The sequence below is a fragment of the Falco rusticolus genome, chromosome 7, assembly GCF_015220075.1.
Source record: "Falco rusticolus isolate bFalRus1 chromosome 7, bFalRus1.pri, whole genome shotgun sequence".
Taxonomy (NCBI): domain Eukaryota; kingdom Metazoa; phylum Chordata; class Aves; order Falconiformes; family Falconidae; genus Falco; species Falco rusticolus.
Window position 1 is genome coordinate 7,500,340 of NC_051193.1, and position 1,153,433 is coordinate 8,653,772.

General features: G+C 41.2%; 5 protein-coding genes and 6 long non-coding RNA genes across 21 annotated transcripts in view; 6 read left to right on the top strand and 5 right to left on the bottom strand.

The window, feature by feature from the left end:
- The first annotated feature begins 34,455 nt into the window (after positions 1–34,455).
- Positions 34,456–230,139, top strand: IGF1R (insulin like growth factor 1 receptor). Its single transcript, XM_037393380.1, is given in 22 exon segments — positions 34,456–35,386; positions 67,328–67,873; positions 178,538–178,850; positions 181,452–181,597; positions 183,422–183,566; positions 189,925–190,139; positions 192,133–192,259; positions 193,456–193,694; positions 194,173–194,340; positions 194,548–194,752; positions 198,945–199,231; positions 200,725–200,738; positions 200,740–200,847; positions 201,195–201,354; positions 202,386–202,488; positions 203,918–203,988; positions 206,230–206,459; positions 206,734–206,844; positions 208,916–209,075; positions 211,335–211,464; positions 216,023–216,157; positions 222,435–230,139. Coding segments are annotated over 22 exon segments (4,074 nt in total). The 5' UTR covers positions 34,456–35,292; the 3' UTR covers positions 222,802–230,139.
- Positions 224,781–247,461, bottom strand: PGPEP1L (pyroglutamyl-peptidase I like). Of its 2 annotated transcripts, XM_037393378.1 has the most exons (6): positions 246,780–247,461; positions 243,076–243,231; positions 240,533–240,585; positions 233,764–233,880; positions 233,042–233,271; positions 224,781–232,087 (listed from the first exon to the last, which is right to left on the bottom strand). In XM_037393378.1, exons 2-6 carry the CDS (start codon positions 243,107–243,109, stop codon positions 231,919–231,921), a joined length of 603 nt encoding a protein of 200 aa, XP_037249275.1. In that variant the 5' UTR covers positions 243,110–243,231; positions 246,780–247,461; the 3' UTR covers positions 224,781–231,918. The 2 variants fall into 2 exon arrangements, with proteins under 2 accessions (XP_037249275.1, XP_037249276.1); XM_037393379.1 differs by lacking the exons at positions 240,533–240,585; positions 243,076–243,231; positions 246,780–247,461 and having other exon boundaries at positions 233,042–233,396; positions 233,764–233,855.
- A 606-nt stretch (positions 247,462–248,067) lies between these two features.
- Positions 248,068–288,371, top strand: FAM169B (family with sequence similarity 169 member B). Of its 2 annotated transcripts, none has more exons than XM_037393377.1 (8): positions 248,068–248,256; positions 260,938–261,071; positions 263,822–263,921; positions 271,464–271,549; positions 273,160–273,334; positions 280,904–281,086; positions 283,465–283,593; positions 287,982–288,371. In XM_037393377.1, exons 1-8 carry the CDS (start codon positions 248,223–248,225, stop codon positions 287,987–287,989), a joined length of 849 nt encoding a protein of 282 aa, XP_037249274.1. In that variant the 5' UTR covers positions 248,068–248,222; the 3' UTR covers positions 287,990–288,371. The 2 variants fall into 2 exon arrangements, with proteins under 2 accessions (XP_037249274.1, XP_037249273.1); XM_037393376.1 differs by lacking the exon at positions 248,068–248,256 and adding an exon at positions 259,546–259,777 and having other exon boundaries at positions 287,982–288,223.
- A 16,065-nt stretch (positions 288,372–304,436) lies between these two features.
- On the top strand, positions 304,437–377,133 carry LOC119151868. The gene is made up of 5 exons (XR_005105589.1): positions 304,437–304,635; positions 318,304–318,425; positions 322,114–322,265; positions 376,454–376,567; positions 377,034–377,133. It is a non-coding gene; the product is annotated as an uncharacterized LOC119151868 (long non-coding RNA).
- A 5,521-nt stretch (positions 377,134–382,654) lies between these two features.
- LOC119151016 lies at positions 382,655–470,231 on the top strand. 2 transcript variants are annotated; one of them, XR_005105276.1, is made up of 4 exons: positions 382,655–382,814; positions 383,677–383,782; positions 465,383–465,576; positions 470,126–470,231. It is a non-coding gene; the product is annotated as an uncharacterized LOC119151016 (long non-coding RNA). The 2 variants fall into 2 exon arrangements; XR_005105275.1 differs by lacking the exon at positions 470,126–470,231 and adding an exon at positions 465,673–465,984.
- On the bottom strand, positions 466,424–475,544 carry ARRDC4 (arrestin domain containing 4). Its single transcript, XM_037394300.1, has 8 exons — positions 474,961–475,544; positions 473,614–473,680; positions 473,173–473,320; positions 471,263–471,365; positions 470,289–470,545; positions 469,547–469,709; positions 468,856–469,010; positions 466,424–468,737 (listed from the first exon to the last, which is right to left on the bottom strand). The coding sequence occupies exons 1-8, from the start codon at positions 475,304–475,306 to the stop codon at positions 468,681–468,683; spliced, it is 1,296 nt and encodes a 431-aa protein (XP_037250197.1). The 5' UTR covers positions 475,307–475,544; the 3' UTR covers positions 466,424–468,680.
- LOC119151015 lies at positions 471,336–523,999 on the top strand. The gene is made up of 5 exons (XR_005105274.1): positions 471,336–471,763; positions 473,241–473,349; positions 499,734–499,868; positions 519,217–520,944; positions 522,679–523,999. It is a non-coding gene; the product is annotated as an uncharacterized LOC119151015 (long non-coding RNA).
- A 384,232-nt stretch (positions 524,000–908,231) lies between these two features.
- LOC119151872 lies at positions 908,232–964,182 on the bottom strand. Of its 2 annotated transcripts, XR_005105591.1 has the most exons (6): positions 964,113–964,182; positions 962,333–962,932; positions 954,938–955,006; positions 946,869–946,939; positions 943,776–943,879; positions 908,232–908,352 (listed from the first exon to the last, which is right to left on the bottom strand). It is a non-coding gene; the product is annotated as an uncharacterized LOC119151872 (long non-coding RNA). The 2 variants fall into 2 exon arrangements; XR_005105590.1 differs by lacking the exon at positions 908,232–908,352 and having other exon boundaries at positions 943,288–943,879.
- A 129,443-nt stretch (positions 964,183–1,093,625) lies between these two features.
- LOC119151876 lies at positions 1,093,626–1,117,151 on the bottom strand. The gene is made up of 3 exons (XR_005105592.1): positions 1,117,054–1,117,151; positions 1,097,749–1,097,810; positions 1,093,626–1,097,651 (listed from the first exon to the last, which is right to left on the bottom strand). It is a non-coding gene; the product is annotated as an uncharacterized LOC119151876 (long non-coding RNA).
- A 22,359-nt stretch (positions 1,117,152–1,139,510) lies between these two features.
- On the bottom strand, positions 1,139,511–1,153,122 carry NR2F2 (nuclear receptor subfamily 2 group F member 2). 4 transcript variants are annotated; one of them, XM_037393626.1, is made up of 3 exons: positions 1,146,601–1,148,044; positions 1,144,226–1,144,774; positions 1,139,511–1,141,112 (listed from the first exon to the last, which is right to left on the bottom strand). In XM_037393626.1, exons 1-3 carry the CDS (start codon positions 1,147,028–1,147,030, stop codon positions 1,140,838–1,140,840), a joined length of 1,254 nt encoding a protein of 417 aa, XP_037249523.1. In that variant the 5' UTR covers positions 1,147,031–1,148,044; the 3' UTR covers positions 1,139,511–1,140,837. The 4 variants fall into 4 exon arrangements, with proteins under 4 accessions (XP_037249523.1, XP_037249526.1, XP_037249524.1 ...); XM_037393629.1 differs by lacking the exon at positions 1,146,601–1,148,044 and adding an exon at positions 1,152,614–1,153,122 and having other exon boundaries at positions 1,140,823–1,141,112; positions 1,144,226–1,144,753; XM_037393627.1 differs by having other exon boundaries at positions 1,140,823–1,141,112; positions 1,144,226–1,144,753; positions 1,146,601–1,148,043.
- LOC119150782 overlaps positions 1,148,856–1,153,433 on the top strand; it is a 32,458-nt gene continuing 27,880 nt past the window's right edge. For 2 of the 4 annotated variants that reach the window (XR_005105203.1, XR_005105202.1), the window contains exon 1: positions 1,148,872–1,151,964. This is a non-coding gene — a long non-coding RNA (uncharacterized LOC119150782). Of the gene's footprint in view, positions 1,151,965–1,153,433 lie in introns of all 4 variants that reach the window. The other 2 variants (XR_005105200.1, XR_005105201.1) reach the window with 2 other exon arrangements.

The following is a 1,153,433-nucleotide window of genomic DNA, read 5'->3' on the forward strand; positions in this document are numbered from 1 at the left end:
GCACACTCCGTTCACTCCTCTGCATTGCTCTTCCAGCAGATATTTATTTGAAGGGTTTCATTAGAGTATCGCACCAACATCAGTTGGTACACAACTACAAATTAATTTAGCCAGTTTGCATTTTGGCTGACCTAATATTCATTATATTCCAGTCAAGTGGATGTGTTTTCTATTTGACGGTTTGTTTCCCGATAAGATACGTGGTCCAAAGTACTATACTTAGAAATAAAGGTAATATTTACAGACACTCCATGCAAATACTGCAATTACCTGATTAATTATAGCCCTTACATTTGGTTCTGCAGATTACACTCTTACCCCTCCTTTCTCCCCACCTTTCCCTGTTGCCATATTTGTATATAGTAGATGGGAATAGTCTTTAGATCCCTATAAACAAAGCAAGCCTGGCTGGTTTTAAAGCCTAAACACGATGCGATCACTCAGAGCCCCCAGCTCCCCAGCGCTGTGCTTGCCTGCAGTGGTTTGTTATGGCTGGGCTGCATGGAGCATTACCAGTGCTGCATTTTAATAACAATCTCAGTCCAGGAGATTGGAAATCGGAGTCTAAACATAGCCCTGAAGAAGGATGAAAAGGGAAGTCAAGAGGGACTTTGAAATGGTGTTAAACGTGCAGGAGTGCTGTAACTGCGGTTCCCCTTAACTGCAGAAAATAAGCGAGCTGCAGACCGTGCTCTGGGGATTGACAGACAGCTGTACCAGGGAATGTTACACTTATACAGCACTTCTCATCCTGGGATCAAAAAGCACTTTTAAAACTGTGCAACTGAACAAAATGCAGCTGCTGAAGTCAACTGCTGCTGAGGTGAGGTGCCGCCGGCAGCTGGACCAGTCCCGTGCACGGTAACAGCTCGTTCCTTGGCCCATTCCTTCTTTTTTTTTTTTTTTTCTTTTTTTTTTTTTGATTTTAATTAGAGGGAAGGATTCAGGCATGAATATTTTTCTTCACTCTCGTCTGACGCTGTGTTTGGCCCTTCTAATGTCAGTGAAGTCATTCCTGATTTACACCAGTTTAGGAGGGGCCTGCAGGTGGGTTTTGTCACTGGCTGGGAGGTGCCCCGTGGCTCAGGGTGCAGGGTGGTGTTACCCCACTGTGTGCCATGGGGCAGCCCGGGGCAGGGGCGACCCTCACGGCAGCACAAGTTTGACCCCGGTGGAGGGAACCAAAGCAGAGCAGTAGCTGGAGTCTGCTGCGAGCAGATGGCTGCCAGTACGGCGCTTGGCACATCACCACCCCAGCCAAACCGCATGTCGCTCAGAGCCGTAACCGCTCCGACACAGCAGCGTTCCCCACCCGCTCCTCCCCGGAGCAAAATGTGATGCCGGGGCAGGGTGGAGGAGAACCGTGCCACCAGTTTGGCCACGTTTCAAAAACTGCACGTTGTGGAGCCGCGGCACCTCTGTCCACTTAATGCAAAAGATGTGTGTGTGGGAAGCAAAGGCAGAGGGCTGGAAAGTGGTCCCAGCTTGATGGCAACGGTGCATGACTGGGATTTGCTTATGAGACCTCAGTATGAAAAAGGAAGCAACAGAAAGGAGCATGTGAGCTTGAATTGGCGCCATTACCCAGCTCATCCTTTCTGTCTTATGTAGGGTTGCTTCATCCTCCCTCTGCCATTTCACCCTCCCCTGGCCCAGCGGGGGACTGTGCAGCGTCAGCATCTGCTGTTTCTCACCTGCTTGCAGGTACAACCTTCCTGCTACCTCTTCCCATAATCCCTGCCAAATGCCAGGCTTCCAGCCCCCTGCCAGGAGGTTTCCTAGGGGCTTCCTTTTGTGCTTAAGCACCTTGCAGTCAGGGACCCTACAGCAATGCAGTTTCATTATCTGCATGCCAAATCCATCAATGAGCGGATCTCCAAGGTGAAATAAAAACATGCATTACAAATGAAATGCTCTATTGCTCTCCTTTGCCTCCTGCCACCACCGGAGATCTTTGCGGTTAGTGTGCAAGACAGCTCTTCCCTACTAATTAACATTTAAAAGTCTTTCTCTCTCACCCTGCCACCATGACACAGGGGTTGCTATAGCCCAGGTTGTTCCCTGAAATAATTAATCACTTGAGAAACATCAGAGGGCTCCTTGTAACCCCACAGACCTGGCCTAAAACGAAATCTGTCCTCCTGCATCCAATGCAATCGTCTCTGCAAACACTGGCTCAGGACTTGAAACAGATTTAATTCTTAGAAAACACTTTTCTAAACAAGCAGGATTTTGTTTTTCACATCAGTAAATAGTCTGAGCAAAGAAAACACTCTGTTGAGTGTCACCTGTGAAAAATCACTCAATATACCCATGTTTCCAGTTTCCTGTTGAAATCCCACCCTTTCTTTGTACAGATCATAAGTAGCTGCAAAGAGATACTCTCCTTCCCTTTGCATATTTGCAGTGCTTAGTACGAGAGCCCAGCTCCTCATAGCTTTTCTGTTGTCCTCCAAAACTCATAATCCACCTACATCCACACCTTCCCATACAGGAGCAGAGCAACTCCCGGGATGAAGTGACTTGCAGAGTTCCCATTTGCGCGGGCTTGTGCTGTGGCTGTCATCTCATGGCGTGCATTGCAGAAGTGGCTTCATGTCCCCCCGGGCATCGACATCAGGGGTGCACTCACCCTGCGCCCATCCTGGCACCAAGCCTGCAAAATCGGGGAAATCCTGCTCAGTCCAACTCACCTTCCCTGTCCTCAGGGTCTCAACCATGGCAACAGAGATGCTCCCGTTCATGGACCCTCGCAGCAGCAACGAACTTCGGAGGTCTTAACAGTTCTGGTGCTGTTTCTTTCTTTTTCTTCAAGTGGTATTTCCATTGCCAGGTGGAAAAGAGATTGGTTTCCAGTGTAACCCAACCATTACCCCCCAAACGCTCCTGCCACAGAGCCTGGGTGTGCTCAGCCTTTCTGCAAATGCTTCTCAGGCTTTTGTTAGCATCACCACTGGGTTTTGTACTCAGATCCGTGGTTCATATAGGCAGGGGAGAAAGCAAAAGAGTGCATCTACTCATCAATGGATCAGCTTTGGAAGGTGCAGGAAAAATATTAAACTGATGACTGTTAACCCATCTGGTCTAAAACAGCAGTTCCCAAACTCATTTTGCCCAGGGATTATTGACATGACAGCAGGAGCGCGCTGGGGCTCACTCTGACCGTGGATCTCGGTGGATTTGCCACAGGATGGGGGCTTGGCAGGCAGGACCACGTACTGCTCTGAGGGAGTGTCTGTGCCAAAAGTAGGGAACCGTCACCCCAGAAACAGGGCTGGAAAGCAAGCCTCTCTCACTTTTGTTTTTGATATTCTTCAGTCTGGTTATTGGTCTTGCAGCGCTGACATACAGCAAAATCCCCCTTGAAGACTATTGGAAATAGTGTCATAAATAGAGCGCGACGCCCTGGGAATGTCTGTCTGGCTCCGCTCAGGCACAGCAAGTCCCACAGCCGCTTTCACGAGATGTGTGGCTTGGACTGAAAGGCCTCTCTGAGAAGTGGAATGAATTACCCATCACACAAGCCTGCTTAGAGCTAGTCCCAGCATCTCAGCCCAACACTAAACTGTGCCTTGGAGACGGTCAGGTCAGGCTTTTTTGTTATTTCACATAAATCCCTGTACACCTGACAGCAGCAGGTTGCCACCCTGCAAGCTGGGCACCTACCAAACCCATGCAAAACCCCACAGGGATTATCGTGACCCCCTTTCATCCCGCTCCCTTTGCTCTCTCCCTCCATCTTTCACACACGGGCTTGAGTTTGCAAATTACGGGAGCCAGCTCCAGGGAATGCTGCCCTGTCTGCAGTTTGGAACCTGTAGATAGAGGCAGTGGTGAAGATGAAGCTGCGCGGGCCCAGGGATGCGGAGCAGCGCTGTGCTGCTTCTGCCAAGTGGATCTGCCCCGATAAGGACCAGGAAGCAAACGGGTGAGTCACTGCTGGGGCTGTTGTAAAAACTCTTCTCTGCTTTGATGTTGCTGGGTACGTGTTTGGCAACAGAGGAGGAGGAAGCACAGTGCCTTGCTTTTTTGCTAACGGATAAAGACCTGGTTCCAACACCCTCACAAGCAGCAAACTCCAGTTGCTTTGCAGCACAACGTACCAGGAGACACTGGGGGAGCACCAGCACCATCTGCTTTATCAGACTGAGGAGCAGGAGATGTGTGACCCAAGAGCTCCCTAGCAGGAGGGTGTCTTTGCTGGATTATAATTTCAAAACTGCTATATAAGTGGGTGTTTTGGTGTTGGTTTTTTTTTTCAATAAAGCCCATATTCTCAAGCATTAAAATGATGTGGTTTAGGTTCAGAGGGGTACAGAGGTACTTCAAAATGATTCTTGCTTCTCCAGGGCATTTTTGCCAATGTGTAATGCAGGTGAGCTTTCCTCACCAGTTTCACTGGTTGTCATTGGCATTCGTTAGTGGGCAGTCATGGTTTGTCTGTAGACCCTGAACATTTCATCTAATAAAAGTAACACTTATGTGTTCTTTAATGTTTTGTTAATTCAAGCAGCTCTGCAAATTCTCTGCCAGCCCAATATTTGGATGGTAATGTAGCATTTTCTATCTCTGCATGCTGTGTCCTTATTTACTGAGGTACTTCTTTCCCCTAAAATGCCTTTCTTATTTTACCTGCGGTACAAAGCCTTCAGGGGACACCCACTGATAAGAAAGAAGCTGGGATACAGTCCAAGCCGCACTGTCTCCCCTGTTTCTCTGTCTAGCTTGCCTGTCTAATAATTTCTTGAGTGCCCATCACTTTTGCATCTACACGTGCTGTACAAGAGCGAAAACCTGGAATCTCCCACCAGGAGCTGCCTCTGGCTGCTCCTTAGTGCACCGGGGAGTCGGGTTTAATCCAAACTAGCTGCATCTGTAAAGATTCTGTTCGTGATCTAAGATGCGAAGAGCCCGGTCTTGATCATTACTCGTGTCTCTGGGAATGTAAGTGTTGGAGAAAGACTCACAGTTTTGGGAGCGGACGATGGCAGAACGGTACATTACATAACCTCCCGTAAATGACGCCCGTCTGTAGCCCAATTACCAGTCCCAGCAGCCCCATGCTGTTGATTGCAGGATTATATAAAGGGCTTTTCATTAGTCAGAGAGCCACAAAGGGAGCTCTTTCCAAGTCCTCCTTAGGATTACTTAACCATCACTACGGACAAGACCAGCAGGGCATTATTTGGATGTGTCAGAACAATATCCACCAACCTTTCCTCAAGCATGTCCGCTCCACTCCAGCATCTTCCCCAGCAGGGTACAGGGAGGTGGATGGTCTGTCTGTCTCCTGCACAAGACAGGGTTGCCCATGCACTGTGTCCCAGGATGGAGGGAGGTCTGCTGTGCCTCTGCCAGGGCCAGACATCTCCAGGTTGGAGCAGATGGCTACCAGCACCCTGGAACACTGATGTGGGCTGAGCAAGGCCATTGGAAACCCTCTCTGCACCCCCAAAAAAGTCTCACAAGCATTAGGGAGCTGGTGGGGCGCCTGTACTGTCACAGCTTAACAACTGAAGCTGCAGTATGTAGCAGGTATCCTTCTTTTTCTCCTGAAAACTAGGGATAAACGGGCTTTTCCAGTTTCCCCTGACCTGGTGTATTTATTTATTTATATATATATATATATATATATATATATATAAAGCAAAGACACAGAGCACTTGTGACGGTGGCACTGCAGTCGTGATGTTGCCACCAACCAGAGAACGTGGCCAAGGAAGCAGGTCCTAATCACGTCCTTACCGCTGCCTGGTGATGTGACCTTAAAGAAATTGCCTAATATAGCTCGTTTGCGTTTCCCTTTCCCCGTGGCAGAGATAATAACAGGTCATGGGTCTCGCGGAACTTCATTCATTCACGTTTGTTTCTGGTACCTCAGATTATCAAAGAGTAGCCAGGAGGAAGACCAGCAAAGACCAAGCTCCTATTCCCTTGTCAGTTAGAAGCAGTAACCTATTTTAGATTAAAAAAAGGGGGGGGAAAAATTAATCCTGAGCATGGCTGTCCCCTGGCTTTTGCTGCTGCTCATTTTAAAATCTCCCCCAGCCTCCGCCCCGCGATCGCCTGGATGAAATGTTGACCATTTCACAGCGCACCAAATTGGTGTCTTCCCTCCCCTGGCAGGAATGACAATGCAAACAAAAATAGATAATGCATTTAAAAAATCTACAGTGGATCGTCATGGCGATAAATAATTGTAGCATGTTGCCATAGTAACTCTAGCTGTAATAAAGAGAGGCCTATCTGCAGCTTAGCTAAATTTAGTTGTTCCAAACTATTAAAAATATTTTCAAATACTCTGGTAACTCTTTTTAACGTTTTCTAGGGTTGGAAAAAAGAGTTAATCTTCATTCATGCTTTTGTGTTGTCTCCATCTTCCAAATATACTTCATCACTAAAATAATCAATGCCATTCCATTTAGAAGTTGTTAAACCAACGAAATTGCTGAGGATTTTTTCGTTTCCCACCTCATTGAGCCTTTTCACCTGGAAGTGTAAAATCTGCCCGTGGGAGATTTGTTTTCTGCTGGGCTTGGTGGGAACCCCCCACCCCCCAGAGCCCAGGATCGGGCCCCCTGCCCACACCGCGGGGGCTGGGGAGCCAAGCGGGGCTGGCTGCGGGAGGGGGCTGGTGCATGGGGGGGTTTGGAGCAGAGAGATCGGGGGGCTGAGCCCCTGGTGAGCATGGTTAGTGTGAGGGTGCTGCGCAAAGCTTGTGGGGCATCTCCAGTTCCAAACTGGGCTGAGTCTAACTTTCCCGGTTACCTGTTCGCTTTAAAACAAAGCCACGTCTAATGAGATTCAAACACTGCTCAGGTGTCCCAGATCCCTCCCTGCCTCCCTCAGCCTGCCTGAATGGGCAGCTATGTCCTGCCTGGAAACCTTCCTCTGCCAAACTGCCTTTATTTTTCTGGAAGGAAGCCTTAACTCCCACGATTCCCGATTTTTCTTTTTCAAATTATGACATAAGATGGTCTCTTTTAGCTACGTCTCACTGGAAGGAGGCATGAAAACACACTGCAGGGGATATTAATTTTATTAATTTTCTTGGTAGTGCTACCTGGAGGCTGAAAAATCCCGAGCTACCCCCCAGCTGGTGCCCTCAGCTAAGCAGGAGCGTGGTGCTTCTGATCCTCCTCGGCGGAAAGAAGCTTCGTCGTTTGTCTCTAGAGACAGGGCTTCCAGATTGCAGGCTCTCAAAAAGCACTTACTGCCTGTCTGATTTGGAAACCTTGGCTTCACGTTTCTGAGCTGATCTGGCTCTATGACAACAAAACTTCTGGAACTGGAGATTTTCATGTGAACACTCCATAACCAGCTCTCCGTTTTTCCAAATTTTTTTTTGGAAAAAAATCAGCTGGAAAAAAATGAAAAAAGCTATCAGCTTTTAAAAACACTTGTGCCCAACAACGATGGCAGGTGACGGTGCCTCCTCCCCACCTTCCCCCAGGGACCCTTGACTGGAGTTTTTTGCGGGGTCAGGTTGCTGGAGTTAGGTGAGATTCCTTCGCTCCTGCCATGCCAAGGTGGTTTCCACCTGCTCTGTAGAGCATGAATTTAAGCCTCGTGCCTGAGCCACCTTCAGCGTGACCAGGGAGGCCATGCCACGCGCCGGGCTCCGTCCCGCGGGCGGGTTGGCAGCACCATCCTGGTGGGACCTGCTGGGCTGCCCAGGACGTCGTTCCGTCCGCTCCAGGAAAAGCAGGATCAACTGCTATTGCCTTGTCGGAATTTTCTAAGGCAGACAGGCTAAAGGACACACTTTTAATAAACTCAAGTTGCAAAATAATTTACTGAATGTTTTCTCATGGCTGTTTTTTTTGCTATCAGCCCATGCCACCGTCTTAATGGCACAATGAATTATAGTTGCTGGAGGACAGGGTAACAAGTTAATAGCCCTCTTCTACAGCAAAGCTGCGTTTCTAAAAGGCGCTTTTCAGCTGCTATAATGTTCTGTGTCTGAAAAGAAACAAAAGCAAGTAATTTTATTGTTTTCTCATTGAAAAGAGACTGCAGCCTATGGCTCACGAGCAACATGGCATAAAACCTGAACATACAGCTCTGTAGGCAGAAATACCTAAACTCCAAATAGGCGCATGAATTAGAGAAAAAAGAAACTATACCTTCTTGCTCCAGCGCAAAACCAGAGGAAAGCACTTGGAGTGCTCTTTAACACATCAGGGCCTGTAATTATGGAAGTTTTACTCTCTGTGTGCCCTAAAAATCTATCGAAGTCAAGGAGAGGACAGGACACGCGGCCGCAAGCTCAACACAGGGAGAAGAGCCAGGTGGTTATGGCGCTGAGCACAGCCTCAGAGGTCTGCTCAACTTTTGTCTTGGATTTTTAGTAGGACCTTGGGGAAAATCACTGGCAAACATTCTGCCGCCGCTGTTTCCAAACTGCAAAACAAGACTAATGCATTTACCTCTCACCCTTTGATCTTGCTGGGAAGCTCTTCACAGCAAGGGATCGTGTTCTGCTGGTGCATTTGCTCAGCACCCAGCGCATTGCAGCTCAAACTTCAGCTGAGCCTTGAACACACCGCTAAGGTCCAATTAATGATAACTCTTTGGTCCTGCTTTCCTCCAGCTCGACAGCAGCATTGCTCTCCCTGTTAGGTTCCTGCTCACCTACAGCTCCGAACAGCAGCGTGTTTTGGTGTAATTGGTGGGGGGACCTTTCTAAGTGCTTGTGTGAAGGTTCCCGCCATCAAACAGCAAACTACACTGGGCAGCCCTGGGTTTGGAGCCTTCGCTTCTCGGCAGATGTTGTCCGTTCCCTTGTCCCCCGGCCCTGGGTGAGCACCCTGGCAGAGGAGGCTGCATCCTTCCCAGCATGAGCTTTCTGTCGTCTCTTCCCCGTTTCTCTTTCTGTGCTTGTGTGTGATGCTGATGGCCCAGCCGCCGATGTCCCACCTCCCCGTGGCACCGGTGGGAGGTCCCCAGGGCTGGACCCCAAGACCCCCAAGTGGCTGCACAGTAGCAAGAAGGGATGCAGTGCCTTTTCCTTGGGACGATTTCAAGTTTTAGGAACAAACCAGAACGTGGCACGAGGGTGTAAAGGCTCTGCCCTGGCCAGGGCAGGAAAATCTGTTGCTGTGAGAATCGTTGGGCATGACACAATGAAAACCACCTGCAAAGTGGGAAGATGCAGGCGCGCAGCTCCCTCTCGCTCAGCCCCTGCACCGCGGGGCTCCCGGCGGGCGCCCTCAGTTACATCTAGAACCACGAAGAGGAGAGCATAGTCCTGTCTCATTCGTGGTCTGTTGTGAGCTGATATTTTGGATACCGGGTCTAAATTAGGTTTTAAAAATAGACCAGTGGTCTTTTTTTTTTCTTTTTTTCTTTTTTTTTTTTTTCCCTTGTTATAAACAGAAATTATTATCTCATGGAAACATTTAACCTCAAATGGAACCTCATCTAATTTTTGCTGTGTTTATTATAGCCTGTGAAATATGAATGAGCATCACTGATATAACTCTATATGATTATTGAGCTGTGATGGGCCAGCTGGAAAAGGCTCAGCTGTTTGGATAAAGAACCGAGAGTTCTGATATCATGCTGATCTTTATTTGAATGATCCCAACCTCTGGGGCAGATAACATCGGCTCAGAAGGCTCTGGGAATTGTCCTTTCTCATTGAATTTTATTGTTCCTGACCTTGGTCAAGGCTGCAATCAGGAAACACAGGAGACAGTGGGAAAAATGCATATCACATTGAAAAGTTACTAATTTACTTGGAAAAAAAAAAGTTAATTAAACCCCATTAGTTTTACACTTTTTTTTTTATTTTTCAGATTATTAAAAATTTCTGTAATGCAGAACATTAGTATTTATATTTACCATTTTGATGCAAGTCTAAATAATATGTTTATTAAATGATATATAATAAATACAATATATTAAACATAGTATATATAATATATATATATAAAATATATACAACAAAACTGTGATGGGAAAATTTTGAGTGACTCTACAGAAGGGTGTGATTTTGTTTTAATTTCATTTGAGCCAGTAGTTTTGCCATTACAAATTTTAAATCCAAATAATATTTTAAAGCAAATCCTACCGATCCTGCAAACAGTTCCTGAAAACCACTGTGATTTATTTAGGTTGGGGAATTCAAGGATTATCTTTTTGGCTCTGAGTCTGTGCAGCTTCTGGGACACTGGCATCACGTTTCATAGCTGGGTTTTCCAGACATTATTCTAATAATCCCAATGATGACTGTTCATGCCGTGGAAGGACTGTACGCAGGTATCAGAAGGGAAGCTTTTAAGACTCCTCACTTATACATACGGCTCAATTTATGCAATTAAAAAAAAAAAAGCATGCTAATAAAACTATACAGACTAAGTCTGCCACATCTGCCTTTATTTTTTTAAGTGGAAGAGGCGTAGGCTTGGCCCCAGGATTGGATGCTCCGGGGATAGGGCAGACCCCTGCCGCCAGGAAAGCCATGACTGCTCTTTAACAACTGGTATTTTGGTGACTCCTCGTAACACATGTTCAGAATTACTCAGATTTTTTTATCATGGCCCTGGTTACTGGTTACCCCTGTGGTGGATACAGAGGGCCAGAATTTGTTCTCCTTAAAAACTGTTTGCTGCCACCGCGTCGACTGGCACTGGGTATCTTTATAAGCAAGTAACTGGGGCGTCTTTTCTTGTAAATGAAAACTAGAGTGTAGAATAGGAATTAGGAGTTCAACTCCAGGGAAGTATTTTACACATGCTGAAATCCAAACACAGTCCCTAAAGGGAGGTTTAAACCACGTTAACCCCGCAGCCTGCACCCAGCCCACACAGCACCAGGATGAGCATCAGCAACATCCCCACCACCGCTGCGGAGGGTGAAAACGCATCAGGGCTGGATGCTGGTTGAGAATTCGGGGGCTGAACATAGCAGGAAGCTCTGGGCTTTAGAAATAAAGGGGTACAAGTTCAAGGCAGTTAAAGATTATCAGAGAAAATCAGTTTTACAAGTTGGATTCCTGTTTAAGAAAATAGCTGCGTTTCTGAAGCACTCACCTTGTAGCTTTTCTCTCAGTGATTTTACACAGGTACAACTCCACTGAGTGCAGCAGAGTTACACCCAATTTACTCTTGTAGTACTGAGGCAGAAACCAGCTCTGTCTCAAAGCAAAGCCTCATGCCTATTTTCAGACAAATTCCTGTTACACTCAATGGAAAACGAACTTTGTGAACAGCCTGGGTATGGGACCATTTTTCACAAAGCCTCTGCAGAAGTCTCTTGGAAAACGTAGTATGTTTAATTCCACTTACTGGCTATTCCCTTAAAAATCCTAAATTGCAAAAGCCTGTTCTTTTTCTAGAGGAAACAAAGAAAATACCAACATATTCTGTTAGTCTGAAAAAAAAGAATTACCTGTATGGTTCTCTAGTCAATTGATGGGCGTGTCATGCTTTAACTACAGCAATTGATGGTCTAGGTAAGCGTTACATTAAATAAGTGCTTAAAAATAATTTATTTTTTAAAAGAAAATATTAAAATACTTGCTGAGGAACTAGTTACAATTAATGGCTCTTCATGAAATGGACGGACACATATTTCTATTGAAAATGGTAAAACTGTTCCAAAGAATAAACCAAATGTTGCAAAAAGAAGACCAGTTCTACTGCTCTCTTCCTATTACAGTTTTCATACTTCTACATATGATGCTTTTGGGGTAGAAATAATGTTACTTAATTTCACCAATGCAATAAAAAAAAGTTTGAATTCATTTGTGGGCAAGGATTTTTAATATGGAAATAACTAAATAAAATTCTGGGGGGTTTTTCCCCAACAAGAAAACAAAATAGATGAATAATCAAAAGTGCATCTAAGAGCTACATATGATGGAAACAGAGATAATTCTGTGGGATATCCTTATTATTAGTTATGTTCTTTAATAATTTTATTCCTTTTTAGGAGTTCAGCATTTAATTTTTGAGTGGTATATTCTCTGCTTAGCTAAACAGAGATTAATTTATATTCTGCAATAAAATGTTATCTGGTATCTTGGGGTTTTTTATTGTCTATTCAAAACCACCCAGAAATGAGAAAGCGTTCAGTGCCTTGTGTTAATTTATTTAACCGAACATATAATTTAAAATACATGCAGAGCCTGAGTTCTCTTTGTAGGTTCCCAAATATCCAATACTCATGATTAACTTGAAGTAACAAAAAAAGCTCTGCCATCGAGCCATTTTGACACCAGCGTCTCCCTGCGAGTGAAATGATGTTCCCTGCCTGTGGGGCATGATGGGGAGGGGAGCAGCGTGTCGAGGTGACACCCACCCCTGGTGTCTCGGAGCAATCTCCAATGTCTTTTTCCTCCTGGAATCTTGAACCTTCATCGCGATAGTCCCGTATTGCCACATGGGAGGCACGTGTTTTGTGCTCTCTCTCGTGAAGCTGTCACAGAGTTATCGGGGCATTAGAAAAAGCCGGTTAAGGAGCAGGGCTGATAAGCCATGAATGGGGCATGTTGCTGGTCCGTGGTCTGTAAGGGTGAAGCAGCCGCGCTTACAAGGAAGGAGAGAAAATAGGTGCAAATCAGGAGGGCGGAAAGAGCTGTGAAGCCCATGCTGGAAAGGACAAACTGCTCCCAGCAGGGTTTGGCTTCACTTTTTGAAAGGCTGGGACATGGCATCCCCTTGGGGGAGGATGATGCTGGGCAAAGACAAGTCCCTCATGCTCTGGGCACTAAGGAGGGAGCAGCTGTTCCGTGGGGGGGATGTGGGGAGTTTCCATCACGGGTCCCCTGGCCCATCTCCTGCGGTGCCACACAGGTTCAGCAGGACCAAGAAGTCACTGTTGCCTCTCTGGTGAGTGGGGGAGGGTGCCACAGTTTTTACCTACAGATAAAACAGGAAAGGGTTAATAGTGAGAAGTATGCGTTTCACTCTTACTGTCCTCAGAGTTAAAAAAAAAACCAACTTAAAAAGTAATAAACAGAGGTTTATGACCAATTAAATGCTGCTCAGAGATGCCAGGCCCTTGTGGCTTGTACCAGGGAGAGGGTGAGCACATTTTGAGAAGGGAATAAAGATTGCTAGAACTAAATTTAAAGCACCCACATAATGCGCAACTGGCCTGCGCCATGGTAATAATATACATTTAATTTTCTGAGCATCCCAGGCTGCAGAGTTGAGTGATGTATTGAGGAGCAGAGCTGAGGGAGCGTGTTAGAGGGCATAGAGCTGGTGCTCAGGAAAGACTTCTTCTACCCCAACTGATTTCCATTCACACCAGAAGACAGCCAGAGCAGCTTTAACATGCATGGTGCTTCCTGGGCTCCTGGAAAGTTGCCAGCGTTTGTCTTGATGTCAAAAAGCGTGAGTGCTTCATCATAAAAATAATGTAGGAAGTGATCCAGCCAAAGTAAAATACAAAAAGAGAGAATGGTTTTCAGATTTCCCTTTTTTTTTTCTCCCTTTTTTTTTCATCAGCAGCCTGATGTAGAAAACTTTCAGAAACAACCAAATTCTGCATCATCCTGAGAGATGGTTCCAGATGACAGAAAAGATCTGCACCGAGCACAAGTGTGAGTTCTGGCTGATGGTATCTATGTGAAAGAGGTGAGAAGGAATACTGGGAGTGAGCTGCTTGCTTCTTCTGTGCTAGTCAATGGCTTGGTACCCGCCTGGCCGCCGAGTGAGAAATCGCGCATCGCTGGTCCCCAGGTCCAGTCTGGGAGGATCCTCCACCGGCAGCATAGTGCTCAGCGGCAGAGGGAACCTGCTTCCCAGCAGTGTCAGTATGATTATTCACACTACGATGCTGATTGCCCAGTATTTAAACATTTCATTGATGGTCTTTTAATTAACCAGGAGAAGGTGGCTGGAGCCCAGCGTGGAGGCTGGGCTGCCCCAAGCTTGGAGTCCTGGGCTCTTCCCTTCATTTGCCAAGCACTTAAGCATTTGCTGACTCAGAGTTAAGAAAGGTGGAGGCACCAAAAGAGCCTTATTGACTCATGATATTTTCCAGCCTGGCTTGTTTGTTTTCATTGTGCACACAAGTCCTGTTTACCTGGATCAAAGATGGCAAAATCAACAACAACACTATGCAGACAGGGACTTGCAAAATTCCTACCAAAGGCACGACTGTGCCCAGACCTGTACCTCCTGCTCTTCCCCCCATCCTCTTTCTGTCTGCCATTGCACATCATTTCTGCCTTACACAACCCGTCCCGCGCCCTGTCTGCCGGGAAGCACCCTCAGCCTCCAGTTGCTTTTCTCTAGAGTGGCAAAGTGAAATCCAACTTTCCCTGGCAGGGCCGGCAGCAGGAGGTGGGAGGAAGGAGGCACACGGGCTCCGCAAGCTCCTCTTGCCCTGCACGTGGTGCGACTGCTGCACCCGCTCCTGTGCATCCCTCTGGACACGGCAGCCGTCATCTGATTTTCAGTCTTGCACCAATACCTCCTTGTCAGGATTTCTGGAAAGACGTGGCCGTTTGAGTGTATTCTCTGCTAACGGGCTTCTCTGGCAGAAAAGCCAGATGTGCAGCCTGCGTTCACTCTGTCAGGGTCTGCTCGGCCTTGGAGGGTTAGGGAGAAGCAGAAAGACATTAGGACAGTCCTGAAATTCCCCGAGTATACAGGAGGCCCCCAGCGAGTTCCTGCACAGCCCCAGGGCACAAGCCCTGCAGTTCCAGCACCACGGAGATTAAGATCTGTCTGCTCCAGCCTCTGGAAAGCTTCTGAACATGCACTCCTCTGAGGAGCCACTGCAGACATCCAGAGCGTGCCTAACAACAGAAGGAAAACTGGAGAGTTATGCAAAATCCATCTGCAGTTCACGGGCGTGATGCAATGGTCCAGCCTAGAGCAGCTCTTGCACAGGTTTTTGTGGTAGTTGCAATACCAAGGACCCAACCTTAAGCCACGTCAGGGGGCCCTGAGCAGCCCTGTCAGCCCTCAGAGATGAGACAAAAGGCAATAGAAATGCCGGTTTCTTTTAGAATTTCTTTCCTCCCTAGGTCTGATTTTAATAGTTGGGATTTAAAAGGCCAACCGATTCTTTGGTTTAGGTTTCCTCTGTCCAGCTGAAGCCTGCGGCAGCTTCTCTATCTGATCACAAGGGCAATTTTGTATGGGAAAGGCACTGCATTACATTTTGCTCGTGCTAAGGAAGACTTTGTCAACAGGATGCCCACCTGCGGTCTGGTCGCAAGGACTCCAAATAACATGAAGAAGCCACTCTTTCGGAGTGATCCCCCTTAACACCCCACACCTTTCATTTCCTCCTTCCTCAGCATCCCAGCTTGGAAGATTTTATCAGCCAATAATTCCACATATCAAAGCAAAACAAAGGAACCAAGGCAAAGCCCGCTGGCACCAGCACAGGTAGCCAAGGCAGAGATAGCCCGCACCCGGAGAAATCTGCTTCGCGATCCGGTGGTGCGGTGCGGTAAATTGGTGTAAAATAAACAGCATCTATTTATAGCGGAGCAGAGCCTGCCTGCAGGCATTGCAGCTGGGTTGGGTTGGGTTTTCTTTTTCCTCCCTTTGCTCCGGATGAATGAGGGTTTTTCAATGAGGATCCAGGTTTCCTGAAGCAAAGTCCACCCCACCTCTTGGCGTGAACCCCCAGCCAGTCCATATGTCATGAGCAAAGTATGCGGCGACCTAAAAACCGGAGTGGAGTCTTGCTCGAGTGGGATCGGGACCTGGAGGGAGACCCATGGGTGCTGGGCACCACGGGCAGCCCTAGGGCGAGCAGCTGGGGAAAGCCACCCGGGTGGTCCCCACCACCACCAACTCCCATGGGATGTGGGCAGCACCGGGCACCTCCCGGCAGCCCCTGAGCCATCCCCGGCCGGCTGAGGACCAGCCACGGGTCGGTGGCTTGGCCTTGGCTTTGGTGCCCCAAAACTGAGCCTGGCTCTGGTAGCTCTGGGGTTGCACGCTCACACACACGCACACCCGCAAGCGAAATGATTTCCATGCCTCCACGGCTCCCATCGGATGTGGGTGGTCTCAGCGAGAGGAATGCGAGCGATCGGATTCATGTATCATCTCGCTGCTGCTCAGCGCGGCGCTGGAGACCTCCAGGGATTTTTCTGTAGGCGATTGACCCCGGGAGCATCCCAGCTCCGGCGCGTTCTCCACGTGCCTCTGATCGTAACCACAAAGAAGAAATTGATTTCTCCCAAAGTAAACGTCCCTGAAATGACAAAAGGTTTTTCTTGCCACCCCCACAACAGCAAAAAAGGCGGAAAGAATAAAGTGTCGCTAAACCCCCCCGGTGCCTCACCACGACACAGATTTACATCTCTGAGTCAGATCTTTGCAGCTCCCTGCATATGGTCCGCATGATATGCAGTTCCTGGCTAGTGACTCACTCAACGCCAATATAAAGGAACCGTTTCAGACCGAGCAAGGAACAGCCTGAGTTCGCCGCCACCCGGGGCTCCTGGGGACGAGGGACACATCCTGACCCGGCCCAGCCTGGCTTGGCTCTCGCTGGGCTGAACTGCCAGCAGCTCCACTGCAGCCCTCCCGCATTTTTTTCTAAAAGCTTCTTAAAATTACCTTTCTGTCTGATTTTTGCTGTGGTCGAAAAGAACATCTAAGATGACTAAAATGGAAAGAGATGAGAAGAATGGGTTTATCTCTTTCTTTCGAGGTTGTTTGCTTGGTCTGTGTGGTATCACTTTGCGGACAGGGTGTTTGGTTTCAGTGTTTCCACTGTGCAGTCACTTAGGTAGTTTCCTTTTGTTCTTGGGGGGGGGGGGGTGGTGTTCATAATGATGTAAAGAGAGTGAGAAGGGAAAACCTTCGAAAATATGTTGGTTAAAGTCACAGAAACTGGCAGGTGGACTCATGCATGTCAATTCACAGAAACCAAATCCAATCAGCTACTCATTAATAAAAGAATTTATTGTGGAATTGATTAAATTTCCAGTGGATGTTCTGCTAGATGAGCTCGCAGTCAGATCTGTGGTGTCAAGTTTGCGTGACATTTAGTTTGCATTTTATTTTTGGGGGTAGTTTTTACATTTTTAAATCACCTTAAATACAGTGAGTAACAAATTCAGCTGCCATTACAGAAGAAAAATTCATGGCAGGGAAAGCTGCTGAAATCACATCTAGAATTTTTCACAAAAATGGTTATCAGAAGCCCTGTAGAAATATTGCTCTCGGTTCTGTGGGCTGAGCTGGTTCCAGCACTTTTATCTCTGTACGTTCAGAATTCAGAACCTGGAAATACTTCTCCTCTTTAACTGAGCAAACAGACTTAAAAAAATCTCAGGAATCCCAGAATTTATTGAAATGGCTATCTTTAACCTCCCTTTTTAAAATTTAAAATAGTAATATGAAATCCAAAGCCATGTAATTGATTAGAAATTGTTACACTTAAGCATGTGCAAAAGAATGATCAAAAGGGATGCTACAGCCATTAAAAAAATGGCAATACCATTAAGTAAGTGATTAGTATGTGCAATAAATGGCTAGACTGTGTTAATGAAATCTCTCATATATCCTAAGTCAGGTCTGATCTTTTGCACAGGGAAGATCACCTAGTGTTGTTGATTCTCTCCTGAGGGATAAGAACACTTCTTTTCCTTTTCCAGGACATCTCCTACACGCACAACGCCTTCTATCCAGCCTCAAGTACCTGCACTCGTGTTCTCAGCAGTCCTCTGCCTAGGGAAGACTTCCAGAAAGTTCTGGGGAATTCTGACTGGGGAGAAAATCAGGATCCTTTTTTCCTTAGAGTTCTCAGGGATGAAGCACTACCATATTCCCTGACAGTATAGCTGGTGGCCATGTGATTTCTGCCTTCAAGTACCAAGCCATTGACTAATATCGGAGAGGGAAGCAGCTCAGAACATACTCACCTCATGGCTCTTCCATAGACGTATGTAGGAAAATCTGGAGGAATAACGGGTGCTGACATAAGCAAGTGCGATAGACTAAGTGAATAAAAGAACATAAAAAAGAGCTGAAAAGCACAAGCTTATTTTGACCATAGATAAGATCTGTGGAAGAGTTCCTGGCAGTGTTGAGAGAAGGATGCTTCAAATGGTACCCAGATTTTACAGTCCTGACATCTCCTCAGACATGTCACCATGTGCCTGTATTACTTTGAGCTGCAGCAGTGCCTCAGATGCCCTGGCTCCTGTACAGATAAGGACACCTGGAGAGCCTCGGGACCAGGAAAATAAAATTTACAGAGTCTGAGCAAGGGCAGAAGTGTCTTGGCCAAGGTTGCCAAACAGGTCAAAAGCAAGCTTAACAGAAAATGCCAGGACTCTGAAATCCTCCTCTGGAGATGGTTCCTTGGACCACGCTTCTTTCCATATGAGCAACCCCATCGACAGGATAAATGTCAGGTTTTCTCATTAAAGCACCTGGACCCCTCAGTCGTGCAGGCACAGCTGCTGCAGTGTCAGGCAAAACGTCTCCTTTTCTGCTTACCACTAAAAAAGTCCCCAGGAAAAGAGATTCAAAAGTGACCCAACTCCTTTTACAAATGATTTCTTGATCTTGACTGCTTACAGTCTACCACCCTGGCTCTGGAAAAGTTATTCCGGGCTATGCACATTCCTGGGAGTGGATCCCACCAGACAATGTAACACTCTAATTAGGTAGTACCAAGGCAACTGTTTACAAGTCTGTTCCAAATGCCTCCCTTGCGTTTGCACCCTCCTACTGCAATGGCAATATTTAGTAGAAGCGTCCTAGGTATAATTCTCCTGGGGCTTATTCAAATGTCAGTCAGCTCAACAGAAGTACACTGTGAAAACGGATGAAAACAAAAGAGGATGAGTTTCTGTCTTTCTTGGGAAGCAGCCTGTTTGTCAGGAGAAGGTTTTGGGTACATCAGTGAATGTTCTCCAGCAGGGTTTGCCACAAATAAAACATGAGCCCGCTGTGTGAAGGGCTGCCCTGAAGCCTGTTGTTCATTGCCCAGGGCATATTCACAGTGAAAATTGATCTGAGAGCCTGTGGCTTTGGTGGGACAGAGGCCCTCACATCCCTGTGCCACCAGTCCCTCCCGAAATCAATAGCAGCTTCCCACCGGGGTACCTTGTGTAACATCGCCTAAGAGAGGATGGGAAAACTCAGCCACCCTCATTAATGTTTCCCCTGCAGCCATAATGTACCGGCATTTCTTGCTCTTGGAAAGGGAACGGGTTCTGCTGAGCTGGGCTTGAAATGAAGCAGAGGATCTGATGTCTGAGCTGCTTGGGGGACACTGTGAGTGCTGCTGTCACTGAGCATCCTGGCAAGGAGGAGTCGGCTTGTGATGGAGAGACACAAAAACTGTGCTATGGGAGGTTCAGAGTATGACAGCTGAGGTTCTGCTGTGGCTGTCTGTAACGTTGTCCTTTTTATCCACCTCACATCATATGCTCTTGGCAAAATAGCTGTAATATAAAGGAATCACTTCACTTCCATTGAAATGCAGCTGCGTTAGACTACTCAGCTGTAATCAATGAAAGAAAAATACTCGGTGCCTTTTAAGCTGTAAGAGGAATTTACAGAGGCATAATGAAATTATTCAGTGTGAATTCAGCTGGGCTGCACGAATGGGCAAGACCTTCCCCTCCAAAATTGTGAAGCAGACCTTCCCCCAGAAGTTACTTTAGTTTTTTGTGCTCACCAGAAGAAAAATGACTGAAAAAGGTCATGGATATTTCTCAGCTGATATGACTAGGTCTGACTCAGACCAGTGGAAATTACAGGATATTGTCTCGGAGGGCTCTTGTGAGTTAATAAAAAGTTTCCTGGAATGATTTACAAATCTGAATTGCACAAAGGAATACAATGAAGGGAAAACTCAGGTTACACAAAGCATTGCAGAGCATTTGTGAAAGTAATTTTCTAGTGGTCATGAGGTCTATGAGTCTCTGGGATTTTGTACACTGCTATGTACTTATTTGCCTTAATATGCCACATTTCAGCTACTAAAATAAGTAGTTTCAACTTTCTGGGTTTTGTTTTGTTTTGGTTTTTTTTGGAGTTTTGTAAAAAACTTTCTTGAGTGCGTTTTCTACTGAACCAGTTTGCACTTCATAGCCAGGCTGGTGCATCCTTTTATAGGAGAAGAAGGTTGGACTAAAACTGCACGCTTGCCTTGAAAATAAGTTGACCCTTTAAACACTTGTGTGGGTAAGCCATGGAAGAGCTGAGGAAATAGCAGTGAGCTGGAAGAAAAGAATAGTTGGTACAATCGTCAAGGAACAACAGAATAACGATCTTAACAGCTGGCCTGTAACTCTAATGCAAATAGCACAACAATAAAACATGCTATTAAGTTTTTACAATAGAATATCCAGGAAGATCATCAGCCAGGTGACTTCAATGGATCTCTGATAGCTTATGCCAGCTGTGGATCTTCTCTTATGCGTGACTCGGAGGGGGGTTTATGACGATACCATGCAAGTGTGGGTGATGTGGAGAAAACCCAGCTGGAGTGAAGAGCAGGGGGCAATAAGAGTATACCTCTGTGTGTATGGTGTAGGAAGGAGGTGGTTAGCATTTCTCTCCACGGCCAAAATAGGAGAAGCACAGAGGATGTCCAAGGTGGCGATTCTTGGTTTGTTGTGAATGTGAGCGGCAGCTGAGCGCCCGGAGGAGACCCGGGCTGACAAGGATGGGCTAGAGTGGCTGCTGGGACATGGCTGGTGTGACACGTAAGGCTGGACCTTTCCCCCTGACACATGTCTGCAACGATTTTGTTTTCCTTCCCACATGAGGGGCCATCGCTCAGCTTGGCGTCTGGCCCCTGGCAAGCTGCCGCTAGCAGGAAGGTGTTACTGGGGTGAGCTGGGCTCCTGGAGTTCCCCATGGCTGGAAATGTCGTGGAAACTCCTGCTGCAGATCCCGTTTTTTAAAGAGCCTATGTCAGCCACTCACCAAATCTCTACAGAAGACTTATGTGTAATATGTATTTTCTTCTCCTTTCCTAATCACTCAAATTCAAACAATAATTAGATAATAACTGTAAAATATTAACCTGTTATACAACATGTTTTGTGGAAGTAAGCCCTGGTATGAAGGCAATTTCTCCAGTGTTACATGCTGGTGAGAAATGACAGGCTTACAATTAAAAAAAAAAAGACTGAAAGAATGGAGTGATGCAGCTGGATATTCCCCTTTTTATTTAGAAGCAGGCAGCTACCATTGGACTATTCAGGATTCTGGTATTACTATAGAAAAGCCCTAATCAATATGCATAAAAGTTTTTTTTTTTTCATGGGTTTGTGGTGACAAATTTATATAAGTTTATCTGGAAGATTTCTAAAACTAATAGCATTTTTCGTATGAATATTATACAATTAATGTCTAGCTGAAATACCAGCAGTCTACTATTAATTTTAACATAAGAATGGGAACATTAACATTATCTGAATTCCAATTACTGTGGGAAGGAGCAAAATACCACTAATGGGGAAAAAAACTGTTCTCTACTATTCTGTTCTGTCCTGTACTCGTTGCCCAGGTGCTGGGACGTGTTTGCTGCAGAGGAGTTGTTTTAAGGCATTGGGAACCCAAAATGAAAGAGATTTTCTGAACAAGATGCTCTCAATTTGAAAATGTGATGACATTTGGTGTATCACAGACTTAATTTGTGTTAGCCTTGCATATGTGATAGTTTATTACCAGAAACCAAATTTTCTGAAGTGGCAATGCATTAAACACTGCTACTGTGGTTTTCCACTGCTGTTCACATACCTCTTACTGATGGCAAATAAGGGACGCATTGCAGGCACAATGCTGCTTCTTGCTCAGTCATCCTTCCAAAAAAAAAAAAAAAAAAAAAAAAAGGGAAAGAAAGAAGAGTCATTTAAAACTGACTTTTCATAAGTACAGTAGCACCCTATAAAACAGCTTGCATTGCCCGTGCAGAGCTTGGTCCTGCCCTCCAACAGCAATCTTGAAAATCTTCTCCAGCAGATTTTTTGGGGTTATTTGGTTTTGGGTGTTTCTCAGTTCGGGTGGTGTTTTTTTTTTTTTTAGGTTGGTTTTTTTTTTTTTTGCGTACTATAGACATCTTCATGTGGAATCTCAGAAAAGATTTCAGGCACACAAACCCATGATCAGCTGCTAAGGCTTGTGTAGCACCAGGCACGATGCTCCTGTGACTCCTACAGAGAGGCAAAGTAAACCCCAAAGGCAAGGCAGTCTTTAACCTTAATTTCCAGCTATTTTCAGAGAGCAGATGGGAAGATGGAGACATGTTCTGCTCTCTGGACCCTCACAAAAATCCAGAGGCTGCACAAGTGCCGAATGGCAGAGCTGAGAGGAGCATGATCGACATCTACGCTGGGTGGGAAAAGGGCTGTTGGCTACACTGCAGTGCTCAATACATCACTACCCAGCAATATAGCCCTGCGTGGACATGGACAAGCTGAGCGAGCGCTCGGGAGCACTCCAGGAGTGCTCTCATCGGGGCAGAAGGGAAAGAAGTTCTCAAAACTGCTGATTCTATCTGGGAGGCTGGGTAGGATGCCCAAAGCCTTGCTCAGACTGCAGGGACGTGTCAGGTCACACTGTGCAATGCTGGAGATGCTTTGCGTCCTGACTCGGGGTTAAAGCAGGGAGGAGAGCCAGTTCTTAAAAGAAAAAATCCTGGAGAAGTCCCATGAGCAAAGAAAACTTATTCTGCAGTTGAAAATGTCTCTTCTACTGCAATTTAGGTAATCTCTAGGCAGAAAAAAGCCAAATTCCTATCTTTGGTTACAGCAGCATCAGTGCAGAAAACTCCCCTTCAGTCACAGTGACACCACTGCAATCCTGAGCAGCATTGCCCAGCACAAACTAAGCATCTCCACAGTAGAGAGGATAACATTTTTACTAGGGACTAGAAGTGCTGGAAATCACCCTCTGGTGTGCCAGAATTCAAGAGTAGCAGCACTGCTCATTATATGATTTTAATAGTGTGATTTAGAGAGGCCGCTGCTGCATTTGGGCTCTGAAGTTATATAGCACCATAAGCTACTAAACACATAAAAACATATTACCCTTTAAGATCTTGATTGTCTTCAGTTTACTATGCCTACTCAAGAGTGCTATGCTTTACAAGGGACAATATTACAGTACATGTGATAAAACTACTGTATCATTAGTACAGCCAGAGTGGCTCATGCTGTGCTCTGTGGGGACACGGCCACGTGGGGAAGCCAGGAAGGAGGCTTCAGTGTTTAAATGCCAGGATTAATGCACGGGATCAGGAAAAAAAAAGTGACTATACAGGTCCGCTCTTGTTCTTCAGGAGCAATGACATCCTCTGGAAGGCTAATATTCTTCAAAGCTTCTTCTTGAGGTACTTCAGACCTGGTAAGATCAGAAGATGCCTCTCACAGTGATTTATAAAATACTTTTTTCCTCATGCCAGGCTCTGCACAAATATCTCTAGTGAGAAAAACCTTTGGCGTGAACTGATGCAGAATGGTGTTTAGGACCACCAGCAGAAAAAGTTTGAAAAGAAAAAGGCTCCTTTACGAACCACGTCTTCTAGCATTGCCTGCTCCATCTTTTGACTCAGAAAACTCATAACTTTTTTTCCTGGGCATTTTGCTCATGGTTCTTCTGGCTTTGTCTAAGAAGTTACTAGTGGGTTTTTTTGTTTGGTTTTGTTGGTTTTTTTTTAATATATTTTATCAGTTAAATGGTGTATTTAAGGTGCATGATGCACTGAGTGGCACTGCTGCCGTCTGGCTCCTTGAAGGAAGGCACTTTGTAGAAATCCTCCCTCCTGCTCAAGGCAGTCAGTCCTCTGCTGTGGTTTCCCCTCAACACACCAGACAGGGGTGCATCTTCTACGCATTTGTTCTTGATTCTTGAGACTGCAGAGCTAGTATGTTACACCAGAAAGCTGCTCTCAGGAGTACTCCTACAAAAGACAATAACCTGGATTAAGAGCAATTTAGAAGATCCCACAATTATGGCATGATTTTGTTTGATTTGTGACTAATAGCTGCTACTATGAGTGTTGGGAGTGGAGCAAAGGAAAAGCCACCACCTAGAAAGAAGGGCAGGGAGAAAATAGCTCGCATCTCCCCAGCAGCCCTGCTGCGCAGCTTGCTTACTCACCAGGACGGCTCTCCTGGATGGAGCTGCCCCTGCTGCCTCCTCGGGAAAATTCCTGCAGTTTTGTGTGTTGGAAAGTGAAAATGACATTTCATAAACAGACACGGGCAGATTTATGCCAACTGGAAGCATACGAGGGGATTTTTCAAAGGCATGTTTGACAGTGAATATGGTGCAGCTAAATGATTGGAGGAACCTTTTTGATGACTCAACTTGAGCAGGTAACAGCGTGGCCTCAGCTCAGTTATTTCCATCTGGATTGAGAAGGTGGAGAAAGTAGCCAGACATCCTCCTATCTCACTCGGCAGTTTATCTTGAATTTACATAAACTAATCTATGCCAAACTCTTGTGAGAGCAGCCCTCTCTGATAAGATACTGCCCCTGCGATGATCGACATCCGCCCGAAAAATCTGCTCTCACCAGATTTTGCTGACGAATTGGAACCTCATGCCTTAACCCACACATCATTTTGCCTGGAGATTATAATGCTATTTTAATTTTTCTACACTTACTGTAGCAAATACTACAAAATGCAAATCCTCTGCTACGAAGATACGGTTATGTAAGACCTCATTCAAAAGTGTCTTATTTAAGAATGCACTTAAGCATATGTTCAGTTTCAGCGACACATCCTAAAGACCGAGGGTCTTACAAATGTACTTGAGAGTTCTTCCCCTCTCAGGGATGTAAGTAAAATATTATCTAATGCAACTGAGCATTTTTCTCTGTAAGACTTAGCAGAAAACGCATTTCTTCAGACAAAATCAGGTTCCTTTTCAGGAGAGGTTCTTTCTTAAATTATTTGCGTTAGAAGGTTTTTTCAGTGACGTTTAAAAATCATTGCATAACAAACACTGCGTCATGGGGAGGAAAAGGAGACTAAATGAATTCTTCCTTTTAAGCCTCAAAAGAAAAGGTGATCTTGGAAGGACAATCTTCAAACAAGGGGAGGCATGAGTTCATGAGAACATTTCAGGGAGTCACACTGGGGTACAATGGCAAAAGCAGATTTGCGAGACTAGCAGGTATTTTTTTTCCCTACAACCTCTTGAAAAGACAGACTGATTCTTTTCCTAGGGACAGCAGAGAAGTGTATTAAGCTTTGGTTCATTCCCTGCATTCAGTGAAGAGAGTTTTTGGGAAGCATGCCCAGATACTATGGACCAAGTTCAGCTCCAGCGTAAGCAGACAGAATTCCCACTGAAATCAATGGGAGTTGCACCTGCTGACTTTGGAGTTGAATATGGCCCAATATGTGGATACTATAAAGGTTCTGTTTCCAAAGTTTCTTCTGGCTTGTTTTATGGGAACGCAGACCTGGCGCCAGGAACGTCAGAAGACCAATAAATTCACTATGGGAACTTCCAGGCAAATGACAACTCTCTCCCACAAAACAAATCCAGAAGCTCGTACGATGCTGAAGGACAAATTCTCTGTGTTCCCCCAGTTCATTTGCATGAATACCAGCTTCAGAAATGCTTTGAGAGAAGAAAATGTGGAGTGTGAGGCTGGGAGAGATGCTAAGGAAAATGCCTTGATTGGTTTGTCCAAATTATTGGGGTAAATATTTTAATTATCCCAGATATTATTTATCTTGCAGCAATAGTGGTCCTAAGTCACTAAGGAAGGTATACTATATATATACAAGCTATTTGATGGCTAGTCTCAAGAGCTGCTACGCTACGTCTTCCCAATTTGGACTGAATTTTAGCTGTGACTGTCTCCAGGGGCAGAATAAAAGTGCAGACAGGGCTAGAGGAGTCCATCCAGAAAAAAACAGTAGCTTGAACATATCCACGTGGCGTTGAATACAGAGGAGTTAACAAAAGCATTATGTAAAGGAGACAGTTTGTCTCTGTTGGGGTTGTAATTGGCTGGTAACTGGGATTTAAACAACTGAGATGAAAAGTCCATTTTTTAAGTACTTTCTCTATTATGGAACCAGTCTCCTCACACAGCACATGCATTCTTGGCAAGTTGTTTGTAGGTAGTGGTAGTACAGCAAAAGAAAACTAAGACTACAATGCAAGAAAGAATCTTGGAGCCCCGACATTAAAAAAAAAAAAAAAAAAGAAAGCAAAGACAGTTTTAATTCTTTTGACATTCTAAACAAAACCAACATTAGATCCTATATTCTGATTTGGCCTGAAGTTTGAAAAGATTTGAAGTTGGTATTTCTGGTTCAAGCGCATTTCGTTAATACTGAAGCAAGGGCTTTCTATACCTTCAACTTACTTGTTTAGATGCAGTAGTTTTCTAAGCAACATATTGAGAAGGACATATTCAGTCCATAGCATGGGCATTGCGCCCGCTCGGAATGCTCATATGTAGTATAAAGAATAAAGGTAGAGAAACGGAGTGAAGGCAGTGAGTACCCAGGTGCTGACGGAAAGCCATCTTTCAAAGGAATATTGTAATTTCTTGTATTTGGCATGCTCTGGAAAAGACACTTCAGAAATTTCTTTTCCAAGCTGCTTATGATTAACAACCTTCTTTCCACGTCCTTCACCACTAGACCAATATTCCTTCTGCTGCCACTGAACCTATATGAGTCACCCATTTTGAAATATGTGGTGGTCGTACAGTATGCTAACGTGCGCGCGCGCACACACACAGCCAGAGTAAATTAGGGGAAAATTGATGTCAAGACCTATCGAGTATGAAGGGCCTTTTAAAACCAACCTTCAGAATGTGCTAATATTTACACATTCCCAAACCACCTGGAAATATGTTCCAACTGCTTTAAAACATTTTCAGTATCATTTAAATATATATGCAGCCATTCACAGTTGTACGTTAATTTACCCTAAAATCTAACGACAATTTGATCTCTTTGAAAAAACATCTGGCCCAATCCTGGTTTTTATAGGAAGTCAAAAATCCTATTTCAACCAAGAAGGAGTCAGGGGTTTTATTTCAACAATTTTCAGAAACATTTTTTTGCTTTTAATGCTGGAGGTCCAAATTATTAGTTTTAAGGCTGTGCTTTTCCATAATCTTCTTGAATAAACATTTTTTTTCCTCCTTGCAAATGCAAGATAGTTTGGATTTCATTATGTTTCAAGGAGTTTTGATGCTAGCATGTTATTGTGCTGACGGAAACATGAATAAGTGAAAACATATATATTGTATCGTGCACATCTAATGTTTAGGTCTTTTTATTCTGTATAGAATGCTATCAAAGGTTTGGTATAAATGGATAACTACAGTCCATAATTTAACCCACTACTGACTTTATTTTAGGTTCCATTTATATGTTCTGTCAAACTAGAGCAAATAATCTTAATTTTCATATATCCATCTAATCTGGAGCCAACTGCAAATACAGAAAGAAACAAGAAGTTTATGTTGAGATCTGTTTTAATGATTGGATACCTGAGGTTTAAAAAAACTCCAAAACACAACCCCCAAAAGCCTGGAAGCATTCCTGGTCCTTTTAATTCTCCTGCAGGTAAAAGGGGTGAGCTCAAAGTCACTAGAGTCAATCTGCACCTGTGTTTCTTTCTTCCCAGTGGCAATAATTATCCTCCTTACGAATGAACTGTGAGACTTAATTGCCTATAAACACATTTTAAGATCTGGGGATGGATGTTACTATTCGATTGGAAAACACAGCAAGTTTCTCCCACGTGTTGGTATGATTCCAGCATGTGCCCCTCGCTGCCGTGGGTCAGCATCGCATCACCCCAGGGGGCACCCGGGTGGGCCCAGCTTACGCTCAGTGGGATTTGTGCACATGCAAAGCTTAAGAGGTGAAAATCCAAAGTGCTCAACGCAAACATCATATAATATAGCAGGGACAGATCCTTTCTGCCCACTACATGGGGTAAAAGTCTGATCCCTCTCCCAGTTAGATTGGTGGAATTCTTGCTGGTAAATACTACATAGTAAAGTTGAAAGAGATTTTGTTTTGAAAGAGTTAATAATGCAAGATTAATAACTGTTATAAGCATGCTGCAGACATCAGGAGTTTGTGTGTTATAAAATGTAATACGCACATCAACAGATGGTCTGGTAGATGCTTATAAGCCATGGTTACAAGCACACAATTGACCTGTTGGACTCTGTAACAATCTCCACAACTGACTAGCCATGTATTCTAACACCTCTCAGTCATTCATTAACCCTTTGCAAACTATTTACGCACACGCCATTAATATACAGCGTGATCACGTTGCCACCGTCTGCAACAGGAGCAGGATAGAGCCCTAATTACTTGCAACAGTTTATTAATTCAATACATTAACGGTAGGCACGTTTTGACAGCCGCGGTGCTGGAGCGGGGAAGCCAACAGACTGCTGGAAGCAGGCGGCAGCTGTTCCCCTGCACCTATCGCTCACTCACGCCGCTGCACTCACCTTCGAGGTGTCTTTCTCGACCAATTTGTCACATTCAGAAACACGAAAGGGAAGACAAACACGAGAACGCGGAGGTTTGGTAGGGAAGTGAAATTGCCGTTGCTGTGCCGCGCCACGGCGGCTCGGCGCGATTGCAGAGTGCACTGACAGCCTTTTAAAATGCTGTCAAAAAGGCACAAACATCAGCATAATTTATCGGTGGCTATTTTAGGCAGGTGCACGGGAACTCTAAATATATGGCATTCACCACTTGCTGCAGTTGCTATGGATATGATATCTCAGGCCTGTAACTAGGGTTATAAATGCTGTTGTGTGCTTATTATTGTTGTTGTTATTAAAACATGAATTTTATAGTTATTCCTGCTCAGCTGCTGCCCCTAAATCGTCCATGTAACTGCATACTTCTTTGTTTGAAGGAGGGACGTGTATGGGAAAAAAGTCATAAACAATACCCTTTCTTCCCTTCTGCTTTTTATTTGCTCCAGAAGGGACCAATCTTGAGCCAGGGTTTCCAGTAATATTAGGGCCAGGAGAATTAGAAATCACTCAGAGCCAAAGACGTGTACTTCATTTGGGTCTATCTGATTATTACTCTGGTATTTAAGTCTTGCACATCTCAAACATGTCCAATCTTTTTTTTTTTTTTTTTTTTTTCTGCCTCCACTTGTCTGAATAGGTTGGTCTCCTGCAGCTGCAGGGATTCTGCTCAGCCCTCTCGCTGTTACGGCAAGGTGGTGACTTCTACCCAGATCCTGTCCAGCGCTGCAGACCTGGGAAAGAAAAGACAGCCGGTGGATGGGGAGGCTCTACAGACACCTTGACCACTGCAGAGGAATTAACGGCGACCTGCCCACCCAGCATCCATCCCAGTGTGTGCTGTGCTCCTGTCCCCTTGCCAAGAGGAGACCGAGCATTTTCCTGCGTTCGGGAGCCCATGAAGGTCATTGGTATGTGATGCAGTTCACAGCAGAGCAAAAAGTGGCAAAACGTGGAAGATACGGTACAAATGGGCAACCCACATCTTGTCTAATGCTGAAGGGCTTGTTATGAGCCGACAAAACGCAGTTTGTAAGTGGAGATTTTTGGGGGAAAGGATTTGTATGTGCCCTTCAGGTGTACAAATCACTCTGAACCAAGTTGTGTAAAAGACGTATCGGTCGCCCAAACATGGTCCCTACCCAGCACACTTACCTACCCACACTACCTGCAACAAAAATGTTCAGCCTGAACCACAGCCTGAACAAGGTGAGCTGGCAGCGTCAGGAGCCCCTGGAGAAGAGGAGGTGGCTATGGAGGGTGCTCTCTGCTGCGGCGAGCCTGGCAAAGGCCATGCAAGGAGCTGCAGAGACCTCCGAAGCAGCAGCACCTCAGCAGCTACAAGCAACGCTCTGTGACGGCTGACCTTCGTCCGGGGGAGCTGACATGGCTGGAGAAGGCAGGAGAATAAAGTTCAACTACTTCCTTACGCCAGTAATACAAAATGTTCAGATCCTTAAAGGTTATGACAAGCTAGCGTCTGCTAAAGAGGTCAGTCTGCCCTGAAAGCATTGCAGAAGCCAAAATAAAGTCTAGTCAAGCCTATGCGGAGTACGAGCACTGAGGCAGGGAAAATAGTGAGGCCTCTTTCTCCCCAGTGGTGGCCCCAGAAAGCAGCGGTAAAGGCTGCTGTTAAAATTAAAATATGGCTGAGTATTAGGATATTTGCCTTGGGCAGATATATGTTTTGAGAGACTGGGGTCAGTGGCTGTTTTAACCGCGTTGTTTCATCCCTACTGCCACACTTCCTGAATTTTCCACTTAAGCGGCATTTTAAACAGGACGCAGGTATGCTGGTGGCATTCGGCATCACACTCTAGAGGGTAAGATGTGTGTGTGTACCTATTCATGTGTTTCTTTCTGTCCATCTGTCTATCTCAAGGACCATAAACCAGCAGTGGACAAAGGGGAGGAGGCATGAAGCCCAGTGCAAACAGAGAGGAGCAACGATTGTAGAACCAACAGGACGGAGAAGAAATTTTCTATCATCAGGGAAGATTAAGTCATGACAAAATGATTTTTTACACTAATGAAAATTACAGTTTAAGACTTAACATGCAAAAAGAAAGGAGGGGAAAACTTTGCACAAATCTAGACACACAATATACATCAAACATTGCACACCTTAGTTTAAAAAAAAGTTTTATTTATTACTGGTGGCCTTGTACAGGAGACATTGTCAAGGACTGGGACCCCAGTGAATTGCTAGGTAGTAACAGAGGAACAGTGACCGCTGCAGTTGGGCAAGATGAAGTGGGCAGAAAATGGGGAAATGAAGTGTAAGTCAGTGGGAGAATGACCTGAGAAAATAAGTTAGAAAAAAATGGAGTGATGGTTTTCCCAAATCTCAGCAAAGACTGCAAACGGCCACAACTCGGGAAGCCTTCTAACACATCCTTGATGTATTCAGATGGACTTGGGGAGGCTATGATCTACAGGAATTTTGCATTTTGACCACCTCATTTAATCCACTGGCTGAAGCATTTCCCTTTAGGGTTGGGTATTTTTATATGCACTCATACGTCCTGTGACGAAGTTCCAACAAAACATTTTTAATCACTCCTTGATTCAAAGAAAGGCTTAAGCTATTCAAGCTGCTTTTAGGATCTGGGTGGTGTTCAGCCATAGGATGCCATATCTGGGTTCCCCGTAAATGAAAACTTCTCACCATTCGCATCAACCACTTTTGCCCAGGTCTATAGATAAAAGCAGAGGCAGACATTGTTGACAAGGAAACAGATTTCATTATGAAGCACCTCTGCACATTATCATGAAAATTAACTTAAATTTGTCCAAATTATAACTCTTCGATTTCACACATGGTGCACATAGTACAGTTTGCTTGAGGTTTTCATCGTCACCACGCTGTGGTTGTACATGTTGAAAGATCCGGACTTAAATGTTTCCACTGAAAATAACTGGACCACTCCCAGAGAAAGATGCGAACATACAGGAGCTGAATCTGATTAAGTGTGCACTGCAGCTGCGCACATGAATGCGCACGGCTGGCTCTGAATGCTGCTGAACATGTCAAAGGTGAGGAAAGGTGAACACTGCGCACAGCTCTCCTCTTAACCTCTTAAGAGTACAGAGCTATGGGTGCCTCAGCATTTACAGAAAAAGCACTTCTTCCTGTGTATTCCATAGCACAAAAGGCAAAGACATCCCAGCAGAATCCAGCCAGGTAATTCCAAATTCTGAATTTCACATTGGTACCTCGGGAGGATGGAAAGCACTGCGAATGCCTCCAGTTCAACACTGTGCTGTTGGCATAATCTTTTTTTTTTTTTCTTTCCCTTTTAAAGGAACCTGATGGATTCTAGAAACGAACTTCGCTACAACACCTGTAGGACTGTGTCTGTGTGAGACTGTGAGCTCTTTGGGGGCACAGCAGATTTTTTGTTCTCTGTTTGTACAGCATCCAGTACAACGCGCTTGTCCACGACTTACCCTATTCTTCAAAGTAATGAAAGAAAGGCTATTTTACAATAATAAAAGTTCTTTATGACAGCAGCATGATAAATGATAGACGCCCAGCTCTCACTTCAGCTCTGTCTTTAGACAACAATACATTAATTTGTAAATAACACGTTACAATTTATACTGCATCAACACCATAGTACGCACAGAAAGGACACTTGTTCTGCTCAGTATCCAGGACTAGTAATACGCACAGCTGTACACAGCAATAGGAAAAATTTACTGGACACGAAGGTCTTTCTGGTCCCATTTAAGTGAAGCCTTGAAAGCCTGTGTCCAGTTGATAAAGTCTACGGCAGACACACACATGGCAGTCCAGGAGAGTTTCATATGTAAACGCCTGATTCTCCTGCACTGAACCTCGAGAGGGTTGTGCTACACCCAGAAGGACGTGTGCCTGTGCTTTGACTTACTGTTGGGATGCTGACACAGTCCTGGGTACACGTGCCTGTGTGGCAATTCTGCCCCTGCTGTATTCAGTGATGATTTTCCCCCTAAGTGCTGTGACGCAGAGTAAAGCCTTTCCATCTTTCCTAAGGGGTATGAGAGCTAATGTGTAACTAAGACAGGAATACCGGACCGTTCTGATGGGGCAAATGGTATGAAAATGGATGGAGAAACTACCAGAAGAGAAGCTTGTATAAGGTTGTGGAAAATGATGCAGTAATGTAAGCGAAGGGTATTGCAATACAAAATGTTCAAGAATTTAAATGCAAAAACTTAATTTTGACATTTCCATTAATAATGTAACATTAGCGGAGTTCTTAATGTAGCTTTTAAAAAACCCCGCAACACCAGTGTAGCTAATGCTCACAGATGTCTGCTTTCTTATACTTCAGCATCATTTTGGTATCTCCCCCTGCCAAAGTATTGCAACAAATCTGTGATTACCCAGGACATCCATATGCCGTGCAGCATGGCTACTATGAGCTTCGGTGCAACAGTGGGAACACGGCCCACGGTTCCCGATTCTGAGAAGCCCGAACCTCCGCCGCTTCAGCTGGGCCTGTCCCCCCCACCTGGGGCCTGGGTGACGGTGTCACTGCCCCGGAGTCCCCCCCACCTGGGGCCTGGGTGACGGTGCCCCTGCGCCTGCCCAGCGCACGGCGGGGAAGCGCCGTGGCACAGGCAGCATAGGAGCAGCGGCCGCAGGCTGCGGGTGCGGGTGCGTGGCCCCCGCAGGTGAGCCCAGCCGCGCACGCTGCGCCCCGGGAGCAGCGCGCCTCGGCGCGGCCCTCCGCCTGCGCCCGCCGGTGTCCGGCCCGAGCAGCGCCTGCGGTTGCATGCGGCAGATAAATAAACGCACCATGTGCAGATCAGCGCTGCGCGTTTCACTCCCCCGAGCGCGGTCCCTTTTCACATACACGTGCACCCATATTTTTTTTTTTTCCTTTCCGAAGAACACGGAGGCGCTCCCACTAGCCGGGGCCGCCCGCCGCCTCCCCCGCCGAACCTCCCCCCTGCGCCCGCAAGATGCTCGGAGCAGCCGCCAGGGCGCCGCCGCCCGCTCCCCCGTCCCCGTTAGGGGGACGCCGGCGCAGAGGCAGGAGCGGGACCGAGCGGCGGGGCCCTGCGCGGCGGCCGCCGCTGCCCGCCGCCGCCCGGGCTGCAGCCGCCCCGCTCCGCTCCGCGCGCGCCCGCTCCGGCTTTTGCCTCGCGCCCGCTCGCGCCCCGCCGCCGCCGCCGCCGCCTCCGCGCGCGCCGCTGCCGCCGCCGCCGCCGCCGCCGCCGCCTGGGCGAGGGGGAGCCCGCTGGGGGGGGGACGTGAGCGCGCGCCTCTGTGAGAGAGAGGGCGCGTGCGCGCGCGCGCGGGAGAGGGAGGGCGGGCGCGAGCCCCGTCCCCGTGCGGCCGCAGAGAGGAGAAGCAGCGGCGGCGGCAGGCGCGGCGGAGCGACGCCGGGGCTCTTGTTTACCAGCGCTCACTCTCCGTCGTGCGAAGGGAGCCAGCGCGGAGGAGGAGACGGGGGAGACGCGGCGGCAGAGCGCCGCGAACCCTGCTGCGAGCGAGCGGCGAATTAATTGGGAGGAGCAGCAGACCCTTCCCCCCCTCCCCTTCCCTCCCCGGAGGAATTACAGACCCTTCGCAACAAGCTCCTGGGCTTTGACCTTCAGCAAACCGGATCGCCTTCCTCGTCCCCCCGCCGCCCCCCCGGCTTACACACGCGCACACACCCACCCCCCCACACCTCTTCCCCGCTCCCCCTCCCCCTGCCTTGGGCTGGGCAGCGCGAGGGGAAGGTTTGCAGCGCGCGCACACCCAGAGGAGGAGGGAAAAAAAAAAAAAAAAAAGGAAAAGGATTTACAAATTCGCTGGGTGGTTTTTGTTGTTGTTGTTGTTGTTGTTGTCGTCGTCGTCCCCCCCCCGCCCCCGCCGCGATGGCAAGGCGGCTCGGAGGGATGCGAGGAGGAGAGCTGCGGGGGGAGGAGGCGGGGTGCTGAGCTGCTCCGCTCGCCCTGCTGCTGCTTTGTGTGTGTGTCCTGGATTTCTTTTTTTTTTTTTTTTTTTTTTTTTTTTTTTTTTTGAGAAGGAGCCTGTGGCAGCGGCGCCGAGGAGAGGAAGAGGAGGAGTAGGGGGGGAGCTTTTTTAATTCATTTTCGTTCCAAATTCTGCATTTCGAGCCTCTGCAGCCAGCCGGACTTGTGGCGTTGTTGTTGTTGTGGGTGGTGGTTTTGCGTGGGGTGTTCCCCCCCCTCTCCCCTCCTCGCCGAGCGGGGAGAGGAGCCGCGGGGATCCCGCCAGGGCAGCCCCGTCCCCGCGCGGGGGGGACGAAGAAGCTGTTGTTGTTTTGTAATAAGATTGTCTGGGTCGCCCCCCCCCCCCCCCCGCCCTTTTTCCCCCGCAGCCCTCCCAGTTTTTGTGTCTGTGTGTGCTCGCTGCCTCTGTGTGCGGTGTTTGAAAATGGAGGTTGAAGATGCAGACTGCCAGCCCCGATGTGCCTCATGTTTGCGACTCCTGTACACGATGTACCACTGCAGCCAGCGCTGAGGGGAGACGGCGGCGCCCCCCGCCCCGGAGCCCGCCCCGCCGCCCCGGAGACAGCGTCGCCCCGGGGCTTTCATGCCTTGTTGTTGTTGCCGTTAATACATCTTGAGTATCTGTGTATTTTTGGTGTGGTTGCTCCGGAAGATCAACACCCAGGGACCTCAAAAACCCTCCGGTTTACCAGTCCGAAGGGTCTTGTTTTTTTCATTTCTTCAGGCAACGTGGATTTATTTATCCTGCCCCGCTTCTCGTCCGCCTTTTGCCTCCTTCGTTATTTTTAGAGGAGGGGGAGAGAAAAGAAAGCGAACAATTTCGGACTTTTTTTTTTTTTTCCTTGTTTTCGGAAAAGGGGATTTTGTCCAATTAAAAAAAGAGGAATGAAGTCTGGCGCTGGAGGAGGGTCCCTCGCCGTCTTCTGGGGGTTCCTGCTCGTCTTCGCCGCACTTTGTCTGTGGCCAACAAATGGGGAAAGTGAGTACGGTGCGTGTCGGCGGGGGGGGCGGCGAGGGGCCCCCGGGGGTGCCCGGTGTGAGGGGCTGCCTGCGAGGGCGTCGGCTGCCTCTGTGCGTGCGTGTGTGAGGGGGGGTCCCTGCCTGAATAGGTGTGAGGAGGGGCTGCCGTAGGGGGGGGTGTGTGTGAGGGGCTCCTGGCGTTGTGCGTGAGGGGCGGCGGGGGGCTGCGGCGGGGTGTGCGGGGGGGGCCGTGAGGGGCCGTTTCCCGCCGCGGTGAGCGGGTTCGCCCCTGCCCGCGGGGATGTGTGTGTTTTCCTCCTGTTACGCGTCTGCTCCTCCGGCACGTTGAACAACCCGGGGCTGCACGTCTCCTTCCTCCCTCCCATCCCTTCCTTCCCCCGGGGGTGCCCGGCTGGTTTTACACGCGGGGTCGGCGGAGCCGCAGCCCCCGAGCCGGAGGAGGGGGTCGTGATGCCCATCCCACCCCTCCTTTGTGTTTCCCCCCACCTGACCCGCGTTACTACTCCTGACCCCCTCCGGAGCCCGGTGCAGTGTTTAGACCTCTGCAGCCAGGGCTGCGAGCTGCGTAGTAAACACTTGCAGGCAGGGAAGAGCCGTGCTTGCTTTCCCCGCATGGAAAGAGCTTGATCTTTGGCAGTGTTTAGAGGCTGTATGCAATAACCTGCCATAGCGAGTGAAGAATTCCTGGAAATAAGCGCCTTGCCTTTTATTGCCGCTTTACTCCCGAGGAAGGGTTTCACTCGCTGTGCTCGGGGTGCAAAATTAAGGTGGCATCCCGCAATCTAAAGGTCACAGTCTGCTCTTGGTTTGGTGTTTGGTTATTTTTTTTTTATTATTTAAATTAGCGTCTAGGTTGATACTTCACGTTTGCGCATAAACGCCTGACGGCCGGATGGGCTGTATTCTTAAAGGTGATTTTCTTACTGTTTTTTTTTTTCTTCCAAGCAGCTGTGTTGCGTTTAGCATTAAGGTTTGTGCAGTTGACTTGGCAGCGTGCGAGCTGCTTCCTCCGTGTGTGCGAGTGCTGCACCGAGAAAAACGTGGTTCATTGTGCGTGACCGCGCTGCCAGCAGCCGGGTCCCCAGCGCACCGAGATGTCTGGATCCCTCCCTCGTTTATCGTCTGCGGATCGCCCTGTCTGTCTGTCTTGCTTGGGAGTTGCAAAAGCCCCGGCTTTGTTTTTGTGCGTTTCAAACCTGTGATTATATTGCAGTGCCCGCCCCCTTCGGGCGCAGGGGAAATAAAGGGGGCAGGGATGGATGGCTGGCGCTGCAATTGATTAGACTGCAATCATCACCATATTAATCCCGGTGCTGATGGGTTTTCTTCTGGTATGTCGGGCTCACGCTGGATTGAGGTTCTCTTGCATGGAATTAGCCATCCCTTGTTTTCTGGAGTATCTCTGTAGACAGGGAGATGGTGAATGTGTCTTGGAGCCCAACCATTTTAAAAACTGCTCCTTCTCCTTCGGTGTCTGCAGAAACGGGCATGTTCCTTTACTGCATCTTGATGCTTCAGTTTCTTCCGCTGTGTGTTTTTCAGCGTGCTCCATGAGCCGTTGTTGTGTGCCTCTCGCTTTCAAAAAGATATGCCGTTGTCGGAGGGAAGGAACGGAGAGATCAATTTTCTCCATTTTAAATGTAAAGGGAAGGAATTCAGGAGCCTGGAGAGGCTTCTCTAAAAGTAGTAGTTTCAGGTTGAAAAGAAAGGCAAGTTCTTTGGGTGCACTGACAGTGAGACTAACTACAAACAAACAAAAAAAGAGGCGAGCAAGAAGGCATAGATGGAGTCTGTAATGCATGTTGAGTAATATTGTGTTTCATTAGCCAGCGAATGCCAATTAACTCCTTGCAAATTAAGGCCCAGCTCTGGCTGTTGCGTTGTAGTGGCAGGGCCAGCTAGAGCTGGAGAGCTGCAGACTTACTTCCACGAGTTGAACTTTTTGGCTAGAGCTGTTGTCAAGAGGGAAGATTAATTTGTTAAGTTTAAAAACAAAACCCCAGTACCCTTCTTTGGGGAAGGGCTTACAAAGGATGGAGTAGTGTGGAGAAACAGGGGAGGAGGAGGGAGGAGATCTGGTGTATCCTTAAACTACTAGGATACACACTTAGAATTTTTTCTTTTTCTTGTCTTACCTGGTACAGAACACCTTCAAATAAAAATGCTTGCCCAGCTCTGTCAATAAAACAATGCAGGAACAGTATCTTAGGATTTTAGGTTCCAGTCCTCTGAAGTGTTTGCGGTTGCCAATTAGCTAAAATGACCCGATTAAAAACCTCCCAAATGAAATATCTTCTGAAGAAGATGATCTAGGCATTTAAATGTGGGAAGATAGGCTGAAAAACTTGTCTTAGCTGAATACTGCCTCTAATCGATCGTCTTTGTAGTTTACAGTTTAATAGCCTTTGTTTTCACGAGTTATTGCTGAAAGAATTTTGCTGTTAGGGGGAAAAATGATCTCCAGAGCAGATGTTTTGCATCTCTTCATATTCTTCTCTCTCCCCACAATAGTGGAAGGAAGATTAATCTTAATTTTTATTTGTTTTTCATATATACTGTGTCATAGCTAAAAGGCACTTCCATTTTCGGTCAAACAAGCAAGGCATTCCTAAATAGGAATACAAAGGAGTTACAACTGGAGGGGAGAGACCCATCCCTTTAATGCTAAATCATATAAAATCTGTTCGTGCTCTGTGACAGAAACCTCTTTAAAATACAGGTAGCTTCCGTGGAAAGCTTCTGATTTAAAAAAAAAAAAAAAAAAAAAAGCCTTTTAAATTTCTGAGATTTCCCTGAGATTTTGTTAGAACACCACGAAAATAAAAAAAGACCCTTCATTAAGATAAAGTGTATGCTGGTGTAACAGTGCATTTGATGTGTAGAACTACAGCTGTTGGAGGCTATTTCATCATAGGGGTGGGTTAAAGATGAAGCATAAACGTGATGTTTTCTTCCTTTTCTACTTTGAACGTGGTGGGGTTCCGATTTTCACCCTCATGTACATTTAGAAAGGGAATGGGTTAAACATTCAGTATAAAAATTATGTTTTTATGTCTGATAATACTTGAGACTGATAGATATCTTGATGGATCTGTTCATGTTAGCTCCAAGCTTTTGTTTGTCTATCCAGGCTATATTTTATGTTTCTGATGTTAATAAACAGTAGCTCGTGCTGTATGTTTAATCTCTCTCCCAGGTTGCTTAGTAAAAACCCTTATGACCTCCTGAGTGCCAGTGTTAAGCACACCTAGCTTTAACATCAGCGTTTTCATATACGCCTAGTGGTTAGTGAATGTTGTTAAATGAGAGTTGGATAATTCCTTCTCTAATTGAGGCTGTGAATAGAAAATGCCAGAGCGTTTAAGGAATTGGTGTCAGTCTGGCTCACCAGAAAGAGGAGAGGAGGAAAGTGTTCAGGGGAGTGATGGGGATTGGGGTCCATGGGAAGGAGCGGTGAGCCAGGCAGTACTTTGAGTTTTTTGATTGTGTTAGATTGTACTTTCAAAGTGTTCCCATACCAGAATTGGAGCAAAGGCTTGCATGACTCAGAAACTGAAAGGGTTAGGAAATGGTAGTGACTTAGCTAATAACAGGCAAAATGTGTTGAGAACATGAGAAAGCAGAGGAATGGGTGTGGAAAGATGATGTGTGTTAGAAGCTTCAGTGCTGAACCAACATTTGAGAGAGAGAAATATTCTGTGTGTAAAGTGAAGGACATTTACCTTGGTTCTTAAGTAGGTTGTGAGAAGTGGGGTGAGGAAGGGGCTGCAGAGAGCGAGAAGACAGATAAATTAGTTTAAATTCAGTACAACAGAAGGCATGATTTATTTGATTCAATAAGGAAATCGCTCAGATTTGATAAACTATTTTGTTAATTTTTATGTCAGTTTTTCCCTGACCAGTTGTTCCTTCAGCCTGATTCTAGAGTATAGCTAAAGCGCAACTGCCGTAATGCTGAAGTAGTTGTCATCTTGAAATACATGTTCAAAATCTAGTGTTGAGCAGTTACCATACGGTGATTTTTGAGTCTGTCTTCGTTGGTGAATAATTAATTTATATCAATATATGTTACCTTGGGAAAAGTTGTTTCAAACGCTGTTTAATTTTCTGCTAAACTGACATTTACTAAGAAGATACTGGAAGAAAATGTCTTCAGTGAGAATTTATTTTTTTTTTAAGCATCTAACATTTAGAATTAAAATACATTTTAGAGCTGAAACTCTTAGCTTTAAAGGACAATTTCAATTCATGTTTAACTGAAGCTTTTTTTTCTCTTCTCAAATAATTTTTTTTTTCCTTTTTACTTTGTGGTAGATTTTACCAGTGATCACTGGAACTATTAAGTCGGTGAGACCAGAAGAGGCAGTTTTGTTAAATGATTAATTATATTGTGTGTATATTCAATCTGCGTGAATTGTGAGCTACCACAGACTTCATTGTAGAGAAGTTTGTTTATGGTCCTGGACTTTGAGAGAGAGGAAATAATGTATGCAGGAAACCTGTTTTTCTCACACTGGAAGTTAACTTTGTGATCCCACACAGAAAACAACTTATCTACCTCATCATCTGTAAGTAATGGCCCTGAAGATCAGAACTTACAAAATGTACTGAATTAAATTAATAATTTAAATAAGGAGTATTTATCTAGATTACCTGTAGTTAAATTATTACAGTTGGTGAGCATTATTTTGTTTTCTTGAAAAGGTGATGACTGACAAGCAATGACGACTTTCTGAATGTTGATTTCTGGAATGAAATACATTCTTATTTGGGTTTTAGTCTAAAGCTTTCACATTTGGCTTTGTGATGTTATCAAGTATCAGCTGTATTTTATTTATATGTGTGAGTGTGCACATAGGAATGGGTAATCTGCAGTTTATTATTAAACTATTGTGTATGCTAAATTTTTAAAAAAGCTGCAGTTTGAGTAATTGTCTCAAGAGTCTCATAATTAAAGTTGTTGCAGATTTGTAGTTTCAGTTTATTTCAGATCTTTTTGACAAAGTTGAGCATTTAAGGTTCCTGGGCTTAGGTGGTAATGGAACATGCTGCTTTTAAGAGTTTTGTGTTTGGGAATGCAATTATGTGTTTGAAAGGTAGAAATACTGTTTTAGTATTTTGATATATTTGACATGTATAATTTTTCTATCACTGTAAATTGTATAGACAGCTTCTTTGTGTAGGTTAGTTGGATTAGTTTTTATGATTTATGAAAGCCACTTTAAAAAGAATAGTTTCAAAAATTTTTTTATTGTACAAAAGCAGAACTCAACAAACAGTAGTTGATGAAGACATGTTTGTGGTTGTTAGCCAGCCTGTCTTGTGTGTGGTTTCTTTGCGTTGTTTTTTTTTTCCCTCTTAGCCAAGCCATGACAGGTACAGTCTGGACTGATTTCTGTTGTAATATATTTGTCTTTTTTTTGTGTCCTGAACCGTCTGAGACAAACTTCGAGGACCAGCAAATGATGAGCAGCACACAGTGTTCATTCGTATAGTTCTGTGCTTGCAAACAGAGCTGGACCAAGTCCTCAGGCTCAAAAATAGGCTCTAGTTCTTTTAGGCAGGACTACTTGTTTTTGCTAAATAAGTTTGATAATAGTTTGGCATATTCATTAATTAAGGAGATGCATTCTGGCAAAACCAGTGTTAGCATGGTGGTGTATTCTGAAGGTTTAGCTTGCATTTATTACTGAAAATTTTTCTTTTTAACCTTTGCAAATGCTAAATATGAACAGTTCCCTTAGGGATATCTTTCAAGACACCAATTAACTTCTTCAGTGTTGATATCCTCAAGAAGTTGCTGTTGTGGCACAAGATTATTTAAAATGTGCTGAAAAACAAAATTGTTGTTTATTTACAGATTGATTTGCATATGACTTGTAAGCTTTAATGTAATAAAATTTTGTTTATTAATTTTGGAATATCCAGATGTGTGCATTTCCTACCACAATGTTCCTTTTGTGGTAAACTTGGTGGTATGAGCAGAAATAAGCACTTTGTATGTTTGAGTGCCTCCCCAGATAGTTCTTCAAGGACGCTTGTCATCTTTGACCTACCTGGGGAGAAGGAACCTCACACCCCACTGAAGTGCAAAGTTTGTTTCTCTAGAGGAACAAATCCACTAGTAAATACTTTGGTAAAACAGCACATGTATGCTTTTGTAGCAACACAAAGTCATTTTAATAATAACTGGGAGCAGTAATTCACGTGAAGATTGACACTGAAGAGAAGTGCTAACCAAGTTGTGCTTCAAGAACTTCATGCTATGCAGTTGACTTAAAAAGAAGTGTGCGCTATACAAATAAGAAACTTTTTAAGCAGGAAATGGTTGAACGGCACATGTATGTGCTTTATTGTAATAGTTTAAAATACATGTGTGTCCTGCTTTTGTGACTACTTCGTTTGTGAAAATGTGTGTTTGGGCAAGTCCAGTGACCTAATGAGTTTGTTTGCTGTGTGTTGCCAGTGAGGCACATGCTACTGAAATAGCTCTGTGACCAGTCCGAACGAATGTTATCTGCAAACCTCTTATTGGTGCCATTACATGCTGTAAAGATAGTTCTGTTTACCTGGAAGCGTGAGCATCACCTCTGATCAAAACACTTTCTCTTAACAGGTGGGCTGTTTTGGAGTTTTTTGCTGCACATCCTTTCTCTCTGTGGAGGGGAGCAGTGTCTAAATGTGACAACATCAGGGACGTGCAGAGAGCATTGGATTTCTTAATGATGGAGGCAAACTTCACATGTGTGTGGTTTTTTTTCCTCCTGTTGAATGGGTTGGCGGGTCACTTTTACTGATGGTTTCCAGAAACTTTCTAGTTTTTTTCCTTCAATATGAACAGTTCACAAATTAGTACACTACTCATTTAAGTCAGCTACTTATACAATACAGTTCAAATAGCAGAGGATTTGATTGGAGGCAGGAAAGAAGAATTTTTTGAAGTTCAGAATGCATGAAATGAATACATGCTGAAGTAGTCAAAGATCCCTTGTACTTTATCAGAGAGCAGTCTGCTTGAATGAAAGGTACTGTACCTGCTGTTAAGTTTATAAACTTGGTTTATACAGATTACTTTTTAAATTATTCATGATGCTACATTACAAGTATATCTGACAGGTTTAAAATAAATGGCTTGATGGTAAGAGGGAGCATGCATAAATTAGAGCTGGGATAATGTGCTCTTTGAAGTACCTCTTCCATTTGTTACTACTGGAATACAGTAGGTAGCTGCAGCTGAATGTGTGATTCTCAAGTATGGAGTACATCATTATCTTCAAACTGTGTTATAGTGGCAGTTCTTAGATAAGATGGATGAGATGAAGTAGCAGGGCGGACTGAGGTGTTCACTCTGTATTTAGTTATATACACATTTCTGCTGAAACCTGGAGAGTATTGATGGGATGAAACTTCCCTAAGCACAGCAGTTGAAAGGGTCTGCTAGTAACTGTGTGTTAGCAAGGTTAGGATGGCATCACATAGTTAGTTTTGTGTTTTTTTTGTTAGGGTGCTGTGGGTTTGTAAGAAGTGTTTCAGCAAGGTGGTAGGAGATTTTCCCTTATATTTACTGGGACACTATCTGGTTTGCTTATGGATCATGGTACTCTGCTTGAGAAGTCTTCCTGATATATATGCAGAGGGAAACTTCGCAAGAGCTAAAGTGTTGTGTTTGGAAAAGGTTATTGGTGGGGAACGAGAATTCCAGATCTCCTGGATGCAAAAGCAGCTTCCCCAACCATAAATTGACATGGTGCTGGTTTTCCTGATCTTGTAGACAGGCAGCTTGTTATATTTGAGAAGCAAGCTCCCGAAGTAGTTTATAATGTAGAAAAGACCCTAAAATGGTGTGTGGTAGAGCAGCCCTCAAAAATAATCAGAAGTTTTTCTGAAAGTGGAAGGTCATCTTATGAAGATGGATAGTTCAAATCTTGAGTCTTAACCAAGTGGATACAGCATTCTGGAGAAAGGTCTGGTGACAGCTGCTCCTGGAAACCATCTGTAACCAAACTTTTAAAAGGGAATTGGCTTGTGCTGTGGAAGGGCTTTACCCCTGGATCGATCTCACTAGGGTGGTTTCCTCATTATTTACATGGGCTTCAGTTTAGAGTTGCCTCCACATTTTGTCCTTCTACACATGGTACGTGTTGCTTCCCTGCCGCTCCTGTCACATTCCTTTGGGTCCATCTGTAGTAGTACGAACCTTGAAGGGCTTAAAAGCACGTTGCAGACCTCTTGTGTGTGGAGTGACACTGCGTTGTAGGAACAAGCATGTATTTGCACTGCTCAGCTGATCTGAAGTAACATCTGGCTGTGGTGTTCTTGTTGAAGTTGCAGTGGAAGTACCTTGTTTGTCCCGTCCCCTGTGCTCTTCCCAGGTGCAGAAATTAGTTTTATTGCCATGTTTTTGTTGCTTTCTCCTGGGGCCTTTGATGTTTAGTTACATTGTTACTGTTGCCTTCTCTAGTCAAATTTCATGTATCTCACTGGGGATGTGATTTGTTCTCCAAGATACTGATGGGGTTAAATAATGTGGAAGGTTCTTGTTTTCAGGTGGCTTTACCTTTCTTTTAGCTGAGAACCAGCGTTAAGAGAGACACCTTAACATGATGATGTCGAAAACTGTGTTAAGAGTTCACGGACCCATTGGGGTGGAGTGGGGAGCCTACCGGAATTGCGATGGTTTCTGGTCCCACAATGGGATTTTTAGCTACTGCTTCTCTCTGGTGGTTCTGTGTCCGCAGCAGGTGGAAGCAGCTTGTGGTTCTGTATTGATTGCAGTTAACATTTTTCCAGTTTGTTGTGGCTGAAGTGTGTTTTTTTGGATGTTTTGTTGTTGTTTTGTTGTTGTTTTGTTTGGTTTTTGTTGTTTTTTTTTTCAGATGGATGTACATTTTATTGGCCCATTGCCAGTGTCATGCCTCCTGGAAAGGCTGGAGAGAGTGAACACCCAGCTGTGTAAAGATGCTGTTACTGTGTGTACTTTGCTCCTCTTTCTCAGACCTGAGAAGTACTGAGACTGGGGGAAGGAAAGTTGCAAACCAATAGGATGTCTGACCATTTTTGTGGAGGAGGATGCCGGAAGGGTCTGTTAGTCCTGTTGCTCCTGCACCTTGAATTTGTTTTATTAAGTTACATTGATATTCCCGTGCAGTTCTTCCAGTGGCTACACCCATGATGGGGGCTGAGTCTATGCAGTTGTCACTGTACAAAAGCGCAAAAAGGGGACGTAAGGAAAGCACATTTGTTCTTGCAAACTTGAGACTTGGCTTGGTTTGAGACTCTGATTTGAGCCTGCCTGGATGCTGTCTAGGAGTGACTGAAGGTTTTGATTGTTGGATTTCTTGTGTGTGTGCTTTAAAATGTTAGTATTTTTGTCACGTTCGAGTAAGGTGATTATGTGGGTAAATACTTTCATTGATACTGTGTCTCAACAATAGGCATGCAATATGTATTTAATACTTAGATCATGAGAGTCCTTCTTAAAATTTGAGCTTGTATATGCTTTGATGGGCTGTGGTTCTAAAATGTGGCTAGCGTTACCAGTGAATGAACCAGGGTCGTTTCAAGTTGGTTTTGTTGTTATCCTACAGAAATCAGGCACAGAGAGAGAAAAATGCATTCGAGTGTGTGTGTATGCGGTGGTGGTTCTGGACTTCAGCAGAAACACATGTGAAATGGACATCTGTTTTTACATGGTTTGTGTTTTGTGTATCTCTTTTGGTAGTTCATTGTTTAAATAAACATGTTGCATTAGCAGTAAGGCTTCAGTGCCAAATGCCTGCTGATGAGATGTGTTAGGGTTTTGTTGTTCCCAAGCCATACTGAGAAACAACAGCTTTACAATTCAATACATTTGAGGAAGATTACAAAAAGAATTTGGGGTGGATCGCAATCAGCACTTCAAAAGCAATAGCTTTGGAGTAACTCCACTATAACACAGCACAGCCCATGGAAAAACACTGTCATCTTAACAGATGCAGTGTTATTTTGGAGATTCCACTGTATAAATACATGGACTGTGGTTAAATTGTGATGGCAACAGATGCAATCTCAGTTCTCTATTCTTTCATCTCTTTAATATTTAAAAATACCCCACAAAGTAAAAGAAAAAAAACAACATCAAGGCTGAAAATACACCTCCTGTAAATTGTTGGGGCTGTATGTTTTCGGCCTTGTTTCATTTCAGATACGTCAGTACAGATTAGATTTGGGCAGAATAAATGCTCATCTCTGCGAGGGAGTCTCTGCAAGTGCTGCTACTGGCGGCTTACTGTACAATTTGCATATGAATGGAATTATTCAGCTGTACTTTTCTTGTCAGTGAGATTGAAGTCAGAGTTGGTTAACCTGGCAAAAAGATATTTCCAGTATTTTTCATGAAAGAAACTGATAGTGTGAAGACAGGAATTACACATTCCACTAGCTAAGCCAGCATTGTCTGAGGATTTTCTTGGTGTTTTTGTAGTTGAGATCAGTGACTTTATTTTTACATTTGTCCACAATACCTTGCAGTGTTAGAGAGCAAGAGAATTGGAATGTGGGAATCAGATGTTGTATCATAATGCCACACAGTTGTGTTCGCATTTGTTTTTCTTTCCAGATTGGGTTTTGTTTGAATACTGATTTGACAAGTATAAATTGAGATCAAAGGTCACCCCCATTTTTTTATTTTTTATTTTTAATGAACAGCAAGTAAAGCAGAGCAAGATGCTGCTATCACTGTATTCACCTGTATCCATCCCCTAGCTGGGTAGAAAAGCCTGAAGTTAAATATTACAACTGGATTTTAAAAAAGACCGGATAATTTTTGTGAGCAACAGCATTAGTAGTCATGCATGCTAAAATAGGGAGTGATCACGTCTCTTGTTGCAGAAGCTGACAGTATACAAGGGTTGGGAAGAAACTGTATTCCTCCTCCGGGTGTTTGTATGCTCCTCCCCACTGGTAAAATACAGAGAAATGCTATCCTTGAGGGTTGGTTTTGGTTTTCTAGAACACTGATGTGACTTCAGATGCTCATGTGACTTTGTCATCCAGGTGAAGGCACTTTCACTGGGAGGCTGTGCATTGTCAGGTGTTAGAAGAAGTTAGCAGAAGTATAGGGGTGGAGGTGTTGGAATCAGCTGGCTGATAAGGAGACAGTATATTACACTAAAAATAAACCCTGGATCTTCACAGGTGACTGTTGAAGAATACCTGGTGTCACATGTAGCTAGAAAAGAACAAAACTTGGTGTTGGTTGAGCGTGGTTTGGCCACCCTATGAGGACGTACGTGCTGGGATGTTCTCTGTTTGTTCTGTAGGACTGCTCTTCATTCTTCAGGAGCAACTGGCCACAGAAGTATGCAGCTACTCAGTGTCTTGCTTGTTGCATGGGTGGCCCTGGGCCTTGTTTACTGCAGTATCAAAATACTGTTCTGTCCTCAGGGTGACTGTCACTGTCCATAGTGTCTCATGCCTCGAGTTAGTCTTCAACACCCTCGCGGCTTCCCTCAGACCTGATGAGATGATGTGAATCCTGTTTAACAGGGGGAAGTGGGTGAGGAACAAGTGAAGAGCAGAGGGGCTGAGGACATAATTGTCATGTCCACTGATTTTTGCAGGGGAGGGAGGAATGTTCTGTTTAAGACATCTACATACCTTCATTGGGTGTGTCCCCTTCTGTTCTCCCTCTTGATCAATACTCAGCCTTTTGATGGTATCACATGCTCGCTTTGTGGTTCCTTGATGATTTAGTTGAAGAAGACCATGACTGCAGGGCTGGTTTTGGTGTGGAGCCTGGTGCCTAGGAAGTGACGAATATAGTTTTAGGCTGTGGGTTGGTGGGATGCTGCGTGTGATCACAACTGCTGAGATGGTCCGAGAGTTCATTTTCCTCTCAGCTGATGCGAGTTACGGCGGCTCTGGTGGAAGGGTTCGATAAGAGCCTGAGGGGGTGGCATCATGTGGTTGAGAACGGGTTAAAGCAGAAACAAAACAAATGGTGTAGTGCAGTTCTCCAGCGAGCAGTACTCTGCGTTTCTGTGTCTGTAGCGTGAGAGCTGGGTTTTGGTGGCTTAGCCCTTCATCGTGGGCTCTGGGACTGGAAGGGGAAATGCTTCCTCTGAGTTGGGGAGTGTTTGGGGGACAGGTGAAAGTCTCTGCAGTGCAGCGTTGCAGTCCACCCTCGCTGCCCAGGGGCAGCTGCTGGCAAAGGCAGGGGCCGATTATTGAAATGGCTGTGAATCTAAATGTGAGGATCAGTGTGTCACCATCCAGCCGTCTTCTCGAAGCAGCTGAATCCTTTTTATTGGAATATGGGGAGTTGGTTTAGCAAAGGTATGCTTTGGTGGGAGATGTAGACTTGAGTGCTTGATGAATCTAATAGTTTTACATAACTAAAACCAATTCTGATGCTTCCACTGGGCACTGCAACTCTGTGTAGCTTTGTAACAGTGGTGGAAATGTGAATTTTGGTCCAATTTGTCCTTCAGAGCTTGTTTTCTCTTTAGTGTGAAGGCCTTAGAGCACTACTAGCATATTACAATTTTTTTCTTTTATTGAGATTGAGTGATTTTCATAGTGACTTAAAACAGCAAGCTGGGAGAGCTTGCTTTAAGTACACAGTTTTTAGTCTAGCTAAAAATATGCAAAATGAGATTTTGGATTTTTTTTTTTAATTGGCTGACAGCTGTTAGAACACCTTGATTCACAAATACAACCTTTTTGGAAAATACAAGCTTTTTTGCTAATGAGTAGTGTTTGCCCTTTTCTACACATTCATGTAAATAATTAGATGCCTTGGATACATTTACTTGGATCCTTAATTTTTCACATTTATTTTCTGGTAGATTACTTCTCATTTGGGTTACTTTTTTGTTTGGATGAAAAATGGAGTTTTAATTGAAATGCAGATCATCTGTATTTTGAGACAATTTAAAACTTAAAATATGATGGATGGACAGGCATGATCTAAAAAAAACCCCAAACATCAGCAGAAAAAAATAGTTTGTTGTTGTTTCTCAGAAGTTCAGAGCTAATAGATCTTGCTCAGAGTGTTTCTCAAGTTTCTATGCAGGAGTCGCTTTTAATTTGGGATTAAGTGCTTGTTGAACTGAACCATTTGAGTAAACTGAAATGAGGCACTTGCAGAAGTAGCTGTTGAATGTAAAAGCTATCTTAGCATTTCAACAAAGGGTGGCTCCAAGAGAGCACTGAACAGTAAATTCACCAGTCCAAACGTTCTTTGTGTAAATTACATGCTTACTATTTTTATTTAAATTACGGTAGGCATTTGCCCTAATATATGCTGTTATAATTTCATGTTAGATTTGTAATTAAGTTTATTTTTAGAAGAATGCATTAAATGGTTTATATAAAATGATTTTCTATTTTTATAAATGAAATAATTGTTTTTTATTGACTTTTAATTTCATGCAATTTCTTTTTTTGCTTGGAGGTTATGTAAGCAGAAAGATATTAATGATAAAGAATAGGAGATTAATTGTCATTAGCTAGGGACACTGGTAGGCAGAGTTAACTTACTTAGACATGTTCAAACTGAGTGATGGATGTTACAGAATGTGGTACAATGAGTTTATATAATAAATTTTATTAATTGATTATTCTTCCTGGTTAAGCTAAGAAAGCCAAATTGTAACTGCATTTGGAATCTGACAAGGAGATAAGAAAGATGGTCATAATGTGGCGATATCTCAAGATGCCTGAATATGTTACAATCGTGGCATATCTGATGGACAAGTGAGTGTTAATTGCGTGCAAGCCAGATTAGCTATTTTTAATTTGGCCTCGCTATCATGTCTCTTCGCAGATGATTTTGAAGGCTAAGGGAAGTTGAATGATGAGTCATTATTGAGTTAGTAAAATCACAATTGATCTCCATTTCCTGTTGATTCCAAAATTACTGAAGTGTGAAAGCCGAGAGTGACTGATGACTTCTTGGAGGGGAGTTTGAGGGTGGAATGTGGAAGTGACTCTATCTGAAGTAATTCAATGCTGCCCTGGGTGTTAGTACAAAAATGTCTATAGTGAGAACAGGTGTGTGTCTGAGATGGGAGGCTTTGAAGTGTGATGGTCTGGCTAGCTCATTTGCCTAGGAGTAATGATAGTCTGGGCACTAAAATATGCTTTTCAGCAAGGTAAGGGGGGGAAGAGGCTTCTTAAGTGGCTACTGATAGAAGCGTAATCTTAAACTTTTCATTAGTCTCCTCAGTACTGGAGATCTCTTCTGGTTGACCTGTGTTTCTGTGACTTGGTTCAGAAGATTCTATTCTGAAATCCCTTTGCTCCCAGGTACTTGTGAAAGTCTCCTGCGCTTTGCAGCGTGACTGCAGAATGCATGTCAGACTGCACAGTGACAGAGAATGGGATGTAGGGACATCAGTGTCGCGGGAGCGAGAAAACCTTGCATTTCTCCGTTATTATTTATAATTATCTTTTGATGATTCCTTGATCTTGTCATTCTGCAGCTTTGTTCTTATTATGGGTTGTATGGGGTTAATGCTCTTTCAGAGATACTAATTGCAAACTGGTAATGTGCAAGTGAGATTTAAAATCTTATTTTTTTATTTCCTCCTTCCTAGAACTTACTGTTAGCAAAAAAAAAGAATATTATTCTTTTTTTCTTGTTAGGGACTGTTAACTCACATTACTAGACTCTGCCCACACTGCATATGTGAGAATAAATTCTGCTGAAAGAGTATTTGTTGGAAGAAGTTAAAGGGAGGATATATACTGTTCTGAGTTACATTTGAAAGCAAGCTACAAAGAAGTCTTGAAGTATCACTTCAGGATGAGAAAACTGAGTTTAGTTCCTTGGAGGAATAAGAGGAGGTGGGAGGTAAGACTGTCCCTTCTCCTCTGTTTATTGCATCCCTCACAAAATTTTGATACTTCAAGAATTTTTCTGAAGTGGTGTTTTGGAAGGCAAAATAACAGTCTGTGTTCTGTCTTACGACTATTTGGAAGGTCTTTGAACCATTGGAACTTGCCATGGATGTACAGTCTGATACACTGTATGAAAACGAAATGAAGAACTAGGAGAAGGAGAAATATACTTTTCCCTTGGAAAGTGTATAGAAGGTTTTTCCAATGTTGCCATATTTAGGATTGTAGAAAGCTGAGAAGGGGGGGGAAGAGATAGTTAATCTTGCTGTCTGGGAGCAGTTTGGTTTTCAAATTTATAAACAAAACAGGAAAAAAAATTTCCAGACTTCTTGACAAGCCAGGTGTGTGGTTTTCACATTCAGAAAAACACATTCACGTTGGTTTGGCGTTTGCAAGGTGACAACTAAAGAAATAAATCGCTCTGAGAGGGTGTAAAGAACTTTCCTCTAGGAAAAAGTTGGGCAAACATGGAGCACTGAGTTGAGTGGTTGAAATTTGGTGAAGTGTGGAAAGACACCAGTTTTCAGAGAAGTATGATGTTTCTTCAGGGCGTTGTGAATTCAGAAGTGAGAGTTGCTGCACTTAAAAGACATGTCTGTCTTGAGGTTATAGTAGCGGCAGGAGAGCTTTGTCGGGAGTGATCATGGCAGTTCTCAAAGCTGTTTCTTGTAGAGAATCTTCAAATACTTAAAGCCACACCTTGATACCTTATACCTTGTCTTACAGGGTCTGTGTTGATACGTCCCAGTACAAAAGTGCTTTGTTAAACCAGTTAAATGCGTAATATTTTTATAATACTTGTGTTTTGGAAAAATCAATACGGCCAGTTTCTCTTTGAAATGACAAGAAGCCTGTTGTGCTGACGAAGTAGAATGCATTAGGAAGTGGTGCTTTGTATCCTCTCAAGAGTAATGTGCTCTTGTTTTTTCTTAATCAGCAGGATGTACTCCTGTATGTCAGATGTCTTAGTTGTTTTCGTGATCTCTATCAGAGAAGAGCAAGGGGAAAAAAAGTGTCAGAGAAACAGAATAGGTTTAAATGCTTTATAGCAGCGGAAAGCCCGCAGTCTTGTATTTCTTTTAGTAAAACTGGTAATCACCACCTTAGTGTTGGACACATTGTGTTTTTGTTGTTGTTTTAAACAATAAACAAAAGAACAAGTTGCCCTTCAGAAGAACATAATGCGTAGCCTGCTGAAATACTCTGGAGCATAAGGGATATAATTAACCCTTTTCACTTGAGCTTGGTTATGCTTCAGAAAGTAATGCAAGATGTGTAAAATAACTGAAATTGCTTATTTACCAGTTCACTGAAGTAAGGATTTTTCAGGTTGTCTAAAAATCAAACCCTCTTCTTCCTCTCTCTGTTGCCTTCCCTTCCTTCTCTGTTTCCTGATCTGCAGTTCCCAGTTTTGTAGTAGTCTAGTGCTGATTGCGGTGGGTTTTTTTTTTTTTTTTTGGTTTTTTTTTTGTTTTGTTTTTTAAAAACCTTAAAAGCAGCCATTGAAGAGAGAAGTTTATTTCCTGTCGCTCTTGCTCAAGGCTATAGAGAACAGATCTTGGAAGTTTAGGCACTTGTTCAGGCCTTTCAGAGGAATTTTTTAAAGATGCTTTGCCTTTGATGGAATGAGGGAAGGGCAACGACTTGAAAGGACTGACAGCGAAGCCAGGGCTTGGCTTATTGCATGAACAAAAAGTCTTGCTGTGATCCTGAAGTGTGTTGTTTTACTGACCAGGTGTTCAAGTAGGACAGATAGGTTCTGAACTGTTGAGAGAGTTTTGGTACAGTTCAGTGAAAATCGGCTGAAAGGAGACAGAACCTGATACACTTCCAACGTTTTTTCCCCATCTTGACTCTCCTTGAAGAATGTGAATTAGTGTGAGAAAGTGTCTGTAGCTCCCACGGGGTCAAATAGAGGTTGAGATAAAAATACATATCTCTGTGTGTATTGTAATATTGATCGTCATGTGGTGCGTAATTCCTTGGCAGCAGGATTACAAAGTCTGATGTTTTACATTTCATTTGCAAGTTTTGGTGCGGTCTTGCTGCTGGCTCTATGCTCAGACCTACTTTTTGTTCTTTGATGGATATCTTGTTCATTACTTCCTTTTGACTGGCCTTTTCTTTCAGTCAAAATGTCATCCTTTGGACTGGTTAGTGTGACTGGAGCTCACTTGATCTGTTAGTTCACTACTCTAGTTTTATTTTGACGTTGTAATAAGTTAACAGCTTTCGCAAAGATCCATTCCTTGTCTCTCACCTCACCCAGCATGGTTGTTTCCATATTCTCACACACAAAAAATTACTTCCCAGTCTCTCACTGAATTGCTTGTTTTATCTTTTCCATTATAAACTTCTTTCAGTAGAGTCTGTTCCATGTGTTGCATTTTGAAGAGGAACACTGACTGGTGTGTTACTTCAGATGACCTCTTTTTTTTCCCCTTTTTTCGCCTTTTCCCTTTTCCTGCACAAGTCTTAGTTGTGTTTTTTTGGTGTTTTTTTTTTTTTTTATTATTAATTCGGTATGGAATATCAAAATATGACCTGGGTTGGGAGTTAGATCATTCAGACCTTGGCAAGCGTAACTTCAGGGACTCCACTTTGGCACTTAAAAGTTCCATTGTGATTGATCTGTGCTATCTTTTTTTTTCGTTTTTGGTTTAACTCGACTTTGGGTATCTGAATTGAGATTAAAGCATGGCTCTTCAGCGTGGTTTACAGAATACTGTCTTCCTGTGTCCTCTACAGCTTGGAAATACATTGGTATGCTGACTTCGTAATTTGCGGCTTTGTCTCAACTGAGGTGGCTAATAGGTATGGGCTTTTGCAAAGATGCTGTGTGAAACCAGGGCAGCTGGCACACTAGTATGTGTGACTGTCAGCCCTGATGCAGTGGTGCAAAAAATCACTTTTACGTGTCGCAGCTGTTGGCTCTGTCAGGGTGAGCTGGTGTCTTGGTCAAGTAGAGAGGAAAAAGAGTGTGAGAAGGAAGGGCAGGTAGATCTCTTCTGTCAGTCTGAGTACGGGAAGGGGAGATGATGTGGGGGCAAGTCTGCATTTGTTGTTCACAGAGTTCACCAGAGATGACTGTGGCTGTGGTGCCACCCGACACAGTCCTGCCTGTCACCGGGAGACCCCCTTTTTTGTGTGTCTGCCTTTTCCAAATCAGAATAGAAAATTTTCCCTTCAAGGTGGTGTGTGACCTTTCATGGCCCTGGGGCCAGTTCAGGAGTTCAGGACTTTCTCTGCGTCGTGAATTGCTGGTTAACTGGAGGAAATAGGGAGACTAAGTCCTGGTTTCTGAATCTGAAGTTGAAGGAAGCTGGCATGTGGTAAAGCAAAGCACAGTCCGCTCAGATGTGTTTTCTTAACATGGAACCAACTAGCCTTGGACAAATACCGTGGTTTTCTTTCACAACAACAGCGAGAGGCTAGTGGAGCTGTCAGACACGTGAGGACAGGCCAGGGGCTGTCCATCAGCCCTGCTCTCCCCATGATTTTTTGCCTTCAAGCTGGCAGTTGGAAAGAAGGGTTTTTGGTGTTGTCTTGTTCAGTTCATATTTACCTAAGCTCTTTTTTCTTCTGTTCATTTATGTTTTTCTTTTTCGGATCAGACTTAGTTGAAAGCTTTGCAATATAGCTGTGTGTAAGCGCATATGTGGCACTGTTACCCAATGTAGTTATGCCATCGAACACCCACCCCGTAGGTGCAGTTTATGTTGGCAGGAGCTGTTTGGCTGGTGTGGCTTAATGTTGTTGGGACAGAACAACTTTTTTTTTTTTTCTCCCCATTTCTCTTTTTTTAAAAATTTTTTTTCATTTTTTTTATTGTGGTGGCTGTAGTGGCACATCCTTTGCAGTGAAGATTAGATTCTTTTAGCTTACAGGATTGGCAGCTGATTTTACTATACATTGGCAGGGGAGGATGCGGGATGCTATAATTAGTTCCGGGATTTTGGAGCTTGGTGAAACCTGGTGTCCAAAGGAAGCTGTCTTGCCAACACTTCGTTGAATATAAAGTAGTCTGGATCCAGAGAGAGATTTACTTTGACACAATCCTGTAGCCTAATTCTGAAGTCTTGAGAGCAGCTTCTACCCATACGATAGTTCCCTTCTTGTGAAGGGATTTGCAGAATTACCTCTGCTGATGGTCCCTTCGTTTGAGAGGTGGTAGTTATTGAACATCAGGTAATACTTATTGTCTATCTTGCACAGTACAACGTGGCTGTATAATTACTCATGATAAAAGTGTTTCAGAAATCAGTGAAACAAAAGAACATGTCATTTAGATTTATAAATTTAAGAGGGTATTACAGGGTTCATGTGGTTTCTTTTCATTCCCTTTTCTTGTCTAGCTCCTTATTTGTTGCAGTGGATGAAGTTGATTATTTAAGGTTATGTTTTAAGTTCTCTAAGGAAGGCTTTCTTATCATAGGTTAATTATAGAAATACTGTAATAATTTAAATAAAAGTAGAACACACTTGTTAACAAAGACGCATTGCTGAAGAAACACACTTGCTCAGCAGGCTGTGGTTCCAGGTGTTCTAGTGTTAAACCAGCTTTGGCAGCAGTAGCCCACTTCACAAGTTTCCAGGAGGGACATTTTTCTTTTAATTCGGTCAGCCAGGTCATGTTGGTTGGTAAGTTCTATTTCAGTTCTGAAAAATTGAGTCTGGAGAGATTGTCCGTGTTGTGTCCTGTCTGTTCCCCCCCCACATCCCCATCCCCCCCTTCCCGATGAAAACTGACTTTTGTGAGGAGGACATCTTTTAAGATCATGATCTTTGCAATAATTGTGCTTTTCAAGAATCAGTTCAGGTTAAACCTAGTAACGCATGTTTAGATCCACTTTTTCCTAGTTAATGCAACAAGTTAAGTTTAAAGGTGACCTTAAGGTTGTTTTTCCAAGCTAAGATCTTGTTTTGTATATTTCTCTTTGTAAATATCCACTGTAAAAAGAAACTGAAACCTGCTTTAAAAAATGTCCTGCATTCCCTTCTTCTGATCAGATTTCTAATTTTGTGTTGTTCTCAATAAATGTATAGCTGTAGAATTCGACAAATATGTTAGTACTAAGTAAGTATACTACTAATCTTTTGGTTTAGCAGAAGTACCAAGTGAACAAAGAATCTATTTTTAGTGAAAAATTGGCATCATTTAATAGTTACTAAATCCCAATAAACTTAAAAACTGCCAACCAGTGTGCGCACCCCACCCACCCCCCCATAAATGCAAAGTAAAATAGTTAACTTTGGTGTCAAATGATTATGCTTATTTATTTAAAAAACTGTAACTTAATTATTGAGTTGTTTTGGTTAGAGCTAGTCCACTGTTATGCTCTTTCACTTGGTTGTTTTTCTCTCCTTGAAGTTATCAGTCTTTTCTTTCTGGCTCAAATATCTTCAGATTTCTTATGTTGTCATCTTGATGACCAGAAAAAATAGTGAAATAATACCAGGGAGTTAGGAAAATTCAGCTTAGGTACATGTTCTCCAGCTGCACCTTCAGCTAGGACTGGTTTGTATATGCAAGTAAGAAGGTAAAAATGATGATGAAGACTGAGATCTCCATCCCTGCCTTGCCTTGGTGTGCCTTCTGGAGTAAGTGTGTGCAGCTGCAGATCCCAGTGGAGGGAGGTGCCTGAAGCTGGGAGTGCCTCAGGCATCCAGGTTTGATATTGCTGTTTGGTTTGCCTCTAAGTCCCATCTGTAACTTCTTGCATCCCTTTCTTCCAGCACTCCCTATTTTTGGCTAGAAGAGGAGCAGAATAGCCAAACCCTGGTGATGAGCTGCTGAATGAAATGTGCTGTGGCTGTATTTCTCTCACCCAGTTAGACCCACCTCTTTCTCATGGGTAGATTTATTAGAAATGCATTAGGGTAACCTTTTGCACCCCAGGTTCTCCAGAAGTACCTGTCAGAGGATGAATAGTAATCCTCCTGCTTGCTCTGCCATTCCAGTCCTCTTATAACAAAAGTGGATATGGTGACAATAATTGCAGTTGCCAAGCAATAGCAGTCAGTACAGCTAGGCTGATTAAATACCTAAACTGTTTTGTTAACCAGAATTATAACACTGTGCATCACCCACAGTGCTTATACGCAGTGTCTAAAAAATGGTATATAGGGTTGGAAATCCAATGCCTTGGGTAGTATATAAATGTAAAATGGAGATCATAGGCTGAAATGTCACCTTGAACCTAAAAGCCAAGGGTGAGCAAGTGACTTGGAGTAAACCATTGTGGCACTTTTTTTTTAATGAGGTATATATTTAGTTTTCATGTGGTTGTTGTTTTGTTGGGGGTTTTTTGTGTGTGGCTTTGTTTTTTTTTTTTAATTTTCACTATTTTACAGTGAAGGTCAATTAATTGCTGAACAGAAGATCTGCATAGATAGGTTGAAAATCCTATACTTAGGATTGGAAGCCTTTCTTTATCTTCAGTGAAAAGAAAACCTTGAAGTTGTGGTGGTTGACTGTGCCTGGGAGGGCTCTAGTTGTCCATGCTTAACCCTGTTTATCTGGGTGCTTCTCACTTGTGTGCTTTAAGGGTGCTTTGTGACAAGACTCGCCTTGACTGGTATCACAGAGGTGGTTTTCCTCCCTACTCCCTGGTTTTTGTGTTGTGATGCCTCAGATAATAAACACCCTGTGTGAATGTTGCTTCTAGCATAAAGGACACTTTCCTTGGTTGGGCTGTGCTTGTGATGCTAAAAGTGAGTCAAATGCATCCACTCACAGAAGAGTGAGTTCATTCCTACTGGCGTAGCTACTTTGGTTTGTATTTGCCTTAAATTGTGTTCTGGAGGAACTGTTTTTGGTGGATAAGACCTGAACTACTAGTCACCTTCTCTCTGGTGCCAACCCACGTGTTTTACCTTGTATTTGGAGAGGAAGGTTCTTTTTTCAATCTAGTTAGCTCATGACTGGAAAACCCCACAGCACCTGCATATATGTAATTTAATACTTTTAAAGCCCTTTTTGGGGATTGCAAGCTGGTAGTATTTCAACTGCCTTGAGAAAGCAGGTTACAGCACGACTTATGTGATCTTAAGCTGCGTAGCTGCTGTGTGAAGGGGGGGGTAGGAGAGCTCCCTGTTCTGTTAAATCAAGTTTGACAGCACTATCTTTTTCTTTTGTGGATTGAGATGATTTTTTTTTTTTTTTTGCACTATCTTAAATCTCTCTTCAGGTGGAAATACAGGATTAATGCAAGTCTTAGTTCAGTTTGTTAGAATAGAAACATTACTGTGGAAAGCCAGAGAATGCTGTGTAGGATTTCTGTGTTTCGTCACATGGTTAGCACAGGATAGTAGGGACACGTGTTGCATATTGTTAAGAGTAATTGCATCAGACTTCTAATTTTTCTGTATATCCAAGTAGAATTTCTTGATGACTCTATTAAATCCTTTCGCTGACCATTATGGATGTGATTATATCTTACGATACTGTTTTGTCGGTTTGGTCTAATGAAGCTTAAATAATCTGGCCTGGTTGGCAAGTCTTCCCCCTCCCCCCCCCCCCAAAAAAAAAAAAAAAAGTTTCCTAGATGACTGCAGGATGGCAACTCAGCAGGCAGCTAAAAGCGTAGTAAAGCCTCCTTAAATATGAGTTGCTGAGCCCAGCCACATACATGATGAATTTTCATTCTGAAAGAATTGGCTGCTTATCCCGGCTACCTAAATGTATATCCCATAGGTTTCTGTCAGCCAGTTGCTGAGTCACTTGGGATTTGTAGACAACTGTTTTAAAAATAAATAAATAAAATCATGCACTCAACTTTTTTTTTTTTTAAAGGTGGAGAAGAACAGTCCCCAGGAGAGACAATTTCTGTTAAGCTCTATTGTCATCACAGATTGTGAAACATAAATTCATGTTATAAACAGCTTGTAATTTTAGTCTTCCATTTTTGCTTTAGCAGGCATTAGACTGAAGCTGCTGGCATAGGGGTTTAAACATTATTATCACAGTTAAAAAAATGTTTTACTCTCAAATGTTATTGATCATAACACGCCACCTACTCACTTCTATGTTACGTATTTTGTATAGAACGGCATGCTCTTAATTTGTGACGCTATCAGAAAAGTGATAATGCAGGATGAGAAAGAATGCAGAGGTTTGAAATCTGCCCTCCTGTGAGGATGGGGCTCATCTTCAGTGATTTAGACATTACTTGCTTTCTTCTGCAGGTTTTTTTCATTTGACTTCAGTAATTTTCTTGCAGGCTGGCAAACTTGACCATACTGTGGCTCTGAAGTGTTGCAGTGTAGTTGGTGGAATTACTTTGGCATTGCATTCAGCTGGTGCTTCAAACAGCTTTCCCTTCCTTGTAAATACACAGGAGCATCTTGCCAGAGATTGGAGCATCCAGCTGCAACCGTAATGTTCAAACAGTGGCTTTCAATGTCTGATGTATACTGGGCATTAATGGGTGAGGAATTTACTGTAGGTTTGATCTTTCTGTTAGCTTTTTGTCTCTTTTAGCTTGTTCTTCGGTTGAGCGGCAGAGAATCTTGCAGGCTTTGTCCATACAGATCAGGGTTAAAAATTTAGTGCTACTTTTACTTGGTTAGGTAGCCAGGGTTTCTGGAGTGATCATGCAAGCTCAGCCACATGGATTTTATTAGCTCTATAATACATTCCTCCATTTTTGCCCTGTGTACCCACGAGGACAAACAAATTCATGCCAACTGAGCCACTCATGTTATGCTATTTCAGTAGTAGTAGGTAACAGATGTGGCTTCAGAGGAACCCTTGAAGCTGGGTCAGTGCAGTCTTGGTGAGGGAGGATTAATTTGGGGATGACTTTGTCATGAGGATGCTTTCACGTGAGCTAGGCTAAATCTAGACCCACTTGCTCTGGTGAGCTGTGCAGAGAAGGCATCAATCAATATTATTAAAGGGATGCAGTTCATTTTGTTGGCTCCATTTTTGCTAAGCTGCTGTTCCTGTTGACATTCAAAGTAAAATGTTGGCAGAGAGAAAGCAAGTGAGATGAGGGACAGAAATGTGATTTATTCTGAAATTTTTTTAATGTAAACTTATGGGGAAGTTAGAGGAAGTTCATGGAAAGCAGCAATGCCAGAGATATCTTTAGCCAATGACAGCTGAAATTGCAAGAGCAAAAAGGCAGAGACAGTTTTGAGTTTGTGATGTGGGTCGCGGTCCTTCTGTATGTTATTTTTGTGAATGTTTTGTTCTGGTCAGCCTGGTAACACAGTGGCTCTTGGATCTGGAATATATAGTTAGTGAGCGGTAGAAGAGAAAGTTAAAATAGGATGTGTGTATTTTCCTAATGGCTATGGGAGAGAACGAGAACATCTGTGGAGAAAGGGAATCTGGTCGCTTTTTGAGGTATTTGCACGAGATTTGGTTGGCCTCTTGTGACACCACTTTTTCTTTCCAAATCTGGGAGAGAATAATTTGGTAAAAGGTTGTTTGGATTGATGAGTGACACAAGGTACGTTAATGATAATAGACTGTATTTCTCAGAAATGACAAGCTACTTTGTAATATAATCTCCAGTCCCTTGAGTGTTTAGAAGATCATAGTGGTCTGGCTTTCTCCTCCAAAGTTTAACTTCTAATTAAATGAAGAAAAACCCCAAGCCCTCTTCCTGGGCCTTAGATGTATAAACAAGAATGTTCTCAAGACTTACATTTAAATGGAAGGGGTTTTTTTTGTTTGGGTTTGAGTATTCCCTTCCATGTTTTGCAAGCCAAAGATGGCAGCGTTGTGCTAGGAACACAGAAGTTGAAAATCAGCTTGCTTAGCAAAAGTGAAAATGTTTGGTGTTCTCTGGATTGTGGGGTGCCTGTTATCTTTTATACCCCCAGCAGAGAGGTGTAACATCATGAAATCTTGGTAAATGTAATGAGGTTTATGTAGTATGTTTGATGATGAGTAGTAGTTGAGTGGTTAGGGAGACAGCTTGGCTTGTGGGGTGTAGATTTAGTTCTCTCCTTGTTACTGGTTCTGACATCCCAAGAGGTAATACAGAAGCTGGCTTCCCTGGGAAGAGATCTAGTGATTGATGTGACGCATGCAGGATAGGTGAGCTTAGATAGTACAGAAATTTTGTGGGAGGTTGTGTAAGTACATTAAAGACACTAAAATATATATTTCATTCATAGTGTCACTACGAAGGCAAAACCAAGAGCTCAGTGGGTGGTGGAATCCTGTGTTAATGTAAAGTGTCATAAGCAATCTCTCCAACCACTGATTTCTGTGAACTCCACATTTAATTTCTTCTTTGCATAGTATGCAATTAAAGAATCCTTAGACTTCTGTAGTAATTTTTTTTTCCCTGTGTCTGCAGATGGTGCAACTATTCTGAAATTTTTCACAGGCTTGAAGGGAAATTGTGGTTGCTAATCTGTTCCTTCTCAGTCTTTCTACCTCTGCCTTCCAAGTCTTGGAGTGAAACTGCAGGAGCAAATTAGGCTTAAGACCAGGCCATGGACTGCAGTACCTCCCTGTTCACTGATGACTGAATAAGAATGCTTAAAGACTTTTCTTCTTCAGGGCTGTATGACAGTCCTGATGTTTTTTTTCAAACGAGCATAATACTTAGCAGTAAGAATGAAGAGAGAGGTTAAGGTCAAGTTTTACTTTTCGCTGTATATAATCTGTATAGGAGTAACATTTTCAGACTATTCTCTCTCTGGCCACTGATGTGTCCTTCTGCTTTTCTTCTGAGCAGCTGCAGTTGTGTAGAAAAGAGGTTCCTTTTAAGTCTGCTGATGGGTTTTATCATATGTTTAGTTCCTTTTTCCTAATTCGATTCAAACCAGTTTTTCAGATAACACGGAGACTAGGATGCTGTCATCAGCCAATGTTGTTCTTTAACCTTCAAGCATCTGCAAGGATTTGGGGGTTTTTGAGCCATTGGGTTTTTTCCAGTGTGCCAGACAGCCCTTCTATTGAGTTGATCCAGTATATATAGTAAACATGTCAATATGCAGGCCATTATACATTATGCAGATCTAAATCCACCCAATGCAATAAACCTACTCTTTATCATTATTAGAGAGGGATGGTAACTCTGGGGATGCTTGCTTCACAAAGGGTGTTGCATGCTGTGGATCTGGGATGAGGGCTGCTGGACTTCAGCCCCACTCAGGAGCTGCTTTGGACCCTTCTTATGTATAAGGACCTGCCATAGATAAAAACTAAAAAACACATGATGAAAAGTGAGTGGCTTTGTTGGGAATAATCAACAACGGTGTTTAGAAGATGTGCTGGTCTCCCACTAAGACCCACAGCTCTGAGCTGACATTGCTGTAGGGTGATGTTGTCAAGCCTCTGTCATTAGAGGAGTTTGGGAGAGAGCAGCGTTGCTGTGTTCAGTAACAGCAGCTCTTGGCTGACCAGAGAGTGGCTAGCAGTAGCTGTCTGGGAAAGCAGACCTCTCACTGGAGTGTGCTCAGAGAAAGCCATTACTGGCCAAGTGAGGTTTTTCTTGTGGTGGTGGTAGTGTGAGCAAGCTACTCTAAAAGTAGAACTAGCCACAATTGTGTTTTGTATTAAGCCTTGTAGTTCCTTCTTTGTGTAGGAAATCATCCAGCGCTGGTGGTAACATACTGTACATGTTACCACTGTGCAGAATTTCAGGGTGAAAGTTGATGAGAAGATGAGCAATCTCATGCCCTCCCTTAAAAGAACCCTTTTGAACCTTGTGGATCACAGACTTTGTCCTCAGAATGGGTGTTTTGACCCCTGGCCAGGAAGACAATGTGGAATTAGAACAATTTCTGCACCTACTTTCAGCAACCGGTGTAAGGGGATAACTTTTTTTTTTAAAATGGAAAAGTGGAAGGTGTCCAGGCTCCTCATTTAAGATAAACATTGCATCTCTCCTCTGAAGTAAAGGAAGCAATTTTCACCAGAGGGAAGTGAGAAGAGGGGAAATTAAGGGAAATAGTAACTTCAGTAGCAGTTGGTGAGTATACAAACCAGGAGAAAGGTGAATGGGAGCTGATTTCAAGATTGCTACTTACATGTTGGCGGCAAGCAGTCTATGCTGTTTGTCGTTTCAGAAATGTAAATGACTGCACAGGCTGAACAGGTCTCTGTTGCTGGGGAAAGCCTGACCCAGCTGGAGCAGACTCAGGTTGAAAAGGCCTTAAACTTGCGAAAGGGTTGTGCTGGGTTGACTTGATGACTCAAAGAGTGTTGCTTTTGTCCAAGACTTTTTGCTGTTGGGAGAGCCAGATAGTGATGGTTGCTCTGTCTTTAACCTTTGGCTAGTTGAGAGGATACTGAGACCACCCAGTGCAGTACAGCCCTTTAACACTACACCCCACACCCCCCTGCAAAAGTGTCAAAGGCAAGGCTTAAAATGTGCAGGTGTGTATTTTTTCAAGCAAAACTTGAACAGTTGTGTTCCTTTAGAACTTCTAAATGGAGTCATTGGGAGGAATACAAAATTTGGAAGCAAGAACTACACCATGATTAAATGATTTCTTGTAGGAAATTATTTCAGTTATTAAAAACAGTGAATGTGTGAATTGTCAGTCCTACCCTCTTTAACACCTTGGTACAGATAACAAATTAGCTGCTATGAATTACAGCTGTGCATAAGTTATATTAGAGGCTGAATGTTGAACAGCAGACTTTCTGCTGATTTGTGTTTTGTAGCATGCCATTTTGTAAAAAGAATGGTTCCTGTGAAACACTGAAGGGCAACAGGCAAGTCCTTTTAGGAATAGCTAGTGACTTGAAATAACTAGTGGATATATAAAAAGAATAAAGACTTGCTGCATGGAGAAAATGATGATTTGATGATAGATGATGATTAAATGGCAGGTGTTTCTCAAGGTGGCAAGGTTCTTCTCCAGGTCAAAATGTTTGTAATTGTCAAAGTGAGCATTAGCAAATCATACTTAAGGGTGAGGAGAAACTACTGGATCACTGTACTCTGAGTTCTTAGCATCACACGCAGCTTTGCATTAATCTGCGCATCTGTGTGCGCTCAGTAGTGTGAACTCACTGTGTGCTGTGCAGCGTGTGTGTTCGTTCACAGCCTCTGTGCTGCTCCTTGGTGCCACAGCCTGGAGCAGCACTTAGAAAGGAGACTTGCCAGGAGATTCTGCCAGAGCAAGGAATAGGCTGCAGGTCGCATTAATTACTCTCATCGTATGAACCTGTTACGTGCAATCATTTTTCCTGGTAGTTCATTGACCCTGTCTCAGTTACATGATCAGGCTTGGATCTGTCTTCTGACTAGGAATGTGCTGTAGGTCCTCAGGAAGACTGTAGCGTGGAGTGTGTTTTTCTGTTATCTTTGGAAGTTTCTGTGCCCTGCAGCTTGCCCATGGGATGCTCTCAGAAAAAAAAAAAAAAAAAAAAAAAAAGCACAGGTGGGCTTCTTGTTGGATAGTAGGTGAAGCTTAGGACTTCTGGACTGAAGTGCTACTTCCAGGGAGGCATTTGTGTTCATCTAGGTAGAGAACGCATTGCTGCTTTTCAGTATTTTACTGTGTTGGGGAGTTACCTGTTAAACAAATAAATACGTATTTCTTTAAAGAACTAATTTCTTGCTGAGAATAAGGTGCTTAGTTTACAATAAATCTGAGAAATGATAGGCAGTTGAAGGAAATGCTTGGAAATCTGTAAGCAGCTGAATGACCACAGCATGAGTCAGACTACTGATAATTATCCTGGGTGTTTATAAACTACCCAAAAGTACTGGACAGGTTAATAAACAGATGTTGCATTTTATTTTCTGTTACCAAAATAAATACATACTAGTTATTTTCCAGTTCTGAATTGAACATGAAACAGAGGTGAGTTGCACTAGTCACATTAAAAAAGCCCTATAAGGTTGAATATCAGAAACTGTTAAATGGAATATAAATGCTCCAAAGAGCATTTTATGTGCACTTTATTGTGTCTGACAGACCAGTTTATATTGTAAGTCCATATATGCTTTCTCTAAAATGGGATCCAAAGAAAACATAGCACAGCCAAATGGAAACTGTAGTTGACTTTGAGCTCTGATTAATTTGTTTTTCATATAATCCTTTTCTGGGCAGCAAGAAAAACGTGAGAAGAAGATGATGCATTGTGGTGCAGTTAACTTCTGTGAACGATATGAACTTTAAAGAAAATTATTTTAAAAAACCCCAACCACCCACCCAAACAAAACATCTACTTTAATTGGAACTGTTTTTTCCAAATGTTAGTATGGACCAAGGTGCTTGCCCTATTTCATGTTTGAGTCTCTGCAGTTCTCATTATATGCGTGAAGTTCTGCAAAGCATAACTCAGTAGATGAATTAATAAGTTCTTAAATAAAAAATGTCAACAGCATGCTCATCTGTAATCAATTTCTAATATTGGAGCCCACTGGACTTTATCCTTTTCCATATTAAGGGGATGATGTTTCATAATTGAGGCAAGTGAGTGCATACTTTCGCCATAAAGTTCTAGAAATCTCATTGATTTATAAAAGCATTAAACATGTAAAATTAAGTAACTTTCAAGCTGAAACAAACATAAAGCTAAAAGCAATATGACTTTTAAAGCCCAGCCTCAGAAGAGATGCATGAACAGATATATAATGCTTTAGTTAACGGTTGCTGCCATTTCTCTTACAAATTGTTCTTTAGGGTATTGTAACTCAGCTGTTTTTAAACCCATCACTCTGGAACCTTGCCTACAAAATGTCAGCACAAGTGCAAATTTTATTTCTTTAACAAAATAAAGGGCTTGGAGCAGTTAGGCTTTCTAAAGTTTTATGGCAGTAAAATAAATTTTGCTACTTTTGCTTTGCCATAACAAGAACCATACTGTTCACCTTGTCCTACCAGCAGGTAGAGACAGAAACCAAAACAGTTTAATTGGAAAAAGACTGTGTGTTGTAACTTGTCTTTTTAAAAGTTGAATGTCGAAGTGTAAATATACTCGTTTTATTGTTGGGCTGTGCTTTGGGCAGAGGACACAGCCCCTTGAGGGTGGATGGAGGGATGGTTGCTCTAGAAGAAAATTTCAGAAGCTGAAAGCAAGACATGGGTGCCAGCTTACTAAAGGAATTTGATCTGAGTTGAGGTTCTCTTTCCTGCAGAGTCAGGAGAGAAGCCCACACGTCGGCTGCATGCAGCCAGTGTGTCTCTTACCAGATCCTGCTACCTTGGAGTTCTTTTACCGTTTCCTCTCTCCCATCTGGCTTTTAAAGCTGGGTAATGCCAACCCATTCACCTTTTCTAATGTTTTCCTGAAGTTAGCCTTGACACGTACTCCAGGCAGTAATACACAGTTTTTCTGTAGTCAGTATATACTAAAATGGGGATTTTCCTGTCGTGATGGCCATGTGTTACTGTTGGTATGTTAGTTTTGGTGGTGTGTATTTTACTTTTTTTTTTTTTTTTTTTTTTTTTTTTTTTAAAGCTTTAGGGAATGAACTTTCTTGCACATAGCTGCTTCTAGTTCAGCAAGTCACATTTAGGCTCTGCTTTCAGCTTGGAACTTCACAGAAGGAAGATTAGGTAATAGTTTGTGTGGAAAACATCTGTTTCTTAACAAAGATCTCGCCTGTTGTTTTTTTACGTTGTCCCTCTAACAACAAAGTCCTTTAGTCTTTTAAAGACTTAAAAGTCTTTAAGTCCTTGTCGGGCATTGGAGTTGCTGTGGTTTTAGCATGCTCATGTTCTGGATCCTTTGTTAGCTTAAGTTATTAGCCTTAGATAAGTGTTGTGGGATGGAAGAGCTGCTTGGTGGTGTCAGTGCAATTTCTGAATCTCTGGACAATTTGTCTGGGTTAGAATTTAAGTTTTTTGGCTCCAGTGTTTGTTTAGACCTTTTCCTTGTCTGAGGAAAAAACGTTGTTAAAATAATTAAGCCTAGCATGCATAAAAAGAGAACCTTTCCACAAAATTGAATTGCTTGGGGTTTATTTAAGTTTTGGGTTGCTTAAATGGGCATTTTACTGTTTTTGCTTACAAGCAACTTACTGTCTATTCCAGGGAATCTTTTTTCCATGTTTTCCACAGAAGACCGGTTCTGAGGTTTTCCAAGTACAACAGCTTTCTACATTCCGTAGTACTTTGTTTTACATTAAAATGCATTTTATGTGTCTTATTATTACATTATTAGTACACTTTTCTTCCAGCTCCTTTAAAATTTTTATTTTGTGTATATGTCTAGTATGAAAAACCTAATACACAGATTTATTAGGGAATAATCCTTTTGGTCATTCTTTTCTTGAGTGCATTGAGTTCAGTCTGCTGCTTACAAGGGAAATTCCTCACTATGATGCTGTATGTTCTTGTAAATAAATGTATCCTGTGTTTCTTAGAACTCAAGAAGTTTTTTTTTTTTTAGTCTTGGTGTCAAAATCAGCGAAACTTGGTTCCCTGGAACATGCAAACTGGAATTTTGTGCATTAGCTACAAGTCCAAGCACTTCCTTTTCTTCCCAGTCACAGTGTGTGAAGTGCTGACCAGCTTTCTATGCATTTTGTGTTGTTGCTAATCTATTGCGAGACTAGCATTCAAGAATTAGGGCTAGTTTGGCTTGTGACCTTGGGAAGAAAGACTGATTTGAGAAATATGTTGTTATTTTCCGGAAAGTGTTCCCCTTTATGTGCGTGTATCTTAGAGGGAGTGGGGGGATATTAGTAGTGTAACGAGCAGTGGATCACTCTGCTGCCGAACTTGTTTGAAGTCACGTGGCTGAACCCCTGGTGTGGTCATACATGTCACGATGTTACTTGAAGCAGGGTGTGCAAATGCATTAGGTTTATCTTTTATCTTTACGTTCTTCAGTCTAATGCAGCTCTTTTCAACAGCAACAATAAAACATTTCTCCGTCTGTTGCAGAATATAGATAGCTTACATCTCTGCGCTGGTCCTGGTAGTGTTTATAGTGATAGGTTAAATGAGATGAATATTCAACGTAGGTGTAAATCAAGTACTCAATTCCTATTTTAACATTGCATCCTCATTAAGAAGTTAAAAAAAAAATTATGGCCATCAGAATAACCTACTTGCATTCCAATTTCATAAGCTTTCAATGGCCTCATTTACTAACTTTTCTTTCTCCTTTTACATTTTTCAGTTTGCGGGCCAAATGTTGACATTCGCAATGATATCCATGAGCTGAAACGCCTGGAGAACTGTACGGTAATTGAGGGTTTCCTTCAAATTCTGCTCATCTCTAAAGCAGAGGATTACCGCAACTTCCGCTTCCCAAAGCTCACTGTCATAACTGACTATTTGCTGCTGTTCCGTGTGGCAGGCTTGGAAAGCCTCAGTGATCTCTTCCCCAACCTCACAGTCATTCGTGGGAGGAACCTCTTCTACAATTATGCCTTGGTTATCTTTGAAATGACAAATCTTAAAGAGATTGGGCTTCACAACTTGAGGAACATAACCCGCGGGGCCATACGGATTGAGAAGAACTCTGACCTGTGTTACCTCTCCACAGTGGACTGGTCTCTCATCCTAGATGCAGTGTCCAATAACTACATCGTTGGGAATAAACCTCCCAAGGAATGTGGGGACTTGTGCCCAGGCACGATGGAAGAGAAGCCATTGTGTGAGAAGACATCTATTAACAATGAGTACAACTACCGCTGCTGGACCACGAACCACTGCCAGAAAAGTAAGATTTGAGTAGATAGTGTGTTTTTGTCACCTCTTGCTGAAGTAAAGGTTTAATTTTCTGATTATTTTAAATTCTTTAGCAACTTAAACTTCTATTGTAGTTGTATGTAGTCCACGTAATGAGGTATCCAGTTACCCCACAAATAGATTCCCTCTTAACCAGTATAGGATCATCTCACTTCATTAAAAAAAAAAAACACAAAAAACCACAACAACAACCAAACCCACCACCAAAACAAAACCCCCAAAACTTTCTGGGTTACTTCCCTATGGAAAAGATGCAAAGGAAGTGTAAAACTAAACCCATTATAGCAAAGCTGGAACCAGTTTTACCTTCCTTGAGGACTTTGGCAGGAGGTGGCTGTTGAATGCTGTCTCCTCCTTGCTGAAGTGACATTATGTGTGTGCCAGTCATTGCTGTACTGAAGCTGTTAACCAGACTTTGACTTTTTTCTTTCCTTCCCTTGGCATGCACCTTCAGAAATTCCTGTTCTGGTAAATTGTGTATGTAAGAACTTTTTTACTGAAGTCAATTTTTACGTTACAGTCTGTAGTGTCAGAGAGTCAATGGATATCTTGACTCAGTGAAATTATCCTTGCCCGTTTTGTTCTTACCTGGCATGACAGGGTTTATGTCTTTCTGATAGTAAGTATTAGCAAAAGCAAAACCTGATCTCTTCTCACTTTTTAAAAATAAACAAATACATAGTTTACTCAAATAACATGATTATATGGCAGGCTTTTTGAGTTCATCCTGTAACTTTACGAAAGCTGAGCCCTGCAGTATCAGTAGGGCTTAATTACAAGCACTCATCACTGGGAGGAACAGTCCCTAAATTCTGCATGCAGTCTTGACCAAAACTGCTATAATGGTAGGAAACACCACGGTGTGAGAGAAAACAGGACCAGGGCTATGTTCAGGTTACCTTCATTTAGGGACACGTGAAGCCCTCATGTTTAATTAGAACTGAAATTGAAGCACCCTGTCGAGCAGTTTCAGTCAACACATGCCAAAAATACCTCTGAATAAAGGCATTTGTGGGGCTGTGCTTTTGCAGATACTTTTAATAGGAAATAAAGTTTGTTTTTAAACAAAGAAAAGAAGACTCCTCAGCCTGTTACTGGGAGACTTTGTGATTTAAAAGAGTGTAACTCCGTTGTCTACAGAGGGTGACCGATGTGATTCCTGTGCAACCTCATTGCCTTCAGTAGTTTGAATGGATGTAACTAGAGTGTATTTAATGACCTGTAACAACTTACTTGTTTTCTGTTGTGTGCTTTGGCTATTTGGAGTAGGCAAAAATAATGTGCAGAAAAGCTTGTTGACTTCTAGGGGAGTGTTAAAATAATTTGGATCCCAAATGAACATGAGAAGAGATTTTTTAAGTAAAATGAGATCAGTTATACTGTGGTGGCAGCATGTTTAAGGCAGGGGTGTAGATAGTGTTTTTCTTTTCCTATATGCTTTCATCTTCCTTTCGTGGGCGATTGTGAAGAAGAAAGGTATTGGAAAAGAGCCTTGAAAGGTTTAAGAGCGTTACACTGTGGAAAAACAACGAAGGTTTAGAGTATTTCAGGATGCAGAGTGTGTATAGAAATGATCAAGTTCTAATCAATTAAAAGGGTGAGCAAATTGGACCTATTTAATCTGTTTGCTGTGATAAGCCATTGACTTCAAGGAAGAAGACTTTAAATTTGCCAGCCATTCATCTAAAAAAAAGAAAACAAACACAAAACCCAGAAGTACTTCTGTTCTGAAGAAACACAAGGGAGGTATAAACGTGCGGTTGTTCAAAAGGAAGCTTTTTGTCTCTCCTGCAACATTTCTTGGACGCTTTGGCAATGAACTCCTTCCTGATCTGGAGAGGGCTCTTGCAGTACAAAATGACACAAGACATGAAAAAGAATAGGAGCAAGGACTGTTAAGTTATTGAGTGTTTCAGTCAGCATTTTCATACCAGTAGAGAGATGACACCTATGTTATTTCCCAGGGAATATTTTCGTAGTGTACTATTTAATTTAACCCTGACATTCTCCTTGTGTGTCCCAGTAATGTTAAACTGAAAATGCTGTCTATCACTCAGGGTTCCTTTATGCCTTTTTAGTTTTCTTCGCTCTGGATGTGTGGAGGAGTGTATATTAAATCTCTTTTGTCCTTGTTTAGGTTTTAGGCTGAAAGATCTGAAGTTGGTGGGTAAATGTTGTGTGGGAACACTTAGTACTTTAAGTAGTCTGGCTTCTGTTTAGTTTTGCTGTTGAGTGGAAGTTGTTTTTTTCCTTCTTTTTCTTGCTCACAAACAAAGGAAGAACCCTGTGCTTCCTTCAATATAACTTGTGCAGGAACAATGTTGAGGGTGGAGGGAGGAGAGAGGGAAGGATATGCTGCGTTTGACAGAATAATCCATTGACATTTCTATAGCAGAACAAGCTACAAAGAAGCTGTAACTTATTTTATTTTTTTAAGGATCAGCATCAAGCGTCAGCAGCTTTTCTGCCAGTTTCTTGCCCTGGTTTCTGCGTAGTATTCATTCCTTTACCTTTAAGTGCCCCAAGGCAGCAGCCTTACTAGTTTGCACACTGGAGCTGTGGCATCCTGTGTTGGGTTTGGCGTGCTATCATCTCTCTGACTTGCACCTACTTTTCTTTTGCCTTATCAAATGCCAGCTGTACTTCACTGGGGTTGCGGGGCCACCTGGAAGAATCTTCCAAGATAGAAGGAGAGTACTGAAGTTGTTGGCATCAGTGGTTGTGCTTTGGGGCACAGGTGGAGTTGGAAAAGATAAAACCTGAGTGTCCAGACATACAAATAAGATTATGGCCTTTTGTGTTGTGTTTTGTTTGGTTTTTTTTTCTCCTTCTTTTTTTTTTTTTTTTTTTTTCCCCCCCCCCCCTCCTGGCAGTTGTGACTGCTGGACATGTTTATAGAAGCTGCCTGCATCTTGCTCAGCGATTGATGTGATGGTTCATCACACAGAAAAACGGTTCCTGCTGTACCTATTGAAAGGCTAGTCTCTGACATGCTTGCTTTGCCTGTCCATTGATCTACTGGAAAGAAAACTTTCATTGTTTTCTGTATTCCTTTTGCTGATAATTAATTTTTGAGGTCTGCTGCCTTAGTCACTAGGCCTTTGTAAGCCTGCAGAAATCAAATGTAAATTAAAACCTTGAAAGCCTGCCTGCAGGATCCCTTGTCTACCCTAACCCTTGTGTTGTTTTTCAGACAAGTCCAGCTAACCCTTCATAAGACACTTTTGCCTTTGCTGGGGCCATGAGAAATGAACTAATCCAAGTGTTTATGTGGGAATAATAGCAAAACTAGCAGTGATCCATGTATATGTAGTGTATGGGTGGGGTTTTTTTCTTTCTTTTTAACTTCATCCTAATTATTCTTCTGCTCTCCATCCACCCCCCAGTTAAATTAGAGATGCTCTCTGTCAGGTATTAGCAGAAACCCTTCCTTTCCTACTTGGATAAAAGAAAGACTAGGGGTCTGGTTACCGGGAGGGCAGAGTGTTAATACTCGCTATAAGGGGTAATGTCCTCTGGCACAGAAGCTGCAGTTGAAGCTAAGAGTGCAGTTTGGAAGTCTCGGTCCAGAGCAAGTTACAGTGCCACACAAAAGGGGTGAAATAACCGTGCTTCCCATAAAAACAGTGGAGGTGAGTATCTGAAGTGCATGAGGGATCTCCAAGATTAGATTTGCCACTGGCATAAAAGAATGTGGGTTTAAATTGGCATTGTAGAGAGAACATGGGTTAGGGTCATAAGCATTAAAAACTTGTTTTGAAAGAGGCAAATTTGATGTGAAAAACAATAGCTCCCATAGACTGTGCTTTGCAGTAACAACAGAAGAAAACTTTCAGCTTCTGAATGTGTGAAACTGAGGACCATGGAAAAGACATGTGAGGATTTGGAGGCTGATAAAGAAGCAGATGGCGGCTAAGCACAAAATGTTTTTAATGAAAATGTATCCTTATTCCTTTTTGAATTGGTTTGACAGTGGCCTGAAAAGATATGGTCTATGTGGGGAATGAGGAATGGGAGGGAGAGAATGACAGTGAGTGGGAAGAGTGGTCCATATGTAACTTCTACTAAAATGTTTAAACATATGGAGACAGTAACATGATGTATTCTCACAAATATTCAGAATCTGCTCCTGTTTGTTTACACGGAGCTCAAAAGATAATGCAGTTGAGTGGTGTCATTTGACATAGCTTCATTGACTTGTGCATTACTTACCAGTGTACGCCATCTGGGAATCTGCTCCCTGTTGATTTCAGCAGAGTAGCGGTGAAAACCATGTTTTGGAATTTTTCCCCCCACTTCTCTCCTTGTTTTTCCCTCTCTGAGCAGTATTCACTACATTCTCCAGTCCTTCAGAAATTGCACAAACTGTGTAGACATGCAGAGAGAGGAAAAAGTTGGGAGCCGGAGGTACTGAATCAGATTACACTTATTGTGCTTTTACTTACATCAGCATGCTTTTTTCTGTTTGCTTCATTTAAGGTTTTCTGTGTTGGTTGTTGTTTTTTTTTTTTTAAACTCTGAAACATAGTAGAAATTTTACATATCAGCAGAGGCCAAGATGCTTTAAAAGTTTTACTCTTCTAGCAAATGAATTTGATGTGGTATAATGTTAAGCAAAGCTAGTATGTGTATTGCCAATCCTACCTCTGTTGTGTTAAAAAATAAAAGTACCATATAAACCTGAACTTACTTTGAAATGGACAGGTTGTTTGTCCATTTGGTTGGTAAGCAAACTCTCTAGCAAATAAATATCTGCTGAAAGGAATAAACAAGAAGGGTAGAAAAAAATACTTGTAAGAGGCACTAACACAGTGACTGGTGTCACTGAGTTAGAAAAATCTGGAGCATGTTAAAAAAATTTGTTAGTGTTTTTGTTCTGAATGAAGTTTTTTGCCTGACTTTTGCTCCCCTCCTGCAAAACCTGCTCTTCAGCCCAGAGGTTTCCCAGAATTTTTGTTATGGCTGTGAGTGCATGTTTAATTAGTAAGCTGGAATGGCCGCAGAGCAGTTGAGGCCAATCTGCAGTTAATTACTGTAGCAGTGGTTTATATTCTGAGAAAAGGACTAAAATTAAACAAATATATACTTGCCATTTTTCTTTGTTCTGGTGCACAATGCCATAACCTGGGTAGAATATCTTGAATCTTGCAGCCTGCCCTAGTCACCAAAAATTAGGTGCTAATGTTGAATACTCACCTTGGCTTCCTAGTTCCTTTTGGCACAAAGATGTGTGGTGTTTTTGAGATTACTTCACATTTCAGAATTTTGTTTTCCAGTATTGAAAGACTTGATGTAATTAACTAGGTCCATCAATGACACTTTGCTGTAGGTTAAAAAAACCCCAACTTTTAAAAAGCCTTAAAAACCTTAGACCTTTTCCCCACTTTCTGGAATAAAGAATAAAAAAAAGTTAGTGTTCTACATTGTATTTCACACTTCCTTTGACTTGCTTTGTCAGTCCAGAGGTGTGTTTATGTTCACCAGGTGATGTGTAGACATACTGTAGTGACTGTCTATGCTGTTGGAGAAATTTATTTCTTTTTGTATTGTTTCTGATAATGTGGAGGGGTAGTCAATGTGCTGCAGAATGATACAGTAAATGTTGCCATGATTTCAGTGGAATGCAGTACCTTGTAAGTGGTAGTCACTGTGGTTAAATGTATATGCCCATTTATTCTGAGTAGTATTAAATCTGTTTTGCATAGACACCGTACTGATTTAGGAAAAATGAAGATCAGCGGTGCTAAAGTTAATCCCACAACAAACTTGCTGGAGCTAGGAAGCAGAGGCAATTTTTTGTGCTTTATGTAAACGCACCATATACTTCTAATTGAACAAGAGTGTGCTGTGGTTGAAACCTGGCCGGACAGAAAGACCTTCTGGATCCATACTGTGCCTGTCATTCCATGGCTTCAGATTTTTGCCTCATGAAACTTTGAAATCCTGAGTAATCTTTATTGCTACTACAATATGGACTTGCTTGAATTATCTCATGCCAAGCAACTGCTTCACTGTCAGAAAAACAACTATAAAAATATAATTGGAGATCACTTACAGGAAACAGCCATTCCTTGGTTTTATGGGTTGCATGTATGTTAATTTCTCAGTTCAGTTTCTCTGATGCTCTGTGGTAAAGGGTGGGGAAGACAAACAATGCCAGTCCTTCTTAGAAGAAGATACAAAAGCATCACTAGATTGTCACGCATACAGTGTTCAGTCTTTTAATGTGTAGTGCTTGAAAAGAAGTCCTGGTCTAACCTTTCATTATATGGGGGCTCATGGGAAAAGGGAACGGGCTTCCTAGCTCAGTGGGCCTGAGGCTGTGGAGCAAAGGGAGATAGGTAAATGATGTCTACAGTCATATTCAGTGAGGGTTTCTAAGATGTTACTTGTTTATTCCAAACGAACAAAAAAGAGCTTAAAAACCTCAGTACCGTTCTAAAGGTACTTAGTGATGTTTCTCAAGTCTGATAATCTTGTGCTAGGTGGGATTGGAACCAGAATGCTTTTGGTTTTAATTGAAATCTACTGTTCTTAGCAACTTGCTTTCATCCTACAGGAGACTGAGGATAAGTTTAGAGAATTATTTTTTATTATTTTTTGCTTTACCTTCCTATGCAGCAGTACCATTTTAAATCTATGAAATTAAATATGCATCTGAACGTGAACTGAATCTTTGATTAACCTGCTTAATGTGGACTTCCAGGGCCCATTGATACATATTAGACAAATGTTTGTTAATGGAATAGACAGTTGTATTGGATAGTTAATTACATGTAATGTAAGACTTTATTTTTATGATGAATTTGCAAAACAACTGAGAGCTGGGAATAGCTAGTGGCATTATAGGGAAAATGTCAGGGAAATGTCAAGTGTAAAACCAGCAGAAAGCTGTGTTTTTGCTGTGTTCTTGCAAATGTCGCAGGGACAAGGCAAACTCAGCGTGGCTTAGTATTTTCTGCAGTTCTGTCTGTGGCTCTTATCCATGCAAGGACTTAGCTTTTCTGGAGATTTCTGTTTTGACAGTTAATGTTTGTATGCATGTCTAACGAGGGGTGAACTTGAGCTGTAGTCTTTTATCTTTTTGGGGCCCTAAAGAGAGCTGTCCTCCACCCAGCTGTCCACTTCCATGGATTGTGTAGAAAATACATCCTTTGTGATGACTTACCTGCAATTGAATTTGGCTGAAATGGGCAGAAGGAGGCTTGGAGGTGGACAGGCATGTGAGCAAACTTACTGAATTTGCCAGCCTACTTTTCATAAGGCGTAAAGGTAACATTGAGGTTCAACTCTGGATAGAAACCATGCCCTCTAAAAATTTTGATTTGTAGGCACCATTTTCCTGTTTTTCCTTCCCCAAACACCCATGAATGCAGGAATGAATTGTCCTTAAGCATTTTAATAAATTGTTTTCATGTGGCAAACAAGTTTTTCAGTGTTAAACAGTGATGAAACAGCCTTTGTTTAGCCTTCCTTCCCACTAATAGTGTGATTTCCTTCTCAAGACTGTTTATGGCTCTGAGAATTAACTTGTAATAAAGAAGATGCTTGGATAATAGTATGTTAATACAGATTGTTCAATTGCCTCTTTCTTCTAAGGTGAGCTCAGCCTGTTCTGCTGTTGACTGACTCTTCCCCCCCCTCCCCAGCAAAGTTTTCAGCATTTGGGATGGAATGTGCATGTGCTATCAGCCGAGTGCTAAAAATGATTTAGCAAGTAGTTTGCCCACCATAAAATAGTAAGGGTCTGAGGTGCCCATAACCTGAGTTTTCAAAACTGGAAACCATATGCCATTCTCTGTGTTTTGGGTTTTTTTGTTTACTGTTTCTTGCTGGACAAAGTGAACTTGTAGTTACCTGCCCAAAGTGTAGTTCTGGATGCCCTGGTGAATTATTAAGTGCATTTGTATAGCCCTTGACAGTGCAGGCGAGGTTGAATTGAGCACATGACTTGAGGATCCCTCTTGGGAAGGCTGGAGTATTTTGGAATTTGGTTGCTGATTTGCATCTTCAGCGGGATTTGAGAGTCAACTCAAAAGTTCTTGTTTTGCTAGTTAAAGTTCAGCTTATGCTCTTAGGTGGATCAGACTCCTACTTTGTACACCAGTGTGACCTTCCTGATGTGTTTTTTTCCTTGTTGCAACATTATTGGGTTTATAGGCGCTTAGCCGTTCTCTTCTTTATAAACAGTGCTCTATAGCTGCCGAGACTCATCTCTTCCCAGCACACTCATCGTCCCTCCATTAATGGCTTCTCTTAAGTTTTTACTAGCGTCTGTTTCTCCTATTTTGGTTTTTTTTTTCCGGTTGATATGTGAGTGATATATATGGATGATTGAAGGTTATAGTTTTGGGAAATGATGCCATTTAGGAAGCATGTTTGAAGTGTTGAGCGCGCAGAGAGAAGTCTTTTATATCAATGCAGGCCTTGGGAGGAGGAGATGTTTTTCTATGTATAGAAACTTCCCGTATAGGATGGCAAGAGAAGGTTGCAGGGGGACTGCCTGTCTCTTTAAGTGGGTTTATAATTGGCTAGGAATTTTTGTCAGCTTAGTCACTGCAGCATTCAGCGGATGAGGGGGAAAAAAACCACAGGCCCCAACCGTTACAGGCCGTGGATAGGCTCTGTCATCCCAAAGGAATGCATGTGAACAAAACACTTTGTGCGGTGCAACCGTTGGCCTAAACAGTATTGCATTCTTAAAGCAGGCTCTGAGTCACATGGAGCAGATGGATTGTTTCACTAAAATGGAAGTTATGTATCACTGAGCACTTGGATCCAGCTTTTAAGTGTGGTTCAAATAGGTCACAATATGCAAGTGTGGTGAAGGGGTGTAAAGGTTAAAAAAAAAAAAAAAAAGCCAAACCAAAAACAAAAACACAAACCCAAAAACCTGCTCCTTGTTCTGTGGTTGAAATAGCTTCTGTGGCATTAAAAAGGTGGGAAAGTGTTTTGCTGTGTTAATTGCTGGGCTGGCACAGCGGTCTAGAGATTTCTCTCTACATTTCAGACAAGCATGGTCTTAATTTTGAGGCACTTTGCGTTCGTGCGGTAAGCTTCATGCTGCCCTAACTCATCCAGAGAAACCCCTGTGTTGTAGGGGAGGGGGTGGAGAAGGAAGAACAGTGCACCAAACTCCAACCTCCTGGTTTTTCTCACAATGAAACCAGCTGCTCAGCCCCGCTGCTCCCACTCTGCCCAGCCTTCTGCCCCAAAACCTGTCTTCAGGCTGTTCCCTCCAGTGCGCAGGAGAGCGGGTCTGTGTCTGTGGGTGGCGTTACCCTTTATTTGGCTTTATCTCTTCCCTGTGAGGGGTTTGAAAGGATCTGATAGGAGCTTTGCCAGTCTCCAGCCTTCAAAGTGTGCAGAGGAGGAGCTGTGACTTCTGGCTAAACAAATTCAGAGCTGTCAAGTGTGTTTTTCTTTATTTTTTTTTTTTAACGAAATTCTTTTTTTCCTCCTCCTGTTTTGCAGGGAATCCTCTTTAAAAAGTGGTCTAGGATGTAACGGAAAACCCAGCCTCCAGTTGGTTGATATTGACAACTGCTGTCATTTGGCAGGCTGTTGCTGTTCGGAGTGGAGCAAGTTTGGAGGTCTTAATCCGGTTATCACGAAGGCAGGTGTTTCAGAATTAGCGCCTCCCCATGTAGTATTAATTGAATCTTAAATCATTACAACACAAAGGGGAAACATTGAGTAAATTCCCTTCCATCTCTGGAGCTTTTCTCATGAAGGCAGCAGATGAATAGGAATTCTCTCTTAGAGAAGATGGTTTACTTTTAAGTGCTTAATGAAGTCTGCTTGGCAGAATCAGAATTGACTGGTCCACGTGAAACACTACATGCAGAACTGAAATTGCAGTGAGTCACTGTCTGCTCTGTCTTTTGTGATCAGAGAGTCTGGGATAAAATACTGCAGTGGGTGTTAAAGATAAAACCCAGTATGCAAATCCTTAATTCAGAGATCAAGCGCTCTTCCTCTTCTACTCTCTGCAGTTGTTCGTGTGCATCCATTTCTCTTCTGTGGAACAGAAAGTAAAATAATCAGTAATACCTTGCTCCAGTAAAGGAAGAGAGTGGTGGCACGGAAAAAAAATACCCCTTCCAGCAAACCAGCTGTAGAGTTTTTTAAATTCAAGGGCTGGTTTAGGATCAATTGGTTTACAGGAGAATATAAGTAATTTAATATATCTTACAGACTGAAAAATTCATATTCTTCCTGGGCAAAGATTTTATTCTTTTCTACCCTTAGGAAGCTTTTTCACATGATTAGAATTGTCTGCACGTGGCAGATGATCTTTTTAGGAGAGAAGTGAAATACATGTAAGAAAGAGTGGGGGGTGTGCGTGTGTGCACATGCACATTTGTGGAGTGGGGAATGCTGCAGAAATCTTTCAGTAGGGCAATGCCTAGAGAAAGTGGCAGGCCACTGAAATCTGTGGTGATCGTGGGTCCCAGCCTCTATCTTCTTGTGACTTGAGAACTGGGCTGCCTGGTCTAAAAGGAACATTCTGCTCTGTGAACCAGTGGCTGTAGCGTGGCACTGTTTTACTTGCACTCAAATCAGTGTGCTGTTAGGGCTCTGGATACAGTGTCCATATGCTTCCCAGTTAGGTAAATTCAACATCATGCATGTAGTATCTGAAAACTTCAAGCTGTGAAGCTTTCTTGTTTTTCTTGTCTACTTATTAAATATTTATTAAAATCGTAGCCAGCCTGGGATGAGGGAGGAGGAGGAAGTGTTATTGAACAACACAGGGCTTACCAGTCACCATAAATGGTGCAAAGCTCTGCGCAGATCCTCTCAAGAGATTGTACTTTGTTTACGTTCAGCAAGCTTAATAAACAGTATCTGTAATAAGGTTACTTCAATGAAATTACATAGCAAGAAGTAAACACATTTCCTTTTCTGTATCTGCTGAGTGGGCTGCATGATCTGACCTGTACGCGAGTGTGCTGTCTGGACAAAGAATGTCGTGAGCAAGTGGACAGCTATTCTGCAATGTTACCCTGCTCATTCTTCAAGTAACCAGGAGACATTGGAATTGGTGCGTCTAACTCTGTGCCGTGCCTGGTTAAACACGAAGCCTTAAAGCAGGAGTTAGAAAAAAACCCCAAAAAAACCAACCGCCACCAACCTACAGTGATGACATCCCCCACCCCCAAATCTTACTAGTAAATGCTTCAAGGGAAAGGAGAGTTTCTTCCTAGCTTGTATTCCCAGCAACAGTGGCAAGTGCGGCAGTAACTTGCCTGGGTTCTTGCAAGCCCTGCTCCTGTCTTCCTTAAAGACCTCTGCCTTTTCTGTCCTCCCCTTACCATACGTGTTTGAGAAACTGGGGGCCTTCCCTTTGCCTGCCTGGTCCTTATTGCTGTTCTTTGCAGCAGTACAGAAATGATGTGCCTGTCTGTTTCATTCTGCTGCTGCTTGGTAAACTAATGAGCAGAGGCTCTGCAGCTGCCAGGAGGAATTCCTTTCCAGCAGTTTTGCGAGAAAAGTCAGCAGGATTAGGGCCTGGTTAAAACTTGATGTTTCAGCAAATCTGCTATGCAAACCATTTGGGTGAGGGAGAGAGCAACCAGAGTGGCAACCAACTTTGCTTGAGGCAGAAACGAACTGTGGGAACAAGGAGGAGACTGTCTTATTCTTCATAAACCATAGTGCTGCTTAGAGCATTTTGGTGTGCTTGAATACGTACAGATATATATATGTGTGTGTATTTGTATACTCACACACACGCTTTTCTGCAACAACACCCCAAGTTACTGTCTGTCCTGGCTTAGAGGAAGCAATTATTTCAAAAGCCTTTCTTAATAGTTTTCTTAATAGCCTTTTTAGCTGCTCTGATGTTTTGCTGTTTGGATGTGCCTGCCTGTGCCAGATCGTGCACTGGATCTCACTGTTCTGGAGCACCTACTTGGTTATCTACCCAGGCAAGGAGCTTTGGGGCGCCTCCCAAGTATTTAAAAATAGAAATAAACATTTCATGCTTGCTCTTCCTTCCTTGATTAAATTTATAGGGTTTATGTTGGGCTTGTTTTGGTTTGTGTGGGTGAGTGGGTGTGTCTCGTGGATGAAAAAGTAATTGCAGGAGAGCTAGAGTCAGAGGAAGATGTTTCTGTGTCAGTTTGGAAGCGTGAGGGCTTTGGTCATTTTACTTTCAGGAGTCAGTTTACATGAAAGTTCTGCTTTTTATGCTTTTAAGGTTTGTTCTTTTTTTTTTTTTTTTTTTTTTTTTTTTTGTGGTTCCCAGTGACTGTCTAGTAAAAATGCAGCTGCTGTGGGAGGTTGCAGTCAGAGAGCAATGAGAGGTAATCTCTCGGGTAGGTTGGGCTGTTGTCATGAAGCATTTCAAGTATCTAGAGAGACCTTGAACCGAGAGGAGTGGATACAGAAGGTAGATGTTGTCGTACTTTTGGAAAGACAGTCTGCAAACAATAGCTTTCTAGGTTATGATAATTGAAGAAGTGTAGTGATTGCAGTAACCACTACAGGAAGAGTTTACAGATGTGATTATAGTAATGTGTTATTGAGTAAAATTAGGGGAAGCAGGTATTGAACTATTTTTGTTATTTTCTTAAGTTCTTTGTTGTGTTAGTAATTTTTCCATTCTTGTGGAGTGGGTGTGGCTTAACCTACCTATATATTGCAGTAATGAACAGTTAGACTGTTTTATATAACATGTGGAAAATAAGATTAGCAGAAATAATAAAAGCACAGTGTTTTTGCTGCTGCAGATGCGAGAGCTAATAGGACACCCAGAGGCAAGTGATGAACCAGTTAAACAGGGCCCAGGCACTCTGGTTTAGCAAGCCATTCTATTCTGATCACAAGCAATGGATACAAGTCAGACAGTGATTGCAGACTTGTTTGTTTGACTTTGCCTCAGTGCTTCCTGAGACAAGCTGCCTTAATAATATGAGGGAATTGCTTCTTAAAGTGACTTCTAGATAAATCATTATCTGTACTTGAATGACACTGATACCTGTAGCAGTTCTGTGTCCAGGTGAGGAGAGTATTCCTGAAGGTCTGTTCTATATGCATTTCCTTTGGAAGAGCTCTATTGACATGTTTTAGTCTGTTTTCTCATTACCTATTGTATGGGACTAGGCAAGAAAATAGTAATTGGAGAGAAAAATATCTGGGCCAGATGGCCTGCTTTGTAGCACATTACAGAGGGCTGTTAGATTTGTCTTCAGCACTGTGTTTTTTGAATTGGAGCTGTAGAAAGCCTCCAGAGTAGAGTAATGGTTCAAAACCTTTGCATTCTATAGTGTGGAATAACTGAAATGACACATCACTGACAAACTTGTTGCTTCCTGTCAAAACAAATGAAATGCTGATCTCCAGTTCACTGGTGTGAAAGGCCTTTGCAGATATTGATAAAACACGAAGAGTGCAAGCAATCTTCAGAAAGGTTGCATCTGTGGGCTACTGCCTGACTAAAATGACAGAGAAAGAGTGTTTAATATTATTTTGCACAAGCCTTCTTGTACATCCCTGATTGCTGCTGTTTTGGGCTGTGCCGTGGATGGACAAACTGGCAGCTTGAGTCAGGATGGCGTGCTTATCAGCAGCTTCAGGTAAAGCGTAGATGGAGATGAGTTTGTAGAGGTCTGTCCTCATCAAGGAAACCTTCATTACAGAAGCATCTCTTGCTCGTGTCATGTTGTTATGCTCTGGGCAGTCTGCCAAAACCAGTTCGCAAACCTGGGCTTCTAAACCCATGCAAAGTTATGTCTCTGTGAATGCATTGTGTTGCGTCTTGCTCCATCCCAGGACAATATTGATAAAATAAAAGGCATCTTTCAATCTATAGGAAAGATTTTTGTATATATCAGCTTTATATCATTGACAGAAATGTGCCGCAGCCTTGCCACTGATTTCTTACCTCCTTTCCCACTCCTGGTGTCATCAGTGGGGTTTGTTTTATGTATGAAGCAGTGGTGTCATACTGTAATGTAACATTTGGGTTCTCGTTTTTTATGATTCATGTGTGTTACGAACATTTCCTGGAGGAGAGGCTCAGCTCTTTCTGCATATGGTAATTAAAAAAGAAAGTGGCAAAGTTTGGGTTTTTCAGTGAGATATCCTGATTGATTGATTTTTGTTTTATATTGAGAAGTGTTCTGGTCCACAGATCTCTGATGGGCAGGGTGACAGCTCAAATGTAAGGTGCCTGAAACCGGTAGTCCTGTTTGAAAATCTAGGCCAGGGGATTTTGCCAAGTGTAAACATTGTCTCGTGTGAAAAGGAACCAAACAATTTTAGTTCATTAATATAATTTACTTGAAGATAGACAATGCGTTTGACATGGCTATTTATACCCAGGCTTTTATGCCATTTGTATATCTGATTTTTAAATTGGTTGGTTTAGAGCAGGCCAACCAAAAGGGGCTTATTTAATCTATAGTAGTAACTCCTAGATTGCTGATTTACACTGGATTTATTTATTTAAGCAGGCACCTTAAAACTAATCTTCCAGTTGACTTCAACAGGAGTTTTATTGGGCCTTTCCATTCCTTCTTTCCTGTTTATTTTTTGTGTGTTTTTTTTCCTTTGTTTGTTTTGTTTTTATTAAACCTGGAAGGCATAGACCTTTTGATTATTGTGGCTTTTTCTGAAGGTAGCTGGGGAAAATAACCCAAACAGCCTAACTGAGGAATTGAGTCCCATTCAACTCCCACTGGAGCCTGCCGGTGGGTATACACTGTGATTTCACTGTTTCAGTGATGGAAGCTCCAAAACCAGCATCTGCGTCTTGATCTGCCCTGGAAGTGGAGAGAGACTGCAAAGATGCTGCACTCGGATCCCAGTGTGGAGCAATCCCGTCAGAAATGCTGCTGCTGTTTTTAGAAGCATACCTGCCAGAGTTGCTCCCCCTCCAGCAGCCAGAATAATTCAGTTTTGGGGGAAGTTAGGAGTTAGTACAGCCCTCTTGTAGCAGCTGATGCCTCTTGTCAGTGTGACAGGAGAGCTTTTCCTCTCCCCCCTTGCCTTTGCTTCCACCTCCCGCATCTACCTGGTTAGAGTCAGCACCTGTGCAGGCTCTGTCTTGTTCTGCCTTTCACCAATATGTGATGAAAACGGAGAGGCAGGCTGTGCTCTGTCCCCATGTGTAAAGTCCCCTCCGATTTTGTAGGTTTGAGAGAAGTTTCACCCTGTGCATGGGTCAGGTGGCTGTAATTGGGTTTGTGGAATCTCCCCAGTCCTGTGCGTTCCCCAGGGTTTGTTGTTGTCAGACCTTATTTTACCCCCCACGCCCTTCATCCTCTTTTGTTAATCCATGAGTTTTGGGAATGTCTGAATAGTGTTTATTGCTTTTATTGTTTGGGTGGGAAAATGGCCATGGAGCTTTGATTGTTTTATGGCAGGAGAAAGGCCTTGTGGAACCTCAGGCACTACTTGTTTTTTCTTTTCAAACCCCAACAAGGAGTGCAGAAAAGTAACCAGTAATTTAATTCCAAGTGAAAAATCTCTTGCTGGTTATAGCCTAGGGACATGTTTTATTTGAGTCCAAAAATCAACCAGAAAATAAATTTAATTACTTTCTAATATGTCTTGTTAAAGCATGGGTCCGTCTGTACTGCAGATGAGTTTTGGAGGTGCTGGTGAGAGAGACCGTAGAGTTCAGTTTTGATGGTAGATTAAATGTTGGATGTCAGCGCTTTCTCTGATAACAATGTTGTTGAGAACCGCACTGGCACAACAGATTCCCCTGCGTGCCTGTAGCTTGCTGTGAAAGTTAACTCAGGACTTCGTCTTGTTTTGTCATGCCTCATTTGGAAAGTTTTGATTTGGGAAGGGGGAAAATAATGCTGCCTGCTTTTAAGCATCTAAAACAAAAGTGCAGAGAGCTGGAGTGGCTAATCTTGAAGTTTGTGAAAGAAGCCTTATATACTTTTCTTCAAAGAATAACTTAGTTTTATCTTGTTACATCTTTCAAAAGCTTGATCGTTAGATGATTGGTATCATTAAAATATCAACAGACACAACTGATGAATGTTTAGTCTTGCCTTGCCATATTTTTTATTTGGTTGGTTTTTTGAAAGATACTTTTCTGCAAGAGTAAGCCCTTTCTCCCAGCACATTTGATGTGTATTAAATGTATTAGTTTTAGAAAGATGCTGAGCAATGCTCCTGGTGCTCTATATTCTTGCATTTTTCCTGTGTGTAAAAAGAAAAATACTTAATTTACTGTGTTCCCAACAGTTTAAAATAAATGTTTGTCAATGCTTTGTGTCTGTGTTAATTTATATGCTAAATACTGTTGATAATGATTTGAAACATGTCAGCTTGTTTGATATTTAATGTTTTCTGTATACAGAAATTTACATAGCTATGGGTTTTAAATCCCTGGTAAAAGAAGTAAGCTAATTTATTACTATTGTTCACTACATAAAATACTTTGGATAATGCCCAAACTAATTTTTTTTTAATTCCCTTTTCTACTATTTTAAAATCATTAATTATATCACAGTATTTAGATTAATCTGAACTTGCTGTCACGTGTCTGCATTTTGAAGGTCTTTGCCAATCTTCTGGTTGATGTGTTGTATCTGTTGGTTCTGTGTATGGGTGGCTGTTTAAAATGATCTTGCACTTTAAGATGTTAGACTGGGCTCAGTTTATATCTGTCCCCTATGCTTGCTTTACGGGAAAGTCACTTAAGTTGGAGTGTTCCATCTGTCCAATAAGGAGGATAATCTTATTTAATGTGAGTATTGTGGTGCACCAATTAATGTTTGTGAGTGGTTGTACATGCTTTTTACATACAACGTAAAGGCTTGATGAGCATCTTGCTTGGAAATTTTATTGTTAAATTCATTTTTGTTACTATATAACCTTATTTCCTTATATTGCACCGGACCAGTGATGTGCAGGACTATATTACAGTTATGAAGCTTTCTGCTTGTGGAAAATAAATCTGTTTGGGTGGGTATGCTAGAGGTTTTTTGGAAACACATGTAAAGCACATTTAAGCGAAAGAGACTTACATTCATCACTTGAGCATAAATGCCCAGCAGGACAGCTTACAGATTTTTCTTCCAGCATACTTCTTAAAGAGTTGAGGTATTGTAGAGGAAGGAAATATACACAAGAAGGAACACTTGCTTCTCTGTTAGTTTTTTTTAACTCCCTGTTTTCTTTCATGTGGCTACTTGTATACCTAAGGCAAGAACAGAATACACTTAAGTTTTTTGGAGTAAGGGAACACAAATAGCCTTTTCAGATAATATTATGATTACCTTAATTTTTATCATATTAATGCATATTGCTCTATCACTGCCAGTGGAGAAATAGCTAATGTGAATGAACTGTATTTGCTCTGGTAAATCTGAAATCCCTAAAATTTTTTTTAGGGTTTTTGCAGGGTTTTTTGTTTGCTTTTTAAAAATGCGTCTCAGCAAGAGAGGCTAATGTTACCTGATAGCAGCTTGAATGAAACGCTGTATGAATAAAACTCCATCTCTTCTAAAAGGTTGAAAATAAGTAAAGCATCTTATTTTATAATTCATTCATGATCCAGCTCTATTAGGAAATGATCTGTTTTACTTAATGCTGTCTGCATTAAAAATGAGACAATTTTCAGACTCTTTTCTCATCTCTAAGCCCAGTCTAGTAGTTAGGAGTAAAAAGTATGTAAGCAATGTTAATCTAGAATTGAATGGTCAAGGTGAATGGGAAGGTGAAGTCAATTATCTGCTAAAATGCAGGTATGTCTTTGGGGACATGAACTGTTGTTCTGGTATTTGCTAAGAAGCTTGCAATGTGTATGCGTCCTGACACTGCTTTTTCCTCATTGTGAGGGGGAATAGATGTTTAATAAAATAACACCTGACATGACTGCCAAAAAAGAACCACAAATGAACTCTCTTTTTGTTGAATGTGTAGCCAAAATGTCCCTGTTCTTTCAGTTTTATTAAGTGGTATAAAAACTTTGTTTCCTTTTAGTGTATTTATCAAACCAAGTTCAATTATGAAGGAGTAACTTATATTTGGCCTAGGAAAATAGGTCAGTTCTGTACATAAAGTCTGTCTTTCAGTGGTAGTTAGTGGGTACCCTGCAGAAAGGAAGAGTGACTGACTTCTGTTTTTTCATAAACATGTCAGCCTTGCCGCAGTCCTGCATCCTGCAATGTCTGACTTGCTGTCTGATCTGCCATCGGTCATCAAGAGGCCACTCCAGACAGTGCAGAAAAAGCCCCATTTGACACGAGAGGAGAAATTTGGTCAGATTCATTTGATGCAGATATCACTCAGGAATATATTATGAATAAGGTTTTGATGCATATTTATTTCAATTTTAAAGAAACAAAACAATGCTGCTGATATGTTTTTATTTTTTATAGTCTGCTCTAGTCACCTGGTATCTAGAAGCATCCTTTTGTAGTCTTCTAGGAGCATGACTATTCTTTGGAGCATAGAAGAGTTGGGAAGGGTTTTCCTGTAATAAGCCTTTAGCAAGCAAAAATTTTCTTTAGAGGGGATTTTGTTTGTTTTCAGTGGAACAATTTCTGTTGGGAATAACAGGATTGTGGGTAGCAAATACAGAAATTTGAATGTTGTGGTGGAAGAACATTGGAAAGACTGAGGTCTATGTACATTCTAGGAGTGAACGTTACCAAAGTTCTTCCTGTAGGACCCATTTTCAGAAAATACTGTATAGCTCAAAAAGGTGAAGGTCAAGTCAATTAGAATGAGTGAGTCTTAATCTACGCATTGGGGAAAAGATAATGATTTTGCAAAGTATTTGGCTGTGAGTTAATGCCATTGGAGGGACAGGGGGAAATTTGTGCTTGTGTATAGGGAGAATGAGATACAAAATACTTAAGTGACTTGATCAGATTCACATGCCTAAGAAAGTAATAGCGGAAGGAGAATCACATGCTGCTTGTCTGGTAATCCAGCTAGAAGGTTGTGCTTTGCCAGTTTAGTAGCAATGACAAGGACGTGGCTTTCTGTGAGTTCCCTCTGTGAACGTGTTATACCTGTGGATTTTTAAACTAAAAAAACCTTTGTTGTGCATCTGTTTCAAATGTAACTGTAATCTACACACTAATGTGAGACGGTGGCAGGGTTTGCTTCTCCTGCTCCTTTATTCACTTGCTAAAATTGGGGATTTACCAAAGTGTGCGCAGATAGCGAGCATGTCATTTGAAACTAGAAGAAAGAAGCAGAAACTTTAATTCTAAAGAAGCTTAAGTCTGTCAAATTCTCTGGGGAGTCATCTTTGTGTACTGCATTGACTGAAAAAGATTGACTTGGTCAGGTTACATTTGTAGAAACAAACATGTTTTCCAAGGCCCTAGTTGGAATTCATAATGCTTTGTTTATAAAGGCTCTTTTCCCTGCGAGTTGGCTGGAGCACTGTAAGTGGTCTCTTTGCTCTGTTTGGATTCCCCGTAGCTGGGTTTGTATGGCTGCAAAGCACATCGCTTTTGTGTGGCTTGTAATCCACTGTCTGAGCATCATCCTTTAGTTTACTCACAAAGAAAGCCTACGTTAGCTATGCAGCAGATGAGTTCAGCCGGCAAAATTTTTATCAATGCAATGAAAGTGAATCCAAACAAATGGAGGAAACAATGGGCTGTTTTTGCAGCTCGCAGGTGGTGAAGAGTTAGTTCTCTGTTTTGCTGTGGCTTGCAGATGAGGCATCAGGATTGCTGTTTCTGGGCTGTAGCTTGGTGTTTTCTTCTTATCTGACACACATGGACTAAGCTCTTCGGGCTGGCGTGGCTGCTTTGCCAAAGTCTAAGGCTGGGCAGTATTGAACCTGTGACTGGCAGAAGTTTACTTAGTAATCTTCCTTGTCCCTGTTTTACATGGAGATCTCTCCTGGAAATGCCTAGGGGAAAAAAAGAGGGGTTGGAGGTGGCTGGTTGTTGAAAGCAGTTAAGCTTTACTAAAACTGGGCCAATTTGAGTATTACTGGCACAGTTCTGTGAATTTATTCATTTCATTTGGCTTGATTTGCTTTTTGGATGAGACTTACAGGAAAGGAAGACTGTGGATAGTGAGGAAGAAACTATTTTACTATTTTAATTGCTCCTCCTTCCTCTGAATTGGGTAGTGTTATTGTTTCCATGCACCAGCAAGGTGAAGGTTGCAAACTTCAGACAACACTTGCAGAACTGTAAGCAAGATTACTAAATTCCCTTCATATTCCTGCCAAAAATAGTAAACCTTTAAAAATATGCAAAGCATTCCAAAGCTTGTGAGTACCAGTGTGCTGAGCTACAAAGTTTTTTGCATTTTAAGAGTTCCATTTTAGATGTGCTGTGGGCATATTTGTGTTCTTCTACTGCAGGCGTGCTACCTTGGGCTGCTACCTTGTCAGATCTTGTAAGCAAAGGAGGGTCAGGCTTGCTCAGTACTGGAAGGGAGAACTTCAAAGAAAGCTTAAACTTGACTGGTTGAAATTGGTATTCTATTTTTAATTACTGATGCTGCAGCTTGGTACTGGAGGCATTGTTGTGCTCCAAATGGTATCTTTTTGGCTGAGTATTATTCAGTGGAGATCTTCACTGCTTGAATCAGCACTTAATGAAGGTACTTTTTTTATTTTTTTAGAGTTTTAGAAGCTGTAAGCGTAAGTAGTTCAGAGTATGCGACTATTTCACGTTTTCCTTACTTTTTCAATTAAGTAGTGTCATCGTGGCTTTGTAGACTTAACTGTGATGTACTATTAATCACTTCAAGTGCAGCTGCTGTGTTGCTCTCAAGAAGTGAGTGAAAACAGTGATATTGTTTGCAGAGCATATTGGGACATTCTGAAACGCAAAGCTCTTAAACATTTAGATCAGACAGTCTTTTTGTGAAGGATTTGATCCATGTGCTACAAAATGATGTTCTGAGACATGAAATTAGGATTAGAATGGTAGTTTTGTGTTTAAAAAAGAAAGTATCCCCATCACATAAAACCCAACAATGTAATGTTTGAGAATGCTTGTATGTGAGGATCATGTTAATATTCTGCAAGAGATTACCTTTGCATATTGCCTAATCTGAAGCCCTAAAATGCTTGAAGTTCCATTTGTGATGTTTATTTTAAAAAAAAGTCATTGCAAATCAAGCAAGTAAAAAGAAAAAAAATACCCATGCTTATATGTGCTTAAGTAGATGGTGTGAGGTATTGGGATTTCAGATTTGCAGGAAAACAATGCATTCTTTCAAACAATTAAATATTTTACAAATTAGTCATACTTAACCTGGCAATTTTTTGAAGTAACCATAAAGGCATTTATTGAGCTAAAAGACTCTTTTGTTGCTTCAGCTCTAATCCACATTAGTTTTTCTGACTCATCTGCCCATAGCTGCCTTTAAAATTTCTTGAACTTTGAAATGCAAAAAATAAGTTTCATCCTTGTAGTTGGGAGCAATTTTATTTTAAAAAAAACCACCCAAAACACAAACCAAACCCCATTGTTTTTTCAAGTTTGCCACACCCACCACAAGATAAATTCCTTTATTTTGTGCTGGGTTGCAGCATAATCACAGGGAAACGTGCTCCAGCAGCTGCATGCATTCAGTTGCTGTTTGTGACCACACCTATGTAAATCAGTGTTGAATGTTAGTTTTTGGGATTGTGTTGGAAGTAACAAAACTTCATCTGGGGGATTATCTTTGTTTGTAATGCATGCTGAAATGGTGAAAACTCCAAACCTGTCTTGCAATGTGCAAATCTACTTTTGAAGTACCAGTGGAGTGAGGTACAAGATTAGAAATATTAAAAAAGGCAGAGCACTTTGAGTTTGTAAGAGTAAAGACACTGTTACATCTGTATTTGAAGACTCATGTCCTGATCTTCTTTATAAGTATCAAATTACAAAGGAAAATATGCTTTCTTTGTGTGTGTCCCATCAGCACCTGCAAAGAGAAGACTTCCTTTAAAACAAAACAATCTCTAGCAAAAAGGCTGATTGCTGCTGCTCAGTGTTAATTTAGGGTACAGACATAGTTCTCTACTGGTATAAGTTTGAAACAGTAGTGAAAATATTTTAGGCCTGTGACTACTTAAATTTGGTATCAAAGCGAAGGCCATACTGGCTCACTGTGTCTCCATTGAAGCTGATGCTCCTCCACACAGCTGGGCAGGAGGACATGAGCTTATGCTTCCCAGCATGGGGCTGGGGGGTGGGGGGTTTTGCCTGTTGCACAGAGTCAGGCTGACATACCAAAAATCCTTTCGCTGTTACCACTGCGACGAAAACCTTCAGAAAAGAAGAGACAGTGTGGAAACTAAAACCTGTGGAGTTGGAAATAAGTCTTGATGTATGGGTGGTTTTTTTTTGACTTGTGGGTTTTTTTTGCGTTTGTGTTTATTTGCCCCCATTCTCCCCCCTTGACCCCTGGTTTGAATTCTAGGGACCTTGTCTTAAATGGAGCCATAGTCGTTAATGGTCACAGAAGAGGGAAGAGTTGGTAGAACATCTGATGACTTTCTTGTAGGAACTGAGAATATAAGAATTGCATGAGGGTTACTGCAGTGGCAATGAAATTGATATTTCATTGGTATTAAAGGAAGATACCTTGAAGATGCCAATCATCAATCCCAAGTACAGTGGTACAGAAAGAGCTTGTATTTCCCTCCCTCATTTTTTCAATTTTCATTCTCTCAGTAGCATGACTGGCTTAAATGCTTCCCAGCCCTGTACCAACCTCTGTGGTGGTACAATTGTTTATGGGCTCAAGCAGTGACTAGGAGCAGAGAACTCCATCTGGGTTAAAAATAACTTGATCCCAAAAAATAAACTGTATTTTTAACCTGGATCAAGTTTCCTGATCCAGAACACTGTGCAGCCCTGCAGACACTTGTAGTGACACAAGTGTGAAGGTGCTGCAGGGGTCCTTGGGTGCAACTGGGGCGCTTTAAGCCGGGTTTTGTGCTATACCCCAAGTGCAGTAGGCTTGGCGAGCAGATAAGGAAATAAATTTCTCCTCTTTACCCAGCTTGCAGCAGAGGAATACGCTTTGTGGATGTTTGGGGCTTCTTTGAGGGCTAAGTATTCTGTTAACGAAGTAGCATGTTTTATATTGTCGTATTTAAGCAGTAAGGCCTATTTTTCAGCAATAATAATTGTGAAAACAAAAGTCTTATCTTCTTTAATAGGGAGGTATTTTCGTGGAATGGCTTTGGGAGCATCTGGTGCACGACGGGAGGGAGAAATGCTAAAATCCGGAGGCTCGCGAAGTAGTTGTACGTGTTGCATTCTTCTCCGGTACTTAGTGGGTCTCTGCTGAAGAGGTAGGATGGTTTTCAAGGCCTGTCAAGCGGGGACAGAATACCATACCTTTTAGAGATGTCGAAGGGCTGCCAGTGAACTGTGTGTCACTCAGTGGAGACCTTTGGTGTAAGTGCGTGTCATCCACTTGATCGGATGTGCCGGTTCATGAGTTGCCTGTCTGTTGTCTCCTGTCACCCACCCTAGGTGGCCTTTTTCACATGTCTTTCGCTCCCTAGAAAAAAATGTGCTGAGCCATCTCCTAGCCCCAGCAGTATTACAGAAACAATCCGGGTCTGTTGGACTTGCTTTTAGCAGGTGAAAATTGGATTTTTTTCTAAAGGAAAAAATGCCTCATTTTCAGTTCTAGCACAAAGAAGAGCCCTGCTTCCCATACACTTGAGGGGAAAAAAGAAACTAACATGTAGTTGGTAAGGAGTGAGCCACATCTTGCCTTTCACATGTAAATTCTGCAAGAGGGCTCTTATGAATGTGGATATTAATTTCAGGCTTCTCTGTGGTACAGCTTAAATCATTATCCTGTTTCAGGGTGTGGGGAGGAGGGTGAAGGTGTGCACCGTGGGCTTGTAGGATTTTGCTTTCATGGTCTTGAAAATCCGTCTGGTTGAGACAACTGAGTCTGCCTTGGGTCAGTTGGGAGGGAGAGCTGAATGTCACCTCCCAGCTCAGCCGTCAGCACTTTAGAAACAGTGAGTCCATTTAGGATGTAGGGTTGGGTTTGGGGTAGGGGGAAAGTTGGTATATGTGAGGGGGTGTTCTTTGTTTTTTGTTTTGTTGGTTTTTTTGGTTTGTTTTTTTTTCTTTAAGCGATGTGATTTAAAATGTTAGAAGTGGAAAGCGGAGTGAAACAATTTCCCTTTTGTGTTTCACAAAACTCTTGTAGCATGGCAAAATCTCCTTTTAGTTCAGTTAGGGTCTAGCAATGGGATGCCTCGGTTCCTAATATGGCAGATACTACATCTGCTTCCTGTATGTTATCAGACGTGTTTTTTAGGTCTGGTTTGTAATCTGCAAAGCTCTTGTGGAACTGGCCCTGGTTATTTTGGAGGCAGTTTCAGTCTGTGGTCTGGAATGAAACAGTAATCAGGGGCTCCAAGCGGACAGGACTTAAAGAGATACTATCTAGGGGTGATGAGCTTTCTTGGCAGCACTTAGCTTGGAACTCTGTTTTGTATGATATGAGCCTGAGCCTGGATTTTACAGTTTTTAGGATGAAACAATGAGAAAGTTGGTTTTACAGAAGGTTTATCTGCACTGCTACTAGTAGAATACTCCAAGTGAGGGGACTTTATAAAGAGAGTTTCTTTGTCCCAATACCTGAATATTATCTGATTCTTCAGGGCTTCAGTTTTTTTCACGTAACTATCATGTTTTTCTATGTCTGATTTTTTTTTTCTCCTGTTAAGAAATATATTTATCCTGTTTTGCTGTAGTCAAAATTATCTGTCGTCTTGCCTCTGTCATCAGCATAACTTTTAAGTAGTCGCTTGTAAGAAGTGCTGACTAGCTGCTGGCTTGGTAGATGTGTATGGTTTTCAGAGGTATCCCGATTTCACACTCCCTTCCATTTCTCAGGTGAGAATAAATAAACCTAAGTTCCTGAAAGCTCTCATGGATAAAAATTGAAACTACTTGTGGATGTGTGCTACCAAAAGAAAAATGTGTGTTGCATATTAGAGACTAACATGTTTGACAAAAAACTTCAGAGTAGCAGCAGTGGAGGAGGTGGAGAGAACAATGTTTGTTTGAAGATCAGTGCACCCTGGAGAAGAAATTTATTATGACAGTATCAGAGTAAATAAAGTCCTTCTCTAGTGTAGTTTTGTTTGTGTCTTTCTAATTAGTATGGTTGGTTCCTCGGGGGCTAGTTTCTGCTGGAGATTGACCTGCATGGGTTTATAATAAGGGTGCACAATAATTTTTTTTTTTTTTAAACTTAGCAGGTTTTGTTGTTTACTTTACGGTTGATGTATGTAGCGCTTTGGTTACCAGTAACAAGGAGAGAATTCCTTCCTAATCATTCTGTTCCTAGTGTGGGGGAATTATCCTTGATTTAGCACTTCATTTGAAAACAGTTCAGATTGTTTGCTTTCTTCCTTAAGTTTGTCCTGTACCTGCACTTTGATGCTTGCCCATGTTTCTTAACAGGAGCACACTCTTACGTGTCACTGTTGGAGGCTCCTTTTCAACCTGTGCTCTTTGGTTTCGTGGTTGGGCTTGCAACCTGTTTCAAAACTTTGGACTGTTGTTGTAATGTAGGAGCTGGTTATTAGGGCCATCTGTGTAATTTCAAAATGCTGATTTCAGAAATATGCTGGTTTGTTGTTTTGGTTTGGTTTGTTGTTTTTTTTTAAATACACATATTAGGCCACATTGCCTTCCAAGTTCAAGAGGGTCTTTCCTTGAATACTTAGGAAAAAGAGATTAGATGAGTGGTTCTTAGTCTTTGACTCTTTGATCAGGTGTCTGCCCTAAATTGTTTACCTGACCAAACTGGGCAATATTGTTTATAGTATCCAAGTGAGAAATTTTGTGTGGTGACATTGATGTGGTGGGTTTCCTAAGAACCTAACATGTAAGGTCTCAGTTTGGGTATGAAATAGAGAGGGACAGTAGTAGCAAGCATCAAATGGGTTTTGGTGGAGTAATAGAATGCAAGTTTCAGTGGGATGGATAAAAAGAGGCAATGCTAGCAGTTCAGAAGAAACCGTTGACTTTGGGCCATGGCTTCTGAGTGAAAGCTGTAGAAATAGTTACTCAAGGCCATCCTTTTCTATCTAAACTCTTTGATGGCAGCTGCCCTGGTTTTTCTCTGTAGTCTTTACTAGGAACAGTCTTTGCAGAGTTAACTCTGGATCCTACTCATATTTTGGTATTCCTTTGGGGATTACGCCTAGTATGGATCTGCATTCACATTTACTGCTGGCCTGACCCGAGTCAGAGCTGAAAACCAGCAGGGTCCTCACTTGAAGTGAAAATCTGTTTGCTTGGGGTTACCTCAGACTGTGCTTCTCAAGCCTTTGTTGTGCCTTTCTGCAGTTCTCCTTCTGCAGCCATCAGGATGAGTGTTTTCCAATGTTTCCCTGGCCAAACTCTGCTTCATTGCAGTGCCAAAACATGGATGATACTAGTCTGAAGTCTTGGAGTGCCTCTGGGCATCTCCGGCACAGGATGGGTGCAACAGTTTGAGGATAGCTTTGCAGCTGGGACAGGCAAACGCTGCAAGTAGCTGTGATTTTAAGTTGAAATGAAGAGTGTGCCTCCGGCTTTGTTTCCCAAAGGCCATCACGCTGCTGACAGAGCTGGTTCGTAGGGTACTTTGTCGTTTGAGGGCTAGGGGGTGATTTGGGCAGACTGCACCTTGCTGATTTCTCCTAGTGCTGTGCCAGATCTGGCAAGCTAGTGAGTCACACTACCTAAGCAAAGAAGAACAGCGAGGCTAAAGTTTATGAAGTTTGTAAAATCTGTTACCTTTTCTGCAAAGGCTTTGAACAGTGAGTGTTCTGTAACGGGGCCATCTTGAGTTCTGGGAGGCAAATGCTGTGCGAATCTGTGCCCTTGCTGGAGTGAGTTTGTGTCCTAGTTCAGTTCATACGGGTTTTTTCTCATACTCATTATTGATGCTGAGAAGTGATTATGGTAACTAGAAAAATCCAAGTGCTAGAAGCTGTTGTGTCCCATTTGTTTGGGGAATGTGATCTCAGTTTGTCCCAGAAATAAATTCCAATTTTGGCTTTAATTGTAGGGATATGGGGGTAGTGTGATAGCTTTTGCTCAGTGTATTGTGTCTAGGTTTGTGGACTGGATTAGGGTAACAGGTTGCCATTTATAGGACACTCTGATTGTCATAAAGACACTGCATTTTCCAGGTTTTTTTGCGTTGATTTCATATTAAAAAGAGAAAAGGCAATAAACAAAAACTCCAGTTAAGAGTTCCATTTTGTTCTTTGTCATGCATCTCTGAGACCAGCATCGACTTGCCCCGTCAATAAAATGGGACTGGTAGCAGACTTTCTTGGTTTGGGCAGTTATTTTACATTAGGAGAAATTTTATGTTGGGAATGGAGTGTAATTGGCACTGCAGATGAAAGGCATAGCACCCTGATAAATGCTTATTCTGACTTATGAGATGAATAAAGCTACAATCTGTGAACTTTGAGTATATATATATTTTTTTTTTTTATTGAGAAACATGTGTCACTGTTCTGTGCAGTGGAGTTTCTTCCACTTGACTGGCTGCAACTGCTGATCGTTGCCTTGCCTTGTTGTGCATGAACCTTGTAATCACTCCTGGAGTTACCCAGGTCTGAGAAGCTGCTTTAAATGTTGCCAGGGTAGATGACTACTGCCCAGGGCTGTGAGCTGATCTTTTTGCATCCTTACTCCCTCTTCCAGGCACAGGGGACATTGAACATTGCTCCTCTGAGTAGATGGGGCTCCCTGCATCGCCTGCTGTACTGCAGTGCTCGGTGCTGCCTGCCACCGTGCCAGCCAGGAAATCAGCCTTGCTGCTTGTGCTGCCTTTCCTTCCCCAGCCTAGATTTATAGGGATAGACTCTACACCAATTAAATTAGTCTACTGATGTATTTTTATGAAGAATTGAATCAAAGTGCTTTCCCACTCATGCATTTACAGATAGAAGAGTAGTTTTTCACATTAATCCATGAATTATTGATTGTTCTGGGCTTCCTTTCCATCTCAGATCCTGCTGCTTTCGTTGAATGCAAAGTCAGAGATGTCCCTGCTCTCTGCAGCATCACTGAGATCTGTGTGGTGGGGAGGAGGGAGTCTCCATCAAGTTCAGTGAACTAAGAGTGTAGCTAGCAAGAGCCCTGTTGGACACAGTGACAGTTTAGCACTGATAATCACCATTTTTAAAAAATGTTTATGTGGTTAGGAGCAGATGTGCAGTAACTCCAGGTCACTGTGACATTTAATTATTTTTTTTTTTACCTTGCAGAAAGCAGTGTGGTTGGCGAGCTGTGTAGCATGTATGTGTGTATTCTCATGTCCCCATCCCTGTGGTGTCAGGTTAAAAGAGACTCATATTGCAATAAGAAAAGGTTTCTAAAGCTTCCAGTATTTGTCTTGTATTTTTTACTGATAAGGGATAAAAAAAAATCCGATGGTATTGGCATTATGTACTTAGCTTAGGAAATAGTGTGTTGTGGTTTACCTGGGCAGCAGGATTTAGAGCAGAGACATGGAATTTTATGTCTTGGAATAGATGATGAGCTTGTTCTGTGTGCTGCTCTGTCTGAAACATAACCATTTTATCTGTGAGCTGAGGGTGTGTATTTTTTTTCCTCATGTATAAGAACTGAACTTTGCTTGACTCCCGTGCCTGTAGCTGACATTGCAGTGGTTTGGTTTTTTCCTTTTTTTTTTTTTTTTTTTTTTTCCCCTGATGATGTTCTCTCTTGTACAGAAATCCACTCCTGTTGTGTAGCATGTGGCATGTTCTCCGGTGGTAGCCACATTTCAGTTAGCATGCAGATGCTGGGGTGCCTCTCTTGGTGGAGAGGCTGTAGAAATACCCATGATGTTGCTGCTGCTCGGAATCCTGCCCTTGAAAGCAAGAACGTTTATGGAATCTTGGTCATATTCTTTAGTTCTTGCATTCCTCAGTAAATAACAGTATTTGACTGTAAAATACTGTTTGGGGTTTGAGTAAGGAAATGCGTGAGAGGCCCAAATGCAGGAGTCACGGTGCTTGCTTTCTGTGTAGCAGCTGCTTCTGCTTTCTGTGCAGGGAGGCGAGCAGGCTGTGAAGTCCGTTTGTGAGGTTGTACTTCAGCTCTTTGTTGCATATCAAGCGCTTGAAATTTACATTGTCTTCCCACTTCTCTGCCCTGGAGAAGAAACACCCCTCTGTCCTTTTCATGCAGAATGAAATGAAGTAGGTCTGGGGGTTTTATCAGCTGGGCTAGATGCTCGGTGTTCTGCTACATAGTGCTGCCTGTAACAAAATATGCTGAAGTTGATCCTTTGTCCCCTCTGACAGTAATGAGGGGGGTGACTTGAGGCAGGAAGCCTCTCCCCATCCTTCTCTGATAATCTGGTCTGCTTGGAAAAGCTTTATCACCGTGGCCTGGTTAGAAGTGTTTGCTGTGTGCGGGCAGGGAGGAACTGCAACACTTATCAACTCTCCTGTTTTTCCTGTCTTTAGAAGGTTAAAACTGTCACTCCTCAGGAATTCCTCATGCTGCAAATCCCCATTCCTCTTCTGTGCTTGTGTTTCCTAAATGACCCTTATCTGTAGTGACAGGGCTTTAGTGACCAGTCGATCTGGATCTGGGTGGCCACTCTCTCTTACCTTGCCACACTGACTTGATTTTGAGAGCAAATTTTGCTGGTCATAAATGGAAATTACTGCAGTTCTTGCTGACTTTCTGTCTGTTTGAATCCTGCTTTAGAAGGAGGATAACAGTTTTTAGATAAGAACGCTTGGGGAAAAAAAAAAAAAAGGATTTGGGTCTTTTAGACTACATGCCTTTCTGGTGGTTGAATATGGGGGCGGTAAACATCTCTGTCATTACTAGTAATATAAATTCAAGCAAATCCAGTACCTGTGGTGGTTGGGCTGATATAAATTCTGTTGGTGCGGAGGACACAGTTAACTGATGATGGTGTGATTCAGTTGCCTTGTTTAGCTTTGTTCACCACCACCCCTTTAATCACATAAAATTCCAAAGGTGGCACATTTATAAGTTTTGGGTTAGAAGTTAAGTGTTGGTTTTGGTGTGGGGTATTGGTTTTGTTTTTTTATTTATTTTTTTTTTTAATTGATAGGCTAGGTGGAACCTGTATGGAGAATGTCCAGCTTGTAAGGTCAGGCACCGAGGCCTCGGTGTCCTGTGGCTGGGTTTGGTGACTGTCCCTATCACTTCGTGAGGAACGAGAAAACCTGGTGTTAAGTGGTTTTGTAAATCCATCAGCAAAGGACTCAGTCTGCTCTCTGACTTATACCAGAGTCTTCTGGGGAGGGAGAGGGAAAACAGAGAACACACCAGTGGTGGTGGGGTTTTTTTTTGTTGTTTGGGGTTTTTTTTGGGTTTTTTTTTTTTTGTCGTTGTTGGAAAATGTCACTGTGTTTGAAGGCTCCGGTTGCACAAACTCAAAAGGGAGAGTGAGGCTTTGCCAGCAACTCTTTGTCCCTGTGGATCTTAAGAGTTTTAAGTTAGTATCACGTCAGTGTCAAATGTGTTTGAAAAGCTTATAGCTTACGTTGAAGTCCACGTCAGTAGTTTTCCACATTAGAAGGGATCCTTCTGATTCAAACTGGATGCATGTGTCAGGACAGTTCAGTAGACAATAGTTGCCTGTGCCTGCCAGGCTGTTAGGTCAAACAGATAGCAGGAAGCTGTGGTTTTCCATGCCCATAGGTCTGATTTTTTTAACCCATTGAGGCCCAGAACTGTTGCCTTCTCTTCCCAGTTCAGCATGGATGTACAGCATATGTATGTAACACTGAGGCTTCCCTCACTTCTCGGATGATCTTAAAAGGCTTCTGTCAAGGATTTTTGGTATTAAAAGATACATGGCTATAGGTCAGCATCTTTCATATGAGCAGTATACCACCCAAGCTTAAAACTATATACCATGGTGTTCAGGAGAGCCCAGTATGCACAGTTACTCCATAAATGCCTTCACAGGCCATACATGGTAGCTCAGAACCCTCTTCAGCGTGTGTTGCTTACCAGAATAAAATCTTCTTGAGCAGTCCAGTAGATGCAGTAAGTAGCTGCAGATAGGAAACTACATAAACAGAGGAGAATGTTACTGGCTCTTGCAGGGACCTCAGTGATATCATTTTTCTCTATCTTAATGAAGCATTACAGTTAGTTTACATAGTGATAAATATAATAATTATTGTAGCGATGGCTGTGTGCCCAAGATGCCTAGAAAGCTGAACATGAAATCTTTTTAATGGCATCATAATGGTCTTTGTAAGTGTTACAGATTTCCTAGTGTTACGTATAATAAATAATGCACATTATTTTCCAGTGGACTTGTACAACTCAACAGTGTATAGACAGAGAAAAGACTTCATCTTGAGAAACTGAATTTTTTCTGTGGCAATTTTCTCTGGTTAGACAGTGTTTGGCATTGGCTGCTGGGGAGCAAATGTGCGTTTGTGGGAGTGGGGGGAGATGAGATGAAAAACATACTGGGCTTTGGAGAGTAAGCTTGGGTGCCTTCCTGTCATTGCTAATATATTTTTGTTTATTAATTTCTATTTTGTAAATAATAAGTTTCATAAGAATACACAGACTTAACGCAGTATGGCTTCCGTCCCTTCGCTGTCTTAAATCTCTCAAAGGAAACAATGTGTAGCCAGTGTGAGATGCTTGTTTGTGGATTCTGCTTCACTTGGCAAACTATGACTCTTTTCACTTTGGGTCCCATTCCTGGCAAGGGTCAAACATTTAACTACAGAAATCAGCAGGAAGCTGTTGGACCAAGATGCATCAGGCAAGAGAAAAGCTGTTTGTATGGGGATTTTTTCATTCTTTGCTTCTTCCGGCAGATTTGAATTAAAAGTATGTGGAAAAGTGTTAGGTCCTTAAATTTTTAATATTAAAGTGTACTCCTTCCTCATGTTTAAAATTCTACACCAAGAGTATCTGCACCACAGTAATTTGTTGAAGATGAACAACGAATTTTCGGAGTTAATGCTGAATCCTGTATGGTCCCACCTTCCCGTATGCTTAATGATGATGGTTTCCAGCATCTCCACATTCTTAGGATGCATGAGTCAAGTAAGACTAAAAAGTCAGACTGTTGCATCTGAGTAGAACAAAATCCTGTATCCATAGCAACTACAAATGAGAACAATATTAAGATCAGTGATTTAAAAAAATTCTTTCTCATGCCATATTTGTTTTGTTCTGTGAAAAGTAAGAGGGGGACAAGTAATAAGATGAGAAAACACTTATCTCTCTGGTGACTTTGAGAGCTGTTATTTCTTTATTACTTTGACCCATCTCAATAATTTGGATTATCACTTGTAAAGAGCATAGTATCTCAAAAGCATCTGGTATGGTGGTGGTGTGCAGATGACTACTTGATGAAACTTGGTATTGGGGAATTATTTTTCCTGTGATTTTGATGCTTTGGCAGGAAGGGAATGAAAAAGAAATGAGAGAAAAAGGGTGGCTAGTGAATAAAATATGTAGCTTTTTTGTTTAGGCATACAACATACATGGTCTTGTCTCCCGAGCAAGGTTTTTAAAGTCTTTGTATCTGTGAGTTCAAGCAGAAATAAGAGTCTTTTAAATATCTGGTTGCATGATGAATCTTGTCCAGCAGAACCTTTCCAGCATATCAGAGTGCTTCATTGACCTGTGTGTTTGTATTATTACAGTACTCCCTTCGAACAGGGGCTTCAGGGTGTATGTCTCCCATTGCATCTGTAGCTGAGGTACTCCCCTGACAGCCTTAGAGGGAAGAACAACATTATCAGGCGAGCAGCAAAAGTTGACATCTTGTTTTAATGTACAACGTTTTCTTTTTGTAGGCCCAATGCAACCTTCTAAGCATGAAGAATTTTGACATACCTTGTGGAGCTCACCAGACTGTTACATTCATGTTCTTGAATGTACCGTACTGCGTGTAGGAGAGGTTTGTGTGATACATGCAGACATCTTTGTTTTGTATTTTTGAAAAACAAAACAAAAACCATATAATATGCACACAACATGGTTTTGTCATGTGCATGGTGATTGATCTAGTGAATCCTTTGTATTTTAATTATTCTCTGTCACCCTAAAGACTGTCAGTTTACATGGCTGAGTAATTCCAAGCTAGTAGTCATTGATCACGTCTGATGTTACTTTAATTGTTGCTTATACTTTATTTCTAATCTTAACCAGGGACTTGTCTGGTCAGCCCATAGTGCCCAGATGTCGTTTAGTTGCACTGGTCAGTATCTTGAAATACTGTGGTAGATGTGGAGGTCTCTTGTCTTTTCCAAGGTGACTGGAAAAGCTGGTTATATATCGAATCATACTATGCCAAGTGCTGCTCCAGATTATGAGCTCTTTCATCCTCCTTGCATACTAGAAATGAATGGTTTTGCTTTGCCCTTTTGGACTCCTGCTGCAAGCTGGTGTGCTATGAGATGCTGCCAATACCTCTTTGTCCTAATGGTTTAAAAAACCCCATGAAGTCGGCTTGCTTGGTGGAAATGTCAGTGAGTTCCTTCAGACCAAGTTAAGTGGTCTCGCTGATGTTTCCTCGTTTCTCTCCTTTGACTACTGTGTGGCTGCTGGTGGGACAGGGGGGCTGGCAGGGAGGGGTTGCTGCCTTAGGGGCCAGTGCATGGTGAAAAAAATTTGCTTTGAGGAGGAGAGGGTGTCTCGCTGGCTGTGGAAAGCCAATTAGTGTGGGGCTGCGTAGTTTTAGAGCTAAGCGTAGCTCTGTGCTCTGTGTTGAGGGGGACTGTGCAGCTGTGTGGCTCTTTCTCAGAGCATGCGTTGGCCCGCGTAATAGTAACAGAGGCAGCCACAGCCCCTAAATCTGCTGTGCTGAAGCGCGGAGGCAGGTATGCATGAGTATCGGTGGTGCTGAGAGGGGGAGCGGGAAAGGAGGTCTTCGGTTGCTAGAGCAGCTTGCACGCAAAAAGCCGGAGTGGTCTGCTGGTTCAAGCTCAGGGCTGGAGGTTAGTGCATCCAAAGCTCAAATTTGGGATAGACAATATACTTCCTGTGACCTCAAGTCAATCGCTTAATCTGAGTAATCTTACTTTGTGGTTTGCTTTCCTGTTTAAGCAAGGAGTGATAGTGTTAGCTGCTGCTCTCTTTCTCAGGTGTGTTAGGATTAGTGGGTTAAATTTAGTAAAGACGTGTCAGGCAGAAGTAGGAGATAAGTGTAGTAAAAATGTTGCCGATACTGAAATACCATCTAGGAGTAATCTTCTTGCTAATGGTTCCAAAGCACAAGTCTGCTGTAGAGAGGGAATTTCAAAGTTTGAACCGTTGAGTGCAGAACAGGTACCATGATATTGGACTGCTGCTAAGTCATACTGAGGTCTGATTATTATTGTCATGTTTTTCCTCGTGATCAGTAAGAAGGCTTGTTTACAAACAGGTGAGTTAGATATATCAAATGAATCTGTCACTCTTAGTAAAAATAGCGATTATATTGTGGGGGTCAAGTAGGTATATTGGTAAAAAGGATGACAGATTGCAGCTGAGCTGGAGGAAATTGAAGTTGTCTCCTCTTCTGCACAGAGTTCTCACTAAGACAGGTTGTATGCCCCGCTTGGATTACCTCTTTGCCACTCCTGCTGTCTGGCACAGATACCTTTCCCTCCAAATGCTGTCTCGGTGAGGGTTAACTGTCAGTGGAAATTCTGACTGCCTGAACTGGCTGCTTCTGACTTTTCTGAGCAAGATACTGGGTTACCTCTCCCTGATGTAATAGTTTATGGGTTCTTTTAAGGCTTTTAAATAAGTCCTCCTTAAGAAGCAGTATAGAGGGAATTGCAACTCTTTTTTTTTTTTACCTCCTTGTTTTTTTCTTTTTTTCCCCCCCCTCCCTCTCTCTCTTTTTTTTTTTTTTTTTTTTTTCCTTCCCTTGGAGAAACCCTAAACCTGTGTAGAGTCTGTAAGGGGATTTTTGGGGGTTGGGTGAGATGAGCTGCAGAAGGGGAGGGTGTTTGATGTTTTCCTTCTCCCTCGCCTGGAATGCTTGAGATTGAGTAACCAGGGTATCATCTGGCATAGCTGAGGCCAGTGCTAAAGCTTACAAAAGAGCTTAAGTCATTTTAGTAAATGAATTTAGCTGTTGTCCATCTACATCCTGTGCTTGTTGAGACTTTGCTGATTCCCAGCTGTTTTCTATTGCTCCTGTGTCAGCAGTTGCTCCACCTCCTCTCCAGAGCTGGTGGAATAATCTGAGTGCTAACTTCCTCCAGGCAAAATCAGTCAGGTTTCCCTAAACCTCCTAAGTGATGGCAAGAGTGGGGCTGGCTCAGGCTTCTGCAGTGGGTTGGGAGTGCTCCTGCAGCTCCTCCTTCGTCTTTGCAGTTGGGGTGGCAGTGGCTTCTGTCGTTGCCATTAACTGCATTTAGAGAAAGGATTTTTATATCCTTGGGAGCCTTTTTTTTTTTTTTTTTAAATACACTGAAATGCACCAGTGTTCGAGTGCTCTAGCAGCTTGCTGTAGTAGAGGAGGAGGGAAACAGTAGGAATGCTTTCTACAAATTGCTCAGATTTCCTGGAGGCAGTAAGAGACAAGAATGTCATGGTAATACTTAAACCTGTGTGAAACAGGGCTTTTGCATGTTGTGGTAGGAAGACTGTTGTTAGTAAAAGAGTAGGAGCTTAAACAGGTGTTTATCCCAGAGGGTGCAAATTTCCAGAAAAGAGAAAAGATGAGTTGAGGTTTCTGTTCTTTTCGATGTGCTGGTTGTACTGTCCAGGTTAAAGGTTCTCTGTCCCATGATGTCTATAAAGGAGGATGATTTGGGCTTTGTAAAGATCAGTCGATAATCTTGGTGATGACTTCTGTATTCAAATCAGTCCTACAGGACTGGTATACTACAGAATGTATTCTATGTCTTTTTCAAAGAGTGAAGAAAAAAAAATCTGCATTTCCCACAGATTACTTGTCATGGACTGAAAAGCCAATCTTTCTTTTTAGTTATTTTGTCCCTCTTTTAGTAAAAATCTTCTGATGGAGTCTTTGTGAAGACAGAATGTCTTTATTAATTTGGAGTTAGTCAAAGTACAGGGACAAAATCCCTAGGAATTTTGTTTAGCGCTCTGTTTTTTAGCAAACACAACCTTAGGAAACTCTTAAGTATCTAAGGGATTATTATGATTTGGTTTGAAACACAAGGATTTGAGAGGCAGGGCTGAAACCTGGTCCGTGGCTCTGAGTGTTTGGAGATCTTAAGCTGTTTTTATGTGACCTTTTTGTCTGGAGTACAGGGAAGCCTCTAAGTCTGTGTTCAGTTAGCGTTGGCTGGGTGATGGGAACATGGAATAGACTTGTAGTTGTAACCTGGAAATGGTTTTAAATGGAGAAAGTGATCCAAATTTGTGCTCTCGTTACTGAAATGTAGCCAGCTCTAGAGCATCTCTATCCATCGGTCTGTATTAGTCATGAAATACTATAGGTTCAGCTGGAATGAGAGTAGGCATAAAAGTAGAAGTATTAGTCAGAAATCTCTCAGAATCCTGGAGTTTTTTTGAGTCCTCAAGGAAAAACAGAGAAGAATTTAATTTTTTAGGATTCTTTCCCTCTCTAAAGAAATCTTCCTTCCCAATCAGCTATAATTTCAGTAACACAGGTTAAGACTGGTGCCATTGATTGCAGTGTAGCTTCTGCCACTCTGTGGACAGAGGAGCTAGTTGTGTGTGGTCTGTCTTCTCTCCCCTCCTTCTTGCTCTCTTTTCCTCTGCTTGTGCTGTAATACTGAAATTCTGCAGTTCTTCAGTTGTAGTAGCTACTCAGTGGGCGTGTGAGAACTTGTGATGTAAAGCTCAGTTCTCACTTGTGAACTTCTTAGTAATTGATACAGGAAAATAGACCATTGCTGAAGTACACGAAGACTAGCACCCTTTGGCTAGTCAATAAAATGTAGTTACAGAATTCTTCAAAATAAGAAAAAGAAATAATCTATAATTTTCTTCATTCTGGCAGTCTTGCTCTTGGGGCATCTCTGAGCTCTGTAAATGCTCTTACTCCTAAATTAAAAAAAACCCCAAGCTATTATTTATTAAGCTTTGACTAAGGGGGAAGCTTTAACAAAACTTTATCAGTATTTACTGAAAAAAAAAACCACCCTAAGGTGAAGTGGCTGAAATACTTTTTATAGGTTAATAGATGTGACTAGTATGAACTTGATACCTAAAATTAGAGGCTGCTTTTTGCATTGGTCTATCTTCTTGCATATATTTAATTCTCAGTTATGAAGGTTATGTTTTCTAAGCAGGGTTTAGGGACATGGAACAAGTTACGGATACTTAACTTGGCAAATAAATCTGTCCACACCTTATTTTCTTTTTGGGAGATTTGCTGAGAGTGAGGTGGTATGAAGGCAAGAAAGGAAGATGTGGAACTTGTGGGGAAGTCGAAGACTGTGTAAGATGACTCCATGAAAACAGCATCCTGTGATGCTATATAAATAATGAAATCTGAAAAGGGTATGAATGGGCTGATCAGGGTGGCAGGGTGTTTTGTTGGTTTCAGGTGAACAGGTGGAGTTGTTTTTACATGCATTGAGAAGGCTGGATTGGTATCATTGGCTGAGATACATTTATGTAAAGCTGTTGGAGTTTGGGGGCTTGGTGATTCTAATTTTCCAGATGCAAACAAAAGGCATTGCTTTCGGAGGCTTGCCCTTTTCTGTGTGATAGCAAGAGCAAAAGTAAAGACCATGACAAAGCCTATATGGTTAACATTCAAGTGCAGGAAATAATCTAGTGTTGTTTTTATCCAAAGACTCTGTTTCATCAAAGTTGCTCAGTCAGAGATGCTTTTTCTGAAAGCTGTTGGTGTCAGTTTGGGGATAATGAAGGGGGAAGAGGATTTGGGATTAAAATTACTTGCTGCCTGGTATGTGCTATAGATAGCTGTGAAATAGTGCAGTTTGTTCGGGGACAGCTTTGCTACCTGGAAATAGAAAATAATCCCAGACTGAAGCTGTGTTCTGCCACACAAATTTTGTAAATAAAGGAACCTTGTCTGGAATGACATGTGAATCCACCAAAGTACAGAGCAGCCTTTTCCCTCTGTGTGTTGTCAGAGGCTTGTAATCACAGCCCTGTTTTTAAGACTAGTGTTTTCTGCACTTCTGTGGTTAAAAAGAAATTGAAATTGTGGATTGACTGGGGGTGGTGGTGGTGGTGTCAAACAACATTGTGTATTTGATAAATGATCTTTAAACTCGTTTCTGATAATCTGACGGCTCCGATCTACATAGAGCAAAGGGGCTGAAACAAATCCCAGTAAGAATTAAGTACCTCTCTGCTGGTGTGCTGAGAGCTGAACAGCAGTGACATTCTGTGGTTAACTGGGATGCTGAATAATATTTTTCCATCACTGAAACCTACAGTTTGCTTTTGAACTTATGGATGTTTTTTTTCTGAAAAAAGTATGTTTGCCTTGCCTTGTGTTCCTGATAAAGATGTGGAGTTAAAACCACAATAGTTTATTTAAATTTGGTTTTGTAATGAAATACTAATTTACTTCTCCAATGGTCAGTTGGCCAGAATCTAAACTTTGAACTGGCACTGGACGGTAAGGCATTTTAAGTACTGTTATTATAACAAGGTCACTGTCAATTTAGTTTTAGCTCTAAAGTCCTGTTTACTTAAAAAGTAAGAAAAGAAAGAAGGCAGTAGAATTGCTTGATAGGAGTAAGAATGTTTTCTATTTTAATTAAAAAGTGTTGGTTTATGTTCTCATACATGGAGGGATCAGCCCCAGCTAAGCAGCACTGATCTGGAATGCTTTTGCAATCTGAAAGGTGAAACTGCTAAGTGTGACTTTTTGAGGTGGGGAAAGTTTAACTTTACTGAAAAGCAGTAGAAAAAAAGTAGTGATGAAGGAAAGAGGCAAAATGCATTTCAAGGTGATTTCAGTTATCATGGTTGACTAAAAGTAGGGGAACAATTAGGAACAACAGTTTGTAAAACTAGCTTTAAAAAATGTAGTGTTTTATAGGCACAAGCTTTGCATATTTTCATTCTCTTTGGATAATGTGTGAATTTGAGTGAAGGAAAAAAACCCAGTATCTACAGTATGATTTATCCAATAAACACTCCTTTCTTAGAGTAACCCCTTGCTTTTGAAAGGAGAATCTAAAACTTTTAGCATCACAACACCTCCTTGCATGTTGAAGTACCTTAATATCTGGTGAAGTGACTCGTTCAAGGTCACAGCCCTTGGCATCGCTTGAAATAGACGTCCAATGGCAGACTCGCTGTCCTCTGACATAACCACCAGACACATTTTTCCCCAGTGCATTCTAGAGCAGTGATGACTGCTCCTAACTTGAGAACATGAGAAAGCTGCATGGAGAAGTAATGATGGAAGTTTCACCAGCCACAGTTTTAGTTAAGCACAGAGCATGTTTTGAGTATGAAAGGCCTTATACAGTCAGGTGAAGGTATAGGTGTTACAGGATGTAATGGAGAACGTGGTCCGCCTGATAAAACAGGGTGAGGAATTGGCAGTTTTCTTGAAGTCAGCCAGTTTGCTTAATGTAGTACAGCAGTTGCAAAAAAAAAAAAAAAAAAAAAAAAAAAAAAAAAGGCTTAAAAAAAAGTTAATGTAAACAGTTAAATGTTTCTGTTACTGTTTTACTTGAGTTTTGATCTATCAAGCAGGTATTCCTCAAATTCTTTCTGCTCTTGATGAATTACTTGAACGAATGTAGACTTTGTCAAGGATTTATTTTGGTGTCCGGTTGTCTGCACTCTGCCTGCTGTTTTTCCTTATTGAGGTATAGCAAAGCTTTTTCCCTCTTGGCTAAAACTAAAATCTTCAACTGCAGAAATAATTTGTAGAGTTTGAATACAAGAAATGAAAAATATTGACTTGCAATGCATAGATATGTTTTCCACTGAGTCTAAAAGTCAGCATAGATTTCAAAGCATCAAAGGTGCTGCTACCAGAATTTTATTATTTTGCTAGGAGTTAAGGTTAACGGGTAAATTTTTGTTGCTATATGGACAGCTTGTAACAGAGCTTGTGAAAAGCTAATGCATGAGATGAATACAACCCTTTTTTTTTCTTTTCTTTTTTTTTTTTTTTTTTCCCTTGTTCTTGGGTGTCCAGTAGATTTGCGGCTTGTTCTGGGAAAAGGACGCAGTGAGAGGAAAGGAGGAGGAGGGATTCAGCTGCAGTTTTAGAGGTTCACAGACATGCTTGTACTTTGGGCAGTTTGGTAACCCAGTGGAGTGATGTAAAATACCGTGCATTCAGAGGCTGGGTTGTGGGCATGGCACAGCTTCCTGTGGTGGTCTTGCTTCTGGAGTTTTTTCCCTTCAAGAATTGTAGTTTGCATTGTGGCTGTATTAGAAGCAGAGCCTGTGCCACATGTATTCAGCTATCAAATAATCTCAGTACTTGTCTTTTAGTCTTATGTGTTGCTGATCTATACTAATTTTGATGTACTGTTCTTGAAATTCCCCAAATGCCAACACAACAAGCAGCAGTGTAGTGTATTGTGATACTACTTTATTGCCAGGGTAGACAAAAAATGGGTGATTTGAAAAAAAAAAAAAACACCACCAAAACACCACCAACAAAGTTGTGTCACTTATTTACAAATTTATTGTAGAAGTTTTGCTTGGTGTGTGTGCATGTGTGGTGGGTGTTTTTATGTGGCTGTTATCTGGCATAGGCATTTTGTTTTATTATGACTAATCAACTGTCTTTTAAGCACACTCTTGACTCGGATGGGTTTTGTTCCTATGGCGATTTCACTTCAAGCTCTCGAAGGGAGCAGTGGAAGGAGAGTGTTTTTCCCTTGAGTATCTCATAGCTCTAAGGAGTTTGTCCTGAGTTGTGCAAACATCTATATCGCCCTTTTCTTCAGTTTCTGGAATTCTAGAATCACTATATATTTTGAAAGCCTCTTGGAACACTGCAACAGGATATGAGTCAAAAAGCCTTCGCAACTCTCCCAGTCACTTAAGTTAGGTAAACTTAATCTGCAGATTTGACTCCCTTTGGTGTCCAACAGCTCCCTGTAAGATGGCCTTGGAGAGAGGGCACAGCATCTATTTTCCCCAAAGCAAATTTGCTAGTCAAAGGGTGCTGTGTATGTGCCAAGGATTTTCGCTTTGTACAAATTGTGAAGAGTAGGTGAATTGCTTTTCATAGAATCACAGAACGGTTTGGGCTGGAAAGGTCCTCAAAAACCATCTCATTCCACCTCCCGCTGGCCCAGGCTGCTCCCAGCCCCATCCAGCCTGGCGCTGAGCACTGCCAGGGACGGGGCACCCACAGCTGCTCTGGGCAGCCTGTGCCAGCGCCTCGCCGCACTCAGAAAAGAATTTCCTCCTGATATCTAACCTAAACCTGCCCTCTTCCAGCTCAGCGCCACCCCCCTTGTCCTGTCACCCATGCCCCTTAAGAAGCCCCTCTTCAGCTCTCTTGCCGGCCCCTTCACGTGCTGGAAGGTGCTGGAAGGTCTTCCCAGAGCCTTCTCTTTTCCAGGCTGCACAACCCCAACTCTCTCTTCAGAGAGGTGTTTCATCCATCCGTGGTGTCCTCTGGACTTGCTCCAGCAAATCCATGTCCTTCTTACGCTGGGGCCCCCAGAGCTGAATGCAGTACTCTAGGTGGGGTCTCATGAGAGCAGGAGAGAGGGTGAGAAACTCCTCTGCTAACCTGCTGGCCATGCGTCTTGTGATGCAGCCCAGGATACAGTTTTAATATGTACCTATGCATTTCAGTATTTCTGAATTTATTAAGGAATCGATGATGTGTGTGTACACATCAATAAAAAAAAGTTTTGAAAATGGCCTTGAGTGTTTTAAAAATACAGGTGTTCTTGCAATTAGAGTTTTTCAAGCTGGAGGACCTGTAACACAGCTCTTCCCTTTTTGTCTACAAAATGTTGCTGAGACCACTTTCCTTCTGTGCTTTGTTCACTGGTGTCCTGATTCCACATGGGTGTATGAAATCCAGTGCTTTGCGTTTAGAGTAGCAGCATTGGTTGGTTTCATTTCCTGAGCCTGGTAAATGTCTCTAAATGTGTCAGATGCCATTTCAGTGCTTTGCCAGAGCAGCAGTTGGAGCAACAGTTGGTAACGCTTGGAAGCATACCTGATGGCTTTAGTCATCTGAACGTTGCATTTTTGTCTGGTGCTAGAGAGGTGAGCAGAGGATTTGGATGGCTCGCAAGCCATACAGTACCTGAACAGTGGTTTTGCATTTCCCCTAAGGCAATAGAAGACTTCTGAAATCCATACAACAGAAGATACTAATGTTTTGTGCACTCTGTTGAAAGCATTTGCTTGTTGTTGGAATAAGCAGTGTCTCATGTTATAGAAAGAGATGGAAATAGACTGTAAATGTGTTATTTTCTTTTTTTTACTCAAGTTTAATTCCTTTGTATGTTGGCTAAGGTTCTTGTCAGTAATCAGTGGCAGGTTTTTGCACTTGGCCAAATCAGCCTGTTGAGAGAGGATGGAGTACATCCCACATGGTAAAGCCTCTTTATTGCTCCCTGGAGGGAAGGAGGCTTCAGATCTACCACCTGGACCCCTGCCCCTCCCTTCTTAGACCTCACTTGGCTGCTGGATCTCTCCTGGCAGCCACGGCTGGCTTTGGAAGCCTTTCATTGCTTCCTGGACTACTTCCTGAAAAGTCTTTAGGGGCTCAGTGAGATAAACCTGCTCGTTTCCTCTACGGTTTCCTGATGACTGGTCCACAGGACAACTATTCCTGTTTCTAAGGGGGGCGGAGGGTGGAGAGTTTTTCTTCTCCACACACTTCACTGGCCAGTCGCAGTTATGGGGTGCTGGTTTGTCCATCCTTTTGCTGTTTTACTTTTCTCATGTTACTGGTGTTTTTTTCTCATCCAGACAGTTTAATATGTTTAAATTTTGCCAAACTTCTGATGGCCATAGGACTATTTGCACATGCTTCGAAGTGGGGTCAAACAGAACTGGTAAGTCCTTTCCTTCCATTGCAAAGCAATGTTGCAGGTTGTAACTTTTCCTGACCTTGAATCTACCTAATAAGCTATTTTGTAGAAACCATTTCAACTTCTGTTGTCCAGGGAAAGATACTTCCCCTCCCCTCTAGCAGAATTCTCTCTTTGGGATCTCTCACTGCTACAGTAGTTGGCATTTGGACTCTTCAGCCTTTAATCTCAGTACTTCTCTAATTGTTCAGACTTTTCAGTTCTGTGTTGCATTTAGTAGAGTTACTGATAATTTGTGATCAGAGCTTTCCCCTCAATGGGGTGAAAATAACCCCCTCTTTGGCTGTTCCATTGTGGCTGTTAGGTGCTGCTGACCAGTTCAAAATATAAGGTATTCAAATGCATTAATTCAATTTACAGATGGAATATATTGTGATCCTGTATGAGTATATAGTGGCTCCTGTGCCTGTGTGCAGTCTTACATATAAATGAATAATGCGTTTATTCTTGGTAAGTAGTTTGTTTCTAGGTCTTTATTTTAGAAAAGAGAAAAAAGTTCTGCTTTGTCTGGTTGCAGTCTGTATCATCTGCTTTTCTTATTGTTTAGTTATCATACAGTGAAGTGGCATTTTAAGTGCAACTCCCAACTGATTTATGGTAGTTATTTTTAACAATAAAAATAACTTCTGCTAATTTATATTAGGCAAATGTAGTCAGTGAATTCAGAATATAAACGGGAACTTTGTTTTGGGTAGTGGAAGAGCCAAAACAGAGTAGAAGTTAACTTGCAGTGGTGGCTTAAGTTGTAATTAGATCTAGGAAACACTGCAGTTAATAGTACTTCCCGTATTTCAGGCTTCTAAATTTCCAGAGCTTTGAAGTGAAGGACAATGAAGTATAGCATGTGGAAAAAATTTTCAGGTCAGTCAATCTATTACTTGTGAATGACTGTTTTATTTTATTTTATTTTATTTTATTTTTTGAAAAAGGGGGGGGAGTGGGGAGGAAAAAAAGTATTGTCACAGCTGACAACAGTCTAGATGGTAGCTCAAGAACTACCTAACCCCCTAGCTCTGGCACCGCCTACTTGAGGAGGTGCAGAGCTAACTGCATCTTTAGCCTAACTGGCTGCAGGAAATAATCTTAAAATTTTAACTGCGTTATTCTTTTGAATAAGAGTTAATAATCCCCCAAGGAAGCTCTTTAACATTAGCAATTACTTCTTACTGAAAAGTCTTGATGGTTCTTGTATTCAAAGTAATTGTTTTATGGAGGGTTTTGTTTTCATTGTGCAATTAGAGTTAACAAAACACATTGTGAAGATTTCCATGTTTAAAATTTAAGTTCTTATCGTGGCTTCAAACACCTGAACTTCCTGACTTACCCAGTCTGTCCTTAGTTTTGGTAGCAACAGATAATGGTGTGGCATGTTGAACGGTACCCTTCTTACAGAAGGGGTATGTAATACGTAGTGTGTATCTGCTGCTTAACTAACTGCTCAGCTGTGTGGAATTGAGAGACTGGGCTTGGAAAACTGATGAAATGGGGACTGGTTGGTTTTGGTTGTGTCTCTTTTGGTTTTTCTTTTTTTCTTTTTCCTCTGGCTGTAAAGGATGTGAAGACCGAAGTGTTGCTTTTTTTATCTGTCTGTAAGAGCCTGGATGATTTTGTGGTGATGAATTAAATGCACAGATGAGGCCAAATAGAAATTTGGGGAAATAATATGGGGGAGATTTGAAGACTTGATTTGCAGTGCAGGACTTGCTGGCTTTGATTGCTAAGCTGCTTTGTTTTCAGTTACTGAGGGCAGTTTCATTTCACATGCCCACCCTTGCATGAGCCTGCATTAGGAATGCCATCTTTCCAGAGTGGTCAGTGGTCTAATTTATCTTTTTAATTTAACTTAGGGATTGTTGATGGTACAGGAGCAACCTGTATTACTACATATAAAGCCGCAGACAGCAATGCCTGTGTGATCAGATAGCAGTGCTGGTATTTTGGGTATAGGATCAATGTGTTTTCCTACCTGTTAGGCAAGTTACTGATTCCTGTCTCTTTGTTGTACACAGAAGCACCTTTGAAAGGCTGAGACCTGAGCTCTGTATGTCCTCAGCTTTTGAGAAGCTTGAGCTTGAACACGTGGCTGGGTGTCTTGGAGCCACCAATTGCTCAGAACTTATATCGCTCTCTATTAGTTCCCTTTTCTATGAACAAGTTCTTTCTGTAGCTGAAATGAGCAGGTAGTCTGATATTTTATATTATCTGGTGATGACACCATTTTCTCTAGCTTTCAGTAGTCCATACAAGTCTGTACTGGTAAGAACTTGGGGCAGGAGAGGAGGGGAAGAGGAGTGGAGTAGATGGCAGTTTGTCAGTTAATATTTATTTTTTCCCCTAGTAGTATTGTATTAATTTGGGGGGGGGGGGGGGGGGGGAACTGAAACTGCTTTTCATAATCTCAGCATCACTGAGTAGCAGCAAGCCTAACAGCTGTAAGCGTCTGCTCAGTGGGGACCTACTGCTGCCAGAAATTGAGCTGATAATGATGAGCAGCTCAGTAGTGTAATTAAGGTCATAATAACTCCAACAGCTCCTTCTACCTTGAACACGAAAATCCAGGAAATCCACCATGCAGGAGAGCAGGCCGGGAGTGGGTGCTGTTAGGTAGAGAGCTCTGAATGGTTGTGTTGAGGGGGGAGGGGGGGGGGGGAGTCAGGGGGTGGGGCTGGGAATTCAGAGAAATCTAAGTTGATCTTAGTGGAATATTTGATACAAATATCTTACGGTTTCAGGACATCTTTTCACATCACATTGCTGGAAATAGTTCTTCAGCAACTCATCCGCAGTATGCACAGCTCTGTGCTGTACTGGAGGATTCCTAATAGTAGCTAGAAAGGTTCTGTTGCTTCTGAAACTGGAGGAAGGTGGTGTATAAGCTGTGATCTAGCCCATGCTGTGGTGGGGAGAGTGGGTGAGGGTAAGGCTTAGAGATCCAGGAGATCCCTTCCAGCCTTGGCGTTTTTCCCTGAATTCTGAGTGTGATTTGGGAAACATCTGAAAAATAGTTGTCAGTAAATGCTGACAACGTTAATTATGTCATTCAGAGGAAAGTAATGCTCTGTTCAAAATCAGGGAGGTGTTTGAGGAATGAAGAAATAGGTACTTGAAGTAAAACTGCATATGGCATAGGTGTACTGTAAGTATGCTCATTTGTTTCTTTTTTGCTAGCTGCTATGACATCTTTGGAGGAACTATTGTCTTTTAATCTACTTCCCAAATGTCAGATATGGTTACTCTTCTGCATTGAGTTTATGACCTGTAAAAAAGATAACATCATTGTAATTTTAAGCTGTCCCCAAAGCTTCTCTTGTACTTGACATAAGTTAAATGACAGATCTTTAAACCAAAGATTTTTGGTTAAAAATACTTCTGGGCTAAGACTTAAGAGTAACTTACAGCCCAAAGGAAGTCCTGTGAAAGCTAAGCAGTAAACTACTTAGAATAGGTTTCATAATGCAAGTTTTTAACTGTAGTAGCATTAGTGGTGGTTGTTAAACTAAAATGCAGTTTTGGAAATCGTGTCTTAGTAATAGGCAAATTGGTTAAGTTGGACTTCTTTATTCTGAAAATAGCTGGTTTCCCTGATACTGTGCTTTGGCTGAAAGAACTTAACCACATTTCAAAGTGTGGAAGAAAGTGCTTAAGATAGTGCGTTGGTGGTAACATGCAACCTTGGGCTGCTGAAATAAGTTAGTTATTGTGGCTTGGGAGCTAAGTAAGGATCCGCCCAAGTGGACGGCTTATGGCAGCCTGACAGAGTGTCTCATTGTCTTGCAAGGGCAAAATGACAAGTTCCTCTATGCAAATCCTGCTTGTGTAGCCCCTGGGCAGAGGGCTGTGCTGCTTACACCTCTCTATAGTGATCTAAATGTAGCTATAACTAGCAGTACTACATTTTCCAGTGGTTATTAAAATCCGTGAAATTGGAAGAGTAGCCAAGTGGGGTTGAAATGGATTTGCACCCCATACAGAAATAGTGTGCTGCTGTTTTATTTGGTGTGTGGATTTTAAAGCACTGCAAAGTCAAAAGTGCTAGGAAAAGTAAGTTTCTACTGACTTTCAGAAGTATAAAAGCGTCGATGGCGAGTAGGTCTTCATCATTGTCATTTGTAATGGGTCCCGTAATGAGATGGTCGGTTCAAAGGCTTGTGTGTCTGGTATACAGCATTGCAGGGAACGGTCAGCAGCCCGAGGAATGGGTCTGGTGTGATGGGAGCATCAGAGCCTTGTGGGGTGCTTTTCCTGAGTCTAATCAATAATTAAAGCAACAGTTGGAAACCTTGGTAATACACTTCGGGTTTAATGCATGAGGTTAGAGTGAGGGAGTGATGAGACAAAGTCTGAACTGTTTGTCTTCCCTGCTTGTTTTGATGGCTTGGAAATTGTGTGGTACCATAGGGGAAAATGGAAACATAGATACGCCTTCTGAAATGAAAAGTGGCCATCTTGGAGTGTTTTGAAATCTTGTACACAGAAAATGCTTTTGTATCCTCAGAAAAAGCTGTGTTCTGTGCTTCATTTGCCGTCTTGATTCCTTAGAAAGTAAATGTTGTTGACTGAAAGTCAGTTTAATGCTTCAGAGAGCAGGTTTCTGTGATTGTATTTCTGGTGTGATTTTTTTTTTTTTTTTCTCCTTCCTTGCACTTTTATGAGAGATCAGAGTTTCTTTTGCGTAAAGATTGTTGAGTGTCTCCTCTAAAAGGCTTGTGATGTCTCTCCAGAGTTGCTGCTTTCACACATACCTGGGGAGGATTCCTGCTCCGTGTTACTGGGAGGCTGGAAGTGGGATTTCTGCTCCAGGTGGCTGACTGCGCAGTCAGGTTCTCTGTGCTGCTGCTGTCTGGGTAGAGGTGGTGTTTTCCTGTACTCCTGTACCAGAGGATTTTTATGTGCCAAGGATGTGTTATTCAAAGAAATGCATGCATGTAAATAAGTCTGTGTTTATGATTTATTTTTTTTTTAAATTCAGGGTGTGGTTGTAGCAGGCTGGCTCTTTCTGTACTGGAAGTCAAGAAAACAGCAACAACAAAAGGGGTGCAGCAGATGAAGCACTGAGGAGACCAAGGGAGTGTGTGTTTTTATAAGTGGTGATTAGGGAGGGTAACTGGGTGCCTCCTTCTCCCGCCTGTGCGAGGCCCTGTGTCTGTTTTAAGCTGCTCCAGGCACTGCAACCGGGCCTCAGCAAGCGTGTCGGTGTGAGGCACCTCGAAAGGGGGGAAGGAGAAGGGTGGCCTGTTTCTGCCCTTTGTGTGTGTGTGTGTGTGTGCGTGCGTGAAGAGGAATGACATGGAGTTTGGCCTTCCACACAGCTTTTTAAACCCGTAGCCTCCCCAGGCTTGAACTGAGGATGCTTGTTTGCCATTAGACCAGAGGTTTTATTGTTGCTTGCATCCCAGAAAGAGGTTTCTCCTGGCTCTATTTATACGCCAGTGCTGTTTGAGCTGGCTGTGATTGGGAGGAAGGAGGGAGGAATGAATATTGTGCCCTCTTGTTTTTCTCTTGTACAGGAAGAAGAAAGCTGAGGAGCCTGTCCTCCTTCTCTGAGTCAGCTGTGGTTACGGTTTGCTGAGTAGGCGTGCATGTTTTGAAAGGAAAAGCAGCTTCAAATTAAGTCAGCTAAATACTGTGCCCAAATAAGTTTGGGGAAGTTCCCCCGCCTTGGACATACTGTTTGTTAAGAGCTGACAGTTTGGGGCAAAACTGGTTTATGGTAATTGCTAAAACTATTGTATGCATTGGGTAATTCTTGAGCTAAATAGGAAAATTCCACTTTGATAGCTGTTGTTGCCGCAGCAAGTTGAGGTACTGAGCTGCAGGGAGAAAGCAGGATTAAGTATTACAGCAGTCATATGATCTCCCTCCTTGTAGGTACATCCAAATCTTGCTAGTATAGCAGTGGTGAGCTATCTGCATGCGTACCGTGCATGGTACGTTGGGTGACTCGTGCTCAACATGAAAAACAAGGGTCTGGAAGAGAACTTCCTAAAAATCGGAAGATAACTGGTGAGTCAGGAGGGAGAGTCTTCCATGTGGTGGAATAGAAGGAAAAAGGATGCCCAGGGAGTTCCTGTAGGAGTATGACAGCACAAAAAAAATGATCTGAAATTGATAGGTAAATGTAATCATATTATGAAGCAGCTCTCTAACAGTATCAGAACATGACACACACACAGAGAAAGCCAGTTCCCCTGCTGTTCCATCTGGCCTGTTGTGGCCATACACAGCAAAATCATTTACTTGAGAGTTTCAGTTAGAAAAAGAAACTGGTATGTGAACGTTTGTCTTAAGCAAACGCTTTAAGAATGTACTACACTTCAAATTTGTGAGTAGTCCTGTTGATACCAGTTTAGTGCTCCAGGGATGTGAGAACTAACTTCATTTGGCACTGGTTCTTTCCATACAAAAACAAACGTGTGCTCTGTAAGGTGTCCAGCTTCTCTTTTCTGGTATCAGTTGTGGAAAGTACTGGGATGCTCCAGTGGATTTTTGAGTGAGCTGCACACAGATGCTTGTAGATAAAGTGGTGATGCCTGCAGTCCCAGTTATCAGTACAGTGTTGAAATATTAACTATAGGTGATGATGAGTGGACTGACAGGTGACTGAAAAGATTGGAAGTACAAGAATATCGGTGTCCGAGTAGCAATAAAATGGGTGACCTGTTGCTGAGATAAAATGGAGGTAAGTGAAGTTCCTGTTCCAGCTGTGACTCGAGCACTGTGCTCAAGAGTTCAGTGTTTGGACACGGGAAGCAGCTGATACTGCTTGATTCTTGCATGTGATCTCTCCAGTATTTTGCAGAAAAGTCTGGCTCCTAACTGTACACCTTCTGACGCTACCGGTTGTTGTCAGTGTGACAGGAAATGTTAATTCCTTACTTCTGTCTTTAGCTGCTCTATCTTTGCTAACAGAAAGCAAAGTTCTTATTTCTTGATAGAGATGGAAACTTATTTGCTTTCCTGTTTTTGTGTATCATATCCTTTTTTTTTTCCTTCTGTCAAAATGAACATAATATGGTTTGTGGTGGTTACTTTTTGGAGAAACTGGTCTGAAGTGAAATGTAAATGGTATCGTGTTTTGCCAGCACAAACTGGAGTTCTAAGTGTACATCCTGTCTGTCATTTTCTTTTGCTGTTTAGTGAGGACTTTGATCATGGTGAAGTTCCAAGGAGGTACATAATGATGTTTAAGTGGAAGAAGAATGTGTCGAAGCTGGTTTACTAGTCAGAAGCCAGTGCTCAGCCGATGTAAGAGACTTTGAGCTGACACCCCCAGGAAAAAAAAAATAGAAAAATATGTGGGCTTTCTGGCTGGATGCAAAACTTAATATTTTTGATGACTACTAAATACTAAGCTGGCTTCTCGAGAGTTTCTGGTTCAAGGTGAACAAGTTATTTCTGTTGCTAAATGTTGTCTTGAGTCTTGGTAGATTGCTGAGATTTGAGACCAGGTTTCCTTTTGCAAGATATAATCACTGACACTTGCAGTTTGTGGCTTCTAGTTTTTGTACTAGAAGTTTTCAGTTCGCTATCAGGTGTTTGGGAGTGGTTTGTGGCTGGTGATGTTTGGGTACATGTGATGTGGCTATCCTGTGGACCTTCCAGGACAAAAAGCGTATCTCTGTGCAGCTTGAAGTTGTGAAGGACTGAGGTTAAGACAGAGAGTGACTCTTTCAGATTGTCATACTTTCCATACCGAAATTATCTGATTCATGAGCTAGAGGAAGAACTGTGATTTATAGGTTACAAAAACAACCAAATGTATTGTTTATCTGAAAAGTTTGATCTGCTTTTGGTACTAAAGAGCAGGGTATTGCAGAGGTTTAAAGGTTACCATACTCCAAAGTTTGATTTGGTTTTTGTTTGTGTGTGGTTGGGGTGTTTTGGGGTTTTTTTGGTATGTTTTATTTTGTTTTTTGTTTTTTTGTTTCTGGTTTCTCTTGGGGGATGGGGTGGGGTGGTGAGGAGTGTTGTGATTTGAACAGGCTGCTTCACTTACCTCTGAGGCTCTCCAGAGATTTTTCTCTCATCGCATAATACCTCTGCCAAAGCACTTACTTTGGGGGCAGATGCACAAAATTTCAGGAAAATCAAGCAACTTCTCTGACTAGGTTTTGTCCTAAAACGTGTGCTATGCAGCAATGATCATGGGTTTATGTACAAAAAAGCTTCAAGGCAGTGCTATGAAAAAGGTTGATCAGTGTTGCATTTTTCTCATAAAAGTGGTTCTTCTTTTATATATATATACATATATATAGTGAGTGTATATATGTATTATGTGTGTATATATACATACACATACAAAAATAAAATATTAGTGCTAACTTTAGTTGGCACTTTAAAAATGTGGTTACTGCACAATAGCTTAGCTCAAGGCATGTGGCCTTGGGCATTGAGAAAGTGTAACTGTTTGGTGTGTGTGTCTTGGCCAAACAAAAAAATCAGTCTAGACAAATCAGGCCAAACAAGCAGCTGAATGGGTGCTACCCCCTGATTTATCTCTTATTCTGTTTAAAGTAATGATACAGGAATGTGTTCTGCTTAGCGAGTTATGCATGGAGGTTTTTTTCCTTCTTGCTGTTGAAGTGCCCTGTACTTCAGGAGGCACAGGTGATGTACCCACATGTTCAGTATTACAGTTCTACTCTAAGAATTTTCTGTCTGTGTGAGTCCTGTTTTAATTAAAACATAAATATAAATGGAAAACATGTCCATAGAAAATTGGTGCTGGAGTATTCATCAAGAAATGTTCTCCTGCAGAGCTTGTGGGTTCAACCATTTATTCTGGACTATAAAAATCCTTGGTGATCACACCTGTGGGGAACAACAGTTGCAAATGGTTTCCATCAAATACCAGTGGGAATTTCACCCCAGAAGTATGCTTTAGACTTATATAGGCAACTCTCAAAATATTTTACAAATAGTTTTTTTTGGGAGAGATGCCAGCTGTGGTTTATGTATTTGGATCTCATAACAATATGTCTGCTATTCAGAGGCCATGACTATGGGTAAAAAAAGTCTTCCAGATTTCATGGGTGTGTGACAAGAAAGAATTGAACCTGGGAGGTGATAAGAGGTGGGAGTGGTGGAGACAGCTCCTGCATTTTTTGGGTGCCTTTTTGTGACTCTGAGCTGATGGATATGTACATGGAGTAAACAGTCATGTCTCTGGAGACTTACTGCCTCTTTTTGGTAACTGAATACATCCAGGTGGGTCAGATGTGGTAATGGTTATCTGGCTGAAGGTTTGGAAACCCTGCTTTTTTTTGAAATGCCTGCGAGATGATGGATCACTGCTTAGGCTCTTGCATCATCTCAAAGTATTCTGTGGGCACTTTTATGAAATGTTGACAATGAAATACCTGCACCTTTAATCCATTTGATTCAAGTTTGAACTTGTGATACTTCAAGGCCCCCTGCCCCAGTCTAAAGAGAAGATTGTTTTGCTGATAAAGGTTGTAGGGATCTGGGATTAGTTCTGCAATACCTACTTTCCCACTAGTGTAAATGTGATCCTTACTTTTTTCTATATTTAAAATGAACAAATTTACAGGGCAGACCTTCTTTTCCTGCTTGTGAGTCGGTCAGGTGCCTGCTCTCAGTGGCATGCTGTTCGGGCTGGGGGCCCCTCTGGAGGTTTAGCAAAACGGAAGAGAGATATCATTTGTCATTTTCTACATTGTCAAATTATTCAAAATTTGGAATAAGGAACTGTTTTCTTAAGGGAATTACTTACCTTCCTGGAAAGTTGGCTGTAAAAGTAAGTCTGTTGTTAAATAGCTTTGTAAAAAGTGGATTAAAACTCCTGATTTACTGTTTAGCAGGAGAATTGTTCATTGTTCAGCAGGAATTTATATTTGTTTAGCAGGAGAATCAGGAATTAATAACTCATGCTGATGGTGACAATTTCAATAAGTTAATTCATTTTCTGGTAATGAAATAAGGTCCTTGGTTAGGCCTTGCCCTCCTATACCATCTATCATTAGTTACCCAAGTTTTGGGCAACGCTTATAGAAGTTTTTGTTATCATTCCTACATCTGTGTAAATCCTAAGCATAAAAGGTAGGTTCTTTACCTTCCTTTTGCGTCTTCCTCGCTCCTGTGCACATTTTCTGTTGTTTTTTGGTTTTTTTTTTAACATTTTGGAAATTCCCCATTGTAACTACAAACAGGATACTGTATTACTTAAGATTTATTAGTACTGATATTGTTATGACACGTTTGAGGCTTGTTCTACCGATTTAAAATGTTCTGATGGAATTCTGAGCTGCAAACACCAAGACAAACGTAAGGAGTGATAAGAGCTATACGTGCATGCGGGATGGAGATGCATAGGAAAGCTTTTTCATTGCCTTTAAGCTAGCAACATGCGAGGTGATGATTTCTTCTTGAAGTCTCGTCTTGTGTCTCTATATACATCACATCTATCTAAAGGTTCTTTTCTTAGCAACCCCGTACACAGAGCGAGGAGAAAGGCAAGCTTTGAGGAGTCAGGCTGGCAGGGGCTGAGCCTGCTGCCATTCCTCTGGTCCGGTGCGCGGGCACCTCCATCGCCGGGTGCCAGCCCTAAAGCTGCGCTTGCTAGAAGCTTGCGAAGGCTTCCCACCGCCCTGGATTCCAGGTTGAGGAAGGTGCCTGAGAGAGGAGAGGGAGAGGGAACGACTGTGGAAAAGTAACTGAATGCTGCTTAACGCGAGTTTGGTCCCTGCGGCTGGGTGACAGCGAGGGGCACGCGTGGCTGCGTGTGCGCACCGGTACCGGGAGCGCCCGAGCAGCCATTTATGAATGAGGCACCAGAGGGGGGAGGAGGGGATTTCAGCTACAGTAACAGCCTGCTACTAGGTTTCATTCACTCCTTGCAATCTCAGTGTAAACTGACGCTGTATTTTAATAATGGCCGTGCCCCGTTTTTCTTCAAACAAAACGCATTCCTCCTTTTTTTTCTCACTGAATCTGTGGTGTGATTTACTTTTCTTCCATGTTGTTGCCTTCCTGTGTGTCTTTCCCTTTCCGCCCTGGAGCCCACCCATATGCTAAAGGTCATGGCTTCGGGTTTGCTTTTAACACAAATCAACAAACCGCACAGCTACTCCATTTCTCGTTTCCCGCCGTTAGGAAGTGTGGGGCAGAGCTGCACACCTATGGTTCAGCTCTCCTCCCTGTGCCCCCCCCCCCAGCAGCGCCCTGCGTCTGCCCTGCATCACCACCCCTGACAACGGTTCTTGCCAGAGGAAGCATCGGTCTGGGAGGTGCTGGCTGCAGGGGGACTGTGCTAGTGCAGAGCTCCCCCTCCTTCCTCCTTCGAGCTACTTTAGGTAGCCCATTATTTCAGCACTTCAGACCCCTTTGTTGTGACTGAATTGAAGCCGGGTGACAATGGCACACCTTGCTTCCTATTCACAGCAAAATGAAGAGACAGGCCATGTCCTGAGCATAATTGAGCCTCTATCAAAACAAAAACACAAAGAGATGGGCAACTCAGTTAAGATGCTTGTTTGAGCTGTAACAGTGGAGGCTGTTCAGGACTAGAAACCTAATTACCAGCAGTAAGCTTTTAAAGCCAGTGCAGCATCCCTCTTTAATTTAAGGCCTGCAAGTTAATTAATTATTGTTTTTTTTTAAAATACTGAATGTTACTTACAAGTACTGATATCACTGATGCCAACTCACAAACCACCTACTTACCACATTCTGTTTTATTTTTTTACAACCCAAGCCAGTCCATAAGAGATGAACAAGTTACAACATCAAGGGTATCTCCTCAGCTTTGACAGCTAGCCAATGGTTTGAAAAAATACTGAGGCCAGCGCTTGGTTGGTTTATATTGTCTTGCAGTTTTCATTTGCCCCAATAAAGCTGTGGTGTTAGCTGTTGTTCTTCCTGTCTTTTGAAGTCTCAAAACATAATTAGTCATCTTCCACTTATAGTATATTAAGTGCAGTGTTTTTCTGTAACCAGTCTCTTAAGAACCGCCATAAAGCGGCCAAAAATACTCCAGATGTAAGTTCATCCGCCTAGCCTAGATGGGAAGCTTTACAGGTAATTCCACTGCAGTGGTCAATTTATCAGCTGTAGGGGAGTGAACGTGTTTGTGCCAGTTACTGGCAAGTTGATGCTGCTGCTCGTCGTCCCCCTGACTAACAGCTCAGTCTCTTTTCTGACCATACTGAAGTAAAGGGTAGCGTATGCTGCATTAAAACAATAAACAAAACCCTTTTATTGTCATTTCCGAAGAAGTTTGCATTTTGAAGACATCTGAGGATGTGCTAGGATTAATCCAATTAACCTTGTGTTAAGTAAATGGTAATTTCCAGGAGATATTTAAAACTGTACGTATTCTGGTGTGCCTAATATGTAGGGGGGCAGTATTCCAGTAAGGAAAATCTCGGTGAAGGGCAGGGATCTCCAGGCTCGCATGTGAGTTCAGAAAGACACTTTAAAAACGGCTTATATTTGTCTGGGTATAGAAAACTGATGAAAAGGTTGGGAAGTGTGGTGAAGGGAACTAACTTCCTGGTTTTTGTACGTGATCCTTTGGGAATTGTATCTAGTGGGAATAAATTGTCCCCGGGGTAGGGGGAAAAGATCATCTTGCTTTCCTCCTGTTAGTACTAGGATTGTGAAAGTATTTTTAAAACCGGTTAATACATTTTACATTTTGAAGACAAGTGCTGAACTGTTGGTTGAAGGCGTTGAGCAGCTCTGATGGCTGATGGCAGTTGTTGCCGAGCGAGGGGAAGGTGGAAACACCACCGTTGGTTGTGGCAGACAGGGCTGAAATGAGCTCCTCTTCTCAGAGCAAAATCTGGCCAGGCCACTTCTCATTCTGGTGATAGCAAAGCAAGCGGTGATAAACTTCTAGTGATGCAAAATGAAGTAATCTGGTTCCCAGAGATCCATATCCTTTTTGGTACTGGAGTTAAGGGCTTCTTTGTGACTCACATCCATTAATGTAGACACAAATCTCTGTCTGAAGAAAAGCCTTGCGGGATGAGTAAGCTGAGATGACTTGAGAGGCTTGTGGGCTATGAAAGGCTGGCTAATAGCAACTGGAACGAGACTTCAAGTTGCTACAAAAGATGTCTGCAGATTATATTAGTTTTTTGATGATGAGCAATACACAAATAATGGAACATAGTGCAGAAATCAGCTTCCATGTAAAGAATTAGGTACTTGGGGCATAGTGTGAACACAGGAGTTGCACCTTCAAGACCCAGCAGACTGAAAGCTTTTGAGTTGTAGAACCAGGCAGACTTGGCTGTTCTTACACCCCAGCCTGCATATAGTGTTATTTGCATTTTTTTTTTTCCCCTGAGAGTCAACCAAATTGACACGTTGTTAACCGTGTGAATGTAGGCTGCAGAAGTATTTAATATGATCCCACCAAAGTGCTGCAGAGTCATGTGCAAAATCCTGCTCTGAATGTTTCAGGGAGTTTGTTGGGGCCAGTTTTTAGTTAAGTTTTCTATAAACAAGGAAGATAGCGGAATGTTTTGGGTTTCTTTTCTGGAAGGACCTTCTCAGTCTGTCTCTCAGCAGTTTTGTATCATTTATGTTGGTAGGATGCTCAACCAAGCACATGCTTCTTAAGTATTTTGTGAGGCTTGGCTTATCGGGTTTGGTTCAGGAGATATTCTTGATGCAGGAACCTTGTGATCTCCTGCGGACCTGGCTCAGAAAAAAACACAGTTTGGGAGGTAGATGGTTTGTGTCGTTAGCGATACCGCTGCTTGTAAATTCTTGCCTAGCTATTTTTAATATTTGGAAGTGTGCAAAGCCTGTCAGTATGCCACTTTTATAAAACTGATGAAGAAAGTGTAGGAAAGGGCTCATCTTGCACCGCGTAAGTGAGCTCTTCCTGTGGAGGTTAAGTAAGCGGGCTCTGAACTCCGCCGATCAAAGGCAGGCACACTTAGCCAAAGAGTAACTTTAGAGGTTTAGCTCCAGGCAATGTTCAGTGGTTGCCCTCCAATTGTGAGCCCTCTGCTAATAAAACTCCTTTCTCCTTCTCTGAGATTTACCTAGCTGCACGTTAGGGACTAGGATTTGGGAAGGGAAGTGGGGAGGGATGTGTTTGTGGCTTTGCAGTTTCAGACATGTTCTTTGGGGGTTTTATAAGCTATGTAGTGAAACTGAGCTGAAACAAAGAAGGAAAATACCTCTTAGTTTCCTCATATTATATATTATTAAACAAACAAACCCATAACAATTGTCAGTTATTTTGTTATGTGGAAAATACATATTATTTTATTTTGTGGTTATTTTTTCTTGAAATTAAATTCATTGTTGCCAGTGGTAGACTAAATGAAGACTAAAAGGTCATAGGGGAAATCCTGGATTTTCTAACCTTTATCTAGTATGAGCTAAGCCTCTATTCTGTTGTTAGGTGATTTCCATTTGAGCAGCTTGAACATAACAAAATTAAAGATTCAAAATGATCCCGTGGGGTAAACTGATGAACTATTCAAATTTTTCAGAGAGAAACCATGTGGAGAGGGCCAAGGCTGGCCGCTTGTGCAGTCTGTGTAGGTATGTGGAGCTGTGACCTTGCTGCACAAACTGCTGGCTTGCATACAGTTCTCAGTTCACACGTTTCAGAAGAAACTCAGTCCTCGGGTATCTTCAGTGCACCTGGTTTTAAAATATCCCTGTGATCTCTATGTGAATTCTTTTTTCTGTAGCATACACGCTTACTGCAATGCTTCCAGACCAGTTTGTTGTTTTGAACATAAAAAAACATGTTATCTGTATCTCTGCTTGTCTCACAGATTTCTTTCATTGCAGAGGTTTTCTTGCATGACGTATATTTGCCCTCGCTTATTTATGTCTGGGGCAGAATTTTTTTATCTGTGGTTCGGCAGCAGTGGGCTGATAAATAAGGTGATATTGTACGGTGGTATTATGGATTGTTCTGGGGTTTCATTGATTCTAAGCTAGTGCAGGAATTTTTAAATTGCCACTGACTTGAGCACTTCTAAAAACTAATTAAAAAAACAAACCAAACCAAAACCTACCACCAAAGCAAAACATGGCCCTTCTGTGTTTTTGTGTGCTGGAATCTTTGCCTTGGAGGTAATTAAAAGTGTAACTGTTCTCCTTAATGGGATTTCTACACAGCTGTATTTTCTACTAAGCATGTCTGGGTGCAGCTGGGTGAACAGAAACATAATAAACACGAGAAATGGCTGGCATTGTACTAAAAGGTTCTTAAATATATGTATGTATTTAAGAGCAGATCCTGTACAGCAGCTTAAGCTATGCCAGGTAGCCTAGAGAGCTTTTTGAAGTGACCTTGGAAGGGACAAGTGCAGTTAGGGAGGTGCTGGCTTGGCTTGGTAAGTGCATCTGTGCTCTGTGGTCACGTGGACGCGTAGACTGTGTTGCAGTTGCTGGAGCGGGGTTGAGTATTATTTGTTTGTGTGGTGTTTGGTTGTTTCCCCACCCCCCCACCTTTTTTTTTTTGTTTTGTTTTGTTTTTTTTAGATTACTGTTACTTGTCTCCGTGCTCATGTGTTCTCCACAAATGAAAAGATGAGCTTGGGTGTGGGTCAGAACTGCAATTGCTTACAATTGGGAGTGACTTGCTTTGGTTAAAACTGGCCCCATCTACAATAACCTTGCAGTTTGTCTTTCTCAAATCATCATAACTGTACTGGGGACTTGACGTGTCACGGCCAAGGATGAGGGTCTTTTATCAAAATTTGAAAACCCTGACTTCACTGAAAGACTAAACTCTGTGAAGCAGGCTTGTGGGAAGGGCAGCACAAAACGCTATGGCAGCCTTGGATTGTACAGTTCACATAGTTTTTCAGTGCTGTTTAGGAATTTGCTCCTGTAACACGGTCTTGAAGGAGTTCTGTTCAGAACTAAATGAATTTCGTTTTCAGCAAAAGTTTATGGCAGTTTTGTCTCCCTTGCGTGTCTCTTTCCTCCACAGCCCAAACACATGCAGCTCGCAGCTTTGCCTCTTGTGTGTGTGTTGGTATCCCTGCTATGTGGATGCAAAATATCTTCTTGTTTCAGTTCTCCAGGTACAGGTTCGGACCTATTCCATTTTTCTTCTGTAGCGCTGTAATACTGATGCAGGGATCAAGATGTGCTTTTTGTTTTTTGTCTTTGCTCGCTGCTGCTTTTCAGGGTAGACACTCATGTGCCTCTAGCTCTGGAATTAACAACCATGGGGGCCCAGGAATAGAGGTTGTCAGTGCCTGCCATGACAGACTGACTTCTTCCTTTGGGTGGACCAGGATAAACTGGTTAGGCAGAAGTAGCTGTGTTTTTCAGTAGTGTTTCTAGCAGGGCAGTGAGGCTGGTAATGTAAAGAAAAACGCAGGATCTCCAGCCTTTACCTCAACGGCAGTGTATTGCCTATGAAAGCCTCGACTTGTAGCCTGGGAAATTAAAGCAAACAAAAAGTGATGATTGTGGAGATGGCAGAGAAGGGTGTTGACCAGTGATATTTTGGTTGCTTGGCAGGACTAGGAGAATGTCTGCTGCTTCTCCAAAAACACAGAGCTCTGAAATGCAGCCTTGGAAAAAACAAAACAACAAAACCCCCAGCAAAATCCCACAACCAACCAACCAACCCCACAACAGAAACAAAAAGAGTTCAACGCTGGACGTTTGCAAGCAGTACGTTACTAGCTTAGATGCCTCTCACTGAAGGCATAGCTTTTGTTTGCATGGGTTCTGTGTGGGATGAGGAGCCCAGGATGGTGGCAAGGTGGTGTTGAGGCAGAGCTGCTCAAAGTCTCTTCTTACAGGACCTTACCTATCAGGAAGGCCCTGTTTGGTGGGTAATTGCCTGAGCCAACTGGCTTACAAACTGTTACCCCCTACCTCCATGTGGTTGAACGGTTTGTGAAATAATAAACTATTTGGATAGATTCCGGAAACATGAAAGTAAATGCAAGTTTAGTAGGCATTGGCCTTTTGTGCGTTATCTGGCAGCTGAGAGGGGGGAATTAGGGTGAAGCTTAAACTCTAAACACACAGTGTGTGAAATCTTAAACCAACACAGTATACAGCATTTCCTTCCTGCTGGTTGTTTGTCTCCATCTCTGTCACTTGAAGTGGTACCTCTTCCAGCAGGCGTTGGGATGCTGCCTCTTTATAAACAATAATCAAGGTCTGGAAGACGGGAACTGAATAATACGCTTCTCTGTGCTAAAACAGAGACGGGTAGATACAAAACTACATATTATGCGATGAGCCCTTGATCATGTTACTGTTCATGAATAGGGAACCAAGCAACATGTACGTGGAAGTTGTCTCTGGATTTCTTCTAATGTACTAGAGTACTGAATGTACCGTATCAAGTTATTAAATGCTGTTTTCCTTCCATTGCCATCTGTTATCTCTCTTCTGGACCATATCTTTAACTCTGCAAATCCTCATAGAAATTTCTTGAAAATACTGAGAGGGGAAGCTGGCTCTTAGGTAATGCTTTTATTCATGGAACATTTGTTTTTATTTGCACCACCTCTTTATTTCATCGTGGTATCTTTCTATATATTTTGGGTGCGAGACAAGTGTGATCTAACTTGTTGACTCCAGTAGTATCATGTAATTTAAGAACAAAGTGCTGGAAATTTTAAGTTCTGTAAGCTCATCCCTTCACCAAAGTAAAAAATAAGTAGTATTAGATGCACAAGCGTTTTCCATCTGACAAACGTCCAATGTATAAGCAAACTTTTTTTTGATGCTCACGGAAACATTTCCTCCCTAGTCTCAAATGCTAGAAACCCCAAGACTGAGCATGACTACACATAATACCTGAAAACATCCAGATAGTGGTCACCATGTTACTCTGTTTAATGTGTCAATTGGTAAGATAATGCCACGTGTTATTGTAGGGATTTAGTTTGAACTTGGAAGGGCAGTGTGAGTTTCCAGGATGCTCTCCATGTATGATACTAATGCTCCTCAATTAGTGTTCTGATATGCTCGCAGTAAAGTCTTTGATCTAACGAATAAGGGGCAATAAGAAGAATACAGGGAATAAGATGCTAATGAAGCTTATGACATTTGGGGTGTGAAGACAAGGAGAATTAATGTTAAGAGCATTCAGTTATGTGCATTGATTTGTTTTTAGGATAAGAAACTACTATCTTGAAATGCAAGTCCTTATGGCTGCAGAGCTGCTTTCGAGTGTTGAGAAATTTCAAAATGGGGTAACAGAAGGATTGTTCTGTTTGTGAGGGTGGGAAAGGACATCCCCCCCTTCTTTTGGCAATTCAAAATTCTTTTGGTTTACTTGCTCTCAAAGTGAAGGCAGTCATAAGTGATAGTTGAATATGATACTGTTTGTTCCATTTATATAAATTTTGCTTTGAGTTCAGTTCTGGCAGCTTTGCTGAGTGGGAAGCTGATATGTTTGGCCTCTGTAATGGCTGTGTGGGCTGTCATTAGGAGGTGTTTTGCAGAAGCTGCTGTATCTTACCTTCTCACTTCGTTATAAAGCTTAAACATGCGATCTGCCCTCTCCCAGCTGGCACTGTATTTGTGGGTCTGAAGTGGTTTATAAAAACCTTGGGTTGCCAGGCTTGCACAGAGTGGAGCTTGTATTGCAGATTGGCTACGAGCTGCTGCACAGTCTTTCTGGTTTTGTACCCCAAGTGTTTTTGTTAGCAAGGTACCTGCCTCTGAAGGAGAGCACCTCGCTATGTAATTACGAACTACTACCTTGCATTGCAAAACAGCGTTTCCACATTCAGATAGGCCTAAGCACATGGTCCTAACCCAGGCTAAATACTCTATCTTGCTGTTGGACATCGAGAGTTGTATTAGTAAGGCAACATGTTAAGAGCTGGAAAAACACCGGGATCACGAGCGAAAGAAAGTTACCAGGTCAAACATGCTACCTAAGGGGCTGTGCTTGATTGAGAAAGGTGAGAAGCTTCTTGCTGTGGTAAGTAGTTCACCCTACAAGATCACGGAAATAAAGCATGCCAAGAAATTAGCTCTTAAGTAGTCGAACTAAAAAAATTAAGTTACAAGAGAAAGTTACGTCTTTTTCTGGCAATTTGTGCATGCAAGTTAAGGGCAAACTTAATGGAGACCATAACACTGGTCATGCACAGAGATGTAGGAGGTTCTTGTCAGTGTTGTCAAAGGGCTGCACCACATGTAAATAAGGGAGATGTAGTTTCTACATTCTCCGGAGAAACACTGGAGATTTCCTTCTACATTTTCTTTATGTGTGGAGGTATTTTAACTTGCATAACCACGATGTTTTCTTTAGAGTTAGGCAGACATTCATTGTGAAGGCCTACAAAACATCAAGGCAGAAATGAACAGAAGAGCAGCTAGCAGATAAGCATTGCAAATGCTCAGATACTTATCTATATCTTTTTGGTTTAGAAATTGGATTGGAGAATCTTGAGAGAACCTGTCCTCACAATAAGATGCCTTGTAAAGCCCAGACTCCCACTAGTCAAGAACAGCACACGTGTAGCCTTTCTTTTAAAGGATTCAATCCCTGTGCTGAACAGAGGTGGTATAAGGTGTGCCTTGCATCTAAATATTAGTTAGGATCTCTGGATAAAGGTTTTTAGGAAGTACAGAATTTGGTGTTAGAAATGAAATGTTTTGTTAACTAAATGCTTTTCTTAAAGTGCTCGTGAGTTTCCTGAATGTATTTTAAAGTGTAGTGAACATGTAAAAAAAGCAAAAAGCAGTAGGAGTAGGCAGAAATCTGCTTCATTATTCATTTGGATGGTTGGTTTTTTTTTGTTAGCTATTGGAAGTGGAGTCAGTCTTTTTCCAACACACTCTTAGAAATATTAGAAATACATAAAAATTTTCCATGCACACCTGTATCTTTTGATTTAACTCGTAGCTGAGACCCCTGCAGTAGGAAGTATTTATACCTTGCACATTTTCCTCAGAATGTTAAGGTAACGCTTGCACTGAAACCTTTTAACTTCTAGTGATGTTTTGAGATGGTATGTTTGGTAAATGAGGATACCACTTGTGATGTAACTTTTTTAAACTGGTAATAATACTTAAAAAAACACAAAAAACCCAAACAAACCACCAAAAAAGAACAGAAGAGACCACCAATAGATGCTGAACATTCATGTTGAGATCTGGATAATGGCTTTCATTTTTTTCATGGAAAATTGTAATCTTTTCCATTGAAAATCCAGGGGATCAGTAGTGCCTAGGTTTTATGAATCATGAGCAACCATTGGCAGGTGTTAATTCTAACTCATATTTTGTTTTGTCTTTGTTTCTGCCGATAACTTGCCTACCTGTGCGTATGAGAGTTTGTGTTCCAGGTGTCATGTCAGAAGCAGAGAAGTGCATTACAAAATTCTGATACAAGATTCAATTTTTTGGGAGCTATAATGAAGAGTCTCTAACAAAAATCTTTATTACTACTAAGCATGGTGTTAATTCGAAAAGTAAGTGCTTCTCCCAAGCTCAGTAAAGTTTTATGCCCAAATTTGTAGGATTGCAGACCTCTGTCCAAGAAGCTGTTTTGGTGAAGGCTGGCTTTGGAGATGGAGAGTGTTTCTGTCTCCTTCACGCTGCGTTGGTGGGAGGTGTGACTGCACTGTGTGACTGCCTTACCCTAACTCTCCCAGGCACCACGAGCAGAACAAGACAGGAGGATGGGCTGGGCTGTTGTGATTTCTAACTGTGCTTAGGGTTTTGTGATGTCCAGATAACCTTTTGAACTTGGGCAATGCAAGTATGGAAAGTCCCGTGTGAAGGTGCCCTTTGTTCTACTCACACTTCTATGTTGCAGTGCTTGCTTACTATCTGATGAGTTAATGCATTGTAATGCAGGCCATTGCATATTGTCAAATCACTCTATTTATTAAATTAGAAAAGGAAGGCAGCCTTGCTAAATTCATAGTTTTAAAACATTTTTTTTGTTTAAATTGTATTTTATATAATTTTATTGTTTAAAATAAATACTAATTGGCTCTTTACTAAGCCTGAATTAGGGGCAGGGGATTTACTTGAGCCCAGGCTGGAGCTTGTCATGACAGGGGTTGTTTGAAGTAGTTTGTTAAATGAAACTCGGAAGCAGTTTTTGATTAATTTGGTTACCTGTAGAGGCCATTGAGGAACACTGTTTTTATCCAACTTGTCTTTCACTCTAATATATACATGATATTACTATATCTGTCAAATATACCTGTAAAAGTTCCAGCTTCACCCAGAACCTTCTGTTACCTGAGAAGAGGGAAACGGGTAGAATCACTGTGCTCCCAAACTAAGCTCTTAAATATGTGTACTGTGGAAACATGTTAGTACTTGGTTCATGGGTGGTGGTTTAAATCTCTCTGCAAATTACCAGTAATGAGTCTGAAGTTAAAAATAGAAATACATGTGTAGAGAGCTGGGAAGATAGTTCTGACCGAAAAAACGCAATCGTGCTTTCATAGAGAACTGTTGTTGTTTGTGGTTTGTCTTTTTTTTAAATGCCTTAGTGAAGTTTGGTTGAGTCTCTACTAGTTTACTTGGTATGGGCATCCAAACTTCCAACATGTTGTAAGGGTTAATGTCATCAAGTGGACAGGAACTGGGGTTGAAGTATCTCCAGGGTGATGGTGGGTACCGAGGAGCCAATGCTGCCTTGCTGGGGCTGGCAGAGGTGAAGCCAGACAGCCCTGATGTGGGGCAAGGAGGGACATGTCAGCCTTCAGATGCTCAAGGGTGCTCTGTGGTTATGGAGTGACTTAAAGAAATTCTTCTCTTGTAGAAGAGGAGAACGTTTTTCAAATACACCGTCATGTCTCAAAGCATGTTTTTAAAAGCATGACCAGATAAGGTCAGTGATAAGGTGGTTTTGCTCCATTAGCTTTTCCCATTTTCTGTATGCCTCTTTATGCCTTAGCTTATAGAAAACCAGGCACTGTCTCCATTCGTAGATGCAGCTTGGCAAGTTTTCTGACCATGTTTTTTTATTGTATATTCTGTTTTTTCTGTGAGTTTTGAAGCAGGCATTTTGTGCAAGTTCGGGTTAATTGCTGTTGGCTAGCACCTGTTGTTTTCTTTATGCCTAGTGTGGTGGGTGTTTGGAAGTATAGTTCAGATCAGTTTACCTGCACCGGTGCATTTATTGCAGTCTTTCTGATGCGCTTCAAAAAGCAAACAAAATAACCTGATTTAATGCAAACTTGGCGTAACTATCTGTGCTCTTACAACTGGCCGTGTGTACTCTGCTTTCATTTGTTATAAAGAGCAGTCTATTTGCTGTCATAGCTGACTTAATGCTATTATGTTTGGTTTACACAGAGTAATATTCTATGTTGTATATAAATAGTGTACTATGGTAAACATTTAGCTTTGGGGAGATTACAGTGCTGAGACAGGGCTAGCATGGGCTGCTAGTGCTAAGTAGAATTAATGCATATTGCAGGCAGGCAGGGTTGGGCACTCCTCTTACTTCGGCTTGGTCTTTCCCCAGCCTGCGTACTTCCTGATGCAGTTGACATATACATATATATGTATGTATGTATACATTTTGAACGTGCTTATCTACGAGGTGGGGTAGCCAGCTGAGTAATCTGTTTGGAAGAAGTGATTTGGCTGGAGCCCCGGGACGGTTAGACCTGTAGCTGGGGTTTGGGTTCCTCACTAGCTGTGTCCTGGCAGCACTGTCTGCGACGTGAAGCAGGCGGGAGTGCCTGTGGTGGCTGGCTGGGTACTGGGGAGCACTGGTGCTCCTTTGATGTTGCTGGGGCAGGTTGTTTTCTAATTGCTAATGTGAAGGAGGTAGGTGAATCAGTACGGGAATTACAGCTCTCAGGTTTCCCATCTCAAATGGGTGACTCTTTCAAAACACCTTATAGGCAGAAAAGGTCTTTCATTGTTTTCTTTTAATATCCATGGAACAGCCCTGCCTGGCCTGTAGTGGCTGCCCGTAGACAGCTTTTATCTTAAAAAAAAAAAAAAAAAAAAAAAAAAAAAAAAGCAAGAGGCTGTGCTCGTTCAGGAGCTGCTTGTCCAGCCGGGAGAGCAGCATGGCGGGGCAGACATGCAAAAGTGGGTGCGTGCCAATGGCTGTTTTAGGTCACCAGCACCCCCACGGTAGGGTGCCCTTCTGGGGAAATAGGAAATGTTGCTCTGTGTGAGGTCTGTGGCAGGGCCTGAGGGGTTTTATGACAAGCTTTTGTTTGTTTGTTTTTCTGCCCCCCTTCTTTTTTTTTTTTTTTTTTTTTGTAGCAGAAGCCTGAGATGGCTGCCACTTCAAAGTCGCAGCAGAGGGATGCCATGGGAAGGCGAAGGAATAGGAAGGGAGCAACGCTGATGGAGCAGGAGCGAGAGGCCCCAAGCCCTGAAAGCCGGCCTTTGTGTCCCCCTCCCCCCAGGCCCTGCCTAGGGCAAAACATTACACAATCTAGCTATTGTTTGCTTGGAAAAGTCTACGGCATCCTATTGCAATTATTTATGAAAGAAAATATTTGATGTTTTTGTGGAAGTGGGTGGGGGAGACTGAATTTACCTCTCTTCTTATTTGGAAGTTAGTATTTTTTCCTTTTGTTCTTCCTGTCCAGTTGTTCCAAAACTTTTCTAAAGAGCAAAGGGTGCCCCTGCCTGTAGCCTGTGCTACGGTGAAAGTCTTGCTATTAAAACAAATGCGCACACCCCAGTTCTACAGAACTTCATTTGGTATTGTAAATAGAGCTACCCACAAGCCCCTTCTAGGGGTTTCGTTCATGTCCTTTATGCTTTTGTCTAGTATGGTTTACAGTGGTAGCATTTGGAAATGTTAGATCTTACAGAATCAGAGTCATAGAGGTTGGAAAAGACCTTTAAGATAACCAGGTCCAACCATTAACCCAGCAGTCGAAGTGCACCGCTAAACCATGTCTCTATGCGCTGCATCGTGATCTTCGTTGGTTTTCCTTGTAGGTGTAGTGAGAGAAGGAAGGAGCTAGGGAGGATCCAGAAGATGATCCTGATGGAGAGGGTCTAAATAAATGACAAAATTTGAACACGTTTTTCTCAGCTTGAGTCCCTCTTTGCAGGTGACATAGAAGATGTGCAGGTTAAAAGTGATACTAATAATTACAAGTCTTTACACACTTGCAAAAGAGAACTAAACTATAAAACATTAAAGTAGGGAGTAAATGCCCAGCGCTTCCAATACCTTTCACTTTGTGGCAGTACTGTGCAAAACAAGTCTCAGAACCATTTTCCTAAAGGCCAAGTGGTCCTTCTAGTTTTTTTTTTTTTTTAATTGAAATCAAAAAACTCAGTTACAGATGACTGATGGGCTGCTATGGCATGGTTTCCAAAAGAAACCTACCTGAGACTGATGTTCGCCGGTATAACTTCATCACATAAATTGTGGGAGCTTGCTTCATGTGTACTTTGTGGAGAAACTACATTTTAGCTGGTGGATTTGCAAACTTCCGTGCTTGTGGTGTTTGACCTCTCTATAGGACCTGGCTCATGATGCCTTGTCTTGCCTGTTCCTGCCTCTGGCATGTGATGGAGGAGTCCTCCTGCAGCTGTGACTCCTCCAGTCCTCCTCCTTGAATCACTTTTAGGCTGACACTTGTAATTGATCGGCTGTGGGAATGTCATGAAGGCTCATCGTAAATTGTGGTGGTTAGTAGGAAAGGTTTGGAAACATGTACAGCCTTATAGCCAAAATCAAAGCGAGAGCAACTCAACTTCATAATTCTTTGAAAATAATTATATCAGATCATGAAGCAAACATTTTCCCATTGCCAAAGGAGCTAAAGAAGTGCCGTTGCACTGGAAACTGTAGAACAGCTCTCCAAGGCCGTTCCTGCTACAGGGTGTGCTCAGGTGCAGCGCTGGATGTTGCTGGGGTTGCTCTTTGTGAGACGTGTGGGGGAAGAATGTGTGTTTTTGTGAGTGATGAAAATGCATTGCTTTGTGCAAAATGGACCACTTAGACTTCTAGAGCATTCTGGAAAGTGTGTGATAAATGAAGAGGTTGTTATGTTTCAGGTCCTGCTTAATGTTTGCAGCCTGTTTTGCTGAAGTCAGGAAAAGCCTGCCGAGCCAGAAGGCTCGCTGCGGTGCTCTGTGACCCTACTCCCTTGCGGTAGTAGCAAAGAGTGTATCTATCTTCTGGCAGCTGTCTGGTGTCGGCTGCAGAAGATCAGACAGACTGAGCTGTACCTGTGTTGTCCCTGATGCATGTGGAGTTTACCCTGTTAACCCCTACTGACATGCATTGATGAGAACAGATTCTGCGTTTGCAAGTCATTTCTCACATGGCAGCAAGGAAACTTTGATTTCTGAGGTCACAGTTGGTGGAAAATAACCCTATGAGCTACCATATTCCAAACCACACAAGGTAAACAGAAGATCTCACTTCTGTATTTGTTTAATTTCACCAGCGTTTTTCCCCCCACCTTGTGACTGGCTGGAAGTTTAAGGCAGAATAGTTTTATAGCATTGTTATTTCATTTGCAGATAAAAGCATTCAGTTTCCTTGCCGTTAAGGAGGGCTGAATTACTGTCCTGGTAAAATGCGCTGAGGTAGGAAGCAGTATGTATTAAAACTTAAACTATTAGGACACAGTCTTAAAAGTAGTTCTGGGGTTTTGGGGCTACTTCTTAAAATAAAACCAAACACATTAATTTAGTGTCTTGAAATATACTCTCTTAATGTAGAAGAAATAGTGGCATCATAATGTGAAAATGATTAGGCTAGTGATTCTGTGCATGAATTTAGGTAGAACTAAAGTTACGTTGGCTCGAATTTATATAGTGGCATATCGTACTACCTTTCATGTGTAAGCAGTTCTCTGAAAGCTTTTCTTCATAGGATGTGTTAGGATAGCAGTGCAGCCTGTCTGAAAGTTACGCTCCCGTGTGGCATGATGCTGGCCTGTCTGACCTGCATGGGAATAGGTCATAGGCTCAGGATTTGTAGACTGGCTGGCCTTTAGGGTTGCACTCTTTCCACAGGACACATGGATTGCATGCTTTACGGGAAATACATTTCGAATGCATGGTGCTAGAAGTGTGCAGAAAATGCATTTTGTAAATCCAGGAGCTACTGGGAGCACGATTGTATTTGCTTAATCATTTTTGCTTAAAGTGTTCATAAAACATGTTTAAATTGTGGGTGTTGTCTAAACATTTTAATACATTATTAAGCAAGTACAGTAAGCTGTGTCTGAGATGACTTGCTCTCCATGCCGTGTTATGAACTCAAGCTCAGCGTTAACATATTTTTGTACTGTGCCTCATTGATCTGTGTTCATGTGCACATGAATAATTCATACATATATGCATTTGTATATATGCATGCACCCACATCCTAGTGCGTGTGTGTGCTAAATAGAAAACATACGGTTTAGTAGGTACACAGAGGCAGAGCAGCCCATTTTTCAGTTTATTTTTCCAAAGCTTTGTTGTAGACCAGATATATTTTCCTATGGTTGTATGTGCTATAAAATAATATTTTTCAAGATGGGGAAAATATCGAGTTACTTTCATTCTGTGCTTTTATAAAATCACTTGAGAAATTAACATTCTTTTGTATCAGGTTACAGGCATCGGAGTTCAGAAGGGGCGAGCGGGTAGGGGGAAGCAGGATGTTCAGTCGGAACAAAGGCAGCCTGGCTTGCGGAGGGGTAAACAGGAGGTGGGACTGCTTCGTGTTAGATCCCTTAGGGATGCTGAGAGCAGGGTGGATACTGGGGTGCTCTTGAGCAGTCTGCCGGAACTCGCCCTGCTTGTACGCTCCTCACACATGTTGCGTATCTGCGTATAATTCCGCATGTGCATGGGTGTTGTTAACGGGGTCTCCGTTGTTACGTTGCGTATGGTTTCCATTTTCCACTCGAGGTCTTTTTCTGCAACAAATACCTTCAAGAGTTTTGCTTTAACTCTTGCTGCCTTGCTATGAGCTGGTGACCCCTGGTCAGCCTTCCAGCGCTATCCCTCTTTCTCCAGTTCAGAAAACCAGTGTAACAGAAGCAGCAGGCCCCTCCGTGTTGCTGCGGCTTTTGTGCGGGGAAGCCCCAAGGTGGGGAGGGCAGGTCCGGGCTCTGGTGTGCTGCTTGGGGCATGCTGCCTGGCTCCTCTCGGCTTGGCAGAGCGGTGGGAGGTCTGGAGGTCCCCGAAAGGGGGAAGCTCAAATGCAGACACCAGGCGGAATAATAAAATGATGTCACTGGCAGCCAATGGCAGCCCCCGTGCCCGCAGGACAAGAGCAGCAGCCCCTTCCCACCAGTTGTCCCTTTCTCACCACCAGGAACTGCTGAGGATCAAACCTTTTGAAGTTTATTATTTGGGAGTTAAGTGCACATAAAACGTGATTCATCACTGCTGCAGTTCAAGAGATTCAGAAGTTTCCCAGACTGTGGAGCTGTGTGGGAGCTCTTACAGCTCTTTCATGAAACACATGATGAGCAGGCAAACTAATTATTTTTTTTTTCCAGCGCTTGCTCTTCTGCACTTTGCATGCTGGGTAGGATATATGTTTCCTACCTTTGGTATGTATGGTGCACTATTCTTATTTCCTTATTTATTTTGTGCTAGACGTTTGAGTTTTATTTTTTCGTTAGCAAATCCGATAGATGAGCTCTGCGTTATTCACAGGATTTCTGTTTCCACCTATGTTAGCGGAGGTTGAATTGAACATCTTGGCGGTTCAAGCTGTTGGAGGCTCTAAGAGATGTTTATTGAGTGAAATGTAATAGGTTTTCAAATCAGAGAGCTGAGGCACCCTTTCTGATACTCCAAACAATCATTGTATGTACAATTTGAGGTAGGCTAAAAAAAAAATAAGAAAATACTATACTGTGTGAGGGCACTGCTGGCACCAGCCAGAGCAGAAAGATGTGGGCAAACAGACCTAGAACAAAAAGTTAGTCTTAGAGGGTAGGTAGGGTCCTGTGTTGTTGTTTCTGCTACTCCTATTTTTTTTCTTTTTCCCTGCAGAAATGTAAACAGTGAGAAGGAGGAAGGAAGGCTATAGGTTTTGTCATATAGGTGTTGTCTGCATTTGGGATAAGGAGAAGTAGTGTTGAGGGCATTGATAGTTCCAGGTTTTCAGGGGTAAGATGATCTTCTCCAGTCCAGGTACTGGAGTCTCTTTCCTATTTTAGTCTAGATTGGATTTCACGTGGCGTGTACAGGAGATGTTTGATCAGCTTTATGGATGGACATGCAACCCAATTTGGGATACCTAAAACTGTTGTTGGAATGAGAGTTAAGCGTGAGGCCTGGGAAACAGTACAAAGGTGGTATTAAGGGTTGTGCTTCAGATGACTTTTGTGAGGAGTGAGAAGATAAAAAGAGACGTATTGTCTTTAGAAACAGAAATTGCAAGGTGAAAGGCTGTGAGCAGCTGATTTCTCCTGACCTGTGGCAAGTGGCTGGTAAGTCAGAGTTGCTGCAGGCAGGAAGCGAAGCCGGGAAGCAGCCTGCATGTCCTCTGGTGGGCGTGGAAAACCATTCATGTCATGACCCAAATTAAAGGTTTTTGTTTTCATAGTGCAATATAAAAGTGATTTAATGGTTTGTAATTGTTTTCTTGGAGGAAAAAAGAAGAGATTTATGTGAGCTTCAGTTAAAGATGCAGCTACTGTAATTCATCTGTGAAGAAGTTGGACTATTTTTTAAATGTATGCAACAGCTTAGGATAGCTGTATTATTAAGAAACCACACTGGACCTGTAAATCAAAAGGCACCTCTGAATTTATTTTTTAATTCGCTGCCAGGTGTATGGACATCTCCTGTATCGTTAGGCTAACAGGAGAGAAGATTTAAGGTTTTGGTCCTTTTCATAGTTTTCTTCTTTGTTGTAAAGAATCCTGCTGTAATGACAAGTACTGACATCAGAATAAAATGCTTTAGAAAAATAATTAAAATAACGTGATGCGTTTAAGTTCATCTTGGGTGGTTTAGCAGCATTGTTGCTGAGGGTAGGAAGTAGTTTACCGTATTTTACAACTGTCAAACTATCAACTATGTACCAAAACAGCTCAAAACACTTAAAAAGACTGTGAAATATTCCAGCTGTTGGTGTGAATACTTGTATGTAAGTGTGTGTGTCTATAGAGACACGGAGCATGGATTTCACATTCCTAGGAAAATGAAATGAGCCAAAGGCACAGGAAGTGTTTCACGTGGGATAAGCAGGGGAAGATGCTTTGAGAGGAACCATTACTACTGTGCTGTTGGCTGTTTCCTCTGCTTGTGGCAAGCTTAGATGGATGCTTTAGGGCTTCTGTAACAAGCAAGGTGAAGCCCAAACAGATCTCGAGTCTCCTTTAAACAGAGGAGCTAGGGCATTGTTGAAAATCAACAACTGGTTGGTTTTTAAATCTTAATTTATAGGGTATCTCTTACGGTTTCCTGGAGGAACACTTGTTAGTTGAAAGCAAAACCAATACATTTTAAGTGTTTCCCTTTTTAGCCTATCTAATTCTGGGAAAGTCTTACATAGCTGAGTTGAAAACCGAAGACTAGACATAGTGATCTTTTTGCTACGCGCAACTGTGACTCAAAGTCATTCCTGAAGCATTAAAATGGTAATTTTTGTGTTGTAACACAAATTGGCGATGTTGTGGGTCTGAGTTTGCCAACACAAAGACTGTAGATAAGGGTATTTGAAAAGGCACCATAGAAAGTTGCACCATCCAGTGTGGCACAAGCGCGGTGGCTAAGTGCATGTGCGTCCTTGCTCCTTATTTGTATTTGGCGATTGTAAGCAGTCAACAGTTTTCCTGATTGTGGTAATAGAATTAATAATCTGACATAGGAAATGGCTTATTTGTGAAGTAAAACTGTTGAAATGTTAATATGCTGAACTTTTGCAAAACTGAGTTTTGAGGTTCTTTAATCCAGTTTTATGTTACTGTGTTGGATTTGTGAGTGGCATGAATTGGAAAGCGTGTCAGCAGTGCTCTTAAGTCCACGTTTGAATGCTGGTTCTGCTTTTTGGGTTGTGCGTCAGGAATTTTTGAACTATTACTGATGTGTTTTACTTTGCTCATGTGCTTGATGGCCTGGTTCTCTTTTAATAGTTAAATGTGGTGATTTGTGGAGTGAAGATTTCCTGCTGTAGCATCGGGGTTAGGCGATGCGGTGATCACCCAAATGGTAGGTGGAGATGACTCCGGTTTTGCCAGATGGTTTGGACATCCATACTACTTTCAGCTTGTGCACTACACCTTGAGCAGACCCTTCTTTTCACAGCAAGGGTGCTTCAGTAGAAGAACGGGGTGGTAGTGAGGTTATTCTCCTTGTAAGACATGGGCTGGCATTGTTTAAGAGGGCATATAAAGGAGCTGGGGATCTTAACTGTAGGCAGTTGGTTAGAAAACATAGGCTGACGCTAGTGTGGGAGTTGAAACCATACGGCTTCTGTTTCCATCAGAGTCTTCTAACATTCTGCATGAGCTTTAATTTAAATGTCAGTAATTTGACCAAAGCTGTATTCTGAGGTTGGACTTCACTTTTGAGTAAGCTGATACTAAATTTAAATTGATAGACAGAGTTACTAAAAGGGCTTGGATCTATTTGTGCTTTCTGTTCTCTCCTTCCTCATTTCCACTTCACTGTGGTTGGCAGCTGAAGCGGAGGTGTCTGCAGAGCTGTCACAAGTGGCACAGCTGGCGGTTCCCCAAGCGCTCGATGTCTTAGCTGAGTGCTACAAGATAGCTTGGCTACGCTCTCACTAAAGTTTGCCTTTCCCTGGGGTATATAAATGCTCTGCAGGAAGCCTTGCGGTCTCAGAATAAGTTCTGATTGCTTCAAAACAGATGGGAAGAGCAGTGAGCAAGGTAGGACACAGGACATGCAGCTTATGTGGTCCAGGGTTCAAATCCGTAGTGGATGCTTACTTGGAAGCAGCCTGAGCATCCTTCCTGTTGGTGTTGCTGCCTGACACCGCTGCGTGATGGGAGAAGTTTTTTAAATGGCTATCTGTGAGGTGCTGGTTGTTGATTCCCACTCTGCCTTTCCTGCCCTCCCCCGAAATACTTTTAATTCTTTCAGTGCTGTGCAAAAACATAATTAATGCAAATCCTTCAGTGCGGATGAGAGACAGGCAGTTCCTTTTGAAAGTGTGTACTCCTTTCTAGCCTGCATTTCATTCTTTGTTGCACTTTGAGATGCTTGCCTGTAGAGGGACGATGACTGCTTTAATTAATTTTGTTTCTCTAGTAAGTAGACTCTGAAGAATATTGGAAGTTTTTCTTTTTTGTCCCAAGAGAGCATTGTCCTAGTGGCTTCAGGCTGTTTGGGAACACGCTATAGCTTTTAAATCTCATGTGTACCAATTATGGTCCTGAAGGAGGGTGATTGTGTTGGCATTAGTCTATTGGAAATTTTTTCCTAGATATGTTCGTGCTGGAGACAGAAATTATTTCAAATGGACAAGAAATGACATCAGGCCACTTAACATCATAGTATGGCTCAGTGAGGCTCCATGTTGATATTTGTTTTCACCCTATTTTTGGTGGAAAGGTTGGTGGTTCTTGTTTTAATAGAGGCTTTTGGTGTTTTCACAGTGCTGAGACTTCCAGCCATCTCATTTCTGACTATACCTTCTGGAGAAAAGAGTCACAGCTGATGCCCTTCCTTTACATCCAAATGAGTCTTCCAAGTACTGAGACTAACAAAATACTCTAGAAAGTTATTAAACTAATATCAAAACATAATGAAAATAGCATTTTAATGAGTTAAGAAAGTGACTGACCTGTACTCAGAATTTCCTAATGCGTTTTGTACATGGACCTTCGTCAGGAGCGTGATCTGCCCTTGGATGATGGGTTCTCACTCTGGGACATGATTCTGGGACATGATTTCTGTGTGGGTTTTTTTGTGGGTGGTTTTGGTTTTGTTTTTTTTTTCCCCCCTGGCACTAGAAGCTGTTGAGTGTAGAGTGAAATCTGCTTTTATAAACTCCAATGTGAGCGTAAACTCCTGTGGCCAGTTTTGGACTGGTGAGATTTTTGTTACACACAGCTGTCTCATACAGTGTTTAGTAGCAATACACTAGATGCAATGAGGCATCAGGAGGGTGTCTTTGAAAGGAATAAATTGTAAAGGCTAACCTCCATTTAGAGGTACCCACAGTGTACAAGTCCACCCAGTTTATACAAACCTACTGTGAAAATTTGAAATCCATTAATAGTCACATGGAGTAGGAGTGTTATCTATTTTTATTAAGAAATAATAACTCCAGGTTTCCCTGAAATGTCATGTGTTGCATCTTAGCTTAGAATCTTTTGGATTGAGTTATGAACTGTTGAGGAAAATGAGTTATTAATGGGAACACAAAAAGCTAACGCCAATATGGTGAGAAGTGGAGGTGTATGTCTCTCTGAAGAGAAAATGGCAGTGTCTGAAGGTAGAAAAGCAATTTTTTTTGAAGAAGGCACTATTTCAAAGGCTGAGGCTTTTTGAAAACATTTTGGTGCCAAAACCTTAACCTGTTTTTCATAAACATGGTTGCTAGTTGGAGCCAAAACAAACAATGAAGGTCCTTAAATGAACTGAAGTGAGGAATCATAGCTACCCTAGCAGACTGCTAAAAACTGTAAGTGCAGCTAAGTGTGAGTTGGGAAGTTCAGGAGTGGGGACTTGGGTGGTGTTCAGGGTTTCCTGGTCACTGACTTCTCAGTGTTACTTTTCTTGGAGGTGTATAAGAAAGGTGCTTTAGCAGTGAGATTTAAAGGTGGTCTGCTCTAGTCTAGAAACCAAGGTAGCTGTAACTTGACAGAAGTAGAAAGGTGGCCAATATAGACTGTTGCATGTGAGCCAAACATACCACTGTGGTGGATATTTTTATTTGCTGTCTTTACTATCTCTCCCTTTTTTCTTCTGCAACACCCCCTGTCAAAGGCGGCTCTTCTGTACGTGCAGCATGTGTGTCTCAGGTCAGCGTCCTGGCCTCTGTCCGGTTGGGTTGAGACCCGTTAAGCCTTGTAGGAAAATGTCACTGTTATTGGTGACCTTTGGAGTCAAACAGATATTTGTTGAGGAATGCCTCTAAGATGCTGAGGGCTACCTGGAAACTTTTGCTTGTAAAGGGTTATCAGTAAAGGCAGGGAGGACCTTGCTGTGTCTTTACTCTGAGCACTTAATGGCTGCAAGATAGAATCAGAACACATCATTTTCAGTACTTTTAAAAGCAACCCTCCCATATCACCTTCCAGAATATTAATGATACTGTATAGAAGAGGATATGGTTGTTTCTGTCTTTTCTTCCTCTCGTGAGACTCAGTCTGAGGCTTCTCAAGGTTTGTCATAAGTCGCGTTCCCTTGTTCTACCTTGCTTTGTGTTTTTGATTTCCGCATGCTCTGTGAGCTTAGGGTGGCTCTATTAGATGGTAGAAGATTAAGTGAAACTTCAGACAGTTAAAAGATACCCTGTCTGCTGAAGGCATGGCCCACATGTGGTTTATAGTCAGTTTTTTGGGACCCTGCAGACATTCTGTGGAATGGATGCAAGGCATTGGGAAGACCATGGGGACTGTGGGGATCTTGGTCAAGTCCCTCTATTTTGGTGCTTCAATTTCCTTTTCTAAACCACCGTTATAAAGATCTGCTGGAAAAGTCAATGTGTTTTTCTTGACTATAGAATTGCAGATATTAGTTGAAAAATGCACTGGATGGTCTTCAAATGGCCTCAGCTATCTAAAAGACTCAAACAACTTCTTGAGAGATACCGTAGCTAACCATTGTAGCAACTGAGTTTAAACTACTCCAGAAAGTAGAGGGCTGAATTGTAAGCAAAATCCCTTTCTCGTGGACAAATATTCTGAATTTGAGAAACACTGTGTAGTCTAATAATTTCATTTACCTGTGTGTTCCTTTCTTGGTAGATTAGAGAAGCTGGCGATGAAGCTTAAGCTCTAGGAATAGTTTCCTCATGTGTCTTCCTTTATAGTCGCAAGTATGGAAAGGACAGACAGAAGTGAGGATTATTCACAACCATAAAATGAAATGGAGTTAGAATTTAATTTTAAAATTACCTATATAAACAAACCACTGGTGGTAGGGTTTTTTTTTTTACTGTGTCTGTGAGAGAAGTGTCAAACTTCACATTATTTATGAGCTGTTGCAGATACTGGACTTCTGCATGACATCTTCACCTCATTAAATGCCTTGCTGGAGAAAGAAGAATAGCTGGCGTGTTTCATTTTCCAATCCGCCAACTCCCTGGTTATCTGACTTGACTGTGTGGCAGTGTTTGGCAGTCTGGAGACTTTTGCCCAGTGAACTTGCAGGAAGTACTCTTGAGACAGATCAGCTGGAGCTGTGCTCAGTTAGCTATAAACAAAATACTTGTCTTTAAATGTAAACCAAAAAGGAAATGAAGCAAGGAAATGTTAGTAATCCCCCTTAAGGAGTGTAAGTAACAATGTCAGTGTTGATTCTTTAAAAAATACACCATGACATCTGTTAAAATGTTGTTTTTCTGGTGGACGTAGAGTTTTCGTGAACGTGGCAGAACGTGATGCCTGCTGATCGTTGGTATGGCATTGCTTTGGAATTTTTAAAATGGGCCCTTTCCTCAAAATTTAGGACCTAAATCACAGCTTCAGGATCTACACATCGCTGAGAAATTGCTTGAAGAGCAGGTAAAGCATGCTTGGAAAGTGATACAAGCACAGCCTTTTGACACTGTGAGGCTCAGGTAGCTTTGTGAAACTTTATGGACAGCAACTGTATACCCTGTGCCTCCTTGCTCCCTCCTTTAATTGCCAAAACCTCTGGACTTGTATCTGTTACTGGAGGTTAACAGGCAGTTGGGAAGCCATGCCTTGTGTCAGTCAACTCTGCGCAGGAGCTGCTCTGCTCTGGTGCACGGGCACCTGCTGATGGAAGTATTTCCCCTCGTGAGCTTGCGGCACTAGGAGAAAGCAGCTGGATTCTGTTGTATGGAGGACAGAATGAGGAACCACAGTGAAAAATGGTTTTATCAGCAGCAAACCCAGTAACGTCTGCGTATGGGACAGTGCTAAGCCCCTGACTTTCTTGTACTGCAGATCCTTTTGTCAAACATACAGTGAATTCAGCATTGGTCTGTCCTCTAATGTGTTTACTTTGTTTCCTACACATGTGCAAGGATAATAGCCAAACAGCTTTTCTAGGCAGGGAAGGATCTTGTGTTCTGTTGAAACAATTGATGTTATATGCTGGGTTCTATTTCCTTACATAGCGTAAGCACAGCTTCTGTAGTAAACTGTGTTGTAGGTCTGTTACTGTTGTCTGTGTGAAATGGGGACTACCTTATCATATTAATAGTTGGTTCAGTACAGGGACAGTCCAGGTGGGGTATCCCAAGCAAGAACCTCTTCCGTCCTCCATCTCCCCACATTTCCTTCTCTGACTGGTTTGGCATTCAAAGCAGTAAAGGAGACTGTATCAGCAAGGGGTAGGTTTCTCTTCAGTTACTTTACATCTTACAAGCACATTATCTATTATGCGTTTTCCCTTAGACTGTCATTACCGATTATGGCACTGGGCACATTCACCCAAACACCTGTGGAGGATCTGGGATGCTGTATGGGATACTAAATGGGATTTGTGCAGTGTTGCCTGAGAGCTGCACGCTGCTGGTGCCCAGCTCCTGCGCGGCTGCAGGGGTGTCCTGAGCAAGACTCAAAAATTCTGGCCCGACCCCCTCGGGTGGTTCGTGGAGGTTCCCTTAGGCGCAGGTGGAGATGTTCCTGGTGAGCTGCAAGCTTCTATTAAACTTTGTAGTTGTTAGAACATGCTACCTTGGACTGGCATGGGGATTTCAGCGAACATTGGAGCCCCGCTGGTGAGGCAGCCTCTGTGCGCATTTGTAGTACTGGGTTTTTCTATGCGTATTTTCTTACTGGCAATCAACAGGATTTTTTTTACTGAAATCAGTAAGATAGCAAACCTTCTTTTGTAAATATTCCCAGTTGCAATAGCCAAATGACAGAACCTCTTTTAATAGTTTTAGTAGGGAGAAATCAGATGTCAGAACTACTGAGAGCAGTGATTTAGTAAGTTCTTAAACCTAAAGGAGAATAAACCTTGATTAGTGGAGACAAATCTCAAATACTTAAAGGCACTTGGACAGAACTTTTAACTAGCTGTTGCATGAGTAAATACTACGCAGGCAGAAGCTGAAATTAATATCAATGTGAATTTCATGTTGGGCAGCTTCTGCAGTTACTGCGAAATCACAAACTATCCAGTTCCCTTCTCTTGTCAGCCCACAACCAACAGATGTTGCCCTGGTTGCAGCGGTAGAGCCCTGTGAGGAGCAGACTGGTAATTGGCAGAGCACAAGAAAATTCTTGGAATACTTGAGAACTTCTTTGGAAAGCAGATTTGACTGTTTGTTATCGCTTTGTTTCCGAAATAAATGTTGGGCTCTTCAGCAGACAAAACCAAATGAACCTGATGCTGGACTTTTTGCAGCTATGGCTATAGTAGGTGGAGATTTTTTTTCTACTTGAAAGGAGGGGCTTCTCTCCTCATTTTTGGCTTTTGGCACATGTTACCAAAATATTTGCAGTGTAGTAACGTGTATTTTTTCATCTTGAAAGTGGGAAAAAAACCGTATTTGTTCCTATATGTAAATACTCTTTTCCCACAAAAAAATGTTTGCTTTGTAAATCCAGTCTGGTTTTCTCCTGGTAGCGTGAATTCCTGTGAGCTCCCTTTCGGAGGCAGTGCACGTGCACTTCCAGGTTATCGTGGTGCCGAAATAAAGTGGGCTCCCAGCTCTCCCCCACATATTTGTAAGAACAGGTGAGACTTCTTAAGGGAAGGACCCCAGTGTAGTGGTTAAAATGACCTTCTTAGGAAATGCCATTCGTGCCAGAGCACATAACCTTCCTCCCCATCTCTTCCCCTGCATAGGAGCGGCTGTGGGATACAAAGGAGCCTGGGAAAGGGAGCACACATTCTTCTGTACAAAGGAAGCTCAGAATCCCCTGGTATACATGGGTCTCTCTGTCTTCCGCCTTAAAAATGTTTTTCTTTACCCTGTAATCAGAGAATTTTTTTCCGTATTAATTTTACTTTGGGTGGAGAAAAGAGGGAAGGATCTATTGTTTGAAGTTGCTGCCGGGGGCGACAATTGGGCTATTCTTGGGCTGTAATTCTAGTCTGGGGCTCCAAGGGAGGTGAAAAGGAAGATGATGATGAACAAACCAAAGTATTAACTCTGTAATAAGCTCCCATTGTTTACCTGAACAAGCCAGAGGTTTAGTCTTTTCTCCCCCCTCCCCAAGGCTAATGAAACACAGTGTTATTACAAATGGTGATGCCTCTCTCCTGTGAGCATCTGGGAAAGGGGGAAGGAGGGAACTTTTTTTCCTCTCCCGCTGAGGACATGCAGTTATTTTTCTGAAGCCAAAATCAAAACTGTTAGTTGAAGGCAGAAACAGGCCTCAGAAGCTGCCATTTCTTCTGACAGAAGAGACAAAGATCCTTGTTCTTTAGACCAGCCTTTGTATAATTCAGAACAATAATAATTTTTTTAAAAAGTCTGATAAAGAACAAGTACTCATTATCATAATGTGTTAACACAGCTATAATTAAGATTGTTCTTGTCACTTTTTTAATATACCATCTTCTTCTGGGAGATCTTAATTATTGAAAAAAAAATTACCGTGTACTTACATTTGGCAAAAAGAGGCTTGGGGACTGAATGTTTTAAAGCAGCACCATTGGCTTTCCTGGACTCTTAAATCAATATGAGAGAGAGAAATTGAGAAAGGATTGAAAAGATCCTGTGGATTAACTCAAGTGTTGCTCAGGCTCCATCCAGAAGTGGAAGGGACCGTTTGACTACTAGCTTCTTAAAAATTTTCTGCTCACCCATTGCTTTTGGATCACCCCAAATATGCCAGATTGCTTTGGGATCACACGTGTGTGCACACACGCCCCCCTGCATCCCTCCCGAGGGCGTGCTGACAAGGCATTTAAACCACCAAGTAGTATATATGCTTCTGCTTTGAAGGAGAGCGCCTCCTTTTGAGGTTAAATAGTCTCTTATTATTTTGATTACGATTAGAAGTGTTCATTTTTCTTGGGTATTTTTTCATACACAGTATTGATCTTGAATGCTGACTGCTTCTAAATGCTGATGCTTCCCTGATTCTTTGAGTCTCCTGATGGAGAAGTCACATGCACTCCAATGAAGGCTTTAATACTCCGTTTTCATTTCAAGTGACTCCATTCTTGGTGAGGCATCGAATTTTAATGCTGTTTTTACATGTGACCCTGTCAGGTGATGGTGCTGGGGATGGAGGCAGCTGAAGGTACCTCAGGCTTGTTCACCTTCAACTTGACGGCTGGTTGCCTGCCAGGAATAGGGAAGGCTGTCATTGATGCTTTTAATTTTTATGAGCGCTTGAGATTTAAAATGTTTACTCCATGTTTTCAGCGGTAGAGTCTTTGTATTGAAAATAAATAACCTTGTTTTAAATTAGTGTTTCCCAGAGGAAGCTATGGCTATTGTAAAGTGTTCTGTCAACAGTACTTTATCCTCATAGCAGCAGAAGAGGAAGGATCTAGTGTTGTCACCCAGAGCTAGAGAGAGCTGACACAGAAGACATTCCCATGAACAGGGCTTTGCTTCCCTGCATTTTTCTTTTTTTCACAGATGAGTCTCTTTGGTTTTGATTAAACATTAATCAAAAATCAATTATGACTCTGTGTAAGTGGTATTGGATAATTCTCCTTTTATCCATGGTAAATAAAAACATTGTTCAAACATGAACAAACAACAGTATTGGCTTGGTTTGAGTTTAAAAGTAGATTGGAAGAGAAAATTGTAATTAAAATTGCAGATTTCATAGTTGAATGTGTTCTTATTTTATGAGAATATTTAGTTTAACTGTAGCAGGATAAAAATCTTAATGGAACTGAACATCTACATGTTATGCAAAAGAGCATAAAAATAAGACTTGAGAGACTTTTCAATAGAAAAAAATCCTCTTGTTTTGTGAGTGAGGAGGAGATAGGACTGAGTATGTGAAGTGTAACCTTGAGGATGATGGACAGTTTGGTCAGGCCACAGGATTTTGGGTCTGAATGCTCTGATTCTCACTTCAAAGGTGAACTGAACACCTACCCTTGAGAACTCTAACAAACAAATACAAATTAATTTCAAGTACAGCTGCTGGCTTGAGGGTAGCTGGGGAGGCTGTTTTCCTGTTAGACTGAATTGCCAAACCAGTTTTGCCAGTGGTTGCTTATTATGGAAGTACTAATACTTTGGTGGTCATTACAATACCAAACGCAATCTCTTGATGTTTGAGGCTGAAGTACAGAGCAGTGAGATACCGAACTGTAAGCCTGCAATAAGAGCCAGTATGGAGTGGTTGTTTCAAGGCTGGGCAGAGAGAGCAGCTGCATCTCGGGTTCATTCAGCTTCTCAGAGCAGAGGGGAGCGTAAGTGGCAGTGACTGCACCTTCCAACGTGTTTGTGTGTCCCCCTGTTATTCAGAGTCCAGCTCCAGATGACATTAGGAAACGGGAAAAGAAATGCTGCTGTTGAGTATTGTACAGGATTATTAAAAGCTAGTCAGTGTAATGATGTACCTGCTGGGCTTTGCTTCTGACTTGGATTCCTTTTTCATGTTTTAGTCTGGTTTTGTAGGGAAAAAGGGATTGAGATACCAGAGTTGCCATTTGGATCTAGATGCCCGTTAGACTGTAAGGGTAATGCTGCTAAATTTTACAGTGGGAAAGCTGATGTGCCGTTCATTATGTGTACAGTTAAAAGCTCACTGCTGTGTGAAGCAGTGAGTTCTGCCGTCCCAATTGCAGCATACCTGCTGGTTGTGTGATAAAGCTGAAGTGAAATGCTGATCTGTATATTAATCAAACGCAGTGTTTAAATGGTAATAAAGACAGCTGGCTTATAAGAACATTGATTAATATAATTGTATTACTTTTATTTGAAACGAGCCATGCAACAATTTTAGGGCCTTCCATGCTATGAATGTTGCCTTACAGCTTTCTTGTAAGCTTTTGGGAGCTGTAGTTGATTCTGGTACAGTGATGTGAATTTACACCACTTGCCAATAGGACTTGTCAGGAGACCTGTTGGCTCTCAGACTTCATTTTTACTCAAAGCTGGCATAGAAAAAAAACAAAACAAAACAAACCCCAAAAAACCAAACCCACCCCCCCACCCCCCAAACAAACAAACAAAACAACAAAAAACCCTAAACACAAAACTGGAGTATGGTATGCTTTCTTTTCCCCCCTTGGTCTAGAAAATAATACGTTTTGGAAAAGCTTATAAAAAGCAAAATTAATTTCTGTACGCTAACAGTATCTCTGGGCAGTAGAAGGAATTGTGGAGCTACAGTCCGGTTATTCCTAAGAATTAAATGTGCGTTTAAGCATTTTACTTGCAATTAGTCTGTCAGTAATTGTGAATTTTAATTCTCTTTGCCTTTTTTCTTCAGGCTGAAGTACTGAAGAAAAAGTCTTTGTTTTCATGCAAACAGTTTGGGGTCTTTGTTATGTTTCTTTGTACCCTTTCTAGTTTTATTCCATCCGTTTTTGAGCTGAAGGGATCAGAGTTGCAGTCTGTATTTGAGATATGAGCAACCTGCACATTTAGTGTTATAATTGAATTTCTTTTCCCACTGTTTCAACAAATTTTTTAGTAGTGTCTGCAATGCAAAGTCCTCACTGGTGTGGATTTTGGTGAGGTCACACCTCTGGGTCCCAAAGGTAGGATGCAACTGTGGTAAGAATAAAGATACGTATTCTGGTGGGCTCGGGCACTGTGGCTTTCTGTTATGTGATAAAAAATGCTGGACCATTTGTTGTGCACAAATGATGTAGTAGTAGTTGAGAAAACTTTTTGGCCAGCTTTGACTTGTTCTGTTTGTTAGTTTTGTTTGCACCCAGAGTGCAGGGAAGAGGATTGAATTAAGCTTTAGCATCCGCTCAGTTTTTGGGCCAAATGCCGCTACTTTTGCTGCCAATAAAGCCTACAGAAGATGTGTAGGCATGAGGAGTGTGGGAGTTTCAGAATACACAGCATCTTTTAATTGACACGGGATTTGTGAAGTGCAGCTTGTGTAACTGGTGATAGCTAATCTCTCTTGTCCTTCCAAAAGGCACACTGATGATCCATATGCTTGATGGAGGTGTTTCTTTGTTTAAGGGAGGTAAGAATTGCATAGTTAATCAGAGGTGTCTTGCCTCTGATTTGCCTGCAGGCTTACAAATTTAAGCCATAAATTCAGAATATTCTCTTGCTAGATGAAGGTCTAATGTTTTAATTTCTTTTTAAAAAGTTTTCCTCTTACAAAAGGAGACTTACCTTCCTTCATCCCCCCTGTTCACCCCTTTTTTGAGGAGTGAAAGAAGGAAGTGTGGGAATGAGGGGACCGCAGTGTTTGGTGTGAGATGGATAATGGAAGGTTACACCATAAAGTCAGGTGCTGTATGTTGCTGCTCTCCTCGCGACTAGGTGGATGCATGAAATACGGCTTTGCAGGTATTTTGTTACTTGATATAGTGTCATTCCTTCCGAGTAGCTCGGCATGTCTAACCTTGCCTGATCCCCAGAGATTATCATACCACTTTCCCAAGCTTCCTTGTCAAAGAACCTGTTAGGACAGCGGTTACAATAGCTTTGGCCTTTGGGGATGGAAGGCAACAGCTCACACAGGCAGTGTTGTGTGGGGACTCAGGAGAGCGTCTCTAGGAAGCAGGTGATACCAGAGTCATGGAATCATTTAGGTTGGAAAAGACCTTTAAAGATCATAGAGTCCAACTGTAAACTGTAAACTCAGGCTTAAGTAGCTGAAAGAGTAAGTTTTGAGAGGCTATGTATGTCCAGGAGAGCAAAGGGAATTGGGAGAGGGAGGAAAGGAGAATGATTTATAAATGTTTTATTATCGGATACAGAAACAAGGTATGCTGACATCTGTTTCTCTTTCCCAGTGCGGTTGTTGCAGTGCATGTGGAATAGCTTCAGCCTTCTTTGTGGCACTGTCCTCCTTAAAAAAACAAAACAAACACAAAACCCCCACAAAACAGTGGAAGTGCAAACTTCACTAAGCCTACAGACAATAAGCTTACTTTTGTTAACTGTTACGTTCTTAAGACTTTATTTTTCCCTGGAGCCTGTGCAGCCCAGGTTGAGGTTCCCTGCTCTGGGGGGTTTTAGGCATCAGCTGGTGGTGAGCGCAGCAGGCCTGGTGGCTTGGGCTCTTGTTTGCCAAGGTCCTGAAGTGACTTCTTAATTTTAAGCACAAGTAATGCCGTGAGATGTAATAGAGGTTCTTTGTAGCCTTGAAGTCGGTCAGGGGTTTTCTGGTCTTCACTGTATCAGGAATTTATTGGGCAAGATTTCAACCTAGTACTTACTCACTTTAATTTCAGTCCCTACTTACTTTGCAGGTGCTTTACAGCAGGTTTCTTCAGACCTCCTTGTAAGCCCTTCTGTTTTGAATCTCGGGGAGATGTGGGGATTGTCAGGATGCTGTCTAACACTGTGTATTTGAACAAAAGAATAGGTAGTGAGGGAGTTAGGGACAAACTTGAGAGCACCTTTTTCTCCTTTCCCGCACACACCCACACCTTTTTTTAAGTACACTGATTTTGAGTGTTACAAAAGTGTGCTTCTCTGTTTTGAGACGATGGAAGTGAAATGTCAATGATGTTTCATTTAGATTTGTGTTTAATTTAGTGTTTCTTGATGTGTGATATGTAGGCAGTGGTGGTAGTGATGTCTGCATACAGCTGTGCAAAAATTAGGAAATGCTGTGTTCTTTTAGAGCACTTGAGGAATAAATTGAGGCCAAATTTGTGCTCCCTTATGATACTCTGTGTGTTGCCATCGACTTCAGAACAGCTAGGCTTTTTTGCCTTAGTATAGTTGTGTAGTGGTATAAGGGAGGACAGCATTTTTCTTGGTGATCTGATTTTTTGAAACTATTTATTTATTTTCAGGCTGCCACTGGTGGACTTCTTCCTTTTTTTTTTTTTTTTTTTTCCCTTATTCAACATTTCCTACAATGCAAATTGGTCTTAAAACATGATATGGACGCTATTCACGTCTAAAACATTCCAGATGTTTTCAAAGCTAGCTACTTGGAGCACCAACGCTCACAACGCTGTGCTTCCCAGAAATAGTCACCTGGAGTGGAACGCAGAGGATGAAACGGAGCTGCTGGGTTTCGGGCTGCCCTGCTGGGCTGTCTCCCCACAGGGGCTGCGCTTGCATTCCTCCAGCCGGGGCCCGGGCCTCTTGAAAGCAACCTTTCAGGCTCATGAAGCTGCATTGTGTAAACATCTTCAGCAATAATTTATTCTCTTGAAAGAGGCCAAACTAATCCTCCCATCCTGGTTAGAGCTGCTTTAGATGTTAGTCTGAGCAGCACATTTTCTGTCTTGCAACAAGCGTGACATCACACAAATATAGCAACATAATGTGGTCAAATACCATTTTAAACAAATTTTAAAATCCTCCCCTGTGGGGTGGATTTGTTGGGAATGTTCTTCCTTCATCTGTATGTTATCAAGCTAAATACCACGTCTTGGTTTTGCTAGAATGTTTCTATATACATAGAAAAAACCCCACTGCTGATTTCATTGTGTTGATATTTTTCCTCCCCTCTTTTCTTTCTCAGAACAAAAGCAAATGCTGTTGGTAAGATGGGAGAGTAAGATCTTTCTAAAAATTTACCTGCATGGAAAATAAGTTAAATTACTTTCTGAATTTCAGAGTGTTTGTGAACATAGTTTGTTGTAAACAAATTCATAAAGTCCTTCTGGAGAAACAGATTACTTGGATATTATTTTTTTTTTCCCTCTTAAGGGAGCAGCATTCTTAACTTTTGCCTTACAATTTTTTAGCACAGCCTCAGAAAAGCTCGGTGTTGTATTTGTCCTGTAATAACACTCGCCTGAGCAAGGACATGACATCTTTGGGGTTTACCTCTGTCTCCAGCCCCTAGGAGGTTGTTTACTGCCTTCTGCCTGGAATAACAGGCGAGTCCCAGGGATCCTCCCTGAGGAGCAGGATTATTGGCTTCTCCCAAAATACCACCTCTGTGCCGGGCCTGGCTGCCGGCTGGTGGTGGCAGGGTGCTGCCCTTGGGATGTTGTTGAGGGGGTAGCGGGATGCTGGGCATGGGTCTGGTGCTCATGGGGCAGCAGGATGTTGCCCACCGGGACGCTGCCAGTGGGATGCGGGATGCTGCTGAGCAGCAGGGGAAGCAGAGCCCCGGCAGTGTGAGTTCAGCCCGCATCTCCTCTCGGGGGCGGGCGAGGGGGGAGAAAACAGTGAGACCCTTTTCAGGAGTGAGGTGTGTTTAAGCCTATATTTGGATGTTGCGCCTCTTCTAAATTTGGTTTCTCCTCATTAATACAGGAGCTTGTTTTAATCGCCCTGTAGGGAAAAACATGGGCTTGCTGTAGGGTGGGTTATTTTGGGTGGTTTTTTTCCACCTTTTATAAAAGGCCAAGGTCTGTTTTAGAGGACTGGAGGCGAGGGAAAGGGTGGAGGCTGGGAGGGAGGGTCTGCTCTTCTGAGCTCCTTTGTGTGGCACAGAGCCCCGTGCGTCCCTTCACCTCCCCTCTGCCTGCCGAGGGGGGCATGGAACGGGGGGCAGCTCCTCTGCTCACTGGTAAAGGTGTTGAGGCAGAGATGGCTGCAGAGACGTGAGGAATGGCGGTGTGGTGGGAGGGGGATCTGTACCTTGGTATCTCTGTCTCCCCTTCCCAGGGCAAAGGCAGCCTTGGGGCTTTCCGCAGGGAAGCGATTGTCCCCGCACCGGCGGAGCGTCGGGAAGGAAGCGTGGCGGCGTCATGTTAAAATAATTTTTTACCTTTTTGAAGAAGGTTTTACCGTTTGCCATGGCCTGAATCGGGTTTCCCCCTTTGCAGCAGCGTGATGTGCTTGCAGTGGGTGTGATGGAGGGGAGCAGTGGACACGAATTCCTTGCGTCGGGGCGGTTGGGAACGTGTGGAGTGGAGCTGTGCCGTGCTCTGTTGCGCTGCTTTTGCTGGGTTCAGTGCTCAAATAGATTTCGAGTGCCAGGGGTGTGTTTCTAAATCGGCTCACTTCTGTGGCAGGGTTACACTTGGGATACGGGTGGCAGCGGAGCGGGTTTGAACATTGCTGTACCCATCGGGGAGGCTGAAGGGCCTGGTGGTTTCATCTGCTGGTGGTGTCCTAGTGACCTGGGCTGCTGCACACATCCAGCTTTGATGTAATGACCGGCAGAGACCTTTGCATCTGTGCAACTGATGATTTGCAGTAATTACTTCCAGTTACAGCAGCATATGGAGCATGGCTGGATCCTTTAGGTACCTCTGTGCAGGTCCTCATGGAAGTAAAGTTTCAGAGAAAATGCTAATAAATACAAACAATGTGAAAGAGATTTAGGCAAAAAAAAAAAAAAAAAAAAAAAAAAAAAAGTAAAAATATGAGTCCATTAGGGTATTGCAGTAAAAGCATAAAGGACTTTGGGTACTAGGCTTAAAAATCCAGACACCCTAAGGAAATACAGAAAATTGAATTAGTTGCAGGAATTAATTCATTTTTGCTAACTCCTGCTATTAATAATTTAAATTATCTGAGATGGAAATTACAATTATAATAGTTACTTTTTGCTGTATTTCAGGATACTCTCCCCTCCAGTAATTTGACCTAGTTTACTGGTGTTTTAATTCCACTGTCATTTTGAACACCTTCTTCTTGTTACCAGTTTTGTCAAGTCCTCTAAATATTTTACTCTGCTCCATTCCAGGGTCAAATGGGACAAGCGTTATCTTCTGGCTAAAGAGAAACTGTGCTGAAAACCAGTACCAGTGAAATCCCTTAATAGAACAGATGCATCTGACCTGAAAAATTACTTGTATGTTCCAAAATTTACTTCCCCTCACCACCACAACTTCTCCAACAGCATCTGATAAAAGATTTTTCTGTTGTAAAAATTCCTTGCTTATGTCATTAGACCATTCCAGTTACTAAACCCTACAGCTTAGCTACCCTTCTGTCCTTATATGCTGAAATAAGTGGGGATTTTTTTCTGTTTTCATTTCTAGTAGCTTTCTGTAGTGAAGGTTAGCTTCGTTACTAGGATTTGCTTTTCATAAAACTTACTTGCCTTTTGTGAAACTTCTGTGGAGTTTTTGCAGGAATTATTTGTTCGATATGAATTTCAGTGTGTTGCATAAATGATGCACGTGTTCCAGAGGAAGCAGCAGATTCCGGAGGCAATATGTGTATGGAAGAATCTTGCTCTGTTGTGATAGCACTCGTTTCTAGGACAGATGTACTTAACTAATTTTTAATTAAATGCAAATTATTGATAGTGACAGGTGGTAGTTTACCAGTGGCTTTTGAAATGTGTTTTTCTGTGAGAAGTGAAACGTGCTGCTTTGAGCCCCAGAGTATGAGGAGTTACTTCACATATTTATCAATGAACAAACCTGACAGGTCTTTAGGTAGAAGCTGAAGAATTATGTTAGTGTTTATCCCTTTGACTTGTGGTCTAATATTTTGTAGCAGCCCTCCTAAAATGTGTGGAGTATTGTGGATCCGATAAAATCACTTGTAAGGAATTAGGCCCAACTTCTGGGAAGTTAAGATCTGTATGACTAGGGTAGCAGTTAATATTTCTACTTAGTGAATTTTTCAAGCAGTATTAAATCACTGAGGTTACTCTCCTAACTTTTTTTTGTTACCCACAAACACACACACACACACACCCCTCTTTTCTAGGTAAAAATTACAGGTATGTCATTTCTTCTTTTACAAGAAAAAAAATGTTTTTCGTGTACTGTATGGTGCATGTATGTAAAGTATCGCATCTTTGCATTGATAGTGAAGGGACACAAATAGTATTTGTCTGTGATCATATTTCTGGCTTTCAAAATAATCAGCAAAAATTCTTCAGAAAATAATTTCTACTCCATTCCTATTCTTCATGCTGTGCAAGACTAGACAGAGCATTTCTACCCCAGGTGATCATCCTAATCATCATGTTTTCAGTATCAAACTGTATTGACTTTTGAGAAGTCATGAATTAAGTACTGCTTTAAAAAAAAAAGTTTAACCTCCCCCCCCCCCCCCCCCCCGAAAAACCTTAAAAATGTTTTCTGCCTTGTGTTACTAAATTTCTGCCAGTATTTAATAAGATACGTACTTTTCATTTGGACTTGTCCAGGTTATGTAAAATTTAGATAAGTGAAAGCCTTGGCAATGTGGTTTTTGTTACAATTAATTGATCTCCCACCTTGTGGGCCAGCACTATTTCTGTGGTATTTCAAAAATGTGATAGGTGGATTCTTAAAAAGCTTTTAAATGTGAGTATATGCTACTAACTGGTCTCCTTTCTGTAATTCCCCCTCAAATTGTACCACTCGAGGCTATGTGATGTAAAGTGGAGCGAATCGCTGGTGTGAAGCTCTCCGTGTGGTGTGTCTCCCTGCCCCTTGTCCGCACTGGGCATCGCCTCTGTGGCAGTTTCCTATGCTTGACTTGTGTGACTGTACCCAATGCCACTTTGCCTTTGTGTTGGGGTGCTCCAGGCAATGTGGGCTGATGGGCTTCGCGTTGCGTTCAGAGCTCAGCAGACATGGGTTTCTGCGAGCAGTGTTTTGTTAAGCTTTCATTTGGAAAGGAGTCCCTGCTCCTGTGAAGGCTCCAGGCTGTGACCTGTATCTTCAAGGTTGTCATTTCCTCACTGCGTCAGAAAGGGATAAAGTCCTATCAGTCTTCCAGCTAATGTGTACATTTCTAGGTGATGAGACAACCCAAGTAAAACAAATGCAGACATCAAAAGTACTGGAGCGGGTTCTGTCTGGGTCTCATCTGGTTCTTGTCTGGCTTTTCTAACCCAGAGCAGGAGGCCATGGTGCCCAATGCTCCTGCATCGCTCACCTGGCTTAGAGAGGGACCTGGCCTCCTTGGATGTTGTAAAAAAACAAAGCCAAAGCCTTGAAGTCCATCACCACAACATCAGCCCTGAAAAGCATTGGTGTAAATTGTTGTTCAGTGCACTTAAAATAAGAGTGCATCTAAAGCCCGCTGGGTTTGCTACCTGGATCTCTGGATTCATTGGATGACTTCTCAGAGAAAGAGAAATATCTGCTGAGAGTTGATGGATGGTTGATGGCCTTTGCAGCAAATGAAAACAGGGTGGAAAATGAGGGGTGGATAGCATATGGCTGATAAGTAGCACTTACGGTAAGGAGCTTTAAAAAAAGGAATAACCTGAGAGTGGCTGTAACTTGCAGGAATTCAGGATATCTCACTTGTGGCTGTACTGAAATCTCTATTGCAGCTGCTCTTTTTATATCCTTTGTCCTTTGAAATGCCTTGCTGTTAGGGTTGGGCTCTTATTTATTTATTTCTTCCTCTCGGCAGCTGCAGTGCTCAGACTAGTAGGCTTAGAAGCTAACAATGCACTGCCTGCTGCCAAGAAAGGAGGTATTTGCATTCATTTTCACTTTCTTATTCTGAATACAAAAAACAAATACCCCCCCTACAGCCCCACTGAGTCCTGCCTCCCCTGAAATGTAAATACATGTGCCGATACATGATTTAGAGTATTTACTAGTGATGTGTTACATGCATCAGCTCACCAGAACGGTGTAACAGGTAACAGAAGTGTCCCTATTCTGAAAAACAATGCAGTTTTCCAGTAATCTGGAACAGCCATATTAAAACCAAACCAAACCAAAAATCAACCCCCCAACAACCAACCAACCAACCTCCCCCCCCCCCCAAAAAAAACCCCAAACCACCCCCCATCCCCAGTAATAGATTTCATAGCAGTTACTTAACAGATTATGTCTGATACTTTAGTCATGTAGGTTTATTTGAATTGTTTTATTTTTTTCTCAAAATTGCAAATTCATACTGATTGTATCAGGAGGTGTCTGTGTACCAAAGAGGCGAATGCTTCACATTTTTCATCCTTTTAAGTGATTCTGACGACAATGCAAGAAAGAGGAATGAGAAGCTTGTTTGACTTTCCTACAAGTGCAGCCTTTTGTGGTGCGGAGCTGGGTAGTGGGGTGACTCCTGCGTGGATCTGGAGAGTTTGGGGTGCATGTGGAGGCTGTGCTACGCTGTGCACTCCCTCTTGCTGGCAATCTTAGAATGGGAAACAAACGGGATCATAACCTTTCTGAATGTGGAGCTTGGGACTGGATTATGAAGGCAGCAATTTAACTAAAGGGACATAATTTAGGGATGGGGGAAGGAATCAGAGAATCCCAGAGACTGAAACTCTAGGGGTTTTATGTTGTAACATACTGACTAAAACAGATAAAAAATAAACCTATTACTGTGACACTTGGTTTTGTGTGTGCTCAGTTTTTGGTAAGCCTCTCGTTGTTATTCAGAGCACTGCACAGAACTCCGCTGTGCCATCTTTTTTTAATGCATTAAATGATCTACAGTGTGTTTCTTTTGTGGTGAAACCTCATTGCTTCAGCATGAGGAGCGCACAGCGTACATGTGCCTTTGTTTAATTCAGCATGTTTCCCTCTTTCAGTACTGGAAATAGGACATTTTAGTTCTTCAGCCACCACTGCAGCAAAGCGCTGCATTTCTGAGAGCGCGCGGGGCGATAGGAAAGGGCAGGAAAGGCACACGGTGCATTGCTCACAGGTGCGCCTTTTGCATCTCTTACACACGCAAAGCCCCTTAGCTTTTTGTGAGCAGCTCTCACAGCTAGGTGCGTCTTGAAGAAATCACACCCAAGGAAGCTGATTTCTGCAGTTTTGAACCGGCCCTCTCTTCTGTACAGTTTGTGGTTGGTTTTTCATTGCCTCCTGAAACGTCAGTGTAAAGAGTGGGAGGGCTAAAGAGAGAAAAAAAAATAATAATCTGCTGGTACTTGTTTAGAAATAGCAAATAATCTCCAGTTGGAATTTTTATCTTGCTGCCTTTGTGGTGAGAGAGGTAAAGACACTCGAAAGCCTACAACAGCATAGCCTGTAGGAGCTTTACAGATTGATTCAGATGTTCCATTCAGAGCAGAGATTTGATACAGGGTAATGAAATCAAATGGCTTAAAAGAATCTTTTATTGATTTTTTTTATGGAGAGAAATCTGTACCTGCAGAATCTAACTGAAGTTATGGTAAGATTTGCCTTTAAATTTTGCTTTGTTTTGTGCATGTGTGCTTTTTAAAAGCACTTCCCCCCCCCCCCCCCCCCCCCCCCCCCCAGTGCCTTGAATGGCTGCTTCTGCTTCCTTTTCATTTTAAGTCCGAAATCAAGAAATGTGTGCTGAAAAGTTAACACTATAAAAACGTTCCATCCTATGTAATAATGTACTGGGTAGATGCGCCAAGTTTTGAATGGATATTTTTAATGAAGATCTGCTGTGCCACCTTGGTTTGATTTGGTGTGGGGGCGGTGGCTGTCCCCTGCCCGCAGAGCAGGTCCCCGTGGGGTGCAGCAGGGATGTGCCTCATGTGATGCTGCTTCAGACTCATAAACAAACCATCACGTGGCTGCACAGCCCTGCAGAGCGGCGTGCGGGCAGGGATAGACAGCGAGAGCATTATCCTTATTGGATTTCCTCTCCGAGCTGGTGCTGATTTGAATGTTTTGGACAGAGCGGTGAATGAAACAACACAAGGTGCCTCCTCCTCCCAGCCTTTTCCTGGTTTTTTTTTTCCTTTTCTTTTTATTTTCCCTTCTCACTTGTGGGGTTTAGGATGCGCAAAGAGTCACTGAACCTGTAAGAAGCTTCTTAAATGCAGGTACTTGCACTGCAGCCTGCTTTTCTTTTGTGACAAAAATACGTTAGCATGAGCAAGCACTGTACGCTTACAGTCACATGGGGTAGTATGCAGGTGCACATGAAATAGTTATTATACTTGAGATTTTAAAGAGTTTTGTTCCATGCGTCTCATTTTTTTTCTTCCTATTTAACCCATTTCTTTCGCATTAGCAGAGGTTTTATTAAAAATGGATTTCTCTGTTTGCTGGCATGTGGTTCATTAGACCTGCTGTCTACTTGGTGGAAGCCGCAGCACTCTGGGTGCGAGGTGATTCTTTGGACCAGTCTGCTAACCTTTGTCTGTGAAGGATTGGACTTCACAAGCATTTATCTGAAAATGTAATTATAGCTCAGTTTCTGTGTGAAGTCTTATGATTTACATATTACAAATGAGTAGCATACTGCCCATAAAACAATATAGGCTGTAGTAATTCACTGAGAGCGTAACTTAGATCATGAGATCAGACTTACAGCTGAATACTTCTTAGTTGTAAACTTCATCTTTAGATACTGGAGCTCAGCAATCCTTTAGTTTATTGGATGTGTGTCAACATTGCTGATCGGCCAAGCTAAGCCTGATCTAAACCAGCAAAAACTAGATGCGCACTTGTGTGAACTTTGTAGCTTCTGGTTATTGATAGGGTTGCCAGTAGACTGCATTGACATTTGGGAAGTACCAGGTTCACTTTATTAGTGGTTTGTAGGGAATAACTCATGAGGTTGGATTTTTAGGCGTCTGGAGTAGGGAGGAGGCTTGAGGAGTGATTTAAGAGCTCAAGGAAGAGACTGCAAAGTGTACAAGCTCCTGAAGGATAATTTAGGCCAACAGGGGAGCAGGGGAAAAGCTCATGTACAGCAGGAGATGGTGGAGTAAACAGCATACGGTCCTCATTTATCCAGAGATGAGACAGATGTGAGCAAAGCTATACACTGCTGCACAAACAAGATGAAATCTGAGGGAATGAGAAGCTGTCCAAGGGGCTTGTGGACTTGGAGGTTTCTTTCAAGTTTAGCTTGGCAGATTTCACACTACATTTAAAAAGATTTTGGTTTCCAGAGACATTGCTATGAAGTTATTTGTGCTGAGCCTATTCTTTTTTTGTTATCCGTTGCACCAAGAACCAGAAGATGCTTTTTAAAATTGTCTTTTCTCGGAGGTACTTAATGCTCAGGAACACATTGACCTGGTAGTGTCATTCCCTAAATGATAATTTTCAAGCCAGATACATTCGTTAATCTTAAAAAAGGCTGTTTGGAGAAATCTTCCCAGTTAATGATGCAGATGGTTTGGACTGTGTCCAAAGCTGTGCAGCTGTGGGCAGGTCACATAGAATCCAGGTTCCTTATTTGTGCCGTGGGTGAAATCCTGTCACTTCACCACTAGTGTGTAGAGTAAGGCAGACGAATCTGCCAGTGACTGCGGGGTACTTTAATGCCGTGGCTGAGAAAATCTGATAGTGATTGACACTGGTTGTGTAGTAGAGGTTGTATCAGACATTGATCAGCGGAGTTAAGTGGGGACCAGAGGTAAAAGGATGGGACTGAGATGATGGGAGTCATGTGTGTCTGAAGGTGGCTAAACTAACGCTGTGCATACGTGTGTCCATCCCACGATGGAAGAGGCCACCATCTCTCTCCAGTGAGCACAAAAAGCAGGATTAGATTAACCTTTTTTTTTTTCCCCAAGTGCCGAATTCGGCAGCGATACCTCTTAAAAACAATTATTGGCATGAAGTTAATTTGAAGACACTCTATGGGGTAAGCATGTAAACTTGCCCAGGTGGCATCATCTGCATCAATGACTTAAACCAGGAGAACAAAACAAATGAAACAATGTTGTTCAAAAAGTGAAAATAAGTTGTTAAGCCATTTGGCTTACTATATAAAAAACCCTCCAAAACCCAAAAGCCCTTGAGTCAAAATATCAAAGATAGAAACTTTTGGAAGAGATACCTTGTGTACATTTTCTTATAAGAATCCCAAGATTCTGTTTTACATCCCTTTCACTAATGCAGTTTATAATACTCCTTCCAGCGAAATCTCACAGTTAAGTGGCATGGTGCTGGCTTGTATGGATCTGTCATGTATCACTGTAAAGCCGTTGGCTCAGTACTGTTTTGTCAGACAAGTGTCACTTCTTTCCATGCTGAAGATGTTGATAATTTGTTGTCACCCTTTAAAGTCTGTGGAAGCTTCACTGGAATATCTTAATAGTTTGTCACAGAGGACCCAACTCCGATACTGTAAAGGTATTTTACGTATCAGGCTAGGCTGTGGTCCACTGTTGGTAGTTACTGCCGTATCCACTGGTAGATTTTTTTTTTTGCAAATATCCCCCAAACAAGCCGATTTTGAAAACAATTTTTAAAAGGTAATCTGACTTCTGCTTTGTCTTTTGTCTGTTATGTACTAACAGCCTGGCAAGGAAATATGTGAGCCCCTGGCCCCCTGAATAGTGTTCTATAATCATGTACTGAAGTCTGTAATTCAGGACTTGTTATATTTTAAAAGAAAATTATTACAGTCATGTAGTGTCAGGGGCTTTTGCATATTAAGACTTAACAGCTGCCTGTGTTACTAAATCTTTTGCTGTAGCTTTGAGTAACTGGTCATTTTTTACTGCATCTGTTTCCCCCCTGCTTTAAAATGGGTGTCGAAAACAACCACTCTATTAGATTTCATGCTTTGTAAAGCATTTTGAGAACTGCTGATTAACAAACACCGTACAAATGTGAAGTATATGTTTTTCTGTCACTATGCATTTGTGAAGTTTAATTTTTAGGAACCACAGCCAAGAAGCTGGTATTAGTAGGTAGGAGCTATTTAAAACCTAGGAAGGGGAAATGGAAGGTTTGTCAAAGGAACTATTGGTTGAAAAGCACTTCCCAGGAAAGGTATAAATGGATTAAAAGTTTCCCTTGTGGGGAAAGACATGATGTGGGGAGGAGGGAGTAATTAGTCAGTTTGGAGATCCATCTGTAGCAGTTAATCCTCCAGCGCCAGCGTGGCCACCAGCTGATACTACATCCTTAGGGATGATCTCTGAGAAGCTGCTTTACTTTCTATCACTTTAACAAGCTGCAGTGCCAAGTGCATCAAATGAATCTGAGAAATATTTAAGCTGAAATATGTACTAAGGGTAGTAGCTAGCCCGACCCCCTTATTTTTCCCCATGTCATTCCTAATTCATAAAAACTAAACCACTGAAAACCCTTGAACTTTGTGCAATTATCTGTTGCTCTATAATTTGCAATTTAAATGATATTTCTATGGATTTGACTGCAGGCAAAATCGGCTGTTCTATTCCCATCCAATGTAACGCTTTTAGTTTTGGGGTGTGTGTGGGGGACATCCTGGAATACTAATTATTTTTCCCCCTCCCTCTTTCTTGTTTCATAACTATCAACAAGCAGGATTTGCTATTATTTGGTACTTCCCTTTTACTGTTTTTTCAATGAAGATTCTGTCTGTAAATTTGGATTTCTGTGATTTTTATTTTTTTTATATCAGTGTGATTTGTAAAGTTTGTTCAGGTTAGTGTTTGCATAATTACAGAAAACTTAGTATGTAATGCGTATGGAAGTTTAGGCTCATATAACGGCAGAGGGGGCAGAGTCTTCCCTGCCTGAAGTAGACACAGATGCATTGTTTCATTTTGCAGTTGTAAACATTGAAAGAGAAATCTTTTTTTCTTAATGATAATTTGAGAAACAATTTCCAATTCCGAGTGTGATCTGATGGCAATACTGCGTTGTCCCCCCGCGGCTGCCCAAACCCAGCCACTGCTGGGCTCGTTCTGTAACAACAAGTATCTGGACCAGAGGTGGCAGTTAACTTTGTCACAATACTTTTCAGTGTTAGCGTTAAATGTTTCTGGGATGATACCGTATTGATAACTCTTAGCACAGCCAGAAATATTTTGTTCTTGGTCTGCTTTGTGTGTTGTAAGTATACATCTAGAGAGCTTACTGAATGGCATGGCTGGTGTGTTCAGAATAGTTCGGTAAAAGGAGAAGGATGCACTTTTGTGTAGTAAAAAGACAGCGTAGCATCATGAGCAGTTTGAAGATGGAAAGGATGATGCTGCTTTCACCCACTTGACCTCTATAACCAGAGATATCTGCAGATATTGGCTCAAGGAGACCCGTAACTGGAAGAAAAGGTAATTGCCATCTAGTTTATTGCAGTATTATTGAGAAATAAAGCTTAAATTCGTTAAATTTTCTGTGTGTAGGTGTCCTATAAATCTAATAATTTCTAGGGTAAATGAGGTTGTGAGAAGTCTTTACAGTCTGTTTGGAGTCTGCACATTCTGCACGAAGAAGCTGTAAGAACTTTCATTACTGAATTGTATAGTACATATTTGTTTTGGGAACTCTAGAAAAGGGTCAGTCAAATTTGAATGCTTTTGTGGAAGAACATCTGTACTTTAATTACTGGAACATAAACGTTATTTTTTAAAAAAAGTATAAATATTTGGAACCTGTTTTTCTCACAATTTCAGAAGATAATACTAAGCTTTACTGTATTTAGTTCTTCAAAGACCTTTTTATAATTTTCCTCCCAGATTTTGATTGAAGAAAAAATATTCCATATTTAAATCCTTCCCTCAAAGTGAAGTGAACTTTAGCTTCTTGGGATAAATTTAGATCATTTTTCTTCTTGTAAAGTAGGAGGACTTTTTAATAGCTTTTAAAAGTTTGTCTTGTGTTACGGGTATGCAAAGTGACGGAAAGCAATTACACCAGTAGCATTACTGTTTAGATGGTGAGAGTATGGATTATGTTTTTTTCTTTGAACATCTGACTCACCAGAGTTGTCCGTTAATCTTGACAGCTTTATTGCAAAGCAAAGAAAGCGGCTGAATAAACTGGGAAAAAAATTGCAGCACTACTGCCTACCTGCAGCAAAGATTGTGACTCTGGGATAAGAGGGAAGGAGAGGCGGGTGTTCCCATTACGTGCCTTTGAGAACTGGATTTGCAAATGGTGCCACTTCGGGAGGCTGGGGCATTTGCCGAGATGACTTCCGCCGCAGCATGTTGTTTCGGGTTGTTGTAATTGTTTGCAAAATGTGTTTGGCGGCTCTCCCCATGCCAGCACTTGTTCTGAGCATAGGTATAATGTGCAAACAAACCAGACACCGCGTGCCATGAGGGTTTAAGGTAATGTTTCCATGTTGCAAGTATCTGTGTCTTCAGGTGCGGTGTGTTACTCTGCTGAGCTTTCAAAGCAGCAGCTATTTTGGCTGAACCAAAATGTCTCTTTGTTGACCTGTGCCATTTTTTTTTTTCTTTTGAAATCTCATTTTACTTTATAGGGTGATTTAGGTGACTTGTCTCTCTCTCACCTAGAATTTTCTAAAGACAAATTCATTTTGCTAGAGCAAAACTTTTTCAGTTGAGTTGAATAAATTTAGCCATTGTGGCCACTTGTTTCCTGGCAATGTTTTTTTTTTGGTTAGTAGGTATGGAGGCTTTATCATCTTACACATAATTCAGACCTTTCTACGCTTCTGTATGTGATGTGCGGAGATTCCCAGATGCATTGTCCTGAACTTGAATGTGGTCTGACTCCCACTCTGCACTGGGCGAGGGGGTTGTGGAAATGACCTGAGTTGTTAGGTGGAGGCTAGAGTACAAGGCAATGATATGGAAAGAGAAAAATGTTCTCCGTGCTTCCTTTCCCTTTCAGTGCTGGCCAGTACTCTTTCTGCTTTCTTTCAATTCCTGGTTTGACAGAGTCTCTGGACTTTGCAAAGCTTCATAGGAAGAGTTGTGGCTTTTTTGATATTTTTTTTTCCCTGATTTTTATAGCTCAAATACCGTAATTAATCTGACTCCATGAGAGTTAGACCCTAATCCCAGCCACCACAACATACTCTGAATTTGAAAAAATCTGCCTATGTCTATCTGCTTTCTGTATGAATATTTATTTATATTGAACATACCTAGGACCTGCAAATGAGAAAGAGTTTCTGTGCCTCACAGGTGCCCAGCACATCTTAAAAATCCATTGATTACAAGGTGCCTCTTATTATGACGAAGTCTTAGACTTTTCTTTACTACCCGGTGAGGCATTTTTGTTTAGAAGTTGAGATGTAGTTGTGTGATTCTTGGGCAGACCTTAAGATATCCATACAAATTATAAGTGTCACCCAGCCCTCGTTTGTATGAAATCCATCTTTTTCCTCATTTTGCTGCATTTGTAGATACCTGATATGGTCTCTTTCTCTGCTGCCCGTTTGAGGCCTGTGGTGTACCAGCATCACTGAACACTGCGTGGTCTCGGGTGGATTTTGTATAAAGTTTGAGGGTTTTGTCTCCTTTTGTTTTTGAGAGAGCGACGAACGATCTGTTGGACTTTGCTGCAGTGGTTTGGGTTTGCCTGGTACTTCTGGTGTGTCTGTAACGTAGGTGACTGATGGAGCTACTCAGCTAAGCATCCAAGTGCCTTGGCTTGCGGGCACTGCTGAAATAAATAGGGTGTGTAGCAGTAGCTGTACGGTTTGGGCTGTAAATGGACCTGGGCTGTAGATGGTGTATCAGGAGCATCGATACACAATCCGGTGCCAGTTAGGCATGTAATTGCGCAGAAATGGCCTCTAATACCAGTTTCAAGAAGAGCTGCCAAAACCACAGCGCTCAAGGCCTCTCCCTCTGAGTTCGGCCAATGCCGGAGCAAAACAGCCCCCAGCTTGTTCCTCCGGGACACAGGCCTGCCTTGTTAGGAAATCGGTGAAGTTTGGGAACCCACAATACCTCACATAGCTCTGTGTACAGTAACGGAGGGTGGAAATAGGGCCATAGGCATGAGCAACCAGACGAGTTATAAATATAGAATACTCTCTCAATTCCAGTTTCGTTAGTCATGGGAGGACAGTGAGAGTTTTATAAACTTATAAGGAATATACAAACAGTTCTGAATTTAAAATAACTCTGTATAATTTTTTTAGTGTGTGAAAAGAATATTCTTTTTTGAGACCATCCATGTAAGTATCTGCTATACACAGAGTGTAAGGATCTGTGTATTTATATGTTCATGTGAATGTGACTTGAGATGACAAAAAAAGGTACCGGAGGAGAAAAGTGTAGCTCAAACGTGCCAAACTCTAGCAGAAACAGAGTGGGAAGCAGCGTGCTTTCCACTTTGTGCCAGTATCACAAACGTGTATCCCCTCTTTTTCTTTAATAAGTGCCATCTGATGCCGTCTCCAACTTCAGAGCAGCTGGGCAGTATTGCTGAGCTGGTTTTGCTGCAGGCTGGAGCCCATCGGATCCAGTGATACAGCTCACCTTGACTGTCCTTCCTATAAATAAATAAATAAATAAATAAAAATGCCTGATACTCCCTAATCTGATCACAAATCCTTACTATGGGAAAGGATTTAGAAAGTTCGCAGCAATGTTGTTATTTTTTTCCCAGTCATACTAACAGGAATTCCTCAAAAGCATGTGTATGAGCAGAGACAATTCACGTATCTAACTATTAACTCCGTGTGTTTGAGTACATGGCCAGCAGTGATGTCTATGCCATTTGTCCCCCGAGTATATCGTGCTGTGTGCAGTTTCTGGGAGGTGGCATAGTCAAGCATGGTTTTCCTCGTTCAGTTTATTTTATAAATGTGTTGGAAGAACTGAAATAGTTCCGTCTCATAAAGGAGGATGTTTGTAAAGACAGTGGACTAAGTGCAGTCTGGACAACATAGTATCATCCACTGAGGTTAGAAGAAAGTACTGAGCAAGCCTATGTCCTTTTCCCATCAAGTGCATCTCACTGACCCAAGTCACTTCTTTCCAGTGTCTTCTACTTCAGTTGCTCCAGTCAGTCCTTTGCTTGGCTTGAGCGAGCTGAGGATTCGGAGCTGCTGGATGTGCAGCAGTTCACTTGGGGCTTTCATTGGGGCTGCAGAAATGTCCAGTGCCTTCGGAGCAGGAGCATCCTCGTGACTTTCAAAGCAGGCTCTGCGACTCGGCTCAGCCTTTTCTAGCCACAGAGCTGTTCAGTAACCCACAAGCAAACAGGCAGCCATTGCAGCAGTTCTTGTTTGTTGGAGATTGAACCGTTTAGGATGGAGTTACAAATTCCTGTACAGGCAGTTGATGATTTACAGACTATGAAAGCAATTTGCATCGAGTCTGAAAAGATACTCGATGTTTTCCCGTGTCCCTCTGAAACACTTCCATCCACAGTTGTGTTGTATGAGTAGAAACTAATTGTAATACAGATTTCAGGTCAGTTGCATTCCTTCTGCTGTCCGTGTTGCCTGTAAATTTGTTAAAATGCATTAAGAGGTGGATTAATGCGCAATCTTCCAGTCTGCTTTTGGGTCCTCCAAACTCAGGCACCTGTATTCCCTCTGTGTTTATAATTAAGGAATGATTTAGAATGAAAAAATTATTTCATGATTATGAAAACCAAGGAAAGAGCTCACCTTTTGTTGTGGATCTGAAGAGCACAACCTTCAGTAGCTGTCAGATTTGTTTACAGTCTCTTGTATTTCTGGAAGTCATGAAGGAAATACTTTGTTTAATTGTTTTGAACATAATTGCCTGAATATTGTTTGAGGTGATGTTGATCTTAGCAGGATGCCTTCACTTGCAATGTGCAAACATCGTAAGTGATGACGTACTCCCAGACTTACTAGTCTGTAATTTAAAAAAAATGCACCCAGGTGTGACTGGTAACTGTCCAAACCATCAGTGTTCTGGTATCTTGTTTTGCCCTTCCATTGTAATTCTTTTCTTTTCTCAGGTTCCTGGGTATGTAGATCTTAATCTTTTTTTTTAGTGGGCTATCCCACTAGCAGGTGAACAGCTTGAAAAAAACTTACTCTGTAGTGAAATATTTTCCATGTTCTTGTTCTCTCTGGCTGTTCCCTTCAGTTTTAATCATTTTGATGATGAAAACTTAACAGGTTTTGTTGTTTGTTGTTAACAGGGGTATCCTAGTTGGAGATGAGCAAAATCTTTTTACATTTTCCCTACTGTATATATTGTAAACAGTAGTTTTACCAAAGTGCTTCCAGCCCCTCTTCTCTCTTCATTTTTAGAGTAATTAGCCTTCGGCTGGAGCAGTGTTGATGTCTGCCTCTAAGACGAGCATTATGTTTCATTGCTTGTGCCAGCATGGTTAAGCCTATTGATGGGCTTAATGCATAAATGCAAAGGGCATTCCTGAAGTGAAGCAGGAGTTGAATCCCTCTGAACTGCGGAATGTTTTTTTGCCCAAGATTAAACTGCTGTTATTCTTCAGCATTAAGAGAACTACGGAATTTAGGCCAGCACGATAAATGTTATCAAACTGTCTTCCTCCTTCAGAATAAATCTGGAAATGTGAACAGTATTCTTCCTCCAGCTGGAGTTTTGCCAGGAGATGACTGACCAGCACTCCTTGCTTGCAGTATATTAATTAAATCCTCTAAAGCTTATTTCCTTACACTTGCAGCACTTGGAAGACAGGTAGATTAAATCTAGCTTTAAGCGACAAGCAGCAAAGCCCCAATATATTGCTCATAATCTGAAGCAAAAAGAAAAGTCATTTGCTTCAGAGCTATTCTGCAGCAGCTCTTTTCTTTCCTTGGGTGTTACTGAAGAGTTCAGGAACTTTACTTGCCCTTTCAGAAATGTGAACAAATTTGTGAGCGTTCGTGGTGGGTCAGTGCAGTGGATGGGGAGCAGCTTTCACTGCTGTGGGGTCACCCTTGCATTCCTGCTTTCACCCCCACTGGCATCGACATTACTGTTCTGATTTGCAACTTCCAGTGGGAAATTTCCCTTTTTGTAGAGGAAATATTTCTAGAACAGTGCAGTACTGATGGTAAAACATTCCCAACTGGTTTGTTTACCTAGCGTTGAAGATAGAGTAAAACTGGCCTGAAGGCCTGATAGATGCTTGTGTATATGCCTCAGTTGGGTTTGTTTATGTACTGAATTCATACTGGTGGGGAAGGGACAAAATGGACTTGTTTTTTTCCTCTTTCTCTCCAGTGCCAGCTGCAATGATGCCAGTCTGGGTTGTGCTGAGCAATAAACTGCTTTGAAAGAGAATGCAATTTGTGCTGCCTAGGTTTGTCAATAAGTCATGTTTATTTGCACCTTGCTGGTCGTTAGTATTACGCATTTTGGAGCAAATGGAGTAACTGTGCTATCTATCGGTTCCTGTTGACTGTGGTCTTAAGGTAGTTGTTTTCTTCACTTGGGTTTCCATTTGCTCTAATTTTGGTGCAATGTGAATAGCTGTAACGCTGCTGGAGCTTTTAGCAGGGTTGATTGCTTCAGTTGCAGAAAACCTGAAGGGATGGGAGGTTATACAGTGCCAAATAGTGTCCCCACGTCCTCTAGTTACTCTCAAGAAAATGGTTTTAGTACACACGTTGTTATCTGTCTCATCTGGGAAGCCCGGAAGCTGTTTTGAGGTAACTTCTAGGGGAAGGAATGAACGATAGGTGGCCAAAAGAGGGGGGGTTGTGTGATCAAACTCCCGTGTATCCAACTGAAACATGCTTTGGGTTGCTTTCATCCATGTTTTAATGGGCTGTTCTGTTGTTTTCAGTAGGGAAGGAGAGCTGCAGGTATGTTACGCTGAGGCATTTGTGTGTTTGAGGGGTTACAAACCATGCCACGGGCTCTGGCTCCTCGGGGCTGTGCTGATGGGTGTGCTAGTCTGAAATGCGTTATGTACTGAAACTGTTATGAGGGGAAGGGAAAATAGTAACGGAGAAGGAAAGAAATTGTAAAACTGGAGGGCATGGAGTACCTCACCACGACGTATGTCCTAGCAAAGTGTTTCGTTGAACGATGAACGATTTCTCTCCGTTGCGTAGACCGTACCACATCTGGTGGCATCTTGAGGGTCTCCAGGTACTGAGAGGTGCTGGGCTTTCTTCTCCTAACCTGCCTCCCCTCCTTTCTTCTGCTTCCTTTGCTCGGGACTCATCTACAGGTGCTTCGATCTGAGCAGTTTGATCCAACTGCTGCACAGCTCACTATGCAGGCATTTAGTGCGGTGGTGTTTTTCAGTCATAAAGTCCTGAAGAAAGAGATGCAAGAGTAGATTCCTTTATCGATTTTTCATAAGTTGAGCAGTTAGTGGACTGATGTCAGGTTGGGCAAATCTTCTGAGGTTTTTTTGAGGCTGTGGGTGTTCCATCACACCTACCCCTTCACTTATGGGATGTGGTGTACGGTATCTGTGACAAACTGAAATACCAGGAAGCAAAAGGCCAAAGAGCTTTCTGTGGAAGCCAACCACATACAGTTAAACTTCAGCTGTATTTGTATTGTGGCAAGAAAGTAATTCACAAAACAATTTCGGAATAATTTCAAGGTCCTTGGAAAGATCTGCCAGACAAAAATGGGATGGTAGTGATTAGGATGTAAACACAGAAACACGTGACTAGTGCGATGATCTCAAGTCAGAAGTAGCTTGTAGGCTGTAGACTTCATGCCGCCTTCTTGCTTCTTGGTGGAAGTTTGTATAGACCTGTCCAAACAATTCACTGGTGGGCATGGTTGTTACGTACTAGGGGTTTAAAGAGGAAGGAGATGATCACTTCCAGGTCCTAGTATCGGTGCTGGGTTGGACTGAACCTTTGAGATCTGGCAGTTAATCTCAAAATCTCCCAAAGTTTATGCATAAACTACTAGAAAGCAGTTCGATACAGCGGTGGTTTTTTTCCTTCAGAATTTCACTGAATGTGAGAGACCAAGTTTGAGTGCTGGGGGGAAACAGAAAAGGCAAGAAATGTACAGTTGTTACTATGTAGCTAATGTGTGTTTCTGTGGCAATATAAAGATTTTATACAACTGCTTTAAGTGGTCCTCTTCAGTTCTTTGGAGATTATTTGTACCCACATTTCTGTGATTGGAACACATTTCTGCATGTATTTAATACATATATTACCTTATTGCAGCTTTTATTCTGTAGTTACTCGATTCCAGTCCTGGCCATGAATCACTGGAACTGGATTTTCTAAGTAACGTATCTGCAGTCTCCCTGTTCTCACAGTACACTGGGCAAAAGAGATCGGGTCCTGTACAGGCTGTTTGAGCATTTGAAGTCAGCTGTTTGAAGGATCGTACCAAAGTTTAGGCCGTTGAAATGCAATATTTTTAAAATTCTGTCCTGTAGAGGGATTAACATTCCAAAAATGACCTTTTTTTTCTGTCTTTGTGGATAAATTTAGACAGCTGATTGTTTTGGTAGTTGGCTAGGAGAAAACACTCCCTTCCTCCCCTGGTTTCTGCTCAAAACTAGGCTTTTCTTCCCCCCTTTTCTTTCTGAAACATTATTTTATGTGAAGGATGCTCTAAAAAAGCAGAAACAGTATAAAAAAAGGAAGGATCAAATATCGTTTTACAAGGAGAGAAAGTATTTTTAAAAAATATTTATCCCACACTTGGCAACCTTTTGCTTGCCCGCATGTGACTGGCACAGTGCCATCCTTGGCAGCGGCTGGTGCCTCAGCTTGCCAGAAGTCTTCCTCTTCTGGCTGCGTTTTCACTCCCTGTGACTGATTGTTTATTCACCTGATTTTTCTGTTTCAGCATTGCTGAAGTCATGGCATCTTGGAGATAAGAACACTTGGTCTGTCCAAACTGTACAGTAGCCGTGATGTCAATGCAGAGTGTTTGCAGCAAGCTTTAGCTTTGTGCGCATTTCCAATAGCAGGGAGGTATTAGATGTCAGATGAACTGCCACCTCCTTAGTGCGAGGCTGTCCAAAAAGGAACTGCCGTCAATACAAAGAGATGATTTGTTTCTAGCTTTTTTTTTTTTTGGAGAGTTGCGTTTGAGGGTGTCCCAACCTTGCTTTGTGTTTGCAATTTTGGTTTAGCATCTTGGGGATTTTAATTGAGAATAATGAGTTTCTGAGTCAGATTCTCTTGGAGCTCCTCTTGTTTGTAAGATCTTTACATTTGGTTTTAAAGTATCTCCTTTCTGTGTGTGAGGTCTGAATCTAATTTGCTAAGTAAGTGGGCACCTTGGAATGAAATGTGTTGCCTTTTTTTGTGTGTGATCATAGTCTTTTAATAATATTTGGAATATCTGAATTTTGTTGATGAGGCAAGCTTATTTGAAGGAATCAGAAGGTGAAGCACGGATGATCAAAGAAACTACTGCTGCTGGTGTTGCTCCAGTAAATTGGATTTTTTTAGCCACTGCTACTCTTGTAATGTCCTTCTCTGAAGATCTGATGATTTTTCAGTACTTTCACTGCCTAAATGTAAGTGGACACTCAGGTCTAGTCAAGCCTCTATCATCTCTTTATTAAAGTCATGAAGCTGCTTTAGGTCTGCCCTTCTCCAGGTCTTGCTTTGACTTCTTCCATGGCTGCCCTCCAGGGTCTCTGAAATTTTCCATTATCTTGGTTAGCTCCATGTGATGACAATTAAGCATTTTTTGCCCTTGTACTTGTCAGCAAGGATTTGTTCAGGGGGTTGGGGTATTTTTTGTATGCAGTCATCAGCCTTCATGATCCAGGGCACTGTTGTACCTGGCTGATAATTTCTGTCCCCAAATGTCAGCCCACTGTTTGCTCATGTTTGTGTCTCTAATGTTCTTGTGGACTAAAGTCAACAAGTTACCGAGCGTATTTCAGGGTTTTCTTTGGCAACAGTGTTTTGGAACATGGATTTGAAATGCTTTGGTACAAATCTAGCAGCCCAAGTAGCACAGGCTGGGAGAGTGGATGGGGCCCATGGGATTGTAGGGCCCAGCCAGTGGTGTTTAGTAAGATTTTTGTGACGGGAATATCTGAGGAAAGCTGGGTGTAAGGCAGGTGAGACTTTTTGTTGTTCACAACGTATCCTACATGCACAAAAGTTCTTGTTCTGCCTCTTCAAAGAAACGGGATACCCGTATTGTCTCCAGGCTGAAAACTATGCCAACGTTAGCAAGAACAGGCAAAAAAGAGGACTGAGAGAAAAGCAAGGTTTGCTGAGCTTTTAAAAAATTATCTTTAAAAAGTTTTCAACAGTTCTTTTTAAAATGGTTGTGATTAAAATATCACTGTGGTTTGGAAAACCTGTTCACTGATTGCCTTTTTCTTGTGAACCTGTGTATCCTTCTGTACTTCAATTTATATTACTGTAGACGAGAGTCAGCAGATTTACCAGGAGATGCAGGGAATCCTATTTATGTAGCGGACTGTACATGAATGGCAGAGACTTCAAGGGAATACAAAAGTTTTTTCTAAGAATGAAATAAACTCAGTCTTTTTCTACTGTATTTATCTCAATACTTAGTGTAGCAGCATTTGTTTTTTAGCACATTGTCTAGACGAAAACAAAAAAATTATGTCATTAATCAATGCATCTAGCAATGAACTTTGTGGAGGCATCAGGGATGTGTTTGTATTATTTTTCTTAGGGCTTTGAACTGGGAATGTAGCTACCATGTGAAATCCGAGTTCTGGCACCCACTCAGAACACCAGTCCATCTGCTAGCAAGGCACACTGATTTATTTATTTTATTTTTAATCCCTTTGTAGTCGCAAATGCAAGTAGTACTGTATATCTTAAGGTGAAAGGCAATTGATGAAGCCTTACTAAGGTGCATTGGGGCAGGCTTTGCTCCATTGCAGGTTACCATTGAGAAAAGATTATTCACTTAACATGCTTGTTTGTTCTCGGGTAACAGTTTGGTGCATATGTTGTTTTCATTTTCATGAAAAAAAAAATGCAGCATCTTTACACAATCATTATTTAGCAGTGATTTCCTCTGCATTCCTGCTCTCAGTAGTCTTAGAAGTAACTGGGTCTGCAAAAATTCTCTTTAATTTGGCCTGCATGTGATACATGTGCTACCTGGGCAAACCTCAGCCATCCTCATGCTGCCACCTTCTTGTTTCCATAGTCTCCCCCCTCCGCCCCTCTGTGCTATTCTGCCTGGTTTCACTCTGAAAAAATGACTGTACAGGTACGGAGCAGTAGTGGTAAGAGCACAGCTGTTGGGTTATAATAGCAGTATGTGCAAGGAGAGGGCTGCAGGGATAAGTAATGGTTCTTGTCTAGTTGGAAAAGACAGATGAGCTCTTGGGCAACTTCAGTAGTATCTTCTCACGCAGTAGACCTGCTGCATTCAATCCAGTGTATCCAAGCTGTCTTTAATGCAAGCCTCTTGTGTTAGCGATGTGCAGCTACATATATACAAGTAATAGCACTGTCAGATGTTGTAAGCAGGTCTGCTGACGGTACTTCATAGCTACCTGCTAATGCAGGCTCTTGGGTTACTTGGAGACTGTGTGCAGGTGGAATTTCTTCCACAAAGCTTTTCTTAGCCTTGGTTGTGTAAGGAGAACCCAGCTTCCTACCCAGAAGCTTAAACTTGCAAGGTTGGCAGTTAGGGTTTTAAAAAAAAACAAAACCGAAATGAATAAAATTAAGCAAGATTAATGTAGAACCATTTTGATGGGAGAGGGTCAAACTTCTCCGATGGCAGTTTTACGAGTCCTTTTCAACATGGGCACTACCTTAAAGCTGGCAGAAAATGGCTTCTTACAATCAAAACGTGGTGTAGGATGTCTAGGTCCTGACGCAGAGCAGAGTTTGGGGGTTTTGTGTTATTTTTTTAAATTACTACTTAATAGCACTGTCAGGCTTTTTTGGTCCTGTCTCATGATTGTGGTGCTCTGCTCAACAGCGCTGTAAAAACATACTGGAAAGCCTAGATCTTAGTTATGGGAAGAGGAGGGGTTCAAGATTTTAGGGTGTTTAGCCCTGCGTTAGAACGACACTGTAGTTAGTTGCAAACTGAGCGATAAATTGCAGTGCAGAACTTTTCATAAACATTGTCTTTCTCTACAGGCTGGGCTCTGCTGCTTCTGTGTTCATTTTGGGCTATTAACTTCTTTGCTGCAATGTTAACTTCTTTGCTGGTTGTATGCTTTTTGCTCAAATTGTTCAGTTTAAATGTCTTGTGGTGCTTTGCTTGGATCTCACTATAGTTGTACTACTGAAATTTTGTTTTATGCTGTTATTACTGGTACTGTGTTTTAGCTAAGTAAGAAAGTGGAAAACAGTTACTTAATGCAAACCAGATTTCCTATCTGTGTTTGTTTACAGAGCCTCTGGCACACAAACTCACATGGCTAAAAGGCCATACAATGCTGTAATCAAAATGTTGTTGTTACATAAATATAATGCTGCCACTTCTTTTGATGTAGTGGTGGTTAGCTTGTCTGCTGACAGTTCTGCTCTTTGTTCATGTCTTCCAAGCTGAAATGCTTTCACGTGAAACGAATGTCTCCATAAGTTTGCACCCCATTTTTTTTTTTTCTTCCTTTCATATTTTGTTCTCTGAACCCAGAAACTGGGGATAAGGCAGAATTCTGTTACACTCTTCAAGGGAAAATAGTAGCTCCATGATTCCACAGTATTTGATGTGTACCATCTGTACTTTGTTAAACCTCATTTTGCATACTTAAGCAACATTGGGATGCTACATTGGGGTCAACCTAACCATGTGTGCTACAGTATAGCAGTGCTTTATTGTACAAGTGTAATTAAGTAGTTTAAAGGGAGCTTGTTTTCTTGCCAGTAAAAGACCAATTTGAAGTACAAATAGGAAAGACAAGAAATGCTTAGAAAGACAGTAAGTCAGCACTAAAAACAAAAAAAACCCAACCAAAAAAAAAAAACCCCAAAAAACCCACCCACAAAAAATCCCACCAAAAACCAGCCACCAACCCAAACAAAAAAACCTCCCATAATACTAGGGCTATGGAGAAGATTCCAGTACTTGCCTGTTTCCATTATCCTTATGTTGGTCTTGCTTCCAGCAGTTTTCCTTATTATTTAATTGTTTTATGTTATAAATTTGATTTGAGGAAAAATTATTTTCAGGCTACTAAAACTGAGAAAAAGAGAATTTAATTTGTCATTTTTACAGGAGCTGTTCTTTTGCAGAGATACTCTAGAGCCCAGGGAATGAAAGCATAGAGTTGTATGGGTCAGGGTGTTCGCTTTAATGCCGTTCACTTTGTTTAATAGCTGTTGTTCATGCTACCTTGCCTTCTGTCTTGTAGTGTGCCCCAGCTCATGTGGCAAGCGAGCCTGCACAGACCAAAATGAGTGTTGCCATCCCGAATGCTTGGGGAGCTGCACGGCACCCGACAACAACACCGCTTGCGTGGCCTGCCGCAATTACTACTACGAAGGAGTCTGCATGCCCACCTGCCCTCCCAACACCTACAAGTTCGAGGGCTGGCGCTGCGTGACTAAAGAGTTTTGCTCCAAAGTCCCTGCCACCGAAACAAGTGAATATGAGAGATTTGTGATTCACAACGATGAGTGCATGGCAGAATGCCCCTCCGGATTCATACGCAATGGGAGCCAAAGGTAATGCAGCTTCTGGAAAGTCCATTGGGTTTTGGGAAAGTTGTCACGTTTGGGTTTTTCCACCCCTTGTTCTGTGGCAGCTTATGATGCAAATTATTGCGTAGATATGAGAACATATGATGGAGAATTGCATGATTTCCTGGTAAAGGCTTACTTAGGCGAATTCACTGTTGAAAGGTCTGATTGCGTGTGGTCCTGTGCGTTAGCAGTTGCCCCTGATTCTTCTGAAGGACTTGCGAAGGTCAGTGCAATGCGGAACCAGATCTTCAAGTAGACAATAGCAAAATCACGGCGAAAGCCCAGGAACACAAGGTTGGAGGTTGGCTGATGACCATTATCACACAGAACAAACCATAAGGAGTTATCTAGCTTCGCATATTATTTGTTTTATGTGTGCTTGCATTTTAGACACATCTATTCTTCAGCGTATTTAATTTTACTTCCCTTTTCTCACTGTTTTCAGAAGATAACAATGCTGTTTTAAAAGGGAGCAATCATGTAGATGGTGACAAAAATAATGCAGCAGCTGACAACATTATACAGCATAATTTCTTGTGAGACTGTCACTCATCTGCTCTTAATTCTAGCAGTTGGAGTGATGCATGCTTATGATTTTCTTCTTTTGTCAGTGGTTTAAGCAAGCAGCCTTAGTTGCCTATTGACCCTTGGAAGTCATAGACTTTGAGTAAAGGGTAGTGTGCTAAGATTCACAGTGCTTCAGTACTGCGCTAAAAAGATGTCTTTGTAGGCTGTTCTAAGATGCTGGGGTTTTTTGGATAGGCCGTTGTGATGATAACCAGCACCGCTTGTGTGTCATCAGTCATTTTGGTCAAATAGTAAGGCAATCTCTGGTGGATATTTGAATGTAAGCACCTTAACATTGCCTTTGCTCAAACGCAGATATTCACCTGAGGAATTTTTCTGTTGTCATCTACTTGAGGTTGTAGTACCAGCTGTTTGAACCGCTTACGCTGAAACGCATGGCCATCCTGTCTCGGTGGTGTTGTGTGCTCTGCTGCAAAGATTGAAAGGAGCTGTAACTCAAGGGCAGTGAATGTTTTGTTCCCAGAGGTGATGCTAACAAATAGTTGTGAATGGAAAGCATTTCCAGCATTCTTTGTACATTTAGCTGAATGCCTTTTGCTTGTGTCTGCAGCTTTTAGTGGTTTATGGCACGTTATAGTGCAGGATTTTGAAATAGGAGCTTACTACTAAGAAAAGGAGGCATCTTTCTTGTATTGTTTATGCATTAAAAACTTGTTATCAATTTACATGTTTCTTTAAGCCTCAGAAGAAAGTGGGTTCAGTTTCTTTTTAAAAGAATAAATATTAAGTCCATGTTCATTACTGTTGTCTTTGGAGCTGGGTTTGGGTTGTTTTCTTTTTCATTTCTCCCCTCTGAAGTGATAAGGTGGAGTAAGTAATAATGAAATACAAAGGACAGTACTAGAATAAATTGAAAAATAAAAGTTATCTTAAATCGGGAAAGACATCTACCAGGAGGGGTGATCAGAGGGCATGTTTTGTGCACACATGAAGTGTACAGTTTTGAGGTGGGTATGCAGACAGTATAATATTGAGCCTTTAAAAACGTGTTGTAGCCCAAGTCTAGGCTGGCTTGAGTTCTTGTTCCTTAGGTTTGACCATTAAAAAATACTTAGGAATGCTTGTAAGTATAGAAGCAGGGGAAGTGATCCTGTGCTTCAGTGTTTCCTTCCAGCTTCTGGCGATCTGATTTCCGAGTTCGGGGCTGTGTCTGTCGTCGTGTTTTGTAGTCACTAGTGGACATGTTCTCTTGCTGCCATCTGTATAATCCATTTTGAACCTGCTTAGACTTCCAGCCTGTTTCTCCCAATTCCTGTTGAAAATTACTTTTGCCTTGCTTCAAGATGCATCCTTCTGTTTGTTTAAACTTGCTGCTTTAATACCTTTTAAGTTATAAGAAATAGTGACTAAATCACTGCTCCCTTTTTCCACGTCATTCATGAATGAACGTGTTGTGCTCCCACAGTTTTCTTTCCCAAGTTAAAATGACCAGGAGTATGGAATTCCCTTGTGCTGAGCTTCAGATGTTGGTTTAAGGGCACGGAGACAAGCGTCATAAGAACTTGAAGAGTATTTTCCCATCTCCGATTCCTGGCTGGCCTGTTTTTTGGAGACTGAGCCTGGATTAGCACGAAATTTCGCAGCACTCTGAGGCTGTCTGTATAAATGAAAATGAGAAGGGAGGTCTTTCTGGGTATAATGAAGTTAGAGTAAATGCACAGATGCAAAGGTGCTGGGTTTTACCTGAAGTGCCTTCAACTTTGGAAGGACCACAGAGCCTTTCAGAAGCTGGCAGATGGTGGGTATGGGTCCATTCGTTCACTCCTGTGGTGCTGTAAACAGGAGCTGTGATGCACCAGCCTCTCTGGAGTCGATCAGCCACGTGTACTATGTTACCTGCAGCCCTCTGGAGAAGTATGGTAACTTTAATTCTAGCTTGAAGGATTTGTCTTAAGGTTTAGAGGGAAATGTCTTTCAAAATTTAACTCAAAGCAGTCTGTGGACTTAGAGTTGGATATCATTGCATATTTTCAGTCTCCCTTTTTCTCCTAACAGCATGTTCTGCAGCCCTTGTGAGGGGCCTTGCCCCAAAATATGTGAGGATGGGAAAACAAAGACGATTGACTCCGTCACGTCAGCACAAATGTTGCAGGGATGCACAATTCTGAAGGGAAATCTGCTGATTAACATCCGTCGTGGAAGTAAGTGGTTACCCTCTCTTTATGAACCTCTGATAAGGCTGCTTTTAATATTTTTCTTTTTGTCTGTCAGCATAGTGATAAGAACATTAAAAACTCAGCAAACTGCTGTCCAGCCCCATGCAGTACTCCTGTTTGGTTTGGCCCGCTGACTGTAGCACCATTCTCCAACGTGCGGATGGAATAGGTATTCAGCTACCAAGTTATAAGGCAGTGAAAGTATTTTTGTTGGGAGTTTTGGCAGGACAGGGAACCAGGATTAGGCAGTGAGATGAGCAGTAGTCCCAAAGGAATAATAAAGGCCTAAGAAGGTGGAAAAGTTGCAAATCCTTGCATCTGGGTAGGTAAATAACTCGGCTGCAAGTAGGGCAGGGCACTGTAAGACTGCATATCCTCCCCTTCCAAGGCAAGGTGCGGTGTCTTGCTAAAACATGGAATCCAGAGTGTTGAGAGCTCATATAAAGCCTAGCACTGTGCCTCTGGATGGTCATCGTTGGCGAGCAGGCTACCTTTGTCACATGTCTTGAACAAGCTCTGGATTAAATTTGTCAGAGTAGTGATTCATCAGTCAGGGAAGTGTTGACAGCTGATGAGCTCTTAAAAGCAGAGTGAAAATCACTGTTAGTTTTTATTGGAAATGTATCTCCCTATGGAACGTCCCTTTTGGTTTCATGAATAAGGTTGAAAGATTGAGATATATTTGATTCCTTTTCTCCTGCTGAATGAAAATTTCAGGGTTTAGAAACAGCAGCACGTGGATTATTTCACTCATGGTCCCACTGCTACAGGTACAGTCTCCCCTTATGAGAGATGTTCAGTTACCTGGGGCAAGTGTGGGATATTTTTTATTAATTTTTGAAGTGTTACCTTAGACTACTGAAGAGCATCAGCTTCCTCCCAGCTTATTTGGTACAGGCACCAACCACTGGCATTCGGTAATGGGGCTTCCCAGCCATCAGTTAGGACCCCGGGGGTTTTATGGCAGCATACCCCCATAGCAGCTTCTCCCATCCCGAGTGCTTAAAAACGTACCCTCACAACTGCCGTGTAACCTCACAGGAGAATGACACCAGGCAGTGGGCATGGGCCAGGGTTTGCTGGGTGCTAAAGACTGCAAAGCTTGAGCCTTGTGAAGGATGGGGTGTTGCAGACCTAGGCAGGAACAGAACAGTTCCTACGGAGGGGGCAGCATTAAAAAGTAGAGCTTGGTCTGCAGTTGTTATAATAATTTATTATAGAAGGTCACCTTTAGCGAGCTATGTGGAACATGCTCCATGGCTTGAGGACATCCTTTCGGTTTTATCTTTGCTGTTTGATCAAGAGTCCCTCGGTTTTGTAGCCAAAGCTTTTTAAGGGTCACTGAAAGCGATGCTTTATGTCCCAGAGAAGAGCGGTAGTATACTTCCACCTCTTCATCTTCAGTCTCCATCTCTGTTTTCCAATGGAACTTTCTGCCTGAGCTTTGCTCTGTAGCCGAAGAGCAATTCCAGTCTCATGGATGTGTACACTTATACAAGGGTCTTTTCATCCCTGCCAGAACGCTGGCTCAACATTTGGTGCTGGCTTCAAAGTGCAATGTCCATGGAAAAAGCAGGTATACCAGTATGGAAAAGCAAGACTGGTTTTCCACTGTTGCTCTGTGGCTTTAGTTTGCCCTCCAACCATCTGTCCACACAGGCAACTGTTACTGGGGGAGGGAATACCAGTGTCTCACGTTTTCAAAAGCAACAAATAAATTTTCTCTTACTGAGCTAATACTGCATTAATCAGAACAGCAGCTAAAGCTGTGAATTCTACAATAATAAAATTGTGTTTTTCTTGCTGTAGATAACATCGCCTCAGAACTGGAGAATTTTATGGGTCTGATTGAGACAGTAACAGGGTATGTGAAAATTCGTCATTCCCATGCATTAGTCTCCCTGTCTTTCTTGAAGAACCTGCGGTATATTCTGGGAGAGGAACAGGTGGACGGGTAAGTGTTCAGACATTTGTAGAGGCAATTTCACTTTAATAGAAAGCCAGAGAGAATAAGTCTCCTAAAAAATATTCACATACCATTTATAGAATCTTTTCTTCTACTAATATGCAGTGTTTTTCTCCTAATGAATACCATTGTGCAGTCATCGCTCATTTGGATTACTATCCAAATTAAAATGTTAAATTCAGTATGTTAAAAGTATTTTTGTGGAAACTTTGCTGTTGCTTTTCACTTTAGGTTTTTCTAGAAAGCATCTTTCTATCGTTTGTTCTTTTTGCTCTGTTTGCGAAAAGAGTTTGTTCAGAAACTGTTGGATTTCCTTGCAGTTTTTTACTGTTGGCTTTTATCAGAGTTTTATGGAGAATGTCTGCTGGAAGGAAACTTGAACTTTACTTACCAGGGAGTGCAACTGGAAGTAGCCCAATAGTTTACAAGTTGCAATTGTTTGCAGCTCCTTGAAATGCTGATATTAAATGAATTATCTGTCAAGCAGAAAAAAGACTGGTCAGGAAAAGTAAAGTTGATCTGTGGGTTATATGTTCGTATAATTACAGTGTGTGATATGTTTTGCTGTATCTAACTCCTGTTTTCCTATGATGCTAGGAGATAGTAGGGACAAAAGTTCTTATCTCTGCAAAACTTGCAGTGCTTAGGTGTGGTGATGATCCTCCAGCAAACTGCCTTGCTCTTCCTCTTCCTGAATCAAATAGTCATCCCAGGTTTAAACCAGTGTTCTCTGGGAGAATTAAGCCTCCCTCAGTAATGACAGAACTGTTAAATGAACAATTTGGGGCAATCTTGTAAGAAAAAGTGGTGGGAGGGTCCTGGGAAAGGCTACTTGTTGTCTGATTTATCTGCCCTGACAGGGTAAAGTTACAGCGCGAGGGATTCTTCACAACCTCTGTCGTTCTCTCAGGCTGGTCTTTGGTCAGCCTTAAATTCTTCAAATTCCACCATCTGACAGAGCAAGTCAAAGGGCAGCTCTTCATCCTGCACTTGAACAGCACGCTGTCTTTTTCAGTAAGAACACTGGCTCTGCAGAAAAGCTTGTTTTCTATTTGCAAATCCTAGAGGCTTGTCGCTGCCGAGCACAAGGCTCATTCAGCCCACTTAGGATGCGGCATGCTCTCACAGATACTCCAGTTACCGATTTGTCTTTTATTCTCTCCCCCTCTCTCCTTTGCTCTCTTCAAATTGGAGTTTAGCTTTGTGTTTCAAGTAGTAATTACATTTATGGTACCTTGTATGTCAGCAGGCAGAGCTGATATGAAGGGAAGTGGCAAGTTCTTTGGTCAGATTCCCAAATAGAGAAGTAAATAGGTGCAGCTTTGACAAGGGAAGCAGGGCGGGCTGCGGGAGGTAAAATAGATTATACTAAAGAGCTACTTGTGCTGAAATTCACCCATGCTAGGGAATTACTGCAGTTGCATATTTTGGGTCGGGGGCAGTCTTTTTACTTGGAAAATGCCTAATGTGATTTAGGCATTGCCACGGTCTAAACAGAGTTTCCAAAAATACTAGGTGGAAGTAGGCACCTGGCAAGGAAGGACTGAGCTTGAACAGTTCCGTTGGCAGAGTTATGAACCACAGGGAGGGGGTCTTAACCTGGGAAGTACTGGGCTGCTGGAATAGTAGCTGTTTATGCCAGCATTGCCTTGGGGATGAGAGGGAGTTTAACTTAAGGTCCATTATGATAGTTGTTCATTACACGACTGACCCCACCACCACTGTCCTTTTTTCTTTTTTTTTTTTTTTTTTTTTTTTTAATTGAACTGGGCTAACAAAACAGTTTCTTCCTTCCTTATTCAGCTGCTGGTGCCTGTCTTGGTTATCACAGAAAATGGAAAATTTAGAGGGGATTTACTTTGTTTTCAGAGTGTTCATCGCCTCTTTTGAACACCCTGTCTGTAGTGCATGTGCTCTCGCAACAAGGAAAAAAATTCTCTCTGCGGTAGGGAACCAGAAATGGAGATGTGCTGGAGGGGTCTCAGTGTCTGATGGAGGAGTTTGGTTCCTAGTCTGGCATTCATGCTGCTGGATTCCTCTGTCCTCTGCTGGGCTGCTGTGTGTGCATTGCTGTCATCAACTGTGGCTGCTGTGAGGCACTTCTCAAAGCATCTCCAGGTTGGGTATCTGGAAAATGAGTAATTTGTGGCCTTCAAGAGCAAGTGAGGTGATGGTGACTGTGGAAGAGTTCCTGTTGTGACACTGACCAGCTGCTGATGTTGTGTTTCAAGTTCTGCAGCAAATTTGGGACAGTCTCAAACACACACCACCCCCCCACCCATTTTCTACATCATTTTGAAGCAGAGGCATCAGTAGCTGTCAGGCTTGTGGGAAGGTGTGAGTAGGTTCTGTAGCTGTTGTATGGCTCCTCACTGAAGACTTCACGGTTTGTTTTCCTGATTATGGTGGATTCAGACAGTCAGCACGAGAACAGCAAGGCTTGTTCTAGCCGCAGCATTTCAACAAAGCAGTCACCCTGTGTGTGAGAGTGTTTTAGGAACGAGTGACGCCCTCTGGGCTGGTAGTAAATGTGGTGGAAGGTATGTGTGCAGTGGCAGGGTCCCAGGGGGAATGCTCCTTGTCTTTGTTTCTGTTTTACAGGAGGCTGTGTAGACACTTTCTCACCTGTCGATGTGTATGTGAAGTTTCAAAAAGGGAATTGGGAAGTTTGCACACTGCGGTGTGAGGCTGGGTTTGTGTGGGGGTTTAAGAAACTTGTCAGTTTACCTTTTCGAACTGGACAAGAAAACACAGAACTTCAGTAAGGGGCATTGCTTCCAAATCCATGGGTTAATATAAAAGCCTCTAGTTTCCTACCCATTTATTTGCTGGTGGAGATGGTGATCCTTGGCCAAAACCAGCTGTTTCTAAGTTGCTTAAAATTTACATTAGCAGGGTGTGCGTATGTATCTGTTAGAGACAGGTATTTTGTTAGTAACCTCAGTGGTTCTGTTTGAAGTGCTGGTGGGCAAGCACAAGCAAAAGAATATACCACCATTATTAAAACATCCGCAATGTTTTGGAAATTTGATAAATTTCAGGCTTATGGAGAAATGCTGAAGAACAGACCTGTTTTAGAGAGACCTTGAAATGGAGCGTTTTGTTCACGTATTGTCCTCTGCACTGTTCTCCATTGTGGTGGTGTGTTCTATATGTTTGATTCTGTTGTCACGTCCTCGTGAAGGATCAGGGTCACCCCGTGATGCAGGTGTAGAACATGTGCCATGTTAATAGACAGTTTCTAGCCAACATGTGGCATGTTGCATGTATGTAAAGCAATAAGGGTTTTCCTTTTCTCCTGTCCCTTACTGATAGATGTCCCAGCTCTTCACTCTAGTGGGATGTTCTGTCTTTCTCATCACTGTGGCACTGAGAGGCGAACATTTTCTGGTCTGTGTGTCCTGTAGGGTTGCTCATCTTGTCCCACAGTGGTCAGTCCGCCATAAACTTCTACTGCCTGGTCATCTTCTGTAGCCAGCTTATCCACCACTCTCATTCACAGTCCTCTGTCAGTTCTCATTCCCTTTTTGGTGCAAGTCACTTGTCTTTACACATTGCTCTCTTGCTAACAGTGTACCTACCTGGTCATTACCCCTTTCAGGAGCTTTTTGTGTCCTGTACACTGTGGAGGGGGATAAGGGATGATTGAAAGCTTGTTGAAGTGTTTTCATCACCTAGATCTCCTTTTGGTTTGGCTCTCATGTTCTGCCTCATAGCTTTACAGTGGGTGAACGTGCACAGGTGTAGCATCGTGTGCAGATACAGTGTGAGCAGGTTTTTAATGTATCCAGTCAGTAATGAAGTCACTGCGGGTGTTGTGCAGTGGGGGATACGCGTCGTGTTGTGGGAATTCTCTCCTGTGGGCGCACATGGGTTATGCAGGTTGCCTTGAGGCTTTTTATGGCAAGCCTGGGACCAGATGTGCCTCCTGTTCCTGCTCAGAGGTTTAGCCCGTCCTTCAGGCCATAATCTCCAGTCATTGCCTTAGTTACTGTCTCCAGGGTTTGATTGGCAGCGCTTTGTTTTCCTACAGTGAATCTTTTATTCTTTCCATGCTATCTTCCTTGGCATCCTGATTTTTTCCGCAGCTGTTAGAGCCGAAGTCTGATATAATCTTTATTTATAACCTAAGCCCTAAGTGCACTCCAGTTGCCCTTTGCTCCACCTTTCAAGCCATGCAGCGCTGCACCTCTCCTGTGACTGAGACTGTGTATAGCCCTCTAAATGTGGTTTCCCTGGTGCTTTGAATGGTGCTAGAATAACTTCCACTAATTGATATTTTCAGTGTATATATGAAGCCTTAGGACCTGTTTTCTTTGTCTCAGATGGCTGCTCAGACTTGTGTAGATGGCTTTAAAGTATGAGCTGCAGCAGCTCCCAACTCTGGCCCACTTGTGTAAATCGCTACCGTGCTTCATTTGCCTCGTTTATTCACACTCTTGAAAGCTTAGTCACATTGCTTAAATATAAGATTTATCTCTACTGTCTAAAGCATAATTGCCACAGTTGTGAGCAGGAGACAGGCTAGGCTGTCAGTAAACATCTGAGGTGGTTTTTATACACACCTCTGTTTATTGTGTTCAATCTGAGTCCAGCTTTTTGGGTCTTCCCTGGAAAGCTTAGTTGCCATCGCTTAATCATGCAGTTAATTATGGTGAAGTGTCATCTTTTCAGCAGTGCACAGGGAGCTGCAGGGATTTTAGTCAGCTGTAACAAGAGTAGTATGTGTCTCAAACACAGGTTTTGGTGATGTCTGTCAAATTCCACATGCAGTTTAGCATCCTTGTTCTCTCCTGGCAAGATGCATTTAAAGCACAAGTATGCGTGTGCTCCCTTGTCAGCTGTGAGCATGTTATTCTCAGCATCCATCTGAAGCAGTACCAGGTATATCAACTTCATTAGCAATCAAGTCCCAGATAGTTAGGGGACAGTTAGAAATAGAAAAAAAAAAATCTTTTTCACACTATTCTGAAAACACAGTCAACATTTTGGTATGTTCTGAGAAGCTGCAACTATGTCTACACAGATTGCAACCAGAATGTACAATTTTCACTTGAGGTTGGGTGAGGGAGGAATTAATGAAAAATTTCAAATCAAGTAGTTGAAGGAAAATGATAAATGAGTAGTATGTCAGCTTCTTTTGAGCCTCATGGGTTTTCCAACATGTTACGCAGTAACTGTAGTTAAAAGGATTTGTAGAAAGCCTAGTTTAACTATGTTGATGTGGGCTTACCAATGCAAAGTGGCTTGCAGAAGTTGCAAGGCTTTATTGTGTTAATAATGGTTTTTATGTTGATGTGCTTAACGTTGGTGGGACTTTCTACAAAAGTATAATAAATGCTGTGTGATGGGTTGGTTTGATTTAGATTCATCAGCTGCACAGACCTTTAACTCATTTTGCAATTGTGCATTCCTGTTCCTACTATTCCAAAATTGAAGTGTCTTTGTAGGTGTTGCCTTGCTGCTGATACAGAGCTTATAATCTTCTGCTGCACCTGCTGTTTTTTGGTTGTGGGTTGTTTGGTTTTTGTTGGTTGGTGGTTTTTTTTTTTTTTTCTAATTCAGCACAATTGAGTGGTACCAGGAATTTCTTCTTAATATATACTAGGATTACACACATAACTTTGCATTTAGTATCTGTGGAAATAGAGGATGTTCGTGTTATTCCACTGTTGTGCTTAGGGACTGGGCTCAGCACATGCTGCTGCCTGCGCTGTTAGTTCTGTACTTTGAAGCGTGGATCCTGTGCTGTGCAGTCAGCGCAACTGTTTACTGTCAGGTTTTGATGTGTAGGTGCAATTGTACTTGACACATTGTAGGAAATTTTCATTGAGCCAAGAGGTAAGCTAAGACAGGCAAAGAAATGTCACTATGCAAACTCGTATAGTTGCTTTTGTAAATGTAAGCAAGACAGCTGTGTTCACAATTGTATTTGCAGAACTGCACCATTTGTTTCCTCCCATAAGGTATGTGAGGTTATTGTTTCCCGTTTGCCACAACATGGAAAATCCAGTGTAGAGATCTGCTGTTCAGAGGACATGAATTTATATTTCTCATAGTAGCTTCTATACAATTATTAAAACGCATGTTGGAGCGGGCTTTACATGGTGTGGTGCCAGCCTTGGAGTCCTGTGTTACAGTCATTTCCCTGCGCTCTGACCAAAGTAAGCACTCAGGGAAAACTTGCTACATGGGAGAAGAAAATCCTGTATTCTGCTAAACACTGATTTAACTCTTGGTTATTAAGAGGAAACAGTGTTTTAAAATTTTCTTATTTTAAGGTATTCTTCATTGGAATTTGCTATGAATTAAAACCAGTATTTTTTCTTCAAAAATTTCCTTCTAGGAATTATTCTTTCTATGTGCTTGACAACCACAATCTTCAGCAGCTGTGGGACTGGAACCATCATAACTTGACGATCAAGGAGGGGAAAATGTACTTTGCATTTAATCCTAAACTGTGTGTTTCTGAGATTTACCGTATGGAGGAAGTTTCAGGAACCAAGGGACGACAAAGCAAAGGAGATATAAATCCAAGGAACAATGGAGAGAGAGCATCTTGTAAGTAAAAAAACCAAAAAAAAAAAAAAATCTCAAGGTTAACTGCATAGGAGGGTGTCACAAAAAAACACCCAAACACACTGCCATGTTGCTGACCATTGCAATAGTTAAAGTTTAGAAATTACAGTAGACTTTCAGTTGTTCTACTTTTTCAGTTTTTAAAATGTAGCTGTGAGAGTCTGTTTGCATGCGTGAAAATGAGGTGGTTACGTAGTCACCAATTCATCTATAAAAAACATTCAATGAAGATGACTGCTTTCCAAACACCTTTTTTTTTTGTGGCAGCAGCATCCTATAACAACAGGAACATACCTGGGAAACGAGAAATAAAATCTAGTGTTTTGGTATATCCAAGGAGGAACAGTTTCTCAGTTTCCATCACAAATGTACATCATTATAGCTATTTTACTCTCTGATATCTACTGTTTCTTGATACTAATGAGGGTGCTGAATAACGATTGCATAGACACCAAAACAAACTGTTTGTTATGTTCAAGCTTAATTTCAGCTCCTGCCAAATATTGTACCTGATTGCTAGAAATGCTTGTAAACTGTTTTCTGTGCTTTATTTTCAAATTATTTGCTTTTGAATTGGTAACACTTTTTAGTGCTCTGCACTATTCCTAAACTTCGGTGTCTCTGCATTTAATTTTGGATTCTGCAATGGTTAAAGCTATTGGAAAGTCCTCTTTTGGCTTTGGTGGTCTGCACATCAGGTCTCCAGGTGTAACCAACACATTTAAAAGCAGTCGCTCATCTAGGAATTAAGATGACAGAATGCTTACAAACTTGACCTCATGATCAAACTGTTAGAACTGACGGTGCATTTTTCTTTGGTCTATTTGTGGTGTTCTTGGAGCCGAGTAAATTAAAATGGGTCTTGTGTATAAGTCAAGTCCCCTTGTCCTGGATGGTGTTTACAAAACTAGGACACGTACTCTGCTGAATGTCTCTTTAGGCATGATGCATAAATGCAGATGGCATGGATCCTTGTTGTAAGCACACTCCATTCTTTGCACATTCAATAGAGCAAAGGCTTGCAGTCCTGGAGGAGTTACAGACACAGCCAGTCCTTACTATCACTGAGGCTAGTGCCAGCCGCTGCCTGTTTTTTTTTAAAAAACCATTACAGAAAGCTTTCTGACTCTGAGAAGGGGAAAAGAATCAACAAAAGCTAAACTGCCTTTGAAAAGATAGCACCAATAGTGCCAGTGTACATGAGGGTGAAAACCCCTTTATTTTCAGAGGTTTCTGTGGAACATAAGAAACTAACTCACAGTTGACACTTAGAACACTATTTCTTCATCCAAGAATTAGTTTTTAAAATGCTATTTTGTTTTGAATTGGAAAGCTCAGTGAGTTGGTAGTGGGAAGCCATTCATTTCAAAGCTTGCCGGCTTCCATCCAGCTCTGTTCAGAAGAGTAGCTGGAAGCTGCTGCCATCAAATGGTTGTGCCGTATATGAACTGAGTTTTGGAGTTCTTGGTCCGGCCTCATGAGTGGGAATGTGAACTCCTTTGTCCTTTCCATGTTGTCCATTCCCCAGCAAAACAAATTGTAGTTGTCAAAAGTTGTCCCGGAAAGTGAGAATGTAGAGGCCAGGTACAGTTCTGCATGTGCCTTGGAGTTCAGTGATGAATTCAGTGCTTTTAAATCAGTCGTGTGAATATACAGGACTTCCACTCCTCACTCGGGGAGAGTCTGAAGTAGTTTTCAAGAGCTTTCTGATGATGCATTGAAAGAAAATCTACTTCAGAGAAAGTAACAAGTAGCTCCAGCACATTCTGAAATGATTGCCCAGGTCACTGCTTACCCTTAAGCACTCAAATGTAGTAGGATGAAATATGAAGCTCTACAGAGACAAAGGCTGCTGTATACTGTGGTATCACAGGCGTTACTGGAAAGGCTAATTAGCTAAAACTGATACCTAAGAAACAGGAAAAACTGACGGGTGATGTGATGCTCTGTCCTGTCCTGTCCTTCTGTATTGCAGGTGAAAGCCACATTCTGCGTTTCGTTTCCAACACTACGCTCAAGAATCGGATTAAACTAACATGGGAACGGTATCGCCCTCCAGATTATAGAGATCTCATTAGTTTCACTGTTTACTACAAAGAAGCGTAAGTAGACGTCGTCAGAGGCTAACTGGGGCAGTCTGAGAGGTAGTAGACAGTTCTGTTCTGACTGTTGGATAGCTCGTCCAGTTTGCATATTTCACCCTCAAGTCCTGCTTTTGTTCAAGTGCTTTTCTTGGTGGAGCAAGAGAGGATGGCTTTGATTGAAGCTTACAAATGGATTCCAAATCCAGGGGTCTAATGCGGAGCTCTTCTAAGTCATGTTCACTGAGATATTTCCTTCTCAAGTTGTAGTACTGACTAGAGAGTACCACAGGTCAGGAGTTTGCCCGATCATCTTGACGACATGTCTGCTCAGGGTTTGGGGTTATTTAGATTATCTAGCTTTGGTAGTTTTCTGTATTACTGTCTCTTGATAATGAAGGAGCGAGGTGGTTAATGGAGAGAGCCCGATTTCTTGGGAGGTGTCTCTCTGCCTTTGCACATGCTCGTAGTGTCTCAAATTTCAAGTAGTAAAAAATAAAAATGAGCACACTAATACTCTCCAAGCAGTATGGAGGTGTGAAAAGGGAGGTTCAGAATGCTGGTAATGACATACGGAGCAAGGCTGCGAGACACAGAAGCACAGATCGTTACGTCCAGCGTGGCTTGAAAAAGAATGTCATTGTGATGGTGTACTGTGGTGCAGTAAACTTAGTGCTGATGAGTCTATAGTAACTAATGACAAGAATAGTACTTTATGTCCTCTTGCAGCAGTGTTGCAAGGTAGGAAAAGCAGGACTGCATGACTACTATAATGTGCTTGTATTGTGTGGAAATAAAAGGGGGGGAAAAAAGCCTGTTGGATGGACTAGTCAAGTCCAGTCATGGAAGTTAGCGTTGTTTATGGTAAAAAGCTCACCCACCATCAATAACTGTTCTGAGCTGCTTCTGTTTCATATATGCTTAGCTGAAGTCTAAATATGTCTGAAGCGTTTCACTGTCTGTTTGGATAAAAAAAGGTAAATTCAGTCTTTTCATGGAGAACTTTACCTTATTGCAATAAGCAGCTAAAGCTGAACTCTGATTTTGTATTGCCTGGAAATAAATACAGATTTTATTCTGTTTTATTCTGCTATGGAAGGCTAGTAAGCTTTATTTGTTTTATTGAGCAACATTGTAGTGAGGCACACTTAAAAATATATGACAATTTTAAAGAAAAAATAAATATCTTGTACTATTTTTTACCTTTAATGTTTCAGACCATTCAAAAATGTGACAGAGTACGATGGGCAAGATGCGTGTGGCTCTAATAGCTGGAACATGGTCGATGTTGACCTGCCACCAAACAAAGAGAACAACCCTGGAATTCTACTGCAGGGATTGAAACCTTGGACTCAATATGCCATTTATGTCAAGGCTGTTACCCTCACAATGATGGAAAACCACCATATTCATGGAGCAAAAAGTGAAATTGTATATATCCGAACCAATGCTGCAGGTGAGATCTTGGGCTCTTGGGTAAGAGGTTGGTAATGCTGCAAGTTTGCTTATTGTATTATTATGCAAGTTCTATTGTTAATACAGAAGTTTAATTTATGTGCAGATGACATGCATAATGCTAGAAGGTTTCAGTAATTATGAAAGCAGCATTAAGATTTGAATTAGAACTGTGGTGGTTTATACTTTATTTTCATTGGGAACTGTGTGAGTGTTTTGGAGTTAGGATTCCAGACTTTGTTCTGCTGGTCAAGGTAAACTGAAGTACGGCTTGGGATTGCAGCTGTATGTGGTTGCAGTCGAACCCTTAGTAAGTGTTGTTAGTGGGTCATAAGTAGAAAATCTTTTCTTTGAAATAGGATAGTGTTTTTTTTCTTGCAGTCTAGAAATGGATTGGGATTCACTTCAAAAGCTTGCATCGAAATACACTGGAGATGCCGTAGATGTAAATACTTCCCTTTTTCTTTTTCGTCCTCCAGTGCCCTCCATTCCCTTGGATGTTATTTCAGCATCCAACTCCTCATCCCAACTGATTGTGAAATGGAATCCTCCCTCTCTTCCCAATGGCAACCTTTCATACTACATCGTGCGATGGCAGCAGCAGCCTCAGGACAGTTACCTTTACAGACACAATTACTGCTCCAAAGGTAGGAAAACAAAACACGCTTGTGTTGAAATGCCTGTGACTCAGCCTGCCGGTGCGCTTTTACTGACCAGAGCTAAAGCCTGTACCCTGCTTTGCAACTCTTTTGTGCGTAACAGCAAGTAGAAAGGAATGGGTAAACATGGGATTGTTGCTGTATTTGTAATACAGAGAGAAAAGAAACGAGCTGCCTCTGTTCTTCTCTTTTAAGATAAAGTCCCAATTCGAAGATATGCTGATGGGACCATTGATACAGAAGAAGCTACTGAACCCACCAAGCCAGAGGGATGTGGTGGAGAAAAAGGACCTTGTTGTGCTTGTCCCAAGACAGAGGCAGAAAAGCAAGCTGAGAAGGAAGAAGCAGAGTACCGGAAAGTCTTTGAGAACTTCCTTCACAACTCCATCTTTGTCCCCAGGTAATGGACTTTGGACACTTTCTCTTTGCAAGTGGGGCTAATAATGAGAACTTCCTAGAGCTGAGGCTTCCTGGACATGAAAGTATACATAGATAACACCTGAAACACATAGACATCACCTTTCCTTTTATGCGATACAATCCGCAGCCTTACTTGGCAGTTTCTTTTATTATTTTTGTATCTTTCTCAGTTTTAGCTAATAGTGAGTGTTCTTAGCTGTGTCATTGAAGGACTTTAGTGATGCTTTCTTTTCCAAGTCAAGAGTCACTTGAGGAGCTCTTTGTCTATAAGGATTTCGGAGGTGAGCAACATGTGGCAGACAAAAGGTTTCAAATGTGATCTTTCTCTGAATAGCCATTTAAGTGCTTGTGTTCCTAATCTGAAGATTTATTTGGCTTTGAAATGGAGGGCATAGTCACCTCACAGAATTGAAACTGGTCTTCCTTTCTCACTGCACTAATTGCAAAGGGCGTATTGGTTTCCTGGGTCTGTGCTGCAGAGAAGTATTAAATACGCCCACTCCTCCATGATAAACACGACCGCTTACACATTAAGTGGAATAGTAATGATTTTATGCTGCAACATAGAGTAGTTACTACTGAATTAATTGGCGATTTTGATCCTTGAGTTTCCAATTTATCCTTCATGTAAGCTGTTCTTGCTTTAGATAATTGGATCCTGGGGCCTAGCACACAGTGCGTAGCTGTTATGTTACAGTCTATAAGCAATCAGATTTTAGTCGTGTATGTTATCTTGTTGTCTTTGTTGGCAGGTGAAGTGTATGGTGTAGTGTTGTGTTTGAGAACTCGAAAGTGTATGGTTGCTGCTCATTAAAAATGGTTGATGCTACACTCTGTTGTGGTTTTTTGGACCTTTATTCAAGGATGTGTTGGGTTGACTTGTTTGGGGTCGGGACTGTGATATGTGCAGTGCTTCTTAGCATTATCCAGAAAATTAGGAACTAAGTACTGTCTCTCTTTGGAAGTGGTACGTGTTCTGTCTGAGCTGGGTTTGAGTCACACGTAGCATTTGTGGTTGAACTTCTGCAGCGTTTCCCTACTGATGTTGAGAACCAGCAGCAAAGATGAGGTACAGAGAAGTAACAGCCACCGTAACTGGCCAGGGTGTAATTCCTGAGCAAAGTGAAAAGTTTGTAAATGTGATCTGATTTTGAACTTCATGAAATAGCACTGCAAGGAGTTTTGAAAGGCACATATTGGGTCTAAACTATTTGCAAGTCTGTTGCAAAGGAATTTTTCTATTTCACCAAAGCTTTGTCATTTAAAATGTTACCTACGCTCAAATTCTCTTGCATTCCCCCCCTCCCAAAGGAAATTCATAGAACCTTGAACTCGGTAACAAACAAACTGTCCAATTCACAAAGAATTTCCTGATAACTTGTCTGTTTCCCTTTTTTCTTAACTTACTGTCATAAGGGTATGTTTTGTCAAGAGCAAGGGCAGATAAGGAAGGTACAATGCTGAGAAAATAGCTGCATAGCCAAGCAACTTTAAAGAGGCTGTATGTCAGGGAAATTAAAGATTATGAGCTAGTGAGACATCTCCATGGGACAAATCTAAGCAGTTCATTACTTGCTGATGCCTTTTCTTTTTTTTCTGTTCTTTTCACTTTCTTTCCCAAGGGAGATTGTAATTAATGTGTTAATGCAAGCCTCAATAGTGGTATTTGTTTCCAGTGTTGTACCTGTCTCCAGGAAATTATGAAAGAGATGCAGCATATAATACAGCATGAAAATATTTGACTGAATGGCTTTGAGGTTGTTCAAAAAACCTGTTGATCTAATCTTGTGTGCAACTTCTGGATGACCCCAAGTGTATTACTGCAGTGGTGAGGTAGCTTTCAAACATTAGGACTGGTTAGTCTTGAAAATTCACAACCACAGGAGGAGGAGTTATTCTTCAAGTTTTTTGGTTCTCTAATGAGCAGGATGAGACGGCCTCTGTGTGTAGCAGAAGGTATTTGAGAAGTAACGTAAAAATTGCCATAAAGTATGAGAAGACCTAGTTTTATGTTAATGACCCACCTTTTTTTTTTAATTTGATTTTGTTTTTTATAGTGTTATTTTTAGTTTTTGTCTTGCATTTCTCTTCCTTCCTCTCCCTTAACAGTATAGATGAATTTTCATGTTTTTATCTCTAGACTTTTTCTTATTTCCTTGGATGCTTGTTTTTTGTCTTTATCTGTGCCTTTCATGAAAGCAGGAAGCTGCTTGACCAAAAAGCAGTGGTGTCAAATCTCTTGATGTTTTAATCATGTTTGCCTTGTGGTTATCCTGCAGGTCTTTTTTTCTTTCTGATAGAACTGTAGTTTTCTCAGCAAGTTTTGTGTTGCTTTATCTTTTCCCCCAAAGGCAAGGTAGGCCTGTAATACTTCTGGGTTTTTTTCCTCTTCCACCCAGATACCACCAAAGAGTTGAAACTTCATGCATCCCATAAAAGCAGTAATAGGTTAAGTCATGCTTTTTGGGTTCTCGCATTGGCATATGCTTTTGTTGTTGGCATCCCATGCGCTTTTAGTGGTTCAGAAGTTCTTTTTCGCTGAGTTAAAGCAGTAAATGAATACTCATCTTCAGCAAGGTGAATAGGTTTAGTAATGTCCATAAATACCAGTGTAAAGGAGGTGCAAGTGCTTACCTCTCCTATGAAATTCCCCCATACCCCACAGACAAGTTAAGACATTTGCTTGTATGTTGCTAAAAAACAATTTCTTCGTAACTTAGGAAGCTTTTTTTCCTTCTCTTCGTTTATTTCTGTGCTGTGGTTTACATGGCATCTGAGAGTGTCAAAACGACTACTGAAGACATAGTAAAAGGATTTTGGAAAATTTTGTAGTGAAGTCCTAAAAAAAAATTTCATCCAACCTCTGCCAGAAGATTTCAAAACCAAGTCAGCCTGGTTTTGGCTCTCTCTGCAGCATGCTGTTTTGCGGCTGAGTGTACTAAGACAGTATATTTGACAGTGAATGAACTTCTCCTGTTGAGTCATCTTCCTGTTGTGTGAGGGAGGCCCTAGCTGCCTGGTTTGTAACTCGCTCTCTCATAGAAATGTGTTAGACTTCACCTCTGTCCCTGATAACCTTGCACTGACCTGGTGCTACAGGGGCACTGGCTAAGGGATTTCAGGTGGGCTAGGATTCAAGCCAGAGCTGTTTTTGTAGTGTGACTCTTACATTCTTCTTTAACTCCCCAGGTGCATTGCTTTCCAGGTGTGAGCAGTCCTGCAGACCACGGAGACTGAAAGAGCAGGAGCTGGAGAAGCCAGCTTGCCCTCTGTAGTTAGTGCCCCTGTGCAAAACAGCCTTGGATCTGACACAAGACCAAGTGACAAGTCAAACGTGTGGCAGTCATGTGTTGGTTAGCTAATACCATCCAGATGATTGTAAGAGTATTTTCATATTGACGCTTGCGCTGATCGTCAGGCCTGTCCACTGCAACAGTTTCTTAGAATGACAAAGTAGTAGTGTTGCTGTAAATCCTCAAATTTTTAACTCTGCCTAAATTTCATACGGATGCCAGTAAAGCAAAGCAAACTGCTCGGTGAACTCTTTGCTATACACAGTATTAGTGCTGTATTTTCTCATATAAGAAGATTGTTCCTTTGCAGAGCTTTTGGGTGAGAGAAGTAGATACAGATTACCACACGTTAGCAGTGGTTAACATTCGCAGTCTTCAGCCGCCTTCCAAAGTTTCGTTTCTCAGCACAATACATTCAAAGGTCTGTAATTTCATTGCAACTGAAAAGAAAGTTCAACCTATTGAGAGTTAGCTTTGCTCGTCCAGCAAACCTCAAATCAATTTTTTCTTCAAACCTTTTCAACCTTTAGCATCAACATAACTGTCATTAAATACTAATCTAGGCAACAGTGAAGCTGTTTTTGCTATCTGGTTTATTGTGTGAGGTCAGAAGTTTGTGTGTGAATCTTGGGGCACAGTGTGAGCTTCAGAGTTTTGGTTGGTTTCTGACCAGACGAGAGGGTAATGGGATGTACTGACGTCCTGCAGGTTCAGGTTGAGAGAAAGCTTTCATCTTCTTTTGCAGTTTCCTTTATTTATCTTTTTTAATAGCAGAGTTACCCGTTTTACCGGGTCTTTTTGCACAGTTTCCCTGGAGCTGGCGAAAAACCAGATTCTCTCTAAAGAGACCTTTTCTGTACCTACCTGTCTGCTTCACAGACCCGATCGGAAGCGGAGGGACGTGTTCCGAATCGCAAATGCCACTTTGGCTGCTCGAAACAGGAATGCGACTGGGACAGATCACTTCACCAACGCTTCTGACACAGAGGAGAGTGAGGTGGAATACCCGTTCTTTGAGACCAAAGTGGATGGCAAGGAGAGAACTGTGATCTCCCATCTCCAGCCTTTTACTCTTTACCGCATTGATATTCACAGCTGCAACCATGAAGCTGACACGCTTGGTTGTAGTGCTTCCAACTTTGTCTTTGCAAGAACCATGCCTTCAGGTACGCTCTCACAAGTATACAGCTTCGTTTTATTTTCTGGGGAGAGATCCATCTCGGGGAGGATGTACTGTACGAAAACATTGGGGTATAATAAAAAAATTCTTTGCAAGAAGATAAACTGGAACTATATAAAACTTTGTTACAGTAGTTTAATGTCCTTGACTGGTCTCTTGTGTGTACTGAGCGAGACATACTGAGCCTGTCCTGTGATCGGGAGAAGGGTAGAAGTGCGTGCGTTGACTACTGAGACAATTATGAGAGAATCTGTTTCCCAGATATACAGGTGAGACCCACAGACATGGTGGGTTCAAAGGTTTTATCCTGCAGTTCCCTGTACGCTGAATGGAGACAGGGGAACATTTCTCAGCTAATGTTTAGTTTTGCTGTGTTCACTCTGAACTGTTTGCAGATGTTAGTTTTGCTGGTGGGAATGTTTGCCAAATGTTTCTTCCGTCACAGAATGACCATGCATTTGTCCAGCCTGGAAACAGGAGGGCTACTGTGTTGCTTTGTGCCCAATCGCTGGCATCTAGAGTATTTCAAATAGGAGGCATTGAATGCTCTACTCGTGTTTGGGACTTCTACAGATTGTACTTCTTCTGAGAAGAATAGAGATGATTTTAGTGTAAGCTCATTGCATCCAGCAAAGAGCTTCTGACTCTAGCAGATGTCTGGGAATATTTGATGCAGAATGGTAGCAATTTTGTTTTGTTTCTGGAAGGAAAGAGTATCATAATCCAGATCCAGCTGTGTCTGTAAAAAAGCAAAAAGTATTGCTTATTTCAAGGAAATAAGGAAATCTGTGAGATCAGGGAAAAGGAAATAAGTGTTCCCAGATTTTTAGCGCATGGCTCTGAAAATTAAAGGCTAAACAATTCTGTTTTCTTCTAAACTTATCAACTGTATTTTTTAAGAATTGGTCTTTTTTTCTTAGACTGAAATGGTCTTTATATTTCTGTTAAATTTTGAATAAACCACATAAAATTATCAGGAATTAAATAGGGATAAAGCAGTTCCTGAATTGCGATGAGACTTGGCTTCAAGCTGTGCTAAGTTTCCTAAGATGGAGTGTTTTAGGAAAGGGATGTCAGTGGGGCAGACCTGGCGCGTTCATAGCTGCTTGCAGACAGGTTCCCACATTTGGTGGGAACGGCCACCAGCACCGTTTTGGTGTGGTGCAAAGTTTGGAAGAAAGAATCAGATGCTGATAAACAGGGGTTTTTTGGCACCCTGAGCGCAGTGACTAACACAGAGCCCATACCTGGTGAAGCTGTGTAGCTGCGCTGTTTTCTGGCCACCAGCAGTTCAGGGACGGCTAATCTCTCCATGGGCCCTAGCCCCATGTGTTTTGTTCTCTGCATCTTTGAATAGTGCCCACTGCAATGCTTTGATGCCTACAGAGTACTAAGAACCTCTTATTTCCTCAGCTGTTGCCGAAGTTCCTGGTTTCAGACATAGGGTATTCTTCTCACATTGCTTGTAAATATTTACAGAGGGAGCAGATAACAATTCCAGGAACAGTAGCATGGGAAGCAAAAGAAGAAAACACTGTCTACCTGAAGTGGTTAGAGCCTGTTGAATCCAATGGGCTGATACTAATGTATGAAATCAAATAGGTCAGCATGGAGAGGTGAGGATTTGACATGTGTCTGTTAAGAGTTACGTCTTGTAACTCATAATTTATGCACAAGGTGGGATCTTTCTTAACATGCTTCTGTGCAGTGCAGCAGACCAAAGATAGAAACTGTGATTTCAAACACCCAGCACCAACCAGCGTGCCCTTCATTTTGTTTATTTTGATGGTTTTTTAATTCCACTTACCTCCTTAAGGTGCGTGAAGAACAGCTAATCAGATGGGGCTTTACTTAGAAAAACTAGCTTAGCCTGCAGCTGTATTGTTTTCTCAAGAGTGAAGGAATGTGAAGATACTAACATGAACTGTAAACTGCTTTTTTTGTTTTAGGAAAAGCGGGAATGTGTTTCCAGGCAGGAATACAAGAAGCTTGGAGGAGCTAAACTCACTCATCTGAACCCTGGAAACTATTCTGCTAGAGTTCAGGCCACTTCGTTGGCTGGAAATGGGTCATGGACTGAGCCAGTCTCTTTCTATGTGCAACCCAAATGTAAGACAAAAATGGGTTTTGGCTGTGTCAAACTGGGGGACTACTGTCTTTTTTTAATAATTCCTGATGTTTACGTATGTAGCTGGGTGCATGAGCCTCTTGCCTATACTCGGAATACTCCTCTTATTTACTGATGGTTCTTTGGGAACTCTTTCCTGTTCCATTTTTTTTGGCAAGTGTTGACAATCCAGGAGGTGTATCTGAGGTGTGGTCCTTTTCTTTTGTGCAAAATGCATGCATTTCCACACTGTTGTAGCTTCCTGTGATGTGCAGCTATGTTGGGAATGTAATGTTAGCCATAACATGGAGCTGGATTGTACAAAACCCTGGCAATAAGGCACACCTGCTTTAAATTGCAAAATAATTCAAGAAGCAAATCATTTGTTTAGATTTTTGGCTGGCAGATTTTTTTTGAATATCAAAACGCTTTTTCATATGACCTACTCCGAGTGATGTTACATAAAGATAACATCCTGATGCTGGTCCTGGCAGTGGGAATGGTTTATACTTTGGAAGAACACCACCGTAGTGTCCACAGAGACCCCATCAAGAACTTCCGTATTTAGTTGTAGAGCAGATGTACCCACAGAAAACTGAAACCCCCATCTTCTGTTCCTTTTTGGATTTCGAATTGCTGGACTTGGAAGAACTTGAAGTAAAGAGCAGTGTGTGTATATTCTGAATATAAGTATCAGTGTTTGCAAGTTGAACAAAAGGTGGAAAAAAGGTGAATATGCAAGTAAATAATTACATATTGTTCACTGAGGAATCTAAGTCCTTAAGCATAACTTGTGAAACCCCAGACAGATGCTGTTCTGTACAAAATTGATGCTTTTTACTGTCTGTTTCCTTGTTCTACTCATCTGCAGTCAGGGAGCGTTTCTGAGTACATTTTTCCACATCAGACAAGGAAATGAGTACTTTGATTTCTTCCCTGTATGGAAATACACTGAGTGGGTTTTGAATGTTTCTTTGTTAATGGGGATTTTATACAAACCCTAATACAATTGTTTTCTTGTTGGTTGCAGCAGCAAACTATGGGAACTTCCTGCACTTGATAATAGTGCTCCCTATTGCTTTCCTGCTCATCATTGGGGGACTGCTGATAATGCTGTATGTCTTTAACAAAAAGAGGTGAGTTGTATATGCTCTACATTACAACTGCAGGAGAGGAATGCTTATTTTCAAATCTGTGCTCGTAGAGCAAGTTACAAATTAAAAAGAGAAATGGCATTCAGAGGACTCGAGAAGCTGAAGTAGATTCTGCCTTGTTGGTGTGTAAAAGGGGGTGGTTTAGAGTTACCAGTGAGCATCTGGCTGCTGCTTGAGATATGAAGAGGCTTTTTATTACAGTATCATGTTTGAGAGGGAAGAGGAGGGCTTGTCAGGAACATATCTACTGGGACAATGATGGCAGACACTGAACCTATATCATCAGAAGATTTGACTGAAGTATGAGTCAGTATAAATCACAGAAACTTAGTTCTGTTTAGGCTAATTTGATTTCTTGCAAATTCTAGAGGTTTTTGGAAGTCTTTATATCCACTTGAAAAATTACTTTCTGGACAGAGCAGTCTTGGGAGCAGTTCTATTAATCTGTTTTCCTCAGTTTTCTTTTTTGTAACTAGTTTGTTTCTTTTTTAATCTATTTAATTGAAATAAATAATGATAACTTAATAGAAGTCAGTGCAAATGTTCAGCCTCGCAACTTTATAGGTATGGAGATTTTTTATTACACTCATAAATTATGCTCATTGAGTATCCTGTTATTTCCAGCTTTAAGTCACTTGTAGTATCGCAGACAGTAGTACCAGTTCTTCTCAAGTACTCTAGAAAGGGCTTTATATCTAGTGAAGTACAATAGCTGCTTGGCCTTCCCTTGGGCTCTCCTAGGTGAAATGCCTGATAACTACTTCTTCAAACTGTTGTTCTAACCCACAAGAAAGTTTTGTCTTTGATTTTTTGACAGCTGGTTGATAATGTGATTTCTACAGCCTGCCTTCTGCAAGAGCTCTCACACTGAATAAATAAATCTTATTCTGAAAATCACCCCGCATCACCCCAGTAAAACTGGGCGGGGAAGGACACAGCTAGGGACAGTATGCGTGGTGTTTGTAAATAAAATAGAACACTTATAAAATAGTTGAATGGGATTTCACATTGAAACAGCCTTGCACTTCGCTAGATCACCTCTCTCCCACAGTAGAGGCAGATGATGTCAAAGTGTGTTCGCAGCCCCAAGTCTCCTGGGTTGTATTACTGTACAGCAGCCTTTCTTAAAACGAAGTTTACTCAGCAGCTCAAGTACCTTGTGTTTTACGTTTTTCTGGTACTGGTTGGCGTAGAGAAGGCTGCAGTTTTCGTGGGAAAGCTATTCTGGGATGTTTTCCCATTGATTATGTGAGGTAAAATAAGAAATCGGGTTGTCCCCTTTGTCTGAAAAGCTCTCCACATACAGTACATAATACTCTGTGGTTGAGCAAATGGTGGAAAAGCTGTAGAAGAGGTGGTCTGAAATTTACTTAGGCTTAAAGATTAAAAAAGAAAAAATATATTTCAACAGGAACAGTGACAGACTGGGCAATGGAGTACTTTATGCTTCTGTGAACCCCGAGTACTTCAGCGCTTCAGATGGTAAGTGTGGCCGTACGCTTGTGATGCTTTTCCTTTCACGTAGTCTGTATCTGACTTTGAAAGGTATGAAGCTCTGAAAGGGATGTTGTAAAACACCTTTCTCTCTTTGTTTTATTAGCATAGCCATGGAATCCATCACTGATAATAAGTGAATGTCACCTGTCTATTGAAACTGGGGAGTTTCTGAGGGTTTTTTTTCTGTAGATTATTCAGCTGAGGCTAATTTGGATGCATTAGTTTCACTGTCAGATTATCTACTCGTCCAGTGGTGTTTTCACTGGAGTGAAGGAGGAATTCATGAATTAATCTTTAATGTTTGCCCTTTTAAGCCCTGTTTTGACCTATTGGAACAAACCCGCTGCTTGTTTCTGGGTACTTCTCATGTGGAAAAGGGTAGCGCTTAAAAAATACTTTCTCCTTACTTCCCATGTCAATAAAGCTCTCCAACAACCTTTCACAGTTAGAGAAAGAGAAAAGCAATATTCTGGGCTTCTAGACACACCACATGCAGAAATTTTGTCGTAAAATGAACTCGGATGTTTAGTGTAATTCATATTTGTTTCTCTTATCTGGAGTATAGTGTCTCTAGCTGGCAAACTGTTTTCTTTAAAGCTAGTTTCAGACTGCCCTAATGTATTTGTGACTGATGTATATATTTGGCAATGACAGTATTCAGAGGTTTTAGACTGTGGCAGTGTTTAGATCCCAGCTGGTGTATTGGTGCTGAGTGCTCCGCTAAAAGAGCGAAATAACTGTAGTTCTAAAATCAGATGTGGGGGTTTGGGGGGCATCTTTAATTTCTTAAAGTTTTCTGTGAGAGACACAATGTGGATCATGCTCAAGTGTTTAAAACCATCCAGGAAATAAAAATTCTTTAAAGCAAAATTGCTGTTCCTAGAACAGTGTGCTTTCTTAGTTTTGCTTTCCGTATGTCTGTGTTACTTTCCTGTACTTCACCACTGCAGGAAGCTGTGCCTGCTGATGGTGTAGATGAGCTTGCCAGTTCTTGTCTTGCTGTCCCTGAGCAGCAGCAGGACCTGAATAGCTTGGCAGTCCAGGGATCCTCGGCGTCTCCAGAAAGCCCTTGTGCTGTGATTGTTGTAGAATGGAGAACTCTGGACATTCAGCTTTCTGGCTAAATGAATGAAGTAAAAAAATAATACAAAAAGCAACTGTGTTCTTACTGGAACCCTTGCTTGTTAGATAATTAATCCCCACCCCCACCTTGAGGTGTGGTTGTCTGTAATGAGCATGGGCCTGTACTGTATGGATTATGTACCTGTGGAGCTCTTCGAGCGCAGGAGGAAATTGGAATATTAGATTAATTTCCTTGAGGCGTCATTTCTTCTGCTTATGGTTTAGTTTGGTGCTACTGCTGTAGGCTTCTTGCCAGAACAGTGTTTCCAAAAGCCCCCAGGAGGCTCATGGGTTGAGCTGGAGTAGCAGTGGAAGACTTTATGGTTATTTTTTTATAGCAGCACCGTTAGGGTTAAAGGTCTGTCAGTGTTCATGCTATAATCCTCTATTTTTGCATCCTGTCATTTCACCCATCCAGAGCATGTGACACAACTGTCCCCTCCTTCAGTGACTGATAGGCAGCAGCATCAGTGACTACTCGGATGTCTTCTTGCCTGAGGCAGTCCTCCCTCGTGGCAGTCACCTTCTGAGATCTCTCTTCTGCCTCAGATCAAAGACTTGCAGCGGCAGCAAGTTCTGCCTTTACTGGTGCAACAGTGTGTGTGCAAGTGATTAGAATAGTTTCATGCGAAGAGCCTACTAGATCAGAGAGTCTGTTTCCCTCTAGTCATAAAATCAATCTGTTTAATGGAGAATACAGCAGGCACTGAACTGATACAGATGATCAAGTATCTTTGATGCTGTCTGGAGGAATTAGAAAATCAAGGATCCCAAGAAAAGCTCAGGCCTGAAGTATTGATTCAGGCCTCTTTCCCACCCTTGTTTTGTGCTTTGAGGTTCCTTATTTTTGTCCCCTTGCATCAGTAGCCTAGTGAGGCCACTTCAGGTCCATCTACACATTTCTTCAAGATTGTTGGCGTGCCAAGCATCTACTTACCTATGTCTGGGAAAGACCACGGACTATTTACATGTATGGTGCAAGGTCTCAGCATTGTGCGTAGTGTTTTTTACAGTAAAATTGTTTGGGCAGTTGGTATCGTAAAGCAGTGAGTGGTCGCACCACTTGCAGAAGTGGAACACGTGGCCTGTTTTTTCTCTCCTTAGTGTATGTTCCAGATGAATGGGAGGTGCCCCGTGAGAAGATCACCATGTGTCGGGAGCTTGGGCAGGGCTCCTTTGGAATGGTGTACGAGGGGATAGCCAAGGGAGTGGTGAAGGACGAGCCGGAGACCCGGGTGGCCATCAAGACCGTCAATGAGTCCGCAAGCATGCGTGAGAGGATAGAGTTCTTAAACGAGGCCTCGGTAATGAAGGAGTTCAACTGTCACCACGTGGTAAGTCATGAAAATGTAACGAGGCTGTGGTGCTTATTGGCGTGAGGGCGGCCAGGGCATGTCTTCGCTCACTGAAGTGGGAACTTGGAATTCTAGCTTCAGCTCTGCGCTACTTGATAATATTGTGAAACAGGAGTCAGAAGGTGGAATCGAATCTACTTTCAAACCTTTCCCACAGGTTCACAGGTATTTGGGGCTACATATCAACATGAGTAACGATTACTGCAGTTTAATTAGCTGTATTTGTAACTGAACATTTGTTTTTCTCTTCCAGGTTCGGCTGCTTGGCGTTGTTTCTCAGGGCCAGCCTACGCTGGTTATTATGGAGCTGATGACACGTGGAGACCTCAAAAGTTACTTGAGATCATTGAGGCCAGACACAGAGGTGAGTCGTGAGCCGCTGGATGTTTTTTTCTTTCTTCAGTTAGAATCGTCTTGAATGAAACAGCATCACGTTGGAAGCAGCAGGCAATTACCCTTTCTTGTCCTTCTCCTTAAGCTTTAATAACAAAGCATGGGCTGCTCTGATTTGCAACACCTTTGTTTCATGAGGTAGCCATTGCAAACAGTCATGTACTGCATGGAGTAGGTCCCTTCCTGTGTTACTGCGTCCTGTTTTCCAGATTTGGATTAAGTCTCTTGTCTAATTTAATTTCTTGTCAAGATGTTAAACAAAAAATTGGCTATATGAAGGGTGCATGTTTGGGTAGTTGTTTCATGTTGTATACCCTGCCTACTGTCTCTGCTGGAAAGTAAAAATCTAGTATCTTAGCTAATATGTCTAGTCTAACACATTGACCATCAGTGTAACAGCTACAATTGCCACATATGATACAGGGTCTGAAGAATATAGATGACACATAGGTCACTTGCCACTGAAATCATAGTGTAGACTATATAGGAAATTAGCTCAGCAGCTTTTGTCCTTGGTCTAGAAATTCTGATGTGAGTAACTTAAAGGAACAGAACACGAGCATTATATGTGCACAAGAGAATGAGGGCACTGCACGTAGCAAGAACAGTTGCTTGAGAGATTGGATACAGAAAATAACCATACTGAGTACAGGATTCAGAAAATGCCAAAGTAAACAACTAGCATTTATTATTATTAATGTTTCAGCTTATACGAAATAGTTTTGGTTGAATTCAACAAAGTTGATAAAAAAGACAGTGGTATTATATAGAAATTACCAAAACGAAGAGCTCTGTACCTGGCTTTTCTGTCTTGTATGCTGATGCTCTCCAAAGCAGTCTGAATTTAGGCCTGTGCCTAAATTCCCTGCCTTCCTTGATATGCATGTAAAGCATGGAATAAAGTCATCTGAGGACCTGTATGAGGAGGAAGGCAGGATGCTTCGACAAGGTGTGGATGGAGGACTTGCCTGACCGCTGGCATTACTGATAATTTAACCATGCAGCTTCCATACCTATGCCCCCTGGGGATTCAACTCATGGTGGTCCATCTGGGCTTTCTTGGTTGGATCTTCTGGGCTCCCATGAGGTATGTTGCACTCAGCTCTTGGGAGCCTGGAAGTAGTGGGTATGTCTCGTTATCGCAACACAAAGTAGCACAGTTTGAAAGTGGTTGCGGGACTGGACACGAACACTTTCCGTGGAAGGCTGGGTAAGGGACTGTTTAATCTCTGGGTGGGAATGTGAAGAAGTTCAGTGACTCGATCTGTGCGCTTTAGGATCTTTGTCATTAGCAGCATTTAGTATGTAACGCCATGGTTGCGGTTTACTCCGTCAGCGATAGTTATTCAGAGGGTGTAAGGCTTAGGCAAATTCATACTGGTAAGGATGGTGGGACTTAACTGATTGCGTATAAGTACCTGAACTCCTTCATCCATGAGATGAGAATGGCAGAAGCCATGTATCCATGGTACTAAAGAGCGAATTGGCTTCAGAAGAAATTATCCCATAAGCTTTTTCTCCTATTTACAAATAGAAACAATTCAAGAGACATCTGGTTATGGAGAAATGGGGAGCAAGTAATGAAATCATTTAACATTATCTGGTTGTTTGTGAAGATGGTAGAACAGCAGAAGTCTCTAAAATAAGCCCTCTGCTTTGTGTCTCAGAACTTGTGTGGCAGAAGGACGGACATTTCATAGGCGTAAGATAACATCCTTATACCAAAAAGTCTTTCTGGCTTGTATTCCCTGAAACAGAATGTCCTGTAATAAAATAGCTGTTTAGGAGTTCAGTTTGTAACCCAGCTTGGTATGGCCAGTTTTCCCACTAAGCAGATGCTATAGTGTATGTAATCATGAGTTTCTCTTCAGCCTGGATCATGGCAGGCTGAATTGTGATAATGTGAATTTTTTTTTTTTTTTTTGCAAGGGGGGTAAGGGTAAGTAAAAATTTTAAAAAATAATACGTTACAGTTTGATGTAGAAATAGTATAGTCACTTTTTCTTTCACCCCACCTGTTTTATCTTCTTAATCTTGCTCAGAATAATCCTGGCCAGACACCTCCAACTCTGAAGAAGATGATTCAGATGGCAGGAGAGATTGCTGATGGGATGGCATACCTCAACGCCAACAAATTTGTTCACAGAGACCTTGCTGCGAGAAACTGCATGGTGGCAGAAGACTTCACAGTGAAAATTGGAGGTGGGCTTTGGTGACTTTTACGCAAACTAAAAGCATCATCCTGAAAAATCAGTATCTTAGAAGGCATTTTAATTTTTTGAAAGCTGCTTGAAAGAGCTTTTACAACTTAGCTCTATTTCAAATTTCTGCAGAACGAAATGTGTTCCTTATGAAGGGTTGCTGTGATTTAAGACCTGTGAGCAGTCAACACTGAGTTGAAGCTCTTGGAATACCTCTACGTTCCAGTGAGGAAGTAGTATAGTGTGGGGGTTTAAAAAGAGCTAGTGCAGCAGTGATTTGAGGTGCAGATGCTGCAGACATCTGGGTGGATGGCGTAGTTGCCACTGGTGTGTCATTTGCTTTTTTTTGTTTGTGTGCAAAAATAATTCCACCTCCTGTTTGTTGATACAGGAATAAGAATTTTAGGAGTATTTTAAAGCATATCTGATTTGGAAGTGGAATGTAAGGCTTGACTTCAGCTGGGTGCTTTCCAGTCTGAACTGGAAGTTCTGCTTTCCGGGCAACAGAATGGCTTTTCTTCTGCTCTGCTGTTAGAACACCACTTTTTTTTCCCTTCACCACCCCTCCAAAATAGTGTCAGATGAGTTTTTTCAGAATTCTCTCCAGAGAGGGTGATTTTAAGCTTTTGGCTGTTTTCGAGTTGTGCATATTAAAATAACATGTATAGCAACAGCCTTCTGCTGTAGGAAACTAATTCTTTTTCTCTAAGCTTAACTCAGCTATTTTGATAATTTGTGTAAGTAATCCTGTCATTTGGGAAAAAGAAAAAATGATTTCATTTTGAGTCAGTTAATTAGGAAATAAGGTCTTTGGGGGATTTTGTGCATTTTCTGCAGGTTTGAGGGAAGTCAGCCTGAATCCTTCCCATTCCACTCCTCCCCTCCCCAGCATGTTTTACAATTCTTCGAACTGAAGATGGTGTATTTCTTCCCTTTAACATGGTACATGGTTACCCCGAAAGCATTTCATGAAATATGCTGCACTGCTCTCATTTGTGTACTAGGATTGAAAATCCCTTCGTATAGAAACAGTTTAGCAGCATCTTGACTAGAACACGCCAACTCAGAGTGTTTCTATCTCAGAAGAGGAGCTTTATGCTACACTATCCTATGCTCGTTGTGTATCTTTTTCTTATTTGCATTACATTTTTAAAGAATTTTCCATTCAGCCAGGATAGTCACCCTGGTATGTGGGAGTGATGGAATAGCTGCACAGATGGGCTTTTTAGTCATAATCACTGAGGGTACCGGTGTCCGTAGCAGACCAGGAATGAGGAGGATCAATGTTGGATCACTCATCCAAGCCTGGTAACAATGACATCCATGCAGTGGTAATAATGACTGAGAACTGGAGGGGTCCTGTCCTCTTTCCACTCCACTTTTCCCAGGAAAAAAACGGGCACCTACAGGTCTATTGATAAAATGAATTTTGCCCTAGCTCTGTTATGTTAGCACACAGCATTTAATATTAGCAAGAGATGTGATGCCACCTGATTTATTAACTTTTTCATTCGTGTCCAAAAACTTAGTAACTGGTTTCAATAAGCTAGTCCAAGACCCAGCAGTTACGTGTGCATCAAACTGATTGTACAGACAGAAAATGCTGGAATGAGTCTGTTACCATCAGGAGATGAGCATTGTTACATCCAAGTCTTGCAAATGCTTATGCATTTACAGATAAGGACATGCTTATAACCCGAAGTATGTCTTTAATAATCGTCTGTGTTAGTCACGAATGAATAGCCTAATCCTCTGTAGTATTTGGAACGGTGTATTACATGGGAACTGGAAATTACCTTTGGGGAGAGGAAAAAAATGGGAGAGAAGCATTTACTACTTTAGGTGAGATTCTTCAGTTAGAGACAATAGTATTAAGTGCTAAAGGAGCTCTTTACACTCTTCGAAAAGGAGAGTCAGTCACTGAATGTTGGGAACAGAGTAGTGAATTACATGGCCTTCAGAAGATTTAGCTTACTGCAAAGCTTGAGCATAAATCCTGGAACTTTTAATATTAATACATTTATGTCGTTCCAACTTCTCACCCCCTGAAGTCAGCGGTAAAAACATCTGTTGGTTTTGTTGGGAGGGAAGCTAACCAGCCCTAAGGCAGCATCTAAAGTGCCTGCAAAGTAAAGTGTTGTGGTAACGGATTGCAGATTGTTTGCACAAAATTGTGATTCTCTGCTGGCCACAGTGGCTTGTAATAAGCGGAAATGTTCATCGTGTTATTATGCAAACTCAAAACATTTATACCTTCTAGATTTTGGCATGACAAGAGATATCTACGAGACAGATTATTATCGTAAAGGAGGGAAAGGTTTGCTGCCTGTCCGCTGGATGTCCCCTGAATCACTGAAAGATGGAGTCTTCACAACGCACTCCGATGTCTGGTAACAAAAAAAGGGCCTCGAAAAACTGTTTTAGTCCCTCTTCTTTCTAGCCTCTTCTCTTGTTTTAGTAGACTTAACTATACTGCTTCTCCTGTCTCTTCAAAGGTAACTTTTTTCCACTGTGAAGCTTTCTGCTTTATATCTTGTGTTTACATTGCAAAAATCAAAAACTTGTGAGGTTAAATTCTGCTCTCGGAGAGAGCAGAATTACATGGATTTCCAAAACTGGAAGTGGCGGCCTGTTTCCTGCTGTGGGTTGTAAAATCAGTTGTGCAGTGAAAAACATTACCTTCACCTGGAAGAGCAAGTTGTCATTTTTTCAAATTGCCCTCCTTCAAGAAAAGCATTAAAAGTTGCCAAGAATATAGAAAGGTTCATAGTGCTGACCTGCTTTTCTATCAAAACCTTCTGTGTAAATAACTCCGCTTTCCCGCAGATGGTTTGTGTACACTAGCAGGTTTTTTCTTGGGAGTTCTCCCTTGCGTATATCCATTTGGAGCTTTGTTTGCTTGTTTTATATACCGCAAAATGCAGAAATTGGTTTTTTTCTTTAAAAGCACATTGCCTAGTTGCTGTATTTGTGAAGTTATTAATAGAGGCATTCAGGAGCTTTCAAAATATTCTTCTTAGAAGAAATAATACTCTGGAACAATTCCCCCTCCACACACACCCCCAAAATTCTGCAGATAGGTAGGGAGAACTTGGCAGAAGATGAACGTGTACTGGCAAAACCTCTGCTCTGTCTTTTATGGTTTCTCTGCCTTCCTAACAAGATCTTTTTACTGCTGATCTGTTACAGAATTGGCAGCTGATTGCCTCCAAATGGCTAGAAGTCAGTAGGAATGGTATTTTAGTAGTAAACTGCATTTTCTTTAACAGCTGGAGGATTTGGGAGTCAGTGGACTGTCATCCACAGCACTAGCTTCAAGTGAAAGGGTCATAAGAGGAATTAATATAGCACATGAAAAAACACAGCACCAGAACATTACTTTAATTTTTTTGTGTACGGCTAGTAACTTATTTATGAATCCAGTAACCCTCAAACTTGGAAATAGATGAAAATAACCACTTGGAGTTGAAGGGGGGAAGCCCTGTATCGGCCATTTATCTAATGGAACAGTGCAGGCATGCTTTTGGCAGTCCCCCTGCAGTAGAAGAATTTTGGGACTTGTAATGGCTTCACAAAGCAGACGTAAATTTGGAATATATTGCTAGAAAATCTGCAGATGTAAAGCTGAGTGAGCCTGGAGTTGAAGAGCTGGCAGTCCTGCCCGTTCTTACCGCACAACCATAACTTTTCAAGTCCAGCCGTCATCTCCAGCCATTGTATCAAAAGTGGGACTGCAGCGGGTCAGGTGTTCAGCTTTGACATACTGCACTTGTTCCATACATGCTTTCCTTTTAACCTCTAAATATTAAGTGACGTTATTGTTTAAACATAACTCAAATTCTAGACACACACACACACACACCCAGATATGATGCCAAATCAAGCATCAGGAGTTAAATTAGTGCTTTAGCTGTTGCAGGAAGTACATGAGCTCTCCTTGCAGTGCGAACAAGATTTGGCATTCATCGGTCCAAAGCAGGGTTGAGCAAACAGTATGGCAGTTTATCAGTGGGACAGTCTGCGCGAAATATTCTAGCCAGATTCACACCAAGGAAAGTAGCTTACTGATTATAAGGCTGGAAAACTTAGGAGGAGGAGGAGTAAAATCTGACTTGAAAGCACCGAGAGGAAGAAAATGTTCTATGGAGACTAGCTCCACAGCTCTCATCAGTATTTCAGACAGCTACCCCTTGGGATGGTTTGTCAGCTTAATTGTTGGAAGTGACTTATTCTGAAATTTGGTTTACATAGGTGTAGTATCTTAAGGTACAAAAAAACCCTGGTTCAGCGTGAGGAATATGCTGCTTGTTTAGAACACAAATACATCTGCGTTTGCCGTGGGTATCTACAGCTATAGATTCAGAGTTTTCCATCTGAATTTGAAATGTAATGGAGCTTGACTCATCACTCTCATGAAGTAGTGTCTATTTACCTGATTTGCTTATGCCCAAAGCGATCATTCCAGTTTACTTCTCGATAACTTTTTGACCAAACACTGTACCTTGAAGGTCTCTTCGTGCCAGGAAAAATCACCTGACTACTGGTATTGGTTCAGGTTTTGAAGCTGCTTCATGTAAACTGTGTAGCTTGGCCGTTTTGGGGGCCATTTTTTTTCATCAAACAGTAAAAAAATGTTGAGATTGTTTTTTCCTGCCTTTTTGGTAGGTTATTTTGACATCTGGTTCTATGTTCTTCAAGATCAGTTTTAGGAAACAGAATGTCAAAAAGACAAAACTGTGCGAGTGGTCAGAGCCCGGTATTTACTAGCCGTAAGGTGAAAATGCAAACTGCAAAAGGAATATCTGGAGGTTTTGAATGGTGGAACTTTATTTTAGCAATTCATTCTTTTGTTGCTTTTCAGACTGAAGAATGAGGTAATTAAACAAGACTGTTTCTGTTGTAGTTAGGGAGGGAGAACATTTTAAAATTAAGGTAATACTGTTCAGGGTGAGGGTGTATTTCTATAAGTCTTCAGCGCCTTGCATTCTTTCAGGGCTGGTAGTTATCTTGAAGGAGCAACATGTTTGTTTGTTATGATAATATGACTAGTAGGTGTGCAAGGCTTGGTCTCATTATTCCTGCAGTGATCAAAGCAGCTTCAAAGGCACCAGAATGTTGAGTTGACCCTCTGTCCCTCCCTCCCCTGGAAGGCAAACAATTGCAAGCCTGTCTGTGGCTTCTGGCTCCAAATACAAACCATTTTAGATACAGTGGATAACTGAAAGATAAAACCACTCTACCGTAACTGCCAGCTAATAATACTGGACTCCTGTTTTCATAACAATACCCCATTGAAACTACGCTTTTTTTTTCTCTAAACTTGACTCAGCATTTTAGCCACAGAAGGCAAGACTGCATCTAGATTTTCTTTGCACTCGCAGCAGCTCTAAAAGTAGATGACTCTTCAGTGCAGGACAGACAATTTGAGCCATGTCTGCTCAATAAACTAATTTTAAATGGAGATATTTTTAGAAAGTGTCAATACGTAAGTTCAAACTACCCAATTACATAACTGTGTTTATCTTTCTTCACCAGTAATCAATTGCTATTATTAGACAAGCTTCTTTTTTCACTTCTGCGGTCCTTTGTAGTTAGTGGAAGGAGCCAGAAGGCTCCCTTTCAGGAGCAGTTACATACATGTTGCAAAAGGGATAACTGAGTTTCTCCTGGAGGCTTACATGTTTTGCTGCTGAAGCAGCAAATTTAGGCCCTTGGTACAAGAAGCCAGAGAACGTTCACATTTCTTCCATGTGTTTTTCAAAAATTGGCTTTGTTGCTTGCTGCTGTGCCAAATGCCTTGATCCTTACTTTGCACCTTTGACTTAGAGTGTGGAAGAAACCAAAGCAGAGGGATAAGTGGAAAGTATTACCCAAGGAAGTGGGTTTGTGTCTGGGGAGCAGAGGTTGGTTGGTTTGCTTGCTTTTAGTGGCCAGGGCGGCGGGATGCACAGGTGTGTGGCGTGCATTTGCTGTCTAGCTCTCGGCTTGCTTGAGCGGTAGGGGAAAAGACGCAGCTTTCAAATCGGATTTGTGTGACTCAAGTATTTCGGATGAAAAGCAGCTTCCACTGGAATGAGAGCTTACAGTTCTGTGTTTATTGCCTTCTCAACGGCTATCAGGAGTACCTGAGATATGTTACATGAAGATTTTGAGTTTAGGTTTTTTAATATATTGATTTTTTTCTTGCTATCTCTGGGCTTGGGGGAGCAGGGCTTGTTGAGCTACCTTTCAATAACCAGTCTTTGCAGCTTCTCCACCTGCTTGGAAGGTTTGATTCCCTGCACCCAGCCACACAGGGATCTTTTTGCGGACTTTAACAATCAGATGTCTATCCAGTCTGAGGTCCTCTGTACAGGAAGCACAGAGATAGGAACAGAGGTTTTAAATTCTTTTTCTTCGCCCCATACCTGCATTTTTCCTTTTCCCCTCTCCACTGTTCTTCCCACCTCGCGGTATGCCTGAAGTCTGAACTCAAAGCCATGGGAGAGGGAGGCGAGATGCAAGCTGATTCTTGTCAAGCTCACAGCTTAAACCTCCTCTGGGTTAGGAGGCTTCTGGTCAGTGCAGTGAGCTGTTTTCAGGGATTGACCTGTACAGAACCAGTGTAACCAAATGGTGTTGGACCACTGAGCGATCGTAATCATGGCCAGCTCTGAGCTGTATGGTGTGAAAAATGGAGATATAGTATTACCAGTCTTTTCTTACAGAGGTCATTCTGAAGAGTCATTCAGAACTGGAAGCCTGTTTCTCACCATCAGCTAGAGGTGTTTGAAGTCAACAGTCTCTTACGCTAGGTGATGTGGCTGTCGCCATAGTTGCATATTTTTGAGCAGTTGGAATTTTTTGGTAAAAGAAAATACCCATGGACACCTACTTGCTCAGCATCATCTAGGAAAAATATCCTTGTAAAGATTGCTTGGCTTTCTAAAGGTCTGATTTGTTTTCCAGGTCTTTCGGTGTTGTACTTTGGGAGATCGCAACGTTAGCGGAGCAGCCGTACCAAGGCATGACCAATGAACAAGTGCTCCGCTTTGTGATGGAAGGAGGTCTGCTGGAAAAGCCAGACAATTGCCCTGATATGCTGTAAGTGTCACCAGTTACTGCTGTGCTCAGTGCCGTTTGTTCTTCCTGATCCCTTCGATGTCCTCTTCTGCCCTGTCTACCACAGGAGGGGTTATTGAAGAGTGATCATAATGTGAGGTGCTGCTTGAACAGTCTCCGTCAATCTAGTACTTTATAGTAGTTAGACATACTGGCAAACAATTTTGCTTGTGGCCAGAATCTCACTTTGGGCTATCTCCTCTAATAAGGAAACAAAACCTAATTTTTATGTTCCTGAATAAAATTAGACTTAATACAAGTTCATAAGCGACGTTTGCACAGCAGAAGACTTTGTGTCTCAATCTTGTCTCTTCTGCTTAAAGTAATTCTGTCAAGTGTGAAGAGAAAAAAGAGCATAGGACAAGGGGAATGCATTGTGCATAAATGCTGTGGAATTCAACTTTTTAGTTCAGCACACAGATAAATGAATGTATCGTTCCTTTGTCTGAAGCAGCGCTGGATCTGCTATTTCAGTCACAGTGCTCATCACATGGAGATAAACAAATCTCCCCTGGTAACAGTTCCCTTTCCCGTAAACGCAGAGAGCAGCGCACAGAAAAACCTTTGCCTGCCCCTGGAATCGATAGAAAGCCTTGCGGCCGGGGAGGGGTGTGATGCAGCGGGCTTCGGTTTTTAGCTTTACATTGTTGAAATACTTCTGCTGGCTTTTGTGTACAGCCGTTTTGGTTGTTCAGACTTTATTACTTTGATATACTTCCCAAACTGGCTTTTGGGGAGGAAATACTGCGTCTTGCAGTTATTGAAATTTGTTGGAGGCCCACAGAAGGGATACAATCACTTAAGGGCCTCAGCTGCTTGGGATTCTTAGGAAAAGAGCTTTTTTGGCTGGAGCGCTGGCTTTGGTTTCAGATGACAGGCAGCGTTGTTTTGTTGTTTGAGGGGGGTGGGTGGTATATGCAGGGGGAGGTGTAGCTGCCATGTGATTCCTCAGTTTCACATTCTTTCCCTTCCACTACGCTGTGGAGAATTTCTGGCAGTCGGATTGACTGGGGATTGTTTAACACAGAGCGGTGTAGTGGAGGGGGGGAGCAGGCAGAAATGGGGGAACAACAGGGGGTGTGAAGGGGGTCAGCTCCCCGAGCCCGCAGGAAAAAACACACAAGTCTACGGTGAGAACGAACTCAGCAAGAGATTCAGCGTTAGAAATTCCCCGTTAACCTGGGGGGTGTGTGGTATGAGCAGGGCGACGGCGGGGAGTCACCGCGAGAAGCTCTCTTTACTGCAGCCCACCGGCCGCTCTCTTTCCTCCTCAGAGACACCCCCCTGCCCGCTGGGTGTTGCTTCTGGACGAACCCACTTCCAGGGAAACCGGCTTGCAAGCGGGAGAATTTGGTTAATGTCTGGCAGGGCAAATCTTTGCACCAGTGTTTAAGAGCAAAGGCCTTTTTTGTGCTGATTTTAATGAAGAAGCTCTTCACATGTTAGTTGTGTCTACCAAGACGTTACCCTGACATTGCAGAGATACAGAGTAAAAAAAATAGAATCTTCCTTTGGATTTAGCCACTTCTTTCCATCAGAGCAAGGAACAGTGCTGAATTCGGAACTAAGGCACATCCAGTGGCGTGTGGCATCTTTCTTTGGTGATATAGCTGTGTATAAAATGTCCTGACTCTGTCAAAAATGCAAAAAAAAGAAAAACAAAACAAAAACATTTGAACATATTGAGCTTAGAAGCTTATTGCGACTTGCTTTAGCTCCCTTTCAGCTTGTTTGGTCTTATGTATTAGGACAGACCCCTAAGCCTGCTGAAATTCAAATAGGCAGTTGTAGGAATAACAGTAGGGAGCTCCAGGAATAATCTTCACCTTTGTTCTATGCACATGCATTCGGCACTCAAAGAACGGCTTTTGCGTTACTATGGTGCTTTTTTCTTTGCATGTTTTTGCCTCTTTCCCTGTCTTCCATCCCGTTTTCCCAAGATGCTGTTAAGATGCTGTGCAACACTCGGTAACCTGACAACTGCTGCCAGTCTTGAGCCTGGCGCGTGTCGCTGCTGGCAGGCCCGGAGACCTGGTCTGTAGGCAGAGTTCCTCTCCAGCTGTCTGATAACCGGCTTCTCAGCACCTCAGGTAACAGGAAAACTACTGAACAGACAGAAGGGTGCTTGGAACAGAGTTGCCAAGAGCCCTGAAATGGCGTGTGGATCTTGCCGTGCATCCCCAGCATGTTTCAGGCAACGGCTTTGTCAAGCACTTATGAAACCCTTCGTAAAATAGGGGGTCCTCTTGGTGGGGTTTTTTTTGGAGGCTGCTAAAAAATTCTGTTGAAAGACAGGTTTCTTGGGCATGTCTGTGCCAGTGGAAGGTATTTCTTAGCACAGATCCTTACTGTTGGAGGCTGACTGGTCTGTGATAGTTCATTAATTCAGGAAAGCGAAGCCCACCTGCTGCAGGGAAGTCAGTATGCTTCTTGTGCTTGGTACTGTGTGCAAGCAAGTGAGAAAGGGGGCCAGGAGCCGCAATTCCAAATATCTCATGTGGTAGGCTACAAATGTAGAGATTATTTTTTTCTTTAAATCGGTTTGCCTGGGAAACAACTAAAATTAGGGGCAGAACACAAATTTACCTTTCTGTAGAGAGGGGGGTACACTGACAGACAAAAACCTCCAGAGCGGTTGGAGGAGGTGGGCTGCTGTGGGGAAGCGTAGATGAGAACGGAGAGATGAGAGAGAGAACAATCTACTGGTTTTAACCTCGACGATCACATGAGTGGGGACACAGCCGTGCACGCTCCATCCAGCGCAGCGGTTTTCGTACGGGCCTCGTGTTGCCCCCCCCCACCCACCCCACCCCCCCACGTAACTGCTAGGTGGTGCAAGCAGTCTTGGATGTTCCATCTCTCCTAGGACTGCGATGTTAGTAACGCTTGTTAGCGGCTGTGCTTTCCTAGCCCCTGGCAGCAGCGCGTCGGTAGCTTCTAGCTGGATTAGAGACCAAGGAACTTGAAGAACTGGAGGGGTTCCGTTCTGCAGCCTGGTTGTATCGGGGGCTTGTGCAAAGGGGGATTTTACGGCACAATTGTCTCGCAGTTCAGAGAGGTGGTAAATCCCTGTCAAAGGGCTAAGCACAGGGGGGACGGTATTTCGAGAGGCTTTTTATTCTTGCACAGGGTGAAACAAGACTCAGTTCTGTTTATGCTACACCCTCTTGGCATAGTTTGCATGGTTTTACAGACAGAACCATGCAGTAAGACAGATGGTTCAATAAGACAGTGCCAGGAGAAGCTTTGCTGTTTTTCTTCTCTTCCTGTGTAATAAATTCTGTTTTTATGTACTACCATTGTTATGGCAGTGTTCATCAGGTGATGGCTGTGTGGCAAGAAGGTTTGTTACAGCTGAAGCTCTCAGACAGTGTGTTCCCATGGGGCTTTTAAAAGTTGTGGAGGCTGGAATTCCACTCTGTTTTTGAAGCAAAAATTGCTTCCCCCACATGTATTGTAGATGACTAGACTATTTACGCATTGCTGATTTTTCCCTTTGTTCTGGTGAGCACTCTGTTAGAAAGCAGGGTCTGCTGTGCAGAGGTAATGTCAGCATGTAGCAACAGCAGAATGGGAGAGATCCTTTCACTTTCCCCCGCCAAATTGGTTCTGATGCAAAGTACGAACACCACACTCAAATGGAATGCAGCTTCTATAGTAACTTTGCATTTTCTGTTTTTTTGTTTTCTCGGTACAAAAAGTAACTCTGTTTCTGCTCAGTTCTTTGAGCAAAAGATGCATGAGAGAGACCCTGGCTATTCCTGTATCTCATGATGATGCTTCCAGCTTCCTTGAGCTCGCTTGCCACCAGTCAGAAACATACTTGTTAAAACTGCTCAGGTCGTATTAACAGCCTGTAAATTCTTCCATTGTCTACTGGAAAGTTGGGGTTTTTTTTGTTTAAGATAACGTAAACAAGGCCTTTGAACCCACTGAGTTAGAAAGAAAAAAAAAATCCTTTTATGGGAACTCTGTAGGGTTTTTAAATCTGGAATGGCTTACAAGAAACATCACGTGTCCTTGTTTGTGCTGATGTCACATGCATTACTCCGCTGCTTGTGGTATCTCCTTAGCATTGCCCTTAGGCCTCAGGGCGAAGCGCCAGCGAATACCCAGTGTTCTTGGCTCCCGCTAAGGCTTCTATTCAGGGACGCAGCAGTCAGCTGGAAAGGAAACAGCCATGAAGTAACAGAAATGGATTTTATATATTTACGTCTCGAGCTTTCCTCCTCGTTTGTGGGTGAGGGTATAGTGCGGTTTTATAGTTCGGCTTCACTTTCGCTATGAAAGACTTATTAAAGACTCAAAAACAAGCGGTTGGTTTAGCAGTGTTTACGTGTCTACGTGCCTGTTACAATACAGGATTGAGTACCTGGGGAGTTCGCCCAGCACAGACTGGTTTTGCCAGCTTCTTTTTTGGTGACACAAGGCTGTGCTCAGGTGGCTGACTTTTGTTCATGCACAGTTGTGCCAGCTGAGCTCCAACAGGAATATTTGTGACTTTAAATGCACTTCAAATGAGATTGCCTTTGTTTTGGTTACGGGCTCTCAGCAGTGTTTGCATCCCGAATGCAGCAGCTGAGAACAGTGCACCCTGTGAGGAAATGCAACGCTATTGCCCAAGGAGTGAGTTTCTGGCGGGAGGGGATTGTTTTCCTTTGGGTTTTTTTCAGGCCAGGGTTCCCAGACGCTCCGGACCCACTGTGGGTGGGCAGTGGTGCACAGCAGCAGGCTTCAGAGTCCAGGGTTTTCCAGCTCGATGACAGTTCTGTCAAAAGGTTTGTTCTAGAGCAGGGACTGTGGAGACTGTGTAAGACGTTACTCTGTGGTGGACTGAAGTGTTACTCAAAAAAAGGAGTGATTTTTTTGTTCATTTGTTTTTGTCTTTTTATTAAGAAATAAAACCATTCCGTGCACTGATGCAGAGATCTAGTAAACTGCTGCTGGGGCATAAGGCAGTGAGGGATAATGAAAGTATAAAATCGAATTGCTTGCTTGCTTTATGAAAATCTGTGGCAGGTAGGAAAATGGTATTGTTGTTTTATAGAATCAAACTTAAAGGCTTAGGTGACCCTGGGTAACCTTAGACGGGAAGGCTGGCAGGGATGGGGAAAGGCACCCAGGCTGGCCGCTGGACCAGGCTGCTGGCCAGGCAAGGAAAGGGGCTGTACTGGGACTGCAGGTCGCAGTGCTGGAGGGTACGTGAAAGATTCTCCAGTACATTCCCTTAACTGAAAGAGTTGTCTTCGGTGGTTTTTTTCAGAGCCTTTCTTATTCTACTACAGAAGGTAGTAGTTTTGGCCAGTGGCGACTTCCTACACACGGCATGTTCCTCTGAGTACTGTTTACACAGAGGATTGGCTTGAAGAATTAATGTTAATCTTCCTTTTCTTATTTAAATTTGTCTTATTACTTGTGCTGCCTTATACAGAAGTCATCCTTATTCCACCTTCACAAACAGTGAAATCCTTTCTTGTGTTGTGTTCAAAGCTCAGGGTGATCTCTCAGGAATATCCAATTTTGCTGTGTCATGAAAATGCTGTTTTCATTATGTATGTATTACTGTTTCATTTTGTGGTTTTGTTTTGCCAGCATGGGACGTTGTACTGATCTAATCATGGATGTGCTTAAACAGATGATCTCACACTCCCTAAAATATTAATGCATCCCTGGCCATAAATGAAAACAACATAATTTTCAAATAAAAGATTAGAGAATGTCTTTGAGATTGGCAAATGTCTTTTGGGGATTACAATTAAGTTTAATGTAATTTTTTGTTCTTCAGGAGGAAAAAAAGCAGTGCTTTACTTTGTGTGTTTCCTATTTTAATTCTCTCCAAGACAACACTGATAGGAGAGGGACTGGTAGTTTGAAAAAGATACTCTGAGAGGCACTCTCATGTAGCTGTATGGCTGAGTAAGCACAGGATATTTTGGAGGAAAAAGAGAGAAATGTCAATTCAGAATAAAAGTACAAAATGCTTCTGGATGTCAGGCACCCACAAGACTGTTCATGGGCGAGCGTGTGGACGGGAGCAGAGGAGGTTGCGCTAGGAGCTATAGAAGTAAATCAGTGATTGGAAAGGAGGTCGAGATGTGACACAGGGATCTCAGCCTGTAAAAATTCTGTCACTTCGTCTTCCATCAGAATTGAACAATTTTCTAAAGCGCGTGGTCCGATTGGGTCACGGATGGTTAGGCTCCAGCCAGGGCTCGTAAAACACCTCAGTAACGGGCTTTGCTGTGTGTTTCCTGTGCAGGTTTGAACTGATGCGCATGTGCTGGCAGTACAATCCGAAGATGAGGCCCTCCTTCCTGGAGATCATCGGTAGCATTAAAGACGAGCTGGATCCAGCATTCAAAGAGGTCTCCTTCTTCTACAGTGAAGAGAACAAGCCTCCGGATACAGAGGAGCTTGACCTGGAGACTGAAAACATGGAGAGCATTCCTTTAGATCCCTCCTCCACCCTCCAACCCACTGACAAGCACTCAGGACACAAAGCCGAGAACGGCCCAGGTGTGGTGGTCCTTCGGGCCAGCTTCGAGGAGAGACAGCCGTACGCACACATGAACGGGGGACGCAAGAATGAGAGGGCCTTACCGTTGCCCCAGTCTTCGGCCTGCTGATCCTTAGAACCAGAATCTCACAGAAATAAAACACAGAAAAACACGTGCATTGGGGGAAGAAAGAAAGAAAAATACAATATATTCAAAAGCCTACTGTACCTCAGTGGATCTTCAGAACTGCCATAGCTGCACTTGGGAGAACCCTTTTTTTCAGTAAACAAGTTATCGTATTTTTCTTTTTTCAATATGCAAGCAGATGTTTGTTTCAGTAAAGGACTCCATTCATGGGGCGCACAGTTGGCCTTTTAAAACTCTAATGTTAACACTTAATAGCAACAGAAAACTTGAGATCTGATGTCTCTCTCTCCTCTCTCTTCTTTCTCTTTCTTTCTCTCTCTCTCTCTCTTTGCTTCGTAATGGGAAACATATCTGCGTGCAAGTTCAACCGTACAGCACTTTTATCAGATCAAAGATATCGCAGGCCAGGTGGCTCCCTGGTACCCTTGCAAGCACCTGCCTAACACTGTAGGTCTTTATAAAAAAAAAAAAAAAAAAAAAAAAAAAAAAACCAAACAAAAAAAAATACAAAAAAAAAGAAAAAAACCCACCACAAACTAAAAAAGACTGGATTTTTAATGTTGCTCTTTAATCTTTTTAGGAACATGTAAAAGAATAAAAAGGGCCATCATTCGTCCAAGGTTGTTAACATTTTCAACGCTGCCAAATTTTGCCAAAAAACTGAACTCTTTGGGTTTTTTGTTGTTTTTTTTGTTGTTGTTTTTTTTTTTTTTTGTAGGCATAGAAGGAGCACAGTAATCAACTGCTCTGTTTAAAAGAGATCCTGACCAATACATTCTATTCAATCATACACTGGTATTTAAAAAAAAAAAAAAATCAAATTGTCTAAATCTTTTTTCTAAACTGGACAAAATGTGATTATTTTTTTTTCTTGTGATGGAGAAGATAAAAGGGATGGGGTTAAGAAACAGCCCTCCCTCCACTCCTGTCCCCATCCCAATGAATTCTGGACAAAACTGGCAGTGGTGAGCTAAATAAACATGTACATTTCCTACAAAAAAAAAAAATTAACTGCACGCCAAAAATGAAACACGAAAATAACCGGCAGAGATCTCCATCGTTGCAGCCTGCCTTCCTTCACAGGCTTGCAAGGAAAAAAACACCTAGAAACATAAATTGGAGAAGACAAAAAAAGCAGTAACCGGATTCAAGTATATGATGCTTTGTTGACCTTTTCTCTTTATTATTAAGACTTCTCGAAGGGTCTTGCAGTTCTATGTTAGACCATGGATCATTTGCATACACATTGTCTTTTGTGTCACTTTTATAACTTTTTTACGGTTCAGATACTCATCTATATGTCTGTACAGAAAAAAGCTGCTATTTTTTTTGTTCTTTATCTTTGTGGATTTAATCTATGAAAACCTTCAGGTCTGCCCTCCTTCCCTTCCCTCCCACTTCAACAAATTTTCTTATGCTTTGTTACTATAGTGTGTAACTTTTACTTCCTCCTTCCCAGTAACTGATACCTTTCATATGATTTGCCATGAACTGTTTAATGCCTTTTTATAAATATATTTCCTCTTCCCCACCCCACCCCCCCCTTAGTTGTTTTACAACATCTTGGCTGTGTGGGCTACAGGGCTTTTGAGGGGGACATGGAGAAAGAAGGGACACCCCACGCAGAAACACAAGCTGTGCTGTGCTGTGGTGTTTTTAAACCCTGGTTTTCCTTCCTTCCCACTAACCTCTGCCCAGACAGCATGCGAGTCTCTTACAGTGCAAGGCATGATACAAACTCAGGTCAGAAAAAAAAAGGTTAAATATTTAGTACATTCTTGTTCAGTGTTTATATTCATTGTTGTACAAGGGTCCTACCCCTCCTTCCCTCCCCGCTTGTTTTGGTTGTGGCACACATCCACCCACCCATCCACACACACACTCCCCACACAGACACACACACACAAGTATATGTTGTTTGTTGTTGGTTTTTTTTTTTTGTTGGTTTTTTTTTAAAAAAAAAATTTGTTGGGTACAACAGCAGACACCAGGCTTTTGGGTCATTGATTTTTTTCAGAAGACTATTTTAACCCTTCCACCCTGTGGACAAGAGCTATACCAGTTGCAGCTGGTGATGCCAGGCATTCTTAGGGTGGCCATTGAACGCTTGGCTCCAGAAAACCCAGCTCCTCACCTTCCTAATGAGGAAGCCCTCACGGAGGGCACCCTGGGCTGCACTTCATGCCCTTGGTGACAAAAACAAGCCACCAAAATAAACCCGCCACCAAAACCAAACCAAACCCACCATGCCATTTCCATGGGGCTGGGTAGAAAGCATGGAGCTGGGGCCAGTGGCTTGGCTGGCAAACGGTTAAGTGTTGGCAGCTATGGAAACCTGTACAAGTGCAAGCTCGTTGCTTAAATCATAGACCAAACCTCAGAACAAAAGAAAATGAGTAAGCTTGTTTGTTCAGTTGCAGAAGCCTTGGTGAAAGGGGAAGGAGGGGGCCATCAGACAGTCTACAACCAAGGAGCCATACCAGTTGCTCATCTTACGTTAGTTACAGCATCGAAGCCTTTGTTTAGCACTGATCCAACCAAATGATGGCAGTGAAGAGGTGGTTCTGGGATGGAAATGTTTAAATCTTTTGAGTAAGAACAAAGAATTAAAATATACTGATTGCTAGTTTTGACTGGAGATTTTAAAAAGTTTGTAGTGCTTTTTGCTTGTGTAGTTTAGGTCCCATTATCTTCTCTTGCCTCTGTCCCGTAGTTATTTTTCCCTTTTAAAAATGAAAAAGACAAAAAAGTTAATTAAGAAGGTATTCTATGTAGGATTTCTTATTTATTTTGTGATATCAGTTTAAATCACTGTAGAGATGCCCCATAATAAATCTAAATACTGAGATAAGGGTTTTTGAGTATGACAGGGGACAGTTTTTGATTTTTTTTCAAACATTTATCTACCTCACTCTTATTTTTTTTATATGTGTGTATATAAAAAAAATACATCTCACATCTCTCAGCAGCCAATAAATGCCGTTGATACTGGTAACCTCTCACTCCATATACCACATGCTCTAGGTTCTGGAGGGGAACAGTCACTGCCTGTCACAAAGGGTCACTTCAGGATATTTGCCTCAATTCCAAGGAGTTTCTCCCAACTTTTTGGTTCAGATTCATCATTGTGTGGAGAAATCCAAGAGCTGTCTGACTTAGGGTGACCATTCTGTTAAGGAAACACGAAGGCTTTTTAATGTGCTGTCACGGCAGTCCTCAGGTCAGCAACAAAATGCTGTGTGTTTAGATGAGCCGGAGGCGTAGCTGACCTGATAAGAGGACTTCAGATCGTTTGATGAAATCTTTTACAGAAATCTATTGTTTACAATGTTTGAAGGTCCAGAAGAAGTACTGGAGTAAAGGGAATGGTCTTCCTGTTTGGCCTGTAGAATGGGCTAAGTCATTCTTGCCAGTTTTTCCTCAGATGCCACAAGCACCAAAAAGACATTTGGCTGAATCAGCACCTAAAAATAAATTGGCTCGTACAGCAACAGCATTGCTTTCCTGACCGAAAAAACAGTGAAAAAACCTGTCACAGGCTGCCTGTTGATACTACTACATCGAGTTTACAGCTTTGGATCTTTGCTGCTTCTGTTTGATGAGAGCACTGATTTTTTTTTTTTTTTTCCACAACTAACATTGAATTGATTTCTTTTAACGTGCCAGTAAAAATCCAGTTCCCTTTTCTTCCCCCGTTTATATGCTTCATAACTGTGGATTCTGATGGACCAGCCATCGCATTTTAACTGCCCTCTGACAGCGTGTAACTGGTTTACAAGCACACAGGACTAACACGAGCTTGCCATCAACTTGATGTATAATGTTTCTCTTTTTCCAGCTCTGGCAGCTGTTCGTGCAGGTGTTGCTTGTGGTATCTGAATAATGCGGTGCTTGGCTACTTCGGGTTGTATGAGGCCTCGTGCATGCACAGTGCTGTGGTTAAGGACTACAGAGTTTTCAGAGGGAGCATTTCTCTCCAGCCCCGAGAACCCGGCAAAATTTAAAGTTTTTCCTAGGTTGTTTTGGTTTGCCATGTTATATTAAGTTCCGGTGACCCTTTGGTGCAGTGGCTCTTCCCCTCTCTTGCACATACTGATTACCACAACTGGAGATCCTCAGATCTTTCAGCTGGCTAGGAGGGTTTTGTTAAAACTGTCCGAGTTACTGGTTTTTATAATTGTATGTAGGTGGTTTTAAAATGCATTAGGAAGAAACACTAATGACTTAGCACCCATCATGATAAACTTTTCAAAAAGCACTTCAGTAGAAGACAGTCACGTGGCATCACATACGCACGCGTGATGGCAGTCAGCTCTCCTGGACCAAACCACCTTCATGATACCATTGCGTTCTGTGTTTGCAATTCAAGCTTAATTCCTTTTTTGTTCTGTTTGTTTCCATAGCTTTTTTTTGTCGTCGTTGTTGTGTTTTGTGCATTTTGAATAGCTTTATTCACATGGGTTTTTCATGCAGCCTTCCCTTGGACAGTAAATCAAGTTGTTTGTGCATGTGAACAACTGAGAATTAATGTTGGCTTGATAGAGTCATAATATGGTTTGTAATGTTGTTCTTCCCTGAGACCACTGGCTTGTCTGGTATGGAAAATTTATTTAGAACTTCAGCTATGTTTGAATAAAGTTAAAGTAATCCAGTTTGTTTGTAAATTGAAAACAAAAGCCCACCCAGCCCTGAAAACCAGCATTGTGACAAATGGTACCAAGATGTTTTAATGAAGTAGGATAACAAATTGGCGTCACTGCGGGGAGCAGGCAGCTTTGGGTTTAGTGCTCGGCCATTGCTTTCACCTGACTCGCATTTAAAAGCTGCTCGGTGGCACAGAAGGTAGTTTGGTTGCAAAGGAATGTGGCTCCCATGTAAACACAGAAGTGTCAGCTGCGTGGTACTAAATAAGGTGCTCTTTTGGGGGAGCGCTAAACTAGACACACAAGCCGAGCGCGATGGAAAGCGAGGCCAGCCCATGGGCACCAAGCCTTTCTCGGCGTGATGCCTCTGCTCTTTAAAGCTGGTTCTAAGTGATGGATGATTCTAGGCCTGTTCGCACTGATGCTCCTCTTGGCCTTTAAAAACAAAGGAAAGCAAGCCCAGTATGCCCAGGACAACTGGTCACCAGGTGGAACTGCTGCCGGGTCCTTGGGAACTGCTGAGGGGTGTTCGGTACAAGCTGAGTCTAAGTGAATGACACTCCTATTGTTGGTATAACTCCATACATATATATCTATATATACATATATATATCTGCATATGTATATCTATAATATAGATATATATTGAAACCCTTTTCATTCCATTAGGATAAGTAACACTTGTTTCCTGTTATTCTTATGTTGTTTGTCAACCATGTATTTAATCACTGGGCTGAACAACAGTGGAGGAAGGTGCAAGGGATCCACTCCTTACTAACCAGTGATAAAAGCCAGATGTTGCAACTTAACCCATGAGTAGCTGTGCAGACAAGAATTTAAGAATGATGTGTAGAAACAACACTAGTGGCCAGGGGTGCTGAAGATACAGAACTGTAAATAGGTAGGAGGGCTTTGAAGGATGCCTCAGTTCAGGCGCTGGGTGCTCAGGGCCGGTGGATGGCCCCTGAAATAGGGCCCAGCCAGGTAAATCAGAATTGAGAAGTGTTTGCGTGGAGACACGCGAACACAAAGAGATGGAGATGGGTATTTACAGAGACACAGGGCTTGGCAGGAGTTGGAGGTAGTTTCCTGAGCTTAATATGTGGGACAGTGTCAGAGCTCAGGTATCACAATTCTGATCGTTGGTACTTGTAAATAAACCTCTGACTTCCCAGCTGGAGCGCTGAATTCATTACCAGGAGTGTGATGGTTGTTGCCATCAGTCTGTATGAAGCGGTCTCGACTTGCAGTTGGTCTGTTTTGCAAGTACCTTAAGACTATCACTAGTTTGTGTAGTTTGTGTGTGTGCATATGCGTGTGTGCTCATCTTTTCTTTTTTTTTTTTTTTTGTTGTTGTATGCGTTTCGTTGATTAGTAATCCATTAGCATTTTCAATAGGGCTTTAAGTCCAGTAGATTACGGGTAGTCAGTTGACGAAGATCTGGTTTACAAGAACTAATTAAATGTTTCATTGCATTTTGTAAGTACGTAGAATAATTTTATAAAATGTTTGTAGTTTATAAATGCCTAAAATATAATTTAAGGGCACTTTTCTGTGTCTGTGTATGGGTGTGTCTGTCTGTTATCAGGTTTTTTTTCATGGTACCAGTTTACTAGCTAGCTTTACAATATGCCAAAAAGGATCGCTAACTTGTCCAATTCATGGCTTGTCCTTCTCCCCCTACCCGCCCAAGCTTTGTGTCCCAGTATACAGCGAACGAATATAAAGGAGTTGGGGAAATGTTCTGTATCTTCAGTATCCTGGTCTTCCAGAGCCCTCTGGTTGGGGTGGGATCATCTTAACTGGTCATTTCACTTTACTGTCTAGGGCAGTTAACTTAATGGATTACAAGAACCTCACTGGTCAGGGAAACAGAACGGGGTTTGCTGCTACCCAGTCTCACTTGTGCTGTTCAGCACCTGCTTCACGGTGGCCATGTGGTTTGAAGGATGTGACTGCATAAGAGAAAGAGGGAAGACAGTTTTCATAATTACTATTGAAGAACTATTTGCAGGTATCACTTTAAGAGTTTGTGTGCAGCCTCTAAAGATGTTGAGCACCATTTGAAGCTCTGTTGAAATGAGCAGGGCAGGGTCCCTATTTATTTTTATTTAAGAATATTGAAGATCCCTTCACCTTCACCCTCCCAAATTTGACTAACCACATTGCTGAAGGGTTCTGATGATTTAGATACTGTTTAAAAATCAGCTCTTCTGTTTTCTGAACCAGTGAGGTTTGAGATGAAAGGATTGGCCAGAGTTGTCTACCTCTGGGACAAAAACAAAACTAGAAAGTGCTAAGGAATGGATGCAGTTGCAAATACATTTTCCGATTTTTCTTGTTTAAATTTTTTTAAGAGAAAATTAAACAATAACATGGCCAATTTATTACATGAAAAGACTTGCTGTGTATAAATTATTCCTAAAGAAATTCCTGTGTTTATATTAAAATGAATCAGTAGATAAAAAAAAAATTTCAAAATGTTTTTGTATATTCTGTTGTAAGAATTTATTCCTGTTATTGCGATATACTCGGGATTCTTTACATTATGAAAAGAAGAAACTTTGTCTATTTTGAATGGCTGAAGCTAAGGCTCCTTTAGTTTCTCTTACTCTGCTTTTTTCTAGTAGTTTCAGTACTACATGATTTAAGTTAAATAAAAGAATTCTGTATGCATTTGCCCGTTTCTGAATTTGTTGCTCCTTAACCAAAGCAAGTACAGGTTAGAAAATTCAGAGTAAATCTTCTCTGGTTTTCTTCTACCCTTTCTAGTTACATTTAATTGAGCTACTCTGAATAAATCTTGTAGAGGTCAGTACTTCCATTATGTTGTGTTGAAATCAAAAGTATTTTTGTCCAGTGAGACCAAGCTTGTGGGCGCTTTTTCCATGGGACTTGGAGTAGTGTTTTGCAGTAGGTACTTCCCTTTGATAAGGTAAGCATTTGCATTATTTTTTATTTATTTGAAGAAAACCTATTTATTTACCCTTACAGCAATCCCTAGATGAGGCATTCAGCCATCCAGCATGTGGTTGTCAGCTTTCTGTAACAGTCATTGGAAAAGGCAAGTGGCAAGAAAATGAGCATTATCTTGGCGTTTCTGGTTCCTCTGACTCTTGCCATCAAAGTGTTGACTGAAATAAGGTACAGTGGTAGCCCAGAGCTTCATCAGCTGTCGGCGCTGTCGGGTTTGTTGGTTGTCCGTTTTGCTGACATGATGCCTGAGGAACGGGCTTTTGTTTCCCTGGAGAAATCCCAGGTGTCCAGATCAAGCTGCTGCTGTCCTGTTGCAGTGACCGTTTTTGAAAATTACCTGCCCATTTTATCTCGTCCTTGCCTTGTCACGGTGCTAGCAAGATCAGCAAAGAGAGCGTGCGTTGACATTCCCGGTGCACCGAAGGGGCGGTGCAGCACTCCTGTGCCGTGCCCAGCTTCCAGGGCGCGGGGCTCCTGTTCAGAGCTGTGCGTGGGCAGGGAGGAGCCCGGCCTGGCGCGGGAGGCACAGCAGTGGTCTGTCCCTGACCCGTTCCACGTCTTACAATTTGAGGTCTCATGTGGTTCCTGTTTTGTCAGTAGCATTGCATGCCGTAACGCTTCCCACAGCACCGGCCTTCAGCAGTTGCCTTTCCTGGGAGAAGGTAGCTTTCCGATTTTGACGCGCAGGTCCATGAATAGCCATGACCCGTTCTCCTGAAAGACTTGTCTTTGTGCTGTGCTCTGTGGAAGGACGATGGTGTTCTCCTTTCGGACAGGCACTGAGAATTTGGGGTAAGTGGTGTTTTCAAGCAGTTGAAGCCCGAGTTACTAATAGCTTTTTAGCTTTTACCGGGTTCCAGCTTTTTCTTTACTTTTTTTTTTTTTTTTTAAGTTGCCCTGGGTTCCCAGCCCGTTTTTGATGCGGAAACAAGCATTTACAGCAGGTCACGAAGATAACTGTAAAACTTCATAAGAGGATCCCTACATGTGTTTTGTTTTCCCCCATATTTAAGTTTTTTTTTTTAATGTAGGCACTTCATATGGCTGGCCTGTGTCTCTGGATTTGGACAGGGGCTGAGGGGAACCTCTGTTCCATCCATCCGGTGCTGAAGGTCCTTACGGCTGTAAGTAGCCAGCTTGGTTCAGCAGGTCTTTAATAATGTTTCTATCAGAACTGGGATTAAGCATCTAAAATGTTTTCAATCCAGTTTCACGCTATCTTAAATCTGAAGCAACTTTACCATTGTTAGCAATACAGACCGCTAATCATTTGCTTTTTCTCTCAAGCTTTTTACACCAGCAAGAGCTGTAAGCACTTGTTTGGTTTTTGTAAGGAAATTTCACTGAAAATAACACAGAATGTAAAATCCTTGATGTAGGGGTTTACAAAATTTTGGGATTCACTTCATTTAAAAGGTAAGGAATTGCATTCTAAGAAATCTTTCGGGGTTTTGTTCTTTCTTTCTTACATCATCCATCTTACTCTCTTTCTTCTGCACACTGTTTTAACATCTCTAAGATAATTGTCTGTAATGCTTTTCCTAGAAAGTCTGCTGTTACTGATCTGGATAATGGAGGCACATGGATGAAAGCTGCTCTTCCATTGCCATAATACAGGGAAGTGTAGTAGGTGTAATCACAGATATACCTGCAATATTATGAACAAAACAAAACCAGAAACCTGAATTAAGGAACAGTAAACTTTGATTAAATTTAAATATTCATTAAGTAGCCAAATCAGATCTGGTTTATTAAATTACTAAAAACATGCAAATAAAAGAAATGCTGAAATAAACCTTGTTTGAGAAACAAATGTTCCTTATCTGATGGTTTGGTTTCTCAGACACCCACCCAGAAGGAACTTTAAATAAAAAAATCACAAGACATCCATTCTTTTACAAGCTTCTGTAAGCTATGTGAGATGGGAAAGGTAACACAGCCCACTGGAAACTACAGCCTAGTAATACAGTTTTTTGTGTAAGTCATACAGTCTCACCATCTGGAGGGTTTTTTTCTTATCACCCTACCTTCTAACTAGCAGGTGCAAATCCTGAAATTAAGGGCTGAGATTTAGCTGATTTTTTTAAATGAGATCACTTACTGTTTTCTTTGTTTTCCTTTTAAATGAAGGCCAGCATAATAGAAAATTGCCTCAGTACTACTGAAACACATAATGAGATCACAGACATCGTTCTAAAGGTGCATGTAATTGCTCTGTTCTTCAGTGTATGTATTTACATTTGGTATCCCTCCCAGTTGGGAAAAATAGATTAAAATCTGCTACTAGTCAGTATTGCTTTCAGACTTTCTTAATAGCTCAGGCTTACTGGGGTTGTTAATCACAGGGTATGCTGTGTTGAAACTTGTTTCTTTTGGAATTTACAAATCCATGGAAAAATAATCTACTGGCTGTAGTTTTTCATGAAGGCTGCTTTACATAACATTTAAATGTATCCCAATTTCATACTTTTACCTTTCTGAAGACCTTGCTTTCAAAGTGATTTTGGTTGGAGGAAAAGTCATTGCAAAGATTCTTTGAGGTTAAATGGGCTGATCGAGTTACTTCTGCTTTTACTGTGAGACCCCGATACGCAAGGTTTACCTTCCCGCATCTCTGGAAAAGGTGATATCAATGCCTTCCACTGAAATGTTTTTCCAGAGAGTCTTCATATTAATTGTAGATTCAATCTTTTCTGGGCCATCTACCATGCAACAGGCACCTTCTGGGTGAAAACCACAAGCATCTCTCTCTTGGTAGCCTTTGTTCTTCCCACACTGCTCAAGGATGATGAGTGCTTTGGCAGATGAAGCCAGCCCAACGTGAACAGTAAGCTGTTTTTTTCCCACCAGAGTGAATAACAGGAAATTAAAAATGAGACCTGTTTTTAAAAACATGTAATGCAATAGTGCCAAGCTTCAAGGTAGGGAGTCTTGCTGTAGCTGATGCCTAAAGAAATCTTCGATAAGAGATTATAAATGAGAACAAAATTATGCTGTAGTTTGTTTTTGTTGTGTCTAGTCAGCTCAGGACTTCAGAGCTGCGGTATTGTTTTTGCAGTTTACGGTGGATTCCCCCCCCCCCCCCCCCCCCCCTGTTTTCAGCATGTGGTTATGTTGTTTAAATGGCATGGGGTTAAACCAGCATGCTAATTATTGTGTGCTCCAAATTTCAGTTTGAAACCTTTATCACAGTTTTAATAGTTGCTTTTCAGAGTTGTCTGATGCACATACTGTGCAGTACTCTCTCGGAGATCTTTTTAAAGATCCACAGAGAACAGTAATGCTCATGAAGGGAACAATTTCTGTAACTTTCCAATTACTTACCAGTGGCTGAAGAGTTGTCCATATCTTGAAGACTTGCTCCTTTGCTTTTTGGTAAACCACCGGTAGCTGCATGATATGGAGACTGATGTTTTTACCAAGGCCTCTCTTGGACAGCTCCTGTGTTTACAAAAAAGCCACCATGGACTTACAGGAGCATTGGATTTCTCAGACTGTGGTAAAGAAATGAGGCTGATCCAACTGAGAAAACATCTGAAAGAGCAATGTAATGTTGTCTAAACCTGTGCTTCTAAACATTGGTCTGCAGTGAGAGTCATTTGTTTTGTGCTAGCTCCCCCTTTTTTAGCTGGAAGAGACTAAAATATGCAAAACAATTTCCTAATGTTATATCCATGTGGAGCCATTGTTGTGTTTTCCAAAGGGATACTTGGTCTCCAATGGGTGGGAGTGGTATTGCCTGGGGAGCCATGAAATACCAAATCTCTCAGAAAAGGTCCATGCTTGAAAGCATCTAAATAGGCTTTGATACAGGTATGAGATGTTCCTCTGAAAGTTCTAGTAGGTAAACCTGCACTATCAAGAGACGAAGGAGCTGTCTGCTCCAGTGACACGTGACCTGCTGGCTTGAACTGGTTCAGGTAAGCTGTGCTGGCGGTGACTTGCCAAGGAGAGTCATATTTAGAATGAGTTTAATTTCTTTTTTGGTCTAGAATATGTTTCTCTAGTAAAAGGAAATGTTACGTACTGGGATGTTATTTCTCTGTCATTTTCTTTTTCTTTGTCATTTTCCTAAAGAAAACAAAAAATTATGCCCAGAATTGAAGTGAAAGGAACTAAGGCACCCTTCAGAGCAGCAGACTGCCCACATTGTTGGAAGATGTTCTGAAGAATAAATGTCATGTGGAAATGACTTGGAATTTATTTTGTTGGTGGAACAGGGCTAACAAGGCATAAGCCTCTAAATAGAAGACAGGCAGCTGCAATGTCAGGATGCAGAAGGAATGCATCTGAGGTAGAAAGCTTGGTCCCACAGAACTAAAATGATGGCTGAAAATCCCAGTTGCGTTTGAGTAGATCACTACCAAAGGAGGGTACAGATGAAGTTTCTGAGGGGGGTGTAGGCAAAACGTCAGCAGCAGAGGTACCTGGTTAGCCCAAGAAACCTGTAACTTCTCACTGAACGTTGTTGTTGTCTTCAGTTTTCATGACTCACTATGGATACTCATGTGGATGAGGCCCACAGTTCTAAGCTGTGCTAACTGGGAAATTTGCCCTTCAACACTGGCTTCCTATATAAACTGTTCCAATGTTCTTGTCAGCGGAAGCATTGATTAGCTATGCTCAATACACTATTTGACACAAGCAAGGAAACAATGCCTGCAGGGAAGTAAACACATTTAGAGAACAGTGCCAGCCTTTTTTCCTCTGGGCGCTGACAGTCTTTAAGAGACCATTGCATCATCTTGCCTAAGAATGATGTACTGTGTCTTAGCATCCAAAAAAGAAAACCCCAGCTGGCTCACAATTAGCATTTTCTTTTCTAAAGCATCTTTAATTTTAATGAGATTCTTAAAATTAATTTTAATGAGATTCTTCCTTTTTAAATGTAAGGCCTAGAGGACTCGACTACCCATAACTTTGGTACAGAATGTGGAGAGCTGCAGTAAGTTGTTAGGATGTTCTCCTCGTGCTCTCTGGACTCAGGTTCTCTTGTCACCGTTTGTCATGGGAGAAACATGCAGAAATACTTCTGTGCAGGACAAAACCAGAAGCTGGCTAATAGCAAAGGGCTGAGAATTTATGTCAAAGGAAGATAGTTCACTATGTCCTAAGCGCTTTCAGCATGTTGCCAGTAATGTGTATTACTTTGTTGTCTAAGAATCCTAACTATGGGCTTACACCCCATTAAACCAGATGTTGTGCAAATGTAGAAGAAAAAACAAGGGTTGTTCCTTGACTTGGCCAAGTCTCAGCCTTAACCAAAACCATTTTTGTGTTTAAGGTGAGAGACTGGAGATGGTTAAAGGAGAATAACTGCATCTGGAAATGAGAACTGGTCAGTTAGTTCAGTAAACCAGTGCTTGTCTTGTAGTTGAAACAGCAAAGGAAACTTCAAAGGAGGACAAAAGTTTTGGAGGACCTTTTTGTATGAAAAGTGGTTCAAAAGAAAGCATGAAGATTCTTCGGTAATTTCTTCTAAAAGGGAAATCAAATCCAGCATTATCAGCTGATGACCTTGAGTTGCTGCTGAGTTGTGGTCATAGGCTCAGTTTACTGGACTTCTGGCCCACGTTGTTACACGGCCCTCCCCAAAGAGAAGTGATTTGCACAGAACAGTGCTCAGATGCAGTGGGTTTGTGTCACACAGGGCGTTAGAAGCAACTTCAACTTCTAGAAAATTTTACTGAGTTTGCCTGAGTTTTCATCAGTTTGGGTTGCTGGGGAGGGGCGCAGGGGGCTGCCTGTGTTAATTTTGTGAACCTCATTCAAAAAGGCTTGCCTTGGTGCAGAAAGAAAACCGGAAGTTACCAGTTGACCCAGTCAGTCTGCAAGTATGTTGCTAACAAAGTTTCTTTGTTTGTTTGTTCAGTGGTTTTATTCCCTTTTTTTGTTTTCTTTCTTTTTTTTTTTTTAATCCTGCAGAAACCTTTTTTTAAAGCTTTAGGGATGTCAGACAGTTCCAGAACAGAAATGAAGGCACTAAATAGCAATGTCTCCTTAGTTTCACAGGTGATGAAACTAAAGCGGAGAGGGAGAGACAGACAGATTAAATGACAAATCTCCAAAGACCACATGGTTAGTGGCAGGATGAAAAACTGCACTCAGAGATCTGATCCTCATCTCCCGATAGCAAACACAGTTCCCAGAAGCAGTTGGAAATGTGACCTGTTCTTTGCACTAACAGTTTAATTACTATGAATGTTGTCACTCAACTTACATTTGTGCCCTATTAACTGGGGACTCTGACCTTGATGGTAGGCTGCCCTGATAGGTTATGTAGCTGCCAAGTCACAGACAGGAGTTTCTGCAGGCTACACAGAAGCAGGGTCAGATCAAGGGTTATTAGATGACCCCATCAATGTGGAATGTGGAATAAATAATTCGGGGGATGTGGGATTCTGAGGGTCCCGTATGGTGCTGAAGAACTAACGCATCATGGTAACTCAATGTGATCTGTCAGCAAAAGTGAAGTAAATACTTGGTGGTGTTTTCGTTTAAGAGAGAATGTCCTGCACTTCCACAGTTAAGGCTGCTGGTGGTGGAGCCTTCCTGCGTGTTTTAGGAGATGAATGGAGTTTGAGAACCATGAAGAACTTAGTGAGACAGGTTTCTGAAGGAGAAGCTGTCTTACTAGTGCTAGACAACCATATTGGGCCATGTGACAGTGTCTATAAAAGCTCTGAAGCTTTTCTCGATCACCCTGAACTGACACGTTCACCTGTACTTTCAGAGCCATCGGACTATCCTCTTTTCCCTGAACACTGGAGGGGTACTTGCTGAGGAATGAGGACTCCAACTCCGTGGATGCCATGCTCGTGAATGCCTTGTGTGTACTGGGTGGTGCTGTGATGAGAACTTGGGTTCATGCAAAACCAGGGTGCTCCTCACGTTCTTGGACAATTATTTTTTCATATGATAAAACGGGCAATGTGGGACAATGCACTGCTACACAGTATTGGTAAGAAATCCAAGAATGCAGAACAAATACGCTGTCTAAAACAACAGAAATAGAGATTAACATTTATCATCTGATTCCCGGGGATTTCAGAAAATGGAAATTGGCTTATTCACCAAAAACAGTAGTAGTGAATAGTTACTTTGTAAGAGAAATAATATCACACAAGTATTTTTCTGAGCGCCCAAGGAGGTCATAGAAGGGACGCAACCATTGGAATGGTCTGTGTGCTCTCTGGATCGACCTCTGATCCTCCCTATGGCAAGAAAAGAGGTTCAGGAAAACAGCTGATCCATAGGCAAGGCAGAGTGCCACAGCATCTTGCAGGGAAGCTGCTAATGGGGATTTTAAAGAAGCAGTTGTGCATTAAGTGTTGCTCACAGAAGGGAAGCTATTGCTCTTTGGCAAAGGCTGCAAAAAACCACGGGAAGCAAGGCTATGCTTTGAGAATTAGGGCCCGGGAACTCCTGTTACATGTATTTTTACAGGGTTTTGGATGTTTCTGGTATGACCCTTCTGGGATGTGAACCCTTGAATTACATGTATCAGCGTTACAACATCACTGAGTGTGCCACAGTATCCAAGCTTTTGATAAGGAACCAGTTCATTTTGAGGTTCTAATTAAGATAGCTCTGGGTAATGCTACAAAGGCATTAAGCCTGAGCAATCATGTTTAGTAGCTGAGCTCTGGCTGCTCAGTACTTTCTCAAGGATGAGTCTGAGTGCACTTTTGCTTGGTTCTCAGAAAAGATCCTCGGCAGGAGGGCTTTATGTCAATTTAGTGATCCATGCAGGAACCCCAAGCCAAGACAGGATTACTTCCAGCTGTAAATACTAAATTTTGCTATCTTTAATAGATGTGCATAAGCTTCCCAAAGACCATAGGGCTACTCTTATGAACAAGGCCAATGGAACAATACCGTGAGATTGCTGTTTAGCGTGGGGAAGCCTATCAAAATTCAAAGTACTTCCAGATTTGCAGCAAATTTCTCTGAATTGTCTGGATTAACCACCTTTGCCAGGGAATAGGAAACTAAAGCAGAATCTCTAGTATGAATGCAACTTAATTCCACACAGAGGGTATCGCATCAGAGGGAAAAGGGTTTGTTCTCCTCCGTACGCAAGGACTGACATCTGTGTCGTTATGGAATGCTGTAGCCCTTGATATTTAACTTCCTGGTGTAGCCAGCACATGGCATTGTTACAGAAAACTCATCTCATCCTGTGTTTTCACTTTAGGCTGTTTTGCTTGCAGATAAAGAATGATTTTTATTTTCAGCCGGAAGAGGATGATCTTGCACCCAAAATTAAAACCAATAGGGATCAGGAAATAATGAGTGAGAACATTGTCAACTGACAAATATTTGCGGTTTAGGGCACGTGTTAAGTTGGAGTTAAGATAATTTATGGGTCTCCTGTGATGACTGGGGTATGGAAAGGTATCACAGAAGTATTTTTGTTTCTTGTTAGCCTGCAAAGATAACGTCCCTCATGACTTTGAGTGGGTAATAGATTTCTTCTACCAAACACCAAGTTGCACGCAGTGGTCTTCACCCAACAAAATTAGAATCAAAAATACGTATGGTTTGGTAGAGTTGCTATAGCTTTGGTCTTTGGAAAAATGTACTAGCTCCTTGTTTTTCAATCTTCTTGCTGTGACTGCACTTAATTTTCAAGACAGATCTTCAGTAGCTGTCACCAAAACTTGTAATATGATTATCTTTCTATCACTATTAATGCTTTCTTACAGCTACCTTTTTCGTTTCAGTGTCCAGAAGAATTTAAATATTTATGGGCTAATTTCAGTCTCTGTAATAGAACATAGTCCCCTCAGTTTGTTTTAAATGTCTTACTTTCCATTTTTACCAGTAGTATCTATTGTTTCTTGCAGATATTGGACCAATGTTCTAATTCAGTTTTACTATCTTGACTACTCTGCAACTAGTTTCAGATTTCATTGTGTTAACCTTCTTCCTACCTTGGAATTGCTGAGAACTTGTGTGAAAGACCCTCTCAAAATAACTCTGTTCATAAATACCTTATGAGAGTAACTGAACTCAAGGAAAGGCCATTGTCTGGGCTAGGGAGAATGAATTAACCTTACATGTGACTTGTATGCATACTCAGCAAATCTCTGCAGCTCTTCCTAACTGTCTGAACATACATGCAATGATATGACCTTTCGTACTTTATATTGAGCTAGAGTACTAAAATAGCAAACTAGTAAACTATTTAATTGCAGCAGACATACTCTTACGTACAATGGTTGTATGTATTATTTTGTGAGACATATTTAAAGACAGAAGTTACGTTACTGTTAAAACTTAGATAATACTTTAAAAGACAAGTAACGTTGTTCCTGAAAAATCCATCTATCTATAGAAACTTCTGGTGTGTCCCACAAAATGTGGGTTCACACAAAGAATAATTTAAAAATAAACAATTCTATACAGAAAAGTTTATGCTGAAAGCCAAGTATCCAAGCCACGTCTTTGTATCACCCAGCTAAATTTGTTCTAATACATATATTTAGGAAATACACAGGAACTTTCAAGACTCTTAGACCTGTAACTGCTTTTCAAGCTGTATGGAGGGGGAAGGAATCCAAATCACCTTGTTTTCAGTTTTAACTACAGACTTCACTGTCATTTGAAAGTGGAAGACTACACGGAAATGTGAACACATACTTAGAATTGTCATGCTTTAGGTTTTGTGTTCCTGAAGTAGGCAGTAAGAACTCAATAGGTTACACTTGTATGAGAAAGAAATCACCTTGCACAGGCATGATACAATGCGTTGTGGTATGAGATGATGTGTTTACTAAAGAGAGAGATAACCTGTGGCATATGCATTAACTGCAGAGAAGGCACCCGGGTTAAAAAAATACCCTTTTTTTAAAAATCAAAGATAATATTTTGAAAAGTGCTTAAATAGCACAAAAAAAAAAATCTTGCAAATAAAATTACATTTCACTTCTTAATTATCCTTTTTCTTCCATGTTGGGAGTGTTCTCCATAAGGCACAATTCTGTTTAACGAGTCATGAAAATTGACTTTTTTGAAGGAAATGGAAAGCCTGAAAACAGTTTGCATTGGGATCTTCATGAAATCCCTCCCTCCGCTTTTTTATGCTTACCTTCACAGCTTCCCAGCTAGAATTAACCAGGTATTGTCTAAATGGACCAAAACCTGAAAAGAAAGAAAGGTGATTTTAACCCATGTGTGCTTTGCAATTGTAGCTTAGGTGCCGGCATGTATGCACACACATATTTGTTCTTTATCTTCGTATTTTTTGGTTATGGAGATGGAGTGATTTAGCCTTTATAACACTTCAGGGAATAGTATTTTCATTTTTTATATGCGCTAACATAAGAACTAATCCTGCAATCTTCATTCATGTCAAGGCTTTCTTATGAGATAACCTTAACTGAAGCTGGCAAATACACTGGAGCCAATAGGACAGACCATGTAAATGATTATTTTGGGCAAGGATAATCATCCATAGAAATACTGCTACCAAAAGATCTGGTGTTAAATACTCCCAGATCACAGTCAATGTACCATTCTTATTGTTAAAGCTCATGAAGATGAAGATATGCATATTTAATGAAGATTTCTGAAAGAGTAAAATACTATTTCGTTTGTGATTTTTTTTTTTTTTTTTAACCCCAAGTAATGGAAACTTAACTTTTCTGTCAGGGAAAATGGGCTTTTTGTGGTGCGGGGCAAAATCTCTTCCTTCACTTTTTTCCCACAGGAAAAGAGAGGAGGAAAGGTAAAAGGACTCTTTGAGTCCAAAGTACTACACTTAATTTTATGCATTCTTTTGTTTTTGGTGAAATGCTTTTTTTAAATAAAAAGGCAAAACATCTCATTTAGAGCTAGATGGGTATTTTGTCATGAAAAAGTTTGATGGTAATCTCCCACTATCTTTATTAATCTCTATGACTGTTCTTAATGCAGAGTATTGCCAAGGCTGGGTGGCAGGAAAATTAATGCTAGGCTTTAAGCATTTCTCAATTTGTTAATACTTATATCATAACTGCTCAGTCTTTTCTTTTTTTATATTATGAAAAGCCTGATGGTGCTGATATTTTTGACGGTGTTTTCCCCAGGTTCGAGTTGGTACTATGGAGAGGGAATCGGGGAAACAAGACTCATTTCACATTAACAGGGAACACAAAACCTCACAACCTCACTGGTCCCACTCTGCTTTCAGCGCAAAATGAGGGTGATGCCTACTCCATTTTGAAGCTGTAGTTGTTGTGTGTGTTTCTGTACCTGTGTGTGCAGAACTGTAGAATTATAACAATAAAGGTCACAATTAAACACATGCATCTCACTGGTGGCCGTAAGAAACTACTGCTTAGGATAAAATTGTTCTATGAAAAGAAATTACTAAATGTAAGAGTTTTACAGTACTGAAATACCTGCAACAACTTGGAGACCTAATTGAGTGAACAGTATCAGGCACTATATAAAAAACTGGGCTCACTGCCAGCAGGTTTATATTATGGGCAGGTGAAAATGTGACAAGAGGCATGCTGTGATGATCTCTGTAATTAATCTCGTAAAGATGCACCTGTGTCTTTAATGGAACACACTAGTCTACAATTATTTGAACAAGTATATTTCTGCACCTAAATCACTATCTAAGGGGGGGAAAAAACTAATAGGATGCTAAGAAGTGTGCACATCAAGGGTACGTGCCGTAAATATCATGGGATAGAACCAGATTATCAGCCTTTTAAGAGGTTAGCAAATACCTCTTGCTGTCTCCTGCACTCCCATTCAGCTCAATGCCAGTTATGTCTAGAGCAAGCCAAACTAGTTCTGCCCATCTTGCAGCTATTAAAAAAAAAAAAAAGTGTTTAATTGAAAACAGCAAGATGCGAATCTCTTTGATGTAGCTTCAACCTCATTCCTATGTCCTCAGATGACCTGCAGTGGAAAATTATCCAGCAACTCACATGTCAAGAAATGTGTAATGATTGCTTTTAGATGAGCCAGTGGCAACAAGAGGAACAGCGAGTTGCAGCATTCCTTAAGAGCTTTAACATTTTAAAGCTCAGAAGTTTCTAGCTGGTGGTTCTGCCACTGTGATTCAGCACTAGTTATAGCCAGCAAGAGAAATGCCAAATCTGGTCCCTTGTGTGTGTGCTGCATGTTCAGGCATGCTCCTTCGGTATATTTAAATTTAATGATCTAGCAGTGATGAGGCAGCATCTCCTGTTTAAAACTGCCTTACCTTGCCATGAAACTGAGACCCTGAAACTTGCCATGTGTTGCTCTAATTCTGGACACTGACTATGTGACTTTGTGATGCAACCCGGTTTTCTTGCTTCAGAGCTCCTTTTGGGTAAGCTTTATCTAATACTAGCCTGCACTGCCTTGAGCTATGTGGTTTGGATCAGAGAGAATGTCAACAAAGATTAAAACATGGGGAGAATGAACAACAAACCAAACTGGATGGCAGTAAAGAGGGCAGACTGCAGTCTGTTTCCTCTGACATGCATCTGATTTTTCTGAGGAAGGCACAGCAGCAAGTTATTTTCCATTTGGAGTTGTTAGTATGACCATTTGCTACTGTTTTTCCCTCCAGGGAACTGTTTACAACAAAGTTCAAGCATGTGTGCATACTGTAGCTAGCTAAAAGATGAATAAAAATAAAAATCTTACCAGTTACAACCACAGTGCTGGAATTTGAATCCATTAAATCTATGCTTCAGAAGGTGAAATCTTGTTGTCTTTCAGTTCCAAACAGTATTATAATTCATGTGTCTGTGGCAAACTTCTTCATTTGGGGCACCTTGTTTTCTCCAAGCTGTGATGTGTCTGGATTCAAATGAAAGGGCTGATTTCTGATTCATGTAACTTTCAAAGCAAAAATTGTTACGGCTCTGTATTAAAGATAGAAGGCTGACTGACTGGCTGACTGACTGGGACTGCCCCAAACTTCTTTTCCTTTCTTCAGGCATGCAACTGTATTTAGCAAGAGGAGGAAAGGCTTAAAGAAACTTCTTGCAAAATATTCAGCAATATTTTTCATTAGAAACCTATTTATGTACAAGTAAACAGAAAATTGAATCAATTTTATTATATCTCTGTGGATATTCTATTTTTAACACAGTTGTAATTCACTTTAATAATGAGGAATGACAACTACAAAAACATATCTGTCTATTTGCACTGTTCTTAAACTTTTTATTACTTAAAAAACTCAGGGGTAACTTTGCTGTTCGTTCTTATACCAGTTATCTAATTTACTAATCTTGATCTTTATCTTATGCTTTTTGTAAAAGAGTTCTAGCACCTTACACTTTTAAAACCAAACACCAATAGGAAAACATGTATATTTGCTAAACCAAAATATTTACTTGGTAATATCCTTGAATAAGCTATGTGTTCAAAAATCTCACAAGGTCAAAGGAACTCCAGAAGCTGGGTTATAGCTTGCTGAAACTAGCGAGTTTAATAGCTGGTCTGTCTTCATTAAACTGAAGCATGAGAACCAATGGGGGGGGCTGAAATCAAAACATATGCACATTGTCACTGCCCAAAACAAAAGCATATGAAAGTTCTCTTGGGAATTATAACTATGTGGGCAGAGGGTTTCGCTGGGTCTTGTTTTGAGTAGGAAGTGTATGTGTGTGCATGTGAGAGAGAGAGAGAGGGAAGGGAAGCTAAGAATAGAAAGCCACTATATAATCTCAAGAGAGCTGGTAATTGTGAGACCTTAGGAAAGAGAAAAAAAAAAAAAAAATCTCTGAAGAAACCTCTGGGATTGATTGGTGGCTGAATGAGGTTTGGAGCTATGAGCTGTGGGTCATTTAAATCCTCCTATTCTGAGACACAAAGGAACTGGTGTATTCTTTTAAATATAAAGACCCTGATTCCTCCATCCATTTCTTTCCCTGACTAACACAAGTTGCAAAATTAACTTTTGCTAGCTACTGAGGCTGAAGGAGCAGCTAATACAATAAACACAGACTCTTCTGCAGTTTTAAATAAGGCAAAATCTGCCACTGACATCTGTGAATTACATCTAAAAATTCATCTTTCATTCTCCCGTGTCAGTTTTTACCAAATAATTTTTCTGTGTGACCAGTTAGTAGAACTCTTCCTGTGACACTGAACAGGACAATGACATACCAGTCTTCTCCTAGTTATTTCTGATTTGTGCTGCCTTTTTTTTTTTTTTTCGGTGATTAAATCTAAGTACAGGGTGGTCTAATGAACAAAGCACATGCAAGGAATAAAGCAAGATTTAAGGTCTATAGTTGCTTAATTAATTTCCTGCATGAGAAATTATGTGGTTTGCTTGGGACATTATAGCTGCTTTGTAGATATATATGAAGGGTATTGCTTGAATGCTGTAAAGTACTAGGTATTTTATTAGATACTTTTGTGTAGCATAGATATGTCCATTAGATCCATGCACTCTGAAACAACTGTTATCTACTCTAAAGAGACTAGAAAAAATAGAAACCAAGGAAGATTATTTCAGTAATCCTTCATGAAGAAGCTGATAGCAGAAAATTGGGGGGACATCCACACACCCCCCCACACACCCTGACACTTTAATGACTTTCATTTAAGCATTGTCTTCCAACAGTTTAGTCCCTTTCCAAAATTAGAGGTTTGGTGATATGGTAGTAGAGATTCCAAGACCTTTCCAGTGTTGTTATATACTTGTTGAAATGTGGGAGGAATGCTGGTGGTTTGAGTAAACCAGGAATTTGACAGAGTGCACTGAAATTAGTTTTTGCACTGATTTAATTGATTGCTTTGTTCTCATGCTTTATGTGCATGGTAGTATACTTGGAGGAATAATGCATGTATTGCAGCTGCATTAAATTTCTGTAGCAAGCAGAAAATAAAGGATATGGTAGTTCAAAAAAGAATTTAAAAATCTTATGGTTAGGCCTAAGTTCTACCGAGAATTTTATTCAGAAATTAAACCTTTTTTTGCTTTACCATTTCTTCAGCTGAAGTCAAAGCTATGCTTGAAATTTTTGTGAAAGTATGATTGTAGCTTTAATACTAGCAGTCATATGCATATATTGACTGTAACAATAGTTACCCAGGTCACTGGATATTTGAGGTCTGTGCGAATTCATCTCCCCATCCATAATTAAGAAACCAAGCCCTGGGTATTTGAAGGCAAGTCAGAGACACAGCTGACTCAGCTGAACACTGGTTGTTTTTCTTCTTGCTATAGACAAATGTGATTGGCAAGGCACTCATCTTGAGGTAAAGAAGAAATGGAAGCAACTCAACTATGAAAGCCCTGGTTATCACCTTGAGTATTTTTCTGTACAGCTGTCTGATACATTTAAAAATTATTTCAACTGCCGAGTAAGAGAAAGACGTATTTTCTGCAAATGCATTCTGACCACATTGCAGACCTGCCAGAATACTGCTTGAAGAGCTTTTTAGTGCTGATGGTAACAGGAACTGAATATGGCCTTTCATTTAGAAACAGCTCTTTAATTTTTATCTCTTTTATTATTACTTACGTATAGATTGTTTAATTTCTTGTTATTGACAGGCACTGACCAGTGTTTCAAACTGTTAAGTGGGAGTGTTTAATATATTCCAATTTTTATCTCAGCTGCTCAACATTTAATGAGAGGAGGGAGAGGCTATTTAACATTATACTGTAATGGGACTTTAAATAGAGTTTTTGGGATCTAACATCCTATATTTCTTTTCTAATAAAAATAAATGATCCTCAGGAAAGACTAAAGCTGGTCTTTAGGTAGATGGAATGCAATGTCACAAAAAGAGAGAGGAGACAGGATTTTTGTGTAAAACTTGCTATTCCCTGTGGACCAATGCCTCTTCTATAACAAACTCTATGTGAATGAAAAAATGTAATGGCACTTTCGTTTACCTTTTTTTTTTGGATAGAAAATGTTATATATTTTATGTTGTTGCCTTATTTGTATTAGTTCTTCTGCAATTGATACCATTGGTGTATACCCAGTGCTTAGCAATAATGAAAAATTTGAAATTGTATATCATTTCATTGTAGTCAAGCTGTTGGGTGACTGTTATAATTTCTATTCTGGTCTTCTTGCAGTATTAGCAAAAACTAACTGCTGTGCATGAACAGACTTTTACATTTTATTTTTAATTGTTTATAATAGTTTAATGCAGGGAGAAAGTACATTAGCAAGAGAGCATGCAACTCACGATCAATGGGTAGCTTTTGTTCAGGTGTCATTTATCATGCACAAAGAGACTCTGCAAGCAGGATACACACAATTTAAGTAATTATTTATCAGCCAATATGCAAAATAGATAGCTAGGGCTAACAGATTACTGGGCCAAACAGTAATATGTTTACCATTCTTGCTAAGAAAACTGATGAGTCTTACCTGGCCAGGAAGTTTCCAATACACTGGGGAAAGCTGGTCTCTGCCATTTGTTGGTATGAGCTGATCCTCAGCATTACTGAGCTATCTTAGCATTTCTGCTTTTCTTTCCTTATATATCTTTTCTCTTGAATCTTTCACCAGCTAATTACTGTCATCCCAACAACAGCACTTCTGTGTCTTTAGCTTCTTATCTTTCATGACTTTAGCTTGGATACTTTCTCATAGCTTAAGAATTTTCTCAGTAAAACACTGGCAAGGTCACACAGCAGTGCTGCATCAGACTAGGCCCTGGAGCATGGTACAGCCAGACCTCTGGTCTGTGTGTGACATGGGGAGTCGGGGAAAGTGCACAGCTTCAGCTGATCGTGACAATGTGCTGAAATCCAATGATGTGCAGTGCGGTTGTGTGACATCTGCATTTTGGGAGTCTCATTGTATGGGCTGAGATCACTTTGTCCTGTTGAGTAAAGAAAGTACAAATCTACTTTAGTATGTGTTTAAAACCATTCGAAAGGAGAGGCAACCTTATGGAGTTTTTGGTGGCTGTGCTGACAGGCAATGGAGCGCCTACTTACGTGAGGCACTGGGGACGCTCTCTTCAAACCCTGTCACCACGTCGCAGCCATGTTCCCAGCTGACTGAAGTGCAAAGGTCAGTCTGTTTCTTTGCAAACATCCTGTCATTTCCATGTACTTTTCACCTCTTTGACTTTGATACTTGTATCTCCTTTTTTAAAAATAATTAAGCCCTGGAACACTTAGGATAGGAAGGCTCCCAGGAGTCAACACCTGGGTTCTACTTTCTAATTTGGGCAACTGTGTGTTCGTTTTAATCTCTGCACTTCAATTTTACCATTTGTAGTAATGAACGGCAGGCTGCTCACCTAGGTTTTCCAAAAGCCTCTTTCACATTTACAGCGATCACTGAAGTATGTGGCTGAACGATGCTATAAAAATGCCATTTTTGGACTTGCTTTCCCTCACAGACCTTTTGCCTTGTGCCACCCGAGTTAAAAGACACTGGCTTCAGCTCTATGATTTGTTATTCTGTGACAAACATAGATTGTTTGTCACAATCTATGTTTTCTATGTCTCCAGATTTCTGAAGAACCTGGAACTGGTGGTGGGAGTTCTCTAAGTTAAGCACCTGCCGACGGCTGGGCCCCGGTGGCGGCAGGCGCGGGCCGCCCCTCAGCCTGCCGCCGCCCTCCCTCGCCCTCCGGCCTTCGCCCCCACGGAAACTTCGCCAGACTTCACCAGCGCCTCCCCCGTCCTTTGGTTTCCCTAGCCGGCCCCCGACCGCCATCCCGGCCTTCCGACGGCCACTTTTCCAGTCAACCGAGCCCCGGCCCGCCCTCAGCGGCTGCCCCGGGCCCGGGCCCCACCGCCAGCCCGTCCGGGCGGGGGCGGGCCGCGGCGGCGGGAGCCCGCCTCAGAGGAAGTGATGGAGACCGAGGGAGGAGGAAGAGCCGCCGCTGGTAAGAGGGGAAGGAGCGCGCTCGGGAGCTCTCCCGCGGCCCGGCCTCCTCTTCTCCCCCCGCGCCGGCCCTGCCCCGTCTCTCTCCTCACGGCGGTCGCTTCGCCTCCCTCCTGCTCCGGCCCTCACGCCGGGCCGCCCGCCTGCCCGCAGAGGTTGGACACGCTGCTGGGCTGACGCACCGCCCGCCCGGGCTGTCCGGGGGCGCCTCCTGTGCCCGCCCGCCGCCCCGAAATGGCGGGCTCCCCGCCGCCGGGCTTGCCAGGGGCGGCCAGGACGCCGCAGCATGCTCGGGCCCTTCCAGGAGAACTTTGCTCGGTGGCTTGCGGCGCTGAGCGGGCTCTGCACTGCCGTGCTCCCAGCGCCCTGCTTTCATGGGGTCGCCAGGGGCAGACGGTCTAGCCCCGACCCCCTGCACAAGGCAGGGTCAACCAGAGCTGGCCGCCACCGGGGTTTTTGCATTCTTCCCAAGGCACACTACGGGTAACTTTCCCAGATTTTAGACTAGTCCAAACCTGTCCTGAAGTAGAGGGGGCCTGGCCTGATGATTTCCATCAGCTTTGGCTCAGCAGGTGATGCCGGTGAAAGGCCTATCTCGGAGTGCCCGCTACCAGGGCATCTTCAGAGGTCTCACAGCACAGGTGCACAGCTTTGGCACTTTAATGGCCAAGTACTTGAGAACGACTAATGAGCTGAGGCAATACTGTGTAAAAGAATTTTTTTTTTTTTTTTAAAGGCTACCATCTCAGGCAGTGTCGGCGAGTGTTTACCCAAACTGAGCAAGAACGTGGTTTGACGAAAGCAGCGTAGTTTAACGGGCAGAAGCAGTAAACGTTGCTTCTTTACCACAGACAAATAATTAGTTGGATTATTGTGGTGTACAGATGAGATGTAAAAGACTTTTTATACTACCCTTTCTTTAAAAAGCATTCAGTAAAATTTGTTGATCATGAGCTGACTGCGGAACAGGGAAATACATGGTCTTCAGTGATGAATTTTTTGGGAAAGAAGCCACTCGCTCCTCATCTCCTTTCGGCAGAAGTTAGTTTGCTGGTGTTTCTGACAGTAGGCAAAGGGCTGCTCTGCCCAGCAGAGGCCAATAAAGAGAGCTCAGCCATTCAGTAAGTGCTGGACTTACACTGCTTTGAAATGAGCAAATGTTGTTAGTTTCCCAAATGGCAACACTCTTAGTGCTTGGGAAGGGAGCTGATTTTAAGACAGGTGGATCTTCTGCACATGCTCCGCCATGGATTTCCAAGGGAGTCTGGCGTGTGTAGTGTTCCTGGTTTATATTTGACTAGGAGCACTTCCAAGAATCTCTTGTTCACGCACTTGTTTGGATAAGGGCCCATTGCATCACCTCAGTTAGCTTTTGCACGGCTTTCCCTCCTGCTCTGTTTTTATACTCTTCTTTCTTAATTTGTCACGCTAGCAGGTAAATGGAGAGAAAGTGAATTTATCTTCTGAAACACATTTCAAGTTGCTGCCATTTATCTAAAGCACCTACTTCATCCCCTTCAGTAAAATAATGATGTTGTTCATTAGTTCCTCTAGCTGCTCATGGCTAAATGTGCCATAGTCAGATTGCTCTATTTTTGCCTTCCTATCAGCCACTTTGGAAAGTCAAACATTTGTAATAATGCTATTGGATTTTTTTTGGAAGACTCTGAATTCTGCTGATGTTTTTAAATAAAATATCTCTAGATGAATGGGCCTTGGTTTTTCATGTCCAAGCAAATGTTGTACTGTTGGGCACTTCAGTTAATGTCTGTGGTTTTCCCCTGAGTTTTTCATTACTCTGACATTGAATGTTTAGGACAGTTCTTCTATCCCCTTCCTCTTTTAGGACAGCTGCTGTTGTTTTTAGGTATTGTCCAAGTTTTGGCTTAGTTGTTTAATTGTATATACTTATGTTTAAAATAATTATGGAACAGTTGGCAAAAGGCTGAGTATACACCACACTTTAAGAGCATATGAGTGTCCACCATTAGCTCTTCTTGTGCAAATGATGCTTTTCAGTTTATGTTGTAATTGAGATCTACAACTAGATCTTGAGGTCTTTTCCTGTAACTGTTTCTCACAGGGCAAGATTGCTTATACTTCCAGGTTTCTAAGCCCCTTAATAGGCCTAGGCAAATGTTACCATTAAGAAGCAGGCCAGCTGTTGACCTAGAACTTGAGGTTCTTGTTTTCAATTCCACCTTGTCACAAGTTCTTTTTCTCTTAAGTCTTTCTCTGAAAGTCAGATTTGTATGTGAAGGACGTTCAGTGAGTAACAACGTATGTGTGACTTCTGGAGCCTGAGAAATAGTTACCAGATGAGAAACCTGTATGTCTAGTTTAAAAATTGCATTAATGAAGCCTTAAATTTCCATCTGTCTCTCTAGGAAGATGGAAATCTCCCTGCCCTCTGTGGAATCCATGTTAAATCAATTTACAGGCATGGGGTCAGCAGCCTGGAAGGTAGAACCACAAAATTCAGGTAGCATGTAGGAGCTATGTATCATGAATATGGTCCCCACATCTGGAAAAGCTACTCATCTGAGATGGGGCTTATCAACAAGCATACTGCTTCAGTATAACTAAAATATCCTGTATGGAACAGGTAGAATTTTACTCACGCTGAGGAGTTATAACCTCCTTGCTTTCCATGTTCCAGGTAAGGCAAGTTATTGAAACCTTGCTTTTTTTAACATAAGTAGTTAGGTTCTAGAAGGAAAGAAAACAGGAAACAAAATCCTAACTACTTCCCTCAAAGGAAAAATACAGTCCAAAACCCAGCAAACAAACCTGAGTCTTTTTGCATAACAGCATTGCAGTGAATACACTCCTTCCCTTGGGGGAAAGTACGAGAAAACAAACACCACAAGAGAAAGTCTAGCCAGTTTAAATTTGCAAGTGGGAGGTGTGCAGACATTATGCTTGTATGTTATAAGAACCTATATAGAGCAGCCTGGTATGTATTTTCCACGTTGTATAATGGTTGCATACTGAGAGACTCCCGAACGCTTTGCACGGCAATTCACAATTCTGGTGTGTTGTCTTTGCAAAGTGATTGGCAGACCCTCAGGTTGCACGTATCTGAAGTAAACCATGTCCTGCTCAGCTACTGAGAGGTCTGTGGATGCTTAAAAACGTTGTGTTCGTAACCTTTGAAACTGCTGTCTGGTGGCTGGTCTTTATAGTATTACTGACAACAGATGGCAAATGGCTCCGCTGATGTAATTCTTGCTAGTGTTTCATTCCTGTGAAGTTGCAGAGTTTCAAAATCTCAGAAGGTGCCTCCATATTTTTTCTGCATAATGATTTCAAGCCAAACTAAATAAAAACATTTTATATTATTCAAATTCCCATGGTGTCATGTGACATTTTTGTAATGATTGCCTTGCAGCAGTTTTAGATAAGTGCACGTTTGGTAGCAATTTAAGGCCTGTGTCCTTTAAGTAATGCTTATTAGTACGTAACAGATGCCGTTTAGAAACATTATGCCTTTTAATAGGTTCTGCTTTTAGACTGCATGTTCTCATTCCAGGCAGACTGTGGATCAGGCAAGCTTGGAGGTATGCTGTCGTTTATGCAAAGCCTAAGTCAATTTTCTGCTCTGAAGTCAAGCCATGTGTTTTTCCTTGTTTCTTCCATTCTGGTCATAGCTGCCTTGCTGTGTTTTTCTCCCTGGTCAAATCTTTGGCTGATTGTCAAGCCATTACAATCAAAATCTTTTGCATTTTTAACCACCACCAGTGGTTTCTTTTGTCCTTACAGAAGAACCTGTGTAAGCTGAATTTGAACACTCTCAGCTCTTACTGTCAAGAGCACAACAAGCAAAGAGTTAGTCTTCTGTTGCCAGCCTGTCCTTCCTTCTCTGCTTCTTCTTTCTCCCCAAAGGAGAAAAAGGGAAAAGCAAAGCCATGCTGATTTTGGAGCACCCTCAAAGACATGTAGAATAGCTGACACAACAGCACAAACAAGAGATGTTTACATACTTCCTCCACTACTTGCAGCCTTTTATTAAAGTGAGGTCTGAGACAGGCTAAGAGACTTCTGATAGCTAGTGCAGGTGATGTATTAATTTGCAGCCACATAATAAACTTAGCAAAGTTGAAATTACTGGGGGAAGGGATTTTTTTGTTGTTGTTTCTTTTTTTTCCTTTTTTTTCTCAAACTAGTTGCTTTATTTGGAGATTATTCTGGCTGTACAAATTGCTTCTTGCAAGTAATTTGGAGAAAGGCTGCTGGGCTTTTTTAGGCAGACTTATGCACTCTGCTGGTGGGAGCATTTGCAACTCAAATTATGTGGTATCTGAAACTGGTATCCCTGAAAATCTAGACAGTTGTCTCGTATTTTCATCACTACTTCATTTGTCTGGGGAATATTGTCTTTTCTGGCAGGAAACCAGGGCTTTCAGGTACTCTTGGTATGCCACACACTGCTGTAGTTTGTATGACATGAAGATAAAGGCCGTGTTTAGTGCGGCCTTAGGTTTCTCCACCTTTTGAATATGGTAGTAACAAGGAAATGTATTTCTTGTGGTACTTAAATACTGGCCCTGGTGCCAGATTGTGACAGCGGATGTTTCAGTAATAATTTCAAATGCTCCTTGATCTTAAAATACAGCTGTTTTCTGAAACTGTCCTGTCAGTCTGTCTGGCTTCTTCCTATGGAGTGAAATCATCTTTATGCTAGACCATTTGCCAAACTCAGTTGTCATTTCCTGCCATTTCACTATTCCTTGTCTGTTGCTGTGAGAGATATTGTCTTCCTCTTTTCCCTTAAGTTGTAGGATGACTTCTGACCAGTGCATCCTCCTTTCTGTCTTCCGTCTTTATAAAGGATTGAATTACCACTATCTGCATTTGAACTTGTGATTTGTAAAAGCTCAGCTGCTGTTCACAGAATCTTTTCTGTCATTTTCCTTTCAAATCAGTCTCTTTGAATAATGAGAAACTTCTGTGATGTATTTCAGTGTCATTCAGGGCCTCCCATTTCTTCTTTGCTTAAATTTGAAGAGTCAGACTTTAATTTGAGGTCGCACCTGGACTATGAACTTCTTCTGGCATAGCTATTTTGGCTATGGATATGATGAAGTGAGATGTAGCACTGACATAACTAACTGTTGGAAAAAGCCCCTGATATGGACACAGTTGTTCTGGAAAACTTGCATATTTCTCTTGTATATTTTATTTTGTTTAGGGGGTAGACAAATAATTAAGCTGTCAAATTTAGATTTTTGTCTTACCTAATCAAGAAAATCCTTACCACTGCCTCCAGTAGTTGATGTTGGACTTTTCCAGGAACATTTCTACCCATTTCTTGGTTGTATGAAAACCAGTACACGTTAAGAACTCAATTCTGATGTTCACAGGTTCAGAGGTAATAGCAGCAATCCCCCTGAATCAATGGAATTTCTTTGATGAAAACCTGATGTGAACAGGAACCTTAAAGCCTTAATTAATTACAAACCTGAATATCCCTTTTCTTTAGGACTGTATCTTCTCTTAATTATGGTGTAAGTGTCCTCCTTTTTTATATCTAAGCTCTGTGAAAAAGAGGGTTAAATGTGCGGAAGTATGAATTCCTGGTATGTCATAGTTACAGCTGGTAGCACTTCCATGGTTTAACAGTATGCTACAGTTTTTATTTATAAAGTCTGTTTCCGGGCCATAATACCTCAGCTTTTTTCAATTACATTAGATTAGAACTTTGCAAAGTTCTATGCAAAACATGCCAGTCCAGATGTGCGTTCTGTGTATAATAGGACAGGGGATAGCCTGTTTACACTGATGTATTTTAATTTATCTGTACTATGAGTTGGGTGTGGCTTTATTTTTGTAAGTGACGGAGGCAAAGTGGGTATAGTTGGAACCTGTTTGCTGAAACTTTCAGTACAGGAGTACTGCAGGATAGAGTGGGGGAAATATCCCTTCAATATGCACTTGCCATTATGTGATTCTTTCAATATGCACTTGCTTTTCTAGCTTTGAAAACACTTTAAATAATGTGGTTTCATCTAGGTATTTTTCCAAAAAGAGCTAAATCATTAAATAAATTAACTCCCATTTTTGTTTTACTTCCCCCCCCCCATTTCATAAGGTGTGGATTATTTTAAGTTTTGGAAAACAAGTAACGTGTTTTATAGACCCTGGTCATAGGAGATTCTGAGGGCCTTCAGAGCTCATTGAAGCAAGTGGAAATTGAAGGTGTTTGACATTTTTCAGAGTTAGGCTTGTCTAGTCTCTGCCTTTGCTCATCTATGTTCTTCTAAATATATACGTATACCTCAAGCTTTTTTCTTCCCTTTTCTGAAATGAGTAGAAAAAATGTGTTAGGGGGAATGGGATGGCTAATATGGTAGCATCCTGCATTTGAGATGCCTGACATTTGGTCTGCCCTTCATTCGAGTGACAGAATTTGTAGTGATGACATGTATAGCTACAGCTAAACTCATCTGTTTAATCTGTTTGATTTCTTAATTGGGAATGGGATTAGGATTATTTATTTGCCTTCTGCCTTCATTTATTGATTCCACAGCAGAAAATTATTTACAGGCAGAAACTTGTATTTAGTTTGTCTTCTAAAACTCTTATTGCCGTTTGAATTGTGATAGTATAAGTGATAGATAGAATAGTAAATGGTACACAAATGGCATCTTTGGATTGAAACGTAGAAACCTGTTAACACTAATGCATTGTTTTTGTCCTTTATTTCAAGAGTGATTGCTCTATTAGTAATGGTGAAAAGCAATGCAGTGGGGAAGAACATTGTTTTCATTAATGTTGTACAGCTTGTGGTTAAGAGCTGCCTTGTTGCGTTGGACAGACACCACACCACAGCATTTGCCCACTAGTTCCATTGCCACCACACATTATGATACTGAAGTTTCACTTACACTAGAACTTGGGGTTTTAACATGTACTTGCTCAATTAAATTCAGGACATGAGAGACGGGTTCTGCATGTACTCCCAGGAACGTGCCAAAGACCTCTTCCTTCCTTTGAAAGGTTAAACAAATATGGTTGCCTAATGATAACCACATGCATAGAGTTGTTCAAGCTCATTGGAAGGAAAGAAGAGTTGATGTAAAGCACTGCTGTTAAACACAGAGCTTCCATTCCTGTGAGAGGGTAATGGAAAGCACTTTTGTTGTATGTGCACGATTTAGAAGGGCAGAAGAAGTTGTCTTTAGATCCTAGGCACTGTCGTGGTTGTGCTGCCGTAGTGTGGCAGTGAATTCCACAGGGGAACAGAGAACGATTCGTGTTTTATGACTTCTTTGTCTTTTTATGTTGTGACTTCAGAGGCACTGATAAGGAAAAAAACATCACACCCTTTTGAAGTGGTAGATAAGGCATGCGCTTAACTGATAAGAAACCAGACAGAAGATGAAGTGATTTGTTGGGAGCCACAAAAGCACACCTGTGTTGAGAATAAATCTTAGGAGTTCTGGTCTCAGTTGCCTGGTTTGGTTACAAAAATGCTCCTTCCTAAATATTGACATGATATACCGTCATTTTGTTTTGGTACCTGCTTGTCTCATATTGCAAAGTGGGTTTTGATTTAAAAAAAAAAAGGGGGGGGGGGCGGGGGGGAAGGGGAGTAGTTCTTGGACAAAAAACCCCACAATGCTGTAAGAAACACTTAAAACCTGCTGAAATTTTGTTTGTTTGTTTTAAATTGTGAAATATATTGGCATGAAAATAAAGTAAATAAAACTAGTACTGCTATTTGCAAGCATTAGAAATGGCAAAACAATAAGAAGTAATGAAATTTGAAAGTTAGAAATGTTAATTTCTTTTTATCTACCTTGTTTCTGGACCACTAGAAATCAGGCTTAAGTATTTTTCATATTTTTACATGTAAAATTATACACAGATTTACACAAATGTACAACGATACACATTCCAGATACAAATCCTGTGGTGACTGATGTCTCTTCTGTAAACATACAATTCTTAATGGATGTGTGTAGTATCATTCTCTGTGTTTGTAGAACATGAAAAAGTAGTTGTAGGATAAATGATTAATTCACTTCAGACGTAACACTTTTCATGCTTCATCTGTGGTGAGGTTGATGTATTTTGCTTTGCAATCTGGCTGCATTCTAAACGCCCTTACAAATCTCTGAAATGGGCTTTTCAACAAGTCTTTCCTGGGAGTACCAGGAATACCTCAATGCATCTTAATCAACCCAGTGGTGTATCTAGTCTGAAAAAACTGCATCACCAACTTTGATGGCTAAAGGAAATAGTATTAATAAGCTACACATGAATGCAGGAATAGAAAATCTTGACAGTGAAAGCAGGTATCACTTGTTTAATAAATTGTGCATTGGCTTCATGGTCATAAAGAACTTAAGTATATTGGCGGTACATACTCATTTGAAACTTAAATGAGCATTTAAACCATCTTTACAAAGAGACAGAGTTGATTGTCCCAGGTTGTAACTGGTTTGTTAGATAATGGCAAAATAGTAAAACTAATACATAGGTACTAAAATGATTAGTCTAGTGAAAGAGAGCTGGGGGGGATATAATGACTATTTGAATTGCTGTAGCATTATATTAATAAGTGTGGCTATCCATAAGCTGGTAAATTATTTCTGTTATGGCACAGGGTTTAGTTGCAGAGGCTATAGAAAGATCACCAAAAAGAACCTTCAGAATATCTGATTAGATTGAAGCATGTCGTTTGCCTTTGGCCTTTACAGCAGTCTGTAGTTTCACTTGTGGAATTTCACATACAAGTGTGTCCACCATGTGTTTTCTGTTGTATTGAGAATAAATTCTTTTGCCCACAGAAAAATATTTCCTGCTCGCTATAACTGATAGAATGAAATTCTTGCTGAATCTGTAATGATGTGGGTCTGTCTCTAATCTACAAAAATTAGTTTCTAGTTTAAGGTAGAATATTGTCTTCTATTTTGTGATTGCATTTGTTCTTTATCTACCTGATGCAGAACATAAGTATGTTAATCAGATCTATCTGGATTCCCACATACTGATCTTTTTGGACCTTAAGTGAAGTGAACTTTGTCTGACTTTTACCTCTCAAGAGGAATATTTGTCCACTTCATGAAACCACCATAAAACTCATCTCTCTCTTCTAGAGAAGATCAGAAGTGGAATAGCAGTGGGTTTAAAAAAAGCTGACTTTAGGGATCTGGACTGACACAGGGGCCTTGGTGTATGCCTTCTTGGCAGAGCTGCGTGATGTTCTATGAGGTACCTATAGGTGCTGGAGGGTAGTACCTCATAAAGATGACTGAATTGTATGGGCAGTGGCTGCTTGTTTGTATAGCTAGTTTTAGCTGTCACATTTCATTTGAGAAATCAGATTCTTAGTGCAAATTGATGACAGATCACGAGAGTGAGAGGAGACGCACTAACACATCCTTGCTTGAGAATGTGGCCCAGACTGCTCCATGGAAACAAAAGAGAGGAGAAGCAGAAGCAGTGTTAGTTTTTGCTTTAAAATCTATTCTCTATGCTTGAAATAGAAATATGCCCAGTAAGATTTCTCCTTTATTTATCTCTAGGTAAGTTTTTTTCACTGGAATTGCATACAAATCCTCCTCCTTTGCCCTGGATGCTGGTGCCCAGTGAAAGACCTTCTGGTGCCTGTCTTCATTGTCACTGCTGCTGTAGAATCCACCTAGATGATGTCTTGACCTTGTTTCCCAGCTTTGGCTATTTAAGATGTCAGCCACTTCAGCACGAATGTCAGGAATCCCTCTAATGCAGTAGGCCTCCCGTTCTAAATTTACTCTCCTTAGGGTTTATGGCCCCTCCTCTGTGGCTGCAGCAAGAGGCCCCCTTTTTATGACTCCCCCCTCCTGCTCCCCTTTGCTCCCACCCTCCCTCCCTCCCTCCCGCAGACGGTAACCCTTTGTGCACATCGCCTGTTTGAAAGAAGTGCTCGCTGGGTGTCTAGCAGATTGGCTGCCACAATGTGCTCTTTTGTTGCCGCTAGGTAAGATGAAATTTGAATGAAATGCTGTAATTCAAATGAGGTTAAAAGGCTGTTCTTGAAAGTTTGCAGTTTTGGTATCACAAGATGCTGACAGGGGCCTCGGACTACAGCACTCACAGAAGAATAGCACTGCTTGTCTTTTAAAGTGAAGTTAACAGATTATTTTGCATTTGATTTTGGAACCTTTAAAACATCCTGTTAGCCAGCAATAATTATCATTGTAGTCAAATGCCTAGTAACAATAGTTACGGGTAGACTTTGTCGAGGGGTTTGTTTGTTTGTTTGTTTCTGTATACACAAAAAAGATAAAAGGGCATATACAGGAGGGCAAATATAATTTCGTCACTTTGTACTGGGGAAAACTCGGAAACATATTAGTTAACGTCAAAAAAATTTCGAAGTGATTTTTCTCCTGCTTATGGCAGCAGAACAGTATTAGTCTTACGTGCATGTGGGTGCAAGTTTTGGAGGGATGTTCCCAAAAGCTAGCCTTAGCACAACTGACTTCTTGAGGACACTCCAGGACACCTAAAGTTAGGCTTCTTCTCTGTATTGTCCCTAAAAGAACCTCACTCTCACACTTTTCCCCGCCTCCCTTATGTATAGAAGCCAAGACAGGTTTGGGATATGTGCTCCTAGCTCACATTTCAGAGTGTTACACAGGAAAAACAAGTTAACTGAAAGTCTAAAAGCATTTTGTAGAGAAAAAATTACTTCTGTGGAAAGCTGTATTAATGGAAAGTTGATCAGAAGTTTTCTCTTAATGGTTCTTTATTTAATCTGTAATGTTATTTCATCCTTCAAATGGTCACTGTTACCTGAGAAGACAAGCATATTATGTACCAGAAAGTTAGTGTAACTTTGAAGGCACTAGTTGTTTTGTTCAGTGAGGAGAAAACATGATTGTGCTTATTAAGTTGCTTTGGCTTAACAGTGGCAGGATGCAGCCTTGTAAGCAGCCTTGTAAACAGCCATCTCATGAATAGTATTTATTAGCATGGCAAATGTTTTTCTTTGTGCTAAACTTAAGTCTTACATGCTGCTCTTTTGCAAAGAATTAATTTACTAGTAAATTTACTGCAGTAAACTACTGAAGTTTTTAATAATAATCTTTACTTTCTTTCCCTTATATGGCTTCTTTGCTTGGTGGTGTTACACAGCACGCTCGGGAAGGCTGCTGCAGAAGAAAACTGCCACTGCTAAGTACTGGCTGGGATTTTATTGTGTGACTCAACTTGCCAGTGTTGCAATGCTGTTTTCTCTCCCATTTTGTCACATGCAAACACACTATGAAAACCATTTAGAGAGTAACTTCTGTTCAGCATTCTGAGTACATAGCTTTGCTGTCAAGCCTCAGGATGTGAGCTGATTGCCTGCAAAGGGCAGGAAAAGAGTGTTTAAAGCATTTTAAGCAGTGCTGGGTGGTGGTGAATTATCAGTTCTAGTTTCTTACCCTTTTGCTGAGGAATCAGATACCGATCACAGCCAGAGAAATGGTGGCACCGTGGGTGAATATTCTGACCTGGTACTGCAAATCCCATGCTACTTTTACATGGTAAGGTATCATTTTCAATATGGTACTTTTATGATTCATAGTTTCTGAATCTTAATACAGACAGTTCTTGAAATGGCCCTCATAGGACTGTTCATTGTCTCAGCTGTTTACTTGGCACTTAGTATCAATGCAGTTATCTCACATTAAACTTGGGTCACAGGAGCAGCCATGTGAGAGCAAGCTATGATTAAAAATTGAGCATTCAGAATAAGATTCCAACTGTAGCAATGTGGTAGCAGATTTAGTCCTCAGTTCCGGCCTCACAAGAGTTCCAAGTGTAGCTTGTTGATTGAAAGCCTCTTAAATTGAAACTGTTTCCTTCCTATGATAGAAGACTGGCAGAAGCGTATTTAGACTGTGAACCCATTTCTTCTGATGTTCTTTACCTTGAGCTGGTGATGAACCACCAATGAATCTGGGTTGTTATATCGGAAGGAGGTTGCTTGGTTCCTCATGAGCACCAAGTTGGACTTTGCGTTTAGGTAACAGGCATCAGATGTATGTAATTTTTGTTTCCATGCAATTAACAAATAGCTTGCGTGAATACCCTTCAGCATAGAGTCACATGGATTAAAAGTTAGGTTGCATAAAAGATGATGATTACTATTTTGGGAACTCTTATGTAGGTAAATATTTTAATATTTTTTGTATTATTTCATTGTTTTGAAAGTGCCCAATTGAAGTTACTTAAAAAAGAAAAAGAAAAAACTAATGATATACAACAGATCGCGGACTGACCCATAAAAGGGCAGTCTTCCAAGTAAGAGTGGAAGCTTTGGAATTCTTTTCCTGTTATGTTTCTGGACAGTACTAAAACTCGGGCTCTGTTTTGAAGAAGCATTTTTACTCTTGCAGCTTTAAAGCAATTTACTTACACCTAAAGAAATTTGAGACTGTCCTTGTTCAATTCGAAGGACACAAATGTGATTTGATGTTGTCATGGTTCTACTTTGTAAAATTGCATTGCAAGAGGTAAATAACATATAGATGACTTTTTAGCAGCCTTACTATTTTAAACTAGGATTATACAAAAGGATCTAATGGGAACAATAAGGGCCCAACTACACCAAGCATCTGCTGGGGAAATAGAGGTTTTAAAGCTTATGTTTTCTTAGTTCATTCAAAAAGTAAATCTATCTTGTGTTTTGTTTTAACTACAGGTTGCCTTTACTTGGTAGATACGTTAGCGGGAGATCCAGAGGTTCTGCAAGTAGATGCTGAAACGTACTATGAAAAACTCTTGAAGAAATCATTGTCCATTCCTGATGTTTTTTTGAGCCCTGGAGGAGAAAAGGTAGTAGGCTGATGTTTTTCATACCGCAAGTTAGATACTTGCCAACTAGTTTGTTGGTTGTGTTCATAAGTCTGTCTGTGAATAGGGGTAAACTGGTGTGGCCAGATTAGAAATCTCCTAAAATCAGCAAATTCTGCATTATTTCCAATAGTTTGCATTCTACAAATGAGAGATAAGCTTAAACTACAAGTCTAAAACCTTCTGAGTGTGGATGAGGGTTTGAAGTACTTAGCTGAACTTCGCATCTTGATCTGCTTCCTTATAGGACTGGATCAAGAATGAATTTGATAGACCTTTATACCATGGTGCAGCTCTATATTCTGCCTCTACTGCACAGTTTACACACAGGTATTATGATATAGTTTATCTTTTGTTTCCATTCTTTCCAATACTTATGCTGACAATTTTGAATATGGGTTCTCCCAAAGGAATTCTGATCAGATGTGATTAATAGATGGTATAGATACTGTAGGTGCCAAAGCTTTAGTATCCATTCCTAAGCCACCTGGGTGGAATGCATTGGAGATGACTGAGCAGGCCTATTAAAAATTCTAACTTCAGTCAACCAATGAAACTTTGCATTCTGGGCATTTTCTAGATCATAAAACGTGTACTGGGCTAACTGTTACTGTACTATCAAACCAGTAAGTTAATTAGTTGGAATATGGTGGCTTTTCTACAATTTAGGAAAATAATATGCAGTAGTTTCCAGAAAAATGCTGTTTCAGGTGGGTAGCTTAATCTTTGAGCCATGAATGTAACCAGCTTTAAATACTCTTTTAATGCCCTCTAGTGGGCCAGGTAGGGTTAAATACGAACAAACCTGAAAATGCAGAGGTCCCCCCAGTTTAGGGCTTCTGTGCCCTTACCTCAGCCTTTCATGCTTGGTTGTACTTTTAGAGGCTCATTTACTGTTCCATTAGAAGGGAGAGTAAGTTAAAATCCCAAGCAGTCCTATGCGTATTTCTGCAATAGCTAGACATAGTGAGATCAGTTCAAGGTGGACTTCTGCCTTTTGATTCAGAACTGTCTTTTGTGGCTTGTCATCAGACCTTAAATATATCACATGACTGATTTGAGTCTCATAGCAACACGTTTCCCTTTGCATTCATTTAATTCAGGGCTAATCTAATCTGCAGTCAGACAGCTAGTCAAGGACATAAGTAATGGTAATGTTCTTGCTGTATTGTTTTTTTCCTTATGCTCTATAATAAGTAGTTCAAAGAATGTTGATATTTTGTAATTAAAAATAAAATAAGATAGAGCTCCCATCCACAGTGAACATCTCAGCTAATAATCTCTATTGTATGCCCACAACCTGAAGGATGAGGATTCTGGTGTTTGAATAACCGCTGTGGTTACCAGGCTTTTTTTTTTTTTTTTCCTCTGTGCATCTGAATTAAAGGAGGTTTCAAGTGGCAGGATCAGCAGCCGTGAATAATTATTTAGCAAGTGTTAAGTGGCTGTCATCCCACTTGCTCCAGTCACAGAACTTCTTCTTGGTCAAGCCTTCAGTACACAAATAGCAAGGATTATTGCAAGTCGGGATGGAAGCACATTGGCAGCATTCATACACAGAAAGCTATACTTGGCTTGTTGTTAGCACCTGTGAAAGTGCACATTACCTTATAAAACAAAGTAACAACCATAGCAGTATTGGAAATAGTACTGCCCTTTTCATTACAGTAATGCTCCCAGGTGACGTGATGACATCAGTGCTGTTATATTTGAAGCATGCAAAGAATGACTGGATCCCTAGAACATACTGAGATTTCGGAAAGCTCATGAATACAGATTTCAGGCAGTTTTCAGCTTTTTTTCCTGCAGTCCAGTGTTTGCATAGATGATCCCAGGATTCTGGCACTCAAACTAGTGAACACTGTTTTCAACTTAAAGTTGTTATCTTGTATAATCCATATTCATACTACTCCTTCCATGCACCAAGAAATATTAAATGTATCACATGACTGATTTGAGTTTCATAGCAAACTGACAAATGGGTGCAATTAGAGAGAGAGGCACACCCACACATATACAATGGACCAGATTTTTGAAAGTACAGTACATACTGTGCTAAATTATGCACGCTCTTTGCCTGTACCTAAACTTACATGAGAGCATTTGCAATATTCATATGGAAATCGTAATCTCTATGCATATAGAACTGTTTGAGCACAGTAATTTTGTGTTTATGTGTCACATCATTTAGAAGTTTAGTCTAAGACAGAGCATGAGAGCTGCATTTTGATTTTAGCTTTGCCTTCAACATTAACCACCTTGTGCCAATTATCTACCCTCCCTGTGCCTCACAGATAAACTGCCCAGGCACTGCCCTAATGCTTTGATACTCCCTGTACCCTGAGGCTTAATTCATTGTTTGCAAAACACCACAAGTACTCAGCTGGACAATGCTGTAAGAAGTGCAAGTTGTATTTGTTTTTATTTGATGTGTCTCCTCTTTCGTAACACCATTTGTCTGCGTGTAACAGTGTTCAAAGCTAGGTTATGTACTAATCATAGTAAGTTGGCATTAAGGTCTTCACTACGGTAGCTTGATTTCTTTTAAAATAACATTACTTACTGATAATATTAGAATATTAGGTATGTTTCAGTGCCTCAAAGTCCAGGACTGAGAGGGTGTTGTGCTAAGCTTACACCATGTATGTTAGTAAAACACATCATAAGTGCATGTAATACATGAAATACTTCTCATGTGCTCTGCAGTACAAAACAGCTTATTTGTTTTCTAGGTTAAACTTGAAGATTCCTGTGTGTGTTTTGTCCCCCTCTACCGAAATAATCCTACTCGCAAACTGTTGCTGTTAACTGATCCAAAGGATAAGAAGACAGGTTAGAATTGATCAAAACATTTTGAAATTTGAGTAGTTGTACTTTGTTTACTTTTAAGATGGTCTGCTTGTTTGTATTTAAATATTTTGGGTTTTGTATTGAGTATGAAGTGGATTCAGTTTACCTGTCAGGATTTGTGTTGGTGGGTTACTGATTGGAAGGGAGGATCGACAATCAGGGCTTTTAAATTCTGTGCATAATTCTCTGCTGGTAGCTGAAAAATCACCTTGGGTAAATCAGCTATTCTTTCTGAGTTTGTTCAATGGGGTAGTATTTTGCTAGTTCGGGATGATGAGAAATTTAATGCATTATAATTTGGACAGAATTCTGAAATCCTTAAACAAGAGGAAATATATATGTGAAATTGTATTAGGTCTTACTGATTCTTATTCATATTATTTTTACTTTTTGATATCTTCTTCAGTCCCAGGTTTAGTTGCCTCCTATTTCCAGTACTGGTGTGTGAGGGGTAAATTTGGAGTGATACCCTACCCAGCAATTGAGTTAAATCCATTTTATTTGGCAGTTTTCCCAATATATTCTTTAAACTCCACCAGCTTTGCCTTGCTTACTGCTAGTAATGCTGGTTTTTTCCTATTACAGCCTTGTGTCAGCCTGACAGGGATACACTACAATTGTGTTACTGGCAGTAGAAGTCAGCATGTGCTTACTTTTGTTTCTGTTTCACGAGTCATTGCTTAGAGTATCAACACGTTTTAAAGATTTGATCAATAATTGTGCCTAAGTTTTATCTTACTGCTATCAATCAGGATCTTCAGACACAGCCTGATTTCTTCCTACTTACACTCTTAGGCAAAGACTCTTCCAGTGTCTTTGACTATGGAATGTGAAAAAATGCAATGTAAAACAAGTAACAACTCTTGATAGCGCTGTCATTGACAGGAGACTTGACTCCATGTTGCATAGTACTAAAAGCCCACATTGTGACCCACCTAAATTCAGTGAGGTGTGTTGGAACTGTTGTGAAGCAATGAGTTACAGAATTTTTGGAACATCTATGACAAAGACATGAACCTATGCATTGACCCGTTGTGTCAGGGAATACAGAATACACAAAACCTTTTAAACTTTCAGCTTCCAAATGAGGCAGCAAATTAATGACATCTGTCATTAAAAACTTAATTTCTTTTTTTAAAGGATAAGCTATAAATTATGCCTGAAAGGCTTTAATAGCCAATATTATTAACAATACAACAAAGGCAAGGAAAGAAGTTTAGCACTCTGTGTTTGGTTCTAAAGTGTGTCAGGTACCGATGTTACACTCCTAGTGTAAGTAATGTTCATTGTTCAGTACAAACCCTGTAATGAGGCAATTTCTTTTGAGAACAAAAAACAGATTAAAATAATCTGTGGTTAGAGGTGAACTCTGCGGTTTTCCAGCTCCTTTTACATACAGTTTCAATTGGATGTTTGTTAGCGGGTTGTGATTCACATAGTTGAAGGTAGGAGACCTTTCCAAGTTACAAGTGTAGTCAAGACTTTCTGGTCTGTCTAAAACTATTAATGTAGCATTACTTTCCTGACATTAATTTATATATTCCATTAACATTTTTTCTGAAGAGAGATAGGTACAGTGTGATAAAGGAGGGAAGTGTCTATGAATGCAGTTGTATGTTCACAGGAATGTAGTGGAAAACTGCATTTAGTTTAGACTGCGCAAGAGGAATGGGGATCTGCAGCAACTTCAAAATGCAAATGCAAAAATTAAGAATTATTAAATAAATGCAGGTGAAAGTGCATTTAGCACAAATCTTCAGTTAAATGATCTAATAGTATTAGGAACAACAAGTATTAATGAGATACATGTTCACAAGGAGAAAATGATTTCCCACAGGAACAAGTCAAACAAGTCCACATTGGAGCCTAAATTATATGATAGCTATCTACATTAAAAGCTTAAAGCTAGCAGAATAAACAACTTATTATATTATAAATAATATAATTTATATTATAACAGACTGACTGACTACTGTGACCCCCTCGCAAAACTTCAGCTTGAGTCACCAGCTCATAGTCACAGAAACAGTCTCACAGAGATCAGTAAATCTAGTTATTTAAGTAAGGCCTACATCCACTGGCTTTTAGTATTTCCTTTAAAAAGCATGATTTAAAAGATTTTACTAAAAGTTCTTTGTTTGTGGATTTTATATGCTATAAACATGTGGCCAGCCTTCCTACACACATCAAATTTGACTGATGTGATTTTTTTCTTTAGATCTAGAGTTTTAATAAATTTTCATTACTTATCTAAAGTCTGCTGGTGTGTATACATACCTATACATATGGGCATATACGTTTGAAGTATTTTGTCCAAATATTTTTCCCACAGATTTGGAATTGACTCTTAAGGCAGGAGACTGTTAATGTGGCAAAGTCCATGTGGATTTGCTTGCCTATATGACCTTTTGTTCTGACCAGTAAACAGATCAAATTGTTTCAAAACTAATTCCTTCACAGAAAAGCAGTATTTATTAACTCAGTCATTGTTACTCAAGGACATGGGCAGAAAGTTGAAACACTAAGCAGGTTGCATGACTTCTTTTTTTTTTTTTTTCTTCCCTTGAGCTTTACACTTTTCTTGTGAACTTGAGTTTCATTCATATGGGACAGGCAAACAGTCTTGCTATAGCTGATCTCTTCTCTTTCTCGTGTGCTGTCCGATGTGTCTGCATTTTAGTTTTACTTCACACCAGGAGTGCTCTTAGAAGCAGATTTCCCAGTTGTCCCTTGTACTGTGCTTTATTTCATATCAAGGGGCTGTCTCAGAGTGCATGAACTGGGTTACTTTTGGCTGAAATGGAATGAGAGGATGCATTCCAGAAGCACACTGATGGGCTTTTAGTTTCCAGCATTAGGGTAGAATTTGTGAACATCAGGTTCTCTGCACCAAATTATTTTGCTCTGTGAATTCAGTCTTGCTAATGCAGACATGGCCCACTGATTTTTTCCTCTTGCGATGCATTTGGACATTTCCAAAGTCCAGTGGGGGAATGCAGCCAAGGGTGTCCCAGGATATGCTGGGGCAGATGTGCTTTACTGAGAAGCTATTGGAAACAGAGTAGAAGGTGCAGCTAGTGAGGGTGTAGGGCATGTTTAGTTGTATATTTCTCAGGTCCTAGTGTGGATAGTGAAGCAGCAACAAGTGTTAGAATCCTCATTGCTTTGTTCTGCCACAGCTCACATGATGCTCTAAGACCATATCATATTGCTCCTGTGAACCACAACCTTCCTCTGCTCCAGTGGTTCTGCTGACTGGTGACTGCCAAAACCCTGGTGGCCTTTTTTGATTTAGTTCTCCTCTCTAGCTGTATCCCTGACACCATCAGTTCCTTCAGCTTTGTTTCTGGTAGCTCCCCACCATCCCTCACCCCCCTAAAATGAACTTTTACAATGCCTTGACAGTTGCTGGGGGTAGCCACACACCTAGGTAGTACTGTAATCTCCCTGAGAAAGCTGTATACCTTCTATGTCTTAAGTTCATATGTGATGGGATTTCCTCTTTAGCTTCATATGTGTTTACCTCTATAATGGTTAAGCATTGCATAGATAAAATGATGTATATAATTCTTATTTTGCAGTGGATATTATTTCATACTTATTTCCCCCCAGTTCCCAAAGAAAATATTGTAAGTCTAATAATTTATGTTTGAAAAATAATATAGACTCAGGAAAAATACCGGGTTTAGCAGTCTAGCTATAAGTTTGCCTGTGAAGAGCTGTAAAGTTTGATGGCGTTTAATTCTTGAACGTAAGTTAAAGAGGGTTGATTCCAACAACACCTTGATCAGATGGGTTGTCCAGAAGTGATGCATAGCTTGTGGTCTGAAATGACCTGCATATTTCAAAGAGAAGATGGGTATGGCAGCTTTTCCACAGGACTTGGTCTTGGTTGGGAGCATTTTTAATTTATTTTTGATGGGCTGAGTGTTCTGTTCTGTTAGTATATCTGCACAGATATTTTTATGAGAATGTAAATTGTGTTGTAAGGGCTTCCAGAGCATAGCATGGGTGATTAACATCTTTATAACACTAAATAAACATACCCTATTGTGGCATTTTCTGTATGCTGTATATAATAATTTACAATAACTGTTAGATGCCATGGAACATTTATCACAAGACATTTGCAACAAATCACTGAGTAAAGCTCAAATTATAGAAGGAAATGTAATTGGTTGCAGGAAAGATATCTATCTTAGATACTTGAATGGCTGCAATTACTGCAGCATCTGCATGCCTCCCAAGATGTAATGTATTTATTTTGATAAGACTCTTAGGAAAAGAGAGAGAAATGCTCTTATTCCATCTTAAAGACAGGGAACTGAGGGACACAGCTATTCAGGGTATGTCAGTGTTGCAGGATGCTGTTTAATATAGGATCTCTGAGCTTGCTGCAGTATCAGAGCTGACTTAGGCTTGGTTGCATGCAACTACTTTTTGGGGTAGTTTACCATTCTCCTTCCAAGGTGGAAGTTTGGCAAAAACAGCCTCTGTAAGGGTGTCATTAATCTGAAATACTGCCAAAATTAAAGTCAAGATGACTTTAAGATAAAGAACTGGTACATTCTATTTTTATTAAACAAACTCAAATTACATCTCAGATAGAGCATTGCCTTTAATTTAGTTTGTGACCGAGGAATGCATTTCAGCAATTCAGATGAAGGCTGGGGAAAAAGAAGTACCAAGCTGGATGTTGCTTTAATTTTTCTGCTTTACTTTGTGTGTAGAGTCCTGGGATGTGCACATTTCATTCAAATACTTGCACACCAGTGTGGGAACATTTGGCCAGCATAGCCTAGAAAGTAAAAATATAATCCAGACCTGGATTGGGAAGGGATCCATGTTTGCCTAGCAAAAGGAGCCATTTCATACATTTTATAATCACAATTGCATTTTGCTTAGTGCCTAATTCAACTCAGTGTTTTTCAGTACTGTATTCCAGATACCCGTAGTGGTGTGGAATTGTGTGCTTCACGGGCTCTCAGCTTCTTGCAACACTCTGAATATGTTTGTTTGACTGCAAGTGATGAAAGTACTGAGGTTTAGCAAGCTAGTGCTTACAGGGCAAGCCACCTAAGTGAGCATGTATATACTCCATTAATAGTGAACTGAAATGATTGGGCTTAATCCATTTCACCTAGCCTTGCAATTGCAAGATCAAGCACATCAAGTCTTGCAATTGCAAGATCATTGTAATCGTATGCATCACGATTCACAGGGTTCCGCTGATGTGTGTTATCTTACTGTTCACAATAGCTTGATCTCTTATGATCAAGTGAACATAACCAAATGTCTTGGAAAGAACAGCAAGACTGGGAGAGGAGAGTGAAGGAACATGTGGTCTCACAAAACATGTTTGCATTTGAAATAGTGTTCCTCAAAGTTGATTATAAAATGAAAATGAGAATATGGGGAAGCATGGATGGATTTAACAGCAGACCAGATGTTGACTTGAAAAATGATAACAAAAAGCAAAGTACATATCTTTGTGTGAAATCTGGAGAAATGTTTTTCCTTCAAGGAAGGCATCCATATAGATAAGGTTGCTCAAGTAATGTGATGTGACAGTTGCTATGTCAACTAGTGTTCCCTTTCACACATTTAAATTATTGAATAGCAGAGTAAATGTTCATAAAAGTAGCTCCTTATAACACGGTTATTTATCTTTCTGTTTTCCTCAAAGCTTTTATAAACTTTTCTGACCTTTGCTGTGTGTGTTGTATGTGTCTGAACTATGTGCCAAACCTCTGTGCAGCTCCCATTAAAGTCAGCATTTGGCGCATTATGTCCCCTTTGTCTGACTCAGCTCCCCTTGTAGCTGCATGTTTCATGGGTATGTAATGGAGCAGTGGCTGCTTGCATTTGAAAGCAGAGTGAAGGGACTGAGGGAACAGACTGAATCCATCATAGAAGGAGTATGAAACTCCCATGCAAGTAAGTGCATAATATTTAATGAATTGAATCTGGTGCTATAAACAGGCATCTGCCCTTGCGTGTAATACTTGCTCCATTGTTAACCCAGTATACAAATTGTAATGCTTTTTGGCATATGCTTTAATAATTTATTTTAAATATAAGTTAGCTAAGCAGAATGTCCACCCTTAAAGCCAGTGGGAACTGGTGGAGGCTGAAGCAAAAAGGGAAGCTAACCTGTGTGCATCAGTGTGATTTGTATAACCTGAGGCTAAAACAGGTAAATCCTGTTAAAGTGATTTCACTTCCTTGTGTTTGAATTTGTCTCTCACTCATAGCTGGTTTTAAAATTTTCTTTTGTTTGTCCCTAGTTGGGTAGCTTAGAAAACCAGTAGACAGCACGCTCTTTTAGGACTCAAGAGATGTGAACTCCATGCTGTTCCTTGCAACATAATTCCTATATAATAATTTATCTTTTTGTCTAAAAATAGGGATGCTAGCTGTCCTGTTGGAAGATAGTAAAGATAGTGGTGTTCTTGAGCAGTCCTGGAATTGTGGCCATGTACTTTCTTTAGTTGGATTTCACCACTGTATAGATAATAAAAGCTCTTTTTGCTGAAATATTTGCTGCTTGATGTGTTCGTGGTCATAAATTATCATATTTCTGTGATTATTCTAAAATGTGATGTGAACTCTTCAAATCTCGTCTATATGCTTTGAAATGACCCTGTGTTAAACCTTTTCTTTCTGAACAGGGCTTGGGAGCAATTTCAGTGTCACTGTTGCTACTTCAGTCTTTCTCTTGTAAATCTAACGGCAGGCAATGAATTCTGTAGATGAACACATAGAAGTAGGGTTTAAATACTTATTTCTGCATATGTGAAAAGTTCAGGAAGGATGGGAAGAAGTGGGGTGCAAGTTTTGTATAACATCCACACAAGGACTTGACTTACGTGTAGGTTGGTCATACACTTTTGCTTCAGGGCAAAGTGTATCTTTCTTACATGTATATGTCTGTCTTGTGGTGATAGAAACCTCTCTATATGATTTGAACTTCTGTGAATATTTATCTATGCAGAGATTTAGGAGTCTGTACTGTAAAGGTACAGGTATATAGAAATCCAATCACATAGGCAGCTGAAAAGCTATTTGATAAAGCACATATGAAAACTTTTGCGTTTGACTTGTGTGGGTACAAATACGGGCATGTATGCATGTGGACAGGGGAAAGTCTGAAAAAAACTTCAAAAATGTAACCTTTGAGTAGGTACTCCCTCTGTCCTAAATGCCACTCAAGTTACTGTGCTACTGAACAGGTGTTACGCAGGAAATGCTTTATTCATATGGCACACAGGTTGTCACAGCAAAGTCACATCAATTCATGAGAAAAGTTACCTTTACTTGATGCCTTGTGCAGTACTGAAAATTGGATGTCAAGGGACGTGGAGATGAAATTGAAATACAATTGTTGTTCTGCTGTCTTGCAGCACATCAAACTGGAGTCAGCTGTGGGGAGAAGTAGATCTGAGGCTGCTTGTGGAGAGGTTCAGAACCAACTTTGTATTTATTTGCTGGTAACATGTTCCTTTGTCTTTTTCTTTTTTGTAGTTTTGGCAGTTTATTTGAACCAGTGTTGGTGGCCTGTTGAAGAAGTAGTCAAGACAGCTGATCCTTCTAGAGATGGGCTGATTTTGGTAAGGATGCTATTTTAAATAGTTGCCTTTATCCTGGAACTTCCCAGCTAGAACAATTGTATGTAGTTGTCTGTGGTCTCCTACAGCAAATGCTTTATAACCTGTGGGATTTGGGCTATGTGGTTCACCAAGTACTTCAGGTCTCCCGTTGCACAGTGACATGCGCATTAACCCTCTCCAAACAATTTTCTGCATGCAGTTTGATTAATCTGTGGGATTGATTTTGCTTTGGTTTTAGTTTACCCTTACTGCTTAATAAAGGAATAATCAGAAAAACTGAATGAACTACATTAGTAATAACTCTTCATGTCAGTGTTGCTTACTGACTGATGGGAGATGTTACTACCCCTTGGAACAATGTCTTACTAGCTAGTTATGATTTCTTTTACAATTTCTTTTTTTGCCTTGGATAATGTTTATGCTGTGTTAATTTTATGAAATGGTTGTTATTTAACAGTTTCTATATCTGTAATCCTTTTCCCAAATAAATTATCTTAGTAGGATACAACTACTTTTTCATAATTTGAGAGATTTGGGTAGCCTATAGTCTGTTTTCAACTAAGAAGTCTGATGCCTATTGCATGTGAGCTTTTTGTTGCCATGACAATATTAAGTCAGTTCTGTTTCCTATCCAACCCTCTGTGTCCAGCTTTGGTCCTTAACGACTCTGTTCCTTTATCATCTTTCCCTAGTATCTGCCATACATAAAGTTTAATTATTCACAGAATTAAGTAGGCTTTTTTGTGGGTAACTGAACTGGAGGGATTTTGAGATACAAATCCTTGCAAGATAGAACTTAGGAGCAGAAACACAGGCCTTCAGGCGTTCAAGCATCTGCTGAATCAACAGAGAATGAAAAAATATCTGAAAATAGACAACTTGCCCCTTCTAGCTCATTGCCAAGATGTAGGTTATCATTATTTGTAGAAACACATTTTCTTTTTCAGCATTCATATAAAGCATGTTGGCACTACTTTTAACCTTGATTATCTATACAATCTTGTTCCTTTATATTTCTTCATCTCCCTGTCTTGTTGGTTGTCTAGTAAGAAGCATGGCATAAAAACTAATTGTTCATGTTACACCTAGATTCTAAGCTGTTTGGGACAGCCTGTATTTATTCTGTTTTGTATAGTGTCTACCTCAGTAAGGTCCTGGCCCACTAAAGTTCTTTGATGCTGTGGCAAGACAGGTAGTAGGGGAGAGGTGACCAGGGTAGCACAGTGAATCCTGTCTTTGTTTCACATTTGGGTAGGATTAGATTGCCTTGATCCTGTTTCAAAATCTGTGACTAGTTCACTGTGACTACAGTCGAGATACTTCTTTTCCTGCTGCTTTAGAATTCCTCTCTGTGACAAGAAGATATATGTCAAGCTTTATAAATTGTTACTAAATTATTCTATGCCCTCTGGATATAGGGTGGAACACTGGGAGAAACTGTTTTTGCTATTCCATCTGAACCAGTTCATGAGGTATTTTCACCACATTAAGTGCACATGTTTACTGACCTCCTCATTCCCAGCCCCTTTTAATTTTAAAGCCTTTTATGAAACACAAAATACTATTCTCTGCTTCATTTTTCCTTGCTCTGTTTTTGTTTTTTCTCTAAGGTCCAGACATTTGGAGAAAGGATTGTCCTCTTTGTTCTGAACTACATTATTTTTGGAATGCTGGAAGGGAGTTCGGCTAATGATGCATTCTTTCTACCTCACTCTGCCACTGAGTGTGCCAAGATACTCTGGAGAAATGGCGAGGCTGTTGCATTTTACTCGGTCAAGATGAAAGGTAAGGTCATTTTAGAGACACGTTTCCATTGGTTCCTAATAGCTAGAAATGTAATCCTTTTGTTTATCTTTCACTATAAATAACCCTGGCTCTCATTTACATTTTTATATCAAATCTCTCTCAGAATGAATCTGGGGAACAAACCTTCCCAGAATTTGGAATCCATCCATATTACTTTCATTTAAACACTATGGTTCCAAACTCTATTCTCAGTTACACTGAGTGATCTGAGGTACTAGCTTATTCCAATGAAATACGCTTTAATGCAGCCAAACAGAAGGTTGTACATCTAGGAACAAAGAATGTAGGGCCTACCCACAGAAAGGAGGGCTGCATCCTGGAAAGAATGATATCTGAAGAAAGGAGTACAGTTCACAGTGGAAAACCAGTGTATCAGGAATGGATGGTGTCAAAAAGTAGCAATGTCCTTGGATGCATAAGGGGCAGTGGCTGGGATGTGTAAAGGAAGGTGGTGTATGCACTAGTTCCATCCTGGAATGCTTTGTTCAGTTGTGGTACTCCCAGTTTAAAGGATGTTTAATTGATTTAATCATTAATTGATGAACTAGCATAGAAAAGAAACAAAATGCATTTGATTTTTAGGGATACTTGCACCGGTATAAGCTTTAGTGAAAGTCTTTTATCAAATAGCGTTTGTTTTAATGCAGGTACATTGCTATTAACTCTAAGTCTAGAGTGGAAAATGTTTCATTAGAATAACTCCAGGTATGCAGCTGAGTATGTATCCCCATGTAGGAGCTGGTTACCCGTCTGTGTTTAAGATTCATGGGTGTCACCTTGATACCATCAGCTTAAACCTAAAGAAGTTGGTATCTTTGGAGATAAATGTATTGTTCAATCAGCAATCAGTAGCTATCTGTCCAAAAGAGGAGAGTAAGAAACAGCTGGACACCTGTACAAATATGGATTGCTTTGGATTCCAGAGGACAGTCTGAAGGTGCCTTGTCTGATGGAGTCTCAAAGGCCAGCAACAATAAGAGATGCTCTACTCTTACTCTGCCTTGGGATGTGCAAAATACTTAGACTGAGGTGTAGCTTGTACACCACTGTGCAGGTACAGCACTACCGTAGTATCAGTGATGACTCAAGTCACAGGCTATGATAAAGGAATCTTGTATGTATCTGTGAATATGCTGATTAACTGGTTTGTAATTGGCAAACACTTCAATTGCCATAGTACATTTTCCTTTAAGTCCATAAATATTTCTGAGCAAAGCTTTTGGAAAGAAACACTTGTATAGGCTGTAATGATTCATGCTCCAGTAAAATAAATTTGCACAGTAGTCTGTTATGGGTGGAGTATTAGCCAAGTTGAAACCATTTCTGAGTAAGCTGAGAGTCACAGTTTGGTTTTAAACCAGGTCCACATAAAATACAAATTCTTCAAGTCCAGCTTTGTCAGCATCTGTCTTTTGTTGCCAGTGTGTTTTGTTTTTTTTTCTCTGGGCAGCTATATTTGTTAGTTTTTGGCCTGTTTCACAAATTACTGCAGTCTTTTGCCAAAGCCTTTTCGGGAAGCTTGAAACCAATTGGTTTTGCCCCTTTTTGCTATTTGCTGTATGCATTTAGAAAATAATTCCGCTTTCTGAAGTTCTGTGATTTCAATTTCATACCAGCCATGCTCTGGCTGATCCTATTCTCTCTACTTTCTAGAAGAGCCATGGATTTATTAGGTCCAAAACAGGCTAAGATAAATATACTGTCTTAGAAGTTGTATTTCACATGGTTGTTTTAGATATTATCTTTTTAACTTGTCCTTTTTTTTTATTATAATGTAAGATCTTTTTCCTTTTACTGTCCTGGTCAGAACATTTAGTAGGGGCAGCTTTAAGTGCAGGACTTCATGTTGTGCTGGACCTCTGTTACAGCTTCTGGTCTGACAAAGAAATTTTTTTCCTGTGTGCCCACCATGTGATTCTGGTTCCCTTTATTTCCATACTCTGCAATTACCTGGCCATTCTTTATAGTTATATTTCCTTCATTAGGTAATTGAGACTCTCATGCTGATGTTATATTCAACTGTATTTCTCATCTGTGAATTTTCCATTACCTACAGTATGACAAAAAACATGCATCAGTGGAGTCAAAAAAGCCAGAACAGAGCTGTAGAGCATGGCTCTTTCAAACCTAAGTCATCTGCGTGAATCATAGAATTGGTGACCAAGGAGGAGGGAGTCTGTTCTGTCTTTGCTACAGATTTAGTATGCTGCTATGCAAACCAAATTTTCAATGTACTTCAGTGACTCCAATTAACTGTCTTGGCAATATTGTAAAGTCATTTCCATGTGCCAGTTCCTAGGTGGCCTGTGCAAAGTGAACTTGGTAATTTTGGTCCAGTTCCACACATCCATCCATCTTATAAACATCCTTAACTGGATCTCTTTTGATAGTCTAGCTGAAGAGGGACAGATGGTCTTGAGCACCCGCCTTGCTCAGAGACACAGTAACTGCAAGTCAAGGTTTTGAGACAATTTGGCAACTACTGACACTGGCCGTCCTGCACCTGTTGTGTAGATAAACAGAAGACTCATTCTTCAAGGCTATCGCTTTTCGTGAGCATTAAACACCTTTATTAAAACAAAATTTATTCATGACTACACAGATCATCAACCTAGCTTCTCTGGTATGTGCCTATTCCTGTCCAATGACAGGCATGCAGCATTTACCACTGGGTGTACTAAAGATTGATGAGACGTACTAAGCCACTAATGAGGCTGATAAGACACTTTGTCACGTGCCAAGATAAATGTCTCCAATTTTATCGATGTCAGCAGCTTCCATATTAGACAGCTGAGGAGTTAGACCTCACCAAATGTAACTACTTAAAGGTACAATGGGAAATGATATTTCCCTGTCCCAGTGCATTTCTTTGCAGACAGCAACATGAAAATGAAATATTTTGCAGCAAGCCTTCATATAGATTCTTTGGTTTTGAGATCTGTTTTATATTCTTTTAATTATTTCTTTCAGATTTTTTTTTCTTGGCATGCCCTAAATCTGTGTGAAAACCTCAGAAAGAATGTGTTTTGTGTAGTGATGTAGGATTAATGACCATGGTTACTGACACTATTTTTTTTTGTGTAATGAGACCATATAACTCCCTGAAAGTTTTTTATTTTTTATTTACTGAGGACTAGTAATTACTGAAAATGGGCTTTTACCACCTTCACATAAATGTCAGGAGAATGTAGAAGATTCATAACACAAATAAATCAGTAAGGAAGTTGGAGGATACCATGAGCCAGGAGTGTCTTAGTCCCTTCAAGAACAAAACAGAACAAACCCCCTTTTTTATGTACAGCTTTTTTCCTACTATTATGTATTACTGTTTCTATAACACAGAGGAGCTGCCCAGTTGCAGACCAAGCTGCCTGCGGTACAAAAAGCAAAGGAGTCAGGTTGTCAAAGCTTGTCCCTTCCCAGGCTCGCAAGCTTGCTGTGTCCCTTTTGTCAAACCTTAGTAGTAAAACTGTGGAGAAAAATGGTGTTCTCTGTGATGTGAGTCAAACCAGCCTTAAAAAATTTGGTCCTCTGAGAAGACTGTAAAACATGCAGTTGAATCAAGAGTAAATGCATTGTTGGCTTACCATTCATTCCTCAGAGATGCTCCACAAATCACAGTTTGGGAACACCTGACTGCAGAAGCTCTAAGATGATACAAAGTAGGCAGCAAAGCAACCCTGGCCCAGTCTCTGTTTTTTCCTACCCCAAAGCCTTAGAGATGGTCTTTGGAAGTGGCTACCAAAGCTAACAACTTTCTTCATACATGTCTTCACAAATTTCTTTTAATACTTTGGTGGCCCAGGTGGTATTCTCTAGAAATAGATCCCTAAAAAGAAAATAGAGTATTTTTTTTTCACTGATTACATACATTTCTTTTAGGGGGGGGGAAAATGAAATCAAAATTAAAGTTAACCTGACAATTAGCTGAAATCTTGTTGGATAATTGCTTTTGTCTCCCTCTGTTTTCTAGCAATAATATTTTTAATGTGCATTTCTGAGACAGACTGAAGGTCCTGGCTGTAATAAAAATTAAATGACTACATACCAGTCAAGACATGAATTAATTTAATTTTATTGAAGCCAGAACCTTTGTTCCCCTTCTCACATACAAACTCACACAATGGGTTGACCTTGAGTTCTATTCAGCAGAAATATTCCCCACCCTTTACACAAGCACTCAGCTTGCTTAAGGCCTGTCCAAACATGTGTGTGCCAAGCCAACTTGTTCAGCAGGGAAATAGTCAGTATGCACAACCTTGTTTTGTTTGGGTCTGTTGGATGTGGGGACTGGATTGGGTTTTTTCTAGTTTGTGGCTCTTTGGGAATGCTAATGGCTGTCTGCTTTCCTGCCCTTGTAATATCTGTTTACCATTTTGCTGGCTCATAAGTTGGTCGTTTGGCACCCGTGACCTAACCAAACAGATCAAAGGCTTTCAAAGGGCAGACTGTATGAATACTTCCATCTTCATTGCCAATGCCCTTATTTTCCCTGTCTCCTCCCTCACCCCAAAACTTAGTCTATTTGTGTGATTCAACAATGAAACAAACCTCTGAACCAAATGTTTGAGAACCTAGTGGTCACCTCTAGGCCACCATTAGCTTACGGTAACCTCTGTGCCATTGGATGGGAACTAGAGACAAAGTGACCTTTGTTCCAAAGGTTGGATGGTTTATTTTATTTCAAATGGCTGTGGGTTATGACTCTTCTAATATGTTTCCCAGAGACAAGGTGAAGAATGGCTTCATGGTTTCTTTATTTACAGTGCCTTTAGACATTGCAAGTTTTTGTCCTCAACACAAAATTAGGAGCGCAGACATAAATCACTCAGCTCCTGGGATTGCTGCACCGCAGTCTCATCAGGATTTATAGGAGACAGACTATATGAGATAATAATAAACTTATAAGGACCCTTAGAACATGCCGGAATTCTTAAAGCTGTTGACTTCATGAGGAAGAGTTTGTCCCTTTCTTAGAATGTATGGTGCAATACTGCTGGAATCCAACATCTTTGTTGGGCTGGCAGCTAACAATGGGACTGGGGATATACTCAATTTTTTGGCTCATGAAAAAAGAGTGACTACTCATCATGTGTTACAAATATTGAAAGGTTATAAACGCCACCACAAACCATCCTTTTCCAACAATGTGCTTGAACATGTGTTTGAAGTTAAGCATGCACTTTGATTAAGAGGGGTGGACCAAGCCTGGATGTGAATGGATTGGTTATGTAGCTACGTACTCTTGTTGTATGGCTGAGTATGTATGATGGTGGATTCTTGCTAAATGAAGAGCTACAGCCTTGACAAATCAGGGTCTAGAATTAAATATAGTCATGCATCCTTTGCTGAATCGGCATCCTAGAAAAGAAGTACTCAAAGTCAGGCCTGGTGACTATCAGCAAAAGGTGCTAAACACCAACTCAAGGAAGAGAAGTAGACCTTAGTTTAAGATAGCTATGGGGATGTGATAAAGAAAAAAAGGGATCTATTAAGTAAAAAGTTTATACTGGCATTTAGGAACAGCCATTCAATAGGAGATCTGTGACTTAATGAAGTGATGGAAGTTTCATGTCTCAAGACACTGAAAACTAGATTGAGTGGTACACTTGTAAGTGGTAAGAAAGAAAACTGAGGTGGTCTTGGTGAGATTTAAGCAACAAAGTAAGAAAATGTAAATTTTTTTGTTACAAAGGCATGATACCCGTTTCTGTTTAAACTGCCATGGACCCAGATAGAAGCAGTGTAAAATCTTTGTAAATATATTTTTTTCAAGTGAAAATAAATCAGTGAGATGTTTCTGTGGTGACCTTATCCTGTATGTAGGTAATTGGTGAACTGATGTTGGTCATTCATTTTAGGGTTGAATGGCTTAGGCTGTCAAGTAGTTTGAGGTTCTGTTTTTATGGTATTCTGCAATCAATGGAGGTTGAACAGTGAATTGCTAATGTATCTCTGCAATAGGACCCAAAGTTCTTTAGGGTGAACATTAAAATTGTGGACCCTGAATGTCTGTCTTTTATCTACTTTCTCTTGACTCCAGTTTGAGTTTACTATACATGATTGCAAAATAAATCCCTTGGTTCTAATTGGTTTTGACAGTTTTCGCTGAGAACTGAGTTTTAATAGTTTGGAGGCTTATACTGGACTCTGTATTTTGTCCCAATGTAGAGCATTATGTCATGTCCCCATGATTTCAAGTGACTGACTTAATATGTTTATTAGCAAGGACTGTCCTTGAGTGAAAACCCTAGTTTAACACTGAAAGTAGTAATTCAGGTGATGGACTAGAAGCACATGCATGTGTGATAAATTACTACTTGGTAGAAATCAAGTGACTTACAAAGGAGCACTTACAGTACTTTTTTACAATGCACCACTCAGTTGTTTATGGCTTTGTACCCAAATGCCTTGATTAGTGTCTGTACTCATCTTCCTACAGAGATGTGACTTTTGTGTGCTGCAGTGTAAGGTTGAACCTAAGCTGCTGCTGTGAGTTTAGCTGTCACTTGGATTCTACTTGCTGCTTTCTCAGACATGATTCTTCCTCTTTGGAAAGTCATTTGCCTTCCTGTTATGTCCTGGGTTGTTGGGGCTGCCTGGCCCCTGCTCTGTTTTCTGAAGGAGGCGAGTGATGGACTTCCCTTCTGGCCTGGAGTCACTGTGCGCATGAGCAGTTAGGGGTCTGTTTCCAGTTTCAGGTGGAGCAACCTCAATGCTTATTGTGTGGTTCTTTTACCAACAAAGGCTTGAAGACGACTCCTGGGTATGTGCTGACAGTTAACTGAAAGAGAGAAATATTCTTTTGCACGGAATTTAGTCAACTAGGACTGGATCAAAGACTGAATATGCAGTAAAGGGGTTGTATAACATTCTGACCCCTAAAAGTCAGAAAGAGATGTACATGATGGGGCTAGTCAAATTTCATACTTTAGGAGTATTATTATACCATTTGGGAAGACACAACAGCAATGTATGCAGAGGCCAAAAAGAGCCTCTCTTCCCTCCCTGCGGTCACTATAGCTTAAACAGTATTAGGAGTTTTTTCTGGAGGCCTTCTCCACTGTCCAGCTGCATCAGGCAGGATGGACCTTCTGAGCATTTAGATCATGCTGCATTGTGTGGTTCAGTGTATTTCATAAAAAGAGGGTTTGGGATGATTTACCAGAATAGCAAAAAGCTTAAGGAATATACTGAGTTTACATTCAGAATATTTATACCTCTTGGGCTGCAGCCCAGTTACATCTTTTTGGTGAACTTTCTTCTGTACGTTAGCTGTGTACCTAGATAGTCTGATTATGAAGAATCAGTCTGGAAAATACTAGGGTGAGACCTGTCAACCACGTGTTAAGCAGGCCTCTCAGTTTGATGGCACAAATCTTCCTCTTGGAAAGTGTTCTACTGTCTATGCAAATATACTTCAGTTAGGGTCCTCGTAGCCTCTGGAAAAGTATCAGAGCAATATTTGTGGCTAGAATCACACAGCAGTTAGTGTAGCAATACAGATTTTGATTTCAAATTCATGTGTTTTTTACTGCCTGCTTTCAGGGAGCCTATGTGATGGTACAACCCATCATTGTTACTTGCTGCCGGTTTTGGATACTATTTTTGTCCGGAGAAGGTACAGAAGAGGTGGCCTAGGGATGAAAATGCTGCATGATTTCTGTCAGTCTTTCGTGGCTGAGGATGCCTTGGGGATCAGCTGCCCTATTTCTGCTGCCATGTATCAAGGTAAATCATTTGATGTGGAAATGTTAGGTAAGGGTCATGTATAATGTATAAATTTCAATATGGTCTTGGGCAGGATTTTCTTAACTGTGTAAGAGTTCAGTGCACTTGTCTGAACTGAACTGAACTGTTGTTAGTGTGCAACTAGTTACTTTTCTTAAGACATCACGAATTTCCCGTAGGCCAATATTTGTGTAAAACAATGGGAAGCATAAAACTTATACTGCCTGTTTGACATTTTCATCTCACTTATCTCACTGTCTCTTAGAAATAGAACTGTGTCATTGCCCTAGACAGACGTACCCATTTTATTTGACACGAGGGAAAAGAATCGTAAGATGTTTGTCAAGCCTACACTGTGCACATAATGCTCTTGTAGATACTGCATTTATAAGAAATTAGATTTAATGAGCCATATACCTAGACTCTGCTCATTCATCTAGTCACATCAGTACTTGTTTTGTATTGACTGTCTTTGAACATTTGGTGCTTTTAAAAGATCACCGAGTAGTTATATATCTTCTCTGTGTTCAGGTTGAAGTTCTGGTTTTGCTAGTAAAATTTACACAAAATATCTGTGCTCACATTATTTATAAAACTGTTTTCTTCAGGAAAGCATTTTTTCCTAAAGTTGCTCTCTGTATGGTATACAGTCTTTACTATAACTTTCTGGGAGATGTTTCTCTTAACTTATGGCTTTACAGCCATTTCCTAGTAAGTGGCAACAACATTTTGACTGTATCTGTTCTTTCTCTTGGTCAGTATGTGCCATTGAATGCATACAAATGTACTCTAGGAGTTTCTTAGATACTGCTACTTCTAAATTCAGGAAGGAATAGTATTGACAACATTCTTTCTCTTCTCCCAGTAATGTTCATTTTTCCTACACCAGGCATTAATGATTCAGACACTATAGATGAGAAAGCTGCATTGTTCTTGTGTTAATGCTAGCCAATATACTGCAAGACTCTGCTTTCATCTCAATGAAGTTTAAAGCTAAGAGTGAATAAATTTCACTTGTATCGTGTTCTAATTAGATTTTCTGGGTCCTGCTTTTATACTAATGCTGTAAGTTAAATTTTGAGTATAGTGAAGTCACTGCCTGTTTTTAATTTCATTTGAACCACAACCTCATACTTTTAACAAACCTTTTAAGTGCAACCTTTTAGTCTAAATCTCTGTACTAAATACAGTTTTCACTAGTATCTTATTTAATGCACTACAGAGGCCTAAAAGGAAGTAAAAAGACATTTATCAGATATCTCTGTTTTGGTATATACGTTACTTTCAGTAGCTTCTATTGAAATGGTTACTATAGTTTGGATATCCTTGAATAAAATTAATGATGATCTGCTCATTACTGTAAGGCAAATGTTTACATACCAGAATTAGGGTTTTTGTTTCAATAACCCATTGTTAAAGTCAACGGAATGTTGAAGATAAATTACCCATTCTGTAGTATGATGAAATATAATGGACAGAAGAGAGCATGAAAATAATTCTGTTGTTTACAGATTGCTGTCTGAGTACAGTTGATGGAACTGATAGAATGGTGGTTAAGGAGTTTCAAAATGCCCTTTAAATTTTTTGAACTGTTTGTTCTACAACATATGCCTCCTCTTGGCTCTGCAGACATTCTAAAGAAACCTCTAAATAAGACAGATTTCAGTTTGACAACATAAGCAATCATAAATTTGATTGTTTATCCAAATTGTATTAGCATTAAGTGTGTACTGACAATGGTAGGAGTCTGTGGGTATATGGTTTCTAAAGGCAATTGTACATCTGATACAGGTACCCCTATTACTCCTCTGTCAGCTCTTCCTGTTTTCCACACCCAAAGAAGTAAGTGAACTTCAGCGATGGAGTACAGGGTAGAAGTAGTAAAATGGAGGGTGTTATTGGTCCAAGAACAAACCGATACAAAGCTTTTGTTTATAAATAGAAATTAGAGTAGCATTCTTAATGGTTAAAGCTGGAAGATACTGAAACACCTTTCATCGCAGAGTGGTGAGGGTGAAAAAACCTGCATTTCTGTTCGTCTAAAACCTAAGTGCCTGGAGATAGTTCTGTGATGCAATGCCAGAAGAAGGTGGATCAGTAAGTAATTTCAAGCCCTGTATTTCTGTGCTCACAAGGAAGCAATCTAGACTGAAGCAGATGGACAGGATTCACTTGTGCCTGTTTAGGTTGTTTCCACATAGACTTCTCCTAAAAACCCCAGCTAAAAGAAAGAAAAGGAAGGTGAGAAGAGAGAAGAAAAGATTTCCAAAGGAACTAATGAAAGTAGGTCTGAGAGCATTTCTGGGGTAGAATACACTCCCTCTTCAACTGTACTTTCCACTCATTCATGCTTTTACCCCTTTGTTTCTCCTATTCAGTTTGCCAGAAATTCTTGCAGACTTATCCTGAGGAGCAGAAGCGACTGTGGGAGGTGGAAGCACCAGGAGATTGGAGCCAACGAGTGAATATCTGGTTAAAAATTCAGATGGAGTCATCCCCTTCAGGAAGTGAGTAAAAATAAACAGTGTGAAATTGGCCATGTTAGTTATATAAAGATAAGAAAGAAAATCAAGGGTTAGGTAGCGATAATAGATAGGTGGTTTCTCTGTTGTTTGCACATGGCGGAACTACTGAGTGTGCAGTCTAGTTCACTGGTCTTTTCCCAGTAAACAGGACAATTCTTACAAATTTTGAAGTAATGAAATTGAACTACAGAGCATCTGAGAGGTACTGAACAAAGCACAGTCTTGGCATAAAGTGGCTGTAACTCCTATTGCAGTGCACTTACAGCAGGGTAGATGTTAGCCCAAAAAATTCCTGTTGCACAACACAATGTGTGGGTTATAGAGAGGGGTTTGTTTCTCCGAAATTGCTACAAAGAAGAAATTTGTATGGCCACCAGGCAATGTGTTTAATTACCTTCAATTTTCTGCCAATACCACTCTCGGATGGAAACACAAACATTTTCATTATGGCTTTTCGAAGATTCCAAGTACTCTTCTACAGGGTAATTCCTTCATGCTGGGAGAATTTTTTGCCTACTTCACAAAAGATAGTGACAGAGTGGGAAAACCATTTGACAGTTCATATGGGGATCTTGTTGATGTAATCTGTTCAGCTGACTCGGGCATCCAGACAGGCCCCTCTGCTGCATGCACACAAGCTGTGATAAACACTAGGTTCCAAAAGAAGGGCACACATTGTCTCTTTCTGGAAGTGCAGCAAGGAGTGCTGCAGAGCAAATTGCTCCCATGCCTTCCCACATCTATCCTGCTTTGTATTGGCATGGGGACCTTCAGTTGAGACATTGCGTTTCATCTTGTCTGCAGCACCCCACAGGAGAGTTAAGTCAGAATTTAGCCCTAGGCTGGGCTCCTCTGAAGCCATTATATTTATGTTCCTTCATGCTTTAAACCAACAAAAACTGGTGTTGCTCTTTCCTTTAATCCATCTTGCTAAGTTCAGTTTATTAATGGCAGTTGAAGAGAGCTATGATCAGATCAGCAAAGAGAAAGCAGCTCCTGGAGGACAGTATACTTTCTTTTTTTCTTTCTTCTTTTTGCTGTCTTCTACAAAAACAAATAAACAAACAAAGAGAAATGAGCCAAAACATGGGCAAATATAATTCCACCAGAGTGGCTGTCAGTAAAAAATAGGTGTAAGGCCTGGAGCTGCCTTAGCCAGTTATGCACGTAAATGAGATGTATCTACAAAAAGAGGAAGGAGGGAAAGTATAAACCAGAAGTGGGGGTGGGGTGGGGAGAGGTATGTTGTAGATATATTTATATGGATTGTGAATTACAATGTGATCTTTATAGTGGAAGGGAGCAGAAGCAAGTGAATTTGGCACTAAAATATGTAATAAAAATCTGTGTTTTAAATTATATTCTCCACTCTGGTGCACAGCTCACTGGGCATCACTTTCCTTTACACTGAATGTGCTGAACAGGCTTTATTTCATCTATCTTCAGTGGAAAATCAACCCACTGTATAAACAGTATTTAAACCAGTGTGTAATACGTTTACTATATATGTTTTACATATGAAATCTACTTGTGTTCTTCTTGTGCTTGTATTATCACAGTACCGTGCATATTATGCACCCAGGAAAATACCAAGGGAGAGTACGGGACAGAGAATGCCTGCTAAAACTAGGGGAGAGTTTCCCTGGTTTTGCTTTGTCCTAAAGGCAGGATTACTCCTGCGTAGCTCTGTCTGATAGCTGGTGAGGAAATAACAAGAGAATTTTCCAGGGCTTCATGCTGTCTCTTAATAGTAGATAAAGCAGAAGCATTTTCTGTGTGCAGGAATACTTTGTCACCTGACCTAGTGTGCTGCTTGTGCTTCCAGAGTTGTGGTATAGGGATGCAGAGAGGAAAGTGAGGTGGCATAGAATAGAAGCTACTGAGTTATATGCTTATGTGTTCCATACATGCACAGTCCTTTAGATCTTCTGCAAGTTTGCAGATGACACCAGGCTAAATGGTGCGGTTGACATACCTGAGGGATCTGGATAAGCTTAAGAAGAGGGCCTGTATGAGCCTCATGAGGTTCAAGAAGGCCAAGCGCAAGGTCCTGCGCTTGGGCTGGGGCAATGTCCTGTATCAATACAGGCAGGGGATGAAGGGACTGAGAGCAGCCCTGCTGAGAAGGGCTTGAGGATACTGGTGAATGAAAAGCTGGTCATGAGCCAGGGCCATGCCCAGAAGGCCAGCCATATCCTGGACTACTTCAAAAGAGTGTTGGTCAAAGGAGGTGATTCTTCCCCTCTACTCTGCGCTAGTGAGGCTCTGCCTGGAATACCACGTTCAGCTCTGGGGCCCTCAACATAAGAAGGACATGGACCTGTTGGAGCGATTCCAGAGGAGGCCACAAAAATGATCAGAGGGTTGGAGCACCTCTCCTATAACAAAAAGCTGAGAGAGTTGGGGTTGTCCAGCCTGGAGAAGACAAGGCTCTGGGGAGACCTTATTGTGGCCTTTCAGTACTTAAATGTGGCCGATAAGAATGATGGGGACAAACCCTGTAGCAGGGCCTGTTGCAATAGAACAAGGAATAATGGTTTTAAACTAAGAGAGGGTAGATTTAGACTAGATATAAGGGAAAAAAAATTACAGTTAGGGTGGTGAAACATTGGAACAGGTTGCCCAGATAGGTGGTAGATGCCCCATTCCTGGAAACATTCAAGGTCAGGTTGGACAAGGCTCTGAGCAACCTGATCTAGTTGAAAATTTCCCTGCTCATGGCAGGAGGGTTGGACTAGATGACCTTTAAAGGTCCCTTCCAACCCAAACTATTCTATGATTCTATGATTCTATCTTTAGGGGGTCACTTGGGAACATAGTGCTTCATTCCTACTTGCTCTGTTATGTAGAAAGCAAAACACAATGTAATTCAATATTGTCAGCTCCAATCTGGATCTATGGCAACAACCATGAAAACAGACGAGTCTTACTCTGCTCTGTTTCCTTAGATCTCCATCGACTTTTGCAATGCTATGCTTTGGAACAAAATTATTGAGAAGAAAAATTGAAAATTCTGATCATATTACATTTTTTCCCACCAGTACACAGGATTGAATATTATTAACGTTGTTGTAAGAATTCTGCAATCATAGATATTCCAAAAAAGTTTTCTATAACCCTGAGGTCAGAATTTTAAATTTTGCAAGGTTATGTGGCTGCATCTAGTGGCAGTACAGATAAACTGCAGCACTCTGTTTACTGCAACTGATAGTTCAATGTGGATGTGCACAGGTACATAGACATACATATACATACACGTATTTCTGCCTGCATGTATACATATATCTATAAAAAGAAAGCTCTTTAGCATGTTGTCACACAGAGCTGCAATAATTCATTCAAATTAATTCTTATTGTTTGAAAAATGAAGATATTTATTTACAGCAAATAGTCTCAGTAATAGGAACACAGTGATGTTTCTCTTCTGGGGTGAACTGGAGGAGCTGAAATCATTGAACATGATTTGATCCTAGTGGCTAAATCTACCAGGCAGTGGACTGAGGTGTTTAAAGTAGTTTAGTAATATACACAAAGCATGTAACTGTGAAGCTAATGCAAAAAATAAGCAGACTGAGCAAGAATTAAAATCAATTTCAAATGATTACTTATAATCCTGTATCTGAATTGGTCAGAGATCTGCATTTTCTGAAAGAGAGGAAGGGATATGGGTTTTTAGGATACGTATGCAATGGCTTTCTGAACAGAACTGTGATTTTTCCTGTGCCTGTACAGGGGCTTGAGTCTGACACCTTTAGAATGAGTAAGCCAAGCTCTTTACAGTCCTAATTATTTTATCTCGCTACTGAGCTGCAGATCTGACTATGGTTAGCTTTTTGCAGGACGGAGGCCTAAAACAGACTGAGAGGTTTGAATAAAGCTTAAACCTAGTTAGGGGTACATGTATGTGAGAAAACAAATCACAGTAATTAAGCTTTTTCAAGTAATAAAGAAAAAGGAGAGACGAGTGGAAGCAAAACAAAGAGCTGTAGGGGTTGTTTCCCCAGCACACTTCGGTTGCCACACAATTAAATCAGTTTGTTTTCTTCAGACATGGGTCTCCTGGGGGAACTATGACAGCACTGGCCCCTGTGGTGCACACTCTTGCGTTATGTGCTGTGGTCATGGCTGCGGAGCCCACCCAGCCAGATCAAGGCTCCGTGTATTCCCAGTTTTCTTTGTGCTGACACTTCTGGGAACTCAGGCAGAGCAGCAGGAATGAAGCTGTTCTATACAAGCAATGCAGCTAAGTTTCTTGCCTGGCATGTTTATGGTGGCCTTGGTTGACAGAGGCATTTTGTATTAGGATCAACACACTGTTTATGTTGTTTGTGTGTAATTTGGTGTTCCCTCTGTCTTGTTTCTAATTTCAGGGTGTTGAATACATTCCTGGTGATGCGCAAGTGGCAGGAGATGCCACAGAAAAATAAGATGACACAGCAGCAGCAAGGACTCTAAACTCACAGGATCCTGAACAAGAGGACTTGGAACAAGGTGCAGGCAATACTTAGCAATGCAAAGGATTCAGAAAATGAGCAGAGCAGACCCTGAGGGCTTAGCTGGAGACAAGGCCACCAAATAATTTAGAATTATGGCATAATTGCACTTTGAAAAATGAGAAAAATCTCAGTATAGTCTTAAGAATGTAATTGGCTGTTCATAATTTGTAACATTGGAGAGATTTCTTCAGGTAAGATACTTCTTTTTTTTTTGCAAGACACGTTCTCCATCTTGTGTTTTGTTTTAAATAAAGCTTTTCTTTGCTAATTGTCCTTTTCTTTTTCTTCTCACCAAGTAATTAAGTAGTAGTTGAGCCTAGTTATTTCCCTGCTCTGAAAATATTTTATTGGATTGCATGAGATGTCCAAAAGGGGATAATTGGAGGGCTTGTAGATACTGATATAAGAAGATATTTCTATGGAAACCAGATCTTGCATTATGGAAGAGAGATACCACAACACACATCGCTATCAGAATGACAGCTGTAACCTTCCTTTCAAAGTGAACATTTGATCCTGAATTGCTTTCATTTGATCTTTTCTAGCAGAAAAATCTGCCGTAAACCCTGTGGTGGACAGGATGGCATACAAACTCCATTAACGCAGAAAAAGTTTGGTGCAGAAAAAACAGTGAGCGAGCTACAGGCTTTAAACTGCCTTTAAATTCAGGCTCTGTGATCATGCTATGTGTAAGTTCAGAGTGTAGAACTTTGTGTAGATTACATATTACATGTTTTCTTTCCTGTAGGCTCTTTCCTAATGTTTTACATTTAATTCAATTGGAAGTATAACATATGTCACTAGGTTACTCATGTTATGGTTTGGTAAAGAAATTTTGTTCTGTCACCACAAGCTGTTTCTATATTAGCTATTTTTTTTACTTTTTTACTTTTTCAATGTTGTATTAATGATTACAGGTGAAGCTCTTAAGGATCAGATCGTTAGTCCAGTGGCAGAGAAGGCTTTGCAAAAAGGTGGGCTCAGTGGTGACCAGCGGTAGGGTCTTGATGAACCTGAGCAGATCCAGCAGCCTGTAATTCTTAAGCGGGTGACTTGAAACAGGGAGAGGTAGCTTCCCTCCCCCCAGGAAACTAATCCAGCATTTCCAGGGAGACAGTTCCGTGGGCAGGCATTATCGATACACTGTAGGGATGTGTATTTCCTCCCCCTGTATGGGATAGTCGCTCACACATAGCCCTGTCCCCCGGTTTTTGTTTAAGGTCGTGATTTAACATAGCATTTATTCGTGTATCCAAGTAACTCCTCCTTGGTTGAGCCGCTCAGTAAACCATATGCCTCAGACACGTCAAAATCAGACCTTTCTAGGCATCTTTTTTTTAAAAAAAATAATTAAAAAATGCTATAATTGGAACTTACAAGTTTTTGCCAAGAGAATTAAAACACTGAATTGTGTGCCAACCTTAATCGTGTTGCTATGGTTCTCTTGTCTCAAAGAGAATGCATTTAGGACTAAGTTTATAATCAGTTGATCTTCAGGTTGTTAATTCATCATGTTGCAAAGGGTGTGCTATAAAGACTGCTAAAAGCTGTGTGCCCTCCTGTGCAGCAGCCTATATTCTTACTTAATGTATGGTTAAGTATATACCTTTATATTTATTTATTTTTTAAATACAATGTTTGTGAAAAGCTGCAATACCAGTTGCTTCTACGTATGATTAGAAAATGATTACATCTCTTGTCATGAAAGCTCATTCTGGAGTTGCAGTAGCCTGGTTAACTAGCCTCATGTCTAGTTTGCACTTAACAGCCTGTATTATAATTGCCAGGGTGAAGTAAACTGGAGTTGTTCTAGCAAGTGGGCACTAAAGAAGTTTAATCTGGTTTAAGTCTTTCAAAAAAACTTTTTCTAAGAAGGCTCCGGGAAACTCTATATGAATTTGTAATAGAATAAAGAAGATGGATAGGGTACTGTGTGTGGAATGGGCAGACACCTAAGCAGATTAAATTCATTCTGTATCTGGGGACACTTTGAGCCACAGAAAAAACCAGCAATTTTTCAATATCCTCAAAATGAATTTCTTTTTCACCTCTCTTACCCAGTGATCCAGTGGCTGCTCCACAGTTACTTTACTGGCTGTTCTCACAGAAAAGTTGCTTCTTTCCTCTGTGCAACCATTGTCTTCCTTGATCATGTTTAGCTTTTTGTTTTCTAAGTAAAGCTTTTTCATCAAAAACTCTCATGATGGCAACTGGGCATATTATAGAAGTAAGCAAAGGTACATTTGATGAGGTGGTGTTGGCAGGTGGCTCAGTACTTTCTAATCAAAGAAAGTGATCACATCATCCTTCTAATCAAAACTTAAGACAGTTAGGGATGTTCTACATTCAGTTCACCTGCCCTCCCTGATAAATGAAACACACAGAGCAGAAGCAGTAGAGTAAGAGGTTACAGACATTTGCCCACTATCTATATCCAGTACAGAGCTAGACTCAGGAGTTCTGATGTCCTACCTAGTACTAAGCTCATGGGCTACATGAGGATACATGACTTGTTCCATATTATTTCAGTAATGCTGACTTACAGAACAATTAGACTGAATATTGATTTTGGGGTTTTTTTTTGTTTGTTTGATGTATTACTGATTTAAGGTATCTGATTAATTTAGAAGCTTAGACCTGCAACTTGTTCTTGGCAATCTGAAGCGCTTCTTAGTGAGATCACAAGAAGCCTAAGAGGGTCTGAAGCAGAAACAGACCCAGTATCTTCACTGTCTAATAGAACATAACAGAAAAAAACACCAACCCCACCCAAAAAACCAGCACAATCACCTTTTTCTCACAGGGGAAGTTTTTATTTAAAAGAAATCTGCATTGACTCAAGGATAGGATGGTTTCAGAGTGCTGGAAAAGTTGGCAAAGGCTTAAAAGAGCATTCCAGTGTTTGGAGTTAATTTTTCAAAACCTTGGATTTAATCCCTTTCTGAATCTACACTCAGATGGTTCTGGCTTGACGCAATGTTGTTTCTGCAGAGGAGACAAGGTAAGTGTGTGCGTGTGAGAGAGATGGCAGACCTGCTGAAAGGAAATTTGTACCTATTGTTCATATAAGCATAGACACTTAAGTGTGGCCTACAAGTAAGATGTTAGACATCAGCATTAGTGTTAGCCGTGATCTCTGTGTGTGTGTGTGCCAACTAAATGAGGTATTTAATTGCTCTCATGACAAGTAAACATACGGATTTTAAGGCCAGAAATTTCATTGCATTAATCTGTCATGATGTTTCACATAATGTAAGCCAGAAAATTTCATGTATGGCTGCTGTATCAAAAATCGTTGGTTTTGGTTGAAACAACCCATTTTTTAGAAAGATTATTTTGATTTGATAGTTTTGATTTTCAGGTGTTGAGCAGCGGGAAATCTGCCACATCCGTTGGCAAGTTGTTCTCAAGTTTTGTGTTTACAGGTGCACCTGATTTTTTCAGTCTGAATTTATTTTGGTTTAGTCTCCTAAGATGGATTTTGCTTTTCTGTTCAATGCTGAGCTATGGCTCTGGTACTACCAAGATTCTTTCAGTGTGGGGATGGATACCTTGTGGTCCATCATAGCATCAGTGAACAGCACTGGTTTTTGGATCTATCTCTGTGAGGCAGATTTTCCTGACCTTGATTAATTCTTCTTGTCCTCCAAGAGAGATTTTCAATTTTTCAAATTCCTCTTAGAAGCCTGGACATCATCAGAGACCAAATTCCATTTACAATCACGCTGGCCATTATGGTTTAGCACTTCCCAGCTGCTATGACCCGTGGTTGTAATCTTCATGGGATTCTTTTGACCTTGTGGGTGTCTTAATAGTGAGCATGCACTGTAAAACTTAGATGACGCGGAGGAATTAAGAGGTATCTATCTTAACGCGTTGTCTTTAGTGCCCACAATGGCTGCAGCATACTACTGAAAACGGTCTGTCCAGCGTCATCTTTATTGTTACCACGAGGTGGCACCATGACATAGCGTAACGTCGTTGTCATCTCTTGGGCGCTTGGGATGGTGCCCAAGATTTAAATACATCACTGGTTGGCTTGACTTCTTCAGAGAAAGGTTACCAGTTCAGAGAAAGCAAGGTGAGGTTGTGGTAAGGCTTGGCTTGTGTTTGCCATCCAGTCTCATTGTATGTGTGGAGTTTATCTCGGGTGGGCCTGGGTTGATGTTTTCAAATATTCATGAAGCCAAGATAAAGTCAAAGAGTAGCACAAAATGCAAACTGCTCCCAGGTTGTGTCCCTTTGTACTCTTGTCTCATCAGGAAGCCTGGGTGGGACTTTTCCATGTTGTATTTCATGGTTTCCTATCGCAAGATGGTTCTGTCTCAGTTGTTTGAAGGTTAAATTGAACATCTAATTTTCCAGTTCTGTCCCTTCTCTGTCTACTATGTACTTTGCATCAGAGTACCACTGAGCACTTTCTTTGACTTCTTTTCCTGTGACAGCAGCTACCATGTAATACGCTGTTAATATTCTCAGCATTAGAAAAGCAGGGGTGGTCTATATTTGCCCCTAAAGGCTAAGTGGTTTATATGTGACCATTTCAAAGGAGAGAAGAGCAGATTTAGTAAGCAGACAATTTAATCTAATTTTTCTTCTTAATTTTTTTGAAATGTTTAATGTTTCATTTCACTGATAAAATAAAAACTTCAGTGCAAAGATAAAATTGTACATTAAAGGCAGCTCTCCATCCTAATCAAAGATTGTAATGCAAACATTTCAAAGCAACTCGTTCTCTGTTCTTTCACTTGGTTCTAGAAAGTCCAATGCTAACTCTATTTTTGGGGTGATTTCCCAGTCTTCCAGGCTACAATATCACTCTCCATGATTAGTGTGGCATGATACATCTGTCTGCTGAATGGCAGCAGCACTGTGCAACTCATAAGAGTTCATCACATCAGTAACTTGGGCCAATATCCATCCCTCCCACCTCTGTGATGACATTAATGTATTATGGGATTTGTTTGGACACTCACGAACTGCTCCTCAAGGATCAGCTAGAAGTCAACTTATAGAAACTTCTGGTGCCTTCTTTCTGCTATGGTTTTTGTGGAAAATTTTTAGAGGTTTAGAAATACAAATTAAACACTCTAAAAAACCACTTTTCACTTGTATTGCTTGATTATGAGAGCTGGGCCATCCAGAAGGCTGCCTTATAAGTAGGTGCCAAAGGAGGAAAAAACAGCTAACGTGTCTGAACTCATTAGTTTGAAAACCAGACTAACTTGGCACCTTTGTGTTGACTGTGTCCAAACAAAGGCTCAGTGACGTCCTTAGAGCTGAGTGCCTAGCTGATATAATTGGGTTTGATTGAGTGACCCATGTTCCTAAAGAAAGCCTTGGCAGGTCAGTAAAACACAGCAGTTAATTTGGAGTCACAGGGGTGTTCAAATGCACATTTTAGTGTCCTTTCCTACAGATGAAGAAGGGAGGGAACAGGCTAAACTTCAGTACCTAGCGTGATACTTCTTAACATTTCCATATCAAGGGTGTTGCAGAAAAAAGGTGAAATTAACATGTCCAAATAGAATTTCTCTTTTGTTAATTTATTTCTCAATTGTATAAACAAAGAATGCATCCAGCTATAGTTAGTTGTTTAGTATTGATTTAGGCCTTCCTTTATATATTTCTTGTTACAGATGAGCATGCAATAAAGTTTAAGTACACAGGAGACAAAATTAGGAGTTTGTAATTAGCCTGGTTTTCAATTTGTTTCCTCTTGCAATCCAACTTGATGGTAAAGTCTCAGTTTAATCTTCTCTGTTTGCCTTAGACTTTATCCTTGCTTTATTGAATTTTTCTGGCTTGAAGGTTGTTGGTTTGTCTTTTTTTTGTGTGTGTGTTTTTGTTTTTTTTTTAAAGGAATCTTTTTGGTTTTAATTTAAACTGAAGGCTCCATTTTTGGAAGATCAATAAACTCCATCTGGAAGAATTCTTTTCTCCCAGCCACCTGACATTTAGATGAAGTTGGTTTTTTAATTTATTTTATTTTTAATTCTCAGGGGAGGAGATCAGAGGTTGCATTCACCATGATGAGTACATTTGGGGATGTCGGTATTCATTCACTAACATCTGATTTGTAAATTAATAGCTCAGACTCTCTGGGCTGTGGTATGTTAAAGGTCAGTGACCATGAGAGAAGAAACACTTCAGAGCTATGGGTGCCCTCTGGTCAACTGGAGTGGCCTTGGCTTAATGGAATTAATTTCATGCTGCTTTTAAAAGATACAGATGTGCAGCATACCTTCAGTCCTACCTGGAACAAGTAATCTCATCCCAGCTGTCTGCAAGGAGCTGGGGAGGGGGGAGAAGGGAAAAACCCTTCCTAAAAGGATTAGTTCAGCTGATTAATTTTCGAAGTTTCTCCTTGCTTGGCATGTCCCCTCTCCTCCAAGCCTTTCATAAGTATCTTAACTAAGATGCATTTTAGGTAAATGCTGTGTTCAAGCTGCATGATATAAAAGAGCCTTCTGATTCCCCCACCCTTTCCAGATCTTGGGGCTGGTTCAATCTTTTTTAAAGCTATTTCTCTTGTGCTGCATGCAGAGCCCATCTGCTGTAATACAGACTGAAATGCTGCTTTTATCCTTGTTTGCGTAGAAGGTTGGTGGGTAAATCAATTGGAGTGAAAGACATATTGTTCCTCTTTGCTCTATGTCACAAGCACAAATATCTTCCTTTTAAAGTGTCTCTTGGTAGAAGCCAAAGCCTTTGGCACAAGCCACCTCTGCTAGTTTGACCTCTTTTGTGCATCTGGAATGGAGGAGCAGCTCCGAGAAGCACAGAACAAAACCAGAAAAATAGCAAGAGAAAAGGTCAAGAAGGGGTCTTGCTCCCTGTAGACATCAGAAGTTTCTGCAAAATGATATTTAGCATGTCCTGCCTGAACAGTTAAGGCATCAAAGACACTAGCACTTCGATAGGTAATATCCTTGTGAGTCGTCAAATAGATCGCAAAGCACGTTGCTCGGCCATGCTGTGGATGGGAGGGAAGGACCTTACGTCTTTCTCTCATTGAGGTAACTGAGACTGAGAGCTTCAGAGAGCCTTTGCTTCCAACAGATGGATATACCATGCTGTGCGATGTCCTTGCCTGGCTTTTGACTTACAGGCCTAAGCTTACGGAGTGGTGCTGTGGTCGTGCAGAGGAATGGGAAGGCAGGTTTCTACCAAAAAGAGCTGATATCAGTTACAAGCAATGGCAGTGCTTGATTTTTGCTTCTGTATTTCTGCCTGGTCACAGCCTTCCAGTGGCTTACTCTCAGACCAGCCAGTCTCTTTGATGCAGTATAATTACAATGACAGAGATGATTCCCTGTCCCCTCCCATTCCAGCAATGGTATCTGGAGCAGGAGGTAAGACACACTCTGATAATTCACCTCTAAACTTAGCAGGGTCAGGACAAACAATATTGCCTGCCCTAGCCAAGGGAAAAAGCCACTGGTATTAGAAATCTGGGAGGCAGCCAGTATTCTGCTGCTGAGGACCTAGAAATGCAGGGAAATACAACCCTGGCAGCTTTGATGATAGAGTATTCTTTATATTTGTAGCAGTGGAGTGGTGTAACTGATCAGAAAGGATCATCTTTGACAAATCCCATAGTTGAACCCCTGCCCGGGACAATAAGCTCATATGGTGATGACATGGGCCGAGTTGTATTCTTCATTGTTGTTACAGATTTTTCACAGTCCCCTGGTTTCATCTGAAATTTTTCATGCACAGGCGCAGTTCTGCTTCTCTCCTCTTGTACCCTGCATGGAGTCTCAGATGAGTCTGCTTTCCCTCACAAAACCCTGCCAGTGTCTTCAATTGATTCAAAATGACTTACCCTGGATTCACTCATCCATCCTTAAAAATAGACATGAACTGCCAGGTTTTATATATAATGCCTGAAAATGAATACATCATCATAATAATAAAAAAGAAAGCGACCAAGCACAGAACAGAACAGTTGATACAGAGGCATTTATTTGGCAGTGCTGGGTTAATGGTTGGACTTGATATCTTAAAGGTCTTTTACAACCCAAACAATTCTATGATTCTATGATTCTACATGATATAATGCCGGTTTAGCAAAAATCTTTCCTGAATGCTACAACTCATCCAGGGTGAAACACAATCATATTGATGCACATCAGTCCTGCCTTTCTGACCACAGCTTCTGGGTAGTTTGGGCCCCACTGTGTCCTGATAGTGGATCTTCATGGGAGCCAGCGTCACATGCTGTGCACTGCCGCTAGTTTGAACCAAGGATGCTCAGACTAAAGTTAGTAGCTAACTAATAGCACTACTTGTTGAGAAATGCCATTTGAATCTGTGGCTTCTGGTGCTGAGAAGTGAATGCATTTTGAGCAAAAATTAGACAGGATATATTTTGGCCTTATTAAATTCCTTTAAAGATTTCCAAGTCATTTGCAAAAGCGCAGATGAGACCTTTCTTGACATGGTACATTAAGGAAGAGAATGCGACTATTGGTATGGAGAAAGGGAGTGATGAATTAAAGCGCCTTTGTGGAAGTAAGTCTCTTTCTGCATCAAACTGTAGTTGCAACCTTCCTAATTAATGTTGTTGGTTTTGTTCTTAGTGTAGTGCAAGGTGTCCTAGCCTGACCTATTGGTTCTCAAGACAGGGTTAGCTAATCAGAGTGGAGATCCCTCCTACTGTCTTATCCACATCTTTACTAGAAGTGTGATACCCATGAACACAAATAGAACAAAATATCTAACAGTTATGTATCTGGGAATTTAAAGGGGGGTGGGGGGGTAAAAAAAGCAAAAAAGTCCATGTTGCTTTGAGGTTATTTTAAAAACTGAAACTGAATAGGTCAATACTCCTTAAGAGTTTTGGTCTTTAATTCTCTTCCTGGTATGGCAGAAATCGTTAATTGTATTATTAAAAAAAGCTTTGAAGACTGCATTAATGTAACGTGACCTCGGATCAGTCAAGGTCACATTTTCATTATGATTAAAAGATTCCTTGTCCTGAAACATTGATCTCATCTTCAGCTGAATGTGTCAGACAGCGAGGGGCTGGTTCCAGGTCTGGGCAATAGATGGCAATATTGCATTTCATTCTGCAGTGTGCTCTGCTATAAATGCTCACCTCAGAAAGGGGCCATGAACTTTTTCCCTCAGCTTCCAAGAGTGGGTTTGCACTTACATAGTGTATTAAATATTCCAGAAGCAAAATAATTCGCAATTTCATTTTGAATCCAAATTTTTGCAGTGACTGGTGGCAGGTGCCTAAGTTACAAACTGCAGCATCAAACCGGTCCTGATCCTGCATGTCAGCTCTGAGAATGAGCATTTGCATGTTAGGGACCATCAGCATTGTCTGTCTCATAACAGGGATTCAATGAGGCAATGTATGACCCTTGGAAGTAACATTTGCCCCTTGGTTACTGTGATTTGTCCAGCTTTCTGGTGGATTTTCCATCTTTGCATCAAGAGACTGAAAGCTGTATCAACTAGTTCAGTTTATATCATGACTGAGGAAGTTCAGAAAGGTAGCTGGGTAACATGTTGTCTTTCTTTGTACTGTAATATTTGGACAGACCTTATAGCAGGTCCTGGAGAAGATGAGAAGAGATACTTTGCAAAGAGCCAGGAATCGGGAAGGTGTGTGTTACAGGTTCTTACACACATTGACTGTGCTGTGCCCTAATGTGCTATGCCGCTGAGTAGGTGGACAAGGATTTTAGAATGAAAGTGACATCTGAGGTCAGCCATTTATGAAAATGAAATATGCTGTGGCAGTTCGAAGATACGGTGTATGTAAAGTGCTAGTCCTTCGTTGTCCTGTGGGCATATGCCATGTGTCTCTACAGTTTTGTGAGGTACCAAGGTAATTGCCTTAAAACTCCTTGCTACACAGGGTGTTGCAGGATGCTAGCACACACACTAAGTGATGGGAAGCAGAGGGGTCTGCTGGCTGGTGTTAAAGCTTCAGTGCTGCTGACTTTTCTATAAATAACTGCTGTCTGCTGTAATTGGTCACATCACAGTCCATGGTGATCTTTTTTATATTATTGCCAGCTGCTGGAAAACTCCCAGAGGCGTAAAATAGATGGCAGGAAGATCCTGCACCCAGCAGTGTGTTTCCCCATGCAGCACAACAGGGTAAAACAGAAATAGTGTTTACCAGGAGCTGATGAAGAATTTTCTGCAGCAGGAAGGATGAAAAAAAAAGAAGAGATTGCACCTCTAAAATGGTAGCAGCAGGCCATCTCTCTTGCACAGGATATTGCTGGGTCTTGTGGAAAGAGAAAATCTTCATAGGGTTTCTAGTGGTGAACTGATTGGGGATTATTATTTGCCTCTAACTTACTTATGGGTATTTGTCAGCTCTCCATAAAATAACAGTGTCTTGCAAGGTATTGAAAACTGCAGGGGAAAAAAAAGGTAGGTTATTGGCTTGTGTAAGATGGGGGGTTGGGGGTGATGTGTAAAATGTGTAGTGTTCTCTATCCTGAAGGATTCAGAACACCTCACAGACCAAGAATGCTATGTGCCGCTCTCCCTTAAATGCAGCCAGCTTGAGGTGGAGCACAACACTGAGGTGAAGCTGCCCAGCATCAGAAATTGATGTTTTTATTAAGGGAGGGCAGAAAAGCACTGGAGTTAGATGTTCAGGAAAGGATTTGAGTGGAAAACATTGAATTGCCAGACTTTGCTCACTAACATTTGAAATAATTACTGTCCTGAGAACCAAGAGCTGTAGTGAGCTGCTGTAGAACTGTAGTGGTTTTAAGGCCATCAGGTGAGTGTGGGCTGTGTCCCCCTCACATGTTTCATTTCTGCCTCTGTCTTCAGCTGCACTTGCCCCTCCACAACAGACAGTGCGGTACACTACAACATTGCAGAATGCATGCTTCACTGGCCTAATAAAAACTTTGCTTATGTGAACAAAGGATTTATTAGAACTGAACTCTTTCCAGCATTACACAGAAGCTGGCATAGACAACAGGACTGTGGAGGGACTTGTCAACAGCCTCTCAATTGACTTTTGCTGACTGATATTTCAAGATTAGGTGCTATTGTAGGGCATTTAATGTAAGAAAGGATTGCTGTGAGATCTTAGCTTCTGTCCTGGTTATTTGCTATTGGTAGGAACTCTCATTCAAGCAGTTTGTTTTTCTGTGATTTGGAAGAAGCATTGAAAGTCCACATAGCTTTGGGTCAGAAACATATTTTCCTTCAAAATATGCCAGGGAATTGTCGATGTGACAGAAGTGAGGTAAAAGCTCTGCAGGAGGAGAACAGCAGGATGCGTCCTGTGGCCTCAGACAGTCTCAACAAGTGATTCCTGGGGCCTGGCTTGAAAGCAAGCTGTATTGCTTGCTATAAAAAGGTCAATAACTGTACAAAACCCATGGCTTGCTTATGAAAAAGTCTAGGCTATTCTGTCGTGGATTTGCCTATCCAGGAAAGAATTAAGTTGCCATGGTTGGGCAGGGTGCCTAGTTGTAGTAGGATGTTATCTGCTCTATACATTAAGTCTCCAAGGCTGTGAAGATTCTGGCCATCATCTGGCAGCACACTTCAGTAACATGAAACTATACTATGCCTGCTGATCTTCAGCCTTGATGTCAGCCCTGCTATATGGCAGTATCAGTTTCTGTGGGTGAGGGTGCATACCCAGAGCCATATCCAGACCACCTGATCATGTTATACTTTCCTGCTTTCCTGTCTTCCAGCAAGATCCACTAACTATATCATTAGTGCTCTCAATTGGTCATTGTGCTCATGAAGTTACATGCCTCCATTTATCTTAGGTGCCATCATATGCAGCCTGCATACGGCCTATGTGTATGGGCTGATCTTAAAATATTGCACAAGCAATAACTAATTTATAGCAATCACCCTATAGACAGTAAAGACCCAAACAAACTAGAAAAATTGCAGAGGTAATTGGCAATTGATAGAATAGACTGAAGAAAAGGGTGGTAAGGCTTCAATAATGTCTGAAAATCCAGATGGAGAGTTTCAGATGTTTGCCATTATTTGAATACTGCATAGATAGGAATTCAACACTGAGACTCCTCAAACTAAAAGTGAACAATGTTGAGAGAAGACAACATTCAGAAACAGCAAATAGTGACCTGCGAGAAGGAGGAAAGCTCTGGAGGTATAAAATCCCACCTAAAACCAATGCTGCAGTCAAGGAAATGAGCACATTTGTCATAGCATTTTGAGACTCGGCAGTAATCCTGAGTGACCACTTTGTATTGGGAGAAGACAACAATGAAACAAAGGATTATGTTTGGAGAAGACTGTGACCTGCAAACTGCAGTACAAAAGCTTTTCTCGCCATCTACCTATGAGGACTGTGCACCAGAAAAGAGCCCCTCCAGTCTTCTGAAGTCAGACTGGTGTTTTCCATGCTAGTCTGTGCTTCTCTGGCGCCTTTCAAAAAGATAAAGGTGAGCTGGTGAGACAGCTTCTGCCTCTTTCCCTTGTTTGAGCAGTTCTTTCTCCTTCAGATGACTAGTTCTCATTCCGAGTAACTAAATTTGGGAGGGAAGGGGAGTTTTAGCTCCTAGATTGCTGATGTAGAGTTAGATTTTTGTTTCACTGTTACTGTATTTTTGCTCTAATCTTCAGGTACCAGGAGAAGAAATGAGCAAACCCCTCTGACACCAGTTTTTGCCATGACAGTAATTTGAGTAGAAACAGCTTTGCCTCCAAATAAATAAATAAATATTATATGAAAAGCTTCGGATGGAGCTGCCATGTTCATTCTTGTTTCTAAAGCCCCCACAGGCCATGTCACATATGTGGGTCATGAGGTCTATCGATTATGTGTCAGACCCTTAGGTGTCAGTAATCAATAACACTAACCTGCAGAAAATGCAGCAGAGATTTGCTAAACCAACTCTTCACATTGTTCTTTTTCTTGTATTTAAGTTTTCTGTGCCTCACTAAAAATAACAGAATGCATACCAGCAAAGGCAGGGGAGGCAAGAACATCATTTGGCTGCCAACTCATTTACTGTCCATTTTCATCTGATGTTGTGTGGTTCTTGGTGAGAAGGCAGGATGAGGAGGGGCAAGACAGGAAAGGGTATTTCCAATTGAATGGCTTCTGAGAAGTAGAAATGTAAGTGATTGAGTTGGAAGGACCTAAACATTTTGACCCTGACAGCTTATTAATATTTAACAAGGTGCCAGATTTTTCTTTGACACTGGAAATTGTTGCGACTGTCTGTCTCCAGCAGACTGAGTCTGCTTTCTTAGTCCACCATATCTAATGTACCTGCTTCCAGTCATGAATAGTCCTTATTCACAAATGCTTTCCTTTATTTGATATTCTGAGAATAAAGAAGGTAGTTTGGCAGGTTAAGTTGTGAATTTTTTCATTCAAACTTCATATCTCTTCATGTTCTCAATGGGTCACTGAGCAGACTGTGGTTTTCTTGTGTTGATTGTGGTTTTTAGAATCATTCCTCAAATAACTTTTAACAAAACATTTATTTGCCTTTTTAGTTTGCACATTGCTTGTGAGCTGTTCACTGTGACAGTTATATCTTTTAAATGTAAGCAGCTCTGATGAGATAAATATAACAGTTTGGAATTTGCATTCTTATTTTTATTTGTATTAATGCAATACTTAAAGATGGTATATGAAATTGGGATCCTGTTGGGGGTGGGAGAAAAGTCTTATGCCATAAAGATAATGTAGCATCGAACGAGCAATACTCAATAGAGGAGATGAAGAGTAGAGGAAAATAGTATCTTTATGTATTATTTAGGTGGTCTGCATCCCCACTCTTTTGGTGCCTGTCTGTGTCTCTCCATTATCTATGTGGATTAGCTTCCTGATGTAGATGCATAGACCTAAATGACTTTTCCAAGGTCACACAGAAAGTCTGTGGCAGAGCTAGGTATTGAATTGGTTTACCAAATCTCGGTTCAGTGTTCTGAATATGTTTTTTTTTAAGAAAAGACTTTCAAACATCCATAAGCATTTATCTTTCCATACTCCCAATTAAATCAGTGAAGAATTAAAAAAATCCCTTTGCTAAGGAATTAGTTTTGTGTTAAATTGACGGTGAGATTCCCTGTATTAGGGAGCTGTTGGGTTTGGCTTTAGGAATTTCCAGTCAAGACCATGAATTCCCAGTGCTATTTTTGTGAGTGCTCTACAACATGGATGTAAACTTTGAGATCTCAATGTTTAAGTATTTAGTGTTTTCTCTTGGAGATAGTCATCCATCTACTTCGGTAATATTTTCATTGCACCCCAAGACTGATGTCAAGGAACTTCTGTCATTTTGGCGTGTTTGATGAGTAGTCCAGAATATCTTTAAAAATTTTACATTATTTTTTACTGCTCCAGCTGCTCTGTAAAGTCTGATTCTGGTAATTCATCTGTTCCCCTTAATACAACTAGGCAAACATTTGGCGATTTGAGTTTACAACGTGTATTTATGCCTTGCCACTGGGGAATCAGCTTCCATTTTTGCATTTAGAAAGTTTTAAAATGAAACCTGAAAATATTTTCCCTCTCTACAATGTTTAAATTGCAAAGCACCCTGTTGCTGCCTTGAGCTTTCTGCATTGTGTAAAATTAGTCATTTCAATGATAATCCACTTACAACTGTGCTCAATTACCCACTTGTGCTGTGAGTTGCGAAGTATTTGCCTAGTTGCAGAGGATAAAAACTATTTGGAAAAACTGGGTACAAAGTGGATGCCGGGAGGGGTAAACTTGGAGGGAAAGGCCACCGGGAAGGAGGAATGCTTGAAGCTGAGAACAGAGGCACTGGAAGAGAGGTGGGCGTATAGAAGAAACATAGTAAATCCTGAAAAGCAGAGAATTGTGAAAGAAAAAAAAAAATCAAAAAGAGAAAATATGAAAGTAGTGTGGCTTGGTGGATGAGGTCTGGTCTAGCAGATGGAAGAAAAGATTTATGCCCAGCTTTGCATGTGAACTTCTGGGTGACCATGGACCATTTGTATCACCTCCTTGTCCTCAGTTTCACCTTTTGTAAAATAGGTCCTGTGGTACTTACCCTCCTCTGCGATGCATGGATAGGAAAGGCTAGACAAGAGCTACAGTAACACTGGTTATTCTGATTTATTGTTTTTCCTTTGCTAAGCCAGCATTTAGCCAATGGCACTCTGCCCTTTCACTTGTAGGAGAACTAAAAACCTAAAGAGAAAGCCCCACACTGCTCCTTGGCTCTCTTTCGGGAAAGGAGAGAGGCTTTTAATTATTTAAGGCTCTCCTTTTCATGTAACTTCTGGTTTTTGAATCATTATTGTTATAATTGTTCAGGTTATAGGCTCTACATAAATTATTTAAATAAATAATAAGTCATATCATTAAGTAATACACTGGTATTATTTATGGGTGTAGGGAGAGAGTAAGAATACAGTGGATAAGATTGTGTTTAAAATTAAAAGAAGCTGGTGTTATGCACATCATTTTAAACACTGCCTTCTGGATTCAAGGCATTAGGTTTTGGAAATTGTCCTGGGAGGCGGATTGGCTCTGGAAGAGTTGCCCACCAAACTGACTGTCTCTGATTCTGCTGTCTGTTGGGCACATCACGTGTCCCACGCTGCAGCCCCTGCTGAACGCAGCCCTGTCTTGCAGACCTCTTGTTCCTCTTCTTGATTTTTCTCTCAAGAAGGACCAAAGTTTTGCATCAGGCAGCACTCAGCATTATGATGTTTTGAATCATTGATGGCAATGATGTCCTGGGCAGATGCTACAGTGTTGTCAGGCTTTACAACTGCTCAGGTCTACAGCAGCACACATAGAGCTTTGCCTCCAATTTAATCCTTTGCTTAAAAGGATGAAGGCCTGATATTTCCTGGGCTGCTCTGAAAGTCTGGTCTCAGCTTTATCACTGAAATCCTTTCTCCCTCAGTAAAAGCAGAACCAGTAATTTCAAGTTGGAATATATGTATATTTATAATGCTTATTTGTAAGCAAAGTTAGGAATGGATCAATTCAAAATCTTATTTCTGAAGCAAAATATCAAATAATTTAATTTTTAATGTATTATAGAGTGGTTTACTTAATTTTTATTTGTGTTATGAATTTTCGTTTGATTCTTTTTCCTTGACTGAATTTTCCACTTGATTTGAGTATGCGAAAGAAAAAATTTGTCCCAACTGGTCTTGCTTGTGGCTTATCATTGCCAAGTTCCTGGGCACACACCAGTTCTGTAATTTGGTAAAAATAAGCAAGGCCATTATAGAAGAGTTATCCGTGGGTGATGAGAAGTAGTATAATTTTATCAATAATTATATTGCTATGCAGGGTGATAAGTATCTTTATCAAACTGGCACCTATGTATGCTTAACTTTTTCAGGAGGACTTCTTAAATCCAGACGAGTCATATAGTCCTCGGAGCCTGCCCGGAACACAGCCATGCTGCCACGCGTGGGAAGACGAGATGGTGCGCTTCCACACCACACCAAAAGGTGAATGCAGTGAAACCTTGCAGTGCCTTGTGTGCAGCAGGACAAGACACAGAGCCAGTCAGCACCCCTGTGAGGCTGCTCAGTTGCATAGGTAAGACTTTGGGTGCCTTTTAGTCTTGAGGAACAAGAGCAGGTCCTATATAACTGAGGAGTATAGTTTTCCACTGGCAAGTCCTGCTTAAGGATGTATAAACACAGTTTCCTGGTCTTTGCCTTTGAAACATCTAGGTGGACCTGGCTCCAATGAGGTGGAAAAAGTCTGAAGTTTCTTTTCCCCTGGGGCAGGATCCATCCAACTCATTGCCAGTGAGAAATAACCACCAAGTCAGCATGACTAACATTCGGAAACTTACTGCTGCCCTTACCCTTAGCGCAAGTCCCCAGCTGAGACTTCAGCTCAGTGCAGCTGAAGGCAGAGGTTCAGTGCACTAGAGCAGTTAGTGCATTTAGCCAGCACACTTTCTGATCCCCTCACTCAGTCTCACCAATCACCGATGCAGTTTCCTCCTGCTTATTCTAAATTGGCTTTAATTTTCTTTTAAATAATTCTTAAGTGTGACTTTTTCAGTACAAGACTGGGAACTATGACTAATTATAAAATCATTACATGATTAAACTCAATTAACTTCAAATAACCCTTGAAATTTGCTTAATGTCAGCCCTTGGCCCTGCTTGAACCAATAAATATTGCTCACCTTTTGTAATGAGTACGAGAAGAGGTGGTTGCAGAGCATGATTGTTCAGAGTCAGCTGAGCCAGAGGACGGCCTCACAGAACAGGGTTAAACTGGTCCCAGAGAGTTGAATAATGCCACATCAAGAAGGGAAACAGTCTTCTGCTCCTAACTGGAATATTTTTTTCCCGCAATATTTTTCTCTCAAGTAGTAAATCTTTGAAAATTCTTTTCAGCATTCCATTTAGTGGTCCCAATCTGCTTCGCAAGTGTTAATAAGGATTAAACCTCACAAAACCAAGGCATGGGAGCATATTGTTATCCCCATTTAGACAAGTGAATTGCACAAAGATCAGTGGTGGGAGCAAAATCCCAAGAGTTCTGATGTCCTATTTTATATTTTAGCTAAAGCTTTTTCTCACATAATGCTGTAAGTTTCTTATTAGCTGCATGAGAGAAAGGGTCTCTCTTCTCAGTTATTTGGCACATCTGGTCGTTGGGTGCTTTTGGTGTTGGTCCCATCCCTGTCCCATCCCCCCTGCCTTTATGAAGCCATCTCTGGATCCAGTCTGCCTTACAGCTAGATCCTGGCAAGAGAGCTGGCAAAAATGTGCACAAGAATCGCAGCAGCTGTATTTCTGTGTTCAGTTCCTGTGAGGACAGAAGGGGATGTCATTATTGCTACTGTTCCTGGCAATCTGCTCTGACTGGGAAACTGGAGAGGACAGTAGCATTGTTCTCACGGAAGGTAGATGGTAGATGATGGATAGAGTTTTTCCAAGAGGTAATTAGATGGGCACAGTAACTATACAGTCATAAAGATGCCTGATCATCTACTCACAAACATCCCTCGTATGGTGTGCTGGCCATGAAATGTTCTCAGCATTTTATTGACTTCCAGCCCTTCTCCATGAAAAATCTCAGCATTCTTGCTGGGTCTCGCCTGAAAATGGATTTAGAGGCCCCTTGGGGAAAAGATTTCACTTCCCCTCCCCCCCAACTTTTTTTTTTTTTCTCCTCTATTTTCCTGGAGACAGCACATGGCTCTGCAGGTGCTATTGAAATAATAGTATTTGGGAACTGGCTCCTAAGGAAAGAGAACAATTGATTAATGCACCTGTGTAGAATAAGGCAGCGTAGTTGGTCTTCGGATTTTTGGACACTTAATTTTTTTGTCTGTTTATGATGAATGTGAGTGGATCATTGGTGTGGACTATTAACAGAGTCTCCTTTTTCTTTCGATTGCTTGAACTCGTGTAGCTCTTTACAGACTCTTGAAGAACATCACATGAGGTCTCAACCCATTTATTAAACAATAGAAGTAGTGAGAGAGAGAGAGAGAGGATGTAAACACTCATCTGTAAACATAAGCATTTATATCCCCAGCTTGCTGTTTGAGTCTGGTTTCATGACTGGGAGTGCCCTCGGGTCATCATTGAGCAGTTTGTTCCACTGTGACTTCTGAATGATGAATGTCTCCACTTAAGTTACAGATCAGTACCCCATAACAAAAATCACCACTATTATTGGCCTCCACAGGGGCACCAAAGGGCGAGTGGGCAGTGGTGGAAGGCTTCACCTGCCACAGCACTGCTCTCTCCCTGACAGTAAATGGAAATTTGTCAACAATCTGTCCTGTAGGACATGTGGTGGGGAAGTCTGGCTCAGCACTTATCATTCTGTCTTTTTATAGACGTAGTTTTCCTGTCTGTGGTACTGCCCGTCAGATTAGTTAGGGTCAAAAGCTGAATACTTGGATTTTTGACCCTTGAATGAACCTTGCAAAAAAGACAAGGAAATCAGTTCTACAGTGCTCTGTCCCATACTTGAGGATGGATTTGGACATCAAAGGATGGGTAGTTCAGAAAGACAGAGACACAGTTGTGTTCTTGAAATCAGAAGAGTGTATAAATTCCCCTTATCTCTTTTGGGGAAAAACCTCCCGCATGGGTCTAGCTCATGCTTGCTTTTTGTATTGTGTTGCTCCTTTTGCCGTGACAAGTCCTGCTAAAAACAATTTAAAAGAAACAAGTTGGAGTCCAAGATGGCTGGGAAGTGAAGGAATCATTATGTTTAATTACTTGCATTAAAATGGTTTGTAGACTGGAATTAGTTTGGGAATGTCTGTCCCCTTGTTTAGATGAACAAAAAGCTAGTTGTCATACCAGACTGCCTGTTCATTGTCTGCTTACCGAGGGCAAAGTGAAGTCCTGTTTCCCCTCAAAAATGAGCAAGTCTATCAGAAGCAGCGATGGTGGGCATGCAGTAAAAGTTTGGGCCATTCTGGAGTGTGCTGTAGCCAGTGCAGAGTTGAGGCAAACGCTAGGCAGCAATTTCCTCCCAGCAGCCTGCAGCCCTCCTCTTGTGTTGCTCTGTCAAGAGCCAGTCACAGTGGTAATACCTCCCACCTGCCCCCTGACAGATTGATTTTGACCCCTAACTTCCCCTTCCACCTGCTAATTACTTGATCACGTTCTCTTCCAATGCCCTTTTCACCTGGTGGTAACCTGGTTTTGTCATTCTTCCATTCTGCTGCTGCCCTCTCCACCTTTTGGCTATTTATTTTTAAAACCCTCTTCTCCTCGCTGCCTTCCTCTTCTTCCTGGCCATCCCAAAGTTCATCATTAATATCTGGATGTCCAAAATTTTTTTGGATTTTGCTGACTCCCAGCAATCTGGTCTCTAATACCTACTGGTTGGTGGGAGCAGGGGAGGGGGAGTGAAACTCAGGATTTTCCCTTTTAATTTGTGCTTTGTTGCTGCTGGTTTGACCTTTAATCAGGTGTCTGGCTGTTGTTTGCTTGCTGATGTTTTTTACAGAACCATCCCTTGTAAATATATACAGAAAGGGCGGGAGAGTAACTGGAGATTGTACACCACTCTTTTATTTCCTGGGAGCCTATTAAAGGCAGTTCCAGTTTATCCATCCATCTCTTTGTCAAGTTGCCTCCTGTGTCCATCCACTTGTGCATTTATTTAGTGGTAATATTAGCTACTGTATCATCCTCTAGGATTGTAACAGTGTATTTCAGAATAAAGCCAGAGATGCAAAGTGTGCTGAACCCATTATAAAGAAATAAAAGGGTTTTCCTTGATGGCATTTAGCTCAATAAACACAGTTTGTCAGAGATGTCTTTATCTCCTTACATTTAAGCGATTAAATGTTGCTAAAAATAGCTTCAGAAATAAAACATGAAGAGAGCTTCTGGCAAAGCCCTGTCCAGTTTAATTCATACATTAAATATTTGCTAGTAGGGTCAAAAGCTGAATGCTTAGATATTTTGCCCTTTGAGTGAACCTAGCTAAAATAAAGACAAGGAAATCAGTTTTGCAGAAGCTGTCTCCAGAATACTAGGATCAATTTAAACATCAAAGGATAGAGAGATCATACAGCCAGCCAGCCATATTATTCTGCACAATTAATACTCAGAGAGGTGTTTCCTGAATTCTGAATCTTGTGCAGGGAAGATAATATTAAAATTTCAGAGTTTTAATTATGTAAAAGACAGTCCTTGATCCTTAGCTCCTGAAAAACAGAGCAGTTTATTTTGCATTAATGAATGTAGGAAACATCCCCCAGTCTAAATCTCTGCATCGATGCGATCTTTTTACAGTTAAATTAGCATTTATATTTCTAAAGGTAATTTTTAGACAACACAATAAATAAATCATATGCTGGTAACCTCCAGATGGATAAAGTGGTGCTCATATGGCATTTGCAATGCAAATGGGCAGAAGATTACATAATGGTCGGCTCTGTTGGTCTTGGGCAGCCGTGAGGAGGGAGGGGAGAGTGGTGTCCTGGGTCTAGCGCTGGGCTCCTCGTGTCCCGGCAGGAACGACTCGCTCGCTCAGGGGTCAGCCCACAGAGCACAGCAAGTCTGCGTGGAGGGCAGGATCTCTTGTGGCTTTAGGTTTGCTAGCAGGATCTGTATCTCAGGCTGCTGCGTTCGAAATGCACTGTCAGTATGTGGTGTAGAGTTAAATTCTGGAAAAGCTTTTCTAAGTGGGAGCTTATTTATTTTAGGGTTGAGCTTTTTGATTCTGAGGTCCTGAGAAGAAGGGAGAGAGCAACGACCAATTGCTCTGAGCAACTGCAGCTGAAATTTGCCTGAAGTTTGTTGTAAGTCTGTACGTCTCCACATAGGCTGTGAGTCACACTTGCACTTGGTGTTTCAACAGTAGCTTTAATCTGGTTTAATAACTTCTGTATATGCTTTATTTTGATAAAATATTGACCAGAATTTCAGGATTGAGGTGAATGATTTTTGTAGTTCTGACGTATCATTTTAGTGTTCTTTTTTTGATGGCTACTAAAACTTCACCTCTAACTTGAACTTTCTTCAAGCACCTAAATAAGTGTCCTCATGTTTGCTATGTGATTTCAAGAGCTCCTGTGCTTAAAAGACCGTACCATGACTTAATATGTTACCGAACTTAAGTATCAGTCTTTTGAAAATCTTAGCTGTGATTATTTTCTCACTGTGTATGTCCAAAAATCTGTTGGTTTTTTTAAGTAGAGGACTGTATTGAGTCATGTGAATTTTACCATACTGTTCAGTTTTGGATAGTAAATGGTATTGAGAAGAGATTAACTAAAAGAAGGCCCAAGGTCCTGATCTTTGTCCACTGAAATAAAGGAGAACTTTGTCACTTACTTCCATTGGATCTATCGGAGAAATTCTGTGTGGTGCTGAGGTACACAGTATTTGCTTAGTTTGGCTCATGTGGTAGTCAACGGAGTGACTTGACTTCAGAAGCAGAGCGTTGCCTTCCTGTACATAATTAACATTACAGTGCTGTAGGTTCTGCATGTAAAAATCCAGGCTATTGTAAATTGTGGTTTCCTTGCCAACCATATCTCAGCTCTCGCACTTCTGTAGTTGTCTCTATGATGCTTTGTGCCGTATTATTATTATCCCTCACTTAATACTGGAGCTGGATGGATCTGCAAAATCTAGCTATTATTCTTTCCATTTGTAATACATTAATATGAAAATAAAAATAAAATTTAAGATGCTTCACTTCCTGAGTAATTTTATTCTGGAAACATTAAAATAAACAGACATGACATTGGGAATGTTTCAAAAGTATTTTTTTTTTTGGCAAATGTTCATAGCTAATGAATTTGTATTCACAAATGTAAGCATTTATATCAGAATTGTGATTAAAGCATTAAAATCGACTCATCTGCCAAACTGTAGGTCATATAGCTTGAATTTCATGTTTTGAAAATTTTATACTTGGAGTGAATTACTTGCCAGCAAATTATAGTCCAGGACTTATTCCCAAGAACTACTTTCTGGTGAAGTTCAAATAGTGAATATATGTTTGTGTCAGTGGAGAGGGAGAAAGCTAATTTCACTGGTAGTGTTTTTCACTGAACATTATTTGGGCAAATGGCCATTGAGAAAGCTTTCTTGAATTTCTTATTTTCTTTGATTTGTACCCAGAAGATATTGATCTAGCTGGATCTGCAGCTGTGGGCAGGGTTCATTGGTTCCCAACAAATTTTTGCACGTTCTTGGCAGCATTTTCTGAATTGGAGATATCTATTCAAAATGCTAGTAATAGCTGCAAGTAGTTTCAGAGTGAATGTACTTTTACTCCATTCTTAAGGTATAAGCAAGACCTTAGTCCTGCTCTTTCCTTGTTGAGACAATAGTTTGCATTACTTGTTTCCATGTTATTTTGTTCTAATGTGTAGATTGGGAGATAAATCTTGTTTATTCTTGATCAAGGTTACTTTGCCACGTGGAAGACCTCTCTAATCCAGTTTATGCCATTCCTGCATGATCCCCTATGATGTATGTGTGAGGGCATGCCTAGAAATGAGTGGAATACGGCAGTCATCCTCCCTCATGGTAACATGGTACCACATCAGGACTGTAGTGCAATTGCATGTTAAATCTCGGGGAAAGAGAGCAGCGCTGGCACAGCCCATCCCACGGCAGAAGCTACAATATTTTATTTCTATAAGTATCTGTACTGCTAAAAGGTAATGAGACCAGAACTACAACAGCTGTAATTTGCTGGCTTTGCTGTCTTCAGGGGAACAGTGCTGTGGGATCCTGCCCAGTGACCTCCACCTGGCCACGTGTCCTGTCTGTACCTGCTCTCGTGGTGTACATACTGAATATTTACATCCAGGCTAACTGCAGTGTCTAAGCTGGGATTTGATGCATTGCCTTTAGTTGCAAGACTGGGATGTTATTCTGCTTTCCTTGTCAAATTGGAGATTCTCTCTGTTCTTCTGATCCCTTCACAATCCAGACTTGTTAAGAAAGGGGGGTTGGCAAGCTTTTGAAGCCAGGTTAGTTCCAGGATTGTACTGCGGCACTTAGTCAAGAGGGTGCAAAGGAGGTGGCAGTGCGTTGTCCTGTGAGGACAGGGGCAGGGAGGAAGAAGCTGGAATACCTTAGGCTGCTGCTGCTGCCAAAAACAATGTATTGTCAAACTATGGCCTAATTTTCTTACCTAGGGTGTGTTTAAAGAGGGATGGGCATCAGGAACAGGCCATTAAGCAATTGAAGCTCTAATAGAAAAACATAACCTTATCACAGATTTTTTTTTAAAAACCCTCGGAAAATAGCTCAAATATAAGGTTAATTGGAGCCAGAAATGTCAAACTAATGTAGCAATTTACCCGGGGAGACTGCCCTGGCCTTTGAGTATAGCAATAGTACAGACTACTGAGTAGGATAGTGAAGAAATATAATAGGATTTTATGTAGTCCCCTGTCATATTAAACGTTCTTTGCAATTAATTTCTTGTTGCAATGTTATTTTCACTGACCTATTTTTTTTTGACCTCCTACAATCTTTAAGCTACCAAAGTAGGGCATACGGGAATTCACATTTCTTAAAAAAAAATAATAATAAAAAAATCTTAACTTAAAGCACTATCAATATACACACTGCAGTGCAGACTGATATTAACTCAGAGCAGTATCAGAATGCCATTGGCTCATTCTAGAATAGCATTTAGTCTATGAGCTGTGGTGATCCATTCAGGAAAATACTGCTTCTGAACTGCTCGTTCAGAAACAAGTGGGAGTTTTATTGGACTGACAGTTTGAGGATGTCTGCCCCTGTGAATGAAACACGATAGGTGGTCCTCTTCCTCCTTCTGGTTGCTGTCTCTGTTTCTTCTACTGTTAAATGGACATCAGGCTAAGATAGCTTGGTATTGGGATCTGGTCTGATTAATCCAAAACTGCTGGACTCAAAATTAACAATAATAAAATCCCAAAGTTGTGGAACAGCCAGAGAATCCTGGTATGTTCCAGCTGTTCCCATGCTAACTGAATCGCTTTCCACCTGGGCTGGATACATAATCCATTTTCATATTTTAATCTAACATTACTGGTGATTTTGCTCTCTGTTTTTATACAACTTCCACAGTTTACTACAGAAACTGTATTTCTCTGGAGACCTAATGTTTCCTGAAAGTATCTCTTTATCTGAAGGGGTAAGTGGGTAGGATAGTCAAATCCCCAAATAGATCACTCTGAGGGAGTATGAAACCTCCATCACAGAGACAGATAGATGTCTGCTAGAAATAATCAGGTAGTTTGGGAGGGAGGGGGAGCTACGTGATCTCTGGAAGTCCCCTTCCCTCTTGTTTTTCTATTTTCTATCATCCTTAAAGACAGAAAGTGGTACCCCAGGACAGTATACCTGGTGTCCAGGTTTGCAGTCAAGGTGATGAGCTCAAAGAAGAGAGAACAACACAGGCAATAAAACTTTCTGATCTTGAATAAGAACTCTTAACGTAAGCCCAAGTGTTTTCCAAGCAAGTGTCCTTCATGTTTTTCCCTGTGGTAGCAAGGAATTATTATTTTTTTTTTAATGAAGTGGAGCTGGAACCAAATATCATTGAATCAAAGAAAGCCAGCATTAATCAAAGCACATCAAAGAGGTTTCTCATCAGTTGCCTGGAGCAACAGAATCTACAGCGTGTCATCTCTCTTATGCTAAGCTGGAAGAATTCAGAGAAGAGAATTTTGTCTGCTCTCAAATGAACACAGAAATAGTATTTTTAAGGTTTCTTTAATAGTTCAGTGAGTTGGTCCATTCAGCCATTAGAATTTCTGAGTGCCAGACTTAGATTTCCCTGGACTGTTTTTTCATATGGAAAGCAATGAAACGAACCTTTAAAACTAAACAGGTGGTGGGTTGCCTCTCTCAACAAAGTTACAGAAGTGCTTCCAGCTCTTACATTGTCTCTTTCTGTTCCCTTTATCTCTCTGGGTTGTGAAAATGGCAACCCTGTGACCCCTCGTTGCCTCACTACAGATGCATTTCATTCTTAGCTAATAGTACTTAGAAGGAACAAGCAACCCAGCTGGATAATCAAACATGGCTCCCTGCTCAAGTAAGAAATCCTGCCCTTTGATCAATATTTTTTCTCGTGTTCCCCGATACAGAAATGAGGGGTGCTTGTATTTACTATTTCCAGAAGATCCAATTATTACCTAAAAACTTGTGGACACTCAGTACAACCAATTGTTATTATGCAGTCATAGAAAGGCCTGAATTTTAGATTTCACCTGGATTGATTCTTACACTTGCTTGAGCAGTTGATAAAATACCAGCAAAACCTCGTGGCCCAGCCTGGGGACTTTCAGGGCAGCTTTGACAGATACCCAGACCTTTCATGTTAATTGCATTTGCCAGAAATAAAATCCAGCAATGTGTGAGCTTTGTGATCAACTTGCAGTATCACTGAGGCTGGACCTATGTTTTTATGGTTTTCTAGGTCACGTGGTGTGCACCTCCTTACTAACGAGTCCCAGAGCATTTTGCAGAATGTGTACCCATGGGCTGAGTCCCGTACCCCAGCTCAGGGCTGGAACATGTTGGCATTTCAGCATGAGCAACACTTTGCTCTGGTTGTTAAAGCTGGAAGTGAAGAACAGAAGTTCCCCAACTGAGACTGCAGGGGGAAATTTAGTGCGGTAGAATGTAATTATCCAAACTGGAATATGGCCAGGATCCTGGAGTTAATAATACGCTCTGCTCTTGCAAAAAGTGCCATAGGATCTTTAATGACTGCTAGTGGTCAGCGGGCTTCACATCACATCTCAAAGATAGATATTAAACAGATCAGAAGTGTAGGTATTTCAGTCTTTTGTATAGCACAAATATTTCTGCATGGCCTCTGGCTGCAGCCTTCAGGTCCAGGAGGGAATTGAGTTAAACAGCCAGGGAGGAGACATGAGTCTTAATGAAAATGATCCCATTAAAGGCAAATGATACGCAATTGGTGAAAAACAACTGAGATGTACACTGAAGTGCCCATAAGGTAGTATTTGGGTGCAACAAATCACCTGCCATCTTTGGTGACCATCAGCATCATGTAGTTTGGAGGAATGGAATAAAAAAGTTAACAGCATCCTTTGTATAATAGGGTCAACTCCTGTGGAAATCTGGATTATGAATTTACCCTGAATTTTCTGTAATAGTGGAAGCTGTGTGCAAATGAGTTGGGAAATGGGTGTAAGTGGCAAGATTACATTGCGTTACTTAGTCTAGCACTGATGGACTGCACAAAGCCTTGGAGCTTCTACAGCAGGAAAGAGAGCGCATCACAGGCAATCCCTTTCGTTACAACTGACTTGTGCCATGGGACTTCAATTAAAATCCAGACGAAGCCACTTTTAATCATTCTAATAAGAAAATAGTCTTTTAAAACTAGTATTTTTTAAACTGTCTACTTTTCTATGGTGCAGCCCATCGTGATGGTGGATGAGGTGCTAATTATCTGTCTTGGCTGCTTTCTCTGAGCACAAGGTTTGTTAATCTGTACCGCACCAGGCACCATAGGCTCTGATGTTTGTGATCAGTGGGCATTACTACCAGCTGTAATAAAGAGTAGAAGGCAAATGATCCTTTATGTTGTTAAAATGAAGAAAGACTTGCACAGTTCTCCCCCTTGGTACATCCCAGTACATTGGTACTTACACCATAACAGTATTATCTCAGGGAATATGTCTGCTACAGGATATTGCCACTTTAACCGCCTGAACTGCCTTTTAGTTCCAGTTTCAACTCAGTGTCAAAAATATTACCCCTGTTTAAGATTAATTTGTGACAAAATGTCATATTAATACAGCTATATTTCCCAGGGGATAAATATGAACTTTTGAAGAGCAGCCATGGCAGAGTGCTATATAGGACTATAGAGAATTATCAACAGGCTTTTGCTTTAGCAAATGTCATGCTACCAGAAGAATGGTGCAGTTTGTGGGCAAGTATAGTGTACAGATTCTTTTATTGTAAGAGTGAGGTTATGATATTTTCTTCCTATTAATCCATATCTCATCCCTAATTATATTAGCACCTTTCAGTGACAACTGATTAAGAATCTGGGGAGGAAACTGTCAGTTACCTATAAATCCATCAGCTTTGTATCATGTTTATTTTTGGCCTCTCAGCTATTTTGGGAGGCTGATGTTTACCTCGAGGTTTGTGCATTGTTGGTAGAATTACTTCTGATTTACACCAATGGGTGTGCAGTCACAGTTGAGCCCTATGTGATGCTGAGGACTTTACTTGTAAAGGGCTAAATCCAGCACCAGTTGTAAGCAACTGTAATTCCAGTGAAACCAATAACAGCTGCACCTGCATGTGCTAAGGCTGACTTTGGAACAGTTTATCAGGTATTCTCTTTGTACTGAAGTAGAATAAACTTTGTATTTCATTGCACCTTCGGTACCGGTAGTACGCCTTGGATATGTCTGAGCTATTGAAACCAAACTTCTTAACAGCCCTCAGATGTAAAGAAAGGAAAGATGAAAAAAAGTCCTAAAACTAATCTCTTGCCTCACAGCATTCCACCAAGATGACTCAGAAAATGACAAGGGAACCAAACTGCAAATTAGGCTCTAGTGTTTGTCGAAGACATTTGCCACCGGTAAAAATGAGTTATTGAAACAGTAAAGCTGAGGACTTCAGAGAAACTTTGATTGACAACAATAATTACAGCTATTCTTGTTCCTATAAGAAATACAGTGCAGGCTAGGCATAATAAATGTATGAAAATGATATTCTAAACCTGAACAGAAGTAGATGTAGGTCCAAACAGTTTAAGTGTCTTCTGTAGGAATTTCTGTGCATTTTTATGTGTTAGAAGTAGCCGTAGTTACCAGGCAGGTGTGTAAATTTGCTTTACATGACTAGTCAGCTAATCACTGGATGTTTTCTGAATAAGCCTCTGTGAGTAAAGGCTGTCATGCATCAGTAGTGTTCAGTCCGGTGGAACACTTTGGGTTCCGTACTCCAGCCAGGCTTGCGTGGCAGTAGGGTCAGGCTGGGCATTCTGCAGAGCAGATGCTATTCATGGGACATTTCCATCTGACCTTTCTGTCCTGTCTGTGGAGGAGATGCCCAGTGACTGTTCAAGCCACATCCAGATGCTGGCAGAGTGGTCAAATGATTTCCTTTGTACCTGAGGGCAACCCTGTGCTCAGCCTGAGCTTCTACAATATTCCTCAGAGGCAAAGAGGAGATGGAGTTGAAGCACATGGTCTTCTGAATCCAAGTGCACCTTGGTGCCTCAGGTGGGGAACCACTGCAAAGTCCTAAAACTAGGAGCTCTTCTCTTGGCTAACCAGGCTTGCTCACATCTGATGCGTATGTGTTACCAAACATCAGACTTTTCTAGACGGTGCCTTAGAACAGGGATGCCTGCAAAAGGGTCAGGAGTACTCAAGCCTTAGATGTTCTTTCTTATGTGTCTGTATTTTCTAATGCTGTGGTGGACTAACACATGAGAATATAAAACAACGGTTGTTTTGTAGCCAGTAGCTTTTGCTTTTGTCTCCCTAACTCAATGTCTGCCTTCTCTTTCCTTCTCCTGCTGTTGCCATTTGTTACCACAAGACCCCGTATCCCTCCCAGCCCGCTCACACAGTGAAGGCAGGCTTGTAGCTGTACTCTGCTAGCAAGTGGCTCCGATTGCTCCACTAGATGTTTCTGCTATGAGAAGATCACTTTCCCTCTTCCCTGTCCTGATCTGAGGTCTGGATCCATTTTGTGACATCAGGCAGTGTGGAAGAAGGCAGCACTGTAGCTAACCCTTCTCACAAGGCCACAGCAGTGCCAAGAAAGTGGCTGTAGGCCAATGGTGGGTTTTATCGAACCTGTCAGATTATGTTGCTGGGAGTTGTTCAGTAGGGTTAACATTCACAGGGAAAAGGAAAATAAGTTAGTCAATCCACAAGTGCCAAGAAAGAGTTAAATTAATGGGGGAAAAGGAAAAAAAAATCTTAATGCTGGAGAAAGATTACACTGGCTTACTTATCAGGTTCATGCTGAGCCCAGTCGTAATTGGAATGTACCCTTTGTAAAGTTTATTGGGTCCTGGGGCAGCTTGTTACTGAACCGGTCAATTAATCCATTTTTTTTTTTAATGAGTTAGGGGATTTCCTTTTGTGGAAAATCACCAGGAAACCTGACCAAATGCCCACAGCTTGGGGAAAGTGTGGCCTTAACATATAGAAAACCCTTCCTCCACAATTAGGAGAGGAAATAGACACCTCCCCTTATGGGCAGCATATTTGACCAATCCAGGGATAAAATAGATGGGATTTCACCATTGACTTGCAGGTTGTCGAGGGAGGATCACCATGAAACAAGATTACTTGAATGCAGCTTGGTGTTGAAGGAAATAAAACTGTTGAGTCTCCCTGCTGAGAGACAAATGATTTCCATTTAAAAACCTGTTTGTTCCATGCTGTAACTCCCAATGTAGCAATAATTAATGATATCAGAAGGTTACGAAAGACATTCTGTTGTGCTTGCTCTGTTCTAGGCATGAAATTGGATTAACATGAAGATAAACTTAGACTTTAAATCTGTTGAGGAAATCAGTAATTATGTCAAAATTCACAAATATTAATCTGTTTAAGTGTGTCAGGATACTGTTCATCTATCAGCAAAACATCCTGCCTTGTCGGAATTGTGTTGAAAGGTTAATTTCTTAAAATACTTGGATTTCCAATAACAGAATATTGTGAAGATGCAGCTTACTGAATAAATGCAAACAATCTCACCTCTAGAAACATGGTTATTTCTATTTCAGTGGCATCCAGCCAGTACCCTCTCATGAGGAAGAATCAATTTGCAAGGTACTGAATAAACCCTTGGGCTCTGCTGTGGAGAGGTGACCACCCATGAAAACAACTGACATGAAAAAACCACAAGGTATGACAGTGCATACTTAATAAAAGTGCATCTTTGCTGCAAATGAGCACATGGAAACACGATTGGCTTTAAGGGCAAGCTATGAAGACAGTTACAAAGGCTCTGAAATTGTTAGGTAGAAATTCAGTGGGTGATTGGAAGGGGAAGGGACTCTGTACCTTACCTTCTCAAATATTTCATGAGTCCAATGCAGGCCCTGATTCTGCTGTGGCTAGTTTTAATGTGCCTGCTGTAAAAAACACAGAGGTGACACAGCTGTATGACTGTGTGTAGTGATACAGTCTGCAACAAAGGCTGCTCAGGTGTAGCTTTGTTGCTACTGGTACTTGTGAGGTGGAAGCTCAGCTTGGTATGCCTACATAAATTGCAGTCATACCTTCCCATTGCAATTTAAATTTACCCTGAGGGAACATGTTATCTTTGAATGCCCATTTAATTAAGTAGCCTGGTAGTGTTATTGTATTAGAATAGAAAAAATAACTCAGTGCTAGATTCCCTTCCCAGTGGAAATGGAGGTAGTGGGCACCTGTATAAATCTATTAGGAATGGTCCTCAATGCCATCTGCCACAAAAAGTGCATCTAAAACCACTTGAGACTTAGAAATCTGTCTAGTGCAAGAAAATTACAGGAGTTTCATTCTTCCTTCCTTCATTTAAAAATGCAGGCTGAACATACCTTACAGAAAAGAGGAGGTTTCAAATCAGGGACATGGTTAGGAGGCCAAGAAAGCTGTATCTATAGTCATGTGTTGTTGGGGCATCACAGAGATGGTATCATTCAAAAGGCTGGCAAGTCTTTTAGTAAAGTTAGTTTGCTTTTTTGTGCAATGCTGTCAAAAAGAGAAGGTATTTGTAGTGTCAAGTGTGTAGCATGTGAAAAAGTGAGTTTTGCAGCTGCTGAATGTTAGGAAAACCTAAGCTGAAGGCTGACTTCAGTATTTTGCTGAGTAGGTCTTAAAGGAGATGAGATACCACTATTCCAGAAAACTGGATTTTTGCACCCTTACAGAGAAAAAAGAAGTATAACAGGGAAATATTTTTACATATAATAACCATTTTTAATGTGTTCTCATAAATTTAAACCAAAAAAGCTTCATATATATATATATATATATATATGCTGGCCATGTCTAGCCTCTTCACAGAAGTCTGTGGTGAAAAATAGTATTCAACCTCCACAGGTATTGCTGGTAGCTGTGAAGTGGTTTCTCAACACATCTCTTATTCTGCCTAACTGCACAGAAAGCTATATCTTTTTTCTTCTAGTGTGGAACATCTGGTTGCTCTACTATAAAAAAGCCTTTCACTTTTTGGAAAACGTTTATCAAATCTCCTGCTTCTCTTCTGTTTTCTAGATGAGCTGTCATCTTAGTAAACATGAAGAAACAGGATATGAAGGCAGAGAGTGGCTCTGGATATATTTTCAACTCTGATGTAGGGATAGGCAGCACCCGTTCAGCAGGTCTGGTCTTTGCATTTAGCTCACCTGTGGACAGAACATGGCTTTTCTGTTTCCCAACTCAATGTGTTAAACCAACACAACTCTGTCCTGTGCTACGTGGCCTGTTAAGTTGGGTATTTCTGCACAGTGCTTGATGTAGACATGTACCTGATATCATTCAGGTGCTGTGTGGCTGGAAGGACAAGGAAGCCCTGGCTTGAACTTTGGTGACAAATACAAAACATTCCTTGCTGTTGTTGACTTTAGTGAGTCCTACAAAGTGTTTGTGTGGGGAAATTTAAGTCTCTAACATTTATAAAATATATTTATAAAACATCCAAACTGCTTTATATGAAATTCTATGGTTACCACGTCAAACATAAAGATATCTCATTATTTTTCATTTTATTATGTATTACTTCTCTTTACCAATTTCTTCTTCATTTTTCCCTATGCCCTAACTGTTTTCTTTATCATGGGCTGCTTGCATGGGCTCAGCCATAAAATCATCTCTCTCTGAAAGAAACATCCTTCTATTTGTGTCTATTTTTTATGATGACTTTTACTTTGAATTTATTTAACAATACTTCTTTCTTTTCACTACATTGTAACTGCTCTTTCCTGTGTCATTTGGAACTGGCCAAAGTTGGCAGATCTCGAATTTCTTTTTTTCACTTTGAAATGTACAGATTCTTTCTCCTTCAGTGATAATGGCCATTGTGTTTCTTTAGAAATATTTTTTGGGGCCTATTATTTCTCAGCCACTTCAGTTGGCAAACTGAAGGCTTGGAAACAAATTAGCTTGGATGGCAGCCCAAGCTGTCAAAATGAGCCTTCCATTCATTACTGAATCATCCACCTCCTACATTTAGATCTTCAGCCCCACTTTTCCAGTAAGCTTCTCAGTTGAGTTCTTGGAATTTTTTTTTTCCTGTCACTTTTGAACTCACTACTCCAGTCTACTTCACTTACGACCACACAGCAAAGCTACTTCCCCATTATCTGAAAGTAATGAAGTAATAACGCCAGTCTAGAGGGCACAGCTGGTCATCATTTTTGGTAGAAGACATTAAAATTATATTTTTCTCACATATTATTTCTCTGTGAGTTACCTGAGGCTGAGGCCTTGATCACTTTGTCAGGCAAGAAATTCCAGGTAGGAAAACTGATTCCTACATGGGTATCATTAAAATCGTATTATTAGTCTTGCTCTGAAATGTTCTGGGGATGAGGTAGGAAGGTCTCATATACCTTATATATTTATGTCCCTGAAGTATTCTCCCCCACGTCTTTCTGGGTTTTGGTTTTTTTTTGTGTGTGTTTTTTTGCTTTTTTTTTTTCCTCGCTGTCTTTTTCAACAAATATTTTCTCCGAGGAGTGTATCTCTTGGAAATACCACATAGCAGCTTTTTTTTCTCTTCTCACTTGATGTCAGTGTGGACTTTGTTAAGGAAATTTTCAAAATGAAATGTTTTGGTTTTGGACAAGAATATTTTTTTCCCTATTATTTTAGCCAACTTTTTTGTATTTCGATTTCAAACAGTATATTTAAAATGCATATTATTTATCTTTTTTATTAAAAGAAATATCCTGATAGTGAAAGGTAGCTAAGAGAAGTTAAGTAGTTTGAAGGTTCCAGGACTATGTGGAAATAAGCTGGACTGTGTTGGGGAATTTGTAGAGGAGAGCAGTATACTTGCGGAGCCATATCCTTGATGCTCTTTCTGTGGGGTAGGCAAGGAGAGCTGGTGCAGAGCTTGCTACATCTTATCCCATCAAGCTGACATGGTAACTCTGAGTTACTATCTACAGTATCTCTAAGCTGTCTTTCTAAGGAGAAATTGTGCAGGAAAGGCAAGCAAGAAGCCTTTAGATTTCTATGGAAAATTTCTCACAAGACCTATGAAATTACCCTTGGTTCTGCAGTGCAATGCTAACTGACTGAAATCTAGCAGAAGGGAGAGAGAAGCAAATTTCTTGGCCGAAACCCATGTTCTCAACATGTATAGTGTTAATATTAGAGACTATGGAGAAATTTCCACTGGTGATGTAGCTGTTGGGATGAGATGTACAGGAAGGAACAAGTGTCAAACCTTGTAAGGTTTTAGAAGATAAAATTAGAAAAAATGCATATGTATGACAGAACGTGAACTTTAGTCATTCAATACAGGGTTTGGGGCTGGTCCAGAAAAGGTCTTAGATTTCTTGATGGAAAAGGTCACAGCTTTCCTTCTCACTTATCTCTAGAATCACGCATGCCCCTCCAGTCTGAATATGGAACAGCACTAATTAGGACTTGGACAATAAAAGCCTTGGCCAAAGACCACAAGGACTTCACAGACCTGCAGAAATGGGGAGAGCTGGGGAAGATTACTAGGCTGTGTAACGGTCTAAAGAAGGTACCTATTTCCTTGGCCACCCCTATCTTGTTTTGCTCTCAGGCAGCTGCTTTGGAGCTGTACTCTTAATTCAGGCACTTGCTGATCTTCCTAAGCCCAGGCTGGGCCCATAACTCTAGCAATTCTACTTCTGCTATGGTTGTCAAGAGGGAAGTGAAACATAAGCTGGAAAACTGCTTTTAAGTTTTAGATTCACAGTTCAGTTGTAAATAACTGCTGCTGTACACAAAAAAATCAGCATCATAATGGCATGAGGTGAACTGAATAATGCGCAAAGTGTAATAAACCTTGATTTTTCAAATAACAGAATTCTTGACATATAGTAAAAGCAGATCATGAAGAAACAGCCTTTTCAACTATATCTAGCATGTGCGTCTTCACCAACCACATAGGAAGTAATTCTATCATGTGCAGGGATGGCACCCTTGAACCAAGAGCTGAAAGCACGAGGTGTTCAAGGACATCCACAGGCTTCTTACTGTCAATGGCAGTAGAGTTATTCACAATGTGGCCTGAAACAGGTACAGCATCAAGGCAGCAAGAGCTTGAGGTTTTTCTGATTCTGTCATCGGGTGAAAACAAGTGTATTGACGATCAAATTGACAGGGAGAAGAAAAGCACAGCAGGGCACACATGGGTTTTCTGTGATGTATTTTGTAAACTGCATTTTGTCATTTTCTAAGACATTCTCTACTATGCCCACATAAAGATGGATACCCCCACAACTGAGTTAGCAAGGAAAACTTGATTGCTGTTGCATTTACTGAGATGAAACTTTATCTTCTTTTTCCTTAACCAATTTTCTGGAATTCTGACACAATTATAATTCTGTTACAAAAATATTTAACTGGAAGATTTTATAGGATCGCACTTCTAAGCAAGGTAAGTCTATTTCCCTTTCTGGTATGTAAGAATGTTGCCTCCCAAATTAAATAGACATTTAGCATAAATACACTGTGGTGATTATTGCAATTCAGGGACTAACGATTTCCTTTTTCTCTGGCTTTCCTGGTATGCAGTTCGTTGTGTTTCCACACTTGTGGTGGTGAATTAACTCCCTGTGGATAATATAGCTTCACTTGCAGCAGATGTCAAGACTCTTAATCAGAATTTAAGTAGCCTCAATTACATTTACCTTAATTCACTTTGGAAGTGAAGTAAGTTAAATTGAATTAGGCTTACTTTAATTCTGAATAAGTATGTCCACACAGATATTCAATGTATCTTTTGCTAATCTGTTCAAAAAATTAATTCCGATTCTCTTTGCAATTGCTCTCTAAAGTACAGATATAGTCTGAGGATGCTGGAGACAATGAGTAGGCAGGGGATAGATGGTGCTGAGTATGAAAGCAATGGTTGAGAACATTTGGGTGTAAAGGGTTGAGTTTTAGCCAAAAAAGATGCTTGAATGAACATAAGACACTGTGCTTGGCTGGGGACTGCTGGTCAGGAGGTGGAGGCTAAGTATAGCTCTGATGAGTGCAGTTCTATAGCAAACAAGAAATTTATTTGGCCACAATGCACAAAAGTCTGGATCTTTTTGTGCCTCCTTAGAATGAAATGTATTCACATAGGAGCTGCCTTATGTCAGGGTTCACAAAGCAGTCGTCTCTACAGGATGCCACGGCGATTAAGATGGTTCAAATTATATATGTATAGACAGACATGCTAAATGAAACCAAAAATGTATCTGTTGCTTTATCTGTTAGCAACAGTGGCCAACAACAGAGCTTCTGAGGAGAGTAAAACTATGACACTAATTCCTTGGTGCATTCTGCTGGCATAAGTTAGCAGGGGCTCAGGATTTCCTGAGCCAGAAATGGAGTTTTAGTGCAATTATTAATTGTTCATAATGGAGTTTTCCCACGATCGCTGGGCACTTTAGCACTTTACTGAAACAGAAGTGTTTACTATTGCCTCTGTGGTTTCTGTCATTTGTATTACGTACCATCATTTGCATGTAGAATGCAGTTTTGGGATTAACCCCGCAGGTACGTGGCCAGTGTGACCATTTCCTATAAGTCACCATCAGCAAGCAGCAAGGACAGCTAACCTAGGTTGTTCTGGCAACCTGCATAAAAATTGGTTATGAGTGTCCACATTTTGTAGCCCTCTCTTGCGCAGTAGGCCCTGTACGAACTCATGATCAGAAAACAGCTTTACCCTGAAGAGCTTACAGCATAAACAGACACGAGAAGTGACCTGCCTGCAGCCAGAGAACAAAGGGGAAAATACAATGTTAGGTATGATTAAGTGAGAAGTAGACAGCAAAATAGAAAATGGTCTTATGAAACTTTCAAACTTATGATCCACCCGTGTCTTGAACAAGTTTACAGTCCTGATCATCCTCTCCAAAAAGGAATAGTAGTAAAAGAGAAGATACAGAGGAAAGCAGCAAGGTTAGTAGAGTTAGTAGAGTGAGCAGAGTTAGAAAATGATTTTCCTAGAAGAGATTAAATAAAATAGGGCAGTTCATCTTGGAAGAGAGACAAGTAATACAGGTGTGTGTAAAGTCATAAATGACATGGGAAAAGTGAATTGGAAATGACTATCCCTTGGTATAACACAAGACTAAAGGGGCAATGAAGGGAATTTTCAGGCAGCTACTTTAGACCAGAAAAAATAGAAGTGCTTTTTCACGCAGTGCATAATTCAGTTGTGGAACTTATTGCTGACAGATATAGATTCAAGAAGCAATTAGACAAATTCACGGAAAATAGGTCCAGCAGGGGCTATTAAACATGCTGATGCAGATGCAACCTCTGGCTCAGGAAATCCCTAAATGGCAGATTGCCAGAAGCTGGAAGGTGGAAGGAGGATCACTCTAGGCCTGACATGCTTTTCTGTTCTTTCTTGAGTAACCACTTTGGGTTGCTACATAGTGTGGGTTTTAGGCCTCGATGGAAGATTGTGTTTCTTGGGCTTTTATTTATCCTTTTTTGGACATTGCTCATATTCTATGTATTATGTCATTTAATTCCCTTTCCTTACAGGGCTGTGTTATATTTTTGGGATTTGATGTTTGACAGTAGTTGAATTGTACAGTATGAAGCATGAAGTATCAGCCTGCTTTTGTGACAGTACAGTAATGCATAAGCCACCATAAGTAACCCTGTGGCAAAACACACAGATTCCACATCCCCATCCCTGCCCAAATGGATGAATGGGGAAGATTAGCATTTCAGCACTTACAGAAAGTTACACATTCCAGGGTCTGGTAGAAAAAGGGAGGGAATGAATTCCAGAGTACCTGCCAGTAGACCTTCATCCTTTTAAACCACTTTCAGATTAACAGTCACTGGTGAGACTCTGACCAGTGTGTCTAGCACCATTATAAAGAAAGATTCTGCATTTCTAGACTGCTTTGCCTTGCATAATTTCCAATTGTAGAAACCTGTGGATTACTTCATTTCCATCTGTAGAGGCTGAATTAAGCCAGAGAGATTGGTTTGCTGGAATAATGTCTCTGAGCAATGGAGAATGGCAGGGAAGTGTGGCCCCTGCCACAGCTGTGAGATAAGAATAAGCAGCACCAGGTACAGTCACGGAGATACTGAGGCAACTGCCGCCTCAACACTTCTTGCACAACATCAAGCAAATCCTCTGTCCTTCTAACAAACTGGTTCCCAAGGTTGAATATACCTCTGTATGTTCAGCTGCAGAAGGGCCGCAGCTTCATCCCTTTTTCTGCCTTTTTATTTCTTTTGGGATAGGGCTTCACAGAGCTCCACAAAACCCACCGACTATAGACCAATCTACTTGGTACTCTTATTAATGCTGTATTCATGTTCTGATTCAGCCTTGAATGATACCCCACTGATTCAGGGGGGAAATCTTTGTCTTTTTCCTTCCGTGACTAAGAAATGGCTCATGTTGTATTGAGCTCACAGATTCTCTTTGACTGTAAGTATAACCTTTCAGTGTGAGGCTATTCGTGCAAGTGAAATCAAAAGGACTTCGTGAAAGTGTCTTAACAAGCCAGCAGCACGATCATGTGAGTTGTCACCTATCTTCCAGTCAGCCCGAGCTTGGCCAAGTACTTATATATTCCAGAAGGCTGCTTAAAAGGTGATTTCAGGCACACTGTGCTTTCCGATTATTTGCACAGAATAATTAAAACATTATTTTTGCACTTCTGGAGTGTTTGTCCCTAACACTGCCTAAACAGATGGCGTACCTTTTGGGTTTTTTTCTCCTTAATCCAAACGGGGTAGATTAGGAGTCACACTGTGATAATTCCTGATTACAATAAGTATGAAGAATTGTTAAAGACGTGTCATTGTAGCGAGTACCTCATAAGTGAGAGGCTGTGGGCAAACAGACCTCAGTCTGTGTAAAGACCACAACAAGTAACTTGTGTCTCAGCATTCCTAGTGCTGCTCAACATGAGTGCCAGCCTGCTTGTGCTGCCTCTGACTCATCCTGATGCTCACCTGGATTCCTGCTGCTGAAAGGGACCCTCTTTCTGTTCACGGCAGCATGTGTATTGCTCACCAAGGTGGTCTGCCATTGTCTGTATGCAAGTTACTTTTCCAAGGACTCAGGTGGTACTGCAGCCAGTTGAGGGGTTAACACACTGCCCTTGGAACTATTCTCCTGGACAAAGCTCTGCTTGTACTTCAGCCTGTCTTTCTGGAGCTTCATGAGCATTAATGTGTCAAATGCTGAGTCTGTCAAACTATCAAAGTGTGGGTTTCCCCCCCTGTCTCAACCCAATCAACAAAACTAATTTGGATCAAGAAAAGAAATGTCTTCAAATATTACAGAACTAAAGCAGCAGAGTAAGGATGAAGCTGTCCTGGAGAATGTATAGAATAAATAAATACAAATTCAGAGTGTTGTTTGCCTTTTTTTTTAAACCTTCTTTTTTAAAAAGCTCTCTAAAGCTTTATTTCTTTTGCTTATTATTATTTAATTAAAAAAAAAAAAAAAGGGCAAACCCCCTTCTCATCACAGCCTCCTGAAGAGAAAAACCACAAGTGCTCAACTGACTTTGCAAAATGAAAACAGTTGATGCCCGGGGCCTGCTCTAAGTGTGGGAGAATAAGAAAAACTAAATCCAGGATAGATAAAAGCCAGACACCTGCCATATGCATGAATCTGTTCCTCAGGGAGCCGGTACTTGCCACTCTATACCTGTGCCTGTATACATTGGCCTGCCTTCACCCCTGAATGCTGCCAACATTCACGTTTTTGTCATCTAAAAGCTGTTGTTCTTTTTGAGTTCTGTGGCTATAGCACTAAGGAAGAATTAAAAGCTTTTCAGTAACTATATAAATGCCTAAGCCAATCAATAAATATTGGTTTAAATGAGTGTTAGGTGCCACACAAGCGGTTGTGTTGTGAACTGGAAAGAAAAAGAGAAGGCTTGGGAGATGCAGGGCTCTTCCCCCAGGAGGTATCCAAGTGTACTTATTTTCCTATACTTTTAGCTTTTATAGTGTAAATAAGCACCTAAATTCCTTTAAAAAGCTGAGCTTGTATTAATGTAATAGGAAGAGATGCTAGTATCTGTATGAGGCTGCTGCTAGAACCTCGTTAATAACTGACCCTTTTCCAGCTAATCTCCCTGTTTTTCAGCGTTTCAAATAGTGATAGTGAGGGCCAGTGACTTTTCAGAGATCCCACAGTGGGTTAGTAGTAGGACTGTAGAAAGAACCCAGACCCATCAGTTCTGAGGTCAGAGCACCACATGCTGTTTCTTTTCAGGCTGGCTGTTGATTTGAAATACAATATTTACTAGTAACTAGGCAGTCTGAATGTGGCAACTTACAGGACAATGAGCTACGTAAAAGCAGTCTGTAATGCGTTCTGCCCAGTTCGAATGAATTCACTTTCTGTATTGTTTAGAGAACTGAGTATTTTCTGTCCTTACATGAACCCTGTCAGATCCCAAAGGGAGCTACTGAGAACAGGGAAGAGGGATTGAGCTATCAGACACAGGCTCTTTTGCAGTGTAGGGTGAAAAAGTAGCAGATATGTGTGGTGCGTGTACAGGAATGAAGGTGCCCATTAGATTAATTAAGGCCAAAAATGTATTGTTTTCCTGCCTTGGGAGAAAGTGCTTGGGGAAGGAGGCAAAGGAAAAAAGCTTGGTTCTCATGGGTGCTGCGGCACACTGAAGAGAGGAGGCATGGATCTCATGGTGAGACAGGGGTGACTCAGAGAAGGCTACCAGTAAAAGAATTTCCAGTTCTGAGGCTCTGTTCTCAACAATTCAGCTGGTTTGCACATTGCAATAATAATTATTGTTTATTAGGAGCCTATCCATCAACTGATGCCTCAGGTGCCTATTGCAATTAGGATATAAAACAAATTGGGCTGCTGCACTCAATAAAAAGATTTTTTAAAATCTGTTTCTTTCAGAGCAACTATGTGACATCAAAGTCATTCTAAGGTTAAGTGGGAAGGATTCCTGGGAACTGAGGTTGTAGAAGTGTATGTACAACAGTGTCTTTCTCCAAATACAGCCAGTTTGAGGCTTATCCCTGGGCTTATTAAGGCAGAAAGGTATGGAAAGTGTTTGAAGACTGGAAGCATATCTTAGTGCATGCCCATTAAATGCCTGAGATGTGAGAACCAACTTTTTAAACTCTACTTTCATGATCATCAAGTCTCTGACAGGTCAGTGTTTAGTCTATTATCTTATCAGCTAGTGGCTACATATTCATCGGAGAGAGATGAGCTGTCCATTATATGTATTTTGTACTTTTATGATGAAAGATAATTTGTGTAAAAGCATCCAGAGCGTAGGCATTTTGGGATGCTTTTAACATATCAAAAGAATCTGATCTGTATCTGTCTTTTTTTCCTCTAGCCAAATTATTCACCAAGAATACTGATTCTTTTATTTCCTTTCCATTCCCTTTCCACACAGCCTGTGTTAAACACCTACTTTTTTATGTTTTATATAAGGGTAGCAGAACAGGGAGTGGAGGGTAGGACACAAAACAAAGAAATAGAAATAAGTGCCTCTTGGATTATCTTTTTAAAATTTTATTCTGATTATTTCCTGCATTACAATAAGACATTTTTTCTTCCCTCTATAATTTTTTCCCTAATGTTCCCTCATATTTGCCAGACTGGGAAGATTTAAAGGAGCAAAACAAACAATCTGGAAGAGACTATGACTTCTTTATAAACCTCTACTTTGTTATTAGTCTTATTTTGAATGAATTAATCTTGGTATGTGTCTCTAGTTATGCAACAGAGAGGATGCTTCTTTAGCTACCAGATGGAAAGCTTGGAAGCAGTGTTATGTGGTCAAGCGGGCTAGGTCTTGGGGTTGCAAATCTCATTTTTCTGGAGATGTTTTTGAAACCAGAGCAGTTCAGAATGATGTTCAGCCTTTTGAATCATGTGGGATGTTGGACATGTGCTGCAATAAATTCTCTGACCAGAGAAAGGTGTTATTTGACTGGGAAGCTGTCTTCTACCCTTCCTTACTTTCCATGTGTGCAGTGGTCATACCCTGTTGCCATGGAGTTGTAGCAGGCTGGTCTACTTATTTTTGCAAGCCTCTCAAACTTTCAACCCTTTTCAATTTGCCAATCTTCCCCTCCCCCTTTTTCTTCTTGGACAGGAACTCTTGAATTTAACCCTTTTGACAGCTTTCTTGCCTTTTTTTTTTTTCTTTTTCTTTTTTTTTTTAAAGTTAGATTTCATAGATGTACTTCAAAGGGAGCCGTGGATGCTCAGGGCTCAGAAGACCAGAGATTAAAACCACCATATAAAAGATCTAGAAAGGTACAGAGCATATTAGTCTGGTAATGATTTTTTAATGGTTATTGTGTTTATTTTCAGATGTTTTACAGGGCATGTACAATATGTATAATATGTTGTCTTGAAACAGACAAGTGTCTTGCTCCCATCTACCATAGGTATGGCTGATATATGGCTTTACGTAGCAAGGGAATTCATAGAAGCAAGCTTCAAGTGTGTGTTTGTGTTCAGGGTCTTTGTGTTTTAAGAAAATGCTTCATGCTCTTATAGCACCTTTCACTTCCAAGGGCTTGCACCTGATCTATCAAGATGAGGAGTAACTACCCGATTATAGCCAGAGATTTATGACAGTATAAATCCATGGCAAGATCAGGCGCTGGCTCAAAGAGCTGAGTTTCCCCAACAACCTTTAACTGCAGTTTGCAGCAGCTGGTCAGGCAAAAGAAGTAGTTTCAGTGGAAATAAAGGAGAATACTGAACCTGCTCTACTCTAGGTCCTTCCCTGCTCTTTCCCCTCTGATTTGGGTTCACACGGTGTTTTTCCTCAGTCTCATCTTCCCACTGTGTCACTTTGCTTCATTTCTGAATTCTGCTGCTCCTATTTCTGCATTTCTTGACATTTGCCTTTGCAACTCAGTTTGCCTCATCCTTCTTCTCCCTTCATAAGTTTATCATTTCCCAAAGATGCAGTTGTGCTGCTTAGACTGCTACCTAGGCAGTGTTCACCCTTGCTCTCCCCCACTGATGTATTACTGTGTGAAGCCTAGGGTGTGTTACATAGCTTTTCCTATACCTCTTGTTGAATTCAATCTGTTAGTCATTGACCTTATGGGATTGTGTAAGGTTTTGGCCTGGCTTCTCCAATTAGTATCTTCTTTCAGAGAGCCATCCATCCATCAGCACAATTAAACCAGCTCTTCTTCCCATTCCAATCAGAAGGAAAGGTGTTCCTATCATCCAATAAATGCTTGCTTTACATGCAAAAGTGCATGTCTGCATTTTGCCTTCAGTAAATAGTGCTGCATTTTTAATGAGCTTGTCCCTAAGTAACAGATTGTGCCGCCAAATGATTTAAATTTCTGTCTTTTCAGATTCTAAAATAAGTTTTTGCTGACTTTTTGTTGGTAATGGCTGAAGGGGATGGTTTTCAAAATATGCATGGCTAGCACCAGCTGAAGATTGCTTTTTATTTTACCCATGCTGAGTGTGCTGGCTCTTTTCTCTCATTTATCCCAGGGAAGCTTGTTTAAATGTCCCTTGCATACTGTAATTGAATCCACTCTAGGAACTCACGCTTGTAGCATCTTTCTCTGGGCCTCTGGAACTTCCTGAGGGTGAAAATATGCGTTTAATGATGAACTTTGCAGTCTGAAGCCTTGTGTGAGAGACTACCCAAGGAGTAAGACAGAAAATATGTTGATATGCTCCATTTAAATTCAAGAGGTAAATGAGGGCACCATGGGTCATGGTGATAGGTGTCAGCTTCAGGCTGAAATGCTCAGCTCGTTGGCTCAGCAGTTTAAACAATGGCATATGCGGAGCCTCCACCTATTGCTTGTTCTGAACGGAGAAATTGGTATGAAGAGAAACATATTCTTTTTAGTTTCTGAAATAGATTTGGTAGTGTAAAATCCCAAGGGTGTAATGGTGCTTTTTGAATTAAACTCATAATCAGTGACTTGATTCTATTCACATATTAGGTTGTGTGTCCAACTTTCCAGCTGATGCTACTCAACACACTTTAATAAAGCCAGTTGTATTTCATGGATGTCAGCAAAGCCATACTGGCTTCTGCTTTTTAAGAATCCACTCCCACATCCCTCACAAATATTTCGTTGTAAGCCTCGTAATACGGAAAGATATTTTAAGATTTGGTTTCAAAATAGGGAGCTAGAATGGTTTGGGGTGAAATACGAGAAGAAATTGTTTTCAGGGAGACTGTGCACAGCTGTATAACCCTAATGTTATGCTCAAAAGATGTGAGGCCTCAGAAGAACAGCTTGTCATCTGAAGCCAGTGTGAATACATGAGGCTGGGATGTAACAGAAGGAAGCAGAAAAGTGTAGCATTAATTTTATGTTTCATGGTGGTAATGGCTAGTTCAGTTTCAAAGTGAGGAAGAACTGAACCTACTCATAGACACACAACATATGGATCTGACCTGGCAGAATACTGTAGCCTGATCAGGTTTCTGGCATATACGAGAAACTCTGGTATGAGATTGGAAGAAAGTCTTGAACAAGTTGCCTCCTGGGAGAGCTGAGGATGGCCAGAATGAAAGAGGGGGAAGTGGAGAGAAAAAGAAAAGTAGTTGTGCAAGGTGCTGAATGTGAAAACAATAAACTTTGATGTGATGAGCACTGGCTAGGAAGCAGAAGGATCTGAGGATGGCAGAGAAGGTAGGTGACTCTGGATAAATGGACTAGAGGGGATGAGGGCACAAGCCTGGAGGGGAGAAAGCTTCAGTGAGATGAGGCGTGAGATGACTAAGCCTTGGCTGAAAGGCTTCAGCATTATAAATTGGGCAGGAAGATTTAATGGCAGCTTTGACCTCTGGGAGAAGAGGGAGGAAGAGCTAAAAATGCCTCTAAGAGTAGAAGTCTGTGAGAAGGACTTCGCCACTGGCAATGTGGAAAGGAAGGAGAAAATGCATTAACTGCCCCTAAAGGCTAACAGTTCAGAGGCTGAAATTCTGAGCGCACACAAGCAGGTGGGGGGAGCAAGCACCGACTGCCCCATTAAGCCCCTCTGGATCTGGTGCAGCGCATGGGGGGTGCATAGCTTTTCCTGCAGCGGGAGGAAGGGGTCACACTTCTACCAATTCAGTGTGCCAGCTAGAGCTTGCTAGAGAGGTGGGAAGTAGGTATTTTAAGGCTAAAGTGAATTACTTCTCCCAGAGCAAAAGGGGATGTCAGGGAAATAATGTGGCTCTCCACGCTGCCAATTTACCGTGCGGTACACCTGAAGGATGTTGTCTTATCTATTGCCCTTATCTCATCCAAGGCTCTGCCCTGGAGCTCTTTCTAGCCTGGCTAGCTAGCGCCTGGTCACGTAGAAGCAGACTGCAGCCTTTCAGGGCTGGATGCAGCTGCGGTGTTTGTGGGGAAGCTGTGCCGAGGCACAGGCTTTCCTCTATTGTGTATGATACTGTGGTCCCTCCTTTCTTTTCTTTTCACCCCTTCTGGTTAAACCTGGTCCTAGTTTTAAAGCTCTAAATCTGCTCTGTGATTTGATATTTGAGAGGCATCCTCATCCCCATGCATTGCTGCATTGTGCTGTGCGGTGCGGCCCCAAGAGTGTGCATGTGGGAAAGATGTTCTCTGGAGAGGCCTTGGGAACTCTCTTCTCCCCTTATGGCACATGGCACCACCTGGAATTTCTGGCTTCTGGGGTCACTGCAAACCCTATCTTTTTTTTTTTTTTTAAAGGGTTTTGTGGCTCTTTAATAGACCACATGCAATGCATAGAATAGGATGGCAGATCTGAGGAGGAGACTAAGGTTGGCCTAAGGACCTTAAACTTTGTGTGCCTTTTTGGTATGGATATACCAGGCTGTGACTATAACAAAGCTATAGATCCCTTTTTCCTGATCCTTCTCCAGATCTGGTGTGTTTGCTCAGGTTCACATGGGCCAGGGGCTGCTCCTCACCTTCTTCCAAAATGCACCACAGCATCTGCATCTGTCCTGCCCAACCTGATACACCTCTGCAGGTGGTGCACCTGCAGCCTGGTATACCTCAGCACTAATTTTCAGTACACCCGTTGTCAGTCTAGGTCTTTTAAAGATCAAAAATTTGATACCCACAATTCATCAGTGCTTTCAAAATTCTTTGCCAGATGGCTTTATAAATGCAAGGAAATAAAATGATAAATGTCAATATGGCTATGGTGAAAATGTGGCTGTTGAGGGATATTAAAAGGATGGCATTTCACAGGAACTCTCTCACACTCCTTTTTTCTTTTCTAACAATGCCCATTTTTTTCAACAAGCCACTTTCAAATATGCAGACATTGAAAGATCCTGGGTTAAATTTATCCCTTCCACAACTCCACGGACTTCAACGGTGTTGCACCAACACTTCTCCCATCTTTTGTAGCTGATTAATTTATGTTCATTTCACTTCTCTGGTGCCAATGAAAGAATTTAATAGATGCTTATTGTTCCCTGCAGATACCCCCACTCTGTGTGGAGAGGCATCAAGCTCTTCTGGGGGTTGGCATTGTTGTTCTTTCTCTTTTTTATTTCCTTCATGTAACAGAAAGAGATTACACCAGGGGAGCTAACTGTGTACTTGGCTTTCCAGGGAATTCAATACACGCCTGCAATTAACCTGCATTGAACTGGCCATTGGATGTTGCTATTCCTCTACAATAAACACAGATGGTAGCCCGTTTTGACTGGGTATTTGTATACTGCAGGTTGGCACAGCTCAAGTCAAAATAAATACAATTTCCAGACGGCACAGATCTTTGCCTTTCCTTTCTGGTTTTTTGTCAAAGGAGGGGGAAAAATCTGAATAGCATCCAAAAAATCTTGGTTTTTGGCCCCCCATATAAGTATTTTGCCTAAAAGCTGAAGTTGATTTCAGATCTCAGCCCTATCAGTCTGTCAGGGAGACAGTAAAAGGGGAGAAAAATTTTAATCAGGATTTAGCAGGGAAAGTAATTCAGTGGGAGGGAAAGAACATTTTGAATTGCACTTAATATCACAAGCTCTTATCTTGCTAGTGCTTGGAACATCGCACAGCTTTACTCCTCTCATGGGCAGCTTGAGTTCTGTGGATTAAAATAAGATTTGGAGGTTTGTGGGTGAAAATACATCTTTATGTGTTTCTCAGTCTAGAAAGTGAACAGATTATGTTCCAACTGGAGCAGTTTTTTCTTTACTTGTTTGGGGAGGGAAGGCTGTGGGTTGGAATGAGCACCTCATTAGCTATTAATTATTTTCCTCATTCACAAAACCAAGAGGTTTCTTCTTTTGCCAGAAATGGGTTGTCTGTGGGAAAACTTCAGCTCTGGGAAGATTTAAAAAAATAAAATAATAATAAAAAAGCACTGTTGTTAAGTTTAAAGAAATTGAGCTAAGAATATAAAAAATCTGCCACCAGGGTCAAACTTGATGCCATGTGTATTTTTTTTTTTTTTTTCATTAAAGGAGTGCAGATTTTGAGCCCGAGCTATTATTTCAGGTGACTTGAGGCCCTCCGGGGGCAGCAGTGAAATGGAAAAGAGCACAGCAGCCTGCTCTTGGAACTGATGCTCACTGAATCTGAAAGGTCATGTCATGTTTTCTGGCAATTGACTCAATGGGTTTGGATTCTACAACATAAGGTCGGGCCGTTTTCACTCAGCACATGTTTACTGGGGAATGTGCCTTCCAGTTGTTTTCACATTGACCTTATTACCCTGCCACACTGATGAGCCTGGCACAAAAACTACTTTTTGTATTGCTGTATGCACCACACTCCCTCTCCCGCTCCCCACAATGTTGTTACTTTGGGCTGCAGATGGAGGATTTGGTGTACGCATTTCCCCCGCTCCTAACCCCCTGCTTTCTGTGCCTCGTTACAACAGAGCTGTGCAGAAGCCCATTGACTGCGCACTTTGGAAGGACAAGAGGGTGCAGTGGGATTGACTGACATTTGGTTCCCAGGTGTTGCGATAGGAGAGGAGGCACGGGCTCTGGACTGTAGAATCAAGCAGGAGGGTTTGCATCATTTGATGTACTAGCCCTTCTCAGTGCTTCTGCACTAGATGTGGCCGAGTTGGATGGTTGCTGGGAGGGCAGGACTCACAGCCCAGGGCTGGGATGTGCTCCGCACTGGGCAATGTTAAAATGGATGGAGACAGAAGTTCCCCCTCCTCGTGGTAAATCTGCTCCTACAGTGCAAAATCCAAGCTTTACAAGGATAAATAAAATACTGCTGCTATTTCTGCAAGCGCATTGGCAGCTCTCTCTCCTTGCAACCACAGTTCTTGTGCTGAGAACACAATATGCGTCTCTGCCACCTTTTCAGGCTTAAAAAAGTGTTTTGGGCTTCTGTCAGTTTTAAGAGTTAGAAATTAAAGACGAAGAGTTTATTATTACTTGGAACGCTCCCATGTTTTAAGCAGTCTGAGACAAAAAAGAGCTAAGATATTTACAAAAAGTCATTGATAAAGACAAGAAAATAAACCCATGAGTGCTTTCTTTTGTGACTGCACTGCTTAACCTTGTCCTGCCACCCGTTTGTCAGCCTTGTCTGCCCCAACAAGAAAAAAATATTGCACTGCTTTGTCATTGTTTGAATATTGCTCTTTCAATAAGGTCAGAGCAGACTTGCAGCAAACCCGCTAGTCAAAGAGTGAAGCACACCGTGATGTTCCACAGAAGTGTCGAGACCTCAGGTGATAAGAGTTTTGTTTCTGGCTTGGACTTCATTGGCTTGGACTTCACTGTCCGAGTTTGGCACTGGCAGGTTATTTTTGGAGACAACTTCACAGTCTGCTGAACAGAAGCAGTGTGTAAAACCTAGGGATCACTTCTTTACCTTGGGCATATTTCTGTCAATAAAATGAGAGCCTGCCTCAGAAGCTTCAGAGGAGTGCCTGTTACGTTCACCAGGATGAGGGCAGTGTCAGTGGTCTTTGCCACTGACCAGTTTGATTTAAAAAAAAAAAGAAAAAGGAAAAGAAAAAGAAAAAAGAAAAAGCATTGCAGTCAGTCATTATTTGCCATCAGGATAACTTTTGTCTGTGAGTTGCACTTTAGGAGGAAACTTGCAGGAAAACTGTGAAGGAGGCTTTCTTGATGCTATAGGGAATGTGCTGTGACTAGATTCCTACCCAGCTATCTCCTGTATCACAAGTTTGGTGCTGGTGGTCTGAATATCTTCTCAGGGTATAAAGTGCCATGGCAAAATGTTCCTGTTCCTCTGGAACAGGAACATAGAGCCATATCAGCCAGTTGGTGTGTCCAAGACCCACACACAGGCTAAAGGGGTGATAATTGCTGAGGAGGAGGCAGGTTAACAAGTTAACGTAGCTAAGGGAGTGCTGGTCATGCTATGTAGACATACCAGCCTGTTTGGCACCAGCTTCATTACCACATGACCAGTGGGGAGCGTGGAAAAGCATGTCGTGGCAGATTGTTCCCAAAGTCTCACCCAGAAGGTGGCTGCTCAAGCAATGTTTAGAACCTTAATTTTTGCAAGACATGCAATTTCATCTAATTTTGCATCTGTCTTGGGTAAACCACTGCCTGACTTAAACCCTGAAGTGAAGCTTTCTTGAACAAAATCCTGGCTTTTGTATTCACAGTGAACACTGTGCACTGAAAGGCATGGACTGTGAAAACTTAGCAGCTCTAGGAAATACTTCTAAAACTGTATTTGTTAAAATCTGAAAATTAATACTCTTCTCACCTGGAAGACAATGCAAGGCTTGAGAAACATTTGTCCTTTTTAACCTGAAATAGAGAGTCAGTGATACATTCGTTCTGTGTGAAATTCCCTTGTTTTACAGTCATATCAATGAGATTATTTGCTTTGATTCTTATAGTTTGAATCTGTTTTCCCAACAATTTTGAAGTGTCGCACATGCATTCACTTTGATTGGAATCCATTTTAATGGATCAGACTGCTGATTTCACAAGAGCCTGAAGGGTAAAACTCCTTGGAAGTATATTCAAAACTCAAGCAGTTTGTCTTGGAAGGAAAAATCCAGTTTAAACTGTGCGATACCCTTTCTTAACTAAGATTGCAAATGCCCTATGCCTGGCTGTTCTGTTCTCACTTTAGGTGACGGCTATGGATTAAGAGCCCGAGGCTTTGGCTAACATCTATAGGCAAGGCAATGCATCCCCAGGGTCTAATTCAAGGAAAGTTGTGCAGGTGTCATAATTAGCAGTTTCCTGTTAAAGCTCCACAAATAAGCTGTAATCCTCAAGGCACTAGTCTCCAAAACCCCTTGCAGATTTGTTTTCAGATGAAATAATATTCATCTGTAACCTTTTTTTTTTTTTTTTTAATTGCCCAAGCTGTACATTTAACTACCCTGGACCCACTGGCTTAGATTTTGGTGAAAATCAAATGTGAGCAGGGATTAATAGTTCCAGTTGCTCACACTACCTAGCCACCACGCCGAGCGCCCTTAAATGAGGCTGAGGTGCACAATAGTTGAGTCAGAGCTGAATGGAGGACTTTGGTTTCCTATGTTATCCCTCCTCGCCCTTCAAGGCCAATAACCATGTCATAAAGGGAGGAAAAAATGTGAAAAGTTAGGAAGCAAAACACAGCCCTTAATGGGCTCTACATGTGCTGCAGCCACCTTCAAGTGAAAGTTGAGGTACCAGATTTTTTAACACTTGGACAAAGAATGTCTCCCCCTCCTAAATGCAACGGCACGTGGACTCATAACCAAATGATTGGTCCAAATGTTCTTGGACCAAATAATGTTGGCAGCGTGTGCGTGTGTATACATCTGCAGCGAGGGAAAAAGAAAGAGAGGGAGGAGTGTGTTAATTGCGGTGTGAGTACATGTCAGGCCAATACAGGGAAGTTTCTCAGCTCGCATGATCAGCAGGGCATCTGAGGACTTTAATGTTTTTCACAGTACAATAAAACTACCAGTGCCAGCTGGAGTCTTCAGCCAAACTGTATGCCTTAGAGCTTATATGTTTCACATCACTGAAGGCTACATCATACTTTCAGCTGTCATTGCACTCCATTTGATATGTTTGGGGATGGAGATAGTCAGTTAGATAATCACATCGGCTGATGCGTTAGCTCAAACAATGGTTTCTTCCCCCTCTCTCCAAACACATTTTTGGGAGCATTAGTTTGGGAAGAGGGGCACAAAAGCCTTTCATCTCAGTTTTCTTGATCTGTTTCTTTCTTTGTTTAGCCTCTAAGTGTTGACAGGTTGTGATGATGTTACTTCTCTTGGCGTGAATTTTTGTGAGCCGAAAAGAAGGATCTGGTCAGGTTTTTCAAACAGATCAGAGAGAAGTCAGAGAGAAATGGAAGCTTCAAGGCTTGTTTATTCCAAAGGAGAGAATTTAGCCTTGGTGCTGGATAATGTGAGTTGCGGGGTTGAATAGGAAACCATTTAACATAAACTCAGTATGTGCTCTCTCTTCAAGTTGCAAATGAAAACCCCAGAAGTTATATACTTACAAAGCACATGGGAAAGGAATCACAATTTTACTATTTAAATGTAAATAATATATACTTTGGCCAGCCGGGAAAAATCCTTGGTCTTCAAAAGTTCCTTTAAACCATGAAAGCAGCTCCTGGGGTACTGAGGTGCTTGTGGAACTATCTGCCTGGTGGTGTGACTCTGTGCCAGATTTGACAGTGGTCGTACCATTGTCTAGTTGATCATAAGCTAACCAGAAATGGGGAGAGAACTGCTGCAGGGACATATGGCTAATCATAACAAGTAGTTCTGAGCATTTTCTTTACTAGAGCCTTTGTTGAAGTTTAAGATGCGTTTTTCAGTGATTCAAATATGCAAAATTGAAATGTTGGAGCTACTTATATATGGGTCTGTGGCTTTCAGCGTATGGGTCTAGAGGTTATAGATAGCATGGGAAAGCTAAAAATAACATAGACAACATTTTGGTCAGTATATTTTGGAAGGGAAGTCTGTATTATCAACCGGATTTTGGCGATAAGTCTGCTAGGGTTTGTTTGGAATGGTGATCTTGCACAGCAAAGATTTCTAGATCTGACAGAGGCTCTGAAGGGACTTTTGAATCAGCTTTGATAGCACGTGGAGCATCAGTGATGCAGCTGGTAGAAAAGTCCAAGGCTTGAAGAGGGCCATAGAAGCAAGGTTGAAGAAGACCTGGGTAACACAAAAAGGCCCAGCTGCATGCATCTGTGTGCCTTCTAGAAAGACAGTGAAGCACCTGACTTTACTCCAAAACAGGAGTTTTCACTAAATGCAAAGAACAACTATGACACAAATAGATTTTTTAACAAAAAAACCCCAGTCATGAGTGCTTTGAGGAATCTACCCCACCAGAACCTTAAAAGCGTGAGCAAATTGAAGCTTCTTCAGTAACTTCTAGGAAGACAGAAGAGTAATGCTGTTGGGATGTAATGAATCCCACTCCTGAGTTTCCAGATGCAAAACTGTTTAGCGTCCCAGGTTTTTTTTAGAGTTTACTGTGCTTGTCTGCATAGGTTCCTAAAGGCCTGATACCTTTCACTCCAGGTGATCTCAACCAGCAATTGTCTACCATAAAAAAAGAGTAGACAGTCCTTAACCTCATAACCTTATGTGTCACATACAGCAAGAAACCTGGGAGGATGAACAGGAACAGATTCCAGCTCAGCTGGGCAGCTGCAGGGCAAATGTAACACCTTGTGTTCATTTCCTCTTTATACCCTTTGGGAAGCAGCAGTATGAATGCTTGGGTGGTGGGGAAGTTTTTCGTATGGATGTAAAAGAAAAAGGATGAAGGCTAAGTTTAGGATTTAGGTACCTGGTTTCATTCTTGTAATGTGTGTTACAAATGAGTAGGTCAGAGATTGGCATCCCTTTTGTTGCTGCAATGCTAAAATTGTGGCATTTTGTCTGATTTAATTCCAGGACCAGAAACCACAAGGAGGGCAGGCTGTTAGGGTTTACTCTGTATGTGGTAATGCAGGAGGGAAAAGACACGTGAAATGGAATGCTCCCTCCACTCTCCTGCTTACCTGGAGGTGGAAAAGGGTTTCACATAATGGATTCCATCCTCCTGCATGGAGCCTTTGCTTTCAGAAGTACTGAACTACTTTATCATCTGCATCATTAGGATTGTCTAGCTGTGTCTTTTCTTTCTTCTGAAGTTTTCCTATTAGGATTTTCTAGGAACCTTGACAACCTATACAGATGATGTAAAAGAAACTAGCTAACTTGGCGCATTCTTGAACTTGCTTTCTGTTTATTTCTTTTGCATCTCCAGCCCTAAGTGTTGCTAAAACGCAAGTGGTAAGTGTGAACTTTTCCCTGACACAGAGAATTTTCTGACAAAATTTTGGCAAGGTGATGAAACCTCTGTTTTCCTCTGTCCTTGCTTTGTTGTACAGTACTGTGTGAGTACATGTAACTGACAATAATCTACTGCAATCTCTAAACCTATGTTATGCAAACAGTTCTACATCTTCCTGTTTCTTTTCTGTGCAGGAAATCACTTATAAACAAGCACAAATTGCTACTATAATACTGTGAAACACTGAGACTATTTACACTGCATGTAAATGATTAGGTTAGAAGGCCAGTTCCTCTTTGCTTCCTGCATAATCAATGGAGAAAGCTGAACTCCCTCTTAATATTGGGGTTTGAATCACTCTGCAGAAACCTCTCTCTTTCCACTGTTACATAATGAACGTGATCCCCCGAGTGAGACACCTTACATTCATGCTAAATTTAAGCAGTGTACATGCCCCTGTTGTTTTCAGTTGTACCTACCCCCTCTGCACCTGTCTGAAAGGACTGAAACTTTCATCTAATTATGAAGAAGAACCTGTGAAGAGAGTTAGGGGTTTCAATGAAGAAAGAGCATCGGGCTTTGTTTGAAGTTGTTAGGCTCTCACAGTGGCACGGCACAGCGGTGTGCTTCTCACCGTCTGCATTGCTGAGTACATTGTGTCAAATAATGAGGCCACCTTTGCACAGGCAATCACAAGCTCTGTGGAGCTGTAATGTATGACATGGTATTTAAGAAAAGCATTAAGAGTTATGCATGAAAGACAGGATCCTTCTTACTTCCTGGCAGCCCATCAAATCTTGACCTCATTCCAGGAAGAAAGCAACCTGTGAAAACATCAGCTCCTGTCAGCAGTTGCAACTTGGAGAGAGCAGCACATGCTCCATATGCTGAGGAGTTGTGGAAATCCGTAGAGCATCATGTACTTGTGCTTAAAAGCATCTGTCCTTATACCTCCGCTCTGATGCATGTACCCAGAAACGTAAGTGTTTACTTGGCATTCCCCATGTGGTCAATGTGGTCACTGTGAACGCCACAGGTGAAAGCTGGGTGTAAACTCTGGAGTGTTGCGGCTTCCTCACAAATTTTGATGGTTTTGCATACTATTGAAGACCTCATTCGAGGTAAATATTAAAGTGATCAATTCCTTCATTCATCTTACACCTGAAAGTTTACTGATACTGAAGGACAAAACTGGGAGATGAGTTGACAGGGTGGTGCTATATCACAGAGGTGTGAGCGGAGGACCTGAGGTCGTCTGGTATTGGGACTATCTTCTCCTTCAGACCTCAGCAACTTGTCACATTAGGCTATATTATGTCAAATTGTGTCACTGTAGAACCCTATAAGATGTCCTTTATTTTTTTTGCACTGACTGATTTGAAGGGGGTCAATCAATGAAATCAATGACAATGAATATGGGACAGAAAAAAAAAAAAAAGCTTTCTCATGCAGCACAGCAACTTGCTGTCACAGGAGGTTACAGAAGCAAATGGTGTGAATGAATATCAATACCTGAAATGTTTAATGAGATTGCTGATCTTTGGAAAAAGTTACACATATGGGAGTATCTCTGTCTCTTCTGCTGTTGCTTCTTGGTCCTGCCTTCTTTCTTAACACATTTTCTGTATTGTGTAGCACAATATATGTTAGGAGTAATTAATTTTGTTCTGAAACTTGAGGCATGGGTTACCCCGAGAGGCAGGTCAACAGGCTTCATGCCCCCCAGAGCACGAAGTGTAGGGAGTGTAATGTGCTGGTCCAAAACCTACTGGTGCTTCTTTAGTGAAAGAATATATTCCCCCTCCATCATCTGTACTAAATATCCCCTCTCTGCCCCTGCATTACTAAGAAATTCTGTGCAGCAAAAGGTAACTTTCAGTAATCAGTGCACAATGTTCCTATTGCAGCTACTAAAGTGAACAATAAGCCATTTTCCCTGAGCCCCATAATGAAATGGCCTTGTGAATTCCTAAATACTTGAAAATGTATGCTGTGTTGAGGAACTGTTGACAACTTCGAGTTATTCAGTACCTCTCTGCATCTAGTTTAGCTTTTCCAAAGTTCATGAAGCTATTGTGATAGAATGGAAGTTATCCTGCCATGACCTAAATGCTGTTTTGCTCCAGGCTCAGTATGCTCCTTGTTATTAATCCTATCATAGAAAGCCTTGAATAACCTGACTCGAGTCTCTCAGTGATGAGCAGTACTGGGTTATGCACCATTTTGATCATGAACTCTTGTACATGAAAATACCCTGGGAGTGTCTGCTTTGAGTGTGTGTATGTGCAGAATTACAAGACCCATAGTTTCTGCCTTCTGGATCTACAGGGATAAATCTTAAGTTTAGCAGAGAATTCTATGTATTTGTTATATTAACTGAATTATCTTCTAGCTAGTAAACAAGGGCTTTTATTAGAAACAGGCAATATTTTATGAGATCTTAGAATTCCTTCTCCCTAATGTTTGTGTGTTGCTATATAAACACGCTACCCCTGTGCACGTCACCAGTCTTGTGGCATTTCTGTAGGACTTGTTTCTAACTACCCTTCAATGAGATTTTCATTTCAGAGAAGAATTAACTTATCTCCCAGGTCATTTGTGTTTTACTTAAGCCTCCTTCTCATACTTGAATAACAGTAATCTACTCAAAGTTGCTGAAATCCATTTTGAAGTCCTTAATTATTGTAATGTATGAAGAGGTCACATACTAATATGAGTATTGAGGCTGCTATAAGACTCAAAAGCGAGAAGAGGAGGGATCTGTAACTGATACCTGTCCTTGATAACCACAGGCTTTGACATTTTGGGCAGTCAGGAGACACGGATACCATTTAAAAGTGAGAACAAGGAAAGCTATTATGAATCAGACGATACGCTACATACTGGGCAAAATGCACTGGCAGGCAGTAGATCTGAAGAGTCACAAAAAGAGGTGGATAAATTCAGAATCTCTGAACTTGGATCTTTTTTCCAGTCTTGGCCCAGCCTCCCTTTGAAGTCATGTGAATTCTTTGCATTCATAACACCTTTGGCAGAGTTCCAGGTTTGGCAGAGTTCCACATGGTGGGGAGTGTTGATCTGCTGGGGGGCAGGAGGCTCTGCAGAGGGGTCTGGGCAGGCTGGATCGATGGGCAGAGGCTGTTGTGTGAGGTTCAACAAGGCTCAGTGCCGGGTCCTGCACTTGGGTCACAACAACCCCACACAGCGTGGCAGGCTTGGGGAAGAGCTGCTGGAAAGCTGCCCTGTGAGAAAGGGCCTGGGGGTGCTGGCTGACAACTGGCTGAACACGAGCCAGCAGTGTGCCCAGGTGGCCAAGAAGACCAACAGCATCTGGCTTGTATCTGAAACAGTGTGGCCAGCAGGACCAGGGCAGTGACCGTCCCCCTGTCCTTGGCACTGGTGAGGTTTTGGGCCCCTCACTACAAGAGGGACGTTGAGGTGCTGGAGCACGTCCAGAGATGGGCAATGGAGCTGGTGAAGGGGCTGGAGCACAAGTGTTATAAGGAGGGAACTGGGGTTGTTTAGCCTGGAGAAAAGGAGGCTGAGGGGAGACCTTATCGCTCCCTACAGCTGCCTGACAGGAGGTTGTAGGCGGGTGGGGGTCAGTCTCTTCTCCCAAGTAACAAGTGACAGGACAGGAGAAATGGCCTCAAGGGATGTTTAGGTTAGATATTTGGAAAATTTTCTTCACCGAATGTGTGGTCAAGCATTGGAACAGGCTGCCTAAGGAAGTGGTGGAATCATCTTCCCTTGAAGTGTTTAACAAGCCTGTAGATGCAGTGCTTAGTGACATGGTTTAGTGGTGGACTTGGCAGTCCTGGGTTAATGGTTGGACTTGATGATCTTAAAGGTCTTTTCCAACCTAAATGATTCTACATCTGTTTTCTGTTACATGAAGAACAACCTCCTTTTGCTTGTTTGAACATAGCTTTCACAGGCTTTATCTAATGACCTCTCATTCTTATATTGGAGAAGATGAACAGTCCATTTCTGCCCAGCCCCTCCAGATTACTCAAGGTTTTATAGGCCCCTAAAATAATTTCTACATCAACTCTTTATGAAGTTGAAGTCCTAAAGAGTCTGTATGAGTCTTCCTCATACGAAATTTTTCCATGTTGTCTCCCTGAATCTTTTCCAATTCTAATAGACTCCTTTCTGACATGAATTGTCCTCATTGGGTAAAAAGCAGGATTAGAATCTGAATTTCCTTGTGGATTTTAGTTCTAAGGATGTATGTTGGTCCCATCTAATATCTGCATTTCAACATGGTTGTTCTGAAGAGTATACTGTGTTGGTGATGTGAGGGTGAACTGCCCCTTTCCCTCATTAGGTTATGCTTCATCAGTGTTTTAAGAAACAGGAAACCCAAAGGAAAATGGAGGCAAAAGCTCTAATTACATCATGATCACAAATCCTTGAAAATGAGTGGGGGCTGATGACGTTTTTCAATGTGGGATATACTAATGACCTTAGCAGGCTTCATCTCTGAGCCAGTTTTACGAGCATTCCCTTCTGAGCTGTTTCAGCAGGACCTGCTAACCAAGCAAACACCTGCAGTAGATATGCAATGCACTAGGTAAACTCAGTTTGTTTTCTGAAGTCGAGTTTCAACCATCTGCAGCCATTTATTTTGGTTCCATCAGTTTGCATGAAAAACATTGTCAAAATGCAAAAGCCTACAACTGGCACAATGTTATTTTTTTGCTGCCAGTACATCCCAGAATGTGGACTCAGTGCCCTGGGGTGGTTTGTTGTTTGTTGTTTTTTTTTTTCTATGGGAGACTTCATTCCATAGCAACCAAAACACAATTGGATCCCAAACAACATCCTAAATATTAAAAGACTCTGGCTTGTCTGCTACTAATGGAATCCCCAGCTCCTATGTTACTTGTTAAAACCCTTAAGCTAACAAGGCACTCATACAAACTCTGGCCTTGGGCTGACACATACAAAAAAATCATCCAAACCTGATCAAACTCAGTTTAAAAATTGAACAATTAAAAAAATAAATAGCTGAAGCTTAAAAATAAAGACACAGCCTAAGGTTATATTCATGATTTAAAAATTCTTTGAAACCCTCAAAGTTTTCATGGCAAAGACAGTTTTTTAGCTTTACTACTAGCACTGGAAGTTACTCTCACTGTTACTTGGCTGAATAAGAAGAATTGTATACTGGCATCTCCCGAATAATTTTAAGAAGCAACTGTGGCATTAAGGACCAATAAAACTTGGGGTTGTTTCCATTAATAAACTTCACTGATTAAATGAGAGAGATAAGGAATAAAGGGATTAAAAAATGGAGGTCATTGTAAACAGGCCATTTAGACTATCTTTTCTCTACTTCTGAATCTTCTTTGGAAGTATGAAATGTTATTACAGTTTTCACATTTACAGACAAAACATGAACAAACAATGGCCAAACCCGCTGCCTGCAATTCTAGTCACTGGGCTTACAGAAGGAATCTGACTCTTTTCTCACAGCTGACTTTTTTTCCAGTCTCGCTTGTGTTTGGGAACAATCCACAAATCGGTGATTTAGGCTGCTCTGTGAGCCACCTAATCTTGACTCGTCTTCTAAATTCTTTTCAGTGCTAGCTGGATAATACTTGCATTGAGTTATAGCAGCCACGTGTAACCCCTTTTCCACTTCACCGGGCATGGAGGTGTTTCAGTTCCCTCAAACATTCTTCAATCTCAGCCTGAGAGTGGAAAATGCATTGGCTGTCTCATTTGTTCTAAATGCTCTAAACATTGTGCTAAAATGATTGCCTATTATTAGAAGCTTTGTGAGGCGTAAGTCCCCAAAAGACTGTATTCAACTGTCCTTTTCAGTCTGTGCCTGCTCACAGGAGTGTCTGCTGCTTCAGAGCCCACCACTCTCAAATATCTCACCAGACGAGGTCTAAGCCGCTTCGTTGTTGCCCTCCTGTTGGATTGTATTTGCCTGTATCTTTTCACTACCCTCACCTTGCATCATAGTTATGTTTTCCCACTGCATCACTTCACTAACTTGACCAGCAATCCTTGCTGGGACATCTGTACCATGTATTCATTTCTGACCCCAAAAGCTTGGGGAAGATTAGGCTGCTCCATGACAATACTGGTGCAATCCTATTTCTGTAGAAATAATAACAGTAATAAAGTAATGTGTACTCTGCAGAGGCTTTGCCAGATGTAATGTTGTGACTGGCTATTTATCAGAGATAGAGACTATTTATTTATAATGTTATCCATACCATCTTTTTCTTTTTCCCCAGGAAAAGGACAATTCTATCAAAGGTTTCTTTTATTAAAACCCAAGTCTCCACAGAGCTCTTCCACTTCCAGACACCATGGGAAATTTCTAGGCAGTCTTACTTTTTTCTTTATATATTCCTGTAGACCTTATTTGCCTGCTAATATTTGTTGCTGTGTGTGATGTTTTAGTCCTACTTAGTTCAAATTATAATTAAGGCACTTGGGAGACAACCCAACTTTCAACTACCACCTTTGCCAGAAATTTTGAGTACGCTCAGTTCTTGACCTTGAAACTGGGAGACAAAACCACTTCCTTTGTCATCTGGTGAGATTAGAGCATAATTTCTCAAGGCTTTACAACTCCTGTATCTCATTATATGTGTGTGTGGTGCCAAATTTAACAGGATCTCTGTTGTTGGTACTTCTATGTGCTATCGTAACCTGAGCAATACTTACATAAGGTAGGACATGGTGTGTCTTCAGTAGAGGGTAAGATGGCTCTTACCTTTCCTTGAGACTTCCAATGATAAATGTTGACGGGCTTTTCACAGTTAGGATTCTTGCAATCTTCTTTCAAGTGTGGCGTAAATTAGATGCAAAAGAGGCCAATGCATTGCAGAGTCGATGGTAGGACGCTGGCAAGAAGTTTGGCATCCCAGTTTAATTTGTAGTATTTATTTCACTGCGAAGTAGTTTCGTGGCAAGTAGTTTCTTACTGTCAAAGGCACTTTCCATTCACTTCATAAATTACTATGAGCTTTGACAAGTCCTTCAAATTTGGTTTCCCCTTTCTGCGCCCCAGTGTGTTACAAAAATGGCTTGATGGATATTTTGGAAGTTGACAAGCCAGTAGATCTTTCTGAACTAAAATACATTCTAGGTTTAGCAGCATCAGAGAAGCCAAGAGGTAGAAAAGGGAGTAACGTGCAATTGTATTCAAGGATGTTTTCTTCTACAGCAATAAACCGTGAACTTTTGCACATGATCTTTGAAGAGAGGGGAAAGCTGGGTTTAAAAACAGTTCTTCCAATAATATTAGTCAAACTCTGTTGAAAATGTAACTTGTTCTGGCCTTTTTGTATATTTTTGGTTTATGACACTGTTTCATTTTATACATTTTTTATATATTTAAAACGGAGAGATTCTTATTCATTGTTTTTTACTGTTATTTCCCTGTTGCCTTGGAATAATTTCCAGTAGTGTGTGCTTACTAACCCTGACTGTTAAGAAATAGTGAGATTAGACTGACTTTTTGATTTTTGTAATCTCTGTCCTCCACTTGGTTTGTTTTTCTGGTTTTCTTTTTCAAATGTATCATTTATTTGGTTCATTGTTGTACATCAGGAAAGATGCCTTGATTTTTTTTCTTTTTTTCATCAAACCAGAGCACATGGTCGTCTTATGAATCTGTGCTTTGATGTCATTAAAATTGCATTTTTTCCTTAAAAAAAATTTTCTTAAAGTTACCATTTCTTTTGACATAAATTTAATACATTAGACATCAGTTTTATTAATTAAGCTGGATGCAACATATAATAAAATGCAGTGAGGTCAGTGCCTAGCAAAGACTTTTATGAGAGAAGGCATTTGAAATGTGATTTTTAAAAGTATCTATTTATTTCTTTATCAGTGTTTCTAAAACAAGTTTGGCCCAACTGACAAGCTTGAGTGGACTCCACAATTTAAATCTTAGTCCTAGTATATTATGGTGGTCTTTCAACTTCAGCTACTTTCCTGATGAAGGTACTGCTTGAACAGGTTCTGCTTGTGATAGTAAGCAGAAACGGGGCTTTTAGTAAGGTAATGAATCAGGTAAGGGCAAAGGGAGATCCTCAACATTTACTGGGTGGTTTTTGTCTGAACAGAATCTGAGTAGGAACATCAGGGTGTGCCCCATGATCCAGATGAATAATGTTAATAATGCTTTAGAGGAAACCAGCATCTATTTTATGGCTAATCACCATCTAGGATATAAAGCCCTGCTGTTTTCAGTATGCAGTATTGGTCAAGACTTTGTCCCCCATGCTTTGTGAAGAGGGTCCTGTGATCTTTAGTATCCATCTGGATCATCAAGAGAAATCCAGATCAGATGAGTGTTTAATTTCTCATTTGAAGGGTGTCATTTCCAGTTTCAGCCTCACTTTCCATAATGCTGCACAGTCTTCTGGAGCTCAGTTTGACAGGGGAGTAAGGAGTTACCAGTCAGCAATATCAAAACTTTGTTCCCAGATTTTCATTATTAGGTACTTAAAAAAAAAAATATTAATGTGTGGAAATGTGAATATGAAACATTACTTAGGTAAAAGGAGAAGCTTTTCTTAAAATTAGTGTTCTAGAATACCAGCAGATGGAGAACATAACCCAGTCCCAGATATATGCCTACTGAGAATCCAATCCATTTTGTCCTTTGCTACTGTTTTGCTCTATAAATCTAAATTGAGGCTTTTCTTGTTTTTTCTTTCTTGATTTCATTTGTTACCTTGGCACTGCAGATTGTGTGACTGTACATCTTTCATAAAGTGCCTTGAGACGTCTCATCCTGATAAGGTGCTAATTAAATGGAAGTTGTTGTTAAAGTGAGACAGTGAGTAAGAGTTCAGCACTACCTGGTTTATACACTAGTTTAGTTGATGACTATAGCGACACTAAACAGGAAAGCTTCAGAAACTTATGGAATCACAAAACTTATGCTAACTTATATTAGATAGCTCTCAAAAATGTATTGATTCAGTTTGGATGTATACTGAAATGCCAGGAATGGATCTTAGGTAAGATCTCTTGAGTCACTGACAGTGTGTAAAAAATACCCAGCAGTTCTAAGGTTTTGGGGATATAGCTAGTTCTTCCTGCCTTCAGCACAGTGAGAAATTTCATGAAAACTGTCCTCATCTGAAGTCTTCTCTTTTGTAGCTGCATTGCATGTTTTGTAGTGTTAAGACTCTTTATAACAAAAAAGGTCTTATGATTGGCTTTTACTGAGATCCAGCTGAAATTCTAAGGTCCAAGGAAGGTAATCATTTGACAAATTTATGTATATGTATCTATAATCTCCTAACAGTTCCTGGAATCATATTTCACATTTGGCCTGTACGGCTTTCTTTACATAACAATTTAAGGTCACTTAGAATGCATCATTAAATGTGACCTTCCTGAAATTGTAATTGCAATCAAAAAGGTGTTATTTGTTCTGAAAGCTCTAAGAAGACACAGTCACTTACATGTATCTAATGCTTTGTAAACAAAGCTTCACTCTTGGGATAGTCAACATAATGTCTTTAGATAAAAGTGACGGTAACAACTTACTAGGTAGTAACAGGATGAGGTAAACACCCTAAAATCTGAAGGATTTATGTGAGTAATTTTTTTTTAATAATTGTGTGTTTGTTAAAATTGGGTCTATAGCTTAATGCTAAGGTAAGTGGAGTAAGGAGACTAACTTCATAAATTGCTTGAGGGACAGAAATTTATTTTTTCACTGAGATGAAAAAAGAAAAAGAAAATGGTAAACAGATGACTTGTGATTTGTGTTTTGAATTTGGTTTAAACTCTGGAGGGATTTTGTCAGTTGTTCAATTAATTTTTGCCATGCTACATATAAAAAAATCCAAAAATGTAGTATTTGGTTCTGTATTTCAGCAGTATTGGGAGCACTGGTTTGTAACAGTCCCAGATTTGGCTGAACTAGGTCTGCTACATAAAGAAGACTGGAAAAGGTGAGGCAGCCCGTTTCCATGCTTAGATCTGAAGCTGGAGCTAGGAGACATGGAGAGACAGTCAGAAGTCAGAGACACACAAACCAGAACTGACATGAAGGGTCAAGTCAGGGACCTGAAAATTCACAAATCTCTTAGTCTTTTCTGGAATGAAAGGTGCTTCAGAAAGACTGCTCTCTCCAGTCTGTCTTGCTTCTCTTCCTTGGTTATGCATTGCAGAGGTGGTAGTAGCTGTGGCCTCAATGGCTGGACAAAGGTGACTTCACTTGCTGTGGCTTGAGAGTGGCTTGACCATTTGGTAAATGTATCTTCAGTAACGTTAGCTCAGAAGGGCCTCTTCCCTTTGTATCTGTCATCTAAGAACTAAGGATTTTTATTTTGGCATGTTAGAAAGATCAATGGAAGTGATAGTTGGAAAAGACACAGCCACAGCATGTCATAGCAAAATCCAAGAACAAAAATCAAATGGAAATTTGGGAGTTGGCTTTGAATCTGCTGCTGTTATCAGAGTTCAGGTCTTGCTTTAGTATTTTCTCTGCTCTCTACAGGACCTGCACCTTTCCATCATCTTGTCTTCTTAGTGATGGATATTGTATTTGCAAAAAGAAAAAAAAAATACATTATTGTGAGAGAAGGAGGCTCAGTCTAGTTTTTTCCTCAGCGCTGTTTTCAGGACCTGAAATCTTTTAGATACAGGGGCCCAGAGCTGTTACATGATGACAGGATCGATTCAGTCAATCAGAGGGAAAACCTACTGTCAGATTCTCAGACCTTTAACCTGCTCCTCAGAATTATTAGAACTCCCAAATCTCTTTGCAGGCCTTTTCTATTAGACAGATATTCCCATGTTTTGATTTTTTTCCTCCAGAAGTAATTTTTTTTATAATTACCTTCATTGAACTGCACTTACCATCTGTGAAGTGAGAGGCACTTAAATGATTTATTAGCCTGAGTTCCTAAAATGTGCTGAACAGCATGGGATTGATCTGGCTAGTGACAAATACAGTATACACGACAATGGATAGGTGGCCAGTGTTTGATGGAGCATTGTGCTGCTCTGGTGGGGGCTTGCTCTGCAGGAGTATGTTGGCTCTCTTCCAGTTGTACAGTAGATCAATAAAGGGCAGGTGTGCCTTGGCTCAGAAATACAAAGAAATATCTTGAAGCACAGTTCTCTTGAAAAAAATCATGGGGCCCTGTAGCTCTTGTTTCTGAAATAAGTCCCCATATAATTCTCTAAAAAGCAAAGAAAACCTTTCTAGAGTCCAAAAGTTGATTCAGATTCTTTCTTCTCTGTGCACTGACTGAAATCCTGAAGGCCGAGTTTGGGCCTCACTTTGTTTCTTCTCTTGCAGATAGTATCCGTGATATGTAAGATGCTTTCCACAAACCTTTCCCCAACACTGTACAACATTGTTCGTGTTCAGTGGGGTTCAGCAGAGGTAGCACAGTATGGAGCAGAAAGCTGAGCCATATGGATCTAGCGATGAACATAATTAGAAGTCAGCAAAAGGTTGTAGGTACAAGCACACTTAAGGAGGGAAATATGCTTTCTAGCTAAGCAGGATTGGGAAGGAGGAGTATCTGCCTTTCATGCAAACAAAATCTTGTCTGTGGTAATAATAGGCAAGGGCTCCTGACTTGCATCTCCAGCTGCATTCTCATCTGACGAGCAGAGGCTGTGAGACCCTGCTACTCACAAAGCTGCATTTTGTTTCCCCATGTAGCAGACACTCACAAATTCTGCTGACCTCAGAACTCAGCAGGAGCTGAGATGAAGCAGCTCAAGACCTTCACAGCCATGAGGTGCCACCAAGCAGCTGATCTCGCAGAAGCAAGTGAGCACAGGTGAACCAGAGCCTGCTCTGTGCAGGTAGCCTGGAGGATCTTCACAGGAACATTGGCAAGGAATAGAAGGTTGCAAAGCTAACTACTTCAGTGGTGTGCTCCTGATAGAGGTTAAGCATCTGCCTTCCCCCTTCTCTCAGCACAGACTGAGAGAGTAAAAACATCCAGTGCAGACACTGTGTTAATCTTTCTCTTCACCCCACAGTTTAATGTATGCAGAGAAACACGGGACTGAGCTTAGAAAGAATAACAGAAGGGATGTGCATGTGTTGGTTTAGTCCAAGCCATGGAATAGCTTGGACCAACACTGTGATTTAACAAGCTGGGTTCCAGATCTGGCTGTATGTTGCGATCGCAAATAGAAACTGTGCTGTAGCTGGCAGGGAAGATGATGTGCAGGACTCTCCGGGAATGGTTTGTAGTAGCTGATAGCTCTGTGGCTGAAATGATGCAAGTCGACAGGAATCAGCTTCAAACCCACCCGACGGCTTTTCTGTGGCGCCAGCACTCCCCTGCAGCCTTGGGCAATACAGACCAGATGCGTGGTGTCCTGCCTGGCAGGGGAGGCACTGGCATGGGGTGGGCACACAGCAAAATCAGGCAGCAGATGAGCCAAGCAGGAACTGAGAGGGAAAGGAGGTGGGAGGAGATGTTGGAGGGCTGCATGGAGAGGATGGAGTTGGTGGGGGAGTTCTTCCCATGTCTTGGATTCAGCGTTACATGTGTGAGATAGTTAATGGCCTGGAGGCAAGTAGGAGGAAAACCCCACCATGAGGAAGTTATGCAAGATGTAGGGTCTGATCTGGGCTCCTGAAATTTCTGGGATTCAGCTGTCATTCCAAGCTGTACAACCTAGCATAGCTGTCACTATGTTTGTGCTCAGATGACCTTGAGCTAAGTTTTGGAATCTGGTAGACACTCATGTCTACCTAGGTACTGGGTGCTTGTCTTCTACTTGTGATTGTTCTTAGCAGCCCAGTTGCATCACTTTTACTTGAATCACTATGCACTTCACCTGCCAGACCACAGCTGCTGATGAATTTGTTCCTCCGCTTTTTTGAGAGTTCTCTCTCTTAAAATAAAGTTCTCTTGTCTAACACTACCTGCACTGTAGCTGTTTCTCCTCTACCTGTTCTTTTTCTATCCCGTGCCCGGTTTTCAAGGTACCCACAATGAGGCACCAGTGCAATTGAATCAGGGCTACAATCTGGGCTGCCCTGAGCTTGGAGTTAGTTCAAACTCAGACCCATGTTTATGAGGGGGGAGGTCAGACTTGGTTACCTTCAGGAAACACAAAAAGTACCAGGAAAAGAAAACCTCGGGTAATGTTCCTCTTTACTGGCTGATTTATCCATATGCCCTGAAGAGCGGTATGTGGCCAAATGGAGCTGGTGAGAAGCAGAGACAGATGGCAACACGTGATATGGAAGGAACACAGGGTTTTGCACCCAGTCAGAGATGCAAAACCAGAGCCCTGAACACTCACAATTATTTTGGTGTAGTTGACACAGTCTGATTCATTATCCAAATATCAGGATTTAGGCCAGCCTCTATTCCAAGGGTTAATTTTGGTTTCCTCTTTATTTTGAATCTGGCCTTCTTCCATAAAATGCTATTCCTTCTGACCTCCAAATGAGTAGGTCCATTCATGGCAGACAAACAGCCCAGAGGAGCCAAGTGGTGAAGAGGACAGATCTTTGCAGGTGGCAGGCCAGGGCACAGAGCAGCAACATTATGCTGCACTGAAAACTTTAAGGGTCTTTCAGCCAAAACTCACATCTCGTCCCTTTCATTTCAGAGATCCTCTCCCGGCTCCTTCCGAAACTACACCCTGGGCTGTAGAAGCTGAGGTACCAGTGTAGGTGTGTTTGCTGGAGACACTGAGCTGTGTCAGCATCGAAGTCAGGTGAGAGGTGCAGGAGCCTTAACGAGCCCTTCCCTGGTGACTGCCCGAGCTCAGCAGGGCTGGCGTGGCAGGCTGGAGCCGGGGCTCTGCGCTGGCGGCAGGGTGAGCAGTGAGGCAGGATAGCTGCCAGCTTTGTTCAGAGTTCACTCGCGGTGCTTGCTGTCCTCGGATTCAGAGGGCTTGAGAGTTCAAGGGAGGAAAAAAAACCCAAACCACAAAGAAGTGAGAAAGGGTTAGAGAAAGAGAGCAAAATATTTTTAAAGCTCTGCAACGTCAGCCCATGAGAAATGAATCTACAGGGCACAATCCAGTTTAAACTGGCTTTGGGAAACTGAGGATAGCTCACTTATGCTTAATAATTAAAGGAATGATACGCTTTCCTACTCGCTGCACTAAAGATGAGTGAGGTTTTATCTCTGCACTGCTAACAGTGCCAGTGACATGTTCATAATGCTGTAACACGTTTCTCTGCACATACAGCGGAGGAGAGGGCTTGTGGCAATGGGCCAGAATCACTTAGATCACTTTACCAGGGGCACACCGGAGACCAGGGGACCCCATCAAGGAGGCGCTTTTTCCAGTCCGTAGCACCCCATGTTGTGACATTCCTTGCACTGTTGTCCCCCTGCATTACTTCTGACGACACAAAAAATGATTGTTGTCTTTAGATATAAAAATCAGTTTAACTCAAGCCAGGGTCAAACTGCTGTCAGTGTATTCAGATGTATGTTTCAACTTAGTTTTGTCACCCTGTGAGTTGGAAAATTGCAGCTCTGGGTGAGGTGAAATCAGGGTTATAAACTTTCCTTGTGAGCAATTGAGTATGAAACAAAATCTGATTTGCTCAGATACAGGTAACATTGGGTGGCTTTTTTTCTCTTCTTTAAAGTGCAATCCTGCTTCTCCATGTTGGCTTTAAATAATTCAGTTTGGCAAAGCAGGAGGGCTTGAGAAATTTCAGAAATAATGCATGCAAAAGCCTGGCTTTTATACTCCTGATGTCTACGGGATTCTGCAGCATCCTGGCGTGATGTGTGGGTGTGTGTGTACATGTGCTTTTTTTGTACTCGCATGCATACTCACACACCCGCTCTCTCTGTATGAATTGATTATGTTACCCAAATACCTCCTAGGGATCTCTCTCTCTTTCTGTGGCTCTGGTACAATTTGTTCTTGAAATTACTCTTGGAATTGTACAGTCCTGTGTAAAACACCCCCACACTGATACAGATACAGATTGGAAGTTGATAAGCATTAAAATGAAGTGGTGTTTAAGTAATTGCTTTTCTGCGGTCAGAATATTTTCTCCTGATCATTCATTTCTCAGGAGTGATGTAGGTCCTGTCTTGGGCCAGGAGGAAGAACTAGATGACCCCACATGAGGTCCCATAAAGCCTGTGAATCTGCAATTTTGAACACAGAAAAACTGGAGGTGTCCCAACAGAGGCCAGGTTATCACTCCCCAGTTCCACACCTCTGAGACACAGGCCAGTCTCCGCTCATGGCACAGGTGCCATAGTTGGTTATCATAGGCGTTCATGCAGAGTTTACAACATCTTATCCCAGGGGAACCAAACAGGGACAGCACAGGGCCAAAAGATGGGACCGCTGGACAGGAGGGATGCAGAAACCAAGGAAACAAAGTGGAGAAGCTCCTCAAAAGGCAACAATTTTTTTTGTCAGCATAAGGAGAGATGTAAAGACAAGCCTGTGCAGAGGGCTGAACTTGTGGACTCTCAGTTCTCTGTGTCAGTCACCATTTCAAGTATTGCTTCCTCATCTCCTGGGGCAGGACACCTGCTGACTGATTGAACCTTACAATAATATATTGCCCACCTTGGTATGTTAACTTCTCACCTAGCATATTATTTCTGGTTTATGGAATTAATCTTTCAAAAACTGTCAGTGTCTCTTCTCCAGCTCAAAACACTATTGCGTTTAGCCTTTGTTCTGCTGATAGCATAGACAGTGTGTTGTATTCAGCAGTGATAAACTGTACATGCTGAACATGACCTAAATGGTAGTTAAAGGTGGCAGCATCTCCCGAGGTACTGAGTGCACCCAGGCACAAACTCTGGTTTTGTACCTTAATGCTGCTGCCAGAACATTGCTGATGCCTCTAGCATGGAATAAATATTAGCCATTGGGTATTTCTCCCAGAATGTCTTCTCTTGTACATAGTGGAAATCACCCCATATTTATCTAACTTGTGCATAAATGTAGTGGGTGGTATGTGGGGAGAATCTCACAGGTCCTCCAAGTTTCTGAAATATGCCTTTAGTTGATGTCCTCGCCTAATGAAAACATTCCGGTTTTCTCACTTCAATTAGATTTCTGGTATTTTCTATCATTGTTTTGTTCTCATACTATTTTACACAAATGGCATCTATTCTGTTTGCCATCCTTCTGTCTGACTTGTTCTATTCCCTGCTGTGCCCTTTATGTGAGGATACATGATTTCCGTGGCTTTGTCCTTAAAGAAGCATCGGCCAAAGCTGTTTGTGCCTCTGTACCTGTTTGTTTTCCTGTGCTCTCCAGTTTAAAAGCCAGCTCACAACCTTCCTGATTTTAAATACCCACAAGACTATAGTGTGATGAGTCAGAGACATCTGCCCCTCTGGCATGGGCCCCCTCTCTTCCAGAAGCATCCCTGGTTCCTCGCAAATCTGCTCTTTCAACCGTCTTCTCAGCCAGGTATTAAAAGTTGGCTTTTCTGCCTCTCTTTCCAGTCCTGCATGGGGTTACTGGGAGTGTTTTCAGAGAATATTCATTGTTTGCACTTTACTTCCCCAGAGCCTAAATTTTGCTTCCAGAATCTTTCCTGCCCTTCTGTGTATAATTTGTGCCAAGATGGACTAGGCTTGTCCCCAGTACCTCCTGAAAGCCAATTCAGACTTGTGTGAGATCTGCTGCCTTAGTCTTGGCAGTCAAGTCGCCATGTAGTCCTCTCTGGGGTCGCAGCCCCACCTGCCTACTTGTTGATGGTAGGAATGAGCTTCAGGCCTGAATTATGGTTTTACAGAGGTGCCTTACTGCTGGCAGGAAACTGATGTCTTAGTATGCAAAGAGGCCAGGTTTCAGATGTGTGTTTTTGCTTGGCATTCCCTGTTGTGCCGGCTCTTGTGTCTCGCCATCAAGTCCTTGCTAATAGTGTGCAGACATGGACCCTTGCTTAATACTCTGCATTTCAGTCTCAAGCCTGGATAGGCCGATGGCTAAGTCCCTTTCTTGAGCGCTGGCCCAACTGATTTGGAACCAGAATCAAGATTTGGAAAGACTTCTGTATTGCTTCTGGCAATGAAGGCCATCCACTGTACGTTCTGACTTCTAGATGTCTGACAGCACTCCTGGAGCAGTAGCCCTTACTAAGTTGCTCTACAAGGAGAAACCTCCAGCAGATGGGCACTAGGATCTCATGCACAACCTCCACCTTGCATGCTCTTGGGAGGTGTCACAACTTCTCATCATCAGCTCTGCGTGGTTAATGCCTGGCACCTCCTGTGTAGCATGATTTGCAGCTGAGCTCTGAACTGAGCATGTGGACGTATCCAAGGCAGCTCATGCGTTCTGGTGGTCATTGGTTTGCCACATGATTCAGTTGTCCAGCACGTGTGCTGTAGGTTGAGTGTAGTACATGGGCTCTACCTGGTTTAGAATTTTTGACAATATCCCATAGGCGTGTATGGATGGTTTGTTTTTATAATGAGTTGATCTGTAGTCAGACATATCTAAATCAGAAGACCATTTTAATCAAGACTAATGTGGAATTTATGGTGTTCTGTAGTTTGCAGTCACTTCAAGGCCTGCAAGGTCTTCTTATTTTCTGTGACAAATCTATGTTGTGTGCAACTGCAGATTTTTACATTTTTTCTCCCTCCTTTAGCTGTACTCTGCTCCCTTCCTCCAAGCACCAGACTATGTACGAAGTACCTAGTAGAATCCTACCAGCTATGAAGACTCATTTGAATTCAGCACACCCCATTGTCCTGCTGAGTGTTCTATCAATGTGCCAACTTTGCTGTATTAACCCAGGAGCAAGGGAAACTGCAAGTCAGTCAATCCTTGGGCTACAACATGTTTATTTTATTTAATGAAGTTTGAGTCATTTTATGGAAGAACTGGGCTGCAGTTCCAGCTGAGCCCTTTTGAACCTGCGAATTCCTTTCTGCTGCACACCTCTGGGGTGTGCAGCCAAAAATGTAAATTAATTAAGACAAAGAGGAGAGATATTCCTGACATGGTTATTCTTCTGTCTTGTTAGGGCACTGATGCTCAGGCAATACTGGGAGAAGCTGCAATATTATCACTTCACTCATCACAATAACATTAGTCATTTTCTTGGGGAGATCTGTGGCAAGTAGCTGTTGACCACCTTAACAGTTTCTAGAATTTCTGCCTCTCAGCAAAATCACCCTTTCCTGCAGTACTTTGGTATGCAATATCATAAATTAACTAATGAGATTTTTTTTTTTCTTCTGGACATATCTAAAACATCAAAGGTATTTTTCTGGAAAAATAACTCAAGAAACAATGGGTCAAAATCGGAGAGGTGCACAACTGGCATATCCCTGTGATGACTGTGGCCCAACCACATTGCTTTTTTAACTTTGCCATCCTTCTCTGTCTCATGTAATCATAAATAAGTTAAGTGCTTTGCAATCTGTGGACTGTGTTTTTTCACATGACCACCATCTGAGCTGCTATTTCTCTGGCCTTTTGTACCTCTCTTTGTTGTTTGGTTACTGGTAGTTGTCTCTCTGGTGGTGTTTGATTTTAGTTTTCTCTCTTGATTCCACAACAAGTAACACCTAGAAACTTTCCCTAATTTTATCTTTGAGGTTTACACTTCTCTTAGCCCTAACAAACATATCTGAATTCTACAGTTTATTCTTGTCAATACACTGTATTTTGCATTTAACAAGTGAGTGCTAGTCTACAGGAGGAGATTTTAGTCAGGAATAACTCTGGATTATCACTCCACGGAAGCTCACATTTAGGGCTCATTGCTCTTTGGAAATGGATGCAGATTATTTGCACTGTTATTCCAGAATCTTTCTTGCCAGGGAGTCCTGAGGCATCCTTTAAGTTTCCCCCCTCCTATTTGAACTCAGTGTCCTGTGTTAAACAAGCTTTAATTTCAGCCACCATCAAACATGGTTTCATTTTCAGTTGACATTTCTTCTTGGTGCAATGGAGGTGTGTCGGAGACAGGTCTGTCAGACTGGTTGTGTGTTAAGTGCTTCCTGAAGTTGATGGAAACCACTCCAATGACTCCAAGGACTATTGGGCCAGTCCCTGAGAGCACTGAACCAAACAATAACCAGGCTACCACTTCCTTAACCCTTCTTTTATTGTATTCCTCATCCCTGTATATTACCAGAATATCTTTCTTTTATTTTTTTTTTTCTGAGTGGTGGGTTGTTTTTTTGGCTTTTGTGCTTCTGAGATGAGAACAGGTAATTTTGAACACAGAGTCACTCTCTCATGCCTAATTTACAACATTTTTACCCCCCAGCTGAGGACAGTGAGTTCTGAAGCTTCCTGCAGGCCTTGGTTCGGTGTGTATCAGTCTGATGTGCTGCTTCACTTGGCTTGCTCTGCTCATGGGTAATTTGCTAAGTGATAATCATGGCCTGCAAGGAATGCCAACCCTGTCGTTCATGCTGTTCCAGTTCATGGCTTCATTTCGTCTGGAAAAGCCACAGTGTCAGCTAGCTACTAGTGGACTTTCTAGCTTTCCCTGCTTAAAATAGGCACTTGTCTCTTCAACTCTTTTGTGTAAGTGAAAGACATTGTACGAGGTTTTTAAAATTGAATTTTTTAAAATTTTATGTATTAAATCTGAGGCGATACTCTCTTCATTCCGTGATCTGGGAGAAGATATGTGTATCACAGGTTGTTGTTGGTCTATGGAGCGTGGAAGCCTGCCCGTGAATTAGATTGTCAGAACTCAGAGTGGTTTGAGATGGGCTTATAGGTAAGGGTGAAAGAAAGAGAGAAAAACAAGTAGCTAAAAGCACAGAGGAATCAGAAATGCTAAGAAGCAGTAAATCCTGACTTCATTCCAGCAGTGAAAATCTGCTTATCTCAGCCCCCATCCATGTCAAAATACTTGCATTAATTTTCGTTACAAGGAAAACTGAAGCTTTAAAATTACATGATCACAGTAATAGCCAGTTTGGCAACATCCTGACCACTGCTCTCTAGCCCTTTCCTCTTCTCCTGCGAGCTTTTTGTACCTCTGTAATCCCACCCTTATACTAACTCTTCCCATTCCCATTTGCCTTTTGCCTTTCATCTACCATATGTGGCCTCATAGCCCCTCTCATCTCTAGTAACTTTCCACGTCCTTTAATTTTAATTCTCACCAAGGAAAGGGATCCACCAGTGCTGAAATGTGAAGTTCAGCTAATGCAGCTATGCAATGGCAACTTGTTTATAACTTGTTCAGCTTTTGCTAGTCTAGGCTGTTGCTTTAAGGGAAGGCATAGGGACACCATGAGACTGGAGAGGTGAAGTCTTACTGCACATCACTTAAAGGTAAGACTTGCACCCCTGGAGTATACAGGGCTTCTGGCTCTTCAGGCACCTCAACTGGCAGTGGTCTGAAGTGGACTTTAAAATACATCTTCTGGTCAACTCAGTGAGACCTGACTGAACTTTGCTTATATAACGTTATGCTATGTTGTACTTGCGACCCTACTGGAAAGATCTGGAGGGTGTGTCTGCAGTGTAGTTTTGACCCCTCTCCATGGATGGCCAATACGCATGGTTACTGGGGGCAGTCAGTGATGGATAAGCAGGAAATTCAAAACTATTATTTCTCTTCTAATCATGGCCCAAAGGAAGCTGTGGGGAAAAAGAAAATCTCTTGCTGCAGGAATGATTGTCAGATGGTGTCTGACAAACGAGGTTCACTTCCAGCATTTGTTACTGTGCAGTAGATTCAATAACAATTTTGGGGAGGGTTGCTTTGATTTAGCGTGCACAGTGCTCATGGAAAACCAGGCTTCAGAGGTGCCTTGTGTCTGTCCCAACCTGGCAGTGTGCTAGAGCTCCTGGGTTTCCAGACTGGAGCTGGGAAGATGTAGAAGTGAGTAACCTTTGGAGGATGGTGCTGGTTTAGTTCCTTGTTGAACAGCAGGTCTATTTAGTTGCTTACAGACACCTGGGCTCTGTAGAATATAGATTCAAACCTATGTTTGCTCAGTTCTCCCTCTTCTACCTTTCCACACTAACATTCATCAGGGTTCTAAAAACTCATTAAAACTTTTGTGTGCAATTAGTAAGAGCAACAGACTGCTTTCGTGAGTGGGGAAGCAAAAGACATAGGAAGGACCAAGGTCAACAGCATCAGGCTTTTGGGTGCTTCTCTCTTGCTGTTGTACAAAGTGCAGCACAGCTGGAAAAGCCTCCAGGAGGTATGTCATAATCTGGCTTAAACAAACAGGGCTCCTGTAACATCACTGGGAAGACACCAGTTTAGGCCAGCTGGGAAGCTGGTCGTAGCCCTTTGGACCCTGTGCATAATCTGAGCCTCTCTGCACAGCACAAGAGATTTTCTTTTGAAACTGTCTGCGGGAACATGAGATGCAGATACGTTCTGAGCCATGTTGTGCTGGAGCAGGAGTGAGGCTGGCTCACTGCTCCCAGGTGTGACCGTGCGCCCTGCGCCCTGGATGAAGAAATAAATAAAAAGGCAAAAGCCCCGGCTGCGGTGCAGGCAGGTGCGGGTGGGTGGGTGGCAGTGGTGCGCTGTGGGCCTGGTGCGATGCGGTGTGGGCTGGTGGCTGTGGTGCAATGCAGAGCAGTGGTGTGGTGCGGTGTGGCTGTGGTGTGATGCGGTGCATGCTGGTGGCTGTGGTGCAATGCAGAGCAGAGGTGTGGTGTGGTGCAGTTCGGACCCGGTGCGATGCGGTGTGGACTGGTGGCTGTGGTGCGATGCGGAGCAGCGGTGCGGTTTAGGACTGCTACAATGTGGTGCGGGCTGGTGGCTGCGGTGCAATGCGGTGCAGTGTGGACTGGTGGCTGTGGTGTGATGAGGAGCAGCGGTGCAGTGCGGGCTGGTGGCTGTGGTGCAATGCAGAGCAGCGGCGCGGTGCGGTGCAGTTCGGACCCGGTGCGATGCGGTGTGGACTGGTGGCTGTGGTGCGATGCGGAGCAGCGGCGTGGTGCGGTGTAGAACTGCTACAATGTGGTGCGGGCTGATGGCTGCGATGCGGGCGGGCTGGTGGCTGCGGTGCGATGCGGTGCAGTGTGGACTGGTGGCTGCGGTGCGATAAGGAGCAGCGGTGCGGTGCGGGCTGGTGGCTGTGGTGCAATGCAGAGCAGCAGTGTGGTGCAGTGTGGGCTGGTGGCTGTGCTGCAGTGCAGAGCAGTGGTGCGGTGCAGTGCGGTGCGGGCTGGTGGCTGTGGTGCAATGCAGAGCAGCGGTGTGGTGCGGTGTGGCTGTGGTGCGATGCGGTGCATGCTGGTGGCTGTGGTGCAATGCAGAGCAGTGGTGCGGTGCAGTGCGGTGCATGCTGGTGGCTGTGGTGCAATGCAGAGCAGCGGTGCGGTGCAGTGCGGTGCATGCTGGTGGCTGTGGTGCAATGCAGAGCAGCGGTGTGGTGCGGTGTGGCTGTGGTGCGATGCGGTGCATGCTGGTGGCTGTGGTGCAATGCAGAGCAGCGGTGCGGTGCAGTGCGGTGCATGCTGGTGGCTGTGGTGCAATGCAGAGCAGCGGTGCGGTGCAGTGCGGTGCATGCTGGTGGCTGTGGTGCAATGCAGAGCAGCGGTGCGGTGCAGTGCGGTGCATGCTGGTGGCTGCGGTGCAATGCAGAGCAGCGGCGCGGTGCGGTGCCGTTCGGACCCGGTGCGATGCGGTGTGGACTGGTGGCTGTGGTGCGATGCGGAGCGGAGCAGCGGCGCGGTGCGGTGCCGGCCTGCTACAATGCGGTGCGGGCTGGTGGCTGCGGTGCGACGCGGAGCAGCGGGGCGGGGCGGGCCCGGTGCGGCGGCAGCGAGCGCTGGGCGGCGGCGGGCGCGCGGCTGCCGGTAACACTAGAGGTCACTCTGTGACCAGGGATGGAGCCTGGCGTCCGGGGCCTCCGGGAGGTCAGCGGCTGCTAATCCGTATAAATTGCTGAACTACAAGCAAAATTTGTACCTAATTATGAAGCGCTTTGATGCGGCATTGCTTCTATCCTAACTTCAGAGTGCCGATTTCCGACCGGGGGAAAAACCCACCCCGAAGTGGCGGGCTGGGAAGAGCCCCCCGAGCAAGGCCGGGGTGTCGGGCACAGGCCGGGGACCGTCACAAGGGCCGGTGGGGACCGTGCGCCCCGCGGCCCTTCCGAGCGGGATCTACCTGCTCCCTCCTCCGCACCGCTGGCAGCTGCCTTATCGGCACGCTCAGGAATTCATTTAGCTGATACTGCCTAGCAAGCCTAGGGGTAAAGATGGATTTAACACAGTCACTAGACATCTGTGTGCTAAACTCACTGGCTGTGGAACCTATATCAAACGGATTTAATTTTATTCCCTAATAATCCCCTTTCTCTCAAACAGGTCAGACGAGAGAGGCTGCTGCTACTGCCGCAGCTCCCGGCTTCGCTGGTGGCGATGTTATTGGTTTCAGGGCTGGTCAGTCATGCAAGACATCTGTCTCATCTTGGTGAAAAGTTTTCCTTTTAATATTATTTTATTGAACTTGTTCACTTTGGCCACTCAAAAAAAGAAGGCATCTCTGCTTTTCAGTTCCCTGAAACACCTCTGTGAAAGTTATTCTGAGGGAAAGATTTCAATGATTTCTTCTCCTACCCCTGAAGAGACAGATAATTTTGGCTCAGCTGAACCTACCTGGAAGTTGGCTGCATAGTTATTAATTAATTCTGTTCGAAAAACAAGAATAAGAAAAACAGTTTAAAAAATTTTAACCTTTTCCGTTGCAAAATATACCTCATTTTGACCAATAAAGAAAGCATGTTCTCACCCTTCCCCCAGCCTCCCAAAGGATCAAAGGTGAAACACCTGATATAAGACTGAACAAAACATTTTAGTTGACCTAAAGCATTTTTCCTAAGTTTTTGGGTTCCCCCTCCCCTTCAGCCATAAAAGGCAAAGCCAGATATTTGCACAGCTTTATTCGTAAGCCTCCTCTTAGCTCCTGTGGAGGCCAGGTGTCTGCTGGCAGGGGAGGGAATATGCCCCACATCCTTTTTTCTCCATGGAACATACCATTAATGACCCAATTTCACTGGAGGTTTCTAATGCTCTCACAAGAGTTTCGTGGCATGAGGAGGCTTTGCACTTCCCCCATTAGGGCGGGTACCTGGTTGTGGCTGGATTCTAGGGTAGTGCAAACATCTCACAAATCTAGCCAGAAATAATTGGGATAACAGGGACTCCTTAGTCTTTGTTCACTCGGGGGTCACAGGACGTCAGATTTGGCTTTGCTATTGAAGTCGGCTAATGTACTGGAAATGCCTTCATTTTCTCCCTCTGGAGGCATGGGTTCAAATCTGCCATAAATTACAAGTGACACGGGTTCAGTAGTCTTAATTAAATCCCACGAGGTTATTTTTGTGTGTCAACACTCCCCTTCTCCTCCCTTCTGCACTGTTTGGAGGGATGGAAGGGCAAGGAGGACTCCAGCACCATAGGTGGAAGTTCTCAGTGCAGCATTTAAGTGCTGGAAGTAGCTCAGGGCTGCGGATATGCCCAGACTTTTATCTGGGTATCAGTCTTCCATTGAACTTGTAATGTAGTGTATATTCTTCGTACATTTAAAGCATTCAATTCTGTGCAAGATCGTTATTCCTTGTAGGGAGATAACTGGCTATAGAGGATTTCTGTTATCTACAGCATCTCTCCAGCCTGGAATTCATTGATTTCCGATCTATGTTCTAAAGGTGCAGAATAGGGGTGATCAATGCTACAGTGCTGATGTGAATAAAGCGTGCCCCCTAATCTGCATTATCAATGGCCCGCTTCCTGATATCTTGAGCTGACCTGGTCATGACTGTCTCTTGGATAAATACACTGACTGTTGCCAACATGTCTTGAAAGCCTTTAAAATAGGAACGAATCAGGTTCAGTGTAGCTTTTCCAGGGAGTGGCTAGGCTGATTCAAACCTCTTTTAAGCTAATGCTTGTGTAAAGGCACTGTATGTTGCTAGCATTTCTCTTAGGTTGGATTTAAATTAAAAACATCAGTTGGTCTCCTGATTTTCCTAGCAGCATACTTAAAAAAGAAAAAAAAAAAGAAAAAAAAAAAAAAGGAAAGTTAGCCTCCCTGCCCCAATCCCCAGAACATGCTTAGAGAAGAACTGTTTAGAGAGCAGGTTTTTATTTAATAAACAGTGATCAATTGAATTGATTAACCATGAACACATTACAGCAGTTTGTTGTTGCTGCTGCTGATAATTGCAGTTCATGTGCATGAGAATATTAAATGGCTGTTTGCAGGATCATTTTCATGCTCTTTTCATTTAACAGAATGGAGAAAACAACAACTGTTGACAGTGATTTTGGTTAAACTCAGGCGCTGCAGACTGTGCCCTCAGGATGCCTGTGCAATAACTCTATCAATTGTGGCCATTTACTCTGCACTTCCAGACATTTCTGCAAACCTTGCAGCTGTTTTTTTACTAATTTGCTTGGTAATTAGATCTTATCATGCTGGCTCCATGGCTTTACATAAACTCTAAGCATTTGGAGCTGCCATGTAAGACATTTTAGAGTTGTCTGTGTCGGTTTGTGCTGCACTGGAAAGACTGAGGTGCTCTCTAACAGCAGTAGAAACAGGGAAGCAGCTGTAACAAATGAGTTCCTGCTGATTTAAGGTTTCCATAGAGGAAAGGAGTTCCTTCACTTAACAACTGGAAGTGAAGCGGCATTGATGGGTTTCAGCCTGCTAGATGCTGAGCAGAAACCAGGACCTCTGTTTCTACCCTCTCTTTTACCCTCCAAATACGCATCTTTGTTTTCAGTAGGAATTCAGGGCTTCAGTAAAAGTATTTTACTATTTTAGATGTCTCATTGATGATAAGGAGAAGAATATCATGATCCTGTAAGCTCAGAGTCAAGAGTTGGTATCAGTCATGCCCAAACAATACGAATGGAAAGACAGTGAGCCCCTTTGTGGTAGCAAGTCACCTTGGAATGGCTTTATGCAGTGGTATGTGTAGTACAGTTTGGGAACTGTGGATCTAGATGCTGCTACTGGTGGAATGACCTTACTGACACAGACCTATTGATCTCCAAGGAGAAAGTGCTCTGCCAGTGACTGCTCAGCTGGGCCCTGTTCAAAGGCCATAGCATCTTATGATCTTCCTGTATCAAAAGGAAAGGATAAATAATTTCTGTGCAAGCTAACAATTTGAAGTGAAACAGATTTGTTCCATGGCTAAAGACATGGGGGCCTTTAAGATCTCTTCCAGTTTGATCTCTCCAGTATGGTGAGGCTGTAGAAGTTTCCCTATGACACTACACTGGTCCAGCCACACCGAACCTCAGGGCGGTGCAGATGGGGAAAAAATACTTCAGTAACTGGATGCAAGCAACCTCAGAGCCTGATGCAGTCTTCACCATGTAGAGCAATTCGGCTTGCCAGTCCTGGGCTAACATGGCTAAACACTGATAAACCTCATGGTTGGGGCCATGTGTGCTTACTGAGATATAGCCATCTCCTAGCAGTGGCCCTGCAGTATTCAGCTCCTGGTGCAGTGTGAAATGGTTGCAGGTCAGAAGAGTGTCACATGTGCCCCTGGTGACTGGCAGCTAGCTATGAACCCAAAAGATTTTTATTTTCAGATCACATCTTTGGTTCTGCCAGTTCTGTGCTGTGCCAGGGAGAGGCAGAATATGGTTTTGTTTCAGGGTTGTTTTTTGCTGTCTGTAGATCACTTCAGTCACAATATGGTTTTCTGTTTCATACTTGGTGTGCTTTGCACTTCTCCCAGGAGTATGAGCTAGGCTGCTTGTGCTGCAGAAAAGTGTCTTTGCTCTTATGAATTGAGAGACGTACCTTGTAACATCGGTGAAGGTCCCGTAAATGGTAACATTGCAAGGTTTGAAGCTCTGGAGTTCCACCTAGTTATGGATGAAACTTGATTAACAGGACCCCGAAGAGAGCCTGAATGTAACAGATGTCAGAGTAACGTGTAATTCCTAAGCTTTTTTGTGTTTAAACAAATCATTACCAAATTTTGCAAGAAAATCTCATGAAGGGTGCAAAAATATCACGGGAAGAGGCAGCTTTTCCAGATGGGCTTTGAGGGCTTTGGTGCTTGTGTCTGACAGGTGATACTGGCAGATGTCATCGTAAAGATATTTTTGTCACTTGTAAAGGCCGTAGTAGTAATGCAATAGCTGTGAAGGTCTAAAGAGGTATGTGAGGTGATGTCTACAGGGAGAAGGGATAAATTTTATTAGATAACTGATATAGTTGGGAAAAAACAGATATACTTTTGAGGACAGGAGCCCTACTTTCTGGAAGTTTTCTGGAGTTCTGGAAAGTTACAGCTCAAGGGCTATACAGGTCTTTTGGAATTCACCTTTGACTTTACAATGAGGCTTTCAAAAGGGTGCCATAGTTCTGGGCATTTTTTTGAGGCAGAACTCCTATACCCTTTGCTTAAATTGGTGCTTAAATTGGTACTCCAGTGGAGCTGATCTCTGAAGACTGACTAAGATCTGCCTGGGGCACAGTGGGAGAATGCCTTCGGGACCCTTAGGTCTGTTCCCTTCAGAGGAAGTTTTGCCCTGATTCCCTGCTTGCCACGAAGGATACTAGTAAAAATGGCAGACGTGGTTCCATTAGAAGCATTAGAAAAGTCTGCGCAGGTGATCTTTCCTCGTCCATTACTTCCAAAAAGTTTCTATAACATGTTATATGCAGTATCATCATCTCAGTGAAATCACAGCTATACCTTAGTTTGTACTTGTGCCAAAAATGATATTATGGGTCCTTGGGTGAATTCACTGAATTTACACTGTAAAATGTAGTAATTTCAGAGAAATCTGGACCAAATGAATCCGCTCTGCATACATTTGTGTTACAGACCTTGGTGTTTGCCAGCAGCCAATCCAATAATGCGTGCCCAGTATATATGCATTTTGTATCACATGGAGACCTTTCAGGCCCAGTGCAGTAGAAATCTAAATGTTTTTGCCACCTTAGATAAATGCAGTAACTGGAAAAATGAGTGTATACATAAATAGGTCTAGGTATATCAGGTATTTTAAGTTTCTTTCAGTAATAAACCCTTGGGAGAAGTTTAGCTTCAGTGTCAAGCTTTGATCCAAGAATATACAAAGTTTAGAAAAGTTTAGTTTGAAATCTTTAAATTAGTGCTACCATACCGAACAGATAAATCCTCCAACCCACTAATGGTTGATGTACTCATAAATTTCAGTGATGGTGGTGAAACAGGCACTGTAGGTAGATGGATCTCAGGACAACTGAACGATGACAGCAGCATATGCCGCTGGGATTTTAATAATAGCAGCAATAATAACAACAATAATACCTTTTTTTTTTTTTTCTTTTAATTTAAATAAGTGGGTTCAAACATCTGGGGTATGTCTGTTTTGCAGAATACAGAGATAGCTATCCTGGCTCTGAACAAATGGGGTTGAAAGCTGGATGCAGTATGGTCAGACCTGACCAGGAAGCAAATGCTTTAATTTGGAGGTAATGCTGTGCTAATACAGGACAAGGGCTGCTGTCAGTGCTGTGTAGATATCTCGGGTCATTTAAAGTGACCTGGGACATGTGTATGGGCCTGGACACGTTCCTGTGGATATCGTTCTTGGGCCCAAGCCTGGTACTTTAATCAGCTGGGCACACATCTCCCCTTTGCCGCACAGTACAGGCTGCAGTGGGGAGGGTGCTCTTTTTCCCATTATATGGGAGCATGTAGGGAGAGAATTTACTCCTCCGGTTCTGAAAGCTCTGTGTGAACTTCAATATGACAGTGCCAATTTTAATCAAAGAAATGTACTGTGGATGTCACCTGCATTTTTATCCAGTTCTCTTTGACAGAAATAGAATTTAGAGTTCTGCTAGAGATAGAAAGGGGAGAAAAAACCACTCCTAGACTCCTTGCTGTTATTCTGCTACCATAATTACCTCTAAACATAATTATGGACAAGACAAATGACATTTTTAGCTCTGGTCTTTAAAGACAAGAGTTAATTTCAGGCTTTGACCAGAACTATGTTAATTAGCCTCTACTCACTCTCTTTGTATGGAATTACATCACCCAGGACTTAGCATAGGTTGCCTTTCCTGTATCTTTGAGTAATGAAAGGACACGGCATGGCAACCAAATCAAGGGCTGCTGCATTAACAAGGCCACTTTTCTGCCCATTTATCATCTATTAAAGGTGCACTAGTTTGTAAAGTAACACCACCTTCAGCAGGGCTGCCAAGAACGGCTCCTCATTTATTTTCTGCATGGTTTAAGTTGGAGTTAGACCCACCTTGTAGCTCAGAGGTGACAGCCAGTAAGAAAAAGTACACTAATTGAGACATCTCAAGGGAGAAATAGAAGAAAACTGAAAAGGTAATTAGAATGAGAGGGTTTCAAGCTGGGTAAGTAAAATCGAATGGAGGTGCATATTAGGGGCTGTTACAGATGGGAAAGAAAGTAGTTGGAGAATAAAAAAAGAAAAATGAATATTAGAGAACAGAGAACCCTTTTCACACTTGAAGAATAGAGGAGAGAGATAAAAAATAATGTAACAGTGGAGATACAGGCTGGGAGAAAAAAAAGTGCTCCAGAAATATGAAGGACATATTTAAATGTAAGAGAGAAAGAATGAGGAAAAATAATAGAGAAGATCAATTACTAGAGCTGTAGCCAAGGAAGGAGAAACTGTCAAATGAATATTTCTGGAGCTGTGGAAAAGTCTTATTCCTTTGTAGGGGCTGTAGGGTGTGTTTGGTCTGTGTAGGAGGGGTTTCTTTTGGGGGCTACCTCAATATTTGAATTTGCTGCAGTGTCAGTAGCCCAAATGGAGTGTTGGTGTGAATGCCTGCCTGGGCAGAATTGTATTAATTAGGCTTTATTATTTGGCAGAGCTTACAGCTGATACCGGACCTTTTTCTACTGGTTGGAGTTTTAGCCCCTCAATGTTGCCTGTGTGTCTCTTTTTGCTTTAATATCAATAATAAGGGACATGTTAAGGTCCAATCCCAATTTTTCCCCTTTCAAGCCCTCCTTTACCTGCTGGAAAAGAATCACCTGGGTTACCCCCAGGTCATTTCCACCTCATACACAGGGAGGCTGAAGTTGCACTGCATTCCCTCAGGCAGATGCACACCCAATCCAAAGCAGTCACATGAAATGAAACACTTTCCTGGTTAAGAGTGGAAGATGGCCATGGCTTTCCATTGTGGTCACAGCTGATAAGGCAGGATTTCCCCTTTTGGCCCTTCTGGAGGCAGGAGGCTGGAAGTGAAGGTCATCTTCATGGGTAGGTAGGGGAAACGGAGCATGGCTTCCTCTGGCTGCAAGGCAGAAAGGTGGGACCCCAGAGCCAGAGCCATCGCAAGTGAATTATCCACCCTAAAACACCTGTGGTCTCAAGAGCCGGTGGGCTGGAAGGACCAAAGCATATCTGTGGATTGCAAGGTAGTGCTGCACAGAGGTATCTGAGCTAAGTCTAAACAAGAAAGTGGTGGTTGCACCCTCAAGTAGATCATTCAAGGGAAATTGATAGGAGTTATGTGTCTGGCTGTCTTTGTGGGGCTGGACCGGCAGTATTTGTTCTCATTAAAACTTGTTTGTACAATGTAATGTACAACAGCCAATACATTTAATGCTCTTCGTAGTTACTAAGTTGTATCCTTTAAATTAATGTTCACTTACTGTGGAAATGGAATTTCTGATCCAGGTACAGTATTTGTGGTTTTAATTGTTAGTCTTGCTACAGCATTCTTCCTATGCATTTTCTGTTAGATTTTTCAGCTTCACAGATAAAATTGTCAGAAAAGGATTTGTTGATTCATAGAAGTTGTACTCGCTTCTGCTGAGAACTTTGAAGCTGTTGATAACACACTGGCATTTTTTAGCCACTGAAAAGCACTTGATCAAAACCAATTTTCATGTTTTAATTTTTTGGTATTTAAGAAAATTTGCCTAGAAAGTGGAAACTATACAAGCTTTAATTACATTTCAGAGCCTGATTCTGTTCTTCCTGAGAAATAACTAAAAGCACTTGAAAATTTGCAAAATTGAAAGGGAAGATAAAACATCCCAAAACTTTAGAAAGTAAACCCCTCACAGACATTGCAAAGAGAAAATTGATCAGCAGTTTAAAACAAAACAGAAAACCAGTCCATGAAGGTAGACATACCTTGGCTATTTCCTGTTATTATAAAAGCCTTTTGTACGGCAGGAGTGTGCATAAACAGGTTTGCAGTATTTGGTACTGGATGCTGTCCAAAGAAAGAAAAAGAAAATTTAGATCTTCACCCCAAATTAATTACCTTAGTTATGGAAATTTTCTGACCATATACTCTCAGGATAACAAATGAATGTGTACTTTTCTCTTGCAAGACGTAGTCAGCCTTCTGCATAAGGCAACCGTGGCAAGTTCAGTGGAAAATGACGGTGCTCTTAGTACTAGACTTGCAAAGATCACAAACTCACTCTAAGGACTTGAAAAACAAACAAAACCCTATGACAGAGAATATTCTTCTTCATTCATCATTTTAAACCCTGCCTCTAAAAGTGTTAAGAACAAATTATTTTCAATATGAATTAGCCCCAGGGGATTTGATAAAAGAGGCTTTTATTTTCCAGCTGGCTAATGAAATGTGGTCTGCAGAAGACCTTAGTGACTTGGATGGCCATTCTGAGACTTCCCCAGACTTTTCTGGTCCAAGGAACCAAACAACAAAGGTGTGTCACAGGGCTGACTGAATATGGGAACTGGGTAGACAGAGCTCATTCATCAGCTCTGTAAGCCTGGAAAGCTCCTAGGGAAAGGTGGAAAACAAATTAATATCTCATCTCCAGGCTCCTGTAGGTTCTCTAGTACTGAGCTGTTCCAAATACAGAAAGCACCTTTCGTATTTGGGAGACATTTGTCTCGCTTCCACCCCAGACAGAGTAACACAGATAGTTTTCTCAAAAAGAGAACTAGTGAGCAGTTACAGTCTGTCTTTCTTAAGCAGATCCTATTTTACCAGAGCTAAATGAGCATTTACCAGAGCCTTCTGAAGCTGCTGTTGAAAATTTGGGATTTACAAAGTTGACCTTCCTTCCTTGGAAGGATATGCAGACCTTTTTTGTCACGTCCCTTAAGAAATGCCCTGTTCTATTCCTTGTGGACATTTCCTCCTAACACCAGCTGGTGATCTGCTTGCAAGCCAGAAGACTAATAGCTCTGAGGAAAGGCAGCAACCAGCAGGCCCATAAGTAACTGGTTTTCAAATGAAGGAGTCCTGAATGTAGGAATAGTTTTCTCTTATGTCATCAGTTTTGTTATTTACTTGCTTATGCTCTAGGGTGGTCCCTTGGATTATACGGCCAGTCCATGCATGGGATTCATTTGAATACACTTTCATTTCTTTCAGTATCAGTCCATGCAATTAAACCTCTACTTCCACTGTAGGTGGCCATAGTTATATACAGATATATTAAATTAGCTGTGTTATCGATGATGATCAATTCATGTGATTCCATCTTCAATAATCATTGCTTGGTTACACTCACAAAAAAACTGAAGTGGAGCAACATGTGACAGAATAGATCCAAAGTATTTCAAGATTCACTTGTGGTCCAATTTATATTTAATAATCGGGGAATTGCTAAACAAACTTATCTGTTCTTAGACTAGATGTCTGCCTGGCAGGGATTGCAACCCTGTCACCACACTGTCCCTGCTAACATTCACTTTGGGTGGAAGCTGTAAGCCACATTCCTCAAAAGTACCTTGTTTTTCCAGCTGCTTCTTGTTATCTTTCTGGCAAGAAATTTCATAAATTATTTCCCAATAGTTGAGTTCTGCTGTCTATTTGGGTTTTATTTCTTGTGTGCAAATGTGTATGGAATATGTATAAAATGAGTATGTATGTTTATGTATTTATTTTCTCCGTGCTGTGATATTATTGTCTCTGTCAGCATCCAGGTCTAGGCAGACAAATGGAAAGCAGTGCCATTGAATATCCCCAAAAGCTTCACCCAAATGTTCTAAACAGGTGGGGAGAACAGATAACACATGCCCTCCCTGACTTCACTGCTGGAGGGGGATACGTGCAATAGGAGTTTGCTGCCCTTCAGCAGATAATCTTGTGTTTTCTCATCACCTTGATGTTTTTTGAAATTCTGCTTGCCATTTTGAAAAGTTTAGCCTAAACGTCATCATTAACTGGGCTTTACAATCCAATAATAATTACTAATACTGGACACACTGCCTGTCAGCTTGTTTATTCCTAGATACCTGGCTGCCTTAGCTAGCTTTTCTGTGTCTGTCTTTTTCTTTTTTTTCTTTTTTTTTTTTTTCTTTAAGCAGTGGGAAAAACACCTGAATAATTCAGCAAGAACCTTTTACATTATGAAAAATATAATCAGCTGGCAATGGTGAGATATCTTATTTCTACAGGATGCTAACTCAAGTATTACAAGTCACTGCAAGATTAATGCCAAAACACAGTAGGTGTGGATACACATTTTCTTCATTGTTCAAGGCAGTCTCACCCTGCACGGAGAGCTGAGAAGGCAGTGTATTCCTCACCATGCCTACCTAATGCCATTTAATAATTTAAATCCATTAATCGGTTAAGATGAAGACTTAGTGTTGCTTGACTCGCCACCGCCAAACAGAGGGTTTTCCCAGGCTAAATAAAAGATCTTAAAATTTTGTCTTCTTGCAAGGGAACTATGAGTACCACAGCTTTCTTTGTAAGAGGCTTCAGTTTTTATGGGTGGGGTACTATGCCAAAAGTGCTTAAATAAACAATAATATCTGTACATCATAAGTAGATGTCTGAGAATATTAGCTGTTTATTTCACTGACGTACTCTGAAGAGTCTATGGGGGGCTCTTTCAAGAGTCAGGACCTCAATGTAATATACAAGCTTTGATTCTGATATTTCCCTTGATAACTGTGCTCTACCATATTGGGGTCGGAAGTCAGCAAAGGTTCATTGGCTGTTGTAATGCTCACTGTCACCAGTAATAAGTACAAAGGACTCGCTTTAAAAGCTGGCTTATAAAACTTTAAGGAAACTTGGATTGCTTAAGTGAACTTCCAAGGCTCTTCAGGGGCCAAGTGCACTTTGGTTGTCTACTTATATTAATTTCACAGAGTTTAAAGGGTCAAGCAATGCAGTTGGTGATGCTTATTAATTTATGAAACACAGACTCTTGCACTATCTTGCTTTGACCACTTAGCTCTCCTTTTAGAAAATTTAATATACATTAAAGCTTGCTAGACAAGGGCGCCCTAAAGGATTAAGCTCAAAGTTCACAGCTGGACTAAAAGGTTCAAAGACGTTGTATCTGCAACACTGATTTGATTCCAAGTGACGTTCAAACAATGGAACCAAACTGTAGATGTTTGAATGTGTAAGGAAACAGCAATTAGAGGAATACTATGGAATGGCAAAGGATTAGGATTTATTTTCCTTAAAATGGTAAACCTGATTACAGTCTTATTCTTTCTTTCATGGGGAGATGTATTTGATCACATCAGCTTTTGGGGTCAGTGGCTGTCAAAAACATATTTTGGTGTTACAATACAGCTTGCCGGGCTCTAAATGTTCGTGCAGTCCTAGTAAGTTTACAGAGTATATTTAATTGTTGTGGTGATGCTGAACTGAGTTCTGGGTAGGAAAATGTTAGCCAGAAGGGAAGAAGGAAGAGAGAAATGGATAGCTGCTGAAGTAACAGGATTAGGATTTAGAAACCTGACATAATCCTGTTCAGGGGTATTTCTGCATTCTGTTTACTTGCTTTTGAATTGCTTTGGTGTCTTGTCCAAGGGAGATAATTCCAGAAGTCATTCACACCCAGGCTGCAAATTCGATACTGCATTCAGGTGACAAATGGACTGTGATTGCAAAGCTACCCAGAAAATTGGAAATCAAATTGGCTGTGATGGTTGGTCTATGTGGTCTCCTTTTGGAATCAACAAGAGGGAGAAGTAAATGAAGGACAGGAAAATGAAGTGTGTCCTACTATACAGACGATGAGTTTATTTAGCTAGGGTTGGTAAAGGGGGAAGCAAATTTCACGTTATGTCAGCTCTGATTCCTGAAGCCTTAGGGAACACTCATCTTGAGGAAGCGGTTGTACTTCACTGGAAACTTGCTGTTCCAAGAGAGACTCTAAACGCTGTAGGGGAGTCCTGGTGGTGAAGACTGTTTACATTGCAGCTGGTCCCAAACAGCCTCAGATAAGATTGTGGGGCCCTGTGGTGCATCACATGCTGGGAGAAATTCTGTGGCTGGAGAGAATTCGTAGCTTTCATGAGTGAAAAAGGACAAAAATGTGGGGAGGCCGAACAGCTGGAAAGAATTTTGTGTGATCTGCGGCACTTTGTTTTCAGCCATAGAGCAGAACTCACATGCCCAGGACTTCAGCAACCTTACTTTTGCATTTTAAACCCTTTGGACAGAGAGAACAATGCAGAAAATCCCACAGGACACATGAGAAAGGGGGTTGTGCTGAATCCTTGTTATCATTTCTTTGCATTTATTTGGTAACAAAAAATATTTTTCTTATAGAATGACCTCTGAGATTTTATACTATGGGGTATTTGGTTTAAAATATACTGTAACCTTTTTTTTTTTTTAATTGATCAGATCAGCCTTGAACACTCAAAGGAAAATCTGCCTGCTCTGAATATTGCCTGAGGATCTAGAAGGGTCTTTCTTGGAAACAGAAGAACAAGATGAAACAATCATCTGTAAAGCATGGTAAGAGAGAAAAAGAATAAAGGAATGAGTTATGTTTGACTTGTCTTCTTCCAAGAGACAATTTTTTTTGTTTTGCTTTGTTTTGTTTTTTTATATAGAGTAGATTTTAGATATGGGAGATGTTGTGGGAGCTGCTCTGTACAATTTTAAGATGCAGATTTGTGGTGGCAGCTCTGCAGGCTCCGTAGCCTCTGCAGACCCATCTGTAGTCACGTGCACCTTGTGCCACATATAGGAGAGTCTGAGAGGATCTTGCCTTCCTCCTTACTGTCCTCCATTGGTTTTCATCAGAGAAAAAAGAGAGAGAAAGATCTAAGAGATGAACTGGAGCTGAGCTGACCATAGACTTTGTCCGAAGACTAGGTATATTTGGAGGTATAACTGCCTTCCTGGAGTTTCCACTAATGCTGATTGCTCTGGTATGTCAAGGAGCCCTGAAACACTATTTTTGCATTAATTCTTTTAGGAACTGAAAAGCTGGTTGTCTGAGACCAGAAATGAATGACTGCCAGGGGTTCTTATGCTGCTCGATGCATTTCCAGTGTCTTGCCAGAAGAACTTTCAAAACACAGGCAAGTTTTCTTCTGCTTGGCTAACTTGTAAACTAATTTTTATTTTTTTTTTAATTTTGGCAACTTGATTTGCAGTAAGACTGCATTATTTTGCCACTTGAGTTGTAAGAGAAACTTTCCTAATGACAGGTGTCAATCAAGTAAATCTTTGTTATCTTCCGCCTGAGCAGAGGCAACACTAAAATTTCAACTGTGTCATTAATAAACAAGGAGCCAATGGATGTGAAAGCAATGGAAAACTCTGTGATCACTTACTCTGAAAGGGATGATTGTCAGTCACACCTCGATGGCATCTGCTTGCAGGTATAATGAAGAAAGATTATCATTGCTGTAAGTGACTGCAGTGACTCTGGTCAGCAAATAATAAAGATATTGTTGCAGAGATCAGACCTGCCTCCCAGGTGCTAACAGCGTTAAGTAATATCTCAGTGGTATTTTGGGTCCTCATTTATGTGACTGCAATAGAAAACCAGAAGAAAAGCACCCTTCTCTTTTGTGACATTGTCCTGGTTTCAGCTGGGATAGAGTTAGTTTTCTTCTTAGTAGCTGGTGCAGTGCTGTGTTTTGGCTCTGATGTGAGAACAGTGTTGATAGGACACTGATGATTTTAGTTGTTGCTGGGTGATGTTTATACTAAATCAAGGACTTTTTGGTTTCTTGAGCTGGAGGGGCACGGGAAATTGGGCGAGGACACAGCCAGGACGGGTGATCCAAACTAGCCGAAGAGGTATTCCATACTATATGATGTCATGCTGAGTATATAAACTGGGGGAATAAGAAGGAAGGGGGAGACACCCAGCATTATGGCGTTTGTCTTCCCGAGTACCCATTACACGTGATGGAGCCGGCTTTCCTGGGGATGGCCGAACACCTGCCTGCCCATGGGAAGTGGTGAATGAATTCCTTGCTTTGCTTTGCTTGCTTGTGCGGCTTTTGCTTTACCTATTAAATTGTTCTTATCTCAACCCTTGAGTTTTGCATTCCTTTCCGATTCTCCTCCCCATCCCTCTGGGTGAGGGGGAGTGAGCAAGCGGCTGCTTGGTACTTGGTTGCCAGCCAGGGTTAAACCACGACAGACATAATTAATTTCATGCCAGTTGCTGAACTTCTAAACTGAAAACTCAGTTAGTTATGACCAAAGTCACCTTATTTGTGCACCGATGTCTCAGAGAAGAAGCAGTGAAAGATCTTTAAAGCAAAGAACTTGGTCTGGTATTGATACACCTACATAAAATGTCAGCTATATGTACGTTTCCTCCAGTGCCTCTTTTGGATCCTGATGAGAAGCAGGGGGAGAGTGATGCTAGCCATGAGTGTAGGGCATTAGTTATGTCCTGTGGAAATGTAGAAATAAAATATTCTTTTAGTATTCCAGCTCTTCCTGGGGTGCTAGCTGCTGTTGGGAATTGTGCAGAGTACACAGAATCCTTCCATGTCTGTCCTTTCTCACCTTAATTTGTAGCTTCAATTAAAGCTGTTTGAAAGGAGCTCAGATCTATGCCCCCTTATAGAAGGGGACAAATGTGAATAATGAAATGGACAAATGGACCAGCCCAGTTCTATTGGAGGGGAGCTGAAGTGAGAAGCAAGGAGACTTCGAGACCTGCTTCTCTTTTACAGATCCAGTCAAGCATCCCAAAGGCTGCCTCATTTAGCTGGCACCTGCCCCTGGTTGTCCTGGGTAGGGTGGCTTGGGTAGCAGACTGGAAAATATAAAACATGCAAGAGAAGTCTCTGACTCTTAAATCCTTTAAACATTCCCAAACTTTTCTTGTGGTCACAGATGCTACAGTGCAGAGTTGATAAATTCACTTGCTCTTACATCAGGCAGTGCAAAAGCTCTGGGTTTTGCTTTGGATTTCTTGCCTTACTTGGAGAGCATCTTCCAGCTCAGTCCAGAACAAAGAGCTAAATCCTGCTGAAACAATCCATCCCCAGGGGTTTAAGGCTATCGTCTCTAATGTACATATAAAAGTCAGTCATACCAGTTGCAGATGAAATCTTACTAATTAATTGCATGAACTTTGTTTCTGCCTGGTTTGAGATTCTCTCAGCCTTGCATAAATATCTGGGCGCCCATACCGTACACCTTGACAGGGCTGTTGATTTTCCAAGGAAGACTAACAATTTTGGTGCCTAAAATAGCCATGCAATTACTTCTGCTCACATGGTCTCGCAGTAACAAAATGGTTTGTGAAAACTGGTTTTGTTCACACATGATTGAAAAGTTGCCCTATGTTGTTCTGCCAAGTTAGGCACTGATTCAGGTTTATGACCATATCATTAATATTTTAATACCGCATCAGTAACTGGTTGCTATTAATATGTAGCAAAACAGTGATATAAAAAGGGAGATGTTCCCAATCATTTGGCAGAATTTGCATTACAGCTGGATGAAATTTATAACACATCTTCTGCAACCTACTGGTCTGAACTCCTGTTATTAATTTCTGCTGTGTTTATCTCTCCTTTATGTTCACTTTGGGCAATATTCTATCAAGTTTCCTGGCAAGCACAACAGTGGATATAGCTAATTTCAGCTGACTGCAGGAGAAGGACTTTGTAGAAAGTGAATTTTGAATTAGCGCTAGTATTTGCAGTGAAAATCTCCCCCTGAGAAGTCTATTCCCCTCAGCCTGGCGTCAGCAGCACTTAAGTGTGTGTGAATAGCCCTATTGACTTCAGGTGGGCAGCTGTTTAATTACCTTCCTGAATCAAGGCCAGGACCAGGAAACAAGCTCCCAGCATACGACCTGGGTGCCCACTCAAATGGCTTGTCTCCTGAATGCTGAGCTTTTGTGAGTGACCCACAGATTGTTTGACTAGATAATTTGGCAAATACTATCCAGTCGAGGACAAATTTGGGGAAATCATCATTTGACACACAAAGAGAGGTGAAATTTGCGCAGTGTATTTTTCATGACAAGGCAGCTATTGCCCAGATTTATTCAGCTTGCTTGCCTCTTCCTGTTTTAATACTCCCAGCAATCACATTTTCCCCCCACATTTTATTTAGGAACTCTGAAATGACAGGTCTCTTGCCTTTCTACCAGGGGAGTGGTGTGCTGTACACAGCATGCTGTACACAGGAGGAGGAGGATAAAGAATGACATGCTACTCTGTAAGCTACAACTATTTTTTTTTTCAGACCCGCATCTGCTCTTGTCCCTCTTCTGTTCTCAGATCACTCTTTGGCTTCCCTTAGGAATCCAGCTGTGTCATCACATTGTGTGGCATTCTAATATTTCATACTAAGCTGTAAGCCAATTAGGAATGACTACTTACCATGCTGAATCATAGGAAGAGGAAAGGATAATGTGTCCTTCATATAACGAACCTCCTCTTTTTTGGCAAGACGGATCACCTATACATTATATTTATAAGCCCTATGGCTTTTCACTCTGCCCAATTAGGATGCAGCTTCCTTTCACACTGCTGCAATATTTTAAGGAACTTGTTTACAGATGGATGCTTATTGAAAGTGCTGACCTGCTACCATTATACCTCATACCACCTTTCATCTTTAGATACTGAAACACTGGACAAAACTTGATGTTGTAATCACCTTTAGCAGGATAAGGACACGAGTGCAGCAAAATACAAGTACCTTGTCCTGAGCCCCTAAATGAACATGTGACCCTGGGTGACGGTATAACATTATCACATGCCACCCAGGCTTGTGGGTGTTGATTAAAGTCAAACTGTAAAATAAAGCCTATTATATCTAAAAGGAGGAAGAATGAACCATTGATGTCTGTTTGGGAATGCGTGAAGTGTTTAGTAGTGAGCATTAAAGAGGAAGATATTAAAATTTATTTCCCATGCTGAAGTAATTAATGGGCTATTATGCCAGGTGCCTAAGCTGCCCAGAGGTCTGGGATAAATAGCATTCCAGCAGAGGATGCAAAATATGATTTAAGATTAAATGGAACGATGTTAGTTCTAGCAGAGCACTTAGGATGTCCCCCTTCCTCCAGCTGGTGTTTCTTTTCCTAAGCTGCTAAGTAGCTATCGATAGTATTTATTGCCTGGGAAAAAGATGTAGTCGTGTAAATTTGTCTTTGGATCCTAGCGGTGTTGCAAACTGAGGACCTGGGTGACCTGTGTCTGGTACCTGCCATCTTTCAAACCTTGTCTAATCTTGTTAGTGTTCGCTGCAAAGCGAGCAGGGCAGCACCCCAAATGGCAGCACCCTCACCCCACAGAAGCCAGTTAACTACCACCCTCAGGCAACAGATTTTGTGTACAAAGTCATGTTAGGGATTATTGCATTCAGATAAGGGTGCTGGCTGCAGATACATCCGGGGAAAAAGGATAGCCTTGAATTCATCTTCCCAAACTGCATTTCCCAAACCAAGTCCAGCCATTTTTTTTACCTCTACTGCTAACAGTGGCTAATAGAGGTTGTAGCTAAACAAAATGTGGAAACCTCTGGTTTAAGGCTTCTTCAGCAAGGTTCAGCCATACCCTGCTAGGGTTCAATTTGCTGCTTCACTGATCACATCCCCTTCTTTTCTCTCACAAATACCTCTCAGACAAACAAGTTCTTCTGTAACCTGCCAGGAAAGAGTGGTGGTGAGTCACAGCACTAACATCTGTGGCTGAGAGCATAGATGCAGGCAGCTGTAGGTCATCAGGGAGATTCTACTTTGCTTTCCAGGGTAACTAATCCCACCTGTGCTGAGTAAGTTTGAGGGCTTGGATCTACGTGGTGATGGTAAGTTAGGGCTAAGAATGTTACAGTGTAAGAGCTTCTGAAGATAGAGGACAAAGGATTATGGTATTTTTCTTGCTAAGAGAAGTCTTCAGTAAGTTGAAGTTAGTTCTGCTGTAATGGTTTTGTGCTTTATCTGACATAATGCTTGTTTTATAAATGTAGGGATTTAGAAACCTCTTGGCCTTCAAGAGAAAACTGCCTGTTTAGAAGCCATACCTTTTTGAATTGTTATTCAGAAGTGTCTCAGTCATTGCTAAAGGCCTTGCCAGCCTGTGTTGCAAATTCCTTTTTTAAAAAATGCAGCACGTATATAATTCATGTGGTTCTTCTCCGCATAGATAAGGACTCGTCTCAAATGTCAGGGTGGGGGGAGGACAGGATACCTGACCCAGAGGGCAAGAATATTGAATGCACTGGTGTTGGACTTGACATTCGCCTAGTATTCACCACGATAACATCAATCTCAAGGAACCCTCCTGGTATAAATACAGAACTGCTGCATTTAATATATATTTCTAAAGGTTTCATAGTAATTGAGCATTAAATGATGTCCACTTATCGTAAAGTGTTACTATTTTTATTAAAAATTATAAATGGGCTTCACAGAACAGAATATACCAGATTGATACCACCATCTCTATTAGTCTTTACATTATAATTGTCATTGAGCGCCTTTACTGTATTATTTCTGGACGGTCCATAATTTTCCCAGCTGAACAAATGAAGATTTGTGAGCAAAGAAAGGCACTGACTGGATTATGTAGTGCCATTGATTTTTATTCTCCTTGTTTCACAGAATACATTTTAAAATCTTGCTGTCTGTGTGATGGGCCTTAGCACTGGGAGGAGCTGGCATGAATCAGGACGGCGGTAATGCACGCTTTGTGCTGCACTAGAAATCTCAGCTTGTGAAGGAGATATCAAAGCTGGCCTTGGGATAAATCTGCTGGATGGCCAGGTATGACCCAGGCAGTCAGGATTTGGGGGTCTTTGCCCAGTGTATGGGTTGCAGTGAACCGTTGCAAATCTATATCTGCAAAGAACCAGTGACCTGAGGACTGCCCAAAGGGAGCTGGGCTGCCCGTTTTGCAGGCAAGGCAGTGCTTCTGTGGGAAACTCGGTCTCATTCAATAACAGTTAATCCTGAGAAAGATGATGGCAAATATTGGCATTTCCCTTCTATAAAGATTATGGCTTTTGCACAGGTTATCAAAGCATCTACCCGCACAGCCTCTCTTCAGGGCGACTTTCAAAGCTTTTCAAGTTTGAAGAACAAAAACCTAAGTGAATGATGAGGGTTTGGTTCAGTTTGTGGGGAGCGTTAGTTATTTCGCCTTGCTATTTTATGTCATTTGGGGATGGTTACATATTAAAAAATACTGAAAAATAGGTTTTTAAGATTGGAAAAGGCTAAGATTTGAAATTTGAAACCTGATATTTACTTGCAAAATTTGACCGAGATCTATTAATTATTTTATTCCTCCTGAGACTGTAAAAGAGGTAATTAGGTGTTTGCAGCAGAAATTATCTTATGGAACATTACTATTCTATTTTATTGTCATTAAACAAGAAATAATGAGCCACCAAGAAACAGGAGGGGAACTGAAAATTGAAGTTATGGCAAGATTCATAATTTCTGTGTATATTCTTGAGGTTTGAATAAAATGATGTATGTGCACTGGAAATACCGGTCTTCCCATCCTTGGGCTGATTCATTCAAGCCTGTTATGGTAATATTTACCTTTCAGATGTCTGTATCTATTATTGGAACTTGATGTATCATCTAGTTCAGGTTAGTAATTTGGCTTTTTAATTAGCAGGGCTTCACTGTGGCCTGTTTGTCTTTCCTGCTGATCTCTGCATTATCTATAGAAACACAGCCCCATGGGAAGATGACCAGGAAGCCCTAAGACCTTGTACAAAGCAGTAAGTGTTGTTTCTGTATCAGGAAAAAGTGAACAAAGCCTCTTACGCCAATCTATAAGTTTCTGGGAACTTTCTGATTTCCAGGTGGGGAGGAGGGAAATCCACTGTAACAAAAAAGGGGAAATACTTGTCCAGTTAAAATGTTTTGAATGAATTTTGAAATGAAAGAAGAACATACTTGAAAATTGTTTTCTATAAATGCACCCTCACAAATAGCCCTTCTCTTCATGTTTCAAACTTTTGTTTGAATAAAGCTGCTGTTAAGGGTTCCCATGCAGCAGAATTCCCCAAAGTGTCTCCATTCAATATATAAGTATTTCTGACCGTGCAAGTAAGGAGAGGTACAAACGCAGCCCTCTTTGCCCTTGTTGTTTATTACTGCAGCAAGTGCCCACACAACCTCTGCTCCTTCTGAAAGCCATAGCTGGCCTGTGTGTTGTGGTTTGTATATAAAGTGGCAGGAATTACGCAGTCCTACTCCACAGACCAAACTTTCCACGCAGCTCTGATTGAAATGAGCCCCTGGGGACTAGCAGGATGCTGCCTTTGCTCTGTGAGACTCTGCGATGGCAGAGCCAGTGATCAGTTGTTAATCCCAATGTGTCATACAAGACACTTTCTATCTCCTCCTGTAATGTTAATGCAGCTGGAATTCCATAAATCAAATCTCAGCAGTAAAAAGGTTAATAAGTTTACACTATATAATTGAAAGCCGTATTGGTGATTAAAAGGATTTTATATATCAGTTTTCTGGGTCACCAACTAATTATTTTTGGTGGCCTGTAATAAAACATAGCACCATAGGCAGATAGAGGCTGTAATCACATAATATATGGAAAAATGCATTTACATTTATTTGAGATGATGGGGTGTATACCAGCTTGTTGAATACCCTTTGAGGTATATCTTTCCTAGTTCAGGGACAAAGGAAGAACTGCACACTCTGTGAACTTGGTTAGGTTCATACAAAGTTATTGGATTGAGTTTTGAGGTCTGACGCTCCTTCTCCAGAGCTAAGCCCAAGGGAACCAGCTGTCACCTGTGATGGAAAGGTTCTACTGAGGCACTGGGGATCAGATTGCTATTATAATTCATTTTAATGCATTCTGCACGTACTAATCATTTATTGGAACAGGATCTTCTGTAATAGGGACATGACTTGGAAGAGACAGGCGATTGATCATCCTTGCGTAGAAAGGATAGTTAAAAAAATAAACAAAAAGGAAACCTTCTGTACGAGGGGCAGGTGTGCACATGTGCACAAGGGATCGGGTGTTCAATGTGGAGGTAGAGAAGAATTGAACTCAAAGCTTGAATTGGAATCTCTACAGTAAAACAGAAACCTTCTGTACAGGGGCCAGGTATGTGCATGTGCACGAAGGATTGGGTATTCAGTGTTGAGATAGGGAAGAACTGAACTCAAAACTTGAGTTGGAATTTTTACGGTTCTATCAGGCTGAAATACCCTCTGGAGCCAAACACCCAAACACAGAGACATTTTAGGCTCAGACCTCTGTTTTGCAGGTTGTATGTTTTAGTGTATTTCTCTGATGGCGACAAGAAGCACCTAAGGGCAAAGGCAGGTGCTGGGTGTGCGTGCAGATTGGCAGGGAGGTGCTGTGCAGGGCACGTGCGCGTACGCACAACTAGCTCACAGGTTACTGCTATAGTCTCCGGAGCCTCCTGTGGTCCTGTGCGAGGTAACATAACCACAGCTGTGTTAGGGTAAAGCAGCCGGCTGCTGGTCTCAGTTGTTCTGCCTGTTAAGCAAAGGGCAAACAGCATGATATGGTGAACGTGGGGCACATCATTCCCACCGTCAGGGCAAGATCTGAGGGGCGATTAGAAACAGTGATCTGTTGTTCAGGTCGCGCCTGGACGGTGCTTGCAGAACCACTTTGGAGGGCGGGACCTTCTGTGACGAGCATGTTTCTATAATATTTCTTAGATCTTTTGGCTCCATATTTTAATTGGCAAGCCATTAACCCTTAAATTCCCGTTGTGTAGAAGCAATGCCATGACATATTACACTGTAATATGTTAAGGTTCAAGTCCTTTGACATTAAAATTATTTGCTTGTCATGTACTATATCTAAATAGAAGCTTTTCCACACTGAAAATAACATCTTTTTCTTTGAATTAAGTTCTTGGAAGTGTTTCCTAGCAGCGTGGCTAAGGGGATACTCAGTCTTAAACACAGACTGGGGACGTTAAAAGTGAAATGGCAGTTGTGTGGGTAATGGCCTGTGAGTCAGCTGCTGAACTTGACTTGACAACCTCCATGTCGCCACCAAGTCAGAAGGCATTTGTGTGACAGTTTGATGGTAAAGACATAAAAAATAAGCTGGTAGTTTCCACTGGTAGAAGGCCGTATCAGGGCTTTCTGAACAAAGGCTGAGAAGGGGAAAAGTTAAGCAGTAATAGCGCAAATGAAGAAAGGGTGTGGATATGTATTTGAATTACTTATGGGGATGTAAATGCATCAGGTGTACCCCTCTGAATTTCAAAGGAAAAGCAGACAAGTTTAAGAGTCTGACTGCTGGAGGGACTGTCCTGGTTGATGCAGAGTAAGACTCTCTCCCAGAAGTGTTTGCAGCTAGAACTTAGTGAGATTTGGTTTGAGCAAATTGGGGCTAAGAAAGAGCCAAATAACACTTTTGCAATCTGCTGTTGTTACAGGCTGGAAGATGAGAGTTGCTTGCCTTCCTGTCACTTTGCTCAGCCTCCCTCTTTGGGGAGAGTTTTGTCGCTGGGTTGGTGATAGCAGAAAGTTGTTACTTTTATCACACATAATCAGCAGCAGAAAGAGCGCGGTCCCGTTCCAACATCTAGGTGCTTAAAGACATCTTTGTTAAAATTGACAAGGAGGGTGAGAGCCAAATCAAAAGAGGTTGTGAGATGATGAGACAAGGCCCTAGTGGTAAGGTAGTGCATGGGAAGAGAGGGATCTCACGGCTTTCCTGGGAAAGGACTTCTGCCCCTGACACAGCTAATCCAGTTCTTCTGAAAAATGAAATCACAACAACATTTAAACAGAGGGAAATACTGTGCTCTGCAGAAGGATTCCTGCTTTATAGCATTACTAGAGGTAACAAAAATAAATTTGAGCGTTTGCTGTGTATAGTTCACTTCTTGGGACACGTATCTAATGGGGTTCTCTGAACAGAGTTTCTGTCTGATATATTTTAGGTAGCATGGGCAAGGAAGGGGAGTATCGCCAAAACTGTTCTGCATCTGACCTAGAACAAGAGGTCAGAACCATAGTATGGCCTCTAGTACTCCTTGTCACTGAAATCCTTTCACTTCACGCCTTATTGCATAAGTTCAATATACTTTACGGCTAAAGCTCTCGTGAGCACTTAGCTCTTTAAACTCCCTACTCAGCAGGTGGCTTATTTAAATGTGGCTGTCAGGTTGGCCAGTGGCCAAAAGTGAATGGCTCAATGCGGGAACCGCAGTGTTTGGGTTTAATTCTGCTCTCATTTCTGCCAGCAAAATTCTCCTGGCTCCGGTGGGGTTGTGTGGGGTACAACTGAGTGCAATATAGGGCTGTCTGCTCAACTGTTTGTCAAATAAATCTATGGCCAGTCATTTGCATTATGTCAGCTAAACATTTGCTGGTGCTTTCGCATGTGTGAGCCTAGGAGGAATTCTAGATTGTTTGAAATAAAAACCATCAGTGTCAACTCTCACTTAACCAATAAGCTTTTCTTCCCTAACGTGTAACTTATTTTGCAACCCGCAGCCTTGAAGAGGAAATCTAAAATTTCTTTAAACATTCAGTACAAATGGGGATATTAGCTGCTTAATTGATTCTGTGAAATTCAGGTCTTATGGCTCAACAAGCAAGATGGAGGGAGGGGAGGGAAGCACACGGTTTAAATTAAATATATGGAAAATAACTGCTGAATGATAAAAATATATTTCAAAAGTAAGCAAACCTGTTTTCCCTCTGCCTCTCCATTAAATGTGTCAGGAAAGGGCCTTTACAACTAGGTGGTAATTAGAGAGGAAAAAGCAGTGCTGGCAGAGCAGTCAATCTATCACATCCTCTAAAGCCTAAATGTTACCAGCAATTAAACAAGTTAGTAGGGGGAAAAACTTGACAAGCAAGTTTTATCAGTCATCTCGGTGGCAAAATTGTGGTGCATCTATTAGATTTCCTCGTGCAACCCCGATGGTTTAAAATCCAGCCCCAGGAATGCACATTCAAACCAAAGTGACTATTTTCTTTCCCAGAATACCCAGGTGCAGGGAAGATTAGAATGCTAAAAATAAAACAACCTTTCCCACCTCCTCCTTTCTCGCCCCTCCAAAGTCAAATCTGTCCAGGTTGACTGCTCCATTAAATTCAAGAACAAAAAGTTATAAATTGAACATACGGAGAGCAGTGCCTTTTCTTAAAGTGATGTTTCCTCGCCTTAATGGATTTAGCTATGGCAGGGAGTCAGAGAGAAGCTGTCTTAACTAAATCTTTGACTGATTATGCATTTTTTTTTCTATTCATACAAGATAGATTCATCATTCCAATTTGTCAAGCTGGCGAAGTTCCAATTAATTACACCAGGAAAAGCTCAAGCTGCATTAGGCCTCTGTCAGGCCTAATCTAGTGCTTCATTTACTGGAGCCCCAAATGAAGAGATATCAGAGGTGTTGTGCCTCTTGGTACTTAATTTGATGAATGCCCTAGCAGCACGATTGGTGGCAGAGGTGTATATGTGTGTGTCTCTTCATCAGCTACCACTGCTGAAGTCGTCATGCTTTCTCTACTAATTTGAGGGCTCATCTGTATACTGGATGTTTTTTTGGAAGGCCTATTCTTCATAGATATGCCAAAAGGTTTCTTCTGTGTGTGCATGTGTCTGGGTGTGTTTCCAGATATGCTGGACCTGACTCTGATTTCAGTGATGCAGTGAGATGGGATTAAAGGCCTTATGTGTAAATGTAAAGCGATATAAGTTAGATTGGATGCTATAAAGGGGCTGCATGTTTTGATATCCCCGTTACGGTGTTTGCAGAGGAAGAGCAGCGTTGCATGTTGGTTCATGTAGTGCTCATAAGAAAGTGTGGGTTACTACCCACATCCACTGTAAAGAAGTGTTCAAAATGCTTGAATAACCTGAACAATTTGTTTGTGATTTGGATTTAAATCTTTGCTATAAATACATACGTGCGGTATCAATACAGTGAATAAGTATATACAGGTACAGATAGACTTTCTGACACCACACCGGTGGGCTACTATTGACTGCACACATCCAAGCCTAATTCTTAAATATTTTATAGTAAAGACACTATGGACCAAGAACATATGTTTCTTTTCTGCAACGCTTTACATACGAATTATTCAGCATAAGGTGACAGAATGCCAATATGTTTAGCTTACTTTTGGCTTTTAACCACTGCTGTGATTAAAGATGTAACTGCAGCAATGCTGTCACTTTGCACATAGGTTTAGGTGTTTCAGAAAGGATGCAGCATTAGCCAAGAGTAAAGTAGCTGTGTACTTTGGCTGAGTATAGCACTAAAAGTCTTTATTTGCCAGCAGTTACCACGCTGGGATTCTGAGTTTATTTTCCACTGACTGTATTTGAGGGACTGGTGTGTGCGATGATGATTTTTAATGGCAGCTATCAGACATGCATATGGTGCTCAGCAGGAGACCGTATTCAGAACAACCAAGGAGAGAATTGATGCGCTGGTGACTGTAGTACGACAACTCCTCTGTAGACAGTTTGGACCTCAACTGGTGCTCGCTTTTGGAAGGGAGGCCTTTGTCCCGAGATTTTTTTATCTGTTAATACATCAAATTTGCATGTACTGTTAGTCTGTCAAAATGAGTTAAGTCCAGCTGTGCTGGAACATGGATAGCACCCTAAATCTTTTAGATGAGATTTTGTAAGCGTTGCTGTTTTGTTTCAGGGCAAAATCAAATAAGGAAATCTAAATCACTGTGGGAAATGGTGAAGGCAGAGATAGTCTGTAGTTGTAATGATCTCTTTTCACTCTGCACAAGAAGGTTTTTGGTGAATATATACATTTGAGGTTAGTTCTTAAATTTGCTGCTTAAAAAGTCACTGTGGACCAAAACCATATGTTTCTTTTCTGCAGTACCTTATGTATGAATTATTCAGCATAAGGTGCCAGAATGCCAATATGTTTAGCTTGCTTCTGGTTTTTAGCCTTATGTTTTGTGTTAAACAGGTTGTTTAAACTCACCTGTTGAACCTGAAATAACTAAAAGCCTTCATATAGTTGGGGCTAGGTAACAGTTAGTAGGTTATGTGAGCTCTTGTAGTCTCCAAGTCTCTAGACTGGGCCTTTGGTTGTTGTATTTGTACCCATATGCTACAGGGTGACTTGGGTTTGCACTTAGCAGTTCCTTTATGTTTGCTGGTATTCGTCTTTGGTTTACAAGCCTGCTTGGAAATTTTGCGAGTGTTTCGATGTATATTAATGCCAGTAGGTACCTGAGGTTGTCCTAAGCTGTCAAGGGCAATATATCCATAGAGATTGTCTTGGCTGGGTCTTTTTCATATGCACCACCAACATGGTGTTGGAGCAAGCTTTATCCTTTAGAGAAATCAGAAATATTTGTTTGTCCTTCTGCTGAGGAGGTGCAAGGTTGGGGGCTCAATGGATGTGTCCATGGGCTTTCTTTTTCTCTAATTGTGTGCTAGGGGCTTAGCAGAAATATGTCCCTGGAGCTATATTGGACTCGTACTGTTATAAATGAAAACAAACTGGCCACAGAAAGAGAATGTGCATAAAATACTACCAAAGAATCATATTCACCCTTTCTCTGGGCACCAAACCAAAGTTTATTCCCTGCTTAAGTCCCACTTAACCTTTCAAAATATAACCTACACAGTGCAATGGTCACAGTCAGTGGCTTAAAGTCTCCGATGACTCCTGAGTCTTTTAGAGAAGGCAGAAGTGATCTCTTATGGGCACAAACAGTCCTGAAAAGACCATAATCCAACAGAAATTTTTTTCTGCAAGGATAGAGCTGTTCGTTCTTGTGTTCTCAGTGAATTTTCATCTGCATCCAGCGCTAAATTCAAACTGCAGTAGTTTGGGTCATCACACTAGCATCTATCTCTGAGGAATGATTACAGATGATGAGTTATTACCTTTAAATAAGAGGTAATTAATGCTTCCCACTCTGACTTTAATGAAAGGACTTCCTGATTGGGGGGGACAAGGAATATATTGTATCAGTAATACCCCTTTGGGAGTTATTGGCAGAAAGTCTGCGGTTAATAATTTGGAGTAACAAATAAATGTGGGCAACTTGTGATATATGTATGGAAAAAGAGGTGTCAAATTATTCATTATGAATTATTCTGCCAGTTCTAATAATAACCCAGCTGTTGAGGAGGAAAAGAAAGCTAGTTCTGTCAGTGCAGACAGATCCCTTTGCAGTAATTCTATCCCTTTCAAACAGAAAAATATAAACTTTCTCTGAGAACAGAAAATTAGCTAAGACAAGAAGAATGGGATCCCTGCTCCAAATCCGTTTTTTTTAGCTTAATGTACGCTAATGGATAATAAAAGATGGTTGATTAAGGAATGACCAGCACACCAACCAGCTGAAAAAACACATTTTGGCAGTCAGCCCTTGCACAATCCACAGGTTAAAGGCAAAATCAACCTCTGTCACTGCTTTCTATATGGTCAGGTGTCCTTATCCAGGTAGAAGTGTTTTTATGAAGAAACACTAGGCTCTGCATGTGTGTATGTGCAGTATATATACACCTGTATGTGTTTTCATGTGTACACATTGCTGACTACATCTTTAGGCAGATTTTGAGAGACTATGTTTACATGTAATACCTGAAGAAACTTGATTGAATGGCAAACCAGTGTCTGGCGACAGGGGAGCAGGACTGGGACTCGAGAGAGGTCGGTCCCATTCCTGGCGTACCCCCAAGCTGCCATCCAACTTCAGACAGGTTCTTGCTCTCCCCTTGGGGTTTTGTTCTTCCCTTCCTGGAAGGTGATGGTGAAACATCATCCATTAGTAGTTATAAGCTGCTTTCCTACTTTTTTGATAATAACAAGGGTACCTGGTGTTTTTTTTCTGAGAGGATGGTGTAATTGATACCTGTGTATCAACCTTAGTGTCATTTGTGAGGAATGCTGTCTTGAGCCACCAAAGCTGAAAGTGAGCCGCCTCTTAACCCTTCTAGATTTGGTAACTTGGTCCCAAACTCTCTCAAGACGCTGAAGGAGATTTTGCTCAGCTTTGCTGACTTTGAAGACACAGTTAGCACAGCCTGAGCCAAATCAGTTAATCTGAAACCATGTGAGTTGAAAGAAAATAATTGGAAGATTTCTGTAGGGCTTTGTCATGTTGGAATATATTGCCTTTAAATATGTGTGTGTGTGTGGGAAATCTCTGTGCCATGTGATGCTTGGTCAGGTTTAACATTCTCATGTCAAAGGGTCTGAAAATATTAATACTCCTTTACTGATGAACCCTTTTCTAAAATATTAATAAACTCACCTGGTAGCCTGTATGTCACTGCTGCTTTGCGTCTTGCACACTGCGTTCACGTCTGATTAAAATGTGAGCTGTCCAGGGCAGGACCTGTGCGTTCAGTGCTGGCTTGCTTACTGGTGCTATTATAAATAATTAAGATAATTATCCAATATGTTTATGACAACTGACTGCTTTGGGTCGGCTTCTCTGAGGACTCCTGTCATCAGTGAAAATTCTGCAAATGGAGGGGTTTGCAGGCTCCGGCGCCAGAGATAGATTACCTAGAAGCTTTCAGAGCTATAAACAATGCACTTTCCATTTGCCTCTCCATACGGTACGGACTTAATCAGAAACTGTAATTTTATAGTGCGAGTAAATGGGTGAGAGGCATCAACAGCATGAGTGAGACAGAGGCAATTGTCTTTTGTGATGCCAAATCCCAGAATATTAAGAGTTTGCCAAAGGCGTTTCAGAGATAGGTTTCCTATCTTCATCAATAATTTAAAACATTCCCAAGTCTCCTCTGAGTAGCTCAGAATAAGAGCTGAAGGCACGGATGTCAGAAGGCAGAGTGACTCCCAATTAGTCAGGTAGAGTGCTTTCTTGTTGACTCAGCCAGGGCAAGGGTAGCTATAAAACCCAGGCTTAAGTCCTTATAGATTCCTTAATAGTTTTTCTTCTTTAAATCTGTGGTAACTTGTAAGAGAGGAGTGAGCAGTCCAGTCCCTAATCCACTGGGGTGCTCATTAGTGCCACTGAAAAAAACACATGGGCAGTTGTGAAAGTTGGCAGATCCAGTTGCTAACAGAAAGGGGGTTGGAGAATCAGCACCATATTGTATGTGAGCGAGACCCAGAAAGAGGAGGCAGCTTTTAAAAGCTGCTGGAAGCTATGGCATGACTTGGGGGCATGATCAGCCACGCAGAGTTTGCAGTTGTGCCTTCTGAATTGGTGCTTCTTTTTTGAAAGCATTGCCATTAGGATTGCTGTATATGCGTAGAGTTTTGAGGAACTGATGGTGTTTTGTTCCTCACACGTGTGGCTCTTATTGGAACATTCTGGTGTCATGCAGAAAATTACTTGTGGGCCCCTAAAACTGGGTCATATGAATGAGTTATCCTGAATCAGCCAATTTGCAGCAACTCTCTGGCTGCGTCTATCTGGATGTGTCATAAAACTCTTGAGCGTGCTATCTATTTTTGAGCATGCTAAACGTGTTTATTTACCACACAGCTTATTGTGCACTAAACTCATCCACATGGCAGGCAATTTTCTAGTGCTTAGGCCACTATTTGACCCAGCTGCCATGGAGGAGGCTATATTAAGTCCAGCTGATCAGGGCTGTCTCCACAGTGGAACAGGAAATTAGTGTCTATAGCTATATGACTCTGTCAGCTTTTCTACAAATTTCACACAACTGGTTTCCTATATGTGTAGCTTTTCCTACCATTCTTTTTTTTTTTTTTTTTTTTTTGTGGGTTTGGGTTTTTTTGGTTGGTTGGTTTGTTTGGGGTTTTTTTGTGTGTGTGGCTGAGATTATTTTTTTATTGTGTTCCCTGATGTGATGTTCAAACCTTAAGCATGACACTAATTATGTATCATTATTACTATTTTTACTCTCTCCTGACACCGCTTACTGCACCTGTTTACGCCTTAGAGCTTTTAGCTGCATTGATTCCACCCAAAACATGCTGGTTCCTTGCACTTGGTTTGGAGTCGTGCTTTTCTGCACATTTTAATTGCAGCTCTGCAGTGTTCGTCTGGCCCAGTGGTAGTGCTTGACTATGAAGCTTTCCTCCTTTGAAAAAAGCTGGATTTTTCAAAGCTGTCTCTTGTATTGTTGAGATCACATTTAAATAGCTGCTTACTAAGAAAAAATTGCAAGTGCCTTGAAGACTGAAGTTTTAGAGATTAGAGGAACTCTGGAAAACTGCAGGTTAAGCGGTGATGAAGAGGATGGGATTGCAGTGAATTGGGGATTTATTTCCCCACTGCAGGCTTGTGTTCCAGCACCAACTAGTCATCATGCAGAGCTGCAGATGATGTCGCCGAGGCCTCAAGTCTTGGCTCCTTGTTATATCTGTATAATATCAGAAATCTCATTCCAAGACGAACACACCTTCTTCAGCTCTGCAACTCAGATTTTCAAAAAGCGATACATTGTTATCAGTGATGCAAGCTGTGATACAGTGTCTAATATGTGACTTGAGTTGTCTGTGTAGGCAAAGCCCCTCCCTGCAAGCTCCTGGCTCATGGCAACTGAAAAGTAATTCATGGATCAAGATTAAAACTGCAGAGCCTTGATGGTCCAGGTCTTGTCACTGTTTTGTTAATATGACAGAATTTAGTTATCTGCAAGATATGGTTTGATGTTCAATCCCTCTGTCCTGCATCCTCAAACTCCTGTGAAACTATGTGATTCTGGGCAGGACCAAATTCTCATCTAAATTGCACTGCTTCGAGTCTAAGGCAAGTCCTCTGCATTGCGAGGATTTTGTCCCTGCTGTAAAGTGCCAACTTGCCTATGTTTTATGCCTTGGGTTTTACTGATCAGGTGGCTAGAGAGCTGGTAATATGCCACTGGGCCAGTGGCTTAATGCAGGAATTACTGGAAGCAGCAGTCTTGGAGTGCTTTTTATGAGGATAACAAGGCTTTTGCAGACATAAAAAGCAGGAGAAATGCTTATTAGTTATGGGGAAGGTGAAAGGCTTAGAAAACTGATTAGTGTAGCAGTGTGGTCAGATTGAAATGAAAGCTCAGTGGCATAATCGTTAATTGGGTGCTTACTTACCTACTAATTTGAGCTTGGATGTCAGCAGTACTACACTTCATCTCAAACCAGAGGTCAGGCTTTAATGCTACATCATAAATTACGTAAAGGCACAACACTAACAATTAGATAATTATGGAGACCCATGCTGTTGCAATTTAACTGGGCAAGTTCAGGGCAATCATGACAGGAATAGTGCTTAACCCTGAATCTGCTGCCTTTCTTTCAACCTGACAGCCAAATATATGTGGCTAAGGAGGTACCCAGCCGTCTGGCAGCCCACAGGTTAAAAGCATCTTCTCCTATTAGTCAGATTCATCAGATGGCCTGGGTGAACTCTGAGGCAATATTGCAAAAACGTTAATTATGGTTCAGAAAGAAAAGCCTGTATTTCAGTCTACAGGAGATTCTGGGCAGGGCACAGCAGTCCAAACAGTTTTTGTGTGCACCATTGTGGGCTTTTAATTTGTTTCTAAGCCAAGCCTATGTATATGTTTGGTTTATTTACTTCATTAAAATAAACCACCAAGCCAAAACCAAGGTTATCCACAGGGATTTATTTGCATGCATCCATGCTGCACAGGACAGACCCACAAAACCTCACATTTTGAGTACTGGAGTCATTCAATTGCCCACAGCCTTGTGCTTGTATCTGCCTGGCTGGCAGCGCTGCTGTCTGAGTCAGAAATGGCACCGTGGAGCAGAGACGGGGCCAGTGCAGAGCGCGCCTTGTCCCCAGCTGTGTTGTGCTAGAAGGCACGTTGCCCAGCTGTGGCCTTTGGTGATTCTTGCCCATCAGCTGTGAGAGCATTTGCTGTGGCTCCTCTTGGTACCGATGATGGCTTTAAAGGGGAGAGTTCAATCAATGCTGGACACTTGAAAATTCAATCCACAGAAGAGATATTGAAGATCAGGGTGGAAAACATCAGTCGGGTGGATTGGAAAGTGATTGACAGGGGGATGAAATTAATAACATGTGGATCTTGGGTTGTTCGGCTGCGTGGTTTCAGACAAAAGCAACGTACCGTCATCTAGAGGTATATAATGAACAGTGATTTCCATGGGGTGTTGAAGCCTACAGGCTTTATTGGATTTAAGCCTAGGGCTTTTATCGGTGTTGTCCTTTTACTTTTGTTCCTGGTCCTTTTGGCAATTACGTAAATTGTTCACACTGTAATATTTTATTACCTCTGTAAACATTTTTTTTTGTTTGTGCTTTGGGTGGGGCTAGGAAACTGCACCAAAAAAACCCCAAACAAAACAAAAAACTGCCCACTACTGGTGTTTTGGCACTGTTTTCCTTATTCAGGACACTTTATATAATTCAACAGGAAAATGGTCTTTTCAGGAAGTATCTCCTATTAATAGTGATGGTGTCTTATAGTGTACCAGGCAATGATGTCATATGCCAGCATTTGCATTCCTGGGTTGAGGGACTGTGTGCATTAGATTTGGTAATCTCTTGCATTAGCCGTGGTAGGTAGAATTCCTTCAGGTGCTAAGTTTGTTATAAAAGTGCTAGGAAGCCCTTAGCTATGGCACACTGCTTTGAAAAATAGTCTTATAACCTTTATATATATCTGCTGCAATACAGCATGGTCAAGTAATGACACATCTGGTTACCTATTATTAAGGGTTGAGTTATGGTATACTTTTTGTTTTAATTAGTCTGTGATAAACAAAAACTCAGGGGCTGTTCTGCTCTGGTAGTTCTCATTTTTCCTGCAGCCTTCCCTGCCCTTATGGGTTTATTAGTGTAGAAAAAGTGGCATGTGGTACTTGCAATGTCTAGACTGCTGTGGTAGACCAAGCAGGAGGTTGTACGCTTGGTCTGAACCAAATGTCCATAATACAGGTCTGGGGTGCTCTGGGTAGGTGTATGTTGCATCTAATTTTGTAGCTAGAGGTTATCCCCATGCTCAAATTCACCAACAGCCCTGCAGGACAGGCTGCAAACCTGAGCCAGGTTGTCACCTTTTGGGGTGCTCTGCAAAGTGTGGGGAGAGAAAATGGACCTCTTTGCTCAGGCTGCTTGAGAACTGGATTTATAATATTTTTTTTCCCTCTCTATTGGTATGGTTTAAAGGGGAAATCAAAGCTGAACTCTGCCGTGGGCTGGGCTACACCTGGCTGTGTGGCTCTGGAGAGCCCATGCAGAACTTACTGGGCTTAGTCTGGCAGTGACCAGGAGGGATTTTCTGGCTTTTATAAAGAGATGGCTCTGAGTAGGGGTACCAACACTCACTTCAAGCAGTAAAATCAATCCTGCTCTTTGACTGCCATCCTCCCAGCGCTGCCCGAGGGAGCGCCAGGGCAATGGTGGTTGGGAATGGCCTAGTGCTGTGCAGGTTATGCAGGGTCTGAATCAGGGTCTTAAAAAGCCTTTAATGGGTTGGAAATGATCTTCAGTGCAGGGGACGCGCAGGACTAGCCTAGCAGGCATGTTGACAGTTTTGCCCTCCTAATAAATTTGACACTGCTCTCCTGCAGCATTTGTGGGTATTTATTGCCATACATCATGGCATGAGTCCTTTTCCAAAGGGGCTGGTGCCCTGGGTCTGTGACAATCTGATCAGTGTTTTAGACCATGACATAAAAAGACCAGCAGTTCCTCCTGGCAGGCCTTACTAGCAGAAATATTTATTTTATAAAAAAAAACCCTCCTACAGGAGTTGCAAAAGAAAACTCTGTCCTTTAGATGGTGTGGACCCAAGCACCTTCAGCTGTAGGCCAAAAGGAACTGCTGTATTTACACATGTAGCTCCTGTGCAGGCAGTTCACAGCCAACCTGAGGACATGGCCTGCAGGTCAGGACTTGCCAGGACAGCCTCGGGCCAGAGACAAACGACTACCAACCCTGGAAAATTCCCTGCAATATTTGTTCTTTCTCTTAAAGCTGTAGCTGCTGGAAGGAAGTGAAGGAAGTAGAGTTGCAGTTTGCATTTTAAAAAGCACAGGTTTCTAGAGCTGAGAAAGAAAGCTGAGCAACATAAAGCAAGTGTGCCCTCAAGGTTCAGGAAGCAGAAGGTGAATGAAAGGCACCTGCAGTGATTTCTTTTAGAAGGATCACTTGATGTTTGACCTATTCCTGTGGCTTCCTGACACTGGTGTCAGGACTTTTGCATCCTTGGGACTGGTGCCAGAACTCACAGAGCAAAAAGCAGAGGCTGGCGCTGTGGTTTGCTCATCTGGCCATGATCCCAGGCAAATGTGACAGCGAAATGCTATGCCTGAAGCACATCAAATGTTTGCGCTATGGTTTAAAGACACAGCATGGATGAAACACAATGCTCATGGAGTTTGATGCACCAGATAGCACTGGTGCCCATTCATAGGGCTGATTCTGTAGTAGCCGTTAGAAATCCTGGCCATGCTTTAGCTATATCCCCTTCACTCTCTCGACCCTGCAAAACAGAAAATATCCATAGGAAAGAAAAAGCTAACTTCTCCATCAGTCTTTCTGTCTTCAAAAGCTTGGGCCTCTCCCACTGTAGTGTCTTGAATACTGATTACCATGGGATTTATTGCTAGTGGTTTGGGAATTGGGTTGAACAGAAGAACACCTGAACTGTACAGCTGGCCAAGTAAATCGTGTAATCTCTGCCCATTAGGAACAAACCTGCAGATCTAATTTACTCAGTATCTGCAAAGACCTGAAAGCTGTGGCTTGTTCCTTGCTCATCCCCTCTGTCTCTGGGTTACACTTTGGCATCGATAGTGCAGGAGATCACCAGCTCTCCTGGAGTTCAGCAGCCCCTGCACGCAAAGAAAGGAGAGAAATATTGATGGTTTTGCTCTGAATATTTTTCCTTGCATTGGTGGTTTGTTATTCACATGTTCAGCATGGCTCTGATATAAAGTAAAAGATCATTTGGGATCCTCTCTTTGGAGAGAAGTTATATCTCCACAGGTCTCTGGAGCCTGGTGTTTCAAAATAAGGTCACTGAGTGAACAGTGGTATTGCCAGGTGGTTGGACTCCTTTGTCACTGAGGAGGATTTATGTGAGGTGGGAATATCCTGGTGAGACCAGCAGATGACCTGAGTAAACCTAGGGGCATGAGACAGATTTCTTCACTGCTCTTGCACAGACAAGATGATTCCAGCTAGCCAGTGTAAGCTACTACGCTCACCTCCCATGCCAGGGAATTTTGCCAGGGAGTCATGCCCTTCCCTGACTATTGGAGAGGCCAAAACCTAAACCTTGTCCCCTATCACTTGGAAGGGCGAGGGTCTGATTTCCACCCAGAGACTGGCTTTGCCCCGCTGTGCTCTATTTTACAGGTTATGCTAAGGCTAACTTTTATTTGCTCCCAGTGACAGCACAACATTTCAGGCCTTGTACTGTGACTTCTCTGCTCCGTGCCATGTCCCACCTGTGTGCAGCCCTGGAGCTGGGGGCTGGACCCCAGAGGAATCCTGCATGCAAGAGAGCCCTGATAAAGTGGTCTTTCTATAACCCTTGCTGTAGCCCTGTGTTACACCCCCTCCTCGTTACAGCATCAGTTCCTGGGACTCTGCAAAGCCTCATGCAGTATCTCAGAAGTATGTTAGAGGTCAGTGCGCTGGTCTAACTTACAGAAAGTGTAGATACTTTAGGACAATTATATACTTGGTAAAAAGCTCTGTTTGATCTGGACATTTGTTTACAATCTCTTCTTTGGACACTTGTTTGCAATCAAACCTGAAACCTTAACTGCCTTTGTCTTTGAAAAGTTGAAAATAATGTTTTGTGCAGGACCAAATTATGTCTCATGCATAAAGCAGAGATGTACCCATCACACCGCCACATAGCCCCCCCCCCCCCCCCCCCCCCACACACACATTTACAGGTGCAATACTGCATGTGCTGAAATCCAAGTTGCCTTTAGGATACTTGGCACTATGTGATCTTGTACATAGCTGCTATCAGTAACAGCAGTGCTGTTGCTAACCCTACTATTGCTCCAGCTAGAAGAGAGAGGGTGGTAAATTTAAACAGGACTTCAGTGGCAGCCGGTGGTGCCCAACTGGAGTAACTGCATGGCCTGAAAGAACAAATGCTATGTCTTGGTGGGTACAGCTGCCTTCGAATTAAAAGCTCCTGATTAGTCTGCCCAGGCTGGGACTGGAGTTCAAGCAGCAGCACCTGGGGCTTGATTTCACTTCTTGGTGAAAAAAATCCTTAAGAATTCCTATTACATTTACATTTTTTTTGGATACAAATGGCAAAACAATTCAGCAAATGGAACCTTTACAGCTGAGAGATTGAGTAACAAGGGAAAGAAAATGTCAATGCATGTTAAAGAAAATTTAATAAAGCAAATAAAAACAATATACTGACACTGAAATATAATCTTAATGTTCTGACTGGAACTAACTGAAGCCAGGAAATTCTCAGCTAAGTGTTCCCTCAGCCCTCTTAAATCAACCCATTTTGCTTAGGCATTGTTGCACATAAGCGCCTTTATGAGATGGCCCCAAAACACCGGATGATAATATGAACACTGAGAAGATATTTATTTCATCAGGTGTATGTTTGGATATAGCTGTGATGGATGTATCAGCACTGATTCTACAAGCCATTGAAAAATCAGCTAAACTTTAAGTATACGCTTACAGTTTGCAGAATCAACATCCCTGCCCTCCAGGAAAAGTGCAATCTGTAAGGTGGTACTTAAGACACAGCAGTATTACCAAGGTCCCTTTGTAGATACTCTAATTCTGTTTTTCACAGGTACTAAAGAATTGATCTTCACAAAATCTATATGTTGAGGAACCTTCATTTGCCAGATGAGTGGCTAAGGTCCTGAGAGATTAAGCGATTAACCAGCAGTCTCAAAAGGTGTGCGTGGGAGTGCCCAGACTAGAATGTACACTCTCAGTGCCTCCATTCAGCATTTTATCCCTGAGATGCCCCACTCATGGACTGAAAAAAATTAAAAGGTTCAAAACTTGGGGAATTAAAACTGCCCTGCAGGTGTATTGTGATTCGGTGGATTTTAAATAGAGCTGAGAGGAGGCTAACCATGCCCTGCTGTGGGTTAGGATTTAGTTCTGGGAACTGAGTGCCACCAAAGCTAGAATTGCCCAGAGTCCTGCTAAAATCAGAGACTTAGGATGAGGATTGGGTCAGGATGGAGCTGCTGCACATAGCTGCTTTGGAGCTAGGAGAGGACTTTGAGATGGATGATGAGCATTCTAAGCAGCATGGTTTACTCAGCATTTTTTTTTTTCCCTAAGCAATGTTCTGAAAGAAAATGCTGGCCTTGAAAAAGGAGATAGAGTGCCACTTGCATCTTTTTTCAATCTTTCACTGGAAATCTGGCCCTTAAAATGTATTTGGAGTTTTGATTCTTATTTCTTATGCAAAAAAATATGTTCTTTCTCACACGACTAAACCTGTGAAAGCCTTCAGAGTCTGCTTGAACTGGTAGGTCTACAGGTCTTTTGGGTGAGATAATATAAGCAATGGTTTGTGCCAAGTGCTTGTGCTTTTGTTCCTCCACCTCTGAGGAGTTCAACCAACCAAATTTGAACCTCCTGATATTGTTTGCAGTTGAATAAGCCAAATTATATCAGCCAAATATATGCCTTGCTTGTTCTTCTTGTTCAGTAAATGCACCTAGCATCTCTCTTCCAGAAGCATGGCAGGAACAAGCAGATTTCTTGCTCGGATTTGCCATGCTGCTGGATTCCATGTTCAAGAAGCTTTGACCTGGCTCTGCCTCTTGAGTCCTCATTGCTAGTTCTGAGCGTTATTTTATTGAAGAGCCTTCACAGCCCATATCCATCCTGCTTATCACTCTTACTCAGTATTGACAAATCTATGTCCGCTTCTGACAGGCCACAACTAATTGATTCTCTACCAGCAAAGTTTTCCAGCAAACACTTTTGCAGTATTTGGCCTTATGAGTTCCCCACAGACTCAGGGAAAGGTAGTGAAGATCTTCAAAAGTATGTGTTTTTGTAATATTTAAACTATGCATCCTCTCTTGCTTCCCACTACAAGCCTGTCGAAGACAGAGGAGCAGTGACATGGGACTAATCCACAATTCTTCACTGCTTTTACCTTCCCCCCCCCCCCACCATTGTTTTTCATGCACCACCACATGCAGGTTGCCTTGACATGGTGTTGCTCTTTGTCACAGTCAGGCTGTGAGATCTGTGGAACTGGGGCTGTGGTTTTGTGCAGTCCCTAGAATACTGGGATCTTAATCTGTACTTAGGACTCCCGGAATCTGTGGCGGGTACAAGCATTAAGCCGTCTCCTCTGCTTGTGTAGCAGGAAAATCCAGTAAACTCATCTGGATATAGCTCAGCCCTGCTTTTAATTCCCTGCCGGTGGCCCACACTGTCCGTGGTTGACTGCTTTGGAAAGTCTCCGAGTGCTCCTGCTACTGATCTTTAGCACACCCAGTGATTTAATGAGGATATGGCTACCATGCTGAAAGGGTTAGATGCAAAGATAAATATCAGCACCTTTCTAGGTTACAAGACAATCTTGGTTTGCTCCTGTAGTCTGAGGGTAAGAAGCCGTTCTGGGTTTTGTTTTTTTTTTTTCCCCTTAAAATCCCATTTATTCACTGTAGTAATTCAGGGCCTGGTTTCTCTTAGCTTTTTACCTTTCCATGACTACAGGGCTGGGCCAAATCACAGCATAGCCTGAGCTGTCAGTCATTTTAATAATTATTATTAACCCCCTGCTGATGCGTTTCCACATGAAAGCAAGAGGCTCTTTGGCACTTTTCTTACTTTTCTCTAAAAGATGGAAGGTGGAATAACAAAGTTCTTAATTAGCTGAGCTGGTGTTGGAAAGCTCAGTGTCAGATTTCCAGGTCAGTGTTTGATGGAGGAATGATAGGGGGAAGTGATGCATCGACATTGATTAAAGAGCAGTGATGAAGCCAGATAAAATTGACATTTAATTCTACCCAGCTAAAGTAATGTGACTGACAATACTTAAAGGTGAACAGTCTTATTTCTTGAATCAACAATGCAACCTGTAAAAACATCCGTCACAGCAGTCTTTTCTTAATTACTCACATCTAATTACCCCCAAATCAGTGTAGCGCACTGATTAAAATAAAAGGTGCCTGCCACTCTTTCTATTTTGGGTATAGCCAAGAAGGGCAAGTGATATGAAATTAAGTGGCGCGTCCAATTGTTTCATCCAGAGACCTCGCAAAGAGTCCTCAGCTCTTGTCTCTGTTTTCCATTCCTTAGTCAAACAGAATGGTAATCCCATATGAGGGTTTTTTTCCTGGATGTTGACTGGGGACAGCTCGCTGGAAGCACTGAGAACACCCTAGAGGGGTGCAGGAACACTGCAAAAAGCCAAGCTATTGCCTTTCCTGATGTTAATAGTGGGAAACAATTAATATTTGATAAGACTAAACTTGCCATTGTTTTGTTTTTAAATGTAGTGTATTTTTAAGCTTCTTTAAACTAGCAATTTAATGTTGATCCACTTTAATAAAAGACTGACCCAGCCTTCTTCCTTCAAGCTGGCTAAAGGCTTTTGATGATCATTTTCCATCCCTTAGCTTCTTTCCCTTGAAAGAAACAACGGGAGTAGCAAATATAAATCCCCCCAATATCTTATTTTCTACAAGGGGTCTGGAGTGCAGCTGATTACTCTGAATATGTTCGTATTGCAGAAAAGAGTGTTCAGGTGATAACGCTTGAAGTAGCAGTTAATGCTCATTTTCAAAGTCTGATTGAATTGAAATACTGCTTGTTGCACCAAGGTGACTAAGGCAGGAGATAAGATCCCAGAGAAGTAGCATCCTTTTATCAGTAGATGGTAGTATAACAACGTGGAAGGAGCATAGCTGCTCTAAGGTTGTCCCAAGATCCAAGCTGTTACACTTGAATCTTAAGTGAAAAACAAGACAAAGAGAGGCAGAGAATAAGTTGAGACTCCTGTTTATGTTTTACTTTTCATCAAATAGTAGTTTACAGCGGAAGGAATTAATGTATGGTTTTATTCATGATTTATGCATGGTTTATCTAGAGCAGTGTGAATAATTGATTATTTTTGTTCTCTGGCAGTGCAACAAAATTAAAATAAATATGTTTTTTTGAAGCAAAATAAAAAAAAGTTAGGAAATCAAACAGTGGAAAGGAAGGAGCAGACTCTTTTGTGTCAAAATAAATTTTTATTTCTCTCCAAAACAACTGTTTTGTTCCATAAATGCTTTGCTTTTAAGGATGGTTTGAATCATTTAACATAAAATTAAAGGAAATTGCCAAACAAAACAGTTGTAGTTCAGTTCTGGCTTGTACATATCAAAATAATGGGTTTTAAACATTGATTCCTTTCCTGTCTCAAAGGCGAAGAGTTTGGTGAAACTGGGACAAGCTTCCTAGAAGATGGGTGCTGCCAAAACCAAAATTATCACAAGAATGTTTCAACCAAAGAACGGCCTTCCAGGCTTTTGGTTTGGCTGTGAATTTCCAGCTATGAAAATACAAATATATTGGAATAAACCTACAGAGGGGCCTCATCCCTCTGTAAGCCCACATTTGCAAAGCTTTTTATTTTTTTTTTTAATTAAAAGCAGACCTTTCCTGTATGTGAGCTTAAGGATCCCAGGGGCTGAATTCACAATGTAAATGCACTTAGGCTAAAGAGATCTGTATTGATTAATATCAATAGAGGATCTGGCCCAGTAGGAACAAACTCTGCTTTTTGATGTAGTATTGAATTTGTATGTGTTGAATTCTGTGCTTTGGAATTAAAATCCAGGATTCGATAGGGAAAAAAAAAAAAGAGAAAAGGAGGGATTTGCAGAGATACTGGCATCCACTGTTTTCACTCTCCATGTCTTCTTATTGGCAAAACCACCATTTTATGGGTGATGTTGATGGAGATAAAAGGCTTTTTATTTACAACTGGATTTTAATCCAAACCCTACTCTTTGTGTTTTGTAAAAATGACAGCTTTTCCTTATGAAATTCTGAGGATGAAAAGAATCTATGAAAATTTCAGATTTCAAGCACATTCTGACCAGGTCTGTAGCTCACTGAAGAATGATGCTATTTTTCTTTGCCTCTCTCTTTTTAATTCCCCCTCTCTTACATTCTTTACTGGTAAAAATATATTTGAAATTATATCTATTTTTAAGTCCACTCTAACAAATATACACATGAATTAAAATCAATGCTACAATGCAAATGTATGAATGAATAAGAGAAAAAATGCACTAAAATAGCATATCCACAAGAAGGAATGGTTCGTCATCAGAAGCCTGAGGTGTGAGTTCCCGTATTGTTTTATTGCATGCTTATGTGCTTTTGCAGTTTAATGAGATCCACAGTTTTTAAAGTTTATGCAGTAAGGGCTGCAATTTCAGAGCAGGTGGAGCCCCTTTCCGTACTGCCTGTGGTCGAGGATGCTGTGGCCAAAAGGAGACCAGGGGAGTCTCGGTGGCTCTCCAAGTGACGGGGGTGGGGGTGGGGCTCTTTGCGGTGAACCTGGCTGTCCAGCTGCAGGGGTGTCCCTGCAGAGCCAGGGGTGCTGTCACAGGCTGGTATATGGTGGGATTTTACTTTTTCTTATAGTGGTGAACATATCGGCAACATGCCTAATTCTGCTGTTGGAGGCTGTGATAGGTAAGGATGCAGCGAGAAATGGTTCTTCATCCTGTTACTTCAGGGGCTGAGGTCAGCGAGTGTGTATATATGTGTGTGTGTCTATCCCCTATTTACATGTTTAGTGTCTGTGAAAGAAACCCTGTGAGGAAAGCTCTGTACAAGCTCTTACTGCATTTATTTTGCTAAATCCTCCGTTGTACTCTGCTCTTGCTCACTCTGCCTTCCTGGGGGCTGTGCCTAGGGTTTGCTGCCAGACACGTGATGTGATTGTAGGAGCTATGGAGAGCCAGGGGGGGAGGCAGGGGAGGTCTTTCACCAGCAGCATCTTTCTCCATGCCCAAGAGGACCTATTTTGTGTTTCACATAGCGTGACTGGGTACAAATCCTGTTTGGCAGTGCACTGGCTCGGTGCCGGTGGGCCTGCCTGCCCTCCTGTCGTCGACACAGAAGTATTGCTCTGGAAGGGGTCTGGTAACTGTGGCTGAGGGAGCTTAGCACTTTAGGCTGTACATGACAAAACTATTAAAGTGCAGGTATATTCAGAGCCTGTGGAAAGGGAGAAGGACACACGAAGGCTTTTCAGGGTACCAGGGTGCATAAAAAACAGTCTTTGCCTGGTACATGCAGTACTTTTATGGGGACGGTCAGACTGTGTCAGTAATATAGTAACAACACAACTCACACTGCAAATGCATTCAGGCTGTGCCAGGAGAAAAGCTGTTACAGGAAACTTTCTTTTTATGCATTTCCATCTAAAGCCACAACACACAGGTCAAGGGTTTTGCTGCCATACCTGAACGAGTGCTCTGGCATCTATGAGGTTAATATTTTCCTGATTGACTTGCCTTTACATCCTAAATTAAAAAAAAAATAATTAGAAAATCGGTTTAAAATCATCCTGATAAACTAAAATCATAACAAACTGGCTGGCCATAGACAAACTGACCCAGTTTAATTTGTGTTATTGTGTGTACCAAGAGGAGAGATGATACCCTATCCACAGCCTCATCTGGGCAGAAACATGTGTTGTACTTAAAGGAGAACCCCAAGAGATGGGTGAGGTTTATGTCAGTGTGGGAACCTTCCTAGATGGAGAGATGAACCCTGTGCAGAAAGAATGGTGCAACTGAAGAAAAGGACTCTCAGTAACTTTAGGTGCCTTTAATTAAGGTGAGACTGGTGCTACCATGCCCGAGTGCCCGTTGTTTATATCTAGTGCTAGAAGGCCAGCTACATGAGCATGGAGCATCTTGTGCTAATGGATTAAATCCAGCTTGGCAGGAACCTCACCTTTCCTTTCCAAAGAGCAAACATGCGTGTGTGTTTGCACATCTGGGACTGACACTCACACAGCCTGGTGAACCTATGCTATGAAACGGCAGCGTGGTAGAAAGCATGATGGCTACTTGCAGCTCAGATGAAGGAAAGGCAATAAATCTTGCTTTCCATTCAGGTAGGGGAACCTTCAGATGACAGGATGGCTAAAATAATGCAATTCTGTTGTCTCAATCCTATTTCTGTAAAACCAACTGTCCAGTCTGGTGAAAAGTGAGCCCTTCCCTGAGGAACTGGATGAAAGCTGTGTGTGTGCCGATGGATATGCCTGACAGGAGAGGGCCCAGGCTTTGTGGCTGAGGCTGGAGGATGTGTTTTACAGTGGCATCTGAGGGCTTGCTCGTCCCCAGGGAAGCCAGGCTTTGTTGCACAAGGTGCCAGAGCATGAACAGGCCAGCAATGCTGTCCTGTGAATATATAAAAAGCCAGTTCCCAGCAGGGCATGGATGGTTGCAAAGAGTCTTCTGAGGCTTAGTGCCTGTAGGCTTGTCTGCGTAGAGCAGGTTGAGAACAGTGGCATCTCCTCAGCAGGTGGAGTCTCTGCTTAGGTATTTAAGTCTTAAAGCCAGCTTGCTGGTTAATTTAACAGAAGTTACTGTTGGAGTGCTTTGGAGACAAGTGAGCAGAAGTGCAGGCAGAGAGGTCAGGAACAATAAAAACAAAAAAAATGGCACTGTAGAAGAGGGAGAGTAGAGGAGAGACGTACAGACCCTCTGTAGGCTGTGTGAAGGAAGAGGAGATTGCCCTGTTCACAGCAGTCTCACCTCAGGTCAAATATTACTCAACAGGCCTGGGGAAAATGACAGAAGAAAACACACCAGGAAGAAGTAAGCCCGGGGTGACTGACTGTTTTTGTTGAGCTGCATACTTTTTGACCTTGCTAAAGTAAAGAGGAGATGTCCGTGTTGGGAGGCCCCGGGAAGAGGCAGTTCCCAGGCCTGATGAGGTGGGACCCAGCTCTAGCAGCACGTTTGCCAAGGGAGGGAGAGCGGGCTCCTGGTTTTTATTGTGCAGCTGTAGACCAGAGCTCTTCCAGCGATACGGCTCTTCTTGCAAAGAGAAAGGATGCTGAAAACTCAATAGAAGTTTCCATTCCCTTCACTTCTGAGCTCATGCCACTAAGGAGTTTGTGCAGCTCCTCTGATGCACTCACAGGCTGCAGTAATAAATAAACAGAGATTGCCCAGGTGTATCCAAAGCCAAACTCCCACCTGCAAACTGCATCTTTGATACTGGGATCATTACTCACTTATAAAGAGCTTAGGCAAAACTGAGGAGCAGTTCAAATCCTGGGCAAAATTCCTGTCATGCAGGTGGATGCTGAAAAACAGGACTGACTTGTGTGGTGTATGCTGTGTTCAATAACAGAAAGTCTGGGATGAAAGCGTTTCACAGGCTTCTCTGCCTTGCTGAAAGCTTGATTGAGAACATAAAACTCTATGTGTAGACAGTTGTTTAATATCACTTTTAAATACAGTGAAGTTAGTAATTTTCTTTGTAATTTTTCCAGCTGCTTATGTGCAAGTCACCTCTGGAGAGCACTTTCTGTGCTCTCAAAATCGGGAGTTGTTATATTGCTGAACTAGCTATATTTAACTAAATATTAGTTTTTGTATCATAAAAGCTACACATTTTTCATCTGATAATCACTAGAACAGAGAAATGTGGCATGCTTATGCAACGTCTGATATTGGGTCTAATTAGCTACCATTCTTGGATCTTTGATGGTTTGAGTGGTGTTCTAGATAGACTTTGCTCAGAAGCCTAAGCAACTATTATTTGAGTGCTGTTCATCCATAACCTGTTACCAATTGCATTAATAACAAGATCAAGTATAACAAGACTTACCTTAATTCTCCTTCTCCCTGCGGTCATCTGTCCCCCTTTACTGTGGCAGTCCTTAACTTCAGGGACTCCAAACTTTTCTGTTTGGGGTGGGATTTCTCTTCTAACGAACTTCTGCAGCTTGAACAAGTCAAGTCTTGAAGACTCCTGTTCTAGTCTTCTGAGAGAAAAAGGCACTTCTAAGGTGTGATTAATCTAATCTGAAAATAGACATTTAAAGGACTGAGATGAATAGCATTCTAGGAGTGATTATTTTGGTCTTGCCAACTACCTTAGATGTGGCATTCACAATGTCTAAATATAGATGTAATGAATTTGATCCGTGGTGTCATTCTGTTAGATCTGATGTAAAGACTGTTACAGTCGATGGAAATACTCTCATGTAGGTGTAGTTATATACTGCATTGATCTTATTCCTGATCCCTTACTGTGCATTTTAATTTGAGCCAATACTGTCTCTTCTTTCAAGAGGTGGAAAGAAAACACAGTCAATTACACCATGAAAGCCATGAAGCTCTTTCAGTGATCCAAACTGACTGGGAAGTTACATTTGGAACCATTCACCCATTCCATTAAAAAAATACTAGGGAGCGTGCATCCCTATAAAATAATGATGGGCAGAATCAACTGTCTGAAAGTATCTTGCCTACTCCATACCATTTAATCAAGAAGCAGTGAGTGGAACTGGCCTAACATTTACAAAGAGAGAACTGACACAATGCATATTTGAACACCATGAGAAATAGCATCACTGGGGACAGAGAGTAAGTTTAGTTAATAATGAATGGCACATCCTATAAAATACCATTACACAGTGTTCAAGGCCCAAGAATGATGACATAATTATTAGGAGACTGGGAGATTAAGATATAATTTAAAAAAACATGACAGGGGAGGGTGTAATTGGGGAGACAAAATACACAGGAAGTTTGTAATTTACATGTCAAAATACCTTTTTCATGTTTTGATTGGATTGGACGCCGCCTTTCCACTTCATTTATCTTGGCTTCAATTAGAGGCAGGAGAAATGACATCTCATGTTCATATTCTTGACACACACTGCTCATAGACACTTTCTAATTCTAACAGACAGTAGGGGAAAAGGGAAACTCGATTCTGCCTCCATCATGGACTTCTTAGTTAACCCCTAATTTGTTTCTAAATGAGGCTGTCACTGTGGTTCAAATGAATATGCGCTTAGGAATCAGGGTGTGCATTTGGGTATTAGCTTGTAGGCAGGGCTTTGCATGTTGCATGGCTGGTTGTACCCAAAAGCTGCTTAGCTGGGGGGAAAAAAAAACCCCAAACAGCTAAGAACATTCCCCACCCCCCAACGAAGAACTTTCCTGTGTGAATGGTGCAGGCTTTTTTATCAGAACAGCCATATTCACAGTGCACTTATAATCATACAGAGCCATCTCCAAAGGAGAGGATGTGAGTTGTGATTTTCCCCTTCGGCAGAATTTTTGCTCTTTTTATTTTCTGTCTGTCTCTTTTATCTGGTGTCACCATGTGTTTCCCATAGAGCTCTGAAGTCTGCTTCTATTTTTTACAGGAACTGTGCTCTGTTTTACACCCATCCCCACCCAAACACATACACTAGAAATGTCAAAGGTGTGTTTGAGATAAAGCCATGTGTTTCATCAGGACTGAAGTATCTGCTCACCTGAAGGCATGTATTGAAGTCTTTCCTCTCTTGGCAGCTATAATTACCCCTTTAATTCTTCTTGTGCTTCATCTCAAAATCTGAGTTTTAGATTTTTCCAAAGGCTGTTGGTTTTGGTTTCCTCTCTTTGCAGAAAGGAGTACACAATTTGCAGTGCCAGAAAGAGGGCAAAAATTTCCCCCTCTGTAGTACTTCTGACCTCTAAAACTCGGGGCCCTTTAAAGCATCCTAAAGTGTCCAGCTGCAGAGGTACTCAAAATCATCAGTCACTTTTGAAAACATGGGAAACAAGTTTCTTTCGGGCTTATCAGTAACTCTATTCATTGAATTTCCTGATAAAGCAAAATTGCTCCTGGAAATGCTAATCAGGAAATATCAGAGAAATAGTCCTTGAGAGATCTCCTCTGAGAGGGACTTTGACTCACCAGACGGAGAGAGAAATCAGAGCAGCTGTATGAGGTCTCTGCATATTCTGTGCATGTCCTGAACTCTATCAGAAACCCCAGAAGTGACATGAAACTGGATGAAGTGGGCAGTGCTGCTCTTGCTAATGCTATTGCATTTTTGATATTAAAGCCACCTGCAGCCATGCTGGGATCATTCACCATAAGGCTCCCTCTAATACTGGCAGGAGCACAGTATTCCTATTAAGTACAGTCTGAGCACCTTGAAAATGGCTTCAACTGCAAGGTAAAAAAAAAGAAAAGAAAAAAAAAAACTTAGAAAAAAGCTATGCGATAAATAACTGACTTTAGGAAATACAGTTTGGATCAGACCAGTCATTCGTCTAGCCTGGATGTCTTAGACTGCCCCAGAATTTGTTGTCCAGGAGCAGTATGTGACTAGCCACCTTCTGCTGCCCTTTCCCTTCATACGTCTCCAGCATCTGTAATCATTGGATTAAAGATGTGAGAGGGTACATTGCTGCCTATCCCTTTGATGGACCTGTTGTCCATGAATTTCTCTAATCCCTTTAAACTCTGCAGATACTGGCTGCCTCCACAGCCTCCTGTGGCAGCAGGTTCCAGAAGTTCGCTAGCAGTGTTGCTTCACGCAGTTTTACAAACTGCTTTTCAGCACAGCAGCTTAACGTGCATTGAAAAGTTTACTAGCCACACCTAGAGATGCTGATGCATTGAATGTTCTTCAGAGTAAAATACTATGAAGCTTTTAAATGTATAGTAGTTTGAGTCAGAGAAATACCCCAGTCCTCTGCAATCTCCAGGATAGTATGGTCTTACTCTCCCGACGTGTATTTGTGTGTAAGCTAAACCATTTAGATAGTCCGTAGGAAGTCAGTAGGACTGTATGTAAAGTTACTAAGGTACCTATTTGCTACTTGAGGCGTTGTCTAACTTTTTCTGTCCCAAACATTGATTATGTCGTCCCAGCTCCCTACCAAGGCAAGTAAATAGGAAATAATATTAAAAAACTTGCCCTGAAATAACTTTGGCTGTCAGACAGAACTTTGATGTGGTTAAGGGGAGTGTCTCAGGTGTTCCACAGTCTAACAGACACTTAGGTTATGGCTTTTATGTGAACAGAATTCAGATCATTTATGAATGTATGAGTGGGTAAACACCAGGAGGAGGAATACAGCTGAAAAAATAACTCATGAATTAGCCAAGGCATCAAGTTCAGTTTTAAGTCATGTTAGCTAAGTTGAGTGAACTCTGAACAACTTCACTCAGCCCTTGATTTTGTATTTGTTTCATTAAAAATAAGACTCTGGATTTGTGGAATGGAATATGTTAATTTTTAGCTGTGTCATGAGTTAATCTCCTGTATTCAGTTTACAGTGTGCCCATCTGAAGGTATCTGGGCAGTGGAAGGGCTTTCAGTATTTATGCTGCTGCACAAGGTTTACATATTAGCAATTTGCATGCTAATATGCAATACCTGCAGTCACCAAAGTTAAAAACTGCTAGTTCATGAGTTATTCATGTGCATCCATCCCATTTCTGCGTAACATTGGCATATACAACAGACCCTTTCAACGTGAGTACTTCCTGTGCTTGAGTTTTTTTTCTGTATTTCGTTTGATGATACTTGAGAGATCAGTACAACCTTACACTCACTGTTCTAATAAGAATTACACAAAAGGAGAGCATACACTGGCAATAGACTATCCTCAGGGACCCATAGTTTACTATGAAGAGTCTTCTGGCAGCAAAAATTATGTTTGCCACTGTGTTGCATGACCCACTTTGAGCAGGGATAGATTGATCATCTGGAAAAAGCCCTGGACTGGCTAAAAGAAAGATTGGGCAATAGAAATCTGTACGTCTTTATTTCAGTATTCATCATGATCAAGGACAGAATGGAAAACACAGGCCAAGGGCCTTAACTGAGGGCTGTGGTACCCCAAAGACTCAGGCTAGCGCACACTGCATACATCATTAAGCCACTGGCAACAACATGCTGAAGCCCTGCCCAAATTTCAATTCTTACACTTCAAATAGTCTCAGCTCTCACCAGACAAATTAATATTTAATGCACAAGTGCACGCTGTAATATTCCCAACTGTGCAATCTAATATTAACAGCTATTTCATAAACCAACAAGGCCCATTCAATTGGTGACCATTTAAACTATAACACGCCATTAAACCGTAAAAGCAGCCATGAAAACATGATTAAGATACATGTTTGTCAGTCCTTTGCTAAAGAAGGGAATGTAACAATGTCGGTACAAAAAGTCGGTATGCAGTTCCAGCAAGGCTGGTCAGAACAATACAGGGGATCGTGACGCAAATTCCTTCTAGGAGCTGCAGTTTGGTTATCAGAGCAAAGTAGATCCCACCCACAATAATGTACAGATTTTAATAACCTCCAGTGAATCCATGAGAATACGTGGCACCATCTGGCTTTCATGTACTTGTGCTCCTCTATGGATGTGTCTGCAGAGTCCCCCTGTTTCTGTGCTAATTCTGCACGGGCTACATGATTCATGGATATTTAATCAGGGTGACAGTGCAGTGGGAAGGCAACTTCACCCATGTCTTTAGGAAGCCTTTAGGAAGTCTTTAGGAAGTACTTTAGAAGTACTGCGCTCAATCTGATTCTTCTAATGCTCACATTCTGAAAACTATACTGGTAAATTGGAGAAGATGCAGAGGAGACAGAAAAGAGATGCCTGGAGTAATACAAGGGCTGGGGAAAATGCTTTGCTATGTGATACTCTCAATCTTTTTAGCTTATCAAAAAGAAGATTGAGAGATGAGTTGTCTTCAGTGTTAAGTGCCTCCACAGCAGGAAAATGCTAGTTTGTAAGAGGTTCTTTAATCTGTCGGTGAAGTTCTATCAAGAACCAGTGTTTCGATGCTGAACTGAAATGACTTAGACATATGTTTATCTCAACTCGGGTAAATAAGCAGTGGCAAGTTAAGGGTGATGATGATTATTTGTGTGTGTGTGTGTGTGTGTGTTTCTATATCAAGACAAGAAGCTTTTCTGAAAAACGTACTTATTCCTTAGTGTTTTCTTGTTGGGTATAGAAGAGAGGGGCCCTGTGCATTATAAAGGCCTAAGCAGTCATTCTCCTTTCTCTTCTTTCATAGTCCAGGCTTTCAAACGAGTTAGACCTGAGTCCACAAAAGAATGTGGAATTTGATGTTGAAGGTATTGAAACACAATTGAAGACTTTGGCCTAAGCAATTAAACTCTCTTTTTAAATATCATTAAGCAAATAGTGTCATATGAAATGTCTTCAGATGACTGAATTATTTTTTTATTTTAGAAATAAAAAGAAAATGGTCTGAAATTAGGTAGAATAGCAAGGTGAGACACTAAGCGAAGACCAAGTGTGATGTTAAAGGTGATGTGTGATATTAAAGATGCAGAAGCAGAGAGAGCTGATGGTTGTAGCCAGTCCTAGAAATGAGCCCTGGACCAGCCAGTCATCAAAGCAAGGCAGGTCTGTTCCAGCAGCATCACGCTAATGTTTTGGGGTTATGCGTGCGTGAATGTTGCACGTACAGGATACAGGACATTGCAGGCATCCTACTTCTTCTGTATTGTCAATGTTTTCTGAGGTTATCAGCTTCTAAACAGGAATAACTCTTAAATTATTTAACTATATAAAGCTACTTTTGTGTTCTCAGATTTGTGACCATTTGTTGTGTCCAGTGCAGGCTTTTCATTACATGGGCAGTCGTTACATCTTTGCAAATATTCACCTTTGGTGCTCTGGTGTTCTTGATTCCCTTATTTTGCACTTACTGAATGAGCTGAAGGCAAGACCTTGGAGGCCTGTCTGTGTGCAAGCAGTTTTAATGGAGGGCCATCTATCATCCGTCTGAGAAGCAAGGGGAAAAAGGTTGTCTGAACTGCACACCAGCGTTACATTACCATGCGTTGTTATACCTGACACCGAATTTTTAGTATCATTTTTAATATAGTTTTGTTTTGGTTATATTAGTTTGTGGGGTTTTTTTTAATTCTACCCACACACAAATAAGTCAAACAGGTTTCTTGTGAAGTAGTAGACTAATAAAAAGGGCTCTAAAATGTTTCCTTAAATATCCTCCTTCATCTAAATAAGTATTCTAAAATATACAGAGGTTCAGACTGTGCTTTACTTATATGCATTTTTGAACTTGGTGTTTTTGGAGGTAGGAACAACCAGTTGATAGACGACTTGCAAGTGACAGGTTGTAGTCAAACGTGAACCAGGGCAGAAGTGACCAAAAGCCAGTGAAGTTTGATGTCTAATCTGAAATGACCTGTTTGTCTCATTGGAAGTCTCAGAATTTATTCAAATCAGAAAAACAGCACTGCAGATGGTACCAACTGTCACTCCTTGTTGACAATCACATTAGAGAGCGCAAGAACCTGAGCAAAGCTTTTCAAATCGAGGACTGCAGCTATCTGTCTGCTTGCCTGCTTGTCTGTTGTACCTGGTATAAAAGGTAAATCTGTTTTATGAAAAAAGTTGTTCAAAACATACTGATGGCTTACTTTAAAACCCAGAAATTTTGAATATAAATGATGTATCTTTCTGGCCTGGTTTTCAGTTCCTACTTTTTTCTCCCTGTACAGTGGCCCTATTTTTGTTCGTTTGTTTTGTTTTTCATTCTGAACTAAGGATGGAGAGAGTAAAAGGAGGAAAAAAAATTAAAGCTCAAATAGAATAAAACCAGAGTGTCTCACAGACTTCATATCTGGATTAAAATATATCTCTTTTTTTGTGTTTTATTCTACTGAATAATTAGAAATTATCAAAAAAGTTTCTTTATAGATCAAAGTTTTGCCCTTAGCTGTCTGACTATCTATCCATGACCCTTCTGTAGGAAACTACCCAGGCAGAAGAATGACTCTGGTGAGGTTCTTAGTCTTGTGCTGATTTCTGTAGAACAAGGCTCTGTCTATTGTAGCTATGTATTGCAGCTACAAGGGGAAAGGAGGATAGAGTGGAGAGTCTTGTAGTGTTTCTTGATGCTCTGAATTAATTTGTTCCCTGCTGGAAACTCCTCCTCAGAGGAATTGTGTTGCCAGCTTTTTCGCCCTTCATGGAGTGCATGCAATTGCCTTGGTGTACCTTGACACAAGCCACAGAGATAACTGAGGGTCAGCTTGTGGAAATCAAGTTATTTAATCTGAGATCTGAAACAGTCTAGGAGCCACTGGATGGACTGGGATGTTGAAAATACAGTGATCCTATTCCTCTTCACTCACCCTCAGACAGCAAACCAGAGTGATTCAGCAGGGGAAAAAAAATATATAGCTCTTTATGGACCAGTCCTTCCTAGGACAGAGGAACATTATTTCTTTACAAGATGGAGCTGTAATGATGATAATGATATCATTGACTGGAAACGGCCTAAATGTTTGTATCACTATGACAAGTAGGAAGAGAGATGCCTCAGGTAAAGCAAACAGTGAGTCAGATGTCTCTTCAAATCAGACAAGGCAGCTTAAGGGATATATTGTTGGCTGGTGAGCTGCGTGGAGGAGCAGCTGAGAGGCATCACCCAGGCTGCGGAGACCTGCGAGCGCCTCTGAGCTGTCCAGACTTAGGTGTGCTTCCAGGCTGCATATGGGAGCAAAAATGATCTGTGCATCATCCCCAGGTCTTCTGTTTCTACCTGCACTTTGCCTTCTACTGAACAAAATAAATGTGGGTGCATGAATATTAAAAGCTGTAATATATCCTGGTCAGGTGCCCTGACTGGATGAGTGGGGACCAGAGCCCTGCAGCATGCTGCAGTGTTGCTCACTGCTCGCTTGTTGATGACCAGAAGACTTTGATCTGTCCCTGTTTTGCACGTAGATGATCACTGGCAGTTCACTTCGTATCTCCTTGCTTTGATTTCCACACCTGTAAAGAGCAGGGAAGGTTTTTTCCTTCTTTTAAAAAATACTCAAAAATCTCTCTCCAAAAAAGTGCAAAGTAATAAGTAGGAGTTACTACTCAAAAGTGTTTTCTGATTGGCATTGCCTGGGTTAATTTTGAGCTGTCAGTCCATTCCCTGGGAGATGATCTTTCGCAGACTTCATAATATTGCTGTGGGAAAAGTGCTGTATTTTTGTACAGTATTATTATTGGCTTGGAAATAACCAACATGAAATGATTTCTTTAGGTTTTCTAGCAGGAATCCCAGTTATTCTCTTCTGCTGCATTACACAAATATGCAACATGTGATGCTACCTGGTGATGGGAGACAACAGCTTTATAAATAAATGCAAATGATAAACAGAATGTGTTCTGTAGCACTGAAAGCTATGCCTATAAAAGTATTGGCATTAGTAGGAACGGACAGCTTTATTTTCACCTGTGTATGACAGTGATATTAGAATTTTAAAAATATCTGAGAGAAAAGGGGAATGATTCGGAGGGAGTTTGTTAGCTTTGGAAGTCGTGTGAAAACTTGGCTTTGAGTTTTAAAATCTTCAGTTTTGGGGGACTGTTTTTTATGGGCTAAGGAAAGTATTTCAATTTTTTTGGCAGTTGAAGTTTTTCACTGTTCTTTGGTTACGTTGCCGTGCTGAGCTACGGACCCTAGTGTGCAGTCAATTATACACTCATGCTGCTTTCAGATTCACTTACCCAGCGATGATGATTGTCTGTGAGCAGAATCCATCAGAGAGTTATTATCTCCAGAGCAAAAGCCTCAAATGTTCAGGCATCTAATCTGCCCCTGAAAATCAGTACCTGTTCTCAAAAACACGAGACCTCAAACGACTTATTATTTTGGATGCTTGAAGGCTGGAAACACTTTTGAAATCTTGTCTGTAGCTTAACAGTTCGGGGTTGTCTCAGGTCCATTGGCCAGTATTAGTCAGTGTAAGAGGTGCAGGTATTGCAGGTACAAGAGGTCATCTAGATCATGTTATAATTACATGAACCTCTTCATTGTGCACTGCGATACCCACAGTAATGCTAGATAATGGTTTAGGTAGCATGCTAATTGGCTGTATAAAATGAGTGTTTTAAGCAGTAAATCTCTACCTATCCCAGTGTTTATGACACGCACACGATTAGCAGATGTGCTTTTTAGTTCTTCTAGACCCCTGATTCTGGCCACGATTTTAAGTCTGGTGTTGGACTTCCCTTTTCACTTTCAGGATTTGGGTTATCCGGGCGTAGGTTAGTTCTCTGTGGCTGTTTTCCCTCCTTGTCTCCAGCATTTATATGTTCATGTCACAGTTTAAAAGCAATTAAACCTACTCATGGTGGTCCATATTGCAGGACTAAATAGACAGTATGACTGCTTTTGTAGCATCATAGCAAAACTTTTGGTATTCCAAGGGTATCTTGTGTCTCAGATCAGAGTCTGAGAAAGCGTAATAAATTTAAAGCTCCTGATGAACGAGTCGGTTTATGTAACTGTTTCCTAGTGCAGTATTTTTTAATCATAGTAGATCAGCTTGAAGAGGTTTACTTGCCACAGTTTCCCAAGTCTTGGAAACTGCTCGGTCATTGAGTTTAGCAGCCGTACGAGAAACTTGTCTGAAAGTTGGTATCAAGTTTGAGCTATTCATCCAGGCTTCACCTCTTGCTAATTTTGAGAGAGGGAAAGGGCTATCTGGAGGCATGTTTAGTCACTTAGGGTGAATCACCATAGGCAAGAGGCCATTAAACTGAGCTAAAGTTAAGTGAGATGAATCCCATCCATTATGGAGAAAGGTCAAGAGAACATCTTCACTTGCCTCCACACTCTACAGGCCAGAATATATTTCCCAGTACCTTCTAACAAACTTAATACTGAGAAGCGAGGAGCTTCTCTCCTATGTGGCAGGAAGATTGCTGGAGGGACTGAGCTTTGGGTGTCCTGTATTCTGGCAAGGCTGGGGAATTTTGCAAACTACATTTTCAGGTGACTAAAGAACTCGATTGTGCCCATTTTTCACAAGAAGTCCCAAAATCCTCAATAGTACTTGCCAGCTTAACCTGAGAGAAGGACCTCTCTTGACCAGCCCCCAAATAATCCAGTTTTTTTAGACACAATTGCCAAAAACAAGACTCACAAACTTGACTGCTTCTCTCCAGATGGCCACCTTGCAGAACAACTGCTATTTTGTTACTTTTTATGAAATGACTGGGAAAAAGTTTGTCCAGAAATATAGTTTCACTTCTCTGTCCGATCCTGTTATGGTGTAACCTTTTAAGGCCAGAACATCTTAACCTGAGAATAATAAGAAGACATCCTACATATTAGGAGGATTTACGGCACAGGTAAGTTTTTTCAAGTGACAGAGGAATTAATATCTTAATGAAATGAAGGCTCAATCATTTATCTTCATCCTTAAAAATGAATTGGCCTTTTGGGACACCTGTCTGTGATCATTGTAGTGAAGGAGTATTTCACAGCTACTGCATCATCTTTGCAGCAGTGGAAATGACTGCGCAAGTCCAGCATTATGGAAATAGCGTTGCAGGAAAGCCAAAACAAGTCAAGCTAAATCTGTACCACTTCCCATCAGCTCAGGATTTCTTGCTGATGGGCTTGCCCATGCTGACGTGCCTGTCCCCTTCCACACACTAACGCCCTTTGGAGCACTCTTTGAAATGTGGCAGCCGGTACAGCGAGCAGGGCTCTGACAGTCCTGCCGTGCAGGACTCCAAAACACCTATTGGGACTCTATGACAATCCTTTTAGAAATCAGGACGGGATGGCACAAAACAGGGACATCTGGCAGGTTCAACAGAATGGATCAACTGCAGATTCCCCTGTTGGTGAACTTGGCCAGCAAGCTATTTCAGCAGATGTTTGTCCTTAGGCATTGAATGCTTTCTGGAAGCGTCTTTCCTCTGCCTCTCAGGAGCAAATGCCAGCACAATGGAAATTCACATAAGCTCACTGACCAACATTAGGAAGTATTGACCTGATGATGGGCTTCAGAATGTAAACTGGTTTCCTTGAAAGAACAGAAGCTAATGCCTCCTCCAGGGAGTTATAATGAAGAAATTCAGAGTATAAGGAGCATTCATGTAGTGTTTGTCAGTGGTTCTTGGGTACAGTCTCTCTTATTTTTGGAACAATTTCATCTTTTCCAATGTCTGTTATTTGAATGCTATATTGACTCTGCTCTGTATACTTTCAAGCAGGTATATTAAAAATGCAAGAGGAACTGCATTTTGAAGGGGGGGGTGGGAGAAAAGAAAGAAAATAATTATTGTTACACATTGCAGCATATTAATGAATACATTAATAATTGATCCACTGTTATGTTTTCCCCTAATAGTCATCAAAATCTGTATAAACCTGCACTACAATACATAACATCTCATTACAACGTTTGCTCAAAAAATCAATGCATATCTAAGTTATTTGTGTCAAAACTCATTTATTTCCACAATAACATGGACTGTCAAACCTTGACATCCTGTTAATAACATCCAGTGCATTTGCATATTATTCAAATATTTCCTTTTATGAAATGGGGGACTTTTACTTACACCGTCCTACTTGCAGTGCTTCATATATTTGCACATTAGCTCAATTCACACAGTTATAGAAGGGTTACCTGTGGCAACTAATTATACTGCACTTTATGCATATTAATGAGCCTTGTGAGCAGCCGTCCTCTGTTCTATGGTGAGATGAGGGGGGAAAAAATAACAGTGTAAGTGGGAGACCTATTACAGGCAAAACGCAGGCGAGTGGAAGACAGATATTTTATAATGTTTTCTCTTTGATGCCCACAGCCTTTTAGAACAGACTAACCTGAGTGGGAAAAATACCTCACAGCAGTCCCAGCAGCTTTGAGGTCAGATGTGAAAAATATTACCTTTTTTCCTTTTTTTCTTTCTCGCTTGCTTTTTTTTTTTCGTCTTTCTTTTCTTCTTCTCTCCCTCTCCTCCCTCTCTGCTGCTACCCTTAGTTTCTGGATCCTGTCTTTGCAAGGTGCTGAGTGCTGCCCTCAATCCTGGTTGAGATCAGCACCTCACAAGATCAGTCTTTTAATGCGTAGCCTAAAGCCACTGTCTGCCCTCTGATGAAGTCATCTTGAAAAAGGCCTTTTCACCTGCCTAGATGAGAGCGACACATTTTGTTTTGAAGGAGCATTTCAGCAGCACATGCTAGCAGGAGCAGAGACCCAGCTGTAGGCTGTTCAAGCGATTCCTGTGACCAGGTGTCACAAGGACAATGAGAAGAGTCGAGCCATGAGAATGGGAAGAGTTGGCAGCCCCAGTGCAGTACAGAGAAGGGCCACATCCTGCGCATGCAAATGCCGCCCCCCGTAAAAGCGGGCAATCTGTCAGCCTAGAGGTCTCGCAAAGGGCAAAAACCGGCGGAGGGGTGCGTCGGTGTTCTTGGAGGGCATGCAGGGCTGAGGGATGAGCTGTGCTTCCTTGCTGGGGTGTTTTTTGGGATTGTCTCCACCTACTTTAAAAAAAAAAAAAAAGAGAGAGAAAAGCTCTGCCGTTGTCACAATGGAAGACAGAAAGGGAAGATTTGATTTTATGCAACAGCAGATGTCTCCTAAGCACTAATCACAGTGTCAGATAGGAAAACTAATCATATTTCAGTAGCTTGTTCAGATCTCTGATTAAAATTCAGTGATACCATTCCTGGATCCTAAAATGCAACAGTGATCAGAAACAAAAGAGAATGTATCATAATTAATGCAATTAAAAGAGCCCTTTCCCTTTCTTTTCTCTCTCTCTTTTTTTTTTTTTTTTTTCCTTTCTGGGTAAGCTATGCTGACCTTACCAGAGATTAAAACCACTCTCCTCAGGACTAAAATCTGACTCGGTGTGGGAGTAAGAAATACCAGCTCTACATAGCCATCTCCAGTGTGTGAGTACACAGGATCCTGGGCACATGGGAAAATGAAGAGGCTTGGTTGCTTACTCCTTTCAGAAGCGGGGAGAAGGCAGATGGAGCTGTGCATCCAGCCTCCCTTATTTTCTGCTGCATACAGCTCTGTTGGTGATATGGTTATTGAGTCAGGACTGGCAGTTAGCATCCCAATCTACTCTTTCTAGGACAAGACAAATCTCCAGATTCTGGATTTTTTCACAGTCAGTCCCTCGGCCACCTGCCATGCGAATCAGCCAGAATTTGCTGAGTAAATCCTGTCTTAAAGCAGAGCAGGGTCCGTAATTTGAGTGTCAATGGAGTGCTCAGTTAATGCAGTGCTGAGAGATTCAGACCTGGATGGTGCTGAGCAGCCCTGGGGCAATTCCCTTGCCATCAGCTGGCCTAGGCAGAGACCTGAATCAAGGCAGGAAGGCTGAAGAGTGAAATCAGGCAGTGCTGTGTCATGCTGATTGTGATTTCAGGTCTCATAACCCATGGATTTTCACAGGGAAAATACTTTCAGTGAGGATTTGTTTGCTTTGGAAACAAACTATTTTTGATCAAAACCAGAATGAAAATTATTTAAATGATACACATTAAAAATAAATATAAAATAGACAAATAGTTTAGCTGAATGTAGGAGAATATTTTTGTAGCAAAACAGCTACAGCAATTTTGTGATAGAGGACTAGGGGAGAGGGTCCAGCAACAAAATCCCTATTTATACCAGCCAAAATGACAATGCCCACTTCATTTAAAACAAGACTATATACATTTCTTTTTACTTTACGATGGCACTTGAAGACTTTTGTGGACTGTATATGATTTAATGCAGCATCTTGGATAGGTGGAAAGCTTCACTGGCTTGTTGTTATGAGAGCTTTGCTCTGGTGGAGGTCTTCGGAGTAATTATTTTGTGCTGTGTCCCATACCAACTCTGAGAAAAGGAGTATGAGCCAAAGGCTAGTTAAGAGATACAAGCATTTATTTTATTCCAGGCCTTCTGAACTCTGAGTTGCTACTATTAGGTGTTGAAAAAAATGCTCTGGTACTTCACTAGAAAAGCTGACAACCTGCTGTCTTATTAACATAACTCTAACATGTCTGAGAGATCCAACACAGCAGATTGATTATGTTCATGTCTCAGCCACAGTACTGATGATGATATGCTAGTAAATATATCAATGCATCACCAGCTTCGAGTGCAGGAGCCTTTCTGTGACATTTTCTGAATGAGATATGAAAATGAGAATGGTTTGTGCATCTACTCTACTCAAGTAGCTAAGTCGAGGAGGCTGCACTGTTAGGCAGAAGCGCACCTAGCAGCAATGGTTAACTGTGTGGTCTTGGGAGTGTCTATTGTAGAGGTGTCACTCAGACAAGCAATGCAATAGCTTCATTTGCAGATTCCCAGAATAAGAAAAAGTCAATTTACAAGGACTGTTTTCTTTCTGAAGGAACAATAGGTGAATCATGCCTAAACCAAGAGATTGGCCTCACTGTTTCTGTTCTGTTTCTGGTGGAGGGGAGCATGATAGGCCAGGAAAGGAAGTGGATAATTATTGCCTTGAGGCAGGTTAATTAGCACAGGTAAGGAGCATGGCTACAATCAAAAATATCTGTCTTTACTTCCTTTCTTTTATAGATTTTCTATGTGACTAGACAAGTCACGTAAGCTTTTTTTGAACCTAGATGTAAAATGGCAATAATAGCGGTTGCTTTCTTCTGTCCTTTATCTGGCTGCCCGTACCGTCTCTAGCACAAGGGAGCTCTGAGCTCAGTTGGTTTCTCCATGTGCTAAACAATCAACTGAAAAGGTACAGTCACTATAGCAGTTTGGAACATCATGGACGAGTTATTGCAAAAAGTAAACTCAGGAATGAACATTTCAGCCAAGATTTGACTCTGAATTGTCAGGTGTGAAGCCTGAGGGACTTTCTAACCAAGCACTGGGCTTCAGACAAAGAGGAAAGTGGCAGGCAGTCCGGGATTAGGGGTCGGTCCCATTTCATTTTTCGCTTGCGACGACTGAATTATTCCACTAACGCCGTCTTATTCTTTGGACACCAATGCTCAGTGAGTTAATTAGGGGTATTGATACAGGTTAGCTTAAGGCACCTAAATAAATACCAAATATATAAGGCCAGTTTCTCTAGAAGTAACCAAGTTGTACTGTAGATGTAAACCAGTTTCTCATGATGGAACCAAAGTAGAAAGCACCCTCACAGCACCTAAAGGTTTTTCTGGTTTGTGTCTAGGAACAGCTTTTCCCTCCAGCAGCTACCAGCACACTGTGGGAGATCAGGCTCTTACCTTTGCATCACTGCCAGCAGGTGTGAACTCGTCCAGAGCTTTCGGGTGATGGGCAGCTGCATGCGACCCCACAGCAAACTCTCTGGGCAGGTTCACCCAAAGAGGTAGTTAATGCAGTAACCAGGTATCCTCACCAGTGTAGGGGGGCAGAGCATGTATAAGAGTGAAATATCATTTTAGCTTTGAATTTCTTTTTGTACAGAAGCTAATCTCTCTGTCAGTGACAGTGGGAAAGGAAATAAACTCCCTCTTGCTGAGAAATGTGGTAGCCAAGACAGGAAATGGAAGCCAGACTAGATGATCATTCAAGGAGTCCATGTGTGGTCTGATCTGGCAACAGCTCACATGTGTCCTTGCAGGAGTTCACTCTCTGCTTAGGCCTGTGCTGCCAGGGATGTGCTGGTGCTGCAGACTTTATTGCAGCCTTGGCTTTTGGGGGAACCGAGAGCTTCTGCAAACAGCACCACTGCAATTCTGACACTTATGGGATTTTATTGCCCTTGGCAGCAATTCTTTCCTAATGTAAAACTGAACTACTGTATCTTACAGGAAAGGACCTAAACAATGATGTATTCAGGCTGATGGGACTGGATTAACCCATTAATAAATAGGAGGTGAAGAGAGCAATCTTGTTGAACGTAATGTATGCTAATGATGTGACCTGGCTAATGGAGCCCTTTTCTATATTCTGTCATTGCGCACATCAATTATGCAGCCTCAATTATCATCCTGTTTTTGTATCGTGTGGCTGAGAAATGAGAGACTTAATAGAGATGTTTCACCCAGTAAAATGCCTGATTAGGTTATGAAAGCAGAAACTCAAGGAAGAGAAGAAAAAAACCCCCTTTGTTACATTATATCCTGATTTAATTAGCCAAAAGATATTATTCTCTGTAAGGGCCTTTGAAGTTGTAGAAATATTGCTGTAGGCTCAGCAGCAAAGATGACTAACTGTCTTAATACCTACAGCAAATACACTGACATAGCACTTACATACAGACAAATCTTAGCTAAGCATTGCAAATTAGGCCAAGATCATTGTTTACGCCATGTGCTTAAGGTTCCTGATTAAGGGGGAAAGGAGGAGAGTCAGAGCTGCTGTTACATCTAGGAGGAAAATAACCGCAAGCCCGTGCTACTAGTGACATCTTGGTGCATGTGGTAGACGGCAGGGTGTGTGGTGGCTTTTGACAGCAGTTCTCAGAGAAGTATGTTTCCCCCTCTGCGCTGGGTGGTCCTCTCCCTTTGTCTTCTGGTTTTTGCTTGCTTTATTTTATTTTTTTTTCCTTGAGTTTTACTAGCTTTGAGATTCTGTGTCCCTATTGCAAGCCTGGTGATAAGGACACATCAGGTTCGTTAAAATCTGTCAGGTTCACTCACCCCTTGTTGCCTCAGGATGGTTGCAGGTATTTCTTGTGTTTCTGACATGGATGCAAATGGTAGTTAGCCCTGCAGGACAGGGGAGGACCTTGGAGACAGCCCAATATGTGATGAGAAGTTACCAGAGGGAAAAAGTGGAAGAAAAGCCACTTTTTTTGCAGTAGCTGAACCTCTAAGGGGAGCTGTGACCCTTGGTTTGTGCTTGCTAGACAAAATCTGGAGCTTTTGATTAGGTGGGAAAAAATGTAGTGGAGAAGGAAGTAAGCAGTGGGACGAAGGTGGACTGAGTTAAGCCATCTCTGCAGTCCTTAAGGTAGATCCAGACTCCGTTGCCTTCAGCAGCATGATGCCTTTGTACCAGGGAGAAGCCAGTCCCTTTCAGACCTGGTCTGAAGACAACTCTGAGTTTTCCTCCTTAGTGGCAGAAGCAGAACTATAAACTACATCTTTTATTTTGTTTTTAAAATAACCAGCCAGCTAGATCCCTGATAAAAATCACAGCTCTGATTCACACAGTTTTTGACTGGATTGCAGGGACAGTGAAAGCTGGTGTAAAGCAAGGGTGAATCAGGTCCTTGGCATGTCAAAGTTGTTAGTTCTTTCCTTCCCTCAGGGTCTCGCCTGCCACGATAAGGAATGATGTCATGCTCATTGAGAACGTGATTGGAATGACAAAACGCCTGGAGTGCTATATTCACTCATCTGCTATATTCACTCATCTGTGCTCGGCCAGTCCATCTTCTAGTCTCAGTAAATAAATTGAGAGACTCGGGGAGAAATAAACACCTGGGCCAACTATTCCAGCTGTAGCTCTTGGGTTTGAGTGCCTCCGCTTTTGGGTGTCTGTCCGGAGAAGCGCGTTTATGGCCTGACTCTGAAGAGCTGAGTTGGCAGCTGAAGCTCCTCTTAACTGCGGATGTCTGTCGCTTCTAAAAATGGCTGATATTGACCTAAGCTTTTAAATGCCTCCCTCTGCAGCAGCCAAATAAAATAGCAATAAAACTGTGATTTGCTAACTCAGAGCAGCATGTTGTCACAAGCTGTACTTTATCACTGGTGCTAGCAGGCTACGTAACTCAGCATTAAGTTTCCTGATTATCATATGCTTTGTGGACAGTTAAGCCATTTTCCAGCACCCTTCCCATACCATCCCAGTGCTACGTATCTGTGATCTAGTGTGCACAAGAGGTAGCATCAAAGAGCAGGAGTCATGTACATTAGGTGGCTGAAAGTGATCAGGTCTCTTGCTGTCTGCCTAAGGAATGATATTTAAAGACTAGGGTTGATGGCAAAATGAATTCCGTTGATTTTTGGTTTTGTTTTTTTTTAACGTACCTTGAACCACCCCCAGTGTTGGTGAGCTAATTTGGTGCAGAAAAAAGATGTCTGAAACCGAAGATGCCATGAGCATTTTAAATTTGAAGATAGAATAGGAAATCAAAGGTTTCTGCATTAAAAAAGTTCTTGTTAGAAGCAGTGAGGTGGATTGATTCTTTTCTCCCACAGTTTTTTGAATGGTGACATTTAAATAGTAGAGAATGGTGGGTTTTAATTTCTACATCCACCCTTCTTGCACACATGCAGTCCTCACAAGCTTTACTTGAAACTTCAGTTTTAATTTGTGTGGCTTTGTGGACAGGAGTGGGGTCATGCTTTTGAAGTAATGCTTCATTATTGCTTTCTGTACTTTCCTATTAACTTCAAGACAGTATCCAGCTTATCATTGCTTGATCCTTCATGCATCTCAAATGCAACACTAACTGCTAGGCTGCATGTGTTTCCTGACCTTCTTTCATTTCTATACAATGTCCATATGATCCATCATAGCTTTGAAAATTCAACTGCAGGGTAGAGATTTCTTTGCCAGAATTGATCCTTCTCTTTTCCTCAGAAACCATCAGATAAAGGAATACTTGTGACAAATAACCATGAGAAAGATCACCACATTAGAAATCTTACGCTTTGTGCCGTGCTAGCTCTGTGTAATTTGGACGGGTCCTCAGTTACTTGTCTTTCACCTTTGGGGTAATTATTTGCTTGCGAGTGATGAAGATTCTTGATCCCGTTTTGACCTGCAGAACTTCTGATAAGGAAAGATTTGCCGTCAGGCTTCAGTCCACAAAAGGCTGATATTCCTTTTTTTCACGATCACATTATATTCGTTGGAGAACTGTACAAGATGAGAAGCTCATTATAGCTTTGGGGTCATCACTGAACGATTTTATCCAATGGCCTTCAAGCACTTCCACAAGGGCTTTCATATCATCCCTATTATAATAATCTCGTATACATTGTTTTAATTTCTATATCCTTTTCATCTAGCTACTGAAAGAAAAGTGTTTTACAATTATTAATGTATTTAGCCTCGAAGCTTGTGAGTTAGAGAAAACTTCATTATGCTCAGGGCAGGGGTGGGTGAATTGAGGAGCAGAGAAAGAAAGCATTTGCTAATGGTCCTGGAGCCTCATTCGCTCTGTGTGACTCAGTGATGAATGAAATCAGGGCTAATATGGCTTTAAGCAGCTCTTCCGTATGGTGTTTTGCTGTGTGATAATATCATTATTGTTTAACTAGGACAGACTTGTTCTGTGCCTCTTGGCTGGAAGAGGCTGAGTTTTACTAAACTCGGACAATTTGGAGTTTTCTGGTAAAAATGAAAATATACCAAATATTTAGGAGGAAGACCAAAATGTTGGAGCGCTTAAATGAGTAAGACTGAAATTCAGAAGAGCTGTAATTCAGGCGCTGTATTCTCCCCCTGCCTTACCTGCAGGGACCTGCTTTCTCATGACACACTGCAGTGACTCTGTGGGTACCTGGTTTTGATAGATCATGGAAGATGGAACTGGGATCAGGAAACCTGGCAGGTGGAAAAGGGAGAGAGCACGAGCCTTGTTCATGGCGCACACACACGCACACAGACACTGCCCCCCGCTGAGGCATCTTCTTTCACAGACAGCAGGCCCCTGTGAGAAGTGTTGTTCACTTAAAACTGTGTTTCAGCTGAAAATTGTCATCAGCTCTGCCCTTACTTTCATTTGCAGTTTCCTCTGATGTTTTGCCCATTGTGTCAGTGCAATAAAAAATGCCTCCTAATTCAGGGGTGACCATTAAAATTGTGTGTTAACCAGACAGCAGTGTTTACAGGCAGAGCCGCAGCATCCAAACAAAACTGCCTGAGGTGTAACCATTAACGGTTTTGCCACAGCACTGACTGTGTCAGGATAGGACATTTAAAATTCAGCCCATGTGTGCTTTCCATTCCAGAGAGTTTTGTGGTTTGCACAAGAAGGGTTATTGATAGTTTATCCAAATGTTTTTTGACAGACCCTTTCACACGTTCCTCCTAGGTGGTGCAGCACACAGGGCTGCTTTTTATCACTGTTGGTTGGATGTTACCCAAGGCGGCTGTTCTGCCCTTGTTCATCACAAAATGATCCATAAAGCAAATTGGGATATCTAAATGCACCAGGTTGTTCACGGATCCCACAGCAATTATTTCAGAGTGTTGGATGTAGAGATGTTTGCCAGAGGTGGAAAGCAAGTTGCAAATTGTATGAAATCCTCTCTCTGCAAGGAGTGGCTGGTCTCAGTCCGCCGTCACTTGTTCAAGGAGGAGGATGGTCTTGGCAGACCATCCCAGCACTAAGTAGAAGATATATTTGTAGCTGAAATATTAAGTGCAGCCCTTCATGGCCGGTCCAGTTTGGAAGCTGGACTAAAGGACAAAACTAATACCCTTCAGCCTCACTGTTTAGACATTCTTCAGCCCTTGTCACCCAACCTGAGGGGTGCTGGTCTGAACCCCCTTTGGCCTCTGCTTATCATCCAGTGGTGGGGATACGCTGAACCCACTGTCACTGACTGATGATTCATGGCTTGGATATCAAGCTGACATCTTTTTTTCTTCTTACATAGAGGAATTATCCCAGTGACCAGCCAGCTCTCTGCTGGCCGCAGCCCAGAAGTACTTGTACCACACGGGACCCATAGATTGTAGTCTGGAAACAGAATCAGGACTCTGAATGCCAAAGCAGATGGATAGGTGTGCCTACAGCATGTAATCTGATGTGTATTTATAGTGTGTTCTCTGTGTGGATGTATGTTTTTGTGCGTGTTGCATGTAGAGGTGCTTATTTGATAACTGTCACACGTGAGCAATACGGGTGATGTATCTTCTCTGTTTCTGTGCCTGACGTACATGTATGTGTGTGTACAGTGAATGCTCTCCCTTTGTCTGTATATAAAGGCTGGGAGGGCTGTGTGAAATTTGGACATTTCATGTGAAACTTTATCAGACCATTCCTTTGCTGAACTGGTTGGTCTGATTAGAGGTGGCTTAAAAAAAAAAAGAAACAAAAAAAACAACTAAGTGAAGTGAACAGGTGGCAGACATAAATACGCAGCTGTGCGTTATTGCTGATTTTATTGCTATTTTATAATGTTGTCCGTGGTTATTTTACAATGATTTTCTCTGTTCGTGACATTGCTGTAAATCTCATTGTAAAATGGCCCTAATGTGCAATGAATACCATTAAGCAAAATGGAGACGCTTAGAGAATCACTCTTTTGTTATGAAGAGAGAGACAGGGAGAGAGATGCAGCTAGGGAAATAGCAGAAAGCCATGGGGAAAGAATTAGGGGACTGAAAGGCTTGTTATGTAATGAGGGTAAATCTCCGCACGCAACGCCGTAAAAACATCGCGGGATAAAGCAATAGCTCGTTTGACCCACTAGATGGAGATGGAAAGAAGCATTTTCTGTGTGATGATATTCCTGGTAGCTGCCTGCTATGCACTCTGCTTGCCTATTGAATGGCTTTTACTTACAGTATCTTAAGCCTATCCTTAAAGCAATTACAAGATTTCTCCAGTGTAACATTTGGCATGTGCGGGCTATATCTAGGCTTTTAGCACTGGCTAATTTGCCTGGCCTAATTTTGTATATGTTCCCATTTATATTCATGGTCAGTATCTATTGTAGTTACAGTCTTTTTCATATGAAAGGCACCTCATTCTTTTCTTAATTTTATCGAGAATTAGTACAGCTTCTTGTATGTCAGCAGGATGAGGCTAGAGAATTGGAAGTATTTTTCCTTCTGAAAATCAATATCTCAGTGCTATCTATCATTAACTTTTCTCACTTCTTTAGTACCTACAAAGTTTTTTGGGGTCAAGTCCTCTGGCTAGGACTGAGCGAAATACAGAGTTCCCACTTTTTCGAGAAGTCCAGCGCCAGCACTCACTCCAATGTCCAAGGCAAATCTTGCAAATATCCTGTCATTAAAAATGTCAAATTCTCTGAAATGTTTTTGGTGATGAAGCATTCACTCCCTTTTTCTGAAAGTTGATTTTATCACAAAATGTAGCCAAAAGTTTACAAATGCCTCAAATCCAGAAGTTTTGGGATTGAGGGAAAAATCTCCAGAACTCCTGGCACATGATGTTTCTAAAGGAAAAGGTAGTGGGGATGCCCCTGCTGCAGCAGCCTGCGTGCTGCGTGGCTGCACAGCTGTGCTCCCTCCCTACAGCCACATCTGGAGCACTCAGCTCCCGTGAGCTCCTGTGTGCCACTGCGGCACCACTGCTGCCGGCTTTTCCAGACGCTTAGCTTCCTGACATAGAGCATGAAAGCCCAGCTTTGCTAGCAAAGCCTGAAGAAGACAGGATTCCCATCCAGCACCCAGTAGCCCTCTTGAAATCCATGCTCACGGACCCGCTGAGATGTGTGGGAAGTTTACAGGGCATTTCTGACAAAATGTTTTGGATTCAGCAAAAGAGCATCTTCCACTGAAATGGTGTGTTGCCTGAAAATTTCTGACCGGTTCTCCACTGATTGCTTTGGGATGTGGGGAACAATTCAATGAATACCGGAAAGTCAGGGAGCATCTTCTGTGTTGGGAGCTGACTGTCCTTGTAGTGCTCGGGAACTGGAACAGCCTTTGCTGTATTTTCTGACAATCTCTTTTATTGAGGTTTAGCTAACAGAGTTTGCTGTGTGACCAGGGCAGGCTAGGAGTCTGCAGCTGAGTAGTTGTGGCAGCTCTGCTGATGGATGCTGAAGCACAGAGCTGCTGCAATTCATTTGCCCTTGACTGCCTGACCATCTCTTGAGTGCTAGGCTGGGTTACAGCCCCCTTGCACTGTGCAGTAAGCTGTATTGTTGCAATGTACCCGCTCTATTGCTTGTAAAGACTCTGATGGTTGAGCAGAGAAAGCATTTTTGAACATGGCCATGAGTATTATACAGATCATGTAATACTACCCCACAGGGCCATGCTCCAGCTGTTAAGGTTGTGTATCTCCATGCACTGTTTGCACCTGAAACATTTGCTCCAGTCTCTTGCAACCCCCAAAGGACTGGCAGCTCCAGAGCAGCACTTATTCTTTCGTTCTTTGCTTTTCTTTCCTCCCTTGATTGTCACTCGCTGCATGGGGTGGAGGCATGTGTACAGATTTCTGCACCCCTCCAACAGCAGCCATCCGTTTGGAAATGTGGGTCCCAGGGCTCAACGTACTCCACACCTGCAGGTCTCAGATTTTGCAGAGCAGAACCCAAGACACTTGTTAAGCTGTTTATTCAGCATTACTGTCACTTTTCATTCTTCAAAGTGAGATCAGAAACCACTTCAGCAGACCCTTCTCTCTCAACAACCAACTTCACGAATCGCTTCCAAGCTTGCCGAATGTCAGCAATGTGAACAGGAGTTATAACATTTGGGGCTGCTCTTGCACGGGGGCTTTTCCACACACAAGTTTTGGCCTCTGTACAAGATTATGGGTGGTTTTTAGGAGGTGGTGATATACAGGATGTCAGAGTAAATGCTGTAACGGTCTGCTGTGGGGTTGAACTGCATAAATTCCAGAAAGGAGAGAAGTAGTACAAGTGTCATTCCTCTAGCAGGGACCACAGCTTACCGCGGGTGGGGGATTTGTCCTGCTCGTGATCAGGAAACCTCCAATAGAAAGAAAAAAAATACAAAAAAGGAATGGGTCTTGATTAGGTGGAGCTGCCTGTAGGCTTGAAACGATGCTGAGCGGTTAAAGGCAGGTACCACTCCTGAGTGACTAGCACTCAATGTGGCTTAGCTGCGCCGTCTCATAGACCACGGCTCTGGGCAATTGCCCTGGTCGCTTGTCCCTAAAACTGCCTGGGGAGGCTTTCTGCAGTTAGCAATCTGTTTTAATCCCTGGAGAGATTATTTAGTCTCATACTTCAGCTCTTACAGCTGAGCCTGTGTCTGGCCTTCATTTCAGAGCTGCCCAAGTGCTCGCTGTAACAGCTGCCTTGTTGGAGGTGAATTTTCAGCTGTGCCAGAAGAGGCTTGCAAGGAAGTTTGTGTTGTACTTAGTCATGCTGCTTGGTTCCAGTAACGTTATTTGTCACACAAGACCACAAATGCAAAAAACTACTTACAAATGTATAAAAGCCCCCAAACCACTGAGCACCAGGCAGAAACACTCTTTTACAAGCCACTGATTGCTCCAAGGGTCTCCCTGGCATTGAAAACCCACCATTTGTTGGCCTTTTGTAACCAAATACACAAACTATGCCTCTCAGGTGGCAGGGGCAGTTTCTTTCCAAATCTAAGTGGTGTTGCCAAGAGTATGTTAGAGCAGTAGAAAATAAGTATTTGTTTAAAGAGGGATTGCACTTTCCAACTCAGAAATGTGTAAGGTTTTTCAAACTGATTGCAACTTTCTCTGGAGAGGACAAGTGTGTTGTCTGGCTGTAAACTGAAGTGAAAGGAAATTGGAGTAAGTTTTTTTTGATGATATTTGAAAAACATCTTTAGAAAGCCCTCAGGCAGGCAGCAATTATGTCACTGCAAGGGATGGTCAGGGCTCACTGGCTCTGCAAAATCCCGCTTCCCCACTGGGAACCCCGACCTGCTGTCCGGTGTGGGGGACGTGCCATGCCAGGGGCTCCACACACCATTTTTCTGTGATAGGTGTAGGTGCTTATAACAACAGAAATTCATTTTTTATAACCGGTGCAGGGTTGCAAAAGGCAGATTGCTCAGCTCGTTTTACGTATGTGAAGGGCCATATACTGAGTATGAATCTACTGTTGTGCTCCAAATTCCTGTTAACTAATATTTTATGCCTTTTATTTCTCTAGTACAAATGGCTGCTCACTGTGGGTATTTTTTCCCTTGTGATGAAGCTGCGCTCCCAGCAAAGCAGTGAGGGGGGAGTGGGAAATGTATGATCGTACATAAATGTATGATCGTACATAAATATATGATCATACATGACTAGGATGAGGAGCTGTTGTGTGGTGAGAGCAGATCAGAAAAGTTACCCTGTGTTTAAATGAGTAGAAGTACTCTAATGGGAAAAGTTTGGGATGCCTGGTGTCATGTGCGGGACGAAGCATGAGGGTGGAATATGTTTTGTGTGAGAGCATGGAGGGAAGGTAAATAATCTCTCCTGTGTGATGAAGTGAGAGAAGAGCAGCGTTTGGTGGCACGGGCACCCCTGTATGTGAGGGAGGTCTCATGCAGTGAAGCTAGCCCTCTGCTAAACTAAAAGCATTTCAAAGGGAAACCTGCAGGTCAGTCTGTTTGGCCTCCAGAAGTGGCACAAAGAAATAGTAGTTTGGTTCCGTTCATATGCGGTGACAGCTTCCTGCGCTGGGGGGGACACGACCCTGGCCATCTTTAACATCCCCAGGTGTGATCCACGCACGGGTAAAATGTTTATCGAAGGATCTGTCTTTTGCATGTTGTACACCCGTGTATCTATTTCAGGGTAGAGCAGCTTCATTTAAACTGCCTGGAAAGATTAAATTATATTATTCTGTTAACATGACAAGAGGGTGACAGACTCCGGTTTCACCACACAATGGTACACAGCGAAGCGGAACTTGGAACATGTACCTGCTCCCTCCCAGGGAGGAGCATATCGATTGAAGAGCTGTATAGCGCGTTAGAAGGATGAGAAAGCGTGGATTAATTTCAACAATCTGATGTAAAACATGAACATCCCCTTCTTGAGCTGAATCACAAAGGGGGGGTTCTGCGTCTGTCAGGTGTCACAGCGCAGGCAGGGCGGGGGACCCCGCAGTGCCGAGGTGGATGGTAGACCAGCAGAGGAACAGCTTTAGGTTTTTTCATCTTTGTTTTGTTGACAGCTCCTGACCTTGCAACAAATAAATGCAGCTTTGCATAGACAGAACAAAATAATACATCTTATTTTCCAGATGGGAGCAAGAACAGTCTCTTGTTTGGGGACTAGCTGAGGGAATTAACAGTATTTTGTTCTCTATATCTTCTCCCTGCCCTTTGGCAGATCTGCATAGGTAAACTTTGATTTTGATGGAAGTTTGGCACAGATCATCTCTGAGCCTCCTCTTCTTGTTTGCAAACCTTAATTTCCCTACCTTACAGGAGTGTTGTGACAATTCATAAGTAAAAGATCGTGAGATGCTCAGATCTGGGGGTAATTCATACGGGTGACTTAGACAGACTGCTTTGCAGTGCATTAGACAAGATGAGCCAGGCATTTTTGATCAAAAGACAGTTACATGGATGTTCAGTGGTTGGTAACATAAACATCAAAGCTCTGGTAGAGAAATATGTATTTGGCTTGCGAATCTGTCTGTTCTCCTCAGTTTTGGCAGGACCTTTAAACCCTTCAAGCTTTTCTCTAATAACACAGTAAAGTGTCTCCAGTACAAGTTTTCACATGTGCTGCAGAAATATTTATTGTACTAGGAAGAAACTGTGGAGCTGTGTTGATGGCGTAAGCTCCTGGAGGCATCCATGCAGTGGAAAAATCAGGCACTACGTTAGCTCTCACGTTAAGTCTTGCAGATTCTCGCGGCTAGTGTCAGAGGTCCTGCAGACCTCCTTATATCCCCTGTTGCTTACTGTTTACTGTTCCTTATGGTACAGGAGCGCCAATGGCTGGCTTATACACAGTGACTTTGATGCCAGAACAGGCTCTTGCCCAGCACTGAAGGGAGCCAGTTGCCCTGGGATGCTCTCAATTAGATGTTTGATTTGCTCTCAGAAGGTAGGGGGGATTTGTCCGGAGGGAAGATGGCATTGCTGCTTCTTTCACACTCAGCTTTAAATAGCTTCTTGGGAACACCAGATCTCTGTACGCTTTCTCCTGGGTGAACACATTAGGGGCTGACTGTTCTGCACAATAATAATAAACCTCTAGAGCTTGGAGCATGAAGCATTTAGGAATAATGAGACCTCTTTTTGTATTTCTTTACATGAGGTCATGTCATGACATCAGGGGAATTCTGCTTAAAAACTGACATCACAAGACTGCTTAGCAGCTACTGGCTTGACTAAGTAGCTACCATCGGTACGTGTGAAAGCTAGTTTGTTTCGGAAGGTTGAATTCCTAAATACTCAAATCATACACACAACTGCTTACACAAAGCAGCATTAGTTATGCTTAGTTCACTAACAAGATTTATGTGTGCGCTGTGCTAGAGGCAGCGAGACCATACTGTGCAACAAATGCTGTTCCCTGACAATGGTGACTCGTGCTCTAGGTAATTTATCACAAAGGCTTGACAAGTTCAACAATACATCAGGTAGATTTACTCTCACTTTGAGCTTAATGTTACTCATTCTCTTATGTTCTAGAAATGATCCTTTGGTGAGGTCCGGAGGCTGAGAAGCTGGCTTAGAGGTGTAATGGGACTTACTCATGGCTATCGTCAAATCTACAATTGTTCCTTTGAATATTGTCAGCAGCCTTTCAGATGCAGACTGCAAGACTTTAATGCTGCCAAAGGGTTTTTCTTGGTAGAGAAAAATCTTCCTCTTGATATTCAGCAGTTTCTTTATGGGGTTGTTTGGTCTCTAGATATGAGAAAATCCTGGCAATTTTGATCATTTGAAGAGAAAGAGTAATGTGTAGTGCTTAGTACAGTGTGTCGCTCTTCAAATCACTGATTATGCTTTATTTTCTATTATGTTGAATGGTGTGATTCTATTATAGACTATCATTTTCTCTTTTTACTGCAGTTTATTTCAAGGATTCCTGCTGGAGCCCTATCTACAGAACATTTCTAGATGACAATTGACTATCTAAGACTGTTTCAGGAATACTTAATGGGCCAACTCAAATTAACCAATCTGAGGAAGTGAATTTTGGCCTTGAGAGCACTCTGAACACATGCCATACTGCAAGCAAAGGGAAAAGGCTGTCTGCTGTCAGAATTTCAGTAGATGTCAGTGTGGATTTTAAGCTGGATGCTCAGCCTGAGTATTTAGGTTGTTTTCTCTGGGAACTTACCACAGTCCTGTTCTCGGTTATCAGCCCTTGGTTCAATTTAACCTCTTCTTTACACAGGCTGATCAAAGATTGCTGGTGGTAGATGCTTGCTAACTTAGATAACAGAGCCAGGACTAAGAGGGGTCTTTTGCTCCTTAGAGTGGTCGTAAGTCTCCCCAAAACCATGACCTGAACATCCTGCCTGTGTAGCTGGTGACTGTAACAGAGACTGTAACATCTGGCTGAGGCACAGGGTGAGATGCTTCACATCCATCCTGGTGCAGCAACCAACGTCCTTATCTGGCAGGAATTGCTAAGCCTGCATGGGAAGATCAAAAGAGCCCATCAACATTTGGGCCTAACCCTGATTGCTGTCAAGAGTACATCAAAGGTAAACACCAGAACAGACAGGCAAATAATGGCCAAGAAGAAAGGTGGGCTGCTGCTAAGAGGCTGTCTGATCTTCAGGGAATGATATTTAGTACTGGCCTTCAGAGACAACATTGTGATGAGTGAGAACAAACACTGAACAAGGTAGAAGGCAGCAAGCAGTCAGTTTATGGCAGTTTATTCCAGATTTGGGGCAGTGTTTCAGCACATTCCTCATTTGATTGGCTTATCCGACTCTATTACATTTTCAAAAATTGTGATATATACTGCCAGGAAATACACTACTCATTGATGGGACTGAACTCCCAAGCATACTCTTCAAGCTGCAGAATTATCTACTTTATTGTATTCTTCCTCTTCAGCTTGAGGAAATTATAAAAAGGAAAAGAGCAAAATTATAAGCTGAAGGCATTCATTTTCCCCCAGAACTCTTCTTTCTCTAGCTGTTCAATCTTCCAAAGGTTTTAATTTCGTAAACTGAGGTGCTGATCCAACAACTTGTCTTTCAGGGATCATTATTAAATATCAAGGAATAATTTAATTTTCCCTCCACACAGTTTTATTTTTTCTTGTGACCATTTGAGACATAATCTTTCATGTGTATGCAAGTCATAGCTGGAGCGGGGGAGAAAAATGTCAAAGTGGACCTGAACCTTTCCCAGCTGTTTTCTGGGTGGTCTTTGTTTGAGTGGCAATTATCAAGCACAGAGAGCACCAGGAAGGCTGATATCCATTACAGAGCAATGCAGAAGTCCTCAAGAAATTACGACAACAACTGCAAAGAGCAAGGCTCGTCCTGGCCAGGGCTGTGTGTTACCCCTGCAGAAGAGTGTGGGTTAGGCTAGGGGACCAAGAAGGTCTGCATAAACCTTTGAAGCTCCCTCCACCTTACAGCTGTCCACTGTGAGACTTTATCTAATCAGCAGCCTTAGGAAGTGCCTCCCTCTCCGCACTGCTGTTGTGCATTTGTTAACTGATGCCTTTTGCTCCAGGGATGGTGGATTTCAGGATTGGTTTTGGCACTGCATCTCCTTTTTGGGGAAGTGCATAACCAGCTATTTCAGTATGGGTCATGCTTGCAGTATGTGAAGCACGAGCTTTTTTGTTTGTTTGCTTGTTTAAAGAAGATGGAGTTAAGTGCATGCTTAAGTGATTTCCTGGTGGAGGATCCAAATTAGAACTTTGTGATGATAATTAAGGGGCCATTAAGGAGGGGGGGGAGGAAGTTTAGCCCATATTCAATAGCAGCCTAGCAGCCCAAAGAAAAATGTGAGTGCCCCTCTTACTATTAATATATTCCAGTGCATTCCCGTGGTCATGCTTTCATTGGGAAATAGCACTTCACAGAGAGGCCTCAATACGTGTACCTGTAAAATCTCTTGTGTGTTTGATGTTGGCACTTCTCTGAAGATGTATTTTTCCAACACAAGCCTGAGTCAGTAACAGACAGCTCAGAGGAAAGGCTGGGCTCCAGGAACAAACACAGCTTTCGTCTTCTCTCTTTGAGGGCTTTGGATCGCAAAAAGAAGCGTAACCTGGCTGTTCAGTGTGTTTCTGTTCTGTGTTCAAAAGTCTGATGTGGAGGAGACCAAGAGCTGGTAATCGGTATTGAGTTAATTCCTGCCTTCATCGTTGCTGCCTTGCAAACTTCAAAGCAGAAAAGCTACTCTCTTTACACCTACAAGCATAATTTCCAGAGCTGAAGCAGGGTAATTTTCACATGCAAATTCAAGAGGCGAGCCTGCCTTATCTGAGCGGGTGGACTTGCTATTTAACGGGACAACAGCACCTCTCCTTTTCTTCCCAGAAGGGGAGCAAGGCAGCAGAAATAAAAGGTTTTCTTTTGCTGTTGTTTTAGAGGAAAAGATGTGTACCTTTAGAAAAGGGGGACATGCCACCTTGTGCTTTGTTTTTATGCTTTGAATTGTGTTGAATGCTGGAAAAAATAGAATTCAGTTTACCGTCTAGAGCTTTATATTACATTTTTCATAAGCTGTTGGAAGCATAATGCAGAAATCAAAGACTTGGCAAAGGAACAGGTCAGCTTTACAATCCCTCTTCTTCTCAGGCATTTGAAATATACAGATTTGTGGACATTAATCCTAACATTATTAATGTAGTGGGAAAACAGGGAGCAAATTTATAGTATTTACAGTTCTCACTGTTGGTTTTTTCATATTCTCTTTGGGACAGTAATTTCTCCCATTTATTATTTCAAAAGCCGCCTTCTTGGTCTTGAATATTGGTGGGTATTTTCATTGACTGTAACAGTGAAATTATTGGGAAGGAAAGTTATTCAAAGCAGAGAAGAGTGAGTGCCAGGGGACCAGGCAGGATAACTGCGGGTCTGATTTAGGCACTGATTTAGGTCACTTTGCAAGCTTAGGTACTCCTGCTAAGTCATCTCAGAAACGACCTGAGGGTTTGAGTTGCTCAGCTTCTGAAAACTGCTGTAGCTTGGGTTGGTTTTCTGTTTAGTTTTTTTGGGTTTTTTTTCCCCAGCAGTTCCACAAAGAGGGTGTTGAACCCTGGCTGTCATGCCTCCTTTGCTTGGTGACCATATTTGATTCTGTTTCTAGCTGGGCTGTCTGTCGGTGGCACATCAGTGAAGCGGGCACATCTAGCAGGTTTGCAAGCGTGGCCCCAGGCGTCCGCTGACCCTCAGGCATAAGCCTTCATGCAGGATGCTGTGTATAAACATAAAAATAGCTAAAGCTCATAAATACTTGGAAAGTTGCATTTTCACAGCAGAGCCTCTCTGCATTAGTTCCCTGTGTGGGCTGTCAGGGGCACGTGCAGCTTTTTGACATGCTCAGAAAAAAGCCTGATCCCGATGCAGAGTGGTTTTGGGCAGTCCTTATCGCTGGATTGACTATTCCTGAGGCTTGCCCTCCTTGAACAGCATGCAGGGACCGTGTTGCTGTTCCCTGATCCAGGCACACAGGCCAGTGTGGGCTGGCTGTCATCTCCCTGCACCCCACCATGTCTCTGGGAGGGAAATGACTGATGACCTCTGCAGAAACTGAGGACTTCATTGTTAATTGCTATGGACTCTAAGTCTGATTAAAATCAGCCTTTATTAAATTAAATAAGCTCCATCTGTTAATAGTGTGTGCCCTTCCACTGGAGATAAAGCAAGTCAAAGGAAGTATCTTTCAGATTATATTCTTGTTTCAGTTAAGGTACAGAATAGAGAAGTGGCTCAGTCCTTGAAGTCCAAGCCAGATCACCCCGAGTCTCTGGTCTCTAATGAATCAAACCCAAACCCAAGCTCCAGCGGCAGTGTGAATGGGAATAAAAATCCAGATTCAATGGAATGAATCTCAATGGTTTGGGCCCTGCACTTCAGTGTTGATGATAAATTTGAGCCAGGAACTGGCCTGAAATCATACTATATGGGGTGAAATAGACTTACAGTTCCATTCTCATTCTTCTTTTAAAGAATTTAATGTGTTGGATGACATTTCTCCTGGGGTTTCCAAGTACTTTGGTTGGGAATCATAGTGGGAAGACAGATGTAATTTGGCTGGACACTTTACTCTCTTGGTTTTGTTCTGCTTTTTCATGTCCCTCAGATCCCAAAGTCAATGAAGTACAGGGACTTGCCATTTGTGTTTGCATATACGCATCTGCCTTCCCGCTTGGAGCTTTCAACTCACCCTTTGATATGCAAGCAAAATGACACAGAACTGAGGGCTGAGTATGGAGGAACTTCTAGTAAAAGAAACCCTAAGGAGGGGAATTTGGCAGAATTACAATAGAGCTGATAAGATTATGGTGCCTGTGCCAAATCCCCTTCCCTTCCTGAAACGGCCTCTTGGGGTATTTGGGTGCTGGGTCTGAAAGTTGTTGCTTGTCACCATTTACAAATGGGCCCAGATGACTTGCTGATCTGGCTGCAGGGCTGCTGGGCAGCTTTCCATAGACTTGATATGCTAAAACACCTTTGAATGGATAAAAGAGAGCTCTGGAGAGGAAGAGGTATCTCCAGGTCAGTGATGCTGTCGCATATATTCTGTCACCTTGCTTTTTGTGGCAGTGGGCAAGCAATGTGGAAACCGTAATGCCTGGATAAGGAAGGCAATGCAACATCCATCAAAGCACCGTATGGTACCTGAGGCGGTCCATGGTCATGAGGGATGCTGTGGCCTTTGGTGGACCTGTGTGGAGGAACTAGTCTGAGGAACCAGAAGGCATCTGACTCCCACATGAGAAACCGTGAGCAGATGCCATGTGCTTAGGTACTACGTGAGAGGGAAGTGCATCTTACCTGCCGTAAGGACAGGGCATTCCCTGCAATCATGCACCAACATCTATCTTACCACAGTTTTCAGGGATCTGGTTTGTTTTGTTTTTTTTTTTTCCTCTTTAAAAGCATTCATGCTTTTGTTTTTCATGGAGATCAACTTGGCTCTGTCCTTGTGCTTCAAATCCAGCTCACCTCTGGAAGTTGGAGAATCACAGGAAGTCTATTTAATCAAGTTCCCATTTGAAAAATCTTGCTTCCACTGGAATCAGTGATAAAACTCCCACTGATTTCATGCAGGCTGAGGTTTTTTCCCAAAGCCACCAGACAGTGTGGGTGAGTCTCTTTGATTTGTTGATTGAAAGTTGGGGCTTTATAAAGGTCCTTCCAATATTTAGTTATGTTGAAAATACCACAAGGACATTCTTTTATGGAATATGTTACACTGTGTTCCTTGACCTTGGTCATGTGAGCAAAAATGAATTTTTACATGTAATTAGCAGAGATAAACATAAAATAATATTTTGAGGAGATTTATTTTAGGATTGAGAAGAAAATGGAAAAGAGGACAGCAACTTTTCTTATGGTGACCTAAAGAGCATGTAACAAAGACCAAAGGATGTAATCAGGAGAAAGGTGAACTTAGGCTGAACTTTTCACTGGATACTGGAATATTGTCCCAAAGGATGTGGTGGATGTCTCACGTCTGAGTCACTTATAATGCTAGACTGAACTTCTGTTCACTAAAAACTGTACAGCAGCAAACAGGAATTTTGCCCTTTCTCCAAGGAATGGATTCGGTAGCCTCACTGGTCTTTTTCCTGCTCGTTTCTGTGATAGTGTCTGGCCTGTTTTGACAATTCCCTTATCAGAGAACAGCCCTGTCCTGCCTGTCAGGTCTTCCAAATCAGCAAGACTTGGAGAGATATGACTATATTATTAATTCATGCCCCGTTTTATATCAAACCTTTCTACCATTTATATGGAAAAAATTCTCTGGCTAAAGTCAGACTTCTAAAGCCAAGCAAACTTCTTTGGCAGTGAATTTAGGATGAAAACTCATTGCTTTTAACAGAGATTAGCGTACTGAAGACGACCTGTGGCCTTGGAAGATGCACACCTCATAAATCAAGGCTAACAGTAGTGTTTAAAAGCTTGGACAGAGCACTCACTGGCTGATCAGAGATGAAACTGCAAGTGCAGTATCCAGTAACCAAAAAAGCCGAGTGTCAGAAGTAAGCAATGTGTTCATACAGTTTGGAAACTGCAAACTACGGGAAAACAAGGGAGGAATCTTCCCCCATCACAGTTTAGGAACAGCCAAAATATAGGCTCATCCTTATGCTAGATAACTGCTGCTTTGTGTCCACAGAGTAAAGAGGACCTTCAGCTAAATGGGCTGTGGGCTTGACCAGCTTTAACGTAGGGAATCCGAGGAAAAATTAGACAAGAAAGGAAATGCCCTCAAAATGAGAGGAGAGGACTTGGGATGTTCATTGTCAGATCAAGTCAGCCTAAAATCTGCCCGACCAGCAAAGAAATCATGTCAAGTTATTTTGAAGGGACTTGATCCCAGCGTGCCATTATCCTGACAATACTGATAAATCATACTGACTCCTGTGGCTATTGGGTACCTGCCTTCTAATAGTTGTCTGTTGTACTGGGTAGCAATGTAACTTCATCACTGTTACAGGGCCTTCAAAATTAAGGGATTTTTAACTGAGTGATTAGTGAGTATCATCTAACTCCACTGGGTGCTCCAAAAATCTCAACTGATGCACAAATACTTCTTTCAATTGCTGTCTTGGTTGTCATGCCTATGTTCTGCCTCAGTGAGTTCAGAGCTTCAACTGTGTGTACAATGTCATGCCTGAGATGTCCCCCTCTATTTTAATTTTCCCTCAGCCCCACCGAGGTGTTGCTGAAAGAGATAAGTCATCAGTTTCCCATACCTGTAAGGGAAGACTTGGGTGTTGGCAGACCAATACAGGCGAAGAAACCGGAAGCAGTGAGGTCTGGGGACAAAAAAGGAACCAGTTCTAGTTCTCTTTGAGCAAGGAGCGAGGCTTGACCACCAGTTGGCCTTGGATAGATTGGCAAACTATACGTCTGAGGAGTCCGAGAAAGGTAATTTATCCCAGCGGGGCTTTTTGGATATTTGCTTGCAATTACATTTGTTTTAGCGAAGTGAACAGAATTTGCTCTTCAGATTTTCATTTCCATGCCCAGAGTTTAGAGTTGCAGGTACCACCTGTTAACACTATGCAAACAAAATATAATTGACTCCCGCAGGAATCCCTCTGAAAGGCAGCACCTTGGGATTAAAGTTGCAGAGCCATCTATCTAAAATGATGTGGCAGATTTAATTAACGTGTCTAAAAATACACAGGCTGCAATCAAGCCTTTGCTTCTGCCCGTGTCTGTTCCCTGAAGGGGAATGCACATAATTTTCAAAATCTTGGGTTCTGTCAGCCACCTGTGAGTTGAATTTATTGATGCATGAGATTATCATAAAATTAATTTGGACACTGCTGAATTATGAGGTTGAAAACAGGTTGAGAAGTAGTTTCTCACCCAGTTTAAGCAATATGCTGTCAATAATGTTCTTTCAAGCCCATATGTAGAGCATTACTAGACAGCTACAGTTACAAACTGTAAATGCATGGAGATTGGATGCATATAGCCCCTCGTGGCAGAGAAAGATCTCCATAGCGTGGTACCAGGAATGATTTGGAATGACTTGAATCTGAGCAGCAGATAACTACAGACATCAAATACATTTCACTACTTGCCACTCAGGAGACAGATCTTTGCTACAGAGTCAGAAAATGGCATAGCAGCGAAACAGCCGAGGAGCCTTCAGTCAAGATGTCTATCTGTCTATCCATCACTTGGAGTTTCAGGCTTTGTATCCACTTTTTAATTAAAAGAACTTGTTTTTGTTAAAGCAGTAGCGGGCAGTGATGAAATGCAGTTTGCTAAGACTGCAGTAAAGATGTTAAGGGAAAAGAACAAATAGCATTTCTTATAGTGCTAACATGGTCTGCATCGAAGTTGCTCCCAGTGAGGCACCTTGTGCTGGCAGGTTTAGGCATTGCTTTTTGTCAGTTGTTCACAAAGGTCCTCTAAGGTTTTAGGGTGCAAATGAGGGCCTGAAGTCAGGTGCCCACGGTCTAGCTGAATGAAGCCATGTCAATGGCTTCACTCACAAGCCCAGATGGGACGTTTCAGGTCAGGTTCGTCTCTGGTAGAGATCCAGTGAGTTCAGTGAAACTCTCCGAGAGCATTGACCTAACTAACCTAACCAGCAGTAACATTCCTTGGAACAGAAATAATACTCTCAATCCAGAAATTTCAGACCCTGTAGAAGCATGTGTGTGGGAACGGAGCGGGGAAACAGTGCAAATAACTCTGGGCACTGACATCCTTGGTCAAATTTTAAAAATCACCCGTCTTGCTGCACACGCGGTGCCACGTGACAGGAGCCAGCTCTGCTGAGAAGGGGCTTAAGGGAATTCAGGGTTGGGATCTTGTAACAGACTCTTGGCAGAGCCAAGTAGATACTGCCTGTTATGCTTAATCCATGTTTCAAAGTTATTTTACAATCCAGAGATTGATAAAACTGCTTTTGAGAAGCTGAAAATCGGGCATCTGCTGGATTCCAGTGCCCGTGACTCTTGGAAGAAGGGCTGTAGTGCATAGACCTTATTTCAGCCTGGTTGTGATGGCTGCCTCACCTGCCTGCTGATTATCTGCCTTCGTTAGCACAGCAGATGGCTGTCAAGTGCCCTGGTAACTGAAGTGGCCTCCCCAGCCATGTTTATAACTACACTTCAGGGACTAGATGTAGGTGCCAAGGTGACTGTTCCAGTTTTAAAGCCCAGTAAGATAAGATGATTGAGAAAGCTTTAAATAAAAGCTAACCTGTGGAAATCCCTTGACAAATCATCCGTTTGTGAACTTTTACTTCCTCTTAGATTGCCTTAATCTCCTCCATCAGATAGGCTAAAGAAAATCCAAGGGTACAAGAGAACTATTTTAATTTAGACCCCCAACCTCACCCATGTTAACAGCCGGGGCTGTTTGCAAAGGCCTTTTGCATGTGGGATAGCATGTGTCCGAGGGCTGAAGCCTAGGGTTCCTTCAGAACAGAGTAAAAACAGAAAATAAAAATGAGAAACTGTAAAATATTCCCTTCTGATAAATAAAGGGAGGAGCAGAGAACTGTTGTGCAATGCAAAATGCAAATTCATGTCTCTACCATCGGATTTCTTTGCCGTCAGCAAAGACCTATGCTAAACTTTAAGAGTACGTTTATGTCTGCACTGTTTTTAGCAATTGTTTTGCTTTGTATTTCTGATCCCAGCAGGGCTGCGGGGGTAGGTGTGCCTGCAGGTATGTGTGAACTAATCTCACGCAGCCTGGTGGGCTGCTCACACGCCCTGTTGCCAGATCAGGGCTGTACAGTTGCTGTTGGGAGGTTTAATGACTTTGCACAATGTTAAATTGCGCATCCTCTTGGAGAGAGGGTTCTGGCTCTTTTTCAAGATCTATAAATACTCGGGAAGTTGGCCCGACTTCTCGTTGCGGGCTGTGGGCACGGTGCAGGCTGGGTGTGGGTACTGGTGTGCTCTGCAGGGAGCTCCGTGTCTGGTACAGGGCACGCAGGCAGCCACGCTCCTGTTCTGTGGAGATGGTGGGAGACACCGCAAAGCGATACAGGCAGTTCCCCCATGCGGGATGGTTTTATGTACTTTTCCACATTTCAAATACCTTACAAAAATGTCAGGAGGCCATTAAATAGCTCATCTGACCCCCCGTGGGTGTCCTTCCCTCAGGTGGGGAGGACAATGTCCAGACCTGGGTCAGATGTAAGCAAGCTGAGTCTTTTGGAGAAGGACTGGAGACGTGAAGATGAGGAAAATGTCCAGGATTGTGACTAGCAGGGAGAGCTGTGAGACATAACAGGCCGTGTGCCACCGAACCTGCCTGGGAGCGCACCGAGAAACACGGGGGACTGTGAAGCTCTGCAGAGCGATGTGATATGACAGAAGTGGTCCTTGTAAGGTGGGATGCACCTACTGCACTTGTGAGAGACAGAAGTGATTACTTCAGCCTCCAGGAAATGCACCTTATTAATTTATTTTTATTTTTTATTATTACTAAATGTTATTAGTTTATTTTACTGCTTTTTACCCACAAGCAGGGTACTAAGGGCAAGCATGCAGCTGATGGCTGGTTACTGGCTGGGTGGGCATCTGTCGGGTGTGGGTCTGTCCGCAGTGACAGGAGGCACTAGGAAGCACACCAGGGCTACCCACCAGCTCCAATAAATAAGTTCTCAAAATTGTTTTTATAGCAGACACTGAATAAGTCTTTTAGACTCCAAAGTAAATGCTGCTTCTGGAACTTCTCAGTGGATTTTTATTAAAGCTGGCTGAGGCTGGAGGAAACAGCTCCTCTGACGTCAGAGGCTTTATATCGGGGTGTTTCGATTTTTATATTGTGCTCCTCTGGGCATTTAAGGCATTTCCGCTACACAGCAGATCCACCTGGAACTGTTTCATTCCTTTCTGCTCTGATTTAAAGCAGATAAAAGTTCTTGCCTGCTGCCAATTATTAGAACGTGTTTCAGTCTAATTTTGGGTATCATTTGGAGTTTATGTCAGTGGATCTTTAGTTCTTTGGAGCGTGAACCTTGAGCAGACCACGTTTCTCATAAATAAGAGAGCAAAGATGCTGAGCCTAGTCTGTTGCTGGAGATAGACGATCATGCTCCCTCTCCCAGTATGCTGTAAAACGCGTGGTGTTGCATCTGCTGGCTCCCGGCCAGGTGTTTGAGTCTGTTTAGCTGTGGCTAGACTTGTTGCGTGTGTTCTTCATTCATCACAAGCCATGTCTGAACTTGGCAAGTGCTGCCTAGGCCATGGGCAGTGGCTCTGCCAGGTGAGCCGTTAGCGGCTGGTCTCGGCTGGAAGTCTTCTTCCTGCCGGTCTTGAACGCGATTCAACCGTGCTGAACAGCAAACCACAGCTACGCTCACGTGCATGCAGTAGTGGAAACAGTTTGACACGCAAATCAGAAATGTCACTTCATTTAGCCAACGACTCTTGGCTGAGAAAGACCTGGACTTGTGCTCGGACCTGCAAGAGAGCAGATGGCTAATGTGGTCATCAGGCATTGCACCGTAATCCCACATCAAAACTTGGCTTTCCACAGAGGTCTGTGAACAGGAGTGAAATGTAGAATGTTAAATACAAAGCAAAGCAGAACCATTCCATTATAACCTGCAGTGATGGGAATTCAGTGCTGCTTTTAAGCAGCAGGGTTCTTAACTCCAGGCTTTTTCTATCTGGTTTTATTTCCCAAACCCCGCATTATCTTGTTAGGAGAGACATTATTTCCCTCTGGTAATTCCTCTTCCCTTCCTCAACTCTCCCGCATTTTTTAAACTCACAGTGGGGAGATTAAAATTTATAGTTGTTGGAGCTCTGTCTGTCTTTATTTCCCCCCTTTCCTAATTCTTCGACTCATCATGTTAAAACAGCACTAATTAAATCTGTTCTCACTTAAAATGCAGTCCTGCCTTCAGTAGGCAAAATTACATCTGGACTTTTCCTGAATCGGTCCAACCTTGGCTGTATTTCAACAGAAACCAGTGGCACTACACTGGGGTAAGATCGGTGTCGATAGATCAGAGTCAGGCCTCTGGTTATCTGAGTTATACGCAGCCAGTACGCTACTATCTGTCAGAGTTTGTTAGCTCACATGCGAGGTTATGTGAGCACAAGTACATTGCTCGTCTGGGTCAACTCAGGCTCTACACCCGATCAGCCAGCTAGGAGGGGGAATTGCAAGGAGCCGGTCAGATCATCTGCCCTGCTTTGCTGTTTGGAGAGGGTTTGTTAGCCTGGGGGTAGTGTCCACCCCCCCATGCCTGTGTGCTGCACCCAGACGAGAAGGTCTGAGGACAGACGCTGTCAGAGCTGGCGACCGGGGTCCCTGCCTTATTGCCTTTTGCTGTCAGGTTTATCCCAACCTTTCGAAACTTAGATAATGACAAATTGCTGGTAGATTCCTGAGCAAGCCTTTGGCCGGTGAGTATTAGGAGAGTGGGGAGCACTGGTTGGATCAAGTCTGTAGTGTGGACATCTCCTTGGAGGTCATACCCCAGCCAACTGAATTCAACACGTGCTCCAGCTGGCTGTGGCACTTTTTCTCATGAGCTGTCCTGGACTCCTGTGTTTCTGTTCTGTACACAGCTGTCTTTCAGAAGTGGCTGGATTTAATGGCATGGGAATTTTCTTCTCCTGCCAGAGGTTTTGGTACCAGTCTTCACATTCCTTTCCAAAAGAAGCGCCAGACGCTCTGCAAAGTCCACATGAGACCTTGCTGTTTGCAGCCAACCCGTGATATAGCAGCAATCTCAAATGCTGAGATAGATACGTAGTTAGTAAATAGCTTTGAGAATTCTTTGAAATAATAGATACATATACTGTATAAATGTAAGAGATCTTATTATTTTTATTGCTAGGACTGTGCTGTGCGACACTGCTGGGGAAAGATCACATACTGCTGTTCTATTTCTCTTGGGATACAATAAGATACTTGCTTAGACCTAAGAAAACCTGCTGCTGTGCCTGCCTCTGATTCATGCTGCATAGTTAAATGCCATGGGAAAGCACTTGTAATACAAACACTTTTGTTTATAGGCAGACATTTCATTATCATATTACAGAATTCTCAGGACCAGCTGTCACGTGAGATTTCTGGCTAGGACATTTAACATAAAATTAAAGCACAGCGTCACATGCCCATTTAGCTGAAAACCTGAGCATAGTATCTGTGCTTTCCTGTTCTCTGTAAAGAGCTTCTTGGATGATATTTCTGTGCAGATTAGTCATGAGAAGTCAAAATGCAGTAAGCTTGATGACGTCTTTGTGACTGGATCAGAGAACAAATATTGTGATCTGTTCTGCATGGGCTCCCTGCAAGTGATTAAATTTCTTCTCCAAGGAATCTAGGTCATTTGCTAGGACCAGAGCACTGGACGTCTATGGAAAGGAAAACCGAAGTGGATTGTTTCCATACTTTTGAATCCAAAGTTTTACTGATAGTCCTGGATACTTTGGGAAAACGCATAATGGTCCCAGTACGATGTGGAAAATAATGCTACAGGTTAATAACTCTATGTAAAGGAAAGCTCAGATGCCTATTTCTAATCCTTATACAGTTTGCAAGATTGATTCCTTTGTTCCCAGGCAAGTAAGGGTTATGTTTGTGAGTATGAGTGTGCAGGGCCATGTTTTCTGTCCTGATCTCTTTACTTTTTCCTGCATCCATCACATCTGCCTGCTGGGTTGCATTCCTGTCTCCGATAGTCTGTGTGCTCTGTGCACTGGTTCCCTTTCCTTCTCTTCCTTCCCGTTTGATTTAGTCCCAGTGTCCAGGTTGAGATGTGCTTCCAGTATTCCATCAAGGGCTCACTAATCGGGCGTAGACTCCCCAAAGGTGACTCATGAACTTACCTCCCTCTGGGTTCAAATGCACAAGAGTTCTGAAGCATTTAAGTCCTCTTCTGGTCCCCACCTGCTGGCAGTGTCTACAGGAGCTAGGTGCCCAGGTTTCTAGAACAGTGGCACTGGAAAACACAGTGAGAGCAACAAAGAAACCCCTTTCCTACAGATATAACCAAAAGGAGAAATCTGCTGGTTTCCTGGTCTGTTTAAGCCTGTGTTGTCAGGTAATTAGCCTACAACATCTTCTTACACCAACAACAGGAGATGAACTGTCAGGAATGTTTCACTAACATATTTTTGGAAGAGAAAAATCCTGTAGGGAAAGATTGTCTTAATTGTCATCTAGAATTTGCTAAGTGACACTGCCTTGCTACCGTGCTGTGCTAAAGGATGAGTGAGAGTCGATTGCTCCAGGTCAGGACATGTCCTTCTCTCAGAACCTGCCATCCCTTTTCACTCCTCCTGTCCTGGCTCTGGTCTTTGACTATGAAACCATAAACAAACCAGAACACTCCTCTGCTTCCGTGTGATAGACCCATAGCTGTGAGACTCCCAAGAACAGGTACGGAGGTTTATAACTTTGCAGGCTTTCTGGGGCTGTGGCTGGCGAGCCAGCTCTCTTGAATGAAAGCTGGAGCTATCTGGACTTGTGCACTGCTGTTCAAAATTCATGCAAGGCATAAAATGTGCTGTAACCTTTCACCACTGGCTCAGGGCTTCTCAGTGGTGTTGGCAAAATGTGGTCAAAGCAACACAGCCTGGATGAGAGCCCTTGTGAGCTGCTTTGCTGAGAAGCTTCTACTTCCACTAGGCAGCATTTCCTTTCCGAAAAAAAGCCCCATTTAATAGCTCTGTCTTGTTTGGTGCCAGTAAGCAGGAAGATGAAGATTGCTTCTGGTTTTGTAGATGCCTTGCAGTAGTAGAGCTGGTCTCTCTTTTTTTTTTTTTTTTTTCTTCAGCATATGTAAAGCAGCCTGTTACCAGGGTCAGTGGTCAGCCTGGGAAGTGGTCCTCATGTCCTCTGAGAGCTGGGTGGGTATTCAGGCTGCAAATCAGGCTTTACCAAGCTGCTTGCCTGGTGCTGCAACTTCTGAGCTCACCAGAGACATAAACACATCCAAGCGCACAAGCTGAAGGTGAAAAAGGGAGCAGGGGAAGGAGATTCCTAAAGTATACAGGGTGGGGGAGGGGCATCATCTGTTTATTGTATTTTTTTTAGTTCCCTCCCCCCTTTATCCTGAGGTCATGAAATGTGTTTTTCCAGCAGTGTCACAGTATGAAGAAATACAAAAACACATACTCCTGTTGCAATATGATCTGCTGGTAGGAAACCATGTGAATGTTTTGAAAGACCGAGAGTTTCTTCACAGATCAGACTGATTAGTGTGTCTGGACCATAACTCAAATCAGTGAGCATCTGCCCCGTGTTGCCACACTGGATATGATGAAAAATGACCCATAGTCCGCCAGAAACACGACTCATTCTTTGACCGGCAAGTGTCTTGGGATTTTGAAGAAAATACTTCAGAGATGGGGGGAGAAGGAATGAAGATAAATAAACCTAGAAAATACCCTGTGTAAGAGTTGCAGGACTGTTGACAGGCTTCCAGCTTGAAAAACGTAGTCCAGGGACAGTTTTTCCACAGCTGCGCTTTTGTGGCGTGCATCTTAGCATAGTAGAAAACCCTGCATTTGAAGCAGGCACCTCATTTCCACTGTGCTTCCAAGGGAAGCCTGAAGTCTCTGTGAGTTTCTTGCACAGACGGGGTGAAAAGAATGGACGAGGGATGTGGTTTCAAAGCTGTATCAGAAGGATGAGGTGTGCAGTCAGTGAAGGAGCTCTGCAGTTCCACTCCTGTTGGGAGCAGGAGCCCCAGCCAGAGCTGAGCATGGCTGGGGCAGTTGGTGGGGTTAGACCCGTGGGTTTCCCAGGGAGGGTCCCTTCCGTGTCTTTTCATCTGGTTTATCTGAGGAAAGAAAAAGCCAGTGCTTACTCATGGTGTTGTTTCTGGGATGCCGTTGGAGCTCACGTGGCTCTATCTCAAAGTGGCCAGCAGGTTTGGAAAGGAGAGGATTCACACCATGCTGCTGTAGATGCATCTTACATGTCCTAACGCTTTCCAGGAGTGAAAACTGTACTTCCCAAAAGTCAGGCTTTTATTTACAGTGCACTGAGATAGTTGTCTTGCTGGGGCTGCTGAGTTGTTTCCCACAAGAATTTTTTCTGTGAAGTAACCTAACCCTCACAGATGTGCTTTGCAAGAAGGAAATAACTTTTCTCCAAAACCCATCTCTGCTTCCCCTTTCACTTTGAGCACCCACCACTGCTGTTGGTGCTGTACGGGCTTGTGTGAAATTCGGGAAGTTCCCGGGCTCTTGGGAGCTGTGTGACCGTGGGGCCGTCAGCCGGTGTGTCCGAGCCGACCCACCAGTGAGCACCGGCCACGTGGCTGAGAGCACGGCTGGGTGCAGCCACGCACCCCGGCAGTATGAACACGGCATCCTGGACACGTGAGGCTGATGCAAGCACTTGTTGGTTCCGTCCTCTCTGAGTCCTATTGTGGTTTTCGGTGGGGTTCTTCTTCCTTTTTATAGGAGCCCTGTTTTCACAGTTTCAGGTTACTGCAGCCTCACAAATGAGATCGTGAAAAAAAGCAGCGTGAGCCCGGTACGAAGTGGCATAGGACCAGCGGTTGAAATTCTTCTTCCAGGAGAATTTTGTAAAATTTCTCAAAATCAGGGCCTCATTTTTATTTTAACACCTTATTTAACCTAGAAAGTGCTGTGGGTTTTTTTAATTATTATTTTTAATAGAATAATTAAAACTGCTAAGTAGAGTTTAAGACACAATTAAGGACTTCTCTAGGATTATATTTGATAAATCACAGACTATGTTAAAAAATGTTCTACAAAAGATTGTTCTGTTAAATTGTATCTAAATTCCAAACAACTTTTTCACCAAGCAGTATTATTTCTAAGCTTCAAATCTTTTCGAAAATTTCATCTCAGTATTTTCAACCAGTTAGAAAATGCTTAGTGTTGAACCCTGTCAAATCCGGAAGACTTGCTGGTCGTTACAATCTCTCAGGTCCTCGTGATTTCAGCTGACTGCAATTAATAATGATAATATTCAGTTTTAATTACTTGGGGCACTTTTCTTGTTTTTCAGAGGTGTGTTTGGCACTTGTAGAAAGCATCACTGACTCTCTAATCTTTCACTGGGGGGATTAATCTTGCTGGTTTCATACTCTGAAGTTCCACGGGACCAAAAAGGACTGGACTGCTTTGCTTTGCACAAAGCAATGACCACTTCAGCCTGTGAAGTATTTATGTCTTCTCAGTTGGCCTGTGTGACTCTCAAAGCATTAACACGGCAGCGAGTTAAATGATATTTAAATTTAGGATTCAGATGACTGCAAAAACTGAAACCTCTGTGGGCTCACATATGCTTCACCACGTTTGCAGCACACAGCCGGCAATCTGTGAAACAGCCCATTGCCAACGGAAACACAAACAAGGGCTGTCAGAAAATTTCTGTTCAAAGGTCAGTAGTAAATGACAGACACTTAAATGTTGTTTTGTCTCTGTTCTACAAGCTGGGAAATAATAGGATTGGATTTTGATCAAGAACTCTGTTTTATTCCCTCCGGTCATTAGCTTTGTGGTCTCCTGTACTCTAAGACAAAATAGAGCTGATAGTAAAGTGGGGAGAGCTTTGGCGGTTCACTTGTTTTTTGGATTTTTCTGGAGTTCAGCTATCTATATACAGTGAGCACCTGTTGTCTTTGACTGGGACTCAGTCTGTTTATCCTGATGCTTTCCAATCTGAGACTGGTGCCCACCAGGCCGGTGGGCTGCTGAGCCAGACCCTCTAATATCCCGGCTCCCTGTGTGCCCCAGTGCTGTCACCTGGGGCAGACCAACACACAAAAAGTGAACATGTGAATTTTCTTATTGTTTGATAAAAGGGCACAGCAAAAGCCCTTCTGCAGGGAGCTGATTTCTGTTTTGAATGGGGAGCCATGGGTGGCCCTCATGAGGAGTCTCCTGGCTGGCAGGGTTGGGAGCAGGGTCACATCAGCTGTGAGCTGAACCTGCAGGAGAGTGATCTTGACATGCAGAATTGCAAGGATTGCGGATTTGGGTTCTGGACTATTTAAAATAGATATCTGAAGCTTTATGTAGCACAGTATCGCACCCTTACCTGTTCCTGGAGTTGAAGTGAGCAACGGAGGTGTCATGTTTGTAGGTAATTAAAGGTTGCTGCTCTCAGTCCTTACCCAACCATGTACCCTTTGCACAGTATACCTTTGTGGAGGCTTCACCCTGTGTTTTAGCATCGTTTGGTCATTTCACTTCTAATAGTCCTTCCACTTCCATTATATCCCCTGAGTAATGCTGGCTTGGAGGACAGTGCAGTAAGTGACTTCTCCCTAATCTGATTTCTGATTCTTAGTGGCCTGGATAGACCAGCATTAGTTTGCTATTTCAATCTGATCCATCAGAGTCCCCTGCTGCACAGGGCTGCTCTTTTATATTCCTTACGTGGCAAAACCACAGCTCGATTCAGCTGGTCTCCAAAGCAAGGCCACCCAGGCCATGGGTGTGTGGAGCAGAGACAATTAACTGCCTCCCGCTGGGGCAGACCCAGTGCAGGAGCTAAGCAAAGCCGTCTGCTGTTGGCAAGAGCTGCTGAGGAGAAAAGGGGCCTCTGCAGGCTGTGACAGGGTGTGTGGTGCCATGCAACGATAACTGTTTATGTATTATATTAATACTTTGTCATCTGGATGCTGGCAGGGTTCACTCGACCCCTTTATCACCAGTTCTGCAAATAATGGACTGTTTCTGAGTGCAACTTGAAATAGAAATCCCTCCAGAAGCATTGGTTTTAACATGGCTGATGGAAGTTACAGCCAAGTCAGTCACCAGACATAGCTGAACAAGGTGAACAGGGTGTCAAGGTGGGGATTGGCATGGGTTTGGGGATGGAAGATCGTTACACTCTCTTTTACACTCTCTTGTATGAAATGCCAGACTTCTCCCTGCTGTCCGAACCCTTACTGATGGATTGTAGTCTGGAAAGAGAGAAAACAGAAACAAGGGAGATACAGTGGTCTTTTCCTGAATTAAGGGACCTGAATGTGGTGGCAAGAAGCTGCATCCACCATTTCATCAGAAGATTCTTCCTGGGAATTAGGTGAGGTGGGTAGAGCACTGGGGATATGCCAGACTTGTGGGCTCCCAAGCTTGGAAGGGTGCTGCAGTCAGACGTAGTCTGTACCACCTGCCTTTGCTCCAGAGCAGCTGGCTCAGGTAAAGCACGGTGGGGCAAATCGCCACACTGACAATGTAATGGAGTGAGGGTCAGGGCAGGAATACCTCTGGGACCAGCGATTGGACTTGTTGGATTCTGGAAAAGAGCTACTTGAGTCTGGTGGAGTTTGGATGTGCTTCTAATTCCCTTTGGGGTTTCCCCTCTCATGGCTCTCTGTCAGGCATGTTCATTGCTCAGACCCAACGAGATTTCTTTACTTGGCATTGCTGGACTGCATGTCCAAACCAAATCTGAAAATCCACCGTCCTCCCTCACTCTGTCCACCGGCCCCAACCTGCAAAGGAAGTACATGATCCCCCTCAACATCAGCCAGTTCAGTTAACAGGGCAGGAAGGTGAGGAAAACAGCCCGCTTCTTCCACAGTTCAGCACGTATGTGGCTGGCAGTGGTGATGTTTTAGATTTTTGTCAGCAAGCAAGAAACAGAGACACGGCTGAGCTGACTTTTCAGGGGCTGTGGTCTCAGAGACCTTTTGCGGCTTTGCAAACTCTTTTGCAAAATCCAAAAGCTTTGAAAACTCCTGGATATGATTGCACAAATCTTGGAGCAGCATGTGCCAAAGTCAGTCATTCTGCTGCCTGTGGCACCTGTTTAGATAGCCAAGCGGCTCTGCCTGCTGCCAAGCCTGAGGCTGAAGTAAGGGCATAGGCATGAATGGGAAAATTTGCGGACTGGGAGAGGGTGGATCTTCCCATGAACTGTTGCCTGTCTCCTACTGTCACACACCAGCATCAAAGGTCTCTGCTGTGACCTTTGAGGATGATTGAGCTTAGCACGAGGAGGAAACTGCCCATGTGAGGAATATCCCTATGAACGGCGTTCTGTCGCCCTGGCGGGATCTTGACTTAGGTCTGGGCGCGGTGAGAGGCAATTGCCTTTCCAGCAGAGTCAGGGATAAGTTGGTTTGAGTCAAGAGCTTTCCGAGTACCTCCTTCACTGTGGTTTTCTCAAGCTTGGCAGCCTCCAGCGTTACTGAAATGTGACTGACGTAGGCACAGGGTGAAATGGTTCCTTCACTACCCAGGAACTAGTGCAGCTCCTGACCTGTCCCCTGTCCCACTCTGGTGCTGCAGAGCAGGAGAGGGATTTAGGAGTCCGCTGACATCTGCACCCCCCAGGAAAATCACGCTTATATATACAGATTGTAGACTGACTCTAGGACTGATGGATATGTATTATGATGATTACTGTAGTGCTTATGGAGTGTCTGGAGTATTTGGTATAAAGGCTTTATTCTTAGAAAGTTGAGCTTGGGTGTCTGAAGCTAAAAGTGGAAGTTTCTACTATCTGAAATAACTGTGACATAACTAAAAGTGGTAGGAGACTTGTGGATTAGGTGGATTCAGCACAAAAAGCAGGATGTAGTAAAGACTGATCGGTAAGCAGTTTTCTGGAGAGTTTTCCAGGACAGGCTTACTAGAAGTACGGAGTGATTGGTAACGACTGCCTTGACTCTGCCTGGTGGGACATGTTTCCTCATGCTGGTTGTGGGAACCGAGGTGTGTGACCCTCTCGCCTTTCCAGATCACATTGTATCCAGCCAGTGACACCAGGGCTGGTTCTGGACCCAAGAGACTGGATTCCAGAGATGTGTTAAAATCTTTGCTCCTGTTTTGCGTCTGTCCCTGACACCAAGAGCTCTAGGGTAGAGTGAAAATGTGCATGAATCTTGTGGCACTCCCTAGGTCTGGAGCCAAGACCTAAGCAGGATGCAGTCACTCATCATATTCTGCCTTTCTTTCCCAAAACTCCTGCATTTGTTGCCACCAGTCAGAGGTAATGAGAAGAGTATCCAATATCCTACAAAGCAACATGGTCTTATGTCTGTTCTCCATTTCCAAATCTTTGTCTCTGTTGTTCTACTTATGGGTGGATCGCAAAAATAATTACCTAAATGAATCAGGCGCCAAAACACTGTAAGTGATCCTGTACTCCAAAGAATAACAATGATTAGGTCACCCTCCTAGCTTATCTCAGGTTCCCATCCTTAAAATAAGGGCAGCAATATTTTTGCTTTTAAAAGAGCAGGACGAACTTGTTCGTGTTTGAAGTATTAATTGTTGTTATTATTACTATTACTCATATGGATGACAGGGAAGCACCTAATGAATTCTGGTTATGTTACAATAGGCCGTGACTGCTATTATCATGACTAATGCAGCATAAATTTACTAGGCTGCTTGTTTATACTAATGCAAACTCCACCACATACTTGCGGTCCATTACCAACAGATCACCGTGGCCAGGAAGTTCTTATGGTGCTGATCGTTTTGTGTTACACCTCCATCCTTTCAAAAGACAGCAGCCTTGCTCATTCAGTAGAGGTATCTTTGCATGTGCCTCCGAAGAGGAGCTGCCCAGTGTGTTCTCTCACTGCCTAGCGATGGCAGGGTCTGTCTGGAGCAATTTTTTCCCTTCTGCTTTAAAAGACACACAGAGAGAAGCAGCTTGGATTTCCAGCTGTTGATTTCAGATGCTTTCCACGGAGTGGGTCCTTTCAGCTATTAGAGAATCGTAGAGAGCGTTTCTAATTATATTCCTTAATAGTTTGCTAGAAGTGAGACCGGGGATGCGTAGGGTGACAGAATGGGACGTTACACGTCTGTATTTGGGTATGTAGGAGTGGCGTTGCCTTTGCTGTTGGCTGTCAGACAGGTGTGATGCCATTTACCCCCTTTGCAGCCATCACACGGGGAAAGAGCAGCATTACAAACGAGCCGTCCTCCCCAGGAGCTCTGCCCGATCCTCCGTGGGCTGAGCCGCATGAGCCACACACCCCTTTCTGGTTAGGGCCACCTCTTCCCGGCTGCTGCTGGCCAGTGGCCCGTACCTCCACGCCTGCATACCCATGGAGGTGTTCAGTGTTCACCTCTCCCTCCTCCCAGTGAATTCTCAGCCAAAGGCCACCTCTGAAAGTTGCCTGCGTGGTGTGTTGCGTCAGTCCCTGCACAGCCCATGATTCAGCAGTTGTACAAGTTTCATACCTGTTAGGGATGTGCCAGAAACCACAAATGTTCCTGAGCCAGCGACAGCAAAAGGAACTGGGAGTTTCCACTCAGCTGAAGACAACGTCTGCAGTAGATTTTCTCGCAAATTGGTTTCATTTCATTGCCAAGAGATGAAAGTAAGGAAAGGATGCCAAGGGATGACAGCAGGAAAGCCAGCATCTGGATTTCTAGAGCCCAGAAAGCCCAAGATCTTCAAGAAAGCAAGTGACATTACTGTGCACTGAAGTCTGTTTAAAAGAGAACAAAAGTCCTCCTTGGAAGCAAGGCCATGAAACCATTAAGTATTTTAGGAAAATCCCCAAATGTGAGATCAATTAAAAGAAGACATTCCAGAGGTGCATGGGAGCAAAAAGCAAACGTCTCTGCAGGCTTCAGCTTGGCAATACCATTATTCAAACACGTGTTGGCACAGGAGCAGTCGCCGCAGTGTGCGAGCTGTGCGTCCTGGTGCCAGACCCCAGGCAGAAGGGTTGTCCTGCTGCTGGTGCAGGGGTGGGCAATGCAAGAAGGGGCATCTCCTGGCATCCCGCAACGCTTCCCACCAGCTCTGTCTGCTAGAGAGCCAGGAACGCGTGCCAGCAATGGCAAGATTGCTTCTCACTTAGCGTAGCAGAGACTGGGACACAGCCTTGTTGGTTTCGTTCAACCGTTGGCTCAAGTGAGTTGAGCTGGCGAGGAGAGCTGTGTTGCGAGGACAGGGAGCCTTGTTCCCGACCTTCCTCCGGCTCCTTTGCCACCCCCTGCTCTGTGCAGGGATTTTAAGATCAATGCAGTTCAGGTGTGAGGGGGAAGGGAAGGAGTGAGCGATTGAGGGCTGGCAATAGAATAGCCAGTCTTTGCTCGGGGACCGGAGCTGCGAGGTAGCCAAGATAACAGCGGCTGGCGCGCAGCCCTCTGTAAGGGAGGGAGCAGTGGAGGTGCAGTTTGGTGGCAGGGGTCGCTGCCGGCTCAGGCCTGGGGGTAACGCTTACGCTTGGGAAAAGTGGCACTGCTGGAGATGGATGGAGAGTGCATGGGGGAGAGAAGGAGGGGACAGTGAAGAACTGAGCCTGCTCCATCCTGCGTTACCATCCTTCATTAAATTAAAACATCCCAGGCCAAGGCTGATGTTGTTGAACTTCTTGTCAGGCCATTCTCTTCTGCTTCCTCCCTCCCAAAGCAAAATTTTCTGGCAGCATGTGTTTAACAGTGTGTGTTGCAGGCAGAGATGGGGATCCCCTTGAACTGTGAACTGTTGTAGGCATGGGAATCCTCTCTAAATAGCCTTGAAGTCATTTTCCCAACACGCTTGGATTGTGAGTCTGTGCCAGATCCCCATAAGGGCTGCTTGGCTGTGATCAAACAGACGGCTTAATGACAGGAGATGCAAATGATTGCTTCGGTTGCTGGTTAAAGATGATCTGAGCATAAGTGGGAGGCTGAGTTCTCATGGAGCTGCTCTGTGTTAGGTTGGTGCAAGGTGGGGGGTGCAGAGGGGCTGGGGGGATTCAGCCTGCGATGTGTCCTGATGTGTCTGCAGGTGACACAGCGGCTCAGCTGAGCGCAGGGGCAGACTGTGCGTATGCGGTTCGAGCAGGACTCCGAGCTCCGCCAGTGTTCGGTGTGGCTTTGAAAAAGTTGCATTTGCTAAATAATTTTAAGCATAAATTGAGTACCAGAGAGCAGGATGGTGCTGTTAGCACTGCCTGGGCTTTCCTACCGACTCCCGCAGTGCACAACCAACAGCTTACCTCCCTCTCCCTGTGTCCACACACCAGTGCACACCACTGTGTGCCATGTTTGATAGTACAGTGTTTCACTGCTTGGTTTGGGCTTCTGCCTGGAAGAAACCACATACCTGGCACCCACCCAAGAGCTATTTATAGTAGAAGTGCCTAGAAGAGTGTGACAACTTTAGAAAACAAGGAATTGCCAAATAATCCTGTAGAGCGCAGCAAATTACCCCTCTGCCATACACACCACTAGCCCCAAATCCTAGTGAGAGTCGGTACCAAGCGGCTTAATGATGGAAACACTGCCAAGAATCAACAAGGACAGCTTGAGTCCTGCACAAAATACCACGTCATGAGCAACAGCCCATGCGACAGATCATGCAAGCTTTTTGTCCTTCTGACAAATCCTGCGGAAACAAACCCTGGGGACATGAAGACTTGATTCTCCAGCAACACGGCAGAGTGTCTTGGAAGATGCCTCCACTCTGTAAATAGTGATCTGTTCTTCAGACTCTTCCAGTCCTCAACCCTTTCTTGGTTTTACTGCACATCTTAAAAAAAGGATCTACTAAAGAAGACAAAAACTCTCTAGTGTGACCTTGGAAATGGGTACCTGTACCTGTACCAGCTGGTGGACTGGTTGTTCCAATCAGGTCGATGCAATTTTTGCATCAGATGCTGTTTCCCCTTTCATAACTCACAGACGGCAGGTGTCTCTCTCGCCTTGTCAGGAGCTGGTGGGCAGAGGTCTGCAGGGAAACCCAGGCTTTATTTTTCACTCTGCCTGGCTGGCTGTTGCAACAGGGTGACCTTGACCCTTCCTGGGCTAAAGCAGTTCAGTGTATAAATGAGCACTGAACCCCAATACGTAAAAACAACAACAAAACCCCGACCAAACGCCCAAACCAGACATTGCCTAGCTTCTACGTGGAGCAGAGCGTCCTGTCCAGTATATCATACCGCCTCCTTCCTGGTGCTTCCCTGTAAACACCATTTACGTTGGGTGTTTATACAATCCATAGGCTCCTTACAGTTCTGCGATACCTCCACTTGTTCCACCCGCCAGACTAGTTGTAACAGTCACTAAATTTGTTGCTTGCTTACTTTATGTACCTGCAATTTCCTGGTTTATATGTCCAGAGAGGTTTTGTAGTCTTTAATTTAATACTATTCATAGATTTGATTGAGTATTAGTTAACTTCGTAAAGCACCTTAATGGGCAGTCTCTTTTTAATTATATATGGCAAAACCTATAGAAACAAAGGAGAATTGACCCAATTTGTTATAGCTGGTTTACAAAGAGCCCTTGAGGTGACTGAGCATCACTTTCTCTCTTTATTGTATTTCACGCGTTTCCCAGCTCCTGGCAATTCAGGATAGGAGTCTAACCTCTTCCCTGAAGCAGCCTCCCCATGCAGTGCGGCTGCTCCTTCTCCCTCCAGCACCGAGCCAAAACCCAACAGCTTGGCAGTTATTTTAGGCAGGAGGAAGACGACTGACATAGTCTCGTGGAGTTTTGTTTTCTCGCTGCTTCCTGGAAAGGTGCAAAACACTGTTTTTCTGAATGCTGCTGCATACTGTGAGACTTTGCCTGTGCTCGTGGATCCAAACACTTTATACACACAGTGCCTTGCCCGAAAACGATTTCCCTGTGCTCTTCTCAAGTCTCCAGGCTCGCTGCTTGCTCTCACTGCCAGCTTCTCTGCTTTTCTTTGTCTGTCACAGGCACGCAAACCTGCAAAATAAGAGAGAAACTTCTCTGCCAGAAACCTGGGTGGACACCTTTCTCGATGCAGCATGTGCCTGTGTTTCAGCTGGAGGCTGCTGTTGTCACAGCACCAGCTGATCAAGTTTGACTATTTCCTAAAATATCTTAAAACCCACTTTAAATCCCGTTGAACTTGTAATGCTATCACATCAATTGTGGAAAGGACCAAGAAGAATTTCCTGCAACTTTACAATGGCTAAATGACTCTGTATGGGTTAATGTATCTCCTTTGTGCAGCAAAAGCTGCCATAAGCGTTGAGATAATCTCTGCCCTCTTTGAGTTATCCATCAAACGCTGTCTGGCGCATCAGTGAAGTGTAAGATACAGCTCCGGTTTGTATAGTTAGAATATGTTTGAATATCAGCTACACCATATCCTGAACGCAGCGTTAATTAAACAGAATGGCCCTGCTTCAGGCCCCAATGGACTAGCATCCACATGGCAACTGTGAGCCTTGTCGGCAGCAAGAGATTAAGGAATTAATTGGCAGGGTTAATCTTCATGTCAGGGTTGGAAATGAATTGTTAATTTGTTTGGATGAGTGCAAAGTCCTCTCCCAGCGATGGCAGGTGGGATCACATGAGAAAAGCCTGCGAAGCTGCCCTTCCTGGGGACCTTCCTATTTAACACCTCCTGCAAACAGACCTCTCAGATTCTTTGCCCCTGATGTGCGAGACTCCTGTGTGGGGTCGGAGGAGCAGGTTGTGCCCCTCACGTGTAAGCTCACGTCCATGCAGATGACAGCACAGCTGCTCTGGGCCGTGAGATGGGAGAGAGACTGGCTGCAGCTTGGGAGGGCCCCTTCGTGTTACGGCTTTTCTTTCGGATCTTGCTTCCTTGTGCTAAGCAGATCTGATTGCTGCACTGCAGATAGGTAGTGGATCAGGCCAACCTGCTCGAGGATCTCAGGGTGAGGGAGAGATGTGCTGACACCGAAATGCCGCTGTTGGGGCAAGTGGTACCAGCCTTGCACACAGCATGCTAAACTTGGTAGGTCTGTATGGACACTAAACCCTCTCAGATGTTTCTCTCTGCCTCCAAGACACTGTGTATGAGAATCTGTCAGATCAGTTAATGCTTTTCCATTTCTGTTCCCCTTTCACACTCAGGATAGCAGAGTATTTTCCATTTTAGGATCTTTATAATCTGTTAAGGGCTAGTGCATTGGTCACATCACATTAAGACACAGGAGAAAAGCACTTCAGGGCTTAAATTATTTAAATGAAAATGTAACTTTTTGTCACTTGTCCTCTCTTTCTTGCATTGATTAATCTAATTAGTTTAGCAATAATAGGCACTTTCTCCTCGTGCTGTGGTCTGATATGTTGTGACTGACATAACCTGGTTCTAGATGTGACATCAGATAGGACTGGCCTAGGAAACCTGGGATCTTTCTGGCTGTGAACGATCCTGTTTAAGACTGCAGTCAAAATACTCCCCTGTTGCCCGTGCTTCATTTCCCACCATCAGCTCTTACACCTGCTCTTCCATTCTCGCTGAAGCAGAGCTGAGGGAAGTGTGCGTTCGTGTTCCCCAAAACTGCGGTACCGCTGTGCACAGCACACGGTGCTGCAAGGTCTGACCTGAAGACGTGTACGACAGAAGGTCGGGTCACAATTACAGTCTCAGCTGCTGAAGTTAATTTGTAAGAAGTTGCTATTATATGTATGCAAGATATGCTCCTCATTTTTGGAAAAGTCTTTGTGCGTGTATATAAATACCACACAACTGGGCACTGAAATACAGGTACAATCACCTCCTGTTGTTGTCTGTAACCGTCGGTGGCAAGCCACCTCCCTCTGTGCCCAGCGCCTTATTTATGGGGAGGCTGATGCTCTTCCAAGGCACTGTAAAACAATGAGGTTTTCATAGCCACAAATGTTTGGCTGGGTTTAGCTGAAATATCTGCATCCTGTCTGCGCACATTGTGTGTCACCGCGTCTGGTACCAAGTCCTGCCAGTAAAAGAAAGGAGCCGGGGGTGAGTGGTTGTTTTTGATGTTCAGGTTAAATACCCTCCCAGAGGAGTGCTCGCTGCTGGGTCAGTGTCCTCTGCCTGACACCAACCACTTCTCCTTTCCATACCTACCCCATTTCCCCACTCGTCCACCTTCCATCCCACAGCCCCCACACTGACGACTGCCTACTGTTTTTACCTCTGTTCTCATTCTATTTAGTAAGACTAGAAACGTCTCCACGCTGCTCTCCCCATCTGCGTGAACCCGCAGAGACTGCCGCCCCAGTCTGATGCTGTAAGCAGAGCATCAATGAGCAGTTTTGCTGGAGAGTGGAGAGCAGGGCAAGGCGGCCCGCAAAGGTCTGGGACGCTGAGTAAAGCGAGAGGCAAAGCGGAACGGCTGGTCTGATGTTTGGGTGATGCTTGATGTTCGGTTGCCACAGCTGCTGAGCGCCAAGTAAAAATATAACTGACCTAACTGGGTATCCAAATCTGACCAAGGCTGCTTGTTATTTGAGATCACAAATAAGAAGAAACTCGGCCACCAATTGACACAGCAACTATCTTGTGCATTTGTATAAAAGTATTTTGGGCTGCTCTGCATTCTTCAGATTGAGGCAATCAATTTGTAGGTGTCTGTCAAGCACCAGCACTTGCTCCCACTTTCACCTTACGTTTCATGTTCTCCTCACCCTACAGGCAGCCAGATGGTTGAATGTAAGCCCAAACTAAGAAGGATTTTCTCTTTTCTTTTGAAGGGATGGGTGCTCAGAGATTTATCAGCAATACAGTCGTACTTAATCAGATGGAGTATGCCCTGTGTAACTAAGGCAGCCCACGGCATGTTGCTGGCATGAGCAGCTACCCTAGGAAAGTCCTGCTCGAGTTGCCTTTTTGTATTCCATGTAAAACTGTGCTTTGCGGGATTTTGACTTATCATTATTAGTCAGCTGTCCAGAAATGCCAGTAACGTGATGGTCTAGTACAGCTTTGGTGTATTATCATTTCACATTAATTGTTTAGAAATTACGGCCACTACATAATTTGGAATGAGACTGTCATCCTGTCTACGCCACATATAAAATTTTAGAATTAAAATTGAATGACTGGGTTCATCATAGTTCTTTAATCTACTTTGTGCAGTAACCTGTACTATCCATATTGATACTAACATACTATAAACTCAGCTTTAGAAAACACAGCAGTTCGGTACCTGGTTTCTATGTCCCTGTGCTCATTTACTACCCTAAGGAGAGTACTGAAAATCAGAATTTTACTAGAAAGCAGGCATTTCTGCTTTTTGGTGGTTTTGGGGTAGTAAAGCAATTGGTTATCTTTAAATCAACTTTGTCTGCAAACTGTGCTCTCCAAACACTTCTTTATTGATACGTATACAAATATAGTAGAGATTTTACAAAATGAGTTACCGTTAAAATTGGGTGGTGGAGTAATGGAACATGTTATTTTGATAGTTTGGAACATGTCCCAGGAGTTGTTAAATGATCTCTCTTACTCTGTATGTGAATTGTGTGTTCCCATGCGAACATCAGAAGTATCAGAGCTGCAAACACAAGCCTGCAGTATCTGCTCTATCCCTGTATGGCAGAGCACATAATTTACTCCCTGTTTAAACACTGAACATATGTTAATAGACAAGTGCGTCAACAGAAATAGTCCCCTATAAAACTTAACAGTGGATGAAGTGGAATTGCTGCTGTGAACTTAGGATATTTTAGGATTATGTAGTAGAAGGCATTTTAGAAATTAAGACCAGAATTTGAGGTTTTGCGTTTTCCTTTCTAGTCATGACCCTTTCTGCAAGCTCCGGTGCTTGAGCATGTGATCCTGAACAGCATCTCCACCTGTATTTTCCAAGGAGAGGTTTGCAGTCTTCCCTCAAAAGTGGAAACAAGAAATCAACTGTTCCATTTGTTGTTCCTCAGATCTTTAGGGAGCAGGACCCTGACAGAGATTTCATCATCTCATTTGTGACTCAGGTAAGCTATGTGGTAGACATCATTTTGTCATTTGCTTTCCCATGGTACGAGATACTCTGCTTTACAGTCATTCTGTACTATGTCTGATATATTTAGACCAATGAACTACGTAGTAAAGATAATAATGTCTAAAGGAAACACAATAAAATACCCTGTAAGATTAATAGACGAGATGAGAAATGCAGTTGGAGCACACATCCTGCCACTTCAATCATTATAGGTAATGATATCCACAATTAAGTCCTGAATATTATATATTAACTATAGGTGGGAACAGGCCAGGTTTGATGAATTTTCCCAGTTCTTGGTTATGTATAGTTCAGGGAACTAAAGCAGTGACAGATGAAGGCAAAGCTCCCAGATAAGAATTAAGCAACCTATGTGTTCCGAGCTGGTAGAATGCAGGTATTTCTTGACATCGCAGCTATTTGTCTTAGAGAGACCAAAACAGAGATGAACCGGTACTATGTAGGTTTGACACTTTTATTAACAAAGAACCCATGGGGCTCATTCATTAGTACAAAATACAATCATGTTCCTGTATGTTAAACAGCAAGTTTTTTTTTTTAATTTTGTCTTTTTTAAACTGTTTCACAGTTAAAAAAACAAAGCCCCTGCATATTGAACTTATTATTGTGCAAACAGTAATTATTTTAAGGATCAATTTCTGCACTAAGCCAAGTGTCAGAGAGCAGAATTTAATCTTGTTTTCACCCCTCCTTTGAAGGGCCACGTGTGCTTCCTAAGAAACACATTCTATTTGTCTTTTTTGCAGCAAAAAATCTAAGGCCACAGTTTATCTGCAAACAATAACAAACAACTCAAAGATATTTTTTTTTTTGGGGGGGGGGTGGGGTGGGGAAAGCACATCTTTACCCTTCATGCTCTTGTTTGCTTGACCCTTATTATACCAGGTAGCACACATCACCTATTGGGTATTACAGTCCAAAAAAGCACCTAATGTTCTTCAAGCTAGTATTCTGAATTCTTAACATGCAAGCTAATACACAGCCACATTACTTTTCAAGTAACTATAATGGTATCTGTTTAAGGAAAATATGCTTGTTCCCTTTCCAGGTGATGTGAATGAAAATCCTGCACTGATTGTATGGGCACGCCACCACTTAAATAGAAAGGCATGAGAGCTACATCTCCAGACTGAAGTTAAATACTAATTTTTTAGGATATCCTTTCTAAAACATGCACTCAAGTTTTGGTTAAAGCTGCATTTGCTATAGAAGACAATACTTAAAACCTGCAAATGAAAAAAATAACTGCAGTTTGGAAACATGAATCTCAATCAGCAAGTCTTTTACACTGATGGAAAAGTGACTTTATGTGCTACAAATTAAGACAATGTAAGGAAGTCATACTAAAAGACTAAAAATATGTATCTGAGTATGCCTCTAGAAAAATCCCTGCTTCTTAAATGAAGACAGATTTCGTAAAAAAACATTTAAACTTTTTTTAACTGCAGTTATTGATGAAATGAAGGAAACTCAATTACTATTTTTGTAGTGATCAGAAAGTACAATGTTTTTACTGCATGAAGCACCAGATTTTAGCCCCAAACCCTTCTGTAAGACGTATGGAGTAGTTCTAGTAGTTTGAAATCCCCTGTAGTTTAAAGACTTGACTGTAAACGTGTGTACTGAGAATGCTGTGTTTCTGCTTCTTTAAGTGATCTCTTGATGGTGGCTTACTTATTCCAGTTAATGCTTGGCAGGAAGCAAACGTTCTACTTTAAAGGAAGGCAGCAGAAGGGCCAAGTAAAATGCTGTGCCTTCACTCTTAGCAGCAACAAACTCTCACTATTCTAAATGACCTGAGGAAGAAAACATTAAAATATTGCACCAAAACAAAATTAAACAGCAAAAACAAACAAGGAAACACACTAACAAAAAACAGTATGGATAGCAAATGACTAGTGCAGCCCCTGACAATAGATCTCTACACAAAAATGCAGGAGTAATGAAAAGCTTTGTGCCATTACCAGAGGATTTTGTTCCCCTGATGTCTGCTTTCACTTCGGTTATAAGCTATGTCTATTCTGGGTATATTTACACCTCTCCCTATGACTCCTATCGCATTCACTAACCACAGAAACCATTTAGGGTCCTTTTTAGAACCTTGAAGTATACGGGAGCTTTAACGAGACTTTATTTTGGCCTAAAATCTGACCAGAAGTAAATATCCAAAACAGAGGTAGGCTTATAAAGGCTTCTGAATAAATAAGTATTGTCCATTTTGCCGAGTATACCTGCTGCTGGCAAAAGGATTCTCCCTTGCCATGCTTCCCCTTACCATGCTATCCATAGGCTTAAGATGCAGAAAAAGAACTCACAGTAGAAGAGGCTAGAACAATTCCCTTAAGAAATCCCTTGAAAGAAAGCACAGTGCATAAGCTCTTATTAAAGTTCAATTCTCTTTTACATACTTGCATCTTTCATTCAGTAAATGGTTGCCTTCATAATATTGCGTAATAGCTATTCTGTCATCCATGATGTCTTTAGAATCATTATGAATGATGAAATAGTACCGCTTGGCAGTTGTTAGAAGAGCAGGTTCTCATGAAATACAAAGTTAACCTAGAGCGAAGACTTCACATTTAGTAGTGTTCCTTTTTTGGATGCAGACAGTGCAAAACTGAAGCCCCTTGAACACTGGAATCTTTTGGAAATGTTTTCTTACCCCACGTTCTGCTCTACTATGCAAGTTCTACTACAGAAGTTCTCAACATCACGATGTAAATTCTTCCAGAGTGTTCCGAACAAAATATAAATTCTTCTCTTCAGAAGATCCTTACAGCTCCTCCTCGTACTTTATGTAGTATATCCACTTTTTAGAAAGCATTCAGTGTTTTCAGGTACTTCTCAAGTATCCTGAGCACAGCTGCTCCGACAATATCCTCTGTGCAGACTAATCCAGCAGATTCTTTTCCATCACCAAACATGCTCATACCTCCCTCTCCATTTTCCTTTGCCTTTCTTGTACACAGACATAAGTTTTGAAAAAGAAAACCATTTCCTTTTTAGCTGCACTATCAGCTTAAGCAGCAGAAAGATTAAGACATTCATCACAATGATGCTCTTTACAAATCCTCTTCAGAGCATGAATGAAACAGGCTGAATTTCTTCTACATCAGTTGGATGTGGATCAATCTACAGAGAGAATAATAGCAACAATTACTGCCTATAATGCTTACATTTCTGTATGCGGGTTTTGATATTTTTTTTTCCATCCGACAATAAAACCACCACCTGCTGTTTATTTTTTTACCTCTGAATAAAGAGGTGGAGGCTGAAACCGGAACTCTTGTATGTAAGCAAAGACAGGACAACACAATTGTTCCTCACAGTCAATTGGTGGTGGATAAGCAGGAACATGTCTGGAGAACTCTTCCTCAGACACTACATCAGCATAATTTGGTGGTGCTGAAACACAAGAGATGCTCCTGTCAAATTTCAAACTATTCACTCACAGCAAGACAAGTATGTATTACAGTATCCAAGACCAGGAAGACTGTATTAATTAAATATTGTATGATTGTCAAATTGTATCAAGTGCACTGTACTCAAATACTGTAACTAGAGTTATGTTTTTAGTAAGCTTAGGTGGGTGATTCAGCAGGAACACTACAGATGCTTTTAGGGCTACTCCAGCAACAAACCTGTGCTGTATCAAGGTATATTCAGTAATGATTAAAGTGCCTACCTCCAAAGTAGAATTCCCACTATCAGAAGTTAGTTACTTTAAATTCAGCTGAAATTAGACAGGGATAAAGAAAGACTTAAAGGCTGGAGCTGGGGTATCCTCACCAATCTTTTTTTGGTTCTGGACTTAGATTTATATGCCTCACTTCTCATGAGTCATGAGCCTATATCCCTAGAAGCGCCCTTAAACTGGGCACTGCTATCCTCCTGTTGTAGACAGTACTATGATGTATTACGACGAGTTCAATAAGTATTACCTTCAGGGTGTTCTGGCATGGTCAATGCCAGCCAACTCATATCCATACTAAACTGGCTGGTAATGCTGGAGTTTCTGCTTGAAAATCCAATACATGGAATAGTGCCAATCACCAGAGGCATTTCAATCATCAATTTCTTAGCACCAGGAATATGGATATACACCTATGTGACAACCCACAAATGAAAGAAAAAAAAACATCATAAGACTCCATTTGAATTGCTGCTCCTAGACGCTACCCTACTCCCTATACTTGTCTAAAGCTTGTCTAAAAATTAGGAGGTTTCTCATCCCAGGTATGTTTAGCTAATACTCCTGGCAGCTTTCCGTATTTTCCAGCAACCTCCCCCTTTCCATACCTTGTCTCTAGATAAGATTGAAAAAATACAAAACAGTTTGACAAAAATAATTATGCACTTGATTTTCAGTCCCATCTTTCCATTTCTGACAAGAGTCACTAAAGGAACCCATTCAGCTTGAACTACTTTCCCCTAATAACCTCTGCAGGTCTAAAATTAAGCTGCTTCCTCCTCAGAAACGTTTTTCCATTGTCTCCATTATTCCTATGTCTCTATTTCAGAATCGCCTAATGATCTACAGCCTCTCATACGATGTGGCATTTATTTATATTTCTTGTTCTCAAATTTAAAATCTAATAGCTGCTCAGTAGAGAAAATTCTTCTGTTCCCAACTCAATGTAGTAGTCTAGAATATGTACATTTGTAATAAAAATCCATACTTACAGCTAATGAATATTCTACTCTAATAATACAGCAGTCAAGTATAGAGGGGGATACAGGTGGGATTTTCAGAGTTTTCCCATTCCAGGTATCTGTACTCCCAGAGGCAATATGGTTTCCTCGGACATTGGCAACCATCTGTCGGAAAGTTTTTGTCTTCCCACTGGCCAGGTAAGTTTGTGTTTGGAAAATGGCAGCTTTTGGAACAATCAAACGAGAAGAGCAGTTCTCAATTTCTGCATAGATTGGTATGGCTTCCCCTTAAAGACAGAAAAAGTTCAATGAATAATTTGTATTTACCAACTTTCCTCTGGGAGTATCAAAGCATGTTACGCAGCATGTACATCATCTGCAATGTTATGAGAACAGTGCTTGTTAGTTTCCTCAAGCTAGGTAGTTGTTTTTTTTCCCCAGAGTGGTATCCAGACAGAATTATAGCCACCTACTATATTTTACGTATAAATAATGATTCATTTTGAAACATTAAGCATAATATGAACAAGCTATAAAAGCTTTATTTGCAAATTACATGCCAATCTTCCTTTTATATAGTACTAACTGAATTTCAGAATGTTTTATTTCCTCAATGTATCTAATGTTACCAAGATGACAAAGAAGCTGCTAAAGCTCATTCTTACAGAAGTGTAAGCCTACACAAACAGGACATAAAAACCTGATTACATCCCCAATTAAGTATTTTATCCCAAATAAAAACATTTTGTTGTTCTTTATACTCAAATGTACATGGCTTTTCATTAAGATTACTGACTAACAGGACTTCCTTTCAATTTATATTCCCAAGGGGGGAGTGAGGGGAAAGGCAAGATTATTTTTGTTAAAGCAAGTTCATATAGATCTCAATTTACTACCTACTAAATGGAACTATTCTTTCAACTATAAAGTGTTGGCTTCAGAGAGATTAAAAAAAAAACCTATTAGATGCTTAACAGTCACATTTTCAAGGTAACTACTCTTACCATTACAGTATCCCTTCCTCTCAATTTTGGCACTGAGAGACACTGGCCCAGAGGTGAAAAACCAACAGCCAACCATCTTCTCCTGACTTCTTAGAACAGGTGTCTATAAAATATAGAGTATTTTTCATTTTATGTCATAAAGCTATCAATCAGTTGCAGTTTAATGTTATGCGTATCAGTCATTGCAATCTAGCTCTAAAATCCACTTCATTTGAATCACTGTATTACTCCATGCAACTGGAGTTTTGCCATGACGTAAAATGGAACCAAGGTTTGGCTAGCTGATCATACAGCTGTTTTAAAATCCCAGTCTGCATCATACCTATCAACTAGGTAACACAGAGACCAATCTGCGTTTGAATGTAATCTGTCTTCAAAAAGACTGAATAGCAAATTTTATACGTGTGATTTTTTTAAAGGTCTGACGGAGTACTGCCCACGCCCCTCAGTGCGGAAGAATGCAGAATTTGTTTCATCTGCAACCAACTAATAGTTAAGCAGGTAAACTGTTTTTACCTTTGTATCCTTCATAAGAAAGGATAAATGTACACACGCTGGGTTAAAGTGATGCATCTTCATAACTTGCAAGCCACACAACCCCCAAAAAATTTAGGCTCATGACAAAAACTGTCTTAATTATTCGCAGAAGGCTGTCACATTAGATGACATTTACACTGTCTGTAAAGTTTTCATTAGAATAAACTTACAACATACACAAGTACGCATCAAAGGTCCAAGCCAGGATTCAAGCTACTTAAAACAATTTACTAGGCCCAGTCAGTACCATTATAAAGTCTAAGATTTGTGGTTTGCACTTTTTTGGTGCTAGCCTTGGAATGAATTAAGATAGATGCTGCCTACAGTATGTGCCCCACAGCCCTCTCCCATGCAATTATCTATGGTCTACTTCATCCTTGCAGTATCTGGATGTGCTGTCTCCATACTCTTTTAACACACGCTGCTGAATATTAAAGACTATTCTGCTTACAGATGCCACTGCCAAAATACTTCTCTAAGTTCTTTCTAGAGAGAAAGATTAAAATGTAAGCATATAAAGAGGAAAAAAGCCCTGTTCAAAACATCTCTTAGCTATGTTCACATCATGATGAAATGTTAAAATTATCCTAGGATTTTAAATAAAATAGAAATTACTCATTCATATTTAAATGATAACCATTTAGATCCAGTTGCTATCATGAAAGTGCAAGGTATAATTTTATATTATTTTCATAATATGGGTTGAGATAAAAGAATCCAGCTCATTAGCTTCCATCTTGCCTATTTTCTCATTACTTAATGCCTGATCTTTCTTACTACTCTACAGTATTTCTAGTGATTATTAGAAACTCAATGCTTTAATGTGGCCAAATCTGTCATAAGGAAATAACTGAAAAGATCTCTGAAGCAGCTGCATGCACACACTTAAATGTTAGAAAACGACATGCAAAATGGAAGGATACGTAACATAATGGCCAGAGCATAAATGACAAGCTGGGCATGATTAATACTCTTCTATAATTACTGTTCCTCAACCTACTATTATTGTAGAGTTTAGGACACTGCAGCCCTGTGAATGTAGTTGCTCTGGTAAGAGTAACTACTTTAGGCTTGTGCATTATTATTATTAAGCCTTATTTATGCATCTGAAGCCTGCACAACTTTTTGGCAAGAGCATCTCTGCCAGCAGGAATGTAATCAATGGTATTAAAAAAAGCCACTCTGTTTGCTATTCACACAACCTAAGATCATCTATTTATAGAGAAAAGCTTAGGGAGCTTATATGCTTTCAGAAGTCAGAAAATGACACTCCAGAATAACATGGAAATGGTTATGGCTGGATGTGAATGCTTCTTGGAAATGATTTTTTTGCAGCTGGCTTTAAAGGGGGGAGTAGTGGAGGACCCTCTTACCAATAAAGCTGGTGAGCTGACGTCGATATGGCTAATGACCTGAAGCTCTGTCTGTACACTTTGATCAGGTGCTGCAGGCCTCTCCAGAACTGCTTTCACGTAGTATTGGATACTGCCGTACTTCCCAGTAAAAGAGGTCACCAGAGGTCTGAAACAAGCCGTCATGAAAGCATTACCGTAAGTTTATAATTCAGTTCCAAACATCAATGCTTCCTGTGTACATAAATGTTTACCAATTTACAGCTGGTACTTTTAGGGCCTTAGGGAAACCAGAGCGAACAAGGCATGTCTATGTGCTGGCTGATTAAGACAAACATATAATGCTGACCTATCTGTTTGATATTAAAAAAACCAACACCCACAAGTCCAGTTACATTACGTTAATGTTCCACAAAGAGCAGTGTCCAGCACAATCCATTCAGACTGGATTATTTAACTTACTCTTGAGGGAGTTGAAAGCTGAACGGAAATTCATGTCTTCCATCTAGAAGAATTAAGCTTTCCTCACCTGTAGGATAAAAATGAGTAGTATGTTTTAGTTATTCCATAAATAGAAGAACAAAGCAGATGCTTTTATAAATTATTTATGTATAAAAACACCCAGATGCAAGGGACTAGGAGAAGTTTTTATTGATCCCAGTGGGTTCTGGATTGGAGCCCATGCTTTATTTATGCTGGGATGCAATTTCAATGAAAAAATCAAGGAAACACGGAGACCTTGAGTTTCAGTTCAGGACTCTGGCCAATTTCTAATCCAAAATGGCTTCTGGAAAGCATAAACTAAGTTTCTTTTCCTTTTCCCAGGGCAGCCATTAATCTACTTTTTCAATTAGCAATTTAACCAATTTTTGTGCTAAAAAGGTCCGCATTATTAATTGCTATTAATATACTCGACATATTCATAGAGGGCCTCCTGTTACACAATTTTAAAAAGGCCTACATTTACTTTTCCTGCAGATAAACCTGAGATGCGTTTCACCCTTCCAGAACAAAACACCATTTCCTTTTTATTTTCCAATGCAGCCACAGTGCTGCAGTGTCCGAGTGACTAAACCGCCAGCTAGAGACCCAGGCAACGAAGGGCTGCCCCCGCTTTCCGAACCCGCTGCAGGAGGAGCCGCCGCTTCTCGTGCCTTCCACGGGCAGCTCCACAGACGCTGGGGACAGAGCCCCGCGACCACGAAGGCGCCGGGGGTGTAACCCCCGCCCGTGGCTCCCAGGGCAGCCAAACCCCCGCCCGTGGCTCCCAGGGCAGCCAAACCCCCGCCCGTGGCTCCCAGGGCAGCCAAACCCCCGCCGGCAGCCGACACGGAGCGTCGGACAGGCAGAGCGCCACCCGCTTGCTGCCAGCCTTGTTCCGCATTTTCCAGCCGTTTATGGGAAGAACCCAGTGACTCGGCGAAGTTGCAGCAAGCCCCTCCGGGCGCACCGGTGGAGGCTGCAGCCGCAGCAGCCGGAGGTGTGCCCGTCCCCGCCGACAGGGCGCCTACCCAGGCCTCACGCTGCGGTGCCGGCTCCCCCCCGGGAGGGCGCTTCAACCCTCGCCCCCCCTCCCCCGCCCCCGGGAGTAGGAGGCGGCCGCCTTCCCGCGGCGGGTGCCCCCGGCCCCTCCGCCGCCCCGGGGAGTAGGGGCACTCGGCCCCGGAGCCCTCCCCCGCGCAGGAGGCGCCCGCGCCCCCCCGGTCTCACCCCGCGGCGGCGGCAGGCGGTCCCGCCGGCTCTTACAGGGCGGCCGCCAGGCACCCCCCCGCCGCGGCCCCCGCTCCCCGCGTCGCGGCCGCCCCTCACCTTCGGGCGGGTCCCGCAGCAGGCTCTGCCGGATGTCCAGGTACCGCACCTCCGCCTCCCGCCGCGGCCCCGGCCCCGGCGCCCGCACCGCCGCCCCCCAGGTTCCCGCCCCGGGGACGGCGCCCGAGCTCTCGCTCCAAGCGACGCGGGCCCGGCCGGCGGCCTCCAGGCGCAGCCCGCGAAGCGGCAGCGGGCCCGCCAGCTCCAGCAGCACCTGGCCCGACACCGTGTCCCCGCTGCAGTAGCCGCCGCCGCCGCCGCGCCGGGCCTCGTCCTCCAGCACCAGGGCCAGCGTCTTCACCGTCCCGCCGGCCCCGGGGCCCAGGCCCGGCCCGGCCGCCGCCATCGCTCCCCGGCTGCGGGGGAAGCCTGCGGCCGCCGTCCACGGTTGCTTTAAAACCTGCCCGTCTGCGCCAGCGCCCGCAGCGGATAGTCCCGCCCCGGCCCGCTTCTCATTGGCCGCTCCTCAGCTCCTCACCCAGCCATTCGCCGCGGGCTGCCCCGGGGCCCCCTCCTCATTGGTTCCTCGGAGTGTGCACGCTCTGAGCGCGTCACGCTGCGTGATCACCGCGGCGGAGCCAATCGGGTACGGGTGGCCGCGCGTGGACAGCGCTCTGATTGGCAGAGTGGCCGCAGGTACCTGACGAGAGGGCCAATGGCACGGCACAGCTACCACGTGCACAGCCTGTGGGTAAACAGGCAGCGAAGGGGCGGGGCAGGACGGAGGGGCGGGGCCAGGGAGCCGCGCGGGGCGGGGCGGGGCGGTGAGGGGTGGTGAGGCGAAGCGAGGCCGGGGTCGCTCCTTGTCCTCCCGCTGAGAACCCGGGCAGCGGGGTCCCTCAGGGGCGAGCCCGGGCAGCGGGCCCTCCGGGGGTCCTGCCTGCTCAGCCCTACCGCCAGGCTGCAGTCTCTGCAGGGCGGTGGGCCCTACGCTGTGGGAAGGCCTTGGCGCCTCGGTGGGCATCGTCTCCCATCATGGCGCCGAGGGAGCAAGCGCCGGCCTGGTCGCCGCATTGCATTCGGTCCCAGATGCTCCTTGCAGACAGCCGGGCTGGCTGGGGATGTGAAACATTGCGGTGCCGCTGTTTCTCCCAGCTTTGCGCGGGGTTACCTCAGGAGCGCTGTACTACCGGCGGGAGCCCCTTGCCCGCCCCACTGGCGAGCAGGCGGTGAAGGGTTCGGTCTGTGAATGAGCCATCCTGGATCACCTGGACACCTCCCTCTCCGCACAGATACTGGCTGCTTCTGCACTTTGTAAATGTAGAAGTGCCCTGGTTCAAGAGGTTGTTTCTGCAAACCCCTGTTTTGTTACTGGATAGCTGGATGGATACACAGCTGCGCGCTGTTAATGCCCGAGCGGCATGGCATAAACCTTTCCATATAAATGATCTATAGGTAATGCTTGAAAGATTTATCCACTAGAATAAATGTAAAGTTTGCTATTATTTTCAGTATTTTAGAAGTACAAATTTGGGAAAACCCCCCAGCATCTATAGCAAGTGGCAAATTTGTCTGTGTTGGTAGAGGAGTACAGCCAGGTCCATCTGCCCAACAGAGGTGAGGCTGCTACAGCACCGTGCCCCAGTCCCAGCCAACACAATACATGTTACAAAACAAAATGCTTTGCATATGCTGGACAGATACTAAAATTAATTTTGTCCTATGAAGTCTCATACTTTATGATTGCCTGAGTTTGTAGTAGTGCATCTTCCTGAAGGTGCATATGGTGAATGATCTGCCAGCATTTCCATTGGTAATGAAGGAGTCATTTCCCGGTCCAAGTCACCTGCCTGCTTGAAGCTTCTGACAGCTGCATCTTCCTGCATTCCTCCATCCCTCTGGAGCACTGAAAAACACCAGCCTGGTGTTTCCCAGCTGACTCAGCTAATTACTGAAATTAGCAAAAGATGTCTTCCCAACTCAGAGCCTTGGCTTTTAAATAACTGACAAGGTAATGCAAGCTTTCTCAGAATCCCTGGCATACATTTGTGATATGCTTGTCCCACGAAACGGAGGCTTGTATTTAGAGTTACTTCTGTGATGAAGAGCTTGTCCTTGCTGAGAATGAGGTAGGCCTTTTAAATACCTTTTCTTGACTAATGTACACCTTTGTGTTAATAATAACATGAGGGAAGAGTAATGTGGTAACAGATGGGGTGAATTCATAGGCTTTATTCGTACCCTTGCCCATGGTTCACCAGCTCGTGATGGAGAATTATGTAACTCGAGAAAATAATCCTATGATGGTTGTTTTGAATATTTAAAGAATTTTTGGATAATCATATCCCTTTGTGCTTTTTGAAACAGTTTTTATAGAAACTGGAAGCGTTGCATTATAAGTGGGGATTGTGGTATATAAAATTACGCTACCTTTTTTATTTTTTAGTTGAACTACACTAATACAGCTTGAATGTCTAGTTTTGCACAAATCTTTCCCTTATATCCAGTTTTTTACATTAGCAAGCATCAGGTTAGTTTTGTAGTCAGCTAAAGGTGCTTGGATGTGTGTACTGAATATTTACTTATTTGCTAAATTTGCTTAGGTACAATGTGTGTATGCAATTTCTTGCCACTGATTTTGGAAGCATAAAAAAACCCCACAAACCAAAATCCCACACCTTCCCTTTTTTCCTGCATGAATTAGATCCTATATAAAAGTAACTAATTCTCTTACGGGTATCATGTGACTGTTCAAACGTTGCCTCCTGTTTATTCTTTGCAAGTGCAAGCGAGCTAGATAGGGAAATGAATAAACATGAGCAATTTCTCATGAAACAAAACATTATACAGAATTAGTGAGAGTTAGGAGGCTTGAATAACTCAAACAATTAGCCCATAGAGGACACAGTTAATAGGAACATTCTGTTGCAGTCAGATGATACTTGTTCCAGGTGTTTGTTTACCCTTTAATATACTTTTTTCCCAGCAGGATTCAAAGGCCAGAATTTGTTGAAATCATCATGGAGCGATAGGTTTCTTATCCACTCAGCTTGAGAATATTTCCTCGTGTATGAGTCATTTTGACTGACCAACATGGTGAAGTTGTAGCGTGGAAATCACCACAGCACTATTTTAGTCTCAGATAAGCCGGAAGGAAGGAACAGAAGTTGAACACTCAGACATTGTGGGTGTTATGTGTGTGACTGGATGTTTGTGTGGGGGTGTATGTGTGAAAGAGCAAGAGATACATGAACATGTTTGATTATATTTTCATTTCACTTATTTTGCCACTTTATTCAGGACTACGTAGAGAAAGAGCTGCCTGAACAGTTAGTTAATGCACAAGTTAGCCTGTAAGAGTTAAGACTACACAAAGAAGGGTTTCACTTGAGAGTATCCACAATAGCTGCGAACAGCTCTAGCAGTAATCACAGACTTACCTTGAAATGAAAGAACTTGGTGAACATTTTCCTACAGCAGCTGCTAATATCCGAGCTTTGCTGGTTAATTTGGAAATGACTGCTGTGGTCAGATCACTGAATTCAGATGGAGCTGCTCGTTTCAGTGCACATATTGAAAATAGGCTATCAGGGCTTCAACCTGCCAGAAGAGTTTTTGAAAGTATTGTGTACATTCCAAGTTTCCACAACAGGAAGGACACCTGATACGTAAATAACCATTTTCATGAAAGATACAAGATAGGAAGTGGTGTTAGCAACAGCGACCTCTGCCAAGAAGATCTTATTTTTCAGGGATCTGAGCTGTGACTGGGGAGGAAGTGAAAAACTTGATCAGTATTTGCTGTCCTCTTCCTGCTTGAAGGGAACTGAGACAGAGCTCTTAATCATGAGCCAGGCACCAACACCAGGAGTTTGCCAACTGAGCCTTTCTGATCTTAATCAATACCCTGACAGTTTAGAGAATGAACAGCTATTTCTCCTGTTGGAGGAGGACTTTGAGAAGTGTTTATGAGAGCTGCTAACAGCTGATTTACAAACTGCGGATTTGAGATTGCTGTACTGTAACATCCGTTCAAAGTGTCTCTCTTATCCAGTACCAAACACGACGGGCAAAACAACAGTGACTGAGCTGCAGCTGAGCTCAGTGGAAGAGCCATGAGGTAGGCTCTGCTTGAATGAAGGCCTCACAGAGGCACTGGACAGTGTGTAAACTCCATGCTGATCTTCTCTCTGCACGGTAGGGAGGATTTGCCCATATGCCTCGTCCTTTATCTGTACATAGTTTCAACTGTCTCAGCGAGCCTGACAGATGTTAGAAAGCAGTTGGTTGAGAGCAATATTTACCCCTGAAAGCAGGTATTATGGGCTCTTTAAGTTCCACAAAAGCCCTCAGAATATAGGGCCTTTTTTCAAGATACTCAGAACTCTTCTTTCTGGGTTTGTTTATGGAGTCAGGACAGGGAGAGATGGGAGACGATTCCTTTCTTTCCCTGGTTCTTGGCCTTTTACTAGTGAGCTCCTTTATCAGCACCAAAAATGCAGCCCTGGAGCAGCGTGTGAATTCTCCCTGGCGCTCCCAGTCAGCATAAGGAGGCGAAGAATTGGTATTGGTGGTGCTTGCTGTCACGTACAGTCTTTTATTGCTTTTATTCTATTACCAGTAATTGAAAGGCCAGCCAAATTTTTCTTAGACAATTAAATGACATTTACAGATAGGACATTGCAAGGAGCCAGAGACGCTTTTCCAAGTGCTGCTGCAAACACAGTGCCCAGCTAGCCTGATATGTCATTACTGCCAATGTGTAAAGCACCAGTAAGCATATTTTTAAGAATCATGTTGTATGTGGTATGTTGAAAAAAGCAAATACTGAGATATTGGCCCAGGAATCTAAGGGTGCACGCTTTATCTCAGCAGGTGTTTGTTCACACAGCCTGTCAGACAAAGCGCAATTGTCTAGAAGGTCAAAGACCAATCCTAATACAAGGTTATGTCTGGAAATGGAAAATCACAAATGGCAGTAGGACAGCCACCGTAGGAAATCTGAGGCAGAGGAGGGGCAGACTAGGTTGCATTAGGTTGATGGCTGAGAACCGAGCTGTTCAAGGCTCAAGCACTGAGTGCTTCATGTATACAGCTGCCTCCTACTCTATCCTTACCTTCCAAGGTGTGGGAAGGGTGTGTCTCATCCCTGGGTCAAGAGGTTAGGGTAGAAGCAAAGATCGTGGTGCAAACTGCAAGGGATCCTTTCCACTTTCCATGGCAGCACAGTGCCAGGACCTTCCCCCTCGCCTCCAGATGAACAGTCTCATGAGGTGGCAGCAGCAAGCCTGCCCACAGGGCAAGGGTCCCCATACCAGTTTCTAGCCCAACGCACTGGGATTGTATCCCAGTGCAGGATGGGACATCATGTTGTTTCGTGCACTGGTAAAGAAAACACTTGAGTGATCTGTTGTTTGCTTAAATATTAATATAGTGAATCAGATGGCAGGATCTGTTGCAGCTAGTTCCCTTACCTAACAGTGACCTAAATCCAGCACTCACTTGGGCAGCAGAGGACTGCTCCAGGGTAGCTTTGGATGTTACAACTACTACAGGCTTTGCGAGAAGCATGAGTAGAGGAGGATGGATGTGGTTAGAACATCCCTTCATCCTGTTGTCCCCTGAGGACAGAAAGATTTATCAGGGTTAGTGGCACCTGCACAATTAGAGTGGCCTTCTGGAGGTGCTCCTCTGGAGGAAGAGCTTCCTCAATTGTAACGGGTACCTGTCTGCATTTCAGTGACTCTGACTTCAAAGCAAGGTGGTCAGAATTATTCCTATAAATACCTGACACAGGGAGAATACAGATTTTTTCTTGTTGAATCAGCTCTGAAACAGCAGCTGCATTATTCATGTGTGGGTCGTGGTTTGGTGTTCCAGCTCAAGGGAAGGAACAGCGAGAAAGGCAAAGAGGAATTGACAGTCATTTGCCTTCTTAGTTATGTCCTGCTTTAGCTGGTTGCTACTAGGGGCTGTAATTTGCGGGTTTTGAGGGTTTTATAAAGTGCCTTTTAAAAAATTTAATCTGAAAAAGTTTGAACTTGAGATGAACTCGAATCTCATACCAGAAAACCTCACACTGGAGGGAAGTGCATGCCTGGATCTGAACTCATCGTTTGGTAGAGCATTCCTGTAAACAGGAATGTGTGCCTTGTGGTGACTGCAGCCTTACCAGTTCACACCAAGCAATGACGTGGGATCATATCTCTGAGAAAACACAGATGGCATCTCCGATATCTTTGTAAAGATAGTTCCAAGCGGGCTGTTTGCTGGACAGCATCTGGTTGAAGCAGCCACCTTGGTGACTGTGTACAGCTCTCAGCATGGTCCAGCAACACAGCAATTAGCAGATGTAGTGGTGTTCCATGTGAAGCATTTATTTTCACAACACCATTTCTGATGGCTGCTGTTGTTGCCCAGGCTTAGGAAAGATATTACTTCAGCAGAAAATGGAGATAATGGAATGCTTTATGCCAAAAGGGAATGTAGAGTAAGAGCTACAATGGACGTAAAGTGGAGTCAGCAGCCTGAGACAGCACGCGTGATCATCAGGACAGGAAGCAGCCTGGGACTGCAGTCGAGCTCTGCTGATGGGAATGCGCGCTTTACCTTAAACCAGTGGTGTTTGGCTTTTACTGCTCTTTTAGCGTGATTTGCAATATAGACGCAGTATGATTCTGTCCTTAAAAAGATATGTGGCATGAGGTGCTTATGCTCTATGTCAGGTTGTTGGATGTTACAAGAGAAAGGATGACTTTAGGGAAGTTGTACAAATGCATTCAGAATTCACCTGCTATGCCTGGAGCAGCCAAAATTGTTCCATGACATGGAACCTCTTTCTTCATAACACTGAGGTCTGGAGTTCCATAGTGACTGCCAAAAGTTAAGTCCATCTAGCCAAGCTAACCCCGTATCACAAGCTACTAGGTTTTCCTTGCGTGCCTTTACTCAGACTTAAAGTCCAAGCCAGTATTTCAGTCATCGTACAATTGCGGTGCCTGGCACAGGAAGGGAACAAGTGAAAGCAGGGCACCGTCACTGGTAAGGTGTGTGGAGGCAGGGTCTCCCCACATGTTCCCATCAAGAAATCAGCCCTGGATGGCAGAAGGTGGCAGAAAATCATGCATACCTCAAAACAACTCAGCTCCTTAACAACCTTTAAATAAATTCTGGTGACCAGAATAACCTCGGACCTGTAAGCAAGGCATGTCATCAGGTCAATAAAGATATTCTTGGTGTCCCAGAGAGGACATAGAGCTCGTGCCTCCAGTGCTTTGGAGGGAGGTAGAGCACCGCTGGCGATGGAAGCTGACTGAAATATCTAGGGGGGAAAAAGTCCTCTTACATTTATGGGTAACCAGCTGATGCTGCAAGGCATGAAATATGATTATAATTACTGTTTTAGGGTAGAGCTGCACCTTTTATGAGTGTGTCCCATTATGGGAAGTGAATCTGAGTCTCTCTCGAATAATTTCATAGGCCCTGGGGAGACCAGGACATATTGAGTCATATCCTCCTCGCTCTTCGTGTGTGTACAAGCAAAGATTCTCACAAATGCTGGATCAGAGCATGCGTCCTAGAAAGGTACTGAATCTTGTCATAAAGGACATGGCAACCCTGATATTCTTTCCAGTCACCTCTGGTTTTTTATTCATCTTGTTTCAAGGGAATGGTGTCTTAATTCAGGGTAGAAATTGTTAAGTTTCTGAACAGTAGGTTTTTCTGCTTTGCGTGAGGTTGAATCATTCCCATTACTGACTTTTTCTAGTTATCTATCAAGAGTCATCACCCTCCCAAACCTTTCCTTTGCTGTGAAGCTGAAGATGTTGAATCTTTTATGCCTTATATCATGAGACCCATTTTTCCAAAACTGGGAATCTCTGTTTAAACTGGCGGCTTTTTAAAACCATTGCTGGATGAACCACATTTAAAGATATTTAGACATTTATTGGAGAAATTTGTTGGTAACCAGTTCAAGTTGTGATTAAACCAAAAATGAAAAAGCTGGGCTGGTAATAGCTGGTTAAGCCTGTATTTCCTTTTAAAATAAAGTAGAGAAATTATTCTTAAATGTAAGAAAATGTTAGGACTTTCTGTCGTTTCAGTTATTGCATGCCTGTGTATTATCTGTGTGTTACAGACATGCATGTATATGTATATGCATAAATATATATGCATAAAAGAAAAAGAGAACACACATAAAACTCACTTGCCCCGGTAACTGTTGTTGTGAAAGCCAATAACGGTCATCTAGCTGTGAAAAGCATGGGCGATAAGAACACACTTAGTATTCATACTGTTCATTTTTAGAAGTGTGCACAATGAAGCAGCAATTTTGCCACTTTCTTCTGAAATATGAAGTATTAGGCATTGTCAGAGCCAGGATACAGGGCTAGATGGACTTTTTAACTGCCTGCTGTTGTGATTCTTATCTTCCTGTATGGGGTGAATTAGAATTCTTTGGATCAATGAATGTACACAGTCCTTCCTTGTATCAGAATAACATTACACATCCTCTTGTCATTATAACACACCAGAAGATTATTTTCAATGATAATGACAAGACCATGTCAATCATAGGACTTTTGTGGTGGGAATGTGCTTCTTATTACATCTTTCATGTGGCAGATTTCCCCCTTTTTTCTTCTTGAATTACCACTCAGAAGTTGGTAGCAAAATGTTCAGAATTTAAAATAGAGAAAAAGAAAGCATCTCACTTCTGCTGCCACCAATGCTCTAAGTTATACAGGCATTGACTTCTCCTGTGCATCCATGATTATAAAAACAGTATAGGCAGCGCCTGCATTTTGTTCTGCTTAAATATCTGTACAGATCACAGCTTTTCCCTGATAGACACTATTGTTGGAAAACATTAGTATGCACTACCTGTATTTTTCCATGTTCAAAGGAAGCAATCACAGAGCACTTCGTTTATTTTACTAAAAGCTCACTAAGTGCTGCACTGTTGCCGTTCTGGAAATAATGTATTTTCATGTAAAGGCATTATCATTAACAGATTCTTTTCAAATTCCGGGAAGAATATGGTATTTTTATTTGGCATAATGAAATCTGAACACTTAATAAATTTGGTTGTTTTAAGGCCTTTAATTTCCTCCACACCTGATTTTTTTTTTACTTCACCAAGTTCACTGGAAATTTCTTCCATGTAGACAAGGTCTTCTGGGCCCAGTGCTAGATCTTGGTCTTGGTGTTTAACTGATGAAGACACTGGCTATTGGCATCTGCAGGAGCTGAGAAACACAGAAATGGATTGTAGAAGATGCCAACTGTAAAACAACTGCACCGGGAAGTTAACTTAGAAAGAATAAAGATTTAGCTCAAACGTTGATGGAGCAACTTACCTGAGGTGTCTGAAATTAGGCAGTCTGAGTCCTCTTAGTGTCTCTGGAAAGAAAGGAGCATTTTCAGATATGTCTCAGGCACTGCCGTGGATTTTGAGGTCAATATTATTCTGAAATTTTAGGAAGATCATTCGCATTCTCCAGCATGAAGGATAGGAGCATAAGGCTTCCTGAAAGTCAGTAGGATTTAGGTTCCTAAGTTGGGAAGATGCTTTAGAAATGGGGCTGGTTATCACCTCAATGTAGCACATTTTCTTAATCTTTGTTTTGGTCATTCTGTGCATTTTTGCTTTGGACTGTTTGTCCTTTTAATAAACAACCAATTTTAAATTAATTATAATTGGTCAGTCTCTTGTAAGTATTCAGTTTTCATACTTTGCTAGTCTGTAAAACTTCCCAAGAAAAATGGTGTCATAATTGCAACATTTTGCACCTTGACATTAAGTGTATATTTCACTCATGGCCAATTTAAAAATCAAAATAGAAACTTTGTAATAATCTCCCTTTACAGTTTGGGTTATGAGAAGCTGAGAATTCCCTTAGGCTTGATTGATAAAACATGGCATTTATCCTATTCCTAGGATGATGTTCAGCAAACTTTATGACAGAGGGAAACAGCTGGTAAAGTGGGTTCATGGAAAGGTGAAGGTAATATAGACATAAAAAACAAGAGGATAATGATTTTAAAAGGGATAATAGTTGTAATAACACCATTAACCTTTTGCTTCAAATTATTGAATGTGTGGTCTCTTCAGCAGGCTAATCAAAGGTTTGCATTAACTGCAATGCAAGAGGAAGTGGCAATATACAACCTAGGGTGATTTTTCCCCCCCTCTTCCAATTATTCACTATCAAGCCCTTACTGGAGGGGAAAAAAAAAAGAGAGAGAGAGAAAAACTGACCCTTTGGCTGTTGAAGACCCCTTCCAATTCTAAAATGAAGCTGAGCTGCTTTCAGAAGAAACAAACTCCATCTTCCTTCCTGCTTTGTAAAAGCTGGATTTTCCTAGGGAAAAAATAAATGAAAAATAAATGTAATTTGTTGTAGATACATAGAAATTAAAGTCAGGGATGTAAACAGGTAGCAAAGTGTTGCAGGGCAGACTATCAGTAAGAGCTAGCCAGTGTAGGCACGTCACTGCAGAGGTCTGATGGCTCACTTGGGATGCGTGAAGCTCCATGCTACTCTGTCTAGGTCACTTCTGGTATCAGAACAGCCAATTCAGTCTGGAACAGAAAAAAACTGCCTTTTTTACTTTTGTGTTACATGCACACAGCGCTGACTAGCAGAGGCAGACTATGCTTTGACAGTTTATTTGCATGGTAAAAGGCAAATGCACTGATGGTGGAAAATTGCTGTAGATGATAGAAAGGCTCATGGTGACTTGATGGAATTGTTCGGGAATTTGTCTGATTGGATAAAATCTGCTCCGTCACACGATACACGGTTTTGCAGGTGGCAGTCCTTATTGTTCACTTAAGGCATCTATCCAAGGTGCACATCAGAGCACCTTCGGTTGGAAACCTCCCTTCTGTATGCAGTCAGGGGAGAGAGAAGCACCTGAGTTAAGACACCCAAAGCAAGATGGTCTGACTGGCTTGCCATGTGTCCTGTCAATCTAGTATGAAAGGCATAAGTGTAAAAGGAAGTTTGCACCGTTCCTTACTGACAAAACCCCATACCATTAACAGTCCCATTCTGTGGAATCAGAAGACGGTGAAAGACTTCAGGAGCAGCGTGCCTTGAATTTGAATTAACCAGATTGAATTTAAAATCAACAAGCTGAAAAGACCTGAGATAAGAAGTCAGAACATTCAGAGGAAATGAGAACTGTTCTGGGAACTAAAGGTGAGAGAAACACTAAGTCACATTAAAAATATTCAGCAAGAAAAGAGACACCTTTTCTTTTGCTGGACACTTTTCTTAGAAGTCATCTATAATCAGTGACCTTTCCCAGGCACTTTCCCAGGCTGTTTTTAGTAGCTGAATCCTTTGTTTCAAAACCACCCATTGATTCAGTGCCCTGAGTGAGAAGTAATTAAGGTGGACAGAAATCTTGCCTGCTGTATGGACGTGTGAGGTGTAGAAGAGAGAGGCAGAAAGGGGAGTGAATGAATTTTTCCAAAAGATAGCTCTCACAATACATGTGAGTCTGCTGTAGTGTATTGTTAAATACATGTGCATGTAGATGTGCAGTTCTATTCATCTTTCTGTCTATTGATCTATTTATTTCCATATACACACATGCTGATGTACATATGTGTGTGTTCCTTAAAGATAATGAACTGTTTAGGCAGTACTTTGTCAGAATATCATTTAAAGAGTTACATCCTTTTAATGCACAGCAGTTTAAGCAAACTCCAAGGTTCTTACTCGGCAATAAACCCATTAAATCATCTTAAATACCATGTCATAATGACAATTTGATGCCACCAGATGTGGCACTAGGGAATTTTTTTTTTCTTAAATGCTTTCCTGGAGATACAGCTTCCTGAATTTTAAATTCTCTAGCCTGTTTGCACAGCTGTTAGATCACAGAGCTCTGCCATCTTTTTGCCTTGCATCAGTTACTCACTAAATTGTGTGTGGCATGACTACAAACTCACTGCATCTAAATATTTAGGCTCATATCCGCTTCACCCTCGTAAAGGCTGAATAGTTGGGCAGTATGGGAGAGAGTGTATAAGCGTTAAAGTCTGAGAGGCGTAGCCATTCCAGTTGCGGAGCTCCCTCGGGGGAAGATTGTAGAGATGCAGTCAGAAGACTACCCTTTTCACTGGCTACTTAGTGTCCTAGATGTGTGAAAAATATAGATGCCAGGCCACTTCCCTGGCTTTTCTCACACTGTTAGCCAGAAAGTTCCAAACCAGTTGCCTATGTCACCACTTCTACATGAGGGAGACTTGGAAGAGGGACACATTGGCAGGATACAACAAAAGTCCAGAAAAACCCCTCTCACAAATAAATAGTATTTAATACAGTGCATATTTACCTAGGGGAGCAAGCCATGGGAGGCTTTGGAAAAATGTAGAGGCCACAGAAATATGTTAAATGAGGAGCAGAATGAGTGGAGGGAAGGTGCTTTACTGGCTCTGAAACATAGTGGTCCAGAAGCTGCCACTAAGCCAAGAAGTCTCTAACTTCTGATTGACAGAAAGTAGACCATCTAATGAGCAGGCTGTTGACTTACCTGACCAGCAGCACTGGCCTGATCAAAGATGGGACACTGGGCCTTTGCTCTGATCTAGTATGGGGGGACCATGTTATCAGGCTTTTTGTCATGCTGTGAGTTTGTATGGGCGAGTGCTGCGTGATCTGGGGTAGCAAACGTGGCTTGCTCTCCCTCTGCGACCTTGTGTTAGATGCACATCAAAAAAGTGGTGGACATGTGAGAGACATATGTTGTCAAGGATTTGAAGTGAGGTTGTGCATTTTGTATAATTAGAATGCACTAATAGGTGTGATCACGTCTGAGGTGCAAGCATTGGTGGTGGGATTTGGAGCTGCTCTTAGGTGGGTCAAAATCATGGTCTGTGACCCCGGGGGAATCACCGTGGGCATTTCCTGAGGCTCAAGAAGATTGGCACAAGACACTGAAAGCCTAACTTTCTAGATGGGAAACACCTACTCAGTCTGAGTGTGATTCAGTGTCATCACAATACCGACCTCTTAATCAGTGCCAAAGGATTATTAAATCCTGATTTCATGTGAATTAGGAATAGCCGTCAAAAGGCTGATTCAAAGCCCAGTGGAAAGATTACCGTTGCTTTGCATGGAGTCTTCGTTTGATTTGCTGTTTGGCTCTGGGGCTGACACACAAGTGTTTTGAGCATCTCTGTATTGAAGAGGGCATGGAATGCTGTCTAGATTACCCTCCAGTTAAGTGTAATATTTGATAACATCAGTAAATACAAAACAGAAACAAAATGACAACAGCGTTTGAGCATCTTGTGATAGCAAATGAGGTGGAAAAGTTAAATGGATATAGAAGAGGATCCCCAGAGGTTGGATCGCAGCATGATGATGGTAGGAGCCCAGTTGTTACCATACTGATATCAACATGTGGAGCTCTAAATCTTTTTGGATTGTGGCTGAATGGAGAGATTTGCTCATAGCTGCCTTTTCTATTATTCATATTGTATAGGCTGTCCTTCCTCTCCTACCAGCAAACAAATAAAAACTCTGTGCCAGCTATAGCGGCACTTTACATGGAAAAGCAATGAAGCAATTTCAGGAAAGTATTAGATGTAATTTTGGCTTTTTTTTGCTGTCACTTAGCAGCTAGAAAGAGGAGATGCACTGATGTGCAGAGCCAGGCGTGTATTATGCAAACTCATACCACAATCTCATTGTCTGTTCGTGGACCCTCGTATCTCTCTGTTTCCATCTGTTGTTTTAAGACTTAAGTTGTTTGGAGGACATCCAAATTCCTTTCCTTTCCCCAACTTTAGTGAAGTACCTGCCTGCCTTAGGCTCCTTACATAGACAACAGAGAGAGAGGCTTCTCCAAAGAATGTGGTGTGCCAGGGGGTGCTCCTTTCTCTCCTTCTCCCCTTTCCCTCCTTCCATCCTCTTCCCCTGACTGCATAGGGATTTTACAGGGTGCCTAAACACATTGCCCCATTCAAGGGCCAGTCAGATGGGGTTAATTTGGGCTACACTGCTGTCTTCAGCTGGCCATGGTTTAGAATTGAGGTAACACAAACTGTAAGGAGTACAAGTGCATGATCCCACCGGTTGCCCGTGCCCATGAGTGGGCAGCAGCAGAAGCTGCCATGTCTCAGTCTAGGCAGTAGCTCATGGCTGATGCACTATTTCAAGAGATAACAAGGGAATGTCAAGCTTATCCAAGAAAACAGAAATGACACAGAAGATAAATAAGCAAAGCATATAAAACATAAATGCAATCCTATTAAAATTAAGTATGTTTTAATTTCTGAAAAGAAGTGACGTTTTGGTGTTAGATTTACTGAACAGGAAAAGATTACATGCACCATTAAAAGAAAATGTTTTCAAGGGCCCTTTTAAAAAATTGTATCCATGTTTACAATTGCCATGTGTGAAATATAAAAATCAGAGAAGGGAAAAAAAACCACCCAGCAAGCAGTGGAAATAGCCCATTTTGTGAATTATAGGAAGAAATATACCATCTGTGATTTAGTGCAGTTCCCAAGATCCCATCTGTGATCGAAGCACAGCCCTCGTTGAAGGCTCAATCCCTGAGCCATTCCATATGATAAAATATTTCTTTTGGAAGATGCCTGGGCTAATGGGTTTGTTTTTCTGGAATATGGCTCTTCTAGATGAGACATAAAACCCTAGAGGCCTAATTTTGCCTCCAGGGGCCGACTACAGCTGATGTCAGGAGAAGCAGGAGTAAAAGGAGGTCAAAGATCTAAGCATGTTTTCCTTCAAAATTTCTATACTTTTTATCAGGTCAGTTTGTTGGGCCAAAGAGGTCTAGACCATGATTTCATAATCTCTAGTGTCAGATTTTGTGGTCACCAAACTCAGTGCACGAGGAGGGCTCACCGTGCAGGTGTAGCTGCACAACAGCAGCTCTAAATATTTCCTTTTGTTACGGCTATTCATGTTTCAGCAGGGTGGAGTGAGCGAGAGAGAGATCCCTCAAACCAGCAGCAAGCCTCTAATGCTGATGCGCTTCTGCGGTCTCCTGGTGCCTTTATATGTGTTGTCACTGTGATCTCTTAGTTTTAGTCCAAAGGTGGCCTTAGCTGTACCAGGTATTTATACGATGCAACATATTTAATTCCAATCCTCTATTACACACGCATGTACAGACTGGTGCGATTTCAGCTACCACTGAAATTTGTATTTGGATAATAAATGCATTCACCTGTTTAATATATGTTTATATTTTCTACTCTATATAATTACATGCTGATTATACAATTACAGAAAATACTTACATATTTTGCACAATTATGCTATTACTGAAATAATGCCTGCAATAGAACTGTGCGTGTGTGTATGCACATGTTTGAGAAAATATAGCTGTGGTTGCTTGTTTCAGAGTCATCCAGGGGCTTGTACAGGTCCATCTTGAGTGAGGTGTGCTGCTTGAGCAGACAGTGATATACCGCAGAAGCATGTGTGTTATTACTGTTCTCACCTGTGGGTGAATCTAGCTCTATTACAAAATGGTTTCGGCTTTATTATAAAACACCTGTGATAAGGATTTTCATCCAACCTGATTTCGTGCTTGGCTGGCCCGGCTCCCTGTGCCCCTTGGTTCTGATGCACAGCCTGAGGTGCACTCAGGCAGGAGGTGCAACTGCCCAGACAGACGCCCCAGAGCCACTGTTCCCCTTAACACGGGGCTGGGGGGGCCGGGCCACCAAGCCCCAGTCTGCACTTGCCCCTGCTGGGCTTAGGACAGACCTGTCACTGTGCCTGTACATCCTCAGAGCACTTCAGGCATCCTGGCAAGCTCCTGCTCCCCAGCACTGTGTGCGTGTGCGAGGGGTGGGGCAGAGTCATGTCCCGGCATGTGATGTTGCGTTGGAGAATACAACTGCAGCTGGCTCTCCTACAGCCCTCTGGTCCGGGTGCTCTCATGCTTGGGGGGGTTCCTAGTCACCGTCTTAATACAGAGGAATAAACAAACAAGTCGCAGCCATTGATAGCATCAGCATCTGTGTTTGTACTGATGGCAAGCGAAACGATTCACCCAAGCTAACAGAACAAAGCAGCATCAGAGCTGGGAGCACGACGCCTGCCTCCCACCTGCCTTTCCTGGGATCGGCCAGCTGCCTGCACAGCACCTTGAGGGAGAAGAAAAGTCCTGTTCAACAGGATAAATACACCCTGGCTTTGCCTTTTCCATGCTGTACAGGTCTTGCAGCCAAAGGGTTAAAAAGAAATGAGTCCGTTTGGCATGCTTTGCAGAGTGCCCAAAGTCTGAACATGAATGACCAAATTGCCTTTTACTTTTTAAATTAAGCCCTCTGTCTGTACGCACACAGCTAACACTGCTGTTCCATTAAATAAAAGAAGTTGTTCCCACTCTTATTTTTAATAGGGTAAGACCCTGCCATTCCATCTCACTTTACTGACATGAGATCTTATTAAAAGCAATCCTCCCCCTCTCCTCCTTGAAATCTGAGCTTCTGATAGCTTCATCCACATTGTGTTTATTTTATATACACAGCTCTGCAGCTGCTGCTTCCTTCTTCTCTGATAAATGACAGCGTAACTGTTGCATCCACTAAAAAAGTAAATAAAATTAAATGGGGAAGAACAATACATCTCTGGCAGAGAATAATAACTCTTTTAAGGCACGTATCTAAATTGTACAGCCTGATCTTAATTGTAAGGATAATTCTTTGTTATTTCAAAGCAACTTGGAACGCGACAGCAAGCGCACACTCTTGGCAGTACATCCAGAGAGATTTCTTTGGAAACAATGGGGAGAATTCTCCTGAACTGAAAAGAGATTGAAGTGTCTTTATTAGGTTAATAGGGCTACAGTCTGTGATGAGAAAGAATGGAAGAATATGCTATGATCTGTTGGTTGGTTGGTTGGTTTGGAGGGTTTTTTTAAGCAGAGACTGTACTGGATGAGGCCCTGCATGGGTGTTGTGTGGGGGGTGGTGAGCGTTAGGCGTCAGCAACAGCAGCAAGGAGCCCCTGGAGCAGCCATCCTCCAGCCCCTGCGTCTGGCTTCCCGGGGAGGGCTGAGAGCGGGAGGTTTCCTTCATCCTCCCCAGCCAGTTAGCCAGGCTGGTCTCATGCTGGACTGGTGCCGCTGATGTGTGACCCCATCCAGGCTCCAGTCCAGCACCTTTCTGTTATCGTCTGTCTCTGTTTCGTTGTCTCTGCCACTGCTGATGAAGCCAGTGCCAACACTGGAGGCCAGCAGCGGCATGCTGGTAGTTACTGGTGCTGTTTAGCCACAGCTGTAGGGCTGGGGTACAATTTCAAGATGACTATTCAGTCCTTAGACACAAGTCTTCTTGAATTTGCCTGGAATTTGTCTGAGGAACTGGGAAATTATATTAAAGCAGAGAGAATAATGTGAATTCAAACTACTAAATTAGGGGAGGACAATATTTGTGGTAGCACCAGAAACTGGAATTGTTTTTGAGAATTGTCCAGCTCTTTCTAGAATAAGGGGAGCCTGTGCAGATGTGTGACCAGCTCTTCTAACAGCTTGGCTAATTCAGAAACTTCACAGCTGAAATTCTGGGAGAAAGCAAGTTGCTTTCTTGACTGATGTCTAGGGGAAAAAAGAGGACCTGGTAGAGTGATCTGATGGAGAAAGGGAGAAGAAAAACTTCCAAGCAATGAAACTCTGCCCTTGGTGAGGAGCTAGGAAAGAATGAGAGGGCAAAAAAACAAGCCAGGTGATTACTTCAAAAATGTCAAAATCTTTTATTTGAAAGAGAGAGATAAAACTACAAAAGGTGGGAAGGGTGTTGTCTGTTTTGAAAGTAGCTAAGAAAGACCTTGGAAAAGATCAGGCTGGGCAGGAGCGCTGCTCCTCTAAGACAGTAGCAATAGTTGACAGCCAGCCAGGTTGGATGCCTTATCAAAAGAATGAAGGAATAATGGCTATAAAAGGAATGAAAAAGGTTTCTGGAACAGGTTAAGTAGCACTAGTGGGAGATTTACCCTGGATGTTAACTGGGAGATGTCTGGAGGAAAAGGTGAGGAAGGGCATCAGCTCAAGAAGGCTGGCAGCGTGGCTGTTTGTACGCAGCCCAGTGGGACACAGCCTTTCTGCTCCTCTGGGCGCAGGGCTGGTGCTCTCCAGCTCTGCCTTGACTGCCCTGGAAGCAATGCCCTGCCGTTGGTGTGGCACCACAGCCCACACAGGCATCCCCAGGCAGATGCTGTGGGGCCTGAGCTCTCTGCAGAGGGGCCCGCATGCAGGGAGGGTGGGCACCAGCAGCTTCTCAATGTGTCTTGAGGGCAGCCTTAAGCCTTCTACACATCATGTTTACCATGTAATCGGTGGCCATTTACCCTTGCACCGACATAGATAAGCAGCAAGTTGTTTACCATGGCCTCAGCCTGCTTTCCTGCCCTGCGTGCAGGGCACTGGCTGGGCTGGGTGCTGCCTGGAGGCCAGACTGGGGAGGGGGTGGGGTGAAACCTCAGCTTCCAGGAGAGGAGAAGGATGCTCCAGACCCATGTTCACATACCTGCTCTGCAAGGCAGGCTGAGGCTGGCTGTGGGTTACTATTCCAATGTAGCCTCAGGGATAAATAATAGGAGCCACATTCACATGAATGCTGGCCCTCGTACCAGCTCCAGGTGTCAGCAGGGAAAAAGGCAGCTCCTTGTCCTCAGTCAACCCAGAGGAGAGTCTGAAGCACCTGCATGTCTCCCTGTCACTGTTTCAAGGAGTCCGTTGCGCCAGGCTGGACCATTTTCTCTCTGCTCTGTCGCTGTGTGGCTGTGAGTAACGCGGCATTGCTCAGCTCCCCTTGGGCCAGCAAGTTTCAGGCACAAACTGAGGACAACATCTGGCCCTTTGAAATAATCTGAGAAGTAACAGACACAGCCTGGTATAAGAGGCAGGGGGAATCTATAAACCTGAAGCAGCACCCTCATTATCTGATGCTGCAGTTTGGTAAATGGCAACAAGGTCATTTCTGGGTCCGTTTTTATCTTTTAATTGGAAGATTTACAGCTTTTGGAGTATCTGGCCTAGCCATTATCATACAGATGCTCCTTGCATATGCTCCAACTTGAAGCAAAACACAAAGTAGTTTGATATATTAATATAGGCTAGAGCTCATCATGAAATAATCACGTCACCAAAGATTTATCCTTTAGTAAAGGCGAGAATTTGTCTGGGAACCGATCAGATTTTTCTCCGTGGACGAAACACTGAATTAGGACCAACGAGGTAGCAAAGACACGGTGAGCAAAAAGTCTCGCCCTGTAAAGGAGGGCAATAAATGAGGTCTTCGTTTAGTTGCATAAGCTCTTAACCTTCCTTGCCGCAAAGTGCCATCTAGTGTTCTCACCATGCCTGCCGGCCCCTCGGCCGGGGGACGTAGCACTGCCGGGCTGCAAACAGCTTCAAAAGGCTGGAGGGAAGGCAGACAAGCAAACAAACTTCACTTGTTAATAACCAGATGTTGTTGGTCTTTAGTACGTGATTGTAGTAACTTAGGCAAATGAAGCTTCCTTATTATGTGATCGAATAGAAGATGTTTCAGCTGGGTTCAGAAATTAACCTGGATCTCTGAGAATAAAGTGGTGGCCGTGCTGAAGGAGCTTGTTGTTGGGAAAGCAATTGTAGAATTTCATGCACGAAATATATGCTTAATGATGTGTCAAATTTGCGTGTGCAGCGAACATTTTGACGTTATTAATGTTGTCTGTGTGGCAGTGGTGCTTCTGCATGCTCACGAGGGAAGCGGAAACAGGCACTGCACATGTGGACTGGTGCAAGGTGGTCTCTTCTTTGCAAGTTGGCAAGCCAGCTGCAATGAGTAGGTGTATCCAGGAACAGGAGAGCACCTTAATGACCATCACCCATGATACAGGTGCGTGCAAGTTAATTGTGCATGCAAATTAGTGATGCAATAGCAAACGTACTTTGCAAGCCTAAAATCAGACCCAACAAAGAGACAGTTTAGCATCTAAAGTGCAAAACTGGGGAGACACGATCCACACGAATACTTAGAAAACGGAGGTGGAGGGGAGGTAAAAAAGTGTCCTAAAATAACTCTACATCCATATTTGTATCTGGGGCATCTTTTGCACTGGGCTAGGGCTGTCCTGGTTGGCTTGGAAAGCTCCCTGCCACATCTGATCACCCCTGAAACCACCCCGAGCACAGACCTCAAACACAAAGGTTGTTATTATTTATTGTTATCTGCAAAGCACTGACAGCACTTAGAAGTGCCAGAGGATTCATGCCTTGCGTTTTGCTCTTGCAGTGGCCAGGAGCAGAGTCTAATTAGCCCCAACAACATCCATGATAGAGAGCAGCCCTACTGACAGGGAGCAAATTAGGTCTCTGACCTAGCAAAGCATTTAACCATGTGCCACATTTTTTACTATGTGTATCTCTGGATTAAGACTTCGATGATGTAACCTTTTGCTGCTACTAATTTTTTTGATTGCAGTACGAAGCACAGCTCAGCTTGCTGGCTCAGAACCCCTGTGTACAGTATTAATCTGCTTTCTAAATTGACTCCTTGCATCTGGACAAAACACCAGGGTTTCCTCCTAAACCAAAGGATCTTTCCTACCTGCCTTCCTGGACTTTCTGTAGGAAACCCATCCCTGTGTTCAGCCATCCACAGCAGCTGGCTCTGCACTGGTGCTGGTTAGCAGCAACTGTGGAGAAACTTACAGTGGCTTTAGCACATCTGTGGCATGACCACTCGCCTGACATCTCAGCAGTAATGCGGACCTTTGTGACAACAGATCACCAAAGGGTCTCTCGGTCCCTCTGTCCAGATGCACACAAACTCCCACAGCACCCACCCCCCGCACCCACCCCCCCCATCTTAAGGCTCTCAGCATGAATGGCAACAGCTTCTCCTTTCTGTTTGCTCCTTTGTGACCTGCTGAATCTCTCGTGTGTCTTGTCTCACCTTGGTGATAAATGACAAAGCAAATACACTAGCAATGAAGGACCTGGAAGGCTGCACAAACTGTAAGGGATACTGAGAAATACCCGGTTTTATCTTCTTTCAGTTTGGGAAGCAGAAGTTGACTGTCAGAACTGGCATGGCCTTTATGAATTTCTCAGAAAACTCCTTGGCAATGAGGACTTATGAGGAGCTACATGTCCCTCAAAGGGAGTTTTGCGTTTTAAGGTTTTACCCTGGATCTTCTAATGCCATGGCAGAGGCTTGTTCTCTGAAGGACAGTCTGGGAGCACGTCTGCTTTGCTGCCCAAGCCACATGATAAGCTTGGTGGTTTCAGGGTGGGGAGAACAGGAGGTTTAAGGAGGAGACTCCAGCTGGAAATTGGTGGGTGTTACACTTGATGATCTGCTTGCATCCCTGTTCAGGAAGCCTCTGTGAGAGTGTGCCACAAAATACTCACCTATGATACCTGCTCTTTTCCCCTACTTGCTGTTGGACCTCTGAAATCACTGCGCTAGCTGGACCTTTGGTCTGCCCCACATCACTTCTGTAGTCTCTCATGTCATTCGCTAGTTCTCACCTCTTCTGATCCACTGCAATGTTTCTACTGCTGTGACAGGGCATGGTACCATGGAGGGCAACCCCACTTATGGCTCTCTCCCTGCCCTGAGGTGAAGTTGTACCTATAGATGTACATGATCTATGCATGTACTGCATGAAGCTGGCAGACGAGGTGGCTGCCCACAGAGCCTTTGCGCCCCTCACCATGCGCGTCCATCTCTTCAACAGAGGGGAGGCGATACTGTTATAGTGTATGCTGAGTTACAAACTGCTGGCGTCATCTTACATTTGGATGCAAAATTAAAATGAAGGATTTTATCAGCTCATGCTGTAAGTGATTCTTGCTACTGTTTCTCATTTGTGCCTGGTGGTCCCGTTCCCAAGTGAACGTCTGAACCTAGACGTTCACAGGCTTCTCAATTACAGAAGAATACAGGTGTCTCAAGAGAAAGACAGTGCTCCTGGGTTATGGAGAGGCAACCTCAGAGGTTTGCCCACCAGGGTTACAGCTCCTCTTGCAAGCGGAACTGCCGGTTCTTTAATAAAGACCAAGTGCGATACAGCATATGCCCAAACAGTACAGAGTGTGCTGAGAAACTTGAGCTGGGTTTTGTTTATTGTTGTGTACTCGGAGCAGCAACATTTGTGCAGATCAGATCTGAAGACAGGGGAGGAAAATGCCCACCCCTTGCTTAATTATTACAGTACAGTGTGTTTCGTTAGTGCCACCTCTCGGTCAGCAGGTTTCATCCTTGGACTGGATGCATCTTGTGTGATGTAAACAAGGTAAACCTGCTTGCTCCATACTGCTGTTTCATGGAAGAAAGGAAGCAAATATTGTAAACTAGCATGGAAAAATAGCCTGAAATATTTGTATTTCTTCTTCATTTTTAACAGGCTTATACTATGATGGGCATGGTATGGATTTTGATGTAGAATCCTACCAGCTGGTGTGTGTTCAGGCTTTGAATACAGTCGTACCAAAAAAATCAAGCATTTTCAAATATAAAAATACTGCAGTATTTTTCCCAACACAAAAATAAATTATTAAAGGAAAAGTTTATCCAACATTTGCTTGGTTTAACTCCTCTCAGCTGCACTTCCAACAAGTCTCTTTGGATTTATAGACTGTATGGTCAGAAGGACTCCCTTTGTGATACAGGGATTTTTTCAGGAAGTCTTCCATCAACTTCAGAACTTTGTTGAGAAAAATGACACTTTTTCAGGCTGTGGTTCACAAATCCCAGAGTTCCCAACTTATTTGTGCAGAGTCAGGAAAAGGTAACTAATACAAACAGGGCAAGCTTAAAGTTTGCTACCCAAGAGCAGAAACATCCATAGGAATATTTTCAGAAATCAGTGAATTGAGAAAAGTTGCACACAGCTGTGGTAGAGGATGCTCTTTAGCTGGGTGCTCATCCTCGATGTGAGGTTTTCAACTGGCAGATCATCCATTACATCCTCAAGTAGTCTGTGAAAATAGTTAATTGCCTACCCATGACATAAACCCTGTGAATCTGGTTTATAGCCTGAGTTCACGTAGCTTCTATTTCTAGCTGGTGGTTTTAGTTACATCTTGATGGTGAGCTCTCCTAACCAGGACTGATAGTTTTTGGGTTTGTTTTTTTTTTTGAAAGCATGGATGCTATACTAATTACCAACTACCGATTAATAAAATGAACTCAATGATATATTAGAAAAATACTTTCTAATATGAATTGCATATGCCTCAGCTTTACTGCCTCAGTCACTGATTGGAATGTTTTATCCAAGCGCTTATCTTTAAGCCTCAAAATAATCCCACTGAGCTCAGCAGTAGAAGGCAGCCCTTAGTATTAAAAATAAAATCTAGCATTTTACAATTTTTTAAAATTGTTAAAAAAGCTCTAGCATTTTACCATTTCAAGGCACAGTAACCTAAGTGTTGCCAACTGCAATCGTTCTTTTAATTTTGTCTTCTCTTGGGCATATTATGTGACTCTAGTTTTACTCATTGAAGTCTCAGATTGTGCTTGTTTTGTTAACAACTGTTAGGGCAGGGGTTCTTACTCTTAATTGGCACCATCTGGAAGTGAGAAGGAAATTGCTCAGGATGAACGCAAAGACAAGAAAAGGCCTTGCACTTTTCCACGGTTGTGAAACTTGTCCTGTTTGGAATAGCCACATCTGACCTGGGAACTGGCTTGCCCTTTATTTCTGTTAGGGGGCTAGAGGGAGAGGGAAATTTTCTCTCAGAAAAAAGACAATCTACATGTGGCCAGCAGAACCGGAAAATAATATTTAAAAACATAAAGTTGCACAATTTGGGCTGCTAGCGAGCTAGGCCTTTTTATGCAAATTGAATATCTTTGTTCCCAGTTTTTTTCCAATCTCGCACCACTTGTTCAGCATTTCCTCATTTTTTGGCACTGCTTTCCATAGCTGTGTGCAATCACACTCTCACACAGATGCCATTCCGTGTTCAAAGCACCGAATGCTACAGGGCATATTAGTGGTTTTATGCTTTAGATCTATCTTTATGTAACTTCAGAGCTCATTAATATATACCATTTTGTGTGATTAAAAAACAACAACCTGGCACATGAGAAGCTTTGAACAGGAGAATGGATTGCAAGGAAAATGGCTTTCTTCTCATTATGCAGATTTTAAGCTAGACGTGAGATAGGCCCAGCGAGTCAATGGACAAGGTACAACTTCTGTGAGGTAATCATTCCCTGACCGCAGCCGAGCAGGCTGCGTGCTGTAAAAAATATCCAGAAAGAGTCAAACGCTATTTGAAACAGATTTTCCCTTCATGATTTCACAGTAGTGGATGCAAATGAATGAAAAATCCCATGATGGTCATTTTAAGAACATTTGAAATCTCAGGGAAAGCCATTCTCTTTTGCTGTGTGAAAAGCTAGAGACAGGACTGAGGTGTGGAGGTACCAGAGTGATGGGCTCATCTAACATCTAAGAGTACAGACCAGAATGGTGTAAATACTTTGGCTGTTGGTGAAGCACAATTCCCCCAGTAGTTACAGCCTGAAACGTTGACTCTTAACACTATTGTGCCAAAAAAGGATTAAGATCATGTGTGCCAGAGCATAGTTCTTCTCTAGCTGTAGTTGCTGGCTTTAAAGGATTGAGGTGATGAATATCTCCTGCACTAAATAAGGTGATGCAGGATTTTTTCTGACCATCAGCTCTGACTTTTTAGCTTGCGTTCTGTCTAACGACACCAGCCTGCCCCTGCTTGCCAAAGCACAGGCTGTTTCACCAACACACAACAGAAGTGATGGCCTTTTCAGGTTGCATGTCTGTCCCTGACGTGGCTGTCTCTCCTGCCAGGGTGCTCTGATGACTTCCCAAGATCACACAGTGACATCCTCACTCAAGCTGTGACGGCTGCAATGATGAGAAGCAGCAGGAGGAAAACTCAGAACCAACTCAGGAAATGGCATCCAAAATCTCAGAGCTCTGAAGGTAGGAAAACTGCTGGGTGCATTTGACAGCAATCAGAATACAAACATGGTCCTGAGGGCCAGGAGGATTTTGGTGTGAGAAGGAAGGGATCCAGTGTAGCATGAAACAAAAATGACTGTTACTGAGGTACCTGTAATGCTGTAAGTGCCTGTGCTTAGCCATCACTGAGCAAAGCGGAGAGATGCTCCCATCCATCCCTTTGAGGAGACCATATTTCCAAGGATCAGCTTTCCAGAAGAAAATACTTGTGTTAGCATAGTTGGAAATCTGCTGTCATTGCAGCTTGGGCAATGGCAGTAATGGAAAATCTGGTGTATAATCCAACTGATGCCCACTAAAACCTTCCAGAAATGGTCAGGCAAACACATTTTTCCTGTCTTAATGCGTGAGATTGTGTTAGAGTATGTGACTCAAGCAGCAATGCAGCCTCTGGCTGGCTGGAGGAGTGATGGGCAGGTCCACACAACCCACAGCAACTCCACGCATTTCCCCGGTGCTTGGCAGCTTTCTGTGCTTTTTCCTTCTTCGCATTCAAAGGGATGTACTGATTATATGCAACTATGACAGCAAATTGTGACTAATGTATGAAATGAAAATTCCTGCCTGATAGCACAGGGATCTTAGCTGCTCTGCAATTACTGCCTCACTACAATTTCTGCTAGGTGTTACTTATTCCAACACAATACTGAGCACAGGCAATTTACTGCAGAGGTCATAAAAAAAAAAAAATCTCATTAAACCCACACTGTTTAAGACCAGGTAGTTTCCCAGTTCCCGCTTCTCCTTGGTGCAAAGCCTTGGAGGAGGCTGGCTGGGTGGCTGCCCAAGGGAAAAGTCCCTCTCTGGTTTGTGGAACAGCAGTCGCGGTGGGGAGAGCAAGCTGTGTGCTCTGCAGGAGGATGCAGAGGCTGCCGAGCTGCCGTCTGCTTTGCTCCCTGCTCTGCTGAACCACGGGGATGTAACCGGCTGCTGAGAGTGCAGATGAGATGCAGGGAGGATTGGAGCTGAGCAAATCTGTTGAGTAGCCAATGGCCTGAATTTAATAGCCATTTCTTTCCCGGGAACAGCAAAACCCCTGGGGACTTGGCACTGTCTCCCACAGGATGATCTGTTGAATACTCTGCAAGATGCTGGACCAAATTCTCTCCGCAGCAGCATCAGGTGCTTGCAACTGCTGCTCGGAGCAGGCAGGGCCAGTTGGCAGTGGTGCAGGCGTCATGCAAATGTGCTGATGTAGCACTGACATAGGAGCTCCTGCCAGGGCCCTGTCTGCAGAAGGCTAGGCAGGCATGAGAGCTATCTTTGTGCAATGTAATTTACTGACAGCCCCAGCTGTCCTGTCTCCTGTTTGGAGGTGGTACAGACCCCCTGCAGAGGTGCCACAACTGTGCCAGTCAGGGTGAATCAGACTCTCCAAACAGCCACCACCCAGGCATTTTGCCTTCTCCAGCTGATGACCTGAGCCAGGAGATGGCATCTGTGCAGCCTGGCTCACACTGTGTGCTGTGCAGAGGTAGGAGCAGTGCGGGGAGCAGGTGCTCCATGGGCAGTCATGAGCCCGGCTGGGGGTCATAAGCTTTTGGGAAGAAACACACCAGAGATGGTCCAGGGAAGGTGGTCCACATCCCTGTGACCAGAAGCTCAGTTCAGTCCAAGAGAACATGAATGTAACTATGGACATTGAAGGAGCCCAACAAAACCCCCATCAGTTTACTAATTTTTCTTCCAAGAAAATGACAATGTATTTAACTCACAACACCCAAGTTCATAGTTTGTTTTTTTTTTTTTTTAAGTTTACCTATAAAGCTTTGTTTTCCATTTGAATATTAAGATTTATAGAAAATATTTAATGTGGATGTGGAAACAATACAATAATATCAGTTACCCAAGGAGAAATGTATGTATATACAGAGAGAATTTAACCTCAAACACTCAGTTCACATATCCATGTGTGATTTATATTGCCCCAGGCTCCAAGGCAGAGTGAACATTGACACCCTTTGATGTTGAAAGAAGCCTAGTGACTGGCCTTTGGAGAGATTTGCGATGTCTCTATCAGCCTGTCAATGGAAAACCAGGCAGCAAAGCCGAGCCCCCTAAAGATTTCAAGGCCTTGTAGGCAGAGGGATCGTGTAAGCATTTTACTTCCACCAAGCACTGGGAGGCTGAGCACAACCAGCTGGGCTAATTGACTCCTTTCAGGGCACCGTGCTGTAGTTGGTGTCTGCACAGCTCTCCAGAACTGATGCTCTTTCGGCCCAGAAAAGGTGCCAGTGTCAGCGATAGAGATGTCTAGCAACTGCAGACCCCTGGGTGATGGAGTGCTTTGGTTTCTGTTGTATCCTAGTAGGGATGTGATAACCCATGACCAAAGTGAGGAATAAACCTTGCTTATTAGAAATGGAAAACATTTTCTTGCACTTTTTGAGAGGCAAATAAGCTCTGCCCAGAATTTCTGCTCATTTCTGTAGTACCAAGTGTCCGGGGTTTTCCATGGGGCAAAATAGTCTTGAGTAGGTTTGACATCTCACAATGCTGCAACAAAACCACAGGCACCATCAGCGTATTCTGCACTGCATGTCCCTGGCACGGGAACAGGCTGTGCACCAAGGTTAGTGATGGGAAGCAGGTGGCAAGAGGGGAACAGAAGCTGATGCTACTTGTGAGTTAAATTCCTGGCCAATGTGCTGAGTAACACTTCGGAAGATAGGATTAAAATTCAATACAGTGCCGATAGATTACGGAGATGGCTTGAAAACAGTAACGTGTGATATAATAAAGATAACCGTGGAAAGTTTACACAGAATTAGGGACTGCTGGCTAGGCACACCAGGATATGAGGATTACTGGGGGTTATAAACTGAAGATGCATCTTAAATATGATGCTATTTCAAAACCAAACAAAGGACCAGTGCTCCATGCTCATATGGAGTCTTAGAGCTCATTTGAATCGGGTGCGCCCAAGGTTGCAGCTCAACAGGAGAGGTACAGAAACCATCCAAGCACTTGGAAACTAAGAGCGAGAGGGAGCTGGTATGTACTACTTGGCAAAGAAAGACTAAGGAATTGCATGTGAGGGAGAGACTGTAGTAGCCAGAGACTGTAGTAGCCAGAGACCGAATCTGCTTCCTGATTGTTGAGAAACAAAACCCAAAGCTCCAGGTAACTCAGAAGCAGAGGTGAATGGACAGGGACTCCAGTGAACAAGTGTCACTTAAATGCCTTGACGGCTGCTGTGCTACCAGGAAAGGAATCATGCTCAGTCTGCTGATTTGTCTGGTTCATTTTACATGTGACGGAGACAAAAAGTTTTAACTCTTTTTTCATAGCCCCATTCTGTTGGGTGGCAATGAACGGGGCAGAAATATGGCAGTAAGTTTCTTTGCTAAAAGTACTCACACCTATAGCGTTATTAGTGTTGCCATATATTGTCCTTAACTTGCTCTTGTCCTTTTGGAAAGTCCAACACTGGCATCGTCCTTCCCTGTCTGTTCCCTTGTGCCCTTCAAGTGAAAAAACTGTAAAGTCACAGGCTTAAAGGTTGTGCACAGGATATCTGAGGCAGGAGAACAGATACCCGCAAATTTGCCGCAGTGGGAAAGTGGGGGATAATTGTGGGTTCTGATTTTCCAGGGAGCCTCTGTGGAGAACTAATAGTCTAGACTTGTCCTTTTTGAGGCCTAATTATGTCTCTCTGTCAAACTATAAAAACAAGAGTCTGTAGCATCACAAGGGAAAATGAAAGCTATTGGCCTGTGTTCTGCATTTAATAGGATGTCAAAATCTAAAGCATAGTCTGACTGGTTTTTGACTGAGGTTAGAAAAGAAAATGCAACTAATTAGGCTGTCTCTGAATATCCCTCTCTGTCTAATAGCTGTGCACTTGCAAATTGTAACATACTGGGAGTCCCAAACTCTGGTCAGTGCTGCTGTCTGGATGGGAGGGGTCTTCCCCACTGACGGGACTCAGGCTCCGCTTATGCAGTGTCACTATTAGTGGGGACAGTTCCCTGGGAAATGCCTTGTGCCATGATACCTCTCCATGTTAAGGAGATGGAGAAACAGAGCTAGGGTTCCAGGTGTAAGGAGGTGCAGCTGGAGAGGAGCAGGGCACTCCATGGGAAGTGTCACACACTGTTGATGAACCAGTCTTTTACAGCTTGCCTTTAAGATTCATTTCCAAAGTCTTTGACAAGTAAGGAACAATTGGAAAGTACCTTGTATATGAAATGCAAGCTTTACTCTTTGAGTATCGTGATCCCTGGATCAAAGTAACACACAGTGGCAGCTAGAATTCACCCCCAAAATGCCCCAGATATCTTATGTATGAGCTAAAGCAGGTCCCACTCTTCTTCTATCCAAGCTGTTCTTTCATGTGCTGCCTTTCCACCTGCACCCAAGTTCTGACCATTAACCATAGAACTGCCTCCTCGTTTGCAGTCCTTCATAAGCCAGCACCAGAGGACAATGTGATCGTGTACCTCTATAAAACCTGAGACAACAGAAAGGGATGGCCTATATTTAGATGACTAATGCATTAATTATACCTTGGAGTCTCCTACGTCAGGGAATGTTAGGTGATGTCCTAGTGCCTTCCTCTATCCTTTGGAAGTCATAGGGTTTTTTTCAAGTTGAAATAATTTCTTGGAGAGAACTGCAGCAGTTACAAGTTCCTTTTACCTTTCCCTTGTCAGCTGCCCTCATTCCGAACCAACGCTACACTCAGCTGGCTCCTCATGTTTTACAGATGAACTGAAATAAAAGTGGAATTTGTCCCACTGTGAGAGAAGAGGAAAAGAATAACTGTCTACAAGATTTTTCATGCAAGTCCCACATCCTCAGTTTTGCCCTTTTTTGACACAGAAATTTGATTGTCTTCTGCTTAGACATTCTGGGGCACCTTTCTGGTTTTCATTCTTCTTTTCTGACCTGACTTTATGCTAGTCGGGAAACTGCCAACTTTGCCTAACAGTCAAAACTAAACACTGCAATTCAAACTCAGAGGACATTAATGGGCAGGAAAAAAAAATTTGGCCTCATAATGGTGATTTTTTTTAATGTCATTTCTGCAAAGTCTTGCAGGGGGATTTGAGCCAGGAAAGCCAAATCAGTGAGTCCGTAATAAAATGAAAGGTCTTTCCAGGAGTCAGCCTGAAAAGAGAAAGGGTGGAAAGGTGTGAAAGGGGAAAGACTTGCATAATCCAAAGGGGCTTAGGAAGCAGAGAGAAACAAGAGCACCTGGATCTCCTTGGCAACTGCCAAAATACTGTCTGACATCGCCTCAACACTTGCATGGATATTTGTAGCTGTATTTTCCAGTAAGTGCACACTGATTTCACCCACAAATAATAGTTTCTGCAGGCACAGGTAACTCACGCTGCAAAGCATCTCTTTTCCCAGGCTGTAGCTGGAAAAGAGACTCAAAGCAGCTTGGGACCCATACTGGAAGCAGAAAAGAGCTGCTCGCTAGAAAACCTTGTCTAAGCAGACCGGTGTTCTCCATGTTTGTATGAAGATGCCTAATTTTGATGGACCTGCAGATGACAGACCAACACCCACTGTGGCAGTGGTAAGGAAAGGAAAAGGACTTGGCCACGACTTGAAAATGTCTTTAGTCTCAGGTCTATCCTATGTTCCCAGTTTTAGAGCTGATCCCACTAAAAAATGAGGGTGGCAAAACTGTGGCCGTTCTGTGGATTATTCCCAACATCCACTGGCTTTATTAGGAAAAGATCTGGGCAGGAGGCAGTAGCTTCCTTTTGGTGTAACCCCGAGGTATGTCCATGAAGATGGCTTATCCACTGCCAAGTCCTCCAGTCCAGCCAGGGACCAGTGACAGGCTGCTTTCTGGGGCCCTTGCACACAAGCGTCCCACAGCTTCCTGAGAAGCTACTTATATCAGGCCTCTAGCTATATTTTTAGGAAAGCCTTTGAGAATGGTCTTAGACTTACATGGAGATTTAGGTTTACTGAATCTTGGTAGAGGCTGTTTTAAACATGTGCTTAAATCGTTTCCTGATTGCAAGCTGTAGCCCTCGGTTGGGCGTCGCTGCCAGTTTAGCGACGATAGCCCTCTCCCAGTGTGAGTAATGCACGAGTTAGGCTGCGTAGGAAGAACGAAATGATAAATTACCACTTCTGGGAGGATAGTCAGTTTGTCTGCTGACCCCCATCAGCTCTTTCCTTCTGCAGACATTCATCAGGGTTTTCCCAATCAGCACAAAAGCCTTCCTGGCTGTCCCACGTTTAGCACAGCTTGTCAGGAGCTACCAAAATGGTGCATCTGAGCACCAAGGCATGGGTCGTTTCAGTTTTGACCTTGACCAAGGCCATCAGCAACTGCAACTAAAATACAGGCTGCTTACAAAAAGAGGGGGTAATTAATAACCACACAGCTCAAATTTAGCGTAAAAAGTTATAAAACTGGAATTATGGGGGTGGGAGGGTCTGGGCTTTCTTCCCTCTGTTTTCATCTGTACGGCTTGAAGCGTTGGAAAGGATGTGCTGCTCAAATAAGGGATTACTTTTGCCTTTTAATCTGTGACAAAAAGATGATATAAAATTTACCCCTGCGAGTTGCCATGTAAATGAATCCAAGTCAAATAATGCACAAGGAGCAACAAAGCAACCCAGCCTGCTCTGCTGTGCAATATGGGCATTTAATTTGTGCATACAAATCCCAGGAACTGAAAAAACCAGGGGCATTTCACATGTACATCCCCACGCAAGCCTCCCTCCCGCAACAAATGATTATTATTTTTTTGGTGGGATGCACAGAGAGGGAAAAAAAGGTCATCAAATCCGTGTTAGATGACGGTACAGATTCCTTGGCTACCAAACACCAGGGCCGAGCAGAACAAAGAGATTTGCATTCTAAGTGATGCAAAGCAGCCGGCAGTGTTTTAATGTTGTGTTTGCTCTGTGATGTCTTCATCAGGCACTCAAAGGCAGCGGCTCTGGCAGCCGTGGGTCCCCACGAGCCTGTCAAACTCCGTTTCCATGGTTTTCCTTCAGGCAGCACCATCGGCAGACAGCATGGAAACGGACCCCTGCAACCTGTTTTGAACAGTGTCTCTGATGTAGGGCCCCAGAGCGGGCATCAAACTAGCAACAAGCAGCAAGAAAATAACAATTTTGCTTTTCGCAGGTGTCAGAGCGGCAAACAAAAGGCTGTTTATAAAAGATGCAACATCCCCTTTTTGTCGGTGTTGGCAGTTTAAAGTCAGCCAGGCAGCCATGGAGTTGAGGAGGAGGTTTTGGAGGGGGTGTGCTGTGAGAGAGGGAGCTCGTCTCGAGGCATTCAGATTGTTTCCTCTTTAATCCTTCAGCCTCACTAAATAGGGCCTTCCAATCACCAAACTGATAGCTATTAACGGCGTTTGAATTATTCCATTTTAATCAATGAGGAGGGCTATTTTCTTCAAATTATTACAATTTTTTTTCCAGACAAAGAAAGTGTAAGGGTCTCATTCTTCCATCACCTTGAAGAGCACTCTTTCATTTAAATAAAAAGTTCAGAGCATTTAGAGCATTTGAAGCCATATTTGAGCATTGATACTGAATATTCAAGAGGTGAGAAAGTAGAGTCCATGGTCTTTTGCCACTGTGGCTACCTGTGTGCAGTGATGACATGGAAACACAGCCTCTGCTAAAAGAGCAGAAGTCAGGAGAGCTGACAATCAGACCCAGCTGGACCATGAATTTGTGAACAGCGCTGGCTAGGAAACTTCACCTCTTGGTGCCTCAGTCTCACCACATGTGAAATTTGGATAATGATTTATTTTTCTCTAGTAAAGGACATGGACTTTTATGCCCAAACATGATATAGAGCTTATGGTTACCCTTGTGTTTATCATGACACTAGTGACTGGAGCCTGTGCAACCCCCTCAAGGAACAGTTTTCCATTAAAGAAAACTGATGGGTCAGATGCTGTCCAAGTTACAAGAAAGCCTGCTTTTCCCTTCCGATTAGCCAACTTTGTCACAGCTGCTTGGGGAGGTGCTGGGAGGCACCAGCCTTGTTGGCTTCTGTTTCCATTGCAATGCATCTGGCAAGCCAGGGAGAAACGAGGAGCTGGGAAGCTTTGGTAGCATCAGATCCCAAGGTGCCTATTTTTATTTTTTTTTTTCTTCCCTGTAGTGGAAAGACTTGAATGGACATTTGGTTTTACAAGACATGGCTTCTGTTCAGGAGCTGTAGATGGTCAGCTGGGAGCTTATAACACAAGACTTTCAGGGTTCTCATGGGCTGCTACAGCAGGGCTTTCTCCTTCACACATCCATATGTTGGAAGTCAGCAAGCTGTAAGGACAGTGGTTCAGGTTTCCTGGCTTTGCTGGGGGTTTGAGGTTCCCAGCTGCTCTTCAGTTTTCTAAAAAGAAGCCACAACTTTAGATTCTAGCTCCCCATTTCATGGTTCCCACTGCCTCAGAGACACACTCTTGTTTTCTTTAATAGAAAAAGTCAAAATGTTTGTGATTTTGCTCCAAATTAGCATTGGAAGCCATGGAAAAAATAGCCAAGTCTCATGCGAAACAGATACATTTTTCTGTAGCTCTCTCAAACCAAAGCACTCTCATTCATGGCTATGAAGTTATCTAAAGTACATTCAGCAAATACTGTTCCTGTCCTCACAAAACTCACCTCCTACACTTCTACCTTTTAGACTAGGCTGATTGAGTAATTTAACTATAAAGTGTTAAGTGGCTAGTTATTTATGGCACAGCAGCTGCATACGAAGCAGACTGAAATCACTAGAAGAGTGCAGAGATGCTAAGAGTGAGGGGAGCAGATAGAGGTGATGCAGCGCTGAAACTGAAATCCTACCCTGACCCTGTGTTTAAATGAATTGTCACAAGATCTTTAGAGAAAATTAGCTTAAGATTTAGAAGGCTTTCAAACTGGTTATGACATATTGGTTATTCCCGCGCCCCCCGACTGTAATTGATCTATTAAATAAAAGCAAAGCATTTTTTAAATTAGTACTGTTTCTATTTACAACACTGATTAGCACCAGAACAAGGCCAGGTATACCCATATTGATTGTATAGGCAAAATATTAACAGATCCTGGCATTGCTAACTGCTGTGTATGAGGTTTCTGTGTCCCAGGGACAGTTCAATTCCTTTTCCACTGATAGAAACAACACATTTGTTCTCAATGTATTACTTTGCAGTGCAGAATTTTCTCTGACTTTCTCAAGAGCCAATTTTAGAGCAGAGCGAACAATCAGTGAAATGAACAGTGGCTAGCATGAAGGGACAGGGTGAACAAGCCGCAGACTCTAGCAGAGATTTCTTTTGATCAGAGGAACTGCTCATGACTTTTGTTCAGTGTCGCATAATGAAAAAAAAATATCCTCTGGTGGAAAAAAAATCTGCCTGTGTCACAGTGGAGTCAGAAGCTGGCAGTTGTAGCGCCTAGACTATTGTTTTAATGATTACTTGTGTTTGCAGGATATGGCATGATCATACAAAATGCGCCTTTGTATTGCTTCCCAGTTTTGAAAATAGCTGTAAGTGGTGTGGGTTAGAGCAAACAACCAGGCAAAGCAGAACTGACTTAATTGGAGAATGGTTTGGAGTCATACGCCTGGGTAGCAGGGTAAAAGGGATGTGTCCAGGGAATTACTGGAGGGAATTTGGTAAAACTGATGGCTTTTTTTGGGAAAAAAAACCCCATAATATTCTCATCTTCTTCCTATAGCTGCACTGTTATTTATGGATAGGACTGAGGGGGAGGGAGGGAGGGGTGCTTAGAAGGTGCTGACCTTGTATTCTCTGTATTGCTTTGTAAACTCTATTCTAAAATTAGGAGATTTACAGATGTATTTATTTTGAAATAAGAATATTTTGTTCTGGTTTGGAATAAACCTCTCCAGAATTGGACTTGTCACCTGTGGGGGCAAGATTTGAGGGCTGCACTGATTGCTACGGAGAAACAGGCTGCAAGCACAGAAGGGGAGAGCCTTACCTGGGAAGCCACTGCTTGTCCCAGCAGAGTAGGACCACAATGGGGGGGGGGGGAGGGGGGGGGGGAATTGCTATTCCAGAATGAGATTATGCAGAGAGTTACCCCAAAGAGCTGGGCAGGGAGAAGTGTATCACCAAATTATTATATTCTGTAGGATCTCCCTCCTGAGGGTGTATTCACATTCTCATGCTTTGATTTAGCAGCACAATCTCACCATTACCATCACTATTGCTTTATTTGCTATTCTTAGTTTTCAGGCTATTAAAAGAAAAGTTTTTTACAAGAGAAAAATAGTCTACCATCTTACTCTGCCAGTAAGCAGGGATTTATCATGTAAGACATTTTTCTAGACTGACAGATTAATATTATTCTTTGGAGTCGTGGTTGGGAAAGGTGAAAAATAAAATCAAAAAGGACAAAGAAGTTAGCACAGCACAGTGTGCATGAGGTACCCTGAGCAGAGAAAACACACTGGATGACACACTTGGGGTGGAACAGAAGTGGGAAAAAGTAATTTTATCTCAGCACTTGCTTTGGCTGACTTCTTAGTCGCCAACATGCTAATGGCTCTTCCCCTAGCAACTACAGAGCTTCCAACATGCAACTACTCTTTGGTCATAAAGACAAAAAATGGAGTTTGCCAGAACAGAGCTACCCCATTCTGGGCTGCTGACAACAGTCCCAGACTGTCCATATGCTCTGCTGCACTCAAAAGTGGTAAAGCAACATTTTTCCTCCCGCTGGTGCCGGTGGTGTCCCTCTGGTTGTTATTGTTTCCATCCAGACCCTCTCCTCTTCCCTGGAGCTCCTGCCTGTTCTGTTTCAGGCTGTACCGACAGCAATGTCACAGCTCCTGAGTGCTGAGGAGAGCGAACAGATGTAGCTATTGTTGCTTCCCTGCGAGCCAGTGGCACGGCCCGTCTCACTTTATTTCTAGAAATGGCTCATGCGGGATGGCCATGGAATGGTTCAGAGTGACAAAAGGACATGGAGGGCCCAGGGATACTCCCACAGGGCAGGCCCAGGTGGAGGTGTCACTGGCCTGTGTCTGGCAGGGAGGAACAGGACCTGTTGCCTTCGGGGCTGTGGGGTCTAACAGTAATCTCTTTTTCTAAGGTGTTGTGTGTGATCAGGGAGGTGGGGAGCAGGGAGTGAGGTGGCAAAGGACTAGCGGGTCCACTAGCAGGGGATAGATAGGCAGTGCTCAGTTCTACCCAGCAGGAATTCAGGGCTCTGAAGGGTTTGGTAGAGATCGACTGCAGTGTTCCCTCTCTCAGTGAGCGCCATGGGATTTGGATTCTCTCTGCACAAAGGCAGAGCATGGGTGTTAGAAGAGACCCCCAAGCATTGCCTATGAAGCCTGTGTTTTCTTCACAGTACAGCTCATGATCAGCTTAAGCCCATGCTGCATTTTGAAGGGGCTGATCCCATTTTCTCTTCCATCTCTCAGCTAGACACTTCCCCCCCACCCCCGTCTTGTTCAAGTCCAGCCAAAATCTATCTTATCATGGAATGGGCCACATACTTTGTGCAAGAGTGAGCAGGCAGGTAATGGTGGCAACCTGGCCTCACATCTGCTTAAGCTGACTGTGAAACTGCACCCTTGGCTGGGGTCACCTAATTCCCATGTTTAATTCTCTGTTAAGCATCCTGGTATCTTACAGCCCCCGGCAGAAATCCTTCTTGTTTGACTGACCTGGGGGTTCCTGATGCAGCAGACAAGCTTAGTCAGGTCAGCAGAAGAGCTGAAGGTATATCGAAACACTAATTTCTTCCTTTAGCCATTAGCAGCAGAGGGAAAAATTCATTGTTCTGATTCCTTTCCATGAAAGACAAGAATGGACAAAATACTAGGTTTTTCCACCATTAAATCTGTCTTCCCAAACCTACTCATCACAATTTACTGTGCTTTCAGAGGAGACTCAGTGCTATGCTGTTGTCTTGAGGGCAAGGATTTTTATGTTTATCTGCGCACTCACTGCCAAGGCAGATAGGAGACTTTATTCTCTACATTATCACTATTTTTCTACTTCTTAGGAGCCAGTTTGACTTTAAAGAGAGGGGTAAATATTTGAGCTTATTTTGCACACTTAATGTGAGGCTCCGGGGTTTTTTTTTTTATACTTATTTATATCCACTAAAATAATCAGCTCAAACAGGTTTTTTCAGCTTCTTGGGCTAAAAACTTCCCTTTTGCTAATTTTCACTTGCTCTGTTCATTATTCTGTGCTAGACTCTTCCCTCCCCTGATTGCATGTTATCACCTTCAATGGAACAGCTGTGTCATTGCTAAAGGGTGTTAATCTTCCCCTATCTGGCACCTTATTGACAGCTAGAGTCAGGAAGGCCCCCAGTCTTTTCTGACTTGGGTGACTTCTCAAAACATTCCTTTTTTAGCTTCCTTTTCATTTTGTAGCAATTCCGCCATAGTCTGACCTGGAGAGGTAGCCACAGCCTAGCACAGCCCCTCCTGGGCTGCTGAAGCCAGGTTCGAAATGTTCTGCCTAGATCAGTTGTAGTGATTATAACCAGGAGAATATTCCCCAACAATGTCAAGGGACAATAAGCCACAGCTAATCAATAAGCACAATACCTACGGCACACCAGAGCCCAGAATAGAAACTGCTCCGGCAGGTGGGACAGCTGGCTTGAATTTTTATGTAGCGGTTGTGAAAGGCACTGTGGCTTTCAGAGAGACAAGAGCCGCGCTGACAGTGACAGATCCCCCGTTACATTGTGCCACTGAACAGAATGAGCCACTTCAGCAGATATATAGCTCATTTTTCCTGAGAGTTTTGTAATGGGTTGGAATTAGTCTAGAATTTCATTTTTCTGAATTCCCTTTGCCTGCCAGCGTTCTGGATTGCCCTGCAGTTTCCAAGGTCACCTTGACTTTCGGCAGATCTGGAGAGTTGCCGTGACTCTGGAAAGCTCCAGGGCAAATTTGTGTGCTGAGCCGATGGCCTGTACAGCTCTGCCTTAGAACAGCCAGTGCAGCAGTGGGCACTCTGGTCGGGATTTCTGCTGTTCCTCGTGAATGCTGGGTCCAAGGGGATATCTTCCAGAGACAGCCAGTTATGCAATGGAGGAGCAATAGGAAGCACCCTTTTTTCCCAGTCTTTATGCTCCTTGACTGTTAAATAAATGCAGATATTCCGATTTATCCTGCCTGTGTTCAAACACAGCCCTGAGGTGCTGAAGTTGGCAACAACTTGCCTTTTTCCTCCCAAGTCAATAGAAAGAGACTGAAACCACCGAGCCCACTTATGGCTGGTGTTGCTTCGTAGAGGTCTCCCCCGTGGGTGGTACAAGAAACCCTGAGCAGCAGTTCCTAACTGGAGACATTAAGCAGTTAATCAACACCAGTTGTCCTGGCCTCCTCCTGCCTCCTCCTGGAGTCACTGTAGCAGAGTGGTGGCCACCAGAAGTGGGACCTGACACAGCCCACAGCTGATATAACCTTAATTTCCCACTGAGCCTGAACATTTCTGACAGTAGAAAACATTTACCAGTGGACTGCTGAGCAGATCAAGATGGATACAGTTCTCTTGTTGTTTGTATTAGGAGGTAGGTCCAGAAAAAGGAGACAAATGGGGTCATAAAAGACATGTAGCGTTTATTTTATAAAGCTATTTATATAGATTTAAAAAGCTATATATATAAAGCTATTTATATATTTACTCATCCAGCCTCTCCAGTACTTAAAAAGGCAGCTGAGTGCGGCACAGGAATTTGAGTACAGAGCTGAGAACGGGGAGTGTAGCGGCTTTTGCAGGACTTGAACTGACAATCTAATTTTACTCCCAGTGTAATTGGAGTTATCTAATTGACTATGATTATTAAATTTATTAGACCGGTCAAAACTGGGGCAATACTAATAGGCAATCTGTGCCCAGAACGACTTTACCTAACAGCCAATGTACAAGTACTCACTAGATGATATGCTATATCCTAATTTGAAGGTACATGTGCTGGCTATGACTGTCAATTGACTTCAGGCTTGACCCTCACAAATACTGTATTCCCCTTCAGATACACTTTCTGTGGGGCTGCAATTCCAAATATTCTGCTGCATCTCCAAAGCCATCAGCAGATTTCTTTTGGGCATGAGCTGGGACAACGACATTTTCAGATAGGCTTGGCCAGACGTAGTCGTTAAAAGAACTAGGCCAACGCAGAGCATCGTTAATGAAAGAAACACAGACCCCCCCCCCGGAAAATATGAACATCAGGTTATTTGGCCACCAGCTGATTCCTTATCAATAAGTGATGCAGCAGAAGGCGAAGTTGTATTAACACATGCTGAGAGGCGGCTGTCACATGGAGAGGCACCGCACTCGGGATAATAACCTGGTCTCAGTATTCTGGAGCCCACATCAAAGCATAACATGCCAGACACCCATTTTTTTTTCCTTTTTTTTTTTCTTTAGTTTTGATTTTCACACTACACATGAATAACCTGCTCAGCTAAACAGCCTTAGCTGCCTCCCACCGCGTGTGCCCTGGGCCCTGGGGAGCTGAGCTGGCTGGCTTCAGGGCTTCAGTTAAGTCACCGCTTGCTGCCTGGGTGTGCTTGCCCTGCCGTAGTTTGATACAGTCATATATTACAAACGACTCTTTTTCCCATCTCAGGAGAAGGAAAACCATCAAAAACTGGCTGAATATTTGATCTGATGTAAAATGAAAGAATAATGCACTCAGTGTAGTTATAAGTTTGCTTCAGGATGTCGGCTTTGTTCACTCTGACCAAACTCTGTGCTCAGAGCTCACAGCCAGACAGCTAAGAGAAGTCTGAATATTATTTAAAGGATTGGTAAGGTCACGGTGGCCTGAACCTCTCGGGTCTGAGCTAATCTCCTTGGCACAGCAGCCTGCTCTTGCTCAGCAGCTTGTGCTTGCAGGTACATTCGTGTAGAGCAATGCCATCCAGTGGTTGCTCAGATTCATCACAAAGCCAATGGCTCCTTCCTGAGGGACATTACACGAGCCAGCCGAAATGTTTCTGCTCTGGTTCCCAGATAAGGCATTTCTCAGTTATTAAAAGACTGTGACAATGGCCAGCTTGATTGCTTCCAGCTTGTTTGGCTTTTTGCCAGTAAAACCCAGGTATGTTTTAAGTAGCAGCCACTTGAAAATGGTTAATAGACATTTGGGGGGAAATAATATTTTATGTATGCAGTCAAAATACACATCGTCAGGCCTGGATTTTGGTGTGGGGAGTGGTTAAATGGAGTCACGTGGAAAATTACGCTGACTTTTGAGACAAAAATGCAGTCTGTGAATGAAACTTTCCCTGTCCAAAGGCTGGGAGATAATTGATGTCACTCGGTGGGACATTCTTCCTTGAGGACTATGCCCAAAGGAAAGGACAAGCAAGGGCTGTGCTGTGCAGAACATTTCTCCATCAATGTCTCGTTTTAAGACCCCCAGCGCTGCTGGTTACACAAGGGCTGGACATTTTGGGAGGGACCTTAAACCTGCCTAGCCGCATCCCCTCTCTCGCCTTCTCCCAAAGACGCACCATCACACGGTGGCACAGGCCAACACCCTGTAGTGACTAAATTAAGCTGGCAACATCTACTTGCCTGTTGCACTCCCCAGGTCAGATGTAATTGCATGGCCGCAGACGTGGATGATGTATCACACCAAAACCACGACCCTTTGGCCCATCCCCGGTACATTCCAGCACAGGCTCTGGCCGCGCTGAAGGGGGTGCGTGTACCCAGTGGGTCCAATCCTGCTTTACACCTGGGCCCTTTCACGCTGCTGCTGAGCTGCCAGCCGGGGTGCTGGGTGCCCGCCTGCTGCCCTGTTTCGGTGTGCTGCTGCTCCGGCTCTGCGGTACAAATTCCAATCAGGTGCAACAAAGCCCACCGGGTGCTGCTGACAACAGGTGTCTCATTAAACATCTCTCAACCTTACAGGCATTCGCATTGACAAGAACCAAACTCACACTCAATCACAGCTTAATCACAGCCAAACTCTATTAACAAGTCATACTAATTACCAACTTCTAACAATTTCTCAGGTTCAGAGGCAAAATATCCTTTCTTTATAGATGAAAACAGACTTGTGATACTCCAGCTCTGGCCATAATTAGGTCCTTTTAAACAAAACAAAACTAAAATAAAAATCCAGACAGATCCCTTTGTGATAACAGTCCTGAAATTACAGTTGTACAACGAGATGTTTTGTTTGTTTTAATTTTGTATCTGCTATGTTGCCCACAAGGGTCCAATTAGCTTGTTACAGATGCTTGTATCAGTTTTATCCACTTGTCTTTTTAAAATTTTTTTTTAAGAGGGGTAACTTGTAGCACAGATTGCTGGCCTGCAGGCATCCAGAGATCAACAACCAGCTTTCTGTGATACCAAGCCCCCTGTGAAACAGGCAGTCCTTACCCACAGCATTCATAATGCAAAGGGTAAAATGAACAGAGGGGAGGGAGGAGCTTGCGCTGGATTTTGGATTATTGTGGAATAATCTGGTGTGTTCAAAAGTGGCCTGAAGATGGCAATTCTGCCATGGCTAAGAATAACTTTGACAAACTTTGGTTGCTACACCTTGGAAATTGAAATGCAGGTTTTATTTTTACTAGTGTGAAGCGCTGCCTTGCAACAACACAGAAAGCTCTTAAGATGTGGCTTTGAATTGTCCATGTCACTATTTATTCTTGTCCCCTGGTATGTTTGGCACACGTGTAATTCTGTGTTAACCTGGACGCTCTCCTCCATTGTGTGGCTGTGTTGAGTGCCCGAGCACTTGAGAACTCACTTGTGTAATCGATACGCTTACAAAAGGGTACATATAAATAACATGAAGAATCTGACTTGAACTGACAGTGGGGCTATCGCAGCTAGGGCTAATGCCTCATCCTTAACTCATGCTGCTGCTGGAGAGGGGAAAAAAAACCCAACAAACCTGCAACAGACTGAGTTAAGGACTAACGTAAGATTTCCTAGCATTTTCTGAGCAGTGTGGCTCAAGGGAGAAAGCTTCCTCCAAGTACCTGCAGTGCAAAATACAGAAGCTAGTTTTTTACCTGTTCTTGGGTTTAGTTGCTGTTTGCTTTTCCTCCTCTTAATTTTAAAAGGAACTTAACATTTCTCCTGGAAGATTATAATGATGCAGCTCAGCAGAGACTCACCAGCTCGAGGCTTTGTATCCGCAATTTTTACCTCCGGCACAGTCAGTTTTGTTTCTTCAGTGAGGCGCGACAGGCTGAGCACAGGATACCTGGAGCTCCTGGGAGAAGGCTGCATTTCCTGGGCAGGTTGGTGTGATGTGGGGTCTGAGTTCAGCTTGCTGCGAGTTGTTACGCGATGGAGCTGCAGGCACCTGGAAGCAGCTGCAGGGAGGAGCAGGGTGGCACCCAGCTATGGAGAAGAGTGAGGCAAACCCACCCACCTTCGATGCCTCCAGTGCAGCCCCACGGGCTCCGTTCTTTGCTCGCCTGCACTGCTGGAGACCAGCTGGGACCCTGGTGTGACAAAAAGTGTCACAATGCCTTAACGGTAATGAAAGATGGGGGGAAATCAGTCCAAAAATTATCGTTACCTGGTAAATGCAGAAGGCTTGGGTTTAAGGTTCAGTGTTGAAGGCTTTGTCTTGCAAGGGTACAGCCCTCTCATCCTGACACTGCCATCCTCCTCTGTCCTGAGGCTGACTGGGTACGGTGAGGTGATGGCCTGCCAGAGGATGGAGCACAGACCATGGCGCAGATCTACAGACAGAGATCAGCCCACTGTGCAAAGCATCGTACAAAGCTTTTCTGCAGCTTTCAGGCTGCAGATGGATCAGGCCAGTGTTTCCCTTCTTGCTAGTCTTCCACGTGAGCTGGCAGCACCTTCCCAAATGTATTTCAGCAAGGAGATGTACCAGAGACAGATGGGATACAGTTAAGCTGCAGGTGAGTAACAGGGAAATCCTGGTGATGCTACACACGGGTGCCTCTACCCGACCTGACAGCACAGGGAGCCCTTTACCGGTACTGCACAGCAGTGGTGCTGCAAAAGGTGGCACCGCTGCTGCAGGCACTTCTGTTTCTACGACCCTGAGTAGATGTGCTTGGAGCAGCCACACTGCCACTGACAAGTGGCATCTCTCATGCCAGTGAAGGCGAGATTTTGAGGCTCAGGAACAAGGAGAAGTAGAGGGTTTGTTGGTTTAGTTTGTGTTTTGGTTTGGTTTGTTTGTTTGGTTTTTTTTCTGTGAAAATGCTTGTTTTCAGTGTGAGGTCCACTCCTGCTTGAGCAGCAGGAGAAAAAAAGAAGGTCTTTGTTCATAGCCATACTAAGGCAGTACAGGAGATGAGATATCCATGTGCAATGGAATAACCATGAGAACATTCATGCAGTGTTTCATCAAGGGAAAACGGGATATTTTTGTCTAGCCACAGTCTCGTTCCTCTTCATAAAAGGCTGTTTCAGACCAGAGCAGAGCACCCTTTTCCCTGGCTTTTGCCAGCTGAGATTTGGTAGAAGAGGTTAGCAGGTGCTGATGCAGGCTTCAGAGGTTCTTGCTGGTTCCCACGTTCCTTCAGCATACAAGCCCAGGGCTGAAGCAATCTGGCTCCTTTTGGGGAGTACAGCGTGCACGATCAGCAACAACCCTTCCTGGTTCTGAGCTTTTCTCTGGCATATGAATTTCTTTCTTCTTCATGGACTTTTATTATTCCTGAACTTACAACCCCCCCCCCCCCAAAAAAAAAAAAAAATAAAAATACAATTGAAGCTTTATTATTTTGTGGAGCTGTCGCTTCTGATCAGAAACTGAAATCCTGCTTCATGCTCCTCCAATGTAGAAATCTGTCAGGTAAATAGAAATCACCTCGTAAAAGCCCTTAAACAGCTCTGGTTTATATTTTAATTGAGGAACAGAACATTTTAAGCACTTTTATTGGGTGGCGCCTGCTGAATGACAGATGTCTGTGGTGGAGTAATGCTGAGCACACTTTCATAAAACAGGGCAATTCCTTGCTTAAAACATTTACAATTAAAAGCTTGATTGAATAACAATGAGTTCTGTGCATGGAGCTCATTTCTGCACTTGTTTGTGCACCTGAATCAGGCTGTGATCATTCAGTAGGTTGGATACGAGGTGCCAGTTGCTTTGTTCAATGACCAAATAGTGCTCACAGGCACAGCTGGAAATATGCCTTTGATTTTTCACCAAGATAGAGATAAGGTATGCTATGCTGTGCTGTTAGACTTGTTAATACCCTCGTTACACCTGGGAGACTGGTTTTTGGATTTTTTTTTAAACTACATGTTAGTAACTCTCCCAACTTGTCAAGAACCAGAGATTTAAAAATGAACGCTAATCCTTAGCAGCTGAGAAAGTCTTAACTGGCTTCTGCTTTGTTTTTTCTATCTAGCTCCTGTGACCTCTATTACTGTAATACCCGAGAACGTCACCTTTGTTCGTGCACGGATACAGTATCTGAAGGAAGTTATGTTGGTATTAATGGTATTTTCTTCTGTTACATGTGGGGAACTGAGGCACAGAGAAGTCACACGACTAGGCCAAAGGTGTTCTTCAAAAAGGGGTTCCAGTGCTGTAGGAACATGACCAGTCTTTGGATGGTATTTAAAATTCAGCCTTGTGAATGTAGAAATAAGCTTAAAGAAAGCACAAAATACCCAACAGCAAACCAGATGACACGGCACAAACTGCAGCCTTTCACTCAAGCCAACGAAGGGACTCAAGTGAGAAAGGATTTCAGGTTTCAGCCCTTCTGAACTGAAAAAGACCGTGTCTAAACTGACATCAGCACAAACCTGAGAAGGCACAGAAAATCCTAATGGCAAGGACGTGAACTGCTGAAAAACAGCCTCACTTTTCTCAAAAAAAAAGATGGACCCACAAAGTAGATGTTGCCACAGCAGAAAGAACATGTGTCATGGGAACAGCAGAGGCAAAATGTGTTGTGGGAAAATCTTGATGGATTCAGCCCAGGATGAGAATATGCAAATTTATGCAAAATTGAATGCAATTGAACAAGATAACATATATCCCAGCAATGAAGAAAATTTACAGCATACTCGGAAAAAAAGATGGAGTTTAAATCCAGTGGGGGTCTGAGGAAGTTTAAGCCATCCCCAGTGACTACATTTTGGCAGGAATATGAAGGTTTCTCCAAAAATGAGTCAGGAAAGTGCTGCAGAAGTGAAACAAGGAGTAACAGAAGTGCAAGGGTCAGTTACAGAACTAAATGGAAGACATGTAACCCAGCCCTCCTACATAACAACAGAGTAGGTACTAAGTAATAATATAGTTTGTCTGCTACTAAAAAGTCACCCTGTAGTTCACTTCTGGGATACTGTATGTTTTTTCTCTTCTCGGCCTGCTCTACTGGCAGAGTGATTTTGAAGAGTTGCTGGTTTCCAGCTCCAAAGTAGCTAATTTCAGTTCCAGGGGAAACAAAACTCTAAACTAGCTTTATTTGTAAAATCCTTTAAGAAGTGGGAATGTCCTCTGGTTGTAAGAAAAGGGAGTGCAATTCAGAGCCTGGTACAAATTTAATTAAACATAATCTTCCTTGTGGAATGAGTTACTGAGCTCTTTCAGGCTAAACATCCTTGATTTTTATTGTGCTGTCCTCCAATAACACAAACCCTTTTGCAGGGCCATGCTAGCCCATCACCTGCCTTCACCGTGGTGGCACAAGTTGCCCTGCCACCGACAAGGAACATTCTGGGAGCTAATAACTTTCTACTTTTACATGGCAAATCCATCTCTCTGGGTTGTCAGATCACTCCGACACGTCTCTCCCGCATCAGGAAACTACCAATGCTGTCCCCATGCTGCTGGGGTGAGGAACACACGGAGCCGCACCGGCTGCACAACAGCACCGACTGCCCTGCACCGCCCATAGAAACAAACAGACATTTCCAGCTACTTAAAAAAAACTGCAGGGGGGTGGGTGGGGGGCTGGGGTTGGGAAATAATGTGTTGGGGCTGTTACTCTCTACAGAAAACAGGTCCCCTGATCTTGGATGCATGGCTGAGCTCGGCATGAGTAAAGGAGGGAGGTGTGCGCTGATGGAGGTGCTGAGGATCTGGCTTGCAGACCTGCCTTTGCGAAGGGTCAAGACAATCTCACGTAAGGCACAACTCTGTTAGTTTTGTTCTCTTTTTTTAGGACAGCCTTGGCTTTTTTCTGGGAATGACATTCTGCAATGTGTGAGAAATGAGAACAAATCAGTCTAAAGGGAAAGAGTGCAACACATCGGCTGCAAGCCTAAGTAAATACTAAGGTCTGCAGCTGCCTGGCCGAATTTTGTTTTTACATACGTAAGACAACTTCTATCAACGCAGTTGTATTTCACAAACCTCTCTCTTTTGTTGTTAACCATTTATAGCTGCTACCTACTGAACAATAACAAAATAATAATAAAAGAAAGTCACCTCTTTATTAGAAAAGAGATAATTCCTAAGCAAGATTATATACTGCTCTGAAAAGCTACTGGGACTTTCTAATGATAAATCTAGTCCCCACATGCCCCTTATTCAGTGGGATGTGTTCTTTCAGCCTTGACGGTGGGCTGGGAGGTGTCCTCTGCCATCCCGGCACAATGGCCTTGGCTGGGGCTTTAGTATTCCTTGGAAGTGCCCCACTGTGTGTGATGAGGGTTTTCATGAAGATGCAGCCAGGGCTTGAGTCAAAGCACAGCAGTGTCGAAGTGGATCTTTCCAGGGATGCTGGGATGTGAAGTGCTCGTGGGTTTCTTTGACAACGGCAAAATGAGTCCTTGTGCTGTATTCCCCAGGCTTTCTTCTAGACGTCTACCAGTTACACCCTTCCTTCCCGCCTGCAATTAGCACTTACAGTGTTGCAAAGGGAGATGAGATTCGCTCTCCACCATCCTCCTCCAGAAATCACTCACACCTTCCCCACTGGGTGGGAACATGCACTGTGGGTTAGGAAATATTCTCATAGTGGAATTACATTTGCAGCAATCCTACCCCCGCCTCCTGTTTTCTTCTGGCTATTAGACTCCACTGCTCATCGTGGTACAGGAGCACGTGAACACAAAAGCTCAGGCACAGCATTTGGTTCAGCAAAGACCCAAATCTCCGTGATTCTGTTCATCCCCCCCCCCCCCCCCCCCCGGAACTGCACATGCACGAAGAGGGCCCAGTATGTTTCATACAGGGTAACTGGAGCTGGATAAGTGCCTGCAATTTTGGAAGAGTGGGTGAGGAGAGAAGTGGGAGTGTATGACCGTTGACCTTAATTAGAGGAGATAAAAATGTCGAAACATGATTCCTAAGAAAACCAAGGAAGGCCTCTATTGTCGAGTGTTTCCACATGGATGCCACTGAGAAGAGGTCAAGTGCTTTCTATATACTTTAAGTAAACAGCAGATTGTGAGTTCACTGTCTGGACTGGATTTGAGCAGCCTCTCTGTTCTGCAAGATCATAATTGAGTCTTATGTACTTGATATCCACCAACATTATTACTTGAGAGTTGTCAGGAAATAATACAGTGGTGATTAATAGTTATAAAGCTTGTTAGTAAAACTATGCCTAATGTCATATATGGCTGACCCCATACTGGAATTGTCTCGGGCTCCTACCCTAAAAGAGCAACAATGATGGACTTAAAAAACAGCCTCTGCTTTTGGTGGCTTTGTGTGATAAAGACATGTCTCCTTGCATATTCATTATGTAAAAACTGCACATAGCCTTCAAAATTAAATCTGCTAAATGAGAAATAGGTTGTATGTCAGGAACAGAGTGCTCCAAGTAAGGTATTTTATTTAAATGCTACTGTGAAGCGTATCAAGCCAAATTAAAATGTTAGGCATAAAATTCTTCTGTTCATCTTTGCAGCTATCCTGACTGAAGGTTAAGAAGACTGAATGTGGTGGGTTTGTTCCAAAACCAGCTCCATTTGCCTACCTAGAAGTGGGACAACAACCTTATTTCAAATTTGCAAATTCGCCTCTAGTGTTACAGCCGGCAATTACATTATTAACAGGTAGCAGTATGTATCTCAGGTGCTCAGCATCTCTTCCATACCCAGGAGAGACCATGCCATCCCCTTATTAAAGGTCTTGTTTACAGACAGGGAAACTGAGTCAAAGAGCAATGATCCAAGACCTCAGAAAACAGTGGCAGACCATCCAGAGCCCCCAGCTAGACCCAGCAGACCTAATAACTTCTCCAGCTATTACAAGCAGGAAGAAAGGGCAGGAGTGCTCATAGGGCATAATTGGAAACAGATGAATCACTGGAAATCTTCTTGTCCATTCAGTGGGCTTCAGCTGAGGATTTGAGATATTGTGACCCAAATTATTTAAGGTGTATTGCTGGGAGGAAGGAATGAGGCATGAAACTTGGAGAGCTTAGTTCCTGAGATTCCTCTTGGAAGCCAAGCTGTAAAGCTTTAGATGCACTTGAAGCAAAAAACCCCTTCCTTCCCTGCCTGCATCTGCCTGTGAAAAGGAAAAAGAAAGTGCAGCTGATTTGTGAATGCTTTCTTGCTAGCACTGTGGATTTGAAATCTCTGTCCTTGATTAAAGTGGGGAATGCAACTGCACAAGTCATTAATTATTACTGATAATCCAAAGTAGTGATGGAGCCAAATAAAAGCCTCCTGCCACTATGATCAGATTCTGGAAAAGAGACAGACCCGAGAGCCTCCAGCCTATTTGCTTTTCCCTTTTTTGTGCAAGATGTGTCTGAATTGCTAGGTCTCCAAACCCTGCGTGTACTCAGGGTACCTGATGTCTACAGGTACAGATCAAGAGATATGAACTTTATCTACACAGATGGCAAAAAGCAGCTTACAATTCCTTTAACATGTGACCAGTCCCAATTATGGCTTCTTCCACATGACATCAGTATGCGATGGAGGATCTCACTTTTTTTTTTGCCAGAGGCGAATGAATACATTATCCAGCAGTGAGGCGTGGGGCAAGCGGATGCGTAACTCTGGGGTGATTTGGATTCCACGCTCGCGCGGGGGTGTGAGCCAACCTCAGAAGTCATTTTCACTGATGCTGACACATAGGGCATCCCTCAGAGACCTGTCTATCAAACTGCAACATGCTTTGCAGAAAATTAGATTACTCATGCTACAATAAAGAAGGAGAAGATGACAATGATGAAAAAAAAAAAAAGGACTTCAAAATATAACAGCTATTTATTAAATGAATAAAATTTCTGACATTGGGAAGGTATCCTAGAGACTTTTTATTTATTTATTTTACCTCTTGCAACCCATTTCAAGGAGAGCTAGTTGGAAAGACCCTATTAATTTGACACTGCCTCTGGAAAAAACACTACTTCATCATGATTGTCACATTACTGTACTTGTGAAATATCATCTTAAATAGTCATTACAATTTTGCTGCTGGTCTTGCTGCAGTCAGCAGCAGCAGGATTTCCTTTGGCTTTGGTAAGAGCAGGATCAGGCCCTCTCTCTCCCTCTCTGTCTCTCTGAATTGCAAATGGATTGTTCACGTGTCAGCTGGGTAACTAGGCAAAGTTCACCGTGCTCAGTTCAAAGCATGCAAGATGAAGCTCAGGGCATTTTACTCACAGTATTTGCCAAGTTCCTCAGGTCTACAAAAGTGTTAAAGTGGTTTAATACAAAATCCATAAGACAAACATTACGCAGCTATGTGTGAACCCCTGTCCAATAAAATCTATTTCTTTGGGAAAAAAATACAAAGTAGTAAAATATACTTAGTAAAGAAAAGAAAAGGCTATGTGAAGCTTAGTAAAATCCTATAAATCAGAATGCCGAACAGCTTCAGGAAGGGTGATTTAAAATAAATCTGCAGAAGAACACACACACAATCCATAGCTGGAAACGGAGCTGGACAAGTGCCGAGGTTAGAACATCTCAGACAGCACTGCAGGACTGGTTTTACAATACCAGATAATGGAAAGGTCTGGCCAAATGCTGATTTTTCTTCTCTAGTAATAACAAATCTGTGCTGGGGGCTTCTGCAGTATTTGCTCCTTGAGCTATTCCCCAGGAATGCTATTTGGGAGGGCTAATTGAGATTTTTAACTCCACCTGCCCTGAATCTCCTTATAATATCACTGCTTATAGCTGCAAGTTCTATTTTACTTATCGTTACCATTTTTTAAGGAGCCGGTCGTATATTGGCTTGATTTGCAGAGCAGCTCCAGCCATTTCCCATGGGGTTTACCTTCCTGTCTTGTGTCTCCCTTCAAAATATTTCTTCCCAGGGGTAAGCTCTGGGTCCCATCCAAACCAGAAGAGGAGTACCCAAGCTCTTCTGGGGTCCTGCATCTTGCACAGCCTCAGAGCAGCTCGTGGCCTGCTGACCAGAGCAAAGGACAGATGCCAGTTTGCCTTTCCCGGCTCGCTCTCCCACTGTGTGACACTGCAAGGTGCAGTACCAGCCCAGCTCCACCTTTAAGCCTGCCGTGTAGGTTTTTGGGGTTTGGCTTCTTAATACAGACATGCGACTTCTACATGACCACACATAGTGGAAGTACGCAGAATTACAGGTCTCTCAAATTGTCAGAAGCAAATATGATCAGATCTGGTTCTTGATCTCATTACTGTCTAAAAGATTTGTCTGGCATTTTTAAATGCCATGATTTATGTTCTTCACCTTAACACAGCCCTTGGTAGTGTAAACCCAGTAACTCCATTATTCTCCGGGGCAACTCTAAAGTATCCGATTGGAAAATTTTCACAACACTGTGTCTATATGAAAATATTAACATGGATTAAGACAAGTTAATAGATTTTAAACCAGGCTATAGCATGAGAACCAGTGAGAATAAATCAAGTAACTTTGCCTAACTACAGAAAGTATTTGTAAAGCCCTGTAAGGTTTCCATTTCCTAAAGCCACCTGCCATCTCGAATGTCCCTAATCAGTCACAGATGCTGGATACCAACCTGCTAACCCTATGGCTTTGAGAGAAAATATTGCACTTTGTAAACTCATTCTTGGGTATTTCCTTAATTTTTCTTAAACTAAACTTTCATCCCTTATTTTTCACTTAAATATAATGAGTTAAATCAAATCTGACATTTTGCCCTGCTTACCCTTACAGTTCTGTTTAGCTGTTTTCCTACCTACTTCTTGAAAAGTCTGAAGACCTTAGTGTTTTGCTTTTTTATTCAATCATTAGGGTATTTTTTTCTACTCCACATCTCATGATCGCCCTCCTGGTGTTGAGCAATCCTATTAAATGCAGAGTTTTGACTATTTATTCCATTGCCAATGGAAAATGAATGTTTTTCTGTTCTTAACTTATGTCTGTCTCCATGCTGAAGATGTACCAAACACTGAGCTTTTCTGAAGCACCGTGGAAACATTTCTTAACACCCAAACACAATGTTAAAAAAAAAACCCCACACCAAAACCCCCCATACTCCTGAAGAAATAAGAGCCATTTTAAAGGCCTCATCCAGCACCCACTGGAATCAAAATAAAGAATTTCACAGATTAAAGAAGGTACCAAGACAGACTCTGGTGCCAAAGACCGTTAGATGCTGCTCAGCTACATTAGTACTCAGGCAGAACCGGGGTTTGGCTTGGCTCGGGAAAGAGCCATTATTTCACTTTAGCTCATGAAGACAGACTGGGAGTGGGAGTTGTAATGGAGGTAGGAAGCAGACTGGATTTTATTAGTCTTCCATCATCTTTAAGAGATCCCTAACCAGATCAGGTTTCAGCCTCTCCCTCCACTCTTGTGTCAACCTTTGGTTCTGTTTTTGCTGGAGGATAAGTTTCATTATATTAATAAGCAGCACAAGTGGTTCCAATTGTGGAAGAACCACTCTGAGCTGTCAGAAATGATCAGAGGAGAAGTTTCAGCCTTTCCATGATCACAGCCTCCTCTTCTGGTGCCTCAACTCAGCACTTCCCCAGCGCACCTCACATTTTAGCAGCCATGAAAATAATAAAAGGTATGTTTACATTTTCAGTGAGGCTAGGTTATTTTAAGAAACCTTTATTCTCTGATCATGGTAGTACATCTATGCTCAGAAACCAGATGCTAATGGAATAATTTGGGCGAACATCCAATCTACTGGCTGGGAGACTAGATCTAGGCATGCACTTTAAGGAAACTACACATCTTCAATCTACTGCAGTCACATTTCAAACACAAACATCTTTAATTACACCACTAAACCAGTAAGTTTGCATTTCTTATTACTAATAAAGAAGCAGAAAAACTCACAACAAAACACTCCGAAACCTGAGACTGTTAGATCCCTATCTTAGAGGGATCCATTAGTGTTTACCAGCAATAATGCTCAGCACGTCTTCCTCACAGCATCCCCCCGAAGGAATGGGGTTAGGTAGACACAGCAATTTAAAGAATCCCTACAAGGGTGCAAATATTACCAAGATTAATTTTCCAGATAGAAAAATGAAACACAGAAAGTTTCAATTCATCTGAGTTCAACAAATGGCCAGTAGAGAGTATGGTCTGATGCGCAGCCCTGTGCTTCAGTCACTAACAGAGCGACGGGCACCCCTGGGACAGCAGATGGCAGTCCTCGTGGTACGCCGCTGAAGCTGCTCGGGCTTTGTGCAGGAACATGTTTACACAGCATCCATCCCCCAGGCTGCAGGACGAGGGTTTGGGTTCATGGATTTACCATGGAATGACTGAGGATCTTGCTTCCCCCAACAGATTCCCCCACTGCTCTGTGGAGGAACTGAGTGAAGTTTAGTTTTCAAATTAGACTCACCCGGGACTAGTCACTGAAATGTCATCTGTATGACTGGAACAAAAAAAAAGAGGGGAGAAATGTAAAAGGAATCTTTGTAGCCAGGACGACCTGACTCTCCCACAGTAGGAGACACAGGAATACCGTTTCATGTCATGGAGATGTAGTTAAATGCAGACTGCCTATCCTTGTTCTCAGAATTTGAGAGGTGTGGTTTATGCATGTGGACAAGCCATCGTTCCTCCCTTTGATCTATCACTTGATGTAGAAGAAGGCTTTTATGTGTTAGTCCCATATAATGGATAATTTAGTCTGAAACCATTATGAAAAGTATAACACTTTGGGTACATATGCTTCAATTATTCTTGAAAGTACAGGGAAATATTTTATGACATTCACATATATTTGAAGTAAAAAAAAAAAAAAATCAAAACAAACCCAGAATTTTTGTTTACCATCCAAACAATTTTTTGCTCCTGAGGCAAGTTTACATGTATTGTAAAAGAACTCTGCCATTTTATGAAATATTTTTTAAGGTAGAATATATACTTGAATGTTTATATATATATTTGAATGTTTAATAGGAAAAATGTCAGAGTCATCATTCATTAAAATTACCAGTGGTACATACTGCTCTTTAGCCGCATGTATTTATTCCCTTTATGAATAAAACTACTTAACACAAAGAGCAATAAATAGAGTTAAATTCTCCTTGTTCAAGTGCACTTAGAGCTGAACTTTCAAATTAATCCCATCACCCTTTTACAAACAGAGCTGCCCAGAGGAAGGCCTGACAGTTCCCTATAAAACCACGAACTGCCGATACGACATCAGTCACCCTGACAGTGAGCAGGGCTGGAGTATCCCCTTGTCCCATAGGAGTGTTTGTGCTAGGAGAGCATTCTAAGAAGGGTTCTTTGCAAGAGGAGGGTTTCCTTGTTTGTTTTCTTCCCCAAACGTGCTCCCCGTGACAGATCTGAGAGATGGCGACAGCTGGACACCAGAGGTGAATACTGACAGCAGTGTCACTGATGGCCTCCTGCAGGTCACTGTGCCTTTGTGCCTCAGTTTCCCTAATCTAAATTAAGCATCCTAATATAAGAGATTGTTTTTTCAATCAGGAAAATTATCTTGGCATTTAATTGGATATCTTTTATTTTCTTCTACTGAATAAAAGGATCCTCCCATAGTTAAAAGAAAGGATCAACCCCATTTCACATATCAGAGAAAGTGTTTGGGTGGGAGATGTCGCCCTGTAAGACCTCTGAACCCATCCTCTAAACACAGGGCTGCAGGCATTGCTAATTCAAATCGTTCAACTACCGGCAGAACATGTTTACCTCGGAGGCGTTCCGAGCTTCACCAGACAGCAGGGGACATACAAAGAGATGTCCTGCTGGCCATTCCCTCCCTGCCCACTCATCTCCCCTGATGTCCTGCAGGAGGTGGGACCCTGGTACCCCCATGGCTGCGACCGGTGCCTCCCCGAGCGACACAGGTGGAAGCCATGCCCGCAGATCCTGGCTTCTAGCACCTGATCCCCCAAAGGGGACTGGAAGAGGTGGACAGGCCTGCCTGCCCCGGCCACCCGCACCCACCTCACAGCCAAACCCACCGGAACAGCTCAACGCCAGCCGTTACTGCAGCGTCCCCGAGGCCTGCCCGCATTCGGCGCAGCGCACAAGCAAGCCCTTCCCCACGCGACACCTGCACTGAGCCCCGGCGGCAGTGCCCGGGCTCCGCTCGCTGACCCAGCCTGTACTGCAACCCATCCGCCAACTTACCCAAGATGAAAGGCGTCAAATGACAGCATACAGAGTGCTGGGAGCTGGCGGCAGAGGTTTCTTCTGCAGACATCTTGCTGGTTGTTTTAAGGTCTTCTGCCTCTAAGTGGCACCATGCTGAGTGATTGAACACTCGCTAGAATCTGTTCTACCTTTTATTGTAATGATTTCTTACAGAGCTCTCACTTTCCAAACTCTGAACTTTCGAGAGTACTGCCTGGATGTCAGAGCCCTCTCGTCAGAAACACCAGAGCCTTCTGGAGTGATGGTCCCCACTACTACAAAATCCCTTTGGAGAGCCACAGCTCTTAAACCGTCACTGGGAAAGTCTGAACTTTAGAGAAGGCTGTCACATCCCTGGGATTTGTAATGAGAGGTATTCAAAATACAGCCAGGCAGAGCTCTCGCTGGTGTAAATTGCCGGAGGGTTACACTGAATCATACCTGTGCGCGACCTGGCTCATCGTTTTGCATTTGCTTAAAGTAATTGGGCCCAGACTGTCTCGTATGCAACTTCTGCTCAGAAAGCAGGAAACCCTTTGAGAGGAGGATAGAGGGTGTCCCGGAATGGATGGGTCTGGTCTACACACACCCACACCCCCCCCCCACTAGGCTGGGAGTCCTGAAACTGCCGAAGCAAACTGTACTCCTCAAACTAGCCATCCAGCACAAGAAATGTTGTACTTTTTAAACCAGAAGGAAGTAATCTCCTCTCAGTGCCGTAATGGGCTCATAATGCCAAAATATCCAGGTATTCAACCATCTACCATGAAATCTGCCTTTGCTTTACTACTTTATGACCCTTGCACACTTTGCAGAGTTCGAGGCTGTTTACTTCAAAATGCAATAAGGTTTTCCTACCCTACATAATAAAACAAAATCCACAGCCCAAACTCCTACAGCTCACAACAAAAACCAAGCTACGCAGCCCAGGAAAATTATTGACACTTTAAGAGGAAAAAAGTACACCAAGAGGAAAGTTCTGTATTTGAGGGAAGGTTGTCAGGATAGTAATATAGTATGGTGAGTAGTGAAGACTGGGAGATTTATGTGCCAATTCTGTGTACGATTTATTTAGATTAATTGCTCTGTATCAATCTGTAAAAATCTAATAAATATAACTCCCTATACAAAGGGTTGCGCCAATCCAAATGTTACAGTGGACAGTTTTGGCAGAAAGTCAGGATGTGCATTAAAAACACACTTTTTGAGAAGTCTAATAAATAAAGCTCTGAAATATAGTTTCCTACTGAGAAAGGCATTTTAAATCATTTTGATAAAGAACTTAAATTAGGCCTTAAAAGGAGAGGGAAGCTAGACCCCTGTAACTAATTATTTATAGGTATTTTGAATATAAGAGTCCAAGAAAGCCGTCCTCCATCCCCCATTCTCTGCCACAATAAGCGGGAAAGAAACAGCCATTCCCCTGCCCCGGCCCCCCCCCTGCAACCAAATTAGAAATCTGAAGTGTTAGAAAGGGGAGGAGAGAAACAGAATTAAAATGGGCAACAGGCACCTAACAAGGAACTTCAGAAGTCCTGAAAAAAACCTGCACATTTTCTACCAAAATAAGTGCTGTGAGCAGGGGACAGCCCTTCAGCTCTCCTCCCCATTACTCAAGACAACTGGGCTGTTAACTCACTGGAGTCCCCTGAAGAGGGAATATACTGTTACTTCTCAAACACCACCGGGAATGTTTTTAGAAGTGAATAAACATCTGAATAGCCCTAGTCTTTCTGAAAGTCAAAGCAATTAAGAGACTGCACAGAAGTCGAAATTGCCGGGGACTTAAGCTTCTAAGTCACTTAGGTGCTTCTGAATATGTTATCCTGAAAGCATGGCTGACATTTTGCATGTGTGCAGCCACCCATAGGCCCTGCCTTTGAGGATTTATGGTTTGGAGACCTGCTACCACTCGCAGCAAAAGCAGTGGGGTTAAAGAAGTGTTGATGTGGGAGGGTCTGCGGCTCCTCAGCAGTAGTGCTGGACCTCCCACCAAAAGCACAGCAGCTCAGGTCCAGTTCACAAGGCAGGAGGCTCTGCGTGGGAAGGCTGAGGAATGAGACTAATATGCTGAAGAGCACAGTGCGTGTGCTGGAGAGGTTTCTGCCATTGTGGTTGTACCCATCAGGCTTCTTACCGAAGCTACTGAGTTATTAATCTCTGATGGACACACAGAATTTCCCTCCTCGTTCCCAGCACACTGCTTCACCTTGTACTGCCTTCTTCCACCAAGCGTGGGCATCTCTCCAGACTTTGCACAAGGAGCCATTCATTCTCCTCTGCTCCATCAGGAGTTTTTCCTTCTGAACTCAAGTTCCTCCCTCTCTTCAAACGTGACCTTCAGACCTGCTTTTTCATTGCAGTGTCAGTGAGGTATACTACAGCAAGGGCCACCACTGCACCTGCAGAACCAGGAGGTCACTAACAGGTGGCACTTCGCTAAAGAAGGGAAATAACACAAGCCTTAGAAAATTAAGAGTGAGGCACTTAAAATCTAGAGTTTAACAGAGTGTGTTTGAGCCCACATTTGGCCTGGCTGTGTGGCCATAACTTCATGGGACACAAGAGCACACCTTTCATTGATGGGGGCCAGTCACATGCCAAAGTCTTTTAGTGCTCTCCAAGACCCACTTCCACGCCAGACGAGACTGTCCAGACTTCCAGACCCCTCTGGCAGCTTGTAGCCCGGATGGATGCACTGCCAGAATTTGCAGGCATCTCCTCTAAGGTCAGAAACAGCAGAAGAGCTGAACCACACAGCACTGGAGCCCAGTTTTTATCTTTCAAGCTGACACAGAAATATGCGGCCAGGTTTTCGAAAGAACTCAACAGCTTGTGGGCTTTGTTGAACGTCTGCCTGTAAACACAACAGTGGGAACTGCAGGATGCAGCTCTGAAAATCTGTCCCAGGCTGGGAGGACTCAAAAACCAGGCCATGAGCTCCTCTGAAAAGGGTGTCCTATATGATCATGTGAGCAAGAGAGGCACCCAGTTCAAAGTGGGTTTCAGATTTTTCCCAACCCACCAAAATAAAAGTTCCTGGACAGAATGAAAGCCCCAAAAATAAGAAAGAAAGAAAAAAAAAAAAAGCGGAAATTTGAATTTAAATTGAAACTTAAGCATTAAAAAAATTACAAAAACATTTGTTGCTGTCATGAAAACTTAAACTCAGGCTTCTGACATTTTAAACTTAATAACCAAAAACATCAGCCATAATGATTTCTCCATGCAATTCAGCATTAATATTCAGACAAATGCCAGGGGCTGTCACTTCCTATATTAGGGCAATCCATATTCGTTTGCATAGAGAACACCTATGGATGTTGTTCTTCTGATGAACAAACTGTAATTTTTAAGCTGAAATGAAAGGAAGGAAAGAGGTAGAATAAGGCAGCTGAGTGTCTTTTGAAAAACATCAAAATGCATTTTCTTTTAAATGCCTGAAAAAGGATCTGATTATTTAGGGATCCTTTCCTCTTCACTTCATTACCATTATGTCGTCAGTGCTGGTTATCTAATTACTCGACTGGAGCTGGAAACTTCATTTTCATGCATTAAGGTGTAAGAGGACTAGCTTGTCTGGCTCAGTAGTTAGTACTTAAAGAACAGCTGTAAAGAGCAGAGTCAGGAAGACTAGAGCACAAGAGGAAATCCTCAGTAGAATTCAAGTGCTTTACGTCTGTCATAAACACACTTCCAGATCAAATTAAAGGAATTTCTTTTAACTCTATTCACAGTCTCCAAATATTCTGCTCACCAAGGTGCCTGAGATCTTAGTCATTCTAAGAAATGAATCATATTCCCCTTGTCATCTGGCGGTTCTCTGCTGACTGCTAATTCATGGTATATTGATTTTAAGACTCTGTTAACACATTATATTTTCATGTTAAGCCAGAAAGGCTTTTCTTGTTGAAAAATCATGCCCCATCCTCATTCCTTGCAATATTCAGTTTTGTTCCTCCTCTGTTATTTAGAATGATTGATCAACACAATTTAATCAACTTGAAACGGTTCAGTGAATTGTTCCACACTATTGTACCACCTACATTTTTTTCTACCAGTATTTAACACCACAACATGAATTCTGCATATTAAACTTGTGTATTTGCCTATGAATGCAAAATTTTAAAAGACCAAATAATAGCTGGGGTAACACATTGGCATCCAGTGGAATTGTATTACAGAGATCTGGGAAATCAACTGCTTATAGAAATAACTTGCCGTCTAGAAGGAAGAATTTTAAACAAAGATCATGAGAATGAAATTCAATTTTTAAATCATTAAAACTGATTTAAAACAGTTCAAGACTTAAAAACACCTGTGAAAATCTATGCTATTACAGCTGGTGATTAAAATCTGTAATGAATTAGATAATAGATATTTTGTTTGCTTCTTTTAAAATGTCATTAATAGTAAGGTCTCTCATTGGACTGGCACAAAACTGCTGTTGGCAAAAATCTAAGTACAAAACACAAAGGCTTCATGTTTCAGATGCCTATAAAACTTAATTCCCCTGAATAACACTACTAATTTGGGTCTACTTGTGCGCTTAAAGATTGTACATAAATATTTTTGGCACGTAGTGAGACCACAACTTTGCTTTTATTTTAATGTCTCTAACAGGCATAAGATCCTTGTCACTTCAAAATAAAATAGTTTCACTTAAACAGAAGTTATTTAAACATCCCGTAGCTTTGCAATTCTTTAAGAACTTCTCTATTCATGCCAAAATTTTCAAAAACAGGAACCAAAAGTATTTAATTTCACAAAAATGGGTATAGAAATGTATTCTTCCACACTATCCAAACTTCAATGAATTATTCTGCAAAAAGTATTTCAGTGGCTTTGTTTTCACTTGCAGGCAGACATTTGGTGTATCAGGTGCTGGCTGCAAATACAGTGCACGCAACTTCTCAGTTCTGTTTCTGAGTTACACTTTTCTTAGAGGAAATACATTTCATAAAGCTTACCTTTTAAGTATAGATGAACATTTTACACATGAAGTTTCGTATCAGCAAGAGTCAGAGGAGGAGTTGAAACCCTTTTCATCAGAAATTACTGAAACAAGCACCGAAGTGTTTAGGACTGAAAGAACCACAAGAAAGGATAAAGTCATTAGCACACAAATAAAAGGGTAATTTAAATTTAAACGTACAATTAAACAGTATATGCATATACTCATGTTTTAAAAATGCATCATATGTTAAATCTATACACTTAACCCACTCTGGTGGGGAAGAAACAATGCTGCAATGTAAAAGTGTAGTTTGTTATGTGCGGTACCGACATATGAAAGGCAGGTTTGGGTCCAGGAATGATAAAATGTCAAGTATGTCTGGGACTGAGATGAAGCTATACTAGAGCCCCCCCCGAATTATAGGTTTGGGGAAATTCTATTTCGTAACACAGGAGACTACACAGCAGATGCAAAATCCATTTGCATGGATTCATGAAGTATATAGAAGAAAAAAACAGCATTCATAATTTACCACTAATATGTAAAATCAAGAAATACTCAACATGAAAATTAAGGAAGCCAAGAAAATAAACCTACTTATATAGTCTATTATGTAAGTAACATAATACATAAAAATTCCAATTTAGTTTTTACCCAGTAATGTAAATGGTAACGTAAACGTACTATTCAGAGTAGTTTACTTAACAATTTTGGCTGAGAAATACGCTGATGGATAACCCACCCTTACCATTAAGCTGTAGTTTATTAAACATTTTGTATCTGAGAAGTGAATAGAGTGAAGAATTAAATTAGAGGATCACTTCACTGCTAAGGCTAACACTTCAGTCACTGCAAGATTTTGTCCATTCAACACACCTTACAAAGAACAGACCAAATTCTGCTTTCAATTACTGGGGTGCAGCTCTGACTGAAGTCAACAGATGTTGCACCTCAGTAACTGCTAGCAGGACGGCATCCTGAATAAAAGGCTGGGAGAAAAACTCTGATGAAAAATTTTTTGAAGGAAAACCTGATTTTTCAAATAAAGGAAAGTTTTGTGAACAGTGTGTTTCACAGAAAACAAAAATAATTTCATCAAATACTTTTCTTTGGAAAACTTGAAACAATTAGTTTTCTTTTTTTTTATAATGACAGGTCAGAATTTTTTCAGAGAAGTCCAATCATTTGACATGTCACTGGAACAAAGTTACCTACAGACTGAAAAGAGAAAGCCACAATTAGAGTGACAAGAAATGGAGATAGGAAGTTAAATGAGAAGATGGAAAGCTCGCATCCCTCAGAAAGCTTATTACAAATTCTCAGTTTAATATTTTAATTCTTTAGACAAAGTGGTCAAATCCATATAGGTACATGGCTTTCAGCACGGTGATATGCAAGTAGCTTATTGACAAGAATGGCGTGAAGCCTGGTCTGGGCATTCGTGTGGTGTGGGTTTGTTACAAGGTCGTCAACAAAACAGTGGCTGGCAGAAACACAGTGGTATTTCAGTTCTCATGCCCTGGGCAATGCACAGGAATAGGGCTCCAAAAAGGGAGGGAAATTGAGCCTCCATAAATTTAGCAATTTCCCAGGGTGTAAATCCAAGCAGGGGGTTCAGGAAGCAGAATGTGTGAAATGAGACAGGTGTCTGTCCCTGACCAAGGCAGCCTGGAAGGGTTTAGTGCATACCGTAAGTGTTGACTCGTCTTCAGAGAGCTGCTGGGAGAGAAGCAAGGATCATGAGAGAAAACCAGAGAAAAGCAGCTGCTTTGCTCAAAACAGTACAGAACCTCCTTGAAGGTCAGCTTGGTGCTTTGGACCATAAAGGAGAAACATGAGTGAGACTATGAACTTAACTTTCATGGGAAGTCTGGAGAGTCCCATGAAGTCAACAGGACTATTTTGAGGACGAAGAATCACTTGCATCAAATAAAAATTTTCGGATGCATCCATAAAGCATGCAAAATGTATCATGAAACGTGAGTCAGCATTGCAGTGATACAGACATTACTCATGTATATGCTAGACATCTCTGCTGTATGAACAAACCTAATCTTCTGTTCTTGGGAAAGATTATTGAAAAGAGAGCCCCTGTGGTTGAAAGTTGGGGCTAGACTTTGGCAGGTCAGCTCCTTTCCACCTGAGAGATCTGGAAAGTTATTTGGGATAGCAGCTGCTCCTCTGTGAGGAACTCCCATGTGGTCTCACCACTTGATCGACATCCGATGGTGCGATATGCTTTGCCCATTGCAGATGCTGTGTGAGGAGGCCAAGTGCCCGTGCTCGTGCTGGTTGATATGAGGAAGATGTGACATAGTCCTAGACCAAAAAGGACTCTTGATGCGCCAGGAAATGGTATGTTAAGATATTTAATAGCTGGACAGTGAATCAGGAGCGTTCCTCTGGAGGACTCCTTTTTATCAGTTCCATATGAAGATTTCTCAGAGAAAGGAACATTTTTGTTACTTCTATTCCTCTCGTATCCAAAAGCCTCAGAGAACACATCCCCTAATTTTTTAGGCATTGTGAAATATGCATAAGAAGAGTCGCCACTGCACAGACCTTTCCCGCTATTTTAAGGCAGGCTACTGAAGCATGGTGCTGAAGTGTGGGTTAGACAGACTGTGAAAGAGAGGGAGGAAGGGAAGGAGAAAGGTTAAATAGCAGTAGGAAACATGGCTAGAAAGGACTATTTGCACAACGGATGGTTCTGAGCCGTTAGATTATGCTGACAGTGTATTAATCATATGTTACAGCCATATGCACACACACTGATAAATTTATATTTGTCTGCCTACAAATGAACATTAGATGTAAATATATGTAAATTATTGACTATTTTGCATCATGTTAACAGGATAAATATTTTAAACATTTTAAATATTTTAAAGATAAAAATCTTTTCACATTACCCCATCAGAAGAAATTACAAAAACATGTATGTGGGAGATGAGCTTATGGCCTACACCAGCTCTAAAGATTAGGCTTGAAATCCCAGATTTTCCACAGGCACCTTCTGTACCTTAGCAAAAGCTTCCAATGAGTTAGGAGGATAGTTCCTAAGCCTTGGATTTAGAAAGTAATTTCATAAACAATTTACTTGCTCTTGAAAGACTGGATGTTCTTCAAGAAGGAAATCTTCAAGGTGCAGGAGCAGGCTGTCCCCATGTGCCAAAAGACAAGCCAGATTTTTCCCTGGGCTCAGCTCCCACACAGACCCATGACTGCAGGACTTCTGTGCACCCACCCGACGAACTGCAGCCCAGGCCAAGGATGAAGTGGTGCACTGGGCTGTGGATGTCGCTGGGCTCAGAGGGGTACTTCTACACAAATCAGAATTAAACATTAACAACTGAGCTTATTCCTTGCTTCATCTCTGTTTTGCTACAGGAATATCTTTGTTACAAAGTTTGCAGAAAAGGAGCAAAATACCCCCACCTCTAATAGCTAGATTTTTGAGTATGTGTGTGTTGTGATTGCCTTGCTCTGGGACTATCTTCTAAATTCTTAAAATATTCTTGTCTCTTCTTTCCAATAGTTTCCTTCCTTTTTTTCACTTTTGCCATATGCTGCCCTGATGACACTGTCTCCAGGAGGGAGTGTTTGGCCAATTTCCTTGACAGTGCTGAAATGTCCCTTTGCATCCACCTCTCCTGTCCTGTTGCTGCAACTCCTGCGCTGCTCACTATGGATGAATTCCTGCAGTGTTTCGTCTAACCACCTCTCATATCCCTTGTCGGAGGCTTGTGTGCTCAGCTTACATCCAGTCTCATCAGGATGTCTTTTTGATTTAAGCCCTTGTCTTCTCCCCGCTAGGCCTAATACCTCATCTGTTAGCCACTGCTGGTTTTTGCATTGTTTCTTTATCCCAGTCATATTGTGTGCTGTGTCTAGGCTGACATCTTCTCCCTCACACCGTGGCTCATTTGGTCCCTCTTTAGGCCTGGCATGCTGATAGCCCCTCAAACTGGCTGTAAACTTCTGCTCCGGAGCTGTCGCTGGTAGATCCTGGGAAAATCTATTGTACGGAAATAACTTTAGCACTGGGATTTGTTTTTCATTTGTTTGTTTCTGTGTATTTTTATGGGACAGAACATGTGACTATCAGAAGCCAGGAGACAGGTAAAGGAAGGGAAGTGATATTTGTAAGGAATTTGTTAGCATATGGTCAGAAGCAAGTCAACTTTGTTCAGAGGAAAGAGCATCTGTGGAATCGTCCTGTCACTGACTATAAGGCAAATGGATTCAGTCTCTGCCTCAACATGAAATGTATCTATCCTTCCTCTTATTTTGCTGTTCCCTCACCTCCTTCTCCCATTATACACCATAATCTTTATGAATAGTCTTCCTTTGCTTCCCTAGTAGCCAATTAAAAAAAAAAATACTACAACAGAAGCAGAATTGCCTGTGCATAACAGAGATGCATGAGACACAGCTAATGTGTCTGCACAAATACCGGCCTTGATCCTGCAAAGAAGCCTGCGTTAAAGTCAACGAAAGATTTGAGTGTATAAAGTTAAGTGTATGTGTCAGTCTTGGGCAGACTGAGACCTTGAAGCCTGCTCAGACATCATGACTGGGTACAGACGTAAACTTGACACTTGCAATGCTTCACTCAGATTTGACAAAATGTGATATTCAGGGGGTTGCTTTAAAAATAAACACAAATTCCCTATTAGTTTTATCACCCTTTCAAATAAGCTCAGAATATAGCTTTCTTGTTTGTGATACTTCCCTAGGAAAAAATGGCATAAATTAAAGCAGAAATTTTGAAAGAAACTTCATCTGTCTTTACTGTCACATTGAGCCTTCTGGACCAACAGACAGAATTATATGGATAGATTCAGAATGAAAGAAAGAATGAGCTAAAGAAAAATCAAACCCAAGAAAGACAATGTTCTAAGAGCAATTCTTGAAGATTTTCAAGGGCATTTGAGTCCCATTTCCCTCACTTAAAAATGAATCAAAAAGAAAGACTGGATCTTACCAACAGTAGCATGCATGTCCTCACATTTTCTAGGTTAGTGCCGGCTGGCTCGGGAAGAAAAACCTTCACCAACGCACAGGTCACTCTTATTTGTCTTATAAGATGACTCATAAGTCATCGACACTCAGTGACAGGGTACTGGGCCACGTTAGGCATGGCTGTGCTGTGGTCTTTCTCTATATATTCCCCTTTACCTTACATGCAAATAGTGCATTCTTTTTCTACATAGTTGCATATGTCGTGTTATTTGGAAAGAGCAAATGCAGGCTCTGAATCTAGTACTTTGATTGATACCGTTGCATGGTAGGATGCCCTGCTCCAAGTTCATTTGGCAGCAATGATGCCGTGTCAAATCTTACTCAAAATTTAGCAGCAATTTTCAAACCCTGAGTGCTGATAAGAGCTGAGCAGGCATAGCATAACAATTTCCATGAAAGCATTCCCATTCCTTTTTTATTTGCTTTCTGCATCTTCTGTATTGAACATAGCTAATAGTGGGAACACTTGAAAAAACAGCTCTCCACATTTCTGAGCAAATGCAGGAGGGTATTCATGGTAAAGCAGTTGCTACCTCATATGTATTCTCACTCACAAACTTGAGTCCCATTGTCTTGTTCACCTAATCATGAAAGAAAAAACATACAGCGGGAGAAAAGGTGAGTAACTCTGGAAAACAGAAAAGCCACTCTTCATGTACTTCATGTCTAAAAGGTGCCAGTCATGCAGACAGATGTGTACACATCCATTACATGCAAGTATGCTGAAATTTTAGTTCAAGATGCAAACGTACCTGTTCAAAATACTATTGTACTCTAACCATGCATCCACATTTGGTTTTCTTTGAAGCCCTTCAAGGATGTTGCTAATGATATCAGTCTTAATATAAAAGTCTTAAGAACAGCACAGACTAATGTAATTTCTGTGGTAAGAAAGGGAAATACCTTGCAACAGAAGACAAAATCTTTTGTAATATGATCAGTGGATCTAGTCAGAATGAAAAAAAAAAATACTGCATGGATTTCTGACTATCAAATACTTCTCTGAACAGTTTTGCTGTGAACATTTGTGACCATGAAAATATTTCAGTGATTCATTTTGAAGAGCAAATGAATCTCAGAAAGCTGCAATCTATTCAGAGGCAATTAAATAACAGCGAGAGGATTCACAGACTCAGTTATTCAGCCAATCTAGCACTATGTTGAGAGAAGATACGTGACTTTGCTGTAGTACAGCGCACTCTGCTTAAATAGCACTTGCTCCATCTTGGTTGTGTTCAGCTTTTCCTGCAGCTTTTTTCTTTCTTGACTTTCTTGCTGCTATGGTGAATGACTTCACAGGAGCGTACAGAAAGGATGTTTAGGACATGAGTAGAGACAGCAGCCAGAAATGGTAATGGGACAGTGTGTTACCAGCAGGTTCTGCTTTTCTGTGTGTGTGGGAAGGGTAAGCGAGAGCTGGCAGCTGATCTATCGCTGTGTTCATGAGAGACAACTGTACGTCTCTTGTCCCAGTACTTCAGCTCAGTCACAGCTCTTGCTTTATGGCTGGTGAAGGAGAGACCAGTTCCCACAACACAGCCAGCCTTGGATACTGCTGCTGGCATCAGTGCCTACGACAGCAAGGAAGTCTTGATAGCTTTGTATGCACAGTCTCTTTCTGGTGCCACGTCCACAAAGCATGGTGAAGGATTGGGAGAAGTGGGTGGATCTGTGGATCACTATTCTTTGTGATCCAGGGTATCCAGACAGGATAATTCAGCCCTGGAACTGTGCAAGTGCTGGCTACATGGAGTTATTAAAGCTCTGACCTACCCTTGTCCATCTTCATTCACCTGCACATTGTGATCAATAATGCATATTGCTCTTTGGCTTCTCTTCCCCAGTGCGTGTAGCATTACTACAAGCACATTTGTTTGCTGATGACCCAAAAGTAAGTAGGCTCATCTGCCCCTGTGCAACCTTACTCTTGGACAAGGCCCCCCTTTCCTGCAGCTGAGTTCCGTTCCCAGATGAAGATTGTTTAAGTCTTAAAGTAGTGAGTGTCTTCAAGATGGGAGCAAATTAGAAGACATGTCAAAAGAACAACTACAACAGGAACCCTTAATTAACAGGTCTTAAATCACTCTGGCAAATTGTCAGTGTGCTTATATTTCTGCCTTACTCCCCCAAGTTTGGTGATGGATGACCACTGATAGGAGTAAGTTGGAACTCATGATTTGGCACCCGATCCCAGCATTAACTAACTCATCCCCCCGTTGCCACAAGAGAAAGCATAGGTTCTGATCGAGTTTAAGAAGTTAAAGTAACCGTATCAGAAAAATGAATACAGCACTGATTTCCAGCTCAATGGAAGATGTTAGGATATAGCACAAAATGTCAAGAGACTACTTTTCCAGCTGCAGACAGCCAGCAGTTCTTCCCATCCTGCTAAGGTGCATTAAAAAGCCTCCTCCAATGGATACTCATGGGGTTTTATTTTTGCCAAGTTCTGCGTATTAAGGTATCGAAAATATCTGAATACACTGGCTTCTCAATGAGATATCTAACAGGAAGAGGACTTGTACTCTTCTTCTGTAAGGTTGCATTTATACTGCGTTTTATAGATCAGTAAACTGACAGAGAGATTCGGTACCTTGCTAAGGACCACGAGGCAGGCAGGTGGCAGAACAGGAACTATGGCTTGGAAATGCCTCTTGCTCTTCTGTCTGCTGAAGAGTCAGACTACGCTGACCCGTGTGAATGTAATGAGGAAGGGAGCGAGGGAGAGAGTGCACAAGAACTTCTCTCCTTTTATCACACCTTTGCATGCCCGCGAGGGCCCTGACCCCTCCTACACCAAGCCCTCTGCAAGGGGGCAGGTTCAGGAAGGATCAGGGTGAAATGTGAACTCACTATTTATCACTCTGAGAGGTCAGACTGAGAGTCTGGACGTGAGGCAGAGGCATCTTGGATTTCTTCCAAGGCTGGAGTAGCTGCTGTGGTATGTGCTGCCCAGGATTTTCCACAGCAAATTCTGGTTCAGCTGTAAGTCTTTTTAGAGGCTCTGCCTGAAATTTCTTTCATTCTTATCCTTTCAGCTAAGGGCACTCAGGGCATCCTGACCACTACCCTTCATATACCACAATCCTTATATCTCAGTGCCTACAAGGAGGCAGCTTTGCAGCCACTGCCAGTTGCATAGCTCTGCTGACACAGGTTTATAGCTGCTACGGATCTGGCCTCATATTTTGACTGTTACACACACAGCACAGGCAGCACTGCTCTTCCCTATTTTCATCATCACCAAGAAGATTTTGTTTAGGACTGTGGTTTACAAAGATCTTATTATAGAGAAATGAAAAGAAAACTCATCTAAAATCTGGTTACATTGAAAAATTCCAGCTGTCTTGCAATTCAGTGCAGCTGTGCTATCTACTATCTTTTTTCTCTTCCTTTTACATCTCTTTATAGAACATTAGCTTCTATAGAAAAATGCATTTTTTTTAAACATGGTGATTTTTTTTCCTTCCCTCTTCATTATTTGCTGGCTGTTATTTCCACCAATGAAACCTACAGACTCTGACAAGGAAAATGCAAAGATATTTTGAGACAGAGGAACAGCAATGAGGAAAAAAATAGCATTCATGAAGAGTTTCTACTGGCAATCTCTTGTCCGTGATTTTTTTCTTATACAAACTGTAATATGATGATATTATGCAACTGCCTTCACATATTAGAATCATTATGAGCAGTAGCTTTGTGATATCATACAGCAGGTGCTAAGAACAGTTTTTGCTTTTTCCCCAAAGCGACTACAAAATTACTTACGATTTCATTACAGAACAATCAACACTTTGTGGGGAGAAGTTTGTATTATTTTGTGATTGTGTTAGTGAGGGAAAAAAAATCCTCTCTTTCTGGGGAGTTTGCAGCATTCTCAGGGTGAATACTAAACTGAATTCATTTGTAGCCAAATGCCTATGTCCTTAGCCCCGCAAATCTCTGATGGAACTGGAAGGACTCCAGTCCTCACGCAGCTCTCTGCTTTCTCTTGCAAACTCAAGTCAGAACGGCTCTGTGCATCTCACCTGAGGATTGAATAAGTGCAAAGATGTGGGCAAAATTTAGCCCTTCAGCCAAGACTGAAAGGGTCACTACAAGAGAAGGTCTTACATTTACCTCGCCTTTAGGATAAAAACAAAACCAAAACATTAATAAAAAAAATTCAGCCTAGGTGGGGTGAGGCAGGTTCACAACCAGGCAGATGTGAAGTCCAGCCAAAGCCTTCTGAGAATCAACAGCCACTTTCAAGCAATGCACGTCTTTTATCTTCTCTCTGGAGAAACTCTGGGGCTTAGGAAAGCCTCACCTCTGGTCAGCTCAGGTTACTCCAACAGGAATAATTCCAGATGATTTCTGCTTCCAGAGGAAGAGACAGCCACAGCCCAAGGTCTGCAGGTCTCGGTGTGAGAAAGACCAGCAAGCTTATATAAAGTTGCATTTTCTTTCCAGCATTCCCTGCCAGTCTCCAATGCCCATATGGCAGCTGGACTGCCAGCCGCAGAACTGCTTTACTTCTGTTAGAAACAGAGCAGAGATTTCATTATCAATTTTTAGTCAGGGAATTGCAGAACTGTGGTGGAAATCTGCAAGCTCCAGTTCCTCACCCCTTCAGTTTAATATCCCAAAGGCTGCAATTCTTTCCCCCCAAAAGCCCGTGCTCTTGTCCTATCCATCCCAAAATACAATTAATATATTAAAAAGTACTTTTCCACTAAAAAAGCAAAATGTGTCCATTGGGTTGTATTTTCTGTTCCAAAAAGATGCTTTGCTCTTATTTTATAAACACGTAGTACCAAACATTCCCTTTAAAACCTGAAAATATTTAAAATAGCTCTCTCTATATTAAGGATAGGCAGCAGAAGCATAGGGAAAGTCTATACAGAAAGAAACGTAAAAGTACAGTGAGGCAGGGTAACCAAATAGCTGGAACACTTTCCCCTCCATGTGAACTGCTAAAGTGCAAATCACAACATTCAAAGCTCCAGCAACTCAGTGCAGTTTTTGTTACATCTGAAAACAGAGATACAGATCAATTATACTCCAGAGAAAATACCTTAACATCATTCCTTGCAAGAGTACAGCTTTGAGTAAGACACATCGCACTTTCAGCAGTGGTATTTTAAATACCAATCACAGCCGATCGTGGTTTCACTGCTGCAGGAAAACATTGGAATAATATTGTTTCCCAGCCTTCATGTCATATTAAATCAGAAGATAGCTGCTTTAGCCGCTAGTTTCCAGACAGGGGTACTTTAGATCTGGCTCACTGCAGCTACAAAGCAAGAGCATAAAGTAAGCGAGCCAGGTGGTACGCGCTCACCAGGCGAGGGGCTCTCGGGGGTTTTGGTGATGCTGCTCTGAAGTGAATCGATTTGAGGACCCTTCCATGTCTGTGGGACTGCCTGGGGATTTCCAGCTGTTGCCAGAGTGCACAGCTGGGGACAACAGGACACCGACTCAGCACAACCTCATGCCACAGTGATTGCTGTCAAACTCGTGACCCTGGACAACTGGAGGTTCTAAAATAAAGCCAACAGCCAACGTATTGCTAGCCAAAATGAAAAACCACGTGTGAAATAGCTTATAGATGCTCCATCACCGCAGTCCACTGCAGAACTAAAATCAGACCAGTTATACTGACGAATTGGTCTGGTAGCAAATCAGTTGACGTAAAAATACCTAGGCACTATTCCCGTCAGATGGGTACAAACCCCTTTGCGCAGCCCCACAGCACCCCACACGTGGAAGCCAGCCGGATGCCCGCGGGCACCGGGGCTGAGCCCCCTCGGGCCAGGCCCGCGCTCCCCTTGCAGCACCACGCTGCGGGATTACAGCTCCGCTCCTTTCCTGAGCCCGGTACTCATGCTTTGTGGGATAAGCAGATATTTTTAACCCATTTGATCCTCGCCGAAGGGACTGAGATCAGGTATATAAATGAGACGGAACCAGGCACACACGAAACACGCCTCAGCGAGAAGACAAACGAGTTGCACGGCAGGACAACGCCACGACCCCCACGCGGGGTGCGAGCTCCCCGGGCGCTGCGCTGGGGCCCCGCACCCCGCCCTCCTCAGCCGCTGCAGATGCTCGGAGCGCCCCCCGTGCCGCCCCCAGCGCAGCAGCCCGCGGGCAGCGGCGGCGGGCCGGTCGCAGGGCTCCCGGGAGGGGCGGGCAGGCAGCCGCTGGGCCGCGGCCCCGCTTTGTGCTCGCTGCCGCCGCCATGCCGCCGCGCCGCCCGCCGCCGGTAGATGGCGCTGTCGCACCGCGGAGGCGGCCACCGCGGCGCTGCGCTCATCGCGCTCCTGCCGCGCCCCGCCGCGGAGGGGCCGGGCCCGCGGCAGCGGCGAGGGGCGGGTTCCCACTCCTGGCACGGAGAAACGGTCACTCTCCGGGCGAGGGATGCAATGAAGGCCGGGTCCTTTTTGGTTTTTTGTTTTTTTGTTGTTTTTTTTTCCCCTAAACAACGGGGTTTGTATCAGGATAAAAAAAAAAAAAAATTAACATGAAAGATTCAGCTTGCTGCTGCAAACCCCCAGCAACTCCGGGGAATTCCTGCATAGAGATGAATATGGATGAAAATCTATATTACCCCAGGCACCAACTTAGCACAGGATGTTTATGAAATATTCCTGAAATGTAGTTTATTTACAAATCAAGTTATCCACTTATGTGAGATACTTAAAACATTTATGTGTTTAGTGGACAGTTATTATTATTACTTATCACTTGTTAAGCACCAGGTGCTCCGTGCTGTACAAGCCATGCACGTAAGAAGTCGGTCCCTCCTGCTAAGAAGATACAACGGAGGGGCCTGGGCCAAAGTCTGGGCAAGTTTTTTCCGAATCTGGCCATAGCTGATGACAAGATGCCTAGAGGAAACCGAGGAAGGAATAAAAGCTTTAAGGATTATTTTTTTCTTTCCCCCCATCAGGTTTGTTTATTTGTTAGCTATATTTCTTCAGAATACCCGCCGCTGGATCAAAGTTCATTTCAAGCAATTGTGATCACAAAATAACTGGATCAGAAGCTGCTTCTTTCTTCCCTTCTTACGTACCTGCATCAGAGGCTTTTTCCTTCTTCCTTTGAGCACTGGGCAGAAGAGATCATGTACCCAGCCCTAACAAAACCCAGTTTCACACCATTAAAAGGAGGATGAATTGGAACACTCGCGAAGGACTAGACGAGCTTCAAAAGAATATTTGTAGCAAATCCCTGAGTCCTAACAATTTGTAAAATGAGAAAAATTCCTTAGCAGTCTCCAAGCTGTATACACAGGGCTCTAGCTCTGTGTACTGGCACTACACAGTATGCAAATATATCGCATTCTCTATTTTTGTCTGTACATGCTTTTCAGTAAGAGCTCACCAAAGCAACTATCCCTTTCTCATATAGAAAGCTATAACTATGGTAACAGGATCTCATCTGTTGTAAAATGCTGGGGTTGCTTTTTTTTTTTTGTTTTGTTGAAAATAGTGATTTTACATCCACTTTCCCACACATATGTTAAGATTTTGCATCTGTAGCAAACCTGTATTCACTGCACTTGGTTTTAGGGTAGGAGAAAACTTCACGGCTAGTAATCTGTGCAGTGCGTGTCCTCGCTGAGCAGAAAGCAGTGTCATGCAAGACATGGAACCAAGCGTGCCGGCAACTTTAGGGCAGAGGGTAGCAATTCTTTTCATGAAGAAGAATCTCTCTAATTCATCAAAAGAGAGACAGACGTTGCTCTTACAGAGTTTAAAATCACAGCAAAAACTTGTTACCCTTTTGCAACCTCTCTGGACAGAGTCTGTTTCTCCATTCGGTGAAGAGGGAATCGCTCGAGGTACACACACAACCCCTTCCCTTTTAACTGCCTCACCATCCCTGAGGAGGGGATGAAATTCTGCGCTTTAGAGCAGGGTTGTTCTTTGTTTGTTGATTTGTTCCCCATTCTGTTTTAAGCAGGTATTACAAATAGAAACCACCTAATACAAATATCAGCTTCACAGAAAAAGCACTGTTAAACTATCCAACATAAAATTTGGAGCACCTATACTATGTATATTTTGCATACAACACAATTTATTTTTCTATGCCATTTCCTTTTACAAAATCATCCCCAAATAACCTCTTCCTGCCTATTAAACCTACATTCTTTTTCATGCCTTTTTTTACATGCTATTCCTTATCAAGGGTTTAAACTCTTTTCTCAGGTAATCTTGAATTTTGCAAATGTTCAGCTGTAGCAGAGCAGCATAGGGACAGACAAGTCAGTGCTACCCCTGTATCAGTAATGAGCTCCCTCAGTGCAGTCCTGAATTAGGTCTTAGCCTACCAAGTTACAGAGCCTTTCTCTTGCATAATGTTTTCTTCATGAATATTGATTAAGAAAATAACTCATTAATGAAGGGGAAAAAAGAGAAAAATATGCAGTTTTAGAAGTTATAGTGGAAAAGATATTTCATACAAGTAACTCGGCTGAAGCTGACCAACAACAAAAAACCAGAACACCCAAAATTCAAAATTCAAAATTCTGTCCTTAGCTCACCCCTTTACAGTAAAGTATTACAGCCCATTTCACACTGTTTAGGGAGTCATGCTCTTTGCAGGCTGTTGTACTGTGTAAATATGAATGCAGAGCAGAAAAGCCATCATCCTTCTTGCTAAATTCCCTAAACTTCAGGGAATTTAAAGACAGACCTTTAGCAGCATTTTAAGCCTTTTGAATATAAATTTTGCCCTTTCTCTCTTGAATAAAAATATCAAACAGAAAAGCCCCCCCCAAACCTTCCCTGGATGTTTTAAAGAAGTTTGTCAACCAGATAAATATCAATGACGATGGGATAGGCATATTTTTTAAAAATATAAGTTCCAAACATACATACTTTCCTTTCAGTAGGAGCTGGGCAGAAATTGTTGGCAGGATTTTTGGTCTCTGTTATGTACACGATGTCAGATGATATGGTCTCTTGTGGTTTTAAAATTTATGAATTTAGGAACTGCTCCAGTTACCTATGAAGTCATTGTCCCTTTGAGTTAAGGGAGGTAAAAATGAAGTCAAATTAAAAGCTTTTAGAAAAACACCTTTTGTTTGGTACTTATTTGGGAGGCAAGTGTCATAGTTCTGTGCCCATAGACGTATGAAAGATTGTTTTAAATGGGGCTTTTTAATGTTACAGATTCGTCTCCTATGAAGTTAGGTTATTACATAAATGATCTCTTGAGAGCTGATTTTACATGTGAAAACTGACACGGCACAGCATGCTCAGAGAAGCTGGCAGCATGCGTGCTAAAACTGTGCACTGCCATATTTGAATATTTTTGGGGGCTCCTTAGCAAAACCAGCTCTTATTTACAGTGAAATAAATCGCTGGCTTTTAATGGTCATTTTCCAAAAGCATCTGCTGAAAAGCTTTCGTCCATGTGCTGCACCTGCTAAAATCAGATTAAAGAACAACCAAAGCTGTTTTCTAAAGAGTCCATGTCTGTGGGGAGGACGGGGAATTAAAAAAGGAACTGCAATCAGAAAGACTTTAAAAAAAGTATTTTGTGGCTTTAAAATCAGAAACTGAAAAGACAGTTCTCATTTTTTTTAATAAACAGGTAACTAATATAAGACCAAAATAAAAGGCAGCAATAAAAGTCAAGTTAAAAGCTCTCCCTTGGTTAAGGTTTAATTCAAAATATAAGAAAGTTTGTAACCAAATTAAAACTATCACTATACCTAGCAACCCTCCAGTGGCCACAGGCTATTGTGCAAATAGATCTTTGCATTCTACTAATTTTTTAGGGAAGAAGTGCATCACCTTAGTTCAAAGAACAGGTGTTCTAAGGATGTTATTGGGTAAATGCTGAATTTTAATATTAATCGGTTTACTGGTTATTAATTTGGTGCTTGAATATTAGGGGAAAAAATGCTCAGCTCTCAGTGTTTGTCCTGACTGAAGGGTAGAAATGAAGAGAAATAAACCACTGATGGACAGAGTTTGTTTTGGTAATTACTAAAAAAGCCAGCTGTGATATATCTGATCTGTCCTTTATAGGTACCATTTCTACTTTCAATACTACATTTGCTTTCAATATTTGTGGTCATTGCAGGTCTCTGTGCAAAGTTATTTAATGCTGCTGTTTGTTGTGTTACACCAATGTATTCTGTGATACCGGAGTTCTGCCAGTTCAAAGGAGATGGCCCTATGGAGCATCTTTTTCATGTCATGGCTTTTGCTAGAGGCTTTTGTTTAAAGCATGCTTCCAGCACACTGTCTTGTCTCTCCCACTCTCTCTCCTGTTCACGTGTGTGAAATAGCAAAGTAATTTGCAATATAAATTACCAAATCAACTGTTGAGTTTACAAATTGAATATGCATGAAAATATTGCATAATATTACTACCTTCCTCAACCTAATATAGGTAAATATGTCTGAAATTTGTGTTGGTGGAAGAGTGGGTATTTATATACTGTAGATATTAATTACAGTTGGGCTAATTTGAAGTTTTTGTTATTAATTCCTTTATAGTTTCACTGCCATTGGGATTAACTGCAGCCACCTACAAGCACAACCATTTTGTAATATTCTTAATTACATTGAAGAGACATTCTTCTTACAGTTAAAAGAGTCCTTTAACAAGCTCCTTCTAGTCTCTTTTGTTTATTCAAAACAAATATTAGCCCAGAAAAAAATGGACCAATACTCCGAGAATAAAAATGGGCCGTAGGGACTTAGACTAGCAATGATTTTGGTGAGTGCTTAATTTCTTGTTTGGTTGAAAAAAGACTGGATTGGCTATTGACAGGTCCCTATCAATAGGCAGACCCCCGAGGTCTGGCTATTTGCACATGGCCTGATTGACTTGTCCTTAATAGACATATAATTGTTGACAAATACCTTCCAATAGACTGTGGCAGGCATGGCTGGGCAGACAAAAGAGGCTTCTTTACAACAGAGACCAGAGCAGAGCAATTCAAGAGACACAGCACCTTAACCACGAAATAGCCGGCTTCCCCAAAGAAGCTTCTAGAGCAAAACATTTAAAATCAACCCTGTTTTCTACCTCCAGTGTCTGACAGCCAGCTCAGATACAAAAAGCAGCATTGTCCAAAGACCATATGGATCCATTCAGGGTGTCCCTTCTTCTAGACAACTTCAAAATACATCTTAATCGCAACGTACAGCTGAATTTTAACAGTAAACCTGTGCACAAACCAAACCTATGCACTTAGCTGTCTGCCCGATCCCCACCCCCCACTCCCCGCCTTTTCTACCACCCTTTTCCCAGAGCCTTTGGTTTTTAAAAATACAACTGATTTTTTTTCCTGCTACCGTATGCTCTTTCTCAGGTACTTTGTCCTTAAGCATCCACCCCAGCTGTTATTAGGGACACTACCCCAGGGCAGGTGGGCCTTCTGCTGCTCTTAAGTCCTCATGTTTCTACTAGTTCATTAAATAATACTGTGATATGAATTTTTAGAAGCAGAAAAATAGCGTGCACTGGCTGGAGGTGCATGGTTCTGAAGCTTTCCAGTCTCCACAGATTCTTGCAGCCATTGCGGGTGGTTGGTGCCTTTAGAAGCAAGATTTAGAAATGGATGCTTAACATAGGTCACCGATTTGTGAAAGTTTTGGCTAACTTTTCAGGGTACCTCAAGAAATCTGTGGTGGAGCCTGCAGTCTACATCTAAGGATCTGGATCTAAACACAGTCTCATTTTGTGCAGTGCCTTCACACTCACACACAATTCTAAATGAGAGAGTTAAATAATACGTTTACTGTGCTATTATTTTCTGTGTTAAATAACAGCACAGAAAAGAAAACGAAGAGGTGTAGGCAAAGGAAAAAAGATAATAAACCACATTTATCTGTCCTCAAGATTATAGTTCTATATTGGATATGTTGGGGAATTAATTACATGGATTTTTAGAATGTTTAGTACATTATAGGCATTGCAATACTTGTCACAAGACAAAAGGCCATTGAAATGATGCAGTACAGCCTTAGGCAGCCATAAAAGAACAAATTGTTCAAGTTTGTGCATCAGTGCGAGATCCAAAGAACCCTGGCTCCAAGAAAAATAGCAGTGAAATTTAGAGATGTACCTACTCTGTGGATTTACCCAGAAGTGGACTGAAACCTGGACTCTGGCCTTTCAGTCCTGGGTTTGGTGTGCCTGCCTTTCCCTGTCAGCAGCAAGCTGAGAAATCACTCTTGAAAGTTTGCCTTGCAGGATTTCTTCTCTTGGTCATTTCAGATTTAGTAATGTCTTCCCCCTTGGGATACGGTGCCTGTCAGGTAGAGGTAACACCTTTATCCTGTGGCGTAAGCGACTTGCAGAGAGGAGACAGAGAGGTGGGGGAGGAGGATCAGGAAGGGTGCTCCTTAAATCTCTAAGCTAATGTCTTCAGCCTCCCACCTCTTTCCTCCCAAACTAATAAAAACAACCATTAAAAAAGGAGAGACAGAGAGAAAAAAATAAACAGCACAGACTGTGATCAGAGGCAAGCAAAGTAGGTTACAAATTAGTGTGACACCATCAAGGTGACACTGTAGACAACCTCTGACACCCAACATAAAGCTGAATGCCTTGTGCCAAAAAGACCTTGAGCCTTGTCTTTGATTCTTATTGATCAAATACATAGATTAAATACAGTATCAGATGGCAAGGCTAAAGCCTGGGATTCTGCATACAGTGAAGACCCTCAGACATGAAAGAACAGATATACAACAGAGATAGACAGACAGAGAGAGAGAATAATTGTATCGTGAATAAACAGATGTAGGCTGAGGCAGACAATGTTATCTGGCAGATGGGCAGGGCTTTTTGTACTTGCTGCACTTCTTACAGGTCATGAAATCCAAATGCCAATAATATTAGGAATAAGGGACAACATTTTTAACGGTGTTTTTGCAATCCCCAAACATTCCTGAGCATGTGCATCCTGTGACCAGCTGCTTCAAAATGGTGTGCGCGCTTCTCTGTGTGTGTGTATGTCCATTAATTCAGAATTACTCCAATTACGAGCTTTTGATGCTCCGAACCCCTCTTTCTAACCCAAAAGAGATGGAGAGTCCTCGGCCTGTCCAATCAGATCATTTTCCCTCCTGCCTGCAGCAGATGTAAGCAATTTACTTTTTTATTTCTGCATATTCAGTGCGAGCGGAGCTGTTGGTGACTTCTCACCCCGGAGCCTGCAGGATTCTAACCCTATCAAATTAAAGCATTTTGCTCACTTATTCCCAAGCGCTCGGCTGGTGCTTAGCAGGCCTCCCGCTGCATAGCAATGGCGGGCGTTCGTGTCCGCTCATACCCCGAGCCTAATCAGAGATTATTAAGGAAAATATACAGTGCTTTAATTTGATGAGACTGGTTATAGGTACTGCAGTTAAAGGTCACACTCTTGCGTGTATCTCCCTCAGTCACTGTAATATTTTCCTCTCGCTTGACAATCCTCAGCTCCAAACAATAGGCCAAGAAGACACGTTTATTTTTGTCACGCTGTGATGAGCTCAATAGGGACAAAAATGAATTATTTAAAGTTCGCATAAACAAACAACCCCAGGCCAGGTTCCCCTTAGCCCACTCACCCACTCTGCATTTTTGTGCACGTGTGTGTGTGCACACGCTTTGTCTCTCTTGCCTTTAAAGAACATGTGATAAAAACCTTCCTCGGTTGGAAAGCGAAGTCATTTAGATGTCAAGTCCAGATACCATGGTAGCCAGTGGCCACTGCCTGCTGTTGGCTGTGGGGGGAAACCCTGCCCATGCAAGCCTTGCACCTGGGCACGTCCCAGCATCAGGTACCTGGAAAGGACTTTTCAGCCTCTGTCTCCAAGAGCTTTCCACACCCAGTAGGAGGTAATGGAGCTAACCAGGGCGAACGAGAACACACACAAGGCCTGATACAGCAGGCTCTGAGCCTTTCTGCTGCCACAGTGGGAACCGAAGGGGTTCAGCTCAGTCCTCTGCAATTGAAAGGTTGAGGGAGTGAGGGAAGTGCATCAACTCCAACCTGCCCGCCTATGCCATAGTAATCAGCTTGTGGCCTCGTCTAAATTCACACCACTTCTAGCAGGAGCTCTGCGGGTGTGGAAAGGAGGGGGAGGGAGGGGATACAACAATTTTCTTCTTCTGCCAGCCTTAACTCTACTGCCATTTGTTAAAATAGCAAGGTGGTTTAGTCTCTTGTAAGAGCTGTGTTGTGGGGAGGGAAAGAGCAAACCAGTGAGAGACGGGTGGGTTAATTCTAATCTCCTTTCAAGCCTAATGGTTTGAGCATATGTGTCCATGCAGCAGACCAACAGCAGGCTTATTTACCTCCAAAATTTACATGAGAATTGCTTTATGCAGCTGTATGTAAAAATTCAAACCACACAGTGTCACTGTATCACACAGGTCAATCCAAAGCCCACTGGCATTATAGCTAAAGACAAAAGCCTCACCACTTCACCAGGGTTTCCTTTAGGACTGAAAGTTGTTCTATTAAAAATGAAAAACAACAACAACAACAAAGTGAGACTATTTCCACTGCTACCCCCCTTCCAGATTCCTTCCACATTCCTAAAAGGCTGCCAAATTATAAGGACCTGGAGCCTGATCCTGCATTTGCCACTCTCAGCAAGCTGCAAGGAGGGCTGCAAAGGATGTCAGGATTGGGCCAGCTTCATTTTGTGTCTGTGAATAATCCCGTTAGCTGATCCCCAGGCATAGACTTTTTATATACACATTACTGATGGGCAAAGGCAGAAGAGTTCACGGAGGTGCAGTTTCAGTATTTATCCTAAACAGAGGCAGACAGGCTCAGGCTGCTTGGGATGCTACAGGCATCCTGGTCCGTCTGGTAAATTGCTTGTGATTGCCTGGTTGTTGGTTTGTTTTTCTCCCCCCAGTCTGAAGGGTCTGTGATATCTCCAGAAAAGCCACAGCTATGTGTGCTGTGGAAATACATGCTATACACGTTTCTTCAGAGAAATGGGGAATTCTGCACTGCAGGAGAAATCAGAATCTTTCTAAATCACCTCAATTATATTGTGCTATGCTGATAGTACCCCAGCTTTTGCCACACAAAAAAACTCACTCTGCTTCAGGACCCCTAATTCTGACTGTTTCCTAAGTAATCTGATAAGCTTTAACTAGTAAATTTGGCCGGTATTTCTAGCATGAACATGGCCAGATACAGCATTAGCAGTCTCTGCAGGGGAACTCCCTCAGAAAATGCAAAAGTATATCAAGGGCCAAAAAGTTACCTGCGCTTTTTTAAAACTTCATAAAAACTTTTTGTGTGGAAGCTTGGGACAGTTCTTATTTTAGTCTGAACCAATTATTCAGCCTTAATACCTGGACCCTGGTACGCTTCTGTCTTTGATCAGAAAGAACTTGCCTGAAGGCCAGCTCAAGACAGGTTCAAAGTCAAATGCTTTGATTTAAACCACTCTGCTCCCATCCATGAAAGAAGATGAGAAGAAGCCCTCTAGTATAAGACGCAGGTAAGTGCAATGCAGCATGTCACATGCAGTATTACAATGCAAAGCATATAAAAAGAAACGTTTCAGGGAACAGAGTGCTTAAAACACAGATCACCCCCAAAATCTGGTGGTTTTGGCAGTGGTAAAACACCCGAGGGATTACAGCAAAATTCTGTAGCCTGTGAGAAACTCCACATATTCCACAGTTTATGCAAGAGAGAGAGAGATCTTCAGCATGCCCAAAGACTAAGAGCCACATGCTTGTGGTCTGAGAGCCTCTGGAACAAAAGGGTCTGCTAGCAATGTATGGAAGATGTGATACTGGTGGACCACTCCAGTTCTCTGAACTATTATTTCCTTAAGACATTTTGCTACATCACTCCAAATAACCATTTAGCTATGCGACCATAAAGATTTTTCCAGAGTTTATGAAACTTGGAGCGAGACAGAGACCCCTGGCTCTAGTATTTTAGTGAATAGTAGGATGATACCTACTGCCTGCCATGGAAAGAGATGGGACTCTGGCCCAGAAACCACCCTGGATTCCGCACAAAAAAGGAAGCACAGTCTTCTGATGGCAATTGCAGTTTTTTCTCCTTTCCTACTTTCCTCAAGTACCTGGATGAATATTTCAGCCTCTGAACCCCCACATGCACAAGAAGAAAAAATTCTCCTTGGGCTTCACACAGGAAATGAAATGCAGGAAACACAACATCAAAATTCAGCTTTCTGACAGTGTCACCATTTTATCGCTCAGGTTGTTATCACTCTTCAGGGGAGCGATCATTTCCCCACCATGTACAGGAACATGGTAGGCAGGCTGCACTGCCTGGAAATGCAGAGAGATGATTTTCCCCCTTGCCATTCAGAACTTCACTTTGTTGACAAGAACTAAGGGAGTAAAAAGGAGAAGGGCTTTTTCAGATATCTTTTTCCACTTCTGGTGAATGAAAGTAACTTTCCTTTAACTATCAGTACTGTGGCAAATACGTTTAGTCACTGTATCCTGCTGGGTCTTTTCACTGGGGAAGATTTTGATGGCAGAGCTCTTCTTTTCTCCACTCACTGGTACTTTAGGCATTTTCCTATCTTCTTCTTTTCATTAATTTGCCCCTATCTATCCCTTCGGTGTCCTGGTAATTTAAACAGAAGCCCAGAATTCATTGCAGCATAATACAACTCTACTAAAGCAAACCAGAGTTGATTTTTGCCTTGGAATGGGACCTGAGGCCTCTTTGGAAGAGAACTCTCCAAACCCCATCCCCACAACTGCACCAGTGATTTCAGCAAGACTGCCCTTGTGTGCAAGCCTGGCTGGCCAAGGCCTCCTTTCAAGATGTACCCTGATGGGGAATTAGAAAGTAACCACAGTAACATGTTCCAGGGCTGCTACAACACACCTTGTGGTATCACGCCACTATACACCACACTCACCACACACCAGCAGCAGTGACATAAGCAAAGGACACAAGCTGAGTGTTTCTGATATTGAAAGCTGCAACTCAGGCCACAAAACGGGAAATGTTTGAGGGCAAGGCTTTAAAACTCCCCTCACGCCCCCAGTCAGCATAAGGGAATCTTAATTTAGAGATGATGTTTTCCTCATTCTGACTATCAAAACATATTCCTTCTTTTCAGGCTCTGGAAAGGTCTGTTATAAATGTGTAATCCCACATAGCAAAAGAAAATCAAAACCAACATGCAAAAAAGCAAGCTGGGGCTTGCTTGTACAAGAGATCAAACCATCAGAAAAGTAAAACACAGCAGAGGATAAACAAGACCAGGAAAGAGACGGCTGAAGAGAAAGAGAGTAATTAACAAACAACATATGCTATATGGAACAGGAGAGTCCAGCTCATAAAAAGCAAACACTGGACTCTCTTCTCTGCTTACACAGTGGTTCTGGAGGTTTTGACATGAGAATGATGAGAAACTAATTTCCAAGGTGCACCTCAGATGTTTGGTGCACAACACCACGGAAGGTCACAGCTTGCTGCCATCAGCCAAATGCACCTTCCAAGAGGTGAAATAAAACTTTAATACGAAGTGCCCTATTAAACTATCCATCCAGGCCAGCAAGCTGTTCATTTTCTCCTTATCAGATTCAGGTTCTGTGAATGCTGCTCACTATGCTGCTTCATCTAAACCATGGCTTGCTGGACTCCACATACTTCTTCCATACATACTAGAAATGGTCCAGGCAAAATACAGAGGAAAATCTGACACAGCTTGAAATCCATCTAGATGAAAGGCACTTTTAGAAACCAGGGTGGAGGGAAGAACTGTTGTTTTTTGCTTTAAAAGTTCCTGCCATGTTCTCACCTGAGGAAGGATCTCTGCTTTTTTTGGTATGTCAGTCTCCACTTTTGGAAATGAGCACCTTTTCAATGCTACTGATATACTTAAAGGGCACCTTTTGTAGCCACTGCCTTTGAGAAAAAAGTTTTTTGACACTCATGGCATAACCTTCCTCCAGAGAGACACAAATCTACAGACTTGACAAGAGAGCTCTTAAACCTCTCCAAGCAGCTATAAGCCAGAAAGTGAAGAAAAAGAGTCAAAGAACCTTGAGAACACATCAAGGTTCATTAAATGTCTTGGTGAGCCTTATGGAGCTCTGATCACTTATGTTTCTTTCTGTAAAGCCTAATGCAGCATGTGTGTGCATACACAACTGGTTTTCTGCTACACTGATAGGCCAGGAAGAGCCAGATTTTTGATTGTGCCACAAAACTTTGGAATTCAAGCAGGGCTTCACTTTGGAATTCAAGCAGGGCTTCACGGTTCATAAGGATGCTGTGAAAGAGAGATGAGAGAAATGGGAACTTCAGAAAAATATGTTGGACTTTGGAAAGGAAATTAACTAATTACAGCATTATTTAAGTACATGGAAAGAGAACAAGGAAAGGAGGAATGAAAATTGCTATGGGGGAAAGGATGTTCTGAGTGCAGAAAATTTCACAAGCCTAAATGAACACCTTGCTTTTATTTTCTCTTAAGAGTGGCAATGTCAGACATTAGGAAATTACAAAGGCATTGTAATTTAGAAATATAGCTACATCTAAACAGGAAACAAAATTAAAATGTCAGTGCATTTCGGCCAGGACACTGGATGATCTCTAGCTGAGAATGAACACATGAAATTGCAGATCCAGTAGCAACTGTCAATAGCTAACAGAGCTAGTGCTGCACTGTAACATATGGAGGGAACAGCAGTACCTACCCCCTTGGCACCTACTTCTTGTACCTTGTAGTATTGTTTTCTTCTCCTTAGAGTGGATAAAGGGGATTTAGAGAAGACCTGTCAGTCAGTCCTTACCAGCTTACTAGATTTTAGAACAAATTTGAAGAAAGAATCAAAAGGAATAAAGGACAGACATTTACCATGTGGGGTTCCTAAAGCTACACTGTGCCAGGCTAAGAGATTTTTGATACAAATTATTTTATTAAAATTCTTAAAATGTATCCAGTCTTCATTACAGTATTTTAGCAGGTGCCACTTGGGAACTACTTAGTTCACTGGGGGAAAACAGAGAATTAGTCAGAACTCTAAGGTCTGGGCTAGTGACAGGGGAAGTGAAGATATAATATGCTGCAGGGGAAAATATGGGGCTGGAGTGAAGAAATTAGGGGAGTTCCTCGAAGATCAGTCTTTAGACTGATCTCATTTAATGGTTCATTAATAAAGTTCACATAAAAAGCAAGAGTGTTCAAATGAAATTTGCAGATTGTACAAAGTTGGGAGGCACCATCAACACAAACGAGAATCACAGTATCATACAGGAAGAATTGGATGACCTTGAGGACAGAAGTAATAGAAATGGGATGAAATTGAACAGTACAAAATGCAAGGTCATGCACTAAAGGACTAATAATGAGAATTTCTGCTAGAAGCTGTTGGGAATGACAAAGGAGGAGAAAGACCTGGGTTTTCTAGTTGATTACAGGATAAATATGTGCCATAATATAATGCAACTGAAAAGGCAGATGCAATCCTAGGATTCATCACCTGTAATAGTGCTAATAACGAGAGGAAAATATTAATGCTACTACACAAAGCACTGGTGAGACATTATCTGCAATACAGCGTAAATTCTAGTTACCCATGCTCAGGAAGGATGCATGCAAATTGGAGCAGAGGGTGCAAAGAAGACTATTACAATGATCAAGGAGCTGGAGAATTTCTGAGAGAAAACTAAAAGAGTCTGCTTGTTCAGTCTACCTAAATAATGGCTTAAAGGGACACAGATACAATTCAGGAACAGGGGTGCCCATACCAGGTATATAAGACATATACGTGTAGGCGTGACCCAAGCAGGAATGGCTATAAACTGGCTCTGAGTTCACATAATTTGGGAATTACAAGATATTTCTAACCATTGGAATAAAGATTCCTGAAATGATCTTCCAGTGAGTGTAGTAGAGGGAAAGAATCCCAAGCCAAATTACTAAAAGGAATGCAGTTTTAAAATATAACCTGATCAGATTATGAATGCTACAACATAATATAAACATGGTGGCAATGGGGCAGCAAAGTAGGTTTGATATTCCAGACACGTGTTCTTAGACATACAAGTAGTCTTTTGTACTATTCCATTCAGGCCCAGACATTCCAAAAGGATGACACCAGCAAACAGGAGACTTTATAACATGAGAAGGATCTTTTGGAGGTAAGAGTTAGTCAAGTTAGTATCTCAAGAAAATAATGAAATATTTAGGTCATGTGTATGTCATATCCAGAATCCATTTATGTCATATCCCAAAGCCTTTTTAGGGAAAGATACTACTTTTTAGCTGAGAACAGCCATGAATAAAAAAAATGTTTTTTCCTCATTCTAAGAGCCGGCTTGCCAGCAGTAACATATACTCTTTGGTTTTCTCTGGAAATATGTCTTGACATCAATACTTTATTAGAAGTCCTCGATTTGGTTGTCTATGACATAAATCAGCTATTGTTACCCTTATAGCCCACTGGAAGCAGTTTCGTTTTTTACAGACTTATTTTAATAAGGAAATATGAATAAAATTGTAAAACAATCTGGCAGTATCTAGGACTCAACTCTGCTTTATATACCAAACCAAAAAACTGATGACAAAACTTTCGTGTCCCTGACCTGAGTTTTTTTCAGCTCTACCCTTTTTCTGTACAACAGGACATTTAACAAAAACAAAACAAAAGAGAAAAAAACAAAAACAAAAAAAAAGAGACAGAATTTGCAAAAGGCCAGATAAAAAAAGACAAAACTGAACAGAAAAACAAAACCACCAGGAAATATTGCAGGAGGAAACAAACAAGAAAGCATCCATCTGAATGTTTATCCAGAAAATAATTTTTGCAACACTTTGCAAGAGATGAAGAAGAGCTGGGTAAGAGCAACTCAGAAGAAAGCAGGTGGTTTTGCTGCCTGGAAGGATGAGTATTGACCTGATAGCTTTAAAAATTGTATCCAACTACAGCATATGATCTTCTCAACTTCATAAAAGCACAAGTTCCAAAAACTTTCCCCACTGAGCATTACAATAAGCCACTAAATATGGAACATCTAGCAACTGCTACTGTAGTACATAAGGAGGGTACTAATAACATTTTCAGTGCCGGGGCATGGCATGTTACTTGCTTCTTAATCCTAGATGGAATTTTTCAGGAGATTAGTTTCTTCACTGAAAAACCTAGCTTCAAACTGACCATTGTTATCTGTAAATTCTAATAAAAAAGGCAAAAAATGCAAAAATATTCATAAAAGTCTAGACACACATTTTCAAATTTTTTTTAACCATATACTTTGCTATTTCTCTCCCATCAGTATTTTCAGTCCAAATATTGTTGATGCACATTAAAAATAACATGAAAGCAACCCAAGCATTTTTGATACAGGTTAACCAAAATATTTTTGATAACCCAATGCAATTTTGGTGGGGGGATTGCTTCTTGTGCTAAATACCTTCTCCCCCCCTCCCAAGTGTCAGAAACATCACCTAAGTCCTATTTTATAATTATTTTCTTTAATCTTAGTTACTGGATGAAAAATATCAGTTATTCAGCTGCTCTAATGGCAACAGTTGGAGGGACAGAAGGGGAGATTTTATACTGCTGGAGTTTAGACACCTAAACTGGCCAATGCTGATTGTGCTTTAACAAATAATAATGATGAAATGAATCTTCCGTTGTCTAATGGATGCCTGGGGCCAGTGGAGGATGTCAGTGATAGTAACGCTGTCAGAGCTTCACAACAAAACTAGTGGGGAGTAAGGCTACATACAAAATATACAGGTATATACTAATCGTCATGTAAGTATATAAATACATAACAGGCATCTATAAATGTAGTCAAATGACCTGAATATATGAACACATTCCTGCTTTGAAATGGTGTTCTTTATTATGAATGTTCTTGCTGATTTGAAACCTCAGCTAAATATTACATTAAGAAATGTTCTTTAATTACAAACATGTCAGGCAGCTACAGTTATTTCTTTCTGCATTGACATGATAACATTACCTCACTGCAAATTCTTGATTCACTTTCTAAGGTAACTGGAATGGCTACCGGTGTGTAAATAATGAAATGTGGGGATATGCTGTAGAGTGCTGCTGACTACTTACTGCTGTAAGAGAATAACCTCATGCAGTGGAATTCAATTTGCCCATTTACATGGATGTGTCTTGGATAGGAAGTGTCACTGTTCTGCCTTGCCAAGCACTACAGCTCCTACTATGGAAACACAATGAAACCAAACAATTAGTTAGAATTATTGCTCTTAAAGAAAACTGATTTGCTTGTCTATCTTCTAAGAAAAACTCAGTTACCGTATACTATCAACCTTGCCTTGACTGGCAGTGATTTTCCTGGTCTAGTCTGCTGGGAACCTTAAATGAACATGAGCAATTATAAACCCAAAGTCTTCAGCAATTTGTAGGCATTATCTCAGGATAATTGCCCTGAAATGTTCATGTTGCAAAGCAAAGGTAGATAATTTAAAAATCCATCTTTCTCTGTCTGCACTACGAGTTGGGCGTAACACTCTTCCCTCCTGCGGGCCTTGTAGTAGTATAATAAAGCTTGGAATTGGTCCTTTGAAAATGTCTATTGCTGTCTTTTAGAAAGCAAAGAGGCCAAATCTGAGTTTAACCTTTTCTGGCTTTATTATTTTTATAAAATGAAACCCAAGTCATATTTTCTGGCACAAACAGAGAAAAACTGGAATATTAAAAGTCAAGGGAACAAACCTGCCCTGAGGAGCTCTGCACAATAACATCCACTGCAAGAAAGCTTTCCTGCTCCCTGGGTAAGATAAGTACCCCTCAGAAAGAAACACTGGGTCTTGGCCTCCTCGTGGCTGTCTGTGCAGTAACTGAGCTTAATATTTTCTGGGAGTTTTACTTACGAGCTTCTAAAAGCGCTCATAAGTGCTCAGCTCCCCCTCTACAACTGGGAAAAACCTCCTGAGAAGTGCTGAACATTTCTCTCTTCTCATGACTCACTCAACTGCCTCATCTGTAGGTGGTTTCCTCAGTTCTTTGCCCCCATCCTACCGAGCAGGCAACTGAAATGCATTCATCGCCGTACTGATTTGTAACAGCTCTTCCCTCCACTGCAAGGAAGGAAGACTGTTTCTGGCTTACGAGCAAAGCAGTGATCTCTGAGCTCCTTCTGCAAAGAACTCGCAGGAAGAAGGATGTGTGGAGTGAGGAGGAACAGAAAGGCTTACACCCTCTAAATTTTTTGGAGGCTTTTAGGGGAACAAGCCATCACTGTATTTTTTTCTTGCTTTGACATAATCAAACCACATAAAAATCCCTCAGTGAAACTGGACTTTTTGCAAAGCCACAAAGCTTGTCTCAGTGAAGAATGGAGTACGGACTTCCAAGAGAGGAAGAGGAGGCCCCCAGAGCAGAAACACCTGGTACAGTAGGTATCTAGTACCTGTACTTCAATTTATCAAAAATATAAGTCCAGCTCAGCATTTTCCAGGGATTTCTTATAAAAAAAATCAGCAAAAATTAAAGCTACGTAAGCCCAAACAGAAGTTTGGGTATCAGAAAGACCATGTAAGAAGAGCATTTACTAAACAAGAAATCAATGCGGTAACTGGTATGCTGGAAATCTTGAGTGGATGCTTTGGGTATTCACCCAATTCCCTTCAGTCTGGAGTCCTTACTTTCCTACAGGGAGTATGAGAAAATTAAAGGAAAAAACATTATTGTCAAGGAAATACCCCTGCAATATTCTGAGTTCCCATAAATTTCATTGATTCTTGACTGTGCTTGTCTTGGAAGAAACCCGAATTTGAAAAGACTGATCCAGTTCCTTCCACCATTCATGGCTCATCTGTGAACACCACGAGAAGACCAGGACTTGAAAACCTTCTGCCTTTTGCATCCATATCCCTTTTCTCTTCGCTCCCTCACTCCATTGTTTTTCACGCTCAGCTTATACTATAAAATTGCAAAGTACTGATGTTGACATGCTTCATCAAACCATTTGGGAGTCAATAACACAGTTACTCCTGGCTGACAATCACATATTTATTACCTGAGTTTCCTTTTGAAACAGGACTTGCTCTCAGGCAGGGCTCCATTCTGTGCAGTGCTGGAAGACTGCAAAGCATGACACGAGTGCAGGATATTACCAGCTGTGCCAAACACATGGCCAGATCAGACCAAAGGGTAGCAGACACGCATTCTCCCTACTCCAGCACTGTCCACTGCCAAAGCTGTCCAAGTGCACTTGTTATAGACTCTGGAGAGTTTGCTCTTTTCTTTCCCCTGCATTTTGTGGTTTTTTTTTTCTTTGTTTGTTTTGTTTTTAAATAATTGAGGGATAGAGTGAGCAGGGAAGAGGAGAAAAGGGAAAAGGGGAGTTATCAACAAGAGGGCCAGCTGAGTGAGGTTGGTGACCTGATTTCAAGCATACTGGGGGTACTCTGTGACCCCTGTAATTTTACTGCCTCCCAAGTTATCGCTTGTGATTTTCACTGGAGTGAAATGATACATCAGGGAACAGTAAGGATTCCAGCAGCCCACAGACAGGCAGAATACAAAGTACCTACCAAAACAGCTGCTCTACCCCTGGCAAAGATATATTTTCAGTCCTTTTGAATGGACACTCCAACTGCCTATCCAGATCCCCTAAGGCTTCATTAATTGAAAACACTAGAGAAGACCCTTTTTTCTTTTTTTTTAAACAATCCAGGGCATAGCTCACAGTACAGAAGCTCCACATGCTTCTGTAACATAGCTCTCAAGGAGCTTAATCTAGAGTCAAACTTCCTCTCTTTGGAGTTTTGGAATGAAGCTTGTTCCCCATGAAGACCTGTTTACCTTAATGACCATAAAAAAATTATCCTTGCTTGCTCCAACGATGCCATGCCCAGTGGAGTCCCACCAAATAGCAAGGGCTTGAATCTCAGGTAGCTTAGCAACAACACAGTGCTCTATCAGAGACTGCAGCATTCTAAAAAACAGTTTCAAGGAAAATATTAATCAAGAAAAAGCTGATATCAGAAGACATCTCTCCTGGAAAAAGAATGGAAGCAGAATAGATATACTGTCTTTTGGGTGGAATTTCAACTTGTACAAAGACCAGTTTTCTGCAGTGTCTGACCCAGACTTTAAGTTCATCGTGGCTAGCTTAAAAAAGTAAAAGCAAATATGAAATTTAAAATATACACCACATTCTGCTTTCAAGTTATAAAATGGTACCTTTTTGAAAAACTAGTGAAGTCTTGTTTCATTTCTTGTTGGAAAGGGGAAAATAGTCTATATTTCAAATCAGTTGAAAAGAGCTAAAGGTAAAGTGACAGAACAGAGGGGGTTATATACATTTCCCTTTACATGGAGATAAATGCATTGAGAAACTTTAACCAAGACACTTTTGGCAAGATTTCTTGCTTGAGTTGAAAATGCATTTTCTATTTAAAAAGTTTAGGCAAGGAAGTTTTGACTGAGTGCAATATTCACACACCTTTTAAAATGGCTACAAGCTGAGCATGTAATTCCAAATCCCTCTGGAAAAGTCCTATAAAATTATTATAAAATAGATAGAATTGTATAGTAATGACAGGAAACCATCTGTGAAATTGACTGGAGAATTAGTTCTCTGATAGTAAATGCAGACAGCAAGGCGAAAAGTGCTGTAGAAGTTTGTCCCCTCTAAAATGTGAATATTTTTAATCATTCAGTGAAAGGTTTCTTTCTTTCTAGTAGATCAATGTGTGAAGAGTCTCTGCACCAAAAGTGTGTGCTGAATCCCTTATAATTTTTAAGTAAGAAATCCAATCCAGATCATAACAGAGATGGCTTCTTTCTTATTCAAGTGCTTGCAACAAGGTATTATTTGAATGCTGAGATTGCTGACATGCTTGCTAATGAATGCTATTGCATGGCACTTTGTAACACGGGCACCTGTTTCACCCATTCCCCTGTTTTTCCAGCAACTGATCTGTTCTGCTCCAGCCAGCAGCTATCCACCAGATGACAGCACGTGCATCGCAAGTGGCATAAGCCAGGTTTGAACTGTTGATCTACAGCTCCCCTAAAATAGCTAAGCAATTCTGATGACCTAATGCTGCCAACAGGGAGTTGTTGCAGGTCTGAAGTGGAGGTAGAACAGATTTCTTCACATCCCAAAGAAGCAGAAGATGAGATGCTACTCTGCAGAGCACAGGCAATGGGAACTATCAGGCATGCAGCTTTATTGTGGTAGTTGGTCCTTCAGATTGCAAGTAAAACCAAATACAAATTTGTGTGAACTTTCCCTCCCTCCTATTCCCTCCATTGGCCTTGCAGAGCCTTTTTGCCGTTTCAAGTTAGACCCTTAGGGTTTAATTATTACTATGACAAGCAGAGCTTTCATGGAGGTGAAGGGGGAGTGCAGAGGTGAAGTGGCTGGAGACATCCTGCCTCAATAGGGCACAAGCAGCAATAAAACTTTCCCGCGCTTCCCAGCTTAGCTGACTACACTTTCGCAAAACAGCTGGCTGGGGCCCAGTTGGCCCATGGTCCTGATCGTACCCTCAATCTTCCATCTCTCTTTGGAGGGTGCAAAGCTGCTTTTGGGCCAGAGGCCCCACTGTGAACTGAATATAGGAGCACTTCTACTATATGCAAGAACACTGTGGGGAGCAATAGGTAGCTTTTTATGCGCACACATCCATGTGTACAAACACACGTGCTCCCTGGGGCAAAAACCTCTGTAAGTTCTTTTGACCTCTTAGTGCACCTTCCCATTTTGATCCTTTTAAAGTCCAAGACTCATGCTTTAGGTTTGGCAGAAGATGAGAAACAAAATAATCAGCATCATTTGTAGGCGACTCTCCCCTGTCCCCTACCCCCATGCCATTTACATGCTACTTGCCCTTGTAATATTACTATATGTATCAGACAAACTCCCACTATTTCATTGCCTTAAACAGGAAAATGTTTTCAACTCCCCTATGCGTTCTTGCCTAGTTCATGGCTTGATTTAATTTTACAAGGCAAGAGCTGGAACAATTATCTGATTCTTCATGTACAGCAGGCTTTCAGTGGTCATTTCTGAAGTTTTACTGGTTCGTAACCTCTGTAATCAGAAGACCCAGTTAAAAAAAAAAGAAACTAAGTGAACAGGCAGGAATCTGTTCATATTATCCCTTCCTAGCTGTCCAGGCTTTCATCCTCTTTTCTCCCACACATGCCCTTATTGCTCTGCTACTCACCCACCAATGAGGGTCTGTCAATGGCAGTGAGAGGTCAACATCAAAGCACTTTTACAGCTAGCAGCTTGCAGCTAATGCTGGCATTATGGAGAGAAATAGAGAGAGAAGCATAGGGATTGAATGAATGGCCCTCTCATATAGAAAGAGACTGAAGAATAGAACAAAACCTCCTATTCTCCCACTCTTTATAATACTCCTGGGCCGAGTGTGCGTATGTGGTACACAGCTGAGTTTGAACTGCATTAGCACTCTTTCAGTTTACAAACAAGAGGCCTAATTTAGAAGAAAAATCTCCCATCTGATTATTTCTTTGTGTTCACCCATGTGGTAAAAAATGTCTGTACAGAGAAGGGAGGGGGGCTACAGAGGTGGCTTATTAACTTCTTTGGCTTTATCATGATTGTGAAGAGCAACCGGGAGATCATTATTCATCCATAATTTTCAGACTCAAGGAAAAATTTAAAACAGTGCTTAAAAAAAATAATTCAATATGGATTACTATTTTGCTGCCGAAGGAGACTAGAAGAATGTGACTCAGTCCCACACCAACTGTATGACTGATACTAGTCTTATCCCCTGCCCACACAAAACCCCAGGAATTATTTTTGTCCTATGCAATTGACATTGAGATTGGATGTCTTCCTATACAGACATTATGGCCTTGGTATAGTGAATTTCACAATCGGATAAAATTACCACCTCATGCTAGGTAGATAATTGTAATCATCTCTCCTGGCTCACCAGTCTATAATTCTGGGGGGAGGGGAAGGGGGTTCAGTGCTTGTATGACTGCAGAGCTGTTACCCAGAGACTCTAGCAGCAGGCTTAGGGATGAATATTGTTTCCAGGATTGACAATGAGTATTATTGGGTTTTTCTCCCTTCTCTGGAGTCTGAGGCATACCATCCATCTAGCATCACCTGGGTACATCATTTAAGAAATTTCCTGCTCCTATGGGGAAATTAAGTTTTGGCAACATCTTTGATCTCTTCTGCAGTTTTCTAGTGACAAATCAAAGTTACAGTATTTATCTTTTACTACACACCTTACTCTTGCAAAAAGGAGCCTCAGGAAATAAAGTGCAAAAAGAAGTTACACTTATTTCACATCTCTGCAGACTATATTATTCCTAAAATACTGAATGTGATCTGCTTGAAGTGGTCAAGTGAAGACCTATAGGGCCTTTGGGGGAGAGAAAGGCAGCTTGAAAGCAATACTGGGAAGAAGGTCACTTGGCTTCTCACTTCCACTAATGCCTGAGGTTGTTGCAATTGCCGTTGAAGCAGACAGCTGTACACACCATCAGCATACATCAATGCAGTGTAACACCTTCAGACCCAAATTCTCTCCAAATCAGGTATTCCTGACAGCAAGAGCTGGTTCATATCCATGGCTTAGCAAACTATTTTTACATCCATAATGGGGACTTAAGTCTACCCATGCAGAAGATACATATAAATGCATCATCCCAGCTGGAACAGTCTACTCTGCACAGATTTACATCAGGGATAGCTATGGGGATACAAGAAGAAAAGATACAAGTGAAAAATCTTAGTGACTCTAAAAGTTTTACCCAGTTCTTCTACCTTGAATTCAGGATGCAGAGATCACAGAATAGCTGGAAAAGTTCCCAAGTGATAGATACTGAAAAACCCTGATCTTGGAGGCTACCTGAAGAAAGTATCAGTGATCTCGGAAAACAGATGGATTGGCTTAGAGGTGTCTATTTGCTGGGGATTTAAACTCTGTTTTCAGAGACGGACCCTTCAAACATGACAAGTTTGACATGTAACGAATACTAAGACTTGCTTTTCAAGTATAAATGTGATTGAGATCTTAATCATGCTAGTATCTACTACTTACTGCTTAAAAAATTCACTGAGACAAAAAAGTAAACTGTAGCATAAATATGTCTGTGACATGTAACTGCAGGATGACTTGAATGTTTGAATGAATACTAATGCTTTTCTACTTTATTACAGATCTTTTCATGTTGAGTTTTGTAAGTATTACTTCATGCATTTTTTAAATCAGAAATCAGCATAATCAGCATCAGACAAATCCATTCAATTTGTTCCCTGTATCTTCTCACAGGACAATATGTAATAGGGTGCTCCTCTTACACAATATCCTCTAGCTTTTTCTATTGTTCAAGGTAATGAACATGCAACTTAGCTTGTTATATACTGATTTATTTTAAACACAGAGCACTCTCAGTAACCTCAGAGAATTGTGATCCAACCAAGCTGAGTAAATGGGAGAACTGCAAGTCCAGAAATCAATGAACCAAAGACTGCTGGATCAAAATTGGTGTTAATTGGTGGATAAAAGAATGACGACACAGGATCTCCCACCTACCCTTTCTGGGAGTGCAAAACACCTGTCCCTAGGCTATGAACTAAAAAGGGCTGAAAGGATTAATTATATTACCGTCCTTTGGGGGTAACTGTATTGGCTCTTTGAGCTCAGTAGAAGGAAAGCAGATAAAGAATATCATTATTACTAGTACTACTGTTTTGCACAGCCTCAATTGAGGCTAAGCCTGACTATATAAATCTAATGGTTTAAAGTCTTTGCCATGACATTGATCTGTTTTGAAAATCCACGTAGGAGCAGCGAGAAACAGTTTAAGCAAGGAGTAGCTTTGGGAGCCAGTATACCAACGCAAAACTTTTATTTATCTTCTTGAAGGTGGCTGTGATGGTTCATTAGTTAGTGCATGTTCATAACTATAGACTGTTTCTGACAGAAACTAAGAACATAACATATTTAACCTTTGAAAAGGAACTCATTCAGTGGAAATCCAACCTTATGAACTAAGGTTATAAATAACTTTGATGTACTGCAATCAGCATAGTATAATAAGATCACATGAATAGCCGAGTTGTCTTTAACCTTTGATTGTTTAGAAGTGCAGATATTCATTTGTACTAAGGATTAGCGATGATGAACACTGAAATGAATCTGAGTATCATCAGGCACAGGCTTGTACAGAGTATGTCCCTGAAGTGAAAGTAGTTCCCTCCCCTCCAGTTTCTACCCCCAAGATTTCTTTCTTTCATGGTAATTCAGTTGTAGTCTGTCAAAACACTGAAAGGGACATATATTTCAAATTTATCTGTAGGGATTTTGTAATGCTAGAACAGGGCTTTTTCACTTTGCCAAAAGATATCTCCTGAGAAAGGTCTGTTCATGTTACACACTTTTTAAGCAATTGTATTAAAATGCCATGTGTAAAATACATTTTTTTAAAGTATATTCTCCCACACAAAAATATCTGCTGCATCGTAGATGCATATTAACATGATACACAGAGAAAAATTCAAATTTTCATGTTTACAGGGTCCTTTCTTGACATTATTCTTCCAATTCTACGACAAAAGATGCCGGTTAGTAACTGGGGGAGGATAATTCTTACTGGTATATTTTGGTTAATCAATTGTCTAAGCAGACAACTTAAAGATGATTACATTGCAATATTTCAGAGTAACAGATAGCACTTCCAGCCTTCTGAAGACTTCCAAGTCATCCTTGAAGTAAATCTTACAACAGGTGGGACATCACATGTACCAGTGAATTAAACCACTTACTCCTGTATCATTAAACCCTTAATAAATGCAGAAGGTGAATCAAAGGATAGTTTTATAACCTGTCCAAAAATTACAGAAGACGACAGAGCAAAAAGACTAAAGATCATAAAATGTCTCAAACAAGCTTTTCAATGAGAAGGCCTGCAGGGTCATGCATTCCGAATTTTGTCACTTTGTACAGCTTTATTTCTCTTGATCTGAAAGTATGGGCTGATTTTTCAGGCTACTGCAATATAGTTTACTGATTCCATAACGAAACCACTGCATTTTAAAATTTACTGATTTTTGTGTGAAAATAAGCAACTGTCCTACCCCAAAACACACACACATAAAATAAAGAGATGCAGAAAATATTGATCATACTTTTATACAGAAAAATAAGAAGATGGGTTTTTTCAGTAGTTCTGCTCACTTCCCTTAATACTTTGTGCTCAGGATTTGACCCTGTTCTTGAGAGATGAAAAGCTTCTCAGTATTTAAGGATATTAAAACTAGCCAGTGTATGCTACAAACATTGAATTCTTTTGTCCATTAGGAACATCTGCCTATTCCAGGAGGGATATCAAAAAAATGTCCAGGCAGAAACACAAATTGAGAAAAAGTCTGTGGCAGCATATAAAATAACCACAACAGGACAAATAATAAAATATTTACCATGACACAGTAAGTCTCCCTCACTATGGCAGTGTAGGGCAGCCTCTCCAACAACATACTTCCAGCATTAAGTCATGGAAGTGGTGTCAGAAAATGGTTTATTGTAAATTATGGCCTGGATTGCCATATATCCACTACACCTCTAGGAATCTGAACTCTGAAGTCATTTAGAGGTAGGGTTACATCTAGAAGAAAGGATATCTTCCCTGGGAGATAAAACAATACAGCACTTCTATGTTTTACAGATGTAGTGAGAGAAAAAAAAACCACATTGGAAATGGACATCAAGCTGGGGGAAGCTTTTCTGAAACCAGAAAGCTTTTTCCAGAGAAGTCAATTAAAAAGGCTTGTTTCTTAAGCATTAATACTAACTCTGCCCCTCCTTTGGCCTTTAAACTGTGATAGAGTCTGTTTCTGATTTTAATTTCATCTGCTCTTATCACTTGGATTGAAATATGCAAAATCTTTGCCATTTATTTGATCACCATGGTGTGTGATATAGCTTGCATAGAACATGCCAGCATGAATGCCAATAAACACAGTCAAATCACACAACCACTTTCGTAGAAGTAATTCCATTAATTTGAATACCTTTCCCAGGCCTTTCTTTTTCCACTGATTATAAAATCTAGGGCATTCAAAACAGCAGCTATTCCTATACTTTATATGTATTGCCTCAGCAGCAGTGCCCCATCAGCATTCCATACAGACAGACTGACAGGCCATGTTCCATTTAAAGGTAAATAAATTAATGGCATGGTCCAGTGAGAGCCAAATTAAGACTTCTGAAGTTCAAAATTTTTATGTTCCTTTTAAAATGTCAACCTTTTTACCCAGAGAAGGGGATTTAATTCACAAGTAGATGCCTCTCTTCCTTTTTTTTCAAGTCTTCTTAACTTTGATAAAGCTGATTATTGACTGAAGAAGGTAAAAAAACTCCATGCTTATCCTTAGATACACCTCTAAATATTAAATGGCACCCCTGTGGCACAGTTGTATATCACCATCCCCTCTTATAGTACACGTGGAAAGACTGAGTGATTTCCTCAGAATTACACAGGCTATTGGCATCAAAACTCTTAGAGAAATCCAGAATTGCCATATTAAGCTGCACCCCATTTTTCTGGAACAAAGCCACTATGCATAATTTTCCCTGAGGAAATAAATTAAAATTAAATAAAAATTGAATGAATGAGGGAAGAGAAGCCTAAATATTAAACTATATGTGCTGGAAGAGAATACAACTTTTTGGCTGATTTCACCATGTCTATAAATTACAGCATAACGTAATGTATCATGTCTCAGATACAAGAACAGCATTGAAAAGAATAATTTAGTTTCTTATATACAAAGTTAATGATGAATTACCATTTACATGTTTCATCATTCACTAGTACATATGGCTATAATTCAGAAATTGTGACAGTACAAAATCTATTACTCTAACAAAAGATTTGTATCAGACAATTATCTTGATGGTTCCTGTCTTGTTCTTGGAGTAGCAGTGTATTGAAAGAGCTCTGTGAGCTATTTGCCAGCTCTGGAAGTTCTTAGATACCAGTGAACCTCCCTCCTCAATCGTAAAAATGTAGAAGAAAAACTAATGTTATTTTTATGTGTAACTTAAGAATGCTCACATTCCCCTTTCTCTCAGTTCAGAAAAGCTGCATTAAACCACTCATCTAGCCTATTCTTACTTTTTTTTTTTTTTTTTAAGAGGATTCCATGGGCTGCATTTTTACCTGTGTTTTTCTTCAACGTTTATATGTTATGCAGTCAGTTTCCGAGTACTTGGCAATTCTTCTCCTCTGCACAAAGTAACTGACCTGTTTTTCCAAAAGTATATTACATTATGATGTTACAAACTGGACTCTGAAGGTCATTAATTCATGATTTAATATTGTATGGGACAGTCATTTTTTATTCCCCACACTTTATGTAGAATTATCAACCAAAAGAAACCTTCAGATTAACTGTTTAATCCCTGAATATGATGCATATATTCATAAAGGCCTGTATCAAAAGCCATTTCTTTCAGCAGAATACAAGTAAATATGTTACATACCATAGGGACATGGAATAAAGCCGTGAAATATTCTAATCCTGAATTAACTATTGACTCATTGTGCAAGCTTTCCCATGCCATTTAGCCTCCATAAATCTAGCTATGAGACTTCAATGAACACAAAACAAATTATGCCCAAATCCAACTGGGCCTATCTGGTTTCTGTCATGGTTTGACATCACCTGCTTCATTTTATAGCTTAACTCACATTAGCAATCCATATCCAAACCCATGCAATCTCATCTGTGCTACAAAGTCCACAGAGAGAAGACCCATCCCTTTATTTAAATTTTTCAATATCTCGGTGAAGCTCTTCCTGGGCATAATTTTTCCATCAATACCAACATACATCTCTGTATTTCAGTCCTCTACCCTGCTCCATAAGGAAGATATGAAGTATTTTTGAAAGTGGTCTCAACTTCCATTTTCTAATGAAAAACTGTGCTTCTTGGACCAAGTATGAGAATCAAATGTATTTATTGACAAAGTCTCTTTTTTTTCTAGTGTCTTATCTAAGAAGTTTTCAGTGAGTCTGGCAGATTCCTTGATTAAATCATACGCCTGAGCTTTGAGCTGTTTTTCCCTCAGTTGACATCTTGCCCTAAATACAAGCTTCTGCTTAGGGCTACCTCTTCCTCATTCAACCTGTCAATCCTAAATTTATCAAAACCCAAGATGTGGATATCCTTTTAACCTATTTATCCACATTAGATAATTCTTGACTTCTCCCCAGGGACTATTTCTGGGAAGCTTTCCACACTTTTGTCTGCTTATTAGGCTTCAAGGTTGTCACATTTATGCAATTCATTTGTACTTCTGACTTTCATTTCTTTCAGGAAATGACAATTCATTGTTGAGTTCCAATCCATTAAGACAATGTCTTGGATTTGAAAGCTCTCCTGCACACAGTACTGAGGCTCCATCTGAGAAGAGTTTGATAGTTCTTTCCTGTAGCTGAAGATTCTGCCTTTCCCACAACAGGCTTAACTCCCTTCTGACATACACTTGATTTTATTTCCATTATTGTAACTTTGCACTTTCAACAGATTGACAGTCAGCTAATGACAGAAGAATTGGGACCTTTGTAAATGCCTAGATCTGAAGACAATCTTTATAGTCTTGGCCACAATTTAATACTTAAAAAGGCACATTAAAACATCAGGTGGGCATGAATACAGACATTAGAGCCAGATCTCCACAGCTGGGGGGAAAAACAAAAAAAAGTTGAAATTACCCTCCTTTTAGTGTTTGTGTAGTTAAACAGTGGGAATGATGCAGAAGGGTTTGACCATCATCCACCTGTCCCCTATTATCATAGCTTTTCTGCTCTGCCATTGTAAGCAAAATCATAACCTTGGATTAAGCCATCCCCCAATTCAAATCCAAACTGGATCCAGTTCAGGTCTCAGCCTACCTATCATATACGCATAGATACAATTAGTAATCCTACTGAATATGACTTAACCCAATTTTTCCATTAGACAATCTTACAGAGTGAAACCAGTGAAGAAGGGATGCATTTATCTGAAGAATAACTATGCTGGTTCTAAGAATATCACATGCATTGCATGAGGAATAAATCTGCACAAAGGTGTTTTGCTGCAAAAGTTTTCTTTCCTGTCTGAAAGCGTCTGGAGCCCTATCAGTCTTTCATATAGCATATTAAATTCCCAGGATACACTGATGTTTTGATTCTCAAAAGAATCTTAACTGTAAACTTTTACTGTGCTATAGACGCGAGTGAAAAAAAAAAGGGAAAAAGAGCTTTTTGGATCCATACATTTTAACATGTAACTGTACCTTGCTCATCTGGACTTGCATACAGAACTATGATAAGCAGTTTAAACAAGCTATTTGTACACAAGCTATTGCTCACAGTGCCTGTTAAAGTGGTGTTTAATTGTTATTTACATTTTCTCAATATATTAACTATGGAACAAAGTAGGAAATTATATGAAAGTGACCAGGAAAATAGGATTAGAAGGTAAAGCGTGGACTCAGGAAAAGGTTACAGCCCATTAAGTGATAGCAGTCATGGTCATGTGCTGAGTTAGCCCTGGTCACTCTCTCAAAAAGCACACATGTATACATTTATTACAGATTGGCAGCAGTAACTTGTAAAATCTGAGTCTTAATTCCCAAACAAACATGTCCATCATGCTAAATGGAAGTAGGTATGTGCCAATACGCTACTGTGATTTTAAAAATTCATTTGAAAGACTAAAAATAGCTTCCAGAATACATTAAAAAAAATGTGTTTCTATGTTGTTCTTTGTGACACCCGTTACTTCACTTGCAAGAATGTTGCAACACTGTCCATCTTTATGAGATTATAGACCACAGAAAACACATGGGGAAGACTGATTCTCTTTACATGAAGGCTTCTCTACACCCATCTGGCAATATAAATAAAGCTTACTAGCGAGGATAGATGACACTCAACTCCAGTCCCTTTGCACTGCTAGACTGCTGCAAAGCAAAAAGCCAGTGTCTAGTGTTTGTCTGACAAGAAGCAAATCTATTTTTGTTTATAAATCCATGTGGTAGATCATTAGAATAAAAATCCCCATACCCCCAGATACTTGTGCCTATTGGAGGAGAGCAAGCTGAAATAGCGCTGAAGACTGTTGAATCTTCCAGGACATTAATAACCAAGAAGCACTAGAAATAACCATGGTAACAAACAGTAGCTAAGTACAGTACAATCACCCTGATTACCATAGAATTAGCACAAAACAAATGTTTATTTTTCCTAAATACGTGTATTATGATGATGATGATAATGTTAGTAACTACCCCAAATTACAGAGTATTTGCCCAAAATGCCAATGGCATTGCATTAAATGCTTTGCTCTGCACTTGTTTTCAGACTTGCTTGTAGTAATTTCTGTAAGAAGTGTATTTTATTTATAACAGATTCTTTCCTCACTCTTTCCCCCACTCCATCCCCACTCCCTGACTCTCTACCAACTCCACTTATTTGAATATCAGTTGGATTCATTGATCACTTCACAGCTGACCACAACATTTTTCTGACATTAGTCATTGCACCATTAACCTTTTTAGTAGACAACACAGACGTGATTTTCATTTGCACTCAGGACTTGTGTACTGATGAAAATATACTACAATAAATGAAAATATGAATTTAAATGAATAGACTGTATGCAGGGTTGAGTTTATGCACATGGAGGGGAAAATAGTAGTATGTTAAATGAAGTAGAAATGTTGGCAGCACAATGGAGGGACTTCTGTTTGCTTTTCTTGAGCCCCTATGTGTCTAATCTTACTTCTTGTTTTAATTTATCCTGCAAATTATTCTAGGATGACATCTGATTGCTCCGCTGAACTTGCTTCACTTCCATGGGGCCATTGCTCACACTTGGATCCTGGTAAGCATGTCTGGGAAGTTAACATGGCAAAAAGTCCTAATCACTGTTTTGGCTGGGCTAGTTTATCTCCCCAGATGAGCACAGCACCAGTCAAACAAGCACTAGGAATGGCAGGCTAAGCTGTAACATTAAAACACATCCTTGGCTAAGATAGTCTTGATCATTTAGTTAATTCCTACCAATATCCCTGGACACTTACTTCTGTGGCTTAAGTATTATATTTTAAATCAAGATCTGCTCCCTGAACATTGATAGGAAAATAAATTATTCTTTTAAGACAAGTAATCTCTGATCCAGCTGAGACCTAGCACCATGATTTTGCTGATACACCCAAGAGGAAGCACACTGTAGAAGGATGGGAAGAAACAGCTGGTGGCAGAAGAAAGGAGGAACTTTGTAAGCCATCTTCCCTGCTGGAGGAAGAGGATTTTGGAAATGATCCCTTACGGTCCTCTGTTAAAGGTATCCTTTGGAAATGAGCTAAACTTCAGTATAAGAAAAATACTCTTGGGAACTGCAGGGAAATACAAAGAAATTCTACTAACATAGGTCTACTGGTTTATCAGTATACAAGGGCTGGTTGTAACAGTTAATGTTTTTCCGTCTAAGTATGTTGGATGGTCCCATTGCATTGCTAAGTGCAAAGAAGTCCCCACTAGGAAAGAATCCAGCCCAAAGCCACATGTGGTTCTGCTACCTGGGATGAAGAACACCAGATCAGGCAGGGATTGGCACTGGAAGGATCCTGAAAGCAAAACTAGAGGATGAGGCAAAGTTGTTGAGCCTGGCAACTAAGATCTAGAATGAAATTGTCACACAGATTGACAGACATTTCATGGACCTGATCCCCTTGTCACATTCACCTTATGTCAGTGGAACTGCATTAACTAAAATATAATGACACCAAATTTATACTGGTGCCAATGAGAAGGACACCCCACCGCTACACCTCCAACAAAACAGGTTTTATACACACAGCCTAGGGAAATGGTCAGCTGGTGTGTCTGAAACTCTGTTGAAGTTGACAGAGCTAGTCTGGTTTACACCAGCTGAGAGTATTTCATATGTATACATATGGATATTACACACCATATATCCTATAGCTTTCATTATTCAGCACACATTTCTCTGCAACAAAAGCCTACATACACATATGGGCACATGCATAAGCAGGTAAGAGTCCTATCATTAGACACATCCACTGTCTGTATTAAGATTCCCAGAAAGTTGAAGTTAAAATCTAGTCACAGACTATCAGGCTCACGTCAATGTGAGCCGTAATGACAGCTGGCACTCGGCTGTTCTCAAAACCCCCTTTTACAGTATACAGCATCATGCTTCGACACGCGATTGAAGTAATTAGCTGCCGAGCGGCTGAACGTACCCTGCAGAGCACTGGTGTCTCGTCTGACACATCTGGGCACAGAAAGTAATTGAAACAGCTGCTTCCACCCATATGGCAGCAAAAGCTGGTGGTAGAGAGCCTGCTGGCTAGGCTTTACCAACCTCAGACAAATTAGCCATCATTAATCCCAGAATCTGACCAGCATACACACAGCCACTAATCAAGACATCTGGGGGAGGGGTGCTGAGTGGCTGGGGGAGGGAGGACTGCCAAGGGAAGAAAGGGGCCATTTAAGATTATTCTTAATGACAATAAAGTGTGAAGAAAAAAAAAAGCAAGCCTATTACTTTAAAAAAAAAAAGCAGACCACCACAGCCCTCCCTCACCGACACTTTTCTCAATCAGCTTGTCTTAGGTGGCTTCGCCCACGCTGTTCATTAGAGGGCTGCTAAAATAGCAGCATTGCTTTCTGAAAGTGTCATACTGATATATGCACATGTCTGGCATCACACAAAGATTATAAATAGCAGCGTGTAAGCTAAGAACCTGGGGTATTTTTACACTGTGTTGAATGCAGCAGTGAAGCTAAGGATGTGGCTGAAAACTGGACCTACCCTTGTACATAGGTACCTGAGGTGTACCCTCCTGCTCTGCAGGCCTTAGCACGGGGCAAGCAAACACGTGGGCTGTTCCGTTTCATGACTCTAATACCATTCTTAGCTCTGAACTTTGTCACCTGCAGTGAAGTTGTGCAAAATAACATAGTTCTTCTTGGCATTGTAAAAGCCAGTGCGCAAGTGGGAGGACAGAGAATGCTTACACCTCATATCCACAGAAACACAGTGTGCCAAACAAGGTTTGTTTTGGGAGGAATGCATTGTATGAAGTCTGTCGTATTCTGTGTCATGTTTGAATTACTTTGTACCTGATAAGGTGTGAACCCTAATCTGAATTTTTCCTGTTGCTGGTATATTTATGCTGTCCCTCTGGATTCCTGGCAGCCTATTTTTAATAGTTGAACTTACAACGCAGTCTTCATCTTTAGAAAGGTTACTGTTTTGGATGTTTTTTTCCCCTACCCATCTACTTGTGTTTCCTTAACTTACAGGAACACAGCACCCAAGATCTCTACCCCAATATCACACATTGAAAGGTTGAAAAAATTAACCACCCTGTTTCAGAGTTACTAAGGGAACAGTCATGCTGCTTCAGACGCAATGCTAGAAGACCTTTGAATGATGCCAAGTGCATATACATTAGCATTTTAGTTAGTTTCAGGAGTGTGCTTCTGATTAATCCTTCTTACTGTGCTTTGGCTTGAATTGTGGAATGGTCTGGGCTGGTTTAGATTCATCCATTCCTCTTGGATGAATCTAAAGCAGAAGATGCGTGCCACGAGTGCACCTACTGCACTCCAGCTGCTAAAGGGACTAGGAAGAGCCAAGTGAAAAGCTGCCCCTCAAAACTAGAATAGTGTGGATGCCAAGTCCTCACTGTTTTGCTTGACAGACCCACTCCTACCAGACTACTTGCTAACACACACGTCATCTCCAACAGCATAGCATTTTGGTGGCTTAACAGCCTGAACACAACCGTGTGCACCACTTGGTTGTTACCGTATTTACTCCGAGGCAACCAAAGGACACCATGACTTATTCACAAACTGGTTATATGCTGCGAGCGAGTTCTTGGCACTGCTACTTTCATGTTTGTTTTAGCTGTTCTCTGCACTGCTTCAGCAGTAAAAAGCAGGACCACTTGCATGTCGTCTTATGGTGTCCAAGAAGCAGTACATTCCAGATACTTCTGGAACGAACCGCTTCTACTCTGAGACAAATAGTGCTGCTCACTTTAAAAGCAACAATATTCCTACTCCCAGCTCCCAATTCTTCAGCTTTCAGAGCTCGAGATATAAGACAGGTTATTTTGCAAGGGGGAAATCCCACAGTCAAAGTGGGTGAAGAGTTTATAATCCGTGAATTGCATTTTACCTAGACACCTTGCAGGCCTGCAAAGCAGGCTCTGGTTCTGCTAGTGCTTCAGTATGATCTTAATGGTGCACACCTCCCTTTGCCCATGTGGGACTGAGAGTTTAAAGCCACTTATGTCTTGCAGTGGAAGGAGATATTCTGCCTGGATGCTCGGAGAAAATTAAGTAACCTCACAACTGTTATCTGGTGTAAGTGATCTCTCTCCTCTGCTCACATCTTGCCCTGTCCCTCCAAGCCCAATTGTTCTTTGAGATCTGCTTTGTAAAGTACATACAATTCCTTATACATAGATTTGGAAAAAATTGAGTGCTTTATGAAATAAGTGAACATGCAAAATCTTTCCCCATTTGGAAATTAAGTCTTAATGACATGCTGCTTTGATTGTTGGGATGAAAGATGCCATGTAAGGGCAAAAGTCTGTATTACATCACACCACATTACAGCTTCACTGTAGGCTCATTTAAAGGAAGACTAGCTACAATACAGCAATTGCACTGGTAATTAAGAGAGTAAAAGAAATTATGGGAAGCATATGAAAGGCAAACATGATTTCTTTAAAAGTGTTTTCTCAAATGTTGTTCTCTCTAGTAATACATAGTGGTTCCCTCAACATCCTGTTCCTGGGTTTATTGTTTTAAACAAGCCTAGGTTATGCAAGAAAAATTTCTGCCTGGAAAGCTCTCCTGACAGCACATGCCTGTGATAACAAAGGAGGCCTGTAAACTCTAGCACGCTGAAAAAACAAGTACAAGCAAAGTGACAATTTTGGCTGCTTGTAGTGTCAATGCACTGGTTCTGTCTTGCCTGGCTTCTAACACACTGCTGAAGACATACAGCTTTGTGGCATGTGCCTGGTTAGAAGTAGTGAGTGGAGAGCGAGGTGGCCCCTTGTGATTTGTTTACAAGAATGTTGCTTCCATCAATCTGTGTCTGTGAGGGATGGAAGTATGCTGTTAATGCTTCCCTTGACACATGGATCAGGTAACGTTGCCAAAACATATCCCTCCCTTTCAGACATTCCACAGCTTCTGGATCCTGAAGGCAGATGTAAGCTGTGTCTTCTATCGAGGCATCTGCAATATGGTCTTTTCTTTCGTTACAAATTCACTTTTTTTTTTTTTTGATTACTTGGCTGGCGGGCTAAGCCACTCTATTATCAAGAAGGCTGTAAGAAGAGTCACAGGTTGCAATTTTTCTTCCAAATGCCACTGGCTATTTTCTCTACAAGTATTTCCTTTATTCTATGCAGTTTTATTTCCATAGTTGGGCATTACAAATATTCTGCAATAATTTTGTTTCAGCAGTATAAAATTGTGGGTGTTTTCCAAGGAACGTATGGAACATGTTCTTTAATTTTTTTCAGGATTACTTCACAAGCTTTTCCAGATATAAGTTTTCTGTTATGTAGTGATAATTCATAGTCTGATAGATTAACATCACTATGCACTAGTTGATCCACTAGTGAAACACCTGGAGTGGTGACCGCTTCACTAACTCCCTATCCAATATTCTGATACAACATTTCCCCATGGATACATCCTAAACTGAGTGAGGAAATGACTCTCTGATTATAAGGCCTTATAGTTTGACATGTTTAGATGCCCTGGCTAAGCAGCTGAAGCAAATGAGATTTTGGTGAATCAGCACAAGAAAAACCAGAACAACAACCCTTAGATGTAAATTAATCTATTTTCAACTGAATAGTTGAAATAGTTTCAAATGTTGGAACTAGTATTCAGATATTTAACTTTTTTTGGAGGACACCTTACAGTTCAACCAGTTGGCAACACTGAAATAAATTAACTATATGGTAGAAGCAACCTGAGTCTATAATCTTTTGTGAGGAAGTTTTGCTGAAAACTTCTTCCCCCTTTGACAAAGGAATCTAGATTAAATGAACTGAGGTAGAGGCAGGAACAAAGCAAAACAGAATTTGGTTGTTATAATGCTGAAGCCTGTGGAAAATGCAAATAAGTGAAATGACACTGTCAGACCAGTAGCAGATAAAGTGATGTTGTGAGAACTACCCAAAAATAATTTCACTGTGACTGGCTTGGCTAAGAGGTGAGTAAGGTGCAAAAAGTACTTTGGAAAGAAGCATGACAAAATTCAAGGAAATAATACCTCAAGCAGCAGGAGAATATCCATAATAGGGTGATCTTTTAGCCTGTTAGTCTCTGAAAACTAAGTTCAGTTCTTAGAGACATTTCAAATCTGACAAAAAATATCCCAAACATCGGTGAGAATAGCGTTCTTTCTAGGCATGGAACAATCCTGAAATGGGAAAAAAACTTGGCACATTTACATTTATTTTTGCCTCTAATTTCTGTCATTGAGAAGGGTCACAGGTTGGTTCAGAAAAAAGGAATGCCTTTTGCTTTTTCTATGGGATCTGGACACTCATCAACTCACACATTACTTCTCTGTGTATTCCTTTGGAAAAAAGTGAAAAAGCATTTTTTCCTGGCCAAGAACGTGAGAAAGGAAATGTGTGTTTCTCCTTTTAAAGGAGGGAATTTTGGGAAGTATGGATTTGCATAGTTGTCTTTTAGCAGTGACAATAAACACTCAGCATATGTGAGCACCTGCAAGGCTGCACTGGTAAACACTTAAAGGGAGCTCTTGCTCCCCCCACCCTTTGTCCACTACTATATTTATGAAACTAATTACACTTTTCAACAAGAAGATCACTGTTTTCATTGCAATTCCCTTCCCAATTTGAGCCCCGGGCATATGTACCACACTGCACAATTAAAACAGTTAACACAACACCTGGATTACAACTCTGCAGTCAGTTGGGGCCATGTGTTATATATTTCTACATCAAACCCTAGCCATTCATAAATTCTCACATAAATTCACTCCCCTTCCCCGCCCCCCCGCAACAGAAATTTTGAAAGCCTATGTGCTTTATTTCTTTATATATGAGTAGCTGTTACACTAAGATTTTTGTGCTGAGCTGTAGCAGACAACGGCTTGAAATGTTTAGTTTTCATACAGATTTGCTTCCAGATATTTATGAAAAAAATAGTTCAGTCTGAAACATCTGCAGTTCTTCATGAGACCTGTCCTGAGGCCATGTTCTACCTGTGCCTGCAGCTTCCTCCCTGACCATACCAAGTTATAAATTATTAATCTACATCTTGTGTGTGTGCATGCATGAACGAGTATGTTACCTGACTGCCCACAGCCAGTAAACAGTTCTTCACTCAGATATTTTAATCTACAATGACTGTTACTTACCTCTGTTAAAAGTGTGTAGGGTTGATTCTATGAAATTGGCAGATAAAACTGTATTTGCAGTGAGTATCTAAAATTAGAGAGGCTCTAAATTACTTCTTTAAGATATTTTATGAATAGAGTTATCCCTCAATATTCTGTTCAAACAGTTGTGAGTGCATTTTCAAATAGTTCCTGGCTAAACAATGATATTTATCTGCATTTCACAGCAAGATACCATTGCATTTTAAGTATTATTCAAAACACTGAGCACAAGGATGAGGCCAGCTCCAGAGAGCTGACAATTTCAGAAGGCTTTCTTTTTGAAGGAAGCTCTACAGCTTCTGAGAACACAAGCTAATTCACAAGAGCAACTCTTGCTCAGTAGGGTGCTGCTCCAGCTCTCCAAAACTTGCATGGCAACTCTTCAGTCTTAAGCAGACCATATACATTTCTGACTCTGACTGCTGAGGACATTATGACACTCTAGAATGTCTACAGTGCCAACAGCTCAAATCACTTCATCCGCAAAGTTACGACCCCACCTGAAAGACAGGAGGTTGTAAATGACACCATTCATCCTTCCTGCCAAGTGGTTTTACCCCAAATTGTGTTTCCTTTATTTATTTCACACTCTGCCTTCCCCTGACCCTTAAGCTTCATCACTTTTTGTGTTGGGCTTCCATGGATATATTTTTTCATTTTTTTTTTAAAGAGTTCTAAGAGAATGTTTTTAATTATAATCTAAGGAAGAAAATATATGATATTGTTGGAGACCCCCTTGGAGCATTCTCAGGGTGGTTTGCTTATAAATCATATTATTGAGGGCTTAATTGTGCAACCCTTCTGTCTTGCAAGCCCTTACTCATCTGAGTAAGTTCAGGGAGACTTCCCAGTGGGTAAGCGCTCACTAACATGTGTGTGCAATCTGGCATTACATGAATATCACTCTCACATATTTTGTGGCCCAGTGTATTTCCAGTATTTGCAGTGTGTTAGATACAGTTTAATGGTAAACATCTGTTAGAAGTGATTTATCAAGATTATGGGCCAGTTTCTAACATCCTTACTAATAGAGAGTGGTACCTAACCCCCTGATGAGTTCCTCTTAAGGAGGAGGAATCACACTGGAACAAACACATCAGAATCTGGCCTTCGAAAGCTTAAATCTGCTGGACACTTTGGCCTAGTCCACCAAAATATTTAAACACCCTTAATTTTAAGCATATGCATATATGCCCTACATCTTTCTCTCCTTGGCAAAGAAAACACTCAAAAAAAAGTCAAAAAACTCAATGCATTTTTGGAAAAATTCTATGGGCTTAGCCTTGCAGGGTGCTGATTTTGAGAGATATTAGCATCTAATTAGAATTAAGTGTGCGCATAATTTTTTTTGGATTCTGCCTCAAGTCACCACCACCTTGCAGGATTGACCCTGCCTAGAAGAAACCAGTTTAAAACATATTAATCATCTAGAAGTTCAGCCAACAGTGATTCAGTTTGTCACTCATTGTTTTTAAATATATCACATGCAGAGGGCTGGCATAAGACTAACACTCTGTAGTTTGGGAAATGCCTTTATCAAAATGTGTAGAGTTGTGTTTCTTAAGAAAACTATATATATAGCTAGCACATATATATATAACAGATATGTATATATACACATACTGATATTTCCTTCCTGTATCTCAGAAAAAAAAAATATCAAAAACTTGTTTGCTTCTAACCCTATATTGACTTCAGAAAAACAAGTATACTCTACTAGGCCCCATATGCAGGGACAGATATGCCTTCTTGAGTAATTTAAATATTTCTTTTGAGTATTTCTTCTTACACAATCGGCTATACAAGCAACTGCTTTCCTGCCTATGGATTTATGGAAACTCCTCCCACTTTCCTTCTGGACATTAAAAGAGCAAATTCAATATGGACAAAAACAAGAAAAAGGAGACTAACATCAGCAATCACCCAGCAAGCTCACTGAATGAGCAACTGTAATCTCAGTCTTTGTTAAGTTCATAAGTTAATGTCCCATGCGTACCCTTTCCTGTGTGATTACTACTGATTTCACAGTGTATGATTAACAAAACAAGTCTCTGGAAGTCAAACACATTTGCTTGTTATAGAGAATACAGTTGATAAGATGCTTTGTAATAGCAGACTCAGGCAGCCCCCAACAAAATACAGCAAGACATAAAACCTGAAAATTTAACTTTTAGTAATAGTGACTGCATGTAGAGCCTGCAGCAGTCTCATCCGTCTGACCTTGCTTTGTGAACTACAAATGACCTCACTGAAAAACAACAGAGACCTTTTCTTGCTCTAGGCTGTCTCTTGATTGTATCTCTTCCTTCAGGTTACGGTAACTGCTCTTTTCCAGGGGTTGGGAAGAAAAAAAAAAAAAAAAAAAAAGAGAGAAGCAGAGTAGAAACACTTAGCTGAAGACCCAAAGGCCCCCCAGGCCTGCTTCTTCCTCAGTTCTACCATCACTCTATTAATAACGGACAACGTTTTCATTAAACGATGCACTTTCCCGCTCCAGGATAGACTTGAGTTTTCTGTACTGATCATTATAAGAGTCCCAGGAGGGCTCCCACAACCACACTGTCTTCACAACAGAGACAAGAACTATCTGTTCCTACACAAACCATACACTACATTGATCCCAAGAGTGAGAGAGACCTAATAACCCACAAGTGAAAGAGGTACAGAGCCTAGTTATCAAATTCCATCCTGTAGGATAAAAGCATCCCCCATTCAAACTTCTCATATAAAGTCTTTACAGATAAAAGATTTCTCTCAGCTGCCCCCAAATGGCAGGAAGCCATTTCTCATGCATGGCAATTACTTTTGTATTATTTTATTTCAAATTGAAGAAACCTCCCTAATCAAATTAAATCTTTTGCAGCTCTGTGTTGTTGCATTTAGGAAACAGTCCCCTGTTCAGTTCAGTTTAATACTTGAAGCAGTGACTTTGAAATGGGAGCAAAATATTGCTTCTGTGATTTTTCCCCTCTCCCTTACACAGTACTGTTGATACATATTTAACCCCATGTTAGGCAGGCCATTATGTTGTGCAAGGGGCTATAAAAACACATATGGCGATACCACCCACTGGTCTGAGGAGTTGCAGTGTGAAGAGACACTGCATGGTAACTGCATCAGAAGCTGAGAAGTTGTCACCTTTCCCATTCAGAACTGATAACATTCTCATTACAGCCTCTTCAAAAGGTAAATGCTATTTGTGTTTCAAAGACTCCCCTGTATTCTTAATATTTTCTTATGAAAACTGGATGAAGAAACTAAAAAGATCAATAATTTAAACATGGAAGTAAACAAGCTATCATGCAAGCTATAACTGTCTACAGGAAGTCTTCAAAGTGCTTCCTTGAAGTACTTGGAATAAAAGATTACCAAAACCATTTATTTCTGGAATATCACCTAAAAACTGGCTAGGATATAAGCAGATACGTACCAAAGTTATTTGACTTAGCACTGCTAGCATTACTTAAGTTCACAGCCCCAAAAAAGTTCTCAAGAATATTATCCCATGGTAAAAATAATGAAAATTTTACAACTTAAAACATTGTACTTGCAGAAATTATGACTATTGATAATGTTCCATTAGCATCTGGAAACAGATTGTGTTGCCACTGCTACAGTTAATAATGCTGCGTGGCATTCAAATTCAGGGGCACTGCTAGTCAGGCATGGTGAAATTAAGCTTCACTTTTTGGGTGGTCATCTTGAGAGATATTTTTCAGAGTAGGCTGTTCCACTGTAATATCAGCTAAAAAACTTCTAAGTCCTTCAGAAAGATGATGTTCCCTGTTCACTCATCTATTCCAAGTCATGGAATAAGAATGGTCCAAAGAGCAGCCACAGAGAGCTTGCTACCAGCTAATGCATCAGCAGTAAATGAAACTTTCCTCCTGGACAACCACATTTTATAAAGTCCTAGTCTACAAAAAGTATGTACTCTAGATTTTTAAATGCCTTGGAAATCTATATGACATAAACTTTTGCCTAAAAATCAATTCTGAGTTACAATTTGATTAGCAGAAAATTGCTATCACATTTGTTTCTACATTTGTCTACCTCATGTCCTTTTCATTCATAGGCTGGCTGATTTAAGCTTTCTTTAAAAACTCCCCAAGAAAGTCGGTGACATTAAAATGTCCTTTGATGCTCTTTCACTAAGCAGTGAATATTAACAGTTATGGTGACCCTGTTCCCTAATGTGTCTCTGTTGGATCAATAGCAGTTAAGTGCCACTGTTTTACAATTAAAAAGGGGATCATTTTAAATTTAAAAGCTCATAGCTAATTTTCTTCTTGGCACTTAATAGCATAATTCATTTTTGAAAAACCACATAGGGAGAGCATATACTTTATTCTTTGTCGGCAGCCTTATTGGGGCTAGTTTTAGTACTCATTGTTGCATTATGTATAATTTACAGCAATGCCCAGTCAAACTGGCCACATGGCAGGAAGTGTCATATTGCTCCTAAATATGAGTTTGATCCATGGGCAAGTAGAGGAAGAACTTGCTGGATCTATAGCTGAGTGAACACCTTTTTGATATGTCCTTTCTAGCGAATTGCTTTCAGTGTTTTATTTCTGCACCTTCTTGTTAAGGCAAGGCCTCAGATTTTTGTAGGCTGAGAGGTTTGTGCTCTGCTCAAATTGGCCAACAGGTAGGTAGAAGTTTCTGAAGCCTGGGCAATCCAGTACTGTGTGCAAAATAATACACCCTGAGTAATATAACACTGCACTTTCTACCTGTCAAAAAAGCACTCCATCTTCATTATTTCATCCTATGAAGTTGTTTGGTGGTTTTTTGGTTTTTTGTTTTTGTTTTTTTTTCAGTTGAGAAAACTGAACAGAAGTAGCAATGAAAACAACCTACTGCCTCTTCCCCAAGCCCCCCATGGGTATTGAGCTGAAGCACTTCCACTATGGAAGTAGCAGCTAAGTGTGTGCCTGAACATTATGTAGGTTTTGACCTTTTACTGCCATTATCCAGACAATGCGCATGAACAGTCTTTCTCTGTTTAGATCCCACATCTTAAAGCTGCACCAAAGTAGTCCATATAGGGCTTATTTATGACAGGACATAAGTTAAGAAAAGGTAATGCTGAGGTTTCTGGTAAGCAGAAGCTTTCCTATCTTCAGTGTTTCTGCCCTCAATGTCCCAAGCACACTGGAAGTGAGAAGAATCAAGAGACAGAGTTGTCTCCATTTTCCCACATTCTGCAAATCTTCTAGAGAGGACTGCACTAGTCTTAGGAAGCAAGAGGTTTCCAACATAGATACATAAAGACGTTTTTTTTTGTCAGGGGCTTTTGACTAATGCACTTTCAAAAGCTACAGCAAAACTCTTGTCCAGTGATCTTGAAGGAAATGAGCTCACTGAGCAAGGTTAAGGATGGAATATGAACTGTGGCTTTTGTATGTTTGTAAAGCATGCCAAAAGTCCACACTGCAACTCAACATTCAGGCAATGCAGTTGTTCTGAGCAATGAGACCAAGAGCTTAGGCACATTAGTACAGAACATATTGAATCTATCAGTACTCAGTTATTATTCTTATTTCTTCTGCAATAGGGCTGTTGTGCCTTGACTTGGGTTTACTGCCACACTTACACAGGCAGAGTCAACTGTCTGTCTGTAGACATAGTCCAGTAAGCAACAGAAAAAGTATAGTTTAGTTAATAGCATAAGTGTAAAGACATGGTTGTAGTATAATTCTGCTATTATCTGCAAATCCATAATAATGATGCCCATTTCCCGTTCTGGGCTGAAGATTGCTATGTCTGGCACTGATTCAAGTCCTGAGGAACTCTGAGGAAACTATTGGGCTTGGAAGCCACACAACCTGCCCTAAAAAGAATGCTTCAAATTTGACTACAACAATAGTCAAGAACAACCTCAAATTACCCATGGCATCCACACAGAAATACATTCACATACACTCCTCTACTTCGCACCTCGCAGCAAAAACCCCAAAATATTCAACTACACCTCTATTTCCTAAAAAATGCAGTTTTGGAAAAAGTTTCCCAAATACCAGATATCCTGGATCAGTTTAATTATTAATGCCTACACTGTAAACAGATGGATATTAGTTTCCCTGACCCTTTGTAATATGCACAGTAACAGATATAGGGGAAATTAGGGAGTTACATGTACTTTTTGAGAACTGCAGTTTAAAAATTGGTTCTTGTAGCTGGAATTTTGCAGTCCAGAAATTCAGGACAATCCCCATCCCCAAACAATATCAACTATTTCTAAAATGGGAACACAGACACAGAACTCTGAAAGTTTAGGACTACATTAGAATAAAAGGTGGTATTTCCTGAATTTCTGAGGTCAGTTTCATTTGACATCACAGCAGAGAGAAGCATACGGATGCAGCTAATTGCATCAATATTGGGTTTTGTATGTGATTACAGCTACTGCTGAAACAGTAACAGCAGTGTTAAGGCAGTGCTGGAGAATCATTACCTGATTGTTTTAGTAACTTTGTGAAGAAGAAACCTCTCTTTGCTGTTTCCCTTTCCCCCTGAAAAATAATACATGAACTCTAAAAGATATTTACAGAAAACAGCACTACTGGTCCCCAGCTGACACTGACGTTAGCAGACAAATAAGCCATCCTCATTCACAGGTAAAGACTAGCTGAGGCTTTTAACGTAAAAGCCCATATTCATCCTGAATGAAATAAATTCTCTTAACAAATCACTGCTGTGCATTAGTAAAAAAATAACTGGAGCCACTGAGCTGCTGCAGTATGATAAAGGCACATCAAACAGAGGAAATGTTCAGGTTAATGCAAGCTGGCTCCCCTGGGGACACTCTCACCCAAATGGTCATCTCTGTAACCCAAGTCATCAAGGGGACAAGGAGGCTGGAAATGGCAGTAGATCAGGTTCTAACATGCCACTGTACAACACAATTAACTGCTTACACCAGGCGTTGCCTTGTTTCTGCCACGTTACACTTCTCACATTTCATGTAATAGTGTTTGCAAAGTGCTCCCAGTTTTCAATTAGTCAGCCTTGCCCTCCCCCTTACATTCATCTGTGCCATTCTGACTGCCTCCAGTAGACTATTTGGAAGTTAAGTCTCACAAACTCTCAAAGCATGTGTTTCAAAGACATTGGTGGCAGTCTTGCATTTTTATTATTTTCTTTTTTAAAGCCAGTCATTAGGGAGAATTTATTCTATACACTTCTGAGGAATCAAGTCAGGGATATAACTTCCCTTTGCTTTATTGCCCTAGGTGTACAAGGAATTTGTAACAAAATAAGCAGTAACCACTTCATCTACAGAATAACCTTTCTGTGAGTGTCCTACCTATTGATTTGCTGATGTCCATCACAAAATCTCAAACTACTGCTTCATACCCTGCTTCTCTTTGATGTAGACTTATGTAACTGCATACAAATAAAAAAATAAAAATCAAAGAGCCAGGAGTTTTGTCTTCCCTCTGTGCCCTACAATGAACACCACAATAACAACTGCCATTTTTTTTGGTGTAATTAACTTTTTATATCTTTTCATACCTAAGTGAAATGCATGTGTTTTAGGACAGAAGAAACAAGACTAGCACTCTATAGGCTTGGTTTTCATTAGGTAGTAAGTGTTTATAAGTACCTGCAAGAACGTCAGTCATCTCAGAAAATACACCATGTGGTTTTTAGGACTGTATTACTATGTTTTGCTCCAGATACTATATTGTCACTTGAAACAGACTCATGTAATACATGATTTCAAACTCTTGAGAAGTTACAGAAGGTTCAGATTTAAGGTCTGATACCTGACAGTTACAGTTATTTGAAAAATGCAGACACTGCAGGTAGCAAGCTAAATGGCTCAACAGGTCGTAATATTGGGTTGTAAACTTCAGATGATCAGAAATCTTTAAGCAGGTTTGTATTCTGTACACTAGTTTAAAAGAACTTTGAAAAGTAACCAAACCAGCCTCTTGTAAGGATTTTTTTTTTTTTTTTTTTTTTTTTTACACATCTCAACTCCAAAGCCGCCTCCCAGGATATAAGCACCCTAGAGTGTGGAACAAAAAATACTCCATCACACAAAACCAGATGCAAATGTGGTTCATGTTCTCAGTTTTCAGAGGTCATTGAGAAACTGAGCTAAAATAGTCTCCTAAAAACTAACTTTTATTACAAGAAACTGGTTACTTCCAATTGCCCGATACAGAAAAAAGTGAGAACGTGTCTGTCTGTCTTCTTTCCTGTACTTCCAATAAAACATTAGATGAAAAAGATTGAAAATTGCTATTTCTAAAATGTTCATGACAAAAACGTCAGTTGGGAGTGAAGATTAAACCCCATATTTTAGTATATTAACTAATCCTGCTCTGTGTTTATAGCAGTGATTGAAAAGGTAGCTTCTAGTCAGTGATATTCAGCATAGCACAGGATCCTTTCTGGCAACCCAAAAAATAAAAGATTTAGGGAAGCAAACCCAGGGTACTTGGTCTGTCACTGGAAAACTTCTGGCTTAAACCAGTCAGCCTTAGCTTGGAAAAGCAATGAGCTGAAGCTGATTACACTCAGGCAGGAGTCTGAACAAGGGCTGGGAATGACTCCCTATGTACCAATATTTTACCAGACATTTGGGCATGTTGACAGTAAACCTCTTCTCATGGTATTTCCACCATCTGGAATTTCCCCAAATAGGTCTACATAAGAGTCTGGGTATGACCAAGCTATACATGAAAACACCCCCCTCCTTAAATATGAATTGTAAACAAAAATATCAGTTGGAGGAGTCTGACCTCTACTCCTTGCTAACATTCCAATGTCTGGAGAAGGAATCATATTTTTGGTCCTACACATTTTCAAAACACTCAAGGCGGCCTGAGAGATCAACCAGGCTGCAGACCTGATCTGGAGGCCAGAGGCCCCCCCTACGGACTTTGTGGATTTGGATCAGGGCCACAGAGAAACAGCAATTTTTTCAGGTTGCATTAGAAGACAATTGCCATTTGTAGGCAACGTGTGAATATTCATGTGACTTTATTGCACTGAATCCAGTAAAGTTTTACTCTGTATTAAGTTATTGCAATGTTTGAAACCAAGCTACAAAATTTTAATTAAAAAAAAAAAAATCAGTAAAATCCATATGGCTCCCAGGTGTTCTTCAACCTGGTCCCCAGCTTCCTTTTTCCCCCCACAAGAAAAAGAAAAAAAAATATCTGGATTTACACATAGAGATACCCTTCACTCTGCCACCATCCTGATATTATTGTCTACATTGTTGCAAAGGTTTGAGCTTCCTGCACAGTATGGGCCCAAGTCTGCTTTCCCATTATACAGCATTTACAGATGTTTTCAGGAAATTTGCTCCAGGCAGGTGAAAAGGAGTAAACTTCTTGGTTTTACTATATATTAATATTTCCTCCCTTGTCCCAGCATCCATGTGTAATTCATTCTCCGTTCAACCCTGAGATGTCCACATTCCTGAACAGGCATAAAGTCAGTCAGGATTTTATATTAGACCTTGTCAGGTTATTTTAAAAGCATGTTTACTGATTTTTTTGGTTTTGGGTTTTTTTTCATTCAGATAACCTATCCACACAATGTGTTCAAGCAGAGCAAAAACTTAGAAGTACTATCTTAGAATTCACTTCCAATATTTTCCTTTTATTTATAATGTTGGAAAATGTAGTACAGGAACAATCTTAGTACCTTTCTGCATAGAATATCTTAAGTTAATTTACTCATTTATCTTGACAGAAGGAAAACACAGCAAGCTTTAAATTGATTAGAGATATTTTCCAGGTACAAACCAGAATGGATTGTGTCCTATAACACCACAGAAAAAAACCTCTGCACTCAGTTTTCTTCCCAATTTATTAAACTTAAACTTTAAAAATGCAGTTCTCGAGAGTTTTACTTGAAAGTCTGCTGGCATTTTCATTGCTATAGGTAAAACTGTTTTAAGCACATTAAACAAAAAGAATCACTTCAAACCATGGAAAAGATTACCTAATCCTACCTGTGATTTCAAGATAAGGTAAATCTACTCCACATAAAGATTACAGTTGTGAGACCTGTCAGTTCCTAAGCCTAACAGTTTTCCAGGCACTCAGACATTGCATGAAAAGTCAAGGACAAAAAAAAAAAAAAAAAAAAGAAAAAACCTCATGTGTCAATGAAAAGAAAACACATTTGCCTACTAAAAACTATTTTGGGACAAAGGAGAAGGACTAGCATAACAAACTGTACAAGACTCAATTTTCTGGAATATATTTATTGATCTTTAGCTGGCAAAGCAGTACATTGCTCTGCCCTGGACATCTTGCCACTTATGCCCAACAGTTATTAAGCCCTGTTTAGACTTCCAGTCATCCACTGTTCTCTTCCTCCCTCCGTGTTCTCTGGGTTTTACTGCATTTTCGTGATTTGCACTCTTAAATTACCATTCAATACAGTGCCCATTCAGCCATTGAAACTTTTAAAATACATATATGTAGGTGACAGTTATCTAGGCAGAAGTCCATTTCCTTATTCTGGTCCTTTATGCTAGATTTGATGCCACCCAATTCCCTAAATATGGGTATTTGCCATGGCAACAACTGTAGCACAGTTTTGCAGAACTCACCCCTTAAGTGGCTTAATAGATATGGTATTTATTCCCTTTCTGAAGATTTAGCTTCAGTGACACATTAATACAAACATAAATGGAGCAAATATTTGTGTGCTTCTTGGGAATAACAAAGGCACGTTTATCTGATACACACAGAAAAGACATTTTTGAACCTCATTAATACATGAGTAGAAGTCAATGGAGGAAAATGGATCTTGTTAACTGGCTTCTTGGATACCAATAAGCATCTCATTTGCCTTAAACATATCAACCTAGCAACACTATTTATTCAATATAGAATAATCAGTGACATTAGAGAGCACAGGCATTGCACACAGAGGAATGATTAATCTATTATTCATTCCACAATAAAGACTCTAAGGGATTTACCATAGGAAAAGTGATATTCACAAAAGGTGGCGTGTTTTTTTTTCTCCTGACCTGTATGGGAATTCCTGTCCTGTGGGATGAATTCCATTGAATAACATTGATAGTTTTGGTTGTGTGTAGTTGTGTGGGTTTTTTTGAAGTACCCTTCCTTCCTGCAAGGCAAGAGATATTTCAGAGGACTAAGGCACCGAGTACGTGGCATGAAGACACATGCACATACATCTCTACAGACGGTAGCACTTCTATGTCTTCTGAAGAGTGATGGAATAGTGTTGATGTGAGAATCAGAAGCACCTTCTTGCTAGCTGGTGCCTATCTTGCCAAGAGGATTAGTGTTGACATAAGGATATATGCACATACAGACACATATATAGGAACACTTGAGAAAAGCAACTGGAAACCTCACAAGAAAGACGTCTCCATCACCGTCAGAGGCCTGTTCCCCTTATCCAGAGGATAACGGCGATTCTTGTATTGTGCCCCAGAACCAAAAACCTCTGAGAATGTTTTCCCTGCACACTTCAGCATAAGCTAACATCAGTCCAATAGCTTTTGAACCAGAGCACAGGCAGCTACCTCCAAGAAGGCCAGTAAACAACTAGACAGTGCACCTGCTTGCGATAGTTTAGATGCAGCCATTATTTTTTTTCATCAACTGTTTAATAATTATTAAGAATCATTCTGCTTACTCTGCAGTAACAGCAATGGCCTGAGTTACAACCCATAAATAGTCTAGTCCTATAAGCCCTATAGTTAAACAGATGCACAGCTGTGTGTTTAATTGGTGTCAAGATGGCACCTGAAAAGCAGTTATTTCAATATAGATTTAAATAACAGGACAGGTGACTTGCAAGAACTCGTGTACATTTGCGTGGACAGCTTGGTACTCTGCGATTTCAAAGACAAATCTAATTTCTTTCTTTCATCAAGTTTCTTCGAGAAGCTGAGGGGCCATTACAATCAAGGAGAACTTTTGTCTAAGTAAGCACTAAGTAAAAATTATAGAAGTGGGATTTAGATTATGAAACTTTCTAAAAGGCAAGTTGTTATTTGATTTTGAAATGTAATTGAAAATAAGAATAATGAAGATAACTCCAATTACTTTGGAATGGCCTTCTGCTCCTTGCAGGGTATGCGGTGATTAACTAGCCTTTTATAACACTTCATTTTTTCTTTCCCCCCAGTGATGGAAAATTTACCCAGGAATCCTTGGGCAAGAATAATTTGTTTTGGCAAAGATATTTGTAATAGAGTAAAGGGAGGGTGCTAACCTCTCCCTCAGTTAACCCACCCACTCAGCTGATCAGCTTTTCTGTGGGCTGCAAGGAGAGGCCAAGAGAGAAACTTGTGGAGGAGGATTCTCCATGCCAGTTTTGAACAGGTTAGCACAGCAGACAATGCAGAGGGCTGTTCTGCAACTTTTACCATTTTGGCTAGCATGAATTAACCTTAGGGCCTACATCACAAGTATAGTAGTCTCAGCACACCTGTAAACACCTCTGAACTGAGTGTTTATGAAAAGCAAGCTGCACTTCTATGAACCTCTGGTGAATACTCCCACTTTGTTGGACTCTGAATAGGCAGACCTTGTTGGTACATTTATTCTCCTTTCACTATTAATTTTGGAGAATAATACAGTCCTACTGAGATCCATGAGTTACCTGTTGCCTTCAAATTTACTAGCAATATACTAGATTAAAAGCAATGGTAGTTTCTCTCATCAGGAGCTCTATAGCATCTCACCACTTATCACCCATCTGCATCCTGATTGAACTCCAGAGACCTTTGAGAAAACACTTACTTTTTGATGACTGAAATAAGGGTGCTGTTTTATGCCACAGTTTAGTTTAAATTATGCAAAACTCTGAGATATGCAAGGCATAAAGAAAGGAAGAACAAGGCTTTTAATTGAATTCACGATCCATTTCAATTGAATTGCTAAAACCCTAAAACAGAAGGGCAGTTTTGCATTCTGCTAACATAATCCACCTCCATCCACGTTACTCTCCATGAGTCACACATACCCTTAGTGCATGAGATGCAAGAAAACAACACATAGCAAGTAGCTGAATTAGCCTCTCCTTTTAGGCCTTATATTTGACCATGAAAACAGTGAATATCCAGATAGGATTATTCCAGTTATTATCTACAATTCCTTGTTAATTATCCAAAAGAAAATGTCTTCATTTGGAAATTCCAGGTTTTGTGCCAACTAGCTGCATTTGTTCCTCTCCTGCTGTCAATAACTGCATTTACTTTAGACCTTTCTAGCACGGCATTTCAGAAGCTGTTTGCTGCTTCTCAGCCCACAGCAGAGTAATTCAATCTGTTAGGCTATTGTTCCTATAGGAGACAGCATTTTTGTGTTACTGTCCTCTGAATTAGCTTGTAACAGAGTAAATAAAATGACAGGGGCAATTAAGAGGCAGAAGCACGTACCCTATGATCAGAAATTCAGGTTCTCAAAGCTTTAAGCTACAGACCCTACAGAACAAGGCAGAGAGCCAGTGCTGGAGCCAGTCCCCACACAGGAGCGTTTCCCTGATGAATGGCTGATGGCAACAGCCCTTCAGCACTGAGACGTGCCCTCCCCTGTCTGAGCTCTCACAGTCTCCAGTAGGACAGCCCACCAGCAGCCTTCACCCTGCCACCCAGGTCTGACCCTATTCCCCTGCATGCAAACATCGCTCCTCTCCCTTACCACGGTTTCTTCCCATCCTACCTGCTTGGTCCTCTATTCCTCTGCTCCCCAGGGCCTTGTGGCTTCCAGCCCACCTCCCTCCCTGCAGTGACTGTATCCCTGGATGTTCTACACACACCTGCAGTCATAGCTGAGACACATGGCACGGTGAATGCCTTTCCTTCGCTGGAGTCAACCACCATAGCTCAAAATGGCACCTGCAGCCTCCAGAAGGGGGCTGAGTGCAGCAGGGCGGGAAATAGACCCTTGCACTGGTCATGGGGTGGCAACGGAGCCCTCTGATTGGCTGAGCCCTCAGGGCCAGCAGCTGCCGGCCATGCCCCGCCCGCCATGGTGGTGTTACCTCAGGGTGTGGAGGGCAGGAGAGGCAAACACCTTGAATCACACAGAGCTGTGGAAACGAGCTTTTGAAATGTTCACCTGGCTGCTGCACAAGCAGCAAATTTTCTATGCAGCCCTACAAACCTGGCAGGCTCTCCCGTATACTACGTCAGTAGCCAAGGGTGGCGGGATGGAAGTTCCTCAGAGAAGCTGGTGCTGCTGTGGCAGCCACTGGTGGCAATAGGGAGAGCCTGGAAGTCGTGGGGGGGTCTCTGTGAGTGAGATGGGGCCTATATCTCATTGTTCCCACACAGTAACAATCAATAGAGATGTAATTACTACTGTTGCTATTTGGCATAGCTAAAAAGGGTAGTGCAGCTTTGTGCCGGTTCTTCCATTGAGGATGCAGCTCTGCAAAACTACTCCTTTTATCTTTCTTTACATATTTATTACAACTCTTTAGCCTGATCCATGCAAACTAAATGAAAGCAACCAATAGAAAGAGGCCGGCTTGTGCCAGCAATCCCCAGACTGTCAAGCGATCACTGAAGATTGGACAGGTCCTGATGAAATAAATGTTGGCTGCTGACTCTTCCAATTTTGCAACACTCCTCTGTGTCACTGGAGCAGCCTTGTCCAAGATTGAGATATTTGCAAACTGTCATCTTTCATAAATATCTGCCTTGAGTGACACTTTGCCCCCCTCCATTTCCCTTTGAAATGTACCTAGCTGGCATGGAGCCTGCGGGATTTCATTGCCTGTGATAGGTGATTAGCAAAGAGATGATTTCCTCCTCCCTCCCCCTCCTCCCCTCTGCCAAAGGGCTGAGTGACAGGTCCAAAAGGCGAAAGGCAGACTGGGGAAGCAAATCTGCCAGAGGCAGAAGTGATGACACTCCGAAAACACTTCATTCATCTTGCCAAATTACAGGCTGGGCTGGGGACTGATGGGGACTGGAGGAGGGGGGATAATCTTTTGCATTTGCCTTGCATGTTCTCTGCTCAAAAACGTTGCAAAGCAGCTCCTGAAGCTTGAAAGATGCACCCCAAACCCCTTCAATTTCTGCTCTGTAATGCTAACAGGCGAGCTGCTACCTGGCTCATGTTAGTAGCTTTCTGACGAAGCGTATTAACTGTCTTAGTCACGGATGTCAGATCCCTTAAGCTCTCACAGGCTTCCTGCCTAGACGTCAATAATTTGGGCTGAAAGGGAATTTCAAAAAAACAAAATGAAGTACTAAGTGTCTAGCCCTCCCAGACAGTGGAGCTGGTGTGAACTGTACAGTGTGTCTTCCCCTAATTTATTTGGTAGGGCACCGTTCAGAGGGCGAACCAGGTATTTGTGGTTGAGAAGTTACATGTGTCTGTTTTGGGAAGGCTCCAGCCCTTGGGAAACTAATTTAGGAATTAACACAGATGCAAGCCAGTGATTATGCTGGTTTTCCATGAGCTGTGATGTCTTCTGAACAGCAGCAAAAATTAATTGTGTGCTTGGACAAAGTTCTGCAGAAAACTTTTTTTTTCAGGAAGAATACTGATCTGGCAATGCAAAATCCATTGGACTATTTCTTTCTTTCCTGCCCCTCCCCTCTCCCCCAAACACTATCTAGAGAATGGCATGGTTGGAGGTTTTTAATTTAAGGATTTTTTTTTTTCAGTTTCTTGGTTTGAAATGGATGCCTGTCTTAAATGTAATTACATTTTTTAAATTTATGTTTAACAGTTTAACACTGAAATGCTTCAGACTTGCCAATTAACTACTTCAACCCAAAGTATTTTGCCTGAATTGTCAACATGCCCCAAGTCTACTCTACTTACATTTTTAGACTTGATAATTCTTTTTAATAGTGAGATTACCAACAAAGGAAATTATCTGTTTTCCTCCTACCTTTGCCCACGGCCAATGTAAGCATTGATACATCATTGAATCTTAAATTCACTCTTACAAGTGAAGAGCAAGTCAGTTATTTCAGCTGGTGCAACTGAAAGTCTCTCTTTTCTGTCATTTTGAAGTACTTCAAGAGACGTAGAAGCCACTCCTAAAGAATGAGAGAAAATGATTTTATTTTTAATAATGCATGGGGTTTTAGTTTCATTTCAAAGGGAGCAGACCAGATCCTGGTCTCTCCTATCCTAGTCTAAAGTCCAATGTGCACCCAAATACAAGAATACAGGCTTAATGCTAATGTAAAAACCTATTTCAGTTTTGTTATATCAGGACCTAAATCTGAAATAAATGCTGATGTCACTTTTCATTTTTACTTGCGTAAATGAAGTCTTGGTTAGCCTTCTGTAGCATCATCCCCTGACAGTATCTCTCACATATATTGAAAATGGAGACTAGGGCACAATAAAGTGAATTCCTAACAACAAAAATAGACTCCTTGTACAGTACAGAGTCAAATCTCTACTGTAGGCATGAGAAGTATAATCTAAAATGACCTTAGTTAGTTATCACAGAATCAGAAAAGTCAGACATGGAAAAGATGCATGCACTCTCCATCCTGGAACTGTTTGATACAAGCATGTTTATCAGGTGTTAATTTGCTAACGTGGTATTTTGTAGCCATGCAGATTTTAAACAATATTTCTACTCTGCTAAGTTCTATTTAGAAGTAGTAATTTTGAAGAACTTGAATTCAAACATAATATGGTTCCTTTTCCCTTGAACACTAAAGATGTGCAAAATTTGGATTCAAAATCTACATGTTCCCAAATGCTGGGTGCCCTATATCCAAATCAACAAGTACCTGATATTGTCATCTGGAAAAGAAATTTCAAGAAAACAAAATTATTAGATTTTTCCATTATTATATGAGCTTTTGCTTCTAAATTGAAAGTGCTGGAAAATGACCATCATTTGGTGTTGGAACCAGGGAGAACCATCAAACATGAAAATAAAACACAGGACGGATCAAAGTCAGGCAAACCTTTCTGGCAGATTTCAGTACTAAAAACTGTGCAAAAAAAATATCTGATGCCATTTATTTTGAAAAGTTATGTTCTATCATCACTCAGCAATTTACAACTTCAAACAGCTAATTGAATATCACATACAGTGTGAGGTAGGCTAGTATAACAACATATTATCCCTCCCCCCGACTTCAGACTGAGAAGTGTGGTAAGAGAAATTAAAATGAGCTTCTCAAGGACAAACACTGAATTTGTGATAGAACAGAGATTAAAACTTGCACGTTCTTTGTTTCCCTTCAACAGTGTTAACTACCTTGCTATTTTATATGTGTTTGCATACATCCAGATGTGTAGTCACACACACACTCAAGAGAAAAAAAACCGAGGGAGGGAGCATATGGATAGGCAAGCCTGAATGTCAGCACATGGACAAATAACACAGTTCAGCATCTAAGAAGGAGTTCATGCGAAGCTGAGGCATCTCCCTCCGTAATCGCAATTAAAAGTAAAAATCCTTCTCAGCTGTACTTGTAGCTTAATCATTTCCCCCTGAAAAATCAGAATTAAAAAAAGAGCAAAAGCATTCCTCATCCACAGTCATTTAGTGTGCTGGGGGCTTTCTCTTGGGGGTAGCAGCTGTGATATACAACTCTGAAAACAGATCAGGTGGCTGGTGCCTGCCAGCAGAAGAGCAGTTAAGGCTGTTGCTCTCACCTTGGAGATGTCTCCCTGGAGCCACGGATGAGGCTCCCAGTCTGTAGAGAGGAACAGGACTTGTGCATGTGTTCAAGATTTCCCAGTGGTCATCTCCAAGGGTCTCTTAGTCATATATCAACTCTAGGTGGCTCTGCATTAAACTGGCAGGGTATCTAAGCATTTTAGTGGATGTAGCTATCTAATTTCTGGAGATACAGGAGAAAGTTGGGAGAAAGTGATAAATGCTACATATGTGAGCATGAGACATAGTGTAACCCATCTGTCCACCTACAAACACATGCGCTGTACACATGACAAGTTAATTGTGCATTAATCAGGATATAATCTCATACTGCTAATGCAAGTCATGATGTAATTTTACCTTCACTACTTATACAACTATGGCCATTATTATCATGTAATAAATTGTATCACTTCAGACTGATGAATGTTACTAGTTAATGTATCTCCACCTAATTTGTGTATTTCACATGGTGATGTAGCGTTACTCTGATTTTTATTTATTTATTTATTTTACCTGGAGAAATGGCCATGTAGTTGTCTTTATGTCCTCATTGGACTTTTTCAGAACACTTGCAACAGAGGAACCAAAAGGTTCGGTGTTTGCTTTTATTAAAAAATAAAAAGGGGAAGATTTTACCAGAGACAGGGTTTTGCTTTTGTTAAGATATTAATTCCTTTCCAGTGAGCCCAGCTCTGAGCAGAAAAGGATCTACTTCAAGCAACAATAACCGAAAATGCTGACTTGGAATTTAACACACATTTGACCTTCCCTCATGTTTGATGCAAGAATAAAAAATTGTACATCCACACCACTCCCACAACAAGTACACAGGCCCACTTGTTAAGTCGCAAACAATATAGCTGCGGCTAAAAATGAAAATTTGTGTGTCAGAATTACATGGTCACATTTTTCCTAGCTTTTGAGGCTCCCCTATTTACATGTACAGCTTTGTGTTTGACCCTCATAAAGTTCTGGATGGTGTGTTTTTTTCTTTTTTCTTAGAACACTTTTTTTGTGATAAATATGAAAATGCAAAGAGGGAACATAGATCTAGAATTAATTATTTTTCTGATGTTTTCCATTAAGCAGCAGCTACCGTTACCAAGCTGTCATCTTTGTTGCTAGGGAGATTTTGTGCGCATGCCAGAACGGGACTGGTTGGTTCAGTGATCCACCTTACAGCCTGGGAATGCCATCGCATTGGTGAACTCCTAGATGTTGGGCTGAACAAACTCCTTCCTCCAGCCTCAGTGGGAAACAGGTTGCAGGAGTGGCACTCCTTGCTAAGCACTGCTTTTCCACACCAGCATAGCCTTGTCATCTTCTTCCTCCTGAAGCAAAAAAATTCAAATGTTTCATTTAGACATTTTCGAACCTTAAAGCATCCTGATTTTTCATTTCCAAAAGACGCTTTAAATTTCACATACAGTTTTTCACTTTCTCTTCAATGGAAACAACAGATAACCAAAGCAAGATATGAAATAATGATGGCGGTGCCAAGCAATGTATTCTTATTTTGACTTAGCAAACCAAAACCAATAATCAACTTTCTGCACAATGCTAATCAGTGACTTTAGTGAAACTTCTGCCTCTAAACATTGCACAAGTGTTAAAAGACCTTTGCTGGCCTATACAGAAGACAACACAGTCATTTTGCACAAAAAAAATATTGTTTACACTCCAAACACAGAAACAAGAGCCTAATTTTTTTCTAATATTAAAGTCAGCGGAGCACATATCACCTTTCAGTGTGCAACATTTTTCCAGTCTACAAGGTAAGACTCCAAGACAGGGAGAGATACCTTAGCACACTGTGATCAATGTACGGTTTCTGAGTGCATAATGAATGCAGTAAGAAAGGTAAAATGTTCACAATTCTTTAATATACTGGTAAGAAAACCTTGTCAGTTTACTAGTGAATGACAAATGGCAACAGGTCATATCAAGTTTCTCATGTGGCATAAAGATCATAAATGCAGTTCCCAGGGCAACCTCAGCTTTAATAAAATGAAGTCATCCGTGTGTTGCTTTGTATTAATATAGCAACAAGGTTTAAGCATATATAAGCCATGATTTTTCCTCAAGTGTTAAATCAAATTGAATCACAGGTTTTTATGAGTGATAAAATGATAATAGACCAGATCTGGTCAGCTAGGATAATAACTTGATTCAGTACTTTGGATGTAAGTGTTTAAGGTTTCCACAATAAAACTGTAATGTTATACCCTAAAGTGTGTTAATAGCATTAAGTGATGTAACAGCGAAAGCGAACTGACAGAATGGAATACCCATAGGGCCATCATAATAGAAATAATTTATAATGTAACAGCAATAAAATCTTTAATGTTATCTCAATCCAGTCCTGTCCCCATGTCCGGGGTTTCAGATTACACATTATTTTTTCTATGCATTTAAGTGTTAACTTAAAATAATTAAGAAAATGGTTTTCAAAGTGGAAGAGCCTCTCAAAGTTGCTGACCTGGTAACGATATTATTAACTCTTTCTTTCCTACCAAATTCCCATGTGGCCGATAGCTGATATACAAGGAGGTAAATGTTTTCTGCTTCCAATAAGAGATCATTTTTTTCCCTTTAAAAGCAATTTACAGCATCAGGGAATATGTAGGACTACCATACTATATGAAAAAAATATCTCATTCTCACCATTCTCACACCCAAACACAAACACAAACTATGTTGTAAAAGAGTTTGAACAAACACCCAGTAAATCTCATCTCACTATAAACACATAATGTTCATGCATGGGGCTATCTCCTAGGGGAAGGGGAAGACAATAGTGTGTCTTCCATCCTCATCATGGCAAATCAAAACAGAACATGGAGGGAAGACCCTGCTTAGTAGAAAAAGTCCTTACAGGCAAAGCGCTGGGATAAGTTCCCCAGAGGGCCCATGGGATCTTCTGTACTTGAGATCTTTAAAAACAAAAATGATCAAACATCTATAAGGTGTGTGAATGTAATGTATTTTACCTGACCCCTTCACAGAGGGGTAGATCAGAGAAACTCATATATATGACATAAAATTACTCCCTCCATATCTTACAGCATAAGTATCTTCCCTGGAATCTCAATATGGAGTGATCTTTAGTATCTCTTAAGACATGTGTCTTCAGGAGGTAAAGAGATTTTTTTGCTCTTTATTCTCTTCAAAATGTTTGAAAAGTACTAACTGGACAGATGTACACAGATATTGCAAAACGCATGCAGAAACATACCTTTCAGAAGTAAACTGAAAACATTACTTAAACCAGAGAGTTTTTGATTCAAGATAAGGTATAGTTTTATTCCTTCTTCCTGGCCAAACTGACACCTAAGAATATTGACTGTTTTAGGCATACATGCTGAGGGCTTTCTATATTGTATGCCATGCCTCGGAGGAGCCAGAACAGAATAAATTCAGCATCTGAATTCTCTTGCAAAGCCATCCAACCCAGGACTAATAACCTGTTTCTTCAGAAAATACTCCAGCATCAGACATACAAGATAGTTATTGTGCAATTAAGAAAAATCCTCTGACTCTTAGGTTCTCTCTGGACCCACCAGGGAATGCAGGAAAAAATAACTGGAACTGAACAAAGCAGCAGCTTATCATCTTGAAATATGCCAGGTTAATCGTCCCTTTAAAAGCAAATGTATTAGGAAAACATTAGACCCTTAGCCCTCTGTGACATAATTACACAGGCTTCTGATTAAACAGAGGCACTCATTAAGTAAAACATTTTATTTTAGTTTCTTGTTGGTTGCTGGTATTATTGGGCTTCCTGCCCAATTCCAGCCAGGCTACCATATGAACAGTGAAAAGAGCCAACATTGTTAATACAATAACAACGACGACACTTGGCACTTCCATCATTCCCTTGATCTCAACATCTTAAAGCAATTTACAGATATTACTTGGTTGCACCGTGTGACAAAATTGTTGAGCAGGTAAGATTGATCACCCTTATTTTACGGATGGATAAAGCGGCAGAAAGGTATTCAGTTGGCTTTCCCTGGCTGCTAGAAAGTTAGCGGTCAGATCCAGAAGTCCTGAAGAGAAACCACTTGGAATTACTGTTTCAACAATGACTGGACTTTTCCCTCCCTCCTTAATTGCTGGTCTCCTTTATTGGTTCTCTGTAGCAGAAGAAAGCTTGTGCCATGAAAAATCAAGCAGGGATGCAAATCATACTGAAAAGGCAATTATTTGTAGTTTAAGAAAGGCCAGTTCAATTTCTCTCCTTATAGATTTGTGTTGTTTTATATAAAAGAGTAAGGACCAAATTTTGGCCAGCTAAGACTTAAAGTTTGCCCTGGGGGATAAAGGTGTAAGTAGCAGAGGGGGAACGATGTTTTATTTCCTAGTTCACCAAGTCTGGTTGTTCAAACACACATAGAGAGGCTTCTTTGCAGAGCTTCCAGCAGTGGGAATGTAAGAACATTTTTACGTGGGGTCTAGGAATAAATTTATAAATTTGCAACCTGAGTTGCCAACAGCACTTGGTCTCAAGAGCCCTCCCACCCTCCTGATCCATCTTTGGAAAGATTTCTGTCAGCCAGTGTCTGTGAAGGGGCTTCTGGCAGACTAGAATCCATGTATGGAATTATGTATCCAAACTTACAAAATAAGGCTCCCAATCTACAGATGTATATACCTATCTTCAGCCTGAGGAAGAGTGAAACAGCTTTTGTCTTGCATCTAAAAACACCTCATATGTTGAAAGCTGAGCACAGCTCACATTTGCTGCTCTTGGTATTGCTTCAGGAGAAAAATTTTGCTGAATATAGAGTTTCACTTCACACAGAGAGGGTTTCCTCCCTAAGCTTGATAAATGTTCCTCAGTGGTGTGCTGGATAGTAAGGAGACTCACTGGTCATCTGCCAGATTTCTGCATTAGCAAAACAATTATTTTTGTCTTTAGCCTAAAAGAGAGAAGTTTGATATCTAAGAGCCTGAAGTGTTAAACTCATCTTAAGCACTCAGGTTTGGAAACAAAATCTCATGCAGTGCACATAAGTATCATCTGTATCCAGATTCCATCAATGTGGATTGTAATTGGCGCTGCTGTAAATTATCTGCTACTGATACACCAACACCCACTGATTTGTAAGCTCAAGTGCCCCTTCCTGGCTACAAAAATAAAAACATAACACCTACGTGTAAACCTAATGGAGTCAGTATTAGAACAAGCTTTTAGGTCTAGGTGCATGTATTACAAGAGCAAGAGAGGTGGAAACCTGCTTGTCACTTGTTCAGCTGGATATGAATGACTGGCTTCAAAAGAAACTCAGGAGTGAAAGATTAAAGGGAAGATGACCATGAACTCTCCTTTCCCGAAGGAAGTTCAAAGCTTCCTGATTTAGGTTCTTATCGCACTATAAAGAGAGGAGCAAGGAAGATAAAAATTTAAAAATAAATGATCTTTAAGAAATTATCCTCATCTAAGTGTCCTCCAATATGTCTGGTCCTCTAAGTGTTAAGTGAATTGTAACTAGATCCTAGGGAGACAGTTGCAACCTGGTTATCAGTGGCAGTAAATGGAAGATAATAGCCCCACTAGAGAGTTATGAAATGGCTTGTCTTTGAGCTGCCAAAGTGTTTAGGCTCTCTTTTATTATATTCACAGCAGTAATCCGATATGTCCTGACTTCTGTCATCTGTATGTAATGCTTATCAACTCTCTGCCAGTGATTCACCCCCTTGTCAGGGACAATTATTCCTCAAAGTGCTGAGGTTACGACTGAAGCAATATTATGACTGGAAAGAAAATATGAAAGGTGCAGCACATCACAGCAAGCAATCTTGAAGCTGACGTCAAAGTGAAGGAGAACATTGTTGATAAAAAAATAAGGCATAACGGGAGTGTTGCACTGTTGCTCCCATGGCAATCCTGGGCATTGCTAAGGTCATACATACATATGACTATGGCAATGGAAGATTTTCCCATTATTTTATTGGAGCTGCATCGTCATACTTCCCTGGTTAGGTATCTGTCTGCATTTCTGTTGTAAGTCCCCATTTAAAACTATACAGGCAGAGTGTGTCCTGTCCCTCTAAATTTGCAGACAGGAGCTCAGTCTGGCAAATTAACTTTCCTCCAGAGGATCATGAAATGAAAAGCGTAATCCAAAGGACAGAGGGTCCAATTCGCAGTTGTCAAGTTGCCTGAAATTACAGTAACACCTGTGGTAAAGTTCTGAACCAAGCGTGTTCAGACCAACCTGTTTCATCACTCTTAGATGCCTCAGGCAAAACTGAAATAAGTTTTGTCACTCCTTATACTGCTTATGGATTCATTAATTTGTGGAAGTGGAATAGATAATCTTGGGCTTGTGGCTAGGGAGAGGAAGAAGTCACTGGGAAGCTAATGTTAGTGTCCTAGCTACCATGAGAACAGCACTGAAGAGCAGAAGGGAACCTGCAAACCAGGGCAGGGCCTCAGGGTACCAGAAGCTCAAGATCACTGGGAGAGCATGGAAGTCTGTAGTATTTCTTTGTCTCCTCTGGTAGCAAGAGGAAACGGTGGCTTGGGAAGCTTTGTCAATGGCAATGAGAAAAAGCAGCTGGTCAGTAAACATAATGGTGGAGACAGGGAGGTCGGAGAGGGGTGCCAGATGGTCCCAGGGCAGTCCAGCTGACCAACAGCAGCACCTATGCCCTGCTTGCATATGTGGCATCAATCCAGTATGGGTTGTTAGGTGTCGGTCAACACATAATTCACTCGACTAAAGGGTTCAGTCTGCAGAGTAGCAGAAGTGGAGGAAAATGCCTCTCTGCGGTATTTTTATAGTTCTTGGGCTCTAAAAGTGCAGACTCTGTACTTCATTTTGCGAACAAGTGGTTGAGCAATGTCATTTCCCAGCTTAGATGGCCCCATGGGTCCAATTGCAAGTCCAGGGTGGGCCAAATGCAAAGGCAAAACAAGCGGGGTAGGGGTACAGAAGGAGGGAAAGGGCAGTCAGGGTTGAAAAAAAATGGGTTACGAATCAGCCAGCTAATCAGAAAGTAGAGTCACTTAAACGTATGCTTCTCTGGCTGCAGAGATGAATGCAAGCCACGTCTTTCTGTAATGTTTGGTGCCGCTATAGGGCTGGCTTTCCTGTCCATGGTGGACATGCACCAACAGGGACCCTACATGGGTCTCTAGGGTCATGAGCAGCAGGGTCAGCTGTGCTTCCATCAGGAGAGAAACAGAGCCTCCTAAAGCAATGAGGAGTGAGAATGAATCACTGCGCCTTGTCTAATATATTGCAGTAATGTAATATAACAGCAATAACCCCCAGAGTACCATCTGGTGAACTTGTGACTAAACACAGCTTGTTTTGCTCAAGGCACACAAGCAACGGACAGGGATATATTTTATTCCTTTGCTTCACCCTGCCCAAGCTCAAGTGGTAACAAAACTATTTCTGGGAACTTTAGACTGTCTACAAATCAGAGCTGCAAGCAGTTATTTCTCCCCTACGAAGCACATAGGTAACTTGCTCTGCAGGAGGGTGCTCGGCAGTGTAAACTCCTGAATCTCAGTTATGGCCACCAAAGTAGACAGAGATCTGATCTCAGCTATTCACCACACATTTCTGACACTGCAAAATTCCCTGTTAATCCTGTGCATAGGTGGATGTTTCAGGTGATTTTTCCCAGGGATGCAGGAGGCCTGACTCTCCCATGAAGAATACTGGTGACTGGTTGCTCTGACCTTGGTCAGAGTTAATCCTGCAGGAATGAAAATGTTCAGATTTCAGTATTCAGTGTAAGAAAAGAGAAAGGAGGCGGGGTAACCCCCTACTAACATAAAGACATGACCAGTGGCTCTGCCATCAGTTACAGCATTGCTTGCATTTGGCATTATATTATGAAAATATCTATTCAGAGTGGAAAATAAGATCAAAGACAATATTTCTGTGGTGATGACTTTAGCTCCACTTCACTCTGCTCCCTCTCCTCCTCCTGTCCTTCGTGTTTCAAGGCTCTTGCTCTATTCATCCATTCTATACCACCCCAGGTTTATAACATCACATCAGCAGCAGCACTAATAACCCGTGATTCTTTTCCCCTATTGTGTTTGTCAGAGTCAGTAATCTGGGCACTACAGTAGCGCAGCACTGAAAACCTACAGTGTGTTCCTATAGCAACCAACTAATCCGCAGGTGGAAGGTGATTGGGCACCTTTTGCACCGGAACAATAATTTGAAAGATCTTTTTCAGTGTGCTGTTCTGCGGCATGAGTTCATTGTATTGCAACCCACCACGAATCATTATAAGCTGTCATGAAAATGCAGCCACGGCTGCACAAATCATAGCAAAGAGAGACACATCTTCCAGCAACAAGCCCTTGAAATATTTCACGGCAGGTTAAGAGGCCAAATTGCGTATAGCGAGATGTATTGTATAGGATAAAACAAAGGGCTTGTATAATAAGCCAATGCTGACAGTCTCCGAGCTAGGGAATCCCAGTGAAGTGTAAGAGTGTGCATGAATATGAGTTTTCCTGAGCTGTGGAAGGAAAACAGGCATAATAAAAGAAAGTGCTGGGCAGAGCTCCCACATACAACTCTTCCAAAACCAATTACTCCCACCTGGCTATTCCCATTTCTCCTAAACCATCTCCTGTTACAGAAGGGAATTTAATATTCTGTAATCGAAAACTCTAATTTAAGGCATTTGCTTGCTATCCTCGAAGTCTGAAATCCTGGCCTGGACTTTCACAAGGTGATTAGAGATTGTAGAAGTCTCAAATTTCTAGATACTCAAATGAGGAAACCTTCAAGAAATACACAGCACCTTTCTTCTGAAAGTCAGACTTCTTTATCTTTCTAACAGTAACAAGTCTGAACTTGAGGTAGGAAGTGATCTTTCAAAGTGAACCAGCTTAATCCATGGAGTAAGTGCAGCATAGACAATGACACAACAAACACCTTAATTATCAATCTCAAGCAATTATCCCTGCCATTTGCAGTCTATGTGTAATTTCTACTCATTTTTCTTTGAAAAAACTGGACTGGAAATACTAGATATAGAGTAGAAACCTCTTTAAAGTGAAGTTGTACAAGCACAAGTGGAAAGCAAGTGAAGACAGTGTAAATGATGCAACAGGCACTGTCACAGGAAGTAAAAAAAAAAGGAAATCTGTAAAAATCTTCAATGAAAAGAGAGAAATGACAAAAGTGCTTCTTTACATCGGTTTAATTACATTGTAGAAAGAATGTCTCTATTAAGTGCCTGGGCTTCATAAAAATGTCACAACATCTTATTGCATAAATAAGGTCTTTCAACATTTGTTGGGGTGATGGAGGAGAACCCTTAAAAAGAGAAGGCAGATAGAAGTTTAATTACGGAGTTATAACTTCTAAGACTGCAGCTTAAAAACTTCCCTTCATTTGCAGGCCAAAGATTCCAACCTGGGACACTTCCATCTTAAACAAATTTCCTAACTATGAGACAATGAAGTTAGTGTCCCATTTACAGCTGGAGAGCTTTATAAAGCAATCTCTCCACTCAAAGCTGAACCAACAAACAAACAAAACGAACAGACACCGCTTTTATAATCTTTTTCTTTTTTTTTCTTTTACTCATTCCAAACTAAGATGAGTAAAATGGATGAGGCAGGTTCACATACTCATCCAAACTGACAGAAGAAAAGCTTGAATGGAATCTAGGATATCTCCTAAGGTTATTATTAGATTATTGAATATTCTACAGAAAATATCAGTTTCTTCCTCTTTCTTCCCCCTCTTGACTTTCACCTACGATAGAATTCAGGAAGTTTTCTCAAAGGAAGTTTCACTGAAACAGGCAAATGTATCTGAAAATTTCCAGCAAAACATTAAAAAATTCTTGACCATCTTTAATTGTGATATGTATTGATTGTTCCTCTCAAGTAATTCATGCCTTAAAATGACATGTTTTTGTTCCTTTCAGAGTGCTTGGATAGATAGCATTGTTTTTCTTTCCAAAGCACATCAAAGAGCCCACATTTTGGCAGGGTTTCTGTTTTCTTTAAAAAAGGAGAAAAAGAAAGAAAAACATCAGCAAAACAACGCTAAGAATAACTGCACTTTTCTGAAGGCTTCTTCACTTCTGGATTCACAGCCATGGTGCTCACTTCAGGGAGCTGCTGAAACAGAAAGCCTGGAGGTGGGGAGGTGGAGAGGAATGGAAGATCAGAGAATTGGCACGGGATAGAGAGCCTTTTGCCTCCTGATGTTCGGGCTGAATCTAGACAAAGTCAGGCAAAAACCAGAGTCATCACGATTTTTAGATCATGGGCTGTGCAAGGTCAGACTGTAGCCTCTAACCCAGTGTACAAGTTTCCATGTATCTGCAGCTGGTACTTCATTGAACCGCTCTGGTGACAGCTCTGATCTCCGGTTTGTAGTCTCTCAGTTTTATAAATGAGTACATTCTATAAAATGGCTAGATTTGGGTTAATCATAGCCTTTTCCTTTCAGGACAAGTAGGTACAGAATGTACATACCTTTTTCTTCTGGAAAAAAGTTGGTATCCTGAGTAGCTCCCTCTTCTGCGGTATGTTATTGCCCCTGGAGCCATTTTTCTTTATTTAATTTCTCCTCCTTAGCTGGTAACTGTAATTTATTCATCACAGATCTGTACTTCTGTGGCAGGATCTGTAGTCTATACTATTTGTAAAATATGCACTATTGTCTGATGTTAAATATGAAGGAATGACATCAAAACAAGGCAAGAGAAATACCACCAGCTCTTACTCTGTGAGAAGCAACCTTTATCTTGATTTACTCTGTAACCAGGCTTGTTCATTGGTGTTTGAATCAGATTATTTTAAGGCTTAAAATTCTCCTAGAGAATGTGCTACAAGTGGTAGAGTTTCCACAGCTTCCCAAGCAGAGATACTTTGCTCTGTATTGAGAATAAGATACATACAAAAAAAAAAAAAAGAGTAAGAAAAGAAATTATACTGGAGATAGCCTGAGGAAAATGCCAGGACTGACTGCTGTATCAAAGAAAGTATTGTGCCACACAGAGCTCAAATGTGCAGTCCTTCCCTGCAATGGCCTGTGCTGGGCTGAAACTACTTTTTATGTTAATGTGACTTTTAATGGGACCGTTATCATCTAACAGCCCGTATACCTGCAAACAACACAAGGTCACAGCAATTGGCACTATGTGACATTTCTGCAAAAGGATGGGGAATACCTGGAGTACAGTATGGAGCTGCACCCCAGTGCACTTCATGCTGTCCCCACACTTCAGGCTTTGGGGAAAGAGCAGAAAGGCACAATAATAGGCCAGCTGATATTAAATCCGCTGTACTTCTCAACTTGGACTGATAAACCAAAAGTGCACACTTAGCTAACTTGTAAATGACTGGGGTAAAGAATATGTACTCTGGATAAAGATGACAGGGTTCATTGCTAGAACAAATCAGACAATAAGTGAAGTTAGACTGTGCCCTATTGCTTGGTACAATTATGTGACCTTGTAACAAAGCATGGCCAAGATGGCAGTGATACTGCATATAAAACAGAGCCTGGTAGAAAGTTGCTATTCTTCAAACTCGCTTGCATCTAGACATCTTTCAAGTGATTTCAGAATTTAGGGTGAAAGTGGATCTTAGGCCTTTTTTAAAAAGCCATTTCAAATCCTCATTCATATCATAAATGCTTTTTTCTTCTTTTTTCTGCAGGCCACTGAAATCTCTGGGGCCATGACATTGTCTGGCACTGAATGCAGCCCCTTTTTATCATTATAAAGAAATAATGAAAGCATATGGTGGAAAGGCACTCATATTTCAGTGTATGGTGCCTTCCTCATTCTCCATAACTAGGCACTGAAGAATATATAGTATGATGAGGACATTAATTATTTCCAATACACTAACAGAAAATTCCTAACAATTCAAAGTCATCCCTGCTGCCTAGCATGAATGTGAGTTCAAAGTAAAAGAAACTAAACATATCCTCACTTTTGTGCATTAAACATCAGCAAGTGACCTGTATTTTATTACAGTACACAGCTGTTTTATCACATAAGTAAATAAATCACCATTGAACCAACTTTGGGAACGAAGATTTTGAATAATAACACAATTAAGTTTTCCCACAAAGTCCAAATAGCCCACTTGCTCATAGTTGCTACAAGCTGTGATTCCCACGTGAAAGATATCAACTTATTTCCTTTTCCTGTCAATCATCGGTACCAAGTGGGGCCATGGTATGTCAGGTCACGACCTTTCACTCTGGGCATGAGCCTGAAAGCCACTAGTGAATCAACTAGTTTAATTATTTAGGCTGTTTTTAATAAATATAAAAATGCAGCCTTAAATTTTTCACATGCTTGTTCAGTTTGGGCTTTCAAGTACCTCTCATCAATCCCACCAGTCTGAAAGTGTGCTCTTATTGATAGGAAATCAGTCAATTAATAACCAAATCCAGCTTTTGGAATAAGGTTTATTTTGTTGATTTTGAGCTTCCTGGCTGGGGTATCACTTGCTTGTTGGTTTAGAGGCTAAAGGTTTTATTAGCCTTTTTTACATAAGATTGGACTGTTTCTAATCATCAGCAGTAATGGCCTGTTTGCTTACCTCCCAAAAATGCCATGGTAGGATTCACAGTTTTCCATATTATTATATTTTCTACATCCTCTTCACCTACAGAGGGGAAAAAAAAAAAAAAAAAGCGCAAGAAGAAATCCAATATGGTAAAGTCCTTATAAAACAATTCTTTTAAAAATATTTTTGAGTAATGTTGACAGCTTTGTTATTAGGTCCCATAGCAATGGACAGTTTATTCCATTTCAGACCAAAGTGTGATGAAAACCCTCCTTTGCTAAAAATCCCAACAAGTTTTTTTCAGCTTGTACCTCCCATAGTCTAAAAACCTAAGCCTAAACCAAGCTGCTGCCTCACCTAGCATTTAGTGCTACTGCATAAGGAGGCTGCACTAACTGTACAACCATGTAAGTAGAAACCAAGTAGTAATGCTTTCCATGGATGGTGAACTAGTCATGTGCAATGCTTTATATTCTACAAGCATTTACGCTTATTGCTCAACAAGCTTTCCAGCTCGTAGACACAGGACAGAATTAAACTTGAGAAACTAATTGGTGGTGACTTTTGAAAGAATAAGCCTCTAAACTTGGACTTTTTACTTTGGGATGTTCCTGAAATGTACAGAATTTTCCCAACATTTCTTAGATTCATTTTGTTCTTCTTTCCCCTAGTGCTTTAAGACTACTCAAAAAAGTGAGTGTGAAGGACTGTCTCTTAACTCTTATCGTTCTTCCTCCTCTTCCCCCCTGCCATGGTCCTGTGTCAAAGAGAGGGCTCGGGGAAGAGAGATGAACTTACTCTGACTTTTCCAATTCTCTCATAAGCAGCTGAGGAGGAGGGCTATTCGTTCTGGGGGAAATATCAGCATGTTGAAATTTGCTTTTCTTTCAAAAAAAGGGTAAGAATCTAAATGATAAAATGCACCACAAAAAAGAAATTGCCACAATGTAGGTATCATCAAAGCTATCTTAATTGAATTGTTTTTTGTTTGGGACAGTTGAAAATATTTAATCTTGATACTGTTTGAATTCTTCATTTTGACTTAATCACTTCAAGGTGTGCAAAATAGTATGTTAGTATTTGCAATATAACAAACCAAAGTCAAAAGAACATTCCATCTTTATTGAAGAAAAGTGTCCCTGCCAGATAATTCTGCTTCTCCGCAATTTCAGCAAAATTTCTGTAGTCCTGAGAATTCTTTCAAATTCATCTAAGTCTACATTTGCTGATGAAAAGCTATCTTCTAAGAAGTTTTCAATCCGCTTTACTCAAGATGCATCAGGAGGAGCATATGTTTATAACGTGTGAGAAACCCTTTGAATCTCCTGGTGGATGAGAGATCAAAATCAAAGTATTGATCCAAGGATCTACCCACTTTGAAATCAGATATGGAAAAATGCTAAGGAGCAGCAGTGATTCTTAGGGGTTTCAAGTGCATTTAGAGTACATGGTATCGCCTGGAACATGCTTCAGTTTGCACTTACCTTATTTAGCTTTTCAAAGGCTGACCTTTCATGCACTAAGTTCAGCGACATAGCAGTCAACCTATTAATGTCCAAGGAAGCTGTGGACCAAATCAGACAGTTTAAATAACTCAACTGTGAACACAGAACCCCATTATCATTTCTGTAAGGCTAATCTGAACAGCTGATTCATCTTGAGCAGTTTACTATGGACGATAGGTCTTCAATGCATCCATTTTAAGTTTTAAATCAGATGAGGGTGAAGAACTTTGCACTCAGACACTATGTTGGGAGGTGCCACATAAAAGGACAGACAGGCAGAGAGGCTTATATTAAAGGGCCTCATTTCCCATCATATTTTACTAGCTCTGTTCTGACATGATTACTGATTTTATTGAAATAAAAGCATGTAATGAAGTAGAGAGTTAGGAAACTGTATAGCCTTTCTTCCCCTGCAACACACAGCTCCCTGTTAAACATATCTTGGCTTTGCATGTATCTGTTGGTTTTAGTCAGAGAAGGCTGCATTTACCATACAGATCTCTGTTAGCAGTACGCAGACAACATGACTCAAGAGAGTACCTAGCCTGTCTTTTAGAAAAGGATGGGAATTTCTTGTTCCCTACTTACTTTTATCTTCCTTCTCTGGTAGGGGTTCACACCGTTCATTACATGAGCATAAAGGCTGTTGAGCAGAAAAATGCTTCCACGTCTTCAGCACTGTCAGATAGATCATGCCTTTTGCATACTACCAAAATGTTAACTGGACACAGGAAACCCGTGTCAGTTCTGCAGTCATGTTGGAAGATGCCAGAAACAATTGCATCTCACAGTTCTTTGACTCTTTTTCAATACGTATGTGGAAGGAAAAGGCCATTATAAAATAAGAATGATCTAATTACATTACTCTTTTTCCCTTCAACTATTATTTTGTCTAGTAGGATGTTGCTTTTTAGACTTTAGCTGCATATTCAGCAATTCCATAAATAAGATTTTCATTATCAACATTGAAATCCCAATCAGTTTTCAACTCATAATGAGGTTTTCACTGTTCTCAGGGAATGCTTGGGAAAAGTCTTTTATATGATAAGATGAAGATGTGAGACAGTCTGAGCAAGGTGTATGTGTTGCTAAAGGCATTATTTTCAAATAGTCCTCAGTTTCTTCACTCAAACAGGTGGTAATCGGGTTCTAGTAGAAAAAAACCAAAGACTTTAAATTATTTCATTATTTCAGTTAACCAGTCACTGGAAAAGGGAAAAAAAAAAAAAGGCTTGTTACTCTAAGGTCTTTTATAGTCTCTGAAGAGCTCAAGAAAACACATTTAGAAGAAAATTTCAACTTTCATTGATAAATCATAGCTTCCTGTAGGATATTTCTAATACCCTTCCATCCCCTCCCCAGTTTAAAAATGCTAATGTTTAGGAATCTTGGAAAAAAAGTCTTTGAAATTACATAACAAATTGAAACATATAAAAATGGTTCCCAACATACACTTAACACAGATCCAAGTAATGTGAAGATAAAGAGCTCTCAGACTGCTGAGAAAAGAAGATAAAAGCTGCTCAAGCCAAACTTCAGTATCTGAACAGATTATTTGAGAGGAGAAAGAAAGTGTGGTTCAGATTTTTTTAACTGCCTCTTTACCACACAGTGATAACATGCTGGATTCATATACTAACAGTGAAATGTGGGCTCAAATTTTGCCGTGGAAGCCAATCTATACTTGTGGAAGAGAAAAGATTTAAAATTTAAGCTGAACTTGCATGCTTAAAAGCCTTCTGAGCATTGGAAAGGTCACAAGAAATACAGGAACCTCATGTGACACCATTTTGTAGAAAGGTCAGACATTCACCTTCAATTAAAACTGAGATGTATTTGTATCATTCATACTTTGCATTAAGAAGCAGAGGCTTGGACTGGTTCCAGAAGCTAAGGAACTACTACCAAGATCCCTTCTGTATCTGACTTATTTTGAGATGCCAAAATGACCTTGTGGGGTGGGAAGAGGTGAAGGAGCTTAGCAGCTAGTGAAAGGCAAAGCAGTTGCTGCTCCAATTTTTACTGGAGACCAAAGATATGGAGGGCCCAGACTTAAGAAAGCATGCTTGTGGCCTTGAAGACTTAAAATAACCATACGGGGCAGTCTGATCCTGGTATTAAGGCTGTTTCTGAATCTCTAAAGTCACAGTGGATTTTGTGGCTAAATGCCATGGTGTTCTTTGAAGATTTAAGCAGCGTTACATTTCATTTGAGATAACATGCTTTTGGAGTTGAATGGCAAGTTCCATAAATTCCTCTTGGATAAAATCTGGAGTAAACATCACAAAGTTTTGCATGGGTTTCTTGCAATTTGTTTAGGAGCTTTGGTGTCAAAGGGGAGTGGAAAATGGCTGGCAATGTTTTTGTTCACTTATTAAGAATACTTTTTGAGCATGCAAGTCTAAGCAAGAAATATTTGGAGAGTGCAACTGTGCTGCAGTTTTGCTGCAATAAGTGGCAGTTTTAATTAAAATAATTATAGAAGTCTTTGTTTTCTTCAACTTGTTTGATTTAGTTGGTTTCTTTAGCAACAAACAAAGCTTTCATGGTTTCTTCCCATTTGCACAGAATATTAATGTTGCTGCCTTTGATTTCTGTCTTGTAGACTTAAGCAGTCTCTCAGCATTTAAGTCTCGAATCACTGCTAAGATTACATGAGCAGCAGAGATGAGGATGTGGGTATTTGTATCTTGATACTGTTAAGTTACACGTGAAAAATTCAGGAAATGGCAAAAAATTGCCTGACCATGAGGACTTGCAGAACAATGGCATTACACTGAAATGATGCAGACATGTCAGACTTATTAGAGGTTTAGCTCTAGTATCCCTTCCTTCCCTCTCCTAAATTCCTCTCTTGAAAATGGTGGGACAATGACATACAGACTGACATACAGTATTTGCAGTGTCAGCTATGATACAAAATGAGTTAAAACGTATGGTCCAAGGGAGGGCTGGCATTTGATACAGTGCTGTCGTACTGTGACACGTAAGCTAAGGCTGGATTAGTGACTTCAGGGTTACATGATGTACCACTAAACCAAAATGAAACATCTTGGGAAACTACAAAGCCTCTAAATGAAATTTAAGAACTCAACATTAAATAAAAATCACTCCAAATTTTTTGGGGGTTTATTTTTTCTCATATAGTTATTTATTTTGTATCAAAAGGGTAGATTTGAAATTTAAAAATGGCCCAATTCATAAGAAGTTGTTCTCAGAAATAGCTATTGCTTTTATTTTTTTCAGCTGAAGTTACTCCTTACACCTGAATCCAGGTATATCCCTCTCCTGAAATGGCCCCTTGAGTGAAAACATAGAGCTGTAGCTGGCTCTCGGCTCCTGGACAGAGAATTAAAGCTCTCACTGCCAACCACAGTGCTGTCCTGTATGTCTATATGAAAGCACCTCTGTCTTGAAAGGATGAAGGGTTGCCTCTGTCAGTGTGTGTGCAGAGGCTTTATCAAGGCACATGTGATGCTTAGTAACACAGTTGGACAAAAAGGAAAAAGAAAGGGTGACCTAATATTGAAATAGGCTACTCCTGTCTCAGAATTTCAAAATTTGAAATGTCAATAACCTTCAAAACCTTCTGATTTACTTTATAGTTGGCTCAAAGTTATGGAAAAAAGTTTATAATGATAATTTGGTTGGGTTTTTTTTCTTTCTGTAAAGCTTCTCATTTTCTTCCCTTTTTGTTTTGTTTTTTTCTTTTTTTTATCATTCTTGATCAGCTCTACAACAGCACATAATGTTTTCCATAGACACATGTATGTTTATGCTTAAAGTATCAATTCATTTATTTTCCAAATGTTAACACAAAAGATAAGAAGCAGCATAAAAATAACTGTTTTAATTTGGGTGTTTTTTTGAAAGGAAAGGGAGCTTAAAATGCATTTCTCTCTGGAAATGTGGGTTCAGATTTTGGCTTACATCAAAAATCAAAAGAAACAGTGGCATTTTGTTTCACATCACCAATTCTGCATGGCTTATCCCAATAGAAAAAAAAATAAATTGCTGAGCAGCATGGCTGGGCCTCAGAGGTGATGTTTGGGGTGCAGCCAGCAGAGCTGGGCAGGCAGGCACTAACAGCAGAAGAGCTGTGGGTGATGCCCCACCACTGGCAATGGGCCAGGCAGCACTGGGTGTATCAGAGTTTGACCAGCATGGAGGGTTCAAATCCATCATGCACCAGGGAAAGAAGCTAACAGATCAATCTCTTGCTACCTAAAGTATGCCTTCCCTTAAAATTCACCATGAATTCATTGAAAATACCTCATCTAGTTTTCTGCCTGTTGCTGTTTTTAACATACATAGCTATATCTCTTTCTGTGTGTGGTTTTTTTTAGCTGCTTATCCTGAAATCAGGACATTTTCCTTTCTTGGAGCTGTAACTTAATAAAAGCCAAACCATTACTTTCCAAAGAGTTACAGCTCCTCCCAGATGAGTACATCTAGGTCAGGTTTCAGCCTGGCATAAATATTTTATGTTTGAGAACTACAGGTCTCCAGAAATTGGGGTTCGTATTGGAGCGCCTGACGTAGCCTTAACCGTACCAGCACATGTGGGTGCTTGCTTTAATAAAAAAGCCCTTAATCTCATTTGGCTCTACCTCACTGGCAGCTTGAAGTACTTGAATCAAACAGTACAGCTGTGAATTGTGACACTGGCTGGATGGAAGCCCAGAAAACTTTTCCCAGAGAAAACCCTTGAGGGAGGAAAAAAGAAAAAAGAAAAAAAGAAAGAGAAAAAGAAGAAGGAGGGGGGAAAAAGGTTCAACAACTGAAATACAATACAGTGGGGAGTGAAAAAACCCACAGCCAAACCTTCCCCACCACCCCCAAGAACCTGAAGCAAACCAGAAAACCAAAAGTTTGACAGAATTCTTCTTAAAAAGGTTACTTTGTAAGGTAGGAGGGTCAACCTGGGCAGCCCTGAGTAATGGCCCCAGTCTGTATTTACTGCACAGCAGCAAATAACCAAACTCAAGCAAAGGAATGGGAAAGCTGAATTATACCACTCCTTCAAAATCCATTTAAAAGAAAAGGCAGGAAAAGAAGACAGCTTTGATTTTTGTGAGGAAGAAGAAAAATATCCAACTGAGGAAATTAAAAGAGGGTTGGAAGCACAAGTGCCATAAACAGACCTAGCACAAGTGCTTGCAGTATTTATAATTTTATTTTTGTTTGGAATCCTGATGATGATACCTTCCCCTAAAGCAGATAACTGAGCAATAAGGAAAAACAAAACAACAAAAGCATAGAAAGCACATCTGAATAGAAGGAAATGTTTTTTTTTTTTAGAAGGCAGCAGCCGTACTCTGGAGTCATAAGGTCAAGAGGTGAATTTCTACTGAAGGAAAACATTAGAGCTAGATATTTCTCATCTGTCAGTCCCATTAAAAACCATTTTTTAAGGACTCAGGACTGTGCATTCCGCCTTTCTTCAAGTTAGCAGGATAATAAAGATTCTGTTGCCTTTTGCAGATGTTTAAAGACATGATGTGAAAGACAAATTCTTCAACTAAAACCCTCAAGAAATGTCACTTCTGTGTCTTACTGAAGGAGCTCCAGCACATTCTTTACATAAACATCTGCTGGAAACATTTTTAAAAGGAGGCTGTTTAAATAATGGCTTTTGTAGGTTTTTGGTTCTTTTTTTTTGCTTCTTTAAAAAAAAGAAAATGAATTTGTGGAAAGTTCCCTCTTCCAAAGCAACTTTCCTTTGCAAACACGCTTCAGCTAGGGTGATCTAAGGAAGCAGGCTGTAAAATGAAGAAGAAATGTTGAAAATATTCTTTCAAAATATACTATATCAATCACACCGCACAGATAGTCATAAATCAGTGCTTTCTTTGACTTCAGAACGTTGTTGCTCTTCATTGTTACGCTAAATCGTTTGTGACAATTATAGCAAGGCTCTATTTACATAATAATTGCATTTTTCTATTAAATTTAACAGATGAGGGTGGGGGAAAGCAAAAATAATAACCAACATTGTGTCACAAATTGGTAAATTTGTGGCATAAACTGAGAAAAGAATGAAAGGAAGTTCAGTGTATAACCTACTTACCGTAATTTGACCCTTTTCTCTACATGACTACCACAAGTCTATCTAGACTTCCCTATCCTTAAATGTCTGCTACAGTGCTGGACTCTGCAATAACTGTGATTGTGTACCAAAGTGGGGTACGATTCTGGATGGATTTATTTTACTTTATGTTTATTAGAAGAAAATCTATACTGGACTTTCTATTTCAAACTGACAGAAATTAGAGAGAGTTGGAAATCCAACTTAGGAAGCCCAACTGTTGCCAAATGAAAGGGTGTTTCTTCTAACAATGACTATATATCTATTTTATCTGTTGGGCGGTGGTGGTGGTGGTGGTGTTTAATGCAGTTGATTAGAAGTTTCATTAAGCCTAGCAGATTCCATGTAAGAAAACTTCCAAGGATTTTGCATATGTTACTGTAGGTGTGCAAATTCCATTGGATCATTAATATTGTTCTTACATATAATGATGTAAAGGGAGTTTTCACAAGAAATTTTATTATATAGAATATAGTTTTAAGATTAACATCAGATGTGTGACTGCTTCTTCAGGGCCGAGATGGAGAACGATGAATCTATAGCAATTCATCTGATAAGTAGTCCCGATCACCCATCTCCTTAACTAGGACAGAGAGTAGAGAAAAGGCTGCCAGGCACTGTGGGAAAACAGAGGAGGTAAGAAATAGTCTGTTACAGTATTAGCAAGTAGAATGATAAGGTGTATCTTGTATGCTTTTATAGTATTAGCAAGTGAATGATAAGGGTCAAAATCAGGAACACAAAACGTATCGTCTGGCTGGAGATCCGTCTAACTGCACAGCTCAAGAAAGTGATGAGGGAAGTAAAGAATCTTCCATTTTTGAAGGGCTCAGAAGATCTTTTCCATTACTAATACCCATCCCTCTGCATTATCTTTGTGGATTCATGCAGAGTACAAAAAACTTACTTTCAGAAAGGCCTTGATATTCTCCTGGCTTTGGTAAGGTATTCCAATGTAAATGAAAATATTTTGGTAGATATTTCTTTGAGGGAAGAGAGGTCCAAGAGGCCACAGATTCATTTCTATCCCCTCGTTCTGGCCTCTCCTGGTGCTTGACAGTGATGGCATTACTTACGTCCAGATTTCTTGTGCTGTGCAGAAAAGGTTCTAAAACATTAATGGCATAACCTTTCCTTTCTGTCTAAAATACTAGAGGAGAAGACCTGATTTCTTTATTGTTTAACACCCATGATTGTCTCATAAAGATTACTGAGGAAAGCTGCTTTCCAAGATTAAATAATATAGGTGCAGAAATACTGTAACATTTTCCAATTGTTTCTTATCTGTTGGAGATTTCTTTCATAAGTCACTAACAATTGTCTTTCTTGATGATTAGTTGCTATTGTATATCAGTTTGATTTTTGTATTCATATGCTTTCACAAAAAAGGTTGAAAGTTCAGCCTTTCCCAGTTTTCCTATTATGTAATAAATCACGTACCATGTGGTCTTAGCTCCCAGAATCCCTTGTGACTTTGACTTCACTGCTGGACACAACCTTGTAAGATCTGAAGTTCACTGGGTTTGTGCAAAAGATACAGCTCTTTATTTGTGTAGCCCTTACAGATGCATCGAGAAGTCGGTGTGATATGATATCCTCAGGCTAAAAGTCAAGGTAATTTCCTCTGTATGAAAATTATAAACATCTCATTTAACACTTCCTTTAATTAATCCATTTGCTTTTCCAGCATATGTATACTTATATGTCTAGTGATATGAAAAATGAAAATAACTATCTGGGTAAGCTTTTAGAACATATTCTAGGATTTAAATGGAAAGATATCTGAATACTTCTGTGTAGGGGTAACTTAAGCGCTAAAGAATAGGGAAATTGAGACTTTCATCCTTTCCTATAAAGGAGCAAAGTTCTTGGCTTCTTGCTAATTTTACTCAAGTGGTGATTGCTGATTTTTACAATTTTTCCTTAAATAAAGCCCTCTAAACTGTACAAATCTCCCTGCACCACTATTTAACAGAGCTGATAGACACCAGCTGTACTGTAAAACTAGAAGTTTCTGAACAGACAATGATTATCTGTCAGCAGATAATATCCTGTTTTGAATCACTAATGCCCCTCTGCAGGTTCAGTGATGGGATATTAGAACATGCTTAAGCATGAGCTTAAATATTTGCATGCAATAAAAGCCCTATCAGAAAGATGTCTGTATTAAAATGTTTTTGATAATGATATTTTTCAAGAGCTTTTCTTCAGAGTTTAGGAACCAATCATTTTATGGAACATTTTACCATTCTCTGTAAGATCTTACTAAGTATTTATGTGTGCAAGCCAGGCAGGGAATGTACCTTTTTATTAGCAGAGCGAGTGTGATCTAGACAGGTGTAGTTTGATCTTTCCTATACTGACCTTCACATAACTTCATACCTGACCTGAATGAAGCACTGTCTCAGGGGTAAGAGACAACTTGCTCATGGAGAAGAAAATCATTATGCTTGCTGAGTTATGTGATGCAGCTTTATAAAACGAAGTGCATTTTGCGTGTACGACCACAATGCCTCATGTTTTGACAATTATGCAGCATATATAAAGGTCCAGCTCCTTTACTGAAAACCATGGGTACTGTACAAATCTTTCTGCATAAACATAGGTTACATCCTATTCAAAAAGGTGCTGCATTGCTTCTGTTCTTTCATAAACTGCCACACTAATTGTTACGTTGTGGCCTCAATGCAAATCACAACGTCTTATCCCAGTAAGCAAGATTAGAACAGCTTTATATTTGCACTTTATGCTGTGGGAAGATGCCAAAACCCAAATGTAACGTTTGGTTTTCATGGTTTTGGTTTTCAGAGATATTTTTGCATTGGAAAAAGAAATACCTCCAAATGCCTAGAGTTTATAGATTTATTTTACCATAAACATGTTTGTTTCTCATTCACATTTCTGGGAGCTGAGGATATTGACTTTTCCAAAAAGAGGGAAGTTGGGACCTCCAGTCTGAATAATTCTCTGGATAAAGGATGCTGCACCTGTATAGCAGCAGTTTCAGATCTCAAATGCTCTCTCCTGAGCATGACATATGACATCTGGCTAATACAAAGAATTCAAATGAAAGGACCGCCACTACTACAAGCAAGAGCTTTACTGTTCAAGGCAAAGGGCCAGGCTTGTAGCAGGGGCTGTTACAGACTTCTTAAAGAACTAAACCTCTTTTGATCTTTGGGCTCTTTCTGCACTTCAGTCAATATGAAGTTTTTCTTGATGGCTGCATCAGATTTTTAATTGTCAGATGTTTCAAAAGCTCTTTGAAGGAGGAGGCAGAGAAGGAAGTAAGATGGTTGAGAGTTTAAAAAAGAGGAAAAGAAAAGCCCTCAAACTTTCTCAGTGTATCGATATTCTTGAAGGCAATGAGGGTGCGATGGAGAGGGATGGAAGAAAAGCCATTACCATGCTTAGTTCCAGAAATTCTCCAATAACTGCTAGAAAAGCCATCTAAAAAACACTTGAAATTGGTGATGTATGCTGTTTACACTCTTTGGGAGGGAAAAAAATCACAACAAAAAACTAAGCATCTTCTCTAAAGAGGGGAAAGGTTAGAAATTATTTGTGCTGCATTGATCAATTTACCCAAGTTGTCTTTCGATGGATTGTATTAATGGAACTTCATTTTCTTTTATTCAACTGCTGGCCAATTTCTTCTTGACTTTTAAAAAGATCAATGAACACATCTCACTATCTTTGTACAAAATGAGCCTCTATTTTTCCCTTAAAGTTTAAGAGACTTTATTATTTTCATTTGTAATGGATTTTTCCGTCTCCTTTTTCTTTCAACCCCTGTTGTGATTTCTCTTATGTGTATCTATTCTTTCTTTTCCATGGATTTTGTCTAAACAACTCAGGTCTGCCTTTCTATAGGGTACATGCAGGTAGGAAGTTATGTCTTTAGGTCCAGTAATGTACAAACAGTTAGGAATAAGCACAGCTGCTTCTTTAATGCTGGTGTGAACGGGAGGAACCATCACTAAAATGAGACTAAAATGAGAGTTTGTTTGGTGAAATTCAACCAGCCGTGTCAGTGAACTGTACTTGTAAACAGTCTCAGTAAAATCAATCAAATATTACTCAACAGGAGAAAGGCTAACAAGTTATGGCCAGACAGGATTAAATTTAACCACCAAATGTTGTTTTTTGGTTGTTTCCCCACCCACACCAACCCCTAGTTCTGACTGATTATAACTAGTTTTAACCCTACATTTTCATTCTTTACTCAGTTCAGATTAGGAAATTGTAACAGTTCCAAAATAATTCAACCAAATACTTCTGAAAATGTTAGAATTTAGGATCTGGTCTTAGAAATCATTGTATACAAAATAAAACTAATAATATGAATGGGAATTTTCATTGAGGTTAGATTGCTTGCATGAATGCTCGCGGTCCCAGATCCATTCTTCCCTTGTACTTCATGTGTTGATTCTTATATTCCAAGTCTTTTTTTTTATCATACCAAGTTTCATTTTTCTATTGGCATGTGATGGCAAATTTGAACATCTTGTTGCAAAAGGAAGGATTCCAAAAAGATCTTGGAATACTCTCCGAAGGAAGGTGAGCCAGTAAGCAAAATTCAAGTGGTTTGCCATTGATTGCACATTCATTTTGACTTTAATGCACAGCATGCAAAATCTGGGCTATTTTTCAAAACTCTTTGGAGGCTACTACAGGATGCTACTCAACACTGTGTAAAATAACCTTTCTCTTACAAATAGGTACTGCTTTTTTTTCCAGTCTCAGTCTTTCAAGAGACATTTCCATCCATCATCGCCATACGTGATGATTGTTCTGGCAAGCATTGATTTTATATTAATCTAAAACTGTGCATACTTACACATGTGTTTTTTTTCTCCTAACTCATAGCTTTTTGACCCACAAAAGGTATCTCCAAAATCCTTGAAGGACATCTTTTTAGCAAGTTAAAATATGCTTTCAACGAAACTTTTATAAAAACAGCTTCTGTACATAAAACAGGCTTCAACAAAGTATTTCTGCCACCTTGAAGAAATGTAAATTTCTCAAAATTCACTAGAACCACTCTGTGGTTTTGATGGTGGCGTCCCATGAATAAAGAAAGTTTTTCATGTTCATATGCCTCTTTTACATATTTTACTTTTTTGTCAATTAATGTAGTGTGCACCATTAGATTTTTGAACTATAACACAAATGTCTTTCACAAATTAATGCCAGGAACATGTAACTTCTCTAGATTAAACCAGTATCATCTCCAAACTGCCAGTTCTCATGATGGATGTTCTGGGTCCCTGAAAATGTGACTGAAATTTAGTAAGCACTAGTTCTCCCATCCCAAGAATGTTTTCTTGTACAGAGGTGTGCATAAAAACATACTTCATGCAAACACCTACCTGCCCATACATCGACACATTTACAAACACACAGAGAAGAGCATTCTTGATAGCTTCATAAAAATATGTTTGTCATAAAAGGAAGAAATCAAAGACAATGTGGGGAAAACCTTTGAAACACCCATTCTCTAATTCTTAGGTGCAACATTGGTATTTGGGCAACTGATGTATTATGCTGATGCATAAATGACTGGCCTTTAAATGCAGCTTGCCTGGGATCTGCTCTTTGTTTATACACATACAACACACACCACTTAAATAACAATATAATGCCTTTGTGTCAGATTTTACATTCTATATACATTGGATTCTTGAACCTGCAGAGAAATTCAGTGATGTGCTTAATCATAGTTTTGCCACAAAACCAGCCCTTTCAATGAAATGTTGAAGTATGAAGAAAAGAACTGTCTAAACATGGAAGCCAATTCCAATAGCCTTCCAACTCTATCAACAAGAAGAATTTTTATTCTGCTAGAAGTTCCAACACTGAAAACTGTGGTTATAGTTTGTATTTGTAAAAGCAACCTCCTTCCCACCAATGCTTAAAAAAATCCTGGGAAATTAAGTTGTTAACATGAAATTGTTACAAATTATTCTGAATTATTTATTTCAGAAAAGCTGAAATACTCCATTCTTACTTTTATTGAAAAATAAAAAAAGAGAGTGAGTTTGAAATGACCATTTGAAATAGAGTCTTCTGCTAAACTACTTCTAAAAAATTTTCTAAATATACTAATGACATGTTGTTGAAATCAATATGCTCCCATAAGACATTGTGATTTAGGCAAAATGTCATTCACTGAGTTAAAAAACTTTCAGTGAATAGTATTTAACATATAGTACCTTTGGAAGTTACAGTAATTACCATTATAAAAATCAACATTTATGGGCCTAGCTGAAGATGCCTGGGACTTTTTCATACAGCAGAAATAGGCCATGTTAAGAGGGCTCACTCTTTTGGCCATTCTAGACTCCTATCTGAAGGTCACTGTGTATGCCCACACAACACCTAGGTGATTTAGCAGTGTGCACAGATTGAGTAAAGAAATGGAGTAAAATAATGGATTTGTCTCCTATGACTCAGTATAAAAACGTGGTTTAAAAAACAAAGACACAACTCTCATCCCAAAATCCCAGAATTTCTGAAGTATTGCAGAAGTAGCAAAAAAGAAAGGAAAAGGAAAACCGACTTTGGCAGTATTGCCACTCCCTATTTTCTCCATGCACAAGTCTATTCCCATACGCAACTTCTGCCTCCCGTTGGCTGCTGTATTGCTGTTAATAAGCATGTGCTGTACATTTGGCACTCTTTCCAGCTTCCACTTGCCATGTATTCCCTTTACAACCTCCTTTGTTATAGGTCTAGTGTAGCAAACTCCTGCTTTATGGGAATTTGCAGCCCACTTGACATATGGTGCGGCATCACTGGCCAAAATGGCAGAATAGTATACAGTATTTTACAACCCAAGTTCATTATCTGTCTTGTTCCAGGACTTTCTTTGGTCTGTGCCCAATAGGGGCCTAAAGTCCTAATCATATGATAACAAGACTGGCTCCTCCACACTTTTGTTGGGCATCTTAATGGTTTCCACTGTCCTTGGTAGCAATAGTGACTGTACTGGCATTCAATCACCATGACAGCTGTGGCTGAGGTGTGTTAACTTTTGCTATTCTTTTTCTGCTGGTGATCCTATGACAATGAATCCATGTTCCTGTTTGTTTTTCCACGCTGAACTTTCTGTATTTTGCAGAGTTGTATGACTGATGCATCAGGTCACTGAAATCTCCACTTCAAATGAGTTTATCAAGGGTCACAATTTGATGACTTGCAATATGGATTTATCTTAGCAATGGCACCACTGCTCTTCTCCTTCAACCAGCAATTAGAGCAATTTTTCTCCTCATAATGGCAGACTTGTGAATTCATATCTCTCCTGCACCAAAGGCACGCACAATAACTTTGGTTTCTGAACTCGGGGAAATGTTAGCATTTTGTTCAGCATGTGACATAAAGAGATGCCCTGTCCTATACCCCACTAGAGGACCAGGTGTAATTAGACACCTGGAATTTACCACATGTGCATAAAATATGCAAAATTAGTTCAGATGTGATTTTTATTTGTGAGCAGGAAGAAATTTAAGTTAAATATTCCAGCTTGGGTCGATTTTCACTGAAAAGACAGCAAGTTGAACTTTTCGACAACCCTTCTTATATTCTTCCTGCTCAAATACAAATTAATATAATTTTTATTTAAATTGCATAACTACACGCTGTGTAAAAATCTCTTCACTAGGTTCTCTCTCGCCTTCTTGCCATTGATATTGTTGACATTTTCATTGAGACACTCTGTGCTATGGGCGTTCTGCCCCTTACACTGATTGTCAGGAGAACCACATGTCACTGTGAATTAAAACATTCCAGTGGAGACATTCATAGCACAAAACATTAGTTGCTCAATTTGATTCAAACCACAAACATCTATCACAAAACTTCTCTCTGTGTTTCAAAGGGGCAGCATGTCTGTCTCCCTTCCACCATGACACCAGTGAAAGGCTTACTTTCTGGAAATTGTTCAAGGTCTCATTTCAGCTAAGACTTCCCACTTACAGAACAAGTCCACACGAAAAAACATATGAGCTGTGAGTATTCTGATAAACAAGATGAGCAGCGTTTTGAATTAAAAAAAAAAAAAAAAAAAGCGCAAGAAAAATATATGGTTTCCCAGTAAAAATACCTGGTGGTGAAGCAAAGGCAATAGCCAAGTCAGGTAGTACAGCCAGGCCTTTTCCTGTGATCATGCGTGTGTTACATCCCAGACTTCATCAATATCTACTAATTATGGATTACTGCTTCCTTGTACCCCAACTATACAGCTTTTATTCTCTTGCTTTCCTTTTCTTTCATTCTGCTTTCTCCCTATTGTTGTTGCTTCTTTGAAAAGATCAATGAACAGGTCTTATAGTCTTGGCTTAAAAAAGCCACTATTTTCCTTTAAACTTTAAAAGAATTCATTATTATTATTATTATTCGTAAGAGGGATGTTTGTATCTTCCTTCTTGCCTGTAGCCCCCCTGCAGCTAAACTTTATGATGGTGCTTTGTGTTTAAAAGAAAATTAACAGCAAAGAATGCACAATTTGACTTAAAACATATTGATATTGTAAAATGAAGAGCCATTTAATGAATTTTTTGTCCCCAGTGAAGAGCCAGTGTAAGGAACAGTAGGGGCTGCAAACAAGACTGACAATGGCACTGTAATAGCAAAATGCATTTGTTTGAACACTGTTTCCCTTTTCTTTTCTAATGATTTTACAACATTATCTCTCCTTTGTTCTCTTCATTAGTTGTCTGTGACCACAAAGACATTCCAGTAAGAAAGGTAAGAAAAAACCCTATCCATCCAAATGTTTTTGATATCGGGAAAAACACCTACTAGTACAAGAAAACAGTTGGTTGCTGTCCTGTCTTGGATACACAAAAAAACCCACAAAAGCAAAATCCCAAATGACCAAAACTCCCCAGCAAGCTCTTTGCCTTGCAAAATTTTGCTTCCTGCCCATGAGAAAGCAGGGCCTGGAGGAGGGGAGGCTGTTGACAGAGAAGATGCCATTAATATTTCTGGAATTGCAAGAGCATTGATACAACTGTTATTATTATAACAGCACTTACAAGCACTGTTGAACGTTAGGGATTGAAATACTGGTAGCTGTGTTTAAGGCTTTATTTATTAATGCCTGTAAAATGCTTTGAGATCTTCAATTATAGGATTTTTTACAGAGAAAACTTTTATATTGTCTGTAGCCACGCTGGCCTCAATCCTCAGCTGAAAGCTAAAACAGCATACCACGATAAATACAAGGGCCATACTGTCCTGTAATATAAGTTAATGTAAAATAACCACAGACCTCTCTAACTTATATTGTTTATGGCTGCTTGCATCCACTGGCTGGAGTTCATTAGGGTTCATTGTGTCAGGGTCAATCACAGCATCTCTTTTGTTTCCCCCACTGCTCCCAAACCATCATACTTTCTGCCAAAACATGATCCCTCTTGTTATTTTGGAGCATCTTTAAACATATTCCGTGCGCTAGGCCCGAGATATCAGTGGAAGAGAAGCACTTTGACTTTACTAAAGTATGAGAAGGACAGAGAATACATACTTCCTGGTTTTACATTAAAAAAAAAAACACCACAAAATCCCTTCATGGCTCAAACTTTTGCCTTCATGGCCTACTGGGTGTGTGTAGTCGGGACATGCCAATGGCAGACAGGAGAGTTTTCTGTCTTCCACTGGCTAGATTAAATGAAGGGTGTCATTGAGTACAACTCCAGAGCCTGCTCAAGTTCATGCCCTCCGGATGCTCATGTGGTTTTGCTGCTCTGTCCCTGTGCCACCTGTTTTGCAAGGATGTTCCCAGCTTGTATCAGTACAACCTCATCACATACCATTCTCTTCTATCCACACCCTTTAGTCCTGGGAACATGGCCTCGCGCTTGTGCAGGAAATGTCATAAACTTATTCGATAGCAGCAGCTGTAAAAATAACTGCTCTTGTACCACTTGTGAAAATTAATACTACTCTTCAACAAGTTCTACTTTCAGATGTAACTCTGGGCCCTTTCAAGATCTGTCCTCAACTTGGGGAGTGGCTGTTCCTTCCTTTTGCTTCCATTACATCAAGCTGAGACCTGGAGGTGTCCAACCCCTGCTGGCACTTCACCTTAGCTGAAAGCTGTCCTTGTCTCCACCACCTCAACCATTCTCCCTCTTCTGACCCAGTCAATATTTCTTTGGCATCACTAACCTACCTGGAATTTTCTCATTACTGTACATGGCAAAGCCAAAAGTCAGTAATATGTGAGAAATTCCATAGAGAATTTTTGGCAAATCCAAACATGGCACATATTTAATAGGCAAACCATTTCAAAAGCAGTTGAACATTTTAAAAAGAATTATTTATTAAAAGAGTTCTATCTTTCTTTTTTTATATATACTTTGCAAAGCCAAGCTACCTTAACTTGCCAAAAGTTCAATTCTCCAGACACAGAAGTGGAATGCATTTTAGAAACCTTGGACAAATCCCTCCTCTGCTTAGCCATTTAACATATAGCCATTTGAAGATACAATATCTCAAGACATGCTAGAATTGGAAGAAAACTGTAAGACTGTAGGAGTTTGGGACTGTTGTTTTGGTATTGGCAGTGGGTAGCAGAAGACATTGATTGGGTTTTCTGGGAAAAGCGGAGAAACTCTTTTGTTCTGTGTTTATTGTGTGTTGCTGCTTTCTGTAACCATGGCTGGGATTTTCTGCTCTGTACTTATGGAAAGGACACCATAAAATCTATATTCAACCCATTTGTCTGTAGTGTTCTCCAGTTTGAAATGTTCTACCATTTATTGACCTTAACATGGGGAACAGCAAGGAAGCCAGGCATTATTCTGCAATAGGGGGAGGCATTTTGTGATGTCTTTAGTATGCGGAGGTCTAGTGATGACTAAAACCCATTCCTGTCTTTCCTGTACCATCTCCCCCTGGCATATCAGACCGCAAATCTGCATTAACTTGCAATTCCAGGTGTCATTTTTGAGAGGATGCAGGGAGGGGTGAAATTTTTCCTTGTGTTTCATTTTTCCTGAATTAAATCCCGAGTTGCATTATATTAACAAAGGCTTAAAACAACACCTTAGCACCAGAGAAAATATTAGTAGTCACTGTGTAATAAGACAATCATGAAATAACAACAGATTATCTCAGTTTTCCAGCTTTTAGCAGGCCTCCTCAATCTAGCAATTTAATTATTATTCTTTACCTTTTTTAACTTTTTGACTACTTTTTTAAAGAAAAAAATCTTAAATTCTAATAAAGCACACACAAAACACAAGCTTTCTGCAACAATCAAGGACATATTTAGATCCTGACTTACACTAGGATATTTCATAACTGATTGATAAAGGACAAACTGCTGTTTAGGTACATTGTGACTAACAGTAAATATTATGTGATGGTTGTTATAGATAGTAAATGAACAGAAATCATATTTACTCACCATCTATAACACTTCATATCTACTTATAACATACTAATACTTTTCCTGTAATAAATAACCATAGCAAGGCCATAAATCAGCACTAAATGGGAGCACTGTGTTAGAAAGCCAAACTCTACATTCTGTGTTAGAACAAAGTTTTTCAGCTTTTCTTATGAATGATTTCTGATTTGATTTCTTCAGTCCCATTCGCACTACTGTTTTTTCCTTAGCTAAATTAATTTTAAACCAAGCATAACCACATAGGATTTACCTACTAATAAAAACACCATTAAAAAACTAAGTCCCAGTTGCATAAATGGATTTCTTGCCTGAAATTAGCTCCGAGCACCCAGTGTTATCACCTTTCACATAGGCAATATGTTTTTTTACATACTGAAGACTTGTCTTAGACTGGCTACAATCCCTGCTCAAGACCTGTTTTATGGGGTATGCATTCACTAATCTGCTGCTGCTTAAGACCACCTGCCTTAAACCTTCATACCTGCTCAGATGTTCTAGCTAATTACTGGTTAAAATAAAAAATTCAATAACACAAAGTTTTATAAACCTGCAGCGTGGCCAATAGGATGACAGCCTCCAGTTGTGTGTTCTCGCTTTGCCTAGCCGGCTTCATACAGGGTTGCATGTGCAAAACAGTATCAGGATAGGGCCATATGCATTTGGTGATAAACCTCTCAAACGTTAAAATTCTGCAGTGGCTTAGCTGAAGGAATGAACAGAAATGCAATACATTTATCTGTGGTCCATCATGACTGCAGAGGTTTTTGGTTTGGAGAGGGAATTTTTGGTTTTTAACAGCCTTCTGAAATAAAATGAGCTAGAGATAAAACTAAAATGCACTGCTATCCAGCGCTCCAGGGTGCTCCCTGACTGATCCAAGAGCTTTTGTTTACAACACGGAGACCAATTGATTTACGTTTTTTTGCTTTCAACAAGCCTCTCATGAAGAACACAGTGACATGCTAAAGTACCAAAGAAGAAGGAAGGCACACTGATGAAAAACAGACATTACAGCCATTAGCATCGATCAGCAATTGATCAGTGTATAAGCAAGCAAAGAGGTACAGGATGATTACCGTGTATAACAAAACCTGATTTAATCTGGTTCAGAAGGTGTATTTCCTGTGAAGAGGCTCTTTGGTCAGGAGGCACAAACTTCATTAGCACAAAACCAAGTCATGTGAGAAGCTTTGTCTTGGAGATTATGGAGGTCCATCCTTTTGCAGACAGGAGATTATGAAAACATTTTTCAGATGATACATTAGTCAATCAATAGCTTCATGTCAAACAGGACCTTACCTATGTCCTTTGCTTATTTAATTAGATATTTTTCAGGACTGGCTAAAACCACACTATCACATCACTACAAGAATACAATTGATTTTGGAGAATGAGTAGAGGAGGAGGACAGCTGAGAAAAAATTTGGTCTTCTGAGATGCTAGGGATCCTGCACGTGCATTGAATAACAAACCCTTTCATTTACTAGGTAGCACTGATTTTGTTATGAGCAGGTTCTTCAAACTTAGACAAACCGAAAGGGCTTTCTTTTAACTGGAAAAACCCCACCCAGCTGTCAACTTGACAGAGGCATGTGAGCTAACTCCTATTACGCTTAGTCTCAGCTAAAATGACCTCACTTTTCACTCTCAACCTGAGACCTAATGAGCTTCAGCACTTGAGATGTGAAAGACCAATAACTTAATCCACTGTTTGAAGTGATCCCTATTTTTAAAGCAGTGCTGTATTTGATTAAGCCACTGTAAAGCTCAGCAGAGCTGTGTCAAGTTAAATTATATTCTTTAAAGTAAAAATGCCATTTTACATGAAACGTAAAACTTCAGTCTTACTGCATTTTTATAAGAAAACCAAGTACCATTTATTTACATCCAGACAGCCCCCGTTAATAGCAATCTATAGCTGGCAGACGTTACAGGTTTGGATGTGTCTTAAAGTACTAGAATATTACCTTGCAGATTTATAGATTAAAAATATTGAACTATGTTTTCAAAGGTATGTACTGATTCCCTAAATTCAAAGCCAGAAGATACCCTTGCGATGATCACTGAGTGATTATGCAAGTTCCAATATGATATAAACATTGCTGGTTTTACTAAAAACCTTTTAATCTCATCAAAACTGTCCTTGTTAGCTCAACAAAGTGTGTTTCCCACGATCCCACATTGACTGGCATTTGTAACATTGCCTTTCTTAAACCCGTTACCCGGGTCACTCCATTCACACTCTCCCAACATTAGATTTCTTCTAGTCCTCTGGAAACTCACTAGTGTTCCAAGACATTAAAAATCAACACTCAATGCCCGGACAGTTCCTTGGCCACCTCTGTCAAAATTATTGGATGCAGGTTGTTCAGATTTTGGAAAAAGAACTATTTCAGCAGCGTCATAGCACTATATGACTACGTATCTTGGCTTTTCCTCAAATACAGAACAGAAATGTTTCTTGAACACTTCTGTTTTTTCTGCATTGTTATTAAACACAATACCATATCCCCCTAGGACTAGACTAGCACATTGTTCAGGTACTTAACCCCCACCCCACAATGCATGCATGTGCACGTGAAGACAAACACACATTTTTTGATGTTTCAGTACCTTTACTAGTTCTCTTTGTGTACTTTGGTTCTCATCATTTTTTCTATTCTTTCTAGCACCTAGGGCGTCTGGTGTTACCTGTTTACCTTTTCCCCCTTTTTTATATAACAGCAATAATAAATAGTCATTTTCCTTCCAAGCTGGGCTGTTTAACAAATGTTACATTTTTTCTCGAATGCAGAAATTCTGAGACCGGCTGCAGTGAGGCTAGGACAGCATTCCCGCCGAATTTCAAAGCTTATGAGGATGAGATAACCAAGAGATCTCTGCCAACAGATGGCAATCCAGTTCTTGTTCTGTCCAGGCATCCTCCAGCCTTTAATCTGTCATTGCAGATCTATTCAATGGTGATAATCTATGGAGAGCAATGTTGTCCTGAAATACTCAGACTTCATTGCATTTGTGACCTGAATCGTATTTGCATTTTCATCTGCCAAAGTAAAGGTAAAAAATACTAGACAACTGAGATGAAAATGACCAACAATGATACTTACTCTGTATCTAATTATTTTGTTATTAAAAAATACAGCATCACCAGGACTTGCAGTGATTAATTGCTGAATTCAGAGATGAGATACACCATCAGTCAAGTCTGAGACTTGTGCATCTCTGAGAAGAGTTTAGGGGAAAATGTATGCGACACATTGGGGCAAGTGTGTCTTTGGCATTGGGGATCTCAATTGCCTAATACATTATTGCATCAGCAGCACCTTTCAAACATGCAGATGTTCTAGCAGAACAGTTATAGTTAGGAGAATACTTAGACACTAAAGGTTACTTTTATTCAAACTTAAATAGGAGCTGGAGGTCTTCAGGACTTAAAAATATTTGGCCATATTCTTCGGGTGTTTAAACTGGGGTTCAGCCTCATAATTACTCAGAATTGCAGATACTGGCCAAAAGCCCAAACCTCAGCAACCAACCTCAAAGTATCTCCTAAATGCATACCCACATGCATTCTATTTAACTGGAGAAGCATCCCATTTCATCAGCAGGCTGCTGTGGGGAGAGGAACAAAGGTGAACAGAAGGACTATCAAATTGTTGTTCCACCACTTGTTAACTGAAAGAGTGACTGCCCTGGGCTGTACCAGCAGGGCATTTGGAAAGACAGCAGGAAATCTGATAAAGCTAACCCCACTTGTGAATTCCCTTATACTTTATAAATTGACTATACATATATATATGGTGTGAAATTCAGCCATTAAACTGAGAGTTTGCTTGCTGAAAGAGAGCAGACCATTTACCAGAATGCCTTGGGAAGCTGAACAAACTTTCTTTCTGTGCTGTGCTCATGGGAACGTGAAGTTTTCTCTCACAGAGGTTAAAATGCTTGAAAAGTGGAGCCCTATATAAAATTCTGTTTGTGCAGCTGAAGTTCTGACGCTGTTTACCTGAAATGTTTCTATAATTCCTAAACTTTTGAGTTTCAGGTTGGTGATTTGCGAGTAGCAGATTGCACTCTCCTGAACTAAATCTAACAAGCGCCACAAAGTGAAAATAAACTGGAGAGACTTGAAATAAAAATCACTTCAAGAAATCTAAGCATGGTGGGTTTTTTGTGGGTTGGTTTTGTTTTTTTTTTTTTTTCCTCCCACTTTAAGCCAACTAAACTCCCAACACATTCTGATCATCTCGCCACAGTGTGTCTGTGCTGGTGACAACTGATTCATGTGTACATTTACATATCCCCTCAGTGCCAGCAGCAGAATACAAAATGGGTCCTCCTGCTCTGGCAGATGACACAGCGCTGGCAAATCAGGAGGAGCTGTCAAAAACAGCTGTCCATTAAAAGAGTTTGCTGAAACAACTAAGAGCTGTTTGAAAATGCTAGGTGGTAGAATTTAATTGGAGTAGCAACTGTTCAAAATTAAGATTAAAAAGGACCAGTCGGTACGGGTGGGTTTCAGGTTTAAGGGGTGTTTTTATATATGGATATTTACATTTGGGATATAAACAATTAAGTTTGCTGATTTCCTCTGCTTCTTTCTGCTGATGCTCACGCTCTGTCCCCTGGGTCAGAAAGTTCAGGCGTGTCCATAACTGATCTGTTGTGCATTAAGCACAGCAACTATCCACACTGGTACCCAGGCAATGTTATTTTAGAGATAAAGGGAAAAATGTGGAATTCATGTTTTTAAAAACAGCCTGTCTGTGTGGGTGCAAATGCTATTATGCCCCACTGCTGGTACGTTATTAGCTGCCCATGTGGACAAGGGATGTGGTTAGTTTTCTATAGTGGGAACAAGATGCTGGCACAGACGGCCCAAACAGAGCTTCCAGCAAATGTGTTTAATTACACCATGCACCCTGGTTAAAGACCAAATTTGTCTCAGCACATAAAATTGCATGCACATAAATGAAGGACTTTATGAAGTTTCCCTTTTAGTATGAATGTAGTCTTGGGAAAAGAAAGCATTATAACAGCCCAGAAAATTTCACTTTTCTCTAGGACCTTGATTTGAATGTGCTGGAGGCAATGATAAGCCCCGGTTTGGCTAAGGTGGTCTCTGAGTCAGAAACTTGACTATGGAATAAATGTAGCAGAATAGAAACACAGGCAAGCAAAACTGCCTGGGAAACTGAGAGATCCTGCATATTCTCCCTAGTTTAGCTGAATATTTTGTTCACCAAAAACATCTGAAAAAATACTGAACTAAAGTCTGTGTGTTTCATTTTGACAGTGTTAAAACAAAATTATTTTAATTTTGCAACTTAAAAGGTTTTACAATTCAAAAATTTGTTCATTTTTTTTTCTCAGAGAAAAATATTCAAAAACGCAGGAAAAGGTTTTCTTCAAGCTCAAATAAAAATGTTTCTCTTTTTGACTTCTTTTTTTCTCTGCAGCAGGCTCTAGCACAGGCAGGCAGAAGATCTGCATTTAGTTCTTCATTTTGTGACCAAGTCCTCATCACAGCACCTCAGGCACCGACTCGACTTACGTGCTTTAACCTGTCAGATCTGTAAGTGTGTGTGTAAAATTTTTCTAGTACTTTGCTTATCTGGTACTTATTCTTTTCCTCATACAAGTAAAAAATCTTGGTGTTTCCTTCTAGAAAGCAAACACTGTGGGATATTAGCTGTGTCCTGTTCATTGCAGGTCAATGAACTTGGTCTCAGGCACTGAATCAAAAGAGGCAATAAGTATTAAGTACATAGTCTAGATTTCTTCTTGCTTGGAATGCAAAGATCTATGTCCTGAAAGAATTCAGAATACCCATGGACATTTTGCAATACTATTTCATAAGTTTTAGTGCCATTGAACATCTTCACCTCAGTTATAACTTTTTAGTATGTTGGAACGCAGTTTTGGTTTGTTTGCTTTAAATAAAATCTGCTTTAAATGCAAAAAAAACCCCAACAACCCCACCGTTGCAGCAAATAAAAAAGCATGCAGGCACTAAAATTAAATTTCCCATTCTGGAAGAAAAAAATTGAAGTTGCAAAGGCATTAGGCTCAGTTTCCCAGCAGAAACCTTACAGTAATGCCTGTGACTGCAAGTATATAGCTCAGTGTATGCAATACATTGCAACTAGAAGTAGCAGTGACAGCTGGTGGGTTAGTAAACAGATCTCATTTCAGTTTTTGTCTGAAAATTATACAAATTTTTCTTTAATACGGTTCTTCATTACATCTTCTGTTTCCATCCAATGATGAGGCCATTTCCAATTTGTATCCAAGCTCTGTTAAATATTTTATTGGACTTAACACACATACATGAAACAAACAAAAATAATTTTGAAACACTTGAGTGAAGTTTGTGGTCTTTTGGAACAATTAAAAAATGTAGGTCCTAGCACAGTTTGGAAAAGGGTGGGCATAAATGGAAAGCATGTTAACAGCCTCGTATGCACATAGTGCCACACACACCAATAAAACCCAACACATACTTTAAGGGTGTTTTACTTAAACAGAGACGCATTTTTTCTTTAGTATTTTCCGAAATTTGCTTCAGGAATTTTCTTTTTTTTCCCCCTCCCCTTCTTTCCCTACACTGTCTCAAAAGCCTCCGAACTGTTGTAGGCTTGTGGAGGGAAAAAAAAAAACAACCAAAAAACCAATTTATACAAAAAAAACCAGAAGAAACAAAATGTCTAAAGTGATCCAAAAGACATTATCTAATGACACAAAACCATGAAGTCTCACTCTATTTCTTTGCATGGATATATACAGGTAGGAAAGGAGACAGAGGGCTCTCCAAAAGGGTTGGGAAATTTTAATTAAAAAAAAAATAAATTCCTATTTACATTTGCATTAAGAACCATACTTCACACATCTCTTTTATGTCAAACCGCCTATACATGTTCACTGGCCAAAGAGTAACTTTTGAGTCAGCCACATACCCAGCTCCCAGGAGCAGTAACGGGGTGGCTCACACAACTCTGTGCAGGTTGTAGCCTCGGGGCAACAGACAGCCATGTCTAATATGAAATCTGTTCATTACTTCTTTTCATATCCAAATAATTTGCGCATACAAGCAGATATATGTGCATTAGCTAGCAGCATCCCAAGGTGCAATGCAGCTTTACTGCTTTGTTTCTACCACTGCAACCTCTTGCTGCAGAGACTTTACAAAAAAACCAAAAAAACCCCAACCTGATACGAGATTATAAAGCAACTCTGGACTGAAACTCTGAAATACCACGTGGCTCTTGTGTGATGTGGGATGCTGTTGAGGCAGGTAGGGCCGGCCTGTACTACAATCAGAGCAGTGATCATGGAAGAGAAGCACTCATTAGTTTGGACATTAATAAACCTTTTCCCTCTTCTTTAACCAGCCACTAAGTATGGGTTTCATGTCCCTGAATGCTGCAAAATCCCACGTCTCATGTGTATTAGCAGCATGTGGACCAATACATGGAAGAACAGCTTTCATATTAGTTTGTGTATAAATCAATATACAACCATATTGAAATCTAATACATTGCACAGACACTGATACAATCTTGCCATTAAAACATCACTCTCTATTTACTTTTATTAAGGCCTTTGCTTTTAAAGATCCCCCGCTCTGCATGCTCTGTACTGCCTCCTGTTTCAAAATGCACAGTTCAGCAAGTAACGATAATCCGTCCTGGGTACCCCAATATATTTATCTTTAGAATGTTGGGGTTTTATTGTTATTCCAGTCCACAAACATCCTTGTGATTAAGAAGAGGTGAGTCTAGCTAACGAAAATCAATGCAAAGCTGGGAATATCTGATATCTGCACCAAATCCTGACGGAATGTTTTTTAGTGCCGCCACCAGCTGATTCAGTATTGCAACAGCACCGCTAACCTACACCACGTGTTTTAACATTAACGAGTGGGACCCAAGTTTAAATTCCAAAGAGAAGAAACAACTCTGTGCATTTATGAACATGAGTTCCATGAAGGGAACAAAGGTCTTTCACCCACAGCTGAGATACTTATAGGCCTTAATAAAGAGTGAACTCACGAGGTCTTTTCCTCTATTGCTTAGAAACATGGGCAGTATTAATAAGTTTTATAAAGTTTTAAGAGCTGTAGGTCTATAAAATTACTCTAACAAGGTCCAGTGAGAGGAGATGGAAAAGGGAATTTAAAGGAGATAAAGAATGTATAAGTTAACTATGATTTTCTTCTACAGGGAGCTTTAATATTTAACAAGCTTGATCATGTAGCAAGCGCAAAGCAAACGCAGTATTGGATGCTCTCTCGTATACGCGTTTCAGGATTGCATCATTCACTAAAGAACAGAGCACCATCACTGTGGTGGAAGCTCAGTCTTCCTTGAAACGATACTAAAACCTCCACACCTCAGGCCACTGAAAAGCTATTTGAACTAAGCAAAGATGCCAAGATGTTATCTACAGGGCAAAATCCAAAAGCAGTCTCTGGGTCCAGCCACATACAATGGGGTCAACTGCACAGGCAACACCGATCTCAGCCAGAGCTAAGGCAGCTCTAAATAGAAATGTAAATTGAGAAACAAGAAAGAGGGATATAAAGAAATGAGGGATCATTCTTAAATCAGAAGCTATGGCAGGTCACACCGCTCACTCGTCTGTGTGTGCACTTCGTGATTCTCATTCAGTTCTTCTGGATTCTCAAACAAAGTGCGGACTCCTAAAAATATTTGGAACTATTACAAAGCATAAATTATGAATGTGTCGAGAAAATGGAAAAAGGTGTCTTGGGCCTACTTAGAGCACAAAATGATCTCAACCATTATTCAACAATGATATGAAGATCTTTTATTTCATTTCTTCTTAACAGTTCCCTGTGTTTGCTATCATTTCTTGTCCAGCACCGTGTCAATAATTACTAAATTAGCAGGACGCCTGTACAATTTCAGCTAAAGTGTTATTACTGACAAGTCAAACAAAGAAAGCTGATCGAAAAGATGGGACTCCATCTCCTTATTTAAATGGACCATGTTCACAGAAGAAGATTGAAACTCCTTTTTCTTCAAAGGAAGAAGGGAAGGGTATAGTTTACATTTTGTGCTGCTCAAGGACAGAGAGTCAGAGGAAATGCCTTTTTAATGTAAACCTCTTTTCATTTCCAAGGGACAAAAATGAAGGTTATTTAAAAGAATCATGCTTAGTGGAAGAAGTAATTATGTATTTTTTTCAAATCTCAGAGGAATAATGCTTTTATATTTCCCTGAGATGACCCAATTCGCTTTGTGATGTGCTCCCTTAAATGTAAGTGTGCTGACTTCTTTGAACCTCATTGTTTTTAGTGTCTAAAGAAGCTCCTCTCATACCACAGCATTGATTGCCTTTGGCTCTCTACCAGTGCCCAAATATTCATAAAACTATTGCTGGTTTATACAACCCACAAGTGAAAATGGTGTAATATATACCTACTCCTGGATATCTCCAAAATACCCACATGAAATGACATGTTCAAATTAATTTTTTGAAAAGTATTTCTCCAATACAGCATCCAAATTTGCAACTAATCTGGCCTGGAGAGGTCCATAATCTGAAAGATCCTAAAGGATTTCCAAGATTGTGCAGACCTTTCTTAATATTTATTTGATTTTCTCTCTTTGAGGTAATTTTTGGTGGAATAAATGTGCGTACCTATTGGCATGCCTAAACATGTGAAAGAGGATGCAGTTCTGTAACCTTCCTCAGACAGATACCTACCTTTACTGTTTCATTACTCTAGTGGCTCATTCCTCAACAAAAAAGAGGGTTCATAGTCAAGATCAACACCTTTTTTTTTTTTTTTAATCCAAATCACCTACTTCAGCACTGTTGAAAGTGTTCTGGGATAGGTGTTTTAGGCAGCACCTATGAAAAAGTGGCAAAAAAGAAAAAGAACCATAATTTATAAATATAATATAATTTATAAATATAAAAGAACATATAATTTACCTTATATGGTAAAGCAAAAAGGAGACAAATTCCATCACTCCCAGCCATCTAATGATTAGTATGTGCTACTTCCCTAAATCTGGAATTTATTTAGTTGTTGTCACTTGTCATGTAAACAATCCAACAGGGACTACTTAAATCTATAAAATTAGACATTAGGTTTTAGGCCATTTCATGGTTTTTTGATTAGGCCTAGAAAAGGTCCTAATCACTCTACTGGCTCTCTGGGCACTGCCTTAATGCAAATAAATAAACGATGAAAAACTTAACTACAGCATCTCACTGACATTTTCTCAAACCTTAACAACTATTTTATTTCAATTTTTTAGAAAACATTCTGAGTTGAGTTCTCACTGGCTCCAAAGCAAGTAATTTCTATTCCCACAGAACTGAATCCAATTTCTAATTTAACTTGTATTACACTCTATTCTATTCCTTAATTCACAATCAGAGGAATAACTAGTTTAATGTCTGTCATCTGCTACTTGCAATTCTACAGTCTCACAGGCCAGGGTACAATTATGCAAACTCAACCATTTTCTAGGCTAGAACCATTTAGAAGTCATCTTTTTCTGTTTAATCTGTATGATTTTTTTAATTTTTTTTGCAAAATAGGCTGTTCTCAAAGCTTTAATTTTCATGAAAAGACTGAATACAGAAGACTTTTGTCCCAAAACACAAGTGTTTCAAAAAATGTGACCAACTGAAAGCAAAGAAACAGATTTTTACACAGATTTTTGGAAATGAGTGGGGATATTGCAGTAGACTTCACTTCAAAAAAGCACCATTCTTTTTTATTGCTGAAGCTATTTTTGAGGCTAGCTGCAAAGTGATGTAGTAATGATGCTAATGACTTATTTAATTATTTGCCTTTTATTCAAAATGATCTGTAAGACCTTCTGGTATGCATCTTTGATTTCTGAATAAGCCATAGGAAATGTAAAACAAAATTAAAAAAAGAAAGAAAGAAAGAAAGAAAGAAAGAAAAATAGGTCATGTATCAGATAAGATTTGAATTTTCAGTTTATCACACAAGGAGAAGGGATGTTCTGTGAAAATGGAAGAGAACAGATATTTGAATATGCTTCTTGCAGAATGCACAAATTAATCTGTGGTGCTCTAGGCCACAAGATATTTATTGAGGATAAAAATCTAGCAAGAGACAAAAAATTACTAAAGCTGTATCTAAGACTTTTGAATCAATTAGACAATTAAGTACTTTGGTATTTAATCTCCACAGAAAAAGGAAACGACTTTCTTCAATGGGTAGATTATACCGTGTTATTTATTAGGGAGTTTCTTGCACCCTCTTGTGAAGCATCTGGTCCTGATCACTGCTGGACTCAGTCTAGGGATGTAGATGGAATTGGTCTGATCCTCCGTAAGCACATTCACTGCTACCTAAACAGAGCCGTATGTAACATGCAGCTACACCTTAGTAATGAGTAACAACATCATGCAAGGAGAAATTAAATAAACGTTCCCCTGGTATTGGGAGAATTTGACAGGAAAGGTATAGCTATCCAAATTGACTTAGCAGCAAAGAATTAACACCCACATGTTTGGGAAAAAATATAATGCTATCTAGACAGCTTTGTGTGAGATTCATGTAAAGTCATTTTAGGCAGTGAGAAAATGGCTGTCTACTTAACCATCTGTACTATTATTCCAGGAGAAATGTTCTCCTTATTCATACATTCCCATTCCATGCAGAAAGGAAACAATGATTGCTCATGCTAGGATCGATTTTCTTTTTAAGCAGAATTGTGATGGTGTTTACTTTGCAAGGAACAAATTTAGTGCTAGTTAAAACCTTTTTTGTTGACTTTTACACTCATTACATGCTGTTGCAGCAACTCATGAAAATTATTAATAGAAATACAAATAGCCACATGTTTTTAAAATCACTGTTTGTTGCCTTTGAGTCAAGTAACCAGATCTTTGTATTTAGAGAACTGAGATATTGAAGAAAAGTATGGCATTCTGGGGATCTAGTTCATTACAGTCTATTTTGCAATATTAATACTGTGTAATGAAGCTGAGAGTCTGGTATAAAGGTTTAAAGAAACTCTAAAGATTTCTTAGCTTATCTCTAATTATTATTTTTTTATCACTAAGATTCCTGAGGGAATGTTCATAACCTCAAAGCCATCACAGCAACAGTGCCATGTAAACAGTTACTTTCAACATGCAATCTGTTTGGCCAAGATTTATCTCCCCTATATGAGGCAGCTAACAGAAGTACCCACCGTAAAAGCTTTGTCACTCTACAAATAACTAAATAGGTGTTGGAGGAAAACAGGAATCTCATAAGGACAATTCAGATCACAGACAGGCTAAATTGCCTCCTTAAGGTGCCTCTCTCACTGCTTTGAGTACATGGAGAGCCACAGGAGAGTACAGGCTTAAGTACCTTACTGAAGTGCCTGAAGTTTGGTGGAATAAATCTGAGCCTTTGTGTGAAGGTATTTTTACATGGGACCAATTCATATTTACATGTTTGCCTCATGACACTGTATGCTACACATACAAACATCTTACACAGTTTAAATGTGCACTTTGTCTGCCTGGGACCATTATTACATATATTTTCATCCTGTTACAAGTGGAGGGCAAAAAGAGGGTTTAATGAAAATGGCAGTTTGATCAACGGCATTTATTTCAAGACAATCAGCTTTGTGTATATATAGTGGGCTTTTTCAGGGTGTTCATCATGTGTCTAATCCTGCTCCTGTTGAAATAATGTTGTATCTTCTTTGGGAGACAGAGACTTGGTCTACCACAACACCGTGTTAAAATCTCAGTAAGTCCAACTCCATGGTGTCTATTAAGCAGGTGACTTTACTAAGTGATCATCTGGTTCTGTTTGGTCTTCCTTCAAAATCTATAAAAATCTATACTGAACATATGTGCACACATACAGATGCACAAAACCATGCATAAGCATTATTGGCTTACACTGAATTTTAGGCAGAAGATAATTTCTTCTGGCAATGAAAACCCACAGGAGATAATGGAATCTTTTAAGAATCCCCTCATGGACCTATCTTGTAAATGCCATCACCAAGAAGAAAATGTTTTATTACACTAGAGTTTATAGAAAAGTGATCACCAACAGTTTTCAGAGCAGGCATGGGCCTCCACAGCTGGTATTTTCGTGATTCAACCATTCACACAGCTGCACATCTAAGTTTCGGCCACCCCTGAAGAAGGACTTACATGCTTAATATTCTGCATACTGGCTTTTCCCTCAACAGTAACTCATAGTTTCCTGCTTTCTGATAGGAAAATGTTGATCTACTTGCAAGATCCTAACAGAACTAAATCTTAGGGAAGATGGAAATAGTGTGTAAAGACAAAAAAAACCCGGTACCATGATCTCAGCGTCTGGTGTTATTGGAAGTGAAGTCTTCACACCTGTTCCAGGTCCAGCAATACTCAGCTGGACTTATACTGGAAGGAGTCCTTAAGAAAAGTAGCTGTGCAGGATCATCTTCTAGCAACAAAACCATTACGTCTGCCTGGGGCTAGTGCATCTTCTGTGACATTATTCTTAGGAAAGGGTGTGGTTCTGGTCATTTTCTAAGAAGATGACTGTTCATCGGAAGGTCCGGAGGGCTGGGATCTACAGCTCATGTGAGCTGAAATGGCTTCCACAAGCCATGCCAACTGACACCTGCTGAGGTCCCGGCACACCAAATTTTAAATAGATTTACAAGTTTCTCTGCCCAATACAAAATGCTATGTTGTCTACATCAAACAGTCAATTACGTGTGGGCTGCTTCTAAACAAAAGTTTTTCTAATTGTTTCAGATACACCATCTGTTTCTGATCAAAACCATGGTGAAACTGCAAACCCTTATAAACATCATCTCTTTTGAATCAAATCAGCTTAGTACTGAAGGGTATAACTTCAAAGAGCTCAGAGGTGCTGTTATCCAAATGTACAAGAAGCTCAGGGGTCTTCCTGGATGAGAGATCTCAAGAGAACAGCGTTCATGCTACTTTTTATTTTCACCTACAGGGAAAATACTGCAGAGATGGCCTTTTCCAGCTGGGTTTTTTTTGGTTGGTTTTTTTTGTTTGTTTTTGTTGCTAGAGAAAACTAGGCAGAAGTGGTTCAGAATTACTTTATTATTTTAATATAAAAAAAATCTCAAGATTGGTGGTTAAATAGATGTCGATAAATGTTTCAGCTGAAATCATCAGAGTGCTTTTTGTTTTACTATGGGCATCTCTTCCCATCTAGATACAAGTTTTGTCTTTAACTTCAGGATATTTCTTAATATACTGACCACAATAGTGTTTACATTCCCCAAGCAGGACTCCCTGCTTAGCCCATTCTTCTACTTAAGAAATATACTTCAGTGTAGCTGGCATGAGACAAAAAAGAAAACTGCCCTTGGACCAACACCAACACATTTCAACAAAGCTTCTGATCAAAGTGCAAGAAAGAAATGAGAAACAAGAAAGGCAATAGTTGCAACAGCTCCACAGCTATTGTGGAATTTCTTTAGGGAACCAGAAACCATCCTTAAAGAATCTATATGGTGGCATTAAAGTACGAGCAGCATTTCAACAAAACACCAAGAAGAAAACTTCCATCACGGAAGTTTAACCATTTCAGTCAGTTTAGAGGTCAAAAAGGAAGCATGACAATACATCCCAGGGGGAAAAGGCTTCCTCTATAGGAGGCAAAGAGCAGGTGAAAAGGAGGAATGTATCTGGTTCCAGAAGTCTGGGTACCATAAGTACAATTCAGCAGTGTGGGCTTGCAACGCTTTATAGAAAATGTGTTTCTCTTTGTGACAGTTACTATGATATTACGGGCAAAAGCTTGCTCTTGGTTAATCTGGTACAGCTCAATTGATCATAGTTGAATAACTCCAGATGTAATAATATGGAATCTGTCCCATTATGTATTTAAACCTGGACTTAATGGATGAAAAGAAAATCCTTTCAATAACGGAAGAATAAAGAACACACAATATGACTATGGCTTAAACACACCGACAGTGATCACAATCCTGGTAATGAAACAGTGTTTACAGGCCATGATATTTTTATTTTCACTTAATCCAAAATATTTCCTGTGCGTAATTGCTTTGGAAGTTACAGCTCTAAGGCACGACACATTTTTGTGACGGTAACATCAACGTGTAGAGAGAAACATTAGCGCTCAGTGTCAAGCACACTTGAGTTTTTCAATACACTTGGAGGAAGATACTCGTAAAGGCTCATCACAATGGCATGGAGGACTAATATTCCAGACAATTAGGCTTTCTGCTTTGGATGTGACAATTCAAATGCGGATGTCTTTAAAGCACATTTTCATCCCCTTTATTGCTCACAGGAGGAAGAGAGATGCCTTTTTTGTTTATAAAATGTAGCACTGAAAACTGTCTGAACAGATGCTGGAGACCATAATGTCTCACTTTCACTGTTGCAGAAACCACCACTTGGTCATCTCATGCCCCTTTCTCACTAAATCTCATATAAATATGATTATGACTTAAATTGTTATGGTTTGCAGAGGGTTATAGGGGTAAAAAACATGAAGCTGGAGTCAGACATCTGAAAATCTTCCCTTTCCCTTCATGGCATTTTCTTTAAAACTTACAAAATCTATGCTTGCTAAATAAAAGTGAAGGTCTTTGCCACCTGAATCTAAATTGAATATAATTGGATACTTGTATGTCAAAGCACTCAGACACATAAATCCAAGTATCAGCACATCAATAGGAAGGCAATTGGGTCACAAGATAACCTATAGTATATATGATATATCTTCTTAAAGCTGTTCCAAGAATCCAAGGAATTCTTTTGTTAGATGCTGAGTGGATGTCTCTTATTAAGGGGGTGTTTATAATGGTGGACAATGCAATTCAGATATAGAGCCTACACTAGTCTTCCATCAAAGGTAGAGAGAAACCTAGCAGCCTAAAATAAATCCCTGCAATACTTCAATGGCAGAACATTTGAGCAATTTTTAAATGTAGTCATGAGTATCAGAAATGTATCTGAACCTAATGGGGAGCGCAGAGGTAAAGGAGACCTTGAAACGATCAAAACCCACTTCTCCAAGTAATTATGCAGACAATTTACGACATTCATTTTTCATGCCTAAACTAGTGAAGAAGCCTCAGCCAACACAGGAAGGAACCCTGGCCTAGTGATATGGACAGAGGATTTCATGTTCCAACAAGGGATTAAAAAACTGAAATTATAATTGCAGGCAGAAGTCTTACAAAATATTCTTTTGAAACAAGTCAAGAATAAAATTAAGTGATGAAATCCTAAGCAGGTGAAAGTCTTTTAATTTTACCTTCTTCCTAATTTAACAAGCTCCAAGTTTAATCACAATGGGTAGGGCCAGTGCTTACTGTAGAACATATCAAATCCATAATCCTTTAGCTGAAAATGGGGTTATGATGACAGGGCAGCAGAGTCATTGCTAATGCTGGCTACTGAGAAGATCAGTAAAGCCAAGTACCTGACTCTGATAAACTGAAATGTACAGGCTTTTTGATACAGTGACTTAATTTAGCACAGCCAAGTCTACGATATACTCAGACATACATAACTCTGCTTTACGGCACTCCTTACTGCAGCATATGCACAGACTCCCCTCCCTTTCTACAGAGCTATATAGATTTTCCAAATGCATGCAAATGTATCCAGGATGGCTCATTTTGTTATCAATTCCAGAAGTGCTAACATTCTAATCATTAACTAATTGTCTCTGTGCTCTATTGACAACTTGGCCACCTTCTTGCTAATTTTTGCTGACATTATGGAGGCCCTGAAGAACTGGGTTAACCTTTCAATGTCCATTGAAGATCCACAGGTCTGATGACGATTGATTGACCTGGCCTCTATGTTAGATAAAACCTCGTCAGCTTTCCAAGTGATTTGTGTAATGAGGCGTCAGTAATTGACAACAGGTAAGTGAACTTAGAAGTCCCCTTCCCTATTGCTCTACAAAAATGAGTAGAAAATTTGAGTAACTGTAATAAGTGCAAACTTGTAAGAGTATAAAATATGGATGCATATATGTGCATTGTAATATCACGTATTTTTTTCTTACAGATACACACAAGATGACAGGTATAATGTGCTTAAAAGATATGGAGCTTGGGTTCTCCTCTTACATATATAAGTGATACATGTCTTTTATATATGCAAGTGTCTGTGCATATATATATTACACATATATATTGTATTTGGTTTGCTACAGAAACATATGCTCACTCCTGTGTTCTCATAAAATCTTCTGCATGGTTTAGGAGTCTACGTAGTACACATCAATCTAGATTATTGTAACATAAAGCTACAAAATATCTTCTGTTTCCAAACGCTTACCGAATGTTCAAGGAGTGAACTGCAGCTGGCTATCCAAATTGTTGGGTCTCCACCTAAGCCTGACTTTATTAAGAATAACAATTAAATGCTCTCAGATGAGCACAGGATAGTTGCCTCACTCTGGCTTCTAAAGGTATTCTACACAGCCCTACACCTGGTGCTATGCTATGTGGACTATGGAGAGTGCTGCATTCTCATCTCTACATGAGCCAGCTCTGCCACTCCAGTTTCAAGTCATTTAAATGTGCTTCCAAATTAATTTATTTAAAACATGGCTCACCTTTGTGCTCTCAAGATGTACCCCAAATGATTAAAATTATTCTAAAAATAGAAAGGGGAAAACTGAACTTGCTGTACCATAAAGCTCTGTGCTTGTCTTATTTTAATTTTACATTAAATAGCTATAAAACTATCCACATGGGACAATAATACAAGATGAAATAAGAGCAAATACTATTAACAAAGAGTTACCTTCTAGCTGACTCATTACAGCCAGCCGGAGAGCATGAAACGTTCCACCTATGCAGAAAGGCTCAGAGATATATACATCAAAAGCACACACACGTATGCTCAAAAGAAATATAAATGTAGTCTATCTGTTCAAAATAATTTAATTGAATTAAAAATAAAGGAAAAGGGACTCTCCCCTCCCCAGTTCTGGATTTTGTATCCCAGTTCATCTGTGGAAAACCAGAAAATCTCCTGTCTTCCTTCTTTAGCTCTGTGTCTCTGCACTTTCTCCATTGCTTTCAATATTTGTGCCAAAAATACTTGTAGTTTCCAGATAACTCTGTGTTGGTGTCCATGTGGTCATCAGTGCTTTTCATCTGATGACATAGACAGAACTGGCAGCTCTTGTCAGAATTAAGCCAATATCATCTCACAAACGTTTGTGCATACTATTTGATTATTATTTTTTTAAAAAAATTGCATTTTGAAAGGTTTTCAAGAGTCCATATACTTGATCTTTATAGCCATTATTTGGATTTGATATTATTTATGGTAAAGTTTATTTGATTATAATGAGCATTAAAGAAATAGAATTCTATAGAAAATGAGACATGTTTCTGTAGAAATGAGGAATCTGTAAGAAAATGGAATTATCTTATTTGCATGTATGTCCTTTAAATGACCACCTTTATACAGGTTTTATCTGTTTTGTAGAATTTTGGAACAGGGGCCCAAGCTGCTGTTTCTTCCTGTATAATGATAAAATGTGTCTACTGGAAAACTATTTTTAGTTGACATTTATAGAATAATAGAATCATAGAATCATTCAGGTTGGAAAAGACCTTTAAGATTATCGAGCACTGCCAAGTCCACCACTAAAACTTGTCACTAGAGTGTCACATCTACACGTCTTCTAAATACCTCCAGGGATGGCAGCTCAACCACCTCCCTGGGCAGCCTGTTCAAGTGCTTGACAACCCTTCCAGGGAAGAAATTTTGCCTGATAGCCAATATAAACCTCCCCTGGTGCCGCTTGAGGCTGTTTCCTCTTGTCTTATCACTTGTTACCTGGGAGAAGAGACCAATGCCCACCCCACTGCAACCTCCTTGCAGGCAGCTGTAGGGAGCAATAAGGTCCTCTGGAGCATCCTCCTCTTCAGGCTAAACAACCCCAGTTCCCTCAGCTGCTCCCCATGGGACTTGTGCCCCAGCCCCGCTGCCCGGCTCTGGACACGCTCCAGCCCCTCAGTGCCCCCCCTGCAGTGAGGGGCCCAGCGCTGAACCCAGGAATCGAGGTGCAGCCGCACCCGTGCCCAGTGCAGGGGGACGGTCACTGCCCTGGTCCCGCTGGCCACACTGTGTCTGATACAAATTTATAAGGCTTCTCTGCATTTTTAAAACATCCATTTTAAAAACGTTAAAAAACCCCAACGAAACATCCTACTATTATTGCCCAACAATATCCTCTATCATAAAGAAAACAAAGTATTTTAAAACATTGCCAAAAATGAAAACAGTGCTAGCTGAAGTGAAACATAATGTGTAAAATCCTGGCACAACTGAAATCAATGGCAAAGCTGTTGTTGACTTCAGTGGGCAAAGGATTTCTTTAATGTTTCTTATGTACCACAATGGGTTGTTAAAGTCCAGTCCTGATTTTATTGGAGGAAACTACCAATTCCTTCAATTGAAATGATTGGGGGTTATGTCTTGAAAAGCAAGAACTCAATCAAACAAGAAAACGAAGATACATTGACCGCTTTTCACTGGCCCATTATCAAAAGATGACAAACAGCCCCCAATCCTTACAAAATGGCACTGTTCCTCTTTATGATGCTAGGCATAATTTCCTTGATGATACAGTTGATTTTTCTCCCCTCTGTTTTCATACAGCAGGCATTGCGGTTCTCCAGGGGCTGTCCTAGTCAAAACTCTCTGCCAGCGTCATATGAATCCTACTTGGCACAGACCTCCCTGCACCTATGCTTCACCCTGTTCGCTTTGATGAAGCCACAGATTAGGTCTTACCTTTCCATAGGCAGAGACCATCAGGCAGTTCCTAAATACAACCAGAGATCACTACAGTACAGGCCTGGAGAAAAGCTGTCTGCTTTTGATTCTAGAAAAAAGTTGAATTTTGGAGAAGATCAGGCAGAGAGGCATTTTTGATTTGGCTTGACAGTGAGATCATTTTCCACAATGAGTTACTGCCTGTCTTGGCTGTAAAATCCATTCTTCATCATGGTCCTGCACATCATCAGTTCACAATAGTAGAACAGTGAGGTTCTACAGTGAGGTACCTTTTTATGTTTCTTACTTTTCTTATTTTTTGAAAGTCTTTAATTTAGTTAAGGTAGATAGAGATCCAAATCATAAATATGGGAAAGTAATTCAACATATTAGCATATTTTTAAAAAGGTCAGAAGTGTCTTGAATCCTCAGAACTGATTCTATCACAAATTTACAAACTGAATAACCTAAGTCTATGGGAGATTTCTTTTTTCTTAAGATACTCATTACTTTCTTGTTTTAGCATTTCTATGTCTAAATAATTAATAGTTTCTCTGTTTTCAATTTGGTGATCGGATGTAAATTATTAAATTTTATAATAATCTTTATACTCAATTATATTTACCTGCCTATATAAAAACATTACATCAATATGGAAGCAATAGATTGAAATTATTATAACATATATATGCACATTTATATTAGTATATACTCTCTCAGCAAAAAATCCCAGTAATAAGGATATACAATGGCAACTCCTACCCATCATTTTAAAGCTTAAGTGTTAACATAGAGAACTTTCAAACTGCAAGTAACTCGTAATATTATTTGCTCTATAGTGAAAAATATACATATGAGTGATGTCCAATATGTAATAACATTAAAAAATAATCTAATTGCATTTGTATTAAAACTATTGGAAATAGCAGCTTACCAGCTAACTAAAAACAGAAACATGAGGTCTTGATTGAATGTATTACATTTAAAGTACTGATTTTATTGATAAAAGATGTTGCATATTCTACATTAGATGGTATGTAATAAAGAAAAATCTAAACCGTGTGATGTTTATGTTAACAACCAATAGTGAAGAAGGACATTTATTAGTTAACTAAGAATTCATCAATTTAGATCACCACATATATTTTTAAAACTAATCCAACAGCAAAAGTTTGTGAGCAAATGTTGATCGTTGAAGTGACAGAGACTTCACATAGATACAGAGTATATGGGTATATTTCTCAAGAGCACTTAAATGCTTTAGGAGTTTGAGTCTGACTGACTTTCAAAGAAAACCTTTTAAGCAGTTTACGTAGCACGGACCTCCTCCAGAGCACACATGACAATGGGAAGTCAATGGAAAGATTCACACTTTCTTCAGCTGCCTGAGATCTATACCTCCTTCCGATGTGATTGATGCATTACCACAGTTTACAGGCTGCAGTGATGAAGTTGTTGTGACTTTTTGGGATAGGAGTGGGTCTGGTGAGTGAATTCATCACGTGGGTTGTATCTTTGGCTAATATGAATATTAAAAGTAGCTCAGTGTATGCAATATTGTGTTCCACACTACATTTCCTTTGCACACAGCTGCACTTTTTATCTGTTTGCTCCACCCTGGAATGTTTCACCTTGATGAAATCCCAGACAGTAGTGCGAAGGAAAGCTAGGAGTTACTTGGATGGTACAACAAAGGGCCCGTATTTCTTATCTTACCTAAATCAGCTTACAGAAATCTCAGGTTTAGGTTGAAAGAACAATGAATCATGCAGCAAGTGTTGGGTGAGGACCATTTGTGGTTATGTTTCCACATTAAAACAAGGTAGGTGTGAAAATTCCACAGAACTAGTAGGACCAATGCTCACAGTAACACTCCTTCCTCTCTGCTGGTTCTTATTACCATAGGCAAAGCAGAAGTCTGGCATCCATTACTAACAACAATAAGTAAACCTGGTGCTTAATCAATCTAATAAAGAATGTTGTTGCCTTGGGCAATTGCTTATGTATGTTCCCTACCCACAGGACCACCAAGCTGAGCATCAGCAGAATTCCATCTTTGGCTCAACCCACATGTGCTCATATTTTCCTGTTTCTAATGTAATTATTTTAAGATATTCACAACATTATTAGTCTTCCATATAAAGGGTGTTTTGGTGGTTACAGTTTTCTTAGAGGTGATCTCTTCAAACCTCTTTCACTATCTCATGACCTATCTTCTTAAGCACTTGGTCTGAAAACAAACACATCAGTACAAAAATAATTCCTCCTCTGTATGGCAAAGGTATCGGCACAGGCTGTGTCTGATGTAAAGCTGGGAAAGGAACTGTCTGACATAATTGACTTTAGGCACCAGACTAGAAAGACATCAAGTTCCTGCTCTGTTGTACTTTTTCTAAATAATTATTCATGTGAGTAGATCACACTTTCTTCTGCTCCCACCCACCCCACTCAGGCTTTGACCAGGAGTTCTTGTCTGAAACCTGAGAAATCTTCATAAAAACAGTTCTGTGAAACTTGATGTTGGCCTCACTGGCAGGTACAGCCTGGGATGTTTTCAGTAACAAGTGTTTTCTCAGAAATTCCCAGCTGGCTCTTTTGCAATTCTCAGTCCACTGCCCATAACTTTAGCTCTGTGTTCCCTTGCTCAATATATTCTTGACTTAATACAATGGCTGGAGCTTCAGCAATAGCACCTTCCCTAGATTCAGTTTTCTTCTATACCTCTCGTCTAGATTTCCTCTGATATGAAGGCTGAGGGAGCTTCCTTCTCATGATCCCTGTGGAAGGGAGACAAGGCTGGTTCTCAGACCAGGTGCTTCTCAGATGATCTGTTAGACGAATAAATTGCTCCTGAAACTCTTCTACTAAAGTTTTGCACTTAGGGGACCTCTTACAAAGGTGAACGTAAGTTTGGACTCAACTGCACTTTCTTACCATTTCCTAGTAGACAAGGATCTCAGATCCAAGAAGAGCAGGATGGCCTCCAGTGGGTCTGCAGGAGATGCAACGCATGACAGGCACCATGAAACCCACCTTTGCTTCCCACCGAGCTCCATAAATACCTGGGGTGTATTGCCTCTAGACAATATGTTGGGGCAAGGTCCCTCTCTTGAAGTCTCTGTGCCAGATGAATCCTAATCTTGCAGAATCAATTGCTCTCCTTCTCCAAGTGGTGCTTGGAGAGATGTTGCTCTGCACTACCCTGAGGTCACAGAGTTTTAGAAGAAATTCATTAGAGACAACTTTAAGGATGCTAGCGACCACTGTTTTCTACTTGTGCAGCACAAACCAATTGTTACCTGACAACATAATGAAAGCCTAAATACAGTCCTCTGCTGTGAGTACAATATCCTATTGCCAGGCTGGCTATTTATTTTCTGATCACAACAGCGATGTCTGAGACCCTCAGTGGAGGAGCCCACAGAGATGCTGTTTCCACCTACGGTAGGGAGCAGCATTCCTGTCGCTGCCCGAGCCCAGCCTGTGCCCTGCCAGTCCTCGTGCGGTTTTGCCACTGCTCCCTACAGCTGTTTTCCAAAAGGTCTGAAAACCATCAGTCAGAACCAAAAGATCTATTTTTGGTTTAACACCTTAACAACTTGCTTTACCTTGCGCGCAAGCCATTCCTTCCATAGTCAGCATTGCTACCTGCTCTGCTCTGCTGATGAGATTTCCACTGTTTTCTCCCCTAAGTTTCCATGGAAATAGTTTATTATTGTTGTCAAAGATGGACAATCCAAATATATTTTACAGAAGTAGACTGTAAAAAATTTGCAAAACATACCTGCAGCTGTCAACTTCTTCCAGCAAAATTTTATTTCTTTCTTGTGTTTTTTGGTTCTTTTTTTTAATGAGCAGAGTCAATGTTTGCATTAAATTAGCAGTGGTATTGCAAGAAACTATTGTTTTAAAATACTTAGAAATGGAAAAAAGCATTAGAAGATAAAATTTCAGAAGAGCATATGTTAACTTTCAAGCACATTGGTATAGATGACATTTTTGTCCATTGCAAGGTAGAAGGGGGAAAATGTAATCGATATTATTCAAGGCTCATTTAAGTGAATCAAATTCTTAATAAACAATCTAACATTTTTTTCTTTAAAAAGACTTTCTTGCCATTTAATATTTACAGGGACACATTACCAATGAGAGTTCTGTAAGTACACAGCACAATTACTTGCATGAAGGGTATGTATTTCCAGGGTTGGAGCTATCAGAAGCAAAGAGAAAAGAATCTCAAAATATTCAACTATTTTCAAATTATTTCTACAAATACCTGAACTCCCAATCTACTTTTTATAGTTGCAAAACTCCTTACAGTGCTTTATTTAAGCAAGTGCTCAGATTAATCCGTAACTCAGCCAGGCACATAGCCACATGCTCATCTTTAAGTTTGTCTTTAAAAAAAAAAGAAAGATTCCAATATGAGAATTCCTCAACTAGCTCATAATTTCCTGGCTATCAACAAATATTAAGCATGTTACATAAGCTACATTATATTTACTGTTGCTATAAGATGTTGAAATAATGTTTTAATAGAAATGACTCCAAACAAGCGTGGAGTTTTAGTGATGATGACATTCTTCCTGTACATTATCTCAGGGCACTCAAAGAACACTGTGGAAGAGAAACCAGCCGTTGCTGCATGGTACTGAATGGCTCAAAGCAAAAGTATGAAAAGTTAGAAATTTTCCCTTAAATTTTTAGGACAGCTTCACAAGGGGCTTTATAATGTAAACTGATACTAGAATGGCTGTGTGTTTGATTTTTTTTTTCCCCTTCAGTCATGCCTTTTTTACTAGGCTTTCATTTGTATCTCATTATTTCTAATGATTATGCCCAAATCAAAAGTGAATTCTGTCAATAGGGAAACTTCTGTTCCATTCAACAGACTTTGGAATGTTAATTTTGCATTTTCCTATTCTTAACTTTCTTTTAAAGTAATTGTTATTTAATGCCTTCAGCACACGGATAGGAGACATATTTCAATTGAAATTATTCCTAAAGAATAATACTGTCTTTATATGTCTTTTATAAAATGCATATATTAACATTATTCATGTGCAGACTTTAAAGTTTACATATATAATACATGTGCATAGAATAGTAACATACCTACTTTCATCCTTTTTTTATTTTCCTATTTTTAAAATACAATGGGTTCTTTTTCACTAAAGCCAGTCTGTAGCTGGTATCAAAATCTTATTCTGTGCCTAAGAGATGAGGTGTTAGATGAATTTCCTCTTGATTTTCAAAATAAGCTGTGTGTTAATTTATAATTTTCTATTTAGCAGCTGATGAAAATTGACAAATGGGAATTTCCCGTGCAATTTGAGCTTTTCCAGTGTTATTTCTGTGGCTAGAACCTATTAATACAGATTGCATTAAAAACCTCAGCTTCCATTGATGCTGTTCACACAGTCAGAGCTTTCAATATAATTTTACTATTTGATAGATGTTAGGTATTTAACTCTTGTGATTTTCTTTTTAACAGGCATTCCAGTCCAACAGCAGCAAAGTGTCCTTCCAAAGGCTTTTTCTGATAAGGCTCTTTTTATTTTTGTGCAGCTAAGGAAAGGGAAAAAATAATCCTTACGTGTGTGGCTTTTGGAGATTGGTAAGAAAAATCTGAGCAGAGTAGGGAGCACAGGGAATCTTTTTCAGATGTTGTGATGTGAAGGATTTTCTCTCTCATCTCCCAAACCCTGTAGATGGAGCCCTCCACTAAGATCTTGCTGTATCTCTAGCACAGATTGACTTCTTTTGGGTTGATGATGATTGATCGTGTTGTTTTCTTCATTACTTTAAACCTAATCAGTGCTTGGTGTAATTTGAGTAATGATTGCTCATTATTGGCAATTGTGAAGTTTAAGGCTTTCTTCATTTTACCTCACAAGACAGCCAGTTGGGAGATGCTCGTACATCCCCACTTGGGCAATGTTTGAGGTAAGAGAAGGGGGAACCATCAACAGAGATAGGCGGTAGTGAAAGCTTTCTGCAAGTTTATTACTGCATGTTTTCTTGGCAGGGGGCTCCTAGTGTTACCCCCATGAGCAGATCTGATCATGAAGAAATGAGTTTCTGAGCAGACGATATCATTTAGGCCTTACTGAAATTCATTAAATCATGCTATGCCCTAATAATGTGCCTTAAAAAGTGATATGGATGGATTTGCAAATAAGAGGGGGTTTTGCTCCCCGAAAAAAATGGAAAGAAGAAAAGCTAATGAATGAGGATCATGTACAGGCCAAAACTATATTGTTTCTCATTATCCAAATTCTGCTGCTAACTTTGTTATTTTGAATTAAGAATAAGGGGAATTATTGGGTAATGGAGTGGCTGATTTACAGGCGTTAAGCCTGGTAAGTGGAGAAAAAGATGTTAAATGGTTCAGTACCCAGAGGAGATACCATGGGAGTCTGGCTAAGCCCTTCGTTTGTGCTGAAATTATGCTAAGGACATAATGCAAATCTATATAAATCAGAAAAATTCAGATTTACAGTTCTTGGAGTAAGAACAGTTTTTCTTCCTGGGCCTACTTCCTCAGGTACGGCACTATATAAGAGCAGGTGATGTTGTATAATGATTTATCCAAACGTAACAGTAAAGAAAAAAATGGATCCTTTCCATATGATTGGTAATTCTTACAAATTGCTTCAGCCATATTAAGCCAAAAGTTACATGTGATGCTTCGTGAAATGTTTTATCAATTCAAAAAATTGCTGTGTAGCTCTGTCGAGGTAAAATATATGAAGCCTACATTAGATGCCACAGTTTTATTCATCCTGTTTCCAATGCTCTTCTTTTATGTTTGCATTGACACAGATCATTCAGAGAATATGTTAGTCAATATTTTAATTAAGACATTGGGGTTTTTTTTCCAGTTGTCTTTTACATCCATAAAGAAATTCGCACTAAACACAAAACATATGAACCTCAATTTGTTCTACAGTAAATCAGCTAATTCTGAGGTGAAAAGGCATCCAGAGACATCAATGGAGCTTGCATGGAGCTATTCTCTCTTTGTAATTCCACAAGGCATTTTGTAGTAGAGAAAGCAGGGATGCTTTCTCTCTCTACCTTACTGAGCTGACATCTAACAGCCAAGAGCGTAGTATCAGTGACACACTCCGTAACTGAGGTGCCTTCAAATAAGGAGGTTATGCGTTTCCTACCCGACATGATCACACTCAGCCTAAGGGGCAGTTTCAATGCATGCAGCAGCACTGATAGAAAGAGTCTTAGCAACAGACCAAGCGCTTGCTGGAGGGGACAAGGTATCTCATTTGCTTAAGGTAGACCACAGGACCCCAGCATGGATAAAGCTCGGCGCTTTTTTTTTTTTTCTTCCCCCCCCCCCCCCCCCCCCCTTCTCCTTTGCTTTTTTGTCTGGAGAGAGACACTGCCTCCTATAACTATGCAAGTAAAAATAAATACATTCTGATATTATAACATCACAATAATGTGATCGTTTGAATTCATACTGAGAACAGTAAAAACAATATGCTTTCTGATTGAATTATTCAAGCTCTTAGCTTTTAAGTTTCAATTATAGATACAAACACTGTATGCAAGAGAAACTGAACAATAAAAAGCATTTTCTAGCTGAGGTATAAAAAGCAGTGAGTTGTGGAAAATGATTTTTTTAAAGATGAAAGTGTAGCCCATCATTAAGATCAAATCTATGAGAGTAGAATCTCTGCAAAGCACAATGTTGCTATAGTATGCTACTCCAGATGCAATACCACACAGACTTACTTGGCTATGATTCTGACTTATTCAGTAATTACAAGCAACAAAGAAAACAGGCGTCTGATAAGTGTATGTTCAAATACTGAGTTTAGATGAAAAGTAATATGCAAAACCATTAAAATAAGTATAGAGAACAAAATTATGTTTTAAATTCTCCTTCGAAATGCAAAAAAACCTCACACATGCTTTTTTTTTTTTAAAAAAAAAAAAAAAAACAACAAACAACACAAATGGTTTGCCATTGTTTGTAAAAATACACAGGGAAATACTAAAGACTAAGTGTGTGTTTGTGTCTGTGTGTTTTCTCACATAAGGATTTGTACTAACACTATTTATGTCTTAGAAGACTTTTGAAAAATATGTTATAGTCTTACAAGCCTGTGTTTGCAGAAACAAACTATATACTGGAACATATGCACATGTGAACTAAAATAAATAAGAATCACTCAATTTAATAAAGATTAAAACCATAACAGAAAAACAGGATATTTATAGCCCTAAATTAACTCACCATGTTGTTACTGATTCTACACCCCCCACCACCCCCCGAACAATTCTGCGATCTTACGGCTTCTTTTGAGAACTGATGCTACGAGCATGTGTACGTGTATTTATAATTTCTTTAATAATATCCCAGAAGCCAGCTGCATTGTCCTGGTGGCTGATTTTGCTGACCTAATGAGGCAAAGCCATGTATGGCTCTTTAACTTTTTGTGCTATGAAAAGCCATACTTAAGTCAAATGTCGCAGTTCCCCTTTCAAAAGGCACGGAACTGAACCACCTGCTGTTTTAGCAGGTCTCATGATTTTTCTTCTTAACTTGGAACAAAAAATATTATTACAAACCTCAGAAATAGTTATTAGCAAATTCACTTTTTATAGGGATTATCCTTTTGGATGCATTTTAAAATACAGAAGTAAAGAGGTTTTCTTCTGTGTGAGAACCCAAAAATTCAGTTACTTTGAAAATTTAATTATTCCCCCAAAAACCACTTCTTAATTAAAAGTAGTCGTGGCCCAAATCGTTCAATTTCCCACAATGCCTAGAAATATTTTGGCTGTGCAGGCACATTAGAAACTATTGCTTCTCCCCCATGAGTTCCCAGAGATACCAGAACCATTAACCCCCGGGTACCGGTCAGAATGGTTTCAAATGGCAATGCAGCCACCTCCTTCTCCAGCCCTCAGCCACTCACTTCTGCTGTGATAGAAAACTCCTGAGACAAGGAATGTTCTTCTCTGACAGGTTAGTTTTCAGCTGGATCTGTTCCTTGATCTGATTCCCTGGGTGGCTGCAGAAGTGCTCACCCAGGCACAAGCTGGGGCTGGTAGGTCAGTAAGCCACCGACGGAGCAGGGACGAGACTTCCCTTGCTAGCAGGGTGGTTTATACTGAGTTAAGCTGTTCATCAAGCCACAGTCTAATTTATCTTTAATGGCACTCACTTCTCTAATAATGCAATGTCATTTACTTCTAGTCTGAAAGGAAGTCAGCAAACTAGTTGGAGAGATGTAAATATACAGAAGAACAGTTATGTTTCACAGCTTAAATTGCTTTACAGTTCTAGTTTGGAAGAGAGATTAACTTGGCTGAATCAACCTTTTTCTTTTTTTAACATGCACTTGTGGCCATTTTCTATAAAGGTAAATAAAATATATGGCCAGGTGACATTTAAATAGATGGCAGATGCATAAAACTAAACATGTGAGGTTTAGATATGAGCACAGACTTAAATATTGGAAGTATTTCTTTCCGTTCTAATTGATTTCTGATTTGAGATCTATTTTCTTGGTAAGCAATATATATAAATAGATAATATAGAAAAATATAAATAGATAAAATAGATGAAATTGATAAAATAGGTAAATAGATAAAAATAGATAAATAGATGCGTGCATATATATATGCAGGTAGATACATATACCCATAACTAAAGAACTTCTAAAACCAAGATTTCCACTTTTTGGCATATTTTTCATCATTTATCATCATGATTAGTTTTAGATTAGACCAATATGTATTCCCATTTTAAGTTGTTTTGAAAGAGATTCAATATTGATTGCACGTGTTTTCCCACATCAACATGAACAGAAAATGAATGATAAATACACTCTTTATGGATGTTTTGAATACAGCAACATTTGGGGGTTAATGAAGGTAAAGGAAAAGCTCTCAGAATCATTGGCCTTCTGCCACAAAACTAGAGAAGTAAGCTGGAGCTGTAATTTCCAGTTCTGAGGGAGCTGAAATAAGAGCAAAACTCCAGGTCTCTAAGCACAGCACATCGCCCTGCACACAAAGTTCAGGTCCATGCCCTGCCACGACTAGAGAGCCATGAAGTGGTATTAACTGATGGAAACTATGGTCTAGTGGCTGCAGTGGCATTCCTCTTCGTTTTTTTTTTTTTTTTTTTTTTTGGACATATTGGAAGAAGAGGTGGGTGCCATATGTCAGAAATAATTACAGTGCTATCAAGTCTCAGTAGGACAAAGAGGAAAGTAATGACTTTGGCTAAGGCCAGAGACAATACAAAACAATATTTTTTTTTGGGAGTGGGGGAAGTCAGCATCTGGGAAGATCACCAGAACTGGGGCTGGGTGAAAATAGCACTTTTTGAAGCCAATTCTTTAGCTTTTCAAGCAAGACAACAATCTACATTGCTGATAATTCATAGGAAATTTCAGTTTGCTATTTGTTCCATCCTGGAAGAAGCTAGAAGTGTCTTTTAAGCTGGATTTCCACATTCCAGAGCTGGCTGACTGATATCCTCAAAATATAATGTGATATCATCCAAAAGCAAAACCATACTTGCTGCCCTCAGTGTGGTTCTCCAGACTGAGACCTCAACATGTCACAAGAGGAACCCATAGGAGTGAATTGCAGCAGGATTAGCTTTTGAGGAAGCAGATTTTAAAGGAACAAGGCACAGCCTTTGAAACCTTTCCTTTTGAAACCCCTAAGATTCTCCCACTGCAATCAACAGATCTCCCTACTTACACAAGCTAATTTTCTTCCAATGACCCAATGAGCTGTAATTTGAGATATTTGTCAGTCAGTTCATGCCTAATTCCACATGGGTCATTGAGATTAGAAAGTTTTCCAGCACAGAAAGTTTAAGCAATCCTTTTCCCCAGGAATTGGTCAGGTAGCATGGTCCACTGGCCTGCCCTAGCTTTTATTAGCTTTCCCCACTGGTGCCTCTTCATTGCTACTTGGGCAAATGTGCCTGAATTGATTATTGAAAAATTCCTACATGCTTTGAATGCATTTGACTGGTTTCATTAAGCAATGAAAACTTAGCTAAAGGACTCCATGGTTGTCCTGAGAGATGATTAACAAGGGTAATTTGCATGAGAAATCTGTGAGATCCTGGAACAGGAAAATATTGCAGCAACACACCCCTCAGAGAGATAAATGAAGCCAATCAGATGAGCATTAAAAAGCTGAGAGTGATCCTTGCAAGACTTACTTAAAAATCAACAACCAATCTGACTGGAAAGTTGAGAGGCCTCACTAAAATATACGCTACCTTTGCTAAATTACTCCTGCCAGAGGATTTTTTGTCTCTAGAGTTCATAAGCATTCCCACTGGGGCAGAGCAGCAAATACGAGCTATTTACTAGAAGTTGTCTAAGGCAAGCTGTACTTTCCAAATCTTTCTTAAAAATGTTCGGTCCTATCTAAAATGACAGCAAACATTGTACAGCAGTAGTGTTTAGTACAGGGCCAGATCAGAAGAACAAGGCCAATTTGTACCAGATGAAGAGCCAGCTCACAGAGGTAGCCTGCTGCTACAGGGCTGTGTCTCTGGCTGCAGGCTTGAAAGCTCGCACTCCAGCACGCTAGGAGCTTTGCTGATAAAGGGATTTGGGAGCTGGTTTGGACCAGTGGCAGGAATTTCTCCAGCTGTAAGAAATGGCCGGAGTTTTCAATTCTTAGGCTCCCTAGAAAATAGAGGCAAGTTGTGCCGAGGTAACCAAGCAGTTTCTGAAGGACATTATCGATCATGTAGCTGTCTGCTATAGCAGGAGGCTGCTCTCCCTGGCTGAAGTGGCTCTGCTCACTCTTATCCTCCTAAGTTTTTCAACTTGCTGCATAAGTATGTCCAGTTATGCCACTCAACATTAAAATAGCTGTCAAGTGAGTCTGCTTCTAAAGCTGGATTACTCTAGTGGGAGACTAAACTAGTACATTTCCCAGACCTTCCCCCTCTCCTCCTCGCTAGCCAACGCACCCATAACATAAATGGTTTACCCTAGACCAAAGGGCAATATTTTGTGAAGCTTCTTGTTCAAGCCCTGGTAACATATAACTTGCAAGCATGCACTTTGACCCTCCCTGAGTTGGAAAATTTCTTTCTGGCAAGTAAGAGAGTATTTTTCCATCCTGATGATGACTTAAATAAATAAATAAATCTTTGCAGCTTATACAGTTGCCTCTAAGTTTCATTCCTTGGATGAATGCCCCTTCTTCCCTGAAGTACTGTCAAGTATGGCTAGGACAGCATGGGAAAAAGAAGATGCTGGTCCCTACTACTGTTCTGGTCAGACTGTGCTAGTGGAAATCAGAGGCCTTCATGTGGAGCTGTAACTGTAGGAAAAAGAACTAGAATAGGACTAGGGCTACCCAGAGGCAGGATCAGGATGAAAATTCTCTTTAAAGCAAAGCGAAGAGCTGAAAATATGCTCCTTTATAAAAGATACCAAATCTTTGTAATGTTAGTGGGCAGTAGCCACACGCTTCAAAGAGGAGCAAATACATTCAGTTCAGTCCTTTAGACAACAGTGCTCCAAAGAGGAAACAACAATAACTATTTATTTTTTACATATTGGTGCAATACAGAGGGTAATACCAAATGTCATCTCTTATCTGCCATGAAAAGACACTACCACCATAAACACCTGAGTGGAAATGATTCCCTGCAATCCTACATCATCTCTCCTGTATACAGGCCCTTCCTTGGTTGTTTATTTGCTCAGATTATATGCCCTTGAGCAGCATGTCAGAAATCCGAACACTGATTAAACCTCACAGCTGACCTAACCTATTGGGAAGGAATGTTCATGTACTAAGCCGAGTAAATTCTGCCCAGTTTTAACTGTGAAAACCAAATACTATTCAAAATAGGCCAAACACAGAAACCTAGACCCAACTATTTGCCTCTCTCAGGATGTCTAAGTCTAGATCCAAATTTTTCTACAGAACAGCCACAGTAATAGTGCTGCTTCAAAATGACTGAGAGCCAGTTCCTTGGGGTCAGAAAGAAGTCATGAGATTTAAGATAAAATGGGACTTATTTAATACTAACAATACATATTTTACTCCACTTGTTTGGGGTTGGCTTTGGTTTTTTCTTGTTTGTTTTGTGCTTGTTTTTTTAAAAGCTGACTCTGAAAAGGCAAAACCAAGCTTTTCTGATACATGTCAACTGTGAGACCAAGCATTCCTTATTGGTTATTTATGAAAGACTTTCCTGGCTGACTCTTTAGAGTCCTCCTTATCAGTTTAATCATAATTAGTTTATTATTACTCAGTGTAAAGTCTAGGAAATCAAACTCCAAGTACAACATGACTTAAAAAGCTTGTTTTATAATTCTGCTCTCAGCGTTCTCTCACTGTGTTTTCAGATGGCAGGGAAAACTCCCTGGAACTCAACAACGTTCAGAAAATTGTTTGGATTAGTAAAACTGTTATCCAGTCCTCTTGCTTGATGCCCAGTTGATTGACTTAAAGATAAAGTTTAAATCCTGAAATGTTCAGCAACTACAAGGTGTATAATACAGCCACCCCCAGAGGGTTCAAGTAATTTACAAACTATTTCCAAATTGTGCTCCATAGTTAACCCTGCTTAAAATGCAAGCCACTCCAACAGGTGGAAGCAGTTTTCTACTGCGTATCTCCTCTGTCAGGCTGAGAAGGGAATTGTTTGAATCACAAGCACCACAAAGTACAGTAAATGACACTGTTTAGAGTTCAAAACACTGAACTGAGCTGGTGTTTTTCACTGTGGTACTGCCCAAAAGGGAGTGGTATATGCTACGGGGGAAAAAAATCACATTTAACCTGGTGCACCAGTGTTCCCTTACCCAGAAAATCCGGGGGACAGAAAAGCAGGTATTTGCATTTTGGATCTTCTACTCTGCTTTTATTAAACGCACTAGATTGATCTGCCCCAACATAAGGATAGTTCGGAACAGCTTTTGGTGAATTTACCAAGTCTTCCCACCAGCATTTTTGGTGGATGGCAATCAGGAGCATGGATTACCGCATATACTAAGAGCTGCAATGGACGTGCCTTGGGAAGTTCCTGAGCCTCAGCAGTCTGCAGAAGATATGCAGCAGCTCAGTGACTCAAGCACGTGTTAACTTGAAACAAATGAACCTGCTACTCTTATATTCACAGCAAAGGAATAATGGAATGCCAGCCTTAGCTTAAAAGCACAGGCATATATAAAGTTAAAGTTGTCGCTAAATCCTATTTTAGCATCTACTCTGTGTAGAAATTCTAATGGCAAAGAAAAAAATTCTGTACATGACAAAAACTATGAAAATAATGTGGAGTTATCAAACATAACCATTTATGGCAGGAAATCTTCTCTGATATATCTTCTGTATTTCCAGCAACAGTGTACATACATATTAAAAAGGAATTTGCCTGAAAGCGTGTGATTAGATAACCCGTCTCATATTTAATGTTAATTTATGAGCATTAGGCAAGTTCTTATGAAGCCTTTTTAAACCAATTCATTGCCACGGAGCTGATCATTTATATCAGTCCTTGTACTCAGGTAGTAAAATTCCATAATTCACTACACTAGATAACTCTCTTAGCAGAAGGCTTCGCTAGCACTCAATATATTATCATCAATACTAAAGAATACTATTATTTCTCACTAACGGCATTATTCATGATGAATGAAGATGCCCTGTATCTGCTACTGGTACCTTTGATGCTAAATATTCCTATTCTCTCTGAACGTAAAGGCACATAGCTGCTCAGAGGAACACAAAGATTCAGCAGTTCTGTGCTTTAGTCTCAGCTCTGCCACTCTTTCCCCCCTTAGGGCCTTGGGTGAATCTTTTAAAACTCCTAATGTTGTGGTTGCCACTCTGTGACAAAGAAAAGCTTGACTTTGTTGCACCGAGAGCATCCATCACTTCAACCTGTTCTCTATCAAAGCCTCTTGGCAGTAACTGGGGATTGAGTCAATGTGAAGACACGTAAGACACCTGCACCTAGGAGGTTATGGAAATCCAAGGCACATGGAGCTGGGGCTACTGACACAAAGATTGCATTGGAAGAGTTACAGAGGTATAGACAAAACCTGACAGCCTCGGTATCCGTACACAGCTACAAAGAGACCACAAATTCAGCCACAGCCCAGTCCTGCCCTTGCTTTTGGGTGGTATTTCCAGCCAACTTGTTCATGTAAGTCCCAATGGGAAGTATGATTCATTTGATAAATCATTTCAGAGTTTCTAAAATATTGGAGTTTGTGAAAGGGCAAAGTATTATTAGCATTACAAGAGGGTTTGAAACACAAAAAACCAGATTTGGATTTATGGCTTTGATTTCTTTGCCAAAGCTGGGGTCTGAACATTCAGTTCAGTTTACTCTGCAGACAGGGACCTGCTCTGACATTTAGATCCGGTTTTTGGTTTCAGATTCCAAATCTATTCAAAGTCTCGGTCTCTAATATTTATTGCAAAAGTTCAGAGTTGCTTCACCCAACAGCCGTGCAATGCTGCCATAGCACTGTGGCCCACTGGCACTCCAGTGCCAGTCACATCTGTGCTTTCTCCTCATGTCCCCACCGTTGATTTGAAGAGCTAGACTGAACACAGATACCTCAAGGAACACAGAAAGACACCAGAATACAAACATCGATGCGGGGTTCAAAGTGGCATTTGGTAAAAGGACATCTAGCAATGCTGGTACTAATAATATACTATAGGTTTGTGAGGCCACACATGACTCAATAAAATACTTGATAAATAAAGCGTGCCTCACATACTTGCCATGAACTAATCTACATTACAGAATAGTCCTATAGGTTGGATAAATCTAATGTAATGTCAGCAGTCTGTCAGGAAGCATCTCTTTTCAGTGAGTAGGGAAGAAACAGGAAATACCCATTCCCTTTCCGGTGTTGTGCAGGGCTTGATTCCGATGAGGCATCAATTAGCATTTCTCTTGATGAGTATTTGACAAACTATTATTTAAACTATTTCCACTGCCAGGTCTTTGGGAAAATTACACTCAGTGCCAAACAGTCTGTTAAAATCTTGCCTAACAAGTCTGCACGTTCCACACTTGAGAATTTAAGCAGATGCTTTATACAGCTAAGAGAAAGAGCTCCCTCCCAGTGTCCGTGGTGAAATTTCAGGTTGCTTTAATGGTGTACAAATTCCTTGCCACATTTCCTACCAGATTATGAATAAAATACATCTTCTGCTCAGGCATTAAAACACAAAGGAGAAAACACATCAGCTGTGATGAGGAAGGCTGAGAGAGAACAGGTATGAATTAAGACCCACAACACAAAAGCAATGCTGCTTTTTGTGGCATGTCTCTGCTGTATCTACAACTCATCATGTCAGCTAACATACAGTAGTAAAATTTGAAGAAGTAAATATTCTTTTATTCAAGAGATATTTGAAGATTTAATGCAAAGCATGCTAAATAAAATGCTGTAGTTGTCTAGTACTTAATGCATTAGAAAAAAGGCAAAGAGGTAATGCCTGATACTGGTGAAGACAAGGATTACAAAATCAGTTCAGAGCATTTGAAGCTGGGTAAAGTCTTTTTGAAAAAATCTGTTACTTAAATCCTAAAATTCTCAATGACTATGGACAATCTCTAAAGTGCTCTACTCACCAAATAACTGAAATGTGATGGGAACTGCTAGTTAATGAGATTTCTGCCATTGGGGGCTGCAACCTTACAAGAATAGGTTTTGTGAGATACCAGGCAGAGGAAGACCAAGGAATAAAGGTCTTCTCTTTCTGAATTGAAACGAAAGATGAAAGCCTGGGACAAATTCCACTCAGGGACTGAAATTTCACAACCTTCTTGTTACATTCAGAAGGCTGTTTCATTTCTAAAATAGAATAAAAGAATGTGAAATAAAATAAGAAAAACTGAAGTAAAATAATGGTTGCTGATTACTAAGAACCTTGTACCTGAGGGACAGAGGACTACAGGTGGTTAAGATTTACACAGTACTTTCCAAGCCTTGATCTCTGATTTTTTTAAAAATAGAATAATATTTTACTCTACATTACATGTATGTTAAGAGATCTGTTTCCTCTGCCATGTTTGCCAATAACTTCAAGTAGTTTTATGGGGGGCTGTGTTGGCTGTGAGTTCCCAAGTTAGGGCAATAGCCTCAGAGCAGAGAAAATAATTTCTCATACTCGCCGAGCTCCTCTGGCCGGTGAGACAGAGATGGCTACAACATTGTCCTTCTCTACCAAACCTCCAAATGGAACAGCAGTCATCTGTTCCTCTTCATACCACTTCTTGCTCATACCAGAAGGGAAATTAAACACAAAGCATAAATAACTTAGCATGAACGCAGACAGAGACACTTTATACCCTTCAGACAGGATGCCTCACCATATCTCTCCACAGTCATTCAGGGATGAGAAAATCATTATCAAATTAGATGTTTGCTTAAATAGTTATCTAAACTATATCCTGTAAAAGTCTCTCTTTCACAAAGCTAGATAGCTTTGTGTTTCCATACCCAACACCACTGGGAGAAATCTCTTCTTTTCTTCCCCCTGTCCTTGAGCTAAGGCAGTACCCAATGGACAGGTCCACAAACTGGGAATTCAGACACGTGGGTTCATCGCTGTGTTAACACTAAGTGATATTGTGGCTTGGTAAAAGCCACGTCACCCCTCTGTTCCAGCTTGCCCGTATGCAGACTGGTACCAACACCTACATATTGTCTCTGGCCTGGGGAACCAGTGCTGTGATCCCAAGGAGGTGTTGGGAAGGCCAATGCTCCCTGCACAAGGTCAGTCTTGGAAAGGAAAAATTTCTTCCCCTATCGCTCTTTACTACACTGCCACAATTTCAAGGGCAGCTTCTTCCCAGGTTTCCTGAAAACTTGGATATTTTTATGGTAGGACAGAAAGGCAAGAGGAAAGTTCTTCTGAGATCCTCATTCTGGTACCTCAAGTCAATAAACCTCGCCAAAAACCTTAACTCCTGTGAGCTCAGCTGTTCACCTCTCATCGGGTTGTGACCGACCGGTCTGTAACTGGTCTTGAATTTTTCACCTAAGGAAGGAGTTGAGCAGTTTTAAATCAGAAAAAAAAATCCATTTTCAGAAAGTTTTTTAATATTCTGAGAGTTTTTAACCTTACACTGAACATATGCTACAGATCAATGTGGTATGTTTCTGTGAGACTGGATAGAAAGGGTTGCCCTGATTTTCATTTTCACACCACGTATCAGCTCTGGATACTTCCTGCACTAATCAAGCCAATTACCAAATAGGCACCATTCAGTGGCATCAATGAAAAGGTTAACTGTTTCTTTTTGCTACGATAAATAACAGTGACATCTAAAATGGAGCAGTTTGAGAACCACTGGTAGAGGGTGAAGCTTATGGTAAGTGTATTGAGGTACTGCCGGCCCAGATTCCCTGTACAAATTAACACTGGTTTCCAGCTTTGCTAATGAACGGCTGTTACATTTTGCAGCTGGAGGCTTCTGCTGCCACAAATTCTGAAAGAATTTTTGAGGTAGAAGAAGAGAAGGGACAGGCACGCAGACCGAGAAAGCCTAGTCGTTGCAAGAGACCATCATTTGGATGTTTCCTTTAAGAGTGAATTATATATGATAATGGCTTCATTGTCATCAAATAGAGTACAATTAATTTTATTTTTTAGTATGTTATCAGCAAGCAAACCACCAGTATTAGCTAGATACCATCTGGGAGTGACAGTTTCCTTATTACAAAATATGTAAAAATATGGACTCCCTTAAGGAATCTGTTGCACTACATCTGCTCCGATTTTTGTTATATGCTAATGGATCTTAACCCAGCATATGAAGCATGTAAAAAAAAATAGCAGAAAATTTTCAACTAAATTACTTGTTTCACATTTAAAGTGTCACAAAGACAGAGACAGCCACATATGCAGCCTTAGCTACAGGGCACTGGGCAGAAACAAAGAAGTAAGGAAGAGGCATTTCTTACCTGCTGTTTTGCTATCCGAGCCTCCCTCTCAAGAGGGATTCTAGCTGCCCACATAATTAAGGCCACTTGATATGTGAAGGAAGTATTGGGACTATACACAGCTGAATCTCCAATAAGCTTAGGTGATAACAAAAGATTGTCACTGCTGAAGCACAATTATCTTCCTTATTTCCCTCTGTTCATAATATTTTAAACAATCACAATGATTAAAAGGGGCTATTACAATTAAGAGACTATTCTCCTGGGGAGAGGGTTGGGTTTTCGTGGTCTTCACACATTTCCTTAACTTCCCCTGCAAAGATCAGATCTTGAGAATCAGTTGGAATGACAGACTATTCAGTTAGGTAACGAGGAGCTGTCTAGATTACACTGAGAGTATGGTAGATTAAGAATCCTTTCTGCTGAAATATTGGTGTCATCAGTTTTGAGAGAATGACCCATTACCAGAGCTTGAAATAAATGTCTGTGCTGCAAACACAGGGCAGAGGAGGGCTGGGGGTTTTCTGCTTCCCCCCCCCCGCCCCCCCCCAGCCCCGTACAATTATGTAGCACTGTAGCTTTAGGCTAACAGAATTTTTGCACTTGTAAAGCAGTTTGGTATGAATTGCTTTTCCATGGAGCTGTGTCCCCAGGCCCTGCAACGTGAAATATACCAGGCATTACTTTTTCATTAGCATCAACATGGGACATTTCTATGTATTAAGCACTAAAAAATATTTCATGATCTGTTTATACTTCATATATATATTAATTAGAGCCGGCAAGTTTTTGACTGCACATAAGCTTTTTGTGTAAGTTTTCTTTAAATAAAAGTAATGCACTGCCAGCTGTGGAGTCCCAGAGATTTTCCAGACTATTTGGAAAGACTATCTCTTCTCTTCCTTCTGTGTATATACAAACATGCATATATAAATATAGACAGACATATATGGCCACACGCATATATGCTCACGCATACAGGATATTATTATTTACAGGTGTAAAGATGTAATTCACAACAAATCTCTAAATTCAGTATTTTCTAGGAAGAAATGTTGTATGATTGTACTCTAAATGTGTACAACCTAATTTAGTGTTTGTTGAAGGGAAAAGTACCCTGCACCTCTAAAAATCAGTACCTACACGCTTTATACAAGCTTTCTGGTGTGATAAATCGAAAGAGCTTTAGAAATAGAAATTAAATAAGTTTCACAACACATGAGCAAACTAGTTAGGTGTTCTTATACCCCCTAATATACCCAAAGGGTAGATTTGGGTGTAAAGAAGCTGACTGAGTGACAGAACCAGGAAAGAACTCAAGTGTCCCTGAGGTCTGTCTCCCCTTTTTTAACAACTGGATCACATTGCCTCCAAACAAAGAAAGAATTCCCTAATCAAGGCAGGTATATAAATTAAAACAGAATACTCTCTCTTTTATCCTTGGTGGCCCAAGTTCCAGATCTGCAATTTCCAAAATTTATATTCTGCTAATCAGGGAAATACACAAATGAAAAAAGCGATGGCCAGCTCAGAAGATGATGTACTAATAATAATTTTTTAAACAGAAATGGGAAAAAAATGGAAATGGGAAAGATACTTCTGGATAATGTGTGGAATAGCTTTTAAAGAATAAAGCTAAACTGAAACTCATTCCAAGATCGAATAACACAAGTCGTATTTTGGTGCTTCCTATTGTTACATGACTTAGTACCTGCTGATTCCAGTCTTACTCAAGCAGGTTAGACAGTTCAACCTAAATAAATCCATAAGTTTAGACACATGAGCGTCATAACAGGAAGCGATGGTTTATGGTAGATGTTTCTGGCTAGACATTACAGCTTGCCCCTCCTCGCCAAACGGGTGGCTGCTGTCTCCCCGCAGAGAAAGTACAGCTGGTATGACGACAAGGGATGGATTTCTGCCGGACCTGGGGCCAGCATCTGTGAACAACTGTGGGATTTACTACCCTGGCTGGCAGGGAACACGCAGCTTTGCATGGCCAGCCCAAAGAAGGAGCCTCAAGCCCCTGCTTTTGAAGAGGGATGGAGGAAACAAGAAATTAACTCACCCCGTTAATGGTATAATGAAAACAACCCTTCAGCGCCTCGCTTCCCTGTGCGCGCAAAGGGGAACCGACCCCTGCAGCATCTATTCCAATTTACATGGAGACACTCCGTAGGAAGCATCCGAGCCTTATTGCCTCCTTTAATACTCACTGCAACAACAAATACTTGTGCTACATTTCACTGCCTTAGTGGTGCGCCAAGACTATCTCAGTGAGCTGCAAATGTACTTCAGTGGGCTTGGGCAAGGACTCTGATCAAAGCAATTGCTTTCTCTCTAGGGACAGACTCACCCAAGAAAGCCCACCTCCAGTATTCCTCGTGTTTTGTACAAACTTCCCAGGGAAGCCAAAGATAAAACTCAGGCTGCCTTTGAAAGGGAGCACATCCTGGTGGAGACCAGCAGGCTCTTGCCCACGTGTCCCAACCCTGGCACCATTAGCACTTTGATTTAATCAAGGCATGCTCTCAGAATGCATAGCTACCTGCGACTTCAGCAGCTCCTTTTAGATGCATTTTCTGATTCTAAGCCAGCATCACCCTTGATTTCCATGTTGACACAGCAAAGTATACCAAAGTTTTCTGAATCAATAGTTGGTAGCATTGACTTTGTGTTGTGTTGATTTTGGATTTGAGCAGTAACAGCTGAGTGCTGGATGGGAGCTGAGGATCTCCCATGGCATAGTCAGGTATGTGTTAGAAAAGTCCAAGAGGGACTTTATAAGGCATCTCAATGAAGTCAGAGCCAGAGTATCATTCCAGTATATTTCGAATAAGATGTACAGGAACAGATTTAAGTGGTATTTAATGTTTCTCCACCTACAGTACTTGCTGTCAGTAGGTGCTAAATAAAAACGACTTACAACCTAGCTTTGAACTTTGTGAGCCGGCACAACTGAGTACGGCTTGCTGAGGGCCCCACAGTTCAGGTTCATGGAGACATAATTAAAATGCACAAGATAGATACTCAGTGAACTTTAGCTTTTAATATTTCACAAACAACCTGGATGCCTTTTCTCCTGACCTCTGACAAAGACTTTTTTTCCTCCTCAGTCCAGTTGTATTTAAGATTAATGGCTAGCCATTTGGTTAGGGGCAGTTTTGCCATTGTAACTTTTTAAAACAGTGGTGTGCTATTTTTTCTGCCGTATTTCCTCCCTAGTAGCAATGACTAAATGAGACAGAAGCATACGTCAGCAAATGAGAAAAGTCTTTTCCAAGTGATGTCCAAAAGCGAAACAGAATAATATAAGAAATCCAGCCACTGCCCTCAAGCCACTGAAGTACCCATATTTTCTGCACTTCCTACTCAAAGTAGAAAAAATAGAAGACTTTTCATGCACAGTTACATGGGGTAGCTCATTCTTGGTGCTACTAATTCATGCAAGTTATTTGTCCAGTGTTCCTACGAAGGGATTATGGCAGCCAGTAATGGAGGGGGGGGGGAGGGGGCGGAATGGTGGGGAATACAGAATCTAAATATGACTAATACTGCTTTATCGAGTAAAAAGAGGGTCAACATTGCAGTCTAGGGAACATATGAGGGCCTGAAATGCTCTTCAACAAGTAGGTCTGGAATGCCCAGTTGGGAACAGAGCATCAGTTTTCCCACACTCTTTTGGCACTTGTGTAGAGATGGTACTTGAGGTAGCTATTAGCTTAGTTTATACTTTTATTCCCTATGACAAAAAATTCCTTTGCAGAGAGAAAAAAGTTTTTGTGTTGGCTTCTTTCCACATGTTACATTGGACTGAAGACTTTCCATTTCTTTCTTGTCATGCAAGTTCCACCTATTACTGAACCAACACTTAGTCTTATGTGTAGTACAGTACCCTGTGAGTAGCCAAGAATGGTTAATGAAGCCTATGTTTATTATACAAGGTATCTAAAAAAAAATGGATGTCTGTGAATCCCAGGCTCCCAAACCAACTTATATATTCTCTCTTTTCTCCTCTTGGTATTCATACGCTTAATACCTAATCATCGCATCACTCACAACGGATGAGAACACTGCAATTCGAACCTGGCATTGACCTCCAAGTGTTTTTAAGGAGAAACTAGTGAAGGAACTGCTCAAAAGGCAGACCACAGCAGAGGAAGAGTGAGAGGTCTGTTTCATGTCAATGTTTCAAATTACCCCAAGGAAAGGAACACACATTTTCGCTTCTGGGAAGCTGGCTTTGGCAAGTGGGCAACACAGTGCAAGAGATCTGATATGATGTCAATACCGGACCAAAGAGGCTCATCAAGTCAGCTAGTGAGTGAGCTGGGAGCCCTGGGAATTGCTGCTGGATTCCCTCTTGCTTTGGTGCTTTGCAAATTTCTTAAACTTAACAATGCAACCAAGGGCTGTTCTTTTTCTTGTCCTTGCAAATTAACAGATTGTTATTAAAGATATTATTTCAAACTTTCCGTATCTTCGATTTCTTTAAGCACTCAGCTTTCAGAGCACATTAGCAGTCCCCCATAGCCTTACTTTGTACCTGTAGTCTCCATAGCTCAGGGACTTTGTTTTCTCCTTCTGCTCCCTCCCTAAAGTTTGAGAACTGGTTAGTTAAGAACTATCAGTATTGATTCAAAGATTGAACACATAAACTTCAGCAACAGCAAAAGACTGGCAAGTTGGGCTTTAGAAATGCTAAGTGGCTTTTCTTTGCTTTTGAGAAAAGAGGTTACAAAAAGAAACTGAAAGACTCACATCAGTAACACATTTAAGAACTCAGCAACCAACAGTTTAAGTTTTATATTTTAACAACTAGAATACTCATATCATAGTAATTTGAGACATAAAAGCAAATCATATTTTAGATGGGGATATACTAACTTCTAAGACATACTGTCACAGAAACTGCTTTACACAAAAAGCTTCACTATGTTTGTTTTTGTTTGTTCAAAACCAGGCATATCTGGATGTCTTGATATTTAAAAGACATGGGGATATGATCTCATGTTGCTGTAGATATATGGCATGAGATTTATGCAGGATAATTCAGAACAAGTGTTCTCAAACCCTCTTCTGGCCGTGGATCACAGCTTCAGAGATTCTGAATGGATCGCTAATTGGTGCCTGACAGGCAATCACGTACAGCAGCCACTCCACAACTCCCCATTTAGAGAAAAATAGGTAAGTGTACTGTGTATACACAGTTCCCTTATGGTATGATTACAAATGAGAGAAGGAAAACAAGCTGTGCTCAGAAGGAGCACTCAGGACCACTAGAAAGTGCCAAAAGTACAGAGTGAGAGCCACTGAATACAGAATATTCATCTTAAAATGTCAAATTGGTACAAGCTTAGAGCGACAACATCTGAGGGGGTAGCTTAGGGGTTGAGAAAGCATTCACTTAGTTATCGAGGGCTCTAACATCCAACAAACTCTTTCCATTCATTTCAACAGCCTCTGTGCAGGTTCTGCAGTGATCCTCTATCTTTATAATGGTTCTTTATCTATGTACTGGTGCAGGACACCTTCCCCATTGCCCACTGTTCCTGCAGATGTATTACGACCTGAGTTTGGAAGTACGTGTCAGCAGTAGGAGACTGCACCCTGTTTGTAGGGCAGCCATCCAGGCAAATGGGACACTTAGTGAGCAGATCTCTACTGGCAGCTATGTCAGTGATGATAGGCACAAATCTCTGCTCCCACTCCAGGCTCTGAGCAGAAACAGCAAGCGCAGGTGGCTTACAAGTCATGGATGTTCCCGGCCATTTTGTCTCCTTCCTTCCAAACTATCCTTCTCCCATTCCTGCCTGCTCTTCACTTCTTACATTCCCACGCTTCACTTCTCCAAGTCTCACTCCAGTTCCAGACTCCTGCATCTGCTTCTGAGAGTGGTCACCCTGTCCCCACACGTGAACCTGCTTTTCTTCCCATTTTCCTACTGACTTCCAGCTTTCCTTCCTTTCCTTATCTACGGCCCCAATGAGTAAAGGTTAGCAAAGCTGACACAACAGAAAAGAGTGCTGCAATAGGAAATGTCAGGTGACCTTTCACAATGCTGCCCACCTGCCTGTTGCGTATCTGATACTAATGAAGCTTTGCTAAAAATAAGAATGATGAAACAAGAAGGCAGATTTATTTAAATATTTAATAATTCCATAGGTATCCATGTAGCTACCCATTCTAAAGCAAATCTCCAGTAGCTTCTCCAGGTTCACTGAAATTATTCTGTGTTTATAGGTAGCAAAAACACCATGAGATTCCTGCAGAGCAATCTTAACTTACAAAACAAAGAGGAGTCCAGGTGCTCTGAGGGATCTACCCTCAAACATTTGAGACCCTCTGGTCATCGCAAAATTTAGAGATAAGCCAAGCTCGCCATTTATTTTTTGGTTGGTTTGTTTGTTTTCAAGCACAGTTGTTGTGGTGGTGTTTTGTTGGGGTTTTTTTTTCTGGTTTTCTTTTTTTTTCTTTTTTTTTTCTTTTTTTTTTTTTTTTTAATCCCCAGTAGAGTAGCACACTATTCCTTTAAAAGCTTGTGTTATTTTAGTGCAAAAGGGTCCCTCTCCTCCACTCTGCCTCTCAGCCTTGAGGTTTACATTGCACTGATAGCACTAATCTCTGAAGAACCTTTTCAGGATCAATGATTATAGTACTGCTAGCCCCTTGTTTTGTAGACTTTTAAAAATAAAATAAAATAAAAAATACCCAGCACAATCAGGACACATTCCTTTTCATCTCCGTCTTTCTCATAATTTTCCATGGCAGAGTTCATGTCAAAAATGCTTGGTTTCCACCCTCCGCCCAATTGTAAGCTCTTCAAAGGGAGAGAATAAAAGTTGGAGCCTGAATCCCAGAGCAAATGCTCCTGCAGCCATGCTCAAGCCAGCTTTTGAAGTCTTTCGGCTCACCTCTTGATGCCAGGCAGGCCCCTATTATTACCAATGTTGTTAGCCATTTCAGCTCCATTTCCAGGCCTACATGGACAAGAGAGCAAGGGAGGCCCTTTCATGTCAGGCTTTGCAAAGCTGCTTCAGTGTTTGAAGGATGAAAGTCGCTCTTGTTTGTTCTTGCTGCGGTGCACAACATTTGGCTTAAAAAATAGAGGATGTTGCCTTTCTTGAAGTGGACCGTGCATTGCTGGACACAATCAACACTAATGGCAGTTCTGCTGCCAGGGTTTGCAGGGCTTTTTTTTTTTTTTCTTTTTCTTTTTTTTTTTTCTTAAAGAATGTAAATAGCCAACTGTAGTGACGGCAAGATATTTTTTAATTTAGAAAAGAAAAATACATTTGTGCAGCTATCTGGGCAGGGCTCAGGGGGAGGAATCAGCCATTTCCTCATGACAGTGGTACAGATGAGAGATTATTTTAATGAGGTTCAACTAATGAGCCCCCTTAATTCAGGGATACCAAGAGGGAAAGATTTTCCCCTGTCCTAGAAGCAGCCAAAACAAAGCTGACTTATCCCAGGCACAGAAGCGGTCTGTGAATCCCGCAGAGAGCCTCTGCCTGGCTTCGGTGCATGACCTGGGGTTGGCATGATCCCTCTTCCCACCTTCCAAGGGGAGGTTGGAGGGGGAGGATTAAAACTTCCTCTCTTTGACACTGTATTGACAGGTAGAGTTTTTCATCATGCTCTCCTCTTTTCCAGGCTCATTATGTCCTCTCTCAGTCCATGAGTTTCTACCCACACTTGTGTTGCGAAGGCAACAAGGCCGGGGAGGATAAGGAAAAGGGGAAGCAAAAAGAGACCCCCTGGAGCCAAACGTCCTTTTCCAGGGAATGAAACCTTGACATTCTATGGCTGACACCATTCTCCAGCAAAACTGCAGCAATGAGGCTGCCAAGATAAGAGAACCCCAAGCAAGCAAGCAAGCAAGCAACTAAATAAATAAGTACCTAGAGAAAGGAAGTTTTTGTTTTGATTTCTTTTTAGCCATGCTATTTAGCCTTTTATCGCAGCGAAGTTCCCATCCACCCCCTTGAAATCCGGTGCTATATATTCTTCACCAGTAACAACAACAATGCTAAGAAGTCTTAGAGCAAGGAACAGGCGGTCAAATGTACTTCTTGGTCCAGCTGTGTTTAGTTTTCAGATGCCCATGTGTTCCTTGTTAGGCTGTCTTCCAGCCCTCCTCTGCCTTCTTTTCTATTCTTCACAGTCCAAAACTATGAACCAATTACAGACCACAGAGTCAGCTATTTACCCCCCCACCCCCCAGCCTTTACACAGCTATTTCCTGCCTGCTATCAGCAAAGTTAGACAAAGATGACAACAAGCCCAAGGTTTTTACCATAAGTTGAACCATAAGCAGCGACCTGAAAACACCCTAAAGCTGTTATATTTTATGTAGGGGAAAATTTGAAAAGGATTATCTGAGGAAAGCAATCAGCTCCACACTGAAATCTATCTCACTTGTGTTTATATGATAAAATAATTGCCATTTAGGCCTCTATCACACTTGGAATATGAATCATATGTCTGGAGGGCTCTCCTGCAGAGGTTTGGGGGCAGAGCTTCCTTCTTCACCGTAGTAGCCTCTCTGGAGGTGCACATGGGTCTCCGGGCCAAACAGTTGTGATTACAGAGTGATAGAGGCAGCCACATGCTGATTCAAAGACCTATAATCTTCTCCCCTTCCACCCTCCCCCTCCCAAAAGCAACAAGTCTGTAAAACTCATTCACTTGCCAGAGGCTGTTTATTCTGTTTAATGGCCACCTATCACCCCTTCACTCATTCTTTTTAGATTTACTAGACAAGCACAAAGCAAATTAGTGCAAAATGCTTTCAGTCAAGTGTCAGGTGGAATCAGACTTGATGAATACTATACTGCTGGGCTTTATAACTGTAGGAACACATATACTGACAACATTGTCTCCTTCAATTAAAGCTATGCTGCCTGTTTTCTGAATCCCTCCTAGAATCCTCCCCCTGCCCCCCAAAGTCAAACCTGTAACTTTTTAATATCTTATTTTAATAAAGACATTTTGACACGCACAGTGATGGCGCAAATGGAGAAATCTCAATGTTAGAATTTTTATGATGTGTTTCAAAACCGTATTCTTCAAAGGAAGTATTTCAGTGACACACTGATCTGCAGCAAAGTGTGGATATGTTCGAAAATAGCACCGTGTCTGAACCTTGTAATGCAATATTTATAGTATAAATCTTGCTAACTTACCATAGAAATGAGTCTCCATTGTTGCTCATCCATACATACACAAGGCCAAAGGGGTGGGGGTAAGGGTGGCGAGGGGGACTGGTTTCTTCTTGAAAGGCAGGGCAGAGGTGTACTCTTCCCCTTAAAGCTAATGTGTGGAGCAGTCCACACGCATCAGGGGAGAGCGTAACCCCAAGGGGAGCGCACGGGTTTCTAGCAGCGTGACTCCCATTAAAGTCAATAGGAGCCATGTGGCTGAAACCCACACACAGATCTCGGAAAATCCACCCCCTGAGCCAAAAACATTCCTCTGAAGATGGATTGTATCTGATGGGCACAGCTCAGAGTAATGAGCTGATGGTGCCGTGCTGCCCCAGGGATGCAGTCTAATGCAGGTTGTTTTTGCTGGGACACTCAGCTTGTGTAGCAGACCAGCACAGAGCACAGGACATTCCAGACCATTCAGATATTCTCAAAAAGGCTTGCTTTTTGTTTTTCCCAAGCTCGGGAACTGTGTCTAAAGCAAGGTTCCTCTGAGTACCAGGACATCAGCCACTGTAATCACAGTGAGCTTGCAACAGCATCCAGGAACAGAGAGCTACACCAGAAACAGGCACAGAATGCTAACAACTGCACTGATGGACCGGGATAACTGCTTTGAAGAGGGAGACGCTACACAAGGTTGCCTGGAAGAATTATTTCAGCCATGTCACTGTGGCCCTATAAGGCCACCCTGCTCAGAACCTGTATGACAGCAGTGTTCCTCTACCACTGAAAACAGAGCACGATGCCGCAGACTGGCGTTCGAATACATGTTTATTCCAACAGGTAGACCAAACTGATGTTAGTCTCATTAAAGGCCATGGCAGTAAGAATTTTCAGAACAACAGCTTTGGAGAAAACAGACCTGTAGAGAAGCTATAGGGAAATGACACATGTTTAAGGCATTCTGATATCATAGTGATAAGAGTGGTATAAATATTGTAGCAGGATGAATGAATCCAATACCCTGTATCAAAACCACCATATGTCCCTTTTCAAAGCCTAAAAAGATTAAACAAAGATACTTCAACCAAATACATCAAGTAATCAAAGTGTCATTATTTCTTGATGATACATTTAAATTCCAGTTAAACTGGCAAAGGACTGTGAAGCTGGAAGGTAGTCTTACAAATAAAAAGTATTATCCTCTTTTTCTCTTCAGGGCACTGGATTTCACAGGTAAAATCTGGTTCTGCAGTATGCTATAGTGCCTAAAAGCCACCCTAAACAGGGATAAGAGATGAATAAGGACCTTTATGCAGGTGTATTCCATGAAGGTCTTTTATGGATGCCAAGTTGAGGATAAAATCTAATTTACAGCTCTAAATTGGAAACATGCACAGACCCTTTGGAATGCATGTTATTAGTAAGCCAGCTTAGAAGTCTGCATTAACTCATGCCCAGTTGCAGTAAGGAGAAGAATATCGTAATTATTTCCTCTACTGCTGTTTGCTCCATCTGAGAGCAGAAAGTGCCCAAGTGAATTCAAATTTAACTGAATGGGGCTGACCCATTAATTTTGTTCTAATTCCCCCACCCCATAAACTTAGTGATGGGCAAATAGGCAAACTATTTTCCTCCCTTCAGCATTTTTTTTTCCCAAACCTACTCTTAGCCCCTGGTTCCTTAATAAAACTACCCCCATGGTGATAACCCATATAACCCATTCAGGTTGAACATGTGAAGCAGGTGAAGGAGGACAGAAAAAAGACCATTTTTAAGATATTGCCCAAGACAATGCTTCTGTCGACTTCTCAGGCCACAAATGGAAAGTCAGACTTAAGGCATAAAGGTGATGTCATCTGTAATTGGTCTGCTATGTACAAATGCCCTGAAAATGAGCATTTTTGATACATAAGAAAAGTATGTGCTTCATACAGAACAGGAAAGGCCATTCTCTTTTGTTCCACCCCTTTCATTTTTCTAGAGGAAAACAGACACAAAGGACAGTAGTCATCAACCACATTTCAGCTGTCTTTAAGTTTATACATCTGTAAGCCTTAATTAGTCATCTAGGCTATGTCTATAGCCAGTGCAGGGAGACATGGTAAAGGTTTTCTCATGCCATCTTATTTTTGGTATCTAAACTACATATATCACCTTTTAGAGGCTCCACTTCCTCCGTGGTGGATCCTAAACTGCTACCTAAATTACAGTTCCAGATTTAGCAGAGGCACCTTCCTGGATTACCCTCAGTCCTCAGTGCCAAGCTCTTCCATTCAATTCATTCAACCACAAGGTGGCAAATTCTTTACCAGAAAATGTCATTTTCCTTTTCTCAGCAACCTGCCTTAGCAGCACACACATGACAACAAATCCTGCAGCACAGTTTCAGCAGATATAAATCAGAATAGTTTCATTGACCAGCCTAAGCCTTTTCAGTGTTTCAATCTTTTTCTGAGGCTAGTGAAGAAAGAGAAAATTTTTGTAAAAATTGAAAAAATGCATCACGGAAAAGTCTACCAAGGAAACCTGTGAAAACAAACCTTTACAGCAATTGTCTTCTCTTGGCTGTGGTTTCATTTCCTGTGGTATCTATCACAAGGTCTTACTAATTCCATAGAGAGCTGGGAACCTGGCATTTTATCCAAAGCAAAAGCAGCTGAGAATGAAAATTTCACCTACAAATCCGAGGTGCAGAGTCATCATTCCTACTAAATAATTCACCAAGGTTTAATACGCTAGCTTTAAAAAACAATTATGAAACAAAACCTGTTTCAATTTCCTCTTTCATTTTAAGATGTGACTAATATTAAACTAGGATCAGAGCCTCATATCTGAGGCACTTAAACCAGACTCCTTGCGTGTCACTGTTGTCTCACCTGTGGGGTTCTTTAAGGTTGTTAGAAGAAATGAAAGTTGTTGGCTTTAATTACTCTTGCAGAAATGTTACACTGGGAAATGTGGAAAAAAGTTTCAGGAAGCAGGTTTTCTGTTTTAGCAAAAATGCTTTCCAAAAGTGAAATAAAGAGGATAAAGAATAAATGAAAGTGAAAAGCAGCATAGGGCAGTTATTAAAATAAAAATTGCTATGTCTAGAAGAAGGAGAAATAGAAAGTGTTCTAATTGCCACATATGTCTATGTGCTCTGTTCTGGGTTATTGCCTGTGAACTTCAGAAACGTTTTAGGAAAATTTTCTTTAGCAGTTCCCTGCCTTCTTGACTAAACAATGAAAATGTAATGATAGATTTTAATCCTCCAGCCCCTTTTTCTTGTCACATAAACTCTGACAATAGTTCAATTAATAATAAACAAAAGCCCAGAAGCCAAACTTGTCCCACAGAAAGAATGGCAGGCAGAAGCTATCACGATTTACCTCCATGCTACTGGCAACAGAGATGTTCTGACCCAAAATATTCTTTGCAGATGAGGTTTGAGAACTGGATAACACAGAACAATTAGCAAATTATTTTTTTGGAAACCAAACGGTAATGATTCAGCATCAGTAACACAGAACAGACAAAAAAATAGTCATTGGCAAAAGCCTAACGTGGTGTCTCTGGGGGCTGCAGGGAGCCTCACCACACTAGGGGCTGGCCTTGATGCCTGCTGGAGTACACGGAGAGCCATCAGGGAGTCTGAGCGGCGCCAGGACATGCACACCGCTGCTCAGGGGCTGAGTGAGTACCAGGTAGCAGGAGAAGGCAGCAGCTCACGTGCCAGAGGCTGGGAGCATCTCCAGAGCAGGAAGGCCAGCACCTTGTCCCACTGCCTGTATGAGGTGCCCCCCACGCTGCAGCCCTCCTAGCTGCTCACCCTTGCTGGGCTGTCACCCAGGCACGTGCTGCAGGGACACCTCCAACCCTGCTTTGGTTCGCTGCACGTACTTCGACGACTGTCTCAAGCTTTCGCTTCCTGCTGGTGCAAACAACCCACAATAGTTCTTCCTTGCAGCCGCCCCCGATTCATACCGTACAGAGAGAATATCCCCGGCTAAATGATGCCAGTGGTGAAGTTACTCAAATGAAGGCAACAGGAGGGAAAGGCGAGCGCAATCTAGCTGCTAAGGCTTGCAGCTGCCACCTGGCCAGGAGCAGCAGAACAAACTTGGGATCAGAGTGAGGTTATAGATTCACATAAAAGCTCAGGAAAGTTTCCTCCCTTTCCATTTCAGCGCTGGGCTTTGTCAGCTATTGACCTGCAGGTCTCTGCAAGGAAAATATATGAGGCTGGCTGGGGAGGAGCAATGGGATGTCCTTCCTGGCCAGGGAAGGTATGAAGCTCTGGCGACTCAGCACCAAAGATGGGTGCTGGTGAGATCTACAGGAAAGCTACAGAGACCTCAGCACAAACCACTGAGGAACCAGAAAGGGGGTCAAAGGAGGACAATCAATCTTCAGGGAAACAGGGTGGGAGACAAGAGAATGCATCCAGATGGATCAGACCCTCATACGGACTTTGCAGCATGTGAATGGTGGGAAGAGGCCATGCTCTCCCTCCGCAGTGCAAAACTACTTCTCTTGTTATATCCACGTCACTGAAATCAGCATATGGCTTGCTATCTCCAAAGGTTATTATCCTGACAGCATTTTCTAGCGTAATGTTGAAGCCATAATCTGCTGCTGACTGGAAGTGAGGAAAAGCCAATGCTTTCTGCTGGCTAAACCACAGAACTGAGAGTCAGGAGTCGGAATAATTTTTCCGCCTCAGCCAGTGGTTTGCTCCATCCTGTCGATTATGCCACTTGGACTCAGTTCTCACTGGTGAAAGAAAAGGGTAGTAACATTTTCTATTGTCGGGTGAACTTGAAACTTAATTAATGTTTTCAATGTGTGATGACCCTCAAAGGGGAGATGCCAAACATCACAAAGCACTTGGCACCTCTTTTTTCTCTCTTAGTCTCCAAGTCAGCTAAGCATCTTGATTATCATAAAATCACACAATAATCTGTGTCTTTTCTGCCTGTTACTGCTGGTGGATTCATGACAAGAACTGCATAAAAATGATTCCACTTTCCCAGATTCTACAACTCGTATGGCAGGCCAAGAGAGAACCTGACAAAGAGGTGAACTCTTCTGCACCCATGTCACTTTTTTCCGTATTTTACAGCTTCAGAGAAGTGTGTTGAAGTTCACTGCCTGCTACCTGGTTGGCAGGTCTTGCTCAGAAATTATTTCATTCATTATTGGTACATTTTCAGAACTGGATGATTTTACACTGCCAAAGAGTAAGCGCCATAAAGTGGTTGTGAAAAATGCATTGGCTGACATAAACCAGCCTCTGTTGGATGCACTAAATATGTCAAAGTAAACTCAGATGGTCCTTTAACTCAGTAGATGCAGCATCATGGGGAAAAGTGCATTCTTCTCCCAGCAAGCAAGACTAACAGCTCAAACACTTAAGGACTCCACCTGACTTCTCCCTTGTGAAACAAAATGTAGATTTTATTACCCACAATGTAACTCACTCTATTTATGGTTTGCATAATTTTTCCTCTTTCCAAATACATTTCACTTTTATCAGCTTCAGCGGCTTTGCACCTGATAGAGCCAAAGTCTGAACCGTGTCATTTAAAGAGGTCTCAGAAACCACAAGGCAGAGGTAAGGCTTGCTATCATGTATATTTTTCAGGCCAAGTTTTTACCTCTGTTATTACTCCTACAATATCTCCCTGGGCCCTCACAGCTCTCATTTTACCCTCAGTACAAATTAGGATAATCCTTGGTTTTGGACAAGACTCACTACCCAATCCAAACAGCCCATATACTAAATCTATTGCAAAGTATGATTTCCTGAACATTTCAAAGTTGGATTACAATACCAGTTGAGTACATGATTTAAAAATAGAAGGGGAAAAACCTTAAGTATGGCCATAGAAAAATGACACCACATCTTGCAATGTTCCCTTAAAAAAAGGAAGAAAAAAAGCCAATAAAAGATGGCTGAATGCCAGAGTTTTGTGTTAACTTGAAGTGCAGAGGTGATTTTTAATGCTTCAAACATCATTCATGAAATATTATATATATAATTTGTACTCAAAATAACATGCAAGCTCTCCAAGGAAACATTAAAATAAATAGCTTCTTTAACTCTTTTGTACCTTGATCGTATCTTATTTTGATGAATCAATAAAAGAGACATAAGATTGATGTAGGACAGATCAGTAGGGCAATCATGTACTTTATTACATATTTATGAGTCTGAAAGATCAAAGGATGTTTTTATGCACATAACTTGGCAAATGTGTTTTGCCACGTTCAGATATATTCCAAGTGACTTTAGCAGGAATGTGAAAGAAGCTGGCATGCTGCCCACAGTGCTATTTGGTAAGACTTTGAATGATGGTGGGATTACAAACCATGATAATAAAAACACATACAGCATAACATTGATGCATGTAAACAGTATATACAAATGCATATGTGTGATTGTATAATGTGTGTATATACAACATATTGCAGTTTCTACACATGTGCATGCATATGCGGACCACAGCCTTGGTTCAGCATCACTTTAAGACACTGGAAATCTTTCTTCAGGCTTCTAATGCAAACAAAAGAAGGGAAAAAGGGTACCCTCCAACCAGAAAACTTCAGGTTATGGACTGCCTTGCACAAAAATCATGGAAATTATGTTTGCAACTACATTCCTTCATCAGCATAGAACATCCATTCCTCTTTGGGTTACTGTCAGATGCTACTATTTCTATGTGAGTACCAAGAAGGAGGAAGTTTCCCCATTACCACCAGAACCTGCAGCTCTTTTGCACATGGATATTTCAAATCTTAAGCTTACACTAACCCTATTTATATACCTGAAATACCTCAGCATAGTAGGGCAGAGAGCATCTTGCTATGCCTTAATCAGGGCCAGAGGCAGGTTGATCTGCACACATGCACTGTCACCCACCTGATACCATGCCCACATGGCAGCATATGCTATCTGGAGAAGATTCAACAACTTCCCCATCTTTCCCCTGCTGAATCCATGGTTGTAAAATAAAGTGGCATTCAATAATTGTCCTTATCCCCGATACACAGAAACATTGAATGTATCTGCACTACATCTGGAAGCAGTTTTGCAGAGTTAGAGCAGCCCAAGGCAGGTTTAAATCTTGTGCACTACTACTAATAAAATTGTAGTGACAGGGACTTGGAAGTAATGTGTGTATGCCTGGAAGGGAGAGGGTTACTGAATTTCACTAGGACCACTAGGTACTTGTGATCTACCAGAGCTTAGTTTGATCCCCGAATCTGCTACAGTTTTTCTAAGCGATCCAGGACAAGTCACTTTTTAACATGGTTGGAGAACAATTTCCTCTTGGTTCCTTCCCCAATACTGCTGTTTTCAGAACTACTCGTTACTAACACAGCTGAGGAACTATACTTGATATTTCTGCAAATCTGACCCAAGGCCTCAAACAGGGCTAAAATATTCATGCACCCAGAGTCATCAGATCGCCTTTTCATGTCCTCGTAAGGAAACCATCACTTATTTCTTATTTACAAAGTGGTAACAATACTTCTCAGACACAGAGGGGACTGACTAAGAAAATCAGCTCCTGTGAAGATACAGAGATTGACAGAAAAGCATGTATCTTCTTAAAACTAAGACAGCAGGATGGGCACCATTCTCCTTGCGCAATTTCTCTAATATTGTTTAAAAGTTAATGGTAATTTTTTATTAGATTTAGCAGAACTTGGTTGATTCAAAGATGCTGTAGACGCCTGTCAAAATGTGCTAAAATATACAGTACCTGCCAACACCGCATAGGGAACATCAGGATATTACCTGCAGCTACAGGAGGGGTGGGCCTTGGGATCTGTCACTCCTTGAAAGGTGCTACCAACATTTAAAATAAAAAGCTAGTGAAAATAATGTTACTGATTCACGCTGGTTCTTAGAGGCCCAGTGCAGAAGTATTAGGTATGGAAGAGACAACCACCCTCATCTCTCCTACTCAGTTCTCGATTCAGGTGAATACCACATCGCTCAGGCTCGGTTTAAGTGTGTTATGCAGTGGTAACATGCTCCCTTTGAACCAGGAGATTTTGCCTAATCATTCAGGCTGTGATGGGTTCAGCTTGGTAGTTCTGGCTATTAAAAAACACCACAGCAAGTTTCTCTTACCTTCTGTTGCTCCCCCCAGCCTTTGCTCGTCAAGGCAGGCACCTCTCCTCCACTTCCCTCGCCCCTTTTGGACTTTGTTCCAAAATCCTCACAGCCACCTATATGCCTGTGGTCCTTTGTTCATTTGGCCATTACGCATTTTCCAGCACAACCCTTTGAACCTCAGTCTTCCCTTTTTAATTTTGTTTTTCTTTCATGTCACTGTGAGTTTTGTTTCCTTGAGTAATCCTTCGACTGTGGTGTTTACACCCTTCAGCATCAGCAAGGTGTACCCATGGTCTATGGCAGACATCAGTTAATAGGTCTGGATCAATCAGATCACATTTTGTTCGTTCTTCACAAGTAATTCTTTCAAGCTTCCTTATCTATTTCTCTCTTTTCTGAACTATCTTCCTTTTGTTGGGATCACTGTCACCAAAGTGCTTAGAAATTAAGTATTCCAATATCTACTGGATCAGACCCTACCATAAGTGCTATTAAGGAACCTCTCATCCTGATATCTTCCCAAGTGGTCACCTTAATGGCTGTCCTAGACAGCCCAGACTCTGAAGTAATTTCTACCATGCTATCCATACTGGCAGATTTGTTGCTCTTTGCTTTTTTCCCAGGTTTTGCCTGTGTTTATCAATAGTTACTTTTACAAAGGTCTCTTTAGTGTCTCAGGGGTTGATTCAATGAAGTCTTTAAGCTGCTGTTTAGAGTTAAGCACATGAATAAGCTTCCAGTTGAAGACAATAGGACTAAATGGCTCACAAGACAATATACATTTAAGTATTTTTTGTAAATTAAGCTGTAATTGTTCAACAGTCTTGTGTTTTGTTTTTTTTTCTAAGGGAAAAAATAAACAACACTACACAACAACTAGCTCATCTCTACATTTAAGACTGCATTTCTGGTTATCTGCTGGTAGCAAGGCTGTTAATTCCAAAAAATCCTGATGGATTCTTTTAGTCCAAATGTTTACTAAAATAACAATTATTAAAATCCCCACCTCACCACATCCCCAAGCCACACCCAGGTCCTTCTGTGTGTGGAACTTAGCAAACAAGGGTGTTACAAGACAGCTGTGAGCTCTAACAGCACTAGGCAACACTGAATTGCAGCAAACTTAACAAATTTGTTATTCCAAATATTAGCACTACTGATGAACCTTTACTCTGTTTCAACAGACACATAATTAATTCATTTACAAGACCTGCAGGAGAAGGTTTGTCTCCACAGGAAGGGGCTTTGGCAGATTTGCTGGCTGTGTTTCAGGTGGGTGGGTTCAATTTATAGTGCTATCCACAAGCTTTTGTTCACATTCAGGAAAGTGCCCTGAAGTTAGTCTGGGCTTAATTATTCAGTTGTAAATCCTTGACTGCAAGATGATTTAGCCTGTATTCTTTCTGTGCTTCATCAGGGCATCCTTTTGCAGGGTGACATTAAGTAGGGGATGACACAACGAAAGCACCCCTGCTGTCTCGCACTCTCCATAGAGGCCAACGAGGGCTGGAATAGGGATGGACCCTGCATTACCCCCTTGCAACACTATGGACTTGTGGGAGAGTAGCTGGAAAGTTGCCTGGTGGAAAAGGACCTGGGGGTGCTGGTCAACAGCCAGCTGAACATGAGCTGTGCCCAGGTGGCCAAGAAGGCCAACAGCATCCTGGCTTGTAGCCGAAATAGTGTGGCCAGCAGGACCAGGGCAGTAACCATTCCTCTTCACTCAGCACTGGTGCATCCGCACCTCGAATCCTGGGTTCAGCACTGGGCCCCTCACTGGAGGGGGGACATTGAGGGGCTGGAGCGTGTCCAGAGCCGGGAAGTGGGGCTGGAGAAGGGGCTGGGGCACAAGTCTTACAAGGAGCAGCTGAGGAAACAGGTTGTTTAGCCTGAAGAGGAGGAAACTCAGGATCTTACTGCTCTCTACAGTTGCCTGCAAGAAGGTTGTAGCAAGGTGGGGATCGGTCTCTTCTCCCAAGTAACAAGGGATAGAACAAGAAGAAACAGCCTCAAGTTGCACCAGGGGAGGTTTACATTGGATATTAGGAAAAATTTCTTCGCTGAAGGGGTTGTCAAGCATTGGAACAGGCTGCCCAGGGAGGTGATAGAATCACCTGGAAGTATTTTAAAAATGCAGGAACATGGTGCTTAGGGACATGGTTTAGTGGTGGACTTGGCAGTCCTGGGTTAGTGATTGGACTCAATGACCTCAAAGGTCTTTTCCAGCCTAAACAATTCTCTGATTCTATGATCACTGCACTCCTACATGCCCCCAGAAGGGTTTCGGAGAGTGGCAAAACCAAGCAAAAACATGTCCAGGACCATTCTCACCACTCACTGGGACAGGTGATCCTGTTTACTGATACAGGTGTAGCTAGGGGAAGGCTTTCCAGTTCTGAGAGATACACATATCAAATGCTCCACAAAGAGCAAGGTGGTGTGGAGAATGCTTAAAAACACCTGAGTCTGGCAAAGCAACACATTGTCAGCAAATAACTGTATAAACAGGCTTTCCTATTGCTGTCTTATTTAGACACAAAAAGAAAAGAGAAAATTAAAGATGGCAGCACGCTGATATTGTTCATGGATGCTGTCATCTGTCGCACTCTAGCCTAGCACTTGGCTCAGCTAGCTAGAAAGCTGTATCCACATACCTTAAGGTGAGAAACTAAAGCGCGAGTTTGACTGGTTCACAAAGCTACGTGGACATGTTTACTGCAGTGTACTAGTGGCTTAATTTGAATTAAAGTTAATTAGAAATGGATTTAATGAACTTTGAGTAAGTTGCCATTATGCCAAAGCAAAATTATCTATACAGCCTTTTATTCAGCTTAACTATCTCCATTTAAGACCTCTTCAGGTCATGCCAGACTAACTTTTTTGTGCAGAGGAATTCCTACACAGCTTCACTCAGCTGGAAAAGACAGTGGCCCAAACTTATTCCTGATGTAATTCCCATTGTCAATACGTTTATTGTCACGTACAGCTCAGGATCAAAGGACATGTGCTAGAAGATCTAATTAAAAAGTGAGGATGTAATAGACAAGCCCCATCTTCTGCTCAATCAGCTCTTACTCTAGTCCTGAGATCTGAATTTCATATAGGCTGGCATAGGCCTAGAGGTCAAGAGATTTGTTCATCTGAATGTAGAGAGCCTCCTTGTCTTGTCTTTTGCTTCTGAAAGAAGAACAGCTAACCCACCCAGCCCAGCTGCAAACCTTTCATGTTATCCGTCGGTGATATCTTTAGCTATGGGAAAGCTTTCTTTGCCTTCAGATTTGTTTTCAGGTTTTGGTTTGGGGGTTGAGATTTTTTTTTTTTTCCTTATTTTTTTATCAGAGGCCAAGTAGAGTGGAAATTTTCAAGCTGTGGACTTGTCTCTTATGTCATCAAGTGTTATGAAACTATTACAAAATATCTGCAGTGTAGAAACAGTTCCTTCTTCTAGTTACTTCTGCACAAAACCAGTAGGAACTCATGCATGGCAGACCTGGGAATAATGATAACTGCTCATTTTCTTCTGTTTAGGGCAGACTGTGGTAACTGTAGTCCAAATAACGGTGTCTTATTTAGCCTAGTCTGCTGGTAGTGTCTAAGATGGGATCAGAGGATCCTCAGTGACTGAGCTGAAACTATAAAGCCTTACTGCCCCTCACGGAGAAGGGTAACTGAGTGGCCCCAAACAGTTTAGATCAACTTGTTTTATTTTGCTGTGTGATAGACAAGGATCATACCCGTTCTTAACCTTTAGGATCTCATGAGTGTTTTCATCAGAGTCGCTTCCACTTAGAGCACTGATCACAGAATTATAGACTAATTTAGGTTACAAGGGATGCTGGAGGGTCGTCTGGTCCAACCCCTGGCTCAAAGCAGGGCCAACTTTGAAGTTAGGTATTAAAAACGTTTGCAGTCCTATGAAATCATCTCTCTTGGCTTTGTGAACACTAATCAAGAGAGGCTGATACCTGTGAAGTCAGTATGAACCTCATCAAGGGTACAGAGGTGCAGAAAGATGAAGGTTTCTGCCCTTAAAGTAAATAGTAAAGCTTCCAGTGAGCAGGCAAGGAATCTGACTCCAAGCCTACAGTTGACCAGGAAACATAATGCCAGACTTCAGTTACAATGCAAAGCTCATTTATTTTTCTTTGTCTGTCTTACAATAAACATGTTTCCTTGAGCCTTAATTTTCTGACTAATTACGCTCAGCTTTCCACCTGAGGCTGAAAAAAAAAGATGAGATTTCATGTCAGGAAGTACACAGTTACTTTTGCCTCACTTGCAAATGTAAGAACTAATTCAGAGCAGAAGTATTGAAAAGAGATGTGAGAGTGATAGCATGTCCACATTGAAGGTGGTTTGCAGTAAACTACAACTTTTTAATGCCTGTTTGAGATGCTGGGTTTATTATTGCTTCATGCTGAAAAATACTGGGAAGCTCCTACAGAACAGTTCAGCCATTTCTAAGGATAAGCTTTGGGAAGAACAAATGGTCACACCAGTTGTTTTGAAAGGCTTAGAATTCTTACTGAAACTCCACTAATGTGCGTTGGGGGACTGTCTCAAAATGTGGTAGAGGCCAATGCAGGGACAGAGAGGTATCGTTCACTGTCCTCATGAATATTCAACAAAACGTGGCCAAATTGTAATCCTCTGCAAATCACCATCTGCATATGCTCAGTAGAGGTTTGTTAGAGGCTAGCAGCACAATTCCCAGAGCATTCTGTCTTAATTGCATATATGCCATATCTCCCACAGGGCTGCATGCCAACCACATGGGCCTGCTCCATGCCCACCTCATCCACTGACCTAGATTCTTCCACAAATTGCACCTCAGGAGGGGTTGCAGCTCAGCTTAGATTGACACACAAGGAGAAAAGTGGATATTTCCAGAACTTGAGAGTTGTTATGGGAGAATAGGCACGTTCTAGACGTAGCAAGAAAGTGCAACGGGAAAAAGAAGGTGCAGTTAGTGTGGTATTCAGGTTACATGATTGAATATGAGATTATGATGGCAATAAAGTGTTTTAACCACATTAATTTTGCCTGGTGATAAAGCATCTGGGATGAGATGTCAAAGAGATGAGCAGATGTCTAGGCTTGGCTGCTCTGAGGCAAGCCAGTGCAGCGGTATCTCCATTAGGATAGTAGCAGAGGTAATAAAAGCCAAAATTATTATTACAATGGAAATTATTTGGATACAGATGAATATGAGTTCAGGGACACTGCCCTGAAGAGGTAAAAGAAAAAAAGAGGCTCAAGAAGGTCATTGTAGGAGCAAACAGAGAGTTAACAGGAGGAATAGGTTCCAGGACAGAGTCTTTAGACCAAGATTTCAAGACAGATATTATAATGAGGTCTGTCAGATGTAGCCAAAATGTCAAGGAACATATGAATGGAATAATGGCCTTGAGAACTGGCCCTGAAGAGGTTACTAGAGACCTTGGCAAGAGCAGTTCCAGTGGAGTGGAGAGAACAGAAGCTAGAATGAAATGCAGAATATTATATACTACAGTGATTGGCACCAGAGGGATCTGTTCATCCCATGGGCCATTTACTGGGACCTGATGAGCTAAATCTTTAACTGGGCTAAATTGGCTCAACTCTTCCAGAAATTTCATCAGTTTACATCCCTCAGAAATTTCATTCAAAGAAGAAAAGCTAAAACATGGGGGTTTCTTCCTTTCTTTTTAACAAAGGAATTTTGAGTTTATTTTAGGCCCTCCTATGTGAAATAATCCCTATGCCCTGTAATGAGTAATCCTTTTCCCCAAAGATCTCAGAGCAGAACACTTTCTGTTTCTTTACGTTGCCTAAACAGTGTAAAATTAGGCAGATCTTCAGCTAGCTGCTCTCATTACACAGTTTGATGAATCTGAAAGAGTAACAAACTCCAGGATGAATCATTAGTCATTTAGTCTTACAATAGCTTTCTTCCCTTACCCACTCCTCTTCCTATAAATTTCTTCTAAAAAATGAATGCAAAAAAACCCTCTTGCTATAAATTAACTGAATTATTAATCTCTTGTCCTTTGCAGACTTTGCATGTTGGACAATAGCCAGGGGATCACAGTACAATGTGCTGTTGCAGGTATTCCCTTTAGAGGTAGAAGACGTATATATTCTTAGACATGCAATAAAACTAGATCTTTAAAGTGAGTATGAGATGGTCTCCCTTGACACTTTGTTTTTAAATCGTCTATCTGGTGATTTAAAACCAACAAGTTTGAACAAGTCTGGAATCGGATCTATTTGACCATCTTCAGTTCCAGTGACATCAGAGCTAGAATTGTATGGAAAACGCAGTGCTTAGACTTAAAATTAGCAAGAGCTCTCCAGAAGGAACAAAAAAGGTATAAATTATGTCTGATTGAACAAACACAACTCCACTGTTGAACAGCCACTCAATGAAGAGGGCAGGGAGAGGCAATGGAGCACGGTAATGTGTAATATTACTAGTCAATGGGCTGTGTGCAGCAGTGGGCTCCCAAACGCTGGAGGTGTCAGGGAGATAAATAGCAGAGTGTCCTCCTCAAAAATATGATTAATACCCTCCTCGGTCCACTGCTGAAGATGTAGTGGGTGCAGCTGGTTTGGACAGCAGTTGCATAGAGGAAAATTCCAGGACGATTGCAGCAGAGCAGAGAGGGCAAAGAGTAGGACAAGCAGTCAACTGAGTGGGAGTGCTGAGCCCCAACAAGGGGAGAAGTAGGCCAGAGCTGGCAAAGGTCTTTTGGCTGCTGTTTAAGTAATGTTTATAGAACTTTCATGCATGCACAGCTGAGTTTCAAGTTCATGATCTTTGGAGGAAAAAAGGGAGAGAAGCATGTTCGAGTTCATTGTCTCTTGTAATAGTCATGCCAGAGGTGGCTCTCAAGGAGTTGTTCTTCTCTCCTAGCCTGCCCCTCTGAGAAGCCTGTACGTCACAGAAAAGCAGGTGGAAAACTCAGAAACATAAAAAATAAACTAAGAAAGCATCATTTTTTTTTTCCTGCAGCCAACTGCAATTTCCTGAAAAAGTCAGGAGTGTGTCAAGTGGGGTTTTCACACTGTATCGTTTTCAAGGAATCCTCTAAAATTCTCAGAAAACATCCTTTCATGCTTCTGTTGTCACAGCACTCAGGGGAGACTGTCCAGAGCTCAAATTCCCAACATTAGAATCTGAACACACTATAATGTAACTAATGTTCCTGAAATCAAACAAAGGCAGAGGGCTACGGATGGCTTTATTTCTTAGGGCAGTGATCCCTGCCTTTGTTGGTTTGCAGGCAACAATACCAAGCAAGCAATATATTACCAGCAATGCCATATTATCTACCGTCTTGCATCCACAATGAATGTCTCAGGGTCACCCCTGAAAGCCTTGGGTGGGGATGAATGCCTCGGGCAATCAGTCTCCAATCAGCAAGAAGGTGCTGCAAAAGCTGCAGACACTGGTCTGATGCTGAACGGAGGGACACACATGTTATTAAACACACAAACACAACACCAGCAGTATACACATAAATACTTCAGTTTAACTTAAAATGACAAAAAAATAGAATGTGGAAAGGAAAAGTTCCAGTGGATTATTGATCTGAAAGACAGTGATTAATAATCACCAGTTTAGTATTCTGCATCACCACTGCCTGTCACACTTCCCTGGAAACAGGATTAATATAAGAAGATATTATATATGTGAGCAAGGCACTAAGGTAGCACTATATTGATCTGAACTTTAGAGCTGTTCAGTGCCATTAACAAAGCCAAAAAGAATGCAGGTGTTTGTAAAAAGGAGGTTGGCTGACAAAAAGTAGTTGTTTTTCCTTCTACAAATTGCCAGCAGCCTGCTCATCTCTTCAATTAGATTCAAGAACCACCAGCTACAGATCCCTGGCGAACTCCATGCAACGCGCACCAGATCAGCCAGCACGGGCACAAAGCCTTTTCCTCACCACATCTGCAGTATTGGTCCCTGGCCGTACCACGGAAAGTTGATGTCAGAGCTTACATACCCCAATACTATGGGAACAGCATTACTTTCCAAGAGAATTTAGAGAAGGATATAATTTTTGAAATACTACATAATTCAGAGAACTGTAATATTCCTTTTCAGTAAAAAAAAAAAAAAAAAAAAAAAAAAAAAGAGCCTAGTCTGACATACAGAGTGCTTTAAGAAAAAAAAAACAACAGTGAAATAAACCTTGTTAATATATTTAAAGACCCTTTCCATGAAATGAAAATAATTTAACTGTTTTATTAAGCTACTGTCTCAAATTCACTTTGTTCTTTTCCTGCCTTTTTATTTCTGCATAAAGAGGGGGCACCACTATTTGTTCAACACAATATTAAGCATATTCTGCTACTCAATTAGTAAACATGTCAAGAGGTGGGTTAGTTATTCATGGTTCAGGGGCACAGCCCCCTTTCAAAAAGAACTTTTTTTTCACTCTAATGAAATGATGGATAATCTGGAAGTAGGTGCTTTAAGAAGATATTAATCATTCTCTGTGGTAATGTTAATCATGCGTTCCATCATCTCCAGATGCTGTGCATCACCTTCCTCGGAGATAAAGGGCACCCAAGCCAGCAGAGTCCTTTTGATCACCTTTCTCACAGTAACTCTCATAAGGCATTAAAAGAAGTCTTCGCATTTCAGGGCATCCTTAAAAATGAAATAGAAAGTGGGAGAGTGAGGTAATGGAGGGATTCATGGACTTCAATCTTGACCCTGTCATTACTTATGCTGCCCAGATGGGAGGTGCATAGTTCTTTTGTCCTTTGTCCTAATCTTTGACATTTTTCAATGCAATGTTTGGAATGAATGAGGTATGAGAAAAACCCTGATCACAGGAAATAGAAAATTAATTCACAAAAGATTTCAGGGAGGGAGGTAAGGGGGAAGCAAAAAAATCAACCCTCTTTCTGTGAAGAAAAATCCAGCAAAATTGTTCCCTCACAGCCTGCTATTCCATTCCTAGAAAACATTAGCAGAAGTTGAGTCAGATTTACCTCAGCATACTATCTGTGATGTCTCTTCCAGTTAATAAAACACCCTGCCACCAAAGAGACTTCTGGCCAATTAGACCATTTTTATGACTAATCTTTTATAGTTTTTCTTTTTCTTTCTTTCTTTTTTTTTCCTTTTTTTTTTTTTTTTTAAGTTACATATAAACCTAGGGCATGGCTAAAATATCTGCTTTTGCAGACTTCGATGCTTCAGAGACTCCAATGCCTAGACAAGAAACTTTGAAGGTCTCCTAAAACTAAAAAGTTAACTTTATTCAAGTTTAAACTGTTAAATAAAGACAAACCACAGGGGACCGTTCCCTGTCAAAGGAAGATGGTGTTTCTGTCACAGCATGTAAGTGTTAAGGAGAAAAGAAGTCGTGTGAACCTGAAATAAAATAATCCAACTTGCTTAAATCCATGTTTAAATGCTACATCTGTACGCCGAGGAACTGCCCGCCTCTCTCAGACAATCAATGATCCCCACCGAACATCACTCATGATGTACTGCTCTATGAGGTAAGTCAAAAAAAAGGGTCACAGGAAATTTAAAAACCCTCACACCTATAGATTTTTTTGGAAAATATTTCAACCAAGTTGTTGTCACCACTCTTTGCAGCTTAGATCAAATTATGATGAAATACTTTTTTTCCCAGCATGTGAAGTACACTAGACAGACAATTAGCCACACCACAGATTTCACACAAATACAGTTTGCTTATAAAAATAATGGTATTCCCTAGGATACTAAGCATCTGCTCAAAGTCTCTGCAGCTTGGTCTAGCAAGGAGTTTGCTCTTGCTACTTGTCAAACATGAGTCATGTTGCAAAGCCCCATTTTTACCTCTTTCGAGCACTGTCGCACGTTTGAAAGGAAAAGCTAAATGACAGTGCCGGCGCTGAGCTATGCCGGTGGCATCACCCTGTGGCCAGTGTCCCTTCAAAGAACAGGCAATGCAAGCACTTGGACAGCTGCAGGAAGGATATTCTGTGGAGTAAATAACCTGCACCTCACTGAGATGAATAAAGATATCCTTTCTTACGTCAGAGATATTCAACAGTCTTATCTGTGAGACACCGGTGGGAAGAACCACCACCAAGACTGATATTCAGGAGTTATGTGCCTTGAGGTGTGTTATGTGGTACACTCACTTGCCCTGGAAAGCATGGATAAACAGCATTATACCATGCTGTACAGAATATATGTAAACTATTAAACTTTTATTTTTTTCATTCCCCCCCAGTAATTCCTGGATAAACAAAGCCACCCTTTCTCTGATGTAAAGCTGCCTCACTCACAATATGCACTTATTCTGAAGCCTTAGACAAATTATATCCTAATGTATTGAGAGTCTTTGCAGTGAATTTGTGTAGTGCAAAACTTGATTCCACCTTTGCAGCAATTCATGCTCTATTTCGCATTTCCCTGGATTGCCTTCCAACTAGTAAGCACTGTATTAACATAAGATCACTGGAGTACAGGCCCTTTGTAGATGGCAAAGCTGAGAGACTAATGGATGTCTGAAATGTGAATGTTTTTTCATTCCTTGTGATCTTGTTAACATATGTGTATTTAATGGTGGTAGCATTATTTCTGACTTACGCCATTACACTACATTACAGTTGCTATTAATTATGCTTGCTATTGGGAACGGTTGCGTGTTTACAGACTTTTTTTCATGGTCAGTTCTAATTTACTTTTTGTAAAGACAGCTACTCTATTATGCACAAGTTTTTATGGCCCACAGAACCCTGGGAAATGTACTTATATTCAAATGGGCACAAGACAGAAATTAGAAGTATTGCCAAACTTAGGAAAAGAAATAAGATTTACAGGGCCTTGCTAACAAAAGTTCTGAATTCAGAACGCAGTACTTCACTCTTTTTGTCAAGTAAAACACTTTAAATTAAACGTATGTGAAACACAATAATAACAATAGGCCAGAATTTCAAAGTGGCTTCAACTCTCCCCTCACTCAAGTGTATACAAATCTGTTCTGAACATCATGAGAACTGGGACATCAAAACGCAGGTAACATTAAAAGGAGCTTGATCAGGAAAATTAGCAGATACAGAGCTGAAGGGTATTTGGTTGATCCAAGGTGAATATGTTCATATACATCCTTTGTGAAATCCTGGAGTGGTTTCCAGGAGAAACAGGTATGTAGTCTCCCACTTTATTTCTTCTGGGAAGTGAAGTACTCTTCCATTATTGATAAGATAGAGAGCTGCCTTTTATATTCATTGCACTCAGCTCACAGTGATAGATGGTATATAAAAATTTCATTTTGGATGGTAGAATTCAAGTACAGTGATACAAAGGTGCTTTGTGGATAGAATCTATAAATCTTGAAAAAAAAATAGTGCTTTCTGTCATCATGGATAGCAGATTTAGATCATGAAAGTTACCCATAATGCTAAGCCAAATACATTCAACAAGTATTTTGGTTGATAGGGTCAGGAAATAAGGAGTTTACTAAAGTTCATCAGACTTCTTTTGTATGTGCGTACATGGAAAACAGGAGCTAAAATACCTTCTGAGGCATCCTGGAATCTATCCAATGTGTTGGTGAAGGAACTTTTTTGGAATTTACTGATTAAAATTTTGCATTCAAAAGAGATCTGTAGAGTGGAAAAATATTTACCTGGACCCTGGGCCAAATCTGGGTTCTTGGTTGTTCCTTAAGATAAAATCCTATTATTGCCAGAATTAATTTCCTTGAGGAGAGAAGCAGTGTGCTACAGTCGTCGCATTTCATTTTGCTACTTTGATTTCACAAATACCACTCACAAGACTTTGGCTATGAAGGGTGGAAACTTCCTGAAAAGTTAATGTGAACTGATTGTTCACTGCCTTGAACCAGTATCTCCTAAGAAGGGACGGCTTCTGTTTTCAAAGGCCTGCGATATTTCTGTGATGAAACATAAACTCGACAAGGAAACACAAAGCAGTCTGCTGGAACCGCGTTGGAGAGACAACTGAACAAACAGCTGGTTAAAGGATTAAAGCCAAAACAAAGGACTGTTTGAAGGTCCCTCTAAGTTTTAGATAGCAATGGGAATCTTTTGAAACAGGGGCACAGTGAGGTGGTATAGAAAGGGAAAGGTGTGGGACCTTTACCCATTTCAGAGATACTGAAACTGCAGCACTGTCTGGTGAGTCTTTGGCAATGACAGAAGGCAGTAAGGATTATAAGTAGATGAGCATTACACCTTGATAATTCCAATTCACACTTTTAAACAAAAATCTTCAGTCTTTGGAACGATGCCATACATTTCTCTTTATTAACTGATTGTCATTGTTAACGTTGCAGTTTATATTACCTTCCCCTCTTTAGCCCACTTTACCATTACCTTTAATGAATTACTACTTTTCAGCACAATTAAGTGTTTGAAGCAACCAGAAGGTACGGTTTAAGCACAGTAAAAATGTCCAATTGAACAGGCTAAAGATCAATATCAAAGGTCTAAAAGGTTAGACCAATCCTATCAGCTTCAGGGGAAAGCTGGTGCTAAGCTACCATCGAAGAAAGAAATAGCTAATGGCCCACAGATGATCTTTGTTCAACCAGGTTTCTCCTGTTTAAAAAGAAATCCTCTCTTTATTGAACACTGTAATTTTCCCATTGCTGAAAATGCAGAAGCTTTAAATTCCAATTTTAGTTGTGCTGAAAGATAGGAAATAGTTTCTTTTAAATACTTTTCTTTATGAAAGGCGACAATAAAGGTTGCCTATTGGCCCTCATTATCCCCACCTCGATTTGACTTGCCTACCTGCTCCACTGCACTGGTTCAAGACAATTAATCCTAATATTCAACCCTCCTGGTGTAATTTCTCATCTTGGCAGGTCTCTTTCTATAATGACTAAAGGGGAGTGGCCAAATCCTCAAAACCTCTGGGGTGAGCCAGATATATTTCCACAAACACAGACAACAATTCCATCCTGCTACATTAATGAAACGTTGTGTTATCAAACCACAGTGAGCATTTAAAGCCACTGCCCAAATAGTCTTGGTAATAAAACACACGGTATTGGCCAGTACATTATGGACACAATCAAGTACAAACAGTGAATTCTGTTGACACGGGAAAAGGGGGTTGGTAGACAATGATTGTTTTATGCTTCAGAGACAGGTTATGTTGAAGAAATATTTGTATTATTTTCCTAACTGCAAAAAAAGGCCCACTCGCAACTCACCAAAAACTCAGCACATGACTCCGTGCTGCTGCAGTTCCCCAAGCTTGCAAACTGGTCTCAACTGACCAATGTCTTTTATTAGCAAACTAGTAGCATCTATTTGTGACATGGATGTTATAGGTGGATTATGGTCAATAATAATTTTCTAGATCTGAAGATGTTAATCTGGAGATACTCATCCCACAGAGAGTAACGGAATTAGTGCAGTTTCAGAGATTTGCAAAACAGAGCAGAAAGTGACTGGGACTCTGCTCCTGTCCCCAAACCTGTTGTCCTCCTCTTCATCTTGCTTCCCTCCCCTTGGCACACCAGAAAGGCTGCCCGACAAGAAAATAGACCATCAATTGCTTTTCTCCAAAGCCAATGTCATTTAATGAATTGAGCCTTCATCTCCCAAGAGACAAACAGACAGCCCCATAGATGTAGCTTTGGGGTACAATACTCTTATCACTACAGTTCTGCTCTTCCAGCCACTCGGAGTGTAAACTGATAATTAGGTGTGATTCCTTTGCTTCTGGAGAAGACTGATTCTCATTGGCACTAGGGAAGTTTTAGAGCTGCAGTCATACAATATATGAGGAAAGAAAAAGTTGCACTGGGTTTCATAAAAGTCTGCGATGTCTACTTATAACTAACCTTCATATTCCATTTCCTTTTTTTCTGTCGGAAAAATACCTCAATAAAACATAAATACCTCGCATAAAACAAGGCTAAAACGAGGCTGAGGAAACCAAGATTCCCCACAACCAGTGATAGCTTCACGGCAGCTAGTGCTGTAGCTCTCGGCTGTGTGGATGGTTCTGCACGGCTGGGTACAGGGTAGCGCTCCTGCTGGGAAGGGAATCTCCCACGATCTTAATCAGAGGCAGTGCTCACGTCTAACCATAGAAGATCTACAGCACATGCCAGGTTTTGAGTCAAAACCTCAGTGGCATAATAGTTGTGGGTTTGCATTAATTTACACCAGCTGAAGAGCTAGCAAACCAGCTAGTAAAACTGCTTTAACTTAATTTAAAAAATTATTATCTTTTTTTAGCCATTTTTTTCTGTGGCTGTGGTTTCACAGTAACAATTTCTACAGGCATAGTCCACTGCCTCTTCTTTGTGCCACGACTGTTTATAACTGCAAGGTGAATGGGATTAGGGAACGGATCCATCATAAAAGAAACTAAACCCAAGCTCTTCTCTTTTATGTTTTTTTCAGGCAAATCAGTTCCTCCAGTCAGGTTACTGCATGGCTACACAGACAGGCATGCTAGCTCAAAGCACAGTGATGCATGGAATGGAGAAAAAATGAGCGGGACAAAGAGGAAATGCTGGATTGTTAATTTTGGCACCGTGACTGAATAACTGCAAGCCACATCTCCATGCCTTTGGACATGTAGAGAAAGGTAAAAGAGGGGGACAAATAGAAATACAATTCCATTTAGTACTTATAAATACAATCTAAAATACATTTTTTTTAAAGCCTTAGTGTCATAATGTCGATGTAGTAAATATTTCTCAGTTGCAGGCACATCTACGTTCTCCTCAGATCTAAAGTAGATATTAAGAAGTTATAACAACTTCCACCTAAACCAGCATTTAGTTCATTAGTAAGCTAATTTCTTCAAGGAGGTATCTTATTTTATTGTTTCATTTTTGACTGTTAATTCAACAGAAGAGGTAACGCGTCAGCACCAAGATGTTTTTGCCTTCCCTGAGCGTGCTTCAAAAGCATATTGGTGTTTTATTAGCTGATCTTGATTATGATTCAAATGGCAATAAATTGGCTTAGCCAGGTAAACACAACTATATCCAGCAAGATGATGCCTATGTTTATTTTAACTAGAATTAGGCTCTATATAACTACCAGGACATAGTCAAAGGTCATAGGGAGCAATAAAGGTGTTTATCAAAGGTTACGACATGCTATAAGAAAAGTTTGAACCAAATTAATTAAAATAAATTCTACCAAATCTTTGGTGTTATCAAAGGGAATAAAATCTCCCTCTCCTTCACACATTATAAATTTAAGGCAACTCAGGAAATTGCTTAGTAGAAAATGAATTTAAGTCATATGTGAGCAAAGGCAGAGAGAGCTATTCCTGTGCTGACTGACCAGCTCGGCTACACCACACAACCCATGCAGTGGACTGTTTGCTGCCGTTGGCTGACAAATTTGCAGGTTGAGAACTATTTGCTGCAAAAATTCACAAATTATTTCAAGTAATCATTAGACTGGTAAAAGTTGTGATTATTTCTTGGAGAGTTTGGGAACAGTAAAAATAAGAAAAGTTAATTGAAGAAATTATTTATTGCCCATTATTTGGTGAATTCTTCAGTCACTGAAGCGATGCAAGGCACTTTGAAACCTCATATTAAAGAATAAGTCCTTAAATATATTAGCCTAATAGCTTGATTTCCAAATTAACTGCTATGAACTTACCTGGGAAAAGTAATTCTCTGGTGAGTATTCTATAGCAAGAACACTATACTACTGTCTCTGTCTGATAGCTGTTTTGTACCCTGAGGCATGTGGATTGATTTAGCCTAGACGCTAACTACAAATGTCATTTTCATTCATATGGCCCTAACTCAGTAAAAAAATTAAGCATATGCTCAAGACCCTGAGAAGTCAACTTCTCTCATGTTGAACATTAAGCATTGTCTTATGTCCTTCGTTAGATTCTGGGCAGAAGGATCAGGATTATTCAAGTGCTTAGAGTTGCACATGTTTTTATTTGCTTTGCTCAATTAGGACTATAATGATCTCATTCTGTTTTGCAAATTCCTAAGCTTCCTGCTTCAGTAGTCATTATGTTTTTTTACTCAACAATGAAAACCAGAAAATTTTGAATTGTCCATCATTTTAGCTGTGGTAGTTTACTGCCCATCCATTCTTCTATTTGAGGCTGCAGTTTCTATTGCACAGGTGAATGGGCAGCAGTAATTCTGGATTACAGAAAGATGCTGAACAACCAAGCTCTGATGGCCAAAAGCTCTGATTCATAACCATAATGGATTAATCATGGGGTGCAAAAGGTTACTGCCCTAGCTGTCTGCCTCCCCTTATCTTCAAGGTTGCTCTGTTGGAAGTTATCTCTTCGGTCACTGCAGCTAAACCCAGCAAGGAATGGGAACTAAACACATCTGGTTGTTCCTGAGGATGGGAAAGTGCAAACTTGATGGATCCCTCTCAAGTCCTGAAAAAAACTGTACTTCCAAAATCCTGTGCTCTGTGTCCCAGTCCGACTCTTACTAAAGGGCGCAGCAGGCTGACCAGTTTCCAAGGGAAATGGAAGATCATGGAAGAGCAGGCAAAACAAGTTCTACAGCTTAAAACCCTGTGATTTTAAAGATTGTTTTCCTAATCTTAAGCACAACGTTATTGTTCTACATGTTCATGTCCCACTGTTATCTTCAGAATTAAAAAACGCTAGCAAGTTAGAGATGTTTGCATTATATAATTATATACTGAGAGTAATAAAGAATAATTAATTCAGTTCTCAAACAATTCAGCTGGCCACAAAAGTTCACAAGTAAAACCTGCAGCTACTTTTCTGCACAAAACTGTGTCAACACCTACAATATATTTTTGTCCTCTGCTTTGGGGTGTGCATCCTTTGTACTATTAGAATAATGCAAATAAGTCTGTTTCTACTGTGACTCTAGAGCTTTATCCTCTGCAGTTATTCCCAGCACCTCACAGCTAATTGTGCATCTCCCCTCTCTGCTTCTGTCTGAAAACATTAGGTGACCTCCCTTTAAGCTTGTACACTGGTGTTAGTAGCAACTGCTCAGTGGCAAAGTATCGCAGGTTATGTTGTCTCCAGCTCTGGAGTGACTAGAGACGGGGGAGTGTGCTTTGCTGCTTTTGCCACATAAACACACAGAGCAGAGAGATCTGTTTTTCTCCATTAAATGGCTGAAAATCAGTAATAACTAGACTGAAATCAATGGAGCTTTACGCTGTGTTAACACAAGATGCGAATCTGCCTTTGGGTCTGGTTTCTGCAGAGCTGAATGGTAAGCAGGAATGTTCAGATCACTTTGACTTCACTCACCATTTGCTGATATTAACTCTATATATTTTAAGCAGACACTTGCAGTTTCTCAGATGTCTTCTCTTTCTCATTTATTAGTTGAGTTATATTTTAACGGTGCTGAGAGATTTACTGTCAATGTATTAGAGGTATTCATTTTGGTTAAGGCAAAATCCTAGCACCAGGATCCAAATGTTGGACACATCTGTTAGCAGGCCAAGGAATGACCCTGTATTATTATTATTTTTTAAACCTGACAGCTCACACATTTGAAAATTGCATAAAAATATGTAGCTTAGCAGCTCTGCCTTCTCTTTGTACTATTTGCTCACATCCGGATCCATTTTTTTCCCTGCCTGAAGAGGGGGAAGGACAACCCTGTATCAATCGCTCCCTATGCCACTTCACATTAGGGAAACCCCCAACTTTTCATTTCAAATCAGCAGCATCTTTCCTTTGATCCAGACCACAGCTGGGAAGCTGACATGACTCTGCCTCATGCTTCCCCTGCTCCCAGCCCGGTGCCCGTGCTTTGCTCTGCGCCTCGAACGGATTCTAGCAGAGTCACCTCTGCTCAGTTTTAGCAGAACCTTTTCCTCCCTGTCACTGACAGAGCGGCTGAATTAATCACACTCAGCCCAACTAACGTTAACAATCCGTCAAAGTGGCCTACGAAATGCTTCATCTACTATAACTAGAAAATTCACCTGAAGACCTGCTGATTTGTGCTGGCACTTCTGCCTGTAGGACAAAACAGACAGACACCACTTTTTCCCCTCATTCTCTCTTCAGCATTTTTCACCTCTTCTATTGTTGTTTCTTTTCAATTGTTGTTTTATTCCCTTACAGTAGTTCAGAATTCATTGAGCGTGAACAATATTTTTGCTAAAAGAACTGCTTACGCAGTGTTATCTCTTTCATGGTACATGGCCTTTACTGTTGACGACATCAGGCTAGGGGTCGTTGGAAATTCTTTTTGCAATAACATGAGCAAGCCAACACAATGACTTTGTGATGCTGGTGCCCTGTTGTACTTTGACTAACTCTTTTCTGCTTTTTACTTCTAGCTATTTACCTATCAAAGAAGCGAAGTACTTGTAGCTGGGTGCTGTGCGTAAACTGTCCCCCAGAAATGGATCTGCCCTACACAAGAAACTGGAAGGAGGTCCCTGTCATCTGTCCAGGACGATGCTGTAAACCATAGGCTTCACCTTGTAGGAGGAGTTGCTCTTGCAACAAAACATCTAGGTTGCTCCAGGAAGCGATTTTTTTTTAATGGTGTCTTTCTAAAATTATTTAAATCAGACATTTTTTGTGTCTCATACAAATGGATTTAAATCACCTGAACATTTTGCCATCTACTCCTGAGTTAAAAGGGGGTAAAAGCCAGTAAAAATCAGAAGGGCAGCTTTCCCAACCCTCTCTACAAAGGCATAAAAGACTATAAAGTGCCACTGCCAGAAGCTTTTGTCAATCATATGAATACTCAAACATATTTGGTCAGATTTTCTGCTTTGAAACTGATGAGGGACAGAATTTGCTTAAACAATCCACATGTCTCTGGCCAGTCACCAAGGCTGTTGGTACTTGTGGGGCAGTTTAATAGATTCCAGTCCCAGTTTGAATTTAGTCCTTGCAGTGGATTCCCTAGCACTATCTTGCCTTAGTGAAACCCCCAAGTTGCTGTCCCCAGAGCGGGTCGCAGGACAAGTACCTACACTTCAGTTATTTCTCCGCTAGTGTACTTGAGCTGAGTTTAAATTTGAGTTTAGGCTATGAAGTATATGTATTCAGGTTCAAGTATCAAAACCACTTCTCGTCCAGCCACCTATGCTGGAAGGTATCACCACTAAGGAGAAGGGTGGGAGGACAGCAAAATTTGCCTGTGAAGGTGAATCAAGAGCTGAAAAAGGTCAGCCTTCACGTTAGGACAGAAGGATGATCCAGAAGGCCAGAATGGGCAAGGAACTATTAAGCTGAGTAGCCACTGAGTTTTAATTTTCATTCTCTTTATTTTAGCTTGTTTTCAGTCCCACACTGATTTTTTTTTCTCTTTCTTGCAGTCATAGAAATACATGAAGTAGATCGCCTGATGCCAAGTTGGCTTCTAGGCTCCTCATTTAAGACATTGGATCTGCAGGAAATGGGGAACCTGAGATCTGTCCCTGACTCAGTAGCTTCAAAGAGATCCTCACGATCAGTTTCAGGTTTTTAAAAATGCTCTAGTTCTTTCCAAACATTTCCCTGGATTTACCTACCTATAGAAAATTTATTTTAAAAAAATCAGTTTAGTCTAGTTGTAATTCCCAAAACCTTTCTTTTTCAAATGTCCCATCTCTCAGAAACTCTAATGTATAACCCTTTTCATCCTAAATGCTCTTACAGCCACAGATTTAAGTGCACCAGGAGAACAGCGGGAGCCTTCCAAGATGTATGTGATGTCACCTGGCTCACAAATTTGGGCAGAATCACAACACAGAATCATTCAGTTATGGCAGCAGGAACAGAACCACCATTTCATTATTTATTTTTAACAGAGCCGAAATGCAACATGTTGCTGGCTAGCAATATCAAGTGGCAAACGGTTAATGCATTTAAGGTCCTTATTCAACAACACCCATAAACATATTTCCGACATCTGTATTTAAATATCTGTTTGACTTCAATAGGTTTTAAGCATGTGCTCAGAATTAACCTCTATGCTTTTCCTGACATGGGGCTCCATGTAGGTAAAATATCCATTGTATCACCATAACCAGGTTCAAAATCCAGGTCTTCCCAACCTCTGGGTGCTATTCAATACGTAAGACTAGAGGTAAGGAGGTAGGTATGCATTGGCAGAACTTGGACAGGCCCGAGATTTTCAGGTTATTGCTGGGGGCTGGTTTCTGTTTTACAGACTTCCAGATGTTTAGAATGAAAAACCCTCAAGCAATTTCTGAACATCTCAATTTCATGGCAAAATCCACCCTAAATAAAGCACTTGTGTCTGTTGTCACCTCTCAAACAGCACTATCTGAACAACCTGGCGTTCATGAAGGTTTCCCTGGCAGTCAAGGTATGGCACTGAGCAGCAGCAGGACTGAAACACTGGGAGGGGAAAGGCTTTGAGGAGACCTTGGGTCTGGAAAGAGAGAGATGAAGAACTGCTCTGTTACATGACAGAGAACTGTAAGATTCACTTTTATCTGTAGCTTTTTCTTCAGAGGTCTGTCACATTAAAAGAGAAAATAAAGCTTAAACAGGCACTAATATGCCTAGTCATTCATAAGAGGACTACGTATAGTCTGAGCAATAAGAAATATGTTCGGCCTTTGCTTACTTCTGGAAAAATGACATGTAGTTTGAATCATGAGAAACTAGTCTCTCTTACTTGTGTGAGGGGTTTTTTTTTCTGCTGTGCTATTAAAAGTAAGCAACTCATTACTACAACACAGAGAAGCAAATTAAAACACCCATTTCCTATTGGAAATTGCCCGCCTTAAAATGAAAACCAAACCACGCCGCTCCTCCCCAACAACATACTGCCACCGCAACTGGAACCAATTTGCTGGGAGCCTCAGAAAAGAAGCAAAAAAGTTCCTTTAGAAGGAGGGAAGACTGTCCCCAGCTAGGTCCAAGCTGTGGTAATACAGCCAGGCAGTCCAGGAGAGGCTTGCACAGCTCTTGACGGCACATGGTGGGTAACAGTAAGCCTTTAGCTCTCCAGCCTGTCAATCTGGCACTATTCACACACACTAAATTCACTTTGGTATTTAAAGAAGTGGCATTATTGATTCTTTTCACTTTTTTTTTCTTTTTTTTTTAAATTTTTCCTTTTTTTTTACCATTCCAAGGCCACTACGGGCCAATGCAAAAGAAAAAGAGACACACACATGCACAGACACAGGCAGCAAAACTCAGGGAGCACTTTAGCACTAAGTAACAAGTACTAAAAATACTGACCTCGTTGCAATTTTTTTAAATCAGGGGATAGTAATATATGGCCCAGATAACACTATATTTTCTTTACTACCCTGAACTGTACTTAATTGACACAACTCTGTGGGAGGATTAGCTTTTATACAAATACCCACATTTTATTGTATTGCCATTCCCTAAGGAGCACACTGCTCATATATTTCTTTTAATGTGGCTTTGCAAATAGGTCATTGCACAGTCGTATACTCAGCAATGGTACTTAGATGTTTAGAAATCATTGATTATTTTTTTAAAATGCTAAAATCATTGGAGTGACAAATGGTTGCTTAGATGTATAATTCTTAACCATTGACTGCTAACGTTTTCTGGCTCAATTATAATTATCAGATGTATTCTGTTACTTTATAAATATATATATCCTCAATTGTGATATGGAGATGGAAAAGCACATATGATGAATTGAGACAGGATGACCTGATCCTTAATTTAGCAGTCAGGCTGCTTTCTGAGGTGAGTGAAGGAAGAACTTAATGGAAACTCCAAGGCCTTTTGTTTCCTTTGGGTGAGGGGATTTACAGACTACCTAAGTGTAAGCACATTTAGAAGGTTCAAGGCCAAATTTCATCCTGAAAGGAAAGCAAGTCATACCTGCTTTGCTGCATGAATTTCCGTCAAGATTTCAAATTATGTGAAGAAGATATTAAGGAATACCCTGTGAACATAAAATCTCTAAGTGGGAAGGAAACACAACAGATGTCAAAAGTACCATAGTGACTTAATCCTGTAGTATGTCAGGAGTAGAAATGAGAGTCCATGGGCCAGGGGACAGAAAGGTCCCGAGGAAAGCCAAATGCAAGGTTTGCCGAAATAATTCACAAAGTTACCGACTCGGTGAAGCACATATCCAGGGTCCATTTAGGTACGATAGTCACATGTTACATATTTCAAGTGACACAAACAAACTCCTCCCATAGAGCACCAAACCATGACCCATGTGGTGCGCGACCAGAGGAAGCACCACTTCTTCATGAAACAAACAAGAGGATAATGTGTTTCATTCATACTGCCTCGCGCTCCACAGCTTCGAGGGAACACAGTGTGCTAGCCAAGGGGGTGACTACATATCTTACTCCACTCCAAGCATAAAAAGTGCCATCTGTAACATTTGCTTGAGGAGAGTGCTAGCTGCTGCCACCACAAAATGTACATGAAACGTAGCCCACAAACATAAAACCTTAGTTAGCCACTAGACATTGGCAAGTCTGCTAAAAAGGCAGTTCAGAAATCCATGGTATCCTGCTCTGCTTCCTAAAGGTAACAATAAAATTATTTCTATATAAAGGGAATAAATGGTCTGCATATTGAGAGAGAGAATACACACATGGAAAGAGGGGGCTGTCTCCTGACAGCAAAACATCATTGATTTAACTAGCAGTACCAGGGAATCACATCAACTTCAGATGGTGAATCACATGCCTACACGGAGCTCAGAATTGAAGGCTCACAAATGTTATCACTCTACTAATGATTTTCTTGAAAATACTGAAGTCATCTTCACATCCTCAAGTCAGGCAATCATAAGATTTTCAGGTTGATTTTGAAAGACCAAAATGCACTTTTCTAGCCCTCACAGCTACACAGGTAACTGAAACCGTCAGGTCTGAAAACATCAATTAAGTTTAAATGTGAGATTCAGAATCCACAGGGCAAAAAAACAATGACTATGGCATCTGTTAATTTTTATAGCTTAATTTTCTAAAGAGAAAACATACGTGGTTAGGAGGTGTTTATGCTGGGGAAAGAGGAGGACATACTTGACAAAAATAATGATGCTCAAACAAGCCTTGTGAAGACAGGTGGCTGCATAGAAGTGACCATGTATGTTCTACCAGCGGCCTAAAGGAAAAGCACAAGCACGGGGACACACAGTATTAGGCACAAGAACATCCACCAAAGAAACTGCAGCTACAGGAAAATCTGTTGAAACTGGCAGTAAATTATGGAAAACAAATCATAAGGAACTAAGTGTTTCTTTTTTGCCAGAACTTATGAAACAAATTGACTCACGATTTCTAAGCCAATCTCATAATTCCTGAAAGTTTACAATTGACAGTGAGACTTAAAGTGATTAGCAATTACCAAGCTGAACAGTATTGCTCCAATGCAAGTAAAAGCTGCAGAATCAGAGCACTAAACCTTTAGATTACCACTGAAAAAAGGTTTCCTGCTGCAGTAACCTATAGCATCTCTGCACGTGCAAGGACAACACAACAGACTGGGGTAAGAAATAAAACAAGGGAATCAAAGCGACAAGAGACACCCAGGAAGACACTACTTGGATAATCAGAAAGATTTGGCCACTATAAAGACTTAAACAGATCTAACTGATTCTGAACCCATGGCACTTAAATGCAGATAGTGCATGTGAGTTGAGACTGTCTGTTTTCCATCAAACTCATCTAACAGAACTCACACATATGAGAGTCTCATTTGTCTGCAAGGAATGCACACCCGTAACGTCTAACCTGCCTGCAGATTACATACTTAACAGACATAGGATCTCATTCAGGATCTCACTTCTGGTTTTCATAATCCAGTGCATGCATATTTATTTGTTGGTCTCTAGATATACCACAGATTGGATCCTTTCCCCTGTTCTAGAAGTTTCACATGGACCTATTGGTGAAAGGCTGCCTTACATGCAGTTTACTTTGCCTTACGTGGGTCTCTCTGAGACTGAGGAACCACCAGCTGGTGCTGGGGACATCCTAGTGTCTCTTTGCATTCTTACAGCCTGGCTGAGGACCCCGGATAGTCATGGCTACCCTCTGGCATGCCTTGCCTGCCGTGTTCTTTCTCCCTGGTGAGCTGCAGCCAATTAAAACATATTAGAAACGACTGAAGATTCCTCTTAACACATACTGTTGGGTTATCCTGAAACCTGCCAGGCAGTTAACATGCATGGCTTCTATGCAACACCCCTGTTTTTGTTGATGGAAATCCCTTAATCACAAGAGAGCTACAAGCCAGTTTACATCACCTGCAGAACCAGTCTGCAGCCAAGCTGGCTGCTCCTTGGACATCACTAAGGACATGACTGAATACATTGTGTTCCTGAGTGTTAAATGGTTTTCTTTTCACAAAATTTTTGCAGTTCAGAAAGTGATTGGAGAGTTCAACCCTCAAACCATTTCTTTTACCAAAAAGAATCAACAAAAATGTCAACAACCGCAAAAAAAAAACCCAATTAAATTAAGACAATACCAAGCATCTGTGTGGTTTTACTGTCTCCCTTCAGTGAATCTGGAGAAGAGTCATTCCCTGTTAGATATACTAGAAGTCTTTTGTTGATATCATAGTGCTGACAAGTGTAATACTGACAGCAACATCATGTGAAATTATAACAGGAATCTTCCTTTCAGCAGTAGGTCTTGGTAAATTGGACATACTGATTCCTGCTATTTGTTGCAAGGTAGTGTGGCATCTCTCTTTTTTTCTTTAACAGGCGCTAATTATTGAGCATCAAATAGCGTAAAATATAACAGCTGTGCATACTGTCAGTGCTATATGGGCTGCTGAAGGTGTCTGTGCGTGCATATGCCAATGTGTGAGCAACTGACAGTGGGTGGTTTTGCTGTTTGCTTTATAAATGCATTTGAATAAAGTGAATTATTTCACAGGACAGTAGAAATTCAACTGGGTTACAGCTGAGTTAACAAGGAGAAGCTAGTTTCTAGAATGCCTGTGATGACTTTGCCGCAGTGCTGGGTGAAGAAGTGTATTTCAGACTGCTGGGCATGGCTGGGGAAGCAGCTAAGGTACATGGAAGTGCCTGAAGAGTAACAACGTTTCGTCCTTTTCTGTATGCCAATCTCACAAATCCCAACTGAACTATTAATGTGTTTTCAGGAATCATGAATAGGAAGCTCCATCATCTGAAAAACAGAAGAAAAGAAGAGGGGAGAAGATACCGAGAGAAACCGAAATCCTGATGTACTATTTTAAGCTTTTCTAGGCAAGCTGTGTCAAATAGTGGGAACAGTTCACATAGCAGGTGAAAGTTTGCTGCCAAAAGCTTTCAGTCCAAAGAAACTTTTTCCTTTGTGAGAAGATTTAAACTGTAAACCATAAATACCCTGGTACCTCCCTGACCAAGATAACAACCTCACAAAAAAAAAAAAAAAAAAAAAAAAAAGAAGCCCCTAAAAATATTACTGTGACCTTTTTTATAGTAAGGTCAGGCTCTTAATCAGTTTCGGGGTATAGCTCTTGAAATTCTCTTGAAAAAAAAGAGAATGAAAGACTTTCTCCCTGAATAGTTTGCTCTCTTCAGGTTATAGTGAAACAAAATATGTAAAGTTTTTTGCTTCTGAGTGTTGGAGCTGGTCTTTTAACTTTCCTTTTAAGTTGGAAAAATGCAGTGAATAGAATCATTCTTTTCAACTCAAAACTTCTTCATGAAGGGTTGAGTCTTTTTTTTTTATGGTTGCACTGGTACTAACACACCAGCTTCAGATGACCTTTACAAGTATCACATGGAGGCTTTATCCTGATTAAAATGGTTTTCTACACAGAAGGGGAAGGCCTCTGACACCACTCCGAACAAAACCTCTGCAGGACAAGGTGTAAAAGGATAAAATATATTGCTTCCTCTAAGAGGAATGGAAAAAAGGACCGAGAGATTCTGAATAAGAGAGAGACATGAAAACCTGTGTTTCATTTTGATTAATTCTGCACAGTTCTTCTTTAAGCAAATGACTAATGTGGCCTTTGACCCACCAGGAGAATTCTTTTAGCTCCATCCTTCAGGAAACCCAAAGAAACAGTGCTAGGGTTACACCTAATGCTGACCTACCTCATCCATCTGCTTTCAGTGAGCAAATGTCAAGTTCATATTCTTCTCCCATCGATGAAGGGTGGGGAAGGGAAGAGAGAGGATAAAATTGCTGTAACTTAATACTGGCATCAAGATTTATTTACTGTTGATCACAGCTGGTGAACTTTTTGTATCTTGCATATGCGCAAGGTTGTTTGGGTCAAGTTGCATATGCCAACAGGAGAAAAGCAGGGAGAAAGTGTAGCAGAAAGGCCTGAGGATGTAGCAAACCAGCAAGGAATGAGAGGCTCAAGGGTAAATTTATAGTTATGTGATCTGAGCCCAGAGGGAGGCCTAAGCAAGAATGCTCCTTGACCGTAAAAACGTGCTAGTGGTAATGGCTGTTAATGGCGCAGGGTGATTTTACTGAGTTAGACACTGGGGGGGTGGCGGTGCTGGGGCAGGGGGAGCTGACATTTGGGAAGTGAGATGCTAGTGGGGTAAATGCAACAAAAGAATGGAGGTGGTGAAGTTGTGCTTACCATGAGTGTATGCGCCCTGCTTCCACAGCTGCCTTCCAATGTGCACAGAGAGGAAAATTAAGAAAAGACAAAAAAAAAAAAAAAAAAAAAAAAAGGAGAAAGGAAAAGAAAGATGCAGGATGAGGAGCCCAACCAGCATTTTTTGCTGCTAACGTGCATGACATTTCAAGAACTGTACTTTGCATTTTTCCTTTTAATTGTTCTGCCCTTTTGCTCTCCATTCACAGTGTGTGCCATAGCATTCTCCCTGTCTGAGGACAGCGAGGAGCAGGCAATGGATGTGCTTATAAGCACTTTGGGTTCACAAGTCTCCCATTTTCAATTAGCAGATGAATAAAGGATGGGATGTAGGGCAAGGGTTTATTTTTGATTGCATGTTTTCAATTAATATCTTTTCTTTCTCTCTCTCTTCCCCCCACTCCCCCTTTCTAATAAGTCTCTCCCGCTACAGAATCCACATTCAGACCATTATACAGTCCTTCCAGCTCCAGTGCTTGCACTAATACCTGCTGGACTTGGTGGAACAATTGCATTACAGGCATCTACGGCTCTGATTATCATCAGCAACTGGGGATGCTGGCTCAAGGATGCAAGGTCACTTGAATACCAATCCCCATTACCCTGCGGCAACTGCTTCTCAAGGAGAGCCAGTTACTCACCATAATGAGATCACAAAACACACAAGCTATCTTTGATTGTGATTTCCAGCCCAATCAGCAAAGAAAGGAAACTGCTGTCCTTGAGTAGTCTGGAACGTGTGCCTTTTTCTTTTGAGCTGAAGTAATGGTCTAACTCAGGGTCCACCGACTTAAGAGACCACTGGGTCAGTCCCAGGAATGCAGGTAAAAGTGGATTCTAAGTAGATAGGTTTATTTTTACCAATTCTAGTATGTGTTTTCTTTCTCTCCTCTTTACTAAAGGTTCATTCAAATGGTTAAATCTCATTCCTTTTCAATGAATATCTGATGATCCATTTTAGCTCAGTCCCAGCTGAACCTGTATTTGATCACTATGGGAAAAAAACAAATATGCTACAGCTAAACAGGCAGTTTTGCCTGGATCATATTGAAACATAGATTCTCCATAAATGAACAGAGTAGAAGACTATTGAAATAGTTACTCTTTTTGCACAGAACCACTGCATTATATAATTACTAATAAAATTAGTAGCCTGTTCTTACTAGTAAAGTAGCTGTTAGATTCCATGTACTTTAGCACCAAAATACTATTCACAGGTTTTGGCACAGATACAGAAGAGTCAATTAATGAAGACTATCTTCCAATTTTCAAAGGTCTGAGACTTCCCAGCTTTCTAGGTACAAGACCATATATCACTCTTCTCTCCTGTACTAAGTTAATATTTGTTGTACATAAACATTCCTGAAAAAAATGCTAGGTGCATAGACATAGTTCCCATATGTGTATAAGGAAGATGTACAAAGTCAATGACAGCTTTCAGTGTTTGTATAAGGCGTGTGGTAAAACACTGGTGAAAGACTGAATGAATTGTATCATATTTGCTGTAGAACTTTTAAGGGAAAGTGCATGACCTTGTTTTAAATATAATAGCCTGGTTAAAAACAAAGACAAAAAAATTTGTAAGCCACACCAATGTATACTATGCTGAGTACACTTTACTTCTTTGGGCACTGCTGGGACTGTCCTGGATTCCTGATCTTTGGGCTTTCATGACAGATGGGGAATTTTTAAATCAACATCAAACCTGTGAGCATAATTAGCGAACTAGATCTTTTCAGCTAGGGGTAAGGGGTAACTTACTATCAAACTAAGATTGTTAGGTTTGCCTTCACTCTGTAGAACTACCTAGTTCAAGTTATCTGCAAGGGACAATTGTACTGAGATTCATGAAAGCAGGAGAGAATATTTTGTCTGAAACTTGATGCACGGTCTACTATATAGGTTCATTTGGCAGCTTTGAGGTTTCTGCTACAGGTTGGAAAAGAATATCCCCTATAAAGATAAAGAACATGTTAAGCCTCTAAAAGAGTCACCTAAAATAAATATTGCTGCTATTTTATCCATAGAATTGCACTCTTCTTCCTTTTTTTTTTTTTTTTTTTTTCCCCTTAAGCACACTGGTCAAACGTAACAAGTGCCTCTTGTTAGAAGTTACCACTTCAGAAACGAATTTGCAATCTGTAGCATTGCAACCTTGGATCGGATCACGAGTTCCTAACCTCCACAGGCCTGGCCTTTGAGCAGAGCTTGAGAGAAGGGGGGTGGAGGGGTGGGGAATGAGAGAGAGAAAGAGAGAGAGAGCAAAAGGATGAAGAAGAAAAGCAAAATAAATCAAAAGCAGCTTTCTTGGTAACACCAACATCTCAAAGGCCAAGTGTAAAAGGACCAGGGCTCTAATGATATCAATTAGGCTCAATCCTCTATGTCATTTTAGATATATTGTACCCGCTGAGTATACTTAAGTCCATATGTATAAGGTCATTTACTGGGTCCAGAACATAACAAATTATCAGCAAAGGGTGGGGATTTTTCCCTTTTTCTCCCTAACACTTTCCACTTTCTGAAATAAATTACAGCTCATAATGGTTTTATGTTGAGAAGCTAATTTTACTTAATTCTTTTCCTGCTATACCAGGGAAATTATTATTATATCATTGCGTATGTTCATTGCACAATGAACAAAAAAAATACTTGTTAGATTTTCTTGGATAACTTGCCTCAGCTAAGACAGGTGACTTCCTTTTGAGATGTCATGGTATAATTGGTATCAAAGGTGCCAAAGAGATAGTCTTTACAAGACATTATCTGCCTTGGCTAATCTTTTCCAGTGTCCCTCATTACACTGTGGGTTTCTTCACAGCAGCATAATTGCATATTCGTTCTGAAGGGAAATAGTAAACTGCTAAGGAAAGCAGAATAAGAATCTTCAATATTGTCTGTTTGAATCTTTTGGCAGGCCTTCAGAAATATGTCATCTAGTTCTATCGGCAGCATCTCAGGATGTGGTGACCACCTAAAGGCACACTTGAAGGCTGACAATAAACTTGTGCTGCTCCCTACACTTCCTTTAACAACAGGCTTCATGCTGGATTTGCCGTCATTTTTCAGTCCCTTGGAGAGGAACTATGCCAATTTGGGCAAACACAGCAGAATCTTGTTACATAAATTGAGTTAGTTCAGACTAGCTCAACTGTGCTTTTCATCATTAGGCAGAAATGTTGTCTTTACTGAAGATATACAATTATTGCTTATCATGTCGAATGACAATGCCATTTCCACTGGAACAGGTAGGAGGAGGTTGTTTGACCATATGCAAGACTAGATACCTGAACCTATGCCAGACATATATGTGTCTTGTAGAGCAGTGTTTGCTGTTGCTACTGGATAATACACGGCATTATTTCTATAGGGGTTACATATGTCTCCTGTTCTCACTGGGCATCCCATGGGCACCCCCTATGCCAATTAGCGCCAATGAGATCAATGAAATATTGATTAGTTGGGATAGGAAAATCAATAGTGTGGTGGTCAGGGCACTCACCTCAGCTGTGGGAAACCCAGGCTCAAGACCCTGCTCTAATGAATACTCAATTATTTATGCAAAGTAGAAAGCTCCAAGAGAACAGATTGAGGAAGCCTACCCCAGGATAACTACCCATTTGGGGTCAGAACAGTCACTAGGGATGGAGAAGGCCATTAAACTTGAGCTTCTGGCTGAACCAGAAAGTCTCCCCTGGATTGGAGAAATTTATTGGGTTTTTTTTTGGTAAAGTGGCAAGTGTCCAACACAAGTTTCAGTTGAAGTGAACGGGTATTTCAACTAGCTCTGTATATAATCCTGTTTGACTAATCCCTGCTGGCAACATGCCTTTACGCTCTTTGGGGAGAAGCATGAGACAACCTATGCGGCGGATGTAGCTTGCAAAGGGTGCAAATTCCTCCCCACTTGGCCATGGCTACACCAGAGCTCGTGGGTTCTGCTGAAACAGCAAGCAAGGTTTGGGGCAGGGCCTGGGGTGTATTGATGTGCAGCCAATAACAACCAGACAGTTGGCCAGGGGACTCTTGATCACGAGCCTTACCATAAAACTCTACGGCTATGAACTTTTTTATCACCATTTCTTGTCATTAAATCTTGCTTTCAACTCCCAGCTTGGCTTTTTCCATCAGTTTGATAAATGTTATGTAACCTAGAATTTACTTTTATTCGCACTCTCCTTCTTTTGGTTCTCTTCCTCATCAAGGGCCTGCACATCTGTTTCATATTTATTAAAGGGGAAAAGAAATACTCTGTTTACCCTCCTCTATATTTTTTACAGTTTATATGTTAAAAGGAATATACAGGACAAAGAAAGAAAACAGCCTTCGCTTTGGTTTTTTAAAACGTGAAGTTTCAAAAATTCCTCCTTTTCTCATCAGAGGATTTCCTTTTATATCCCTGTTCAGTAGTGACAGCATCCTTTTGCGCTTCACATCTACGTAGCCTGTAATCTGCCCAGAGCAGGGACCGCTCCATCCCTTGCGCATACTGGGACAGTGTGGGGAGTACCAGGCTCAGGGGCCCTCATTACACCATGATCAAACCTAAAATTGCAGGACAGTGCCAGTTTTCGAGGACTTAAGAGTAAAATTTCTATCAGGCTGCAGTAAAAGTATAGAAAGGCATTTGGAAAAGATGAGCAAAAAGGGGAGCGGAGGAGCAAGACTACATAACATCAACTTGCTAAGATTTTAACCCAGCTAATAGATGCAGAGATGATGGTTGCTCTTCTAAGAGATATAGACAGACAAATTAGACGGGGGTTCACGAGTCACCACTGATCATTTACCTGGCCATTATCACTTGTCAATGCCTGCAGCCAGCACACTGAAGTGCAGTGCACGAATCAGGACAAGGTAGTGGTTTCCCAGACCAAAATAACCCTGCACATCCATGGAGACAAATGCAGCCATGATAATTAGGGGCTTTCAAGGTGTTGCCAGTTCTTTCCTCTTATACAATGAGCTGAATATCCAGTAACAGTTACAGACTTTAGATCTACTTCTACTTGCCTGCTAAATCTACCTCTTACCTGTATCCCCCCAGTACAAAGGGATACTTGCACGTTGTGCCTAGATCAGTCCAAATTTATAGCTTGGCATAGTTTCATTCCTCCTACTGTAGGGAATTAAATAAGGTCTCTGACTGGGAGGTTTAATCATCTTAAACTCACTAAACACGGTGACTATTCAGCTCATGGCAAATCCAAACTACACTCTGCAAAACCATCTGCCTCATTTAATCTGGAAAGCACTAGGCTGCCCCATGGCTCACTGTGCTTGGGTCCTTCAGGGAAGCATCGAGGGTTTGATGAAAAAAGGGATGAGGTTTAGGCAAGGTGGGAGGGCTTTTATTCCTTGTAAGCAGCAGTGGTGATGCAGAGCAAGAACTGAGCCTTAGTTGTCAACTCGAAAATATAAGCCTTGACCAACCTGACTTAACAAACTACCTGCACTGTGACAAACAGCAGCCATGGAAGCTACATTTTTTTCCAAGATACTGCTCCAATACATCTGCCCCCCATTTTCCTGGAAAGACTATACTTCCTTCACTTACGTACATGGAAGAAAATTAAACATTAGGTGTCTGTCATTCAAAGACCACTTTCTGTTCCTTTTTTCCTACACCACATCTCCAGCCTGTAAGAATATTTGTTCCTGCACTGCTATTTCCACTAATCGAATATGAATACTAACAAGTAATATGAAAGCCAAGCAGTGAAGGGTCTCTATATGCCTTTTAATATTTTTTTATTAGTTTTTAAAAAGGTTTAAACTGAAAAAACAATCTGATAAATTAATTCTCAGGTGTGAGCATAAAATAAAATGTCCTTTAGGAGTTGGGAATTAGCCCGAGAGCATCAGGGATACAGTGGCAAAGGGCATGCTTTAAGAATACCAAAAAAGATTTTGTAACAAATTAAGCTGGGGATGAAGCTGTGCCTGATGTTACAGGCCATTATTATGCACAGTTATGAAACACTGGTATGCATTAATAATAAAGATCAGTGTCGCCTTCTAGGGAAAAATTGAGCATTCTTTTAATTAACTTAAATTTTTCATCAAATTGATTGAAAAGCTCTCATCCTGTTTTACTTTCATGTAGCCCTACATTATATGCCGTAGGCTGAGAGCAGTTTTATCTCAAATACTTGGTGTTTTTGAAAGAGTCCATGTGTTATGAGTTTCAAAAAAATAATAAAAAAATATCACAGCAACAACTTAGAAGCAAGCTGGGGCATGAAATGAGGAAAAATAGGTAGCAGCTTTCAAGTAAATCACTTTTAAAAATTTTGTGATTATCTTGGAGGGGAAGAAAGAAAATACTCTTTCCCTCACACTGTGGCAGGGCTTTGGAGCTGTGCTTAGGCACAGGAGTGGACTAGCCTCAGGGGGTAAGACCTGAGCACACGGCATCCCCTTGGAACGGCGGAGAGCTCCTGATCTCTACAACTAGTGGCTTCTGCTCGCTTCAGTTTCTTCTTTCAGTGAGAGTGCTGAAAGCGTCTAGCCATGATCAGGCAGCCTGAATCCTTCCCGGAGTATCTGGATGGAATATTGCCAGATTGCTTTTAGGGTATTGTTTGGAGCATTCGTAACACATGCCTAGAAAGTCATGGAAGTTTCTCTGGTGCAATCTCACTCCTCTTCAGCGATGCAATGGGAGAATGAAATGCAACGAACTTTGGCTTTGTCTAATTGGAGCCTCCTCAGAAATCTTCAGTGTTTTATGCATAGAAATCCCATCTCCAAGGCTGGTATCATGTAAGAAAAATGTATTTTACACACACCTGTTCCATTCATAGATACTTCTGCCCAGCAAGATCTGGAGGTGACACTGAACCACTACGCCCAGTTGATGTTGGGCAAGCAAATCCCCCAAACCAAAGGGATCCATAGCTATTCATTCAAGAAGGTTCAAGCATCCACTGCACCATACCAGCTGTGCTGAGAACCCTTGGGACATGTCTACAGTGACAGGCACAGAGACGGATAGACTCTCTCTGCCCACGCTCTGTGCTGGGTGGGCAGCTCAGGTGGTTCAGAAACCACGTAGCTGCAACGAGGTAACACCACGCCGAAGTCCAGCTGTGAGGCAGTGGGAGCACATGCCCGTGGATATGTTCTTGGTGGAGTGGGCATACACTTTTGCACTTTAGCTTCTTCTTTTTGCACTTTAGGACGCATGTCTAAAGAGAAGTGAACAGCTCACAGATTGGTTTGCATTACATAGCTCAGTACCCAAACCAAATCAATAGAAGATTTTCATTAAGATTAGCATTAAACCCTTCTGATACTGCAGGAAGAACTGAGGGGGCGGAAAGGAGGGAGGGAAGGGGAAAGGGGAGATGAATGGATAGAATATTTTTTTATTCACCACAGAAATATATTAAGCTTCACAGCTTATATTTCCTGCGCATCTATGCAATCACAGTCCTTTCCTCCTCGTTACCTATTAACATTCTACAGTGACCGAAAAGAAACATTTGATATTTTAAAACATGGCCTACAGTCATAAAACCTTACCACGTGAGATCTGACAGGATCAACACAGCATAGGAGCTATCAGCCTGGGTACTTGTATGGGAAATTACTTTTTTACTGGAAACCTCCATGGAACAGCTGTGTGCGTCAGGCTGATTCTGCAGCTGACATTTCTATCTGAGCTGGAATGAACCAATATCCCACGCTGGTGGGAAAGGCCACAGAGGATGCTGGATCCAATTCTCCTCTCTCTTTTACGGGTGTAAAACAGGTGCTTAACAAGATTTCATAGCTATAATGCTAGACTGAGAATCAAGCCAACTCTTCTGGAGGAGATGAAAAAATCAAGATCCTGCAAACAATTCTGACTACAGTATTTCATTAAACTTTTCATAAAGGTAGAGATACGAGAGGAATTCCAACCTCATTTGTAATCAACAGCAATGTTCTCATTGACTCCAATAGGGCCAGGAATTGCACCTATTAAATATATTATCCTCACAAAATTCTAATTGAAGCAATTACATCCTACCATCTTAAATCCCACCTGGATTTTCAGCTGGATATTGTATTCTTCAATTTCTGGCCTCGTACCCTTGCCTAGTGTTTCTGTGCACCATTAAACAACTGCTGCATTTCATATCTGAAGCAGGTGCAATTACATATCAGTTTTTTACGTGTGAAAAGTACTTTAGGATATTCTAGGGTGAAAGGTACAATACGGCTGAGATATTGAGACTTTCTCACAGTGAAATTCACTTTAAGGCTCTGCACATTTCTAAAGCAGTATAACAGGATTCAGCGTATGCTCTTTAGTGTAAAAGAAACTCTAGGAAATAATTTTGATTAAACAGGTACAGCACAAAAAGACTTTCATTATATGGCTATTCTAAGCAAAATTTTCAAGCTGCTTTTAAAATGAATTTTGTTGCCATGTTTGCAGTTGCTAATAAATAGCTCCTAATCTATATTTTTATCCAGGCCCATCCCCTCCTTACCTTGCCATTCTTTCAATGTGTACGGCACCTTATACAACAGTATCCAAGATTAAAGTTCCTCTCATTGACATAGACTGAAGGCAAATTACACCGTTTGCAAGAGAAGAGATAATAAAGGGGGAGTCTATAGAAATACTTTGATGAATTATATAGTGGCAATTTTCTGACATTAGTAATGTAGGGCAGAAGACATTGTTTCTGATATATAGATGTAAATTCATCATCCAGACTGCATTAAAGAAAACTACATAAGATTCCTTGATTTTTGGATTGCTTACAAGAGCAATCAGTAAAATGTTATAGTCTTCTCCAAGGAAGATTCCTTAGTGCAAAAGGTGAAGAATTACACAGACGAAATAGCTACCCTTTCGTGCTAACCATCATAAAAACAGAGCCAAAAGACTTGCAGCAGACTGCACCTACATATAAAGGGAAGGGCTTTGTACTGTAAGGTGAAAGACTAGTCACAGCTGGAAAAATCAGGTGGCAGTTCCTTATTTTATATATATATGTGTCTATATATGTATACACACATATATTGAAAGAGATTGATATCTATATATTTCATATATGTATACATATGGATTGTTGTACTTGTTTGCAAAATAAGAGAGTATCCAATTCTCTGTTTTTAAAATAACATATGAAAGACCAGCTTGTAAAGAAGGGCAGGAGGACGCGATCCAGATTGCACACAGTAAGTTGTGTGAAAGAGATCACAGCAGTAGGTCAGATAAACTTTGTTTACTGGTTCCCTTCTACCAAGGTATTCAAAGTGCTTCATTACTTCAGAAAATACATTTTAAAAGGATAAACTACTCAAGTGATAAAATTAACCATTTTCAACCTAAACTTTAGGAAGAAAAAGTACATTGCAGCTTCCTTACTTTGGGCCACAAACCTGGTGGCCTTTTCATTTTTGTTAGTTAAAATCACAGAGAGGAAAATTTTGAAAAGCAGTACTTTGGGGGAACTTTGTTAGATGTGAGGTGTTCAAAGTTTTGTTGCTCATTCCCTTTCTATCAGATTGAGGCAAGGATAGAAAGTGTAGAGAAAGAGGAAAGAATTAGGAATGAGGAAAGAATTAGGAATGAAAGGGTAGGTTATAAAAGTTAATAAATCAGTTTTATCAATAGCGTGAAATGAGCAGTTACAAAAACCACTGAGGGTTCAGAGCAGCTTGAAACTTCCATTAGACACTAGAGCTTCACCAAAGCTGCTGGTAAAGCCTACCTTAATCCCTGACTATCTCTATCAAGTCTGTGCCTGTTTAAGTGGCTATAGGGCGACCAGCAGAGTGGGATGTTGCTGGTTTGTTTTCCCCTTGGACCTTTATCGCCTCATGTACACGGCACTCATGGGCATATCCATGATTTGGTCTCACCAACATAGCTTCCTTCAACTTCTAAGACAACAACAGGAAATAATTTCTTACAGACCAGAGATTTTGACTCAATCTGACCTTCAGGACCCCTCCGTGTCCTCATTCTCAGCACACCACGTCCTGCATACAATGTAAACACGGAGCTTAGGGTCACATCCTGATCTACACATCCAACTGGGTGCACTTTCTTCAGTGCAGAGAACAGTCCCAAAGTGCACAGGGTTTTATTCTTTTTTTTTTTTTTTTTTTTTAATTTTCATTTCTTTTTCCCCCTCCTACACTGCTTTTGGCCGTTACAGAAAATAATGGATTCGTGGGTGGATTCAGGATGTCAGGCAGAGAGAACAAGCACTGCTGTTCACTTTGTAGTGAGGCAGGGAACAGTATTAAAGAAGCAGAAATCAAGGAGTAGGGCTGCAGCAGCAGCAGTAGCTCATCCAAAGCAATAACAACGCACGAAGGCAAGCCATGGCAACTGAAGGAAGGCTGGAATCTAGCATACCCATGGTCTTGTTCTTATTATTACAACACAGCGTGACTAAAAATATCAAACCAAACAAAAGAAATTCCTGCAGGCAAGGGGTAAGAGAGGAGGCCGACCACTGCTGGAAATGGAACTTATTGTTCACCTAAGTAGTGCAGCGGGGAACAGAAATCACAGAAGCAAAGGCCAAGATCAACAGCAGGAGCAGCGCTGAAAGTAACAACAATGTTCCTGAACAAGGAGCCACAGACTCCAAAAGAGGCGAGTTAGAAAGGGGCTTCCCACCCTCTTGATCCCTCCAACAAATCACCCAGGCTCAATGCAGGCTAGACGGATCGCTCTGCTTTACAGCAGTGGATGCTGCGCCATCCTGGGATGGGAGCTGGGAATGGTTCAGGGGCTGTGGGCCCTTCAGGCATCATCTCTCCGGTGGCCCAAAGTGCACATGGCTCTCAAAGGAGGAATCAAAGCCTCCCCGTGACCCTGCCTGGCCAGGTACCATGGTTCTGGGGCAGGCAGAGGCCAGCACTGCCAGCTCCCAGCTGAATTCACCTTCAGGGCACACTGAAAAGCAGCTGGATGCTCCTGCATCTGGAGGACCATGGAGCCAGGCTGAGGGCATAGATGTTGGGGACCTGGGGGCAGTTTGTGCCTAGGAGCCAGGGAGCCCAAGGCTTTCGGTGCCCTGGACACATGGCTGGCTTTGGAAGCTTGACTGCTTGGGAGGTGGCTGGTGCCAGCAGAGACCTGCTTAGTTTCTGTGGTCAGAGCATCTCTGTAAAACACTACCTTTTTGTCCAGTCAGGTACTTTCCAACAGAAGTCTTTCCATGGGGTGCCATCTGGGCAGCCCTAGCTCAGAGCAGCTCTGCACAGAGAGAGAATGCTGGACTCTGGATGTGGCAAGGAATATGCAAGAATTATCTGTACAGCTAACTTGTAATAAAACTTTTATTAATAGCCATATTGTTGCTTTGCACTTCTGTGATACCTCCTAGAAAATCCCCAGCCTTTTTCACAAGTTAATGAACAAACCAAACTTCCCTGCTGTACCGCAAGGCAAGATTTTTTGCTATTTGTTTTTCTATCCTGACTCCTCCAGCCTTGATCAGTTTTCTCTGGCCTGTCTATTCACCAGCATCACACTTGCACATCTTACGGGAGAGCTGCTCCTTCCCATTTCGTGCTCCCGTCTGTAACTTGGTGCAAAGACGCGGAGGAAATCTGGCTCGCAGCTGGCTCACATGATGTGAACTGCGTGGCCAGCCTAAGACCTAGAAGAGGAAACTGTGACCTGCTGCGCTCAGAGTGAGAGTTTTATAAGGTAAAGAGCTTTGGAGGATTGCAGAGACTGAAAGAGAAGCAGCTGTTTGAGGCAGCTGAGAGTCGGGAATAGGTGTAAGGGGACATGATGGCCTGTTGAGGCAGAGTCTCAGCTGGGATCAACCAGCATAGCTCTCTTCACTAAAACTATGGTGCAAAGTTCATGTCAAGAAAGAAAACAATGGCTGGATAATACAGTGCTCAAAAATGCATCTTCCTTTCATTTAAAACAGGATGAACTGTGCTGCGAGACAGTGACAGGCCTAGAATTTGATCTTTCCAGATAGAACTGCTGTCTGTTTTCTACATCTGCATAATTTTCTCTTTTAGATTCTCTACTTAGTAATGAATAAATATTTGTTTCCCATGCCATAGCTCCTTTTCCATTCCTTCAATTTCTCCTACATCAGGCTGTTTATAAAGGATGCTCCTGGGATGGAGAAATGGGCCCTGAGATCTCAGAGATGATCCTGTCTTTAAGCTTCCACTGCTGCTCCACCTGCTTCATTCCTTCCTTTTTAGCACTGCGCGATGCATTGAATACATAATTTTCTCTCCCTCTGTCTGTCAAACACACACACTTTTTTTTCTATGCTTGTATATCCCAATCTATAGAAATTCCCCCAACTTGTGCATACATCAGCCACATAGTAAAACAAAGGCTTTTATGTATTCAAACAGATGATAGATGGATTAGAAAGACATAGCTAATGTGACTTGTACTTTCAATGGAGCTTTAACTGACTGAAAACACATAGTTCATGTTAAGTCTTTGTTGAAATTCCTATCAGTAATAAGCATATTGAATCATGAGAATAAACATAAAATGTCACAAGCTTTTTTTTTTTTCCTTGTGGTGGTTGCAATTTCAATATATTTGTTATAATCAGCGAAAGCAGTATGCCACACTGGAATAGCTGAGCCTCTGATTCATTTCTGAGGATTGGTGATAGTGCAAGCTACAGTCTGGAAGAACGTTCCTTGCCACCAGGCTGGTATTAATTTCCTGTTCAAAAAGGGCTATATTGTCAATGTGACACTTTAATCAGCTACCAAAGTGACTCTGGGAACGCAGACTTCACAATCAATGTCAATGTATTTCATGTAGTTTCAATACCGCTTAGTCATTTTGCTTCAGAAGTGCGCAAGGAGGGTCAATACATTTCATTAGTTTGTTTCATCTAAAGGACAGTACAACATCAGAACTTTGATTATATTATAAGAATTGCCTTAATGTGACACCAGATTCCCTGATTGTGCAATACCAGACACTGGAGTGCTAGAGGGCAGTCAAATTATCCTTCACCCACACATACCCAAGAAGCACCAGTGAAGCATGCTACAAATGGCAAAAAAAAAAAAGAGAAGATAAGAGGATACCGATAATTTGCATAATACACAGTAGATTATAGCTCCTCTAAATATATTATGAAACTCAAAAAAAATATCCTTAATTTTCAAGGATACCAGTTGCTATAAATCAGCTATAAGTAACTGAGAATACCACTTTATAAAAATGCTTGGCTTATCTATACACTGCATCATTTTCATGCAGTTGTCATTTTTAAAATCATACACTAAGTTCAAAAGTCCAATGGTATATAAAGAATTCCTTTTTAAAAAAAAACAACCAAACACACAAACACCCTAAAAAATAAGAACATGAATTTTCAAAGAAACATCAAAGTGCACTTATTCCAAGATAAACACATGCAAGCATGCAGATTCTTAGTATTTATACAACTGTTTTACTAGGAGCCTGATTAATATGATAGGAGGCAGGTGCATCTTATTATTTAAGTAACTTAAAGAGAAATGTAAGAAATGACAGAAACACATGACTAGGAGTTTGGCTGAGGGAAATTATAGGAAAATCACTGGAGAAAAAGAAAAGTTCAATATTCAGCATTTCTATGTACCGCAGAGAAGGATGTGGAGGTGGGGTTTGCTTTAAAACGAAGAGAGATAAGACATACTGAGGTCACATTATTGGTCTAATTTCTTGGTAGATGTAAGAATTTCAGGTTCGTAAGGCTTGTCTGCTACATTAGATGGGAATGAAGTGGGGTTTATGTTTAGGTAGTGGGTTTTTTTCATATTCCATGTGACAGATGTCATTTCACAATATGCTCAGCACTAAAAATTTAAAATATTTGAAATTAGAAGGGTTATACTAGTTTATCCCAGCCAAAGATCCAGCCCCATAATGTCACCATCCTCAGTGTTTCTAATAGCAAGAATTGTTTCCATATAAGTGAATACCAATTTATATGGAACTAAACAACTAAGGTGTCTCAGTGAGTGCAGCCATTCAAGCCCCCTGTGTTTTTTCTAAACTTGCCACAGTTTCTACAGTTCTGCCCACTCCTTAAACTGATGGAAGCCCTTCTGAACTTGGTATATATAACAAGAAAATTATGTTCAAAATAAGAAAACCGTGTCTGAGGCAATGCTTCCAAGTCCAGCTTACATTGATCAGTCAGTGTCTTTCAATTCAGTCACTAAAATCAGGTAGAAGGATGCTTTTTCTTCAGCCACAAGGTTTAAGAAGATAGAAGCTTCCTCAATAGTTTTCTCACAGTATCAGGTGCCATTGTGGGCAAAATCAGATACATGGCAATGAAAAACATTCCACCCAACCAACCAAAATGAAAGCTCAAGGAAGCAGTTCTCACATGCCATCTCTCCAAGATCATAACCAAACTGGAAACCTAAGAATGAGAATTGTACAATTGACATGACTTACAGAGACAATAAACATCACTGTACAAATCTGACCACACCTTCACAAAATCTGCTACTTATTCTAGTTGTTAAAAGAAAGAAAAGATGATGAAATTACTGTGAAGTTTTCTCTTTCCCATTTGAAATAACTTCAGCTGAGAACAGGCGGAAGAGGAATTGCGAAACATGGTGATGACTCCAAACAAGGGTGGGTTAACCTCAACAGATTCAGGTGTCTCAGTTCAGAGAAAGTATCAGGGAGGATTTTTCAAAATAGCTCAGTGTTGTTACTTCAACTGAAGTCAACAATCAAACTCTCTGTGGAAGAAGAGTCTGTGACTTTGAAAATGATACTCACAAAGTCACACAGAAAAATACTGCCAGTGTCTTTGACCACGTAATTGAGATAGAAGTTTCACAAGATCAAGATTCTCAAGGCTTCATCTTGGACTTAAATATTAACTCTTACATTTAATTACTGACTAAACAACCCCTGTACTACCTAAGTTATTAACTGTAGAGTTCACATTGCCAATAGATGTTGCACACAGACTTTTCGTGTTTCATCTCAACAATAGTAGTGATCACACCAACTCTGTGTTGACTTCTTCAAATAACCAGCTGGGAAAGCCTAGTTGGTAACTCTTGAATATTTAAATATTGTAAATTGAGAGTTGAAAACGTTACAGCTTAAGACACAGCCAAGTTTCATATCCATAAACAAATGCATCGGTGGATTTTGGAAAATTCATGCTCCCCAGTTTGCGTCACTTCAGATTCCAGAGTTCCCAAATCTGACAATTTGGCACAGTTTAAATGGCCAGTCCTCAGGAGGAACCATAAACTGCTCTGGAAATGTTGCTGGTGAGGAACAAAACATAACATCACTGTGAATAAGCCTAAAAAACACACATCCTGACCTTGCACTACAACCTGATCTCATCAGCTCACCAGATCTGAGGGTTCATTAAAAGCCATCCTCCAGGAAATTTTTCTCAAGCCTACAGCTAAAACCCACTGGTAATTCAGATCCTGATTTAAGTGATGCTCCTTGCCACTCAAGACAACAGTTTTCTATTCAGTTTTGTTACAAAATTTTCTTGTATCCATGCTTGTATCATGTATCTGCCAACGTGAGTCGAAAAATGGCTTTGTGTCTCACTGTGTGGTCTTGCCATCAGCAATCCTATTCTACTGACAAGCTCTAGACAGACTTTTAGATTATCTTCTCATAAAATAGTTTTACAGAGACAAGAGTCAGACCTCATTTTTTAAGAAGTGGTATTGCACGGAAAGGGCAGTTTTGACATAGAGAAGTACAGACAGTTTTATTTTACATTTTATTATAGTACTAAAAAGGATTTCTGCAGCGTGCAATATCTGTGCAACACTTTCCATTACTTTAATAAACTCTAGTGCCATGGATGTTAATTTTAGCCGGATAAGAATTTGGTCCACATGTAGAAATTTATATTTACAATGTAGGATTTTATATGAGGTTCTTTGGTAGGAAATCTAGGAGATTTTTCTAGAAAAATAATAATAAGGCCTTGCATTTCTGAAGGATCTCTCCCATTCAGTTTTACTGTTGGGATATCCTTGGACTACTATCTTAGAAGTCTGAGTGAATAAAAAGATAGGAAGATACAGAGGTTTACTCCAAAATCAGCATCTTCTGTTAGCAGTAAAATTATGGAATTTGAGAGGAGTTAGCGCCTTAAAAGATTTTACTTAATAGAAACAACTAAGACTTCATATTTAACTGCATGTTAAAATATGCATGCACATTTAACTGCATGAAAAATTCCACCAAAAATCAGAACAAAATTAGGAATGTTGAAAATACATACACACTCATTTCAAAATAGGAATTGAGGGACCTACATGAAAAAATGACAGCACAGGGAATTTTTTTTCCCTTAAAAGCAGGTGTAAAAGATTAAGGAGGTGAACTTAAGTTTAAAACAAAACAAAACAACAACAACAAAAAAAAAAATAGAGCAAAAAAACCCAAAACAAAACCCAAAACCACACTGGAAGAGGGATATAGCACTGGTAGGGAATACTCCTAGCGTACTTTATCAGGTCTTTTTAATTAAAAAAAACATAATAACCACATAAAGCTAAACAATCATTACATGGGCTACATTTGCTTCAGAAATACAACTGGTTTTAACGGCATGATTTATAAAGAACGTCAACAATTGCAGAAAGAAAGAAGAGAGTTGCTTTTACAAGTTGGCACTTTGACCAGGTCTGATTTTCCAACTAGCAAAATACATCCCACCCCACACAACCACCTGCTCCGGGCAAACAGCTGAGGCAAGACTTTTTCCTAAGCTGCCCTTGCTGTAGGGCTCAGGTGTTATCCTGAACATCCAGGAAGCTTTTAAAGGTGAGAAATGTTCTCTCTTTTTGAAGGACCCACGAGTCAAAGCCACAGAGCTCCAACAGCTGTATCTACCTATTAGCAACCGCAATCAAGCACAGGGCTTCAAGCGGCTTTGAATAGGAACAGCCCACTTGAAAACAGGATTGCCTAGGAGCAGATGCCTCGATTTAATCACCAAAAAGGCCTCAAAACTGGTGGGATAAAGCAGAGTTAGGACATGTGGGAAAGATGTGTTGTCTCCAGGAAAACAAAAAACTACTTCAGCGTTGTGAGGGGAAAAATACTCCTAGGATCAAAAGCCAAGTCCTGCAGTATGAAAACTGAAGCCTGCCTTGAAGGAAATGTATACGTCCATTCCTGTGGGGCCCAAATGTATTTTAATGCACTAGATCTTAAAAAGCAAAAGTCATTTTAAAAGAGAGGACTTTTAAACAATACTTTATAAAGCAGCTGACGATATCAAAAACATTTGCTAAATTCACCGATTCCAAAAAGTATCATTAGTACACAGTCCCCCCATCTGAAAACCTTTGATAATATATGCATATTCCAATCTATAAGAGATCATAACAGAGGTAAGTTGCACATTTTAAATATTTTGACATTATGTATTACTTTGTCATCCTCCCAAAATAATAACTACCTAACATCAACCAGGCACATATTTTAAAGCAGGATGTTTTCAACTGACTTCAGTAACTTACAAATAGTTGATTTGCTTTGTTATTAAAACAAAAACAAACCACAACAACAACAAAAAAAAAAACCCCAACCAAACAAAAAAACATCAAAACAACCAGTGAAGTCAAGACCTTTCTTGCCAAGATCTAACCTAGAGAATATTTTGACAGCTAAATTATAAACAATAACAGCCAGGAGAGTTGTTATGGACCATCAACTATAGTGAAGCCAGGGAGTGTTATTCAACTAATCATTTTACTCATTAGAGGCAAATAAAAGCCAAAATAAAGTTAATCAGAGTCTTTTATACCCTGTGTTGAACAGCAGCTCCTGTGTCCTGATGGATTCTTCTTGTAACAGGAACAATGTTTCAATGACAGATCAATAAACAGAAATTCCCAAAGTCTTGAAAATTAACACCTTTCTCTAGTTGTAAGTCCATCAGGAAATAACACCCAAAAGAAATTAAGAACTCAACGCAAGTTCAGTGGGTCTTTAACATGTGTGTCCCAAATTGCTAGATTTAAGTTGTTGTATTTTTCCAAGCAGATAATTTTCCCTTTTTGAAGTACTCACAGAAGGTCAGAACTGGTTTAAACATCAAAGCTCTATGAATTAAACAGTTTCATGGAAAACAGAGGAAGAAAGCTTGCCCGAAGTAAGACTCCACAGTGATGCAACATGGCCCACCTTCTGCTCAGGACAAAGAGTGCCTTTGGACATCAGTCCTGGGTTGCATTGGCACGTTGGAGTAAAGCCAAAAGCATGGCTTACCTTAGACACACATTTGCACACACATACACACACTTCCCACCCCAAAGGTACTTTGTCTCTGAAAAAAAAAATGCTTTGCTATTTCCTAGCTTGACTCATTCTATGCTTTCAACTATTGCCTGAGTTTTTAAGAATTTCTGTTGACATGTTCTATAATGTTTCAGAACATGGCAGGACATTACATGAAATAGGAACGTTAATTGTTAGAAAATAATCCACAGGTCAAGGTCTCTGGGAATTTATCAATAAAAGAAGCTCAATGGAAATAGCCCTCCTTTAGGAGAAAACAGGATTACTTCTTTTAATTCACTTCTAAGACAATACAGTTTGGACAGCTATCGTTAAAATGTCTTTTCAACAACTGTTATTATAATTTCATTTCTACTGGGCAGCCCTGAACATAGTATATACTTTTAGAACAAAATTAGTAAAAAATTAATTCTGAACATAAGGGCATTTATGATTAATAACCTGTTATTGTTATGAATAATGGAAGATTCCCATGAGAACTCTGGTTTCGATTCCTTTGGGAATTTTAAGAAAGAGCACTTATCATAACATAGCCAAGTCCTTGGCTTAAAAACTGAGCCAGAAATCTAGCAAAATCAGGTTCACTTCTTTAGCCAAATCTAGCAATCTTCCTTCACTGTCTGCAAAACCTTCAGAAGTACAGTGATGGGCAGAATAACAGAACCTTGCTAGAACAAAGAGGTTAAAAATGGTATCTGTAAATGTGTGGCTTATCTGCTCCCCTAATCACTTCTTACATCTGTTTGCCAGAGTTACTGCCTTCCATTTGCTGTTGCACCAAAAAATATATGAAGCATTACCCAGCAAATCACAGGTGTGTCTAACCACTGAGGATAAACTCCCATCCACAAGCCAGTTGATGACCTTGTCATGCTGAGCTGATATTGAGAAATATTTCCCAGAAGTACTGAGCCAGGTTCTCAAAGCAAAATGCCTCGGCGCGGCTCAGCACTGCATGACTCATGCTGGTGGGACTCCATGAATTTCGATGCAATTGCATCAGCAGTAAAATCAAAGAAAACAGTGATAAATCAATTTTTTCTTTACCTTTGCCATCTCTGCTGTTGTGCTTTAGTAGCATAAATGGTAAAAAAAAAAAAAAAAAAAGGCGCAAATTTAACACCATCAAACATATGTGGAAGATATGTTTCATTTTCCGCAAACAACATTTGTTTTAAGAACTGGACTCCAGGAGTTACGTTCTTCATACAAAGGAAAAAGGAACAGAAAAGGAATTGTATGACTCATTTGACCATTTCTAACATTACAGGAGTGCTTTCTCGGTTTTATGTTACAGGTTAGAAAGTAAATAAGATTAAAGAAAATAATAATAATTTCATAAGTACTTTAATGCCAAAAAAAAAGGCATGGTAGATGCTCCACTGGAAGGAAGATAGGCTATGCTGTTGGGACACATCTGCTGGTTCAAGTGGTGTGTTCAGCTCCATCCACGACACCATTTGCACTATCTTTTCAGTGGGTCTATTGCTATTTCAAAATAAGCTGTACATACAGCAGCAGCAGACAGAAAACAAAGAGGTAAAGTAGTTAAAGTCCTCAATATATTAATTCACAAATGGATTTTTAAAATAAAGAACTTTTTTAGAATGGAAATTGCTGCTCCACTGGCACTTGGGCCACATGTTGAAATATCCTGCAGAACATTCTTTTTAAAAAATTGTTCTTAAAACCTAACTAAAACAATGTTCCAAGTGTACAGCTCGGGCTTGTTGTCACTTGTTGGGAGTAATGGGTTTCATGAATTTCATGGCTATCTGACATTCACTCCCCTCTTTCTTTGAATTCTGAATAGCAATGGCTAAAATATTATTTTAAACCGCAAGTGTTGACCTTTCAGAGGTGGGTCCCCATATGGAAGGTGAAGGGCAGGTGTCCTGCTGAGATAATGTCACTCCTCGACTTGCTGCAAACCATTGTGAAGTGCACTCAGAGTGTGACATTCTCTCAGCATGATCCATGCACCCTGGAGTGCCCCACTGCTTAAATGACAATGCTGAAAGGTGGTAGGAGGATGGCAACAAAAGAAAAGTTTTACATAGGGATGGTGGCTAGATGTAGTACAGCTGGTTAAAATAATTAACAAATACAGAACTGACAGAATGACCAAAATTCCAATCCCACCCCAAGGACAGCTTCCAGAGAATGCCATGGGTATAATATTTCATCCAATATCTGGTCTAATATTCAATCCTTGAATCAGCTGCTAGAATCGTGTGCCAGTCAGAGCCGTTCGTATGAGAGTGAAATCTGCAAAACTTAATAAAAGTCAAGTGGATGTCAATGGGACTATCGTGAGCTATTATGAGAAATATATTCAAGCTATGATACAATGCCAGTGGACAATTCATGTCTAAATTATTTGCTGTGATTTCTTTGCCGCCGTATCTCAGTTTGTGGCAGACACGAGGAGCTGAAAGCTGGGAGATTTTCCAGGTTCCAAACTAGTTCTGGAACAAACAGGGGCTGCCTGTGTAAGCTCGTATTAGACCTGGAGGGAGTACCAAACAAATTTCTTAATCAAACTAACCCCAAACTTTTTACCTGGTTTCCTTAAAGCCTCCCTCTAATATATTTCCAAGTAATATTAAAACACAACTACCGCACACCCCTGTACCATACCAGAGCTGTCTAAGAGGGAGCCCTGGAAGGAGAGGAAAAGCACCCCACAAAACTGGGGATGGAGTGCTAACAAAAAACGTGGCTACTGGTTTGTAGAAAATACAGATAACGTGTAGCAACCCAAAGTCTGTCACTGGTCACTGTGAGGTGAGTTTACACTCTTAAGCTTGAGGGGGCAGAACAGGAGAAACAGCAGCATTTTGACTGAGAAGCCTGGTTTTCTCTTTGCAACCTGCCCTTCCTCTCTTACATACGGCGCCCCCTCTCCAAGGGGGCATTTTGGCTGGCATGGAGAGCACATCGCTCAGACTGAAACCCTGAACCTCTGGCAGCAGGCATATGCGCAGGCAGCAAAATACAGCACACCCTCCTCAGAGACAGGCAAAATCCGTATGGCTGAAGGTGCTAGCACTTTTCTAAACCGTTTTAGTCCATCTCTAATGGAAATCTAATGGAAATCATAAATTACTGAAAAAGGTCCACAGGTGCTGAAATTTACTACTGTGTTGACTGCTGGCAAGGTCTGAAAGTGAGGAACAATGCAAGATGTGCTAGGAAAATGAAATATTTATGACATTCATATTCTCCCACAAGCTTAAAAAAAACCCACACAAAAAAAACCAACCAACAAACCAGCAAACCTTTTGCTTAGTGACCAAATAATAAAGCCAAAAAATGAAAAACAAAACAAATGGGGGAGAAAAGAAAAACCCTTGACCCCAGTGGGTGTTTTTAGAACTATCTTCGCAAAGGGGATAGTTCTTATAATAGGTCATAGGTTTCATTTCTTTCTTTATTTATTTAGAGTATTGCGACATTATCTGAGTGTAAGAATAAATTGGGCCCAACAAAGAGAAGAACGGAATGGCTCATCATGTTAAACTCTGAATAATCAATAGCATTTTTCAATATGCTATTCAGTACAGTACATTGCTAGATATGATATGCACAGAGAGGAAGTTGAGATAATTTTTCCTACAAGTAAATGCTTGCCGTAGTTATTGTAGTTTGCATGAGACAGGAATGACTTGGAGCAAGGACAATAAAAAAGCAGGGGGGAAATTACACTACAGATTTGATCTGGCTTCCACAATCAGTTTGGCAATTGGTTTCATTGGGAGCAGCTTCAAGCCTTGCAAGAATTAATGAAAAATAAAGGTTGGCTTTGAGCAGAATCGGCACAAAAGATAATGTGAATGGCATGGAAGGTTTCGATTTTATGCAATAGACATGGGCAGGGGCTGAAGAGCAATCACTTCTAGATTTTCCAAATACAAACTTCGATATTAACTTGGTGGCAGTCCTGTTTTAAACAATTCACACCTAGTCGCACCTTGAAAGCTTAGCAATCACACTGATGCCTACCATATGTGCAGAATGACAATTTAAAAAATGGGGTGACACAAAAGCTAGAATCTCTCTCATAAGGTGCAGACCTATTTCTATAACATACTCTGTTTTTTAACACTAATACTTTAAAGGTAAGCCTATGCTTGAGAGTGAAGGACAGGTTGGGGTTTATGAAGCACAAAGACAGAAAGTGTAGCGAGTACAGAGGTTCAAGTAAACAATCCCGCCACCAAACACACGTGCAAAGAGCCTGTGGGAGACCGTGCATCCTTCAGCATGAGCTGGCTATCCCTCCAAGCCTGAGAACATTTTGGATTACGGCTCTTGTCTTCCTCTCCTTGGAACGTACTGTACATAACGGATCAAGCCTGATTCCTAAGCAACTCCACAAGAGGTCACCACAAGACGAACAAATTGTTGTCATGGATTTTGTAATGTCATTGCTTAAATTTCACAGACATTGATATGGATCTGCTGAATCGGACGGGAAGGAGTTCAAGTGAAAAAGCCACATATGTCATCCTTCTGGTATCCTGCACTCCAACAAGGTCAGAAAGGCAATGGTGTTAGAGCCTAATTGTGCAACAAATTACGTGAGGGAGTGATGTTACCTGTGTGTCACGGGACCAGCCTCGTAGTGCTGGTGGAGTTTGGGCGCTGAGGCTGCACCTGCACTGCACAGCCGTGTGTGCCGGCCAGACACCCAGGTTAGCGTGGATTGAGCGAGCTACTTCTGAAAGCGAGTATAGCCACATGTACAGGCACATAGGCACAACACCTACACTAATTTGCTGTTAAGAGGCAGAACTAATGAACATGTTGTTGTTGCAGCCACGCTGAGCCGGTGTCTCTGCCCGTGCTGTGAGGACGCGCAGCTCTCTGGGGGCTGAGCGGGCTGTGTGAAGCACAGTGCTGAGCTCTGCGCGGTGCCCCTGGCAGGGACCTAGCTGAGCCTCAGAGAAATACCGTGGCAGTTGGGTATACCACAAGCTGTCTCCTCCAGCCCACTGATGAAACCTATCAAATTAAAGTGAAGAGCAGGCGCTCGGTATAAGAGTTCATATTTTAGGCAGTTTAATGAGAAACTGTTGGAGGTCAGAACGACATTAATCCCCAGCCACACAGGGACAGACTTAGAAGTGGCTGGAAACTTCCTCCAGCCCCCACTCAGCAAAACATTTCAGCATGTGCTCACCTAGAAGCATTACAGCTGGCTTGTTCATATACTTAATACGGAGCATGGAGGAATCATGTGCTTTAAAAAAAAGGCACTGTCTGGGATCTAAAGAGACAGATAAACCAATATGTTCATTTTTGATTTGCCTGTGACATTCTAAAGGTTCAGGAGCTGTGAAATTCTGAGTCTGGAAACAGTTTCCAAGTGCTGTTTTGTGTGCTGATTTGATTTGTACAAGGATCAGCCAGAGACAGGTCATGGAGAGCAAATCACTTTAGTAAGCTAAACAGTAGTAATAATTTTAAGTGCTATTTTCCCCTTGAGATTAATTTTATTTTCTAATATAACCAGAGGCCAGTCAGAGAAAGAGGAGAAGAGAATGACATTTGCCTGGACCCTAAAAGAAAGCTTAATGACAGAGAGGGGTTCAAAGATAATGCTAAATGGGGAGAGGCAACTGTAATAACACAGAAAGATTTTACATTTATGGAGGATGAAATTCACCCGTATGTACAAGACTAGTACAAGGATCATAAAGTTTAAATGTTTACCCAGCGCGGAGGTGAATTTCACCGCTGGTTACTTCTCTATCCTCCAAGTGTGCATACACAGAACTAAGCAAAATAAACAGACCCAAACCCCACGGTAAGTCTCTCAGAGTAGGAGGCTAGCACAGTGGTATTTCTATTTTATGCACAAAGAAACGGTGTCAAAGAAGTACTAGATAACAAAGATTGCTTTAAGGATTTCAATAGAAAGGTGTATGTATAAAGAGAGAAGAGGAAAGGTGGTTTAGAATCAAATAAACCAAGGAAATTGGCAGGAATGTCCTTGCTTCTGCACAACGCAATTAGCTGGATGAACTATGAGTCTTTACCCAGTCACTGAAAAGCAGCCTGTTCCCACCAGCCACAATAAAACCTGATTCTTCTGGACAAAAAGGACCGTGATTGATCCCTGGGTGTAAGAGCTCAGTTCTACTCATTCTTCATGTGCTTCACCAGTCCTGCTGGATGCATTTTCCTTAGTTCTTCATAATGTCTTACCCATGCCCATCCACTAATTCCTGTACAAACACAGACGCTTCCTCAAAACATTAATTAAATCCATTTTTGGCCAGCACAGTCGTAAACTCTGCTCAAGGGCTGAGTAACAATTTGCAGCAAAATCTTATAGCAATTGTAGATCGTGTGGCACAGTTATAACCGAATGAAGAATTTCATATGAACAACTCCCGTACTTCTTGTAGTTAGGAATCCTATAATTTGTATGGGATTGAAATCAGCTTCCAATAGAGTTAATGAAAAAAAATCTTAGTGGCTTCTGTGGGGTGTGGGTTGTGTTATATGGCCTTTTATAAAAAGCAGTGATGTTAAGTTAATCAAAACCCTCTGCAAATTGATGCTGATTTGGGTAAAATGATCAATGTGAAAAGCAAAGACTAAGATTATTTTTTAAAAGGCAATACTGTATTTCTACATTTCTTTCACTTTTACTTACATATCAAAGGTGAAAAAGACAGGATAGAAAATACAAATTTTTGTGAATTAAATTCAAGACTTGCTTACTTGTAGGACAAATAAGCCAAAACACCAATATGTGTAATATGTGTTGCAAACTAGGACTTCCAGTTCGGAATGAAGTAGCTTTGACTTTTATTTTTAAGCTTTAAAAAAAAAAAAAAAAAAGAAAAAAGAAAAAAGAAAAAAAGGAAAGCTTATTTATATCATCTTAAAGCTCAAAATCAGCCTAATGAACCAAAAGGTCATTTGCATGCTCAGCTCCTGAGATATGTCACCTGAAACTCCCTCTGGATTGTCCATAGGACTGCACAACTGTGCAGGATTAAAACGTTAATCAAACACTAACTACAGTTTTAATCTTACATGCATAAAAACCTTCCAATGTGCCAGTAGCCCTTTTGAGTTCAAAGCCTTTACCAACCTATATGAAATTATTTATATGTGCAACTGTTTGTAGGTTCAAGGCCTATAACCTGGAAAAGCAAAAATAATGTTTTCAATAGACTCTCTTGAGCTAGTTCTCGGAAGCAGTCAATGCTAGGAAGGAAAAGAGTCTCTAAGTATCGATCATTTTAACTAGTGCTCTTCATCAGGCCTCTCACTGACTCTTCACAACTCACAAGATTTTAAAATACAGTATTTTTTACCACAACTGTTTTACTGGAGATGCCAAGCATATGGTAAATTTGGAGTAAACTGTGCACCCTTCCCTAGAGAAAATACATTTAAAAATAAACATGCCATAGAATCTAAAAAAAGGCATCACATTTACAACACACAACTAAGCCACTGCTGTACAATATGAAAAACTAAGAGTTAGAATGAGTACAACTTGTCTAAGCAAATGAGGAGAACAAAAAGAAAGTGGTGCAAAAAAAAATCTGAAAATTGAACTGACATTGTTAGTGATAAATTTTTCCGCTACTAAAGTCTCTTACTGTCACCTTTCAGGAGATTTTGCCTTTTGCGTTAGATCTCATTTCATGTTTATCCTCCGAACTGGCTTTCCTGCATTGGAAATGGACAGTCTTTCTCAGTCAGGAGTTGATTTGGCAACTGGATCTACAAGGACACACATCTGCATTGTTGTGAAGCTCAGTTCGTTTCCGATGTAAAATGCTCTATGGATCGCAATTTTTTCCACCGTTACTAAATATAATGAGTCCTGGAGTGAAACTTGGCAGCTTCTTAGCATTGTACAGCAATTACCAGGAAGAAGTGAAGAACACCATCATTTCCAAATGAAAGAACAGGGAATTGGATGAGCATAATGCAATTCTCCATTGGAATAAGGATAGGAGACTGGAATTCTATAGGATCATTTTTACATATACAAATGGCTTCTTCTGAATTTCAGAGATGCTCGATGCAGCATAAACAGTCAACTAAAAATCAGCCAGTCCCTGAGCTGAAGTCAAAGGAGTTTACACTACCTGAAGAAAAGACTGTTTCTTGTCATAAATATCCCGTTCGGATTTGGAGAGCTTGTTTTAAAGAGGGAAACAGAAAAGAGCTGCTCCTACCAAATAAATAAAGCGAAATATACTGCACCAGCTATTTAGATTGCCCCAAAAGCAACTCCTTTCTCCTTTTCTCCTGAGCTTGAGCCTACATGAGAAAAGAGTGACCCCTCATTAATACTCTCCTTACAGCCTGCTTATTGTTTTTACTTGTTTTATTTCCTTGCACTTGGAAATACAAGCAATAAATTTCCAGGGAAATGAAACTCACTTATCAGATTTTCCAAGCATCAAGTTTCATATTAGGAAAGTAAAAAAAAAAAAAATAAAATAAAATCACTCTAACTGGACTCAATATAGCTGTAAACCAATATATGGAAGCTCTGCCAGAGATTAAACCTTCCTGGTAGGCTCAGTGTTATAAGCCTCAAGTTTCAGTCACAAATTTTCTTGTAAGGGACAACAAATTTACAGAGCAAGTATTTAGTGATTCACAATCTAGGCCTCTCAAATCAAATCAATGCAGCTGACATTTCACAAGATGAAATATTGTCCGCGTTTCAAGCAAAATGTGGATGGGCAGTGCTCGTCCTTCACAAACCTTCTTTACCACCTTAATTGTCTGAGCATTCAGATTTTATTTTCCTTCCAATAAGTATTTTTATATTTTTAAATCTAACACTCTGGTGGGAGAACAGGAACACGAAATTTCTCAATTAAAAAAGTTTTGTTTACTCCTCCAAAATGCCTTTTTCTCTTTCCCCCCTCTTGTTTACTAGTAGATATTTTCCCTGATGCTATTTTGCTAATCACTGCCCAATTATCTTTCTCAGTATCCTTTCAAGTGACCTCACTGAGATGTGAGCTCGCACAGAGACCAGGACAGGATCAGGCTGACAGAGAAAATCTTAGACCAGGTTCTACCACTGGTTATAGTGTTATAAATCAAGATTAATGCCACAAAAATTAGTGCAATGAGCCCAGAATTAAATCTTTCCAGCAGGAATTTGGTTCACGCCGAGAAATCCTCCCACGGGGCACGTATAGATATTGGGGTGGGGGGGTGGAGGGCAAGGCTGCTTCAAACCGCTGGCCAAAGCGAATTTTTAGAAACCTTATAAAAAGCAGCATCTGGTATGAAAATTTCCTATTGCATGTGTTTATGTGCAATCCCGCTTAGCTGTACACGACGGCGGGGTGAAAGAGGTTGCCCGATCTCCCAGCGCGGCGCAGCGGGAGCTGCTGGGGGAGGGGGGGGAGCAGCAGCCGCCCCGCTCCGGGATGCCCGGGGTCACCCCGCCAGCAGCTCGGCCCCCCAGCACCGGGCCCTGGCACCCGGGACTGACCCGGCTCCCGCTTCCCAGCAGCCACCCCAGGCTGCCAGGCAAGCCTCAAATACGACATCAAAGTTCCTGTTAGATTTCAATGAGGAGACACTTCAACGTGTCCCAATCATGCCCTAATCTTTAAGTGCGGAGTTTTTCCCCCTCTCTCCTAAGGACCGTGCGGTTTTTCCCCCCTCTCCCCAAGAGCTCTAAATGAGCCAAAGCATCGCTAAGGCATCAAAACAAGCCGGAGCAAAATAAACCCTTTTTTTTTTTTTTTTTTTTTTTTTCTCACGGCTACCACGAGGAGGCACTGCAGCCTGCTTTATGGAAGGATTTTTTTTTTTTTTTAATTATTAAAAAAAAAAAAAGGCAGGAAAGAAAACAGGAGTGGAGAAGGGGGGGAACAAAAAAAAAAAAAAAAAAAAAAGCCAACCACGAACCAGCCACCCTGGTGAAGTGTCTATTCGACACCAGCACGGCTCTGGTGTCATTCCCTATTTAATGGCTGTCAGTGAGGGGGAAAGACAACGTGGTGGGTAATTAAAACCAAATTGCAGGCAGGAGATGACTGCAGAAGGATGATATTGTCATTAATACTGATTTAACATGCACCTGGGTAAGGTGAGAGAGTGCAGCTAGGGAAATCGCAAAGGCACTGGGGTTGCCTAATTTAAAGATGTAGGGTATCTAGCCGAAGCATGTTTAAAACCCGAATAAAACCATCATATTATGACAGCAGATATAAAACTGAAACAAATGTGCTACACATGTCTGTTAAAAAGAAAAAAAACCCCACCCTCCAACCCTGTGTTCACTGCAAAGCAAGCGCCGCATCCTCTCTGAAGTTCAAAAGTATTTTTTTTTAAAGAAGGTTTTTTTTTGTTGGGTTCTCTCATATCTCGGTTTCTAATGTGTTCGTTGCTTCCTCTGCTTTTACAAAGCTGACTGATGAGAAGGGACCTTTGTTAGATGGAGGGGGGGAAAAAACCACTGAAAAATCCAGTCTGTCTCACAGGAAAAATTCTGCTCCATTAATATTTCAGTGAGCAAAGATCCTCCATCTAGCATTTAGTGCAGGACTGTAGGGTAACTCATTTATGAAGAAAGGAAACTGTGGACTAGCTACTGAGACAGGAGATAAAACAAGGAAAGTTTGTTAATGATAACATGTTGCAGGCTACACAGTTTTGTAACGTTCAAGCCCTGACCAGCTCCATTCCCAAGGCTCAATCCCAGATCCGGTAGAACTGGGAAAAGCTTGCTGTCTGAGCAACATACTATTAAATGCAATGTAAATCAGCAGCTCGTAATTATAAATCAAACTGCTGGACTTTTCCTTAATGAAACAATGTCATTCAATGCTCTGACAATATTTTTATGATACCTAAAGGTGAAAAAGTAAATTTTACAAAACCTATATTCCTTCTTCTCATTCCCTCCCCCCAAACCCCTCTTTTTTTTTTTTTTTTTTTTTTTTTTTTGACAATTCACTCCCTGGACATCACATCAAGTTTAAGTAATTGGAACGGGAGGAGCAGCCTTCTCAGGCAACGTGTCCCTATACAGGAAAATGTTCAACCTACAGCTGAAATCGGGGTAGTAACCGATAAATCTCCTTTTGGTCTAGCCATAAATGAAACACATGCATTGCGGAAATGACCATCTTTCTGCCTTACTCTTAAAAAACGAGTCATTAAAGTCATGAAGATATACACACATTCCACAGAGAAAGCATATTCAAAGGCTAGACTTCAAAAGAAAAATATAAAAGCAAAATAAAAACAAAAGCAAAGATAAAAGAGCTCAGGTACAGAAAATAAAGGTGATGGGTGCCGACCCAAAGCCTGTTGAAACCCACAGTGAAGTTCCTAGGAAATTCAGTAGACTTGATCGAACTCATCACAACCATTACTATGAAAGGATTTCAACTTCTCTCTGTTTTGTTTTCCCCTTTTTATATCTTTTGCAATTTAGACTTTTAATTAAAGTGCAAAACTGTTTGTCATCTTTTCCTGACGATTTGTACAGTTCCTCCCACGCACATTACCTGTCAATACAACACTCCTCTTCCTCTCCCCACACTCAATGCAGCAAACACGGACTAGCAAGCTGTCCCTCTCCTGGGCTTCTGCTCTGGGTGACAGCAGCAAGCTTGCCCTGCTGGCTGGCGGGGGAGAGTTCAGAAAACGCTCCTTTTCAGAGGGTGCTGCAGAAGGAGCTCAGCTCTGGGTCAGAACATACTCAGACACCTTGAAAGGCAGGTGTCAAGGATGCTGAATTCACAAAACCACATAAAAGCAGGGTGAGGGATGACAGATGTAAAGTCAAAGGAACAAGACGCCTGCCCGTGGCCCGGGCTCGGTTCCTGGCTGCCCCACGCTGTCCAGCCCACGACACTCAACAAGCCAGGGTGTCACCGGGCCCCCGATACTCTTTTACAAAACGCTGATGATCATTCACTGCCATACTGGGGGGCAGCAAAGATAAAGCCACTGCTATCTGGAAAGCGCTTAGATTTTGTGACAAGAGAGGCTGTGGAAGAACCTAGGCAGGCAGGTGCCATTTCCCTCCCTGGCTGGACGCAGTACAGACAAGCTGCCGCGCTTTGCTGGAAAAGACTGACAGAAAAATCCGAGCTCCACCGAAGTCAGTGCGAGTTTCAGCGACTTGTACTGAATAGACTTGGAAACCAGTTTCAGTATCAACAGCTTCTAAATTAAAACCTGCTTAGGTGATCATCAGATCATGCATGCACTTGCCTTTCTCACTCAAATATCTTTTTTCCAATATTCTAAAAACTGGAACTCCGGTGACATTCACAAACAACATATGTTGGTCGGATGAACATAACATCAGCTTTTTTTCTTGTGCGTGGATGAATATTTTATGGCTCAGTATTTTCCAGATCTAAGATCAGAATTCAGCTATCAATTTTCTGGACCCTGACACTCCATTTTCTTAATTGATAGTAATTTAAAAATCAAGTGACTTATTTGCAGTCTACTTTCTTGTTTAAGGAAAAAGGGAACCAGACATCTCTATAATAGCTGCCTAGAGAAATGTCATGACAAATTGCAGCATAGATCAGAAATACTACTTAGCGAAGAGCTTAGTACAAGCAGCTTAATACATAAATATGAAAAACTAGGAGCAGGATAAAAAAATAGAATCCTAATCTCTTTTGCTCAACTTTGAAATCTCTAAGGCCCACATCCTAAAAAACCTCAGCGCTTTATTTTACTATCACGGGCAGTCTCCCTTAAGTTAGCAACACTAATACAGTACATGTGGCAATATTCATTCTGATAAGACCTAAAGTGCATTTTGTAGTTGGGAATATTGGTTGCATTCTTCCCTTCCTGTTCCTTCTCTTCTATCACTTATGAAGTACATATTACATTATGATTGCATCTGTCTAAATAAAGGGATTCAGATAAACTACTTCCACTACTGCAGCAAAGCATGATCTCTATATGTTTGGATACAAACCAATTAAAATCTCCTTTTCACTTTGAAAAACACGCAGAAGGAATAGCTTTCTTTACATATTAGTTTGAGAGTCAGAGAGATTTTCTCTACATACAGGTTCCTATGAAAAACCTGTGCAAGGACAGTTATTTTGCATTATCTTATCACAGTTTTGTAAAGAATCTCCCAAATACTTTCTTTTCTGACACAGGAGGAGAGGAAAAGCATAAGAGCCTCTAATGTTTTTTATGCTCCGTCCACTCTGAATTCAGATCCAAGCATAACCGAAAGTCGGTTTCCAGATCTCTGTCATCTCTACGCTTACAAACAAAGGGGTCTATATTCAATACGTCCTGCGCTAATAAGCCTTCAGATACCATCACAAAGTTGTGCCTTTCTCAAGTATACCCAGGAAAGGAAGTGATCAGCCTTCAAAGCAATTGATAATTCATTGACAGAAAACAACAATGCTCAATCCAATAAAAGCTCCTCTTCTTCAGTGAGTTGGAAATCTGACCCCATTCCCAATAGCTGACTGCAATAAAGCACTGGAAATCATAAAGCAACTACCTGACACTTAATACCGGGTTATTATTAGAAAACTACTTTCTTGTGAAAAAAAAAAAAAAAAATCATATTCTTGTACTGCTACGAGAAAAAGGCAAGTAACATCCCTTCCCCCTTTTAAAAATATTAATGCCTCTATATTGAGTTTATTCACCGTTGCAGTGAGAAATACATGGGACAAACCTTCCCTAGGTGCCAAGCGATATTGCTCTGTGCGCTTCAGCGTAGCTATTTTCATTTATTCTAAGTCTGGACCTGGCAGAAGATTTTTTTTTTTTTTTCTTTTTTTCCCCCAGAAAGGTAACAGCTGCCAGCAGCAAACCCAGAAACATCCAGTTTCTGTTATATTTTGCTTTCACATGAAATGGAATGTCTTCGGGGAACACAGAGGCATGCTAATGAGACAGGTTCAATGGAGACAGACACACTGAGGCAGCACCTTAGCCCCTGGTCTGGTTGCCCTGCGCTGCGAAGGCACTGCAGAGCGGCGGGGTAGCTGCCCTAAGGGGGGCACAGGAGGATTTCCATTGCATAGGGACCCTTGCTTATGAACTTTCATTAACACAGGGTTAATTTCTAAGGACAGCGAAGAGTCAAAATGTCTTATAATCGTTCCAGGACTGCTACAAAGAGCCCTTTTTTTTTTTTTTTTTATGTAATGAAAATAAATAAATAAATAAATAAAATTCTTGTTTGGATTCATGCAAATGTATTTTGTTTGCAAAGGAGAATATTGAATGTTGGACTTGTTTTAACTCAGCAAATACTGTAATATTAATGTATTCACGGAGTGGATTATGAAATTTATCTTGTAATTTGTTGCTGCTACTAGTTGTCATTTTTGATTCCTGGAAAAATGAAATAAGATTTAACTTCAAAAACTTCTTCTTTATTATCTAATTAAATAAAGGTGGCAGATTAATTGACTAATTGGTGCTCATGTATAGATGGAGACATATGGAAAGGATTTAAGATTAGACATATGGAAAGGATTTCTAAGATCTGTAAGACTGTGAGCAGCATTTTATCAGATGTTTTGTATACAACACGTGACCTGCACAAAATGCTGCATTCAGCATATAAGCCAGATTCCTAAATGAGTGAATCTGAAATTTTGCCTATGGACATATTCACAATCAGCAAAGATGCAGGCTAGTAATTCCATTTTGGACACAAACTCAGCAACAAGGAGGAATCTTAAATACATATTAAATACCATATTAAATAGTGATTATTTTATCTTTTTTTAGGGACAGATGCTTCCATTCATACTCATACTGAGTTATATACAAATACTTGAAAAATACCCATTAAACAGAGTATCAGCACAAAAGTTCCAGACTGAGTAAGATCTTAGTTGGCTGATATTAATGTGTATGCAGAGGGATAGGGAGAGAAGGTGTAGGTATATAAACCACTCCAGTATTAATTCACAGGGAGATGGTCTAGACAACGGAACTCAATGCCGCAATGTACATACAGACTATATACACAGACCTAACAGATACAACCACGCTCACAGAAAAAAAAAAAAAAAAAAAGGAAAAGACAGAGTCAGCCAAGCCCTGCAAAAGAAAAACAGTTACGTTCTGTTAGGTTAATGGGTTGCAATATCCCTGCCACATCTGCAATGGTTTTAGAGGATTTATACCTGTAGTGAAGCAAAAGATGACCACATTGCATTATCTTCTTTCAAATAAATACAATATATTCTTGAAATACTGCTTTGGTCAAGCACCTGGGATTCTTGCTCAACTCCCTAGCAAAGATTTTGACTGTGACTCAGTATTGTAATGCCTATTTGGAAATTTTAATAGAGCAGCTTACTACAAGAAGAAACGTGGATTCTTTTACCAAAAAGAAAAAAAAGAAAAATTGATGTCATCGCTACCCTAAAAATGACACTTGAACTTGGGATTTGTCTGAATGAAGTGATGAAATCTTGAAACTTTGTAAGCATTTATCAGCTAAAGAACTGTTCACACAGGGTTAAATCAGTAAAGATGGCACTCTGTGTAAAGCTATCACATAGAAAAGGGAATATTTTTTCTCAAATACAGATAGAAAGCCAGAGTCACCCTACAGCTAATGGAGGTGCTGGGTACAAGTGTGGGAAGAGGTGGGCTATCCAACTGCACTAGGAAGCAACCATATTTATTTTTCAAAATTCCTGACATGAAATAGGAATTGCCTCCATTCATGATCTTGGCCCAGTCATAGCTCAATTCTGGCAATTAGCAGGTTTTTTCTTATAGCTTCATTATAATACCCCCATTAAGTTTTGCATATCAGGATATTTAAAAAAATATAATTTTTCAGCTTCTAGCACTAATTATGCCCGCAAATAAGGAATGACACATTCCAAGATAATGATCCAGTTTATCCTCTGGAATATGGGTACCCCATTATTCTGACTGTACCTTCCCCTGCTTACTTAAACCAACTGTAACAGTAACTCTTAGTCAAAATAGGCACAAGTACCCATAGTGCCCACAAATAATGAATTTGAAGATACTGATACTTTCTCTCGGTTGACTTTTCTGGAAACAGCAAAATACCACAGTTCAACAAAGTTAAAAGCCCTTACCCTTCCTAATCCTAACCATAACCTTAACCTGGACCTAGACCCTGATTCAAAGAGGCCTGGGAACCCAGCACTGCCTGCAAATCAAAAAGAAGAATTCCTTCAAAGCTAGCGAGACTTTGCTCTTGTTTTATCTCCAGGAACTTGCAAAGTCCCACACTCATCTTGGCTGCTGTCTCCCTGCTTTTTTTTTAACTCACAGCCTAACTCCAGCTTCAAGCAGACAACTACATCAGGTTTCTCCCCCCAGAAACTGGAACATACTACACACAGCCTGTCACACTTAACACTTCTCCTGACCCTCACCCTAACTCTAACCTAACTAAGCATGGGAACTGAATAAAGACCAACAGATTATTCACGCTTTTTGTTCACCTGTCTGAAAGTTGCAAAAGACCACAGCCACTCCTGCACTACAGATCCCACTTTTCCAAACCTGAAGCTTATTCCTATCCTTAGGTAGGCATGGGAAACTTCTGACAGCCTTCTGCACAGAATGGGAGAGCAGACAGCAGACAAAATACTGGGTTTCAAGCCAGCACGCCCAGAGCAGTGCTGATTATGGCAAACATTTCATTAAAAGCATTTCAAATGGTATATTAAATAATTTAGTACTTCTCTCTTCAGGAAATCTAAGAAAACAGGTACAAACTAGTCTCACAAAAACCTAATTTTATGTAGTGAACAGGGTATGCCAGTTTCCTCGCGGTTAGTAGGAACATAAAACATTTCACAATACGCTGTAAGGGACTGCAACAGTCAAAATACATACAAAAATATCCTAATAATACTGTTAATAACTTCTGCATAGTACGTATATAAGAACTAAAGAAAAAAAGGGGAACTATACATTGGTAAATATTACTTTTGAAAAGTTATAACCCAGCCTTCATGTTCACTTGTACGATAAGCCCAAATTTCCTTATTGATCCTACACTTAAAGCAAGAGAGATGTAAAAAATTGAATCAAGACTCTGTGACTTCAAAGAAATACTGTATACATTAAAATAAGCAGTAATAATGCCCCAGAGGATCTTAAAACCTGTTGACAGACCCATGTTTCCCGCTATGCTGCCAGGCTCCTCTCAGCTATGTCTGCATGCATTGTTTCCAAAACTGAGCTTTAACTAAATGTGTCAGGTACCAACTCATATTTTTCTTATTTTCTGTCACGTGCATCAGCTGGTCCCTTTCTCTAACAAAAGAATCACAAATGTTGCAGAGGTGACTCAGTAGAAATATGTCTCAAAGATGAGTTCAGTGAAAAAAAAATATAGAAAAGCATTTGAAAAGCAAAACTATCCCTCTTTTAATTGTGGTTTCTGATTTTGCAGATCTCTGTATTTTCCTGCAATCCCACCCAGGTTGCCCATTCCCAATTTACAGGGCCCGCACGCCTCTCCATGCACCAGCTGCGGCAACTGAAAGTAATTATCACTCCAGACACAATAAGGTGTTAAAGGTAGTGGCGAGCATTTTGTGCAAAAAGAAAAAATTAGGAAGAAGGGAACCTGATGAAAGGAGATTAGTGTCTGTTAGTCTTTTGGAGAGGAATGGGGGAAAGCAAAGAGGGGGAGCGAAATAATAAATAACCCCATTCCTTAGGGAATACTTGCATATGTAGCAGACAATGAAATAAAAGTTTTCTTTGAAGAGTACGTTCTTTTTGTATGAAGTAAACGGTACCAAATGAAATCACAGAGTTATGTTACAGTCAACATATAACTGATCAAAAAGAGTGACAGGATGGGATTATGAGAACAGAGACGGAGTAAAACAGAATTAAAACAAAACATACTGCTTCGGAAAATAACCTACAGCACCCAGGGAAGGGGCATAGCCACTGCTAGAGCGCAGGGGGGCTGTGCGTTAGCAAGCAGCCTGGCAGAGCATTCCCTACCTGTCCTGAACTTTCGTAGGGTGGGAGGGAAAGAGGAGAGGCAGCATGCACGGGAGGGAAGATCTTACTGGAAAAGTTGTCAGAGGCAAGGCAGGGAGGGCACGGAAGAATACGAGTTCGCTCCCAGAAACGGCAGAGAGGTCGGATCCGTTCTGACTCTCAGTCTCTTTCCAGGGGATCTAATTTGCAGTGAAGCCCCTGGGACTCCTGTCACCGGCACTAGTAGGAATGAGATCACAGCCTGAGTATCCGTTCTACATTTTCTAAGAAAGTAGATTTTAGTACAGCAAAGGACTCACACAAGGATTTGTGAATAACTAAGGTATGCATATGATGAGAAATACTACTGTATGGCAGCTGTAGATGGAATGGATTTTTTGAGCTCTGTTATATTTCTGCAAGGGGTACGGGTTTATTTATATCGGTAATAGCTGCTCATTCTGATCTTTCACCAGTTTTGCCTCTGATTTAATTCCTCTGATGATTTACTGACCACTGGGTTGCTAGTGTGGGTATTCCCTAGCCCTTTCAGGAGCAGCCAGCTCTGCTACAGGGTGATGTCCAACAGCTGTAGATGAAATTGGTGATAACCCCTTCAGCTAGCACAACAGCACCTGGAATACACCCTGCAATCAAGAATATTCAGTCTTTCCAGTGTGTAAATTCACAGCTTAGTTGGCTACTAACTAATTTCTTTGAGGAGTCCTAGATGCTGATCAGTCTCCTCCTTATTTACTCAAGTGAAGCAAAAGTGGAATCAGACATGGAACAATGTGAAATATTTCCAAAGAAATTGCACCCAGCTCGCCTGCTCTGTTACAGGTCTCCAATTCAACAGAGCTCAAAGCTCAAAAAAAACCCAAAACAAACAAACCCCCAAACCAACCAAACAACAAACCAAAAAAAATATTGCAGTTTACAGAGCATTCAAAGCAGGGATTGTTTTGTACAGCTGTAAACTAATGTACATGTTTTCACATGGATTTTCTGGTTTCAAATAGCTCTGACTTCAAGCTACACAAACCTTTCCACTTGTCTTTTGTATTGGAGATTTCTGAACGCTGTAAAATCCTCAGCTCTGGAAATGTGAGCAGATAAAAATTTAAGCAGGAAGTTGTGATTTGGTTTGGGCTTTGTTCTTAGATCTCTGCAAACCAAATGACACCCCTATTGGCAGAGCAAAAGAACTTTTCCAATGCCCCTCACAAAACATCTTCCAGCCTCATGGAGCCAGAAGTTAGCTCAGATTTTCCAAAGTAAAAAGAAACACCCAAGGCCAACTGGAAAGCGTCATCACATTCACCACAGCAGGCCTGTAGCATTGACTTTTGGTGTACTTTCCTTGACACATCTTCTCCCTAGGTGGCAGAAAAAATGTGGTGTCGACAGGTGACTAAGGGAAGGAGAGGTAATATATACATTAAAAAAAAGAGTCTAGTGCTTCCTGAACCAACTTTCTTCTGCTGCCTGCCTTTCTTCTAGTTAATTCTTTGATCAAAAGGTGATATATCGTCTTAGAAGGCAGTCAGCTGCAACTAAAGCAAGAGTGAATGATGCTCTCTGTACTTTTTGGGGGAATACAGGAATTTACTGATTACACTGTTTCTTTAGAAGTCTGTTTCTTCAGTAAAAAACTCTCCCTAGTTTTCTCCTCTTACTTTGTAAGCTGCATACCAAGTGTCAGAAACAAACCATTATGAGTTGGAACAACAGATTCCTCCTCTATACATACATACACAAGCTGATCGGTGTTTGTGCCACTACGCAGCATTATGAACTCAGGTCATTTCCAGGTATACACTGGTGCTCAAAGTTTATGTGATGAATCAGTCAGATATGCTGTATTCTATGGCTGCGTGCTTTCAGTTTCTGAAGCTACAAAACAATTTAAGCCAAATTTTTAAAAAAGAATTATCAGGACATGAGCCAATCTGCAGAATGAAATTTAAGTAAAACTGAAATTGTTCATAGCTTTTAGTCATTGTGAGAAAGAGCTACTTTATGTGGGTTAAAGTAGATAAAATACTGGATGGAGGAAAAAGTCTAGTGATTACATTTCTAGAGGCAGCAGAGGCTACTGGTTCTGGCTAAAAGCCTATACCTTCAGATGCTTATATATGTAGGTAACTCCTGTTCAAGTGATCGAAGTTACTTTCACGTGCATACATTGATACAACTGGCCTCAAAGTCACCTTAGGTAAGCATGCAAACAGTAAGTGACACAATGGTGGGTACTAAAAAAAGGAGCTGTTGTTGGACTCAAAACTGTGTAGCACTTGAAAGCTATAAAAGTGTAACACAATATAAGCATTAAATGGTACCATGTTGTTAACAAGCCGTTGCACTGATATTATGCAATGCTTCCTTTGCCACTTCTCCCTTATTATGAGAATGTTTTTCTAGACCTTCATCATTCCCTGAAACAGAAACTGTCTTCTGGAGACAACCAGAAGCATTATATGGCGTTATGTGCTCATCCACAGAGCAGCCGCAGGAAAGGCGACAACAGCGTTCAGTGCCTCCTGACTGGACATGGGGCGATTAACGGCAGAGAATGCTCGGAAAACCTTCAGAGCAGCTCCTTCCCCAACCCTTTCAGTAAATATTCAAACTGGGGGAAAGATTTTCAAATTTATGCAGGGGCAACTCCAAAATACAGTTGATCAACAGCCAGCGATCCAGATATTAAATTGTTTGTGATCCATCACTTCATCTTTTTCTGAAATTGCCTCATGGGGAAACACTACAAAATAAAACTTCAATACTACCATAAGCTCCAAATAAAGCTTCTCTCTTTGATTGCCTCTATCTCATCTGTCTGCTTAGATTTGTGTGTCTAGCTAAGTGAATACAGAAGACCATACACTTGAAATGAAAACTACACAGAGTACACTCTTGACTTGTTACCATAATTTACCTTCTAAGTGGAACCTCTTATGAGCCTACTCAATTATATTTAAAATGACTGCACCTTTATTCCAACACCGTGTACATGCTGAACCTGCGGTCTAAAATCCTGAGCTGATGTAAAATTGCCAAGCCTCATCAAAATTCATAGGGGATTCCTGATTTACACCAGCACACACAGGGCCCCCAGAACCTATCAAACTGTAACACTTCTCCCATGGGGAACAATATCAGTGTTAAGCAATAAAATTAAGTTGGTTTTATGTCTAATGTTGAATCCTTTCCTAATATCTTACTGTAGTTTATGCTTTTGCATGCAACAATATCTTGAATGCATGGCAGGTTTACACTGAAAAACACAGTTTAAAAATACTTGTTAAACGATGAAGGCTTGACAGTTCCTTTAAATAATACTGGAAAAAAATGCACAAGAACATTTTGGTAGTGGAATGAAAAATGCTGCAGTTTACAGCTCTGTATGTCACCAAGAAATTAGTATAGATTTTTTTTTCTAGAGACACTGTCAGGGCTGGCAGGCCTAAAATTAGACATACCAGGTATGCACTTCGCACTGTCCCTCAGGTCTGCCTGTCAGCTCCCTGGGAACAAGATTCCTGTATATTTCAATACCCTTCCTGCTCCGCGGATCCCCGAGAACAAAGCCGACGGGCAGAGCACAGCACTTCATGACACACATATCTGCAATCAGGAAGCAACCCATCACCTTGGGGTTTGCTCCTGGTGGGTCACCTATTTAAAAAGCGGTATTACGTTACTCAGAAATAAAGAAACATTTATATGTAATCTGGAATAGCAGAAAGTGAAACATAGGCGGCTGAGCTATTTTAAAATATTCAGTGCTATTTTGAAGTGATAATCAGATATGAACTGAAAAATAAATCAATGAGTTCTCTAGTGATAAACTATCAATATTAACTAAAGGTCAGGAACAGTCAGATTTTGTTTGTCTTGGGCTTTGCTTTTCACAGTTGACATTAATTCATTTTAAACCTGCACCGTTTGCCACTTATTTAAAAAAAAAAAAAAAAAATGACAGTAGGGTCTCATTTACTACATCGTTTACCTTTTTCCAATTACATAAATGACTGAAGTTGACAGTGGCATGTTTTTGAGTATAAATATGATAATTTACTACTGGGAAAGAGATAACATGATCCTCTTTATTCTGCCATACTCTGCTTGCAGGGCTGTGCAGAATCTTAATTGAAATATTTTTAAATAGTGTCTAAAACAACGTTTAGGGTTCTTGTTTGTTTTTTTCTAAATAACAGCTCTTGAAGCATTTTCTTTTCTTCTGCTATGTGTCCTTTTGCTCCTGCTTTTCATCCATTCTGGTATAACCGACTCTGTCTGGATCATGAGTTATCATTGGCTGCCAGTGGAATGCTACAATGCAATTTGTCTTATTGAAACATGGGCTAGCCCCACATGGCTGCAAAGAATCATTCACTTTCTAATAAATCAAACATTTGCTAAAATTCCTTCTTCTCTGACATGAAACGGTGGGATAGACAATGCCGCTTGTGAACTGAGAGGAGACGGTGATAAAAATGCCTCTTTTGTCCAGCACTACTGAATTAGTTTGTGATTAGTGAATTGCAGCTACCGAATCCAAGCTCGCATCCATGCAAAGTTGACTGGTATTTTTTTTCCTTTCAAATTCAGTCACTGTACTGTTTGTCTACTGTAAATAGAATGTTTCTATGCTTTACCTAACAATCAACATTGTTTTTCCATTTAACAGAAAGAAAATCCTAGCCCCTTGGAAATTGCTGCAAATTTTATCTTGAAAACTTGCAGCTTCTGAAGGTATGTTTTTATGTCTGTGACAATCTTTCAAAAATATTTATCTGACACAGGTCTCAAAAATTAGGGACAATGAAAGGCTCAAAAAGCCAACAAATTATTTTTATTTTTTTTGTAATGTCATTGAAGTTTGGAAATTACCACAAGTGTCACTTCTCTGCAGCTGTAGCTTTTCTGCCAAATCTTTGGAAGTCCAGTTATTTGGAGAGGACGTCTGGGATTTCCAACAGTACATTACAGTATATTTTGAACTGCGGAAGTGACATTAATGGCTATCATCTACTCAGGAAGAAACATATGCTGGGATGAATCCTGAAAATCTATCAAAGAGCAATCCCCACTGGCTGGCATCTGAACAGTTTACAGTTGAGTGTTATGCCCTTGCATTAAGCTCCTAACATAAGATCTTTTAGGATGGCTTTATTACTTATCACATTTTTAAAGGTATGCTGTTGTAACAGTCTCTTAAGGCTGCTAATTCCATCTGCTAAGATGTCAAACATCCCACACCAGGAATGTCTTTTCTATAACTTTCATACTTGTCCACCAAGCCAAAGCTGCCTTTTATCTTATGATTTAGGAAGGGGAGGGAATTATGCCTCCCTTATATCAGTTTATGATCCCAAGATTTAGAATCTGTATGGAATCTGTACCATATGTTTGACCACAATCTGTGCAGCCTTTGCTAGGAACCCAGTCCTGTAACAGCCCAAACAATCACGCAATGCTGAAAGGTAGCGGGAGGTTGGATTTCCGTCGAGGGCTGGCTGGGTATCACCGTAAAACAGCAAAACCAGACTTGTCCACCGAGTCCCAGCTCAGCCTTAGACACTGCCGAGGACACGAAGCAGGCAGGACCCTCAAGGAATCCTGCCCCTCGCTGTTGCTCACTGCGGTGGCAGAGCACTGTGAGCTGGCCACATATGGATCCAATGAATGAAGACAGACAGGGCTCCTTCACCACACCACAGAGGTTACCCGAGATCATTCCTGCTGGTTTCAAGACAGGTTCAACTGGTGCCTTGGTTAAGGTGAGTGCTTAAGCAAGAGGCATACGATTAAAACCACTAAAAACAGTTTAGCAGAAGACCAGCTAGGACAGCTACTGGCTGAGAGCTCCTGCGTTGGCAATGAACCTATTGACAAACAGAGCTCCTGCCTCCTTTGACCCATTTCAAGGGTGTAACCTTTGTTCCCACAGCTCTACTGAAGAGTTCAGGAAAATGGGACATAATGCAAAAACCTAACTTTGCATCTTGCCTATCTCACAGCCACCTGGGAAGTAGATTCTCTTGAGAACGAATTTTTACAGAAGACTTACAAAAGCATGTAGTCCCGACTTGCACTCTGAGATCAGACAACAGGGAATTCTGCTGAAAACTCTTTTCCAAATCTGGTTTGTCACCATGAGATCATAAAACTTCTTACCGGCTTTTGTAGGCCAGAATCAGATCCAAAATGCAAGAACATTGCCTACCATAAAAAAACCTCCAGGTTGCAAATGTGTGATCAAATATTTATCACAACACAGCCTAGCACCTGGGAATTCACACAGTAAAAACCAAAAAAACAAGGCAGTAAGAGATTTAGCAGCATGAACTGCTTTTGCATGGCATTAACTATGGTCAAGGTCAATTTAGACTGAGTCTCTACAGTACGCAGCTTTTACATTTTTTTCTCCTACAATTGCAATAGCAATAATTTTAAACATGTTAGGAACAAGATCTAATCTGAATGAGTTTACTTTGATTTAGCCTGTTTACATTTAAATCATGCATCCGTCTGGTTCTAATTCAAGGTATTTACTGGCACCTATATAGGAAAACTCTATTTATTTCCAGTCATCCTTTTGATGTAAACAAAATCTTTGTCCTGCAGCTATATCTTAACTACGTTAGGAGGTACAATAGCTATGTAATGGTATCATATGCACTTCTGTCACTGCATACATTATTTCTTGCCAACTTGTAAGTAAATTGGCACCAATAGCAGTCTACCTATAGTGGCTTAATCATAGACAGATTCTTGAGTTTCTATCCCAGTAGTGTTGCTTATAGTCAGCATGATCCCAAGGCACTAAGGAACCTCACTGACCCCCTTGCCTCATCTGTAAAGTAGGGATAACAATATGGGGTGGTGGAAGGATGTACTGGTAATATTTGTAAAGCGCTTTGAAGATGCTGAGAGTGCCAAGTGTTATCATGGTTTCTAAGCTCTGAAATGCTTGATATGATTATGTGCACACATAATTTTTAATGGTAATTCAGAGTGCAAATTAGAGATGATATTTACATTTCTTCCAGGCAAGCTTAATTTCCAGTTATCAAGGAAAATATCTATTGCACAAATAGGGTATCAGCTATTCAAAAGTTCCCTTAGGGCCTACCAGTTCTATAGCATGCCATTTTTTTAAGCTGTCCATGAGACGACAGACTGTAGCAGTTCCCTTGGAGGTATTATGGATTACTGACAAAACAATAACCAGAAGTAATATTTTCCCATCAAAACTAGAGCCTGGGCTTTTTTTGTTGTTATTTTTCTTCTAACAACACGTGTTTTCAAAAAGGCCTCACTTTCATTTATACACAATTTGCAAATCTATATACACAACCCCTGAAAATATAATTGAATTCATAATGGACTTTTATAAAGCAAAAGTCTGTATTTCTCTTCTGCTGAAAGCACAGAACTGTCAGTCTTTGCAGGTGGAAAATCTAGCATTTCTGTTTGCTAAAGAAAACCATCTGAAGCTGAGTGTCTTTATTAGTCAGCTTTTACTGCAGCTCCTAAACTGCAGCAGTATTGGACTCTTGAAAAAAGACAACGATGCAGACAGTGTCTTTAAACACCTGGCTTGTAGCCAATAGCAGGAAGAAAGGTAGTGACACAACCTGGAGATAGTCTTTGCTGAGAAAAGGTCGAGCAGTTAGAATTCTGTTTAGCCTGCTTATCAGTGACCTGAGAAAAGATGGTGCAGCCCACAGAGCACTAGGCAAAATGCCCCACGTAACCTTAAGCAAGTCATTAGTACACAAACCCACAAAGACATAGCAGTTCTTAACTCCTGAAATCAGCAAGAGTTGGTCACCTAAATGCTTCTGTGGCCCTGAAGGGTAATCTCCGTGCCTTGGTTTCCCACCAGAGAAATGGATATAATGGTACTCTCGTAACTCAGAACAGACTGGTAAGGAAAAACTAATTAAATTAAACATCGGGCTATCAGTACAGCAAGGACCGCAGAAGTACTTCAGGTAGCGTCAGTCTCTGAATTTCCTTTCATATGCTCGTTTACCCATTTGAAAGCAAAACATTATAACGGAATCACAGGATGCCAAAATCACAGAGTCTGTGGGACACCACCTCTGGTGTTGTCCAGCCCAACTCAAGCACAGCAGGTTGCTCATGGTTGGGTCACCTGGCTTTTGAGTCTCCCTAAGGATGGAGGCTCCACAGTCTCTCTGGCAACATGTTGCAGTGTGTGCCCAGCCTCACAGGAAAGAAGACTTTCCTATGTTTAAACAGAATTTTATAACAGCAATTTGTAATGCCAGCTATAATCCAAAAGGCCAAACATCACCTTGACAAAACGTTCACCACACCAAATGAAAAGCCAAACAATAATCTGAAACAATGTGTTTCAGTCTGCCTGTAGCTTAAACTGCAGATCCTCAACCCTGTAAACGGCCTGCCACAAGTGACCTGGTATGTTCTGAGCATTAACGGGACAGCGTTCGAGTCTTCGTGTGAATCAGCCTGCATCCTGTCTTTAAATTCAGTCATTTAGGGTCAGATAATATCTCAATCTCACAGGAGATCTTCATGCTCCTTGGACAGAGTTTGCAGGCTGAGCCTGAGACACCAGTTCTTGAGGATACCCTGCTGGAGGTATCAAGCAGGCTAGTTTAAGGTTCACTTGTCTATGCCAACCCCAGGCACAGTCACAGCGTGGACTAGCGTGTGGTCACATCCTCAGGGTCGAATTCCCATTCAAGCACTGCCAGACTGGAGCCAAAAATGGGGACAAGGCACTTCCATCAGAATCCTTTCCAAAGTATGGGCAGATTTTTTAAAAACATCATGCTGATTTTATTACATTACAATTATTATTCCATGTCTTAGTTTAATTCATGTCTAGATTCTCTGAAACTTTCTCATGTTTTCTCCACATACAGCTTACCTTGAATGCCTGGACTTCCTTAGAAAAAGTTGCAAAATATACGCATTTCAAAATGGGAAAGCAGAGACACAATGCAGTGAGACCATAAAACCCAGGAATCTCAACTAAAGCGTGTTCAAAGTAAATAACTTGTCAGGATGTGTACGCTACATCCACATCAGTTAGATTTATTGAAGATTAGTTTAACACTTTTCTGTCTGAAGGAATGAGGTTAGCTGAACATCCCGGTCTGCGTCGTGCCCCCAGCCCCGTGAGTGCTCGGGCGGGCACATTCCTTTGGGCTGCCCCAGGTAATGATACAGCAACGTTAAACGCTGTGCGGGATTTCAGGAATTTTGTTCAGAGACCGATTCTGTTTGCATTTAGTGTTCCTGTCCTCCACAGCCAGGAAAGCTTGTGGGTTTCAGTTATTTTCTTTTTGTTGGCTTGTTTTGTTGTGAGAACTGGAGATCCTAGTTTCCTCTTTTCCCTGTAACCTTTGCCTCTCTCTGTCTCCATTCTGACAGTAAAAAGGCAGCACATTGAACAGACCCGCCCTGTGTCACTACGAAGTGGCGGAGAAAGAAAGCGGGGGTTGGGGGAGGTTGTCTTAAACTATCAGACCATTAATGTTTAGTTTCTTTAATGCCTAACTTTTAGAAAGATACCTGAAATAAAGGCCTCTATTCAAACAATGCACACATCAAACAACGGATCCCAGTTTGGGACTTTGGGAGTTCCTGGCCAATTGCTAAGAGTTTGCACTCCCCTCACTCAAGGGAGGTCTGAAATGTCAAAATCTTCTGTCATCCCACTTGTCATATCACATCCCACAAAGGAACATGGAAGCCATCATCCGCTCTGCTGTTTATTGTCATGAAACCCCATAAATACTCACTCTCCATAAACAGTAACAGCCCAATTAAAGCACTCTTTACCAAGCGTGATCATTTTCAGACAGAAAGTATTGATTTATCCACCTATGGGCACTGCATAGAAACATCTCTTAATGAGAATGATAGTGACCTCCGAACTCTGCTCTTTCACCCCGTAATATACTCTCTCAATTTTCTGTTAAGTGGTCTAGTGGCACATCAGCAGAGATGGAAAGACACTCTGATTCTTTAATGTCGACACTGGAAGGCTCGCAAGGAATGCTCAAATCTTCATTGTAATGGGAGGTGAACAGAAAGGTCACTTATATGCAGGGCTTTCAGCTTGTTTGACAAGGCTTCTTTAATAAGTGAAACATTGTTGGGGTACACTTGTCCGTCAACTGCCTTTGGCACTCGGCACCGACACAGCCAAACACGAACAGCCGCTATGTCATCGCCGGGCTCTGGAGCCATTTCACCTGCCCAGAAATCCTTTACAAAATTTACAGGTCGGGGTGGTTGGGTTTTTGGAGGGTTTTTTTAGTACTCAAGGATAGGAAGCAAAAGAGACCCTTGGTTTTATTCTGTTCAGCAGCTTAAATTTGTGAGCTTACCACGTGTGTAATTGACAGCAGACATGGTGTACTAAACCAGCGTTTCCATTACTTCGATTAATCCTCCTTTGGAGTGTGATATTGTTTGATATACAGTACAGGGCTGACACAGGTTACTGTAATGCCACTTTACCAAACAGATTACAAAATTGTGCAGGGAGTATACAGCATTCGTGCAGATAAATACACACAAGAGGAAATTCTAACAGCTTTTAATTTCCATGCTTTTCAGTTTTATTGTTGTAAATGCAACTCTTTATAGGACTAATGACACAGGCTGGCTCGACTGAGTCAATTACACCAGTAGGCGCTTGGATCAGATATTTTGCCTGCTTTCCATTTGCACTGTCTACGCTTCTAATATTTGACTAAATTACATTGCACCATGGTGCATTGGCACTTGCCATATGTTATATCTCAAAGCATTTTAAAGGACAATAACAAAAAATAATAACACACAACATGTAGTTCAAAGTTGGGATGCAGGCAGGAGTGTCAATCATTATGAGCTACATTCAGCAAATAGCCCAGAGTGTTGCATTACGGTGTCCTCTAATCTGTGGTGGTGTTAAATGAGTAGGAAAGTTGGTAAGGATGCCAGGGACACTGACTGCTCTAAACTGTGTGGGACTACTTGTGCGCATCTGTGAGTGCGCATGTTTGTTTGTTTTTGGGGCAAGAGGGATATTTGGTGAATTTTAGTACTCATGAAAGTTAGACACTAATAGCACCATCTGGCCTACCACACAGAGCTCCGCAAACTTCCTCCAACACAGATCTGCCAATGCACTTCAGCTCTGACCTCCAACACCCCTTCAATTCCAGTAATGAGTCTACAGCATCTCTTGAGAAGAAACTGTCAATTGTTCTGATTTCTGCTAAATTGTGTTATGCTTAGCAATGTGGGCAACTGCCCACTAGTGACTAGCCTGAGGCCACTAAACTCCAATCTGAACCTTGCCTTCTGGAGGTGAAGAGCTTGCTTAATATACCCAGGCGCCATTTTACAAGCCCTACCTCCGTTTTAGTTCACTCGCTCATAAAAAGTATGCAGAACAAATCTGCATTTAAAGTCAATTCAAAACATGAGATGATGAGGTTTTGTGGCTCTTCCTTTCAGACCTTCCTCTGACCCTGAAAATTTCTGGTTTTAAACACTGGTGCAGCCTGCGCAAAGAAGAACCTTTCTGTGCAACCAGCTTGCCATGGATGTCTCTCTCAGGATTGAGTTCCTGCTATGTTTGTTCTGGGGAAACTATATAATACTCAGAAAACTAGATTTGTGTATCGCTGTGACTTCCTTCAATTCAAATCAAAATCCACTCTCGGCACTCTGGCTGTTGCAATCGTTCGATTTCTTATCCACACAAGTGCATGACAGTACTTATAATAATCATTATGGAATAAATAAAGCCATTCTTACATGTATTAATGTTCTGCCTAGACATTCTTTTCCTATGTTTTATATGCAGTATAGACGTGGGTCTTTTTTTGTCATTGTTTTTAAATGCTAACTTTCAAACACTGATATTTGGATTCTGCAGAAGTGCTGCTGAAAGTTTTCACATTTAATCATAACAGAGGGAAGTTGTGCTGTAGTAACGAACCAAGAATTTGCCAGACTTGATCTGGTCCATAGTTGCTAGAGATGGTGTATGATCTCTTCAAATAGTTAGTCTGAGACATTTCAAAAGGTTACAATGGTTTGGGGTAACCTTACCACCTCAAAGATTTTATTTTACTTTTTACTGTGAGGTTTAACATTCCCTTCAAAGCAGGTTAGCATCAAACATTTTAATTATGGATATTATTACCTGTAAGGATGTTAAAACTCTCCTTAAATCTTGGTCTTAGATCTGGGAATTGAGATTTGCAGCTCAGGGTGAACATTTGGCTACAGCAGTTTTGACCAAATTAAATGAATGAACGATATTAACAAGTAATCTAATTAAGTGCATATTACTATGTTTGTGTATATTCTACAGTCCATGCTACCTACCATAAAAGTATTAGAGCTCATCAGTGCAAAGAATATTGCCTTCAACTCCAGTAAAAGGAATAATTTCCCTGCAGGGCAGTAACACTCTTCAACGTGGCGAATAGCCACAGGCTGCAGGGTTGTGACTTTATGGTAAATAGCTACCTCTTTCATCAACAGAGCAATGAATTGGAAGAGCCCCTGGTGAAATGTATGAGGGTAATTTGATTTCTTCAGGTATAAACATGCAACCCACTCGTTTTCAGGCACTGCTAATTAGGCTGGGTTATCCAGATGCCTTGGGGTAATTATTTTGGCTGTACTTACTGATAGCTGGGAGGGTTGCGAATGTCAGCCGTGTTCTTTCCCACCTTTGGCCACAGTCCCAGTGATTCATACCACAGTGATCCTAACCAAGCATCCTTTCTAAAGGGCATAATTCTACTCCCTCAATAAACATGTCTAATCCTCAGTTTCCATTAGGGTTACTTAGAGTTTTCTGACTGATGGTCAAACACACAGGCAAAGCAACGTCCCCATTTCTGTGTGTGCCTTTAAGTGAAAAACTGAGAGATAAGGTTTGTCTCCCTTCATTTTACGTGGTTTTAAGTATAATTATTTTTCATCAATTCAGTCCAGTGGAAAAAAAAAATTAAAGTAAATTACACCCCTACACTGCCTAATTAAAAAAAAAAAATGGGGGGGCGGGGGGGGGAAGAGACAGTTGAGCAAAAAAAGCAGGTATATGCAAAAGAAGTCAGTATTCCCCCTGATAAAATGCATGGAGCAAAACACAGCAGATTTGTATGCAACACAACCACTGAGTATAGCAACATCAAGTAGTAAGGCAAAGCCCAGCACTTTCGGACACCTACACTGATCAAATACTGCCTGAAATGCAGATCACAGCATGCTGAGGAGCTACTCAAGGCTGGAATATGACCAACAAGGACTTGGTCTTAAAAGATATTCCTGGTATTCCCAGCAAGACCATAACAGAGTCCACACAGGATCACCTCTACATCACACAATCTGTCAGTTCCCTGCACCTCCAATATTTTCTTCTTTCCATTCCTTCTGCAGAGGTCCTTTGCTCCCACCCCTTCCTCTTTTTGTTTACAGTTTTTAAATTTGGAGAACTTCTTGTAACAAAGGAGAGGTTGGAGACTAATGCGGAATTCTGACAAGAGGGAAATAATAGGAGCTATTCCACGCTGTCATGAGAGTACAAAGTTGTTTCATTCCACCATATAATGCAGGATTTTCAAGGGATAACAGACAAGCTGAAATGTCATGTTATATCACCAGGGTGCAACCCTGAAGATGCTCCTAACTAGCCCTTCTCTGAGCAGCCAGCTCTTTGAAGTTGTATCCGTCATTCCACACTAGCAACGTCAATTGAGCAGAACTCTGGTATGGATAATTGATTTTCAGGGATCTGTCTAAATTATATAAATAATATTATATACTAAAACAAGTGCAAGACTAGAAGTTGTTTAGGGTTGACCTCAAACAAAAAAAAATTCTACCAAACTTAGCCAAAATAAATTATTCAAAATATATATACACCCATATCTATATGTGCATATTTATATCTACTTAATGTAGTAGAGTAGTAGAGAAATACTTGATATGCATACACACCTCTATTTAAACAAAACTTAATGGAAATAGATGTTGTATTTCACTTTTTATTACATATATATATACACGCACAGATACATGCGTTTTATATATATATATATACACACAAACTTAATTTGGGGGGGGGGTCCCCTGTTTGTATTTTTTTGGCAAACTTTAGTCATATGAAACACTTTCCCCTCTTTTATTTTGAAAAAAAAACATAATTTTGAGGATGTAGGGATGTTTGGAGAAGATGTGCATAATACAGCAAGAAGACAAGGGAAAACCCTGCTTTCCCAAGACAGACATTCACAAAGGCAGATAATAGAAAACAGATGCGTAGGGTTCAATAGCTCTGCATAGCTTCTGTAGCTCGTGGCTTTACTGACCGAAAGGCAAACAGACCAGCAAGGGTCTTGTAAAGCCCCAAAGCCTTCTGCTCGGGCTAAAACCTGAGCAGCGGTGATGGTACAACTCCACAGCAATGAGCATCCTCGCGTCTCAAATCACCTAGCGATACAGACTTGAGCCGATTCAGGAATGAGAACAAAACTACCCTTCACTTCAGCGTGGCTAAGCCAGCAAGAGCGTGTAGTGACAACATTTTTGGGCAACACTGTGCCTTTTGGACAATGTCCTGCACGATGTTTGTGCATCGTGGTCTTATGCCATAGTGGGAAGAATGTGAGGGCTTAGGCAATGCCTCCATGCACACACAGGGATTTTTCTCTCTCCTCAGAAGCAGACTAAAGAGCAGAACACTGACCTGGACCTCCAAGCCTGCACGCACACGAGCAGCTCTCCTGCTCGCGAGTTATGCTATTGACATTGGTCATATATAGCCATTTTCTCCAATTGAACCATTTCTGTGACAAAGGACTCCTCGTGTTTGGAAAGGGTACTCATGTGAGCAACAGTTTGCCAGTCTCTAGTGCTGATTTCTCTGCTAATAACACAAGGGGGAGAAAATGTTGTTAATATTCAAACCTCTGAGATTTATTAGCTTTTTGTGCAATGCACATTTGTAAGTGTAAATGATGCAGAAAATTCATGTACATGATAATCAATTAAGAACAGTATTTTACACGAAAACTAAGACTCCACACACTGCGTAAATGACATACTTTACTCTAAATTGACCTAATACATTTCCAGGAATGTGTCAATTAAAATTTTAGCCTTTTGGAAGGGAGGGGGGAGAAAATATGAAATCAAGGCTATTAAATACTGGGAATAAAATCAGAATATTAGTTTCCAGCTGGCACAGTAAGAGAGGTTAAAATTTTAAAGAAATAAAGAAGCCAACCAAAAAAAAAGGAAAAAAAAACCCAAAACACAACAACAAAACCCAAACCTCCCAAACCCACAGAATTAGGCACTACTTGCTGCTGCCCCACTGTCAGATGTTTCACTCTCTGGTTTGTGATATTTTGGGGGTTTTTGGATGATCTAACCCTTCTTTCTTTTAACAAAGGGCGATTATAGGAGGCAAAATAGTACCATCATCCCTTCAAGATATCTATAACCAATGATTTAGAGCTACTTTCCTACCACACAGTAGTTAAATAAAAGGAAAAAAAAAAATCTTTTGAAAACAGCACAAATTATTTCTATATTCAACAGCCTATTTTGCTACAACACAGAAAAGGTCTTTCTAGTTGTGGCTCAAAATATTTCCATATAACAAAATTAAATCTAAGCAATGCTTCACTCTTGCAACACTTTGTTTTCCTCCTGTGTTTTGCTCAGCTCAGAGCAGATTACTTACTCCAGCCAGTTTCTCTTTCAAGGTTTTTCTGTCTCCTTTGCGTCCCAATGTTTAAACAGTACTTAGACTAAAAATTAAAAATAAAAAAAACCCCATGAGACTCTTAATATCTGATAGGAATTGCTAAAAACCACAAGGAAGTCCCAGCCAGGAGAACCTTCCCCTCCCAAAGCATGCCTACAACACAAGAACGTGTATGTGGGGACAGGAGAACACTTGAACAGTGTGCCTTAATGATTACAGAAATAATCAGCCCTGTTTAAGAACCAGGCCCAAGGACTTGGGTACGAGTTTTACCATTAACCTCAGTGAACCCAGAAGTTTTTTATATCAAGTGTTTGTTCACATGGACAGAAGGATTAGAGACACCAGCTTCCCTGTACTGGGAACAAAATATTACAATTAAATAAGTCTGTCTCTTTTTAACTGTATTCCCAGCAGATCCAATGGGGAGACTCTTCTGAAATTAATTAAGCTTCCTTCCCAATTTTGGAGACCTGAATTTTTTTTCTCCAACAGTTTCACTGCTGGATGTTAGCTCCTGCCAACCTTTTACATCTTAAGCCTCTGAACTCCTGCTAACATTTAATAAATGGTCCATTCACAAGTTGTACACTATATTTTTTTTTGTAGGCTACTTTATTCGTAATTAAAATGCAAAAGGCAGGAATGGAGTTGACATTCCAAGCTAGCCCCTGTGAACACTACATTTCAACTGGAGCCAAAGTACAACAAATGCAGCCGACAAGCCAAAGAGGTGCAGCAGCATTTTTGCTTCATGCTTTTTGAAAAGCATTTGAACCCCTATCCAGTGAGGAGGGAAAATCCATTCAATCCTTTTCATCAGTAATTGTCTTCCCTAAAATAGCCGCCATTATCAACATTTTTGGGGTGGGGGAGGGACTTACATATACCATACGCACAGGCACTGCTGCAAAAGAAAACCAAAGGGAACAAAGCCTGCGATCTCATTGCCAATTTTCATTAAAGCCATAGGGATGGTTAATAGTGGTTTCTCAGAAGTGTCAATCATAAATTCCAAACTAGAGCTAAATTCCACCATCCACATCTATACCTCTACATTCCTGCATCTATAAATGTTGCAATACATTTATGGAGCAGTGGGAATTCATATACGCGTGGGTTTGTGTGCATATGTTTTTTGGGGTGGACAGTGGGAGTTTTTTGTCAGGGTTGGGTTTTTTTCTTTTTTTCCTTTTTTTTTTTTTTTTTTTTTTTGCATGTATTTGCTATGTCTTTTTGTCTGGTGGCAGCTGTTTCTTCTGACCTCTCCCATCTAAAACTGCTGGGGTGTGCAGTTCCAACATACCTCAGGGGGCTTCTGCAGAAACTGTTGTTTACCATCTCATAGAAGCCCTGTTTTTTGTCGATGGATCACACGTAATGATAATGATTATGCTCCAAGCTCATATGCACTAATCTTCATGATATGGGCCCAAGAAGCACCTGAAGAACCATTTTTTTAAAAAAATAATTGCGGGATAATATAATTTCTACTTATGCCTCAGCTACCTGTGTGGAGGTGCGCTTCCCCAGATGCTCACTACTGCCTTCATTAACGTGACCTCTCCAGTGGTGAGCAACTTTTCTTTTAATACTCAAGCCCATTTATATTTATTATTACAGCTGAAGGGAATAGCTACCCTTTCCTTCTTAGAAAGAGACTTTGGAAAGGACTCCATAAGAATCTTTGGGAGGATTCCTTCCCAGAAAAACAAGTGACACGTGTGCATCCCATCCAGGCAGTGGCTCTGGTGAGGCTGCTGCACTGTCGGCAGCAGTGAGCCCAACTAAAATCCTTGCCAGCCAGCAGAGACTCCCAGCACCTTCCACTGGCTGAGCATCAGGCCCTGGCTTACACATTAGTACCGGGCTAAGATGGGGCGGTTTATAGTTGATCTTTCTCAGCAGCATGATAAAGCAGCAAACCTGCATCCTTTACAAGTTAAATTTTATTTTTCCCAATGGTTGCCTTCTCAACCACTTTGACAGCTGTGCCTGAGGAACATAAGTGCTCCATGCGTTTTTTAATTTATTTTTATTGCGTGAGTCTCGCTTTAATATATTTCTTAGATGGAAAAACAATAATAGGACCTAATCTTGCAAGGAGCTGAACACTTCCAGTTAAATGCTGACCATCTTCCATTACCACTAAATCACGAAGAACAAGAGGGCTTTTGCTCCTTCCAGCATTGGTGCAAAGAGGAATATTTCACAAACACATTTCATTCCTTGGCTTCAGATCCATGCCATGAGCTAGGCTCTGTGCTGCTGGAAATCAGCATTGCTCTGGAACAGAAGCAACTCCCAAACGCTGCTGCAAGGTCTAACCAAAGGCTGCATCCAACGGCCCATGCGACGTGACACCAAGCCAATATAAACTCCCAAAGAAGGAACAACAGAGTTACAAACCACGCCACCATCACTGCCACACTGAGGACATATTTTCTCCTGATTTAAAATGACTTCCCAAGTAATGGTTTTATTTCTCTCATTTTTTTATATTATCCTTTTATACCCAAAACTTTAAACACTCAATTGTTTGTTTTATGATGCCTTTTATAGTTTCAGCAGCTAGTGCAGTGTCATGTACAGAATTTTAAGAATTCTCATTCACTAACAATGCAATTTTAAACTCTTCCCAGATGAACCAAATTAACAATATTAATTACTTTGCGAAGCAATGTTGGTTTTCTAAGTTGTTTATATGCAGTAAATGGTTTTGAATTATAGGGGTTTACAGACAAAATTCTTCTTTAAATTCAGTACTTAAAGATATATAGCAATCTAGTAGCAAAAAAGCAATGTGAATCTTCCTTTTTTTTTTTTTTTCTCCAGAATTTATGTTCAATCTTTTTACTATTTATTTTTTTTTCTCTAGTTGGGAGATCTGTTCGTTCACCAGAAGAATGTTTCAGTGCAATCTAATTCCAACTAGCAGAAGTGTTATACAGGAGAATAAGATATATTGTGTGGTTTATTTTGCAGGAGACATATATTTAGTTTTAGTGGGACTTATAAGCTAATAAACTACCTACAGGAAAAAAAAAATATCCAGCTATAAATCTTTGCTTCTTAGTTTTTAATTGTAAAACTCTATTACTGTCACTCAAAGGGTTAATGATTCTCTTGGCTGGAGGACAATTCATTCTACGGCTAAACGCAATGACAAATAACCATTATTCTTTCCAACTGCACTGATAATCGGGACAGCTTAAACATTTTCGCCAGTATAAGTGAAACCATTAATCCTCTTGGATTTCACGATAAGCGGTGACTGCGAAATAATGACTGTGTCATTGCAGGCAAGAAAAAATGTTAACAATTAAAACAAGTTAGCCATTATCTTACAGAGTACTGAATCGCTTTCACATTTCATTAGCAATATTGTAAGTGATATGTACCTTATTAAAAAGCTCTTATTATCCAAGAAACCTAATTAGTCAAAATCTCTCAGTCACTGGTTTAATTTTCTAATAATATAAATGCTGTGTTGGGTAATGCAATGTGAGACAAGTCGGCTGTTTGTCCAAAAAGAAGTTTCAAGAAGATATTTAAAAATATCATTTAGGATGAAAGGTACAGTGTAAGGAAATTTAGTTTTCTTATTACCTTATCAGGTGAATTAGAATTTTTGGACTCCACTGTCTGGACATAGATGTGTAGAAAAATCATCTTATCCTGCGTTTAAGCAAATTGCTCAGTGCTATATTGAATGAAAGGTCCAAGAAAAAGGCAGAGTAACTTTTTGTCAAGCTGCAAGAAGCATTTTTATTCTCCTCACACTCAACGCTAAAGCTTCCTATAAATGAAGCTGATGAACTAACACCTGAGACACATCTACACCTGGAAACACAGGAGAAAGAGGCCTCTGCATTTCTTGAAGGCAATGTCAGAGATCACAGTTTCAAATCCTATAGGCTTTAGCCTCTAAACCCCTAAAAAAAAGACCAAAAGTAATCCCATCGTTGCTCCTGCTGCTTTTTAAAAAACATACAGTAAGTACTAAAAATATCTCTCGTCGTTTTTCCAGCCAGTACTATTGCTTTTTCTTGGTCAGCAGAGCGAGACTATGGGGGAAGATGTATTTTAACACAGTGCTGTAGCAAAGCATCCTGCAAGCGCTCCCACAGACAGAGAATACTACCCGTAGCAATTCCAGGAGCATATGCCTGCTTGACTTGGTCCATGCTTACTACCTTCAGATGTACGAAATATTAGACTGTACCCAATACAACATAGTTGCAAGCCAAAGGTCCTCTCTCAAAAAAGTGACTATAAGAAACTGATGAAGTTGGATAGAATAATTTTTTTTTTAGGCTAGAGAAAGCATATTTAGATTGATGAAAAAATTCACAAAATCCCATTGAATTAGTCAGATGCTTTCATTCTAAAAGCAAGATAGGGAACAGGGGCCTGTCACATGAATTTCTAATTTCACAGTGAGATTTCATTTACATTTTACCTGAATTATTTTTTTTTCTTTTTAAGATATAAAGAAGCCCTAAAAATTAAAGGAAATGTTTAATTTCAGACAATACAATACATACAGTTTTATAAAAAAATGATTATTTTTTTAATACTTATAAGTTTTTCTTCATCAGGCAAAGCTAAAGATGTTTTGACAGGGTGACCTATTTCCTTCCATTCTCCCCCACTTCTCCTTGCCTCTGCTCTTCTGCATATAAAGCTTTGGTTTGCATAGAGAACTAAAAAAACCAATTATTTAGGAGAAAAATCTTCTGGTATTTAATACTTCATCCTCAAACATACACTTAGGTACTCCTCAGTCTTGTCTTAATTTTGCTTTGAAATGCCCTATGCAGTCCCAGATCTGCTCTTTGCCATATTCTCATTGTACTTGAGCACCATATTTTCAGTTTTGGACTTGCAAACTGTCCTCTTAAATTCTGATGCCCCATAATTTCAATACTTTTCTCCTCTCCATTAGAGCTTTCCAAACTCCCTTAGAGTTGCAGCTGCAATTGAGCTGTAAAATTAGGGTTTAGTTTTCAGTGAACAAATGTTTGGACTTGGGATTCTGGCTCATATTTAGCAATTAAGAATGTGCATTTGAGTTGACAAGATAACGTGACTTCCGTACCTCTCACAGCAGGAGTTGTGATCCCATGTTAGTGTTCAACATATGGTTTTTTATACATTACATTAACGTGACTGTAATGTACTGTAATGTGGAGTCAAAACACACCACCAAACCTATCTCCTTTCTATCAGAAGATTTTTCCAAAACAAAATAAATTAAGAAAAAAAGGGGGGTTTATTACAATAAAAGCTTGTGAGTAAAGCTTGCAGGAGAGGAGCAAGACAGTCTGTTATTTTCATCTGCCACTCATGAAAGATACTGGCCTTATAGCAAATACTTTAACTAAACCTTACCAAAAGTACATGTAGTAAAAAAATCTGTCCATGAAGAAAAAGAAGCTGAAGAGCAAACTCAGCATGATGTCTCTCACGCTCTTTATCTAATCCACTAAGATGCTCGGACACTGCAGAGATGAGGACATGACAGAAGACCACGCGACACTTCACAACCAGCCACTTACAGAAAATGCTGACATCTGCTCTTATTTCAGCTTCCCTGAATGCACTCCCCCCGCAGAGCTCCTCAAGTTTTGCACGTTTTTCCTTTGTTGCTTTTGAATTTTATTCTAATCTCTTTAATTTTAAAAAAATTTCTTATCCATGTACTAATAATTATATTGGGGTGGGAGCTAAGGTTACTAGTAGCAGTTGCTGTGTTCGGTGTGCACATTGGGGCAGCATGTACTCACCAAAGCCACACACCTGTTATGTGAGGAACTTCATATACTGTCAGGTACTGAATAATAATTGACAGCAGTGGCATAGGTATTGGGATGCTTACAAGGAGGAATTTCAAAGTGAATATGGGAGCTGAACTCCTCACTGAACTCAGCCATGAAAATTTCCTCACAAGTTTTCAAAATTCAGGAATCACTGCTTTTCTTTGTTTTTCTTACTGCTTTTACTGCGATTGTTATTTCCCCGCCAAGGCCAAGCCTGTCAAATCTTAGGCAACGAATATGGACAGGACTTACATTTGCTTTCTCCTGCTAAGACAATATTATTGTTTTCCTGAGATAAATACAAAATTAAATACTAACATGTAACTGGCATAGAGTCTCTCAGCATTTCTAAAGCGTGCTTACATAAAAACATATGTGTGGCGGGAAAAGCATTTGAATTAATAAACTAATATTTACAGGTGACAAGGCATCAGAACTCTAGCCTACACCAAGAGCTGGTTGCAACCGTGTATTTTGATCCTAACTTCAGCCCTTGTTGAAGTTGGTCTCCTATGCCACAGGAAAGATTCTAGGTTTATTTTCCCCTAACCTGAAACTTATTAAATTCAATTCAGTCTGGCCTTTCCTAGCCGCTGGGGGAGAATGATATATTTTTTTCTCTTCAGGCTGGACTGCGCTTAAACACAACCAGGGAATCATGCAAAACCATTCAAGACTAAGGCAAGTGCTTCAGGGGGAGGAAAAAAAAATATTAACTATAGCTGTTTCTGCAGCAAATTGTCAACTGATGTGTTGCTTCAGGATGGGTCAAATCAGCTGAAAGTCAGATCCTGGCTTTGCCAATGAGTCACAACTTTATCAGGTCCTGCCTCTGGTTATTACTGCCAATGTGACCATCTTGTAACTAAGGAAATGCTAGTGCAAAGCTCAGCCTGTCGTGTTCTATATAATCTCCGGGCCTCAGCCTGTGTCTGCAGGTGTTTCTCTGTATTGAATCTCCCTGGGGAATCTTCGGCTTCACAGCAAAAGCCGGCTGAAGTGAAAGTGATTTGATTTGGATCCTATTACAGGCACTTTACCTCTTCTATTTCCGTGATAATAGCAGATTGGAGTCGATTATTGTACCGGGAGGGAAGTTAATGTGTTGTCGAGAAACATTGGTAAAAGTGGCACAGGAAAAGGCACATAAATAAAAGTTTAGAGTGAAGCAAAAATCTGGGAAGCAAACCTGCATAAGTGTCTTTCTCAGCTCCTACCAGTCTCTGGATCCTTTTCTGTCTTTATCCCGAATTTAAAAACCGAAGGATTTCTTCTTGCTTTAATTTTGTTGCTTCTGTACATCTTTAGAGTGACTGTTCTCCTCCCCCCACTCTGGTCCCTGTCGGGAAACTCAGCCACCCAAACAGAGTTGCCGCAAGGACTGAGTTTGCACTGATTATCTTGCTTTGTATTCCCCGGAGTCTGAAAGTTTGCCAGCCTCAACTAATGCACCTCAGAGAATCACAGAAGCAGGAATGAAACCCTAGCTGGGTTTGAAAGAGGCACTTTATGTCCGTTCACAAAAGAAAAGAAAAACATTGAAAAATTTCCAAGAACTCCTGCTAGGTGACAAAGTAGCATTTGTAAGATGCCCTTCAGTGCTCCTTCAACTTCAATACTGAAACCTTTGTGTTCTCTGTGGTGCGGCTTCAGATGGAAGTGATACCGGGTTAGAAAAACATGCTACATCAAACAAGACGTTGCTAATAAGAAGGAACAATCAGGTTTTGCTCTGATTTCAAATGTTTGCTGAAAAATTTTGCGTAGCTCACCCATATACTTGATTGTATTTTAAGTGGTGGGTGGAAAAAACAGTAATTGAAATTGTGACTTTCATCCAAAGACTTTTCCAAGCCAGAGACATAAAGCATAACCGCTGTTAAACACAATAAACGGCTGCAGAGCAGCACAGCCTGCATGGGGGTGAGCTTTGGGAAGCAGGGCATGGGAAGGGGATCAGGCAGATTTGGGGAATATGCTGGTACAAAAATACTTTTGCAGAGAATTTCCACCTAAGCCCTGTCATCTTCTCATAATCCTTTTTACTGCAATGAAATAGTCAGCTCTTCTACCTCTCTTATCTCCATCTCCATCTTTTTGTTTTGCTTATGTTTGAAATTATTTGCCAATGCCACCAAAACTTTTTCCTTATTCAAATATCCTCACTGCTGCTTTAAAAACCTAGTATTTTTTATCTCAAGTGTATTCTTGGGTCAGACCTAAAAAATCTGGTCAACTTACAATAAAGAAAGTAAATAGCAACAATTTTATTTAAAATTTTATTTAGAAGTTCTTTGATTTCTCAGCTTTTAAGATGCACATTATATTTTTAAGCTTTATCATTTTTAGGGCACTGTTTTTGAATGACTGAGCCACACACAGCAGTGATTTTAAATCAGCAGACAGTTGCTTGGGCATGGCTGGATCAATCAACAGACCGTGATTTCCTTCCACAGTGAGATGGTATAGAAATATGTTAACAGCCCCACTTGCATTGCTTTGGGTCCTGACTTTTCATACTCCTCTTGTTTTAAAATATCCAGAAAACTGATGGCTTCTATGTTTTGATATTTTCATGTATGCAAGGGAAGTACAGAATCCGGGCACATCAATATAGCCTGAAATTTGGTACACCTGCTCACACCTTTGGAAAGCAAACACCAGGGGAGCAGAGTGCCCTGCCAATCCCAACTGGAACATCCACCTCCACCTTTATTCACAAAGTGGCGAGTCAGAAGAAAGCAGTGCCCAAAGTGTCACAAGGAAGTACGTTCCCTTCTTTAAGAGCAGTGGCTCTAGTGCAAGAAGAAATAAAACACCCCCAGCAGGCAGAAAAACGGGTGTAATTCTTTCTGAAGAGACGGCACAAAGAACAGGGCTGTGATCTCATAGAACCTGTGGACTTTATGGGGACAGGTGTCCTTAGAGGAAGACGATGGGACACGCACAGCCCGTCCTGCCCCCCTCATGATCCAACAGGCATACAAGATGATTACATGCTGTCTGCACAACGAGCTCTTAGATCCCTACTCCATTATCACTAAACTGTGAAAAGACACATGGGTCATTCAATTAAAAAAAACAACAGTTCTTTAAAATTTCATGGACACTTAATTTCCATCTGCTGAATTACTTTTGTATGGAAAAGCCCAAAATGTACATAAATTTTTAATGCCTCTTACAACCATCACAGGGGGTTAGCTGGATATTTTTATTTTTTTTAAACCCCCCAAAAGTGAGGGAAATTTTAGACTGAAATATAGTTCATTTTAACACCCAATAATCCCACCTACACCATCAATTCAGCAAAGCAGAGATCTACCTGCAAAGTGTTTTGGCATCGCCATGTTTACATGTTGTTCTGACAAATGCTCCAACTTAAGGTCATTGCTCAACTGTTCACTGTGTGTCAGATCAGAAGTGCACTAAATCCATGAAACCTTCTTCACCAAGTGTCACTGATCTGGAGAGGCTTTGCAACAGTGTCCGAGCTGCCACCTCTCCTCAGCTATCTCTTTTTTTTATTCCTTGTCTTCTCTCTTAACATTTTTTCAGGCATTTAAAGACCACTTTGTTCCCCATGCCCTCCGCTTCCCCTTCGCCCTTCCTCCTTTCTGTCTCATATCCTTCTATCATAATGTATCAGCAACATTAAAACATCCTATGTATAAGTTAATCTCCTACTCTAAGGATTCACATCTGTCGTCAGATGTATTCTAGCAAATGGAAACTCTTAGTTGGAAGCCATGGATAGAAGTTGTAAAGTCATTCCCATTCTACAGAGAGGCTCAGAACGTGACCTAGGAGAAAGTCAGTGTCTGCATAGAAGACATGCTGAACACATGATGACTTTGTCTTCTCGCTCTTGTCTTATGCATCTTGTTACAGGTCTGAACTTCCCCTAGTTCTGGAGAGCCAGAGGACTGATAGGTCTATGGAGCTGACCTGCTACCCTGAGTCAAACCCAGAGTGGACCACTGAAGTCAGTAGAAACAAACTCCTTTCAAGGCCTAGTACAAAGAATACACCTACATTAAAAGTAGGTTTCCCTTGAAATACATACGATGGATATCACGGCAGTGAATCACACAGAGATGCCACCAGTGCCTTCGACCAGAGCCTTGGCTGGCTTGTACAACCAGGGCTGAAACACTACTGTCATTACTCTGAACACTACTAACCTCTCTCCAGCTCCCTCCTACAAGCATGTTTCCTGAAACAAACCTGATGTAAAAATTTTTTATTCCCCGTGATACTAGCCTGCCCAACCTACACTTATTTTAAGTAGAATAGTTTGTGACAGTTATTTAAATAACAGCAGCTTCTAATATTTTGTGCAGAATTTGTATTGTTGTCCTACTGGAGTCTTCAGTGTGAGAAAGACAGAGCAGAATTCCTTTAATGAATCTTAAAAAAACCTACACCCTGCATGAGGATTATTTTTAAAATTAGCATTAATAAGAATAACATGTAGAATTTACAAAGAAAACCTAGAGGTCCTCTAACAACGTGGCAGGAGAAAAGGTAGTGAGAAGCACTTATTCCAAGGTTACTAATGAAGAGTATCTTTAGGAGTGAACAATTTTGGCTGTGACAAAATCTTAAAGAGGAAAAAGAGAAGGACTATATTACCTCTTTATAATCCTTCTTCAGAAAATGGGATTTTTCTTTTCCTATTTGTCTCCTGGGCTAAACAATCACCTTAAACATATATGTGAGCTTTGAGGGTTGTTTTAGCTTTTCATAGGATAGTGCAAGAAATAATACTTGGCCAGAAGGAATGAAATCAGTCCCTATACACAACACAGCACATTTGAAGAGGAAGTGCCTCTGCACATCAAAATGCAGGGGTGCTCCGTAGTTTGGATGCGTTACTGAGCGCTCTCCCAAACCAAACAAAGCTTTGCCTCTGACTAGTTGTTACAAGCAACTGATTTACATAATTACTTTGGATTTTTCCCCTCAAAAACACACAGTATATGAATCATTGTAGTCTGTCTTAAAGTCATTATTAGCCAATTAGAACTCCAGGATTTGCATAATCACTCTTCAGTTATTTCTTGGTAATCATACTGTGACGTGCGGTTACCAAAGTCTAACTGCTGATTGTACAGTGGATTATAAGCTCAGAATTATTGAGGAGCTTTTCAGTAATAAAGGAACTACCTCAGCTGCTTGGTTTCCTTTCAAACTGACATGAAGGAAACAGGACAAAAAAAAAGGCAAAAGATGAGTAAAATAAGGCTTCTAGAGTAATGGAAACAAGAAAGAATACTTCTAATATTTATCCACTCTGGAGAGCAAAGGATGAGTTTTCTGGATTTTAGGTCTCATACCAATCCAAGTTTAAAAATCCTGTGCATTACAGTCATATGTCTTACAAATCTGTCTGGACAATAATCCTGTAATTCAGAAAACAGTGCAAAACATCATGTCAAAATCAAGAATTAACATAAAAATTCCAGTGGATTCTGCATCACATCCCTTCTACAAAGCACAGCCCTGGTTCGGAGCATGCCAAAAGCATCGGAGCATCACCACAGAGAAAGAAGGGCTACATAATGGCTCCTGTCTCATGGGTGATAACAGAGAAGAGCAGGGTCAGTAAGAGTTATATATGTAGACAAACTTACTGAACAGGGCCTTTTTCTTGGGATATCTCCTTGTAATATGCTCCAGATACTGTCACGCCAATCTGATCAGGAGCAAAAAACTACCCAAGTGGATGATGAATCGTGTGACTAAGTAATAGCCTAAGTCAAGTGTGGATGTGACCGTTCACTGGAAGATGGCAATGTAATGAATCTGCTCCAGGGTTTAGGGGGTTAAGTGGCTTGCCGGAAGACAAGTTAATGATGTACCGCTGCATTCAATGAAGATTGATTGAGAATGGTATAAATGGGCAGTGGGCAAGGACAAAGAGGCTTGTTTTGGGAATGAGGCAGAATGGTGGGGAAGAGACAGATTACAGCTGAAGGTGGCTGGTATGTTGAGTTGAAAGAATAGTCTCAAAAAACATAGGGAGAGACATTTCAGGGACGATGATTTCACTCATGTCTCATACTGTGAAGCAAACAGCGAGCAAAATGCTCATGACAAGTACCTACTGATAACGTCCGCATTACCTACAGCCACCGGACTGACATCATTAGATACAGGGGTAACTAAATAGGATTTTGCATCCTCTGTCTTTGAGATCTTCCCCACATTTTGAGGTAGCACACTGATTAGCCTGCATTAAAAATGCAATTTAAACCCAGAAGGCTGAAATACCCAAGAATGCAACCGCAGGAGGAGAGCAGGGAAGTACAAAAAAATGCAATTATCCAAGAGTGTTGTCCTCTAGCCTTGCAGCAAACATACAGCATTAATATTTCAGAAAACAGGGACACAGTGACCATGGTGGAGTTTCAACACAAGGCTATCATCAGCAGGAAAGACTGTACTTAGAACAAAGAAGCTAAGCAGAGGTCACAAAAACAAGTTCAACAGGTAACTGACACAAAGACATAAGAAACACTATCATTATAGTCTAGCCTGGGTGGAAGAGCTTTACAGGTTATAAATTAATAGTCTCAAAATGCTTTTAATGCAAGCTAATACTGCACAGTATTGCTATACCCACGACAAACACAAAACCTGTGCCCAATAAATGCCTAAGACTCCAGTTACAAAATAAAAATAGGAATTATTTTGGTCTGATAACGAGACAACTAAAACCAAAAATCACACAAGGAGACATGCAGTGCAGGGAAATTTCAGTGGCCTGGATACCATACAGATGTACAGAACAGACAACCCTAATCTCTAGTCTTGTTAGCTTCATCTATTAAGTAAGCCTGGTTGTACAATAGAGCTACAACTGCCCTCAATGAATCTCATTATAGCACTCATTTGTTGTAATGGAAAGGGCACTTATTCGTAATAACTCACAGTGGCTCACTTTAACCCACCCTACCTTTCTGTATCCCTCCTTCTCCCCTTCCACTTAAACTAGCATCCCCAGGTGTATCAGGCGTGTAGTAAATATCCAATAGGTTCCCATCATCATCATCATTTTGGTTGATGGATACTTCTACTGGTACCATAGTTTCAGGAATTATGCTAACTCCCAGGTGCAGCATTTAGGTCTGTTTTGATTTATTTTGCCTCCTAAGTGCCAGAATAGGATCAGGATGAATTCATAGTTACTACAGGCCTATGCTGAGGATCTCAGCACCTCACGTTCTTTGAGAGACATGCAAATTAAAATTTTCCGTTAAACAAAATAAAGATTTCCTTCCATCATGACTGAAAACAGAATGATCATTCAGGTCTGAAACAGTATTTACCAGAGTTAACAGCATTGTTCTTCCCAAGACAGCATTAACACGTAAGTATCCAGCCCTAGCTTCTACCCAAGCTGGGTTACTGCTGCAAAGCAGCAGGAAGAAGCAGTGGGTTAGGCACAATTCATAAAAATGGACCCATAGTGACTACTGGAATCACACAATAGGTAGGCTTCCTTCCCAACACTGTTTTTTCTGTCTGGGAAACATTCATGTTGTAGTCAGGACCAGCAAACGTCAACAGGGCTTCAGCATGGGAATGGGGTAAGGACCACATCTACAACAAGCAAACATCTGTGGTGTGGTTAGAGGAGACTGGATTCCTCTAACACAGCCTGCAGTGTGGTGAACAAGCGGGTGTCTTCTCTGAAAACCACAAAGTCAAAACCTCATATTGCTGTATGAACTCAGCTACCTGGGCGGACCGTGTCCCCCACACTGCAGCACTACTGGACCCAGGTGGCGGGTGTCTGACCAGGGCACTGCTCCAGAGAACAGAACAGGGCTACTAGAACCAGCACTTCTAAGACATGTCAATGTGCTTTCCAATCAAAATATTTTCAGTCGAAATATTTTTCTGTTAACACATGTGGAGTTTAGCAGTTTCTCCCCCAGTGGAAAAAAAAAAAATAATTAAAAAAACCCAACAAAACACAAAACAAGTGTCTGAGGAACAGAGACACACAAAACATAATTTAGTCAAAAAACCAATGTACCATTCAAAAACCACTTCTGACTCTGCCTAATTAGACCTTATATTTACCTCAGCCCAGGACACTTTTTCCTAGGGCCGTACTTGCTCTACCAAGCACACCTGGTCCCTGCCAGAAGTGCTCTAGAGGGACCCATCACCCTACCTACCTCTAATCTTCATAGGGACACTCAGGTACGTTTTATAAGTGAGCTACAGTTCTGTACTAAAGCCTTTCACCTCTGAGTACATCTAATCTTATACTGGGGGGGGGGGAAGAAGAAATAAATACAACAATAGTTGTTCTCTTATTTTAAAAACATCTCAATTGTACTAAAAGTGCTAATTCGGTTTGCTCAGTTCAAATCACTCCAGCAGCAAACGCAGCCTGCATCTATAAAGTGCTCTGCTGCATGTGCCTTATTAGCTAATTCTCTCACATCAAGCTCATTTAAATCTATTTGTCCCAGACCACCCTCTTTAAAGAGAGAGAGGAGGAGGATGGGATCTCTGGCTACTCAGGCTCCCGTCCTATTTATGACTGAATGTTTAAGGATGCTTTACAAAACTTTCTCAGTCTCCTCTTGTAATTCAAATCAATTGTAGGCATAAAACAAAAATTCTGGAATTTATATTCCTCCCCCCACCCCTTCACCCCCCAAGAAAAAAAAATACAAGGTTTAATTTTATAATTGAAGAAATAAAAGGTTCTTTTCAAACCTGACATTAAAAATCTCTATTAAAAATGGGGAAAATGAAGGTCTAGGATGACAGTCTTTATCAAAGTGTATATAGAGACATTATATGTTCCAGTAATTGTTTAGGCCGGTGAATTAATGAATCCCTGGCTGTAAGTCTCCATTTGAAATTATTTCAGTGGTGTCTGCTGCTCTGCTGCTTTGGAAAAGCCTGTTGTCTGAAGCTCTGGAGAAGGGCCTTGAACCCTGCCATTCAATCCCTTTCAGCCCATCAGCTGAGTCTAATTGCCAGAAAGCACACGAGACCCCTAAGCCTGATTGTTCCCCGACCTCCTTTGAGGTTCTGAGGCATGAAAAGCAAAAGGGGAAAAAAAGCTCTCTTTTGATCTTCTGTTTCTTTCTCTCTCTCTCTCTCTCTTTTTTTTTCCTGCCTACTCCTACTCTAAGAATGACACATTTCTTTATATGGCTTCTCCTTCTTATAAAGACAATAATTAATAAGGCCTTTATAAAATGAGGCTTGAATTGGTGTCACCTTCAAGGGTGGTCCGGGGCTCTGAAGTGAAACCCCCGGTGGGCTTAGGCATTGCATGGCCTTTGCACAGGTCAGGTTTAAATACCCTGACCTCAATTTTCACTCTCCTCCACTAATGAGCCGATTCACACATGGATACAAAATTATACGAGGGAAAAGACAAAAGGAGCAAGGTGTAGTTGACACCACATTGGCCAAATTTTATTATCATCTTTGTGCCTATGACATCACAGCTGTGGACATTGTCAAAGCGGTGAGACCGCTCGCGTTCTCCCCCACCCCACTTCTTTTTGTTCCCTGCCATCAGCTTTATATAATTACTTTCACAAACTCACACTCTCTGCCTATTATTTGCTCAGATGTCATGAAACTGTGATGTTAGGTGGGACTGGGGACCAGTCTGGGTTCTTGTGTGGTTACACATGCAGAACTGGGTCGCTTTTCCTGAGGTTCTGCTTCACTGCCTCTCTGTCAATTGTGAGGATAAAGTGGCATTATGTGTATCTATTCTATTTCACAGGCTTATCAATTTGACACCAAAAGTTTAAAAAAAAAAAAAAAATCATCACACCAGGGATGTTACGTGTCCATTAAATGAAAATTGTTGGTTGTTGACATTGAATGAGTTGTCAAAGACAGCAAGACACGCATTGCGTAAGTTACTCTATTAATGCAAAATGTTTAACAAGTTTATTAGAGAAGAAGCTAAAGGGGGCAAAAATGATGCTACGACAGCCACACCCGTGGGTTGCAAACCTGTCAAATCCCGTCAGAGGAGCAAGGTCAGTGTTTGGATTGAAGACAGAATCAGCAGGAGGCACTCTTCCTCTGAGTCAGTGGATCCCACACCCAGGCGCCTTCCTCGGGTATATAGGACAGTGCCTCAGGGCTCATTCACAAGCTAACGTTTCTGCCTGACACAGCCACAACATGTTGTTGATAAGCTCAGAAACAAGTACTAAGTATTTCTAGGAATTAAAAAAAAAAAAAATATTATCCTATGCCACTTTTTGTTACCATAGGAAAGCTGACTCTAATGTTTAATCACACAATTAGGTTCTACTGTCCTGAATCCATAATATAGTTTCAAACGGTTGTTGTTTTCTTCACTTCTTGTCCTGAGAGGTGCAGTGTTGTGGTTAAACACTGAGCTCCTGAGGTGGGCTGCACATCACTCAAGCCTGGACTGATTTCTGCGCCTTAATCTGGCTTTCTGGTGTGGTGTAAGGCTGCTGAATAAATATATGCAACACACTTGAAAGTCTTTGCTCTAAAAAAAAAAAAGCAAAAAAAAAAAGCATGCTATCACCTTTGGGACAATATTGGAGGTCTCACCTCTCAGGCAAAACTCAAAATGAATTAACACTATTCTTATTAAGAACAAAACAGACTTTAAAAACATTGGTTCGTTAAACACCATAATACCACTATACAGCTAATAATCCTTTCATCCTTCTGCAAAATAAGACAACGCTGGACTGTTAAACAACAGGTATTTAACAAAGTACGATAACTCTCCATGAGCATCTCCCCTTTGCAACGAATTAGTAAAAAAGGAATATTATTAGTTACCACTATTTTTTCATGCAGGTGGCTAATGAAAATGAATTGGCAGAAATTTTACCTTCCTTTTTAAAAAAAAATGGCAGTCTCCGTCTCCTCTTTATATTGTCTAATATAGATCAGTTTTGCAAATATAATATTAAAGAAATGTCCTAGATGATGTACATCGTGCACCTACATACACAATATTCCAAAAGACAAGCACTTCAAAACATAAATTATCCAACACATTATGCTTAAAACTCAAGAAAACAGAAAGAATTTTATCAGATATTTTCTAGCCTGAAGTATTAAAAAAAAAAATCCAAACACCACAGACAAAAAAAAAAAAAAAAAAAAAAAAAAGACCAAAAAACTAATATATGCAGCACACGAATTTCGTGCCTATGTAGGAGATATCTGTGAGTGCTGGTAGTGAAGGAGAAGAAAATATGCAAACATCGCGGATAATTTTACAAAATGTATAAACTCCTCACTGGCACATGAAGACATTTTACACTTCAGCACAGTAAGACAAATATGGGTTTGGCAGTATTTTTCCCCTTCGAATCATGTATATTAAGGACATTTTCTGGCAGACACTTCCCATATTTCATCAGGACTGCCAATGAACAATCAAAATGAGCTAATAACTTTCTTTGGGCACATGCTGATGGAAGAAAACAAACTGGAATAACCTGATTTGGCCTCACCAATAGCTTTTTGTGTGAGAGCTAATCAAGGCTACAAGTAAAGAATGGATTAATTATGATCTCAATTTTTTTATCACTTTCTAGTCAGCTTCCAAGGTGCTAGTGTGTTTACGAATACTTTCTAGGAAATTAATAGCACACCTTTGATACACAAATTTCTCTCAAAATACAAAAATAATAATAATAATATGGGGTTCAGGGAGGTTTTTAAATGCAAGCAAAATAGTGCAAAATTATAGTTATTACTAATGGGACCAGAAATTCTATGGGTCTGATCTTCATTTAATATAGCTTTGTAAATGTGCATTGAATGATACAAATTTTTACCTGCTGAGGATCTGGCCTTCTAATTCATAAAAGCAGTACCTTACTTTGGGATGAGACCATCATGCAATCTGTTTCCGAGTCACTGGTGGGGCTGAGGGACTGGCATTTTGTCTGGCTTTTAGCAAAGTGCTATTGAGCAGCGCTATGAAGTGCAGAAGGAGAGCAAACTAAAAGAGAAGAAATTCATGGAATGCTTGCTAGCTAACAAAGTGTTCTTTAATTTGCAAAAAAGTAGTCAAGAAATACAGAAATTAATGTTTGTAGGATCACCACAACTCCCCTACCCAGAATGCACAGAATGAATTAGATTCTTTCTTTTTTCTTTCTGCACCATCATTCCAGTTCCAATCTTTACAGATGTATTAAATTTCTAGGCTGTTCCTTGTAGCGCATAGGACAGCAACATTAGGTCTTCCTCATAAAGCAGAGAGAAGTAGCAAACAGCCTGAAAAATCTCTCTTTCATATGCTTGATTTGAATTGGGCATCGTGTCATTCTAGGGTATTTCCTAGCCACAATTATTCAAATATAGAAAATACAAAATATCATGTCTATGCTACATAGAATGAATTATGATGATACTATTTCTTTTTGCTTAATTCCGTACAGTGACTGGGTGAAAGGTAAGGATATATCATATTCTAAAATGCATATAAAATACTTAAAATCAGAATAGTCTGAAATGCCTGGTTCCTCACTTCTCTACTATGTTTTATGGCATTGAAAATCAAATAGGCTTTTTGGTGAGTAAAGGACTATTGCAATGGCAGTAAAGCTTGGCCACATAAAATCATAAATATCAGTGTGGTGAAAAAGACTTAGATATATTCAAATATATCATATAGTAGCATTTATCTGAACATAACTACATGAAATCAAGCTATGATGTAATATAAATTCATAAGCCTTGCACTGGGCCAACCTTGTAAATGTTGTCCTCCTCGAGAATTAAAAGTATTTATAAAACAGTCTGAATGAATACCCATTTGAAAGCAATGTTTCATTTTTATAGTACTTAGTTACTTTTCTTTCCAAACACACACAAAAAAAAAAGGGATGGGGGGGGGTGGGGTGGGGTGCCTTCTGAGACCACCCACAACCAGCAGAGTGAACAGCACATGGGCTTCTTCATGGATTGTCTATGAAACTGCTAATACCCAACAGCTAGCACACCCTCCGGGGAAGTTGCTTAGACATGAAACTAATAAAGACATCTGCACATGTCTCCCTGCAGACACGGCTCCAAAAGGGATGCCTCTTCACCAATATTCCCTTTGACAACAACACATTCTAATAGGTACCTTATGAACTCTGTACTACTAAAATTATAAAAGTGCCATCTGCGGAAATATTTCTCTAAATATGATTCCACCACATTCTTAAACCTGTCACAATATCACTAATTATAAGAGTTCAAGAGCAGTGGAAATCTTAAGTTCCTTATCATTCCACTCAGCTGCTGTTTGTCACAATTCCACTCCCTTGGTAGTATCACTTTGCTGAAAAAGATTCACCATCACAGATGCAGCAGTACCATTGGCTTCTTTTCTCATTAGAGATTCCTCATACCAAGTTGCTGTTATTCTCTTTGCACCAAGTCTTGCTGAAAGTGCAGAAAGTTGCTGTTTCATCCCCAGCAAATATCCTGATTTTAAGCCTTATAAATTCCAGCAGGAAGTAAATCAGGTCTGAGGACGCGGGAATTTCTACGCTGGCTCTAGCAGCATCTACAGACCACTGGATTCTCAAGGTTCTGCCCCAAATTAGGTACCAAATAAAACTTTCTATCATTTTCCCTGTCTGTGAGTATGGCTGCCACAAAGCCTTTGGTCAGAAGTTTGTTCTTCCCATTTACCTAAGGAAAGCTGACCTCACGCTCTTCAGCAGCGGTGAGAGACTGATTTATTTTGCCATCATCTCTACTATGGACATAGTCCAAAGTTCTAAACTTGGTCAAATTGTATACCTCTGATTGAATACTGTGCAAGGCTTCTTTTTCTAATTCACTAAATGTTCAGACATTTTTGGTACTAAAAGTTTGTCACTAAGGAGACTTTGCTGAAAGCTGTTATGGATAGAAAAAAAAATATCCTTTTTAAATGAATTCATTCAAGGAGGAGTAAACGGAAACACCAAATGGCAAATACTTTTTTTTTTTTCCCCAAAACAATTACAGCATTATTTTATGTGAAATCTGTTCTGTAACAATGAGAGAAAATTAGTGTGTGTTCTATTCAAAAGATACTGCAGGACGGATTAACATTTATGATCCAGAGTTCAGTGACTTGAATGTTTTCATTTTCTTTTTTTTATATTAATTGGATTTTCCAGTATACACTGAAGTGGTAAAATGCATTTAATCAATATGCTTTGGGACTAAATTAGCAAAGTACTAATTTTGTTGTGCAAGGTTATATTATGTATTGTACATTTTTAATCACAGTATTCTCAGTTTATTTCTCATTTGCGAATCTTATGATCCCATTGTGTATAATGCAAAGAGAATAGTCAGAGTAAGCCTCATGAGTTCAAATACATAGAGGAGGAATGCTTTCAAAAGGGTGAGTTTATTAGCTTCTCATCCTAACCTGTACAGTATGACATGAAATTGTTATGCAGCCACATTGCCTGACAGTCAGCAAGAGCTGCCGTAGCTCATCCAGCATTGTGGCTTAAATTTCAATATACATTTTTAAAAGAGAGATGCCTGCTGAAGGGATGCGGAAGGCGGTGGTTTTAGGGAAGCTGACCCTAAATGCTTCACCCGTCCCAGGTGTCGCCCACATCCTTCAAGGGTCATCTGGCAGAGGAGCAAGAGACTAGAAAGCAGCCCCGATGGGCATTACCAGGATGGTCTCATGCTCATTCAGCTGAGAGAGGGAAAGGACAAAGAATCTGTATGCACTGCTCCACAAAGGGAGAAAAGTTCCATTAAATAGCAGAACAGTGAGAAAAGGGCCAAAGAAGCTGCTTAGATCAGACACCAGATACTCCTGTCCCTGGGAAGGAGAGAAGGAACTCAGTGTGCTCACGGCTCTGTGGCTGGGAACAGGGAGTAAGGACCTCCTTCAACCTGCCACCCTGCAGGAGTGCAGGACAGGATCCTGGGAGAACCGTGAGGAAGGAAGAGTCGCATGGCCACAGACGAGGTTCCCAAAGACGTGTATCGCATTTGCACACCACCGGACTGGGACAAATTTCATCCAGGCCAGGTGTGGCCAAAAAAATCACATACTTCTGCTGAACTAGCCAGAGTACATAATGCGGCATTTATTCTGACTCGATGCTCGTACGCTAAAACTTAAAGCCAAAGCTGCCACGCTGAACAACTTCTAATCAGTTTAGTGCATTTATAGGCAATCAGTGTTTTGTGTTGCAGGGTTACAGTCTTTTTGACCCAATGCCAGGAGCCCAAACCCCAACTTAACTATATGATCTGATTCATTCTGTGGGCTGAGAAGCATGGCTGTGGATTACACGCACACAGGGCAGGAAGGATAAGACGTCTCCCATGTAGCTGGGGGGTTCTGTTAGTTTAAGCCCTGACAATCACTACACATTCCCAAACAGAATTCTGCATCTGGCAGGGGAAACAGAGGCAGCTGGTGGGGTTTCAAACTGAGCTTACATCAATGGGGCAAATTTAGTATCAAAGTAGCATCTTACCTTCCTCTAGAACATATCTCATCTCCTCCTTTCTGCCCCTGGAGCATGACGTTTGTTCCTTTAGACCACACTTTTCTGTCACCTTCACTCAGAATAAAGGAAGTGACATTTACAGTGCAACACCACTAAAGGAAAGGCTATTTCTCAAGATTCATTTTTAACCTGAATCTTTTCAAAGGGATACACAGGTTAAAAAAAAATATATTAAAAAAAGCCAGGTTGCTTTGGCAACTGCCTGAGGCTGGCACTGCAGCCCTGTTCCCATGCACGCTTGGAGGCACCGAGGTACAGTGCCGGCAGCACTTCTCAGGGGGTGGCTCTCCTCAGCATCACCCTGTAACCACAGGCTGTACCTGAAAGGCACATGGAGGTCTTACCTTTAATGGGTCAGGATGAAAAGTAATGATTTGCTCAGTAGTGGAGAACCAGTGTTAACTGTCTAAAATGGTGTGAATGGCTCAGATGTTCAAGGGCAGTCTATCAGGCACCAGACAGTATTATCAGGATCACCTGTCTGTCAGCTGCATTACCTGCCTTCCCCCGATTCATTTGTTTTAAAGGAGTCATTGGGTTTACTTCAAACAAACCCAGCAACCAAACAAAGCAAAACCAGCACCTTGCTAAGACCCTAAGAGGAGAGGGGAAGAGTAACATATTTAAACATAAAGTTGAACAGAAAGGTTTAAAATTTGCAACCGATGCTGCGCAGCAAGGAGATAAGAGCCTTCCAGACAAGTTAAAATGCACAGATACGCCATTCAACTCCAGATAGATTCAAGGGGTGGCGAACGCAGATTACTCACATTACACCAGGCTATCTCAAGTTACTCAAATGACATAAAGGGATACAATAATCACACACTTGTCTCATTGTGTCAACTTTTTAACAGGGGAAAAGCCATTGTCCACTTCAAGAGGAAACAGCAAAGCAAACCAGATCAGATTATTCTCGAGTGAATTGTCAGGTTGAGGGGGGTTTCTACTTATCTGATACTAGCGCAGACACCGATAGCAAACAGCTCACCTGACTGCACACAAGGACCCATTCTCAAAGGCAAAAAGCAATCTGTCTCAATTATTAAAAAACAAATTAGACAATCAAACTGGACATTTGCCTTCTTTCTTAAGTCTGCCACCATATAAGGGTTGCTGTGATGTAGGTAGAGCATCTTTGCTAGGGCTCAGCTGCCCAGCAAAAATAGTGGAAAAATATCAGATCAGTGTTGTCTGGGATACAACCCTGGTGCCCTTAGGCAGGCAAAATAGCCACTCAGAATGGGGTGAAGACTGGGAAAAACTGTTATGGGACAACTGGGAAAAGAAATTTTTCTTTTTGCTTACAGCTCTTTTGCATGTATTCCTCATAGCGTTCATGGCATGGACACTGAAACTGGCTGCTGAACAGTATAAAGCTATTTGAGGTGGCAGAAACAGACTCAAGGTCATTACCAAAAATGAAAAACTATTAGCTGTAAGTGGGCAAGGACTCTGTTTTCTCTGAGCCCTCTAAGTTAACAAACGCAAAGCCCGCTCAGTTGGGCTTTGCATTTAAGGGGATTGCACTCCAAGACAACTAAATCAATTCTTCTGTGTGGATTTTAGCACGGCATACATGCACAGCTTCAGTACAGGAATGACGTGACACAGTGTTAGCTCATATCAACAGGAAACTTGGAATTAGCTTCAGAGGGCATTGGATCTGCTCTTTTCTGTCTGTAAAAGACACATGATACTATTTGCTTTAACCAGCTCTCCAAGGATGCTGACACAGTCTAGAGAAGAGCTGACCTTCTAAGCTAGTAAGAGGGCCACTGATGAACTAACCTTTCTTTTTAAAGGTCTCTCCTGGCTTTGTTACAGTCCATGCCTTCCTGCACAGTGGATACCTAACTGACCAGCTGTAAACAGCACAGAAACCTTGGGTTTAAGAGGTACTCAAGGAGTTTCACACCACATCCTACACTGGGCCATTCTTACAGTGCCTGTGCACTGAAGACAACGGACCAATTGGGTTTTTGTGAAAGAAAAATTCCTTTGGGGGGATTAAAAATGATGAAGTTAAGAGGCTTTCCTTGGTACAAAGTGACAGTCAGCTACAGATCAAAGGACTAGACTCTGTTTTCACTTGCAGTCCCCACCGAACGGTCCCTTAAAGGATCACACCTAACCAGATCACAGTAGAAAATTTTCTACCTAAATGTACATTGATTTTATTTCTGAAAGAGAAATTCTTACCAGGATCCAAGCAAACTACATATTAATGACAAAAGAAAATTAACATTTCTAATGCTGAACTAAGTTCATTGTCAATAACAAACATTTTGGTGCACTTTTGGATATTTTTCTTCTAAATAGGATGTACTTCAAACTTGAACAAGCTGTTATTAAGCTGTGTAATCCTTTTGCTCTGAATATGAGAGCCCATGAAGTAGCAATACTGCACTTAAGAAGATGCACTGGACCTCATGCCCTGCTCTGTTTGGTTTTCCCCAATAACCTAACTTTGTAAGGAAGATGCTGCCACCGTCTTTGGTCTTTCTCCATGAGATCTCTACTACCAGGACTACTCCTTGGTGCAAAAGTGCACTGGCTTTGTGTGCCCTGTAAGTCTTAAGGCTGCATCTGTTCAGAGTCCTGTGGAGGCTGTACTACCAAACCTCACTGAACGGGGGATAAAGTGACTTTCCCCGGTTGCTACTCCAGCTCCAGGTATTTAAGTGTGTATTTTGCTGAGTGTCTCAACCACAATAACAGCAACATGGTACTTGGTTGGGTTTTTTGAAAGCTTGTGGTAATTCATAACCACACATCTTAGATCAGAGCAGAGCCCTAAATGTAAAGTCTAGCAATGTGAATACGAAGATAATTAGTAATCGGAACTTTTGCTTTCTCTTGAATCCTTGTGTTCCCGGAAAAAAACATTACCAGAGCATTAAAGCAGAGGAGATAATCAGGTTTTTTCTTGACACCACCAAACTGTCTACACATCCTAGTCTGAACAGCTTTTGCAGTTTTAATTTTCTCCCTGCACCTCTATATATAACACAGGAAACATTTTCTGTGGTTTTAGTCCACACAGTGTACAGAAGTTTTGTGACTCTGCCCCCCAGGCTCCTGTGTGTTATCGCTTCAAAGGTGCTGATCTCTTTTAAATGTCCCTTTTGACAACTCAAATCTCTGAACTGGAAGTCAAAATTGGCTAAACTGAGATCTGATAATCGGCAGTTTTACTTCCAACCGCATCCTGTGCTTGCAGTAATAAAAGCAGTGATTATCTTTGATATAGTTGATGATGTTAGCAGGATAGTAGGTATTCCAGCTGCTTAATTTAATTTCAAATCCCAGTGACAGCATCTAATGGTTGCAGTTTAGCTGGTGCTACAGATTTCATCTTGCACTGACATTGATACTGTCAAGGTAGCTTTATGTTCTCACCTGACTGCAGAGTCCCAGCAGATCACTCCTCAGGTAACCATATTGTTTTGAAATCACAGGATCACTTAAATTAAAACCCTTTTACTGATTAAACAAAAATAAAATGGGACTCAAAAAGAACCCTTGATACTACTACTAAGTAAGGACTATAGAAGATAAAATTCAAAATACAGAAGTTCAGAGACCTTTGTGCACTATGAAGTATCCTGTTGAAGGTAAGACTGCACATAGTAACAAAACTTAAGGCCCTGCTACCCTGTATTTCTCTTTTCTGAGACAACAAAGAAAGATGCATTAAGATACATCAGAAATATACCACTGGCCAGTCAGTGTCCTACATTTGCCAGTGGATGTTAGGAGAAACACCCACACTCAGGCCAGAGCCTGCCAATGTCCTCTCTACTATTTTGTTCATTATGGTGGCTTCCATATGCTAAAATTATCCCCACCACTAGAAGCGGTTCTGCTTTTCCTGACCTACAGCTTAGTCCATCAGAACTATCCTAAGCATTCCAGGGATGCCAGAATATAACATTGGACAAAGAGAAAAGAATTTAAAACAACAGGCAGAAAATTTGTCTGTGTCTCACAGTGGTGGGACTGAGCATAATGGGATGACAGAGCAGAGGGAGGCAACGTTTGATCGCTTTTTCTTTTTTTTTTTTTTTTTTTTTTTTAGGTTCAAAATCTCTAATTGACGCTAACTACAACATTGTGCTATCCAGGCTAATTCGTCAGTATCTGAACTAGCCTAGCCTCCGTTCTGCCAGCTGCAGTCAGAGGACAGAAGCGCTGAGCTTTGCTGTTACAGGACTTTCATTTCTGGATTTTGTTTTTACTCCATTTACCTGTGCAGAGCAGACATAAGCATCCCCTCGTCCCTCTCAATTTCCATATCTATTTCCTATAACTTGCTTTCCATGCATTGCATTACTTAAAGAGCTGAAACAGCCGTGAGAAATGAGCCACTAATTAAGACATACTGACTTCCAAGACCTTCCTGAAACACCAAGGAGTTTATTCAGATTTCTCTGTTTCAGGAAGGCCTTGTTTAGCATTACAATGGCCAGGCATATTTCTGAGCCTCTCCGGAAAACTGGATTAGAATCAAAGCCCAAGATCACAAACTAAAATGACAACAAAAGCATTTGCCTCATCATTTGTGGACACTTCTGGTACAAAAAAGTTCCATTGCCAGATCAACGCTGAAACTGCTGAGCTTCCCCAGGAGATTAGTATGGGGGAACTCACATGATGCTCACCTTCTGTTTGTACCGGTGGTCCCTATGATTCGTAAGTACCAAGATATTTCTGTGAATAGATTTTCTTCTTCACTGTTGCATGCCCACTTTGTGTGTCTTCACTAACATTCTCAGTATTAGTTAATATCCTCTAGTTCCATAGACAGAAGTGAGAAGACTGTAGATCAGAACAGAAAGTCTGAAATTTGAAAGGGTACCTACTGTCAGAAGAGTCTGAAAAGGACACGTGGTACAAAAGCACAGAAATCCCATCGGCTGGCAGGTTCATGCTGATTTTTATGGGCATGCTACAACAGAGATGCACACATGGTCCTCAAAAGATTGTCGTTGCCATCATCCTGAAGTGAGGCATCCAGACTGTTCCCTGTTTGGTCCAGGAAAGGCAACCACTGGAAACCGGCTGGACTAATTGTACCATCAGCATCCTGGTTTCCAACACACCCTTTTCCAGAGTGATCCCAGAGTTTATGGGAACTGCTTGTGCAGTAGGACCTCGATGTTCCTCTCAATTACCTGGTCAACCACAGCACTGAAACGGGCCTCTTTCTGGGTTAATGAAGGAGAACAAAAAAAAAACCCAAAAAAACCAAAAAAACCCAAAAGAATTTAAGGAGGACAGTCCAAACTCAGAATAATCCAGAAAAACTGGACAGCTATAAATATCCTGCCAGTCCTGGTTTCATCATTAGGTAGAGTATAATTAAGAGATTAAATGGGTGCATATAATTAAAGGATGAAATAGTTGCAATGTGGTTGTGGGACACTGCTCTGGGCATATTGTCCTTGCACCACATCCCATAGCACTGGAGATAGCCACCTGGGAATCACAGTTTCTATTACACAATAAAGATAAAGGAGGATATGAACAAAACAGAAAGGAACAGACCAATGGGTGAATCTTGGTCTGCAAAGCAAACACAAGGAAAGTCCTTCCAGGGCAACACAAGATCTCTTTGTCCAATCCTGCGCCACTCTTAAGCAAGCTGTGGAATGCAGCATGTATGAGCTAGAAAGCAAAAGCAGAAGCGAGAGGTGTTTGTCTTTGCAAGCTGTCAGTCACCCTGACACAAAAGAGGGGCTTCCCTTCCCTGCACAGGGCTCTGGATCAGCAAGCTCAGTTTGGCAAGACACATTTCTAGTCCAATTGGGAAGTTGGAATTGCAGGTCTTTGAGAGAGACCAGAGGATGGACTGGCTTAGGCTTTTGAAGCTCTTCTGAAATAGGAAGGGAAGACGGACTATTGAAACTGTATTATGGAAAAGGAATCTTTTTTTCCCGCCATTTCCTTCCACCTTTTAAATATATTTAATGCTACTTGTTCTATTAACCTCTTCTGAACTGCAGCCTGCTGATTTGTTGAAATAAAAATGCTGCTGTACCCTGCTGCTGTTCCAATATATGATAAAAGCGAGCAGTTCTCACAGAAAACCCTGCTGAAATCATTAGCAGTCTACCTGAGTAAGGACTATGTCAGGTAGTGACAAATTCTTTTTAAAAGGGAGCTTGAAATTAAAATACCTTTTTAAAAATGTGTCCATATGTCTGTACACTAGAAGTAGAGATTCTCTGCTGGAAACCTTTTCATCTGGATGAGGCTAAGATAGGAAGTGTAATAAGGAGAAAGGGTAGAAATAATATTTACAGTAAGAACAAGAACTTCAGTCCCCTAATTCTTGGTCTAAATCTGTCTCTCTTGCGTGCGTACCCAGACCTTTGCACGCACCGGTCTCTGCTAATGCCTCAGCCCTTGTGTGAGTGCTGAGACATGTGCAGCGCTCTCACCGCTCCAGCATGGGAGCTGGCTGCTCCGGTGACCTTGGCAGCTGAAGGACCCAGATGCCCAGCTCCAGGATGAATCTCTGCAGCAGTGTCATGGGGTGTCAGCTCGTCTTCCCTGGTCTCCTCCTTGGCTTCGCTGACAGAGCTGCCTGTGGGGTCTGGTGTGGGGTCAGCTGCCGCTGTGCTGCTCTGTCCTCCTTGAAGTCACTTTCCTTTGATTTCTGAGGATGAGGTGCATTCTCTTGACAAGATGCATCTGCAGTGTTTGATTAGGGTAAAAGAAGTGTGGGGGGAATATTCCCTACAATTTTATGTGTAACAGTGTGCTAGCTGCCTGTAGCCCAACTGGTTTCCAAATGACAGAGGAAACTTAGAGCCTTCTAGGAAGCAGGGATGCAAAATGTCAAATAACTACTGTACATACATCTTTCTTTTACCAAGGGTAAAATAACCAGCTTTCTGCATTTCACGATTCAATCTATTTGCTGGAAATAACATAATAGAGTTGTTAAATAAAATCTAATAGGCTAATAAAAGCCAAGCATTATCATGCTGTACCTCTATCAAGGTATAACGTGCATGTTTATTATTAAAAGCACCATTACTGAAGTATAGCTTACTTTTATGCTCTGTTTGGAACAGAATTTAATAATAGTAACACAAAAAAAATTATAAAATTGCTTCATGGAGCCTTTTTTGTATCTGAAGGGTCTATGAATATAAAAGCATATCAGGGCCAAATCCAGAAGGTCTTTCTCAGGCAAAACTGATTTTAGCAGAAATAAAGCCTGATGGACTAAAGGATTTGGTCAGTAATTTATGGGACCCTTATCTCTGATCCACCTTCTAGGAATGCTAGCTTCTGGTACAGAGCAATGTAATATGCTTAAATATCTATGATTAATTCGGGTAATCTGGTTTATAGAGCCCGCTTATGTAAATGAAAAGGATTTACCTTTATGTCTGAGATGAAAAAAAATATACATCAGATACAGTGAACCACATATTACAGAAAATGGCCTGGCTGAATTGTATTAATGTCTCAAAAATGTTGAGAAATGCTCTATCTTCTCCTTAAGCCAGTAATCATAGTACCTACAAATTGCATATCTTATCCTACTTTACACATAGGCAGAAGTGGGCAGCGGCTGTTTTGAAGGCAGTATATCTCTAATTTGTACTCCTTACAACAGGCTTTTCAAAGCATAACAGAGACCCGCAGCTAAGGACTTTCAAAATGAGGAGAGGGCTGCGAGGGATTAACGCTTTACCTGGTAAATGGAGCGGAAGTCAACTATCAAAGAAAAACAGCAACATTCCCGTGGGTCCAGTCTTAAGGACTGCAGGTTTTCATGTGATGAAGTGGTAATTCAGTTCAAAGTATCAGAGAGACTTTGGACGGAGAAGTCCCTTTGTATATCTGTCCAACAAGAGCTACAAATTTACAGATTGTGATCAGCTTGTCTGACCCTCTCCAGAGCACAGTTCTCTGAGCTAGTTCTTGTCTGAGAAACAGACGGTCTTCCAGTTTAAAAACCCTCTTCCATTTCCACTGACACCTAGGAAAAATTTTCACCGCTTCAGCAGAGGAGCTCTGAAGACACAGATCCTTGACAAAGGATTCCCACTGGATTGACAATTGCCCAAATACAACAAGGGGTTCTCTGAACCACCCTTTTTATTTTCAGCACATATGCTGTTCCACAGAACAGCCATGTTCCTTGCTAGCAGAGCATTACTAAGGAGCCTTTGAGGCACCTGCAATTCAGAACATCCTTCAGACTGCTCGATCTCGTCCTTTGAACAACCCTCCATTTTCCTTGCTTCAGCAGCAAGTACCTTAATGCTATACTATAAATATGTATGATAGATTACAGATTTGCAAATAGTTATGTACACATGAAAAGCCACTGGACATCAGCCTTTTCCAAACACAATTCTGTAACTACAGGCACTTTGCAGCTCTAGAGGAAAAGCCAGGTAATTTGCAATGGCTAATACTGTCTTTTAAATTAGCTAACGCTACATAATGTGCAATCCTTTCTCAAAAAGAGAAAAGTAAATGTCGTTTTGATGGAAAACTACAAGTTCTCCAGTTTCAGATGACAGCAGATGTCAGGAAAAAGAAATGAGGGGCAGGAGTTCTAGGTCCAGCGTGGACAAAATACAAGCTGATATTCCACCTAGGACTGCTTGACAGGTAACTGCCCTGAGAGCACTGCCGAGACAAACACGAGGATAGGCTTGGATGGGGTTAGACTAAAATAGACTTCAGCAATGCAGAGTTTAAGCTAATATTCTTTACTTAGAATATTATGTCTATCGCACCTTGCGATGTAATCCCTATATGCAATTCCCATAGCCAAAATCAGTTTGTCAAGTTTAGTAAAACAATGTAAATAAGAAAAGGCGTCCAAAAACCCTCTGATTTCATATTAAAGTGAAATCAACACCCGCAACCAATAGAGACGTTCATAAAGAGATAAAACACCTCAAAGCAAAGCATCTGTGTTTGTGCTGCTATTTCATGTCAAGGCAATTACAGTGATGTTATTAGGAAAGATCAGGGAGGGAGCAGTGTTGTCATATAGGAAGAAGAGAAAACAAACCTTTAAGCAATCATGTAGAGCATGCAGAACATCTTAAAGCTGGTGAAGGAACAAAGCTTAGCACTGTCAGGGTATTGATCTGTTCCAGAAGGTGCAGAGTTCTGCACCACTGTGATTGCCTTCCCTGCTGGGTTTAGAGAGGTCTGAAAGAATACAGTATTGATCTGGCCCAGTTCCTGAGAAGTAACTTAGTGATAAACACTGACTCCCGTCCACAGGCACTGAAAGCAAACTTGCAAAATAGCACAGCTCTGTTGCACACACAGCTCCTGTTACGCAGATAACAATACATAGGCAACACCAGCTCCCACTGCATTTGTAGCAGAAAAGTAGTGTTGTTTGCTGGCAAGAATATAACACCTGAAGACTTTGTTTCTGTTCCCATTTTTTTTCATTCAGGTATCGTAAGGTTGCTGGGGAATGTAGGTATTTTATTGTTTGTTCTGCACTCGAGAAATACTGAGTCTATAAGGAGGGTTTGTCTTAAATGAAGCCTCTAAGGAAATAAATCTGAAGTTCTGCATGTAACAAAACTGTGGCATTACAGTGAATGGTAAGAAAGAGAGGGAAAACTGAAGACTGAAGAATGTTTCTAAGTTTCTGTTAAGAACAGAGAAACACTGTCCTCATTCATTCTTCTGCCTGTAAGTTAAGTCTCGTGAATGTGTAACATCTGGGTATTCAAGAAAAAGCATTTCTACTCCTAAATCCCAAGAACAATGCTTTCCTGCAGACATAAAATTCACGTCAGTAACTGCGCATGGGAAAAAAGGCCAGCACGCACCTGCCTTTCAAGAACCTCTGGCTGCAATGGCATCCCCTCCCTGGTGGCACCACGGCTCAGTGCCAGTTGCACTGGAACACTCCAGAGGCAAGCAAGGAGGGGAGAAATAGAGTTTAAGCCAAGCTGACTAACGAGACTACAAACTTTAGGCAGCTAAACTACAAAGATCTGATGGGCTGCTAAAGGCAGCTCGATGAAGTATTATGAAACCTAAGTGTGTGTGTGGGAAGGCGCCTGTCCTACGGAGTCCTCAGCAGCTGACTCCTGTCCTCTCCCAGGCTGACCTCAAAAAGCACGTTGGCAAAGATGAACTGAACCACCTCCTGTGAGGTTCTGTTGGCGTGTTGTGACTGGGGTTTTTTCTGTGGCCATGCTGAAGACTTCTGCAGACTCCTTGAACTTTTGCTGCCTGAAGCCTGGATCTCTTTGTGGCTGATTCTGACCATCAGCTTGATCCCTGGAACAGCACCAGCCGCAGGATTTCCCTGCGTGCCGGTGCTGGACTCACCCCTGGGAGCCCTGGCTTCCATCTTCATGTTTTAACGCACAGCTGAGAACCACAGTCACTGGGTCAAATTTTCACAAATAGTGAAGGCACTGAATTTCCAAAAGGATTACTGCTGGGCTGCACGATCCTGCTCCCAGAAGGCCCTTGAAATAATGGTTGCCTGTTTTCTCTCTCCGTTGCACAGGTGCATAACCTCACCTGTGTGCCCCATCTCTTCACACTAAAAGAATTTCCCCTCCACGCTCTGTCAGGTCTGCTGAAATATGCTCCATCTTTCTGCTAAGCAGACATAGATCTTTTATCACATCACTTCAGAAAACAGTGCACATACTTTTTTTATTTTAGGAGGGTTTTTTTCTTTTTCTTCTTTTTTTTCTTTTTTTTTTTTTTTTCCCACCCCCCTGCAACTCCCATCACTGAGAACAAAAGAAAACTGTTTACCAGACATGGGCACCTGGTTTGGGTTTTGTTTTCCTCTTTTACTCTCTGAATTCAACTCTGTTTTTAAATAAAGAGACGCAGAAGAAGCAGCAGACCTCCTGGGTCAGACGGGTCAGCCTTCTCTATCGAGCAGGATTTTCCCATACACTCTGACCCCCTCAAGGATTTTATCTAGCCTGTTTTCTGAACACCTCTAATGATGGTGACTCAGCTACCTCACTAGGCAGCTTATTCATCTGTCTAGCCTAATTGCTCTTAGCTTCATTTTGTTTTCCTTTGTATGCAACATGAAATTTTCCTTTTTTTATTTTTAGACCATTTCTCTATCAAGGTGGGGAAAAAGCACAATAAATTGGCACCTCCAAAAAAAAATCACCATTCCTTCCAATCTGCAAATATCTGTAAAGCATGGCAACACTATTGTTGTGTCTTCCTAATTTATTAGCCCATGTGTAAGCTGTGCATGGTTTGCTCAGTGAAAGGATCAATGCAAGTAACAGCTGCAGATGTCCTGGCACCCCTGTATTCCTGCAGGAGTAGGAATGGTATCACCAAGATAACTTTACCTAGATAGAGGAATGGTGTATCTAATAGTCAGACCTCCACATCTTGAAGAACGAGACCAGGAGAGACAACCAAGCATTAGGGCAAGCAGACACTGCTTTGGTAATGATGGACCAAGTCTTCAGTCCTTTCCCAAGAAAACACTGATTTTCTTTAGTTGTTGAATCCAGGGAGCAGCATCAACAGAATACTTGGTAAAGCAACGAGATGCTGGGACATCGGAACAGCTATACAGGTGAGAAGGATCGAGTCCCTTGTTCCAAGAATGGAGATGTCATTCACTCTCAGAAAGCAACTCTGCCTAAAGACTGTTACAGGACTAACAGGGTACAGCAAGAGCTTCTCATCAATATTTGAGGGACTTTGTCAAAGAATTGCAAACTAATATCCTAAAAGAGTAACACAGATTGCTGTCAGCTGGGACTTCTTAGCAAGTCAGTAGTCTGCAGCCTCATGGTGGCATCAAATGGCACAAAGCAGAGGCAGCTCTGGCAGGCGCCTGCAGCCTGTTGAGAGGTGCATTTGCCAGAGATTCCCAGGTTTCCCCCACTTTTGAATTCAAGAGCAGCTGGGCAATGCTGCCTCATATAGGGATGCAACCCACACACAGCGACCTTTTATCAGTGAGCTTAATCCATAGTTTTGAAATAAAAGTATAGTTTGGCCCATGATCTTTACAAGAGTGCACAGTCCTGGCTTACAATACTGATTCACATCAATGTAGAAAGCTGCAGAAAAGCCAACTAGCTAGAGACATTGAGGAGTATTTTCATTTTGTTATCATTTTATTTTTCAGATCATTTTGGTTTAACCCTAATTTTTATGCCAAATGCTTAAAACTAGGCTTGGGTAAGCTAATTCTTCCTCATTAATAAATAAATAAATAAAATTAGCCAGGGCCTGAAAAATTTAACTCATGTGTAAATATTATTGGGCTCTGTTCCACTCTAGAGAATCCATAAAGGATAAAAAGAGAAAGGAAGAATTGATTGAAAGGAAGGGAGGGAGAGAGGATAAAAGGTGAAAAATGAAGCCAAGTGGTAAAGGAAAATAAGTAGATGGTGGCTGTGGGCAGAGGAAAATGTTCAGGTAAAAAAAAAAAAAAAAAAACAAAAAACGTGTCCTACTACACAGAAGTGGTTAGCACAGCCACTTACACATCAGGTGTTTCTTGTAACTCAAATGTGAGTACCAGCTAAGTAATTTAAGCACATGCCTGGTTTTAAGATATCAGCCCTGCTAAAGCCAGTTAGTTTAGGCTCACACCAAAGTACCTCACAGAATCAAAGTTACAGAGCAGGGCCTTTCCTCCAGCTAAAGGCACCATTTTGAAAATCCCCTCGACAAAACCACATGCATAAATCACTAGGTGTTCGAGTAGCAGGTGTAAGTGATGATGAAGTGGAAGACTTATGGGGAGAAGCATGCTCTGCCATCCCCTGTGGTTCCCCCCAAAACCAAACAAACTCTGAGAGGTTTTTGAAAACTATAGGAAAGCACTAGAACACCCTTTTGTCCTTAACTTAGTTTATGCAGTGGATCAAGAGACTGCTTTACACGAAGAGGATGCTCTACTATCTCTGCCATCCATCCAGGAACACACGTACGAACTGTTTTACACATTAAGAAAACACTAACAAGGGTCTGATTTTTTTTTTCCTCTTGTTCTTCATAAAACGAAGCTTATTTTACTAGTCTTGGCATTCTAAGAAAAATTCAAGGACTGTATTTAAAGTCCCTAAAGGGAAAAAAAGGCTAGGGGGAGAATGGGCTTTTCCACAGCTGGTAAATGAGAGAAGGGCAGAGTTGCAGCAGAGTTACTGAAGTGAACAACCTTGATCTGACCAAAAGGAGTCATTTAATTTTAGGTACTCCCCAAAGGTTTTATTCCTCTTGGCTGCCAGGCCAGGAATGTCAGGCGTGTTGAGATGGGGCACCCTGGAAAGTGCTGAGCCTGAAAGCTAGCAAACAGGTTCCGCATGACTGCTGTTAGGTCTGGGAGCCTCCATGGAGAGCTGAACTCTTTGACCAGATAGGTGTGAACCAAAGAGGGGACTGGGTCATTTCTTTTCAAAGTTTTCTTTGCTTTACAAAGGCTTAAAGAATTTTTTTTTTTATTATTCCAAGAAGCTCCAAACCTTCAGTTTGAAAAGAGGAAATTTAAAAAAAAAAAAAAAAAATGAAGCACTTTCTTTTTACAAATAAATGACACAACAGGGAGAGACCCAGCAGGGGAATTAAAGCCCTTATTCTGACTGATCCAGCAGCATTTTTCTAGGCATTAGCTAGACTTAAAACAATAATGAAGTTTGTCACTATGTATGTCATAGAGCAGATATCTCTAAACCTCAAGGTTTATAAACTGTAATATCTGTGGGGAAAGAATTGCCTTCTGCTATGGATATACATAGCACCAAGTACAACAAGGTCTAGCTCTTGACAAAGGTCTCCAGCTGATGTTGGAATACAAATAACTAATGGGAAAAAGATGGAAATTGTGCTCTAATCCTCCCAGTGGCTATTGTATAATGAAATGAATGGGGACCTTAGGAGAAAAGGAACAACATCATACCCTCTGAGCACATGGCTGCAGCTTCAGCGTCTGCGTACTGTCAGTGTAGGTGCAGCCTCACACCCATTGTGTGTACAGAAATTCTGTATTCAAAATGTACAGAAGTGCTTGAACTGTCTTCAGTGGTCTGACCAATTCTTTCTGGAAATGCATGAATGCGGACCTGGTGACCATGTCTGCCCCCAGCACAGGAGTCCTCCAAGTCTGTTGTCCGTGATCCTCTACACATTTGTTCACTGTTAGTGTCTCCCAGGGTCAGGAATTTTCTCATGAAGCAAGGACTTTCCTTGATCCCAAGACCAAATGGGTGAATTTCACCAAAATTGAGCACATTGACAAGATAAACTGTTAACATCAGCAATTTCACGAACTATCTTCCTAAAATTAAACAGGAAAGAAACACTAATCCAGCCTATAAAACATTGTTCCACTATGGCTGAAACTGAAAAGTATAACAGGTAATTAATAGTCATATGAATCTAAGAACAATGTTTGCACATTCACTTTTAATTTTAACTTGACCCAAATCTACACAGTTTTCTAAGAAATGCATGGACCTTTTATTGTGTAGTGGTTGCTTTACAAACATCTGCTTGTTTTTACACATGTGACTTGACCTAAAATCTACAATAAGACATGCTTTTCCTGACCTACATGTTGCAATTTTCACAAGGCCAAGTGCCACAGGACACATGCCACGACTCTCAGAACCAAGGGCAGCTTTGGGAATATCTCAGAGGAGGGAGACATCAGCAGCTGGCATGGGTGCCACAACTCCTTGGTGGATGGGCTAAACAGGGCATCCCAGCTGTGTATGAAGGTGATGACACTGTCAGGAAACATGCAGGTTGAGAGCCCATCATGTGGATTAAGTAGCATCTGCCCCAGCACTGCTTTGCTACCAAACACAAGAGCCCAAGCACTGGAAAGGCATTTCGTTCATAGCTAATCTTGAATGGCAACCAGTGTAACACCAGTGTGCCCCTTTATAGGCATTTGATGGACCAGTTATACAGAACTTGGCAATGTTTACTGCACAGTTCCAGTGCTTCAGCTTGTTTCTATTAGAACAGATTGCCATTACATTTCTGAATACTACATGAAATAAGAAAAAGCTAGTACAGCAGACATCTAAAGCAAAGTATATTGAGATTCCAAGTTTAGTCTTGAATATGCAGTTAATAATTCCTTCCAAAGAAATTCTTGCCGAGCCTTAAGTACTTTCATGAATCACTCCAATGTTAAAAAGCTAAATTTTTCCCTCTGAACTTTTTTAAATGACTTGATTGTGCAAGATGCAGAGTTACAAACCGCCACTGATTTGTATGAAAATTAAAAGCATTTATCCTTTGCTGAAACACCAGGTTTTACCAGGCTGGACCCATTTGAGTGTATCAAGTAACTTTCAAGAGTTCTTGTTAGTCTCTTCTGATAGAAACACTGTAAAAAGTCAGGTTTGAAGGTGAACAACGCATCACAGGACTGGAAAAGTAGGGATCAAAGGTCAGTTGCCAATTTTGCCACAAACTTTGTATAACCCTCAACAAGTCGTTTTATCTTCCCATGCCTTAGCTTCCTACTTATGAACTAAAGCTACTATCTACTTTTTCCTGTCCTTTGCTTATAGACTGTAAGCACTTTAAGGCAGACCTTGCCTGGGACTCCCACGAACTACACCACAATCAGGTAAGAACCACAGCTGAAAGAACTTGCTGAATGCAGTATTTTAATAGACCTGTAGGGGATGTCTCCAGCTCAGTTTGGAGCGCGTGTTTAATTCCTGAGAAAAACATACAAGTTAAAAACGCGTGGGGAGGGGTGGAAGGAAGAAGATTCCAATTATCAGGTAGTGGGAGCAGAGTCAATCAGGAGAAACCATTCTCTCTCCCTTCCCCGAAACAACGTAGGTGGTAGTGCATTGAGTCTTCAGAATGCATCATGTGATGCAAAGCCACAGTTCAGCTTTCTACATTACTAATAAAAGGTTAAGGTTCCGAGCTATTTTTTAATTTAGATCTGTTGTTTGGTAATTGGAATAAACATTCAAATTTGAGCATCAAATTTCTCATTAGTTTCACATCAATACCTGTGCTGAAACTATGGATCAGTGAACTGAGTTTCTCACTGCCCAAGTGAATTCATTAATCATCCTCTCCTAAGATGGGCACATAAGCAGACAGCTGTTCTAAGCAGCTGTCTTCTGATAACACTCCGAACATACATACTGCTTTAAAAAAAAAAAAAAAGCCAAAAAAAACCACCAAAAACCAAAACAACCAACCAAAAAAACCAAACCACACACACACACGAAATCTACCTTTTCAACAGTCTGCTGTTGTCTTAACTGAAAGATCTACCTGCACTGACAGGTCTAGCAGAGAGAGGAACTGGATCCCCACTCAACAATGCATTCCAATTTGTAAATGGTCACTTTATGGTTACAGACAGAAAGTTTTAAAACCATTAAGACTTAGTTACCACTTCTTATCTGGGGTATCATGAGGAAGAAGAAATACTAAACCAGACACTGATGAATGTATTCAATGGACAGGTATAATCTTAAACCAGATGCAGCTAAACTTTTTTTTTTTTTCCCCTGTCTATAGTTGCATAGACTTGATTCCTCATCCACTATCCCTGCCTCTTCTAAGAACAGATATTTAGATTCATTTTCATATACCTTGATGGGCTGGGATGAGATAGGCATTATAGTCTACATTAGCCTCCTATTTTCCATTACAGCCAAAACAAGTGCTTAGGTAACTGGAGCTTATCCTATTTAAATATATGCAATCAGGAAATTTGAGATTGCCTTGGTGGACCATATAATATTTCCTTTAGAAGCTCCCTGATATGCCATCGTCTACAAGTTCATCCATACAGCAAATGGTCTTACTGGGTAACCTTTCCCTAGTTGCGTCACAACACAAAAGTAAGATGAGACCATTGAAAAATATATAAACAAGGACTTTTGAACTGACCTTGTGCAAACTAAGCAAGAGACAGGAAAAGAATGTATAAACAACACCTTGTAATACCTTGAAACATTACAAAATCTTTGCCCTGTGTTACAATGGATATTTTATATATTTAGTATAAGGTGAAGTTTAATGAATACGGTTTTTATTTTATAAGCTGCCAAAGTTCTGCTTGGCAAAATCATAGATTTGTTGCAGATTGTATTAACAGAGGCATTCAAACATATCTGGAGAAGGAAAGAATGTCTTTTTGTTGGGAAATGAGCTCCCTGGCCACACAAAGTGCCATTAGTCATTGCAAAAATAAAGTAGTAAAATGAAAACGAAACCAAAGAGTCCCTGGTAAGCACCTAGGTCTGTTCTAACTTCAGTGGAAATTCAGACCTCATTTTTATTCAGTTAGTTCATTTGAAAAACTCTTATTGACCACTGTACTGAGTTTGGGAGATTTCACATGCTCCCTTGGGCTTTACAGGGGAAGCTCCAGAATGTTAGAGGCACATAATGGAGGAGCTGGGCTGATTCAATAGCCCAGCATTGTTCCCAGAGCAGTTTGCTATCAATTACTTCTTGTTGCTGGGAATTTGAAAAAAAGTATAACCTTTAACAAGGCAGTATGTGTGTAGTGGTAGAAAGACATTTCAGTTTCCTCTACTTAAGTTACTATGACAAAGTTTGTGGGAAGCAGCAAAATCTTTGACATCTCTCCTTGCAAAACTTGCCTTGATCATATCTTCAGATGGGCAGAGCTGTGACAACTTTATGAGTTAGTTACAATAAGCCACTGAGTCTGGAGAAGCTGCGGCTGTCCATCAGTGGCAAACGGGAGGAGACTGTTGAGAAATTTGTGTCCAATTCTAAATCATGTAACTCAGGCCACTGGTTGATTCCCCTTCAATGAGATGGGAGCGAGGTAATGATGAATTGTTTCTTTGGGACAGTTTACCTGAGTAAAATCAGCATGATTCAGACCACTTCTGGTTGAAATAACAAAAGGCTTAGTGCTTTGCACTGAAATACTGCTGCTTCTCAGAGGCTTTCAAAAAACATTAGCAAAGAACATCTTGATCCATCCACCTTTCCAGGATACCAACATTTTAAGTCAATCTAGATTTTTTTCCTCCTTGTACATGTACGTTGCTTGAATTTCTGTGACTAGATTTCACATTTCATTATTACTGGGCCAATTCCCAACTCAGTTCTGAATGAGAGCTTTGCCTGAGTGCACAAAGAGACTGAAAACGCAGTATTATATTTCATATCCCCCGAAACTATCAACCCTCATTCTCTTACACATAGAGGAAATTTGGATCTTGTGATCTCCCTAATCATGTTTTGCTCCCCCCAACTCGTAACGGCTGCAGAAGGGTCACCTCAATTTTAAACACAGAAATAAAGGAGAGCTGTTCAGAAACTGGTCATTTGCTTTTTTGGTATTAATGGTTACCTTTTTCTCAAGTTATAGAAAATTAATTGAAGAAGTAAACATTAGCTTACAAAAGCCCTGCTAACATTGGTTTCTGTGACAGAATGCAAGAGCCAGGAGAAATTATTTTCTACCTTATATGAAAAATTCTGTAGTATCTATACTGAACCAAACAATAATGTGCTATGTTTGGGTAAAACCTACAAAGCTCAACTGTGGTTTTCAGAAGATGATCAAAGAACAATTTCTCATCTCCAACGAAGTCAATAGCAAAGCTCATATCAACTTCAAAAGGCCAAATTCTGACGGCTTTACTCACACTGAATCACTCTATTTCATGTGTAGTTCCACTGACACCAGTAGAAGTACGGATGAAGTAACAGCTACTGAACAAGAATAAAAATATCAGAATTTGGCACAACACAATTAAGTTGGGATATATGTATCACTTTATGACTTAACTCCTAGGTACACTTGGGGGGATGTAAAGTTAATTTTATTCCATTTTCTAAGTTACAACATTATTTTAATATAAGCCTTTAACATTTTTCCTTCATAAAAGGAAATGCAGACCTCCTTAAATGCTGATACTCAGACAATTATCTCTTGACAAATCACCTAGAGATATTTTTTTTTAAGAAACAATAATTCTTTCGTCATCTAATTCCCATTAAAGTAATAATTTGTAAAAATGAAAATTACTTTGATAGCTTGACCAAAGCTTGTATCTATGGTTAAATATGTACAGTAGCTTCCTGAATGAGGTAATTGATCAAAATAGTTTTCAAGAGCTTTAGCTTTAAAGAAAAATGCCAATATTAAAGGATTTAGTGAAATCATACACAGCAGTTAAAAACATCTCTGGCTGCTATTGAGAAGGTAAGACTGCTGCACTTGGATTGTTTAACCCCTTAGCCTGGTATCGCTCTAAGCACCAAAGGATAAGGCACAAGGATGAAGAATAGGCTAGCCTGACTTCTTCCTAGCCCACAAAGTCTACCATTTTTAATCATTTTATATGGTAAACAACTTCCAGCTCCCACCTTCATCTCTGTCATTTCTTCTCATCTCTTTTACAAAATGTGTTACACTTTGAGGTTGTTGTTCTATTAACAAAATTGTCAAAAACTCCCAGTTGGAATCTATGCCCATTGTGCTAGGTACAGTATAAATAGGAAGAACATCCTGTCTAGAAGTTTTCAATCTAAATACTAAAGACGGACAAGCAGTAACAGAAAGGAAGATTTACTGTTGCATTTTAGAAATGGGCATCTAAAGCTTGCACAGACTGAGCTGCCCAAGGACACAGAAGACACCAGTGACAGCAGCATAAAGCAAGCAAAACCTTCCCCACACAAGGTCCCTTTATTAAGAATCTGCCTCCTATCAAGACTTTTCATAGGGTCCCAACCAGGTGACACTGCTCTAAACTGAATTTTAATTTAAAAAATAAAAAATCTTTCTAAAAGCAAGTCTTTCCTTGGGCAAGGTGCATACAAAAGTCAAAGAGTGTATGTTTAGGCTCCCAAACATAAATTAGGATCCTGGAATGCTGGGTATGAGAGGGACAGAAAAGAATGAATTTCCTTGCCTTTCGGTTTTATGGCTCACACTAATGGAGTTTACAACTTAGAAAATAAAAAATAAGCACAACACATAAAACCGTATTTCGAAAAGGATACAAAATGTATCATAGCGATATACTAATCCTGTAATTCCTTAGAGAGGCAAATAACCTTTTCTCTTGATATAGGCATCAGGCATTGATCTGTCACACTGTTTGTTCTAGCAGAGCTCCCAGAGGTGCATTCAGTTTGAAACGTTAAGGCTAGTTCATTAGCCGTCCCTAGCTCGTTTCTCTGAGAGAATCAAGATAATACTGTGGTTAGTTAATGGCTTTCTCTTGTTTCCCCTAGAGCCCGCCTGTCTGAAGCCTGCAGGCCCAAGAAGCTTGCTTTCCCCCTTCCCTTCACTATTAGTCACAGCTGGTAAGGCTTGCAGGAGCCTGGGTGGTTTGAAAACAGCCAGATTGCGCAAATGGTTGAATCTCTCTGCTGCAAACAGCCACCTTGGCCCCTGCCATCAGACAGGATTGCTCCTGCTTGCACAGCGGTGGGGAGATGAGGGATGGAGGGAAGGGGAACTCCTGATGAGCACACTACAAATAGCTCTCATTCAGAAAAACACCAACTTTATTTAAAAAAAAAAAAAAAAAAAAAAGAGAGAGAGGGAGAGAGAGAGGCATTCCTGTCTCAGCGAGCTGCTGAAACTGTTTCCTGGAAGGCAGGGGGGAAAACCGCCTGGCTGACTGTCACAGGGAGCTGCTATCTCCAGAATCGGGCAGGCGATGTCACCTGCCTTGCTCTCAACTTCTGTTGTTTATCATCACAGTTTAGAGGTCGGATAGGCACAGACAAGAATCTCTCCCAAGAGCCACCCCACTATCAGCTCCTAATGGATGGGCATCATTCCCTGTACTTTTGCTTTCTGCTTAACACATTCTGTCCCTCGTCATTCTCCCGTAATTACTGAAGCAAACAGCAGCCTGCAGAGGGTCCAGCTAAGCACTGCTGCTAGCATCACAAGACCAAACACAACAGCTTAAAATATACTTCTCGCTCTTGTTTTTAGCTTGCATTTAGGCTTTTTAAAATTAATATCTGGTTCCCATGAAAGCAAGACAATGACAATGTTGACGAGTGTCAGATATCTCCGGGCAGATGCGGTCCAAGTTCCCTTTACAGGGAGTAATTCTATCGATGTACCTCAGTGCTGATCTGCAGTATCCCCTGCTATTCCGGTGCCCTACTCTTTTATCTAGACATTCAGCACTCATTGCTGTGTTACCAGACACTGCCAGTCACGAAAGACTGCATGATGATTTTATCTGCCTCCTCGTATATTACCCATTGGGGAACAAACTTAGACTTGTAAATGTTTTCTCTTACCAGTACTTTAATCCAGACATGTAGAGATGCTTTTGCTCAGCAAGCAAATACCACCAAGCTATTTACAGAAATCCTGCTGAAGTTAGCAATAGACAGGGTGGTGACCATCAGATAAAACCTAGTCTGAAAGACCACTGTTTCATATTGACATGGGAATTTATTTATTTATTTATTTATTTATTTTGTAACAGTATTTATACCCACCCCTGACAAAATAACCTGACAAAGAAGCTGCTCTTTTGGATACAGAATTATGATACTGCTGAGTGAGCTTAAGTGTGGACTGTTACCAAAAGGAATGATGCCTCCCCAACACTCCCCTCCTCTGCACGGAGGGTGACGGTGGGTTTTGCACTTCCTTATAGATGAGGTCCAGCAGAGAATTATTTTCTACTTTAGTTGGGAGACATTTTTGCCCATGTAGCTCCCTGAACCAGCACCACAGGGCCCACTGAGAGCTGTGCTGGCCCAAGGGAAGCAGCACCTAGCTGTCAGATTGACTCATCCACAGATAAAACTGATAAAACCATGTCTCTCCCACTGGTGCGTAACACCTCTCCCCAAAATTTCATGCAATATGTACTATAGCCATGGAAATAGACAGACCAAGAGCAACACCTGACCCAATCACAAAATCAAGGCTTCTCTTTAGGCATTCACACGCCAAAATCTGTGAAAGCTGAACATTAACAAAGAGAAAGAGAAGAAAAGGTTTCCTGGAGAACTCTTTGAGGGCTACAAAATCAGAGAAAGGTTTCTGTGTCTGAGTTACAGTCTGGGGAGACTCAATCTGACAAAGAAAAGCTTTCAAATAGTAGCTATTCGCTACTTGATCAGAACAGAATTAGAAAAATAAAGTTTGAAATATGAACGTCAGGTGCTTTTTTCAGTGGCCTCAAATTGTTCCCTTCTCCCACTGGGTCCCCAGTATGGTGCTGGAATACTTTTGTTATGTCTAGAAATGGCACTGCACAGTGAAGGCACACAAAGCAAGATATGGACTCCTCTGCCTCCCAAAACATAAGTAAAAGCAGCAATCAAAGTCAACAAGATGATAATGATGAAAAAAGAAAGCATTCATCTGTGGATAATGCTCAGGTTCTTCAGAAACACGTACCATAGTGAGTTTTCATGAAAAGTAAGTGATACCATGATATTGTTCTATGGCAAAATAACATTTAGCTTCAGATGTTTCTTCTTGTTATAAATCTACCATAAACCATGGAAAGTGTAAGTTGGTAGGGCAAACATATAACTCAATGATTTTTCCCTTAATCCTGCATTCTTAATTTCACAATTGCCTCAAAAGACAGATGCTGGGATTCATATCAGCCCATGACCTCTCAGTCACCTTCCCCGGGAAGTATCTCTTCCTTCCCGCAATCCATTCAAGGAACCCATCCACAAGTCCAGCAGTTTATAAGCAGTTAAAGACTTCCTGACCAAGTGAATCAGCCTACGAGTTCTTATGAGATTGAGAGTATTTCCTATGAATTCAACAGGCCTTAAATCTACTACAGAGAAATACTCAGACCTCTCCAACTCTTTTATTAACTTCACATTCTGTTTTACAACGCAATCAGTAAGAGACTTGACAGTGAATTTGGTCGTATCTGTGTTGTTCCTTCTCTTGACATAAAGGACTGACTTTTTCTCAAATGTCTATTGAAATTAAACAGTGGTGTTTTCAAAACGCAAGTTTTTAGAAAGTAGTAGAGAAAGTTTGGTATGACATTTTCAAGGTGAGCTAAAGTTGGCGTACATTTTATCAATTCATTAACAAGGAGAAGAGATGTATTAAGGAAATGGCTAATGCTGTTTAGTCATTTTAGTCTTTGATAAGAGTTCCATTTTCTATGGATGAAATATGCTATTTAATGATCAACTACTATTATTTTTATACCCTGCTTTATAACACCGTGTCTTGCTTTAAGGCAATTATTTACTACTCTGACTACCTGGTAAAAAGAACTGTCATTTTCTGCTGTCCTTTTTTACCAAAGTGCTGAAAGGAAAGAAAGTTACAATTTTGAAGAGAAAACTTTTACCAGAAGTGAGTTATGATCACTGTTAGAAATGCTCCTGATAATTTCTTATGAAGATGCAGAACCCCTACAATACAAAAATACATAAATAATTATCTGAAAGATAAACTACTCAGGGACAAAAATCATCAGAAAAAGCACTATTTAAAAAAAAAAAAGTACACATCTGGTCTGTCCACTTAAATCACTGAAGAATTTGACTTTTTTCATTCATCTGCAATTTTTTTTGCTGGTGCAATTTGGTATATCATCCCTGTGAGTACTGAAACTGATGCAGAAAAGAAAGAAAATCCTGTCAGGAAATCCATGCACCTTTTAGAATTAAAAATTAACATCCCTACATTTGCTGTAGGGGACACACAACACAACGTGGCATTTTTCCTGCAGTCTGTGATTTAAGATGTTTTTAGAAGATCTGAATTTGTGACAAAAACAGGAGGGGGAAAAGTTCAGAACATTCAAGTCACTCGGCAATTCATTTTCAGATTTGATCTCTTTTTGTGTTTTAATGAATGTTGAAATTTAGCTGAAGTCACTAGAAAGGACATGAGCTGATGCTTCTTTGGAAGAAGGCCTTCTAGCAGAATACGAGCTTATGACTTCTTTCCGTGAAGTCTTAATTGGTTAGGACAGAGGATTATTTTTTTTTTTTTCCCAAAGCAAAACATGTTTCCCCAAGTGCTCCAAGAACAGTCACTAAAAAAGAAATCAACATGTAAAACTGTAACATTTCTAACACTCCTACATGACCAAAAGGATGCAATTTTAGAACTGTGATTTGGAACCTACAAACATTTTAAACATTTGTCTTGTGGTTTATTTGTAAACTAATGAGTCTTGATGCTGCTCCCTATGCTCATACTGCAATCTGTTGTTGGCCTTTTTGCAGCTTTAAGATCTACACTTTGGAGAATCACAGGGGGTGTTGGAAAAATAAGCCAACAGAAGCAGCATGATCAAATTTCACTTTTAACTTTGGAGGAACGAAGATTAAGTAGCATGTGTTTTTATTGCATGAAAACATCCTCACAACTGCGGCACTGCAAGATGGATTAAGATCAGCATCTCGTTTTCCTCAGGACCTTCCTAGATAAAATAGCCTGGGCTTTTCTCCTTTTTTTTTTTTTTCTCCCCTTCTAAATGGCAGATTGCCAGCAGCTAATTTAACATAACAATGGAAATAATAATTCTCACCAATTCAAGAATTTGTAACGCTGTCTGTATGGCAAATGTATTTAAGTGTATTGCTAATTATTTTTACTTTCTGAAGGCAAGAACCAACAAGGTTCTTAGGCACATGTGTAACCTTGGAAGCTTAAGAGTGTGCTGCAGTATTGGAGACTAGGTGCACTGGTGTATTTAAGATCACAAACTTCAAAGGGTTACATGAGGGAGACTCATCGAAGAGCGTTTTTATATAATCTTGTACAGTGTATTTACTTCTGCTTTTTAGGGTGTAGATGTTGCAGCACTGTATGCAAACTTGTAAAATAAAACTTGTAGTGTAAGAACTTCATTTCACATATGACCTTTTACAGTAATTGGATCTGAATTATAATCAGTCACCTGAGTCCTGAAATAGATAAAATAGTTTTTTAATGTTAAAAAGTTTTAGCCCTTCGTTGATTATCTATCAGTGCTTACAGTCCTGTGAAAATAAGATAAATGAGAAATTTGGTCTCTAATTAGACTTCACTAGATTTACAGCTTTTAATTTATACGCCAATGCAACTCAGGCCGGCACTAACACAGATAGAGATGGAGCCACAGTTTTCAATTGATTTAACAATTTAATTGCAGCATTAACATCCATTAACATTTAACTAACCTTTTAAACTAACCTCAGGCACAACCTTAAAGACTAAATGAAGTAAAATTGCATATAAAAAGGTACTAACATACAGCTGTAAGAAGCCAGAGTGAATCTTTAGGGAGATTTAGCATTGCTTCCCCGCATCAGCAGGAGGGAGTCTGTTTTCCTTCTTGCAAAATTCAGTAGGAAAGCATGCTCTAATTTATAGGAAAAGGAAATAGACACATTTGATGGTTATTAACTCTCATTTATATCTTCTTGTCTATACGTGATGTCTAACAGACACAATATCCCTTACTCTGGTCATGCACTAAAGAACAATTTTATTACTCAGAGAAACAATATTCCTGGATTATCTGTGATAAAATGTGATGTAAGGGAATATAAAATAAGCCACTGAAGTTTGATACGAAAGAGAAACACCATATTTTAGAAAGAATGGGCAAATAGGGCTCCCATTTATGTGAGTATAAATCTAAAGCAACTACACTGAAGCTGTTGGAATTACTTCAGGTTTACCCTTGTGGTACCACGAGAGAAAGTCATAGAAAATAAGCACAGTAAGTGCCTGATTTATATCTGTGTTGAGTACCCCAAAACTCTACTTCAAAGCAACAGTAGCTGCAGGTGTTGGGGGCTCCAGCAGGGAGGTCCTCAGAGCCCGATCCACCACTGGGGATCTTTGTTGCCCCAGTCCTGTGGCAACCGAGATCTGCTGAGGGCTAATGCCAACGCGGGGAGTGCGCCACGCACAGAGGCCGTAAATCCGCAGTTCGGCACTTACCATTGTGTGCAGCCGTAGACTACCATTAGGGCTGGGTCAAGATTTAAAGGTCTTTTATTTCTGACATGGATGACAAACGGGAGTTTTGAAGACTGTTTAAAATGTCACCTAGGCATTCTCAACCTATATAGTGTCAAATCTGACATAATTCTCAGCCACATCTGAGTAATCCACAGATACTGTAAATTCATAATGTATGGGGGTTTTATAGCATGGTACAACGTTTGGTTATACTAGATGTTTTCTAACCCATATTCTTTTGGACTGAACCGTTGCTTGCACAAGTAATTTCAGCGCATCGATTGGGTGACTTCTGTAAATGCTTATCAGTATGCTTGAGTTTCACAGCCAAGCTCCCAGCTAACTGTGCACGTGTTGTTACTGCTTCTCTGTATCTCAATCATATTTAATATTAGCCAAGGAACAGCAAAACATTAGGATTGTAACTTGGAAAGTATCACAACCTAGTGCCTTTTGATTGCAGTGATGGGTATCACAGGTGGTTACTGGCATGTCGTGACATGCAACACTGTTACATGCAGTGTGATATTAGTGGTTCAAGGATTATGAATCTCCTAGCAGCACACATTAACGCTGCTATGTTGTAATGACTCCGCTGGAATTATTAGTCATTCCAATCAGTGCTGTGCACTACTGATTGACTACATGTATTACAGATATACGAGGTCAGGTCTGGATACTAAAAGCATTACAATCCTGTGCATAGATACAACACAGCGTACCACTTGGATGGGTTTTTCAGGCACCTTCTTTGAATTCACATTGCCACACTTCAGGAACACATATGTATGCAAAGCCCCTAAAGCATTTGTTTTCAGCTCCTTCTCAAACTCTGGTGAGTAAACTGTAGGTGGGTAACAAAGAACTGGCATTTCTGGTGACATTTGATTTTTCACTTTCAATTAATGCACAGCTATGGCTATTTCTGTATTTCAAACTATCTGGATTATGACTCCTTATGAGTTATGCAATTCCAACACAGATATGTGGTGGTACCATCCTTTTTTTCTATGTAAAGATAAATGGCATGAGAAGAGAATCATAGGAAAGTTCAAACAAATTTTTAAATGTAAACATCCACAATGGTATGAATACTTTAGAGAACACCCAAATCACTTCAGGAAGCATGGCTATATCTTCTACCAAGTATTTTTCTAAGGTTAGTGAGAATTAAAGGTTAATTTGCTGTGTATACTTGCTAAACTTCACCACGTACACCATATACAGTTTCTTATTTTACTAAAAAAGCAACCTTCTCAACTATAACATGTAGATCCATTGATCAGTGTTCATGTAGCCAAAATCAGCCCCCTCAAACATCAATACAATTTTTTTAAGCTGCCACTTTTCTCTCTACACATCCATAGTAGGTCAAATTTCCAGGATATGCATATAATTCTAAGCAATAAGACATTCATCTTTTGATCAATATTTTTTCTTTTAAACTCAGGGTTATGCTCACTCTGCTTATGGTACGATTCCAAAATCAGAATTTCACAGCTTATGAACTAATGGGCTTGAACTTCGTTGTATCTCTAACCAAGGGTAAAAGCACTCATCTGGCATGACAGTCAGCAGTTCTAACTCCGAAGTGATAATGAACACCAGAGAAATAGTATGTTGTTTGTGTTTATTTTAAAATGTGAACATCTGACTTTCCTTGGTCTCCTATCATCTGCTCTGCCCATCTGCCTCTAGTTCTAGTTTCTTAGACTCAACACTTCAGTACTGCAGCTTTTGCCATCAAAAATAGGACTTCCATCTCTTTCTGCCTGTGCCTCTCCACATCTCAGTTTTGGATGAAAATTTGACCCATGCATATTCTCTACTCCTGCTCTGAAAAATTATTTCATGGTATAATTATATTATATTTAAAATAAGATGTTTGAGTCCAACATATGCACAATACTGCTATATAAAAGTAAGAAACCTTTGCTTTAAAGTTTCAGAAATATCAAGCAGTATTAAGATACATAACTGAAATCCAAACACCAAAAGATCATCTAAGATCTGTATGGAAAATCAATGAAATTAGATGTTTTATATTTTATATGACTAAATGGAAGATCAGCATATGAGAAAAAAAAAAAGAAGAAAAAAAAGTATCACACCAATATAAAGATTTGTAAGGCAATAAGGCAATAAATATCATGCATGTGCTAAGAGAAAGATCAATATGAACTTACAGCTTTTAAAAGTGAAAGTAACCTACAGGAACAAGCTGATTTTTCAGATTTCCTTCTTTAAAAAAATCATTATATATTATTTACTTCAAATCCTCCTCTACATTAAAACCATTTTAATATCCTTTCAATATCCTGCTATGCAGGGTCTCTTTGATGGAAAGCTGCTGTGTGCCTCCCATTTTCTCTCTAGCTTGTTCAAGGGATGTAATCAAAGGATGCAATCAAGGGATGAGGTCAGAACTAGCCTGTGTTCTGCAAACTGGAAATTATCAGCTGATATAAAAACATTCATCCCAAGTACAACCCTCAGGCTCCCTAGCAGTTCCTAGGAGATTGCACTGAATGGGAAATGCAGAAACGGTCTTCAGTCATCAAGGTAACATAGCCTATAGTTTGATTCTGTTGCCAACCCATAGCCATTAATGATATTTTAAGATACTCTGGGTTTCACACATGACTTTCACGTGTGACTTCAGAAGAGTGTAAAACTCCCATACATCCCACATTGTATTTTCTAGTCCCACGCAGTACACCTCTACTTTGTAGATCCCCTTTCTTAGACAACTGAACTGCATGCTTAAGAGCAAACATGAGTTCTTCTGGCTCACCAGGATTTTATCACAGAATCATAACAACTAATAATGAATGAATTGGGGAGAGCAAGAAAATCTTTAATCATCCCCCTGATTTTGCAAAGCACCAACATGTGGAAGTGGGATGAGTGATACCAGGATAAAACCCTGTATAAGAATGCCAAAACGTGTCCCCCATGTATACATAAGTATATATATATATATATTTAGATATAATGCAAACCAGCAGCCAACTGAAAAAATACTAGGGAATGAGTCCCTGATTCAGACAGATGACATCAGAGACAGAAAGGCCTATTACCTCATATATCCACTCTTCTGAATTGCCTTTGTATTGCTTTATTTAATTCTTTGTTCTCTTTGCCATTAAATATCCCTGCTGATTAGGTTTGCACAATCTATCTCAATTAGATTTACCTCACTTTCCTAGTCAATTCAATGCTTAGCCTAGGTTTATATAAATGAATTCTGGCCACGCAGCAATTGCTTTTGGAATTAACTAAATATAATTATACTGTAATTTTGAGACTGTAATAACAACGTAGTTACATGTAATGATTGTATAAAGTTATGAGTAACTGCATAAAATTTATGTTCTTTTTGATTAACATATTAACATGATTATTATTTTTTAAAAAACATGAACTGCATGGACTGCATTTGGAAATTAGCTACCAATCTCCCATGCCTCAAAGTAACATTTGCAACTCAACCCACACATTACCAGCAATGAAGGATGCCCTATAGGCAAAGACACCGCTCTCAAATTCTCCAATAGTTCCCATGGTGTCACACTACAGATTCCACCCAGAAATGGTTTTCTTCAACCCTGGCAGTAGCGCATACTGGAGGAGCCAGAGAAGATGTTCATAAGGATTACATACATACAATTCAGGCTGAATAGCATAATTCAGGCTTGATGCTGTGTTGTGGCCAAAATAAGCCTGGGTCAGCCTGTGAAGAAGGTAGGGTAGGGCAAGGTGACTCTGTGGAAACTTCCCATTGTCTGGCTTCTCCAGCTGAAGACATGAGCTGCTTCTGACAGCCACATGGGAAACTCCTTCAGAAAGGGAGTCTCAGTCTGTGTTCATGCTGCGCTTACCATAACAGGACTCATACCTTAGTAATATAGAAATACAAATAATTAATAAAGATAATCAAAAACTACCTAACTTTAGATTGAAGATGAGTGTTGTAATGTGTTTTAGTATAGACTCAGTGAGTTACAACATCATTTCCCATATTTTAGTTTTCCAGATTAAAAAAAAAAAAAAAAAAAAAAAGAAAAGAAAAGAATGAATGAATTTGACAGGAAATGTGAAGTTAATTAGCTGTGCATCCTCAGCCTGGTGTTTTTTAAAAAGTTCCCAGAAAGAATTCCATTTTTCCTAGAAAAGATGTGCAAAAATGACTTGTCTGCAAATCCAATTAAAGTTGATAAATAATTCAGTTCAGGTAGCTCAATATTCAAATTGAAAGCCAGCATCCAATTTGAGGGGGGAAATAAGCATTAAAAAAACATCTTGAGCACATTGTATTACATTGATACTTTGCAGCACAGGCCGGACTTTAAATGAAATGCACTATTTTTATTCAGATGACAAATTGCTCTAAACTCTAGTATTTAATAAATAATATTATAAAACATTAATGGGAATAAAAATATTTAAATATTTATAACAATGAAGACCATAGATTCAGGATAGGGATCTAAGAACTAAAGGCAGATACAGTTCAGGTTAGTTGTATCTCAAAAACAAGCCCAGCCCCAATCTTGCAGGGAGCTCCATGTTGACCGTCACCTCTCTTTGCATTGTGTGAGAGGCCTTCTTCAGGAAGGTGAGGGGCCTTGCATAATTTTTTTCAGGCTCTCTTTTCCTTTAAAGATGTCCTAAACCCAAACATGTGACAAGAGTGAAAAAAATGCCTTCTGGGTTTACAAGCAGGAATTAAATACAAGTTGCATCAATCATCATGAGAGATCTTAGAACAGACATGAACCCTCCTTCCTAGAGGACCTGGGGGACGGAGCTGACACTTCTTGTGCAGGGCTAGGGAAGAAAACTGAGTGGGTGGAATTGAATCATAGAATTATGTAAGTTAGAAGAGACCTTTAAGTTAGTCAAGTCCAGACATAAACCTAAAGCTGCCAAATCCACCACTAAACCATGTCCTTAAGTGCCACACCTACAAGTCTTTTAAATACCTCCAGAGATGGTGACTCAGCCACTTCCCTGGGCAGCCTGTTCCAGTGCTTGACCACCCTTTCAGTGAAGAAATCTGTATCTCCCCTGGCACCACTTGAAGCCTTGAACTTGAAGGATAAACACATGTTGATAGGGTAGGAAGTTATGGAAGCCTGTACAACCACTGTGAATGGAGAAAATATTTCCTGAATTTTCCTGAATTAATTCACTTATTCATAAGCCAAGCTCCAGAAGGATGGTTCTGTCTTACAGAACATGTAATTATCTCAAATGCTCAGGATAGAGATGACAAAGATGGTAGGGCATCACTTTATCCCAGATACATTTTATAATTGGGTTATGACAGAAGATGTGAAGGAATTAGCTTGATGCCCTGCTTGACAGTGTGCTTCTGGAATGGCATCTCCAGATTCACTAAAGGACAGCTAGTGCACCTAATTATCTGTAGGAGCAATTGTGGCTATTATTATGCATGCAAATAAAGCATTCAACTTCATCCATCTTATTCCAAAATTTAGACCCAAATGCACTGAAGCAGCTTTCTTTAACACGTTTTCAACCCAGGTGAACTTGCCTAATGAGCTTCCAACTCTGAAAGAGACAGAAGTACAAGCAACAACAAACAGCAAACTCCTTGGGCTTTGGAGCAGTCTTGGGGAGCTTTTTGATGTGTGTTCTTAAATAGATTCAGCTCTACATTCCTCAGCCTCAATCCTACTAGTATTTGATGACCTCAGGGAGAAAAAGGGACTCAATAAAAAATTCCAAGCATACAGCTTTGTGGGAACTAACAAGAATCTCTGCTATAATATGGGACCTCATCAGCTGTAAATGAATCCTTATTCATAAAGGAATATTTGGAAATGCACTGCTGCCAGGGTTGAAGAAAACCATTTCTGGGTGGAATCTGTAGTGTGACACCATGGGAACTATTGGAGAATTTGAGAGCGGTGTCTTTGCCTATAGGGCATCCTTCATTGCTGGTAATGTGTGGGTTGAGTTGCAAATGTTACTTTGAGGCATGGGAGATTGGTAGCTAATTTCCAAATGCAGTCCATGCAGTTCATGTTTTTTAAAAATCATAAAGAAGTCTGCATTCTTGCTGTAAACCATCAACATAATATAACCAGATGGAAAGCAATTCTTTTCTATTCATCAGGTTAGAATTTTCTAGTGAAGGTTAGGATGTGCTAATGTCATGATACCAGGTCCTACAGAGTCCTCACCGAGATTATGTTGTGCAGATTTGAACATCGTTGTTCAAGAAAGAATATTTCAAATTGGAAAGAAGGACCTACTAATAGGAAGATTAGCCCATCTTGCAAGAGATGACTAAACAGGCTTGCTCAGTGGAACCTTACAACATGGAAGAAAGATGATTGCTGGGGAAAAAAACACAAAATGGGACTGGGGCAGGTAAACTAAGAACAAATTAAAGCCATGGACTATGCTGGCATCAGAAAAAATTGTGTCAATGGGCAACATATCGACTCAGGCTAGGAATGAGAAGGTGGTTTCTAACAGTCAAAGCAGTGTTAAATATAGCAGACTTAAGGTGCAGCTTGATCATCTGATGAAAGGAATTATATGACGTGGTAGACTGCAATGACAGAGGGCTGGACCCAGCAACCCAGACAATTCCTTCCAGCATGATGTTCCTGTATTATCTTTAGCCTTCCAGCTCCTGGCAAGCTGCTAACGAGGCCCCGAGTGCTTCAGATCTGCTAGAGTTAGGTAAGGATTCATGACAACGTGACTGTGGCGTGGTAGAAACTGGATGAGTGCACAGACCCTGTGAGCTGGCACTTGGCACAGTCCAGCACCTTTTCTCCATGAGCGCTGAGCTGGTACGCACTTTCTGATGGAATGTCTAATACACATAGTCCAAAACAAAGGCACATAGGTAAAATAAACAAAATGCAATGCATGCAAGGGAGATTTATTTTATACTATTATCAGCTTACATTTTAATGGTACTTTTAAGTTTGGGTTAGGATTTGATTTAAGAAAATGTGCAAAAGTTATAGGAGAACAAAGAAAGAACAGTGCAATTATAGTAACGCATAATGTATTTCTACTCGCTTCAAATTTCTCTGCAGATGCAAAACATGAAAATCTTACTAAGAAAATCCTGAAATTATGTAGGACCATGATGAACCAGATTATTTATGTTTTGTGTGTAGAAATATACTCAACCACACTAGTATCTCCTTAGCTGTTGAGATTCATATAGGATTTTTTTCTGGGTGGTGATTCGTATTATCCTATCAATGCATTAGGGGGGATTTAAATTCTTAACACCCACCATCACACCAAAGGCAGAATAGACTACTTAATATGAATAACAAGCACAAGAAGAAAAACACTCCACCCCATGTTTCTTCTGCAACTTTAAATTGGACACAAAGAGGAGGAGAGGGGAAAAAAAGAGAGCAGAATAACAGGGAATTAATAATGGAGAAACCTGATTAGAATATAATTTGTCCTCATTAGTACAGCATTCCTGACATAAGGCTGCTCCTTGAATCCTGTTTACTTTGAAACTCCAAAGAAAGAAAACCTATATAGTTGTTAACACTCGGCTTTTCAAGGATAGCTCCGTAATGAGGGTGGAGTGTATATGAGCCGGTTGGTTCTTTACCATCAGAGAACACTGAAAACACATCTGTGCAGTGAAGCATTATTGGGCCTTTCAAACAACCTCTGCGGCCACTGCCTATAAATCTCTTCCCCTGTCATGTTTAACTAAAACCCAATACCCATTCAACGTGAAATCCATCAATGTTATACAGAAAACAATGACAAAGCACTCTCCTTTGTGTCAGGAAAAACAAATAATTCTGCAGGAAAAAGAGGGAAACCTTTTTTGGCAAGCTTCTGCAAGGGTACAGAGATAGCAAGTGGCAGCTTTCTTTTAAAGCAACATATACCCAGCTACAAAAATAATTTCAAGGCCAAATCTATACTGGGCATTAGGATGCCTGCTCAAGATAACACATAATGCGTCAGAAGAATCTATGTGTTGAGGCATTTTATCTGAAGTATGTTTGTCACGAGGATAAAGTCAGCCTATGCCATCCAGCTGCATGATTCTGTCGATGCTAAATTGGTTTTACATTTTTGTAGCAAAATACGTATCAATTATAAATTCTTTCTTCTGCTGCTTCTCACCCCATGGAAGTGCATATATGTACACACGTACAGAGTGAGTTCAGTGGGTGGATTTAACCTTTTCCTTTCTCCTAACTTTAATTCAAGGGGGAACACAGATGGAGACAAAACAGGGAATAAGAAGTGAAGGTGATTGCCACAGGGCAAAGACACCTTCCATGAGGATTCATGAGCAAGTGTATCATGAATGCAAGAGGCTCCGAAAAACCAGCGCTGAATGGAAAGGACGGCATTATCGCTAGGCAGGTGGGCTAACGCAGCTGGACGTGAAGTGAAAGAAAGCAAACCAGACAGCTAAGACCAGAATCTATCCCAAACCCATAGACCTAATGAGAAAATGGAACTGGCAGGAATATCATTTTGCTGTAATATATTCAGCGCCATGTAAACAGGGAGGGTTTGCTTGGTAATTGTTTACCAGACAAGATTCATCTAAAACACAGGAACCTAGAATGAAAGTGACTCCCTGACAGCCTGTCTTGTACATGGAGACAGATACCCACACTGCACTGAACCTCTTCAACTCAACTATAGGTGCAACACTTAATATTGCCTCTGTCTTTTAAGAATCCCATTACTGTAAAGACATTAGCCACTGAACTTAATTAACAAAATCAATCATAATTAATTCTTTCAGTGTTCACAGAGTCATCACAGACATTTCCTTTAGAGTTTGGCTGTAATTTGCCATTAATGGAGAGGCAAAATAGTCAAATGATTTAGAATATATATAGAATAATGTACACCCACTGTACATAATAAGATGGCATTTTCATTGAGGAGGTGACAGAAGCATCATAAAGCAAAAAGTGCAGAGCTTGGCTAGTTTATCACTGTCATAAAAGCTGCATGAGTGCTTCATCTGCTCCGGTTCAGGGTATTTTACTCTTTGCTCTCATTAAATTTAGACTCAAAACCACATGGTAGTTATGAACAAGGAACTTTCTGCACCCGACTTGGGCCTTCATTTTAAATGTCACATGTAATGTCTGTGGTGGAGCAATGGGTTTCGCTTTATTATAATAGAGGATTTTCCAAAGACATTCCTTCTGTGGGCAGACACAAAGTCTGTTGTGTACCTTTAAAACCAGGTGTCCCTGAGGTCATCTTTTGTTGATCATTCACTATTTCTGCAAGCTTAATTTCAGATTTTCCCATTTTCCCAACAATCACTTACTGATGGCACGTTTTTCACTGAAAGTTTAGTCCCAACCTTAACTAAAACAAAGCAAAATGAAACAGGATCATCCACAATTCTCCACAGTATTTCCTTACATCCAGATGATAGACCCTGAAACTATGCACTCATCTTCAAATTACAAAAGTCTGACTTTTGGCTGAAAATGCCAGTTTTCCCTCCAAGAGAACTCGCAAGGCTAGACACCAAGTAGCTGAGTTCCTAGCCTTTCATCTGATCTGCTTCTTGTTATGATGGCAGAATTAATTTCATTTTCCTAAAGCCATCCCTGATCAACTGGGCTTGAATTGTGCCCTGACAACTCTCCTGAAGAAAATTCCACAAGCTCTTTCTGCTGCTTGTCACATTTCATAATTCTCCCTCAATACGATGATCTCAGCTATATTTTTGTCAGTCCAGAATAGCTGTTCTGACTGGGGAACACTTTAACCTGTGTTACTGAAATCAAAACGTAGCCTGAGAGAGCTACAAGATGCTACTTAAGAAGTATATGAAATAGAAAGCGTGATTTGAGTGCATGGTTATTTACCTGACGAGGCAGAGAGGATACCTTTTTAAACATATATGTATGCGGATCATATTCACATGCTATTATTTTAAAAGGTATTCTTAGGAGTTCAGCTAACATGCTTAAGCTAGATTTCTCTTAATTTTTTTTTTACCTGAATAGCAATCACTTGTATTACACATTTTTCCACATTAGTGAGAACACAAATTAGTGTTCTTGAACGCTGAGTGCTACAAGATGAACTTTAAATGAGCCATGTTATGGCTCTGTAGGTTTCAAGGTTTAAAAAAACACCTACTTACCCATGTGTCAAATAAGCTATCAGGGCAATTCTTCTCACCTACTCTTCTGAATGCAATAAACAACACATGATAGCTATCTTTCTGGTCTTCCTCTATCAATCAATATAATCCTATAAGAGTTCAAACTTAACACTAGTTACATAAGAGAGCTACTGAATTAGATGAAGTCAATCATCACTGGTGATGAAATGATTATTTAATTACTGTCAGCTGCGCTTCCAATAGCACAGAGAGGAAATCCAAGAACATCGACAGTCAATGGTAATTTATTAATCAATTAAACAGTACTGCCTGGGTAAGCGTAATTTGCACAATAAAAATTGAATTAAATGCTTAAGTAAAAGGGGTGGCTTTTTTCTAACATTAACAGTTGTGACACACAGCAAATGACTGAATACTCAAAACTTTATGCTCTACCTTCCAGTCTCAGTATAAAGAAAAACAGAAGGCTGATGGGGCTGAGGAGGACGGGACTGACGTTGCTTACATGGCAGTGTCTGTAGTGCAGTAGTAAATCCAACATCTTCCATGGTGTGCTTTTTCAGCTTGGAAGTCTAGCAAAGCTCAGAATCAGACTCAGGACATTTGTTCTGCACCTGGTAGTCAAGGCTATCCCCAATACCTAGCTTGGAATGATTTTAACAGGTATTCCTCTGTTTCTCAAGAGAAAAGGTTCTTCAGAACCAAACTATTTTCCAATTTTACTGTAAACAGGTAGGATCCTCATCTTGCATCACAAATTGAATGATGGTCCTTGGAGTGTGTCAGTCTTTGCTTTCAGTGCTACAATGTAGCATTGCACTCCATTCTCAATGGGCTGCTTGTGCAATTACCCTTGCAGGGTCTTCTGCACCCATCTTTGGATCTCACTTGGCTCAGAGAGACTATCAATTTATTACTTTCATGTCCTAGAGGCAAGAAGTGGATGGATGACAACCACACTTCTGCTAATTTGATTCCTTAATTACAGAACAAATGCATATTACTCTACTTGAAATCAAGAGTCCCTTCAGCTAGGCGCTATTACAAACTGACAATAGTCAAGGAATAGGACAGACAAAATAGAGATTAAGACCACTGTTGTGACTGGTACAAATTTTCATGGTGGATCTGTCATCAAACAAGATGATCTGCATCCCCTGTTTTAGGACTCTCACCAATGGCTTATCCCATGTCTCACCCAAAACTTCACTCCTTGTCACAAGAACATAAACCTTCAGATTCCTAAACAGATTGTATATAAGCAAAAACTTAAGATACTCCAAGAGACCTGGAGACCCCACAGGGTGAGCCACAGTAATAAATGCATTATTTTCCATCACTGCTGTTCATCTCCCATGAGAAATGCCTATCTCCCACCTATTTTCATATCATTATTAGTACCTACCAGAAAATTTGTGTGTGCAATCAAAATATAACTGCTTACTGTATGAAATTGTGTATTTGGTTGCTTTAAAACATGTTAGGTAAAAAATTTTGTGTGTATTGTCAAATTACAACTACATTTAGAACCAGCTTGTGTGAGAGGGCTGAAGTGGAATTTAGCAGTCACAGAACAACTCTGGGACTTGACAAACTCCAGCTCTGCTCTCGGCTCTGACACCACGTGGTTCTGCGCTCTTTGGCAGCCACGGCCTTTCTTCGCCTATGTTACCTCTCTACTAGAAGCGCAAAGCTCTTGCGGCCAAGTGATACCAGGAAGGCAATTTTGCAAAAAAACCCTTGGAAGGCCAAACTGTTGACTTTCAGCCATTCTACCACCCTAAACTGAGTTTCCTTTCTCTCTTAAATTAATTATCTTCTCCTTGAAGTTAGTCCATTAAGGTCTGTGGTCGCTACAGAGTGACTTCAGATTTAGGGCAGCAAAAAAAAGAGCAGAACTGTGTCTAGTCAGATCCTCACAAGTCTCTACAGTCCTTTTCTAATGATCATTCTCACTGGCTACTGTTGATCTTCCACTTTGTCTTGTTTATCTAAAACCAATACCTATTCAAACTCCAATCAATCAATGCTACATACAGAATGATGAAAAAAGACATCCAATTCTCTTGTTTAACAACTTGTTCAACACCTATTGCTTCCAGAGACCTTTCAGCATCCACACCTCCTTCGTGGTTACCAGCCTTTTGAATTTAAAAGAAATTAATGAGAATTTACTAGAAAAAGGCAGTAGTAGACACCATGTTCTGCATTGCTGAGAGCAGCAGTCATGACAGAAAAAACTTTAACACTGCAAGAACCTCAGTTATTTGATTACTACTGCAAGCAAGGCTTGCTTTGGCTGCACAGGGCTAGTCTGAAGTCTGCCACTCCATAACTGCATGTAACTGTTGCCCTGATTTTATTTTGTCCAATATCTGAATTAATAGAAACTTTAAGAGCGTCCAGAACTTTGTGTTAAAAGATAACTGAAAAGCAAAGCACTGATAATGCTCTGCTGCAAACCTGGTAGGAAACTGATGGCAATCCAAAGAGGAAAGAGCTGCAACAGAGCAATTTATTTTCTCATCTAATAGATGCCATGCAGCAGAACAGTCCCAACTCCGTGAAACCAAATGCTGTGTAAAGGGCCTGATCTTATTTATGCATGCAACAGTACTATTTAAAACAGTGGTTTGCAACCAGATTAGCATGGATTTGTACAACAGGCTGGATCCTACATTCTGTTTGAGTGTTTAAACTCCTACCAAGTTCCACAGTAGTTTAGGTACATCAATCTCTTTTCAGACACAGGCTTAAGCAAACAGCCATATGCAGAAGACAACTTAGTAATGAGATTCAGGACTTGCTTCATGTGCCTGAGGCTTGGGATAATTTTGCAAGTAGGTTTCAGATTTTTTATATTTTTTTAAAGCAAATTAGACAACATTGGCAAAATTTGTACTCAGGCTTTCCCCTCTATATGCAGCCTTCAACCTGGTATCTCTGTCCTTAAGATCTGATCTTTTTTTCATGATCAGAGCCAGGTCTCAAGGTCTTACAAACGGCATCCCAATTAACAGAACAGCCACCGTGGCTCGGAAACCTCGTTATTAAAAAACAAAAACAATCCAGTTCCCAAGCTCTGACTGCTTTAAAGTGGCTGCCACCAGCAAAGGACCTTAGATATGGAGATAAAATAAAAGCACCTACATTTTCTTTCCTCCTTTTCATGGATACATTAATACTGTGCTGGAGGCTGATCTGGCTAACAAGTTCTGAGCTGGGAACTGAGGTTATTAATGTCACTGTTAAGATATTTTTTTTTTATTGAATCTGATCCATCCTCTATCCAAGAGTGGGTTTTATTGAATAATCTACTCACCAAATGAAATGGGCTGTGACTGTAAATGGGGGGAGACAAGTTGTGTTTTAAAATAAAAAGTGAACACATTTTGTGACCAGATACCACTTAATTTGCAAATGTGTACTCTAGAACCATATGTTGTCTGATGCAGTCAACATTCCTTGCCAAGCAGCATTTATATAGCTGATCAAACACTCCTGTTCAATACTAAAAAGATAGAAAATTCTAAACTGTTACACTACTGCATATGCATAAGATGCTTTTTTTGTCCCCTCCAAGGTGCCTTAATGGATATAATTATTTTCAGTATTTTCATGTTGTGAAAAAAATATTGCATAATGATTCAGTCTAAGTTCGGACTTGATCCTCCAAATACCCACTGGTTGCCAACACATATGAAAAGCTGCAGCAAGCCTGCCCTACATCTTTCCTGGGCTGCCCAAATTCCTCACGTGGAAAATTTGTCCAGTTTGATCCCTGTAACCATGATAACCAAATGGCTAGACACGTGATGCTTACAGCCAAGCCAAAATTAAGTGGATTTAAATGGACATAGAAGCAAGATTTGAGGCCTTTGCAATTTGGCTCATAAAATCTCATAAACAGGTAGGGAAGAAAGGAAACAATGGATGTTAACAATTTCATAGGTTTCAAAATCCTTAACAGACTAAAGGAAATTAAGTTTTGCTGTAAAAAAGAGGTCTGCTCTTATTTTGTGCAGTGTGATCTACATAAATGCAATCTTTATCATGGCTTTTTAGGTCTGACATTATGAAAATTTAAGTCAAGTAACACAGGCTTAAATTTGAGCTCTATGGAACTGCTGCAACTACCAGAAAAATTAGGAGAGCAGAGTGCTCTGTGCTCTACACAATGAAGCTCACAAATGCCGTTTATTTATCTCTGCTTCCTAAAATGATATTTTCACTCCTGGAAATTTTCATAATTAAGCTTGTGACAGCTCCTGCTATGCAGTTCATCAGCAAGGAGGACATAAAGAACACCAAGGACTCATTACACACAGAACAAACTTAACTCATTAACAGCACTTGGAGTGAGCAATCTCAGACCATTACTTTTAATGGGATTAGCCTTTCTTGTGTACAAAAGGCAGCACAGCTCAGTCTACTTAAAATCATTTCCGTATTCTAACAACATGGGCTACATTCATGCTAACAGGAAAGTGCTCATTCTGGCTTTGCTCTTCATTGTCAGAGTGGCACTCAGCACTTTACCAGAAACACGAACAATAACTAAGTTGTTCTTAGTTTACTTTTGTCACTCTGGTCTGTGCATTTTTCTTTTCTCATTTTACAAGGCCCTACCTTTGATCATCAGTGAGGAACAGGATTAGCTTACTAATTCTGTATTACTGTCAGCAAGATGGCATAGACTGAGTCCTCCACATTAAAGTGAAAAGAGAATCCTTAGAGGATATAAGGATGAAGACTTCCCATGAGCTCCTAAAATCCATCTAGCTTTATACGTCAACATCAGTATGATATCACCACATAAATGCCTCTGCAGCCATGCAGCACGTCCCCAGCCTGAATAATTAGCCATTGCTGACACTTGTTAGACCTCTTTATGCACTTTCAGAGGAAAGTACTAGTGCTAATGAACCAAAAGCATCGCGAGCTATGATAGTGGTTCTCCTAAGGTCAGACAAACCCAAAAGCCAGGATGCAAATGACTTCTGTATACATTGCAACATTACAAAATGTTCCACTTCTAACAGGCTTGTAAGAATCAGTATTTCTGATGTAGCATTAACTTTGATAACCCTATTGCCAAGCTTTCATGAAGCAATCTTCATAAGGCCAGTAATGAAGCATTGCTACTGCATGGCGCATATAAATAACTCTGCCCAGTGCATGCACATCAGACTAGACACAGAGAAGTGCCCTTGAAATCTCCCAAAATCAGAAACATCAGGACTCCAGCTATGTTTGTCTCTTACAAAGTGCTTGCTCTTGGACAAGCAGTCAGTACATAAACAAATAAGTAACATTTAAAAATAAAAATCATCTACCGATATAAGGAGCACTTAAGGAGTATCTGAGGGCTAGGAGGAATGAAGACAAGGCTTCCAAACCTAGTAAAGCATAAGCATATTTAGGAGGCAAATGCAACACAAAGGCATCAACAGGCTCCCTGTAGCATCCAGGTGATTTCCAGCTCCTGCATGTCACATCTCAAGGTGATAATTTACAGGAAGAAACTTTCAACCAACATTTGATGTTAATGAATATCATTAGTATTGCACATGTATGCTCCATTGCAAGAGGCCTACTCACGCTCTATCCTGTCTCGTCTGGTTGCATCTTCTATGCGTGGTACACACAGGTTTCTAAAAACGTACCTGACTATTCAGAACATAAAATGCAGATATGAAAGAATAAGTTGCAAGCTAAGAGAACTAGTCTGTTAAAACTGCATTCTGTGCTCACACCAGTATTGTAGCTGATCCAATGTAGTGTGTAAATGTTACTCCAAGGTTCGGCCAGGAGCTCTCTTTTAGGACATACTCTTCCCCCTGCCAATGTCAAAAGGAGCAATTGGTGGTATTCTGGAACTGGACAGCAGCTCCCCAATATATTGAGAATTTCATTTCTAGCAATATTATCCTGCAAGGTGAAGAACATCATTAACTCCTGGCTGAATAAAGTGCACTCTGAACCTCAGAGGATAGGGCCCTTTTAGTACGAGATCTGAGAACAGCCATTTAATGACTAAAATAAAAAGCAAATCACAGATTAATTTTTGGGTAAAGTTGGATGAAATAAAGTTTCCTGTTGTCTTTCCATAGCTGGCCTAAGAGCTTTCTCTGTCTCTAATGAGACTAGATTGCAGTACCCCATACAGAGTCAGAGATGGAATCGTTTTTAGAAAGGATTTCCACTCACAAAATGAAAGCCTTAGGAGTTCACTTCAGAGACAAGATACCAATAGAGACATTATTAACATCACTGACATGCACACAAAGGAAGCCTGAGGCTCAGAGCTCTGCCTCTGTGTGGTTAAAAATGTAGGCACTTAGCAGGGAATGAGAATTACACTGGTCCAAGGTCCAGGACTTGCCATATTTAGTCCTGGAGTGGTGCCAAAATAAGCATTGCTAGACTAGATCATCAGTGAGAGAATGAGATTTAAAGTCTGATAGCATCAGGATTGAAAACTAACTCTTGTAAGATACTAAGGGTGCAAACAGAACAGAGAATTTCAAAAGAACACAGGATTTCCTCCTAAGGCTGATATGCCGGATCTACAGTGTGTACAATTCTTACACTGCTTTGCTTCTGCTTTTTGGTCAGTAATGCAGTTGTTTATTTAGGGAAAGTGATGTGACTGAATTTTGGGGGATCTGTTTTGTCTTTTTTAATATCTATTGTAAAACTGGGCCCATGGTTTTTTTCCTACCTGCCTGATTTAAGCACCCCTTCTCACCTTCTTGGACATGGAGTTCGGATACTTTGCAGCTACTCTAGAACCAGCAATTCTGAAACTGGTGGTACGCATCTTTGTGAGTTGGGAGCGCCTTTGTTTTGATGATTGGCACACAGATGCCTGTGGATTATCTTGTAATCTTTTATGGTAAGATACAGTCACTATCTTTTGAGAACACAGATCTCCTCCTGTTACATGTGAAGCCCTGAAATACTAGATGGGTCAAAGTCAGTCTTTCCCCCTCTTCTTGAACCTTGCTCCTTTTCACAAGGTGACAGAAGGTTGAGAGTACTTCAGTCCTGAAATAAGGACAGCCCACGGATCCACCTGCTTTCAGGCAGAAAAGGAAGCTAAACCTGAGTTTTCTGCACACCACAAGTATACAGGAACCACTAACACCTGGTCTAACAGACAGAGATATACTCTTTCTAGTATTTCCTCCTCCTCACTAAAAGTAATGGAAATAACTACATTTTGGGTGGAGATCGATCTGAAAAACACGACTTAGGGCTGCCCAGATCATGCCTCCCAAACCCTGCTGGGGGTACAGATGGAGAAATGGGTATCCTCGAGGGGTTTTGGTGTGATGCTCAGCTCCTGCTTACCAAACATCTCTGGCACCGCCTGTTTGCCACTTAGGATAGTGACTTCTGAAAACCTAGATCATCTATTACAAGTAAGTAGGGTACTCTCCACGTTTTTATGGCTTTGGTTTAATGGCCCAGAGAGTATTTAAAACAAACAAACAAGGCTATTTTACACAGATGTTAGAAGATGTAGGAAATTGCAAAGGGTTAAAACAGTTAAATAGAAAGATATATGTTTTAACGGAGTTGTGCTTTAAAATTACTTCTAATTTATCCACTTATGAGACATGTATGGAGGTAAAATGATCAGTGGTAATGTGCAACAGAAAGATATATACTTTTTTAATTGTAGCCAAGAGGAATAAAACAGCATGGAATAACTTAATCGTTGCTAATTATAATATCACTGAGGTAATTACAATAGATTTTGATTGTCTCATTTTCACACCAGAGGAGGGCACAATACTGGCTTTTCTCTTAATACATATTTGTTTTAGAGAAGAGCTGACAATTACACTAATTGTAGTCACAGCATGAAACTTTGTTTTTTAAAGAAAAATTTGTCTACATGTCACACAGAACAAGCGTGTGCTTTTTGTTTTGTTAGGTGCAAATTAAAGACATATTAATTGCTTTGTTCACTGTAACAATACAGAGATCTTCTCATGCAAGCACGATTAATTGTGTCAGAGTCACATCACTTGGAAAGTACGCAACACCCAAAATAAAAATGGCAGAATGAACCACTACTACTCGTTGGTTGATATGGATGTCTTTGAATAGAATATTGTCACCTGGAGAGCAACAGCCAGCCACTGTTCTTCCACTGTGGGATCCACTCAGAGTAGCAAGCACCAAGACAACTGGGCCAGACCTACAAGCCTTACTTGGTGTAAGCTTCTCTGACTTCAACTCAGATTCATTTCCAGCATCTTCCACACTGCATCAGACCTAAGGTTCAGCATCCTTTGTCTGGCAGTGTTCAAACTTAAAATGCTCCAGAGGCAGATGGAGGAAATGTGAGGGCACGCAGTGCCAGGCACAGCCCTGACCTGAACACAGGGAGGGGATATACCCACCTCTGAAAGTGCTGTCACATCATATGCACCATAAGGAACTACCAGAGGAAAACAACCCTCCTAACTCACCCCGTTGAAAGTCTGTACTTGATAAGTAGCATAAACTACTTATCTTTTGTGATACTCTCACCCTCCTAACTAAGATTAAGGTATAACCTATGGTTTAACCTCACAAAGTTACATTTACCCCTTACAAAGATTAGTTTATCATATTCTTGTTTATATCAGCAAGGCACCATGCTTACCATTACATGTCTTTGAAGCTGAGGACAGGGTAGCAGCTGAGAACAGGACTTTAATCCATCCTATCACACATTTGCTCTACCAAAGCTGTGATACCTACCCTGCCAGCCTGAGGGATCTGCAAAGTAATACCATCGATGAGCAAGATGAGAAATGCAGTGCATGTCTACAAATGCACTTTGCCAGGTCTAAATAACCACAGGGTAGTAGCATGTATTAGTATATCTGCTTCTGCCATGGAGGTGTGAAAGCAAGCTAGCTAGCTAAATTCTCCTACCTCTAACATGCAGGAAGAAGTTGTAGATATGCACTAGTATACTAATAAAAACAGATCCTGAAAATCTGTACTGGAACATTTTTTAACTGACCATACAATAATTTTGTACTATTTAAACTATAGTTTTGTACTATTTAAAATTTTCAGTAAGAGGAACATGATTTGCTACTGTAACACACCATGTCATTAATGTTGTCTAATGGAATCTTACCAGTTTACCTGCTTATGGGATGTCAAAACATCACACACCTTTCAAAGGTACATTGCCTGTTTTTCTGATGGGATACTCACTATTAGAACATGCAGGCTACTTCAGATGAAATATTCCATCACACTAGACCAATACTACAAAAATTCCCACCTTTCTGGTTCTAGTCTTTGGTCTTTATTCTACTGTTTCCACGCTAAAAGTAAGTAAAATAATTGGAGGTTGTCCTCTCTTTAACAGCTTCAATGAACACACACCGCACATCCTTACAGATGCATGTCTGCCCATCCCTGGCAAAAATTGGCATGTGAGTCAAAGAAGCTGTATCACATTATTTTGTAATTCATGCAGCTCCAATACACTGGTGAAACATGTTGCTTACAGCTTTTCTGCGCTTTTTTGCAGCCACTAACAGAGCTGAAATTTTCTCCTTGCAGTTGAGCAATGTATCACAGATCATCCAAAAATACCGCACAGATTGCTAACTACAGACTATCAGACAAGTCAAGAGCTGACAAAGGATTTAAATATATGCAATTTCAATGTTGGGAGGCGGGGTTTCTGAGAATGTAAAGAAGTGTCTTGGACAAAATGACACAACTCGGTAGCCAGTATCTTTAAAGTACATGTTAAAAGACTTGGACCATATTTGTCAACCAGTGTTTGTTGACAAGAAGCTCAACAGGACCCGGCAATGTGCACTTGCAGCCCAGAGAGCCAAACGCACCCTGGTCTGCATCACAAGAGGCATGACCAGCAGGTCCAGGAAGATAATTCTCCACCTCTGCTCCGCTCTCATGACACCACACCTGCAGTACTGTGTGCAGCTCTAGGGCCACCAACATAAGGAGGACATGGACCTGTTGGAGTGGCTCCAGGGGAGGGCCACAAAGATGATCCCAGGAGAGGTGCTCCAGCCCTCTGAAGACAGGCTGAGAGGGATGGGGTTGTGCAGCCTGGAGAAGAGAAGGCTCTGGTGAGACCTTCCAGCACCTAAAGGGCTCGGCAAGAGAGCTGGAGAGGGGCTTCTTACAGAGTCATGGGTGAAAGGAGAAGGGAGATGGTGCTGAGCTGGAAGAGGGCAGGTTTAGGTTAGATATTAGGAGGAAATTCTTTTCTGAGGGCGGCGAGGCGCTGGCACAGGCTGCCCAGAGCAGCTGTGGGTGCCCCGTCCCTGGCAGTGCTCAGCACCAGGCTGGATGGGGCTGGGAGCAGCCTGGGCCAGCGGGAGGTGTCCCTGCCCATGGCAGAGGGTTGGAACTAGATCATCTTTACAGTCCTTTTCAGCCCAAACCATTCTGTGATTCTATGACTAACTCTTTGCACAATCAGGCTCCAAGGACCTAAAATTTAATGGTGTATGTTGTTTTCAGTTTTCACCAAATTCAAACATGGCAAAGGGTGACCAGGCCCTGAAGTTTAACATAACAACTTGTATGGATTAGCACAAGCAATGAAACACCAATGCATTTCTCTTGTCAAAAACAAAGCAAAACAAAACCCTTTTATCTTTTAATCGATGTATGTAAAATATATATGACCAGAGTCCATGACAAAGATATCCTGTTACACTGCTCCAAATGTGTTCCACAGTGGTCATTTTCCTTATTGCACAAGACTCTCATACTGAAAAAATAAGAAATAGAGTAGATTTGAATTGCTCACTACTTTAGGAAGCCCCTACCTATATCACAGGAATTAATGTGTAACTTTTAAACCTGTGTTATACATGCATATTTGCCACCAAAGGCAAACTAAAAGCAGAGAGTAGCTACAGATTTTACATACCAAGTTAATTAGCAATTCTTACCAAACAGAGTGTATCTTTTCTTCTCAGGGTTCAGCTTGGTCTCTATTAGACATATTTACGGGAAAAGTCAATGGATAAGACATTAGAGGCCAACCTCAAAGTCAGAATAAAGCAACCATAGACCTTAGAGAAGTGCTTTATTAGCCAAGAATTGGTTGGTTATTGATCCTGGTCTGTGTCTCTGGTCACAATAGCACTTACCCTAATTTTTCTAGTGTAAATATAAGTAAATTTGAATGGGTGTTGTTGAAAACAATCTGTAAATCTACATTTTGTGGTTAATGTTGTAATTGTAGTTACGGGAAGGTTCAATATCTGAAGCATGGTAAGGAGACAAGGCTGTGGCATGGCAACCTCAGCTCTGCAAATATGTCCTGAAGCACTTTCTCAGAGGTTATTAAAATGACTAGAGCTATCACTCTGCTTAGAAGCAGAGAAACCACATGGGTACTCATAAGAAAGGAACTGAGAAAAAAACACTGTAAAGAGAAATGTTATGCATTTAACTTCAGCTTTTCTTTTCACTGAGGTCAACCAGATAATTAAGCAAAACAGATATGCAGAGTTTCTTTACTTTTCTGTAGACAAACATTAATAAATTACTGCTTGCCTCAGCACTATCATGCTTTCTTTTCTATATTGTGCCTTTTTTATTTAGTTTCATCTTTAAGATTTATTTTGAGATCATTTTCCATTTACTTCATGGCCTACTGCATAAGACCTCTCTTCTGTTTGTCCTGTTGGGAACACCTGTCTTATCATACTTCTATAGGGTTAATGAGGGTTAATGGCTATTGTATTTCAGACTGATGTTACCAGCAAATTTCACGTGGAAAATACCCAAAAAAGTGATAGCTGTATCTGCTGCAGCACTTGTCTCTATTTAGGTTAACATTGAATGGACTATGATGTTGTATTGCTTAAAAAAAAAAAAAATAAATATGTGTACATACTGCAATATATGGCTGGAATTTTCACTATTGCTAAGTGTTATTTCCTTCCAAACTTCTCATTGTTACTCAGAATCAATAAGATTTTTATTGACTTCACACGTATCGAGAGAGAGGCAAAATACTATTTCTCTGCCCACGATTTGACCGTATAATGGAAAACGGAATAAAAAGAGGGGATGGAACTTTAACTTTTGTTATTCCACCCCGTGCCAGCAGCAACAGGAAAGTTCTTTCCAGCTCTAGACCTGGCCCACAATGTCTGTTCTCCCTGGAGCAATAGGTATGTGCAACCAAAACCATAAGCTGAGGCTACCCCTTACTAAAAACATGAGTCGAAGCCATGAATTATGACTCCACTGCCCTACAACTAAACACCATGGCTACTTATCTAGTCTGGACAAAGTTAAATCCTGTCTGAAACACACTGAAGTATAGAAAACAGAGCTATCTCTTTAATTGGCATATGTATGTCTAAATTGGCTCAGCAGTCTGTTTTCTGTTCCTGCACTACCCCTTTCTCCATTGACTTGATAATTTCCATCCTACCCATGACTGTTGTGTTCCATTGAAACTTTTGTTTAACTGGAAGTTGACTGTCCAGGAGACAAGGTTTTCCCAGCAGCTAGAAGTGGGACCTGGAAACCAGAATTTACCTCAGGGAAAACATAAGCAGGTTTCTCAGACTCAAATTCAAAACTCACCATCACTGCCTATGTTTTCTCCTGCCAAGCTCAACTGTAACAAATACAACTGCAAACCAATTAAAAGATTTCTCTTACAGGTGATCTGATATTACATTGACGAGCAATGGGAAGACCACCCAGACGGTGTCACACTAGTGCTGGAGAAGAACCAGAAGCAAGTCTGCTTTACATTCCGAAATACAAAGCAGCCTTTCATTGCTTCCCACCTGCTCCCAAATAAACCACCAGCAGTACCTGAAGTGGCTCAGACTTGCACATGCATCTATATCTCACCATTAAAAATAGTGGGTTAACTTTATAAAATCTGAAAGTAAGATTTTAACTTGATTGGGACATTATCACTTTTTTTCATTTGTTTATTTTCCTAAATGAGCTCTTAATTCCTCATCAACAGGCTATGTAATCCTTCAGAGTCCATAAAGCAGGCAAGAAGCAATTTTTGAATAACCCCAGCAGACTGTAAATCGGGTTGTAACAAAAAAAATAGCACAATCCAGGATATCCAAGTGCAGTTCCAACTTTATATTATTAAAAAAAAAAAAAAAGAACGAACACAAGGGGAAAAATTTGGGAAAAGAAGTAGCAACTAGAGGTGCATTGAACAACCTTCAAGGCCTCTCCAATTAAGCACTGACTTTCTTCTGCTTTCCCTTGCTATGAATGCTTCAATGGAAGAGCTGGTTTAAGAGATTCCTACCCTATTCTCCCTCCTATCCTGCTGTTCTTCCTGCTCCCCAGTAACCCCCTTACTCATGCTGAAGGAATCCTTTATACAATGTCACTTATTTAAAAAAAAGGGGCGGGGTGGGACACAACACACACACCATTTCACATTTGTGTACTATGCATTGGTTCAAAAAGACCTAAACTTGTCTAAATAAGACCAACAGTGACTTGAACCAGCTTTGCATCAGGAGATTTGTGCCATGGCACCACACCTTAAGCAAGTTTAGAGCTGAAGTAATTAGTGGCTGTTGTGGAGCTGAGCTAAAACACTTTGTAACTTCATTGATCACCGTTATTATTGTTCCTCTCTGTCTTCCAGTGTAGTGAAAAACCATCTGGTCTTGGCAATTGTTAACCCCAGTGAAACCAACAGCAATGGAGGGGGCTTACTGTCTCACAAATGGGGTTGTTAGCACCCTGGATATGCTACTGCATTGCATCACTAGTAGATATTGTTGACAAGTCACAACCAGTATTTATATTTATTCATGCAATGCAAAGGCAGAACTCTTTCTCTGTCTGCATCTCTAATGGCTGTTAGGAGGCTATGGATGAGAATAATCACAAAACCTGAATGGAGATAATAAAACCAATAGTGTTCAAGTGCTGAAACAAAGAGAATCCCCAGTGGGGCAGTGATCTTCTGAATGACTCAAGTAGTTCTGCACAAGCCTTTGAATTTCACTTTGACATTTAAATGAAGAAAGGGAGAGAAAAGCACAGGCCAATTTCATTGATTGGTGTAACTCAGGAATCTAACATAAAAGCATCGGGATGACTCACAATACATACAACATCTGAAACCAAACTCCATTCTCTTCTATTCCCATTTCATTAAAATAACCTCCTATTTTCTTCTGTTATAATATCGTAGAAATCATGTGTACTCTGGTTTGAAAAATGCCATGCAGGGGATTCAAACAGAGCTTTCTTTATTGGATTTCACTTGGGAGGGGAGCTGCCGTGTCTAATGCACCTTCTAAAAAATCAGTGTTTTCAGCTGAGAGTTTGCCAAGCTTGGATTTTAAAAGTTCGCAAACTCACAGCTTCCTCCTTCAAAAAAACCCCCAAGAATCCAGCCAAAACATATCATCGAAGTGAGGCATTTGCAGGGCACAGAAGAGGCTGCAAACATCTGATCCACGGGCCACCACCAGGAGCCTGCCACCTGCTCCTGAGTGTTGCCCCGTGCTGTGTTCTGCTAAGCCAGACTCCAGGAGCACCGCGCAGAGGAAATCCTCGTACAATACCAAGTTGCTATACAAGCTCTGTAACTGTGGACTCTAGTAATAAACATTTTTTTGCCACTGCCAGCATGCATCTCCTCCTGTGGCATTGCCGTGTTTTGTTAATAAATTGTTCCAGTCGCACAGACAAAACCAGGCACAATTTCAGAGAGAGGAACAATAACCTATACAGCAGACCCTAATCCTCCTGTCGAAACACATCCTGTGAGCACCCCTCACAGTTCAAATTGTTACCAGGCATAAAAGAAGGACAACATATATTATTAGATGTTCTAGTTCCCTGCTATTACAAGAACTCATGTCTACTTGTAAAACGTAAGAAGCAAATGCTACTTTGCCTATATTGCACTTCAGAAGATCCAACAAGTGAGAAAACAAAACAAAAAAACCCACTCTGCTCACACAAGAAGGACAAATTCTGTCATCGATTATTTTCCCAACCATGCAGGCAAGGCCTATAAAAACTACACCAGCTCTTCAGAGTAATCTGTGTCACAGACAGTCAGTGCCACTTATTCCTTCCCTTCACCTACACAGTTTGTAAAGCTGGGGCCCAAGGGGATGTGCATGAGTCAGGCACGGTCTGGAGACCGTATGGTTGTGCTCCCATAGCGTCACGTCTGAACTATGGGAACTGATTCTTTAGAGTCTTTTAGGACTCAGCACAACACGTCGCAGACCAGAGGCAGAACAAATTTAGAGGAACTTTACATACAGGGCACACTCATTGCTTTAATCCATTATGCGTATACATATTGACTTCCACATACAGTTAAATGCAGAAGCATTATGATCCTCCTGCATTCAGTCAGATACCCCAATGCACCCAAATTTTCTCCAGAAAATTTTACACCTGCCCCTTCTAGCACACAAACATGCATGCATTTGAGACCCTTGCTTATACTGTTTTACATAAAAACAATAGCAGTTTAAATGGAACAAACAGCCACTCCTGCTCAGGGAAGTCACCACAGTGCCTTGATAACTTCAGTTGTTTAAAAAGTGACATGTAGGATCCGAGATAACCTGCTAGATTGTTTCTAAGCAGACAATGCATTCACAAGAAAGTGCACTGCATTAACTTATGGCAGTTCCAGACTATGAAATCGTTACAGCAAATATCTTTGTTTTACTTTTTGACTGATAACCTTCATCATTAAAATTAATGCCAGCGTAAAGTCAAAATTGTACCTATTAATACAACTCTAATTGATACTATAAGTAGACAAAATCTCACTATGAATACAATCAATTCTTCACAGATCCTGTTCTTTATTGACTATTTGGTTCACTGGGGATAGTACTTTTTAGCATCATTTTTATTATTTTTCAGCAGTGATGCCACCATATAGGTCTGAGGCCCAGGGGTATTTGGCGATTTCATTTAGACTTCCTGTGACTTTCCCAACATACTGAGCCAATATAGGAGGATGCTGTTAGTACACAGTCCCCTTGGGTAGCTAGTTATGAAACTTGAATTGCTGCACTTAAGCAAGCCTGTCAGAATGCTTGGCCTCCTAGACACCATGGCTCCGGCTCCATCTACAAAATTTAAGTGGCACTTGCTAAAAGTATGGAAAAAACCCATATCCTGTCTTTGCATATATAGAACAACACTATTAATGATGTTCTGTAAGAGCTTGTGTAGGCTGGGCTAGGAAAACCAGGAGTATTTTTCAGATAAGAGCTTGTTTCTTACACTCATACAAAAAGCCGTCAACTTTACAGATGGACTAACTGAATTATAAAATTTGTTGTAACAACTTGTCTGCAACTTCGCCCACCTCTGCAAATGAAATTAACTCCAGGATTTTTGGTGTGTTTCAACTACGAAGAAGTTCCTGACAGCCTGTGCGTGACTTCTTTTTGCTAAGGGCTACCTGCACTTCTGCAAATACTGCTGCTAATCCTCAGTTGCTCAAGAAGCCAACAGTCCAGATCTGAGCAGAGGGGAGCAGGAATCCCTTCCACGCTTCACCTTGGGGCGAGGTTTCCAGCACACCCTTTGCCTCTGCTGGTGCATCCACTGTACTGAGCCTCAGAGCAAAGTTATCCTCTGAAAGTGGTATTGGTGTCAAGAAATAGTAACTGGAACAAAGGATTTCTGCTGGTCCTTTGAATTACGCCCTTTAACAGGACTGAAAGAACTTTTGGTGTGTAGACTGCTCAAAATTCATCAGAAGCAAGTAACATTCTTGCATTCCCAGTCCTTACCTCCTTAAACAAAGCATCAAAATGCCAGCAAACTACTTTGAACCGGCTTAATGAACGAGGCAAATTTTCAGAGGTGACAGGGCCTTAGCAGATGCCTCAGCTGAGCCTGTCCCAAAGACATGTGGTCAGGAAACCACAGGACTGGGTTCAGTCTTGAAATTTTCCAGTTCTTGTTATTACTGAAGCTTTAGAAGGCATCATAAAAACAATTGTTATTATTACACATTATTAAACAATGGCTAAATATAGGGCACTCATCACCATGGCATCTAGCTGCCTCTATCAAAACCTGAATTGTCCTAACGAGATTGAAAATACACCAGCTTTCCTGATACTGGCTGCAGGGAGAACAAGTTCTTAGAGCTCAACTGATGATTAGATTCACACTTAAGTGTATATACATAGGGAGCCAATTTCAAAGGCGTGGGCCCGCTAATGAGATTGCCCTGCTGCCAGCATCTGCAAAGCTGTACCCTCAGGAAGTGAGCGGTAGCTTTCCAGATGAGCACAGGTTACCTGGTGGAACGGAGACGGTGCTAAGGCTCTTATGAAAAGTGTCAGGGAATCATTAATAGCCACAAGCACTCAAGCACATCATCTTAAAAAAAAAAAAAAAAAGTGCCTCCAGCAGAAAACAGTCATCTTGTGTTTTGGGCTAATGCTGAGGCAAAGGAAAGTGCTACCAAGTGACTCAACCAAGCTACTGTTCGCTCTCCCTCATTTTTGGAGATATCATATTGAGGAACTGAGCTTATCAGTCCCGCTCAGACCATGAGATCTGATATGTCTGATTGCAGTGTGTTGTGATAAGGCTACAGAATAAGGAGATATTTAGAGTTTGATATCTACATATTTTTAACATTTTTTTTAATCATGATTACCGCACACATAACTTTAGCAGGCATAACTGCTTGCCCTAAATAATCTTTATTAACTAGAAGAATACTTAGCCATCTATCTTTCACTTGCTACCCAACAGCCAGTGAGAGCAGAGCACTTGAGCAAGCAAAATGTCCCAATTTTGGTGTTTCTTCTCATGCCATGTCCCCCCTTCTTTAGTCCCCTCTTCATTATTTTTCCATGATCCAGTTACCAACTTGCTAAAACCGTTTTAATTTATACTTGCTTAATCAACAACTGTGGACCTACAAGTTTTAACACCATTTTCAGTATTACTCCCAACAATAAATTTGACAAAATGCATCCATGAGACATTTTGGAAGTTGACAGTGTATTTTATGATCTACTGCCTCCAAACAATAAGCAGATAATCAGCAAAACCAAGTCTTTTTTGAGAGATGCAAATGCACACACACACACTTCAGGAGCTAGATAAATCTGAAAATGTAAGGACATGTAAAGTCAGATCTTCAGCTGGTACAAATCAACACAGTCCCCTAATTTATACTGGCTAACGATTTGACCCTTAAAATATTTTCCTGACACTTTTGATAAAGAAAGAACATTACATTTCACTGTATAATTGGACCCTATAGTTAAAAATAGCCAGATTCTTTCCTGATTAAAGAGACAGGAAGATATAAACCAGATTTATTGTCTATTAGATTTTATGTTCCATTTTCTCTTGTCACAAGAGAAGTAATTTTGTGTGTATAGCCTGTCCAGCATGAAGTCATTTGTTCCCTCAGATACACTAATTCAAGCATAAATACATAGATCCATATTAATAAGCCACACCTCCCCCATTCATAGAGTTAGGAATCCTGCCTAAATGTCTTAACATTCCCTGGATTTGTACTGTTCTGTCTGAAGTGGTCTCTACCCCTTCCCAACAGAAGTCAAAACCCAACTGTAAAACATTTGTGGAAAAGAACATTTCATGTTATTAGAATCGATTAAAATATTTAACGATATCTTCTTATTTAAAATGTTTTTTATAAAACCAGTTGTTTTCACTAAAGTCCAAAGATACATTTTCTTTTCCCTTTTGGGATGAAAACTCCTTTTTTTGTGCATGTGTGCAGGGAAGAATCCCATCCAGCTTTATGAATAATGACAGCCAGAATAAATTGCAAGTTGGTCTTAACAAACATGTTCTCAAATACATTACACCCCACTACTCGCTCAGCCCACTGTGTAAGTGCTAAGTGGTGGCAGGCAGCAACAGCCTCGCCTAGCAATCTCTGTAATTAAACATTCAAACACAGGCGTGCATTTCTGCAAATGGGCCCCCCAACTTCCCTTTTTTGAACACTTTCTTCAGAAGGAAATCTCACACAGCTGTTGTAAGAACACTGCATGACATCTGCAAAATGTCTATTGTACAGACCAGGGTAAAACACCAACAAGCTGGATCTGACCACTAATTGAAGCCATTGTTTAGGAAAATTACTCGCGTGTGGTCTAACAACTCATCTGAAATTAGTGATTGCTGCAAATGAAAAAGCAGCATTACATACCATCTCCCATCCTCCATCTCTCCCAAAGGGAGTTGTGCTAGAAACAAACATTTACCATCACACACAAATATAATGCTGGTTTATATCATGTATTTTTTGTGGGTTTTAACTGCATCGAATGCCAGTGAGCTGAATTCCAACGCATATTACTGATACTGTCAACAAATATTAAATAGATTTTTTTAGTTTGTGAGATAATCAGAAATGTGTCCCTCATTTCTGTTTTCCACCCAGTAGGTTTAAATAGAACAAGCCATTTGTAGCTTACTGTCTATCTTACACCTTATTTACACTGAATTTTTATCTTCCAATGCATCTTATTTTTTGTTGGCATTCCCCACCATGCAGTTTACATGGTGATGAAGAAATAGCCTTGCAGGCATTGAAAAAGAGATACAACATGTTAAGACATAATTCCCTGCAGGGCATTCGAGGCTGAATTTGCTGTCACAATGAGTCCAAGCTTCCATAACTATCCATGTTTTATGTGGATTTGAAACATAAAATTAGATTCATCTTAATCTTCTGAAACAGCAATCTTCCCATGAAAGCTGAGAGACAACAGCATACGAAAATGATAAGAGAGAGAGAGAGAACAGAAAGACTACAAGAACTGAATAAAATGAGATGCTGCACTCTTTTACTAAAGGAAGTGAAGTTCCCTAACGGGTAATAATATATCACAAAAACTTTGCTGAAAGGGATTGAGTTCCTGCCAAATTCCGTGTTTACATACAAGTGATCTCTACTGAGGCTTCTCAGCAAGCCAAGTATGCGAGAGCACTGAGGAATCTAGCACTGGAAGAGAAATCACTACTGTTGAGAGGAAGGTTTGTGACACGTTGCATTTCATAAGTAACATCAGATTTATGGATATGGCCTCCATTCACCTAGGCAGGGACACAGAGCACCAACCCAAAAGAGCTAAAGTTCAAAACAATAAATCTCAAGTTTCCTTGGTCAGTCCAAGAGATGAGCTTAAGGAATATGCTGCCCTAGTTTTCTAGGAACAAGCTTTGCAGCTCGAGCAACTTCAACTTTTCTTCTTGAGGGGCTTCAGATTTGCCAGTTTTGTCATATTCTTTTGCTGCCCTTAGGGCACTTGGAAAAGTGACTGTTTTTTTAAAAAGTTCTCCACAGTCAAAGCTACTTTTTTTCTTATTTGTATTCTTCACATTTAAATATGCAAATAATATTTTATTGCATGCAACTAATGAACAGCACAGAACCTGAAAAGGAGAGAAAATAACGTTATGGTTTGAAGATTCAAACTGACAAGGGGAACACACTAATTGAAATCTTCCCAAATAATGTGGGACTAGAATGAAATTCTTTTTATATTTCATTTAAATCACACACAGGTTGCTCTTCTCTTGCAATCACTTCAGACTCATACCAGCCCGAGTACACAGCCTTACTTTTTTTTTTCCTCAAAATCAATGAAACACACAGAATAAAGTTTTTAAAGGGCTTCAAATTCATTTATTTTCCTGCTTCACTCATCTGCCTCATTGCCATTAAAAACATCAAATATTCCGTATGCTTTCCTAGTAATCAGCTACTGACTTGCACTTTTCAAACCATCTATTGCTTTAAATATTAGAGAGGAGTGTGAGAACGTAATAATATAGATAGTAGAACACAATAAATAGTGAGAATTTCCACAGCTATCACATTAGCTGCATTATACATCTTTTCTGTAATGCAGTCCTAAAACTTTCAGAGTTTTCAGTGACTGCCATATGTCATTATTCTGACATCAAATATTTCTACTTAATTAAGAACACCTTTGCCAAATGTAGTACCATATTTGGCCTTAATTTCCTGCAGACAATGCAGATAAACTTGTTTTCCAATGCTTTTGATACATAACAAATAAATAAAATAAACCCAGGAAAGGCACTTAAGGACATTCTTAACTTTCATTTCTTGACTTTCAGAAGAAATAGTTTGCATGGAATTGAAAATCAAACCCAAAACATCAAGCGTTTTGCTGAAATGGGTTTATTGAGCCTGACGCCAATTGCACACCCCACTGTGGCTCCCCAGGTGAGGCTGCAGCAACATGGACAAGGCGTGAACACGTGCCACTTGCTATGGGCCAAATCCAGCCCCACAGGTATGACAGAAAAAGCTACCACTTATCTGAGAATCCAATTTCTACTCTTCCTGGCATGATATTTTCAGCAGAATATTCACGCTCACTACTGTGCAGTCCTGTGTCCTTTCCCTCTGGTAACACCCTGGTAAATAACAGGCTCCGCGCAGAGGGACTGGGAGTCAACAACCCTTTTTCCTCTCCAGCAAATATGTTCTTTGGTTATTACTAAAGTCCTTGTACTGCAATAACCCTTCCAACTCCACAAGTTATTTGGAGCACCAATAGCCTCTTTCCTGAATCTCTCTCGCTTTCCTGCGCCACTGTCAATCACGTCCTTACGGAGCAGTGCCCAGCTCGTCAAGCAGTCCGAGGTGCCTTCTCCCTTCTCTCCCACGTTTCGCACGCACACGAGTCCTAGCGGGGAAGGAGAGAGAGACAATGTGCCTCTCCATATCAAACATCTTGACTCTATAACAGAGCTGGTATAAGCAGAGGCAGAGAACAACAGCTAATGTTCTGTTTTTACAAGAAGGAAAAAAAAAAAAAAAAAGAGTCAGCTCATCAACTAAATAAGGAATAATTGGTGAAATGATTATGCATAAAACACACAGAGGCACTGCTCTAGGTAATAAGTTCTGCTGCCTATTTCTCCTGGCTATTCCATTTGATATTCTCCATATCTAAGTTCTGCAGCCTCAGACCCAAAATTTTAATGAAATGCAGTGCTCTGTTATTAACTGCTGCTATACTAAGATCCCAAAGGAAGTAAATACTTCATTTAATTGTGTTTATGTTAGCCCACAATACATGTAGAGAGAGAAGCTGGCATAGGTATGCCTATAGTCACTTATAGGTATACTGCGAGAGCCTTTATACACAACCTTCAATGTATTTTTTTTAGATCATATTTCAGGGAATAAATTCAGTTAAACAATATTTTCCTATGAGATTTCAGTTTAGCTGTAGGGATAATACAGTACCACATTTCATTAAAGTTGCAGGTTCAACAAATGCTGACTGCACTACTCTTATCTTTATTGGGGCTACATTGTGAAAATGATTAGAACTGATCAAAATGGGTAGGGTAGAGCGAAGAGCGGTATAAAATTTTCCATCTTCATAAACACTTTTCTTTTTCACCAAGGTAAGCCAGCGACCCTATGTAAGTATTAAGACTATAATGTGGAAAAGGGCATGAGAAAGATTTAATTCAGTAAAAAATAATGCATATGAGAAGAGTTTCTTCTTACTGTGTTATGTTATTTTAATTGAATTCAGAATTCTTGGTCTTCCAGTTTGGTTTTGTGTTCCAGGAAAATATAAGGACTACCGAATACTATAGCATAGTCTAAATCTTTGCTGAAGGAAATCCAGATTCATTGATGAGAACAGGATTTTTGATTTCTGGCTGTGTCCTAGCAAGGTGCTCCTACAAGGTTTACATCAAATTGTTCAGGCATATCTCAAATTGTTCAGGCAAGTTTCTGTTCCGAGGGGCACCTAAAAGAGCTGGAGCTTCCTGTATTTATACATAGTTGTCATATGGAAATTGAAATTCAGGGATGAACATTCAGCACTGTTTTAGAAAACTAAAGTCCAATACAGACCTGTTTAGTTTTATTTCCTCTCCACGGTAAATACTCAACCAAAATGTTTCTTTAGCATACTCTACATATAAAATTTCATTTCAAGGGCAACAAAGGGATAAGTTGAACGAAAGTTGATCCATAAACATACCTTTTCTGTTTCTTTTATAGGCCTGCAATGAATCTGATCTAGACGATGTACAAATTCTGGGTTCTTGTGGAGAACTTCAAGGAACATCAAACTTCTTTAACTGCTTTCACTCAGAATTTTCAAAAAAAACCCCACCAAATCAATTTGTCAACTAATTCCCGCTTCCTTTGTTTTCCACAGATAATACAAACTGGTTTCCAAATCAAATAGAAAATAGCTCAAAACTCATATTTTTGGAGGTTTCAGTTCAAACCTGAAACCATACCTAACATCTTCAAGACACTTTTTTAAATGTATGAAGATTTAAAGGCAAATCTGAACAGTTTAAAGTTTCACATGTGGAGACCACGTAAAACAGAAGTTTTCACAAGCTTCTGTGAAAGCCTTACTGGATTTAAGCACAACTCACTTTGCATTTTGAGTGTTGTCCAGACAAGAATGTCAAAGTGAGGGTAACTTTTACACAAAATTGATGCATTCGTACAGCTCTCGCAGGTTGCTTTGTTAGTCAGCCTGATTGCTCTCTTTTTTTCAGATATATACATAGAAAGAACCAGAGCGAGTGACCTCAGGAAAGAAACATTTAACCTTATCCTTGATGTAAACATCTCACACTGATATTGCAATGTAGGTAAAGGAAAACATGGCAATTTACCAGAACAAGGTCAATACCACAATAAGGTAGATGTTTCCTTTTTAAGGTTAACTTCTAAGGGGATTAAAGCATCCCTTCCTAATGTAAGTAACAAACTGGCACATGCTACCAAGGTTTGCCTTTAAAAAAAAAAAATCAAACAGGACAGTCATTGTAATTGGTCAGTTTTGAATGAGAAAGGTGTGCACAGTTGTTACCTATTCTAAAAAGTATGCCATTTATATTTCAAATGAATTAAGTAATGAACCACAGCTCTGTAAATGTTTCTTTCTCAGTTGTACACTAACATGATACAGTACACCTACGTACACATTTATACATAGGCTTCCACATACAACTAAAGGAAAGAGGTAAGTGTAAACAATAGGCATGACAAAATTGTCTTCTAGATATTCCTCTATTAATATGTTAGCAAACTTCAGAATTATTAAAGGAAAGTAGAATCATGATCACCCTTGGAAAACAAGTGTCATATGAATTGTTCTTAGGTAGTATCCCAAGCGCATGTGAATTATTATAATCTAGCACATATTGAGGAAGCCTACTGCACACAGAAATTACCAGTTAACACTTAATTTTTGCATTCAACATTTATGCAATTAATTAGAGAACACTTAACGTTCTCTCTAACTTCAAGCTCTGCATGATCATGTTTGATCATGAGGGAATTTAAAATCATTTATGTAGCCAAGTTTTAAATACAAGAGGAAACAGAGGTGGTGATGGTAGAAAGGGAAGCATGAATACATTAAGTGACAGACCAAGCTATATAGAAATGAGAGAGCTAATACAAACAGGACAAGCAAAGTTACTCATGGCATGTTTAAATAAATAATAAAAGAAGTCAGGCAACTTTTATTTATATAGGAAATATGCAAAAATATAGTTATGTATTCAGGGACTTGACTGGTCCATCAACTGTATCAGAGATGAAGACACAAGAGATAAATAGATTTAATAGGTATGGTAAGTAGTTAAAACAGTAGGCGACACACCATAGTAGCACTGAATCCAGCACAGGGTTTGTGGGTTTGGAAGTTATGTGCATCTCCCCGCTCTTGGATTTTGGGAGAATTGCCCATATTCCTGCCTGACAAGTACATACAAAGCTATGGTTAGAGGGGTCACAGTATCTGTAGTTTGTCAGAATTTGTTCGCTGGCCATCATGAATTTCTGGTATTGCTCTGACTTTCCCTCCGTTTGTGGCATCATCCAATATCCACCTTCCCGGAGGATTATTTCCCCAGGACCTTACAGAGGTCTGATTGCAGTGTGTGCCTTAGGCAGACACAGCCAGATCTCCATCGCCCCAGACCACAATACCTCCTAGTAAATCAATTGATCTAGGTGAGTCACCTTGCAGTGATAGCCTTAAGCTTAGCAGAATACATAGCAGGCTTAGTTACAGGATAAAGAAGGTCTTTAATATGCAAGTTCACTGTCCAGGGGGAACTGAGGGAGACATTTAAGGCTATAGTTTAAAGACTGATTTCGAAGAGACTAATGAGAATTCGTTTTAAAAGGTGCTTAGAGCCCCCAACAGTTCCAAACCACTTCAAACGAACCTGTTTCTAATTGAGTTACAATGGACATTTCAAGACAGATATTTCTAACCTGACTGCTGCTGTATTAGACTCCTCACCTTTGGCATGTACTAGGTGCCATCATTCCCTATAACACTTAGGATGCTCGATACAATACAGAAACAAACCTGGCGTTCCTACCGCCTTCACTCACTTGGGTGTTAAATAGCCCCAGTACTCAGAAAGGGACTGGGCAGAGATGGTTCAAATGATGGTAATGGCCACATTTAGAAACATTACTATTATGAATCTTTCTTTGCATCCCCAAATAAAGAGTCGGGATCGAATCCTCAGCTAGGCTCGACTAAGGAAGCGATATCAGTTTCCACTGGCCCAGAATGCTTGTAATCAAATACATCCATTTATTATCTGTGACAAGGTTGGAGATGTTAGGCAAATTACTTTATTATTCTGCAAAAAATAGCAGCTTGTCATTAATATTAGCCTGTGTCTTTAAAATCAGAGATATAAGCAGCTTCTTCATCTTACTACATCATGCTATAATCCGAAGTGCCCTATAAGGAGCTGTAATATTTAAGGTCTTTTAGCTGGTACCTCTACACCCTGATTATCCTTTAGAAATTAAATGCTTTCAATATACATTTGTAAGAGAGACTAACAATCTCCTGCCACTTGAAGGATGAAGATGGTAAATGATGGCTGGGTTGGGTTTTTGTTTCTTGTTTTGATGCTGCCAGGCAGGCTGATGACTTTATATTCTGCGTCCATGGCTCAATGACCCACAAATCTCCTTTGATATGCCAGGCAGCAGAGAGAACCAAGCTGAACGGATCAGGAGGAAAGTGAAAACGCTTCAGCAAGGGGCCCCCGATGAAGCCATCATGTGACAGGAATCCTAAGACTGTTACCGAGGGGAGAGGCGAGAGAGAGAGAGAGAGAGAAAGGGAATAGGGCATTGTGGTGGCACAAGCTGATAGAGACGTCAGAGACGCTTCAGTAATCTCACGACGCTTTGGCCCAGTGTGGGGGCAAACGAGGCCCATATTCAGCATGGCGTGACGGGTAGGACCACCCCGAAAAAGCTGCGAGGGGGCAGGCAGTTGGACAAATCAAAGCAGAAGAAAGTAATTTTCGATAAATTAAAGAAATCTCCATGGAAATTAGCATGAAACATTTTCTAATCTCCCGCTTTTCACTGCTGACAAGGGTCACTGGTTTAACTTCTCTCTCTTATTTTATTATTCCCTAGCCACATTCCTCTGCTTTTTTATATCCTTCAATTTTTACTACCTCTTTTTCTTCCAGTCTATCATTTTGAGCCTTTCTTACAGCAGCTTCTTAACCCTTTTAGGACTTCTCCCAGTAAATATTCTGGAGAATTAACTGATCTATTAGAGTTTAAAGGACGTACTCCAAAGCAGTTGCCTTTTCTAACTATCTGCAGTATTTCGTCTACCGAGCATGCCATCATTTTAACTGTGATCAAAGTCAAGCATTCCCTTCACAGTAAACCTGAGAAAGACTGCTTTCCACAATCTCCTTTAGAGATGGAGTGCTGACACTGCTAAATACAGCTGCAAATGTGCTCCTAGAGGTAACATTGCTAAGTCACAGCATTATTTTTGATTTTTAACTTTAATATAAGAAAGCTTTTCTTTCTCCTCCCATTCAGGTTTTGCTAGCACAAGAATGTCAGACTAGCATCTCTTCTTTCTCATATTTTGTTCCAGGAGGTCACATTTGGAAGTATGTTTTAAATTAAGATTGATTAGGACTATCAAATACTGACAATTTTTTTTAAAAAATAAATATGAAATAACAATGAGGTATTCTGATAAAAAGATATTGCTACTGCTTACATGAAGGTTACTGAGAGAAAGAGATACTTGCTTTCTGACTATTGTAACTTTGTACTTGTAGACATAAAAATCAATTAAACTTCAGTGGTCTGTGATACATGACATGATAAAGACAAAATGTGAACAAAATCATCATGATTAGAATGACAATTTTCACAAATAATATTAGTGCAACTTCATTTCTGATATCAGTGTAATTCTTCCTACATCACAGGTAAAGAGCCAGGGTCAAATTTACCTTTTTCAATGTTTATTTACAGTATAAACATTTTATGCCATATAATAAATCTTGTTTTGTAGTTTCCAAAGAACACGGACTTTGAGACCTCCTGCAATAGATTAAATTTCTAAAGACATCATAATATATTGGTGTTTGAAGAGGGAAATCTTTATATAATGACAAATAGTAAAGGCAAACCTAATTAACTCTTGGGCTCTTTTTTCTGCCACTTGTAGATGCTTTGGGATCTGAGGATGGATCTCCACAAGTTTCATAGTAGGTCACAGAAGTATGTTCCCTGAAATGGTTTCTATAAAAAGTGGTCCAAATATGTCATTTGCTATCACTTAAGAAAGGAGTTCTATATAGAATGATAACTGGTACAGTTTCTATCAGTTTTACTACTTGCACAAGCAGTGTGCTACATGTCTCTCATTTTCTTGAACAAGACAGATGCCTCTGGTGTGAAAAATACAGATGTTGGAGTATGCAGCAGACAACTATGGTTTATCAAAAATACACTACTGGCACTGACTGATGTCAGACTTAATCATTCAGCATTCTAGCAGGAGCGAGTGAATTATCGGGTCTTAGTCATGTGTGGTTTATGTTTAAAAAGTAATACGTCATCTTGTTTCTTCTTTACAGGGATTGGAAACTATTGAGCAGACAGCAATGCCTGGGGCTATAGGTAAGAAGCTGAACAGAACCCAGAAATGAAGGTGCATGACAAGGGGTATAGGCATGGACAAGTATCCGTGCTTTTTCTGAAAGAAATGTCAATGAAGGGCAAAAAAAAAAAAAATCAGCATTAGAAAGATCGCATTGAAAGGGGGTGGGGGAACGGTAGAACCTATGCTTATTTGATAAAAACATTTCCATATTTAATCTCAACAGAGTATACACAACTTAATTTTGAGTTTAAATATATGCATAGTTTAACAAACAGATTCTTAATTTATTCACTGCTTATCATATTTTAGATTATGTTTAAACAACACTACACACACACATGCACAGACAGCTGGTTTATTAGTCGAGAATGATTCACCTGTACACAGAAATTATTTCTAATCAACCATTTACTTTGAGGACTAAAGTGTCAGGTGTGATGCACTCTCACTTGAGTTTGTCAAAAGGGTCCTTACTTATTTTTCCAGTCCTTTGTCTGTTCCCTTTCAGCCACAGCATGGGAAGTTTCTCAGTGGATCTAAAAGATCAAGCGCATCGAAATATACTGAGACAGTTCCCTGCTATCTAACATGAAACAACAGTCAGTGATCGTTGTAAATGGCACAATTTTAAGTTCCTTTAGAAAACAATTATATCAAAGTATTATTTCAGGGAGGAAAAGAAGGAATGGTCTTTTCCTTTAAATAGGAAAATGGTTACAATAAACTTGGGCAGCTAGGAGGTGATGTCTCTAGTCACCATCAGGCCAGTCCTGAAGCTATTATTTATACGAGCATAGGTGAAGTTGAGTTTGACAAGTCACTGGAGCTCTTCTCACAAGCAAAGGCTTGCAGGATCAGGCCCTTTCAGTACATTATGTGAGACGACTATGATCTGCTCACACCTTTAGCACAAAGGCAGAAATGAAAACCGATGTGTGACTCATTAGCAGTCACAGGGATGGAGAACATTGCCCGAATCAGCCTTACACCATTACTGCCAAGTGCCTGTGATTACCCCTCCAGGATCTTGAGAAAGGTGTCAGTTAGACCATAATAAGCAATGCCTTTATCATGCATACTTCTTAAAGAATTTTCCCATCAAGAAATACAATTTCAGAGTTAATGTTAGTTAGCCAGTTATGGGAAGTCAGGCTGTCATCCAAAATTCATGTGATACATTTTCTTCTGAATTATCTTCCTCCATGAACTTGTGATTAGGTAAACAGCATAATGCACAGAGGAAAAAGTATATTAATCTGACTGTTGCTTCTTCTCTCCCATTAATAGTGGATTTAAGTTGCCAGAATCCATAAATGCAACAGCTTCCTTTAAAAGCAGTAAAATAATTTTCCTGTATAAATGAAGACTTTCAGGAGGTCGTTACTGGAAAACTAACATTATATTCTGCACAGAAATAGGTCTCCTCTGGACTTCAACACATACCAACTACAAAATGTAAGTCAAGCCACTTAGCATCTATTTCAGCAGAAATAGGCTTACCTCCTAATTGAGGAGCTTTAGTTGGGGCAGAAAAAATATAATCATCTTCAAGCACTTTGACTGAACTGGTGCTACATGTATTGGAGTGGTGCCTGAAACCACTGGCCATGGACCAGAGAATTTTTACTCTGTGCAGTGTGCTGTCTAATTCTACAAAGTTCTAATATACTGATACCCAAGAGTTGTGTTTCTTTGGATCAAATCCAAATATAAGTCAAATGCAGCCCAGAATTCAGTGTAGTGAATATCTGCAAATCTAGGACCTGTTTTGGCAAACTTTGCAGCAAGAAAAAGCATCACTGTGAATGTAAACACATGCCATGGGTCCTTCCTGCCCTCTGCCTGGGCACTGAACCCTAGCCTGTAAGGGGTAAAATGCATAGTTTGAAGAGGTAACCCATAATACCAGTGTGCAAGCAGTTGGCTGATACACACATCAAGGAAAGAAAGAGTTTCTGGGTTTTGATTTGTTTTGTTTAGGGATTCAGGAATCACACACAAAAAATATGAATGCTTGATGGATAGATGGTGTTTCATTATCACTGAATACTTAGCAAACTTTAACAAAGTTAACTTTAAAGTTAACAATTTTTTTAAAAGTTTATGGAAGCTTCCAAGGAAGAACTGCTTTGGGAAGGTGAGGAATACAGCCCTTTTGGTTTAACTTTCCCCATACTAGTATTTAGATTGACCAGGGCTTAGGTAAGAATTTAGAGCATTAAAGAAGTTCTGCAGCATCCTGTATATACCCAATCTCATGAAGATGCACCCTTGCCAGTGGCAAAACTCATACACAAATGTAAAAATGACAAAAACCCCTCAAGCTACTGTAACACAAAACCTCATTTTTCTCTAATTCAACAGGCTAGCTTCACAAATTTATCTTGCACTTAGAGTGTCTTGGCACTTATGATTTGATAATGAAAGAGGAAACTTTTGCTTTGAAAAGTTATTCCTATATTCCTGTATTACAAAACTCATTTACATATGTCTTCTCTTAACAAGTCCAGATTTTGAGAAGTCACTCCAAGTGACATTGCCTTCAGTAGACAGACGGACAGTTCTGCCTAGAACTAGTGACTGCCTTTGCTAATGCGGTGCCTTCACCCCTTGAGACTTATTATTCAAAGGCTGGAAAGAAGGTCTTGCCATCAAATGCTTTTGACAAAGTTTCATGTATTATCTTCTGGGGACTGAATTTATATCGCAGACTGAACAAATATCTAAAGTGTGCAATTCATATTTGAGGATGTATCTGTCCACGCAGCCATATATATTTATTATTTTTCATTGACGCTGGCAACAGAACATGAGCAGAAAAGCTTTTTCCACCTTGACGAGAACGGGTCGCATATGGAAGTGCATTTTAACTTCCCTGTCTAGTCACGCTAGCCATGCTGGTTGAGTGATTTCAGCCTGCTTGACCTCATTCTATCACTCTAACTGCATTACCCAAGTCTTTCATCACCTTCTCTTGATAGGAAGTTACCTAGACTCTGCTGGTAAGGTTTTCTCGTTTATAAGGATTATCACAGGAACATAAGGGACACAGTAGCATGAAAGAGGAAGAGCATGAAACAAATGTGGAAGGGACTGAATTAGTCCATTTTCCTTGGCACACAAACCAAATGCATCTGTAACGCAGATTAACGATTAGGGAAAAGTGTAAAAAATGCAGAGCTGACATCCTTCTGTTTGAACAGAAGGTTTCTACACAACAATGAAAATCAACTTTCTGCAGGGGAAAGAAGTTACTCAATGAGAATCAGGAGTGGGAACTCAGAACTTTCGACTCATTCTTGACTTCTGCAGCATAATAATAGCATGGTCACAGGTACCAGCTTACAACTACAAGAAGTAGGAGAAAGGGAATGGGGAAGGAGAACAAGGGATGAGGAAGGGATGCACAGATTGCAAAGCAAACTTCAGTTAAGAGTGGTAAGAATCACTAGTTTCCTCCACATAAACATATCTTTGAAAGGATTTTCAAAAGAGAGTGGATTTTTTAAACTATTACAAAATGTGAATTTATTCTGTTACATTACTGTTAATCAGCACTAACTCCACAAAGTGGTAGTTTTAAACTAGTCCATAACTGACATGAGTGAAATAGACTCTGTGTGTAAATACAGTGAAGCACTGAATGTGTGTGTAGATAATTAAACTATAATTATATTACTTATTACACTGGCAGAAAAATTTATTACTGTGGTGAAAGGTTACTTAGAATTTTCTTTCCTGTTTTGACACATTAAGAAGAAATTTCACATTCGCATTCAAAATACAAATATCACTACCCAAAAAACATCATCTTTTTCATAACCAGAGGACACAGAGGTACAGTCAGTTGGCAAATAGGCTCCAGGCAACACTTGCACGATAGGAGAATGTTCATATGGAGTCAGTCTTTGTACTGTACATTCTCATGTACCTGTTAATCATTTTCAAACAAGTTATTGTTTCACACTACTCATTTTGAACAGCTGATGGGATCAGTTTTACAAACACCTAAGGAAAAACATCAAAATAGAGGGCTATTTTCACTATTCTAACTAGCTTCTTGGTCTGGCACTGTGCACAGCTACAGATAATACTCACATAGATGGTTATCACAGGGGCTGCCCAAAGCTGAGCAAAGGTTTCTCTTCCCAACTGTGCAAAAATACTTTTGTTGAAAAACTGTCTACACAGTGTTGTGTTTCCCAGTCTTTGGAAAGCTGAGCCTTCTTGGGGAAAATAAAATGGGTGTCATATCCCCTTCCATCACAGGATGGTATGGGAATTGCCCCACAGAGGAGACATTCCGCATTTCTGGGTAGCCTTGTGATAGAGAAACCTGCTTGCGGTCCCTTGATTTGGTCCTTTCCCTTCCCCTACGCACTTGGTCAAATTTTCAAGGTCACTCTTAACAAGTCCTTCCCCTCCCATCCCTTTGTCTTCGATGTACATTTTATCACAAGCAATCTATTTGCCACTGCCTTCTCCAAAGCCACAGCTTCCATACAGGAGGTCTATTCATCTGAGGTTGCAGGGTCCGCTTTACGTTTCTAGAAGCAACGTGAGGAGGAATAGTAGTGACAGACCACTGGCTCGAGCCCCAGGCTGTGTCTCTACGTTCAAATCTCCCATTGCTTCCAGACTTCCCTATTAGTTACACCAGAGCCTCCAGCCCTCTGAAGTCCAAGCTGGCAGGAATGCGGATGGCTCCGGGCTTCCCTGTTAGCAGTGAACACCACTCTCCAGGGCAAAACTAATGGGGGAGCTCAGAGCAAGCGTGAATTTCAAGATGAGCAGCAGCTGGGCTTTGCTGACAACTTGCCACCTGATCTCCCGGCACAGGAGAAGCTGTAGGGCATGGGAAAGAGGAAGCTGGGGGCACATTTGGAGGGGAGATTGATGTGATCTGATCTGAACCTGAAAAACGGCCAGTTTGGTTCAGACAAGGAGGGTGAAGGGAGGTTTTAATGTGTACTGGCCCAAAAATGGCCTGTTTAGATAACATATACTACAAGTTAAAAAGTAATTCAGCCTGGCTAATAGCTTTAGGGGTGTATTTGAAGATCGAGGCTACATCACACAAGACAGCTTTCTTGTCAGGAGATACAGATATTCTGTATGGAGAGTCATGGTCCGTTCCTTCCTTTTTGCCACATAGCTGTGGATTGTGCATTTGACCCTATTCTCAGCCTTACAATAAAAAGCTGGAGCAAAATGCTGAGGGATCAGTGTGAAAAATTACTCCCAGCTTTGTTTAAAAACCAGAACAGCAATCCACAAAAGTGTCCATCCTTAACTAGAGGACACCTGTGGTACGGGAGTACACCCTTGATGGAAAATAAAGCTGCAGGCTAAAGGATCAGCACATTGTGACCATAGTATGAGTTTCAATAGAACAAGACAGCTGGGCCCGAGCACAGGAATTTCATATTCTACCATTATCATCTTAGAGGTGGATACAGCCCAGCCTAGCACAGAGAGAGTCCTAAAGGCCCCAGTGCACACAAGAACTGAGAGGCAAGGGTTAGATACTGCCTAATAGAAGGTGCATAAGCCACCCTTCAGACTTTAAGAAAATCAGAGAGATCCAGGTCTGCAAGGGTCAGTTGATTACTTCAAAATTTGCAAGTGACTTTTCTTTCTTTCATTTTTAGTAGGTTTTCATGACTTCTGACATTTTTAGCATGACCAAATTACAGCCATGACATGTGCATCCAGCAGGCACGCGGGTCAGGGTGTATCTTTGTGGGTCTACGATACCTGTTTGACACTCATATGCCTCTGTTCTACAAACAATCAGGGATGATTTTCTGCCACAAGGAACAGCTGCTAAATCTCCCCTTTGCCTCTCACCTCTCCTCAAAGGAAACAACAGAACATACCTTTGCTTTCGCCTCTTGCCCTTACTCTAGTAGTTCAATGCTTTTTCTTGCTTGCCATACAGCTTTTCTCTGTAGCTGTAATAACACAGTATTTTGGTTTTATCTATTTTATGCACAATACGCACAGAAAATTACAGAAACAACAAATACCTGCTGGAGTTCGAAGACAAGAGCCAAGCTGAAATTATCAATCTCCCAACTTCAGCATCCTTTACAGATGCCTGATGCACTTTCCCCTGCTTGCTCCACATTTCAAAGAGGGCTGTCTGAATGCAGCAGACAGACTACTCACCTCCCAGTACAGGAGTTATTTTTATCACTGATTATGGACATGTGGTTTTACAATCTGTAGCGGCTGGGGTGCAGGGCCAGCTAGGAACAGGATTTTGGTGTGTGTCATCAAGCATTGCTCACTGATCTTGCTCTCCTCTAGGCAACAGGAGGAAAAGTGCAAGGTCACTCACGAGGAAAATTTCCCTTTTAGGTTTGAATTCTTAAGAACGGAGGTTGTACGGCAGTAGGAAATGAATTCCCCACCAGAGCTGCAGGGCTGCATGGTGCTGGGCAGACCTCAGCCCAGAATGCAAATCCCACTTTCCATTGAAACATGATCTGGAAGAGTGGGAAAGTAGGACACCACACCACAGTCTGTGGTCCTCTCACCTCTGCTCTGCATGAGGTTTAGCGCACATATATTTTTTTAATCTACAACCAATGCTACCACCGCAGTAAGAAGGCTCATGTATATGGAGATGTCTCTGGAATTATTTGTTCAGTTTTGCACGTTCATGATATATTGCTTTAACTATTGTACCTAGCCACTGTGCCAACAAATCGTGGAAGGTAACTAAAACCATCTAATTTTATTCCACAAAACAAGAATAATAAAATAAGTTTGCACAGACAGCTGCAAGAATGCGTGTGGTGCATTGTTCTTACTAACTCACAGTGCACTTAACTCCTTAAAACGAACTGACAGAGAACTGCAAAGTGATAGAGAGGTGACTTTCATCTCGACAAGAAATATCTCCATGCACAGACTGTCAAAAACTAATAGGAAGAATAAAATAAAAGAATGGAAATAGGACCGATCTTTGGCAGGGAGAGGGGGGCCATCGCCACTTGAAAGAAATACTTTCTACCTTGACTTATGTCCTGCCCAGTTTCCCACCAGGACAAAAATCACTGAAAAAGAGATATACATTAATTGCCAAATATCCATCCCAACCCCATGAGAGGCGCTGCACCGTGCCTCTGACGCCGCAAGGCTGTGAGCTGTTGAACACAACAACTCAGCAGATGACCAGTGTCACCCTGTGTCTTAACAGGCCAAGCCATGAGCACAAACCAGCGTCAGCCCGGCCGCAGAAACATAGCAGGTGACAGCTGGATAACACGGCTGTGCGCTCAGTACCACGTGAACGAAACCAGGATAAGATACTTTTGTCCCCAGCCCTGAACATGCAGATAACACGGCTCAAACACATCCTAATTTTGATCTGTTGGGAAATCATGGAACAGGAAGGTTACGTGTCTTGTCACGTAGGAAATGGGTGGCAGACCTGAATTTTGAACTTATATACTTAAGTCCCACTCCTTTCATCCTATGACTACAAACCCCCTTCCTGAACTGGAATTCAGCAATAAATAAATCTAAAACATGAAAGAAAGATATGAATTAGTCTTGAAGACACTGAGGAAATAAGATAATACATCTGGTCTACAGCAAAACTAACCAGTATAATTAAACCAACTATACTATAGATCTTTTGGCTACTTAAACTGGGAGAGGGGGGAAGAAAGGGAGAGACAGGGGGGGTGGAAAGAGAGAAAGAGAAGAAAACTGAATTCTTTCACACAGAGATAGGACTTTTTTTTCTCTAACACCAGAATTTCATCTAAATAACTGGCAGCGTGATTTGCACCCAGATTTCATTGTTTCAATATTGCTCTGGGTACATGAGGCAACACCGAATGCTGCATCCTGGGAAGATGTGAAGCAATGACAGCCAGCACACTGTTTTTATTTTTAGAGTGGCTTTGTTACATTCACAAATTATATCTTCGGATGAGTCCAATCTAATTTTAAATCTATTGGACTGCTGTAGGATCTAAAAGAGCTGATCCTGTAGGATTTGAAAGTGAGTCTTTGAACTGAGATCTCAAGAGATAAATGGCAAATACATTAACTTTGCCACCTCATTTTCTTTAACTTACAACTTAATTGTATTTTTCGTAGATCTCAGCAATCATGTTTTAATTAGGTCCCTTTGTCTGATTTTGATAACTTGTTTTGCACCTTTCTTACCTTAGCCCACTGCTCCACAGAGCAAAGCAGATAATATTATGATCTGGTACTTATTTCTAACATTTGCTTTAGTTGAATAAGGTACTACGGGAACTTTGACTTCCCTAAAGTTACCAAAATTACATCTACATATTGGCAGCCAAGACTAAAATAACCTCCTGCCTATGCTATGTATGTAAGACAAATGGTAAAAGGGATTTTAGCTCAAGATAACTGGCTAGACAACCCGGTCTTACAGATAGTTGCTGTTTCTCCTAAGTGATCCCACATAGGAGGCCAGCAGGTGCCACATTTCAAATCATATGAAATTACAAGTTAGCAAGTCGTCTCTCCCCATGGGCTCAAATACTACTTCTTAAAGGCTCGAAATAGGACATAGACTTGAGAGGAATTTTATACTTTCTGAAAGAGAATTCCTTTTGTTCAGTTCTGGTATTTGTGATCCTTTCTCCCCTCAAAATGTCCCCAGAAATCTTTATAAGTGAAGACATATCTATTAAATCTGCAGCCCCTTTTTCTGTAATATCAATTCAATATGTACTTCAGCTCTGAAAAGAACCAACAACTCCATGAAACACTCATTCTGTTTATTGAGAATATATTGATCCTAAATAGCCTAAAATTTTCAATCTTTCACATACTCATACTACAGGTTAAAATTTTATTTTTATAGTATATATTTATTATAATATATTTATTATAACATATTTATTATAACATAATTATAATATATCTTATTATAATAAATAATTTGTTTCTATATAATATATAGATAATTTATTTATATATAATGAAGAAGTGTATTATAATAAAGTTATTATAATATTAATATATTATTTATATTATATATGAAATTATATATAGTCACTCAAATAGTTGGTGGATTGTTTCCAAAACCTGTTTAATTTAAAATACTTTCATAATCTCAAAACTAGGCTTGTTGTTGTTTTTTTTTTTCTTCATAATGTTGATAAACTCACAAATATACTTCCCTTGTGATTTCAATTCAATTTCAAACAACATTTTCCAATTTTTTTGATCGGGTTCTATTTCTTTCCACTACCTGTACTTCGATTCTCTTTTGTCCCTGATAAACCACATTCTAGAATAATTCTGCAAGACTATGGTGATATTTTAGATTTCACATAATAGAACTCAATTTTTGTTTCAGGCAAAGTGTAATTTTGTCTCAATCAGCAGTCAGTAGCCACATTGCCAATTAGACTGAAGTACACTTTACAATAAAATGTGCAAAATTATTGGGGGAAAATATACAACAGAGAGTCTCAACTGTGGGTAAAATAAATATAATTGATGCATCCTTCAGTCTGCAGCATTGATTATTATTTATTATTACAAACTCTTCAAAACAGGATGATTTGATGTCAACATGTTATTTTAGGAAGTGCATTATTGAAGAAAGCATTATTTGCATGGATTGATTCATAAAATATGTTTACTGAGAAGAGATGTGCACTTTTACTTGAAATGATTCTGAATAATACAGAGAAGTCAAGACAGTCTTCAAGCATTATTGTTGAAAAGAATATCTAAGTTTTTAAATAAGCTTCAATTAAGAGAATAGTTTTTGTACAAAGCCAGAATCTATGCGTTTTTTCTCTTTTTGTGCAGTCTGTCTGTCTGGACTTAAGAAAACAGTCACAGCAAATCCAGGGTCACTTTTATCCTACGTCACCCACTGAATTTGGAAACTCCTCTTAAATAGCAAGGATCAGTCCTATCTCCCCTTGTATTGATCTCCTTTCCAAACAGAATACCACCATGCTTTGATGTGACATATGGAATGAGAAGGAAGTAATAATGAAAATCAATGAGTCTAAATATTCTCTACTTGTAACTCACCTGTCGTTTGCTATGGTTATGTGTGTGTCCAAGAAAGAGATGGATTTAAATACATCTGCACCTTTCTCATTTAGAATTATTTGTAGCCCTATGCTGCAGCATTAAAAAAAAAAAAAAAAAAAAAGCCCCCTGAACTCATGAGAAGTGGAACATTTATGCCTGTGTGTATATGTACACACACTTTTTTTAAAACATTCACAGTTCTGACATTATAGGATGAAAAGCAGGACTAAACATCAACCTCACTTACTACATTGCTCTTGTTACTCAATGTTTGCAAAAATACTTTTATCAGAGTGGTTTTAAAATTATTTGTGAGATTAATTATTATTATAATCTATGACCTTACAAACCTGTCATTGTCCAGATAGCTCAAAAGAAATGGAAGACATGGAAAAAAAAAAAAAAAAAAATTACCCTAAATCAGTTCAATATCGCAATGGACAGCTACCACAAAACAAATAGACCCAAATCAGCACAAAGCAGGTGAAGGGGGCACCAAAGCCCTTCAGGTAAAGCAGTGAATCAGGATGATTCACACTAGCTTGCACAAACTCCTGTCATCATGCAAACCCTCATCTCACCCCGCTGTTTTAAAATGTTGCTCTTCTTTCCAGTGATCATCATTCAGGATTATTTTGGCTCTTCGATTACTCAGATTTTTTTGTTTAAAGTAAATGTGTATCTGTCTTCCCAGGCACTGTTTTTCATTCCGATTTTAACTAAATGACACTGTGCAAGAAACATAATTTCTTCCACCAACAAAAACTGCACACAAAAATCAGCCCAAACTAGTTAAGAAAAATGCTCAGATGCAGTGGTGGCAGGATGAGACAGACAGACTGCGGGATTCAGCTGTTACTCCTTTGTTTGGTATAAATACCAGTAATGTCTTCCTAACTCATTAGTAAAGAATGGAAAATCACTATTTTAAAGTTTCTTCCTGTAAAAGTCCAACTTTCCTGTGTTTTTGTTAACTTTTTAAAACTTTGGCTGGCTGGGTTTTATGCATAGGAAATACTGGGTTTCATCTCTAGAGTTAGTTTGGCTTTTTTTTTTTTTTAAAAAAAAAAAAAAAAAAAAAGCGTTAGCTTTGCTACAGATGCAGTCCCTGAACAGTTCAGCCTGCTTCATACAACTGTTAGAACATTTTGCTGATCAGTAAAGCATCAGAAAATGACACTGTCTCATTGAAGAGTTTTAGCACAATATCAGGACGTATTTTTTCTGATGGTATATAGGGGGTCCTCTTTGCTGACACCAGGGTTGGAGTGAGCAACAGCAGAGCCAGGATCTTTGTTACTATGCAGATCCACCAGCAATTTACTCTTTGACAGACATGCAAAACCACAGAGGAGGGTGCCTGTAGCTTGGAGACTACAGCCAAGCTGGTCCGCAGCCGGTGCAAGGGAAGGTTTATTCCTTCCCCTGCTCCCTGCAGAGTTCCCCCACATCAAGCCTCTACATTTGGGCTAGGCGTGGAGGAAGGGATTTGCCCCTGAATGCCTTCACAACTTCATTTAGAGCATTACGAATCACTACTGTTCACCAGAAACAAGCTGCAGCAATTTGCATTCCGTGCAAGCCCACCAGCATCTACACCTCTCCGCCGGGGCTCCAGCAACCACTGGGAAGACAAACCCCGAGCCCCGAGAGGTGTGCTAGGCATCCCTGAATTTAACCACGGTTGAAGAGGAAACAAAACCAGCACGCGCTCAAGCGCTGCGCTTTTTTACCCCTCCGGGTCGTGAGCTGCAGAAGGCAAGCCCAGGCCTCAGGGGCTCACCAGGTACTGCAGCACTGGTGTCACCAGGAGCTGGCACGCAGTGCCCGCTTGCTCACACCGGCTAACGATGGGGACACGCACGTACAGTCACCTGGTCCCCGAGCTGCCGTTCTGAGCTCACCCTGCGCTGGAAGGCACAAGGGCAGCTGATGGACGTTCAGCGACAGCAGCTGAAGCACGCTAGGTATTTAAAACAAAACACTTTTCCCAGCATTTAACACTCACTGTAAAAAGAAAACGGTATATTTTTGACCATCCTTTTATTTTCCCCAATAAAACTTTCTGAATGCTAAAATGCAAGACTGGAACGTATTAACTTCAAAGGCAAATAATGGCAACTGTTCCTTGATCTTGAATTCCATGAAATTTCAGGTCATTGTGGGGAAGCCAGCAACCAGTTTAGTTAAATGCTTAATGACATAAAAACAGTGATTGATTGCCATAAAAACGGCTCCTAGGGATTACAAAAATGAGAAGACTCACAGAAGTTATTCAGTGTTCCCAAGTAAACAGAAGAAGTATTTGTCTACAAAGCTAAGTTCCTCTCAGCCAGACAGGGAACGGTGAAATGTATATGTTTTCAGAAGGAAAAAATAAGTTAATCTTAAAATAAGTTTAAAATAAGTTTGTTTCATCCACTGACATTAAAACTATATTTCAGGTGGATGTTAAACAGAAAACACCACAATCTCTTTTTAAGCAATGCAAACAGCACAGAACTGTATGTCCTACTGTACCCTACCAAAATATTTATCTTCTCCCTTCAATTAAAAGCAAAAGTACTGCAGGACCTGCGAAACGCGTCACATTTGAAGTGAGGAGAGAGTGTCAGCATTTCTGCAGGCTGGTGTCATGTGGCTGGCGGGGAGACGCTAGGAAGAAGGGGTGCCCCGTGTGCTGTGCTGAGGCCGCAAACAAATTAAAATCGCCCTAACTAGGGCCCTTTGTCTTTAATTGAGGAAGAGCGGGTGCGCATCTGATGTGGGCTTGCAGCGCTCCTGCAGACTCGCAGGCACAAGACAGATGGCAGTGCAACCAAGCTAGAGCCTGGACCTGCAGTCGCTCCCTCTGGGTCTAACTCCTATTATCCACTTGTAAATTAACCTGTCAATTTATCAATCAACACCATCTTGATTCTCCCCTGTTCCACTGCCCAGCATTGCAGTGAATTTGCCTCGTAAATAACTGGGAGCCCCATGTTTGTTAGTATTGTGAATGAGTTTATTATCACTTTGATGACTGCTATGAATCACAAATGCTGCCGAGAGCCTGATAAGGGGGGAAAAAAAAAAAAAGTACATGCACACATTAACACAGTTGAAACTATTTGGGAGATAACAGATCGAGTTACAGTGATAGCAAATCATTTCAACTGGGGGGAAAATGGCTAAAAATTGTAGGATTTGTGTTGGATAAAACTCCTGAAGTACAAAATACGAAATAAAGGGGAACAGTATTGTATCTGAAGCTCAGAGGTATCTTCCCCTACATTGCCAGCATACTTCAACTTGTTCCTAGAATTTCTCAGATATTTTTCTCAGATTAAGTTTTATGCCCTATTTGCAAACTTCAGAAGGGAGGAAATATCCTTTGAAATGCAACAAGTACTTTTTTATTTTTATCAGTTTAACACTATGCAGAACTGTAATTTATGCCGTGAAAAAGCTGAAGGAATTCAAATAAAAATAAAAGATACTTTTAAAAGAAAGTTAAAGAGGAATTTTAATATAATCCTCTTCATGACACGAGAAAAAAAGCTGAATAACGTTCTAATGTGTTTATTGTACAATTTTGTTTCTTCTGTTGAAAGTCTCGATGCTCAAGTGGCTTAACTTTATTTAGACTCAAAAAATGTAAAAAGTTAGGGTTGCTCACCCCTGAACTTGGCATTTAAATCATATTTAATATTCCATACAAATAATAATATGGAAAGTACAATTTTTCAGAAGTCCTTTGAGAAATCAGGGTTCGGTGGCGTATTCGCTCTTTGAAGCCAAATGAAACATAACTAAAATCTAAATAAATTATAAACTGCATGTTAAAAAAAGCAGATGTTTGGCTATTTTTAAATACTATCAATCTTTTACCAGGTGTAAACAACAGTCTGTGTTTGGCTGAAATACATTTGAAATCTTAAAATACACAGAAGTTTATTTAGGAAGGATAAACAGTATCATGACAAAAGAGGTCAAATCTTTTGTACATTTTATCACTGCAATTTTTGAGATATTACAACGAAGTAAATGGTAAAGGTGAGTTAAATTCTGAACAGAGGTTTATATATAGAATTAAAAAGGCGTGAGTCTTATAAAGCAGCCAACACACTTACATTCCTATGCTTTTCCCTACTGCTATCATTTTTGGTGTATTTACTCATTATCACAGTTTTTCCATATTATAGTTCTTAAAATGCTTCTAAAAAGTTAGTAGAACGCATCACTAAACCTTTTAACGCCCTTTTTTTTTTTTAACGAGGCTGATTTACCACAGAAAATATTATCTAAATTACAAATTATTTTAGAAAATGCAGAATGGTAAACAGACATGGGTTATTTTGCTAGACCTGCTTTGCTACTATCTTTCAAATTCTGGCTAAGATATGGACCACATTCCAACCTCAGTTCCTACGTAAGTTAAAAATTCTTACGGAACCCTAGTGTACATATATTTTAAAACTGAATAACCTAGTTCAAACCAAGCTGTGGATGTAAAAAAGCTACAAACTGAATTGTAATGCCTGTGGTAGAATAAGACTTAAAAGACAAAGCAAAAGAAAAATTTATACAAATATTTGCTGGGGGTTTATATAGCCTTACTAAAAATCGAAAAAACAGTTTATGGAACAAATGGCAAGCAACACACATGCCCACAGAGAAACAGTTGTCATACAGCAAAATCTCTGGCACAATTAAAGTAGAGGAACAGGGTGTATACTCAACATTGTTATGCCCAGTATATTATTGGTGGAAAAGTAATGGAAAATGAAATTATTTGTTAGAATGCAATTTAGGGAATCTGATAGGTTGTCCATTTTATTCATTTTATAATTAAGATAGTGTTTAAATTTGAAATGAATTCTATATATGCATGTTCAATAGGCTATAGCACAACAATAAGAATGGAATCACATCTCATTTTATCATAAATTGTGTAATAAGCGATAAGGTAAAAACTAGGGCTAAAATCCTTCCAGCAAAAATGAAAGAGAGCGACCTCAATTGCCCTAATTCATTCTGCCTTTTTTTTTTTTTAAACTCTTCATTTTCCCTCTGTTCACATTATTAGCTTACACATGAGTGCATTATTAGAAAATAACAAAGCCAAACAGGGAAACTTGGAAGAAGCAGGAGATAGGATCCCCTCTACAGCTGAAAGGTATTCTCATTTCATTTCTTAGGAGTTGCAAAAATAGTTTTATTGCCAGGGAAGGACAATGACCTCTCTCTTTCAACAAGCTTGGTGGTTGGTCTTTTGATGGAAAAAACTAGGGGATACAACATCTGGTAATTTGTGTTACTGAGCTTAGCTGAGGTATTAACGATGTAAGCAGATTATTCCTGAAGAAGAACAAAAAAATTCCGGAAGACTCAATGAACTATTTAAAGTTATTAGCTGGTGCATTCTGGCACTTCAACACTCTTTTCGGATTCCTTTTTCCTTTTAGACGTTTGCCTTCTGATCAGCTTGTTCTAAAAAAGAGCTCTACCACCTTCCAACCTCACCACGCTTTTCTGGTGGTCCACGCATGTTCTGTCATGCATGTCGAGTCCCCCTTTTTTTCTCTCCACTGCAAGGAAGGCGATTATTTTTCCGATTAAATTTTCCCCTGCAGAACATTAAGAGCTTGTACCACCCCTCCTGAGCTGCTGCGTAGGTCAGGAAGACTGAACAATGCAGCAGTCAAGCTCAGATTAAGAAAAAAAAAATAAGAAGAAAAATTGATGGGTGGAGAATGAAGAAAAAGGTAAGCTATGTGTACTCTTGACCGGGAATTTCATGCTGAAAACAAATATTCCAAGGAAAACATCTTCTGTTCCTTCCCTGACACCCTTCCCCCTGCTTTTTTTTTTAAATAGTTTTGCAGAATTTTAGCTCTTATTCCTCTACTGTCTATAGTTCTTCCAAACATTTTAATTGCCAATAGTGTAGTGATTTAAAACATCTGTTGAATTTCACTGTTCCTTCTATAGGTGATAGACCGTATTTCTTAACACACATAACCAAGACAACAGTCTGAGTTTAAATTACAGACCTGTAGCTTGCTGCCTGGAAAACCAAAGTCATATTGTCGAATGGAACAAATGACCAAGCTTCTAAGAGAACCAGTATCTATAGATGCAAAAACGGAGTAGCAATCTCAGACCAAACATAAGCTGAAGTCTAATAACAGTGAGGATACATCCCCATGAAGATTTTTTTTTATGTTCATTTTTATAAATTTTAGTAGGTAAACTCTGAGTTTTAAAGATGAAAGTAGGGAATTACAGCAAACAGACAAGTATTTCAACCAAAATTCAGAAGTTTTTCTGTATTAAAAAAATCTGTGCTGTAGATCGTTAAGTGTGAAAATAAATGCAGCCCCATAAAATGCCTCTCCTCATGAGCATCCTTTGGCCTTTTGAAGAGTTAGTCACTGCATCTTTCAAACTTTCAACAGCCTCAGATGAACTTTTATAGGAATGTACAGTCTTAGACTACTGTGACCGGGAACACTTGCAGTTGTTGGCATCAGCTACCATGAGTTTACAAGTAGCTAATCATATAATTTCCATTCATCCAGAGTTGATCACACTATGAAAGAGCATGATACTCTGGTACACTAAGCTTTAAATGTAGCTTAAAGTACTTTCCAAAGTTTTGCTAATGTTGTCTTTAAAACAGTAAGTTCTCATTGGTACCACTCATTTCCATAGAACTTGAATGTATATTCTGTATTTGTTCACTTTTACATTAAACTTTGTACTCTTTTCCTAACAAAGCAAATGTTTATTTTAGAGCATTTTTGAATCTCTGGAGAAGTTGTTTTATTAAATTATTCTAGAGTAGTAATTCCCATCAGGGCCTTAGAAGACCTTTGTCCACACAAAAACAGGAGGATTATTTTCTGTAAAATATTATCTATATGGAAATTAACACTTAGGAGTTTCAGAGTTTTACTTAACACCACAAGTTATGGCCACAGTATGGCCTGGTATCAACTACAGCAAATCAAACAATACAACTTCAATATCCTAAATTTTTTTTTTCCTCTATATTTTTAAGTTAAAAGTTTTACGTAATGCAAACTTCTCCAGCCAAGATCTTTACAACAGGCATTTGCCATTTTCACTGGAGAGTACTGCAAAAAAAAAATCCATTTAATACCTGGATGCAGAAATAGACTCTATTTCTTTCCTTTTCGCATCCATAAATAAATGATTGGACTCCATAGAAAACACATTTACCTGTAATGTTCAATTGCTTTGCTGGCAAAACAATTACCCCAAGACACACATTTTTAATCAGAAAACCATTTTTTTAATTGACACCTCAACTTCATTCTATACCCTAAACCAGTCATCTTTGGTCAGATCCCAGCAAGAGCGCAGTATATGCTGCTACCCTGTAATATCATGATACACTGATCTAAAACATCTGATTTTTCTAACCTCAGCCCAGATCAGAAGGCTTATCAATGAAAGAAAGCTTCATGTTCTTGCCAGTGTATCAGATGTTTTATTTATGCCAAGGAATTAGTATTTTCTGTTTTACATTATTGGTACTGTGGTCTTTGAACATGACACAATTTGTAGCGTGTTTCAGGTGTCGTGTGTAATTTGGAGCACTGAGGTTCTGAGGGACACAGGAGTCTTGTGTCTGTCAGAGTTTTTCTGTGCACACAGCTTTATGTTTTTCACCTTTTGGGAACTTCCATCTCTGCCAGCTGGAGTGAGTACCACCCTTCACTGCACATGGAAGTAAGGAGGAGGAGCTGCTGCAGTTTGAAAGTTTTGTTTACTGGCGGGATTCGATGCCTGTTTTCTTTCTTCACAGAGAAATAAGACCCCCCCAAAAAAAAAGCCAAAGTATGCAATGAACTCCACACATTTATGCAGCATGTGCCTTTCTTCAAGAACCAACTCAAGAACAAGAGAATTTATGAGTTGCAAAGACAGATATAGCATGCTCTTTCATGACCAGTTGCCTGTGAGTGAAGTGAATCCTGTTTTTCCCACACCTACTTCTTTGCAAGAGTGCTTTATTCCCCATTGTTTACCTATTAAAAGCAGAGAATCCAAAAGTGTTGAATATTTTAATCCATGACAAAGTTTTATGCTAGTTTTTCTCTTCCCACACAGAGCAGAAACCTCAAACCTTTATTATCACACAGCATCATACTGAACAAAATCAGCACACTGCTATGTCTTCATTGTCAACCAAAAGAGACAGAAAACTACGAGACTAAGAACAGCACCAGATCTCAGAGAAGACATGTGAGAAGTGGATTTGGAATCAGGGGTACAGAAGAAAAGCTCTTAGCCTTAGCGGAACAACACAGAGAGGTCTTAGGGGAGAGGTAGCCTTCAGACAGCTGCTTATTCCCTTCATTTTAGGAGTGTTTGTTACGTTAAATCAAAAATTATTGGAGACACTGGTTTGGCATCACAGAGTACAACAAATCCATCTGCCTCTGTGCAGATATTGAACCACCTAGGGGATCCTCTTTGGATAGATTGTGCACTGCTCTTGTAGGGCAGCTTTCTTTGACAAAATGGCATAAAAATTACCAGCCTTGTGGATGTGATCAGACTTAAAGTATGAAAACCAAATTTTGCACTGATTTACGCTCTGGGCAATACTCTGAAAGAGCAAAGAGGGTTTCAAAGGGCTGTAGAGCACACATATAAACTGTTTTCTTTTTTTAAAATAAAACTGGTAGAAGTACAGAATAGAAAGTTAGACCTTGTGGTTCTAAAACTCTCAGGCAGAATGAGATTTTTCAGGGTAAATTCTCAATGGGGCGACCAAACAGCAACAACTTCAAGATGCATCTTTGGTCATTACAGCTTCAAAGTGGGTGCTTGTACTCAACTCTGCACTCAAAAACGCAGTATGTTTACACATGACTATACGCATTTTTCAAGGCAAACCTAACCTCTTCAGAATTCACATTTACCGGTGAAGCTGCCAGCTTTAGTAGCTGACACAGAAGCACCAAGAGAAGGCAAAGTATCTGCTTTAGAATGAACCATTTGTCTGATACATGCACATGCTTCAAACATGCTCAAAAAGTAGAAAACAGCTAGCACACCACATCCCAGGGCGCAGACTATTTGTTACATTGTTGGCCTCTACTACAGCGGGACAGAAAATAACAGTCAGTTGCATAACACCAAAACACCAGTAAAGACCTGTAGGAGCAGCTGAGCACAGATCCGAGAAGTAGCAGAAGTCAGGGCATGTCATATTATTGCATACACAGAAGTATCTTTCTACTCATGTACTTCCATTTATTTCAAAAGGACCACAATGGGAACAAAGTAGTACTCAACACCAAGTCACAGAATTTAACAACAACAACAAACAAAAAAAAAAAAAAAGGAAAAAACACCTTAGACATTTAGTACTTTAAAAAAAATAAAAAAAAAGACTTGCACTGTGAGGTTTACAGTAGGAAGGAAAACAGCAGAGGTATATCAGAAGGGGAAAAAGGGGCTTTTAACAGGCTACTTGAAAATATGTTTCAGAGCAAACAACCCCTATAACCCCTACAAATATCCTGCCAAGATTGATCCCGCACGGGAACGCAGGCCAAGTAAGGGATCAATGTGTATTTAGCCTTATGAAGCTAAAGCAATATTATCACAAGTACAGTTAAGGCGTCTAATTGGTACAGTAGTGATGGCTTTTGAGATGGATGGGGAGCAAGCAACTTACTTATGGTGACATTCAAAACACAAGCCTGTGAAATACTTTGGAAACAGACCAACACTATGAAAGATCCCAAATTTACTGCTGCGATATCATCATCAGGTCTTCATCATGAAACATCTATCTAAAATTGGATAGAATTTCCACCTACCCCTCCGCCCTGATCTGTTAAAAACCATGAGATGAAGTGAGTTATGTCCCATTAATCTTTCTCATAGAAGAATCAGACAGATGGGCTGGATGAAGCGGAGGTGAATGAAGAGATGCACCTGCTATTTTCAGGGAGTTGAGGGAAATTGGTAAGAAAAAAAATCACAAGTGGGCGGAGAGGGAACAGTATTGCTCTATTACTGGATACCTCCTGGAAAAAATGACTGATAGGCCTTATGCATCTATGATAATATGTGCTCACATCTCCCAGTGGGGGAAAAAAACAAACAAACATCTCGAAAAAACAAGGATGGCATTACAGGTCATGAGTCAAAGAGGCTGATGAGCTGTCAGGAAAAATTACATAGCAGTGTGAAATATAGGAAAATGTCTAATTGCTGTAAAGAGTATGATGAAAGGAGTGATGAATGTGTGTTCTTGCAGCAAAGGAAGATAATGCTGTCTGAGAAGTCATCTCAGCTCAGAAAAAAAAAAAAAAAAAATCACATTACGCGTCCTCCTCTGATTTGCACCTTGAGAATGGAAAAGGCTTTTATAAGAGGTCCTGGAGAACTTTCTCAACTATTTCTTTATGAAACTCAGTATTTTCCTTGCAAATACTAGAGGAAACTAAATGTAACTTCTTAAAAACCAACATTTTACACATTTTCTTCTGTCGTGCCACTGAACGGAGGACTTTGAATGCTCATGCCAAGCGCTGAGAAATAGAACTTCCTGCAGCCTTACACCACACCAGATGAAAGGAGCTACCAAGTTTTACAAAACCAACCTAGCAGATATATAGCTTGTTGGAAAACTAAAAGAAATTAAATAACCAATCTGTTTCAATAGGCATTTTTGGTGGTTCTTTAACACAAATGTAGCTGTTACTGACAAAACAGAACACGCACATTCATAAAAACATAGCGTGGATTTCAGCAGATTTAGTTCAGCAGACTCTGTGGATATTAGTAGCTCTGCCTCCCTTCAGAATACCTGATGGCCGTGTTTTAGTGAAAGGTTCTGATTAATGAAGTTTGCCAAGTTAGTTTATTTACTTAATGCCTTTGTAGTGCAATACTCGGATGAGTACAGGGGATGGGGGGTTGTTTCTGTTCATTTCCGATTAATACAGATCAGCCTGTCTTTAAACATCTGGTAATATAGTTAATAAAACTAACCGAAGCACCTGGCAGACCACCACACTCAAAAATAGTCTCTGCAAACCCAACGATAAAAAGGGACTAGGCTTTTTTAAAGTATATTGGGGGGGTGGGGAGGAGTACAAGTCTGATGCTAAAAAAGCTCCCGATACATTTTATGGCTTCGCAATGTTAAGAACATTCTGTCATGTTTTAGCCATGTATGCCTGAATCAAGTACATATTTTTATACATGTTTTAATAATACTCTAAAACCCATTTCTAAGAATTTACTTGCCTTTAGGAGTACTGTACTTAGTCAAGTTTACATTGCATCTGTTTATGTAATGGTTTTTCTTTAAAATCCACTAAAAGGTGTTAAGTAGAACTGGGTGATTAGTTCATAATGAACAGTTTAAGCAATTAATGCTACCCTTTTTTGACCCATGAATTGTCTATATGCAAAGAACAATTTTCTTGAACTTGTTGTTCAAAAAAATTAAAATGATTTCTTCAGATCTGCAGCTTCTTTGCAATCAGATAGCTGTATTTAATACTGTGAGCGTGAGTTGTATTGGTTATTCATGATTTGACAGTGTCATATGATGTTGCTCCTATTTCATCATAGGTCAGCGAGTCACTTTTAGAATCAAGTTTCTTACTATGCACACAATCTTTGAGTAAACCAGCTTTGATATTTTTGCAAATATTATCAAGCACTGAGCTTGAATTTCTTTCATAATGAAGTAAACTAGTTCATGGGAATATCTTCCTGGTAAGAATACAAAAGTGAGCAGTGGGAGCCAAAAAAATAAAAAAATAAAAAAAATCAAGAACTTTTGAGAATCAGAGGGAGATTTTCTGCTAAGTTCCACAAAGGCCAAACTGGATCATAAAACTAATACATTATAAATACTCAAATAAAAACAGGGAATGTTTGCAACATCTACTTGCTGTATGAAGTTCTATCCATACAGTTTTGGCTCAGCTCAAATGCTAACCAACCCTTCCCAGATGCTTAGTCATAAGGAAGGCACGTATAATTGCAAAATGATTCTTCACAGCTGAGATTCAGGCTAAGACAGTTTCTTTTCTTTTTCTTTTTTTAAATAATCCCTTTCATTTGTCTTCAAGGTGATCCCCCTTCTTCCTTTATGTGAGTACCTGCACGCTTTTTACTTAATACCTAAGGAACATAGCTTCAACCTTGAAAACCATCACATCACTTGTTTCTTTTTTTATTCCTTCACCTAATGAAAAAAAAAAAAAAGCCCAAAAACCCCTAAGCAGAACAATGGTGGCAATGATACAATCTGAGGTCCACAAGTACAGATGAAGTCTGTGTGAAGATATCTTCCCCAGCCACATTCGAAAGCTGCTTATATGTTTGTATACAGACACATGTGAAAGAACACAAGGAAAACAGCATCTTTCATGTAACACAATAATAATAATACAAGATAGAGGTTGTGGCATACCTTTGACTGTGGCCAGTAACTGTCTGTTAACAGCAAGCAAACCAATGAACTGGGGATTTTTAAGACTGCATTGGCCCTGCAAGGAGGACTCTTTCATTTCCCATACTTTGTCACTCGCCATAGAGCTGGCTGACATAATGGACTTTCACAACGAGCTCAGAAGCAATTGGCAATTAAGTGGTTTGAAGGGGTGCTTCTGGGCTGCCGTGAAAGGCTTCAGGTGTGAAACGCTTGTTTTCAAGAGCACTAAGCAAAATGTATAGTTGCTTTCAGGGGCCCCCTTGTCCTTCTGAAGGAAGGGGGAGAGATGGGGGAAGCAAGGACACTCAAGAGCAATTTGCTATTCAGTGCCTGAATGCTGTGTGCTTTTTCCCTCCCCCCTCCCCATCCTTGTGTGGCTGGTAAGGAGGGCAGATTGCGATGGCACAAACAGCTTTCGGCACAATGGCAGATCAAGAGAGAGGCAGGGAAAATGAGGCAGGGAGAGAATGGGAGCCTGAATGAAGTAAGGATGGTTTGATTGTTAATTGTGGGTAAATGTGTTGCAAGAGTGAAAAGGGTTCATGGACTACTTTAAAACTATACCCAAGCAATAAGTACAGAGTGTGGGGAAATAAGGAGATGTTCCTGACCCTTGTAAGAGCTATAGTAGTGCATCTGGCCCACTTGAAAAGTAAATTGAGAACTGTTAAAAAGATAGGCAAATACATTTGTGTGCATTATATACTCCCATTTCTAAAGGAACCCTGACCAGCAAATGCACTGGGATGGCATGCACACAATATTCTTTTCTCCAAGGATTACTTCACCCATAGGACAAAAACAAAACAAGCTAAAACAAGAACATGCCCTAATAGACAAATATTTAAAATACAGATTTTTTTAAAGGTGAAAAAATATATTTTGTCCTAGAAGAGAAACATATTTGTTCTAAGGCTAGCACAAGGGTAAAGAAAACTTCAAACAGAACTAAGGGAACAATATCCTTCATGAAGACTGTTTCATGTCACTTTTCCTTGTATGACCTTTACTTCTAACATATTGATTTTTTTCCTAACCCAGCCTTGCTTTGCAGAAAAAAGGGGTATTGAGTCTTTGAGCTGCTTACATATCACTATTGTACATGCATTCTTAAAGGTGAAGGATCCCCTTTCAGAAGATGACTATCTGACTGACAATATGATTAGAATCATCTGAGGACTTTTCATTTTAAATGTAGTGAGCCACACATATCAGTTTGGAGCAAGGGGAGGGGATGCGAAATAGCTCAGATGGTGCGAAGTTGATGAAGTATTTGCGCAAGAGACATGCTCAGTTATGGCCTTTCGTGTTTTGGCAAGGGCAGTGAGATTGCGAGGGAAACAGAAATATGTCTCAGACTCCAGCAAGAAACAGCTTTTTGTCTCTCAGTCCGCAGAGCTCCCCAGACAGCTGCTAAGAGCCGTCTCCCTACTGCTCTGTAACATCCCAAACGGGCGCACGTTCCCAACACAAGCGACTGACATCAGACCAACCCAGGCCGCTCGTTTACATCCTCACAAGACTTTGCATTAAGAAATCATAATAGTAGATCTACCATCTATTTAAAGGGGAGAAAAGTGGTTCTGGATTAAAAGCACCCCACTAAAGTAGTGTTTATTCTACAAAATTAGGGTACATCTGTATTTTCCCTCAAACCATGATTCCTTTCCCGCTTGTGTTGCTGCGCATCAGAGGCGACACCAATTCATTCATCGAGTGAGCCCTTGTGAAGCCAGCACAAAGAGACAGAAGATCACACCTCTTGTCAGCCTCTCCTTTCCTCGTCACCAGAGAAATGTCATTTTTGCTTGCAAGAAAACACTGCAAATTCCAACAGCAAAACAGAGGCACCTTCATTCATATAAGCCTGTGTTGAAAATGCTTCTGCGCAAACCCTCTAAAGCTGAGGCACAGCGCTGTCGCTCAGAGACGTCAGTGGAAATCTTGCCACTGGTTTCGGCAGAAGCCAAGTCTCCCTCTAAATTTCTTCACTCACGGTATCAAGTAATAGTGCTCAAAAAGTGCGCACACCAGGGGCTGCGCTTAGCAAGCTACACATGCAAGTGCAAGCCAAGTCACAGCACCTTTGGAACCAGAGCTTTTCAGATGCAAATAAACTCGCTCTGGACTGGTTTTACCAGCTGTGGGGTTCAATGCACTCAACCCCCCACCCAGAAGTGAGAATGGCACAGAAAGCTGTAAACCAACTGGTGCTCAGCTGCAAGTGTGTTGTGCTTGGGCAGACTGTTGCATAAACAAAAGAATTTATTCAGAGCGTGATGGACATGAATTTATGCATGTAACCTCTGGCTCACGGAGATGAATCTAGAGCCTTTGGCTGTTGTTTTGTGCATCACTATTCAAACTTTAGAAACCTCAAATTTGTACAGGTAACATGGAGAGTTAGATGGGAAAATAAAAATAAATACATAAGGAGAAAAAATTCCAAGAAATCAAAGTAGTTCATTTCAGTTAATGTTTCCCCTTGGAAAAATAATAAAGGGAGCATTAAACAAAACTTTTAAATTCAAATAAAGTGTGATGTAAAGCAGGAAACCAAGAGATAAAAATGTTTCGGCACTTCCCACCATGAATGCAGCTGAACTGATATTTTTGAATGAAATTTTTTAATTACCTGTAAAAAAAATGACACTATATTGGCACAGTAGAGTTTTCTCCATGGAAGACAGAAGTTCATTTACAGAAAAAACTCAAAATGCAATTAATTTTTTTTTTTAAGCGCTTGTAGAAGAAAATGCAAAATTGATACCTGTACAGCACCTACTGACCACACTCAAATGCCCAACTAATTCAGCGTTAATTACAGTGAAAGAAAGGGAGGGGGTTTAGTTCTCTGCTGCCCAGTTGTGGTCCAAGTAGACCCTGCTTGCTTACAGCACAAGCAGGGGAAGGTAACCGGGCACATGACGAATCTAATGCTTGTTGCTTTGTACAACACTAAGCACGTTCTAAATCACACAGAAAAGCATGTGCTGCCTGTAGCTATTTTAGAGTGAGGGCCAGATATATCGGAGCTGCGCTGAGTTTCCCCTATCAGATTATGCTCAAACTCCAGCAGAGTTGTCAGACTTTCTACTGCTCTTATTCTTCTGATTCTTTCCCACCACAATATGGGCATGCTGTAGCGTCTCTCATCTAAAAATGAAAACATACACACTCTAGCCCACTCCTGTCTCTCCAATCACTGCTTCCTCTCATTTTCATTGTACAAGCTGTTTATAGCTGCTGTCAGTCCTCCTTCCATTTTGTCCTAAACTGTTCCTAATCTAATTTCTGCCCGTTACACTCAATTGACACAGTTTTCACCAGAGTCTCCTGTGACCTCTTCTTAGTCAAAGCTCCAACCATACCCTTCTCATTATGCCAAGGTCCTTTTGACACAGTTTTCCATGATGTTCTTCATTAAAGTTTGCTATTCTTTGACTGTTGTGACACTGACCTTTCCATGCTCTCCTCTCACCTCCTAGCTGATCCTTACACCGCTCAACTTTCTGTGAAGGTTTTGCCTTCTCAGTTGGACCCACTTTTCTCTTCCTACCCTCATCTCTGGGCCAGTTCAGCTGAGAAATTCAATTAGCATCTTTATACTGATGACGCGAGTTCTGCTTACTCCAGAAGAGCCTCCCGTCCAAGCTAAATCTTTTCTCAGTACCGCCACACAGGAACTTAGAAGCCAGATCAAGCTCAGCGTAACCAACAGAACAAGCGTCCTCCCCGGCTCCTCCGACACTACCCGTTAGTCACTGTGGAGATCAGCACTATCCTGCCTGTTCCTCACATCCATAACCCAGCCCATTTCTTTGGCCGCGTCACCTCTCCACATCCCTCTGCTGCCCTGCCCTGCCAAACCTCATCAAGCATGAGCTACTTGCCTTCACTTTCAAGGCCCTTCAGAGATAATACCTATGCTACCAACCACCTCTTTTTCATTGCCAGGATGCTGAACCTCATTTCCAAGGAGCCAATAATGCCAGCGTCCATCACATACTTGTTACATTTTTCAAACAAGCACCTTTACACTGTCATGCGTTCCGCCCTTCACTCTTGGGAGAAAACATCTATAGACACACTCATATGTCTTCAAATCCTTCTTAAATCGTTCCTTTTCTTTTTTTTTTCCTGAGGTCTGTAAAAGCCCTGAGAACTGTCCAGCTGCTGCTAGGATAAGACCACTGCCAAACACGCTAACCGGTGTTAAGCTATTCATTCTAAATCCGTTTTGTATGCAGGTATCGCCTCCCCTACAACACGTAGGTTGTAAGCTCTTTGGGGTGTGGATTGTCTTTTTGATTCGTGTTTGCACAGTGTGTAGCACAACAGTGTCTTGACCCTTACCATATTCTATGGAAGTTAAAAAAAAAGTGGCAAACGGGATGTTAGAGAAAGGGTTAATCAGTTTACATCAATTAGTCGGTAACCAGATACCTTTCTAGGACAAATTACAAGCTAATTAGACTGTCTTAATGATGTCATGTTTCCATCTTGCACTTTACTTGTTAAGATTGTTGTAGTGCCCTGCTGAGAAAAGCATGTGGGTGGATCTTCTGTAAAGCTGATATTCCCCCCTCCCCAAATTTTGAATTGTTTTTCATTAGACTTTTCCTTTTTAATTATACATCTTCCAGAAAAATGGCTATCAAAGAGTTTTCAAATTCAGGTGATTAAAAAAGAAAAATAACATTCTTCCAAATTAGTTTACCATTAGTTCTATTCCGATTTGTCTTTTAGGCTTATGGACTCTTCCAGATTGTGACTACACAACTATGTTCTGTTCCTTCTGGGAGTTTGGACTTGTTTGGTGTATCTATTTTCAAGCCAAGAATTATTCTTCATATTTGCTCCCACCAACTTCTACAGTTATTAATCAAAAAAACTCAACAGAAGTAAATACAATTACCCAGTTGAGGCCAAACAAATTACTTGTTCAGAATGGTAAGCTTTTTGACATACATTGTTTTCTCACTGATGCTAATTCAATAATTACAAGCAATCTCTAATAATAATACAGCAAATAATTAGCAATGAATTGAATAATTATCAACATTAGCTAGCACTGAAAAATACTCTCCACTCTGAAACTTATTTCTAGGACAACTGTTATTTCAGAATATGCTGGTATTTAAGAAGTTACCTGTATTGTTATACCCACAAGATTTCATTTCTCTTTGGAAAGCACGTGGCTGTGATGTGCAACACTCACTATATTTGGAGCAAAAACTGACACACAATTTGAATGTGCACAGGCATGCATACAGGTAAGAGAAGCTGTGCTAAAGGCTGTATTTTACTATTACTACATCAACTACCTTTTGAAACAAATTTTCAAAACAACAAATAACTGTCTCCGTAGTTCGCCAATGAACCACCACCAGAAACTCTAGGAGTGGCTCCCTCTTGCCTAGGAGGACAGCCTCAGGGACTAGACAACCAACCACTAAATACTTTTTGCCCTGCATTGAAAGGCTTACAGCACAGAGTTGGTAATCACACAATCTCTTCAGGACTATTTTTGTGACCACAGTGTTTACTGAAACTCCATCTGAAAACTTACTACCTGTATTGTCCTCCTTGCAGCTTGCATTTCATCTGCATTAGCTGCTTGGAAGGGAATTGGCTTCTGCACCAAAGCTTGGGGTTTGCCATTACCTCATGGCTGCTCTTCAGAAGTGCCAGACAGGCACACGCTCGTGACTTTTCATATACCTTTTCACCTCCTTCTCAGAGGTTTGGGTTTTTTATCTCCAGGGATTGTTTGAATTCTGGAAATAGTGCTATTTTGGTGCAGCTTTGGCTTCCTTTATGGCACATTTCCAAATACTGAAGGCTGAGGAGCACAAACCCCATTGCAGAGAGGACAGGCACGCCAGTTAAGTCTCAGTGTGGGGGCCCATCTGCAGTAACTGTCCGCACACACACCAGGGTCCACACAAATACAGAGAAATGAGTGCTGGCTTGGTTTCAGGAAACGTGGCCCAAACCAGTTTAAATATTTAGCATTTACCCCAGGCTACAAGCATGTGCATGCCTCGTTACCACAGGGTCAGCTGATGATGCAGCTTTTCTGCAGTTCAGCTCTAAACTTATTTCTTCTTTATAAAACTGATGTCATTAAGTAAAACTATACTATTGTTTCAACACTATCTTCTATAAACCCATCTAAGTACCAGTTTAAAACCTAACACCAAGCAGTTATTTCTGCTCTTACCATCTGTTGCATATAAGCCCTGTTAGACTTATGCAAAGAATTTGCGTACAGTCTGTCCAAAAGTGAAAAGGGCAAGACAAAAAAAAAAATCTGTAATCCTATACCACCCCAGAGATCTTACAATTGGCTTGTTCTGACTGCATTCAGCTGGAACTATCAGCAATTTTTCAGGGAAACCTCGTTACATGACACTCCCCCAAGGTTCATTAACATATTCCTTTCTGGTCAAAACAAGTGGTGAAAAAAAGTGGGGTTTTGCCAGAATTTCTGTAGCTATTTAGCTTTAGTTTTATTTTGACTCTCAGTGAAAGTCAAGTATTTGTGCTGCTACTTTGGAGCCAAACTGATAAAATTAGGAAGATGACAGGTACTACAGCCAATGTTATCACCCTGCTAAACTTAAACACATGGATATTTAAGTGATGAGCAGATACAGAGCAAAAGGTAAGCACACAGCATTTACCATGGGGTCCTACCTTAACCACAGTTTCTACCATATCATCTTAAGTTTAAATGAATATAGTGAGTTAAGTAATAATGAATATAGTGAGAAATTTATTTCCCTGAACAAACTATAGCTAGGTAGAAGTGGCAGACGAGGAAAGGCACAGAGATGAGAAATGACTTCTCTCAAGGCAGGTAGCAAGTAGAAGGCAAAGCATGAATAGATCTGAAACACTTGTTTCTGACTTTTTTTTTTCCTGTTAGATCACACCATCTCTCCATAAATAGGAGTTAACGCATCCTCAAATGCATTAGGTCAAATTGATGACTTGCTGAAGTGTTTTCAGAGAGTAGTTACTGCACTTGGCAGGTCATATTTCAAACATGAAAGTCTCATCTGCACTTCAAAAAATTCATTAGTAAGTTCTCCAAAGACTTGTGTTTGTAAAATATGTTTGCTTATACACTTGTATGTTTCCTATAGTAATCATTTTAAATGAAAATACATTTATTAAATGGCCTCAAATTAAAATAAATAAATAAATAAATAAAAATACACTCTTTTGCTCAAGAACTGAATACCAGCATGGACAGATAGTTCTGCTGAACAGTTTATTAAAAAAAAGTTTCAGACTATAGTGATATTCTTCTGTACCCGAGTACTAGCAATTTGGTGCTTTAATTGAATATAGTTACCCACAGAATTTCTTATTAGTGGACTGTACTGAAGAACTGGGGATTCAAAATGGAGGATAAACCTAGGATAAAGTCTCAGTGATCCAGCTTAGTCCTTAAGTAACACCTCATTTTCTAAAAGTAGGAGTTGCATGCTCCTTAAACAGTACTGTCCATATAAAAAGAAAAAGATTTTTTTAAAAAAAAGAGGAATTTAGAGCATCAAGATTAATGTCCAATTTGCTGATTCAGACCCTGAATAAGGTCTTCTGATTTCAGCTCATTAGCAGTTCTATCTTTGTGGGTGATGCAAGGAGGAAGAGGACTACTAGTTTTACCAGTACAATGCCACAGTACTTAGAGCAACTGCAACACAGCTTCGAAAGGGCTACAAAGCTGCCGCTTCGCAGCGGCGTCCCATTCTTAATTAACATTTTTGGAAACACTGCAATTCAGCTGTATGGCCATTCCATCTCAATTGATAGCTGACTGGAAGTGGTTTTCACAGCTGGGCTGCCGATCTAATGCCCAGGGAGGCTGCAATATCCCTAATTTTGCAGCGCTGTTTACAGCCGTAATTAATATTTCTGGAACTAGCACACGGCAGCTCAGTGACCACGCTGTCTCACTTGATAGCCAGTTGGATCCAGTGTTAGAACTGAGCTCTGAGCCTGGTGCATGCACCGGCACAAAGATCTGACGCTGCCACAAATCACAGTTTTGACATCTCTGCAGGTTACTCACAGAATACCACTGTTACTTTAGAGCTAACGGCAAGCCTTCAGAATTAAACATTCTTAGTGGCTTATCCACGAAGCAAAGATTTATGGAAAAATCTCATCAGTGCCTATTGCGCTGCACTGCAGTGACATGTTCCCAACCATCCATATCTGGGGATTGCGGTGAAGTCCCACAGACTTCAACAGGAACCGGGCTTCCCGGTTTCCCGGCCGCATGGTGTATCCCCTTTGCGCCTCAGCAGACCTGCTGCTGTAAGGTTTCCAAAGCTCCTGTGACTCCTAAAGAGGGTGGGAACAGCCCACTGTGTAAACATGCCTGTACACATATATATGTGTATGTCAGTATATATTATCAGCCCATTTAGAAAAGGGAGACAGTTTCACACGAAAAGAATATATAGTCTTCAATTAACATAATTAAGCCAAATTAATAATGCATGTCTGACAATCTGCATGGGATTTTAAACTGCTAAAATGCCTTATAAGAATTTTGACTCTGGGATATTTCTGCTGTATCATCTTATTGAGTACAGGACATGAGACTGTGGAATTTTAAACTAGATGCATATTTTTACATTCCTGCCAAAGAATTTGTATTTCCAGTGACCTCCATCACCTTTATTGGGCAAACCTTGAGAAAAGAGAAAACTTTTGGGTTTGGTGATATAGCATGAAGCATACTGCTGATAAAACTAGAATATGCTCAAAACACAAAGTTTGTGTAGGCGCTAATACATGTCATATTTCAAAGCTATGCATTAATGCTTTTTATTGAAAGCAAATCAGGCAAAACCATTAGATTACTTCCCCCTAGATTTCTAAAGTTCAGAGATCATACACAGCAAAAAAGAGTTAAGTGAAACCTCATAAAAGGCAGTAAAATAGAAGTCAGCTGTGACCCAAGTTGTGGATTTCTCATTTGATGCTTTTGTTTGTTCAGGGCTTGTTTGTTTCCCCTCCGCACAAAGTATGTATTTGATTCACAGATTACCCACATGCTTAATGCTTTTCAAGGCAAACTGCGTAAGAGGAACTCATTCTATGCATATTCTGCTATGTAACAAACATTCCCTTGCTTGCTTTATATCTCTTGTTTTATTAATCTTGTGCCCCTGGAATGAGAAGGTGCCTGTGAGTGGGCTGGGGGATTGATTGTTTGTTTGTTTTCCTTCTAACCACCAACTGAAACCAAAGGCATTAAAAGTGCCCAATGAGGGGAATGAGAGAAGATCACGAAGTCAGGCCACTAAACAAAACAAAAGTGTGTGTGTATGGGGGGGAGGGAGGAGATTAATCTTATTAGGATCGTATATCATGAGGTTGTCAGGTGTGAAAGCAAACGAATGGCCTCTGTTTATCTGAGCTAAACCGTGTGGTTCACCAAAAGACTCACTCCAAGCAGGGTTGTTGGTTTTTTTTACCCTTAATAAATTGGCTAAGTCGGTGCAGAATGTTGATAATGAAGTATGTGCAAGGGACGTCTGAGCTCTTACCTTCCAGTGTTTAGATGCAACCAAGCTTTTTTTTTCCCCCCTCCTTTTTTTATCACAGCTGATTCAGAAAGCCCTTTGGAAAGATGAAGTAGGTAGAAATCAAAATAAATGGATTCTATTAAAACCAGCAATGCATCAACTGCTTGATAAAGTGATTAATAAACAGCTTAGGATGGTGATTGATTAAACTCTTTAATCAAAGTGCTAAACTGACTTAATATGGATAGTTTCAACATGTTCAAAGTATACATTTTCTCAGCCGAGGGTTCAGAGTTGTTTATGTAACTTTTCTGAAGTGTATCCCATAGGTCTAACCTGCAGATAGCTAGGACTGTGGAATGTGTAAGTATTATAAAGTGCCATATACATCGCATTAGTCGTTGAAAGTTTGCAAGCAAATTATGCTGTTTTCACCAGACAGTATTTCTCCTACAGAATTTCAGGTGCAGCACTGGATTATGTTATAATAGGACTTATGAAAGAGCACAGTACACAATAAAAATGAGGTTTTAAACTATTCTGTTGAGCACAATAGGGCCAAAAAAGAATGATGTGGAATCTAAACAAAACAGTAGCACAAGAAGATTACTTTGTGTGAAGGAGAGTTTATGTATTTACTGCAAAAGAGCATATTTAGTTTGCTTCAATATCCAATGTCATTAGTGAGGTTTTTTTGCTTGGTGATTTGGGGTTTAGGGGGTTTTTTTGTTGTTGTTGGGTTGGGGTTTTTGTGGTTGGTTGGTTTTGTGGTGTTTCTTTTGGGGTTTTGTTTTGGTTTTTTTTACAGAGTCAGTCATCATCTGGGTTCATTAGCTTAATTCACTATTCCAGGATACATATAAGGGTACATAGGCATGAATGTGCCCAGCATCACCAATTCTCGAACCTTTTGTCATCTGAATACTACAGTAGCATATCAGCTGTCATTCAGAATTATAAAATAAAGAAAAATTTTTGAAGTATGACCTGAATATATCAAAAAGCTAAAAACAACCCTAAACCAAAATGCCAAAACCAACTGCAGAAAACTGATGTCTGTCTTGCTTTTTATGCCAGCATTGGGGGAGGATGGGGAAGGAGGAATCCTGACTCACAAGCTTTCAAGGGTGCCTAGTGGTTTTGAACACTGAGATCTAGAAAGTTTTGAAATCCCTATACTTTTATTTTTAGAACTGGAACTTTGGAGACTTTCCTTTTTAAAAAAAAAAAAAAGTAAGTGGTGGCTATTAAAAATAAAGAATAAGCTGCCTCTTAAACCGGGAATTCCACCCAGTAAAAACACATGCAAACAGAAATATAAGAGGAAGAGCACCCACTGTGCTTACCTCAGCCTGAAGACTTGTGATAGCTCTGGAAGCCTGGACTGTAATCTAAATGACTGTAGCCTTGTAAAAAGTAATAAACATTAGTATACTTTTAATGCACCATAACAATTTTTAAGCTCAAACTATCAATCACTATTACATAGAGCCCTCTTCCTGCATGCATGCCAAAGTGTTTCAGGTAGCAATATAATTATCCTGTTATGAGCGTATATAAAACAAACACCCCGTACAAGACCTTGCAATAGCAAGGTGCTTCACATTCAGAATCCCTGGAGGAGGGGAAATTCTGCAAGAGAAAACTAATAATGTGTAATGGTCTGAGTGAATCTGCACAGGGATTTTCAATAGTCTCATCATTGTAAAATATATGGGACAAACAAATCACTTAAATAGCTTGGAAAGTGGCTGTGCAGTGTTTTATAAACAATCAATAAAGCTTTAAAATCAATATCTTGATGAACCACCAGCCATTGGAGGTTATTAAGTAGAGTGACTTTTCCACAGGAATATACAATTGGAAGAGCTATTTGAGAACAGATTTAAGCCTACCTAGCTCCACCTCCTCCTTCCATCATTGTAGCCAGGTATCTGCAGGAAAAGCATCATGCCACGCACACATTATGCACACAGTACTGTGTAATGGAGCAGTTTCTTCCGTACAGCCTTGTCACCCCAGCCCTGAAAGATGAGGACCCTAAGGCTTTCTGTAGAGTTATAAATTCAACAAGTACTAGGTACTGACAGTTTCCCAGATTTGCTTATAGTGCGTTCAGAGTGCCAAAAGATGGAACAGCAATTAAATTTATGCAGAGGCTGTTGCAACTACAAGCTTGTTTCTACAGCAGTGATAAACACACGCTTATTTAAGATGTAAAAACTTCAGTGAATAAAATGAGGAACCCCATTACAAGAGCAGTCCAGAAGAGATTTGCCCATAGATGAAACCAAATACAAACACAGGTTAGGGGAAAGGGGATGGACACTGAGACTACAGAAACAATTCCAAAATACAAAAAATCAGACTTTAGAAAAGATGTGGAAATACCTCGTATAAAGCTATCAGCATCATGTAAAGCATAGAAAGAAAGAAGATGGTTTGATCAGTATAATCAAAGGCTAAAAGCCTATCGGTTGAGTAGCATTATTTCTACAGTGCAAGTGCTTGATACCCTCTACACTCAAGTCTCTTGACAAGCTGTATTTAATTGACAAACAATTCACAGCACCACCCTTCAAACACAGTTTTATAAGAGAGAGAAATTAGATAACTATATGCACAATTCTGTGATTTATCTGGGAGTCACATACGGTACTTCTTGCTACTATTCTCAAAATATGTCTATGTATCAGACGATGGTATAATGCAGCTAATGTTGAGTAGCTGTAATTCTGTAATATTGCTTCTCCAATGTCTAAATTTAATAAGGGCACCACCATTTGGAGTTTCCCCTCCTCTTACCTCTTCTAGCAATCTGTATCTCATTTCAATTTGCATGTACTGTAAGACTGATTCCTTTTAATTCCTTGTGTTATGGCAGGTTTTGACGAGTAGGTGTTATTCAACAGAGCACACTTAAGACCTAGAGGGCCATGAAGAAAGGAAGATTCTTTCTGTCAATTCTTTTATTATGCTTATTTCTACCATATCTATCCACCTCCAATTACTCAGTGTGGAATTTATAGACACATGCATCCATATCTGCAAAAACTCCTTTTCAATGAATGAGGAGAAAGGGTCAGAGATACAACAGCGTGAAGAGATTATGGCCATTCTCAGGCCCAGTGAGACTCCCCAGAACACTTTTTATAAAGAGTGCAGACTTGGGACCAGATTTGCAAATGACAGTACTGTGAACCCAGGTTCAGTCCTGAATACTATCAATTATCATAACAATATGAAAACAACTGCTTAACTAGGAGTAATTTAATCAAACATCCTCAATTTCTGTCATTTTATGCAACTGACTGTTTTGCCGTGTACAACTTGCAGGAATAATGAGCACCTTGGGCAAAAATCATAAGCATTGGTTTACTACAAGCAAGCAGTTGGTCTTGTGATATTTCCAGTGCCATGCAAAGCAGAAGGTAGAAGTCACCACGGCCTGCAGCCTCCTACAAGACCAAAGTGTTCATGGATTCACATAGAACTTCCAAGTGAAATGCCTCCAGTATCAACCGCAGCACCTTGCAGCTGGCCTAACATTTAGAAGGTTTGTAACTTTTTTCTTCTACGGTTGAGGCGTGAGAGCCAAGAGCTTTAACCTTGGATTCATATGATTTGGACACAGAAGTCTTTCCTCGCTATGGTGTCCTCCAGTAATAAAGCTATATATAAATAAAAAGTGCTTACTTTCTGTGTTCTTGCCAGCTGCTGCTGTGAGAGGAATGGAAGCCATATTTCAGTCTCCCACTTCAGAAGAATACTTTTGGGGGGGGGTCTAAACCAAAGGACATGAAAGTCAAAAGGAATGCTTCCACCTCACAAACCTTGAACTCACTGGAAAGGCTTCATATGGTCTTTGACTCTCTTTCAACACACTTACCACTCAGCATCTTCAATTTTCTGGAGCACCTGAAACTTCTATGTACACCAGATTTCAGTCAAACATTTTCAGCAATCCACCTCTGTCTGTATGTTCAAAGTTTTATTAAATCAGACTTTCTTTGCTGTTATGTGAAAAAGTTGAGATTTATCCTTTCACTTTCTAGCAAAGCCGATCTTAGTACAGACATCTAGGACTCTGTCATCTCTAGCCCACCCAGCATATCAAAGTTCAAAGGAGGACTTTATCCCATTACTTTTCCATTCAAGGACCAACTGATGATTCCAAGACAACCAAACCATGAATTCCTCTTTATAAATATAAATTCCCCTTTTCAAAGGAAAGGTGGGGAGACCCTATTTTTTTCCAGGGAAACAGTATTTCTGCACGTATGTGTTCAGGGCTAACAAGCAACACCATCTGCAAGGTTGGAATATTTTCACACTCCTTTCTATTATACAAAACAATAAACCCTCTCCAGCTGATTTCTCTCATTGTAGAATGCAAATTGCCTATAAAAGACCTCAGGGTGTGAGAAGACACTTATCAAACAGGTATTACACATGCTCTCATACCAGCTATGCTATCAACTATGCAATTTTAAATATATTAAGGATAAAAAGGTATCAACAAACCTGCTTTTTGTGGTTATAATAATCACAATCTGAAGCACCTCTGTTTGGCAAGCCATTGCTTAGGATACCGATCTTTCTCACTTTAGATCTGAGATAGCATCTGCTTCGTGCTAGGTGAAGAAGTAAATTTTCATTAAAAGAGCTGAAAACAAAATTAAGTAATTTTTAATGTGTAAAAAGGGAGTACTTTCACCTTGATGTAACAGATGCTATGACAGAACATTGAAAAGCTGCATCTTATACAAAAGTTTCTTGCGTAAAGGTAAACACACTATCAGGGAAACTGAGTTCATTAACATTTTGATACTGTTACATTTCCAAAAACTATGTCCACTGCTCAAAACTGAGCTATGCACTCATAAAGGAACTAATTTCCATGAAGGAACTCATTTCTCGGGTTTGTTTGCAAGATTGCAAGATCTTCCCTGCTCAAGTAATTCTGGAAATGAGGTGTGGATCCTTATAAAAAAAATGGTGTCTTAATGAAGTGACAGACTTAGCAGAACAAACCAGATCAGCGTCATCAACCTAAACTGCTCACGCACAACCAGTCACCAGTGTCAGTAGTATGGGTGAGGTTTATTTCAATTCCTTTGCTTTTAAAGCACAGCAGTTAAAAGTCACAGAAAAGACTAACTTTTCAGGAGGTCTCCACTACCTGAAATTCAACTTCCTTGTTCTTACAGGGAAGTAATTAGGATCCAATCATTTTTAATGCATCATAAATAATCTTCACACTTGCTGTTAAGTTAATTAATATAATCAGTAATGCCAAACGCATCAAAATGAAACTTATTTTGCAAACATGCAAAATGTTATGCCTCATTGCCTCTCTATCAAAATTAAATGTCATTTTGCTAACAACTTTCGCAAAGTTTTAATTTCCATTCCTTTTGATCACAAATCTTACCAAAAAATGATACAACTAATCCAAAGTATCGTAGGGGTTTTTTTCTGACAGAGTCCAAGTGTCATGGGAACACTACTTGAGCACTTACAGCCTGATTCTGCAAAAAGTTCTGGGGTCAAGTTACTTATGTCCTTAAGTGTTTCATATCAAAGTATTGGGTATTATTCATTGACCTTCACTGAATTGCCAGAAATTGCTTTTATGTGAAATGAAATTAGAGTAGATGGCCAAATTGTTCATTACTATCAATGCAAGGAAAAAAAGAAAATAATTACAAGGAAAAAAAGAACCTATAGCATGCAAGTGAAACCTCACTTTAGGAATAGAAAGTTCATAACTATTTTGACGACCATGGACCTGCACTCAGCTTTCTTATTCTGTGCACAGAGTTCACACATTCATATGATAATTGCTCAAAACCAAAAGATACAGAGAATAATTGTAGGGTTTATTTTGTGGTCCTGTGCACCCTGGGAAATCCAAGTGTGGAGAGGTTCACAGGCTGAGAGGCACCACTGGGGTGCTGTCAACTAAACACAGGGGTACAGTGAATCTATACGGGCTTGATACGTTGCCCACATCTTGGGGTCTGTTCTGGCCTCTTCCAGACCCTCCACAAAAAGGGGTTTCATTCCCTCCCCCTGTAAAGCTGCCTGGAAGTTTGCCTGCACAGCATTACGCCTACCAGCAGAGAGCTGAGCTCCTACAAATGCTACATTATTCACTGGCTGTTTTCCTGCATTGCATCAATACCTAAGACGCATATGAAATTTCATTAAATGATATTCAGGATCCTGCCAAAGTGATAAAATAAGAAGAATCACCTAACATTTCAGCATTGTTTCCACTCGTTAGAAGATGGGGAGATTAGTTAACAGATATTCTGTGCGCTGTTATAACAATTAGACATGTAGGAAACTTCCACAGGCAGACCCTCATTTTATTCATAGAAGATTACGGGGAAATCAAGTACGCTAGTGAAGGAAGTAAGAAAGTTCCAACAGAGTGACAAACTATGCTGCTTCACAGGCTGACAGTTAACACATTTTGGGTAGTTCCTATATACGTACAGTGCTTGGTTCTTCAAGACATTAAAATAATTAATAAAACTGTTACAAAGCACATATTGAGCACTGTCTAAATTCTGCTCTTTGTGGGACATCTATGTACATATCATAGGTTTTAACAATTTAATTACAGATCTTCAAATAAATTTGCTAGCTGATATACTGTGTCCACGGCAGGTACCGGCCAATAAAAAGTTCATAGCTGAACTGTGATATTTCTTGTGAATATTTCTTGTGAATACTTGTGAAAGTCACAAGTCTTTGTTTTTCTGAACAGGAAACAAAACCTCTTTCCTTCAATGCAAATAAAGTTTCCTTTCACAGTTTTTAATATTACTGCCCACCACCAGTGCATCTAATATTAAATCAACAACAAAATTTATAGTAGCCTTCATGGATTCGAGCTTCTGTGTTTCAAAAGGAAACAAAAAAAGTCATTCCATGTACAGCATTTTAAAATATATTAATTTACTTGCCCACAAATAAAAATCCGGGGTGAAACACAAATTGAGAGCCCCAAATGATTTTAATAGTTCTAAAGTTCTATATCATCAATTTATTCACCATCAATGAATTCTGCATCTTTCTAAAAGGCTTAAAAAAAAAAATTACTGCTCATGGCCATTTCTTTGAACTCCACTTATGCAAATGTTCAGGAACCAGGACCAAAGGAAAATGAACAGATCTAATCAAAACCTCAATTGCTTCTAATTTACAAGCAAGTTTTTCTCTATTTAGGCAAGACCCATGTCAATTCTTCAGTGACCTCCCCAGAATGACAAGGAAGAGATTCATCCAGCGTTGAGTTCATAGGGAGATCAAGACCAAGTCAATGCTGAAGATAACAGCATTGTTGGGCTTGAATTAATTTTCATTTTTTTATTAAACACCACAAAATCCAGGTTATCTGAGTAAAACCCAGCCAATTAAAACAAACCCAAATCACAATGCTTCCTGGAAAAAAATAGTGTTTTAAAACTACAGGTGCTTGCCCATTAGCTGCAAATCCTACAGCAGATGATCCTAACAGCAAGTTAATTCAAACAGCAGGCAGCACATCCCACTGCTAGCTCACCAGAGATGTTTCCAGCAGCCTTTTGGTTATTGGGTGGAGTTTGCTGTTGGTGGTTTTGTTGTTTGGTGGGTTTTATATATATATATATATATATAGTTTGTTGGTTTTTCTTTTTCCCCTGAAGTCACTTCTCTCACATCAGAAAGAATTTACCTCTAGCCAGGTTTTAAATCAGTGATTTCCTGTCAATGCACATTTGCTTTCAAGTAGTTACTCTGTTTTAAATACACACAATTCAATACAAGTAAGTTGAAGGATATGAACTGAAGCTAAAGTTTCCAAGAGCAAACACAAATCATAGAACATATCCTTAGAGCACACCAGCAAACTATACAGCTTTGCTAAAACCTTTTATTTTTAATATTAAAAGAAAAAAAAAAAAAAGAAGGACTGAACTCGCCCATTGTGCCAGAATCTGATCCAGTTCTCCTGTACCACCTTAGGAAGACCTAATTTCCACTTCTGTAACTAGGAAAGCAGAGACAGACCCAAACCCCATAATGCTATCCCACCTCTCCTTACAGGGAGGCGATGCACCTCCCCCTGCTGCAGGTAATGCTGGGATGAGCACAGGTTCAGGCTGATGGATCAGGTCATTGCAAACACCTGCTGAAGCCTGAGGTGAAGAGAGGAAGAAGGTGCAGAGCAAGTGCCCTCACTGCTTAGTCTCTGCCACATCATTCTGGGGTGCGTCTATACTACCCGTGATGTGGGGAATGGACAGCCTGCTAGGAGAAACTGGAGTAACTGGAAGAAAGGGCAAGAAAAGAATTAGCTCAGGGAAACTACATCAGACAGTATCCATTCCTCTGTCTTTCCTCAGAAAGCCAATCTCCTGAGATGTCCACAGAACCAGCAGGAGAGGTGACCCTGGCATTACTTCTGTTGGGATTGTGGTAGTTCCAGTGTGAAGCCCACTGCCTTGGCTGAAGGAAAGGTGGTTGTAGCCTATCTGCTTATGCCTCCTCAGAGAGGGACCTAGGCCTGGCTGCCAGCTGGAATAAGAACTCTTTTGTAACATTGGATTTACTTATCTGCCAGGGAATTAATTCATCCCAAATAGGATAAACCCTGGATACCCAATCACTCAGACTTGAGGAAAGGCTCATGAATTTCAGCCCTGGCAAAGACAGACTCCCTCTTGCTTCTTCAGCGAGTGGGGAAAAAAAAAAAAGTTAACACTGCTTTAAATTCCAAATACACAGAGGCCAAGACACTCATTGACTTCTTGCAGGAGCAGAATCTGGCCCAGATACATGAAACATTTCAAAAGAAGCCTTGACTTGCAACAAGGATCAGTTGAGACAAAAGTATTTGAGTCAGGGCATTGCTAGACAATCTTGCTGGTTGTCAGATCTGCAGTGTAATGACATGTCAATTTGATTCCTTTTGTGTGTGAGCTTGGAGCCTGTCTTTGGGCCTGAATTCTTCTGTACTTTAGTTTTTCTTTTGTTCCAGTGGCACTTCTCCCAACATTACTTGACAATGAGTGATGCTCCACAACCCTGATCTTTCACACCCTGTTGGTGACCTATAACTTTTCATGCATAACCTTTGACCTGGGCCCTGACAGTTTGATTTATTGTCCAGTGTTATGATTTATGAGTATCTTCTCAGAATAATTAACGGACAACAGGTGGCAGCATAATAATTTTGATTACCCAGCGGTTCATGAAACCACTACAAAGGTGACTTCATTTACTGAATAAGAAAAGGACAACAATTAGAAAAATTACACAAAGCAATCCTTTTATGCCTTTTGGGGTTTCACCCTTTGTCTGTCAAACAGAAGACTTTATTTAGGCTCATTGCCTCCCTTCTCAAACACCCAGAACTCAAATTCTGTGCAGAAGACAATGCTTCCTAAATCATGGTGCTGTTAGAAAATACTTCAATTTCATGTTGTCAGTTTCTATAAAACCAAGGCATTATTTTAAAATCTGTTTGCAAAGCTGTACGATGTGGGCCAAAGTTCATTCCTAAATGTAGGGGGTTTGTCCACTTACAATTGCGCGGAACTGCTAAGTGTTCTGTCTTGGATTCCACTTATCTGAAGTTAGATCCCCAGTCAAAAAGAAAGTATTTCCACAATCCACCTCTTACATATGCAGAGCTTCTCTCTAAAAGTTTTTCCCCATCCCTAAGGATCATAGAACGAAAGGACATTTTGCTCCCAAGTGTCTCAAATTGCTTAAATTTAGGTTAAAGAGCAAGTGCTTACTACCCTGGCTTCAAGCCCCATGCTCAGGCACATCCAGTTTAGTTAAATCTGCAACATCTTCCAAATACCTAACTTCACCCTTTCATCACAAGCAGCTCTCCTGTAGTCATTTGGGCTACATACAGGAGCAGCAGTTAGAGTAAAGAATGCTTTCTCCAAACCCTGCAGACTGATAGTAACAATGATGCACACATCTACCACCAAAAACAAACAAAAAAAGCCAAATGAAAAAGAGTTATACAGTGGCACAGAATCATCTATTTCTATTTCTGAAAGACAGGCTTAAGACAATCTGTATTTAGAACATGTTCAAATTTCTGTAATCCATAAAGTCCCAAATAACTTTTTCTCCCAGAAATTTCATACCACAATGATGTATTCTTTCTCATCGCTATTCTACATGTTGCCCTCCCCCTTATTTCAGTTGATCACAATTCCTTAGCCCTTTTGATAGACATATGTCGATATGGAAGAGGACATAATGATATCATCCATATGGACAGTAGGATCCACAGCCAGATTTTCAGAGCTAACCAATAAGAATTTCAGTGAAGTCAGTAGGAGCTGTAACTGTTTAGAACTTCTAAAAATTGAGCTGATGGTGAATAAAGAACGGAGCTGCTGTGTGTTTGCTCACAGGATGTATGTCACATTGCAGAACAAAGGCATACTTTAACAGACATTACATATTCCATTATTCTTAGATATGCTTTTAAATATTGATTAAAATAAGTGGGATAACATGTTAGACTTAATAAAGATTAAGAAGCTACATGTAGTGGAATTGAGAACACTAATGCTAACAGACCACCACCCACATGCCCCGGCTGGGACACAGCACCTCCTTCTCACCGCCCCCCCCCCCCCCCAAAAAAAAAAAAAACCTAAACACATTCTAGCAAAATTGTTTGTCACAATTTGTCTGCATGCCCAAGACAGTATATGCAAAATGGATTTTTGTACTATCACAATGACAATATTATAGACTTATCATTTTTAATTGACTTTATGACTTAAAAATATTCTTACAATCCTGCTTTAGACCAGTTTAACACACAGCTATGAAGTATTCATTCCCATTGCACTCAAATATTTTAAAATATCTGAGGGAGAGCCTGGCTAATAAATAAAGCAGAGTTCCCAGAATATTAAAAGCACTCAGGCTTTTGCAAGGATCCTTAGTGGGGGAAAATAAATAACTGCTTTTGAGACCACACTTATTTTATTCGCCTCCCTTCCCCTGAGAACTTAAAGACACCCCTACAACCAAACGCTATTATAATGAAGCCAATTTTGTCGTCAGTAGTTTTATCAAACCCTTAATACCACATTAGCTGCTTAATATACAGTGAAAGTAGCAATAGCAAAGCACTAGCACCCAACTGCATTCTCAGCACAGATGAAGGAAAAAAATTTGCAACAAATCATTTATCAGATTAATGCAGCTGCTTTTGCTACTCATGAAATAGCCACAAGCTTTCCACAAATGGAATAACAATAACAGTCACAAAAAAATGGAGTGTGTATGCCACAGTTTGTCCTAATTAACATTTTAATTTGGGATGGTGTCTCAGTGGTGATGTGTCTGGTATATCATGTGACACCATTTTTCTCTTTGACTGGCTGTTGCAAAGGTATTGGTGGTGCAAGGTTTAGACGCAGATCTTAAAGGGACAATTGCAAATATAAAAGAACACAACTGGTTTTCCCCACTACAACTCAGTTATGTAAATGCCGACACACATTTAAGCAGAGCAATTAATTTCAATATCCAAGTGCTTGAATATTTTCTAATTGTTTCCAACTTTTATTCCACACCATCTGTAAAGTAAAATTTATAAAATTTTACAAAAATAAGAGGTCCTACAACGGAATTTCACCAGATTTACATAGATAAATTACGGCTCAAATATTCTGCATGTTCCATGTCATTGACTCAAGCTTTTCTGGTTTGATTCACACATAGGAAGTGCCAAGCTTTAAAACGGTATATGTGCTCAAATCATGATGTGATTTTAGTACTTTGTTTCCCATCAATTTTTAAATTAATTATCTGGAAGCAAGCAGCGGTTCATTTTTGATCATAGACTTTTTGATTAGAAGCTGTGACCCTTTATGCCTTTTTGGCATGCTCTATACAACACCAATGACATGCAGCACGACCTCTGACACCTGATTCAACAAAAAGTAACTCCCGGACAGATCTTTCATATTCAGCAATCTCTTTGTTACACTGGGACACTTACCCAATTCCATCCCTTAAAATCCACTATGTCTCCCCATTTTCTCCCCTACCCCCTCCCACTCAGCAACTTATTTGGTAGCAACATTTCTGTCCTTCCATTTGTGTGTCTCCTTCTGTTTTTACAAACTTTACACTATACCATCATCCCATATGTTTGTGCTGCACACAAGGAGGTTTCTTTAGAAAGCGCTGATGCTAATTATAAATTTAATTTGCATTTTAATTACAATGGTAGCAAATTAAAAGCGTGGCAGCTGGAGAATTTTGAACGCTTTGCAGAGATTTGGTGTCAGTATCTCCCTGCTTCTGACTTCACTCTCTTTTCATTTTTTCCCCTCACTATCTTTCATTCACACAAACATATTGGCAATTTTTCTCCTCTCTTGTTTCTTTTTTTGTCTATTTTTTATTTCTCCATTTTCCCCCCAAGGATCAAGTTATAAATTATTTCTTTTTTGTACTGATAAACAGTATACTCTTGTCTTGTGCCAGTACACCGTGTACTGTAGTGATAGTGCAGCTTTTAAGTGAGCTTTTGTGAGGCTCTGTCAGCGTTGCCCTATTTTGCTATTTATATCTGCAGTTTATTTACAGGTAGGAATCTGTTCTATACCCCCTCGACTAATTTCAAATTCCAGACCATAACAGCAAACTCTAGCCTAGCCCTAGACATTTCATTTTTCACATGCTACAAATTTGCAGTAAGTCTGTAGAACCTTAACAAAAGCCATTCAGAATGCATTGGGGACTGCCCAACTTTATTCTTTACTTAGCAAATGCAGCATTCAATGTGCTTTTGGACAAAAGGCTGAAGTAATCTGTCAGTCTTTCGGTCCATATAATGGCATATATTCTGGCCCTAGCGTCTCCCGGTGCTGTCTTTCATTTGCTATGTGAGCATGTCTGGTTTTAGTACTCACGTGAGCACATTTAGTCAGTTCTGTCATTTTCCCTATGTTGCATCTCCATGGTCATTTTCATTCCTTCTGTTCGCTTCCCCCACGGTGTCCTTGCTCAATAATTTTCATTAATTGATTGACAGCTCTGATAGACCCAACTAACCTCTATCTCGCTCTCATGTCGGTTTTTAAATAAGTACTTGTACGTCCAATGACCTTGTCGCCTCATCAGATATCAGAAAATGAGCATGCAGATATGGAGGAAGCTGATTAGCAAAATAAGGAAGATCTCACTTCTGGCATAAGTCCATAATAAGCTCTGACAACTAAGTTTAGAGTTAGGCATTTAAAACAAAAGGGACCTACAAATGCAGAATAGACCTTAACCAGTTTCCTAAGCACTGGCTATAGTAAAAGGAAGATTTAGAACATCAGTAACATAACAGCCTTCCTAGAAAACAAGCTGTATTTCCAATGTGGGAAATACATGTTGAAAATACTCTTATTTTACTGTTTATAATTCTAGTTTCAATTACTTGTACTGCATTGCTTAGGTCCCAAAATCCATCCATAGAAATGGAAATGAATGTATAAATAAAATTGCATTATATTTCATTTTATTTAGCACACAGCTAAATTATTTACAGGATACCAGTGATCCTTCCCTTGGTAAAATTAACTGAACCTCAAAAAACTCTGGGTTTTATTACACACACGCATCTAAATCACCAGATTAGCATATGCTGGGTCCTCTATGTATTTTGATTGAAAATTGTCTTTGTAGGTAATATCAGGCTTTAAACAGCCAGAAACACCAACAAGATTTACTTTTATTTTAAAGATAAGAAGCCGAGGCATAGTTACACACGCAGATCTCTTGCAGATCAGAAATCAATCCAGCTCAACTAAGCCCCAGTCTAGCATCTTTTTCCACAATGCTCCCCTCTTTCCCTGTTTCAGATCACTGCAGCATTGCAAGTTTTCAATTGTTTTAATATACATATGAAGCTTTATCTAGTGGTATTTCAGGTTTTTGTCATTTGGCATCATCGTGTTACATCATTCTTGCTCAATGTGCTTAAACGAGCTAGATTAACAGAACAAATTATCATAAAACACCATTTAGCAAACTGTAAAGCCTACCCAGAGTTTGCAGAAGCTCTTTGAGCTGCAAATCTGTTAAGACCAGAAGGTATGATAGATATACTTTGTTGGCAAAGGAGGAATTATCCATTGGAATTTCATCTCTACTTTTTTTTCTCCCGTGCAGAAATCATTGATTTTGGATGAAATTCATGCAATTCTGGTGGTTACAAGAGCTATTGAACACCAAACCCTTCAGATCCTAGACCTTGTCATAGCATTCCCACCACAAGCACCAATGCACCTTGTTCAAGACTATGTTCTGTACCAACTCCTGAACTAATGCAGCAACCACAGCATGGCATAGAAGAGCTAGAACGCCAATTCCATGATTTTATAGAACTACTTACTCCAAATCATCTGGAAAAGCTAGTCTTTGACACTTGAAGTTTTTATTCATAACTATGGAAGTTGCATGGTGACATGGTTTTGGGTTATTTTATTTACTTCCTAATCTTACTCAAGACAAATTTTTTAAGAAGCAAAGCTGGCAGACTCGAGCATTCAGAATACAAGAGTTGGACCATGCTTATTCTGAAACTCCACTTATGCTTTCAGCTGTAAGGAGGGACTTATTCTGATCATACACTCCCTTTTCACATCAGCACAGCTCCAGTTGTTTGTGTGAAGTCATTATTCAATTAAAAGGAGAAACAATAGTATTCTTGAAAGAGAAATGGACTGAAATCGAGCCTAAAAACATTATCCTCAAATACAGGAGCATCTTATTTGTCTCACTACTTTGGCTCTTGCTCAGGTGAGAAACCTGCTTTTCTCTACAAGATGAAGTTACTCTGTTGGCTCCCACTGGACTGAAGGGCAAGACAGGGAGATGGAAAGGTAAACAAGTCAAAAAGTTGTCTACAAAGACCTAGCTAGAGCTCAAGAACTAAGGACGATGAGGAAAATAAGATAATTTCTAGTATTAACATAAATGGTTAGGCATGTTCTAGTATTTTATGGAACAATATTTAATGGCTTACTAAAATTACTACGCTTTTTGGTGTGTCAGTATACCTTGATTTTCAGAAAGCATGATGCCTGCGGTGAGCTGAGCCTGGATTTACATATAGACAGCCAGACAGAAAACAAGCTTGCATTTTCATGTAAGCACTCTACCTTGGCACATCATTAATAAGAACTTCAAGAGCAAAAAGTGACAAATTACTGTAAAAAAACCCCAAAGTATGTGACAGAAAATACTAAAAATTATCTATAACATGTAAGAGCTTAAAACATAACAAAATCTTGCAATGAAGGTCAAGCATCTATCTAGAAATGCTGGTTTTATGGATGCAATTTAAAAAGAACCCCAACAATCTTCCCTCCAATTTGCAATTTCCATCTGTACAGGATTCAAATCTCAATGCCAGGGGAGTTGAAAGTAGAAGACTATTTCTGAAAGTTCCCTTACATGAAGAATTTTGCTTGGGTAAGCACTTCCATTAATTTCAAAGCCTTCTGGGCTACCAACAAAAATTCAGTGACCTCAGTGAAAGTAATCACATGGGTTTAGACTGAATGTTTATAGGAGTAAAGCTCTGCAGAATCTAAATCAACTAAGATTATCTTGAAGATCTAACTTCCATAAGTGGCAAGTAATATTAGGCAAAATGTTGATATTTGGTTACCCTAATTAACCTTGTATTTTAATCATATTATTGCAAAGTAAAGTTCTAATTTCGATTCCACTGTTATGTTTCCCTGAATACCCTTCTCCTCTGGAACATAAACAAACAATTCAAAACAAGTTCAACTGTTGGATAAGCTCTGGTCAACTGAATTTCTTTTAATAACTTATTATTATGAAATTGTTCATGGAATACACAGCATTCTCCAAATTACAACTTTCACCTGAGCACTTTGGAAAGGCTTGGATTTTATTTCATGTAAGTTTTTGCAGCTGTACAAAATACTTTCATTAACCCAAGAATGGATTATTTGGAGTGCTAATTAATTGATTCTTCAAAATGCCAATTGACATACTCCTAGGGAAAACCTGATCTAAGCAACTATGTTAATCAAGCTATTGTACTTATGGTTCTGTCTGAATATCAGACCATCTGAAATGAGGAGAACTTTGCCATTACTATCCTGGACCTCTTGTGGGCAGCTAATTAATATGAGTAGACTATGACAGTTGCACTTGTACATTCACTGTACTGCCTGACAATAACGCTATAAAATTAGATTTCAGCTAAAGAATGGAAACAGTGTTAAATACCATTATTTGCCTTCTTTTGATGTCTGAGAGTCATTATGAAAGCAATTACAGCAGTTTCTCTGTCTGTATGTCTACAGGGTATTTATCTGTATCTGTCTGAGTCCTTTGCCAGGTGGAGAATATATGGCATATTAAAGACAAGGGAATTCAGCCTCAATTATCAGACTATGAACAGAAGAAGAAACAAAATCAGGGTTTTGCAAATGATCCTGCCAGAAAACAGTAATTTAATATTAAAGGCAGGTAATCTGGGGAAAACTTGCCCAGTGCAGAGTCTTTTTATTTTAATATTATTGAATTCCCCCCTCCTTCAATTGTCCTGTTTTGTTCTCTATTCATTTAGCTTCCATGTCTTCTAATGCCTCTGCTCACTTTAAATAAGCTTGTGCTAGGTTTGAGTCTCACGAACGTGAGACTTTTTTGTAAACCCTACTTTTTGTTTCTTAATTACATGCAGATATTCTGCCATCTAAGAACCTCTCAGAGGGAACAACACGTTCTGAGTGGGGTAAGGCCATATGAGGCAACACGCTGACAGCAGAGCTAGGAGCTTTGCACTGTCTACAGAAGACTACATATTTCATTCTGCCTGTGCCTAATTATTATTTTACTGACTCCCATGGTAGCATGAGTAGGTACATAGGTTGGCAGATGGCTGGAGAGAGTATTCACTTCACACACAGAATGGCCAATGCCAAATTTATCCCTGGGTTTCCTTCAGCTGTCTTCCTACAGCAGACTACTGGTCAAATAAAGACAATCCTCCAGCTGCTTTTATATGCCACTAAATTTAGAACTGACAAAATAATATTCTGCCAAAAACTTTTGAAAAATACTAATATTTCAACTGAGTGTGTATACAGAAAGCAGAGCACTTTGCTTTTTCACCTGAAAAATGCATTAGTTCTAATCCTCCATTTTCTGCATATTGAAGGTACATCCATTCATAAACAGCTTCACGGTTCCTTCATAGCTTGCAAACATCGCTATTATGCCATCTTGTCCTTCTAGTGTTCTGTAATAACCCCATTTCTGTAAAATGAACCTCAACACAAATCTCTACACATCAGTTTCATCAAGAATTAGGACTTTTAGTACTATCAACAAACTCTTGTGATAAGATTTAGTAACAGTTGCCTGCACCTGAAAACACCATAGAACGCTATAATTTGGGCACATGAAAGAAATGCCTTGGTATCTCCGAATGGATTACCCAGTTGTACCATACACACGCAGGAAAGTGATACGGACCTGGATGAAAGCTTGTTTGCCCTGCTATTCAGGGCTGACAGGATGCTAATTTATCTTAGTTGCCTGCTATCCATCATCATTTGACAGTCTAGTGAATGTATCTATAAAAGCCAAAGATTCTCCTCTTTTGGTAACCTAAGTTTTCTGATGCTTTATGCCATCTTTTGTTTTAAATAGAAAGGCAAGAATGTTACCAAAATGTCACGCTGCTCATGAGGCATGACGCCTATTCTGAAACTTGGGCAATATTTCTAGGAATAGCCTTTAACATGTTACTAAAAAAGTCTCTTCATACTGCCCGTAGATTTTCAGTGGCAGGAGTGGGGGAAGACGTAATATTTCAAAAGATTCTAGAGGCAATTTAGAGAAAAGGTATAGTAGCGTTTATGTAAGTTACCATCAGATGAAAGCTGGTCTAGTCTTGAAGAAATATCTGAGACTGCAGATCTCACCGCTGCGCCATTAGCAGTCATCCACCTTGGGACAAGGGTGTGCAAAGAGGGGATGAAACACAGCAGGTACAAATACGCCACCATTTTCTTTATTCTCGCACAAGCACATGGAGGCAGTGGACATAAGACAGCTAGGGCATTAGTTTATGTAGGTGTGTTAAGAAACTCTGAAGTCCCTTCACCCACATTCTGTTCTACCCAATCAGTGTTGCCACCCTCAGGCGCCTGACACTCACCCGTGCCAAAGAGAACTGAGCCTCACGTGCTTTAAGGCTCATACTACCAAGGCCACAGAGATGGCACGCCAGGATGTCATCGGTAATGAGTCCAAATTATCCATCATACACCAACTGCATATGCCAGAGCTTTTAACGCATTTTGAGTATTAAGTGTCACGTGCATCTTCCTCAGAACCCCTAGCCTCTTTTCCAGCTGCACATTCTTTTTAACTTTTGAAGAAAGCAGTTATTAGACTACAAAAATTTCCTTATATCCTTCTCAGACATTTTACTAGCAATCTTGTGTTACAAAACTCTTTCCATCCTGTAAGGGCATGTTCTGATACTGGTCATTGGAAGTCTTGCAAAATTAGAATGTTTACAAGAAATGTGTTTGTATACACACATATAGAAACTACAAGAATTTTATTTGAAAAGTTTAATGAATGATGTAAGTCTCATTAAGACCTTAATACCTTCCAAGCAGAGATACTGTTTGGCATAGAAGGAGGAAAGGATTTAATGACATATTAGACATTTTACAGTATAAATATATTCTTGATTAATTAAATCTGTGTAGTCTATTACCTTACCCTGAGGAAACTATGATACTCAACGCTTTTTTTAATAAGAAAAAAAAATCCAAACAACTTGCTTTTGATATTTAACCTAAGAGAAAAGACGTAGAGAAACATATTTTTTGAACTTGTATAAACAAAGAAATTTAATTATTTCCTTTAATTAAAAAGAAACAATGCAACTTGCAAGAAACACACTTATTTTCTTCAAAAAGGAAGATTAATACAGGTTAAAAAGCCTTTCTAGTTTTACAAAATTAATACTGTGTTTAATTATATGAGATTAAAATTTCATTATACATTATACTTTAATTGGTATAGAAGGGGCCAGAGGTTAAAACCTTTGCACGAGTTACCTTTTGTGCTGTTCCAATATCTAATAACATAGCAGTTTTAAATTATAAACCCTGACAACATTTAACAAGTTTCTTACATGTTTTAATTTTACCCTGGTAATCTTTTATGTGGAGCAGTAGTGTTCCCGAGGTCATCGTCCGGGATGATGAAACAAGCAGAGACAGAAATCATTACAAAACCAAAATGGCTGGACATTATTGGATTATGGTAAAGGTGCTATCTGGACTCCAGCTATCAACTACAGGCTGAGACATAGCCACTTCACCAGTTACATGCTGTGATGGTCAACCCACACTGTGGGGCAGCTTTCTGCCTCTTAAGCAAGCAGTTATACCTTCAAAAACACTGGCAACTTCTTCTCAGGAAGAGATCAAAGAAATCTGGAGGGTCCTTCTAACAAACGACTAAAGTGGCCTTGAACTGTTTAAACCAATGATGCCCTGTCCTACAAGTGGGATTTTCAGAGGACTCCAAGGGGTTTAGGCATACAAAGCCTATTGACCTCTAATGGAATTAGGACACCTATTTCTGAGGTGTTTGGAAAACCCAACACTACTTGGGACAATGTTTCCTGAACAAAACCAAGAAGAGGCAACTGTTTCAAGGACAAACATGCCTCCATTTTAGAAATCAAGGAAGCCAATTTATTTATATGCATGAGTAATGGCTTGCTGGTAAGCTAATGCCATTCCCACTCTACCTTCCCTCTGTAATGAATTTCTAATGAACAGGATTGGTGAATCTAGGTGGGTCTGGAGAGTTGGGTCTTAGTCTAAAAATGCTTATGTGTGAGCACATGAATAGATAAGATTCTTACAGTGATCATAAACAAGTAATTTATTCTTGCTACAACTGATCATTTGGACAGCCCTCATGAATTTAAAATTATCTCCGAGGTACGAGTCAGAAATTCTTGTCTGGCTCACTAGCTTCTCCCCCTAGCAAGAACAGAGAAGACAGAAAAGCTTCTTTTAGGGAGTCAGTATTAACTCGTGCCACTACGGAGACCCAAGAGGCTATCTATTACCACTGAATTCAGTGATTATTGATTACTCTTTAGGATTGACAAAGCCCGTGTGTGTATGGATTACCTGCCATATAAATGCCAATCATGTGAATTTAAGATTCAGGCCAATATGAAACTGCAAAAAAAAAAAACTTTCTAAAACATATTTCACCCTTTGTTCCCATCCTATACATCTGCGCATGTTCCTCCTGAAAATTAACAACTACTGCTTTGTACAGGCAGCTCAGCATCGACATCATGCAAACGGCATACGCAAATCACAGCGTGTTGTTTAGCGCTACCCCAAAGTGACCTGCAGAAAAGGGGTGTTTGCTCATGTTGTTGAGCTGAGGTGAGAACAGAGTTCTAATTACCTGGGTTTGTTGGTTGCTTTTTTTTTTTTTCCTGTGGTAGTTTACAGTTGATTCTCATTATTAGATAACTGTTTAATCGGCTCTAAAAAATACAGTATAATTAGTACTGCTGCAATGTAGATACTCTATGAGGCAAGCAGTTCCAAGAATGGCAGAAGCCTTTTCAGTATTTTGTGAATATCTTATTTGAACCAAAATTCAGACACTGAGAAATATTTTAAAAACATATGAACGTGTATTTAACAGTCTTATACTACACCTTTAGGCATTAAAATAGTTGTTCAGAGTCCCATTTGAAGTAAATTAACATAACTTCATTTAAATCAACAGAGATGTACTGATTTGCCCAGTATGAGGCTTTGACCCACACACTTTTTTTTCAGTAACATACCGACTCTGGGCCTGATAATGTTTTCACTGAAAAAGAACACTTCAAAGGGATTTTTGTGTGCTTAATGAAATTCAGGATGAGGCCTTCTGCAAATAACTATAGTGAGTAATTTTAAAATATCCTTCATTAAAAGGACAAACTTTCAGAGCCAGCAAATGAAATTCTGTAATTAAAACAAGTTGGTTAAAAAAAAAACAACAACACAACACTGGATAGGTCTTGGACAGTGAAATAATATCCTTTAGATTAGTGTTTAATTGAAAACAGTATTTACTGGTCTACTGCATTTGATAGAGCTCTTTACTGTGTTTCTTTATGTATAATTGTATTTTGCAACCAATTTAAAATAACTAGATGGGTACAGTCCTTATATAAGGTGAAGATGAGTCTTTGCAAGGATATCAACGTCTACAGGGGTTTCTTTCTAACAGATATGAAAAAGTAATTTCCATTCTGCTACTTTCGTGTGATCCTTTCTGCATATAAAATGCCTTTCACATACATACACACACACAAGTCTCCTTACCTGAGAATTATATTTCCTAAAAACCAACATGCCCTACTCATTCTCTGCATCTTTGATTTAAGGAGAAGTTAGGTCATACTAACAACTTTTTTCCTTTAAAGGCATAATTTTTTTTTGCTTTTATACCTATAGCTTTATTAAAATCTGAATGCTGCAATTATAAAAAAGAAAAAATAAGTACAATTCTGACTTCGTTACAGTATGTGTAAATTAACTACAAGATTTCCAAATTCCCAAGTGGCAAAGGGGAAGTTCAGGGTCAGTGACACTTCTCCTAAAGCCATTCCCTACCTTAGAGGTATCAGTGGTTTTACCCGACTTTAAATCACAAAGCTGTTTGACCTGCATCCTGCAAAGAACCCAAGAACCCAGATTTCAGCCATATCACTAGAAATCACGAGCTTTGTTTTGGATGATTATCTAGCCTACCTCCTCATCCCACTGACAATTTGTCTTCTTGCATCTTTGACCAAGTTTAGTTTAGACACACTTGGATCAATAACCCTGTCTTTCTTCATGCTCATGAAAGATGAGTTTAATATGATGCTATTGAAACAGTAATAATAATGCCCTGCCACACTGGAGAAAATTCTGCTATAAATTGGAGCATTTCTTGGTAAAGATATTACATTTTTAAAGGTGTTTTTAAAAGTGGGAAGAGGACCTCAGTATGACTTATTTGCATGTGATTGACACAGGCTCTTTCCATTCATACCCATGGCCTGATTGCATTTAGCATATTGGCCTACTGTTACAGAAAAGCGAACGTCCAACTCTCTCAAGGTTAATTGACTGCTATTCTTTGAAATATACATGAGAAACTTTATTGACTGTCTCACATCCAACCTCACCTCACGCAGGAGAACAGTAACAGGGGAAAGGACTCCACAAAAGAACAAGAAGGACAAAGGTGAAATGCAGAGAGCTGCACTAAGTTTTGCCAAAATCCCTTCACTGTTGTTGTCCTGTGTATTTTCTAATTTTTTTATTTTATTTTTTGCAATTAGATGGAGTCTTTAATTTTAAGAGATTACTCCTAAAAATTTACCAAATTAACTAGTTCTCCTAGTGCTACAGGTTCTCAAGACAACTAAAACCAACAAACGGATATGCAGACGGTCCAGACTAATTTGCAAAATTAACACTGGTAGATTTTAAGCCTTTCCTAAGAGCAGTAATTTCTTCACATATGGAAATACTTCCGTAACATTTTAAAATCTACACTCATACTGACTTTCAGAAATAATTACTTTGTATCAGATATTACAATAGCAGGACCTGAATTACCTGAATCACATAAGGATAAAATGACAAACATGTCACATTGGCATGGATGCATTTCTGACAGAGTCCCATAAGGAGAGTAAATTAGACCATCTCATCATCCCTGAAATGATACATAACTTCCTTAGCTCTTTTACATCAAATTTCAGCCTTGCAATATTAAACCAGAATATGCAACTATATCTGCAAAAAAAGCATATAGATTATCTGCAAGAGTTCTGTGAGGGAAATAGTGCTTCCTCTGTGACTGTTACTTGCGATCTGCCTACATGGGTCTCAGAAGTGCAACATCTCCTGGACATATCTCATAGAAGAAATAACCTCACATAGGAACTGGCATTCTAAACTGAAGTCTTCCCCAGCTCAAATCTGCAAGAATTAAAATTTGCCTTAAATATCATACAACTTCTTGTGTTTTGAATGTTCTGACACCAGGAAAACAGCTGTAATTGTTAAACCTCAACCCACCTTGAAAATAATTCCACGTAAAACTGGAACAAAAGGGTTTTTTCCAGATAAAAGCAAGTATTGTTTCGTACAACACACTTATATGTCACTTCACACAACAGCAATTATTGTCATGCTCAAATTGGAAAAAGGGTTTGCCTTAGGCTGCTGACACAGCCCTACCTGCACAGCACATCTCCCTGAAGAGTGTATATAAGCCAAACACACGTCTAATTTTAGCACATTCCATGACTTATGTCTCCACAATGACAAGCATGCACAAGACACATTTTTGATGACAACGAGATAACCCCTTGTAATGCCTCCACCATGATAACTGGATTTTTTGCTAAGCTTTCCATGACCAAATTACAGCCATAATGATGACACACGCTGCACACCACTGCCAAGTGGCATAAAGTGACACCTGCTTACAACAGCTTGAAATAGAACTTGTCAATATGACCAGAAACATTACTGATAACTAAGACACTGTTTTTTCTAAACTTTACTCATACTGGAGAGTACCCGCTCAGCCTGGCAGCCTTTACAGAACCAGAACCTAGGTTTAGATCACCCAGAAACTCCAAGACCAAAGAAACATTTGTTATGTTGTTGATCGAACCAAAAAAAATACTACCCACACCATACAAAGGAGTACCAGTAAGACAGATCCAATTAAATCTCTTTGGACTGCATTCAACCTCCATACTACAGAAAACCCACAGACTCAATCTGTGCAAAAGCCAGAGGTAGAATATTTTCATTACTCAGTTCAGTACTAGGAGGTTAAAAATGCCAGTGTCCTATTCCCTTTAAAAATCTCTCATCTCCTACCCCCTACCTGCCAGCTGCATAGAGTATTTCCCTTGCCACTAATTCTGATAGCATGCCCTAATTAACTCATTTTATCTTTTGGTATAAATCAATTACAATTAAAATATAGTTTGTCAAACCTCAACGGAGTATTGTTTCATGTTAAAAACATTTTTACTCATGAGAGAAAGTGTGATTAACTTCAATAGAAAGCTTAAAGTTCAACTTACTATGAGCAGAGGGAATAAAGCACAATTCTTCCTTTGCAGAACACGTCAAGCTTCATCTCAGTGCAAGGAAATTAAATGAGTGAAGAGTTCTGTGCTGGTCATTCAGATCATTAACATGTGGCAGGATCTAGGAAAAAAAAATGTAAAAGTTGGTTTGGGTTTGTTTGTTTGCTTTTTAAAAGCATGTGGTAAACAAGATCATGAAAGAATGTCCAACACTTCAAAAGGCAAAAAAAACCCCAACCTTTTTAGGCATTACACTATTTGAAACACATTTAAAATGTGAAGTACTGTATTTTCGTTTCAGATGGTAGAGAAAAACGCAACAAGTCCAATGTTTCACTACAGATAAGGGATTCAGATTCTTTGGCCATGAGTTAGTAGTAGCAGAAAAGTCTGCCAGAGCTACCTTGTTTTAAGAGCACCAGAGGTGCACTGAAGGTGCCCTGTCCCAATGCTTATCACCACAAAACCATTTTGAATATCAAATATAGAGTAGAAGAACCTTCTACACATTTATAGCATTATATGTAATACATAACACACTATTTTCCAAATAAATGTGATAGAAAGGGATGAAACATAAAAAAAGCTCATACCTAGTTAAGCGCAACTGTAATAAAGATAATTTTTCCCTCCCTTCAGGGTGGGATAACACATCCCCAAAGTCACAGCCTACAACGGGGCAAATCCCAATCTAATGGAGTTAGCGGTGGCACTGGGTACGAACAGGAGGGTCTGGTCCCAGGGGCTGCAGGGTGCAGCGTGGGAGGCAGAAATCCATGCCCGTGCAGGGACGCAGCTCACTCCACACTACTGATTTGCAAGAAAAATGAGGAAATCTTTTAGAAAGATTCTTCCCCCTGGTTCAGGCTACAAATAGATGCCACTATTATTTGCAGCCTGTGCATAATCTGTGAGACCGCACAATCCAGATTCACTTGCGTTGGAATAGTATTTTGAGGGCAAACATCTGTAACTGTACCAGAAAATACTTGTGGTTTAAAAGCTCACAGCAACCGTGACAGGGAATACAAGAGTGTAATATTTTTAAGACCCTCAAGAAAACATCCTTACCATTTCTGATTTACACCAAGATACCATGGCTTTGTGATTTCCTGTATGCCTCTAATTCTACACAACACACAGCTTCTAAAACACACACACACACACTTATTGTCTTACACTAAACTGCTTTGTGCCTTTATGCAGCTGTGGCAGAACATTGCCGAGCGAGCTGAAAGCATTGCTACTTCTGTGATGCAAAGTACTGAACTAGTAGAAATCTCACCTGCCCATTAAAGTGTTCACAAAAACCTGAAGCGCAGCTTCACCTCAGCAGATTTTACACCAAATACAGAATTATCTGCTCATGCTACTTCGCTTTATGTTAGCTCAGGCACCTGTCTTTCTACAGGTGGTATAAATCTCTTTTCACACTTACATAACCCATTCTTTGCTCTGCAGAACAGTGAAAATAAAGCATGTGTATGCCACATACAGGTACAGGTACACACATACAAACACATTCACACAACATTTTCCCTAGATAAGTGACATGCTAGCCCCCTCTTACTCAACGTAGCTATGATTTCACCCAGTAATTCTGGCACTGCTCCACAATAGTCTTCAACATGATGATCAGCTGATTTTAAAATTCTTAGTCATCATAAAACTCGGTTGTTCAAAATGTAAGATGACTCAGGGCATCATCAGACACATGCACATGAGCACACAGTCTGCCCAGCCCATCCTGCCCCAAGTTTTCTGCTGGGTGCAATGATGTTCAGCATCCTCAAACACAGCACTTGAAATCTAGGTGGCTGTACTAAAAGTCAGTTTTTATTCCCACCAGTGAAACTGCAACGCAATAAAAAAGGGGCATCACTTGACAAATGGATTTTTGATGCACACTTACACTGTAATGAATAAGATCATTGTATTTACCATTAGCTGGGAGGTTGTGATGACTGCTGCTATCAGAAGCTTGAAATATTTCCTTTATGTATTTATCCTGTAAGATTCCATGGGTATTTTACTGCACATTTGTAACAAGTACAGCTCTAGATTACCAAACCACAGTTTTGTTTGACCCCAGATACCATGTAAGCTTTTAGTTTTCTCTAGTCTAAAGTACACTGAAGTATTTTTCTGCTTTCCTGCAGTTTTTAAGTAGATAATAAGTCCCAAACTTCACCAGCCTTTAGCTGAAAGAAGCTTGTCACGGTGGTTGGTAGCTAATGAAGATCCTTTTAGTTTATCTTCATCAATTGTCAAATATTTGAGTCCATGAAGTGGTGTGATGAGGTACAAAGACAGATATTTGAAGGGATTTTAACTCATTTGAGCAATTACATGCTTAACTGCCCTGCGATAATCTGTCAGTCTGAGTCTTTTCTACACAGCAGAAGTGGGGAGTATTAGAATAGCTGGATTTAGAACATAAAGGCCTGGCCTGAATGGAAGAAAGGCACCAGAGAAATTAATTGCCAGTAACAAACAGCAGGACTGCTTGCAAGTTATATATCACATAGTTACCTACCAGCAGTGGTAGAAGCCAGCTGTAAAATAACATACCGAAATGTGACAAAATAGTCACAGCTACAAAATCAGCAAATACCACGAAGAATTTAAACTAATGTTGGCTAATCAAGTACATTGTATTACACAAATTATATAGATACAGAGATAAAAATCTTGTATTATTCAAAGATTTGCTGAGTGTAAATTTCAATAAAACAAGCATGTCTTTAATTATAGCTCTAGGAGTTTTAAGAGGTGATCTTATAATTTATGCTTGTGTTTGTTTATGCACGTGTTTCTGCCATGCTCAAAATATAGCACTTGTGTAGATTCAGGAATAGAAAAATGAGTAAAACAAGAAAGGGAAAAAAGAGGACTCCTTTACACGTTATTCTTTAATTCTGAAATATTAGAGTCAGATTATTAGAAAGATCTAATTGATAACGTAGATCACTTGTAATGGTATGGTTAGAACTTCCTTGGGTCCCATAAGTTCTAAGGGGAGCCAAGAGAGAGCTATTATAGAAGAGCCACCTCAGTTCTGTCCAGGCTCAGTACTACCCTGGGCCATCATTTCCAGAAACCTGATTTACTGTCCTTTTTCTTTTCCTTCCTCTCCCTGTCAGGTCCCTGATGCCATCTCCTCGCTCCACCTGTTGCCTCGCTCCCTATGCAACCTGCCAATCCACCACTGCACAGCAGAGGAAGACCTCTTCAGGTAAGAGTTGGTGGTCTTGACTGCCGGTGACTGTAGCCAGGGCACAGGAATCCTCCACAGCATCTTTTTCCTACACTCAGAATCCCGTCTAACTCGGTAACACTCTGGGATTCCTGCAGTGGGGAAGTATCAGTCCCAGCTGCGGTCTTTTTACATCAGAAATTAAGCAGTCCCTGACTTGCGCGCATGTCTGGGTTCGTTTTTCCCCCTCCCCTTTGGAATTACACCATGACACCAGCCTGAGGAATATGGACTCGAGCCTTCGACTAATGCAAGACACGTCAAAACACACACACTGAAGTCTCTCATTGCCTCCCTGGTAACACTGACCGTAAATGACAAAGTGTGTTTCTGTTCAGAGAGGGCCATTTCATCCACATTACTCATGTTAGTTATGATGTTTATTTTAGATTTGCTGTCTCCTAAGGTGCCAGCTCTGAGGGAGCTAGTTAGCATGGTAGTGTTAGGTACAAAGCAAAAGCCCTTCACCTCAGGGACCGTGCTTCAGTTCTGACCTAAGGTCAGAAAGGAAATAAGATAGGTAATCTCAGCTCTGTCCCTAATGACCAGTATTCCACATCACAATGCTACACATGGCTGTCAGCTTCTGCTCAGGAGAGGCCCAGGACACAGCCAGCATGGAGAACTAATTACCCTCCCATCCCAGGGAACAAATGGGCAGCCCAGCTCAGCAGGCTGGGATCACTGGCGAGGTACGGTAGCAGGCTAATAAAGTGGAGGAGTGTCACATGCATGGCTGTGGCATACAGTTCATGAGGCGCTTTATTTTCCCTTCATTAATGAGGATTTTATTTTAGGCTCACTGTATCACATTAACATATTAAAAAAAAAAAAAAGAATAGAGCTGATTTATTCAGTCAGCCTGGTGTTGCAAACATCACCTGCCTTTTGTTTTTACAGGCCTAATTCACATGGGCCAAATTAAGTCCAGACTTTTATGAGTGGGGCATAAAGGGCACAAAGAGCTGCTTCCCCCATCAGTGGGAGAAGGAACCATAAATTGGCTGCTTACACTGGAGAATCCAGAGGTAAAAATCATGCAGTGCCAGCAGCATTAGTTGGGTCAGACAGGCCATGTCTGAGCTGGATGGACTGGGATGTGTTCGCATTCCCTCCCAACAATAAGGCAGGGAAACCAGTAAGGAAGCAAAGTCTTCAAAGAGCTGCTGCTTAGCACTCTCCTCTTGCACCCCTAGAGCCATGACCACCATCCCTGGGTATCGCTGCACGGTGCACAGAAGGGTCTCTCCCTCCATGAGGCATCTGAGGCTAATTAGCTCACAACCCAATATTTATTGGGATGCAGCAGCTTACTGTAATTACAGCATTCACCAACTGCCTAGACCAAGGGGTAGAAATACCCAGCACCAGGAACACAGGTCACCGCCGGTACCTGCATGCACAGGTGCTTACAACTCCATCACAACCAGCACCAACACCAGGAGAGCCAGCAGGACATTTCTTTTGTCTTACACAAACCTTTACAGCAAAGCACGGAGCAGCAAGCACAAAAGAAAGGGGTATCTTAAAAAGTTAGGGGGTTATGGCTGTTATAGTAGCAACAGTGTTAAATGAAAATTAGATACCGAGGAAGCAATTACACATTGGGAAAACCACAGGTAATAATTACCAGAAAGTTACCTTCACACAGAAGCACTGGAGCAACACATCTGCCTACACCCCAAACCCACTCAGTGACCCAGCATCCTCCCCTAGCACCCACCTGTGAACATTTATACCTGGGAGTAGGTTGTGCCCTCTGCTCCCACCTGTGTGGGATCCTGGGAAATGTAGTCTGTCAGGTGGCCCCTCTTCTGCATGGGTTACTTTGACTCCATAAAATAACATGATTTTAAAGGATTTTAAGTATTTATATGAGTACATAGGATGCTAGGCTCTTTCTCAATTAAAAAGAAAGTCTGAACTTCTTCAGGTGATAGGAATTATAAACACATCTTTAAAAAATAATAACTGAATTGGGAGGAAGCTAAGCCACATTTGTCTTGACCTGACTCAGACTCAGCAACATAAACTAGTTATTTAGAGTACTGAATTTCAGAGCACCAGTGTAGCACAGGTGAATGCCACAGTAGCCACATGCCCTTGTTCTCAGAAACAGATTTAAGAGTAAAGGAGAGGGACATGCAAACAACAGCCATCCAGTATGAATATATCAAGTTATTGTATATTCACCTCCTTCCACAGGAAATGAGTTACTATATACATTGCAAGCAGTTCTCCCCTGTATGGACCAAAAACCTAATTTTTAAGATGCCCAGGCTAAGAGATCACTCCCTGTGCTCTCACTGAGAAAGGATGTACTGGGCCATAATACAGCTCTCCAGTGGCATTGTCCCTCCTGTTGTGGTGACACTGGGAAGGACCGCACTATAGGAAATGAACCACTTAATCGTAAGAGTAGGCTACCAACTTTGTCTCTATATTTCATGTCTATCATATCCTAATAGCAGCAGCAGCATGAGGAAAACACCTGTAAGCTTCAGCGGTAATCAAGGAAAATTAATCACACTGTTCCCACCCTTTCTGAAGAAGACAAACCATTTGCAACTGGTGCAGACTTCCTTCCAACTACATGTCACATTAAAATGTCAGATCAGCTGGGGATTAGATCTAAAATCAGTCTGGAGTCTGTTTTACTGGAAAACAATCAGCAGCAGCCTTCTTATCGCTGTGAGGAAATCTGTGCAGACAGACTACTAGACCAAAGATGACAAGCAATGCACCCTCATGGGTTTTTTTGTGTTTTGGTAGGAGCATGTGCCTCCACCAGAAATAGTCATCTAGTTCTTAGGTCTTCAATTAAGCTTAAACATTAATTTTACTTGCTGCAATGTCATTAAGCCACAAATAAATGCAGTAGGTTCCAAAACTGAATCACTCCTTGTTGAACCCAGTCCTGGCAGATGCTCGTGTTTTTCTGGATGAGAAATAAAACTGGCAGAATGAGGCACAGGCTGGACTTTGTGTCTCTACACCCAGTAGCAGAACTGAACTGGCATATTTAGAAATAAACAGTGGTGAGACACAGATCCAACACAAGGATGCCCTGGTTCATAGTATCCCTCTCCAGACCATAACACAGAGCAGTGATCCTTACACAGGACAAATCTTAATTGCACAGGTTAGTGCACTGTGTTCATAATTTGATAGGGAAATGGTATACTGGAAGGTACAGCAGTAAAACTACTGAACTCCATAACTTGCATTTAGGCAACTGTAAAAAAGGGTAGTGAATGGATTTTTTTCCCATTGAATTCAGTAAGGATTTCACCCCATATCTTTTTAGTTTGCCAGTTCTATAAGCTCAATTTACTGACATGCTGCAGAAAAAAGGACTAAAGTAGCAGGTGTATGCTCATCGCCTTAATTCACCTAGTGAGTCCTGGTGTAATAGAGATTTTATATTGCAGCCAAGTTTTTCTGACAGAGGCAAAACCATCTTCCAGTAACACTAAAAATTCCTACCACTTTCATTATCACAGCACATGGGAGCCTTAGTTGATGACTAGAACCTAGCACAGACAAGTAAGAAAGACAGAGCAAGAAAGGAGTTTCCAGAATGCAGCGTCTTCTATTTCAAAAGTGACAAAGACAGCCCACTAAAAACTAAATCTGCAAGAAACGTGAAAGACAGAAGTTTTGTCTGAGATCTATTTCGTATTCTTATTAGCAGCATTCCCCAGGGTCAAGTAATTTTGAGTGCAATACAAAGTTGATAATATGCTGAGTATAATTATAGTGAGGATTGATTAAGTTGGTAGCCAAAGTACAGTAGCTTTATATCTGAGAGAACATCATAAAAGAAAACCACATTAAAAGTTTTGGAAAAAAACTATGCACAGGGATTGACAACTAGCTCCCTGGTGAAATAACATCAAAGCTGATATATATTGTATGCAAAACAACCCACAAACAGAGAAATTATTATAATTCTTTTAAGGGTTCCATGTCAAAAACTTAAAATCTGCATACATTAGATGCTGCAAAAGAGAATAAAGTATTGACAGCTGTAGCTATTCCATGCAATTAAGCTCAATGTGCCCCCTTTTTCAGTGGCTGTTGAACAACTATGTTTGCCTTTGGAATTTTCTTATTAGTTTCACAGGAACATTTGGCAACAGAAAAAATTTTTGAAGAAATCATTTCAGGAACTGATTCATCCCTGATTCTAGGGGAATTACAAGAGCTAACAGTATAAGGACTCATTAATCCAGTCCACTGTTTTAAAGTATTTCCTCCTTTTGTTTTCTGTTTTTATTTCACATTTACCTTGCAGTCCTGCTCTGGGTCTGACATTTGCATGTGTTCTGCATTTATAACAGTGAATCAAGCTGGCTGAAGCCAGCCAAAATCTGAACATTTCACATGCCTGAGTCCTGCCTCTCTGACAGGTAGAACTCATGGATACAACTGCTTAATTATTATTTCCAAATCACGTTCACTTAAAAAAAACAAAGCAAAGAAACAAAAGATTATCTGTACCCATTGCTGTAAAGTGCAATGACCACAAAGACTTTTGAGCCTGGTTCTCTGATGGGCTGAAATGCTGGTCTCAAAACAACAGTGAACTTCTTAAGTGCCTCCCTTTGTAGAGAATTATTCCATGAGTGCAGTTGTGGATGCCAAAATTGATGGAATTATTCAGATGCTGAACTTAAAGCATCTGCTTTGAAAGACCCGCATTACCAGACCAGCTTGCTGCAGGGACAATATCATTCTAGTCTGAAGTATGAAATATATTTGTTTTCTTTCCATTTTAACTGTATAGCAGGTATGGTATATGACTGTGAAATTACAGGGGGGTTTTAGGAACCTAGGACCTTCTAGTTCAGCAAAGTCATGTCCCAGTTACTGCAGGCAACTATTTCATAAAAAACAACTTTAAAATAGTTCACAACTCATCTTAATGCTACCAAAGCACTTTCCCCCTATTCCTTCGTTCTTCTGATTTCCAGCCTCAGTATATTTGTAGCTTATCATATCTATCTGTCCTACTGTTCTTCCTCTGTTCTAATACTATCCTGAGTTATGAAGACCTGGGATAATGTCTACATTTTTAAAAAAATATGCAAGAATATATCTGCATGATCAATGAACAGGTTATAACCATTTGAAAAAAATCCATGGGGCAGAAAGGATGCTAAGTGTCACTGAACTGGATATTACTGTGTTGATGTATAGATGCAGCATAAAAAAAGGTAATGTTGGCTTGTGCAGCAAAATTATATTGACACAATTAGTTCAATGCTGGTTTTAGAGTTTACAGAATATGACCTCTGGATTTTTCATCTTCAAAGGTTACTTCTAATTAGCATCCAGTGATAACATGTTAGAGATGCTTCTTTAAAAGATATCATAGCTCTAGCAATGAGTACTGACATGGTATCTATCAAAGTCTCATGGTGCCTGCAATTCTGACAAAAGGCACTCCAAAGGACTGGCACGTATCACCTCATTTGCATTTTTGCATTTCATTATGCTCATAATTGCATACCACCACAGCCATTCTTCCCCACTATCTCAGAAAACATTATCAGCAACGTCTGAAATAAATGCTTAAATGTCAACAATTGATGAGCAAGAAAAGCTGACCTTTGCAGGATCTCATTCTTTTGAGAATTGCCCTGGTATGACTCAGTCCATAACTTTCTGTTTGTGTTTGATAACACCAGAACATAGTTGCTGTATGGATTGTTTTTATGTATTGGAAATAGAAAGAAAGTCAAAGAGCTGTAAAAATACAATCCATTTATACTAGCAGTCAGCTGGGATTGACTGAACATTTGCAATGGCAATTCTTAAAGTCACCAAAACATTAAAGTGGACATTAACATTAAGCTACAATGGAATTTCTGTGGAAATATGTGTTACATGCACATTAGAATTAAAGTTAATTTATCCATAACTGATGTTATGATAGTGAACAAAACATCCTTCCTTCCACAAACATGCTGGTTTACACATTGTGAGAAGTGTTCGAGAATTATAAATCTCTAATCTAAAACCAAGGAAAACTATTCATAGTCATCTTACATATACTGCAATATTGACTGGCCTTCACTAAATTGACCTAACATTTTACTCTAGTTTGTTTTTCTACCATCATTTCATGGCTCCATTTACCTTGATTTGCATAGCAATTTTGGTGCACATTTTTCAAAAAAACACTAATCAATTTTAGTTTAAAATAAATTACACCACCACAGAAATTGCTGCCACTGTCCAAAAATGCTAATCAATTTTGAATATCTACATCATGGCTTGCATCCCAGATTTTTTCCATCCAATCCACATCAAAAAGAAATGATAGAAAATTATGTTAACATGTTTGACTGCTTGTTTGCTTGTTTTAGTTGAGGCATTGGTTATGCTTCAATGGCAAACTAATCGCCTGTTTGGAATCTCATCCAGTTTGTGTTACTTTTTTTAATGGCAATATGGAGATACTGCGGAAGATTTCAACACAGTCCGTAGTGAAAGTTGTATATTCTCTACCAGGAGCATTTTTCTACCTCATTTTCAGAGGTATTTATAGAAAGCAAATTAAACTTTTTGTTTTGACCAGTATTACATTCTTCTGTGGAAGGACTTCATTTCCCTGTATTAGAGTTTGTTCTAATGAGGCAGAGACTAGAAGAACAGTTCAATCTGAAAAATAAAGAACCAAAATCTGAGGAGTGTCATTTTTTCAAGGACTATAAAGCATCATTAGTGGGGGTTTTTTAATGTTTCAAATGAAACAATTATTTTAAGCTGCTATTTTCATCCACTTCATGTCTTTGGTACACTCATAGCTTTCAGTACCGAGTGGGTTCCTTTTCACACAGCTTTCACACAGGTTCACACTTATTCCTAATTACTATCTGTTATGGTAACAAAGCTACCTGCACCTCAGTCCCCACATCGGTTCTGTCTTGTGGCTACACCTTTTGTGAATATATAGGGACTTTTTTTCCTTACGATAGAACTATGTAGTTCAGTATCCTGTAGAAACAGCTGAGCTACTTCAAGATTAATTAACCTTAGTGAATATATGCTAACAGAGCTATTGAGCTTTGGGTACTGCAGCTAATTTCCATTTCATGGGTGCATCGCCTCCAAGTGAAACAGTGTACAGATAAAGTAAGCACCAAAGATGAGCCCAACAGTATCCACAAATCCAGAAAGAAAAAAAAATTAACTCTTGTTCTCTGCAATTAAAAGCATCTTATAGAGATTCATTTTCACAGCCAGTACTGTAGTTCAGTCTATTAACTGGTCAATCCCTATTTTGAGGAACGTTAAACAGCATTAGTATGTCAGTGTTCATACGTAGGTGTATGCTGACTTGACTTTAAGGGACCAGGATATCACCCGAGGTGACTAAGGACCTGAGAGGATCACACTCGCAGGTAGATTACTTTCTGAGGTTTTCCTGCACATTACTTTGCAGACAAAAGAGCTCTACCTTTAGAAATAACTGGTAAAAGGCATGTGGGAGAAAATCCAAGACAATTAACAGAAATATGCATTAAGATTTCATTTAAAAGTCCTATTTTGCACATGCGACAACACATGAAAGAGGATTATTCTTCCAAAACAAACCATTGTATTGCACCGAGTCCTGAGGAGCTTCCTAATTCATTGATTCACCTCTTTTGAACTACACATCTTTCCTATTGTTGTAATAAATGGCACAACCTCCAGACCTCTTTTAATATGGCTCATGTGAAATAAGGATGCACAAGCACTATATATTGCATTGTCCTTTCCTTGTTTAAATAGGGGGGGGGGAAAAGGGAGGACAATAGCAATAGGCTTGGATCCACCAACTATATCCATCATCCTTATGCAGTATGAAATACTAGAAACATTTCAGTAGTACTGACCAGCATTTTCTAAAAAAATATGTATTGGTTCCCCTATTTTAGACATTTGAAACATCACTTTTTAAAAGCACTTCAACATGATTTCCATTTTTAAATCTCCTAGACCTCATTAAGATCGCTTTCTTTGTTTCTGGCTATTGAGAGAACTTGAATAAAGCCGAGATTCCTCATTATAAAATTTTCTGCAACATGATTTAAAACAAGGCATGAAAAACTATCTATAAAAACAACTTCCCACATGGATATGATTAACAACCAAGATGGAAGCATTTCTTGTTGTCAATAACAACTTCCAGTAATGATTAAGATGGGCCATTATAAATGGGGAAAAAAACCATAAAGCAATCCCCACATAAAAAAAAATAAATCAATATTTCATATGAAAAATAGCACTGGGATTATGTAAAGCAATTCTTAGGTTTATGTCCTTTTTGTCCAAAGTTGGAAAATGAATCTTTTTTTTAGTTATGGTGTGTTTACTATAAAAACATTTGTCACTGTTCTTCATTGAGAGATAAAATGCTGGAAATACACAGTGCACTTATTGGACAATTTAACATGCTGGGGTCAGGCACTCTGAGACTTCACAGTAGCACAACAAGAACAGATATTGAAGATGCTCGAAATCCAGATTATGGCTTTCAGAAGACATGGCGTATTGTTCACCCAGGTTGAAAGCAGATGTATGTTTATATACTTTAATCTTGGCTCAGATGTGAGCTACCATGTTAACAATTTTGTTGCCAGACCGCCCTGGCTTGGGATTTAAATAAAAACAAATTACAGGTCTTAACAGTGATAGATGGACTTCTCTTACATTTGTGTAGAGTATTTTTGCCTTAAGATTAAAGGCTTACGCATTTATCTGCATAAACTAACCCCTGGAGTAGGGTACTGCTGACATTTTCCAAGAAAAATGAATATCCTAACTTATTCCAAAGAGAAGACTTGGTATTTGTATGGCCAGAGTGACCTTTGCAAGTGCCCTTTCAGATTAGGTGCACTACATGGAAAATTGTGCTCTTACAGTACTCCATAAATCATACCTACCAATTTTCTTTAAAGGGGTATGTAAATATCAGTGTACCAGGTGGGTAAACAACACTAACCTCATACAAATGGCTTGAAAATTGAAGAAAAGCACCTTATTTTGCTGCTGAAATTGCTTTTGAAGCCCAGCATTGTGGCTTGGGTTGTAGAATACATGAAATGATTTGTGCACTGGGAATAGAAAATGGGTTGATGATAACCACACTCGACACAGTTCCTATGTTTCTGAGTTCTTTCGATGATCAAAGATATCATTGCTGTATATTACTTTTCTTTGCAGATCCCAAATGCATGTGAATTTCAAGTGACACACATTATCTGCGTGTTCCCAAAATGGACAGACAGCTTTTTAGTTTGTATTTCTCATTTGAGCTAGTTAATGTTTCTGGTCCAGTTTCAGTCTGAGTCTTCTTGCAATAGTTATGTAGCATTTCCATTTAACAAAAACAAGGCAGAGAAGTTCATGTGCTAAAGAAGAAAAAAATATGAAGTTACAGCCTTTGAAACTGTCAAAAGTGTTACCTGAGTAAGTACTGACTATGAAAGTGAGAAAATGTGTTAATTGTTGTTGCGCTGCAACAGGTAATAGAAAAGATTCTGGATGGAGAAAAAAGCCCTGGATTTAGACACATCAGCACGGTAACCTGTACGCCACGGATATCGCAGCACCTTGGTGAAACTCCACGAACCAACCTCAGATGTGATCCACACAGGCTGATTTCAGTTTTAACTTCTGTAACTTTTATTAAATCATTTCTACGCATGTGCTGTTGTCATTGCATTGCTTATCCCACAACATTCTAGATGATTTAGCATAAATATCTACAGCAAACATGGGTAACTCACTTTGTAATGATATTGTAAGAGCAGAATTTGCAGCATTCTCGGCCAAGGTCTATAATCTCAGCCTTACCTTTAAGTACCTGAAGAGACCAAATGCAACTATCTGGTTTATTGAAGGATTGCTTTGACAACTAGCAATCAGAATTCATGTAAGTCACATCCTAAATACCTTTCTAATAATTTTTCAGGCCTGATTCACCTGTGTCAATAAAATTATTCAGGATCCTCCTTTGGCATGGCAAATGGCAACAGCAGGAATGTACAAATTACATTTCCAGGAATTTCCAGTCATTTTGGCTTTATTTTTACTATAGAGATGGACAGCATTTATAAGTCCTGGGCTCGCTCACCTTCAGTTGCACTGATTGATACTCAAACCCCCTGAGGACCAGGCTTTGTGTGTCAACATGGTGCCAAACCCCAGACCAGCTCCTGGGTTGTTCTGAAGTGCGGACCTCAGTGGTGCGATTGCAATCCTAGTAGTAGTAGAAGCTGAGAGCAGACACAGGATGCCCACTTCATGACGTTGAAATAAGCAGATGAAAATTGTAATCAGCCATTTGGAAAGATGAAGTGTGAGTAAAGAATAAAAGCCATAATCCATTTTTAGCATACACTTAAGAAGGTGCCTTAGAGTTATATTGTGTATCAACATTTCCAGTGCCCTCCTTCAAAATCCTTAAATCAGCTCAGCTCAGAGTGCCTTTGGGGCATAAGACAGAAGACAGAATTGCTCACAGGAAAGTATTTGAAGCATTTCTGAAAACAGATTTATTTTTCACAAGGGGAAATAAACCCAACAACAGAGGAATATCATCTACCTCCCAAAGAAACACAACACTGGAGGGAGAAAAGAGCTGCAAATGCTGTAAAACCAAGCTTGAAGCATTTCTGGTAAATTTGTTCTCACTGAGAAGGGAAAAGAGATCACAGAGGGGAGGAGGGAAATGTCTGAGGACATCCTCAGCCTACACACTTCTGAAAAAATCAGTGTCTATCTCCCAGAGAAGCCTCCCTGCCAGCAGCAGATCACTCACTCATATTACCACTGGTCCACCCAACAACAGCTTCAGCAGGACAAGTCTACAGAGGAGATCCAACAGCAAATCCAGCATGTTTCAGGCAAGATTTAAAACCAGCTTGAAACACTTATAACATTTCCAGTCACAAAAGGCCACACAAACACCCCAGAGATACAGACTGCCTTGCTGGGAACATGCCACGTGTTTATCAGCTGTTCTCACCTCCTCGCAGCCTATGACTTGATGTGCTCAGCAGCACTCTGAACTTCCAAGAGGTTGGAGTTTGGAGAAACAGTGATACTGAATTTCTGCTCTCAACAGCCAGTATCTTAAAGGCATTTGCTTCCTGCTGCTACTCTGTTTTGGTTTGGGGGTTGTTTTGTTTTGTTTTTTTTCTATTCCTGTTTATACATTGCATTAAATAGGGTTAAAAATGCTCTGAGAAGATGTTGCAGTGTCACTAATGCACTGCGTGGAAAAACTTTGGGAACAATTCCATTGGTTTGGGGTTAACAGACAGAGGAGTTGCCATAAGTCAGGTCCTCCACTCCATCTAGAATATAAGGACTTAGAATTTCTTTAAGATTAAATCAGAGACAAGCATACTTCAAAAAGGGACAACACAGCCCTGTTTTGTTATGATAAAAGTATGCAATGCATTTAAGGAAAATATGTAATCCTCAGAGCCTTTTGTTAATGGAAGTCTCAGTTCTCATCTGTGTTTTGCACTGACGCTGATTTAAGACAAGACCAGGAATAATTAAATTCAACACAAAGACTCACATTAGTGTCTGGAAACTTGCACCATTTCATCTAGCTCTGAAAGGCCTCATTAGAACAGAGCAGTGAATTACCCTTAACTTTAGAAATCATATGGAAACACCTGAGAAAAACTCCATATTGTAGGAAAAGGAATAGTTAGTGGGGGTTTTTTCAGAAATGCCTATGTGAGTTAGGTAGTATGGGAGCTTATTAAAAACCACTGATGTTTGTATGCATGAGCAACTGAGATGTTTTTGAAAATTCCCACCTTTTACAAACATGTTAAGGTAGTAATTTTCAAAGGAGCTTATGGATTTTACAGAGATGTGTTCAGTTATTGGTAGATTTAAATTTACTCACAAGTTGTTGAGAGTTCAATGTGATTACTCTGAGGTATAAAAAGTAAGCAAGTACACACACGTTTGTAGGCTCAAGGCTGAAAACAACCCTGGACTCAGAGGCAGGCAGAATACGAATATTTTCAAGGTGACTTCTTCATGTTAGAAGCATTTTTTGAATGCAGCACAATGTTACATATGGCATAATGTTGGAGGGGCTATGGAACACGTGTTATTTTCTCTAGTGGGGACAGGAAACAAATATAATGCTATTATTAGTTATCCATTTAAAGCACTTTTGAGCTTAGGAGGAGCTGCATCATGCCAGGCTTTAGAAACGTCTATCTCCAGTCTCTCCAGCTTCCAATATTTAAGGTCTCGTTCATTATTCTAAAGCCTAACCCAGTTCCCAGCAAAGTCACTGGTTTCACCACACTGTAAGAATGCTACTGGAGCCTGCATCCAGCTTTCACAAAATCACTAATTAAAAAAGAAAGTCTGCTGGCAAAAATACCATCTTAAAATGTCTGTTCTGCAAATACCTTGGTAAGCTATAACTCACTTTCTGTTTACTGAAACCTCAAAACATCACATGACCTTGCATCTACTTGCACAACAGGGAATAAAAAAAAGAACTGTATTTGACAGGCACTGCTAATAATGAAAATGTTTTTAAATGTAAGCTCTAGCTGTGTACCAATCACTGCCTAATCAGGGTTATGCTTTTCAAATTATATTGTGTCTTCTTTCACCTCCCGCCTATTATGTGAAATAAAAAGAGAAGTGCTTAGGCAAATCCTTGATCTGTTCACATATATTTTTAATATTAATATGTCAGAGCAGTGGCAATAATGATATTAGGCAAATGACGGAATTCTCCCCCAGCTGGACATGTTAATTGAGAAGCCAAATTTTCGAGGCAAAGTTCACGTCTGTGCAGATGGCAGGACAATGCCGGATGGCAGGCCTAGGTCAGTGTCAATCCCACACCCGACTTTAATGGCTCACTTCTCTGCTTTTTCAACATCGGCTGGTCCCTGTGGGGTGTATAAGTTGGGGAAGTCTGTGTCTGCGGGTTTTTTCTGCCCTTGACTCTGGTGCACTAATTTCACGCCGAGAAGATGCCCCTGTGTGTGATAATAAAAAAAGAGGAATTTGCACTCAGAAGCTCAAACGAGAGAGGTGGGTCCAGCATTGCCCTTAGAGCTGAAGTAGCTGCCTTAAAACCAACACCATACTCTTGCTCTGGCAGCCCTTCATCCAAAGTTTGCTGACATCGAGGGGAGCATATTCCCCACTAAAATCCTGGTATTTCCTTAGTTTAGTAATATTTTTGGGGCAGGGTGGTGGGGCTGTCTTTATTTACATTTATACCTAGGCCACTTAATATTTTGGCCAGGCTGGTCAGATTTCAAGATGCTTTATTCTGCTGCAAGCATATAAAGGTGTTTTGCCCTTTGTCAAAAGGACATGAATATTGTTCACAGTTATATAGGTATTATATTATATCCTTTAATGTGATCTGTGATTCTAAAGCTGGATGTATATACTTATATATTTAGAGAGATATATAGCTATACCGCGTCACAAAAAAGACTTCAGTAGTTTCAGTTTCCTAAGTGATATAATTATTTATTATCTCTAATTAAAATGCAGAGCTTGGCTTTCTGCATGAGACTAGATGAAAAGCCTTTTTAATGAAAAGAGCAACTATGAGCTCTAAACTTCTTTATGGAAAAGATAACTTATGTAATCACTAGTAACCTTTTTCAAGAATATTATCTCACTGTTTATAAAACAATACCTTCTTTACTTTAGAAATTCCCATTTACATATGAAAAAGAGCTTTATTTATTGATGCCTTTGACTGATGTGCATTCCTCTTTCAGGAATACTCTCTTTTTGCCATCTTATATATGCCAGAGCACCTACTTTCCTTTTGCCGTTACCTGCAGTGGTATCTTAAAACCATTCTCTGCTTGAATTACCAATAAGAACAAAATTAGCTCATTCTTCAAATAAAATCACCTCATATTTCCTTGGTTTATAATGTTATATTTAAATGTTTTCTATTCTTATAGGTGAAAGAATGCCACCTTTAACCACTAGAAGCAGGTATAAACAAAAGCAAAACCATATTTGTTTTCCTTTCTTATTGTATGAAAACCTTTCCTTAACATGTCCTGCAACACACACACATACACACAAACACACACACATTTCCTGGTTTTATAAATTTAACTACTTGATGCATCAGGAGGATATAAGCAACAAAGAACTGAAAGTACATTCCAGTAAAACTTGCCCACATCTACATTAAAGATGAGTAACAAACTTATATATTAACATGATTTCTTTAATTTTTATATTGATAAATTCTCCCTTTTATTTCTAAACAAAGAGGGGATGCTATCATTTATGGAAAAAAAATAAAATATTTGAAGGCTTTATGGACTAGTATTTTTCTCATATTTGTGTAATTTCCAACATGCCTACGATCCAAATCCGACCCACATTAAGCACTGCTAACATATTTTTCTGCTAAACTTACAGCAAAAATGTCAACTAGTTTTATATTAATAAAATACAAATGTACAGTATCTCATACTATAGATTGATGTGCAGCCAAATATCTTATGGACATTTCACAAACATACAAGATTTGATTCAAAGCTCACTGTAGTCAAAGGAAAAGACTTGGACTGGTTCTAATGGCCTTTCAATCAAGCTCTCGACTATGTGTATTTTTTCATGAAATGGAAAAATTCATCCTCTGAGGAATTGCCTGGTATGACTGAAGGCAGCAAATTACTTCAGTGATGCTGCATTTGTGCAAATCTGGGCAAAATTTGACCTTGTATACTGACAAACAGGAAAAGAGGTAGGCAACGTGTTTAACTAAACATCTCTGTTGTGCTGTAATCATCTGGTCTTGTGTTTCACTAATTAATGGCTGTGTAAAGCAAGACCATTCAAATAAACATCATTTTAAAATCCATTTACTCTTTTCAGCGCTTGCTTTGTAACTTTTTACTGAATATTGATTATCTTTTAACTTACTTCCTCTCTCAAACCAGTACCTCACCATAAGTAATTCTATTTCTTTTCTCCAAAAAAGAGGGCAACAATTTTGCTTAAGGACATAGTACCAGCCAGTGCAGATTTTATGCAACAGACTCCTAGTTACCTGACTTATATTTTTCGGGACCTCCTGTAAAGCTTCTGTAGCCCTCTCTGGGTGTGAATATCTATAAGCAAAGTACGTATGTTTTCAAGCATATACGTGCGTGTACTCCATGACATTATATAGCCAATTGTACCATGTTTAATCTTACAACTAATCTAGTCAGCAAATGGAAAATAATAATCTATGTACATCAGTTTAAACTTGGATAGTCAATCAGAACAACACTGTACACAGGAAACAGTATGCGTTGATAAAACAAACATTTAACACTGGTTCACAGGCAGCAGATGGGTTTATATTAAGTTGTTCTTAATTTAATTCACAATATTCTTAACAACATTTTATTCTACTAATGAAAATATAACCATATATCTTCAGGAAGGACAACCAACATCCGGGAAAACAGATCAAAAGAGCACAGAGTAATGTAAAAGCCATTCAAGTGAACAGAAAATAAAGACAGCTACTATTTACTTTTGAAAGTATTATTTAGATCAGTGATATTTTTATGTCTTCTTCAGATAGTTAAAAAACATATATGTGCATATTCAAGATGAACGGGGAGGGGGGAATCTTTCAGTAGTCATTCTGCGTACGTGGTGAAAGACAGACCTGATGCAATGCCCCAGCAGTCAGTAAAAAGCCTCTAACTCCAGTGGGCTTTAGATTGGTACTAAAACTACTTGACTTCCAAAATGGGTCCCACATAACTGATTCATGTATTTAGAGCTGTACATCTTTGAAAGAGTTCTATCAGATAGCATCCACTAACTACAGGCAGCTTTGCTTCAATTGTTCTTAATATTGTAACCGAACCTCATCCAGTTCATCGCATTTTCCTCTCCTATTAAAAGCCCTAAAGGTTAAATTCATCCCCTCCAATAATAAACTATCTTCGTAATTCACTTTAAGATGAGAGGTAAAGGATGGGCTTTGCATAGGACCATTAAGTTTACATTTGCAAACGCCTGGCTCACTCACGCAGGTTACTGCCAGCACATGTTGTTAGCTAGCATATAAACTTAGCTGTGAGTAAGCATGTGTTCATAACTGCATTCACTTAAACTGAAAAACCTCTAGTAAATTATGCTGGTCTGTTATGGGTCTGCTATTATTGTATAATAATTCAGATTCCACTACTTTTTGCGATTGAAGTCTTAAAAAATTTCCCGGTCAATTTAGTTAGGAGGAATCCATACACTAGAACTACTCAGGTTTGAGTTAATCTCAGATGATGCAGATTTGTAAAATCACACCACGAGCCAAAAAAACCCCAGGCAATCCAAGGAAATTTGGGGAAATTCAGACCATTCTTTCCATTTATAATTCAAAATAACATTACACAAGCTTAATATCTGACATCATCAGATACTTTCCAGCCTTTTTTCTGTTCCTGTTACTCTTAGCAACTGTGTTGAACACTAATGCAGTTTGTGTGTTATTACCAACAGGAAATCCCTGGCATCAAAGGATTAATTTTAGTCTTTGTCTTGCTTTAGTAATAGGAAATAAATTTTACCTAGTCATTGTCCTAGTCAAGTCAAATAAAGAAACTGTATCTGCTGACAAGCCGTTATTATCACAGTCAAATAGATTAGCATTGATTTACTGTAGGTAAGAGCTATTGAAGGGTCCGTTCTGTATGTGCTCTGTAGCAGCATGATTATTTACTGTAAACCTACCCTCTGATTTTCTCCTTAGGCTAGTATTGTTATTATTAAAGCTAATTCACATGAAATTATGGTAGCTCTCCTGGTCTACAGTCTTTGGTCAGAGACCTAAGCAGGTGTTTGCTTAATAATTTGGTCAAAGATCAGTGAGTGAAAGGTTAGGCCATAGAGGGGAAGAATGGAGAGGTCAGAGCACTTGCAGGAGGGGTCTGAGACTTGATCTTCCTGAGTCTGGAACGGTCGAACCTCAAGGTCACCCATTAGTGATCTTGCTTTAACGGACTGTGAGATGTCGACCATAAATTCACCATGCCAGCACCTTTAACCCTATTAATACTTCGACTACTGGAAATAAAAGCAAGGACCCAGAAGGAACCAGCCCATGGAGAATTATTCACAAAATGTCTATGAGATTAAATTTATCTAATAAACCTTACAACTCTCAATACAGCTCTCCAAGGAAAAAACTTTTCTTCATGTTACCCTCTTACGGAGATTCATTACATTCTATATAAAGATTGTAGATAAATAAAGACCCTTCACACACAACATGCACGTACATGTGATAGTCTCTAAATAAATATAAACATACTTTGCAATATAAGATTTTCTCAGATAATAGAATGAAAAATAATGGAAGCAGAAACAAAACAGAACCATCTGTTCCCAAAAGCTGTACCTGTCCATGTACACATAGTCAAAATTTTGTAATGATCATCCAGAATCAGAGGCTAACAGATAAGAAGTCACCTGCCTATCGGAAGCAGACATGTTTTGTCCTTCATTGAGTCAGTAACTATGTTTTAATGGTCAAGGATTTTCACATGTAGAAGTCTGGGATCACCAAACTGTAACTGTCAATTGGGAAAAATGATACTGCCTACTTAGGAGTTTCACCTTGAAAAGCACTTCTTCCACTCTCCAGCTCCACTTCAAGGTGGAGGCATTCATACTTGCTGAATCAGTCCTGAGCTGCAGGGATTCAAATATTTTTAATATCTTGGAACCAAACTGTTCAGACTACTTCAGCATTTCAAACAATTTCAGATCAAAAATATGTGAAGCCACTTACTACCACCATATACCACAACTCCCTTTGGATCATCCCACATCTCCAGACCCTGGGAGAGTCACCTTTTAATGTGTCCAGGATCTTCTGGACTGCATGTGGCCAGAATGAGTTTATATTATTAATAGAAATTGTGCTAAATGTGGGCATAGCACTCCTCAGAAAAAATACAGATCCTAGTTTATCTAGAAGAGATTACAATCTACCTTAGAGCCAGAACAGTATGTGGTGACTGTTCACACAGAGGAAGTACTAAGGGATAGCTGATGGAAGGATTTCTCAGCCATCTGAGAAATCAGGGTATTCGGCTTGTAAAAGAAGTAACATCACAGGCCAGGCTAGGCAAATGTTTACTGCTGTTATGATTAGGATGTCCATGGGACAATGAGACAAAGGCAACAGACTGCTTCCCCAGAGAGTTCCCAGGGATTCCTGGCAAGCAGCTCCTTCCATTGCAGGATGAGGACATAAGAACTTACAGGCATCAAAGTATCATGAAAGGGAGCAGAAGGGTAGGAAGGGTGAGACATAAAGGAACCATCCACTTGAGATAAATGAAGACATCACAGCAGAGTAAAAAGAGATAACAACAGACAGTTAGGTGCAGAGTGCTAATTGGGAGTCTGAACTGAATCAGTGGCCCCAGCCCAGCATTAATGAAATATTCATGGACGGCCACACAACACACTGTCAGTAAAGGACAGGTTGCTTTGCCTTTTAGTAAGAAGAATTTTACTATATCACAGTCCCTTCTTTTCCCTGCCCTCACAACTCTGAGGCTGTAGTAAGGAAAGGCATGCAATTGCTGTAAAGTGTGTTTTCTCCATGAAAATTTCATATTGGGTACCTTGGCTGTCGAGGAATAAAAAAAAATTAATTATATCATCCATAAAGGCCAACTACACCAGAAACTGAAACATCCTAGAACTTCACAGATATCTTTACTGAATGTCTAGTCATCTTTTCTTTGCCTTTTAGCAGATTTTAGCTTCCAGGTCTTTCTATCTCATGAAACCTCTGCAGACATCTGAACAGAAAAAGTTTTTCATATGTGGACAGGAGGGAACATGGTGTTTCAACAGAAAAGTAGCCTTCCTATGGACAAAAATTCGTGGGTATTTCAAACTGAGAAACTAAACCTGACAGAGGCTGTCATCTTTTACATGGTATAAAGTGCCCACAATCCCTACAAAGGATCAACAGGTTCTGGGCTCCATCCAGAGCCCCTCGGAACTGAGCCCTTCAGCCAGAATACTTGGCTTCAATTCGTATCACTTGAGCTCACATTGTTCAGATGAGCTTAAATCTTTACATAAACTGTTTGCTCAATTGCACTGCATACCGTGCATGCTGCTGTGTGCACCTGTTTGTTTTGATAGCAAGCACAATAGGATATTTTGTGGGTTGAAATGATCCACTGTAACAAAACAGTCTTTTTAATTAAAAACAATTCTGGAAATGAAGACACAAAGAGAATATGTAGAAAAAATCCTTTTCTAATGACTGAAAAGTAAAATGTGTCAAAATATTTTTAGAACCTTGCAAGCATTTTGGTGACAGAAAGTCAGTTTTCAGAGAGGAGTTCTGGTTTTAATGGGCATAAGCTTCTGTCTTTTAAATGATCTCTAAAAGATATTCTAAGTAAATCATTAAAGTATTCTGTTTTTAAAATAAAGATAAATTAATTATTAAAGGAGACTCTGTACTTACTGTGTTCCATGTTCTGCTTGCTAATTAGGAAGGAAATGCACTTTTAAAAAATCTGATCAGGAGATAAGATTTCCAGTCTACTTAATCAGTATGGGTTGGAATCTACTCACAGAAAGCCATATCTCATAATACTTCTCCATGTTGAGCTTTCATTAATTAAAAGAGGAATAACATACACAAAGCCTAAGCTGAAAGACAGACTGACCATGTTCATCTTTAACATGAAATCTTATACTTCAGGGGTTCTGTTTATAACTGCAAGTAAACAGTACCTTAAGCCCCGAGTTTTACACAGAACTCTACAATACATGAGGTCAAAATACAAAGCTAATGATAATCATGAATAATTATTTCCTACAAATCATTTAATATACTTCGTACCACCGTGCATTTAAACATGAATTAACACAGAAAACAGAGAAAATGATTCATGTAGCGTGTTGTTGCAATAGGTCATCTCATCCTATTCAGTGATGGTAGAACAGTCATTTGGACACTTGTGTACAGCAAGATCTTGAAACAGAAAATACCTATACAGGCATGGAGCTGTAAGGATGCATTAGTTTCCCTTCTAGATTATAGGCCAGAGATGAATAGCCATCTCAGAAATCTTTGAAATGACAGAGATAAAATTCTCTAATTTTCCTAATGCTCACCACAGAGGTAACATTAATCCAAGCTTGGAAGAGGACAGCAGAAGACAGAGAGAAATGTCAGCCCCAGCCCCGTGTCAGCCGTAAGGCAGAAGCTCCTGGCTCTGTAAGGCAGAACCATCGGCACAATGTAACCTCTCGCTACATCAGGGAAGGTGGATTAGCCACAAACCAGGATAGGTGATGTTCTATGGATTTGTTGCTTTCTTTAGAGTAGAGGAGACCGGTGTTGTCTTCCAGAAATCAGTTCACTGCCCAGCACAAAAGCTTTGCCCTTTTGCCCCCTTTGCACGCAGAGAGAGGGGATGCTAACATGGTAAAATTCACTCCTGGGCAAGAGGCCAGAACAGGGCCTATGTACTATTAAGCCTTCAAAATAGGGTTTAAGTGGGACTTAAGTGGTGCATGAGCCTTTTGTTGGCTTTCTGCCCAGAAATGAACTTTACCCACAGAGAATATTACATGTTGTCCATGCATTGTCTACCATATATGGGAGCAATGTAATTCCCCTTTGTCACCCTGACAAAACGCCCAGCATCACTTAAACTGAGTTGTTCTGAATGGTCCAGAGTAAATTATGCCTGCTGCACATAACGCAACCAAGCAAAGTACTACTAATGCAGGAAGCAAGTATGCCTTGATGGTGAAGGAAATTTCATCTTCTCAGGACTGCCATGCCAACATGGTAGACAGTATGGGCCCTTATTATAGAAGGATATGGTTTCCAGCATTTACATGTATAAAACAGCGTATAGATTTTCTGCAGGTCTTTATTTTGACCTTACAAACCAAAAGGAACCTCATACTATTATGTTTATGTAGCATTCTTCATTTTAAAATGTAGCTAGACATATTCCCACATTCTTCAGTGTGCTTAATTTTATGCACATGAGTAGCCTTTCAGCTTCAATAGAATTGCACAGGCAGTAGAAATAAATTAAAACACCGTGTACGTCTCTCAAGGAGCAAGGCCCAAAGTTGTACTTGCATTCCCGAAGTGAAAGCTTTTCACTTTTTTCATTTTATTTCTATGGTTTTTTGCTTTGGCACTAGGGCTGTCTCTTTCCTGATTGACTCATTTTCCTTTGAGAGTTGTTTAGATAGGTTACTAAGGAGGTTAGAAAAGACAAGAAACAAAATGACTTGCAAGATTATGCACAATATAAGAGAAATACATACACCCTGGACATTTCCCAGCCAGATACGGTCTTAACTGGAAAAGGGATGACAGGGAGGAAAGCAGAATTGGGAACAGAAACATCAGATGTCCTGGAAGGAATGATAAATCATTATTTGCTATTGTAAATTCTACTGGCAGCTTTTAAAAGTGACCACAAGTAGTCTCTCTGACATATAGTGAAGGCATCCAAAACTGCTGACAGGTTCGTGTATACCAAATTAATTAATACTTTGTATTACATAGACAATTATTAAGGGCTTTGAGTTAGAGTTCCTACATTGCTCTTACTTCGAAGCAAGCAGCTGCATTTTTTTTCCTGATTACACTTTCTGTAAACGGCATGTGGAACCTGATGATTATCATTCATTTTTATTTAGTTAGCAGATGGCTTCCAGCAGCAATTCCTTAAAAGTTTCCTCATTTATAAAATATGAAGTGGCTGACCTAAGTTAAACCAATTAGTAACTTTCCTTTATCATTTTTCCAGGTGCTTTCTTCATTAGAAGATATCAATCAACTGCAGGGCAGTAAACATGCTAGTTCTGGTATTTGTGGAATGCTCAGATCATCAATTGAAGTACACACAGTTCAAATCTGAAATATTAGCAGTTCAAAAATCCATTAAGATCAGTATCAGATGAGTTGTTACAATAGCCATATTGAAATGTGTTGCACAGAATCAGCTTGCGACACCTTGGAACTGAAAGAAAATATTTCCTGTTACTACAATGTTCATACAAAAACTCTAGATTGCATTCAGTGGGCAAGATAAAATGTTTTTCACCTGGAAAATGTTCTCTTTTAGTAATACCATCTTCATTAAAAATGTTCAGATTAGTTTCTTCAGCTGCTCTGTATCTCCCGATACAGAAGGCAGAGAAAATGTTTTAGGATGAAAGTATTCTTATGCAGTACAACTGAAAAGTGATTATCTATTTGTTAAAAACAGACAAAGATTTTAGCTTCTTTCTACAACCAGGATCTTTCAAGAAGATACCAGTTTTCGTTTCAAAAAAACCCAAAGCCACATTATTTGAAATAATGTACATGACTCAGACTTTTACCCAGTCTAAATTAATAACCCGAGATGTGCTTCTGTCAGTATTTCTGCATAACTGTATCATATACCTCTATAGTCTGAAAATTTCAACTATCCTTCCAATCACTCTGGAGTGGAATGCAGTTACAAGATTTTGTATCAAGTAGAAAAGAAAATAACCTGTATACTTTCTGAACTGAGGAATATTAGAAAAGACCAAAATCCTGATTCTGTAAATCTACACCATCAGGTAAAGCTTCAACTCATATGAGTAGGACCCTGGCAGGACCAGGCCAACCATTCACCAGAAATGTTGATGTAATAAATTTCTGTTTTGCAAAAAAAGCAGGTTAAAATTATAAATGTCAAATATTAGTAGTTCTTTTTAAAAAGGCATCTTCCCTGACACTTCACCCTCATCCCTTGCTCTCCTCCCCACGGATGGCAATGAGGTGCACAGTAAAAGAAATTAAGATGATAGTGTTTTGACAGGAGCAAGGACACTCCAGTTTTCATCCCTGCAGACAACAGAAATGACATCACATCTCCTCAAACTGACACATTAATAAATTTAGTATCACCTGAACTTTTCTGGAAAAGAGAACCTTTTACACCAGCAAGTTATCTGGTGTCAGTAATAATAGGATTCTGTATCATATTCTGCTCCATATATGATGGCAGAATTACCTTTTGGGCCCTAACAAGTTGACAGGGGTTCATTTTGCTTCCTCTTTTAATGACATCTTCTTTGCAGGTGAACTGCCGATGTAATGACTTCCTCTTTTGCTTCTGAATACTCTCGAAATGTCATCATGACCCAAGACATCTCAATCTGGCTTAATGCAAACGGGAAGCAAAGGGTTTTTAAAGGTGAAACTGATCTTGCTAATGAAGAAGTATCACTCTTCATCTGGACAGGGAGCACAAAGCTTGTTAGATCGAGCTAGGTGAATGTCACAGGTTAGAGTTCAAGCATAACACAGAATTGTGACTAAAGATGTTATCGTCTATTTATGTAGAGATGCACAATCAAAACAAAGTAATAGAAGTCTAAATCTAAGTATTTTGGAATGACCCAGCAAGATATGAAATAAGCAGTTTTTTGGAGAGGTCAGCATTTTGAGGACCTTAATCATGAAAAGTTCAAACATTTTAAAAAAGAAGACAATAAACACGTAAGAATATGTTTTACAAAAAGAGAAGGAATAAACAGCAAAGGGAGGATATTGGATGCTAGTGTAGCCCATTCATTGCTCCAAGCTGGAGAATTAATGCAAAGGTATCTGATTTGTATGTTTAGCTACAGCATTTCAGTTGATAAAAATGCTTTGTATTTGCCACTAAGTTGGATTATTCCCAAAGTATATACATATATATTTTTAATGCACAGGAGAGCCAATTAGGAGGCTCAAGCAATGTGAGGACTGTTTTTCAGTGCAAGTGGAAAGCAGCTTGCTCTTCAGACATACAAAAAGTTTCTTGAAGCCATTGGAAGCTTCTGGGAGGAGCAGGGGGGGGCGGGGGGGCGGGGCTGGGTTGTAAACCAAAAACCAAAAACCCACAAATACCAAATGCGGTCAGATTACCTTTGCTGGCTGAAAGCAGGCATACCCGTACTGCCTCATCATCATCACCTTTGTGGGAGATGGCAGTCCTCTCGCTGAGGGATCTGCTGGGCTGTGGGAAGCATTAACTTTCAAAGCCTTTGCTGACTGTATAGAAATGGTAGTGGTAACAAAATTCAGCTTGCCTCTTTGCAGATGTTTCTTACATGTTTAAACCATTTAATAATGTTTTGCTTACAGTCCAGGTCCTGGTGATACTTTTCTATTTAAAGCAGCCCACTGTTTGCGGGATGTCTCAGATGGACACATTGTGTGAATGGGCCCAGATTGAAGCTAAGGCAGAAATTGTTCAATGATTCACCAAGAGGAAATAAAAAACAAAAGCCTACTGGATTCAAACGCTTGTCTGAATCAGGGAACATTTCAAAAAACACCACATGAATATTTTAAGTGCCAAAACTAAAATGGAGATTTGCAAATAAAGGCTCAGATTTTTGAAGGAATATTTGCACCATTCATGCAATCTTCCTGTCTGCTTGAAAACAAAAACTATTATTTTTATTATGAAGGTATATTTGAGATGATCTGATTTAAGTTTTTGAGCAGTTTTTTTCACAGAAAAAGCAAAATATGTTTGCACTACATTTTGGTTTAGACACACTGTTTTATAAGAGCTTTTCTTTATTTACTCTTGCTTTCCCAAAGATGCTTAGTGGCGTTTACTAATATAGAATATAAAATCAGATAGGAGAAGGTCTAAAAAGAAGATTGATTGGTTTTAAAAACAATATCTATAACTATGATGAGCCCAGTCCCTGACTGAAATCCATTAAGATCCTCAGACAGAAGATACTACATAAACTACATCGTAGTAAATTTTACCCAAAACAACAGTCAGTGTTTACATTAAAAATAAAAAAAAACCATGGTGTATCAAGTCTTAATACTAAAGGACTCAGATGAACCAAATGGAACAGCTAGAGGTTATGCTCCATAGCAGTGGGTCAACTTTGCAAAAACTACTCAGCAGAGTTCACTAGAGGTCACCACAAAAGAAAAAAAAAAAAAAAGACAGGTGAAAGAACAGTGGGTTCAAGAATCCAAACTCAATTATGGAGTCCAGAAACCTGCTGGCTGGCTTCTCCACACCATGTAGACAAAAAATGGCTCAAAATATATCAGAATTTCATACAAGCAGTGTAGTTTCTTATTACACAACTAGAAACAAAGGACAGCTTTTATGCAACAGCGAAAACTTCCAGGCAATACATCATGCAGTGGATTGATGCTAAGATTGTTTGCTGGAGGACAGCCTTTATTCATTCTAAATCAATGAGTGCTACAGAATGGATGATAAACTCGCACATCAAACTCTGAAGTTGCTATTCAAGTTCTTTTTCGAAAAAAGGTGGTTGAATAGAAGATTTGATTATCTAATACCCAACACAACACAGAAAATGCAGTACCTTCTTTCTCACATGTAGAGAAATTGGCTAATGAGTTTAATCCACTTACCTTGAAAGAAAAAGTAAAGTATTTGCAAATAAGTTTAAATGAATTTTCAATTAAAATATTTATGAGTCACGGCCTCTGTGTTATTTTAGGAAAAACAAGCAATTACACTTAGTTCTAACAGGTGGAATAATGACTTCTTCACCTGTCAACTGACAGCTTAAAATTCCCACACATGTAGACCATTTCTGTTTCATCTTTTCTTTGAATTTCAGCTGCTTTGCTTTTCAATGCCTGTGCTTTGCTGGTGTCTCCTTTGTGTCTGAAACTCTCACACTGAGTTCCGCCTCTTTGGTGCTGGGCTTTCTTTTCACAGTGACATTTCAACATAAACAGTCAATATTCATTACCTCAAAGGAGACTTCCCTCCTATTGCTGACCAATTAAATACCAGCTGAGTTAGGCAGACAAAGGTAAAGAAGCTGTAACACAAGGCTAGCTTGGAGCATAGTTCTTCTCTCCTTAACAGAAAAAAAATGTATTCAAAACAAAGAATTGATATTGGGAAAATCCGAAGCAGAGCAAAACAGTTTCTTCAGAAGTTTATGCTCCTCCTTTTTATCTTACATGGTCCTTTCCTAGTGTTATTTAGTCTGTAGGCAGGAATAAAGATGCATATGTATCACAGGGACAAAGACAGATCACAGGTATTTCTCTACAATCCCACGTTTGATGAAATAACAAGGATGTAACAAAAAATAACATCTAATGTTTGATGCCACAAGGAAGGGGTTTTCCCTTTTCTTTTCTGAGATGTGAATAAGATTCAGATGTGGCTTGAATGTTATTGTATTATATACAGTTCAGTAAAGGCTGTTTAATTTTGTGCTATGTAAGGTTCAACTCTGAGAAGGAAAATGTCCACCTAAACAGATCATGAGCAAGGGTGAAGAGGTGCACTAAACTTATGGCTGATGAGAACAGCCTGCTGACAGATCGCCTGGAGGCTGATAAACCTCCTTCTCTTCCACAGAGTGGGAGGGGATGGGCATCAGTGTCATTCACTGTCTCCAAAATGTAGGTACAGCCTTTAGGGGAAGGAACAGTTCTACCCATGGCAATGCAATTCAGGCATGCACGTAGTTTCACCTCCAAAGTGCAGGAGCACTGAATCATAAAAATACCTAGCTGAAAAGGACTCGGAGAGATCATCTATACTGCATACCTGCCTCGAGGCAGGATCAGATACCTGAACTATTCCTGACAAGTTTGTCCGACCTCTTGTTGAAAACCTCCAGCAGCAGAGACACTACAGCTCCCTTGGCAATCCATGCCAGTGCTTAACTGTGGCTACAAGTTATTAAGTTCTTCTTACTGTCTAAACTAGATCTTTTTTGCTATGAATTAAGCCTGCATACACCCAAATTGGCACATACCCAAATGGAATCCAGAAAGAAGACCAGTGGTATTTTGTCCCATAATATTTTTCAAAGACCTTAAGCATATGCAGTAGGTATTGGGTGATGAGGATGTTCAGAGAACAATTTTTAAAAATACAGTAATGATTCATAATCTGAATCCAGAAACTTAATTATTTGTCTTAAGAAATGTATTAGTAGAATAACCTAGCAAAGACAATGAAACAGTTCGGAATATGAGGCTACAAAGATCGGTACCAAATGTGGTGCTAACAAAAATTAGTCTGAAATCAAAGGATTTAATGATTGGACAGTACAAGATCAGGCTGAATTGTCACAGTCTGAAATAGCGTGCTTAATGATATTAAATAGTTAGTGCATTTTTATATGAACATATAAGCATGTTTTGTTCCTTCTTGTGAAATAAAGAGATATTTCCATAGCACAAAGGGGCCCAATCCCACAGCCTATCCTCAGCGGGCAGTTTGCTTAAGCAAGAAATGCAATGTCCAGCTTTCTCAGAGGATAGAGACAATACAAAGAATTGGTGTAGACGCCTTATGTAAAGGTAACAGCTTGAATCCCTGAAAGCATCCAAACGATTTTTACTTAAATGGAAGTGACGCTGCCAAGAAAGAAACTTTATCCTCATGAGAGATCTTTATTAGCCAGGGTACTTAACCCTAAAGATGAGGAGAATTTAATAATCACAGGGTTGTTTTCTTCCTCTTTCTTTCATTTGTGCAACCAGCAGCTAGAGGGCACAAAAGAATGCTTTTACCTTATGATCTATTATATAAAAGAGCTCTACAGACTGAATAAACAAAAAAAGAAATCAGCGCTAATATCATAGTATACGACATATTTTGTTTGGAATCTTAATCTGTATTCTCTTGCGCAAGAAGCAGTAGCGGTTCAGATAGACAATGGCATGACAACAGAAGACTAATCAAAGACCTTTATCCCACTAAGAATATGTACTTAAACCCCAGAACATAGCAGGTATTTCACGCCGCAGACACTCTCTGTGAATATGGTCATCATTACTTGCCTTAACTGTTTTGCAAAGCTCTTTGTTTAAAACTAATATAAACACGTATTTAACCTCCTTCATTCTTACATCTTAAATATTAATGCTGGCTGTGATTCCGCATTAATAACAGCTATTATTTTTGCATTAATAAGGAGCTTACAAGAATAAACATGGAAGTCATAGTGCAGTCTTCCTGTCAATTAAAAAGAGAGTCAGTTGTAGTTGCAGAGTGCTTTATCTTATCATTTCACTCAGGACATTCCCAGGTTCATGGATCTGATCTGAACAGCTCCAGTGATAACAAACATGTACGTACACAAAAAACCATCATGGCAAGAAAGCCACAAAGGAGGTTATCAGTGAGTTGCCAGTTTTGGAATCCCTCTACTTTGGAAAGAGCGTTATCACCATAAATTAGGTCATTTATGTGGACAGTGTGAGCACAGAGCTTGACATTTTTCCACCAGAGATCCTAATAACCCCAGGAGGGGTCACAACTGTTGCTGTGCTATAAAATGGGGTGGACCTTAATAGCAACGTGTGTATTTGTATGTGTGTATATATATACATATAGTTAAAAAGCAAAGCAAAACAAAGACCCTTTCCCTTCACCCCTAATGAACTGCACCAACCCCCTAGGCTGAAATGACTTGGATCCGGATAGAGTGCCATTTGCCAAATTGTAAATTGCCTACATTTATTTTGGGAGTGCACTAAACAGAGTGCTAATTGCCTTGTTTAGCACTTTCCCTTCTTTCATTTGCACTGGTGTAAAATCTTAGTAAATTAACTCAGGATTTTATTATGTAGGTAGCATTTGAACAACTGAATCAGTGAGAAAGCAGCATCAAAGGACTGATAAAAGAGGAGTTGACTCTACCCAGAATGCCATTTATATGTCCCTTGAATTAAAAAGGATGAAATTAACTTTTAATCCTTTTGCTTTTCATATAGCTGATCTTAACATAACATGTATTACTCAGTCATTTTATTTGCATTTACTCATTTTAAAATGTTAATAACTGTGGTTGCAAGCTTACTGTATGGGAATGTGCAATTGCTTGTATTCATATACATAAGTGTGTAGGAATCCTTAGTAATTTTTTTGAACTGCAGCCAAGCACAGACTTGAGGCTTCTGTTTATTGTCAAAGAGAACACCCTGAAGAGCAATTCCCATCTAACTGTTCAGTGGGCTATGCAAAATTAGCTGGTGGCCTCACACTTGCCCACAGCACCAACGGTATCTTAGTTTTATACAAAGTCCAAAGAAAAAAGGGGGGCAGGTGGGGGGTGGAGGTGGTGATCACCATATTCTCACCTCTACAATAATCATCTTTCCCACAGGGAAATGAGAAATATATCATTTATGCTGGGAACAAATTCAATGACATTATATATAAAAAGGGTATTTTAGATTGAAATCTTGCACCAGAAACATTTCCTCTTAAAAGCCACAGGCTGAGGACTTCAGCGTGGTAGCACTATTGCTTGTGAACACAACTTCATCACAAGAGAATGCAGACTGAAGACCACAGAGTCAGCAGTGAGTCAATCTGGGCTCTGTTCTGAACACACCTGCTGGACAATTGCTCTCTTTAGATGATGGATTTCAGCAGTGAGGAAGTATCTGCAGTGTTCCACTGACAGAACCTTAATTTTCCTAAGTTCAAAAAACCTGGAACTTTTGGCCAAAAGCCTCATCGGTACAGAAATTATAGATAAAAGCCTGTTTGTTGCTGTCAGTAAAACACTGTTCTTCCCAAAATTTTATTTACTCTTTTCTCCTTTCAGTTTACTGTCTTTTCAAATCATGTATTTGCATAAGTGAGGAGCTCAGAATCATAAAATATATAAATTGATTTATTAAAGTTAGAACAAATTTAAGAAACTATTAAAACTCAATAAGTTTTCCTAGTTTCTGATAGATTTTTTTAAAGGCTGCTTTGCTGATTATTTTCCCCTCAGTACTTCTGATTGTAATGGGAACAGGTGACAAAAAACAAGTTAGTATCAGAAGTCAGCGAGTCCTGAATCCTTAGCTTCATATGTAACTTTGAGTAAATAATGCATCATATAATTACAGGTACCCAAACCTCTATACATTAAGGTACCTTATCCAACAGAAAAAAAGGGTTTGATCTACAAAGCAGCTTTTTTAGTGATATTTTTAAATTCTGTTTCCAGACCAGCATTCTTTGGGAGGGTTCCAAAGAAGTATCTGAACTTTTGGATGCTTCTCCCAGCTGAACCGCCAAACCATTTGATGCAACTCTATTATTATTTAACACCTGGCTGCACTGCTATTAAGTGCTGTGTAAATAAAATAAGATATGATTTAGTGTGTGCTGGCAACTATTTGCTAACAAAACAAATGTTTTCTAATGATTCGCTGTGCATAATTTTATGATAAAGGACCAGAACTACTCCTTACTTTATAAAGGTGAATATGCCATGTTTCTATGACTGCACATCCAGGCACACTATTTAGGACCACATCTTCTTGCTGCAAGAGTTAGTGAGTAGGAAAGAACTAAGTTATACATTTATTTTTATCTGTGCAAGAATATCATGTTTAATTAGGATGTGATATTCTTGTTAATGTTGTGGGGGTTTGTGGGGTTTTTTTGCATTACAGGTAACATATAGCACTCATTCAAGCACTAGAACTCCAGGATGTTTCCTGCTGATAACACATGTAATGAAAATTTACTCTACATCTAGAACTTTTTCATTGTAATCTGAAAGCGGTTAAATTTAAAGTATTGAAGAACAGCTACAATGGACACCAGAGGCAAAGTAGCCACAGAATACATAAAGCTCATAAGCACAGTCTTTCCTCAAGTTGCTGTATAAATCTAGCAAAGGTTAAGTCGGTTCTGCCAATTCAGTGAAGTGAGCTACTAAGCCCATAAAGCAGGTAAGTACGTTTACTACAGAAGGAAGATCTAGGACATGGGTTGAATAGTCCTGAAAAAGGAGTAGTCAGGAACCTAAGGAAAGGATTTTGTTTTTAACTAGTCCAATGTTTGACCACCCTGGCCTCACAGTTTCAGGAATATGCTTTTAATTAATTAATCTAATACTGAAAAAGAAACTGGACAAAACAGCTGCTTTCAAGTCCTTTATACTTTTGTATTTAATCACAAAAACAGTTAATGCAGAAGAAAAAATACACAAAGGGGAAATCCTCTATGAATATAGTACAAAGATTTTTAGGTTCTAATATAGTCCCTGATCTCAGGCAAAATGAATATGCTGAAGATTCTCCACCAAAAGATTACATGCAGAGGAGCTGGCTACCATTAATGTTTCAAGCAAATGCTGCCCAGCTCCACTTTGTAACAGAAGACCATTAATAAAAAATATATATTATTACAGCTAGAAAGTGCAATGAACTTTACAAGTCTATCAGTATAGTACCTTCTCCACAACAATTTTTACTTCATATTACCAACAGGATTTTCTCAAAAGACATAGTCTTCAAAATAGAAACAATCCAGGCATGATGGTTACACTAAGAACATAAAACTAACCCTGCCCAGGTATCCCACAGGCACCAATTTTGATATTCCTTCCTTGTTCAACATTTCTGTTGGCAAGTTAATTTTCAGAGTCAGTTCTAGGATTAGAGCTTCCTCCATCGCTACTCCTAAGCAAACACTCTGCTGGAGCACAAGGCATTTCCTTTCTGAAACAAATTTCTGAAGTTCATTTATAGAACAGAAGTGAATAAATAGGTATGAACTTGAAGATTTTCTCAGAATCTGTTAGTGGTTCTTTTATATTTACATTTTACTTACAAGCATCTCTAGCAACTACCGCAACATATCCCTATTTAGTATGTATATATATATATATATATACATCCCTGTTCAGTACATATATATACACACAGGGCATGCATGTAGATGCAAAAAAACCCTAATGGCGTGGGTTTTACATAGTGTCAGATTTGTGGGTGGCATTTCCCTTTGCCTGTGAAGGATGCATGCTAGTCTTAGAGTACCAATCACATAGTACTTTCTGCATAAGATCATGATCTTGCTCATGGTGAAATCTTCTACAATAATATGGCTAAAGGACATTCTACATGTCAATAAAATGAAACCTTTGTCTTAGCCTTATTCTCTAAGCACCATTTTATTTCAACTTTTAAACAAAATTAGTGTAATCTGGATGTAGAGGGAAAATATTTTGTTAAAATATTTAAAAGTCTAAGTCACGAACTAACAATGCTATAATGTAAAGTCTTAAGAACCTGAGGCATGAGTGCTGCTGACAGAAAAGCCTACTGTGAGAATAAAATAATAAATACACCTGCTACTGTTGGATCAATCTTTTGTTGATAGTAAAGGATACAGGAGTAACTCAGTGAGGAGTCATTGTGTAGTGGCTCTTCCACCCACCTGGGTTTTTAGTGATGTTTTCCATCTTGCCACAGCCTTCCTCCTTGACTCCCCTGGTTCAGCTTCATACAGATAACTTTAACTCATTCAAATCATCATGGCAACTGGAAAATAAAGCACTCATTTTTAATCAGTCTTAGTACTTGTGACACTGAGTCAGCAGAACTTTGAGATGACTCTGCCTGCATCTTTTTCTTTAAAGGGAGCACACCAAGAACCCAGCACTATCTGTAAACACCACAGTTTTTCTTAAACCAGACACAAGAACGGTGAACTTCTTCAAATGGAAGAAACCTCAGAAAAAATAAGGAACACGGAAAAAGGAATGAAAAACTTGGCAAAATTCTCTCCCTGCCTCCTGTGTCCTTACAAGGTGGGTCCTTTCTCTCAGGCTTGCTCTCAGATCAGCAGCTCAGTGACTTTCTAAATTCTGACAACTTGCATGCAGTCCCCCGGCTCCTTATGAAGCACTGTGCTTTCACTGCCTCAAAGTCCTGTCTACTCCCCATCCTCAGCAGCATCTCAGCCTTAGCCCTTGCTGAAGGGTCCCTTTTCCCATGCCTCATCTTCTGTGATCATGCCCAGATGCTCCTGGGGAAGGAATGATCTCCCCTCAGTCCAGAGAGCTGACGCAGAGGACAGCAGTCAGAAGTTAAACACCTCCCTAAGGGAGCCTCACAGGCCAAACACACATACTGGCTCACACATAATAAACTCCAATAAAACAGGTATAATACAACGCAGTACCTCTAGGCTATTATTTCATAAATTATAACCTTTAAGAGATACCGTTTCAGTTTTACAAGTCTGCAGGAAAGCAGCTTTCCCCAACAGTCCTGCTGGAAATCCTGCCTCGACCTGGAGCCCCAGGGATGCTTGTGGGCAACCTCGGGGGAGCCTGGACTTCCCTTACTGCTCTCATCAGGTTCTTACACATCAAAACTAGCTAAGAGATCAAGTCACCACGTCACCTCCATACAATACTGTCACACAAAACAGGACTGTTTTTCACCCACAAAGTGCTTCGCTCTAGAAATGCAATATATTAATGGAGAGTATTGGTGAAAGTGCTTGGTATTATTTACCATATTTCATGTCTGCAAATGTTGGCACAAATTTTAAATTATTTACCCAGTGCTGGAAACAGATTAGTGACAGAAACACAGTGGCACCCATAGGTCCTTACACCCATTTCTGACCCCCCAGCAGCAGCCAGCGGTCCCTCCCAGGTAAACACTGGCAGCATTTGATGTCAGTCACAAATGACGGCAGCACCAGTGAGGAACAGCTAAAGGAGGTTTGATATTTCATTTCGGTGGGCAGGAAAATTAAATCCGCAGTTTGTGACTCTTAGGAAATTAAGTTTCTATTAGGAAAGGGTTAAAGACAGATTATGTAAATAGGGATATTGTTATTTGTCCCATATGTAGCATTGTGAAGACTGCTTTCTCTCCCTCCCTCCCTTCTTTTTTTTTTTTTTTCAGTTTTTCTTTTCCACAAATTGAGAGATTAACCTGGTCTCAATTGAAATGGCAGCCCATATCATACCTTCCCTTGATCTCACAGCATGGCTAATAACAGCTGGGGCCTACCAAGCAGGCTTCTTTATTTTTCCTTTATTGTTCCAGGCCACACAACCGTGAACCTTCAGCATGTTATGTACTTAAGCATGGTCAGGTTGATGTCATTATTTTCTTATTGTTGTGGAGCTCCCTGGGTGTTTGCCCATATTCATAGAGAGGGGCTTGTGTGCTCTTTGTAGGTTAACCTTTTAAAAAGGAGATGCTCGACCACTTGCAAATGTAGCCCAGGGCTGTGACATTGCACTAGACCGATTGGTACGCTTCAAAACACATATTAGCACCACTTGTGCTATTTCATCTTTCTTTTTAATTTTAGCCCAGTCTTGTTAGATAAATCTTATCTGCACCACAAGTAAATGCTTGATAGAGCACATTTTTAAAGCCTTTAGAAGGAGGAGGGGGGGAAAGCGTGGTTTGTCTGGGTCACTGTGTGCTTTGTCTTAAGTTTCGGCATAGCTATTTGCCAGTTTATCTGTCCATCGTCCCTCCATCTCTCTCCAGCTACCTCGCAGCAAACAAGCCACGAGCATTAGCACTGAATTGTGAGAGCTACAGGGGAAAGTGCTTCTCTGCATGAACCATAGCCACATTTAGCTTTTACAATCCTATAAAAATTGGTCTACTTGCTATCAGTTCAGCCTGGAAAGCAAGCAGTGGCTCTCAATTGCCTCCAGCTTTGATGTAAGCACCCCACAATATTCCCATTTAAACTGCAGTGGATAGAAGACACCTATAAAAATATTAATTAGCTCCAGTTGACACCAGATGCAGTTAACATACTGTGCGCCAGCTCTGAAATACTAGAGTTTTTATTAGGTAAGCTAATGTTTATTGCAATCATTAAAGCCTGAGTCATAAAAGGCTGAGCACAAGAAAGATGTTTCAGGTATTATTCCTTTCACGTATCAAACATAAGTTTGCTAAATCCTACTTCCAGGATTAATTATTTTGGAAGTCATATTGCAAATACTATCCTTCAAAGAATTTGGCCAGATTTTTTCATGTGCTCAGCGGGGCCGAATGTAAATGAGTAAGGGGGTGAATCTCCACTGGTTTCAATGAATTTTGGCCTTGTAACTTTAAATGAAGCAGATACAAACAGCAGCACAGATTACAGGCTTAATGTCTGAATTACTTCAGTAGTGTCAATTATGATAATGATAGTCCTGACACCAATGTATCCTTTGCTACACTTTCTTTTGTAGACTGGTTGATCCTTTGCTTTTTTAAACTAAGAGGTCAGGAAGGTGAGCTGTACAGCTGGGCAGCAAGCAGCCTTATGTATCTGGGTCAGTGTCAGTGCCCCAAAGGTGTATCTTAAGTTACTCGTGTAATGGGAAGCGGAAGGCTGCCTGTGCTCGTATGCATGAGGATTAGGTTTATGGTTACCACCAGTCTGGATGCACGACTTGCCCCTTCTGTAAAACCTGTGCTGCACAGGCAGGAGGGGAAACAAAATGATGTAGAGATCTTTATAGGACGGAGGCGGGCTACAATGGGTTTCACAGACCTAATGACACCTTTGGAACCTCCTTGTGTCTTTACTGGATACAATCCAAATTGTCCCATTAACATTTCTTCCTGCAGAAAAGAAAACCAACAATTAGGCTTAATTTTTTATAATTTTGGGGGTCCTTATTTATAACAGAGTTCTGACTTCATAAGCTACCTCAGTACGTATGTGTGTATGTCCAAGCATAAGGATAGGTTTGTCTGAATCCTTTGCACATGACCACGCAGTGTGTTTGGCTGTAAGGAGCATGGCTGTGTTGCCTTACTCTTTGACTTGAGTTTATTGAGCCAAACAGAGCCAACCAGTTCTCTCTCTTCTGTCCATAAGGAAAGAGGTTGAATGTGAGCCACTTCTATCACACGTACAAATCTCCCTGGACACCCTGGCTTATTCCAGAGTGCAGCTAGGAGGATAGCCAACATCAAAAAAGTTTGAATGGCCAGGGAGTTCAAGCCTGATGGCAGTCTCAAGTCCCAAGCCAACACGGAGGTGAAGGCAATACCAAACTAGCACTGTCATTCCCCTTTTTTATTTTCTGACTTTATTTTTTTGTCAAAAGCCCTTGTTTAGTCCACAAGACATTACAAATTTAGTAATACACTAAATTCATTTTTCTCTGATGTTTTGTACCTTAGCAATTTCACTTTTGCAGTGCAAGTAAACTTAAGTTCAGGTACAATAGTTATTTTCGTTTGAAACTGAAGCTGAATATTCCTTTCTATAATGAGACATTCTGAGTAAATGTTTTCATTTCCCAAAATGTGTATGTATATATTTGTAGGTATAGACACACATTTATGCCTCTGAAATATTAATGTGCAAAACATATCCTTACTTCAGTTTTCTTTAAGCAAATTTATAATCATAATCACAAGCGAATAGAAGTAAAATAAAATTAAGATCTCCCCAGATATAGATTTTAATGGTGTAGCTGTAGAGAATGACACACTGGCTTTTGGAGTACAGCAATGAACTGCGAATTCATTAAAACCTCATCAGTCTAATCTTTTATTATCTTAAGCAAGGTGGTATCCCCTGAATTGTTCTTTGTACATTTAAAATAATCCATTTACCTGAAGCTCAGTTTTTAAAACTACTTTAATCTATTCCCAGATAAGCACGGTTCAGCTATGTAAAACAGCACGTTGCATTAACACAGGTTTTATGTTGACTGAAGCCCTTCAGTATGTTGTTATGCCAAAATCTAGGGTCATATTGCCTGGTGTACGAAGCCCATAAAAATTAAATAAACCTGTAGGAAAATCAAGGCTTTCTTTCAAAACGTATTATCCTTATAAATTTTCTTATTTTTTGTGGACCAAAAAATATTCTGAATTTCACTGAGAAATCTCCAGTGTCTCTTTTGAAATCTTTTAGTTCCATCAAAAATGAAGAAACGCAACACTGTCAGAAGACATTATTTACTATGAACCATGGGCTACCATTTGGAAAATATGACTTGAACAGGATGTCCTTTCAGATAGCAGTGTGCTCTGGTTATGATTCCATAAGATCTTTACATATTTTAAATGATATTCAGAAATATGCTTATGCTTTTTTTTTTTAAGATCTTATTTTCTTACCTGAACTCTTTTAACAAAAGTATTACGGTAAGTATAAAAGCTGTCCAATTTTTTTCCAACCTTTTGCTTCTTTCTAAACCACAGTCATTTTGTTAGACATTGAAAATGTCTTGATTTAGTTGTCTTGCTATTTTGGGCCTGTCCTGCCCCCTGCAGTGGTAATAAGGATGGGGCTTCCTGCTGGGTCCTGAAGAATACCATTTCACGGCCGCCACATAGCTGGCGGCTTTTATTTATGGAGCCAAGAAAATGAATGGGTATTAGTGTCCAAACATTTCAACATGCTCCTGTGGCCATGCACAAAAGGGACTGATTTGCAGCAAATTTCCACTTATTTTCCAAAAGTATTTACCTTGCAGAAGCTTGGCTGATCGCTATAATGGCATAGCAGAGGGGAAAAATGACCATTTCAGAACCCAATTTTTATATATGTTTCTGAACCTTAAAAGTGCTATACTTCTGAATAAAGATAATACTCTTGGTTGCTAGGCTTTTATGGATATGTGGCTAATGCCAGCCCTTTTTTCTTGTGTGTCTTTACAGCAGATGAAATAGGCATTACCTAAGAGCAGAAAGCTTACTCTGCGATGGGGACTACATGGGTGAAGGTTCTTGCAAAAGACCAAAGTTAAGGTCCTTTTAAGCACTGTGAAGGCACTCAGCATGGCACATCGAAGAGGTGGTTTCGACACCTGTACTTTTACCTGCCTGCTGAGGGCAGCACAGGGTGTATTTTACATCTTTGCTAAACTACCCCAGGAAAGCTGGGGGAGATTTTCAGTCGGTGTTCTGCTGTGCGACGGCATGAAAAACCTGCATCACACTACTACAGTGACAGAAACTGGTGACATCCGCACCACAATACTATCCTGACAAAAACGGGAAAGATCCACACCACAATACTATACCAAGAAAAATTGGCGAGATTTGCATGCGCCCTGTAAATCACTGAAATGCAATAACCACGAGAGGTTATTGAGATACGGTTGCTGAAAGTTCTGACCAGACTCTACAAAGTTCAGGAATGCAATTCAAAGTCTTGTGCTCATGTCCTCTTAAATAGTTCCAGATGAGCCTTGTGGCAGCAAACTTTAACTGCAGCCATCATGTGGGTGCTAGGTGATACAAAGGCTTTGTTAAATAAAATGAAGACCGTTCTTAGTTCTGCAGGTGTTTGCAGCTACCAAATTTCAGGTGCAATTCCATGTATACACACACACAGGTGGAGATTGTGTATGCCTGAAGATCCCCACCATAATATTTCTAGGAAAGCCACAACAAAAAGGAAAGCTGAATTTCTTGTACTGTAACATCATTTCTTGGAAGTTCCCGGCAGGTAAGATGTGAATTCTGGATAACAGAATCACAACAGTACACTAGCTGCTATACAAGTTTATGCAGGTCACCAGATATTGCAGTCTGCAACCCCTGACTCTGAAAGAAAGACTTCTCAATGACAATATCTTTGCAGTATTTTTTCCATTTTATAATTTTTTTTATTAAGATATTTTTTCTAAATATAAACCACATCATTACTGTTTATGGTTGGCTCACCTGCATTGAAATGGAAAACTATCAAATTATTTCCAAATTGAATAGTTCCTTGTTGTTATCTGTATTTGTTGCCTTTCATGCTGGAAAGTTATCTGGCAGTTACAACAACACTCCTGATTTAGCTCCTGGTCTTAAGTGTACCTCTCTTTCCCCTAAAATCTGTTTACATAAATGACAAAACCAAAGTGTTATATTTTACCATAGTGTCTGAATACCTTATAAACAGACCCATAAGGAAAAAATTCTGAAATCCTAGATGTGTAACAGCACATCTGGAGCTGCTTCATAGTTACAGCAATTGCTCCTTATTCCTTTGCTTCCTATTTAGATTCGTTCTACTCAGGGTATCCATCTAAATCTATTCTCATTCAGGCAATCCCAAAGAAACAGTACACAATGTGGGTAAATCCTCTGCAACAAACGACTCTACCTCCTCCTGTTACCCTACCTTCAACTGCTGGTATCAGTTTCACTATATATATGAAAAAACAATGGAGGAATGAAGTGTTGGAATAGAGAGCAGATAAATAACCTCATCTGTTTCAACATCCTTTAAACTATGCATGAGGCATACCAAGAGAAAGAGCAATGGATACGTGAGAGATGCTTTTACCGTTTCTCGCTCCTAGGGTTTTACAGGATTTTGCTCCTCTTCACATTGCATGGCAGAATATGCCACACACCAGGACACTGTGTTGGAAGGAATAAACAAAAGGTGCTTCTGGAAGAATATTGACAAGTCTCTAGGAAAGCAAAGACCCTTTTTGCAGGCCTCAGTTTCCCCCACTAGAGAATGAATATAATAAGGCTCACAAGAGATTTTTGCGAGGGCTGCTATGAATTCTGGACACACTGAGTATTTTTGAAAGTTCCTACTCAGTGTCTGGTCCCTCTGTAGGTGTGTATGATAATGAAAACCTTAGAACACCTTTAGAAACTACAAATTACTTCACAGCTAATGTAACAATTTCATTTTCAGAAGCAATCAAGGCCAGTCAAATATCAGACATAAGTGACCTGTTTTATAACAAACTATAATCTTAAAAATTTTAAAAATAAGAATATGCCATTAATCCCCCTAGCTCATAACAGTGCAATTAAGACTGTGAATTGGTGAATTATTGTATTTTAATCTGGTTAAGAATAAACTGTCCTGAAAACTCTCATATCAAAGCTTGTACTTCCCACTAAGACTTGATCTCATTCCTTTGTAATGAAGCAGGCAAACTTTAACAAAAAGAATACCTTGCATTCTTTTGTCCCCTTTTTTAATATATCTTGGTTTAGTCAATGATTGAGGAAGTCTATCAAACCCTGCTCAAGGTCCTTTTTTCAATCATTAGATTTGAATCATACTTAAAGCCCCTCTCATTAAAAAAAGGTTTAATCTTGTCAGGTTAGCAAAAAAAATAAATAAGTAAATAAAAAAGAGAGAAAGAGAGAGAGAAGAAGAAAGGAAGGAAGAAAGAGAAAGAAAGGAAGAAAGGAAGAAAGAAAGAGAAAAAAGAAAAAGAAAGAAAAAGAAAGAAAAAGAAAGAGAGAAAGAAAGAAAGAAAAGAAAGAGAGAAAGAGAAAAGGAGAGAAAGAGAGAAAGAAAAGAAAAAGAAAGAGAAAAAGAAAGAGAGAAAGAAAGAAAGAAAAGAAAGAAAGAGAGAAAGAGAAAAGGAGAGAAAGAGAGAAAGAAAAAAGAGAAAAAAGAGGGAAAGGGAGAAAGAAAGAAAGAAAAGAAAGAAAGAAAGAAATTTTGCTTTTTTTCCTGGGGTTAAACATTACTTTTATCCGACAATGGCTTTGCATGTTACGGTATTAATTTTGCAATAAATTATAGTGCAGGTAGGTGGAATTACTCACATTGCTTGACCAAAGTGTCTGACCTAGCCAGACCTCTGATTGATGAATAGTTTTTCATTTTGTTCTACTAGTCCTATCAGACAAAATCGAAAAACTGGGTGAAAAAGATCCTATTTCATGTAATAGCATTTTGTTATATATCATTAGCACTTAATTCTGTCACCAGTGCCATGTCTGTGTTAACTAGGCCTTTCAACTTAATCCTTTCACACCTCAGTGTGACATACAAGGATGCCATGAGGTTATGCAGGGAGAAAATTAGAAGGGCCAAAGCCCAACTAGAACTTAATTTGGCTACTGCCAAAAGACAATAAAAAAGTGTTTCTATAAATACATTAGCAACAAAAAGAGGGCTAAGGAGAAACTCCATCCTTTATTGGATGTAGGGGAAACATAGTGAGAAAGGGTGAGGAAAAGGCTGAGGTATTAATGTCCTCTTTGCCTCAGTCTTTCATAGGAAGACCAGTTGTTCTCTGTGTCCTCAGCCCCCTGAGCTGGAAGGCAGGGACAGGGAACAGAATGAAGCCCCCATAAATCCAAAGGGAAATGGTCAGTGACCTGCTACACCACTTAGACACACACAAGTCTATGGGGCCAGGTGGGATCCACGCAAGGGTACCGAGGGAGCTGATACAAGTGCTTACCAAGCTGCTTTCCAGCTTTCCATCACTTACCAGCAGCCGTGGCTAACCAGGGAGGTCCCAGTTGACTGGAAGTTAGAAAATGTGATACCCACCTACAAGAAGGGCCAGGAGCATCCAGGGAACTTGAGACCTTACTGCTTTCTGCAGCTACCTGAAAAGTTGTAGCAGGGTGGGTGTCCGTCTCTTCTCCCAAGTAACAAGCGATAGGACAAGAGGAAATGGTCTTAAGTTGTGTCAAGAGAGGTTTAGATTGGATATTAGGAAAATTTCTTCACCAAAATAGCTGTCAAGCATTGGAACAGGCTTCCCAGGGAAGTGGTTGAGTGACCAGACCTGGAAGTATTTAAAAGACATGTAGAAGTGATGCTTGGGGATATGGTTTAGTGGTGGGCTTGGCAGTGTTAGGTTTACAGTTGCATTCAATGATCTTACAGGTCTTTTCCAACCTAAACAATTCTATGATTCATCTTGGACAATCAATGCACCAAAACTCTTGGTCCCAAGGAGACAATTCATAAAATACTGCTATTTAGCAGCTCAGTCCATGCCTCCAAGGAGAGGTCTCTTAGAAAATTAAAACTATGATTAGAGCATGATTAGAGCTACCTTTGGTCTAAGCTCCTTAAGTGTTAGTACCAGTGTATTCTCAATAGCCGCTTTAGGAAAGACTGCGTTCAAGCCCATGCAACTTTGGATATTCACCTGAGCAGCTATTGCATACTGAAGTTCAGGTGGGTGTTACTTCCCTATTGTTGTTATCCAAGATACTCAGAGTTAATTCAGTTCAGATACACGTATCTGTAGTATAACACATATTTATGGCTGTAGACAGTGTCAAAAGTTTAGGCTTGTTCAGGACCTCTTTTTGGCATAGCTATTACATATTGGTGAACTTTGTGGTTACACATTGATTGTTTCTTCTGGGCCAGAACTCATGCTTAAGTCCAAGCTTTCCTTATAAGCACAACATTTAAACCACAGCCTGAAATCAGGCGTGGGCCTGGAAGAAGGTCTAGAGTACTATGAGTAAGTTCAGACTCACACTACCCCCCAACATGTTGTGGCTCTTGTCACGCTGCTCCAACCAGCAGTGTGGATAAGACAATCATACACATGGCTGTGGATGGTCACCTTGAAACTTTCATCTTTTACCTCATAAAGCTTCGTGGCAACATCACAAGCTCTACATGGTTTGCTTTACAAACTGGGTAACCATGAGAATGAAACTCTAATGCAAGTAGGTCTCATATTAGGGCTTACCAGTGACTTACATGAAACCTTGCTCCTTCTGCAGGTGTTATAAACTGAGTTAAATTTCAGTCAAGACAGATGAAGGGCAAAATAGTCAATGATCTGCCTTTGCTTTGAAGCTGCAGTTTTGTTATTGTCAATCTTACTACTTGCAAGAGGAGAATGAGGCAGCAACTAATAAACTAATAAGAGCACACAGTTCTGGTAGTGGGGATTTGAGTGGGTGGCAAAGCTAATCAGAAGATAGAAAATAGGTTTGTGAAACTTTCAGTGTTCTGTGTCAAAGGACTCAAAACTTACCAGTTTTTCATCTTTGTCAACATTTCCATGACAGTTAATCAGAATCACAAAGTACATGTAAGAATTATTTATGTTCTGCAGAAAAATATATTTGTCTTTTTATATGTAGTTTTACATATGCATAGTACATAACAATTTCTCATAGATTTAAACTACTAGATCATGTTTGTATTGTGACACTACTTGTGCAGATTATCCTTGGTGCATGGCATACCCTCTCACAGTTATTATGTCAAATCATCCCAGAGACATGTCTCATTCTAATTTCGCTTCCAAAGCATCTCCCTCAAGAAGCGACTTAACAAAACTGTTTTCTTCTTTGGAAGAAATTTGGTTGCTCTCAAAACTCTCTCAGAGTTCGTGGAAAAGGCAAGGATCAATTCAAATGACCTAATTACAGGATTGGGGCCCTAATTTGTGAGAAGTTTTTATTTTTACATTTCATGCTACAACAGCATTTAACCATGTTTTGCACATGCTTTTGCTTTTCAACCAAGGACTATTGTTATGGTGTCCCTATCTTTGTCCCCTTCCTCACTGTTTTGATGCCAGCACACTGGGTCATGTGCTATTTGGACTGCAAGTTCTTTGAAGCATAAGCTGGATATTCCTTAACTAACCAATGATACATTTAGTAAAAACAGGAGGTAGGTGGCAGGCAAAAACAGTGTCATAGAGACATATTTTTTTCATCCTTCTCTCTACAGAAGTAGCTACAGTTAATTTTGAAGGTCCTGTTTCTGACTTTTATCCTAAGTATAATTTCTTGTTTGGTTGTGCTCTTTTGTTGTTGGGTTGTTTTTGTTGCTATTGTGGTTTTTTTATACCTGGAATCTCTCTGGAATCTTTAGTCTGAATTAAAGTTACATCGCCATTGCCTTACCTCAGTCGCAGTGAATGTATATCCAGAGACATTCCATGGTTCCATTGGCATCAGTCCATCTGTGCACAACTGTAAATGACATGAAAAAAAATCTGGCCTCTGATATGAAAAAGGCTATTTATGCACTTTCACAAAGGAAAAAAGTCTTATAACTTTGGGTCTACACAGAAATGAGACACAAATATGTTAGTGAAAAGCCCCAAGTTTTCTAAATGTAGATGAGCACAGATTAAGAAAGCAGTAATTAATTTCCTTTGACCTCAAGCTGAAATTCCTTTCTAAAGCTGTCATAAAGAGAAAGAGGCCAGAGAGAAGAAGTGAAACTGTGTAACAATGCAATTAAACCCTTGTAATGAGGTCAGCCATTGGACTTGTTGCAACTGATATCATTATAGCAATGAGAAGGCATTATACAATGGCCTGATTTTTTACAGGATTCATTTTTTCTTTAACTCTTTAACAGTCAGATATGTATTCTATAGCTTTATAAAATAATTGTTGTTAGCGACCAGAAGAGTAGGCACAAGCTTTATTGTCTTACTAACACTATTTCATAAGTTCTGCTAATGAATGCATGAAAAAACTCAGTGACAGCAGACCACAGGACAACTTTGATACAGGCAACCCTTCACTCAGACTCTGTGTCGTATTTGCTGTTAGAGCTTCCTCCCAGAAAGCAACTCCACTCCCTCCAATTATGGAAGAGAGTAATTTTTAGCAACCCACTGACAAATGGTGATGGATAGCATTTGACTCATGTGGGAGTTGTGGTGCTCAAAGAAAACATAAGCAGACCTGTAGGACTAACCTGAACCACAAAGAGTCCTAAGTAGTCTCAATCTCACTTGAAACTTGCTCATCCATTGAGGGTTCTGGGAAAAGAATTTGCTCCACTGGAAGAGTATTCATTGGTTTCATGTGGTCTGCAAACCTAAGTTTTAATTGTCTGGTTAGGCATTAAAAAGAAATAGAGTTGTGAAACTCAGATTTTGGCCCACTTCAATGAGATTTAGATAGGGCATATTTTACATAAAGTTTTCATTAGATAAACAGTTTTTCAGGTGGAAATTCAAACTTAAGACATTTTGTCTTTCTGGAGGGAGTGTCCTAAGTATTGGACCTGCAGATGACAACCAGCTCTGCTATTACCTCTCTGACTCACTTGGACCCCCTACAACTGACCTCACATTACCCATTTCCTCAGCATCTATTCACAGATTGGTAAGTAAGAAGTCGTGGTTCTTCCTTCAGCATGTTTATATGAGCAAATCCTTCCTAGTGCTTGTAAGATAAGCCTTGGGTGCTTAGGTTTAAGAGGTGGTGCAGGGTTATGAATCCAAAGTGGCTGCAGATATTTCCATCTTCTCAGAATATTTCAGTCATACCCCTTTCTCTGTTTCCATAGTTATTAGTTTAGGTGTCCCCTTGCTCGGTATGCTGGTTCCTACCTTGAGATGCCTTGCAATAGCATAGAGAATATACACACTGAATTCAGGGATGTGTATTCAACGATGGAAACAAGGGAACACCAAACTTACATCTTGCAGCAACTAAATCCATTAATTTATCTTAGAATCACTTACTTCTATTCACATACCAAGGAAGTGTTTGAATTAATCCAGATTTTATCCCAGTGCTTTGCCCTTTCCCCATGAAGTTTTTATGGGGTCAGCAAACTGCATGTAAAGCTGAAGAAAGGTGCCTGCACCAGAAGCAGGCGCTACTTTATCCTGTTGCAGACCTGCTGGGCAGAATTAAACTACCTTACATGTGGGAAAGGCTCTCAAAAAAGCAAGAGATAGCCTACCGTAGTTACTGTTCTAGCTGGAGGAATACATTTGCAGAGTAAGGAGGGAAAAAGTTAAAGGAGAAAAATATTAGCTTATTGGGCCCTAATTAGTCATACCCCATTTATTCCTTAAAAAACAATTGGAGTAAGCCCGAAAAGAAATGAACTGGGGCATTTATATAATTCCATGGAGAGGAGATGATTGCTTGATGAAAAGTCTGTTCATTGACTTCAGTGGGGCAAGGAGATTTCAGACCTGAGCTGTCTCTTTCTTGAGGCCTAAGTTCTTCTGGTCCTTGAAAATGTCAATGTGTATATGAGCATAAAAAAGAAATTCAAACTGATATCAAATATTTCTAACTCTTCCCTCCACATTCCTCAAATTGTTCAGCTTAAACCATGTTGAAACAAAAGTTTCAAGTACTTTTACCTTTTCTGAACAAGTTCAACATTCCTTGTATATACATTATACTTCTAAAAGAACTATTAGAAGATGGATTACTAGTTGGAAATAAAGGCACTATTTTCTTGCAGTCAGAGGACTGAGTCACCAGTTCAGATCCCCTTCCTTTCACTGGTGTACTGAGTAATCGTGTGCCTCAGTTTCCCCTCAGTGAGTATATTTTTACTTATATACACTTACGGACCTCTGCAGAGAGCTGCAAGCTTTCTATGAACCTCTGTATTAAGTGCAAAGCCATAGCATTATTAAAGGTATTTTATATAGAGACAGCCGAGTGATGTCCTATAAACTGTCATTTCTCTCCAAATGGACCACAATATAATATTTCCTCCAGAAATGCATTTATTATTTAACACTTTTCCTTGAAAGGTTTCTTTTACATTGCAAATGCTCAGAGTTCTTTCATAGGTCTTAGACTATTGACCCTTTACCTTAAAACATGTTATTAATGCTTAACGTTGTTATTAGTATTCAGGGAAGTAATGATTCGTACTAAAATGGAAATGTACAGCAAAAACACCTTCTATTTTGTAAAATAATTATGTAGCCTAATAATTATTTCATACGATTCTTTTTGATTGATAGGGAAAGGGCACCAAGAAGTTTGGAATCATGATTCTTTAAGGTCTACACTCAAATTGCAGCCACCAACACCATTGTTTCCAACAGTTACATTTTATAAGAACGGCAACAGGATGATCCCTGGTTCTGTTTGGATGAGGGTTACATCAGATAAGGTATACTTAATTAGCTTGCTTTTTTTTTTTTTTTTTTTTTTTTTTTTGAATGGCATGGAATTATAATTCTATAAAGGGCAATACAGCATTCTTGCAATTTCCAAGTCAGTCACTGGTACCCTGGAGGTCAAACATAGTTCAAGTCTGCAGTGAAGTGAGACTACCTCCTTCCACTCTGCTGTCATCGCACCTGACCCTAACCTGGTAAAAGCATCCCCAGTGGTGCCGAAGAGGCCTTTCCATTCTCTGTGTACTAGCTACACTGGTCTTTCACATTTAACGCTGCCAGATAAATGTCAAATTGCAATGTTCTTACAATGCTTAATGGGAACCAGGCTGAGAGTGCTTGAACTTGTTTCACTTTGGAGAAGTTTTTGTCACTTTGGCTTAGATGGAAAAACAAGTTCTGGATCAATAATGTTCATAAATGAAGTAAATTCACTGAACTGGGCTTTCTTAGTTGATTTGCTGCTTGCTAAAAAACTGGAAAACCTATCTAGTTGCATGTGTCTGTGTTAGTACAGAAATAGCTACAAGATTATTGTTCCATGTTTTACAAAGATGGCTAGTTATAGTGTTATTCTTTTTTGAGTGCATATAATATTAGAAACTTTAATAGTTTTCATCACAGATTTTTAGACCCTGAGACAGCTATAGCTGGGTGTCTGTACACATGTAGAACTATTTAAAATCATTTTTCTTGGCCTGTTTTGTTGCCAATTTTTCCTTCAAACACAGTATTAAAGTTGAAAATAATAAACTGAAGCCAGGTTTTACTATTCAGAGTACTACAGCAATGAACTGCAAATGAAAGGAAAATTACAGCTGCAAATAAGTAGTATACATGTACACAGCTAAACTAATTGTAAAAAATTTTAAACAAACGTTAACATGAATTTGGAAGAAGTACTGAGAAGTCTTTTCCATTGTAGTGCTAATGAAGAGAAGGGCTGCTGACCTCTTTCCCTCTATCCTTCCCAGCACAGATCCCTAAGCAGGGAGAGAAAGGAACCAACACCTACCATCACTAAGAATCCTGCCCATCAATCGGCTGACCTGGGAGCTATTCAGATATTAAAGTGATAACTGTCACAATAAAACTTCAAGAGTTGTGGTGGAGAGGAAGAGAGGAGACATTCCTGTTAATCCCACCTCAGCTACGCAGCCACAAATGCACTGAGTGGAGCACAGCTACTTTCCTGGATTCCTACTTCAGTTCCTACAGGGCTACCAAAAGACATCAGCAGTGCCAATAAAAGCAGTAAAACACCAGCAGCATCAGCAGTAGGAGCAACAGCTGGCCAGATACAAGAAAGGAAATAAAATGTACCATCTGAGGGTAATCAAAGGATTAGTTATAACTCGTGAGTCACAACTCCTTTCTGGACAGACTCCTGCTTTGATCTAGCTACATATGGCCCTTTGCTCTGGTTCTCTGCTAGAAAGAGCAAAAAGAGAAACACAGGAAGTAAGTGTTAAATGGAAGCAGTAGGTGTGATGTATTCAAAGCTATTTATGTATTAACTACTTTGAGACAATTAGGTGGATTCAAAATTACATGTTTTACTACATAATTAAAATTCAGGTAAGTATTTACTTTGTAGAAGAGGTTACAAAATTAATAAAGAAGAATGTCAGTCATCCACCTAAGACATTACCAATGACATTAGTAAGCGAGATGGGAGACAGGAATAAAGGAAATTTCAGATGTTTTATGAATGTTTTGTTACATCTCTCTTTAATAATATTGTGGTAAGTAATGAACAAATGAAAGAACTGCCTTATTTCAAGGCTAAATTTTTCTGGTTTAACTTCTATTAGCTCTAATCATCCTGGCTTTTAAGCTATGGGAAAAGCCTTTTGTTAGCTGTTAGAAACGTCTTGCAGACCATGAGTAAGCTTCTAAGCTTCTATCAGGCAAGTGTAGTAAACTCTCTAAGTTTCTCAATAGGAAGAGTATTTTTGAGATCTCAAATAATTTCTCTTTCTCAGAATGCTCTTAAATGTTTTTTTGTTTAGTTTTTAAGTAACTTTACTCTTTTTCAGTGTTCCCTTTCTTGTACACCCAAGGAATCTCACCTTCTTGTACTAACTCTTGTGTTCCATTGTGACTATCATGAGTCTTTTTCAGAAGTCCCCCTTTCTCCAAGTTTATAAATGTAATTTACGTTCCTGTTCCTAGATGCACGACTCTACATTTACATTTAACTGTGATAATATAATGTATCAACTATATAACTAACCCATTATTATTGTTATTTACAACTTAGCATTTGCAAATTCTGTTGAAAGGTTTAACTTTTCTCCAAAACATTAACTTCATGCTATATGCATTTCTATGTGGAACCATAATAAAAATACTCCAGCGAATTATGATTTCTCATTTAGAACAGATTTTTAGATCAACTAATCAATTTTAAATCTGCTTAGTACGGACTACATTGATTTTTGTATTACATTAACTTTTGTAAGGAAGTCATGCAGTGTCAAATCAGTAACAAAATTTTCATTCTTTCAGAGCAATTACTTTTACCTGTTGGAGTTGATATAAATTCTAAAATGTTTAATGACATTATAAGTCTGTCCTGACAATGTTATGATTTCTGTTGGACCTGAAACTAGTTCACAAATATGTAGGAGGCTTTTTTCAGTGCTATAGCACACATTAACACTCCTCCTACAGCTTATGCAATGATGCAAATGTACATTCCAATAATAACAGTATAGATGTGTTTTCATATATGCCAAATATATAGAGAGCCTATATATAGAGAAGGGATATATTTAGCCTCTGCTTCCATCACCCTGTGAATGTAATGCCAGAGGGAATAATTAAGGGGCAAGACTGGTTGACCTAGACATTGGTTGACCCACCCGACAGGCTTTCAGACTGAATTCTCTGGTCTGCTAAAGAAGAATGCCTCACAAAGTGTCTTTAAAGCATCCATGGAAGACAAGAAGAGGGTTCCCTCGCGACTCTGTGATGATGTAAGTCTGTCAGAGATGGCTCAGCTATTTGCCATCAGAAGGCATTTCTGCCTCCAGCATAACAGGACAATCATATATGGAAGGCAGAATGGGAACTGAATATAGTGAACTTCACTACCTTAGATCCTTTAACAGCAAAAGTTGACTTTCGCCTGTGTAACCAGAACCATGTGAAACTGAATCTCCAGACCCTTGTGGCTTCCCACTTTGTTCTGTGGCTTTGACATACTAGGAAAATGTGGCTTGATGGTCTTATTACCCAAACAATAAATCCATCACAAGCAACAATCTGTCAGACTTCTATTAAATCTGATTTATATGACACTGACCTGGTTTCAAAATGGTTATCTGCCACAACCCAGTCAAACAAGAGGACTGCCACCAGTAAAACTTGTTTTGTCCCTCCAATTAATTTGTTCCTGAGTCCCTATGCTGAATCTGTGCCAGAAATACTGCTCGGAGGTGGCACTGGGGTTTGACCATAAGGCTTGTGAGGAGGCTATTCGTTTCACACAGGCTACTGACAAGTCATCAGATACTAAAAAATTCAGTTTGCTGATCGATACAGTCTGAATACAACCTCCAAATCTACTGCAGAGATGAAAGTCCCTGTGTCAATTCATTAGTCACCTTCTCTTTATTATTAGGAAATGCAAAACAGTAAGTTTTCAGGAAAGATATTCATTACTAGATCCCAGCTGGAGCCTTTCAAGATCAGGGATTAAAAAGCACATAAACTCACTGTTTCCAATTAGGCACAAATGTCTTTTTCTTCTCTCTTCCTCAACAATCATGAGACTTACACTGAATGTGGCTAAAATGACACGTTTTGCCAAACCACTTGACAACTTTTTTGACCAGATAACTGATAGATTCAGGTTATTAATTTCTGACATGATTTAACCCCAGTTAGCATGACTCCACAAAAAGACTTGTACAATCCTCCTTTTCCAAAGCGTGCCATACCCTTTACAGTGTAACCTTTTCCTGCACTCCCTAGCAATTCCCATCTCAGGGACTGAATGTAGAACATAGAGCAGAAGACAGTCAGATCTAAAAAACAAAAAGCTGGAACCTCCACAAGCCCAGTTGCCTTGCAATGAAAATTCAGGTGCCCAAGATTTCCACAGCAGGTAATCTCCAAATGACATGCAAGACCATACATCAGATCTCAGGCATGAATAGTACAAGATCTTTTCCCCATTCTCACCACATTCTTATGACTCCTCCTACTGTACCTAAAGTGTTCGGGGAGGTTCCCCATTTAAAGCCGCATGGCTTATACAGTCCAACTTTCTTTAGAGCAGGTCACCATATTTCAAAGGCACAATTTTTAAGTCTGCTTAGAAACCTCTCTTAAGGAAACTCGGTGCCAAATTCTGCCTTACCACTAAAGCTGAATTCCAATGGATACTCACTCATGATCCCCGTAGAGTCAATGAGACTTCTGCAACTATCATCAAGTTCCAGTTCTTTGTGTATTGCAAATATTTTTACAGTAGATTTTTTAAAAGTCTGTTTTCAAGTGAAGGATAAGGTTCAAAAGAAAATGTTAATGCTTTTCTTTCTTGAATGTCTGATCAGACTGGCTGGGAAGAAGAAACTGGTGTACAATTTTGTTCCTGTTAATTTTGTGAATAGTCTTGTGCTGCGACTTGTCTAAATGCTTTGTGACTAGTGCTGGTCTTTTTTTTTTTTTCCCACTGACATGCTCTTGCCAAGGATATCATTATGACATTCTGTAGTAACAAGCATTCTTCTGTTCAAATTTATATCAATTAGTTTGGGACAGTAATTCAATCGGACGGCCCACTGGATTTTGAAAGACTCGCAACGATGTCAAAGTGGCGACCTTTTTCCTCCACTCTCAGCCAAAAGCCATTTTTTAACAAGGAGCTCTTGAAAAGAAATGCCACTTTGATAATTAGTTATTGATCACGGACAATGCGGCGACGAATACCATCGGATTAGCCAGACGCCAGTGGGTCGCGACACGAGGGTTTCCTTATCGCAATAATCTATGAAAAGAAATATAGAATAAAGGTCATTAAGGCTTCTGTTTTGGGAACATAACCCAGATAACGTAACTTCCTTATTAAAAATAAAAATACCATAGCATTGTGGACATGATTAGTTTTGTAATGAACCTGTTAAAAAAACTTCCAGCTAAAGAAAATTTGGGAAGTTACACTCTTTAGACAACTACACTTAAAATTATTTTAATAAATTAACCCTGCTTTGGCCAGCAGTCTTACCTCCCTAAAACACCATTATCCTTCCCACCCTAAAATGTCCATTAGAAACTATTTTGGATCTGTGCATAAAAACACCAGAACAATTATTGACTTAAAAAATAATGGATTTTTTTTTCATCTAATTTAGGAAGCACTTCAAGGCCTGCCTGAAATTGCTTCATGTAAGTTATTTAATGGAGAAAAAATGGAAAAGAACAATTTTATTGCACTTAAAAGAGCAGAAAAGAGGAAGGAATCCATTAGTTCTAGGGTTTCTTTCCAGAATATTAATGAAACATAGCTTTGCTGAAATGTGCGAGAATATACAACCACCTGTGCTATAATTTTGGCTGACTTGAGAGACTATTAGGTAAGTACTGAAGTAATACAACTATTTTTGAGGTATGGGGGATAACATTAGAGTCCTGTTGTAATTGAACTCTTTATAACAACATAGGTAATACCCATACATGATTGGACTACCTAGTGCTTTACATTAATAAATATATTACTTATAGATCATCACTTCAAATTCAGCGCAGGGCTTTATTACTTTATACGCTTGCCTAGAATAGTTATAATTTCAGCATGCCAATGAGACAGAGAAAAAACATTACGGTCACAAAAATAAAAGTCCAGAATGACTGACTTACATAATGTCACATAGGATATCAGAAGTCTGCAAGTCTAAAAATCAAACCCAGATTACCTTGTTTCTCATCAGACAAAATGGTTTTCTTATAAACTGATGACTAATGGCACTTAAAGCAGTGTGAGTAGTCTGATACTAGTCAACATTCTCCAAATTACACTGGTATTATATCCACTTACTATTGCATAATTCCTGTCTGTTTCAGCACACAAAATAATGACAAAATGGACACTAAGACAAGATGAACCTCTCAAATCTGAAAAGTTTTTTCACATAGATGAGGAGTCACGTTGATGGGGAAGAGTAACGTACCCATTTCATGGGTAGCAAGCATTCATTCATTCCAGGGAAAAAGAACTTCACATCATTAGACTGATGAAACCTGTCATAAACACAATATTAATTTATTTTTTTAATTCAATATTATTTTCATTATTAATACAGTTCATTATTAATACAGTGTCATTTTATTGATATTATTAAATTACTATTATTTTAATTTATTATAAATTAGCTTTTTTAAGAGCTTCCAGAGCTTAAGTTTTATACTCCAGTGTGTATGAAAACATTCTAAAAATGTATGCAAGATAACAATTAGAACAGTTACTCATTAGCTTCATAAAGGTAATCTGTTCTAACTTTCATGGTCTGAAGGTTATTTCATTTTTATTGCTGTGACTGCATGAAATACTGTCTTAAGAAGGAAACTAAGTTGAGGGTACTGTGTGTCCACGTGAAAGGTAACATGATACAAAAGTTTTGCTGTTGGCGAACAAGGATAATTCTGCAAGGCGGATGCTTCATGACCCTTTTCTGTTGTTATCTTGTTATGGGGACTTTGGCAACATAATTCACTTTTAGGTGGCTTGTTTTTCTGCCTGTCTATTGTGAACTGTTATTTTATGGTTTGGATTAAGAACATTAAACGAATAACTGTAACACTGTTCTGAGCTGCTAAGGGAGAAACACTTCACCTGACAGCATGCAGATGGTTTCTGGTCTTCCCAGTTTTCCTTTTGTAAGCAGGAAAGACCTACTATCACAGTCTTCAGGCAACCAGTGGTACCCTTTTTCCAATGTACAGATTAACATTAGTACCTCTTACTTAATCTCTATAATTTATGCCTGAAAGCTTTCAGTGCATACTATGAGATCCACAGAGGATATGTGCGCATGCAGAACCTCTTCTTGTGAGTGTAGGGTAAGGAGGACAAACTACTCCAGCACAGCGTACCCATCCAGTACACAATTCAGTTTACTAGCTCTTCTCTGCTTTTTAATAGCTGGATCCTGAATATTCCAGAAACCTCTCCTTTTCCTGACATGCAGACAGGCCATTCAGGGACAGTGGAGCTGACCTTTCCCGTGAAGAAAGACCACAAATGCAGTGGGACATCTCTCCTTCCCGACCACTGGCCACAATCTCTGGAAATCTTCTGAACAGGATAATAGTATTACTATAGATATCATCACTGTTAAAATAAAGCATCAGATACATCTCTTCAGATAAGCTTACACCTTGCAATCTCACCTCAGTACATCATTAGGCAATGGAAAGAATACTGTCCGTCAGAGTGGTTGTGTAGATACCATGGTGATGGGCATGTGATAAGATACAGTTTATTTTTACAACACGGCAATAATTATTACTTGCCTATTTCCCACAGGGTGTTCTAAGGACTTATCAGTTAGTGTTCGCTCAAATCTGTAAAAGGCCGTATAAGTACTGAGTAGTAGTAGCATTATTACCTTATTATGATATTGACTTCATGGCATTGAACTGCGGTACGCTTCTCTGCTTAGGTGTAATATCACCATGAAGTGTTTATATTCCTTTAATGTAAATGCTTCCTTTTGAAGGTGAGTCAAACAGCTTGTTGTTACACGTGACCCACAACATAATTTATTTACATGAGCCAGGAGACTCTAAAAATATATTCTAGGGACCTTTCCATTTAGACTTATGCTTTTACATTCTCAGTTTGTCCTGAACAGTGTTTGTTGACATGCATTTCTGAAAACCTGTTTGGCCAATCCATACAGCCCTCTAGGGCCCTGTGTTTTGCTGCACCAGTAGGCATGCTGTCATTACTTTGGCACTGAAATATAGCTGACTGTAAAAGCTGGGCTACTGTTCTGTTGCTGAATTCACCTGATTTGGACGTGTCTAGCCTTGTCCTGAGACCAAAGACTTAACAACTGTACAAAGTCAAACCTGCAGTCCTGTGCACTGATTAACACTTAAACCAAGTGCAAGCCCACCCCCCACTCTCCCCCCCAAAAAAACCCTCAGAGCCACCTGATCTGTCAAGTTTGCTCTTAGTACCCATATTCCAAGGTGACAGATATTTACTCTCCTCCCCCCAGCCCTTACATCTGGATCAATGGGGACAGGCTTTCCACCCCTCAGAAGATTCACTTACATTAAGTGGTGAGGTGGAAGCAGTGAATGAACAATAGACGGCTGTCAGGCTCGACAGCAGGGCATGGATGTACGAGCGTGGAGCTGACAGCGAGGGCCTCAGAGGGTAAACTGCTTTGCTGGAACTAATTAAACAGATGAAATTATTACATGAATATGCAGATGTTGTTTACATTTTACCATATGGTATTATTTCAGGTAATAACTCGCAGGAGGATCCCTTCCTCTCATCAAGAGGAAATGAGTTGAAAAGGAGGCTCCACGTGTCACCTTTCAGTTGCTAGGCAGACATTGATATGGCAGGCTTCTCTCAGAGTCATGGGGAAACTCTTCTCCTTGTAGCTATATGACACCAGAGAGGATTTGCATTCTTCCTGCTATGCAGTGTTGGAAGACATTATCTTTCACTAAGCGCAAATGTTAGGGTTGAAAAATCTTTTCAGTTATGCATAGAAAGCACGCACTTTTCCAAACGCTGATTCCCATTTTGTGCTTTACAACCAAGATGCTGCCAATTCATAGTCCATAGGTAAGAACTGACAGATCTGTCCAAATATGTAGAGGCTGGAAGTACGACAAAGTCTGACATGTGGCTGTGCTGGTTAGCACTTACTGCTCTGCAAACCTGAAGTGTTGATAACAGAGGCATTCCTTTTCAATAAGTTTCCATTTATCACACTGAAAAAGTTGTTCTCTAGAATTAGAGGCACAGGACTACCACAACCAAGAGTATCAAAAATAAATAATTATGTGATTTTGATGGGTAGTCAGCTAGAATCTGACACAACAAAATTGCTGTACAACCTAGGTTGCCTATGATACGCACTGTGAACAAGCAACACTGCAAACGTTTCTGAAAGTGTTAATTATGGAAGCACAACAGTGAGAGACCATAGCCAACAAGTGCTGGAACCCCCTGGTTTGGGAGCTACTTGTTACTAGATAAATGGAAGGATAACTGCAGAAATGTAGTCATACTTATGCTACCTGCATCCAGTCCCTGATGAAAAAATATCACAAATCTTGAACAAGTAAATATGGAAGTAATTGCCAAACAAGACTAACAACCCTGCTCGTGAACAGATCATTTTGCATCATTCTTAAAGACTAACATGCAACTGTCCTGTCATTTTATTACTAGATTATTCAAAACTCTTATCCTAAACCAATATTAATGCAAGCAATACCTCTTTCAGGCTGATTCAGCATCTCATTTCTACATTGACCATTTTCATACTCTCTAAGAGATCAATGGCACCACCTTTTTTATTAGATGCACAAAATATCTGTTTTACTCCCTTTATTGCTTCTGAATGTTCCTAGCTGATATGTGGACTGACTGTATTGATCTTTCCCCAAAGGCTCAAGTACCAGATACATTTCCGCAGCTCATTGATAGGGGATAATGCCAAATTACATCACCACTGCACTGACAGATCGGTTGCACATTGCCACTGATACATTTGGCTTCCAAATATCTTTCTTAGGTACATCATTTTAATAGAACATTGGGGTCACGGGCGACATATATCATTTAAGATGCAAAGACATGATGTCAGTGGTGCAAAATGTGGTCTTGATCAAGCTATCATACTGTATTTTTGAAATAAGAAAAATGTTTTCTCTTTACCACTATTTCCCCTGTAAAAATCCAACTGAATAGCCATTATAACTGCCTCTGGCCAATCTGAGTGCACGAACAAGATAAAAAACAACCAGGTCTCCTTGACTTAAAGATAGATAGCTTTATACAGAGCTAGTGTTGTAAGTGCAGAAAGGATTTCTTTTACTTCATCTTCTGACATAAACATTTAGCAGTATAACATATATATCAAAACAAACCAGAACAGTTCACTTTATGTACATTCCCTTTGGAGAGGAGGTGAGAAAACAAACACAGAACAGATGTTAGTCATGCTTAATGTACTACTGGAGGGTACTTGGATACTAAGGTGATGAATATGGTAAAAGAAATGAGTATTCTCTTCTGCAACTGCTACTCCAAACTGACAAAAAAGCACTGAGAAGTGGTTCATTGCTCTGCTCATCAATGCACCACCTAAGAACCAAACACTGAAGATAAACACTCTGGGTTTTCCTCAGGAAACTAGCACACACAAGAAACATTGCTACTAATTGCTGACTGATATTCACCTTTCTCTCTTCATTTGGTATTGTTGAAAGTTAGCTTTGATCACTCAAAAAAACACATTCTTCTGCAATAAATTAAATCACTGCAGCAGTTGTGAAAAGTTTCTGTAAATTCCTACAGATTAACTTGTCAAAGTCTTTGTCTTTCTTGTTTCGCTCATAACGTTATATATGATATTATACAAAGAAATCTTATTTTAGAAAACTACTAATTTTTCACTAGAAAATAGTCCTCTGGGTTGCAGGGAAAGCCACGGGTTTTGTTGGGCACATAGGGGGTCCATTTATCTCATCCCTGCCTGAGACCTGCCACAGCACATTTTTGTATAACCACAGGCACGTCTTTCCTGCTAACAAAAACACCAGGTTGCGGAGCAGTTCTGATCTCTTGTTATGAAGCCTATTGTCTGCCCACAATGTATACTATGTTTCCTGGACCTACTGAAAAAGAACCCAGGGGGGGTAGAAAGGCAACAGCATGGAAATAAATTCAAGAACTTCAGTATCAGCGTAACAGAACTTGCTGCGAGTGATCAGAGGTGTGGATGAGGGAACAAATGAAACAAGTGTTACAACAGGAGCTGAGAACGTTCTGTTGTTGACATCACAGGAGGTGGAGAGCAACTGCACACAGATCACTGAGCAGCCACTGCCTAAGGCTGTTACTGCTGAGCAGAAATCATGATACAGCTATTATTAATAATAGTATAATGGCGCTCAGAGGTCTCTCAATGGTGTTAGAAGCAGCAAATGAGACACCAGATGAGGCCTGGAGAATAAGGTCCTGCCTTATGCCTTTCCATCTTTCCCCATTTACCTCCATCAGACAGGCTTTCTGCAAGTCTGTGTTACTTCAAAGGCCTGTATGTTCTATAATTTGAATACAGGATATGTAAGTAAAGTATAAATGAAGTACATAAGTATATACATCTATCTAGTATTCCTAAAATTTACCTTTTCTTCTATTTACTACAACAGTGAATCACTACAAGTCATTCGCTGGACTTTCTTTCCTCACTTGTTAACGTGTCCAAAATTCCCCATCTCAGCCTTCTGGCTGTCATGCAGTTCCTTTAGTATTACTGTACCGCTCTCCTTGGCTCACTGTCTGAGTACTGTGAACTCATGTGGACACAACCGTGCTTTCTTTATGTTTGGAAAATGTCCAGCACATTAGTGTTACTGAAAAAAACAAACTTGGTAAACTTTGTCTTCATTTGTTCTTACTCTTCTTTTGTTCTTCCAAGAAATCAGCTTCACTTGGCAGGCACTAACTGTGTAAGATAACTTACTAATACTGCAAGACATACAATTAAAAGTAGCGTGTTCATCAAACACACATGTGATTTATCATGCAGGGTTGAGCTAAACTGCAGTTTCTTGCCTCCACTAGAAAGTCCCAGGAAGCAAAGGGCAACAGAATGTCCATTTGCTTTCCTCATACCAGATTGTTTCAGTTTCATACTTCAGTATTTTGCCACCTGAGGTTTAAACTTTCCCCCATGCATGCAAAATGAAGTAAAACGAGTCATAGCAAAGACAGATTTGGCCTGAAGCCTCTTGGACAAAAGCCCAAACCTAATAGCAGAAATAATTCAGATAACTTTGCATTCAAAATAAAGCTATATAAAGGAACTGGTATGTTCCCAACATGGAAAAGCCACAACTGTGTAACATTTCACTTGTCCAAACTCCATGATGATCTGTGTTAAAGAGAAAAAACTAATGCCAGTTCTGGAGCTGTGTTATTTCCTTTATAGTATTTCACTTTAACAGATGTGATATATCAATGAGGATTTTGTCTTGGTTTTTTTCTATAAATGTTATTGTGTTGATATCTAGGAGGGAAGAGAGATACTTTGAGTTTCATATATTATGTAGAATTGTTTTCAGATTGTGCTAAATCACTAAACAAAACAGAAATCTGCAAAACATTCCCATTTCCTGAAATACCAATCCCCAAATTTCCAAGCCTTTTCACAGTTGCCTTTCGTCTTTCCATCAAGTGAAAGCATCTTCAGATTCCTAGAAAACAGCAAAAAGATATTTCTTAAGCTATACGGGGAGGAGAGAGGGTTTCAGATATGAAGCAACAAATAAGCAAAAATTGCAGACAAACACAAGAAGAAAATAATTTAAAAGTGCTTTGGTTTAGAGAGAGGTTTGAGGACCAGCTTCTGTTTGAAAGCCCATAAATTATGACCCTTAGTGTTTCAGCATCCTCATGCTGCAAAGAATTCAAGCACATGTAGTCCTGCTAAAGCTCACCAAGGAACCTACCCACACACAGCTCAGAGCAAGACCAGGCCCCTTGCCCTTGTTTTGTGGAGTTTAGTCCTAAAAGTAGCTAGGAGGCAGATATCTGGGAAGCTAAGTCAGGGCTATTGGCACCACCTGCTCATTTGCCCATAGACACAGTCAGCTGCTTTATGAAAACTGCTTCCCAAGGATGCACCACTGATACAGACACAGAGAAATACCTTACCACTGCTTAATATGTTTTGTGTTTCCAAATAACATGAGTTAACAGCTGTGTCCTACATTTCTTTTTGGGGTAGAATATTGTTGAAAGGTGAAATAACATGTAGGAGGGGAAGCGATCCATGTGTGGTATCTATTTTACAGGCCCCTGGCACACTTCTTGCTGTTTATGCTCTAAAATGACTCTACTCGTAGAGGTTACCAAGAACTCTCTACTGAGAAGGTGATCCATATGCATTCATATATGTCTGAATAGTTGCTATGTCCATTTGACTAATAAATTTACTTCAACTTATTTTAGGAATAGTCTAGAGGTACTCAAGAACAGCAGACACAGTACTAATCTGAACAAGGTAGGAGGGAAAAGGAAAACTCTGCCTAGCAGGCATAACCCTATGATACGCTCCAGGCAAAAATGCCATGCAGCCCAGATGTAATCCAGGAGACAGGCACTAAAACTCCCTTAGTCCCATCCCCAGGGTCTCCATGGTTCACACCAAAAGGGTTTTCATCTGAGGTTTAGTTGTCCCAGAAAATAAAAAAAAAATCATGTAGGTATAAATATATGATCAGTTATTTCCTACATGCTAATCCTTTCTCCCTTCATTTCAGAAGATCCTCCTCCTATTAGTGGTCTATACAAGGCTCAGCTTCCCAGACCTGTGGACTGCAAAGCTGTGGATTTAATTTCCCATTCAAGTTCCTGTTAGTGCTTAACCTCATCTGAGATAATTATTTAACCAAGTTTAGTTTTTGCACCTATACATTTCCTATTTTTCCATTGTACAACCATATAAACAAAAAACAGAACACAACCTATGGGCTTTTAAAGACTGCAGCATACACATGGCATATACTTAAAAGTCTGAGTGACAAGTTCTGCAAACAGACACAGGCACTCTTCAGCAGCAGGAGTACAATGAGGAGAGCCCAGATGTCTCACTGACCTGCTCTGTTATTTGGCATAGCAGAGCTGCTATTACATTGACTTCTTGTGGCAGATAACTGACTGTCCCTTTGGTGCTCAAAACCATGATAAACACAAACCTGTGGAGATGCCATCACAAGTATCTCCAGCCTTAAAATGTCAAAGAAAATCTTTGTGCTATTGCAAGATGTAAATTTGTGGAAAGACTTCGCTGCATGAAGGACATGTTACTGCAAAACTCTTCAAGCATCAACATGTCTCACTGAAAACAACACGTATTTGTTTCTTGCTGGATACCATTCTCTGGTCTATGCCAGTCTGAAGACACCTTTGAAATTATCTGAGTACTAATTGCATACATGTACTGTAACAGTGGCACTGTTGCACAGGTCACGAGTCACACTGAAGCCATCCTCATTACCAGTATTTTTCAAAAAATCTTCCAAATCAAAAACTATAACTTTTTAATGGAGTGAAAGAAGCTGTGGAGATATTGTTATCTTTGTTAAGTTTCTACTCAAGTACAGTCACAAATACCAAAAGAATATTTCTGGCAGCATTTTACACGGTGACTAATGCAAAATATTTCAGCTGTGTCAGCATCCATCCAATCCCAGATTACATTTTGGCATTTCAGACAAAAGACATCCTGGCAAAAATTAAACTGAGGAACAAGTAATACGATTATGACAATTTATATTTGTAACAGTTGTGAATGGTAGCATCAGTGCTTGCTAATCTTTTGATAAATTCTTGTTACCTTTCAGTTCCCAAACATATCTATGCAAGTATAAAGCATATTGGAGGCAGATGCTGCAGCAGATGAATGTGCTTGCCAAGTGGTGTTTTGTTTGTTGGGGTTTTTTCATCTAGGTATTCTTAACTGTCATGTTACATGCACCAAATGGTTCCTACTGCTGGCACACTTCATGCAATGTTCTGGACACTGATTAATACAGCTGGTTTTTTCCCCATTTTTCTCCCTGTTTTCTTTCCCACATCATCATGTTAGGCCTCATCTTGCAGCCTTTACTCAGACGAGTAATATAATTTACTCCAGTGGCACTACTTACATGAGTAAAAGAAACAGCAATAAGCCTGAATGAACTGCAGAGTCATTATTTTTGAGCTGATCCAGTAAAGCTTTGAGGTTTTTTTCCTTTCTTAACCTTGAAACATCACAATGGAATATAATAAAACAGGGAAAAAAAACCTGATTTCATGACAATCACATTTAAAATTGGGTTTCTTTTACAACAACTCACATTAACAGGAGCAGAGCATCTGCTCAGTTCTTTTAAGTCTTATAGGCAAGAGCATAAAAGAACCCTGGAAATCTTTACTTTCGCTTATTACTTGAATTTGGAGAAACTTTAGATATCAATAATGTTGTACCTTTTTGTAGTTTTATGCTGTCTCCCACCATTAAAAAATCAGAATATTTTTACCTTAATTTAATAGGAAGGGAGTTTCACATTGTCTCTGATATTCACCTGGTTTGCTCCTTAAATATCTGTAGGGGCTTGAGTTTGTATTTTTATAAGTTTGGGAATGCATTCATTGTTACTGTTATTATCTTCTGAAATTATAGAGGGGTTGGCTGGCTTCATACTGAACATAGAAGAGGGCATCAATGTCATGCATTACTTTGCAGGCTGTTCCTGTTTTTGAAAGGAGTGAGTGTACACACGTGTGCATGCAGGTATGTATCTTTACGAGAGCATGGATGTATGCAAACAATATTGTCATATAAAAAGGCTGGAAAGGTTTGGGAGCTCAAAAGCAGTATCTTTCCCCTCTAAACTGCTTTATTACTGGCATTCCCTCCCTCCTGGGCATGTGTTCAGCTGAGACTAGGCCAAATTGGCAGTCATTTTCGAAGTGCTTGGCAGCCCCATGATCCCTGGGAGTTTTCAGCTGACATCTCTCTCTCTCAACCAGTCTACGCAAGGGTCAGTGGGAGACCTGACTCCCAGGCCCGGGCTTGCTCTGACTGTGTCATGAGTCAGGACCAATATAAATTAAAACCTTAAAGCCATACTGTGAAGGCATTCTTTACCCCCTGAGGTTTTTTATTTTTTTCCCTGTGACAGATTGCCTTTCTACCAGTTTCCTATTTTTTTAATCTTAGATAATACAGTAGCAAGTATGTTCCTCTGAGTTGAAGAAAGAGGGAACATCTGGCAAAGAGACAGTTAAACTTCCACCAAATTTTTAATATTTTTGGTAGATTTGTTGATGCTCAAGAAGCAGGAGTGAAATAATAATAATACTAGGAGCTGCTTATCACTTACAAACAATAGTCCAATGACAATGTTCACACTGACGGAAAAAATGGGAGTAGAAATTAATAGTGACAGTCCTGCAGGAAACAAGGGAGAAATTGGATACCAAGTTATAAAATACAGACTAACCCAATAGGCACATGCTGCTGTTATTATATTAATATTGTTAAAAATATCAAAGCACTTTAAAAATGGAATTGTACTGTAGGTAGACAGTATTATTTCCACATTCTTTTAAATAGAAATTTTCACTCCTTGTTTGGCTTGGAGGCATGGATGTAATTTGTTGCTCAAAAAACAGTAGCTGAACGCTGTGAAAAATAAGACTCAGGATTAAAGTCTCTCATCTGAAGGACAGAATCAGGCTACACCGAGAGCTCTCTCTGTTATTAACAAAACCATCTGAGTCACTGCAGATATGGATTTCACTTGATGTTGTTCAAAAGTGGGGTGGGCTGTGTTTGTTTAGTTAGTTAGAGAACAGGGAGAGATTGTTTTTCCTTCATGCAAAAATAAACAGAGAAAAAAATGATCAAACTCATGTAAATAAGGAAGCAAATGTGAACCTCAACCCATCTCACCCACTGATGAACCTAATCCCACAGCCCAGGCTCAGACAGGTACGATCCCTCTAAAAAAATCACCAGACTTCTCCCCATAGATAAAGTGCATAATACGAGCTGTACATCCGGAAGGAAACTACCACAACGTCGGCATTAGCTACTCAAGATGTTACTGCAGCGCTGCGTTCTCCTGCTATGTTTGTACAGCACCTAGCACAGTGGAGGCCGATCCCTGACGCGCGCAGCACAGCCTGGATAATATGACACCTGGCAGTAGTGTAATTTCAGCTAAAATCAGAGGGTTAGGGAATCAATGTGGCTTCAGATAATGTCTCAAGAAGGAAGGGGTTGCCTGGGAGAGTGCAAGATAGCCCTACAAGAGTCTTCTCCTCCATGCAGTCCCCAGGTAAAGATGAAGGATGCCCGTGGCCTTTGCTTCTCCCCGATGTGAGAGGCTGAAAGGCGAAGCGAGCAGCAGCACGGGTGCCCAAGGCAGGGTGATGGAGGCAGCCCCAAGAGCAGCCCAGCGCCCAGCCCTGCTGCTGCTCCCTCCAGCCCCAGTGCCTGGTGCTGATTAAAAGACCCCACCAAAACCCACAAATCAAATGCTTGACATTGCCCAAGAGCATGTTCTCTTTTTCAGCTGATCGCAGACAAAAATATCTTTTCTCTCACAGTGGCTTCAAGCAAAACCCACAATCCATTTTCCTTCAAAGAGGTTTCTCCATGCAAATAAATTCACCCCCTGTTTTTAGCCAGGATGTGTTCTCTCCCCTCTCAGCACTCCGTGAGACAGACCTTCATTTTCTACCAGACAGCAAGACTTGACTTAATAAGCAACGGGGGTAAAATATCCACTCTTTACACATAGGGTATCCTGAGGTACATACAAGCATCGCTCTAAGATGTGATAAAGTAATCTAAAGCCAGGCCCAGCCTGCCAGTTCAAGCCTAAAGGGATTTGATTCAGTGTCAAAACCTTTGGCTCAGGAGGTCACTCTCTCTTCTTGCTTTTCTTATAACAAAGGCAGAGGGTTGGGGGGGGGAGGGTTTCCTCCTCCTCTTTTTTTTTTTTTTTTTTTTTCTTGTCTTGTGAATTCATCAACTGTTGTTTGTTGAGCAGCGGGCCTTTATTCAGCCTACTGAAACATTTTCATTAGATGGAGGCCTCTGAAGTACGCTGGCGGCTGGGACCGTGCGAGGACAAAATCTTAGGCCTCTCCAGAAGCCGGCTGATTGAAATCAGCACTGTGTCAGGGGCTGTCATATCTCAGAAAAGACATAAAACACACGGAAACATCAATAAGCAACAAGCCTCTGACAGCTCTGAGACATTCCAGATGACAAGAAGAGAAAAGGGGTAAGGTTAGGGCTCATGGGGGATATTTAAAATGCCTAACAGCCAGCCGAAGTGTTGGCAGGCTTCAGGGAGGCCCAGAAAAGACAAGATAAAGTCTATCAGGTTATCACCTGGTTCGAGACGGATCCCTCACAGCAAGGCCATAGGGATGAGACAATGACACTACAGCTTTTTTTTTTTTTTTTTACTATTATTATTATTATTCTTTTATTATTTATTTTAAAATGTATCAGAGAAACAGACTGCATTTACACTGAGGTTACCCAGACAACGTTTGTGCTGGAGAAGATTAAAAAAAAAAAAAAAAGAAGAAGAAGAAAAAGGAAAAGAAATGTAAAAGAGGGAGGACAAAAAGAGAATCCTGTGAGTTAAAGAATTCTGCTTCCAGCTACCATGTACAGAAATCAAAAAGGATTAACAAGTTTTTTTTTTTCATTTAATTTCCTGTACACCAGACGCTTTTGTTAAGAGATCAGAGATATTGCTATTTATTGAATTTTTAATATGATCTTTATTAAAAGGCAGCACACATGTTTGGTTTTCTATTTTATTTTTAAAAAAAAAAACATGCATGGGTATAAAAATCAAAGCACAGGAATGAACCATGGTTGTTTGATTTTGGTTTCTTTATATTACAGTGATTCAGACTCTTATTTAAATTTTAAAATAATAAAAACCCAACCCACACAGAAACGGCTCCTCATCCTCCTTTTAATTCACATCTATTCTGCCAAGTAAGCCATGGGCCCAGAGCAGCACTTTGACCAATCAGATAATGAATTCTGCCTTTGGAGTCAGCATAACAGCAAGAAATGAGGTGTGTAGCAGAGTAAAAAAGGCTATGTGTAATTATTTTACATTTATAGATCACTAATCACATGTTCAAAATTTCACCATCAGCTTGCAAATCTGTAATCACTGTTGTACATGCATTTGTTACACACACTACGCCCAGGTTAGTCCTCAGCATGGATTGTATTGCTAATTAAAGGATTAAAACCCAAACTATATGACCCCCTCCCACCCCATGGTTCTGGGTGCTAAGGAACAGAATGAATTTTGTCCTGGAAGAGCCCAGATTGATGAAGCAGAACCTGTTCTTCCCAGTCGTTTACAAAATGCATGAAACCATCCTCTCAAGTGATAATCAACAGCAGCAGCAATTCCAGCCTCTCCTTAAATATTTGACGTGACAGAAGTATGATGATTTCTTAAGGTTAGCCTTGTGCTAAGACCTAAGCAAACTCAAGAAGGAACAAAAACATATCCTGACCAAATGACTGCATACTTTCTTTACTATCTGCAGCTCTACAGTTTTTCTTTAGAACCTGTAACTACATTCTGCAACCATTTAAAAACCAGATTAGCCTCAGACTTCATCAAATAGACTACTTGTTTCTTTGTTACCCTGCTCATATTGGTGTAAATCCATAGGATTCAACAAAGTGTTACTGGGTATAAATATTTTTGTGCTAGCCTGAACCTTGGGAAACCGAGGCTCAAATGCTTTCTTCTGCCAAACTTCAGTCTGTATAACCTGTGCATCACTTGGTCTCTTTGGCAAAACCTTCTGTAACCCGAGATGATGGACCTCAAGGCTGAAGCTGGACATGAGCCTTGCCACCTCGTGTTTAATTTCACTTTCAGGCAAGGCTTTCCCCTTCTGGCATGTCAACTGGATTTCATACAAGCAGTGTAATTACATCTTTGTGGTAGACTGTGTCGGGAAACTTCATGATGACAGCCTTGTGGGTTTTGTTGACCGTAACACCATAGTATGGCATGCAAACTAGAGGGAAAACAGTGGTGCAGCCACAAAAAGCCAGAGACTGTCCCATAGAGAGCTCTGAGGAAACTTCAGACAGACTTTTCTTTCTCTTTTCTACAGGTTGCTGTTGTACAGCAGTGTAAATACAGCCTCTGGGCTTCACCTTCTAAAATATGAACTGGGAGTAAAAGTTCTCCATCCTGTGGCACTCATTTGTTGTGAAAACAAATTAATTGTTCAGTTTAAAATCTCCGGACAGTGTGAGTCATATAATTTAGATGGAGATAACGCCTGGAGTTCTCTGTAGTGCCTCACGCAATAGAGCAAGAGCTCAGCGTTGGCTTAAAGACCTGCTCCAGTATCTAGAAAGAGGCGTAGTCAGCATTATATATAATCAAGGGAAAACAGGCAGAGTAAAATAAGGTGTATTCAAATAAAATGTACTTACATAAAACATTTCTACACAGGCATCAGGTTTATGAAAGAAAATTAATAAGAAGCCAGCAATTCCTACTTATGAAAGACAAAGGTACGATTTTTCCTCATTTGCTGGAAGGGTATATTCTGCTGACTAGCACAGCACAAAGTTACAAACACCAGAGGATGTCTATCTCCCAGGTTCTTTTCACCACCCTTTTAGACCAAAAGCATTCTTACAAAAGGTGTCCTGAGCCTGAAGTGAGGACAAGTAAAGTCTCTTCACTGAATGCAGCACGTGGCAACCTGGACACCCTCTAACCCACCATGTTACTTCTACTTCTGGCACTAAGAATTCCAGACAGGATACCTCATCTGTGGTCTTTTCTTTTTAATGGAAAGTTGGAGGTATATCTAACATCAGAAGTAATTACTCACTGTATCAATAATTGTGAAGGGTGGTATGCAAATCACAGATGGCCTGTGGGGAGCAGCAGGCATAGACAGAATGGTCCAGGTGCTACTTGATGTTGGTAGAAGTTAGAGCCATCTTCCAGTTTGGCACAAGAGAATTTTTCAAGATTACAGGAGTGCAAACGTGGGCTTTCATATACTCCCACACTTGACCTGTGCTTTCTAAAAACCACCTCTATCTCAGGATCTAGCCAAAAATATGAAGTGATATGGGCTGTTGAATTTTTTTCCCCCCTACAGACTTTTCTGACAAGTATTTTTCCAGTTGTGTATTTCACAACTTTCCAGTGGAAACTAGTTTTTCTATAGTTCAAAACAAAAAGTAAATGTTCATTTTTTCCAGTGTTTTGATCAGGAAGTTTGTTTCAGGTACAGTGGTCAAAACAGGGTTCTCTTCTTTCACTGAAGAAAAGAACACCAGGCTTATTTTTTTCCTCTTTTGTCCTTCCCTATTCTTCTTTTGAACACATTTTTGAAGGCAAAAAAATATCAAGCAAAAGACTTTTTTTTCCCCTTGAGATAAAAAATAATGGTACCAGAACTCCTTACTTCTTAAAGGAAGTCCACAAGATGAACTTAAATACTGAGGTTTTTGTTCCTCTGTGTAAAGACTCAGTCTGTGCAAGTTGCACTGAAAACCTGCCAAAGAGCCTTCTAAGACTGAAAAATCAGGTTCACTGATCACTTCCTTTCAAGTGTATCTGGCAACCAGTACTATTTTTATGACTCAGAAAACCGATTTGTAAGTAGTCTATAACTATTAGGCATTTAAAATCCCCTAGTAAGCGTTTGCCCACTATGAGATACAGAGTTGCCTCTGACTGCAGTAATAAAAATCTCTTTTGAGCCAGTGGATCCTCAGAAACTCAAGTAGCTCAACTTGAGACTGCAGCATCAATGAGCTCCAACTTGTTTCAACTGAGGAATTTTATAGGGAAGTTTACAGAATTATGTGCTGAAAACTTAAGTGGGTAATTAACAAGCTTACAAATAATAACAATAGGCTAACAGCTTACTTGTGTGTCAGTGGGATTTAAACACAATAAAGAACTGTGCTGAAATTTTAAACTCTCAGGGGAAGCCAGACTGAAATGTGACAGTAGGTACCACAAATGGGATATGTAGCAGACTGGAAGTGGCTTGATTCCTTTTACAGTAATGACGAAGTGATTTCATTAGAGGTCAACATGGTTCATTAACACCTATCATTATGTATTAATACAGGGTAATATAGTCAGAAGTGGTTTTTTTCTCCCTCTTTCCTTCAACGCATGGAAATGTATGGTCTGAACTGTGGTGACCATCTAGATGATCAGTGCTTGGTCTGAATGTCAATATATATTCAGTCCCAGAAGTGAAAACACTATGGGCATAAACAAATTACTGGCTCTGTCCTTGCACTGACTTCTCATGCATATCAGCAGAACTTCTGGGCACGCATCTGCTGCTTCTTAGAGGTATAGTAAGTCTCTAGGATCTTTTCCCCCAGAGATCTGTAGAACAACTCTGCCTTGCTAGGCACAGGGAGAATCATGGGAAGGTAATGGAAGACTATTCACAATTCCAGTGATGTAGCCTGTTTCTCCATCACTCAAAGAGAATTGATCTCCAGAGGTTCTTTCCAACCCCAACCATTCTGAGATTCTGTGAGAACTGGATTTCTTATTTATAGCCAGCCCATCCTGCCAAGACCTCTAGACTACACAAAAAGCTCCCATAAATTGAGGTGAGAATAAGGGGTAAGGAACTTACAGATGAGAGTATTGGTAACTCCAGCGAAGAAGATTATGTATGCTGCTGCAGCAAGAATACATAGGCAGGGATTAGGGAAGAATTTAAAAAAAAAAAAAAAAAGTTTCCATAGGTGAGTTCAGGATTTATGTGGTCATCTAGTCTACAACACCTAGTAAACACTCAAACTGGAATTGGTCTAGAATGAGTGCCGCCTCCTGCAAAATGCTTTCCCAGGACTTTGCAGTTTGTTGCAATGTTGTCTTTGCTTTGATTGCAAATACTGTAGCTCTTAGAGTGCCAACACTAGTAAGGTGAGCGGGATTTACTATGCCTCAAAGTAATTACATGCAGCTTCAAATTCAATGAGTCCAGTGGCAATGAAAGTCCAACAAACTATCATGTTTACAGGAACACGTGTTCATCCAGTGCAATGCTGCCATCAGAACTGTGAAAATACATTTTCTAATGTGCGCTGGGAATTAATTTTCGTGAAATGGGAGTGTAGTCCCGCTGAATTTCCCCACACAATCTAAGTATATGCCATCAAGTACCACTTCTTGAAGAAACCTGTTAGGTTAGTTAGTGCCAAAAAAAGCCACTCATCAAGTAGTGTGACTGTTGCAATTTGTGAGCTGTGCTCACTGTCCTCTATTTTTTGATTTAAGAGCATTATGAAACTATGTAATTTTGGTGTAGTCTTTTTATTCCCATGATAATTTATGTCTGTGGGTAAGCATATTATCTGAGCCATGGTGCCAGAGTTATTTTCTGAAGCTTTTGAGTTTCCCTTTGATGCCATTGAAATTAAAACCAGAGCTGCAGATAGTACCCATGCTGTTTGTCACAGAGTCAGAGGTTAGAATGCATTTGCTGCTATTTATTGTGGCTCATCAACTGCAATAGTTACTGCTACTCTTCTCATCACTGATACAAAAATATTAATAGCAGACAACTCAAGAGTGGCATATAACTGACTTTGTCAGTCACCATCAGCATTATAAAAAACACATTACACAAGTATCAGCAAATCTCTCCATGCTGCAGTAATCTTACTTGCCTTGGGAAAACTTTAATTAAAAAAATGAATTCCAACATTAAATACTTTATTATTTAGACAAACAATTTTCATCTTCAGTAATTAAACACTAAAAGATGTCTCTGCATTCGCTGTGTATAGATGGTGTAAAATGTTTAAAAGTGCATTGTCCAGTATCAATTTATTTCTAAAATACATCAAAACTTCCTGTCTACCCAAACAGCTAATCATGTTAAGAGCTAGGCTACATATTCTTAACTACATCTAACTTTTCATCCTGTCAGCTTGGCATATCCTTACCCTAGCCTACGTCTCAAACAGGTATGAGTGAGTGATGGCATTTTCTGAGATTTTTATCAGGAAAACATTTGGCAATGCTTACATTAATAGCTCAATAGTGGCGACTCACATGAACTCTAAGGGCAGGTCTGCAACATAGTTCAAGGTGGAGCAGCTATGAGTGATGACAGTTACAGCAGGTGTATAATATCATGGCCTTCATCATTCAGACTGTGTGCAGACCTTGCACAGACCCCTATGAAGCACCTTAGCTTATACTAGCTTGAGTGTAGAGCAGAGTAAAACTACTCCTTCAGCAGTCTGCTACACTCCTTATGGTGTAGGAGACTTTGCAGTCACCTATAGGTGCAGGAGACCCTGCAGAATTTTAGTTTGGGATTTTAGTTTATTTACACTGTTATATTTCAAAGCAAACAGAAGATCATTGTGTTTCCGAGTCTCTACTGTGCTTCCATGGTTTTGTCCAGTGGGTAGCTTCCAGTCATCAACATTTCTTGAAGTATTCTATGGAGATTCTGGCAAAAGAAGGACTTTTCCTATTCTACCAGATGTCTTTGGTGCTCTGGGTCCTCTACCGGGAGAGAGGCACTAGTGCTTTCACCCCATGAGAGCACAATGTTCTCTGGGACCTTCACTATTTGTGCAATAACTGCATAGCATTGCCCCACAGACCAATAAAGGTCCACAAACCACAGCTTGGAAACATTGCTCTGGGACCTAACTATGAGCAGTTGCCAAGAAAGGAAATAAAATGCAGTGAGAGAGGCAAGTCACAAATTTATGGAAGTAGTTTTTATAATCCCTATTCTCAGATGCCTCCATCATCTAGCCCCAGTCTTTTACCCTACAAAGGTCAGCCAGAGCAGAGAGTTTATGCAATAAACTGCAGACAGAAAAAGTAAAACACACACATCAGAAAATTAAATTGAAAACTAAGAATGAATGTACACTTTAAAATAATATATAATTAGCCCTTTTTAATTACCACTTCACTACCATTTTCAAAAAGGTGATGGAAGTTCAATAAAATGAGATGCTTTTATTGAACACTAATCAAATTAATTTACATACTCAAATTCTCTTTAATAATTCCATGACATGGTAGGTTTCTTTTATCCAAATTTTAGAATATATCTATGTAATAGTTATCTCAGACTGCAAGTATTGTTGTAAAAATTCTGATAAATTCTGGAACAGAATATTATTAGAGGAAGAAAAGTAATTTCATTACTTGCCATGAGACTGATTATGCATCCTCCAATGCAGTTAGAAGATAGAAGTGCTCTTTCCTTTTAAAAAAGAAAAGAAAAAGGGCCATCAAACCACTATACCAGATATCCCATTTTTCTAGCAAGAATATACTATCTGCAGCAAATCTGTTTCTAACCTAATCTTTTGTTGCTCTTAATTATCTAATACATCCAAGCCAAAAGCTTCTGCCTTCTCTCCATCACTGCAGAGGCATGAATATTTTCAATACCTCATATACTTTAACTCCACTAATAAGCAATATGAGACCTGTCTGTTCCATCTGAGAATACTCTATCGCATCCTTTGATGGTGAGTACCACAGACACTATTTACCTATTCTGTATTCTGTTGTCTTTACACCTAATCTTGACTGAGGTTTCAATAGCAGGATCTTGTAATAAATCTCTCTTCCTGAAGGAAAAAAAGCTGCATCTACAAGCGTTCAACTGAATGACTCTTGATACCAGTCATGAACTCAGATATGTTGTACTGCGACATAAAGAGCTGCATCTAAGCCTAATAATTTGCCTGTGATCAGCATTACTGAAAATTTCACTTCAGCTCAATGTACAAATATATGTTTACCAGCTATCTATGCACGATAATATAATATTAATGCACCAAGTCAGAGCACAGAATAAGTGTTCTATCTAAAAGAATTTAGATAAGTTTTTTCTTGCAGTTTTTCTAGGATGCTCAATCTCTAATGCTTTTAAGAAAACATTCTGGGGAAGGGAAAATCAGTTCTCTGCACTGACTGCAGCCTTTCAATTTCTTATCAGGGCTCTACTACATAAACACTGGGAGTAGATGCCAGTAGACCAGCATGATAACAACAAAATCTGAAATTTTTTTTCCAGGAACTCTGAAGTTTCACATCTTTCTGATCCATCTTAATAGTTCCTATTTTGCTGATGACTCACATAAAGCTATGATTCAAGTAGAGCTAAAATGGAAAATATCATTAAAAGCTTTGTATTTTTTTTTAATTTGCATTTAGTTTCTGAACTGTTTCTGACCTATGATATTTTCATAAATAGAATGAGACTGATAACTGTAAGAATCTGCACATTCCTAAGGGTAGATTACAAAGAAATTCTCATTTGGAAAATGCCTAAAACCGATGAGGCTAATTTTGCCTGTATTCTATCCAACAGCATATGCCCAACCTAACAATACCATGCCATTATAGTAGTGTAGTTTCGTTATGCTGCCGAATTTGCCACAAACACTAATATCCAACTTTTCTAAGGTTTTCATAAAGACTTAATGTAATATTTCCACATGCACAACATGTGTATGGTTACCGATAACAAAACTAGTAGCATTCATTAAGTATTGCTATAAATCTCCCCACTGAAACAGCAATAATATCGCCTTCCAGCAAGCACAATAAATGTAATGCTTAATCTCTCTCTGTGATATTGTATAACTCTAGCCTGCAGCTAGACTTCCACTGTAGGTGGTACTGTAGAGGATAAGTCTGCAGTGACAGCACATGATGTGTTCCTCTTTTCCAGTATGTGGAAGTTCATGAGTTTGAAAGACTAGGGGTTTTTTTTCCTTTCCAGAGAGAAGCCAGGATTTAGAGGGGGTTAAGAAAGGAAAGAGAATGAAAATGTTTTAAGTGGTATAATATCACTCTTAGTAGGAACCCTATGCATTTTTTTAGATACGTTTTTTTCCTCTAAGGATGCATATTTGATCTATGTCCCTTGAAACTTCACCTTATCCTTATCTTCGCAGTCCTTTATAGTTCACTCTTTGCTTTACCCTTCTCCAGCACATTGAATGATATAACTACCAAAGCAGGTTTTGTGGGCATTCAACAATTTTTTTAAGCACATCTCTTTAGTCGCTAGTTTTGACCAAGGAAATAACAAAGGCACAAAAAAATCTTTTTCTCATGAAAGTTTTCAGTGCCGGCTTCTAGATCACAGAAGCCAAGGCAGCAGCAGAACAATATTCAATACTTCTGGGAACACTCATCCACAGAAAATACCTTCCTTTTTTTAAACGTCTGTCCATTGTCCGTCACTACAGTTCCTGTTTCCCCATGTTCCTATTTCTCACCATCAGCCATCTAAGCACAACCTTTGCTGTAAGCAGACACAAAAGCAGCTTAGTTTGATGCATCCCTGCAGCAGGTGGGACTGTCCCATGGGCAGAGATCCACACAGAGGAGATCCCAGCCCCAACATCTAAACTGGGCATCCAAATTCCCCATGAGGCTACGCAAGATGTCCATGGTGCTGATCCCTAAGGGAAAACTCCTATAGTGTTTCCCTCCCAGGGTAAAAGGTGGAGGGGGAAAACGGAAGGAAGGAGGAACAGCACTGAGCATCCCTGCGGGACAAGGGCCATCCCATTAGGGCAGGCCACGCAGCCGCACCACTGGGCACCCGTATAAACTCTGCCCTTTGAAAAGCAGCAGCTATCACCGCAGCCTCCTGCTTGCTGCAGGCTGAAGCGTGCGTGACAGCCAGCTGAGGACCTGGCCGAGGCCTCCGGCTGGCAGACCATGCCCTCCCAGAGCAGGGGCTGTCACAGTCGCTTGCTCCCCCTCCCCAGCATGTCAGGCTGTAATCGTGCCCTGCTGTTCCAAGCCTCTGAATGCAAAGCTTCCTACCTTCTGCTTTGCTCTTACCATAGGTATGTAGCACAGGGCTGGATTTGACCTAAATTTGATTTATTCATTTTTCCAATGCTTTACAGGGTACTTAAGCCCTAGGTCAGCAAAGCACTTAATCACATGCTTAACCTTAAGCACATGCTTAAGTGCTTAATCAGGGCCTTGATGCTATATAAAGCGCAAAGCTATGACTCAATTTGAAGCAACTGAGTTGAAAAATTGAGACATACACACACACCCATTCTCATTTGCTTACTTTGCTATACATGTATAAGTCAAATTACTCACATTAATGTGTTTAAATATATTCTGGTTTGAAGTCTAATTTAGGAGTTTATAATACAATCTAGAGGAATCTGAATTTTGGGGTGCCTGTAGGATTTGTGGCTATTAAGAGAATTACATTTCCGGATGCAGAAAGCGATATTATTTCATAACGTAACTGTTGACATATATTAATATTCTCTTAATTCTAATGATTGATCTAATAAGAAATAAAGTATTATCTTTAAAGGTAAAGTCAAAATGAGCAATTCACAAATACAAAGATACTACTTACAGCAAGATGCACCCATATGCACTCTACAGCTACATATGCAGTTTCAAGATTACTATTTTAAAATGTGTATGGCATCCTTATCTAACTTGTCCAGTAGGTGCAATTATTTGTAGAATTTGTTCTACAGTTCTGCAGGAAATTTTCCTTTTGCTCGAACGGTTCAGATTTGCCTCTGCTGTGATTTTCTTCTGACTAAACATCCTCTGAAACATTTTTTTGATGCTTCCTAGAATTACTGGCACGCTGATTACAATATCCTGTTGGATGGATACCATGAAAGCTGCTAGCTTTGGTAACTATATCTAAAATGTACAGAATGTCATATAAAGCAGTTTGTTGAGGGGCGAGGGCCTGGACTTTAAAACCAATAATAATTTTATGTGAACCTGGAACGCTTATCAACATATTTGCTTTTTCATATTACCTTCTTCACTTATGTTTAACAGGAATATTATGCCACACACACATTTTATATCATTATTAATTAGGAATTATTGTGTTCCAGAAGTTTGAGATAGGACTGGTAAGAAACTTTCATATTTATTTTTATTTATAAAATAAATAAAATGCACTTAAAAGAACCTTCAGCCACACTAAGACAGAGCTAACATAACTAAGTCTCAGCTTCTCTGATGAAATCATCAATTCAGCATGAATATGATAAACCACTTACATTTTCCACTACTCCATCAAACTAGCATATCCTCAGCATCGTCCAGAAAACACGTGGTATTATTTCTCTGTGCTATTTCTATATCACATAACTATAGTTGCTCTTCTTCCCCTGGAATGTAAGGAAATCTGGTAACAGTATCCTAAATAGTCATTCACACTAGAAAAGTTGTCTTGTCCTGACCTCCCCTTCCACCAGTTTAAGCAGTTGTTCCAGGCTGCAATTAGCCTCTCCTAAATTTTGGTAAAATCCGTTCCACTACAGTAAGATGATTACTTTGCCTCTGTAATCACACATCAGAGAATTATATGAGAAACGGGCATGAAAATGGCCACATCCTGCCTGCTACAGAAAGAAAATCACATTGTCAACATGCAGCCCAGCACCGTATTTCCTCTCTTTGCCTTCTTGCTACACACATTAACTGGGGCTTTCCAGAAAGGGCCACTGCTCTTAGCTGTCCTTGAATCAGTACTTCTCAGCAGCTTTGGGGCTTCCTAAGACAAATGGTTTGTTATCTGGACGCGGTCAGAAGAACTGTATTCAAATGGAGCAGAAACATGAAAACTGACATGGGAGTGCTATCTTCTGACATGAACCACTGCTGGAAAGTGACTGAGGGGTGAGGGAGCTTCTAAGGGATAGCCACGAGACCCCTCTTCACGATCTAGCCCAGAATCAAGCCCTCAGGTTTCCAGCAGAGAATAAAGTTGGAGGGCTTTTGTTGTCTGCCTTGACATTTATGATACACACATTTTTATTTTAAAAACAAGCCTGAAAATGATTCCAAGAAAATTTGGATTAGTTTCACTCTTACCTTGCCACATCCAGTGCTGTGGACTTACTTCTGATGTGTAATAGTGTTAAATAAAATCATACTCTATTCAGGGGCTGGTGAAATCAATGTTTTCTATTACAGGATTGGTGCACGGTTTATTTCCATCCATTATATTCTCTGCGCAGCAATAGCAGGCTCTCAGTTAGGAGATGAACCCCAACCACTTATTAGTTCATGGCTGGAAGCCATCAGCTCCACATTATACAAAATCCCCGATTCATCACTGCCTCTCTCCATCCTCACACCTTTCAACTCACGCATCTGAGGTAAATACAAAGTAAAGCAGTGGGAAATCAGAACCAAAGTTTCTACAGTGAGTTTTACTGCATTTTACTGCTGCCTTTTCATTCTTTCAAATCCTTAAAAAAGACCTATTTTCTTGTGGGTTTTTCCCTTCAAAGATAATAGTACAGACTTCAACAATATCTCCGCCAAAAAGGAAAACTCCTTGAACCTTGACTTTCTGTCCTACTACACATAATGAGACAACTACTTAAACTGCATTTAAAAAGTGCTGAGTAGATGAACTCAATGCCTAATGATGTTACTCAGCTTGTCGGCAGCTGATTGACACTAAAAGTAATAAATTAGAACAGAAAATGATTTTACAAGATCCCTGGGATGACAGACAGGCTAAGTGTAATATCCTCCATTACAGTTGTCACTAGATTTTATACAGTTCAGATCTGAACAGCCTCTGCAGGAAAGTGGAACAATTTCATGAGATAGATCTTTAGATGATGTAGAGTAGCATAAGTCCTCTGAAGTTAAAGAAGCTATCCTGATTTATGCAGACAGGGATCTGGCTCTATATCTTTATACATGTTTCTACCCAAGTATTGGAATGAAATCATTTGTTTTCCCATGCAAATCTGGGCAGAGAAAAGCAGAAACCCTGTAAAAGAGAGATGCTGTAGGCTGATGTCTTGGCTGTGTTTGTTTCTATCCCCCCCACACCCACCCCCGCCCCCTCCTCCTTTTAAAAAGGACAGAAAACGGTATTTAGAGCATGGCATCACTGATTTTGTTGGCTGCCTTCATTTCAGGGAATCCCACTGTAAATCCACAGCTCTGCAGAAGCACCTTTTGAATCATTAGCATTCACTGTCAGAATCCTTTGTAACGTGTTAGGATGTGTAAAAGCAAGACAAAAGGCAAGCATGTGGATACTCCACCAAGCTCAAAAAGCCATTATGCCATTATTGTTTGGGGTTAATGAAAAGAAAGAATAAAAATGTGTATTTGAGCCCTAGCTATCTGTAAAGTCTAAATGACCAGTCTGATTTAGGGGGGGTGGGGGGGTGGGGGGGGGGTGTTGATGGTTTTTTTGCAAACTTCCATTCATAAAACTTTTCTTTAGAAAACACAGCCTCTTCATGTGCAGTTTATTCCAAGCTCAAGGATGACTGTGGATGATTTTAATTCTGTTTCATTCAATGAGCTCTTCTAATGCAATGATTTTCTCCATCGAAGACCTTAACCGCAGCGGCCATTTGCAGCTGATGAATATTTTTTTTTTAATAAATAATTTATAAAGCCATTGCAGACTTATACTTTTACACCGAGAAAAAGGAAAAAGGGGGGCGGGGGGGAGGATTGCATCTTAAACTCTATTTACAAATTTACCTTGGCAGGCCCTCTTGCTGCCAATAGGAAGCCATGTTGCATATTTAATTTGCTCTTTTGTTACAACAGGGCTTAGGTTAGTTAATTTCAATTTTCGATTTCAAAAGCTATCAAATATGGCTCAGATGAGAAATCAATTTTTCTCAGCTGCCTCTGTTTTTGTGATGGGGAGGTTTCCCATTGGCGAGAGGACAGCCACGTGACACAGCAAGAGATTAGTTCACTAGACCCCGTGTTTCAGCCACCTCAATTACTGGCTGCCTCTTGTAATTTAGCCTTATAACACCTAATTTCAAGATAGAACTCATATTTAATTCATGAAAGCTTCCACAAGAGTAATTGTGAAATAAATTGCCATAGAAAATATCCATTTGTGACTCGTTTTAATTTTGTATGCTACTAGCACGCTATTTGTTCTACTTGTTTAACACTTTAGCACAAACATATTTTATATTGAACTTTATGGACTGCTAATAGGTTATTATTTTTCACTGTTTCCCCTTCACGGACACACCACAATGTCCCTCTCCTTCATGCAGCTCTGGGTCTAGTAACATTGAAAAATAGATGTGCTAAACCACAGAAACTTGTAATCTCCTAATTATTGAATGGATTGTTATGATCTGCTCATAACTTTAAAAGTAGCAGATAAAAACACAAGTGATGGTTTGTAAATGGTAGTTAGATGACAAGGATCATTTAAAGGGCCAAGGAATAAATACAGTTTAATTTCTGTAATGTTTTAAACAAACCCATTCATTACACATATTGATGTTTCATGATAACAGCAGTATATGTATTTTTAATTCTTTAACCAAAATAAATGTTTCCACTGTATACACACCATTTTGTCCTTTTCCTCCCTGTTGCTATGACAACAAGGTGGGTGAGGCCTCCTCAACTGCCAAACTCAGCTGTCATCCCTTCACCCTAAAAGCCTTATAATTGCTTTTATTTGCATACGACAATTAGGCAGGATGGCTCACAGCAAGAAAACCAACCTTTCTCTCCCCCAGTGCACACAACGCCAGCCTGTAATTTATAAAAGATACACGCCATGTGGTGGAGCACTAAAATAGAGTGATGAGTCCTTTCATCTGATTGTAAGCTATTAACAAAAGAAAACATCCCCTTTCAGGCTGTAAAAAATGCCTATCTGGTGTGAACCTGGAGAAAAAAAATGGGGGGGAGAAAAAAGAAAAAAAGTTTTGCCTCCTCCGTGCAAACCCTTCACATTCATTATCACATTGAACTCAGCAAAAGAGTTTGAAAGCAAGAGTTACATTTTGGTGCTCTATGAACAATGCCAGCAAAATTGATGACATAGTAAAATTGGATCTAGATTTTTGTTCTTGGATTACATCACACCCAAAGATGCCAACATGAGATGATGGTTCCTAGCCAGCTTGCTGAAAGAGCTGCAGGGAAGGCATGAGATGGGTCAGGGTGTCAGACGAAGGCAGTTGCATGAGAGCCTACGAGTTCAATACTTTTAATAGCTCTGTTGGAGGAAAGTATCTGTGTTCAACAAAGTGCTTAAGCCCATGCTTAAAATAACGCGTGCCTGCTTGTATGTTGAGCTGATGTTGAGGCCTAAATGCCTGCACAGCTTATTCATATGAAGAATCAGCGTCCAGGTAAATATTTTTATGCAAGTTAACAACATGCTGCTGTGTTTAACTTTCATAATTATAAAAGTATCTTTCTCTAAGGAAACCAGTTGAGCAACTGCTCTACAACTGCCTTTCCTCCTTTCTACTCTCTTCTGGAAGCTCTTCATGCAATATTTGTAATACCTGAGCTGATTAAGTATCTCCAACCCTCAAAAATCCCACAAAAGACCCACCTTTCCTCTGACAGATTTCCCATCTACAATCTCACTGGTAAAAGCACAGCATGTAAAATTTAGAATTCAAAAAACAAATTGGATTTGGGGAAAAATATAGGATTTGATACCAGGAAAATGAGGAAGCAATAACACCACAAAAAAGCAACACATTCTCTTGCCGCTGTACAGCCAGCTTGATCTAAAAATAAACCAGCTAATACATTACGATGGCATTACAGCACACATTTTTAAGCCTGTCTGACTTACCTTCCTCAGAAGGGCATTCCTGTTGAAACTGGGGAGACTACATAAAGAAGTAAAGCAGAACAGATCTAGCCTGGCTCAAACACGGGACCGATCTGTTGTCTCACTGCAGCTACCTCTGTGACCTGATATTAATGAAGAGGATGAGCCGGGAGCACAGCTTGCAGGTTATCTCCTTCAACTTTGCCCACCTTGATGCCCCAAACTCTATTGTAGCACGTAAGATTTACCCAAACCAGTTTTGATGAGCTTGTGGAAGCAGGGGGGGAGGGCGAGTTTGGAGGGGAGAGTGAATAAAAGAAGGGGGAGATGTTTAGGCACGGGACATGCACTGTCAAGTCCTCTCATGCCCTCTCTGTCTCATTAGCTCAGGCAGGTACTCAAAAAACGCAGCACACAACTTCCAGCAGCACTTCCCAGCTTTTGTCGGTACAGGGAGCAAGGAAAAGTCAACAGAACACAAGTTGCTCAGTACAAAGTTTGAACAAGCAGCAATTTTTGACAGCATCTTGGGCTGGCAGCAGGTTCAACCCACTGCTTGGGTTGAAACTTGGGGTCAAACTGACCCATAGGCTCAGGCTTAATTTCTGTGGCTGCTCCTGCACGATGCTGGTACTTTTATTGAAGTTGTGCAAAGAACATGAAAGTCAAACAATTAAATCAGACAGGATTTTTTCCTAGTGCAATTTACTAATATTTTGTCCATTTTGACTTTACAAGATCCAAATACCACATTTATCCATTAAGCATACATACTCCACCCTAACTGGACTCAATCTATTTGTCTTAAATTTCAGTACAGTATATTCCTCTACTAATTGTGTATTTCCCTAAGTATTCACCTTACTGTTCTTAGTATCCTGCTCCTACTCTCAGTGCTTGAGAAGTATGTTGGAGACTCAGATTCTCAAAAACTGGAATACATAATTTTATATTGTAGGTAATTTTTTTAATGAGACCTTTCTCATCCCCATCTGCTACTGCTATTACAAAGTCAGTTGAATTCATCTAATGATTTCAATAGAAGAAATCTTGGCCTCTATGTTGGAACAATTTTTTATTGCATATTTAATCTCAAAACCATGCTGTTGCTAAATTGATCCTTTTAAATGTCTTATTAGGAGCCAAATTCTTACCTGGGATAAGTAAATGTAGAGGCTACTAGGCCTTTTGGCTTCAGACCTGAAATTGGCCCTGGATCTTCACAAGATACTAAAGCTTGACTGTAAAAGTACATTGCGAAAGTATAAATAATATAACATAGGGCTTCCCTAGGATCAAAGGGAAGTATTTCCTGCTCCATAAAAGATGCGTACCTTTTATACAGGGCGGCTTTGAGCAAAATGAGGTTTTTTTACTCTGTGCTTAATAATCCATAGAACCTAAAAATAGTAAGATTTCTTAAAATGTAGAAGGAGGGACAAGATGTAAAAGAAGCTTTAGGAGGCTTTTCAGTTTTAGTGTCTTCACTCACCACTTTCCAAATGCATGCACTTCTTCAAAGAAAGGCAAACCATGAACAATTAGTGAAAGTTTACAAGATGAAGCTTCCTCAGGATGGTCCTAACATGCACTTTGACCATTTACATGGATTTTATGTCACTATTGGCTGTTTCATTCAATAGAAACACTTATAGTACAACCACAGTAACACAGCGCTGTTCATCACATTCACATAAGAATTAAAGCTTAATATACTTCTCTCAGAGAGCTCAAAATTCCTTTTCTATCTACATGGTAACACCTATAGCTTTGCTGATTAGAGCTTTCCATCAATATAAATTAGAGTAGAATTTATTCCTAAGTGAATGCAATTCATAAAATACAACTTAAAGTCATATTTAACTGTGCCAAAAGTGCACGGCGTTGTCTGCATTTCTTCACCTACCTTATGGGAACGTGCTGGGGTTTTGTTCAAACTTCTACTTTACTTTTTTCTTTTTGAAAATTCTCCATATATAGGATAGGAAAAGGATTTGAATGCCAAGAACAGATTTTTGCTATGGAATTATATCTTGTTTTGTGACAGTTACTGACAGGGTGACATTATAAGTTATAAGGACAAATGTTACTTTGAAGATCTGTATTTTCAGGCCTATTTTTCTAATATTCATCTTAAAAATTAGGTTAACTTCTTTCCTGTCTCTCTATTTGTGACGGCTCCTAAAAGCAAGCTGAACCAGTTGGATTTTGTATTCACACTAAAGAACATATTAATGTCCACAAGAAAGGAGGAAAAGAAAGATAATTGATAGAAGCTGTGAATACCAGTAACTGATACCTGGAAAATGAAATACACTTTTAGGAAAAAAAATTACTAACTTACCTGCACATATCCAATCAACCTTTAGTAACAGAACAAGTAGGAAGTGAATGCGTTTTACTTCCCTTCACAGGTTAAGATGCTTCTCTGGTTCTGCTTGCCTATATGGTAGGGACAGGTTTACAAATTTTCGCCATTTTTTCTATTGAGACAAACAATAAAAAGTTGTTCATTTGGGATACCATAAAGTATACACAAAGCTGCTTTTTGAACTTCAGACTAAACTGAGAACACCTTCAAGTGTGTCCTTATCCACATTTATCTTTAGGCAGAAAGACCTAGTTCCGTTTATAAGAAGAAATTTGCTCATATTCCCACAGACTACAGAAGATGCAGGATCAGGCCCTCACTGATGTTTTGATTATCACAAGAGAAAAAATGCCACTAAGAAATCTTTCATGCAGACGTTACACAGCAGTTCCCTGTACTTTAATCCATCTCCTTCTACTTTTTTTTATTTCCAATAAAAGGAACAATGTACACTCGACATGAACTCTAAGATTTAAATGAAGCTTCATGCGTGCTAATATTAGAGAGACATTAATAATAAATTGGGAAGCAGGCAAGTCTAAGATGATTTCTGACTTGGTTTTGTACCTCAGACACTAGAACTTGAACTGCAGAGTTTGACACTGACACTTTTTAGGGAACAAAGTCTCTCTCCTACTACCTCCTCCACCCCCCAATTCAAATCTCATCTGAGAAGTGCTGAAATGAAGCTGTCACTCAGGCCTGCTCAGGGACCTGTCAGCAAAACATTGAGCCTTTTCATTTTGATGGGTCAGCCTGCAATCCCCTTGAAAGAGAAGTCCATGCCACTGTGTTTTTTCTTTCTGCAGGAATTCTGAATTCTAATGAAACTCCAAATCGCCCAATAAAGGCAGGGGCACGGGGAAGTAATCCAACCCAGATCGGAGTGAAATTTGTATTTTATCTTTTTTTCCCCCAGACCATTATTCTAATAGCATTCACAAAGGGTTGTGGGTTTTCTCTTCTCTCCCCCCACCCCCCCCCAGCTTTTTTTTTTTTTTTTTTTTTTTTTTGCAGGGCAGGCGCAAACGGAATGAGGTGTCCTTTGTCTTGATGCTACACTGAGATTAGGTAGTGGCTCTCTGAAAATGAAAGGGCATGGCTCAAATTTTCTTGGGTAAATATCCATCCACCTATTGCAGTCTGCATCTCCACTGCTACAAATATCTCTAACATACGACTGTGCTGAGAGAAAGAGAAAATTTCACATTAGCATTTCTTCCCCAGAAGAAGCAGTCTTTCATTAACACTGTACAAAGCTTTTTCAAGCCAAGAAGGAAAACTGTACCTTTCTCTTCCCCTCTGTTCTCTTCAACTTTTCCTCCCAGATTAGTTACTACCTACGACCAATATCAGGATAGCGGAGAGAGGATGCAGAGAGTGAGAAAATAATGTATATAATATCTTGATGTATTCTCTTTAAAGTGGCTTTATTAATACACATGGTTTATGTTTTTAAAATATGTATGAATTCAGTAGCCCTTTTATGTTTCCTCCCACTGAAGGCTGTTTATTTTAACAAGGAGATAATTGTATTTTGCTAACTGTTTAAAATTTGGAATCATTACAGAAGATATAGGCAGCCTAAACAGACAGAGAATTTATGACATGGTCAGTGCTACAGCCTAGTGCTTTTTTTTATATTTTAGGAGTTAAGGGTGATCCTACTCATTTTTTTTATGTAGAACTCTCTGTATGGTGCACAATAATTTAGAGAACAATTAAGGCAATTAAACACAATCAGATTAAAATGCCAAATAATTTGGAAATAATAAAATTTCCAGCTCAGTATCCACACAAAAGCATTATCTAAAAAATACAAAATGTAGTCTCTGAATAATATTTTATGGAACTAGAAAATAAAAATACAGATGAAAAACTAGATAAAAATTTTGAAGCAGAAGCTAACACAATGTAAATAAAGGTATCGATTAGATGGTGTAACACTGCTAATGTCATGATGGTACGTGTTGCCTAACTCTCTTCATTGTCTGGTTAACCTGCAAGTATGCCCGTCAGTAATGTTTCAGCATGCTACAGCAGCCCTCCCACCCTGTAGTTATGTCTGTGTTATTCAATCTTGCAGAATCACCATCTTCAGGCTCTCACCCTCTCTCTGCAAGACATGACCCAAACATCTCATCTTCCTCTGCTCTGCCTGTCCAAAGAGAATCCATTATAACCCCAGGTGTTGAAAAAAACAGGTATTATTATGTAGTACTCAGCAAACCAATGCATATATGTGTATGTGCCTGTGCACAGTACATATATCTTCCTACTGTTTTCTTGAGCATTGTGATCGAACTTGGATGCCAGAAAAAGTATAGTTTGTAATTTTCCTTGGTGATGACCTTCAGAGGTTCTTTTCTCTCCTTGATTGGCACACGTCTCCGTGGGAAATCATTATAATAGACCCCTATTTCTCTACCTACACTGTCAGGGGCTACTAAAACTATACTTCATTTACCCTGGAATACCTCACTATTGCACCATAGGTAGCATGTATGATCACCCACAGTTCTGACGCTGCGCTACATGTGGACATCTAGAAGGCAGTTAAAACAGTGATAGACACTGCTTCCTTCCTTTTGTCAGAACTTTAACAGCACTTTCTCTTTTCTGTATGAAATCCATACAGTTTTCTTTCACTCTCTTGCACTGCACTGCAGGTAAAGGTAGGGACTTGGATAAAGCAAAGGTACTTACTTTTGTCCTGATTCCAAAAGATACATAGCTTTAAAATAAAATGTATCTAATGTGTGCTCTAAACACTTCACACGCAGTTCAAGGTTGGCATACCTATGTTTATATAAATCTACCTGCCCCACCAGATATATATATATATATAAATGCATGCATATGTGTATATATAGGCAGACATATAATCTTTTTAAAATGGCTAAATGCTTGCAAATCTCCAACTCAGTAGGTGCTATGCTTCTTAAAATGCATGTTCCACAAAGACAGCCTTTGGTTTTATCATGGCTATTTTGTTGTATACTCTAAACAGGAGATGCATTTAATAATGGGGAAGGTGGCATAATCATTTTACCTTTTCAGTATGTTCAAAGTCTCACAAAGCAAATGTTGGTTCTCATTCATTGACAAGTACCTGATGATTGCTGATTGCAAAAACTTTATAATGGAAATTTTCCTTTCAGTGCGTCACCAGTTTGCACTTGCAGAATGAATAATTTAGGAATCTACCTTGAAAACTTAACATTGGTTAAGATGTTTAGTGTAGAAAAGAGCATTGCTTTCGCATTATTTGTTTGGAAGTGCTCAACCTTGAGCTTTCTGAGAACAGAAGGAAAACGTATCCTTACCTCATTTGAGGACTTGACCAAAGACAGACTGAACACTGCCCCTCTACAAAGACAGCCAATATTCTGAATGAGATTGAGCTGAATTAAGTATTTTACTCAAAAATCAACTTGTCATCTTCTTTTCACTGGTCCAAGTCCAATTCATACCTTATGTAATTTCATCTACTTCAGCCAAATTCCCCCTGCTTGGAGGCGAATGTGTGGAAAAATAACAGACTGAAGCACAGCTGCATCCTCTGGTAAGGGTGATACCCATCCTGTCTTGATGGGAGGCCTGGGAATCATTGTTTCAAGCAGGTGAGGCTGCCAATGTACAGATCCACCAGTCTACATCTACTGTAGTCTACATCTTTCTGTTCTACCTCAACAGCTTGCAGCTAGTCTCATAGTTCTGTATGCATCAACTCTTCCTTGGTAAACAAGCAGCCTGAATTCAGTTACTGGCAATCACAGAGCTTCTGTAAAGCCTTTTACCCTGATTCAGAAGACAGAAGTGTTTGTGAACAGAAACATCAGGGTATTCCCCTTTTCTCTGGCCTCTGAAGGTATGGGATGTAGAAAGGTTACGTATAAAATTTCTGGTAGCTCCCATTAATCCGTAAAAATGGTATCTGCTTACGTACCAAAAACCCACTTAGCAAATTTAGCACCTTCACCTTTTCTTTCTCACCTTTCTCATGTAAACAACAAGATAACTAACTTGATTTCACAAAGTAGCCCAACAGCTTACAAATCAAAGATCCGATCAAATGCATCCAAAAAAACCCCACTGGGTACACTGGCAAGATGTGACCAGCTACTAACTGACATGACTATTTCTCTAACCTTTACTCATGTTGAATAACACTTACACAAATGGGACCCCATGGAAAAGTCAATCTCCATGTGAGATTTGAAGGATCAGAGTCCAAGTAGCAAAACATATTTAAATGGGCTAAGTTAATCTTCAGGTTAATTAATGCCATTCAAGATTTATTCTAGCAATATTTCATTCTAGTTCATCCTAGTACTACTCCATTTCCCATAAGAACCTTAATATTTTGGGTTATTTTTATTATGAAATTTCAGTCTCCCAGTGGCCTAGTATTAATTACTTTGATAGAGTTAAGGCTTGATTTACACTAGTGGTTACTTTTTGTGAGCATAAACACTAGAACATTTTTATAAAATGAAAACTGTAACTGCCTTGTGAGATGGTAAAAATTAACAAGTGTGAACAAAATTGCTAAAGAAATGTAAAACATTTTTTTATTTCATTCAATAAAGTGGTATCTTTATCTATAGGTTTTTACTTCATTTATTTTTATTTTTGTGCTTTTGGTGTATTCTTATTTTAAACAAAACCACAGACCCTCCTAAATGTTAAAAACCACAAGGATAAACCCAGAAAGAACTCCAGATACAACTACTGTACCATAAGACCCGTTCCTCCCGCCCCAATCCCCTTATAATTGGTTATGATGTTCAATATAAGGGATAAATGAGTGCCCCTCTCCTGCTTGCTCACAGTATGCCACAAAACCCTGAAAGGGTTAATTGGCATTTTAAGAAAAGGTAATTGTAAAGCGTATCTGCTGGGGTTATCCCCAGAATTGGGGGGGTGGTGCATAGGTCTCCCACCCACTGGAGCATCTCACATCTTGAAGAGCATGCTGAAGACAAAAGCAGTACTACTGCTGTTTCTTGATTTTCACTTTCAGCTCTAACTGCTAACCCCCAATGTGCTCTTTTGAGTTTACTATATCAAGCTAGTACTTACAGCAGAGTATATGTACTGTGTCTTGACTGTAAAATTATACTGACATTGTAAGCATAAATATAAATCTGTGTGTGTGTGTGTGTTTAAATCATACGTAATTTACTGCTGGATTTATTGGTTGCAGAGGAGCACACTGACTGGAGTGGGTGCTCTAAAAAAAATTGGATGGAGAGACTGGCTACACTTTTATATTTTTTAAATAAACCAAACATTTTACTGAGTAAAATATATAGCCTGGCATATAAAAAGAAATCTTGTTTTAAGTAAGTGAAAAGTCAGACTGAATCTAAGTAAGGTCATAGGTGGCCATTTTCTTACCATATCAAACCCTCTGCCAGTTGTTTGTAGATGCTCATAATATTTTTATCCTCTGAAAATATATATTTCATGTTCACTTTTGCCAATTGAAACTTTTTCCATGATGTTCTAATGCATTCCAGTGAGTAAAGAAAAGTCATATACACTGGAACACAAAGGAGACACTTTTCTTCTAGCTGACAAATACTCAAGCGCTAACGCTAGTCTGGGGGTTTTACTCAAGCACTTTTTTCTGGGCAGATGAATTGATTCCCATATGACTTTTCTTTGGAGCTTGGCTTTAGGTATTCAGTTTTCAAGAGTTAGAGCTCCTGCCTTTTTTTTTTTTTTTTTTTAAGTACTGTCATTCATCACAGCGTACAAAAAAGGGGTGGCTTTACCCCTTCAGCCCTAGATTCACCAGCCTCTACAGTCAGTGAATCCTCCCTTCATGCCCTGTTCCCACTGAGATTATACCCATAACATGCAAGCTGTAGAAATGCTTATTGTGAGGAGGATGGCAGAATGTGATCCCATGTATTTCTGACTCACATTTAGGATTAAATTCACCACCTTGAAGAAAACTATCTCTTTGGATGAAATCAATGGAAATATTTGTATAAGGATAGAGCAGTAAAGGAAGGCTGCATACCTATTCATTAATGAAGTATCTTAAATCTTTAGCACGAGAGTTTCATTGGAAAAAAAACTATTCCACCCCTCAGTTCTAGCCTCTCCTACACCTGTATCTCCCCACTTTCTGTAACTAAGCCACCTCTCAGGAATAGTTCTTTCCTAATTTAAAGCAAGCATCACAGCTGGTTTTGAGCAGAGGATTTCTTTTAAAAATCAGCTGTGTCTTAATGACATAGTATCACACCCTGCAACAGCTTTACAGATGGACAACTGATTTTTAGTACTGGTATTTTTCACTGTGAATTTAATGCAGTCCTACACGGCTGCCCAAGTGGTTGGTCTTGCTCATTCCACATGATTATATGAACATACAGAAAAAAGCATGGCTGTCTACCAGCTCCTACATTACATAAAAACTGAAAACCTCATTTACTAAGGCTCTTAGAGGGCATCAGAGGTTTACTGTATGCAGCTGAGAGTTATAACAGGTTCTCATATTTGCTGGCCAGTGAAGTTTTTATCTGTACATGTTGGGAGCAGAACACCTCTCCCACGCAGGAAACCCTACAAAATGCTCAGCCTGGCAACTCTCAGACAGTGCAACCATTTCTTTTGTCCCCTGTTAACGACTAGTGACACAATCAAGGTCCCTATAATATTTTTCAGAATATTGGCTCTTCCTTTTCTACACTGCCATTAATCTTTAAAAGTAAGAGCTTGCTGCTGTAGATTTGGGGTGTTCATGTAATTTGTGAACAGAGAAGGACTTGTGGGTGATGTAGTGGTCAGAAACTGTCTTGGGCACAGCGATCATAAAATGATGGAGGGTTTGACTCTTGGAAAATAAGGAGAGGTGTCAGTAGAACTGCTGCCTTGGACTTTCAGAGGGCCAGCTGTGGCCTGTTTAGAAGCCTGGTTGACAGAGTTCCCTTGGGAGGCAGTCCTGAAGGGCAAAGGAGTCCAAGAAGGCTGGACATTCTTCAAGAAAGAAATCGTCAAGATGCGTGAGCAGGCTGTCCCCATGTGCCAAAAGATGAGCCAGAGGGGAAGATGAGCAGCTTGGCTGAACAGAGAGCTTTGGCTGGAACTCGGGGCGGGAGGGGGGGGAAAGGAGAGTTTATGACCTTTGGAAGAAAGGGCAGGCCACTCAGGAGGACTACAAGGATGCCATGAGGCTATGCAGGGAGAAAATTAGAAGGGCCAAAGCCCAACTAGAACTTAATTTGGCTACTGCCAAAAGACAATAAAAAAGTGTTTCTATAAATACATTAGCAACAAAAAGAGGGCTAAGGAGAAACTCCATCCTTTATTGGATGTAGGGGAAACATAGTGAGAAAGGGTGAGGAAAAGGCTGAGGTATTAATGTCCTCTTTGCCTCAGTCTTTCATAGGAAGACCAGTTGTTCTCTGTGTCCTCAGCCCCCTGAGCTGGAAGGCAGGGACAGGGAACAGAATGAAGCCCCCATAAATCCAAAGGGAAATGGTCAGGGGGGAAAGGGGCCAGGTGGGATCCACGCAAGGGTACCGAGGGAGCTGATACAAGTCCTTACCAAGCTGCTTTCCAGCTTTCCATCACTTACCAGCAGCTGTAGCTAACCAGGGAGGTCCCAGTTGACTGGAAGTTAGAAAATGTGATACCCATCTACAAGAAGGGCCAGGAGCATCTGGGGAACTACAGGCCTGTCAGCCTGACCTTGGTGCTAGGAGGGTTATGGAGCAGATCACCTTGAGTGCCATCACACAGCACATACAGGTGTGTGAATCTCCTGTGACAAAGTGACCCTCTTAGTGGCTGAGGGAAAGGTTGTAGATGCTTTCTACCTAGACTTTAGTAAAGCCTTTGACACCATCTCCCACAGCATCTCCTGCAGACACGGGCTGCTCGTGGCCGGGCCAGGGGTGCTCTGCCCAGGGCTAAAGGCTGGCCGGCCGGCCGGGCCCAGAGAGCGGTGGGGATGGAGTCACATCCCGCTGGTGCCGGGCACACGGAGTGTCCCCAGGGCTCAGCGCTGGGGCTGGCTCTGGTTCATATCTTTATCAACGATCTGGACGAGGGGATGGAGTGCACCCTCAGTACGTTGCAGATGGCACCAAGTTGGGTGGGAGTGTTGACCTGCTGGGGGGCAGGAGGCTCTGCAGAGGGGTCTGGGCAGGCTGGGCCCACAGGCTGAGGCCAGTTGTGTGAGGTTCAACCAGGCTCAGTGCTGGGTCCTGCCTGTGGGTCACAACAACCCCACGCAACACTACAGGCTTGGGGAAGAGCAGCTGGAAAGCTGCCCTGTGAGAAAGGGCCTGGGGGTGCTGGCTGATGGCCAGTTGAACATGAGCCAGCAGTGTGCCAAGTGGCAAAGGAGACCAATGGCATCCTCGCTTGTATCCAAAATATTGTGGCCAGCAGGACCAGGGCAGTGATCATCCCCCTGTACTCAGCACTGGTGAGACCACATCTTGAATACTGTGTTTAGTTTTGGGCCACTCACTGCAGGAGGGACGTTGAGGTGCTTGAGCGTGTGCGGAGAAGGGCAGCGGAGCTGGTGAAGGGTCTGGAGCACAAGTCCAAAGAGAAGAAGCTGAGGGAACTGGGGTTGTTCAGCCTGGAAAAAAGGGGACAACTTACTGCTCTCTACAACTGCCTGCAAGGAGGTTGCAGCGAGGTGGGGGTGGGTCTCTTCTCCCAAGTAACAAGCAATAGGGCAAGAGGAAACAGCGTCAAGTTGCGCCAGGGGAGGTTTAGATTGGATATGAGGAAAAATGTCTTCATGGAAAGAGTTGGTCGAGCATTGCAACAGGCTGTTGAGGGAAATGGTTGAGCCACCATCTCTGGAGGTATTTAAAAGATGTGCAGATTTGACGTGGTTGGGGACATGGTTTAGTGGTGGACTTGGCAGTTCTGGGTTAACGGCTGGACTTGATCTTAAAGGTCTTTTCCAACTACACAATTCCATGATACTAAGTACAAATTAGCTGCCTGTACCTTCTGTAGATATTTCTTCCAATATATCTCTCCGCTGGGGTATTCACTCAAATAAGTCCCAGTGAAATTCTTGTCATTGTTGAGCACGTCTCCTAGACCCTTTCTTCTTTGCTTTCTGCATTTACACTTCTTCATGAAGATGCTTAATGCAGTATAATTGAAACAATTTTATTGTCTCCAGCCATCCATTCTACTGTTTCAGTGGCAGAAAATACTGGTCAATTTGACAAGTTAATATTACTTTAGTGGTCATTTGAACCCCTTTAAGCCACTGGGTGCTAAAATTACTTGTCATCTTCCTTCACCTGCAAACTGAATAACTGGTCCATGAGAAGAGGAGAAAATTCTTTTCCACCAGAAACATTTACTGAAAGAGGTAATTGCAAGTGTTACTAATTGATAGGGTATTGACTCTTCCTAAAACAGTTCTGAACCACTTAAGAGCAATAGTTGGTAGTCTTATCTGGAGCTCACCTGATGGCTTCAAATTTTAGCTTTTCTTCCCACAGGGCTGGATGATTAAAGGCAAAATGAGTGACAGCCATTTCAACTCTTCCTTTTGTATGGATCATTTTTCTGTAATCTAATTTATCTATTAATTGCATACCTAGTGTTCAACAAATGCAGTTCAAGTTTACTCTTGAGCTTAGTGCTTTGACTGTGTAACTCTGCTAAGTAGGTATGTACAGTTAATACTGGAGCAACTGCCAAAAGAAAGAAGGAAAACATTTCTTTCTCCCACTCCCCCTCTTTAACCATACCTAATTTGCCTGTGGAAATCAATACCAGTACATACAATTAAGCCAAAATCTTAAGGGTTTTTTAACAAGTTCTGTTTCTGTGTGTCAACAACATACCAGAAACATAGGTTATAATTTCTGAAGATCTCTCAAGCTTCCTTCTCAAACTGCCATGCAAACAAAGCATCATGCAAGTCTTATAAGAGTTATATGAAGGGCTTGATCCTGCTGCCTTGAAGTCAGTGGCATTCCAATTAAATCAGCTAGACCCCACAGTATTTTTACTTTAGATCTATGTTTTTAGATTATATGTTACCCTATATAGATTATACCATATGCTCTCCTAACATCAATAATGGTTCCTACTGACTTATAGCCACAACTACCAGAGAGGTATTGTGGTTACCTCCTGCCAAGAGGTCACCCTGGGAAGTTTCTGATAAATCAATGGGAGCTTTATGCACTGGTTTTCTTCCCCCTTCCAGGAATAAATGCAAACAGTGTCACTGTCTGGCCACTTGTCTTCTGCACCAAGACATCAGCGTTCAAAGAAACATCACTCTGGTCCGTCCTACTGCACCCTTTCCCTTCGATACCTTGCACTTCAGTTCTCATTCTTTAAAACCTGTTCAATAGGAGAACACAGGTAGAGTTAAACTACCACAGGTTTCTTTGTGTCATTCACACTACAGTACTTCTCAAATCCCATGAACTTGTAATTTTAATGGGATCCACATAATGGAACACCCCACTCTGGAAACTTAATTCCTTTATGTCTTTAAATATAAACTTCGATGACACGTTTAGTAACACTATAATCTTGTTATAAGGATAATAATCTTTTTTAAAATGGTGATTAGCAGATTCTTTTGATTACAGCATCAATTTTTCCTTACAAAGCCAACACAGTTACTGCTTTGAAGAAAGGCTAAATGTCAGAAAACAGAAGCTAGCTGCTGTTCCTAAAAACCATGCATCTAAATTCTACTAGCCTGGTTTCCTACAGATGTCTGTCCTTTAGCCCTTGCTCTTCATCTGTATCCTCACCATACGCTTTGTCCAGGAAGTATGAGGAGATGGTGCAGCCCGCCAGCTGTTCCCAAAGCCAGCGTGGAAGGGCTGAGTCCCGCCCACCTTCCCCTTGGCAGGGGCACTCATCTGGGTTTCTCTCCTCTACCAGTTTTCACCAAACTTGTAAGAACTTAATTATCACTGACATTTCTGCCCTTCTGTCAAATTCAGTTGAAAAAAGCAACAACACTAGGAGGGGCCTGACAGGTAAAGCAAATGAACATTTAAGCTTCGTTTTTGTAGGTACGCAGCCTAAAGGATGCCATAAAAATCTGTGAGAAGCCTAAAACCCTGTGTTAGAAATGCTAGCTGCATGTCCTGAGTTAATACTTCATTTGTATATGGGTGTGTATTTAAAGATAATTAATATTAGCTGTGACTTTTGAGACTGGAATCAACACAGTCTCCCTTTGTAGTGCCTACAGTTTTGCAAATGCAAATAATTTTGAGTTTAGTTTTGCATTTTTAATTATTAACATGCAGAGTTCCTTTGGTATTTAACTACCTAACCATGACTCAGGGCAGACACACATATGTGTGGCATTAATTGTGACTAGGAATTTCGGGTGTAAAAAAAAAAAAAAAAAAATCGAAGTGGATTTTTTAAAAATTAACCCCCAAGTGAATCTTGAACAGAAGTGCTTGAGCTGCATGGGCTTAGATTTATTTTTTAAAGCTTTGGTCAAAGAGATTTCTGTTAGTTGAACTAAGGCAGCATATGTAATATTAATACGAATCCACGCTGTTGAGAACACTTACTGTATAGTATTGGGAGGGGAGGAGATATTCAAAAAAACCAAAACATTATTTCGAGGTAAGCATGCCAAAAGCAGTTCTCTGGAACAGAAGGTGGCCTAATTATTAAAGAAGTGGCTTCCATCTCTGTGATGGTCTGACTGTTTGTGGATAAAATCCTACAACTGTGAAGGGCCTCATGCACTGCAAAAAAAAAAAAAAAAAAAAAAAAAAAAAAGGGGGAGGGAGAATCAAAGTGTTCAGCAGCCATACATCAGAGAGACTATACAAGAAGGGTATCGTATTTTTAGAGACCCCAGAATTCCTGAGCAAAGTAGTAGTTAGTACCAGGTCTACATCAAAAGAAAACAACATTCTGTGTCATTGCTGGCCTCCTCTGTGATGTTTTGCCCTCAGCTTCATAATACTCAAAAAGTCATGGTTAAAAAAGACAGACTGTCCCTTTAAAATTAGATCATCCCTTTTATTAATATGCAGAATGAGTTGTCAATTGACCAAGCAACAAATGTACATCCTCATATCCTCATTTTCACTTCTATCTATGAATATTTTAAAACCCTAATGTGTGCTTGGCCATTTGGGTTTTAAGCAAAGACTTATCACAGTGTAAAACCCCTCATTTTTATCCCTTAGCTGAGGGCTTCTTTTTCCCTTTTCCAGGGTGTCATTAAAAATCTGATGCCAAGAGCTGGGACTTGGCAGGGTTTGCGATATAATTTGCAATCTGCAGTGTTTGCTGGCTAGCCCCCACCTGCCCCCCTCTTTTTTTTTTTTTTCCTCTTTTTTTTTTTTTCCTCTTTTTTTTTTTTTTTAACCAGCCTGCCTGCTAGAGTCAATAGGGGGCATCCCTCATCTGTCTAAAAGAAAAATAGCAGCATACTAATTAGAATTCTATTTGCCAGAAGCCTCGGAGTTGCTGTGCTTATAGATTTCAAGCTTCTTTTGTTTGAATTAAATTGCCAACTTCCCCCCCCCCCCCCCTTCTTTGCACTAGGCATGAGAGAGCGGGTGCCTTATTTGATTGAAAGAGGGGGTAGGGGGATGGGGAGGAGGAAAGCCTTAGCTATGGAAATGCTGAGGAAATGTCAGGGTTGTGTTTAAAAATGCCTGGTATGCTTTTCAGTGCCTGACTCCTGTCTTTCTAGCTGGGTTGTGGAGGGGAGGAAAGGGGGCCTGGCATTAAGCGCAGGCACTCTGCCCCTTCTCCCTGACACTGAAATTCTGGGGGAGAGCTGACATGCTTTTCCCCAGCTCAAAGCCAGATGGTTCAAGCTTGGATAAAACCTTGGGATGAGATCACAAAGCTTGTTCATAACAGAACACACAACATCTCTGTTTTTCTGTTAATACCTCCTTTTGTACGCGTTGTGTGGGGTGAGGGAGGGGCCAGGGGATGTGTCATAAATCCAAACGAAAATGTCATATTTAACATTAATTTGTTTTCATAACCCTGTGCAAGAATTCAAGCTTTCCCCATTAAAATGTCATAATTAACCACAGAGAAGTTTTATTACAAATGTTTTTTTAATTTCACGAATAACTGAGTGAAACGCACATCCAAAAGTTTTTCACTGCCCTTAACATCTGAATACATATATTTATTTTTTTTTTACATGCAGAGGAGAGTTGCACAGAGCAAGCTTCAAGCACGGCCACATTTATGCAACTTCCTAAGTTTAGGTGACCAAATAATATTAAGTCTGAGCTCACTTTCCATCACCACAAATTATGCCCATGCACAATACGGCCATTGACTCCAGCCATTCACAGTCAAGTCTCATGCACTGATTTACAACCAGGGATAAGCGAATCATGGGGACAGAAAAATGCATTCGATGATCTTCATATTCCTCATAATGACGGAATGCTTGCAAAGGAATAAGAATTCTTTTCAAATGCATTAATCAGTCAAATTTACTTGGCATTTTCATAGATTTGCTTTCTCCTTACATATTCTTAACAGAGCTCACCTATAGCTGTGATGGGCGCTCTCAGATGGCACTGCTGCTGCTCCCTACCCAGATAAGATTATATTCCTTATTTGACTTCTGGCATAAATACTACATAAAAACTACACAGCCTTTTTAGAAATTTGTATGCATCAGCATAAAGCTTGCTTTCCTTACTGCTCATTCATCCTACTGCAATTTTCTTTCCTAAGTGTCCATGAAAGGGCAACATTTTGGACACAAGTATGAACATGGGGAAAGGAAATTAATGCTAATTCCAAGTTTTCCTTGTTTGCCAGACAGTACTTAAAATTAATAATTTGTAAATCCAAGTTCTATTCCTGAAATATTTGACCCTTAGATTTGGTGTAAAAAAAAATACTGAAATATGCCACTATGTTTGACATAAATATTGTTTTAATTTTTTTCTTTTAAACCATGACACCTTTAAGAATTAATGATGTTATAATTTTCTGATGGTATTCAGGCTCATGCCTGAAATACTATCTTTTCCTTTTTAAGAATTCTATATACTTTATCATAGGATATTTGATTTTGGCTTAGTAGATGCTGTGATTATTTTTGCACAGTCCTTCAAAATAAATTTCCTGGAAAAAAAAACACAGAGCTAAACTACCAGCTAACCATTGCATTGTTATGTATTCATTAAAGATAAGATCTTAAAGGAAAGAGGGAAAATATGGACATTAGTAACTCTTACATATACTCCTCGGTGCTATTGTATTTTAATTAGCACAGTTTGCAGGCTGTAACCTTTCCTAGGCCTACATGACGCATGAATATTTTATTTGCATTACTATAAAGTAAAAATAATTTGATTATCATTCGTACTATTTATGATTACATGTTTCTAGACACGCACATAGCCTCTATTTATAGCGGACTTTTAACGTTCTTAAATAGCATAGAGCGCTGACAAGCAGAGTATTGATGTTTACAGTATCATGCAAACCCCGAAGCCAACCATGTTCACATCCCTTTGAATTACTTTTCCAATTCGAAGCCTCTAAACCCAGTCCTCCTTTATCTCTTCTCGTTATAAAAAGTGGCAGGAGGCAGAGTGGCAGAATGACCCACAAGATGGCACCTGTCACCAGTGGGATTTCTTCTGCGTTCTGCAGGCCAAATTTTGTTTGAACTCACTATGGCCTCTGTCATATCCTCATTTTCCCTTCCACTCTTGCCTCTCCTCCTTAATCCCTTTCGTGCAGGCTCAGGCTCTGTTTACCCAGCTTCTGAAACCTTTTTCCTGCAAGAAGCCAAAGTAAAACTTTATTGAAAGAGGGGCTCAGGATTAAGAGGCAAACCCTGTACAGGAGGAAGCCGGCTACACCACCTGCCGCCTTTGCCTGGCTTCACTTAAAGACAGTTTCTCCTATACATGATTACCAGCCTCATTCTTATAGATGTGCATCTCAAATACATGATTACTTTAGGTCTCAAAGGTGAGGGAGTTGATTAGCTCTCTAATGAAGCCTTTTGTTATTGCTTAGAGAAAAAGTAGATCACACAGATGTAACATACCATAAGACTGCTTCCTTACGCTGGGCCAGACATTTTAACTGGTAAGATAATCTACAGCAATGAGGTGAAGCAGTCTCTATAAATACAGAACCAGTGGAATTTCTAAAAACCAGATTAAAGGTAGTGACAGAAAACAACAAACAAGCACCATAAGACCATTAGGCCTAATGCCCTAAAGATGAAACCAATAATCCATCTTCTACACAAGTAATTTCATACTTTGTCCGAAATTACATAGGGGAACATTCACTAGTTGCCTAATACAGAGTTACAGTAAGTCCATAAAGAAGATGTTGATGAACATCTCTCTTATCTTTGATTACATGAAGAGCCAAACCCAAACACTCTTACAGGGACACAGCATCCACAGAAAAACCTTCTGAGCAGAATTGTTCCTCACACGAAAGGATACAAGAGATCATCAGGACCTACACAGAGCCTGGAGACCCAAGTGGCTCTTCTCTTGGGGCACGTACCCATTCTCGCCCTTGCTGCTACTCTTCCTCATGCTTTGAGGACTTGCATGCCCTTGGGTTTTCCTGTACCTTCTTGTGCCTGAGCACACCCCATCAGGCTGTTGGTTTCCTCCATTAATGCCTTTGTGGCTTGAAAAGGGAAAATACCTTACACACTGTTCCTAACTGTCCTCATTCTTCCTTCTATCAACTTCAAAAATGCACTTAATTATCCCAAAGCATAAACAGGGTGTTTCAGTAGCCACCAGTAAGGGCAGGTACAAAGTTTTCCTTTTTCCTAACAAAAGGGGGCACAAGCCTTGAGTCTTACCTAGGGAAACATCTTAGTCATCAAGAATCTCATAGTTTCACCAAACTTAGTTAAGAAACTGTTGTTTACATATTATTTTATATCAAGCCAAAACTATTAAAAATAATGAGGTTACATTTAGGCAGAAGTTACTCAGAATTAAAAATTACTATTACTACTATCAAACCTTTAAAATATTAATATCACCCCAATGATCAAGGACAGCCTTTCAATAACTGTCTATGATCAATACAAACAGCAGACTGCATTTCTGTAGCCCATATAAGTTGCTTTTGCTACAGACATCAGAAGTAATTCTCACCTCTCAAATGCAGAACAATCAGGCCATAAACATACATTTTACTGAAATTCATCAAATCCTGGAAATCAATATAGATCCCAAGAAGCTAGCTTCATTTCTATGTTCCCTTCATAAAGAACTGAGGAATAACCTAGGGGTGTTTGTGGGGAAAAAACAAAACAAAAAAACCCCAAAACAAAACGAAACAAACAAAAAAACCCACCCCAAAACAACAAAACCGAAGCATCAGTAGCCACCCTTTGAATTAGAAAATGTGGATTCATAAAACTAAAGTGGGTTTATGAATCATGCCAACTTGCCTTGAGTTTTTGGAGAGGGGGGATTTGTTTTGACCTTTTTGATTTTTCATTTTGAAATTACTTTTATTTCAGTTTTTTTCTGGTAGATTATGAAATCAAGCAAGTCCAACCTAGAATGAACCATTTTGATCAATTTGAAAGGCAGCTTTTTTGAGAATTTTCCTCTGCCAAGAATTTGAAAATGTCACATTTTATTCCAGTATGAACAGAAGCCAGATTTCGAACTCTCCAAGTCCTTTGCAAAACAAAATTTCTGTCTTTTTCACAACTCCAAATTTAATTTTCCTCGAAGACTGCAGGGTGGTTGGCTTAAGATAGTGGTCAGCAATTACAGATAACACGTGGGGGATTTTAATAGCATTAGCATGGTAGGGGCAAGGCCAGGATCACGGAGTTTGAGCATCTTGAGGGAAGACTGTGGGAAGCACCAGCTTTCCCAGCTCTTGTCTCTCAGTGAATCCCAAGCTCAGGCAGGCTGGGCTCCAGTGCCTCGCTTCGAAGAAAGATATAGATGCCGAAATGAACGCCAGCATTTCCTAGCTCCCACTGAGTTTCTATCAATATTCTTAAACTTTAAAAAAGAAAAATACAATCTGGTGCAACAGCCTTAGAAGACTGCTGACTACTGCTATGAGAAACTCTACAACTGGAACCTATATAAGGATATAAAGCCAAGAGCTGACCTGTAACTTTCCACCCAGCCAAGGAAGCTATTAAATTCTTGCTGATTTAAGTTACTCTCCAGTAACATAGCACCATTTCCTGCAAAAAAATAAATAATCACCCAATGTCCCTACAAGGGGCAATTTCCTATGGATTGTGATTTTGCTACAGAACTATTTAAGAAAACTTTGAAGCCATGAGGCCAGGTCTGCATTGAATCACAACTCGGTGGCATCAAGGCACCACACTCTCGAGGCACTGCACAGAAACATCTCACCCTGCCATAGACCTTCTCTGGAATGATTCTGGCATAGGCAAAATCACCACTCAGGTGGAAACAACTTCATAAAGGTCACACAACCACCAAGTCAGGCATGTAAAAACCATGGCAACCCTTTTTTACTGGATATATTTCACAGCCATCCAACCAGACCCACACACCATTCTCTCCTTGACAGACCAAAGCCATCCCACCATCTCCCGCTGCATCGCAGGCAGGACAGTCTCCTTCCTGCTCCGCAGGCAGTGGGTCTGGCAGAGGGCTGGGCAAGAGTTGCCTGGACTTTATAAAAATGCTCAAAAAGGAATTTTGGTTTTGAAGCATTGTAATTAAACTCATTACAGCTGGTGCAATAAAACAAGTAAGAGAAATTCTTTGCATGTCAAGGGCAGCTATCATTTGTGCTTTTTTATCACTGTTGGTTCACAGTGTTCCCTGTGTGAGCTCCACTGCTTCTGCTGCTTTTAACTACCATCCTGCTCACTTGGGAGTCGTATTTAAGGTCAGCCAGTATACATTAATCCTGCCCAGAGTAAAAATTTACTTCTTACACTGGAAATGACAGGCCTGTAAAGCAACACATGAAGAAAAGCACCATTCATGATTTACAAAAAGCAAAACTACAGGGCTGTCTTCTCTTGCATTACACAAATCCAGTATGAAAACTCTAACCTGTATATTATAAAAGCTCTGTCCCCCATATCATCTCCTTGGTTTTCTAATTATTTTCAGCTTTCCACTCAGGAGCAATAAAAGAGCTTATATTTTTCCAGCACTCAGATGAAATAACTTTGAAATCATGCCTTGTAGTTTTCTTTAGTATAATTAATCTCGAGATGTTGCTCCCCCCACCCGATATGATAGTCTCATTGGAGTGGACTGAAGCGGGGGGACAACGGGGAGAAGGATATTTTGGTTTTCATCCCAGTTAACCACTCTTTCTCCCAAACAAGACCATAAAAATCAAACAAAACCAGCAAGAGATAATCCTCTACCAATAAATTTATCAAGAGCAAATTTTCTGCAGGCTTGCTAAACTGTCATAAAGGGGAGGAGGTAGAGATCAAATATACTGTTGAGTAAGGAAACAGAGAGCACAAACTTTGTCCTCAGCGTGGGGACAATGATGCTCAAAGATTAACCCACCCTCTCAATTAACACCTCACATGAAAATCCCAGCAAGGTCATGGGATCTGTGCTGCAACTCGGTCAATCAGCATTGCCTGCCTCCATACAAACCAAGATCGAATGCAGAATTAACACTGGTCCCCCAAGCCCTCGCTCACAGACTCACGTCGGATTAAGCCCTTGCATGGAGGAGATATGAAAAGCATTTCTAATTAGGGTCTGAGGTTACTGGTTAAAATGCAGTCGAGCAGTCTACCAACCATTCTTCTCCCCTTTTTTTTTTATAATTTTAATTAAACTCAGATACTATTTAATTCCTACCTGCATATATTTAGTACTACTTGAATGCAAACCTGATAAAGAATACTCCTGATCCCCACTTAGCTGCCACAAGCACTTATTAAAAGGAGGGTGACTGTCTTCAAGATCTTCCATGGGTCCCTTTGCAATAATTACTTTTTCTATCAAATGAAAAGCATAATATTTTTCTGTAAATAGATTTTTTTTTCCTTCTGAAACCTTGACTTCTCTACTTTCGTGACTAAATTATAATTATAACCTCAGTGTAGTGGTTAGTTACTGTTATTCCAGTCCAAGAGGAGACTTTTTCTTTTTTCCCCATGTATGTTCTGCTGCTCTTATTCCATTGCTTATAGGATTCCTGAGACGTACACTTGAGGACATTTTGCACTCCTTTATTCTCACAGAAGCACTGTTGTACATCCTGTGTTTTGGGGAATGGGAGAGAGGGGACTTAGCACCGGCTGGATTCTGTTAAATTATTTGTCATTCTAGGGCACTACACAACATTCCTGCCATTGTGTGATTAGCAATCTAGATCTCTCCATAACAATTTTTAATATCTACCATGACCCGGGAAGCCTCAATGCTACATCTACAGCATACTAAAGCCTTGTGACTCCAAATTATAGCTCTGAATAATTCAGGAATTGTAACGGTAGCTCAGTACTTATTAAAGCACTGGGAAAACTTTGGGATTCTCATATCTACAGGCTCTTCATTATTATTCTGATTATAAAGATGTTTTAATATATGCTGTTGCTATTCTTACACATTACCACAATACCATTTGTGAGGAATCAATAAATGATCCAAGTAAACTCCCGTATTAAGCAGCTATACCTCAGAGTATCAAGGGATGCAGTAAAATTAAGTTTCCTTTTTTTCAGGGAAGATGGGAATTATGTAATAATCTTTACATTAAATTTTAAAATCCCAAATTATGCCTTAGACATCATAACAAAAATCTGCTACCAAACTTATTTAAGCAAAACAAAATCATGTACATATAGAACATCTCAGGTTTTTCTCCAATACACTAACACAAATAGGGACAAAATTAATGTAAGTCTAACTAGTTTAATAACATATTAAACACATTCTGTCTGTGCTAATCCCAAGTAAGCGGCTATAATAAGCCTTAGTGACAAGGAGGATCTAATGAAGAGTTGAATTTTTCATAGAGGTTTTATTAGGTTCAGCCGCCTCCTGGAAAGTCCAGGCCTTCATTCATGCCAGCTCTGAAATCTGGAAGAGATTATCTTCTACTTAGTGAGAACATCTCATTTCTACAAGGAAAATTCCATTTGATGACAAAACTTGTTCGTGTCTTAAACTTTGAAACCCTGCCACTGGATGTCATACCTGAGTGGCCTTGGGTAAATGTAAAAATTGTAAAAAGCCTTAGTAATAGTACTGAAAAGATCCACGAGGCATTTTTAGTCTGAGAATAATCTATAGCACAGGAAACATCCAAAATAGCATTTTGGCAAAATGTATTAGTCAGCTGTTTTCCCAATCTGTTGAAAGAGTTTTATTACTTTCTGGACAGTCAGGCACTTGGACTTATATTGACTGTCCTCATTTGACTACCCTACATTGACTACGTTGACTATGACTCAGTTAATGGTTTACCAGAGGAGATATCCTGCACTAATAAAAGTGCTCTAGAGGCATTTAGAATTCAAAGCATCCTTCCCCCAAAACCTTGTAAAATATCAGATGTATTGAGGGCGAAAGTAGCCATAGCCTGTCTCGCTAAATAAAGCCAGTAAAGTGGGTTGAACCAAAAAGAAATCCTAGTGCGACCACTGCTTATGCTATCAGGTTTAAAGCAGGTGATAAGGTTTTATTTACAACCACACTCATAATATCTGGTGTGAAGCAGATGATAAGATTTTATTATTGCTGCCTACTTCTGAAAGAAATTACTTTCCATGTGTGCAAAGCTATACATTAGAGGAGACTCAGGCTGAGTAGGGAATCTGACTGTTCAGGAGACAGAGGACAAGAAGTTCCACTATATTAGAACATTAGAGATGTTAATGGGCAGGTGGTGAAAGCTGGCTGCCTGAATGCCATCTCCATCGGAAAATAAACACTGCGCTTTCGAGTGTGGGTGCCTCAGTGCCCTGCAGCATAGCAAGAATGGGATCACATCCCCCTTGTTTTTTGCTCAGTCACCAGGATATGAGAAGTTTAACCTGGAATCAGTGCTAGGGTGGCAGGCATGCACGCACAGGGTTGAAGGCAAGCCTGGGATCCTCGTTTTTCCCTTAATTCCAATTTATGAATTAAGCAAATGAAAATGCCCAGATTGTTCAGCCATCAGTTGCTCCCAGGCAAATATTTTCACTCATACCACACCGGTGGAACAAGCTTCTCAACACTAATAGGAATTGTAGAGAACTCTGCTATCCATCCAATCCAGTTTTATATTTAGAAAACATCTTCCCCCTTCTTCAGAGGTATAACCTGGTTTGGGAGTTGGTGGGGGCGGAGGGTTTATTTCTTTTCTAAACTAAAGTTTAGTAACTTCATTACTTAATTATCCTTTAAGCTTCAGAAGGTGTGGAGGTGTTCTGGGATAAATGTACATTAAAGGTTCCTTAAGAAAATACTGGGGGGGGGGGGGGGGGGGGGGCGCTGAACTGAATGGAAGTCTTTTTTATCTACTGCTGTCAATTCTAAAAACTATTTCTTGCCATACTGTATTATTAATACATATTAAAGTATTAATAAATGTAAATTGTAAAACATAGTAATGGAACGGTAAAAAAATACTGAAAATTTTGCAAAAACACCTTTAAAAATAGAAAAATTGCGTTCTTGTCCTTTCCTCTAGTGAAAGGGAGGCAATGACTATCCTCGGCTCCAGAGGTTTTCTGTTCCTGAAAGTTTCCCCAAAAGATACCAAGAAATCCACTGAATGTTGCAAAGTAAGGCAACAGAGGCAGACAGCATAACCAGCGTCTTGGAGAACTTCTCAAAATCCTTGAAGGTTAAGGATACAAACATCATACTGGGATGTGTGTTTTACTTCTGAAGCATTTACTTTTAGAGTAATTATGTCCTTATCTGAAAAAAACTGAAACATAAGCTTATCACAGAAAAATTACAACACAATTTGCAAATAATGGCAAAAAAATCTTGCAAAACTATTAGACAGGTAAGGAATAAATGGACAATTAACCACCACTGAAAAATAAACTCCTGACAAAAGATTTTTCAATCTTAAAGGCACCATCATTTTTAATAAAGTGTGCTGTGTCACCATTATTTATCCTCGCATTACACCTGCCCATTGCTTATATTAATTCAGTTTGGCATGCAATAGCACTACTAGCCCCTGGTACCTCAGAAGAGCTACTGTTTAAGTTAACGGAAAAAACTTGTACCTAAAAAAGCAAAACACTTTAGAAGACACTGTTCTTTCCTAAAGCTCATCTCTCCCATTCAGCTAACTAGTATCCTTCTCATTTAATCTACTAAGGTAAAAATAACCATTAAATATCACCTAAGTATCACTTAAATTCTATTTTGGGGATTTATGACTAGGATTAGCTTTGTGTCAGCTTTGTGTCACCTCTTAGCACAGGGTTGAATGACAGAAATTCATTTAACCACAGTTTGAATCCCATTTCTTCCCTACCTCTGGATTCATATACATTTTTCTTTCTAACATATATTGATCTCAGAAACCCAAAGCCATTTTTTAACACTTTATTAAACACAATATATACAAGGTAACATATTGGAAGTATAATAATAAGGCCAATGGTAATATAATAAAGATAGTCAAAGCTCTATCATATATGTAATTAATATTTTAATTATCTATCTGATATGTGCCCCACTGTGAAAAATAACCAGGTCTAGTAATTTTCATGGACGATGGCAAGATTACTATTACTAATGGTCTGAGGTACAAGTGTTTATTTTTAACATTATTAACGGTACTAATTATGATGAATATGATTATTTAGAGTCATTATGTGGTAGAAGAGTTTGATGATCCACTCAGGTGCCTAGAATTTAACTTCTCCATCTACCATCTATGGAAATTAATGACATAGCTTAACTCTATAGTTATCGTACTCACTGCCATGAAAATTGCTTTTAAAGAAAAAAGCAAAAGAGATCACCCAAGTGTGCTGCCCATTTCTTTATTATCCTACAAACATTCATGTTTGCAAATCAGTAAGAAAGCCTGATAATAAGACGTTACACACTCGAAAAAATGAAACAGTGGCTTTTACAGATGGACAGATGGGTCTCATGAGCACTTCTCCACACAGAAGGATTATTTTCATTTTTGTAGAGCTTGGAATGACAGCCCTTGGGCTAGTTACTAGGTGTATACAGGTATCCAAAAAAAGCTTACATAGGCATAACAGAAAAAGGAATATTTTGCAACACCCATTTTGTAGATGGGAAGCTTAGACCACAAAAATCTAAGGGGCCTAAGACCATATAGTTTATACCATTCCGAGCATCTTCTGGCATACCCGTGAGCATGGCATGCTTTACCTCCCTTCACAGTCCGTCCACCTAAGCATCTTGACAGGTATTTCATACGTGGTGACATGACTACATATTTCGGCAGACAAGGTGCCGTGTGAGCTCAAAGGCATGCTGCAACTGTGCTTGCAAACTCACAGGTAGGGAAACCTCATTTGGTAGGCAGCCTCGGGCTTGTTATTGGCAGAAGGTGCTGACAGAGACACAAAGGCTGCAGTAGGGATAGGCACAGAACACACGTTTCCTAAACCCAGTCACAGCCTCAGCACGAGGCCACCACAATGTTCGCTTTCACTAGAATCAATATGCTGTCCGCATATCCACGGCGCGGCCTCGCAGGTCTCAACCAAATACTGTCTTGATGAGGAAAACGTACGTATAATTTTGCCATTGATTTTGAAATGAGTCAATGCTTAACCCTTTGCAGGACTCTCAGCCCTGCAAAACGGCTTCTACAGATCCCATAGATTGCTTACACTTTAACTGCCCATTGACTATAAACAATTGTCACCTCTGCAGAGGGATTCCTCATGGCGCACAGAAGAGTAGAATCATTAACTAGTTAAATCTGATAAATACAGACTCTCAGAAAGGGAAGGAAGAAAATGGACCATTCTCACTCTGTAATGCGTTTCCATCGGTGACTGGCACACTATTACGATGGGGATCAAAGGGGGTGGGATGCTGGTGTCTTTGGATTTGGGCCTTTCACATTGTCTGATTGATAGAACTGAAAGGCTTCTGCTTGTAAAGCAGTCACCCCAAACAGCTGTGTCTTGCTCCTGTCCTCCTCTCCACTGCAGCATATGCAGTTCAGATTTCATTTATCAGCCCCTTTGAATAGCAGCACTCTTACAGTGGAAGTAAAGCCTTGCATTAAAGAGGCTGCTTAGCAATTTGCATGCATGCACTGTATTGCTAAGCGTTGTATGGTGTTAGTTGCCAAAGGACATGCAGCAATGTGCATCTCCTATCTCCTCCACTTTTCTGGTTTCTTAAATTATCAGTGTTTTACTTCCCTTTCATGTTCAAAGCATAGCAAATTTATTTGATATATTCTGAATGCTGAAGCATGCCAATGACATCAATCGAACTACAGAACACTGGGAAAGCTGCTATAGAGTAATCAGAATTTGGCCATAAGCTATAAATATCTACTGTCTCATGATTCTCTTGGCTGCTATGCAAACTTTGATCATTAGCACTGATCAAAGATCACGAGGGATAAAACGGTATTATGATATAATGGCATGTATGCTACAGCTGATACTAAGGGCTATAGATGACCTATGCTTGACTATATCATCTTTCTCTACGCACCAGAAACATTCATTAAAATGGCAGACTTTTTGCTGTACCTTAGAGGATATGTAACAGAAAACTGTAGTACAATCAGAATTGGCATAACTATTCATGACCAGGCTGCGTGGTTTTTATTTGTATTCTCTGCAACATACCTGCTTATGATACTGCACAGGTGACTCTCAGACAACTTCTAATTATGCCTGAGAGGTTACAAAACACAACTAATGACTTTGTTTTCTTGCTTTAAGATGGATGGGATCTTTCCTCTCTAATAGCAGGGTATACCAAGCACTTCCCAGGTAGATCTTGCGTAGTAAATTCACACAGGTTAGGCTTCTCATTTTAATCATTATTTCTATGAGGATGGTGTCTTAGTGAACATAACATATTCATTTATAAAACACTCCCCATGCCCAAATTGAAGTATAGAATATGGGCTCGCCTCCTTTGCCTGCCAGTACAGTTCTCTGGTCCATACTCTGAATTAAGTATTTAAATACTTTACCAGAGCTCCAAAGCTTTCAGATAAAACAAAGTAGTATACAACCTCACAGCTGTCAAATAAAATGATATAGAATTGCTTTGTACAAAAGAAATTAAATGAATGCCGCCTTACTCATTAACTTATGAGCAATTTTCCTAGAAAATCTACTCAAAAAGAACTGTAACAGTTTAAAGTTCTCCTAATCTTCTACTTCTTCCAGGAAAATTAGAACATATTTCCTTCAAACTTAGAGTTAGCTTATCCAGTCAGGAACAAGAATGTTACATGAGTTGCATGGCCACATGTGTTTCAGAGCTATTATCAATAAAATCTACATAGGTAATTTGTACAGTTAAAATTAAAAGTGCTGGATACACATGCATAGACAAAATTATGACAAATCAAAGCACATCTTTGATACAGAAGGCTACATTTTTCTCAGATGTGTTATTCAGCATGATTACCTCATTCTGCTTTATTAATACTTCACACTTTCTTGAGCCTGCAGGTCCAATACTTTGAAAAAATAACTTAATAATCAATAGATGCTTACAGGGTTTTTTCTGGTGTGTAAAATGGGGATAAGACTCAGAAAAGAGAGGTGATCTGTCCACAGTCTTATAGAAAGGCTGAAAAAGAACCACAAGAATGGATCCCACCTCTCCTGGGTCCAAGTCAAGTAATTTAAACATAAGATATTTCTTCAGCCGAGCTGGCAAAGGGAAATCGACCAGTAGGTGAACACATTCTCATTAACTGGTTTTGTGTAACCATGTTCTCCCACCCACCTCCTTGGAGTTGTTTGAATTAATAGAGAAAATAATTCATATAAGTTCTTTTGTTGACATATTTAAAACAGCTGATTCATATACAGGCTTCATATTCCAGGTCAGAACAAATTGTCCTCAAAAGCAACACAGTTAAATTGAGTGGAACTAGCATCCACCAACTTCCAAGGTACATAATATATATTATAAACTTGTCTTACTTGGCACCAATTTGACAACCTCAGTTTGAGAGAACAGAGAGTGAAAATGAGATTTAAGCGTTCAGCTACAAAGAGGGACAACATTCATTATGTACAGTCCTTTAACAGATTGCCCAGATTGTGGAGGCTCTTCAGCAGACTTGACATTTAATCTCACCATTGCAGTTTTAGTTAGTACATGTACCACTACTACGTAGCTACTACTACAATATAGACAACTGTATGGTCCAGTTTCCCACACAGAGATCTTACATATTCCACGTCGCTTATCACATAAAACTCATTCTAGTCCATCAATCTACAGGGCAAGAAGCCGAATTCCACTCCACAGGTATGAATCTGAGGAAGGGAAGGGCTCAAGATCAGTATTTTTCTCAATATTGCTGGACAGTGGGGTATCAGCCACTTGGAATGTATTATGGACTCTTAAACGAGGTCTCACTAGCATCCAAGTCTGCCTTGGTGAAAAATTCTGGGACAAAACGTGTTCAAAAAAGTGATGGAGAATCATGTGGGCTTCACACCATGCAAAGGTGACTTCAGCACTGTTCCATCATTCCTACAGGTATGAACCAAAATCGTTCAACATGCCATTTCTGATCTACATCTGTGTAAAGGAGTACAGATTCCAGCTCCTGGGAAAACATCTTGTTTTACTGTGCTTTTGATTCTTAAAAGTGTTCTTTCTTTACCCATTTTGGGAGAAGACTATTTTGTGTGGTTTCTTCTGCCCCTGCTTATTACTGATTTGTGAGTTAAGCCTTCAGATTTCCTTATCTTACCCAAAAACAAAACAGGAGAAAAGTCAGAAGTATAATTTGACTTTTACTTTAGGTTATTCTCAAGGTCATTCTGGCAGTAGTCTGATAAAAGAAACCGCACAAACCAACAGGAAAAAATCTGAATTACAGAGCCTGTTCCAGTACCTACCAAAGCCAATGGATGTCTGCACTGGTTACACTGGGCATTTGATCAGACTCAAGAGGGCATAATTTGGCACTCAAAACCACTTTACCTCCTTTTTTTCTAATTGCCATTATCTCTGTCTCACTAGCATAGTCCAATTTTGGGCTTACATTTACATGCAAAGACCCATCGTGTTATCAAAGAAAATAATCATGATGCTGTTATAGTGCCTTGATTATATCCCTGTGTTTTTATCTAGTGCACTAGCTTCTGTGTTGGAAGAGATTAGCATTTCCCACTGACTTGCTGGTATTACTTTCTTTTAAAGCCTTTCCCAGCCTAACAGTATAGTCATTGGGGGGGGGGGAAAAAAAAAAAAAAAAAGCCTAGTCCTTTTGTTTGAATGACAGGTAATTCCAATATTTTCTTACATATATTTCAAGTATGCTTAATTTTGTAAAATCAGTTTCCCAACTCAGACTGATGTGTGCCAAAGTGCAGTTGCATAGGATGACTATATCCCTTTGAAACATACTTTTTATCCAGTGGTACACTGAGACCATGCATATATTGTTACACACGTACCCCTGTATCTACCTAAACCGACAGACAGAGACATATCAAAGACACTTGTGTCAGTTTGGGGCTAGCAGATGCCAACTAGTCAGTCCCAGACAAAAGTACGTATATACAAACAAATATGACACATCAACTTCCTCACAAGATTCTGCCACTTTACCCTTAATCAGAGGAAGAGATTATCCACAAGGATTAGAAAATCACCACTTCCTTATTAAAGATGCCATCTAAATCTGTACTGGATGCACAAATGGAGAAGAGAACAGAGTGATATCAGCTGCAATAGATATACCTGGATTTGAAGCCTGAGAAAAGGAAATCTGTGTCAACTTATTTTTCTAAGCAGAAGGCCTATGTTAAACCTGGAAGTACACTGTGAGCCTAGTTACATTAACTTTTCTCAGGCGATCAGTTTATACTGCTGTAAAAGAGAAACTCCCACAAATACAAACCTCCAGGAGTCATCTTTCTAAGTTTGAAAATTGTCCTCTCATAGGCTTAAACAGGAAAAATGATTGATCATGTTTTCACAAACTTGATCCTTCACTTTTTAAACCAAACACAGGGCTTGTAAAAATGTTTCTAAGGTAAAGCAGTTTCATTACTTTGTTACATTTCCATATACAGATATATATGCAACAAACATTCTGACTGCTTCGCTTTATCTCTTTGTAGGCCACAGTCTTTCCCACATGCTTATCTTCCTTTTCTCCAGATGAATTCAATGTAATCTTGGAATTTTACCCTCTGCAGAGCAAACATCATTCCACAGTGGATGTCATGGTCTACTGGTATCTCTGTACCTCTCCATAGCTTTTCGCCAACAGCCTTCTGCTACTCCTTTTGCTAACTAGGAATTAAAAACGTTACTCCAGTTATCCTCGCCAGTCTAAATCCCAAAACAGCCCAGAAATTATCTGCTTTCACCCTTTGATTACACTACGTTCTCAACATCTGCCTAAGTATTAAAACCACGCTCATCATCATGATATGTAGTTTTCCAGGCAGCTTTCATAATAACACTAGCCCTTGATATGCAAGTACATTAAAACTGCCTTTCTTCTCTCTTGTCTTAATAATTAGCCTATACATATTCCTACTGCTTGGAATGATCTCTTGTAATCAGACTCACACTGCCCACCTGTACAGAAAGTTTCAAATACTGGGACAGCATTATTTTACTGAAATTATAATGACCATGGCAGCAAAGAAGAGATTTGTTCTTCCTTCGTTCTTCTCCCTTGAAGAAAAAATCTTGGCAGTAGGATTTTGAAAATAAACACTACAGTCAGCTTTGTTCCATTTTTTGACAGTTCAAGGCAAAGTTAAATAACACTAATGCATTCCATTTATTTCAGATAGATCAAAGAAAGAAAGAAAATGTACCATCAAGCAAAGTTTTCAAAGCACGTGCTCACACACACTCCTGCTTTTCTTCTAGGGGGCTTTTTAATGGAAATTACTGTCATTTAGTTCCTAGATTACCTTGACTGAACAAGAGAGCAAGCATCATTTGGTGCTGTGCAACAGGGGTCATGCATGACCTTGGGCTTTCTGAACATGCTTAGCCCATGAACATGCTTAGTTGCCTGTTCATAGCATAAAGGTGTTCACAGCCCTAGCGAATCCAGCTGCAGTGGGTGTGGAAGCAACTGCCTCCGCCAGAGCTGCCCCAAGAGAAAGGCAGAAGAGAAAACACGTTTGTATCTGCACTGCTTTTCACTGAGTCTACTAGCTTCATTATTTATGTCAACGAAGGCAGTTTTCAAGCAAGCAGGGGATTTTGTGCTAAATCAGTTAATTATCAGGCATTCATTGCAGTCCTCAGACTTTACTACACAGTCAGTAATTTCTGGTAGAGGAACCAAGTGGACAGCAACTCTTAACACCATTACAGCAAGCCTCACCAGAAGTTACTTATCAGCACCTAAGTCACTGCTCTGCATTAGTGTCTTACACAGAGTAGTAGCTCATGAGGGATAATGAAAAGACAACTAAGCATCTGTTTGAAACCCTGGTATTGACTTAGACTGTGAAGCTCAGCAAAATATGTTCCTACTTAATCTTCTACCAGCCAATATTATCAGTTATTGTCACTTCTAAATATTTTTCCAGCCCTTAAAACACCTCCTTCAGGGCAAGGATGCTGGCCTTATGCTAGCCAGTGAACATACTGAAAATAAGCCTTGGCAAACAGTTTTGACACAGATATTTTAGGCTGCACATTTTGTTGATAATGCACAGACACAATCAGTACTACATGATATTTTTATTCAAACCAATTGTGCATATGTTAAAGGGATTAAAAGCTGGGTGATGGCTCTCAACATGTTGTTAATAGGAAATCAGTCAACAGCATTTCTGTGAAGAAGTGCCTTACTCAGTCTGTCTTGATCCACTACTGCAGAGTACACACATCAACAAAACAGAAGGGAACAGAACAGAACTACGTTCAGAAATTTTCAAGAGTAGGTAAGAGGCATGGCAGATCACCAGCTGTGACTAAAATTTGCTCTTAATTCTTGGATGTGTAAACAAGGTTAGAAGGAAAGGTAAGGAGAGACAACTAGCAATATATGTAGCAGTGATATTTAGTCATTACCAAATTACTTGATATGGAAAATTAAGATAGTTTCCAAAAAGATTTAAAAGAAATAGTCAAAGTTTTGAAAACCTGCTGTGTAGCAAGACATCTAAAATGCCCTTATTCTAAATAGATCGTACAGAAGATTTGTTAGCCTGACCCTGGTGTAGAAACATTGCTGTAGGAAGATATCAGACTGGGCCTTTAAGCCATGTTGAGTTGCTACCTGAGTCTAAACAGAAGAGTCAGCTATGGGGTGGCAACAAGGCATGTCTCACTGTACCCAGCACAAGACTGTTGCTACAACAGAAACTTCAAACCACTTCATGCTGTTCCACACCGCAGGTCTAGACCCTCTATGGCAAGTCAAGCCAGTGGAACCACCACTGCTTGTTCAGCTCACCATCCTAAGGGCTCAGTGAATTAGTGTCTCTATAGCCTAATGAAACATTAAATCTGATTTCAGGCTCTGCCCTCCTCATCCCAGCCTCCTAGGATTTCAGTTTCAGAAACAATTATTTTCTGAGTCCACCATGCCTGCGGGCTGCTTCCTTCTGTACCCTGCCCGTAAGGGCTTCAGCTTGAGATTTGAGCTGGCTTGTAGCTATGCCCAAGTGGATGCAATATCTGATAGTTTCTACCTGGTGAGTAAGACACTTTTCTGTTCTCTGAACAGTCATGAGCCTGACAGCTAAATCACATCCTACTGAATGAACATGTCTATGGCCTATTCAAAGGAGATAGCATGAGATAGGAGCTGAGGCAGGAGGTAGGATGAACCTTCGCTCTGAATCTTCCTCCACAGGTTTACCATGGGATCCAAGTGGTGGACAAACTTAATGTTCAAATTTAATCACAAGTTTGACCAGATTTAATATACATGTGCAAGTATAGAGCTCTGTCTGAAGAAGTAGTGCTGTGGGTAAAACTCACTTTACTGAATTTAGCTTCCCAAATGAGTTACAGAACAGCCACTCACATTTGTCTTGATGGGAGTTTTAGGGGAAGATGTTCGTCACGCCAACGTATCTTTCCTTCACACAAAAGCATATATACATACAGTTTTGAACTGGATGCTAACAATCGATATGAACTGATGTTATTACCAGAGTCACTATGTATATGTTGGCAATTACATATGGTTTTCTTCTTTCCACTGTATAAATTTCCTTTCCCTAGTAAACTATGGAAGGTTTCCCAAAGAGTTTAATAACCCAGAATCACTGAAGTGTAGCTGTTAAAACAAGCTAAACTGGTTTAACTTCTGAGCTGTCAGACTTAATTTGAAATGATGAGATCTGACCACTGTTTTCATATGAATTGCTAAAATTAGGTCATTTCCAAAGATATGCAATAAATACAAGAAAGGATGTCAAAGTTCAGGGGGTTTTGTTCTGAATTTGCTTTCTTAAATGAAATTAAGCGGCAAAAAGAATTACTATATTAAAATAATCTAAAAATAGTTAAAACAGTTAAACATACTAATAACCCATGAAGAGTAGCATTCCTGTAATTAAACAAAGACAATTTTCAAAAGGTATTTTAACATACTTTTTTAAAAAAAGATATCTAGTGCAATCATTTTTTTTTTCCAGGCAGTAAAAGCAAATGCATATGGCGTGAAAATCTGTTAAAACATAGTACTTTACACCTTTGTTTGTACCTGCTCCAAATATATTTGTCTATAAATTAACTGCACATGGTGGTTTTCATATTGGCTTATTTTATCCATGTGTTCAAGAAATTTAATACATCATTTGTGTTCCATCAATTACAGTACTATTTAGCAGACAAAAAGAGGAGGGGTATAAACATACCTACGTATTTTTGCATTTTTATATGCAATTTATGCCCAGGGCATCAACCATATATAAAAAGGGTGGTAAAGTAACCCTGTACTTCTACTGCATCCCTGAAGAGCTAAACGCCCTTAGAATAGCAATGTATTAAGCACCAAAAAGTGATGTCATGATTATGTATGATTAGTCTCATTTTACAGACAGAAGAGCAGAGCTGTGGCTTTAGCTGACTATAGGGTAGCTTGTCTTCTAGTAAGACCCACACAATAATCTCATGGTCTTCATCTCAACTTCAACCATTACCTCTTGGCCTGTACAGTAAGATTGTGTTACACCTGCATGGTCTCCAGTAGCAGCTAGTACTCATGTCAGCAGCTAAATGCTATCACTTGGAGTTTTTCTCAAAGAAATCCATGGATCTCAGAACAGAGCCCAGGTATTCCCAATACAGAATATGCTCTAAAGACATCACAAGCCTGCCTCCTGCTCCTGTAAGCCAGGGTCCCTGTTTAAGAAAGGCTGTATCACAGAACGCCCCAGGTTCTCTGCCAACTCCCTCAACACACACTTCCATCCAAAACAGGACGGATGTTTATTACATGTGGGTTGGGTCACCTCACCCCTCTCTTAATTTTAGTGCATGTGAAATTTGCCATATGGACAGCTCTGAAGACTGAAGTCCTTTGCTTACTTGCAAGAGTAGCGGAGCAGAATCCTTTCCATTACTGTTACTTTAATGCATCTCATCCCTTGACGTAAGTTTTTTAGAAAGATGGGAAAACTGAGCTAAATCACGAAGTCTAATTTCTAGCCCCTGCAGACCACACATTCCTTTTCACAGACCAATCAAACCACAGCTAAAACTACCTGGCTTGGGGGCTCATCTTCTCTGTTTCCACCATCACTCCTAACTCTCAGGTTGCTTTGAGACTCACTTTTCAAACAGTTAGATTTGTTCTCACTTCCACCCTTCATCTAGCCTCATGTTATTGCACCAATGATGTCTGTCCATAACACCATAAAGAAAGGAATTCACATTCTTCTTCCCTTTCACTCGTTGCACTGGAACCTTCAGCTTTCACTGGTATAGTAAGTACATCTTCCTTGGTAGTTAGACTATGACCAGAAATGTCATTTCATATCACCCTTGCTATTACATCAGCCTGCTCTAGATTCAGACAGAAAGTTGAGACTTAAACTCTTGGTCTTCACGTTGATACAATGCTAGATGGCACGCTTAAAGAGGTTACATATGGAAAAGGTTAATGCCACAATCCTGCAAAAATTTGCCTAAATGCTTAATTTCAGGCATATAAATAAGTCCATTAAATTCAAATTACTCAAGCCCATTGAATTCAATGTGCCTATGCCCATGACTAAATTATAAGGCACAGGATTGTGGATGTAGAGATCATTATCCATGACCCAATTTGGTGGGTCCTCACACAAATCAGATAAGCAAATCCCTTCTGCTCATGTTTGCAGAGTGCAGAATCCTTGCAAGCTGGATGACTTAAGAGATGAAAACAGGGAAAAGCAGCCAACTATCTCAGGCACTATGGCAAATTTGTAACTATGGTCTCAACTATTCAGTTTGGTCACTTTTTAAGAAAAAAATATGGTACAAACAAAACTCAATACAGTTTCCTGGTACTACTTGTAGGAAAAGATCCATGTTCAAAATTTTAACTCAGTAAACACTGCCTAGATGGTAGAAATACTGTCTTTGAAGAAAAAAATTAAAGGAAGCTCCTAAAGTTTAATTATATTACAGGAAATATTTGGCTAAGGTGTGGCTATTCATCATTATATCTATATTAACAGCATGATCAGAGAGGTTTCTGTCAATTTTTCATTTTAACCTGGCTTTTACTTTCATAACATAATTATATCCCCTCATTTCATTTATGTTATAAAAAGAAATTACATCTTTTAATTTTCTTTTTATGAAAAGAAAAGCTTTTTCTTTAAAAACCTATGTGGTAGTGTGCAACATATTTAGAGCTTATGATCAGCAATTTCTCTAAAGAGGAAGATTTAAGGAAAAAAAGTGGCTCTAAAAGTAATTTCAGCAGCAAAGTAGATTAAATATCCACCATATTAGTCACAGAGTATTAGATGGAATTGGATTGACTGGGAAGAGGTCAAAGAGTTGCTGAAGGTTTTAGCCCACCAGAGGAGCAATAAAATTCAACCATACTTAAAATCATTAGCTTTAAACCCTTTGATATTAGATCTAAACCTCCAGTGCTCACAGAAGGAACCTCCAAGCACCACGCCAAGCCAAAAGGAAACCCTTTAAGACATCTACATTTCCAGGAAACCTTTAAGTGGACTGATGATAGAAAGAACCTGCACATGCAAGAAAGACCAGGAGAAAAATAGAGGGAAAAGGAAAATGCAGCTTTCAAAGTAAGTTAATTTGTGAAATAGCAATATGTTCACTTTAACAAGTTCTAGAGGGGCCCGCGGTTCATTTTTTAGCTAGCAAATAACCCACCCACCAATTCCTGCACACTTTCTCCAGTTTGCTTCCTTGCTCCCAGTACCACTGCTCATTTCTCCCTTCCTTTTCTCGTGATGACAAGGCACATTTCCCCTCACAAAGAAGGGCTGCGTTTGCCAAGTGAGTATGGCACCAAAACAAGACAATCAAACAGAGATCTGAATTGTATGACATGATAAAGGAAAGACGCTACGTGCTGACAGCAAGGCAAAGAGGAAATCTAAAAACTCAGAAGTCATCTAACACAGAGACAATCCAAAAGGAAGAGAAAAAGGCAGAGGCGTAATTAAAAACCCTGAAGACAGTGATGGGTCTCAAGTTTTTGAACTGGCTCCCCATTTAATAGAAAGGATGATTTCCACCCGAGAGAAGAGAGATAAAAGAGAGACTTCGCTGTAACTAATAACCAACTGACATATTTCTGTTGGTTTTGTACATTTTTTCACTCATTTTGAAAATGACAAGTATAATTAAAGTTGTTAAATACATCGAAAGACTTGTCAGTCAACTAAAATATCAACTTTTACAAATTCTCCACAATAAGTACTGCACACAGCACAATGCAGAAGAAATTAATCTCTCACTATAAAAGATTCAGTCATTTGATGATCCTATTAAAAAAACATCCCAGAATTTCTTTTTCATGGGGCAAGATGAACTTTTCTCCATGTGTTTATGAACATCAAGTGTATGCATTTAACATCTGTAGTATAGTAAAATAAAAATCTCAAGAAGAATTTTGGTACCTCTTCTGAAATATTTGGGATTTTAATGCATGTCTTTCTCAGGAGAACATTAGTATTTTTGTACAGGTATTTCTTTTGTTTTATCCTTCATGAAAAATAAAGAGAATGCTCCAGAAAGATGCCTTTTATGGACAAGTTCCACTGGACAAAATTTGGCTGTGCCCTGCCATAAAGGTCAAACTAAACAGGACTTAAGCAACACTTAAGCCTTGTATCAGTTATATAATTTTAAGCTAAACATATAAAACCCACTTATTTGTGTTGAGCTATAGTTTTTTAAGCCATTTAAAACAAGCCAAACCCTCAAAATGTGATTTCAGCACTCAGTTAATCCATCAGCGGTAACAGGAATGATACGATCCAAAAGGCTAAAAGCCTGTCAGTGGGGAAGAGCCCGTGCAAATACACGAACTACTTCAGAAACAGTGCTGTAGGAAATAAGCTTTCCTCAAAAACATGAAAACATGCTTTTTCAGTATTTGATGAGAAAAGTGTCTCAAAGAAGCCACCATCACCCTCCACCACGGGAGCGTGCATTTCTGCTGATGCAGCGGGTTACAGTCACGTAAGTCAGCGAGGACCCTGCGCGTAAGCTGAGATACTCCGCTCCAGCATCCTTCCTATGCGGGACGTGGGCCTTAGCAAATTTTAGAGACTCTGCTCATCCCACACGTGGGAATCTTCTACTGTTCTGCTCCCAGCAGCCCCGAGGGAAGCGAGAGCAGGGCTGGGCAGCGCTCAGCTGTAGGTGGCAGTGCAAGGCCACCGGGGGCAGCGGGTCCCTTCCCCTGCCTCCCCACCGCCCCCGGCGGGTGGCCACCCCTCGCAGAGCTGGGGGGGAAAACAGTCTCCTGCAACACAGTAAAACTCTTCAGGGGAGGGAAACCCGCAGGAAAAGTTAGCTTATTTCATATAATTCCTGACAAAGTGTTCAAACCTCATTTGAGTGTACCGCAGCCACTCCTGTAGCTGGTGTATAAATGTAACCCCAGAGGAGCAAAAAATTGGCTCAGCCACTAACACACATTTCAAAAGCAAAGTCAGCATGAAGGGAGAATAACTTCCAGCTTGTCGAAGGCTTCAGTAAGTGATTCCCTTCCAGGCTGAATTCTTCTGACTCCTTCTGGGGCAATATAACTATGAGCTTATTCTGCAGACTGGAATCAATGCTGTCTGAATTAGCACAACTGGCACTATAGGATGTCAGCTGGGTTCTCACAGTAAAAATTAAGGAGCCCTGATAAAAGGAGTTTTAATCCGTGTTTGGAACTAAAAAAAAAGTATTTTTTTTAAAGGCAGGTTTATGCTCTGGCATTTTAGCATCCCCACTAGTTACAGCAGAACTTTTGTTGCAGCATTTCATACATGATCAGATGGAAACCAGACCAGCTTCTCCCCTCCTGCTAGTGGAAGGTCAATCCTCAAAGCAGCTCAGTCTTTGTTGTGGTTTAAACCTTGACAACACTGCTGGGATCATCAGAAATAAGTGGAGGTTTATATACAGAGAATACCTGACCACTTAGAGCTGGACTGGGATCTCCTGTACAAGGCAGATTATGGATGAAGCTTACAAATACACTTTGTAAAGGAAGGCAGTTTCTTTTGCACTTCATAAAAGTAAATCTAGAGACCTTATAAAATTTATTTTCCCTGATGGAACTTATTGCTTTAAGCTGTTATGATGAGTAAGTTCTCATGTGGTAGTAGAATAAAATATGCACACACAAATATTAGTATCTGAGGACACTCTGAAAAAGAATATCTCCAAGGGTGTTGTTATAAGCAAGGTAGAATACACTATTGTATCAAAGCAATTCCTGTGTTTCATAATTTAAATCAGAACTGGAAGAATGAGGCTTGAGTGATCAATTTCTTTTCAGGGATAGTGACTGAAAGAACAGTTGACATTTCATAGGTTTTTTAGTGCCTAAAATAGTCTGTTTTCAATCTCTGAAGGCTTATTTTTCTTTCTAAAGATGGCGTGGGGCCTGGGGGACCCACTTAAAGTTTCTTGCCATACTTGGCCAAGAAACACAAAGTGTTGGTGAAGTATAAACACAGAGCCCTTTTTCTTTGACCCATTCTGCAGTGTGATGGGATAGTGTTGTTAGTTTATGTGAGAGAAAATAGCATAGGCTTTCTGAAAAAAAAAAAAAGTGGAATTGGATTAAGGCCTTTGTGCAAGCCTCAATGCTGAGGGGAATTAGCAATAGTTGTAGGCACTTAAAGGAGCTCTCATGCTGAAGCTTATCCCAGATTTTACACAATAAACATTTGAATATCAACAGTGTTTTGCAACTTGCAGCACTAATGTATAAACTTCTTCCTTTTGAAACTCCCAAATCCCTCCAAACGTTCGCAATACCCTCTACATAAACATGTAGGGCCTATAGTGGAAAACACCCAGCCAGGGATGTAAGTCTGATTTTTTTTTTATTTTTCTTTTTCATCCTCAGAATCTAAAGTGATCTAGTACCATTAGCTGGTTTAAGCGCTTCAGAAGTTCTGTATTTTAACCAACTTCTTCCCCTCCAGCTTTACTTTCCATTTAAAAGACAAAGATGTCAATGAGACATGAGCTTGACTTGGGTATCTTAATATGTAATATTTCATGCTACAATAAAAGGCACTACAAAACCTTTGAAGTGATTCATTAAAATACTGATCTATCCCCCTTACCAGTGTGATCATAGCATTTTTCTGGAGCTCAGCTAGCGAGCTTAAACCACACTACATCATGAACACTTGGGACAAGCATTCAGTTCTTTCACTTAAACTCATCTGCAGGTGAGCAGGACTCAGAGTAGACTGACTAGGGAAAGCTGGACTCCTTGCTGCTAGAGCTGTACAAACATCCATGGAGCTGGTGGCATTAGCTTTAAGTCAAGCCTGGCAATTAATGACATATTGGAAGTTTTGTAACATTGGGTGTATCAAATTCACAGTGACATAGTTGGGGAAAAGATCTATCTTTTCCAGATAGCGATCAGCTAGATTTGCAGTTAACGTGACATTTCTACTAGCTTTTCTAGATGCGACTGAATTTTGGTATCCTGTTTAAAGGATGATAGCCAATTCAAGAACAAATTACTTCCACACTCTTAGTATGAGCCCAAAGTAAATCTTCTCAATACAGTATGTAATCATAAATGATCCCCCCAAATTTCCTTTTTAACTCATGTTATGTAGGTATGCATGTAATCAATTTTACAGCTTTATATCTGTAGCTGTCCACTAACAGATCAAACAAAGAAATAAGCCCATGATGAAATAGCAGGGTGGGAAAAACTTGGAGATCATTTTTTGTTACAGTGTTTGTTTTGTGCTTGAAAGGACTGCGATAAGAAACTCATTGCATTAAGGAAAAATGAAGACATTACTGCCCTGTCCAGCTCTGAAGCATGTTGAAGCAGTTTGCCTATTGAATTTGATACAATGATGTATAGATGAATAAAGTTATCTCTAGTATTGAATGGGACAGTGTCAGTGGGAGGGTAAAAAGGGAGGAACTTGGAATCTGAAAAGAATACTTTTTTTCCCCCTCCTCTTTTTAAGAACTTGAAGGTCAGGGTCCAGCTGCCGTAAAAGGCTAGAGGACAAACAAAATGCTGCACAGGCCCAAATAAAGACAACTATAGGCACATTGCAGAGGTTTTCTGCTTCAAGTAGCTATTATATTAACCTACACTTTAGGCAAAGAGCATTTTAGGTTTCACACTGATGAAAACATAGGATGAGCAGAAGCATCAGTAAAAGTTGCATCTTTAATGAAACAGATGAAACAGGCCAGCAAAGGTAGGAAACAACTTTTTAAAAGAGGAAATTATCTTGATTCTAGTTTACTTGGAAGTCTAATTATTTTGACTGAGATAAGCCAGTAACCTTTCTTTTCTTTTTACAACCAGCTAGTAGCTATTCTAACAGATCTGTTGCCTAGCTCCTCATAAGGCCTATATCCTATACAGCAAGAAATACAGTCTTGAAGTTTGCGTTAGTATATGAAAAATATCTACTTGAACTCATTGTTCATTCATCCACGTCTAGAAACTGTTAATATTCTGATAATCTATCATTCACATCATGATCTGGGAAGAACCTTCAGTGAAGTAGTCAGAAGGGTTAATATCATTGATGAGAGGGGAAAAACTGCATTAAAACTTTCAAGTTGAGCTGCATTTTGTCATTGATGCTCAGTGCTGCTTATTGTTATCTTGTAATTATTCTAAATTTAAACATCTCCCCACAAGATGAAAGAATGGCTAGTATCAGGATTTTTTTTAAAGAATAAAAACTACTAGCCCGTCCTGTTCAGCAGGGGGGAGGGGGATGGATAGCTTTGTCTGAGTTTGCTTGGGTTTTTTAAAAACAAAAAAAGAAACAGCAGAGTTAGAAGTCTCATGATCTCAAGTTTTTAATATACATAAGAATAGAATTAGTAATTTCAGATGATGGCTGTAAAACCCAACCTGTTTTTTTTCCACTGTGTTACTGTTTTTCCAACACTGGTTGGTTTTAATTATTTTATCAATGGCATAAATTCCTTTGAATAGTTTTGTAGGATTCTAACAGCTTGATTCAGCATATAGATTTTGAAATAAAGAGATCTTATAGTAAATAAATCTAGGTTCTACTGATGCCACATAGTCAAATAAGCTCTTTACAAGTTAACTATTAGACTAAAGTAGATATTTAATCACGTAAGTTGGTGGAACGGGAAAGGCAGAAACTAGAACTATCTTCAGTTAAAAAAAAAAAAAAGGAATATTTTCACCTTCCGACCAAAATGTTTTAAGAAAAAAAAAAAAATCTGGAAACAAAGGTCAAAGTATAACATGAAAAGAAAAAAGATGCAACAGTTAAGTCTTAAAAATGCTGTTTCCAGGCTAATGTAAGTTGCAGATCATTAACTGAATGCATTGTCTAATGGGCATAAATGACAGACTTCGTTTTGAAGTTTCTCTTTCATCTGCAGTCAAACTTTGAGTTTGATCCAATCTATATAGATAAATCTAGGGATTAATCTGGAGGTTTAAATGGTTTAGCCAAAGGTTGGTCCAGCTTTTTAATAATGACAGCTGATTCGTGTTACTTTCCACTGAGATTTCTTTTTTGGATGACCCCCCTACATATTGCATCTTGCAATTAGACTGCTGACAACTCTATTATGCTGACAGCAGAGGTAGAGCTACACAGGGAATTATACAGCACGTTATGCTGTAAATGTTACTCACAGATGTCTTAAGAGACGGTAGTTTGTCCCATGTGTTCATATCTATGCTGCAGTGCATCTTGAGTTGCAGTTGTTCGAGTCAGAATTGGTGACATGCTGAGTCTAATGCAACTCTTACCAACAACTTTCTGAGATTAGGAGCCTGTCAGAATGATGTCAATGGAGGTTTAAGAAGTGCTTTCTGAAGTTGTTCTGAGTTAATAATTAATGGGTATCTCCCTTTGATAGTTCTTTTATATTCGGATGCAGCTGGCTGGAAATAACCACAAAGGGAAACTGATTTTATTTGTCATTAATTTTGACTTTACTTAGCAAATGATCATGTGTCCCACCATCACAGCTTTACTAATCTGGCTGTACTATAATGTGAAGATGAAATCTTTGATTAACAAAACAGATTAATCAGTTTCTAGGGTGTTTTGGGGTAAGATGCATGTACATACATCTCCTCCCAAGTAGTTTTCCAGTACATGCTTAGAGATGTGCTGAGTGTTAAAAGCTGTCGTGTAATCAGAATGAGGTTTTTGATGTAGGCTACATCTTCGTCTTGTATAAATGAGTGCTTTGCCAACTAAAGCAGAAACGTTTTGTCTGCGCATATGAGGTGAAAATTTGGCACTGTATACTGGAAAATACAGATTTAGGGCTCAAACACATATTTTATACTCAAAAGCCAGCTTTACAAGACAAATTAATCTGACTTAATTTCTAATACTACTACTTTGCTATGATAATGCCCACAAAATACTAAATGCTGCCTAGATATATGCCAAGACTATGCCTCAAATAATCACTATTTTATATTGATTTATTTTCCAGTACCTGAAAAATACGTATATGTATACTAGCTATGCATTCCCACTCAGGCCCAAGAGTGAATTCACACATATATGACCTTAATTTCTATACAAGGAAAAATGCTTGAAGATTCAGCCCTTTATGAGATCTCCATACTGCCACATAAACGTGCTTAAATTACTCTGTAAAATACTTTTGTCAGACTGACTTAGTCTATTCAAATAAATTAGGGAAACTGAATCAGAAGACTTGAAATAGAAGGACAGAAAAGCACAGTATTCTGGATATTCAGAGATTTTGTCACTGTTGGAATGTTTGCATCTACAAATAAGTAATAGATAAATCTGTATTACCTCAAAATAGCCTTAAATTAAAAATGAAATCTCTACAGTTCAGGTGAGAAAAAAAAACTATGCAAGAGATGCATTCAAATGTATTTGGGCTACTTTCATATAAGAAAGCAAATAATTAAGGGTATTTTATTTTTACTCACAAATTAACAATCAAAGCAAAATCTAGTAGTTAAATAACAGGTCCCTTACTCTCTTGGGTGATCTACCCAGTGCAGATGAAATGTTGTTCAGACAGAACACTTTACTAGTGAGATAATGAACAAGCAGCAAGTTTATTGCATTGATTTTTAGAGAGCACACATTTCTAAGTGGTGTGCATACACTATATTACCAATTTTCTAGTTATGAGGTATTTCCATCCTGTGAATCCAGTTTCAAGTTCATAACAAGCACAGACTACAAACTTTTCTAGTAAGCCCAGGAAACAAAATCAGAAGCAACTGCTGCTGTTTAGCCACTGCAATAGGTTCCTGTAGATGACATAAATACACATTCTGGTCCCAAATTTTTAATGTGGTGTATAAGTTCAGTTACAGGAGCGGGTATCACCTGTCAGCAACTCTGAAAAACTTCAATACAGAGATATGACACCAGCAGCAGCATGAGTCTCAAATACATTTGAGTGTTTGAACACATTTGTGAGCTATGAAGGACACACTTAAGAGTTAAGAGAAGCTTGACCATCATGCCACAGATCTCACTGATCATCCATAAGTGAAAACAGCTTCTTTTACTCTCCCTCCCCCCCTTCCTAAACCTAGCTTAAAGAATTGTTTTAAAGGTGTCAGCAGGGAAGCTGAAGGTAACAGCGAGGTCTTCCGTTTATTTTTTTTCCCTACATCCTTACCTGTAAGCCAAGAAAAGATGCCGTTTCAGCCATCCTAAACATGTGATTACTATTTGAGCTGGATTTCAAATTTACTGCACAAGTAGGACAAACTTGCTAAATCTTGGTGAGGGAACTCTTAACAGCTTTTGTGTAACATAGTAACAAATAAGCACATACCTATGCATGTGTTTATATGTGTATGTGTGTATATTTATGAATAAAGCACACAAAATACATTGAACTGCATCCAAGCATAAGTCATTCTCCTCTGCATTTTCTCTCACATTTAAAAAAGGACAAAGATAACAAAAATCCTTACAATTCCCTGTTAATGTATACTCTATAAAATTATCTGATTGAAATAGTATATTCTCCTGAGAAACTTTAAATCATGTGCTCTAGAAAGCACTCAAATTTTAAGATAAGTACGGATAACAGATTTTGAAAGGCAGCATTATGAAACTGACGGCTATAATATTTCAGCGCCCACCGCTGGACTGCACAGCAGTAATTTATCCATGACTTGTTACTACCTCAATTATATTTTAACGTTTGATATTAAGGGAACACTTCAGTGTTTAGCTTAGTATAGCATTCAATTTTAGCTCAGTGTCACGCTCTTAAATGTGGACAAAAATTATTGAATAAATATTTCTGAATAAACTCCATCAGTTCCAAACTGCTGCAGAAAAAGCACACATCGAGGGTATATCTTCACCTCATGCTTATCTGATCTAAATAACAAATATTTTGTGCAAATTCCACAAAAAAAATCTATTGTTAAACTGCAAAAAAACATTTCAGATAACAGCACAGCCCCTGAAGCGCATAACTAAACACAGGACTTTTCTAGGGCTTCTTTGAAAAAAATAAGACATCCTCAACAACAACATATTTTAAATTATTTTAATATGCAACCATTTAAGAACAAATAGTCATGTCTTAAGCATAAAATTCTGATCTTCAGTTCCAGGTGAACAATATTTGGTTTCTATTAGGAGCAAATAACCTGAGAAAATATTTTATATTTTAAAAAATAAAGACAAAGTAATATTTCCTGCTTTGTTAGCTCTGTTTCACTGATGTGATTAAATAGATCTTTAACATTCACTACTTCTTAAAGGTACATATAACCAGGGTGATGACAAGATATCCGTGTCATGGTAAATTGAGAAATAATTATGCTATTCTTTGATTTATTACATCAGTTGTAAAGCATCTAAGTAGAACTGGGTATTGCAACCTATGCACATGTGAATATCTTTCCTTATGTTATTTGTCTCATAATCTATTCAAATGGGTTAATTACTCATGGGTGTAAAGATGAACAAAATTTGGACCTCAGCTCTCCACTTTACCCTTAAATCTTTATTAGCCTCTGTCTACAAGACTATACCTGTATGGTAAAGGAGCAAATTACACAGTTGCTCCAGTTTAATTGTTTTAGATGTTTTAAGCTTGAAATAAAAGATATGTTAATAAGTGCACAGTTGAAAGCTTTGTTTTCTATAGCGTTAAGATGCTTGTTTTCATTTGATGAAAATTATTAATACTAACAAAAAAATTGTTTTGAAACCATTTATATGGAATACATACCTACCTCTTTGGTTAAAACCAGTGATCCATTAAGGCTTTTCTTGCTTTTTTCCAAGCTGTGAGCATACTGCGTATTTAAGCGTGTATAAGAGTGAAGGTGGGGGGTAGGTTTAGCTGAATAAAAGATTGCTTGATATCTTGAAGTCCTTTGAAGAGTTTTATAGGCTTATAAAGCCTAGTGTGAATGAATGACATTTTTCCCCCTTTACTTTTACATATGGAAGTTTGTTAACCTGCGTTTCAATTAGTGAATAATTATTAATTATACTAATTACAGGTTTAATGAAAACCACATACTTTTGTAAAAAGTTAAGCTTAGGGCTGAAATTGTAGCTGCAGACAGTGCTGCTGCAGTAAAGGCTGAAGCAACACTTTCACTTGGGGGTTTTACATACGCATAAAAATTTCTTTATGATAAAGCACTACAGCAACTTTTTACAAGGCAAAGCCACAGATAACATATACGCAATAAATTATTTCAGACAACCCTGATTTTTGTCACTGAGAATAATAACAATTTTCTTTGTTTTAAAACTAGAACCCTACCAGATTCATTAGAATCCTTATACAACACAAAGCTGTCTTCATTTTCTTATTTAACTATCAACACAAAAGAAACAAGAACAAATTGCAAGTTATCAACTGCTAGAAATCATAATACTTTATTCTGACAAAAATGAGCATCACCTACATTATTTTAAGCTAGTAATCCCACAATGACACTAAAAACAAGTCAGAAAACTTAGATCTAACGCTGTCATCCTGTCCTGAGCAATCCCCATCATCGCAGTTCTTCTCTCAATCTTTAAATTACAAATAGGAAAGAAGCATTAATATGAAACCTCTCCATATTTGAATGCCTGTTTTTATTTGAGTATGCTCTGTTAATTATACTTTCAAATAAACTTTTCAGAATCCTCTAACATTGTTTATTGCTTCTCCCTGGAAGAAGGCACTCTCAGAATGTTTTAAGAAATGCACGTGAATTAGAAGCTGGTTATTTACATCTTTTACACATATGTGAAGACTAACAAACGTGGTTTACTATAAATCAATTATATTTTAATCTAGTGTCAATTTTAACTAAGGAGAGAAAGTAATATGACTAAAAATGATTATTTAAAAAACTTAAAATGTCCATGTACATAGAATTGCTCATTCATTATTTCATAGTATACTTTGAAATCACCTGAACATTCAGTATTAAATGTTACAGATGTAAAGCTTCTGTTGCTTTTCCAAAAAGCTTTTCCTGGTTTTTTTTCTGGTTTTCACACCAGTTTTCCATTGTCTCCTGGATTTAGTTAAGCATGTGTTTTAAAGCACTGAAAAAATGTTTCCATATTATTATTACACAGCAATTGAGACATTTGCATAATGAAAAATAATTACATAGATAATATCAATAAGTATGATTAAAACCATCTATTTTGGGGGGGTGGAAGTGGGAAGATGTAACTAATATTTATAAATTACCATTGTAAAATTAATAACATTAAACATTTTTTTTAAAATAGCATGCATAGACGGCAATTGTTTTATTTCAAACCTCTTTTTATAATATTGTTGTTCCACTTTCCACAATTAACTGGAAACTTAATCCATCAAAAGTACATACAATTAAATCAACTATAGGAAGATGAAATTACTCTTCATATTTCTCTTCCCATGCAGAGAAAGAATTCCAAAATTAAAGTAAATTAAGTAGGTTATTGAAATCCACTTGTGATCTTGATTTTAGTCTTAAACAATATTTTAGCAAATACTTAAACAGGCAATTACTGTTTATATAGTAAACAGAAAACTGCCTGCAGTAGATGAACTAAATTCACTGATATTGACAAGTAAATAACTGTTTGGAGCTGGAATCATACTTAATTACTATAGTCCACAACATTCATTATTGAAAGCAGCATACAGCTTATATTAAAGTATAACATTATATATTTACATGTTTGTTATTTGCCCATTTTTCCTAATAAGATAAATTAGAAAAGATGAAAAATGTGTACGATATTAAATAAGCTGACAGAAAATGCAGGTATTAATCACTTCAGCAAACTTCAAGGCTCAAAAATCCAAATCTTTTCATTTCCAAACAAAAAAAAAATATTAATTAGGCCTCAATCCTGCAATCTGATCAAAATATTTGTAACATTCTCCCTGAATTCAGTAGGGCTTAGACCAGAACCCTTAACAGGCTCACAGAATTTCTTTCCTCTTGATTTGAGCTATTATCAAATTAAAGAACTACTGCAGCTTGACTTTCTGCCAATTGTACTTGAAGCTTTATTTTTTTTCTTTTATAACCTATTTTTGGATTAATAATAATATTAGCTCTTGATATTATTGCCTGAACAGCACTGAAATTAAACAGCATGAGAAGATGTGTCTGTTCCTAGTGTTAAGAGTGCTACTTTTCATCGTATATTAAGGCTCTGTGGGAAGAAATCTCTGGGAGGCTGCTCTTACAGAAACACCCTTTAGAGTAGTTTGGGGCACACCATGGCTTCTTTCTTTTCCCTCTGCAGTTAAAAATTGGTGTCTGCTTAGACCAGGGAGTTTTCCCAAAGTGCACAATAAGTAACGATCTGTACAGAGATCTCCCCGCTGGCTTTAGCCCACAGTGCAACTCCCACCGACTCAGCAGCACAGAAATAGTTGCAGCCTGAAATACAACGTATGATTGCTTGGGACAAGCAGCTGCTGCACACATCAAGTTGCAGCCATGACACGTAATAAACTCACAGGTCAGCAAGACAGACTACAATAAAAGCAGACAGCTGAAAAACAGCCGGTAGCAACTTTTGGCATGGACCTGTCAAAGATCCACTTGCTGAGGCTCTTTCATAGGTCCTGGCAAATGTGGCATCTGTACTAGGCTCTACAAAACCTGAGGCAAGCATTAGGTAGTGCAGAAGACCCACAACAAGATCTCCAATAGCACAGTGGAACAAAACAATCATGTTTCCTTATAAAATACAAGTTTACACGCAAGAGGAAAGAAGAAAAGGCCCAGCTCTCCAGGAAACACTGCACATCTCTAATTTCCACTCGAGATCCTTTAACAACTTGCAAGCCCTTTGCATTAAGCCCTAGTTTTATAGCCATTCCCAGCAAATTCAGGCTTCACCTCTGATATGGAAAACACTCCCAAATCCTTTAGCTATAAAATTTCCCAGAGCAGATCCTACAATGGATCACTCAGACCTCAGGAAAAGTGCTTGAAGAGCCCCAAATTCTACCTGCTCAATAAAAGACTCCCTTTTCACCTTTGCAAAGGGCACTGCAGAGGGAAGCAACCATATGGAGACACTGCTCAGAGCACGCTGAAAGCAAAGCAATGTGGCTCCACAGGCTGCTTTCAGGTTTGAATGGTAGATTTTCCTTTCCAGTTTGTATCATATGAATAATATGGATTTTACCGCACAGGAGGAACTGAGAGTTGTAAAATGGCTTTAGTAATCAATACGTCCGATATTTTATATTAATAACACAACAATTCACAACCACTGTGGGCTAGAGAAGAAACACATCAGCATTAGGTCCCACCAAGGCCTACTTGAGCCCTGTTCTTCTCTGTATCTAGGCATAACTCCCCTGAAATCAATGGGAATTTGCTTGGTAAGGAGGTAGGGTTCACTCTGTGATAACCCTGAAGTTAAAATATCTATTGCTTCACTACAGACCTTTTCAAGGACTGGCTCTGATTATTCTTCTCCAGCAATGGAAAAAGCTATGCTCTCACATTTTAAAAATCAAGGGGGGGGCTGATAGGGCTGCTAAGTCTCCTCCAGCATCACAGCACACTGAAAAATGGCAGCTCATTGTTAATACTCTTCAGAAGCCTCTTATTTCCATTTACATGAGTTCATTAGGATTACACAGGTGACTGATGTTGTATGCTAAGTGTCTCCGTGATTGCACAAAGTGCCATATTAACAAAAATTAAAATAAAAATGGTTTGTCAAACACCACACAAAACACTGCTGAATGCTTCATGGGCAACTGTTTTAGCCTCCATATGCCTGCACACTACGAGTCAATCTTTAATTACATGATCATATACAAAACTTCAGCCTCAGTGGCAGGAGCTCCACAACGTTACAGGCAACAACACCCAAGGGAAGGAGCACACAGGGCTGCCGTAACTTCCCACTGCCTTCTCACACTGACACCATACCAATATGCACCTGATCTCAATTCTTGTTATTCTCGAGTTCCCAATAGAGGAGAGGGGTTTGTTTCAAGACCTTGGAATGCAAAGCAGCCTGCAAACACAGGGATCTTCACATCACCAAAGCACCAACTACCTCTAAATTTCAGATCAGGCCCATCCTGAACATTTTCTGGTAGGATTACTGCTGTGCTCCTTTCCCCTTTTCTCCCTTCCCCCGACAGAACACGAAGGCTAACTCTATAAACAGTGCCCACTTGCAATTTCTCCTACAAACACCACGTAATTCTAAAATCCAGAAGCAAAACACTCAAGGAATTCTACCAGAAATACAAGAGTAGATGAAAAACAGGGGGTCAGGGGTGCGTAAGGGATGGTTTTGTCTTTCTTTCCCTCCCCTCCTGCATTTCACAGCCTTGACAAGCCACATGTACTGAGCCTGCAGACTAGGGCACTGCAGTCACAGGCAGCAGAATGGCCCCCACCCAGCTACTCCCTGGGTGCCCGTGACTGCAGCTCCTCCAAAAGCTTTCTGCCAGGGCTAACGGCCCTTTCCCCTCCCTCAAACAGCTCTTCACAGGCTGAAGTTTGCTGCCCTTCTCCAGAAGCAATGCCCAAAGTGATCTAGCTAACCAATTTTACCAGGAAAACACACTGGAGAAGTTAAAGCTGTCTATATATTGCACTCCATACACCCCACTTCTGTTGAATACATACAGAACCAGGCAAAATACAAGTATCTGACTGATTCATCCCTGATCCTAACACATAAGCCTGTATGCATCTTTACTCCTAGGAGTAATCCCAGCTGCTTCACAGGGACTTTGCTGAGGAAGGGGAAAAGAAAATCAGGCAGGTAAATGAGTTCATGCTAAGCTTTAAAAACTGTGCCATTTCTTCTTTTACATAATTTGCTGCTTGATTCCTGATTTGGGGTCTTCACAAGAATTTTGTACAATATGCACTTCGGCGGCAGGCAAAGTGACAGTGAGTGTCAGGTGGATTCCTGGACAAACGAATAATATTGTATCACCATGTCTGCTCGGTGCCCTCTCCATGCACAATAGCTCTGAGTGGCAGTGCATGGTAAGCGGATGAAGCGGTAAGAAGTATATGATCTGATGAGCTTGACTAAGCTGGGGGCGTCTCCTCTACTCGGCTAAATTAAAAACCTCCCTGCAATTTCAGTCCTAATCACCCCCTCTGATGCTGTAATTGATGATGGTCAGTTAACTCCTTCACTCCCAAGGCCATTTATCAGGACCTAGAGAACTGTGCATTAGCCAGCTCTTTGTGACTTAAATCAGTTGGATTTAATGTAGGGGTTTGGAAATTTTAGAAATTTAAAAGTGATATGAAGTAAACAGGGAGTCACAGCGTAAATATTTCATGGCAGTGCTTTGGGTACTTTAGATCCATGATGCCCCACTCCCAAGTGGTACAAGCTGTCTTTAAGCCTGGTTTGTGGAAAAATCTCTCCTTTTCAGTGGCACTGAGACATACATTGGCTTCTCTGCCACTCTCCTCCCTGTGGCTGGCACAGGCAAGGAGCCAGCAGCATTATTACACCCTTGCACCTCCCAGCTGGCAAAATGGCCCTTTACAGCCTTTACCAGTTGGTGCAAGCTGCTCTAACTTGTGTTGAGAAACCAAACCAGAAAAGAAAGCCCTATTTGCATTTTCAGCCTGATTCCAGACACAGCCCCTGTATGCTCTACATACAGGCTTACTGTTGGCTCTTGCACAACATGCTCCAAACTTAATAACAAAGGTGTGACTAGAGCTGTTAAAACTATCCTGGAGCTAAATATTTTTCCATTCCATCTCGTATTTATGAAGGTTTTTAGCAAATTGTCTGTACAGTGCATTGTTCTTCTCTTGCAGAATTCTTTAAGTCTTACTCATACCAAGAAGGGGGGGGAAAAATCCATAAGATGTGATATATGTTTATACCCTGCTGAATAAGAGGCTTTTCAGCATTGGGAAATCTATACCATGAATTATTCTAACTGATTTATAATAGACAGCAATGCCTTAAGGACTCTATTCTGACTATTTGCGCTTTCATGACAGGGTCGATGTACTAGCTGCATTGTATTCAGTAAATACAGCATCCAAAGCATATGTCCATATACCTGTTTTAGAATTACAGCCTATTAATGCACTTTAGAAAAGGGCAAGAAGCTTGCCCTTTTCTTTATTTTTAAGGTTGTAACTTTTAAGGTTGTGCCTTGAAAGGCTCAGAACTCAATACAACTTATATTTAATATAGTTTCAGTATCAATATCCATTCATTGACCCTAGATTTTTAAATCTCCCCATACTGTATTAGAATGCCAGCAACTGCTGGAATCTATTATTTCTGTTGTTTTGCTTTGCTCTCTTTTCTGTATGGGGAATAGGCTGCGAAGTCTTGATAATGTGAACCTACTTTGTTTACAAATCCCAGCACAGCTACTGGGTAAATAGGAAACCAACCAACTCAGGAGGCATCTGGATAACAAGACATGAGCCAGCTCAGATGAGGCCAGGGCAGAAACCCCTTATTGCAGCCTGAATAGCAGGGGTTCAAAGCTGCCCCCTAAGATGCTTCAAGACTACTTTACCCAGTGACTAAAACCTGACTGGTGGCTGATGGGCAAGAAAATTCAGTGAACTGATAGACCTTTCTACCCAAGGTACCATTCCTTGTTACCTGCCTGCAGAAGACAGCAGCAATTTTTCTAGATGCTTTGACAGATGAAAACATTGATTTGAGACAGCCATTCCTACCCAAATCACCAATTCATCTTGTGAAAAGTGCAATATTCTCATAACACTACATCATTGTCCAATAATAAGAAAGAAAAAAAAAAATAGCACTTTTCACTTTTCTGGCTGCATGAGGAGGACTGAGTCCTGGCTGGTTCCCAGCAGCCTTTGGTCAAGTAAGGTAACTGACTAAAAACATAGTAAAAGGCAAGGAAATAATTTTATCAGTCCACATTTCTTGCTGCTGTTATTTTTGAAAGAGATAATCTCCCAGCACACACACACCCAAAGTAACCACATCATCCCGCTTCCAATATTGCTTGCAGTGTTTGACTAATGCATCACATTACCAAAGTTCATATTAAATGAGGATACAACAACTCGGTCTCTTAACACAACAAAACAACTGGCCCTGAAGTTCTCCCAGCACAACCAGGATCCACATGGCACTGAGAGGTGGACTGTCTGCCAGCCAGTAAATGAATTTAATTAGCAGTGGAGTGGCTGGTCTCATATGGCTGGAACTGTTGAGTGTAGGTGTGTGTGCACGTGTACTCTCGACACATTAGCAGAACTAAGCCAAACTGCAAAAGAATCCATAAATTTTCGTTGCAGCAATTAAGGTAAACAGACCCTTGCTCTGACTATGCCAGCAGGACATCTACTGGACTTGACTTTTCAGGAAATTACTTTAAGTTTGAAAGGGCACACATCGAAAGGCATCTACATAAAAGCATCCAAGTTTTGAATTCAGCAGGCCTTGTTCTGTACTTTGCAATGCTTTACACTGGTTAGAAGCCATTGAGACAGGAGAGAATTAAGCCTGGTAATGAAAAAATAATTTAAAGAGCATCTACGAAAAACATCTGATGATTAGGCTGTCCCCTTTACAGGTCAGATTTCATAGCTTTGCTCGGAGAAAAAGCATTGCCAACTGTTATTAAAGGAAATGTGCCCAAGACATTGAGGAAACTATTCCATTTACTGGGTCAGATACCTGCATGCAGCTATGCTTCTGTATCCAAATGACATGCAGACTACTAGGACCCGATGAACTGTGAAAGATTATTTATTCACTTTTTGAATGTGGTTTTATATATATTACTGACCAGCTCCCCACACCTATTCAGGCACTAATACCAATACAGTCCACACCAGAAACATCTCTCTCCTTTTGCAGCCCCCATAGGGCGAGGCAGGCAAGGGCCACAAGCCAGTTTAATTGGCCAGTGGGGATTTCCCTTCGAGGAGAAAGCACTCTTGGGGTACACAGGGCTGACATCTTACCCCACTCCCCTTTTGTAGTCTGTGACAGGAATGAGTCCATAGGCGACAGGCGGGACACACTGGCCATATGGCTACGACGCTTTGTGTTACTGTTATTGAGGGCCAATGGATCTCCTAACAGGACAACTGAAAGTCACAATAAGCTGGTGCAGCCCATTGTACACCTGAGGTTTTCCCTGAAGAGTTCTAGAAGGTGACGAGACAGCTCTATGTTATCTTTGATTTAACCTTATTCCCGGGCAGCGCTTGCAGAGAACACCAGCCTCTGTCTAGTCTGTTGGCCTTTGCTGGCCTTCTATTCCCACTTTCTTATTTTTAAACAGTTTCATTGTAAATGAGTAAAGTGTTAGAACATTAGCTTATATTGTACTGCAAAGCCTATTCCAGTAAACCTGTCAAAATTGGCATCATTAATAATAATACTTAGCACTTACATAGTGCTTTACATTTTCAGAGCACCATAGACATTAAGTTAATTAACAAGTGACAGTTTCACAAGTAGACGCTCTCCCTGCAGCACTAGCCTGAGTTTCTCACAAAAATCTCAAACTCTGTATTAATCTACTTGTCTTTCATCCTTCTGAAAAGATTATGTTCCTTTTTATTCGCCTCCTTTGGACATATACACCCATGTTTTTAAAAACCAAGTATTAAAAATATTCAGGTGGAAGAATACTGACTTAACATAAGCTAATCGGAAAAATCCACGTTACCCTACTTTTCAGCCTAAATTACACAAAAATCAGAGCCCTATAAAGCACATGTCTGAACAGAATAAGTCTCTAAATTGGTGTAAAGTGTACTTAATATTGATTGCTCTGCAATTTCCAAAACTGTTCAGAAACAGAGAGACATAATTAGGTTTTATTTGAATTTTTCCTTCAGGTTTAAAAAGAAAGATGGCAAAAAAATCAATACATTAGTCTATCTACAGAAGTAAAGTAAGTGAAATCCTCGTCTCTAGCAATTTACATGACAAATTCACCAAGGAGAGCAGCATTTGGTTCCCAGGACCGTATTTCAGAGGTCTGTGGAGCCCATACTAATTTCCAAAGCTTAAATTTAGGCATGCTGGTGTCACATCTGGCTTGTTTTCTACTTGTAATCCACCAGACAAACTCATCACCCAAAAGACACCACTGTAGCAGGCAGAAGTCCCTGCCTGGTCCACCTATACAATGAGTTGAAGATCCTTACTCACTCTGACCTTCATCAAGAAGCCCCAGTTCACAGAGGCAAAGGAAGAACTCAAGAAGCTGCACCAACAAACCCCTCTTCCAAGATGCTCATAAAGATTATAACCAACAACCCACGTGGGTGGCAGATGCACTCACCACCAGGGCCACACACGTCCGTACCACAGGGCTGCTGCAAACACCACCATGACCCATAGCACCAAGCTCAGAGTCCAACAGAAAACACAACACAAACGCTTGTATAAGGCAAAGAAATCACACAACGGAATTAAGACACAGCCAGCTTGAAACCACAGAGGTGTGTTGTCTCTACCGTACCAGGGGCCTCCAAGACCACCTCTGACCCCATATCCAGCCAGCTGGGTGCCAACCATCAGAGTTTATCCCTCCCCACCACAACTAAGAGCAATTCCCACAGCCAAAAACGGGTGTCTTGAGGAAGGGAGCACTCAGAGCTGCTGCTGGCTCTGGGAAAGCCCTCAGCAGCCCAGTCTATCCTGCCCAGAGCCCCCAGCAACGGGCACGCTGAACACCTCACACAACCAAGAGAGAACAAAGGTCTTAACAGCCTTCAAGTTACTCACATGTCTGCTGCCCTCAGATATTAGCATCACTCCACAGACAGGAACAAGCCTTGTAGGAAGGTCTTCTCTGAAATGTTTGTAGATCCTCATGTTGGAGTCTGGTGGGAGGAGAAAGCAGCCCAGCTCTAACAAGGCCCTGGTGAAGCTCCACAGCTGCCTGCACTCATGAGGGAGCACCACAACAACCCACCCCTCCAGCTGCCAAACCCCATGTTCTTCCTTCCCACTCTTTTCTGTAGGGCAGGGTGGGGCCATGGCTAAAAGCCCCACACCCACCCAAGTGGCAGCTGTGGAAGCAGGCAGGGGTGCTCCTACATGGTGGTTAGCCCTCTTTGGTGGGACCTCTACTCCACTGTGGCACCTTGTTGTGAGCATTCCTCTCCTGTTCGGTGCAGCATCCCTCACATTCCAGCCCCTGAAAAACTACCTGCTGATGTGATTTTCCTGGATATCCGTATGATGCTGACAGTTTTTCTTAGAACCCCAGCTCCTGGAGTCAGGGGGGTTTATGCATTTCTAGTCCAGTTTGTGGCTGTGATGTTTGCTGATGGCTGAAACACTCCAAACACACATGGTGCTACTCGAAAAAAACTGTTACATGTGTCTGTCCATTTCATAAGTGCCTAGAGCCCAGCGTGGGCTGAATGGTTGCCATTCCTGCTCCCCACAAACTGCCCAGGCTACGCACCCACATCTCTGAAAAGCAGTTTCTCCATACAGCACAACTGCTATGAAGGTTTAGAATCATAGAATCCATGACGTGAATGTGAATTTATAGCATAAGAGTTATATTGGGAAGTGATGTTGCTTTTCAGCTACTTAGAATCACAGAATGGTTTGGTTAGAAGAGACCCTAAAGCTCACCTCATTCCAGCCCCTGGGCCCCGGGCAGGGACACCTCCCGCTGGCCCAGGCTGCTCCCAGCCCCATCCAGCCTGGCGCTGAGCACTGCCAGGGACGGGGCACCCACAGCTGCTCTGGGCAGCCTGTGCCAGCGCCTCGCCGCCCTCAGAAAAGAATTTCCTCCTGATATCTAACCTAAACCTGCCCTCTTCCAGCTCAGCGCCATCCCCCTTGTCCTGTCACTACATGCCCTTGTAAAAAACCCCTCTCCCTCTAATTTCTTGTGTAAAAGGGGGCACTGTCCTTGTGCCTGCTCAGAGTGTGACGGACAGAAAGGCAACAGCACCAGGGGAACTGCTGTAAACTCTTACGGGTGGTGCTTCTCATGGACAGACCCTCAGCTGGTGAAAATCAGCATTGCTCCACTAAATGTGATGCAAACAGTAATATAGGCTGATTCTTCCAACAATCCATTGCTTAAGGAGTGTGTCATAACATCTAAATGTCTGCTAAATTAATTGTTCTAGATCCAAAGACTTTTTTTTAGGCATCTAATGCCGGTAAGCCATTTGGCAGCAGCACGTTCATGCACAAACACACACACAGAAAAATGGCCAAGCCAACTTACTCAGCTAGGATGAGCGATTCTGAAACAACCTGAACGCTACCACACCGGCACACAGTGCTAACAACAAGTCACAATTTCCCTTCCTCTAATAGACAGTTCAAACACTGGCAAAGCTCCTATCAGAGCATTTAATATCTGCTGTAAGCCTCTGTTTAGCAGGAAGATTACATCCCCCAGATTTCACAGTTCAAAAGTTCATACTGTACTGTTCTGTTTATGGACTGCTTGACACTGCTTCTTCTTTAGTGCAGATATTCTGGAAAAGACAAAAAGAATCAGTTTGAACCATTTTGAAACAAGGTTTTAAGTTCTTTTTATGCGTCCAGGACCAGCCCTCAATCCTGCATCAGAAACTTTTGTTTGCTGGCATGGGATTTGCAATTAAGAATTCTTCTAACCTGCCATTAAACTTGACATGTTGAAAAGAAAGTTAAAATTCAGAACTGGATAATCAATGCTAAAATCAACATATCCTTTACTTCTAGTTAATAATTTTCTCAGGAGGAACAGATATGGCTTTTGAAAAAAAAATATTTAAGGAACCCACAGGTTAAAAATTACTTTTTCTGGGACAGAATGATCATGAATAGAAAGATGCTTCCAGCCTGTACATCCTTGATTATTTTTATATCTAGTTTTTGCTTCCCATTATACACCTTTTCTCTAGGTCTTTCAGCAAATAAATCCCTCAAACTCTATTTCAGTGCAGGACTGCTTTAGAAACACAGAATAGATATTTTTAAGTCATCCCCAGATATCCAGTTCCAGAGAGATAAGACACAGGCCTCGGTCTAATCTCATTTACACAGATCAAAATCAGAACTCATTCCATGGCAGTAAGCAGTGTGACACTGTGGTAAGCCTGCACTGCTTCTTACTTTTGGCAGTTTTGTATGCGATGCTTTTAACACCTCTCTGAGCCAACCAATTTGCATGTGTTCTTTAATTAAACCTCTGTTTTAAAAATGAGGCGGTACTGGTGTTTGTAAAGAGCTCTGCCCTGCCGGCACTTTCGGGTCGATGTCCTCCACGCACAGCCTCCATCCAGCCCGACCCTGCCCTGCTCTGACGGTGGCAGTGTCACAGTGATTTGCCTTTTCATTCCTCAGTGCAAATGACCAAATTCCTATTTTATAGTTGCACTGAAAAGGGAAGAGGTAGAAAGGGGGAAAGCTTTTGGAACAAATCAAGGAGAGGACTCATATTTACATCTTCTGGAGCTGCAAAATGATCCTAAAGCTGCTCTGCCATCTTCATTGACAGAATTGGTTCTAGAAAGTCCAGTCTCTGCATTCATGTCCTCAGCTATCCACTTAGCAGAGCACTTTATGAATGTGAAACGTCTCGACTATCTTTCAGGTACCTAACCCTTCAGGTACCACCACTAGCTAAAGAAATTATTTTGTTACTGATTCACCTGAATATTAAAATATCTCAAAAATGTGTTTTTCCATAAGTAATTATGTTGGTACTATGGTTAGTTTACTAAGTACAGGTCTGAGAGTCTTTTATAATTGAAGCCAGCATGTTTTTAGCTTGTGGATTGTCTTCAGGTCACAGATGAATGCAGTATCTCTTAGCCACCTGCTGCATGCAACATCATTTTTCAGGGAACAGCTTCTCACCATCTTTTCTGCTCCATGTTTCCCTCAAAGCTTTGTAGGTTGGGATGGGACAGAGGGTTGTGCGTGACTTTTCTGCACTGTAAGGAAAGAACACAAACAATGGGACAACCTCATTCTTTTTCACAGTATTCCAGAGGTGATGAAGTATGGGCTTGCAGATGTGTGCATTTAATCAGTTCAGACATTAAATAAAATTAAGCTCAAATTTAGGCATGCTCTATCCAAAGGGGACTCTAGCTTGCAACCACAACACCCAAGTCCCAGCCAAATGTCTTGCATCTTTACAGAAGAATACAATTTTTTGCCTAATACTATTCCACTCCCTTTTCCTGGGGGAATGAACCTTCAAAGGCATCATCTGTAAGCTCCTTAGCCAGCGTATCTTCTGACAAGCTTTGCCCTGCTAGTCCTCTTGCAAAGCAGCCCACATACCCTGGGTCCGCCCTCCTCTCAGCTGAGATGGCAGAAGCAGGGCACTCCAAGTGCCACTTCTCGTACTCAAACTGCAAGTAGCGAGCTGCTTACACAAATCCTCCTCATGGCTGGCCCAGCATGACAGCTTTCAGCACGGTAACGCAGGGTTTTACGCCTGGAAGAGCCAGCCAGCCTGCAGTGGTGGGAGCATTTTGATTGCAGACTGCAGTAAATATTTAATTATTGTGTGATTTCTTCTGTGCAAACCTCAAAGCGTTTCTCAATATCAATACTCGCTCTGGTTATATGTAACCATCTTTCAACTTTAAGAAATATATTCAGGAATGATAATAAATATTTCATAAAACTGTAACTAAAAGCTGTTTGTAGACTTTAGGTGACCTGCTGCTTATTCCGAGGTAAGAGGAAGTACTTCAAGAGTGTATTAATTTCAAATAATTTTAAAGACATCTTATATTTGTCGGATATCTGCTTTACCCAGCTGAAAATCAAGGCCAAGATGACTCAGTCATTATACTGTAACGTGAATTCACTATCCTCCCTTCATACAACATACACAGCATGATTCAAGGTTAAGCATAGAATATCAAAAGACTCAGAGCACGGACAATTTTAATGGTAAAGGAACCTTGACTTTTACTGATTATATTAGTTCAACTAAAATTGACCTTCAATATATGAAGATTTCATTTTCACAAATAAATGGTATGACTGATGCCTTTTATTAGGCTTACAAAAAAGTAATCAGACTTGAAGCTTTCAAGGCCACAATCTCTTTTTCAGTTCAAATTACAGATAACAGAAGGAAAGACATAGTTATGAGATCTTAAAAGCTAAACTAATCTTTTTTTTGTTTGTTTGTTTCTTAAAAAAGGCGGTAGTATTACTATTTATCAGGTCCCGCTAGCTAGCATTGCCGCTAAATATCATGCCACTTTCTAGCATTATCACCAGAGTTGTTGCTTGTGCATATTTATCCAGTTAATGGGATGGATTTGTTACAAGTATTGAATAATTTGGACCCAGCCTACACTGATGTATTTTATGGCATGTGGTCAACACAGCTATTACGGCATGGATCTGCAACTGCTCCATAAACTGGAGCATACAGTCATTAAAATGAATGAGCACAAGTGATTGTTATGCTGTTTTTAATTATATGTTTATCTCTTTCTCTTTTATACTTCTATTTTTTTTATACCACGTGATCACATATGGGCCATAGATGTCATCTTAGAGGGTTTAGACAAACCCTAGGCAACCATCTTACTTTATTTAGGAGGATATAACTTACCTTAGCAGCAATTATAGGGCTATATATCTTAATTTCCATACATATTCCTGATTTTTAGTGAAGTCCAGTATCCAGAGTGGAGAGTATTCTGAAGGGAAAAGGAGCAAACCTCTGTTACGTGGAACACTGATTATGACAGGCATTATTTTAATGCTTATCACCAGGTTAAACATAAGTTTATTTTTTAAATTAGATGTTTACATTATGACTTGGACATTTCCTGAAGCAGTTTCTTTAATAACTGATACAGAATGGAAAATCTGGAGACTGAAACTCATCGAACAATTAGTTCAACAACTAATATTTTAAAATGATAGTTTAAGACACAAATTCATGATACCTTCAGAGTTCAGTTCTGTTTTCTTAAACTTTTGCCATGTCAATAAATATTCCCTTCTATACCAAGGAAAATTGGTCTGAAAAGACAGTACAAGTATTGGAGCACATCTCTGACAGCACAGCTCCACCAAAGCTGCCAGTGGACAGGAATGCACTGGAAACCAGATTCCATATAATGGCACAAGAATTCCAGGGGAATGGACCTTGCCTCCGAGGTTCATTGGCACCCTGTTAGGTCTGTGGTTTACACCATCAAAACCATTTGATGTATTAGTTGGCTTATGGCCTTATTCTTCATGTGATTTTATTGATGGAAATGGGCCAGAAAAACCGAAAGAAAATTGAAAGCACACTTTCAGTGAGTTGTATAGCCTTCAGATCTGCTTTCTATGAATGTTAATACCAGAATACACAATTATCTAAACTTTCATAAAAACCAGAGATACCATTGTAACCCACGTACCTCCTTTGGACAATTGGGAGTCAAAGACAGTATTGTCCGGACACATGAATCTGTGAAAATTTGCATAAATACATTACTTTCTTCACTGGGTGGGTTATCAGTTGTATTCCCAACATTGGCTCAAGGCCTATATCTCTCACATGACAGAATGTGAACAATTTATGCATTTAGCTAAATCTGCTTAACCTGGGTCAGACTACACCCATGTTGGAGCTCTGCCATCTTAAGCGAAAAAGAATTCTAGATCTGATGGTACATGTTCTGATGAAGGAGAAACAGTGACACTGGGCTGATCAACAGTTTAACAACGACACAAGTAGCTCCCTCTGAGGACAGGATCAGGTCTATTGAAACGATCAATTTAAGTTTTAAATTATACTTTTAATTATTTAAAATAGAAGGTCAGCAGAGCTAGGGAAAAAAAATCCCTTTGTGTCAAACAGTAATTACATCTGACTTTTCCACTGAAAACTCTAAGTGGTGTAGTACTGCATTATAACTGCTCAAAAGTATAAGGTTCTTTCTTTTGCATAGTTCAGATTGTGCACTGAACTAGATAGCTTTGTTAGTAGGGCACACGGCTGTTCGTTCCTGGAACCCAGCTTGAACTCCTTACTTAAATGAATACACTGGTTTTCCTCAGTCATTAGTAGGCCGTAACTCATATCAAAATGCATTGCATTTAATTCAGGACAGTTGGCAGTCTCTGCACAAGAGAGACTCCAAAATGAGCCAGCATATAAAGAAGGGGAATGTCTTCAGCTTAGAGCTGGGGTTACCACTAGGGCAAGGAGGGGATTTTCTCACTCCAGCTGTCTGCATCAGAACTGGTATTCAGTTCCTGGTACTCTGAGACCTGTAATCTTGGGGGGGGGGGGGGGAAGCGGGGGAACCCAAACACTCAAATGCTCACTTGGAGAACAGAAAATTGTAAATAAGACATGTTAAAAAAAAAAAATCAGAAATATACTTGCTCATGCATCAATCACCTCCATTTCAGATGCGATGCCAAACAGAGAGGATGAATGAGGGCTCAGCTCAGTTAGAAAGAGTGCAAAAATCAACAGTACTAAAGCTACTTTTCAGGTTAGCATAATCTTCTGTCTGCAAACACTGTCTGTTTTATCTGATTTTTTTTTATTGGACAGCTGTGATCTTCTCCTTTCAAAACCTTGTCACTGCCGTTCAGCAGAAATGTAAGTGATATGATTAAGGAACATGGCATCTTGTATAATCGGTCGTAATCATTATCTAGGGGTTTCAGTAACATGACACATGCACGGGAACAGCAGCATCTGCTATGGACTGACAGATATCTCGGGCTCAGGATGATGGAAGCACACTCAGGGATTTGTAAACTTGTCTTGGCTAATGCCACTATCCTGATGTGAACCTGTTGTTGGCTATGCTGCTTAAAGGCCAAAGATTAAAAGTGTTTTATAAAGTTCATCCTATCCCTCATGAACCTACATCTCTGGCCGGTGTGGGATGTATTACCTTAGCAGACCTTTCCCACTTTCACTGATAGGATGGCACTTTTGGAAGCAGCTGTAAAAAGCAGAACTCTATTTTTGTAGCATTTCCTCACTGTGCATCAGATTGGTCTTTTACAAACACTCAGTACTGGATTAACTGTGTTTCCAGAGAAGTCAACAAAGCTGAATTGAGTAGTGTACTATGTAAGCGATAAACACTCAGGGATGGACTCCCTGCCACAGGGACACGTAACTGTAACTTGAGCGAACACTACCAAGCTTTTGCTGCTTGCCCAGAAGCTCCATACCCTATGTATGAGCTGAAGACTGCTGGTATGGCCCCAGTGACAGCAGCCAAATTCTGGACACTTCATACAGGAGATCTGAAGTCTGTCTCTTCTTCAGCCTGCAGAGACTAAAATCCAATCTCTCACTTTCTGCACATGTTCCCCAAACACTGTGCTATTAAAGGTCTGGAAGAAGTAGAGATGAGAGATGTTTACCGTGCCTCCTTGTTGTAACAGAGTCACTGGAAGGCAAATGGCAGTAAGCCAGGAGGAGAACAAGCAAATGAGAATCACACCAGAAATGGGATACAGCTTTTTCTTTTTTTTTTTTTTTTAATGGTTTTTTTTTTTTTGGCAAAATTTAGAACAGCTGTAGACTGCATTAATTTGCTCTGAGGTCTGACTGATTGCCAAGGCTGTGGTTGGGGACATCACTTTTGCATGCCAAATGTGAAAATTCATCATTCCTCCATGTTGACATCAGAGGATTAAGACATGGGCACTGCTCCTTTATTGTGACTCCAACATTTTTCTTTTGGTCACTTCTAGACAGGATCTTGTATTCAGCCTGCTCCATTCAAATTTTTGTAAACATTACAGCCGCCGTATTTCTGGGACTGTTACAAGCTATCAGCCAGTGGGCAGCGTGAGGTCAGGTTTCTTCTTCAATGAAGCAAAACCTTTTTTTATGCGAACATAGCAATTTATAAAGGTATGGTCCACCTAGACAGGGTGCTGTACAGTACCATTTATTTGCATTGGTCATACATCTCAGCTACAGGAGCATCACTATGAAATATTCACAATTTACAGATTCCGAGTAACATTTAGGGTTACTCCCAAGCAACTGCAAGGATTATGTTTATTATCCAATAATTGTGAATAATGGCCACATTGAAGAAAGTGCAGTCTTTAAACAGGTTAAATGTTTTAAAGTAATTGCATAAACTTCTGTGTGTTATATATATATTTATTTCTACCGTGAGCAGAGCTACAGATCACATTGCATCAAACCATGTTATCTAAGAACAGCTAATTGTTCCAAAAGTATTTATTCCCAATTTAATTTTTTAAGGCTTTATGGGTAGGGGTGTTTCATAAAAGTTTAGAACTTTATGAATCAGATTTCCTTATTCCCGCCATGTAGGACTTTATCCCACAAATCATCTCCTTAGGTTATCTTCTTTTGATTATGGGGGTGGGCTACGCTGAGTTATACCATTTGAGAATCTGCACCATTGAGTTCAGAGGATGAGCAATGGAGTCAGGTGCTCATCAAGTTCAGTGATGGTATCCGAATCTGATTCTTCTTGTGGTCAGGAACAAAGGCTTGAGAACTGATGAAAGGAGAGGCAATTAGTTAACCATGTTTATGAAGGAGACAAATACCGAATGCAACTACACCTACATCTTTAAGGCTTCTTCTACTGTTGCCTCTTGGAACAAAAAAAAAAATCCATTTTGCTTCATTCTCAAAAACAAACATATTGAATGATTGTTGTGTAAGTGCCAGGATGTAGATATCAAAATTCACTCTTCCTTCTTGTTTCCTTGCAGGTCAAAGTTTGAAAGAAAAATATGTGTATAAATAAAACAGGCACAGATCAGATGTAAAAATCCACCTGCTCCATTTATTCATGCGATTCTGCATGTGAAAATATAATGTCAAGAATTAGGTAACATATGAAAGTACAGCTAGATAAATTTAAACAGAATTTTGACTAAAGATACATTTGGGAATATAAAACAGGGCAAGATTAAACATAATGTAATCAAAGGTAGAGAAAAGAATATGTCACAAGAGGACAATGATCAGAATTTCAGCTCTTAAAAATTCCATTTTTATTGAAGACATTGCCACAGGTGAAGTTACAGTAGCTGCTCCCACTTTCTGCACGGGCGTAAGCAGGTGCTCCTGCCTTCTCTTAGCCTCTGAGACAAACACCTGCTAATATTAGCTACCTACTTCCAGTTACCACCAGAAGGAGCTTAGCAGATGATATTTTCATTGGATTGTGCAATAATGCGAAGTCTTCTCTAATCTTATTTGGCACATTACCCATTGGATTTATGGAAATCCTCGATGAACTTTAACCTGGAGGTGTAGCCGTCGCATAAACTCTGCATGTGAGTGTGTGCTACGGTGGTCATGATGACTGCCCTTGACATTACGTACTGCTGGAGTCTTTGGCTAGGCCTGTAAGTAACCCTTAAATCCAAAGGGAATGAAGTATAAAAATCAGTCTTCTAAACACATAGCACTTTGGCTGATTAGCATGGAGAAAAAAAGAATTAATAATGAGGAGAAAAAAAAGATAGCCAGAAACTACAAACACCAGGGAGCCCATTTCAGCGTTACTTGAAAATAAAGCAACAATAGCAAGACTAGTCATCTCATTAAATAATAATTTGTTATTTCCCTTTAATGCTGCACAAGTTCTTTAATGGTTCTGACTTCTTAAGACAGTTGACTATAATTTCCACATATTTATCAATAGGAAGCTTGTATAACTTTTAATGAGTCCTTGAACTGACCACCTGTGAACAAGAAACATCATAAACCTTGTCCCTTGAAATATGAAATATAATTTGAACATAAGTTTTCCTTGATCCGGCTGATGTAAAGTGGGTTGTGAAACTATCAGCAGGCAGCTCAACCCACCCTCCCTACAAAATTAAAACATGTCTACTGCTTCTGCCCAATGGAAATGAATAGAGGATGTTCTCATTTCCCACATTTGGAGAATTGCAGGTAATTAGAGAAGGAAAAAAGTCTTTGCTTATTAGAGATTGATTCTTTCATTAGAAAGGTATATTGATATATTTTTTTTTGGTCAGAGTCCAGCCATCAGGAGAAATTTCCAGTTGTTGAAACTAGACTGATGGTCCTTCATGTCTACATGATTTGTAAGTTGGATGTCTTGTGACGAGAGACGAGTATGTGCTTTGATCTGGATTCTGGACTTGGGAATTTCATTTTCATATGAAATTAAATTATTATAACGTATTGCAAAATTTCAGAAAAAAATCACGTGAAGAATGTGATTTCATTTCAGCTTGAAACAGCTCGTAAGTTTTACCAGCTCTGATTGCAGTGCTGATGACTGGTTATAAAATGGAGTCTAACTTCATTTTATTCTTATTTAAGTATCATCCATCAGGTTTTCTTGCTTCAGATTGACTTCACTGTTCTGATTAAATGTTAATATTTCGGGTTTAAATTACATATCCACTGGCATGTGCTGCCACATGCAGAGATTTCCTTTAACCGTGTAATTGGGTGATGCTGTATCAATATATCTGTAGGAAATTTTTTTTAAATAGTGAAACAGGAATTATACGTTTTCAACAAAGAATTTTCAAATATATTGAATTAAAAGAATATTCCGTTCTCAAACACAAAACATGTAAATAATGCTTTTGGTAGAGAAAGGTCTTTTTCAGCATTTCTTGTAAATTTGTTATGTTGATGCCTTCAAAGCCAAATATTTTCAAGGCATCAATTTTTTTCAAAATATTTGAAATTCTGTATTTCCACCCTAAAGCAGGAAGAAACAAAATGTCAAAAGCTGAATGGAATTTAAATTCCAGGTTTACACACATTTCTTTAATTTTGAGTCTGTAGGTACGGGTTGTCCTCAAACTCTGAACATCTTGCAGAAACAAAATGCGTGTATTGGAACTCCAATGCCATTTCAGGGAAGACTGTAGATACCTTGGATGCATTTCCCAGTCTCTGATCTGCAAGGGAGCATGGTGAAGAAGCCAGAAAAAATGAGAAGGCAAAACCACCACAAATGCACAAACTGTTTTTACAGAAATACTGGCGTGAGCAAGGTAACTCCATCCCTTCACTCAGATGGCAATCACATCACAGGTAACATGATGTTTTACCGCTTTTGGCAACATTACAGAGCTAACCTCTCTGTGATGAACAGATCTGCAGCAGTTTTTCCTATGTGCTGGCCTGAACCAGGCTGTTCTTTGATGTTAAACATAAATATCCTAGCATTACTCTTATTCTTGCATAAATAAACTGTCTACAGGCAGTGGAAAGAGGTACTTCTTACTGCATTTATGTTGTGAGAATATAGAAAAGAAAACGATGCTAGGCTTTTCCAAAGGGCCATCTTTATCCTGACAAAAATCCGTACAGAAAACGTAATTGCATCCTTTTTAAAATATCGTCCCGGTGCCACAGAACATTGTGTGGATCTATTGAGTGATTTGCTGCACCAAGAATACTGCCCTTTCGTTTTCACACAGTTTTAATGGCAATACCTGAAAACTTGGAACTACACAGTATTTTCCTTTGCGGCATCGGTCTGAAATGAGCTAGGTCCCTCATTTTTCCATTTGAATTATTAGAATGAATATGCAGCAGGAGGATTACGTTTTCCATTCTTCATGTTACACATAATCTCCCAGCCTAAGTGCTGAATCACATCTCCCAACTATTTCCTGCTCCAATTGTGCCTTCACTTGTGTTGCTTTTATTTCCCATGTCAGCTTGCACCTTTCTTAACAGTGTTGCTTTTCTTCCCCTTCAAACAAAAATATCCTTTTCTCTATAGCAATTTTTGAAATGTGTGCTCAAGTCAGGGGTTAGACAAACCTTATCAGTATGCGTGTGTGTGTACGTGTGTGCACTTGTGTATGTAATTCAGGTATTTTCTCTTACTGAGCAGGACGGTTGCATTGGAAATCTCGTAAAAGCTACAGTGGAACAACAGCACAATGCATCAAAGGGGGAACCAAGATTCTTTTTTTCCATAATTTTAGCTGAATGCATCACAAAGTGGCAATTATATGGCACATTTTTCTTCTAAAAAATTGGCCTCGTTGTGCCTCTAGACAACAAAACAGCATGAAGAAACCATACAGGCACAGCTTGGTTCCAAATAACCATGTTTACCTAATATACACAAATATGCCAGGCCTAACTATATAAATATTGCTGTTCTGACTTATTTCTGGAAGTTTCTAAAACACATAACATGGTGAGTAGAAAAGAACATTCGCCATTTGTTTTTACTCTAGGAAAAGGCAGTAAGTCTCAAGCATAAACATATTTGCGATGTGATAGGGAAAGGTGACAGGAGTATCTATGGAGCATTTTATACTCACTTATACAGTGAAAAACACACAACGGAAAAATTCATTTCAGGTGTACAGCTCAAATTTATATGAGGCATTTTGATTTCTCTAGAAAGTGTTTTCTATAGTATTTAATTTGAATTGATTCCTGCTATGATTTTCTTTTTTTTTTTTCTTTTATAAGATATTCAAGAGATTCTCAGGGTGACATGAAACACTTTTAAGAGAACTACCCATTATCACCTCTTTTCTTATCTCTAGGGCAGCTTTTTCCAGCATTCAGAACTAGCGCTTGAGTTTTAAAGCTCTGTCCCGAGATCATTGTCAGATGAGGTCCATTGACAGGGAGGTTTTGCTCTGGGGACCTAATGTAGTATTTGAACGCATCAGAAATTGCAAATGATACAAAATGACTCAAAAAAAATATTCCTAACAAGAACTCAGGAAATTCCCAGCCCAGAGGCATGACTGACTTTAATAAATGGCATGTTAAAAATGTAACAAAAAGTAATTTCAGTCATTGCAGGGGAATCGATGGCACATGAATCTCAGCCTGTGGCACATGTACCTGGCAATTCTGTCTCAGTGTGCCCACGTCAAGGGCGCAGGGCTGAGATGGCAAGTTCTCCTTCCCTGCCAAACCTGCCCGATAATGGGATTAAGGGCTGTAAGAGGCACCCGCTATCTCTTAGTCAAGTTTTGACTTGAATCCTCCTGTTGGTGGCTTCCATGAGAATTCTCAGAAAACAGAGTCACAGCAGTCATTCCTCACTCATGATCACCATTCCAAGGATTTTCTCCAATTTTTGGTTTCTAGAAAATACAGGGAATTTATAGGGCCCAACTTACCTCTCAGCTGGTACAAAGATCAGTGCTGAGATCTAGCAAATATGACTTCCATGTGATACTGAGGCTGCTAAAAATTATTATTGGTGTTCATTTCCAGATGCGCCAATTTTGGGGATGTGGGTGACAACTGGACCTACTTCCAGCCGCTCCATCTCCTGCCTCTCACCCATCCTGATGCTCTCCCGGAAAGTGTTCTGTGATAGGGGCTGCCCCAGGGCATGAGGCGCTGGAGTCCTGCTCACATGCCTGTTTAAAATGGTTAAATTGAGGTACATCTGATCCTGTAAAACTAAACATTACTGTCATTAGAAGCAGTACAAAAAAAGAGGTGCAAGGAAAGAATGCTGGAGGGGAGGACAAGAGTATTTATGAGAAGTGTGAAATGGAAACACTGCTCATAGTTCAATTTTAATTTATTTTCCAAAATACCTGGCACTGTAATTCACTTGGAGTCCCAAATTTTATTACTGTAAAAATACCCCCCAAAATGTCTCCTCCTCATTTTGACATTTGTTTGTTTTTTAATGCATTTGAAACATGACTTGTGGTTTGGCTTTTTGGTTTGCTTTTATTTGGTGGGTTTGGATTTGTTTATTTGCAGGGACAGAGGTGGCTGCACTTAATTGCTTTCTTATTCCTCTCTATTTGTCCACTCCATGAACTTTAATATCTTCCTCCAGTTTAGAAAAAATTTTGACTAAATGACAGTGTCTTCTTTCCTCTGGCCACTTTCAAAAAGCCAGAAAATAGTTTAAAATTCTAAAGCAGCTAAAGAAATGTTGAAAAAAACGTAAAAAAGAAGGAACAATAAATCACTAACATTCTTTTGCACTTTTTGCCCACCGAAATTTAAAACTCAAAAATCTCCTTAAAAAGATCAGTCTTTGAGACTAGAATTTTAAAATTTCAACTTCAAGTGATTGCTTTGTAGTTATATTTTACACTCCTATAGAAAATAAGTTATTTTGTTGCTGCCAACCTATTCACTCATAAGCACATGTATTTTATTAAAAATACTTCTTGCCAGATATTTTGAGGCAAAAAAAAAAAAAGAAAATCAAACAGATCTAATAAGTCCAAAATGTAATCAGGCTTAAATTACCTACCAGTAGATTTGCTGGAGAAAATAATATACTTATTTAATATACAGCAGTCAAAAACAATGGAAGATTATTAAAAGAGAGCCTTTCCATGAAGAAACATGAAAAGATCTCATTCAGCTAGGAGAAACAATGAATAAAGCAAGAGAGATTCTTCAGGGAACTTAATTAAAAAATTCCGTTTTCTTCAAAAAAACATTGTGTAGTGTAGGTCCCTCTCTCCTGACACCATTTTCTTGTCTCCTCACTGCAATACTGTGGTGTTAAGGTAGGGATTTTATGCTCCACCAAAACCAGTTCCATCATGGATCTAGTCCAACCAAAGTAAAATTTAAGCTGAAACATTAACTTCCTTTTTGTTTGTTTTGACTAAATAAGAATAATCTCCTCCAGCTGTGATAATGGGATGGCTCTGGATCTTTTCCACTTCTTAGACCTGCCCCTTTATTTCTTTTCTAGAAAACATTAGTCTTTGATCACATGGGTCCAATTGCTTCAAAGCCACTACATCATAAACATATTTTTTTCCACCAATTTCATTTAGCTTCTATGACTTCTTCCCAGAGTTCTGATCCTTATTCAAATTAAAAGCAAACAAATAAAACCATCTTTTTATTCCTTTTCCTTGTCTGGTTGCCTTGCAAGGCAAAGACAAATAACGGCTTAGATCTGGAGAGACCGGGGATTTTCTTTCTTCTTTTAAACAGGCAGAGGATATTCGTGCAAGTGAAAGATCAGGGTCAGGACAGGCAGAGCTTGTAACTGAAGTTGTCTATCTTCAGGCCATGCAATTCTGCTGCAAGTTTCCCTAATGCCTTGGCAGTGATCCATAGCCTGACCTGGATACACTGAGCTGAGACGAAGAAGCCAATTAGGTTATAACCTGAAGTTAGTTCAAACAGAGGTCCTGTAGGTGAACTCTGGCTGCCTTATCCACTAAGCTGCCCTGAATCGGCATGTGGTTTAAATAGGAATGGCTAGGTTTTGTCAAAAATCATAGTTTCCCTAGGAATCAGAATGGTACAAAACACTAAAAAAAAAAATACAATTACAAAAATTGTTTTCTATGCAGTGGAAAAGCTGTTTTGTTTAAATTTATCTTCTTTGCTGTTTTCCTTTGGGTAGATTCTGTAAGGATACACTTCTAATTGCGTCATTTCACTAGCAAATCTCCTGTTGTATTTAAATGTGTATATATAAGAGCAGTGTTCAGAAAAAAAAAAAAAAAAACAACACATTCTGTTGTATTTACATCTGTTGAAAGGGACAAACCATGAATGAATGCTACAACAGCATTTGGAATTTCCCCTGTATTCCCCTATTTTCTTAATACATTTGGAAGGGGGAAAAAAACAAACAAAAATTAAGACATGAACACAGAACCTCAACTTCCACAAATTGTCACAACTCCATCCACATCAGTGGAGCTGCTTTGATTTATATCAATTGAAGATCTGGCCTAAAGGTTTACAGGAGTAATGGGAATGGGAGAATTTCATCAGTGCTTCACCGACAGAGGGGAGAAGATATGCTGCAGGGAGCTGCACATGTAGTGCATGGCCATGACAGCTTACACACTAATTAAACCAGTTTTATATTTTGGTACTGGAAAGATGGTTAAAACCATCTGTTTCTTAGAATATTCTACTAGCTAAGAAGAAAATGTGGTCAAGATTAGATCTAGGTGATATATAGTTGTTTGGGTTTTTTTGTTCTGCAGCTGAACATAAAGTTCTAAATAATATTTGCGTCAGTACTTAAGTATAGATGTAAAAGTTTATTGCAACGTGACAAACAAAATGATCTTAGGTTAATCTGCAATGTTTTGTTCCAACCAAAGCAGTGATTTAATTTCATTAGTATTTTATTTAAGTTTCCCTCTTTCTGCATGTTTTAAACCTTGCAATATGAAAGCAGGTAATCTATTTTGAAACAAACGTTGAAAGAAATATTACTGATTTTTTTGCTAAAACTGAATATGACCTAGTCTGAGGCCTCTTACACATCAGGCAATCAACAGGCTGATGCCTCAGTGGAGCGTTCCAGCAAATTACCTGGCACAGCCATTGCAGGGTAGCTGTGCTGGAGCACATCCCTGGAGCTGAATTAGAGGTTGTAAATTGCCTCCACAAATCCCTTCCCTCATAGTCACTTATTGTCCCACATAAGTAGCTATCATTTTAATTGACAGAGTGTTGTATGAGGGATGCAAAATCATGAAAAATATGAAGTGCATCATACAGAGACAAAACACAGCTCCATTGAAATTATACCTTGTCAAGAGGGAAAATATTCTGGTTGGCTGAACATGAATCAAAGAATTTGGAGGACCAGAATGCTGGAATTACCTGGACTCGGAAAGTAAGTATAGAAAAGAACCCAGCTTGCTTATTTAGACTCATCTTTCTCTTGACTTATTTATATTTTCTGTTGGTCACAAAAGGTGAGAGTTTAAAAAGGAAAAAAAGGGAAGAACTAAAATATAAATAATTACAACTTGCATTTGTGGAGTAGATAGTCCAGGAGACAGATAACAGCACAGAAGCATTTCCCTTGGGAAAAGAGCTTGAACCCAGCCAGAATCTGAAGCCATGGCCATCCACAGGCTGTCCAAGGGCCCAAGTGCACTGGGTTTCTGGTCCGTGCTTCTACCTCATAACAGTGTTTAAGTGGTTCACAGGCTCCGCACTGGCCCTATAAACAAAGATGAATTTCACTCTCTGAACCCATCTGTCATGTTAGGGCTCTGACACCATGCATGATAGTGCTTAGCAGTCTTGGTACTGTGCACACGAAGAATTTTAGTGCTACCTTTTCTCCTCTAAAACAGATACTTAATTAAAAAATAAATACGTGAACATACCTGTAATCACAGTTCTGTCATCTGATGCTGCAAAGCCACACATGGAATATCCAATTCCCACACCTTTCTTGCCTTTGTCTTCTGCTCCATGCTATGTATTGCCCTATGAAATACAAGCATTAATAAAATGAAGATTGAGGGTTATTTTCTCCCTTTATAAAAAACATGAAAATGAAACATACATGACCAATAGGATGAAAAATGTGACAAATAAAAATGCCTTATCCCACCTGAGCTCTATTTAATTTTACATTCTGATATCCCTTGCTGACAAGGGAGAAATACCTTACACTACAGATTCTAGTGGAAGTCAACAAAGCTATTTCTGTCTTAAAGACTAAGGGTAGAATCTATACCTTAGTTTTTCTACTGAAAAGAGAGATTAAAAAAAGTTTACATCCACTATTGATTGATTTATTTATTTAATCCATCCACTGATAGCACGAAAGCTTCTGCTTTAGCACTTTACTGTTGACGCTTGACTGAACTATAGAGCTTAGGTTTTTTATGCAACCCTGAAATCAGCTTCAACATTGAAGCAAAGGCCATGACACTAGAGATTTTCAAGCAGATGGAGTAAAATATATTGGTTTTGTGTGTATCGGTGCAGTAGGTGTTGAAAATATAAAAAAGAAGACCATTGATCAAAATAATAGACAGAAGCATTTTTTAATCTGCACAAGTCCATACATGTTTGTATCTCCAATTGTACACACACATACAAAGACATGCAGAAGTGTATCTCTGTCTCCTGAAGTATTTGGCATTCTATATAGCTTTCAGCTTTTAGCCTGATTTCATCGACAGTTCAGTCAGAATACCATTTTCCCTTCCCTTGTGGCAAGCTACACACGTTAAGCCTGTTTTTTTAACAGTGCTCTTGTGCTGTTTTCTTTCTTTTGCTTGATACATGTTTTGTTTTGTTCCTGAAGCAGAAAAGCACAAGTTACCAAATAGATTTTTATTGCCAAAACCCAAATGTGTTTACAGCACAGCCACCTTGGTGAGGGTTTGCTTGAAGGGGAGAGGGAGGTTTCTCCTGCTACCCCAACAGCACTTGCAAGTGCATTGGCCAACAGAAAAGTCAGTCCCAGGGTGAGGACCAGGAAAACTCCTGACTCCCCTTTCCTCTCCCCAGAGTGCAAACCTGAAGGCTCTTGACATCTCCTATGATTTAATCATTAGGACAAGGTGCTTTGCTGAGGAGCAGCCTCAGCAGAAGGTCTGATTTCAAGAATAACACTTGCACCAACAGAACAGTTTAAAAGAGATCTATTTCCACAGTAAAGATATTTATTAAATATATTGTGAGTGCCACCAGCGTATTTTCTGCCCTCACATTCCAAGCACTTTTAAGGAAAATGTGTATCACTATACACAGCCTATACATGAGTAAACTGAGGCACAGCAAAACCAAATGGTCTGATGCCTCAAAATTAATAACTAAATCAGCAACATAAGTTGCAGAGGAACTCTAAGCAACTGGCTCTGGTGGCTTTTTTGTTATGCTAAACACGTTAACGTTAGTACCTCAGGACTGACAAATGTTCCTGAAGGCCAGGCTTTTTTGATGCAAAGCCTCCTAATGCACCCAACTTTGCACTGAATGCTCTAAGAAGTAAGAGTTAACTTTAATGAAAGCCTGTTTGTGCTTTAAAATGTCATATATATAGCTTGATTAATGGAAATAGTTTAGAAAGAAATGTATTTTCATAGGGAGAACGTACTTGCCAGTGCACTATCAGAGCACAACTGACATGGGACACAGTCTAAACAAAAGTCAGCAGCTACTAATGAGGCTTGTTAGTGATGCTAATCTATGTAAATGTTATTAATTGAGAACATCTATCTTTTATCTCCAACATTTGGTAATCAGGCAATTAAAAAACAATGACATTCCCGGCGGTTGTTCTCCCAGTAAAAAAAAAGTGATCAAAGAGTCCTGAATAAGGAAAGGGAAAGTCCCTTATCAAGAGCTGGGCCTTGCCTTGGGCTACCAGGCCTCATTAAAGGCAGAAAAGCTCTGTTGATCACCAATTAACCTGATTTGTAGGAACTCTGATAAAGACCTCAAACAACATGAGTTTTCTTAACTATAATAAATGACACAGTTTATTGACAAAAATAAAAACGTTTGGTTTAAAAAAGAACATAAAGGAGCTATTCAAATTGGATAGCCCTACCACACACCAGGCCTGAAAGACGTGGGATAGGTTTAACTACACCACATTGGTGGCATATTATCAATGCCAGATACAGTCAAACCTATTAACAGCCATATACACAACAACCAAATATATACATATTTGGTAGCTGTCACATAAATTTCTGTCATCTCTAGTCATAACAGACAGCAGATTGCATTAATTATGTATGTACTATGCTCATGAATGGAAATTCAGCGCTCTAGGGTGAACTCTGTATCTCGAAACACGAAAGTAAAAAAAAAAAAAAAAAGGATATTTTCTTGAGGCTTAATTGGTGGACATTTTGTGATTATACTTTTTTTTTTTTTAATCTTAGCAGTTGCTTTAAATTATCCCTAGTGTAAATATGCCTTTTTAACCCATTCTTTCCTTTCTGGAGAATTCAATTCTTCGTCTCAGGTATTGTTCATAGTGTCATGACGAGTACGTAGAGCACTGCAGTGTGACTGTCAACTATAATTGTAATTATTGCCAGCAGTTCATTAATTCACACGGTGATGGCCTGCCCCTGTTTGTCTCTCTGGAGAAAGAGGGAATAATAACTAAATTTAAAACTTGGGCCTAGAGTTGAGTGAAAAAGTAACACAAATATGATACCAAACCCAAGCCTTCTCTGTATTTAAAGGTTAAATGGTTTTGTCTTAGCACTATACCTATTCCACCAGACGTATGCATTGTGAATGTATCTGCTAAAGATAAACTGTCTGCATGTTGGGGATCTTGCCAGCATTAGCATGTCTTATCAAATTGTACCCTGGGCTTACATTATTTCATATGCAAAACTTTAAATGTGTTTTAGATCTTCTATGATAATATGCATTTGAGACTGGAAGACTAAACCTGCCTTATTAGGTCTATCGAGTAGCTGATGTCCATGATCTTTATGGGCCAGATCTGACTGGTAAGAATCAGATTGGGTCATAAAGTGAAAAAATACCACTGTCACTTTTTCTGACATACCCATTTGACACATGCAGGACTGTATCTCAGATTTATACATCAAAAATTCAGCTCACTTTTCTTCCTTATGATGGAGGCTGCTGTCATTTCTATTAAAATATTTTCCACTATAAAATATCTTTTCCTCCTCACATCTGCCTTTTTCATTCTCTATTCATGCCTATTCAATGCAGAACTGAAGTAGTGAAGAAAATCATATGGGGAGGTCCAACGCCTTTAAATGAGCAATTTTTAAGAAACTTCAACTCTAATACACAAATTGATGATATGTCACATTTAGCAGAGACTGTTGGGTATCAAAAGACATATCTGAGAAGAAACAAAAAAAAGAGATAGCAGTAAGGGTAGCATGAAGTGTCAATAACCCCTTTGAAGCTCAGACCTCTTTCTTAAGATGATAAAATGAAATATCAGCTGCTTAATGTTGGAGCATGTGAATATTTTGATCTGAGATGATGTCTGGTTTTGCTTTTTTTGCTTTCTTAACTAATGCATTAGTGTCTCCCCCCAAAAAAAAAAAAAGGTATTGGTTAGTGATATCATGGGTGAGCTTTTGTCTTACCATATAGATCTGAGCATCTTTTACAGCAAAGATAATTATCTCTAACCAGTGATTTTGGTTGGTCTTTGATTTAGCTGTTCAAGCAGATGCCACCATAGAGATTCTATTATGCACAAACAATTGTATTTCATTGGTAAGTGCCCCGCATGCCTACTTCATTATTAGAACCCAATTAATTTTTCTTTGTAATAAAATGGAAAGACTTAGAGCTAACAGGAAGGCTAATCTAAAGAAATTTGGACCAACCGCAAAGAGTACCTGGAAGAAGCATAAAGAAAGAAGAGCGGTAATTACGTGACACATGCACACATACAAAAAAGAAAGAACATGAATTGAAGTTTCAGAAACAGGCCCAGGGAGCACAGATCGCAATCTGGCTAGATTGCGAAAGTAGTACTAAGATGTCTTAATTATATGATTGATGTAAGCTTCAAAAGAAAGCTCAGCTTTCACAATGGCTACAAGGTTATGAGTGTTATCTAATGTATAAAGAAATCTACCACTGAAGGCAAACACTACATGTGAAGCTTGAGACCTTTCTCTTTCAGAACCAATCAATAACATCTTAATTTTAATCTATATAATGTTTAAGAAAATGTGGTGACATCCTTGATTGAAGATCACACAAATAATTATGCTAATAATGGCTCTCTTTGTAGGATCTACAAGGACTGGATCTACAAGAAGTGTCGTTTGAATTCCTGTGACACTGTATGTGAGGGGACCTAGTTCAATTACCTGATAGAAGTACACAGACTATTTGTTTGAGACAAACTGGGAAAAGCACTGCTTGGGGACATTGATTAACACATTCTAACACAGTTCTGATTACTTTAATCCAGTGACTTAGTTCACCAGCAAATTATCTGTTTTCAAGATAGTGGGGTTATCTGACAATGGGAATCTAATCTTGCAGGGAATTCCAGCATTTCAAAACTTGTTTTTCTCCAAATCAGATGATAAGCCCCTCAAATTTCATTATTTTAGGAACTTCTTTTTTTATTTCAAGCTTGTCACTAGAATTTACTTTCCATTCATTTTTACCATTACAACTGTTAATATCAATGGAAAATAAATAAAGAAAACTTAGATTTCACCAAAACAACATATTTTTTATAATTTGGGGTTAAAAATCCAATTAAGAAATCAATACAAAGTGGTTTCCATTTGAAAATTGTAAACAGAAGGTGGTATCTGAGCTTGCTAAAAATTTGCAAAAGATGACCAAATAGCATTTCTCTGGCTACCAGTATCACTCTCAATGAACCGCTTTTCTGCCTCTTTTTTTATGCTGAGCTCTTTTTTCAGGGCATATGAGGAAATGTTATCTTTGCATATAAAATGAACTTACCTGTGTACACCCAACAAAGTTTATTCTAAGGAACTAATAAGTATTTCTTTGCAAGTATCCAAAATTGCAGGTAAGAGAGATGGACATGAAATAGGTCTTTACCCACAATGGACAAAAGAATGAAATTGAAAGCTATAAATGCACTATGGCACAGCATATGTTTTTAACGCAAGCATCCACATAAACATCTTCCTCTGAGATGGGTTTGAGTAGTTCTAATTACCTGATCTTTGTCAGGGCTGTAGGTGAAGCAGTCTTCTCCTCTACCTATCCAATTTGTTTATTATTGAAGGATAACTCCCCTGCTTGGAGATACCCAAATATAATCTTAACACAGTTGGCCCAATTCTATTTAAAAGTCATTTTATGAGTCCTGATTGACCAGGTCTGATGGTAATAGAGTGAGAGTTAATGCTACAAGCATTACACAGAAGAGGCAAAAATAAAAGCTCTACTGTGCAGACAGGAGGGGTGAAGGGTCCATTGAAAATCAGAGAGATTAGCAACTCATCACATTATATGTGGGTTATCAGGAGACAGAGGTAATGAAAGTGAGACCTATATCCTTGATCAATAAGAGTTTGACTGCATTTTGAGTTCATTTTCCCCTGCCGAGAGTGAGACAGCAAGCTTACTATTGATCATGGTGTTAATCCATAACTAGTCTGGGCCCTAGCCTAGTGGAACAAGGAGGAAAAATAAGATAATAAGCAGGAACTCTTGATCTTTTATTATGGTGTGCTAGATAAAGAAAGTGCAAGGTTCAAGGTGAAATACTTTATGGTTAACCCCTTCTTGGCTGCTTAACTCCAAGTGCATGAATGAAAGTAAATTAGCCAGACCTCATTTATATATATATATATTGACCTTGAATCCTGTTGACAAACCTTTTGCTAGGACACCCACATGTGTGTATGGGTTACGACTCCACATCTCTTCAAAGCCCAGGGACAGAGGCACTCATGTGGCATGAGTGAGATGCTGAGACCACATCCTCAGCTGGCAAAAGCCTGTGTCTTTTCCCTGAAATAAGGAGATGCAAGTTGCGGTAGCTGAGATGAGCTGAGAAGCATCCCTAAACCTCACTTTCAGCACTGTTATTTGGAAACTGAACGTGCTGACCTTAAGGAGAGCAACAGTTTCCATTGCTTGTGGATTTGTTCTAGCCTTTGTTACAAGCACATCTAGATATTCTCTGGTCTCAGCTTTTGGTTGTGGTGTTGGGTTGTTGCTTTTTTTTCTCTGATGTTTTTAACTGACAACATGTGCAATTAAGACAACTTAATCTTTCCCATGGCAACAGCTGACTGATGCCAGTGACAGCAACTGTTTTGAGGTGAGCAGCTGATGGGAAGTAGTAATGGCCAATTACCTTTTAATAAATCATGGGAAAAGGAGGAAAATTAACATTGTTTTTGCAAATGTGTTTTTAAACCATGAATATTCCATAAACTGTAGCTTCAGTAAAATTTTAAAATAGCAGCATTCCTTTCAAGACTAAGATGATCTCCGTTTCTTGATTAAATTTGCTATAAAACATTAGAAATACGAGTTATAAGTTCCTTCCATTTGAAGATGAGGAGCATACCAAGAGTCTGGTAATGCAGGAAACATCTCCTCTAGCTGCTCTATTGGTATAAAAGAAATATTTGCACCTATATATGCATTCAGCCTTACTGCTTCATTGTGTGATCCTGTCACATTTCACCAGATAATAGTTCAGTACTGGCATTCCTAGTCTGGTTTAGTGACCCGTATTCCAGCAGAGCAGTGGCATTCCCTGTGCTGTTCAAGATATTTTTGGGATGTGACTGAGAACTAACAGCCTTGTAAATGCAATTTATGAGGAATGGTTTCATTTTCTTTGAGGAAAATAAAATAAAACAACAACACAAAAACTCCTCTCTATTCCTTGAATTTTCGGGCAAAATTCACAAGTTTGGCCTGCCTAAATAAAGATTATTTTTATTCTGTAGACTGCATCAATGCACATCACCCCTAATGAACTGAAACACAAAGATGCCAGCACACATAGCACTGACAGAGCACTCTTACAGATCTGAGTGTGAATCTCACCACTGTGTGATTATTTGATCCTATTACTTGGCCAAATCATAATTATACTCTGCCTGCTAATGCCACACTGCACCTTTGGTTGGGTAGCAGACCTTTCAGCTCTCCTGGGCTACAACCAACTCATTCAAATAGCCTGTACAACTAATTTACAACCTCTGTAGAGCTACCTCACAGTTAGCTCCTTTTAGTAGTTGTTAAATTATCCTTGTGCATCATTTACATGTTGCATGAGTTGGTTGGGATAATTAATGCATGTAAAGAACTCTGAGTTTTTTGGATTAAACATACAGTAGAATTACAATTAATTATCCTGGTGATGATGGTGATAAATAAATACTACAGCAGCTGTGAGTGCCCTGTAGTCTCAGATACTCAGAGAGAAGATTAATCTTCAAGTGGTAGATAGCCAGTTGTTCTATAGCGTTCGGCATGTTTTACACAAGGGTGTGTAATGCAACTACATTGTAACATAAATCAATTTATGGACAAAACAAGAGGAGGAAAAAAATACATTGTTCTTTGGTTTAATAACACACACAAAAATAATACAGGGAAAAGTGAATGATAAGAGTCCCAAGAAACAGTAGAGTTGGGTTTTTTTAAATATCAAATTGTTAAAATATTGCTGTAGGCAGCACCCACAGGTTAAGCTGAGTGGTTCTTCCTACACGATATAGAGAAGCAGAGACTCCTGCAGATCAAAAGCAAGCATCTCTTCGCAGTTTTAGGGATTTTTCAGTTTTTACCAGACTTTTCTTCTTTATTTTATAGTATTTCAGTAGTTCGATGCATGTTATTAGTTTTACATCCTGAAACCACAGCTTTGACTGCAGTCTCTCAAATATTTGACACCTTTAATTCAAGGCGTTGGTTTTCCCTGAAAAGGAGGTTTCCCCAAACTCTCCCATCTCGTTTCTGTTGCATACTTGAAAGCACTCATTAAGTTTGCAATGAAACGAGGTGGTTAAAGCAGAGGAAGTTGTAAAGTGGATTCGTGCACAGGAGCTGCTTTTATAAGGCCATGATCTAGACCGGACACTGATGCCTCGATTTTCTTGTGCAGGTATTTATATATGCATGTGAACAAGGCATAGATTTGTGTGCTTTGAATGACATCCCCTAAATCTTTATAGATTGTATTTTCTGACTACAACCTCCGTTTATGCACATGCCAATATTTAGTGCAATCCCTGCACAAATAAAGGTTATTGTCTTCATCTAACCAAGGCAGCAACCTTAAAAATATCACTCATGACAGATATGTGTACAAAGATTCAGACATACAGATGAAGCCATCTATATTCATCTGTTATAGCGTGTGCCAAACCAATAATGAAATGCGATGTAACATTTATAGTCAGATCAGAGCTTTGTGGTTTTACTCTCTTGAAAGTCCTACGGTTCTCGGGCTGACATTTCTGCCCAAGGTGCCCCTAGGGAGGGCTACAGAGCCCTGCTAAATATTTGCAAATGAGTCTACTTCTTGTGGAAGTCTAATATGGAAAAGTTTACCTTCAAACTGTGGGGTGAATGACTCTCTCAATTCATTAAGGAAGGGGAGGGACCACAGTTTGGAGTTGGAAGGCTGCCTTTCTCTTTTTGTTAGAAAGGTTTCACCTTGTTTCTAGGCAGTGTCTGGAGACAGAGCAAGCCAAGGCTCCAGTTCAGTATATTGAGTTATGAATTTTATTAAATGGGGAATAATACATAGGAAAAAAGAGATATAGAAAACCATTAGAAGAATAATTTAAGGAAGATGGACTTTGATCAGTTTGTGGTCTAGTTGTCATGTACAGAAAGTGTCCAGGGTGGAGGCATAAACAGGGCCCCTCAAGTCTACATCTGGTGCATTCTTACCTTCCATGTCCAGTAGTTAAATAGGCTAGGATAGGTCATTAACTGCCTCACGAAACACTTCTAAAAATCAGAATTAACCCCTTGGACAATTTTTGGACAATTTGTCAAGTTACAGTTGGATTTCCTTAGGCAAAGTTAGACATTTAGTTCTACTATATTCGAGGTGCTTCCAAAGGACAGAGATGGATATGGCAGAAGCTGCCAGGTAGAACAGAAATGAGAAGACTTAGAGGACAACAATCACATGCCAGCACAAATCACATAGTGTTCAAAGAATAGCTGCCTGCATGGACAACAACAATAAAAAAAAAATTGCTTTGGAGCGGAGGAATGTTCTAAAAATGGATTACTTTCCTTTGGCTTTGGGAAATAGCTGGTGTGAACCTCAGGAGCCATCCTAACCTTTGAACAGTGCCACACTAGGTGCAGCCTCACCATTTCACCCACTACTTCAGCTGTCCTAACAGGTATAAGTGTATGCTTCTCTGTCTCCCTGACTCTCACCATAGGACTGGAGCACCTGCTCCAGAAATATTTCCCTGGAAGATACTTTTCCTATAAAAATAGCACATCTATATGACTACATAGAAAGTGCTGTACCATACTTACTATGAAATGAGAGCTGAGGAAGGTATTTTTTCACCTAGAAAGTAAAATGTTTTCTTTCATTCATCAAATTGTAATGTCATAAATAGTAGATTGGATGATTTTTTTATTAATTTTTCCCTTTCAAAATGTTCACCAGTGGTGTAAACTGAAACTGATGGATTTATTTTGGGGAAAAAAGAAAATTAAATTATTTTGCATTTGTTGGCTTTAGTGTGGTTTAATTTTAAAATTACTTCAGATTAAAGAGAGAAAATAATACTGTTTAATACATTTCAGCACATTCAGGATTTTTAAAGTATCCGAAGAGGCAATGAAATTTTCATTTTCTAAAAATCATTTTCCAAAAACCATTTTTTGTAACAACACATGGCAGATCATTTTTGTCTGATGTTGTATTTTACATGGCTTTCATTCAAACACACAAGATAGCTGCGTTTTATACGCTTTTTTCATTTGAGTGCATGTAGCAATCTCACAGCCTCACTTACCACTTGTGAACGCTATAATCGCAAAGACGTTGAGAGATGAGCCACGACCCTATTCTTCAGCTGGATTTAGTGGGAAACTGCCATGTGGTGGAAGATGTCAATTATATTTGGATGGTTTGCAGCTCTTTAGTGGGCTACACAAAATGTGTTGCTCACAATTAGGTCCCCGGGCCATTTTGTAGAAGCCAATGCCTGGATGTGCTGGAGGTATCGGGCATAAAAATTAATTCTCCTGTACATACCGTTAAAACGATAGTGGGATATTTTACTGTAACACACACTGTAATGACTCCAGGGGCTACTGGCATGAGATGTTACAAATAGAGTTTCGGCTCCAGATTGTCAAAACTAACAATAATTTATGTCATTATTTTATATTAATTATAGATTATCTACTAATATCTTTAATTAATTAATGCTGTAATATGATTATGTAATTCATAGTTGCTGTTGGAAAAGGTTAATTTGTCAAGAAAGACACAAGGTAAACAGAAATCTTATTAAAACCCCATATAAACATTCAATTCAAAACTTGAACTAAGCATAAAAAAACTAAAATAAGCATAAAGAACTAAGTGCCTAAACATCTATGTATACACATCTATACATCTACTGCAAGTTCGTAAAATAGTTGGACTTCTTATAGGTCTTTTTCTCTCCTTACAAATGAGACAACTTCAATTTTTATTTTTGTTTCAGTGGGAATTTTAATCTAAAAATATTAATTTTCCAGTCTCTTGGAGAACTTCATTCCTTTTTGCAATATTGTAGCTAAAGGAATTATTTTTAATTATGGTTAAATTATTATTGTGATTTCATTTACATGGAAAACAGTTCTTGCTGAGGACAAGTGTAAATTAAAAGATAAGTAGTTCTGTAATCACCAGTAACATTTTTAAGCACAATTTAAAATTAGTCTTTGAAATGTAAGCAAATTTTTCTTTAAATTATATATATTGTCAAAGATTTTGCAATTTGCTTTATTATCAGCCCTAAGAGGTGTATTTACCACATTCTTGGCTGAATTTCCCAGTACCATAGGGCTTAGGAAACAAGAATTACCTTTGGCAGGATTCACAGATCATTCTCAAAGGTCCTTTCCATGCTCAGGGTGGGCAAAGAGGACTTTTAGCCCCTGGAAGCCTTCAGATCCCCATTCTCCCAGCGCATCTTAGAGCCGCTGTCAGGTTTCTTACATCTCTACTTGCTGCTGGATCTCGCAGGCTATTTTATGCCTGAGTAACTTTGTGCAGCAGAATTATTTTTTTTTCTGAATTGACTGGAATCGCTGTTATTCATTTAGTAGCTGACAGCTGCTGAAGTTCTTGAGAGTTCTTTGAGGCACATTGCCTCTTCCTACGTGCTTGTGCAGGACCAAGGGTGTTTTGAGTTGGGATAGTCATCTACACCACGATGAACGAGGCAAACAACTGACAAAACCCATGCAATTGAAAGCCATGATGTTAAACAGGTGTAGTGGGATCAGAAGCCATCCCTAGTGTTCATTACTGGCATATGCTATAATACTATCAAATTATTTCAGCAACCTGATGTGAGAATGGGGTGTGGCGTAGAAATTTGCAGATGGTAACAAGGGCAAAAAATGCCGAATGAATTTTAAATCTGTGCAGCATAACATTTTAGCATCAAAGTGAGCATTTAGTACCAAATACCATTAATTAACATTTCCATGGGCTTTTTATTAAATGCTTGCTCAGCAAGTCAAGTGTCTTTCAAGCTCAGAACAGCTGTGAATGTATAAAAATGTATTGACACAGATATATTCATGCATGCAAATAATGTACTTCTTTCATTTGTTGTGAATGATTGTTATTATAGGTTTTTAACAAGTTAGAAACTAATTTGCATTATCAACCTGAACAGGTGAAAGGGGGTTATACATTAATACCTGTCTACCTGTTTGTAATCACTCTGTAGCATCTGGTCACAGCTAATCCTCTGTTTCCTACTTGTTAACAGCTCACTCCAAGGGGTATGTGCCCTAACCCAGATTTCACTTCCAGCATCTCTTTTAAGGCTACTCAGGTACTCATTTAATAGCAGCTTTCAATCCAGAAAAGAGTCAGTCACTGCCAAACAAGAAATAAAAAAGGCATAAATTAAGTTTAAAATAATGCATTGCAACAAACAGTTCTGCAACTATGTGCAGTTCTTACAGTTTAATCATCATATAGCTTGCTAATACCAGACCCAGTTAGCAGTCACCTGATAGCTTTTGTTCTTACCCTGTGATAGTAACTAAATTAATTTGTTTCCTAATAAAATATTTCAGGATGTTGAGAAAATACAGATAAGTAGACAGAATCCTTATTAAGATCATCAGCATTAACATAAAATCCTTTTGTGCTCATTAAAGAAAATACAGTCAATTTAATTAATGCACATTAATCCCTAGTTGACATTAAAATCAGCTAAAAAACAACACTGATATAGATTATTAAAATGAGACCAAAAAAAAGTGTACAAGGTGGCCCCTATAGGAAGAAAATCATTACTGAAGACCTAGGTTTCCTTTTTTTTTTTATGGAAAATGTAATCCAGCTGGAGCTGCAGTTGACTGCCTGTTACTCTAAGGACAGTTTGCACCACCAGTCATTTGTCTGTGGCATTTTGGAGCAGAAAGGTACACCAGGGATAAAAACCTGTCCCATGCAATGGTGATGTGAAAAAGCCCTAGTTGTTCTTAGTCCTTGCTGGAAGTGAAGTGATGGGGTTGGCACAGGATACTGGGCTGTACTATTTTCAGGACTATTCCTAAGCTTGAGAACCTGTTTTTACCTTCTTCATCCCATGTGTGATTTTTGTACCTTGGCCATAGTTCAGTAGCATGTTAAGATATCATGTGATCTCTAAGTGGGCGACTGATGTTATCCCTGTTCAGCAAAGCCCTTAATCTCACATTTTATTATAGACGCAGGATGTGTCAGTGGAGTCTATGAGTTCCTTACTTGGCATCAGTTAAGCAGGTGTTTAAAAGTAGCATTATAATAAAATGCCTGAGTGACTCAGGTGTGTCAGACATCTTCCAAAGTATTGTAAGTGTTTAGGCACCAAAATGTCGAAAGTCTTACATGTGCATTCAAGTGTGTCCTATGCTTGTATGTGTGAGTGCACATCAAATGCGTTTGCTCTGGGAACAATGCAGGTATTTGAGCCCCACCTGATTAGGAGTTGTTTGCTGGCACAGGGCCATGCTAGCATGATGGTATCAACCATGGGACATGAGATCTTGTTTACTCAGGGACCTCTAAACATAGCACTGTGCTGAGCTCTGCAGGGAAGTTAAGCCAAGATCAGGCTCATCCAGGTGAATTTCCAGTCCATCATCAGGGATCTGCCCTGGTGCCCAACATGGAGTGGGAATCAAGGGACCATTCAACATCCAGTCTCCTTCCCTTAAGAGCTGAAACAACCGGAGGAATTGGGGAGTTTCAGGGCTGGGATTTGCAGCAGCAATGCTTTAGGTGCCTGCCACCACAGGGGACACCAGACTTACCAGGTTCACCCAAAAGCTAAGTTTCCTCCTCTGCTTCCCCTTCTCTTGCCACTGGATACAGAGCCATGCTCATACTGGCATGTTCTCTCTGGTCCAATTTTTCTGCAAAGCAGAACCATTTCAGGAGGAATTAATGGAAATGTGGCCCATTTCTTTCCTTCATCTTCCAACAGAGATAGGGCAGGGTCCCCTCAGATGGAGTAGGACCTTGAGCATAGATCACCATCCCTCTGGGGCTAATCTGACCCCTTGAGGGCTTGTGGAAGTGCAGAGAAAACACACCTTCCAGGAGGAAAAAGACAGCAGGTCAGTCCTCTTTCTTCACCCAGTTCATTTTCTGTTTTAAAGCCCTGAGAATTCCTTCTGATGAGAGCCCTTGGGCAAGCGCAGAGGCCTCATTTGTGAAGGGCTCAGAGCAAAACCGGAAAACACCAAGCTGTTCAGCACTGTCAAGGGACGGAGAACTCTAGACCTGCCCAGAGGCAAATTCTAGGCACTTGCCAGGCTTCAAGGAGAAAAGCTGCAGTGCCTACAAAATCCGGATTTATTTTGACCAGCAGCTGCACAGGCATTCTGAGAAGCCACATTTTGGACAGAGGTGCATAAGTGCCTTTGTACACCTAGCCTAAGTTGCCTTTGAAAATTGATTTTAGATGTCTCTGCAAATATTATCTTACTATTACTTTGTTGAATGGGGACTGAAATCATTTGCTTGTGGAAGGTGTGTGTCGACAAGAGATTGATCTTCAATGCGTAGCTTAGATTTCAACTGAAGATGGCAGAAATGTTTCCTGAAAGAAAAATATAATAAGTTCTGGTTTAGAATTCTTGCTTAGACAGCAGAAATCAATTCATTTTCATAGAACATAGGATCAATAATAGGTATCTGTGCTCCTGGACACCAGTATTTCTAAAATACCATTCAAGTCACGGCAGGTCTTATTTAAGTTAATGAGAGTTTTGCCATTGATTGTTTGGTTACATTTCACTTTATATTTCTTCATTGGTACCTGATGTTTTTATTTTGCACAGATTTTAACTCCAGAGTGACAATTCTTTTCTTTCTCCAGGATTTCTGTCCCCTATTAAAACCTTATGCCCTCCCTTCACTATCGATTACACTAACAGACTCTTATCTTCATCTTATAATTTATTTGGTTCACTACCTAAAAATTAAAGATAAAACATGCAAAAGGAAAAAGGGAATTGTGTGATTATCCCATGAACAGTGAGGTTTTATTTTTAGAACATACCTAGTTGCTAACAAAAGAGAAGAACTTTTTCTTTTTTTCTTTATGACACGTTCCAAACTATGATAAGGTTTTGGTCTAATTAAATAAGAAGGAAAGTTTGTTAATGTACAGTTTTTATGATAGATGGATGTTAGCAAGTCGAGTCTTTCCTTCTTCTTTTTGCTTCATATTTTAAAGTTTCCTTTTATGTATGTGAAAAATGAGTAAAAGTGTCAAGCCTTATCACACCTGACCTTGCTTTTTGGCTAGCCTCTTTCCCTTATCTATCAAACACATTACTCTCCCCATCATAACGTGGTAGTGCAAACATCGCAGCTGGCCAGCAAACATGACCAAAGCTACCTTTAAACTACCTCTAGACTCTTTAAACTCAACTAAAAGGCTGATTAGGTTCCACCTCTTTGGTCATTATCTCATTTCGATAGCCACGCAATGAAAAAGCAATCTAGTAAAAAGCTGCCTCATAGGAAAACTAGTTAGAGTGTGTGCTTGCTTAGGACGGTGCACCTAAAGAAAACAATTTATTCGTTCGTCAAAACCAACTGTGTAAACTAGTTCAGCTGTTTGCCCAGGCTTGGAATGAACAAACGTTGTTGTTTTCCTCCCACAGCCCGGCGGGGAGGGGAGGGAGCGGGCGCTCGGCGGGGCCGGCCCCGGGCGCTCCCGCAGCGCAGGGCGGGCAGGGCGCCGGCAGCCCGCCCGGCACCTCGCCGCAGGCAAAACCCGCACCCAGCCCCGCAGCGCCAGCGGGGCGCCTGGAACCCCCCTCCGCCAGCACAGCGGCGGGGAAACCCGGCCGCGCTCCATCCCGCTTGCTGATGGCAAGGGGATGCTCGCCCCGGGGCTGCCTAGGCAGGAGGGGTACCGACCCCCGCTTGCTGTTTGATCCGTTCGCCCTCCCCACCTTCCCAGGATTTTTTCTTTCTCTCTTCCTTTTCTAAACAAATTTAAAAGGCAGAGATTAGGAAGAGGAGGGAGAGGCTGGCTGCGAGCGGCAGGGTGGGGTGCGAGGCTGCAGCCGGCATGTGTAAGAAATACACAAGCCTTTCCCGGGCCATGTTTGCTCGGGTTTCTTTTGCAAGCGCGGCACAATGGCAACTATTCAGGAATCGGTCAATATCACCTGGCACTAACAAGCCCTAAAAACATATATGCTTCATTCTCACAGAGCCTAGGAATCATGTTTTTAAGTGAGATTTCCTTCCTTCCCACTTTTAAGTGGGATTTACTTTCTTTGTCAACAGAACAGGTAACGTGGGAAATCCCTGCCGTAAAAGCGCTCACCATCCTCTCCGCCCGAAGAGGATTTGGACCATAAAACCACTTTTCCTGGCCAGCTGACGAGGCCCCAGTACAGGTGGTCCTAAGCGACAGGATTTCCCCGGACCAAAAATAACCTGGAAAGGAGAAATGCCCTGGAAATGCCCGAGCAATCAAGCCAGGCTCCCCTGGGTGAGCTTCCCAAGGGGTGAGCTCACACGGGTGCCGGGAGGGTGGGCAGGGAGAGGGCCTCGGCCACGAAGGGGTTACAAGCCCGACTATTTGTCACCGACATCCACCAGAAGAAACACACACACAAAAAAAGAATTACTGATTAACGTGAGCTGTCAATACGCCTTTGCCCCGCGGGACTGGAGCCGATCTATTACCTGGCACCTCCTTTGCCATCTCCCTCACCTTGCTAAGGCGCTGCATCCCTCGCCTGGCCCTGAGTCATGGGTAAACACCGCCGGGTGCCAGGCTGCGCCCGGGTACCGGCCCCGGGGCTCCCGGGGCCAGGCCAGCCTCCCTGCCCCGCGGCCAAGGCGCGGGCTCTCGGGCTGGGGCTGGGGGCTCCTGCGGGGCGAGGAGAGCAAGAGTGTGAGCTCCCCCCCTCTCCGAGGCGCACAGGCAGGGCAGGGGGGGAGAGAATCACTCGCAGGCATGGAGAGTCGGTAGCGGGGGGCCAGGACTTGCCCCGGAGCGCATCCCTGACTCTGCAGGGGGAAGTTGGGGGAAACAAAAATAATCAAAAAAAAAATAAAGAGCAGTTGAAAAACGTTACTTCCCGTAGTAAACCGTGGCTGCACGCAGGAGAAACAAACAAAAAAAAAACCAAACAAACAAACAAAAACAAAAAAAAAAAAGCCAAAACACAACCAAGTAGTACCTGAACCAAACCTGCCGCAGATACCCCCGCAACGGGGCTGCGCAGGGCAGCAGGGCAGCAGCCCGGACCCGGACCCGGACCCGGACCCGGCCGGGGACGCCCCTCTCCGGCACCGCCGCTCCCGGGCTGCCCGGGGAAGCGCCGCCGGGAACCAGACCTCCTTGAGCAAATTAATTCATCCCAGACCTTGTTAACCAATTTGCAGGGTGGGAATGTTGTGGACTGGGGTTGTTTTGGGGGCCGGGGTGTGTGTGTGCTTTTGGGGGGTGGGGGGTGTTTAGTTTTTAGCTCCTCTCAGGGGGCAAACAGTAGCTGGGAGCCAAAAATCTAAACTGTTTAATCTGGGGAAAGTGAGGAGAAAACCAACGTCTGACTCCCTCCTAATTTTAAATATGCTTGAATATAATGGAGCTACCGCTGCTATTAAGCATTTGACGTGGCTGATGGTGCTGTACTCGGGTGCTTTGAAAGTCCAGAAAATGCTCATTTGCAAGAAGAACTTGTTAAAAATAAAGGGCTTGGATTAGATGAAGAGGCTAAAGGCATTTGCTGTGCCACCGTTCACATCATGATTGTGTAAGCACTCCGCCACCTCTCCCCGTATATAAAATTTTTAGTTCAGAAAAGCCTGGTAGCTGTGCGGCACTAGTTCATAGAAACCCCTCACTGTATTTCCCGAAAACCTCGTCTGTGCTGTAGGACCTGCTGTGTTAAATTATGATCCAAAGGCTGTGGGGTGGGAACAATCAATCAGAATACCTGGGGTAGTGTGTAATGTGTGTGCTCTTGCCAGCGGGAGCAAGCGGCCCCTGAACACAGTCCCCCAGCAGGTTAAATAAATATGATACTATAGACAAACCGAGAGGATCACATGGCCGCATCAATCAGCTGTTGATAAAATACAATCTTCCTTTAATACACGCTGGGAAAGTTATTTAACACTTACAAAACCTGAATCCAGTGCTGTTTCTTTTAGTAAAAGGGGAGAAAAATATTCTTTGAAAGTGCAACTCTTCTTAAAAGGCAAGGAGAGGTGACAGTTGCATTTTCCTGGGGGATATAATAGAAAGCTTTTAATGAAGCCACAGACACTGTACAAAGTACGTGAGCCACGACGCTAGAAAAATACAGAAGCTGTTAAAAGAACAAGTTAATGTAGAAGCGGCCGGAGTCGATTCCAGGCTGCGCTTTAGGGTGTATTTCCTTTTCATTCATGATTTCACAGGCAGGGTGGCTGAAAGGCTCCCGAGAACTGTTTCTTCTTGGCATGCAATTAGGGACGAGCACCTCCAAAGAAGAAGCGACCGGGGGCTCTTGTCTCCCAGCTCAGCATTTCATCGCGGCTGCTGGACAGTTTGAGAGGCTGAAGAAGCAAGACAGACACAGATTTTTATTTTTTTTTTTAAATAGAATGTGTCAGAGAAATAATTAAATATTGGAGTTTCCTAAAAGAAATCAGTTCTCTCGGGTATTTGTTGAAACAAAAAGTTGTTGGTAGTGGCTTATCGTGGGGCTTTGGGGTTGGATTTTTCTTTTTCGCGGCCAGTGTGAGGGAGTGGGGCGGTCGGGGTGCAATGAGTTTTCCCCACCCCAGGTAAGGGAGAGTAGAAGAAGTTTTGCCTACCGAGATATAAAGGGCTGTCGCCCAAGTACGTTTTGGGATTCTTGCCCATTCGTTATCTTCCCGCTTTCCACTTACTTAAATGAGCCTTTTCTTGAATGACCGTGACGGTGCCATGTGGCACTTGCACCCCGTGGCAGGCCCCGATCCTGCCCGGCTCTCCCCAGCCGGCTGCGGGACCCCCGGCACGGTTGCGGGGCTGCCGGCAGCAGTGCGGGTTAAACACCTTCCCCGGTCACCGAGCCCCTCTCCCGCTACCTGCGGCTCCTGAAGGCACGGGAAAAGTCAGCACCAAGCCTCGGGGAGATAAGGCATAAATCACTGGGCAGCCAAACCTCCAAGGCAAAAGGCAGGAGGAAATTCTGACAAGGCTTCCTCTAACAAATGAAGATTAATGCCCACTAGAAAAAGGAAGCGGTTGGAAGTGGTGTTTGTACAAGAGAAATCCTGGAAATAGGGGAAAGGCGGGGGGGGGGGGGGGGGGGGGGGGGAAGCCCGGGAGGCTGCCAGCCCGGGCTGGTGTCATCCCAAGCGTGGGAACCCGCTGCCGATGAGCCAGAAAGGCGTTTGACGTCCAGTGCCCTCCGAGGCGCGGCTGCCAACGCATCCCTGGCCGCCGCGGAACACCCGCGCTGCGCGGCCGCCCTGCCGCGGGCCGTGGGTCAGCCCCGGCGCGAGTGGGGGGCGCGGGGTTGTCCTGAGCCACCGCGGGGCGGGGGGAGAGCCCTGTTCCGGGGCAGGGGCAACCCACGCGTGGACACGGAGCACGGGAGGGGGCCTGGGCGCGGTGCCCCCCGGGGGCGGGGGCAGGCGGCAGGGTCCCCGCAGCCAGCCCCGAAGGAGCCGCGGGAGCCTCCGGTCCTCTAATCTGTTTGGAAAGTTGCGCTAAAGAGCTCTTTACCTGCAACAGACACCCTTAAGCACTCTCCAGGGGCTTGTTGGGCAGATGTAATGGCAAGGCCAGGGGGTCTTGTTTGGCTAGACGTAGGGACATTTGTCATGGCTGACCTGTGAACTTCAGCTTCTGAGCCCAGAACTGTAAGGAGAGGCTCGGGCTAATGTAATAAAGCAAGAGAGACAAGAGGAAAGGCCTATCTTGCCCCAGGGCCACCACATGTTCACTCCGTTTTACTGTCAGTGCTACATGGAAGCTGTGGCTTCATTTCATATTCCATTAATATTTACAGCGACGATTGAATTTCCCATTACAAAGTTCACCATACACACACTGCTAATATGAAATATTAATAGTATTGTGCACATTATGAAAAGTCTTACTATTAAATATATATATATATCTACTGGGCAATTTGCACGGGTAAATTCATTTACCGTGACCAGCCGGACCAGGGGACCCGCGGCGCGGGAGTTGCGCGGCGGAGCGCGGGGGCAGAGCGGGACCGCACTGGGAGCAGCCCCGGAGGCGGGTGGCACCGCGGGAAGCAGTCTGCCCCTGGCACTGCCATCTCCACCCAGGAGGCTGGGTCGTTTGCTTTGGAAGGGTCACGTTTTCCATCTGGTCTGGGGTATCCTGGGGACGGGAGATGCCCAGCGCGCCTTTTCCCTGCAAAGGGCTGGGGCTGGGGCCGGGGGGGGGGGGGGGGGGGGGGGGGGGGAGCGGGGGGTGGAGCAGGTGAGCACTGGGGGGACGGAGGGGCTGTAAGTTTTTGGCTGCTTCCCCCAGCTCGACTTTTCGATCTGGCTCCAAGCACCGGCAAACCCTGTGCGTCTGAAGGATGAGTAATCGGGCATCAACTTACTTCGCAGGCTGCAGCTGAGTCACTTCTCAGTTGCTGCTCAGGGCGGCCAGAGAAATCCTATCTCCTGTGAAAAGAAAATTGGCCGCGAGTCCCAAAAGTGCCCCGAGGATCAACTGAAATGAAAGTAAACCGATAATTTCCAGATCGCGTGGAAAACAGAGCAGTATTGAATTTAACCGGTGCAAACTTAGCCCGACAGCACGACCCTCTCTTGGAGCACTTTATTGTGCTTTCATTTTAGAGAGCTACCCAGGATTATCCTGCTCTTTTTTTATTATTATTATTATTCCGAGCACAAACAGCCCTTTCTTTCGATGCATCGCAACTCTGCACGTTCTTGGGAAAATATAAATTCGTCACTTGCGTGGGAGCAAGGTGCAGCGAGGGAAACGAGCGAGTCCGGGAGCAGCCAGGCTGCAGCGCCGGCTCCCGGCTCCTCACCCAGTCTGGGCGCTCCAGGCAGCCCCACGTTTAGCATTCGCAGGTGCAGAAAATATTAGGAAGACAGTTGACGTAGCCCGGGATTTTTCTAGGATTTTTTTCCCTCGAGATAACTCTTTAATAAACTGATGCCTGTCTGCAACTCAGACTCCTTTAAAAAACAAACAAACAAACAAAAAAAAAAACCCCAAAAACCCAAACACAACAATAACAAACTAGCTTGCTTGTTTTCTGTCAGGAGCTGGGCTGTATTGATCTACACGGGTATTTACTTTCTGCTGATTGCAGTAAGTAAAAGCCGCTGCAGTCACTTTCTCCACCTTGAATCTTTGGTGAAGGTTGTGTTTGAACTTCGCTGGGAGTGTTTCACCTCCCTGCACTGCCGGATTTAACAGTTTCCTATAGGTCTGGGCCCTGGCTAAACTGTGCCTAGGGCTGGTTTTTCCCTGCCGTATTTTGAGGGGGGTGGGGGGGTGGGTGAGTAATCGGAGCCAGAAGGAAGTCCCTGGCCAGCTATAGGTGCTGGCAGATGTGGGTATAGATGTATCTGCTAGCGAGCATATCGTGGTGGCTCCTCTCTTTTCCCAAAGCTTCCCCCACGCACAAGGAATTAATAGATCTGGATTAAGGTAATTCAGGAATCCATAGGTTCGTCTCTCAGCTTGGGAAAGATGACAGGCTCTAGGAGGTATGGATGGGTGACATTTCCACCATGAGATCCGTCCTTTCCCCCTCCCCGCTCCCCCCTCTGCGTGCCCCCCTTCCAGCCCTAAATGTGTCATGCTTTGTCACATCTTCTGCGTGTGTGTTTTTAGAGAACATTTGAATAAAAGGCTCGATGCCAGGTATTGGTGACACAGTGGGTGGAATTTGCAGCCTTTCCACAAAGAGTTGGAAGCCTCCATTTGCATAAGGTCAGGGTACAGCTTCTCACAGAACTTTAGCAGCATCTCTGTCTCTTAGCAACACTCTTGCACTCTTGGTCCCTGCATTAAATTGACTGGTCCTTTCCTTTTCTTCCTTTCATAAGGAGGCTTACAATAAAATGTCACCCTTCCAACCTGTGCCTGTCACCCAGTAGGTCATCTGTTTCTCTTACACCTCCTTCCCCCCCCCCCCAACTTCATCTCCAATTAGGGGATGAGATTATTCATTTGGTGGATTCCCAAAACTGCTTCATTTTTTATTTTGTTAATTAATATTAATAACATTTCTCCCTTTGTATTAATAAAAAGGAGCCCTCATAAACAGTGAGGAGATAAGGAGCAAATTGCAGGCACCTGCAAAACAATGGGATTGGAGAGGGGTAATAAGGCGAGTGGAGATAGAGAGAGCAAGGTTTAGGTCATCCTCTCCACCCATTTAGTTGATGCAGGGTTGAACTCAGCATGGAAGCCTTCAATGTGCTCAGAATATTAGAGTCACCCCTCTTGGCTCCGGCATGGGAATTGGTGACAGAATACAGATGCTGATAGGTGGTGTTAATGGAGGGTCAGGCTTGGACAATAGTATCCATCACTTGCCTCATGGCTCTGCTGTCAGATGGAGTCATTTCTGACTGCTCTATCACCAAGATTTGGGAGAGATTCAATTATTACCTTCAGCTTGGCAGCGGAAGATACAAATCTATGCCCAAAGGACCGGAAAGAGCACACCCCTCTCTCCCAGAGTGGGCTTTTCCCCTTTCTAAAAAAAAATAAAAACCGAAATATCTGTGCCATTCAATGTGCCCCTCTGCTACAAGTTCCTGGAAAAAATCAGCCACCGCATTGCTTGGCCTGAGAGTTGCCGGGCAGTTACACAGTCCCTGTGAAACTTTTGTAGGGAAGGTGATGGAGGAGCCTCTAAACTTTGAAGCCTGTACGGAGGGTTTGTGCCCTTTCCCCCGCCAGGACTTCGGGCTCCGCATCCCTGGCAGAGATAAATCTTGTCTCTGGGTGTCGAGGGGCTGAGCACGACCCACTGCTGAGCCCTGCTTCACCCCGGGCAGGGAGGTTATTTATAAAGTGTCCTCAGTAACTTTAAGAACGGGGCTAAAGGACAAACTTTAATCGCGGAAAAGCTCTCCATTTACCCCTTCCTACTTTTTAAAGGTATTTAAGTGGTGATAGTCGTTTTAAATTCAGTCCGGATTTTATTCCCCGGCTCCCTGTGGCGAACTGATCCACTTCTAAAGAGGAATGGCTTGTTTTCTCTAACACGTTATCCACCTCTTGAGTGGTGCAAATGCTAAGGTGAAACCTGGTGCTTTTCAGCGCTATTTCTTCAAAACTCTTATTCAAACGCCCCCCTCCCTGCTCGCTGCTCCTCCCGAAGCTTTCAGACACTGTAATTCCTGCAAGATAAATTCTCAGGTAATGGGTTCTGAGAAAAAGCAACAGAGGTTAGGAGTCAACTGCCTCCTCTTTAATAATTCACATGTCATATTTCTTCCACTTTGTCAAGTTGGCTAAAGAAGATGGGCAGGGCTGAGGTAGGCAGACACTTGAGTTTATTATCCGAGGGCTGGGGGGACCCAGGGAAGGGCGATGCCCTCTCTTCCTCTAGAAGAGGGGCAAATCCTGCTGTCTGGCTCCCGGGTTGCCATCTGCTCGCCCATCTTCCAGCGACTTCTCAAAGAAACCCTTGTTCTCCATCAGACGCACTCCTGCCTGACTTTCCTCATCCTAGGATCGCTCATTCTCCTCTCCTGTTTTACCTTTAAAGATTTTAATCGTCCTTTCCTTCTTTTACCACCATAAAAAAAAAAAAAGACAACTTACAAATACACCTGAGCGAAAGCCCATACTTTTTTTTTTTTTTTTTTACCCAATGCAAGGTGATGTGTCTTCCTGAGTTATAATATCCTTTCGCATGGAATATTTCTCTGTTCATGTTTGTAAGAGTTTCGGGGCTCGCTAGCTCCAATCCAAACAGTTGCGGCTAACCAGAGGGGAGCTGGGGTTATCGGTGGGGTGAGGAAGCCAGGGCTGGGCTGCCTTCCTCCAAAGCACCAGTGCAGTCAAACACCAGCCGCTGCAAACGCCAGCAAAAATTTGTCGCTGAAGTGAAAGATGCAAACAGTTGACTCTTTCGAAATTTGTCAGCCTTCCTTACGTGACACAGGTCCCCGAAAAGAGTATATAATTGATACGTTATAAACCCAGGAGTCCCCGCTAATTTGTCTTTTCATACCGCTTTTAGAAAAACTTCCAGGATTTTCCAATTTTTCACTGGCTTGCCCTATCCTTAATGCACACTTCCACCACATTCCCCCTAAACCTATCTTCTAGCGTGGGTGCGGAATAATGTCATGTATCTGTGAAGGTGTCGGCTGCGTTTTGAAATAAAATAGAAGAAAAGGAGACGAGAAGCGGCTCCCTGAGCCACTCCGCCTGCTCTCGAAGGCTCAGGCACAGGTGAAAACGCGAGTGACAGCAGAGCGGAGAATGCCTTTATTCTTCTGGGAGCTGCCTCTTTCGTCCTCTTACTATATTATGATTTTCCTCATGCTACGGTTTAAAGTAAAACACTTTTTTTCAACAGTCTTTCATTGAAGCAGCAACACATTTTAACTGATCTTTTGCAGTGTAGTCTCTTAAGTCTGGCTCTAAGTCTTATCCAGAAACAGTAAATCTGTCTTATCTGTCAGATTTCGGTAACTTTATACATGAAACGGAAGAGCAAGCAACTTTGGGGGATTTAGCAAAAGGACTTATCAGTGTAAGTAAGGATAAGAGCAAACCCTGAGGCCCATGGGAACTTTGCCCTTGTGATACTGGCCGGGGTTTGTTACATTTTTGGTTAGAGCCTCATGACTTTCACCCTTTCTGCGAGCGTCGTTTCCAGAACCAGGCAGCTCCGGTTCGCTGTGCCGATTGCTCTGGGATTTTGTTGGGGTTTATTTTTCCTTCGGAGGAAACCCCTGATGTTACTGGGGGGTCAACCTTCAAAAATAAATATAAACCCAGAATAAGACCCATAAGCCAAAGAGAAATGCCAGGCGTCAGACAGTGACAGTGACCTGGCCGGCAGGCTAGAGGGGGCCGGCGGGAGCATCATCTGGGGGGGCAAAGAGGCGCGGAGGTGCTGTGCGCTGCGGTTTGTGCCCAGTGCTTCTGCCCTCGGCTCTTCCGATGGAAGCTTGTGTGGCTCACGGCTTGCACAGGGGTGGCAGGCTGGCACAGAGGTCATCCTGGGGCTCCTAAAATACACGCGTGTCCTCATATTGTCTTTGCGATTGTCGCGTTTCTCCCCGTCCAGAGGAGGATGAGGGGCTCCCCGGGCGTTGCTCACCTGCCATAAGGCATAACGTTACCCCGGCTGAAACTCTGGCACTTCGAAACTTTTTTATTTTTCCAGACACAAGCACTCTTCCTCCCCCCACCCCCCTAGCCCCCCACTCACCCCCGGCTCCCGAGATGTGAGTTTATTTTCCCGGTGCCAAACCGCTCCCAGAGACACCCGGCAGGCGCCGAGCGGGGCTCGAAGGGAGAGACTGAGCCTCCTCCATTGGCAATCAGCAATGAAACGCGCTTGAAAAGCTGCCAGGGAGAATTAGGATAGTAGCCTTATCCTGCAAAATCAGATGGTTTACAGTGTCCCTGAGCAGCTGTTAAGCTTGTTGGGTTTATTATTATTATTATTATTATTATTATTATTATTATTATTATTATTATTATTATTATTCGGCGTATTTTTTTTAACACCTGCGAAGTTTGTCTATGAGGATGCCACTACAGACAGAAGCCCTGAGTACTTGACAGACTCCAGAAAGTCCTTGGCATCCCTCTAACGACGTGCAGGTCCAAGGACTCAGAGGCGGGAGCGGAGCTGCGAGCGCGGCCCCGCGCAGAGCCTTTCCCCACCCGCTCCGCCGGGCACGGGCAGGCTGTCAGCCCCCCCCGCGGGCGGCAGTCCCTGCCCTTCCGCCCCCAAAGAGGAAAGAGATGGAGGACTTGGGAGGGGAACCCGACTGCAGCTGGTTCCTCCCGCCTCATGCACAGCCTGCCCTGCGCGGCGCAAGGAGGGAGGGAAGCTCTCTAGACATTCAGACAGCCCCGGTTTAGTAGCGAAAACAGGAGGTCTGGTGCTTTCCGCTCCTAATTTCCCAGGAGGAGCTGGCATTGGTACCCGGGCGCGCTGGCTCTGCCGGGGCAGCAGCCGCCCCGCTCCGCGCAGCGGCCGGCGGAGGATGCGATCGCACCAGGGCTTCTGCTCGCACCGACCACCTGCGGTCATCTTCGCTCTGTCTTCCAAACATCTGGAGCATCCCCCCCACCCCGCCTTGATTCCACTTGCTGTTTCTTCTTACTGAGTTCTCCAAGTCTCCCTGCAACTTGTCATAACCTGTAATAAAATGCCCTTTTCGTCAGGAGTTAAAGTCCAGAGGGCATCAGATCCATTTCCAGCTGACAGCAGAGAAGCGAGGCAGGACAGCGGCTGCAGGATCGCTTCTGTCTGCCTCCAGGGCTTTAACCATTTCACTGCGAGGCTCCTCGAGGGCAGCCGGACCCCGGTGTCCGGGCTGTGTCCCCCCACCAGTCCCCCCGGGCAGTGCATTGCAGCCTGTCGTGGTCCCCCAGCATCACACTGGAGCTAGGGCTGGGGATCCTGGGCAGCCCCTGCCCTGGCAAAGCCCGCAGATCCCTGCCAGGGAGAGCATTAAACAGCAGGGCATCCTCCTATCTCCTTGGCCCAGCCCAGCTATGTGTTGTTGTTGTTGTTATTATTATTATTATTATTATTCCTATTACTGCTATTACTAATATCATTAGAGTACACTGGAAGAAATGCAACTGCTATGTGCTACACATACCATTATGCATTATATAGAAGGCAACATCAGATGTGATGAGTATGTGCTCTTTTTATGTCCATATTCATATGCATTGAGAATAATGCACAACAATAAATATGAACATTTATAAATATGTGCTGTACGTGTATGTATATACTTATGCGCATGTATAACCATACTGTATATATGTGTGCATGTGTGTTTGCACGCAGAGTAGGTGTATGTACACAGATACATAAAGACAGGTTTTCCGTGTTACACTACACGAAGCAGTGTGTGTCCTGCCCAGCCTGTTGCCTGTTCCATGTACAGAGGTGTGTGTAGGACTGCAAAAGTACGCCAGAATATAAGGTGTGTGAGGCCAATGAGCCTTTAAGTGGCTACATGTGATTTTCTATTTTTTTAAAGATCAAGCAAACAAATAACAAACAGGAGGTGGGTTGAAATTAGGACCAGCAAGGTGCTTTGTAACCCCAGTGCTGCCCGGCGTGTCCTGGCAAGGGGTCAGGCTGCGGGCTTGTGACGGGGCTGCGCCTCTGATCAAGTATTTGTGGCCACTGCATCTTTGCATAACATTTACTTTGCTTTCTTTAATGGTTTCCTCGACTCCTCTCCCTCTCCTCGCTGCAAACAGCCTCAGTTCAGCCCCAGCCCCTGTGATGATATCAAGAAAGGTTTTTCTTTTTTTTATGGTCAAGCCAAAGCGAGGTCATTCTAATAATACCCAAGGTCACTGGTGGGAGCCACCGAGTCTCCCAGTCATTTTTCATTTGCTTGCAACAGTTAATGACAGTCACAGGGATGGAGCTGGGAGCTGATGGCCATGTGATGTCACCAGCACATGCTAGGGGATTATAAGGGCAGGTACAGGGCAAGGTTGTGGATTAAAAATGATGGGGGAAAAAAATCACTATTAACTGCTTCACTCCAGCAGCTTGGTGGAAAAAAAAAGGGTGCAGACAAAGGAGGGGGATTTTTTCCTCCTCCCACTTCCAAATCAATCCTCCAAAATACCAGCTCAACTGCTCCATTTTTTTCCAGATTTAATGACTCAGCTGGAAAAGGTCTGCAAAATGTGCGAGAGGAGACACCGCTTACTGTACCAGCTGCTGGGCAAGAGGTTGTAAAAGCAACCTCGCAATTACCCGAGGGCGTTCCTCTCCCTCCCATCCAAATCAAAGGCCTCATGCCTTTCCTCCTGCTGCCAAGGGCAAAGCCTGTGGTGACACCAGCAGGAGTCAGACCTAGACAAGTTTTTGGACCTAGACAGGTATGTTGTGGGGGGTTTGTGGTTGTTTTAACTTCTTTCTATTCTAGCTGTCCACTTGGGAAAAAAAAAAAAAAAAGAAGAAAGAAAAGGAAGCAGACCTCCCGGTTAGATCACTCCCTGGTAGAGCTTTGGTGCTCTTTGGCTGGAGGAGCCCTGAGGGAGGTGGGTATTGATTTAACCATGTGCACCAACTGCGAGGTTCACACTGCAAAGTGCCCCTCACACAGCCATGCTCGCACTCAGCCATGCCCCTCGCCTCCGAGGAGTCACCCCAGAGATCTCAGTCCTCATGTGTGGCCCATCACTTAAACCCATGTACTGTAACATTACACGCTGGAAAGCCAGGAGTTTCCACCAGCCTGCAGGGACCAGAGAAAGAAGCTACATAAATCAACTAGATTCCAAGGTTTCTTATAATTTAAAAAATATAATTATATTCTGCTCCAAAAGGTGCAGAGGTAAGAAGTTTTTAACCTGTAGGATAACTAATAGTTTGGACAAAGTACTTTTTCTCACTGGCAAACAAACCAAAAGAAAGATAAATTGCATTTTAATATTCACTCAGCCTCTCATCATTGCACTATTTTGTCTTAGTTGTTTCATCTTATTGCATTTATTTATGAAACATGACCTTCCCATAGCCTTTGTGTGTATATTTTTATTCTTTTCTGACATATTAACGGTATAGTGACCATTGGTTTAGTTGTTTATTATTGCCATCATATAACTTTTAAAAAAGGAATTCCATGAAGAAAGTTGGATATCAGTTAAATTTTTTGTCTGATAATATGGGGTTTTAATCATTCAAGCTACAAAAGTAAAAAAACACCCATTGAAATGCGGCAATCCAGAATAAAACAATTAAGACAGAAAACAGGCTACCCCTAGGCTTGTTTCACAGCCTACAACCATTTATGAAAGTCTCGCTATTGAGGCCAATGGCCTTTGGATCAGCTCCTATTTAAGGCAGAAGAGATCAATGGCATGAAGAGACAAATTCAGGCTGATGTAGTTGTCCAAAATACACTGGCACGCATAAAACCTGTACTTTCTGTTTTATGTGCCTGTTGTCTTCCCTTAATGCTCATTCCTGCAAATAACTTTTCCTTCAAATGCTGCATCTCTTTTAGATGAAAAGAGAGAAACAGATACAGCTGGAGGCTGAATTTTTGAGCCAAATCATGCTGTTGTAAACAGTCGTGGCTGCAGTGAAGGCCTCTGAAGGATGCTGAGCTATGGCAGTATGATACCTGCTCTGAGACACGTTGTTAAGGATCTTCAGGTGTTACCCGGTATTTACTTCGGCAGTTCTGTCAGAATCAAAGGCTGATTTATGCATTATTTTTTCCCTGAGAAGATACAAACCCACGTGCTGCTCCTCGGATGAGAAGAATGTGGTGCGTTCTTCCTATCTGCCTGTTTTCCACCAAAATGAATAATGTCCCGTTTACAATTAGGCCTGACTTGATTTATCGTAGTTAATAGGATTAGAGTGTCAGCCTCTCTCAAGAATATTCAAATGCACGGGAAAAGTGGTACTGAGTTGCTAGTGTCTTTCTTCTCCTCCTGTGATGGGCATAATGACACACCTCCAAACAGAGGGGATTTGTCCAGTGGGAGCAGGCAGATTATCTGTATCTAGTGAAACAAGGCGTGCATGGCAACCTTTGCCAAGGCTCAAAGCCAGAACCTACTCACTATAAAATAATTGTGTCACTACCTAACCAAGGCACTCTTCATGTTTCATTTATCTTTTGACTGTAATTGAATGGTTGAAAAGCAAAAAATGTAGACAAATTCCAGCTGTATTGAGATCTGTTTCTTTCTCTGCTACCATGGCCCATCATTAGATAGTTTCCCTCTCTGTACAGAAGGTCAGAGAGTATAAATATAAATTGCATTTTGCATTACTTCTAGATGAGTGAAGCTGTCAAAGCAATAATATAAGCTTTCAGTCCCACATTCTACCACTTCTTTCCCATTTTTTGGCCAGGAGGTCATGTGCAAATTGAACGTGACAGCCCAGACGACATGTCCAACAGACTTATATTGTTAGACTGTTCTGCCATGGCACTCATCACAAATTAAACCCGCATCAGACTTAGAGCTCTTCAGAAGCTGCTAACAGTAGCTCAGACTTCTTGCAAAAAAGTTTGTGTCCACATCAAGCTTATACAAGAATAACAACTCTTTGGGAGGATCTTGTTGAAAATGCAGAAAACAGGAAAAAAATCTCACAGGCAGGCAAACCTGAAAGAGCAGATCACAGTAATGCAAAATTTCAGTTGGTTGAAAGCTGGATACATTTATAGTGCATGCATATGTGTGTACTCTTCAATACTGTAAAATCTTACACCTCCACGAAATTTAGGTGAACGTTCTATTATCTTATAGTAAGCAATAATTCAGTATTTAGGGGATATTTTTGCTGTCAACATTCAAAAGGGAACAATCCTCTAATTTTCCACCTCTTTTTACACTAAGTTACCTTAATTTCTGTTGGACAAAACACTCTGTATGCCGGTTACTAACACTGATGATTTGGAAATAAATGTATGTTTATGGCATTGAAATATGCCTGGGCAGTCTCCACTAGCAGCTATTTGGATGATGTAGTCTAAATGAATTTGTGAAAATAAATGCTGCTGAGCATTGTATTTTATACTAACTCCAAGCAAAGTTTATCTGCAGAACACCAGAAGGATGAGACTGAGGTTGTTGTCTTCAGCTGGGGTAGAATCAGGTGTCAAAGTAGCTTTAAAAAGTTCTTTGTGCTGTGTACGATGTTGGAGAAAAGATAATGCTGAATGACAGTGAAACAAGATGGCTCTGGGGACAGAAAAGCAGATTTTGAGCCCTTCACCTTCAGGTATCTAAAAATGCAGCACAGGTTGTGAACGACTAAAAATTCTTAGCATCTGGCAGCGGTATGCTGGCCTATGCTAAAGAGCTGGTTGTCTTAGTCCAAATCTCGGCAGAAAGGAGTTCACAATATAAATGACATTATCTGGCAAATCTTTGCGATAGTCTGAGCAGAGGGGCCAAGAACTAACTTGGCACAGAAACCCACGCCTTCCCTCATCGCAGAAATGTTCTCTCTAGATAAGGACTGAGGCATACATATGGATCAAGAAAAGTCCCTGCCACTCTTGCTCTACAAGCTTTCCATGAATTAACAAGAAGTTCATTTTCAAGGACTGTCAGGCTTTTGCCTTTTTTTTCCCTTTCTTTTCTTTTTTTTCAGAAGGACTAAACTTAGAGCGAAGAGTTTGAGTCCCATCTGGTACAAATCGGTAGGGGCTTTGCAGGCTTCAGTAGAGCTACACTGATTTACACCAGATGATGCTATTAGAGGACTGAACTATCCAACAATAATTATAAAAAATGTCTTTGATTATGCATGTGCAACAACTATTTATGTTTACGTTGCAGAGATTTGCATGTAGCACAGTGGGGAGTATTTTATCTCTTCAAAACATTGCACCAGCATAAATAATCCACCGACATTCAAATGAGCAAAGAAATACCCGCTTTTTACCACAAGATGGACCATAAAGGTTTTTTCTTCACATGTCTTTTTCAAACAGATTTGTCAATAATCCTCAAATGCAAAGTTCATTCTAAAGAAAGAAACATGGAAAAAGAAAAAGAAAAAAAAGATATGTTCTTTTCCAGGTGGTTATATTATAGATTGCTCTGAACAGCAAGTAAGTCTAGGTGCAACCAGATGATCCTGCGTTTGAGAGAAGAGGATGGGGGAGCCAGGGGAAGGTACGACATCAAAAATGCCCCATAAAAGGCAGTACCACACCTCATCTGACAGCGCTCAAAGCAAATTGTCAAGGAATATGAACCAGTTCAAATCCAGAGTGAATACTTGAAGCAATTGGAAGCAAACCTATCAAAGGAGGAGATGGAGATAATCATGTGAAAACTGGGAGACATTCTGTTGAAGTACCCGCCTGGAACGGCACAACAGAAATTACCATTGGGGGAATTACACTGACATTTAAGCTTTCAAAATAGAAAATGCTTAAAATATGCAGTAATGTGTTCTACCTTTGACTCACAAGAGGAAAGGGAGATGAAAGCGCAGGTAATATTCCTTTGATGTTGGAACTACATACATAGGTCTCCTGCTTTGACTTCTGGGTTTTTTTTTTTTCTATTTGCTAATTGAGCTTTGGTGGTGCTTCGAAGGCATTAAATATCTCAAATGAAGGCATGTTGCCCTACTCCAAATACAGCTTTCCTCTTGAGACCAAGGGAGAAAAGCGTTGCTGGCATTGTAAGTTAGATGCCCAGCAGAGAACAGAAAGATGCAGAGACATCATTTTCATGGCCTGGCTCCCTTCATTCACCTTTGCATCATCCTTCAAATGCCCCAAGTGCTGGTGACAGTCGCACAGGTCTGGTATAGCAGCATGGTCACGATTGCAAGGTCATCTGGGCGTATATCCTGGGGTGAACTCACTCAGCCCCAACTGAAAAAGCCCCTGGATGTTGCTGGGTGACGGCTGTATCGCTTTTGTACCCAAAGGACCTTGCTGCCTTTAAGAGCGACCTTTGCTTCTGCCAAGAGTGTTGATGCAACAGCAGGAAGTTTAATCAAAACATGAGGAGGAAGCAGAGGCTCCAAGACTTGATAGCTCCATGCTCTCAGCTGTTTCCTTTGTTGAATTCTGGAAGAAAGACTTGAGATAGCAAGGTATTCCTCCATTTACACCCAGAAGAAGTAGATTTTGCCCCACATGGAAAAACATACAGCACTGAACTCACCTGGGTGGTTTGGCAAGGATTCTGGTCTGTTGTCCTACGCAGGTCATGTTGCCTCAGTTTCCCTATCAACAGAATGAAGATGTGATAATGATAATTCACCTCTTGGGAGCACTCTGAACAGTAATTAGTGTTTTTATTAGGTCTCCCAAGATGAAATGTGTCACATAAATGGACAGAGTTATTAAACTGAATTTAATTGGCAAGGGCTTAAGAAAAATGTCTATCATAAAAGGCATAAAAGGATACCTTTGAACAAGTGAAGGAGCTAGTGGACTTGATCCTGGCATAAGGATGCCCTTTTGTGTGACAGAACACGGGCTTGGGATGAGGGAAGGAAAGCCATCACACCCAACACTGGGTCCTTTAACTGGAGCCCAACATGAGGACTCATGTCAGGTGTATGCTCAGGATCCATAAGAGACAGAAACCTGAGCTGAATTTCTGAAGTAAACAGGGTGAAAGTGAGCTTCTTTAGAAATCCTGCATGCTCAAAGCAATGAAGAATCAAAAAAATCAGGCCCAGGTCCTGGCAGAGGAACTTAACAAGGGGAGCCAGGCTTCGTTGGGAGCTTTCAAACACCACTCAGATTAGGTAACTGTAATTTTCTATCTTGTGGATCTGTTTTTCTCTAAAAGCAGGTATCTCTATTTTCATGATTGTTTTGGAGGAAAAATAAGCTACTGTCTTTAAAACCAAGACTTTAATCCTCACAAACTAGCCAAACCTCCAGGCACACTGCTCACCAGAATTGCCATACAGGAGGAATTTGTCACGTTATCACTACAAAATGGGGCCAAATTTTCAAAGATGTCTCTGCAATGATACTCCGAAATCCGGTACTAAGCCATCAGGGGATTTGCATGCACAGTTTGGGTTTCCAACATTACAATAAGAAGTTTAACTCCAAACACAACTGTATTGCACACGTGCATTGAGAAAAGCCTCTTTTCATTTTCCGGGACAAACGAGAGTAAACTAAAGTGAGACAAATTACTTCTGCTTTGCATGCAGGCTTCCTTTGATTTTTCATGAGAGCTTAGACACCCAGAAGTTATGTTTATAGGACCTAATCAGAAAAAAAAAAAAAGAAGTTTTAAAAGCTTCTGCTGTTTTAAAATCAATGAATGTTGAGCCCTGAAGTCACCCAGTAGGTATTAATTTCATACCCCTGAAATTTATTCTGTTAATGATTGTAAATCTGTCTCTAGATCTTTTGAGGACATATAGATGTCCAAGATGTTGGGGAATGTAGTGATAGGATGAGGGGCAACGGTTTTAAGCTGAAAGAGAGTAGATTTGCCTTAGCTATTAGTAAGAAATTCTTTTCTGTGAGGGTGGCAATGCGCTGGCACAGGCTGCCCAGAGCAGCTGTGGGTGCCCCGTCCCTGGCAGTGCTCAGCGCCAGGCTGGATGGGGCTGGGAGCAGCCTGGGCCAGCGGGAGGTGTCCCTGCCCGGGGCGGGGGGTTAGAACGAGGTGAGCTTTAGGGTCCCTTCCAACCCAAACTATGATTCTATGATTAAGATGGATCTGTTCTGAGAGGTTAAGTTCAGTCCTCTCTGTCAGTAGGGAGAGCAAAGGTAGAGCTGGGTAACTCTTGCCTGCAGCATCAGTGGAGGCGGCTGAGAGGCTGTAGTGTACAGATCTGCATAGGACTGAACAGAATCGGACAGTTTCGCTGTGGTTATAGACTTCTCTTCCTTAGCGGCACCAGCTATTTTAGGCTGGCAGACGTATTGAGTGTGCTTCTAAATCTGCTGTTTCTTTTTAAATTGATTTTATTCTCCATCATGATTTAACCAGTTAGGTAAGCAATGTTTCTCTTTCCAATTTTATCATTAACAGGTTTTGTCATGGCTCCCTTTCTTCTACAGTTTATGCATTTGTAAATCAGTAGCTGCTTTAATAATATTTGCAGTTATATGTCCCTTCCCTGAACCACATTCACCATACTTACAGCATTCGTTCAAGTACCTGTGTCAAGGCTACTGTGTCAAAGGTTTTCATCTTTTCTCCCTATCTAAAAGAGGAGTTTGGGATGGTCCATTACAGGTACTTGTGCCATACACTTCAGATCATTCATTTAAGTGTACTTCCTAAATTGTCACATTAGTGCAGTCCCAAAGCAGAGTGTATAATCATACAGCAGATGCTAGATGAGATGCTCTTCTGGGGTAAAGTGACATAGCTGTACAGTCTAGCATAGTTCAAGGTAAATTTTTAAGACTGGTCTCTGCTTTCTATTAGTCTAATATGGGTATGCAGTTATTTATGAGTTTATATGTATTTCATCATTTGCTTGCGTATGAATCCATTACATGTATTTTCATGTTATGTGATAAAATACAATGAAAACAGTTGCAAATTTATCAACTGGAATCTTTTTCCTTCTCTTCTTTCTCTCCTCTCTTCCCTTTACCAAATTACTAATAAATTAGTGCTTAGGGAACCCATTTATGATGCAGAGGAAATGTGTTCAAATCTTCTGTTTATCTTTCTATTTCACTCTGTGAATATCTTCACTGTGGGTCCATTTGTTATTCTTATATGAGCATCTCTGCCTCAGAGGTTTTGACCAGAAAGTCATACCTAGATTTGAGAAGTCTTAAAGTTTAACTGAAATGGATGTAATTTATTTTTAAACATTTATATTTTCCAGTGGAAGAAATACATGCACATATGGGATTCAAGGTAAAATGTCTCAGGGTCTTCTCTGGCAGAAGAGTTTGTTAGGGCTGTGGGTTGGATGAACTGACTACAACCTCTTCCCTCCCCCAGGGATGGCATCTGCGAGGAGGTAGTGCCCAAGGTGAGAAGAGAAATGGCCAGTGCTCCTCAGCCAGGGGAAACTGACACTTTAATCAATTCACAGTCACTGTTTGCTTCCCATGGCATCTCCTCTGATACACAACTTTATACTGTCCTTGTTGGCACCGCCTTTTTTTTTTTTTTTCTCATGGAAGGCCTGCAATCATTGGCATTATTTTCCACAGCTCTAAGATCGGTAATATACACATACCATCAGTTTCTTACCCCAAAGCATTTGCTGTTCAGATCCTCATTATCAGATATGCTATAACAAACTAGTATTGTTAATGGGATGGTTGAAAGCCAATGACATTTCTTGAATAAAATAATCCGTGATGTATAGCTGCGCGTGAGCAGGAACGGCCAACATTTTTAAAGACTCCTATTCATACCCATTGCTGGAGCAACTCAAAACACCAGCGCAAATTTTAATTTATGCATCAGATCTGTGCTGAGCAAAGGAAGTGCGGAGAAAATGAGGTTGAAGAAATTGATCGCTGTAAATATCTGTTCCTTTGCAGACATTTTGTGAGCAGAGTTCTTTGTCACCCGTGTCAGGCTGTTGTTTTGGTGATGCCTGACATAATACAGCCAGCCAAAAATGAATGTGGACATCCTGAACGTTTGCACCATGGCTCATATCCTTGAAGGTCTTTAGGTGTCTACTCATTGTGGTGTGGCAGGGTAGCCCTACACCATCCGGCTGAGTGACACAGCAGTGCCTGAAGCCAGGCTCACCTGGCTCTGCAGGACTCCCCCAAAGAGGGGGCACCAGGTGGTGCAAAGCCACTGTAGTGGATCTGGTGCCATCTGCCCTCCTGGCCATGAGCGCGGAGGCTCTTGGATGTGCCAGCAAGTCCTGGCTGCCAGAGCAATCCCTCGATGCCGCTGACAGCTTGTATGAGGGACAGGACTGTGTCCAGATGGCCCCAGATTTTGAGGAACTGCACTGAGAGATCAACACTGAACTTACCCCTCCCACGTCAGCGGTGGCGGCTGAAAGCACTTTCTTCTCCCACATCCCCCATATCCTACTCCCGTTGTCTGCCATCCCTGACAATATCGTCACTGACAATGCCACCCCATCACCATGCGGGCTTGGCAGCCATCCCTGGCTCCCCCTGACCTGCACCGCCTGTCACCTTCCCTCCACCACCCTTCTGAGGTCCAGCCTGGTCTGCTGTGTGCCCCTTTCTCCTCCTTTCTGTGTGTCCTTCCTCACCACAGCCTCCCATCTGTCACCCATCCCAAAAACCCAAGTGACAAATCACTTTTCTCAGCATCCTGTGCCTATCTTCCAGACATCCTTTACACTCCTTTTTTCCATCCTACAGCAAGGTCATACTTCTTAACCTCACTTCCCAGATGCCCATATGCTTTCTTTTTTATATATATTTCTTTCTTACCTTATCTCAGTTTCTTTTTCCCCCAGTGATGCCAGCTTGGATCATCTGTTTAGCCACATCTTATACAACTGCCTTTCTTCCTCCATTCCCCCTGTCCTCCCTTCATGGCACTCCTTTAGCATGAGTAGCCAATAGTTGCTCTCTCTTATCACTTAAGAAATCTTCCCGAGGTAGGATCTTTAAAAAAATTATCAAAGTCATAACAAATAGGTCAAACGTGTCAGGCAATCTCTCTCATATGTTGTCATTTAATTTAAAATGGACACTGGATGCAAAGTATGTAACAACTGTGTAAGGTGATGGTGATGCACCCTTTCCTGCACCATTTGAAATTTATCTTGTAAACACTTCAGACTCCAAGGAGCATTTGCAGTGATGTGGACACCATTTGATATGGCACATGTTATCATGCAAAAAGGACCACCCAAGCAAGTAAAAAAAAACCCAGCCTTCCCTATTTACTAAGATCTGCTTTTATTGGGGATAGGTTTACTAGTAGGACTAAGGAGATTGCATCCCTCTTCCCTCACTAGCAAACAATCCATGGATTCCCAAGAGAGGAAATAGAGCCCCATCTCTCTCATGGTACTATTCATGCCCATTTGTGAAGAAAACCTGCTCTGTGCCACAAAACCAGCCCTTCTCGCTAATTAATCTCTTTGCTCTGGAAAATACAACTGTTGCTTCCCGACTCTTCTTTTGTCTGCCCCAGGCACACCACAAGCTCTTGCTAACCACCTCCCTCCCCTTCTCACCAGTCATCCTGTCTCCAGTGACCACCTATAATCACATCAGGCATCTTGACCCTTATCCCAAAGTTTAGAATAGGCCACTCCATTGTTTTTATTTTTTTACTCTCATCATTCTGTGTTGCCAGTACCATGCACCGGCTGATGGGCAGCTCAGTTTGCTTTGCCAACCAGCTTCTGAACAGAACTTTAGCTGTCTTGATATCAGGAAGCTCACCGGAGCCGCTCTGATGGTTACCCTGTGTCTGTCACTTACAGAAGACAAAGCCTGTATTTCTTCTACACTATGAAATAATAACTAACTGGAGCTCTGAACCCTGATCAGTAAAAACCCTTCAAATATTTGCAAGTTTTCTACTGTTTGCCTCTCTGTGTTCACTGCTCTTGGCTGAAAACATAATTGCTGAAGTAGGCAGGAAGGAGAAATGACACTAACGCAGTGGCTGGGGCCGCAGCCCTGCTTGGAGTGCTGGATCTGCAGCTAAATCTGCTCTGCAAAATGCAGAGAGGGGTCATGGGATATTTCTAAATGCTGTAGAGGAAAAAGTCACCCTCCTTTTCCCAGGTTTGATCTCCCGAGAAGCACATAAACCCCTCTCTCTGTTTCTCTGTATATTGACACATGTCTCTGTGTGTATGCACACAGACACATGTGCCTGCAAGAAGGTGACTTGTTCCAATTGCAAAGGTTTAAAAGCCAGACATGCTGATTTCTTACCAGGATTTAAGGGTCCAGAGCAAAACAAAAATATCAGAACTAATCAAACTACTTCCGAAGAAAATGTAAACATGCTAGAGATAAGGGAGGCCCAAGGAAACGTTAATACTTTAATATCTAAGCCAACTCTTCTTATTCTATATAGGACAGTGGTCCCCAATCCACAGTCCTCTGATGTTTCCTGTAGCAAAAGAAAATTTTTAAAAAGTTGAAATTGAGACTGGCAGGCAGAGCAAAAATAAAATGTTGCTTGTGGCACATTACTTGGTGTGTGTGAGTATTGTGCCAGGCCAATGACCCTGCAAGAGGCTTGTTCTGCTCATTCACATTCCTCCAAGCAGTAGTTTTCAGCCTTTGGCCAGGAGAGACCTTGTGGTCCATGAGGCAACCTCCAAGTGACCGGGAGAGGTAACACCAACTGGCAGGTCTGCGGTCAGCAAGAAAAATGGCAGAGGCTAGAACACTGAAATGGATTGAAAAATCCTGCCTTATGGGAAGAAATTAATTTAACTCTTTACTTCTAGCTCCATCACTAAGCCAGACCAGGATGAAGCCATCAGGCGGGCTGCTAAAAAATACACCCAGAGAGATAATTCTGATGATGATGTAAAAACACCCAGAGCACAACCTAAGTTTTACAGGTGAGAAATTCAGCTGCAAGTCTACCTTTTACCCTTTTAATTTTAAATGCAGTCAAGATGCCACAGTTAATAACATAATCTTCTGTGTTTTGTGGGCTGTACAGATAAAGACCAGTTGGTGGGTCAGGCATGGCTGCTTCAATCCCATCCTCACCGGGAGCCTCAGAAAGCTGAAGCCATTTGCGTGTATCTGGACAGGCACACACGGAGTAAAGAGAAACCAGTTCTGCAAAGGCACCAGAGGATTCCCCTCCCTCGTGCTGGTCAGTGATGGAGTTAATAAGAGCAGAGCTAGTTTCATTTGCTACAGGCTGGTTAATGTGATAGTCCCTGATGAAACCCGTGACCGTGATGGACCAGAGAGTGACATGCAGCTGGGGTCTGCAAGGGGCATGATTTTAACACAAATGAGAAAAGGGATAATCTCCCCCCTCGCTTTCAACTTCCCCTTCTTTCCTTTTGGATACATCTATTAAAAGTGAAAGATTTTTTATGCATATAAGTAGATGCTTGGCTGGCAAAAACCATCACAAGATTTTTGAGAAACTTACAACAATCTTTGGGACCTAGCCGTCACGCTCTTTGTAAAGCATTCAAGTCGGTACCTCATACCAATCTTCTTTCTAATTTAATCCAGAGTAGTTGAGACTGGGCTACATTTAGATCAGTGAAAATCTGGTTGAAGAGCCATCATCAAAGGCAAGGAATAAGAGGAACAAATTACCAAATTACAGAACTTGGTGCAGGCATCTCCTGGAGAAAGGCTGGGCTCTCCGTGAGCATCCTTTTAAAGCTTATTTTGTGCAGGGGAAGGCTCTCACCTCCCCTAGTACCAGTTCTGTCACAGATTAATAGTCTCTTTCCATAGCAACACCTGACCCTTTCCTCCCCTTGCTGTGATTATACATACATATATACATATATATACATATAGATATATTCCCTGTCTAGGGAAAGAATGGACAGCTGACAATTTTCTGTGGCATCAGCACAATTTAATGAAAGGAAGGCTTAAAAAAAAAATAGAGACCTGGAATGCTACATCTGAAAAAAAGAAATACAGGGAGTCATGGGATCCGCAACCATGTCAACAGCACAACAAGCTGTTATCAGTAGCTTCAGACAGGGTCCTGCTTCCAGAAGAGACTGTACTATGACAAGTATTGAATAAACGTGGGTGACAGCACTTTGGAAACAGGCCACTGCTGGGGCAGCTGTAAGGGATTGCCCAGGAAAAGGCAGTTATCTACTCTGAGGCAATGGTCTTCTCGTAGGCAATGCTATGAAGTTGGTCTGCAAGTGCCTGGCTAAAGTCCCAACTATACTCACACCATCTCTGGTCACTGCTTTTCAAATGAAAAGCACATGTTTCGTGTTAGAAGCAGAACCATCTTTCATGGCACATTTCAGGCCGTGGTATGTAGGATGGGTTGGGTGGAGCTCAGCCTCCTGACACCTCTTGCAAGGAGGAAAGTACAAATAAAAGCAAGAGAGAGCTGCACCTAGAAAAAAACATAGTACCCGAGAATGGAGTAAATAGGAATTCTTTCCCAGAAAAATCCAGAAACAATATTGTATTTACAGGAAAAATAAGTTTGCACAAAGAACTGAAGAGTTCAGCTTGCAAGAACTGAATCTGTGCACAAACCCAACTTATAACCAAAGGGGAGAATGTGATCAGGTCCAGGAACATACCCTAAAACCATTCAGAGGCCACACACAGCTGCTAATAAAAATCACATGAATGAAAGGTTAACAGCTCTTGATAAAGCAACCAGCACACAGGAGTGTCACCCAGCACTGAGCAAGACTGCTGCAGATGATGGGTGACGCTGAGATGTTCTCAGTGTGAGAAAGAACAAGTCCTGCATGCCTGGCCCAGCACACTTAAAGGGTAGGGAAGCATTTGGAGGAGGTGAACCCTACAGGACAAGCTCAGGATAAAAACAGATCTCCCAAGCATGTTAACAGAAAACAAAACAGACTTTTAGCACTGGTATTGCTACTGACTTAAAAAACAATAGCTTGCACAGGAGAACATCATCGTATTTAAGAAATCCAGCACAGAATGGATCCACAGCCTAGAGATAAGGGAGCTTGCAGGTAAATTGAAGGCTGGCAATGACCCAAAACCACTGAAGAGCGCATGGAAAAGCATTGAGTGCGTGCTACTGATACTCCAGTGCTCTGATGTGAAGAAAAGGTATTATCCGGGGAGAAAAAAATCATTCCTAGGGGCCAACAGATTAGGTAGCGTGTTTGTTCCAGCTGTGAGGAGCAGGAGGCAGTCTATCAACATACTAAAATATCTTAGCATCTCTCATTAGAGCTGATGAATTTTTTTCTTTTTTTCTCTGATGAAACAGATGTCCAATTCATTGTATCTGAAACATTTTATTTCATCCCAGAAGATCCGCGCTCCTCACCCTGGCGCAGCCCCCTGCTGAGGCTGGCACCGGAGCTCAGGACCCCGTGAGCTCGGGGACTTGGGGCCGTCGGTCAGGAAGGATTCCCGCACGGCCCCATAGCAAAGCCAACAGGCATGTTTCAGGGGAGGCTGAAACAAAGGGGTTTGAAATTCCCAATTTGTTAACCTTATGGACCCTCTGAGGCTGCTCACAGCCACAGGAATTAAAAAGGATGGGGACAGGGGAGGAAAAAAAAAAAAAAAAAAAAAAAGACGCCAGGGCATTCCTTGCTTGATATTGTTATCCCGGGGCTCCCAGGGCCAGCGTGGGCCGGGGACCACTGGGGCAGAACAAAGAGTCAACGCAGACATCAGCGTGCTCAGACAGAGGGTCCTGCTTGCTGAATGAACGAAAAACTTTTGACTTTTTAATCCCAAACTCAGTCAGAAGGTTATTAGACCAATGACTGCTGAGCCTAAACCAACAGCAAGCCCCTGACTGACAATTTCTACACATTATGCTAATAAAATACAGGACTTCTTTGAAGCCGACGCATGTTTCTGCTCTTGCCATACACAAACCATCCCATAGAACCACATGTGATGCTTTCCTAGCACTATTCCTCTGGTGTTTCTGTGCATCTCCGATGAAATATGGTCCCACTAAAATCACAGGCAAATTACATTCAGCTGTGTTTGAATAATACAAATACACTCACGTAAGAAACTTCCAAGCAATTGTAACTTCTTAAATAAGCCTGAAAGACTGAAAGCCAGAAAGGAACTGCTAGCGACAAAGTTTGATGTAGTAAAACTCTCAGTGGTGGGCCGTATCCTAGACCAGTGTTTACACTAGGCTCTCAACCCTGTGGCTGAGTTAAGGGTTAGCTTCTAGAAAGCTATCCAAACCTGCTGTTACAGACTGAAGTGATGATAAACTCACCAAGTCCTTCAACATAACAGTTCAAGATATATTGTTCACCTTTAAAATGCTGTTTATTACGGTACTTTTAAAACTAGATGCTAGAAACTCAGGGATCAAATTATAATCCCTATGTCTAGCTGCAGTTCTGATCCGCCGTCTGCTCTCTGCAAGTCACCTCGCAGACACATGTACTCAGTCTACACTGCCTGGATATTTTTATATTCTTTCTTTGGAGCAAGATGTCAAGCAGCAACTATAGGCATAAGTCAAGAGAACAGGAGGGAATCGCAGCTAATCACCTTAAAAGACAAAGCTGCCTTTTAATTTCTCTAATATTTTATCTTTTTTATGTAATTTATTGTGGTGAAAACAGGAAAGATTTGCCTACCTGTGTCAGTAAACTTTCCTGGGGTCCACATCAAGCTGATTTATTCCCTTTTGAAAAAGACTTCTCTAAGGGAAGAGTATATCCAGATTTACATCACAGTAAATGAGAACAAAATCAGAGTTCTCAGGAGGGTAAAATAAGCTTTGGATAATTGCTGGAATTGTCTTCAGCTGAGCCAAATTAACAAAGTTTCAATCAGAAAGAGACTTTAATTCTGTTTAGCATTTCCCACCACCCCTGTTAGGTGGAATCGTCTCATTTTAGAGCCTAAGAAAGTACCAGGTGGAGAGAGCTCCTGGTGACAAGTCCCAGAGAGATGCTGTGAGGGTGCACTGCACCCCTGCCTAGCGGCGAGCACCCGTGCCCTGTGAACGCGTCCCTGCGGGGGCTGTATGGACGGCTCGAGCCGCGCCGGGCACCTATAGGGGGCACGCACAGAGTAGCGGGCAGCGGCCCGCTGGAGCCCGGCGGGGCAGCGGGCGGGGGGGCTGGAGGGAGCGGGCGGCGCTGCCCGCCGGCCCCGCCGAGCATGCCCTGCCCTGCCCTGCGCGGCCCTGCGCGGCCGGAGCCCCGTCCCCAGGACGAGCGCTTGCCCTGTAAAACCCCGGGCTCAGCGGCGGAGGGGAGCGGGGGTGCAAGCGGGGACCCTCGAGGGGCGAGCGGGGGTGGGAGGGCGGCGGGCGCGGAGCGGGCGCGGATGCGGGACCCCCTGGCAGGGCGGCCGGCTGGGAGCTGAGACACGGCCTAAGAGTGCAATTAGTATTATCTTGATGAATTTATAGGCAGCGAGTCCTTGCTGTGCCTTTCAGAAGTCGCAGGGCACTCTGTCCCCATCTGTTCCTTTATGATTATTACTTCACTTCTTTTTTTCTTTTTTTTATACTAATCGTTGACCTAATATATATGGCTGGGGGAAAGGGGGAAGATGCGGCTCCTACACCGTCAATCAAAACTCTTCCTCAAGCCCTCCCCACACGAACACTCTCTATCTCCCAGCGGTGCTGGCAAGATGTTCTTAGCCAAATACATGATTCTATTAATGAGCACTTATATTTGCTAAGGAATGCAAATTCTTTCTCTCCGTGTATTATTAGCTGTATCAGAATGTTTGTCCTTTCAGTCCTCTTTGAAGTTGAAGGAGGAAAGGCTGTTATGTGGCACTGAGAAAGGGAGGGGGGGGGGGGGGGGGGGTAAGGAGAGGGGGAAAAAGCACTTCTAACTCCTCCGGGTTTTTATTTGTTCTCTTGCCAAAAACGCCAAAGGTAGTAAAAGTTACAGAAATTATTTAAAATGTGTGGTTTTTTTCCTCCAAATTAGATAGATATTTTCCAACTGATCGTCCCCTTTTCATAATAATGGGATCTAATGAACAGCCTGCTTTGAATTTACTTTATAAACTAATCTCTCTGATGCTCTAGAGAATCTATTACGAGTTGGAAGGAAATAAATCCAATTGCCTCCCCGAACAGGAGAACGGCTGTTCCCGGCGCTTGGAGCGATGCAGGAGCAGCCCCCCCGCCCCTCCGCAGCCGCCGTGGGACCGGGCAGCGCCGGGGGTCCCGCCCGTTTCAGCCCGGAATTCCCGGCGGGATGCGCGGAGTTTGCGCGGGACGCGGCGGAACCCAAGAGCCGCTTGCTGCGGGTGTGCAGCGCGGGTGCGGAGGGGTTGCCGTGCCCCCTGCGCGGGGGCTGGATCCTCGCCCACCCCCGGGGCAGACACGCGTGGGGGCTCTCTGCAGCGAAGTTTTCCTTCCAGATAAGCGGCGGGGCGGGAGGGGGGGCTCTGCGTCAGCTCAACTTTTGTCATGTATCACTTTTCCTCTTGAAAGGTGTTATAACAGCAATTCAATTACAGTAAATAGTGTACATCATCTTCACAGCTGGAAAATTCTGTAACTAACTGTGACCAAACGTTGTAAAGGAATATAGCTTAACCAGTATTACTTTTTTTGTTGCTGACCACAGGTTAATTAATTTCAAGGAGCTTAGTATATCTAAACAGAAACACACTGAGATGCTGGCAAGAAATCATAAAATATAAAACGTGGAATTAGGAAGATCATGTGAAATCTCCACAGCAGTATTTGGTGCCTGGGAATAATTCTGGCGGTCCCCCTCAGACAGCCGCCCGCCACAGCCCCGACCCCCCAGCCCAGCGGAGGCACCGAGCCCTCCGCAGACACCCCAGGGCACACTCGGGTGCCCACGCGTGGGTGCTCATCCCCCGTGGGGGTGTGCGGGGAGCGCACCCACCCGCGCCCGGGGGTGGATGCGCCACGCACTGAGGCTCGCGTACACGGTCCTTCCAGCAAACCCCGCTTCCACGGCAGGCGTGCACCGAGCAATAGAGACATCACAGGCCATACGTATAGGCTGCGGCTAAGCGCCCGCTTCCAGCCCGGTGCTGGGCGTGCAGGAAGGTAGAGAGTGTTTCTGGGCAGGGCCGCAAGGTGTGCGTAGAGCGCTGGTCTGATAAAAAAATACATGGTCAGAGAAGCCCCGAACCACCCGTGTAAAAAAACCGAGTGAAATTCCCCATCTGTCAAGCGCGGCTCTCATTTCAATTAATGGTAATATGAGCTGCCGTCTCCAGTTGTGACTGAGAAGATTTAAGGACGATTTCATCTACTGGGGGGTATACGAAAGGGTGCTATGTACCGGCGGGGGTGTTTTCAGCCCGGTGGGTGCTGTTTCCCCTCGCCGGGGGAGCGCGGTGCCCCCCCCAGCCCGCACCCGGCTGATCCCGTCCGAGGGGCCCGCAGCGCGGCGGGCTGGGACGGGAGGGGGTGCCCTGCCGGGGGGCAGGATCGGGCCCGGGGAGGCACATCCAGAGCCAGCTAGGAGCTGATCCTGCTGCTGAAACTGAGCTCGTCCTGCGTGGTCGTGGGGCAGCGAGAGGGGGAGGTTGGATGCTGTAGGTGGGGGGGTAGGGGGGGGTCCCGATTTGGGGAATTAAAAATAACATACACATACCCCCACCCCCCAAAAGAAATAGAGAGAGACTGGGATTAAAGCTAGGTGGATTTCCCTGAGAAAGGGAGACAGGATCGGGCCCCTTCGCCTGCTCCTGCCCCGGGTTAGGGACGCCCTCGCCAAGCGGGCTGGAGTCACCAGAAGCGTTTCCATTAATTTCCACGTTTGTTAGCAAGCTGTTGGCCACGCTTCAAAACAAAACGAGTAAAAAAAAAAAAGAAAAGAAAAGAAAAAAAAAGAAAAAAAAAAACCAATCCCACCCTCGATCTGTGAAAACTTTATTGAGCAAAAATTCTCCAGCCACGGACGGTCCCGCTTTGCTTTATAAGGAAGAAATTGTAAGTCGCCACCTCCAAATTGCACTCGCCAGCCCCAGAACAAAGGTCTGAGCCCCCACGTTTTGCAGTTGTCAGGACAATCTTGTCCATCTCTAGGGTGAAAGGAATACAAATTCCCGACCTCCCCTCCCTCAGCCTCAGCGAAAACCCGCAGGAGGGGAGATCACCACTTCAGCCCAGCGCCCACCGCCCTCCTCGCAGGACAGCTCTTTACTATTTAATTTTTTGACTCTCCCCAAGTAAAAGTTGGAGGCTTAAACTCCTACCCCGCGTCCTTGCCAGGATGGTAACGATTCCGTCCTGCCAAGTTCGTTTGCTGCTTCTCCTCCCCTCCCTGCCCCCCGAGCAGGTACGAACTCCCCGCAGCGGGACGGGACCTTTTCAGAGATTAAAAAATATCAGCGCGATACGAGCACAAACGTGCTGGTTTCCAGGGCAGCTCGATGACAAAGGCATGGTCAGGACTTGCATCAATTTTTTTCTACTTTTTTCCCCCGAATACAGTTTGTTCATCTCAAAGCGGGAAATTCGGCAGCAGCTGAAATTTCTGATATACATGTGCAAAAATAATTGTGTTATTTCCCCCAAGGAGGGAAGTAGTTCTTATAAATTGTCTTACACTTATTTCTGTTTTCCCCCACCGTCCGTCGAATACCTTTAATCTTGCGTCTTTCTAAGTCTTTCTCAGATTTTCCTGTCTTTATTTCTCTATTTCTAAAGCTGCACCCGAAAACATGGACCGCAAACGCATCACCATCCAGACACAGGTAGAAAAGTACAATACCCTGAATCCTCCTAATTCTAGTTTATCTTTTCCGGAGGGGAAAAAAAAATAATAAATCGCCCCCCAGAAGATGTTTTTGATCATCCTTTAAACTGACCCATCACTGCATGTTCGAATTACTTTATTTAAAATTCTTTAGCCTTGTTTATTTTCTTCAGGAAATTGCTTCCACTACCGCGTAGGTTCATTTTTGTGACACAGCCCAGAAATATTCCCAGCAGAGAAAAAATACACCGCAAACACAGCTCTCCAAAGTTTTTTTTCTTCACACCCTCAAGTTCTTCGATAATTTTCTTCATAAAATTCTCACCCATCATTTAGAAAAGGTGGGTCCGCGCAAAATGGGGGGTGTATTTCTTAATTAACTGATCGCTTCAGATGGCAAGGGGAAAAAAATGGATGTTATTTCTATTATTGAGACGTCATTTAGCAGAGTGACCACTGTCAGATGCCGGGGGGGGGGGGGGGGTACGGACGGACGGACACGGGGTGGGATGGGGGGGACGGGATACTTTGGCGGGTTTAAATACAGGTTTTCTTATCATAACTTCAGCAATGCAAATCTCATCATTTCAGGCATTTTGCAGAGGTTATTTTCTGCTTCCCAGCGTGCCAGGGCAGTTATTTTTTATTTCGAGAGAAATTTTGAAACTCCAGTTACTCAGTGGAGTCTGAATCCTTTTTCATCCCTTCCAAGGGGAAAAAAATGTTCATCTTCCTGGTTAATATTTTTTTCTTTCATAAAGTTATATATAGATATATATAAGGTCAATTATCAAAAGCACATTTTCTCTGCTTCCCTGCCCTATCTTTACCTGAGGAAGTGCACTCGGCGCCAGAGAGGTTAACTGAAAATAAAATTAAAAAATATATAGATATATATATATAGAGAGAGAGATATGGATAGATAGATAGATAGATAGATAGATAGATAGATAGATAGATAGATAGATAGATAGATAGATAGATAGACAGATAGATAATCTCAAATAAAAAGGCATGCAGGTTGTGAAATATGGGGGAATTTTTGCTATTTCTTAGGATTTGGCTTGCAGAATACCTAGGAGTAAAATGCAGAAGAGGAAACTTTCCCGTGATCCGAGGTCCCCAAACGCTCGCCTCGGAGCTAATTAGGAAAGAGCATCCCGGCAAGTTCCTATTTCCAAATCCAGCTCGTTTATTTCGGAAAGTTACCAGCACCGCTTCTTTTAGCAACCACAATAATTAGACCTGAGCTGAGTTAACTACTCTTCCTCCAGGTCAACAAATCAATAGCAATTAATTTGAAATAGCTGAGATGATAAAACACTTCCTATTGCGTCTGACCTTTCCAAAAGAGTTATAAATAGAATATAGTGAATATATGTTTTAACACAATTCCCGTTGCTTTAATCTGTCTTTGGCTGTTCCTCGGCTCTTAGGACACTTTTTAATTTTCTATTTCCTTCCGTTTTTCCGACTTCTTTTTTAGACTTTAAACAAATGTTCTCAGAACGATTTAATGTTTTCGACAAAACAATAATGGCATGAGATTATTTGTAGCAAAAATAATCTCTTTACATTAAGTTCGAGGACAACATGCAATATATTTCAAGTAGGCATATACGATGAATGATACAATATTAGGCATGAATATACATGTAGCCAAGATTGTATCACTTATGCACACTGTCTCGGAGGACATGAATTGATCTAAAATTGAAATTGTAGAGGAGAAGAAGGTGATGGGGTGGGAGGACTGTAAACGGGAGGGATCAGAAACGTTTAGGTGTGGAATATTAATTATAAAACACAGAACTCTCTTTACTTTTCTTTGCCTGGTAAGAAAGCCTCGTCTTCCCCCACTCCCCCTCTTGCTCCCTCTCCCTCTCTTTTATTGGAAAGAGGATCCTAAATTCCTTTTGACTGATAGGAAGTTACAAGACAAGATGCTATTTTCTCTTTCTTTTCTGACAACTCTGTCATCCCAGGGATCATAGTCATGTCAGAGTGTCTGTCTGGGAGAAGAAGAAGAAGAAAAAAAAAATCAGTGAAGCCTGTGGCCATCTTTGCATCAAAATTTTCCAGACCTCTATTTTTGATTGTGATCCCGCTGATCTGAGTTTGAAATGCGAACGCAGCAAAGCCCCTAAGCCTTCAATCGTGTGAAATTTTCAAAAGATCTCTAGAAGCAATCTCAGGCTGTCTGACCCCTGACAGGCGGAGATCTCTTTATACCTCTCTCTGCCAGCACTTCATTTGTTGGAATATCTTTCAGATTTGCACCTCCAGATGACAACCTGAGTGTTTATTATGTGTATGAATCTGAAATCTTCACTGCAGTACAAAGGAGACATCTTAAACATCGTATTTAATTTCAGATCATAATTACCTGCTCCTCTTTTGCTTCTAATTATCTATTCCTCCTTCCTCTCTGTGGCATGTTGATATTTTGTTGATTCTCCCTTTTAATCAGCCTTTCTTGCTTTCTTTCCTTTTTTAATCGTATTAGTTTAGTCCACGGGGGAATTAAACATGTCACGATGGACACACATCATGCCTATGTGGAGAGAAAATTCTAGCGACGAGTGTGCGCTCCCTATGGCTCCCTGTATGTATGTATGTGCTCTGGAGAAATAATAACTATTCCTGCCATTATAATCCAGGTTGTTAGTATGCTTCATCTCCCATTAATCTTTATACATCAATTTAAATTGGCAGCAGTGTTTATGTTTTGTCCCGTGACGTAGCAGCAATGTCATTTGGTAGCAACCAAAGCAGCCGAAGCCCTTTAGCGTCCCTCCTTTCAAGAAAACAGAAGGGGGAGGGGGGGGCGGCAAGGAAAAAAATGTGAATATTTTTTTAAAAGCGCCAACACCTCTAACTTTTTCCCTTTTCTTTAAGGGAACGTGTCTGTCTCCCTCCTGCCCTCCTGTTCACCTGGTTAAAAGAATCCCCTCTCGCCCCAGACTCTTTGGAGAGAGATGGAGCTGGTCACGCCCATCCTGGCTGTTTTATTTTATTTTGTTGGCGTTAATTTCTCAGGTGAAATAACCGTCCATTGAACAGCATGATAGGTGTCGTCCCAAGTGCCCAGCTCATTTGCAACCTGTTTGCCAAGGTGGGATCCCGGCTTGCTCTGCAGCTCAAAAAGCGGGGAGAGAAGTGACTCCGGTGGGCTGCGGGAAGCCCGCAGAGGTGGGAGGCGGGTGCGGGACCCCCGGAGCCCACCTCCTCCGCGGCGACCTCCCATCTCTGCCCAAGGTGCTTAGGAGTTGAAGATATTTTTTTTTTTTTAATAGGGGTTTCACATCATGTCTCCCTACCCCTATGCTATAGATCCGGGGTGTTGCTGTGATTAACTTATTAAAATATCTAGTCATTAGTTGAAGTTGTCCCGAAAACGCTTGCCTATGTGGTCAGATGTTTCTGTATTTACCCATTTTTTCCCATAAAACTTGTATTAAAACAAAATGTTACTTTTCTTTCTCTCAGGAGCTGTATATAGAGACCCTCCCTTTTTGAAATAGACCGCAGGGACTGTCATTAGATCAGATGGCAAGCCTTTATAGAAAGTGTTTTGCATAATTACATACCAAAGCCAGAATAGTCACCCTCACATTTTATGGGTCACAAACCATCAACAATTGGCACATTATTGTCCAAGAAACCCCAGTCCATTCACTGATAGAGAAAGCTAGACTGCCTAATCTAGAACTGAAGAAGATTGAAATTTCTTCTAACAAGAACCCAGAGAAGATTATTTTCAAACTGACAACGTGTTTACATATAGTTATAAAGTTCAGAGGATCGGTGGGGAGAGAGAAAGGGTATAAACCACTAAACATGATTAAGAATCGCACAGTGGCCTAATATAGATGGTTCATCAAAAAGGAACAGACTGAAAGCTCCCCCCACCCCACCCCCCCGACAGCCCCTCTCCTTTTCAGATCTGTTCCCTTTTCTACCGTTGTGATTCAGTAATTAAGATATTCTTATTTGGACAGACAGCTCCTCTGGTAACTGAATAATATTAGTTCCCTTTGATGTCAAACTTTTGACAGTTATCACACTAGCATTGGGCAATTTAGCACAAATGCCCTCTTCTTCTTTTTTTTTAAAGGGGGAAAAAAAAGTCTTTGAAGAAAAGTAATAAGTGTGATCGCTATCAGCAAATGATGTAAATCTCAGTGGACAGGCATCCCTGGGTATAAATTACATTTTGTTGTATATAATGAAGCGAGTTTTGTTTTTACCTCATTCGCTTATCATTGTCCAAAATTAAGGCAATAATCCCACTTCCTTCACACCAATTCACCACAGTCCCTCTCCCCTCTGATTATTTTCTTTTCTTTCACAGGAAAATTGGACGGGTTTCCAAGCCTTCCCCCCACCCCCGCCCCCCACCCCCCCCCGCCCCGCTTCCCACCCACCCGGCGCAGCGCGGAGCCGCCGGCGCTGCGGAGCGGGCGGCAGCTGCGGGCGGAGCGGGGCTGCGGCCCCGGCCCCTGCTTCACCTGAGCCCCTCCAGCCTCGCCCTAAAGCCCCTCCTTGTGCCATGGTCAACCTCCCCCAGCCCCAGCCCTTCACCTGTGCCTCTGGGCAGCACCGGAGCCACGGCATCATTGTAATAATAATAATAATAATAATAATAATAATAATAATAATAATAATATAATAATAATAATGGCAGCAGTAGCAAGAAACAAGGTGCATCCCCGGGCTGGATTTGCGAGGGGCGTGGTGCCCGGCTGGCTGGGAATAGAGCTGGTTCCTACCAGGAGTGAGGAAGGGGGTGGGGGGGTTGCAAACATTGCAATATCCAGTTCGGGACTTAGGGAGAAGGGGTCTCCTGGGGGCTGCTCGCCTCTCTCCAGCATCGTACACACCCCCTCCCGCCCAGCCCGCAGATGCCACCCGGCCAGGAGATTTTCCCTGCAGCGTTAGGGACGACACCCGCCCCCCCCCCCTCCCCCCGGCCCCGCTGCCCCCGGCCTGCTCCGGGCAAGATGCCTACACGGTACCGGGTGGTGATGGGGTAGGGGGAGACTTATTTATTCTGCTTTTTTCATCACAACTTTGGGGGGCGGGGGGAGGGGAGAGGCAGCTCTCGCCAGGTTTGCCTTATCGCGAGATCTGGGCAATTAAAATAAAATAAAATAAAATGAAATAACATAAAATAAACCCACCCGTCATGTCTTGGAGTTGGATTTAGGGGGGATGATGCAGCTCCCCGGCTGCAATGTCCTCGCTAATCCCGTGTTCCCCGGGACAGCTCGGTGGAAGCGGTGTGTCCCGTGTCCCGCCCCCCCGCATCCCTCCGCTCCTGCAAGCAGCGCCCGCCGGCACCGGCACCGCAACGTGCCGCCCCGCCGGGGGCAAAGCACCGACCCCTGGCCCCTCCCCAGCCCTCAGCCCCGGGGAGGGGGGCGCAACCGCCGACTCCTCCTGGCGCGGCGCAAAACCCGCGGCCGCGCTGCCCGCCGGCCCCAGCCAGCCCTCCCTTCCCTCCCTACCTAATTAGTAGCCGTGGGGAGCGCCCTGATTAATTTAAATGCTTTTTGTAACACTGTAAGGGCGAGAGATATGTCTGCGGCCGCAGACGGGTTATATTATTTTCGGGCTCACGTTTCGGCGGGTGCCGGGTCGGGAAGGGGGGAAGCCGTGGCTGGACCGCGGAGGATGCGCTTGTGCTTCCCGGGAGATAACGTCGGCCCCGGCATCGCCCCTCGCCCCCAGGGAAGCGGCCAGGCTTTTCTGGAAACTTTGCTCCAAAAGGGCATCCTCGTGTTGTGTAACATTTTCCGAGGATTTTCATTACACGTTCAGCCAAAGGTAACACAATCATAGAGGGGAAAGTTTCTTTCCGTGGCCTTTTCCCCGCTGCCGGGCACTCTGGGGCTGGCCGGGGCAGGGGACTCGCTCGGGCCGGCTCTGGCCTCAGCCGGCGGCGAGGGCATCGCTGGGTTGGTGGCCCGGGGGGATGCAAGGGAAGCTGGGCCGAGGTCGCCCCCACAAACTCCTACCGTAAAAATAAATCTTCGCCTGCCGCTGCTTCCGCATCTTCCGTGCAAATAAACCTCGGGGAGATCTCCCCGGAGCGCCTGGAAAACACACGCGTGGTGGCGGGCGAGGGGAGCGCTCCCCCCCGCAGCAGAGCGCCGGGGCACGGACAGGGCCGGGCCGTGCTGCCGGGGCGGGCAGGGTCCCCACGGCCACGGGCGACCGGGGGGCGGCACTCACGCACCCCCGCTGCGAACCGCTGGATTCCTCCGGCAACGCCATCAGCCGGCTCACGTCGGACCCAGCCCGGGGCCGCAGCCACCAGCTGAGGCTTCATACTGGGGGGACACGGGGAATTGGGGGGGAATCTGCACTCAGGTACTTGCAACAGGTATGGAAGTGTTTTACCTTTCTCGCAAGCTCGTCTCTAAAGAGAGAGTTTATTGTTTTTTTCAGGAGAGAGCTTCACGCAGAGGGATCAATTGTTTTTTAAAAAAAAACGGGGAAGAAAAATGTATTTGCGCCTCAATCTTTTCCAAGGATAAAGAGACTTGAGAAGAGCAATGTAAAAGACAGGTTCAGCTTTGGAGAGAGTGTAGGCAGCCAAGAAACTTCAAATAAAGTCCTTGAGCGGTGAAAGAGAAAGTGCGGAAACTTTCCCAAAGGTCACCTTCGCAGCAGCGGAGAAAGTTCTCTCTCCAGTTCTCCGCTCTTGCGGTTCTCGGGGAGGGGGGCCGGGGGCGCCGAGACTCGCTAAAATCGGTAACACCGTATAGGAGCCGCCGGGGTAACACCTTCCGTCCCCCGCCCCAGCCCGGGGAGCGTTCGTGGTCGCTGGTCCCGAGGCGGGGCCGTGACCGCCCCCCGCACCCGCTGCCACCGCCCGGAGCCTCTCGCCACCCCGGGCGGGAAATTAGGAGCGCTGGAAACACGGAGGCAGGCGAACTGCGGGGCAGGGGCAGCTCTCGGATCCGCAGAGAAAGAGAAGGGGAGCAAAGCCAGTGAGAAGTCTACCCCCGCCCTAAATCACAGACGGGGTCCCCGTCGTTTGTTTTCCAATTTACCACTTAGTTTAAAACCATTTTACAACCTACAAAAAAAAAAAAAAAAAAAAAAGTGTAGAAAAATCCGAGAAGTAACCCTGTTTTCCAAGACCAAAGGGACCCCCGCTGCCCACGCCGGGTGGCCCGGGGCCGGACGGGAGCCCTGTGCCGCCGCAGAGCGAGGCCGGGATTTGGGGAGGGCGAGGGGGGAGCCTGCGGGAGCGAGCCCTCCGCACATGTAATCACAGTCATTAATTCATTCATAATAATTCATTAGAAAGGAGCGTTAATTACTTCCTTTGCAATACTTTTCGGGTTGCAGGCGAGCCCGGGAAGGGACGGGAGGGACCGGCGATGTCCTGCCCACGCCTGCACTTGGAAGGGAAAAAAGCGTCGCCAGCGAAAATTGTCTCCCCCCAGAAAAAAGAATGGACCTTTTCCTCCTCTGTTATTCCTCCTAATTTCTTTTTTTCTTTTCTTTCTTTTAATTTTTCTTCCCCACACCGCGCCTGGTAGCACGCAGGTATTAATCAGGTAAAAAGAGAGGAAATGGCCCGTATTTATTTTGAACACGTTCCTGCATGCATTGTCCGGCGGAGGTGGTGGGTTCAGGACTCGGACCAGTTTGGCCTTAAAAACCAGCAAAGCGGCGAGAGTTGCGCTGAGAAGGCCTCTAAAAATGAAAAAAAAAAAAAAAAAAGAAAAAAAAGAAAGAAAAAAGAAAAAAGAAAAAAAGAAAGATAATAGCAGATGCCTCTCTTTCCCAGCTGGATGTTGGGGATCGTTTAATTACCCCTTTTTTCCCTTCGAGGGTCCATAATAAAAGCGGTGAAAATGACACTGGGTCCCGTACAAGGTGGGATATTTGCTGCTTTAACGTGGTTATTTTTCTCTGCGGGGAGAGGCTTGGGAAGGGCTGCAGCACCCAACGCCGCCGCAGCTCCCCGCCGCTCCTAATGCGACACTGTATTAACTCCTAGTTAAGCCAGCAAATAATATTGTTCATTCATCTTTTTCAAAGTTGATTTATAGCAATCGACAGGTTAAAGCGTCATCTGACTTCATTACTTTTAAAAGCTGTCTATTTCAGAACTGTCACTTTTCATCACTTAAACCGAATAAAACGGTTGAAGAAATGAATTGAGAGAGACTTGGAGATCGTGTTTATAATTCTTTGTCTCGACGTTAACATTCCTAATGACCTGACCTGCATGGGGAACCTGTGTGCCTAACGCGGGGATTAAAAACAATAATAAAAAGAAAATAAACACTCCGGGCTCCGAAAGTTACAGACAAGGTGAGAAAGTGGCAGGGGACAGAGGAAGAGCAGAACAGAGATGCTTCACACGCACTGAAGAAGCACCATGCATGATCATGCATGTACTGCCCACGCCCAGAGAGGTGGAAGTTAGCACTGGCGTAGCAGTTAATAATTCTCTCCGTTTCTTCATCGCACTTCTGTCACAGCTGTTTAAAATACGGAGAGGGGAAAAAAAATAAAAGGAAAAGGTATTTCTGAGTAATTCAGCTCACTGAATATTTTTCATACGCTATTAGGCTTAATTTTTTTCTTTTTTTCTAATCTACAACCGATCATTTCGGAGAAGGTTGCAGGTATTGTAGGGAAAAGATAGAGCCATAAAAGACTTTTTCCACCATCACAACCACCCCCACCACCACCACCCCCCGTCTTTTAGAGATGTTTAAAACACTAAACAAAAATCTAAATCACAGAAAAGCAATCCGAAATGACAGCAGTAACTTCCCTGACCAGACAAAAACTGGCTAGTCCGCGTTTGCGTGCCATGCTGGGAATTCACCTTTGCAGCAGTTTTCCTGCCTGCACCTTCAGGTTTCCGTGGGGTATTTTGCTTTATAAAACTATTGCCAATAACAGGCGGTTATTAATAAATCCGCACCCGAAGTGCAACGGTAGCAACTCGCTGTCGGGGGGCAAAGCTGTGGGAGAGGAGGAATTATTTTAAACAAACTACACAGGTTGTTGCCCTGCGTTTGCTTTCACTTAATGCCGTGGGCGTGACCGCTTGCCTGCTAAAATAATAGTGTCCCCCCGTAAAACCGGAGCAGAGGTGCCCGACGGCGCCCCGGGAGGAAGCTAGCCCCCGCGCTCCCGGGGCCCTGCGGAGCTCCGCGGCCAAGCAAGCCGGCGGGGTGGGAGGTGGGGTGGCCCGGGGACAGGGTGAAGTTGGGGTGGGCAGGAACCGCGGAGTGTCCGCAGGTGCGGAAAGTGGGTGCTCCGGCTAGCGAGCACCGGAGGGGGGGAATTCCGAGGGCGGATAGCTCTCGCCGACCGGACCGTGTTTTTATAAAAACACGTTTTATTTATTACGCTGATTCTTTCTGGCGGGGTTGGCTCCCCGCTGCGCACCCACGGGGCGCCGCGCAGCCGGCCCCGCGCCGCCGCCGCGCCGGGCCGCGGGCGCCGCGCTCCCTACCGCCACCTTGCTGCGCAGGGCGTAACTGCAGGGCGCGGGGCGCCGCGCAGCCGGCCCCGCCGCCCACGCACCTGCGGGCCCTCCCGCGGCGGGGCCGCGCGTGCGGAGCCGGGGGCACGGCAGAACCGCAGGGCACAGCTTCCCGGGGTACCGCAAGCTGCCAGGTCTCAGGGAAGCTGTAAAACATAACAGATAGTTTTCCTCGGCCTCCCTGGAAGGTCCTTTTTTTAAATTTCTTTGTGTTTGGGGTTTTTTGGGGTTTTTTTTTTTTGTGCCTAACCTCTCCGGGAGGTTGAACTCACAAGTGTCCTGTAGCACAAACAACTAAGACAGACTTGTACATTCAGTTTAAATGAGCAAAATCGAAGGATCACTTCCCGCCGGCTATGGCACGGGCGCACAGGCAGCGCCTGCCGTAATTTCTGCACGGGAAGGAAAAAAAAAAAGGCATTTAACTACTTTGTTCTGGATTATCAAAATGGCACGTAGAAGGCAGAGTAATTTCTTTAACTACATGGAGCACGTACAAGTATGACATTTCTCGGGACCCCTTTACATTTTTTAATCTCTTTTTTTTCCCCAGCAAAAAAAAAAAAAAAAAAAAAGTAAATGGTGAAAAAAACCCCACACCAGCCTCAGCTGTCACAGTCCGAAATTCCCGCATCGTTAAGGGAATATAAGCAGTGAATAAGTAAATGTAAAGAAGAAGATGAAAACGTAAGGTCTCGAAATAGTTTCAGTACTTGGAAGGTTCTGTTGGGAAATTATTAAAAAAAAAAGAGAGAGAGAGAGAGAGAAAAGGAAGAGAAGACCCCCCTGCAGGCTCACAATGGGGACAGGTGTCACATGCCCGTTTTGAAAGCGCTCCGCGGATCTCTGCGCGGGCCGGCTCGCAGTCAGGCGGTGCGCGGGGACGGGGTGTTTGGGGGGTCCCTTTCGGCTCCGCTGAGGAGGGAGCAGTGGCACGGGCAGGGAGGAAAGGGGCGATGGAAAGGAGAGTCCTCATCTCCCAGAGCTGGCTCTGGGTGACAACGGAGGGCAAATGTCCCCCGGTTTCCCTTCGCCCTTCTGTTTACAGAGAATTCCTGCCCACCAGCGCACATGGTAGTTGTTTAGCATGAAACGTGCTATTAAGTATTGATTAAGAGCTTCCACATGCTATTCCGAGAATATAAAGAGCTATTAAGAGCCATTTGACTTTACCAGAAAGTAGCGAATATTAGTTAATGAGTAATGGAGAAAATAGAGGTGCGGAGCAGCCGGGCCCCCGGCCGGCGGTAGCACAATTGTATTATTTCAAAGAAAGCAGAAAAGAAGAGAAAAATCGCTCTATTTTTTAATTCCAGCGAGAATTTCTATCGGGAACAATATAACCCAACAGCTGCGACAGGTGGAAGAGAGATAATTGAGCAAAGGCTGCTTTTGACAATTAATATTACGGGGAGATAATGTCCCTGGTCCGGGTTTGTTAAGAGCCGGGTGTGCGAAGGGGCAGCGCAGGGGGATGCAACAACACCCAGAAATTATGAAAAATACTCAGAATTGTGCGAAAAGGGAAAAAAAAAACCCCAGGAGTTAGAAAAGACTGCAAAGAAATTCCCCCTGCCCTGTGCAGACAGTGGATCCCACGGGCTGAGAAGTTGCCTCGTTCCCCCTTGCCCCCCCCTCCCCCCCCTTTTTTTTTTCGGGGGAGGGGGTTAAGAAAAGAGTATTTCAGGTAGACGACTTAATGCTCGGAGTCTTTTTTTAAAAATGCTTTTATTGCTATTGCACTTCCTACCACAAGATGCAGAGCAAGTCAGCGGAGTTTGTATTACAACTATGTCATAATGTTTCACTGATGCAAAACATGTAGCCAGAGGGGGTTGCTAATGATTCCTGGATTAGAGAGAGGGAGAGCGAGAAGTGAGAAAAAGAAAACCTGGTTCTTTTTTTTTTTTTTTTTTTTTTTAAGCTACGTAAAACCTACCCATTAATATCCAGCACTTGCAACATTTCAGTATCTCGCACAGGCACGCGGATCTGCCATGAGCCTTTTAAACACCGCAAACGTTTTGCATATTCCACCTATTAATTATGTTTGCAGCCTATTAATTTCAGGAGGCTTTTTTCTACAGAAAACAACTTCCAACTTTGTAGCGGCGGGGTGGGGCGGGATGCTCCGGGAGCCTGGAGTTTCCGCTCGGGATGGAGACCGCTGCAATGTGACCGTGCCCCAGTAACCCCCCAAAATCTCTCCCCTCGCCCCAGGACACGCAAAACCTGTGCCCCCAACAGCGGGCTGGCTCCTCTCGGGGTGTGTAGCTCCACTGGAGAAATGAGGAGGGAGGTAGGAGAGGGAGATGTTGCCGGGATTAAGGAGCATCCTGCAGAGATGCCGAGGGCACTGGGGGCTTTCCTCGCCCTCCTCCTGCGCTGGGCTCTAGGCCCGGTGGTAAAGGCTCCCCCCGGACAGCGTGGGAGGTTTGGAGGGAGGGATGTGAAAAAAGTGGGGGGACAGAGCCCTTCTGCACGGGGAGCAGGGGTTCGGGTTAAGCCCCGGCTAGGGGGGCGGCCGCCCCGGAGCGGAGCGGGGGCCGCGGAGCAGCCGGGCTCTGGGTGCCCGCTCCCGGCCGGCTCCCAGCCGCTTCCCCGCAGCCTCTCCGGCGAGGTCGCAGCTGCAGCTGGAAAAGATTTTCCCCTTTTGACAAGACATTTTTCTTTCTTCCCCCTCCCCTCTGAAAACCTTGCGGGGAACGACGGGGGTGCCGGGGAACCGGGCGGGGGAACCGGGCATCGCCACCTCCTTTTGCCCGGCGCCCCTGGGCTGGCGCCGGGTCCAGCCCCCCCCGGGCCCCGGGTGCGCTGCCCGCCGCCGTGCCCATCCTCCTCCTCGCCCTCGGGCCTCGGCCCCTCTCTCCGGGGTGGCCCATTTCCCGGTGCGGTCCCTGGCCCTTGGCCCGGCCTGCCACCATCCCTGCCGCGAGGCGGGATCGGGCCCGGCGGGGGCTGGGGAGGGACCTGCGGGGCAGAGGCGAAGCGGAGCCCCGGTGGGAACGGTAGCGCCCGAGATTTGGAGCGTCCTCTGGAAAAGGCAGGGGCGAGGCACCGGGGGAGGAAAGGGCTGGGGTCGTGGTTACATCCCTGGGGACCTGCCGGCCAGGGCTGAGCTTTGCACCTAAATCCTGCCTAAGCAGGACCCGCGGGCAGCCCCCAGCGCCGGAGCCCGACCCTGACCTCGGGGCTGCCACCAACCTCGGGCACCCCGCGGGGCTGGGCAGTGGCAGGAGGTGTCCGGCCCTTTAATCTCCAGATTTCGCTCAGGAGAGATGAAAAATAAAAAGTTTCAAATGTGACCTAGTTCCATCTCCCCCTCCCCCTTCCCTTTAGATATTCACGTCATCTATTAAGGGGGGGGGGGGGGGGGAGAAGGGAGAAGCTAAATTTACGAGGTCTGGTGGGTTCTGGAGTCTGGGTGCTGGGAAACAGGTGTTGGCAGTTCGCTAGAGTGTCAGTCAACTTTTGGAGATGAAGTCATTAGGGAGGTAGTCTCCTCGGAACAATCTGGTGGTTTCAGTCGGAGTTAATTTATACCGAAAAAAAAAAAGGGGGGGGGGGAGGAAGAAAGGAAAGAAAAAAAAGAGCCTGTAGAAATACCGAAGGGGACAAACATAACGAGAACAGATTCACACTCCTACAGATTATGCCACTTGGAAGTCACATCCTGAGAAAAATAGCCGGCTCCTGCACAGCACCGGCGCGGGGCGGGCGGGGGGCTGCGGGCGGGGGACTGGCCGGGGCTGGCTGCCCCGCAGGCCCGGGGGAGCGGCAGGAGACTGCGGAGGGCAGACCCGGGCTGAGAGGGGGGGTCCTGTCCGCTCCGCCAGCCGCTCCGCACATCCACCGCTTCCCCTCCGGCTCCCGAGTCCGGGAGGCGGCTGGCCGGGGTCACCTTTTGCCTGTGCCCCCCCCCCCCCCCCCCCCCCGGGGCTGGAAATTGCCAGTGACCCTGAACTGTTTCTCGGCTGCGTTTGAAAAGGCCGGCGATCCGCGGGCCGAGACAAAAGGTTTCATGTGCACAAATACAATCTACTTAAGGCCTGAGCACGGCGCTGCTCCGAGCTGATGCCGCATGTCTGCGGCCGGGCTCGCCGCCGCTCAGTGCCCGTGAGCCGGGGGCGGGGGGGGGGCGGCGGGGGGGCGCTCCGGGGTGGAAGAGCCCGGCAAAGGCGTGGTGCGAGGCTCTGCCTGTTAGGCAGGCATCATGGCATATCATTTGCTTCAAAGAGGTGCCGGTGGGGTGGGGTGGGGTGGGGTGAAGAAAGGACTGATGCTTATAGATCCGATCGCCCACCCCCCTTTGGAGCTGGGTGACAAATCACCTCCGTTGTATCAACCACTTGTTTCTTTTAGTATCGCGGGGAAAGATTTCATTAATGCTCCTCCGGCCCCCCCTTCCCCCCCCTCCCCTCCCTCCAAATCTATTTTCTTGCTCAGAGTGTGTCTTCTAATCATAATTAAAATCGTCTCATATACATCGGCGTCTCTTGTGTGCATATTGAATTGCAGGTGACTGGGCGGAATGTTATTTCACTCTAGTCTCTCATTTTTACATTTCCACAAAAAAAAAAAAAAAAAGAAAGAAAAAAAAACCCAACCACAAAACCCCAACCCAGCAAAACCCACCAGCCCCGGCGCTACTACCCCTCCGGCCGCAGATAAGGCGTATTGTGAATATCGATAGAGAGGAGAAAGGCGATATTCGCAATCGATCATTTAACAGGCAGCCGTCGTGCATCATGTTCAATTCCATGGCAAACCCGCTACTTCACTTAATATAATTAAGATTAAAACTCAAGTGGTGGCGGAGGGAGCGGCTATTGATGATTTGCAAGGGCAGCAGCCGGGATCTGATGCCCGAGCTCAGACGGGCAGGGGTCACTTTTATATATGATTCCCGCGTTATATCATATATACAGCTTGGTAGGTGTGGGGTACGCATATGCGCAGCGGTGCGCGTAGGTTCGGCTACGGCACTGGGCAGGAAGCTCCCCCAGATGACCTTTTCTTTTTCTTCTTCTTTTTTTTTTTTTTTTTTTTTTTTTTTCTTAAAAGCAGAGGAAGATGATCGCGCCGTTATTTACAGTCACATAATTAAGCCAACGTGATGGTTTTGAACCAGAAACCCCAGTGCCACTCGCGGTGGAGCGAGAGGGGCTGAAGCCAAGTTTATTGTCTATCGTTTCAAGAGGGGGGGGAAGGGTGTAATTTACGCGCTATTGCTATTATTATTATTTCTGTGTGTCTGAGGCCACAAGCAAAGCATAAATCGAGGTGCTGGGTGCTTATTCCAGGCGATGTGACGGTCTGGAGGCAAGGCAAGGAGGGACTGTGGGAGAGTTCAAGCGAGGGCTGAACCAGCCTCGCAAGCAGGGCTGAAACCCGTGTTTTCTTCCAGGCTTACATGAGGGCTTGTCATTCGTTTCTTTTTCTTTTTCTGATTCTTTTCCCCCCAGTTTTGTTTTGGTGTGTTTTGGTTGGGTGGTGGTGGGTTTTTTTGTGTTTTGGTTTGGTTTTTTGGGGTTTTTTTTTAACCAAACAGACACGCTTGGTTCATTTTATTTCCCGACACCGTATTCAGCCTCTGCGCCTGAAAGTCCTCTAAGCGATAGGTCCGCGTTTACCTCCTCTAGAGCAATCGCAAAATACACTTCAGCTTAAGGGCTGGAGAGAAACCTCCGAAAGCAGAAGCTCCACACAGCAGCCTGGTGCTGCTGATTATATAGTGCAACTTGAAATGATCTCAGCCGGTGGAATATTAATCAAATCAATCAGGGTTGACAAATGAGAAATATTTGAGGGAAGGTGGTAATTTACAACTTTGTTATTAGTTAAGAATCTCCCGCCTTGTAAAAGTAATTAATAACTCCTGGATGGGAACAATTTGGTAACGGCAAGAAGACAGCGTCTTGAAATAAAACAGGATAAAGAGAGGGGTTGAGAAGTGAACTGCGCCTCCGTGAAAGAGAAATTGCAAATGATTTTTTAAAAAGATGTCTACAGGGGGATTATATATATATAATATGTATATAATGTATACACACGTATAAATATGGCATAATCAGCGAGAGGGCGAGCGAGCGAGGGAGACTAGACAGGAGATAAGTACTGAAAAATAAATCAAAACATTGATTCTCGTGGTCACATCTCCCATCCAAAGATTAGACGCAACGCCAGATTTCAAAGTACTTCAAAGAAATGATACCCTATACGCAAAAGTGCGAGTCAGAAACCAAAGGAGCGACTCCAAACTGATTTGAGAAATGTATTTCCCCCCCTCTCCCATTCACACCCACACGCACCCTCTCCAATGCCTGATAAATGTGAAGACCCCTTTTCTCCCCAACTCCCTCTCAGATGGGAAAACTCAATTGTCTGTAATGTTTATAGTGTTAACCCTACTTATCTGCAGAACCCTCCCCTCCCCACCCCTCCCTTTTCACTTTCCATAGACACACATTGATTATTAGACTGTATGGACCCCCCTCCTTTTCCACAACCCCACCCTCAACAACTGACCAAAATAATGACTTGTTGGAAAACTATAAATCATTTTCGTGTTTGAATCCCTGAAGACTCTATTTAAGTAAATAGGCTTACTGTGAAACAATGCATAGATCCAAGTCCTTCTCCGGATTGCTTCCAAATGCTGCCATCTCAAAACTTTTATTTACGAGAGAAGAAGAGGAGGAAGAAGGGGAAGGGAAAAAAAAAAAACCAACAAACAAACTTTGGCAAACTTTATCTCTTCTTTATTATAAGCTTCAGCCTTGCCTTGGTAAGCCCCAGCCCGTTCTACAAAAGGTGGCTAGAGATTGAGATTTATTGGTTTCCAAATGAAAAGATTCATTCGATATAAGAGGTTAACTCAAAGTTCCTTAAACCGTGACTAGCATTGGCAAGGAGCTTTGCCTAGTCAGCACAAAGGCAGTTCAAAGAAACCTTTAAAAATACACACAGATATACATACACACAAACACACTCTCACACTTTAGCCTCAACTGCAATTTTCTTTTCATTTTTGTTTCTTTCTGCCATTACAAAGCCCTGAGCCCCTTTGTAGGTAGCTGGAGGGTGTTTTTTTTTTTTTTTCTCCAAGCTGAACTTTGCCATTTTGGTGTTGACCAACCCCCTTTTCTTTTGCAACCAGTGAATGAAAAGACTCAAGGGGAAAAAAAAAAAAAAAAAAAAAAGATTAAGAAGTAAACGGGGTGAGCAAAAAAAAAAATCCTTCTAATTTATAGCGAGCAGAACAACGTTTAAAAAATAATAGAACCCCAAAGAAACCCCCAAATACGTACAAAGAGGGGGGGTCAGGCAAGGTGACAGGGGGAAGAGAAAAGCAGCGAGACGGCCGCATGCTGCTGGGGGTGCTGGAGAGGGGTGCGAGGCTTTGGGGTGCTGCCACGCCACTTGCGTGTCCCTGCGGGTGTGCCCGGCCGGAGCCGCACACGGCGGCAGCCGGGGCTGCGGGCTGGAGGGCTCCGTCCTGCGTGTGCAGGCAGAGCTATGGAAATGGTAATGAGGGAAAATTAACCCGGCCGTTTGTTACATTGCCGGGAGATCAATGCCTGACCCAGGGCTGAGGGATGGCTTACTTCTGTAGGAGAGATATGAGATAATCGCTCTGAAACACGCCGGTGGCGGAGACAAACAGGGACCCATTTGAATATCGCCTTTAATAATAATAATAACAATAACAGTAATCCCCTCACCAGAGAGTGCGGGAGATAAAGCGCGGAAGGTGCCGCCCGGCTGCGCGGCGCTGGCGCGGTGCGGGGCCGGTGCGGGGCCGGTGCGCCGGGCAGGCGGGGAGGGGGGCGCGGGGGGAGCGAGGCGGCCCCGCTCTCAGCGGGAGGGGGGACGGCACCCCCGGGCTGCGAGCGGGATGCGGGGATGCTGGAGCGGGGAGAAGCTGACCTTTCTGGGGTTTAATTTTTTTTTTTTTTCCCCAGTGAAACCTCGAAATAAAACATGAGAAGATGAAGGGGCTGGACAAATTCAGCTGGAGGAGAGAGAGCAAGCTGCTGTCTTAAAAGCAGCCAGCGGAGGCTAATGAGACCTTTGGGGTAGGAATAGTGTACTTTTTTTTTTTTTTTTTAAAGTAAGACATCAGTAAACCCACAAAATTGGAAATGGTGACAGTGCAAAATGAATCATCCTTCTGTAAAGGGAATAGGAAATACTAAGTACGAAAGGGGAGGGGTTGTCTATCAGGCGTGGAGCATAATAAAAGTATTTTTTTTTTTTTAAAGGCAGCTGAGGAAGGTGGCAGGGTTCTCCCCATGTTTCAGGAGACAATATGGGCAGTGTGATGTGCTCTGACCTGCCTCCTATTGTACAAGTTCGCCGTTGGCTTCAGAGAGGGAAAGACGGAGCTTCAGCTGAATAAAGTCCAGCAAACTTTGCTGGATGGTAGCCCTTCTTCTCCCTCCTCCTTTAAGCCTCCTTCAGAGTCGATGTAAAACTACTCTGGATGTCAAATGTCTCTTTTAAGGCTTTTCCCGCAAGATATTTCGCATAGGCTTCTCCCAGAGTTGTTTATTATTATTACTATTATTATTTATTTAGTGACACCCCTTCTTACACACACACACACACACACACACCCCGTTTCTTTTTAAGGCTAAGTGAAACTGTCAGCCGAGAAGATAAAATTTTAGGTCACCGTACAGTTAATTTCCAGGGGTCGTTAATTAGTAATGTTGCAGGAGTTAAGGGAGAAACTTGTTGGCTGAGATTAGATCCTGTAGGAAGGAAAACCTGCGATTGGACTCCATGACATCTACGGCCGGGGACGACTTTCTGACCAGAAAAAAATAAACGTTGCAAAGAATAGGGAAAGACAATGACCTTCCCGGGAGAGATGGAGGGCGGTGGGATGGTTTGGGATGCCCGGAGCCGACCCGTGTCCCAGCCGCTGCGGCCCCAGCGCTGCAGCTGCGGCCGGTGGGGAGCAGCCCCGGTCCCAGGGAGAACCGCAGCTCCCAGAGATGTGGCGTGGAAAAGGATCTGGGGCAAGGCGAGAAAAAAATGGGGAAGGGGCGAAGATCGCACTGAAGATGACTGAACACTTTGTGATCAAGGGAAGAGAGCGGCTGGTGAAGCGGCTTTCTAAAATTAGGATTATTTTTAAACCTGGGAATTAAAGAGTGGCTGAATCTGGCTTCGCCTGCGAGGAGGGAGTTTGTGGGTAGCGAAGGACAAAGTTTTACCCCGAGTACCTGACAAACAGAAATAATCACCGGAATAGTTAAAAAAGACACTGTAAAGAATCAAACGGGGGTGGGGGAAAAAAGCAAATCGCGAAGTTGCCCGAAAAGCCCGAAAGGGAACGAACAGGGCAACGCACGGGAAAAAGGAAAGAAAAATGATTCTGTGGTGCCTGGATATTCCGACAAGAATAAATGGAGAATGAGAAATCGGAGAAGCGGGTCTGCGCAGCCTGTCTGGTCTATATAGCAGGGACTTAAAAATTACATCTGGAGCAGAGCTGTCCTTGGCTGGCCTTTTTTTCACTTTGATATTATATATATTTTTTCTTTTTAGCCACAAGTATCCAACGATCTAAACTAATTGATTCTGGAGTTTCTTGGAATTTCTCCAAAGAGCAATATAGTTTTAATTGTATGTTGCTTAAAACTCCATTTCTCGAACAGTGTGAAACAAGTCATAAAAGTCATAAAGCGTATCACTGTTTTTTCCCCCACCCATAAATACTCAGCCGACACTCGCAATTCCCTCCTAATACTCCTAAGAGGTGCAAAAATAATTTCGAAGACATGTAACTACACCATAAACTTGGAAACTGTTAATCCGTGCTAACTGATTTAGAAGGCACTTCTGATTTTATTTTTTAGGGGAAAAAGAACAAAAAAAAAAATTAAAGACACCCTCCCAACTATTTCTACTTACCCATGAGCAAGAAAGATTTCGAAATCTAATTTTAAACCTGAACACCAATGTTCCAGCCTGGTTAAGGGGGTAGAACTGGGTTACTGTGCGAAGTATTTGGGTGGAAATAAAAAGGCCTGTAAAGTTTATATAGATTTCTGTTTTCCTCATCCCTCATTTGGAAACCCATCCAGCAGCATCCCTAGCTAATCAGGCAGAATCAACCTCAAAAAGTGAACTTTTTTTTTTTTTTCAATTAACAACAATATATTTTCCTCATTAGAGGCCATGGCTATAAATATCTGACCATTTCTCTTAAAAAAAAAGAAAAAAAAAAAAAAGACAGAGGAGTCACTGCCTCCCCCCTCCCTCCCCCACTTTCCCTGCACACCCACACTTTTCGTGTCTAAAATTAGCAGGAAAACTATGCACTGGAGAGAAAGTGCCATGTAGCTAAGGCAGGGAGGCTTCATTAGTTCCTGCAAAGGCTTGGGTTGGAGCTGGGGCCGGAGAGCCAGCCATCAAAGGAAGCCAACTGCATCTTTGCAGATCATTTTGGCGCTTCAGAGAGCGATTCAGGCTGGAAATCTGTAAAATCCGCGCAAACCTTTCTCCTCTCGCTACTAGGCACCCTTTGACACAGTTGTATTGAAGTTGGGGCTGGAAGGTCCTTGGAGGTCTCTGAGTGTGACAGTACTTAGAATAGCGGGTAGATGGCACAATTTTCTAACATTTAGAGAGAAGAACCCACGCTGGGAGCAATAAGTCCATTTAAAAGCCCTTTATTTAAAAGGAACAAAGATAACTGACAAACAAAGTACAGAGACATCTCAATGAAATTTCTAGAGAAGAATAAAAAACTCTCTGCAAAGGAAAATACAAGTTCTCGGGTTTATTTATCGTTATTTTAAGTACAATACCGAAATTAAATTAAATTAGATTAAAATATAGATGTATCTAACAAGCTCCTAGAACTGCGGATGTTTAAATCGGGGATCCAGGATAGTAAAATACAAGCAGCTATTTGAAAGGAAGGAAATTCAGAAAATAGGGTTAATGTTTCAGAATGAATACAGCTCTCGCATGCTTGTTGTTTAAAGGACTCCATCAAATCAGCACGGTTTTATTTTTTTGTTGTTGTTTTTTGGTTTGTTTTTTTTTTTTTCTCCCAAGGCGAATCGGAGAAAGATGTGGTCAAGGGGGGAAATAAGACCAGGGAAGGAGGGTGTGTGTGTGTGTGTGGGAAATCTGAGGTTAGGAGCTACTTTCTAGGAAAGGGAAATAATCTTAAGGATGCTATGTGGCTGCATTTCAGTAATTTTTTTACAGTGCTTGAATTCAACAATGAATGGTGGTCCTTTCTGAGTTCATTCCTTTTATTCGCATACAGGCTAATGGGTAGGGTTCAAAGGAAGGGCTAAGAAAAAGGAGAGAGAAATTTCAGCAGAGGTAGACAGCATCTCTCCCGGGCGGTGTGACTCTTAAGAGCCGCTCGCAGGCATTTAGGAAGCGACACACAGATAATTCGGGGACAATTTCACCACACACACACCCCCCCCCTTTAATCACTCATCTTGGACTCTGCAACTCGACGACTTTTTATAGCGAATACACATATCGTCGACATTTTGGGGCTGAAGGAAAAGAAATAAGTAAAGGGGGTGGGGAGGGGGAAGAGAGAGAGGGTGATGTTGAGAAATTAGGCGTTGATCCGGGTTTGTTCGAGTCTGGGAGCTTCCACTGGCAATCTCCCGAACCAGACAGACACACGCTCCCAGCTCCTCTGATTATGTTAAAAAGGGGGGAAATAAAAGGGGGGGGGGGGGGGGAGGGGGAGAAAAAGCGAAGGAGAAAAAAAAAAAGAAGGCGATAAGCGGTATGTTCCCTCGAATCTGTGGTGCTGTAAAGAAATCAGTTTCCGTATAAATGATTGTATTTGGGTGGGTGCTTTTCCGACTTATTTGTTGAGTAAATCTCTCTCACTGCGCTGAAGGCGAATCCCTGTTGATAAATCCATCATTACCGTTTGGATACAGGGAGACAGCAGCGCCACTAAATTTATCTTACATTTGTAGCGCTTTAATAGACATTTATTAAATGCTTTCAGAGAGAGACATGGGGCGCCTGATTACATCCTAGTTATAGATAGAACATAAAGACACACGTTAACAGCAATTTACAAGAAGGGGGGAAAAAAGAATAAAGAAAAGAAAACAAAAGAAAAGGCAAAGTTTGGGAGTAAAGCTGCTGGGAGACAGAGTGCGCCGTTCTGTATGGCCGCTAAATACCAGTTTTTTCTCCTGCATTTCTCAGAATATTAATCGTGGCCTATATATGTGTGTACATGTATACATATAGAGGGTATATGACATACACCCTCATACATGCAGATGCGTGCGTATGGATCAAACAAGGCGACGCGCATTTCTGTTCCGTTCACCAACACATAAGAATACAGGAGAGCATTTACAATAGATTCATCACCCTCTTTCACACTCGCCCTCCACCCCCTTACCCCGCCACCCCCCACCCCCCCGCCAGCTTTTAACTCTAATTTCAATCTTCTTCAACTGGAGAATCTCCAGGGACCTGGGCAAACTTGTGTAAAATAGTTAAACCAAGCGTGTTTCAAAGAGGATTGCTGAGTTCCTCTTCCTGCCTTAATAAACCGAAAGGCCCAGTTCAAAGAAAACACACTGGAATCAAAATTCAAAATATCTCGCGACTCAGACGGATGGAGCAGGCTCCGAGCAGTGTGCGCAGTGTCATGCGTTGGTGGGCACGTAGTGACAAACATTTCGCCCTGCTTTCTGTGTGTGTGGAAATCCTTCCTTTGGGCTTTTTCTCCTTCTGTCTTTCCTTTTTAGAAACCTTTCTATTTAGCTTTTTAAAAATCCCTTCTTCCACTGTCTCTCAGGTACACGTTTAAAGCCACCTCTTGCTTTTATAAAGTTAACCCGCTCCTGCACAGAGATCTGATCAAATCCGCTCATCCAGCCCCCGCTCCGCACCGCAGCGCGCCCGCACCGCGCACCCTCCGCCGCAGGAGCAAGGATTTATTTGGGGGGGGGGGTTCGGGTGTCTTGCGAGGATCACCTCTGCGTTATCTTCCCACCATCCGAGTCCTGCCAAGGACAGTGTCGCCCGGATTTCACACCAAGCTCGGAGCTTAACCTCCTGTAATACCCCGTGGGTCGCCTTTCGCGGGGGACAGGGAAACACGCGCACATCCACACAAACACAGACTTGATCCCTGCACCTCAAGGGAAAGAAAAAAAACCGCACCAAACCACAAACCAACCACGCAAAACGTTCTCCCCACCTCTGCCCTTTCTCAAGAACACTTCTTCTATCTAAAAGTTTCCAAAAGAAAATAAATACAAGTGACACTGTGCTGGGGGAAAGCTCATTAGTTCGTTGTCCAACTCTAATAAAAGAACAGAAGTGCAAATTATAGAGTTCAGCTTCAACACACGCTCTGTCAACTAAAATCAACCGAGTGCAGGCTTGATTCAAATAGCTGCGAAGTTGGTCCGCAATTCAAAACCACCTTCCCCCTCCTCCCTTCCCACCCCACCTCCACCCTGCCACAGGGACATTTGGTTGGAAAAATATTGTTCCAAGGAAGGTAATGATAAAGCTTAACATTAAGGAAGAGAAGTGCGCAAACTCATTTCCCCATCGGTAATCCCAATAAAACGAGCGTGGTGCTTCGCTGGGAAGGGCTGGGATAGGGGCTGCGTGTGTGTGGATGAGGGGCAGGACTCCTGAAACAACATCTTCTTTGCAGCAAGGTAGAAGAAGAAACGGCCCCTTTGTTTTGATAATTAGCTAAGCCCAAACTAGGAAAGCAGATGTGTTTGCTTAGCTAATCATAAGACAAGTTTCTTTCAAAGAACTTCATTGAGCGATTGCAATTGTGAAGGAAGGAGAAGGATTGCGTTTTCCTCTCCCTTGTCTCCCACCTCCCCTCTCTATTTTTATTATTTTTTTCCCTAAGCTTCTTCTCAGATGATATAAACGCTTCCGATTACCTAGACGGGAAGAAGGCAAACCCTCTTCAGCGCAGCACCGGGCTCGCCCCCGGAGCCGCACAGCCACCCCGAGCTCTCCCTGCTGCACGTTACCACGCCAGATCTGTTGACATTTTACTTGGGGGGGGGTGGGGGGTAGGAGAGGGGGGGATGGGATGGGTAGAGAGAGGGGAAGGAAAAAGAAAAAAAAAAAAGAGAAGAGGGAAAAATAAAGTTTTAATGACATGTATGACATTAAATTAGGCAGTTTTACAATTGGGTTTGAATGCGATGCTAACTGATTACAACTGTGTTATCAAAAGGGTGATAAGATTTATAACTTCGTGAGCACAAGCCTCTCCTCTTAATGACAATAGATGTTCAATAGCAGAAATCTGGTTTCTATTTTCCAAGAAGAGACGCTGTGTGTCTCCGTTGCCCCTTTATTACCGCAGGATTCAAGATCCTCTCTAAAACAGCTTGGCACTTGGAAATCCACAGGCCAGGAATACCTTTATGGTCCCTATTAACTACTGTGTTATTTACACTTTCGCTGGTGCTTCTCACTCAATACCCGTATCACATACGATGGATAACACAGCCCCTCTCCTTGCCGTTTGCTGGGTATTTTGGGTTTATATTTTGCATTTTTTTGCTTTACAAAAGGGGGGGTGGGGGGAAGGGGGTGGGGGGAAGACGAGACCAAAAACACCCCACCCCACAGCCCTGCTTTACACCCCTCTCCTCCCCAGCTCCCTAAACCAACACATTAAGCAAACTTTAAAAACTGGGTTCCTATTACAAAGCAGCGCCCAGGACTAACTGCTTTAAAATTACTGCATAATTAGATTTAGTTGAATTTCACCATTAATTAGGCAGCCGCACTGCGGGGAGCCTTTGAAATCTGAGAAAATGGGAAAAATCATCTGAAGCACGTTTTTTAAACCCAACTTCAATAAATCCTGACAAGGCCTGCGTTTCTCCGTGTATCTCTTTCCATTCTACAAAGCAAAGCGAAGCGAGCGCGATCCCCAGGACCCACTAAAGTTTTAATTAAAAAAAAAAAAAAAAGAAATAAAAATAAAATCCATCTCTATTTCCACATCCCGCTCGTTATCAGCGGCGGCGGTTACGGAGCGCCTCGAAACATCCCCCCTTTCTCCTTCCCTTTGCCTTCTCTCTTCCCCACTCCCCTTCCCCCCCCCCCCCCCCCCCCCCCCTTTTTTTTAAGGCACCTTCCCGAGGATCCCGCTGTCTCTGCAGGCGCAGACCCTAAATATAACACCCCGGGGTAGGTCGACTCCGCTTCAATGGCCATTGAGCCGCGCTCGCACGGGGGAGATGCTTCCACAGGTCATTTACATGCAGATGGGATACGAGCTCCGGGGGAAGCAGCTACACCGCCAGCCGCGGCCGCCGGCCCGGCAACTCTTCCCGCCGGCCGGCCCGGCCGCTTCCCCCCGCGGGCCGCTGCGCGGAGGGCGGAACGCCCCCCCCCCCCCAGCCCCGGCTCCGCGCGGCGCGGAGCGAGCAGGGCCGGGGACGCCATGTTGGCTGAGCTCATCGGACCCTGCGGCGGACTTTCCCACGCGTTGCCCCCGCGGCCGCGCAGCGCTCCGCGCACCCCCCGCCCTCCCCGCCGCCCGCCCACCCGCCCCTTCCCCGGCCGCCGGCGGCGCGGCCCCACGGGCGAGCCCCGCGGGCTGCGGGCGCTGCCCGGCCCCGCCAGCCCCACACGCGGGCTGGCACCGCCCGCCAAGCGCCTCCTCTCGCCCCAGCCCTCCGCTTTTGTCTGAACCTGGGGGAGCCGCCTCCCCTCCGCGCCCCCTCCGCGCCCCGCGCACGCACCGCGCGGGCGGCCCCCCCGGGCCCCGCCGCCGCGCTCCCGGCGGGGTCGGGGCTGCTTCGGGCGAGCGGCGGCGGGGAGGGAAGAGGAGGAGGAGGAAGGGGTGGGGGTGAAGAAGACCTTTCCCGAGATGTGGTTTGCACCGCGGGCGGCTCTGCAGCTCGCGCTGTCGTTCCGGGTCGCCTTTGGGTCTTTCCCCGCCAGTCCCCGCGCCGGTGGCAGGGGCGGTGGGGAAGGATACAGCGAACTAAGATCAGATTAGAGAGAAGAAAAAAAAAAACAACAAAAAAAAAACCAAACCACAACCAACAAATAAAAGGGAGGGTTGGGAAGGGGGGGAACCGCAAGGAAAAAAAATAAATTAGAGACTTAAAGGGAAAGAGTCGCCATGTTTAGCAGCTTTTTTTTTTTTTTTTTTTCCCCTTAAAAAAAAAAATCTCCTCAACTCCACATAGAACAAGCTTCTCGATCCCAACCCTCCTCTTTTGTCCAATTCAATCTTTGGATAGATCTTTTGTTCTAACTCAGCATGAAAAGAAAAACTTTCTTTAAATGCTATAAACTTAAAACTAACTGAAGTCCCTAAACAAATCCTCCTCTGAGCATTCCAAACATATATACATGGGGCTGGTGTGTGTGTGTGTGTGCGTGTGTGTGTGTGTGTGTTTTTATTTAACCCTGGTGCATTTTCTGTTTACTATTATTCTCTGTGAACCAAAGCTCGCTGCAAGAAACTTATAAATACAGAGATAGCTTACAGGCTTTAAAACATAAAAAGCAGAGAATGTTTTGGATTTGAAAATCATAAATTATAATTTAATGCCAATAACAATTTACAACAAATGGTTGTTTACAATAAACTAACACAAAACAAACAAGTCAGGATCCTGTGTTCTTAGTAAGCATAAAAACTTCACACACACACACTCACATGGATAGCACTTGCAATAGAAAAAGCTAAATCTAGAGGTCAGCAATCCCCTGCAATAATAGTATATTTATATATTTATATATATTTATATATTTATAGAAAAGGAGCCACGATTCAGATGTAAAACTCTGCTCAAATTCACAGTCATACGCCCCTCAGCCCCCAGTACAGATGTGTCTAACTGGAACACACTAAAGATCAGGGTTTAATCGACTTTGCAGAATGATCTCTCTCCCTCCCTCTCCCCCTCTTTTTGTGAAACCACAACATGGTGTAGTTACGTGTGGTAAAAAGGGAGAGGGGGAAGCCTCAGACAAGAACAAAATTGCAAGCTTTCACATACAAAGCATCTGCTATAGACCAAGGGGAGGGCGGGTGGGGGGGGTGGGGGGAGAGAGAAAAAAATAAATGACACACACACACACAAAACAAAATATCAACCCCTTGCAAAACCACATCATCTTGCCTTCCTTCAGATTTGGGGTGGTTTTTTGTTTTGTTGGGGGGGGTGTCCCTTTTTTCTTTTTAGCTTTTTTTTTTTTTTTTTTTTTTTGCCTGCTCGGGATAGCACTAAATTCACAAATGGTGTGTCCAACCCTGTGCCACTCGCCCGGGCAGGTCCCCGCCGCATCAGTGGGAACGGTGCCGGTGCGAGGGCTGCAGGAGAGGGCCCTGCAGCTACACGGGAGAGATGCATGGACGCCTACGCATGTATGTATGCAAGTATACATACAGACATATATCCCATATGTAAAATATAGAGATGACCTGTGGTCATGCTTTCACAGTCTAAGGTAAAAAAAAACCACTTGAGAGTATATATACATTAAAAACCGACTCCTCAGTGCTAGAAGCTAAAGCCACTCCATTTGAAGACCTCTCAATGACAACGATAGATGGCAACTACGGAGTATTATAAAAAATCACACATACTTAAAGAAAACTCATTGCAAACAACTGACCTATATTTACAATACTGCTATTACCTTGCTTGAATGATCTTGTGCGCGTATGTCAGACATTTACAAAAGATTTTTCGCCCCATTCTGATCATAAAATAGATACTGATCTCCAGATTTCTAATACTTTTTCACAACAATACCTTTCCTACGCAGGCACTTAAGTGTGACAAAAATAAGGGCCTTTTTTTTCCAGAAAATCCATTTTTAATTAACAGGAGGATTAGATGAATGGGGGTTGATGGTTTACCATTTCAGCATAGTACTTCCTAAAACCAGAGATAAACCACGAACTTAAGTCCTCCACCCCCATCCCGGAATTAAACAGGTAAATACACTACAATACATCTGCTACAAACTTACTGTGACAAGTAAACAAATCAATTGCCTATGGACTTAAATGACTGCAAACTATAGAGAAGTAATGTGGTTTCTGAAAGACATTTATGACAGCCAAACAAGTTTCAGATATCAAATAATATTTTAATTTCTGAATACTTTCAATTTTCCTTGGAATATAACACACAAAGACTCGACCAAACAGTTCAGTTATTATAACTTTTACAGTATACAGAAATGTTGCACTTAAAAAAAAAAAACCTTCAGTTTTTTAAAACACAAAACTGTAAACTCTAAGATACTGAATCAATCACGTTATCTATAAGTGCCAACAGTGTTATTTTGTCATGCTGATTTCAATGGTATTTTTTAAAAAGGGAAAATATCAACAATTATTATAATACAAAGGGCTTGCAAATATACAAACAGATAGAGGAGTTTAATAACAATTCATGATGAACTATGTGGAACCCAATTCAAATTACAAAAGTTCACTTTGCTTGTTTGTTTGTTTTTAAAATCAAAACCGTAGTGTGTCTTGGACACAAATTCCTTCTACCTATAATAAGTCCCCACAGTTCATTTTCTCTCCAAAATATCAAAAAACCTAGATTTGGGGGTAGTTATATGACACGTGTGGTTCATTCGGGTCTATATAATTATAGCTCTCTCAGCTTCAAGCTAGATTTTGGGTCACCACCTTAAGTGCGCTTCCATCATTGTGTTGTTGAGGGTTTTTTTTTCTCTTTTCCTTTCTTCCTATGATACTTTCGTGGACTCAGTTTTAATTCTTTCAGAACATATATTTTAAGGATACACAGTTGTGTTTTTTTTTTTAAAGAAGCCAAGGTTATATCAAAAATTATTATAGAACCACAGAATAAACTGGTTTGAAACCAGAAAAATACAAAAAAGAACAGCTATAGGTACATAGACACATAGGACAATTAATAATTTGGAAAAAAAAGACTTACTTTCTTCCGTTCTGCTAATTTTCTCCAAATTTCCTTTAAATGCACTTTAAGCGAGATTTTTTTTAAAAAGTTTACCCCAAAAAAAGAAAAAAAAGAAGAAAAAAGAAAAAAAGAAAAAGCCCACCATCGTTTCTTTTCTTCTTCTTTCTCTTTTTTCTTTCTTTCTTTCTTTTTTCTTTCTCTCTTTTTTATTTTTTACAAAAAATGATAAGTAGCAAGTTTTTTTTTCTGAACAACACGGGAGTTTTTAATGCATTCTGTAAAAGTTCATTTGACAGTCTCTTTTTTTAATTCACAGTCCATTAATTTTTTCCTGTCTTCTCTTAGCAAACTTGTAACATCCTTTTACATCCTTTCTTAGCAGAAGGAAATTTAAGAAACAACCAGAACCCAAATGTCATTTGCTTTCCTTTCACTCTCTTTCATCTCCCTTTTCAATTTTAAATTTTTAATTTTTTTTTTCTCTCTCGAATATTTTATTGAATGGACATATAAGGCCAGTTAAAACTGCTGCCAGACAGTAACATATCCCTGATTAGGGTTTCTATGGGGGTTTTACCTACCAAACGGACGAAAAACAATTGCTCTATGACAGAAGAGGAGACAGTGCGAAGGGAGGGGAGACGTAGTAATAGCTTCCCGAATCGTGTTGGCTGGTTGGGATACTGGCTCCTAACATACTCTTCCAAAGCACACTGTGACTTCTCCTGTAAACTTTCAACATGGGCTACATCAGAGAGACCACAGGCATCTAGAAGAAAGTGTATTAAAAAAAAAAAAAAAAAAAAGAAAAGAAAGAAAAGAAAAAAAGAAAACAATCATCAGATTAAAAAGTTGTTGTTGGTTTTTTAAAATTTTTAATTTGATCTTTTTTATTGCTAGAATTAAGTGTAGATCGTGCGCCATCACCTCGCCCCCCAGAGTTTAAGTAGGTTTTACCAAAAGGGACAATCTCTCTCATGTGTGTGTGTTTGTATTTCTCTCTCTTTTCTGGAGGGTCTCCTTTAGGACAGAGCACAGCTCCCAGAGTCGAGATTTCTAATGGCCCGACAGACCTGAGGGACTGACAAGGAGGTGCTGGCCAAGCATAATTTTGTATATCTATATTTTTAGGGGGAAAGGCTGGGGGGGCAGGGAAGGCTTGACTCAAAAGGGGGGAAAGGGAGCCACTATTTCTCCTCCCCCCCCCCCCTTGGAAAATAATTGGGGAGAACTTAACCATGTGATGAGAAGAAACACTAATAATAGCGATAGAAATCATAATAATAATAAAAAACTGGCCCAGCCAAAGATAATGGCGCCCCGGATCCAGCAACAGATTCTCCCCCAAAGAAGACAACGCGTTTTTCTTCAGTCTTTGAAACTGATTTAAGTGGCCCTTTAAAACTGATCTTGTCAGTTTAGCCTATTCAGAGGCAGCCATGCAAACTGTGATCTCTCTGTTCATTTGAGCTGTTTCTTTTCCCCCCTCTTTTCTTTTCTCTTTCTTTCTTCCCCCCCCTCCACTCCCCCCTCTTTTTTTTCCTCTTCTTCTTCTTTTTAAACCTAAAGGCCCTTACAAGAAGAAAACTCCCTGATAGGGTCTGGACATTTTTTTTTCCTTTTTTTTCCTGATACGCTAAAATACAATAAGTTCCCTTTAAATCAGAGACGTCTGTGCTGAAAGAGCACAGGTTGTGACCTGACCTCCCTGTGGCTTTCCTAGGCACAGGGCTAACACATGCATATTCTGCGAGTCATTAGAACCCAGATTTTTTTTTTTCTCTTAAAAGAGGCTGCAGCAAACATTATATGCATCTATGTGCGTCTGCTTTACATCAGGGAGCGTTATTGGGGTGCTGCAGAAGCTGCACGCATCACCCTATTTATTTTATTTTTTTTTTTTTTGCATGCGGCTATCTTCCCCTGAATCAGATAACAAGAAACGTTTATCTAGTTGGGAGGCAATTTACACGCCAGGCCTCACATTTTGAAAATAGTAATAAATTAAACAGTTACGACAGGATCGGACGATTGTTTTCTCAGAAGGCTAAAAAATAAAAAAAATAATAAAAAAAAAGTGATTTGGGAGAAAAGGCAGGATTGGAAATAAACTCCTCGGTGTGGGTGTGATCTGGCCAGGGGCTGGGGAGGGATGTGAGCGTGTGTGGGATCCTTACCGAGTGTTTGAACGAGGGAGAGGAAAATACATCCTAAGAAAACGATGGAAAAATAAAATAAGCACCCCCCGTACACCCCTTCCCACTCGGGATCTCTGTCTCCCTGTGGCTAGATGCACCCTGCTCATTGATCACCTTAGGACTTTAGCATGAGTAATTTGGGGGGGGAGGAAAAAAAAAAAAAGAGAAGTTTTTTATGTGTAAAGCAATAATATATAAAAGGAAGTTTAGGTCACGACCCAGAACCTGGACAAAGTCCAGAAAATGACTTCGTTCCCCAGACCCCCTTTAACACAACAAGGAACGGATTGTGAGCCCTTCTTTTCCCACATAAACTACATTTTTTTCCTGTTTCCTGATATCAGGCTTTAAAAAACTCCGATGAGTAATTATTTTACAGGTCCTGCTTCCATTCATATGTTTATCGCGTGGCCACTTTCCCAAGCTTTCAAATGAGTTATAGAAGAAATATAGGTATTTTTAAACTTAATCCCAAAACTTCTAGGGCTCCAGCACATTGCCTTGCCAATGCAGCCTTAAAGTTAGCAATCTGAGATAACGTATTGCACAAATTAGCAAGCAGGTTTTTTTTTCCTCAAAAAAAAAAAAAAAATTTAGCCTCCAGAGTTAATATCAGGATTATTACTCACCCAGGTTAAACTCTAGTGCAAGCTAATTAGATTTCACAACGCACTCAATTATTGCTTTATAACTCATGCACTATTTCTAGGCAGCAAAAGTTGACACATATCCCCCCCCACCCCCCCCCACCCCCCTTTGATTATCTAAGAAACACCTCGAGGTCTTTTCCTCGGGAGAGGCATGGCTGTGCCACCCCGGAATTACACTGCAGAGCGGCAGCTTCAGTCTCCTCTTACTTTTTCATACTATCCCTGTCTACTTATGGTAATGATCTTTTCGCACCCGCTACTCGCTTTCGACTATGCAGTTCCTGCTGGGTACAAATGCAAACTTTTCCCCTTAGCTTAAATGACACAGAACTGCTCACTGCCACATTCTGTTTAAATCAGAGACAGCTCTTTGGAAAGTTGATTTATTTTATTTTATGAGATGGCAGGGAACATATTTTAAACTCAGCTTTGCGCATTTAACTTTTTTTTTTTAATTCAATTTTTAATCCTGCAGGGCTTTTTTCCCTTCCTGGCTGCCCATAAAATGATCCTCTTTTTAAAGTGGTTTCACTGATAGGACGACTTGTATTTAACAACATCAAACAGATTTTGCTGCTGTTCGGATGCGTGTCATTAAATGCAACAACCCAGAGCTATACTGTTAAATAAAATATTATTTTCAATGGGAAAAGCGCAGTCTCTCGTGGCGAATGGGTGCCTCTCCCCGAGCACCCTCTTCCCCCATCCCCAGCATTGTTCAGCTAGGGTTGGGGTGTTTTTTGGTTGCCTTTTTGTGTGTGTGTGTATTTTATTTCCTTTTTTTTTTTTTTTTTTTTTTTTTTTTTTTAATTTTGCACTCCCTGGAAGATGGGATGCTCAGATCCGAGGCCCTGAAGGGGAGACCACAGGGCACCGTTTCCTAAAAGGAAAGAGACCACACTGGTTCTCAGGGGGGCTAGGGAGCAGTGATGGGGTGCAGGCAATAACACTTTGCAAGAGCAAACAGTTCTCAGGGAGGCAGGGGGCAGGGGGCCCAGGGAAGGAAAAAGGAAGAGCAAAGAAATGCTGCCTACCTGAGGTGAAGAGGACTATGGCCTTTAAACAGCTATATTCTGCAGAGTCGACATGCAATGCTTTCAGTTTTTCTACTTGCTCTTGGAAGATTCGTATGTGGTCCATAAAGGCGACCACTCGGTCAGCAGACATTGGCGAAGCGTGGAGGCCAGCAGCTGCCAGGAGCGGAGCTACGTGGAGGGGCATGGAGCACTGGGCAGCGTTGAGGACAAATAACTCGCTCCAGGTCAGCCTCAGGAGGGCCACCTGGTCTGTGATCTGGAGGTCTGGGAAGAAGGGGATATTCCTGGCCCACTCCACCGCGCTGAAGAGCATCCTAGCTGCCAGTTCACAAATGTTCTCGATGCCCATGATGTTGTTGGGTTGCATGCACTGACTGCCAAAGCGGGAGGTGGGGTAGGGCTCTGCTCTCAGAAGAAGGGAGATATATCCGGATAGGTAGGAATGGCAGTTGAGAGGGTCCCCGTTTGTCAAGGCGAACTGACCATGAGTTGGCTGTGTGGGTGGCATTCTGCCCCTCTGGACCGCTGCAGTAAATAAAGAAGAAACTACAGCTATTAATATCTGAATTGCAACCATCCGTTCAAATACAGCCTGCTTTGTGTGCTTCTGCGTGCGTGTGTGACACCGTACCAAGTCAGCTTAAGGGGGAACATGCATTTTTCCAGTCAGAGTTCAGCCCGTACCCCTGTTTTAAGGCTCCACAGTTCCCGGGTCAAGTAAAAGCAACAATAAAAGCTGAGCAATGCTGTCCGCTCGGCCAGCACTGCCTGAAGGAGCCCGAGATCCTCACTTCCCAAAACATACCACAATTCAGTTATTCCCCCCTCCACCTCCACCGCCACCCCTCCTTCAAGAGATGCAGGATACGTCTTTGTGTGCCCGAGTATTTTTCTTCATTACACCTAAAACAGCTTATTGATTCGAGGCTGGGGGAGCGGGATGGGGAGGGAGGGGGGAGAGGGAAGAAACACTTCAGTTCAAAATCCCCGGCACTGGTCCCACACGCGTTTCTCACCCCCTGAATATATTGTTGCTGCTACTATTATATACCACCCCACCCCCACCCCCCTTCTTAAAAAATATCAAAGGAGGCGAGATCACCCCACAACATCCCCAGCAGGTCCCCTGGTGAGGCTGGGGGCATTATCCAAAGGCACCTTCCTCAGCTGCCCATGGAAAGTGGGCCTTTCATTTTGTTAATAAATTTACACGGTGACAGCGAGAGAAAAAGGAGCGAGAAAAAGGGCTCAGAGGCAGAGAGACGGCGAGAAGGGAGAACGCCTAAAAATGTGCTTGATTTATATTTGTTATCGCATGTATTACAAGGTTAGTTACTCTTGCAGAAACACAAAGAGAGGAGCCCAGCGAGTCCCAAGCCCCCTAACCCTTAACCTACATAGCAGCGTCCAGACACAGAGCATGCACTGGAAAACTGCAGGCTCACATTTCTCGTCTAATTTTATATCACAAAGACTCGACTTCCAGAGACCCGAGCACCCCACACTTACTTCTGGGCTGCTCCTTCCCCCCCCCAACCCGTCCCTTCTACCTCCTCCTGCCTCTCCCGGAGGGACACGAAAATAAGAAGAGAAAAGTGAGATAATAACAATCAGGAAAGGCAGGCACACGGCAACGTGTAGCTAGAGATGCACACGCGCGGAGATGTGTGTATGTATATATATTTTTAAAGGAGGAAAAATCCGGCTGGGAATCCACAGTGGAGTGCTGTAGAGCCTCGGTAGGGTGAGTCCCATTGTAATAGTAATTTGAACCGCCTGTGTAAAATTGCAATCTAAGGCAGGGTGCTGGAGGATATATATATATATTGTCTGTCTGTCTGTGTGTGTGCATCTCGTGAGGCTCCGTGTGTGTGTACACACACGCACAGGGACACACACACCACACACAGAGACAGAGCTGCTCGGGGGACGGGGGCTAACGCTGAACATGCAGGAGGAAACATGAAGGAAAAGTAACCGCACGTCAGAATAATCATCTCGCTCCTAAGCAGCGTGAAACTAAAAATCCACTTCCAATAAACCTCCATCAGCAAAATCAAAACAAACACAAATCAATTACGAGTGCAGGAGAGAGCATGCAAGAGCCCCTGCCTCCCCTGCCCACCCTCTCCAACACCTCTTTCTTTCATTACCAGAAAGTTTCTGTCTGTTTATTCGGGGGTGGGGGTGGGAGGAGGGGGGCGAGGAAAGGTTCTGGTTGGGGTTTGGGGAGGGAGGTGAAAAATAAAAAGAAGAATAAAAAAAAACAACCCCAAACAACAAAACAACAACAACAACAACAAAAAAAAACCAAACCAAAACCCAAAACGCAGCGAGTGAAAAAAATTGCAAAACAAATGAAATCCCAATACCTTCCCGTCTCATGCCAACTTTGAGGCATTTTTTGAGGCGGCAGTACTGACACTGATTGCGGTGGTGCTGGTCAATGGGACAGTTCCTGTTGGCACGACAAGTGTAGCTGAGATTCCTCCTTACACTCCGCTTGAAGAAACTCTTGCAACCCTCGCAGGTAAACTGGCCATAATGTTTGCCACTAGACTTGTCCCCACAAACCACACATTCAATGTGCTGCTGCTGCTGCTGTTTGTCTCCTTGGTTCTGCTGGCTTGGCGGGTTGGTCTGGGCTGGCGTACTGGGAGGGCCCCCGGGCCCCGGGGTCTGTGGGGTGTGCGGGGCCCCGGCCGGGGGTCCCTGCACCGGCGGGGCTTGCGAAGGCTGCGTTCCCTGAGCTCCGGGCACATCGTCCTGGGGGTCTCGCCACGCACCGACTACCATTGCCATATCTATTGGACACCGTTGCCAAACTTCCTGTTCCCCCTTTATTTTCAAAGTTTGTTTGCTTTGCTTTTCAGATCAGCTTTGCAGCAGTCTTTTTTCCCCCCCCTCCCCTCTCTCTCTCTCTCTTTCCCCCTCTCTCTTTTGTTGTTTTGCCCCCCCCCCCTTTTTTTTTTTTTTTTTTAGGAGGGTCGGGGTGGGGGGGATCTCCCGGTACCGGCGAAGGTGCAGAAGCACGGGGCGATGGAGGTGTGTGTGCGGGGGGGGCGAGTTGCGAGTCGATTGTCTGGGCTCCAGGAGAGCAAAGTAAAGGGGTGGTGGGGGTGGGGGAGAGAGGGGGAGAGAGAGAGAGAGAGAGGAGGAAAAAAAAAAAATCTCTTCAAAGATCTCCCTCTCTCTCTCTTAGAGCTGATCTGCAGCAGAGTAGTTGAAGGAGGAGAGGCGGGTGTCTGGGGGCCAGGTCCAGGGAAGCTCGCAGTCAGCCATTCAGGAAAGCCATCAAAATAAGAATGAATAAAAGGTTAAAGATTACACACACAGAGGAAAAAAACACGCACAGCTGAGGAGACTTTTCTCGGCGCGGAGAGCGGACGGTCTCGCCGTAGTTTTTGGAAGTCCAGCTTGCAGCAGCAACATCAACTGCGATCGCTTTGTTTTTGTGGGCTTTTTTTTTTTTTTTTTTTTTCCTCCTCCTCTTTCCTCCTCTCTCTCTCTCTGCTCTGTCTCTCCTCCCTCCTTCGCTCGCTTTAATTCTTCCTCTCCGCCGCTCCGCCCGGGCGCTGCTCTCTTTCTCTCTCTCTCTCCCTCTTTTGGGCTCGGGGGTGGGGGGGCTGGCTGTTGGGTTTTTTTCCTCCTCCTCCTCCTCTCCTCGCTTTTTTTTAATTATTATTATTATTGTTATTATTATTAATTGTTATTATTATGATTGTTTATTTGTTCCTCCTCTCCGTCCCCGCCGCGCTGCGCTGCGCTCCGCTCTGCCCCGCTCAGTCGGTTCGCCGCTCCCGCCGCGCCGTGTCCCCGCCGCCGCTCCCGCCGCCGCTCCCGCCGCCGCCACCGCTCGGGTGCTGCCGCCGCCGCCGCCGCCGCCGCCGCCGCCGCCGCGCTGCCTTATGCTGCTTCTGCCGCCTCGCAAGTGGGCTCTCGCCTCCGCGCCGCCGGTGCTCACGGCGCGGGCGGGGGGAGGGGGGCCGCGGGGCGGGGGGGAGGGAAGGAGTCAACTCGCCAGCGCAGCGCCCAGCCAGCCAGGATGATAAAAGAGGGGAGCGGGAGGAGGAGGAGGAGGAGGAGGAGGAGGAGGAGGAGAGGAGGAGGAGGAGGGAGAGAGGGAAGGATCATAACCCAGCGCGCAGCATCGCTCCTCAGCCGGGGGGGGAGAGGGGAAAATCACCGTGGGGAGAGCGGGGGGGAGAGCGCCAGCCCTTCCCCCCCCCCCCCCCCAAAAAAAAAAAAAAAAAAAAAAAGCAGCGGCCCCCCGGCGGCGGGAGGGGCGGGGCGGGGCGGGGCGCGGCGGCGCGGGCGGGCGGCGTGTGGGCCGAGTGGCGAGCGCGCTCCCCGCCGGCCGCTCGCCCCGCTGGCGGGAGAGTGAACTTTGACACGACTGCTGCAACTTAGCGCACGTTGCCATGGCGACCGCGCGCCTTATAAGGCAACCCGACCGGCGTTTGACTGGTCAAAAGCTCGCGCCCCGCCCCTCGGCCCTCATTGGGCCGCGACGCCCTGCGCGGCCTGCCATGGCCGCCGCCGCCGCCCGCGCGGTCCTAGAGGCAGGCGCTGCCCCGCCGCTGGCCGCCGCCACGGGGGCCGGGGCCGGGGCGTCCCCCCGCGCACCCCGCGCCGCGCTCCTCGCTCTCTCCGCTCCTCACCCCGCGTCCCCTCGCCGCGCTCCCCACCCCGCCGGGGCGAAGGGTTACGGCCATCCCGGCGAGCGGAGCGCAGCGCCGCCGCCTCACCTGGGGGGCCGCCTGCCGGGGCACGGCCCCGGCGGGTCGTGAAGGGGGGCGGCGGCGGGTGAAAATCAGAAAACTGACGCTAAACCGAGGTAAAACTCCACTGAATAAACCAAACCCGAGCGACCGCCGCCGCCTGGGGGAGGGGGGTGGCCGCCGTCTCCCCGTGAGGGGCAGGGCTGCGCAAGTACGGGGTGTCCCGCCGGGCGCTGCGGCCGGGGGCGGCGGTGCCCGAACCCCCCTCGGCCTCGCTGCGGAGGGGGCCGTTGGGCCGCGGCACCTGCGCTCGCCCCGGGCGCTCCGCGGAGTGCGGAGCGTCCCCCCGCGCCCCGGGACCGGCCACTCGCCCGGCCCTGGCGCGGCAGCGGGGCACGGCCGCTCCTCCCGACCTGCGCCCGCCGCGCCGGCGCCTCCTCTCCCGCGGCTTCACAGCGGACACCGTCTACCCCTTCCCCCGGGCACGGCCGTGGAACCGACCCGCAACGCCTGCCGGCACCGTGACACCCGTGTCTCTGCCCTCGCAGCCTCCGCGGCATCGCGCCGGCGCGGCTCACCTCAGCCCCCGTAACTTTATTTTGGGGATTCGGGTTTTTATTTTATTTTTTTTTTAGATCACACGTACCGTGACACGGTAACACAACCTCAGTGCTGTAGTGGGAGCACCGCTGAATAGGTAACCGATCTAAGTACGCGGGGATAGTTGTTTATTTCCCGCTGAATACAGCCACCGGGCAGCGGCACCGGGGCTTGGAGTTCATCTCCCGGTGAAATGGCCAAAGGACACCCGAGCAGGCGGGGGCACGGACACATACAAAGGAAAACACGTTAAAGAGCCAGCGGGGCGCCCGGCCGGTGCTCCTGCGCCAGCACAGCGTGCAGCTCACGGTCGAGCCGGTCATCGAGCGGGGCCGTGGGGACACAGACCTGTGCGCGACTCTGCGGAGGATTAATTGCCCCTCACCTCCTCACACACAGTTTTTCATGTTGCCACATGCACACCCCCTTCTGCCGCAGAAATAATATATGTGGCTAAAGCCGCAGGTGCTGGGGTGATGGGAAAGTTGTACAAAGCACCCAGACTTGTCAGTGTCCTGCCTGGAAACTCGGGGTGTGGAGACCCCACGAGCGAAGATGTGCTGCGGCTCAATTTCAAAGACAAGGCTGCGGCATTCCCATTGATCCTGACGGAGCAAATATAACCTTCCCCCGAAACCAGGGACCAGGAGAGACTGGGAAGACGGAAGGGGGGAAAGGAATCCTTCCCCGTTAAAATGTGGGCAACTGCCTCCCGATTTCCAAATAACCCAGAGCCGATCAGGTCACCTTTCGGGGAGGGTGGGAGAAGGTAGGGGTTCAAAATGCAGAACGGTCATAGATGGCTGCTGATGTTGAATTTCCTGAGGGGGGAAAGACCCCACCAAAACCCCCACAACCCCAAAAAAACAACCGACCAAAACCCCCAGCAAAACAAAACCAACCCAACACTAACCTTTCCTGTCTCGAACCTGACAAAGTAAACAAGATTAATTCACCATATGAAAAAACATTAATGCCGTCTTAACAAATGCAGAAATCAGAAGAGAAAGCGGTTTTAACAGGACGTGCAATATTAATAGTTTGAACGTACGATCGTAAAAATGAAAAGCCATTGATATACGCTTAAAAGCCGCCGTATACGCTGATTGCTCAAGCATTAATGAAGAATGCCCCAGATTAACTATTTGCTCTTCGAGGGATGCAGCAATATAACATCTATTAGCACCATTAGATGCTTTGCTATTTATTTGAAAACACCCGTGCGAGTGGGTTGAGGCAGAACAGATGAATGTAAAAATGAACTGCAGCTAATTTCGCTAAATAATGCTGGAAACCTGAGCGCCTCGCAAAGAAGGGGGATATTTTCAACTGTCCTTCCCCGAGCCTAATGACAATAGGAATGCTCTGTTTTAAAAGTAAGACCGTATTGGTTTTCCAAATAAACAGATGTATCCCTCCTGCCATTTTACTGCAGATGTAAATTTATTTTAATGAGAGGGAGTGGAAGGATTTATTTTGCTAAAATAGAGTTGGGGATAGAACCCGTGTAAATCTTTAGGTTTTAAAAAAAGAGGAGGAAGGAGGGGGAAGCTGCTTTCCTGGCAGAAAGCTGCCTAACAGTCATCTAATTCTTTCTAGATTAAATCGCAATATGAATACAGCATCGAACAAATACCGAGTTTCGCTCTGAACTCAGTGGAAAGCAGTTACGTCTAACAGAATTCAATGAATTCCTCTTCTCCCTCAATGTAGTATGTGTGTGTTTTTCTCTTCCACCACACTGAAGTTCCATGAATAGGGAAAGTGGCTCCTATTGTGTGCCTCTGAACTTCCAAGTCAATGCAATTTTTAACCACTGGCTTGTGGTACTTTGAAAATCACCAGGGGCTGTCAGAGTTGGGTCCTCTGAAAAATTTACAGTGCTAAATCAGAGCATATGCTGGGAGAGAGGAAAAAAAATTGCTGAAGATTGGAGCAAGTACAGTATCCGGCTGCCCCCTAGTGTAAGTCCCTCATCTGCCTAAAATCCAACTTTAAAAGAAAAGGATCTCTTAAAGGGAAACGACTTTTGGCTCACGTATGCATACGAGAATGAAACTTCTGTACATTTTAATCTGATTAATTCCTAAGGATTTAAAATTAATTGGCTTGGGCGCTCCTAGACCGGACTATAAGATTTCTGCATCAGGGTTTCTGCGGGCGCTGTACTGAATAGGTATTTTTAAGGGACAGTGGTAAGGGATTGGGGGGGGGGGGGGGAGAGAATCCTGTTTTGTGATTATTTTTTTTTAAACGAGGAACCGTGCCTCGCATGCTGTTGTCAGAGCAAAACACTTTTGCTGCTTAAAGTCAGATCTACGTCTTTTGCAGTAATACTTTAAAAAAAAAAAAAAAAAAAAAGGATAAATAATTGCCTTAAAGCCTCAGCCGAACTGCCAACCACACCTTCGGATGGTGAGTATATTCCAGCTTCTTTCCATTGTACTTGCTTAGCCGGAGAAGGGACCGGAGGGGGAGAGGGGATCTCGGCGCTATACCTTCACCACCGACCTTTTTTTTTTTTTTTTCCTTCCCCCCTTCCTTAAATAAATGCTGCCAGCTGCACGCGGCGACACAATTCCGTGCAGTTTAATACCTATCACTTAAGTTAAGAGACTCGTCCTCCCCTCCCCACCCTCCCGAGCAGGTCAGTCCGCCGCTCCCCCCGAGCAGCCCGGAGCCCAGGCAGGGGCGGCTGCCACCGGGCTCTGTCTCCGGGACGCTGCTTTGGAAATGACTTTGAGGCGCTTTGCCTCGGACCTGGAAGCCGATTCCGGTCGTTGGGTTTGGTCGCTTGTTTGTTTGTTTGCTGCTTGCTTTATTTAGCTAAAGGATGTGCTAACTGATGGTGCTGCAATTACACATACTTGGGTCTGCCCCCCTCCCCTCTTCCCCTCCTTAGAGCAACCCACGTAACCTTAGAAACGATCGTTTAAGACGTACGTTAGCTAACATTTGCTTTTTTGGATTTTTTGTTTTCCTTAAAAGAGAAACACAAGAATCACAACACATTGCCCGAAAAAAAGTGTCAAAGAAGAAGAAAAAAAACTATAAGTAAACATACCAAAACCATATTTGCCTTGTTCAAGGTCCCAAATCGCTTGCATCTTCCTTTTTCTACCTCTCCTTTAGTTTGGCAGGTGAAACAAACAAACAAAAAAAAAATCAGACCGCTGTTTGCCCCCCAGAAAGATGTGCGTTGGGTAATTAAAGAGAAGTCTCCTTCTTGGTGTTTATCTAAGCGATTGTGCAAACTGATTAAAAAAAAAAAAAAAAGAGAGAGAGAGAGGAAAAAAAAAAAAGTAAAGTTACAGCCTTCAGGGGGGGAAAAAAGGAGGCAAGGTGAAGGGAATAGATTTCCCACAACCTAAAGGGAAGTGCTTTCGATGTATTATTAGCGATCAGCCTTGGGAGACAGGAAAAAAAAAATCCTGAACACACTCTAACTTTACACAGACAAGATTTCAGGGGGGGCTTTGTACATTGCTGCTTAGGAATGTGCGCCTCGCCTTTAAGAAAAAATCCCCAAGCCCAAGGTAGGAGATGTCTTTGAGTGATCCTTGTCTCTCATTTCATTCCTTAGAAGGAAGAGCGTCTCGCTACACCTTGTTTGGAGCTGGAAAGGCGAGACTTAAAAAAAAAAAAAAAAAAAAAAGGAAAAATATTCACAACCCACCCTTCCAATTGGGGAGAAAAAAAAAAAACCAAGAGAGGGAAATCTCCTAACTTAATGACTGTGGGGGTAGGATGGATGCGACCGGTTTCAGCGCCCCCCCCCCTCCCCCAGCTCCCCCCTCCCCGGCAGAGGGAAAAAAAAAAAAGAAAAAAAAAAAAAAAGCCAACCGCAAACAACTACAGGCTGAACTATCAACACATGCACCGAA

Bases quoted from the DNA above. Each gene is read 5' to 3' on its own strand.
- PGPEP1L (XM_037393378.1), bottom strand. From the start codon at position 243,109: ATGGATTCAAATTCCAGCACTGTGGTTGTAACTG. The intron at 240,586-243,075 runs GTAAGATTTTTA...CTTTCTTTTCAG, and splicing joins CAGCACTGTGGTTGTAACTG to GTTTTGGTCCATTTAGACAA. The intron at 232,088-233,041 runs GTAAACCTTGCG...ATAATATTGCAG, and splicing joins TTTTCCAGAGATGCGGGAAG to GTATATCTGTGATTACACCT.
- FAM169B (XM_037393377.1), top strand. From the start codon at position 248,223: ATGGAGACCGAGGGAGGAGGAAGAGCCGCCGCTG. The intron at 273,335-280,903 runs GTAAGGTCATTT...GCCTGCTTTCAG, and splicing joins TTACTCGGTCAAGATGAAAG to GGAGCCTATGTGATGGTACA. The intron at 281,087-283,464 runs GTAAATCATTTG...TCTCCTATTCAG, and splicing joins TTCTGCTGCCATGTATCAAG to TTTGCCAGAAATTCTTGCAG.
- NR2F2 (XM_037393626.1), bottom strand. From the start codon at position 1,147,030: ATGGCAATGGTAGTCGGTGCGTGGCGAGACCCCCAGGACGATGTGCCC. The intron at 1,144,775-1,146,600 runs GTATTGGGATTT...TAATAGCTGTAG, and splicing joins AGTTGGCATGAGACGGGAAG to TTTCTTCTTTATTTACTGCA. The intron at 1,141,113-1,144,225 runs GTAGGCAGCATT...ACTTTCTTCTAG, and splicing joins CATAGTCCTCTTCACCTCAG to ATGCCTGTGGTCTCTCTGAT.
- ARRDC4 (XM_037394300.1), bottom strand. From the start codon at position 475,306: ATGGCGGCGGCCGGGCCGGGCCTGGGCCCCGGGGCCGGCGGGACGGTG. The intron at 473,321-473,613 runs GTAAGTTAAATA...GGCTTGTTTCAG, and splicing joins AGCTTTCAACTCCCTCAAGA to ACCTCTGGTGACCTCTTTTA. The intron at 469,710-470,288 runs GTAAGTATGGAT...GTTGTCACATAG, and splicing joins GAGTAGAATATTCATTAGCT to GTGTATATCCATATTCCTGG.